This window comes from Bos indicus, chromosome 1 (assembly GCF_029378745.1).
Source record: "Bos indicus isolate NIAB-ARS_2022 breed Sahiwal x Tharparkar chromosome 1, NIAB-ARS_B.indTharparkar_mat_pri_1.0, whole genome shotgun sequence".
In the NCBI taxonomy this organism is placed as follows: Eukaryota; Metazoa; Chordata; class Mammalia; order Artiodactyla; family Bovidae; genus Bos; species Bos indicus.
The window spans coordinates 137,771,673-138,925,105 of NC_091760.1; the positions used below are offsets into that span (position 1 = coordinate 137,771,673).

Sequence of the window (1,153,433 nt, forward strand, 5' to 3'; positions counted from 1 at the left end):
GAAGGACAGAAATTGTATGCACCTAACAGAAGCAGAAGACATTAAGAAGAGATGGCAAGAATACACAGAAGAACTGTACAAAAAAGATCTTCACGACCCAGATAATCACGATGGGGTGATCACTCATTTAGAGCCAGACATCCTGAAATGTGAAGTCAAGTGGGCCTTAAAAAGCATCACTACAAACAAAGCTAATGGAGGTGATGGAATTCCAGTTGAGCTATTTCAAATCCTGAAAGATGATGCTGTGAAAGTGCTGCACTCAATATGCCAGCATATCTGGAAAACTCAGCAGTGGCCAGAGGACTGGAAAATGTCAGTTTTCATTCCAATCCCAAAGAAAGGCAATGCCAAAGAATGCTCAAACTGCTGAACAAATGCACTCATCTCTAACACTAGTAAAGTAATGCTTAAAATTCTCCAAGCCAGGCTTTAGCAATACGTAAACTGTGAACTTCCAAATGTTCAAGCTGGTTTTAGAAAAGGCAGAGGAACCAGAGGTCAAATTGTGAACACCTTTGGATCATCGAAAAAACAAGAGAGTTCCATAAAAACATCTATTTCTGCTTTATTGACTATGCCAAAGCCTTTGACTGGGTGGATCACAATAAACTGTGGAAAATTCTGAAAGAGATGGGAATACCAGACCACCTGACCTGCCTCTTGAGAAACCTATATGCAGGTCAGGAAGCAACAATTAGAACTGGACATGGAGCAACAGACTGGTTCCAAATAGGAAAGGGAGTACGTCAAGGCTGTATATTGTCACTGCTTATTTACCTTATATGCAGAGTATATAATGAGAAACACTGGGCTGGAAGAAGCACAAGCTGGAATCAAGATTGCCAGGAGAAATATCAATAACCTCAGATATGCAGATGACACAACCCTTATGGCAGAAAGTGAAGAGGAACTAAGAAGTCTGTTGATGAAAGTGAAAGAGGAGAGTGAAAAAGTTGGCTTAAAGCTCAACATTCAGAAAACGAAGATCATGGCATCTGGTCCCATCACTTCATGGGAAATAGATGGGGAAACAGTGGAAACAGTGTCAGACTTTATTTTTGGGGGCTCCAAAATCACTGCAGATGGTGATTGCAGCCATGAAATTAAAAGATGGTTACTCCTTGGAAAGAAAGTTATGACCAACCTAGATAGCATATTGAAAAGCAGAGACATTACTTTGCCAACAAAAGTCTGTCTAGTCAAGGCTATGGTTTTCCAGTGGTCGTGTATGGATGTGAGAGTTGGACTGTGCAGAAAGATGAGCACCGAAGAATTGATGCTTTTGAGCTGTGGTGTTGGAGAAGACTCTTGAGAGTCCCTTGGACTGCAAGGAGATCCAACCAGTCCATCCTAAAAGAGAATAGTCCTGGGTGTTAATTCATTGGAAGGACTGATGCTAAAGCTGAAACTCCAGTACTTTGGCCACCTCATGCGAAGAGTTGACTCATTGGAAAAGACTGCCGGGGACCAGCCCCAGCTGATCCAGGGTATTCGAAGTGGGGACGGCATTGGCAACCTATTTATTTAAATATTTTATCAAAGATATAAAGAGTAATAGGATGAGGATAGCTCAGTAGGAAAATTCAGTGGAGAAAAGAGGCTGAGTAGCTTGGTTTATGCGGGAAACCAATAAAACTTCAAGACAAGAAGTTTGCACCACTTACGTAGGCCGCAGGCGTCCTTCCGTCCTCCCAAAGGAGAGGAGACACTGAGGCCTCCCCAGTCAGACCTTAGAAGCCCAGGCATAATTAGCAAGCATGGCGGGTTCCGTGCTCCAGATGGAGACTCAGCCAGAATTTGGGAGAGAGAGCGACATGGGGAGACCAAGTTTTGGTGAACAAGGCCCGCACTTTATTTTCCAAAGTAGTTTTTATACCTTAAGTTGTGCATAGAGGATAATGGGGGAAGGGGTGGAGTCATGCAAGGACAGCAGTTCCTGGTCCTAATCGAAGCCAGGCTTTCAAACATCATATGCAAAAGTTCAGGTGAATTACATCATCTTCTGGCCAGGAGGCCTGTTAACATTTTAAGAAACTTATCTTTCTCTAAAGGTGATTATTCCAAAGTCAGGCACCAGCCTCCAAAAAAGCATTGGACAAAGCTGCATTCCTATAGGGCAAAGGTGAGGTGGGCTCAATCAAGAAAAGAATTAACTCAAGGGTCCAAGGTTACAAACATTGAGGCTACTACTTACATTTCTATACACCCATTATATCAATCAATACACTGCCAAGGACAGAGTAGGTAAGGAGTATGGAGACTTAGCAGCAAACACTGGCCCAATAAGTGAAAAACCCTTCACCAATACAATTTCTAATCAATCTTTTAACTACTCAAAGGAATCTGTGTTTAGACAGTTTAGAACATCTCCTGCCTCTCACAGTTGGGAGGCTCTGAACAATCACATGTGGCCAGAAAAACCTATTCAGGCAGGCTAGAGGATTTCCAAAGGAGTTTGTAGGTTAAACGCTGTCACACCCAGGAATTATTAACTGGAGCTGTAAGCTAACTCTTTTCAGAGAGAGGTAGTGGGGGACAGCCCCCCGTAAAGTCAGAGGTGTAGGTCAAAGCACAAAGCAGAAAGTAGGCAGACTCTGGTTTTGGGAGTAGATGCTCGAGAATTTCCAGGGGGACTCCTGAGGCTCGATCCCGCCTTTGCGTATGCCAAGCCTCCTTCCTCATGACCTTTGTCATGGGCGGAGTTCCTCATGCTGGCTCCCGGCAGTGATAGAATTCCAGTTGAGCTATTCTAGATCCTGAAAGATGATGCTGTGGAAAGTGCTGCACTCAATATGCAATATGCCAGCTCCCGGCAAAAGACCCTGATGCTGGGAGGGATTGGGGGCAGGAGGAGCAGGGACGACAAAGGATGCGACTGCTGGATGGCATCACCAACTCGATGGACATGAGTTTGAGTAAATTCCAGGAGTTGGTGATGGACAGAAAGGCCTGGCATACTGCGATTCATGGGGTGGCAAAGAGTCGGACACGACTGAGCGACTGAATTGAACTGAACTGAACCCATTCCACAGAATGGCCCTTGAATATCAAATATGCTTTACCTTCTCCACACAGCATGCAACCATCATTAACACCCCTCATGTGCCTTTTTTAAGAATTACAAGCTAATTGGTGCTGGATAAGACACTTGAGAGTCCCTTGGACAGCAAGGAGATCAAACCAGTCAATCCTATGGAAATCAACCCTGAACATTCTTTGGAAGGACAGATGCTAAAACTGAAGCTCCCATACTTTGACCACCTTATGTGTAGAGTCGACTCATTGGAAAAGACCCTGATGCTGGGAAAGATAGAAGGCAGGAAGAGAAGGGGATGACAGGATGAGATGGTTGGATGGCATCACCAACTCAATGGACATAAGTTTAAGCAAACTCTGGGAGATAATGAAGGACAGGGAAGGCTGGGTGCTGTCCATGGAGTCGCAAAGAGTCAGACACGACTGAGCAACTGAACAACAACACATAATTACAGAATGCATAATTAAGGCTTCATCTTTCAAATACTGAAAAAAATTACCAAGCATTCTTCCCTTTGAGTTTGATATTACTATTGGTGATTAGCAGCATGGTTTACTCTGAAACTGGAGGGGTGCACTTTGAAGCATACTTTTTGCTTTTCAGACATAATAAGAAGTTGGAAGCTCAGAATGTATGTGTTATTCACTCAGTCGTGTCCGATTCTGTGACCCCACGGACTGTAAGCCCGCCTCTGTCCATGGGGTTCTCCAGACAATAATACTGGAGTGGGTTGCCATTCTCTTCTCCAGGAGATCTTCCCAATTTTTTTCCCCATAGGAGTAGACTTTTTTGTTTGTTTAATTAATTTATTTATTTTAATCAGAGTATAATTAATTTGTAATATTATGATGGTTTCTGCCATACATCAACATTAATCAGCCACAGGTATACACGTGTCCTCCCATCCTGAGCACCCCCTCCCTACCCACCCTATCCCTCCGGGTTGTCATAGAGCACTGACTTTGGGTGCCCTGCTTCATGCATTGAACTTGCATTGGTCATATCTTTCACATATGGTAATGTACATGTTTCAATGCTATTCTCTCAAATCATCTCACCCTTGCCTTCTCCCACTGAGTCCAAAAGTCTGTTCTTTACATCTTGATTGGAACTCTTTTCTTGTCATCCGTTATGAATTATTGTTTAGTTCTTAAGTGGAGTGAGGCTGAGGTCAAGGTAGGAGATCTGTGAGGCATAAGACAACAACTATTAACATAAATGCATAATTTTATAGTTATTGAAACTTGTTGTGCCCATAATTCATTCAGTGCTCACAATAAACCTTTAATGAAGATGTTTTTAATCTCCATTTTATAGTAATGTGGTTCAAAGTCTATAGTTAAAGTCTATTTCAGAGTCTACAAATGTCTAACAATTAAAGGATGATTGAGATCTTTGGCCAGGGTCCAGCAAGATTCTAGATTCCATGCATTTCCTCCTACAACATTATGGAAGGGATGAGGAGTCAGTTTAAAAAGTTCTGTTTGCGGTATGCCTTGGGGTACCCAGCTTCATCCCTGGAACTAACCTGTGTCTGATATATTAATAAAAACACTGTTTTGTGATATCTGGTGATTATCTGGTGGGATTAAAGTGGGAATAATTATTGCAGCACAAGGTAAATAGGCAAACTCATCCACTGAAGGATGTAGATGTAACACTCTATGAATGTTAAGATTTGATTGTGGAGTTGAATCTCGTTATAACGTGAGTTCCCCTTAAAGTGGCTCAGAAAGTGTGGGCATGAGGATGCTTCAAAGTAATTATACATATGGAAAGGGAAAAACTCTTCTGTTATTTTTCTACCCACACTCACAGCATTTCTGAAACCAGATGTGTGGGGTTTTCCCACACATATCAAACCTCTGCGTGTCCTGTAATTCAGCTTAGTTCTGACACTATTCTTGGAGTTAAGAGCACAGTCCCGCAAGTTGGCCCCTACTTCAGATACAAATCGACTTCCCTGGTGGCTCAGACGGTAAAGCATTTGTCTACAATGCGGGAGACCGGGGTTCGATCCCTGGGTTGGGAAGATCCCCTGGAGAAGGAAATGGCAATCCACTCCAGGACTACTGCCTGGAAAATCCCATGGACAGAGGAGCCTGGTAGGCTACAGTCCATGGATCGCAAAGAGTCGGACACGACTGAGTGACTTCACTTTCTTTTCTTTCACTTTCAGATGCAAATCACAAGTCCCGAGTTTCCACCTGTACTTCTGACCAAGCAGCATAAATCCCCTGATCCCTTGCTAAAACAGTTTTCAGGACTCAGGGAAACACTTATGTATCTTGGTTTATTATATAGTAAATGATTTGATAAAAGATATGGATCAACAGCCTGATGAAGAGATACACAAGTGAAGGTCTGAAAGGGTCCTGAGCACAAACACTCCTGTGGCATTGCGGTGGGTCACCTTCCTGGCATGCGAAGGTGGTCTCCAACCAAGAGTTCTTCAAATCCTATAGTCTAGTTATTTTTTTTTTTTTAATTATTTATTTATTTTTGCCTGGCCTGGGTTTTCATTGTGTGCTTTCTCTAGTTGCATTGAGCAGGGGATACTCTCCAGCTGTAATGTGGTGGCTTCTCTTGTTGTGGAGCACAGGCCCTAGAACTCACAGGCTCTAGAACATGGATTCAGCAGTTGTGGTGAAAGTGATTAGCTGCACACAGCAAGTAGGATCTTCCTGGACTGGGTTTTGAGCCAGTGTCCCTTGCATTGCAAGGCAGATTCATAACCACTGGACCACCAGGGAAGCTCTAGTCTAGAGATTTTTACAAAGACTTTGTCATACAGGCACAATTGATTGTTAACTCAATTTCCAGTTCTTTTCCTTTTCCAGGAAAATAGCAGGTAGGGCTGAAAGTTTCAAGCTGCTAGTCATGACTTGGTCTTTCTGGTGTTCAGCCCCCATCCAGGCAACCATCAAGAGTTGCCTTATTAGAACAAAAGATGTTTCTACCAGCCAGAAAATTACAAGAAATTCAGGAGTTCTGTGTCAGGAACTGGAGTAAAAGACTAAATATTAGCAGGAACCAGTATCCATCTATCTATCTATCTATCATCATCATCTATTAATATGTGTCTATCATCTATCTAATTTACCAAAGAAGACCTTCACTGACACATTGTAATCACCCAAAGTCCATAGTTTACACTAGGATTCATTCTTGGTGCTGTACATTCTGTAAGTTTGGACATGTATCTTTTTAACATTATGCAGACTATTTTCACTGCCCTAAAAATTCTCGAAGGTTTGCCTAGTCATCTGGATTTTGATCATTCTAAGTATGTAGTGATATCTCATTGTTAATTTTATTTGCATTTCCCTGGTGCCTTTTGATGTGGAGCATATTTTCTTACCCCTGGGATGGGAAGATTCCCCTGGAGGAGGACCTAGCAACCCACTCCAGTATTCTTGCCTGGAGAATCCCATGGATAGAGAAGCCTGGCAGGCTATCATCCATAGGGTCACACAGAGTCAGACACAACTGAAGTGAGTTAGCACTTGCATGTATTTTCATATGTTATCTGCCATCTTTATATCCTCTGTTGTGAGGTGTTTATTGTCATCTTTGACTCCCTTTTAAATTGGATTGTTTGTTTTCTTATTGTTGAATTTTAAGTGCTCTTTGTACATTTTAAATAACAGTCTTTTATCAAATATGTCTTTTGCAAATATTTTCTCCAAGTCTGTGACTTACATCCAAATTTTCTTGATGTTGTCTTTTACAGAGCAGAAGTTTTAAATTTTAATCATGTCTAACTTAATAATGATTTCTTTCATGGATTGTCTCTTTGGTGTTTTATCTTAAAAAAGGTTTTGCCATACCCAAGAACATCTAGGTTTTCTCCTGTGCTATCTTCTAGGAATTGTATATTTTTGTATTTTGCATTTAAGTCTGAGATCCATTTTGAGCATTTTTTCAGATATAAGTGAAATACTTCATTAATATTCATTGCAACTATTTTATTAAATTTATTTTTAAATTGAAGGATAATTGCTTTGCAATGTTGTGTTGGTTTCTGCTGTACAACAGTGTGAATCAGCCATAAGTGTACATATATCCCCTCCCTCTTGAACCTCCCTTCCACCTCCCACCCCACCTCTCTAGATTCATTTATTGCATGTAGGCATCCAGTTGTTTAATCACCATTTATTGAAGAGACTATCTTTATTGTATTGCCTTTGCCCCATTGTCAAAGATCAGTTGATTTATGATATATTTATGGGAGTCTATTTCTGGGATCTTTAAACTGTTCATTTGTCTATTCTTTAGCCAATACCATGCTGTCTTGATTGTTGTAGTTTTATAGTAAGTCTTTTTTTTTTTTTTTTTGGTGTGATTGTAGAAATTTTTTTAAATATAAATTTATTTATTTTAACTTGAGGCTAATTACTTTACAATATTGTATTGGTTTTGCCATACATCAACATGAATCTGTCACAGGTGTACACGTGTTCCCCATCCTGAACCCCTGTCCTACATCCCTCCCCATCCCATCCCTCTGGGTCATCCCAGTGCACCAGCCCCGAACATCCTGTGTCATGCATTGAACCTGGACTGGCAATTTGTTTCACATATGATATTATACATGTTTCAATGCCATTCTCCCAAATCATCCCATGCTTGCCCTCTCCCTGCTGCTACTGCTGCTAAGTCGCTTCAGTCATGTCCAACTCTGTGCAACCCCATAGACAGCAGCCCACCAGGCTCCCCCATCCCTGGGATTCTCCAGGCAAAAACACTGGAGTGGGTTGCCATTTCCTTCTCCAATGCTCCCACAGAGTCCAAAAGACTGTTCTATACATCTGTGTCTCTTTTGCTGTCTCGCATACAGGGTTATCATTACCATCTTTCTAAATTCCATATATATGCATTAGTATACTGTATTGGTGTTTTTATTTCTGGCTTACTTCACTCTGTATAATAGGCTCCAGTTTCATCCACCTCATTAGAACTGATTCAAATGTATTCTTTTTAATGGCTGAGTAATATTCCATTGTGTATATGTACCACAGCTTTCTTATCCATTCATCTGCTGATGGACATCTAGGTTGCTTCCATGTCCTGGCTATTATAAACAGTGGTGCGATGAACATTGGGGTATATGTATCTCTTTCAATTCTGATTTCCTTGGTGTGTATGCCCAGCAGTGGTATTGCTGGATCATATGGCAGTTCTATTTCTAGTTTTTAAAGGAATCTCCACACTGTTCTCCATAGTGGTTGTACTAGTTTGCATTCCCACCAACAGTGTAAGAGGGTTCACTTTTCTCCACACCCTCTCCAGCTTGTAGACTTTGGATTGCAGCCATTCTGACTGGTGTGAAATGGTACCTCATAGTGGTTTTGATTTGCATTTCTCTGATAATGAGTGACGTTGAGCATCTTTTCATGTGTTTGTTAGCCATCTGTATGTCTTCTTTGGAGAAATGTCTGTTTAGTTCTTTGGCCCATTTTTTGATTGGGTTGTTAATTTTTCTGGAATTGAGCTGCAGGAGTTGCTTGTATATATATATATATTTTTTTTATTTTATTTTATTTTTAAACTTTACATAATTGTATTAGTTTTGCCAAACATCAAAATGAATCCACCACAGGTATACATGTGTTCCCCATCCTGAACCCTCCTCCCTCCTCCCTCCCCATACCATCCCTCTGGGTCGTCCCAGTGCACTAGCCCCAAGCATCCAGTATCGTGCATCGAACCTGGACTGGCAACTCGTTTCTTACATGATATTTTACATTGAGATTAATTCTTTGTCAGTTGCTTCATTTGCTATTATTTCCTCCCATTCTGAAGGCTGTCTTTTCACCTTGCTTATAGTTTCCTTTGTTATGCAGAAGCTTTTAATTTTGATTAGGTCCTATTTGTTTATTTTTGCTTTTATTTCCAATATTCTGGGAGGTGGGTCATAGAGGATCCTGCTGTGATGTATGTCGGAGAGTGTTTTGCCTATGTTCTCCTCTAGGAGTTTAATAGTTTCTGGTCTTACATTTAGATCTTTAATCCATTTTGAGCTTATTTTTGTGTATGGTGTTAGAAAGTGTTCCTGTTTCACTCTTTTTCAAGTAGTTGACCAGTTTTTCCCAGCACCACTTGTTAAAGAGATTGTCTTTTCTCCATTATATATTCTTGTCTCCTTTGTGAAAGATAAGGTGTCCATAGGTGTGTGGATTTATCTCTGGGCTTTCTATTTTGTTCCATTGATCTATATTTCTATCTTTGTGCCAGTACCATACTGTCTTGATGACTGTGGCTTTGTAGTAGAGCCTGAAGTCAGGCAGGTTGATTCCTCCAGTTCCATTCTTCTTTCTCAAGATTGCTTTGGCTATTCAAGATTTTTTTGTATTTCCATACAAATTGTGAAATTATTTGTTCTAGCTCTGTGAAAAATACTGTTGGTAGTTTGATAGGGATTGCATTGAATCTATAGATTGCTTTGAGTAGTATACTCATTTTCACTATATTGATTCTTCCGATCCATGAACACGGTATATTTCTCCATCTATTTGTGTCCTCTTTGATTTCTTTCACCAGTTTATAGTTTTCTATATATAGGTCTTAAGTTTCTTTAGGAAGATATATTCCTAAGTATTTTATTCTTTTCGTTGCAATGGTGAATGGATTGTTTCCTTAATTTCTCTATTTTTTCATTATTAGTGTATAGGAATGCAAGGGATTCCTGTGTGTTGATTTTATATCCTGCAACTCTACTATATTCATTGATTAGCTCTAGTAATTTTCTGGTGGAGTCTTTAGGGTTTTCTATGTAGAGGATCATGTCATCTGCAAACAGTGAGGGTTTTACTTCTTTTCCAATTTGGGTTCCTTTTATCTCTTTTTCTGCTCTGATTGCTGTGGCTAAAACTTCCAAAACTATATAGAATTGTAGTGGTGAAAGTGGGCACCCTAGTCTTGTTCCTGACTTTAGGGGAAATGCTTTCAATTTTTCACCATTGAGGATAATGTTTCCTGTGGGTTTGTCATGTATAGCTTTTATTATGTTGAGGTATGCCCCTTCTATTCCTGCTTTCTGGAGACTTTTTATCATAAATGGATGTTGAATTTTGTCAAAGGCTTTCTCTGCATCTATTGAGATAATCATATGGCTCTTATTTTTCAATTTGTTAGTGTGGTGTATTACATTGATTGATTTGTGGATATTGAAGAATCCTTGCATCCTTGAGATAAAGCCCACTTGGTCATGATGTATGATCTTTTTAATGTGTTGTTGGATTCTGATTGCTAGAATTTTGTTAAGGATTTTTGCATCTATGTTCATCAATGATATTGGCCTGTAGTTTTCTTTTTTTGTGGCATCTTTGTCACATTTTGGTATTAGGATGATGGTGGCCTCAAAGAATGAGTTTGGAAGTTTACCTTCCTCTGCAATTTTATGGAAGAGTTTGAGTAGAATAGGTGTTAGCTCTTCTCTTAATTTTTGGTAGAATTTAGCTGTGAAGCCACCTGGACCTGGGCTTTTGTTTGCTGGAAGATTTCTGATTGTTTCAATTTCCATGCTTGTGATGGGTCTGTTAAGATTTTCTATTTCTTCTTAGTTCAATTTTGGAAAGTTGTACTTTTCCAAAAATTTGTCCATTTCTTCCAAGTTGTCCATTTTGTTGGCATATAATTTCTGATAGTAGTCTCTTATGATCCTTTGTATTTCTGTGTTGTCTGTTTTGATCTCTCCATTTTCATTTCTAATGTTATTGATTTGATTTTTTTCCCTTTGTTTCCTGATGAGTCTGGCTAATACAGTAAGTCTTGAAGTTGGGTAGTGTCAGTCATCCAAGTTTGTTCCTCTCTTTCAATATTGCAGTGGGTCTTTTGAGTCTATGCTTCTCTATATAAACTTAAGAATCAGTTTAATTACCATAAAATAACTTGGTGGGATTTCAATCAGGACTTGATAATGTAATCTTTCTACTCATGAACATGGAACATGATCCCACTTATAGTTTTTCTTTGATTCTGTTCATCAAAGCTTTGTAGTTTTCTTCATACAGATCTTGTACATATTTTTGTTGAATTTATTCCTACTTCATTTTGGAAGGTGTTAATGTAAGTGATATTGCGTTTTTAATTTAAATTCCTATTGCTCATTGTTTATATACAGGAAAACAGTCAAGTTTTGTAGAACATTTTTTTAAATTTTAAAATTAATTTTGTAAAAAGTATGTTGTTGTTTAAAACCTAATTAAATTAGAAGTCAATCACAGAAAGAAGTTTGGTAAACTCACAAGCATGTGGAAATTCTGAAGTAAACAATGAATCAAAGAAGAAGTCACAGGGGAAATTAAGACTAGGTTGAGATGAATGAAAATGAAGATGCAACATACCAAACTAAAGTAATACTTGGAGGGAAATTCATAGTTGTAAAATGCCTGTATTAGGAAAGAATAAAGATCTAAAATCAATAACTTAACCTTTAAGGCACTGGGAAAAAGAAAAGAACAAACTAAACCTAAACAAGACAAAGAAAGGGAATAATAATGATTAGAATGGAAAGTGAAAGTGAAGTCGCTCAGTCGTGTCTGACTCTTTGCGACCCCATGGACTGTAGCCTACCAGGCTCCTCTGTCCATGGGATTTTCCAGGCAAGAATACTGGAGTGGGTTGCCATTTCCTTCTCCAGGAGATGTTCCTGATCCAGGAATTGAACCCAGGTCTCCCACATTGTAAGCAGACACTTTACTGTCTGAGCCACCAGGGAATGATGAATAGAGTGGAAATGAATGAAATGAAAACCTGAAAAACAGTAAAGAAAAATCAACAAAACCAAAAATTATTAAAAAAAAAAAATCAACAAAAGAGGCAAAATTTAGCTATATTGACCAGGGAAAAAAGGGAAGACTCAAATTACTAATATCAGAAATTAAAGAAGAGACATTATTACTGACTGTCTTAGCTCAGGCTGCTATAATAATATATTATTGTGTACTGGGTGGCTTATCAAGCGTCAACATTTACTTCTCATAGTTCTAAAGGCTGGGAAGTCTGAGGCCAGGGACCCATGTGACCAGGTTTTGGTGAGAGTGTTTCAGTGGGCTGCATATAGTTGACTTATTATATCCTCGCATGGTGGGAAGAGAGCGTGCTAGCTCTCTGGCCTTTCTTATAAGGGCACTAATCCCACTCATGAGGGTGTTGCCTTCTTCATCTAATTACCAAAAGCCCTACTTCCAAGTATCATCACATCAAGGATTGGATTTCAATGTGAATTTTGCTGGGACACAACATTCAGCTTTAAACACCTTTCATAAATTAAAAAAAAAAAATGGTAAAGGAATACTGTGAACAGCTAGCTGTACGCCAATAAGTTAGATAACTTAGAGAAACTACAATCTGTAGAAAGACACAAATTACCAAAATTAAGTCAAGAAGCAGAATGTCTGAATAGGCCTATAATAAGAGATTGAATTAGTAGTTTAAAAAAATACAAAGAAAAAAATGACTTCATTGGTGAATTCTACTGAACATTTATAGAATAATTAATGTTGTGTGTGTGTGTGTGTGTGCGTGCAAATTCTTCCAAGAAATAAAAGAGGAACTTATGATTAATACAACCTGCTTTTTCAGTTCCCAGGCCTACACTTCAGTCCCTGGTTTATGATGCATCCTTGCACCTGGGCTTTCTAACACCACTTCAGTTTTTCCTTGGAATCCTTAACTGTGAACTGTCAGTGGAGAAATCTAATGAGGTGAAGCCCCAAATTCTAGAGATATTCCTGCCTTTTCCTGTCTTGGACCTCAGAGAACAGACCTGGCTGAGCTTAAATGCTATCTCTCTTTATCACCTCCACTGGTTAAGAAATGATTTAATCAGCCAAGAAACACAGGGCTAGGCTCTACTCTGTCATGCCTCTGATTGTGTTTAAGCCAATCAACAGGGGTACAGACTCCCTCAGAACATGGGACAACTGATTCTGTGTCAATTTTAATCCAGAATCTGTCTGGTAGCACCAGGTCAAGGGATGGGGTACCACAAGGGTGTGTGAACACCTGTCTAGATTTAGCCTTTTCCAGGAAAATGACCCATCTTCAAGAGGTTCTTGACCTCAACAAGCAGGACATTTTAGTGGCTGTGTCTGGCTTTATGGTCTATATCAGAAGCTTCTTGGAGTAAATTAAATCATAGGAAGGGCTTATAATAATGTCTGGGATGTAAAAACCCTCAGTAAATATTAACCATTGTTGTTCATTGCTTTTACGATGCCTGACCCTTAATGGAGACTCAGTCAATGACAATTTATTACTAACAGTAATTCATGCTAACCTTCATATCCCATAGAATTTACATGAAATCAAGAAGAAAATAATTCTGTGGGCTGTTAGTAATCTGAAAGGCATGAAACAAATGCAAGGGGAAAAATTCCTAGAAATAGCTGCATGCGTGATTTTCAAAGAATTATGAGAAAAAATAATATAGACATGCATGAAAGTATTTTGACTAATTGATTGTTACAAAAGGTTAGACAACACAATCCCTTTAGTGGTACCTGACCTTAGCCCTGCTGTGGAATTAAAGATTCTTAATAACAAGGAAAACATAGTGTGTGTGTGTGTGTGTGTGTGTGTGTGTGTGCATGTGCACGTGCACGTGCTTAGTCACTCAGTCATGTTTGACTGTGTGTCATGGACTGTAGCTCGCCAGGCTCCTCTGTCCACGAAAATTTCCAGGCAAGAACACTGGAGTAGGTTGCCATTTCCTACTCCAGGATATCTTCCTGACCTAAGGATGGAACCCACTTCTTGGATTATTTACTGGGAGGCCCACAATTTCTATAAAAGCACAGATTTATCATATGTTGATAGACATTCTAGGATATGTAGTTTGAGATAATTCACACTCGTTATTCCTTACATTTTCTTTCTCATTATCTTGTTAGACTAGAGAAAATTGTTTTTGAACTTGAAATCTACGTAAAAAGAATGAGACTCCCATTGATTTTTAGTCAGTCAGTCAGTTTAGTCCCTCAGTCATGTCCAACTCTTTGTGACCCCATGAACCACAGCACCCCAGGCCTCCCTGTCCATGACCAACTCCCAGAGTGTACCCAAAACCATGTCCATTGAGTCAGTGATGCCATCCAGCCATCTCATCCTCTGTCATCCCCTTCTCCTCCTGCCCTCAATCTTTCCCAGCATCATGGTCTTTAAAAATGAGTCAGCTCTTAGCATCAGGTGGCCAAAGTATTGGGGTTTAAGCTTTAGTATTAGTCCTTCCAATGAACACCCAGGACTAATTTCCTTTAGGATGGACTGGTTGGATCTCCTTGCAGTCCATGGGACTCTCAAGAGTCTTCTCCAACACCACAGGTCAAAAGCATCATTTCTTCGGCGCTCAGCTTTCTTCACAGTCCAACTCTCACATCCATACATGACCACTGGAAAAACCATAGCCTTGACTAGATGGACATTTGTTGGCAAAGTAATGTCTCTGCTTTTCAATATGCTATCTAGGTTGGTCATAACTTTCCTTCCAAGGAGTAACCGTCTTTTAATTTCATGGCTGCAATCACCATCTGTAGTGATTTTGGAGGCCAGAAAAATAAAGTCAGCCACTGTTTCCACTGTTTCCCCATCTATTTGCCATGAAGTGATGGGACTGGATGCCATAATCTCAGTTTTCTGAATGTTGAGCTTTAAGTCAACTTTTTCACTTTTTTTCTCCTCTTTCACTTTCATCAAGAGGCTCTTTACTTCTTCTTCACTTTCTGCCATAAGGGTGGTGTCATCTGCATATCTGAGGTTATTGATATTTCTCCGGGCAATCTTGATTCCAGCTTGTGCTTCTTCCAGCCCAATGTTTCTCATAATGTACCCTGCATATAAGTTAAATAAGCAAGATGACAATATACAGCCTTGATGTACTCCTTTACCTATTTGGAACCAGTCTGTTGTTCTATGTCCAGTTCTAACTGTTGCTTCCTGACCTGCATACAGGTTTCTCAAGAGGCAGGTCAGGTGGTCTGGTATTCCCATCTCTTTCAGAATTTTCCACAGTTTCTTGTGATCCACACAGTCAAAGGCTTTGGCATAGTCAATAAAGCAAAAAAAGATGTTTTTCTGGAACCCTCTTGCTTTTTTGATGATCCAGCGGATGTTGGCAATTTGATCTCTATTCCTCTGCCTTTTCTAAAACCAGCTTGAACATCAGGAAGTTCACGGTTCACATATTGCTGAAGCCTGGCTTGGAGAATTTTAAGCATTACTTTACTAGCGTGTGAGATGAGTGCAATTGTGTGGTAGTTTGAGCATTCTTTGGCATTGCCTTTCTTTGGGATTGGAATGAAAACTGACATTTTCCAGTCCTCTGGCCACTGCTGAGTTTTCCAAATTTGCTGGCATATTGAGTGCAGCACTTTCACAGCATCATCTTTCAGGATTTGAAATAGCTCAACTGGAATTCCATCACCTCCATTAGCTTTGTTTGTAGTGATGCTTCCTAAGGCCCACTTGACTTCACATTCCAGGATGTCTGGCTCTAAATGAGTGATCACCCCATCGTGATTATCTGGGTCGTGAAGATCTTTTTTGTACAGTTCTTCTGTGTATTCTTGCCATCTCTTCTTAATGTCTTCTGCTTCTGTTAGGTGCATACAATTTCTGTCTTTCATTGAGCCCATATTTGCATGAAATGTTCCCTTGGTATCTCTAATTTTCTTGAAGAGATCCCTAGTCTTTCCCATTCTGTTGTTTTCCTCTATTTCTTTGCATTGATCGCTGAGGAAGGCTTTCTTATCTCTCCTGGGTATTCTTTGGAACTCTGCATTCAAATGCGTATATCTTTCCTTTTCTCCTTTGCTTTTCACTTCCCTTTTCTTTTCACAGCTTTGTAAGGCCTCCTCAGTCAGCCATCTTGCTTTTTTGCATTTCTTTTTCTTGGGGATGATCTTGATCCCTATCTCCTGTAGAATGTCACGAACCTCCGTCCATAGTTCATCAGGCACTCTGTCTATCAGATTTAGTCCCTTAAATCTATTTCTCACTTCCACTATATAGTCATAAGGGATTTGACCACACTGGAGCATAAGAGGAAAAAGCTAAAGGCAGATTTGGTAGCGGTAGAAAAAGCTAAAGGCAGACTGAGAGGACTGAGACCAGAGCCAGTGCTTTCAAGAACACTTGTGAGGAAAGCAAGATCCCACCCGGGGATCGTCCCAATCCAGGGATTGAACCCAATTCTCCTGCATTGCAGACAGATTCTTTACTAGCTGAGCCACAAGAGAAGCCCCCATTGTTTTTAACGTACCCTAAATACTCCAGGCAAAGTCAAAGTCAGCCAAAGATAAAGAATATTTTATAAAAATACCTCCAAATCAGTTTGTTCTCTCTCACCTCTGCCCCCCACCTGTCTGGTGGGACCTTGGTTTCCTCACAAGTGTTCTTGAAATCCCTGGCTCAGGTCTCAGTCCTCTTAGTTCCCCACCACCACCAAATAAATCTTCCTTTAGCTTTTCCTCTCATGCTCCAGTGTGGTGTGGTGTCTTCCTCCAAGCCCTGTCCTTCTCCCCAGGAGCTATTGCTACCTCAGTGGTGCCAATCCCTATCCAAAACCACCAATACTTACCCAGGATGTCCTGTAACCATAGAAACTAATGCTATTCATGTCGTCTTTATGGCTCAAGGAGATCATAGGCAAAAAAGTCTGTACTTGCTCACTAGTTTATTCAACCTTCCCTTTCCATGAATCAGACATGAGTCTACAGAAGTTCTGGAACAATCCTGGGAATGACCTGCTCTTCTCATGAGCAGAGCAGAGCGGCTCCACCCCTCACAGCCTGGGTCCTGCCCTTGAACCACACTGCCCCTCCTCCTTGCCTCCCTCCCCTTTGTCATAGCACACTTCAGATGTTCCAGCAGCCCAAATATCACAGCAAACACAGCCTGGGGCAAGTCTCAGACACCAGTTGTCACTAATGAAGTACCACTGGTAATTAATTTTTAAAATCAAACAGATCATTTTCTTTGAAGAGGTAAGCACCTTAAAAAGAAGATGATATAGTTCTTATTTCCAGAAGATCCTTCACAATTTGTTAACAAACATTTCCAAACAGCCCCATGGGTAGGTGTTACACCAGACATGAGTCCTGAAGTCACTCTGTATTTTAATCTTATCTCTGCCATTTAATTAGTTGTATATGGGACTTCACAGCACTGATTAAGTCTGGATGTTGGTCAAAACCCAATTTGGTGATGTATTCTCTGCTCTTTACATTTCTCTTTTCTTTAATGTTAGTATGTTGAAAGTAAGATAGATAATTCTCTAATAAATATCTGTGTTATTTATTTATATATAATGAGTGGCTTATTTTGTTAACAAATCCTTTGAACCTGAGATGAAAGTGAAAACTTTCGGCAAAACAGAATCTCCATACTGTGTGGACTGTCTTATTACAAAATGACTGATCAGTTTACATTCCTACCAACAGTGCAGAAGGGTTCCCTTTTCTCCACATGCTCTCTAGCATTTATTGTTTGTAGATTTTTTTGATGATGGACATTCTGATTGGTGTGAAGTGATACCTCATTGTAGTTTTGACTTGCATTTCTCTGATAATGAGTGATATTAAGCATCTTTTCATGTATCTATTTGCCATCCATATGTATTCTTTGGAGAAATTCCTGTTAAGGTCTTCTGATCATTTAAACAAATTTATTTATTTTTAATTGAAGGCTAATTACTTTACAGTACTGTGTTGGTTTCTGCCAAACATCAACATGAATCATCCATAGGTACTCATATGTCCCCTCCCTCTCACACCTCCCTCCCCATCCCACCCTCCTAGGTTGTTACAGAACTTCAGTTTGATTTCCCTGAGTCATACAGCAAATTCTCACTGGCTATCTATTTTTTTTTTTTTTTTGGCTATCTATTTTACATATGGTAGTGTATATTTGATGTTACCCTGTCCATACATCCTACCCTCTCCTTCCACCTCACTGTGTCCATAAATCTCTTCTCTATGCCTGTGTCTCCATTGCTATCCTGCAAATAATTTCATTAGTACCATCTTTCTAGATTCTATACATATGAATTAGTATACGATGTTTGTTTTTCTTTCTGACTTACTTCACTCTGTTTAATAGACTCTAGGTTCATCCACCTCATTAGAACTGACACAAATGCATTCCTTTTTATAGCTGAGTAATATTCCATTGTATGTATGTGCCACAGCTTCTTTATCCATTCATCTGTCAAGGGACATCTAGGTTGTTGCCATGTCCTAGTTGTTGTAAATAGTGCTGCAATGAACACTGGGGTACATGTGTCTTTTTCAGTTTTGGTTTCCTCTCAGGGTATATGCCCAGCAGTGGGATTGCTGGGTCATGTGGTGGCTTTATTCCTAGTTTTTAAAGGAATCTCCACACTGTTCTCCATAGTGGCTGAACATTCCTACCAACAGTGCAAGAGGGTCCCCTTTTCTCCACACCCTCTCCAGCATTTATTGTTTGTAGACTTTTTGATGATGGCCATTCTGACAGGTGTGAGGTGATATCTCATTGTAGTTTTGAGCTGCATTTCTCTAGTAATGAACAATGTTGAGCATCTTTTCATGTGTTTGTTAGCCATCTGTATGTCTTCTTTGGAGAAATGACTGCTTAGGTCTTTTCCCCACTTTTTGACTGAGTTGTTTGTTTTTCTGGTATTGACTTGTATGAGCTGCTTGTATATTTTGGAAGTTAATCCTTTGTCAGTGGTTTCCTTTGCTATTATTTTCTCCCATTCTGAGGGTGTCCTTTCACTTTGTTTATAGTTTCCTTTGCTGTGCAAAAGCTTTAAAGTTTAATTTGTTTATTTTTGTTTCTATCTCCGTTACTCTAGGAGGTGGGTCATAGAAGAACTTGCTGTGATTTATGTCAGAGTGTTCTGCATATATCTTCCTATAAGAGCTTTATGGTTTTTGGCCTTACATTTAATCCTTTAATCCATTTTGAGTTTATTTTTGTGTATGGTGTTAGGAATGTTCTAATTTCATTCTTTTCCACATAGTTGCTGAGTTTTCCCAGCACCACTTATTGAACAGAATGTCTTTTCTCCATTGTATGTTCTTGCCTCCTTTATCAAAGATAAGGTGTCCATAGGTGTGTGGGTTTATCTCTGTACTTTCTATCTTGTCCCATTGATCTATATCTGTTTTTGTGCCAGTATCATATTGTCTTAATGACTGTAGCTTTGTAGTATAATTTGAAGTCAGGAAGGTTGATTTTTCCAGCTCCATTCTTCTTTCTCAAGATTGCTTTAGAAAGAAGTAATCTTGAGAAGATTTGGGTATTTGGGGTCTTTTGTGTTTGCATAAAAATTTTGAAATTTTTGTTCTAGCTCTGTGAAAAATGCCTTTGGTAATTTGATAGGCATTGAATCTGTAGATTGCTTTGGGTAGTATAGTCATTTCAACAATAGTCATTCTTATACTCCAGGAACATGGTATATCTCCCCATCTCTTTGTGTCATCTTTGATTTCTTTCATCAGTGTCTTATGGTTTTCTGCAATACAGGTTTTTGTCTCTTTAGTTAGTTTTATCCTACATATTTTATTCTTTTTATTTCATTGGGATTGTTTCCTTAATTTTTCTTTCTAATTTCTCATTAGTGTATACGACTGCAAGGGATATCAGTGTATTAACTTTATATATTGTGATTTTACTAAATTTATTCATTCATTAGTTCTAATAGGTTTTTGGTGGTGTTTTTAGAGTTTTCTATGTATAGAATCATTTTATCTGCAAACAGTGAGAGTGTTATTTCTTTTCCAATCTAGATTACTTTTATTTCTTTTTCTTCTCTGATTGCCATGGCTAGGATTGCAAAATACTCTAGCTGTTAGAGTGGGCACCTTTGTCTTGTTCCTGATCTTAGAAGAAATACTTTCAGTTTTTCACTTTTGAGAATGTTTGTTTTGGGTTTGTCATATATAGCCTTTATTATGTTGAGGTAGGTTCTTTCTATACTGATTTTCTGGGAGGTATTTTTTTTTTTTTTAATCATAAATTAGTGTTGAATTTTTCCAAAAGCTTTCTCTGCATCTATTGAGAGGTTCATATGTTTTTTTATCTTTCAATTTGCTAATGTGGTGTACACATTTATTGATTTGCATATGTTGAAGAATCTTTGGATCCCTAGGCTAAATCCCACTTGATTATGGTATATAATTCTTTAAATGTGCTGTTGGATTCTGTTTGGTAGAACTTTGTTGAAGATTTTTGCACCTGTATTCTCAGTGACATTGGCCTATAATTTTCTTTTTTTGTGATATTTTTATCTGTTTTTGTATCATGGTGATGGTGGCCTTGGAGAATGAGATTGGGAGTTTTTCTCCCTCTACAATATTTTGGAACAGTTTGAGTGGGATTGGTGTCAGATCTTCTCTGAATTTTGAATAGAACTTGCCTGAATTTTGAATAAAATTCACCTAGAATCTGTCCTTTGACTTTTGTTGGTTGGAAGATTTTTGATCACAGTTTGAATTTCAGTACTTGTGATTGATCTGTTCATATTTTCTACTTCTTCCTGATTCAGTCCTGGAAAGTTGTACTTTCCTAAGAATTTTTCCATTTCTTCCAGGTTATTTACTTATTTGGCATATGGTTGCTCATAATAATCTCTTATGATCTTTTGTATTTCTGTGTCTCTATTGTAATTTCTCCTTTTTCATTTCTAATTTTATTGATTTTAGTCTTCTCCTCTTTTTTCTTGGTGAGTCTGGTTAATGGCTTGCTTGTTTTGTTTATTCTTATAGAACCAGCTTTTAGTTTATTGATCTTTGCTATATTACTTTCATTTGTTTTACATTTATTACTGCTCTGATCTTTGTGATTTCTTTCCTTCTACTGACTTTGTGGATTTTGTCCTTTTTTTTTTTTTTTCTAGTTACTTTAGGTTTAAGGTTAGGTTGTTTATTTCATGTTTTTCTCATTTCTTGAGGTAGGGTTGTATTGGTACATACTTCCCTCTTGACACAACTTTGCTGCATCCCATAGATTTTGAGTTGTGTTTTCATTGTCATTTTTTGTAGGTATTTTAAAATTTCCTCTTTAATTTCTTCAGTGACTTCTTGAGTATTTAGAAGTATGTGGTTTAGCCTTCTATGTTTGTGCTTTTTACAGTTTTTCCCCACCCCCCCTGTAATCGATATCTAATCTTATAGCATTGTGGTAAAAAATCATGCTTGATACAGTTTCAATATTCTTAAATTTACCAACACTTGATTTGTGACCCAAGATGTGATCTATATTGGAGAATGTTCCATGTGTACTTGAAAAAAAAGTGTATTCTTCCATTTTTGGATGTAATATTCTATAGGTATCAATTAGGTATGTCTTGTCCAATGCAGGTCAAGAAGCAACAGTTAGAAATGGACATGGAACAACAGACTGGTTCCAAATAGGGAAAGGAGTACGTCAAGGCTGTATATTGTCACCTGCTTATTTAAATTATATGCAGAGTACATCATGAGAAACACTGGGCTGGAAGAAGCACAAGCTAGAATCAAGATTGCCGGGAGAAATATCAATAACCACAGATATGCAGATGACACGACCCTTATGGCAGAAAGTGAAGAGGAACTAAAAAGCCTCTTGATGAAAGTGAAAGTGGAGAGTGAAAAAGTTGGCTTAAAGCTCAACATTCAGAAAACGAAGATCATGGCATCTGGTCCCATCACTTCATGGCAAATAGATGGGGAAGCTGTGGAAACAGTGTCAGAATTTATTTTTCTGGGCTCCAAAATCACTGAAGATGGTGACTGCAGCCATGAAATTAAAAGACGGTTACTCCTTGGAAGGAAAGTTATGACCAACCTAGATAGCATATTGAAAAGCAGAGACATTACTTTGCCAACAAAGGTTCATCTAGTCAAGGCTATGGTTTTTCCTGTGGTCATGTATGGATGTGAGAGTTGGACTGTGAAGAACACTGAGCACTGAAGAATTGATGCTTTTGAACTGTCGTGTTGGAGAAGACTCTTGAGAGTCCCTTGGACTGCAAGGAGATCCAACCAGTCCATTCTGAAGGAGATCAGCCCTGGGATTTCTTTGGAAGGAATGATGCTAAAGCTGAAACTGCAGTACTTTGGCCACCTCATGCGAAGAGTTGACTCATTGGAAAAGACCCTGATGCTGCGAGGGATTGCGGGCAGGAGGAGAAGGGGACGACAGAGGATGAGATGGCTGGATGGCATCACTGACTCGATGGACGTGAGTCTGAGTGAACTCTGGGAGTTGGTGATGGACAGGGAGGCCTGGTGTGCTGCGATCCATGGGGTCGCAAAGAGTCGGACACGACTGAGCGACTGATCTGACCTGATCTGTCCAATGCGCCATTTTAGATTTGTTTTTCTTATTAGTTTTTTGGCTGCATGAACTGTCCATTGGTGTGAGTGGGTTGTTAATTACCTCCACTCTTATTGTGTTACTGTTGATTTCTCCTTTTATAGTTGTTATAATTTACCTCATGTATTGAACTGCTCCTATGTTGGGGGCATATATATTTATAGTCATTTTATCTTCTTCTTGGATTGATCCCTGAATCATTGTGTAGTATCCTTCCTTGTCTCTTGTAATGATCTTTATTTTAAAGTCTATTTCATCTAATATTATTATTGCTACTCCTGCTTTCTTTGGATTTGCATTTGCATGGAATATCTTTTTCCAGTCCCTCACTTTCTGTCTGTATATATCTCTAGGTCTGAAGTAGATTTGTTGTATACAGCATATATAGAGGGTCTTGTTTTTCTATCCATTCAGCCAGTCTGTATCTTTTTGTTTCGGACATTTAATCCATTTACATATTAAGGTAATTATTGATGTGTACATTTACTTTATTTTTTGGCATTTGTTTTGTCTTTTCTTTCTCTTGTGTTTCCTGACTAGGGAAGTTCTTTTAACATATATTGTAGAGCTGCTTTGGTGGTGCTGGATTCTCTTAACTTTAGCTTATCTGTAGAGCTTCTGATTTCTCCATCAAACCCAAATGAGATCCTTGCTGAGTAGAGTAATCTTGGTTGCAGGTTTTTCCCCTTTTATCACTGTAAATATATCCTACCACTCCCTTCTAGTCTGCAGAGTTTCTGTTGAAATAGCAACTGTTAACATCATGGGGATTCCCTTATATGTTACTTGTTGCTTTTCCCTTGCTGCTTTTAATAATTTTTCTTTGTGTTTAATTTTTGTTAGCTTGATTAATATGAGTCTCAGTGTATTTCTCTTTGGGCTTATCCTGTGTGGGACTCTGGGCTTCTTTGACATTCGTGGCTATTTCCTTTCCCAAATTAGGGAATTTTTAACGTATAATCTCCTCAAATATTTTCTCATATACTTTCTTTTTCTCTTCTTCTTCTATGACTCCTATAATTTAAACGTTCATGCACTTGTCCCAGAGGTCTCTGAAACTCCTTATTTCATTTTTTTCTTTTTCTCTATGCTTCTCTGCTTCAGTTATTTTCAACCATCCTATCTTCCGGCTCACTTATGCATTCTTCTGCCTCAGTTATCCAGCGATTGGTTCCCTCTAGCGTATTTTTTAATTTTAGTTATTATGTTGTTCATTGTTGATTGTTTGTTCTTTATTTATTCTAGGTCCTTGTTAATATTTCTTGTATCTTCTCAATCAGGGCCTGCATTCTATCTATCTGCATCACTATTTATTTCTGAGCTTTTGAATCACCTTTACTATCATTACTCTGAATTCTCTTTCAGGCAGACTGCCTATTTCCTCTTCATTTGTTTAGTCTGGTAGGTTTTTATCATGCTCCTTCATCTGCTGAATGTTTCTCTGTCTTTTCATTTTGTTTCATTTACTGTGTTTTGGGTCTCCTTTTCAGAGGCTGCAAGGTTGTAGTTCTTACTTGTGAAGTCTACCCCCAGTGTGTGGGATTGGACAGCACCTTGTAAAGATTTCTTGGTGAGGGCAGATTAGTTCTTTGTCAGGGAACATTTAACAGGAGGATTCCTGCATGCTGTTTTCTATTTCTCAAGGATTCTCTGTTCCTTATCAGTTCCTATTCCAAGAATGAGTAAAGCTGCATGCAGTTCTCAGGACTGAGGTCATGGGATGAGACATGCAGTGACTCTTTTCAGCGTCAGAGACCTTGTATGTATTAGACTATTCATATTGTGGCTATTGATAAAATTTCACCCTGTGTAATAGCTGAGTAATCATCTTACTAAAAATACATAAGCCTGCATTTCTGCTAATAAAGCACCTTTGCTCCATCAGAGCTTGGGTCCCCGTGTCTTTCTTTCCTTCTTTCTCTCTCTCTCCTTGGCTGATTCTTTGGAGCACAGAGACCTGTCTGGCTCACTCTCCTGCCCAGGCTTCTAAGACTCTCTTGAGAAGGCGCCCTGTGCCTTCACCCGCCTGGAGAGGGCACCCAGTGCCTTCGTGAGAGACGCAAATCCTGTGTTGAGGGCTTTATTGGTTTTCTGCGTAAACTAGGAAGTATCAGCCTCTCTCTCTTTCACTTTCTTATTGTCGCCTCTGGACCGCCAGGTCCTGGTCCATTAAAGGACCCCAACAAGTGGTGCCCCCGAACAGGGACTCTGGTATACGTGGCATTTCAGTGAGAGGGACTCGGGACCTATTGAGGTCAGGACCTATTGAAGTCAGTAAGTACTAAGACATGGGTCAAATGGCTGGAAAGCCCCATCATTTCTCTACTTTACTTACCATTTGTTTAAAGCGCAGGGACTTTTTGTTTCACAAATTAATAGAGGCTTGCTTTCAAACAGTGGTTAAATGTAATCCTTGGTTCCCTGATAAAGGCAGTTTTGATTTAGAAATTTGGCACCAGGTCAAAGAAAATGTTGAATGAGCTGCCAAGCAAGGAAAAAATATTCCAATTGATTTCTGGCCATTTCAAGGTAAATTCTAGCCCTCTTAATATTGAACAGCAGACAGAATACTTATTGCATGTATATGAATTAGATGATGAAACTTTACAAAAGGCCCAATTAGAAAAACATAAAATATTTCAAAATTTTCTTACTAGCCCTGCCCTGGCTGCTCCATATGCTCCTCCTCTGCCAACAGGCGCAACTCCAAAAGCCTCTCCTTTGTTGGAACCTAATGAAAGTTATGCTAATTTTTTGCTAGATTAGAAACTGCTATTTCCCATACTGTAATCAGAGAAGAAACCAAGAAACAACTGGAGAAATTACTTGCTTATGAGAATGCAAATCAGGAATATCAAAGAGCTATCGCTGCAATTCGTGAGACTGGGACTCTTATTGATTATTTGAAGGCTTGTCACAATCTAGGACCAGAAACTCAAAAGATGCAAATGCTAGCTAAAACAATGGCTACTGCCTTTAAAAAGGGTAATGAAGGATGCTTTACATGTGGAGACAAAAACCGCTTAAAAGGGACTGCCCTAAGAAGGCTAATTAAAAAACCTCCAAGAATTTGCCTTCACTTCCGTAGAGGAATGCATTGGGCCAAAAGACTAAATTTAAATTTTATATTGATGGAAAACCCATTCCAGGGAACTTCAAACAGGGGAACCCCCAGGTCCCCTACAACAAAAACCAAGGGTAAATTCTATCTTTTCCCTCAAATCCTCAACATCTGGCAATGCTACCGTTAATATACCAGCCCTAGATGATTTTTTTCCTTTACCCTTAAGCAGTCCCTTCTAGAGTACCTACCGGATTTTTTGGACTTCTGCCCCCACAAACCTTCAATCTTTTATTTGGCCGATCTAGTTTGGCTTCTAAAGGAATTACTGTTCACCCTGGAATAATTGATTCAAATTATAAAGGAGAGATTCAAATTATGATGTCATCTCAGATTCTATAGAAATTCAAAAAGGGGGACAAAATTGCTCAATTACTTCTTTTGCCTTACATTTCTATTAACTCCTCTAATAATGTATGGACAGGCAGATTCAGCAGTACAGATCAAAAACAATCCTTATGGACATCATTGGTATCTGAATATGCCTGACCAAATACAAATATCAAAATTAATAATAAAAGATTTTCTGGTCTCCTCGACACTGGATCTAGTATTACTATTATTTCCAAACACTTATGGCCTATACACCTGGCCTATACAAAACACCTGGCCTATACAAAAGGTCTCTTGCCAAATTGTAGGAATTTCTCAAACCAAAGTACAAGAAATTTATCAAAATGTTTAGGTCTACCCATATGAAGGACCAAAAGGCCAACCTACAATATTAAGACCTTATGTGATAAATGCACCCCTTAATCTAATAGAAAGAGACTTACTTACGCAATGGCAAACTCAGATATACATCCCACATTTTTCCTAAGGGCCACCGCTCATTTAACAACCAAAGCAATTATTAAAATAACTTGGAAGAATGACGAGCCTATTTGGACAGAGCAATGGCCCCTTACGAAAGATAAATTACAGGCTACTAAAGAACTTATAGACAATTAGAATTAAAACATATCAAGGAATCTTACTCTCCTTAGAACTCTCCTATTTTTGTTATAAAAAAGGATTCTAACAAATGGTGTCTCTTAACAGACCTTAGAAAAGTCAATGCATCTATAAAACCTATGGGTACATTACAACTAGAGATCCCATCACCTATTACTATTCCTCAAAACGGGCACATTATTATTACTGATTTACAAGATTGCTTTTTAAATATACCTTTACACCCTCTAGATCGGGAGAAATTCACTTTATCTCTCCCTTATCCTAATCATATCAGGCCTCATAAAAGATTTCAATAGACTATATTAGCTCAAAATATGCTTGCTGCTGCTGCTGCTAAGTCGCTTCAGTTGTGTCCGACTCTGGGCAACCCCATAGATGGCAGCCCAACAGGCTCCCCGTCCCTGGGATTCTCCAGGCAAGAACACTGGAGTGGGTTGCCATTTCCTTCTCCAATGCATGAAAGTGAAAAGTGAAAGTGAAGTCGCTCAGTCGTGTCGGACTCTCAGCGACCCCATGGACTGCAGCCCACCAGGCTCCTCCATCCATGGGATTCTCCAGGCAAGAGTACTGGAGTGGGGTGCCAAATCCTAATATTTGTCAAAAATTTTGTAGCCAAGACTTTACATCCAAAGTGACAGCAATTCCCTCATGCATATATCATGAATAATATACTGTAACTACAAAAAGGAGAAACGATATTTTTGACACTGAATGGCCATGATATTCTTTAGACTCCAGAGAAAATTAATTAAAATAAAAACTTTTTTGAAATTGCAAAACCGGTTCTTCTGACACATGCAGTTAGGAAAAGGTTAATTTGTTAAAATACATTTTTGGAGCTTCAATTCTGCCTGGGAAACAAAACAGACCTAAGAAAAAACCTAAAGTTAACTCTTATCATGTTCTTGAGATACACAGCCCACTCTATCTGGGACTGCAGCCATAAACAAAATTGGTGAAAAAAAAATTTTTTTAATGGAAAAGATATTTCCAACGGAAAACTATGCCTATCTATCTATGTCTCAATGTATGTATATGTTTTTTGATGATCCCAAAGAAAGGCAATGCCAAAGAATGCTCAAACTACTGCACAACTGCACTCATCTCACACGCTAGTAAAGTAATGCTCAAAATTCTCCAAGCCAGGCTTCAGCAATACGTGAACAGTGAACTTTTAGATGTTCAAGCTGGTTTTAGAAAAGGCAGAGGAACCAGAGATCAAATTGCCAACATCCGCTGGATCATCAAAAAAGCAAGAGAGTTCCAGAAAAACATCTATTTCTGCTTTATTGACTATGCCAAAGCCTTTGACTGTGTGGATCACAAGAAACTGTGGAAAATTCTGAAAGAGATGGGAATACCAGACCACCTGACCTGCCTCTTGAGAAACCTATATGCAGGTCAGGAAGCAAGAGTTAGAACTGGACGTGGAACAACAGACTGGTTCCAAATAGGGAAAGGAGTACATCAAGGCTGTATATTGTCACCCTGCTTATTTAACTTATATACAGAGTACATCATGAGAAACACTGGGCTGGAAGAAGCACAAGCTGGAATCAAGATTTCCAGGAGAAATATCAATAACCTCAGATATGCAGATGACACCACCTTTATGGCAGAAAGTGAAGAGGAACTAAAAAGCCTCTTGATGAAAGTGACAGAGGAGAGTGAGAAAGTTGGCTTAAAGCTCAACATTCAGAAAACAAAGATCATGGCATCTGGTCTCATCACTTCATGGGAAATAGATGGGAAAACAGTGGAAACAGTGTCAGAATTTATTTTGGGGGGATCCAAAATCACTGCAGATGGTGATTGCAGCCATGAAATTAAAAGACGCTTACTCCTTGGAAGGAAAGTTATGGCCAACCTAGATAGCATATTCAAAAGCAGAGACATTACTTTGCCAACAAAGGTCCATCTAGTCGAGGCTATGATTTTTGCAGTAGTCATGTATGGATGTGAGAGTTGGACTGTGAAGAAAACTGAGTGCTGAAGAATTGATGCTTTTGAACTGTGGTGTTGGAGAAGACTCTTGAGAGTCCCTTGGACTGCAAGGAGATCCAACCAGTTCATTCTGAAGGAGATCAGCCCTGGGATTTCTTTGGAAGGAATGATGCTAAAGCTGAAACTGCAGTACCTTGGCCACCTCATGTGAAGAGTTGACTCATTGGAAAAGACTCTGATGCTGGGAGGGATTGGGGGCAGGAGGAGAAGGGGACGACAGAGGATGAGATGGCTGAATGATATCACTGACTTGATGGATGTGAGTTTGAGTGAACTCCGGTGGTTGGTGATGGACAGGGAGGCCTGGCATGCTGTGATTCATGGGATCACAAAGAGTCAGACACGACTGAGTGACTGAACTAAACTCAACTGAATATCAAGTTAATGAGGTCTATTTAAATTTAGGTTCACGTGAATTGAAAAATATTCAATATTAAATATAAAGTTTATTTAAATATAAATATAATTTAAATATAATTGCTAATCTAATTAAGACATGTCTTAAATCATTAACACTATGTAATACTTTTATTATGCCTAGGTTTAAGGTAAACTAAATTTGTCAACAAAAGGGTAACTTTATATATATATATATATATGTGTATATATACATATGTGTGTGTATATATATATATGATGAAAATTTTTAAATAAACTCTATTAAAAATAATTATATTTTTAATAGAATAATCTATTATTATAATCTAAAATAATCTCTTAGGATTGGGGTAACTTAAGTTTCTGGAGTTATACTAAACTAAATAAAAGTTTATTAAATAGCTAGGTCATTTCCAAATAAAATGCCATTTTAAAACTCTAATTACTGAACATTAACTTCCTCTTACACAAAGTTTTTCTTATAGAAAAACTAAAGAGATTTTAGACTATTAATAAATATATTTAATATAATATATAATATGATAAATATATTCACCAATCTATAAAATACTAACATACAAGAAAGACACTTCAAAGTTGCTAAAGAAAAATAAGATGTATACTTTTAATAAAAGGATATAAGATATGGCAAATAAAATGATGAATACAAAAATATAAACGAGGTTTATGACAAATGAAAGAGAATTTTATGACAAATGGATTTAACTCATTACCCCGAACTTTCTTCCTCTTTTGTCTTGCATGTCTTGATCAATACAAATTCCTCTTTTATATGGGCCACACCTCTCCAAAATGAAGCTACACAACATGTTATAACCTACCTATCAACTTACTTTGCAATAAGAACACCTAATTCTATAAAAACAGACAATGGCCCTGCCTATATTTCTAAGCAAATTCAAACAATTTTTACATTCATTCTCTATTAAACAGATTACAAACATTCCTTATAATCCACAAACACAAGGCATAATTAAACAAACACTTTACACACTGTAACTGCAAATAAAAAATTAAATAAGAGGATATATACAGGAACACTTTTATCTTCCTTATCCAGAACAGACTTTACTAGATTCTAATGCAATACAGTCTTTAAGCCTATAACTATTATTCAGTTAAGTTCAGTTCAGTTACTCACTTGTGTCTGACTCTTTGCGACCCCATGAATCACAGGACGCCGGGCCTCCCTGTCCGTCACCAACTCCTGGAGTTCACTCAGGCTCACGTCCCTTGAGTCAGTGATGCCATCCAGCCATCTCATTCTCTGTCGTCCCCTTCTCCTCCTGCCCCCAATCCCTCCCAGCATCAGAGTCTTTTCCAGTGAGTCAACTCTTCGCATGAGGTAGCCAAAGTACTGGAGTTTCAGCTTAGCATCATTCCTTCCAAAGAAATCCCAGGGCTGATCTCCTTTAGAATGGACTGGTTGGATCTCCTTGCAGTCCAAGGGACTCTCAAGAGTCTTCTCCAACACCACAGTTCAAAAGCATCAATTCTTCAGCACTCAGCTTTCTTCACAGTCCAACTCTCACATCCATGCACGACCACGGGAAAAACCATAGCCTTGACTAAATGGACCTTTGTTGGCAAAGTAATGTCTCTGCTTTTGAATATGCTATCTAGGTTGGTCATAACTTTCCTTCTAAAGACTAAGTGTCTTTTAATTTCATGGCTGCAGTCACCATCTGCAGTGATTTTGGAGCCCCCCAAAATAAATTCTGACACTGTTTCCACTGTTTCCCCATCTATTTCCCATGAAGTGATGAGACCAGATGCCATAATCTTCATTTTCTGAATGTTGAGCTTTAAGCCAACTTTTTCACTTTCCTCTGTCACTTTCATCAAGAGGCTTTTTAGTTCCTCTTCACTTTCTGCCATAAGGGTGGTGTCATCTGCATATCTGAGGTTATTGATATTTCTCCGGGCAATCTTGATTCCAGCTTGTGCTTCTTCCAGTCCAGCGTTTCTCTTGATGTACTCTGCATATAATTTAAATAAGCAGGGTGACAATATATAGCCTTGATGTACTCCTTTTCCTGTTTGGAACCAGTCTGTTGTTCCATGTCCAGTTCGAACTCTTGCTTCCTGATCTGCATACAGATTTCTCAAGAGGCAGGTCAGGTGGTCTGGTATTCCCATCTCTTTCAGAATTTTCCACAGTTTCTTGTGATCCACACAGTCAAAGGCTTTGGCATAGTCAATAAAGCAGAAATAGATGTTTTTCTGGAACTCTCTTGCTTTTTCCATGATCCAACGATGTTGGCAATTTGATCTCTGGTTCCTCTGCCTTTTCTAAAACCAGCTTGAACATCAGGAAGTTCACTGTTCACATATTGCTGAAGCCTGGCTTGGAGAATTTTGAGCATTATTTAACTAGCGTGTGAGATGAGTGCAATTGTGTGGTAGTTTGAGCAGTCTTTGGCATTGCCTTTCTTTGGGATTGGAATGAAAACTGACATTTTCCAGTCCTCTGGCCACTGCTGAGTTTTCCCAATTTGTTGGCATATTGAGTGCAGCACTTCCACAGCATCATCTTTCAGGATTTGAAATAGCTCCACTGGAATTCCATCACCTCCACTAGCTTTGTTTGTAGTGATGCTTTCTAAGGCCCACTTGACTTCACATTCCAGGATGTCTGGTTCTAGGTCAGTGATCACATCATTGTGATTATCTGGGTCGTGAAGATCTTTTTTGTACAGTTCTTCTGTGTATTCTTGCCACCTCTTCTTAATATCTTCTGCTTCTGTTAGGTCCATACGATTTCTGTCCTTTATCAACCCCATCTTTACATGAAATTTTTCCCTTGGTATCTCTAATTTTCTTGAAGACATCTCTAGTCTTTCCCATTCTGTTGTTTTCCTCTATTTCTTTGCATTGATCGCTGAGGAAGGCTTTCTTGTCTTTTGTTGCTATTCTTTGGAACTCTGCATTCAGATGCTTATATCTTTCCTTTTCTCCTTTGCTTTTTACTTCTCTTCTTTTCACAGCTATTTGTAAGGCCTCCTCAGACAGCCATTTTGCTTTTTTCATTTCTTTTCCATGGGAATAGTCTTGATCCCTGTTTCCTGTACAATGTCACGAACCTCAGTCCATAGTTCATCAAGCACTCTATCTATCAGATCTAGGCCCCTAAATCTATTTCTCATTTCCACTGTATAATCATAAGGGATTTGATTTAAGTCATACCTGAATGGTCTAGTGGTTTTCCCTGCTTTCTTCCATTTAAGTCTGAATTTGGCAATAAGGAGTTCATGGTCTGAGCTACAGTCAGCTCCTGGTCTTATTTTTGCTGACTGTATAGATCTTCTCCATCTTTGGCTGCAAAGAATATAATCAATCTGATTTCGGTGCTGACCATCTGGTGATGTCCATGTGTAGAGTCTTCTCTTGTGTTGTTGGAAGAGGGTGTTTGCTATTACCAGTGCATTTTCTTGGCAAAACTCTATTAGTCTTTGCCCTGCTTCATTCCGTATTCCAAGGCCAAATTTGTCTGTTACTCCAGGTGTTTCTTGACTTCCTACTTTTGCATTCCAGTCCCCTATTTTTAAAAGGACATCCTTTTTCGGTGTTAGTTCTAAAAGGTCTTGTAGGTCTTCATAGAACCGTTCAACTTCAGCTTCTTCAGCGTTACTGGTTGGGGCATAGACTTGGATTACTGTGATATTGAATGGTTTGCCTTGGAAACGAACAGAGATCATTCTGTCTTTTTTCAGATTGCATCCAAGTACTGCATTTCGGACTCTTTTGTTGACCACGATGGTTACTCCATTTCTTCTAAGGGATTCCTGCTCACAGTAGTAGATATAATGGTCATCTGAGTTGAATTCACCCATTCCAGTCCATTTTAATTCGCTGATTCCTAGAATGTCGACATTCACTCTTCCCATCTCTTGTTTGACCACTTCCAATTTGCCTTGATTCATGGACCTGACATTCCAGGTTCCTATGCAATATTGCTCTTTACAGCATCAGACCTTGCTTCTGTCACCAGTCACAGCCACAGCTGGGTATTGTTTTTGCTTTGGCTCCATCCCTTCATTCTTTCTGGAGTTATTTCTCCACTGATCTCCAGTAGCATATTGGGCCCCTATTGACCTGGGGAGTTCCTCTTTCAGTATCCTATCATTTTGCCTTTTCATACTGTTCATGGGGTTCTCAAGGCAAGAATACTGAAGTGGTTTGCTATTCCCTTCTCCAGTGGACCACATTCTATCAGATCTCTCCACCATGACCCGCCCATCTTGGGTTGCCCCATGGGCATGGCTTAGTTTCATTGAGTTAGACCAGGCTGTGGTCTGTGTGATTAGATTGACTAGTTTTCTGTGAGTATGGTTTCAGTGTGTCTGCCCTCTGATGCCCTCTTGCAACACCTACCATCTTACTTGGATTTCTTGTACCTTGGTGGAGGGGTATCTCTTCACTGCAGCCCTTCCTGACCTTCAATGTGGGATAGCTCCTCTAGGCCCTCCTGTGCCCACACAGCCACTGCTCCTTGGACGTGGTGTTGGTCCTCCTGGCCACCGCCCCTGGTCTTGGGCGTGGGCTTACTCCTCCCGGCCGCTGTCCCTGACCCTGGACTTGGGTAGCTGCTCTCAGCCATTCCTGCGCCATCATAACCTGGCACTCTCAGCCGCTGCCCCTGACCTCGGACGTGGGGTAACTCCTCTTGGCTGCCGCCCTTCGGGCATGGGGTTCTCCTGGCTTCTGCCCCTGACCTCGGACATGGGGTAGCTCCTCTTGGCTGCGCTTTAGTGCCCGGTCGTAGCCACATGTGCTTTATTAATATAGCTTTTATTAATAAAACTATTATTTTTATTGATAAATAAATATATTATTTTATTAATAAAAACTATGCCTGGCGTGCTGCGATTCATGGGGTCACAAAGAGTCGGACACGGCTGAGTGACTGATCTAATCTAATCTAATCTAATAACTATTATTAATAGTTTTATTAATAAAACTATTATTAATATAGCTTTATTTCTGTTTCCAATCTGTAAAATTCTTAAAACAAAATAACATCAACTTCAATGCCTATTTCACAATACAAAACAAAAACAAGATAAAAAAGACACCATTTGCCAAAAAAGTTGTTTGTTCCTAAGGGTATCAAAAGTGCAAAATATTCACCTTCTTTTCAAGTCTGTCTTGAAAATATAATCATCTTCCTTGACACACTGAACAGAGAGATTCAACAGCTACCAGGCTGCATTTCTTTTCCAAGGACAGGGTCAAATATATTTAGATATGAGCGACATTTCATTTATCAAGTTGTTCTGCATCAACTTCAATAATTTCACTTAGGAAAAAGTGTTTGAATGTTTGGTCCTAATCCTTTGCCCCAAATAACACAAACCACTTAAAACACAGTCAGATCCCATTTCTTTTTATATCAGGAAAAATGTATATACTGAATGAAGAGAAAATCAACCCATTAATTCAAAACCACAGCCAAATACCAGTCCCAAACAGATTTCCAGATGATTTTTTTTTCTTTTGGGCTGAAATATTTCCTAAGAATGTTTTCATCATTGTCGCTTTCCTTTCTTTCTATAACTATTGTCATTATAGCTTTATTTATTTAAAAAATTTTAAACTTACTGCAAGGAGATATTTTGACAAGAGCAGAAAAACATTTTGCAACATTAAAGGGCACCTCCCTTCTTTTGCCCATTTGATATCAAGACGGGTTAACTAATCTATGGAAATCTAAGAAAGTAATCTTACAGGGAAAGGGATATGCTTATATTTCTCCAGATGGATTCAACAAACTCATATAACTTCCTCTTCAGAAGATTCAACCTAAGGGAGACCCCAACATTCAGACTAGAAACAATACAACAAAAACCTCAGGAGGAAGGAATTCCAATACAAGCCATGGCGACTTTAAAAATTTCCAAAAAACACCACACTCAACATCATCGATTTTATGATCTCCCTACTTAGGGACAGATAAAAACCCTTACTAATCAAACTGAAAATTTGATTTCTCAACAGGGAATGCCTCGGAATCCTGAAAATATTTTTCTTCATTATGCTTGCTTTGCTTGCTTTTGCTTCCCCTGCTCGGGCTGACTTGATTGATCACACTTAATGGGCTTATGTACCTAATCTCCCTTTTTTGTTGTAGGTTGTAGAATGGACAGATATAGGACCAATCGTATCCACTAATGACTCAACACATAAGCCCACTCCTTGGAACTTGGAGGGACCCTCTTATCCTGAAAAAGAAGAAAAACTAATTAATATCTCTCTAGGTTATGAAGTCCTTCCTTTGTATTTGGGCCCAACAGAATTATGCATAAATGTTAGCCAACAAACTTGGGCTTTAGCTCTACCTCTAAAAGAGGCCTTTTGGACACTGCTTGGATTATTTACTGCCCTTTCTTTGTCCATGAACCATGTTTACACTACTGAAACTTTAGGGAAAGAATTAGGGAAAGAACAAAGAACACTATGCAAAGAGTTTACTAATAAGAACTTTAAATATATTCCTATTCATTGGGACAAATGTCAGGCCAAATCAGGAAAATTAGCGTTAATGGCTAATCATACAATTGTTGTTTGGGGACCCCATAATATATGATTATCTAACTGCTCAAATGATATTAACAACACTGTATGTGATTATATTACTCAAATAACATAGAAGGTTACTAATACTACAATGGAACATTACCATGACAGAGGACTTCTTGGGTGACTTGACGGTGGAATGACTCCCCCTCATCCTCGCATCGTCCTTTATAAACAGGTTGGGCTTAAACAATGAGACATCTGGAAACTTGCTGCAAGCACTGAGGAACTTAGGACGTGGACTGGACATTTCACAGGGACCAATCGTAGTCATAGAAACTATTTCTTTTGTTATAATCAATCATATTTTATACAAGCCTATGTTCTACTTCCTTTTGTTGTAGCTATAGGAAATTTACAATTCAATAAGACTTTACGTTCTATAACTTGCATATATTGTAAGTTATATACTTGTCTTAACTCCTCTGTTTCCTTGAGAAATGACTCCCTTTTGATTCTTTGATCTCAACATAGTCTGTGGTTACCAATAAATCTCCAGCAGCCCTGGGAAGAAGGTCCCATGGCTGGACTTGCTTCCTGGTTACTTACTAAATTGCTCCGGTGATCTAAACGATTCACTGGATGGCTGATTTTTGGCATTTTGGGATTAATAGCTATTTGCACCACTGCTGCTATCACTGGTGTTGTTTTACAAACCTCAACTCAAACACATAATTTTATTCAAAATTGGACTAAAGATGCCCATACTATGCAGGCCACTCAGGCTCAGATAGATGAGGATTTCAAGATGAAATACAAGAACTAAAAACAGCCATCAAATGGGTTGGAGATCAATTAATAGATGTACAAAAACAGGTGATGCTAAAATATGATTGGAATTCTACTCAATTTTGTGTTACTCCTGTTCATGTCAATAATAGTGCCTACAACTGGGAACAAATCAAATTTCATTAACAAAACACATGATAATGCCTCTCTGAATGTACAATTATTACAAAAAGAAAATTTTGAAACCCTTTCTAAAAATCTGTCCTCTTCCACCAATTTGAAAACTTTAGCTGAACAACTAGCTGATCAATTATCTGGGCTAGACCCACGCAGATGGTTTCAAAACATTACTCACAGCATCGGGTCTGGAACTGTAATTTTGGTGATTGTCTTAACAATTATATTTTTCATCTACCGTTGCCTTCATGCCAAGATTGTTAAAACTAAACAAACTCTAATGGTCGGAATTCTTTTTACAAATAATATAAATAAATAGGGGGGAATTGTCAGGGGATGTTTAACAGGAGGATTTCTACGTGCTTTCTCACAAGTCCTTTGTTTCTCCTAAGCGGAACAGCAGGCTGCCCCCAGGAACTGAGGTCATTGTGTGAGACAGGCTTGAATCTCCTTTAGTAAACATTCTCTTTACGACAAACTCAATTAATCAAGACCTTTTTTACAAATATAATAAATAAGGGGGAATTGTCAGGGAACATTTAGCAGGAGGATTCCTGCATGCTGTTTTCTATTTCTCAAGGATTCTCTGTTCCTTATCAGTTTCTATTCCAAGAATGAGTAAAGCTGCATGCAGTTCTCAGGACTGAGGCCATGGGATGAGACACGCAGTGACTCTTCACAGCGTCAGAGACCTTGTATGTATTAGATTATCCATATTGTGGCTATTGATAAAAGGTCATTATATTATTACAACCTGTACATTATACAGGTTGTAATAGCTGAGTAATCATCTTACTAAAGATATATACTCCAGGAGTTGGTGATGGACCGGGAGGCCTGGCGTGCTGCAATTCATGGGGTCGCAAAGAGTCGGACACGACTGAGCGACTAAATTGAACTGAACTGAAAGATATATAAGCCTGCATTTCTGCTAATAAAGCACCTTTGTTTCATCAGAGTTTGGGTCCCTGTGTCTTTCTTTCTTTCCTTCTTTCTCTCTCTCTCTCTCTCTCCTTGGCTGATTCTTTGGAGCGCAGAGACCCCTCTGGCTCACTCTCCTGCCCGGGCTTCTAAGACTCTCTTGAGAAGGCGCCCTGTGCCTTCACCCGCCTGGAGAGGGCACCCAGTGCCTTTGTGAGAGACACAAGTCCTGTGTTGAGGGCTTTATTGGTTTTCTGCGTAAACCAGGGAGTATCAGCCTCTCTCTCACTCACTTTCTTATCGTCGCCTCTGGACCGCCAGGTCCTGGTCCATTAAAGGACCCCAACAGTTCTTGTGTTTTGGTGGGTGAAGTTGGATCTTTTGTCTCTAAAGGGCAGTGCTGTACCTAGTGGTGTATTATGACATGTTTGTGAGCTTAGTATGACTTTGGGCAGCTTATCTGCTAATGTGTAGGGTTATGTTCCTATTTTGTTAGTTGTTTGGAATGGGGCATTCAGCACTAGAGCTTGCTGTCCTCTGGGTGGGGCTAGATCTAGTGTTGAAATGGAGGCCTTTGGGAGAACACTTGCTGATTACTATTCCATGGGGCCAGGACTTCTCTAGTGGTCCAACATCCTGGACTTGGATGTTCAAGCTTGACACCTTGCTGGAGCACCAAGATGCCATAAGCTGTACAGAATAAAAAAAGAGGGAAAGAAATGGGGAATCAAACCAACATACAAACAAACAGACAGACAAAACCCCAAGACAAATGGTGAAAGAAAGCAACACTAATCAGATAGGAACAAACAAAGAAACTCAAAACTCACACTCACAAAAAGAATAAAAAAGGAAAGAATGAAGAGAGGAACCCAAAAAAGAAGAGAGAAATCAAACCAATAAACAAACCCATAAATGAAAACAAATGCTAAAAACTAGAGTAGCAAAAACACAAAGCCAAAAAAATGGAAAAAATTGTAATACAACAAAAATTTGTTGTAGAAATAGGAAAAAATAAAACGAATTTATTTAAAAATAAAAACATTAGAAAGGAAAAAGGAAGTAAAAATAAATACTAAAGGATTAATGAAAAGAAATAACAATAGAACAAAATGACAAAGGAAAAAACCAAATGTATATATGTATGGTGTATTCTGATGTATTCTAGCCTGCAGAGAGAGAGAAACAGTGGTAGTAAGAAGCACGGGGCTTCCCTGGTGGCTCAATGGTAAGCAATTCACCTGCCAATGCGGGAGACTTGGGTTCAATCCCTGAGTTAGGAATATATCCTGGAGAAGGAAATGGCAACCCACTCTAGTATTCTTGCTTGAAAAATTCCATAAACAGAGGAGCATGGTGGGATCATGGGGTTGGAAAAGAGTCATAAATGACTTAGCAACTAAACAACAAAGGAAGAAGAATATTATCCTGTGATGCCAGTTGTCCTCACCACATAGTGAGCTACAGCCAATCTGCCTACTCAGAAAGTCCTCTAATACATTTAGAAGTGTCTCTGGGGCTGGTGTGGGCACTGTGGGGTCAGCTCCTACTGGCCTTACTTCAGCTTGCTCTTGCTTCCAAAGTCTACAATTGCCCCCAAAGTCCACAATCTCAGGTTAATTTTCAGGGATTTAATGCACTGCATCTGTGGCTGCAGGAGTGAATTCCCTTCTTCTTTGTTCACACAGCCTCTGGTGCTCAGCTTTTGTTTTGGCCCCACCTCTGCTTCTAGGCTGCCTTCCAGTGTCTGTTCCTTGCACAGATAGGAGGTGGTAAGGGCTGAGGCTTATTAGGGCTCACTTGCTTAGTTGGGCTGGAGAGAGAGAGGGGTATAGCAGCCACAATTTGGGTATGTGGGGAGTGTCTGTGGTGGTAGAGACCTGTAGGAAGTTGCTACATTCTGAGGCGAGTCATGCACTTTCCCAGGGGAATTGGCCTAAGGTTGAGGGTCCCTCAGAAGAGTCAAGATTCATAGACTCCCAGGAAGTTTTTGACAGTGACTTGCATCTGCTCATAGCTTGGTGGCCACTTCAGTGGTCATCATACCCATCTCTGGGGTCTCAGACCACAGCCCCATCTCACCCCCTATCTCTGGCACTTGTGCCACCCTTGGCAGCAGCAGGTCCACAAGCATGCCCACCTCTGCTATTGCAGATTGCAGCCAGCTTGTTCCACCTATGGCACTCAAGAAGCTGTGTCCTGTTGTCTGCGAGTACACAGAGTTAGAGTCCCCGTGACAATGATCTCTTACCTCTCTGGCTGACCCAGGCTTTTCTCTGGACTCCCTCAGCTGTGTTGTACTAGCCTCCTCAGAGTATCTTCAATGCAGTTAACACCAGGCCTCTCCATGGGGTCCAACCCCCAAAGCCTGAGCCTTAGCGCCTAGTCCCCACTTGTCATGGCAGGTATGCAAATAGCTTCTCAGCTGGGAACTACTGGTCAGCACCGGTCTCTGTGCTGACTCTGCTTTGTCTTCCACGCACTTGTTGCTGTGCTCCCTTCTAAGGTTCTGAAGCTCCTCGCCATCCCTGCCTGTAAGAGGTTTCCAAGTGTGATGAAACTTTTCCTCTTTCACAACTCCCTCCCAGAGGTTCAGGGCCTGTACTATTTTGTCTCTATTTTGTCTTATTGCTTTTTCCCTACCACTTTATGTGGAGTTTAGTTTGCCTTTTTGGAAGTCTGAGGTCTTCTGCCAGTGTTTAGTAGGTGTTCTGTAGGAGTTGTTCCACATGCAGATGTATTTTTAATGTATTTGTGGGGAGGAAGATGATCTCCACATCTTATTCCCCCACCATCTTCAACCCCTCTCAAGGGGGTTTTAATATTTTTGTGAATTCAAGGGAAAGACAGAAAAGAAGGTATCTCAGGCCTGCCTCAAATTGTATGACCTGAAAATAACATTCAATAATAAGAATATTAATATTTATGACAAGAAATCTATTTTCCTTGTGCAAAGGATGGGAAGAGGGATGTCACTAGTTGAAGTGGGACAAATAAGCTAACGGCTGCCACTTTCCTCTCTTAGGAGGTACACTTAGGGTTGCCGGAGGTAGCAAAGAAAAATAAAGGACACCAAGTGAAGTTTACATTTTAGAAAAGCAACTAATAATTTGCTAATATGAGTAGTGACCAAATATTGCATGAGCATCCTATATTTTGCCTGGCAATCCTAAATCCAATTATAAAACTTTCTACCTCTTCTCTTGAGATCCTGGCACCATCAAGCTTTCTGCTCTGGACATCTTACCAGACATTTTGGTAATGAGTTTTTCTGTCTGTGTCAAAAGATCAGCAGTTACCCTGAATTACAGAGCTCATATATCAAGCCTGCTCTGTTTAGTCAGTGAGGAGATGCTGGCTGGAAGGCTTCTGCCTGGCTCAGACCTTGAGAATTATCCTAATCCATTGCCCTTAAATATGCAGCCTAGAATATATGGGTCTTTGTGGCTGAAGCTAGCCCCCAAAACACTTGGTAAATGATGGTAGTTATTGTGATCCATATCAGGGTGGATCTGCTGATCACTTGGCATCATCTGCTCTAGCTCCATTGTGTGAGGAGTCTTGACAGAAATGCCTGTTCATCACAGCTGGGGCTCTGGGGAGTAGGATTAGTGGCAATTACTTGAAATATATATTTGAGAAGGCTTCCCTGTTGGCTCAATGGTAAAGAATCCACCTGCAACACAGAAGATGCAGGTTTTATCCTTGGGTCAGGAAGATCCCCTGGGGAAGGAAATGGCAATCCACTCCAAAATTCTTGTCTGGAAAATCCCATTAACAGAGGAGCCTGATGAGCTACAGTCCATGGGGTCACAAAAGAATCGGACATGATTAGAGATTAAAGAACAACAATGCATTTGAAATCTCTAGATCTCTAGATCACAATACACTGTGGAAAATTCTGAAAGGGATGGGAATACCAGACCACTTGACCTGCCTCTTGAGAAACCTATATGCAGGTCAATAAGCAACAGTTAGAACTGGACATGGAACAACAGACTGGTTCCAAATAGGAAAAGGAGTACATTAAGGCTGTATATTGTCACCCTGCTTATTTAACTTCTATGCAGAGTACATCATGAGAAACGCTGGGCTGAAAGAAGCACAAGCTGGAATCAAGATTGCTGGGAGAAATATCAATAGCCTCAGATACGCAGATGACACCACCCTTATAGCAGAAAGTGAAGAGAAACTAAAAAGCCTCTTGATGAAAGTGAAAGAGAGAGTGAGAAAGTTGGCTTAAAGCTCAGAAAACTAAGATCATGGCATCTGGTCCCATCACTTCATGGGAAATAGATGGGGAAACAGTGGAAACAGTGTCAAACTTTATTTTTGGGGGCTCCAAAATCATTGCAGATGGTGATTGCAGCCATGAAATTAAATGACATTTAGTCCTTGGAAGGAAAGTTATGACCAACCTAGATAGCATATTCAAAAGCAGAGACATTACTTTGCCAACAAAGGTCCATCTAGTCAAGGCTATGGTTTTTCCAGTGGTCGTGTATGGATGTGAGAGTTGGACTGTGAAGAAAGCTGAATGCCGAAGAAATGATGCTTTTGAACTGTGGTGTTGGAGAAGACTCTTGAGAGTCCCTTGGACTGCAAGGAGATCCAACCAGTCCATTCTGAAGGAGATCAGTCCTGGGATTTCTTTGGAAGGAATGATGCTAAAGCTGAAACTCCAATACTTTGGCCACCTCATGTGAAAAGTTGACTCATTGGAAAAGACTCTGATGCTGGGAGGGATTGGGGGCAGGAGAAGGGGATGACAGAGGATGAGATGGCTGGATGGCATCACTGACTCGAAGGACATGAGTCTGAGTGAACTTTGGGAGTTGGTGATGGACAGGGAGGCCTGGCATACTGCGATTCATGGGGTTGCAGAGTTGGACACGACTGAGAGACTGAACTGAACTTAACTGAACTGATGCATTTGAGAAGCTGCATTGCTTCGTGATAATTATGAAATCATGAGTAAACTATGCTTCTCCCCTTCTTTACATTAATAGTCACAAGGACATGTAGAAATTTCAATGGCATATTAATGATCTCTCCAGGAAACTCCTTTTCCCAGGCAGCTGGGGTGTTTGGGGACTGGGCAAGCCCAGTATGGCAACTGCTCTTCATCTTTTCAGAATGAACACAATAGTCTGGAGCTTCCTTAGGGCTTCTTAAGAGGCCACCTGCCTTCCTTCCCTTAGTCTCTCCTGACTTAGTGGGGAAGCTGGAATTATTAATAGAACTCATTGACTGAAGTTTGCAAAAGTCAACAATAAAACTAGACATTTGTAGAAAATCTTGCAGGATTCCTTCACACATTTTTTCTCTTTGTTCCAGTATCCTTGCCTGGAGAATCCCCATTGACAAAGGAGCCTGATGTGCTACAGTCCATGGAATTGCAAAGAGTCAGACACAACTGAGCAACTAAGCACAGCACAGCATGAAGGAACAAAGAGAAAAAAATGCATGAAGGAAACCAGGTATCCCACATTGCAGGTGGATTCTTTACCATCTGAGCTACCAAGGGAAGCCATTGTTCCTTCATAGCAATCACTAAAATCTCCATTTCACAGAAGAACAAGTGCTAGTGCTTCCCTATAGTAGTTACATTTCCACGATTAGAATCCAGATCACCTGACTATTGACAAGAGCACATTATATCTTACTTCCTTTTTAAATTAAAAAAATTTCAATTTTTATAATTGATTTAAAATATTATGTTGGTTTCTGCTGTATGAAATCATGAATCAGCCATGTGTATACATATATCTCTTCCCTTATGAGCTTCCCTTGTATTCACCCCCACACATCTAGGTCATTACAGAGCACTGAGCTAAGCTGCCTGTGCTGCACAGCAGCTTTCTGCTGTCTATATTACACATGATAGTGTACATATGTCAATGCTACTCTCTCAATTCATTCCCCCATCTCCTTCCCCACTGTGTCCACAAGTGATTCTCTATGTCTGCATCTCTATTCCTGCCCTACATATCTGACTTCCTTCTGTGGTTACCTTCTAGGAGAGGCAAGTTACTTCATTAGCACTTGCAGACAATTTCATGGTTCCAGAAGAAGGTATAATTCCCACTTGGCCCCAAATTTCAATTAAGGTACCATGAAACTCAGAAAATAGTACAAATTGTTTACCCCTCTGTAATGAGTTAAGCAATTACCAGTATACCACTGTTAACCCTACAGGACAGGACTTCTCCATCAATTTATATGGTCATTATTTTATAAAATAAATTTTCTTTACTGTACCTGCACTGTTTAGCATGGAAACACTAGGCATGTGTGTTTTCTGAGCTTTTGAAATGTGGCTGGTTTGGGCTGAGATGTTCTGTGCATGTAAAATATACACCAAACATTCAAGACTTAGTAGGAAAAATATATCTATCTAAAAACTATTGACTACATGTTGAGATGATAATATCTTGGATATGTTTGGTTTAATACAATGCATTGTATGGTAGTTTGAACCTTCTTGAACCAGGGTTTCCCTGGTGGTTCAGACAGTAAATAATCCTCCTGCAATGCTGGGGACCTGGGTTTGATCCCTGGGTCAGTAAGATCCTCTGCAGAAGGGAATGGCAACCCACTCCAGTATTCTTGCCTGGAGAATTCCATGGAAAGAGAAGCCTGGCAGTTTATAGTCCATGAGATTGCAAAGAATTGGACATGACTGAGCAACTAACACTTTCACTTTCACTTTAAACATTCTTTGGCCTTGTCCTATTTGGGGACTGGAATGAAAACTGATCTTTTCCTTCCCTGTGGCCACTTCTACGTCTTCCAAGTTTGCTGACATATTAAGTGCAGCACTTTCACAGTCTCATCTTTTAGGATTTGAAATAGCTCAGCTGGAATTCCATCACCTCCAGTAGCTTTGTTCCTAGTAATGCTTCCTAAGGCCAACTTGACTTCAAACTCCAGGATGTCTGGCTCTAGGTGAGCGACTACATCTTCATGGTTATCCATGGTCATAAAACCTTTTTTATATTGTTCTTCTGTGTATTCTTGCCACCTATTATTAATCTCTTCTGTTTCTATTAGGTCCTTATCATTTCTGTCCTTTATTGTGCCCATCTTTGCATGAAATTTTCCCTTGATATCTCCAGTTTTCTTCAAGAGATCTCTAGTCTTTTCCATTCTATTGTTTTCCTCTGTTTATTAACATTGTTCTTTTAAGAAGACCTTCTTATTTCTCCTTGCTATTCTCTGGAACTCTGCATTTAGTTGGATATATCTTTCCCTTTATCCTTTGCCTTTTGCGTCTCTTCTTTCCTCAGCTATTTCTAAAGCCCCCTCAGGCAATCACTTCGCCTTCTTGCATTTCTTTTTCTTTGGGATGGTTTTTATCACTGCTTCTTGTACAATGTCATGAACTTCAGTTTATAGTTCTTCAGGCATTCTGAAGATCTAATCTTCAGGCACTACCAGATCTAATCACTTGAGTCTATTGGTCACCTCCATTGTATAATCATAAGGGATTTGATTTAGGTCATACCTGAATTGCCTAGTGGTTTTCCCAGCTTTCTTCAATTTAAGCCTGAATTTTGCAATGAGAAGCTCATAATCTGAGCCATGGTCAGCTCCAGGGCTTGTTTTTGCTGACTGTATAGAACTTCTCCATCTTCAATTGCAAGAGGCATAATCAATATGATCTCGGTATTGACCATTTGGTGATGTTCATGTGTAGAGTCAACTCTTATATTGTTGGAAAAGGGTGTTTGCTATGACCAATATGTTCTCTTGACAAAACTCCGTTAGTCTTTGCCCTGCTTCATTTTGTGCTCCATGGTCAAACTTGCCTATTATTCCAGATATATCTCTTGACTTCCAACTTTTGCATTCTAATCCCCTATGATGAAAAGGACTTTTTTTTTTTTTTGGTGTTAGTTCTAGAAGGTGTTGCAGGTCTTCCTAGAAGCAGATGACTTCAGCTTTTGGCATCAGTGGTTGGTGAATAGACTTGGATTACTGTGATGTTGAATAGTTTTCCTTGCAAATGAAGCCAGATCTTTCTGTCATTTTTGAGGTTGCAACCAAGTACTGCATTTCGAGCTCTTTTGTTGACTATGAGGGCTACTGAATTTCTTCTAAGGGATTCTTGCCCACAGTTCAGTTCAGTTCAGTTCAGTCGCTCAGTCGTGTCCGACTCTTTGCGACCCCGTGAATTGCAGCACGCCAGGCCTCCCTGTCCATCACCAACTCCCGGTGTTCACTCAAACTCATGTCCACCGAGTCAGTGATGCCATCCAGCCATCTCATCCTCTGTCGTCCCCTTCTCCTCCTGCCCCCAATCCCTCCCAGCATCAGAGTCTTTTCCAATGAGTCAACTCTCGCATGAGGTAGCCAAAGTACTGGAGTTTCAGCTTTAGCATCATTCCTTCCAAAGAACACCCAGAGCTGATCTCCTTCAGAATGGACTGGTTGGATCTCCTTGCAGTCCAAGGGACTCTCAAGAGTCTTCTCCAACACCACAGTTCAAAAGCGTCAATTCTTCAGTGCTCAGCGTTCTTCACAGTCCAACTCTCACATCCATACACGACCACTGGAAAAACCATAGCCTTGACTAGACAGACCTTTGTTGGCAAAGTAATATCTCTGCTTTTGAATATGCTATCTAGATTGGCCATAACTTTGATTCCAAGGAGTAAGCATCTTTTAATTTCATGGCTGCAGTCACCATCTGCAGTGATTTTGGAGCCCCCCCAAAATAAAGTCTGACACTGTTTCCACTGTTTCCCCATCTATTTCCCATGAAGTGATGGGACCAGATGCCATGATCTTAGTTTTCTGAATGTTGAGCTTTAAGCCAACTTTTTCACTCTCCTCTTTCACTTTCATCAAGAGGGTTTTTAGTTTCTCTTCACTTTCTGCCATAAGGGTGGTGTCATCTGCATATATGAGGTTATTGATATTGCCCACAGTAGTAGATATTAAATTTGCCTATTCCCACTCATTTTAGCTCACTGATACCTACGATGTTTGAATTTCATAGCTGCAGTCACTATTCACAGTGATTTTGGAGTGCAAGAATCTCCTGCTTGACCATAACCAATTTACCTTGATTCATAAACCTAACATTCCTGTGCAATATTATTCTTTGCCTTATCAGACTTTACTTTCACTGCCAGACACAGCCTCAACTGAATCATTTCCACTTTGGCCTAGCCTCTTCGTTCTTTCTGGAGCTATCATTAACTGCCCTCTGCTCTTGCAGATGGGCAAATCTGGTTTAGAAAAGGCAAGAAACCAGAGATCAAATTTCCATCATTCATTGGATCATAGAAAAAGCAAGAGAATTGCAGAAAAACATCTACTTCTGCTTCATTGACAATAAGAAAGTCTTTGACTGTGTGGATCACTGCAAACTGTGGAAAATTCTTCAAAAGATGGGAATATCAGATCATCTTTCCTGTCTCTTGAGAAACCTGTATGTGGGTCAGGATGCAACAGTTAGCACTGGACATGAGACAACTGACTGATTCAAAATTGGGAAAGGAGTACAACAAGGCTGTATAATGTCATACTGCTTATTTAACTTATATGCAGAGTATATCATGTGAAATGCCAGGCTGGATGAATCACAAGCTGGACTCAAGATTGCCAGGAGAAATATCAGTAACCTCCGATAAGCAGATGACACCAACTTTATGGCAGAAAGTGAAGAGGAACTAAACAGCCTCTTGGGGGAATAGAGGGGATTGAAAAAGTTGATTTAAAACTCAACATTCAGAAAACTAAGATCATGACAACTGGTTCCATCACTTCATGGCAAAAAGAAGGAGTAGAAGTGGAATCAGTGACAGATTTTTTTTTTCTTGCACTCCAAAATCACTATGGATGGTGACTGCAACCATGAAATTCAAAGATGCTTGCTCCTTGGCAATAGAGTTATGACAAACCTAGACAGCATGTTAAAAACCAGAGACATTACTTTACCAACAAAAGTCCATACAGTTAAAGCTATGGTTTTTCTAGTAGTCATATATGGATGTGAGAGTTGGATCATAAAAAAAACTAAGTGCCAAAGAATTGATGCTTTTGAATTGTGATGCCAGAAGAGACTCTTGAGAATCCCTTGGATAGCAAGGAGATCAAAACAGTCAATCCTAAAGAAAATCAACCACAAATATTCACTGGAAGATCTTATCCTGAAACTGAAACTCCAATACTTTGGCCACCTGGTGCCAAGAGCTGACTGATTGGAAAAGAGTCTGATGCTGGGAAAGATTGAAGGGAAAAGGAGAAGAGATCAGCAGAGGATGAGATGGTTGGATAATATTGTTGACTCAGTGGACATGACATTGATCAAACTCTGGGAGATAGCAGAGAACAGAGGAGCCTGGTGTAGTGCAGTCTATGGTAGCACAAAGAATTGAACATGACTTAATGACTGAACAACAACAACAGCATTATGAGTTATCAGCAGTATATGAATCTTCACCCACACACATTATTGTGTGTGTGAAGCATGAATTTCACCCTTATTTTTTGCATTTGTTACTGTGATGACTAGAAAATGTCAGAGGGCATTCATGATTCACATTATATGTAGGATGGGCAGCATTTCCGATCTGTAAGCTCCTTGAGGACAGGAGCCATGTTCCTTGGTAAATAGTGAAGTCTGCTATACAGCAGGTGCTTGATAAATGCATGTTGACCAAATGCCTAGAAGAAGATAAGCAAAAATAATAACTTTATAGGGGATGATTGAGTGGGATCTTATCCTCCATAGACCTGCACAACAATTAGAGCTAAAGGGATGAGAAGTAATATACATAGACCCAGTTCTTCGCTAGGGACAGAAAATCATCTTAGGATTCCTGGTGGAGGGCACTTGCATTTGCAGGAAAATGTTTGGTGACTGCAAACCTGATGCCTTAAGAGGGCATCTACCCCTGGCAGGGCCTTTATTTGCTCCAAGGATCCCACTGCATAGTCTTGGGCACATGCATCCACAGAATCCCAGCAGCTGCTTCATGGGTGAGAGTGGCTCCACGTTTTAACTCTCTTCCTCTTCCCTGTTGGCTCCATTGTTGGCCTGTTTCTGGGATCTTTGCTCTTCAACCAGCTATGGATAGCTTGGTGATGTTTTTGCATATCATCTGGGATTTTGAATGAATTCTTTACAGGGTGCCACTGCTTCCTTAGTTGCTCCCTCAGCATCACATATTCAAGTTCTCAAACAAAGAAAGGACTCAGTTTCACCCTCATATGATTTTTGTGGGTAAAGATCACTGGCTTGGAGCACCATCCAGGGTTTATGCTGCTTTTAGACAGGGGAACTGAGATGGTATCAGTTTACTCTCTCCATTGCTGGAGATATTATCCAGGGGGAATCTTCTTAGCTTTAATTCTCACAATTGCCCTATGAGACAGGTAGTATTTTTTAAACTGAAGTATTATTGATTCACAATGTTGTGTTAATTTCTGCTGTACAGCAAAGTGATTCAGTTATATATATATATATTATTTTTTAAAATATTTTTTCCATTATGATTTATCACAAGATATTGAATATAGTTCCCTGTGCTATTCAGTATGACCTTGTTGTTCAAGTAGTGTTATTAATTCCATTTATACTGATATAAGAACTAAGCCCTGACAAAATTAAATAACCTACCAAAGCTCATTCAGAAAGAATGACAGAATGGGAATTTGACACAAGTTTAGTCTGATTCCGAAGCCTAAATTACTAGTCATGTTGCTATGATGTTTTGTAATCAGTTAATTCTGTATTCTGAAGTTCACATTCTCTTCCTGCCTTCCTTCACAAGTTTTTCCCTGCTTTCACGGGGTCATTTTTAAAGAGTTTGAAGAAAGCAGTACCTTCCTCCTTGGCCTAATTAATTTATTTCAGACTAATCAATTTTATTTTCTTCTTCTTTTCCTCATCCAGTATGTCGAGTGGGTATGCTGCTACCATTCCATTTCCTCTGTCCAAGCAGCATGAACTGTCAGACCAATCCTATCACTCACACCTTCACTGGGAGTTGGTCATACTTCCATTTTAGAATTAGAAGAAGGGTATATAAGAAAATAACAACTTACAGCTCTTAAAAAGAATTTTTACATATACTCATCTTATTTGAGTTTTACAATAACCTTGAGAGGTAGTCTTGATGTTTTCAGATATTGCAATGATTGCAGACAAGAAATTAAGTGACTTATCCAAAGTTATACATGTGATGAATTAAATAATTAAAATTTTGAGTCTAGACCATCCCATGCAAAGTCTATCCTTTTCCCACTTAAATGCACTAATACATGATGTTTATACTTATTGGCACATTAGCCCTGGGGCTTGGTTTCATGAGTTCCTGTAGTAGAGTTCCTTGGAAAGTCTGAGATTATTTTAACAGTAAGATTCACTCTTTCAGAAATATTGCAAAGGCATTGCCATTTATGTTTAAAGAAACAAGTTTTGAGAGAGTAATTGCATCTTTTTAAAAAGACTTAGCTTAGTTGAGAAACTTTCTTGGGTGGTTTAAAAGAAAGACAAGAGACTGAAGGAAACCATTATAAACACCTGATGAACCAGCTCACAGCCCTGTGGACTCCTGGGAGAGCATTTAGAGAGCATCCTGATGTGCAATAGGCTTTCAGTAAGTGTTCATTTCAATAAGTGAACTCATGTAGCCTCAGTTCAGTTCAGTCGCTCAGTCATGTCCGCCTCTTTGTGACCCCATGAATCGCAGCACACCAGGCCTCCCTGTCCATCACCAACTCCTGGAGTTCACTCAGACTCACGTCCATCGAGTCAGTGATTCCATCCAGCCATCTCATCCTTTGTCGTCCCCTTCTCCTCCTGCCCCCAATCCCTCCCAGCATCAGAGTCTTTTCCAATGAGTCAACTCTTCGCATGAGGTGGCCAAAGTACTGGAGTTTCAGCTTTAGCATCATTCCTTCCGAAGAACACCAAGGGCTGATCTCCTTTAGAATGGACTGGTTGGATCTCCTTGCAGTCCAAGGGACTCTCAAGAGTCTTCTCCAACACCATGTAGCCTTACAAAGGTAGAATAGAGCACACTAACCTTCTTTTCCTGTGTCCAGAGCAATCAGAGCCTGAAAAACTGAGGTCACTTCTTAATATTTAGGAATATTGAATATTTAATGACTTAGCTAAGGCCAGAGCTCAGATTTATGTATGTGGGCCAGCCCTGGCTTTGGTTACCATCTATATCCTACCAGAGTCCCTTAGAAAGATCTTTACGGAGAATGGGTGAATAGTTGTTCTGATAACCAGGTTACATTGTAACCAGACACAATTAGGATGATGATGGTGGTGAAGTTATAGCCAGTCTATTTCCCCATCACTTCCAATAACAAGACTGCCTCACTGATCCTGGGGAGAGGACTAGGGCATGTCCAACAGCAAACAGGTTTCCAACAGAAATGAAGCAGCTTCATAAAGTTTCCTGTAAGATCACCACTGAATTATATTGATCAGCCCTCTAAGAAGTGTTCAGTGCTCTATTTAACAGCTCTCAGCCATATCATCACTGTGCAGTTAAATGAACTAGCATTTTTCTGGCTGTCAGGTGAGTTTTCACAACTTAAGTTAGTTTACTGCTTCTTTTGCCTCCACTCATTCACTTGAAAACAGTAACACCATTTTTCTTTCCTAGTTGGCATATATTTATAAATGCAGGTTGCTCTGCATTTATATCCAGCTTAGCGATAATGCATGCATGATGATAAAAATAATCATGGATGTCAGGGTACTGCTTTGCAGCTCACCAAGTGCTTAGTATAATCATTATATTTCCTCCACATATGACTCGTGGGATGTACTTATGATCCCAGCTTACAGATGAGGCAGAGAATGAGCCTCAGAAAGTGTAAACATCCTATTCGAATCAGGAAACTGGTAGTGAAAGGGATGGGACAAAAGAAAGGTCTTTTCAAAACTCAAAACTCTATGCCTCCTACCCCACTGCATGGAGCACAACCTCTTGTATGTCTTTCCAGCTTTTTTTCTTGCTGCTCCTCAGAGCCATCCTAATCTGTGCTGTTACATTCATAGGGAACTGTGTGCCTGGTCTTCTTCTCTATTTGCTGCCTGTTTTTCTTCTTCAGGAATCTTGTTTAACTTCTGTCCTGCTGGAAAGTGTCTCAGTCTGTTGAGTTCAGTCACTCAGTTGTGTCCAACTCTTTGTGACCCCATGGACTGCAACACGCCAGGCCTCCCTATCCATCACCCACTCCAGGAGTTTACTCAAACTCATGCCCATTGAGTTGGTGATGCCATCCAACCATCTTATCCTCTGTTGTCCCCTTCTCCTCCTGCCTTCAATCTTTCCCAGCATCAGGGTATTTTCAAATGAAAGTGTCTACTCATCTTTAGAACTAGATAAAGCATTACCCTTTTCCATGAGAGATTCCTTGAACATCTCTGCTTGGCTGAAAAAGAACTGTCATTCTAAGGAATGGCTTTTATCACTTTTCCCATTTGTCTGTCCACTAGGCTACCAGTCATTGAGGGTAGGGCTTGCTTCTTTGCTTCTGTATTGCCAGGACCTACCTCAGTGTCCAAAACTGGGTAGAAATATAATAAACAACTTTTGAAATGATAGGCCCATATATATTCCTTTTTAATTTTTAAATTTATTTTATTGAAGTATAGTTGATATGTAATGAGTTAACTTCTGTACAGAAAAGCGATTCACACATATATCTTTTTTCATATTGGTTTCCATTATAGTTTCCATTATGGCAGGATATTGAATATAGTTCTCTGTGCTATACAGTAAGACCTTATTGTTTATTCCTTCTTTATAAAATAGTTTGCTTCTGCTAACTCCAAACTTCCAATCCATTCCTCCCGGCTGGCAACCACAAGTCTATTTTTTGTTTTTGGGCCCACATGTACTTCAAATGGTTAAATGCAATTCAATTCCATTTGGTTTATGAACGTGTCACTCCTTCCCATGAACTGACATATCCTTGCAGAGGATGTTTGGCCTCTCTTGAGGTGAGGTCTTCCAACTGACCAGTGTTCAAGTAGCTCATGAGGTACATTTTAATTTTCATGTGAGAGCCAGAATGAGAGTCCTTTTCTTTTCAGTGGCAAAGATTATTGGTATTTATTATTAATTTCTACTCTTTAGTCTTTATAGCTCCTATTAGCTTACTTTTCTATAAAATTTTTCTTAACAATTACTGTGTACAGATCCAATTTATAACCCTTACTACTCAGAGAAATTTGAAAAACAACTTGTTCTAGACTCAAGAAGGCTGGACACTTTGCAGCTTTCTCATCTCTTTAGAGCAGTGCTAAAAAATAATTTATTGTCTCAGCAAACACAATTTCTCAGTCACTGTGAATCCCACACTTGTCCTTCTCAGTGAACATAATGGTCTAAGATGACACTAATTTTCCTAAATGTAAAAAAGAGATTGGCATTACCATTAGATTTTGACAGCTTTGTTTTGCCTGGAGCTTTCATAGTTCTACTTCCTCATATATGGTGTAAAAAATTCCTGTGTTTTTAAGTAAAGGAGTGTCTTTAAAAAAATATTTGCTAAGAATTAGACTATAGGGTGCTTACTTATGCAAAAAGTATCTGTATTGGTATATGTGGGAGACACTGTTTTAGTTCCTGGCTAACAGAACTCCAGTTTTTTAATATATACATTCTTTTTCATTATGGTTTATCACAGGATTGTTCCCTGTGTTATACAGTAGTACCTGTTGCTTATCCATTCTATATAATAGTTTTCATCCTAAAATATGCTATATTTTAACTATATATAATTATACATATTTAACTATATAGTTATTTAACTATAAATAATTATATTTCAACTGTAATCCTAAACTCAGAATCCATCCCTCCCCCAGTCCCTTCTCCTTTGGCAACCACAAGTTTGTTCTCTATGTCTGTGAGTGAGGTTTCTGGGTCACATGATGGCTCTATTTTTAGTTTATGAGGAGCCGTCATACTGTTCTTCATAGTGGTGGCACCAATTTATATTCCCATCAACAGTATAGGAGGGTTAACAGAACCTCAGTTTAGTTTCCGGCAGCAGCATGTCCAGCCTTAACAGAATGCTTGTGATTAGTGCAGTGTATCATGGCTTTCTGGTTCTCCTTTCTCTGCCTCCCTGGCCTAGAGGTAAAATTGTGTCAGTGAGTTAATGGGAAGATTTTCTAATTAGATTGCTCTCATCCCTATCACTTCTTGCCTTGGGACCTTGAGGTGACAAGCATAAGCTTAAAGAACAAAATCCTTAGAAGGGTGGAAGAAAGCATAGCCATTGCTATATCCTTGAGGACACTTTTGAGTTTCTGAACCACCCATAGGCTCTTCGCCTCTGGGCATGTTAAGTAAACGACAAATATCACCATGAGACTTTTCATTACTAGTAGTATAATTTCCACATCCACAGCAGTCAGGGACCCTATTTGCTTGCAAGGACCCATCTCTTCCTGGATTATGAGGTGCTACTCTAAAATATATTGCTTTTTTCCCCTCCGGCTGACATTAAAGTTTGAGAAACACAGGTATATAATAATCACTAACATTCTCAAGGGAAATAAATGTTTCTGATATGGGAATTTCAGTAGAAGGAAATGCAGAAGAGAAAGCTATTTAATCAAATTAAAATGTTAGCCCTAGGGGAGGAGAGGGTGAGATGTATGGAGAAAACAACATGGTAACTTACATTACCATATATAAAATAGATAGCCAATGTGAATTCGCTGTGTGACTCAGGAAACTCAAACAGGGGCTCTGTATCAACCTAAGGGAGTGGGATGGGGAGGGAGATGAGAGAGAGTTTCAAAAGGGAGGGGATATATGTATACCTATGGGTGATTCATGTTGAGGTTTGACAGAAAACAGCAAAATTTGTAAAGCAATTATCCTTCAGTTAAAAAATAAATAAAAATTTAAAAAGTTAGCCCTTATAGATTTTTAAAAAAGAAAGGAAAATCACAAAAGATGAAATGAGTAAAGCAGTTAAGTGGATGACAATATAATTTGTTATACTTAAGTTTTTCTTTTATAACCTTACTCTGGTGCTATACAGTTTGTAAGTAAAAAACAAATTTAATTGATTTTTGTCACTATATTCATGCTTCCTAAAGTGTGTTTTGCTCAAGTGTTCTAAAAAGGTGGGTTTCATCAACCAGATTGCCGAATGCTATGAACCATATGCTGAGAAGGCGATGGCACCCCACTCCAATACTCTTGCCTGGAAAATCCCATGGATGGAGGAGCCTGGTAGGCTACAGACCATGGGGTCGTGAAGAGTCAGACACGACTGAACGACTTCACTTTCACTTTTCAGCTTCATGCATTGGAGAAGGAAATGGCAACCCATTCCAGTGTTCTTGCCTGGAGAATCCCAGGGACGGGGGACAGCCTGGTGGGCTGCTGTCTATGGGGTCGCACAGAGTCGGACACGACTGAAGTGACTTAGCAGCAGCAGCAGCAGCATGAACCATGTGGGGGCTTCCCAGGTGGCTCAGTGGTAAAGAATCCACCTGCAATGCAGGCGACACAGGTTCAACCCTGAATTGGGAAGATCCCCTGGAGAAGAAAATGGCAACCCACTCCAGTATTCTTGCCTGGGAAATCCCATGGAGAGAGGAGCCTGATGGGTGACAGTCCATGGGATTGCAAGAGTTGGACTTGACTTAGCAGCTAAACAATATACTTAATTATTTAGTGACTAAAAACAACAACGGAACTATATATTCTTCTTGGAGACTTCCAATAAACATTATTACTATAAAGGGACTGCAAAGTCCTGCTGAGAAATCCCTCTGACTTTTTCTAAAACACGGTTATTCATGGAACTCTGTTTCATGTAATAACCATGAGCAAACCACAAACTGTGTTCTCTTGACCGTGTTTTATTTTTTTTTAATTATTTTATTATTTTTAATTGAAGGATAATTACTTTACAATATAGTGATGGCTTTTGCCACACATTGACATGAATCAGCCATGGGTATACATGTCCCTACCATCCTGAGGCCCCCTTCCCACCTCCCTCTTCACCCTATCCCCACTGGGGTACTCATGCCTTCTTCAATTCTGGTTTCCTCAGGGTGTATGCCCAGCAGTGGTATTACTGGGTCTTATTGCAGTTATATTCCCATTTTTTAAAAAAGGAATCTCCATACTGTTCTCCATAGTGGCTGTATCAGTTTTCATTCCCACCAACAGTGTAAAGAGGGTTTCCGTTTCTCCACACCCTGCTTCTGCTGCTGCTAAGTCGCTTCAGTCGTGTCCGACTCTGTGCGACCCCATAGAGGGCAGCCCACCAGGCTCCCCCATCCCTGGAATTCTCCAGGCAAGAACACTGGAGTGGGTTGCCATTTCCTTCTCCAATACATGACAGTGAAAAGTGAAAGTGAAGTTGCTCAGTCGTGCCCCACTCGCAGCGACCCCATTGACTGCAGCCTACCAGGCTCCTCTGCCCCTGGGATTTTCCAGGCAAGAGTACTGGAAGTGGGTCACCAGTGCCTTCTCCGTCTCCACACCCTCAGTTCAGTTCAGTTCAGTTCAGTCGCTCAGTGGTGTCTGACTCTTTGCGACCCCATGAATTGCAGCACACCAGGCCTCCCTGTCCATCACCAACTCCCGGAGTTCACTCACGTCCATCAAGTCAGTGATGCCATCCAGCCATCTCATCCTCTGTCATCCCCTTCTCCTCCTGCCTCCAATCCCTCCCAGCATCAAAGTCTTTTCCAATGAGTCAACTCTTCGCATGAGGTGACCAAAGTACTGGAGTTTCAGCTTTAGCATTATTCCTTCCAAAGAAAACCCAGGACCGATCTCCTTTAGAATGGACTGGTTGGATCTCCTTGCAGTCCAAGGGACTCTCAAGAGTCTTCTCCAACACCACAGTTCAAAAGCATCAATTCTTTGGTGCTCAGCTTTCTTCACAATCCAACTCTCACATCCATACATGACCAGTGGAAAAACCATAGCCTTGACTAGACCGACCTTTGTTGACAAAGTAATGTCTCTGCTTTTTAATATGCTATCTAGGTTGGTCATAACTTTTCTTCCAAGGAGTAAGCGTCTTTTAATTTCATGGCTGCAGTGATTTTGGAGCCCCCCAAAATAAAGTCTGCCACTATTTCCACTGTTTCCCCACCTATTTCCCATGAAGTTACGGGACCAGATGCCGTGATCTTCATTTTATGAATGTTGAGTTTTAAGCCAACTTTTTCACTCTCCTCTTTCACCTTCATCACGAGGCTTTTTCGTTCCTCTTCACTTTCTGCCATAAGGGTGGTGTCATCTGTATATCTGAGGTTATTGATATTTCTCCTGGAAATCTTGATTCCAGCTTGTGCTTCTTCCAGCCCAGCATTTCTCATGATGTACCCTGCATATAATTTAAATAAGCAGGGTGACAATATACAGCCTTGACGTACTCCTTTTCCTATTTGGAACCAGTCTGTTGTTCCATGTCCAGTTCTAACTGTTGCTTCCTGATCTGCATATAGGTTTCTTAAGAGGCAGGTCAGGTGGTCTGGTATTCCCATCTCTTTCAGAATTTTCCACAGTTTCTTGTGATCCACACAGTCAAAGGCTTTGGCATAGTCAATAAAGCAGAAATAGATGTTTTTCTGGAACCCTCTTGCTTTTTCCATGATCCAGCAGATGTTGGCAATTTGGTCTCTGGTTCCTCTGCCTTTTCTAAAACCAGCTTGAACAACTGGAATTTCATGGTTCACATATTGCTGAAGCCTGGCTTGGAGAATTTTGAGCATTACTTTACTAGTGTGTGAAATGAGTGCAATTGTGCGGTAGTTTGAGCATTCTTTGTCTTTGCCTTTCTTTGGGATTGGAATAAAAATTGTTTGTAGACTTTTTGATGATGGCCATTCTGACTGGCATGAGATGATACCTTATTGTGATTTGCTTCCCTGGTGGCTCAGAGGGAAGTGTCTGCCTGTAATGCGGGAGACCGAGATTCGATCCCTGGGTCTGGAAGATTCCCCTGGAGAAGGAAATGGCAACCCACTACATTACTCTTGCCTGGAGAACCCCATGGAGGGAGGAGCCTGGCAGGCTACAGTCCATGGGGTCGCAAAGAGTCAGAGACAACTGAGCGACTTCACTTCACTCACTTTAATAATGAGTGATGTTGAGCATCTTTTCATGTGTTTATTAACCATCTGTATGAAGGAAATGGCAACCCACTCCAGTATTCTTGCCTGGAGAATTCCAGGGACAGAGGAGCCAGATGGGTTACAGTCCATGGAGTCACAAAGTGTTGGACATCACTGAGGAACTAACATATTATCCATCTGTATATCTTCTTTGGAGAAATGTCTGTTTAGTTCTTTAGCCCACCTTTTGATTGGTTGTTCCTTTTTCTGATTGAGTTACACGAGTTGCTTGTATATTTTGGAGATTAATTCTTTGTCAGTTGTTTGGTCTATTATTTTCTCCCATTCTGGGTGAGAGAGTCAATTCTTAGGTAGGTTGATAAGAAGTCCAGGGTTCTCAAGGAGGAGAAAGGGGTCTGGGGTTCTCAAGGAGGAGAAAAGACAAACTTTTTTTTGGTCTACATTCCTTGTCTTAGTCTCCTAAAATGCCCATTTCTTTAAGCTCAGAGCTAATGATTATACAACAAAACAAATCATTTTGCCCAAGGATATGTTTTTCCTTAAACTCTGTACCAAGGATTATATAACAACAATTTATCCTGCTTGAGGACATGTTTCTTCTTAGTAAGAACCTTCTGACCAATCCTCTCATATTAAAATGTAAACTGTGGGAGTGGGTCTGGTAAAATCTTTCTATTGTTAGCTCTAATCCCATTATCTTAAAATGGATATTGTGAGAGTGGGTCTGTTAAGACCTTTACAGCACTGAGACTTTCTTTAGGTTTACTGTAATAACCAACTGAAAGTGTATATATCTCCCTTGCTAAGACTAGTGAGGGGGGCACTCTCCATCCCCCTTCTGATGTCTGTGTCAGAAGCTTTCTCTGACCCTTTTCATACTTTAATAAAACTCATACACAAAAACTCTTGAGTGATCTAGCCTGGTCCCTGATTCCAAAGCTAAATCTTCTTTGGAGATCAGGAATCATTCACTATAAGCTATCATGAGGGCTGTCTTTTCACCTTGCTTATAGGTTCTCTCATTGTGAAAAAGCTTTTAAGTTTAATTAGGTTCCATTTGTTTATTTTTGTTTTTATTTACATTAATCTAGGAGGTGGGTCATAGAGGATCTTGCTGTGATTTATGTCAGAGAGTGTTCTGCCTATGTTTTCCACTAAGAGTTTTATAGTTTCTGGTATTACATTTATATCTTTAATCCATTTTGAGCTTATTTTTGTGTATTGTGTTAGAAAGTGCTCTAGTTTCGTTTTTTTAGATGTGGTTGACCAGTTTTCCCAGCAGCACTTGTTGAAGACTGTCTTTTCTCCATTGTATATTTTCACCTCCTTTGTCAAAGATAAGGTGTTCATAGGTGGATTTATCTCTGGACTTTCTTTTTCGTTCCATTGATCTATATTTCTGTTTTTGTGCCAGTACCATACTCTCTTGATGACTGTAGCTTTGTAGAATAGTCTGAAATCAGGTAGGTTGATTCCTCCAGTTCCATTCTCCTTTCTCAAGATTGCTTTGGCTATTTGAGATTTTTTGTGTTTCCATACAGATTGTGAAATTATTTGTCCTAGTTCTGTGAAAAATACCATTGTTAATGAGACAGGAATCCAAATTCTTGTCTGCAGAGCCGAAGAACAGAATCCACAAACATGCAAACAATCACAGTAGCAAGCAAATAGGATTTATTAAAGAGGAAGAAAGTGCAAAGCTCTCAGCAGAGAGGGAACTTACAGCAGTTTTTATATCTTTCCTTAAATAACATTAATTTTCAGTTCAGTTCAGTTGCTCAATCGTGTCTGACTCTTTGTGACCCCACGAACTGCAGCACACCAGGCTTCATATCTATCACCAACTCCTGAAGGTTACTCAAACTCATGTCCGTCATTTCAGTGATGCCACCCAACCATCTCATCCTCTGTCATCCCCTTCTCCTCTGGCCTTGAATCTTTCCCAGCATCAGGGTCTTTTCCAAGGAGTCAGTTTTTCACATCAGGTGGCCTAAGTATTGGAGCTTCAGCTTCAACATCAGTCCCTCCAATGAAGCTTCAGGACTGATATCCTTTAGAATGGGCTGGTTGGATCTCCTTGAACTCCATGGGACTTTCAAGAGTCTTCTCCAACACCACAGTGCAAAAGCATCAATTCTTCGGTGCTCAGTTTTTTTTATAGTCCAAATCTAACATCCATACATGACTACTGGAAAAGCCATAGCCTTGACTAAACAGACCTTTGTCAGCAAAGTAATGTCTCTGCTTTTTAATATGCTGTTTAGGTTTGTCATAGCTTTTCTTCCAAGGAGCAAGCATCTTTTAATTTCATGGCTGCAGTCACCATCTGTAGTGATTTCAGTTCAGTTCAGTCGCTCAGTTGTGTCCGACACTTCGTGACCCCATGAATAGCAGCATGCCAGGCCTCCCTGTCCATCACCAACTCCCAAAGTTCACTGAGACTCACGTCCATTGAGTCAGTGATACCATCCAGCCATCTCATCCTCTGTTTTCCCCTTCTCCTCTTGCCCCCAATCCCTACCAGCATCAGAGTCTTTTCCAATGAGTCAACTCTTCAAATGAGGTGGCCAAAATATTGGAGTTTCAGCTTCAGAATCATTCCCTCCAAAGAACACCCAGGGCTGATATCCTTCAGAATGGACTGGTTGGATCTCCTTGCAGTCCAAGGGACTCTCAAGAGTCTTCTCCAACACCACAGTTCAAAAGTATCAATTTTTCGGCACTCAGCCTTCTTCACAGTCCAACTCTCACATCCATACATGACCACGGGAAAAACCATAGCCTTGACTAGATGAACCTTTGTTGGCAAAGTAATGTCTCTGCTTTTGAATATGCTATCTAGGTTGGTCATAACTTTCCTTCCAAGGAGTAAGCGTCTTTTAATTTCATGACTGCAGTCACCATCTGCAGTGATTTTGGAGCCCCCCAAAATAAAGTCTGACATTGTTTCCACTGTTTCCCCATCTATTTCCCATGAAGTGATGGGACCAAATGCCATGATCTTCGTTTTCTGAATGTTGAGTTTTAAGCCAACTTTTTCACTCTCCACTTTACTTTCATCAAGAGGCTTTTGAGTTCCTCTTCACTTTCTGGCATAAGGGTGGTGTCATCTGCATATTTGAGGTTATTGATATTTCTCCTGGCAATCTTGATTCTAGCTTTTGTTTCTTCCAGTCCAGCATTTCTCATGATGTACTCTGCATATAAGTTAAATAAGCAGGGTGAAAATATATAGCCTTGACTTACTCCCTTTCCTATTTGGAACCAGTCTGTTGTTCCATGTCCAGTTCTGACTGTTGCTTCCTGATCTGCAAATAGATTTCTCAAGAGGCAGGTCAGGTGGTCTGGTATTCCCATCTCTTTCAGAATTGTCCACAGTTTATTGTGATCCACACAGTCAAAGGCTTTGGCATAGTCAGTAAAGCAGAAGTTGATGTTTTTCTGGAACTCTCTTGCTTTTTCAATGATCCAGCAGATGTTGGCAATTTGATCTCTGGTTCCTCTGCCTTTTCTAAATCCAGCTTGAACATCTGGTTATTTCTAACCAATCAATTTAAAGGTCAAGATACTTAATATCTTTATGGCTTCTCTTGATCCTTGTATTAACTCACCATTATTTTTTTTCATGCCTCTGGCCAGTTTATCATTGACCAGATGTATGGGTTTAAGATTAATGATAACCAGTTGTTTTTTCCTACAACATATGGAATAGAAGTTAACTACTGTCCTTCCCTAGATCTGAGTGCCTGTACTTTATTAGACTAAAGACACATTCCAGGAATTCAGGACAATGGAGCAGGATGTTTACTCAGAGTTCTACACTGGCTTCCTAATAATTTCTACCTCAGTAGTTTGATAGAGATTGCATTGAATCTATAGATTACTTTGGGTAGTATACTCATTTTCACTATATTGATTCTTCCAATCCAAGAACATGATATATTTCTCCATCTATATGTATCATCTTTGGTTTCTTTCATCAGTGCTTTATAGTTTTTTATATACAAGTCTTTGTTTTAGCCTTCCCTGGTGGCTCAGATGGTAAAGTGTCTGCCTGCAATGCCAGAGGCCTGGGTTCGATCCCTGGTTTGGGAAGATCCTCTGGAGAAGGAAATGGCAACCCACTCCAGTACTCTTGCCTGGAAAATTCCACGGACAGAGGAGCCTTGTAGGCTACAGTCCATGGGGTCACAAAGAGTCAGACACGACTGAGAGACTTCACTTACTTTTGTTTCTTTAGGTAAATTTATTCCTAAGTATATTTTTATTTCCCTTGCAATAGTGAATGGTTGTTTCCTTAATTTCTCGTTCTTATTTTTCATTGTTGGTGTCTAGAAATGCAAGAGATATCTGTGTTTTAATCCTATATCCTGTGAATTTACTATATTAATTGATTAGCTCTAGTCATTTTCTGGTAGCATCTTTAGGGTTTTCTATGTAGACGATCATGTCATCTGCAAACAGTGAGAGTTTTGCTTCTTCTTTTCTTATCTGGATTGCTTTTATTTCTTTTTCTTCTCTGATTGCTGTGGCTAGGACTTTCAAAGCTATGTTGAATAATAGTCGTGAGATTGGGCATCCCTGTCTTTTGGGTGAGCTCTTGTCTACTAATGTTCCCTGGGGTCAGACATTCTATGATGATCTAAAGTTCTGGAGTTGAGCCTCCTGACTCTGGGTTTTGGTCTCCCTCTTACAGTAGCCTCAAGACTTCTCCATCCACACAGCACAGAAGAGAAAACCCCTAGGTTAATGGTGAAACAACTCTCCACAGCCAGGAACACCCAGAGAGATTCACAGGGTTATATAGAGAAGAGAAGAGGGAGGAGGGAGATAGAGATGTTCAGGAAGAGGAAAGGAAGAGTCAAAAGGGGAAAGAGCAATCAAGCCAGTAATCAAATCTCTAAATGAAAATGGATACTAAAGATTAGATTCTTAAGGGTACAAAATTGATACCAAATATAAAAAAGCAAAGATCAAAAATCTAGTATAAAGATTAGACACTCAAAAATACAAAGCAAAATTGATCACAAAAATTAAAAGAAATATATGTATATGGAATTTGTTTGAAAAAACAGTTTTTTTTTTTTTTTTTAAAGGTGGGCTATAAGAATGAAAGTTAGAGGAGAATAAAGAACTAAAATTAAAAAAAAAATAAAAAATGATAGTAGTAAAAATACATCTAGGAATTTCTCTGGAGCTGTTGTGGACAGTGTGGGGTCATTTCAGTGTCAGGTAGTCCCTTGTCTTGGCTTGTACTTGTTCTCAGAGTCTATAGTTGCTCCTTAAATGCACAGTCTCAGCTTAACTGCAGGGTTTTAATCTGTTGCACCTGTCACTTACAGGGTGGTTCCCCCTTCTTTGCTTATTTTGGATTCCTCTGTTTGGAAGTCTCTTCACTGTCTAATCTCTGCCCTGACACCAGGGGGTGAAGGTGGCTACTTATTCAGGCTCACTTGCTCAGTTGTACTGTGGAGAGGCAGGGACACTGCAAATACCGCTAGCATATGTGGGGTGTGCTCGCAGTGGATGGACCACACTGGGGATGCCACAACCCAACGTGGAGGGTACTTCCCAGGTCCACACTGCTCAGGCTGGGTGCTCTGTGAGTGCACTGCCCCAAGAGGGCCTTGAGTTTTGTGCACTGCCCAGATCTAAGCCACTCAGGCTCTCAGGTGCTCTGCATGGAGCACCCAAAATGGGCTGTGTGTTTTGCTCCCTTCCCAGGTCCAAGCCACTCAGGTAAGTGGGTGCTCCATGAGGGCAATGTCCCAACTGGGTCCTGTGTTTTGTGCACTTCCCGGGTCTAAGCTGCTTAGACTCTCAGGTACTCCACACAGGCACAGACCCAGGTGGGCTGTGCATTCTGCATCCTTCCCAGGTCCAAGCCTTTCAGGCATCTGGGTGCTCAGCAAGTGCACTGTCCCAGGTGCACTTATGCACCTCTCAGGTCCCAGTCGCTCAGTTTTCTGGGTGTGGTGCGCTGTGAGGGCACAGTTTCAGCTGTGCCATATGTATCCTCTGGTGAGCTGATCTCAGGCTGTGACGGTCCTGACTAATGTGAACTGTCCAGGATCCCAGGAAGACACGGTTGGCAACTGGCAGCCTGCTCACAGTTCCGTGGGCGGTATGGTCTCTGTGGCCAAGATTGCAGTGGCCCTTTGCATTCTGCCTCTGGCTGTCGCACACCTGCCTCTCGGCTCCCGGGTAGGGAGGGTTGAAAATGGCAGCAGGCTTGGTCTCATTTGGTATTTGCTAGGACGCAATCTTTTGTTCCGTGAGCATGCCACGGGTCACCTACCAGTAGCATTAGGGCCTTCTCTCAGGAAAGGTCCTTTTTTTTTTTTTTTTTCTTTTCCCTTGTCTCTCTGGCATTCCCACAGTATGAGTTGCTATGTCACATTATCCCCCTCAGATTGTCCTCAGTGCATTTAAACCCAGTCCTTACCCTAAGGACCATGATGCAGCCTGTGTCTCTGCTCCCAGCCTCCACTTGCTGCTGGTAGATGGATGTGAGCATCTGAGCCATTTCTCTGCTGGTAACTGCAATTTTGCCTGCATTCTGTGGGGTGTGTGTGTGTGTGTTTCGATTATGTTGTCCTCTGAGATTCCAAAACTCTCCACTGACCCCACCTGTGAGAGGGTGTCCTATTGTGTGGAAGATTCTCCTCCTTCATGACTCCCTCCCCAGGATAGGTCTTCCTCCCTAAATCCTTTGTCTCTTGCTGAGGTCCAGCCCCGGCTGATCCAGGGAGTTCAAAGCAGGGACGGCATTGGCGAGGATCAGGATACAATAGCTTCAATTAGATATTAATTAGAGATGTAAAGAGTAATAGAATGAGGATAGCTCAGTAGGAAAATTCAGTGGAGAAAAGAGGCTGAGTAGCTTGGTTTACGCGGGAGACCAATAAAACCTCAAGACAAGAAGCTTGCACCACTTACGTAGGCCGCAGCCATCCTTCCATTCTTCCAAAGGAGAGGAGACATTGAGGTTTCCCCGGTCAGATCTTAGAAGCCCAGGCATAATTAGTAAGCATGGCAGGCTCCATGCTCCAGATGGAAACTCAGCCAGAGTTTGACAGAGAGAACGACATGAGGAGACCAGTCTTTTAAGGAACTGATCCCAATTCTCTATTTTCCCTGGTCTACTTTTTTTTTTTTTTGAAATTTTTTTCTTTTTTTTTTTTAAATTTTATTTTATTTTTAAACTTTACAATATTGTATTAGTTTTGCCAAATATCGAAATGAATCTGCCACAGGTATACCTGTGTTCCTTATCCTGAACCCTCCTCCCTCCCCTACCCTCCCTCTGGGTCCTCCCAGTGTACCAGGCCCAAGCATCCAGTACCGTGTATCGAACCTGGACTGGCAACTCGTTTCACATGTTTCAATGCTATTCTCCCAAATCTCCCCACCCTCTCCCTCTCCCACAGAGTCCATAAGACTGTTCTATACATCGGTGTCTCTTTTGAAGTCTCGTACACAGGGTTATTGTTACCATCTTTCTAAATTCCATATATATGCGTTAGTATACTGTATTGGTGTTTTTCTTTCTGGCTTACTTCACTCTGTATAATAGGTTCCAGTTATGTTATGCAAAAGTCACACGGGGTCAGCAGTCCTGACTTTTATCAAAGTCAGGTGCTTCATACAAATGTATACAGAGGTCTTAGGGGTGTTACATCATCTTCTGGCCAGGGGGCCTGCTGACAATTTATGACCCTCTCCTTGTGACAGTGGTCAGTCAACCAGGACACTTATTTCTCCAGGGGTGATTATTCTTAAAAAAGACTCCACCTTCCGAAGGTACAGGATAAAGTTACATTCCTATAGGGTGAGGGTGTAGTGGGTTTTAATTAAGGAAAGAATTTACTTAGCCTAAGGTCTAACGTGATTAATATCAAAGGTTAATACTTAATTCTCCTATATGTTCATTAATGTGTGTAAAGGCAGGGGATGTGGAGACTTAGCAACAAACATTTGCTCAACAAATGAAAAACCCTTCACGAATACAATTTCTAATCAGCCCACTATACTTATACTAATGGCTTTCTAACTTTCCTAAGGAACCTGTTTTTAGAAGGTTTAAAGCATCTCGTGCCTCTCACTTTGGGAGGCTGAGAGCAATCACATGTGGCCGGACAAGCCTGTCAGGCAGGCTAGAGAACCTTCAGAGGAGTTTGTAGGTTAAAACACTCTTGTCACGCCCAGAAGTTTTTATTAACTGGAGCTCTAAGTTAACTCCTTCTCTGAGAGAGGTGGTGGGGGACAGCCCCCTGTAAAGTCAGAGGTGTAGGTGAGAGCATAAAGTAGTAAAGTAGGTAGGCTCTGGTTATGAGGGTAGATGCTCGAGGATTTCCAGGGGGACTCCTGAGGCTCGATCTCGCCTTTGCGTATGTCGAGCCTCCTTCCTCATGACCTTTGCCATGGGTGGAGGTCCTCACGCCGGCTCCCAACAGTCTCTATTTACATCTTTTATATTTTGTCCTACCTCCTTTTGTAGAGATTGGTTTGTTTTTCTGGGTATCTGGTGTCCTCCATCAGTGTTTATAAGTTGTTTTGTGGAGGTTGCTCCACATTCATATGATCTTTTGATGAATTTGTGGGGGAGAAGGTGGTCTCCCCATCCTATTCCTCCACCATCTTGGTACTGCCCCTTGACCATGTTTTAGACTCTTCTAATAGAAATATCAATAACCTCAGATATGCAGATGACACCACCCTTATGGCAGAAAGTGAAGAAGAATTAAAGATCCTCTTGATGAAAGTGAAAGAGTTGGCTTCAAGCTCAACATTTAGAAAACTAAGATCATGGCAAATAGATGGGGAAACAGTGGCTGACTTTATTTTTCTGGGGTCCAAAATCACTATAGATGGTGGTTGCAGCCATGAAATTAAAAGACGCTTACTCCTTGGAAGGAAAGTTATGACCAACCTAGACAGCATACTCAAAAGCAGAGACATTACTTTGTCAACAAAGGTCCATCTAGTCAAGGCTATGGTTTTTCCAGTGGTCATGTATGGATGTGAGATTTGGACTATAAAGAAAGCTGAGTGCTGAAGAGTTGATGCTTTTGCACTGTGGTGTTGGAGAAGACTTTTGAGAGTTCCTTGGACTGCAAGGAGATCCAACAAGTCCATCCTAAAGGAGATCAGTCCTGGGTGTTGGAAAGACTGGGGATTGGCAGGACTGATGTTGAAGCTGAAACTCCAATACTTTGGCCACCTGATGTGAAGAGCTGACTCATTTGAAAAGATCCTGATGCTGGGAAAGACTAGGGCAGGAGGAGAAGGGGACAACAGAGGATGAGATGGTTGAATGGCATCATCGACACAATGGACATGGGTTTAGGTGGACTCTGGGAGTTGGTGATGGACAGGGAGGCCTGGCGTGCTGCGGTTCATGGGATTGCAAAGTGTCGACAAGACTGAGTGACTGAACTGAATATAAAACAAACCCTTCATATTAAATATGAAATATATTGCTAAAATTTATTGCTTTATTCCTTCTGGCTAGGTATGTACAACCCATATCTTTATAAATTTCAGCTTGCATTAATCTTCATTTGATCTGTATTATATACTCCACCATCTAGGATTGTCTCCGCATTTTGTTTTAATATTTCCAGGCAACAGCAGATGAACCTATCCCAGCAAATATAATGAATGCTTTGTTCTACTTTTCTGATTGCATAACTATCTCTTTCATCTAGGTCAGTACTACCCAAGAGAAATATAACAAGAGCCCCATGCGTAATTTAAAATGTCCTAAAAGGAGAAAATACATGTAGATTACAGTACAATAATATCTTAGGAAATGCAATGGTTAGAGTGAAATGTACTCCTACCAAAATAATAAAGTGTGTTAAACAGAAAAAAAATTTTTGTATTGCTTCAGTTTAAAAATTGATATTAGTTAACATTAGTTTGTTGTGTTGGCCATATTTCAAGCACTCAGATAGCTATATGTGAAAACTCTATTGGATAGCTCTAAACCTCTTGAGGGCAGAAACTGTGTTCCATGCAGGTCTCCCTTTGGTTTGTTTCCTAGAATACTTACCAGGTTCCCCAAGACTGGGTTAAGTGCTCCTCTTATGTGCTCCTACAGCCCTCTGCACTAACTTGTCAGGCGGTGCTTACCTCCCACATTGCAATTACTTATTTACCTGTCTGGAGGCTTCTTACAGCAAGGACTCTTTCTTTCTCCTTTCTTCTTTTTCTTTTCTTTTGATGTGCAAGACTCTTTAAAAAAATTATTTTCCATCATGGCTTATTACAGAATATTGAATATCCTGTGCTATACAGGAGAACCTTGTTGTTTATCCATTTTGTATATACTAGTTTGCATCTGCTAATCCCAAACTCTCAAATCATCCCTCCTCTTGACAACCACAAGTCTGTTCTCCATGTCTGAATCTGTTCCTGTTTTGTAGATAAATTCATCTGAGTCCTATTTTAGATTCTACATAAAAGTGATATCACATGGTATTTATCTTTCTGACTTACTTCACTTAGTATGATCATCTCGAGGTCCATCCATGTGGCAAATGGCATTATTTCATTCATTTTAAGGCTGAGTAATATTTCATTGTAAATATGTGCCACGTCTACCTTATCCATTCATCTGTTGGTGGACATTTACATTGTTTCTGTGTCTTGGTTATTGTGAATAGTGCTACTCTGAACATAAGGGTGCAAGTATTTTTCTGAATTATGGTTTCATCCATATATATGCCCAGGAGTGGGATTGCTGGATTATATGACAACTCAAAATAGTTTTTTGAGGAAACTCTACACTATTCTTTATAATGGATGCACCAATTTATATTCCCACCAACAGTGTAGGAGGGTTCCCTTTTCTCCACAAACTCTAGACAAGAACCGTTTCCAGTTTACAATTACATGCTCTGTGCTTAGTATGGGGCCAGGCATATCATAGACATTCATTAAATATTTATTGCTTTTTTAATGAATTATTAAATTCACCAAAATAAGTTGTTTGGGGAACTTTTATCAGAATAAGGCTTTCTTGAAGGTAGAGATTATGATTTATTTATCTCTGTAGTCTCTTTACCTAGCATAAAGCTTAACACGTAGTAGGCACTCAGTAAATGTTTGTTGAATGACTACTGAACCCTGTCAAAACTCTAGGCTTTCCAGCCTTTCTATCTTCACAGCTGTGACTGACTGCAGCCTCAGATTCTTCCTCAGGGTTTGAGACTTTGAATCACCTTATAAAGACTTGTGTCTGACCCTCTGAGCTGGAGTCTGCCTTGTATCCTCTGTCTGGTGCTGAGGGCTGTCTTGGACTTTGTCAAACACCCTCTGCCTCCATCATCCTCTGTATGACGAAAGGCAATGGCCCCCTGGCTTTTTGAGTCCAGTCTCCCTTTGGAGTGCTTCATCTTGGATTATGCCTTCCTTTGATTTACACACTATGGTGTCCTGGTGTAGACTGATTTCTGGCCCATAACCATGGTTGCATGTACACTACCAGGCTAGATTTCCTCCTAAGTTGACCTAACTTTAGTTGTTTGGGTTTTGCAATGACAGAACATACCTCCAGGGGGAACATTCATTCACCCTAGATATGAATCATTATTTTGACAGCATTCCAGTAGATGGCAGTAAAGTGTTTTAAGCAAAATTGTCTTTTTTTCTAGTTTGCACAGTGTCCCCAGACAAGCCAGGATCTGGGCTACCAGTGGAGTCTGCCTGCAAGTCTAGCAGGAGCTTCTAGTTGTGGTTTCTTGTCTGTCTCCGTTTCCCCTTATCCTGGTAATTAATTGTACTTGGCCAGGTATACTGAGGAGAAGGTAATGGCACCCCACTCCAGTACTCTTGCCTGGAAAATCCCATGGACCGAGGAGCCTGGTGGGCTGAAGTCCATGGGGTCGCTAAGAGTCGGACATGACTGAGTGACTTCACTTTCACTTTTCACTTTCATGCATTGGAGAAGGAAATGGCATCCCACTTCAGTGTTCTTGCCTGGAGAATCCCAGGGACAGGGGAGTCTGGTGGGCTTCCATCTATGGGGCACACAGAGTTGGACACGACTGAAGCAACTTAGCAGCAGCAGCAGGTATACTGAAGATATTATAAATAGGAAAACCTTAAGCTTGGAGAATGAGACATATTTCTTTAGGACAATTTCCTATTGCCAAGTATCACAGGGTAGCACAACACGGACCCTCCCCAGCCCTGCCCTGATTCTGGCACTCTGATCTCATTCTCTCACTTAATTCATCTCTCACATAATTCATCTGTAGACAACACTTGTGTTCTATCATAAGTTTGATTAAAGCTCTTTGCATGGAGCACTATGGCCCTGGAGACGTCAGAATATTCTATGCAGATTTTTTTTTTTTTAAGAGAAAGCTTTCTAAAAACCATCAATAGGAAAGAATATCATTTGCAGCAATATGGGTGGACCTAAAGATTAACATAACTGACTAACTGAAGTAAGCCAGAGAGAGAAATGTTGTATGATATCACTTTTATGTGGAATTTAAAAAAAATGATACAGGTGAACTTGTATATCAAGCAGAATTAGACCTACAGACATAGAAAGCAAACTTATGGTTACCAAAGGGGAAAGGGGGGAGGGATAAATTAGGAGTTTGGGATTAATATATACACACTGCTATATACAAAATGGATAAACAAAGATCTACTGTATAGCACAGGAAACTCTACTCAATACTTCGTAGTAAACTATAGTGGAACAAATCCAAAAAAGAACATATATATCTGAATAACTTTGCTGTATACCTGAAACTAACACAGCATTGTAAATCAATTATATATCAATTTTAAAAATAAGTAAGTAAAGGCATCAAAAGGAAAGAACAAAGAAATGAAAGGGAGCTAATTAGTGGTTCCAAGAGAAGGAAGGTTCCCAAATGTTTGTGATGCTAATTTTCCTTTTAGGCCCAATCCTCTGGACTGTGGAGTCATATCTAACTAACATATCTAACATATCTAAGATATGTGTAAAGCTGTGAGATATCTATAAAGCTGTGAGCATCTCTATGTGTGATGGAACAGAAGGAGGAACAGAACCTTCCAATTATTGGCTCTCATGGTGCAGTTTTGAGTGTATTTGGGAAGGAGAATTTAACCCCTGCAGGGCTAGACTCCATCCCTCCACTTAGCAGGCTCCAGAGAGAAGAGCACATCACAACATAAAGCATGTGGTCAGTTCTATCCTGTTTCAAGGGACAACTTCATACTCATGAATCTCCTTATCCCCAACTCCCCTGGGAATGTATTCCTGCTTAGGAGAGCAGAACCTGTCATTACCTTGTTTGGTTCTTCCAGGGTTGGATGGTTCTGGGTTATTTCTTAGTGGTTTGTGGGCCAATTTGATATTGATGACAAAAGACCATCACCCATTGCTTGGGAGAACTCCCCACTGACCTGGCATAGTGGAGATTTTCTCAGTTTTCTTTCCAAAAGCTGTGTAACAGATATGGATAAGATTAAAGGGAACTTCTCTCATTGTTGTGAAACATTGCTGAGGATAATAAAGAGAATTAGATGGGCAGAAAAGAAAACTGAGGTCTAACTTTTGGTCTTACCTTTCAAGCAGTTACTTAACTTTGGGAAATTCATCCTTTCTGAATGCTACTTCTTTTACATTAAATGCAAATTTGAAAGAGAGGAAGTTTCCAGAATTCTCTGATTTGGGTACTGTAAACAGCAGGCTTTTCGAGTAGAAATACTGAATCACTATGAGCAAGAATGGCAAGTGCCTGGAATGTTGCTGCTACGTTGCCCAAAATCAATCACACTACCCAGACTTCCCTAGTGGTTCGGTGGTTAAGAATCTGCCTGCCCACACAGGGCACATGGATTTGATCCCTGTTCCAGGAAGATCCTACACACTGTAAGGCAACCAAGCTTTGCACCACAACTACTGAGCCCCCAGGCCCACAGCCCATGCTCCACAATGAGAGAACCCACCAAAATGAGAAGCCCATGCACCACAACTAGAGAGTAGCTCCTTCTCACTGCAACTAGACAATGCCCATGTGCAGCAACGAAGAGTCCATGAACCACAGCAAAGACCTAGTGCAGCATCCCACCCCCCCCACCCCCCCCCCACCCCCCCCCCACCCCCCCGCCAAAAAAGATACACTACTCTTTCCACCACCAATTAACTGAAGCTGGCTTTCAAGATAGCCATCTCAGACTGTGAGTTCAGTGCTCTACCCCTCTCATCATGCTGGAATTTCCATTTCCCTAAAAGCTCCTAAAGATGGTTAGTTGTTCATGACAAGAGTAGTCTCAACAGACTCATCAGCATAAACTCCCATTCCCAGCTTAGGCATATATCCAGGAAAGAATGCCTGAATGTGAAAACAAATGAAATGAACAATAAAAGCAGAGGCTACATATATCAATATAAATGAATAACATTTGATTTGTGCTCTATTAAGTAGGAGAAATAGAGGATTAAAAAAAAAAGATCTAAAATCTATTTTGGCAAAGTAACCTCACATCTCTAAATAAAGGGAAAAAAATCTTTAACTGATGATATATTAACAATTCTGTGCTGCTGATTTGATTTCTTTGCCTTAGTATAAATTGATGCACAGTAGAGTCTGCTGTGTACATTCTCCAGGAACAAGAACCACTACATCCAAGGTCTTACATCCTTTATTCTTTAATATGAAATCTTTGCATTTTATTTAGATGCAATATTGTACAGTTCATAACATGTACACGAGGTGGTGACCAAAAACGTCCCAAAGAAAAAGAAATACAAGAAGGCAAAGTGGTTGTCTGAGGAGGCCTTACAAATAGCTTAGAAAAGAAGAGAAGCAAAAGGCAAGGGAGAAAGGGAAAGATACACTCAACTGAATGCAGAGTTCCAGAGACTAGCAAGGAGATATAAGTGAACAATGCAAAGAAATAAAAGAAAACAATAGAATGGGAAAGCCTAGAGATCTCTTCAAGAAAACTGGAGATAGCAAGCAAACATTTTATGTAAAGATGTGCACTATAAAGGACAGGAACAGCAAGACACTAACAGAAGCAGAACAGATTAAGAAGAGGTGGCAGAAACACACAGAAGGAAAATACAAAAAAAGTCTTAATGACCCAGGTAACCATGATGTGTGGTCACTCACTGAGAACCAGACATCCTGGAGTGCATAGTCAAGTGGGCCTTAGGAAGCATTACTACAAACAAAGCTAGTGGAAATGATAGAATTCCAGATGAGCTATTTAAATCCTAAAAGATGATTCTGTTAAAGTGATGCACTCAATATGCCAGCAAATTTGGAAAACTTGGCAGTGGCCAAAGGACTGGAAAAGGTAAATTTTCATTCCAATCTCAAGAAAGGCAATGCCAAAGAATGCTTAAACTACCATACAATTGTACTCATTTCACATTCTAGCAAGGTAATGCTCAAAATTCTTCAAGCTAGGCTTCAACAGTATGTGAACCAAGAATTCCAGATGTATAAGCTAGGTTTAAGAAAAGGCAGAGGAACCAGAGATCAAATCGCCAACATCCATTGGATCATGGAAAAAGCAAGGGAATTGCAGAAAATTTCTACTTCTGCTTCATTGACTATACAAAAATCTTTGACCATGAGAATCACATCAAATTATGAAAAATTCTTAAAGAGATGGATATACCAAACCACTTTACCTGTCTCCTACAAAACCTGCATGCAGGTCAGGAAGCAACAGTTAAAACCTTACATGGAACAGCAGACTAGTTCAAAATTAGGAAAGGAGTATGACAAGGCTGTATATTGTCACTCTGTTTATTTAACTTATATGCAGACTACAGCCTGGGGTGCTGCAGTTGATGGGGTTGCAAAGAGTCAGAGTATATTATGTGAAATGCTGGGCTGGATGAATCACAAGCTATAATCAAGATTGCTGGGAAAAATATCAACAATCTCAGATATGTAGATGATACCATTCTACTGGCAGGAAGTGAAGAGGAACTAAAGAGCCTGTTGATGAGGGTGCAAAACAGAATGGAAAAGTTGGCTTAAAATGCAACTTTAAAAAACTAAGATCATGGCATTGGGTCCCATTACTTCATGGCAAATAGATGGGGGAAAAGTGGAAACAGTGACAGATTTTATTTTCTTGAGCTCCAAAATCACAAAGGATGGTGACTGCAGCCATGAAATTAAAAAAAGTTTGCTCTTTGGAAGAAAAGCTATGATAAATCTAGACAGTATATGCAAAAGCAGAGACATGCTTTGTTGACAGGGGTCCATAGAGTCAAAGCTATGGTTTTTCCAGTAGCTGTGGAAAAGTTGGATCGTAAGAGGGCTGAGTGTGAGTGATAGTGAGTGGCTCAGTCATGTCTGACACTTTGTGACCCCATGGACTATAGCTATGTATTTGAGCCTGTTTCTATTTTGTAGATCATAAAATAATCTGTTTTGTAGATAAGTTTCTTTGTGTCATACTCTAGGTTCCATATATCAGCGATATCATATGGTATTTGTCTTTCTCTGACTTACTACAACTGATGTTCAGTTCGAAGGCATCAATTCTTCAGTGCTTAGCCTTTTTAATTGTCCAGCGCTCACATCCATATATGACTGCTGGAAAAAATCATAGCTTTGACTAAACAGACCTTCTGTAGGCTGTCTAGGTTTGGCATTACTTTTCTTTCATGGAGCAAGCATCTTTTAATTTCATTGCTGCAGTCACCATCCAGAGTGATTTTGGAGCCCAAGAAAATAACGTCTGTCACTGTTTCCATTGTTTCCCCATCTATTTTCCATAAAGTGATGGGACTGGATGCCATGATATTAGGTTTTTGAATGTTGAGCTTTAAACTAGCCTTTTCACTTTCCTCTTTTATCTTCATCAAGATGTTCTTTCATTCCTCTTCCCTTTCTGCCATAAAAGTAGTGTTATCTGCATATCTGAGGTTATTGATATTTCCAAGAGCAATCTTGATTCCAGCTTGTTCCTCAGTCCAGCATTTCAGATGATGTATTCTGCATATAAGTTAAATAAGCAGGGTGACAATATACAGCCTTGACATACTCCTTTCCCAATTTGGAACCAGTCCATTGTTCCATGTCCAGTTCTAACTGTTTCTTCTCGACCTGCATACAGGTTTCCCAGAAAACAGGTAAGGTAGTCTAGTATTCTTATCTATCTTTTTAAGAATTTTCCACAATTTGTTCTGATCTACAGAGTCAAAGGCTTTATTGTAGTCAATGAAACAGAAGTAAGTGTTTTTGGAATTCTCTTGCTTTTTCTATGATTCAAGGGATGTTGGCAATTTGGTCTCTAGTTCCTCTGCCTTTATTATTATTCTTTTAATTTTAAACTTTAAAATATTGTATTAGTTTGGCCAAATATCGAAATGAATCTGCCACAGGTATACATGTGTTCCCCATCCTGAACCCTCCTCCCTCCTCCCTCCCCATACCATCCCTCTGGGTCGTCTGAGTGCACCAGCCCCAAGCATCCATTATCGTGCATCGAACCTGGACTGGCGACTCATTTCATACATGATATTATACATGTTTCAATGCCATTCTCCCAAATCTTCCCACCCTCTCCCTCTCCCACAGAGTCCAAAAGGCTGTTCTATACATCAGTGTCTCTTTTGCTGTCTCGTACACAGGGTTATTGTTACCATCTTTCTAAATTCCATATATATGCGTTAGTATACTGTATTGGTGTTTTTCTTTCTGGCTTACTTCACTCTGTAGAATAGGCTCCAGTTTCATCCACTTCATTAGAACTGATTCAAATGTATTCTTTTTAATGGCTGAGTAATACTCCATTGTGTATATGTACCACGGCTTTCTTATCCATTCATCTGCTGATGGGCATCTAGGTTGCTTCCATGTCCTGGCTATTATAAACAGTGCTGCAATGAACATTGGGGTACACGTGTCTCTTTCCCTTCTTGTTTCCTCAGCGTGTATGCTCACAGTGGGATTGCTGGATCATAAGGCAGTTCTATTTCCAGTTTTTTAAGGAATCTCCACACTGTTCTCCATAGTGGCTGTACTAGTTTGCATTCCCACCAACAGTGTAAGAGGGTTCCCTTTTCTCCACACCCTCTCCAGCATTTATTGCTTGTAGACTTTTGGATCACAGCCATTCTGGCTGGTGAGAAATGGTACCTCATAGTGGTTTTGATTTGCATTTCTCTGATAATGAGTGATGTTGAGCATCTTTTCATGTGTTTGTTAGCCATCTGTATGTCTTCTTTGGAGAAATGTCTATTTAGTTTTTGGCCCATTTTTTGATTGAGTCATTTATTTTTCTGGAGTTGAGCTGTAGGAGTTGCTTGTATATTTTTGAGATTAGTTGTTTGTCAGTTGCTTCATTTGCTATTATTTTCTCCCATTCTGAAGGCTGCCTTTTCACCTTGCTAATAGTTTCCTTTGTTGTGCAGAAGCTTTTAAGTTTAATTAGGTCCCATTTGTTTATTTTTGCTTTTATTTCCAATATTCTGGGAGGTGGGTCATAGAGGATCCTGCTGTGATGTATGTCGGAGAGTGTTTTGCCTATGTTCTCTTCTAGGAGTTTTATAGTTTCTGGTCTTATGTTTAGATCTTTCATCCATTTTCAGTTTATTTTTGTGTATGGTGTTAGAAAGTGGTCTAGTTTCATTCTTTTACACGTGGTTGACCAGTTTTCCCAGCACCGCTTGTTAAAGAGATTGTCTTTAATCCATTGTATATTCTTGCCTCCTTTGTCAAAGATAAGGTGTCCATATGTGCATGGGTTTATCTCTGGGCTTTCTATTTTGTTCCATTGATCTATATTTCTGTCTTTGTGCCAGTACCATACTGTCTTGATGACTGTGGCTTTGTAGTAGAGCCTGAAGTCAGGTAAGTTGATTCCTCCAGTTCCATTCTTCTTTCTCAAGATAGTTTTGGCTATTCAAGGTTTTTTGTATTTCCATACAAATTGTGAAATTATTTGTTCTAGCTCTGTGAAGAATACCGTTGGTAGCTTGATAGGGATTGCATTGAATCTATAAATTGCTTTGGGTAGTATACTCATTTTCACTATATTGATTCTTCCAATCCATGAACATGGTATATTTCTCCATCTATTAGTGTCCTCTTTGATTTCTTTCACCAGTGTTTTATAGTTTTCTATATATAGGTCTTTAGTTTCTTTAGGTAGATATATTCCTAAGTATTTTATTCTTTCCATTGCAATGGTGAATGGAATTGTTTCCTTAATTTCTCTTCCTGTTTTCTCATTATTAGTGTATAGGAATGCAAGGGATTTCTGTGTTGATTTTATATCCTGCAACTTTACTATAATCATTGATTAGTTCTAGTAATTTTCTGGTGGAATCTTTAGGGTTTTCTATGTAGAGGATCATGTCATTTGCAAGTAGTGAGAGTTTTACTTCTTCTTTTCCAATTTGGATTCCTTTTATTTCTTTTTCTGCTCTGATTGCTGTGGCCAAAACTTCCAAAACTATGTTGAATAGTAATGGTGAAAGTGGGCACCCTTGTCTTGTTCCTGACTTTAGGGGAAATGCTTTCAATTTTTCACCATTGAGGATAATGTTTGCTGTGGGTTTGTCATATATAGCTTTTATTATGTTGAGGTATGTTCCTTCTATTCCTGCTTTCTGGAGAGTTTTTATCATAAATGGATGTTGAATTTTGTCAAAGGCTTTCTCTGCATCTATTGAGATAATCATATGGTTTTTATTTTTCAATTTGTTAATGTGGTGTATTACATTGATTGATTTGCGAATATTGAAGACTCCTTGTATGCCTGGGATAAAGCCCACTTGGTCATGGTGTATGATCTTTTTAATGTGTTGTTGGATTCTGATTGCTAGAATTTTGTTAAGGATTTTTGCATCTATGTTCATTAGTGATATTGGCCTGTAGTTTTATTTTTTTTGTGGGGTCTTTGTCAGGTTTTGGTATTAGGATGATGGTGGCCTCATAGAATGAGTTTGGTAGTTTACCTTCCTCTGCAATTTTCTGGAAAAGTTTGAGCAGGATAGGTGTTAGCTCTTCTCTAAATTTTTGGTAGAATTCAGCTGTGAAGCCATCTGGACCTGGGCTTTTGTTTGCTGGATGATTTTTGATTACAGTTTCAATTTCTGTGCTTGTGATGGGTCTGTTAAGATTTTTCTGTTTCTTCCTGGTCGAGTTTTGGAAAGTTGTACTTTTCTAAGAATTTTTCCGTTTCTTCCACATTGTCCATGTTATTGGCATATAATTGTTGATAGTAGTCTCTTATGATCCTTTATATTTCTGTGTTGTCTGTTGTGATCTCTCCATTTTCATTTCTAATTTTATTGATTTGATTTTTCTCAATTTGTTTCTTGATGAGTCTGGCTAATGGTTTGTCAATTTTATTTATCCTTTCAAAGAACCAGCTTTTGGCTTTGTTGATTTTTGCTATGGTCTCTTTTGTTTCTTTTGCATTTATTTCTGCCCTAATTTTTAAGATTTCTTTCCTTCTACTAACCCTGGGGTTCTTCATTTCTTCCTTTTCTAGTTGCTTTAGGTGTAGAGTTAGGTTATTTATTTGACTTTTTTCTTGTTTCTTGAGGTATGCCTGTATTGCTATGAACTTTCCCCTTAGCACTGCTTTTACAGTGTCCCACAGGTTTTGGGTTGTTGTGTTTTCATTTTCATTCGTTCCTATGCAAATTTTGATTTCTTTTTTTATTTCTTCTGTGATTTGTTGGTTATTCAGCAGCGTGTTGTTCAGCCTCCATATGTTGGAATTTTAAATAGTTTTTCTCCTGTAATTGAGATCTAATCTTACTGCATTGTGGTCAGAAAAGATGCTTGAAATGATTTCAATTTTTTTGAAATTTCCAAGGCTAAATTTATGGCCCAGGATGTGATCTATCCTGGAGAAGTCTCCATGTGCGCTTGAGAAAAAGGTGAAATTCATTGTTTTGGGATGAAATGTCCTATAGATATCAATTAGGTCTAACTGGTCTATTGTATCATTTAAAGTTTGTGTTTCCTTGTTAATTTTCTGTTTAGTTGATCTATCCATAGGTGTGAGTGGGGTATTAAAGTCTCCCACTATTATTGTGTTATTGTTAATTTCTCCTTTCATACTTGTTAGCATTTGTCTTACATATTGCGGTGCTCCCGTGTTGGGTGCATATATATTTATAATTGTTATATCTTCTTCTTGGATTGATCCTTTGATCATTATGTAGTGACCATCTTTGTCTCTTTTCACAGCTTTTGTTTTAAAGTCTATTTTATTTGATATGAGTATTGCTACTCCTGCTTTCTTTTGGTCTCTATTTGCACGGAAAAACTTTTTCCAGCCCCTCACTTTCAGTCTGTATGTGTCCCCTGTTTTGAGGTGGGTCTCTTGTAAACAACATATGTAGGGGTCTTGTTTTTGTATCCATTCAGCCAGTCTTTGTCTTTTGGTTGGGGCATTCAACCCATTTACGTTTAAGGTAATTACTGATAAGTATGATCCCGTTGCCATTTACTTGATTGTTTTGGGTTCGAATTTATACACTGTTTTTGTGTTTCCTGTCTAGAGAATATCCTTTAGTATTTGTTGGAGAGCTGGTTTGGTGGTGCTGAATTCTCTCAGCTTTTGCTTGTTTGTAAAGCTTTTGATTTCTCCTTCATATTTGAATGAGATCCTTGCTGGGTACAAAAATCTGGGCTGTATGTTATTTTCTTTCATCATTTTAAGTGTGTCTTGCCATTCCCTCCTGGCTTGGAGAGTTTCTATTGAAAGATCAGCTGTTATCCTTATGGGAATTCCCTTGTGTGTTATTTGTTGTTTTTCCCTTGCTGCTTTTAATATTTGTTCTTTGTGTTTGATCTTTGTTAATTTGATTAATATGTGTCTTGGGGTGTTTCGCCTTGGGTTTATCCTGTTTGGGACTCTCTGGGTTTCTTGGACTTGGGTGATTATTTCCTTCCCCATTTTAGGGAAGTTTTCAACTATTATCTCCTCAAGTATTTTCTCATGGTCTTTCTTTTTGTCTTCTTCTTCTGGGACCCCTAATATTCGAATGTTGTAGCATTTAATATTGTCCTGGAGGTTTCTGAGATTGTCCTCATTTCTTTTAATTCGTTTTTCTTTTATCCTCTCTGATTCATTTATTTCTACCATTCTATCTTCTAATTCACTAATCCTATCTTCTGCCTCTGTTATTCTACTATTTGTTGCCTCCAGAGTGTTTTTAATTTCATTTATTGCATTATTCATTATATATTGACTCTTTTTTATTTCTTCTAGGTCCTTGTTAAACCTTTCCTGCATCTTCTCAATCCTTGTCTCCAGGCTATTTATCTGTGATTCCATTTTGATTTCAAGATTTTGGATCAATTTCACTATCATTATTCGGAATTCTTTATCAGGTAGATTCCCTATCTCTTCCTCTTTTGTTTGGTTTGGTGGGCATTTATCTTGTTCCTTTATCTGCTGAGTTTGGGGTGTCCTCTCTGTATTCTGGCAGTTTGTGGAGTTCTCTTTATTGTGGCATTTCCTCGCTGTGTATGGGTTTGTACAGGTGGCTTGTCAAGGTTTCTTGGTTAGGGAAGCTTGTGTCTGTGTTCTGGTGGGTGGAGCTGTATTTCTTTTCTCTGGAGTGCAATGAAGTGTCCAGTAATGAGTTATGAGATGTCTATGGTTTTGGGGTGACTTTGGGTAGCCTGTATCTTGGAGCTCAGGGCTGTGTTCCTTTGTTGCTGGAGAATTTGCTTGGTATGTGTTGCCCTGGAACTTGTTGGCCCTTGTGTGGTGTTTGGTTTCAGTGTAGGTATGGAGGCGTTTGATGAGCTCCTGTCAATTAATGTTCCTTGGAGTTAGGAGGTCCCTGGAGTCAGGGTTTGGACTTAAGCCTCCTGCTTCCAGTTATTGGTCTTATTTTTACAGTAGTTTCAAAACTTCTCCTTCTATACAGCACCATTGATAAAACATCTACATTAAAGATGAAAAGTTTCTCTACCGTGAGGGTTACCCAGAGAGGTTCACAGCATTACATGGAGAAGAGAAGAGGGAGGAGGGAGTTAGAGGTGACCCGAATGAGATGAGGTAGAATCAGTAGAGGAGAGAGTGTGCTAGCCAGTAATCACTTCCTTATGTGCACTCCACAACTGGACCGCTCAGAGATGTTCACAGAGTTATACAGAGAAGAGAAGAAGGAGAAAGGAGACAGAGGTGGCCAGGAGGATAAAAGGGGGGAATGAAAAGGAGGGAGACAGATCCAGCCAGTAATCAGTTCCCTAAGTGTTCTCCACCGTCTGAAACACACAGAAATTCACAGAGTTAGGTAGAGTAGAGAGGGGTTAGGGAGGAGACACAGGCAACCTGGTGGAGAAAAAGGAGAGTTCAAAGGGAGAGAGAGCAGTCAAGCCAGTAATCTCGCTCTTTAGTGAAAAATGGGTACTGAAGATTGGGTTCTTAAAGGTACAAAATTGGTAACAAATACATAAAAGCAAAAATTAAAAATCTAGAGTAGAGTTTGGAATTTCAAAAATATGATGTTAAAGAAAAGAAGAAGGGAAAAAAAGAGAGAAAAAATCAGCAAACAAAAACAAACAAAATCGCAAAAATTATAAAGAAAAATACAGGTAAAAAATTGATAACAAATACCAAAAAGCAAAAGTTAAAAATCTAGAGTAGAGTTTGGAATTTCAAAAATATGATGTTAAAACAAAGAAGAAGAAAAAGAAAGAGAGAAAAAAACAAACAAAATCGCAAAAATTATAAAGAAAATACAGGTACAAAATTGATAACAAATACCAAAAAGCATAAATTAAAAATCTAGAGTAGAGTTTGGAATTTCAGATATACAATGTTATATAAAAGAAGAAGAGAAAGAAACAGAGAGGGGGAAAAAAAGTCACAGAAATTATAAAAAAAAAAAACTATAGGTACAAAATTGATAACAAATACCAAAAAGCTAAAATTAAAAATCTAGAGTAGAGTTTGGAATTTCAAAAATACAATGTTAAAGAAAAGAAGAAAAAAAAATGTAAAAAAATTATAAAAAATATATATATGAAGTTTGCTTTAAAAAAAAGGGTCTTTTTTTTTTGCAAAGTAATAGGTTATAAAAGTGAAAATTAAAGGAATAATAGAGGACTTAAAATTTTTTTAAAAAATTTTTAAAAAAAGAAAGAAAGAATGATCGTAAAAATAGTAAAAATATATCTAGGACTTTCTCTGGTTTTGTTGTGAGTATTGTGGGTTCAGTTCATTTTTGGCTAGTTCCTTGGTCCTATTTATATTTCTCAAGATCTATAGGCCCCTTCCTATGTAGTTGGTACTAACCACAGGGTTTTAATCTATTGCCTGTAGCTTCCAAGGCAGTTCCCTCTGTTATAGCTTCTTCTGTTTGCTGGTCTCTTCAGTGTCTGGTTTCCCCCCTGACACAAAGGGGACAGTGGAGGACACTTTTTTTTTTTTTTTTTTTTAGACTCACTTGTTCAGTCGCGCTGTGGGGAGCGAGGGAGGGATGCTGCAAACAAATAACACTGGTGTGTGCTTGCAGTGCCTCAGCCACACTGGGTCTGCCCCGGCTCACAGCACGTATAGCCTCCCTGCCCACACTGCTCAGGTTCTAGGTTGCTTCGCCAGGAACCATCTGTGGCCGGCCCTGGGCTGCCTGCACCTCCCAGGTCCAAGCCACTCAGGTTCAGGCACTCAGGTAGTGCCTGAAACTCAGAGGCGCAGACTCGGTTGGGCCTGCGTTTTGTGCCCTTCCCAGGTCCGAGCAGCTCAGGTGATGAGGTGTTTGGTGAGCGCGATTGCTGCTACTTATAGCCTCCCCACCGCTCGGTTATCTAGGTGTACAACCGGCGCACCTTCTCAGGCAGATGTTGACCATCCAGACCCCCAAGAAGTTTTAGTTAGCAAAGAAGCCTGCTTACAGTTTTATAGATAATGTCTCTCTGGGGCTGCGATTACCCCCTTCCGGCTCTGGCTGCCTATCACCGGAGGAGGATGGTTTGCAGCCGGCTATCTCTGTTCAGTCCTTTGTTCCGTGTGTGGGCCTGGCGGTGTCTTAGGTTAGGGCTGGCTTCTTGCGTGGTAGATATCCCACAGTCTGGTTTGCTAGCCCAAGTTATTTCGCTCAGATAGCGCTCAGGGTATTCAGGCCAGATCTTTACTCTAAGCCATGCAGCCCATGCCATGCCTCCCTGCCCAACCCCTGCTTGCTAGTGGCGTGTGCAGGCATCTGTGCTGCTTCTCCGCTGGGGGAGTTACTGTAGGGCCCACAATCTGAGGGTTTTAATTGTTTATTTATTTTTCCTCCCTGTTATGTTGCCCTCTGTGCTTCCAAGGCTCGGCACAGATTCGGCAGTGAGAAGGTTTCCTGGTGTTTGGAAACTCCTCTCTTTTTAAGACTCCCTTTCCAGGATGGAACTCCATCCCTCCCTCTTTTGTCTCTTTTTTTGTCTTTTATATTTTTTCCTACCTCCTTTCGAAGACTTGGGTTGCTTTTCTGGGTGCCTGATGTCCTCTGCTGGTATTCAGAAGTTGTTTTGTGGAATTTACTCGGCTTTTAAATGTTCTTTTGATGAATTTGTGGGGGAGAAAATGTTCTCCCCGTCCTACTCCTCTGCCATCTTAGCTCCTCCCCCTCTGCCTTTGTTAAATCCAGCTTCTACATCTGGAAGTTCTTGATTCACATACTGTTGAAGCCTAGCTTGAAGGATTTTGAGCATTACTTTGCAAGCATGTGAAATGAGTGAAATTATGCAGTAGTTTGAACATTCTTTGGCGTTGCATTTCTTTGGGATTGGAATAACAACTGAACTTTTCTAGTCCTGTGGCCACAGCTGAATTTTCCAAATTTGCTGGTATATTGAGTGTGTCACCTTAACAGCATCATCTTTTAGGATTTTGGAAAAGGTCAGCTGAAATTCCATCCACTCCACTAGCTTTATTTACAGTGATGCTGCCTAAGGCCCACTTGACTTCACACTCCAAGATGTCTGGCTCTAGGTGCGTGATCACACCATTGTGGTTATCCCAGTCATTCAAGACTTTTTTTGTATAGTTCTTCTCTATATTCTTGCCATCTCTTTTAAATATCTTGTGCTTCTGTTAGGTCTATACCATTTCTGTCCTTTATTGTGCCCGTCTTTGCATAAAATGTTCCCTTGGTATTTCTAATTTTCTTGATGAGATCTCTAGTCTTTCCCATTTTACTGTTTTCCTCTATCTTTTTACATTGTTCACTTAAAAAGCCTTTCTTATCTCTCCTTGCTATTCTCTGGAACTCTGCTTTCAGATGGATCTATCTTTCCTTTTCTCCTTTATCTTTTGCTTCTCTTCTTTTCTCAGCTATTTGTAAGGACTCCTCAGACAACCATTTTGCCTTTTTGCATTTCTTTGTCTTGGGCATGGTTTTGATCACCACCTCCTGCACAATGTTATGAAACTCTGTCCATAGTTCTTCAGGCACTCTGTCTATCAGATCTAATTCCTTGAATCTATTTGTCACTTCCACTGTATAAACAACCATAAGGGATTTGATTTAGGTCATACCTGAATGGTCTAGTGGCTTTCCCTACTTTCTTCAATTTAAGTCTGAATTTTGCAATAATGAGTTCATGATCTGAGCCACGGTCAGCTCCTGGTCTTGTTTTTGCTGACTGTATAGAGCTTCTCCATCTTCAGCTATAAAGAATATAATCAATCTGACTTTGATCTTGACCATCTGGTGATGTCCATATGTAGAGTTGTCTCTTGTGTTGGAAGAGGGTGTTTGCTATGACCAGCATGTTCTCTTGGCAAAACTCTGTTAGCCTTTGCCCTGCTTCATTTTGTACTCCAAGGCCAAACTTGCCTGTTACTGCAGGTATCTCTTGACTTCCTACTTTTGCATTCCAGTCCCCTGTGATGAAAAGAACATCTTTTTTTGGTGTTAGTTCTAGAAGGTCTTGTAGGTCATCATAGAACCATTCAACTTCAGCTTCTTTGGCATTAGTGGTTGGGGCATAGACTTGGATTACTGTGATATTGAATGGTTTGCCTTTGCCTTGGAAATGAGCAAAGATCATTCTGTCATTTTTGAGATTGCTTCCAAGTACTACATTTTAGACTCTTTTGTCGACTATGAGGGCTACTCCATTTCTTCTAAGAGATTCTTGCCCAGAGTAGTAGATATAATGGTCTTCTCAATTAAATCCACCCGTTTTGGTTAATTTTAGTTCACTGCTTCCTAAAATGTGGATGTTCACTCGCCATCTCCTGTCTGACCACTTCCAATTTACCTGGATACATGGACCTAACATTCCAGGTTCCTATGAAATATTGTTCTTTACAGTATTAGATTTTACTTTCACCACCAGACACACCCACAACTGGGCATTGTTTCTGCTTTGGTCCATCCTCTTCATTCTTTCTGGAGCTATTTCTCCGTTCTTCTTCATTAGCATATTCGACACCTACCCACCTGGATGGTTCATCTTTTAGTGTCATGACTTTTTCTGTTTTATGCTGTTCACGGGGTTCTCAAGGCAAAAATGCTGCAGTGGTTTGCCTACTACACTTAGTATGATCATCTCTAGGTCCATGTTGCTGCAAATGGCATTAATCCTTTCTTTTTTATGGCTGAGTAATATTCCAGTGTGTGCATATGTGTGTGTGTGTGTGTGTGTGTGTGTGTGTATTTCACATCTTCATCCATCCATTCATTGGTCAGTGAACATTTATGTGGCCTCTATGTCTTGGCTACTGTGAATAGTGGTGCTACAAACATTGGGGTGCATAAAGATACTGTTTATTTAATTTATATATAACATAAGAGGAAAGGGGTATATATACATTTATCATATATATAGTTATGACTAATTCATGTTGTTGTATGAAAGAAACCAACACATTGTAAAGCAATTTCCCTCCAATTAAGCACTTAAAAAATATATGCTACAGATTAGGAAACTCTGTGAAAGAATTCCATCAGCTAATCCATATGTCACCCAACCTTTCCAAGGGTCCTTGACACAGAAACTTGGTCATTTGGGATATGAAAATGACCAGGTGATTTGAGTTTGAAGCCCACAAAGGATACACACTGACTGAGTTATCTAGAAATTTAACCCATAAGCTTTAGTTTTCTCACATGTAAAATGATGTTGGTTAACATATTCCTAATGGGTTTGATGTAAAGATTGAATTACATGTACAATTCTTGGCTTGAAGTAGACAATTAACACTGACTTTCTTTCTGCCTCCATAAGAAATAATGAATGCACTCCTTAGGACATAGGTATTGGATAATCTGAAACTTTGTGCTTTCTGCTTTAATGCAGAAACTTTGTGCATTCAGCTTTAATGACCCTGAAGCTGTCCTTCTCTACATAAGACAGTTTAAGGGACTTTCCACTTGGTGCTATATTGATGCTCTTTTTATTGGTCTGTGCTTCTCTGAAGTGGGTTACCCATTTCTAACACTATCTTCTTCATTTAAAAGATTCTCAGCACTCGAGGAATGATACAGAACAACTACCTCATCTTCTTTCACTTGGAGAGCAATACACAAAGCATCACCCATAATTAGTGTGTTTCTGTCTTAATGTTCCCAAGTCAAGACTACAAATGGAGCCAAGGTTACTACATCCACTTGGAACATCCTTTTCTACACCTCATCAGGAGACAGCAGAAGGAAGTTTGTGTTTCTCTCTTCCTCTGCAACTATTCTTCAGTCTGACACTGAAAACACTCATGCTTGAAGTTTAATTTGAATATCTATGGTATAAAATTACCAGCATTCAAATGCCCTAGCATTTTCCTGACAAATTAATTGCCAATACAATTTTGCACGGCAGGGGTATATGGAGGGTGGTGGAGTTGTAGGTTCATTTTACAGAGGTAATTACAGGAGCACTTGGCCAGGAAGAGCAGAGATGATACTAAGGAGGCCAATGTTAAGGGTAAGCAACACCTGCTCCTTTGCCTACTCCATAGATCTTTGTGTCTAAGAAAAACATGTAATCTGGAGGGCTTAGCATCTGCCTTTGGTACAGGTAATTCAATTTTTTCAACATGTTATGATCTGTGGCTTCCACAAATTATCTGAAACTACACCCTGTGTCACCATCACCTGGTTCTTAGGTCTTTGCCATATTTTCTCAGCATTCAGAGTCCTCAAAACATTAGGCTAATGACTTCAAATAACAAAACCATGCTCTGAGTACATACATGCTAAGTCTCTTCAGTTGTGTCCGACTCTTTGCGACCCCATGAGCCCACCAGGCTCCTCTGCCCATGGGATTTCCCAGGCAAGAATACTGGAGTGGGTTGCTATTTCCTACTCCAAAGGCACGGGGTAAATGAGGTTAAAAAGAGATTCTTCATTTTGACTGGGTCTGAGGGAAGGGGTAATGGACAGGAACATTTACGGTTGCAAAGAGTCAGACATGACTGAAGCGACATAGCACTCATGCACAAAGGAAGGGGCAGTTTTGTTGACATATCTGAAAGTAACTGACCTTCACTAAAAAACATGGGGAAATATTCTGTTGGGACGAAGCATCTGACCTTTTAAGCAATAGTCTTTGCTCATTTCAAAGCCTTCATTGAAAAACCATTTCCCTGAAAGATACACCTTTGAAAAGATGCATATGTTTCTTTTTCAGCCAAAGCCTCTTACAGTAGTTGTAATTCTCTTGTTTCAGAGGCATTTCCTGCTGGAGTTGTTTTAGTTTTTTAGTATGCTTATATGCTAAGTCACTTTAGTCATGTCCAACTCTTTGAGACCCTGTGGACTATAACCTACCAGGCTTCTCTGTCCATGGGATTCTCCAGGCAAGAGTACTGGGGTGGTTTGCCATGTCCTCCTCCAGAGTATCTTCCTGACCCAGGGATTGAACCCGCATCTCTTACCTCTCCTGCATTGGCAGGTGGGTTCTTTACCATTAGTGCCACCTGGGAAGCCCTCGATTCCATATATAAGTATTAATATACTTTATTTATTTTTCTCTTTCTGACTTACTTCACTCTGTATAACCAGCTCTAGGTTCACCCACTTCACTAGAACTGACTAAAGTTCTCAATGATAATTTTAGAAATAAAGGGTTTTAACATTCAGTTCAGTTCAGTCCCTCAGTTATGTCCAATTCTTTGCGACCTCATGGACTGCAGCACGCCAGGCCTCCCTGTCTGTCACCAACTCCCAGAGTTTACCCAAACTCATGTCCATTGAGTCAGTGATACCATCCAAACATCTCATCCTCTGTCATCCCCTTCTCCTCCTGCCTTCAATCTTTCCCAGCATCAGGGTCTTTTCAAATGAGTCAGGTCTTTGCACCAGGTGGCCAAAGTATTGGAGTTTCAGCTTCAACATCAGTCCTTCCAATGATCTCCTTTAGAATGGACTGGTTGGATCTCCTTGATGTCCAAGGGACTCTCAAGAGTCTTCTCCAACACACAGTTCAAAAGCTTCAATTTTTTGGTGCTCAGCTTTCTTTATAGCCCAGCTCTAACATCCATACATGACTACTGGAAAAACCATAGCCTTGACTAGACAGACCTTTGTGACAAAATAATGTCTTTGCTTTTTAATATGGTATCTAAGTTGGTCATAACTTTCCTTCCAAGGAGTAAGCGTCTTTTAATTTCATGGCTGCAGTCACCATGCAGTGATTTTGGGGCTATGTGAAAAAAACAACTACAACATAAAACAGGTAAGTGCATACATTTGATACCATTAAGTCTAGTTCTCAAGTTTTCCCTGTGATGTCAGTCGCTTTTAAAGATATTAAAGATATAATGAAGATGAGATAACATTGCTGGCCCTTTAGTTCCTGGAATAATAGGATTGGAGAGAAGAGCATAAGATTCTTTGTTTGTCAAGGCTAATGAACAAGGACTTCACTTGGTTTTTTGATGAATTTGGATCTTATCCAAACATCTCATGTCTCCTAGTGAGATGGAGATCATTCCTAGTTTACAAATGAGAAAATCAAGGCTCAGAAAAGTTAAACATTTCCCCCAGCTGTTAGTGTAAGATTTGAACCCATAAATAAATGATTTCAAGTCCATTTATAGTTTTTCTATTCACTATCTTTGTTTCATCCATTTCAATATTATTTTTGTTACTCTTTCTAGCAGCATGAAAACCACAAAGCTGGGTCAAGATAATCAGCCTTATGAACTTACACAGGCATTTGTAGGACATCTACCAAACATGAGTTTTGTGTTGGGTGGGAGAAAAATACCAAAGGAATATGAGAACTTTATATAATTTTATGTTTCATCCTCAGAAACTGGAACATTGTCTGGCTCATGTTATGATTTAGTAAGAGAATGGACAATGGAAAATATTTCATTGCTATTGAAATTTCAACATTTTGATATTAAAAGCTAAGATTATTTGCAAATGTTTATTTAAGCAAACTACCAATCTATATAACACAGCATTTTTTTGTTTGCTGGTCTGAGATAAAGTTCTTTGGGGCTGCAATTCATGAATTAAGGAAAGAAATGTGTGGTAGAGGGAAAATTTTTCTTTTTAAACTTTTACCAGTTTCATATAAATTGATTTAGTTAGGGTAGCATTTAGGGATTTTTGATTTAACTGCTCAGGTGAGTTTTTCTCTAAATATTTATTCAGCATTTCCCTAGAGAAATGCAGATGTTTACCTTTGGCACATGCAAAAATGTGCATGAAACTTTCCCATTTAATTTACAGGCACCTATCATGAATCAGTTTATTTCTTGGTTAAAAACATTCATTTTGGAGAGAATTCATGCATACTTTATGAGCTAACTCTGCAAGAATCCACTGCAGATATTCTTAGAATGAAAAGGAAAGGTAGCTGCTCTGAATTCTGATGAGACATCCTGGGAAAAGCTCTCACATCTGTGATCTACAAAGGCCTTATAAAAAGGAAAATGAGAAAGAAAAATCATCTGATATGCAATATGTCAGGTGACACAAAAAATGTGATCTTCTTTTAGTTCTCATTGCAGCTTTATGAGTCAATATTGCCCTCATTTTACAGAGTGAGAAGCTAAGCTCGAGGTTAAGATTTAATCCAAGTCGTCCAGCTGCTGTCTACTTCAGCTTCATTGACTACACTAAAACCTTTGACTGTGTGCATCACAACAAACTGTGGGAAATTCTTCAAGAGATAAGAATACCAGACCACCTTACCTGCTTCCTGAGAAATCTGTATGCAGGTCAAGAAGCAACAGTTAGAACTGGACATAGAACGATGGACTGGTTCAAAATTGGGTAAGGAGTACATCAAGGCTATATATTATCACCTTGCTTGGTTAACTTACAAGCAGAGTCTATCTTGCAAAATGCCAGACTGGATGAAGCACAAGCTGGAATCAAGATTGCAGGGAGAAATATGAATAACCTCAGATATGCAGATGACACCACCCTTATGGCAGAAAGTGAAGAGGAACTAAAGAGCCTCTTGATGAAAGTGGAAGCAGAGAGTGAAAAAGCTTGTTTAAAACTCAACATTAAAAAAACTAAGATCATGGCATTTGGTCCCATCACCTCATGGCAAATAGATGGGGAAACAATGCAAACAGTGACAGACTTTATTTTCTTGGGCTTCAGAATCACTGCAGATGGTGACTGCAGCCATGAAATTAAAAGACGCTTTCTCCTTGGAAGAAAAGCTATGACAAACCTAGATAGCATATTAAAAAGCAGAGCCATTACCGACAAAGGTCCATACAGTGAAAGGTATGGTTTTTCCAGTAGTCATGTATGGATGTGAAAGTTGGACCTTAAAGAAGGCTGACTTTTGAAGAATTCAAGCTTTTGAACTGTGGTGTTGGAGAAGACTCTTGAGAGTCCCTTGGACTGCAAGGAGATCAAGCCAATCAATCCTAAAGGAAATCAGTCCTGAATATTCATTGAAAGGACTGATGCCAAAGCTGAAGTTCTATTACTTTGGCCACCTTATGTGAAGAACTGACCCATTGGAAAAGACCCTGATGCTGGGGAAGATTGAAGGCAGGAGGAGAAGGGAACAACAGGGGATGAGTTGGTTGGATGACATCCCCGACTTGATGAACATGAATTTGAGCAAACTCTGGGAGTTGGTAATGGACAGGGAAGCCTGGGTGCTACAGTCCATGGGATTGCAAAGAGTCAGACATGACTGAGCAACTGAACTGATCCAGCTGGTAAGCAGGAAATTCAAATCCATGTTCCTTCTACTGTATCACTGTCCCATCATACTTACTCACTCTCATCCTCCACCATCTACTGTCCTTGCTTGGATGTTTCTACTGCTGCCTTTTTACATGAAAACTCTTTTGTGGGAGCCAAATTTTCTACTTACTACAGAAGAACATCGCAGGGACCAATCACATTATAAAGGTTTTATGAGGAAAGCAGAAATGATAGTGCAAAGTCATCCATATTATACAGACAGAAAAGGCTGTCATTCTGGAAATCCAGAAATAGAATTTTGTTTACCTCACAGGACTTTGGCATGCTTGGTGAACAGATTCAACCAAAATGTAATTTATCAAGGATTTGAGAGGTCAGCTATTATGGTTTCCCATACACACATGTATATTGCTCTATTAGTCATACATTGTCCAATTGTTGTTATTGTACAGTTGCTAAGTGGTGTCCCACTTTTGTGACCCCATGGACTGCAGCACATCAGGCTCCCCCATTCTCCACTATCTCCCTGAGTTTGCTCAAATTAATGTCCACTGAGTCAGTGATGCTATCTAACCGTCTCATCATGTGCCTCTCCCTTCTCCTCCTGCCCTCAATCTTTCCCAGCATCAGGGTCTTTTCCAGTGAGTCAGCTTTTCATGATAGGTGGCCAAAGTATTGGAATTTCAGCTTTAGCATCAGTTCTTCCAAGGAATATTCAAGGTTGATTTCCTTTAGGATTGACTGGTTTGATCTCCTTGCTGTCCAAGGGACTCTCAAGAGTCTTCTCCAGCACCACAATTCCAAAGCATCAATTTTCAAAATTCAGCCTTCTTTATGGTCCAACTCTCACATCCATACATGACTATTATAAAAAACATAGCTTTTACTTGGATCTTCATTGGCAAAGTGATGTCTGTGCTTTTTTAATACATTGTCTAGGTTTAGACATAACTTTCCTTCCAAGGAGCAAGCCTCTTTGAATTTCATGGCTGCAGTCACTGCCCACAGTGATTTTGGAGCCCAAGAAATAAAGTCTGTCACTGTTCTATTGTTTCCTCATCTATGTGCCATAAAGTGATGGGACTGAATGCCATGATCTTACTTTTCTGAATGTTGAGTTTTAAGTCAACTTTTTCACTCTCCTCTTTCACCCTCATCAAGAGGCTCTTTAGTTCTTCTTTGCTTTCTGCCACTAGAGTGGAATTATGTGAATATCTGAGGTTGTTGATATTTCCCCTGGCAATCTTGATTCCAGCTTGTGAGCCATCCAGCCTGCATTTCACATGGTGTACTCTGTATATAAGTTAAATAAGCACGGTGATAATATACGGCCTTGTCGTAATTCCTTCCCAAGTTTCAACTAGTCTGTTGTTCCATATAAGGTTCTAACTGTTGCTTCTTGGCTTGCATACAGGTTTCTCAGGAAACAGGTAAGGTGGCCTAGTACTCCCATCTCTTTTAAGAATTTTCTGCAGTTTGTTGTGATCCACACAGTCAAAGGCTTTCTTGTAGTCAATAAAGCAGAAACAGATGCTTTTCTGGAATTCCCTTGCTTTCTCTATGATCCAACAAAACTTGCCAATTTGATCTCTGGTTCCTCTGTCTTTTCTAAGCCCAGCTTGCACATCTAGAAGTTCTTGGTTCATGTACTGCTAACACTGAGCTTGACATAGTTTGAGTATAACTTTACTCATGTGAAATGGGCGCAAATGTTCAGTAGTTTGAACATTCTTTTGCATTGCCCTTTTATGGGATTGGAATGAAATTCAACTTTTACCAGTGCTGTGGCCACTGCTGAATTTTCCAAATTTGCTGGTATATTAAGTGCAGTACTTTAACAGCATCATCTTTTAGGATTTTCTATCACCTCCACTAGGTTTGTTTGTAGTAATGTTTCCTAAGGCCCACTTGACTTCACACTGCAGAATGTCTGGCTCTTGGTGAGTGATCATACCATTGTGGTTATCCCAGTCATTAAGGCCTCTTTGGTATAGTTCTTCTGTGTATTCTTGCCACCTCTTCTTAATTTCTTTTGCCTCTGTTAGGTCCTTACTGTTTCTGTCCTTTATGGGGCCCATCCTTGCATGAAATGTTCCCTTGATATCTCCAATTTTCTTGAAGAGATCTCTAGTCTTTCCCATTCTATTGTTTTCCTTTACTTCTTTTGTTCATTCACCAAGTCGTGTTTGACTCTTTGCAACCCTATGGACTAGGCATGCCAGGCTTCCCTGTCCTTCACCATCTCCTGGAGTTTGTTCAGATTCACATCCATTGTGTTGGTGATGCCATCCAACCATCTCATCTTTGTCACCCCCTTCTCCTCCTGCCTTCAAGCTTTACTTTATATTTTCATTGAAGAATATCTTCTTATTTCTCGCTCTTTTCTGGAACTTTACATTCAGTTGAGTATATCTTTCCCTTTCTCCCTTGCCTTTCACTTCTCTTCTTTCCTCAGCTATTTGTAAAGCCTCCTCAGACAACCACTTTGCCTTCTTGCATTTCTTTTGCTTTGGGATGGTTTTGGTCACTGCCTCCTGTACAATGTTATGAATCTCTGTCTTCTGGCACTCTGTTCTTCAGGTACTCCCAGATATAATCCTTTGAATCTATTCATCACTTCCCCTGTATAATCAGAAGGGATTTGATTTAGGTCCTACTCGAATGGTCTTTTGGTTTTCCCTACTTTTTTTTTTATTTTTTTTCAATTTGAGCCTGTATTTTGCAATAAGGAGCTGATGATCCGAGCCACAGTCAGCTTCAGGTCTTATTTTTGCTGGCTCTATAGAGCTTCTCCATCTTTAACTGCAAAGAATATAATCAATCTGATTTTGGTATTGAACATTTGGTGAAGTCATTGTCAAGTGGAGGACCTAATTCAGACTGGATATACTGTGATCCTATGCTGACAACAGAATACAAAAGAATTTCTAGGACAATGTGATATTCAAAGAACAGAATCTTCCTTTCTAGTCAGGTGAAGGCAGTGAAAAGAGGGCAGAGGATTTCTTGGACACTTTCCCTTCCTTGTTAGATTGTAGAACTAGGACAAAGGCCCCTTATAGACATATTCTGGGGCCTTCCTTATTTCCTAAGATGCTCATTTTGCATCTTTCCTGCTGAGAGTGAACCTATTATTCTATTCCAGAGGCTATGCAAAGGTCCAAGACAAGAATTTCAAGTAAACCCAGAAGGCCACCTGGGTTTCCAGGAGTTTTCTGTTATAAACAATGAGGGCTTTTGCAAAATGAGTCCTGAAAGTGCATTAAAATTTTCCACAACAGTTTGTATAATTCCCACTAGAAGGTGCTAATCAGCAACTTTCTGGCAAACCTATAGTTAGAACTTTTTACAAAAGTACTGCAAAAAGGTTATATTTAAGTTTAAAATCTTTTGGAAAGCTAGAGCTTTGTAAAATACATTTCCTCTCATTTCCTGGTTCATAGTCCACTCTTTCAGAAATCAGAATTCAAAGGACAGTAGGGAATGAGGGAATGTAGCCCTTAGTTTATAAAGTTGCTTTCTTTAGTTTATAAAAATCTTGTTAACCTTAACATTTCCCATGGCTCAAAGAGAAAAAAACATAAAAACAATTAGAGAATGATTCTTCTCCATCTATTCCCATTTTGTTTTCATTCCCACATAGGAGATGACTGTTCCCCTCCCCCTCCCTGAACAGAATTTTTTTTTTTACTTATTTTATTGAAGTATAGTTGATTTACAATGTTGTGTTAATTTCTGCTGTATAGCAAGTGTTTTAACTATACAGTTACAGTTATATAACTTATTTAATGGCCCACTTGACTTCGCATGGTTTTTCCAGTAGTCAAGTATGGCTATGAGAGTTGGACTATAAAGAAAGCTGAATGCCAAAGAATTGATCCTTTTGAACTGTGGTGTTGGAGAGTCCTTTGGACAGCAAGGAGATCCAACCAGTCCATCCTAAAGGAAATCAGTCCTGAATATTCATTGGAAAGACTGATGCTGAAGCTGAAACTTCAATACTTTGCCCACCTGATGTAAAGAACTTACTGATTTGAAAAGACTCTGATGCTGGGAAAGATTGAAGGCAGGAGGATAAGGGGATGACAGAGGATGTGATGGTTGGATGGCATCACTGACTCGAAGGACATGAGTTTGAGTAAGCTCCAGGAGTTGGTGATGGACAGGGAAGCCTGGCATGCTGCAGTCCATGAGGTTGCAAAGAGTCGGACATGACTGAGTGACTGAACTGAACTGATCTTTTATAATATACATATATTTCTTAAATAATTATTCTCTAATTAAATATATATATTCTTTTTCATTATGGCTTATCACAGATATTGAATATAGTTCCCTGTGCTATACAGTAGAATTTTGTTTATTATCCATCTTAGTTTGCATCTGTTAATCTTAAACTCCTAATCCCTCTCCCATCCCTACTCCTTGGCAACCAAAAGTCTGTTCTCTGTGTCTGTGAATCTGTTTCTGTTTCGTAGATAAGTTTATTTGTGTCCTATTTTAGATTTCACATATTATATGTTATTTGTCTTCCTATTCCTGATTCCATTTACTATGATAATCTCAAAGTCCATCCCAGAGGTTTGTTTTATTTTGGCTTAATCCCCAACCAGGGATTAAACCTACAGCCACAGAAGTGAAAGCACTGAGTGCTAGTCACTTGGCCACAAGGGAACTCCCTCTGGAGGTTTTTATTTGGAGATCATTTGTTTACAACGCAAAGTCCCCTTCTTGAAATGGGTGTTTTTAATAATGGTAGTAAGATATTTAAAAATGCCTGCTCAACACTTCTTGTGACACAGCGGCTGAAACAGTTCTTCTGGCACCAGTATTTTAGTGATTTCTTATCTTGGAGAAGGGAATGGCAACCCACTCCAGTACTCTTGCCTGGAGAATCCCATGGAGGGAGGGGCCTGGTAGGCTACAGTCCATGGGGTCACAAAGAGTTGGACACAACTGAGCGACTTCACTTTCTCTTCACTTTATCTTGGATTATACAGGGGGATCTCAGGAGCATTTATGGTGTTTTGTTATTTTTTAATGGGCAAAGATTGATAGTTCCACTTCTAGAGGTAAACCTGAACTTTCTCCCCATCCAGGGCTGTGGGAATCCATTATTATTCTAACCAAATGATGCTTTTCCCTCAAAATCAAGTCTTCAATAGTTTTCAGTATTCACAGTTTTATCTTTGGCAGGTGCTGCCCCACAATCAAGTAATCCTTTATAAAGGATAGCTGAGGGGAACATTTGAAGTAGAAAATGCTAAAAATGTAGTTCAGGGTGTAGCAGAATCAAAGTAAAACTTTGATGCTGAGTAATTCACTAAAAATCTTTTAGAAACTGTGGGTCACCTTTATCACTGCAAATGGGACACCATTTCTTTCTACGGTCAGGCCCTATCTGGTCTAAGAAGAGATGGGGTCCATAGGTTAGGTCTCAAATGTTTCCCAAGATTTTAGGATCCAGTTGATCAATCTGATCTTAACACAAAGTATGTTCTCAGCTCTTTGCTAAGTCTCAGAGGGGCAGAAATATTAAATTTTAGTGTTAAGTACATAAGAGACAATAAGGCTCTGTTAATAATATGCTATTGTATGCTCAACATCACTAATTTTTAGAGAAATGCAGCCTCAATCTGGTCAGAATGGCCGTCATTAAAAAGTCTAAAGATAATAAATACTAGAGAGAGTGTGTGGAGAGAAAGGAACCCTTACTATTGGTCAGAATGTAAATTGGCAGCCACTCTGGCAAACAGTGTGAAAAGTGTAAGTCACTGATTTGTGTCTGACTCTTTGTGACCCCATGGACTATACAGTCCATGGAATTCCCCAGACCAGAATACTGGAGTGGGTAGCCTTTCCCTTCTCTAGGGTATCTTCCCAACTCAGGGATCGAACCAAGGTCTCCCTCATTGTAGGCAGATGCTTTACCACCTGAGCCACCAGGGAAGCCCAAGAATACTGGAGTAGGTAACCTATCTCTTCTCCAGCAGATCTTCCTGACCCAGAAATCGAACCAGGGTCTCCTGCATTACAGGTGGATTCTTTACCAACTGAGCTACCAGGAAAGTCCAGACAGTGTGGGGGCTCCTCAAAAAATGATATGGAGTTGCTGTACGATCCAACAATCCCACTCCTGGGCATAACTAAACAAAACTAGAATTCAAAAGGATACATGCACCACAGTGTTGATTGCAGCACTGATTACAATAGCCAGGACATGGAAGTAACCCAACTGTCCTTTTGACAGATGAATGGATGAGGATGGTGTGGTACCTATGTACAATGGAATATTACCCAGTCATAAGAAAATAATGAAATAATTCCATCTGCAGCAACATGGATGGACCTAGAGATTATCATAATAAGTGAAGTAAATCAGGCAGAGAAAGACAAATATCACATGGTATGGCTTACATGTGGAATCTAAAAGAGAAAAAAAAGAAAGAGATATAAATGAGTATATACAAAACAGAAATAGACCCACAGATGTAGAAAACAAACTTATGTTTACCAAAGGGTAAGGAAAGAATTTGAAATTTGCGATTAACATATACACACTACCAGATAAAGGAAAGATGGCAGGGGAGTAAGACAGGGAGATTACCTTTCTCCCCAAAAGTTCATCTGAATATGGAACAACTTCTACAGAACACCTTCTAAATGCTAGCAAAAGACCCCAAACTTTCAAAAAGGCAAGCCAATCTTCTTAGAATGAGGTCAAGCAAAAGATAAAGACAAAAATAAAAGAGACAAAGGATTTCAGGATGAGGACTTGTGCCCTGGGGAGGGAGTCATGAAGGAAGAAAGTTTTCTACATGCTAGGAAAAACCCCATAGGAAGGGCAAGGGGAAAGTTTTAGAATCTCAGAGGGAGGTGCAACAGCAGGGGCTCAGAAGGCAAAGCAGAGAAAATTCAACACAGAAATCACTGCCAAACAGCACTTCCCAGCCAAGAAGCAACTTGCAAACCTCTGCCAACAGCAGAGGATGAGGGCAGGGTGCTGGGGCTCAGGCCTGGGTGTCAGATCCCAGGGAGATGATCAGGGTTGGCAGCCATGAGGATACTCTGAGAGGGCTACTTTAACAAAGTGGATACAAGACTGGACCAGACTAGACTTTGCTCAGAGAAAAGACTGGGTGTCCCAGAGTGGCAAGAAGTCACTGTCACCAGCACACTAACTTTATACTAATAGACAGTGGCTGAGTGCCCATCTGAAGCTGCCAAAACTGGCAAAACCATTTGGAGCACCAGCCATGGAATTAGACATGACTGCCACTGCCAACGCTGGGGAAATTGCTTGAGGCAGCAGGCAAAATGCCACTGATGCAATCCTGACCCCACAGTTGGCAGCTACCACCAGACTGTGAGCAGGCGGAGGCTACTATCCACACCTTGCTGGTAGCTTAAGCATCTTGGCTCTTCCTAGTGTTAGGTAGGTAGAATAGGGAAAAGGAATCCAAAATGGCGGTGGCTAAAAGACAAGGAAGGTCCGAGGACCAGAGTGAAGACTTCAGGCAGAACAAACAGAACAAACAGCACTCCTGGCTAAGCCCAATTTGCATAGGGCAGGCCCAGGTGGAGGAAAAAAAACATATAAAAGGAGGAGCCAAAGCACTTTCTCTCGGACTCTCTCTCCCGCGTGCATGCGCACGCTCTTTCTCTCTCTCTCTTTCTCCCTCCCCACACACTCCTCCACTCTCTTCTCTTCGAGTCTTGGATTCTCCTGCTATCTTCTAAATAAAATGGAGCTGTAACACTGATTTGCCTAAGAGCTGTAACACGGTTTGTCCAAGACCCGAGAGCTGTGATGCGCCGAGGGCTTTAATGTCCGTTGCTCCAAATCTTTGTTGTGACGAGACAAAGAACCGAGGAACATACACTCGCGTGACACTAGGGACCCACGATCTGGGACCAATTCCTCTGGGACAGCCCATGACTCACCTCAGACTGTAACAACATCTGGCAGGTCTCTATCACTACAGGCACCCCCTGATACATCCCAGTTGAGGGTGCCTTATCCTCCCCTCATCCCAGCCCAGGTGAGCAAGTGAGCCCTAATAGGGCTCAATCTTCGCTCCCTCATTCCTGGGCAGGGAACAGACTGTGGACTCTAGGGGCAACTGTGAACTTTAGGAACAAATACAACCTGGAGTAAGCCCAGATCTGAGACTGAGCTGACCCCATACACTGACCAAGCAACAGGTCCAGAGACCTTCCTAGAAATATTGGAGGACTTTGGTGTGCGTCTCTCTGGGTGTTCTGGGCTGTTGAGTGTTGCCTTCACCAACAGTCTTGGAATTTTGTCTTCTGTGCTCTGTGGCTTGTGAGATCTTAGTGCTACAGTTAGGGTTTGGTGTTGAACCCTTGAGGTGGGAGACAGGAGTCCAGGATTTTGAACTATCATAGAACTCCCAATCCCAAGAAACATTAATTGAAAAGAGCCCTCCCAAAGGCCTCCATCTCAATATTAAGACCAAACCTCACCCAAAAGCCAGCAAGCTCCTTTGCCTGGAGCCCTCCTTTGCCTCCAGCCCTTTGTGCTGGAAGCCCTATGCCAACCCTTCAACAAAACAGGAGCACAACCCTGCACATTAGCAGATTGCCCAAAGCCATACCAAATCCATAGACAACCCCAAACACACACTGGACATTGCACTGCCCTTAAGACAAGATACAGCTCCACCCACCAGAACACAGGCACAAATTCCCCAAACTATGAAACCTTCACAAGATCCAACCCCACCCATGGTGAACAAACTCCAAGATTAAGAGAAACTACAACCTCCACAAACATAGTAAATTAAGCAAAATGAAAAGACAGAAACATACAGCAGATGAAGGAACATGATAAAAACCCACAAGACCAAACAAATGAAGAGGAAATGGACAGTCTACCTGAAAAATAATCCAAAGTTATGATAGTAAAGATGATCCAAAATCTTGAAATTAAAATGGAGGCATGGATAAATAGACTGGAGGCATGGGTTGAGAAAATGCAAGAAATGTTTAACAAAGACCTAGAAGATTTAAGAAAAAACAATCAATACAATAACTGAGATTAGAAATACACAAGAGGGAACAAACATTAGAATAACTGAGGCAGAAGAAGAGAGAAATGAGCTGGAGGATAAAATGATAGAGAATTAAAGCAGAAACAATAAAGAGAAAAGAATACAAAGTAATGAAGAGACTCTCAGAGGTATCTGGGACAACATTGAGAATAACAACTTTAAAATTATAGGGATCCCAGTAAAAGAACACAAAAGGAAAGGGCATGAGAAAATATTTGAGAGGATTATAGTTGAAAACTTCCCTAAAATTAGAAGGAAATAGTCACCCAATCCAGGAAGCCCAGTGCATCCTATACAGGATAAACCCAAGGGGAAACATGCCAAGACACATATTAATCAAACTAACAAAAATTAAACAAAAAGAGTGAATATTAAAAACAGCAAGGGAAAAGCAACAAATAACATACAAGGGGATTACTACAAGGCTAACAGCTGATCTTCCAGCAGAAACTCTTCAGGCCAGAAGGGAATGGAGGGATATACTTAAAATGATGAAGGGGGAAAGCCTACAACCAAGAATACTCTGCACGGTAAGGATATCATTCAGATTCCAAGGAGAAATCAAAAGGTTTATAGATAAGCAAAAATTAAGAGAATTCAGCACCACAAAACCAGCTCTACAACAAATGCTAAAGGAACTTCTCCAAAGAACACAGAAAGAAAAGGTATACAAAACATGGATATAAGAGAAAATGAGGATTCAAGGCAACTTAAGTGTTTGGATGAAGTAACCAAGGAAAGGGTGACATACTATCTAACTGAAGAAGGTAGAATAAATTTGGAAACAGATATGATGAACAGTTTTGGGAAGATTAAGATGCCTGTTTGATATCCAAGTGCAGATGTCAGATAAACTATTGGATGTATATTTTTGATGTACTATCAAAATTGGAATGGTATCAGGATTGGAAATGAGAATTTTAGGGTAGTAGCATAACCATGGTAATGAGAGATTTCTTAAGGAAATAATCTTGATAGAAAAGAGAAAGCCACCGATTAGATATGAACATTACAGATATTCTCACCTGGGTATCTCACATTGCAGGAAGATCTGCCAGATCCCAGGATCTGGAAGATCCCCTGGAGAAGGAACTGGCAACCCACTCCAGTATTCTTACCTGGAGAATTCCATGGACAGAGGAGCCTGGAAGGCTAGAGTCCAAGGGGTTGCAAAGAGTTGAACATGACTGAAAGACTAACACGTGGACCCTTAAGAGGGCTATCGACTGCAGGTGATATTACAACTCTGATGATTCCTGACAGAGTTTGCCCAAAGTTTCCTTCGGTGTATGATTAGCTTGTTCCACATTTCCTGAGGACTGAAGTCTCCAAGATGAATGGAGGAGGTATTTAATTCCTAAAACCTGTGAAAGCTGTTGCTTGACCTTTGCTACAAACAAAAGTCCATTGTCACTCTGAAGGTGACAGGGCAATCTGAATTGAGGAAGAATTTTCTTTAGGAGTGTCTTAGTCACTTCAGTTGCCTTCTGTATTCTAGAAGGGAAGGCTTCTATCCATCCAGTAAAAGTATCTGCAAAGATTAATAAGTATTTGAAGCCCTAGAAGGAAGGCATCTGAGTGAAATCTATGTGCCAGTCCTCTCCAGGGTAACTCCCTCATAGCTGGACTGGGCTAACAAGAAAGGGAAGCTTGACATTACCTCCTGGATTACAGGTAGTACAAAGGGCACAGGCTCGAGTTACTCTTTTAATTGTCTCCAGGAGCCTTTTCCTTATAAAAGTTAATAAAACTATTATAGATACTACATCTCTCCCCAGGTTAAGAGAATCATGTAGCCCTTTAATAATTTTCAATTAGTTAGAAAGAGGTATGAGCAATTTCTGATCTATGTGTCACAATAAAGGACAGAGGGGGCAAACATACACAGAAGAACTATACAAAAAAGATCTTCACGACCCAGATAACCACAATGGTGTGATCACTCACCCAGAGACAGATATTGTGGAGTGTGAAGTCAAGTGGGCCTTAGGAAGCATCACTATAAACAAAGCTAATGGAGGTGATGGAATTCCATTTGAGCTGTTTCACATCTTAAAAGATGATGCTGTGAAAGTGCTGCATTCAATTTTCCAGTAAATTTGGAAAACTCAGCAGTGGCCACAAGACTGGAAAAAGTCAGTTTTCATTCCAATCCCAAAGAAAGGCAATGCCAAAGAATGTCCAAGGTACTGAACAACAACTGCACTCATCTACACGCTAGCAAAGTAATGCTCAAAATTCTCCAAGCCAGGCTTCAATAGTTTGTGAACTGAGAACTTTCAGATGTTCAAGCTGGAATTAGAAAAGGTAGAGAAACCAGAGATCAAACTGCCAACATCCATTGAATGATAGAAAAAGCAAGAGAAAATCAGAAGAAATTCTGAAATTTCTGCTTCATTGACAATGCTAAACCCTTTGTCCGTGTGGATCACAACAAACTGTGGGAAATTCTTTAAGAGATGGGAACACCAGACTAACTTATCTGTCTCCCATGAAACCTGTATGCAGGTCAATAAGCAACAGTTAGAACTGGACATGGAACAACGGACTGGTTCAAAATTGAGAAAGGAGTACATCAAGGCTATATATTGTCACCCTACTTATTTAACTTACATGCAGAGTACATCATGTGAAATGCCAGGCTGGATGAAGCACAAGCTATAATCAATATTTCTGGGAGAAATGTCAATAACCTGAGATACGCAGATGACACCACACTTATGGCAGAAAGTGAAGAGGAACTAAAGAGCCTCTTGATGAAAGAGAAAGAGGAGAGTGAAAAAGTTGGCTTAAAGCCCAACATTCAGAAAACTAAGCTCATGGCATCTGGTCCCATCACTTCATGGCAAATAGATGGGGGAACAGTGACAGACTTTATTTTCTTGGGCTCAAAAATCACTGCAGATGGTGATTGCAGCCATGAAATTAGAAGATGCTTACTCCTTGGAAGGAAAGTTATGACCAACCTAGACAGCATATTAAAAAGCAGAGACATTACTTTGCCGACAAATGTCCGTCTAGTCAAAGCTATGGTTTTTCCAGTAGTCATGTATGGATGTGAGAGCTGGACCAGAAAGAAGACTGCATTTCAAAGAATTGAAGCTTTTGAACTGTGGTGTTGGAGAAGACTGTTGAGAGTCTCTTAGACTTCAGGGAGACCAAACCAGTCAATTCTAAAGGAAATCAGTCCTGAATATTCATTGGAAGGACTGATACTGAAGCTCCATAACTTTGGCCACCTGATGGGAAGAGCTGACTCATTAGAAAAGACCCTGATGCTGGGAAAGATTTAAGGTGGTAGGAGAAGGGGATGACAGAGGATGAAACGGTTTGATGGCATCACTGACACAATGGAAGTGACTTTGAACAAGCTCCAGGAGATGGTGAAGGACAGGGAAGCCTGCCGTGTTGCAGTCCATGGGGTCGCAAAGAGTTAGACATAACTGAGTGACTGAACAACATGTGCCACCAACCATCTGTTCCCTTAGTTCCCCCTCTGTCTCGTGCCCAGTTTTCTTCATAAATTGAGTACCTGGATATAATATTAGGAGGATTAAAGGATTAGCCCATTTTGTTATAGGCATGGGGGCTGCTTTCTTGCTTCCCAATCTTCCCTGTCTTTTCCTCGGGAAATTTGAGGATTTCCCTTTTGGTGCCTGTAGCAGTGGATGACTGCTACCTGTTCTGGTTTCTGGACCACTTCTGTGAGATGTAAAATCTCAGCCGCCTACTTTTTAGGGAAGTTTCTTGCATTTAGCAGTCCTTTCTGTTTCAAGATATCTGCATGGGCATGTAAGACAAGGGAGGCATATTGTGAGTCTGTGTATATATTTGCAATCTTTCCTTCCCCAGATTATGGCTTGGGTTAGAGCTATCAGTTCAGCCTTTTGGGCCGAGGTGTTAGGTGGCAAAGATTTTGCTTCTGTAATGCTGTGACCATTCAAAATAGCATATCCTGCCCTCCTGGCTCCATCTCTAATGAAACTACTGCCATCAGTAAACCATTCTTCCTCAGAGTTTTCTATGACCTGGTCTGTTAGGTCAGACCTGTAGGCAAGAATGTGTTAGCTCTGGGCTTTCGGTAGGCATTAAGGTAGTGGGGTTAAGACTGTGGCAGGTTCTGAGGGTTAACTCTGGGGAGTAAAGGAGGAAAGCCTAGTACTTGATAAAGTGGCCTCCAGTTAACCTTTTATCTCTAGAATCCCTTGTACCTGATAAGGGGTCTGGACTTCAAGTAAGCTTGTTAGCTTTTTCCACCAATAAAGGCCAGCAGCTACTGCCTGGAAGCAGCCAGGCCAGTCTCGTGCCATGGAGTCTAGTTGCTTGGGAAAGTCTCCTGTAGGCTCAGGAACTTCCCCTAACTTCTGTATAAGAACCCTCAAGGCTGTCCCCTGCTTTTCAGTCATGTACAAGGAGAATATGCTGTTCTTAGTCACTCAGTCATGTCTGACTCTTTGTGACCCCATGGATTGTAGCCCACCGGGCTCCTCTGTCTTTGGGGATTCTCCAGGCAAGAACACTGGAGTGGGTTGCCATGCCCTCCTCCACAAAAAGTATCCTATAGGCTCAGGAACAAGAAGAATGGCTTTTATAAATTGGGAGACCTGGGGCAGGGGCTCTGGTACGGGCCTGCTTGATATTGTTAAAAGCTTTTACTGTTCCCCATTCCAGAGCAACTGTTTGTTATCTGGGCCTTTCGTGGCTTCATATAGGGACTTAGCCATTAGCCTGAATCCTGGAATACAAATTCTAGATAATCCTGCCATGCCCAGAAAGTAATGGAGATTTTCTTTGACTTTGAAGTATTTACACCCAATATAGCTTGCATTCCATCTAGAGACAACTGTCTACTTCTGAGGTTTATAATATATCTCAGATACTAACTTGTTTCTTAGAGATTTGTGCTTTTTCTGAGAGACTCTGTAACCCTGGGCCCCAAGGAAATTAAGAACTTCAATGGCATTTCGATCCGATGCCTCCATGGAGGGACTACATATTAAAACATCATCTATGTACTGTAGAATAGCATCTTCTCTTAGGTGTTATTTCCATTAGCTCCTTTCCTAGAGCCTGGGAAAACAGGTGTGGGCTGTCCTAAAATCCCTGAGGCAATACTGTCCAGGTATATTACTGCATTTGTCTTGAGGCAGGATTGCATGTGTGCATGCTAAGTTGCTTCAGTCGTGTCCAGCTCTTTACAACAGTGCTGGACTGTAGCGTGCTAGGCTCTTCTGTCCCTGGGATTCTTCAAGCAGGAACACTGGAGTGGGTTGCCATGACCTCCTCCAGGGGATCTTCCCAACTCAGAGATCAAACCCACATCTTGTATATCTCCTGCATTGGCAAGCGGGGTTTTTTTGTTTGTTTGTTTTTGTTTTTTTTTTACCACTAGCACCATCTGGAAAGTCCCTGAGTCAGGATTAGTCCACTCAAAGACAAACAGATATTGTAACAAATGGGAGGGTAACAGGCAGGAAGGCTAGGGGTCCCCAAGTAGAGGAAATGGGCTGCAAGTGTGTCAGACATTTTTTTCTCTCTCTTAATCGGCAGGAGGAAACAAACCACAAATGTCAGACTTTTTTTCCCTTCTCTATACAAAATTAAAAAGAGGTTTCTTTTCAAATTCTGTGTTGCCATAATGACACCTGGTTCCACCTGAACTTAACTTTTCTCAAAACTTGAGCTACCCAATGCATTTTTTATGGAAATATCTTATGCCATGTTAATGAACTGTGTATTTACTTTAGACTGTCTTTCTTCAAGTTGGTCCCACCTCAGACTCAGAATCAATAATGGCTCAACAAACCAGTATGTTTTACTCATGGAAATGTTCTCTTAAGCTATGTTAATAAAACTATGTACTTGCTTGGAAACCTGCCTTTCTTCAAGATTCATGTCAATTGTTTTATGGCCCAGCATAACTCATCTTGTGCCAATGCTATCTCAAAATGCATGTTGTGGGTGAAGGACCTGGTGCCACTCTCTGTGTTTTGAGACACTTCCTTTCTCTAATTAGCAGCTTGCTAATAAGTATATAACTTCTTGCTAAAAACTAGCAAGGGGGCACCCTTTCTGCCCCCTTCTGATGTCCATGTCAGAAGCTTTCTTTATCTCTTTTATATTTTAGTAAAACCTTATTACACAAAAGCGCTGAGTGATCAAGCCTCGTCACTGGCCCCAGATCAAATTCCTCTCCTCTGGAGGCCAAGAATCCTGGCGTTGTTCACAGCTCATAGTGACAAACTTTCATGAGGAGTGAACTGGGTTGCAGAAGAAGCCATCCTTGAGACTGAGTACAGTAAACCATTTAGCATCCTCAGGGATTTGGGTTAATATGTTATAAGGATTGGCCACAAGGGGAGGTATAGAGACCACTATGTCATTTACTACCCTAAGGTCTTGTACCATCCTATATTCTTCATTTGGCTCAATAACTGGCAGAATAGGAACGTTGTACAGAGATTGGCAGGGTAGCAAGAGCCCATGCCTTATGAATTTATCCACAAGAGGTTGAAAACCCTTTTTTCTTCCAATTTTATAGGGTATTCTCTTGTTAGGTTAAGCGGTTTCTGGCTTAAGGCTAATTCTTACAGACGGTACATTTATGACCCTTCTAGGGATTCCTTCTTTGAGCCCCTTTTTTTTGGGGGGGGGGTGGCCAAGAATACTGGAGTGGGTTGCCATTCCCTTATCCAGGAGATCTTCCCTACCCAGGGATTGAACCCAGGTCGGTGGCTGCGATGGACCACGCAGGAAGTGCAGCCGAGAGGAGCTACCCCACACCCAAGGTCAGGGGCAGCGACCAAGAGGGCCAGGCTGCGACGGTGCAGCCAAGAGCGGCCAAAAGGAGCTACCCCACATCCGAAGACAGGGGAGGTGGCCGAGAGGAGCAACCCCACATCCAAGGAGCGGCGGGTGCACGGGTGCAGGAGGGCTGAGAGGAGCTACTCCATGTTCAAGGTCAGAAGGGGCAACTAGATCAAGATAAGGAGCAGCAGCTGCGCTTTGCTGGAGCAGCAGTGAAGAGATACCCTACGTCCAAATTAAGAGAAACCCAAGTAAGAAGGTAGCTGTTGCAAGAGGGCATCAGAGTGCAGACACACTGAAACCATAATCACAGAAAACAGGCCAATCTGATCACATGAACCACAGCCTTGTCTAACTCAATGAAACTAAGCCATGCCGTGTGGGGCCACCCAAGATGGATGGGTCATGGTGGAGAGGTCTGACAGAATGTGGTCCACTGGAGAAGGGAATGGCAAACCACTTCAGTATTCTTGCCTTGAGAACCCCCATGAACAGTATGAAAAGGCAAAATGATAGGATACTGAAAGAGGAACTCCCCAGGTCGGTAGGTGCCCAATACGCTACTGGAGATAGCGTATGTGGAGTGGAGAAATAACTCCAGAAAGAATGAAGGATGGAGCCAAAGCAAAAACAATACCCAGCTGTGGATGTGACTTGCTGATAGAAGCAAGGTCCGATGCTGTAAAGAGCAATATTGCATAGGAACCTGGAATGTTAGGTCCATGAATCAAGGCAAATTGGAAGTAGTCAAACAGGAGATGGCAAGAGTGAACATCGACATTCTAGGAATCAGTGAACTAAAATGGACTGGAATGGGTGAATTTGGGTGAATTTAACTCAGATGACCATTATATTTACTACTGTGGGCAGGAATCCCTTAGAAGAAATGGAGTAACCATCATGGTCAACAAAAGAGTGCAAAATGCAGTACTTGGATGCAATCTCAAAAATGACAGAATTATCTCTGGTCGTTTCCAAGGCAAACCATTCAATATCACAGTAATCCAAATCTATGCCCCAACCAGTAACACTGGTAATGATGAAGAAGCTGAAGTTGAACGGTTCTATGAAGACCTACAAGACCTTTTACACCTAACACCCCAAAAAGATGTCCTTTTCATTATAGGGGATTGGAACACAAAAGTAGGAAGTCAAGAAACACCTGGAGTAACAGGCAAATTTGGCCTTGGAGTACGGAATGAAGCAGGGCAAAGGCTAATAGAGTTTTGCCAAGAGAATGCACTGGTCATTGCAAACACCCTCTTCTAACAACACAAGAGAAGACTCGATACATGGACATCACCAGATGGTCAACACAGAAATCAGATTGATTATATTCTTTGCAGCAAAAGATGGAGAAGCTCTATACAGTCAGCAAAAACAAGACCAGGAGCTGACTGTGGCTCAGATCATGAACTCCTTATTGCCAAATTCAGACTTAAAGCGAAGAAAGTAGGGAAAACCACTAGACCATCCAGGTATGACGTAAATCAAATCCCTTATGATTATACAGTGGAAGTGAGAAATAGATTTAAGGGACTAGATCTGATAGACAGAGTGCCTGATGAACTATGGATGGAGGTTCTTGACATTGTTCAGGAGACAGGGATCAAGACCATCCCCATGGAAAAGAAAAGCAAAAAAGCAAAGTGGCTGTCTGGGGAGGCCTTACAAATAGCTGTGAAAAGAAGAAAAGTGAAAAGCAAAGGAGAAAAGGAAAGATATAAGCATTTGAACGCAGAGTTCCACAGAATAGCAAGGAGAGATAAGAAAGCCTTCCTCAGCAATCAATGCAAAAAAATAGAGGAAAGCAACAGAATGGGAAAGATTAGAGATCTCTTCAAGAAAATTAGAGATACCAAGGGAACATTTTATGCAAAGATGGGCTCGATAAAGGACAGAAATGGTATGGACCTAACAGAAGCAGAAGATATTAAGAAGAGGTGGCAGGAATACGCAGCAGAACTGTACAAAAAAGATCTTCACGACCCAGATAATCATGATGGTGTGATCACTCACCTAGAGCCAGACATCCTGGAATGTGAAGTCAAGTGGGCCTTAGAAAGCATCACTATGAACAAAGCTAGTGGAGGTGATGGAATTCCAGTTGAGCTATTTCAAGTCCTAAAAGATGATGCTGTGAAAGTGCTGCACTCAATATGCCAGCAAACTGGGAAAACTCAGCAGTGGCCACAGGACTGGAAAAGGTCAGTTTTCATTCCAATCCCAAAGAAAGGCAATGCCAAAGAATGCTCAAACTGCTGAACAATTGCACTCATCTCACACACTAGTAAAGTAATGCTCTAAATTGTCCAAGCCAGGCTTCAGCAATACATGAACCTCAAAGTTCCAGATGTTCAAGCTGGTTTTAGAAAAGGCAGAGGAACCAGAGACCAAATTGCCAACATCTGCTGGATCATGGAAAAAGCAAGAGAGTTCCAGAAAAACATCTATTTCTGCTTTATCGACTATGCCAAAGCCTTTGACTGTGTGGATCACAAGAAACTGTGGAAAATTCTGAGGGAGATGGGAAAACCAGATCACCTGATCTGCCTCTTGAGAAACCTACATGCAGGTCAGGAAGCAACAGTTAGAACTGGACATGGAACAACAGACTGGTTCCAAATAGGAAATGGAGTACGTCAAGGCTGTATATTGTCACCCTGCTTATTTAACTTCTATGCAGAGTACATCATGAGAAACGCTGGACTGGAGGAAGCACAAGCTGGAATCAAGATTGCGGGAGAAATATGAATAACCTCAGCTATGCAGATGACTCCACCCTTATGGCAGAAAGTGAAGAGGAACTAAAAAGCCTCTTGATGAAAGTGAAAGAGGAGAGTGTAAAAGTTGGCTTAAAGCTCAATATTTATAAAACTAATATCATGGCATCTGATCCCATCACTTCATGGCAAATATATGGGGAAACAGTGGAAACAGTGTCAGGTTTTATTTTTTGGGGCTCCAAAATCACTGCAGATGGTGACTGCAGCCATGAAATTAAAAGACGCTTACTCCTTGGGAGGAAAGTTATGGTCAACCTAGATGGCATATTAAAAAGCAGAGACATTACTTTGCCAACAAAGGTCCATCTAGTCAAGGCTATGGTTTTTTCAGTAGTCATGTATGGATGTGAGAGTTGGACTGTGAAGAAAGCTGAGTGCTGAAGAATTGATGCTTTTGAACTATGGTGTTGATAAAGACTCTTGAGAGTCCCATGGACTGCAAAGAGATCCAACCAGTCCATCCTAAAGGAGATCAGTCCTGTGTGTTCATTGGAAGGACTGATGCTAAAGCTGAAACTCCAATACTTTGGCCACCTGATGCGAAGAGCTAACTCATTGGAAAAGGCCCTGATTCTGGGAGGGATTGCAGGCAGGAGGAGAAGGGGATGACAGAAGATGAGATGGCTAGATGGCATCACTGACTCGATGGACATGAGTTTGAGTGAACCCCGGGAGATGGTGATGGACAGGGAGGCCTTGCATGCTGCAGTTCTTGGGGTCACAGAGTCGGACACCACTGAACGACTGAACTGCACTGAACTGAGGGATTCCTTGTTCCCTATTAAAGGGTCATCTGCTTGTAGAATATAGCCATGAATCTTCTGTATAGTCTTCATCAGAGTTAAAATAAGGGGTTCCTCAGGGCCTCCCTAACCAAAATATGACCCTGAGGAAACCCAGAAGGACCCTCTCAAAGAGAGGAGTAGACACTGAGGCACAATTAGAAAGGCATACCGACATTGGCAAGTGAGAGGCCCAGTGAAATAATGGGTGGGAGGTTTTCCATTGACACCAGTCACAGTACTGCTTTTGGAGGAGAGGTCCAGCATGAGAAATTAAGACAGAGTTTAAGTGGCTTCTGTATCAGTTATTAAACTGATTTTCTTGCCTGCCATGCCAAGTACTACGCAGGGTTCCTTGATAGAGATAGATATCTTGGTGGGGGAGTTGCTAGAATCCCTGGGCCACCTCAGTCATCCAGCATGGTCATTTCAGTAGTGCCTATGACCTGTTTGTTTGCAGGCTGGTCATGGCTCAGGCGGAACTTTCTGACAATCTCAGGCCCAGTGGCCGGTTGACTTGCATTTGCAGCATTCGCCTTTGTTGATCTTACCTCTGGATGGATATTTGGACTTTCCTGCCCACCTTGGGTTGTCCCGAGGTCTTAAGGCATGACTGACAGCAACGGCTATCAGTTGTGCATGAGTTAGGTTCTCTCTTCCTTCTGAGCTTGGTCTTGATTATTAAATATCCCAAAGGCCACATCTAAGAGCCTGGGCATAGGTGTTCCTGAGCCAAATTGTAAATTTGGGTGCTTCTGCCTAATATCAGAGGTGGACTGGCTAAGTGGAATACTGTCATGAACAAGAAGAGCTCAGTTTCGAGCAGGGTGGGCTAGGTTTCCCCCTTGAGAGACAGGAGAGCTTGGGAGTAAATCATCCAAAATGGCAAGAGAGTTGTCTGGTTCTCCAGGTTTTAAATTATGAGAGCCATATAGGGAAGGATTTTGGTACAGGTCTATGAAAGCCTGGACATAGGGAATCTCACTCCACTTTCCAATCCTGTGATAAGGATCCAGTTGCAGAATGGTATTATAATTCAGAAATGCATTTCTCCATTCCCCAACTTATAAAAAGGTTAGGAACTGCTACAGTAGAACTGAAGATTTGATAGGGCCCACATGGGGTGTCATTTTATGTGTTTTTATAGGGCTTCTGTTAACCTGGCTAGAAATTGTGCCAGGTTTTCGACTAGTCTTTGAGTTACTTCCCGGAGCTTATCAAAGATGGCTTTATGTCCTGCCTTTTGAAGGCCCACAATGAGGCAAGCAACCATGTGATTACCGGCTGCTTGCCCAGGTCTCCCTGCCTGATAATCCCAGTTGGGATCATCTCCGGGGACAGCCACTGCCCCTATGGGCTTAGTGTCGTCTGTCCTGTGTATCTCATCAGCATGCTCCTGAGAGGCTTGCCATACTCATTCCTTCTCTTCTAGAAGAAGAGTGGAGGAAAGTATAATGTAAAGATCATGCCAGTTTAAATTATAAGACTGGGTAAGATATTTGAATTCTTTTAGATAATTATCAGAATCTGAGGAGAAGGAGCCAAGACGATTTTCAATCTGAGATAGATCGGTGGGGGAGAATAGGATATGAACCCGAACAATGCCTTCTGCTCCAGCTACTTCCCCTAAAGGGAGGAGTAGAGCCGGGAAAGGAGCAGGGTCCTGCAATGAAGTGTTCAGTTTTAAAGTTGTTTGGACCGGTAAGGGGAGGGAATCTAGGGAGGTCGGGGTAAAGTCTTGGGACCCTTGGGGTGGGGTAGAGGGTAGGGCTGAGGTCTCAGAGCTTGCCTCAGGCACAGGCAGGGCAGGGGTGTTGGGAGCTGAGAAGGGGTGGTGGCCTGCACTTGAGAAGGAGGGAGGGAGGAGGGGGCATAAGGTGGAGGTTGTGCACAAAGCCAAAGATCCGAGGGCCGTGGGGATCCTCCTGCCTAGTGGTAGGACTTGGAAACATGACAAGAGAGAGAAAGGATCTGAGGGAATGGGATTTCACTCACCCTTGTAACCCATGGATGAAATGTGGGCCAGTGTGTGGATGTCAGTCCAGCAAGGCAAGTGGAGAATCCTGTCCTGGAGCTCATCTCAGTTTCTCAGCAAGGTGCAAGGGAGGTGACCACTGGAGGTGGGTTAGTGAGAGGAGCCCAACCAGTTGTGATGAATCTTCCCTTCCGGGTTTCGGCACCAGAATGTAAGGGGAGTGCAGAGAAAAATAGAGCAAGCTGGGCAGTCAGGCAAGAAAAGTAAAATTTATTAGAGGGAAATGAGAGGGTGACAGGCCCTTAAAGAGAACCAGCGTCCTCCCGTTCTGACGGAGTCCTTCTTATACCCCATCAACAAAAAATTCTCTGAAGGGGATGGTCACGTAGCTGGAGGTCTGGAATCTGGTGGGCTTTCAGCTTTGGTGCCAGTGAGAAAACAGCATGCCATTTGGGCAATTTGGTCAGTCTTACGGATCACTGTGATTTTATTCTTTGTTTCAAAGTCTACATAATGAGCCATCTTATCAATGAGACCCCATGTGGGCCCTATCAAGAGTCTCCTTTTTTAACTCCTCAGTTTAAAAATAATTCCAGTTCTTAAGGATATACTCCAGAAGTGTTTCTTCTGACTAGGAGAGGGATCCTCCCATGTTGAGTAAACTGCAACTGAGAATAAGACAGCCCTCCTAGAGTGGAATGCGGTGTCCTGGAAACACTTACCGGGAGACTTTAACCTGAAGGTGTTCAGAGTGTCCCCCAAATTCCCTTTGAACCTGATGGGGTTTTAAGCATCCTCTACTCTCCCATTGATTTCTGACCAGACATCTCTGGCCCTCGTGATAGCCTGTGCAGGGCACCCAACCCAGCAAGGCTGGAGGAGGACTTTCCAGAATAGACCGGTTGCCAGGATTTTCCTGAGGAAAGATTCCTTATCCATAGCATTTCATCCACAAAATTTTAAATTCAGGCTTCTGGGTAGCAGCCAGCTTGATAGGCTGTCCGTAGCATTGTGGAGGCTACCAAGGCCTAGAGTAAAGGGGTTCCAATAGATATAAAGAGGAATCCTTGGAGAAATTGGGGTTGGGCACCAAGAAAGATGGTATGGTGCTCAAAGTCTGAGGGCTGGGAGGTGGAGAAATTATCATAGAGATTTCTGGGCCTAAAGTGAGGTGAAAGAGTAGATGTCAGAAGAACCCCAAATCCTTTGCCCTATCTTCCTGTCAGCTAAGATAGAATCGGGCACTGAGTTTGACAGTGTCAGGGATGCAGTTTAGGAATGATGACTAAGAAATCGTTCTGTAACCAAGAGGGGTTAATTTTAAATTTACACTAAACCTGCTTCAGATATTTTAACTCTTTTTGTTATTATAAACAAACATAATGGCTTGCCTCAGGGAGATAACCTGAGCCACCCACCTGTGAAGGACTAACACATTCCCCTGTAAGGAAGTGAGACTAACACATTCCTCTGCCTGAGGCTTGCCATTCTAGGGGACGTTTTCAAGGATTGAGTAGTCTTTTTACTTTGTTTTCTCACCTTCCCCCATCTCTGATCCATAAAAGAACCTGACAGCCAGGCCCCGACAAGATGGTTATTTTGAGGTGCTAGACTGCCATCTTCTTGGTCAGCAGACTGCCAAATAAAGCCTCAACCCCTCATCTCTCAGATTCATTGGCCTATCATGTGGCAAGCAGAGCGAGCTTGGACTTGGTAACAATTCCCTAGAAGGGCACAGAGATAAGAAGTGAGAAAGAAACCTTTGAGTTGCATGAGCAAGTGAGAGCAAGAAAAAGACCCCTTGGGCTCCTGCACAGTCAGGAGGATAACATCAGCTGCCACTCAAGCATTATTTGAATCTGCAAGGCCTGGGGAATTCCCCTGCCACCCCCAATGTTGGGGGAAGCTATAATGCTGTGAGCAGACAGAGATTATGCCTTGCGGGCCTTGAAAAGAAAGTGAAAGGGAGAGTGAGAGAAGGCTGGAGCCAAAGTTAGGGCCTCAAGCCACAGCTGGATGAGGCCCACAGTTTACCTTGACTTTTAGAATTCCCAGTTTCAGTACCAGATATGATCAACAGGTGACCTCGGCCTACAATGGCTTGGAGCAGGGCCTGCATTCCCAGTCAGAGATTGGGCTGGGTAGTGGTGGTGAAAGCACCAGATCCTAGCCACTAAACTTGTGGTCAGTGACCCTGGCCATTGGCTTTGCAGAAAAGAATTTCCACAAAGACAGAAAGTAGTGAAGCAAGTGAAGTATTTATTAAGAGGGAAAAAGGTACAGTACATGTGGATAGATACACAAGGGAACTCAGGGAGAGAGAGAGTCAGGGAGTTGCACCCTTGTGGCAGTTGGAATTACTTTTATGGGATATTTATTCAGAGTTTCCTTTGGCCAATCATCTTCATTTACCAAGTTCAGAGTCCATTGATAGGGCCTCTATGGGGGCTCATGGTAGAAATGGCTCAATATGTTGACCATGCAAGCAAAGAATAAAATCACAGTGATCCATGAGACTGACCAAATTTCCCAAATGACATTGGTTTTCTCACTGGCACCTGCCTTCTCAAGGCTATGAGACCACCAGATACCAGACCTCCAGCTACGTGACCACAGGACTCAACTACAGTCTAAAAATTAACCATCCCTTCAGATAATTTTTCATTGGTGGAGTATAAGAGAGACCCTGTCAGAAAGGGAGGACACTAGTTCTCCTTAAGGGCCAGTCACCCTCTCATTTCCCTCTAATAAATTTCCTTTTTTGCCTGACTGCCCAACTCACTCTCTTTTTCTCTGCACTCGCCTTACATCCATATTTGGCAATCTCAAGACCCCCCATGTGTGCGCACACATATCAGCCAAGGTGGATTTCACTGAAAAGGTGTCTGGGTAGAACATCCCTTAACATAACTCCCCTTCAGCCTTCAAGGAGTCTTTCTGTGCAGGTGTGGTCAGGAGGTCTCCTGACTTTGAGAAGGAGAAATACATGGTATGGGCAGGGCCCAGCCTCCTTTCTTAATTGTCTTTCTATTCTCTTCATGAAGTTTTGGTCAATAGGGAATGAATCTCCAATTGCTTTACCAGTTGGGGAGAGCAGAAGGCATCTGCTGCCTGTTTCAGGCTGTCCTTAGCATGCTCTACCCTGATGACTTCATGCAGTGATGGTGAGACATGAGAACTAGGACCAAGCTTGGGTTAGATGTCTTGGAAAATGAAAGGAAACACTAGAGCTGGGAGAAAGGAAGTTTCACCGGAAACACTGGGACACTGCTTCGTGAATTCCACTTAATCTCCTCTGTTTTCTAACTTTTCTACAAGTATGATGTACCACAGTTAACCTTGAGCAACACAAGGTTTGGGGTGCAAATCCCCAAACAGTTGAAAGTCTGCATATAACTTTATAGTCAGCCCTCAGTAATTGAGGTTTCACACCCACAAATTCAACCATCAGAGGATTGAAGTACTGAATTTATTGAAAGGAATCCTTGTATAAGTGAATCCATGCAGTTCAAACCTATGTTGATCAAGGTTCAACTGTGGTTGTATCATTTGTGATATTGTGATTTATAATAAATATGCATTTGGGTTCTGTCCCAAGCACAGAGCTCCTAAAACCCTTGTAATTTCCTGTAAGGAGGGCAATAAAGGTACCTTTTGTTATGTTAATGAAGTTATATTTGGAACGCCTGTAAAGCAGGCGACTGTTGCCTTGGGAACCAACTCTTTATTAGAGGGTTGGAACTTTTAGTCCCTGTCCCTTCCCAACCTTTGGAAAGAGAGAAAGGCTGGAGATTGAGTTCAATCGCCAACAACCAATGATTTGAACATTCATGCCTATGGAATGAAGCATCTGTAAAAACCCAAAAGGAAGGGGTTTGGACAGCTTCCAGTTCAGTGAACCTAAACTCATCCATGTGCTGCTATGCTGGGCCTTAAATTCCTTGGACACAGAGGCCCCTTTGTTCAGGATCTTACAATGTGTATCTGGCTGTTTCGTGTCCTTTAATATCCTGTGTAATAAACTGGTAATCTAATGAGTAAACTAATTTCTTGAGTCCTGTGAACCACTCTAGCAATTAGTCAAACACAAAGAGTGGGTCATGGGGACCTCTGATTTGTAACCAGTTGGTCAGAAACACAGATAACCACCTGGATTTGAGATTGGCATCTGAAGGGGGGGGGCAGTCTTGTGGGACTGAGCCCTTATCTGTGACACCTGATGCTATCTCTGGGTATTTGGTGCCAGAATTGAGTTGAATTATAGGACACCACACTGGTGTTAGAATTGGTTTGTGTGAGGAAAAATAAAAATCCACATATCCTCAGTGTGTATGCCCAGCAGTGGGATTGCTGGATCATAAGGCAGTTCTATTTCCAGTTTTTTAAGGAATCTCCACACTGTTCTCCATAGTGGCTGTACTAGTTTGCATTCCCACCACCAGAGGAAACCAGAAGGGAAAGAGACATGTGTACCCCAATGTTCATCGCAGCACTGTTTATAATAGCCAGGACATGGAAGCAACCTAGATGCCCATCAGCAGATGAATGGATAAGAAAGCTGTGGTACATATACACAATGGAGTATTACTCAGCCATTAAAAAGAATACATTTGAATCAGTTCTAATGAGGTGGATGAAACTGGAGCCTATTATACAGAGTGAAGTAAGCCAGAAGGAAAAACACCAATACAGTATACTAATGCATATATATGGAATTTAGAAAGATGGTAACAATAACCCTGTGTACGAGACAGCAAAAGAGACACTGATGTATAGAACAGTCTTATGGACTCTGTGGGAGAGGTAGAGGGTGGGAAGATTTGGAAGAATGGCATTGAAACATGTAAAATATCATGTATGAAACAAGATGCCAGTCCAGGTTCGATGCACGATACTGGATGCTTGGGGCTAGTGCACTGGGACAACCCAGAGGGATGGTATGGGGAGGGAGGAGGGAGGAGGGTTCAGGATGGGGAACACATGTATACCTGTGGTGGATTCATTTTGATATTTGGCAAAACTAATACAATTATGTAAAGTTTAAAAATTAAATAAAAATTTAAAAAAAATCCACATATCAGGACTGGTGTTAGAATCATATTATTAAAAATTACCTTACCTTCCCCAACCCCATGTAGGCACTAAATGTATTGAATTTAAGCAAACTGTTTATCATGCATTTATTTCAAATCAGTGAGGTCAAAAGGGTGAAACTGTGTTTCCAGCTTGGCTTATGCTCGAGACTTGGGCACCTACAGAACTTCTCTATCTAAACAATATAAGTGTCACCAAGTCCAAGCTCACTCTGCTTGCTGCACGACAGGCCAATGAATCTGAGAGAGTGAGGTGTTGAGGCAAGGAAGAGACTTTAATCCGGGAGCTGGCAGACTGAGAAGACGGCAGGCTAGCACCTCAAAATAACCACCTTATTTGGGTCTGGGTGCCAGGTTCTTTTATATACCAAAGAGAAAGAAGCAATGAGGAACTAAAATCAAAGACAGAATAGAGTGTGAGAGGCAGTGGGGAAGTAAAGTGAAAGGGTCTTCAGTTTTGTAAAACATCTCCAAGGGAATGACCAATCTTCTGATGGCGTGTGTTAATCTCTTCACAGGTGGGCAGGGACAAACTACCTTTCCATGAGCTGAACAAAGGCACTTCAGTCAAGCAGAGGGGCCGGGTACTTCAGGCAAGTCATTGGAGAAAGAAAGTGTCAGTTGCTCAGTTGTGTCTGACTCTTTGCAAACACACGGACTATAGCCCATCAGACTCCTCTGTCCATGGGATTTCCCAGAAAAGAATACTGAAGTGGGTTGCCATTCACTTCTCCAGGTGATCTTCCCAACCCAGGGATCGAACCTATGTTCCCTGCATTGCGGGCAGATTCTTTACCATCTGAGCTACCACAGCAGCCATTAAGTTTGCTTATAATAACAAAAACAATGAAAAGCAAGACAAAGAAACAGTTTCCAACATGGAGTCAGAATTGGCTTCCTCCCTGCAACATCAGCACTTACTCAAAGCCAGTGCATCTGAGTTAACTCAAACTTAATTTTTTTCAGTTGATTGAAGTGGAGTTGATTTACAATGTTGTGTAAATTTCTGCTGTATAGAAATGTGGCTCAGTTATACATATATATATATATATATATATATATATATTCTTTTTCATATTTTTTCCATAATGGTTTATCAAAGGATACTGAATATAGATCCCTGTACTATATGGTATTATCTTGTTATCTATCCATCCTGTATAACAGTTTACATTTGCTAGTCCCAATCTCCCAATCCTTCCCTCCCTCACCAGCTGTCCCCAGTGGCAACCAAAGGTTTAACTCAAACTTTAAAATGTTTATGATTCATCTAGAGATCTTGTTACAATGAAGTTCTGGTTCAGTTTATATGGAGTGGGGTCTCAGATTTCTCATTTTTAACAGTTCCCAGGATCCTGATGTTGCTGCTTCAGGGATTGCATTTGAAGAGCCAGGATCTAGGTTTCTTCAAGGTTGAAAATGCTATGATTTTATGGTAGGGGATAGAGAAGGTGTGTCTTTGGCACCATTCATTCATTCAAAACATATTTATTTGCTGCTCATCATGCATCAAGACTTGTGCCAGACATTGGCATTGCAGAGGTGAATGTGGCCCAATTCCATTTATCAAATCACATTCTAGTCAAGGAGACAGATGTGCAAACAAACATTTTTCAGAATCAGTCCGACCCAGATTCCTGAACAGCTATTTCTTTCATTTCTTTAAAATCCCTATCCAGTCTCTGGCTAAGTCTCTTTTATTCATCCATTCTGAGGCCATCTTGAAAGATATAATGTAGGGCAGATTCTGATAGTCATGTTTCTAATGAAAGGATGAACTCACAGAGTTCTTTGTGAGTCTCAGCTCTTTTACAGCTACAAGATCTTGGGCAAAATTCTCAAGGCCTCAATTCTCCTATTGCAAAACGAGAAGTGCTATACCTCATTTCTTTATCATGTGGAATTTTCATGTAGCTTAGAATGAGATAATGGATGTGAATTGTATTTGAAACTGTAAAATGAAGTCTAAATGGAAAGAAATTTTCAGCTTATCACATGCACATGAAAAATAATGTTATCTAGCCATAATGATAAAAATATAGATACAAATATTTCAAAAGTGGAACTGCAGTAAGGTTAAGGCCTTAGAACTAGGCTAATGAAATTAGGTGTCATATGTAGGCCATGGCAGTTAAGAACCCATGTACTTTCCTGGTCCCTCCCTTCCCCAGTGCAGACACCCCAAAGGCCACACATACAAGATTATCTAACTACACAATAGAAGTAGCCCTGATTTTCAAGTCACCATTTGGAGGAAAACCTCATAGAAGGACCACCTTGATCTTGGGAGTTATTTATTATTATAGAATAGCCTATTTTATCTTAATAGCACAGTTAACTCCTTCAGACTTTCAATGCATTTAGATATACAATTACAAATATATACTGTTTACATTGTGAATTTTTGCCATAAATGTTCTCTTACTGTATATACTGTAGTACAACTTATTATTGTCACTCAGTAATATACTGGAGACATGTGTTGTTTAATATAGCTCTACCTTATTCTTTCGATATAAAATATTCATATTAGATGTGTAGCCTTTCCTACACTGATGGATATTCCATTTTTCACTCTTTTATTTCAATACTGAAATAACCATATTTGTTCCTTGGTGTACATGTGGATGATTCTTTAGAATAGATCCTGAGTTACAGTGCCTGTGTTAATAAATATTAATAGAAAGAAAGAAAGTGAAGATGCTCAGTTGTGTCCAGCTTTTTGCGACCCCATGGACTATAGCCTACCAGGCTCCTCTGTCCATGGGATTTTCCAGGCAAGAGTACTGGAGTGGGTTGGGTTGCCATTTCCTTCTCCAGAGTATCTTTCCTACCCAGGGATCAAACCCAGGTCTCCCGCATTGTAAGCAAGATGCTTTAAATACTGCCAAATTGCTCTTCAAATTAACTGCTTTTGTATAAAGTATTTGTATACTTTTTTTTTGTTGTTTTTGCATTTCGTATATACTGAATTTTAGACCCATCAGCAGTATGTGAGAGTGTTCAAATTCCCCACACCTTCCTCTTACTTCTTAAGTAAGAATATCTAAAAATCATTGTTTATCTGTTACTGCATAACAAACCACCCTCAAACTTAGTAGAAACAGTAGTCATTTTTATTATTTCTCATGACTCTAGCTTTACTGGGTTCCATTGGGCAGTTCTCCTGCTAACTATGTCATAGACAGAGGCTGCAGTTTTCTGAGGACTCAGCTGCCCTGGAATGTCTGAGAAGATTCATTCTTGTGGTCGCCATTGTGTATTCTCCATGTAGCTTAGACATCTGATATTAATAGAAAAGCAGCTGGATTTCTGGAAAGGAAGCAGAAGCTGCCAGTTCTCTTAAGGTCTGGGTTCTGAAGTCCCAAGCATCATTTCCCTCATGTTGGTCAAAGCACCCATGGGCCAGCCTAGGTTCAAGAGCAAAAGAACTCAGAAATCATTGGTAGCTCTCTTTAATGACTATTTACACAGGAATTGTACTATCAAAACTATATTTGTATCTTTGAGTTTGAACCAAGGTGAAGAAAGCCTATCTTCAAAACTTCCAATAAGCTAGTGGAGTTTAAAGGGTTGGTTTCTTGATTAAGAAGTAAATATGCTTTGTGCTATCAAGTTAGAGAAGTATGAATTTTGCTAGGAATTCTCTCAGCTTGAAGGTCAGTCAGTCATTTGACCAGTGACTGTAATTCAAGGTGTGAACAAGCTGTAATTTTTTTACCCTTTCACGCTAAGTGTACCAGTAGAAAATAAAATGAAGGTACAGGTTCAGGTTCATTTCCAGGTATGTATAATGTGCTTGGGAGCTTTAAGGTTAGATATGATGGGAAGCATTCAAATAAGTGATTCAAACATGTGCAAGATCTGCATCATTCAGAGTGACAGCTCATTAATTAATCTCCTACTCTAGAGATGGGGTAGGAGGTGAGATAGATGAAGGGGTTGTGTTGGGAGGGGTGAGAAGCACCACTCAGAGTCTCCTTTAACAGAGAACTCACTCACTGCCCAGCAGGAAGGATAATGTTTGACTAACAGCTTCCAGCTGTAAGCACTTTCACAGACTGCCTACACTTTCAAGCCAAGGGCATACCATTTTGGGAACAGTCCCCAGTCAATGACTGACTGAAGACTTGGTAGTGGGAGTCTTGCTATCCTGAGAGCAGTCCCTAGCTAATAACTAAGCAAGACATGTGGTACAAGAACTAGCCATTGTCAACCAGTGTAGGACTCCTCCAGCAGACAATTTCCACCACACCCCAAACTCTTCATTGGGCTAGCAGACATTTTGCCAATTCAGGATCACAGTGTTAGCTCTCTCAGGGCCTGCTGGGATTGTGTGTCCAATTATGGATCAACTAGTGATGCCAAAGAGACAAGATAGAAAGCTGGCAACTCCAATTTATTTACTTATTTAATATGGTGAATTTTATTTTTTAATTAATTAGTTTGGTTGTGTTGGATCTTAGTTGTGGCATGTAGGATCTCTCTGCAGCATGTGGGGTCTTAGTTCCTTAACCAGAGACTGAACCCATGTCCCTTGCATTACCTGCCAGAATCCTCTGTCCATGGAATTCTCCAGACAAGAATACTGGAATGGGGTGCCAATTCCTTCTCTAGGGTATCTTCACAACCCAGGAATTGAACCCAGGTCTTCTGCACTATAGAGAGATTCTTTACTGTCTGGACCACTAGGGAAGGCCCTGGAAAGAACATAAAGAACATCAAAATCTCATTCTTCCAACGAGCAAAGATGCAGACACTCCTACCTCATCCACTGCTTCAAGAAACTCCACAGCTAAGATTTGTTCAGTTTTATTTATCTATCATTTTTTGTATCAGGGATATCAAAATAGGGGTATCAGTTTGTAGCAAAACAAACACTAAAATTCAGTCACTTCAAGCAACAGCATGTTTTTTTGCTCACAAATCTATGGGCTGGCTGGTGTTTCAGCAGGGCTTAGGGATGCATCTGTCCTCAGCTATCGGGCGGGTGCTCACATGTCTGGCTATTAGCTGATTTGGGGCTGATCTAGGATGTCCTTATCTGGGAGAGCTGAGCTCTGCTCCTCTGGATGGGCTCTTGTCCTCTAGCAGGCTGCTGCTGCTACTGCTGCTAAGTCACTTCAGTCGTGTCTGACTCTGTGTGATCCCCTGGACGGCAGCCCACCAGGCTCCCCCGTCCCTGGGATTCTCCAGGCAAGAACACTGGAGTGGGTTGCCATTTCCTTCTCCAATGCAGGAAAGTGAAAAGTCAAAGTGAAATCGCTCAGTCGTGTCTGACTCTTAGCGACCCCATGGACTGCAGCCTACCAGGCTCCTCCGTCCATGGGATTTTCCAGGCAAGAGTACTGGAGTGGGGTGCCATTGCCTTCTCCACTTTAGCAGGCTAGCCCAGCTCATTCATATGATGGTGACAGCATTCTAAGAAAATGAAAAGAAGTGTGGAAAGCCTCTTGACCTGGACTTGGAACTTGAAAAACATTAAAACAGACCAGATCCAAGGGGTGAGAAAATAAACTCCTTTTTTTTTTTTCAGTTGAAGGATAATTGTTTTACAGAATTTTGTTGTTTTCTGTCAAACCTCAACATGAATTAGCCATAAGTATACATATATTCCCTCCCTTTTGAACCTCCCTCCCACCCCCAACCCCACCCCACCCCACCCCTCTAGATTGATACAGAGCCCCTGTTTGAGTTTGCTGAGCCATACAGAAAATTCCCATTGGCTATCTATTTTACATATGGTAATGGAAGTTTCCATGTTACTCTTTCCATACATCTCATCCTCTCCTCCTCTCTCCCCATGTCCATAAGTCTATTCTATATGTCTGTTTCTCCATTGCTGCCCTGAAAATAAATTCTTCAGTACCATTTTTCTAGATCCTATATATAGGCATTAGAATACAATATTTATCTTTCTTTCTGACTCATTTCACTCTGTATAATAGGTTCTAGGTTCATCCACCTCATCAGAACTGACTCAAATTCATTCCTTTTTATGGCTGAGTAATAATCCTTTGTGTATATGTACCACAACTTCTTTATCCATTCATCTGTCAATGGACATCTAGGTTGATTCCATGTTCTATCTATTGTAAATAGTGCTGCAATGAACATTGGGATACATGTGTCTCTTTCAATTTTGGTTTCCTCAAGGTATATCCCTAGGAGTGGTATTGCTGGGTCATATGGTGGTTTTATTCCTAGTTTTTAAAGGAATCTCCATACCGTCTTCCATAGTGGCTGTATCAATTTACACTCCTACCAACAGTGCAAGAGTATTCCCTTTTCTCCACACCCTCTCCACCTTGCTTATAGTTTCCTTTGCTGTGCAAAAGCTTTTCAGTTTAATCAGGTCCCACTTGTTGACTTTTGTTTTTGTTACTCTAGGAGGTGGATCATAGAGGATCTTGCTTTGATTTATGTCATCGAGTGTTCTATGTTTTCCTCTAATAGTTTTATAGTTTCTGGTCTTATGTTTATGTCTTTTATCCATTTTGAGTTTGTCTTTGTGTATGGTGTTAGGAAGTGTTCTAATTTCATTCTTTTACATGTAACAGTCCAGTTTTCTCAGCACCATTTATTGAAGAGACTGTCTTTTCCACATTGTGTATTCTTGCCTCCTTTGTCAAAAATAAGGTACCCATAGGTTCATGGGCTTATTTCTGGGCTTTCTATCTTGTTCCATTGGTCTATATTTCTGTTTTTTTTTTTTTTCCCCACTACCATACTGTCTTGATGACTGTAGCTTTGTAGTATAATCAAAGTCAGGAAGGTTGATTTCCCCAGCTCCATTCTTCTTTCTCAAGATTGCTTTGGCTATTCAGGGTCTTTTGTATTTCCATATGAATTGTGAAATTTTTTGCTCTAGTTCTGTAAAAAATGCCATTGGTAATTTGATAGGGGTTGCATTGAATCTGTAGATTGCATTTGGTTGTATAATCATTTTCACAATATTGATTCTTCCTACCCAGGAACATGGAATATCTCTCCATCTGTTTATGTCACCTTTGATTTCTTTCATTAGTGTCTTATAATTTTCTGTGTACAGTTCTTTTTCCTCCTTAGGTAAGTTTATTCCTAGGTATTTACTTCTTTTTGTTGCAATGGTGAATGGGATTGATTCCTTAATTTCTTTTTCTGATTTTTCATTGTTAGTATATAGAAATGCAGGTGATTTCTGTGTATTGATTTTGTATCCTGCAACTTTGCTAAATTCACTGATTAGCTCTAGTAATTTTCTGATAAAGTGGACAACAGTGGATGAGATTGTTGGATGGCATCAGTGACTCTATGGACAGGAGTTTGAGTAATTTCTAGGAGTTTATGATGGACAGGGAAGCCTGATGTACTGCAGTCCATGGGGTCACAAAGAGTCGGACACCACTGAGTGACTGAAATGAACTGAACTGAACTGACCTTTAGGGTTTTCTATGTACAGTATCATGTCATCTGCAAACAGTGAGAGCTTTACTTCTTCTCTTCCCATACATATTCCTTTTATTTCTTTTTCTTCTCTGATTGCTGTAGATAAGACTTCCAGAATGATATTGAATAATAGTGGTGAAAGTGGACACCCTTGTCTTATTCCTGATCTCAGAGGGGGGATGCTTTCACTTTTTCATCATCGAGAATAATGTTTGCTGCAGGCTTATCATATATGGCCTTTACTATGTTGAGGTAGGTTCCTTCTGTGCCCATTTCCTGAGAAGTTTTAATCACAAATGGGTGCTCAGTTTTGTCAAAGGCTTTTTCTGCATCTATTGAGATTATCATATGGTTTTTATCTTTCAATTTGTTAATATAGTGTATCACATTGATTGATTTGCATATATTGAAGAATCCTTTCATTCCTGGAATAAACTTAACTTGATCATGGTGTATGAGCTTTTTGATATGCTGCTGAATTCTGTTGCTAAAGTTTTGCTGAGGATTTTTGTATCAGTGATGTTGGCCTGTAGCTTTCTTTCCTTGTGTTGTCTTTGTCTGATTTTGGTATCAGGGTGATGGTGGCCTTGTAGAATGAGTTTAAAAGTGTTCTGAACTTTTTAAAAAGAGTTTTAGGATAGGCATTAGCTCTTTTCTAAATGTTTGACAGAATTCTCCTGTGAAGCCATCTGGTCCTGGCCTTTTGTTTTTCAGGAGATTTTTTTTTTTAATCACAGTTTCATTTTCAGTACTTGTAATTGGGTTGTTCATGATTTCTATTTCTTCCTGGTTCAGTCTTGGAAGATTGAACTTTTCTAAGAATCTGTCCATTTCTTCCAGTTTATCCATTTTATTGCCATATAGTTGTTCATAATAGTCTCTATAATACTTTATATTCTTCATCATCTATTGTAACCTCTCCTTTTTCTGATTTTGTTGATTTGATTCTTCTCTCTTTTTTCTTGATGAGTCTGGCTAAAGGCTTGTCAATTTTGTTTATTTTCTCATAGAACCAGCTTTTAGTTTTATTAATCTTTACTATTGTTTTTTTCATTTCTTTTTCATTTATTTCTGCTTGGATATTTATGATTTATTTCCTTCTACTAATTTTGGGGTGTTTTCGTTCTTCTTTTTCCATTTGTTTTAGGTGCAAAGTTAGATTGTCTATTCGGTGTTTTTCTTGTTTCTTGAGGTAGGATTGTATTGCTATAAACTCCCCTCTTAGAACTGCTTTTGCTGCATCCCATAGGTTTTGAGTTGTCATGTTTTCATTGTCATTTGTTTCTAGAAATTTTTTGATTTCCCTTTTGATTTCTTCAGTAACCTGTTGGTTATTAATAAATGTGTTGTTTAGTCACCATGTGTTTTTTTGCTAGCAGTTTTTTTCTTGTAATTGATATCTAGTCTCATAGTGTTGTAGTCAGAGAAGATGCTTGATACAATTTCAATTTTCTTAAATTTACTGAGGCTTGATTTGTTGCCCAAGATGTGGTTTATCCTGGAGAATGTTCCATGTGCACTTGAGAAGGTGTATGCTGCATTTGGATGAAGGGTCCTGAAGATATCAATGAGATCCATCTCATCTAATGAATCATTTAAGACTTGTGTTTCCTTACTAATTTTTTGTTTTGACTATCTGTCTATTGGTGTGAATGGGGTGTTAAATTCTCCTACTATTATTGTGTTATTGTCAATTTCTCCTTTTATGTCTATTAGTGTTTGTCTTATGTATTGAGGTGCTCCTATATTGGGTGCATAGATATTTACAATTGTTATATCTTCCTCTTGGATTGATCCATTGATCATTATATAGTGTCCTTCCTTATCTCTTGTAATCTTTATTTTAAGGTCTATTTTGTCTGATATGAAGATTGCTACTCTAGCTTTATTTTGCTTCCCATTTCCATCTCTCACTTTCAGTCTATATGTGTGTTTACATCTGAAGTGGGTTTCTTGTAGACAGCATATATGTGGGTCTTGTTTTTGTATCCGTTCAGCCAGTCTGTGTCTTTTGGTTGGAGCATTTAATCCATTTACATTTAAAGTAATTATTGATATATATGTTCCTATTGCCATTTTCTTAATTGTTTCAGGTTGATTTTGTAGATCTTTTTTTCTTCTCTTGTATTTCTTGACTTTATAAGTACATTTAACATTTTTGTAAAGCTGATTTGGTGGTAATGAATTCTCTTAACTTTTGTTTGTCTGAAAAGCTTTTTATTTCTCCATCAATTTTGAATTGGTGGGTACTGTAATCTTGGTTGTAGATTTTTCTTTTTTAATACTTTAAATATATCTTGCATCCCCTTCTGGACTGCAGAGTTTCTGCCAAAAAAGCAGCTGTTAAGCAATGGAGTTTCCCTTGTATGTTACATATTGCTTCTCCCTTGCTGCTTTTAATAGTCTTTCTTTGTGTTTAGTCTTTGTTAGTTTGATTAGTATATGTCTTGGCGTGTTTCTCCTTGGGTTTATCCTGTATTGGACTCTTTGTGCCTCTTGGACTTGATTGACTACTTCGTTTTCCATGTTGGGGAAATTTTCAACTATAATCTCTTAAAAAATTTTCTCATACCCTTTCTTTTCCTCTTCTTCTTCTGGGACCCCAATAATTCTAATGTTGTTGCATTTGATATTGTCCCAGAAGTCTCTGAGACTATCATCAGTACTTTTCATTCTTTTTACTTTATTCTGCTTTTCAGAAGTTATTTCCACCATTTAATCTTCCAGCTCACTGATCCATTCTTCTGCTTCAGATATTCTGCTATTGATTCCTTGTAGAGTATTTTTCAGTTCAGTAATTGTGTTGTTTTTCTTTTTATGTTTATTTTTTAATTCGTCTAGGTCTTTGTTAAATGATTCTTACATTTCTCCATTTTGTTTTCAAGGTTTTTGATCATCTTTACTATCATTATTCTGAATTTTTTTTTCAGGTAGTTTGCATATTTCATCTTCATTTATTTGGACTTCTGTGTTTCTACTTTGTTCCTTCATTTGTGTAGTATTTCTCTGCCTTTTCATTATTTTTTTTTTAACTTATTGTGTTTGAGGTCTCCTTTTCCCAGGGTTCAGGGTTGAATTATTTCTTTCTTTTGGTTTTTTCCCTCCTAAGGTTGGTCCAGTGGTTTGTGTAAGCTTAGTATAGGGTGAGATTTGTGCTGAGTTTTTGTTTGTCTGTTTTTCCTCTCATGGGCAAGACTGAGTGAAGTGGTAGTCCTGTCTGCTGATGATTGGGTTTGTATTTTTGTTGTTGTTGTTGTTTTTTGTTTAGAAGGCATCCTGCGCAAGGTGCTACTGGTGGTTGGGTGATGCTGGGTCTTGTGTTCAAATGGTTTCCTTTGTGTGAATTATCACTATTTGATACTCCCTAGGGTTAGTTCTCTGGTTGTCTAGGTTATGGAGTCAGTGCTCCCACTCCGAGGTTCACAGCTTCATCTTTTTCCAAAGACTACGAAGAGGAATTTCACCTGAAATGAAAGGGCCTTTACTTGAGTTCCAAAAGCCAGTGCACAAGAACACAATGGAGATTTTTGATTCAGTGGAAACTCAGTATTCCCTTACACATGGACAGGCCTCTTTGGATTGCCTAAACTCCACTTCTTGATGAAAAGAGCTGCAAAGCCATGATGCAAAAGATGCAGGCAGATACAGAGAAATGTGAAGAATTATGGACAATTCTGAAAAAAGAAAGTGTACGACAGGAATTAAAATACACCTTACATTTTCCCCCAAATATGCTCTTTTTTTTTTTTTAATTTTATTTTATTTTTAAACTTTACATAATTGTATTAGTTTTGCCAAATATCAAAATGAATCCACCACAGGTATACATGTGTTCCCCATCCTGAACCCTCCTCCCTCCTCCCTCCCCATACCATCCCTCTGGGTCGTCCCAGTGCACTAGCCCCAAGCATCCAGTATCGTGCATCGAACCTGGACTGGCAACTCGTTTCTTACATGATATTTTACATGTTACAATGTCATTCTCCCAAATCTTCCCACCCTCTCCCTCTCCCACAGAGTCCATAAGACTGTTCTATACATCAGTGTCTCTTTTGCTGTCTCGTACACAGGGTTATTGTTACCATCTTTCTAAATTCCATATATATGCGTTAGAATACTGTATTTATGTTTTTCCTTCTGGCTTACTTCACTCTGTATAATAGGCTCCAGTTTCATCCACCTCATTAGAACTGATTCAAATGTATTCTTTTTAATGGCTGAGTAATACTCCATTGTGTATATGTACCACAGCTTTCTTATCCATTCATCTGCTGATGGACATCTAGGTTGCTTCCATGTCTTGGCTATTATAAACAGTGCTGCGATGAACATTGGGGTACACGTGTCTCTTTCCCTTCTGGTTTCCTCAGTATGTATGCCCAGCAGTGGGGTTGCTGGATCATAAGGCAGTTCTATTTCCAGTTTTTTAAGGAATCTCCACACTGTTCTCCATAGTGGCTGTACTAGTTTACATTCCCACCAACAGTGTAAGAGGGTTCCCTTTTCTCCACACCCTCTCCAGCATTTATTATTTGTAGACTTTTGGATCGCAGCCATTCTGACTGGTGTGAAATGGTACCTCATAGTGGTTTTGATTTGCATTTCTCTGATAATGAGTGATGTTGAGCATCTTTTCATGTGTTTGTTAGCCATCTGTATGTCTTTTTTGGAGAAATGTCTATTTAGTTCTTTGGCCCATTTTTTGATTGGGTCGTTTATTTTTCTGGAGTTGAGCTGTAGGAGTTGCTTGTATATTTTTGAGATTAGTTGTTTGTCCGTTGCTTCATTTGCTATTATTTTCTCCCATTCTGAAGGCTGTCTTTTCACCTTGCTAATAGTTTCCTTTGATGTGCAGAAGCTTTTAAGGTTAATTAGGTCCCATTTGTTTATTTTTGCTTTTATTTCCAATATTCTGGGAGGTGGGTCATAGAGGATCCTGCTGTGATGTATGTCGGAGAGTGTTTTGCCTATGTTCTCCTCTAGGAGTTTTATAGTTTCTGGTCTTACGTTTAGATCTTTAATCCATTTTGAGTTTATTTTTGTGTATGGTGTTAGAAAGTGGTCTAGTTTCATTCTTTTACACGTGGTTGACCAGATTTCCCAGCACCACTTGTTAAAGAGATTGTCTTTAATCCATTGTATATTCTTGCCTCCTTTGTCAAAGATAAGGTGTCCATATGTGCGTGGATTTATCTCTGGGCTTTCTATTTTATTCCATTGATCAATATTTCTGTCTTTGTGCCAGTACCATACTGTCTTGATAACTGTGGCTTTGTAGTAGAGCCTGAAGTCAGGTAGGTTGATTCCTCCAGTTCCATTCTTCTTTCTCAAGATCGCTTTGGCTATTCGAGGTTTTTTGTATTTCCATACAAATTGTGAAATTATTTGTTCTATCTCTGTGAAGAATACTGTTGGTAGCTTGATAGGGATTGCGTTGAATCTATAAATTGCTTTGGGTAGTATACTCATTTTCACTATATTGATTCTTCCAATCCATGAACATGGTATATTTCTCCATCTATTAGTGTCCTCTTTGATTTCTTTCACCAGTGTTTTATAGTTTTCTATATATAGGTCTTTAGTTTCTTTAGGTAGATATATTCCTAAGTATTTTATTCTTTCTGTTGCAATGGTGAATGGAATTGTTTCCTTAATTTCTCTGTTTTCTCATTATTAGTGTATAGGAATGCAAGGGATTTCTGTGTGTTGATTTTATATCCTGCAACTTTACTGTAGTCATTGATTATTTCTAGTAATTTTCTGGTGGACTCTTTAGGGTTTTCTATGTAGAGGATCATGTCATCTGCAAATAGTGAGAGTTTTACTTCTTCTTTTCCAATTTGGATTCCTTTTATTTCTTTTTCTGCTCTGATTGCTGTGGCCAAAACTTCCAAAACTATGTTGAATAGTAATGGTGAAAGTGGGCACCCTTGTCTTGTTCCTGACTTTAGAGGAAATGCTTTCAATTTTTCACCATTGAGGATAATGTTTGCAGTGGGTTTGTCATATATAGCTTTTATTATGTTGAGGTATGTTCCTTCTATTCCTGCTTTCTGGAGAGTTTTTATCATAAATGGATGTTGAATTTTGTCAAAGGCTTTCTCTGCATCTATTGAGATAATCATATGGTTTTTCTTTTTCAATTTGTTAATGTGGTGTATTACATTGATTGATTTGCGGATATTGAAGAATCCTTGCATCCCTGGGATAAAGCCCACTTGATCATGGTGTATGATCTTTTTAATGTGTTGTTGGATTCTGATTGCTAGAATTTTGTTAAGGATTTTTGCATCTATGTTCATCAGTGATATTGGCCTGTAGTTTTCTTTTTTTGTGGGATCTTTGTCAGGTTTTGGTATTAGGGTGATGGTGGCCTCATAGAATGAGTTTGGAAGTTTACCTTCCTCTGCAATTTTCTGGAAGAGTTTGAGCAGGATAGGTGTTAGCTCTTCTCTAAATTTTTGGTAGAATTCAGCTGTGAAGCCGTCTGGACCGGGGCTTTTGTTTGCTGGAAGATTTTTGATTACAGTTTCAATTTCCATGCTTGTGATGGGTCTGTTAAGATTTTCTATTTCTTCCTGGTCCAGTTTTGGAAAGTTGTACTTTTCTAAGAATTTGTCCATTTCTTCCACGTTGTCCATTTTATTGGCATATAATTGTTGATAGTAGTCTCTTATGATCCTTTGTATTTCTGTGTTGTCTGTTGTGATCTCTCCATTTTCGTTTCTAATTTTGTTGATTTGATTTTTCTCCCTTTGTTTCTTGATGAGTCTGGCTAATGGTTTGTCAATTTTATTTATCCTTTCAAAGAACCAGCTTTTGGTTTTGTTGATTTTTGCTATGGTCTCTTTTGTTTCTTTTGCATTTATTTCTGCTCTAATTTTTAAGATTTCTTTCCTTCTACTAACCCTGGGGTTCTTCATTTCTTCCTTTTCTAGTTGCTTTAGGTGTAGAGTTAGGTTATTTATTTGACTTTTTTCTTGTTTCTTGAGGTGTGCCTGTATTGCTATGAACTTTCCCCTTAGGACTGCTTTTACCGTGTCCCACAGGTTTTGGGTTGTTGTGTTTTCATTTTCATTCGTTTCTATGCAAATTTTGATTTCTTTTTTGATTTCTTCTGTGATTTGTTGGTTATTCAGCAGCGTGTTGTTCAGCCTCCATATGTTGGAATTTTTAATAGTTTTTCTCCTGTAATTGAGATCTAATCTTACTGCATTGTGGTCAGAAAAAATGCTTGGAATGATTTCTATCTTTTTGAATTTACCAAGGCTAGCTTTATGGCCCAGGATGTGATCTATCCTGGAGAAGGTTCCATGTGCGCTTGAGAAAAAGGTGAAATTCATTGTTTTGGGATGAAATGACCTATAGATATCAATTAGGTCTAACTGGTCTATTGTATCGTTTAAAGTTTGTGTTTCCTTGTTAATTTTCTGTTTAGTTGATCTATCCATAGGTGTAAGTGGGGTATTAAAGTCTCCCACTATTATTGTGTTATTGTTAATTTCTCCTTTCATACTTGTTAGCATTTGTCTTACGTACTGTGGTGCTCCCGTGTTGGGTGCATATATATTTATAATTGTTATATCTTCTTCTTGGATTGATCCTTTGATCATTATGTAGTGACCTTCTTTGTCTCTTTTCACAGCCTTTGTTTTAAAGTCTATTTTATCTGATATGAGTATTGCTAATCCTGCTTTCTTTTGGTCCCTATTTGCATGGAAAATCTTTTTCCAGCCCTTCACTTTCAGTCTGTATGTGTCCCCTGTTTTGAGGTGGGTCTCTTGTAGACAACATATGTAGGGGTCTTGTTTTTGTATCCATTCAGCCAGTCTTTGTCTTTTGGTTGGGGCATTCAACCCATTTACGTTTAAGGTAATTACTGATAAGTATGTTCCCGTTGCCATTTACTTTATTGTTTTGGGTTCGAGTTTATACACTGTTTTTGTGTTTCCTGTCTAGAGAATATCCTTTAGTATTTGTTGGAGAGCTGGTTTGGTGGTGCAGAATTCTCTCAGCTTTTGCTTGTCTGAAAAGCTTTTGATTTCTCCTTCATACTTGAATGAGATCCTTGCTGGGTACAATAATCTGGGCTGTAGGTTATTTTCTTTCATCATTTTAAGTATGTCTTGCCATTCCCTCCTGGCTTGAAGAGTTTCTATTGAAAGATCAGCTGTTATCCTTATGGGAATTCCCTTGTGTGTTATTTGTTGTTTTTCCCTTGCTGCTTTTAATATTTGTTCTTTGTGTTTGATCTTTGTTAATTTGATTAATATGTGTCTTGGGGTGTTTCTCCTTGGGTTTATCCTGTTTGGTACTCTCTGGGTTTCTTGGACTTGGGTGATTATTTCCTTCCCCATTTTAGGGAAGTTTTCCACTATTATCTCCTCAAGTATTTTCTCATGGTCTTTCTTTTTGTCTTCTTCTTCTGGAACCCCTATGATTCGAATGTTGTAGCGTTTAATATTGTCCTGGAGGTCTCTGAGATTGTCCTCATTTCTTTTAATTAGTTTTTCTTTTATCCTCTCTGATTCATTTATTTCTACCATTCTATCTTCTAATTCACTAATCCTGTCTTCTGCCTCTGTTATTCTACTATTTGTTGCCTCCAGAGTGTTTTTAATTTCACTTATTGCATTATTCATTATATATTGACTCTTTTTTATTTCTTCTAGGTCCTTGTTAAACCTTTCTTGCATCTTCTCAATCCTTGTCTCCAGGCTATTTATCTGTGATTCCATTTTAGTTTCAAGATTTTGGATCAATTTCACTATCATTATTCGGAATTCTTTATCAGGTAGATTCCCTATCTCTTCCTCTTTTGTTTGGTTTGGTGGGCATTTATCCTGTTCCTTTATCTGCTGAGTATTCCTCTGTCTCTTCATCTTGTTTAAATTGCTGAGTTTGGGGTGTCCTTTCTGTATTCTGGCAGTTTGTGGAGTTCTCTTTATTGTGGTGTTTCCTCGCTATGTGTGGGTTTGTACAGGTGGCTTGTCAAGGTTTCCTGGTTAGGGAAGCTTGTGTCGGTGTTCTGGTGGGTGGAGCTGTATTCTTCTCTCTGGAGTGCAATGAAATGTCCAGTAATGAGTTATGAGATGTCTATAGTTTTGGGGTGACTTTGGGCAGCCTGTATCTTGAAGCTCAGGGCTGTGTTCCTTTGTTGCTGGAGAATTTGCTTGGTATGTCTTGCCCTGGAACTTATTGGCCCTTGTGTGGTGCTTGGTTTCAGTGTCAGTATGGAGGCATTTGATGAGCTCCTGTGAATGAATGTTCCTGGAGTCAGGAGTTCCCTGGAGTCAGGGTTTGGACTTAAGTCTCCTGCTTCCGATTATCGGTCTTATTTTTACAGTAGTTTCAAAACTTCTCCTTCTATACAGCACCATTGATAAAACATCTACATTAAAGATGATAAGTTTCTCTACAGTGAGGGTCACTCAGAGAGGTTCACAGGGTTACATGGAGAAGAGAAGAGGGAGGAGGGAGTTAGAGGTGACCCAAATGAGATGAGGTGAATCAATAGTGGAGAGAGTGGGCTAGCCAGTAGTCACTTCCTTATGTGCACTCCACAACTGGACCACTCAGGGATGTTCACAGGGTTATACAGAGAAGAGAAGAAGGAGGAAGGTAACAGAGGTGGCCAGAAGGATAAAAGGGGGGAATGAAAAGGAGGGAGACAGATCCAGCCAGTAATCAGTTCCCTAAGTGTTCTCCACCGTCTGGAACACACAGAAATTCACAGAGTTGGGTAGAGTAGAGAGGGGTTAGGGAGGAGACACGGGCGACCTGGTGGAGAAAAAGGAGGGTCCAAAGGGAGAGAGAGCAGTCAAGCCAGTAATCTCACTCCCTAGTGAAAAATGGGTCCTGAAGATTGGGTCCTTAAAGGTACAAAATTGGTAACAAATACATAAAAGCAAAAATTAAAAATCTAGAGTAGAGTTTGGAATTTCAAAAATACGATGTTAAAGAAAAGAAGAAGGAAAAGAAAGAGAGAAAGAACGAACAAACAAAAACAAACAAGGTCGCGAAAATTATAAAGAAAGTACAGGTACAAAATTGATAACTAATACCAGAAAGCGAAAATTAAAAATCTAGAGTAGAGTTTGGAATTTCAAAAATACGATGTTAAAGAAAAGAAGAAGGAAAAGAGAGAGAGAAAAAACGAACAAACAAAAACAAACAAGGTCGCGAAAATTATAAAGAAAGTACAGGTACAAAATTGATAACTAATACCAGAGAGCGAAAATTAAAAATCTAGAGTAGAGTTTGGAATTTCAAAAATACGATGTTAAAGAAAAGAAGAAGGAAAAGAAAGAGAGAAAAAACGAACAAACAAAAACAAACAAGGTCACGAAAATTATAAAGAAAGTACAGGTACAAAATTGATAACTAATACCAGAAAGCAAAAATTAAAAATCTAGAGTAGAGTTTGGAATTTCAAAAATACAATGTTAAAAAAAAAAAAAGAAGAAGAAGAAGAAAAATAAAGAGAGAAAACAAACAAACAAATACGAACAATGTCCCAAAAATTATAAAGAAAATACAGGTACAAAATTGATATCAAATACCAAAAAGCATAAATTAAAAATCTAGAGTAAAGTTTGGAATTTCAGATATACAATGTTATATAAAAGAAGAAGAGAAAGAAACAGAGAAGAAGAAAAAAAAAAAAAGTCACAGAAATTATATAAAAAAAAACTATAGGTACAAAATTGATAACATATACCAAAAAGCGAAAATTAAAAATCTAGAGTAGAGTTTGGAATTTCAAAAATACAATGTTAAAGAAAAGAAGAAAAAAACAAAAACAAACAAAAAAAACAAGGTCAAAAAATTATAAAATATATATATATATATGAAGTTTGCTGAAGAAGAAAAAAATAGGGTCTTTTTTTTTTTTTTTTTTTTGCAAAGTAATAGGTTATAAAAGTGAAAATTAAAGGAACAATAGAGGACTTAAAATTTTTTTTTTAATTAAAAAAAAAAGAAAGAATGATCGTAAAAATAATAAAAATATATCTAGGACTTTTTTTTTTTTTTTTTTTTTGTGGGTGTTGTGGGTTCAGTTCATTTTTGGCTAGTTTCTTGGTCAGATTTATATTTCTCAAGATCTATAGGCCCCTTCCTATGTAGTCCGTAGTATCCACAGGGTTTTGATCTATTGCCTATAGCTTCCAAGGCGTTTCCCTCTGTTATATCTTCTTCTGTTTGCTAGTCTCTTCAGTATCTGGTTTCCGCCCTGACTCAAAGGGCACGGTGGAGGACCCTTTTTTTTTTTTTTTTTTTTTAGGCTTACTTGTTCAGTCGCGCTGTGGGGAGGGAGGGAGGGATGCTGCAAACAAATAACACTGGCGTGGGCTCGCAGTGCCTCAGCCACCCTGGGTCTGCCCCTGCTCACGGCGCGTGTAGCCTCCCTGTCCACACTGCTCGGACTCTAGGTTGTTCCGCCGGGAACAATCCGAGGCTGGCCCTGGGCTGCATGCACCTCCCAGGTCCAAGCCGCTCAGGTTCAGGCACTCGGGTAGTCCTCAGAGGCGCAGACTCAGTTGGGCCTGCGTTTTGTGCTCTTCCCAGGTCCGAGCGCCAATTTGCTCTTCCCAGGCGAGCGCCAATGCTGCGACTTATCGCCTCCCCGCCACTCGGTTATCTGGATGTAAAACCGGCGCACCTTCTCAGGCAGATGTTGACCATCCAGACCCCCAAGAAGTTTTAGTTAGCAAAGAAGCCTGCTTACAATTTTATAGATAATGTCTCTCTGGGGCTGCGATTGCCCCCTTCCGGCTCTGGCTGCCTGTCACCGGAGGGGGAAGGTCTGCAGCCGGCTATCTCTGTTCAGTCCTTTGTTCCGTGCGCGGGTCTGGCGGTCTTAGGTTAGGGCTGGCTTTTCGCGTGGTAGGTATCCCACAGTCTGGTTTGCTAGCCCAAATTATTTCACTCAGATAGCGCTCAGGGTATTCAGGCCAGATTCTTACTCTCAGCGATGCAGCCCACGCCGCGCCTCCCTGCCCAGCCCCGGTTTGCTAATGGCGGATGCAGGCGTCTGCGCTGCTTCTCTGCTGGCGGAGTTACCGTAGGGCTCGCAATCTGCGAATTTTAAATTGTTTATTTATTTTTTTCTCCCTGTTATGTTGCCCTCTGTGCTTCCAAAGCTCGGCACAGATTCGGCAGTGAGAAGGTTTCCTGATGTTTGGAAACTTCTCTCTTTTTAAGATTCCCTTCCCGGGACGGAACTCCGTCCCTCCCTCTTTTGTCTCTTTTTTTTTGTTTTTAATATTTTTTCCTACCTCCTTTCGAAGAGTTGGGTTGCTTTTCTGGGTGCCTGATGTCCTCTGCCGGCATTCAGAAGTTGTTTTGTGGAATTTACTTGACGTTTAAATGCTCTTTTGATGAATTTGTGGGGGAGAAAGTGTTCTCCCCGTCCTACTCCTCCGCCATCTTGGCTCCTCCCCCCCAAATATGCTCTTTTATTATAAAATAATAATTACACTTTACCTGCATCCTCCCTTTATTTATAACTGTTTCAGCTTCTACTACCTTCTTTCCCTTGATACATCATTTACCGGTACATCACAGGTGAGAAAGTCTCAGAAGTTGAAGAGAATTCAGAGGAGATAAATTCTTTACTTAATAAACAAAAAAAGACACAGAAGCTGGATTTACTGTGTGTGGGAGGAGCTGTTAGATAAATCAATGAAAGGGAAAAGGACATGAAGTTACCTCTGCAAAATGAGAAGGTATGGCTGGATCATTCTTTACATGCTATCAGAATGGTCTATGTTGATTCACTCTACTATTTCCTTTTTTTCCACAGAAATTTCCCCCAAATAAGAGAAAGGGGTAGTCAGAGGAGTGGGGTCTAAAAGCCACTCATGTTATAAAACAAAATAGATGTGGGAAATAGCAACCTAGAGTTAGAGAGAGCAAAAGAGAAAAACAGCATTTATTGTGTTCCTTAGATCTGCTAGACTTAGAACTCTGCATCTGCTGGTGTATTTTACCTTTCCCACAATCTATGTAACTAGGTAGTAGCAACCCTATTGTACAGGTGAAGAAATGGAGACTCAGGAATATTAAGAAATATGTTCCAAATCTCAGCTAGTTAGTGGTAACTCTGCTGCTATTTATTTATTGGAGGGTGAGGAATTGCATGGAACTCTACAACAGAGTTTTGCAGGTGCTGATGGGGGAGAAGTTGCCAAGTTCTGTGGTAATGATTGTGAGCTTCTTGAAGACTTGACCTGTATCACCTTCACCTTCATATCCCACTGCTCAGCACAGTTCCTGGAGGCATTCAAATGAAGTGAAAGTCATTCAGTCATGTCTGTGTCTTTGCGACCCCATGGACTATACAGGCCATGGAATTCTTCAGGACAGAATACTGGAGTGGGTAGTCTTTCCCGTGTAAGGGGATCTTCCCAACCCAGAGACTAAACCCAGGTCTCCCACATTGCAGGCGGATTCTTTACCAGCTGAGCCACAAGGGAAGCCCTCCCGGAGGCATAACCGTGTATTATTCTGCAGATAATAATGAGGGCTCCATTGATGTGTAATGGTTAGAGCACAATTGAAGTGCTGAGGAATAGACATGAATTTGAGGCATAGTGGAGATCATAGGAAGATAGAGGTGAAATCCAGAGCCAGGAGTCCACAGCTGCAAGATGGAGACCAAGCATAGGTGAGGAGGGAAGCTATTAGAGCCTAGCTTTCTCCACCCAACAGAATCAGATATCAGAACCACCTGGATTTGCTAGAGCCAGTACCAAAGCTTCTCTCATGGCACAAGTAAAGGAAACACTTGGATCTTTAGCTTTGAAACAGTTGGGGGAAATAGTAATAATGGAAAAGAGAAGATTCTAAGACTGGAATGAAGTATAGAGAATTGAGAAAAACTTCAGGCTGCTTCTGTAGGTCATGAGGGAATCCTGCCTTATCATATACTGACAGGCACTGTGCACTAACCAGTTACTGCAGCAGGGATGGAACAAGTGTCCACAGACTTCAGACATGGGTTTAATCTATATGTCTTATTTTTAAATTGAGTAACCAGTAGGTACACAATTGAAGACTTTCTTCTAAAAATAATGGAAAGCATAAAAATACCCTGGAAAAACTGTAAGATCCAAAGTTTTTCTAGTGGATGATTTACCAGTGTGATTCCAGTTACTGTGATAACAAACAAGCCCAAGACTCAATGGCATAAAGTAACTGTCTTCTCATATTCACAGATTTTGTGCGTCAGGAATCCAGACAGAGCACAGCATTCTCTGATGCTCCTTCAGGTCTGGGTCCTCAGATTCAAACACTAAGGTCTCTCGATAGCTTGGGGGGCTGGAATTACCTGGTAGTGGAGGGGTCTTCACTCACATGATTGACAGTCAGTTCTGAATGTTGGCTGGGACCTCAACTGGGCTCTCAGCTTAACAATTACAGATGGCCCATCTGTATGTGGTTTATCTTGAGCTTCTTTAAACATGGCACCTAGATTCCAAGAGAAGTGTCCCAAGAGAGTATGGTAGATGCGAATGGCATTTTCATGGTGTAGCCTCAGAAGATGCATCATTCATCCTGCCCTATTTTTGAAGAAATCAGTAAGATCTTCCAAAGTTTAAGAGAGGGGACACAGACTTCATCACTCCCTGGAGAAGTTTTGAGGCACATTGTAGGAAGGGCATGAAGCATAAGGGAGAGTGTTGTGGTCATTTTTGGAAAACACAGTCTTTCATAAATGCATATTCCCTTTTGATGATTTAATGGCAGTACTTGTCATAACTGGTACCATTGCTGGTACTAGACTCTTAATACATCAATACCACCCTGTACATGAGGAAAGCTTCTGGCAGAACTCATCCTAAAAGAACATCCTGGGTTGGAAATCAAGTGGCCAGAATTCCAGATCCAACTCTGCCACAACTAGTTGGACCTCAGCCCCTCATCTGTAAAGTTCAAGAGATCTAAGGAATTAAGAACTCTGTTCTTATTAGGGAAAGAAACTTGTTCCCTGGGCATTAAGTTGGATTCTCAGACCTCCCCTTACTCTAGCCCTAGAGATATGGCCCACCTCCCTGCCCCTCACCTGTTTGGCTGTCTGTACCCTGGAACCACGACTGTAAGCTGGCTCCTCTGGGGTTACCCTCTTGGAAATCTGGAATTCTCGGTTGGAATTCCTAAGACAAGATAGGTGGTGCTGGACACTGAGATAAGAAGTCATGTGGAACCATTAGACATTTCCCACCATAGGCCACTGAAACACAGAATATTGCTTTGCAGAAAGACAGGAGTAAGGCCTTTGCGGAGGCAGAGTAAGAGGAGGGAGTTGGAGAGGGCAAGCTGGGTGAGTAACACTGTGGTTTTATGGTCCCTGGTTTCAGTCTCTCATTAGATCTAATTGCTTTATCTACTTTAGTTGAAAGAAATCCCTGTAGTTTCTAGGAAATTACCCATTTTCTTGAGAAGTACATTAAATCATTCTATTCTTTTGAACAAACCCTGCCTGAACAAGATGCATATTCAAACTTCAGTGTAATGAATTTGATAGTATAACCCAGATGAGACCTGTCCATTTCAGACACTCCTCCTGCCCAGCTCTCAACATTCATAGCTTGGTGCCCATATTGTAAAATCTTGAGTGAGTATCACCCTGCAGTTTACTATTGAGTGAGGATATAGAACAGAGAAGAACATTTGTAGGTATCAGTCCTGGAACAGACCTTGGAGACAGTAGAGACCAAGTCTCTTATACTGGAGGGAACCAAGTGCACAGAGGTGAAGGGACTTGCCCAGGGTTGTGGATTATTATCAGTGGAGCTCGCATGAAAAGCATATCTGATTGTTATTTCAGCACAAGTCTGACTTTAAATCAGCCAGAACTACCTAGAAGAGAGATAGCAAATGATTGAACAATCAAACAATTCTGCATCATTTTTCTCTGCTCCTCTATTCTCCCGGGAGTCAGGCTATATAGGAAAATCTTTACTGCTCACAATGACAGATTTTGGTTATTGCCGTGATGCAGGGCAGTGAGGGTAGAGGGGAATAAATGAGGCTTATAAAGGGGTCAAATTAAATTTGTGCAAGTCCGGCATGTCTTTTGAAAACTCTAGTGACACAATTGAGGCTATAATAAGTCTAAACATTAAAAACTTGTTTACCTCCCGGTGGGGGAGGGAAATAGATATGTCATCATCTCAAGCCACTTCTTGTTCCATGACTCTCATTATGTTGTATCAAAAAGACAAAGGTACTTCTTTAAAAATTTTTTTTCTGGGATTGCTGGATCATAAGGCAGTTCTATTTCCAGTTTTTTTAAGGAATCTCCACACTGTTCTCCATAGTGGCTGTACTAGTTTGCATTCCCACCAACAGTGTAAGAGAGTTCCCTTTTCTCCACACCCTCTCCAGCATTTATTGCTTGTAGACTTTTGGATTGCTGGTGCACTGGGACGACCCAGAGGGAGGGTAGGGGAGGGAGGAGGGAGGTGGGTTCAGGATGGGGAACGCGGGTATACCTGTGGCGGATTCATTTGATATTTGGCAAAACTAATACAATATTGTAAAGTTTAAAAATAAAATTAAATTAAAAAAAATTTTTTTTCTGGATTATTTTCAGTTCAGCTCAGTTCAGTCGCTCAGGCATGTCCGACTCTTTGCGACCCCATGAATCGCAGCACGCCAGGCTTCCCAGTCCATCACCAACTCCCGGAGTTCACTCAGACTCACGTCCATTGAGTCAGTGATGCCATCCAGCCATCTCATCCTCTGTCGTCCCCTTCTCTTCCTGCCCCCAATCCCTCCCAGCATCAGAGTCTTTTCCAATGAGTCAACTCTTCGCCTGAGGTGGACAAAGTACTGGACTTTCAGCTTTAGCATCATTCTTTCCTAAGAAATTCCACAGCTGGTCTCCTTCAGAATGGACTGGTTGGATCTCCTTGCAGTCCAAGGGACTCTCAAGAGTCTTCTCCAACACCACAGTTCAAAAGCATCAATTCTTCGGCGCTCAGCTTTCTCCACAGTCCAACTCTCACATCCATACATGACCACAGGAAAAACAATAACCTTGACTAGATGGACCTTTGTTGGCAAAGTGATGTCTCTGCTTTTGAATATGCTATCTAGGTTGGTCATAACTTTTCTTCCAAGGAGTAAGCATCTTTTAATTTCATGGCTTCAATCACCATCTTCAGTGATTTTGGAGCCCAGAAAAATAAAGTCAGGCACTGTTTCCACTGTTTCCCCATCTATTTCCCATGAAGTGATGGGACCAGATGTCATGATCTCAGTTTTCTAAACATTGAACTTTAAGCCAACTTTTTCACTCTTCTTTTTCAATTTCATCAAGAGGCTTTTTAGTTCCTCTTCACTTTCTGCCATAAGGGTAGTGTCATCTGCATATCTGAGGTTATAGATATTTCTCCCAGCAATCTTGATTCTAGCTTGTGCTTCATCCAGTCCAGCATTTCTCATGATGTACTCTGCACAGAAGTTAAATAAGCATGGTGACAATATACAGCCTTGAGGTACTCCTTTCCCTATTTGGAACTAGTCTGTTGTTTGTTCCATGTCCAGTTATAACTGTTGCTTCCTGACCTGCATATAGATTTCTCAGGAGGCAGGTCAGATGGTCTGGTATTTCCATCGCTTGAAGAATTTCCCACAGTTTTTGGTGATCCACACAGTCAAAGGCTTTGGCATAGTCAATAAAGCAGAAGTAGGTGTTTTTCTGGAACTCTCTTGCTTTTTCGATAATCCAATGGACGTTGGAAATTCGATCTCTGGTTCCTCTGCCTTTTCTAAAACCAGCTTGAACATCTGAAGTTCATGGTTCATGTATTGTTGAAGTGTGGCTTGGAAAATTTTGGGCATTACTTTACTAGTGTATGAGATAAGTGCAGGTGTGGTAGTTTGAGCATTCTTTGGCATTGCCTTTCTTAGGGATTGGAACGAAAACTGATTTTTTCCAGTCCTGTGGCCACTGCTGAGTTTTCCAAATTGGCAGGCATATTGAGTGCAGCACTTTCACAGCATCATCTTTCAGGATTTGAAATAGCTCAACTGGAATTCAATCCCTTCCACGAGCTTTGTTTGTAGTGATGCTTCCTAAGGCCCTCTTGACTTTGCACTCCAGGATGTCTGGTTCTAGGTGAGTGATCATACCATTGTGATTATCTGGGTCATGAAGATCTTTTTTGTATAGTTCTTCTGTGTATTCTTGCCACCTCTTCTTAATATTTTCTGTTAAGTCCATACCATTTCTGTCCTTTATTGGGCTGATCTTTGCATGAAATGTTCCCTTGGTATCTCTAATTTTCTTGAAGAGATCTCCAGTCTTTCCCATTCTATTGTTTTCCTCTATTTCTTTTGCAGTGATCGCTGAGGAAGGCTTTCTTATTTCTCCTTGCTATTCTCTGAAACTCTGCATTCAAATGAGTATATCGTTCCTTTTCTTTTTGTTTGTCTTTTCATAGATATTTGTAAGGCCTCCTCAGACAACCATTTTTCTTTTTTGCATTTTTTTTGGTTGGAGATGGCCTTGATCCCTGGCTCTTGTACAGTATCACAAACCTCCATCCATAGTTCATCAGGCACTCTGTCTATCAGATCTAATCCTTTGAATCTATTTCTCACTTCCCCTGTATAATCATTAGGGATTTGATTTAGGGAGTGGCATCTGCACGCTGGAGTGACTCTGAGGAGATACTCCACATCCAAGGTCAGAGAAACCCAGCAAGACGGTAAGAGGGGCAAATTTGCATTTAGAATCAAACTCCATTCCCACCATGGACGCTCAAGAGGGCTCAAACAAACCTTGTTTGCACCAGGACCCAGAGACCCCACAGAGACTGAGACAGAACTGTGTTTGAGTGTCTCCTATGGAGGTAGGGGTCAGCAGTGGACTGCCACAGGCGCATGGGCTCTGGGTGCAGCAGACTTGGGTATGGCATAAGCCCTCTTGGGGGAGATCACCATAAACCCATCATAGAGCTGCCAGAACTTCCACAGGACTAGGATATAGACACCTGGAGGGCACAAACATAACCTTGTATGCATCAGGACCCAGGAGAAAGGAGCAGTGACCCCACAGGAGATTGACCCAGACCTGCCCGGGAGTGTTCAGGAGTCTCCAGCAGAGGTGTAGGTTGGTGGTGGCCTGCTGCAGGGTTGCAGGGCAGTGAGTGTAGCAGTACTTGCATGGGATCTTTTGAAAGAGTCACAGTTGTCTTCATTATCTCCACCATAGTTTCAGTTCAGTTCAGTCACTCAGTCGTGTCTGACTCTTTGTGACCCCATGAATTGCAGCACGCCAGGCCTCCCTGTCCATCACCAACTCCCAGAGTTCACTCAGACTCACGTCCATTGAGTCAGTGATGCCATCCAGCCATCTCATCCTCTGTCATCCCCTTCTCCTCCTGCCCCCAATCCCTCCCAGCATCAGAGTCTTTTCCAATGAGTCAACTCTTCGCATGAGGTCGCCTAAGTACTGGAGTTTCAGCTTTAGCGTTATTCTTTCCTAAGAAAACCTAGGGCTGATCTCCTTCAGAAAGGACTGGTTGGATTCCTTGCAGTCCAAGGGACTCTCAAGAGTCTGCTCCAACACCACAGGTCAAAGGAATCAATTCTTTGGTGCTCAGCTTTCTTCACAGTCCAACTCTCACATCCATACATGACCACTGGAAAAACCATAGCTTTGACTAGATGGACCATTGTTGGCAAAGTAGTGTCTCTGCTTTTGAATATGCTATCTAGGTTGGTCATAACTTTTCTTCCAAGGAGTAAGCGTCTTTTAATTCCATGGCTGCAGTCACCATCTGCAGTGATTTTGGAGCCCCCCAAAGTAAAATCTGACACTGTTTCCACTGTTTCCCCATCTATTTCCCTTGAAGTGATGGAACCAGATGCCATGATCTTAGTTTTCTGAATGTTGAGCTTTAAGCCAACTTTTTCACTCTCCTCTTTGACTTTTATCAAGAGGCTTTTTAGTTCTTCTTCACTTTCTGCCATAAGGCTGGTGTCATCTGCATATCTGAGATTATTGATATTGGCAATCTTGATTCCAGCTTGTGCTTCTTCCAGCCCAGAGTTTCTCATAGTTTGGCCCCAGGTAAATAGCAGGGAGGGAACATAGCTCCACCCATCAACAGAAAATTGGATTAAAGATTTACTGTGCATGACCCTGCCCACAGAACAAGACCCATTTACCCCTTCAGTCAGTCTCTCCCATCAGGAAGCTTGGAGTTGGTGGTGGCTTATTAATTCTGTGTTTCTTACCAGCACCTCTTGTCATAAAATAACTGACACAGATGGTTACTATGGTGGTTAGCCAGGGTGGGTGAATTCAATCAGTGTGCTTCCCCTAACAGTTTTAGAAGAGCAATTATTTTTAATTTTAGTAAAGGCTAATTTAAAGAGATGGCAAGAGTGAATGTCGACATTCTAGGAATCAGCAAACTGAAATGGACTGGAATGGGTGAATTTAACTCAGATGACCATTATATCTACTACTGTGGGCAGGAATCCCTCAGAAGAAATGGAGTGGCCATCGTGGTCAACAAAAGAGTCTGAAATGCAGTACTTGGATGCAATCTGAAAAACGACAGAATGATCTCTGTTCGTTTCCAAGGCAAACCATTCAATATCACAGTAATCCAAGTCTATGCCCCAACCAGTAACGCTGAAGAAGCTGAAGTTGAACGGTTCTATGAAGACCTACAAGATCTTTTAGAACTAACATCCAAAAAAAGATGTCCTTTTCATTATAGGGGACTGGAATGCAAAAGTAGGAAGTCAAGAAACACCTGGAGTAACAGGCAAATTTGGCCTTGGAATATGGAATGAAGCAGGGCAAAGACTAATAGAGTTTTGCCAAGAAAATGCACTGGTCATAACAAACACCCTCTTCCAACAACACAAGAGAAGATTCTACACATGGACATCATCAGATGGTCAACACCGAAATCAGATTGATTATATTCTTTGCAGCCAAAGATGGAGAAGCTCTGTACAGTCAACAAAAACAAGACTGGGAGCTGACTATGGCTCAGACCATGAACTCCTTATTGCCAAATTCAGACTTCAGTGGAAGAAAGTAGGGAAAACCACTAGACCATTCAGGTATGTCCTAAATCAAATCCCTTATGATTATACAGTGGAAGTGAGAAATAGATTTAAGGGACTAGGTCTGATAGATAGAGTGCCTGATGAACTATGGAATGAGGTTCATGACATTGTACAGGAGACAGGGATCAAGACCATTCCCATAGAAAAGAAATGCAAAAAAGCAAAATGGCTGTCTGGGGAGGCCTTACAAATAGCTGTGAAAAGAAGAGAAGTGAAAAGCAAAGGAGAAAAGGAAAGATATAAACATCTGAATGCAGAGTTCCAAAGAATAGCAAGAAGAGATAAAAAGCCTTCTTCAGCGATCAATGCAAAGAAATAGAGGAAAACAACAGAATGGGAAAGACTAAGGATCTCTTCAAGAAAATCAGAGATACTAAAGGAACATTTCATGCAAAGATGAGCTCGATAAAGGACTAATTTCATTCTTTTACAAGTAGTTGACCAGTTTTCCCAATGCCACTTGTTGGAATGACTATCTTTTCTCCATTGTATATTTTTGCCTCCTTTGTCAAGGATAAAGTGTCCACAGGTGCGTGGCTTTATCTCTGGACTTTGTTTTGTTCCATTGATCTATATTTCTGTTTTTGTGCCAGTACCATAACGTCTTGATGACTGTAGCTTTGTAGTATAGTCTGAAGTCAGGGAGGTTGATTATTCCAGTTCTATTCTTCTTTCTCAAGATTGCTTTGGCTCTTTGGGGTCTTTTGTGTTTCCATACAAATTGTGAAATAATTTGTTCTAGTTCTGTGAAAAATCCCATTGGTAGTTTGATAGAGATTGCATTGAATCCATAGACTGTTTTGGGTAGTATATTCATTTTCACTATATTGATTCTTCTACCCAAGATCGTGGTATATTTCTCCATCTATTGTGTCATCTTTTGTTTCTTTCATCAGCGTTTTATACCTTTCTGAATACAAGTCTTTTGTCTCTTTAGGTAAATTTATCCTAAGTATCTTATCCTTTTCATTGTGATGGTGAATGGGATTGTTTCCTTAATTTCTCTTTCTGATATTTCATCGTTAGCATATAGGATTTCAAGGGATTTCTGTGTATTAACTTTATATCCTGTGACTTTACTATATTTATTGATTAGCTCTAGTAATTTTCTGATGGCATCTTTAGGGTTTTCTATGTAGACCATCATGTTATCTGCAAACAGTGAGTTTTGCTTCTTTTTTCCAACCTGGATCCTTTTTATTTCTTTTTCTTCTCTGATTGCTATGGCTAGGACTTCCAGAACTATTTTGAATAGTAGTGGTAAGAATGGGCACCCTTGTCTGGTTCCTGATTTTAGAGGAAATGCTTTCATTTTTTTGCTAATGAGGATAATGTTTGCTGTGGGTTTGTCATATTTGGCTTGTATTATGCTGAAGTAGGTTCCTTCTATGTCTACATTCTTGAGAGTTTTTTTTTTTTTTAAATCATAAATGGGTGTTGAATTTTGTCAATGGTTTCTCTGCCTCTGTTGAAATAATCATATGGTTTTTATCTTTCAATCACATTGATTGTTTTGTGAATATTAAAGGAGAGGTGCTGCTAAACATCCTCCAAGGCACAGGATTATTCCCCAAAGAATGTAACAATTATAAATGTCAATGGTGTCAATACTGGGAAACCCCGATCTACCAATTATCACTACTTATAAATATAGTTTATTTGCATTTTTATTTAATATCTATCTCCTTCACTATACTGAAAAGGATGCTAGCTGATTTATCAATGAACTCTCAGATTATAAAATATGGCATGCCATGTAGAAAGTGCTCACAAAATTTTGTTCAGTGAATAAAATAATTCCAAATGTAATTCACTCACATTTACTCATTTAAAATATTTTTTAGATATCTACTAAGTGTCAAGCACTGGAAAACCAAGATGAATAAACATTAGACCTAGCCTCTATACATCTTTCTTGCTGTATTCATTGTATTTACTATGCATAGCTAGTAAACTGTGAACTGTCTCTTCCATAATTCTCTCATTTATGCTTCACAAGGACCCTCTGAAATGGGTATACTATTATACCCATCATTTTCCCATAGTTAACACCCAGATAGTTTAGTCGATTTGCCAAATATCACACAGGAAGCACATAGAAAAACCAGAATGCTGCTTTAGTTGCATTGAATTATCAGTAACTCTTTCCAAACTACATCACAGTATTCATTGCTTTTGAATTTACTTCCAACCAAGACTTTGCATTTTTGTTTTATAAGTTTCTTTATTAGCACTAAAATGCAAAAGCCCTGAGAGATAAGAGGTATAGGGTTTATTGAAACTATTTTGTTTTTATTGTTTAAGATTTTTTTTTTTTTTTTTTTTGATGTGGACCATTTTTTAAAGCCCTTTTTGAATTTCTTACAATATTGCTTAGGTTTTGGTATTTTTGGCCACAAGGCATATTGGATCTTAACTCCATGACCAGGGATCAAACCCACAACCTCTGCACTGGAAGATGAAGTCTTAACAATTGGACTGCCAAGGAAGCCCTGTAACTGTTTTAAACATGAAGGAAAAGGTGTGTAGTAAAGCCAATTGATCTGTTGCAGGACATATGTCCAGTAAGTGGCAGAACCAAAGAGGAAGCGCAATGTTGATGTTTACCAGCCAAAAACCAGAAGGAAAAAACCTGTGATGGAACAAGTTGGCTTTACTGATACTTGTTTCAACAAGGGAGGGCATACACAATGGGGAAAAAGGGACCTTTCTGTATGAGAAGCTTGCTATGGGATTGAGCTTGGATTAGGAGCATTGGAGTAGGCTTCAAGGAAGCATGGCTTTATTCTGGATTGAGGGCTGTTAGGAGGAAATTTTAGATAGCTGCAGTTGAGTATCCCAAAAACTTAAATTCAGGAGGTGGGAGAAGTGGTGTAGGGATAGAAAGACAGCAGACACTCATTTTAGCCACTATAGTAGGATATCTTTGTGGTTTGCATAGTTCTAGAGAGGTTTTGTTTTGTCTTTGACAAAAATCATTTTGTTGGATGTTAATGTCCTGTGAAATAGTTAACTAGAAAATACCAGGCTTTTCCTGTGAGTGCTGACCAGTTAGCTTGTGGCAGCTGTCAGTAGCTGCTCTTTTTCTTTCTGAAAGTCTTGGTACTTCTAATTCAGTGATTTCACTATGCCACACTACCTGCTTATAAGCAATTTTCTCAATATTGTGTCTAGGTTTACAGGTGTCTGAGAAAGGGCAATGTGAATGGGGCTGGGAGTGGTGTGTTATGATCCCACCACCTCACCGCAGGCCAACAGTATGCCTTTTCCTTTTCTCCCTTTGCTCAACACTCAGCGATGTAAGTCTTGCCTCCTTTCAGTCCAAACTTGATCCCCGGGACTTCCCTGGTGGTCCAGTGGTTAACATTTCGCCTTCCAATGCAAGGGGTGCAGGTTGGATCTCTGATCAGGGAGCTAAGATTCCATATGACTTGGGGCCAAAAAACCAAATGTAAGACAGAAGCAATATTGTCACAAATTAAATAAAGACTTTAAACATGGTCCACATCAAAAAACCTTAAACAAACAAACAAACAAACAAAAACAACCTTGCTTCTCTAGAAGATATGAAACTGAAAACTCCTTGGATTGTAAGTAATTGATGACATTCCCAGAGACCCTAGGTGAAAACAAGATACCAAAGTCCTATCTTCTCTAGAGGATTGTGAAATTTTCACCAGTTTATTTTAAGAAGTCTTATTTTCATCAGAAAAGTACCATATGCTCACTAAATGAGGAATAAAAAGAACTGGAAATTCAAAGAGTCACTGAGAATCTCACCACCCAAAGAAAAACACTGTCAATATTTTTGAGCCTTTTGTATCAGAATTTTCTCTATGCATAATATTATGTGACATATTTGTGATGTGTATTGTTTTGATCCGAATCACTCTAATTTTTGTCTTTTTCTTTTTATTAACTTAGAAAATAAGTTGTAATCAAGATTTTCAATGTTGACTTGATACTCCATCATATGGCCATGCCAAATTTGTCTCATACTTTAATTTGGGGGCATTTGTATCAGTTTCATTTTTTAAAATGCATGGTTGATCTTCAGTATCCATGGAGGATTGACTCTAGGACAAGCCCCCCCAAAATCTGCAGATGTTTAAGTCCCTTATATAAAACAATATAGCATTTGCACATACATCCTAACATTACTTTAAATCATCTCTAGATAACTTATACTACCTAATACAATGTGAATGCTGTGTAAATTGTTGCATGCCTGCCAGAATTCAAATTTCACTTTTTGGAACTTTCTGGATTTTTTCCACAAATTTTTGATCAGCTGTTGGTTGAATCCTGAATTCAGATACAGAGGGTTGACTGCGATAAGCAATTCTGTGATAAACACCTCCTGCAAAAATCTTGCTGCATGTCTCTGTTTTATTAGAATAAATGTTTTTACTGGGGTTGGTAAATTGGAGGATATAAACATTTGGAATACTATTAACATGTATTTTTGAATTTGGACACTTGTATTTTGAGAATGAAAGCCTTGACTACAGGAACGACAATTTTTAGTAGAATTCCAGGTGTTGGGCAGCTGGTGGGTGGGGGGAAAAGTAATGTGAGACATGAGTTTTCCTGAAAAGCACATCATTCGTTCTCTTCCACGTGAGGTTGGTTCAGGTGTTCAGAAGGTCTCTGGAGGAAGTCTAGCAGACCAAGAGGGCAAAGGGGCTGCAGAATTAGAAGGTCAAAGAGAAGAAATCCAAGATTTATCCTGAAAGTAGTGATCTTGCTTTAATTTAGTCCCTCCATTCCCACCCAGGTAGCTCAGCTGGTAAAGAATTGGCCTGCAATCCAGGAGACCCTGGTTTGATTTCTGAGTTGGGAAGATCCCCTGGAGAAGGGACAGGCCATCCATCCCAGTATTCTTGGGTTTCCCTAGTGGCTAAGCTGGTAAAGAATCCTCCTGCAATGAAGGAGACCTGGGTTTGATCCGTGGGTTGGGAAGATCCTCTGGAGAAGGGAATGCTACCCACTCCAGTGTTCTGGCCTGGAGAATTCCATGGACTGTATAGTCTATGCGGTTGCAATGAGTCAGACACAACTGAGTGACTTTCACACATTCACCTCCACCCTGAAGAAGCATTGCTTTGAGCTGCTCACAGAGTTGAGGGCTGCAGCAAGGATCCCAGGCCCTCACCCAAGGCTGTTGAGATGGGAAGAGTGATTGGTATTCATTAGCATTTGCAAAAATGAATCATGGGAGAAGGGAAATACACATTGGCAGTCAGGTCTTAAGCTGCAATTGGTGTTAAGGCCAAAGCTTCCGATTTTCAGCTGCTTCTCATTCAAGATATCTTAATTCCCCCTTATCCTCTGGTGAGGCATTAACTACACAGCCAAGGGAAGCCTGTGAACTCTGGGTGCCAGCAGAAGAGAGCATTAGCTAATTCTTTTCTGGTTGGCAATTCTCATTCTCTCTCTCTCTCTCTTTCTCTCATGACCTTACTATTAAGAATCCTGGAAGCTCTTTGAAAGTCTGATGCTGCTTGGTATAATCTATAGTATCTTAAATGAAAGGTAGAAACCAAGATGATATCGCTTTCAGAAGGACACCTGCAAGGCGGGAAGCTAGCAGGACTTGGCACTTCCCTGGAGCTGTAAGCCAAAGTGCAGGCAGGTTATGTTATCAAACCCAGGTTTGATTACTCATCACTCAAAGCCTTTCAAGAGGACAGGTTGGCTGAAAGTTTGCTTTATTTTGGATTCCAGCAACCACAGTGTTGGGGGCAGGGGACAGACACTTGTCCAAAGGCTGACTCCTTTCTGTCTGGACAATCAGTGGAAAAGAGCTCTTATAGGCTGAGGGAGGGGGCTACATGTAAAAGCAGAATAGTCAGCTCTGACAGTCATCTTGAAATTGGTCACTTGTAGTCTGGTAAGTGTCATCTTGATTGTTCTAAGTATAGTTAATCTTCAGTTCCATGGTCAGTTGTTTCCATTTCTTTAAGGCCAATTCTCAGAATTGTGGCAGCTTATGTCATGACTTCCCTCGTGGCTCAGACAGTAAATAATCCATCTGCAATGTGAGAGACCTGGGTTCGATTCCTGGGTTTGGAAGATCCCCCGGAGGTCATGGCAACCCACTCCAGTATTCTTGCCTGGAGAATCTGCATGGACAGAGAAGCCTGGCAGGTTACAGTCCATGGGTTGCAAAAAGTAGGACACAACTGAGCGACTAAGCGCAGCATGTCATGGCTGGACTTCCATGGTGGCACACTGGTAAAGAATTTGCCTGCCAATGCAGGAGATGCAAATGATGCAGGTCTGATCCCTGTGTTGGGAAGATACCTTGGAGGAGGAAATGGCCATCCACTCCAATATTCTTGCCTGGAAAATTCCATGGGCAGAGGAGACTGGAGGGTTACAGTCCATGGAGTTGCAAAGAGTCAGACATGACTGGGGGACTGACCACACATATTTGAATATCATGCCTACAGTCTGGTCATCATGCAGTTTACTTCTTCCACCTGGTGGGGGTTTCAATGTCTATAAGACAGCTCACAGAATATGGCTCAGAATGTTATCTATAGCCCTTGAGAAGGAACTGGAAGTCCTTGATTATGCTTAAAGACTAAACTATTATTCTTTGGTGTCCTTTGACTGTTTTCCCTAGCTTCTGCATTTTCTCACTTCTCTGATTAAACTTATTCTTTGTCTAAAATTTCTCCATAGACAAAAGGCAGGCAGAGGACATGAGGGTCAAGGACCATAGAGTCTTGCTCCATTTCAGTTATAGACAAGGGAGGTGGAGGCATGCATTCCCAAGAAAGCAGGGGAAAAATCACTGCTGTGGAATACTGTCACCTGGTAGAAGTGTTAGAGTTGCAATGTGCAAATTAGTTACCAAATGTTATACTTCAAGAAAGAGAAGGAAGGAAGAAAATGAATATTTATCAAGCTTCTATTAATTAATAGGACCCTGATTGGCACTGATCTTGTATTTTCTCATTCATGTCCCAACTTGTTCTATGAAACAGGTGTGTAAATAATATTAAAATTCATCTTTAATGTAAAAAAATAGAGTTTCAGAGACATTTGCTGAATGCTGAGTTCACAGAGCTGATGTGGGTGGGAACAAGGATGCAGAAGTAAGGCTGATGCCATTATAACACATATAGTGTATATAGAAATGCATAAAAATGCATTGAAAGAAATAATATGTAAGTCTTAAAAGTAAAACATTCAGGTGTGCTTTATTTAGTTATAATTTACACACCTTGAAAATCACCCATGGTGGGGGATCACCATTTATAAATCACCATTTATGGTTTAAAATAACCATTCAGAATGGTTTTAGTAAATTTATGAAATTGTGTAACTACCATCACAAGCCTGTTTTTAAGATTTCTATCCAGGTGTACTTCTTTTATGCAATAAGGTTATGACTGAAGATATGGGTAGAGAAAAATACTATAATTTCTATTGATTGCCTATATTATCTTTTCTAGATTCTAGAAAATAGGATGTTCACCCAGGGTATAGAGAACCATGACAGCTTCTTAGAGCATACCAAAGCTGGGTGAGATTTCCAGAAAGATAACTCTAAAAATCAATGATGCCCTGTATGACATCATTACAAAATAAACTCTGTAGTGCAAACTAATACTCTCCTAGTATTAGTTAAATAGACATGCAACATTAGCACTTTAAATTACTGGCCTGTTGTTATAAAGTTCTATTTATATTTCACATTAATCTTAAACATTCTAGGATATTAAAGTATGTGGATGTAAAAAGCCTAAATGATCATGACTCAGTCTGTACTGTTTTTTCCTTTCCCCTATGATCTGCTTTGCTGGGTTTTGCTTGGTCATTACTTCCTCTGTGCATCTAGTTCTGACCTTATTTCTCTTCTTCCTAAGTATGGTTTGTATTTCCCTATAAAATCCTGTGATTATTGCTACCATATTATCATATTGCATGCTTTTATCCCTCTACATTTATTCCTTCCCCATTAGACACTAAGATACTTTAAGGCATAGGAACGATTTTTTTTTCCACTTTCAGGAGTAAAAAATTCACTTAGATTTCATTTGATTCTAGCTCACCTAGAGAATTGAAAAGCTACAAGGATCACATATTCCTTTAAATTTTTCTAGAAGGGGTGTCAACGTTAAAAAATAGTCACAACCTAAAAGTTGAGAGTTGTGCTTTACCCAACAGGAATTTTTAAGACTTCAACCTCAGGAGACAGCATCTCAAGTAACTGCTTTGAGGATGTCGGGGGCGGAGTCAGGTTATACAGAAATTGGCAACAAAGGGTAGGTAGTCTGAACATCAAAAGTATTGGGGGGAATTAAAGAAAATCAGATATCCCAAGTTAAAGAATTTAGCACTTTTCTATATACAGGAATATGCAAGAGTCTGGGCTCACTGAAATTATTCCTTTTATATTCATTGCAGCTACTCTGGAGTCAGTATTCTCTGTTTTTCACATCCTGAGTTCCTCAGGGCTCACCATAGGGAGTGGTTACAGCCTGATGGCTGCCAGATTGCAGGTATCCTTCTTCTTTCTAAGTGCACTTAGGACTCAGGAATTCACGTTTGAAGGGCTGGAATTTCTGATAACTGTGATATCCTTATTTACTGATATGGCAGGAAATACTCTTTTTCTCAAGGGCTAGAAAAGACTGAAAAGTATTAGGGCGAAATTCTCTGGTGGTCCAGTGGTTAAGACTTGACACAGAAATGGAGTACTTCCTGCCATATCAGTAAACAAAGGATGTCACAGTCATCAACAATTGCAGCCGCGCCCTGTGGGAACTCAGGAAGGAAAGATACCTGCCAGTTAGCAGCCATCAGACTGCAGTCTCTCCCCACAGTGAGCCCTGAGGAAACTCACTGTAGGGAGTGGCTCTTGCCAATCTTTTCATACATAGAAAAGTGCTAAATTCCTTATCTTGAGATATCTGTTTTTCTTTAAAAACAATAACCTTTTGATGTTCAGACTACTCACCATTTGTTGCAAAACTTCTGTATAAACTGGTTCCTCTTCTCACTTTCTCAGAACAGTTTTCTCAGGGTTACTTGAAATGCTGTCTTCTGGGTGTGAAGTCCTAAAAATTCCCACTGAATAAAACATAACTTTCAATTTTTAGGTTTTGAATATTTTTAAAATCCATAGTGCTTTCACTGCCAAGGGTGTGGGTTCAGTCCCTGGTTGGGAAATAAGATCTGGCAAGCCCTGCAGTGAAACAAACAAACAAACAAAACAGCGTCAGGGCCATTGTCATCTAAAGGATGAAAGCCTATTGGAAAAGAATATGAAGTATTTCTAAATTTTCAATGTCATTAAGTGGGACTATATAACAGTTTGGGAATAGGAGTTGTTTAAGAAGATTCCCAGGCCTTCGCATGCAGTTCAGTGGAAAGAATCCACCTGCCAGTGCAGGAGAAGAAAGAGATTGGAGTTTGATCCCTGGGTCAGGAAGATCCCCTGGAGGAGGAAATGGCAACCCATTCCAGTGTTCTTGCCTGGAAATTCCATGCACAGGGAAGCCTGGTGGACCATGGGATCATAAAGAGTTGGACATGACTGAGAGACTGAGGTACAAGAAAATTTCCGGTTATAAAAAAAAAATTGTATTTCATAAATTCACATATGGAAAGTACAATCCCCAAAATTTCCAAATGATTTAGAAATTATTTATCTCACCATCTCCTTAATACTAGAAATCTTGAAACTTTCCTAGAATTAACATTTGACAGAAACTTTAAGCACAGTTCTTGAATTTTCATTTGATTCAATTTTGTGCAACTACAGTCCTCACTTTTAAAAAATATTTAATAGTGTATAATATACTGCCTGAAAAATGACTTTTCAAGTGATATTTGCAAATGTTCTACCACAGAAACATGATTTTCTTTTGGCTATCATATGACTGCATGCTAAATGAATGTCTGGGACTTTATCTTAAACATGAGGTTGAAAGTGAAAGTGAAAGTGAAGTTGCTTAGTCGTGTCCGACTCTTTGGGCCCCCTTGGACTGTAGCCTACCAGGCTCCTCCCTCCATGGATTTCTCCAGGCAAGAATACTGGAGTGGGTTGCCATTTCCTTCTCCAGGGGATCTTCCCAACCCAGGGATCGAGCCCGGGTCACCAGCATTGCAGGCAGACGCTTTAACCTCTGATCCACGAGGGAAGACCTAAACATGAGATTGGATACCAGTAACAGTCGGACATGACCGAGTGACTGAACTGAACTGAACTGAACACTGCAACAAGAACTTCACAAATTGAATAAAACATGAGATTGGATACCAGTAATTATTCAATTTGTGAAGTTCTTGTTGCAGTGTTCAGTTTAGTTCAGTTCAGTCACTCAGTCATCTCCGACTTTTCACTACCACATGGACTACAGCACACCAGGCCTCCCTGTTATCACTAACTCCCGGAGTCTGCTCTAACTCATCTCCATTGAGTCAGTGATGCCATCCAACCATCTCATCCTCTGTTGTCACTTTCTCCTCCTGCCTTTTCCCAGCATCAGGGTCTTTTCCAATGAGTCAGCTCTTCGCATCAGGTGGCCAAAGTATTGGAGTTTCAGCTTCAAAATCTTCTTTAGGATGGACAGGTTGGATCTCCTTGCAATCCAAGGGACTCTCAAGAGTCTTCTCCAACACCACAGTTCAAAAGCATCAATTCTTCCTCACTCAGATTTATTTATGGTCCAATTCTTACATCCGTACATGACTACTGGAAAAACCATAGCCTTCACTAGACAGACCTTTGTTGGCAAAGTAATGTCTCTGCTTTTTAATATGCTGTCTAGGTTGGTTGTATTTTTTACTACCTTGTATGCTCTATACTCTATATGACTGACTCTTCTGCAGATTCATATTTAAACAATTGTTTGCACACCTCAGGGGCTTCCCTGGTGGCTCAGAGGTTAAAGCATCTGCCTGCAATGCAGGAGACCTGGGTTCAATCCCTGGGTCGGGAAGATCCCCTGGAGAAGGAAATGGCAACCCACTCCAGTATTCTTGCCTGGAGAATCCCATGGATGGAGGAGCCTGGTGAGCTACAGTCCACCGGGTTGCAAAGAGTCGGACACGACTGAGTGACCACACTTTCACACACACACACTTGCACACCTCAACAAAATCACTCCCAGTTTTCTTGTGCCTTTTGTTTTGCTCTAGAAAATATTTCTTACTCGTCGAAGCTATTTTTTCTTATTGCTTATTGGCAGCAAGTGTAACTGCTTCTGATTTCTTTATTTGCTTTCTTATTTGCTTGTTTATTAAGAACTAGGGAGTCTTCAGTCTGGATGGTAATTTAGGAGGTTAATTGTCTCCAATTATCTTTCTTAGAACAACCAATTATCTTTTCCTGATTTGGCTATTTCCTGGAATTTTTTCACCTAATTGAGGGATAACTGGGAAGCCACAGCAGAGTCATTGCTAAAAAGGTTTCAACTTTGGTAGGAAAGGTAGAAGGGTGGATTAGCATTGTGTTTTCCTCCCAAGTTACTATCTACCTTTCTCCTCTCTATCTGTGGCAGTCATTTATTTTTATACTAAGCTGGTTCAGATGTAATCACAACCATTATTTGTATTGATCTTTCCTCCTGAAAGCTAAAGATGGAACTGGGTTCTTACTGAACACCTCATGTGGCTTAGAGCTCTTCAGAATCACAGAGGAAGAATTGGAACTGAATGATAGAAACTGTCAACCTTCCCTGGAATCCAGGAGGGTTCATCCAATGATAATGGCAGAATCTTGACAGAAAGAGCCTGAAGATCATTATATTGCTCAGTGTTTTGCCATTACCCTGTTTGCTATGCAGTATATACTTTATTTGTTTGGACCTCAGATGCATGGAGTTAAGATCAGCATTCTTTTCAGTTCATGGTGCACTATCACTAGAGTTCCCACTTTTTTTTTTTTAACTTAAAGTTTTTTTTGTCTCTGAGTATAAGGCTGAGTGGTAAAGAATTCACCTGCTAATGAAGGAGACTCAGTTTCAATCCCTAGGTTGGAAAGATAGCATAGAGGAGGAAATGCAGCCCATTCCAGTATTCTTGCCTGTAAAATCCCATTGACAGAGAAGACTAGTGGGCTACAGTCCATGGGGTCACAAAAGAGTTGGACATGACTTAGTGAATAAACAACAATAGCAACAATAGTTGATTTACAATGTTGTTAATTCCTGTTATACAGCAAAGTGATTTGATTTTAAAACATACATACAGTCTGTTTTAAATATTCATTTCCATTATGGTTTATCATAGTATATTTTTTTAGTTGGAGGATAATTGCTTTACAATATTGTGTTAGTTTCTGCTGTACAACAATGTGAGTCAGCTATACATATGTATGTATATATATATACCCCCTCCCTCTTGAATGTCCCTCCTATCCCCCCATCCCACCCATCTAGGTCATCACAGAGTACCATGCTGAGCTCCCTATGTTATGCAGCAGCTTCCCACTGGCTATCTTTCCTGCTCTTGTTATATTTTTATTTTCTCTTTTATGCCTTAGCTTCTCTCCCACTCTTTATCTATAGTGTGTTTCTCACTAGGCAGCCTGTTTAATGTGTCAGATGCATATCCTTAAGTTTGTGTGGATTCTTAGTGTCTAAAATGGTAATCACAACCTGAAAGTCAGGAATTCTGAGGACTTAAAGCCCAGGAGACAACATCTCAGGTGACCTTGTTTTCAAGGAGGTGGGTGGAGAGGAACCAGGCTATATGGAAGGGGCCTGGTAATCTGAATTTTTAAAGATTATTATTAATTAAAGAAACCAGATATCTTTTGTTAAGGGATTTAGCACTCTTCTATTTATGGAAAATGCAAACATCTGGGCTCATTGAATTCATTCCTTTCATGGGATTGCAAACATTGGACAGGACTTACTGACTAAACCACCACCACCAAATGCATTTAGCTATTTGGGGCCAAATTCTGCTTCTTGCTTGTTCACACCCTTAATTTCTCATTCACGTTTTATCGTATGGCGGATGGCTGCTTCTTGCACTTTCTCACATCACTCCCCCTACCCCTAACTTCTCAGCACTAAACTGGGAAGTGGCTGATGGCTGCCTGATAGCGCAATATTGTTTTCCTGGGCTCAGAAATTTACATTAGAAAGTCTGGAATCCCTGATGGCTGTGACATTCTTGTTTACAGGTATAGCAGTAAATATTTCATATCATATTAGAAAACATGATGTATGTGTTCTTTGGGGTGGTTTTAAATTGTAACGTTTATTATTTTTTTAAAAATTTGTATTTATTTATTTTTGACTGCACAGGGTCTTAGTCATGGCACATGGGAGCGTCAATCTCTGTTGTGGCATGCTGGATATTTAGTTGCAGCATGTGAGATCTTTTTAGATGTGGCATGCAGACTCTTAGTTTCAGCATGTGGGATCCAGTTCCCTGACCAGGGATCAAATCCAAACCCCCTGCACTAGGAGAGCAGATTCTTAGCCACTGGACCACCTGTAGCCTTCATTTTGATTTTTACTTTGATCACTTGACACTAACTTTCTGAGATTTAGCTATTTTTTAAAATTAATTTATTTATTTTAATTGGAGGTTAATTACTTTATAATATTGTAGTGGTAGATATATTGTTTTATCATGTTGAACATCTAGTTCATTGCTTCTAATTCCAATGGAGTACTCTCCAGTCTACATTTGATTTCTTCATTCCCCTAATGAATAAACCAGGCTGCCTCCAATTTCCTACTTCCACAAAAAGGATTCAAATGAACATCCTTGACTCCTTTTGGACAGAGACAAGGATTTCTTTAGGGAATATGCCTTGGATTGGTGATGCTGTGATTTCAAGGATGCACACACTAATCTTTACTATCTACACCAGATTTATTTCCAAAGTGGCTATACCGAGTCATAATTCCAGTAGCAATGTATCAAGTTTCCCATTTCTGCATGTTCTTGCCAGTGCTTGGTATCACATAATTTTTTTTTTTTTTTTTTACTTTTACTAATATGATGAACAAAAAGTAGCATCTTATTTTGATTTGCATTTCTCTGATTATTAGTAATATTAGCTTGGGGGTTTCTCTCTCTGTGAACTACCTATTCATATTTTTCTGCTCATTTGTTTTTATTAGTATTTTCATCTTTTATTGCAAACTGTATTTTGTTGGGTATAAATGAGTAATAATGAATCATTTTCCTATTTTACTGTACCTAAAGCTCTGCCTATCTTCATCTACTGACCATGGCTTCCTATCAGTCTTTCTAATCAATGAATTGATATAATTCCAGCTAAAATAAGACATTTATCCATTGATTCATAAGGTTATATGTTAATATAAACAGAGAATTTCCACTAGCCTTTTAAAATGCTTGTGGACAGAACATTGATGACACACCTCTAAGAACTCCTAGAAACCCATCTGGTAATCATGGACCTAACTCCCTAAAAGAATTAAAATTGTCCTAAAACCTAGAGTACTTTTTTCTGAATTTAGCATCTTTAAGGCTGACCACTTGGCTAATCAATGAAATGTTATTGCTCCATAAAGGAAGGTCATTATAAAGCCACAGTGGGTGCTGATAAAGTAAGTGATGCTGTTAAAATTAGATATGTAAGTCCTGGTTTGGGTTTCCTTCAAGAAGCATTTGTTTAATAATATTTATTAAGAAGAATCAGATGTGACGTCTTCCCTCGTGTACAATCTAGTTATCATTCAAATTTCCACCTTTGGAGATAACATCTTTTATCCAATGATGCTATATTGTTCAAAATATTGTATTCTTCAGTTCAGTTCAGTCGCTCAGCTGTATCCAACTCTTTGCAACCCCCATGGACTGCAGCACACCAAGCTTCTCTGTCCGTTACCAACTCTGGGAGCTTGCTCAAACTCATGTCCATTGAGTCAGTGATGCCATCCAACCATCACATCTTCTGTCATCCCGTTCTTCTCCTGCCTTCAATCTTTCCCAGCATCAGGGTCCTTTCCAATGAGTCAGTTCTTCACATCAGGTAGCCAAAATATTGGAGATTCAGCTTTCAGCATTAGTCCTTCCAATGGACTGATTTCCTTTAGGATTAACTGGTTTGATCTCCTTGTAGGCCAAGAGATTCTCAAGAGTCTTCTCCAACTCCACAGTTCAAAAGTATCAATTCTTTGATGCTCAGCTTTCTTTAGGGTCCAACTCTCACTTGGTCCAACAGCTTTCTTTATGGTCCAACTCTCACTATTTCCCAGTAGTGGTATTATTCAGTTCAGTTCAGTTCAGTCACTCAGTCGTTTCCGAATCTTTGTGACCCCATGAATCTCAGCACACCAGGCCTCTGTGTCCATCACCAACTCCCGGAGTCTACTCAAACTCACGTCCATTGAGTCAATGATGCCATCCAGCCATCTCATCCTCTGTCATCCTCTTCTCCTCCTGCCCCCAATCCCTCCCAGTAACAGGGTCTTTTCCAATGAGTCAACTTTTGGCATGAGGTGGCCAAAGTATTGGAGTTTCAGCTTTAGCATCAGTGGTATTCTTACTATTTATAATTATTGAAAAATCCAAGTGATTACCTGCAGCCACCACTGTTTGTAACTGGAAATTCTGAACTACTCTTCAAGATAGCTGAGTTAACATGCAGCTTTATCATTCTTAGTTGTGAGATGCTGTGCATGGTGTATATGTAACTTGTATGGATTTCACTTTTCTCAGGCAACAGAGATCCCTCACTTACAGGGCTGGTGAGGAAGATAAACAAGATAACTTATAGAGAAAGTCCTAGCACAGTGATGGGTACAAAATTAATGTTTACAAATATTTCTTATATTGGAATCCAAATTTGTGTCAAAATCATAGTGAGCTTCCTAGAGTAGCCTTTATCTAAGTTATGAAATGTACTGAGGCAGAATGTAGGTGAAAATCTCAAAGTTTTGTTTTGATGTTCACTTGTATGTTGGTGAAACACCACATTTGCCATCATTTTTTTTGAAGCAGGTCTGTCTGGTTTACTTCCTGACAGTGCCACCTGCTATGGAGTAGCAATAATTCTAAGCTTGGGTTGTTAAATGGAGTGATCTGAGAGTATCCAGAAACCTATCAGGGAGAGGGCTCTCTGCTTCTACCTGAAGTGGGGTCACCTAATACAATATTCTCTAACAATGGCTGATGGAAACTAAAAGCCCAGCTTGGATTTTAGGGGCAGATTTCTGATGAGGCAACTGTAGACTTTTGGAAAATATTTGCCATTGGTAGTTGTCTTATTGAAGTTCTCCTGTTGTCACATTTATCATTTGGATTCTAAGAACACAGTGGAATAGATGCATCTTCCAACTTGTATTCTCATTTTATCCAGCCACATGACCTTGAATGAGTCTAATCTATTTGAGCCCCATTTTTTTTCATTTACAAAAGTTAAAAAGAGATCTCACAGGGCCACTATAAGGATTAAATAAGATAACGCTCGAAAATCCTAAGCACTTTGGCAGGCCTACTGTAGGTCTTTGGAAATTTTACTTGCTTTCTGATTCATTTAGCCACAGAAAAAGTAGGCTGCTCTGTAAGTGGAAAGCCAGTGTGCCCTGGCACCTCGTGTCTTATTCCAAATTGGGCCTCTTTCGCAGATGACTGCCAGGTGCTCTAAACTCCATTCTTGTTTTGACAGAGGCTGGATTCTGGATTTACAAAGACCATTCTGAGACCTGCTGAGTATAGAAATGAAGCCTCTCCAAGAGCTGCTGAATGTCAGGAAGTAGCACTTCTGCCAAAGACTATCAGTGTGCTCTCTTTTGCCATCACTGCTCTGAGCTCTCGGAGCACCTTTTAAAATTTTAAAACCAATGAACTTCAAGGGCTTGCCAAGACAGGACTCAAGCTTTCTCATTGTAGCTTGAGAGGCATGGTTAGACATAAGGATAAGGTGAGAGGCTCAGGGACGTACTCATGACCTGAGTTGAGGTTCTAATACCATGGGATCAGAGCACATAGTTTTGAGGGAGGAGAGGAAGGTGCTAACTCTCATTAGGTGTGATGGGGAACAGTGGCCTCCTTTACTGATAAAGAGGGCTCTTTCTGCTCAATGTGTCAGGGATCCATTTTCCAAGCTCTAGGATCCACAACAAGGGTGTGACTCCATGGTGAAGAGGAGGAGAGTGAGGCCCATTTCAAGGAATATGGCCCATAAGGCTTCACCAAGTAGTAGAGGTCTTTACTCAGGACTGCAGAAGGCAGGCATTTGTAAACAGACCACAAAACTAGAAGCAAAGAAAGTCAGGAACTCTATACTATTTATAAGATGTTCTTGCATCTCTTACCTGGCATCCAATGCTTTTCTCTAGCTTTGACCTGGGCTTGCCCTTGGCTCCTCTCATGCACAAGTGTCAGAAGCTAGACATCATCATCATCATTATTATCATTGCAACAACAGTAGCAATAGTGATGATATTTTAAGACCTGGTACAGGTTACATTGTGTATGAGTAGGTCTTACAGCTTGAAGGGATCAGGCAGAATTTTATAACTGGCTTCAATGACATATTTCTGGCTTTTGGCTAGTGTAGTGGTTAGCTATTGCTGTATAACAAACAGCTACAAAAAAATCTCAGTTGTTAATGATAAGTGTTAACTTAGCTTACATGTCTTCTGGTTGGTCAAGGTGTCCTTGCTTTAAGTTGAGGTTCCAGCTGCTGCATGTGCTTTGTTCTAAGGTTCAGGATCAGGAACAGCTACTTCTTAAGGCAGTGGTAGAGGCACAAAACAGAAAATAAGAATACATGTGGCCTCTGAAGGTTGAGCCTTGAAACTGGTGCTCCTGCCTGTGTATAATTGGCTAAAGAAAATAACAAAATCAAGTCCAAAGGCAAAGGTTAGGGAACTGTATGCCATCAATGGAGGCAGGAGGAAATTTGTTTTTTTGAAAGCTCATAGCATAGTCCTTGGATATATGGAAGAATGAAAAATTGGGGCCAGCAATCTCTACCAGGAATTAACAGGAAGACTTTCTATTTTATTAAGTGTAATTCCTATTTATTTACTTAGCAGATTACTTTGTGATTTGTGGTACATTGTGCATTGAGGGCTAATGTTTCCTTCAAGCACATACATGCCAGCCAGAGTAGGATATGAGATATATGTGCTATTTCTCCATTCCAACTAACATTCATGAAGATAAACCAGTAACTGAAAATAAGTGAAGTTCCTAGAGTTTTCTTTTAAAAATGTTTTGTTGCTCATGATTAATATATGTTTCAAAATTCCAAAAAGTGTACACATCATGAGGGCAGTTGTTGTTGTTCAGTTGCTAAGTCATGCAACCCCATGGACTGCAGCATGCAAGTTTTCCCTGTCCTTCACTGTCTCCTGGAGTTTACTCAGATTCGTGTTTATTGAGTCTATAATGTCATCCAACCATCTCATCTTCTGTTGTCCCCTTCTCTTTTTGCCCTAAATCTTTCCTAGCATCAGGGTTTTTCAAATGAGTCAGTTCTTCACATCAGGTGGCCAAAGTATTGGAGCTTCCGCTTCAGCATCAGTGCTTCCAATGAATATTCCAGGTTGATTTCTTTTATGATTGACTGGTTTGATCTTGCAGTCCAAGGGACTCTCAAAAGTCTTCTCCAAGACCACAGTTCAAAAGTATCAATTTCTTGGCACTCAGACTTATTTATGGTCCAACTCTCACATTTATATATGACTTAATAGCTTAAAGAGTTCTTATTAATACAGATTGAGCACAGCAGTGTAACCAGCATGTAGACAAATTAACAAAATCTAATCAGTATCCTGGAAGTCTGCTTTATACCATCTTCCAGTTGATATATCCAAAGAGTAGTCACTATCTAGACTTCTAGCATTATTGGTGAAATTTAGGACTTTATATTCTGAAGGAGATCAGCTCTGGGATTTCTTTGGAAGCAATGATGCTAAAGCTGAAACTCCAGTACTTTGGCCACCTCATGTGAAGAGTTGACTCATTGGAAAAGACTCTGATGCTGGGAGGGATTGGGGGCAGGAGGAGAAGAGGACGACAGAGGATGAGATGGCTGGATGGCATCACCGACTCAATGGACATGAGTCTGAGTGAACTCCGGGAGCTAGTGATGGACAGGGAGGCCTGGCATGCTGCGATTCATGGGGTCGCAAGGAGTCAGACACGACTGAGTGACTGAACTGAACTGAACTGATGAATGGATCATATCATAGCCAGATTCCATCTTTTGAGCCTCCAGCTTCTCCTTTACGTGGCTTTTCATAAGTTCTCCCTTTTCAAGTTTCAAGAGTCCTTAGCTTTCACATCCTTCTTGTTAAAGGATTCTATAGTTCATTGGCACTTAGCTTGGTATACAGTATCAGCAGTGTGGTAGTATTTAAAATTATTTTATTTCTAAATACCTATAGAAGATGTGTCCCCTGATACAGACATGGTTGGTAATGGTATGAAGACAGGGTCAATTGTTCAGAATATTTATTGATGTTATCTAGTTATTCTAATATTTTTGAGAGAGTTGTGTTAAAGTTTTTGGCTAGAGTGGTTTTTTTTGTCTCTTTCTTTAGTTTCATCAATTTTTGTTTAACCAATTTTGAATTTTTATTAGGTGTGTAACATTTATAATTGTTGTATCTTCCTGACTTTGACACCTTTATTATCTTAAAAAATCCCTTTTAGTCTATTAACCTATTTTGAAGATCTGAGATGATCCTAAGGATTCAGAGCCAAGTGTCACACTAGTGTGTCCCTTCCTGAGACCACCCTTACCAGAGAGGGGAACCTTTGTATGTAGGTCAGGTCATGGTCATGGAAGAAAATGGATGACACGATTGAGAGTTTTAGGTGAAGAGAGATTATTGACTGTGTCTTGAGATAAAGCAGACCCTGAAGGATGGGGAAACACCCAGAGACTGGCAACATAGAAGGGCTGTGAACTGCCCAGGCCTAGAAAGGGGAGGGAGGAGACATGGTGACCACAGTCTGTGGAGAGTTGTTGCCCAGCAGGAGCAGATGAGGAAGTAAACATGGCTGGCACTGTGAGGAGGACAAAGGAGTGAGGGAAGGGAATTGGGAATAAATATCCTGTTCTCTCCTTCTCATCTCATGTCAGCCCTTTGCAATGTCCAACCAGCAGCCTGAGGTCAAGGGAGCCTGCGTGATTCAGGCAGCGTTCAGTCTGTGGGACACAAAGGAAGGCAGAGAAGGGTGCAAACTGGTAAGTTGAGGGGAGATAGAGGATAACCAGTGAATGCCTCAACCTGAGGTCCATCAGGGTTCCTACAGTATCCTGGGAGAGATAATGGAGAGCAATGCACTTAGGAGCCCAGATTCTAGAGCCAGACTTCCAACATTCAAACCATGCCTCTATCACTCATCTTGTACTAAAACATACTTGTTCTATCACATCCTTATTCTGTAATACAATGTATAGGATATACATCCTATGCTATAACATACTTGTCCTATACTATAATGTCCTTGTCCTGTCCTATAATGTACTATATCCTATACTGTGATGTCCTTATCCTATACTATCACATACTGTATCCTATTCTATAATGTCTTTATACTGTAATGTATACTATGACATCCTTGTCCTATACTATAATGTACTATATTCTATACTATAATGTCCTTATCCTATACTATAACATCCTTACCCTATGTTGTAATGTTCTTATCATATACTATCATGTACTATATCCTAATGTCCTTAACTTCTCTTCCCCTCACTTCCACCTCTCCCCTTAAAGGTAACTGTAATAATAGCATGGTGTTTTTACATTTATTGTAAAAACATACAATATATAAAAAACAACTGCCTCACAGGGTTGTTTTGTGGAAATTAAATGAGCAAATGTATGTAAAACACTTAGAAGAGTTCTGGACACATAACACTACAGAGATGATGCTTCCATATTTACAGTCCAATGGCTGGGAAATCTTGCTTGTTTAGAGTCCTTGCCTTGTCCTTGCCTCTGGGTCATAGTATTTTGGTGTGTCAGTAACTTTGAAGCAAGGATAGAGGGGAGCATGGGTTGATAGGATTAAGTGAAGAAGATGCTGGGTGCAGAACAGGGCTCAGTAAATATTCATAGATTAATAAATTGAGTAACCCTGCAAGTCATGTCCACAGTTTGCCTTTTCTACTTATGTCAAAATTATGATATATCAGTCAACACCAGTCACTGTGCATCACCTCTCCAGAATTTCCTTATCATTCTTACTTGCCTTCACTACCTTCCCAGTAAATGGCTCAAATGAAGATGGGCTACATAGCTTCAATATTCCTTAGAAAGTTCCTCTTGTTAATTAGGAATATGTTCATCTGAAAATAAAATATCAGCTGAGAGAAGTTGAAACAAGGGATTTTTCTCAATAAAAAGCAACAAGGAAGTGTTGCAGCTACCAGTCCCAGAGGTGGCCCTGGGGACTCAGGCTCTGTCCCCATCCTGGCTGGGTCAGGCTTCCCTCCCCTTGCTGGTCACCTACTGGTTAAAGATGGTGAAGCGGCTATGTATCTAAGCCTCACAATTACAGGAAGTAAAGTGAATGGTGGTGGGGTATCTTTTTAGCAAGGCTTAGCCCTTTTATCCATGGATGTTAGCCTATATTCAATCAGTTCATTTCAGGTCAGTTGCTCAGTCATGTCTGACTGTTTGTGACCCCATGAATCGCAGCACGCCAGGCCTCCCTGTCCATCACCAACTCCCGGAGTTCACTCAGACTCACGTCCATCGAGTCAGTGATGCCATCCAGCCATTTCATCCTCTGTCGTTCCCTTCTCGCCCTGCCCCCAATCCCTCCCAGCATCAGAGTCTTTTCCAATGAGTCAACTCTTCACATGAGGTGGCCAAAGTACTGGAGTTTCAGCTTTAGCATCATTGCTTCCAAAGAAATCCCAGGGCTGATCTCCTTCAGAATGGACTGGTTGGATCTCCTTGCAGTCCAATGGACTCTCAAGAGTCTTCTCCAACACCACAGTTCAAAAGCATCAATTCTTTGGTGCTCAGCTTTCTTCACAGTCCAACTGTCACATCCATACATGACCACTGGAAAAACAATAGCCTTGACTAGACAGAACAATTAGGCATGTGCAATAGGACTACCACTATCTACAAGGGAGCAAATTGTAGATGGCTACATTACTGCCCTGAACAAATCAGGTTAGCAAGGAAGAAGCAAGTGTGAGCTAAGGGGGAAGATGGTAGGAGTGGGTGATGTGAGGTGGGTATAGCCATTGAATAGATAATTAGTGATGTCTGTGAAGAAAGCTGAGTGCCAAATAATTAAACTGTGGTGTTGGAGAAAACTCTTGAGAGTCCCTTGGACTGCAAGGAGATCCAACCAGTCCATTCTGAAGGAGATCAGCCCTGGGATTTCTTTGGAAGGAAGGATGCTAAAGCTGAAATTCCAGTACTTTGGCCACCTCGTGCGAAGAGTTGACTCATTGGAAAAGACTCTGATGCTGGGAGGGATTGGGGGCAAGGGGAGAAGGGGGTGACAGAGGATGAGATGGCTGGATGGCATCACTGACTCGATGGACATGAGTCTGAGTGAACTCTTGGAGTTGGTGATGGACAGGGAGGCCTGGCGTGCTGCGATTCATGGGGTCGCAAAGAGGCGGACACGACTGAGCAACTGAACTGACTGATGCTAAGAATTCACCAATCACATGGTTTTAGCAATGGGTTCTCTGTTCCGCTCACACAAACCCAGAAGACTGCCCTGTTTTATGCTCATACAGACATGAGTAAGGCTGAGTTTGTAACCCAGTAGACAGCTTCAGCAGAAGGTCCTGGAGGAAAGCTAGACTTTCTGTTTCACTTTTATCCATCTTAAAGAATAACTTAAGCGTGAGATAGTCACTCATTTTGCAGTAAATTTCAGAGATAGTAATTGGGGTGTATGCTACATGTGGAAAGTGAAAAAATCAACCCCTCTGTTGTTTCAGTGGAAATCAATAAAGAGAATCACTAGTCTAACACTTGGAGGGCTTTGATATTTTTAGTAGAAAGCCCCATCAGATAAAGGGACTTCTACTGTATTATTTGCTTGGACTTAGCTTCTGTCTCAAGCATATCATTCTTGAGTTTTTCTCCCTTGCAACAAACCAGCTCACAAACAGACCAATCCTCTCACTGAACCAAGAAGCCAGTGTCACATTAGAGAGATGACGACACCATAATATCATCACCTTGCATTTAAAGTCCCTTGTATTTCATAGCCTTTTCTACGTGAATCACTTTTTTTTTTTTTTTTAAACAATTACATGGTGAGAGTTCGGGTACAGCCCAAGGAAAAAAATCTCAATTCATTCTCTTTGTAGATAGGCAGACTGAGGCTGTAAGAGAGGAACTTTGTTAAATTCACTGAACTGGCACTTGCCCAACTTCTGACCCTCACCCCACTGAACCAGGAACTTATTTTTGGAACCATTTATGGCACTTATTTATGGAACTTAATTTAAAAAGCCACAAATGCTAGCTGACATTTTGGATGATTTGATGCTCACCTCCTGTGTTATTTTTCTTTTCTCCCTAAATCTCTATTTTTGACTCTGTACATCTTTCTAACTTGAATATATTTGGGATTATTTTCAATTCTCTTCTTGATCTTGAACCTGGGTTCCTACACAGTTTGATATGCCCTTACTCCTTGTGAGCCCAGGCCTCCTTGGGCTCTTACTAGGGGGCAAACCATGCAGGGACCTTTGTACCAACTTGCCTCCTCACCTTTATACTATCTTACAAATCACAGGGCAGTTGTTTGGAATAAAACCATAACCAGAATAATACCACCCTTCAATCTTTAATGATCAATAACAAACACAAACTTTTCAGATTGGCATTGCATTTTACATTCAGCTTATCTGGAAGTCTGATTCATTCTCTTGCCTTTGCTTGGCAGTGGCCCAAACAGTTTTCTCCCTTTTCATATTCACCCAATAATTCTCAGGATTTGCATGGATTCTGTTCCCTGTTCTCCATCTCTTTCTTATGTGGAAAACCTGTGTAGCGATTTGAATTCTGCTCACCCATCCTCCTCTGCTAGGAGCCTACCCAACCATGGTTTTAGCAAATTCTTTCTTGCCACCTTGTACCTATTTCCTGTCCTCTATTTTCTTGTCACTGGCAACAATGTTCCTGGTGCTTGGTATCTAATTTTCAATTTCTCCAACATGCATCTTTCAACAGAGAGGTCTTACAGTGTGGTGGGAGACCTAGGAAGGAAAATATTCCCAAATGACAACAGGCATTTGTTGTCTTCATTCTTGATTATATTTCTGCCTGCCAGCTGTACACAATTTCCCTGCTGACTGCAGCTTCCTTAGCCAGGGGCCCTATGCCGTATTTTTGGAGGAGGTTACTCTCAGCATCTCTCTCTCAGTTTTTTTCCACCTGATAAAAATGGATTAACTGGTTGCCAGGGACTCCTCTGGTGGTCCAGTGGTTAAGGAGCTGCCTGCTAATGTAGGGAATGCAGGTTCAATCCCTGGTCCAGGAAGATTCCACATGCGAAAGAGCAACCGAACTGTGTACCACAACTGCCAAGCCTGTGCTCTAGAGCCCATGAGCCACAACTACTGAGCCCATAGACTGCAACTACTGAAGTCCATGTGCCCTAGAATCCATGCTCTGGATTAAGAGAAGCCACCACAATGAGAAGCCAACACACCACAACTAGAGAAAGACCACATACAACAGTGAAGACTTAATACAGCCAAAAAAATAAAAAAAGAACTGGTGGCTGGCTTCCTTGGTCCAGAGCCAGGAAATAGAAAGGCTGAGTTAAAAATTAAAAGATAGGGAACATGTGTATGCCCGTGGCAGATTCATGTTGAAGTGTGGCAGAACCAACACAATATTGTAAAGTAATTAGCCTCCAATTAAAATAAATAAATTTAAATTAATAAAAAAATTAAAATTCACTCAGTTGTGTCTGACTCTTTGCAACCCCATGGACTGTAGCCTGCCAGGCTCTTCTCTCCATGGGGATTCTCCAAGCAAGAATATTGGAGTGGGTTGCCATGCCTTCCTCCAGGGGATCTTCCCAACTCAGGGATCAAACCCAGGTTTCTTGCCTTGCAGGCAGCTTCTTTACCATCTGAGTCACCAGAGAAGCCCAAGAATACTGGAGTGGGTAGCCTATCCCTTCTCCATGGGATCTTCCTGACCTAGGAATTGAACTGGAGTCTCCTGAATTGCAGGCAGATTCTTTACCAGCTGAGCTACCAGGGAAGCCCAGGAAGTAGAAAGGCTGAATTAAAAATTAAAATTCTCTTCAGAACTTGGAAATTAAAATCATCTCATTTGTTTCTTGATGAGTCTGGCTAATGGTTTGTCAATTTTATTTATCCTTTCAAAGAAACAGCTTTTGGCTTTGTTGATTTTTGCTATGATCTCTTTTGTTTCTTTTGCATTTATTTCTGCCCTAATTTTTAAGATTTCTTTCTTTCTACTAACCCTGGGGTTCTTCATTTCTTTCTTTTCTAGTTGCTTTAGGTGTAGAGTTAGGTTATTTATTTGACTTTTTCTTGTTTCTTGAGGTATGCCTGTATTGCTATGAACTTTCCCCTTAGCACTGCTTTTACAGTGTCCCACAGATTTTGGGTTGTTGTGTTTTCATTTTCATTTGTTTCTATGCAAATTTTGATTTCTTTTTTAATTTCTTCTGTGATTTGTTGGTTATTCAGCAGTGTGTTGTTCAGCCTCCATATGTTGGAATTTTTAATAGTTTTTCTCCTGAAATTGATATCTAATCTTACTGCATTCTGGTCAGAAAAGATGCTTGGAATGATTTCTATTTTTTTGAATTTACCAAGGCTAGATTTATGGCCCAGGATGTGATCTATCCTGGAGAAGGTTTCATGTGCGCTTGAGAAAAAGGTGAAACCATTAGCCAGACTCATCAAGAAACAAAGGGAGAAAAATCAAATCAATAAAATTAGAAGTGAAAATGGAGAGACCACAACAGACAACACAGAAATACAAAGGATCATAAGAGACTACTATCAGAAATTATATGCCAATAAAATGGACAACATGGAAGAAATGGACAAATTCTTAGAAAAGTACAACTTTCCAAAACTGGGCCAGGAAGAAATAGAAAATCTTAACAGACCCATCACAAGCACGGAAATTGAAACTGTAATCAGAAATCTTCCAGCAAACAAAAGCCCAGGTCCAGACGGCTTCACAGCTGAATTCTACCAAAAGTTTAGAGAAGAGCTAACACCTATCCTGCTCAAACTCTTCCAGAAAATTGCAGAGGAAGGTAAACTTCCAAACTCATTCTATGAGGTCACCATCACCCTAATACCAAAACCTGACAAAGATGCCACAAAAAAAGAAAACTACAGGCCAATATCACTGATGAACATAGATGCAAAAATCCTTAACAAAATTCTAGCAATCAGAATCCAACAATACATTAAAAAGATCATACACCATGACCAAGTGGGCTTTATCCCAGGGATGCAAGGATTCTTTAATATCCGCAAATCAATCAATGTAATACATCACATTAACAAATTGAAAAATAAAAACCATATGATTATCTCAATAGATGCAGAGAAAGCCTTTGACAAAATTCAACATCCATTTATGATAAAAACTCTCCAGAAAGCAGGAATAGAAGGAACATACCTCAACATAATAAAAGCTATATATGACAAACCCACAGCAAACATTATCCTCAATGGTGAAAAATTGAAAGCATTTCCCCTAAAGTCAGGAACAAGACAAGGGTGCCCACTTTCACCATTACTATTCAACATAGTTTTGGAAGTTTTGGCCACAGCAATCAGAGCAGAAAAAGAAATAAAAGGAATCCAAATTGGAAAAGAAGAAGTAAAACTCTCACTGTTTGCGGATGACGTAATCCTCTACATAGAAAACCCTAAAGACTCCACCAGCAAATTACTAGAACTAGTCAATGAATGGAGAAAGCAATGGCACCCCACTCCAGTACTCTTGCCTGGAAAATCCCATGGATGGAGGAGCCTAGTAGGCTGCAGTCCATGGGGTCACTAAGAGTCAGACACGACTGAGCAACTTCACTTTCACTTTTGACTTTCATGCATTGCAGAAGGAAATGGCAACCCACTCCAGTGTTCTTGCTTGGAGAATCCCAGGGATGGAGGAGCCTGGTGGGCTGCCGTCTATGGGGTCACACAGAGTTGGACACGACTGAAGTGACTTAGCAGTAGCAGCAATCAATGAATATAGTAAAGTTTCAGGATATAAAATCAACACACAGAAATCCCTTGCATTCCTATACACTAATAATGAGAAAATAGAAAGAGAAATTAAGGAAACAATTCCATTCACCATTGCAACGAAAAGAATAAAATACTCAGGAATATATCTACCTAAAGAAACTAAAGACCTATATATAGAAAACTATAAAACACTGATGAAAGAAATCAAAGAGGACACTAATAGATGGAGAAATATACCATGTTCATGGATTGGAAGAATCAATATAGTGAAAATGAGTATACTACCCAAAGCAATTTATAGATTCAATGCAATCCCTATCAAGCTACCAATGGTATTCTTCACAGAGCTAGAACAAATAATTTCACAATTTGTATGGAAATACAAAAAACCTCGAATAGCCAAAGCAATCGAGGAAGAATAATGGAACTGGAGGAATCAACCTGCCTGACTTCAGGCTCTACTACAAAGCCACAGTCATCAAGACAGTATGGTACTGGCACAAAGACAGAAATATAGATCAATGGAACAAAATAGAAAGCCCAGAGATAAATCCACACACCTATGGACACCTTATCTTTGACAAAGGAGGCAAGAATATACAATAGATTAAAGACAATCTCTTTAACAAGTGGTGCTGGGAAAACTGGTCAACCACTAGTAAAAGAATGAAACTAGAACACTTTCTAACACCATACACAAAAATAAACTCAAAATGGATTAAAGATCTAAATGCAAGACCAGAAACTATAAAACTCCTAGAGGAGAACATAGGCAAAACACTCTCCGACATACATCACAGCAGGATCCTCTATGACTCACCTCCCAGAATATTGGAAATAAAAGCAAAAATAAACAAATTGGACTTAATTAAACTTAAAAGCTTCTGCACAACAAAGGAAACTATTAGCAAGGTGAAAAGACAGCTTTCAGAATGGGAGAAAATAATAGCAAATGAAGCAACGGACAAACAACTAATCTCAAAAATATACAAGCAACTCCTACAGCTCAACTCCAGAAAAATAAATGACCCAATCAAAAAAATGGGACAAAGAACTAAACATATATTTCTCCAAAAAAAGACATGCAGATGGCTAACAACCACATGAAAAGATGCTCAACATCACTCATTATCAGAGAAATGCAAATCAAAACCACCATGAGGTACCATTTCATGCCAGGCAGAATGGCTGCGATCCAAAAGTCTACAAGCTGGAGAGGGTGTGGAGAAAAGGGAACCCTCTTACACTGTTGGTGGGAATGCAAACTAGTACAGCCACTATGGAAAACAGTGTGGATATTCCTTAAAAAACTGGAAATAGAACTGCCATACGACCCAGCAGTCCCACTGCTGGGCATACACACTGAGGAAACCAGAAGGGAAAGAGACACGTGTAGCCCAATGTTCATCACAGCACTGTTTATAATAGCCAAGACATGGAAGCAACCTAGATGTCCATCAGCAGATGAATGGATAAGAAAGCTGTGGTACATATACACAATGGAGTATTACTCAGCCATTAAAAAGAATACATTTGAATCAGTTCTAATGAGGTGGATGAAACTGGAGCCTATTATACAGAGTGAAGTAAGCCAGAAAGAAAAACACCAATACAGTATACTAATGCATATATATGGAATTTAGAAAGATGGTATCAATAACCCTGTATACGAGACAGCAAAAGAGACACTGATGTATAGAACAGCCTTTTGGACTCTCTGGGAGAGGGAGAGGGTGGGATGATTTGGGAGAATGGCATTGAAAACATGTATAATACCATATATGAAATGAGTCACCAGTCCAGGTTCGATGCACAATACTGGATGCTTGGGGCTGGTGCACTGGGAAGACCCAGAGGGATGGTATGGGGAGGGGGGAGGGAGGAGGGAGGAGGGTTCAGGATGGGGAACACGTGTATACCTTTGGCGGATTCATGTTGATATAGGCAAAACCAATACAATATTGTAAAGTTAAAAAATAAAATAAAATATAAAAAAAAATCTCAAACTTATAGTGTTTCAAAAGATGAAAAGGCAGCAGTTCTATATCTGATGGTTTATGTGAAGTGCAGCAAAGGAATAGGGGGTCAAAACAATAAGCACGACTAGATATTGGGGAACCTGTTCTATTGCAGCCTTTGTGCTAACTAACTAGTTTTGTGACTTGGAGCAAATCAGTAAACCTTTCTGAGTCTTACAACTGGACTAGTCTGTTTCCAGCTTTAAAATGCTGAAAAAGGAAGGACTCAATGTTTTCATTTCCCTTCAGTGTTAGTCGCTCAGACATGTCCAACTGTTTGCAACCCCACGGACTTTGGCCCACCAGACTCCTCTGTCCATGGAATTCTTCAGGCAAGAACACTGAAGTAGGTTGCCATTTCCTACTCCATGGGATCTTCCCAACCCAGGGATTGAACCCAAGTCTCCTGCATTGCAGGCAGTTTCTTTACCATCTAAGCCACCAGGGAAATCTCCCTTTAGAGCATCAGCTATTCCTGCTTGTTATCCTCTAAGTTTCATGCTCAAAATGTATTTAGAAGTAGGAGCCAGGGTCTGTGCTTTTTTAATGAAGAGTCTGCTACCATCAGCACCTTTTTCATTTTACACAATAGGCCTATGTCCTCTCTTATTGTGAATCAGTCTGGGACAAGGCAGGAGCTCTCAAATTTGAGTGTGCATCAGAGTTGCTCAGAAACCTAATAAAATATAAATTATGTGTCCCCCTCCCAGAGGTATTTTTTAGAAGGTCTGGGGGCAAGACCTCCAAATTTTCATTTGTGACATATTTCCAGATAATGCTGATACTGATGGAGTGGGGGTCACACTTTCAGAACTTGACACTGAAGTGAGCAGAGGTTTTCCAAACAGATAGGAGTTCAAACCTTGACTCTGTCATTTACTGTTTGTGTAAATTTGGGCAAATTATTTCATTCATCTAAACCTTGGTTTCCTCACAACAGGAGAAAAAATATTTTCTAGGTTGCTGTAATACTATACAGTTGCCATATACTAGGGTCTGGTATTTTCACAAAATTCATTTCCTATTCCCTTGTTCTTTTTCTCCTCCATTTTAAATCTTCCAGGAAAATAATCAAATCACGGATCATTTTTGTAGATAGTGACCATAATTTCACAAGCAGAATGAAAGGAAACAAGCCTCTATTCTAAGAGTCTTCCTAAAGGACATAATTTTAGTGTGTTTGATAAAAACCTTCTTGCACACTCAAGAATATCTTTAATAGGAATCTTCGCATCTGAAACTCTTAAATATTCTTCAGTTATAGCGTTCAGTTCCGTTGCTCGGTCATGTCTGACTCTTTGCGACCCCATGAACCACAGCACGTCAGGCCTTCCTGTCCATCACCAACTCCCGGAGTTTACCCAAACTCATGTCCATTGAGTCAGTGATGCCATCCAACCATTTCAGCCTGTGTCATCCCCTTCTCCTTCTGCCCTCAATCTTTCCCAGCATCAGGGTCTTTTCAAATGAGTCAGCTCTTCCCATCAGGTGGCCAAAGTATTGGAGTTTCAGATTCAACATCAGTCTTTCCAAAGAATATCCAGGACTTATCTCCTTTAAGATGGACTGGTTGGATCTACTTGCATCCAAGGGACTCTCAAGAGTCTTCCCCAACACCACAGTTCAAAAGCATCAATTCTTTGGTGCTCAGCTTTCTTTATAGTCCAACTCTCACATCCATACATCCATACATGACTCATGATGTACTCTGCATATAAGTTAAATAAGCAGGGTGACAATATACAGCTTTGATGTACTCCTTCCTCTATTTGGAACCAGTGTGTTGTTCCATGTCCAGCAGTACTTGTATGCAAGCTCAAAAATGACAGAACAAAATGATCTTGATTGGTTTAAAAGGCAAATCATTCAACAACACAGCAATCCAAGTCTATGCCCAAACACTAATGCTGAAGAAGCTGAAGTTGACCAATTCTATGAAGAACTTCTGGAACTAACATCAGTAAAAGATATCCTTTTCATCATAGGGAATTGGAAAGCAGAAGAAGTCAAGAGATATCTGGAATAATCAGCTAGTTTGGCCTTGGAGTTTAAAATGAAGCAGGGCAAAAGATAAAAGAATTTTGCTAAGAGAATACACTAGTCATATTAAACACCCTTTTGCAACCACACAAGAGAAGACCTACACATGGACATTATCCAATGGTCAATACACATGGACATTATCCAATGGTCAATACTGAAATCAGATTGATTATATTCTTTGCAGCCGAAGATGGAGAGGCTCTATACAGTTAACAGCAACAACAAAAAACCTGGATCCCACTTTGGCTCAGATCATCAGTTGCTTCCTGCAAAATTCAGGCTTAAATGGAAGAATTTAGGGAAAACCATGAGCCCATTGAATTCAGTTCCTTTCAGTCACTCAGTCGTTTCTGACTCTTTGCGACCCCATGGACTGCAGCACGCCAGGCTTCCCTATACATCATCAACTCCCAGAGTTTGCTCAAACTTATGTTCATTGAATCAGTAATGCCATCCAGCTGTCTGTCCTCTGTTATCCCCTTCTTCTCCCACCTTCAAGCTTTCCCAGGAGCAGGGTCTTTTCCAACAAGTTAGTTCATCGCATCAGGCTAAAGTATTGGAATTTCAGCTTCAGCACCAGACTTTCCAATGAATATTCAGGCTAAAGTATTGGAGTTCCAGCTTCAGCACCAGACCTTCTAATGAATATTCAGGACTGGTTTCCTTTAGGATTGAGTTATTGGATTTCTTTGCAGTCCAAAACATTCTCAAGAATCTTCTCCAACACCACAGTGCAAAAGCATCAATTCTTCAGAGCTCAGCCTGCCTATGGTCTAACTCTCACATCCATACATAACTACTGGAAAAAACATAGCTTTGACTAGATGGACTTTTGTAGGCAAAGTAATGTCTCTGCTTTTTAATATGCTGTCTAGGTTTGTCATAGCTTTTCTTCCAAGGAGCAGATGTCTTTTAATTTCATGGCTCCAGTCACCATGTGCAGTGATGTTGGAGCCCAAGAAAATAAAGTTTGTCACTGTTTCCATGGTTTCTCCACCTATTTGTCATGAAGTGATGGGACCAGATGCCATGATCTTAGTTTTCTGAATGTTGAATTTTAAGTCAACTTGTTCACTCTCCTCTTTCACTTTCGTCAAGTGGCTCTTTAGTTCTTCTTCGCTTTCTGCCATAAGGGTGGTGTCATCTGCATATCTAAGGTTGTTGATATTTCTTCCAGCATCTTGGTTCCAGCTTGTGTTTCATCCAGCCTGGCATTTTGCATGATATACTCTTAATATAAGTTAAGTAAGCAGGGTGACTATGTACATTGTTGACATGCTCCTATCCAAATTTGGAACCAGTCTGTTGTTCCATGTCCAGTTCTAACTGTTACTTCTTCATATGCATACAGATTTCTCAGGAGGCAGATAAAGTGGCCTGGTTCCCATACCTTTAAGAATTTACACAGTATATATAGTCAAAGACTTTGGCATAGTAAATATATCAGAAGTAGTTGTTTTTCTGGGAACTCTTGCTTTTTCTATGATCCAATAGATGTTGGCAATTTTATCTCTGATTCTTCTGCCTTTTCTAAATTCAGCTTGAACATTTGGAAGTTCTCAGTTCACATACTGTTGAAGCCTGGTTGGAGAATTTTGAGCATTACTTTGCTAGTGTGTGAGATGAGTGCAATTGTGCAGTAGTTTGAGCATTCTTTGGCATTGCCTTTCTTTGGGATTGGAATGAATACTGACCTGTTTCAGTCCTGTGGCCATTGCTGAGTTTTCCAAATTTGCTGACATGTTGAGTGCAGCACTTTCACAGCCTCATTGTTAGGATTTGAAATAGCTCAACTGGAATTCCATCACCTTCACTAGCTTTGTTTGTAGTGATGCTTCTTAAGACCCACTTGAATTTGCATTCCAGGATGTCTGGTTATAGGTGAGTGATCACACCATCGTGGTTATCTGGGTCATGAATATCTTTTTTGTTTAGTTCTTCTGTGTATTCTTGCCACCTCTTCTTAATATCTTTTGCTTCTGTTAGGTCCATACCTTTTATGTCCTTTATTGTGCCCATCTTTGCATGAAATATTCTCTTGGTATCTCTAATTTTCTTGAAGAGATCTCTAATCTTTCCCATTCTATTGTTTCCTTCTATTTCTTTGCATTTATCCCTGAGGAAGGCTTTGTTATCTCTCCTTGTTATTCTCTGTAACTCTGCCTTCATTTTTCCTTTTCTCCTTTGCTTTCAGCTTCTCTTCTTTTCTCAGCTATTTGTAAGGCCTCCTCAGACTACCGTTTTGCCTTTTTGAATTACTTTTTCTTGGGGATGGTCTTGCTCATCACCTCCAGTACAATGTCATTAACCTCCCTCCATAGTTCCTAAGGCACTCTGTCTATCAGATCTGATCCTTTGAATCTATTTGTCAGTTCCACTGATTAATTGTAAGGGGATTTAATTTAGATCATACCTGAATGGTCCAGTGGTTTTCCCTGCTTTTTTTTTTTTTTTTAAATTTTAAGTCTGATTTTTGCAATAAGGAGTTCATGATCTGAGCCACAGTTAGCTGCTGGTCTTGTTTTTTTCTGACTGTATAGAGCTCTCCATCTTCAGCTACAAAGAATATAATCAATCTAATTTTGGTATTGATCATCTGGTGATGTCCATGTGTAGAGTCATCTCATGTGTTTTGGAAGAGGGTGCTTTCTATGACCAGTATGTTCTCTTGGCAAACTCAGTTAGTCTTTGCCATGCTCCATTTTGTACTCCAAGACCAAACTTGCCTGTTACTGCAGGTATCTCTTGATTCCCTACTTTTTCATTCCAGTACCCTATGATGAAGAGGATATATATATATATGTGTGTGTGTGTGTGTGTGTGTGTGTGTGTGTTAATTCTAGAAGGTCTTTTAAGTTATCATAGAACTGTTCAACTTCAGCTTCTTCGGCATTAATAGTTGGGACATAGAACTGGATTACTTTGATAATGAATGGTTTGCTTTGGAAATGAACAGAGATCATTCTGACATTTTTGAGATTGTACCCACGTACTGCATTTTGGACTCTTTTGTTGACTATGAAGGCTACTCCATTTCTTCTAACAGATTCTTGCCCACAGTATTAGATATAATGGTCATCTGAATTAAATTCACCCATTCTGGTTCATTTTAGTTCACTGATTCCTAAAATGCTAATGTTTGCTCTTGCCATGTCCTGTTTGACCATTTCCAATTTTCCTTGATTCATGGACCTAACATTCCAGGTTCCTATGCAATATATTATTCTTTACAGCATTAGACTTCATTTCCATCACTAGTCACATTCACAACTGGTGGAGAGTTCTGACAAAACGTAGTCCACTGGAGAAGGGAATGGCAAACCTGTTCAGTAATATTGCCTTGAGAACCCCATGAACAGTATGAAAAAGCAAAGAGATATGACACTAAAAGATGAACTCCCCAGGTCAGTAGGCCATTTAAGTATGACCTAAATCAAATGTCTTAAGATTATACAATGCAAGTGATGAATAGATTCAAGGGATTAGATCTGGTAGAGAGAGAGGGCCTGAAGAACTATAGACAGGGGCTTATAACATTGTATAGGAGGCAGTGACCAAAACTATCGCAAAGAAAAAGAAACACAAGAAAACAAATTGGTTGTCTGAGGAGGTTTTACAAATACCTGAGGACAAAAGGGAAGTGAAAGGAAAAGGAAAAAGGGAAAGATATGCCCAATTGAATTCAGAGTTCCAGAGAACAACAAGGAGAGATAAGGTCTTTTTCAACTATCAATGCAAAGTAATAGAGGAAAACTATATGATGGGAGAGACTAGAGATTGCTTCAAGAAAATTGGAGCTATCCAGGGAACATTTCATGCAAGGATGGGCACAATAAAGAACAGAAATGGTATGGACCTAACAGAGGCAAAAGAGATTAAAAAGAGGTGGCAAGAATATCCAAAAAAGGTCTTAATGACCCAGATAATCTTAATGGAGTGGTCACTCACCTAGAACCAGACATCCTGGAGTGCAAAGTCAAGTGGGCCTTAGGAAGCATTACTATGAACAAAGCTAGAGGAGGTGATGGAATTCCAGTGGAGCTATTTCAAATCTTAAAAGATGATGCTATAAAAGTACCACACTCAATATGCCAGCAAATTTGGAAAACTCATCAGTGGCCATAGAACTGGAACAGGTCAGTTTTCATTCCAATCCCAAAGAAGGGCAGTGCCAAAGAACATACAGACTACTGGAAAATTGTGCTCATTTCCCATGCTAGTAAGGTTATGCTCAAAATCCTTCAAGCTAGGCTTCTGCTGTTCATGTACTCAGAACTTTCAAATGTTCAAACTGAATTTAGAAAAGGCAGAAGAACAAGAGATAGAATTGCCAACATTTGTTGGATCATAGATAAAAGAAAGGAATTCAAGAATGCTACCTCTGCTTCATTGACTATGAGAAAGTCTTTGTGTGGATCATAACAAACTGTGGGAAATTCTTAAAGAGATGGGAATATCAGACCCCCTTTCCTGTCCCCTGAGAAACCTATGCAGATCAAGAAGCAACAGTTAGAACCTTACATGGAACAACTGACTGGTTCAAAATTGGGAAAGGAGTATGATAAGGCTGTATATTGTCACTCTGCTTATTTAACTTAAATGCAGAATACATCATGTGAAATGCCAGGCTGGATGAAGCACAAGCTGAAATCAAGATTTCTGGGAGATATATCAATAACCTCAGATATGCAGATGATACCATTCTAATGGCAGAAAGCAAGAGGAACTAAACCTTTTGATGAGGGAAAAAAAGAGAGTGAAAAAGTTGGCTTAAAACTCAACATTCAGAAACCTAAGATCATGGCATCTGGTCCCATCACTTCATATAAGTGGAAAAAGTGGAAGTAGTGACAGACTTTATTTTCTTGGAATCCAAGATCACTGCAGATAGTGACTGCAGCCGTGAAATAAAAGACACTTGCTTCTTGGAAGAAAAGCTATGACAAACCTAGACAGCATATTATAAAGCAAAGACTTCGTTTAGATGACAAAGGCTCATGTAGTCAAAGCTATGGTTTTTCCAGTAGTCATGTAAGGATGTGAGAGTTGGACCATAAAGAAGGCTGAACACCAAGGAATTGTTGCATTCAAACTGTGGTCTGGAGAAGACTCCTGAGAGTCCCTTGGACTGCAAAGAGATCAAACTAGTCAATCCTAAAGGAAATCAACCCTGACTATTCATTGGAAGGACTGTTGCTACCTGAAGCTTCAATACTTTGGCCACCTGATGCAAAGAACTGACTCACTGGAAAAGACCCTGATACTGGGAAAGATTGAAGACAAAAAGTGAAGAGGGTGCCAGAGGATGGGATAGTTACATAACATCCCAAACTCAATGGACTTGAGTTTGAGCTCACTCCAGGAGATTGTGGAGGACAGGGAAGCTTGGCCTGCTGTAGTCCATAGGGCCACAAAGAGTCAGACATGGCTGAGACTGAACAGCAAGAAATTTCTGTTCTTTTATTTCACTCTTACAATGAATCATAGTAGGAATCAGCAGGGTTTTCTGAAGTAGGGAAATACAGAAATCCTTAATAAAGAGAATTGAAAAGTGTTCAGATATTACTGGAGGCTTCCCAGGTGGCACTAGTGTTAAAAGAACCCACTTGCCAATGCAGGAGATGTAAGAGACATGGGTTCCATCCCTAGGTCAGAAAGATCCCCTGGAGGAGGGCATGGAAACCTACTCCAATATTCTTGCCTGGAGAATCCCATGGACAGATGAGCCTGGCAGGCTACAGTCCATAGGATCCCACAGAGTTGGACACTACTGAAGTGACTTAGCATGCACACACAGATATTATTACTAGGAGGAAGTTTTCAAATATTTCTTTAATCCAGAGTCACCAAATTAATTATCTGACTTGTTCAGATATGCATCCTTGTTATCATTTGATTCATTAGACAACTTTAACTTACATTTATTTAACTCATATTCACTTTTATTATTTTAAAATCTTGAACCTAGAAAGAGAGAATTGACTCTAACATGGAGATACGTTTTCTCTCATTCGCTTAAAATGCATGTCTTTCTTTCTTTCTTTTTTTTTTTTCTGTTTTCTTTTCTTCCAGCTTATTTTATTTTACCTTTTAAGATTTTTTTATGTGGACCATTTTTAAAGTCTTTATAGAATTTGTTACAGTATCACTTCTGTGTGTGTTTTTTTTTTTTTGCCTCAAGGCATGTGTGAGCTTAGCTCCTTGACCAGGGATTGAACCCATACCCCCTGCACTGGAAGGCAAAGTCTTAACCACTGGACTGGCAGGTAAGTCCCTCTTTCAACTCATTTTAGAGATATGAAAAAGAACTTAATATTATATTTAATAAAAGTGAAAGTGAAAGTCGCTCAGTAGTGTCTGACTCTTTGCTACCCCATGGACTATACAGTCCATGGAATTCTTTAGGCCAGAATACTGGAGCAGGTAGCCATTCCCTTCTCCAGGGGATCATTCCACTCTAGGGATCAAACCCAGGTCTCCCATATTGCAGATGGATTCTTTACCAGCTGAGCCAGAAGGGAAGCCCAAGAATACTGGAGTGGGTAGTGACAGGTTGCTGCTGGAAGCCACGTGTTATGCTGGGATTCGTGACCTCCAAAGGAGAGGATTTCCATCTGGGGTCAGAAATGAGGTTTGACTACTTGGAGCTTTTTGTGTAGCAAAGTTTTATTAAAAGTAGAATAGAGATAGTGAAAGCTTCTAACATAGACATCAGAAGGGGACAGAAAGAGTGCTCCCTTGATAGTTTTCAGCAAGGTGTTTTATGTCTATTTAGGCTTCCCTGGTGGCTCACAAGGTAAAGCATCTGCCTGCAATGTGGGAGACCTGGGTTCGATCTCTGGGCCAGGAAGATCCCCAGGAGAGGGAAATGGCAACCCACTCTAGTACTCTTGCTGGAAAATTCCATGGACAGAGGAGTCTGGTGGGCTACAGTTCATGGGGTCACAAAGAGTCAGACACGACTGAATGACTTCACTTTATGTCTGTTAGAAAGCTATTAATCAAACAAAAAAGACCTCAAGGCTGAGGGAGTTTCACCAGGCCCCTCTACCATAATATGCATTTTTGAGATAGGATGGCATAAAACAACTGACAGGAATACTGGTTTGTTGAGCCATTATCAGCCCTAGGTTTGAGAAAATAAAAAAAGTTAGTCTTAGGTGGAACCATTTTGAAGAAAGGTAAATTCCAAAGCAAATACATAGTTTTGTTAACATAGTTTAAGAAAAACATTTCCATAAGAAAAACGTATTGGTTAGCTCAAGGCAGAACCAGGTGTTGTTAAAACAAAAGTAAAAGAAGCCTTTTTAAAATTTTGTGTAGAGAAGGAAAAAAACATCCGCCACTTTCAGTTTATTTCCTCCTGCCTCTTGGGGGCCTCTGGCCTTCCTACCTGTTACCCTCTCAGTAGTCTATCCCTTCTCCAGGGGATCTTCTAGACCCATGAATTGAACCAGAGTCTCCTGCATTACAGGCAGATTCTTTACCAGCTGAGCTAAAAATGGCAATACAAGTGTGGTGATGAATGGAAACTGTTGCTCAGTCTTAGGATAAAGAAGATGAAAAGGCAGGGGACAGATGGTGAGTAACTGAAACCTCAGGCCCTGCCTTTAGACACAGCTGCTACACACCTAGAGCAGATCTCTGCCATGTGGAAAGGAATGAACCCATGACCTCCTTACTACCCAATTAATAATAAAATTTAGTTGAGGAATTCGATAAGGGGAGCCGGGTTGGGGTCAGGAGTAACACCACAATCAGCAAATGACATATCTTCCATCTCCTTGTCCCTACTGTGTTTGGTATGCTGGGCACTGGGACCCTGGAACTGCATGTATGTATAAATGGTATACATGGCCCTACCTCATGGAAGATTTCTCTTGAGCATTTTACATGGGATGGTGGGTGGGGGAGAAGCTTCACCTTTGATTTCTTTGGTATAAATGAGGAGGAGCAGAGAATAAATATCTTCATTTAGCCTAGGAGTGGAAGAAGGGGATGGTGCACCAAGGTGGAGGGAAGGGTGGAGGATGCTACTTCACAGAATTAGAATTCACTAGTGGTAACAACCTATGTGAAGACCTCTCCCTTAATACCTGAGATAGCAGAGTGCAACCTTCAGACCCAGTTCAGTTCAGTTCACTTGCTCAATTGTGTCTGAATCTGCAACCCCATGGACTACAGCACACCAGGCTTCCCTGCCCGACTCCCCCCGCCCCCCACACCCAACACCCAGAACTTGCCCAAATGCATGTCCATCAACTCAGTGATGCCATCCAACCATCTTATCCTCTGTCATCCCCTTCTCCTCTGCCTTCAATCTTACCCAGCATCGGGGTCTTTTCCAATGCATCAATTCTTCACATCAGGTGGCCAAAGTATTGGAGTTTCAGCTTCAGCATTGGTCCTTCCAATGAATATTCAGCCCTGGTTTCCATTAGGATTAACTGGTTTGATCTCCTTTCAGTCCAAGGGACTCTCAAGAGTCTTCTCCAACACCACAGTTCAAAAGCATCAAATCTTCAGCACTCAGCTTTCTTTATAGTCCAACTCTCACATTCATACATGACTACTGGAAAAACCATAGCTGTGAGTAGATGGACTTTTTTTGGCAAAGTAATGTCTCTGTTTTTTAGTATGCTGTCTAGGTTTGTCATAGCTTTTCTTCCAAGGAGCAAGTGACTTTTAATTTCACGGCTGCAGTCACCATCTGCAGTGATTTTGGAGCCCAAGAAAATAAAGTCTGTCACTGCTTCCATTGTTTCCCCACCTATTTGCCATGAAGTGATGGGACCGGATGCCATGATCTTCATTTTCTGAACGTTGAGTTTTAAGCCAGCTTTTTCACTCTCCTCCTTCACTTTCATCAAGAAAGTGAAATCTTTGCTTTCTGCCATAAGGGTGGTGTCATCTGCATATCTGAGGGTATTGATATTTCTCCTGGAAATCTTGATTCTGGCTTGTGCTTCATCCAGCCTGGCATTTTGCATGATGTACTCTGCATATAATTTAAGTAAGTAGGGTGACAATATACAGCCTTGATGCACTCCTATCCCAATTTGGAAATAGGCCATTGTTCCGTGTCCGGTTCTAACTGTTGCTTCTTGATATGCATACAGATTTCTCAGGAGGCAGGTAAGGTGGTCTGATATTCCCATCTCTTGAAGAATTTTCCACAGTTTATTGTGATCCGTATAGTCAAAGGCTTTGGCATAGTCAATAAATCGGAAGTAGATGTTTTTCTGGGAACTCTTTTGCATTTTTTTATGATCCAACAGATGTTGGCAATTTGATTTCTGGTTCCTCTGCCATTTGTAAATCAGCTCGAACATCTGGAAGTTTTTGGTTTATGCAATATTGAAACATTGCTTGGAGAATTTTGAACATTAATTTTCTAGCATGTAGATGAATGGAATTGTGTGGTAGCTTGAACATTTTTTGGCATTGCCTTTCTTTGGGATTGGAATGAAAACTGACCTGTTCTGGTTCTGTGGCCACTGCTGAGTTTTCCAAATTTGCTGGCATATTGAGTGCACCACTTTCACAGCATCATCTTTTAGGATTTGAAATAGCTCAACTGGAATTCCATCCCCTCCACTAGCTTTGTTTGTAGTGATGCTTCCTACATCACGTCAAGGCCCACTTACTTTGCATTCGGTGATCACACCATCATGGTTATATGAGTCATGAAGATCTTTTTTGTATAGTTCTTCTGTGTATTCTTGTCACCTCTTCTTAGTATCTTATGCTTCTGTTAGGCCCATACTATTTCTGTCCTTTATTGTGCCGATCTTTGCAAGAAATGGTCCCTTGGTATCTCTAATTTTCTTGAAGAGACCTCTCTCTTTCCCATTCTATTATTTTCCTCTATTTCTTTGCATTGATCTGTGAGGAAGGCTTTCTTAACTCTCCTTGCTGTTCTTTGGAACTCTGCATTCAAATGGGTATATCTTTCCTTTTCTCCTTTGCTTTTCGCTTCTCTTCTTTTCTCAGCTATTTGTAAGGTCTCCTGAAACAACCATTTTGCCTTTTTGCATTACTTTTTCTTGGGGATGGTCTTGCTCATCACCTCTGGTACAATGTCATGAACCTCCATAGTTCTTCACGTACTCTGTCTATCATATCTGATCCCTTGAATCTATTTGTCACTACTGTTGGTTAATTGTAAGGGATTTGATTTAGGTCATACCTGCATGATCTAGTGGTTTTCCCTGTTTTCTTTAGTTTAAGTCTGAACTTTACAATAAGGAGTTCATGATCTGAGCCACAGCCAGTTCCCAGTATTCTTTTTGCTGACTGTGTAGAGTTTCTCTATCTTTGGATACAAAGAATATAATCAATCTGATTTTGGTCTTGACCATCTGATGATGTCCATGTGTAGAGTCTTCTCTTGCATTGTTGGAAGAGGGTGTTTGCTATGATCAGTGCATTTTCTTGGCAAAACTCTGTTAGCCTTTGCCCTGCTTCATTTTTGACTCCAAGGCCAAACTTGCCTGTTACTCCAGGCATCTCTTGACTTCCTACTTTTGCATTCTAGTTCTCTATGATGAAAATGATATCTTTTTTTAGTGTTAGTTCTAGAAGGTCTCTTAAGTCATCATAGAACTGTTCAACCTCAGCTTCTTCAGCATTAGTCATTGGGGCATAGACTTGGAATACTGTGATATTGAATGGTTTGCCTTGGAAGTGAACAGAGATCATTTTGTCATTTTTGAGATTGTACCCAAGTACGCATTTCAGAAGAAAAGTTATGACAAACCTAGACACCATGTTAAAAAGAGGAGACATTACTTTGCTAACAAAGGTCTGTCTAGTCAAAGCTATGATTTTTCCAGTAGTCATGTATGGATGTGAGAGTTTGACCATAAAGAAAACTGAGCACTGGAGAATTGATGCTTTTGAACTGTGGTGTTGGAGAAGACTCTTGAGAGTCCCTTGGACTACTGCAAGGAGATCCAACGAGTCCATCCTAAAGGAAATCAGTCCTGAATATTCATTGGAAGGACTGATGTTGAGTCTGAAATGCCAATACTTTGGCCACCTGATGTGAAGAACTAACTCATTTGAAAAGAAACGATGCTGGGAGATATTGAAGGCAGGAGGAGAAGGGGACGACAGTGGTGATATGGTTGGATGGCATCACCAACTTGACAGACATGAAATTGAGAATCTCTGGGATTTGGTGATGGACAGGGATGCCTGGCGTGCTGGAATCCATAGGTTCACAAAGATTCGGTCACAAATGAGTGATGAACTGACTGACTGACTGCATTTTGGACTCCTTTGTTGATTATGAGGGCTATTCCATTTCTTCTAAGGTATTCTTGCCCACAGTAGTAGATATAATGGTCATCTGAGTTAAGTTCACCTGTTCCTGTCCATTGTAGTCCACTGATTCCTAAAATGTCAATGTTCACTTTTGCCATCTCCTATTTGCCATTTCCAACTTACCTTGATTCATGGACCTAACCTTCCAAGTTCCTATGCAATATTGTTCTTACAGCATTGGACTTTACTTCCACCACCAGTCACATCCTCACTGGGCATTGTTTTCACATTGGCTCTGTCTCCTCATTCTTTCTGGAGTTATTTCTCCACTCATCTCCAGTAGCATATTGGGCACCTGCCACCATGGGGAGTTCATCTTCCAGTGTCATATCTTTTTGCCTTATCACACTGTTCATGGGGTTCTTGAGGAAAGAACACTGAAGTCGTTTGACATTCCCTTCTCCAGTGGACCATGTTTTGTCAGAACTCTCCACCATGACCTGTCTGTCTTGGGTTGCCTTATGCAGCATGGCTCATAGTTTCGTTTAGTTAGACCAGGCTGTGATCCACATGATCAGTTTGGTTAGTTTTTTGTGATTGTGTTTTTCATTCTGTCTTCCCTCTGATGAATAAGGATAAGAGGCTTGTGGAAGCTTCCTGATGTGAGAGACTGACGGTGGGGGAATCTGGGTCTTGTTCTGATGGGCAGGGCCATGCTCAGTAAATCTTTAATCCAGTTTTCTGTTGATGGGCAAGGCTGTGTTTCCTCCCTGTTGTTTGGCCTGAGGCCAAACTACGGTAGGTGTAATGGTGGTAATAATGACCTCCTTCAAAATGACTTATGCCCACACTCTTTCATTCAGTGCCTCTGACCCCCCAGCAGGCAACTGTTGGCCCATGCCTCCACTGGAGACTCCTGGACACACCCAGGCAAGTCTGGCTCAGTCTCTTGTGGGGATACTGCTCTTTTCTCAGACTCAATGCTCCCCCACTAATGTGCTAAGAGCCTTTACCAGTAGCTCCTGCCAGCTCACCTGGTGCCACCTTCACCTCACACACATGAGCCAGCAGTGCCCACATGCTTTTGCTCTGCACTTTATGCTCAGCTTGCAGTGCTGTCGTGAAAAGCAGTCCCGGAATCATTGCTAATCAACTGACTTTGTAAACTTAAAAATAAATTTAGATATCCTAAGCAATAATATCCATGAAATTGTTGCTGAGTCTAATCTCATTCTGCTCACCACATGACAGCCTAATGAATCTGAGAGACGAGGTGTTGAGGCAAAGAATATGACTTTATTTGGAAAGCCAGCTGACCGAGGAGATGGCAGACTAATGTCTCAGAGTAACCATCTTGTTGAGATTTGGAAGCCAGGTTAGCCAGGGAGCCCAGTTAGTGTTCTTTGTTCAGACAAACAGATGATGAGATATTCTGGGTATTCTGGGTATAGTTTTCAGGTAAAGCCATGTTGTTGGATTGAAGTGTAGTGAGGGAAAGAAAGAGTCATGATTAACTCTGGAGTTTATAACTGAATGATGAGAAAAATGCACTTGCCATCAATTGAAATGAAGCAAGTTTGAGAGGTAAAATCAAGAGTATTGGACACATTGAATTTCAGATGCCTATTGAAATCCAAGTGGCTAGACATTAAAATCTAGGAGAAAGCTCTCAACTCAAGATGCACATTTAGAAGTAGCTATTGTATATGTGTTATTAAACCCATGAAACTAGATTAAACTGTCTGATAGAGTGCATAGATAGAGAAGAAGAGATGACCAAGGACTCAGCCCCAAGGAACCTCAACATTAAGAGGTCAGATATAAGAGAAATCAGGAGACTAAGAAGGTGCTGCTGGGGAGATAGAAGTAGGAGCATGTTGTGTCCTTAGACCCAAATAAACAAAATGTAATCAAGAAGGAGGGAGCAAGGAACCATTAAATGCTGTTGATGGATTAAGAAAGATGAGGACTGGACACTGACCATAGGACTCGACCACAGAGGACACCTTCATATGAGCAGTCTTGGTGGAGCAGCCACAGAAAAAGTGAAGTTGGAGGAGTGCATTTAGGTGAAAAAAGAATTTTAGATAGTTTCTATGACCAACACTTTCAAAGGGTTTTGCTGTAAGGAAAGTTAGCTGGAGGGAAAGTGGGAACTAGTGGACAAGATGGTTTTTCATTGAAGTATATAGCTAATTTATAATGTTTTGTTAATTTCTGCTATATAGCAAAGTGATTCAGTTATATTTATATCAAATATATATATATATATTATATTATTTTCCATCATGGTTTATCACAAGATATTGAATATAGTTCCCTGTGCTGTACAGTAGGACCTTGTTTTTTATTCATTCTATATGTAATAGTTTACATCTGCTAATCCCAAACTTCCAATCCATCCCTCTCCCCATCCCCCAACCTTGGCAACCACAAGTTTGTTCTCTATGTGTGAGTCTGTTTCTGTTTTATAGATAAGTTCATTTGTGTCCTATTTTAGATTCCACATATAAATGTCATCATATGGTATTTGTCTTTCTCTTTTGGACTTACTTCACTTATGATAATCTCTAGGCCCATCCAGAGAGCATTTTGTAAGATGGAAGATATAAAGTGTTTGTAAACTGATGTAGGTAATTTCAAAGAGGGTGAAAATTTGCTGATGTAGAGAGAGAATGGGGCTTCCCAGGTGGCACTAATGATAAAGAACGTGCCTGCCAATGCCGGAGACATGTAAGATGTGGGTTTGATCTCTGGGTCAGGAAGATCCCCTGAAGAAGGGCATGGCAACCCACTCCAGTATTCTTGCCTGGAGAATTCCATGGACAGAGAAACCTTGCAGGCTACAGTCCATAGGGTCGCAGAGTCAGGCACGACTGAAGCGACTTAGCACACAAGCATGCAGGAGAAAGCAACTAATTGCTAGGAAAATATCCTTCAATACCAGAGGGATGTCACCAAGTACAGAGAGGAGGGGTTTTAGACAGGAGTGTGGTTAATTCACATGTGAGCAGATGAACAGATAGGAAATGTGGCCTTGGAGATGGTAGATGGGTTGAACCGGTGGTGGGGTTTGCCTAATTTCTATTCTTCCAAACTTCTCCAGGAAGAAGCAAGTGAGAATTGGCTAAAAATAAGAATGTGGGAGGTTTCTTGGGAGTTTGAGGAGAGAAGGTGTGAGAAAGCACTTTGAAAGAGTAGGAAGTGAATGGACTGAAAAAGTAAAGTAAGATCTCTCTCTCCTCCTCCCCACTTCTCTTCCTACTTTCCTCCCTCAATCCCTCCCTTCTTTCCTTCCTTTAATCCAACTTCCTCTTGTGTGTCTATAACACACCAAGCACTGGATATATGTAAATGGAGGCACAAACATTTTTCTCAGTGAATTCTAGAGGAAGACGCAGCCTGTTCCAAGTTGGTATCATAAATGAAATAATCAGGTGTCAGACCCATCCCAAAGTCTTCAAAGCTGTTCCTAGCAAGCAACAAAGGATAGTTAGAAATGGGAGTAAAAATAACAGCTGAGTTTTACAAGAGAGTAGAAATCCAAACTCCAGCAGTGATACTGAGTTTGCCTCCCTCCCACACATAGGTTTCAAATTTCATTTTCAAGGGAGGCTGTTCTCATTAGTCTAGTTGACTAGAAATTTAATTTGGATTATTTCTCAGAGCTAGATGAAAAATATTTTTTATAATATAGCATTTTCAGAATTTATCCAAGCCAAGGAAATCCATCATATGAATCAGCTAAAGATTGTTGGTCAATATATCTTCCTCAAATACCATCAGGATTCTCAACACCTGCTGAGTGCTTGGAGCCTGTAATAGGGATTGGTTCTTGTTGTTCGGTCGCTCAGTCATATCGTACTCTTTGCAACCCCATGGACTCCAGCACGCCAAGCTTCCCTGTCCTTTACCATATCCCAGAGCTTTCTCAAACTCATGTCCACTGAATTGGTGATGCCATCCAACCATCTTGTCCTCTGTCATCCCTTTCTTCTCCTGCCTTTAACCTTTCCCAGCATCAGGGTCCAATAGTGATTGGACATTGTCTTTATTCATAGGGACCCAAGACAGAACAATATAGCATTTGTAGATTGAATCTCAAGTGGGAAGTTAAAACCTTCATGGGAAAACAGAATGGCTAGGCATTTTATTCTAAATAGCTTTTCTCCTTTCTTAAAATTCTAAGGATTAAACAACAATATGAGGTAGGTTGCTTTTAATCTTTCCAGGCACACCATTTTGGCTCACATTTTCATTATGTTGGCCTCTCTGTTGCCTCTTGCATTAAGGTGTTAACGTACGTCCAATAATTGAGTGCCCTGAAGGTGGTCAAGATAGTTGAGTGAATCTGGATCCATGGTTCTAACTAGAAATGCATTTTAGAGGTTTGATTAGAAAGTGATTGCATTAATTTTTTTCCACATTTCAATTACAATGTATTTTTCAGTTAAAGTATAGTTGATTTACAATGCTGTGTTAGTTTTAGGTGTACAGAAAAGTGATATATATATATATATTTTTTTTCAGATTCTTTTCCCCTGTGTATTATTACAAGACATTGAGTTTAGTTCCCTGTGTTATACAATAGGTCGTTGTTGGTTATCTATCTTATATATAGTGGTGTGCATATATTAATCCCAAACTCCTAATTTATTTCTCCCTCCCTTTCCCCTGTGGCAACCACAAGTTTGTTTTCTATGTCTGAAGATCTATTCCTGTTTTGTATATAAGTTCACTTGTATCAGTTCAGTTCATCTACATGTAAGTTATATATATATATATAACTATATATATGTACATTATAGTACATATAACGTACATATATAAAGTACATATATATAATGTATACACACACACACACATATATATAGTTATATATATATAGTTATATATGTGTGTGTGTGTGTGTCTTTCTTTGTATGGCTCACTACACTTAGTATTGTCATCTCTTTTCAATTCAGTTCAGTTCAGTTGCTCAGTTGTGTCCAACTCTGCAACCCCATGGACTGTAGCATGCCAGGCCTCCCTGTCCATAAGCAACTCCTGGAGTTTAGTCAAACTCATGTTCACTGAGTCGGTGATGCCATCCAACCATCTCATCCTCTGTCGTCTCCTTCTCCTCCCACCTTCAATCTTTCCCAGCATCAGGGTATCATCTCTTTAGATCCATCCATTTTGCTGCAAGTGGCATTATTTCATTATTTTTTTAAGACTGAGTAATATTCAGTTGTATATATTTACCATATCTTCTTTATCCATTCATCTGTTAGGGAATATTTAGGTTGCTTTCATGTCTTGTCTATTGTGAATAGTGCTCCTATGAACATTAGGGTTCATGTATCTTCTTTAATTAGAGTTTTCTCTGCATGTATGCCCAGGAGCGGTATTGCAGCATCATCTGGTAGCTCTATTTTTAGTTTTTATATGAACCTCCATACTTGTTTCAATGTTGTCTAGGAAGTGCTTGTGTTTCCAGGGGATTTAATTTTTTATTGTAATGAACTAAGATCATATCTACAACACAGATGGTACCATGGCATCATTGTCCCATTTGCCAGTAAATCATGGAGTGACTTGTGATTGTGTTCACTGTTGAATCTGTACTGAGTTCAACTCTGTGTTCCCCCACATATTTACCACCCTCTGACATGATGTCTTGATTAATTGATATGGGTCCTCTCTAGCTTTGCTATTGGTCACTTGTGGAACTCCCTGGGACAGCCCCCTTGGAGGGACATGTCTCCTTCATTGTGGGTTCATCCAAAGGCTGGATCTGGAACAGATAACATTCCTTCCTGCCCACCCCCAATTACACTGTCCTCAACATATACCTCTCCAAGTAGTATGGGGATGCTGATCTTTATTGAAGAGTTCAGAGAGATAGTTTTTAAAACTGTATTTTATTGAAGTTGAGTTGATTTACAATGTTGTGTTAATTTCTGCTGTACAGCAAAGTGATTCAGTTTTATATATGTATTTTTCATATTTTTTTCCATTATGTCTTATCATAGGATATTGAATGTAGTTCCCTGTGCTATACAATAGGGCCCATTCTATATACAATAGTTTGCATATACTAATCCCAAACTCCCAATCATTCCTTCCCCTACTCCCCACCCCATTGGCAAACACAAATCTCTATGTCTGTGAGTCTGTTTATGTTTTGTAGATATGTTCATTTGTGTCATATTTTAAATTCCACATATAAGTGATATCATATGGTATTTGTCTGGTTTGTTTCATTTAGTATGATCAGCTCTAGGTCCACCCATGTTGCTGCAAATGGCATCATTGCATTCTTTTTTTATGGCTGAGTTATATTCCACTGTACCACATCTTCTTCATTCATCTGTTGATGGGTATTTACCTTGTTTCTGTTTTGGTTATTGTTAATAGTCCTGCTACAAACACTAAACACTGGGGGTACATAGATATTTTTAAATTAGAGTTTTCTTAGATATATGCCTGGGAGTGGGATTGCAAGATCATATGGTAGCTCTATTTTTATTAAGGAACTTTCATATTATTTTCCATAGTGGCTGCACCAGTTTACATTCCTACCAACAGTGTAGGAAGCTTCTCTTTTCGGAGAGGAAATGTTAAACTGTAGATTAAATTCAACTTTTGGCAATTTTCAAGGGAGAAACAGGAGAATCAGACCTTTCTAGAGGTTGTCTCACAAAGACCCCTCTGGTTACTAGTCCTGCACTGCCAGGTGCTTGCCTCGCCCTGGCACAATTGATCCCCCCCTTTTTTTTCAACCTCAGGTCTGTGACTTTCTGTCCAACTTGTTGGAAACCTCATTTCTTATATGGTTAGATTTCAGATTCTTGACCTATTCAGTGAACCACTAGGTCTATCATGGAACCATCTTTCTTCAGGACCTTCCTCAAATAGTCCTAGAGTCCCACATTTTGAGGTCTTGACAAGCTCCATCCCCTTCTCTGTAGAGCAACCCCTTTCTTTCAGGGCCTTCAGGGGAATTCTCTCTCTTCTTTCTTCATTCCCCACTGAGACATAGAACATAACTTAAAGGAGTTTGGGCTTTCACCGTGACAGAACTATGTTTCATCATATGCATCATTAGGAACTTCAGCTTTTTGCTCAGTAATCACTCTCTGCGAATTACAGGGAATTAAAAAGAGCTTGTCTACTTTTTTGAAATGGAAATGGGAGAGGAGCTAAAAATTCAGATACAAAAATAAAATAATATTCCGTGAAACAAACAAAATACAAATGGTATAGTTAATAACATTGGTGGAATTAAAAGTAAATACTTTAGCCACGAGCCTCCACACCAAACCAGTTTTTTTTATTTTTAAGATCATCAAGACTAGGACTGGGTCAGTTAAAGCAGAAATCTGATTTTTCATGTGGTTCATCAAATGTGTTACATTAAAGGATTTATCAGGTATGAAAATATAGCATTTACTTTGAATTATAGTACAGATATCTCCCTGAGATGCTGTAAGGTGTCAAGGGCCTTGCAGTTGTGTACCACTGCCTTTCTCATCATAGAGATCTCAGAATTCAATAAACTAATAGCCCAGTTACTATCATTTAAAGCTTATGAAAGTTGTTAAGGCTTCGATATGGCCAATTACATCCTCTAACCCCAACAAAGGCATACACACACCAAAAAAAAAAAAAAAAAAAAAAAAACCTGTTAAATGGTCATGTCAGTAGAATACATATCTTTGACCCATTGGGATCATACCAATGGTAGACTGGTTGGGGGTACCTCTAATTTGTTAACATGTATGACCTTAAATTCATAGGAATCCCAGGCTATACCTTCGTATCCATCCCTGTAGATGTGAAAGCCATAAATTAGTACCACAAATCCACTGAGTCCCACACCAATCACTCTCTCTAAGGGTAATATTAGGCATATTTCATAAAGCACCCAGCCTTGTCTCATAATTACCAGCTTGATCATTTTTATGATGATTTAACCCTTTCCAACATAGAGGAGTTTTTAAACTTAAATGACCATAGCCTGGTGTTAATCATGTAGATCCACACCATAATTGTGGGAGTTTTTCTTTTAATAGATGAGAGGCTATTTTTTTTTTTTTTTTTATTGAGACTTAGCTCCTCACTCTGATTGTTTGAATGACCCTAAGAGAAAACTTAACTCTATGGCCAGCATCAGAGCAGGTATTATTAATTGGCCAGGTGAGAGGATCCCATCTAGTAATATCATGAAGATAGAACAGAACTGAACACTCATCTAAAATAAATTCCCTAGAGGGTATCCAATCAGAGCCCTAGAGAACAGAAAGCCACCAAGGTAACCCAGAATAATAGACACAGGTAATTGGCCACAACCAAACAATTGGATTGAGTTTTAAACTAGCATAGAATCATGTCCATGATAGAAAACATTTGATTGATAGGCATTGGTCCAAGGAGTCAACAACACTGTAAATGATCATATGAGTCAGACCAGCATCTTGGGCACTCTGTTTACTTCTGATGTCATCTTCTTCCCATCCTCGTGTAGTGTAATTTCCTCTGTTTGAGCATTGTTTTAAGGTGAGTTTGAGGTTAGTATATGCTGTCTAGGGTTGATCACAGCTTATATTTCAAAGAGCAAGTGTCTTTTAATTTTGTGGATACAGTCACCATCTGCAGTGATTTTGGAGCCAAGAAAATTAAGTCTCTCACTGTTTCCATTGTTTCCCCATCTATTTACCATGAAGTGATGGGACTGGCTGACTTTATTTTGGGGGGCTCGAAAATCACTGCAGATGGTGGTTGCAGCCATGAAATTAAAAGATGAATACTCCATGGAAGGAAACTTATGACCAACATAGACAGCATATTAAAAAGTAGAGACATTACTTTGTCAACAAAGATCCATCTAGTCAAGGCTATAGTTTTTCCAGTAGTCACGTATGGATGTGAGAGTTGGACTATAAAGAAAGCTGAGCACAGAAGAATTGATGCTTTTGAACTGTGGTATTGGAGAAGACTCTTGAGAGTCCCTTGGACTGCAAGGAGATCCAACCAGTCCATCCTAAAGAAGATCAGTCCTGGGTATTCATTGGAAAGACTGATGCTGAAGCTACAACTTCAATATTTTGGCCACCTGATGTGAAGATCTGACTCATCTGAAAAGACCCTGATGTTGGAAAAGATTGAAGGCAGGAGGAGAAGGGGATGACAGAGGATGAGATGATTGGATGGCATCACCGACTCAATGGACATGAGTTTGGGTAAACTCCGGGAGTTGGTGATGGACACGGAAGCCTGGTGTTTTGCGGTTCACGGGGTCTCAAAAAGTCGGACATGACTGACCGACTGAACTGAACTGAACTGAACTGATGGGACCAGATGCATGATCTTAGCTTTTTGAATGTTGATTTAAGCCAGGTTTTCCCCTCTCCTCTTTCACGTTCATCAAGAGACTCCTCAGTTCCTCGTCACTTTCTGCCATAAGGGTGGTGTCATCTGCATATCTGAGGTTATTGATATTTCTCCTGGCAATCTTGATTCCAGATGGTGCTTCATCCATCCTGGCATTTTGCATGATGCACTCTGCATATAAGTTAAATAAGCAGGGTGACAGTATATAGCCTTGATGTACTCCTTTCCCTATTTGGAACCAGTCTGTTGTTCCATGTCCAGTTCAGTTGCTTCTTGATGCATATACAGATTTCTCAGGAGGCAGGTAGGGTGGTCTGGTATTTCCATTGCTTGAAGAATTTTCCAGTTTGTTGTGATCTATATAGTCAAAGGCTCTGGCATAATCAATAAAGCAGAAATAGATGTTTTACTGGAATTCTTTTGCTTTTTTTAATGATACAATGGATGTTAGCATTTGATCTCTGGTTCCTCTGCCTTTCCTAAACCCAGCTTGAACATCTGGAAGTTCTCAGTTCACGTACTGTTGAAGCCTGGTTGGAGAACTTTGAGCATTACTTTGCTAGCGTGTGAGATGAATGCAACTGTGTGGTAGTTTGAACATTCTTTGCGATTGCCTTTCTTTGGGATTGGAGTGAAAACTCACCTTTTCCAGTCCTGTGGCCACTGCTGAGTTTTCCAAATGTGCTGGCATATTGAGTGCACCACTTTCACAACATCATCTTTTAGGATTTGGAATAGCTCAACTGGGATTCCATCCACTAGCTTTGTTCATAGTGATTATATTTGTTCATAAGGCCCACTTGACTTCACATTCCAGGGTGTCTGGTTCTAGGTGAGTGATCACACCGTGGTGATTATCTGGGCAATGAAGATTTTTTTGTATAGTTCTTCTGTGTATTCTTGCCACCTATTCTTAATATCTTCTGCTTCTGTTAGGTCCATATCATCTCTGGCCTTTATTGTGCTAATCTTTGCATGAAAAGTTCCTTTGGTATTTCTAATTTTCTTGAAGAGATCTCTAGTCTTTCCCATTCTATTGTTTTCCTCTATTTCTTTGCATTGATCACTGAGGAAGGTTTTCTTATCTTTTCTTGCTATTCTTTGGAACTCTGCATTCAAGTGGGTATATCTTTCCCTTTATTCTTTGACTTTAAATTCTCTTCTTTTCACAGCTGTTTGTAAGGCCTCCTGATACAACCATTTTGCCTTTTTTGCACTTCTTTTCTTGGGGATGGTCTTGATCACTGCTTCCTGTACAATTTCATGAACCCCCACCCATAGTTCTTCAGGTGCTCTGTGTATCAGATCTAATCCCTTGAATCTATTTGTTACTTCTGCTGGTTAATTGTAAGGGATTTTATTAGGTCATACCTGAATGGTCTAATGGTTTTCCTTACTTTCTTCAATTTAAATCTGAATTTGGCAATAAGAAGTTCATGATCTGAGCGACAGACAGCTCCTGGTATTGTTTTTGCTGACTGTATAGAGCTCCATCTTCGGCTGCAAAGAATATAATCAACCTGATTTCGTTATTGACCATCTTGTGATGTCCATATGTACAGTCTTCTCTTGTGTTTTGGGAAGAGGGTGTTTGCTATGATCAGTGCATTCTCTTGGCAAATTCTGTTAGCCTTTGATCTGCTTCATTGTGCACTCCATGGCCAAACTTGCCTATTACTCCAGGTATCTCTTGACTTCCTACTTTTGCATTCCAATCACCTATGATGAAATGGACATCGTTTAGGTGTTAGTTCTAAAAGATCTTGTAGATCTTCACAGAACCATTCAACTTCAGCTTCTTCAGCATTACTGGTTGGTGCATAGCTTTGGATTACTGTGATATTGAATAGTTTGCCTTGGAAATGAACAGAGATCATTCTGTCATTTTTGAGATTGCACCCAAGTACTGCATTTCAGATTCTTTTGTTGAATATGAAGGCTATTCCATTTCTTCTAAGGGATTCTTGCTCACAGTATAGACATAATGGTCGTCAGAATTAAATTTGCCCGATCCAGACCATTTTAATTCACTGATTCCTAAAATACTGATGTTCATTTTTGCCATCTCCTGGTTGACCATTTCTTATTTACCTTGATTCATGGACCTAACATTCCAGATTCCTATGCAATATTGTTCTTTACAGCATCGGACTTTACTTCCATCACCAGTCACATTCACAGCTGGGTGTTGCTTTCACTTTGACTCCTTCTCTTCATTCTTTTGAAGTTTTTTCTCCACTCTTCTCCAGTAGCATGTTGGGCACCTACTGACTGGGGAGTTCATCTTTCAGTGTCCTTTCTTTTTGCCTTGTCATACTGTTCATGGGTTCTCAAGGCAAGAATGCTGAAGTGGTCTGCCATTCCCTTCTCCAGTGGACCATGTTTTGTCAGAACTCTCCACTATGACCCATCCATATTGGGTGGCTTTACATGGCATGGCTCATAGTTACATTGAGTTAGACTAGGCTGTGGTCCATTTTGACTGTGTGGGTCACAATAAACTGTGGAAAATTCTGAAAGAGATGGGAATACCAGAGCACCTGACCTGCCTCTTGAGAAACCTATATGTAGGTCAGGAAGCAACAGTTAGAACTGGACATGGAACAACAGACTGGTTCCAAATAGGAAAAGGAGTATGTCAAGGCTGTATATTGTCACCCTGCTTATTTAACTTATATGAAGAGTACATCATGAGAAACACTGGGCTGGAAGAAGCACAAGATGGAATCAAGATTGCCGGGAGAAATACCAATAACCTCAGATATGCAGATGATACCACCCTTATGGCAGAAGGTGAAGAGGAGCTAAAAAGCCTCTTGATGAAAGTGAAAGAGGAGAGTGAAAAAGTTGGCTTAAAGCTGAACATCCAGAAAACTAAGATCATGGCATCTGGTCCCATCACTTCATGGGAAATAGATGGGGAAACAGTGGAAAGAGTGTCAGACTTTATTTTTTGGGGGGCTCCAAAACCACTGCAGATGGTGACTGCAGCCATGAAATTAAAAGACGCTTACTCCTTGGAAGAAAAGTTATGATCAACCTAGATAGCATATTCAAAAGCAGAGACATTGCTTTGCCAACAAAGGTCCGTCTAATCAAGGCTATGGTTTTTCCAGTGGTCATGTATGGATGTGAGAGTTGGACTGTGAAGAAGGCTGAGTGCCAAAGAATTGATGCTTTTGAACTGTGGTGTTGGAGAAGACTCTTGAGAGTCCCTTGGACTGCAAGGAGATCCAACCAGTCCATTCTGAAGGAGATTAGCCTTGGGATTTCTTTGGAAGGAATGATGCTAAAGCTGAAACTCCAGTACTTTGGCCACCTCATGCAAAGAGTTGACTCATTGGAAAAGACTCTGATGCTGGGAAGGATTGGAGGCAGGAGGAGAAGGGGACGACAGAGGATGAGATGGCTGGATGGCATCACTGACTCGATGGACATGAGTCTGGGTGAACTCTTGGAGTTGGTGATGGACAGGGAGGCCTGGCATGCTGTGATTCATGAGGTCGAAAAGAATTGGACACGACTGAGCGACTGAACTGAACTGTGGTCCATTTTATCAGTTTGATTAGTTTTCTAATCAAGGAGGGAACAGAGCCCCACCCATCATCAAAAATTGGATTAAAGATTTACTGAGAATGGCCCTTCCCATCAGAACAAGACCCAATTTTCCCCACAGTCAGTCTCTACCATCAGGTAGCTTCCAGAAGCCTCTTATCCTTATCCTTCAGAGGGGAAACAGAATGAAAATGCTCGTGTAGGTCATGAAGAACCTCCACCAGAGTTGAGTCTCAACATTAGAGACCATAGCTTATCTGTTTTTGAATGTTTTGCATGGAGAACTGTGTTGGATTCATAGTAGCTTCTCAATAAATGTTTATTGTAAAGAAGAACGGAGTCATTTAGCTTCCACCTGACCCAACCCTCAAGGACAGTTCCAAGTTCATGAAGAGAAGGGACTAAGAAAACTAAGAAGCCTGTGACTTTACAATAAACTTTATAAAGCTGCTGGTGACTGTGGCTACAGCCCCTCATCCCAGCTGGCAGAAATGGCATATATGACACTAGTGGCCTCAGCAAGGTCAGAGTCCATGAAGAAGAAGCCAAAGGAAGCAACAGCTGTTGTGCAAAGCCACTGTGCATTGGATTGGATATAACTCCATTGGTAACAGCAACAACAACAATAATAGTTATTATTGATATAATTATTAATATAACAGTCACAAAATTATACATTAGCTAAATTTACTAGAGAACCACGTGCTGGTGTATGTGCTAAGGAGTTTAGAAAAATAAATCTCTATGATCTCGAAAACCATCAAGCAAGATAGGCACTATTATCATTATATTTTAGATGTCAAAGCTGTGATCAAGAAAGATTAAGTAATTTCACCAATAACACATGTCTACCTCATGCGAAGAGTTGACTCATTGGAAAAGACTCTGATGCTGGGAGGGATTGGGGGCAGGAGGAGAAGGGGTCAACAGAGGATGAGACGGCTGGATGGCACCACTGACTCAATGGACATGAGTCTGAGTGAACTCTGGGAGTTGGTGATGGACAGGGAGGCCTGGCATGCTGCGATTCATGGGGTTGCAAAGAATTGGACACGACTGAGCGACTGGACTGAACTGAACTGATTAAGAGCAGAACTGGTATTTGAACCAAAGTAGATCTGATCCAAAAGTCTGTGCTCATTCCTCTGTATCTTGTGTCCTTCCTAGGAAACTTTCAGTGGCTACTGGGGAATGTCAGATGCCTCCTTGAATAAACTAAGGATTTCCAGCTTTGGAGTGTCAGGGATTCTCAGGGTTGAGATAAGTGAAATAGTTACCAAGTTCTTGACTGATCTGACCTAGAAAACAAAGGTTATATTAAAATACAGAAGATGAGTGAATATCTCACTAAGAAGGAAAACTTTCTTTCTGAGTACTTCAATTTCCTGTACTTCAGTGCTCTGCATCTTGAAGACACATCCCTTTAAAATCTTTACTTGAATGGGATAGCATGCATTGGTTGCTATTTCATTTCATTCCTGGAGCATCTCAAACCATTTCATTACTTATTTGCAAATGGTCATTCAGGAAAGGTTGTATTCACTCTGGGTTTATGAACATGGACCTATTTCCTATTCATTTTTGTTCAAGCACTACTTACGGATTTAATTCCATCATAAGTAACTCATTTTAAGTCAGTTTTTAAAGTATTCATTTTCATCAAAGATTTACATGCAGATGATTTAACAAGTCAAACTGTGATATAAAGTTTGATACAAAAAACAGTAGCACTGCTCCTCTATCCAGATTTCTCTTTTAAGAGGGAGTTTCATGTCATTAGTGAATTCTTTTGATATTTACTGCCATATTTTAAAATAACATTTTCCCATTAGGCATTATCTATTGACTTCTGAACAAGAGGATTTAACTTTCTCTCAATCCCTGTAACCCTAATACTCACACTTCCCATTCTCCTGTCATACTATATTTATAAGTTAGAGCAATACTCAGAGTTTACACTATGCGAATGTAAAGAGTTTACAACTGAGCCATTGAGTTTATGACTCAGTTTACAACTGAGTTATTCTAGTGCTCTAGAATAACTATTTTGCACTGCTTTTTGTTTTCAGTGGTGAAATTGTCTCTTATTTGCTTGCTTTCTATGTACCGTTCCCTAAATTCAGTCCAAATTTCCATAGGCTATCCGATTCACCTCTCAATATATATTCATATATATCAGCATTAATACAATTTCATTTTCTTGAAGAAAATTATCCTCAAGCTGTCTTATTTGCTCCAGTATGGATGGATTGCTTTCTATCCTGGGTAGCAACTGCTTGGGGATTCTGGTGTTGTTTTTCCCTGTTTCCTGAACCCAAATCTTTTTCTTTCTGGTTTATTTTTCTTTCAAATAGCACATATCCCTCAGAAAATACCAAGAAATGTTGCATTAAAAAGTCAACTATAATTTTAGAGATACATATTTGGGTAGTAAATCTATAAAGTAAAACAAAAAAATTTAGGATAATGGTTACCTAGAGGGGAAAGCAGTGGTAGAGATTGGGGAGGTCCAATGAAAGTTTCTAAATATGGTAATGTTCTTCTTTTTTCCAAACCCAGATGGTGGATGTTTCCCACTAAGTTCTTGAACTATGCATTTTTATTTTGTGTGCCACTCTGTATGGATAATATATTTGACCATGTGTGTGTATTGTGTGTGCTCAGTCACTAGGTCGTGTCTGACTCTTTGCGACCCCATGGACTGTAGCCCACTAGGATCCTCTGTCTATGGAATTTTTCAGGCAAGAATATTGGAGTGGGTTGCCATTTCCTCTTCCAGGGGATCTTTCAAACCCAGGGATCAAACCTGGGTCTATTGCATCTCCTGAATTGGTCAGCAGATTCTTTACCACTGTGACACCTGGGAAGCCACATATTTGACCATAAAGGGTATTTTAAAAAGGAGTTTAAACCATTGGTTAATCTGTAGTACACCTTCAGGAAATGTTTGCTATTAGTGTACTGTTAAAGCAGCAGTTTTCAACTCGTGGAAATTTCACCACTCTGGGGACATTTAGCAATGTCTAGAGATATTTTGGAGAAGGAAATAGCAACCCACTCCAGTGTTCTTGCCTGGAGAATCCCAGGGACGGAGGAGCCTGTTGGGTGCTGTCTATGGGGTCGCACAGAGTCGGACACGACTGACGCGACTTAGCAGCAGCAGCAGCAGAGATATTTTTGGTTGTTTCAGCTGAGAAGAAGAATGGTGTTACTGAATCTATTGGGTTGAGGCCAGAGATCCTGTTAACATGGTACAGTGTACAGGACAGTTCCCAATAGCAAAGAATTATTTGAACCAAAATGTCCATAAATTATGTTGAGGTTGAGAAACTCTGTTGTAAAGCCTCTCATATCATATGTAACGCCCAGAAGACCTTAATTAATGGTGATCAGCCCCCATCACAAATTATATTCTTTTCTTATATCTGTCTATAGCCTTCTTATGAATTATATCACTGCTTCAATATGATAACAATTCAGGGCTTCTGATTCCTTCAAGATCAAATACTGGATAAACTCTAAATAGATGAGAATAATGAAATGGACATGATTTCCTCTTAAATCACTTAGGTAGGATAATGTTTTATTTGCTAAGAATAAACTCTGCTCTCTAGGGAGTTATCAGATTTACTAGGCACATGCTGCATCTGTCTTTTCTTCTGAATAAACAAGGGTCATCCTCTGTTTTGTTGAAGGGTTTTTCCTGTAAATTCAGTATGCATCATTGCAGGCCTGGCTCCTCAGCCAGTAGTGGCAGAGGGTTCATAGATGTCACTTGCATAATCTTTACTTAAGCACCAGAGATTTAGACCAATGGGTACAAGTCAAGGGACATTGGCACACCTAATGTTTCTTCTCTGGACACAACTAAAGATCTGCAAGGTTACAGTAGCTGACTTTTCCAAGCCATAATGGTCAGATTATTAGATCAAGATAATCACAAATTATAATAATTTTTAAAAACTCACTTAAAAAAGATTACAGATAATCCAAAATTAGTGTGGTAGTGGTATAGGAAAAACCTCAAAAATGGAAGCAAGAGAGGCTTCCGGTTCAAGATGGCAGAGTAGAAGGATGTGCACAAATCTCCTCCTGAGAGAGCACCAAAATTGCAACTAGCTGTTGAACAATCATAGACAGGAGAACAGCAGAACCCACCAAAAATATACTCCAGTCCAAAGACAAATAAAACACTGCAATGATATGGTAGGAGGGGTGCAATCACGATATAATCAAATCCCATACTCCCCAGGTGGATGACCTACAAGCTGGAGAACAATAATACCAAAGAAGTTCCCCCACTGTTGTGAAGGTTCTGAACCCCATGTCAGGCTCCCCAGCCTGGGGATCTGAAAAAGATACTGGGAATACCCAGGGAATCTGACCTTGAAGGCCAGTGGGATTTAATTATAGGATTTCCACAGTACTGGGGAAAATAGAGACTCCAGTCTTGGAGGGCACAAACAAAACGTTGCATGCACCAAGAGCCAGAGGAAAGGAGCAGTGACCCCCCAGGAGACTGAACCAAAACTAGCTGCTAGTGATGGGAGGGGGTCTCCTGTGGAGGCATGGGTTGGCAGGAGTTTACCATATGGATGGGGGCACTGGCAGTAGCACTCCTGGAAAGTCCTCCTTGGCATAAGCCCTCTTGGAATTCACCATAAACCCTACCATAGAGTCCATAGACCCCAGGGCTGGGTTGCCCTAGGCCAAACAACTAACAGGGAGGGAGTGCAACCCCCTCCACCCATTTTAATCCAGATAATTGGATTAAAGCTTTACTGAGCAAGGCTCTGCCCATCAGAGTAAGACCCAGCTTTTCCCATGCTAGTCCCTCCCATCAGGAAGCTTACACAAGCCTTTTAGCTTCCTCCATCAGAGGGCAGATAGAAGAAGCAAGAACCACAATCTCACAACTATAACAAAAATCACATTACAGAAAGTTAATCAGGATGAAAAAGCAGAAAGTTAGGTCCCAGATAAAGAGACAAGATAAAACCCCAGAAAAACAACTAAATGAAATGGATATAGGCAATCTTCCAGAAAAAGAATAAAAAATAATGATAGAGAAGATGATCCAGGATCTTGGGGAAAGAATGGAGGCAAATATTGAGAAGATGCAAAAAGTGTTTACCAAAAACCTAGAAGAACTAAAGAACAAACAAATAGAGATATATAAAACACTAGAAGGAATCAATAGCAGAATAATTGAGGCAGAAGAACGAATAAATGACCTGGAGGACACAATGGTGAAAATCACTGCCACAGAACAGAATATAGAAAAAAGAATAAAAGAAATGAAGACAACCTAAGAGACCCCTGGGACAACATTAAAACAAACATTCACATTATAGGGGTCCCAGAAGGAGAAGAAAGAGAAAGTTCCTGAGAAAGCATTTGAAGAGATGATAGTTGAAAACTTCCGTAACATGGGAGAGAAAATAGTCAACCAAGTCCAGGAAGCACAGAGAGTCTCAGGCAGGATAACCCAAGGAGGAACACACTGAGACACATAGTAATCAAACTGACAAAAATTAAAGACAAAGATAAAATATTAAAAGCAGCAAGGGAAAAACAACAAATAACACAGAAGGGAACTCCCATCTGGTTATCAGCTGATTTCTCAATGGAAATTCTACAAACCAGAAGGGAAAGCCACAATATATTTAAAATGATGAAAGTGAAGAACCTACAATCAAGAATACTCTACCCAGTAAGTCTCTCCTTTGGATTTGATGGGGAAATCGAAAGCTTTCCAAACAAGCAAAGTTAAGAGAATTCAGCACCACCAAACCAGCTTTACAGCAAATGCTAAAGGAATTTCTCTAGGCAGGAAACACAAGAGAAGGAAAAGAATTACAGAAAATAAACCCAAAATAATTAAGAATTTGGTAATAGGATCGTATAAAGAAGAACTTGTAACACTCTGGCTTCCTTGGTGGCTCAGAGGGTAAAGCGTCTGCCTACAATGCAGGAGACCCAGGTTCGATCCCTGGGTTGGGAAGATCCCCTGGAGAAGGAAATGGCACCCCACTCCAGTACTCTTGCCTGGAAAATCCCATAGACTGAGAAGCCTGGGTAGGCTACAGTCCATGGGGTCGCAAAGAGTCGGACACGACTGAGTGGCTTCACTTCACTTCACTTCATATAAATCAATAATTACCTTAAATGTAAATGGATTAAATGCACCAACCAAAAGACATAAACTGGCTGGGCAGATTAAAACATGTGCATGTATGCATTTCCACTTATCACATCACTCTGCTTGAACCCCTCAATTGTATGTAATTATTTTATATTGTTAGGTTAATCATGTTCCCATTATGCTTTTCAATCTTAATTATCTTTTCTTTTTTTGTCTGGCTATTGATTGTGAAAACTGATAAACATCTTTTACTATTGTGATTACGTGAGAAGACAATGGCAACCTACTCCAGTACTCTTGCCTGGAAAATCCCATGGGTGGAGGAGCCTGGTAGGCTGCAGTCCATGGTGTTGCTAAGAGTCGGACACGACTGAGAGACTTCATTTTCACTTTTCACTTTCATGCATTGGAGAAGGAAATGGCAACCCACTCCAATGTTCTTGCCTGGAGAATCCCAGGGATGGGGGAGCCTGGTGGGCTGCTGTCTATGGGGTCGCACAGAGTTGGACACGACTGAAGTGACTTAGCAGCTGCAGCAGCAGCAACTATTACTCACTTAATACCATTGTATCATGATTGGTCAACAGAAAATTAATGGAATTCTATATCATCAAACTACCACTTCATAGAAACACCTGTAAATCACTTTTTAAAATCCAGATGCATATCAGAATTATCTTGGAGTTTTTTGAAAAATACAAATGCCCAGGTATTTCTCTTTTTCTTTTCTTTTTTTTGTTGAAAAGCTGGCTTGGTGGTGCTGAATTCTATTAGCTTTTGCTTGTCTGTAAAGCTTTTGATTTCTCAAAAAAATCTGAATGAGAGCCTTGCTGGGTAAAGTGTTCTTGGTTGTAGGTTCTTTCCCTTCATCGCTTTAAACATATCATGCCACTCTGTTCTGGCCTGCAGAGTTTCCACTGAGAAATCAGTTGATAACCTTATGGAAGTCTCCTTGAATGTTCTTTGTCATTTTCCCCTTGTTGCTTTTAGTTTTTGTCAGTTTGATTACTACATGTCTCAGTGTGCTCTTCCTTGGGTTTATCCTACCTGGGACTCTCCGTGCTTCCTGGACTTGGGTGACCATTTCCTTTTCTACGATAGAGAAACTTTCAGCTATTATCTCTTCAAATAACTGCTCAGGTTATTGCCCAGGTATTTGTCTTTTTCTCCAAAGTTCCAGATACGTTCCTAATGAACAGCCATGTTTAAAAAAACTGGACTATATGATGATCTTTTATTTAGTTTGTCTCACTTTTTCTGTTTCACATTCAGTGCTTCTATTTCAATTAGTTTATGTTTTCCGATTTCTCCATCTATTCTTTTTTTTTTTTTTTTTTTTTGCTGTTTTTCTCAAGCCTTTATCAAGTGTAGTAGAAAAGTTTTTGTATGCATATATAGTATGTATAATATATACATATTTTAGAAAGCATGAATTTTTGCCTAACTAAAAAAATTATGACATTTTGATTCCACTTGTTTGACTTAATATAAATAGAAGGCTACATTTCTAATTTTTAAAAATAGATAAGCAACAAGCTACAAAGGTTTACCGTATAGCACAGGAAACTATAGTCAATATCTTGTAATGACCTATAATGGAAAATAATCTCAAAAACAATGTATGTGTATATGTATAACTGAATCACTTTGCTGTGCACCTGAAACGCTGTAAGTCAACTATACTTCAATAAAATATATATTAAGATAAAAAAGGGAAGAAAGAAGCTGAATCAATATTTATCTATATTTATTTGGTGGAACAATTGTGAGGCAGTGATTAACTTGGGTGTTCTGTATAGTTTTTTTATATGCCTTCATAATAAGTAAAATAGTACATTTGAACCTTGTTAAGTTAAATCCTTTTCTTATGTTATTTCATCCCTTCTCTAAACCACTCTGCCTGAAAAACATAATGCTTTATAAGCTTAGGGATTCCACAAGCTGAACTAGGTATGATTCAACAAGCCACACCCTCAGTTTGGACCAGATTCTGATATCACACCTGTGGTTTTGTGGTTTTCCTTGTGTGCTTAAGACAACAACTTCCGCATGGAGGCTGCCCCTAGATCTGCATCCTTCCTGTTAGAAGCTATCCCTGGATACAAAGTTTAGATAAACATCTACCAACAAGGGATTCTGAATATTTTGATTTGACTCTTTGGCGCCAGGATAGAGGAATGTTCTCTTTCTCTAACATTAGCATTTCACCACAGTTTGAGGCAATTTTTCATGGTACAATTAAAATAACAAAGATCTTGGCTTTGTTGGATCCCAGTTCTGCCATTTACTGACTGCATGGGAACATTCACTTAAACTCTCTATGTCTAAATTTCCTCATCAGTAAAAGGAACAGATATTTTGAACAGCTATGAGAATAGGGAAGGAGGTGTCATGGGCTTTTAGATGGACAATTTTAAGAAGTGATGTGGGAGAGCCAGGGAATTAAAAACATCTCTTAGTAACTAGGGACTAGGAATTATGTTCTGAAGAAAAGCTAAAGACTTAAGATTTAATTTGGGTGACTATAGAGAGAGGAAAAGAGAATATAAAGCATCTTCGTGAATGTCTATATGCCCATCATATATGCTAGGTACATTTACTCATTTTCACCTTGTTTAAATCCTTACAATAGTCCTACAAAGTGAATATTAGCTTGTTCCTTTTCCAGTTGAACCATAGGCTTGCCAGAGACCTGTATATAATATGGCCTTGACTTCAGTGATGAACTGGACCCATCAGGTCCTGTTTCTTGGAAATCAGGAAGCAGAGAGAGAGAAAGGGAGAGAAGGGGAGAAAATGAGAGGGGAAGCAGGAGGGAGAGAAGAGAAGGGAGAGAGGTGGAGAAGAAGGAGGGGAAGAATACAGCTCAAGAACTGGAGGACATGTACCCAGTCTACATAGCTGCCAAGGTGCTATCAAATCCTGCAGTTTCAAGTCAAATGTATCCTCACCTAATCCCAAACCTCCTGTATGTATGCAAAGATAAAATCATTTGGGCTATTCTCTGAGATCCTAGTTAACATTGTAATGTCATAAACACATACACAATCCCCAGCAAGCCTCTCCTGAGTGTTGCTTGTGAGCAAGGCAGCGTGCACAACTGACAAAGGTAGCTATCATGGCCACAGAGATATCCTTGGGTCTCTCCTCAGGGTTTCTCTCTGCATATTTTCTCACTTCTTCACAGCTGGCTCCTAATTTCTGGCTTTGACTGACCAATGAGAATGAATGAATGAATGGGTTTTTCTTTTGAATGGGGGTCTTAATCTCATGGAGCTACACACTGTATCCAGCACCACAGTAGGGAGTTATTAGGACCTGATCAACTCCTCTTCTCATATTGTGTATGGTCTTCTCTGCCTCTTGCCCTTTCTACCAGGTCAGTTTTCCCAAATACTTTAAAAAGCCAAATAAAACAACGGTGTGTGCTTGTAGCCACCACCTGGAGCTTATTCCCACCTCTGCTCCTGACCATTTGATTGTTCCTGGTTTTCTCTAGCCTCTGATATTCATCCTCTGATTTCCCAGTTCATCTCCAACCATGAACTTGTCCTCACTTCTGGTCTTCAGATTGATAGCTCTGTTGTGTTGTTCAGTTGCTAAGTTGTGTCCAACTCTGGGACCCCATGAACAGCAGCATGGCAGACTCCCTTGTCCTTAACTATCTCCCAGAGTTTGCTCAAACTCATGTCCATTGAGTCAGTGATGCCTTCCAACCATCTCATCCTCTGTCATCCCCTTCTCCTCTTGACCTCAATCTTTCCCAGCATCAGGGTCTTTTCCAATGAGTTGGCCCTTCACATCATGTGGCCAAACTATTGGATCTTCAGCATCTGTCTTTCCAATGAATATTCAGGGTTGATTTCCTTTAGGATTGACAGGTTTGATCTCCTTGCTGTCCAAGGGACTCTCAAGAGTCTTCTTCAGCACCACATTGAAAGCATCAGTTTTTAGGTCCTCGGCCTTCTTTATGGTCCAGTTCTCATATCTAAGGTTCTGTAGCAGGGTTATCTAGTGTTTAAACCTCAGTAGGCTTTCCCATTCAGAATTTGTTGTAATGTAACTACTGTTCATCATCCTGGCTAAAGTACCCTGACTAGCAGTTGTACCATCCCTTGTAAAATGGAGTCCCTTGTAAGATGAAGAGGGGCATGCAGGCATTCTCACAAAGTAAATTTTTCAACATCTGCACTGGTGGGATTTAGTAACCTAGTAGAGTAGCCCGTATGTCTGAAAGGGCTGGGATGGAAGGCAGGGAACAGAATTGAAATGAAATCAGAAACTTGAGGTGAATAGCTAGTGAATTTTTATTGGTCACTGGAGACTTTAACAGGAATCTGTTAAATCTGTTAAAGAGAGAAATCTGGCAAGTTAGAAGTTTATCCTGGTGCCCTGAATAATTCAAGTGTATGACAAGAATCCAGCGTTGTTGATAAGCTGATTGATGGCTTCTTTTGGCTATTTATTCTCTTGTTCATCACACATTTATTAAGTATCTGCCATGTTCCTGGAACCCAGTCTAGCAATACATCTTTTCTGCTTCCATGCAATGCTTCAACTACTGGATTTCCAAAAATAAGCATTGTAATCTTGGCCATGTGTTAGACTAAGGTGAGAACAGGAGATCTCCATTTTCACACTGTGCTGTGACTAAGAATTTACTGGGACAGTTATGTTTGCTCTCTTTTCCCAACAGCCAGCTGCATGGTGCAATCTGAGCTCTAGTGAAGGAAGCAAAAAGGGCTTTGCTATAGAGTCTGTTTGGAAGGATTGTGTTGCTTGAATGGGACAGTTAGAGCAGGGACTCTAATCTGGGCTTAGTTAGTGAGTGAGCCATTCTCTGCATGTAGAAAACACACAAAAGTCTAGAGAAGAATTTTATATTTTCTATGACCTTAACCTTCTGACACAATTTTGTGTACAAATAAGATTATATGTATAATAGCAAGATATATGCTATTTGTATCAAGTGTTTCCCATTAACATTATGTCTTGAAAACTTTTCCACTTCATTTAATATTTTTAGGATATATATTTTTAAAAATTTATTTCATTGAAGTATTGCATTGGGAGGCAGATTCTTTACCACTAGTGCTACCTGGGGCTTCCCAGGTGTTAAAAAATTTGTCTGTTAATGCAGGAGACACAAGCGAAGTGGATTCAATCCCTGGATTGGGAGAAACCCTGGAGTAGGATATGGCAACCTCTTCCAGTATTCTTGCCTGGAAAATTCCATGGACAGAGGAACCTGACAGCTACAGTCATGGGACTGCAGAGAGTCCAACATGACTGAGCAACTGAGCACGAACTTATTGTTGATTTACAGCACTGTGTTAACGTCTACTCTACAGCAAAGTGATTCGGCTGTATATATTTATATATACACACTTTTTCATATTATTTTCATTATGGTTTATTGGTATTGAATATAGTTCCCTGTCCTGTAAAGTAGCGCCTCATTGTTTATCCATTCTCTATATGATAGTTTGTATCTGCTAATCTCAGATTCTCAATCCATCCCTCCTCAGGACCCTCCCCCTTAGAAACCACAAGTCTGTTTCTGTTTTGTAGGTAGGTTGATTTGTGTCCTATTTTAGTTTTTGGTCTGTTTTCTTTTACTTATGTGAATTTCTGTCTTATACATTTTGGTTTTCAAAAATTATTTATTTTATTTTTGGCTCCACTTTATTTTGGCTAAAGGTCTTCACTGCTGTGCAAGGAGTCTCTCTAGTTGCAGTGAGCAAAAGTTACTCTCCAGTTGTGCTGCACAGGCTTCTCTCCTTGCAGAGCACAGGCTCTATGGCACACTGGCTTCAGCAGTTACAGCATGCCAGGCTTGGTAGTTGTAGCCCCTGGGCTTTAGTTGTCCTATGGCATGTGGAATCCTCTCATACCAAGGATCTCACCCATGTTTCCTGCACCGGTAGGCAGACTCTTCATCACTGGCCCACTGGGAAGTCCTGTGTCCTATTTTAGATCCTACGTACAAGTGATATCATATGGTATTGGTCTTTCTCTGCCTGACTTACTTCACTTGATATGATCATTTCTAAGTCCATTCATGTTGCTGCAAATGGCATTATTTCATTCTTTTTGTGTCTGAGTCATAGTCCATTGTATATATGTACCACATCTTTATCCATTCCTCTGTCAATGGGCACTTAGGTTGCTTTCATGTCTTGGCTAACACTGGGATGCACATATCTTTTCAAATTATGGTTTTCTCCAGATTTATAACCAGGAGTTGGTTTACAGGACCATATGATAATTTTAGTTTTAGTTTTTTAAGGAACTTCCATACCATTTTCTATAAATGCTGCTACTGTGTAGCTGTGATGGTAAAGAATTTGCTTGCAATGCAGGAGACCCAGGTTCAATCCCTGCATTGAAGGGTCTCCAGGAAGATCCCTTGGAGAAGGAAATGGCAATCCTCTCTTGCCTGGAGAATTTCATGGCAGAGGAGCCTGGTGGGCTACAGTCAGACACAACTAAATGACTAACACCCACATGCACACATAATTTTAATGGCTACATGCATTTCATTATTTGAATGTGTCTTAATTTATTTAACAATATTATTTATTTTTTTTATCATAAATGGTGCTTTTATGAATGTTCTTTGCCTGCATCTCTAACTACTTTTTAAGGTAGATTCTTAGAAGTGCTGAGTTTAGGAATTTAACTTCTAATGCTTTTGAGGCATACTACAAAAAGTAAGTTTTTTCAGACCAAAAGTCCCCATATGCATCCCAACAGCAAAGTATAAAAGTGATTGAAAAACCACACTGTCTCCAATATTGTGTATCATTTAAAAAATTCTTCTATGATTGAATTAGTTGTTGAATTATTAATTGGAAGCCAAAAAGAGTAACTTGTTGCATTTGAGGGTTTATTACCCTTTTCTGACTCTTTCCCTGGGAAAGATGAAGCGACTGAGCAGGTATCCGCAGTGTCATCATAACTTTTGTGTTCTGTGATGTGTCTTCATCTTGCTGTCAAGAAATGTTGTAAATGATTCCTGTCCCTCTTCACCTCTCCCCACTCAGAACACTTGTCTCAGTGATATGATGATTTCTCTCTTCTCATTCTGGCTGATAAAGAAGTCAGAATGTTCTTGGAGTATGATATAATTTGAAGCTGCTGATTGGGACCTGGGAAAGAAAAGGTTATCAAGACCTTAGCATTTTGACCCTGCCTTAAAATTTTACTTCAATAACACAGTACTATTTTGGTTTTGTAATACCTAGGGATATTTTAATTTTTACCCACAATTGCCATAAAATCTTTCTTTCCCAAAAGTAATTTAATATATTTAACTTGAAAATTAACTTAAAAAAACCTTTTTAGGAAGAAAAGAAAGTATGATAAAACCAAACAAATAAAGTGGGGTTTCTCAGCTCCCTGAAGATTCGCAAACAGTTCCCTGTTTTGTTCCCTGTTCCCTGACTGTTGGTCAGGAATTTTCCTCTGTGTGGGATATTTTTACACAGCTAAGGATGTGGTGTCTTGTTTGTTTGCATGTTTGCTTTTTCTGAGAACAGTGAGGTAAAGTTGACTAGGATGAGACCAGAGCTAGGATTATCTGCTTAATGGGGTTAGATGGCAGTTTAGGGGACAGAGCTAACTGTGGAAGTTGGAAAAAAATGTAGCCTATGTGTATAAAATGGTACCTAAATAATATGGTAACAAATATTAGATAATATGGCAATTAGTGATACACAAAGTGGGTTTCAACAGGAAATAATGGGAACATCCCAAGTGGTGGGTGCAACACAGTATGAAAGTAGATGGCTGTTGTGATCCAGCCAATGTGGTCAGCATTTCCAGCAAGGCTTTCAGAAGTTTGTATGTGTCCAGACATTATGAATATAGGACTAAACCCTAGTTCCTATCTTCCTGGGAGAGTAACATGGCTGAAAGACCTGCAAAGACTTGGATCCTAGGCAGAAGGCCAGGTAACCAGACTACTGCATAAGATTGTCAACTTATTTAGGAAAGAGGACTTCAAGTTTAAGTACAGAACTGCTTCACAACCCAGATGCAAAGCTGGATGGTGGTGTTGGGCAAGAGCTTATGATAATATGCCTGCCTAGAATTGACTTGGTCCTAGTATAGGCTGGCAATGGATGGCTCTGGGGACCCTGTTTCCAGGGTGAAGCAATTGTGCTGGGATTAAGAGCCAAGCAGGCTTGACTCTAGACTAGGAAGATGGCATGGATAATGCATTTCACGCTAAATGTCCCTGTTTGGCCTCAGCACAATATCTTCTCTTTTGAATGTATAGATGGATTATGAAGGCAGTTTTACATCCGTCCCACTTATCTTCCCTTTTCTCATTTATCTGCTAGAAGTCAATCATCAGCACCCTGTTGAAGAGGAAAAAAGAGAGGCCTGAGAAGAAAGTGCCTTAAATACACCTCACAAATGTCACACTTGTCAGAAGGTAGATGAGGGCTGCAGGGATAGCACATCCATCTTCTCCCACTCGAGTGTTCTTAAAAAAGTGATTCATGGGGCCAGAGCAGTCATCCAGCATAGGACACTTAGCCCTTACCACAACTGTGCAAAGTTAGAAAAGTTTTGTGCAAGCAGAATTTGGGGGAAAATGCTCTGAATTTAAGAGGAACATAGATGCTGTTATTTTTCTCCTCACCTTGGTCAAATCTTCTGTCTATGCTTTAAAGCACCTGCAGTGTCATGCAGGGGATAGAGCATGAACTTGAGGGTCAAATAGACCTTAAATCACCTCTTTTTACTTGAAACTGATCCTCAGTTTCATCAATTATAAACCTTTCTCTTCTTTGCTGTCTTCTAGGATTGTTTTGCATGTCAGTTGGAATAATGCAGGTTGAAATGCTCTGCATAATCAAAAGTGCTACATAAAAATGACAGCTACTAAGTGAAAAGAACAAATAAAATAATGAGTCATCTGTCCTTCAAGTTGACTTTCCACCTTCCACTTTAACCCTGGTCAGAACTTGGACATAAGTAGGGTAGTGCTGTCAGATCCCAAATCAACAGAGCTCATGTCAGCCTGGAGGACCACACAGGGCCATCTCACACACAGTCCTGTGCCAGGAAGGGAAGAACCAGCTGGAGACCTTCTATCTACTCTCTTTTTATTGGGGGTGATACTCCTGGAAAAGAAAGAAAGCAAGAGATACAATCAAATTTCCTAGTAAAGAAGCTAATGATAGTTTTCCTAGAAAATATGTTCAGTCCTTGTCTATATGATGCTTTTGGAGGGTTTCAAGGATTTTATCCTAAATTTAAATCTTAAGAAAAGATATAGGATCTTATTCTAAACCTATACCTAGGGATTAATAAATTAATAGGTCACAGATCCTTAGGAAATGGGAGGTAAGCTGAGTTCTTCACTGTTCTGTGTAAGTGATATGAACTGTGCACATTGCTCAGAGACTCGTAGGTTAGTCTGGGCCTAAAGTGAGATGGATCAGAAGTTAGTGTCTGAAGTCCCCAGGCCTCTCTTTGCTTTGTCTGAGTCTTGTAGTTACCTATATCTTTGAAATTATTAGAAAAGTTTGATAACTGGGTAAGATTTTGGTTACATGTTGGTATGTTTTGACAATCTGACTTTCATGTAATCTCAAATACCTTCCTTAAAAATGAGCTGAAGCCCTGTAACAGGAATTACCTGTTATTCTCTTCAGAGTGTTTGTATTAATGGGCATTAAGATACGCCATTCAGGTATGACCTAAATCAAAACACATACAATTATATAGTAGAAGTGACAAATAGATTCAAAGGATTAGATCTGATAGACAGAGTCCCTGAAGAACTATGGATGGAGGTTCCTAGCACTGGACATGAGGCAGTGATCAAAACAATTGCTGAGATAAAGAAATTTAAAAAGATTAAAATGGCTGTCTGAAGAGACCTTACAAATAGCTGAGAAACGAAGAGAAGTGAAAGGCAAAGGAGAAAAGAAAAATAAACCCAACTAAATGGAGAGTTACAAGGAATAGAAAGTAGAGAAAAGAAAGCCTTCTGAAGTGAACAATGCAAAGAAACAGAACACAACAGAATGGGAGAGACTAGATATCTCTTCAAGAAAATTAGAATACCAAAGGAACATTTCATGCAAAGGTGGGCACAATAAAGGGCTGAAACAGTATGGACCTAATAGAAGCAGAAGATATTAAGAAGAGGTGGCAAGAATACACAGAGGAATTATACAAAAAAGATCTTCATGGCCCAGATAACCATGATGGTTTTATCACTTACCTAGAGCCAGACACTGTGGAGTGCAAACTCAAGTGGGCCTTAGGAAACATCACTACGAACAAACCTAGTGGAGGGAATGGAATTCCAGTTGAGCTATTGCAAATTCTAAAAGATAATGCTGTGAATGTGCTGCACTCAACATGACAGCAAATTTGGAAAACTCAGCAGTGGCCAGAGGGCTGGAATAGGTCAGTTTTCATCAAGGTAATGCTCAAAATTCTCCAAGATACACTTCAGCAGTACATGAACCAAGAAGTTCCAGATGTATAAGTTGCATTTAGAAAAGGCAGAGGAACCAGAAATCAAATTGCAATCATCTGTTGGATCATTAAAAACGCAAGCAAATTCCAGAAAAACCTCTGCCTCAGCTTCAGTGACTATGCTAAAGCCTTTGACTATGCAGAACACAATAAATTGTGGAAAATTCTAAAAGAGATCGGAATACCAGACCACCTGACCTGCCTCCTGAGAAACCTGTAAGCAGATCAAGAAGCAACAGTTAGAACCAGACATGGAACAATGGACTGGTTCCAAATAGGAAAAGGAGTATGTCAAGGCTGTATATTGTCACCCTGTGTATTTAACTTATATGCAGAATACATCATGTGAAATGCTGGGCTGGATGGAGCACAAGCTGGAATCAAGATTTCCAGGAGAAATATCAATAACCTCAGATATGCACATGACACCACCCTTATGGCAGAAAGCAAAGAGGAACTAAAGAACCTCTTGACAAAAGTGAAAAAGGAGAGGGAAAAAGCTGGCTTAAAACTAAACAATAAAAAAACTGAGATGATGGCATCTGGTCCCATCACTTCATGGCAAATACATGGGGAAACAATGGAAACAATGACAGACTTTATTTTTTGGGCTCCAAAATCACCACAGATGGTGACTGCAGCCACAAAATTAAAAAACACTTGCTCCTTGGAAGAAAAGCTATGACCAACCTAGACAGCATATTAAAAAGGCAGAGATGCACTGGGACGACCCAGATGGATGGTACAAGGAGGGAGGAGGGAGGAGGGTTCAGAATGGGGAACACGTGTATACCTTTGGCGGATGCATGTTGATATATGGCAAAACCAATACAATATTGTAAAGTTAAAAAATAAAATTAAATTAAAAAAATAAATAAAAAGTAGAGATATTACCTTGCCAACAAAGGTTCATATAGTCAAAGCTATGGTTTTTCCAGTAGTCAAGTATGGATATGAGAATTGGACCATAAAGAAGTCTGAACATGGAAGAACTGATGTTTTTGAACTATGGTGCTGGAGAAGACTCTTGAGAATCCCGTGGATTGGCAAGGGGTCAATCATTTGGGGATTGACTCTTTCCCAGTCAATCCTAAAGGAAATAAACCCTGAATATTCTTTGGAAGGAATGATGATGAAGCTAAAGCTCCAATATTTTGGCCACCTAATACAAACAGCAGACTCACTGGAAAAGACCCTGATGCTGGGAAAGATTGAAGGCAGGAGGAAAAGGGGATGACAGAGGACGAGATGGTTGGATGTCATCACCAACTCAATGGACATGAGTTTGAGCAATCTCTGGGAGATGGTGAAGGACAGGGAAGCCTGGCATGCTGTAGTCCACAGGGTCACAAAGAGTCAGACATGATTGAACAACTGAACAACAAAGAGAGGTGCAGCATGTTCATGACTCAGTGACCCAGTAGAAAACTTTGTGTTGAACAAAATCAATACTGATCTGTTTGGTCATCAGTTCATTCAGTTCAGTTCCAATCATCTCATCCTCTGTTGTCCCCTTCTCCTCCCACCTTCGATCTTTCTCACCATCAGGATTTTTTCAAATGAGTCAGTTCTTCGCATGAGGTGGCCAAAGTATTGGAGATTCAGCTTCAGCATCAGTCCTTCCAATGAATATTCAGGACTGGTTTCCTTCAGGATGGACTGGATGGATCTCTTTGCTGTCCAAGGGACTCTCAAGAGTCTTCTCCAACACCATAATTCAAAAGCATCAATTCTTCAGCACCCAGCTTTCTTTATAGTCCAGCTTTAACATTCATACATGATTCATTTCAGTTCAGTTCAGTCGCTCAGTCGTGTCCGACTCTTTGTGACCCTATGAATCGCAGCATGCCAGGCCTCCCTGTCCATCACCAACTCCCAGAGTTCACTCAGACTCACGTCCATCGAGTCAGTGATGCCATCCAGCCATCTCATCCTCTGTCGTCCCCTTTTCCTCCTGCCCCCAATCCCTCCCAGCATCAGAGCCTTTTCCAATGAGTCAACTCTTTGCATGAGGTGGCCAAAGTACTGGAGTTTCAGCTTTAGCATCATTTCTTCCAAAGACACCCAGGGTTGATCTCCTTTAGAATGGACTGGTTGGATCTCCTTGCAGTCCAAGGGACTCTCTAGAATCTTCTCCAACACCACAGTTCAAAAACATCAATTCTTCGGCGCTCAGCCTTCTTCACAGTCCAACTCTCACATCCATACATGATCACAGGAAAAACCATAGCCTTGACTAGACGAACCTTTGTTAGCAAAGTAATGTCTCTGCTTTTGAATATGCTATCTAGGTTGGTCAGAACTTTCCTTCCAAGGAATAAGTGTCTTTTAATTTCATGGCTGCAATTACCATCTGCAGTGATTTTGGAGCCCCCCAAAAATAAAGTCTGACACTGTTTCCATTGTTTCCCCATCTATTTCCCATGAAGTGATGGGACCAGATGCCATGATCTTCGTTTTCTGAATGTTGAGCTTTAAGCCAACTTTTTCACTCTCCACTTTCACTTTCATCAAGAGGCTTTTGAGTTCCTCTTCACTTTCTGCCATAAGGGTGGTGTCATCTGCGTATCTGAGGTTATTGATATTTCTCCTGGCAATCTCGATTCCAGCTTGTGCTTTTTCCAGCCCAGCATTTCTCATGATGTTCTCTGAATAGGAGTTAAATAAGCAGGGTGACAGTATACTGCCTTGACATACTCCTTTTCCTATTTGGAACCAGTCTGAAGTTCCATGTCCAGTTCTAACTGTTGCTTCCTGACCTGCATATAGGTTTCTCAAGAGGCAGGTCAGGTTGTCTGGTATTCCCATTTTTTTCAGAATTTTCCACAGTTTATCGTGATTCACACAGTCAAAGGTTTTGGCATAGTCAATAAAGCAGATATATATGTTTTTATGGAACTCTCTTGCTTTTTTGATGATCCAGTGGGTGTGGGCAATTTGATCTCTGGTTCCTCTGCCTTTTCTAAAACAAGCTTGAACATCTGGAAGTTCACGGTTCACATATTATTGAAGGCTGCCTTGTAGAATTTTGAGCATTCCTTTCCAGCGTGTGAAATGAGTGCATTTGTGCGGTAGTTTGAGCATTCTTTGGCATTGCCTTTCTTTGGGATTGGAATGAAAACTGACCTTTCCAGTCCTGTGGCCACTGCTGAGTTTTCCAAATGTGCTGGCATATTGAGTGCAACACTTTCACAACATCATCTTTCAGGATTTGAAATAGCTCAACTGGAATTCCATCACCTCCATCATACATGACTACTGGTAAACCAGAGCTTTGACTAGACGGACCTATGTTGGCAAAGTAATGTCTCAGCTTTTTAATAAGCTGTCTAGGTTGGTTATAGTTTTTCTTCCAAGGAGCAAGCATCTTTTTATTTCATGGCCACAGTCACCATCTGCAGTGATTTTGGAGACCCCCCAAAATAAAGTCTGTCACTGTTTACATTGTTTCACCATCTATTTCCCATGAAGTGATGGGGATGGATGCAATCATCTTAGTTTTCTGAATGTTGAGTTTTAAGCCAACTTTTTCACTCTCCTCTTTCACTTTCATCAAGGGACTCTTTAGTTCTTCTTCACTTTCTGCCATAAGGGTGGTGTCATCTGCATATCTGAGGTTATTGATATTTCTCCCGGCAATCTTGATACCAGCTTGTGCTTCATCTAGCCCAGCATTTCTCATGATGTACTCTGCATAGAAGTTAAATAAACAGGGTGACAATATACAGCCTTGACATATTCCTTTCCTGATTTGGAACCAGTCTGTTGTTCCATGTCCAGCTCTAACATGTTGCTTCTTAACCTGCATACAGATTTCTCAGGAGGCAAGTCAGATGGTCTGGTATTCCCATCTCTAAGAATTTCCCACAGTTTGTTTTGATCCACACAGTCAAAGACTTTGGCATAGTCAATAAAACAGAATTCAATGTTTTTCTGGGAACTCTCTTGTTTTTTTGATGATCCAACAGATGTTGGCAATTTGATCTCTGGTTCCTCTGCCTTTTCTAAATCCATCTTGAACACCTGGAAGTTCATGGTTCATGTACTTTGCTAGCGTGTGAGATGAGTGCAACTGCATGGTAGTTTGAGCATTGTTTGGCATTGCCTTTCTTTGGGGTTGAAATGAAATTTGGTCATACTGATTTTTTTTCCCCCCTCAGTCTTTCTCTACCTTTGCCTCCTCCCTGACATCTCCCTCCCAGAACCATATTCATCAGGTCCTGATCTGCCTCAGTTTACTATTTTTTCATTGGGCCTCCCCTTCCCAGGTAGTGCTAGTGGTAAAGAACCCACCTACCAGTGTAGGAGACATAAGAGACACAGTTCAATCCCTGGGTTGGGAAGATCCTCTGGAGGAGGACATGGCAGTCCTCCTATGACAACCAACTCTAGTATTCTTGCCTGGAGAATCCCATGGAGAGAGGAACCTCACAGGCCACAGTTCATAGTGTCTCAGAGTCAGACATGACTGAAGCTATTTAGCACTCATTGGGCCTCGTTAGCATTAAAATTAGTAGAGTTCTGCAGCTGTCTTGAGAGAGACTTGAGATGTTTTCTAATCAGTCATCTTCAAATTCCCATCTGTGTCTTTGAAAAGATGTCTTTGAAAAGATGTCTTCCATCTGTGCATTGAATATGCCAGGGGTCCCCAGTCCCCAGGCCATAACCATCATTGCCTGTTAGGAACCAAGCCACACAGCAGAAACTGAGCAATGGACAAGTGAGAGAAGCTTCATCTGTATCTACAACTCCTCCCCATTACTTGCATTGTGCTGTGTGTGGTGTCACTTCAGTTGTGTCCAACTCTTTGAGACACTATGGACTGTAGCCTGCAAGGTTCCTTTGTCCATGAGATTCTCCAGGCAAGCATACTGAGTGGGTTGCCATGCCCTCCTCCAGGGGACCTTCCCAACCTAGGGATCAAAACCACGGGTCCTATGTCTCCTGCACTGGCAAGCAGGTTCTTTACCTCTATGGCCACCTATTGTCTAAAACTGCAAATGACAGTGGCCCTAAAAGTATGTTTGAGACAACTTCAAATCTCCCTAAGTTCTGGGTTAAAGTCAAGGCAGAATATCCTGAGATTGCCACAAATGCACTGAAAAGTCTGCTTCCACTTCCAACATCCTATCTTTGTGAAGCAGGGTTTTCTGCAGTGACAACAAGAAAAATGATATTGAGTGTTACTGCTTTGAGTGCTACTGTCTCCCATCACCCTCAGATGGTAAGATCTAATTGCAGGAAAACAAGCTCAGTGCTCCCATTTATTCTGTGTTATGGTGAGCTGAATACTTATTTCATTCTCTCTCACAATGTAATTATAATAGAAATAAAGTCTACAATAAATGTAATGTGCTTGAATCATCTTGAAACCACCCCCCATCCCTGGCCCATGGAAAATTTCTTCCATGAAACCAGTCCCTAATGCTAAAAAGGTTGGGGATGGCTGGAATACATGACCCTTGTGTAGATTCTTCATTCTTTTCTTGGAATGGCCACTCAGTGGTCACAGGAACGCAGAGGTTCCTGTCTCCCCCAACTTTCATTACATGGGTTGAGAACTATACAGCTGAAGCTCACACAGAGACAGTTATGGACCCAATAATACACTCTGCACATCCACACTGTTTCCTAATCTTCACAGCTCACATGCAAGCATCAGAATAAAGTTTCACATATTGGTAAAGAATTGCTTTACAGCTTCTCACAGACAAATAGTTAATTTCCTGCTGTACAGGGAGACATGGCCTTCCTAAAATCTTTGACAAATGAACCTGTTCTTCTGTACTGTTCTGCCCCTATGGGTTTGTTCTATTAGAGGTGCCCTTGGTATTTAAAAATCAGTTTGAGAGGTGTTTGAAAGATGTTGCTACATGGGAAGAACAGCATCTAATTCTAATTTTTTAAAGTGTGTATTGAAAGCTTTGGAGTCCTTTCTGGGATGACTCTGTGTCCTTTTCATCATTCTTCTTGTGCCTCTTGGAGGGAGGAGCTAGGTAGTTTTGTGAGATAGTAAAAGGATAGAAGGACAGGAAACTTTAAGCCATCAGGTTGTGAAGTGAAAAGAACCTCTCTTCCATTTAGTCACTCTGTGGCCTTGGACCCATCCTTTTTCCTCTCTGAGTCACACTTGCCTTATCTATAAAACTGAAATACACATGTACATTGATGGATGGTTGGGAAGGTCAAATGTGATAGTGAATATGAAAGCATTTTGTAAACTACAAAGTGCTACAAAGAACTGTCCTGATTTGGTATTTTGAATAAAAGTTCTTGATTGTTTCTGGGGCTTTCTAAGTTATCTTTATTACCCCTGCTCCCACTCTGATCAGAAGTTCCATAAACATCTAACATGGAAGTGTAGTATGCTCTATCAGGCCCTTGGCAGACCATCTGCTAAATGAATCCTGAGATCTGTCCAAAAGAGGGCAGAAATTCAGTGAACCAAAGTACACATAGATGACTGAGTGTGTACATGCACACACTCACACAGATACACACACACATACACACCCTTCCCCTCAAATCTCATGGGTGTGTACTAAGTTGCTCAGTCATGTCAGATTCTTTGCAAACCAATGGACTATAGCCTGCCAGGATCCTCTGTCCATGGGATTCTCAAGCAAAAATACTGGAGAGGGTTGCCATGCCCTCCTCTAGGGCATTTTCCCAACCCATGGATGGAACTACCTCTCTTGAGCCTCCTACATTGGTAGGTGGGTTCTTTACCACTAGTGCCACCTAGAAAGCACCCCTCCACCCCCTCTGCCCCCACACACAAAAAATCAGAGCTACCATTTCTTCAAGTTATGTAATGAAAATAAAATCAGATTGTTTCTCCCACAGCTATTTATAATGTCAGCTGGAAAGCAGCATTCATGCCTTTTAAGGTGGTGCCTCCATGCCAGATTGGTAATCCACCATGACTGTGAGGTCTGAAGTGGGGGAGAAACAGGATCCTCCCACAGAAAGGGTCACCTTGGGATCAGAAACCAGGGTTAGAACTCAGATTGCAAAGCTCAATTTTCATCCTGGCATTGACTTTCTGGGGACTTATTCCTTACCTCCATCCCCATCTCTGGGGCCTCCTGCTGTTATCTCATGTAGATGGTCTGGAAGAGAGTGAGGAGCTCCAGTGAGCTTCTGGGGTGGAGCCAGAGAGCAGGACAGGCTTGGCATGTCATCTAGGGATAGAGGACATTGGAATCGGGTTACTCATGAGTACAAAGTCATGTCCAGGATATTTTTCATTATCCTAGATCCTTGTGGTTCAAACCAGATTTGTGCATCTCCGAGTAGCTATATAATCCTTTCACTTTTCACTGGGCAAATCTTCATTCTTTGTCAAAAATAGGACTTAGAAAAACTAGCTGTTGAATTATGGTTTCCCTTCAATGCCGTTCTAGATATTTGGTACAATGGACCTAAACAGATTTGAGTTCAAATCCCACTAACTAGTTCTAAGGCTATGGGCAAGATGGCTATGCTCTCTGCAGGCAGTTTCTTTACTTGTAAAATGTGGATAATAATATTGATAAAATCACATAACTATTGCCTGTTTTGGAGTAGATACTCTCTAAATATCGGTTCTTTTCCAGCCTCCCCTTCCTTCTTCAGGTCTCTTTGTTGGGTCTCTCCAGGAAAACTCCCTCCACCCATAACTGCTCTTTAGATTCAGATTATTTCACACTCATTTGGTTATTTGTCCAATTGTTTTCAAGCTAATGGAGATAAAAAAGAACCTAAGAGGACCTATCACATGGGTCCATTGTAAAGGATAAATAATGTATATTTATGTTATATATAGAACAGTACTGAGCTTGGCAAGTAGTAGGTGGATACAGGCTAGCAAAATGTATTATCTTTCTGATAAGGGAAGAAAAGACAGTCCTTGAGTCCCCTGTCAACCCCATCTTTAATTGTTCCCTTGGTGCCATCTCCATAAGCCAGTAATCCTATTTAAATCAGAAAGTCCTCAAAATATTGTACCTATTCTGAGTGACCTAATACTACAGAAAAATTTCAGGTCAACTAGAGCCTTGTCTCTGTTCTGTGTATCCTGCATACCTTCAATGTTTGGCTTATTGCAATTTGAATTGCTGAGAAGACAAGACACTTCTACCATTCCCAAAGAGTAGACAATGAAATGTTTCAGAAAATTCTGTGCTGGGCTTTTTGTGTTTTACAGGGCTCATATTGTGAGGGTGAGATGGTAGGGTCTGGAAATCCTCCAATTTACAAAGGAAGAAACACTTTAATTTTATCATTTTCTGGTTCTAGCTTCAGATCACAATGCAAAGTCAGATCCACCACCCTCAACACACCTTCAGCAATCTAGGGATGGCACCCGATTCCAAATGATAACTTCTGGATTCCAATTCCTCAGAAGCTCTGCTTTCTTTTGATACTGATATTATTGGGACTCATTTTTTCTAATTTCAAGAGAATAGAATATGTAATAACACTGATCAAGAAAGGTAAAAGATTTCTACCTGGAAATGAATATTTGTGGCATCAGAAACAAGCAGCTATTTTTAGGTATGCATAGAACTGGTCCATTGGAAAACAGAATAAAAAAATGCTTCCCTAAATCTCAGTGTGCAGAGAATGGAAGATGTCATATTAATCAGGAAACAAAAAGAAAAATTGCCATTTTAAACAGCAGAAAAATGAAAGCAGCCAGCTTTTCAGGCTGGGGAGAGTTTTATTTTACATCAAAAGAGGTGGAGAATTAAGATGGAGAATTAAGAATCAATCTTGATTGTTTCTTTGTAGGTGGAATCTGAAGGCTCTTCATCATAGGACATCAACTTAAGGGAGAGGCAGTAAGATGGATGGGTAGCAAGATTGCTCTGAACAATAAACCTAATAAATCTGGAGTGGGGGATTTTGGATTTCTAAGGACCACCCAGGAAGGGATACGATATGCAAAGATGCAAGGAAACTAGAAGAGGTGTGTGTATGTGTGCATGCTCAGTTGTATCTGACTCCTTGCGATCCCATGAACTATCCCATGAGAAATCCCAGGCTCCTCTGTCCATGAAATTTTCCAGACAGGAGAGGGGAGATAGCCAAATGAGGGTTCAGGCAGTCCTAAGTTGGCAGGAAGCCTAAAGGAAGAAACACAGCCAGCAAGAGATTATGAAAGGAAAGGGTGTATTTTGGAGCAAAATGCATGATTTTGCTGATGTACAAGAAGACAGAGCAGTTGCAGGAGGAGGGATGCAGAAGCAGGGCACTGGCTATAGGATAAGATGACCAAAGGACAGATTAAGCCCTTTGTGAATCCTCGGAAATATCGCAGAGGTGGGGGCAGTGAGAAGGGAAGAGTGTAAGTGTTGGATTTTCTAAAGAAAGTAGGAGAAGCACTTTAGTTTCTGCTGGAAAATTAAAGGACAAAGGAGTCCCTGAAAGCTTGAAGATGCAGGTCCCCCAGAGGCAGCTGATTTGTGTGTATGTAGTGGTGGTGGGGAAATCCTTAGGTAACGCAGTCAACAAATGCTGATACCTTTTATAGACATCATTTGTACTTGAGAGAGCTATTTTGTATAAATCATAAGGCTAAAAACAGAGCCTAAAAGCCTTGTTATGTGGTTCTGGTTCTTGACAGTAAACTATTCCACACTGGCATATTGGAGGTAATCCAGCTGATAGACACAAATAGATCAGATCAGAGGTAAACTCGTTTTGTAGACAAACTTAAGATCCTTTTATAAAAAAGGATCAATTAGATTATGCTTCAATTAAATTATGATAGTCAATTAAGATTGTGTTGTTTTATCCTACAACTGTGCTATAGCTTCTTTGGCAGGTGGTGCTACAGGGTTCAGTTCAGCTCAGTTCAGTTCAGTCACTCAGTCGTGTCCAACTCTTTGCAACCCCATGAATCGCAGCATGCCAGGCCTCCCTGTCCATCACCAACTCCCAGAGTTCACTCAAACTCACATCCATTGAGTTGGTGATGCCATCCAGCCATCTCATCTTCTGTCGTCCCCTTTTCCTCCTGCCCCCAATCCCTCCCAGCATCAGAGTCTTTTCCAATGAGTCAATTCTTCGCATGAGGTGGCCAAAGTACTGGAGTTTCAGCTTTAGCATCATTCCTTCCAAAGAACATCCGGGGCTGATCTCCTTTAGGATGGACTGGTTGGATCTCTTTGCAGTCCAAGGGACTCTCAAGAGTCTTCTCCAACACCACAGTTCAAAAGCATCAATTCTTCGGTGCTCAGCTTTCTTCACAGTCCAACTCTCACATCCATACATGACCACAGGAAAAACCATAGCCTTGACTAGATGGACCTTTGTTGGCAAAGTGATGTCTCTGCTTTTCAATATGCTATCTAGGTTGGTCATAACTTTCCTTCCAAAGAGTAAGTGTCTTTTAATTTCATGGCTGTAGTCACCATCTGCAGTGATTTTGGAGCCCAGAAAAATAAAGTCTGCCACTGTTTCCACTGTTTCCCCATCTATTTTCCATGAAGTGATTGGGATGGATGCTATCGTCTTAGTTTTCTGAATGTTGAGCTTTAAGCCAACTTTTTCACTCTCCTCTTTCACTTTCGTCAAGAGGCTTTTTAGTTCCTCTTCACTTTCTGCCATAAGGGTGGTGCCATCTGCATATCTGAGGTTATTGACAGGTGCTTTTTGTGTACCTGGCCTAGGTGGGAGTGGAGAGTTAACACCAGCCTTCACTCATCTTGAGAAGCTGTGCCTCTGTTAGCTAGTGGGCTCCAGAGCCTCGAAGGTAAAAGGCATGATCTCATTGTCATCACTCTTTTTATTTTACTTCTTTTGTGTCTTTTTGTAATTCCTAGAACAATGGTTCTTTGTGCAGTGTACCTTCAGAATATTCTTATTGATGGGCCAAACTTTTAAACTCAACCATTTTGTCCTCTCTGAGGTGACATGCTTCAATTTCCTCAACTTTAAAAAAAAAAGAGAGAGAGACCATGGAATACTATACAAAGTATCTACTTGGCAAGTTCTTGTGCTTTTCTTAAGGAAAATAAAGCAGTCATTTCACAGGAGACTTGGAAAATGAAAGTTTTCAATAAGACCTCATCATATCTATGGTTTGCATGGCCTATCATATTCAGACTTTAGAATTTCATATATTGCAACTTGACCATACCATCTGGAGTACACATCTAAATGGAAAGGGGCCATGCTTATACGCTAAGGCTAGGATAACAAGATTGTATTTTGGTATAATTGTTAGTAAGTGCCCTGACTGAGCAGTGTGTTGTAAAGATGATAGGGCCATATTCAAGCTGACTCAGGACTGGATGGCCACAATGGCACATGGTGGTGCCTACTGTAGATATGAAAGAGTGGGGTATATGCTGTGTGGTATTATGTGGTCCTGCTCTAGGTTCTTTTTATAGTATTGAACACAGTAGGTACTCAATAAAACTTTGCTTTGTTTCGTAAATTAAGACAAAATATATTACTACCAAAGGAATGCTGGAATTCTCACATTACTCAGCTTCTGTCTGTATAGAACAATAAAGTGTACACCTATAACCACATGGTTTATTGTTCAAATGGGTACGTTTTTAAAACAATTTTTTAAAAATTCTTTTCTATCATGGCTTATCACAGATATTGCATATAGTTCCCTGTACTATACAGTAGGACCTTGCTATTTATCCATCCTATACATAATAGTTTGTATCTACTAATCCCAAACTCCCACTCCACCCCTTCTCACACCCTTGCCCCTTGGCAACCACAAGTCTGTTCTCTATGTCTGAGAATCTGTCAAACTGGTACACTCTTGATAGTGAAATAGTTAGTATTAACTATTTGTTGGGACAGAGGATATTTGGGCTTCCTCTGGGTGGCTCAAATGGTAAAGAATCTGCCTGCAACGTGGGAGACTGGGGTTCGATCCCCGGGTTGGGAAGACCCCCTTAAGGAGGGCATGGCAACCTACTCCAATATTCTTGCCTGGAGAATCCCATGGACAGAGGTGCTTGCCAGGCTACAGTCCATGGGGTCACAAAGAGTCAGACATGACTGAGTGACTAAGCACACTTATTGGGACTGCTGCTGATAAACAAGACATCGGATCACCCTACCTATCTCCTTGAAGTGACTCTGTAGGGTAAATTAATATATTTCTTCTAATCCAAGGGCTAGCAAACTATGACCCATAGGCCAAAAACAACCAACCATCTGGTTTTGTAAATAAAGTTTTATTGGAACTTTGCAATGCCTATGTATTTATGTTTTGTGTCTCTAGCTTCTTTTGCTACAACCGTGTGAGTAGTAATGACGTAGACTGTATGGCCTGCAAAACCAAAAATATTTACTATGTATCTGGCTCTTTATAATAAAAGTGCTGACCCCTCCTAGTCAATGGTGTGCTTGTTGTCAGAAGGATCTATGAGCTGGCTTCTTGGAGAAGAAAATGAATGTACTAGGACTTACTATGTGCTGAGCTTCATGTTACTCACTTCACATATGTGATCTCATTTAATCTCAGATGACATCGAGACATATGCATAATCACCAATGAACTTGAAATTTTCCTGGCTGCCAAGGACAGAAGAAATGAGACTTCCTAGCCAGCAGTGCTCAGAATCTTCTCCTGTAAACCCTCTGACCACCTATGAGGCATTCATAACATTCCATTCAGCAATATGTGAACCGTGAATTTCCTGATGTTCAAGCTGGTTTTAGAAAAGGCAGAGGAACCAGAGATCAAATTGCCAACATCTGCTGGATCATGGAAAAAGCAAGAGAGTTCCAGAAAAACATCTATTTCTGCTTTATTGACTATGCCAAAGCCTTTGACTGTGTGGATCACAAGAAACTGTGGAAAATTCTGAAAGAGATGGGAATACCAGGCCACCTGACCTGCCTCTTGAGAAATCAGTATGCAGGTCAGGAAGCAACAGTTAGAACTGGACATGGAGCAACAGACTGGTTCCAAATAGGAAAAGGAGTACATCAAGGCTGTATATTGTCACCCTGTTTATTTAACTTCTATGCAGAGTACATCATGAGAAAGGCTGGACTGGAAGAAACACAAGCTGGAATCAAGATTGCTGGGAGAAATATCAATAACCTCAGATATGCAGATGACACCACCCTTATGGAAGAAAGTAAAGAGGAACTAAAAAGCCTCTTGATGAAGTGAAAGTGGAGAGTGAGAAAGTTGGCTTAAAGCTCAACATTCAGAAAACGAAGATCATGGCATCCGGTCCCATCACTTCACGGGAAATAGATGGGGAAACAGTGGAAACAGTGTCATAATTTTTGGGGGGGGGGCTTGAAAATCACTGCAGATGATGACTACAGCCATGAAATTAAAAGACGCTTACTCCTTGGAAGGAAAGTTATATCCAACCTAGATAGCATATTCAAAAGCAGAGACATCACTTTGCCAACAAAGGTCCATCTAGTCAAGGCTATGGTTTTTCCTGTGGTCATGTATGGATGTGAGAGTTGGACTGTGAAGAAAGCTGAGTGCCGAAGAATTGGTGATTTTGAACTGTGGTGTTGGAGAAGACTCTTGAGGGTCCTTGGACTGCAAGGAGATCCAACCAGTCCATTCTGAAGGAGATCAGCCCTGGGATTTCTTTGGAAGGAATGATGCTAAAGCTGAAACTCCAGTACTTTGGCCACCTCATGTGAAGAGTTGACTCATTGGAAAAGACTCTGATGCTGGGAGGGATTGGGGGCAGGAAGAGAAGGGGACGACAGAGGATGATATGGCTGGATGGCATCACTGACTCGATGGACGTGAGTTTGAGTGAACTCCGGATGTTGGTGATGGACAGGGAGGCCTGGCATGCTGCGATTCATGGGGTCACAAAGAGTCAGACACGATTGAGCGACTGAACTGAACTGATAGCCAACCCAGCAGCAAATCCTATGGACTCCGCTTTCAAATTTTGTATCTAGAATTTGACCACTTCTCATCTTCACACCCCTGATGCCACAACCCCTATCTGAAGTTTCGTGCAGAATCCACTGTCACCTCTCACTTGGATTATGTCAGCTTTCTCCAAGCCTATTCTTAAGCCTACATCTGTTGTTACTGTATTATCTACAGTGATCATTTAACCCAAGTCACTCATATGCTTTGATCCAGTTTCAGATCAGATCAGTCACTCAGTTGTGTCCGACTCTTTGTGACCCCATGAATCGCAGCACGCCAGGCCTCCCTGTCCATCACCAACTCCCAGAGTTCACTCAGATTCACGTCCATCGAGTCAGTGATGCCATCCAGCCATCTCATCCTCTGTTGTCCCCTTCTCTTCCTGCCCCCAATCCCTCCCAGCATCAGAGTCTTTTCCAATGAGTCAACTCTTCACATGAGGTGGCCAAAGTACTGGAGTTTCAGCTTTAGCATCATTCCTTCCAAAGAAATCCCAGGGCTGATCTCCTTTAGAATGGACTGGTTGGATCTCCTTGCAGTCCAAGGGACTCTCAAGAATCTTCTCCAACACCACAGTTCAAAAACATCAATTCTTCGGTGCTCAGCCTTATTCACAGTCCAACTCTCACATCCATACATGACCACAGGAAAAACCATAGCCTTGACTAGATGGACCTTTGTTGGCAAAGTAATGTCTCTGCTTTTCAATATGCTATCTAGGTTGGTCAGAACTTTCCTTCCAAGGAATAAGTGTCTTTTAATTTCATGGCTGCAATTACCATCTGCAGTGATTTTCAAGCCCCCCCCAAAAAATTCTGACACTGTTTCCACTATTTCCCCATCTATTTCCCATGAAGTGATGGGACTGGATGCCATGATCTTCATTTTCTGAATGTTGAGCTTTAAGCCAACTTTTTCACTCTCCACTTTCACTTTCATCAAGAGGCTTTTGAGTTCCTCTTCACCTTCTGCCATAAGGGTGGTGTCATCTGCATATCTGAGGTTATTGGTATTTCTCCCAGCAATCTTGATTCCAGCTTGTGTTTCTTCCAGCCCAGCGTTTCTCATGATGTACTCTGCATAGAAGTTAAATAAACAGGGTGACAATATACAGCCTTGACGTACTCCTTTTCCTATTTGGAACCAGTCTGTTGTCCCGTGTCCAGTTCTAACTGTTGCTTCCTGACCTGCATACAAATTTCTCAAGAGGTAGATCAGGTGGTCTGGTATTCCCATCTCTTTCAGAATTTTCCACAATTTCTTGTGATCCACACAGTCAAAGGCTTTGGCATAGTCAATAAAGCAGAAACAGATGTTTTTCTGGAACTCTCTTGCTTTTTCTATGATCCAGCGTATGTTGGCAATTTGATCTCTGGTTCCTCTGCCTTTTCTAAAACCAGCTTGAACATCAGGAAGCTCACGGTTCATATATTGCTGAAGCGTGGCTTGGAGAATTTTGAGCATTACTTTACTAGCGTGTGAGATGAGTGCAATTGTGCAGTAGTTTGAGCATTCTTTGGCATTGTCTTTCTTTGGGACTGGAATGAAAACTGACCTTTTCCAGTCCTGTGGCCACTGCTCAGTTTTTTTTGGAATGAAAACTGACCTTTTCCAGTCCTGTGGCCACTGATCCAGTTTACTCCCCTCTTATTCAGAGTAAGAACAAAAATCTTTATAAGGGCTCACCTTCACTGCCCAATATGGTGGACCCATGGAGTTCTTTAAACATATGAAACTTAAATAAAATTAATAATTGAGTTTTTCAGTCATACTAGCCCCATCTCAAATGCTCAGCAGCCACACATGGCTGATGGCTATATTGGACAACACAGGCATGGAACACTTTTATCATCACTGAAAGTTCTTCAGAATGGCACTGGGTCCAGTTCCCTTCTTGTCTCTCATTGCTCTTCCTGCTCCATCTCAGTAACATGCTCTCCTGGCTGTTTCTTTAACATCCATGCCTCAGGGCCTTCAAACACATTTTATAAATCTGTTGTGAATGCTCTACCCCTAAACTATGATATGTCTGGATCACATACAAACTTCAGGTCCTTGTTCAAATAGCACCTTCTCTGACACTCTGTTTAATCTCCAACTCCTTCCCCTCCCCTCTCTTGCATGTCATTCACCACCATCTAATATGTGTGTGTGTGTATATACATCCCCTCCATTTCCAGTCACTTTAATGTGACTTCTAATGAGACAGCTTTAAGAATTTTTGGTTTTGATTGTCTTTTCCTCATGACTTTTCCCAGCTCACAGCAATGAACTCAAAGTGTCTGATGAAAGAAAGAAAGAAAGAATGAATATCCAGCTTAGAAGCCTACCTAACTTTCTCCACATTGTACCACACTGTTTTGTTTTGTTTTGTTTCACCCACTAGTCTTGCTTTGTTCTGTAATTGACTGTGGTCCTGTCTTCCGTCCCAGGTGCTTGTCTTCAGGAGTACACAGTCCCTGTCTAATTCTTCTGCCTCCTCCTCCAGTGCTCAGAGTGCCTTCAACCCTGTGTTTGCTGACTCACTGGTGCCCATAAAACTGGGAACCCTTAAGTTATTCTCCAAACTCAAAGCAGTAAGAATATATTAGGGGTTGTCAATATTTCTTCTTCATTGCTGCTTCTAAGAGCTATTTTCCCATTGCCTTGATAAAACTGATCTGCACTAGTGGCATTAGGCAAACGGTGAAGTGTTTCTATTATTTTAATTAATCAAAGTTCCGTATGTACACAAAAGAAAAGATCTAATGAAAGATCATTTTCATGGCAACATGTAATTGTAGTATGCCAGTGGAGGAATATTTGTCCATCAGAAGTTATGCCTTCCTGTCCTTTGACAGGAATTTGGGTCAGATGAAGCTGGATCTTGATTACTGTTACTGTGCAAAGTGGTGACAAATTTTTTACCTGGTTTTATGACACACATGTTCTAGAGAATGAAGTGTGACTGTGTGCTTAGTTGCTCAGTTATGTCCGATCCTTTGTGACCCCATGGACTGTAGCGTGCCAGGCTCCTCTGTCCATGGGGATTCTCCAGGCAAGAATACTGGAGTGAGTTGCCATGCCCTCCTTCAGGGGATCTTCCTGACCTAGGAATCGAACCAAGGTCTCCTACGTTGCAGGTGGATTCTTTACCATCTGAGCCACTTCAATTCAGTTTAGTTCAGTTGCTCAGTCATGTCTGACTCTTTGCGACCCCATGAATCGCAGCACGCCAGGCCTCCCTGTCCATCACCAACTCCCGGAGTTCACTGAGACTCACGTCCATCGAGTCAGTGATGCCATCCAGCCATCTCATCCTCTGTTGTCCCCTTCTCCTCCTGCCCCCAATCCCTCCCAGCATCAGAGTCTTTTCCAGTGAGTCAACTCTTTGCATGAGTTAGCCAAAGTACTGGAGTTTCAGCTTTAGCATCATTCTTTCCAAAGAACCCTAAGTGTTAGTAAGTGTTAGTCGCTCAGTCGTGCCTGACTCCTTGAGACCCCATGGACTGCAGCCTACCAGGCTCTTCTGTCCATGAGATTTTCCAGGCAAGGATACTGGAGTGGTTTGTCATTTCCTTCTCCAGGGGATCTTCTCAACCCAGGAATTGAACCCGTGTCTCTAGCACTGCAGGCAGATTCCTTACCGACTGAGCTACTAACACTAGGGAAGCCCAAAGTGTGACTGAGACTAGGATAAATAATGAGCTATTGAGCATACATGCACAAGTAAATTCAGACTCTGGAAAAGTGCTAGCTGTGATTCAAATCCTCAGTTGGACACTTTGGGGCCCTGTGAACTTTTGCATCTTCTAACCTTCGGAGAGACATAAAAATGGCAAAAAGGAGCAAAATAAATGCAGATAGTTTGGGGAAGCCAGACCACCACTGAAATACTTGACTACTGGTTCTGTGAGCAAATTAATTTCTCTGAGCTTCAGATTCTCAGTTAAGATGAGATGCCTTGTGGGGATCAGAGATGAGTGGTCTGGCACAGACCAGGCACTCAATAAAAATGTTAGTTTTATTTATTGGTAGTTCCAACTCTGTGTGTGTGCTTAGTTGCTCAGTCATGTCTGACTCTTTGTGACTCCATGGACTGTAGCCTGCCAGGCTCTTCTGTTCATGGGGATTCTCCAGGCAAGAATACTGCAGTGGGCTGCCAAGCCCTCTCCAGGGGATCTTCCCATCCAGGAATTGAAATGGAGTCTCCTGCATTGCAGGCAGATTCTTTACCATCTGAGCTACCGGGGAAGTCCGGTTCCAACTCTACTAGTAACTAAGTGTGAGAGTCTGGACAGGCCATGTATTTATTTTTTAAAATGTATTTTATTGAAGTATAGTTGATTGACAATGCTGTGTTAGTTTCTGCTGTACAGCAAAGGGATTCAGTTATATATAAATATACATTTTTTACATTCCATCCCATTATGGTTTATCGTAGGATATTGAATATAATTCCTTGTGTTATATAGTAGGACCTTGTTTTTTTACCCATTCTGTATATAATAGCTTACATTTACTAACCCCAACTTTCCATTCCACCCCAACTTGCCATGCCCCCAACTCCTCTTGGCAACCACAGTCTTTTCTTTATTGGGTAGGTCACTTCAAATGTTCAGTTCAGTTCAGTTCAATTGCTCAGTTCTGTCCAACTCTTTGAAACTCCATGGATTGCAGCATGCCGGGCCTTCATGTCCATCACCAACTCCTGGAGTTTACCCAAACTCATGTCCATTGAGATGATGATGCCATCTAACCATCTCATCCCCCATCATCCACTTTTCCTCCTGCCTTCAATATTTCCCAGCATCAGGGTCTTTCAAAAGAGTCAATTCTTTGTATCAGGTGGCCAAAGTATTGGAGTTTCAGCTTCAACATTAGTCCTTCCAGTGAACACTCAGGACTGATCTCCTTTACAATGGACTGGTTAGATCTCCTTGCAGTCCATGGGACTCTCAAGAGTCTTCTCCAACACCGCAGTTGAAAAGAATCAATCCTTCAGAACTCAGCTTTCTTTATAGTCCAACTCTCACATCCATACATGACTACTGGAAAAACCATAACCTTGACTAGATGGACCTTTGTTGGCAAAGTAATGTCTCTGATTTTTAACATGCTATCTAGGTTGGTCATACCTTTCCTTCCAAGGGGTAAGCGTCTTTTAATTTCTTGGTTGCTGTCACCATCGGCAGTGATTTTGGAGCCCCCCAAAACTAAAGTCTCTCACTGTTTCCACTGTTCCCCCATCTCTTTGCCATGAAGTGATGGGATCAGATGCCATGATCTTCGTTTTCTGAATGTTGAGCTTTAAGCCAGCTTTTTCACTCTCCTCTTTCACTTTCATCAAGAGGTTCTTAGTTCACTTTCTTCCATAAGGGTGGTGTCATCTGAGATTATTGATATTTTCCCCAGCAACCTTGATTCCGGTTTTTGCTTCATCCAGTCCAGCATTTCTCATGATGTATTCTGCATAGAAGTTAAATAAGCAGGGTGACAATATACAGCCTTGATGTACTCCTTTTCCTATTTGGAACCAGTCTGTTGTTCCATGTCCAGTTCTAACTATTGCTTCCTGACTTGCATACAGATTTCTCAAGAGGCAGGTCAGGTCATCTGGTCTCCCATCTCTTTCAGAATTTTCCACAGTTTATTGTGATCCACACAGTCAAAGGCTTTGGCATAGTCAATAAAGCAGAAATAGATGCTTTTCTGGAACTCTTTTGCTTTTTTGATGATCCAGCAGATGTTGGTAATTTGATCTCTGGTTCCTCTGCACTTTCTAAATCCAGCTTGAACATCTGGAAGTTCACAGTTCACATATTGCTGAAGCCTGGCTTGGCGAATTTTGAGCATTACTTTGCTAGCAGGTGAGATAAGTGCAGTTGTGCAGTAGTTTAAGCATTCTTTGGCATTGCCTTTCTTTGGGATTGGAATGAAAACTGACTTTTCCAGTCCTGTGGTCACTGCTGAGTTTTCCAAATTTGCTGGCACATTGAATGCACCACTTTCACAGCATCATCTTTTAGGACTTGAAATAGCTCAACTGGGATTCCACCCCCTCCACTAGCTTTGTTTGTAGTGATGCTTCCTAAGGCCCACTTGACTTCACATTTGACGATATCTGGCTCTAGGTGAGTGATCACACCATCGTGATTATCTGGGTCATGAAGATATTTTTTGCATGGTTCTTCTGTGTATTCTTGCCACCTCTTCTTAATATCTTCTGCTTCTGTTAGGTCCATACCATTTCTGTCTTTTATTGAAGCCATCTTTGCATGGAATGTTCCCTTGGTATCTCTAATTTTCTTTAAGAGATCTTTAGTCTTTCCCATTCTATTGTTTCCCTCTATTTCTTTGCACTGATCACTGAGGATGGCTTTCTTATCTGTATGTGCTGTTCTTTGGAACTCTGCAGTCAAATGGGTGTATCTTTCCTTTTCTCCTTTGCTTTTCACTTCTTTTCTTTTCACAGCTATTTGTAAGGCCTCCTCAGACAGCTGTTTTGCTTTTTTAAATTTCTTTTTCTTGGGTATGGTCTTGATTCCTGTTTCCTGTACAATATCATGAACCTCCATCCATAGTTCATCAGGCACTCTATCAGATCTAGTCCCTTAAATCTATTTCTCACTTCCACTGTATAATCGTAAGGGATTTGATTTAGGTCATATCTGAATGGTCTAGTGGTTTTCCCTACTTTCTTCAATTTAAGCCTGAATTTACCCCACATTCAAGGTAAGAGAAACCCCAATAAGACGGTAGGCACTGAGAGAGGGCATCAGAGGCCAGACAGACTGAAACCACAATCACAGAAAACTAACCAATCTAATCACATGGACCACAGCCTTGTCTACATCAATGAAACTAAGCCATGCCATGTAGGGCCACCTGTGATGGGCCAGTTATGGTGGAGAGTTCTGACAAAATGTGGTCCACTGGAGAAGGGAATGGCAAATCACTTCAGTATTCTTGCCTTGAGAACCCCATGAACAGTATGAAAAGGCAAAAAATAAGACATTGAAAGACTCCTCAGGTCAGTAGGTGCCCAATATGCTACTGGAGATCAGTGGAGAAATAACTCCAGAAAGAATGAAAAGATGGAGCCAAAGCAAAAACAACACCCAGTTGTGGATGTGACTGGTGATAGAAGCAAGGTCCGATGTTGTAAAGAGCAATATTGTATATGAACCTGGAATTCATGGACCTGTTAGGTCCATGAATCAAGGGAAATTGGAACTGGTCAAACAGGAGATGGCAAGAGTGAACATTGACATTTTAGGAATCAGCGAACTGAAATGGACTGGAATGGGTGAACTTAATTCAGATGACCATTATATCTACTACTGTGGCAAGAATCCATTAGAAGAAATGGAGTTGCCCTCATATCAACAAAAGAGTCCCAAATGCAGTTCTTGAATGCCGTCTCAAAAGTGGCAGAATGATCTCTGTTCATTTCCAAGGCAAACCATTCAATATCTTGGTAATCCAAGTCTGTCTTGACCAGTAACACTGAAGAAGCTGAAATTGAACAGTTCTGTGAAGACCTACAAGACCTTTTAGAACTAACACCCCCAAAAGATGTCCTTTTCATTACAGGAGACTAGAATGCAAAAGTAGGAAGTCAAGAAACACATGAAGTAACAGGCAATTTGGCCTTGGAGTACAGAATGAAGCAGGGCAAAGGCTAAAAATTTTGCCAAGAGAATGCACTGGTCATAGCAAACACCCTTTTTTAACAACACAAAAGAAGACTCTACATATGAACATCACCAGATGGCCAACACCGAAATCAGATTGATTATATTCTTTGCAGCCAAAGATGGAGAAGCTCTATACAGTCAGCAAACACAAGACCGGGAGCTGACTGTGGCTCAGATCGTGAGCTTCTTATTGCCAAATTCAGACTTAAATTCAAGAAAGGAGGGAAAACCACTTCAAATGTAGATTTTGCTTTTTCATGCAGAGTTGGACAGTATAGATGCATTTTTTACATCTCTTCTATCCTTAACATTTGAGAATTCAACTGTATTTGCACTCATAACACTGTGTTTTTGACTTAGAGTCCTGTGGGTTTTGCTCATCTTCTGAGTGTTCACGTTATCATTCATGCGATAACTCTTTGCTTTTAATTCCCCAGGATGTGATTCTTGACACCCCAAGCATAGCCCTGAGCTATATGGAGTCAGCCTAAGAGTGAAGTCTCATTCTTGCTTCTCCCCCTCCATGTCACTCCTTAGGTAAGCTAACACCCTTTAGAACTTTGTAGGCTTTCCATCTTATGCGATTGGAGTTTATGTAGGAGTTCCTGGGCTGCCTACATTTTAGATGACTCATCAGATGCTCATTTGGATGGCCACTGAGCATTGTTGTTAGCGTACCCATTTGGATGATGTCTTGCCAACCTAGATTTAAGACAGAAAGCCTAGTGCTCAGCTCAGGATATAGCCAGGCTGTACCTATATACCTAAGGTTATATAACTAGTTAGAGATGGAAAACAGTTCTGGTATCCAGGTCTTCCAATTCCAAACCCAGTGTGTACCTTGATGCGTTGACTGGAAACATCTGGGTATACCATATAGAAACACTATACATCCTTTGATTCATCAAGGTTGGCAGACTTAATAGAAAATGAACTTAGAAGGGAAAAGCTATGAAATGGTGACATTCTCAAGATTTCAAAGACGTGGATTGGGGATTACAGGTTGCATTTACCCAGGCTTCCATTTGTAATTTGTCTGAGGGTAGCAGACCAGAACTTGACCCAGGTGTTAGAAAAGCAGATTAGTAGGAAAAGTCATGGTGAAACTTTTACAATCAAACAAGAATAGGAGGAAGGGTCAACAGGTGAGGCTGGACACACTGCACTGGGTGCTTTGCATTATACTCTCACTTCAGTGGTGGTTATATCATCTGTGTTTCATTCACTGATGGGAAGTTATCCTGAAGTTGAGATATAATTTGGCAACTCATAGAGTTTGAGCAAGCTCCGGGAGTTGGTGATGGACAGGGAAGCCTGGTGTGCTGAAGTTCATGGGGTCGGAAAGAGTCGGACACGACTGAGCAACTGATTTGAACTGAATTGGAAATAGTATATTTTTGCTTCTTTCTCATTTTCAGCTCTGAAACTATGCATAAAAATGTACTCATCAGCCAAGTGGGAGAAGGATTTTCTTTATTTAACAGCTAAATGTATCCAACATTATGTTAGGCATTTGCAAAACATACCTAGAGAGTGGGAATTAAAGTGGGTCAGGGGGAATTTGGGGTCTCAGAACAAGAAGTGAGAAAAACAATGAAGTGTCTTTTGTGACATTGGATCAGGATGAAATTGGAGGTTGTAAAATCTCAAAGGTTATGAGAAGTCTTAATATGAGTTTGTTCAACAAAAACCCTAAGAAATTGGGAGAACCAGTTCTGGAATCCCTAAAGAGAGAAATGATTCCATGCAGGAGACAGCAAACTTATAAGATTTGTAACAAAAGGTAGCAGAGTTGAAAATGCTATTTCTCTGCAAGGGTATAGATATATCCATGGGTGAAAACTTCATTCCAAGTTATTAGTAGAAATGAGGGTTGTTTGAACTAAATTGTTGACTTCATATGGCTGATGTCATTGGATACCATAATGACCTTCAAAACACATTTCTTGGGTTTCCTCTGAGAAATAGAATTCTAAATCAAATAAATTGTGTTTCTGAACTTGAAGTTTATTGTTGTTAATGACCTCACTATTTTGTAAAAATGTTTCATAGATTCAACCTAAGAGATTCAAAGAATATAAAAAGTACAAGTAACTATCATCAACATCAAGTGAACATTATTCTAAAACATCTCTCTCTCTTCTCTTCCCTCTTTATCTCTCCATATATGTTCAAAAAAGAAAAGTGGGTGGTTTAGATGGAAATGACGATTACATTAAGAGATCATACTATATATATGTCATTTTACATAAAATTATTAAATCCCCTTAAATGTAAACTAAAATAATGACTTCCCAAGAGCATCTAGTACCTAAAGGCTCCTACTAAGACAGTGGTCTCTGGACCAGCAGCATCAACTATTGCTGAGAACTTGCTAGAAAGGTAGGTTCTTAGGCATCAACTCAAACCTGCTGAAGTGGAAAATCATGTGGGCCCAGCAAGTTGTATTGTAACAAATCTTCCAGATAACTCTGTGCATAGTAAGATTTCAGACCTGGGCTTCCCTGGTGGTGCAGTGGTAAAGAACTTGCCTGTCAGTGTAGGAGATGTAAGAGACATGGGTTGGATTCCTGGGTTGGGAAGATCCCCTGGAGTAGGAAATGGCAATGCACTCTAGTGTTCTTGCCTGGAAAATTCCGTGGGCCAAGGAACCTGGTGGGTTACAATCCATGGGATTGCAAAGAGTCAGATACAACTGAGCGACTAAACACACACAGAAGATTTGAGACCCACTGTTCTACTAATAAGAAAATAGTTGGTAGAAATGTTGACAGATACAAGTCCTACATGGGTTTTAACTGTGTTCCATGTTTGTGCAACGCTGATTGCTTCTCTATTATGAAAAATGAAAAAAACTTGCACATTTACATCTTCCCCATTTTCCTTTCCCTTATGTCTTAATTTCCTTTAGCTATGTTGTGTTTAAGTTGTCAAGATCTATAATATTTACTTCTATTTTGTACAGTTCCCATAATTGTTTAAACCTAAATTATGGAAAGAAATTAGTCCCTTTTACTTCAGTTTCTATATTTTTGTATTTCACTTTAACTCTCTGTTGGTTTGTTCTGACCATCTGTGGTTTGTTTTTTGTTGTTTTTTTTCCCCCCTCAAGCTTTCTCAGGCATTATAATCCCTTAACTCCTTCATGGTGAAAGCAATTTTTTGTTTCTTCTATATTTGAAAGACATCTTGACTTTGCAAGATAGTCAGGTTAACATTTCTTGAACTCAGAAACTTGTAGCCATTGATAATTGGCTTCTGTCATTAAATTTTGCTGTGGAGATTTTGATGCCATACTCTATTTTTTCTCCTAATGACTTGCTTTTTTGTCTACTAAATACCTGAAGAATTTTCTTTTAGTCTTAGAGTTCAATAACTTAATGATGATTTCATTAATTCTCTCACAATCATTAATTTTTCCTGGAACATTTTATGTCCTTTCAATCTGTAGATTATTTTCCTAATTTCAAGAAAAATCTCTTCAATAACTTTTAAATGCATTTTTGTCCCACTTACCTGAATTTTCTATTTCTGGAACAATAATATGCCTTTTGGGGGCAATTGGGTTTTTTTCTCCCCTCTTTCTGTTTTCTGCATTTATTACCTTTTTTTCTTATTTATTTAGGTTCTTGGGCTTTGTTTTGTTTTATTTTTGGTGCTGTTTTATTTTTGGAGTTTTGTTTTTTTCCACCCCTCTCTGCATTCCTTGTGATTTCTTCTTTACATGTTAGTAAATGTTTTTAGCTGTGTCTATTATATTCCTTGTTCCATAATGGGTTGTTTTGGTCCTTGTCTTTTTTGCCTGTCTTAACAATCTCAATTTTCATCTCATCCTTTTGTTTTATTATCTTTGGTTTGTGGTCTTATTTTACAGATTTCATTTTCCATAGAAGCCCATAGAAAAATTATAGCATGAAACATTTCCAGAGAACTTCTTCCACCTTAGCTTTAGGAAGAGTTTTGGCATATTCTGTCCTTCTTCTTTCACTTTCACTCCTGCTCCCCTCACTTTCACTCCTGCTGTGCCTTCTCTTAAGGTCACACTTTTCTTTGCATCTTCAGTGCCTGATGTGGACAACCCTACCTAGAGTTTTTATTGGTTCTAACAGTGTGGACATATTTTCCTTGACCCTTTTCTTGCTGTATCTGTGACTTGTTTGTCTTTCTTTTCTGAGCTACTTTGAAGTGTAGCAGCTTGTGAAATCTCCCCATTTTCAAAAATAGCCGGGAGCGGTGGGTGGGATCTTGGAGAGAAAAGCTTGGGTCATGTGCCACTTTCAGAGGATTTGAGTCTTCTCTTCCATCCAAAGCTTTGTAATTGTCCTGTATCAAGCCTCATTGCACTTGGTTGGCTGACTTCTATTCAGTTGCAGGTGAGCAAGGACAAGGATAGTGTCTTTCTTTGGTCTTTTCTCCAAGTCAGTGTTGACCTTACTTAATCAGAGTGATTGTCATATTTCCATTCCCACTCACCATCTTTTCTCAATAGCTTTTTCTTTCCCATAGTTAAAACAAGAAAAAGGACAATGATTAAAACTACCCAGATCTAACCATTTCCAACAATAACAGAGACAGCAGAACAAGACAAAAAGTGTGCTCCTAGGGTACAGATAGGGTGCTCTGAGAGGCCTGGATGAAGACTCTCTTCTTTGCTCAAAACTGTGAAGAAGGATCAAATCTCAAACAGACCTTTTAAAATTTAAATTTATTTTATATTAATATATATTATATTATTAGGTTCTTTATTAAACTTAGAGGTGCCCCAAACTGGCTGATTGGATCAACAATGATTGTTTATTGATATGTTGTATAAATTTGAGGTTGGAGAACATCGGGGTGGGGGTAGGGGGGTAGTGAGGTGGTTAACACTAGTATCCTTGAAATAGCCCCATGTGACATTGTCCATATGCTAGGAAATGCTCTTACTGAAAGTTCCACCAGGAAAAGCTTTCTCCGCCTTTGGGGAATATTCACGTGAAACAGTAAAAATGGCTTGAAATCAAATGGTGTAGTGAAGAAATATGAACTTTGAAGCCAAATAGGCCTAAGTTAAGTCCAAGCTTTATCATACACACTTATGTGACATTTAATCACCATAACTTCAGATTCTTCACCTGTGAATGTGAATAGTGTCCCTTGTCATGTAGACTAATGGAGAGGATTCAATGGGATGGCACAGTCAAAGCACTGGGTCTACATCTGACATGACTCTGTTGCTGAGAAATGTGGTTCATTTTCCCCCTCCCCCACCAATGCCCTCCTCTATCCTTTCTGAGCTGCAGACCCAGCCATCAGGAGATGAGAAGGAATGACTAGTATCCTGACACACATCTTATGTGTCACCGATGCTTTTCTTGCCTTGTATTATCTCACCTAACATAAGGAGTATGAGGTGAAATCAAATCGTGGGCAGGTGGGAAAGTGTTTTGCTTTTTGGCACAAGTGGTTTATTTGGGAGGTGACCCCAGGAAGCAGAAGTAGGGGATAAGCAGTGACTTAGAGGGTCAGAAAGCTGATGAAGATGCATTTATGAAGGGGTCACCAATGTGGCTCACTGGGGCTCGGTTTCAATAAGGGACGCTGAAAGACTATGCAGAAGACACCAAGAGTCATCACACACAAAGACAAAGAAACTATGGTGTTTATTTACAAACTTCCATTCCTCTTTGGTAGAGGGTCACTCTTGAAGTACTGATTTACAGCCAATAGTCAGAATACCCCTAGGCACAAATGCAGAGAGCTCTGTGTATATGAACTGTCTGGAGGTAATCTCAGATGTGGGCAGAGGTATTGTGGATCCACATTAAATGGCTCCAAGCCAGTTTTTGTCTTATGAACATCTCTGGAATTACCCAGCAGTCCCATCTTCACTCTCATCAACATTATCTTTTCCCCCCATCACTGCCACCATCCTAAATAAGCAGTCTCTTGATCTTCAATCAGTTCTCCACCCACCTGGTAGAAGGAGCTTTCTAAGATAGAAATAAAATCATGCTCAGTTCAGTTATGTCGCTCAGTCGTGTCCAGCTGTTTGTGACCCCATGGACTGCAGCACACCAGGCTCCCCTGTCCATCACCAACTCCCAGAGTTTACTCAAACTCACATCCATTGAGTCGATGATGCCATCCAGCCATCTCATCCTCTGTCATCCCCTTTTCCTCCTGCATTCAATCTTTCCCAGCGTTAGGGTCTTTTCAAATAAGTCAGTTCTTCACATCAGGTAGCCAAAGTATTGGAGCTTCAGCATCAGTCCTTCCAATGAACACTCAGGACTGATTTCCTTTAGGATGGACTGGGTGGATCTCCTTGCTGCCCAAGGGACTCTCAAGCGTCTTCTCCAACACCACAATTCAAAAGCATCAATTCTTTGACGCTCAGCTTTCTTTATAGTCCAACTCTCACATCCATACATGACTAATGGAAAAACTATAGCTTTGACTAGATGGACCTTTGTTGGCAAAGAAATATCTCTGTTTTTAAATAAGCTGTCTAGGTTGGTCATAACTTTTCTTCCAAGGAGCAAGCGTTTTTTAATGCCATGGCTGCAGTCACCATCTGCAGTGATTTTGGAGCCCCCAGAAATAAAGTCTCTCACTGTTTCCACTGTTTCCTCATCTATTTGCCATGAAGTGATGGGATCAGATGCCATGATCTTAGTTATCTGAACGTTAAGTTTTAAGCCAACTTTTTCACTCTCCTCTTTCACTTTCATCAAGAGGCTCCTTAGTTCTTCTTTACTTTCTCCCATAAAGGTTGTGTTATCTGCATATCTGAGGTTATTGCTACTTTTCCCAGCAATCTTGATTCTAGATTGTGCTTCATCCAGCCCAGCATTTCTCATGATGTACTCTGCATCTACGTTAAATAAGCGGGTGACAATATACAACCTTGATGTACTCATTTCCCTATTTGGAATCAGTCTGTTGTTCCATGTTAAGTTCTAACTGTTGCTTTTTAACTTGCATACAGATTCCTCAAGAGGCAGGTCAGATGGTCTGGTATTCCCATCTCTTGAAGAATTTTCCACAGTTTGTTGTGATCCACACAGTCAAAAGCTTTGGCATAGTCAATAAGGCAGAAGCAGATGTTTTTCTGGAACTCTCTTGCTTTTTTGATGATCCAACAGATGTTGGCAATTCGATCTCTGGTTCCTCTGCCTTTTCTAAATCCAGCTTGAACATCTGGAAGTTCACAGTTCATGTACTGTTGAAGCCTGGTTGGAGAATTTTGAGCATTACTTTGCTAGCATGTGAGATAAGTGCAATAGTGCAGTAGTTTGAGCAATCTTTGGCATTGCCTTTCTTTGGGATTGGAATGAAAACACTTTTTCCAGTCCTGTGGCCACTGCTGAATTTTCCAAATTTGCTTGCATACTGAGTGCAGCACTTTCACAGCATCATCTTTTAGGACTTGAAATAGCTCAACTGGGATTCCATCACCTCCACTAGCTTTGTTCGTAGTGATGCTTCCTAAGGCCCATTTGACTTCACATTCAAGGATATCTGGCTCTAGGTGAGTGATCACAGCATCGTGATTATCTGGGTCATGAAGATCTTTTCTGTGTAGTTCTTCTGTGTATTCTTGCCACCTCTTCTTAATATCTTCTGCTTCTGTCAGGTCCATACCATTTCTGTCCTTTATCGAGCTCATCTTTGCATGAAATGTTCCTTTGGTATCTCTGATTTTCTTGAAGAGATCTCTAGTCTTTCCCATTCTATTGTTTTCTTCTATTTCTTTGCATTGATCACTGAGGAAAGCTTTCTTATCTCTCCTTGCTATCCGTTGGAACTCTGCATTCAAATGGGTGTATCTTTTCTTTCCTCCTTTGCCTTTCGCTTTTCTTCTTTTCATAGCTGTTTGTAAGGCCTCCTCAGACAACCATTTTGCCTTTTTGCATTTCCTTTTCTTGGGGATGGTCTTGATCCCTGCTTCCTGTACAATGTCACAAACTTCCATCCACAGTTCTTCAGGCACTCTATCTATCAGATCTAATCCCTTGAATCTGTTTGTTATTTCCACTGTATAGTTGTAAGGGATTTGATTTAGGTCAAACCTGAATGGTCTAGTGGTTTTCCCTACTTTCTTCAATTTAAGTCTGAATTTGGCAACAAGGCGTTCATGATCTGAGCCACAGTCAGCTCCTGGTCTTGTTTTTGCTCGTATAGAGCTTCTCCATCTTTGGCTGCAAAGAATATAATCAATCTGATTTCATTATTGACCATCTGGTGATGTCCATGTGTAGAGTCTTCTTTTATGTTGTTGGAAGAGGGTGTTTGCCATGACCAGTGCATTCTATTGGCAAAACTCTTTTAGCCTTTGCCCTGATTCATTCTGTACTCCAAGGCCAAATTTGTCTGTTACTCCAGGTGTTTCTTGACTTCTTACTTTTGCATTCCAGCCCCCTATAATGAAAAGGACATCTTTTGGGGGTGTTAGTTCTAAAAGGTCTTGTAGGTCTGCATGCTGCTGCTGCTAAGTCGCTTCAGTCGTGTCCGACTCTGTGCGACCCCATAGACGGCAGCCCACCAGGCTTCCCCGTCCCTGGGATTCTCCAGGCAAGAACACTGGAGTGGGTTGCCATTTCCTTCTCCAAGGCATGAAAGTGAAAAGTGAAAGTGAAGTCGTTCAGTCATGTCTGACTGTTTAGCGACCCCATGGACTACAGCCCACCAGGCTCCTCCGTCCATGGGATTCTCCAGGCAAGAGTACTGGAGTGGGGTGCCATTGCCTTCTCCAGTAGGTCTGCATAGAACCATTCAATTTCTGTTTCTTCAGCATTATTGGTTGGGGCATAGACTTGGATTACTGTAATATTGAATGGTTTGCATTGGAAACAAACAGAGATCATTCTGTCGCTTTTGAGATTGCATCCAAGTACTACATTTGGGACTCTTTTGTTGATTATGATGGCTACTCCATTTCTTTTAAGGGATTCTTGCCCACAGTGGTAGATATAATGGTCATCTGAGTTAAATTCACCCATTCCAGTGCATTTTAGTTTGGTGATTCCTAAAATGTCAATGTTCACTTTTCTCATCTCCTGTTTGACCACTTCCAATTTTCCTTGATTCAGGGACCTATCAGTCCAGGTTCCTGTGCAATATTGCTCTTTACAGCATCAGACTTTACTTCCATCACCAGTCACATCCACAACTGGGTGTTGTTTTTGCATTGGCTCCACCTCTTCATTCTTTCTGGAGTTATTTTTTCACTTATTTCCAGTAGCACATTGGGCACCTACCCTTCTGGGGAGTTCATCTTTCAATGTCTTGTTATTTTGCCTTTTCATACTGTTCATAGGGTTCTTGAGGTAAGAATACTGAAGTGGTTTGCCATTCCCTTCTCCAGTGGACCATGTTTTGTCAGAGCTCTACATCATGGCCCATCCATCTTGGGTGGCCCTAACATGCAATGGTTCGTAGTTTCATTGACTTAGACAAGGCTGTGGTCCATGTGAGTAGATTTATTAGTTTTCTGTGATTCTGGTTTTCATCTGTCTGCCCTCTGATGGAAAAGGATAAGTGGCTTATGGAAGCTTCCTGATGGGAGAGTCATGCTAGTCCCCCTTTAAAATTTTTCAATGATCCCTTAAAGTCTGCTCTTGAGTGGCCTTGTAAGATCTTCCATTATCTGACCCTTCCCCCTCTTGATTCTCATTGAACACTTCACCATCTCTTTTTCCAATCTGCAACCCCTCGCTTAAGTTGCCAACATGCCTCTTTCTTTCAACTCTCTCCCCAGCCACTTTTATCTCCAGGTACCCCTTTCTCTGCCTTTTCCTCCTCCCTCATTACCATTTTCCTGACCAACTTGTGCTAATCCTTCAAGTCTAAGTCTCAATCTTACCTCTTAAGAAAATCTTTCCATTTCTTTTTCTTTAGATCATGTTAACTCCTCCTAAACCTGATGCTTCCTTGTAGCCCTGAAGATTCTCTATCATAATCTCACCATGCTTTATTAGATCAATCTGACCATGACCATCACCCCGTACAAGTCTATTTTATTTTCCCCATCTCTCCAGTGACAAGAAAAGGACCTGGTGTATAGAAAGTGCTTATCAAACTATCGCACAATTGCACTCATCTCACACCCTAGTAAAGTAATGCTCAAAGTTCTCCAAGCCAGGCTTCAGCAATATGTGAACCGTGAACTTCCTGATGTTCAAGCTGGTTTTAGAAAAGGCAGAGGAACCAGAGATCAAATTGCCAACATCGGCTGGATCATAGAAAAAGCAAGAGAGTTCCAGAAAAACATGTATTTCTGCTTTGTTGACTATGCCAAAGCCTTTGACTGTGTGGATCACAAGAAACTGTGGAAAATTCTGAAAGAGATGGGAATACCAGACCACCTGATCTGCCTCTTGAGAAATTTGTATGCAGGTCAGGAAGCAACAGTTAGAACTGGACATGGAACAACAGACTGGTTCCAAATACGAAAAGGAGTTCGTCAAGGCTGTATATTGTCACCCTGCTTATTTAACTTCTATGCAGAGTACATCATGAGAAACGCTGGACTGGAAGAAACACAAGCTGGAATCAAGATTGCCAGGAGAAATACCAATAACCTCAGATATGCAGATGACACCACCCTTATGGCAGAAAGTGAAGAGGAACTCAAAAGCCTCTTGATGAAAGTGAAAGTGGAGAGTGAAAAAGTTGGCTTAAAACTCAACATTCAGAAAACGAAGATCATGGCATCTGGTCCCATCACTTCATGGGAAATAGATGGGGAAATAGTGGAAACAGTGTCAGACTTTATTTTTTTGAGCTTGAAAATCACTGCAGATGGTGACTGCAGCCATGAAATTAAAAGACACTTACTCCTTGGAAGGAAAGTTCTGACCAACCTAGATAGCGTATTCAAAAGCAGAGACATTACTTTGCCAACAAAGGTTCGTCTAGTCAAGGCTATGGTTTTTTCCTGTGGTCATGTATGGATGTGAGAGTTGGACTGTGAAGAAGGCTGAGCGCTGAAGAATTGATGCTTTTGAACTGCAGTGTTGGAGAAGACTCTTGAGAGTCCCTTGGACTGCAAGGAGATCCAACCAGTCCATTCTGAAGGAGATCAGCTCTGGGATTTCTTTGGAAGGAATGATGCTAAAGCTGAAACTCCAGTATTTTGGCCACCTCATGCGAAGAGTTGACTCATTGGAAAAGACTCTGATGCTGGGAGGGATTGGGGGCAGGAAGAGAAGGGGACAACAGAGGATGAGATGGCTGGATGGCATCACTGACTCGATGGACGTGAGTCTCAGTGAACTCCGGGAGTTGGTGATGGACAGGGAGGCCTGGCGTGCTGCGATTCATGGGGTTGCAAAGAGTCGGACACGACTGAGCGACTGATCTGATCTGATCTGATCAATACTAAATGAATGAATGATGATTAACACTTGCCTTTGATTCTGTGCTTCTCTATTCTCTGAATTCAAGAAGAAATGAATCATGAATAAATTGCTGTGGTCTTGTGGCAACTCTAAGTAGAGGCTGTGAAAAAGTAGTGTCTGTGCCATCTTTGTTCTCATTTCTGAAAGATGGAAAAATACAAAATAAAGGTCATTTTGAAGACTATAAAAAGTAGAGATATTTTGAGGTGTTGAATCACTTTCTACAAATCTGATGGCCTGAATCACACCATTAAATGACCTGACCAACATCTTTCTTTATCCTGAGTGTGTGCTAGTTGCTCAGTCATATCCAACTCCTTGTGATTCTATGGACTGTAGCCAGGCTACTCTGTCCAAGGGATGGTCCAGGCAAGAATACTGGAGTAGCTTACCATTTCTGCCTCCAGGGGATCTTCCTGACCTAGGAATCATACCTACGTCTCCTGTGTCTCCTGCATTGGCAGATGGATTCTTTACCACTGAGCCACCTGAGAAGCTCCTTTCTTTATCTTACTTGTGCTAATTTTCATTGTAAAACTTAATATTGGCCGGAAGGAGCTGAACAGTAAAAATCTCTGACGTGCGAAATCCAGAAAGGATGTTTTATTTCACTATAGAAAGAATGATGTTTCTGCTTGAGGCAGGGACTTGATTTTAGTTCGAGCCTCATCTGAAAGCTACTCTTTCTGTTCCCAAAGAGCAGAATGTCAAATACTTTTCCACTGTTGCAGATAAAGTGAAATACAGAGACTTCCTATAAGAATAATACAGAAATGAGGAGGCAGAAGAAAATGGCGGAGGAGTAAGATGGGGAGATCATCAACCTCCCCACAAATACATCAAAACTTCATCAAGATACAGAGTAACTACTACAGAGAAACCTTTAGGAGACAGCAGAAGACCCCAGGTCTCCAGAGGGACAGTCTAAGCTCCCTGGAATGAGGTAGGAGAGAAGATGGAGACATAAAAATGGAAAAGAGGAAGAAATTCTGGATGGAAGCTTGTGCCCTGAGGGAAGCAGGGAGTCACGAAGCAGGAAGAGTTCTGGTGCACTGGGAAGCTCCTTCACAGGGGGCCCCAAAGGGAAGCTGTGAGATCTCAGAAAGCTGGGCAAGGCAGGGACTAAGAGGGCAGAAAACAGAGAAAATTGCACTTCTCAGCCCGTCAACAGCTCTCGGACTGTGGCTCCGACCAGACGGCAGGCTCCGGGAACCAAGAGAAGACCACAGAAGCCCCATGCAGAGGTCGGGCCTGGGGAGGAGTGGGGATGAGAGAGGCGTGGTATTCAAAGCTCTCAAGTGCACATGACCCTTGAGGAGCAGAGGGCAGGCCCAGGTAGCTTAAAGAAGAACACTCAAGATCCAAGAGACAGTGGGCAGGCCACTGAAGATGCAAGGAAAGATTAACACAAGCCCTGTGACAATGGAGGGCAGGCCCAGGGAACTGAGACAAGTACACACAAGCCCTGTGACATAGAAGGTGGGCCCAGCGAGTTGAAACAAGAGCACACAAGCCCTGCAATATAGTGGGTGAGCTCAGGGGCCTGAGGGAAGCCCACACAAGTCTCCACAACACAGAGAACGGGGCTGGGGGGGCTGCCACACAAGCTCCTGCCTAGCAAGTTTGGCTTGCAGTGCACAGCAAGAACAGTTAACAGAAGCACCAGCAAAGATTCCAGAGACTGTATGAGGCTGGTGGCAGTGAAGTTACGCTGAAAGGGCCACTTTGATGAGGCTGCAGATATAGATGTATCTAACATAGCCAAAGCCAAAAGGACTCCCCAGAGATGTACTGAACCCATAGACAGCCCCAAACCTACTACTGGCCACTGCACTGTTCTTCAGAGAGATGAGATCCAGCTCCATCAACTTACAGGCACAAGCTCCCCCAACAAGGAAAACATCACAGGACAGTAATCCAACCCCATCCACAAGGGCAGACTCCACAATCAAAAAGAACTATGACCTTAAGATTTTTTTTCTTTCTTGTAAATCACACTGTTTACTCCCCTTACATATTTCGGTGTTCACTTTAGCCTTTTGCAGTGCTGTGGAGTTTTCCTCTTTGCTTTTCTTATTAAAAAACTCTTTTCAAGATTTTTTTTTTGTGCCACCCCGTTTGTTGTGTGTGTTTCTGATTTTGTTTTTGATACATTTGACTGCCTTTCTTATAGCTCTTTACTGGCTATGGTTATTCCTGAATATACATAAATCTCTTTCACATATGTCTATCTTTGCTTTTCTAATTTTCCTTTTCTTTCTCTCTCTCTCTCTCTCTTTTTTTTTTACCCTCTTCCACCCCTTCCTTTTCTCTTTTCTCTCCCTCCTCCTCTTTTTTCTTCACTCTTTCTTTTTTCACCATGTAAGTTATGTTGTTGTGCTCTCTTTGCTATATTCCCCAGTTGGCAATCTGCTCAGGCTCAGATTTCCAGATTGAGTATTAGTTGGTGTCAGGAAGCATTTAACAGGAGGCTTCCTGTGTGCTGTTTTGGATCTGTCAGGAATTCTCTGTTCCTTATTAATTCCTGAATATTCAGGAATTAAGAGGAGAGGCAAGCCTCTCCTGGGGGGCTGAGGAATCCAGGCATTTCATTTGTTAGTTTTTCTATACAGTGATAAGCACCCTCTTCCTTTTTATGAACCATATGGTAAAAGTGATTATTTACAACCCTCTCTCTTTCATATGGATGACCCCATGTTTCCTTGTAAGTTTTGATTTTATCTCTGCTGAAAATAGCTATCTTGTAAGACAGTATAAATACCTACACAATGTTGAATAAAACACCTTTGCTCCATCAGAGCTTTGGTCCCTGTGTCTTGCTTTCTTTTTCTCTCTTTCTCTCTCTCTCAGGCTATTTCTTTGGAGCACAGAGGTCCTCTGTGTTCACTTTCCTGCCTGGGCTTCTAAGACCCTCTCGAGAAGGCGCTCTGCGCCTTCACCCCATCAAGAGGGCGCCTGAGGCCTTCGTGAACAGAGCAAGCCCCATGTAGGGGCTTTATTGGCTTTCTGCATAAACCAAGGAATATCAACCTCTTTCTCTCTCCTTTACTTTCTTATCAGTCAACTCCGGACCACCAGGTTCCGGTCCTCAACAAGGACCTCAACAAGTTGGCTCTGCTTTTAATTGGTCAATATCACTTTTGGTTTCCCTTGTTCACCAAGTCAATCTCCTGTACTCTTTTCTTTAGAATACTTTGGTTATAACTGTATGTGTGGAAGTGTGTGTATATGTCCCATTATTTCTGCAACTGCCTGCTTGATCTGCTTGATCTCCTCCCACTAGAATACAGGCACAAGTCACCCTTAACAAGAAGTTAATACAAACCACTCAACTAACCTTTCTGTCCAAGGGGGAAAAAAAAAAAGAAAGAAGGAATACAACCCTAAAGCTTGGGAAAAGGAGACCTCAAGCAGAAAAAGTTAGAGAAAAGAAGATGAAAAAAAAACAGAAGAACAGCACAAATGAAAAAACAAGTGAGAAAATCACAACACCAAATAAATGAAGAGGAAATAAACAATCTACCTGAAAGAGAATTCAGAATAATGATAGTAAAGCTGCCCTGAAGACTTGAAAATAGAATGGAGAAGATGCAAGAAAAGATTAACACAGTTACTATAATCACCAAGGACATAGAAGAAACAAAGAATAAGCAAAGAGAGATGAGTAACACAATTACTTAAATTAAAAATACTCTAGAAGAAACCAAGCCAGGCTTCAACAGTATGTGAACAGTGATTTTCCAGATGTTCAAGCTAGATTTAGAAAAGGAAGAGGAACCAGAGATCAAATTGCCAACATCTGTTGGATCATCAAAAAAGCAAGAGAGTTCCAGAAAAACATCTACTTCTGTCTTATTGACTACACCAAAGCCTTTAACTATGTGGACCACAACAAACTGGAAAATTCTGAAAGAGATGGGAGACCAGACCACCTGACCTGCCTCCTGAGAAATGTGTATGCAAGTCAGGAAGCAACAGAACTGGACATGGAACAACAGACTGATTCCAAATAGGGAAAGGAGTATGTCAAGGCTGTGTATTGTCACCCTGCTTATTTAACTTTTATGCAGAATACATCATGAGAAATGCTGGACTAGATGAAGCACAAACTGGAATCAAGATTGCCAGGGAAAATATCAATAACCTCAGATATGCAAATGACACGACCCTTATGGCAGAAAGTGAAGAACTAAAGAGCCTCTTGATGAAAGTGAAAGAGGAGAGCGAAAAAGTTGGCTTAAAACTTAACATTCAGAAAACTAAAATCATGGCATCTGATCCCATCACTTCATGGCAAATAGATGAGGAAACAGTGGAAACAGTGAGAGACTTTATTTTTAGAGGCTCCAAAATCACTGCAGATGGTGACTGCAGCCATGAAATTTAAAAAGATGCTTACTCCTTGGAAGAAAAGTTATGACCAACCTAGACAGCATATAAAAAGCAGAGACATTTCTTTGCCAACAAAGGTCTATCTAGTCAAGGCTATGGTTTTTCCAGTAGTCATGTATGGATGTGAGAGTTGGACTATAAAGAAAGCTGAGTGCTGAAGAATTGATGTTTTTGGACTGTGGTGTTGGAGAAGACTCTTGAGAGTCCCTTGGACTGCCAGGAGATCCAACCAGTCCATCCTAAAGGAATTCAGTCCTGAATATTCATTGGAAGGACTGATGTTGAAGTTGAAGCTCCAATACTTTAGCCACCTGATGCGAAGAACTGACTCATTTGAAAAAACCCTGATGCTGGGAAAGACTGAAGGCAGGTGGAGAAGGGGACACCAGAGGATGAGATGGCTGGATGGCATCACTGACTCAATGGACACGAGTTTGAATAAACTCCAGGAGTTGACGATGGACAGGGAAGCCTGGCATGCTGCAGTCCATGGGGTCACAAAGAGAAGGACACAAATGAGCAGCTGAACTGAACTGAACTGATAGGGAACCAATAACAGAAATCACTGAGGCAAGAATGGATAAATGAGCTGGAAGGGAGAATGGTGGAAATAACTCCTGAAGAGTAGAATAAGGGAAAAAGAATGAAAAGAATTGAGGATAGCCTCAGAGACCTTTGGGTCAATTTGGACAATATTAAATGCATGAAGATTCAAGTTATAGTGATTCCAGAAGAAGAAAAAAAGAAAGGCGCTGAGAAAATTTTTGAAGAAATTGTAGTTGAAAATTTCCCCAACATGGGAAAGGAAATAGTCAAGTCCAAGAAGCACAGAGTCCCTTACAGGATAAACCCAAGGAGAAACACATCGAGACACATGGTAATCAAGCTGACAGAGATTAAACAGAAACAAAAATATTACAAGCAGCAAAGGAAAGGCAATAAATCACATTTAAGGGAAAACCCATACGATTAACAGACGATCTTTCAGCAGAAACGCTGCAGAGCAGAATTCTGCAGGTCAGAAGGGAATGGCAGGATATGTTTAAAGTGCTGCTGCTAAGTCGCTTCAGTCATGTCCGACTCTGTGCGACCCCATAAACGGAAGCCCACCAGGCTCCCCCATCCCTGGGATTCTCCAGGCAAGAACACTGGAGTGGGTTGCCATTTCCTTCTCCAATTCGTGAAAGTGAAAAGTGAAAGCGAAGTCGCTCAGTCGTGTCCGACTCTTAGCAACCCCATGAACTTCAGCCTACCAGGCTCCTCCATCCATGGGATTTTCCAGGCAAGAGTACTGGAGTGGGGTGCCATTGCCTTCTCCCATACAGCATGATCAAGTCGTTTATTTCAGGGATGCAAGTGTTCTTCAGTATACACAAATCTATCAATATGATACACCATATTAACAAATTTAAAGGTAAAAACCATATGATCCTTTCAATAGATGCAGAAAAAGCCTTCGATGAAATTCAGCATCCATTTATGATAAAAATGCTTCAAAAAGAATGGGCATAGGAGGAACCTACCTCAACATAGTAAAGGCAATTTATGATAAGCCCACAGCAAACATTATTCTCAGTGGCGAAAAACTGAAATCATTCCCTCTAAGATCAGGAACAATAAAAGGGTGTCCTCTCTCACCACTATTATTCAACATAGTTTTGGAAGTCTTAGCTATGGCAATTAGAGAAGAAAAAGAAAGAAGAGGAATCCAGATCACAAAAGAAGAAGTAAAACTCTCACTATTTGCAGATGATATGGTACTATACATAGAAAACCCAAAAGAAACCATCAGAAAATTACTAGAGCTAATCAGTGAATTTAGCAAAGTTGCACAGTACAAGGTCAATACGCAGAAAACACTTACATTCCTAAAATATGCTAAATGAAAAATCAGAAAGAGCAATTAAGGAATCAATCCCATTCACCATTGCAAAAAAAGAATAGAACATCTAGGAATGAGACAAAAAAAAAAAAAAAAAAAACCCATCTAGGAATGAGACAAAAAACAAAAAACAAAAAAACAAACCCTGTATATAGAAAATTATAAGACACTGATGAAAGAAATCAAAGATGACAAAACAGATGGAGAGACATTCCATGTTCCTGGTAGGAAGAATCAATATTGTGAAAATGAGTATACTATCAAATGCAATATATAGATTCAATGCAAGTAAAAGTCACTCAGTCATGTCCAACTCTTTGTGACTCCATGGACTATGGAATACTCCAGGCAAGAATACTGGAGTGGGTAGCCATTTCCTTCTCCAGAGGATCTTCCCAACCCAGGGATTGACCCAGGTCTCCTGCATTGCAGGCAGATTATTTTCCAGCTAAGCCATAAGAGAAGCCCAAGAATACTTGAGTGGTAGCCTATCCCTTCTCCAGCAGATCTTCCAGCCCAGGAACCAAACCAGGGTCTCTTGCATTGCAGGCAGATTCTTTACCAGCTGAGCTACCATGGAAGTCCCTAGATTCAATGTGATTCCTATCAAATTACCAATGGCATTTTTCACAGAACTAGAACCAAAAAATTCACAATTCATATGGAAACACAAGATACCCTGAATAGCCAAAGCAGTCTTGAGAAAGAAGAGTGGAACTGGAGGAATCAACTTTCCTGACTTCAGACTATGTTACAAAGCTATAGTCATCAAGACAGTATGGTACTGGGACAAAACCAGAAATATAGACCAATGGAAAAGGATAGAAAGCCCAGAGATAAACTCACACACCTATGGGTACCTTATTTTTGACAAAGGAGGCAAGAATATACAATTGGGCAAATATAGCCTCTTCAATCAGTGGTGCTGGGTAAACTGAACAGCTATGTGTAAAAGAATGAAATTAGAACACTTCCTAATGCCATACACAAAGATAAACTTTAAATGGATTAAAGACCTAAATGTAAGACCAGAAACTATAAAGCTCTTAGAGGAAAACATAGGCAGAACATTCGATGACATAAATCAAAGTAAGATCCTGTATGACCCACCTCCTAGAGTAATGGAAATAAAAACAGAAATAAACAAGTGTAACCTAATTAAACTTGAAAGCTTTTACACAGCAAAGGAAACTACAAACAAGGTGAAAAGACAACCCTCAGAATGGGAGAAAAAAATAGCAAAGGAAACAACTGACAAAGGATTGATTTCCAAAATATACAAGCAGCCGTACAACTCAATACCAGAAAAACAACCCAATAAATATGTGGAAAAAAGACCTAAACAGACATTTGTCCAAAGAAGACATACAGATGGCTAACAAATAAATGAAAAGATGGTCAACATCACTAATTATCAGAGATCAGATCAGATCAGATCAGTTGCTGAGTCGTGTCCAACTCTTTGCTACCCCATGAATCGCAGCACGCCAGGCCTCCCTGTCCATCACCAACTCCCGGAGTTCACTCAGACTCACGTCTATCGAGTCAGTGATGCCATCCAGCCATCTCATCCTCTGTCATCCCCTTCTCCCCCTGCCCCCAATCCCTCCCAGCATCAGAGTCTTTTCCAATGAGTCAACTCTTCGCATGAGGTGGCCAAAATACTGGAGTTTCAGCTTTAGCATCATTCCTTCCAAAGAAATCCCGGGGCTGATCTTCTTCAGAATGGACTGGTTGGATCTCCTTGCAGTCCAAGGGACTCTCAAGAGTCTTCTCCAACACCACAGTTCAAAAGCATCAATTCTTCGGTGCTCAGCCTTCTTCACAGTCCAACTCTCACTTCCATACATGACCACAGGAAAAAACCATAGCCTTGACTAGACGAACCTTTGTTGGCAAAGTAATGTCTCTGCTTTTGAATATGCTATCTAGGTTGGTCATAACTTTTCTTCCAAGGAATAAGTGTCTTTTAATTTCATGGCTGAAATCACCATCTTCAGTGATTTTGGAGCCCCCAAAAATAAAGTCTGACACTGTTTCCACTGTTTCCCCATCTATTTCCCATGAAGTGGTGGGACTGGATGCCATGATCTTCGTTTTCTGAATGTTGAGCTTTAAGCCAACTTTTTCACTCTCCACTTTCACTTTCATCAAGAGGCTTTTGAGTTCCTCTTCACTTTCTGCCATAAGGGTGGTGTCATCTGCATATCTGAGGTTATTGATATTTCTCCCGGCAATTTGATTCCAGCTTGTGTTTCTTCCAGTCCAGCCTTTCTCATGATGTACTCTGCATAGAAGTTAAATAAGCAGGGTGACAATATACAGCCTTGACGAACTCCTTTTCATATTTGGAACCAGTCTGTTGTTCCATGTCCAGTTCTAACTGTTGCTTCCTGACCTGCATGCAAATTTCTCAAGAGGCAGATCAGGTGGTCTGGTATTCCCATCTCTTTCAGAATTTTCCACAGTTTCTTGTGATCCACACAGTCAAAGGCTTTGGCATAGTCAATAAAGCAGAAATAGATGTTTTTCTGGAACTCTCTTGCTTTTTCCATGATCCAGTGGATGTTGGCAATTTGATCTCTGGTTCCTCTGCCTTTTCTAAAACCAGCTTGAACATCAGGAAGTTCACGGTTCACATATTGCTGAAGCGTGGCTTGGAGAATTTTGAGCATTACTTTACTAGCGTGTGAGATGAGCGCAATTGTGCAGTAATTTGAGCATTCTTTGGCATTGTCTTTCTTTGGGACTGGAATGAAAACTGACCTTTTCCAGTCCTGTGGCCACTGCTGAATTTTCCAAATTTGCTGGCATTTTGAGTGCAGCACTTTCACAGCATCATCTTTCAGGATTTGGAATAGCTCAACTGGAATTCCATCACCTCCACTAGCTTTGTTCATAGTGATGCTTTCTAAGGCCCACTTGACTTCACATTCCAGGATGTCTGGCTCTAGGTCAGTGATCACAGCATCATGATTATCTGGATCGTGAAGATCTTTTTTGTACAGTTCTTCTGTGTATTCTTGCCATCTCTTCTTAATATCTTCTGCTTCTGTTAGGTCCATATCATTTCTGTCCTTTATCAGGCTCATCTTTGCATGAAATGTTCCTTTGGTATCTCTGATTTTCTTGAAGAGATCCCTAGTCTTTCCCATTGTATTGTTTTCCTCTATTTCTTTGCATTGATCGCTGAAGAAGGCTTTCTTATCTCTTCTTGCTATTCTTTGGAACTCTGCATTCAGATGTTTATATCTTTCCTTTTCTCCTTTGCTTTTCGCTTCTCTTCTTTTCACAGCTATTTGTAAGGCCTCCCCAGACAGCCATTTTGCTTTTTTGCATTTCTTTTCTGTGGGGATGGTCTTGATCCCTGTCTCCTGTACAATGTCACGAACCTCATTCCATAGTTCATTAGGCACTCTATCTATCAGATCTAGGCCCTTAAATCTATTTCTCACTTCCACTGTATAATCATAAGGGATTTGATTTAGGTCATACCTGAATGGTCTAGTGGTTTTCCCTACTTTCTTCAATTTCAGTCTGAATTTGAAATGCAAATCAAAACTACAATGAGATATCACCTCACACCAGTCAGAATGGCCACCATCAAAAAATCTACAAACAATAAATGCTGAAGAGGGTATGGAGAAAAGGGAACCCTCTTGTATTACTGGTGTATGTAATGTAAGTTGATATAGCCACTATGGAAGATGGTATGGAGTTTCCTTAAAAAAAAAAAAAAAACTAGGAATAAAACCACCATATGACCCAGCAAACCCACTCCTAGGCATATGCACCTAGGAAACCAAAATTGAAAAAGACACATGTACCCCAGTGTAGCACTATTTAAAATAGCTACATCATGGAAGCAACCTAGATGTACATCAACAGATGAATAGATAAAGAAGCTGTGGTACATGTGTACATAAAAGAACACATTTGAGTCAATTCTAATGAAGTGGAAGAAAATAGAGCCTGTTATAAAGAGTGAGTGAAGTCACTTAGTTGTGTCCGACTCTCCGACCCCATGGACTATACAGTCCATGGAATTCTCCAGGCCAGAATACTGAGCCTTTCCCTTCTCCAGAGGATCCTTCCAACCCAGGGATCGAACCCAGGTTTCCTGCACTGCAGGTGGATTCTTTATCAGCTGAGCCACAAGGGAAGCCCAATAATGTACTAACCCCCATTAAATTTTAATAAAGTAGAATTAACCCCCTTAAACAATGTTCTAATGTCATAGTAAGTTGGGAATTGTTGAGGCAAGCCACAAACATCAGGAAGCAAACTAAAGACAGGTGGGCATGAAAGAATTCTGATGGTCATAAGCCAATCAAGTATGTTAAGTAAGTCTATGCAGATACTGAATATAAAAGTTAATATTTGGGAACTCTGGATTTTTCATGTTGTTTAGTCGCTAAGTCATGTCTGACTCTTGTGACTCCTTGGACTGTAGTCCGCCAGGCTCCTCTGTCCATGGGATTTCCCAGGCAAGCCTACTGTAGTGGGTTGCCATTTCCTACTCCAATACAGAGTGAAGTAAGTCAGAAAGAGAAAGATAAATATTGTACACTAATGCATATATATGGAATCTAGAAAAATGGTACTGATGAATTTATTTGCAGGGTAGCAATGGAGAAACAGACATAGAGAACAGATTTATGGACATGGTGGGGAGGGCAGGAGGAAGAGGGTGAGATGTATGGAAAGAGTACCATGGAAACTTACAATACCATATGTAAAATAGACAGCTGATGGGAATTTGCCATATGACTCAGGGAACTCAAACAGGGGCTCTGTAACAACCTAGAAGGGTGGGATGGGGAGGTATGGGAGGGAGATTTGGGGGGGAGGGGACATGGGTGTACCTATGGATGATTATTGTTGATGTCTGACAGAAAATAGCAAAATTCTGTCAAGCAATTATCCTTGAATTAAAAAATTAATTAATTAAAAAAATGATACAGAAATGAAAAATAAGACCCAAAAGACAGAAGTCATTCCCAAAGCCAGGAACAACCAGCAGCTGGAGCTGGTAGAGCACATTTGAAGAACTGCTTTTTAGAGTTGATGAAGCCTCTGCATTTATTTTTTTTAATTTTTTTAATTTAAATTTATTTATTTTAATTAGAGGTTAATTATTTACAATATTGTATTGGTTTTGCCACACATCAACATGAGCCTCTGCATATAAAATGTTAACTTTGGGTGATTATTCATCAAGAGGCTGTAGAGTTTCTGCCAATCGTGATAAAGGAGCCCTACTTTGAGCACCGTTCAATCACAGAATGATGTTGCGATGGAGCTCACCAGAATTTGTATAATGTGAGACATATTGAGAGCAGATTACACAAAGAATGTATGTCCTGTGAATCATCATGAATTCATTCATGGAAAACAATGTGGTGACCAATGCAGAGTCATTTTTAGTTACAGCCTTTACACATGACTCTTCTTCTTCTTCTTTTTTCTTTTTAGACTTGTTATGAGGATAGATTTTCTTTTTCAAATATGTTTTATTGAAGTATAGTTGATTTACAATGTGGCTTTATTTCTGCTATATAGAAAATTATTCAGTTGTAGGAATTCAGTTCAGTTTAGTTCAGTTGCCCAGTCATGTCCGACTCTGTGGCTCCATGAACCGCAGCACACCAGGCCTCCCTGTCCATCACCGACTCCTGGAGTTTACCCAAACTCGTGTCCATTGAGTTGGTGATGCCATCCAACCACCTCATCCTCTATTGTCCCCTTCTCCTCCTGCCCTCAATCTTTCACAGCATCAGGGTCTTTCCAAATTAGTCAGCTCTTATCAGGTGGCCAAAGGATTGGAGTTTCAGCTTTAGCATCAGTCTTTCCAATGAACACCCAGGACTGATCTCCCTTAGGATGGACTGGTTGGATCTCCTTGCAGTCCAAGGGACTCTCAAGAGTCTTCTCCAACACCACAGTTCAAAAGCATCAATTCTTTGGCGCTCAGCCTTCTTTATAGTCCAACTCTCACATCCACACATGACCACAGGAAAAACCATAGCCTTGACTAGACGGACCTTTGTTGACAAAGTAATGTCTCTGCTTTTTAACATGTGGTCTAGGTTGGTCATAACTTTCCTTCCAAGGAGTAAGCGTCTTTTAATTTCATGACTGCAATCACCATCTGCAGTGATTTTGGATCTCCCAAAAATAAAGTCAGCCACTATTTCCACTGTTTGCCCATCTATTTGCCATGAAGTGATGGGATCAGATGCCATGATCTTAGTTTTCTGAATGTTGAACTTTATGCCAACTTTTTCACTCTCCTCTCTCACTTTCATCAAGAGCCTCTTTAGTTCTTCACTTCCTGCCATAAGGTGGTGTCATTTGCATATCTGAGGTTATTGATATTTCTCCTGGCAATCTCGATTCCAGCTTGTGTTTCATCCAGCCCAGCGTTTCTCATGATGTACTCTGCATAGAAGTTAAATAAGCAGGGTGACAATATACAGTCTTGACGTACTCCTTTTCTTATTTGGAACCAGTCTGTGGTTCCATGTCCAGTTCTAACTGTTGCTTCCTGACCTTCATGGAGGTTTCTCAAGAGGCAGGGCAGGTGGTCTGCTATTCCCATGTCTTGAAGAATTGTCCACAGTTTCTTGTGATCCACACAGTCAAAGGCTTTGGCATAGTCAAGAAAGCAGAAATAGATGTTTTTCTGGAACTCTCTTGCTTTTTCGATGACCCAGAGGATGTAGGCAATTTGATCTCTGGTTCCTCTGCCTTTTCTAAACCCAGCTTGTACAACTGGAAGTTCTCAGTTCATGTACTGTTGAAGCCTGGCTTGGAGAAGTTTGAGCATTACTTTACTAGAGTGTGAAGTGAGTGAAGTCACTCAGTCGTGTCCAACTCTTTGCAACCCCATGGACTGTACCCCACCAGGCTCCTCTGTCCATGGTATTCTCCAGGCAAGAATACTGGAGTGGGTTGCCATTTCCTTATCCATACTAGAGTGTGAGATGAGTGCAATTGTGTGGTAGTTTGAGCATTCTTTGGCATTGCCTTTCTTTGGGATTGGAATGAAAACTGACATTTTCCAGTCCTGTGGCCACTGCTGCGTTTTCCAAATTTGCTGACATATTGAGTGCCACATTTTCACAGCATCATCTTTCAGGATTTGAAATAGCTCCACTGGAATTCCATCCCCTCCACTAGCTTTGTTCGTAGTGATGCTTTCTAAGGCCCACTTGACTTCACATTCCAGGATGTCTGGCTCTAGGTCAGTGATCACACCATAATGATTATCTGGGTCGTGAAGATCTTTTTTGTACATTGTATATACATTCTTTTGTATGTGTATACATATTCTTTTGAATATTCTTTTCCATTATGGTTTATCACAGGATATTGAATATAGTTCTCTGTGCTCTAAAGTAGGACCTTGTTGCTTATCCATTCTCTATATAATAATTTGCATCTGCAAATCCCAAATTCTCAACCCATCTATCCCTTATTGTAACCATCCCCTGCCCTTGGTAACCAGAAGTCTGTACTCTATGTCTGTGAGCACATGAACTCTTTTCTCAGTGTTGGCCACCACTTCCCCACACAACCCACTTATTTTTGGAGTGGAAAGCTTAAGCCATCAGCATTTCGCATTATCCTGCTCCCAGCATTGACCCTTTGATGGTTATATGGTCTAAGTGATCCAGCAGAATAGACCTTGAAACTTTTGCTTAGTGTTTCTGGACAAAAGTGGTCCCTTACATCCTTTGAATCTGTAAATGTGTAACCTGAGCAGTTACATAATAGATTGTTTGGTAAAGAATATGCCTGCAATGCAGGAGTCCCTGGTTCAATTCCTGGGTTGGGAAGATCCCCTGGAGAAGGGAATGGCTATATGCTCCAGTATTCTTGGGCTTCCCTTCAGCTGGTAAAGAATCTGCCTGCAATGAGGGAGACCTGGGTTTGATCTCTGGGTTGGGAAGATCTCCTGGAGAAGGGAATGGCTACCCACTCCAGTATTCTAGCCTGGAGAATTCCATGGACTGTGTAGTCCATGGGGTAGCAAAGGATCGGATATGACTGAGTGACTTTCACTTTCACTTCATTTTCTGTCAGAGCAGTAAGACAGCCAGAGTTTCTGGCTAAGAATCATCTGATTATTATCTTGCCTATTCTGTCTTCCAACTACATGAGCCAATCAATTCCTGGCTTTTTATGCTAGCTTGTGTTCCTTTTTCTAATACTTATTGCCAAAAAATATTTCAACTTTGCTTTCTTGTATATTGAGTCTGAAAAACCATGAAAACTCTTTTGAAGCTATATCATACATAAGGAAGAATAACGACATAATTCATATATTCAATGAATATTTACTGAGAGTTTACTACATGCAAAACTCTGTGACAGCTCTAGGCATACAATGGCAAATAAAACAGACAGCATTTTAAGGGATATGAGTAGTTAAACCAGCAAATACAGTACTGAGTGGTAAATGATGCTGCTGCTGCTGCTGCTGCTAAGTCGCTTCAGTCATGTCCGACTCTGTGTGACCCCATAGACGGCAGCCCACCAGGCTCCTCCGTCCATGGGATTTCCCAGGCAAGAATACTGGAGTGGGTTGTCATTGCCTTCTCTGGTGGTAAATGCTATCATAGGGTAATACAGGCTACTTGTGGGAACATAATGAGACTGTGTTATCTCATTTAAGACATTCAGGGCAAAATTCTCAGCAGAAGGGAAATTTCTTCTAAGACTTAAAAAAAAAAATGTGTGTGTGTGAGTCTCTGTGTGCGTGTGTGCTCACATTCTTCAAAGGAATTCCCACTCGAGACAATAGCATATGGGAAGAGGGAAGGCTCAGAAATAGGAGCTAAAGGACCTGAAATAAATCCAGTCTAGCTAAAGTGTGTATATCAGGAGCTGGATGAGATCACAGTATGAGACAAGTCAGAAAAGCAGGAAAAACTGGGTCATGTAGGAACTACTTTGCTGTGTTAAGGAGTTCAGACCCTCCTGAGAACAATAGAAAAGGGCTGAAGGGTTTTAAACAGAGGAACATCATGATCTAATTCATTGTCTTGTGGAGCCAAAGAAAGAAGTAATGAACTAGAGGAATGACAAAAATCAAGGCCGGACAATGAAGTTATCAAATTTTGTCACTGACCAGCAGCTGCTTGATATGCGGCTCAGGTATAGCTGCTTCCCCCTCTCAATCTCAGTCTTGCGGGGACCCTGGACCTGCACCACCAGGTAGGGCACTTGCACCTCGGGCACATAGGCCTGCAGCAGTAAGTAGGCTTGTGAGCAGCCTGGCAGTGGACCCAATGAGCTTATGCTCCAGGCTCTCTTTGAGGTCTACAGAAACATCAGAAGTTCTTACTTTTGTGTTGAACTTGTCAAGGTTGGCCTACCACAGGAGGTTCAGACTCCTGAACAGTGTGGCAGGAGCCACACTTCCCCAAGTTTATCCAAGTTTATTCAAACTTCCAGGGCTGAAGGTGTTAGAGTAGAACCCACACTGCTTCATCAGGGTATATTTATTATCATTGCCTGTCAGGGGCAATTTCCTGGGCTGCTCCAAGTCTGAGGGCATGGGTGGGGCCATAGGCGGGGTAAAGGTGGAGTCTTGGGGCCAGGGCTTGGAGGAAACTTCTCCAATCAAGAATCTGGTTCCTGAAGAATGCTTCCCAGGTTATGCTCCATGTTTCTCAGAATACACTCTTGGCCCAAAAGAGTTAGGGGAATGGGGCTATTAGGCATTAATTAAACTACTTTTATTTATGTTGTGGCAGATGGAAAGTTAGAGGACATGCACAGGAGACAAAAGGAGAAAGGTTTGGAAAGAGACAAGGCACAAAGGAGGGATGAATGGCAGAGCCCCACAGGGAGAGAGAAAAGGAGTGCTGAGTAGTTATTGGCCTTGCTTTTAAGGGAGAAATAAGCCAGTTTGTCAGAAGCAAATCATTTCTCATTGTGAGGTGATTACATTTTTACATCAAGGTTAATGAATTTGTTTCAGACTATGTTCTTGAAGTTAAAAAATAGCTGTCTCTCGCCCTTCTCTCCATTGAATACATCATTCTTTACAAAGGTACATATATGCACCCATGCTGTTCACTAATGGGAGAAAGCTAGGGAAGGAACTCTAGTTTTATCACATTCAAGTAACTGTGACACTTGGTTGTGCTGGTTTTTATTCTTGTTTTCATTCCATGGGCAGGGGTTCAGTAGAGGCCTTGGATTTATTTAGTCCTGGGGTTGACTCCTGACTTTCCCCACTTATTAACTGTGTGGCCTTGGAGACCTTATTCAATCTTTCTATGCCTCAGTTTTCTTTTAACTTAAAAAGAAATTTAACTTAAATTAATTTAACTTAATTTAACTTAAAAAAAAAATCCTCTTATACTTTTGATATATAACGAACTACTTTCAAAACTCAGTGGCTTAAACTATGAAGCATTTATCAGCTCAATCTTTTGCCCAGGCTCAGTTGTTGATGGCATGACTGATTCCTGTGTCTACAGCCAATCAAGGACTGTCTGAGAGCCAGTTTGCTGATCTTGCCCAGGTCGTCTCACATGTCTGGGCTTCAATTGCAGTAGCTCATCTCCACTGATCTGTTAATCACCCTCCAATAGGATGGACCAGACTTTTCCTGGTAACTGAGTGGAAATATGCCAGTCTTTTTAGAAGTCTAGGCTCAGAGCTGGCACCAAACTTCTGCAGCTTTCTCTTGAACACAAGGTCAACTTAGATTTAAAACATTTAAACCTCCCTACTCAATTGGAGGAGTTGTAAAGCCACCTGGCAAGGGATAGATCCATATATATCCACATATTTATTTGCATATATATATATATATATATATATATATATGAAGGGGAAGAATAGTGATCATTTTTTGGAATCTCTCACTCTGTTACCCTGCACTGTTGGGAACAATCAATGAGAACACATCTGAAGAGGCCTAGTACAGTGCCTGGTTTTCAGATGCTCTGCTGCTGCTGCTACTGCTGCTAAGTCACTTCAGTCGTGTCTGACTCTGTGCGACCCCATAGACGGCAGCCCACCAGGCTTCCCCGTCCCTGGGATTCTCCAGGCAAGAACACTGGAGTGGGTTGCCATTTCCTTCTCCAAGGCATGAAAGTGAAAAGTGAAAGTGAAGTCGCTCAGTTGTGTCCGACTCTAGCGACCCCATGGACTGCAGCCTACCAGGCTCCTCCGTCCATGGGATTTTCCAGGCAAAAGTACTGGAGTGGGGTGCCATTGCCTTCTCCGTTCAGATGCTCAGGACCTGCTAATATCTCTCTTTCCATAAATACCAACAGCAAGATCAGACACAACGGAGATCACCCTGCTGCATGCTGCTGCCAGAAGAGGTGATAGAAACAAAACAGATAAACTTTTTAGTATAGGCCTCAGCATTACTTATGCCTCTCCCAATAGGCAAGTGTTTTTAAAAAAGATTTTCAAAAGAACAAAATTACAGGCCTCACTTTTAGAAGAAAGAGGCAGTGTGGTCTTTCTCTGGCTCATCTTCCCTTTTCCTCCAAGAACACCCGCAGAATGATAGGATTTCACCTTCTCTTCTCTGGAGGAACAATGTGTTATTTTGGTCTGCCTTTGATCACCAGTGATTCACTTTAAAGGCAGTGCTGCTGGGAAAATGCAGAAAGCAGAGTTGCAATCAGGAAAATGACTATGTACAAATGACATCCTCTGACTTTCTGTCCTTGTTTCACAGGCGTTTTTTTTTTTTTTTTTTTCTGGTCACTTCTTAATTCCTTTGTCCTATGAGAACCAATCAGGCTAGGAGAGTTGGGCTGGTTCCTAATTCTTTGGCCATTCTCATCAATATGCTCTCTGAGTTCTGTGGAGAAACCTGGGAAATGTCTTCCTGTGGAATCTGCCAAGGAGACATTTGACTTGAAGATGCCAAGTAGATAAAGTAAGGTTTTTGCTGACAAAGTAGGCAAAAATGATGCCTTAAGTTAAATAACCATTATTTTCACAAAATTTATCCAGAGCATGAAAATTTTGCAAAGGCTTAACTTCAACTAGTCTAACTTTATCTTAAGGAGACAAGTGGAAAAGTTGTGTATTTTTTTAAAAATAGACTTTTAATTGGGGATAATTTTAGATTTATGGAAAAGTTATAAAGAACAGTACAGAGAATTTCCATACAGTTATCACCCATTTTCCCCTAGTGCTAACAGATCATGTATATTACCATAGGACATTTGTCAAAACTAAGAAATCAACACTGGTGCATTACTATTAGGTAGACTCTAGGCTGTATTTCACCAGTTTTCCCATTACATTCTAGGCAAGTAGCTGTCTCTACAACATAGTGATAGTTGCATACTGACACTCCTTAAACCCAAAGGAATGGAGTCTTCATGTACTTATCACTCTGGAGTGGTGTAGCAGAGCAGACATGATGTTGCTGAAAAGCAGAATCCCAGAACTGAAGATCAATTCAAATATCTTCCTTTTACAACGAGGAAACTGAGAGCCTGACCAAGAGGCCTAATTAAATGCAAACTCAAACTATTTTATATATAGGATGAATAAATAACAAGGTCCTACTATAGCACACAGGAAACTGCAGTCAATATCCTATGATAAACCATAATGGAAAAGTATATGAAAAAAACATAGATGAATCACTTTGCTGTACAGCAGAAACTAACACAACACTGTAAATCAACTAAACTTCAATAAAGTACATTTTAAAAAAGAGAGAAATGGGATAATCTGCTCTGAAACAATAGAAAGATAATTTAGTGTTTTTAAAGTGTCACCCATGGTAAAATATAAAATCCCAGAAAGAAAATGCTCTCTGCCAATGATTTTTAAAAAGCAATGAAGAGCTAAAGGGATTCTGATGCCACCTATTGGTAGACAAAAGAATAGGGCACTCCTTCATGCCTGGGAGATTGTGACTGGTGGATAGGTGCCTGAGGTCTTCATCTTGATACAAGGTTGGAATGTGCGTATCAGTTCTCTATTGACTCTCAGCATCTTAGAAGGACTTTCTTAGAGCATTCCTCTCTGCTTTCCAGTAACACAACCCATTTCAGGCATATATAGAAACACCAGAGGAAGACATATCAGTCAATTCTCAAAATCACCTAAATAGAAAAAAGAACACATTTTATATATATAAATAACCCTAGGGGGAGGAATGCAAGATTCTTTTCTGATCCAAAGTCTCCAAAATAAGTCCTGTTATTTATAGCAGTCTCTTTGACTGGTTGAGGATGTAAAAAAGAAAAGATAAGAAAGAAAGAAAAAATGAAAATAGGAATTCAATTTCAAAACAAAATGCTCACCCTGACTCATTCAGGGAAGAATCCAAGGTTTTCAATACAGGGCACTGATTCTCTGTCTGTTTTTCCCCTTCATCATCTGTCACCCTTAAAAAAATGGGATCAATTGCATTGGTAAGAATCCCCATTTTTTTCATTTCCTGGCTTCATTCCAGTATTGCACTTGTCACACTGATGGGAGGGGTGCCTTTCATACCGGCATAGGACAGTAAGCAAATGCCTCCCCTTCTGTTATCAAACAGACCCAGTGAGAGGATCTGCACAGAACTGGAGGCTCCTTTTGCGGCTTGGGAATGCCAGTGGTGCTGTGACCTTGTGGCTTTCTTTAGATCGTTTTAACTATGTCTGTAGAGCCCAGCAGCTCAGAATCCATGAAGAGGAGAGTTGGAAGGCGGTGAGTGATACAGATCGGGGGTTTTGATGTAACAGTTGTTGAAGGGACTCCAGCGAACTTGTAGTGACTGTGACCTGAGTTCATGAGCTGGTTATAGATCTTCATTTGTAGAGATGGGCTGGACTGTTAGTTTCATGGGTAAGGTGGAAGAGAATTTTGCTTTCTGTGTCTGGCAGAGAGCCTCTTTGAATTTACCTTCAGTGTAATTTTTTTCCTTGAGAAAAATAAAATCCAAATTTCTGGCATAGAGTTGCACGTGTGTTCTGCACACTGGTTTGCAGGCAACAGTTTCTAATTAGGGAGCTGAAGCCTGCTGGCAGAGGAAACCATATTTGTCACAAGTAGTGGCGCTGTGTTCAGTTTGTGTGTTTGTGCCTTTAGCACAGGGACTAACAATGGTTATACTGGACTCTCTCTGTGGTTCTGTCTGTAATTTGCCCTGTGGTTCCTGGGTATGTCATTTTTAGTTGTGCTTTCAGAGCCTGCTTCCATCAACACTATGTTCTCTGGTTTGTGCATTCTGAACACCCAAACCCTGGGCTTTTTGTAAAGATAATAAAATCTATGTGGGCAATTGGTGATGGTCAATAGAGTAGCTTACAGATTGCCTGGAAATAGTACATGATCAACATACCTTAATGCCTTTTCTCTCATCTTAATTCCTTTTCCTATAAGATGCTTGTGCTTAATAAACTCCAAGGCATTTTTGTAAATTTAACAAATGTTTATTGACTATCTGCTAAGTGACAGATATTGTAATGGCATCAGGGTTGTGATCACAAGACAACAAAACAGACTATCACTTGCTTTCATGGGACTTAGATTTCAGAGGACACAACCAACATGCAAGGAAATACATAATCACTTTCCTTTTTCATTCCCTCATTTTTGCAAATTCAATCCAGCTCAACTTCATCTCCAAGGCTACTTCTTTATTAAACTGGAAAGGAATATTTTCTTACTTAGTATTTCCACATTCAGTAAACATATGCTGACTTTGCCTGCACAGCATCTATTCCTCATTTTCTTGTAGTATGACAATGAATTTCCTTTAGGGAACCATCCTGTGTCTCATGCTCAGTTGCTGTGGATCAGGCGGAGCTCCACTTCGGCTCTAGAAGTGCAGCAGAGCGCAGTGAATGCTCCCCAGCTCTGTGGAAGGCCGTAGCATCAAGGGAATCCTGTGAAGCCACAATGATTGACTTGTGCTTAACCACCTGATCCAAGTTTCTCCAATCAAAGTGAATCAAAGGCAATTACTATACAGACAAGCTCCCTAAGTTGTGGCTGAAGGTCTCCAGACCTTAAAAATGGCATACTTGAGAGGTAACCTGGGGGAAGAGAAATATTATATTTTTCTTTCTGAAGTCTCTTCCTCTGCCTCTCAAAGATCTTTCTAATTGGCTCTACAGAACCATGAGTGAGGTACCTGTTCCTCATCCAATTATTTCTTTTCTGGCCTTTGAAATTTAGAACACTGTGGTTGGTAAAAGTCTTTGGCTGATAACCTCTTTAAATGAAGAGAGGTCTTGTTAGACGTGCCTTCAGAAGATGCGGAGGAAGACGCAGCTATGTCCCTGTCTCCCTGTCCACATTGTGTGTAATATCCTCCATGTCATCCCAAATCGGACAGAAACAAATTTTTCTAAACCTTATGGATTCTGAAGTCCAATGTGTAGTTCTGACAATACCTTCTATGCTGAGAGAACGTAACTGTCTAGTTTATCTACAATTGTGGAAACAATCAAGAGCAGCTCACAGTATACACCTGAAGCACTCACTCACTTGCCTGAATTTGACCTTCGTTTGGAGCAGAAAAGTCAATAGTTACACTTTCTTTCTAAAGTGCTTCATAACATGTGGTCATGGTTGACCTCTTAACATAAGATGGCATGTTTATACTTATTTTTAAGCAGTGGTATTCCCCAAGCATTTCTTTATCTTATATTATTTGTAAAGTGGATGTATTCCCGAAGATATTATGAGATGAAAAAGAGCCTCAATGTCCATTCATTTATTCATGCATTTATTTACTAAAAAATAACTACCAGGCTCCTACCATATGCCAAGCAGTCTTGTAGACATAGAGGATTCAGAGATGAGCGATCTCGTCACCGCTTTGGGTGGCAGTTGAGCATCCATCCAAGAAGTTTCCAGGAATGTGTGCAAAGAGTAGCATCACTGCTACCTCTTTCCAGATATTTCCGATTTCCTCTGAAATGAAGAGGAGGTCTCTAGGGTAACTTGACCCCAGGATTCCGAGGTGAGCGACTGGGCCTCTCGTGGAGCTAGGGCTGCAGCTGCCACCAGTGTGACCGCTATCCAGGACTCAACAGCTGTTCAGGATCCGCTCCCGGAGGGCGGGGCAGCGCCCTCGGCTCCCGGCCGCGCCCTCCTCCGAGGCCCCCAGGGGGCGCTCGCTCCCAGGCCTCAGAGCCGGCAGCGCGCGGGCGGTGGGGCCCGCGGGTTTCGTCAGAAGGTGGAAGCTCTCTGCCGAGCCGTAGTTCCCCGCCGCGGGGTCGCGCCCTGCTTCCTCCCTCCCGCTCCGCCCCCCTCCCCAGCGCCCCACCCCTCTCCCGAGGTGAGCGAGGGCCGAGCGGCTCCGCCCCCGCCCCCGGCATGGAGCCCGGGTCCCCGCGCAGCCCGAACTCCCAGCTCGGCGCCTCTTCGATCAGCGGTTGCTGAGCTGCCTAAGAGCCCGAGGGGAGGGCGGCACGACCCCCGGAGCCCGACCGCGTCCCCGCCCCCGGCCGCACCGCAGCTGCGTTCAGGTCGCCCGCCGAAGCCCAGTCCGCCTTCGGGGGCCCGCGCCAGGTAAGTTGGTCGGGACCCTGCACCGCGTACCGGGCTGCGGCCGGAGACCAACTTTTGAGGTGCGGGGCTTCACTCCGAGCCGGCGCTGCTGTCTAGGAAGAGCTGCGCGCAGCGTCTTGGTCCAGGGGAACTTCGGTCCCTCCCCTCGCCCCTCTCCTCCGCCCGGCAGGCTCGGCTGGTGGAGGTTGGGGAGGGGGTACATCTGCTAGTCCAGAGGGAATCGGGACCTGGCGGCGCAGAATCTATCCTCCTGACGGCGGGAAAGCGAGGAGGATGGGGTTGGGGGTTGTGCGGGGTCCCGGGGCTGGATCGCCGCGGTGAGACTCAGCTTCTCAGCCTCCTAACCTCCCCTCCTCCTCCCTACCCGCCTTACGAAAGGGTGCGATAATACTTAATTGTATTTTGGGTTCTCTGGCTTAAAACTCATCCTTGGTCCTCAGCTTCCTTGATTCAGCCACGTCCCTCTGCACTCCCTCCTCTATTAAATAAAGTACCACGGGGAGGGAACGGGGTTGGGACTGAGGGACCTCAGAAGCGCTGGCCGCAGCCCACTAAAGAGGTCGGGACCAAAGCGGTCACAGAAGCCCAAGGACCCTTAGGGTGAAATTGAAGGGTACAGTTAGGAGTTGGTACCTGCGGGGTCAAGTGTGTAATGATCACCGTCGTTTGGGGAGGAGGCTGACGTCTGAAAAGTGCTGTTAGGAAGATCCATTCCTCCCTCGCCTTGAAGGACGAGGGTGGGCTTTAAAGGTTTCAGTTCCCCCACGCTTCCTCCAGGTCCCACTGCTCCTCTAGCGGCCTTGGAAGCCTGACTTCCAGCCTCCGAACTTGCCAGGCTCCCGGAAGAATCCAGGTTGAAGAGATGGTTCCTAGGGGCTCGAGCTTAAAAAGTGTTGCTCCCGGGGTACCGGAGGTGGAGGGAGGAAGGGCGAATGGTAGAGCGGTGGTGTACTGAGGGATAAGTGTCCCGGGAGACTTTAAGAGAGAAATACCCTCCACCCACGCCCCCCTGCAACTGACCCATTGATACCAGAGGATTTTAATGCCTTTTGGAGCTGATGCTTCTGCTTCTTTCCTCCTGTATTCAAAACTATGCAGAACCAGCTCCTCATCCTCTTGCTGCTTTGCCAGGATTTTTAAAGCACTGCTGTGGCTCACTTGGTTTTTGGTTCCCTAACCAGGAGTTTTGAGCTGTCCAAGGTATTTTAAAGTGTTCTCCTGAAACTGATACTAAACCCTATTCTTTTGGAAAAGCTACCTTCACTTCAGAGGAGATGTGCTTTTCTCCCCATTCTTTCTCTTTATTGCCCTCTTAACAATCTCTGTTCTCAAAAAAAAAAAAAAAAAACCAAAAAAACCAATCTCTGTTCTCAAGGACCGGTTTTGTGTTTTACTTTTTTGCTTTATGTTAAAACAACCTTCCCCCCTGCGCTTTCCCACTCCCCCCACCCCTGGAAGAAAAAAAAAAAAAAAAAAAAACTTTCCTACAACACAGGTGTTTCAAATCCATACCATTGTTTTGTACTTCTTGTACACTGGTTGAAAAGACCCTGATGCTGGGAAAGATTGAAGGCGGGAGGAGAAGGAGATGACAGAGGATGAGATGGTTGGATGGCATCACCAACTCAATGGACATGAGTTTGAGTAGGCTCTGGGAGTTGGTATGGACAGGGAAGCCTGGTATGCTGCAGTCCGTGGGGTCACAAAGAGTCGGACATGACTGAGCGACTGAACTGACTGACTGGTTATGCTTCATAACGATCCCCTCAAAAGCCAGAGGCAAACAACTTTGCTTACTTCATTTGATGTTCTTCAAGCTTAGGAAGGTTCTGTTTTTATTACCCAGCAGATAAGACAGAGCTCTGGATGGCTGTGGTTGTGATTGGATAACTTCTGATGTTTTCATTTCCCTTACTAAACTTCTGCTTCTAGGTTAAATTCATTTTATTATCAGTCCATTTTTAAAGAAAGACTGACAAAGTTACTCTAATAGATAGGTCTGAGTTCAGAGCAGATGAAAGGTACCTACATGTAGAGAGGTGGATAAAAATAGGTTTGGCAAGTCCAGCCAGGACACTTGTGTTCATTGTGCATATTAATAAAGGCCAGGATCTCCTCATTTATCTCTGGAGGGAACTTCTGAGGATTTTATAGGACCAAACTCAAACCACATGAAAACTAGGTGATTTCCCTTAAGCATTACATAAAAGGAAGTATCCCTCCATAGTGGGAGTGGCTGTTGAATCCTGGGCTGGTTTTAACTGGTTCAATGAGAAGTTGTTTAGTCACTAAGTTGTGTCTGACTCTTTTGCAATCCCATGGACTTAGCCTACCAGGCTCCTCTGTCCATGGGATTTCCCAGGCAAAAATACTGGAGTGGGTTACCATTTCCTTCTTCAGGGGATCTTCCCAACGCAGGGATTGAAACCTCATCCCTTAAGTCGCCTGCATTGGTAGGTGGCTTCTTTATTACCAAGCCACCAGGAAAACCATCAATCAGAAGAGCTTTCCTATAATGGAACCAAAGGTCTGCTAATGTGTTACCCTGTGAAAAGGTTCACGGACGTCAAACCTATACCATTCCTGTGAGTGCTCATCCTGGCATAATTTATTGGGAGCAGTGAGCTTCCCAGCATAAGACAAGCAGTTTCCTACAGTTTCTGAATATCTCTTTAAAAATAGTTCTCTGAGATTTGTGTGTTTCTTTTTATTGGTTTATTTATTTTTAAATTGAAGGATAATTACTTTACAGAATTTTGTTGGTTTCTGCCAAACATCAACATGAATCAGCCATATGTCCCCACTCTCTTGAACCTCCCTCCCATCACCCTCCCCATCCCACCCCTCTAGGTTGTTACAGACTTCCTGTTTATCTTCAGGTCTCTGGTAGTAGCATGGCATTTTGCTTGAATCACTGATTTGTCTTAAGGAGACCCTGCTTCTGGAAGTTCTGATTTAAAAATGCCTTATCCGACAGGTTTCTTGATCTGCATGTGGGCATCTGATTTTAAAATATTGTACTTTAGTTAGTGGGAAGCAAAGTTGTTATCTGTTTCCAGAGTAGTTTTATGTAGTATTGCAGGAAATAGAGGCTGTATCCTTCTCATTATCCAATGATTGAGTCCACTATCATGACTGAAAACCTTTAGATTCTACTAGCTAGAAGGAATCACAGAGGGGGAAAAATAGGTCAATGGTGAAATCTTTATTCTCATCTATATTGGAATCTTTTGAAACTCAGCTGAAGATATTTATAGAGTTTGCACCATGCATCTTCTCTTTGCAAGTTTTCTGAAATATAATACACTGGACCTTTAACCACCTTTATTCACATAAAGAAAAGATTTTTCCATTTGGAGGTAAACACATTGGTGGTTAGTAGTTAATATTGTGTATAATCAGTGTCCCATACTTTCACAGGGGCCTCAATCCAGAACAAAAATATAAGAGAACTCTGGTGGTACCAGCCTCACTGGTTGAGAGAAAGTCTCTAAACCAGTTTGGAAAGTCACTTCACAAATCTTTGTATTTTTAAATCAGAGATGTGACCAGAGGATCTGTATTTCATGCATTTTGAAAAGGGGCTGAATTTATTCTCTGTATTTACTTTTTCCATTTTTGTCATGTTAATATTTAATAAAAAGCAACAACAACAACAAAACAAAACAAAAAACAAAAGCTTCTTTGGATCCCTGCAGTAACCCAAAGTCATATTTCCTTGGCAACAGTAGCCAGTATATTGGAGTCACAAAATATCTATCAATAAAGAAAAGTTTCAATGCACTTAAAATGTCACATAGTTCAAGACCATCCTGCTGCTGCTGCTAAGTCACTTCAGTCGTGTCCGACTCTGTGTGACCCCATAGATGGCAGCCACCAGGCTCCCCCGTCCCTGGGATTCTCCAGGCAAGAACACTGGAGTGGGTTGCCATTTCCTTCTCCAATGCAAAACCATCCTATAGTGCATTAAAACTGACCTGCCAGTATATGATAATAGAGTTGCCTTTAACTTTGCCTTTCTTCTGATTGAATGTAGATAGTAAAGACAGATTATAGAACTTTTAATTCTTTTTAGCATGTTCTAAAAATTCTAGAATGGTCTTTCTTTTGAGGAAGCATGTTATCAAAATTAAGGGGGCTGGAGTAACATACCCTTTCTTTGAGTGAGAAGTTCTTATGGAGGTTGGTAAAATCAAGCCCAATCAATGGGTCAGGCAAAATGTTATATTTTCTGTGTTATTTGAAATAGACAATATATAGTAGAACCTCAGTTAGCATTAAATTCAACCAATCTGCTAAAACTTGTGACTGCAGAGTAAAAACATAGTAATGCCTACATATACTTTTAGTCTTTTCTGTACTAGAAATCACATTTATGTGGGAGCTTTCTGCTACGAACTACTAAATATATATGACATATAGTATATGTTTTCCCTAAGTTAACAAATGCTGGGAAGTCTTTTCTTTGGAGTTGTAGTCTTGGGAAAGCGAAAGCATCTTGAGAACCACTAGCTTTTGAACTGAGTAAACAGAGAAGGACTGAAGGCAAGTCGTGAAGAGTGGAAGGTGATAAGGATGACTTATTTGGGAAGGTTTATCCTTGTTCTGTGATTTTGGTGCCCTTGTATGGGTGGAGGAGCCCCTCTAAGCTGGGCTGTGGTGGGCTTATCTCTGAACTGTGAACAACAATTATATCACTTTGACTCTTTGACTGTCAGAACCAGAAGAGAGCTTGGGGATCATCTATTGACTCCAGCTGTTTAATTTGACAGATGTGGGAACTGAGCCTCAGAGAGATGACATGCTCAAGATCAGGGAACTCACTAAGCAACCCTCTTGATTACTAAGCAAGTCTCTTGATTCTGAGAAGAGACTCACATTCCCTGGAGATAATTGCTGTGGTTGTGGCCATGGGTACTGATGATCTTGACCAAGTCCAAGTCGGGGATGATGGTGGGGGAAGGGCTCTCCTACCTTCATTGGCTGTCTTGAGTCTTAATATTTTGCTCTGTCTTGGAGCCAGTGCAATATTTACCCAATAGATGTGATTCAATTTGAACAAAGTCATTGTCTGCAGCCATCCCTGTTAATGTGCATGTTTTGTGAAGAATTGCTCATGCTCAGTCCTAACTGTCTATTTTAAATGTCACAATTGAGTCAATAAAGTAAATAGAGATTTTATGTGTATCCAGTTTAAGAAAATCCACAGGGGAATCCTTTATTCTGTCTTAAATGGAAGATCCATTCAAAAAGAACAAACTTTCTAAAATGTTGCTTTTCCATCTCTGGCTCAGAACATCATATTGCTGACTTTCTTCTGACTTAGAAAACTAGAGCTGCTGCTTCAAACATTAGGAGGAAAATGTAGTACTTAAGGTTAATTCTAGAAGCAACCTTCTCAGGTTTAAGGTGTATTGACTAAAAAAGCTTCCTTCTTCAAGAGATGCTAACCTCTGTAGGGCACTTCCTTGTAGAAGAGGACCAAAATCAGGAGGGCTAGTGCCCAAGGCGAGTGCATCCCCAGACCTGAAGAGGGAGGAAGGAGGAAGGGCTGAGAGATGGCATTAGAGCGGACCGCCGCTAGAGGGCGCCGGAGCACCAGCGGAGCCCTCCTGCAGCTCCCAGGCCGGACCTCCTGGCTGGGAGCTGGGGTTGGAGATGGGGGTGACAGAACCCCAAGGAAATGCCCAGAGGAGAGGGGTTGGTTACGAGCCACCTCTGACTCTCTGGCTCAAACCGCCTTGCTTCACAGAGGAGACAGAGATCTGCTTTCAGTATAGCCTGGTTGGGTCCTAGTGCCTGAATACCTGACACGCTGTCTACAGCCTCACAGCCCTTTGTTTCTCTGGAGGCAGGACTCCAGACCCAGAAATGCCTGACTCGAATCTCGGGCTTGCAGGTTTGCAAGCTGCAGGTCTGCTTGTGGTGGTGAATGTGGAGTGTGTAGAAGTGGTCTTGCAGTGCGCAGGCTGTGCTCATCCCTGAACTTTCTCTTGAAAGTTCTCCCTAAACTTCCTTCTTCCCTTTCCATTTGAGCCTTTTCCTCCTGTCCCCATACCCCTCTCTTCAGCAGAAGGGTCTCACGCATCCATCTGTCGAACAATCGCTGAACACAGCCTTTATGCTCTAGGCTGAGTTAGGTACTGGAATCAGTCAATATGGAGTTCCCCTGGTTTGGAGTTGTGGCTTGAGGGGCAGATGGTGATTATGAGAGAGAGATGAACAACCATGTGGGTTGAAAGAGACTGAGTCATTTGCTTTGTCTCAGAGACCCTGGGAAATGGTCTCTCAAGTTCTTTACACTCATGTTTTTTCACCTCCCTACATTTTAAGGAAACTGTTGTATAGAGGGTAGTTCTGAGGGAGGGAAAAGGGGATGAAATCTCTCTCAGCATGTGCTTTGGTTTATATGTATATTTAACTGTGCTAATAGAAGTTCTTAAGTCCAACCAACTTGTGCTACCGCCCTCTTGTGTTGTTTTCATGAATATCATTAAGATAAATGCCTATATAATTGACTTAATTTCACTTAAGCAGAAAAATGATTTTTAAAGGAAAGAGAAATATAACAGCAAAATCCTTACTTCTAAAGGTTGGGTCTGAAACAACCTAAATCAGGGTTCTGTTTTTCAAGTCTTACAGATGTGGTCAATACAAATAACAAAAATGAAAAATAACGAGGGCAGGAGAATGGTTGAAAGAAATACTTTATCATTAAAGTGAGAGAACACTGTTTATTAGTAAGCACTGGGGAAAACTGTTTATTAGTAGGCACTGGGGACAGAGGATGCCTGATTTGATGTCTTTGTTTTATTTGTGCAGTTATTTCAATGAGTCACTTGAAGACAATATGGGGAAACAAGGTTTGTGCCGGAGGTGGTGGGGTTTTTTAAATTTAACTTTTATTTTATTTATTTTTGGCTGTGCTTGGCCTTCCGTGCTGCACGAGGGCTTTCTCTAGCTGTGGCAGGTGAGGGCCACTCTAGCTGGGGTGTGCAGTCTTCTCCTGTGGTGGCTCCTCTTGCTGTGGAGCACCGGCTTTCGGTGCACAGGCTTCCGTGGTTGGAGGTCTCGGGCTCTACAGAGTGCAGGCTCAGTAGCTGTGGCGCATGGGCCTAACTGTTCTGCAGCACGTGGAATCGAATCCAGTGTATGGGCAGGTGTGTTCTTAACTATTGATCCGCCAGCGAAGTCTGAGATGGTGTCCATATGAAACCAGGGATGGCCAGCTGGGCCAGGTGAGTTAAGTTTACTTGGCCAGGTAGATAGCAGCGCTCCGGGAAAACCAGGGTTGTCATTCTTCTGCTGGTGCCCTGTAGGTTCTGTGACTTGATTGATTGTGAATTATGTTGGTGGGAAGGCCTGACCAGAGAAAAAGGGTGGAAACAGTTGATTTGGGGAGCAGCTAACAACATTCATCACATTTCATAGCGTGGCTGAGTTTTAAAGAGACAGGAAAACAAACACTTCATACGGAATCAGAGAATGTGAGGGCTGATTATAATCTCATAAAATTAGGAACACCTCTTCCCATTTTCCAGTTGAGGAAACAGAGGCCCAGCAAGATGAAATTCATTATTCAACCTGCACCCATTTCTCCTCCCAACTACGTGCTTCCCAGGAGGCAGAATTCCTCTTGTCTTGCTCACTGCTGAACCCCAAGCAGGGCCAGGCATCTGGCCGCTGCTCCAGAAAGTTTGATCAGTTGCATTAATAATGCTATTTCTTTTTCTCTCACTCTTATTCTGGATCACTAGGCTGTAACATAATTGATAAAGATAAATATTTATTGAGTTTTTTTAAGATAAGGGCTTAGGCTTAGAAGGTAAACAGACTTGGTTCAGATCCTGGTTCTGCCACTCAACAGCTGTTTGGTTTTGGGAAGATTACTAAATCTCTCAAGTTGTATTTCTTCATTTGTAAAAATGAGTATAAAACTGTGTAAGGCAGCAGAGGACCTGGACTGGTCTTTCTCGGTCTTCCATTCCTGCTCTGTTCTTCCTAGAGAAGATTAAAGGGGGATATAATGCTTTTTGAAAAGGAGTTTTAATTTCTTTCAGATAAAACACATTTGCAGAAAAGATTATTCCACTATAGAAATATAAATACCTGCTGCTGCTGCTAAGTTGGTTCAGTTGTGTCCAACTCTGTGCCACCCCGTAGATGGCAGCCCACCAGGCTCCCCCGTCCCTGAGATTCTCCAGGCAAGAACACTGGAGTAGGTTGCCATTTCCTTCTCCAATGCATGCACGTGAAAAGTGAAAGTGAAGTCGCTCAGTCATGTTCAACTCTTAGCGACCCCATGGACTGCAGCCCACCAGGCTCCTCCATCCATTGGATTCTCCAGGTAAGAGTACTGGAGTAGGGTGTCATTGCCTTCTCCATAAATACCTGAAATCACTACAAATACATATTCCATGGGTTAGATATTAGCTCTATTTTATAAATAATTGGACTAATGCCAAAGCACTGGAAATGGGGGAGGAAGAAGACTCAAACCTAGGGTGCCCCCATCCCATTTTCAGGACCAGAGAATTGTTTTTGTTTTTTTGTATCTCCATTTCCATAGGATATTGACTATAGCTCCCTCTTGTATACAGCAGGGCCTTGTTTTTTATCCATTCTATATAATAGTTTGCTTCTGCTAATCCCAAACCCCCAATCCATCTCCCTGACCCCCTCTCCTGTGGCAACCACAAGTCTGTTGTATATGTCTGTGAGTCTGTTTCTATTTGATAGATAAGTTCATTTGTATCATATTTTAGACTCCACATATAAGTGACATCATATAATATTTACCTTTCTTTGTCTGACTTATTTCACTTGGCCTGATAATCTCCAGATCCATCCATGCTGCTGCAGATGGCATTCTTTCAGTCTTTTTTATGGCTGAGTAATATTTCATCATGTATGTATGTAGCACATCTTCTTTATCCGTTCATCTGTTGCTGGACACTTAGGTTACTTCTGCATCCTGGCTATTGTAAACAGTGCTGCAGTAAACATTAGGATGCCTGTATTTTTTTCAAATTATGGTGTTGTTTTTTCCCAGATGAATACCTAGGAGTGGAACTGCTGGATCATATGGCAACTCTATTTTTAGTTTTTTAAGGAAGCTCTGTACTGTTCTCCGTAGTGGCTGCACCAATTTACATTTCTGCAAACAGTGTGGGAGAGTTCAACCAGGGTGTTTTTTTAAGATCCATGTTTCGTGTGGTCTTTGTATCTCATCTGTCCTTCTGTGTCTGAGTCAAGAAGGCCCAAATCCTCCCTTTTCACATCCTCCTGAATGGCTGCTCTCTAGCCCGTTGTGTGGCACTGGTATGCACGAGTGTGCCTGCCACCCCAGGGTACCATGGGCTTCGTCGGGTAGTGGTCGTGGTGTGTGCTGCTTGCTGTGGCCAGAGTGCTTAGAACCTTCTGGTACGTAGGGTGTTCCTTCTATGTGTGCCTGTTTCCTTATCTTACATCCTTGCATCTGAGTCAGGTTCATTAGTAACTGCATTTAATTTAGTCAAAGTAAACTCTACACCCTCGATTACTTGTTAAAAATACTCATATTGCATTTTGATTGCTCGCTTTTTATTATATAATCTAATGTGTGACATTGTACAGATATATTACTGTATGATGTTATAATGTCATGTATTATACTTGGTGAACAATTTATGGGAATTTTTTCAAAAATCATTTTGACTTTGAATCATAGCCCTTACCTAAAATGTGGTCTATTATATTGTGTTCTGAGTGGGTAGGTAGAATCATTAGTGTTTCTGAGTTTGAATTCCAGCTCTGCTTAATCTCTTGAAGGTCAATTTCTACAGATGTAAAATGAGAATAATGTGAGAGCCTATGCCTTGGGGTTGCTGTGAGCCTTAGAAGATATGTGCATCCCAAGATCTGCTCATATTGTGGGCTCATGGAGATTCCTCAGATTGTCAGTTGTTGGCTGATGGCATCCCTCAAAGGTTAGTGTTTAGGAGCAATTACCCTAAAGGCAGTGGTTTGCTGTGTTGTGAGGGAGTTATGAAAACTAGAAGTGTGTGACGGGACAGTAGAAACTAGCAGTAAAATGTGTGCTCTCACAGCTTCTAACACAATCATTCACCGTCCTTCCGTCCCCCTCACCTCTGTTTCCACACACAAATTTTGTGCCTAGCCACAGAGATGACTCAAGGACTGTGCTAGGGTTTCTCCAAGGTAAAACCGCCTGCTGATTCCAGATTTACTTCAAATGCAAAGTATGTTTAGCACTGGCCCCCAGATACACAGCCAGAATACACAATGAATCACTTTGCCGAACAAGACCTCACATCAGACATTTATTGTATTTATACATCTCCTGTGTGTGTGTGTGTGGTGGGGGGCGGGGCATGCTCAGTCATGTCTGATTCTTATGACCCCATGGACTTTAGCCCGCTAGGCTCATCTGTCCATATTTTCCAGGCAAGAATACTGGACATGGGTTGCCATTTTCTTCTCCAGGGATATATCTCCTATTTTCACTCAAAAGATTCTGGGCAGCCAGCAACAGATAGCATATTGGGTACACTGTACTGTCAAATCCACAATGCTACTAGCACAAGCCTTCTTTTTTTAGGGAGACCCCATTCATATTGTAAAACCATGGTTCTCATGCTGGAGAAGGAATCAGGAAATCTCCTGCAGGCCTCTTGTTACAGCACAGGTCTGTGGGCCCCACCATCAGGGTTTCTGATTTGGTGGGTATAGTGTTGCTGCTGCTGCTGCTGCTGCTGCTAAGTCGCTTCAGTCGTGTCCGACTCTGTGTGACCCCATAGACAGCAGCCCACCAGGCTCCCCTGTCCCTGGGATTCTCCAGGCAAGAACACTGGAGTGGGTTGCCATTTCCTTCTCCACTGCATGAAAGTGAAAAGTGAAAGTGAAGTCGCTCAGTTGTGCCCCACTCCTAGCGACCCCATGGACTGCAGTCTACCAGGCTCCTCCATCCATGGGATTTTCCAGGCAAGAGTCGTGGAGTAGGGTGCCATTGCCTGCTCCAGGGTATCATGTTAGAGTCAAATAATTTGTGTCTCTGACAATATCCCAGGTGATGCTGATGCTGCTGGTTTGGGAACCACACTTTGAGATCCAGTGCCTTAGATACGCACTTTATTTGGACAATCTGTGAGTTTTCTCTCCTGTGGGGTGTGACTGAGAATAGTGTTGATGATGAGAAAAGGGATCTGACATTTACTGAGCACCTGTGACATTTGCCATATTCCAGGTACCTCAGCAGCACTTTACACATATTATCGTAGTTAAGCCTCACAACTGCCCCACCAATCTATTCATAATTATTTATTGAGACCCTGTCATGTATGTGCAGTGCTAGGTGCTAGGGATATGGAATCAACACCACAGACATAATCAGGGAAACATGCTTGAGCAGATAATTATGAGGGTGATTAGTCTGATCCATAGAAAATGGAAGATCAGACAGTTAAGTAACTGGACTAAGGTTACACAGCTAGTGGGAAACAAAGGAGACAGACTTAAAAATCATTTTACTCAAAAATGTACAATCCCTCCACTAAAGCAGAGGTTCTTAGATTTTTGGTTTCAGGTCACCTTTATACTCTCATAAATTATTAAAGACCTCAAAGATTTTTTTGCTTACTTAGGTTATATCTATCAACATTTACAGTATTAGAATATAAAACAATGTGGTTCATACTTTGAGCACTGCTACACTAAACCAGGCTGCAAATAGTACCATTTTCTTATGCTCTAAACCCTGACTTGTTTTAATGACTTCTGTAAGCCATCAAAGATAAGAAACTTCTCCTAAACTATTTTTTTAAAGCACAAGTCTTTTCTTCTAGTGCTGATGGCTTCCTAAAGACAGGGCTGACCTGCTTTGGAATCACAAATGTGTGTTTGTGAGACTTCCCTGGTGCTCTAGGGGCTAAGACTGCACTCCCCATGCAGGAGGTCAAGGTTCTATCCCTGGTCAGGGAACTAGATCTCACATGCCCCCAACTAAAGATTCTGAGTGCCAAAACTATGACCTGGCACAGCCAAATAAATATTAAATTAAGTAAATAAATGTGTGTGTGTTTATGATAAGGAAAAGCAACAGTTAAATGACCAATTGCAGAACAAAACAAGATGTGGTGGCTTTATTGTTCACCGAAGTGTCCCTATCCCAGCCGGTGGTATTTAAAAAGTTACAGTTCACACAAGTTACTGACATGCATTGCCTTCAGTGTTCCTTGGGGCAAATGCCATGGCCAGAGAAGCACTGTGGGATCACTCTTGCTGTCTCGTTACAGTGAGAGAAATAGATGGAGGACTGGACTCAAGTCTAGCAGTTTGTATGTAATGTTGGCAGCTGAATCATGTTTAATTGTGGGTTAATGACTAAAATACTGCCTTTCTCATCATTTGTATTCATTGTCTAATGAGCATGAGATGGCCTAGTAGATACATTCCCCCTGTGTGTAACGGTCTGTGGTTGTTCAGATACGAATGCTCTGCCTGACTCTGAATGTTTTATGGGCTTCTTAAGTTTTACTGAGTAAAATCACCAAATCAGAGCTGCCATAACTCAATGCAATTCTTGGTGGATGATCAATGAGATCAGATCTCCTTTTATTTTTATAGAAACCAATGAACCGGTGTCAGGGGAGGGGAGCTTCTCCAGCAAGACCTGTGCAGTTATTTAAATGTAGCAGACCCTAGGATCGGAGAAGGCAATGGCACCCCACTCCAGTACTCTTGCCTGGAAAGTCTCATGGACAGAGGAGCCTGGTGGGCTCAGTCCATTGGGTCGCTAAGAGTCGGATACAACTCAGCGACTTCCCTTTCACTTTTCACTTTCCTGCATTGGAGAAGGAAATGGCAACCCACTCCAGTGTTCTTGCCTGGAGAATCCCAGGGACGGGCAAGCCTGGTGGGCTGCCGTCTATGGGGTCACACAGAGTCGGACACGACTCAAGTGACTTAGCAGCAGCAGACCCTAGGATGAGAAGCAGGAAAGAGAAACCTCCAGTCATCTGACTGTGTGGTCTTCTTGACACCAAACATATGGATCAGTGGTTCATGGGGAAACTTTTAAAATGTTTATCCAGGTATTTTGTGTGACACATGCACGTTCCACAGATAAATCGAAGTAAATGAAAAAAATGAGTGATGCTGGATGATCATTCATCATCTTCCTTAAAGGCTGAATTTTGACACCAAGCATCTCTGTTGGTCGACCTGAGGTAACATGGAGTCCTTCACATGGCATTTCTGCAGAGGGCATGTTTTGCCTGGTGACTGTAACATTTTAGAGGAAATATTTTCCTGGAAAGAGGCAATTGTAGGAATATCCAAGGCATGAGGCAAGTTGAATCTCCTTTTCACCATCACATCAAACGGGAGACTGTGTTACATCCCCTGAGGGGCCATCTCCTGTGAATCCTTTTAGCTGAGTTTCTTTTGCTGTTTGTAAATCGTGAGCTTCTTGCCCAGAATTCTGTTTCTGAGTCCAAGGGCTCATGTGAGCAGCTCTCAGTAATGAACCCTGTTGGTTTTGCAGGTTGTTAGGTCCATTTTCTAGAACCCCTATTTTCTTTTTTTTTTTTAAATTTTATTTTATTTTTAAACTTTACATAATTGTATTAGTTCTGCCAAATATCAAAATGAATCCGCCACAGGTATACATGTGTTCCCCATCCTGAACCCTCCTCCCTCCTCCCTCCCCATACCATCCCTCTGGGTCTTCCCAGTGCTCTAGCCCCAAGCATCCAGTATCGTGCATCGATCCTGGACTGGCATCTTGTTTCATACATGATATTTTACATGTTTCAATGCCATTCTCCCAAATCTTCCCACCCTCTCCCTCTCCCACAGAGTCTATAAGACTGTTCTATATATCAGTGTCTCTTTTGCTGTCTCGTATACAGGGTTATTGTTACCATCTTTCTAAATTCCATATATATGCGTTAGTATACTGTATTGGTGTTTTTCCTTCTGGCTTACTTCACTCTGTATAATAGGCTCCAGTTTCATCCACCTCATTAGAACTGATTCAAATGGATAAGAAAGCTATGGTACATATACACAATGGAGTATTACTCAGCCATTAGAACCCCTATTTTCTAAAGTAAGCACAAGGAATTGCGTGTCTCTCTGATGATTAGGACTTCCAAGGGCATGAGTTTAATCCCTGGTTGGGGAACTAAGATCCTGAAAGCCATATGGCCAAAAAATAAGAAGATAAAAATAAAACAGGCACAACCATGAAAGGTAGCTGGGCCTCTGCTCCTTACCAGCCCTCCCTGTCCAGGGATGGGGCTCAGGGAAAACCAGACCTGCCCACTGACCCTCCATGTCTGCTCTGTGTCTACCTTGCCAACAGTCAGCCTCAGTTTCTGCCTGGTGAACACATGGAATCATGGAAATCCACCTGACATCATGGGAACATTGTCTTCCCTAAGTTGGGGAGAAGACACAGCATTTATTTAGGGAGATGCAGTGTGGTTACTTGGGTTTCCTAGGTGACACTAGTGGTAAAGAACCTGCCTACCAATGCAGGAGACTTAAGAGACTTGGGTTTGATCGCTGGGTCAAGAAGATCCCCTGGAGTAGGAAATGGCACCCCACTCCAGTATTCTTGTTGGGAGAATACCATGGACAGAGGAGCCCTGGTGGGCTACAGTCCATAGGGTTATAAAGAGTCAGACATGACTGAAGTGACTGAGCACATAGCGTGCAATGTGGTTACTTAGGTGGAAACTTAAAATATTAGAGGAGGTGAACATTTATGCTTTGCACCCTAGTCTGCAAAGTGACAGCTACAGCCTCTTGAATCCTCATCAGTCATGTTCATTCAGCATGAGCCAGAGTTATTAGGCAATGTCAAAAAGCATGACCATCTGATGCTACTGTGTATCGAGTGTCTTATATAGAGAGAAACAAGGAGGGTTAAGAGTTGAGAGCATCCAAATTATGCTTAATGGCTGTTGCGAGTTGCTTTGTGGAGCATTGTTTGTGTTCTGCAGCTCGTGGTGTGACCTTGGGTACGTGCCAGATGTCCCAAATCACAGTCCAAAGGGTGGTGAGTAGTAGATGGATGATGTGGTGGGGGATGGAGGGAGGGAGAGGTGATGGCATTAGTCTTCCACTCAGGGGGAAACGTGAGCTGTGCTATGGGGGAGAAAGGCTCATGCTCAATCGTGCAATCTGGCAGCAGACTACTGATTCAAAGCTTATGCTGTTCCTTCCTTTAGGACCTGGAGTTCTTATGGTCTCCTTTCCCAAGGAGATAGCCAGAGTTTCCATCTGCTTAGCTCCACAGAGTTGACTGTGGGGTCATCATTTATTCATTCATTCGTTTGGGAGGGTGACAGGCTGCCTCTGCTGATATGTAAGCAGAGCCTCAGCCTTTGCATCTGCATCCAGGCTGCACCTTGGTTTTCCTTTCAGGAATTGCAGCCCTCAGAGCACTGGGGTTCAGCTGAATGGCCCTGCCTCCTCCCATCCCACACTTAATCACGGTGGCAGGTCTGAAGGCTAAGGTCAAGCAGGATGTGAGCAGCCCAGGGCTGAGAAAGGGGAGGCCTGCTCACTTGCTCTTGGCTTTCATGTGTAGGAACCTTTGGGAAGAGAAGGGTAGAAAGGACAGGACCAGCATGGAGCACTATGCAGTTTGTGCTGTGTTCTGACTCTGATACCTTTAAGCTCCATGGCTAGGAGGCATATTGCAGCGACAGATTGCCTAGTCCTGCTGGAAAAGCAGAATTTGTTCATTCTAGATTTTTAATTTTTAAGAGCTTGTAGTTCTTAGAACTTCTGAAATTTTTTTAATCTTAGGACTGGAGGTAGAGGGATTGATCTGCTGAAGAGTGGCTAAAGTTGCAGTTCAGGAAATTGCATGATTAGGTCAAGTGAGAAAATTAAAGCACATTCTCTGGGGTCATTAGTTTTATATTGGTTGCTTCTGTTGTTCTGTTTTAAAAAGTAAGTATCTAATTGCAAACTTTCCTTCTTCCTTATATGTGTATCTTCATGTTTCCCGTGAATGTATATTTACCTTTATTTATCAAATTTATTTTTCAGATATATTGTATTACATACTGATGCAATACCATGCCCATTACTTTGAATCAGTTATTTAAGTCCTTCATCTGAAATAAGAGCTATCTGAGTATTTCTGCTACTTAATACTTAGGGCTTAGAAGATTTCATGTGCATTTGAGGCAAAGTCCTACAGTAGAAGAGATGGCATGCTTTCTAAAGCTTGGAAATGAAGGTGCTAATACTCAGCTTCACAAAATTGTACATAATTTAAAACTGTAACACACTTTCTTGCTTGCTTTATTTTTAAATGTTGATCCTGGCACTCAGAATCCCAGAGCTTCTCCTATTTTCTGATTTTACAACTCCTAAGGAACGTGCAAAAGGAAAGGTAATAAAGGACAATCGTTTCAAGATAAAAACATGATTCATAAAGGTGACAGCCATGCCATATGTGAGGAGTGACTAATAGCTGTCGTGTCTGCTAATGGTTTTTTAAAAATAAAATGATAAAGCAGATTTTCCTATTATTTTGTGTTTCAGTGCTTGCTCAAGTACATTGCCCTGATTCTTCTTCATACCCCAGCAGTGCTGTGTTAGAGCTTACTTAACTATTTCACATAGCTCCATGGTTATTCTTCTAGTATATTTTATGTTTCAAGACAATGATGTGGTATGTTAAAACCGTAACCGCCACTTTTTATTTCTGGAGAGTGCAGTTGAATGGATGGAAGGCAAAGCATTTTCAAGGTTTGCTCATTTGGAATTTCATCCAGAGCAGTGATGAACCAGTAGTCATGCGCTTAATGAAGCACAAGCACACATTTCGATGGCCTTCCCTTGCCATCCTCAGCAGATCTGCTGCAGGCCTCATGGGGACAGACAAACAGGCCCAAAGACAGCTGCGCTGAGTGAGGGATGGAAGGGGAGGAAAGCTCTTATTTTAAAATCCAGTTGTCTTGCATTTCTCTGATAATGAGTGAGGTTGAGCATCTTTTCATGTGTTTATTAGCCATCAGTATGTCTTCAGCCACTATAGAAGACAGTATGGAGACTCCTTAAAAAACTAGTATTAAATTCAACTGTCATCTTAGCAAAATTGGTTAGTTCTAGGAAATGCGTCTCTGTGAAATTCTGTTGTTTTTGGCAAATAACCGAACCCTTTCCCCTTCACTGATAAGCTCCTTGTATATGTCGGTAGTTTTCCTCTTGTTTGGGTCACAGGTCCCTTGGAGAATCTACTGAAAGCTATAGATTCTCTCACCTAAAAAGTGAACACACTTACTTGTACACAAAAGTCTGCATCCAGTTTCAGGAGTTTATAGACCTCCCTGAGGCTGAGACCTTTTTCTTTTCCCACCAAGAACCCCTTCGTTATTTCTGCAGTGGATGTGTTCTTCATGGTAAATGTCTTTGAAAAACTACCTACATTAAACTTGTGACATGGTAGCGTTTCTTTTAGAGGAAAAGGGAGCAGTGGAACTGGGGACATTTAATTACCATAAATAGCTATGCATTGTGTTGTCTGGGGCACAGTCTGCATTGAGCATCTGGCTCCTCAGCTCCTGGGGATGCTTGGAGGAAGCAGGTGCAGGAGGGGTGAGGGCAGTGCCTTGGGGGTTGGCAGCCAGGGAGGCATGGCTGCGTGCCAGTCGTTGTCCTCAGGGCACTCCCTGCCCCCGCTCTGTGAAGTCCAGGGGCCCTGATTCCCTGACGGGCTGCCCAGGAAGCTAGAGAGTTGAATGCGTCATGTGATGCCCTGCCACAAATAAGAGGAGAAGGCCTCCTGCCGCATTTCTGGTGGAGGGCCAGCAGTGCCCAGGCTTTTGCCCAGATATCCTCCAGAGCTCCAAGCCCTGGGTCATGAGACACAGCATTTCTGGGACCTGCTTCCCTAGACCAGGGGTGCTGTGCTCACAGGAGATAGTGGTTGCTTACCAGTGAAGCAAATTGGCCTTGGAAGTGGTTCCCACACATCTTTATGCACGTGCATCAGGCAGCTTGGAACTAGGTGCTGGGTGCCTTATAAGGTCCCAAGAGATATTTTGGAAATAGAGAGGGAAGAAGAATGAACATGGAGGACCTGGAAGCTCAAGGGTAAGATGTGTCCTCCATCCCTCCTGCTTCTTCCTCTATCGTTCTGTCCATCTTTCTTTCCTTCCATTCTTTCATTCTTCTCTCCTCCTTCCCTCTCTTTCTCCCTCTATTTTTCTTTCCCCTCCTCACTTTCTTCCCAGTACTCTTTCTTTCAATCCTTTCTTCCTTTCCGTCCCTGCTTTCAAAAGATGTGTTCAGGCGTCTGCCTGGTGCTGTTGGTTCTCAGCTGGAGTGGAATTTTGGTGCCCTTTCTGAGTCCAGCTCTTCCTACCAGGGAGCATTTTTGTACTGTGTTGCCTTCCCCTGCTCCTTCCTTCATCAATATATTGAACAGCTGCCTTTAGAGAAAAAAAGCTAAAATGATTATGGACTTCACTTTCAGGAAGGAAGATTAAAATCAAATTTAGGAATTGAGGTACAAATATGTGAAAAGCTAAATAATAGTGGAATGATAACATGATGTCTTCAAACAAGAAGGTGAGATGCCAGAAAACAGAATAAGCATTATTGTTAGATGAATGAAACGAGACATGTTTGAGTTAGGAGAATTGAGCAGTTTTTGTGGAATAGGTGGGTTTGGGAAAGGTTTAGAGAGAAGGAGTGTAAACTGGGGTTCCAAATAGGGTTTTCATATTTGGAAAGAAAGAGAATTTTAGTCCAGGAAAGGGGAATGACGTGGGTAAAATCTCAGTGGTGTTGGTCTTTTTCTTTGGTCTCCTACATTTTCAAGGGAAAGTTCCAGTCCAGGGAACCTGTCTTTCTCTCCTGGTCATGGCTATCTTGTCTCCAGTTCTGTATCTTTTCCCACATTTTAAATTTAGCTGTTGACGTGCTCAGGGGAAGCACCTGGTGTGTCTCAGCCCCTGCTCTGATCAGCAGACTGGTCACTTTCTGCTACATGTAAGGAGCTACTTGGAGGGGATATTTAAACTGAAGAGAAGGCATTGAACCATCTTTCCCAGCGTAGTGGTTGAAATTCCAGCAGTAATTTTTTATCAGCCCTCTGGAACCAGAGCACTGCTTTCAGGACTCATGATTTAACATGCGGGAGGTCTCAGAGCACCTGAAGTCAAGGCTTTGGATTGTCATTCTTTATGTGACTTGTCCAGTGTGATTGAGTCCTGTCCAGGAAACACTCCCATTTTTCTTGCACATTTTATGTACATTTAGCCATTGTTCTTGTAAATTTTCATAGTAGATAGGTATTATAAGTTGAAGCCAATCTGTATTATTTTGTTCCAGCATCTTGAGTCCTTGAAGAAATAGTTGATTTTTAAGATGCCTGCTGAGCTTTGTACCTACCCTGGTGTCTGGGTCTTTCCTGGCAGTGACTTGAGTCAAATCTGACTAATATACTGTGGTGACACCTGGACTGTGGAAGTTGAAGATTCTAAGTTTAATCCCTCTGAGTCTCGAATTTCTCTTTGATTGTTCCATTGGATCCTTTCCAAAGCTTAGCCTCTTTGGCAACATTGCCAGGGAGATACAGGGTTGCTGGGATCCTCCTAGGCATGTGGGCTTTTGATATTTGCCCCTAAGTAAAAGAAATAATTCCTTCACCAAATACTTGCTAGTTGTCAAGAATTAAAATTTTCTCATTGGTCCATTACATTTGATTATTGAAAAGTTCACATTCAGGCATCGTATATGTCACATGTTGTGTGTGTGTGTGTTTGTGTGTGTGTGTGAAGAAAGAATTCTTTTTCAACAACAGTGTGGTGATTCTCAGGATCTAGTTGATCTTCTCTTTCATAATCTGGTTTAAAAGGTTACTTTGGAGCAGAAGGGAAGGGAGATGATGACCCTGGTGGTAAATGTAAGCCTAACTGAAAGCTGTCCTAGAATGCTCTTGTCAGAGGACAATTTTGAAAGTTTTAATTCAGCTCCCCATGTTATGCAAAAAGGAAAACCTAGGTCCAGAAATGTGAAGTAATTTCTACCAATGTGATGCAACAGATTTTAAAGACAAACCGGGATCTGAGTACAGGTTCTCTGACTCTTAGAAATAATTACATGTACAGAATCTGTGCAGCCTGTTATCAAAATATGTAGGAAAAAGAAAGCAATGATAAATAGTTTTCAGCAGAATAAAGGAAACAGTTTTTTTGCCACATTTAATTAGGAGTGATTTAACAAAATGTTTCAGAAAAAATTTTAAATTGGAGGATAAATATTTCTCACGAATACAGAGATCTTTTGCTAGGATATTTAGGGTCTGTTTGAAAAATATTATCGGTTAAAAAAAGCAGTCAGACTTATTGCCCATGACATTCACATAACACCATATAATGACTTTGGAGAGGTGTAGGGTGCTAAGCTAATCAAAAGCTATTCAGTTGCTTGAAAACTATTAAATAACTGTTTTTGTGAAAGAAGCCAAGTACATAGTATATTAAAAGATACTAGAAGTGCAGTCTTCTCATATACCATGGGATGCAGTCAAAACTGTAATTAGACTATATTTCCTGCTCCCGAAGCCAGTGTTAGACAAAAGAAGAGATTAAAATAGTTTATGAATCAAAAATATTTTAAGTAAAAAAGAAAGAAAAAGGAAAGAAAAATCACTTGGGTATTGAGGAAGGGAAAACCAAATGGTCTAATGAACAAAGCTACCATTTGTAGCCCAGCTTGATGGTGCCTCCTCCCACCTCTCCTTCTCAGCTGCCCCTCATTCTCACCCCAGTCTCTGAGAAATGCCTGGCCCCTGTACTCCCCTAGGATCTTGGGAAGGTGTGGAGAGGAGGCAGGGACTGCCCCGGCCATTTTCTCTACTCTGTTGCCTTAGGGAAAGCTCTCGTAGGGTCAGAGAGAGCGCTGTTCCCAGCTGTAGGCACATATCCAGGGCCTGGGAGGTGGTTGAAGAAAGGTCTTCTTTATGAGCTGCAGATAGGCCTTCTTTCAGCTCCTCCAGTAGCAGCTACCCTCTTAGAGCTGAGTTTGGGTGCAGAGCCCTTAAGATAGTCCTGGGTTCCCCACCCAGGAGAGTGTGCAGAGTGAGCTCATGGCAGTCATGAACAGTTTGGCTTAGCTTCAATCCAGATCTCTTCCTTGGCTCTCCTTCTCTCAGAGTCACTACTGTCATCTACCCCAAACATGTGCTGATCACCTGTGTTGTTGCATTGTTAGAAAGCTATGGTATAAATAGAGCAGAAGAGCTCTGGAGCTGGAATACCTGGGTCCATGTCTGGACTCCACACTTAGTAGTGCATGATTTTGGGCAAGTTATGCAATTTCTTTGGGCCTCAGTGCCATTATCTATGAACATGGAATAATAATGATGTGTGAGTGCCTAGTTGCTCAGTTGTATCTGGAGTGCCTAGTTGCTCAGTTGTATCTGACTCTTTGCAACCCTATGGACTTAGCCCGCCAAGCTCCTCTGTCCATGGGATTTGCCAGGCAAGAATACTGGAATAGGTTGCCATTTCCTACCCCAGAAGATCTTCCCTACCCAGGGATCGAACCTGGGTCTCCTGCATCAGCAGGCAGGTTCTTTACCACTGAGTCACCAGGGAAGCCCTGGAATAATAATGATGATAAGTCCCAAGACATGGGTTGTGAGGTTCTTAAATGAGAAGGGAAAAGCACTGTGATAGCACCTGACATGGAAGAGTGGCTCTGTAGATGTTAGTGATGATTATTACTCTAACCTGTATGGATGCTGGGAAAGGGTATGAATACCATCCCTGCCCTGAACAGATTATGCTGTAATCTGGGAAACTGAACATTTTTCGGTCATGAAGAAGGAAGTTGGTCTTGTAAAACTGGTCTAGTGGTGCTGAATTCTCTTAGTTTTCACTTGTCTGTAAAGCTTTTGATTTCTCTGTCAAATTTGAATGAGAGCCTTGATGGGTAGAGTGATCTTGGTTATAGGTTTTTCCCTTTCATCACTTTAAATATATCTTGCCACTCCCTTCTGACCTACAGTTTCTGCTAAAAAATCAGCAGATAATCTTATGGGGTTTCCCTTGTATGTTATTTGTTGCTTCTCCCTTGTTGCTTTTGATATTTTTTCTTTGTATTTAATTTTTGCTAGTTTGATTACTGTGTGTCTTGCTGTGTTCCTCCTTGCATCTATCCTGCCTGGGGCTCCCTGTGCTTCCGTGACTTGGGTGACAGTTTCCTTTTCCATGGTTGGGAAGTTTTTGACTATAATCTCTTCATATATTTTCTCAGACCCTTTCTCTTTTCCTTCTTCTTCTGAGACCTCTAAAATCCAAATGTTGATGTGTTGGAAGTTGCTCTTATGACCTTGTGTGTCTAGCAAAGGATCACTTTTATGTCTGAGGATGGATTGCTGGCCATGCCTGTGTGATCTAGCATGGATGGAGCAGAGGGTCCTTATTTTCCAAAAAGAGCTAAGCCCTCTAATCATGTTACTTTTTCCAGACCTTAGCCTTCTGAGAAATTCTGTCTGGGTTTCATTCACTCTTTAGGAAAAAAAATAAAAAGCACGTGGTTACATAGGAATAACTACGTGTAACTGGCCAAAGAAGTAGAATACACATGAATTCTTAAATATGCTACTGTTTTCAAGGCCATCTTTTTGATTGTGCCCCTTTGGTATCCAGGGAAAATGCAGAGGGAAGACCAGTCTGTTTTGTGGAATCTTGTATGAATTTATCAATCTCATAATGCCTAGAAGATGCATCTCTTAGAGCGAAGCCTCCATACTCTAGTAAGTCCCTCCTCTTATTGTGTGATATCAGTCTTTTCAGGGAAGGATTTCACACCATTGCCACTTTGGATACTAACTTCTGTTTGGCTGGTAGTGTCAATTCTTGGTGGCTTTCATGGCTCCTGTCAGTGAACCGGGCTCAGGTTCTGCCCTCTTTATGCCCAGCACCGCCTCAAGCAGAAGTCAGCAAACTAACCAAGGAGCCCAATCTAGTCTACCACCAGTCTTTATAAATAAAGCTTTATTGAGATGCAGCCACAGCCATGAATTGACATATTACCTATGACTGCTTTTGTGCTACAAATGCAGCATTAAGTAGTACTTGTGAGATGCCATATGGTCCACAAAACCTAGTAAAAGTCCTGTCCAGCCTTCTGATCCTCGACCTAAAGATTAGGTGTAGAGAGAGGGGGAGTCCTCCAAGGCCACCACATAGGGAGGCAGAGATCACAACTGCTCAACTGTAGGGAAATTCAGGACAAGAAAGTACAAGATGAGAGTAAGAAAGTTGCCTGTAGAACCAAGGAGATGAAGTAGAAGCTGAACTGTTTGGATACAGGCTTCTGCTGTGGTATGTAGCAACTTATCAGATTCCACTGGAAGTTGCCCCTGATCATATGTTTTTCTCATCACAGGGGTCACATGAAATCCTCCAGTGAAGGGAAAGGTATTGGGTGTGGGACACAATTCCCTCTCTCCCTACAGCTTTGCTGTGATGGCTCGTTACAGTCTCCAAACAAAACTGCCCTTCGAGATTTGACCTTACATTTCTGTGCTGATTCAGAACTGGGTAATGAGATTCCTGTATTTTCAGCTACCAGAACCCCTCACTCCTTTGAAGGTGCTGTGATACTTCACAAGTATCCCCAAGGAAGCCACACCACTCCAAGTGTCTGCCTTTCCCGTTTCTGTCATTGAAAGGGCCACAAAGAAGACAGAGTATGAAATGCAGTCTTATTGACCCACCAATCTTGCTTTGTAAGGAGAGCAGTGGCTTAGGAGCCACTCATTTTCTGTATATTACTGGCTCCATCTCTACTAAGAGCTTGTCAGTCTGATCTCAGCTCTGTGACAACCCCTTCCCAGAGCTTCTTCACAGGACTGCCAGCCTGGGATCTCTGCTACTTGCTGGCTGTTCACTGTGGCCCAGGACTGCCTCCATCCAGATGGGCACCATTTCCAACTTACACAAGGCACCCTGTGGACTGGCAGCAGTCCTGGGTCCTGTTCCTTCCCCTCTCTGGGCTTCAGTGTTGCCTGCTTGGGGAAACTGAGCTATATGACTTCCAAGGCATCTCTTAACTCTTTGATTCGTAGTCCTTTTGAGGAGTCTGTATGGCTGGCAAAGTTCCCTTCATGCTCTGTGCTGCTTCCCTGCCTGGAGTGCCTTTGAAACCAGCAGGGAAAGCTGTGTGCCAGGAAATCCAAGGGCTTGAGAAGAGAGGGCTCTTGGGTTGCTCTGGAGACTGGATGTGACAGTGTCAAGGCAAATACTGGCTGTGAGTGTCAGACCAAAGGCAGATATGGCTGAGCCTAGACTGATCTTCTCAACGTCAGAGCAGGAGAAAAGCCGGAGCCCCTCTGGCTCCATGTGCAGGGAGAACAGCAACATGTGCGCAAGTATCTTCTCTCCCTGACCAGACCATGGCTGAGTCTGACAGTAGAGATCTGGACACCAGAGTGACCAGATGCCTGGGCTGAGCAAAGGGACAGTCATAGGGAGGAGAACAAGGCACCCTGTGGGTGTGAATACACAGAGGTGAGGCTCACTGAGGCCACAGACCCTCTAGGGAAGAGGCACCTCTGAGCTTCCTTGAGAGCTTGTCAAACACACACTCCAGTTCCCTTAGGTTACTAAAGGTTTGGTATATTTTTCTTAAAAACCTTGTTTTCTTCTGTGTTGTCCCTACTTCGTTGGGTGTTGATAATGATGGGTGTGGACCTGGTGTGAAATGATTTCCTATTATCTCATGTAATTTAAACCTCACATGGCTAGCTGTGGCCAGTTCTTTCTACATTTGGCAGAAGAGACAACCATGGCTCACTGCAGTTAGATAATCTACACCAAGGCCACAGAGCTAGAAAGTTCTGCAGCTGAAATTCTAACCCAGACCTTCCACCCGGATGATATTGCTTTTAAATGCTGTGTCCTTATGCCTGTCCACATTGGCTTGAATGTGGCTAATGGAATTGCTAGTGCAATGAGGTTGCAGGAGCAGGGGGCGCTTTCTTACCTGTGCAGAGTTAACAGAACTCAGGGTTCCTTAACAGCACTGCTGACACTGGGGCAGAGAATTCTTTGGGTGGGGGGACTTCGCTGTGCGTTGTAGGAAGTTTAACAGCATCCCTACTCTCTACCCACTAGGTGCCAGTAGCATCTTCATCTCCACCCACTTGTGGCAACCCAGAATGTCTCTAGATTTCGTAAAATATTCCCTGGGAGACAAAATTGATCTTGCTCCAGTGAGATCACTGACATGTTAATTTAAAAAAAAAAAGAAAAAAAATCTCTCGTATGTAATTCTTTTATTGTCTACCGTTTTTCCCCCTTATACACCAAAATTCTACTCTTCAAGGGCTTGAGCCCTTCTTCCTACTTGGCTGACATCCTGAACTGTGTCACTGGGAACACTTTACCTTGCTGGCATCTTGTCCAGACACTCTCTCTTTGAGCCTAGAGCCTCCTGGGGGAAGTATTAAGAGACAACGAGCTATGAAAACAGTGTGTTCTTCCTTGTACTAAGCACCTCTGCTCCAGCAGTAAAACGCTTCAGTGGTGCGAACATATGGCATCAACTCAGCCTCTGAAAACCATGCTGGGCATCTAACATGCATGGAGGAAAGGGGACAGGCTGTGTGAGCTCTGGAGGCTTTTGGAAGGGACTCCCCTCTCCCCAGGAGCAGCTGGGTTGGGGTTCCTCCGAGATCTTGATTCCACGCAGGCCAAGGCTTTGCAGGCCTTGAAGCCATTGCATTTTGCTCCTTTAATTAAACTCCCTGCAGCCCTTGACATCTGCCACAGAGAAAGGCCTAGAGCAGAGCAGCCTCGTGGCGCAGTGCCAGCCCTCGCCTTGGCTCCAGGCAGGCGTCTGATAAGTGAGGGGTCAGGGCACACGAGTAGGGACCCACTACTGTGTGCCTTCTGCCCACACAGCCTTCTGAGGGTGGGGTGTCACTTGGAGACTTCTAGGCCAATAAACAGCCTGGGGTATTGGTCTCAGAGCAGGGTGTCTGAGCTGCTTAGCCACCCAGTTTAATAGTCCCAGCTGTAAAAGGTTAGTGAGGTCAGGGGTTTAATGTGCCAGAAAGTGATGCCTGTGAATTTTCATCAACGTGTTTCATCGGGGATGTCATCATGGGATCTGACAATGAGTTTTAAAATAGTCTTTTTTTCAGAACATAAATGTTTGGAGCTAAATAGAATTATCAGGAAAAATCTTTGAAAGCTTAGTCCACAGGGATTATATACATATCCTGAACCTAGGGTGTACATGTGCCCAAACCTTTATGCCCATGTGAACACATGCACTTGTCTCCATGTGAAGGATGAGGGGCTTAAATCCAGATGAGCCTGTTTCACATTCCAAGTCAAGTCAGTTTCTTCATATATCCATGGATGAGTTACTTATGATCTCTGAGCCTGTTTCCTTATCCTTAAAGTAGGAATAATTGTACTGACATCATTGGCACTGTTGTGAAGGTTACCGATAATGTGTTTGAAGTTAACAAAGTGTAGAAGACACTCAATAAATGATGATGTTGTTTCTATCAAAATATCCTGTTGTGAATTGTTAGGGAAAAGATACCAAGTCTAAGTTAGAACTGAATTTCTTAGATTACTCTTCAATACTTAGGTTACTATATCTCATACTTCCTTCATTTCACTCTTGGGACTGAATGTGAGTATATTCAATTTCAAAATGCTCTTTCATTCAATAATAATAACATGATCTTTCAGGAATTTGAATTACTATCATTTAATACCTCCAAAGGCTCCTGTTTTGTGTTCATTGCTGTGAACCTTTATGAAGCATGTACTGTGTGCCAGACATAGATCCAAAGGCTGGGTATCCAGCAGTTAAAATAAAGCTCCTGCTTGCTGATGGTTTATGTGCTGAGTCTGCTTCAGCCATGCCTCTGGGAAAGATGTGCCATCCTATGGCAGAGATAACCACTGTGAACAGACTTCATGTCATGCTCTGTGTTGGATGCTTAGGGGAGAAACATGTAGTGATGAAAAGAAACACTGAAATATGGCAATGTGGTTGGTTTGTTGGGGAACTGACACATGAGCAAGTGATTGAGACAGAAAATGCAAAACCATGACAGGTGTCATGGAAATCTAAGAATTGATTTAGAATAAATTTATGGATGAATAATTCATTAAAGCTGATTAAGGGAAGTTGAGGGCATAGTTCCTGAAACATAGTATGCGAATGTTTGAATGGATGAATTGTTGAATGGAGGGGAGGTCTGCCATGTACAGTTGTGTAGGTTTCATATTGCACTCCACTGTAGGCCATTCAAACTGTGATGATGGTGTTCAGCCTCTGTGCTCATGTGCCAAGAATTTCTCATGTGATCTCAGTCAATCTTCCTAACACTCCACCGTTTAAGTGGTGTTTTCTCCATTCTGCAGGCATGGACTTGGGCACTCAGTGAAGTTGCTACCTGCCCAGGTTCATAAAGGAAGTCAGTAGAAGAGGGGACCCACAATTGGAATCAGACCCCTTTTAACTCCAGAGTTCCTGCTTGGAGAATAGGAGAAAAGAGTAGCTTAAAAGGAAACTTAATGGTTTGGATCTTGTCTTTTAGAACAAAATGTTTGGGTCTCTGAGGTCAAAAAGGAGAAGTAGAGACACTAAAATGATTGCTTTTCCAGGTTTCAGGCTTCACGTCACAAGCTTAGTGAGACCCTTGCTCTGTTTTCTCCACTGTGATCACATCACACTCTAAGTGCTCCATCCTTCTCTCCTTAAGGGAAGCATGGATCCCAGACCCCAGAAAAACCCATGTAGTAGAGGTGGTAAATACACCATTTGTATTATTCACAAAATTAATAATAAAAAAAGATAACAGCACTGGACCAGATGAGTATTATCATGTCCACTGTTATTGTAGTGGACACTCAGCCTCTTGGCCAGGAGATGACATGCAGCTCAGATGTGCTATTTCTTTTATGAGTAAGTTTATCCTCTCTCCATTCCTGAGTCAGCAATAAGCTGGATAATGCACTGCCATGTTGGTGTCCCGTCAGGACTGTGAGCTAACAGGACCTTCCCAACACTGGCCCCTGAAGTCTCAGCACTTCATGCTCCTGTGTGATCCTGGAAATTGGCAGGAGCCGGGGGTCGACTGACTGCACCTGATTTCTAGTTGCTCTTAAAAGGCAGTTTATTTCTCATCAGATTCATAATGTATCTGTTCAGTCTAGAGAATTGTAGTTCTTAGGTGAAAGAAAACATTATGGCAGGTTAAGTAGAATTGTAGATAACGGTGAATACAATTTTAAAATTTCAGGAAATGGAGGGTTAGAAGTTGCATGGATTTTGAAGGGGAATGTAGTCTGCCTGCTTTGGAAACATCCTGCTTCGTATACTGTTCTTCTCTTCGAATTCCAGAACCTGTAGGATTCTTAGAGATAATGTACTTACAGTTGTAGACAGGCTGTACCTCTTTTGTTTGGTTATCTTAGAGAAAGAAGGGGAGGGGTGAGGAAGAGAATTATATTTCTGAGTTATGTGCTTATTTCCTTAATTTCTTCCAAGGGTCCTGACAATGAGATATTATTGTCTCAATTTTACTGTTGATGAAACTGAGGTCCTCAGAAGTCCCAAGGCCCAGGGTGTGTGTTCAAGATTTTCGTCTCTGGACTGCTCATGCCCTTTCTGTAGTAATGTTTATTTTTACACTCAGGGAGGGAGTTTTCTTAAATAGGAGGAGGAGCATTTCTGTTTTAACTAATATCTATTCTAGGTAAATAAAAACAACAATAATGGGTATTTAATGAGTAATTGCTATGTTAGACGCTATGCTAGGTGTTGTATTTTTCTGCTGAGGAAGGCACTGTTCTTCTGTATTTGACAAGTGATGGAGCTGATGCTCAGAGGCAAATGATTCCCTAGATTGGGACAGGTGTTAGAAGCGCTCTGTTTTTGTACTCGTTTACTCTTTGTACTTTGCTTCCTTCTCTGAAGCATAGTGGCTTACAGCTCATATGTATGCATAACAGGAATGGAATATTCTTTTTGTGTGTGTGTGTGACTGTATTAGTCAGGATAATACAGGTTGTGCTAACTTGACAAATACCCACAGTGAATTGGTATCTTGTAGCAGCTTTCTAGGGCCCCTATCCCCCATCATCAGTGGTGTAAGATGTGCCTTGACCTTTGGCTCTGCATTTCCACACAAAGCCCTTTCATAGTCACCCCAGTGGGACAGCTGGGTGCTGGGACTGTCCTGCCCTGGTCATTGAAGAGAAATACATCATACTGATCACATCCTATCAAGCTGAAATTAGTTGTATGCCCCTAGACAGCAAAGAAAGTGGAGAGGAGGAATTCTGCCCTCTGCACAGAAGAGGAAAGTTAGATGTAATTGATCTTGAAGATTCTAGTCCCCTGGTACTGATCCTTTGTTTTATTTCTTCTATTGAGTATAGAAAAAGTTAAAGGTAGCAGTTATAATACTATGATATCTCTTCAGAATACTTTCATGGATTTGCAGTTCCATTTGGCAAAGGGTACTAATTTCCATTCCATATGTTTAACCACAGTGACTCATGTCCAACTCTGGCTATTTTAAGTTTTTGTATGTTGGCTATACCAGTAACTGCAATTTTTTTAAAGGATAAGATACTTCGTCTAAACTGTCAAAAATGTTTTAGCTCAGGAAATTGTTCTATTTTCTTGATAATATCTCAAATTATCCCTTAACTGGAGTTCTCAACTTTTTTAAACATCAGTGTAAAAATATTTTCCAACAGATTGTTCAAATCCTTCACAAAATGATGCTAAGTGAACCTAACAAAATATAAAATTGTATATATTATGATTCCAAATTTCTCTGTCTCTCTGATAATTGTTGTCTGTGTCACTGTCTTCTACACACACACACACGTGCACACATACACACATCCACATTGTAAATCAGTACATCAAAATATTGACAGCTGTAGTATCTGAGCCTAATGATTATTTTTATTATCTTTTCCAATCTTTTTGGAATTAAAAAAAAACTTTATACCAAAATATCTCTAAAAATTAACATACTTTTTCTCAGATATGTTATAATCAGAAAAATGCATTTTATATGTAGATATAAACATAGAATGATTATGTATTTCTTGTTATTTTGTCTCACAGAACAGAATTCAATGGTTGCTTATTATAGATTATTCCTTGTTTCCTTTTTCAAGTCATTTAGAACTTGGAGGCAGTGTTGAGAACAGGAAAGGAGAGAGATGCCATTCAGAGATGAAGGGAGTATCATTTGCATCATGAAATCCAGTTTAATTAGGGTCAGCTAGTCCCCACATCCCTCTCCTCTTTTCTTCTTCCTGGATAGTTACTGGTATCTTCTGATGAATGTCATCTTGCAGTTAACATGCTGGTGCCAGTGACTTTCAGCATCTCACCTGCTATGGCTCCTAGGTGTCAGCAGCCTTGTCTTTTCAATTAGGACATATATGGCTCTGTTTATTCAAGTAACTTTGTACTTTCCCAGATTCTAGTGAATTTGGATGGAGAAGAGGGACATTGGTTGAATTTTAGTTTAATCACTTGCCTATTGGGAAACATGGAAAAAAGATGGCATTAGGATGGTTTGTACGAGGCCAGGATAATGCATCTGCTGGGGCCTGATTCCTACTGCCTTGTCACCCTGCTACAGAGCACTGAAGGTGAGCAGCAGGCCTGCCACCCAGGAGCAGAAAGTGAGGATGGCTTCCCTTGAAAGAAGGAGAGAAAGTCAGCCCATGGCTGTCAAGGTCATCCTAATCCTTGCTGTCTGAGTTGTGAGTGGAAGGGGATATGGCCTCCACATGCTTGCTCCCTGGGAACAAATGACTGAGGCAAGGTGCTTGCTGGGATCAGCAGAGGATGAGCTGATTGATGAGGGCTTTCTGAAGAGGCTGATCAGAGTGACAGCTCAGAGTCATCACAAATAGACTGAGAAGTTTTTCTCTGTGACAGATGTGTCCTCTCCTTCATCTTCCCTGACTTATCACCTTAACTGCATGAGTCCCTCAGGCAGCACCTGTGTTGTCATCTGCATGACCTGTGTGGCTGTGTGGCCTTACAGTGTAGTGTGTATACAGCTGCCAGCACTGGGCTGACCAGCAGGGTGTGCTGGCGGTGATGAATTCCATTCAAAACCTAAGAGCTCACTCATGGAACTCAAGGCTCTTGAGCCCCAAAGAGCAGACAGATCATCTGGGGATCTTGAAAAAATGCAGATTCTGTCTCAGTAGGCCTAAAGTGGGGCCTGAGAGTCTGCATTGCAGCAGTTTTTCAGGTGATACTGAGACTGCAGATTGCAGGACCTCACTTTTGAGTTGTCTTCACTGGGGCCATCAGCCTGTTAGGATACTGGCAAAGCTTGGCTTCTTGATACATTCTTCTGTTTGAATTTTATCTGGGACTTTCCTGGTGGTCCAGTAGCTAAGAATCTGCTTTGAAATGCAGGGCATGTGGGTTTGATCCCTGATCAGGGAAATAAGATCCCACATGCCAAAGAGCAGCTAAGCCTGCATGCCCATGTTACACAGGGAGCCTGTGTTACACAGCGAAGACCCTGCATGCCACAACCAAGAGCCAACATAGTCAGATAAATAAATCACATAAATAAATACTTATATAAATAAATTTTTATCGATTGCAAAGGATGACTTTTTTAATGTAGCCTTTGATAGGGAATGGCAACTCAGTCCTGTATTCTTGCCCAGGAAATCCCATGGACAGAGGAATCTGGTGGGATACAGTCCTTGGAGTTGCAAAGAGTCAGACATGACTGAGCGACCAGTACACTCTGATATAAAAATAGATCTTAAAGGGATTGATTCATGATTGAGTTTCTTTTTGGTTGTTTGTTTAGTTGGAAATGGAAGTGCCTAGGTGGGCACTGTGGTCTCATTTTCTGCAAGAGGAGGAGCACATCACCTCATCTAAATGCTGCAACCCTAATTCCCTAAGTTGTAAGCTTCTGGAGAACAAGGGCCAATACTTGTGCAAACTGGTGCTTAATAAAAACTTTCTTATCATATTCTGTGTACACTTTTTGATGTGATCTATCTGGGCAAAAAATAAAAAAGAATAAAAATGATGTAGGCATTTGAGTTACATATGATGAGAAAAATTGAAGCAGTATCTCTGGAATGTCATGCCTTATCTTCCTGCTTAAATCACAGTTCAGCTCCTTACAAAACTCTCATGAAAGTGACAAGTTGGCTACACATTAATGAGAACTTTGGTCCCTGTCACTCACCTTTTCTTTCTGGCTCCCTCTGAGGCTTTCTGATGAGGCATAGGTTTAATTTAATATCCCCCCATCTCTACAGCACTTGGATTTTGGCCATCTCAGACTCTGTTCTAAATGCCATGGTATACTGGTAAGATGACAAATGGGGCAGATAAAGGAAGTTAAGCAAGTAGTTCTGGGAGGCTGTAGCCATAGGGTATGGGCGCCAGAACTGATGATGAGATTGGCAGCCTAATGGGTTTTATTAGCTAGTATCAGTTGTGTCTGCAGTGATCTCATCCCTTCAGAAAGGAGCTCAAGACTCGCTGGGAACAACATAACCTGGTTAAGAAAAATAAAAATGTTTGGAAAGAATCACACATGGGAAAACATTCCATTCAGCAGCAGCTGACTTAGGGAAGTTAGAAAAATGAACTCAGTTGCACATGGGTCGCCATAGTTGACATCCAATGATTTCTTGCACTGAGCAAGAGTTAAATAACCTCCGTGACTTGGGGGACTCAGTGATGTGATCCAAGGATGTGGGTTTTAGCCTTGATGTAGCCCCCACGTCTCTAGATGTCCTCATTTGTGGAGCACACAGAAGGAAGGAGGGTTGAGCCTGTTTTCCATCTACTTTCAGTTCAGTTCAGTTCATTTGTTCAGTCATGTCCGACTCTGCGACCCCATGAATCGCAGCACGTCAGGCCTCCCTGTCCATCACCAACTCCTGGAGTTCACTCAAACTCACGTCCATCGAGTTGGTGATGCCATCCAGCCATCTCATCCTCTGTCGTCCCCTTCTCCTCCTGCCCCAAATCCCTCCCAGCATCAGAGTCTTTTCCAATGAGTCAACTCTTCTCATGAGGTGGCCAAAGTATTGGAGTTTCAGCTTCAGCATCATTCCTTCCAGTGAACACACAGGACTGATCTCCTTTAGAATGGACTGGTTGGATCTCCTTGCAGTCCAAGGGACTCTCAAGAGTCTTCCCAACACGACAGTTCAAAAGCATCAATTCTTTGGCCCTCAGCTTTCTTCACAGTCCAACTCTCACATCCATACATGACTGGAAAAACCATAGCCTTGACTAGATGGACCTTTGTTGGCAAAGTAATGTCTCTGCTTTTGAATATGCTATCTAGGTTGGTCTTAACTTTCCTTCATCCAGGCATAAAGTCTTTTTGGAATTGTTATTTTGCATACAAGTTTTTCAGAATTGTTGCTTTGTATCCATATTCAAAGCATGGATGGAATTTTTTCTAAATGCTGAGAACTACAGGGTGTTCATTGGAAGGACTGATGCTAAAGCTGAAACTCCAGTACTTTGGCCACCTCATGCGAAGAGTTGATTCATTGGAAAAAACTCTGATGCTGGGAGGGATTGGGGGCAGGAGGAGAAGGGGACGACAGAGGATGAGATGGCTGGATGGCATCACCGACTCGATGGACGTGAGTTTGGGTAAACTCTAGGAGTTGGTGATGGACAGGGAGGCCTGGCGTGCTGCAATTCCTGAGGTTGCAAAGAGTTGGACACGACTGAGCGACTGAACTAACTAACTAACAGGGCAGTAGGTATTTCTTATGGTCTAGGCCAGCGGGCTTGGAGTTTCTGATTTTGTCGTATTTGTTGTCTGTGGTCTGTTGAATAAAACAACCACATTGCTGACAGTATCTACTCACCATACTTTGATAAAACTCCCCTCTCTGCCCCTTCATGAAAGTGTCTTATTCTGGTTCTTGTGAATCAAGACTAATCAACATCTTCATCTATTCAAGTTGAGTAATCTTTCGGTTGACTTAGTTAACTGTCTTACTCTCAAGCCAGCAAAATAAATCATTTGGTATCAGAATTTCATTGAATTTGCTTTGCTTTCTTGATCCGGTTATAATATTTGGAACTTTAGACTTTTTCTCCATGCAACACTTGCATCTACAAAGCGAAGAACAGAGACTTTAATTGTACATTAGAGCATGGTACATGGTCATGATTAGAGCATGCTACATGGTCACCACGAATTCTACTGAGGGTTTGTTTTGAGTGGATTGAGTGTATCTTAACATTTCTGTGCTTTCGTTTTCTCACCTGTCAAATGTAGATTATTGTAGAATATAGCTCATATAGTTTATGACTGTGGGATTAAGTGAGATTATAATGTCTTCCCCACTTTTCCAACATTTGTTCTGTCTACCTAGAATGTTCTTCCTTCCCAAACTCTAATCATCAGCTAACTGTTTTATGTTTTTACTCAAGAATTCCCTTCTTGGACTTCCTTGATAGTCCAATAGTTAAGAATCTGCCTTTCATTGCAGGAGATGTGGGTTCAGTCCCTGGTTGGGAAATTAGGATCCCACATGCCGTGTGGCAACTAAGCCTGTGCTGTAACTACTGAACCCACGAGCCGCAACTAGAGAGAAGCCCAAGCGTGAAAACAAAAGATTCAGCATGCTGCAACTAAGACCGAAGAAGACAAATAAATAAATAAAATCTTAAAGAAAGAATTCCCTTCTCAATGAGTTTGCCTTATCTAAAATGTCACCTGCCCAATAATTCACATCCTCTTTCTCTAAGATAGCATTGTCTTAGATCTTATCACTGCTATTAAACTGGGCATTTTATTTATTTATCTTATTTATTGACTGTCACTCCCTCTCTCTAAACCACCCTGTTTTACTTGTAGCACTTGAGGATAAAGTAAATATGTATAGTGTGTGTGCTAAGTTGATACAGTTGTGTCTGACTCTGCGACCCAATGAACCAATGCCTTGGATCCAATGCCTTGGACTTTCCAGGTGATACTAGCGTCAAAGAACTTGCCTGCCAATGCAGGAGACATAAGATATGCATGTTTGATTCCTAGATTTGGAAGAGTCCCTGGAGGAGGGCATGGCACCCACTTCAGTATTCTTGCCTGGAGAATCCCCATGGACAGAGGAGCCTGGTGGGCTGCAGTCCATGGGGTCGCTAGGAGTCGGACATGACTGAGCAACTTCACTTTCACTTTTCACTTTCATGCATTGGAGAAGGAAATGGCCACCCACTCCAGTGTTCTTGCCTGGAGAATCCCAGGGACGGGGGAGCCTGGTGGGCTGCCATCTGTGGGGTCGCAGAGTTGGACACGACTGAAGTGACTTAGCAGCAGCAGCAGCACAGCATGCATACTATGCTTCAAGCACAGTGTCTACTTAATAAACATCACATTGTGACTGCCTTATTTCTACTGATTGTCTGTGCTCTACAGCTGAATCCAATTTCATCATCTTTCTTTCTGGGTCCACTCAGATGCCCTCCTCTTGCCAGCTGCTTTCTTTAAATCCCATCTTTTATTTTTAAAAAAGAGTTTTTAAAGATTTTTTTTTTTTTAATGTGAACCATCTTAAAAGTCTCTATTGAATTTGTTACAATATTATTTCTATTTTATGTTTTGGTTCTTTTTTTTTTTTTTGGCCACCAGGCACTGGGATCTTAGTTCCCTCTGAAGGGATCAAACCCACACCCACACTGGAAAGCAGGAAGTCCCTAAATCCCATTTTTTATGATAGCATTATCTTTTTATCTTCCCTAATTGTGTCAACTATATCTACAGGTTTCTTGTGGGGAATAAATAGCTCATATCTGCCCTATTTGCTTCAGCATAGTTCCTGAGGCATAGTGAGTATTCACTGAATATTGTTGCTGTATCAGTCTGCATTGAGGAAAAGATGTGTGACTACAGAATTTACTGTTTACTAACTAGAAACCATGACACCAGTTGAATGAAGGGAAAGAAGTATCATTCAACCAAAAATCACATTGCTGAAATGTTTACTTGTGTGAATGATTTGATTGATACTTGTCTTCATCACATTAGGGTACACCCCACTCCAGTACTCTAGCCTGGAGAATCCCAGGGATGGAGGAGCCTGGTAGGCTGCAGTCCATGGGGTCGCTGAGGGTCGGACATGACTGAGCAACTTCCCTTTCACTTTTCATTTTCATGCATTGGAGAAGGAAATGGCAACCCACTCCAGTGTTCTTGCCTGGAGAATCCCAGGGACGGGCGAGCCTGGTGGGTTGCTGTCTATGGGGTCACACAGAGTCGGACACGACTGAAGCGACTTAGCAGCAGCAGCAGCAGCAGCAGCTGCACTGGCCATCTTCTTGTCTTTCCCAAGCTTTTATTGTAAAAAATTTTAAATATCAGAAAAGTTGAAAGAATTTTACAGTAAATACCTAAGTACCCACCAATTAGATTCTACTGTTAAAAATTTTTGTTTATGTCATGTGTAAAATAGATAGTGGGAAGTTGCTATAAAACACAGGGAGTCTTTAGGGAACATTCTAATAGCAAATGTTACTATGCAGGGAAAAGAAGCCTATCATAAATAAACTACTTTGTCACTCAAAAACAAAACAAAACACAGGGAGCCCAGCCTGGCATTCTGTGATGACCTAGAGGGATGGGAATGGGAGAAGGGAAGGAGGTTTGGGAGGGAAGGGACATATATATAATTATGACTGATGGTCACGTTGTTGTACAGTAGAAACCAATGCAAAATTGCAAAGCAATTTTCCACCAGTTAAAAACAATAAAAAAAATTAGTCTAATTGCATTATCACATTCTTCTGCCTATTAATCAAACATATATTTTGGTGCATTTCAAAGTAAAACGAAGGAACTTCCTGGCAGTCCAGTGGTCATGACTCCACTGTGCGTCCACTTCAGTAGGCACAGGTTTGATCCCTGGTAGGGGAACTAAGATCTGGCATACATGCCTAAATAGCATGGCTAAATAGATAAGTAGATAAGTAAATAAATGAGTAAATAAATAAAATTATTGATAGGAAATTCCCTGGTGGTCCAGTTGTTAGAACTTGTGATTTCACTGCTGAGGGCTCAGGGAACTAAGATCCCACAAGCAGCTAGGGGGAAGAGGGTGGAGGCGGTGGGGAAGTAAACTGACGACATTAGGACATTTCTGCCTAATTGCTCAGCATATATTGAAATGGAGTTGACCATATAAATGGAAATTCATCATGTACTATCTGGTTGCATGAGGCTTGCTCACTAAACACAGTGTTCCTGAGATTTATCCACGTTCTTATAAGCTCATTCCTTTTCACTGCTGAGTTCCATACTTCGTCTTGCCCTAGCTGCTGGATGTTGTGACCTATTTGGGTGCTATCCATGTATGTTTATGTGCAAAGCTATCTTTTACACCTTGGATTTCAAACACCTCAGATGAGATTTCTGGGTCATAGAGCACATTCTTCCTTGTTTGTCCTCAGACATACCAAGCTTTTCCCTACCTTACACCTTGGGCATTCACTGTTTCCTGTGTTTGAAATGCTGTTCTGTGTAGGAAATACTTTTACTCCTTATTCTCATGTAACTGCCTCTGTTGTATCACTTAGATCATAGGCTTCCGTGACAGACATTCTAAAGTAATCATGTAGTCTCTCTTTAGCACATGATGCTTTTATAATTATCTGCATAGTGTTTCTCATCCTCTTTTAATTTTGCTTTCCCCTAATGTAAGGTATGAGATGTTAAAGATGGGATGGTTAGATAGCAACACCAATTCAATGGACATAAATCTGAGCAAACTCTGATGGAGATGGTGAAGGATAGAGGAGCCTGGAGTGCTGTAGTCTATTGGGTTGCAAACAGCATGACTAAGCATGCACACGCTACGTACTATGCCAGTTTGACCACAGAGTAGTCTAAACTATTAAAGCCTAAACTGTCGTTGAGCACTTCAGGTTATAGAATGAGAAAAGTAAAGCTGACAGGCCCTTTCCCTAGCTTACAGTGTTCTTGGTTCAGTTACCCACTTGCATCTGACTCTTTGGGACCCAGTGGACTTTGTGACCCAGGGACCCCATGGTACCATGTACCCCCCAGGTTCCTCTGTCCCTGGAATTCTCCAGGCCAGAATACTGGAGTGAGTTGCCATTTCCTTCTCCAGGGGATCTTCCCAACCCAGGGATGGAAACTCCATCTCTTGTATCTCCTACATTTGCAGGTATATTCTTTACCACTGCACCACCTAAGAAGCTGTAATAGGCACTCAAAAAACATTTCATGAAGAAGTGAATACAGGGATGAAAACACAGTTTTGAGTTGCTGGATCCCATCCACCTTGTTCATTGTTTAATCCTCAGTACCCAGCATGTAGTAAGTGTACCCCATCTATTTGAGGGTAGTTCTATCCTTGGAGGATCATAAACTCCTAAAATGCCACTCTGGAAAAAATATCTTCTTTCATGCCTTGTCATATGAAGGGAGTTAACTCAATTCCTTAAACATGTTCAAAACCTGGGTAAAAATATGTCACAGCTGCAGATTCGAGGTACCTGTCGTCTGCCTCGATATCCGGCGGGATGTTGCTGATGGCAAAGTGGAAAACACATTTATAAGCTGCCTTTAACATATTGGCTCATTAACCTGGTTTTTAATGGTGTTAAAATAGGTTTCTCCAAATTTAGTTACTAATAGTTACCCTGATTCAGGGAGTAGGGGTGAAGGAGGAAGGACTTAGGTGCCTAAAGGGCAGTTAGTACAAACGGTGGGGTTGGCAACTGGACTTGGGTTTCTTGTCTTGCTCAGGCATTGTCATCCAGGTTGCCCACAGCCATAGCAATAGGAGATCTTTGAAGTTCGAAGGAAGGAAAAGCCAGCATTTTATGCTCATAGAGTCCTGGGGTGGTGGAGAGGGACAAGAAAGAAAGACTTCCTGGTGACATCTACCTCTAGGTTCTTCCTTTTTCAATTTGGCTGACCTTGTACTATCTGGGAGCAAAGAGCTGGACATGTCTGTCCTGTGAATTGAGGAAGAGTCCTTATATCTTCCAATACTCCACCAAAGAAGTGGAGAACCAGTGGGGACACAGGAGGAAAATCTTCCCAGAATCAGCTTCCTTCTACCTTGGCCACTGTTGTGCATGTGTCCTGAGCATTACTATAGGCAGAGGTATGATTGGAGTTGTGAATAGCCCCCAAAACAGTGCTACCCCCTTATCCCTGGCCCTACCACAGTGCCCAGCAAATAATCTGCTTATGTGGAGATCAGACTCAAGCAACCACCTTCTACTGTGTCTTTCACTATTTACCCTTCTCTCAAGAAGAACTTGGAGAAGGCAATGGCACCCAACTCCAGTACTCTTGCCTGGAAAATCCCATGGATGGAGGAGCCTGGTAGGCTGCAGTCTATGGGGTCGCTAAGAGTCGGACACGACTGAGCAACTTCACTTTCACTTTTCACTTTCCTGCATTGGAGAAGGAAATGGCAACCCACTCCAGCGTTCTTGCCTGGAGAATCCCAGGGGCGGGGGAGCCTGGTGGGCTGCCATCTATGGGGTCGCACAGAGTCGGACACGACTGAAGCGACTTAGCAGCAGCAGCAGCAGGAAGAACTGGATCCAGATATTAAGGCCTTGCTTAGTGTCCAAGTTGAACCAAACCATATCTGTTAAATTCCTCCATTTGAGGGAAAGGAAAATGATAGCATCAACACAGTCTAGGGAAGCTTGATGAGGGATGAGGGGAATCTTCTGTGGACTTCTCTTTCTGTACTAGGCATAACCATGAAATAGCCAAGCACTCATAAAGTTCTTTTTGTTTGTTTGTTTTTTAAATATCAGGCTATGGTAATTCTAAGGAGGTGCCAGATACTCTTAATGTAACATTTTGCAAAGCAGAGTTTTTCTGTAATATGAGTAACCATCCTACATTATATCCTTTAGAACCTTGGACTTTGATCTTTTTAGCTGTACTTGAATAATGTTTGAGTTCAGGGGACAATTTGTGGTAAGGGATTCTGGGAAGATGCAGCCTGAAGGTGTATCCTTCATGTCAGTCCCTCTTGATTCCAAATTATCTGCTTCTCATGGGCCAAGTAGCAGATGGGATTGACACTGGAGGTATTATTGAGGCCATTTTTCCTGGAATTTCTGGATAAGGGAGCAAGCTTAGGACTTTATTACCTTTGGGCCAGATGTTGTTGTTTAGTTGCTAAGTTATGTCTGACTCTTTACAGTGCCATGGACTTTAGCACACCAGGCTCCTCTGTCCTCCACCATGTCCTGGAGTTTGCTCAGATTCATGTCCATTGAGTTGGTGATGCCATCTAACCATCTCATCTTCTGCCATCCCCTTATCCTTTTGTCTTCAGTCTTCCCAGTATCAGAGTCTTTTCCAGTGAGTCTGCTTTTCACATCAGGTGGCCAAAGTATTGGAACTTCAGTTTCAGTATCTGTCGTTCCAATGAGTATTCAGGGTTGATTTCCTTTAAGATTGACTGGTTTGATAGTCTTCTCCAGCATCACAATTCACAAGCATCAATTCTTTGGCACTCAGCCTTCTTTATGGTTCAACTCTCACATCTGTAGATGACTACTGGGAAAACTGACTTTGATTGTCCAGACCTTTGTCAGCAAAGTGATGTGTCTGCTTCTTAATATGCTGTCTAGGTTTGTCATAGCTTTCCTAAAAAGAACATGACTGCAGTCACCATCTGCAGTGATTTGGGAGCCCAAGAAAAAAGGTTCTAGGAAATACAGAGACTGAGAGGCCAGGGGCAAAGAGTGGTTAGAGATGGGCACAGGAGAGATGAAAGGACCTCCATAACGAGGGAGTCCAAGTATAGTCTTTGATGGCAGGCCTGATGGATCTTCCTGGACCCTGAGTAGCTGCCTGGGAGTTAATTGGATGGGATGAAATCCTCAAGTCTAGGAGACAACCAACTCTTGTAGTTCCAGGTGGTCTGGATGTGGAGGCTTCCTCAGGAAGAAGGAATAGAAAATGGAGGGTTACTGACCAGTGCTTCACCAGCCCCCGGGGACTGCTGTAAGTTGCCTGCTATCTTGGGTAACACTGACTTGATTGCTGGAAGGTGGGAGAAGTGTGGGAAGATTCTAAGTCATGATTAGTCAGAGGAAACAGTAGTGCAGCTGGAGGGAGGAGGGCAACAAATGTTGCCTAATGAAATTGAACCACTGGAGATACAAGCTGACCAATGACAATGAGACTAGTAAGAATATTTAGGAAAATTTTTACCAGGTAAAAAAGTCATTGGGATTTAAAAATTATTCTTAAATAAAAAATGCAGTAGTTCAACTGAAAGAGAATAAGTGCTATTAACAAAAAAAAAGTGGCTTGGAAGGTGAATTAGAAAAAATATTTCAAAGCAGAGACCAAGGAGATAAAAATATGAAAGTAAGGAGGGATGCCAAAAGACCCAGAGGACAGTCTGAGATCCTCACTAGGCATTTCAGAAGGTCTGCAAAAGAACAAATGGTAGAGAGACAGTTATTTTTTAAAATGATGAAAAAAAATTCCTTACTTTGAAGAAAAACTTGAGTCTATAAACTGAAGGTCCTCACTGAGTTCTGGACAGGATTAATTATAAAGATATACATCTGGATTTTAAAAATATGGATGTAACTATCAAAAGCTTCCAAACATCAAGAAATTACTGACAAGCTCAGACCAGCGTCAGACTTGTCTTCTCCAACTCTAGAATCTAGAGCATGGTAGAAATAACATCTATGGAAAATCTGTTTTTTTTTTATATCTGATGTTGAACTCTCTGGGAAGAGATGATTACTGGCTTGAGACCACATGATATAGAAACGTTAACTGTTTTATTGAGTCAGAACTTGGAAGACTAGTGGGCACTCCTACTGATACTGTCACTACAGAAAAAGTCTTTTGATTGCATTTTCTGGCAAGACTTACCATTCCTTCCTGGGAAATTTCTTTCCAGTATCACTGAAGACAGTTCTTAAAAATAGAATTATTTGAGAATTCCAGACTGAAAATGGCTCTTCTGTATTATCTGGTACTACTACTACCTTACAGAGACTAGGAAACTAAAAATATCAAATAAGTTAACCAGGGTTTCATAAGGAATGAGTATACAAACAGGATAAGAACATGGATCTGGTTTCCAGTCTAATCAGACTTCCAATTTAGTTGAGGAGAGGAAGTCCTTTACTTCTGTGATCTATTTTACATCCTTTGATGTATTTCTTTCTCAATAAAAGTCTAGCTGTTCTCTCAGTTTCAATAATAGCATATAATCATATGATTACTAACTTGATATTTCTAGGCACGACCTTTTCCTCTGCTTTCAATATCTCAGATTTCCTAAAAGAAGTCTCTCTCTGCGGGACTTACTCATTTTTTCAGATTCAGCAAGCATCAAGTCAGATTCACAATGTCATTTCCAAAATCAGTGTTTTCTTCGTGTTCGTGCTTATGTCATTTATATCACTTACTCTAGGAATTCAGATCACTTTTCATGAAACATTTTCATTGTCATTCTCTTCCTCAGAAATCTCTGCCTTTCTTTGCTGCTTGCAAGATCATGTATAACACCTTGGCTTAGCAGTCAAGTTCCTATCAAATCTCATCATTTTATTGTCACTAATCTATGACCATATCTGTGACCATACTGGACATTCCAACCTAAAGTGAATTTCCCTACCTGAGAAATTTTTTTGCATATTGCATGTAATAAAAGAAGACCTAGCTAGTATTGTACAGCAACTATCAGTTCAGCTCAGTTACGTCTGACTCTTTGCAACCCCATGGACTGCAGCGTGCCAGGCTTCCCTCACCAGCTCCTGGGGCTTGCTCAGACTCATGTCCATTGAGTTGGTGATGCCATCCATCTCATCCTCTGTCATCCCCTTCTCCTCCTGCCTTCAATCTTTCCCAGCCTCAGGGTCTTTTCTCATGAATCAGTTCTTCACATCAGGTGGCCAAAGTATTGGAGCTTCAGCTTCAGCATCAGTCCTTCCAGTGAATATTCAGGCCTGATTTCCTTTAGGATTGACTGGTTGGATCTCCTTGCAGTCCAAGGGACTCTCAAGAGTCTTCTCCAACACCACAGTTCAAAAGCATCAATTTCCTTATGGTCCAACTCTCACATCCTTACATGACTACTGGAAAAACCATAGCGTTGACAAGATGGATCTTTTTCGGCAAAGTAATGTCTCTGCTTTTTTTTAATTGACGTATAGTTGCTGTCAATTAAAAAAAAAAAAGCTCTGGCTCTGTGCTTAAAATCAAAGATTTAGTTCCACTAATCCTGGCTATGGGTCCTTGAAGCTTCAGTTATTTTTATCTATAAAATATGCACATTTTCTGTTCTAGGCCAAATCTTTCATTTTTATAAGACAGAGAATTTTAAGGACTCGATCAAGGTCATGTTGCTTCCAAATAGAGGAAAGCTAAATGAATGTGAGATGCTACATTCTCAGGAGGACTGTTTCTCAGGAGTCCCCTGCCTGCTGCTGCTTGTAGCCTTAAGCATATTCAGCTGTGCACTGGGGATAGCGTGGGCGAGGGGAACAATTTGGGCAGAGTCTGATCTATAAAGTTTGTTTCAGTCTTTAGTATAACAGCAGCTGTTGGAAATGTCTGAAACTTTTATTTCTGAGTGACCTGCCCTTTCCACTGATGGTTAAAAACAGACTTTTAATATGTTGGGAAATATTTTTTCAGGGAGGCAAATTGGAAAATTGGAAAGCATGCTAGAATCCAGAGACCTTGATGTGAAAATGGGTTCCACTGAAACCACAGTGGAGGGAGGGACCCTTAACCATACTGAGTTGAAAGCATTTCTGGTCATAATGCCAGTGACTACACTGATTATGTGCCCCCCTCATCCCATAGGTCTCCCTGTATTATTATTTATGTGTACGAGTTTTTGGTATTACCCAGTCATTCTCATCACCAACATGTAGGTCTCCATCCTTCCTGAGGCAGGTGTTTTGCACATTTAGAATTTCTTGAAATTCTCAAATTTCAAGAATGCTAGTGCAAACCTTCCAGGTTTCCTGAAATTCAGGCTATTCCATTTCTGGACAGAAGCACTTTTCAAAGAGGTGTGGCCATTGCTTCATTATCCCACCTCCTGACAGAAACCAGATTGTGCCTTGTATAGCTGTGACATTGCACTCCCAGGAGGTTGGGGATGCCACAGTCAGTATCAGCTGATGAGGTCTGCTCTCATACATAACCCACCTGACAGATCTGATCAGTTCATGCCTGGGCTCTGCAGACAGGTGCAAGCTGAGCTGAAATGTAATGATTGAAGTGCAAGGGGTGTTAAACAGTCTCCCTGACCGTATGAGGTTTGCTTGTATACTTGTTGTCTTGGGGCTTACTCCCCTCCTCTCCTTATTACCCTCCCCATTTCACTCTGATGTCATTGGGCTTCTCCTTCTAGGTCATCTCTTTCTGCCTTCGCCAGGTGCGCTGATTCCTTTCCCTCCTACTTGTTGACTTTCTCATCTCAAGTCCTCCTGCCTTCCAGCCTGAGTTCATTTTATTTTTAATGGAATTTCTCCTCTGGTTCTCTTCTCTCTCCTCCTACTCTCTGTGTTCTTCCACAGTCCCTAAGCTATAAATAACCCAAGGCATCCAACCTTTTGCTCTCATGGAGAAATGAATAATTAAAACTCCAAAGGAAGACACGTGGATTAAATCAGGCACTTAATTCCTGCAAAACACAGAAAGCATTTTGTGGTGTCCTGTGCAAATAGATGAGTCATAGTCAATTACTTCCAGAGTGAGAGAAAGCTGAGGTTTGATTTGGTCAACAGCATAATTAAAAAAAATGGAGCATGCTCATGAATGTCAGATGCTGGATGGGAACAATGCTCCTCCCACATTCAACAGCATGAGCCCTGGAGTCCCAACTGTAACACATGTGAAAGTGATAGACTTTACTGACCAGTGATTCATACAATGTTTCTCTGCAATATTTCATTTACATTATCAAATATCACAGATTTGAGTTCTTTCTTATTAAATGTACTTCAGCAACAATTCATTCATTAGCAATACTCTGTTTGGTGAGGTGGAGAATTGAGATTCTCTTAGAGACATTGTTGAGATGATGGCTTATGGGACTATTTAATAGTCAGTGCTCAGAAAGCTCAGGGATGTCTCAGGAATGGGTCCACAAAGGAGGCTGGCAGTTGCCAGGCTGAATGGTTCTCACTGGCTCCCCTCATGGTATAAGTTCTTCTTTAGCTTTCCAGAGACTGCCTGTATTCCTTCCAGAATGGTCTCATTTTATGGTGTCTTCTTTTACCCTGAGACATCTTGCTGATGTTGTCAAAAAAGCACAGGCATCAGGATCCATTATGCCAGGCTCCTGTTCTGCTGCTTTGTAAAGAGACTTTCTGAAGGAAAGTCAACAAGCATTTTCAACCTGGATGAAGTCTACAGAGCCTTTTATGGGCGGCCAGAACCTTGAAAGGGAGCCATCTATCATTCAGAGACCCATGAAGAGAAAAGGCCTGGGTACTGGATTCAGAAGTAAAATACACACACAACTTTAAAGAAAATATTGGTAATTTTACAGAAATATCTCAGACCTGGCTCAACCCAGGAAATAGCCATGTGTTGGAACTCTCAAAAGAACAGGGTGTGTGTGTGTGAATTCTGCTTTGAGAACAAATAAAATAAAAACTGCCTTAGAGGAAATTACTCGGTGAGGTAGGAGGGAAGGAAGAGTGACATCTTAAAAACTGAACAGCAAGGAGGGCAGTAGACTTATATTTTTATTAAATCATTTGGCAGCATGTGCTTTTGTTAAATCCCTTCTTCTCTTTGAACAGTGATTAGCTGCTTTTCTCTACAAATGAGTTTCATTATAGAAAAACATGTTTTCATTTGTTTATCTCCCCTTGCTCATATGCTACTCTTTCAGAGTTTAGGTCCTTTGGAGGAGTAGGTGTTAATCAAGCTAATTACTTCCTTTAGTTTATTCAGACCTTAGAGATGGCTTTAGGGCCCAGTGCACAGGGCTCTCCCAAAGAAACAAACACATCTTTGAAATAATTTGTTTCTTTTATATACACTTTGCTGCTAAATAAGGAGAAAGACTTTGGATGAGGATAAGTTGTTTGGGGAAGGCCTGAAGGTGCAAGTCACGAACACAGTGCTTCTTAAGCTTTAGTGTGTATATGGATTGAACTGCCAGGGCATCTTGTTAACAATGCAGGTTCGAGTTGGGCAGGGCTACTAGATGGTGCCACCGCTGCTGGTCCTGAACCACACTCTGAGAACAAGGAGCTGGCATTTCAAACTGTGATTCCATTACGATTGCAGCTCACAATTATCTTTACTTTTTCTTAGGTAAGTTTATTTTTTATAATACATAACCACAAAACTCACCTTCCTGATACTTTGATGAGTGTTGAATTGAATGTCTCTCTCTCTCTCTCTTTAGTTCCCAAGTCGTGTCTGACTCTTGCGACCCCATGGACTGTAGCCTGCCAGGCTCCTCTGTCCGTGGGATTCTCCAGGCAAGAATACTGGAGTGGGTTGCCATTTCCTTCTCCAGGGGATCTTCCTGACCCAGGAATATAAACCGGGTCCCCTGCAGTGCAGGAAGATTCTTTACCAACTGAGCTATGAATTGAGTGTGTACAGCAATATTAAGCGGAGAAGGCAATGGCAACCCACTCCAGTACTCTTGCCTGGAAAATCCCATGGACAGAGGAGCCTGGTAGGCTGCAGTCCATGGGGTCGCACAGAGTCGAGACATGACTGACATGACTTAGCAGCAGCAGCAGCAACAATATTAAGTCTTCTGATATATTTCCATTTATTTAGGTCTTCTTTGATTTTTCTTGTTAATGTTTTGTGCTATTCAGCATATAATCTGGGGAGGATCTTGCTAGATTTAGATCTTTATCTCAATTTAAAATTCATCTAGATTTAATTTTGTGGTTTTGGTGCCACTGTTAATAGTACTTTTTAAAAATTGTTACTTTTTTAAAGTAACATTTCATTTTACATTTCATGGCTATTATATGGACATGCTGTTGTTTCTTATATGTTGTCTTCGTATCAGCAATTTGCTAATAAGCTCATTGTTAGTACTGATAGATTTTTTGTAGACTTTTGGGATTTCTTACATAGATAGTCATTTTGTCCAAGGACAGAGACAACACTATTTCTTTCTTGCTAAAGCGACTTAGTACTTAGCACATAGCATGCAATCTGTATGCCTTGTTATTTCTCATTTCTGTCATTTTTGCACCAGCAAAGATCGCTAATATGATGTTGAATAGGAGTGTCTTACTGGTTCTTTTAAAGCTAGGAATATTATTTTAAGCAATAATTAAAGCAGAGGCGAAGGGGATGACAGAGGATGAGATGGTTGGATGGCATCACTGACTCAATGGACATGAATTTGAGTAAGCTCTGAGAGTTGGTGATGGACAAGGGAAGCCTGGCGTACTGCAGTCCATGGGGTCGCAAAGAGGCAGACACTTAACTGAACTGAAAGCGGATCTAAGAGTGGTATCTTAAATTGAGGGTTGTTGCCTATTAACATATCTTCAGGCAATTTTTTTCAGTTACTGGAGAAAGAGACTCTTCTCTGTGGGTTAGAAACCTTCCAGGGCTCATCCTCTTCCCGAGTTTTGTTTTTGCTTCTGCTAAACTTGAGATGTCAGTGTTTGCTCAGACACCCTCACTTCACAGACAAAGTTGTGCTAGTGACGGCTGGACCTCTGGCTCACAGTCTCTGAGCTGTGCTGTCTCTTATCATTCCTGCCACAAAAGAGGGGTGTCTTCTGCCAAGGCAATCCACACTTGAATAGCTCTAACTAACAGCACTTCTGACTGTCTTTTGCCTTCTCAAAAGATTGGTGAATGTGAAATAAAAATCACAAGTTTCCTGTGCTCTACTTTTAAAAAGAGCCTGAACCCAGCTAGCCTGTGTCAGTCTACTTAGCTTCCATAGCAAAGGAGACAGCAAATATGTACTCACTTCAGAAGTGGAAAATCATCTGTGATGCCTTCACATCAGGGACGTAGAAGAGAGCAGACAGTTTTGTGTGGACCCACCACCTCCTAAATCACAGCTATGCAGTCCTTTATAGTTCTGCAGAGCCATCCCTGGGAACTTCTTCTGGCCCTGCCCTGTGCTTTACCCTTCATCAGCTTTTCAGGCTCTCTGTACTCCTTTTCTATTAATGTCTTTATCAATGAATATCCTGGACAAATAAATTATACTGGGAGCAAAAGGGACACTAGTGATTTTTTGAATCTATTTTTGAACTATAAATTTCCAAATCGATATTTATTATAAGAGATCAAAGAAAATAAAGTCAACTTTTTTCATATTTTCACTTTGTACTGGCATCATGTTGTACAGTCAGGTAACATTTCTGTTACATTTTTTCATTGAATATGTCCTCGAAAAGCTTCCTACAATTGTTATTATATTTGTTGGAGGATTTTAAAGGGGAAAAGAACTTAAGACAACACTTATTCCACATGTATAACATTTTAGTCAGTTCAATCACTCAGTCATGTCTGACTCTTTGCAGTCCCATGGACTGCCCGCACACCAGGCTTCCCTGTCCATCACCAACTCCCAGAGCTTGCTCAAACTCATGTCCATGGAGTTGGTGATGCAAGATGGTGGAGTAGAAGGACATGGGCTCATCATCTCCTGTGAGAACCCCAAAATTAAAACTCACTGCTGAACAGCCATCCGCAGGAGAATGTTGGATCCCACCAAAATAAGATACCCCACATCCAAAGGCAAAGGAGAAGCCCCAGCAAGACGGTAGGAGGGGCAAAATCACATTTAGAATCAAACCCCATACCCACCAGAGATGCCCGGAGGGCTCAAACAAAACCTGGTGTGCACCAGGACCCAGAGACCCCACAGAGACTGAGCCAGACCTGCCTTTGAGTGTTTGAGTGTCTCCTGTGGAGGTACAGGTCAGCAGTAGCCTGCTGCATGGGCAGGGACTCTGGGCGCAGCAGACCTGGGTCACACAGCGTGTGGCCTAAGCCCTCTTGGAGGAGGTCGCCATTGACTCCACTGTAGAGCCACTGAGCAGACGACCCACAAACTGCAGAACAATTATACCAAATAAATTTTCACACTGTTAAGATAAGTTCTAGGACCCACAACAGATTTTCCAACCTGGGGATCTGGCAAAGGGTCTGAGAACCCCCAGGGAATTTGACTTTGGAGGCCAGTGGGACTTGATTACAGAACTTACACAGAACTGGGGAGACAGACTCTTGGAGGGCACAAGTAAAACATTGTGTGCACCAGGACCCAGGAGAAAGGAGCAGTGACCTCAGAAAACACTGACTCAGACTTGCCTGTGGGTGGCCAGGAGTCTCTGATGGTGGGTCAGTGGTGGCCTGCTGCAGGGTTGGGGGCACTAAGTGCGGCAGTGCGTGCATGGGACCTTTTGAAGGAGGTCGCCATTATCTTCATTATTTCCACCATAGTTTGGTCTCAGGTCAAACAAGAGGGAGGGAACACAGCCCTGCCCATCAACAGAAAATTGGATTAAAGATTTACTGAGCATGGCCCCCGCACATTGGAACAAGACCCAGTTTCCCCCACATCCAGTCTTTCCCATCAGGAAGCTTCCATCAGCTTCTTATCCTTATTGTCAGAGGTCAGACAGAATGAAAACCACAATCATAGTAAACTAATCAAACTGATAACATGGACCACAGCCTTGTCTAACTCAGTGGAACTATGAGCCATGTCATGTAGGTCCACCTATGACAGGCGGGTCTTGCTGGAGAGTTCTGACAAAATGTGGTCCCCCGGAGAAGGGAATGGCAAACTACTTCAGCATTCTTGCCTTGAGAACCCCATGAACAGTATAACATTTATTCTCTCTCTATTCAATAATGGCCATTTGGACTTCGTTGCTACAAAATTGGGTAAAACCCCAAACTCACTTCAGCCCTCAAACCAAGAAGTGTTTAGGGAAAAAAAGAACCTTTCTATGGCATGTACAATCACAATTTAGATACTGAAATTCTTTTTACAAAATAAAACCTATGGACTCTCTTTTCTTTAAGAAACCTGAAATTAGATTTTTTTTTTCCCCCCTCTTGGAGATATAGTCATGTAAGTTTCTGGAGGCTTGTATGATAAGCAGAACATGATAAATGATGTGCAGTTTTAAATCTTTGGTATTGTTGTTCAGTCGCTAAGTCATGTCTGACTCCTTATGACCTCATGAACTGCAGCTCTCCAGGCTTCCCTGTTCTTTACTGTCTCCCTGAGTTTACTCAAACTCCTATCCATTGAGTCATGAGTCAGTAATGCCATCCAACCATTTCATCCTCTGTCGCCCCTTCTCCTCTCGCCCTCAATCTTTCCCAGCATCAGGGTCTTTTCCAGTGTGTCAGTTCTTTGCATCAGATGGCCAAAGTATAGGATCTTTAGTATGTGAAGTTGTTATTGAGACCATGAGCATCACAGTTCAACTGGAGAGACTTTGGCTCTGACTTTGACTAAAAATTCTCAAGAATCCAATGTTTGTATTGTTCCCTTTATCCAACAGTCCTTCTCCAGCACCTTCAGTGTCTTCCTATAGCCCCATGCATCACATGTCAGCCTACCTTGCCCAGGATTCTGCACCTTCCTTGCTTAGTCAGATCCTACCTACTGCAGGGCAACAAAATTTCACAACAGACTGCTCCCTGTTTCCCAAACTCTGATTGCAGTTTTGATTCTCAATGCTTTTGACATTGTATTGTCTTAATCTGGACAGGCTTTCTCTGCCTGTTGAAATTTTATTTGTCAACCACCGCTCAGATTTCATTGTCTTTATTATGTCTTTCCTGTTTCCCCAGTAAGAGAAAATGTATAATTCCTCTCCCTTTCACCAAAATTCCTTCTCTCTCTTTGTATCACTAATTTCATTCTGTTTAGGTTATCAACCTAGATAGCATATTCAAAAGCAGAGACATTACTTTGCCAACAAAGGTCCATCTAGTCAAGGCTATGGTTTTTCCTGTGGTCATGTATGGATGTGAGAGTTGCACTGTGAAGAAGGCTGAACACCGAAGAATTGATGCTTTTGAACTGTGGTGTTGGAGAAGACTCTTGAGAGTCCCTTGGACTGCAAGGAGATCCAACCAGTCCATTCTGAAGGAGATCAGCCCTGGGATTTCTTTGGAAGGAATGATGCTAAAGCTGAAACTCCAGTACTTTGGCACCTCATGTGAAGAGTTGACTCATTGGAAAAGACCCTGATGCTGGGAGGGATTTGGGGCAGGAGGGGAAGGGGACAACAGAGGATGAGATGGCTGGATGGCATCACTGACTCGATGGACATGAGTCTGAGTGAACTCCGGGAGTTGGTGATGGACAGGGAGGCCTGGCGTGCTGCAGTTCATGGGGTCGCAAAGAGTCGGACACGACTGAGCGACTAAACTGAACTGAACTGAGGTTATCTTTTCTTCTTACCGTGTCTGTCTCCTGGAAAATTACATTTCCATGAGATTAGGACTCTTGGTTTATGTGTTCCCAAATTTGCACTGGGTTTTGGTCATTGTTGATGTTCAAGAAGTATTATTAAAACAAGTGTATTTTATTTAAAAAAATTATCTGGGGCACACATTATCTGGGGTACATACATTGATGTATGTATATAACAAAACTATTGCCACAAAGAGTTATTAATGCCTGAGACTCTCTCCAAATGAATTAAACCGGAATATATGGAACAGTAGTTCTCAGTCTTCACTGTAGTCTGGATCCACCTGGGGAACTTTAAAAACCATGGATTCCTGGGTCTCACTCCAGAGATTCTTATGAAAACCCTCAAGGTGATGCTGAAGTACAGCCGTGGTTGAGAACCACTGGTCTAATTGGCATGGGTATTTTTATAGCTCTGTGTGATTCAGATGTACATGTAGGGTTGAGAACCACTGCTAGAAATGAATGTGCCTAAGAATCACTGGTGAAATGTAGTTTTAAAAAAAATATGTGTATTTGTAGCCAAAGCCTCTTGTGATACACTCAAAATGGTTGATGGAAATTCAGTGTTTATGTTCCAGAGGAGCATTTTGTGCCTGAAACAAGCCTGTGTGCTTTTAGGGGCATTTAGTTGACTTACCTTTAGACACCCCAGGAAGCTCTAAACTCCCGTATTTTTATGTTGCATCTGATCTCAATAGCCACCAAAAGTGGATGCACTATAATGAACCCAGGACTGTGGCTTGTCTCCTAGAGGTCATGTTCATCATCGTCTTTGCAAGGTACTTGCTGTCATCCAGGAAGTGGGCTCTGAATGCACATTAAAAATGCATGCTGTATACTTTAAAAATGTACAGCTTTTATTTGTCAAGTATACCTTAATAAAGCTGGAGAAAAAACTGCACAGTTTTACATGTTAAAAAATACATTACTCTGGGAAGTAAATTCAGCACATTGCAAGTCAGAAGAGCACACAATTATGAGCAGTTTCCTAAATGTGTGTCTTCATATACAGTAGTCAACTATTGATTTATGAGAGCTAAAGGGAAGAAGGAAGGGATGCACAAAGAGAAGGATTATTTGGATCCAGTTTTTGAGTTTTGGGGGCTTTATATTCACAGTGAAGTGTAAGTGGACTTGGCATTACAGTGATCCATGGTTATGTGGAAAGAGCTATATTTACATAGGGAAAGAGCTATTGTGACCGTTGGAAAAGAGATGCCGTTGTTGTCAAGCTGTTTTTTAAATTTTGTGGGTTTATTTCTAGGAAAAGTCTTATACTGATAAACTATGTTTACTGGAAAATAATAAATTTGTATGAAATTGGGAGTACTCTGGAAAGCCTTAAAAATATGTAAATAATAAGCATAGTGTTCTCCACCTTTGCAAATGACACCCCCAGTTTTATTAGAGTTGTGCAAATGAAAAGACTCAGACTCATCTTTGACAGCCTCATAGTCATCTTTCATGAAGACCTCCTCGTGTCCTAGATAAGTATCCTTAAACCATCTCTGTCTCTACAGCTGTCACCTTGTCCAAGTTAAAGTTACCTCTCCTCTGGTCTACTAGATTAGGCTTCTCTCCTGCCCCCCTCTAAGGGTCCTCCACACTGGAGTTAGAGTGATCTTTTTAAAAATGCAAATCTGATTATGCCACCCCTCAGCTTAAAACCTTTCAAAGGCTTCCCATTGCTCCTCAGATAAAGACTAGAATCCTTACTGTGGCTCTCAAGCTCTGGCCGCTGCTTGCATCTGTGAACCCATAGCTTAACTGCTGACCATCACTCCTGACTTTCAGCCACACTGGACTTATTTCTGCAAACTCAGTTTTACATTGGTCTTATAGTACTTCTGCCAATTTGGATGAGTGAATATTTAGGATGAGCATTTTCTGGTCTAATAACTCTGGGGAGGGGAAACAGGCACCTGCTCATAGGAAATGGCAGAGACTCACTATTTTTTTTTTTTTTTCAGTTAGTTTTTTTTTTTAACTTTTTATTTATAATGGAGTATAGCTGATTAATAATGTTGTGATAGTTTCAGGTGGACAGCAAAGGGACTCAGCCATACATCCATATACATGTATCCATTCTCTCCCAAACTGTCCTCCCATCCAGGCTGCCACATAACAGTGAACAAAGTTGCCTGGCTATATAGTAGGACCTTGTTTGTTACCATTTTAAATATAGCAGTGTGTACATGTCAATCCCAAACTCCCTATCACTTCCTCCCATCCTTTTCCCTGGCAATATACATTTGTTCTCTAAGTCTGTGTGTCTTTCCATTTTGTAAATAAGTTCATTTGTATTATGTCTTTTTAGATTACTCACATAAGGGATGTCTATGATATTTCTCCTTCTCTGTCTGACTTTCTTCAGTGAGTGAATTTCTTGTATGCAAAGTGTTGGACTGTGACTTCTTCAAGGATAGTACATGCTGGAAACATGTCCAGGGCCTGTTGTTCATACCAGCTGGGCCCAGCCCTGCATCTGGCACAGATGGGCACTGGGTAAGCATTTGTAGCACATTTACTTTAAGTCACAATGACTCCAGCTGAAAGCCTTAAGACTCAGACAAGCAGCATCAGCATTGCTTGGGAGTTTATTAGATCCAGACTCTCTTAGACTCACCCAGCCTTACTAAAGCAGGTTCTGATTCCCTCCCTAGACTCACTGTTTAATTGTTGAAGTTTAGCATATATACAGTAAAGTATGTAAATTGTACTAAACTTCAGTGCATGACTTAATGTGTTACTTGTGTTACCACTTCTCAGATCAGAGGTAGAACATTCCCAGCACCCAAGAGTATTTCTTTCTTCCTGTTGTTTTGCCAAAAGTTTTCACTTTCATCTCAGGCTCAAAGGATTTGTTAACAAAATAAGCCATTCGTTGTATACAACTAAATAATGCCAGTATTTATCAGAGAATTATCTAGCTTACTTTAAGTATACTAACATTAAAAGAAAATAAAAATAGAGCAGAAGATACATCACCAAATTGGGTTTTGACCAACATCCGACCTTAATCAGCCAAGGGAAATACCATGTCACAGCACATCTATAGTCGAGTTCTAATTGGGAATGGGTCCCAGGCAGCATCTCTGCTCTGTGGGTGAGACTTCAAAGATTGCAATCTGGGGTTCCACTTATAATCCCAAAGATGGGCTCAATAAAGGACAGAAATGGTAGGGACCTAACAAAAGCAGAAGATATTAAGAAGAGGTGGCAAGAATACACAGAAGAACTGTACAAAAAAGATCTTCACAACCCAGATAATCACGATGGGGTGATCACTCATCTAGAGCCAGAAACCTGGAATGTGAAGTCAACTGGGCCTTAGGAAACATCACTACGAACAAAGCTAGTGGAGATGATGGAATTCCAGTAGAGCTATTTCAAGTCCTAAAAGATGATGCTGTGAAAGTTCTGCACTCAATATGCCAGCAAATTTGGAAAACTCAGCAATGGCCACAGGACTGGAAAAGATCAGTTTTCATTCCAATCCCTAAGAAAGGCAATGCCAAAGAATGTTCAAACTACTGCACAATTGCACGCAACTCACATGCCAGCAAAGTAATGCTCAAAATTCTCCAAGCTGGGCTTCAACAGTATGTGAACCCTGAACTTCCAGATGTTCAAGCTGGTTTTAGAAAAGGCAGAGGAACCAGAGATCAAGTTGCCAACATCCTCTGGATCATCAAAAAAGCAAGCGAGTTCCAGAAAAACATCTGTTCTATTGACTATGCCAAAGCCTTTGATCATGTGGATCACAATAAACTGTGGAAAATTCTGAAAGAGATGGGAATACCAGACCACCTGACCTGCCTCCTGAGAAATTGCTATGCAGGTCAGGAAGCAACAGAACTGGACATGGAACAACAGCCTGGTTCCAAATAGGAAAAGGAGTCAGTCAAGGCTACATATTGTCACTCTGCTTATTTAACTTATATGTAGAGTACATCCCATGAGAAATGCTGGGCTGGAGGAAGCACAAGCTGGAATCGAGATTGCTGGGAGAAATATCAATAACCTCAGATATGCAGATGACACTACCCTTATGGCAGAAAGTGAAGAACTAAAGAACCTCTTGATAAATGTGAAAGAGGAGACTGAAAAAGTTGGCTTAAAGCTCAACATTCAGAAAACTAAGATCGTGGCATCCAGTCCCATCACTTCATGGCAAATAGATGGAGAAACAGCATAAACAGTGACAGACTTTAGTTTTGGGGCCTCCAAAATCACTGCAGATGGTGACTGCAGCCATGAAATTAAAAGATGCTTACTCTTTGGAAGGAAAGTTATGACCAACCAAGACAGCATATTAAAAAGCAGAGACATTACTTTACCAACAAAGGTCCGTGTAGTCAAGGCTATGGTTTTTCCAGTAGTCATGTATGGATGTGAGTGTTGGACTATAAAGAAAGCTGAGTGCTAAAGAACTGATGCTGAGGCTGAAACTCCAGTACTTTGGTCACCTCATGCGCAGAGTTGACTCATTGGAAAAGACCCTGATGCTGGGAGGGATTGGGGGCAGGAGGAGAAGGGGAGGACAGAGGATGAGATGGCTGGATGGCATCACCGACTCGATGCACATGAGTTTGGGTGAACTCCAGGAGTTGGTGATGGACAGGGAGGCCTGGCGTGCTGCGATTCCTGGGGTCGCAAAGAGTCAGACATGACTGTGCGACTGAACTGAACTGAAAGAATTGATGCTTTTGAACTGTGGTGTTGGAGAAGATTCTTGATAGTCCCTTGGACTGCAAGGAGATCCAACTAGTCCATCCTAAAGGATATTAGTCCTGAGTGTTCATTGGAAGGCCTGATGTTGAAGCTGAAACTCCAATATTTTGGCCACCTGATGAGAAGAACTCACTTATTTGAAAAGCCCCTGATGCTGGGAAAGATTGAAGGTGGGAGGAGAAGTGGATGACAGAAGATGAGATGGTTGGATGGCATCACCGACTCAGTGGACATGAGTTTGAGTAAACTCTGGGAGTTGGTGATGGACAAGGAAGCCTGGCATGCTGCAGTCAGTGGGGTAGCAAAGAGTTGGACATGACTGAGGGACTGAATTGAATTTATAATCCCAGGATGCAAACTGGTATCTATCTGTGAGTGAATTGCAGTTCCAGTTTCCTGTTAATGTTGTTTGTTTTGTTATGTAGAACTTGGAATGTTGTTAAGCCCAGGGCTTGGTTGGCCAGGCCCTCTCCAGAGGCTTAGCAAATTCCAAGATCCACTCCCTATCTCTCTGTTGTGTTTCTTTTCTGACACTCACTGCAGATGTGGCTGACACCCACAGCAGTAGTCAGGGCAGTGTCTAGGTAGGTCAGAAACAAGGTCAGAGGGCTGCTCTGCTCTTTTGTCTCTGAAGCCTGAGCAAAGCCACTTCTATTTAATTTCCCTAACACTAATTTTCAGTCAGTGCTCTCTCAGAAGTAACCACTAGTCTTAACTTCTCTCTTTATTAATTAGCTTATTAGCTTTTCATGTTCTTGAATTTACAGGGTGAACTTTTTCACTTGACATTTTCAGAATCTGCATTTTCACAAAAAACCTAGGTGAGTTGCATTCAGGTTCAAGTTTGAGAAGTATTTCTAGAGAGTTTTAGTTCTTACCCTGGCGGCATATTGATGTCGATAGGTGCCCAGGTACTGCCTTCACTGATGCTGATTTAATTGGCCTTGGGTGATCCCTAGGCAGCAATTTTTTATTTTTTTTAAATCCTGAAGGGATTCTAATTTGCAGCAAAATTGAAGACTGCTCGTGTGTGTCCTGTGTCAGCCAGTGCTCCCTGCCTCTCTAGTCCATGCTGGGAAAGAACAGTCATTACCTCTCTGAATGAAACAGATATCACCCAGAGCAGATTTTGTCAGCTTTCTCAAACAGTAATGTTTTTCTCATCTCCCATCTTCCCTAGAACCTAAAGAAGTTACACTTAAGCCTTTGACTTGTGTTTTCATCACTCCGTGGGAGCAGTGACATGCCAGAGCTGGCTCATACGGGCTTGTGAAAGCAGACTTTGTGCTTCTCTTTCCAAGTGTGCATTGAAAGACATGTTGGCAGCTCAAAATTGGCCATGGTGGGGGTTTATTTACACCACAGAAATGGGCAAACACAACCATTCAGGTTCTGTTTCTTCCCCTGTCTCTTCCTGGAGGGTTGGTTTGCATCACATATTCCCTTAATATAGGCAAAGTACTTTTCAAGTGGTTCCCAGTGTCCACGCATTCTTTCACTTCTGCCAACCCCTAACAAACCACTTGGCGTTTAATTGTATGTTTCAGTAATATTGGCAGTGCATCCACTGCTTTGGGAGTATAAGAAGATGGGCATGATTATCATGTTTCTTCCATCCAGCTCATTTGGAAATCCCTAGATGTATGCTTCCAGGGTCACTACTGTCTGGCCTTATTTAGGCCATCAGTATGTGAATAATGAAGCATAAGTCAGTGAGAACATTCATTACTGTACCTCACTTAAGATTTTTCATTGCATCTAGTGTTCTCTTGGAGTTGTTCAGCATTTGACTTATCTGATTTCTGTTGATCATTGAATACCACTGATTACAAAGTGATTCAGGACATGTTGCAGACGTTTTGTAAGTATATCTGTTGGTCAACACCGATAAAAGATTTATGGTTCCTAGTACTTTAAAACAGGTCTTTTAAGTCAGATTTGTGTATTAATTGTGACTTATGCACTCCTGACTGGACGATGGTGGGCCTGTTATAACATTTCTAAGTTTCTTATTCCTCATCTGTAAAATGAATGTAAAAATCCATTGTGGAATTGTTACGAAGATTAATTAAGGTAAAATAGGCAGTGCACTAGGCTTCAAATCTGACACATAGTCAAACTTTATTCATTGTCTTAGGTTGGGTGCCAAGGAATGGACCCCAAGACAAGGATTTGGGTGGAAGTAGTTTGAGATGTGATCTTAGGAAATACAGGTGGGTAAAGGGTGGGAAAGTGAAACAAGCAAGAGCTGGAAACAATAAAGGCTAACATTGTTAAAACACTTTACACTGTTAGCAATTAGAACTTAATCCTACTGGGAAACTCTGAGAAACAATGTAAAACAGTGGTCCCCAACCTTTTTGTCACCAGAGATCTGTTTTGTGGAAGACAACTTTGCCATGGACTAGAGTGGGGGAGATGGTTTCAGGATTATTCAAGCACATTGCATTTATTTTGTACTTTATCTCTATTATTATTATATCAGCTCCATCTCAGATCATTAGGCATTAGATTCTGGAGGATGGTAACCCCTGATGTAGAAGACAGAACTCAGGTTTGTTCCATTAGAAGGTAGAGGAAGCTGTGGTATTAATCCATCAAGTTTGTTTTTCTGATCCATAACTCTGAGAAAGGCAGGATAGTGTAGCCAGAGGAACGTTAGTTCATCTCCTAAGGTTTGTTCTAGCTCTGTTATTCACAAATAGTCTCATGGCTTAATTTCATTTTGTATGCACAAACATTACTGCTGGTATTGAATTAAAATCACATTCACACATACACTCACACATGCAGAAAACCCTTGTACAGTTTTACTTTTCTTACTGTAGTGATAGGAAACAGTAGCTATTCAGCTTAATATACTGAAGCATAGATTTGTCTAGAGGCAGTGTGGCTCCATTGTAGTATCACAGGATGAGGAGTTAGGAGGCTTTTGTGGAATCTTGACTCAGTCACTTACTATTTTTGTAGTCTTTAAAAGGAGCAAAATTTCCATGAAACTCTGCTGAAGGGGAAGAATTTACCTGCCAAGTTAATTCTTTGTGGTGAGAAGAACAAGGATAGTGGTTTAAAAAGGGGTTGTCTCATATGCTGTGGTCTATATTGGAGGAGCCAAGTCTCCATCAGTCATCAGAGCAAGGTGCTTCTGGTTGCTTTTGGCAGGATTCTTGAATTCCCTGTAGGGCTTGGGAGTTACCTTGTTATTCTCCTGTATCCACAGCATTGTAGTAATTTGTAGCCTAAAGACATGGTGACTCTCGGGAGACCCTAAGACACCCTGATGTAAATCTGCTGGTTCTGAGGATTCTGTGAGTCTCTTGGCTTCAGTGGAGAGCGTGGCTGCAACAACTTTCTTTAGTTTCTCCTAGAAAACAGTGTTGATATCAGTCTGACATCCTGGAATATTTCCTTGGCTCCTTGGACATGAAGGAGACGGACAAATACTTACATAACTTTATTCTTCCTTGTTCTAAAATCCCAGGAATGATCATGTTGGACTTGGACAAAAGCTTCTTTGCCCTTAACATGTCCATCAGTTTATGAATTAAGTTCTGTATGCATACAAAGTCTTCGATTACTGAACCGATTGTTACTGTGTAAATATTTAGAGGGTTCCCCCGTTGTTCAGTGGTAAAGAATATACCAACTGTTGCAGAAAACACTAGAATGGGAAAGACTAGTGGTCTCTTCAAGAAACTTAGAGATACCAAGGTACCAAGGGAACATTTCATGCACGCATGGGCACAATAAAGGACAGAAACGATATGAACCTAAAAGAACTGGAAGATATTAAGAAAACATGGTAAGAATATATAGAACTGTACAAAAAAGGTCTTAATGACTCAGATAACCATGATGGTGTGATCACTCACCTATATCCAGACATCCTGGAGTGTGAAGTCAGGTGGAGCTTAGGAAGCATTACTGTGAACAAAGCTAGTGGAGATGAAGGGACTCCAGCTGAGGTATTTCAAATCCTAAAAGGTGATGTTGTTAAAGTGCTGCACTCAATATGCCGGCAAATTTGGAAAACTCAGCAATGGCTACAGGACTGGAAAGGGTCAGTTTTCATTCCAATTCCAAAGAAGGACAGGGCCAAAGAATGTTCAAACTACCTCATAATTGTGCTCATTTCACATGCTAGCAAGATTATGCTCAAAATCCTTCAAGCTAGGCTTCAGTAGTATGTGAACTGAGAATTTCCTCCAGATGTCCAAGCTGGATTTTGAAATAGCAGAGGAACCAGAGATCAAATTGCCAACACCTTCTGGATCATAGAAAAAGCAAGGGAATTCCAGAAAAACATATATTTCTGTTTCATTAACTGTACTAAAGGCTTTGACTGTGTGGATCATAACAAACTGTGGAAAATTCTTAAAGAGTTGGGAATACCAGACCACCTTACCTGTCTCCTGAGAAAACCTGTATGCAGGTCAAGAAGCAACAGGTAGAATTGGACTTGGAACAACTGACTAGTTCCAGATTGGGAAAGGAGTATGTCAAGGCTGTATATTGTCACCCTGTTTACTTAACTTCTATGTAGAGTACCTCATGTGACATGCCAGGCTGGATGAAGCTCAAGCTGGAATCAAAATTGCAGGGAGAAATATCAGTAACCTCAGGTATGCAGATGATACAACTCTAGTGGCAGAAAGTGAAGAATTAAGAGCCTCTTGATGAAGGTAAAAGAGGATAGCAAAAAAACTGGCTTAAAACTCAACATGCAGAAAACGAAGATCATGACATCTGGTCCCATCACTTCATGGCAAATAGATGGGGAAGAAATGGAAACAGTGACAGACTTTATTTTCTTGGGCTCCAAAATTGCTGTGCATGTTGACTGCAGCCATGAAATTAAAAAACGCTTGCTCCTTGGGAGAAAAGCTATGACAAATCTTAAAGCTTCCCTAATGGCTCAGTGAGTAAAGAATCTGCCTGCAATGGAGGAGACACAAGAGATACTGGTTTGTTCCCTGGGTCAGGAAGATCTCCTGGAGAAGGAAATGGCAAGCCACGTCAGTATTCTTGCCTGGAAAACCCCATGGACAGAGGAGCCTGGTGGGCTACAGTCCACAGGGTTGCAAAGAGTCAGACATGACTGAGTTACTAAGCACAACACTTATATAAAACGTCTAGAAATGACAAATCTAGACAGTGTATTAAAAAGCAGAGACATTACTTTGCCAACAAAGGTCCAAATAGTCAAAGCTGTGGTTTTTCCAGTTGTCATGTATAGATGTGAGAGTTGGACCATAAAGAAGGCTGAGTGCCAAAGAACTGATGCTTTCAAACTGTGGTGCTGGAGAAGAATCTTGGGAATCCTTTGGACTGCAAGGAGATCAAACCAGTCAATCCTAAAGGAAATCAACCCTGAATATTCATTGGAAGAACTGATGCTAAAATTGAATCTCCAAGACTTTGGCCACTTGATGTGAAGATTTGCCTCACTGGAAACGATGCTGATGCTGGGAAAGACTGAAGGCAGGAGGAAAAGGGAGCGGCAGAGGATGAAATGTTTGGATGACATCACTGACTCAATGGACATGAGTTTGAGCAAACTCTGGGAGATAGTGAAGGCCAGGGAAGCCTGGCATGCTGTAGTCCATGGAGTCGCAAAGAGTCAGACATGGATGAGCAACTGAACAACAAAATATTTAGATGGAAAACTTTGGAATTGCAAGACTTTACTCCATGTTTTGAACATTAAAAAGGTCCTTTTCTATAAATTAGGTTGTCCAACATAAGTTTTTCTTGCAGCTCCATGTGGGAGCAAGAAACTTGTATTATGTATTTACTTTAAAGATGCAGTGTGGCATTCTAGCAATTAAAGAATCTCAATATGATGTAAATGTAAATTAATCTCATCAGATTCTATGTTTTAAACTGCTGTGAAAAACTATATACATTTTAATGATGGACCTACTATTAGGGAAAAAAAACACTTTATTTCAAAAAAATAAATGTAGACAAATATAGAATAAGCTAGAATTAACTAGAGTTGATTCTCAAGTCCCTAAACTTAAGTACTTGAAAATTTAGATATTTATAAATTAGTAGTTTTTAATTGGAAATTCTAATGCTTACCATTATTCAGTATTAATGTGGTTACAGTATTTTTAGTTTCAATTTCTAAAAAATAAATTAGGTTCTTTAGAAAGTAAAAATAATGACACAGATTAAAGATCATAGGAAATAATTATATCATCCTTTTCAAAGGTGGTTTTACTTGTTTAAATCAGCATTATCTATAACTTCAGCATAAGCATACATTTCAGAGTATCAAAAGATAATGTGTGCAGAATATTTCTAGATAGTTTCTTGTATAGTACATGTACAATAGCTTTATTATGAGCCAATTAAAAGTTTTGTTCAGTATTGCACATCTAAATTAAAATAAATATGGGTCTTTTTTCTATCAATAGAATTTTTTATACATGAGCAAAAGAACAGCTTTTATGAGCAAATACTAATAATAGGCCACCAATGATCCCAACAATGAAGTATACAAATAAAGTGGAAGTTATGATTTTCCTTATGGTTATAAACTCTAATAATGGCAAAGGGGATAAAACAACATTATTTATAATAATTCAGTATTTAATAATTATATTTGATAAACTGATTATTCCTTTTATGTAACCTCATTTTCTAAATCTAACACTTCAATTCTGTGAGTGGAAGGACCTGCATATTGTACCCAGTATATAGAAATTGTACACTGAATAACTGCAAATTGATTGGACTCTTTTGACTTTTTTAGTAATTTTAAAAATTGAAGTGTAGTTGATTTACAATGTTATGTTAGTGTCTGGTGTATAGCAAAGTGACTTGGATATATATATATATGTTCTTTTTCAGATTCTTTTCCACTATAAGTTATTATATGATATTAAATGTAGTTCCCTTTGCTATATAGCAGGACTCTGTTGTTTATCTGTTTTATATATAGTAGCTTATATTTGCTAATCCCCAACTCCTCATTTATCCCTTTCTCTGCTTCCATCTTTGGTAATTTTAAATTTGTTTTCTGTGTCTTTCAATCCATTTCTGTTTTGTAAATAAGTCCATTTGTATCATTTGTAAGTCCATTTGTAACCGGAATCTAATGATTCCAGTTTTACATTCCAGTAATACATTTGTCTTTCCCTGACTTCACTTAGTACAATAATCTTTGGGTCCATCTCTGTGGCTGCAAATGGCATTATTTCATTCTTTTTTATGGCTGAGTAATATTCCATTGTGGGCTTCCCAGGTGGCTCAGTGGTAAAGAATCTGCCTGCCTGTGCAAGAGATGCAGGAGACGTGGATTCATTCCCTGGGCTGGGAAGATCCTCTGGAAAAGGGAATGGCAACACAGTAAGTATTCTTGCCTGGAAAATTACATGGACAGAGGAGCTTGGCAGGCTACAGGTCGTAAAGAGTCGACCATGACAGAGCACACACGCTGTGTTCCATTGTACATATGTATATCTTCTTCATCCATTCATCTGTTGATGGACATTTAGGTTGCATCCATATAGTGCTGCTACACTATTGGGTGTATACATTGGAGTGCATGTATCGTTTCAAATTGAGGTTTTCTCCAGTTCTATGCCCAGAAGCACGATTGTTGGATCATACGGCAACTCTAATTTTTAGTTTTTTAAGGAACCTCCATACTGTTTTCCAGTGGGTGCACCATTTTACATTTCCACCAACAGTGTAGGAAGTTCCCTTTTCTGATTGGACCCTTTTGAATTCTTTTATGTTCACTAACTTATCTCTCTGACACTTTATTTGTATCTTTGTGTTTTTTAAATTAATTTATTTTATTTTGACAATAATTACTTTATAATATTATGATGATTTTTGCCATACAACCACATAAACCAGTCATAGGTGTATACATGTGTCCCCTCCATCCTCAACCCCACTCCTACATCACTCCCCACTCTATCCCTCTGGTTTTGGGTGCCCCTCCTAATGCATCAGATTTTTGGAGTGTTTTTAGTAAATCATGTTATTTATGTAAGACTTCCTAGTTGTTTAAAATAACTAATCTTTTAAAAGAGATCTGAACAGATAAGTCTTAGTGAAAAGAGAATTTACCCCATAGGTTCCATTGGTACATGATGCTTAGGGATATATAGTTAGAAATTTTTAGAGCTTTCAGTGATCAAACAGTGGACATTTTAAAGACCCATTTACAGGAGATGCCTGAAGCTAAATAGCATTGCAGTGGTTTCTACATGGTGGATCAGTGAGGAAGTATTTTCCTCCTTGGGTGATTTATTGTCAAATATGGGTTAACTGGATATTCAGCACAGGATGTCACCTTAATCACAAGTCCTTACTGAGGTGTGAGCTTCTATTCTTATGCTACTTTTCATAGCCCTGAAAGGAGAAGGTGTCCTAGTGGCTAATTATTACTGTATCTTGTTATTACTGCACAACAAAATGGTGTCTTGCTTGAATTAATCATCAGTCCATGTGGTGAAGATTCCTTCCTGGGACTTAGCAACTTATTAAACAGTTGAACTGCAGTTTTGCGGAGAGGGTGGTTATCATCCAGTGTCTGCTGCCATCATGCTCTTGTAAGTAACAGGAGACTGTGGTCTCTATATTCCCCTCTCATAGTGGTTCCTTTGCTTCAAGTCCAGCATCCTTGAATACTGGATAGAATTAGTTCATATTTGATTTTCATCTTTACAAAGACTGTTGAGGAAAGGAACAAAATAAGTTTCAGATGGACAGGGAGGCCTGGCGTGATGCGATTCATGGGGTCGCAAACAGTCGGACATGACTGAGCGACAGATCTGATCTGAAAATAGCCTTATCAGAAATGATAGTGTTTTTTTTCTTTATTACCTATTAATTTTTAAGTATTGGATGTTTATTCCTTTCAGATATTTAGAAGCCAGTTGCCAAATCTTTCACCAGTCATTACACAACCAGGTCATTTCCTTTGGCACCAACTTGGAAATAATTTCCTCGATCATTTATGCAATTTTCCCTCCTGAACTTCCCTTATTTACTCTTCCTTTTAGATTTTATGCAGCCTGGGACGCTAGATAAAATTCTGACAATCATTTCAGAAGACTACTTAGGGGGACAGATTTCTTATTCCTTTTTGTGCCCTCCGCCTGCACTCTCAAATAAATAAAACCAAAGCCAGAAAACAAAGAACCAAAAAACTTTTTCTTAGTGTCTCAGGCTGCAACTGCCACAAATAGGCTGATATCTTAAAGAAAAAATAGCTTAGGTAAACTCTGAAAGTTTTTGTTGTCAGTGTTGGGTTTTTATTGTTTGCTTGTTTTTATATGAACGATTTTTTAAATTGGAAAAGTAAACCATAATCATAGTATTAAAAAAATAAACCCCATAGCAGTGTATTTCTGTCCCTACTCAGACACCTGACCCCAGACGCTTCTGTTGAAGTGATAGATATGCTGATTTCAACAAATAAGGCCTTCTTACAGGAGAGAAAGATGAGGCAGCTATTTTGTAGCATCTTTAACTACCTGATTGGTTTTATCTTCCCCCAAATCAGTGAATTTCCAAATTCAGTGATTTGTGCCTAAAGACAGGGTGGTGACTCTCCAGAGACAGGAAAACACACTTAATGTAAATCCACTGGTTCTAAGGATTCTTTGAGTCTCTTGGCTTCAGTGGAAAGTGTGACTGCAGTGGCTTTGTTCAGTTTCCTCCTGGAAGACAGTATTGATATCAGTCTGTCTGACATCCTGGAATATTTCCTTGGCTTCTCAGACATAAAGGAGAAAAATCAAGGACAAATGCTTATGTAACTTTATTCTTCCTTGTTCTCAAATCCCAGGAATGATCATGTTGGATTTGGACAGAAGCTTCTTTGCCATCAACATATCCATCACTTCATGAATTAAGTTATATATGCATACAAGATATTGGCTTTCAGTTACTGAACAGCTTGTCACTAGGTAAATACTTAGGTAGAAGACTTTGGAATTGCAAGACTTTACTACATATTTTGAACTTTAAAGAGTCTTCCCCCTGCTCCAAGTTAGGATTACTCGTGATCCTAGAAATACGCCAAGGATTGAATGGTACATGGGAAAGGGGATAGGAGAGAATGAAAGGAAGAGAGAGCATTCCCTTTTTTAAAAAGATTAATAGTGACAGCCTAAGTTTTGTTTTGTTTTAAACTCAACTATATATTTTAGAGGTCTTTCTATATCAACAAGTCTACTTTATCCTTCATCACAACTGCATAGTATGGATAAGTTATAATCTCTTTTGGCTATTCTTTATCAGTTGGCATTTCAGTTATTTCACTCATTCATTCATTTTTGACTGTTAAAGTCATGGTGTAGTGATTGCCCTTATTTGTATACCTCATACCTTGTATAGTCTTGTCAAATAAAATTCTGTGCATGCTACACACAAATGTCGTCATATGCAAATATGGTATAACTGCTTGTATACTCAAGCAGAAGCATTAAGAATGCAGTTCTGCATCACCCTAATTTCTTCACTTTACAAAATATCTTAGGATGGCAGCAGGTACAGAGCCATCTCATTTTTCAGGTTTTCTTGCCTTTCCCTCCATAGATGTAGATGTCAAGGTGTTGTTTCTACAGTGAAGACATTCAGTCCTGCAGAAGTAGCATGAGTAGATGCCCCCTGGATATGAAACGAATGGGCTGAAGAGGTTGGAGCCAGTGGCAGGCATGCTTGTTGTAGTTCAGAAGACTGGGCTCTTGGCCATGGGAGAGACAAAGGGGTAGTGGAGCCCAAGCCCTCGTTCTCTGAGTGGAGGAACTGGACATCCAGGCAGGGTCAATCTCGTGCCAAAGTCACTTATCCAGTGAGGGGCAGAGCCTCCCAGTTCTCCACTCAGGGCTTTTTCTACTACCCATGGAAAACTCCATGTTTGTCTGTTTCTTGTTTGCTGACTCTTCTGTTGTTTATTATTTCTCCTCGTGACCTTGACTGGGTTCTTTTGACTCACTTGAAGGGATATTTAAACACCATCCCACTCAACTTCTAGAACATAGTTAAAATTTGACAGGCAGTTTTGTCTTGTAGAGAGAGTTTTGCCAACTTCTCTAAGGCCCCCATCTCAGTATAATAATAATTATTTCAAAATCATTGCTAAAAAAAAAGTGATATAACTTTGGGAAAGAGGAGGGGAAGGGGAGAGTGAGACAAATTGGGAGATTAAGATTGAGATATACACTACTGTGTGTAAAACAGATTGCTAGTGGGAACCTGCTATAAAGCACAGGGAGCTCAACTTTGTGCTCTGTGATGATCTAGAAGGGTGGGAGGGAGGTCTGAGTGGGAGGGGATATATGTATACATATAGCTAATTTACTTCATTGTACAGCATAAATGAATACAGCATTGTAAAGCAGTTAAATCCCATACAATATGTATCTCTATATGTAATCTTAAAAAATAACTTTGGGGCAAAAATGATGGTTCTCTGTCTTTCTCTCTCTTGCATCCCATTTGAAGATGCTTAGGTGATGGAGAAATAGTGGGCAGCCGGGCCTGGTCCTATTGATATAGTATGGGGGAGGGAAAGAAGCAGTGGTGACCTTAATGAACCAGATCGCATCTGCGTGGGCCCTTCTCTCATGGAGATCAGAGAAGAGAAGATGCTGCTTGGTATCCTTTCTCAGCTGAACTCAGCCTCCAGGTGGACAGGCATCTTTCAGAATCATGAGCTGAGAGTACCGTGGAGAAAGGAAGATGGGAAGTCAGGAAATATCCATCGTCATTTGAATGTGCATGTTATAAATATATACACACATGCATTTGCTATATTTATATGTATGCATGCCATGTACATGTATGTATATGTGTGTACAAATGGGGCATATACACATGGCCTGTATATGCACACACATTGATTTTACAGTGTATGGCTGTGAAGGGAAGAAGAAGATAAGGACTCACTCAACCCTCTTCCATGTAGAAAAAAAACAAAAACAACTGTATTAATAAGATTTGAGAACAGAAAGTTCTGACAAAAGCAAGGATGTTTGTCTTTCTAAAGTGAAAGAGCTCCCATAGGACAGATTATCTCCAAATACCCACTTTCTATCACAAGCAGGATTTTAATGACAGCCCTTCTTCTATTTGTTTACATGGGGGCATCTCCACTGACACTGGTTGCCATGGTAACTTGAAGCAACTGATCTGGGCCTGTAGTTTAGGATAATATATTTTGAATAGGCAGGGTAACTAAGGAGCCCGGAGAATGCACATTTGTGGCCTGGCATCTTGCTAATCTGTGCTGAATTCTTAGGGTTAAAAAAAAAAAAAAATCAATGGTATGCTGTGTGAACCAATTTCTTTTGGCAAGATAGGTGCTTGAGACATGTCTGCTTTTCCCAGGTAATTGTTAAATAGATCTGCAGATTAAATTGACCTTAGAAATAAACAGTCACACTCATTCTTCCATGGTGATGATAACTATTTAAAACCTTCCTTCCGAGTTTCTTTGAACAAGATTCCCATGTGGGAGGATGTTGTGGAAGCACTGACTCATGTCCAATTACCTGGGTTTGAATCCCAGCTCTGCCGCTTACTGGCTGGGAGACCTTGAGAAAAGTATTTAAACTTTTGGGTCCTCAGCTTTCTTACCTACTATTGGGAATGATAATAGTCTCTACCATTTGGGGTTGTATTGAAGAAAAATTAATTGATATACAGAAAGCAGTTAGAATTGTGTCTGATCCATACTACATGCTACATAAATGTCAGATATCACTATCACCATCATATTTCTGTTATTATTATCATATTTAATTTTTATTGGGAAGACTTGACTTTTTTTCTCCATCCTACACTTTGATGAACTCAGAGAGAAGAAGAAAGACAATAAGGTTCCTAGAGTGGAGTCTGAGTGGAAGCTTGAAATCTCAGAAATTCTTTTGAGATAACTGAAAATATTCTTGAACACATCTGAGAACCTCCAGCCTTTCTTTCTTCTCTTAAACTCAGGTTTTGGTAGCTTTTGAAGTTTTAAAGTAGCCATCATTCCACTAATCAGTTATTAAAGTGTTTTTTCTCCAAGCCACTGAATGCACTGAGATTCTGTACTTGGTCACACTCTGCTACTACAACCAGTTGGAGTTTTTTGAGCCAGGAGATGAGTTAGGGAGTGTTGGTACATGTGAGGGGGAGAAGATGGGACCAAGTTGAGTTATGGACCTTTGTTACTTTCTAATTCCTTTTTTTTTTTTTTTTTTTACTGTATATGAGAAAGCTGAGTTCAGGGAAAGAAGAGTAAAACTCATTGTGCAATCATTTCTTAGGAATTGTGATCTCATAATGGCAGAGCTGGGATGAGTCCATTGGGAATATTTGCTTTTACACTCTGCAGGTAAAAAATGGAGATGGACCTGCAGGGACAAGCACAACTCTAGCATAGTGGACTTTGGTAAATGAATCCAGATGACCCTCTGGGGCCAAAAGGAAAGCATTTAAACTCATAGGGAATTACTATTTGCTCATTAAAGCTTAATGTTATTACTGGGGTTTTTTGAATCTAATGATATTGTAGGGAATCAGATAAGCAGTCAAGAGGGTGCTTTTTCATGATATAATACATATAATTACAGATGCTTTGTTTGCCCTGGCACTGAGTTGCAGAATTTAATTCCCCTTGCTATCAACTAGACATAGCGTTTTTTTTTTTTACCAGTAAGTCTCAGCAGAAGTAAAGTTCTGGGACTTTTAAAGCTAGATCCTAAGAAGCCTTGCAGATTCTACCTTGGAACACTCTAAGAAATCCAGTTTCCTGAGATGACCATGTTGGACTAGGTCCTGGATTAACATAATCAGATGGATCCCTGTCTTCCAGCCATCCCTACTATAGTTCCAGACATGCAAAGGAAGACATCTTAGACTCACTAGACCAGCCTCTTCACCACATAAGCACTGGTAGATGGCCTCATCTATGCCACTGAGCAGCTGCTGCTGCTGCTGCTAAGTCGCTTCAGTCGTGTCTGACTCTGTGCGGCCCAATAGACGGCAGCCCACCAGGCTCCACTGTCCCTGGGATTCTCCAGGCAAGAACACTGGAGTGGGTTGCCATTTCCTTCTCCAATGCGGGATAGTGAAAAGTGAAAGTGAAGTCGCTCAGTTGTGTCCGATTCTTCTCGGCCCCATGGACTGCAGCCTACCAGGCTCCTCTGTCCATGGGATTTTCCAGGCAAGAGTGCTGGAGTGGGGTGCCATTGCCTTCTCCACCACTGAGCAGAGCCCTTCCCAAATTTCCCACTCATAGAACCAGTGGTATACAATGAAATGGTTGTTGTTTTAACACTAAGTTTTGAGGCAATTTATTAAGCAGTAATAGATATTTAGGAAATGCCCTTACCATTTATGTCCACATTGTTAAAAGGGGCTGGCAATGACCCTCCACCAACCGCTATATACAGAGATACTAACACATACCACTTTAATTTTACAATTCTGTTCTAAGCAATCTACGCAGGTAATTCAGTCTAATGTGAAACTGTTGATTCTGGATGAATTTTGAATTTGGAGAATGGAGAAATCAGTAAAGAGCAGCACCACCAGTTAACCTGTGCAGCCTGGGGACAGTGCTGAGTTGTGTCTGACTCTTTGCAACTCCATGGACTATCAGTCCATGAAATTCTCCAGGCCAGAATACTGGAGTGCATAGCTGTTCCCTTCTCCAGCCCAGGGATCGAACCCAGGTCTCCCACATTGCAGGCAGATTCTTTACCAGCTGAGCCACCATGGAACCCTGGGGACAGTGCAGCTTGGTGAAAGATGCCTGGGGATAGAGCAGCCTGGGGAAGGTGCAACGTGGGGAAAAATGATCATCTGTATTACCTCAAATTGTTTTTAAATAAAAGTCAAAGAAACTATAATATATGCTCCTTCCCCTGATGTTTCATAGAAAATCAAACAAATCTTTTACTCATATCAGAGTGATTACACCAATTTCTAAGGAAAAATGCAGCAAAGAAGTGGCAGGTAATGAGACCTACTCAGAAAAGGAATGAATATTAGTAAACAATGTACTGGTCAGAATATACGGGACTATGCCACTGTAGCAAACTCCAGATCTCAGTAACTGTATACAGGTAAAGCTTTTCTCCTGCTTTTCCATAGGTCCAACTCAGGTTGGTGTGTGGGGTTGTCTCCATTTATTGAAGTTACTCAGAGACACAGAATAACTGGGCTTCACACAGTTTATGCTTCCATCATGTCCTGAGCTTCAGGAAAGGGAAGTGGCAACTCACATATGGTTCTTTAAGCTTAATTTGGACTAAAAGAGAGACCTTCCATTCACACTTCACTGGCCAAAGCAAGTTATGGTGTGTGTGTGTGTGTGGGGGGGGGTGCATGCTAAATCACTTTAGTCATGTCTGACTCTTTGTGACCCTATGGACTGTAGCCCCCCAGGCTCTTGTTCTTCATGGGATTCTCCAGGCAAGAATACTGGAGTGGGTTGCCATTTCCTCTTGCAGGGGATTTTCCTGACCCAGGGATCTAACCCACATCTCTTGTATCTCTTTCATTGGCAGAAGGGTTCTTTACCACTAGTGCCACCCAGCTTAAAAAGGGCAGAGAGTTCTCCTGGGAGAAAGTAGAATGGGTAACCCTTGGTGAGGAGCACTGGTTATGACAACAAGTGTGTCTTATGGGACCGGTACTCTACCAGGCATGTCTCACTGAATTCTAACAAAACTCCATTTTATAGGTAGAAAACAGGCCTATGGAGTGAAGTAAGCTGTCCCAGGTCACAGCTGATACTTATAAGGAGGGCCTGAGACCCGAGTCCTTGGATCAGATTCCAAAGGGCAGACTCTTTTTGACATGATACTTAACCAAGATTATTCATATTACTGAGGAACAAGAACAGACAAAAGAAAGTGAGGAGAATTTGATAATTATTTGTATTTTGCAGCAACTTTCATCTTAATAAGGCACTTTGCTTCTCCTTTGACCTATGCTGTGAGATACATTGAGATGCTTGGTAAGTTACTGTGTTCAGGGCAGTGTTCTTGGTCTGTGGGCAAAAGAAAGAAATCAGAACACAGTATCCTTGTAGAGTTTATTATACTCTAGTAAAAGGAGACATACTTTAAAAGAATAAGGATTCCTTTTATATACAAATATGTGTGGAACTTACTCAGATATAAATATATATTGTTCCAAGCAGATTTTAGAACAGTGGTTCTTAAGTTTTTTAATGTGCTGAAAGCTATTCTTTTTCCTATAAAAGTATATTTGCATACTTGAACATTTTTCGCAGTTTCTAGGTCTCCACAAATGCATTTTCCTCTAGAAGCTCATCCATTTGCTCAAGACTCCATGATTTAGTCAATTATTCATTGGAAGGACTGATGTTGAAGCTGAAACTCCAATACTTTGGCCACCTGATGCGAAGAGCTGACTCATTTGAAAAGACCCTGATGCTGGGAAAGATTGAAGGCGGGAGGAGAAGGGGATGATAGAGGATGAGATGGTTGGATGACATCACTGACTCAGTAGACATGAGTTTGAGTAAACTCTGGGAGTTGGTGATGGACAGGAAGGCCTGGTGTGCTGCAGTCCATGGAGTCACAAAGAGTCAGAGGTGACTGAGCGACTGAACTGAACTGATACAGTTTTAAGTTTCTACAGCTGTACCTATCCCGTATCAGGTGCTTTCTATCTCTGTGTGTGTATGTGTGTGTGTGTGTATATATATATATATATATTTCTATATCTCTATAAATATATATTTTGAATCAACTGTACAGTTGATGTACAATGATTCAGGTATACAGCAAAGTGAATGAATGGGAAGAGAAGGAAGGAATATTTAGATGTAGTTCTAATATATACTCATCCTTATATGGCTGTCACTCAGAAGTATGGTCTGTATTTTCTCTGGGGCATCTTAGCACATTTTTATTGTTGTTGTTCATGTTCATAGCATGAGAATTGGGTCCCATGAAACTGAGAGAAGATCAATGACTGAATGGAGAATAAAACGATGGATTGATTTTAACTGTCAGAGTAGTTGCTGTTAGGGTTGTTGCTGAAACATGTAACAAATTCTGTGGGAAGAAGATATTTCATCATCTACCCTTGACTGAGCATCCACTAAGCACCAAGCACTTGTTGGGTGGGCACTTAGGAAATAGAAATTAAAGGGAAAATTATGATCTTGAGAGGCCCTTAGTCTAATGGATGAAACAGAAGGAAACAACTACCTACAATGCATTGTAAAAACAGCAGCAGGGACTTGAGTGACTTGGAGTAAATGGTGTTCCTGGATCCGGTTCCCGTGTGTGTGAGTGTGTGAGTGTGTGTGTGTGTGCTTGGCAGGGTCCTTCCTCATACCAACAAGGACATCCTGGTGGTGTCTGATAATTCAATTCAGTTCTGACACTCTCTTCCTGGAGATAGATATGAGAAGATACAAGAATTTGGGCTCATAAAATCTTTGGAAAATAACTATTTTAATGCCTTATTCTGCAAGGTTTTCTCAGAGCACAGAGTATCTCATTCCTGATCTCCACCCTAAATTCCCTCACAAGGTATTGAGGTTCGGTGGCTGCAGTGGCCATTGACTTAGTTCCTGCAGAGGCAGATGGCAGGTGCCAATTTTCAGTTAGCAGGGCCCCTTCAGGGTCATAGACTCAACCATGAAACTATGGGTGGTATTTCATTACCATTTTGTCCCATAGTGCTCAGAATGCTTATTCCCAGGTATGGCAAAGATTTCACTGATAGCCCACCCAATGTGCTATTATTGGACTAGGCCTTATTATCAGTGCCAAAAGACTCTGGACCACCTGTTTTACTAGTCTCTTACGGTCCAGGAAAATATTCCCTCTTGTTACCTCTTCCCATACTTATGGTTATACGAATACAACCATTGATCTCATATGAAGCTATATATCACCATTTTATCAGAGGTACACATTGGTAATGGAAGAAATAATTTTGTAAAATTGGCAAAATAAAAATTAATATAGCTAGCAGTATTCATAAGGTCATAAGTAAGAATTTAAGAACTTCCATTAGGTGCAGCCCAGTATATCCTAGATCATCTGGCTTTGTCTGCTCACTATCAACCCTATGTTTAAGGAAAATTATACATTTATATTGTCCAAAGTTTCCCAGTGCAATTTCTTGTGTTACTAGGCTGATTATTCCTAGTATGGTTTAATTGTCTCCAACATAAGGCAGCCTTCAAATTTAAATAACCATAGTCTGGTATTAACCTCCTGGTTGTAGATCATGGAGCATCTGATCTTCATCCAAAGATAGATTACTGAGTTAAACTTCAGAAACAAACTTAAAGTGTCCTTTTAATAATTCAATTAAACCTGCAGTTCAGTTCAGTCGCTTAGTCATGTCCGACTCTTTGTGACCCCATGGACTGCAGCACACCAGGCCTCCCCGTCCATCACCAACTCCTGGAGTTTACTCAGATTCACGTCCATCAAGTCAGTAATGCCATCTAACCATCTCATCCTCTCTCGTCCCCTTCTCCTCCCACCCTCAGTCTTTCCCAGCATCAGGGTCTTTTCCAGTGAGTCAGCTCTTCGCATCAGGTAGCCAAAGTATTAGAGTTTCAGCTTCAACATCAGTCCTTCCAATGAATATTCGGGATTGATTTCCTTTAGGATGGACTGGTTGGATCTCCTTGCAGTCCAAGGGACTCTCAAGAGTCTTATCCAATACCACAGTTCAAAAGCATCAATTCTTTGATGCTCAGCTTTTTCTATAGTCCCAATTAAACCTTACAACAATGTAACATAACAGCAAGGAACTATCTGAAAAGTGAGTCTTAGTGAATACAGACGTCAGTAAACAGAATTATACTTTGGTGTCCATTGAAACATCTCTTTCTCTCTAAAATTGCTCTCATTTTTATCAAATACAGTCAAATCAAGATTAATTTTTCCATAAATTAACTTTGATTAATTGATAAAGGGCCTACCTGGGCCAGGAAAGCCTCACCAAGGGCTTGTCACAGATTTAGGTAAAGTCCTCCCTTTTTGATGTCTACAGAATACCCTCAGCTTCCTGCGCCTGTTAGGAGGTAGGATTCCTGACTTATCTTAATTGCTAGAAACCTAAGAATTTAGGAAGGATTAGGTAAAGAGAAAACAGAACTGTTTCAACTCTGCTTACAAAGGTATAATTTACCAAGTTGCTATAAGTAATAATTAGTTTGAGAGGAGTTATATTAGTTATATTTGAAAAACAGATTGCTGTTTTTCACTTGCTAGGTTGTGTCCGACATTTTGCAACCACATGCACTGAAGCATGCCAGGCTTCCCTGTCCTTCACTGTCTCCTGGAGTTTGCTCAGACCCATGTCCATTGAGTCAGTGATGCTGTCCAACCGTTTCATTCTCTGTCATCCTCTTCTCTTGCCCTCAGTCTTTCCCAGCATCAGGGTCTTTTTCAATAAGTTGGCTCTTCACATCAGGTGGCCAAACTCTTAGAGCTGCAGCTTCAGTCCTTCCCGTGAATATTTAAGGTTGATTTCCTTTAAGATTGACTGGTTTGATCTCTTTGCTGTCCAAGGGAATCCCAAGAGTCTTTTCCACAGCACACTTCAAAAGCATCAATTCTTCGGCACTCAGCTTTCTTTATGGTTGAACTCTCACATCCATCCATGACTACTGGAAAAACTGACACATGGACCTTTGTTGGCCAAATGATGTCTCCAGTTTTTAAAATGCTGTCTAGATTTGTCGTAGTTTGTCTGACAAGGAGCAAGCATCTTTTAATTTCATGGTTGCAGTCACCATCCAGAGTGATTTTGGAGCCCAGGAGAATAAAGTCTGTCACTGTTTCCATTGTTTCCTGATCTACTTGCCATAAAGTTATGGGACTGGATGCCATGATCTTAGGTTTTTGAATGTTGAGTTTTAAGCCAGCTTTTTCACTTTCCTCTTTCACTTTCATCAAGAAGATCTTTAGTTCCTCTTTGCTTTCTGTCATTACAGTGGTATCACCTGCATATCGCAGGTTGATATTTCTCCCAGCAATCTTGATTCCAGCTTGTGAGACATCCAGCCTGGCATTTCACATGATGTGCTCAGTATAGAAGTTAAATAAGAATGGGACAATATACAGCCTTGACATACTCTTTTCCCAATTTTGAACCAGTCCATTATTCCATGTCCGGATCTAGCTGTTTCTTCTTGATCTGCAGACAAGTTTCTCAGGAGACAGGTAAGGTGGTCTGGTATTCCCATCTCTTTAAGACCTTTCTACAGTTTGTTGTGGTCCACACAGTAAAAGGCTTTAGAGTAGTCAATGAGCAGAGGTAGATTTTTTCATGAATTCCCTAGCTTTTTCTATGATCCAGTTGTATGTTGACAATTTGATCTTTGGTTCTTGTGCCTTTTCAAAATCCAGCTTGTACATCTGGAAGTTTTTGGTTCATGTACTGTTGAAGTCTACCTTGAAGGATTTTGAACATAATCTTGCTAGCAGGTGAAATGACTGCAGTTGTATGGTAATTTGAACATTCTTTGGCATTGCCTGTCTTTGAGATTGGAGTGAACACTGACATTTTCCAGTTCTGTGGCCACTGCCACAGTTTACCAAATTTGCTGGTGTATTGAGTGCAGCACTTTAACAGCATCATCTTTTAGGATTTGAACTAGCTCTTCTGGAATTCCATCACCTCTGCCAGCTTTGTTTGTAGTAATGCTTCCTAAGGCCCACTTGACTTTACACTACACGATGTCTGGCTCTAGCTGAGTGACCAAACCATCGTGGTTATCTGGGTCATTAAGACCTTTTTTGTATAGTTCTTCTGTTTATTTTTGCCCTTGCCTTTATTTCTGTCCTTTATTGTACCCAACTTTGCGTGAAATGTTCCCTTTGTATCTCCAACTTTCTTGAAGAGATCTCTAGTCTTTCCATTCAGTTGTTTTCCTGTTTCTTTACATTGTTCACTTAAGAAGGCTTTCTTATCTCTCCTTGCTATTCTCTGGGACTCTGCATTGAGTTGGATATATCTTTCCCTTTCTCCTTTGCCTTTTGCTTCTTTTCTATTCTCAGCTATTTGTAAGGCCTTTTGAGACAATTACTTTGCCTTCTTAGATTTCCTATTCTTGGGGATGGCTTTGCTCACCACCTCCTATACTATGTTAAGAGCCTCTGTCCTAGTTCTTCATGAACTCTGCCTACCAGATCTAATCCCATGAATCTATTTGTCACCTCTACTGTATAATCATAATGGATTTGATTTCAGTCATACCTGAATGGCTTAGTGGTTTTCCCTACTTTGTTCAATTTAAGCTTGAATCTTGCAATAAGAAGCTTGTCATCTGAGCCATAGTCAGCTCCTGGTCTTGTTTTTGCTAACTGTATAGAGCCTATCCATCTTCAGCTGCAAAGAATATAATGAATCTGATTTTGATATTGACTTTCTGTTGATTTCTCTATGTAGCGTCTTCTCTTGTGTTACTGGAAAAGGGTGTTTGCTATGACCAGTGTATTCTCTTGGCAAAACTCTGTTAACCATTTCCCTGCCTATTTTGTACTCCTAGGCCAAACTTGCCTGTTCCTCCAGGTATCTCTTGACTTCCTACTTTTTTCTTCCAATCCCCTATTATGAAAAGAATATCTTTTTTTGTTGTTAGTTCTAGAAGGTCTTATAAGTCTTCATAGAACCATTCAATGTCAGCTTGCTTGGCATTTGTGATTGGAGTATAGATTTGGGTAAGTGTGATATTGAATGGTTTGCCTTGGAAATGAACTGAGATCATTCTGTTGTTTTTGAGATCTCATCCAAGTACTGCATTTTGGAGTCTTTCGTTAACTATGAGGGCTACTGCATTTCTGTTAGAGGATTCTTGCCTGCAGTAATAGATATAATGCTTATCTGAATTAAATTTGCCCATTTCCATCCATTTTAGTTCACTGATTCCTAAAATGTCGATGTTTAGTCTTGCCATCTCCTGCTTGACCACGTCCAATTCAATTCACTTTGATTCATGCATCTAACATTCTAGGTTCCCATACAAAATTGTTCTTTACAATATTGGACTTTTTTAACCACCAGACACATCTACAACTGAGTGATGTTTCTGCTTTATCCCAGACTCTTCATTCTTAGTGAAGCTGTTTCTTTGCTCTTCCCCAGTACCATTTTGGGATGCCTACTGACCTGGGGGGCTCATCTACTGGTGTCACATCCTTTTGCCTTTTCACTGTATTCGTGGGGTCCACAAGGCAAGAATACTGACGTGGTTTGCATTCCCTTCTCGAGTGGACCACATTTTGTCAGGCCCTGACTAGCAGAGACATGTCCTTCAGCTGCTCCATGTAGCTGGATGACATGCCTGGCACCCTGGTTGTCCTACTGCTGGTCCTCATTGACTGTGTAAACCTTCACTGACCACTGGGTGTCAGTCAACATGCTGCCCAGGGGCCAAGGCAAAGCCCCTGCTGGAGTCAGTGGGAAGGGGATGGGGGAAAGGCTGGACACAAGGTTGGAGGACACCCAGGAGTGGATGGTCCCTGGCTTCACTGCTGCTGCTGGCTGCCCTGGGGCCGATCTACCACCCAAGAGTAGATAAAACTCATAAAAATTATAAACATATTCACTAGTTCACTCCATAACTAATACTTTAGTCACTTTTTATGAAGCCACCAGGTTTTTCTTTCAGTTCAGTCACTCAGTCATGTCCGACTCTTTGCGACCCCATGAATCACAGCACGCCAGGCCTCCCTGTCCATCACCAACTCCTGGAGTTCACTCAAACTCATGTCCATCGAGTCGGTGATGCCATCCAGCCATCTAATCCTCTGTAATCCCCTTCTCCTCCTGCCCCCAATCCCTCCCAGCATAGGGTCTTTTCCAATGAGTCAACTCTTCTCATGAGGTGGCCAAAGTATTGGAGTTTCAGCTTCAGCATCAGTCCTTCCAATGAACACCCAGGACTGATCTCCTTTAGAATGGACTGGTTGGATCTCCTTGCAGTCCAAGGGACTCTCAAGAGTCTTCTCCAGCACTACAGTTCAAAATCACCAATTCTTTGGTGCTCAGCCTTCTTCACAGTCCAACTCTCACATCCATAGATGACCACTGGAGAAACCATAGTCTTGACTAGATGGACCTTTGTTGGCAAAATAATGTCTCTGCTTTTGAATATGCTATCTAGGTTGGTCAGAACTTTCCTTCAAAGGAGAAAGCGTCTTTTAATTTCATGGCTGCAATCACTGTCTGAAGTGATTTTAGAGCCCAGAAAAATAAAGTCTGACACTGTTTCAACTGTTTCCCCATCTATTTGCCATGAAGTGATGGGACCAGATGCCATGATCTTCGTTTTCTAAATGTTGAGCTTTAAGCCAACTTTTTCACTCTCCCCTTTTACTTTCATTGAGAAGCTTTTTAGTTGCTCTTCACTTTCTGCCATAAAGGTGGTGTCATCTGCATATCTGAGGTTATTGATATTTCTCCTGGCAATCTTGATTCCAGCTTGTGCTTCTTCCAGCCCAGCATTTCTCATGATGTACTCTGCCTATAAGTTAAATAAGCAGGGTGACAATATACAGCCTTGATGTACTCCTTTTCCTATTTGGAACCAGTCTGTTGTTCCATGTCCAGTTCTAACTGTTGCTTCCTGACCTGCATATAGGTTTCTCAAGAGGCAGATCAGGTGCTCTGGTATTCCCATCTTTTCAGAATTTTCTTTAAGATTCATTAATTTCTTATCCAGTTTAGCATTATGGTCTGAAAGTCAGAATTTCGTATTTATGCAAAAGTCAAGGGAATTCAGAAAAATGTCTCTGTTTCATTGACTAAACTAAAGTCTTTGACTGTATGGATCATGAAAAACTGTGGAAAGCTCTTAAAGAGATGGGAATACTGGACCATCTTACCTTTCTGCTGAGAAACCTGAATGCAGGTCAAGAAGCAACTGTTAGAACCCTGTATGGAACAACTGATTGTTTCAAGATCGAGAAAGGAGTACGACTGAGCTTTCTACTCTCATCCTGTTTGTTTAACCTATACCTTTGAGTACATCATGAGAAATGCCGGTTTGGATGAGTTACAAGATGGAATCAAGATAGTTGGGAGAAACATCAACAACCTCAGATATTTGGATGATACCATTCTGATGGCAGAAAGCAAAGAGGAACCAAAGAGCCTCTTGATGAGGTTGGAGGAGGATAGTGAAAAAGCCAACTTAAGACTAAATATTAAAAAAACTAAGATCATGGCATCCGGCCCCATTCAGTTCAGTTCAGTTCAGTCGCTCAGTCATGTCCGACTCTTTGCAACCACATGAATTGCAGCACGCCAGGCCTCCCTGTCCATCACCAACTCCCAGAATTCACTCAAACTCATGTCCATCGAGTCGGTGATGCCATCCAGCCATCTAATCCTCTGTCGTCCCCTCCTCCTCCTGCCCCCAATCCCTACCTGCATCAGGTCCTTTTCCAGTGAGTCAGCTCTTCGCATGAGGTGGCCAAAGTATTGGAGTTTCAGCTTTAGCATCAGTCCTTCCAAAGAACACCCAGGACTGATCTCCTTTAGGATGGACTGGTTGGATCTCCTTGCAGTCCAAGGGACTCTCAAGAGTCCTTTCCAAAAAAAAAAAAAAGAGTCCTTTCCAAAAAAAAAAAAAAAAAAAAGTCCTTTCCAACACCACAGTTCAAAAGCATCAATTCTTCGGTGCTCAGCTTTCTTCACAGTCCAACTCTCACATCCATACATGACTACTGGAAAAACCATAGCCTTGACTAGACGGACCTTTGTTGGCAAAGTAATATCTCTGCTTTTGAATATGCTATCTAGGTTGGTCATAACTTTCCTTCCAAGGAGTAAGCGTCTTTTAATTTCATGGCTGCAGTCACCATCTGCCCCATTACTGCATGGCAAACAGAAGGGAAAAAGGTAGAAGTAGTGATGGAATTCCACTTCTTAGGCTCCAAAATCACTGGATTTTGGTGACTGTAGCCATGAAATTAAAAGACATTTGCTTCTTGGCAGGAAAGTGATGAAAAACCTAGGTGGTGTGTTGGAAAGCAGAGACATTACTCTGCCGACACAGGTCCATATCATCAAGGCTTTGGTCTTCCCATTGGTCATGCATGGTTGTGAGAGCTGGACCATAAAGAAGGCAGAGTGCCAAAGAATTGATGCCTTTGAATTGTGGTGCTGGAGAAGACTCCTGAAAGTCCCTTGGACAGCAAGGAGCTCAAACCAGTCAATCTTAAGGGAAATCAACCCTGAATATTCACTGGATGGACTGAAGCTGAAGCTCTAGTATTTTGGTCATCTGATGCACATAGATGACTCATTGGAAAAGTCATTGATGCTGGGAAAGATTGATGGCATAAGGAGAAGAGGGCATCAGAGAATGAGATGGCTGGACAACATCACCCATGCAGTGAACATGAACTTGAGCAAAAGCTGGAAGATGGTGAGGGACAGGGAGGCCTGGTGTGCTGCAGTCCATGGGGTCTCAAAGAGTGGGACATGACTGGGCAACTGAACAACAACAATAACCTTTCTATAAATCTTCTTGAAGAGGAAGCATTTTTGCAGAGACATCAGAGTGAAACCATAACTGTCTCTAATGCAGAACACTTAAGAGTACACATTTAAATCTGATTACAATGCAGTTGACAAAGTAACTTGGTTACTGCTATGACATACAACTTTCAGATAAAAAATAGAATTATGACTGACATTTTACCAGGACATATGAGATTTTTAGGAACACCATATAATTTCTAGAATACCTATATTAGTAACATTTATCATACAGTATAACTTAAGATTTATTACTCATTTGACAATATTTCCCATATAATTTAACATACCTAATAAACCTAATTAGCTTAGTATCTCTCTTTGGGATGTTTTAGGGGCCCTTTGAAGTTAGCTAAAGGTCAAAAAGGTTTCATTAGAATTTGATGTAGGAAATTTTTTTGTCAAAAAATATCAAAAGGATTTAGAACGCTGAGTCAGATAGATAGGTCACTGTGAGACAATAGTTATTCACTTAGCCAAAGTGACAATAAAAGATTTCAAAGGCAAATATAGAACAGATCACTTAAAAAGTGAGAAGCTTAAAATCTCTTGTCAAAGGCAGTTTAACATTTTAAGAAAATTTTTAACAGAGAGAAAGCCCACATTCAGTTTTTGTACCAGCTTACTTTTTTTTTTTTTTTCAGAAAAAATAATTTTTACATTAATATTTAAAATTTGTTTTAAATTATGAACATATAATAACACATTTACAGAAGACTTGGAAAATACAGAAGACTTGGAAAAGAGTTGCATATAGTTCCACTATATATTACAATTATTTTTTAAGTAGGTAAATTAAGTTTTCTAGTTGGAATTTCTGGAGAAGACAATGGCACCCCACTCCGGTACTCTTGCCTGGAAAATCCCATGGACGGAGGAGCCTGGTGGGCTGCAGTCCGTGGGGTCGCTAAGAGTCGGATACAACTGAGTGACTTCACTTTCACTTTCATGCATTGGATAAGGGAATGGCAACCCACTCCACTGTTCTTGCCTGGAGAATCCCAGGGACAGGGGAGCCTGGTGGGCTGCCATCTATGGGGTTGCACAGAGTCGGACACAACTGAAGCAACTTAGCAGCAGCAGCAGTTGAAATTTCAGTATCCAACTCTCAAAAATTAATATAATGAATAGAAAAGTAGAAGAATATAGTAGACCTGAAAAGCAGTATGAACCAGTTCAACATGATTAAGATTTAATGCAATTTTCACACAACAGCAGGTTTCAAATTCTATTCAAGTTCCCAGGGACATAAAACATGGTGCAGGAATTTCATGGTCTAAAGGTATTGAAATCATTCAGAATTTGTTCTCTTATCACTGTGGAATTGTGTATTAGAAATCAATATGAAAAGATATTTGAAAATAACCCACATATTTTTAAGTGCAATGTGACATTTACCAAGTGAGATCTTTTACTTAGCCATTGAAAGCCTCAATAAAATTAGAAGACTGAAGAAACACAGAGGGTGATTGCAAAGAAGAAAGCATCTAAATGAGAAATTAGTATCAAAGGTACTTTTAAAATACCTTGTATTTAGATATTTAATGTCCACTTTTAAATGATGCGTGTATCTAAGAGGTCATAACAAGGAAAATTAGAAAATATTTGTAATGGAATAAAAATGAAAAAAGTATTTATCAGAATTTGTTGCATGCTGCTGAAGCTGCTCAATGCAAACAAATACAATGTGAAATCTTAAATAAGGTGTGGAAACAAATAATGGACACTAACAAAAATTTGTGAGATTTGAATAAAATCTGTACTTAATAGTACTGTATCACATGTTAATTTCCAGTTTTTTGGTTTTTTTTTTTTACAACATAGTATTTCTTTATAGTCTTAGAATTGGATTAGACGTTTCAAGCCTCATTCAATTTTTTGAAAAAAAAAATCACTAAAATAATAAGCTTACTAGACTTTTAGCAGTAATACTAGATGACAGAATAAATGGAACTATATCAAAGTTTTGAGTGAATGTAAATTAAAAGTCTAGCATTCTATTTATACTTAGTCAAACAGGTGGAACCAAAGTGTCATAAATTTTTTAGCTAAGCAAAGTTTTATAAGTTTTCTAAAGCATATGTATTGTATATTATATATAGGTATACACATACACACACATATGTATCAAAAGTTTGTTTACTACATTTGATAAAGGCTTGGAAAGACTCTTGAGAGTCCCTTGGACTGCAGGGAGATCCAAGCAGTCAATCCTAAAGGAAATCAGTCCTGAATATTCATTGGAAGGACTGATGCTGAAGCTGAAGCTCCAATACTTTGGCCACCTAATGCCAAGAACTGACTTGTGTTTCCTGCCTAGAGAAGTTCCGTCAGAATTTGTTCTAAAGCTGTCACCAACTTACTTTTATAATTCATTTACTCAGTTAACTTCAATCTAAATGTGGCCAGCACTGATCATCCATAAACATTCCATCACTTTCTCTATCCAATTAGTCTGTCCCCCATTCTCTTCTCCATCTAGAAAAAAAAATAGTTACTTACTTTCCTTTCCCTTAATAAAGTATGATTCCATTCCTCGTACCTTCTTTATTTAAAACACATATCCTACTTTCCTACTGTATACTGAAATGTGTCCTTTATTATTTCTGGTAGCTTTAATTACATATTTAAGTTAGACTCCTCAGCTCTTAAAAACTTAATTTCTTGAGAAAATTAAGAAGGAAGCAATTATGAACTGTCTTTTACATTAGTGCTCTATAGATTGGTAAACATAAATACCAATGATAATTTCTAAAAACATTTTTTAAAATAGAGAACTTCTCAGGGTGGCACAGATCATATTTACTAATAGTCCCAAATACTTTTGGTTTCTCTGTTTGGTAATTGATACCTTTAATTTCTGTTGAATATTTCCTAGATCTCATTTAACTTGAAATTTATTCTGGCCAGTTTTATATTTCTGATTATACAAGTGCATTGTTTTAAGCCAATTAAGAAGAGCCTAATTTGGTTATGTTTTTGGTTATACCATACATCTATGACATACACAGATACATACATACATGCACATAGAGTGCATGTCCTCATGCACTCTCATTTCGAAATTTCAGCCCTGAGTCAGGTACAACAACATAAAATCCATCAGTTATAATGGTTTGGATTCACATTGGGCTTCTGGCAGATGGAACAAATCAAGGTCGTTTGTCTAGATGGCTAAACCCTTTTTTACTAATATTTACAGAAAAGACATTTAGGATTTCTACTACTCCTTGACAAGTCAAGTTGTAATACTTTACCCCCTTTTGCAAAATTTGCATTTTAAAAAGATGGCAGAGATAAGGGTCCCTGAGAAGACCAGGTAAGACATTTATATCTCAAAGGTACAGGCAACTATATATGCAAAAAGAAACAGTTTTGGAATTTTCAAGACTTTTTCCTACACCAGTTTTTTCCAAAGTCTAAATAATATTATGGCCACACACTGTCATAATAAAATAATACCTCTTTCTTAGACGTGGGGTCATACCTAGAATCTTCCCAGTCACACAGAATTTGTTCAAGAAGGCTCCACAGTGGAACAGAACCAGAATTTCCCATTTGACAGTGCAGAATGACCATCACAAGTCGCCACACAGAACCCAAAGTGTAAAACACACAGGCATGGCTGTCCTAATTGAAAATTCCCTTCGGTACAAGATTGCAGTCTTTAAAAAAAAAAAAAAAATCTCATACAGAAACATAGCTAAGAACTGACAAAGAGGAAATGGAAATATCTTGAACTTCAAAGATTTCATAGGGAGGAAAGGAGGCCAGATTGAAAGAAGGGAAGGGGAGGGAACAAAAGTGGCCTTATGGCTATCTCCTGCCACCTGCAGATGCCCAGGCATTATCGGACTTTTCCTTGGGCTTCCAAGGAGGATTGGAACTTGGTCCTACCAGAAATCAGATTGTCATTTAGTTGTTAAGTCATGTCCAACTCTTTTGCAACCCAATGGACTGTATCTGGGTAGGCTCCTCTGTCCATGGGATTTCCCAGGCAAGAATACTGGAGTGGGTTGCCATTTCCTTCTCCAGGGGATCTTCCTGACCTGGGGACTGAATCCATGTCTCCTGCATTGGCAGCTCAATTCTTTACCATTGAGCCACCAGAGAAGCCCTCAGAAACCAGATACAAGGCCAGACCAGAATTTGAGTTCTCTGCCCACTGAGGGTGATCAGGCTCTAACCCTCAGATCATGCTGAAGCCCTTCAATTGGACTGTTGAATCTAGGACCTGGCAAGAGAAAAAAGGGTAGGATAGGAGAGATTGAAAAGAGGAAAGGAAGAGGAAGGGGGAAAGAGGTCAGTAAAGCCTGTTATTTCTTACCCCATCAGGGTACTCTGCATCAGGAGGAGACCAGGGACAAAAGGTTTCAGTTTTGGCTGCTAGGTCTGGTCCATTGGTGGGTCAGCTGGTCCCCAAGAGTGGTCAGGATGTTAGTTGTGGTGAAAGAGGGGTCCTGCCAGAGTCACCATTTGTTGTAGGAAGGGGACCCCTTCTAGGGCCTGAGAGTGGGCTCTTGTCTCACACTCAGAAATGAATTGTCTGAGGAGACACTTGTGCTAACAAAGCAAAAGACTTTATTGGGAAGGGTGCCCTGGCAGAGAGCAACAGGGTAAGGGAACCCAGGAGAACTGTTCCGCCACGTAGCTTGCAGTCTTGGGTTTTATGGTGATGGGGTTAGTTTCTGGGTTGTCTCTGCCCAATCGTTCTGACTCAGGGTCCTTCCTGGTGGTGCAGATGGCTACACCAAGATGAATTCCAGGGAGGAGGATTCTGGGAGGTTGGTAGGACATATGGACTGGCATCTCCTCTCTCCTTTTGACCTTTCCCACATTCTTCCCGGAGAAGGCAATGGCACCCCACTCCAGTACTCTTGCCTGGAAAATCCCATGGACAGAGGAGCCTGGTAGGCTGCAGTCCATGGTGTTGCTAAGAGTCGGACACAACTGAACGACTTCACTTTCACTTTTCACTTTCGTGCATTGGAGAAGGAAATGGCAACCCACTCCAGTGTTCTTGCCTGGAGAATCCCAGGGGTAGGGAGCCTGGTGGGCTGCCATCTCTGGGGTTGCACAGAGTCGGACACGACTGAAGCGACTTAGCAGCAGCAGCAGTAGCAGCACATTCTTCCAGTTGGTGGTAGCTTTACAATTCCAAACTCCTTACCAGGACCTCCTATTGTAAGATAATTCATACAAGTGGCTACTGTCTTGCCTGCCCACAGCGGGCAGGTTCAGTCAGTGTTTCCTCCAACAACAGGGCTCACTCGCTCTCTTCCCTCACACAGAATATTGCCAGACTCACAATTCTTTTCTTTTCAAGGCTGAGTCATTTAAATGACCTGACTCTTTAGAAGCATCGCATAGTATGACATATTACTTGATTTGTTATGGATTTTGGTATTGAGAAGATATATTTCTTAAAATAAGGGATTAGTCAGTCAAAGATAGTTCTTTTAGATATTTATATCCATAGCTCACTGTCATTGTAATTCAGGGCACTGTATGACATTTAATTTAGGTGGCTTTATATGAGAATGGGAGGGAAAGGGTAGTAAAGGGGAGCAAAAGGATTTTGCCTTAATTGCATCTGAGAGTGGAAAACATTCTTTATACCTTCCACTGTTATTCAGAGGTTCCATCATGCTTTGGTGTTACAGGCAGTTACACAGGCAAGTTAGACTGAGTGGAGGAGAGACTTTTTAATTGGGAATTTCACTTTTTCCCTTACAGTCCCATGGACAGAAGTCTGCCAGGCTTCTCTGTCCATGGAATTTTTCAGACAAGAATGCTGAAGTGGGTTGCCATTTCCTACGCCAGGGGATCTTTCTGACTCAGGGATCAAACTCATGTCTCTTGTGTCTCCTGCACTGCAGGTTGATTCTTTACTGCTGAGCCGTCAAGGAAACATCCCCCTTTCATAGTGGCCCTCTAATGAGAATGTTGTCAACTGAGAAAAAAAAAAAAAAGGCACAACGTGAGAGTTTGAGTTAGGTTTTATCTGGGGCAAAATGATATACAGCCTGGAAGACAGCATTTCAGATAGTTCTGATAAACCGATAAACTGCTCCAAAGAGATGGAGAGGAAGGTCAGTCTTATATATGATTTTACTGAGGGGGAATACGTGTAGTCACACATTTTGGCAAAGACTTGCTGCTAGTCACAAGGAGCAGATGTCTCTGTTAATGATTTTAGTGCTTTTCTCGATATGAGGAGGTGAAGGAATTGTCTGAAGGCCTGTTCTGCCAGTTTTCCTGGAGGACAGAGTGCCTCAGCACAGCCTGCAGCCGCTCATGATGTGCTCCTTGTAGAGGGAGATGGCAAGTGCCAGTTTGTAGTTAGCAATGTTTAGGAAGCTGGTGGCTGCGCCTTGGTGATTGGTCATCTGTCCTGAAAGGGCAGTGTTTGAGTTTGTGATTTTTCTCTTCTATGGGTTTTGATTAGAAGCAGCCTGCCTTTTCTCTCTTACCCTTCTTGTACCCCTGCTGCCTAGATATTGAAATATTATACTCATTTCTCTACTGTTTGATGTTTTTGATCTTTGGTGCCCAGGGATGACTGGCTCCTGTGGACCTCTGCACGTGTTAATCCAAATCCCTCCAACCTTTTTTTTTTTTTTTTTGCTATCTTGTTTGTTTTGGTCAGAGAATTGTTACTTGATTCACAGCCTATGACCAGTTTACATCCAGATATCATTTATGGAGCCTTCACTGCTCTAGGTTCTTGCATTTTATCTCATTATATTCATTATAAAACCCACTAGGATTAGGGAATACGGGGTTGCTTATTATTAACTCCATTTTTTTAATACAGAAGAATTGAAGCTTAGGAAGGTACATAGATTGTCAAAGGTCACACAGCTGGTACATAGGAGAGCTAGAATTTCATTCCCGATGACTGACTTCAGAGTCTGGGATAGAGCAGTGGTTCTCAGGCATCATGTGTGTCAGAACCCTGAAGGGCTTGCTAAAAGTAGTGTCCTGGACCCTAGCCTCAGTTTCTTAATCAGCTTGTTAGGGACAGGACCTGGAAATTTGCATCTCTAGTATGACCCTGTGTGATGACCATGCAGCCAGTTTGACACTGGAAACAAAAATGTACAGAGAAAGGATTTCTAGAGTCGGTCTACCTGGATTTAAATACAGACTCCATTACTAATTAAGGGAAAGCACAGTGGAACATCACTTGGTCTCTGAAATACTCATGGCTCATCTAGACCTGCTTCAGAGAGTTATAGTAAGAATGACATGAAATAAAGCACTCCAAATGGTTCACAGAGTGCCTGAGCTATGTAAAGTTTCATATTGTTACCACTCTTACTGAATTTCTCTGCCAGAACTCTGCAAGTCTTTCTCATGCCTTGAGATACCACGTTTTCTATTCTTGAAGTCCTGTGATTTGCTTAATGCACCTATGTTGTTTTCTGTTAGACTCTGAGGTGTTCTTTATCCCCTTCTTAACAACTACTTCTCCAGGCTCACTTCCGATCCAAAGTACAATGTTGAGAAGCTTCTGCATCCACATGGGTAACATAAAACTCCCAATCTCAACTTTATCTCCAACTGTTTTCTGCTACCTTCTGACACAGAAGATGCAGTAGAATCATTTGACTTCTGAACTTTTCTTTTAGAATAAGCTTCTGGAAGACAGGTGTGGTGTGCAACAAATCTTTGATCCTCTGCAATGCCTCTCAGTGTTAGCAGGACCCTAACACATATCTGGTGAGTGAAAAACTAAGTGAGGGAATTGGAAGGCATGAGGTCAGAAAGAGCCTTGCTACCTAGGGTGGATTATTTTCCCATTGTGGGTTTTGGTTTCCTCAATGAAAATCTTGAATTATAATTTTTAAAAAATATAAATGCATGCCTTTTCTATTACATCTGTACACACCTCAGGTCTAATTATTTCCTATTCAGTAGTTTGATAGTAATGCTGGTAACCAAAGGCTCTATGCATGCTCCTCTTATCTTATTTTACTATAAGTCTCCTTCTTGTATACCTGGTGCTGAACAAAAGGCAGGACTTGTTAGTGACCATTTTGGTGACTTTTCTTTTTCAAAATCCCCGTGATTCAGTTCAAGAAGCTATTATATTTGTCCCAGGATCAGGCGGACAAGCATGGGGACAAAGTTCTCCTTCAGTAAGGTTTGCTTCGTTTCAGTTTAGAAGTTGCCCTAGATGTATTCTGACAGGCCTAAAGTTCTAGTTGGGACGTGTTCTGATGCCAGTTTTAGGTGTCAGCAGTTTCTCCTCAAGTTGCAGTGTTGGGTTATTTTGTATCCTTACTCAGTAAGTAGGACATAGCATTGAATTAGTAGAGAATGCCTTTCTGCAGGAGGAGCTAACACCCCATCCTGGATTAGTGTGGCTTTAAAAAACAGGAATGACTTTTTAAAATCTGTTATAACATGTTTTCTTCCTGATGGCAGAAGTATCATTCATGTTCATGATAAAATATATATGTAACAATTTAATGAAAAATATAGCAAGGTTAAAACTTTGGGATATGTACTATGAGTCTTCTATTCTCTCTCTTCTTTTCCTTTCCCTCTGTCTCTCTCTCCCTTTCTCTTTCTGTCTCTCCCCTTCCCTCCTCCCTCCCTCTCTCTTATTTGCAAATGAAAGTAAAAGAATATATAATTTTTTTTCACCTTTCAACCCATAATATGCTCTCACACTCTCTAAATATTCTTCAAGAATATAGCTTTTGTTGGCTGTATGGTATTCAATTGAGTAGATATGATTCTTTGCTGAAAACAATCTCAATTTTTAATATTTATATTGTTTCCAAAATTATTGGTGTTATAAGAAGTACTGCATTGAACTTCCATCCCTATGTATAAATTTTGTGTATCTTTTTGATAATTTCAGTCAGTAAACTAAAGTGGAATTTTACTGGATCACAGGGCATAAACGTGCCGTGCTGTTCCATAGATTTCAAACTACATTTTTATGCAAGCTATTTTAATACTTAAGATTTTATTGACTGAAGGTGACATAGAAAACCACAGTGAGCCAATATCCGTTAAAGAAATAGTCTTTGTAGTTAAAAATATGCCTCTATCAATTCTATACCTCTCAAGAATAAGAACTACATCAGGCCACTAAAATTTGAACACAAGTTTCATCAAACATCAACTGGTAGTCCCTGTCTTATACATATTTTAGAGAACACAAAAAAAGAAAATTGTAGACTTTTTTTAGCTATATTATCTTGATTTAAAGAAAATTTAAAGAAAAGGCTACTATAGATTAATCTCACTTAGGATCATAAATAAATAATTCCTAAATGAAATGCTAGTGCATGAAATCCAGTATTTTTGAAATATATCCTGTCCAAGAAGAATTTATCCTGAGGGTGAAGGATCGGTTGACATCCATCTTTGTATCAGTATATATCAGCATATCAATGTCAGAGATTAAAAGAGAAAAATGTTACCACTGTCTTAGTAGATGTGCTAGATTTTAGTCTGATTATCCTAGGCTGGATCTGCTAGAAAGCAGAGCCTGGGGGGCAGATTACAAAGTTGACACTTTGAGGGGTACAGATCTCAGCAGGGAAAATGAGAAAATAGGTGATGTCTGGCAAGGAAAGCTGTGAAGTAGTTGTACTGTTGCCATATTAGCCACAACTTCCAAAGAGATTACAGACATTCAGGCTTGTGACTTCAGCTTATGGGAATTTACACAAAAAGTTTGCAAGAAGGAAGTGTCCCCATTGAGCAGATCCATAGAGGAGCAAAGGGAGGGTAAATTTATCTGTCTGACTTCCTCTTGACTTTGTTTTCCATTAGTCATGGTCTATTCCACAGAGACCTGATGCTTTTTTATACCTGTCAAGATGGTGACAACTAAATAAGCCCCATTGTGTGACATTTCAGCCAAGTCCAGAAGCAGAGGGCAGATTCAGCTGGTTGGAGGACCAAGAAAGGGAAACAGGTGATACACAAAAACTTTAGATGCAGTGCAGCTTGAAACACTGGATGTAATGTAACACTTATGATAAAAATAAGTAAAACCTAAGGAAAATTTCATCATCAACATGACCAATATATCTATCCAAAAGCTCTTGTAAATTTCAGATTTTAAAAGCTTAGAGATAGTTCCATTAAGTCAGATATAAGACAAGGATGCCCACTTTTCTGCTACTATTCTATCTTTAACTGAAGATTCTAGCCTTACCCTTGTGGCTCAGCTGGTAAAGAATCTGCCTGCAATATGGGAGACCTGGGTTCAATCCCTGGGTTGGGATGATCCCCTGGAGAAGGGAAAGGCTACCCGCTCCAGTATCCTGGCATGGAGAATTCTGTGGACTGTATAGTCCATGGGGTTGCAGAGTCAGACACCACTGAGCAACTTTCCCTTTCTAGCCTTACCACTTAAAAAACTGAAGTGAAAACAAAAACAGAGGGCTTCCCTGGTGGTCCAGGGGCTAGGACTCTACCCTCCCAATTCAGGGGGCCAGGGTTTGATTCCTGGTCAGGGTAATAGATCCCACATGTAACTAAGAGTTTGTATGCCACAGCTAGATATCTTTCATACTGCAACTAAGACCCAGCACAGCCAAATAAATAAATATTTTTAAAAACAAACACAGAAAACCCATAACTTAATCACATGATTACAAGGGAGCCTAAAATATGTTATGTTTAGCTGGTGGCCATGTACTTAGCTAAAACAGGTGTGTGTATTGGGGAGAAGGCCTTTTAGCAAAATAAAAATATGGTGAATGGGTGCTAGGACCATAATTAGCACTTTCTGCCCCATCTATGTGGGGAAAATACCAATAGTATCTACAAACAATAATAAAAAATAATAGAGCTCAGTGGTTCCAGATAAAACATTAACAAAAACTTTGGTGGTATGAGAATGTAAATTAGTGCGGTCCTTATGAAAAACAGTGTGAAGATTCCTCAATAAATTACAGTTAAAGCTACCATTTGTTGTTGTCCAGTTACTCAGTCGTGTCTCTTTGCGACCCCATGGACTGCAGCACAACAGGCTTTCCTGTCCTTCTCCATCTACTGGAGCTTGCTCAAACTCATGTCCATTAAGTCAGTGATGCCATCCAACCATCCCATCCTTTGTTCCCCCCTTCTCCTCCTGCCTTCAATCTTTCCCAGCATCAGGGTCTTTTCCAATGAGTCAGCTGTTCACATCAGGTGGCCAAAGTACTAGAACTTCAGCTTCAGCATCAATCCTTCCAGTGAATATTCAGGATCGATTTCCTTATCTCCTTGCAGTCCAAGAGACTTTCAAGAATATTCTCTAGCACCACAGTTTGAAGGCATCAATTTTTTGGCACTCAGCATTTTCAATTGTCTAGCTCTCATATTGGTGCATGACTATTGGAAAAACCATAGCTTTGACTATATGGACCTTTGTCAGCAAAGTAGTGTCTCTGCTTTTTAGTATGTTGTCTGTTTTAATTTCATGGCTGCAGTCACCATCCACAGTGATTCTAGAGTCCAGAAGAATCCAGAAATTCTAATTCTGGATATATTACATATCCAAAGAAAACAAAAATACTGTCTTGAGATATATCTGCTACCCCCATGTTTATTGTATAATTATTTACAGTAACCAAGACATGGAAACACACCATGGTCTGTGTCCATCAGCAGATGAATGGATAAAGAAAATGTAATTGATGACATCCATTGGATAATAGAAAAAGCAAGGGAATTCCAGATAAATTTCTATTTCTGCTTCATTGACTATGCTGAAGTCTTTGACTGTGTGGATCACAACAAACTGTAGAAAATTCTTTAAGAGGTGGGAATACCAGACCACTTTACCTGCCTCCTAAGAAACCTGTATGCAGGTCAAGAGGCAACAGTTAGAACCAGACAGAAAACAATGGACTGGTTCAAAATTGGGAAAGGAGTATATTGTCACAAGGCTGTATATTGTCACCCTGCTTATTTAACTTCTATGCAGAGTACATCGGGCGAAATGCCAGGCTGGATAACTCACAGGTTGGAATCAAGGTTGCTGGGAGAAACATCAGCAACCTCACATATGCAGATGATAACACTAATGGTAGAAAGCAAAGAGGAAATAAAAAGGCTCTTAATGAAGGTGGAAGATGAGAGTGAAAAAAACTAAAATGATGGCATTCAATCCCATTACTGCATAGTAAATAGAAGGGTAAAGTGACAGATTTTATTGTCTTGGGTTCCAAAATCACTGCAGATGGTGACCACAGTCATGAAATTAAAACACTGGTTCCTTGGGGAAAAAGCAATGACAAACCTAGATAGTGTATTAAAAAGCAGAGACATCACTTTACCAACAAAAGTTTGGATAGTCAAAGCTATGGTTTTTCCAGTAGTCATGTATGGATATGAGAGTTGGACCATGAAGAACTGAGTGCCAAAGATCTGATATTTTCGAACTGTGGTGCTGGAGAAGATTCTTAAGAGTTCCTTGAACAGCAAGGAGATCAAACCAGTCAATCCTAAAGAAAATCAATCCTGAATATTCATTGGAAAGACTGATGCTGAAGCTCCAATACTTTAGCTACATGATACAAAGAGCTGACTCTGGAAAAGATTGAAGGCAGGAGGGGAAGAGGGCAGCCAGAGGATGAGATGGTTAGATGGCATCATAGACTCAATGAACATGAGTTTGAGCAAACTCCCAAAGAGAGTGAAGGACTGGGAAGCCTAGCCTGTTGCAGTTCATGGGGTCACAAAGAGTCAGACACGACTTACTGACTGAACAATAGCAACTACACACACACACACACACACACACACACACACACACACACGGACTTCCCTGATAGCTCAGGTGGTAAAGAATCCACCTGCAGTGCAGGAGATCCTGGTTCAATTCCTGTGTTGGAAGATCTGCTGGAGAAGGTGTAGGCTACCCACTCTAGTATTTTGGGGCTTCACTTGTGTCTCAGCTGGTAAAGAAACCACCTGCAATGCAGGAGACCTGGGTTCGATCCCTGGGTTGGGAAGATCCCTTGGAGAAGGGAAAGGCTACCCACTCCAGTATTCTGGCCTGGAGAATTCCATGGACAGTCACATGGGGTCACAAAGAGTCAGACACAACTCATTGACTGAACAACAGCAACAGAATACACACACACACACGTATATATACACATATATATGTATATATAAATAGTGGACTATTATTCAGCCATAAAAAGAAGGAAATCCTGCCATATAAAATAATACAGATGTACCTTGAATTCATTATGCCAAGTGAACAAATAAAGACAAATAATGTAAATCTAAATTAATCTCAGTTATATGTGAAATCTTAAAAAAACAAACTCTTAGAAACAGAGAGCACACTGGTCATTACCAGAGGTTGGGTGTCAGAATCTGGTACTAAGCTGCTAAGAGAGCGGATCTTAAAAGTTCTCATCACAAGAAAAAAATAACTATGTGAGGTGATGAATATTAACTAAACTTATTGACATGATCATTTGGCAATATATATGTATATCAAATCAGTGTGTTATATGCTTTAAATGAATGCAATGTTTATGTCAATTATATCTCAGTAACACTGGGAGGATTTTCAGTAATAAACCCTACAGCAACAGTAATCAATTAGAAAATGTTACGGGGATATATAAATTATAACAAAAACTACACAGTGACTAGAAATAAATTTAATTCCCAAATGTACAATATTTTTCCAGAGAAAAATCACAAAACATCTCTGAAATACATAAAAAAGATAGTAATAGATATTTTAACAATGTTGTTTCTCCTCAAACTGACCTATAAAATCAATGCAATTCTAATAAATTTTCCAACAATTTTTTTTAAGTGGGCAAACTTGTTCTAAAATTTCTGTGTTGAGATACATATCCAAGGATAACCAATTCAAACCAATCAGCAAACAATAGGAAAATGGGAAATGAGCATCTGGGCAATTCAAAGGGGTTCTCAATCTTATTAGTAATCTGATAAATCTACCTTTAAGCAACCAACCACACATTGCCATTTTATGTGCCCTGGATTGACAGAAGTTAAAAATAGTAACAATACTAAGGGTTGGAAATGATGTGGGGACATTAGATGGGGTGAAACTTATGATGGAAGTGAAAGAGGTACAACCGTTTTGAGCAACAATGTGCTAACACCTAATAAATCTGAAGATGGCTATTGGTTAATATCTAGCCAGATTTGCAAATTTGCGCACTTGCTAAAATGCATTTGTAATCCTCAAATCAGTACCTACAGTGCTTTCACAGTCACTTGTAGATAAGAGTGGCAGAAGTTTGCATCCCTTCATGTGCACAGTCCCATCTGAGGCCAAACCAGGTGACACTCTGCCTTGAGAAATGGAATATTTTCTTCTATATCAGTAAACAATGGATGTCATAGTCATCAGCAATTACAGCTACTTTGGATAGTGAGCTGGTGAGCCCTGAGGGAACTCAAGATGCTGTGAAAACACAGGATATTGGCCCCAGTTAGCTGAGGTACATATCAAAGGAATGATTTCAGTGAGCACAGACTCTTGCATCTTTCCATACAGAGAAAAGCACTGAATTCCTTAACTTGGGATATCTGATTTTCTTTAATTAACAATAATATTTTGATGTTCAGACTACCTGACCTTTGTTGTAAAACTCCTGTTTAACTTGGCTCCTTCTCCTTGCCTCCTCAGAGCAGTTCTCTCAGGGTCACTTGAGTTGCTGTCTCCTGGGCTTGAAGTCCTAAAAGTCTCCACTGAGTAAAACATAACTCAGCTTTTAGGTTGTGAATATTTTTGAAGTCCACAGCCTTCTTGTTTTGTTTGCAAATGAGTGTCCTTCTAGTCATGGTCATTTTAGTGCCCCACCCCCCCCCGCCCCCGCCCCCGCCCCCTTTTTTTTTTTGCATTTTGTGGATTTTGTTGGTGATTTCATTTTTAAAATGCCTCCCCCCACTCCTCCCTGCCCCATATATGCTGAAGTGCTGTCTTGTGTTCCTAAATTCAGGAAGGCTGCTTGTGTTAAATATACTTTGTTTAGCCATGAGTCACAGTGCTTTGGATTGTGAGTTCAATGTTAGTGAATCAGTAGCACATATATAAGGTGTCTTGAAACAGAAATACACATAAAACAAGAATTGGTTGACAAAAATATTGTGACCAGAGGTTTGCAGGGATCTAACCCTATGTTTCCTCTAGGAGCACACAATATCTGCTAATTCAGTGTTTGCAGTACTTTATAAAGCACAACTACTGCAAATAACAAGAATCAACTATAAATCACAGAGAAACTCTCATATGTGAATAAAAAGACATAAAGAATGTTCATTATTTTTAATGGTGAAAATGTAGATATGATGCTGGTGTGTTTCATGCAGGGAATGGATGAATGCATTATGATATATCCTTGCAATGAAACACTCTCATGGTGCTAGCATTTTGGCAGAGAGACATACAATAAACAAAATTACTATGTAAAGTATATAATTTGTTAAAAGGTAGTGCATGCTGTGGAGGAAAATTAAGTAGAGAAAAATTTCAAGTCCTGCTTTGAAATTTTAAATAATGTGGCCAAGGAATGCCTCCCTGCAAAAATGTAAAATAATTAATATTTTATATTCTCTTATTTCATAAGATAGAACTTCTAGAATTTATTAAATAATGATTAGTAATAGCACATATTTTACTCCTGGCTCAGAATCTAGCAAATAATAGGGGATGCATAAATGTGTACATAATAAATGTCTCTGATGTTTCACCTAAATATGATTTTGGTTAATGTCCAATACATCCACATTTCAGCGCTCTAGGAATTTTGCATGTTTTTTGCGTGTTTTATTATTTCAGTTGGAAGAAATGTTGTAGGTTTTCCTGGCTTTCCTCCATTCTGAGCTGGAGTTCCTTGACTGACATTTTAATGTAAGTGAAGCATTGGGCCTGACATAAATTAACACTCAATAAATGTTTTTAAATTGAATTAATGAAGAAACTGAGAGGGGGGGAAGGAATACAATGTTTACCTTGATTTGTAATTTTTAAACAATCATATATTTATTTATTTATTTATTTTTCAATCATATATTTATTAACTAAGCCTCTTTTTCTCCTTTTGCCACGAGCCCTGCAGATGGTAGGGGTGGGCTTAGCCAAGAGAACTAGTATTTGTTTAGCTGCAAGTATGTTCTAAGTACAGAGTATAGAGTGCAGTCCTTCACATGTAATCATAACAAAACCCTGCAAGGCTGCTATTATTTCTACAGAAAAGGAAATAGTTTCAAAGAGATTATACAAATTTCTCAATGTGACACAACCTGAATCATAGCAAAGCTGGATATTCCAGCCTAGTTGGTCTAACACCAAAACCTGCTGTTTCCTTCACATAATGGTGCTGGCTCCTAGAAACACATCAGAGTGTTCAGAACTGTCTGTATATTTTTGTTTGCTTTTTCCTCCATTGGCATTTTATACTCAGCATTGCCACACCAAAGCATATCAGCATATAGGGAAACATCACTTCCTGTTTTCAATTTAATAAATACTTAGAGTTCCTACATTGATTATTTTCAATACTTTATAAAAAATATGACCTTCTCAACATGATAAAAGGCATTTATAAAAAACCCACAGCTAACATCATGCTCAATGGTGAGAGATTGAAAGTTTTCCCTTTAAGGTGGGGAACAGACTAGGATGCCCGCTTTTACTACTGATATCCAACATTGTACTGGAAGTTGTAGCCAGAGAAATTTTTTAAGAAAATAAAAGGCAATGAAATTGAAATGGAAAAAGTAAAATTATCTCAATTTGCATATGACATGATCCTATATATATCAAAGAATCTACAAAAAAACTTTTAGAGCTAATAAACAAATTTAGCAAAGTTGCAGCATACAAGATCAACATACAAAAACCAGTTGTGTTTTTAAACTCCAGCAATTAACAATCTGAAAAGGAAAATTCAGGAATCAATTTCATGTAATATCCCCCAAAAGAGTGGAATACCCAGGAATGAACTTAGCCAAAGATGCTAAAGACCTGTGTGGTATAAAACATTGCTGAAAGAAATTAAAGAAAACTTATATAAATGGAAAGATATCTGTGTTTATGAATTAGAAGACTTATTCAGATATCAGTACAATTCACAGTAATCTATAGATTCAGTGTGTAATCCCTATCAAAATTTCATTTTTGGCAGAAATGTAAAAGCTGATTTTCACATTCACTTGGAATTATAATATCCCTCAAATAGCCCAAAAAATCTTGAAAAAGACGAACAGCTTCTTGATTTCAAAATTTACTACAAAGCTTCAGTAGTTAAAAGTATGGCACTGGCACAAAGATAAACTTATGGGCCAGTGGAATAGAATTGAGAGTTCAGATATGATTTCATACCAAATTATGGTATATTCATGCAATGAAATATTATTTAGTCATAAAAAGGGAGTAAGTACTGATATATGCTGCAAAACAGATGAACCTCCAAAACCTCAAGCTAAGTATAAGAAGCCAGACACAAAATGACAAATATTGTATGATTCCACTAATATGAAATATTTAGAATTGAGAATTTCATAGAGAGATTACAGATTGGTAGTTGCCAGGGGCTGGGGAAAGTTGGGAGTAGGGAGAAACCGTTTAATGAATAAGAGGTTTTGTGAGTGATGGAAATGTCTTGGAACTATATAGAGAAGACGATTTCAAGAAAACTTTAAAGATACTAAATGACACTGAATTATTCTCTTTAAAATGGTTGATTTCATTGAATGTGATTTTCACCCCAGTAAATTACTTTTTTTAAGTCATGACCAATCTCAGAGATTCCAGTAGGTCTGAGATGGGTATCAACTCTGTCTGTTTTGTAAACATAGCACTAGTGATTCAGATGTATACCAAAGGTTGTGAACTTTTGGTCTCCATGCCACCAGTGTCCTGGGATCTTTCACAACATTATCCCCTTATCTCATTCCTGTTCTCATTTAACTCTCCTAGGACCTGACTCTGTGGGTTATATTTGCTATATGTATGCCAGTTTTGGTCCTCCAATAAGAAGTTACCAAGATGGAATTAGACATTGGAGAGATTTATTTGTGGGAAATAACTGCAAAGAATAAAGGAGGAAGAAAACAGATTTGGTGGAAAAGGCTTTCAGAGTGTGATGCAAGTCTGATGCCTGTTCAAGGGGAACCAGAAGGAAGGAGTCTTGAGGAGGAAAAGCCTCAGACTTCAATGCAGCCCTGAGAAATGCTCATCTAGGCAATAAGATCCCCAGAGTAGATTGTGCTATCAGAGGAGTTCTTCTCAGGATGGAATGGCCCATCTCTTGTACCTGAATTATTGCCTTTCATTGGCCAGGAGCAGCCCTGGGAGATAATGGTCTCAGGGATGGATGCTGCTGAAGATTTGAGTATAAGGCACCTGGAGAATGTCCACCAACCAGCCTTCTTGCAGCAGGTTTTCTTGAAAGATCTGAGTACAACACATCCACCACCACCAATAGCGTGATACTGGGCAAGTCTCATAATCTCTCTGAACCTTATTTGCAAAATGGAGTTCATGTCATCTCCATCACATGTTTATGTGAAGACAAAATTAGATAAGTAAAAGTACTGGTGAGGTATTTGGAGTGAATATAAGTGATTGACAATTCTTCCTTTTGCCATAATACATGTGAGCCAACTGTGGCTAAGAGAAAAATGACCTTCCTGAAGGTTGCAAAGCTAGTAAGTAGCAGAAGCAAGATTAAAACCCAGCTTGACTTCATGTCCTACACATGTTCTATTTAGTAATATAGTTGACCGAGATTTTTACCCCAGTACCTGGAACTGGGATCTACATGAACTTTCTGTAAAGCTGTGGAGATACATCTGCCAGCTCTGGGTGTGCAGTACATATTTTTACTTTATTTCCTCGTGTCTTCCTTTCTGTTGGCGCATCACAGAAAAGAGCCAAGCATCTTATGTTGTCTTTAAAGAGAGTTTGTCTGTTCCTTTCTTGTTTAGATGCCCTTCATTTGTTTTTGTGGACTAATTGTGCTGGCTAGGAATTCTACTACACATGGAATAGAAGTTCTGAGAATGGACACCTTTGTCTTACTCGTGGTCTGAGAGGAAAACCTTCCAGCTTTTCATTGTATGGTGATAGCTGTGGGCTTCTTATATGTGGCCTTTATTATGTTGAGGTATGTTTCTTCTGTTTATGTTGTTGAGAATTTTTTTATAAAAGGTTGTCCGATTTCATCAAATGTGACATGATCATATGATTCTTTGTTTTATATGGTGGGTGATTGATGAATTCTGAGGCCTATAGCTCCCAGAGCTGGGTAGTTTGTGATCCAGTCCCTCAGAGACAGCCATAACAGTTGGGGTGCTAGGTATGGACAGGCTCCTTCCAGGGAGAAGCTCGAAACCTGATTTGAGTTGCAGTGAACCAGGAGAGGTAGTGGAAGATGTGCCCATGAGCTGTTTCAGGCTCATGGGAGGATCCCAGTCTCTTCCCACATTCAGGCTGATTAGAAGCCAGAGCCTTTGGCAGCAGCTGGGAAAGCATGCAGTAAATCCAATCCATGGAGAGACTGGGAGATGAGTATTTTTGCCTTCTCCCTCTGCAGTAAATCTGGATAGGGTAGCTTCAGGAAGTGCTTATGCAGCTGTTGGAAAACTGGGTGGGTTTTTTCCCGTTTGTTTATAATGTTTCTGTGGAACTCATGAACACTGAGCTCATTGGCTATCAGAACCAGATGATTTGAGGGTCCATGTCTTGTTTGGAAGCTTCAAAAGTATGGACAATCTCCTTGGACCCTTGGTTTTGCTGTTGAAACTAGGTGCAGAAAGTGTGGTTTCAGGCTCCCAGGAGAATCCAAGTTGGCCCTAAAATTCAGGCTGACTAGAAGCTGAACCTTCAGACAGCAGCTAGGAAAGTATTGTAATCAAATCTCTTTCAAGAAAAAACTGGGACATGGGCATTTTTGTTTGTTCCATGTACACTGAAGCTGGAGGGGATGTCCAAAAGGAGTGCTTGTGTTCTTTGTTTGCTACAGTCCTGTGGGACTTTGAAATTCAAGCCTCACTTGCTGTCAGAGCTGGATGATTTTGTCCATCACTCAAGTGACAGCTTTAAAAGTTGGTACACTCCATATGTGGCCCAAACCCTTTGCTTCTCATGGAGAAGCTGTCAGCTTCCTTCTCAACTGTGTGGTATTGTGCTTAGGGCAGAGATCATGGTGAGAACGTGTTTCAGTCTTTCCTACTCATTTCTTTTTTTTTTTTTTTTTTAATTTTAATGTTTTAATACCTTTTAGTTTTTTGTTTGTTTTTTTTTTTATTCTTCCAATTTTATTTTATTTTTAAACTTTACATAATTGTATTAGTTTTGCCAAATATCAAAATGAATCCGCCACAGGTATACATGTGTTCCCCATCCCGAACCCTCCTCCCTCCTCCCTCCCCATACCATCCCTCTGGGCCTACCCAGTGCACCAGCCCCAAGCATCCAGCATCATGCATCGAACCTGGACTGGCAACTCGTTTCCTACATGATATTTTACATGTTTCATTGCCATTCTCCCAAATCTTCCCACCCTCTCCCTCTCCCACAGAGTCCATAAGACTGTTCTATACATCAGTGTCTCTTTTGCTGTCTCGTACACCGGGTTATTGTTACCATCTTTCTAAATTCCATATATATGTGTTAGAATACTGTATTTATGTTTTTCCTTCTGGCTTACTTCACTCTGTATAATAGGCTCCAGTTTCATCCACCTCATTAGAACTGATTCAAATGTATTCTTTTTAATGGCTGAGTAATACTCCATTGTGTATATGTACCACAGCTTTCTTATCCATTCATCTGCTGATGGACATCTAGGTTGCTTCCATGTCCTGGCTATTATAAACAGTGCTGCGATGAACATTGGGGTACACGTGTCTCTTTCCCTTCTGGTTTCCTCAGTGTGTATGCCCAGCAGTGGGGTTGCTGGATCATAAGGCAGTTCTATTTCCAGTTTTTTAAGGAATCTCCACACTGTTCTCCATAGTGGCTGTACTAGTTTGCATTCCCACCAACAGTGTAAGAGGGTTCCCTTTTCTCCACACCCTCTCCAGCATTTATTATTTGTAGACTTTTGGATTGCAGCCATTCTGACTGGTGTGAAATGGTACCTCATAGTGGTTTTGATTTGCATTTCTCTGATAATGAGTGATGTTGAGCATCTTTTCATGTGTTTGTTAGCCATCTGTATGTCTTTTTTGGAGAAATGTCTATTTAGTTCTTTGGCCCATTTTTTGATTGGGTCGTTTATTTTTCTGGAGTTGAGCTGTAGGAGTTGCTTGTATATTTTTGAGATTAGTTGTTTGTCGGTTGCTTCATTTGCTATTATTTTCTCCCATTCTGAAGGCTGTCTTTTCACCTTGCTAATAGTTTCCTTTGATGTGCAGAAGCTTTTAAGGTTAATTAGGTCCCATTTGTTTATTTTTGCTTTTATTTCCAATATTCTGGGAGGTGGGTCATAGAGGATCCTGCTGTGATTTATGTCAGAGAGTGTTTTGCCTATGTTCTCCTCTAGGAGTTTTATAGTTTCTGGTCTTACGTTTAGATCTTTAATCCATTTTGAGTTTATTTTTGTGTATGGTGTTAGAAAGTGATACCCAAAGCAATTTATAGATTCAACGCAATCCCTATCAAGCTACCAACAGTATTCTTCACAGAGCTAGAACAAATAATTTCACAATTTGTATGGAAATACAAAAAACCTCGAATAGCCAAAGCGATCTTGAGAAAGAAGAATGGAACTGGAGGAATCAACCTACCTGACTTCAGGCTCTACTACAAAGCCACAGTTATCAAGACAGTATGGTACTGGCACAAAGACAGAAATATTGATCAATGGAATAAAATAGAAAGCCCAGAGATAAATCCACGCACATATGGACACCTTATCTTCGACAAAGGAGGCAAGAATATACAATGGATTAAAGACAATCTCTTTAACAAGTGGTGCTGGGAAATCTGGTCAACCACTTGTAAAAGAATGAAACTGGACCACTTCCTACTCATTTCAATGTGGGGATTTTCTCGGTTGCCTGATGCACAGGAGTCACTCAACTTCTTTTTGGATTTTCCTCAGAGGGAAGTGATCCATGTATAGCTGTATATTTAATGCATAGGTAGGAGGAGGCTAAGTCAGGAGCCTTCTAAATCATCATCTTGGTCAGTCCTTAATTTCCATCACCAGAAGCAATTAATAGTGACCAGTAAATATACTGGCTCTTTCCCTTCTTTCTGGCTTTTCTCTTTCATCACTTTATTTTAATCAATAATATTATCTTTCTTATTAACTTTGTACTATTAAATATACCTTTATTTTTCTTAATTGATATATCAGTTTTAAATGATACGTGGCATGCTTTTTTCTGTCAGATGCTCGATAGAGCACACAACACGTTTTTTTAAATTTATTTTTAAAGGCAGCTAACTTTTACTGGCTGGAAGAAGCACAAGCTGGAGTCAAGATTGCCGGGGGAAATATCAATAACTTCAGATATGCAGATGACACCACCCTTATGGCAGAAAGTGAAGAGGAACTAAAAAGCCTCTTGATGAAAGTGAAAGTGGAGAGTGAAAAAGTTGGCTTAAAGCTCAACATTCAGAAGTCGAAGATCATGGCATCTGGTCCCATCACTTCATGGGAAATAGATGGGCAAACAGTGGAAACAGTGTCAGACTAATTTTTGGGGCTCCAAAATCACTGCAGATGGTGACTGCAGCCATGAAATTAAAAGACGCTTACTCCTTGGAAGGAAAGTTATGACCAACCTAGATAGCATATTCAAAAGCAGAGACATTCCTTTGCCAACAAAGGTTCGTCTAGTCAAGGCTGTGGTTTTTCCTGTGGTCACGTATGGATGTGAGAGTTGGACTGTGAAGAAGGCTGAGCGCTGAAGAATGGATGCTTTTGAACTGTGGTGTTGGAGAAGACTCTTGAGAGTCCCTTGGACTGCAAGGAGATCCAACCAGTCCTTTCTGAAGGAGATCAGCCCTGGGATTTCTTTGGAAGAAATGATGCTAAAGCTGAAACTCCAGTACTTTGGGCACCTTATACGAAGAGTTGACTCATTGGAAAAGACTCTGATGCTGGGAGGGATTGGGGGCAGGAGGAGAAGGGGATGACAGAAGATGAGATGGCTGGATGGCATCACTGACTCGATGGATGTGAGTCTGAGTGAACTCTGGGAGTTGGTGATGGACAGGGAGGCCTGGCGTGCTGCAATTCATGGGGTCACAAAGAGTCGGACACAACTGAGTGACTGAACTTAACTGAACTGAACTTTTACTTATTTATTTAGTTAATTTTGGCTGAACTAGGTCTGGGCCTTCATTGCAGCTTGCAGACTTTCTCTAGTTGTGGATGGGGGTGGGGGCTTCTCTCTACTTGCAGCATGTAGACTCTGTTGTGCCACAGCATGTGGAATCTTCCCAGACCAAGGATCAAACCTGTGTCCCCTGGTGGATTCTTAACCACGGGACCACCAGGATAGTCCTAGATACCACATTTTCTTTATCTCCTAATTTCTTTCCTCTTTGCTCCCTCATATTTCTGTTATTCACCTAACTTATGTGATCAAGATGTTGATAGACACATTTTGTTTTGGCATCTTAATGCTCACATTTGTTTTTGTCTTAGTTGGAGACTTAAATACCTTCAATGTTCCTTTGTCGTAGTTTCTTCAGTTATTTTGTAATTGGTTTGTCTTCTAGTATTTCCTCAAGAAAATCTCAGAAGTACAACATACCTATAAGTTGCAAAATGTTAGTCAGTGATCTTTATACCTAAAGTATAAGTTCAGTTCAGTTCAGTCACTCAGTCGTGTCCGACTCTTTGCGACCCCATAAATCGCAGCACGCCAGGCCTCCCCGTCCATCTCCAGCTGCCGGAGTTCACCCAAACTCACGTGCATTGAGTCGGTGATGCCATCCAACCATCTCATCCTCTGCCCCCAACCTTCTCCTCCTGCCCTCAATCTTTCCCAGCATCAGGGTCTTTTCAAATGAGTCAGCTCTCCACATCTGGTGGCCAAAGTATTGGAGTTTCAGCTTCAATATCAGTCCTTCCAATGAACACCAGGACTGATCTCCTTTAGGATGGACTGGTTGGATCTCCTTGCAGTCCAAGGACCCTCAAGAGTCTTCTCCAACACCACAGTTCAAAAGCATCAATTCTTTGGCACTCAGGTTTCTTGTAGTCCAACTCTCACATCCGTACATGACTACTGGAAAAACCATAGCCTTGACTAGATGGACCATTGTTGGCAAAGTAATGTCTCTGCTTTTTAATATGCTATCTAGGTTGGTCATAACTTTCCTTCCAAGGAGCAAGTGTCTTTTAATTTCATGGCTGCAATCACCATCTACAGTGATTTTGGAGCCCAGAAAAATAAAGTCAGCCACTGTTTCCCCATCTATTTGCCATGAAGTGATAGGACTGGATGCCATGATCTTAGTTTTCTGAATGTAAAGCTTTAAGCCAACTTTTTCACTTTCTTCTTTCACTTTCATCAAGAGGCTCCTTAGTTCTTCTTCACTTTCTGCCATAAGGGTGGTATCATCTGCATATCTGAGATTATTGATATTTCTCCCGGCAATCTTGATTCCTGCTTGTGCTTCCTCCAGCCCAGCATTTCTCATGATGTACTCTGCATATAAGTTAGATAAGCAGGGTGAAAATACACAGCCTTGACGTACTCCTTTCCCTATTTGGAACCAGTCTGTTGTTCCATGTCCAGTTCTAACTGTTGCTTCCTGACCTGCATACAAGTTTCTCAAGAGGCAGGTCAGGTGGTCTGGTATTCCCATCTCTTTCAGAATTTTCCACAGTTTATTGTGATCCACACAAAGGCTTTGGCATAGTCAATAAAGCAGAAATAGATATTTTTCTGGAACTCTCTTGCTTTTTTGATGAACCAGCAGATGTTGGCAATTTGATGTCTGGTTCCTCTGCCTTTTCTAAAACCAGCTTCAACATCTGGAAGTTCACGGTTCATGTATTGCTGAAGCCTGGCTTGGAGAATTTTGACCATTACTTTACTAGTGTGTGAGATGAGTGCAATTGTGTGGTAGTTTGAGCATTCTTTGGCATTACCTTTCTTTGGGATTGGAATGAAAACTGACCTTTTCCAGTCCTGTGGCCATTGCTGAGTTTTCCAAATTTGCTGGCATATTGAGTGCAGCACTTTCACAGCATCATCTTTTAGAATTTAAAATAGCTCAACTGGAATTCCATCACCTCCGCTAGCTTTGTTCGTAGTGATGCTTCCTAAGGCCCACCTGACTTCACATTCCAGAATGCCCAGCTCTAGGTGAGTGGGAGTGATCACACCTTCGTGAAACCTAACATGTAGTTTGGCTATATTTGAAATCCTTGGATTATCATTTCATTCTTTCAAAACTGTGTAAGTGCTACTACATTGTATTCAGTGTAGAATTTCTCTGTAGAGAAATCTAATGCCAGTCTGATCTTCCTCCATGGTTTTATATAGTTGTCCAAATAATTACTTAAAGTGTGATAACTTCACTGGGATATGTCTTTATTGTTGTTCATTCACTCAGTTGTGTCTGACTCTTTGCACCCCTGTGATCTGCAGCACGCCAGGTCTCCCTGTCCTTCACCATGTCTCGGAGCTTACTCAAAGTCATGTCCATTGAGTCAGTGATGTCATCCAACCATCTCATCCTGTATTGTCCCCTTCTCCTCCTGTCTTCAATCTTTCCCAGCACCAAGGTCTTTTCCAATGAGTTGGCTCTTCATATCAAGTGGCCAATGCATTGCAGCTTCAGCTTCAGCATCAGTCCTTCCAGTGAATATTCAGGGTTGATTTCCTTTAGGATTGACTTGTTTGATCTCCTATGTCCAAGGGACTCACAAAAGTCTTCTCCAGCACCACAGTTCAAAAACATCAATTCTTTGGCTCTCAGCCTTTTTTATTGTCTATGACAATAGACAAATGGATAAAGATTGTATTAATATACAATGGAATATTACTCACCTATAAAAATAATGAAATTTTTCATGGCTTTGACTATACAGATTTTTGTAGGCAAAGTAATGTCTCCACTTTTTAATATGTTGTCTAGGTTTGTCACAGCTTAATTAGTGTCATAATTTTTTGTGTACAGTTCTTTTGTCTCCATAGGTAAGTTTATTCCTAGACACTTAATTCTTTTTGTTGCAGTGGTGAATGGGATTGATTCCTTAATTTCTTTTTCTGATTTTCCATTGTTAGTATATAGAATTGCAAGTGATTTCTGAGTATTGATTTTGTTTCCTGCAACTTTGCTAAATTCACAGATTGGCTGTAGTAATTTTCTGATAGTATCTTTAGGGTTTTCTATGTACAGTATCATGTCATCTGCAAACAGTGAGAGCTTTATTTCTTTTCTGATCTGGATTCCTTTTCTTTTCTTTTTAAATTCTCTGATTGTTGTAGCTAGGACTTCCAAAACTATGTTGAATAATAATGGTAAAGTGGACACTCTTGTCTTGTTCTTGATCTTAGTGGGAATGCGTTCAGGTTTTCATCATTGAGAGTAATGTTTGCTGTGGGCTTATCATATATGACCTGTACTATGTCGAGATAAGTTCCTTCTCTGCCCATTTTTTGAAGAGTTTTCATCATAAATGGGTGCTGAATTTCTTCAAAGGCTTTTTCTGCATCTATTGAGATTATCATATGGTTTTTATCCTTCAGTTTGTTAATATGCTATATGACATTGTTTTATTTGCATATATTGAAGAATCCTTGCATCCCTGGAATAAACCCAACTTGAGCATGATGTATGAGCTTTTAAATGTCTTATTGAATTCTGTTTGGTAAAATTGTGTTGAGGGTATCTGCATCTATATTCATCAGTGATATTGGCCTGTAGTTTTCTTTTTTTGTGTTGTCTTTGTCTGGTTTGGGTATCAGGGTGAGGGTGGCCATGTAGAATGAGCTTGGAACTGTTCCTTCCTCTGCAGTTTTTTGAAAGAGTTTTCAAAGGATAGGCATTAGCTCCTGTCTAAATGTTTGATAGAATTCTTCTGTGAAGCCATCTGGTCCTGGACTTTTGTTTTTTGGGAGAACTTTGATCATAGCTTCAATTTCAGTGCTTGTAATTGGGTTATTTATAATTTCTATTTCTTATGGGTTGAGTCTTGGAGATTGAACCTTTCTAAAATCTGTCTATTTCTTCCAGGTTATCCACTGTATTGCTATATAGTTGTTCATAATAGTCTCTTATAATCCTTTGTATTTCTTCACTGTCTCTTGTAACCTTTCCTTTCTCATTTCTAATTTTGTTGATTTGATTCTTCTCTCTTTTTTTCTTGATGAGACTAGCTAAAGGGTTGTCAATTTTGTTTATTTTCTCAATGAACCACCTAGTTTTATTAATTTTTACTGCTGTTTCTTTCATTTAGTTTTCATTTATTTCTGCTCTGAAATTTTTGATTTCTATCCTTCTGCTAATTTTGGCATTTTTTTGTTTTTGTTTTTCCAGTTGTTTTAGGTGTAAACTTAGGTTATCTATTCGATGTCTCTCTTGTTTCTTGAGGTAAGATTGTATTGCTATAAACTTCCCTCTTAGAACTGCTTTTGCTGCATTTGAGTTGTTGTGTTTTCATTGTCATTTGTTTCTAGGAATTTGTTTATTTCCCTTTTGGTTTCTTTCTTCGGTCTTCCCTTGTGTCTCAGCCTGTAAAGGATTGCCTGTAATGTGGGAGACGTGGGTTCGATCCCTGGGTTGGGAGGATCACCTGGAGAAGAAAAAGGCTACCCACTCCTGTATTCTGGCCTGAAGAATTCCATGGACTGTATAGTCCATGGGGTCACAAAGAGTTGGACACAACTGAGCGACTTTCACTTTCACTTTTGATTTCTTCAGTAACCTGTTCATTATTTAGAAACCTGTTGTTTGATCTTCATGTGTTTGTGTATTTTTTACAGTTTTTTTTCCCTCGTAATTGATATCTAGTGTCATAACGTTGCAGTCAGAAAAGATACTTGATACGATTTCAATTTCCTTAAATTTACTGAGGTTTGATTTTTGACTCAAGATGTGGTCTATCCTGGAGAATGTTCCATGTGAACTTGAGAAGGTGTATTCTTCTGTATTTGGATGGAGTGTCCTGAAGAGATAAAGGAGAACCATTTCATCTAATGTATCATTTAAGACTTGTGTTTCCTTATTGATTTTCTGTTTTGATGATCTGTCGGTTGGTGTGTGTGGGTGTTAAAGTCTTCTACTATTATTGTGTTATTGTCAGTTTCTCCTTTTATGTCTGTTAGTGTTTGTCTTATGTATTGAGGTGATCCTGTGTTGGGTGCATAGATATTTACAGTTGTTATGTCTTCCTCTTGAATTGATCCCTTGATCATTATGTAGTGTCCTTCCTTCTCTCTTGTAATCTTCTTTATTTTAAGGTCTGTTTTGTCTAACATGAGGATTGCTATTCCAGCTTTCTTTTGCTTTCCATTTGCATGGAATATATTTTTCCATCCTCTCACTTTCAGTCTATATGTGTCTTTAGGTCTGAACTGTGTTTCTTGTAGATAGCATATATATGGGTTTTTTTTTTTAGCAATTCAGCCAGTCTATGTATTTTGATTAGAGCATTTAATCCATTTACATTTAAATTAATTATTGATATATATGTTCCTTTTGCCATTTTCTTAATTGCTTGGGGTTTGATTTAGCAGTTTTTTCTTCTCTTGTATTTCCTGACTATATTAAGTCCCTTTAACATTTATTGTAAAGCTGATTTGGTGGTACTGAATTCTCTTAACTTTTGCTTGTCTGCAAAACTTTTTATTTCTCCATCAATTTTGAATGAGATCCTTGCTGGGTACAGTAGTCTTGGTTGCAGATTGTTCCCTTTCAGTGCTTTAAGTATATCCTGACATTCCCTTCTGGCCTGTAGAGTTTCTACTAAAAAATCAGCTATTAATCATACTGGGTTTTCCTTGTATGTTACTTATTGCTTCTCCCTTGCTGCTTTTAATATTGTTTCTTTGTGTTTAGTCTTTGTTAGTTTGCTTACTATGTGTCTTGGTGTGTTTCTCCTTGGGTTTATCATGTGTGGAACTCTTTGCATCTGTTGGACTTGATTGACTATTTCCTTTTCCATGTTGGGGAAATTTTCAACTATGATCTCTTCAAAAATTTTCTCATACCACCCCCCCTTTTTTTTCTCTTCTACTTCTGGGACTGTATAAATCGAATGTTGGTGCATTTGATATTGTCCCAGATGTCTCTGAAACTGTCCCCAGTTCTTTTCATTCTTTTTACTTTATTCTGTTCTTCAGGAGTTATTTCCACTATTTTATCTTCCAGCTCACTGATTCGTTCTTCTGCTTCAGATATTCTAGTATTGATTCCTTCTAGTGTATTTTTCATTTCAACAATTGTGTTGTTTGTCTCTGTATGTTTTGTCTTTAATTCTTGTAGGTTTTGTTAATTGATTCTTGCATTTTCTCCATTCTCTTTTCACGCTTTTTGATAATCTTAACTATCATTATTCTGAATTCTTTTTCATGTAGTTTTCCTCTTTACTCTTCATTTATTTGGACTTCTGTGTTTCTAGTTTGTATCTTATTTTGTGCATTATTTCTCTGTCTTTTCATTAGTTTCTGTTTTTAAACTTATTGTGTTTGAGGTCTCCTTTTCTGGGCTTCAAGGTTTAATTATTTCTTCCTTTTGGTTTCTTCCCTCCTAAGGTTGGTCCAGTGATTTGTGTAAGCTTCCTATAGAGTGAGATTTGTGCTCAGCTTTTTTTCCCCTCTAATGGGCGAGGCTGAGTGAGGTGATAATCCTGTCTGCTGATGATTGGGTTGGTATTTTTATTTTGTTTATTGTTTGGATGATGTGTCCTTCTCAGGGTTCTACTGGTGGTTGGGTGATACGAGGTCTTGTATTCAAGTGGTTTCCTTTGTGGGAGTTCTCACTATTTGATACTCCCTAGGGTTAGTTCTCTGGTAGTCTAGATTCTTGGAGTCAGTGCTTCAGCTCCAACAGCTCAGGGCTGATCTCTGGTCAGGAACAAAGATTCCACAAGTGGTTTGTTATGGCATTAAATGCGATTAAACCAATACCCAAAAATGAGAAACCAAAGATGAACCCCAGACAAATGCCAGTTACAAAATCAGGCACATAATAATTTAAAGACTAGAATACAAATACACACACACACACACACACACATACACACACTCATAAGCAAAATCAAAACAGTCCAACACAAATAAAGTGGAATAGATTGACCTGGTGAACAAAGGAATCCAAAAATGATATCTACCAGTTAAGAACAAAACTAGCTAAAGTCCAAACTGGAAAGCACAACTAAAGCAAGGTGCTAAGTTGTTTATTGGCATGGGATAAAGATTTATAAAGATTTATGTCCATTAAATACTAACTTCAAGGGGAAAAGAACAGTTGGAAAAGCCAACAAAGTAATAAATGTAGAAGAATGACATGTTTAAAAAATTAAAAATTCATATTAAAAAAAGGAGACAAGAGGAGAAAAAAAAAAAAAAGGAAAAAGAAGAAAGGAAAATGCCACAGAACTGCCAAAGCCCAACATAGAGGCAGAGGTTTATAACAACAATAAAATATTTGATTGAAAAAAAGAAAATGGCTCAAAGTTTAATTAGATTTCATAGTACCAACAAAATCAACAACTATGACAGAGAGGAAAATAAAAGGGAAAAGAAAAAAAAAAAGGATAAAAACTCTAAAACATACCACATCACAATCCAAACATAACAATATTAAATATTTTTCCTGAGTCATTGCTGTCAGGGTCCTTTCCCTCGCTGGGAGTCACAGTTACCTCATTTCTCTAAATTACCCTCCAAAACTGTGCTGGTCTCTGGACCTGCTGTGGGGGGCAGCTCAGATTTTAATCTGGTCCTACTCCTGTGTGTTCTTGCCTACAGTGTCTACAGCTATCAGAAGTAGTGTATTTTCTTTTGTGGGAGCTCTCAATGTTCTGTTATATATTCTATAGTCACAGAGTCTGCCTAATTGATCGTGTGTATTTAATCTGTAGATTGTACAGCTGGTGGGAAGGTTTTGGGTCTTCTTCCTTAGCCACTTTGCCCCTAGGTTTCAATTGTGGTTTTATTTCCACCTCTGCATGAGGATCATCCACTGGGATTTGCTCCTGAGGCTGCCCTGGAGGGCTTGGGTATGCCCCAGTGAGGGCCAGGTGTGGAGATGGTACAGCTGCTTGGGTCACAGGGTTTCTGGCAGCAGATATTCAGGGGAGTTGGTGACTAGGGCAGCAGGAAATACAGTGCTCCAGAAGGGTATGGCAACCAGTATTGGCCAATACACTCCAGTATTCTTACCTGGAGAACCCCACTGACAGAGAAGCCTGGCAGGCCAAAGTCCTCAGATTCACAAAGAATTGGACATAACCAAAGTGATCCTATGTGCATAGATGCAAGACTTTTTGCCTGTTGCAGCTCTGCCCCAGTGAGGGTGAGTGTGAAGGTAGTGCAATTGCTTGGGTTATGGGGTCCCTGGCTGTGCCAAGTGTGCAGGGACACGGACTGCCTCAGCCGCAGGAGTTATGGGCCTACCAGAGTGTTTTTTCAAGCCTCTGGTAGCCGGCAATCAGAAGGCCTCTTTGGTCAGTCTTTCTCCATAGCTCCGCCTATTCAGGCACTTAGAGGGCTCCCTTGCCTGGGTTCCTTCTCTGCTGCTCAGTGTGTCAGGCACTTTTTAAAGGGGTACCTTGGGTGGGGTCCTACTCTGTAGTTCAGCACATCAGTCACTTAAACAAGCACCCTGGATGGGGTCCTACTCTGTAGTTCAGTGCATCAGGCATTTGATGAGCCAGCCTCTCTATTGTTCAGCTGTGGATCCTGGCATGTGGGGAGTGAGGCTATGGGGTGATGGCTCCACCCACTATGCATGACCTAGCAGTATCTCCTTGCTTCTGTGGCTGCCTGGGTTTCCTTCACAGGCATTTCCCACGACAGTCTCCTCCTTCACATCCCCTTGATCCATCTCTCCACAGTCAACAGCAGTCTCACCTTAGGATAGCGCCACACTTCCTTAAACTCCAGCTCCTAGCCACTGCGAGGAGACCTGTGTCCCTGTCTGGGGTACATACGACTGTGGCATGGACTATCTGATTCTCATTCCATTTAGGTTGCCACAGATCAGCTGTTTCACTCTTAGCCTTAGATGTTTCTCCTCTGACTCAAGACAGTTGCCCTCATGTGGGGCTTGGACCCTTGCTTCAGTTCCCCCACCCACCAAGGGCAGGTCCAACCCTCCTGTTTTTTTCCCCTAGTTCCTTCATCCTACCGATTTTTGCATGGTTCTATATATTCTTTTCTGCTGGTCAGGTACTCCTGTCCACTCTCAGCTGGTGTTCTGCATGCATTTCTGTGTCTGAGGGTGTAATCCTGATTGTATCCATGAAGAGATGTACTTCACGTTCACCTACTCCTCCGCCATCTTGTTCCCTGCCACCTGGCCTTCATTTTAATGTCTCTTTTGCAAATACTATCATGTTCTTTGACCTTTTCTCTATCATTATGGCTGCTTGATCTCAGCTCAGCTAAACCACTTATGTGTCCACACCCAAGAGCTAGGTCAGGTTCTCTTGAGAATATCACGCATTGGGAAAAGGTGGTGATTTGTAAATCTATGACCACCATCCCTCAACTGGGCCCTCAATAATGCCAAAATAGCTTGTTTATGTTTTCTTATTGAGGTTTTTCTTCATCATTAAACTAATATTGCATCTCCTCCATGCTCTTTATATATCTAAACGCCTTTCCCACAATGTGCATTAAATGGCATGTTTCTTTTTTAAATTATTTTTATTGGAGTATAGTTGATTTACAAGTGTTATGTTAATTTCTGCTGTACATCAAAGTGAGTCAGTCATACATAAACACAAACATATACATAAATCTACTCATTTTTAGATTCTATTCCTATATGTCATTACAGAGTTTTGAGTAGCATCCCCATGTCATACAGTAAATTCTTTTTTTTTTGGGGGGGGGGGGGCAAGCGTTTTTTAAAGTTAGAGGATAATTGCTTTGCAATGCTGTGTTATTTACAACAATCTGAATCAGTCATTTGAAGGCCAGAGAAGTGATTTCACCAAGGTCACATGGTTATGAGACCCCTTTGTCCACACCATTCACTTTATGTGCGTGCCTGCTTTAGATCAGTTTTCTTTGGGATGTTTTTTTGAGTTGTAAAAAAGTAGAGCAGAAGGAAGATGGGGATGAGATGGGTATGGGAACTTAAACATCTTTGTGGTTAGAGGGAAAGGTTTGAGCTTTGCATCTCTCAGTGTTGAAGGAGACCTCACAAGTCATTAAGCCAAAGTAGTGTGGCGGATCCTATAAACCCAGTGGTATGAAGCTCAGTCAGTCAGTTCAGTCACTTGGTCATGTCCGATTCTTGCAACCGCAAGGACTGCAGCATGCCCAGCTTTGCTGTCCATTACCAACTCCTGGATTTTGCTCAAACTCATGTCCATTGAATCAGTGATACCATCCAACCATCTTATCCTCTGTCGTCCCCTTCTCCTCCTGCCCTTAATCATTCCCAGCATCAGGGTCTTTTCTAATGAGGCAGTTCTTCCCATCAGGTGGCAGAAGTATTGGAGCTCCAGTTTTAGCATCAGTCCTTTCAATGAGTATTCAGAACTGATTTCCTTTAGGATGGACTGGTTTGATCTTGCAGTCCAAGGGACTCTCAACAGTCTTCTCCAACACCACAGTTCAAAAGCATCAATTCTTCAGTGCTCAGCTCTCTTTATGGTGCAACTCACACATCCATACATGACTACTGGAAAAACCATAACTTTGATGATTTGGACCTTTGTCAGCAAAGTAATGTCTCTACTTTTTAATATGCTGTCTTGGTTTGTCATAGCTTTTCTTCCAAAGAGCAAGCATCTTTTAATTTCATGGCTGCAGTCACCATCCACAGTGATTTTGGAGTCCAGGAAAATAAAGTCTGTCACTGTTTCCGTTATTTCCCCATCTATTTGCCATGAAGTGATAGGACTGGATGCCATAATCTTCATTTTTTTAATGTTGAGTTTTAAGCCTGCTTTTTCACTCTTCTCTTTCACTTTCATCAAGAGGCTTTTTAGTTCCTCTTTGCTTTCTGCATAAGGGTGGTGTCATCTGCATATCTGAGGTTATTGCATTTTTCTTAAATAACTCTCTTTCCCTGCATTCTAGCTCCTCCGGTTGTCTGTTTATTGTATTATCTCTTGAATTTTCCCTGTATCACACTTACCCTAATTTGAGTGTGATATTTTTTTCCTTGTAAGGACCCTAACTTATACAAGCTAAATATTAAGATGAAGTCTGTCTCACTAGAAAGTTAATGTCCTTACCGTAGATAAAACAGGAACTGTGTTCTTATTCATGGAGCTGAAGAATGAACTTCATGAACATGCAAACACTCACAGTAGCAAGCAGGCAGAATTTATTCTAAAGAAAAGCACAAAGTTCTCAGCATAGACACTGAGAGCGGGTGAAGTGCCCTGAAAAAGCAGAACTTACAGCAGTTTATATCCTTACTTATATTGATCTGTACATTTTTGGTGGATGCTTAGCCTTAACATATGTCATTTCTAACCAATGCTTAACTTGACAGTGCTTAACTTGACATCTTTATGGCTTTTTTGACCCTCAGTTTCTAAGTCTCCTCAAACACTGAGTCACCATCCTGTGACCCTATCTTATGACCCTTGGCCATTTCACAAAGGACCAGATATCGGCTAAAAGTTGATGGTCTGCCTATTGTTTTTCTTTTAATAAGAGGACCAAGAGTTAATGGTTGTCCTGTCCTGGATCTGGTGGTTTTGTGATCTAACAGGCCAAAGAAGCATTCCTCTGAAAGTCAGAAAACTAAAACAAAGGGTATGGCTTTAGGTTAATGAAGTGATAGGTTTATTGAAAAAAAGACTGAGGTCTCAGAGTCTTACACTGACTGCCTAGCAATTTCTACCTTACTTCTATCTCTTAATAATACCTATGAAAAAGGGCCAGTACTTTCACGTGACTGTTAAGTGGAGTCTCTGGCAAGGACCTCCATGGTGGTACATGTTAGTTGCTTACTTGCAAATCTTCACAGCTTATTTATAGTAGCACTTGTAGCCAAAAAGACATGCTGTCTATGTGCATGTCATATATGGTTCTCAAGTGATTTCCTAATAAGACACATTGCAATAGTCCTTCCTGTGGAAAGGCTCCCCTGCTCCCAGCATCTTGTCAGGCAGCCAGTGCTGTTAATGCGGATCCACGCCACAGCACTAAGATTTGCATCTAGAAGTGTTCAGTTAAAGATTTAAAAAGCCCTGTCAGGGTAGAGAGTACACACTTGTGACAGAATGGCTAATTTCTTGATGTGCTTTCCAATAAAATAGCTAGGTGGAGAGACTGGAATGAAGAAAGGGTTGACTGTGAAAAGGGGGGAGAGAATATGCAGAACAACTCTGTGTAGATAGCAGGTCTGTGCAGGTGTACGGGATGATGAGGGGGGCTGGGTGGCTAAGGGAACACCTGATGGAGTGGGCGGGAAGACATAGGAGGACTAGAAAACAGATGTGGAACAAAGTGGAATCTCCACCTCCCTTAGAGGTTCTTTCTTTTGCCAGCCCTGAATGATGTCATTATAGATCTCTGGCCAGTCATCTTCCTGGCTTAGAGTTTAATCCTTTCACCTCATCGTGAAAGTCACTCTGATTTCCTACTTAATTTCCAGCAGAAGTGGAGTTCGAGGCAGATAGATTATCATAATGAGTCAATAGGCTAGAGGGCATCTCCATGAAAGAGATCCCAAGAGCAGGATAGGTTGGCACACTTTCTGAGGGGATGCATCCTTTCTTTAGTTGTTTATCCTTTGAATTAGGTCTAGGGTTATGGGTAGGGACTACCAAGAAACTATGGAGCCTATATAAGTGCCATCTCTGTCTCATCCTCTGTAGCCATAGGGAGAAAATGGGTGGAATGGAAAGATAGAGGTGATATACAGCAGGTGGAAGGACCATGGAAGGAAAGCAGTGGCTAAGCTCAAGCTCTGATAGCAGATTCTGACATCACTATTACTATTACTACAACTGCTGCTACTAGTACTGCTACTAGTACTCCTACCGCTACTCCTACTGCTACTGCTGCTGCTCTTATTACTGTATACCTCCCAGGTTTGCTATGAGAGTTAAAGAAATTAAGTACTTAGCACAATTCCTGGCCCACACTAAGAGCTCACGCTATGTTCAGATCAGTTCAGTTGTCGGTCAGTCATGTCCGACTCTTTGCGACCCCCATGAATCGCAGCATGCCAGGCCTCCCTGTCCATCACCAACTCCCGGAGTTCACTCAGACTCACGTCCATCGAGTCAGTGATGCCATACAGCCATCTCATCCTCTGTCGTCCCCTTCTCCTCCTGCCCCCAATCCCTCCCAGCATCGGAGTCTTTTCCAATGAGTCAACTCTTCGTATGAGGTGGCCAAAGTACTGGAGTTTCAGCTTTAGCATCATTCCTTCCAAAGAAATCCCAGGGCTGATCTCCTTCAGAACGGACTGGTTGGATCTCCTTGCAGTCCAAGGGACTCTCAAGAGTCTTCTCCAACACCACAGTTCAAAAGCATCCATTCTTTGGTGCTCAGCCTTCTTCACAGTCCAACTCTCACATCCATACGTGACCACAGGAAAAACCATAGCCTTGACTAGATCAACCTTTGTTGAAAAAGTAATATCTCTGCTTTTCAATATGCTGTCTAGGTTGGTCATAACTTTCCTTCCAAGGAGTAAGTGTCTTTTAATTTCATGGCTGCAGTCACCATCCACAGTGATTTTGGAGCCCAGAAAAATAAAGTCTGCCACTGTTTCCACTGTTTCCCCATCTATTTCCCATGAAGTGATGGGACCAGATGCCATGATCTTCGTTTTCTGAATGTTGAGCTTTAAGCCAACTTTTTCACTCTCCACTTTCACTTTCATCAAGAGGCTTTTTAGTTCCTCTTCACTTTCTGCATAAGGGTGGTGTCATCTGCATATCTAAGGTTATTGATATTTCTCCTGGCAATCTTGATTCCATCTTGTGTTTCTTCCAGTCCAGCATTTCTCATGATGTCCTCTGCATAGAAGTTAAATAAGCAGGATGATAATATACAACCTTGACGTACTCCTTTTCCTATTTGGAACCAGTCTGTTGTTCCATGTCCAGTTCTAACTGTTGCTTCCTGACCTGCATACAGATTTCTCAAGAGGCAGGTCAGGTGGTCTGGTATTCCCATCTCTGGAAGAATTTTCCACAGTTTATTGTGACCACACAGTCAAAGGCTTTGGCATAGTCAATAAAGCAGAAATAGATATTTTTCTGGAACTCTCTTGCTTTTTCCATGATCCAGCGGATGTTGGCAATTTGATCTCTGGTTCCTCTGCCTTTTCTAAAACCAGCTTGGACATCTGAAGCCTGGCTTGGAGAATTTTGAGCATTACTTTACTAACATGTGAGATGAGTGCAATTGTGCAGTAGTTTGAGCATTCTTTGGCATTGCCTTTCTTTGGGAATTGAATGAAAACTGACCTTTTCCAGTCCTGTGGCCACTGCTGAGTTTTCCAAATTTGCTGGTGTATTGAGTGCAGCACTTTCACAGCATCATCTTCCAGGATTTGAAATAGCTCAACTGGAATTCCATCACCTCCACTAGTTTTGTTTGTAGTTATACTTTCTAAGGCCAACTTGACTTCACATTCCAGGATATCTGGCTCTAGATGAGTGATCACACCATCGTGATTATCTTGGTTGTGAAGATCTTTTTTTGTACAGTTCTTCTGTGTATTCTTGCCACCTCTTCTTAATATCTTTTGCTTCTGTTAGGTCCATACCATTTCTGTCCTTTATTGAGCCCATCTTTGCATGAAATGTTCCCTTGGTATCTCTAATTTTCTTAAAGTGATCTCTAGTCTTTCCCATTCTGTTGTTTTCCTCTATTTCTTTGCATTGATCGCTGAGGAAGGCTTTCTTATCTCTTCTTGCTATTCTTTGGAACTCTCCATTCAGATGCTTATATCTTTCCTTTTCTCCTTTGCTTTGTTAGCTATGTTAGCCATCATAATTATTGTTGCTGTTATGCAGAAAGGGAAGGAAGGAGGACTATAACAGTTGATGAGAGGTTGCCAGAAAAACTTTCCCAACTTGAGTTTGGCTGGAACTAGTCCTAGTTGTGTAACTCAGAACCACCTTTTGGATCCCTTTTATTATTTATTCACCCATTCAACAAATATTTCTTGAATGTCTGCAACATGCTAAACATATGAGGGGTTGGCTTTGTGATGTGAAATGTTTATAGTCTCTCATGTAACTCAAGAGTGAAGGAGAACTTGGAGAACAGATTATTACATACAGGAGGGCATGTGCTATATTAGGGGTGGAGGATGTTAAGTGTATATGGAAAAGGAAGACAGGAGAAGGGGGTGGGAATTTAAACTGGCTTGGAATAATGTCCAGGTTGGCTTCCCACTGATGCTGACTAACCCCTCAGCTGAAGAAGACTGATACAGGTAGACCTTGTTTTATTAGCCTTTACTTTATTACACCTTGCAGATGGTGTTTTTTTTTTTTTTTTTTTAACAAATTGAAAGTTTATGGCAACCCCATGGCAAGCAAGTCTGTTGGCACCATTTTTCCAACAGCATTTGCTTACTTGAAGGCAAATGTAGCCATAGGGAGAAAATGGATGGAATGGAAAGATAGAGGTGATATACAGCGGGTGGAAGGACCATGGAAGAAAAGCAGTGGCTAAGCTCAAGCTCTGGTAACAGATTCTGTGCCATAGTTTGATAATTCTTGCAATATTTATAACTTTTTTATTATTATTTTACTTGTTATGGTGATCTGCCATCAGGGATATTTTTCATGTTACTATTGTACTTATTTGCGGGCATCACAGACTGTGCCCATATAGAATGATGAAATTAATAAATGTTCTCTGTGTTCTGAATGTTCTTTCTTCCTATCCCCGGGTCTCCTTCTTCCCTGAGATGCAACAATACTGAAATTAGACCAATTAACAATTCTAAAATGACATCTAAGTGTTTAGGTGAAAGGAAGAGTTCATGTCTTTAAATCAATATCTAGAAATGATTAAGCTTAGTGAGCAATGGTGAAAGCCCAGACAGGCTGAAAGCTAGGACTCTTGCTCTAAACAGTTAGCCAAGCTGTAAATGAATGCAAAGGAAAAGTTCTTGAAGGAAATTAAAAGTACTGCCGCTGTGAACACACCAATGATAAAGCAAAAGAACCTTACTGTGGACATGGAGAAAGTCTGAGTGGTCTGAATAGGGGATAAAACCAGCCATCACATTCCCTTAAACCAAAGCCTGATCTGGAGAAAGGCCCTAACTGTCTTTAAGTCTGTGAAGCCTGAGAAAAGTGAGAAAGCTGCAGAAAAGAAGTTTGAAGCTAGCAGAGGTTACTTCATGAGGTTTAAGGAAAGAAGCCATCTCTATGACATCAAAGGGCAAGGCAGAGCAGTGAGTGCTGATGAAGAAGCTGTAGCAATTATCTAGAAGATTGAGCTAAGATCATTATTAAAGGTGGCTACATTAAACAACAGCTTTTCAATGTAGATGGAACAGGCTTCTACTGAAAGTAGATGCCATCTAGGACTTCCATAACTAGAGAGGAGAAATCAATGCCTGACTTCCAAGCTTCAAAGGACAGGCTCACTGTTGTTAGAGGCTGATGCAGCTGGTAAGTAAGATAAAGTCAGTGCTCATTTACCGTTCCTAAAATCCTAGGGCCCCTAAGAATTATGCTAAATCTCTTCTGCCTGTGTTCTCTAAATAGAACAACAAAGCCTGGGTGACAGCATATCTGCTTACAATATGGTTTTCTGACTATTTTAAGCCAATTGCTGAGACCTATTGCTAGAAAACAAAATTCCTTTTGAAATATGACTGCGTATTGACAAGGCACCCAATTAATCAAGAGCTCTGGTGGAGATGTACAGTAAGATTATTGTTATTTTCTTGCCTATTAACACATCTATTCTCAGGCAATGGATCCAGGAATTGTTTTCACTTTCAAGTCTTCTTATTTAAGAAATACATTTCATAAAGCCATAACTGACATAGATAATGATTCTTCTGATGAATATTGGAAAAATAAATTGAAAACCTTCTGGGAAGTGTTCACAAATGTGATTCATGAGAAGAGGTCAAACTATCAACATTATCAGAAATTTGGAAGAAATTTATTCCATCCTCCTGGCTGACTTTGAGGGGTTCAGGACTTCAGTGGAGGAAGTAACTGCAGATGTGGTAGAAATAGCAAGAGAACTAGAATTAAAAGTGGAGCCTGAAGACGGGACTTAGTTACTGTACTTTCAGGATAAAACTTCAATGGATGAAGAGTTGCTACTTATCAATAAAACAGAGAAGGTGGTTTCTCTCTTCTGGTGAAGATGCTGTGAAGATTATTGGAATGACAAAGGGTTTAGAATATTAAATTTAATTGATAAAGCAGTGACAAGATTTGAGAGGATTTATTATACTTTTGAAGGAAGTTATGCTGTGGGTAAAATGCTACCAAACAGCATTTCATACTACAGAGAAATCATTCCTAAAATTGATGTGGCAACCTTCATTGTCTTAGCTTTAAAAATTGCCACAACCACCTCAACCACCACCCTGATCTGTCAGCAGCCATCAAATCCAAGTTCAGACTCTCCACCAGCAAAGATATTATCATTTGCTGAAGACTCAGATGATGGTTAGCCTTCTTTAACAATAAAGTATTCTTAAGTTAAAATAGGCCCATTGATTTTTATGCATAATGCTATTGCACACTTAATAAACTACAGTATAGTATAAACATAACTTTTATGTGTGCAGGAAACCAAAAACTTCCTGTGACTCACTGTATTATGATATTCACTTTTTTGCAGTGTCTGGAACCAAACCTGCAGTATCTCTGAGGTCTTCCTGTATCTGTGCATTAAGCAATATTGCCATGGTCAAAGTTACTTTACTGATTAATTCAATAAGTGTTTACTGAACACACTTTCCTGGAAGCCATCAAATGAGATGCTTTAAAACTCCATGAGGTCAGAGAATTTATCTCTGTTACTGTCTTCTCAGTCAGTAGTCCGAGAAACTCAGAGATCCAGATAACACCAAAGGTCATTTGAATCTCAGTCCTTCCTAGGAGTCTCTGGTCCCTATGAGCTTGGTGTTTGTAATAAGGTGATATGTGGGTTTCTTTTCTGGCACAAATGAATGTGCAGGGAGTAAATGCAGCTCTTCAACTCAATGGTATCATCCAAACACAGCATGTCTTTCTTTGTGGACACAAGTTGGGGATTGGTGATTGTTGAAGAAAGATGAGTGTCAGAAAGTATGACATATTAATCAGGCTGAGCTGAAAAATCTTAATGATTCATAGGCAAAGGGAGTTTCCTTTCTCCTCTGGCTTGATGAGGTTAGAAATCTGAGTGAGTTTCATTGCAGTCATTGTTTGGAAAGTGCTCAGCTCTGCTTCCCCTCAGCTGGTCCTGGGACTAGCCTTCTCCTCTGGACACAGTCCAGAGACTCCTTACACACTGTTAATACCAGAAGCTGGGCTTTGATGCTGAATCAGCCAACTGCTGCTTTTTACTTCAGTTTTCTGTATCTTGATGGCTATGTCAAGAAACATGACTTCTCACATGACAGCTTTCCCTGGTTTAGGCCTGAGAGGCTCAATATTCTTCCACCTATGCTAATCAGGCCTAGACCAAATGTGGACAGCAGGTAGTCCCTCAAGGATGTTGTCTTAACAAGCATGGTCAGCTACAGTTGTGGAAGGACATAGGCCCTGTTTCCTTGTGGTGGTCACACTTCAGGCACTCCCAGTTGGACACAGCTCCAAGTCTCGAGGTTGGCTTTGGGACACATGCTGTAAGCAGTCACTGCCAGGGTTCTATTGTCCTCTTGTGCCGGGGTCCAGCCCCGGCTGATCCAGGGTATTCGAAGGAGAGACAGCATCGGCGACCTATTTATTTAAATATTCATCAAAGATATAAAGAGTAATAGAATGAGGATAGCTCAGTGAGAAAATTTAGTGTAGAAAAGAGGCTGAATAATTCAGCCGGAAGGTGAGAGAAAGAACGACATGGGGAGACCAAGCTTCAGTGAACAAGGCCTGCACTTTATTTTCCAAAGTAGTTTTTATACCTTAAGTTATGCATAGAGGATGATGGGGGAAGGGGTAGAGTCATGCAGTAAGCCAGGCTTTCTTCCTGCAAACTTATCATATGCAAAAGTTTAGGTGATTTGCATCATCTTCTGGCCTGGAGGCCTGTTAACATTTTAAGACCCTTTCTTCAGAAAACTTATTTTTCTCTAAAGGTGATTTAGTCAGGCGCCACCCTCCAAAGGCATTAAAGTTGCATTCCTATAGGGCAAAGGTGTGGTGGGCTATAACAAGAAAAAGAATTAACTCAAGGGTCCAAGGTTACAAACATTAAAGCTACTACTTACACCAATTATATTCACTGCCAGAGACACAGCAGGTAAGGGATATGGAGACTTAGCAGCAAACATTGGCCCAACAAGTGAAAAACCCTTCACCAATACAATTTCTAATCAATCTTTTAACTGCTCAAAGGAATCTGTATTTAGACAGTTTGGAACATCTCATGCCTCTCACAGTTGGGAGGCTCTGAGCAATCACATGTGGCCAGAAAAACCTATTCAGGCAGGCTAGAGGACTTCCAAAGGAGTTTGTAGGTTGAAACACTATCACACCCAGGAACTTTATTAACTGGAGCTATAAGTCAACTCTTTTTTCAGAGAGAGGTAGTGAGGGACAGCCCCCTCTGTAAAGTCAAAGGTGTAGGTGAGAGCACAAAGCAGAAGGTAGGCAGACTCTGGTTTTGGGGATAGATGCTTGAGAATTTCCAGGGGGACTCCTGAGGCTCGATCCCGCCTTTGTGTATGCCGAGCCTCCTTCCTCATGACCTTTGCCACGGGCGGAGTTCCTCGCGCTGGCTCCTGGCAGTGATAGAATTCCAGTTGAGCTATTCCAGATTCTGAAAGATGATGCTGTGAAAAGTGCTGCACTCAATATGCAATATGCACTCAATATGCAATATGCCGGGAGATGGCTCCCGGCACTCTTGTACCTCTATCTATAACAGATAGGTACCTCTTGTTGCTGAATGGCAGAGGAGAATAGTGGGGGCCACCAGCTTGAAAGGCTTTTTCCTTTCAGCTGCTTTAATTATAAAATTCCCTTAGGATTTCATAGTCGAGTAGATTTAAAGCATGAGTTACAAAGGTTTTGTGTTAAATACAATCCCAATTTTATGTGCAAACTATTTTTTTTTGAAAAGCAGACTGTTAAAATTTTGAATTATCTCTGCTTTAATTCACTGATGTGGTATGTATAATTACTACATGCTTATTCTAGATTTTGAACATTGATATAAGAACTCATCTATAGAGTTTGTTTAATGCTTAAAATGTAATACTTATTGTATTTTTGTTATAAAAGTAATATATGCATGTATATTATCTACAATTTAGAAATATCAAAATGTGAAACACTGAAAATTAAAATCATCTGTAATCCTATTACTCTGAAATAAATTAAGATTAGCATTGTAGTGTATTTTCTTCTGTGATTTTACCCAATGCATACATCTAGCATGTTTTTGAATGATTTTTATATATAAAACTTGTATCAGGAATGTAGGCAAAAGAAAATGGAATTGCTTTTCTTACCTCTTGGCAAGATTATCTTTGAATGAATGGTCTTTCAGACATAACCCAGCCACCTGTACTTCCTGCTACAAAGACAAAAGCAGAAAACTATGGTGGGGAGGTGGAATGTGGCGACAGGCAGAGAAAATTGAAACTCTGGTTACTGTCCAAAACAGAGGGTCAACTATCATGCAGAATGTATTTGGAGGACTGTTTTATATAGTAACCAAAGATGATGTGATTGATTGACTCATTCATCCATTCAGCAAACATTGATTGAGCCCTCATTTTGAACCATGTATTGTACTTGGCAATAGGATGAAAATACAAATAGGACCCAGCCTTGACCTCTAACAGCACCCAGCATGAGGTAGGGCAAGATGAATAATTCAGCAGTGACAATGAGATGTCTTTGAGTTGCGAATGTGTAGAAATAAAAGCCATTTGCAGTGGATGGGGAAAGGTACTTGAGGAGTTGGGGCAGGAGAAGGGCTCTGTGTTAACATGATACTAGGTAGTTTGTTCTTAATCTTTAAAGCACCTGGAGCCCACAGAATGATTGTAAAGAGGAGAATTAAATGATCACTTTTGTATTTTGGCTAGACTGTTGGGATCTCTGGGTAGCTCAGTGGTAAATAATCTGCCTGCCAGTGCAGGAGACATGGGTTCAATCCCTGGGTCAGGAAGATCCCCTAGAAGAAGAAATGGCAACCCACTCCAGTATTATTGTCAGGAAAATCCCATGGACAGAGGAACCTGGTGGGCTAAAGTCCATGGGGTTACCAAGAGTCAGACACAACTGAGCATGTGCACATGATGCCTATTGGTAACAAACAAGATTTTGATATTACAAAGATCTATGATCCTCTGAAAAGCAAACAAAACTACTGAAACCCAAGCAAATCAATAAACATGATTCTTCAAACCTCAGTCTGGTCTTCTGTAAAATGGGAATAGTAACTGCCTGTAAGGTGGTTGTGAGAGAAGAGACAATATGGTGGAGAAGAATATAAGCTCACCTCTTCTTATGGAAGTACCAAAATCACAGCTAACTGTTAAACAACCAATGGCAAAAACAAACAAACAAACAAACAAAACTACCCTGGAACCTCCCAAAAGAGATAGCCTACATTCAAAGACAAAGAAGCTGCAACCAAACAGTAAAGAGATGCAATCATGATTAAAATGAATTCCATACACTCCAAGTGTGAGACCCACAACCTGGAAAATAATTATGCCACAGATGTCATCTCACTGGTGTGAAAGTCTTGAGGCCCACCATAGGGTCCCCAGCCTGGGAACCTTGGGTTGGAAGGAGACCCCAGAGAATCAGGCTTGGAAGGCGAGTGAGGTTTAATTGCAAGAATTCCACGGGGCTGGGAGAAGCAGAAACTCTACTCTTGTAGGGTACACACAGGAACTCATGTACACCAGGACACAGGGTAAAAAGTGGTAACCTTGTAAGACTTCAGTTCAGTTCAGCCACTCAGTCATGTCTGACTCTTTGCAACCCCATAGATTTCAGCATGCCAGGCTTCTCTGTCCATCAACAGTTCCGGGAGCTTGTTTAAACTCATGTCCGTCAAGTTGGTGATGCCATCCAACCATCTCATCCTCTGTTGTTGCCTTCTCCTCCTGCCTTCAATCTTTCCCAGCATCAGGGTCTTATTCAAGGAATCAGTTCTTCACATCAGGTGGCCAAAGTATTGGAGTTTCAGCTTCAGTGTCAGTCCTTCCAATGAATATTCAGGACTGGTTTCCTTTAGAATTGACTTGTTTGATCTCCTTACTGTCCAAGGGACTCTCAAGAGTCTTCTTCAACACCAAAGTTCAAAAGCATCAATTCTTCGGTACTCAGCTTTCTTTATAGGCCAACTCTCACATACATACATGACTACTGGAAAAACCATAGCTTTGACTAGACAGGCCTTTGTCGGCAAAGTAATGCCTCTGCTTTTTAATACACTGTCTAGGTTTGACACAGCTTTTCTTCCAAGGAGCAAGCGTCTTTTAATTTCATGGCTGCAATCACCATCTGCAGTGATTTGGAGCCCCCCAAAATAAAGTCAGCCACTATTTCCCCATCTATTTGCCATGAAGTATGGGGCCTGATGCCATGATCTTAGTTTTCTGAATGTTGAGTTTTAAGCCAACTTTTCACACTCTTCTTTCACTTTTGTCAAGAGGCTCTTTAGTCCTTCTTCACTTTCTGCCATAAGGGTGGTGTCATCTGCGTATCTGAGGTTGCTGATATTTCTCCCGACAATCTTGGTTCCAGCTTGTGCTTCATCTGGGCTGGCATTTCTCATGATGTACTCTGCATGTAAGTTAGATAAGCAGGGTGACAATATACAGCCTTGACATACTCCTTTCCCGATTTGGAACCAGTCTGTTGTTCCAAGTCCAGTCCTAACTGTTGCCTTTTGACCTGCATACAGATTTCTCAGGAGGCAGGTAAGTGGTCTGGTATTCCTGTCTCTTTAAGAATTTTCCAGTTTGTTGTGATCCACACAGTCGAAGTCTTTGGCATAGGCAATAAAGCAGAAGTACATGTTTTTCTGGAACTCTCTTGCTTTTTCAGTGATCCAGTGGATGTTGGCAATTTGATCTCTGTTTCCTCTGCCTTTTTAAAATATTGCTTGAACATTTGGAATTTCATAGTTCACATACTGTTGAATCCTGGCCTGGAGAATTTTGAGCATTGTAAGACTTACTTGCTGGTAGTGGAGGGTCTCTGTGGAGGCAGGGGACAGCCGTGGCTCACTGTGGGGACAAGGACAGTAGTGGTGGCCTCAGCATGAGCCCTCCTGGAGACCACTATTTTCTCATCAAGACCTGCCCTCCCCCCCAACAACCTAAAGGCTCCAGTGCTTGAACACTTCAGACAAAAAAACAACAGAGTAGGAACACAGCCTCACCTGTCAGAAGACAGGCTCCTTAAAGTCTTCCTCAGCACACAATTGGTTGACAAACACACTCTGACATGGTTCTTCCCATTAGGTGGACAAGACACACCTCCACGCCCCACAGGCAGGTACCAATCCCTCCCACTGGGAGGCCTCTAAAGCCTTTTAGACAGCCTCTTTTACCAGAGGGCAGAGACCAGAAGCAAGAACTGTAACTCAGCTACCTATGGAACAGAAACAGCTACCTATGGAACAGAAACAGTGTTTTTCTAACACAGGAAGTTAGAAAAAATGAGAGAGCAGAGGAATGTGTCCCAGATGAAGGAACAAGATAAAGGCAAAGAAAAACAACTAAAAGAAATCGATACTCAGGAGATGTACATTCTACCTGAAAAGAATTCAGAGTAATGATAGTAACGATGACCCAAGATCTTGGTAAAAGAACAGAGGCACAGATTAAGAAGTACAAGAAATGATTAACAAAAACCTAGAAGAACTAAAGAACAAAGAAATAACATTGAACTATGCAATAACTGAAATGAAAAATACACTAGAAGGGATCAACAGCAGGAAAACTGAGGCTGAAGAATGGAGAAGTCACCTGGAAGAGAGAATGGTGGAAATTGCTGCCACAGAGCAGAATAAAGAAAACAATTGAAAGAAACAAAAAAGAATTGAATAAATAATTGAAACAAAGAAAAAATTGAAAATAAATGAAAACAGTCTGAGAGACCTGTGGGACAGCCTTAAACACACCAACATTCATGTTGTAGGGGTCCTAGGAAGAGAACAGAGAAAGGATCTGGGGAAAGAATTGAAGAGATAATAACTGAAAATTATACTAACATGGGAAAGGAAATAGTCACCAAACTCCAGGAAGTATAGAGTCCTAGGTAGGATAACTCAAGGAGGAACACACTGAGATAATTAGTAATCAAATTGACAAAAGTTAAAGGTGAGGAAAAAAATATTAAAACTACAAAGGAAAAACAATATCCATCTAATGTGCAAGAGAACTCCCTTAAGGATATTAGCTGTTTTCTCAGCAGAAACTCTGCAGACCAGAAAAAAGTGGCATGATACATTTAAAGTGATGGAAAGGAAGAACCTACAACCAAGAATACTGTATCCAGCGAGTCTCTCATTCAAATTCAATGGAGAAGTAAAAAGCTTTATAGACAAGCAAAATCTAAGAGAATTCAGTGCCACCAGACCAGCTTCACAGCAAATGCTAAAGGAACTTCTCTAGGTGGAAAAGAAAAGGCTCAGTCACTCAGTCATGTCTGACTCTTTGCAACCTTATGGATTGTGGCCCACCAGATTCCTCTGTCCATGGGATTCTCCAGGCAAGAATACTGGAATGGGTTGCCATGCCATCCCCCAGGGGATCTTCCTGGTCCAGAGATTGAACCAGTATCTTTTGCATTGGCAGGCGGATTCTTTACCACTGAGCCACCTGGGCCCATAATTATATGTATGTTTTAATTGCCATTTTGTTAAATGTGCTCATTTTGTTTTTGTAGGTCTTTTTCCTTCCCTTCCTCTTTTGTTCTCTTTTCATGTCAATTGATGAATAACTTTAATATTGTGTGTGTGTGTGTGTGTGTGTGTGACTGAGCACGTATGATTGATAATTACTTTAAATGTAAACAGTGTAAATGCTGAAATCAAAGGACACAGACTGGCTGAATAGATACAAAAACAAGACCATCATATATGCTGGCTACAGGAGACCCATTTCAGATCTAGGGATACATATAGACTGAACATGAGGGGATGGAAAAAGTTACTCCATGCAAATAATCAAAAAGAAGCTGGAGTAGCATTACTCATATCAGACAAAACAGACTTTAAAATAGACTGTTGCAGGAGACAACACTACATAATGATCAAGGGATCAATCCAAGAAGATATAACAATTGTAAATATATATCCTCCAATACTTCCAATACTTTGAAGCTCCAATACTTTGGCCACCTGATGAAGAGCCAACTCAGTGGAAAATACTCTGATGCTGGGAAATATTGAAGGCAGGAGGAGAAGGGGATGATAGAGGAGGAGGTGGTTGGAATTGCATCACCGACTCGAACATGAGTTTGAGCAGACTCCAGGAAGAAGTGAAGGACAGGGAAGCTTGCCATACTGTATGTAGTCCATGGGGTTTCAAAGAGTTGGACACAACTTAGCTACTGAACAACAATAACAAGTATATATGCACTCAACATAGGAGCGCTTTAATATATAAGCAAACACTAACAGTCATAAAAGAAGAAATCAATAGTAAAACATTTGGGGGACTTTTAACACTCTATTTTCATCAGTGGAGATATCATTCAGGCAGAAAATAAGGAAACACAGGCCTTAAATGACACATTAGACCAGATGGAATTAATTGGTATTTATGAAGCATACCATTCAAAAGCCACAGGATGAACATTCTTGTCAAGTGCACATGGAACATTCTCCAGAATTGACCACATTCTGGGCCACTAAGCAACCCTCAGTAAACTTAAGAAAATTCAAATTATATCAAGCATCATATCAATCATATCCAGCACCACAATACTATTAGAAATAGCATAAGATTAGAAATCAACTACAAGATTAGATTAGAAATCAGCTACAAGGGAAAGCTATAAACAAACACAAACACGTGGAGGCTAAACAATATGCTACTAAACAGCAAATGGATTACTATAGAAGTCGAAGAAGAAATAAAAAAATACCTAGTGACAATGAAAACAAAGGCACAATGACCCAAAACTTATGAGATTCAAAGAAAGCAGTTCTAAGAGTAAAGTTTATAGCAGTACAGTCTTACCTCAGGAAATAAGAAAAATCTCAAATAAACAACCTAACCTTACATCTAAAGCAACTAGAGAAAGAAGAACAAACAAAACCCAAAGTTAGTAGAAGGAAAGAAGTAATAAAGATCAGAGCAGAAATAAATGAAATGGAGATGTAGAAAACAAGAGATAAGACCAATGAAATTAAAAACTGGTTTTTTTAAAAGATAAACAAAATTGCCAAGCCTTTAGTGAGATTCATCAAGAAAAAAGAGGGAGAGGACTCAATCAAAATTAGAAATAAAAAAGTTACAACTGACACTGCAAAAATACAAAGAATCATAAGAGACTACTACAAGCAACTTTTTGTCAATAAAATGGGCAAACTAGAAGAAATGGACAAATTAGAAAAGTACAGTTTTTCAAGACTGAATCAGGAAGAGTTAAGAAGCATGAACAGACCAATCACAAGTAGTGAAATTGAAACTGATTTTAAAAAATCTTCTAGTAAAAGAAGTCCAGGATCAGATGACGTCACAGGTGAATTCTGTCAAACATTTAGAAAAGAGCTAACACCTAACCTTCTCAAAGTCTTCCAAAAAGTTGCAGAGGGAGGAACTCTCCCAAGCTCATTCTATGAGGACACTATCACCCTGATACCAAACCAGACAGAGATATCACACAAAAAAAGAAAATTGAAATCCAATATCTTGATGACCATAGAAGCAAAACCCCTCAAGATTCTAACAAACCAGTTTGACAACACATTAAAAGGATTATGCACCATGATCAGGGGCTTCCCAGGTAGTGCTACTGGTGGAGGAAAAAAAAACAAAAACCCACATGCCAATGCAGGAAATGTAAGAGATATGACTTCCATCCCTGGGGAGGATAACCCTCTGGAGGAGGGCATGGCAACCCACTCCAGTATTCTTGCCTGGAGAATCCCATAGACAGAGGAGCCTGGTGGGCTACAGTCCATAGTGTTGCGAAGAGTCAGACACGACTGAGTGACTAAGCATGCATGCATGCATGCACACAGTGATCAAGTGGAATTTATCCCAGGGATGCAAGGATTCTTCAGTATACATAAATCAATCGCTGGGATACACTACATTAACAAATGAAGAATAAAAACCATAGTATCATCTCAATAGATGCAGAAAAAGGTTTTGACAAAATTCAGCACACATTTATGGAAAAAAAAAAAAAAGACTTTCCAGAAAGTGGGCCTAGAGGGAACATACTTCAACATAATAAAGGCCATAGATGACAAACCTGCACTAAACATTATTCTCAGTGGTGAAAAATGGAAAGCTTTTCCTTTGAGATCAGGAACAAGACATGGATGTCCACTCTCACTAACTTTACTTAACATAGTTTTGGAAGTCCTAGCCATGGCAATTAGAAAAGAAAAAGAAAAGGAATCCAAATTGGAAAAGAAGAAAACTGTCACTCTTTCCAGATGACATGATACTATACATTGAAATCCTAAAGATGCCACCAGAAAGCTCCTAAATCTCATCCGTAAATTTGGTAATGTTCAGTTCAGTTCAGTTGCTCAGTCTTATCCAACTCTTTGTGACTCCATGGACTGCAGCATGCCAAAATTAGCAACAGCAAAAAAATAAAATAAAATAAAAATGAAAAAAATAAAAAGAACAGATGTGACTACAAAATATTAAAGTACAACTAAACCAAATCCAAACTCTAAAATTTTAGGAAAGGCATTTTGTTGATTTATTAAGTACATTTCACAAAAAAAAAAAAAACACAAAAAAACAAAAAAAAAAAAACAAAAATCTCTTACATTCTCATGAGGGATCAGAAAGAGAAATTCAAGAAACAGTCTTGTTTACCATCACATCAAAAAGAATAAAATACCTAGAAATAAACCTATCTAAAGAGACAAGAGCGATCTGCTCAGAAAACTATAAGATACTGATGAAAGAAATTAAAGATGACACAAACAGATGGAGAGACATACTATGTTCTTGGATTGGAAGAATCAATATTGTAAAAATGACTATACTACCCAAAGCAATCTACAGAGTCAATGCAATTTCTGTAAAATTACCAATAGTATTTTTCACAGAATTAGAACAAAAACATTCTACAATTTATATAGAAATACAAAAGAACCTAAATAGCCAAAATAATTTTGAGAAAGAAAAATGGAGCTGGAGGAATCAGGCTCACTGATTTTAGACTACACTACAAAGCTACAGTAATCAAGACAATATGGTACTGGCACAAAAACAAAAATATAGATCAATGGAACAAGATAGCAAACCCAGAGATAAAACCACGCATCTATGGGCACTTTAAGAAGTGGATGGCCACTTTCAGTTTTCCCCATCAACTGTTACAAAGTTAGTGCTCAATGTACCATGGCATCACTGATTCAATGGACATGAACTTGGCAAACTCTGGTTGATGGTGAGAGGCAGGGAGGCCTGGCATGCTGCAGTCCATGGGGCCACAAGTAGTTGGACACAGATTAGTGACAGAACAACAAACGGGCACTTTGTCTTTGACAAAAGAGGCAAGACTATAAATGGAGAAAAGATAGCCTCTTTAATAGCTAAATATCGAAAAACCAAACAACTCAATTGAAAAATGGGTGGATGATCTAAATAGGCATTTCTCAAAGAAGACAGAGAAGACCAAAAAGTACATGGAAAAAAATGCTCAGCTTTACTAATTATTTTTTGAAAGTTGCTCAGTCGTATCCCGTTTTTTGGGACCCCATGAACTATACATGGTCATGGAATGACCATGGAATTACCCAGACCAGAATACTGGATTGGACAGTTGTTCCCTTCTCCAGGGCATCTTCCCAACCCAGGGATCAAACCCAAGTCTCCTGCATTGCAGGCAGATTCTTTACCAGCTGAGCCACGAGGGAAGCCCAAGAATACTGGAGTGGGTAGCCTTTCCCTTCTTCAGGGGATCTTCCTGACCCCAGAATCAAACTGGGGTTTTCTGCATTGCAGGCAGATTCTTTACTAGCTGAACTACCAGGGAAGCCCTGGTACTTACTAATTATTAGAGAAATACAAATCTTACTAATTATTAGAGAAATGCAAATCAAAACTACAGTGAGGTAAATCACCTCAACACCAGTCAGAATGGCCATCATCAAAAAAATCACCAATAAATGCTGGAGAGGGATGGAGAAAAAGGAACCCTCCTACAGTGCTTATGGGAAAGTAACTTGGTATAGGCACTGTGTAAAACAGTGTGGAGGTTCCATTAAAAACTAAAAGTAGAGCTACCATATGATGTAGCAGTCTCACTCCTGGGCATATATCCAGAGAAATCTTTAATTTAAAAAGATATATGCACTCTTAATGTTCATGGCAGCACTGTTTGCAATAGCCAGGACATGGAATCAGTCTAAGTGTCCATGACAGAGGAATAGATAAAGTTGATGTGGTATATATCTATAATGGAATATTACTCAGCCATAAAAAATAAAATAATGCCATTTGCAGCAACATGGATGGACCTAGAGATTGTTATATGGAGTTAAATAAGTCAGTTCAGTTCAGTTCAGTCACTCAGTTGTGTCGGACTCTTTGTGACCCCAGGGACTGCAGTACGCCAGGCTTCCCTGTCCATCACTAACTCCCAGAGTTTACTCAAACTCATTCCCATTGAGTCGGTGATGCCATCCAACCATCTTATCCTCTGTTGTCCCCTTCTCCTCCTGCCTTCAATCTTTCCCAACATCAGGGTCTTTTCAAAAGAGTCAGCTCTTTGCATAAGGTGGCCAAAGTATTGGAGTATTAGCTTCAGCATCAGTCCTTCCAATGAATATTCAGGACTGATTTCCTTTAGGATGGACTGGTTGGATCTCCTTGCAGTCCAAGGGACTCTCAAGAGAAAGATAAATATTATATAATATCACTGATATGTGAAATCTAGAAAACTTTTAAAAATGAACTTATTTACAAAACAGAAATAGAGTCACAGATTTAGAAAAGAAATAATGGTTACCAACAGGGAACAGGGGGAAGGGGTAAATTGGGAGTTTGATATTGACATATACATACTGCTGTATATAAAATAGATAACTAATAAGGACCCCCGTATAGCATGGGGGAACTCTGCTTGATACTCTAATAATATATATGAGAAAATTAAAAAAAATGGATATATATATATGTATAGCTGATTCACATTGCTGTAAAGCAAAAACCAAATAACATTGTAAATCAACTATACTGCAGTCAAATTAAAAAAAAAAAAACTTATCTGATATTTCCCATTTGCCTGCACATTCCTTGGATTAGTGACCCTGTCCTTTCCTCTTTGTATGTGTCAGTACCCAGCATGGTTCCCAGAACATATTTGAAATGTTAAATAAATATTTTATGGATGAATGAATGAGATATAACTCTCTGGGACTGTCAGGCTTAAGGGACTCATGTATAATTAGAAACTGCACTGGGATGTTAAGGTTTACAGGGGAGGCCAAATAACATTACAGGCTGAATCCTGTAACTTTGGAGGTAAAAGAATCTGATTGAATCCTGTGATCTAGGACTTTACTTAGATTTTCTGAATCTCAGTTTTCTCATCTGTAGAACTGAAATAATACTGAGTTACCCTTCATAACTGTTGAAAGGATTGAATGTGCTGGTGTAACTAGCAGCACTGAGGACAGTGCTGGTCACGCAAATATCCAAGAACAGTTGTGGTTGGTTTCATTGGTACTATTATGGTCGTTCTTGTGGCACTTGTTTGTTTCTATGCTGTGTCTCTGCCTACACGGGAACCTGTAGGTCTTCCTGTGTTCCTAATTCTCCTTAAAGTCAGTGAGGATGGATGTCTTTGGAACTTCCAGCCCCTACACACATGGCCTCTGTCAGGTTTCTTTGTCATCTAATCATGTCTTGCACATGCCTTGTCCAGGTGCTTAAACTTGATCTATTCAGTCAGTATCTCTTCCTGCTGCCAGCAGATGCCTGAAGTTTCTCAGTGCTCATGAGGAAACTGTATTTTTCCTTTTCAGACTCCTCCACTAAATGTAAATTTTTCACATTGTTACACAAAAGCAGCCCCACTTTGTACTTTGGAAATTCATTGGAGAGAGAGGGAGAGAATTAATGTGTGCATGTGTCCACATGTGAATACTGACATGCAGATACCATACCTTCCATATCTGCTCTTGGCTTTCGAAGCATCATGATTTGTACTTACAACAGATATCTGAGACAGATAATGATACTAACCTGCAGAACAGCTTGCCTTTCCAGCAGTCCTCTCTCCATTCCCAGATCACACCCACTTTACATAGTACTTCTACCTCAAGTCTCGTCTCTCATTTATTTTCATCCATTGCTACTCTAGCAAGGCCATAAGCTTATGTTTTGCCATTTTGAAACTTTCTATAGAAAGGTCATTACACATCAAGCATAAAGGTAATGCCACATTTAAAAAAAAAAAAAAGTTCTAATTTCTTAAGGAAACTCCATAGTGTTTTTCATAGTGGCTGCATCAGTTTACATTCCTACCAACAGTATAGGAGGATTCCCTTCTCTCCACACCCTCTCAAGCATTTATTGTTTGTGGAGTTTTTGATGATGGCCATTCTGACCAATGTGAGGTGATACCTCATTGTAGTTTTTATTTGCATTTCTCTAGTAACTAGTTATGTCAAGCATCTTTTCATATGTCTCTTGACCACATATATGTCTTCTTTGGAGAAATGTCTATTCAGGTCTTCTGTTCATTTTTTAATTGGGTTGTTTGTTTTGATGATATTAAGCTACGTGTACTGTTTATAAATTTTGGAAATTAATCCATATGATCCTGAAGTTCCACTCATGAGCATATACCTAGAGAAAAAAACATTGTCCTAAAGGATACATGTGCCCCTATGTTCATAGCAGGACTATTTACAATAGCCAAGACATGGAAGCAACCTAAATGTCTATCAAGAGAGGAATGGATAAAGAAGATGTGATACATAAATACAATGGAATATTACACAGCCATTAAAAAGAATTAAATAATGCCATTTACAGAAATACAAAGAGACCTAGGGATTGTCATACTGAATAAAGTAAGTCAGACAGAAAGAGAAATATCATATGATATTGCTTTTAGGCAGAATATTAAAAAAAATGAAACAAATGAATGTATTACAAAACAGAAACAGACTGACAGAGAATGAACTTGTGGTTAATGGGGAAGGTTGGGAGAAAGGGATAACTAGGGAGTTTTGGATCAACAGGTACATACTTCTGTGTTCAAAATAGATAACCAACAAGGACCTACTGTATAGCACAGGTATAGCTCAGTATTCTGAAACAACCTAAATGGGAAAAGAATTTAAAAAAATAAATAAATACATGTATATGTATAAGTGAATCACTCTGCTGTATACTTGAAAGTAACACAACATTGTTCATCAACTCCAATATAATATAAAAAGTTTAAAAAAGAAGTTCTAAGGAGAAGCACACTCCAGTATCTCCCATAAGCTGCTACATCCCCAAACTGTGTGGACGGCAGCCACTGTTAATCAACCACACTCTTTCTCCTGCAGTCTGTCTCTGTGCAGCACTGTAAGCATTCACCACTGATCGACTTGCCCTGGAAAATGAGGAAAAACCTATGGACCAAACCAGGACCCATCAAATCCTTATAGTACCTCTGTGTCCAGTCTCACTAAAGAGTGGGAAGTCAATTTCTTTATAAAAGAATCCTGTTTCCATGACTTACTTTGAGGTGAGGTCCTTGACATCACATTCATGTTGGAAGGTTCTTTTGAGCAGCAGCATTCAGGTTTAGTCTTCAGTAGAAACAAAGGAGAAAAAAGAAAGCTGTGAACAGTAGTTTAATACAGTATGTCAAGGACATGTCAGTTATGGTAGCCACCAGCCACAGGTAGCTATTTAATTTTAAAATGAAATAAAATTAAATATTCATTTCCTCAGATGCACTAACCCCAGTTCAGGTACTCATGGCTGCTGTATTGGACAGTGTAGATAAAGAAAATATCCATCATCACATATTTCTGTGGGGCAGTGCAGAACTAGAGGTTGTGTTTTATACCCTACGAGGTAGTATTTTTTATACTTTGTAATCTACTCACCCCCTTCTTCTTTCCCAAAACACACGATACTGCCCTGTGCTAACTAAGCAAAAGCCTATTAATGCTAGGATGTCATTCAAAGAAGAAGCAAGTCTTAAACGAGGTGCAGGAGCAGAACAAGACCCATCAGTAGATCTATTATGATGCTTTTTCAAGGAAATTTGATTCTGGCTTCTTATACTATCTATAGTGTCTTCTGGTGAACATAAAAATAATGTTGTTCCTCTTTGCTTTTAAACTTAGTGACATATATGAGACTAGAAACACACAATCCATTTTGTGAGTCTCCAGCTTCCTGTTAATATGACATTAGTAGAAGAATCCACCCTGTGATTATATTAGAAAGGAAAATAACTGAACAAAAGAAGAGTGGGATTTGATTTTTCTATTGGCTAAATTTAGTTGCCTGAGAAACAGGAGGAAATTATTTCAGTACCAAAATAATAAAACATCATCTAAATTTGCTTTTTCTCTTTTTTTTCAGGAAGCTATAATTGCCTTTGGTGTGGTGGGAAAAGGAAGGGCTGTTAAAAGGAAGAGACAACCATTCATACAATTTCCTTTAACATTTTGTTCATGTTTCCCTTTTAAAACTTTCTGTCAGCCTTTATAATCATCCAGTTAAATTTGTCTATCTAGTTCTCCTAAAACTGGGTGACATTTGAGTGCTATAAAATTAATATGAATGTGATGCAATGGACATAATTGCTTTCTAGAAAAATCTCGTCTTTATGACTCATTGTCAGAGACACAACTGTGAGCCCAGAAGTTCCTAGAACATTGATATATCTGATTCCTCATGTACATTTAACCAAGAAAGCTCTTTTTCAGGAAATAGAATCTCTGCTGGATTTTTTTCTTTTGGTTTCTTGGTTGTCTCAAATTAGAAAGTCAGGAAATTTCTGAAATAATAATTTACTGCAGTAGTGTGATTTGACATGGTACATTTCAAGAAAAACATTCAAATCCACATGTTGTCAATTTTGAATCTTATTCGTTAGCACCATGGCCTTTTGAGGTTCATGTGGTTTTATTTCCAGGTTTGCTGGTGTTGTAGCCCCACCATCTCTAACCCATTGATGAAATCAGGAGGTCACTGAGTTCCCAGACCCCTCAACCTCTTGATGATGCTGTTGTTAAAGAGTTCCAAAATGACTTGGGCTGCCTTGAGAGTAAAGGGAGAAAGTAAAGTGAATTTTTCAAGGCTGTTGGAGCAAAAGGTCATTAATGTACACAGTACACCTTAGAGATTTATTAAAATTGGAACAAGTTTGAAGTTTGCCTTTGCATAATCTAGAAGGAAAAGAATTGTTAAGCTAATTAAGAGTATAAATCATTTTATAAGCAATGATCAGAAACGCAGATTGTGGAGTCCATTAGACCCAGGCTTAATTCCTAACTCTGTCACTTAGCAGCTGTGACTTCACCACCATGAGCCTTATTTTTACATCTACAAAGTGAGGCTGACAATACTTAAGAGATTTTTTCAAGAACCATGTGAAACACTGTGCGGTTTGTTATTAGTGTTAGTGGTTAGGAAAACAAGCTATTTTTAAAAGAGATTTATAGAACATTATAGGCTTCATGAAAACAAGAAGTATAAATGTTTCCAGCTTTTCTCTCTTTTCAGCTCTCATGGGAATATTCAGTGTTTATGCAGTGAAAGCAGGAACCAAGGGGGCCTGAGCATGGTTAAAGTTGTGAGAGGAAAGGAACCTAGAGGAAAGATTAGTTTGTAAAGTAAAGAGCTCTCTATGAAGGAAAAATAATAAGGAATCTAAAAGTTTTGAGGACTGAGAGAGAATGGTCCTGGAAGTTGAGGGGATAGCCAGAAAGAGGGAGGAGCATAGCAGTGTGACACTTAGGAAAACCAGATAAGTCAGGAATATTTGAGGAAGTGTTGTGCAGTGTAATTCCCCAGTTGCCACTTTTATTGAGAGTCTTCTTTAAAACATTTTTTTTAATTGAAGTATAGTTGATTTATAATGTTGTCTTAATTTGTACTATATAGTAGATTGATTCCGTTATACATATGTACATTCTTTTTCATATTTTTTCCATTTTGGTTTATCACAGAATATTGAATAGAGTTCCTTGTGCTATGCAGCAGAACCTTGTTGTTTATCCATTCTATATGTAATACTTTGCATCTGCTAATTCCAAACTCGCAATCCATCCCTCCCCCAGTGCCCCCTTGGCAACTACAAGTCTGTTCTCTATCTCTGAGTCTGTTTCTCTTTTGCATATAAGTTAATTTGTGTTGTACTTTAGAGTTCACATACAATTAATACATGTGGTATTTTTCTTTCTCTGTCAGACTTAATTTAGTATGATAATCTCTAGGTCCACCATGTTGCTGAAAATGGCATTTACTCATTCTTTTTTATGGTTGAGTATTATTCCATTATTGTGTGTGTGTGTGTGTGTGTGTGTGTGTGTGTGTGTGTATCACATCTTCTTCATCCATTTGTCTGCTGCTGGATTTCCACATCTTGACTATTGTTAATGGTGCTGCTATGAACATAAGGATGTATGTATTCTTTGAATTATTGTTTTGTCCAGAAACATGCCAGGAGTGGGATTGCTGGATCATATGGCAGATCTAATTTTTAGTTTTGTGGAGAACCTTCATACTGTTCTGCATAGTGGCTATACCAATTTACATTCCCACCAACAATGTAGTAGTTGTTGTTCATTCACTCAGTCGTGTCCAACTCTTTGCAACCCCATGGATTGCAGCACACCAGGCTTCCCTGTCCTTCACCATCTCCTGGAGCTTGCTAAAACTCATGTCCATGGAGTTGGTGATGGCCATCTAACCATCTCATCCTCTGTCATCCCTTCCTCTTCCTGCCTTCAGTCTTACCCAGGATCAGGATCTTTTCCAGTGAGTCAGCTGTTCACATCAGGTGGCCAGAGTATTGGAGCCTCAGCCTCAGTCCCTCCAATTAATATTCAGGATTTATTTTCTTTAGGATTGACTGGTTTGATCTCCTTGCTATCCAAGGGACTCTCAAGAGTCTTCTCCAACACCACAGTTCAAAAGCATCAATTCTTTGAAACACAGCTTTCTTTATGGTCCAACTCTTACATTCATACTTGACTACTGAAAAAATCATAGCTTTCACACACGGACCTTTGTTGGCCAAATGGTGTCTCTGCTTTTTAATATGCTGTCTAGGTTCGTCATAGCTTTTCTTCCAAGCAGCAAATGTCTTTTAATTTCATGGCTGCAGTTACCATCTGCAGTGATTTTGGAGTCCAAGAAAATAAAGTCTGTCACTGTTCCCACTGCTTACCCATCTATTTGCCATGAAGTGATGGGACTGGATACCATGATCTTAGTTTTTTGAGTATTGAGTTTTAAGCCAACCTTTTCACTCTCCTCTTTCACTTTCATCAAGAGGCTCCTTAATTCCTCTTTACTTTCTATCATAAAGGTGCTGTCATCTGCATATTTGAGGTTATTGATATTTCTCCCAGCTTGACTCCAGTTTGTCTGCATGCAGCCCAGCATTTCTCATGATGTACTCTGCGTATAAGTTAAATAAGCAGGGTGAGAGTATGCAGCCTTGACATACTGCTTTCCCAATTTGGAACCAGTCCATTGTTCTATATCTGGTTCTGAAGACATTATGAGGATTAATTCATTTAATTTAGTACAGCTCTACAAGTCAGGAGCTATCATTATTTTCATTCCACAGATGTTAAAACTGAGGTACAGAGGAGTCAATTAACTTAGCCAAAGTCATACACAAGGAGTAGCAGAGCTTGTTTTAGCATCAAATATTCTAATGCTGGATCCATACTCTCGTCCTCTATACCAGAGTTACCCAATTCCCAGGCTATGGACCAGTACCCAGTAACAGTCTGTGGTCTGTTAGGAATCACACCATAAAGCAAGAGGTGAGTAGCACTTTAGAGAGTGAAGCTTCATCTGTATTTACAGCTGCTCCCCATCACTCACATTACTGCCTGAGTTCTGCCTCCTGTCGGATCAGTGGTGCCATTAGATTCTCATAGGAACATAAATTCAAGTGTACTTGAATTATTCTGAAACCATCCCCACCAGGAAAAATTGTCTTTCATGAAACCAGTGCCTGGTACCAAAAAGGTTGGGGACTATTGGCATCTCATACATAAGTGTCTGGTCTTCAGATGAACAACCTCAATGGCAGTTTGCCTTGTTTTATAAATGGTTGGTTTGTACTCAGCAATCTTGCCACTCAAGTGTGGTCCATAGGCAGTGGGATCAGTGACATCTGGGAACAGTCTCAGGCCCCCTACTCCAGACTCTTGAAACAGGAACTATGTCTTAACAAGCTTTCCACGTGACCCATGATCATGCATAGCCTGAGAAGCTGCTCTAGGATATGAATATGTAGTAGATGGGCTGTCTTATTAGTATGCATCATCACGCTTGCCGCCTATGAGTAGAGTTACTGTTAATCTACAAGTAGGTTAAATATGAAATTCAGAAGTTGAGGGAATAATACCTGCTTTCTCCTCAGCTGAGTGAATGATGCCTGGGGCCTTGGATCCACTGCAGCACAGGCACATAGTAGATTCCCCATCATATTTCTTGCACTGCAATGAAAATGCTGTGTGATAGAGACATCCAGCATAGTAGCATTCTGCTGCAACGTTTAAAAAGGCTAGATAATGCCAGGGCAGGCAGAACAGAGATTATGCACTCAATCTTAACACAGCTTTAAGACAAGCTCTGCTCAGCTTGTTCCCCTGTGAACTGGAGCTGATTCTCTTCTCTCTTGGGCTCTTTATTGTCTTGGTGCTGTTTGCAACTCATTCAGAAACTAATTAAGTTTCAGTATCAGTTTGTCCTGTTAAAAGAGTGTATATATGCTGAAGAGGTGGTTTTTTTTTTTTTTTTAATAAGTTTTCTAAGTGAAAGGACAATTATAATTTGCTTCTAAAATTAGCCAAAAGTCAGCTTTCATCAAAATAATTCTCAGCACACATTAGTCTCTGTAAAACCAGAGTATTGTAAGGAAGGCAACAAATGAATTTACATAGGCCATGGAAAATGTATTGATAATCTGGCCGTATTAATCCTGTCCTCTAACAGAGTGTGAAATTACTTGTTTACTCCACTTATCTGGGGCTGGAGGTAGCCGATCACTCGTTGACAGAGCTGTATTTTGTGATCACCTTTCAACCATGAGCTTCAGCTGGGCCAAGGCCAAACAGTCTGACTTCACTGGCCTGCATACCACCTCCAAAGTCAAGGTCAGGACTCCTGCTACCTCTGGGCAGCCAGAGGAATTCATGATCTCCAATATGTCCATCTAGGTATGGCTTTCACTTGTGCATGGGTATGTCCTATATCCCATCCCCTGAAAGTGAGGGTCTATAGTGGTTTCATCATCAGTGTAGAAATATTATCAAGGTGAACACTATTAGGGATATAATAAAGTATAAGAAGTAGTCCCTGACCTAAAGTAGACTAACCACTGTGGTCAAATGGACCCTGCTGATACTCTTCCCAGTTTCCTTTTATCAAGGTAGTGCATGTATCCTCCAGTGCACAGTAGATGTGAGTGTTGGCTGCTAATGGCTCACAGCTGCCCTTCTTCTAGAGACTTGACCCATTGCTCTCAGCTCATGGATGGCTGGAACCAAATCTGAGGGGTTATGGTTCCCCAACTCTAGCATAACTGTAAGCCTGAAGGAGCCAAAGAAAGAACCTGTATTCCCAAAGCACTGTGAGAGCCTTGGAAATGGAGTTGCCCTACAAGACTGGGTCATGTCGGGATTTGGCTCACATTTCTGGTGGCTAGACATCCCACAATCAGAGTGCCATCATGGTTAGATGACGGCTCTTTTCCCACTGTGTTTTCATGTGGCAGAAGGGCCTGGGGAGTTCTGTGGGTCTTTTTTATAAGAGTACTAATGTCATTCATGAGGGTTCCACCCTCTTGAGGCTCCACCTTCTAATCTCATCACCTTCAGGGATTAGGATTTCAACCTTGGAATTTGGGGGTGGGGCACATTCAGACCATAGCAACAGGAAGCTAGCCAACAGTGGTCTGTTATTCAGTGGAGATCAGTCTCTTAGGTCCCTGAACAAAAGAAGAAGGGGGAAATCAATGAGAAAAGGAGAAATAAATAATGACCTTATACAGCCTTAGACAGTCATAAGTTTTCTTTTCTCCTCCAGTTCAACCATTGTATTGGCACTAGATTGATTTTTCTTGAATGATTATTTCATCATCTATTTTCCAAGCTCTAAATCCTCCAAATCTTTGCCATTGTCTAAAAGAATGATTCATTAAAAAAGTTTTGGATCATATACCCAATTGGTTAAAAGAAAGTCTCTAAACATGTGCCTCCTGTTCATTTTTTATTCACTTATCAACAATTTAAATTTACTACCAACTAAAGGCTATGGTTTTCCCAGTGGTCATGTATGGATGTGAGAGTTGGACTGTGAAGAAAGCTGAGCACCGAAGAATTGATGCTTTTGAACTGTGGTGTTGGAGAAGACTCTTGAGAGTCCCTTGGACTGCAAGGAGATCCAACCAGTCCATCCTAAAGGAGATCAGCCCTGGATGTTCTTTGGAAGGAATGATGCTAAAGCTGAAACTCCAGTACTTTGGCTACCTCATGCGAAGAATTGACTCATTGGAAAAGACTCTGATGCTGGGAGGGATTGGGGGCAGGAGGAGAAGGGGACGACAGAGGATGAGATGGCTAGATGGCATCATCGACTCGATGAATGTGAGTTTGAGTGAACTCCGGGAGTTGGTGATGGACAGGGAGGCCTGACGTGCTGCGATTCATGGGGTTGCAAAGAGTTGGACACGACTGAGTGACTGAACTGAACTGAACTGAATGGCTCAGAATACTATAGAATACTACATACACTTAAGGCTTAGGATGTCATTCATGGTTATGGCATGAAAGAAGCTTTCCTAATAGTTTTAAATTATTTTAGACAGCTTTTGGCCTATGTGATCAAATTGTCACATGTTTTACTATCTGCCTTCAAAACATGTGAGGGTTATCAGCTAATCAATGTATATGAATCTCCCAACTACTGATTTGAGAGGCAGCTCTGTGCTCTTAGGTGGAAAGTGTAATACCCAGACTGTGGGCTGAAAAGACAGAATGAATTTAAGGGGTCAAGTAGAAGCTTGAGCTTAGAGTAATAGCAGAAACTCTGAGAAAGTTCCAGTTGGCAGTGGGAGAATGAGTGATTTAATCTTGAGAGCAGTCAAATTACAATAATAATAGCTCTACTTTTGGAGCATCTACTGTATACTTGGGCTTCCCTGATAGCTGACTTGGTAAAGAATCTGCCTTTGATGCAGGAGACCCCTGTTTGATTCCTGGGTTGGAAAGATCTGCTGGAGAAGGGATAGGCTATCCACCCCAGTATTCTTGGGCTTCCCTCGTGGCTCAGCTGGCAAAGAATCTGTCTGCAATGGGGGAGACTTGGGTTCGACCCATGGGGTTGGGAAGATCCCCTGGAGAAGGGAAAGACTACCCACTCCAGTGTTCTGGCCTAAAGAATTCCATGAACTACATTCCATGGGGTCGCAAAGAGTTGGACACGACTGAGCGACTTTCACTGTATACTTGGCATTGTGCTAATCACTTTACATGTATTATTTAATCTGCCCTTCATATCAGCTTCAAGGTAGGTATCACCACAAGAGAGGTTAAGATCCTGTTCAAGTTTACATAGTGAGTGAAGGAGCCAGGATTTGACCCTGGAAGGAACTATGTGTCTTGACAGTCTTTTTTCCATCACATCCCATAATTGAGATGCAGCCTTAGAGTAGGTGTCCCATTCTATAACCACACTTGTTTTATATAGAAAGGAGTCCTGGATGAAAGGAGCCAGACTGAAAAGGTTCCCATCTTTGTGACATTTTGGAAAAGGCAAAACTGTGGAGACAGTAAAAAGAATCAGTGGTTTCCAGGAGTTAGGAGGTATGAATAAGTAGAGCACAGAGGATTGTTAGGGTGGCGAAACTACTCGGTGTGGTACTATAATGGGTGTTCACATTATTATACATTTGTCCAAACTCATGGAACATGCAACCCCAAGAATTAACCCTGATGTGAACTGTGGACTTTGGGTGACTATGGTGTGTCAATGGAGGTTCACTGATTGTAACAAACATCAGTCCAGTTCAGTCGCTCAGTTGTGTCCGACTCTGTGACCCCATGAACCACAGCATGCCAGGCTTCCCTGTCCATCACCAACACCAACATAATGGAGATGAAAAGGTGGCATATAGGATATCCCTGAACCTTCCTCTCAATTTTGCTATGAACCTAAAACGGCTCTAAAAAAAGCAGTGTTTAAGAAAAAGCAGTGGTGGGGGGAGGTATGGAGGGGATGGACATGGCTATAAGTCTATACGGATAGGGCCAGTTAGAAAGAGGTACAGTGCCTCCCAGAGATAGAAGAGGCCACTCAGAACTCAGCAGAGCAGTGTGGATCCAAGGAGCCAATTAATGCTTTGTGAAAGCAGAATTCATGAAGGATAAGCTGTTCTTATCAAAAGGTTGATAGTTAAAATTTTTTTTCCAATATTGTCTGATACAAAGCCATCCTCATACTTGTCTATTTTTCCTCTCTGTCCCTTTTTATAAATCAAAGTTCATATATTCTCTGCCTTCTATGTTGCTCTAATAATTGGTCTGCTCACTGTCTGTAAAAATAGAGGAACCATCATTTACTAAGCTGTGCATTTATGATTTATGCATTTTCTACATATGAATAAAATGTATTTAAAAATAGAATGATTCTGTATGGAAGTTGAAATAAGTCAAGGATATTGTCATATTCACTGTTGCTTGGTAGATTCAAACAATTCTTCAGTCAACCATTTTACATATGATAAATAATAGTGTGGGCGAAGAGATAGAAAACTGGCATTCCAGTCTTAGCTCTGCTGTTAGAATAACTGTGTGACATAGTCAAGGTACCCAGTCCCTTCTGAGCTTGGATTTCTTCGTATGTAAAAAGCGAATGTCCCAAATTCCCTATTGATTTTCTTTGGATAGAGGATAGAGCAACTCTCACCCTCAAACTAATCCCATAACACATATTGAAACAGAATCCCAACTCTTCCCAACTGCAAACTCCCCTTACCTGATATTTTAGAGCAGAAATTGGGAAACATTTCTGATTGGGAGGGCCAGGGAGTAGGTATTTCAGGCTTTGCAGGCCATGCAGCCTCTGTTGAAAGTACTCTGAGCTGCCGTCTATTAAGGTATCCGCATATACTATGTAAATGCATGACAAGGCCTGTGTTCCAACAAAACTTAATGTATCAAAGCAGGTGGCAAGACAGATTGGGCACAGAGGCCATAGTTTGCCCATTTCAGTTCTAGGACATAACTTTTTGGGATTCAGTTCAACTTCCCTTCAGCATATATGGGAAAAACCATCTGTTCACAATAATTAAATAAAATAGGGGACTCGAGACTTGGAGGGCTTCCCTGGTAGCTCAGCTGTTAAAGAGTCTGCCTACAATGCAGGAGACCCCAGTTTGATTCCTGGGTCAGGAGCATCTGGAAAAGGGATAGACTACCTACTCTAGCATTCTTTAGCTTCCCTAATGGCTTAGATGGTAAATAATCTGTCTGCAATGCAGGAGACCTGGGTTTGATCCCTGGATTGGAAAGATCCCCTGGAGGAGGGCATGGCTATCCACTCCAGTATTGTTGCCTGGAGAATCCCCATGGGTAGAGGAGCCTGGCAGGTACAGTTCATGGGGTCACAAGGACTTGGACACGACTGAGCAACTAAGCTCAGCACAGCAAAAAGACTTGGAATGTACAAGGGAGGGAGAGTAGAGAGCCTTATGATGCAGGATTGGGAGAGAAAATTCCAGTGATATCTGCTATGAACGAGAGGCATTGTCACATTGGAAAAATTGGCTTTGGCATGGAGCTAGCTGCTAAGTTTGGAGAGACCACCTGGTGTATGTGTGTATGTGTACAGGTGTGTGTGTGTACAGGTATGTGTGTGCAGGTGTGTGGGTACATGTATGTGTAAGAGGTTACAGTGTACTCAAGACTATTGTAGTACCAGATACCAAGGGGATTCACTGAACATTTGTGAAAAAGGGAAGGAAGAGGGATGGATTATCCTTATTTATAGATGAAGAAATTCCACTGTGGGACTCCAGCGTAGTTTCTCATAAGGAATCTACAGGGAAGCAGAATTTCATAGGAAGGATATTGATTTCACCCTGGAGAGAATCTGTCAACGTCTGTACAGGCCCAGCCCTTCTCAGAAGAGGAGAGTATTGCTGGGCTCAGAGTTGCCTGTAATCCTGAGCTGCGGTCATGCAAAGTGTCAGTGAAAGGTGACCATATGAAGACAGGAAGGGGGGCTGCAGTTATTACTTGTGGCAGCTGTTTCCATGGGTTAGGCTTTATGCTGTCCCTAAATGGTCACAGTCGCATTTCTGACATGGCAGCAGGAGCAAGGAAGGGAAATGGACTTATGAAAATGGACTTGTGCATTTGAATCAGGAGATCAGATGCTGAGTCTCTCTTGGACTTGGTTTGCTGAAAACATCTTGGACAGGAGGCCAGAGTTTGGAGAAGGGAAAATTGTTCTTCTCTGTGCCATCACACAGAAGCTGGATTTGGGGGAAATCTTAACATCTTGGAATGTGGTTAAATTGATGAACTAGCAACTATGTAAAATTTCACACAAGCCATGCTCTTACTAGAGAGCTGATTAAGGTTTTCAGTCTGCTGCACTAATTCATTAATATAATTTCATAGACTAAAAATTTTACTATGCAAATGTATGCAAATCATATAAGAAAATAGTGTTCTTAGCCAAGTGCATTAGCACCTATTTCTTTGGTTTTGTTTGTTTGTTTCACTGGAACTCTGGCCCTGCTAGATAAGTAATATATTCAGTACTCAAAAGTGTGTGTTTAACATTTTCCTGAAGGGTGATTGAGAGATTTCCTCTTTTGACAAATACTGTAGTGATTGGCATGTCTTTTTTCCTCTTTTTCTTGCCTAAAACAGAATGAAGAAGATGAGCAACATTTATGAGTCAGCTGCCAATACACTGGGAATCTTTAACAGCCCCTGCCTGACCAAAGTTGAACTACGTGTGGCATGCAAAGGCATTTCCGACAGAGATGCCCTTTCCAAACCAGACCCCTGTGTCATCCTCAAGATGCAGTCCCACGGGCAGTGGTTCGAGGTAGGCATGTCCAGTGAAATGGAGAGAAGCATGGCAGGAGGAGAGATTCGAAAATGTTTTGGCATTTCCTGTCTTTAGGTGGTTTATATCGGTGAGGCAGAAAATTCTAGAAGTGGATATGATCACATTTCTGCTTGTATCATGATTTTTAAAATTTATTTATATATTTAAATTAAAAATTTTATATTATAGTTGATTAACAATGTTGTGTTAGTTTCAGGTGTAGAGCAAAGTGATTCAGTTATACGTATCTATTCTTTTTCAAATTAGTTTCCCATTTATATTATTATAAAATATTGAGTGGAGGTCCTTGTGCTGTGCAGTAGGTCCTTGTTGATTATCTGTTTTATATATAGCAGTGTGTATATGTTAATCCCCAAATCCCAGTCTATCCCTCCCCTCCATCCTTCCCCCTCTGCTAACCAAAAATTCATTCTCTAAGTCTGTGAGTCTGTTTCTGTTCTATAAATAAGTTCATTTATATAATTTTTTTAGATTCCACATATAAGCCCTATCATATGATATTTGTCATTTGGTATCTGAATTTCTTCACTTAGTATATAATCTCTAGGTCCATCCATGTTGCTAAAAATGGCGATATTCCTTTCTTCTTATGGCTGAGTAGTGTTCCACTGTGTATATGTACCATATCTTCTTTAGCCATTCATCTGTCAATGGACATTTAGGTTGCTTCCATGTCATGATGTTTTAATACTGTGGATATTTTGACATTTACCATTAATTTGTGTGCTGATTGTGGATATAGTATCTCCTGGGGATGGGCAGCAGGGACTGCTTTACTGAGGCCACATCACACACTTATTTTGGGGCAATAAACTTAATATTAGCTAAACTTTATTGGGTGCTTATTAAGTATCAGGCACTGTTCTAAGTGCTTTATGTAAAACAACTAATTTCATCTGTACAATAATCCTATGAGGAAACAGAAAGATTAAGGATTTGCCCAGGATCATCCAGTTTATAAGTGGAATAGCTAATATTTCCCAGTCAAGCTCCAGGGCCTGAGCTCTTTATTGCTATTTTATACTTAGAGTGCCCATTGGTGTGGCCTTTGGTATTTTGTGTGGCAATACAGCATGTTGAATTCTGCAGTTGGGTTTTGTTTGTTTATTTAAAATTGAAACAAATTGGACAAGGACTGGTTTTTAAGTTTGTGGGGGGCGGGTGCGGTTGATTTTTTTTCCTTTGTTCTAGGTACCTGGTTCAGTTCAGTTTAGTCGCTCAGTCATGTCCAACTCTTTGTGACCCCATGGACTGCAGCACACCAGGCTTCCCTGTCCAGTCCAAGGACTCTCAAGAGTCTTCTCCAACACCACAGTTCAAAAGCATCAATTCTTCAGTGCTCAGCTTTCTTTATGGTCTAACTGTCACTTCCATACCTGGCTACTCTTAAAATTGTTTTAAAAAGATCTGATCTCAGGTGAAATGTGAGATAGGGAGGAATAGGGGATGCAGCTGTGGAAGAAATTATTATCGTCTCTAAGGGAATGAGATGCCCAGCAGAATTTGGAGGAGGGTTTTGGATCCATGCTGAGTAGAGCAAGTGTACACAAATACCTTGCTTGGATCCCTCAGGACAGACTTCAGTCCTCTTTCTATGTGTTTGCATGGAGCTGACCGGTGCTTCTTTTGGGGCCAGTGTCTTCACTGAACAGTAAGAAAAAAGTTCAGAAGATCTCATAGGTAGTATGTTTCCTTACTTGTACATATGTGAAAAAAGGTACTTCTGTGAAAGGATAGTTTGATGGAAGTTGGTGATAAAAGTTGGTGAGCTGATGAAATGTAGGTGAGAAGGCAACAACACACAAGGAAATCAATGACAGATGGCAGATTGGGGATCTTCCTTTAACCTCCATCTTATCCAGGGCTTATATTTTAAATATAAAATAGCATTCACAGGAATCTTAATGTGTAATGTCTCTTTTTCCCTTCTAAATATTCTCCCTGACTTTGTTGGTGGACTTCCCTGTCTTTTATTTTTTGTTTAACAAAACTAAGTGGAAAACCTACACTAGGAAAAAGAGACTTGTGGAAAAATAGAGGAAAAGACTTCATCTCCTAAAACTCCCTTTACATCATTTGTTTATTTGTGTATATTTCTTTTCAGTCTTTTCCTTCTGGCATTCATATTCTTACACGATATTTATGATGCACATAAATTTTCTTTTGTGATTTTATTACATAGCAGAATGTTTTTTGCATATTGCTATAATATTCATAATTTTAATTTTAAGCCTGCATTATATCCCATCAAGTAGATTTATTTAATCATTTTCCTATTTTTTTCACTTTTAATTGTTTTCAAAATTACCCTACTTTAAATAATGCTGCAGGATCCGTCTTTGATATAAGGCCTTCCCCTTCCTTTTGGATTAGTTCCTAGGAGAGATTCTGTCAGAGTGGAACTAGTGGAACAGGATAGGACACTTTTGGGGCTTTTGATGCATTTGCCAAATTGCTTTTGCAAAGCATTTTTCTACAGAGTTACTTGAAGTGTGTTTGCACACAGCTACCAGCTTGCAAACATTTTGTTACCAGTGCACAGTGAAATCAGAAAGTTGTGCCACACTGTAAGGTAATTCACTGCTTCTTTCATCTCTAAAGTCTTTTTAAAAATAGTGTCAGCTGAGCTTCCAGCATCCTTAGTGACATGACTGAGTTATATTTTGGAACTTTTGAGAAGCACTTCTCTAATAAATTTTAGTCTTAAGAGTGTACATTTAGGGTATAGTTGGGAAAACAGAGCCCACACAAAGTAAATAATAGAAGAGATTTAATACAAATAACTAGTAAGAAAAACATTGGAAATGTTGAGAAACTAAGTAAGCACTGTGTGAAAACCCAGAGATTAACAATAGGGAGGTGCTGGTTGATTTAGGGTAGAGCAGTGATGTGCTGAAGCTAGCTTATAGAGGTTTGTGAGTCAATTGTTAAATCCAGGAATTTTGCAAGCCTGAGTGTAAGTATTTACACCATGCTGCTGCTGCTGCTGCTACGTCACTTCAGTCGTGTCCGACTCTGTGCAACCCCACAGACGGCAGCCCACTAGGCTCCTCTGTCCCTGGGATTCTCCAGGCAAGAATACTGGAGTGGGTTGCCATTTCCTTCTCCAATGCATAAAAGTGAAAAGTGAAAGTGAAGTTGTTCAGTCGTGCCCGACTCTTAGCGACCCCGTGGACTGCAGCCTACCAGGCTCCTCCGTCCATGGGATTTTCCAGGCAAGAGTACTGGAATGGGGTGCCATTGCCTTCTCCGACTTACACCACAGATATTGGCAAACATTTCAAATCAGAACTTTACTTCCTATCAAGAGAACCAGTTGTTGAGCATTTACTGGGACATACCACTGGCATAGAGGGACAGATGTTAGTACCAGCTGGACCACCCAGCAGAAGCTGGATTTGTGGAAGGAGGGCCTATCTAATGGGAGCCAGAAAGGTAGAGGAGATGCAGGTAGTGCTGGAAACATTGCCAGAAAAGGATATGAGGAAGGAGTGGCATCCCAGGTCTCCCATCTATGTCTTCCAGTGACCACACCCCTGGTGGAAGCTGGTTGCCAAGGTTGCAGGAAGAGTCTGGAACACAGTTGAAAATACCAAGGTAACTGACCAGCCGGGAGAAATATCAATAACCTCAGATACGCAGATGACACCACCCTTATGGCAGAAAGTGAAGAAGAATCTAAAGAGCCTCTTGATGAAAGTGAAAGAGGAGAGTGAAAAAGTTGGCTTAAAGCTCAACATTCAGAAAGCTAAGATCATGGCATCCAGTCCCATCACTTCATGGCAAATAGATGGGAAAACAGTGGAAACAGTGGCAGACTATTTTTTGGAGCTCCAAAATCACTGCAGATGGTGATTGCAGCCATGAAACAAAAAGACGCTTACTCTTTGGAAGAAAAGTTAGACAGCGTATTGAAAAGCAGAGACATTACTTTGCCAACAATGGTCCATCTAGTCAAGGCTATGGTTTTTCCAGTGGTCATGTATGGATGTGAGAATTGGACTGTGAAGAAAGCTGGACGCCAAAGAATTGATGCTTTTGAACTGTGGTGTTGGAGAAGACTCTTGAGAGTCCCTTGGACTGCAAGGAGATCCAGCCAGTCCATCCTAAAGGAGATCAGTCCTGGGTGTTCATTGGAAGGACTGATGTTGAAGCTGAAACTCCAATATTTTAACCACCTGATGCGGAGAGCTGACTCATTTGAAAAGACTCTGATGCTGGGAAAGATTGAGGGCAGGAGGAGAAGGGGACAACAGAGGATGAGATGGTTGGATGGCATCACCAATTCAATGGACATCGGTTTGGGTGAACTCCAGGAGTTGGCGATGGACAGGGAGGCCTGGCGTGCTGCAGTTCATGGGATCGCAAAGAGTTAGACACAACTGAGCTGAACTGAACTGACTAGCACATAGACCTTCTGACAACTCTCAGTAAGTGAGAGAATCACACACTCAGTCATGAAGTAGTACATATTTAGTGCTAACACATGCCTTTTAGTGCCAGTTCAGTGCGTGGTCCTGTGCTCAAAGTGAGAAGCACCTGACAATCTATTTAAACCACACACCTACTACCTTCTATGTTTAGTGAAAGCTGGCAAATGTGGACATTGCCCTGGGACATAACTGATGCACATTCTTCTGTATCTGTCCCTTGGAACAAGACTGGATTTACATCTCTGTTCTTCGTGCAGAACTACAGAATTCAGAGAAAGCCTTGTAGAATATAATTCATGCTAGCTGTGCCAGTTCCTGGGTGTCTTTGTTATGTGGAAGCTGGTAACTAAGTGAAGAAAAAAAGAAAAAACCTGGGAGGCTGAACTTCTTTGCATAATAAAGAGATTGTTGTGGGTGTCAGGGTGAGAGAGAGAAAAACAAGGTGAACTTCTGTTTTAGAAAATTTTGAAGTTTGGCAAAAGAGACTCCATGGAGATAAGCACTGTCCACCAGAACTTCCTACAGTGATGGGAATGTTCTGCATGTGTACTGGCCAGTACTGGCCAGTTGCTTGTCCCAGGTGGCTCCTGAGCAGTTGAAAGGTGGACTGTATAACTGAGGAATGGAAAAGTTTAATTACTTAAATTTAATTAATTTGAGGGTAAATAAGTAGCTGGTGTGATTTCAGAGTCTCTTTGGGTGATAAGGAATTAGGGTATGTGGGGAGATGAGGAAAGGGAGTTAGTTAACATGTTATATTCATAGGATGTTGTTTTTATAGCTAAAATTCTTTTGGGGAAGATACACCTAGAGATTGACATCTCTTTGTTATTATTTGTGATTGCTGGCCTGTGCTTTTTGTAATAGTATTCCATCCGGAAAAGGCCCTGTTATTCCCTCATTAACAGCTCAGGTACTACTGCTGTAATTATAACTACCTTCAGATGCCCTGCTCATATATGGTGAGGGGGAGTGCTCTTGCTCTTTAAGAGTATGTAGCCTGTTTGCACAGAGTCGGACACGACTGAAGTGACTTAGCAGCAGCAGCAGCAGCCTGTTTGCACGGAGAAGGCAATGGCACCCCACTCCAGTACTCTTGCCTGGAGAATCCCATGAACAGAGGAGCCTGGTAGGCTGCAGTCCATGGGGTCACTGGGAGTCGGACATGACTGAGCAACTTCACTTTCACGCATTGGAGAAGGAAGTGGCAACCTACTCCAGTGTTCTTGCCTGGAGAATCCCAGGGACGGGGGAGCCTGTTGGGCTACCATCTCTGGGGTCGCACAGGTGACTTAGCAGCAGCAGCAGCAGCAGCAGCAGCAGCAGCGGCAGCAGTGGCAGCAGCCTGTTTGCAATGGAAGAGAACATTTGATCTCTGAAGTGTATCATAAAAATGTAAGCCTGATTGTCAGACTCAAAAGGACCTACAATCCGATCTTCTGTGTTATTAACCATTGTTGTTGCTGTTCAGTTGCTAAGTTGTGTTGACACTTTGTGACCCCATGTACTGCAGCATGCCAGACTTCTCTGTCCTCCACTGTCTTCCGGAGTTTGCTCAAATTTTTGTCCATTGAGTCAGTGATGCTATCTAATCATCTCATCCTCTGTTAATGGTATTGAGTCCATAAGATTACATAGTAGTTTGCGTCTCTTAAACTCCCTCCCCTATATTACCCTTCCCCACTTCCATCTCCCTGCATGTAACCACTAGTTTATTCTCTGTATCTGTGAGTCTGTTTCTGTTTTGCTATATACATTCCTTTGTTTTATTTTTTAGATTCCACCTGTAAGTGATAACATACAGTATTTGTCTTCCTCTGACTTACTTTGCTAAGCATAATACTCTCTAGGTCCATCCATGTTATTGTAAATGGCAAGATTTCAATTTTGGGGGGAGAGGAGTAATATTTCATTGTATATATATACACCACATCATTTTATCCATGAAGGATATATTGTACAGTACAAGGAGTTATAGCCATTATTTTGTAGTAACTTTAAATAGAATATAATCTATAAAACTACTGAATCACTTTTCTGTAAACCTAAAACTAATATAATATTGTACATCAATTATGCTTCAAAAAATAGTTGAGGATAAATTGTGTCTTTGAAATATTGGGAATCAGTTTTTCTGAAATGTAGAACAGATTGTCACTCTTTGCAGACCAGCAGGGTTTGGAGTGTATGTCTGAGGGCTGAGGAGCTGGAAAGGATGCTTTTTGTTTCTTCTCAGAGTATAAACACGAGATGGTAAAACTTCTGGTAAATCTTTAATGAACATGACTGTAACTCTCAAAAAGGAAGGAAAGGAAAACTTGTAGCTTGGAAATATATTCCCAATGGAGAATTTCAGATCTGTCATTTAATTTCCCTAATTGAATTAATATCCATTTTAAAAATCACCCCTGCTTCTCGACATGTAATTGTGACAGTAAATGGTACAGTTCAGTGTGATGAGGATAATTTAGAACACATTTCGTCTTCCAATGAAGAATGGAAATATTTCCCTCTGTCTTCTAGTGAGTGCTGATATTCACTGACTCCCTGAAATGAAGCTTCTTATGTAAATAGAATAAATTGACACTTCTCAGGGATTTGAAAGGCAAGAGCCCTTGTGAACTGGAGACTTTTATTCAGTTTCCAGGAGCATATCCTCTGTTCCCTGGATGTGCTGGATGTTCTCCATGAAGCAGAGCTATACTCCTGCTACCTTGGCCCTTGGCAGAGATCTTGTAAATAGCATAGTACTTGTCCTCATTGGAAAAAGCCGAATGATTCCCCACACTACTAGAATGTTGTTCCATCACCTCTAATTCCATTTTCCATTTAATTTCTTCATAGGAAGCTCTAAATAATTCTGAAGATGAATTACCCTTGGATAAATTCCATATGAAAACATGTTATGATGAATCACATGCTTTGGTAGATTGTTGGTAATCATTGTTAATAATCAATGTGGTTATATTCAATACATTATCAGTGGATATTAATGCAAGATTACTATTGTTTGTAATAATAAAGTATCCATATAATACTTTACGTTCAGAAAACCCATCTAATTATATTACTTCATTTATTTCTCATAATATCCCTGTAAAAAGGTGACACAGACATTGAAATTAACCCTAGCATGAACTGAGTACTATGAAAAAGACATGGTTTGTGTCCTCGATGACTTCAGGCTCCAGTAGAACGAAGCCCATCTCAGAGACAGAGGCCTTGGAGACTTAGATGGTCATGTGAACTTGACAAAGGGGGCTTAAAACAAGGTCCTAACTTAAACCCCTGCCTTTCCTTGAATGTGTGGAGGATAGTCTATTTCAAGGGTCCCTAGACTACCTTTGTTTGAGGTAGAACTAAAAATCAATCATTCCTCCATCCCTCCACTATTTCCCATCTTCTCTCACCACTCCCCACCTACCCAGATGTAGGGTCTATATGCCACATGACCCAGCATCCCTACTGGCAGCACCAGGAGAAATATGGGTTCGTGGTGGTGGCCTTGCCCACTCCCAGATATGTAGGCTGTGAACTGTTTTCAGAGGTTCTTTCTTGACTGGAGGGCTCATGGAGGAGTAGAACTTGTGGAACACATTTCTTTCATGCTTGGGTAAAGGGTGAGGCAGCATCCTTTTGTGTGTTGAACCAGGAGATAGTCCAAGATAGTAGTTTCACCTATATTGGAGATTTTCAATTTTCTATTGCTCCAAAGTGCTAGAATTTTATGAAAATGTGTCAGGCAATGTGAACATTTAGGTGTAACAAAATAAAGTAATCGTCTCTAATTGTTAATACCAGCCATGTATTCATCATTTTACGTGTTTTCCTTCTAATCCTCACAAGTGCTCTGCAATGTAGACTTTATTAACCAGGTGAGAAAACTGAGGCTTGGGCCGAATTAATAAATCACCAGGTTCCAAAACTAGTCAGTGGTAAAGCTGGAATCTGGTTGACTCTAAAACCCACGTTCTCTCTGTTTTCCCAGAGGTCGAGAATTTAAAGCTAAATACCTCTATTTAATCTCCAGACATGTTTTACCTTCATGGTGTTTTAACAAGTTTTGCACTGGTTGACAAAATTTAAAGATCGGGAGATTTTTCATAAAATTCCAGATCTTTTGTTCCTTTTGTCAGGAAGACTGGCAACATTAATTCTTGTGAAGTTATGGTCAGCAGCTGCCCCCTATCCAGAGTCCAAGTGTGTCCTTGTGCTCACTTGGAGGATGCCTTCTTCTCTCACTGGGATGGCTTGAATGGCCCCCTGGAGGTGTTTGAGTTCAGACCTTACTCCTGCAACTGCTGGGCTGGGCCTCTGAAACATGGCTAACCTCTCAGTTGTGGACTCAGACAAGAGCTGAAAAATGAAAATTAAGTCAAAGCATTCCCTCTGGATATCACAAACAAGCTCCTTTCTTGTAAGATTTTCTGTTCACACTTCACTGACTCTCAGCATTTGAGTAGGTAACACCTAGCATGATGATGATGATGATGATAAAAAAACAACAGTTTTCTGCGGTTGTTCACAAAGTTTCCACCGTGGTTTCACATCAAACTGCTATTTGGGAAAACTTTGATGTTGCTTTTCATTTCCCCCTTAACATGTCCTTAAATGAGAATAATTTCTTTTCTTAAAAAAAAAGAAATTAATTTTGGTGATATTAGAAACCTTACCCTGAGCACTGAATAGGAAAGGAAACAAAATGAAATATTAGAAGCAAAAAATATTTCCTTTCTGCCGCTGGTGGTTACATCCCTGTGACCAGGGACTGCATTGCCATGATGCTCACTGCAATTATGATGCTTCTTGGATGAAAGGGAAGATTACTGGATTGTGTAATATGTGACTAAGTAGTTTTTTTAATCATTGAAATCAAGTTGTCAATGTTATGATATCTGAGAGCAGAATGACACAATATGGGAAATTTGAGGCTGCAAATGAGAAAAAAAACCAATTTGAATTGAAACTTTTTTTACTACTAATTCTCTTGGGGACCTGGAAGGCAGTTTATCAGCTGGAAGGATAATATCAGGCCTCCTGCAAAGAGGAAAGCACCATGATATGGGTTTCACTGCCTCCTTAGCTCAAACAACTGGCAAGGTAAACTCAGCATTGCTTGCCATGGGTTTTGTAATGTGTCTTGATTTCCTATGTTGAGTGTTTGAAAATGTGATTCTGGGCAGGGAAAGAAGATATCTGTGATTTAGAGCTCTCTGACTCTAGCTCAAACCACCTGCAACATTTCAAAGGAGATATTTTCAACACCTTTTCTGGGTATTCATTTTAATATTTATCTAGTTACTATGATAATCATCTTAAAATTACCTTGCCTTTGTAATTTCAATCAATCTTATCTTTTTATTAACTGTAATGGTGCTTTACTGATGATACCTTAAATATATTGAAAGTTATCGTGCAATGTATAAGGCACTCTTTTTAAGCACTTTACATGTGTCATCCTATGTACATATCAAAACAGCCCTACAAATTGTCCTATGAAGTGTAGTTATTTTATAGAGAGGCATAGAAGAATTAAGCAACTTGCTCAATGGTCACACAAGTTATAAGTGGAGGAGCTGTGACAAATTGAATCCAGACTGTCTGACTGCAGACCCTGCTGCGAGGACCCTTCACATCTCTGAGAATAATGCATCTCAGTCATTGGGTGTCTGCTGCGTGCCATGTGCTGGATTTTTACATGCATATTCACAGAGTTCTCACAACAATGTTAGCAGACAGGAACTGATTATCCATTTTACAGGTGAAAAAATGCCACTCATGTCAAGTCTAGTTAGAAGTGGTATTAGGACTTGAACTCAAACCTTCATGTCTCCAGTGCCCACGAAGCTTGAGTGACCTTGGAATGCCTCCTAACTTTTCTGAACCTCTCATACCGCCTCATGTCTAAATGGTTGTCATTAGGATTGAGATATTGGCTGACAGGATACTGATAGTGCTGATACTGTAGTCTCTGCAATTAGACCATTTTGGTCATATGTAAACTTACATAGAAGCCTTACCTTCCCTGGCCCTGCATTCTCTCCATCTACAACATGGAGGTAACAATAAAACCTGCTCCATGAATTTACTGTTAATGTAAGGACAGAATGAAATGATGCTTAACAGAGTCCCTGTGGCATAAACGTTAAATGTTACTTTGCTTAAAGAATATAATGTGTGCAAAACTAACATGATTAGTATATTACATAGGATTCCATAAGTAGAAGATGTTATCAGGTAATACCTTACATGAGGTGTGTTTAACACCACCAATAAGTTTTTGTTGGCTGCCTCGTCCAAGTGTTCTTGGTTCCATTCTTTGTGTTAAAATAAGAGAACTTTCAATCAAAAAGTCTGACAGGTCTCTAAGTTTCTCCCAAACCTCTGACTAACCACTTTGATTGATCTGTTTTGGCTCTCCTGGTAAGGAATTATCTAAGCCTCTTCCTCCCCTGCAATCCCTGCATCTTGAAAGAAGATGAATAGTCTTGAAGCAACTTCCTTTTACTTGTCTGTGTTCTCTAATCTGTGGATGCGAATCAGAGAGGCCATTCTGATAACCTTGCCTTTCCATCTTTGCTTCTGTACCAATGTCAGCTAGCACTGTTCAGCAGTCTTAGAAGAGAAGTGACAAGAAAATCCTTCCTTCAGGAAGCTCCAGATGTTCTCAGGGTCAGTTTATAGGCTAATTAAATATTTTATCTCTACTCAAGCTCAGAAATGTTCAACTGCCTGCCTTGGCTAGTCTGTTTTCAAATACTTGATATTTCAAAACCTTCCAATTTGAGAATTCAGTCTTAGATAGTTTCTTCTTGAGTGTGAAGACTAGTTCTTATTAAAAGATTACAATTTGAGAACTGTGTATGTAAATAAGAAATTTTTTAACTTTTAATTTTATTTTTAGAAATTTATCTATGTATTTAAATTGGAAGATATTTACTTTACAATACTGTGATGGGTTTTGCTATACATTAGTATGAATCAGCCATAGATATACATGTGTCCCCTACATCCTGAACCTCGCTCCCACCTCCCTCTTCACCCTATCCCTCTAGGTTGTCACAGCACACTGGCTTTGGGTGCCCTGCTTCATGCATCAAACTTGCACTGGTTATCTGTTTTATATATGGTAATGTATATGTTTCAATGCTATTCTCTCAAATCATCCCACCCTCTTCTCCCACTGAGTCCAAAGTCCGTTCTTCATGTCTGTGTCTCCTTTGCTGCCCTGTATAACTGATTAACAATGTTGTGGTAGTTTCAGGTGGACAACAAAGGACTCAAGCTTCCTTGGTGGCTCAGACTGTGAAGAATCTGCCTACAATGCAGGAGACCTGGGTTCAATCCCTAGATTAGGAAGATCCCCTGGAGAAGGAAATGGCAACCCACTCCAGTATTCTTGACTGGAGAATTCCATGGACAGAGGAGCCTGGTGGCTGCAGACCATGGGGTCACAAAGAGTCAGACACAACTGAGCCACTAACACTTCCATACATATACATGTATCCATTTGCCCTCAAAGTCCCCTCCCATCCAGGCTGCAGAGTTCCCTGTGCTATACATAAGGCCCTTGTTGGTTATCCATTTTAAATACAGCAGTGTATATGTCAATTCCAAACTCCCTTCCCCCCCATCCTTCCGCCTGGCAACTGTAAGTTCATTCTCTAAGTCTGTGAATCTGTTTCTGTTTTGTACAAAGTTCATTTGTATCATTTTTTTCTAGATTCCAAGTATAAATGAAATCATATGATATCTGTCTTTATCTGACTTACTTAGTATGATAATCTCTGCATCCATCCATGTTGCTGAAAATGGCATCATTTTTTATGGCTGAGTAATATTCCATTATATATATGAATGTGTGTATATATATATATATATATATACACACACACACACACACACAATATCTTCTTTTTAAAAAATTTATTTATTTTAATTGGAGGCTAATTATTTTACAATATTGTGGTAGTTTTTGTCGTACATCAACATGAATCAGCTGTGGGTGTACATGTGTCCCCCTAATACTCCATACATAATATTCTGTAATGTCATATTCCATTGTATATACATACCATGTCTTCTTTACCCATTCATTTGTCAATGGGCATTTAGGTTGGAAGCAAGAAAATTTGGTACCTTTTAAACACTCACTTTGAATTCTAGCCTTTTCAGACAACTTCTGAGGAACTGGGATTTGTGGTAGGAGAACCAATATAAGTCTGCCTCTCTTGAAGCTTTTGTTTTCCAGTTTGTTCCAATTACTTCTGTTGTATAACAATCACCCTAAAGTTTAACAGCTTGAAACTACAATTTTTTTAATCTGATGGATTCTGTGACCTTAAACAGGGCCCAGTGGTGCAGGCTTATCTCTGATCCCAAGGGTCCAGGGCCTCAGCTGGGAAAACTAGAGAGGATGGCAGGACTTGGGGCTAGGGTTCAAATCACCTGAAGGCCCTTCAGTCTAGGACTTCCAACTGGAGCATCTGCATGTGGCCCTCTATGTTTGGTGATCTCAGGACAATAAGTAAAGTGTTTCATGTTTGCTATCCAGTTAAACCATGGACAATGAAGGCTGAGGTCCCTCTTCTGGTTCTTGACGCCAGTTTTAAGAATAATGTATAAGAAATAGAGATGCTGACATAGAGAACAAACATATGGTCACCAAAGGAGGAAAAAGGGTGGGATGAGTTGGGAGATTTGGATTGACATGTATACATTGCTATGCATGGGATAGGTAACTAGTGAGATCCTGTTGTATACCACAGGGAACTCTATGGTGACCTAGATGGGTGAGAATCCCAGAAAGGAGGGAATATGTATAAACATATGGCTGTACAGCAGAAACTATCAGAGCACTGTGACAATAAACTGGAAAAAAGAATAATGCATAAATATTACTGCACTAAATATAAAGAAGAAGAAATAAAGGCATAGCCCTTCCCCGATTTTTTAATAGATTCCCCATATCAATCTATGAAAGTCAGTACTGTTATTTTTACAGCCAGTTTAGAGATGAGAACCCAAGATTCAGAGATCCCATAATTACATTTCCAAGATCATATAGTCTATTTATATGGTACCTGCTCTCCAAAATCTTCTGACTCAAAGTTTGAGATCCTTTAGTTGCATAATAAATCCTCTCCCACTGGTATTCATCATTCAAATCCTGGCCCTTTCTGAGAACCCAGTACATCCATGGCTGTGGGAGCCACTTGAGCCCAAACACAACTCCCTACATCTATTTGCTACTTCATTGTTTTCTTGCCCACTCCCTGCCTGCTGCCTTGAAATTTGCTCAACTACATTTTCCAATCCCAGTAAATATTTTCCACACTGATTTACTGGCAAGAGAACAGTTTATCCCATGGGTCAGCCATGATTCACCTACCATGGTGCACATGAAAGTGGTTCATTTTGTATTCATTTAGCAAACACTTATTGAATTCCTACTATGTGTCAGACACTGTGCTATCCATGGGCTAGAAGAACAGCAGGGAGTAACACACAGCCCCAGTGTTTTGTGCAGGTGAAGAGAATAGAAAGTAAACAATGAATGTATAACCTGTTGTCAGGTAGTGGCCGTAGTGGGAAGCAAAATGAAGCAAGGAAGAGGGTGAAGAATGCTGAGAGCATCAGTTTAAAAATTATGGTTAGGGAAGACTTCCTCTGACTATTAAATTGTGCATGGGTAAAGAGTATTCTAACAGAAGGATGAGCAGAGGCCATGATACAGTGACACATGTTTGCTACACTTTCTAAGAAATAGCAGGGAGGCAGGATGGATAAAGAATAGTGGTGTTGGAAGGCAGGGGTGAGAGGAATGTTGTAGGGAGGAAGTGAGGGGCTGGGTCGTATAGAGACTTACAGGCCACAGTAAGGATCCTGGGGGTTCCTGACTTTTATTCCAACATGGAGGGCATGGAAGGCTTGGGGCCTGGGAGTTCAGTTCAGTTCAGTCGATCAATCATCTCCGACTCTTTCCAACCCCATGGACTGTAGTATGCCAGGCTTCTCTGTTCATCACCAACACCTGGAGCTTGCTCAAACTCATGTCCATTGAGTTGGTGAAGCCATCCAACCATCTCATCCTCTGTTGTCCCCTTCTCCTCCTGCCTGCAATATTTCCCAGCATCAGGGGCTTTTCCAGTGAGTTGACTCTTTGCATCAGGTGGTCAAAGTATTGGAGCTTCAGCTTAAGCATCAGTCCTTCCAATGGGTATTCAGGACTAATGACCTTTAGGACTGACTGGCTTGATCTGTTTGCTGTCCAAGGGATGCTCAAGAGTCTTCTCCAACACCACAGTTCAAAAACATCAATTCTTCAGCGCTCAGCTTTCTTTACAGTCCAACTCTCATATCCATACATGACTAGTGGAAAAACCATAGCTTTGACTAGATGGACCTTTGTTAGCAAAGTAATGTCTCAGCTTTTTAATATGCTGTCTAGGTTTGTCATAGCTTTTGTTGCAAGGAACAAACGTCTTTTAAATTTCATGGCTGTAGTCACTATCCACAGTGATTTTGGAGCCCAAGAAAATAAAGTCTGTCACTGTTTCCATTGTTTCCCCATATATTTGCCATGAAATGATGGGACTGGATGCCATGATCTTCGTTTTTAGAATGTTGAGTTTTAAGCCAGGTTTTTAACTCTTCTCTTTCTCTTTCATCAACAGGCTCTTTAGTACCTCTTTGCTTTCTGCCATAAGGGTGGTGTCATCTTCATATTTGAGGTTATTGATATTTCTCCCAGCTATCTTGATTCCAGCTTGTGCTTCATCCAGCCTGGCATTTGCCATGATGTCCTCTGCATATAAGTTAAATAAGCAGGATGACCATATGCAGCTTTACCATACTCTTTTTTCCCAATTTGGAACCAGTCCATTGTTCCATGCCTGGTTCTAACTGTTACTTTTTGACCTGCATACAGATTTCTCAGGAGGCAGGTAAGGTGGTTTGGTATTCCCATTTCTTTTTGAATTTTCCACAGTGTGTAGTGGTCCACACAGTCAAAGGCTTTGGCATAGTCAATGAAAGAAGTAGATGTTTTTCTGAAACTCTCTTGCTTTTTCCATGATCCAAGGATGTTTGGTAGTTTGATCTCTGGTTCCTCTGCCTTTTCTAAATTCAACTTGAACATCTGGAAGTTCTTGGTACACATACTATTGAAACATAGCTTGGAGAATTTTGAGAATTACTTTGCTAGCATGTGAGATGAGTGCAGTTGTGCAGTAGTTTAAACATTCCTTGCCATTGCCTTTCTTTGGGATTGGAGTGAAAATTGACCTTTTCCAGTCCTATGGTCACTGCTGAGTTTTTCAAATTTGCTGGCATTTGAGTACAGCAGTTTCACAGCATCATCTTTTAGGATTTGAAATAGATCAGCTGGAATTTCATCACATCCACTAGCTTTGTTTGCAGTGATGTTACTTGACTTTGTATTCCAGAATGTCTGTAGATGAGTGATCACACTATCATGGTTATCCAGGTCATTAAGGTCTTTTTCGTACAGTTCTTCTGTGTATTCTTGCCACTTCTTCTTAATATCTTCTGCTTCTGTTAGGTCCATAACATTTCTGTCCTTTATTGAGTACATCTTTGCATGAAATGTTCCCTTGGTATCTCTAATATTCGTGAAGAGAGCTCTAGGTCTTTCCATTATATTGTTTTCCTCTATTTCTTTGCATTGATCACTTAGGAAGACTTTCTTATCTCCACTTGCTATTCTTTTTAACCCTGCATTCAGATGGATATATCTTTCTTTTTCTACTTTGCCTTTCACTTCTCTTCTTTTCTCAGCTATTTGTAAGGCATCCTAAGACAACCATTTTTCCTTTTGGCATTTCTTTTTCTTGGGGATGGCTTTGATCACCTACTCCTGTTCAATGTCACTAACCTCTGTCCATAGTTCTTCAGGCACTCTGTCTATCAGATCTAATCCCTTGAATCTATTTGTCACTTCTACTGTATAATCATAAGGGATTTGATTTAGGTCATACCTGAATGGTCTAGTGGTTTTCCCTACTTTCTTCAATTTAAGTTCTGAATTTTGCAATAAGGAGTTCATGATCTGAGACACAGTCAGATCCCCGTCTTGTTTTTGCAGACTGTATAGACATTCTCCATCTTTGGCTGCAAATAATATAATTAATCTGATTTTGTTATTCATCATTTGGTGATGTCCCTGTGTAGAGTCATCTCTTGTGTTGTTGGAAGAGGGTGTTTGCTATCACCAGTGTGTTCTCTGGGCAAAACCTTGTCAGCCTTTGCCCTGCTTCATTTTACACTCCAAGGCCAAACTTGGGCAGGGAAGTGATTGGGATTTTAAGAGATAACACTGTTGTACCAGTGTACAGAGACTACATTTGTCTAAGGGAGAGAGATTATAGTTTGGTAACCGTGGAGATGAGAAGTGGTTGGAAATGATATCTATTTAAAAAATAGAATATACAGTTTGCTGATGGATTGGATGTAGAGTGTGAGAAGAAGAGAGGAATCAAGCATGATTCCAGAGGCCGAAGCACCTAGGTCACTGATGGCAATACTGGGGGAAGGAGGAGTACGAAGATAATCCTATGATGAACATGTTTCTAGTAGTGAGAGGCAGAGTGGTGCATTTACAGTGTGAGTCATGAACATCTACATTCGAATCCCAGCTCTGTTATTTATCTACAGTAAAATCTTACCCAGGGATCTTTCTGACCCAGGGATTCAACCCAGGTCTCTGGCATTTCAGGCAGTTTCTTTACCCTCTGAGCCCATACCCAAATCAGTTAGACCCATTTTCTTATCTAGATAGTGGAGACCCTGATGCTGGGAAATATTGAAGGCAGGAGGAGAAGGGGACGACAGAGGATTGAGCTGGCAGAATGGCATCACCAACTCAATGGACATGAGTTTGAGCAAGCTCCAGGAGTTGGTGATGGACAGGGAAGCCTGGCGTGCTGCAGCCCATGGGGTCGCAAAGAGTCAGACATGACTGAGCGACTGAACTGGACTGATAGTGGAGACGATAAAAGTACCTACATTGTCAGGTTTTTGGGGGACTAATACATAGCAGTACCTAGCACTTAACTGCCAGCCATCAGTGTCATTATAAACATAAATCTGTTAATACTTAGATTGTTTTCTTAGGGGAAGTGCTGGATCAAAGGACATATACACATATTAAGCCTTTAAAATTATCCAATTCCCTATCTAGAATGATCATATCCATATGTTCCTTACAGCAAACTATGAAATGAAAAGGAGGCAATTCTTTGTTTAAAATATGTTTTAAATATTTAGCATTTAATATATAGGCTCCCCAGACCTGTTGCCCCCTCCTGCCCCAGTCACAGAGGGAGGCTTTCTTTGGTTTGGCATGACTTGAGCTCACATAAGGGATTCTAGTCACACTTCTACCCTTCTCCTTCTGAAAGTATCATTATATTAATACATATTAATTATTAAAATAATATACTATGCCTAATATAATAAAACACTAATATAATTAAACATAACTAATTGATACTACTTTTTATTACCATACAGTGTGGGTTTGCGAGACTGAGAGCCTGAATGAGAGAGATGTGGGTTTTGTGTGCATGTTAGGGCTGGAGACTGAATCCAGTATCTCTAGGTTGTCATCTCTAATTCTGAAAGATCACTGTACTTGATGCTGTGCTTTATTTAAAGAGAGGGAGAGAAATTGATTTAATAACCTGTCACATTATACAACACAAGAAGAAGTTGGGAAGAAAAAGTGCTCTGGTATTCTCAGTGGGAAGAAAAATATTATGACAGTTCCATGGAGAAATCTTTGTACAAAGAAAGCTGGTAGAAATTATGGTGGTGAGCTGAGGATCTTAGTAAAATGTACTGCTTCTGTAGAAAAAGTGTGATGACTATACCAGTGAGCTTTCTTTTATAGAAAACTATTTCCCTCTCTCATTTAAGGGAGTAAGAAAATAGAAACTCTGATTGTTCCTTCTCTTATTCTAATTCCTTAAAATAATTTATCCCAGCATCATTTCCTCTATGGCTTCCTAAAATATTTTATTTACCTGAGGTGGGACAGAATATCAACAAATTATGATAACAATAGGATAGTATTGTAAAATTTAATCAAGAGACTTTAATATCTTAGTGCAATGTTCCACAGCCTTTTTGGCACCAGGGATTGGTTTCACAGAATACATTTTTTTACCATGGACTGGGGAGTAGGGGATGGTTTTAGGGTTCGTGCTTCTATGAGGATCTACTGCCACAGGTGACCTGGCAGAAGGCAAAGTTCGGGTGGTATTGTGAGTGATGGGGAGTGACTGTAAATACAGGTAAAACTTCACTCACAAATGCCCCCTGCTCACAAATGCCTCCTGCTATACGGCCTGGTTCCTAACAGGCCACTAGTCCATGGCCTGGTGGTTGGGGGACCTTTGTCTTGGTGTAAATGCTGGCAGTTGGGAGAACTTAGTTTGTACTTTAGTGAACTGATAAATGTATGGGAATAATACTCTCCAGCCACCAGAAAGACATCTATAGTTGAACAAGCTGGACTTGTTGCTTTTTGCCTCACAAGAACACTGTCCTTGGGGAACTCTGAGGCAGGACTTATAGAACTTGGGCTATTATTCAGTGATTTGTGGAGAATAGACCAAGGCTGAAGCTAAAACTGATAAAGAAGCAGCAGTTAGTCATTTTTAACCAGGATGGGAGATGTTTGGTCATTTTTGTGCTTTGGACAAGGTTTGTGTTTTTGTATGGCTCCAGCATGATAATGAAGTAGTCTAGTTTTTGCCTTGCTCCATCATGGCCTTGTGATATATTGGTGTTCTATGAAAGAGTTTTGTTTCACAGGACACTGAAACCTAGCTGTAAGTGCCAGGCCAGCTGCTAGCAATACTAAAGTCAAGTTGATAGCACTGAGATGTCAGGGGATGCTTTCCTCTGGCTCAGAGTGAAACTCAAATGTTAAGCTGTTCTACTTAAAAATCATATTCTTAACAATAGACCAACTTGTTGACTAAGCAAAATGTAAACCATAGCAAGTCTTAAAACCAAATAAAATGACCTTTACTTCTCAGCTGTCCTTATTATCCAAAAAATGATAGTTATGATATTCAATGTATATAGATTCTGTAAGTTAATATGACTTCAATTTAACTCCAAATCTCCCATAAATATATTAAAATAACATATAAACACATATATATTTAATATATAAAATATATACATATAAATATATATTTAAATCTCATATATATATGAGATTTTAAAATCCCATAAATATATATATATATTTAAATCTCCCTTATATACTTAGAAATGTCTCTTAATAATAGGCTTCCCTGGTGACTCAGATGGTAAAGAATCCACCTGCAATGTAGGAGACCTGTGTTCAAACCTGGGTCAGGAAGATCTCCTGGAGAAGGAAATGGCAACCCACTCAAGTATTCCTGCCTGGAGAATTCCATGGACAGAGGAGCCTGACAGGCTACAGATCATAGGGTCACAAAGAGTTAGACATGACTGAGCAATTATCACTCACTCCCTTTTTTTCTCTATCTCCCTGTTTAGAGGGAAAATTCCCAGAAGCTCTTGTGAAAACATTCAAGTTTCTGCTCATCTTTTCTCTAGAAATCTCTTTAAGTAGTATCCTCAGTCCATCGTATAGGACATGCATTTTCATTAGATATCTGGGCAGGATACTTTTTTTGAAGATGAGATAGAGGGCTTAATTTCTATCACATTTATTAAGCCAGCTCTAGTTAGTTATGTTTGGGGGGAAATTATTTTCCAGAAGGTCCATTTTATAAGCACCATATGGTCACTGACATTCATTCAACAAATGGCTAATGAATACCTGCCATGCGCCATGCACCCTCCTTGCCACTGGATATGAAAATTGGCAATTATGGGTCTGTCTTCATAAAATTCATAGTTCTCAAAGGACAAGAAAATGTGTGACCCAAAATATTCTTTCAGAGCTTGGAAGAGTCACAGGCAAGTATATTCAAATCTAGATTGAGAAGAGGAATGAGGGAGGGTTTTATTAAGAAGATGTGACTTAATTAAATCTTAGGTGATGAGTCTACCAGGTAAATAAAATAAGGAATAACATTGCTTAAAAAGGGAAAAATTATGCTATGTGCAAAAGATTGACTTCAACAGGAGCATCAAATAACCTCTACAATCACCAAGCCTGGATAATTCTGATAAATGTCTCTTGATAGGACTTTGTGAAAGGACCATCTTCTTGGCTAGAGCTCTTCATAAGCTATACTCCAGTAAGAGAATATCTCTCCTATTTTTAAAGACTTTTTAAGGAGTCCACAGTCATCCTGGCAGGTCCACAGCTTTGAGTCACGGAACCTTATGAACACAGATGGTGTTTAACAGCTCTCAGTGTAGGAAGGAAGGGATTTTCCAAGAGGGATCCAAGACCAGTTTTGAGGGTTTAATACTTTGAATAGAGAATAACCTTGATGCAGCCATGAGCTAGGATTTTCCCATGAATATACCACAGGAGACAGGATATGGTAATGTCAGATGAAACAGCTAACTTTTTTTAAATCTTGGGGAATAATGGGTAAGTTTCAGGAAAGACTCATTAATGGAAGTAGATTCCTATTAGTCACAAGATTTCAGCCTTGGTTACATGTACCCTTACTCATGGATTCCCTAATGTGTTCCACGCTCCCTTCCTTCACTTTACTTAATCATATTATAAGTTGTCTCTTGGACAATCTCACATGCTCTGTGTAGTTTATGCTCACTGACAAACTCAAACCCTCTGAGTCTGTCTGTGCTTTTTACAAAGACACACACACCCTTATACACATTTAGATCCAATTCATAGTTAACCCTAGTTAAGTGACCTTATTAGCAAATGAAACTGAGTCAAGAAGGAGGCAAGAATATACAATGGATTAAAGACAATCTCTTTAACAAGTGGTGCTGGGAAAACTGGTCAACCACTTGTAAAAGAATTAAACTAGAGCACTTACTAACACCATACACAAAAATAAACTCAAAATGGATTAAAGATCTCCACATAAGACCAGAAACTATAAAACTCCTAGAGGAGAACATAGGCAAAACACTCTCTGACATACATCACAGCAGGATCCTCTATGACCCACCTCCCAGAATACTGGAAATAAAAGTAAAAATAAACAAATGGGACCTAATTAAACTTAAAAGCTTCTGCACAACAAAGGAAACTATTAGCAAGGTGAAAAGACAGCCTTCAGAATGGGAGAAAATAATAGCAAATGAAGCAACTGACAAACAACTAATCTCAAAAATATACAAGCAACTCCTACAGCTCAATTCCAGAAAAATAAATGACCCAATCAAAAAATGGGCCAAAGAACTAAATAGACATTTCTCCAAAGAAGACATACAGATGGCTAACAAACACATGAAAAGATGCTCAACATCACTCATTATCAGAGAAATGCAAATCAAAACCACTATGAGGTACCATTTCACGCCAGTCAGAATGGCTGCGATCCAAAAGTCTACAAATAATAAATGCTGGAGAGGGTGTGGAGAAAAGGGAACTCTCTTACACTGCTGGTGGGAATGCAAACTAGTACAGCCATTATGGAGAACAGTGTGGAGATTCCTTCAAAAACTGGAAATAGAACTGCCTTATGACCCAGCAATCCCACTGCTGGGCATACACACTGAGGAAACCAGAAGGGAAAGAGACACATATACCCCAATGTTCATCGCAGCACTGTTTATAATAGCCAGGACATGGAAGCAACCTAGATGTCAATCAGCAGATGAATGGGTAAGAAAGCTGTGGTACACATACACAATGGAGTATTACTCAGCCATTAAAAAGAATACATTTGAATCAGTTCTAATGATGTGGATGAAACTGGAGCCTATTATACACAGTGAAGTAAGCCAGAAAGAAAAACACCAACACAGTATACTAACTCATATATATGGAATTTAGAAAGATGGTAACAATACCCCTGTATACAAGACAGCAAAAGAGACACTCATGTATAGAACAGTCTTTTGGACTCTGTGGGAGAGGGAGAGGGTGGGATGATTTGGGAGAATGGCATTGAAATACGTATAATATCATATACGGAATGAGTCACCAGTCCAGGTTTGATGCACGATACTGGATGCTTGGGGCTGGTGCACTGGGAAGACCCAGAGGGATGGTATGGGGAGGGAGGAGGGAGGAGGGTTCAGGATGGGGAACACAGGTATACCTGTGGCGGATTCATTTCGATATTTGGCAAAACCAATACAATATTGTAAAGTTTAAAAATAAAATTAAAAAAATAATAAATTAAAAAAAAAAAGAAGCAAAAGTTAAAAAAAAAAAAAGAAGTGAACAGTAGGAGGCAATCTCAGCTATACTTTTAATGGAATTATCTAGGATAAACAAACAATTTTTTTAGATGTTTTTTCTTCTGGAACTTAGTGAAATGCAACATAAGATCCATAGGGTGAGATTTTCATCTATCTTACTCATCACTGAATCTCCAGCTCTTAAAATAGTGTCTGATACCTAGCAGGCACTAAACAGATGTTTGAATGTATAATTGAGTGAGGTTTTTTCTTCCTTGTAGAAATTGTTGGTGTTTCATCACTGCTGAATTTGATCATTTAGAAATTCTTCTATAGAGATCAGTGAACCTCTTTTAGTTTTAGCATGTTTGTTCTTTTTTAAAAAAAAATACATATATATGTATATTTTATTGAAGTATAGTTGACTATGTTTCAGGTGCACAGCAAGGTGATTCAGTTGTACAAATACACATATATTATTTTTGAAATTATTTTTCCATCATAGGTTATTACAAGATATTGACTATAGTTCCCTACACTATACAGTAAACCTTTGTTGTTGTTTTTTTATATCTATTTTTTAATTAGTAATCTAGCATTCTATTCATACAAAGTCAAACAAGTTGAATCAAAATGTAATAATATTTTTAGTTAGGCAAAAATCAATGTTTTCTGAAAGATATATATTATATATATATATATATATATATATATATATATACACAAAAGCTTTTTTTTACTACACTTGATAAAGGCTTGCGAAAAACAAAAAAAAAAGAGAGAGAGAGAGAGATGGATAAATTGGAGAACATAAACTAATGAAATGGGAGCACTGAATATGAAGTAGAAAAAGTGAAAACAAACTAGATGAAAGAAAAAGATCAACGTATGGTCCAGTAGTTTTTAAACATGAGTGCTTATTAGAAACATATATGGAGCTCTGGAGAAAAAAAGCAATACCTGAGCATTTGTATTTTTCAAAAAAAAAATTGAGATAATTCTGATATGCATCTGGATTTTAAAAACTGATTACAGGTCTTTCTATTAGATTCTAGTTTTGGTGATATAGAGTTCTGTTATTTTTCTGTTGACTGATCATGATACAATGGTATTAAGTGAGTAACAGTTACATGATCACAATAGTAAAAGATGTTTATCAGTTGTCACAATCAATAGCCAGACAAAAAATAAAAGATAATTATAATTGCAAACCATAATGGGAACATGATTAACTTAACAATATAAAATAATTACAATTTAGGGAGGTCAAGCAGAGTAATGTGGTAAGTGGAAGTGCATACATGCATATGTTTTCATCCACTCAGTCTATGTCTTTTGGTTGTTGCATTTATTCTTTTTACATTTAAGGCAGTTATCAATATGTATGATCCTATTACCATCTTCTTAATTGTTTGGGGTTTATTTTCTGTAGGGCTTTCCCTTCTCTTGTGTTTCCTGCCTAGAGGAGTTCCTTTAGCATTTGTTTTAAAGCTGCTTTGGTGTTGCTGAATTCTCTTAACTTTTGTTGGAAAGCTTTTGATTTCTCTATCAAAGCTGAAGGAGAGTCTTGCTGGGTAGAGTATTCTTGGTTGTAGGTTCTTCTCTTTCATCACTTTAAATACATCATGTCATTCCCTTCTGGCTTGTAGAGTTTCTATAAAGAAATCAGCTGATAGACTGATGGGAGTTCCGTTGTATGTTATTTGTCACTTTTCCCTGGTTGCTTTTAATATTTTATCTCTGTCTTTAATTTTTGTCAGTGTGATTACTATGTGTCTTTGTGTGTTCTTCCTTGGGTTTATCCTTCCTGGGGCTCTCTCTGTCTTGGACCTGGTTGATTATTTCCTTTCCCATGTTAGGGAAGTTTTCAGCTATCATCTCTTTAGATATTTTCTCAGGTCCTTTTTCTCTGTCTTCTCCTTCTGGAACCCCTATAATGTGAATGTTTGTGTGTTTAATGTTGGTCCAGAGGTCTCTTAGGCTGTCTTCATTTCTTTTATTTTCTTTTTTGTATATTCTATACTGTGGCAGTGATTTCCACCATTCTGTCCTCCAGGTTTATTCATTCTTCTGCCTCAGTTATTCTGCTACTGATTCCTTCTAGTGTATTACTCTGGAGAAGGCAATGGCAACCCACTCCAGTACTCTTGCCTGGAAAATCCCATGGACAGAGGAGCCTGGTAGGCTGCAGTCCATGGGGTCGCTAAGAGTCGGACACAATTGAGCGACTTCACTTTCACTTTCCACTTTCATGCATCGGAGGAGGAAATGGCAACCCACTCCAGTGTTCTTGCCTGGAGAATCCCAGGGATGGCGGGACCTGGTGGGCTGCCATCTATGGGGTCGCACAGAGTCGGACACGACTGAAGTGACTTAGCAGCAGCAGTGTATTACTCATCTCTGTTTGTTTGTTCTTTAGTTATTCTAGGTCTTTGGTAAATGGTAAACTCTTCTTGCATGTTCTCAGTCTTTGCCTCCATTCTTTCCCTGAGATCCTGGATCATCTTCACTATCATTATTCTGAGTTCTTTTTCTGGAAGATTGCCTATCTCTACTTCTTTTAGTTGTTTTTCTGGGGTTTTATCTTGTCCCTTCTTCTGGGACATAACTTTCTGCTTTTTCATCATGATTAGGTTTCTGTAATATGGTTTTTGTTTTACCCTCTGTGAGACTGTGATTCTTCTTTGGTCTTCTGTGTAGCTTCTGATGGATGAGGCTAAGAGGCGTGTGTAAGCTTCTTGATGGGAGGGACTGGCAATGGGAAAAACTAGGTCTTGCTCTGGTTGGCAGATCCTTGCTAGTAAAACTTAATCCAATTATCAGCTGATGGGTGGTGTTGCACTCCCCTGAGGCGACTCAACCCTGAAGTCTATGGTGTGTATAATGGTGAACTCCAAGATAACTCCATGGGCCCCCCCATCCCTGTGGTGAGCCGTGCCCTCCCACACCTTCACAGGAGGCCCTCCAACACTAGCAGGTAGTTTTGGTTCAGTCTCCTGTGATGTCACTGTCCTCTCCTCTGGGTCTCTGTGTGCACAAAATTTTGTTTGTGCCCTCTAAGACTGAAGTCTCTGTTTCCCTCAGTCCTCTGGAAGGCCATTAAACAAATCTGCTGACTCTCAAGGCCAGATTCCCTGGGTATTTCCAGTCCCTTTGTCAGATCCCGAGGCTGGGAAGCCTGACTTGGGATTCAGAACCTTCATAAGCAAGAACTTGTTTGGTATTATTGTTCTTGAGTCTGTGGGTCACCCACCTGGTGGTTATGGGATTTAATTTGATCATGATTATGCCCCACCTACCATCTCACTGTGGCTTCTTTGTCTTTGGACGTGGGGTATCTTTTTTTGGTGGATTCCAGTGTCCTCCTGTCAATGGTTGTTCAATAGCTAGTTGCAATTTTGGTGCTCTCACAGGAGGATATAAGCAGATGTCCTTCTACTCCGTCATCTTGAACTGGAAGCCCAGCATGCTTGTTCTTAATAGAAATATCTTATTTCTTGATAGCATATGAGTTGAGTTTATGCCTTTTTGTTATTTTAATCACATAACTGATGTGAAATTGTGTCAGTTTGCCTTTGTGGAAACATACTCCAATAATTATTTTAGGTAAACTTTTAATTTTACAAGTTTTAGTGTTCAACTCAAGGTATTTTCAGGAAATTAATCCAATTGTAGAACCTAGATTAATAAACAGAACATCAGCACAACCACAGAGCCCCTCTTGTGTCTTCTTCTATTTACTACTTCTCCACCTGTGTCAGGAATAAACATTGTGCTGACATCTAACAGCATTGATAGCTTTTGCCGATCTTTGACTTTTATACAAATTGAGCATGCACTTTGTACTCTTTAATGTTGACCTTCTTTCATTGAGATTATTTATGAGATGTTGTATACCATTCTGTTGTATGGATATGTCCTACTTGATGTATCCATTCAGCTGTTAATAGACATTTGAGTTGTTTCCAGTTTAGGGCTCTAAGGAGTAATTCGGTTATGAACATTCTTTGGGATGATTTTTAATGAGTATATTGATGTGTTGGTTTTGGATAAATACCTAGGAGCATGACTGCTGGATCTTAATGTGAGCAAAAGATGAGCTTTAGTAGATATTTCCAAACAGTCTTTCAGAATGGTTATATAAAAGTCATCCCCATGAGTAGTGTTGGGAGTTCTAATTGCTTCACATCTTCAACCTTTGATATTATTGCCTGTCTTTTTAAGCTTAGCTGTTTAGGTAATGTGTAGTCCTAGCCCATTGGGATTTTAATCTGCATGCTCCTGGTGAATAAGAAGATAATCTTTCATTTATTTGTTAGGCATAAATATTTTATTTAAAGTTTTTTTTTAATTGTATCTCTATTGGGCATATATGTTTCCAACTCCAACAGTCACTCTCTTTTCAACCTATTTTAATTCACTCCCACAGTAGTTATTATTGTAGTTATTGTTATAAAACAGTGTATTTCTTAGCTATCACAGTCATTTTTGCCATAACTCTTATTGTGGAACTTCACACTTAAAATTGTTTATATTATTGATTACTATTTATAATATTGATATATCCTTCTATTTACAATGCTATTCCTAAAAAAAAAAATAAGATGCTATTTGTGACTCATAATTGTTATCATCATCCATATTACATCATTAGGCTTTATAGTAAACTACATTACATCTCTGTACCAGCTAAAAATACTTTCTGTTTTGATAAAAGGAGGCTAGAGGATTTTGAAGAAATAGGGGTTCATTTTTCTCATAAAAGAAGAAGTTATTTGTGTTGGGTCAGTTACTGTCAGAAGTTGAGATTTTTCTGCATTTTCTTTGTGCTACTCTTAGTTAAATTATTGCATTTTCTTCCCTATAGCTGTTGCCTCTTAGACACAAGTCAGTTGTTGAATTGCCAAATATGATGCCAACATTCCTTACCATTCAGGAAAAATGGTGGTAGGCAGAAGGCTATGCCATCCAGTTTAAAACCCTTTTCTGGTAGGCATAGTTTTGTCCCTAGAACTCTGATCTGCTTGCATATTAGGGATCACTTGATGGTAACGATGTCACTGGTTACTACTAGAAGCAAGGCAAGCTGGGAGATTAGTGGTTTACTTTGTAGCCCTAAAAGCAGAAGGCAAGAGAGAGAGGTGTGGGTTTGGTGTCAAGGAAACAAAAATACACGATCTACTGTCGATTATAAGAAAAAAGAAGGCACAAACAGTATGATACAATCAACTCCTCTTTAGCCTTGAAAAATATAGCTCTAGAATGGCTTTTAAAAAGATAGATAATGTCCTTTGCTGATGCTTGTGTACTTTATACCTGGTACTCAGATTTTGATTTAGCGAGTACTTGCCAGGTTGTCCCAAGCTGTTCCTTCTGATTAGTGATGTGCCACACGTGGTTCATTAGACTCTGTCACCTTCTGTCACCTACCACACAGATTAACCTTTAGTAAAATTGATGATAAAACACACACAGACACAATCTCTGTGAAAAGGGGGAAAGACATCTCAAAGCAATAAACAGCTCTCACAAAAAAAAATGAAAGGCTTGCCTTCCATTTGGTTGTAGTTGGGGTTTTGTGTACACTAGATAAATATTATTTGCTTTTGTCTTTTATAGGTAAATATGGGACCTTGTTTGTCTGTGGAAAGTGGATTATTTATTTTTTAAACTGCACTAGTGAGAAAATAAAATGAAAATACCAACCAGAAAAATCCAACAGCCTGTTTTAAAGTTTTTAAAAACTCAGTGAAATTTTTTATGGTAAGAGGCAAAGTGGTTTCAATTTATAAAATTCTTTTCTAGCCTTATTGAGGTATGGTTGACAAATAAAAGTTATCTATATTTATGTTTTACAAGGTAATTTTAAGCTGTGCAATATGATGATTTAATACATATATATTGTGAAATGATCACCACAATCAAGTTAACTAACACATCCATTACCTCATGTAGACCTTAATGTGTGTGTTTGATGAGAACACTTAAAATATGTTTTAAAATATGCTCTTTTAGCAAATTTCAAGTATACAGTGAAGTATTATTAACTATGATCACCATGCTGTACATTACATCCCCGGACACTATTCATCTTATAACTGAAAGTTTGCACCCGTTGACCAACATGTCCATATTTCCTTATCCTCTACTATTCTATTGGTTCTATGAGTTTGACTTTTTTAGATTCTACATATAAGTGAGATCATACAGCATTTATTTTTCTGTGTCTGACTTATTTCACTTAGCATAATATCTCCCAGGCTTATCCATATTGCCATAATAACAGGATTTCCTTCTTTTCTATGACTTGATAAATCCATTGTGTGTGTGAATCCACATATATATGTGTATTGTTAGTCGCTCACTCATGTCTGACTCTTTGTGACCCCATGGACTGTAGCCCACCACCTCCTCTGTCTGTGGAATTCTCAAGGCAAGAATACTGGAGTGCATGGCCATTCCCTTCTCCAGGGGATTTTCCCGACCCAGGTGTCGAACCAAAGTCTCCTGAAGGCAGATTCTTTATGATCTGAGCCACCACAGAAGCCCATTATGTGTGTATTTGTGTGTGTGTGTGTGTGTGTGTGTGTGTGTATTCATATATGTGTATTATCACTTACACATGACTTCCCTGGTGGCTCAGATGGTAAAGCATCTGTCTACAATGCAGGAGACCTGGGTTCAATCCCTGGGTCGGGAAGATCCTCTGGAGAAGGAAATGGCAACCCACTCCAGTATTCTTGCCTGGAAAATCCCATGGATGGAAGAGCCTGATAGGCTACAGTCTGTGGGGTCGCAAAGAGTCAGACACAACTGAGTGACTTCACCACCTTCACCACCAATCTTCTTTATCCATTCATTCATTTATAGATACTTAAGTTGCTTCCATGTCTTGTATAGTGTAAATAATGCTGGACATGAGTTTGAGTGAACTCTGGGAGGTGGTGATGGACAGCGAGGCCTGGCGTGCTGCAATTCATGGGGTCGTAAAGAGTTGGACACAACTGAATGACTGAACTGAACTGAACTGAAGTTGCTTCCATGTCTTGTATAGTGTAAATAATGCTACAGTGAAAATAGGAGTGCAGATATTTCTTCAAGATACTGACTTCATTTCTTCTGGATGTATACCAGAAGTGGGCTTGCATGACTGTATATAGTAGTTCTATTTTTAATTTTTTGAGAAACCGCCATACTGTTTTCCATAGTGGCTGTACCAATTTACATTCCCACCAATAGCGCATGAGGGTTCTTTTTTCTCCACATCCTTGCCAACACTTACTATTTTCTGTGTTTTTGATAGTAGTCATTCTAACAGGTGTGAGGTGATGTCTCATTGTGGATTTGAATCTGCATTTTCCTAATGATTATATTAAGAATTTTTTTTATAAACCTGTTGGCAAAATGTCTTTGGAAAAATATCTGTTCAGGTTCTTTGCTCATTTTTAAAAATCAGGTTATTTGTTTTGTTTGCTATTGAGTTGTATGAATTCCTTAATATAAACATTTTGGATATTAACCTCTTATCCCATATATGGGCTTCCCTGGTGGCTCAGATGGTAAAGCATCTGCCTACAATGTGGGATACCTGGGTTCAAACCCTGGGTTGGGAAGATCTCCTGGAGAAGGAAAGGGCAACCCACTCCAGTACTCTTGTCTGGAAAATCCCATGGATGGAGGAGCCTGGTAGGCTACAGTCCATGGGGTTGCAAAGAGTTGGACACAACTGAGTGACTTCACTTTCACTTTCATCCAATATATGGTTTGCAAATATTTTATCTAATTCCATAGGTTGACTTTTCATTTTGTGGAATAATTCCTTTGTTTTGCATAGCTTTTTAGTTTTATATAGTCTCATTTGTTTATTTTATTTTATTATTTTTTTTGCCTGCACTTTTCATGTCAAATCTAAAAAAATCATTATCAAGACCAAAGTAAAGATGCTTGCCCCCTATGTTTCTTCCAGAAGCTTTATGACTTCAAGTGTTATATTTAAGTCTTTAACCAATCCAATCCAAGTTAATTTTTGTGTATGGTGGGAGACAAGAGTACAGTATCATTTTCCTCCATCTGGAAATACAGTTTTGTCATCTTATTGAAGAGACTATCCTTTTTCCATTGTGTATTCTTGACATCCTTGTTTAAAAAATAGTTAACCTTATACATGTGTTTTTGTTTTGTTTTTACATTTGTGCTCTCTATTCTGTTCTTTGGGCTATGAATCTCTTTTTATGACAGTACCAGGATGTTTTCACTATTATAGTTTTGTATCAGAGTTTGAAGTCAGGAAGTGTAATGTCTCCAGCTTTGTTGTTCTCCCTCAAGATTACTTTAGCTATTTAGTCTCTTCTGTGGTTCCACACAAGATTTAGGATTTGTGTGTGTGTGTGAAAAATGCCATTGGGATTTTGATAGGCATTACATTGAATATGTAGATTGTTTTGGATACTTTGGGCATTTTAATGATATTAATTCTTCCAATACATGAACATGAGATTTTTTTCTATTTATTTATATCTTCCTCAATTTCTTTCTTAAATGTCTTACAGTATTTTTGTTTGTTTGTTTTTAATTTATTTACTTTTTAATTGAAGGATAATTGCTTTACAGAATTTTGTTGTTTCTGTCAAAACTCAACATGAATCAGCCATAGGTATACATATATCCCCTCCCTCTTTAACCTTCCTCCCATTTCCCTCCCCATCCCACCCCTCTAGGTTGATACAGAGCCCCTGTTTGAATTTCCTGAGACATAAAGCAAATTCCCATTGGCTATCTATTTAACGTATGGTTATGTAAGTTTCTGTGTTACTCTCTCCATATATCTCACCCTCTTCCCTCTCTTCATGTCCATAAGTCTGTTGTATGTGCTGATACTCCATTGCTGCCCTGCAAATAAATTCTTCAGTACCATCTTTCTAGATTCTGGATATATGCATTAGTATACAATATTTATCTTTCTTTTTGTGACTTATTTCACTCTGTATAATAGGCTCTAGGTTCATCCACTTCATTAGAACTGACTCAATTGTGTTCCTTTTTATGGCTTAGTAATATTCCATGTGTATATGTACCACAACTTCTTTACCATTCATCTGTTAATGAGCATCTAGGTTGCTTCCATGTTCCAGCTATTGTAAATAGTGCTTCAGTGAACAGTAGGATACATGTGTCTTTTTCAATTTTGGTTTCCTCAGGGTATGTGCTGAGGAGTGAGATTGCTGGGTCATATGGTGGATTTATTCCTAGTTTTTTTTTTTTTTTTTTTTAAAGAATCTCCATAGTGTCTTTGATAGCAGCTGTATCAATTCGATCCCTGGTGAGTGAAAAAGTTGGCTTAAAGCTCAACATTCAGAAAACGAAGATCATGGCATCTGGTCCCATCACTTCATGGCGAATAGATGGGGAAACAGTGGAAACAGTGTCAGACTTTATTTTTCTGGGCTCCAAAATCACTGCAGATGGTGATTGCAGCCATGAAATTAAAAGACGCTTACTCCTTGGAAGGAAAGTTATGACCAACCTAGATAGTATATTGAAAAGCTGAGATATTAGTTTGCCAACAAAGGTCCGTCTAGTCAAGGCTATGTTTTTTCCAGTGGTCATGTATGGATGTGAGAGTTGGACTGTGAAGGAAGCTGAGCGCCGAAGAATTGATGCTTTTGAACTGTGGTGTTGGAGAAGACTCATGAGAGTCCCTTGGATTGCAAGGCGATCCAACCAGTCCATCCTAAAGGAGATCAGTCCTGGGTATTCATTGGAGGGACTGACACTGAAGCTGAAACTCCAATATTTTGGCCACCTCATGCAAACAGTTTACTCATTGGAAAAGACCCTGATACTGGGAGGGATTGGGGGCAGGAGGAGAAGGGGACGACAGAGGATGAGATGGCTGGATGGCATCACTGACTCTATGCACATGAATTTCAGTGAACTCCGGGTGTTAGTGATGGACAGGGAGGCCTGGTGTGCTGTGATTCATGGGGTTGCAAAGAGTCGGACACGACTGATTGACTGAACTGAACTGAAGAACAAAACTAAACTGGAAAACAAAACTAAAGCAAGGTGTCAAGTGGGGAATAAAGCAATGAAAATAAAACTAACAAATACGGTGAGAGGAAAGGAAAGAAAGAATAGATATGCCAGGTTAAATAATGGTAGATAAAGAAGATTTGTATACATTAAAGATTAACTGCAGTGGGAAAAGAACTGTAGGAAAAGCAAAGGAATAAATGTAGAAAAATAATAATAGTTAAAAAAAATTTTAAACTGAAATTTAAAAAGAGAAAAAGAAGAAGAGGAAGAAAGAGGAAAATGTAACAGAACTGCAGAAGACCAATGTAGAGGCAGAGGTTTATAATAGCAAAAAGTGATTGGAAAAAAAAAAAAAAAAAACTCAAAATCTTATTTAGATTTCATAGTGCCAATAAAATCAACAATTACAACAGCAGTGGGAGGGGGAGACAAAGGGAAAAAAAAGAAAAGAAAAAAAAAAATCCCAAAGAATCTACAGAACAAGTCAAAACATAAGAATAATAAATGTTTTTGAGTCACTGCTGTCAGAATCCTTACCCTCACTGGGAGTCATAGTCGACCTCACCCCTCCAGTGTGCCTTCCAACTCTGTGCTGGTCTCTGGACCTGCTGTGGGGGCAACTGAGTCTCTAATCTGTCTCCAGTCCTGTGTGTTCTTGCCTCCAATGTCCACAGCTATCAGAACTAGTGCAGTTTCTTTTGTGGGAGCTCTCAATGTCATTTTATATAGTCCATAGACACAGAGTCTGCCTAGTTGACTGTGTGGATTTAATCTGCAGCTTGTAGAGCTTGTGGGAGGGTTTTTGGTCTTATTCCTTAGCCACACTGACCCTGCATTTCAATTGTGGTTTTAGCTGCTCTGGAGGACTTGGGTCTGTCCCAGTAAGGGCCACGTGTGGAGGTAGTGCAGCTTCTTGGTTCTCAGGGGTTCTGGAAGCACCAGGTACTCAGGAGAGTTGGCAGCCAAAGCAGCAGGAGATACAGTGCTCCAGAAGGGTATGGCAATCAGTATTGGCCAATACACTCTAGTATTCTTGCCTAGAGAACCCCACTAACAGAGAAGCCTGGAAGGCCATGGTCCACAGGGTTGCAAAGAGTTGGGCATGACAGAAGCGATTCCACATGCATAGATGCAAGACATTTTTTTGCCTGTGGCAGCTCTGCCCCAGTGAGGGTTGAGCATGAAAGTGGCATAGCTGCTTGGGTCAGGGGGACGCTGGTGGTGCCAAGTGTGCAGGGACACGGACTGCCTCAGCTGCAAGAGTTGTGGCCCTACCAAATTCTTTTTATGAGCCTCTGATAGCTGGTCAGGAGGCCTCTTTGGCTAGTCTTTTCCTGTACCTCCACCCATTCAGGCACTTAGAGGGCTCCCTTGCCTGGGGTTCTTCTCTGTTGTTCGGTGCATCAGGCACATAAGGGGCCCCTGGCTGGAGTACCACTCTGTAGATCAGTGTGTCAGGCACTTAAAGGAGCACTCTGGATGAGGTCCTATTCTGTAGTTGGTGCATCACCCACTTAAAGGAGCACACTGGATGGGGTCCTACTGGAGTTCAGTGCTTGATGGGCCAGCCTCTCTGTTGTTCAGCTGCCAATGCTGGTGTGTGGGCAGAGAGAGGCTATGGTGATGCCTCCACCCCCCATGCATGACTTGGCATTATTGCCTTGCTTCTATGGCTTCCTGACTTTTCTCCACAGGCATTTCCCACCATGGTCTCCTCCTTCATATCTCCTTGGTCTGTCTCTCCAAAGTCAACAGCAGCCCTTGCCCAGGGATTGCTCCACAATCCCTAGCTCCAGCTCCCAGCCACTACACCTTCTAGGGGACCTGTGCCCCTGTCTGGGGTATATATGGCTGTGGCAAGGACTGTCTGATTCTCATGCCATTTAGGTTGCCACAGATCAGCTGTTTCACTCTCAGCCTTAACTGTTTCTCCTTTGACCCAGACAATTGCCCCGATGTGGGGATTGACCCCTGCTTCAGTTACCCCACCCGCCGGGGGCAAGTCCAGTCCTACTGATACTCTTGTATTTCCCCCTAGTTCCTTCATCCTACCAACTTTTGTGTGGTTCTGTATGTATATTATTTTCTGCTGGTCAGGTACTCCTGTCCACTCTCAGCTGGTGTTCTGCAAGCAATTCTGTGTCTAAAGGTGTATTCCTCATGTATCCGTAGAGAGAGATGTAACCCAAATTCACTTACCCCTCTGCCATCTGTTCTGTTTTATGTATTTAATTTATAGATCTTTCACCTCCCTGGTTAAATTTTTCCTAAGTAGGGTTAGTAGGAATTGAATATGTGAAAGAGCAAATAGGAGACAATATGGTATCCAAATAATAGAAACTGAAGGAAGCAGCCTTAGCCCTTAGAGCTGGAAGAACAAGGAGGAAAAATGGGCTAAAACCCAGGCACCTGAGGAAGAGATGGTGCCATGTCCCTGAAGGGTGTGATAAGCTGGTTCTGTGAGTGTTAGAGAAACTTAAAGTAGATTCAACAGCTGCCAAGGGAAGTGCCTTTGTTGGAGTGAGAAATGCCTTTGTTGGTGGGGGAAGATTGCTGATGCTCCTGGGGTGTGGGAGCCAGCCCCATCCACTTCTCCATTCTTATCATCACCTCTAAGGGACCCTGCTTGGCACTAACAGGGGTCTGGTTGCCAAAGCAGACAGTGGTTTTCAGAGTTCTCAGCTTTGATATCACAAAGAAATATAGAAGGGTGAGTGAAACTGAGAGACAAGTTTAATAATTGGCAAACCCACCTACCTTCCCCAAGCTGTCAGTCACAGAGTATGAGTGTCTTTAATTATTCCACAAGACAGCTAAGCTCCTATCCTGGCCATAGCTAATACTTAATCAAGTTTCATCCTCATACTATCAGTGGTCCTAGGTAGGTTTCAGGGGTGGATAGAGCAAAATAAGATGGGTCCTGTGAAAATTCATCTGCCCGACAAATATTTATTGCCCTGTTCTAGGTCTTGGAGACATACAAGTAAAAAGACATGGTTCCAGCCATTTGAGATTTCCCAATCTTGTGATTGATAAAGTAACCAGATTATAATATAGTGTGATAAGACCAATGATTTCATTGAAATGAGTACTGTAGAGTCATGAAAGATGGCATAAGGTAACAAAAATTATTTATTATCTCTCACCTTTTCTGTTGGTAAAGGATTAAGGCAGGGCACCTCAGGGAGAGTTTGTCCCTACTCTACAATGTCTGAAGTCTTTAGTAGAAAATTTGAAGGCTAAGGGCTGAAATCACTTGAAGGTTCATTCACTCATATGTGGGGTATGTTGGCTGGGGGCCGAGCTGGGGCTCTGGCTCAGAACATATGGTCTCTTCATACAGTCTGAGCTTCTTCAAAACATGGCATCTGGGTTCCTAAGGCAATTATGCCAAGAGAGAGCCAGGCAGAAGCCACATGCCTTTTATGACCTAGTTTCACCTGCCATGTACTTCCATCACAATGTTTTTCTGAGACATAACAAAGGTCTACTTAGGTCAGTGTAGGGGAACCAATTTCCCACCTCTCTTTGGAGAAATGTCAGTGTCATGATATAAGGAAGCGCGTGTGCAGTGGGATATATATCAGTGCAGGCATCTTTGGAAAATGTCATCTGCCACAGTATCTAACTCAATCCATGCTTAGGGTACAAGGTAGTCAGAAAATATTCTTAGAGGGGATGGTATTCCTGATGGATTCTGAAGACCCAGAAGAATTTCATCAATGAAGAAGAGAGGAAGGTTATTTCAGATTAAAAAATAGTCCCAGAGTCTTAAGGTAGATTTGTGTCTAGAAAAGTGCCTATAGTTCATTGTGTTTAATTTTCTTTGAATGCTAGAGTCTCTGTTTACCAAGTCTTTCTCTTTCAGAAGAAAGTCAGGCTGACATGGGAGGAATAGAGTCCGGCATTCTGAAGCTAGTCTGCCCACGCTCGTCCTCCCTTCTCCTCTGTCTGGACACACAGAAAGTGTTGAGATGCTCTGGGTAGTCAGTTTCCTGTTGCCACAGGACTGTATCACAGGGCTGAGTGTGAAATGGTGGGGAAGGAAATGCCTTATATCAGCAACCCTACTCCAAAGCTGCTCACCTGGCTCTCTGCATCATTCTGAAGAATCAAGAAGAATTCTTGATGCTGACACCAAAAATACAGTCTTCTTCTAAAGATCTCTTCAGTCTTTTATTGCTATATCTTATTGCAATCCCCTCATCTCTTCTTTTTAGGAAAAATACCAATTGATCCTTATTTTCTATCTGAGATCACCTCCTGGGAGCATGTCATCCTGTTCTGTCTTAACTCAGCAAAGTTATATAGCCCTTAGCCACCATCAGCTTCTAAGTACCCCTTACAAATATCTTCTTCATGCTAGTTCTTTCTCTCTTATTCTCCCCACTTTATCCAGTCAAACTGCAGTATTTTTTTTCTTCATTCATTCTTTTATATCTCCTTTGCCCTCACTCTAAACTTTTAGAATTTTCTTCTTAGACTTTTAAGGTGGTTTAATAATTGGTCTCCCAACCCGTTATCTTTTCTCACTCTCAATCATACTCAGAATCACTAAGACCTCTTTGCAGAGGCCATTCAATTTGGTTGATTTTTCCTAGGAGGCATTTATTGAATTGTTCCCAAGCTGGATGCTCCCAAAGGTACCCCACTGCATCCTGTGTGTCTCTAAACATGGCTCAGTGTGATGTCTGCTGCTGAGCTAAATGACTTCTAGATAGAAGCCTTCCCGTTTCTGGCACCATCATTAACTAGCATTCATTCATCAGAACATTTAAGAGAAATTAGTTGGATGAATAATGTGCTCCCACACAAAACTAATGAAACATGAAAGTTAGCAACATTAAATTAAATAAGTACATGCAGCCTTTGTTGGTTAACTGCTCATGCAGAGTTTACCAAACATACCTCTTTTTGACTTCTTGCTGTCCCTTGACCCTCTTACCTACTGCCTTCTTGTCCTTTCTCCTTAGAATTACAACTGTAACCATGCTCAGTCATGTCTGACTCTTAGCAACTCCAGCCTCCTCTGTCCATGGGATTTTCCAGGAAAGAATACTGGAATGGGTTGCCATTTCCTCCTCCAGGGGATCTTCCAACCCAGGGGTCAAACCAGCTTCTCCTGCATCTCTTGCATTGACAGGCAGATTCTTTACCACTGAGTCACCTGGAAAGCCCCAGAATTAAGACTACTTGTCTTTAAAGATCACATTGTGTCCTGTTCATGCTTGATTATTAACAGCTACAACTCTCATACCATCAACTTAAGCCCAGACTGCCTCTGTTGACAAAGTTTGTTTCTCCTCAAGGATAAGGACCATTTCTTATGTGTCCCTCTAGGCTCTGTAATCGGCTCATTGCACTGGAGGCCAAAGTAATGGAGCTTCGGCTTTAGCATCAGTCCTTCCAGTGAAAAGTGAGGATTGATTTTCTTCAGGATTGACTGGTTTGATCTCCCTGCTGTCCAAGGAACCCTCAGGAGTCTTCTCCAGCACCACAGTTCAAAGGCATCAATCTTTGTCACTCAGCTTTTTTTACTGTCCAGCTCTAACATTCATACAGGACTACTGGAAAAACGATAGCTTTGACTATTTGGAGCTTTGTCAGCAAAGTAATGTCTGTGCTTTTTAATATGCTGTCTAGGTTTGTCATTGCGTTTCTTCCAAGGAGCAAGCATCTTTTAATTTCATGGCTGTAGTCACCATCCACAGTGATTTTGGAGCCCAAGAAAATAAAAAAGTCTGTCACTGTTTTCATTGTTTTCTCATCTATTTGCCATGAAGTGATGGGGCCTGATGCTGTGATCTCACATTTTTAGATGTTGAGTTTTAAGCCAGCTCCTTCACCTCATCAAGAGACTATTTCCTCTTTCTGCCATAAGGGTGGTGTCATGTGCATATCCGAGGTTACTGACATTTCTTCTGGCAGTCTTTATTTCAGCTTGTGATTCATCCAGCCTGGCAGTTCGCATGATGTATTCTGCATATAAGTCAAATAAGCAGGGTGACAATACACAGTCCTCACACATGCCATTCCCAATTCTGAACCAGTCCATTGTTCCATGTTTGGCTCCAACTGCTTCTTCCTTACCTGCACAGGCTTCACAGGAGGCAGGTAAGATGGTCTGGTATTCCCTTTCTTTAAGAAATTTCCACATTTTGTTGTGATCCACACAATCAAAATCTTTAGTGTAGTCAATGAAGAAGTAGATGTTTTTCTGGAATCCTGCAGCTTTTTCTATAATGCAATGGATGTTGGCAATTTGACCCCTGATTCCTCTACCTTTTCTAAATCCAGCTTGTATATCTGGAAGTTTTCAGTTCATATACTGCTGAAGCCCAGCCTGAAGGACCCTGAGCATCACCCTGCTAGCATATGAAATGAGTCCAACTGCACGGCAGTTTGAACATTCTTTGGCATTGGCCTTCTTTGGGACTGAAATGAAAACTGACATTTTCCAGTCCTGTGGCTACTGCTGAATTTTCCAAAATTGCTGGCATATTGAGTGCAACACTTTCACAGCATCATCTTTTAGGATTTGAAATACCTCAGCTGGAATTCTATCACCTCAACTAGCTTTGTTCATAGTGATTCTTCCTAAGGCCCACTTGATTTCACATTCCAGGATGTCTGGCTCGAGGTGAGTGATGAAACCATCGTGGTTATCTGGATCATTAAGATCTTTTTTTGTGTAGTTCTTCTGTGTGTTTTTGCCACCTCTTTTTAATATCTTCTGCTTCTGTTAGGTCCATACCGTTTCTGTCCTTTACTGTGCCTATCTTTGCATGAAATGTTCCGTTGGTATCTCTAATTTTCTTGAAGAGATTGCCAGTCATTCTCATTCTACTGTTTTCCTCTATTTCTTTGCATTGTTCAAAAAGGCTTTCTTATCTCTCCTTGCTATTCTTTGGACCTCTACATTCAGACGGGTATATCTTTGCTTTTCCCCTTTGCCTTTTGCTTCTCTTTTCTCATCTATTTGTAAGTTCTCCTCACACAACCATTTTGCCTTTTTGCATTTCTTTTTCTTGGGGATGTTCTTGATCTCTGCCTCATGTAAAATGTTAGGAACTTCTGTCAGTAGTTCTTCAGGCACTCTAAAAGATCTAATTCCTTGAATCTATTTGTCATTTCCACTGTATAATCATATGGGATTTGATTTAGGTCTTGAGAGTCTCTTGGGCTGCAAGGAGATCCTACCAGTTCATCCTAAAGGAGATCAGTCCTGAGTGCTCATTGGAAGGACTGATGTTGATGCTGAAACTCCAATACTTTGGCCACCTGATGCAAAGAGCTGACTCATTTGAAAAGACCCGGATGCTGGGAAAGATTGAGGGCAGGAGAAGAAGGGGATGACAGAGGATGAGATGGTTGGATGGCATCACTGACTCAATGGACATGAATTTGGGTAAACTCCAGGAGTTGGTGATGGACAGGGAGGCCTGGCATGCTGTGGTCCATGGGGTCATAAAGACTTGGACACAACTGAGCAACTGAACTGGACTGAACTGATTGGTCACTTCCACTGTATAACCATATGGGATTTGATTTAGGTCATACCTAGATTGCCTAGTGGTTTTCTCTATATTCTTCAATTTAAGTCTGAATTTTGCAAATCCTAGTAAGAAGTGTTATTTTGCCCATTTTGGGTAAGGTAGCCAAATGGGATCTAGGCTAGTATCTTGTCCTGATGCCACTGAGATGCTCCTAAACAGTCACCCATGCAGTTTATTCTGCTGAGGACAATCTTCTCATCATCCAGATCATCTCCTAGTCATCGTGGGTAGATTTTAGCTTAACTGTCACTTCTTTGAGAAACTTTCCCCAACATGTTCCCGCCAAATTTCAGTTTTCCTTCCTTCTTTGCCAAATTCAGTTCACTCGCTCAGTCATGTCCAACTCTTTGCAATCCCATGAATCACAGCATGCCACGCCTCCCTGTCCATCACCAACTTCCGGAGTTCACCCAAGCCCATGTCCATTGAGTCGGGGATGCCATCCAGCCGTCTCATCCTGTGTCATTCCCTTCTCCTCCTGCCTCCAATCCCTCCCAGCATCAGGGTCTTTTCAAATGAGACAGCTCTTTGCATCAGGTGGCCAAAGTATTGGAGTTTCAGCTTCAACATCAGTCCTTCCAGTGAATACCCAGGACTGATCTTTAGGATGAACTGGTTGGATCGCCTTGCAGTCCAAGGGACTCTCAAGAGTCTTCTCCAACACCATAGTTCAAAAGTTTGGCACTCAGCCTTCTTCACAGTCCAACTCTCACATCCATACATGACCACTGGAAAAAACATAGCCTTGACTAGATGGACCTTTGTTGGCAAAGTAATGTCTCTGCTTTTGAATATGCTATCTAGGTTGGTCATAACTTTCCTTCCAAGGATTAAGTATCTTTTAATTTCATGGCTGCAATCACCATCTGCAGTGATTTTGGAGCCCAGAAAAATAAAGTCAGCCACTGTTTCCACTGTTTCCCCATGTATTTGCCATGAAGTGATGGGACTGGATGCCATGATCTTAGTGTTCTGAATGTTGAGCTTTAAGCCAACTTTTTCACTCTCCTCTTTCACTTTCATCAAGAGACTCTTTAGTTATTCTTCACTTTTTGCCATAAGGGTGATGTTATCTGCATACCTGAGATTATTGATATTTTTCCCAGCAATCTTGATTCCAGCTTGTGCTTCTTCCAGCCCAGCCTTTCTCATGATGTACTCTGCATATAAGTTATGTAGCAATCTTGATTCCAGCTTGTGCTTCCTCGGGACTCCTATATGTACTTTTTTATACTTTTCAGGTTACAGGAAATGCCATATTTTACTGCTTGCCTATTTGTTATATTCACCTTCAAACTTCATAACCCATAAGACAAAGGTCCATATGTATCTTTTAGTATCATATTATCAATATCGGAGTGCCTGGCATACTGCACACTCCTGATAAATATGAATATAAGTATATAGGAATGATTAATAAAATCAAGACCTTTCTTGGGGGTCTTGGAATAATATTCTCTCCCCTTTCCTTCTCCCAACATAGAACTATAGCATCTATATAGTTAGAATTGGGCTATAGAAACAATAAAACCATAATAAAATATATACAATGTCTTGTACAAAGAAACCCAGCAATGTCTTTTATTCATATTTTTGTCTAAAAATATTCCATTACTGTAAAATATAAAATATGCAGCAGTAGAGGATACATGGCCTGCAAGTTTTCCTTAAGTTGAAAACCTGAGCTCCCAGTGGGCTTTGGCATCTCTACTGTTACTTGTGAATAAGCTGCTCCAGCTGCTCTTGGCATCTGAGGTGCCATCTACTTAGTTCTTAGAGAAAAATATGATTACTATGAGAAACACTGGCATTTTACCTAAGGAAAAAAAACAAAAATAATAGACATGATCCATTCTGGAACTCATTTTTAAAGGATAGTAAGGATGAGTTCTATTCCTTACTTAGATGGTTTGAGAAGAATAAGAGTCCTTCATAGAGGTGGAATCCAACGTCCCCTCAATTTTAGAGAGGTAATTGTCCCCATTAACTTTTCTGGGAGCCCAGTGTTTTTCAAATTCAGGGCAACATGAGCTGCCTCTGAGCTGTTCTGGTCTATGATGAATTCCATTTTAAAGAGTATATTTCAGCTTAAATCTACTAATGGTTGCTTGTATATGTTTAGAGAGAATTAATAAGTTCACTGGGCTTGGGTATCAAAATTTTCCTGTATTCGCTTTCTTGGCCGCCATTCTTGCTAGGGCAAGTTCAGGAGTCTTCAGAGGCGCTAGTATTGGCTGCCGAGGGGGAGATGCGAGAGCAGCCCCCCACCCCACTTCTGTTGCCGCTGCCACCACTTCGGCTACAGGTGCCTCCAACCGGTCGGGTCTCCACTCTGCTGCCAGCCAGGATCCATGACCACATCCGGCCGCCGCCATCTTGTGCCCCCTCCCCCTCCCGCAGACAGAGTTAAAGGGGATTTTGGCACCTCCCCAGACATAGCTGGCTCTCTCCGTCCCGGCTACTGAGGAGGTATAGAAGTGCTGGGGCAGCCGCCACCACCCACCTGCCTGTGCCGGGGAAACCGCCTCTCCCACACCCTCCATCTCCTCCTTCCTCCTCTCCTCTGCACCAATCAACGATGCTGCCGCCGCAGCCACCAGTGCGGAGACTGGAGGGATCTGCTCCCGCTGGAACACGAGCCGGAGGCTGGTGAGGCTGCCGACCTAGAGCGCAAAGAGGCCCTGGGCGCGCCCTCCCTGCCATTGGCGCCATGCCACCTCCATCCGCCCTCTGCTCCTGCAGCAGCCACAGGGCCCCAGAGCACTCTGGCCCCGCACGCGCCTTTAAGCCTAGTCAAGGTCTGAGATGCACAATGCGAAGCCTAGGCCCCAGCTTTTGCACCATGATGCACAGGGTTGTACTTTTTGTACTGAACTGATAGGTGGCCTATAGGTTGCTGCTGCTAAGTCGCTTCAGTCGTGTCTGATTCTGTGAGACCCCAGAGACGGCAGCCCACCAGGCTCCCCCGTCCCTGGGATTCTCCAGGCAAGAACACTGGAGTGGGTTGCCATTTCCTACTCCAGGGCATGAAAGTTAAAGTGAAGTCACTCAGTCGTGTCTGACTCCTAGCGACCCCATGGACTGCAGCCCACCAGGCTCCTCCCTCCATGGGATTTTCCAGGCAAGAGTATTGGAGTGGGATGCCATCGCCTTCTTGTTAACTTATATTTAGCTTATATGCAGAGTACATCATGAGAAACACTGGGCTGGATGAAACACAAGCTGGAATCAAGATTGCTGGGAGAAATACCAATAACCTCAGATATGCAGATGACACCACCCTTATGCAGAAAGTGAAGAAGAACTAAAGAGCCTCTTGATGAACATGAAAGAGGAGAGTGAAAAAGTTGGCCTTAAAGCTCAACATTCAAAAAATTAAGATCGTGGCATCTAGTCCCATCATATCATGGCAAGCAGATGGAGAAACAGTGGAAATAGAGACTTTATTTTTGGGGGCTCCAAAATCACTGTAGATGGCGACTGCAGCCATGAAATAAAAAGATGCTTACTCCTTGGAAGAAAAGTTATGACCAACTAGACAGCATATTAAGAAACAGAGACATTGCTTCACCAACAAAGGTCCGTCTAGCCAAGGCTATGTTTTTTCCAGTGGTCATGTATAGATGTGAGAGCTGGGCTATAAAGAAAGCTGAGCACCGAAGAATTGATGCTTTTGAACTATGGTGTTGGAGAAGACTCTTGAGAGTCCTTGGACTACAAGGAGATCCAACCAGTTCATCCTAAAGGAAATCAGTCCTGAATGTTCATCAGAAGGACTGATGTTGAAGCTGAAACCCCAATACTTTGGCCATCTGATGCAAAAAGCTGACTCATTTTTAAAGACCCTAATGCTGGGAAAGATTGAAGGAAGAGGAAAAGGGGACGACAGAGGATGACATCACAAACTCAATGGACATGAGTTTGAGTAAACTCCAGGAATTGGTGATGGACAGGTGACTGACGTGCTGTAGTCTATGGGGTCACAAAAAGTCGGACACGACTGAGCAATTGAACTGAACTGAACTGAACTGATAGGTCTGAGAAGGCAATGGCACCCCGCTCCAGTACTCTTGCCTGGAAAATCCCATGGACGGAGGAGCCTGGGGGGCTGCAGTCCATGGGGTCACTAAGAGTCAGACAGGACTGAGTGACTTCACTTTCACTTTTCACTTTCATGCATTGGAGAAGGAAATGGCAAACCACTCCAGTGTTCTTGCCTGGAGAATCCCAGGGAGGGGGGAGCCTGGTGGGCTGCCGTCTATGGGGTCGCACAGAGTCGGACACGACTAACGTGACTTAGCAGCAGCAGCAGAACTGATAGGTGGCTTAGTGGTTATGCCCTGTACTACCATTTTGAGCATCTGGACTCCGTTCCTACCTTGCTCTTTGGACCACATTGTCAATTCACACCGAAACTATGTTGCAACTTCCTGTCAGCAATCCTGGCATTTTAAGAAATGCCCGGAAAACTGAAAAAAAATACTTAGTGACATTGGGTTGGAATACTGTGAAGAACACTTAGAAGACTTTAAACAGTTTGAACCTAAAGACTTTTATTTGAAAAACACTACATGGGAGGATGTAAGGCTATGAGACCCTTTGCTTACAAAAAAACAGGATTGTTGGACAAAACCTTTTTGCTGCAGTGCTTGCCCATTTTCTTTAAAGTCTTTCTCTGCCTACAAAAGTCATTTCTGGAATGTCCATAGTGAAGACTTTGAAAATAGGATTCTCCTTAGTTGCCCCTACTGTACATTCAATGCAGACGAAACGACTTTGAAAACACATTAAAATATTCCATGCTCCAAATACCAGCGCAGCAGGTAGCCTCAGCACATTCAAAAATAAAAGCAAAAATGATGGCCTTAAACCTAAGCAGGTTGTCAGTGGAGAGCAAGCTGTACCGAGATCCTCTTTAAGAAGTAGTTAGGAAGCACATCTACAGGAAACATTTTCAGCATGTGGTAGCACTTTACATAGCAAGGGCAGAAGAAAAATCATTCAGTGGTTCAATCCCTTTAGACACAAATGCCAGGAAAGAAAGTAGTATTCACTGCAAGCGATGCCTTTTTATGCCAAAGTCTTGAGGAGCTTTGGTACAACATGTCATTGAAGACCACGAACACACAGGCTTATCAGATCACTGTCATGATTGGCCATACAAGTTTGGTGGTTCCCAGATCCAAACCCTTGATGCTAATTGCTCCCAAACCTCAAGAGAAGAAGGGCATGGGACTCCAATCAAGAATTGGTTCCCTCGCTTCCGGAAAAGTCAGGTCTTTGCCATCACAGCAGATGGTAAATCAACTCCATACCAGAGCCTAACTTAAATTCAATAGGTGTCAACATGATGTCCAGTGTTCACCTGGAGCAGGAAAACTATGGAGTTAAATCTGTAGGCCAGGGCCATGTGTTGGTCAGTCAATGAGACTGGGGCTAGGTGGCAAGACATCTGTTTCCATCCCTCAGTAGTCTCGGTCTGTTAAGCAGTTACTTCCAAGTGGAAATGGAAGATCTTACTGTCTTGGGTCAAAACAGAGGATCCAGGCACCAGCAACATACTCACAACAGTCTCCAAATGCCCGTCTCTCTCTTCAGGCCAGTTAAAGTCTCCTTTCCTCTCCTAGTCACAGGCATCCAGAGTATTAGGTCAGTCCAGCTCCAAGCTGACTGCAGCTGTTACTGGCCCTCCACCACCCAATACTTCCTCAACTCAAGTGGAAAATATGTACGATCTGTAATGAGCTTTTTCCTGACAATGTATATAGTGTGCACTTCGGAAAAGAACATAAAGCTGAAAATCCCAGCAGTAGCCAACTACATTATGAAAATACACAATTTGACTATCAAATGCCTCTACTGTAATCACTATTTGCCCACAGACACTGCTCAACCATATGTTAACTCATGGTCTGTCATGTCCATATTGCTGGTCAACCTTCAATGGTATGGAAAAGATGGTGACACACATGTGGATGGTTCACGTTAATGAAGAGATGGGATCTAAAACAGATTCTACTCTGAGTTTTGATTTGGCATTGCAGCAGGGTAGTCATACTAACATCTATCTCCTTGTAACCACGTATAACCTGAGGGATGCTCCCACTGAATCTGTTGCTTCAGTTCAGGTCAGTCGCTCAGTCATGTCTGACTCTTTGTGACCCCATGAATCGCAGCACGCCAGGCCTCCCTGTCCATCACCAACTCCTGGAGTTCACTCAGACTCACATCCATCGAGTCAGTGATGCCATCCAGCTATCTCATCCTCTGTCGTCCCCTTCTCCTCCTGCCCCCCAATCCCTCCCAGCATCAGAGTCTTTTCCAATGAGTCAACTCTTCGCATGAGGTGGCTGTAATATTGGAGTTTCAGCTTCAGGATCAGTCCTTCCAATCAACACCCAGAACTGATCTCCTTCAGAAAGGACTGGTTGGATCTCCTTGCAGTCCAAGGGACTCTCAAGAGTCTTCTCCAATGCCACAGTTCAAAAGCATCAATTCTTTGGCGCTCAGCCTTCTTCACAGTCCAACCCTCACATCCATACATGACCACAGGAAAAACCATAGCCTTAACTAGACGAACCTTTGTTGGCAAAGTAATGTCTCTGCTTTTGAATATGCTATCTAGGTTAATCATAACTTTCCTTCCAAGGAGTAAGTGTCTTTTAATTTCATGGCTGCAATCACCATCTGCAGTGATTTTGGAGCCCAGAAGAATAAAGTCTGACACTGTTTCCATTGTTTCCCCATCTATTTGCCATGAAGTGATGGGACTGGATGACATGATCTATTGCTTACCATGCCCCCAAATAACCCACCCATCCCTCCAAAGCCATAGCCAAAAGTGCAGGAAAAGGCAGATATCCCTGTTAAAAGTTCACCTCAAGCTTTAGTGCCCTATAAAAAACATGTTGGGAAAACCCTTTGCCCTCTTCACTTTTCAGTCCTAAAAGGACCCATATTTGCACTTGCACATCACTTATGAGAGAGGCACCAATTTATTCAGACGGTTTGTCCAGTGGAGAAAAAGCTCACCTACAAGTGCATCCACTGGCTTGGTGTGTATACCAGCAACATGACACCTTGACTGTCACTCTGCATCTGGTTCACTGCAAGGGTGTTGGAAAGACCCAGAATTCCCAAGACAAGACAAATGCTTAACCAGTCACCAGGCCTGGCACCTGTTATGTGCACTTATGAGCAAATGGAATTTCCTTTGCTGAAGAAGTGAAAATTAGATGAAGATAGCTGTTCATCCAGCTTCTTTAAAGAGAGCCTGAGGAGCCTGTTTTAGCTTTAGACCCTAAGGGTCTTGAATATGATTCCTATGAAGCCAGGAAAATCTTCCTAACAAAATATTTCAACAAACACCTTGTCCCACCAGGAGAGAAATTGAGAAGCTGGCGGCCAGCTTATGGTGGTGGAAGAGTGATATCGCTTTCCATTTTAGTAACAAGAGGAAGAAGTGTGTCTGAGACTGTGAAAAGTACAAGCCTGGTATGTTACTGGGCTTCAACATGAAAGAATTGAAAAAAAAGTTAAGTATGAGATGAATTTTGATGTTGAGTGGCTATTTGAAAATCATGATAAGAAGGATTCCACAGTCAGTGCTAGTAAAACAGCAGACAAAAAGCTCAGTCTTGGGAAGGAAGATGACAGTTCCTCAGACAGTTTTGAAAATTTGGAAAAAAATCCAATGGAAGTGATTGTTCTTTTAAACCTGTTTTCAAAGTTGAGTCTAAAAGCCCTAGTGATAACCTAGATGAACACATACTGAAGGTAATTTCTGAAGATACTTTAGGATCTGAGAAGCTAGACCAAAAGGAGGAGGATCGTTCAAAATATGAAACTATTCATTTTACTGAAGAACCAACCAAACTAATGCATGATGCCTCTGATAGTGAGGTTGGCCAAGATGATGTTGTTGAGTGGAAAGATGGTGCTTCTCCATCTTAGAGTGGCCCTGGTTCCCAACAAGTGTCAGACTTTGAAGACAACACATATGACATGAAAACAGGAACCTGGTCCAATGAGTCTTCCCAAAGTGAAGACGCAAGGAACAGTAAGCCAGCTGACAAAAAAAAGGCTCCTATGCAGGGTGACAGAGAGCAGATGAAATGGAATAATAGTTCCTATGGAAAAGTTGAAGGGTTTTGGTCCAAGGACCAGTCACAGTGGAAGAATGCAACTGAAAATGATGAGCACTTCTCCACCCCACAGATTGAGTGGCAGAATAGCACAATTGACGGTGAGGATGGGGAGCAGTTTGACAACATGACTGATGGAATAGCTGAGCTGATGCATGGCAGCTTGATGGGAGTTAAGCTGAGCAGCCAACAGGCTTAAGGGCCAGGTTTTCTGGCATTGGTGACAAATGCTGCATCCTGGAACTCTGTTCTCCTTTCAGTTTTGACTGCAAAGCTATGTTCTAACTGGTACTGCCTTTTGAGTGCTGGGTCATCAGGCTGTGGGAACATGTGGTCACTCCAGTCCCAGTGGTTATTTCTAAGTCTATGACACATGATTGGCTGATATTGCTTTAGAATGTTCTGTGACAGACACAGTAACTAAATGTGAAAAACCAATAAGCTGGTGGCTCATAAATGCACACGAGAAAAAGCATAGGTTTGTTTTATCTGCCTTCTCCACATTTCTTTCCCTCTGTTAAACAATGTCTGGTTGGATGTCCTTGAGAAATGTTCTCCTGATTAAAATGGTAGTGTAGGGCCAACACACAAGCTACCAGTCCAATGTGTATAGTAGAGTTTGGGGAAATCAATTTTTTTTTCATGTATTGATTCTGAATAGTTGAAACGTATATTACAGTCTTTTAGACCTATTCAAGTGAGGCTTATGATATTGTTATGGTATACCCATCACAGATTCATGTCTTTTTTTAGTGTTGTTCTTGCCATGTAATAAGCATTGTATCTGGTTGACCTAGCAAAAGCCTGAAACTACACTAGTGTGGACTTAGGGACAGACTTAGTTTTTGCACGCAACCTTGTACAATCTCGTGACAGAGACCAGCCACATAAGACATATATCTGGACTCTCTTGTATTATATAATTTTTCTTGTTCTGAATACACTTGACATTACAGCTGATAAAAACAAAAACTGGTATTTAAGATGTTTTCTGAAATCTTTTAAGCTAAATGTAACATGCAAGTATTGACTTTGCAGCTACTAATTTTGACACCTTTTAGATCTGTGTGGAAATGTGTTGTGTTGAAGCAGCAGACCAATGAGTGCTGCTTTTTGGATATTTAGTTTTATTTTTGTTAAACACCATCCTGGAGTATTCATTTATACCATCTAATATATTGACACACTGTTGTAGTAGTGTGATCTTTATTTCCCTTTGTACAATTTTGTATAATTTTGTGATCTTTATTTCCCTTTGTATTCATTTTAAACATCTAAATAAATTGCTGTATTGTGCTTAAAAAAAAATTGTCCTATATTCATATGTTAGCTCTCTTGAAACTTTTAGCAACTTATTAAATTTGTAAAATAAAGCTGTTAATTCCTATATTTGTATAAGTTAGGAATTATTTGGGCTGCAAGGGAAACAAAAGTATTAGTTATTTATGCAAAACACAAGTTTATTTTGCTCACATATTATCCAGAGTCTGCTAAAGTAAATTCATGGGGTCATTTGGAATCAAGGCATTTTATCCTGTTGCTTTGCCATATTTCACCTGGAGTGTCTACTTTGGTCCAAGTTGTTGCTTGACTTCTACCAACTGGTCTGCATCTCAGCCAACAGGAAGGAGATGGGGGAAAGAAATTCATGGCCACCAATTTTAAAGGATGTGTTTTGGAAATCATAACACTGCTTTTGCCAGAAGTTAGACAAGTATCACACCTAGCTGTGTGAGGAGATTGGGAAAGGCATTATCATTTCAGATGTGGTCATAGGTTACAACAAAAACCAGGAGCTGAGTCCTCTGAAGACAAAAGAATGGATATGGGGGACAATTAAAAGCCTTTTCCACCACTCCTCACCTTAATATTGTAGAGATTAAGTGATACAAATGCATTTCATAAACTTAAATCCTGTATCCTTGACAGATTTTGTTTTTAAGATACTAGTAGCAGTATTCTTATGGGTGGGAATTCAGAAAACTAAATAGAAGTTAAAAGAATTGCCTTCTTAAAAGGACAATTGCTAGATAAAGTTTTATTCTAAAGGGTGATTGTTGAGATTTGTTTTTGAAACATTCAGTTCAGTTCAGTTCAGTCACTCAATAATGTCCGACTCTTTGCAACCCCATGAACTGCAGCACGCCAGGCCTCCCTGTCCATCACCAACTCCCGGAGTCCACCCAAACTCATGTCCATTGAGTCGGTGATGCCATCTAACCATCTCCTCTGTTGTCCCTTTCTCCTCCTGCCTTCAATCTTTCCCAACATCAGGGTCTTTTCAAATGACGCAGTTCTTCACATCAGGTGGCCAAAATATTGGAGTTTCAGCTTCAACATCAGTCCTTCCAATGAACACCCAGGACTGATTTCCTTTAGGATGGACTGGTTGGATCTCCTTGCAGTGCAAGGGACTCTCAAGAGTCTTCTCCAACCCCACAGTTCAAAAGCATCAATTCTTCGGCACTCAGCTTTCTTTATAGTCCAACTCTCACATCTATACATGACTACTGGAAAAACCATAGCCTTGACTAGACGGACCTTTGTAGACAAAGTAATGTCTCTGCTTTTTAGTATGCTGTCTGGTTTGGTCATAACTTTCCTTCCAAGCATTATTATAAGGAAAATACTGTTCATTGCGTGCTGCTCTGTCACTTCAGTTGTGTCCGAGTGTTTGCAACCCTATGGACTGTAGTCCGACAGGCTCCTCTATCTGTGGGGTTCTCCAGGCAAGAATACTGGAGTAGGTTACCATGCCCTCCTCAAGAGGATGTTCCTGACTCAGGGATTGAACCCATGTCTTCTGCATCTCCTGCATTGCAGGTTTTACCACTGAGCCCCCAAGGAAGACCTATTGTTCATTACCCATCTACATAAAGGATGGAGGAACTGGGAGATGGATGGTGTTTCGCTTTCATTTTGCAAATGAAGAAATGAAGTCCAGAGAGGGGATGTTATTTTTCCAAGGTTACAGAGCCAGTTAGGGGTAGAGCGAAAATTAAAATTCAAGATCTTTTGAAGAATATTAAATATTTTATCCAATGTACACCCCTACCTTCCCAAAATGACAATTAGCTGTGAAATGAGGGTTGATTAAACTGTCAAGGGAAGTTGCTAGAATTTTCTGAGACTGGCTAAGAGGACCTCTTCAGGCCATCTCAGTTCCAGGCTTTCCCTGGGACTGGAGTTAAAATTCAGAGTAGCTCATTTAACATTGTCTCCTTGTCCTTTTGTTTCTTAGTGGCAGAGTTTATTTTGCAACCCCCCCCCCCCCCCCGTGACTACACTATGGGGGTCCATTTTTTTTCGCTTCTAGAAATTTGTTTGATGTTTTGCTTATGCTTTGATTTCTACATTCTGAATTCAAGGATTCTCAATTTATCAGCTCCCAATGCTTTTTGTCCTTACAGCTTTTCTTACCCACTCCACCAGCAGCCATTCCCCAAGGGCTGTGGGGATGTCAGTTCTTCCTGAGTGTCACAGCACTTTCCCCATCTCTTTCCTAGCATCAGGAAAACCTATTTCTGTCTCAGAATGTGACTTTTAGCTTCTTGTATGAACATAGGCAGCAGACTCTTCCCTCTCTCCCAGTGGCACCAGCCGCCTCTCTCAATTCTCACCTGAATTCCTGAATGTTGCTGACTAGTTGCTGAGGTATCTGTGCTTCATGTTTTATGCTTGATGTTTTGTTTTAATGTTTAGTAGTATCTTGTTCTCATTTTGCCCTTTTCTTTGTATTCTTTTCTTTGCTCTCTCTCATTGAAGATGACTTTGATTCTTTATCCCAGAAATTTGTTTTCTGCTGTGTCAGGACCTGGGTGCCACTCTTCCCCTAATCTACTTTGGCAAACTTAATTAATTCATATAATTTTGTTTTGCTAAGTGGGAAACGGTCACTTTACAAAACAACAATTACTGTATGATACCATGTTATCCAATCTTATTACATGTCACTTGTTTCTCCTTTGAATGTGGATTTTTAAAAATTAATTAATATTTTTATCAAAGGATAATTGCTTTACAGAATTTTGTTGTTTTCTGTCAAAACACAACATGAACCAGCCATAGGCATACATATATCCCCTCCCTTTTGAGCCTCCCTCCCATCTCCTTCCCCATCTCACCCCCCTAGGTTGATACAGAGCCCCTATTTGAGTTTTTTGAGCCATATAGCAAACTCCCATTGGCTGGCTATTTTACATATGGCAATGTAAGTTTCCATGTTACTCTTTCCATACATCTAACCCCCTGCTTCCCTCTCCCCATGTCCATAAATCTATTCTCTATGTCTGTTTCTCCACTGCTGCCCTATGAATAAATTCTTCAGTACCATTTTCCTAGATTTCATATATATGCATTAGAATATGATATTTATCTTTCTCTTTCTGACTTACTTCACTGTGTATAATAGGTTCTAGGTTCATCCACCTCATTAGAATTGACTCAAAGTTGTTCCTTTTTATGGCTGAGTAATATTCCGTTGTGTATATGTACCACGATTTCTTTATCCATTCATCTGTCGATGGGCATCTAGATTGCTTCCATGTTCTAGCTATTGTATGTTCACCACTATTGTAAATAGTGCTGCAGTTAACAATGGAATACATGTGTCTTTTTCAATTTTGGTTTCCTTGGGGTATATGCCTAAGAGTGGGATTGCTGGGTCATATGATGGTTTTATTCCTAGCTTTTTAAGGAATCTCCATACAGTATGCCATACTGGCTTTATCAATTTACATTTTCACCAACAGTGCACGAGTGTTCCCTTTTCTCCATACCCTCTCCAGCATTTATTGTTTGTAGACTTTTTGATGATGGCCATTCTGACCAGTCTGAGGTGATATCTCACTGTAGTTTTCATTTGCATTTCTCAAATAATGAGCAATGTTGAGCATCTTTTCATATGTTTGTTAGTCATCTGTATGTCTTCTTTGAAGAAATGTCTGTTTAGGTCTTTCCCCCACTTTTTGATTGGGTTCTTTGTTTTTCCGGTATCGAGTTGTATGAGCTGCTTGTATATTTTGTAAATTAATCCTCTGTCCATTGTTTCATTTGCTACTATTTTCTCCCATTTTGAGGGTTGTCTTTTCACCTTGTTTGTAGTTTCCTTTGCTGTGTAAAAGCTTTTAAGTTTAATCAAGTCCCACTTGTTTACTTTTGTTTTTATTTCCATTAATCTAGGAGGTGGGTTATACAGGATCGATTTATCTCGTCAAGTGTTCTGCCTATGTTTTCCTCTAAAGGTTTTATAGTTTCTGGTCTTACATTTAGGTCTTTAGTCCATTTTGAGTTTATCTTTGTGTATGGTGTTAGGAAGTGTTCTAATTTCATTCTTTTAATGTAGCTGTCCATTTTTTCCCAGCACCATTTATTGAAGAGGCTGTCTTTGCCCCATTGTATATTCTTGCCTCCTTTGTTAAAAATAAGATACCCATAGGTGCATAGGTTTATTTCTGGGCTTTCTATCTTGTTCCATTGGTCTATATTTCTGTTTTTGTGCCAACACCATACTATCTTCATGACTGTAGCTTTGTAGTATAATCTGAAGTCAGGAAGGTTGATTCTTCCAGCTCCTTTCTTCTTTCTCAAGACTGCTTTGGCTATTCGGGGTCTTTTGTGTTTCCATATGAATTGTGAAATTTTTGGTTCTAGTGCTGTGAAAAATGCCATTGGTAATTTGATAGGGATTGCATTGAATCTGTAGATTGCATTTGATAGTGTAGTCATTTTCATGATATTGATTCTTCCTACCCAGGAACATGGAATATCTCTCCATCAGTTTATGTCATCTTTGATTTCTTTCATTAGTGTCATAATTTTCTGTGTACAGTTCTTTTGTCTCCTTAGGTAAGGAGACAAAGGAGAGTCCTGGATATTAAATTTTTTTTTTTTGAATGGTAATGGAATTGATTCCTTAATTTTTCATTCTGATTTTTCATTGTTAGTATATAGAAATGCAAGTGATTTCTGTGTGTTGACTTTGTGTCCTGCAACTTTGCTAAATTCACTGATTAGCTCTAGTAATTTTCTGCTACTATCTTTAGGATTTCCTATGTAAAGTATCATGTTATCTGCAAACAGTGAGAGCTTTATTTCTTTTCTGATCTGGATTTCTTTTATTTGTTTTTATTCTCTGATTACTGTAGCTAGGACTTCCAAAACTATATTGAATAATAGTGGTGAAAGTGGACACCCTTGTCTTGTTCCCTATCTTAGGGGGAATGCTTTCATTTATTCACCACTGAGAATAATGTTTGCTGTAATCTTATCATATATGGCCTTTACTATGTTGAGGTAGGTTCCTTGTATGCTCATTATTTGAAGAGCTTTCATCATAAATGGGTGCTGAATTTTTTCAAAGGCTTTTTCTGCATCTATTGAGATGATTATATGGTTTTTACCTTTCAATTTGTGAATATGGTATATCACATTGGTTGACTTGCATATATTGAAGAATCCTTGCATCCTGGAATAAACCTGACTTGATCATGGTATATGAGCTTTTTGATGTGTTGCTGAATTCTGGTTCCTAAAATTTTGTTGAGGATTTTTGCATCTATGTTCGTCAGTGATATTGGCCTGTAGTTTTCTTTTTTTGTGTTGTCTTTGTCTGGTTTTGGTTTCAGGGTGATAGTGGCCTCATAGAATCAGTTTGGAAGTGTTCCTTCTTCTGCAATTTTTTAAAAGTTTTAGAAGGATAGGCATTAGCTGTTGTCTAAATGTTTGATAGAATTCTCCTGTGAAGCCATCTGGTCCTGGACTTTTCTTTTTGGGAGATTTTTGATCACAGCTTCAATTTCAGTGCTTGTAATTGGGTTGTTTATAGCTTCTATTTCTTCCTGGCTCAGTCTTGGAAAATTGAACTTCTCTAAGAATCTGTCCATTTCTTCCAGGTTATCCATTTTATTGCCATATAGTTGTTCATAATAGTCTCTTATAATCCTTCATATTCATTTTCTCTTGTAACCTCTCATTTTTCATTTCTTTTTTTTTTTAATTTATGTACATTTTTAAAAATTTATATTTATTTATTTTAATTGGAGGCTAATTACTTAACAGTATTGTATTGGTTTTGCCATACATCAACATGAATCCGCTACGGGTATACACGTGTAGCCCATCCTGAACCCCCCTCCCACCTCCCTCCATTTCTAATTTTGTTATTTGGTTCTTTTTTCTTGAGGAGTCTCACTAGAAGTTTGTCGAATGTATCTTCTCAAAGAACCAGGTTTTAGTTTCATTTTTATTAAGAGCTTTTAGCTTTTAGTTTTATTAAAAGGAAAACTCCACAGAACTGCAAAACCCAATGTAGAGGCAGAAGTTTATAAGAACAATAAAAAGTGTGACTGAATATATACATATACATATACACCCATAAGCAAAATCAAAACAGTCCAACAAAAATAAAGTACTGTAGATTAACCTGTTGAACAAAGGAAACCAAAAATTATATCTATCAGAACAAACCTAACTAAAGCACAAAGTGGAAAACAAAACTAAAGCAAGATGGCAATTGGGGACGGAAATGGGCAATTTCATTAAAGCAATGAAAATAAACTAACAAATATGTTGACAGGAAAGTAGAGAAAGTAAAGAAAGAAAGAATAGATATGCAAAGTTAAATAGAGGTAGATAAAGAAGATTTATATACATTAAAGATTAACTGCAAGGGGAAAAGAACAGTAGGAAAAGCAAACAAAGGAATAAATACAGAAAAAATAATAATAGGTTTAAAATATTAAAAGTTAAAATTTTAAAAAGAGAGAGAGAAAAAGGAAAACTCCACAGAACTGCAAAAGCCCAATGTAGAGGTGGGAGTTTATAACCGCAATAAGAAATCTGACTGAGGAAAAAAGAAAAGCACAACAGTAGCAGTGCCAATAAAATCAACAACTACAACAGAGGGGGAAAAATAAAAGAAATTAAAAAACCCAAAATAATCTACAGAACAAGTCAAAACATACGAATAATAAATGTTTTTCTTGAGTCACCGCTGTCAGAGTCCTTACCCTCGCTAGGAGTCAGAGTCCACCTCACCCCTCTAGGGTGCCTTCCAACACTGCACTGGTCTCTGGACCTGCTGTGGGGGCAACTAAGATGCTAATCTGTTTCTACTCCTGTATGTTCTTGCCTCCAATATCCACAGCTATCAGAACTAGTGTGTTTTCTTTTGTGGGAGCTCTCAGTGTCCCTTTATATATTCCATAGACAGAGTCTGCCTAGTTGATCATGTGAATTTAATCTGCAGCTTGTACAGCTGGTGGGAAGGTTTTTGGTCTTTTTCCTTAGCCACACTGCCCCTGGATTTCAATTGTGGTTTTATTTCCACCTCTGCATGTGGGTCATCCTCTGGGGATTGCTCCTGAGGCTGCCCTGGAGGACTTGAGTCTACCCCTGTGAGGGCCAGGTGTGGAAGTGGTGCAGGTGCTTGGGTCTCAGGTGTTGTGGCAGCACCAGGTACTCAGCAGAGTTGGTGGCTAGGACAGGAGGAAATATAGTGCTCTAGAAGGGTATGGCAGCCAATATTGGCCAATACACTCCAGTATTCTTGTCTGGAGAACTCCCATCCCTGACAGAGAAGCCTGGCAAGCCATAGTTTACAGGGTGACAGAGAGTCCCGACATGACTGAAGTGACCCTGCACACATAGATGGAAGACTTTTTTTGTCTGTGGCAGCTCTGCTCCAGTGAGAGTTGAGCATGAAGGTGGCACTGCTCGGCTTGTGGGGACCCTGATGATGCCAAGTGTGCAGAGACACAGACTGCCTCAGCCACTGGAGTTATAGCCCTATCAAAGTCTTTTTTTGAGCCTCTTGTAGCTGGTAATCAGAAGGCCTCTTTGGCCAATCTTTCTCCGTAGCTCCTCCATTCATGCACTTCGAGGGGGCCTTGAAGGATGTGAAAGTTTTACCATATAAATTAGGAGGTAAAGGGCATCAAAAAGGGAAGAGTATCCGTAAAAGACACATGGCTTGAAAGGGCATGGCATGATTAAAATAGACAAATGATTTTCTGCCGGGGACCAGCCCCGGCTGATCCAGGATATTCGAAGGAGAGACGGCGTAGGCGAAGATCAGGAAACACTTGCTTAATTAAATGTTAATTAAGGATATAAAGAGTAATAGAATGAGGATAGCTCAGTAAAATTCAGTGAAGAAAAGAGGCTGAAATAAGGATAGCTCAGTGAGGAAATTCAGTGGAGAAAAGAGGCTGAAATAAGGATAGCTCAGTGAGGAAATTCAGTGGAGAAAAGAGGCTGAATAATTCAGCCAGAAGGTAAGAGAAAGAACGACATGGTGAGACCAAGTTTCGGTGGACAAGGTATTTTTCAAAGTAGTTTTTATACCTTAAGTTATGCATAGAGGATAATGGGGGAAGGGGTAGAGTCTTGCAGCAAACCAGGCTTTCTTCCTGCAAACTTATCATATGCAAAAGCTTAGGTGATTTGCATCATCTTCTGGCCCGGAGGCCTGTTAACATTTTAAGACCTTTTCTTCAGAAAACTTATTTTTCTCTAAAGGTGATTGGTCAGGAGCCACCCTCCAAAAGCATTAGATAAAGTTGCATTCCTACAGCGCAAAGGTGTGGTGGGCTATAACAAGAAAAAGAATTAATTCAAGGGTCCCAGGTTACAAACATTAAAGCTACTACTTACACCAATTATATTAATCAATACACTGCCAGGGACACAGCAGGTAAGGGATATGGAGACTTAGCAGCAAACATTGGCCCAACAAGTGAAAATCCCTTCACCAATACAATTTCTAATCAATCTTTTAACTACTCAAAAGAATCTGTGTTTAGACAGTTTAGAACATCTCCTGCCTCTCACAGTTGGGAGGCTCTGAACAATCACATGTGGCCGGAAAAACCTATTCAGGCAGGCTAGAGGATTTCCAAAGGAGTTTGTAGGTTAAACACTGTCACACCCAGGAATTATTAACTGGAGCTGTAAGCTAACTCTTTTTTCAGAGAGGTAGTGGGGGACAGCCCCCCGTAAAGTCAGAGGTGTAGGTGAAAGCTCAAAGCAGAAAGTAGGCAGACTCTGGTTTTGGGGGTATATGCTCGAGAATTTCCAGGGGGACTCCTGAAGCTCGATCCCGCCTTTGCGTATGCCAAGCCTCCTTCCTCATGACCTTTGTCATGGGCGGAGTTCTTCACACTGGCTACTGGCAGTGATAGAATTCCAGTTGAGCTATTCCAGATCCTGAAAGATGATGCTGTGGAAAGTGCTGCACTCAATATGCAATATGCAATATGCACTCAATATGCAATATGCCGGCTCCCGGCAATTTTCTGGCAGGTGGGGAGTCAGGTGATTTGAAACTTGATAGTGGAAGACATTATATAAGTCTTTGAGAATTCATTGGTATTTGTAAGAGTTAAGGTTTTATGATAATTTGAGGACTGAGAAGAAAGCTGAGTGACGAAGAATTGATGCTTTTGAACTGTGGTGCCGGAGAAGACTCTTGCAAGTCCCTTGAACTACAAGGAGATCCAGCCAATCCATCCTAAAGGAGACTAGTCCTGGATGTTCATTGGAAGGACTGATGCTAAAGCTGAAACTCCAATACTTTGGCTACCTCATGCAAAGAGCTGACTCATTGGAAAAGACCCTGATGCTGGGAGGGATTGGGGGCAGGAGGAGAAGGGGGCGATAGAGGATGAGATGGCTGGATTGCATCGCTGACTCAATTCACATGAGTTTGGATGAACTCTGGGAGTTGGTGATGGACAGGGAGGCCTGGCGTGCTGTGATTCATGGGGTTGCAGAGTTGGACACGACTGAGCGACTGAACTGAACTGAACTGAACTGAACTGAGGACTGATGAAAGACCAACTACTGGTCATGTGAAAGGTAGATTAAGTAGGAAGAATCAGAGATAGGCAAACCAGCAAGGGCTCTTTGTTAGCTTATCCAGGCAATAAGTGATGGGAGTCTAAACTAAGACAGGGACTGTAGGTACAGAGAGGGTGTGATGGATTTCAGAAGTTTGAGTAGAGGAATCAGGAGGGCTTTAATCTATATTGATGTAGATAGTAAGAAAGTCAAAGATGACTGAGAATTTTGGCTAATGAGATGCAGTTATGGTAGTCTCAAAAGCCTAAAGAGGGATTAAAAGAGATTTGAAGTCTTGAAGATATCTAGAAAAACAACTTGAAATATATTTCTAGCACACAAAACCATCCCTGGACAGCAAATGTAGGTTTCTGATGCTAGTAAAGTAATGCTCAAAATTCTCCAAGCCAGGCTTCAGCAGTACGTGAACCATGAACTTCCAGATGTTCAAGCTGGTTTTAGAAAAGGCAGAGGAACCAGAGATCAAATTGCCAACATCCGATGGATCATGGAAAAAGCAAGAGAGTTCTAGAAAAACATCTACTTCTGCTTTATTGACTATGCCAAAGCCTTTGACTGTGTAGATCACAATAAACTGTGGAAGATTCTGAAAGAGATGGGAATACCAGACCACCTGATCTGCCTCTTGAGAAATTTGTATGCAGGTCAGGAAGCAACAGTTAGAACTGGACATGGGACAACAGACTGGTTCCAAATAGGAAAAGGAGTACGTCAAGGCTGTATATTGTCACCCTGCTTATTTAACTTATATGCAGAGTACATCATGAGAAACACTGGGCTGGAAGAAGCACAAGCTGGAATCAAGATTGCCGGGAGAAATATTAATAACCTCAGATATGCAGATGACACCACCCTTATGGCAGAAAGTGAAGAGGAACTAAAAAGCCTGTTGATGAAAGTGGAAGAGGAGAGTGAAAAAGTTGGCTTAAAGCTTAACATTCAGAAAACGAAGATCATGGCATCAGGTCCCATCACTTCATGGGAAATAGATGGAGGAAAAATGGGAACAGTGACAGACTATTTTCTTCAACTCCAGAATCACTGCAGATGTTGACTGCAGCCATGAAATTAAAAGACACTTGTTCCTTGGGAGAAAAGTTATGAAAAAACCTAGAAACTATATTAAAAAGCAGAGACATTACTTTGCTGACAAAGGTCCATCTAGACAAAGCAATGGTTTTTCCAGTGGTCATGTATGGATGTGAGAGTTGGACTATAAAGAGAGCTGAGTGCTGAAGAATTGATGCTTTTGAACTGTGGTGTTGGAGAAGACTCTTGTGAGTCCCTTGGACTGCAAGGAGATCAAACCAGTCTATCCTAAAAGAAATCAGTCCTGAAGATTCATTGGAAGGACTGGTGTTTAAGCTGAAGCTCCAATACTTTGGCCACCTGATGCGAAGTACTGACTCATTGAAAAAGATACTGATGCTGGGAAAGATTGAAGGCAGGAGGAGAAGGAGACTATAATGGATGAGATGGTTGGATGGCATTGTCAACCCAATGGACATGAATTTGAGCAAACTTTGGAAGTTGTTGATCAACAGGGAAGCCTGGCATGCTGCAGTTCATGGGGTCACAAAGAGTTGGACATGACTGAGCAACTGAACTGAACTGAGGAATATATCCATTTTCTCTGGTTATCTGCTTCATCAGTGTATAATTGTTTATAGTAATCTCTTAACAAATGAACAATGAAGAAGGGTAAATGTTGACTGAATTCTGCCAAGAGAATGCATTATTCATAGCAAATACCCTTTTTCAACAACACAAGAGACAGCTTTATACATGGACATCACCAAATGGTCAATACCAAAATCAAATTGATGACATTCTTTGTAGCCAAATATGGAGAAGCTGTATACAGTCAGCAAAAACAAGACCAGACCTTGAGCTGACTATGGCTTAGATCATCAGCTTCTCATAGCAAAATTCAGACATAAACTAAAGAAAACAAGGAAAACAATAGGCCAGCCAGGTATGACTTAAATCCTTATGAATTCACAGTAGAGATAACGAATGGATTCAAGGGACTAGATCTTAACCATTTGCCTGAAGAACTATGGACAGAGGTCTGTAATATTGTACAGGATGTGGTGAACAAAATCATCCCAAAGAAAAAGAATAGCAGGCTATGAGGTACCATTTCACACCAGTCAGAATGGCTGCGATCCAAAAGTCTACAAATAATAAATGCTGGAGAGGGTGTGGAGAAAAGGGAACCCTCTTACACTCTTGGTGGGAATGCAAACTAGTACAGCCACTATGGAGAACAGTGTGGAGATTCCTTCAAAAACTGGAAATAGAACTGCCTTATGATCCAGCAATCCCACTGCTGGGCATACACACTGAGGAAATCAGAAGGGAAAGAGACACGTGTACCCCAATGTTCATTGCAGCACTGTTTATAATAGCCAGGACATGGAAGCAACCTAGATGCCCATGAGCAGATGAATGGATAAGAAAGCTGTGGTACATATACACAATGGAGTATTACTCAGCCATTAAAAAGAATACATTTGAATCAGTTCTAATGAGGTGGATGAAACTGGAGCCTATTATACAGAGTGAAGTAAGCCAAAAGGAAAAACACCAATACAGTATACTAATGCATATATATGGAATTTAGAAAGATGGTAACAATAACCCTGTGTATGAGACAGCAAAAGAGACACTGATGTATAGAACAGGCTTATGGACTCTGTGGGAGAGGGAGAGGGTGGGAAGATTTGGGAGAATGGCATTGAAACATGTATAATATCATGTATGAAACGAGTCACCAGTCCAGGTTCGATGCACGATACTGGATGCTTGGGGCTGGTGCACTGGGATGACCCAGAGGGATGGTATGGGGAGGGAGGAGGGAGGAGGGTTCAGGATGGGGAACACATGTATACCTGTGATGGATTCATTTTGATATTTGGCAAAACTAATACAATATTGTAAAGTTTAAAAATAAAATAAAATTTAAAAAAAGAAAAAGAAAAAGAGTAGCAGTAAGGCAAAGGGTTTTCTGACAAGGCTTTACAAATAGCAGAAGAATGAAGTGAAGCAAAAAGCAAGGGAGAGAGGGATAAATGCATCCAATTAAATGCAGAATTCCAAAAAGTAGCTAGATAAGACAAGAAGACCTTCAATGAACAGTGCTTAATAATAGAATAAAACAGTAAAAGGGGAAAGACAAGAGATCTCTTCAGGAAAATTGGAAACATCAAGGGAGCATTCTGCCCAAAGATGGACACAATATAGGATAAAAAATGGTAGAGACCTAGTAGATGCTGAAGAGATCAAGAAGAGATGGAAGGAATACACAGAAGAACTATTTTTTAAAAAGATCTTAATGAACTGGATTTCTATGATGGTGTGGTTAGTCGCCCAGAGCCAGACATTCCGGAGTATGAAGTCAAGTGAAACCTAAGCAGCACTGCTGTTAATAAAGCTAGTGGATGCGATGAAATTTCTGCAGAACTATTCAAATCCCTAAAGGAGGATGCCATCAAGGTTTTGCATTCATTATGTAAGCAAATCTGGAAGACCTTGCAGTGGACACAGGACTGGAGAAGTTCAATCCTCATCCCAGTACCCAAGAGGGGTAGTACCAAAGAATGTGCTAACAATCAGGCAGTTGCCCTCATCTCCCATGTTAGTAAGGCCATGCTTAAAATCTTGCATGAGAGACTTCAGCATTATGTGAACCAAGAACTTTCAGATGCCTGAGCTGTGTTGAGAAAAGGAAGAGAAATTAGAAAGCAAATTGCCAACATTCACTGGATTGTAGAGAAAGCAAGGGGATTTCAGAAAAATATCTATCTCTGTTTCATGGATTATGTTGATAACTTTGACTGTGTGGATCCTAACAAACTGTGGAAAGCTATTAAAGAGATGGGAATGCCTGACCATCTTATCTGTCTCCTGAGAAACCTGTATGTGGGTCAAGAAGCAACAGTTAGAACCCAATATGGAATAATTGGTTGGTTCAAGATGGGGAAAAGGTGGAAGTAGTGACAGATTTCCTCTTTCCAGGCTCCAGAATCACCACAGATGGTAACTGCAGCCTTGAAATCAGAAGAAAGTTGTTTATTGGCAGGAAAACAATGACAAACCTAGACAGTGTGTTGGAAAGCAGAGACGTTACCCTGCTGACAGAGGTCTGTATAGTTAGGCTATGGTGTTCCTAGTGGTCATATTTATATGTGAGAGCTGGACCATAAAGAAGGCAGAGTGCCAAAGAATTGATGCTTATGAACTGTGGTGCTGGAGAAGACTCTTGAAAGTCCTTTGGACAGCAAGGAACTCAAACCAGTCAGTCTTGGGGGAGATCAACCCTGAATATTCACTGGTTGAACTGATGCTGAAGCTGAAGCTCCAGTATTTTGGTCGTCTGATGTGCACAGATGACTCATTGGATAAGTCCCTGATGCTGGGAAAGATTGATGGCAGAAGGAGAAGAGGGTGTCAGAGAATGAGATGGCTGGATGGCATCACCGATGCAATGAACATGAACTTGGGCAAACTCTGGGAAATGGTGAGGGACAGGAAGGCCTGGTGCACTGCAATCCATGGGGTTGCAAAGAGTTAGACACAACAGGGTGACTGAACAGCAACAACAACAACGACCTTTATGATCATTTGTGTTTCTGTGGTGCCAGATGTAACTCCTCTTTCATTTCTGATTGTATTTATTTGGGCCCTTTTTCCTGATGAGTCTGGTTAAAGGTTTATCTTTTTTTTTTTTTTAATCTTTTCAAAAAAGAAGTTTAGTTTCATTGATTTTTTATTGTTTTTTTTTTTTTTTTGTCTGTTTCATTTATTTCTACTCTAATATTTACTGATTTCTTATGTGGCTCAGCTGGTAAAGAATCCTCATACAGTGTGGGAGACCTGGGTTCCATCTCTGATTTGGGAAGATCCCCTGGAGAACAGAATGTCTACCCACTCCAGTATTCTGGCCTGGAGAATTCCATGGACTAAATAGTCCATGGGATCGCAAAGAGTTGGACACAACTGGGCAACTTTCACTTTCACTTTACTTTCTACTTTGAGTTTTGTCTGTTTTTCTTCTTCCAAGTTCCTTTAGGTATAAGATTAGATTGTTGAGATTTTTCTTATTATCTGCCTTAGGTGTGTGTCACTATAAAATTCCCTCTTAGAACTTGTTTTCCAAACTCCATAGATTTTTAGATCATTATATTTCCATTTTCATTTGTTTCAGTGTATTTTTTGCTTTGCTCTTTGATATCATCAGTGATCATTGGTTATTTAGTAGTATAGTTTTTAGCCTCCATGTGTTTGTGGGTTTGGCTGTTTATTTTTCTAATAGTTTACTTCCAGCATCATAGTGTTGAGGTCAGAAAAGATGTTTGAGATGATTTCAGTCTTCTTAATTTTATTGAGACTTGTCTTGTGCCCTACATGTGATCTATCCTGGTGAATATTCCATATGCACTTGAAAAGAACATATATTCTGCTGTTTGTAGATGAATGTTCTCTAAATATTAAATATTAATAACTGTACTTAATTTAAAAAGTATCTTATTTGGCCAGTGTTTTCTTTTTTAATTTATGTCTGCATATTTGTCCATTGATGTAAATGGAGTGTTAAAGTCATCTAGTTTTGTCAGTTCAGTTCAGTTCAGTTCAGTCTCTCAGTCGTGTCTGACTATTTGCAACCCGATAAACCGCAGCACGCCAGGCCTCCCTGTCCATCACCAACTCCCAGAGTCCACTCAAACCCGTGTCCATCGAGTCGATGAGGCCATCCAACCATCTCATCCTCCATTGTACGCTTCTCCTCTGGCCCTCAATATTTCCTAGCATCAGGGTCTTTTACAATGAGTCAGTTCTTTGCATCAGGTGGTGAAAGTATTGGAGTTTCAGCCTCAACATCAGTCCTTCCAATGAACACCCAGGACTGATCTCTTTTAGGATGGACTGGTAGGATTTCCTTGCAGTCCAAGGGACTCTCAAGAGTCTTCTCAAACACCACAGTTCAAAAGCATCAATTCTTTGGTGCTCACCTTTCTTTATAGTCCAACTCTCACATCCATACATGACCACTGGAAAAACCTTGTCATAGCCTTGACTAGATGAACCTTTGTTGGCAAAGTAATGTCTCTGCTTTATAATATGCTATCTAGGTTGGTTATAATTTTCCTTCCAAGGAGTAAGTGTCTTTTAATTTCATTGCTGCAATTGCCATCTACAGTGATTTTAAAGCCCAGAAAAATAAAGTCAGCCTGTATTTCCACTGTTTCCCCATCTGTCTGCCATGAAGGGATGGGACCAGATGCCATGATCTTAGTTTTCTGAATGTTGAGCTTTAAGCCAGTTTTTTCACTCTCCTCTTTCACTTTCATCAAGAGGCTCTTTAGTCCTTCTTCAGTTTCTGCAATAAGGGTGGTGTCACCTGCGTATCTAAGGTTATTGATATTTCTTCCGGCAATCTTGATTCCAGCTTGTGCTTCCTCCAGCCCAGTGTTTCTCATGATGTACTCTGCATATAAGTTAGAAAAGCAGGGTGACAGTATACAGGCTTGACATACTCCTTTTCCTATTTGGAACCAGTCAGGTTTTCCATGTCCAGTTCTAACTGTTGCTTCCTGACCTGCATACAGATTTCTCAAAAGGCAGGTCAGGTGGTCTGGTATTCCCATCTCATTCAGAATTTTCCACAGTTTGTTGTGATCCACACAGTCAAAGGCTTTGGCATAGAAATAGAGCAGAAATATATGTTTTTCTGGAACTCTTTTGCTTTTTTGATGATCCATCAGATGTTGGCAATTTGATCTCTAGTACCTCTGCCTTTTCTAAAACCAGCTTGAACATCAGGAAGTTCACGGTTCACGTATTACTGAAGCCTGGCTTGGAGAATTTTAAACACTACTAGCGTGTGAGATGAGTGCAATTGTGTGGTAGTTTGAGCATTCTTTGGCATTGCCTTTCTTTGGGATTGGAATGAAAACTGACCTTTTCCAGTCCTGTGGCCACTGCTGAGTTTTCCAAATTTTCTGGCATATTGAGGGCACCACTTTCACAGCGTCATCTTCCAGGATTTGAAATAACTCAACTGGAATTCCATCACCTCCACTAGCTTTGTTCATGGTGATGCTTCCTAAGGCCCACTTGACTTCACATTCCAGGATGTCTGGCTCTAGGTAAGTGGTCACACCATCCTGATTATCTGGGTCATGAAGATCTTTTTGGTACCATTCTTCTGTGTATTCTTGCCACGTCTTCTTAATATCATAATAATATCTTTTTCCATTCCCTCACTTTCAGTCTGTTTATATCTCTAGATCTGAAGTGGGTCTGTTGTTGATGGCATATATATATGTGTTGTTGTTTTTTTTTTTAGCCCATTCACTAATCTCTGTTTTTTCTTTTTTGCCAACAGTGATAGTTTTATTTCTTCTTTTCCAATTTGAATTTTTAATTGGAGCATTCAGTCCATTTATATTTAAACTAATTATTGATAAGTATATACTTATTTTAAGTTTTGTTGTTTTCAGGTTGTTTTGTGGTTTTTTCTTTCTTTTTTTCCTCCTCTCTCCTTGTTTTCCTCTATTTCCATGATTTTCTGCCTATCTTTAGTGCTATCTTTGGATTTCATTCTCTTTTTTGTGTGTGTCTATTAATGGTATTTGGTTTGCAGTTACCATGAGGTTTATATATAACATTATGTGTGTATATATACATGATTACTTTAAATTGATAGTCTCTTTAGTTCAAATGCATTTTAACAACCATATATATTTACTCCCCTCACCTGTATTTAATGTTTTTGGTCATATTATTTATCTTTTTGTTTTGTATGTCCCTTAACTACTTACTGTGGATATAGGTGTTTTACTACTATTATCTTTTAATCTTCCTACTGGAGAAGGCAATGGCAACTCACTCCAGTACTCTTGCTTGGAAAATCCCATGGATGGAGGAGCCTGGTGGGCTGCAGTCCCTGGGGTCACTACGAGTCGGGCACGACTGAGCAACTTCACTTTCACTTTTCACTTAAATGCATTGGAGAAGGAAATGGCAACCCACTCCAGTGTTCTTGCCTAGAGAATCCCAGGGACGGGGGAGCCTGGTGGGCTTCCGTCTCTGGGGTCTCACAGAGTCAGTCATGACTGAAGCGACCTAGCAGGAGCAGCAGCAGCAGCAGCTTTATAAGTGATTGATCCACCACCTTTACTGCTTATTTGCCTTTACCAGTGAGGTTTTTTTTTTTTTTCATAATTTTCGTATTTCTAATCCTGACTTTCTCTGCTAAGAGAAATTCCTTTAACAATTATTGTAAAGCCTATTTAATGTTGCTTAACCCTTTTTCTTTTTACTTTTCTGTAAAGCTCTTGATAGCTCCTTCAAATCTGAAAAATAACCTTGCTGGGTAGACTATTCTCAGTTGTATGCTTTTTTCCTTTCATTATTTTGAAGATATCATGCCATGCCCTTCTAGCCTGCAAAGTTTCTACTGAAAACTCATGTGATAGCTTTATGGGAGTTTTCTTGTATGTAATTGGGTGCTTTTCTCTTGCCACTTTAAAAATTATCTATTTTTAAATGTGGACCAAAGAGGTCCACATCAAGAGACACTGAAATTAAAATAGCAAATATTAGTCGAGTCAGACACGACTAAAGCAACTTAGCAGCAGCAGCAGCAGCAGTGTAATTTTAAAAATTAATTTATTTTTAATGGAAGGATAATTCCTTTACAGAAGTTTGTTGTTTTCTGTCAAACCTCAACATGAATCAGCCATAGGTATACATATGTCCCCTCCCTCTTGAACCTCCCTCCCATCTCCCTGCCCATCCCACCTCTCTAGGTTGATACGGATCCCCTGTTTGAGTTTACTGAGACATACACCAAATTCCCATTGGCTATTTATTTTACATATGGTAATGTAAGTTTTTATGTTACTCTTTCCATACATCTCACTCTAGTTTTTATTTCCATTATTGTATTCTTCAATACTGTTTGTTTCTTCTTTATATTTTCTTAACTCCTTCTTAAACTTCTTACTGTGTTTATTCGTTCTTCTCCTGAGTTTATTGAACTTCTATGACCATTTCCCTGAAATCTTTACGGGAAGATTGCTTATCTTCTCTTCATTAAGTTCTTCTCCTGGAGTTTTGCCTGTTTCCTCATTTGGAACATATTCCTCTGTCTCCTCATTTTACCTAATTTATCTGTGTTTTTCCCCCCTATGTATAAATAGGTCTGTTATGTTTCCCAAGCTCAGAGAAGTGGCCTTATGTAGGAGAAGTCCTCTGGGGCCCAGCAACACTGCCCTCTGATCACATGATCTGCATGCACTCAGAGTGCCCTCTAAGGGCACTGCACAGGCTCTTCTGTTGTGACATACCTGATTACTGTGGGTGTATTGGTGAGCAGAGCTGGCATTGGCCTGGTTGACTTCCAGGAGCTGCCTCATGTGTTAGTTGTCAGCCTGCTTTGGGTCATTCATTGCTGGGTCTCTGCAAGGCTGGCTGCTTGTCTCTGGACTCCCAGGTTGGTGCCAGTCCACTACTGAGTGGGGATGCATCACTGCACTGCTGGCTAAGCAGCCCTATGGGCTGGCACTGATGCTTGCCAACTGGTGGGCAGGTAAGCCTCTGGCTTTAATAGGCTGGGAGGAAGCACTCCAAAATGATGTGTGTCAGCATAGTGTCATGGTAGAATGAACTCGCCAAAATGTCTGCTACTCTATGTCCCCAGGAGCAGTCCCAGTTGACTTTTGCCTTTCTGGGAGGCTCTCCAAGATCAGCAGGTATGTCTGACTCAGGGTCCTTTCCAACTACTGCCTTTGTGCTAGGGACTGGATTATGCCAGATTTTGAATGTACCCTTTGAGTGCAGAGTCGCTATTTTCTTCAGCCCTCTGTCTCTCCCAGAGGAGTGCCCTGCTTCCTTTTAAAGCTAAATGTTCTGGGCACTCTTATACATGGTAAATGACCCTTGGCTTGCATAACCTGATATGGAGCTTGGACCCCTCACTGCTTCAGAAGAACCGCTGTGATCATCCTTTTGTTTGTGAGTCACCCACCCAGAACTGTGAGTTCTGACTGTACTGCATCTCCACCCCTCCTAATCATCTTGTTGTGGTTCCTTCTTTATATTGTCAGTTGTAGAAAATATCCTCTGCTGGTCTCCAGGTCATTCCCATAGATATTTGCTCTGCAAATTGTTATAATTTTGGTGTATCTGTGGGAGGAGGTAAGCTTAGGGTTTTTCTGCTCTGCCATCTAGGCCACATCAATGTCAATATGTTTATGTTTGTACTCAGCAATGACACCAGGAAACTTTTATATTAAATGATACCTGAGCCTTTTCAGTCTGCTATAACAGACTATCATAGACTGGGTGGCTTGAAAATGACAAAAATGTGTTTCTCACAGTCCTGGAAGCTAGGAAGTCCAAGATTAAAGCACCAACAGACTTGGTGTCTGGTGAGGATTAACTTCCTCGTTCATAATCAGCTGTCTTCTCTCTTGTATCCCTACTTTGCAGAAGAGACAGGGTAGTTCTTTGGGGGTTCTTTGATAAAGGCACTAATCCCATTCATGAAACCTCCACCCTCATGACCTTCTGAAAGGCAATAATCACTTCTGAAAGGCCTCACCTCTTCAGTTCAGTTCAGTTCAGTCACTCAGTCGTGTCTGACTCTTTACAACCTCATGGACTGTAGCACTCTAGGCCTCCCTGTCCATCACCAGCTCCAAGAACTTCCTCAAACTCATGTCCATTGAGTTGGTGACACAATCCAACCATCTCATCCTCTGTTGTCCCCTTTTCACCTTCAATCTTTCCCAGAATTAAGGTCTTTTCCAGTGAGTCAGTTCTTCACCTTAAGTGGCCAAACTATTGGAGTTTCAGCTTCAGTATTAGTCCTTCCAATGAATATTCAGGACTGATTGCCTTTAGGATTGACTGATTGGATCCCCTTGCAGTTCAAGGGACTCTTGAGAGTCTTCTCCAATATCACAGTTCAAAAGCAGCAATTCTTTGGCTCTTAGCTTTCTTTGTACTCCAACTCTCACTTCCATACATGACTACTGGAAAAACCATAGCTTTGACTAGATGGACTTTTTTTTGGCAAAGTAATATCTCTGCTTTACAGATCTCTGCTTTTATTATGTTGTCTAGATTTGTCATAGGTTTTCTTCCAAGGATAAAGCGTCTTTTAATTTCATGGCTGCAGTCACCATCAGCAGTGATTTTGGAGCCCAAAAATATAAACTCTGTCTCTATTTCCTTTGTTTCCCCATCCACTTACTGTAAAGTGATGGAACTGGATGCCATGATCTTAGCTTTCTGAATGTTGAGTTTTAAGCCAACTTTTTCACTCTCCTCTTTCACTTTCATCAAGAGGTACTTCTTTGCTTTCTGCCATAAGGATGGTGCCATCTGTGTATCTGACGTTATTGATATTTCTCCCAGCAATCTTGATTCCTACTTGTACTTTATCCAGCCCAGCATTGCGCCTGATGAACTCTGCATGTAAGTTAAATAAGCAGGGTGCAATATACAGCCTAATGTACTCCCGTCCCAATTTGGAACCAGTCTGTTGTTCCATATCCAGTTCTAACTGTTGCTTCTTGACCTGCATACAGATTTCTCAAGAGGCAGGTCAGGTGGTCTGGTATTCCCATCTCTTAAAGAATTTTCCACAGTTTGTTGTGATCCACACTGTCAAAGGCTTTGATGTAGTCAATAAAGCAGAAGTAGATGTTTATCTGTAACTGTCTTGTTTTTTTGATGATCCAACAGATGTTGACAATTTTATCTCTGGTTCCTCTGCCTTTTCTAAATCCAGGTTGAACATCTGGGATTTCGTGGTTCACAGGCTCTTGAGGCCTGGCTTGGAGAATTTTGAGCGTTACTTTTCTAGTGTGTGATATGAGTGCAATTGTGTGGTAGTTTGAGCATTCTTTGGCATTGCCTTTCTTTGGGATTGGAATGAAAACGGACCTTTTCCAGTCCTGTGGCCATTGCTGAGTTTTCCAAATTAGCTGGCATATTGAGAGCAGCACTTTCACAGCATCATCTTGGAGGATTTGAAAGAGCTCAATTGGAACTCCATCACCTCCACTAGCTTTGTTTGTAGTGATGTTTCCTAAGGCCCACTTGACTTCACAAACCAGGATGTCTGGCTCTAGGTGAGTGATCACACCATCGTGGTTATCTGAGCCATGAAGATCTTCTTTGTATAGTTCTTCTGCGTAGTTTTGCCACTTATTCTCAATATCTTCTGCTTCTGTTAGTTTCATACCATTTCTAGCCTTTATTTTGCCCATATTTGCATGAAATGCTCCCTTGATATCTCTAATTTTCTTGAAGAGATCTCTAGTGTTTCCCACTCTATTGTTTTCCTCTATTTCTTTGCAGTGATCACAAGGAAGGTTTTCTTATCTCTCCTTGCTATTTTTTGGGCATATCTTTCCTTTTCTCCTTTTGCTTTAGCTTCTCTTTTTTCCTTAGCAATTTGTAAGGCCTCCTCAGACAACCATTTTGCCTTTTTGCATTTCTTTTTCTTGGGGATGGCCTTGATCCCTGCCTCCTGTACAATGTCACAAACCTCCTTCCATAATTCTTCAGGCACTCTGTCTATCAGACCTAATCCCTTGTATTTGTCTCTTCCACTGTATAATCCTAAGGGGTTTGATTTAGGTCAAACATGAGTAGTCTACTGGTTTTCCGTACTTTCTTCAATGAAGTCTGAATTTGGCAAAAAGGAATTCATGATCTGAGCCACAGTCAGCTTCTGGTCTTGTTTTTGCTGACTGTATAGAGCTTCTCCGTGTTCAGCTGCAACGAATATAATCAATCTGATTTCAGTATTCACCATCTGGTGATGTCCATGTGTAGAGTCTTCTCTTGTTGGAAGAGGGTGTTTGCTATGACCAGTGCGTTCTTTTGAAGACACTCTGTTAGCCTTTGCCCTGCTTCATTTTGCACTGGAAGGCCAAATTTTCCTGTTAATCCACGTATCTCTTGACTTCCTACTTTTGCATTCCATATTGGAATGCAAATTTTGCATATTGGGGATTAGGTTTCAATATAAGAATTTGGGGTGGAGGACAGTTATTGAGTTCATAGCAGGCAAATAGAAATTCACAAAGTCAGTGGTAACAGAGGCAGCAGGACATACTGGAGATGTAATTCATATACTGAAACTAACTGCTTAGGAAATTGGCATTTGCACTGATGTCCAGAAATCTCTGGGTCTTCCTAGGTGGCTCAGTGGTAAAGAATCTGCCTGCCAATGCTGTAGACATAGGAAATTCAGGTTTGATCCCTGGGTCAGGAAGACCCTGTGTAGTAGGAAATGGTAACCTACTCCAGCATTCTTGCCTGGAAAATCCCATGGACAGAGGAGCCTGGCAGACTACAGTCAAAGAATTGAACGTGACTGAGCGATTGAGCATGCACACTAGTGCATACACTAGTGCAAAATCACACAGTGTTCATCAGTTATTAAAGACATACTCATAAAACAGGTGTTATTCATTCAAAGACAGAGTCACCTTTCACTTTTGAGTATTCTGTGTGCTAAGTACTGTGGTTTATTTTCTTGTTTTGCATTGCTTAACACAGGAAAGATACAAATTATTTTATTCTTTCAGCATCCTCTGTGATATAAGCAATATAACCTCCATTAACAAATGAGGAAACAAAGACTCTTTGTACTTGACTGACTTAGTCACCACAATCTAGATCTTTGATTCACACTGAGGTCAAATTGATGAAAAGTCCTATATGCTTTAAAACATGTCCACACTGTTTCCATTAAATCCTTCATTAAAAATGTATGCATAACCTAAGTAAAGGGAAGTAAATACAATTTTCAGATTTCTTTATTATCTTAGTGTATCATCCATGCCAGGATCAGGAACTGCTGGGGGATATGCAGACTTTATCTCAACTGTTTCCCGTTGCAGATCCTGCCATTTCTTTTAGAGGTTTATAACAGTCATTTAAACAAGTCTGTCTTTTACTTTTTTGTATATTAGCCCGCCTCTGCTTATGTTTTGCACAAATAATCCTCAGTTAATATCTAATCAGCTTCCAAATGTTATTATTGTAACTTAGTAACTCTTTTATTTTGTAAAGCTATAGCCTTAGAAACATCTAACTCTAGTGGATTGAGTCTTTATTATGGCCATCTTTATCTCTTCAGAATAACTTCTGAGGCATTCGTTGTCATGCTTTGTTGGGTGATGTGCCAAAATAACTTTATAGACACAAAAGGACTGACTGATAAACAGTTAAAGGCCCAAGTGCCCTAGCTTGTCTAAATAATGACTTGAGTTTGATATAATTATGTGACCATGAGAAATGGAACCCAGGAGAAGGTGATTTGTTTGAAATAAAGGAAAGGAATGAGGAAATAATTGCTGAGTGAGAAAGTATGGGATAACTAGGTCATTCTGTGGATGGATTTGCATTGATGTTTTCTATTTTAGTTTATGCCCTAGGTTCTGGTGGATCAAAATCATTATTTCTTTTAGCAGTACCAGTGTTTTTCTGTGCATCTTTCCCCATCGGACACAAGTTTTGCATTTTGATGTAAGGTTCTTGAGAAATAGAAGAGTTTGGACATCAGCAGACTCACTGAGAGTATTATGAATTGGACAGAGTTCGGTGGATAGCAACACTATGTCCTTTTTGTAATTGCCCAGAGAGTACTGAGTCTCAATTGTGGCTATACACTCAAATCATCTTTAAAAAATACTGATGCCTTATGTTTAACCATTGGAGATTCTAGTTTTATATACCTGGGATATGGCTTTATTGTTGTTATTCAGTCGCTTGGTCGTGTCCAGCTCTTTGCAACCCCATGGACTGTAGCACATCAGGCTTCCCTGTCCTTCACCATCTCCCAAAGTTTGCTAAAACTCATGTCCATTGAGTCAGTGATGCCATCCAAACATATCATCTGTCATCCCCTTCTCCTCCTGCCTTCAGCCTTTCCCAGCATCAGGGTCTTTTCCAGTGAGTCAGTTTTTTGCATCAGGTGGCCAAAGCATTGCAGCTTCAGCTACAGCAGTAGTCCTTCTAATGAATATTCAGGAATTTCCTTTAGGATTTCCTTTAGGACTGACTGGTTTGATCTCCATGCAGCTGAAGAGACTCTCAAGAGTCTTCTCCAACACCCTCTTGAGTTCAAAACCATCAGTTCTTTGGCACTCAGCTTTCTTTATTGTCCAACTCTCATGTCCATACATGACTACTGGAAAAACCATAGCTTTGACTATACGACCTTTGTCAGCCAAGTAACATCTCTGCGTATTAATATGCTATCTAGGTTTGTCATAGCTTTTTTCCCAAGGAGCAAGCATCTTTTAATTTCATGGCTGCAGTCACCATCTGCAGTGATTTTGTAGCCCAAGAAAATAAAGTCTGTCACTGTTTCCATTTTTTCCTCATCTATTTGCCATGAAGTGACGGGACCAGATGCCATGATCTTTGTTTTTTGAATGTTGATTTAAGCCAGCTTTTTCACTGTCCTCTTTCACTTTCATCAAGAGGCTTTTTTGTTCTTCTTCACTTTCTGCCATAAGGGTAGTGTCATCTGCATGTCTGAGGTTATTGATACTTCACCCAGCAATCTTGATTCCAGCTTGTGCTTCATCCAACCTGGTATTTTGCATGATGTACTCTGCATATAGGGCTTCTCTGGTAGCTCAGTGGAGAAGGAAGTGTCAACCCACTCGAGTACTCTTGCCTGGAAAATCCCATGGATGGAGGAGCCTGGTAGGCTGCAGTCCATGGGGTTGCTGACAGTTGGACACGACTGAGCGACTTCATTTTCACTTTTCATTTTCATGCATTGGAGAAGGAAATGGCAACCCACTCCAGTGTTCTTGCCTGGAGAATCCCAGGGCCAGGGGAGCCTGGTGGGCTGCCGTCTTTGGCATCGCACAGAGTCAGACACGACTGAAGCTACTTAGCAGCAGCAGCAGTTGGTAGCTCCGCTGGTAAAAGAATCTGCCTGCAATGCAGGAGATCCCCATTTGATTCCTGGGTCAGGAAGATTCCCTGGAGAATGGACAGGCTACCCACTCCGGTATTCTTGTGCTTCCGAAAATTGGTGGCTACTTCTTGAGCCACCAGTATTCTTGGTGGCTCAGATGGTAAAGAATCTGCCTGAAATGTGGGAGACCCAGGTTCAAGCCCTGGGTTGGGAAGATCACCTGGAGGAGGTCATGGCAAACCACTCCAGTATTCTTTCCTGGAGAATCCCCATAGTCAGAGAAGCCTGGTGGGCTACAGTCAATGGGTTAACAAAGAGTTGGACACAACTGTGCAACTAAGCACAGCACAGCACTCTGCATATAAGTTAAATAAACAGGGTAACAATATATAACCTTGAAGTACTCTGTTCCCAGTTTGGAACCAGTCCATTGTTCCATGTCCAGTTCTAAGTGTTGCTTCTTAACTTGCACATGGTTTCTCAGGAGGCAGGTAAGGTAGTCTGGTATTCCCAGCTCTTTAAGAATTTCCCACAGTTTGTTGTGATCTACACATTCAAAGGCTTGATGTAGTCAATGAAGCAGAAGTAAGTGTTTTTCTGGAATTTTCTTGCTTTTTCTATGATCCAATGGATGTTGGCAGTTTGATCTCTGGTTCCTCACCCTTTTCTAAATACAGCTTGTGCATCTGGAAGTTCTTGCTGCATATACTGTTGAAGGCTAGCTTGAAGGATTTTGAGCATTACTTTGCTAGCATATGAAATGTGTGCAGTTGTGCGGTAGTTTGAGCATTCTTTGGCATTGCACATCTTTGAGATTGGAATGAGAACTGAACTTTTCCAGTCCTGTGGCCATTGCTGAGTTTTCCAAATTTGTTGGCACATTGAGGGCAGTACTTTCACAGCATCATCTTTTAGGATTTGAAATAGTTCAGCTGGAATTCTATTGTCTTCACTAGCTTTGTTCATAGTAATGCTTCCTAATGCCCACTTGACTTTGTACTCTAAGATGTCTAGCTCTAGGTGACTGATCACACCATCGTGACTTTGTGGGTCATGAAGATCTTTTTTGTATAGTTTTTCTGTGTATTCTTGCCACCTCTTCTTAATATCTTCTGCTTCTGTTAGGCCCTTGCTGTTTCTGTCCTTTACTGTGCCCGCCTTTGAATGAAATGTTCCCTTGTTATCTTTAATTTTCTTCATGAGATCTCTAGTCATTCTTGTTCTGTTGTTTTCCTCTATTTCTTTGCATTGTTCACTCATAAAGGCTTTCTTTTCCCTTCTTGCTGCTCTTTGGAACTCTGCATTCAGATGCACATCTTTCCTTTTGTCCTTTGCATTTCACTTCTCTTCTTTTCTGAGCTATTTTTAAGGCCTCCTCTGACAACCATTTTGCTTTTTTGTATTTCATAATTCGGTATGGTTTTGATCACTACCTCCTGTACAATGTTATGAACCTCCACCCATAGTTCTTCAGACACTGTGTCTATCAGATCTAATCCCTTGAATCTATTTGTCACTTCCACTGTATAATCATAATGTATTTGATTTAGGTCATACTTGAATAACCTAGTGGTTTTCCCTACTTTCTTTAAGTCTGCATTTTGCAATAAGGAGTTCATGATCTGAGCTGCAGTCAGCTTATGGTCTTATTTTTGCCTACTGTATAGAGGTGCTTGTAAATGTAATCTGTCCAGCAGTTTCTAATGTGTTGTGAGAACCACTCAGATAGAGATTGAGAATCGCTGAGATCAGTCCTTAATTTGGTGGAAGATAGTATGGGAGAGAAGGAAGAATGGAACTGAAGGAATCAACCTGCCTGACTTCAAATAATACTACAAAGCTAGTCATCAAGACAGTATGGTACTGGCACAAAGACAACAATATAAATAGATCAGTGGAACAAAATAGAAAGCCAGAGATAAATCCATGCACCTATGGACATCTTATCTTTGACAAAGGAGACAAGAATATACAATGGAGAAAAGACAATCTCTTTAACAAGTGGTACTGAGAAAACTGGTTAACCACCTGTAACAGAATGAAACTAGAACACTTTCTAACAAAAATAAACTCAAAATGGATTAAAGATCTAAATGTAAGACCAGAAACTATAAAACTCCTAGAGGAAAACATAGGTAGAACACTCTCTGACATACATCACAGCAAGATTCTCTATGGCCCACCTCTCAGAGTAATGGAAATAAAAGCAAAAATAAATAAATGGGACAAAACTTTTAAATTTTTGCACAATTAAGGAAACTATAAGCAAGGTGAAAAGGCAGGCCTCAGAATGGGAGAAAATAATAGCAAATGAAACAACTGACAAAGAATCTCCAAAATATACATGCAGCTCAATACCAGAAAAATAAATAACCCAATCAAAAAATGGGCCAAAGAACTAAACAGGCATTTCTTCAAGGAAGACATACATGGGTAATAAACACATGAAAAGATGCTCAATATCACTCATTATCAGAGAAATGCAAGTCAAAACAACAATGAGGTACCACCTCATGCCAGTCAGAATTGCTGCCCTCAAATGTCTACAAACAATAAATGCTGGAGAGAGTGTGGAGAAAACAGAACCCTTTTACACTGTTGGTGGGAATGCAAACTAATACAGCCACTATGGAGAACAGTGTGGAGATTCCTTAAAAAACTGGAAATAGAACTCCCATACGATCCAACAATCCTATGCTGGGCATACACACTGAGGAAACCAGAACTGAAAGAAACACGTGTACCCCAATGTTCATTGCAGCACTGCTTTACAGTAGCCAGGACACGGAAGCAACCTAGATGTCCATCAGCATGTGAATGCATAAGAAGGTTATGGTGTATATACACAATGGAATACTGCTCAGCTATAAAAAAGAGTGTATTTGAGTCAGTTCTAATGAGGTAGATGAAACTGGAGCCTATTATACAGAGTAAAGTAAGTCAGAAAGGAAAACACCAGTATAGTGTATTAACACATATATATGGAATTTATTTTTTTATTCAGCTGTGAATATATATATATATATATATATATATATATATATATATTTCACTCAGTTTCATTTGACTCAAATGTTTAGTCATCATCAGTCTGCTCCGGAGAAGGCAATGGCACCCCACTCCAGTACTCTTGCCTAGAAAATCCCATGGACGGAGGAGCCTAGTAGGCTCCAGTCCATGGGGTCACAAAGAGTTGGACACGACTGAGCGACTTCACTTTCACTTTTCACTTTCATGCACTGGAGAAGGAAATGGCAACCCACTCCAGTGTTCTTGCCTGGAGAATCCCAGGGACAGGGGAGCCTAGTTGGCTGCCATCTCTGGGGTCGCACAGAGTCTGACACGACTGAAGCGACTTAGCAGCAGCAGCAGCAGCAGTCTGCTCAGGATTCACCAGTATTTATTCAGGTCTTATTCCAACTCATTGGAAAGGACTCTGATGATGGGAAAGATTGAAGTTAAAAGGAGAAAGAGGCTAGAGGATAAGATGACTAGATAGCATCACTGACTCAATGGATATGAATTTGAGCAAGCTCTAGGAAATATAGAGTAATAAACTTTTTGAATTGCCTTTGTTGAAAATCAGTTGAAAGTGTTTGTGTGGGTTCATTTCCAGACTTTCCTCTGCTCTGTTTATTACTTTTCTATCCTTACAACAGTATCAGACTTTCTTGGTTAGTGTATTTTTATAGTATGTCTTGAATTTGGATACTGAGGGTCCTCAAACATTTTTATTTTTCAAGATTGTTTTGGATATTCTAGATCATGTACATTTTAAGAAAAATTTAAGATCAGCTTAACAATGTCTTCAAAAATCTTGGCTTGTATTTTGTTGAGATTGTTTTGAATATTATATCAATCAGGGAATAATTGACATTTAACATGTATATCTTAACATGAGCTGTCATTTTTTAATTTTTTTTTTAATTTCTCCTATAAATTTTAAATAATTTTTACTGTCCAGGTCTATGCATGTTTTGTTCATTTTATTTCTATGTATTTTTATGCTATTCTAAATTATATCTTATTTTCTAATTATTTATTATTAGTAAATGAAAATACAATTGATTTTTGTACATGACTTTGTATCCTGTGAATTTCATAATTTGTTTTATTAGTTTATTTTTTAGATTCCATAGGAATTTCTGAGTACACAATAATATTGTCTAAAGTAATGATCATTCTCCTTTTAATCTCTTTTCTTTTTGTCTAGAACTATGTAGAACTTCTAGTACACTTTTGAATACATGTAAGGAAAGTGGAAATCTCTACTTTTTTCCTAATCTTGGGTAAAAATGGCTGGTAATTCAACATTAAATATGTTAGCTCTAGGTTTTTCATAGGTACCCTTTATCACACTCAGGAAACTCCGATCTATTTCCAGTTTCCTGAGAAGTTTTAATATCAATAGACTTTTGAATTTTTAAGTACATTTTCTGGCTTTCTTGTTCTGATGTTTTTTCTCTTTTGTTCTGTTAATGTGGTGAATTATAATGATTCATTTTCAAATGTTAATGTGATCATGAATCCCACATGATCCATTACCCTTCTTGTATATTGCTGGATTTTATATATTGCTGGATTTTATATATTGCTTATATATTGCTAATATTGCCAGTGGCACAAAATCATCATACTCTCCTATTAGATACAATTCTTGAGAAGGGAATTTATTTCTAATCTGTGAAAGTTTCCATTACTGTATCGTACTCTTAATGACCAACAAGTGCATATAAAATGTTTTATTTTAGGAATAAATGAATTCATAAATAAATAAATATATATGCCTTTGTTCTCCAATGTCTCTTTCAAGAGTAGGCTTTACTTAATAAAAAACTTGGGATGTATAACATCCTTGTACTGTAGCACATGATAAATTAATACCATTGTATATGAGAGTAAGTCCTAAGATTTCTCATCACAAGGAAGAAAATTTTTTTCTATTTCTTTCATGTTCTATGTATGTGAGATGTGGATGTTCACTGTATGTATTGTGGACATATTTTCATGATGTATGTCAGTCCAGTCATTATGCTGTGCACCTTACACTTACACAATGCTTTACCTCAATTATATCTCAATAAAATGGGATCAATAAAGTGGGAAAGAAATAAGAAAGCTCATGCTCAGCACCCTCGCCTTTGGACAGGCCTGAGTGCCTTACACAGGTGTGAACGCTGTAGCTGTCTGTGGTGTGCACAGTCATCCCAGGGGCTCCATTCTCAGCCATGAATGAAGACTCAGACCTGAGTCTATGGTGATCGAGGAGGGTTCTGCTAGGGTCTCAGCCTGGGCTCCAGGAGGACTGCTACCAGGAGAATTTGAGCAATCTACCTCCTGCCCTTGTCTTCATTTCCTCATCTGTGCAGTGAGAAAGGTCTTGGGTCTCTAAGACCTTCTTTGAGTGTCAGATATTCTGTGTCTGAAGGTGGCAGTGAATTACAGGAAGACCAAAAACAGAATTCAGGTCTCCTCAGACTGAGCCACTGTCTCCTCCACTGCAACGCTCTGTCTTCCTCTTCTAATGCTCACTGTTTCATGCTGTCTGTTTTAAGGCTTATACTAAAATTTTTCAGTGCAGGGGATGTTTACTCTTCTCTCTTCCATCACCAGTTCCCAGGAAGTGACTGTGTAAAAGTTTTTTATGCCCATTCACTATTAATATGAGGGTAGTCGTCAAACTGTTATTTTTAGCTTAATTGAGGTATACTTGACAAATAAAATTATAAGATATTTACTCACTCCCTTTCTTACTGCCGTGTTAATCCTTCAGTGTCTTTCAGCATTTTTGTATGTATGATTCGTCTGGGGAGTAATGGTCCTATCTATGTTTTGTGATTTTCTGGCTCTAATTTTTCCAGCTTGATAAATTTCCTCTGTCCAACTGTTATGCAGCTCATGCTACGCTCATAGAATATTCTTTCAGTCAGCCTTTGGAGTTTCTCACCAAATTTTTTGTTAGGAAGGGATTAAAAATATTAATTTTTAATTGAATGAGAAATATATAAATGCAGTATAATATTAAAAGCCACCCCCTCGTTTCCTGGTCACTTCTCAAGAGGTTATCTGTGTGGTAACTTTTCTTATATATTTACATACATACATTCAGTTCAGTTCAGTCACTCAGTCATGTCCAACTCCCTGCAACCCCATGAATCATACCACGCCAGGCCTCCCTGTCCATCACCAACTCCCAGAGTTCACCCAAACTTATGTCCATCGAGTTGGTGATGCCATCCAGCCACCTCATCCTCTGGCGTCCCCTTCTCCTTCTGCCCCCAATCCCTCCCAGCATCAGGGTCTTTTCCAATGAGTCAACTCTTCGCATAAGGTGGCCAAAGTACTGGAGTTTCAGCTTTAGCATCATTCCTTCCAAAGAAATCCCAGGGCTGATCTCCTTCAGAATGGACTGGTTGGATCTCCTTGCAGTCCAAGGGACTTGTAAGAGTTCCTTCAGCACCACAGTTCAAAAGCATCAATTCTTCATGTATCTAAAAAAGTCTGAAATCATAATACAAACGGCATCTTGCAATGCTCATTTTTCATTACCCTTCCTCATTGTATTGTTTCAGTTTATCAGTATTGTAAACGGTTCTGCAGTGAACCAAGTTCTTAGACACATTGTATTGCACACGGGAGCAGGCAGAGCTGGCAGGAAGCAGTGTTTCTGTGTCACAGAGCTTGTGCATATTTACTTTAATAAATACCATCATAGCAGAGGAATAAGAGCATGGGCCCTGGATCCAGACTACCTAGGTTTGAATCTCTGCTCTGCTTCTTCCTAACTATGCAAATTGGAGGCTGCCCTGAAAAATGGGGATAAGATCTCACAAGATTGTTAAGGGAATTAAATGAGATGATAGATAAAATAGTACCCACTCCAGAGTGTTGTCTGCTACACTTTAGTTCACTAAAGCTGCGGATCATGTCTTACTCATGTTGTATCCTCAGTAAAGCACTATGTTTGCTGCTGCTGCTGCTGCTGCTGCTAAGTCGCTTCAGTCGTGTCCGACTCTGTGCGACCCCAGAGACTGCAGCCCACCAGGCTCCCCCGTCCCTGGGATTCTCCAGGCAAGAACACTGGAGTGGGTTGCCATTTCCTTCTCCAATGCATGAAAGGGAAAAGTGAAAGTGAAGTCGTTTAGTTGTGCCCGACTCCCAGAGACCCCATGGACTGCAGCCTACCAGGCTCCTCTGTCCATGGGATTTTCTAGGCAAAAGTACTGGAGTGGGGTACCATTGCCTTGTTTAGCACATATTAGAAATTCAGAGATCCTATTAATTGTGTTTAACACCAATTTTTTTTTTCCACGTAGCCATAGTAGCTCCTTGAATAAGATAGGAGGGGAGTCAGAATAAAAAAGAAAAAAAAAATACTTGTTCTGTTACTTGCATATGTCAGGTATCAGGCTGTGTATTCTACATTCTTACCTCATTTAATGCCCCATGAGATCTCATTTTATCAATTAAATAATTGAGCCTCAGAGAGGTTAAATAACTTGTTCAAAGCCATGCAGCTAATGATTTTGAATTCAAATTCAGCATTGTCTACTTTCTGATCTAATGAATATCCTTCCAGAACAAACAGCAGGATGCCTTCAGTTCCTATAGGCACAGTCCCACTGGGGGAAGGTATGGTTTTTGTAGAGGTGTCATAACCCTACACCAAGAACTCTTAGAAAGCATTTTTTTCAAGGCCAAGCCCCATTTTAAGATATAGTTAGCATTAAGTGGTTCATGTATTGCTGAAGCCTGGCTTGGAGAATTTTGAGCATTACTTTACTAGTGTGTGAGATGAGTGCAATTGTGTGGTAGTTTGAGCATTCTTTGGCATTGCCTTTCTTTGGGATTGGAATGAAAACTGACCTTTTCCAGTCCTGTGGCCACTGCTGAGTTTTCCAAATTTGCTGGCATATTGAGTGCAGCACTTTCACAGCATCATCTTTCAGGATTTGGAACAGCTCAACTGGAATTCCATCACCTCCACTAGCTTTGTTCGTAGTGATGCTTTCTAAGGCCTACTTGACTTCACATTCCAGGATGTCTGGCTCTAGGTGAGTAATCACACCATCGTGATTATCTTGGTCATGAAGATCTTTTTTGTACAGTTCTTCTGTGTATTCTTGCCAAATAATTGATGCTTTTGAACTGTGGTGTTGGAGAAGACTCTTGAGAGTCCCTTGTACTGCAACGAGATCCAACCAGTCTATTCTAAAGGATATCAGTCCTGGGTGTTCTTTGGAAGGAATGATGCCAAAGCTGAAACTCCAGTACTTTGGCCACCTCATGCAAAGAGTTGACTCATTGGAAAAGACCCTGATGCTGGGAGGGATTGGGGGCAGAAGGAGAAGGGGATGACAGAAGATGAGATGGCTGGATGGCATCACCAACTTGATGGATATGAGTTTGAGTGAACTCAGGAGCTGGTGATGGACAGGGAGGCCTGGCGTGCTGCGATTCATGGGGTCGCGAAGAGTTGGACACGACTGAGTGACTGAACTGAAGTAAACTGAACATTAAGTGGATGAGAGGAGTTCTAAATCTTAGCCAAAAAGCTAAAAATTGTTTTAAAATTTAGGAAAATGGAAGTGATGAATTGTGCAGACTGCTGCAACCCAAAAAGATACTCTCAGTATTAAGGAGATGCTGGTCATGAATATTGTACTCACAATGAAAGACAGATTTATAGCACCAAACCAAGAACAGGGTACTCCTAGCTTTCAGTGCTACTAGATAGTACTATAAGAGTCTGCTGTAGCTATGATCATTCTGTGGAACAAATGACCACAGAAACTCAGTGGCACAGAGATGAGTAGGGTGTGTCTGTGGGTTGACTGAGAGCCAGATGGTTTGAGCTGGGCTCCTTCACATTCTTTTTGGTTGAAGCAGCTCTGTTCCATGAATTTTTCATCCTCCTCCTGGGAGCAGAGGGATACAAGGGGAATGTTGTATTGTGGTGATGACAAAAGTCCCAAAGAGCAACAAGTCCCAAAGAGGCCCATGCATCACACAAGGCCTCTTAAAGCTGGACTCAGAGCTAGCATACTGTTTCTGCTGCTTCATTCTATGGCCAAAGAAAGTAACATGGACAAACCAAAGTCAATGTGTGGAGAAACATACTCATCACCTTTACAGGGAGGAACTTCGAAATCACTTGGCAAAGTGCATAGATTTGGGCAGGGTGAAAATTGAGACCAGTGATGCAGTTTACCTTGAAGATTAGTCAGATTCCCCTTGTTGCTGTGTAGTTGCTCCTCCGGCCTTGGTTGAGCAGCTAAGACAGAAAGAAGTGGCTGTATCTCATCTGTGTCTTTTCTATTTTTTTTTTTTGAATCACCACTGTCATTCTACTAGTGATGGAAAATGCCTTCTTCAATTCTCCCTCCCCTGTGGTCACATGGAATGAAGAGTAATTTAAAATGAACAGACTGCTTTAGATTTTTCAGAACACCTGTATCTTATTTTAGAAGCAATTGATGCTCTTGGCCTGGTTTGTACTTGAGCAATTTGGAATGATTAAAGAATTTTATATTTCTTAAGTGCTTCTGTGTTCAGATGAGCCAAATACAGGTTGGATACAAATTTTCTTCAGTGCTATTTTTTTTGAGACATTTTAAATTACTAATCACCTGATAAAGTGGCTAAGATATGAAGTTCCCAGTGTTCCAGTTTGAATTCACAGCAGAACAAATTTAGAAGCCCTCATGGCAAATTCTACTTCATTGGCTTGATATTTTTTCCCCTTTCCCTTTTTATTTTTACCAACAAGAAGTCCTTGCCTGTCTCTGTTTGTCATTTTTGCCCACATGATGTAGGCTTAAAGGAAATCAGCTTAAAAGTATTGGTCTCTTAAATGAGATTATTTTGGGATGGGGACTGGTGGAGTGAGATGAAGTAGGAAAAGAAGAGTAGGGGCATGAATGGGATGGAAGTCACAAACCAGATTAGCCACTGGTAATACTTGCTTAGCAATAGACAAATAACCTAGAGATAAATGGGCATGATGCAAAGGAAACAACAACATCTGAAGTTTTTAAAATGAATCTATTTTCCAAAGAGGGTGAAAGAAAAGAAAGTGAAGTCACTCAGTCGTGTTCAACTCTTTGCAATGCCATGGACTGTAGCCTACCAGGCTCCTCCATCCCTGGGATTTTCCAGGCAAGAGTACTGGAGTGGGTTGCCATTTCCTTCTGCAGGAGATCTTCCTGACCCAGAGATTGAATCCAGGTCTCCTGCATTGTAGGCAGACACTTTACCATCTGAGCCACCAGGGAAGTCAAAGAGGGTGGATTGTACCAAATACTAGTTCAATTTTTTGTGTAATACATTGGGTTTGGAAAGGCAAAAAGTGCGTGTGGAAATGTAACTTGTCAATAGGAGCCTGGAAGAGCAGAACTGATCTGCGTGGAACAAAAATACAAAATTTCCCAAAGCCTTCCACAGAGTATTGTCTTGGGACCAGCATGGGCTACAACCACGAACTTGTCAGAAATGGAGAATCTTGGACCCAAGCTACATTGCACCAAGATCCCCAGATATTTCGTTTTGAAGGTGAACTGCCTTAGAACAGGACTATTTGATTTTACACCTGAGTCTAGGTGGGAAAGACTAGAACCAGCAGATGCAACAAGGCAGGGTGACTAAGTACCTGAGGGAATCTATTGGAATTGGGAGTCTGGGATAAGAGACCACCAAGGTGATGTTAATACAATGAGGATGTTTTAGAACTTAATCTTTTTCCCCTTTAGCATGTGCTTGTGACCTCCACATCAACTAAAAGAAACCTTTGCCTCAAGGAGTATTGGTATTATTAAAGACACAGAGCAATCAGAGATGGTCAGTATGCAAATTCCAGGTGTCTTGACAATTCCAAGAATTTCCTAAATTATAGATGGTTCCCATTACATATCAAGACTCTGACTTGTCTGGCTATAATCATAGCATTTTATTGTAAACTCTGGTGTAGAGAAGATCCAGACTATAATCTTGAAGAAGGGACCACGTGACAAGAAGTAGACACTAATCCAGGAATCCAGTTTCTCCACTGCATTGGCTTTACTCAGGACCTGAGAAGTAAGAAATCCCAGTTAGGCTGAAGAAGAAGTCAACAGTGAAAGGGCTTCTGTCTGCTTTCTCCTTATGACTCTGGGAAGAGATGTGGCTGCGATGCCTCAGGGTGATATATGGTGACTAGAGTAGGATTGATGTGGCATTGTTCAGTGTGGAGTGAAAACTTGACACTGTTTCTCCCTCACACCCACCACACTATTCTTAAGACTTGTGGTAAAAAGGAAAAGACCAGGTGGTACTTTGCTCAGGACTATGCTCAGTGAAAATATGGTATATAACTGAAGAACACTCTGGCAAGTTCTGGCTAAAGTGACTCTGTGGCCAAGGGCTTGAAGTAGGGCAGGCTAAGCTGGCAATTAAATTGGAGTCATGGTCAGAGCTCAGAAGATTTGCTAAGTCTGTATGAGCTGCTGAGATTGGGAGGAGAACCCAGGCCTCAACCACAGGTGACCTGAACTGTAGAGAGCAGTGTTTACACTGAGGACAGGGGCCACTGCCTAAGTCCTTGGTGAGGTGAGCTGTCCTCAGCCTTGAGTTTATCAAGGACCATGAGGAAGGACAACATAGGACCTGACACCCCTTCCCTTGCTGCCAGGAAGATATGAGCTTCACCTTACTCCAAGAATGGCTTGTAGAAAGGTGGGGTGGTGGTGGTGATGGTGGTGGGGAGATCCTTTAAGAAAAGAGAGAAATACACTTGATGATGTGTATTTTACACTTAAATTGACAAAGTACTTACCTAAAGAAGTTAAAATAACTAGAAAGTTTATTTTAATATATACTTTTAAAATTAGAGATCCCAAGGAAACATTTCATGCAAAGATGGGCATAATAAAGGACAGAAACAGTATGGACCTAACAGAAGCAGAAGATATTAAGAAGAGGTAGCAAGGATACACAGAACTGTACAAAAAAGATCTTCATGACTGCAATACTGTGATCACTCTCCTAGAGCCAGACATCTTGGAGTGTGAAGTCAAGTGGGCCTTAGGAAGCATCACTACGAACAAAGCTAGCAGAGGGTGATGGAATTCCAGCTGAGCTATTTAAAATCCTAAAAGATGATGCTATTAAAATGCTGCACTCAATATGCCAGCAAATTTGGAAAACTCGGTAATGGCCACAGGACTGTAAAAGATTAGGTTTCTTTCCAATCCCAAAGAAAAGCAGTTTAAACTATTGCACAACTGTACTCATTTAACATGCTAGCAAATTAATGCTCAAAACTCTCCATGCTAGGCTTCAAAAGTATGTGAAGTAATAGCTTCCAGATGTTCAAGCTCTATTAAGAAAAGACAGAGGAACCAAAGATTGAATTGCCAACATCTGCTGGAAATTAGAAAAAGCAAGAGCATTCCAGAAAAACATCTATTTCTGCTTCATTGACTATACTAAAGCCTTTTGACTGTGTGGATCACAACAAACTGTGGAAAATTCTTGAAGAGATGGAGATACCAGTCCACCTTACCTGCCTCCTGAGAAATCTGTATGCAGGTCAAGAAGCGACAACTTAGAACCAGACATGGAACAACGGGCTGGTTCAAAATTGGGAAAGGAATCAATAAAGGCTGTATACTGTTACCTTGTTTATTTAACTTTTATGCACAGTACATCATGTGAAATTCCAGGCTGGATGAAGCACAGGCTAGAATCAAGATTGCCAGAAGAAATATCAATTAAACTCAAATATGCAGATGACACCACCATTATGGCAGAAAGCAAAGAGGAACTAAAGGGCCTCTTGATGAAGGTGAAAAAGGAGAGTGAAGAAGCTGGCTTAAAACTCAACATTCAAAAAACAAATATCATGGCATCCAGTCCCATCACTTTATGGCAAATGGATTGGGGAAACAAAGGAAATAGAGACAGACTTTATCTTCTGGGGCTCCAAAATCATCATAGATGGTGACTGCAGCCATGAAATTAAGATACTTGCTCCTTGGAAGAAAAGCTATGACAAACCTAGTGATAGTGATAGTGAAGTCGCTCAGTCGTGTCCGACTCTTTGCGACCCCATGGACAGTAGCCAACCAAGATCCTCCGTCCATGGGATTTTCCAGGCAAGAATACTGGAGTGGGTTGCCATTTCCTTCTCCAGGGGATCTTCCTGACCCAGGGATCCAACCCAGGTCTCCCACATTGTAGGCAGGCGCTTTACCATCTGAGCCACCAAGGAAGGCCATGACAAACCTAGACAGCATATTAAAAAGCAGAGACACTACTTTGCCAACAAAGGTCCATCTGATGGGAGAGTTGGACAATAAAGAAGGCTGAGTGTCGAAGAACTGGTGCTTTTAAACCTTGGTGTGGGAGAAGACTCTTGTACTGCAAGGAGATCAAACCAGATAATCCTAAAGGAAATCCACCCTGAATATTCATTGGAAGGACTGATGCTGAAGCTCAATACTTTTGCCACCTGATGTGAAGAGCTGATTCATCAGAAAAGGCCCTGATGCTGGGAAAGATTGAAGACAGGAGGAGAAGGGGACAACAGAGGACAAGATGGTTGGATGTCATCACCGACTCAATGGCCATGAGTTTGAGCAAGCTCTGAGGATGGTGAAGGACAGGGAAGCCTGGCATGCTGCAGTCCATAGGGTTGCAAAGAGTCAGAGATGACTGAGCGACTGAACAAAAACAATATTTTAATGTGAAGAGTGTGACTTTTAATTGGTATATGCATATTTTCTTTCAAAATTGAAAAGAAATGATGAGATGAATTAATAGAAGATAGAGCAAACTACATTTTTTGAAATCTGACATATTGAGTTAAATCTCCCTGTCCAGTTTCCCTAAAACATAGACACACAAGCACACATACAAACACACACGCATGCAGTGTGCACATTTCTGAGAATTTTTTTAAAAGACACAAAGGGCATCTTTAATTGTTCCACAGTATAGGAAGTTGGAGCTTTCAGTCTTCATGGGCCCTGAGACCCCAAATGATATCCAAGTGACAGTAGATGTCAGGTACTTGAGTATCTTTTGTGCTGATACTTAATACATTATTTAAAATAACTTGTACAGAAGAGTCTGATTTATTAGTAGGTGGTGATATTCCAGTTTACAGATGGGAAACCAGAGGCTCAGAATGGCTGGTTTACAGGTAACTTGCCCAGTGTAATGTGGCCAATAAGTGACCACACTGGGACTCCAACCCAGATTTAACTCCAGAGTTTATGTTTATATCCCGCAGTCAGTTTTTGATACTCTCCCAAATGTATGCTTGCAGCATAACAGCCTTCCCTATTCCTTCTTCCTTCTAGGTTCTGCATTTCTATTTTCTCTCCCTTTGCTTGCTTCGTTTGTAGTTGCATGATGACTGTTTGTCTCTGGGTGTTAGCACAAGCATTAGCATCTGCTGTCACATGTACTCCCCTGGGCTGAGTCCTGTGTCCTAACTGGACCTTTTCCAGTGGTCCTTATATATGAAGAAGAGACACATGTAACCCAGTGTCCATGCAGGTCTCCCTGGAGACACAAGTGTGGGCGAGCCTCTGTCATGGTTCCTGGTACTGTGGCCTCCCATTTTCATTCTAGAAAATAGCCAGGGTGCCTCAGCCAGGGAGCCACCCTTGTGTTGGCTGACATTGACTTTGGTTGGTTGTGTTCTCTCTAAGTGCTGGGAACTCTGAATGTGTCCTGTACTGTTGCTGTGCTTTACGACAGCAGTGGACTGGCAGGTTCCGCTATTACATGAGAGCTGAAAACTTCCTCCTCTTCTCTCACTGGCTCACTTATTCCCTGGACGTACCTTCCTTGTCCCACTTCTGTTCCCTAGAGTCTCACATAGACTTAATATTTAAGGATTCAGTGATTGAGTAAAATATTGTATGTAGTTATTATCAAGCCTCCCTTGAGTGATGAGACCTGGGATAATTTGAAAACGCTGCTTACTCAGGCTGTAAAATCAGAAGTTTTAAAAGAACAGAAAAATCAAGAGATACCTTCATTTTTGTTTCTCTCATAATGTCTTTATTTTAGGAAGCTGGTCTACAAAGTAGGGGCTTTCCAGGTGGCACTAGTGGTAAAGAACTCACCTGCTGATGTAAGAGATATGGGTTCAGTATCTGGGTCAGGAAGGTTCCCTGAAGTAGGAAATGGCAACCTGCTCCCGTATTCTTGCTGGAAAATTCCATGGACAGAGGAACCTGGCAGGCTACAGTCCATGGGGCCTCAAAGAGTGAGACATGACCAAGTGAGCACTACAAAGCAATCTTGTACCACTGTTTTATAGGGTCTCAGTACTACCTGTATTCTGATTCTTCATGAGTTACCCTTATTTACTATCCATGTTTCTCTCAGATTAGCAATTGATATCTCAATAGATGTCCAAATATATGTCAATATCTTACTTTGCAAAACAGGATGACATGACACTGCCTGAGAACACAGAGGCTATACAGGACATAAAAACAGATTGGCTGAAAGACAGGGGTGAGCTGTGCAAATGAAAATACAATGCTGGTTATCCTCAATATAAATCAGTGAAGGGAGCCAAGAGGCACAAATGTTTTCATATGTCTTGAACTCATTATTCCATTTTTGGGAATCTTTCCTAAAGGAATAATGAAAGATACAGACGAAAACTGCACTGATTAGATAATATGGGATTTACTAAGTCCTTGAATACTTTATAGAATTTGCCTGTAAAACCATAATGGCCTAGCATGTTTTAAGGGGAAATACTTCATGAACTTTCCAATTTCTTTAATGGTTATTAGACAATTCAATTATTTTTTCTTGTGTCAATCTCAGTACTTAATATTTCTCACCAATAGTCCATTCCATCAAACTTGTCACATTCCTTTAGAGTTTTTTAAGTCTTCTCCATGTCTTTGGTAATAAGATTTCACTAACATTGTATTGTGAAACTTCAAGCATTCAGAATGTTGGAAAGATTTTATAATGAGCACCCAAACACTCACCACCAAGATTCTACCACTAACATTTTACCATGTTTGCTTTATCACACTTCTATCCATCACTCCATCTTTGTAAAATGAATTCCAAAGTAAGTTGCAGACATAGTATTAGGATTTTAACATGAAGAAAAAAATTGTTTTAATCTCTTAGTAGTGTAATAGCCTTAGTATTATTAGTTGACATATCTGAGATTCATGGAAGGAAAGAAATGGTATGTAATATTGAAGACTGTTCACAAAGATGGGAATAGTGCCACCCCAAGGCATTGGGGTGCCAATGCCACCCTGGGACCTAGTTCAGTTCAGTTCAGTTCAGTTGCTCAGTCGTGTCTGACTCTTTGCAGTCCCATGAACCGCAGCACGCCAGGCCTCCCTGTCCATCACCAACTCCCGAAGTCCACCCAAACCCATGGCCATTGTGTCGGTGATGCCATCCAACCATCTCATCCTCTGTTGTCCCCTTCTCCTCCTGCCCTCAATCTTTCCCAGCATCAGGGTCTTTTCAAATGAGTCAGCTCTCCACATCAGGTGGCCAAAGTATTGGATTTCATCTTCAACATCAGTCCCTCCAATGAACACCCAGGACTGATCTCCTTTAGGATGGACTGGTTGGATCTCCTTGTAGTCTAAGGGACTCGCAAGAGTCATCTCCAGCACCACAGTTCAAAAGCATCAATTCTTCAGTGCTCAGCCTTCTTTATAGTCCAACTCTCACATCCATACATGACTACTGGAAAAACCATAGCCTTGATTACACAGACCTTTGTTGGCAAAGTAATGTCTCTGCTTTTGAATATGCTGTCTAGGTTGGTCATAACTTTCCTTCCAAGGAGTAAGCATCTTTTAATTTCATGGCTGCAACCACCATCTGCAGTGATTTTGGAGCCCAGAAAAATAAAGTCAGCCACTATTTCCACTGTTACCCCATCTATTTGCCATGAAGTGATGGGACCAGATGCCATGATCTTAGTGTTCTGAATGTTGAGCTTTAAGCCAACTTTTTCACTCTCCTCTCTCACTTTCATCAAGAGACTCTTTAGTTCTTCACTTTCTGCCATAAGGGTGGTATCATCTGCATATCTGAGGTTATTGATATTTCTCCTGGCAATCTGGGACCTAGTCAGTTCAGTCAGTTCAGTCGCTCAGTCGTGTCCAGCTCTTTGCCACCCCATGAATCGCAGCATGCCAGGCCTCCCTGTCCATCACCAACTCCTGGAGTTCACTCAGTCTCACGTCCATCGAGTCAGTGATGCCATCCAGCCATCTCATCATCTGTCGTCCCCTTCTCCGCCTGCCCCCAATCCCTCCCAGCATCAGAGTCTTTTACAATGAGTCAACTCTTCGCATGAGGTGGTCAAAGTACTGGAGTTCCAGCTTTAGCATCATTCCTTCCAAAGAAATCCCAGGGCTGATCTCCTTCAGAATGGACTGGTTGGATCTCCTTGCAGTCCAAGGGACTCTCGGGAGTCTTCTCCAACACCACAGTTCAAAAGCATCAATTCCTTAGCACTCAGCTTTCTTCACAGTCAAACTCTCACATCCATACATGACCACTGGAAAAACCATAGTCTTGACTAGATGGACCTTTGTTGGCAAAGTAATGTCTCTGCTTTTCAATCTGCTATCTATGTTGGTCATAACTTTTCAAGAGGGCACTCACTAGAACTAGATACAGAACTGTACAGAGGCAGTTTCCCCACAGGGAAAGTGCATGTAGGAGCCTGGAAGACTAGACACCAGCTTCACCTGCCTCTCTCCCTTCAGTCTCCTGCTGGTGCTACCATTGCCCAAACCCAGCCAGAAGCCAGAAAGCAAGGTTAGCCTTTGAAGCAGATATAGGGTGGAGAAGGGAAGAGTCAGGAGTTACATAAATTCTAGGTAGAACATAGCATGTTCAGCAATAACCTGGATTTTGAAAACCTTGGTGTGTGTAGCTCAAGTAGATATATGCATAGTAGCTGTCCAGGAAATGTTAGTTAAATTAATATCAGAGTTGTGAAAAGCTTAATATATGGTGATAAATCCTGGAAAACCCATCAGCATAGTAGCAGAAAGTCTTCTGTGTGGTAGAGGTGACTCTGAGGGAAGGAGAGTTCAAGATAACCATGAGGTTGATTGATCACACTGTCAGCGTTTTTTGTGTGCATATCTAGTGGGTCTTCTGCCTCACTGGATGGTCTCAGCCTTGCACATTTGGCCCCCTCCTGACTCACTTAGCTGGCCTGCTGGCTTCACAGCCAAGAAAGTTAATGCCCTTTCTAAAGGAGGTGTTCAAGACATCATGTCTTTGTATCTGGGAGTCTTCTGGAAGGTGCCATCCTAGGTACTGTGGGGAATTCAGGCAGGGAAGGCTACCCGCAAGGAGTGTCTCATCAGTTAATGAGCTATAAGGAGGCATAACTGACATCTTAATTGCAGGTGTCATTGAGACGTGATCCCCGGGTGTGCCCAGGTCATCACTGATTTCTGCTTTATCCTAACACTGTAGGTCACACCAATGACAAAGAGAGAAGAGGCCTCCCACTATAGAGTGTAACAGGTGCTTCACTTTTGTTTGAGCTCCCCACCTGCCATCTCTTTCTGTTATGGGAAATCTCCATCTCAGGAGTTTGGGTTGTGCATGCAGGTGTCCTCATTCCTGTGGAGTCTAAGGCTTAGTTAATTTGCCATGTGGTGCCAGACTTTGACTCAAAAGCTAGTGAAATGAGACACAAAGAGCAAGGAGTTTCTCTCTCTGGTGGCTGTTGTATAGGGGCAGTAGTTTCTTGACCAGAATCAGTTGAAAAGGGAGGTGTTAGTCATATTTCCTGTCTGTTTAGCCTCCAGGTTAGTTTTCAAGCCTTCCCAAAGACACTAGGAACTACCTCAGATCTTTTTAACATAACCTTGTTTCTTCCTTCTTTCTCTCTATATTTCCTTACTTTCTCTCTTTTTTCCTTGCAGTTAAAAGCCCTGACTTATACATAAATTTCTGCTTCAGATATTATCATCACATGCCCACAGATACATGTGCACAAACTATGGGCATAATTCCTAAAATAGACTCTTAAATGGCTAATAAACACATAAAAATATTCTATTCTGTTAATCAAATAAATGTGAATATAAAATAAGATACAATTTTACAATTATTGTAATTCCTTAAGTTTTAAAAATGATAAAAATTGTTTTTGAGGGGGCAAGGGGGAGATATTCTAAACTTTTTATTTTTGCTAATGAAAATAGGATCTAATTAATATGTGAACCTTATGTATAAAGAAGGTTGCTCCTCACAGTGGTGGTTATAATAGTAGAAATATTAAAATAGCTTATATGTACAACAATAGGAAAATAATTACATAAATTATCTTCATACAATTCAATAGTGTTCAGCTATTAACAGTGAAATTTTTAAGCAATATTTAATAATATAGATAATGAAATATCACTTTTAAAAGAAGGATGTAAGGGTAATATGATCCCATAGCTGTCAAAATTATGAAAGAATATGTTATAATATACACAAAATTAAAAAATTCACCAAAGGTACATACTTTTCTCTGAGCTGTGAGCAAATAAGAGATTTTATTTTTTCTTTATTCATGTTGATATATTCCAAATAGTCTTCAATAATCAAGTAAAAATTTTAAATCGATGGTTATCATTTTCTCCCTTATCACTTATCTAGTAGCCCATCTGCTACAATTAGCTTCTGTTTCTCCATTTGAATTTTTGATACACTATTTGAAATAGTGGATGTTCTAAACATTTGGGTCTCTAAAGTGGATGTGTAATTTTTATATTTCTATGCTGGCTCCTAACACTCATTGCAACCCCTTGGACAAACCCCGGTATGTGGGATTTGAATGAAATCCCATTGGTCTGGCCTTTTAACACAATTAAAGTGGCCTTGAATTCAGTCTCTACTGATCTATGATTCTATTCCAGCTCTGTCCCAAGTCAGAAAATATCTAGATTTATACTCTGAATATACTGTGTCAGCAATGCATTCAATTGTACTTATTCCTATATGTTCAGGATTGTGAGAAAATTAATCATTAGGAACATTGGTTCTTAGAACTAGTAATACTAGATATAAGGCTTTCCTGGTGACTCAGACGGTAAAGAATCTGCATGCAATGTGGGAGACCTGGGTTTGATCCCTGAGTTGGAAAGATCCCTTGGAGAAGGAAATGGCAACCCACTCTAGTATCTTGCCTGGAGAATTCCAAGGACAGAGGAGCCTGGCAGGCTACTGTCCATGCGGTCGCAAAGAGTCGGAGGTGACTGAGTGACTAACACTTTTTCATTTTCAATACTAGGTATGACTAACAATGAACTAAATGGAATTTGCTTCTCTGTTGGAAGAGAAACAGAGAGGCGAGGGATATATATGTAAAACTCACATTAGACAAAACTGACCCTGAGTGGAAATAGTGGTGATGAACAAAACCAAGTTCAGGTGGGCACCAGGACCAGAGCACAGCCATGAGGGGAAGATGAGATGAATGATTTAGGGTACCAGTGTCCACAAGAAGAATGGCAGGCAGACACTTGAATGAAGAGCCAGTAATGAGATGACATCATGCCTGAGAACTAGAATCAGGGAAGTGGGTGTTTAACACATTGTGTCTTCCAAAGATGGCTACAAAAATTGGACCCTTCCTCATGCTCTTCCTGTAATAGGACTTTGACATCCTTCCTTTCAAGGTGTGAGATCTGGGTAGACTCATGACTGTAGTGAATTTTGTGCACCTCTGAGGCTGGATTATGTGAGGAAATACAGCTTCTGCCTGGTTTGGAGCAACACTTGCTCTTGAAACCCAGCAGTCATGGTGTGAGGAACTCACACAATCCATGAGTATGTTGAAATGGTTGCTCTACACCACTGTGTTTGGGATATTTGTTACAGAGGATACTAACTGGAATAGGAAGAGGTAAACATAAATGAAATGAGTCACTATCTGGGGATTTGGTGCAGAGTTAAGGCTGGACCCCCCCAGGCTAGAATCATGTGGCTAAAAAAGGGTAAAAACAAAGTTATCTAAAATAATAATGACATTTAGCTTGTAGTAACTCTATGCTGCAGTATCACAAAACACAGAAGAAAATCTACAGCACCTCCAAATATGGAGAAAGACTATCACTGTTGGGGTTTCACATGCTTCAAATTTCACAGAACTGAATTGGGAATCTCAATAGTCAGCCTGCCATCTGAAGCCATTCCTCACTGTGGAAGAAGCAGGAAATAACTTTCTTACTTCCTTACTAGGGTCTGAACCGGGCAGAAAACTGAACAGCTTTTTACTGTGTGGGTGACCTCAGGAAACAGCCACTTATTCTATCCTTGCTGAACCTGCTATATGTATTCCTAGTAAATTCTAATCTGATTCATTACCTTTACCCACCTCCTGAATAAGGCCAAGCCCTTAGACCTCTCTTACTATTGATGCATCTATTCTGAGACAAGTTTTCCCTGTCAACAAAAAATGGAGGTAACAGGAAGTGGGTTGTACTAGGGAAGCTTTAGGGTGTGGCAGAGGACTTTTAGAGGTAGACTTCTGACAATAAAACATAGGAACTAAAAGACAAAAAAAGAACTCAGGTAGCTGGACATGAGGGTTAGATTTTTGTTAGTTTATTCCATCAAGAGAGTTGGAAGTTTCTAGCAGCCCCACCCTCTTTAGAACCAAAGACTGGTTGCAAGGAAGACAATTTTTCCACAGACCAAAGACCAGGTTGGGGGATAGTTTTGGAATGACTCAAATGCATTACATTTATCATGCACTTTATTTCTATTATTATTACATAACTCCACCTCAGATCATCAGGCATTAGATCTTGGAGGTTGGGGACCCTTGCTATAGTCAGTAAGAAGGGAAGATAGCTCATTCTAGAGGATCTGTGCTAAACAAATGCCTCTTGGACCCTAGAAATTATACTAGATGTTCTTGAAAAATACATATTTAATGCCAAGCACTTCTAAGTAATGTACATGTATTAACTCATAATAACTCCATTAATTAAGTGCATTATTTCCCCCATTTTACATATAGGAAATAGGCACAAAAAGGTTAAACGCCTTGTCCAAAATTGTATGGCTTGTGAAAGTGAAAATCTAGGCAGTCTGGGTCTAATCCCAGTGTTGTTGACCTCTGTTCTATCAGACTTCAAATGCTTGATTTAATTCAATTTAACTTTCCAGAACTGAGAATAGAATCAAGGATGATCAACATTCTGGGTGTTGTGTTGTACTTAGTCAGTCAGTCGTGTCCGACTCTTTGTGACCCTATGGAGTGTAGCCCGCCAGGCCCCTCTGTCCATGGGGATTCTCCGGGCAAGAATACTGGAGTGGGTTGCCATGCCATCCTCCAGGTGGCATCAAACCCAGGTCCCCCACATTGCAGACAGATTCTTTACCATCTGATCCACCAGGGAAGCTCCTATAGGGAATAGTCTATAGTAAACTAAATGGGAAAATAATTTGAAAAAAAAAAAAAAAGTATATGTATAACTGAGTCACTTTGCTGTACACCTGAAACTAACACAACATTGTAAATTAAATATAGTACAATATAAAATAAAAATTTAAACGAAACAGTCTTCAACTCAGTGTAACTAAATTTTTCTCACTAAGCAAAAATGTAAAGCATATAACCATCCAGGAATTTTAAACATATCCTAAGGGGAATCTAAATCAAGCTATTTTCCAATTTCTGCTTCATTAAATACCAAAAGAGAAACCAAACAGCATCTACATGGTCTTTGAACAGGAAAGGTATGGACCAACAATTTGATGGATGCCTAATTATTATTTCATTGATCATTCATTCAATCAACATACTTATTCAGCATCTATTATTGTAAACGGAGTACATGAAAGTAGTAGAAAAATATTCTTAGACATATTTTAACTTCATTGGACCTATGTTCCATCTTTGGGCCCCTTGTCTTCCTGGATTCTTAAAGGTACAGCATGTTTCTCATGACAAAGTTAAGTAGCTTAATGGAATTGTGTTACAGTTAACTTTAGCTTTCAGAAGATTTGACTACAGTTAAGTGGCTGAGCAGTATAACCTTGGAAGGCAGATTGCATGGTAAAGAGGAAAATCTTTTATGCCAGAGAATGCTGTTTGAGTGCTATGTCTGCTACTCAGATGTGACCTCAAAGAAAATAATTATCTCTTTTAAACCTTATTTTCCTCATTGTCAAATGGAGTTAATGTATCATAGAGTTGTGAAAATTAGTGGGGTAATATATTAGAATGGTTGAACCTGGTACCTGGTATAGAATTAATATTCCACATAAGTTGATGATGTTGACAGTTATGATGATGGTCTATTTGTATATGGTGAAGAGTCAGTATTTAAATCAATCTACTAAAGCTTTTCAACAAGTGTTTTTTTTGAGTTTTTTTTTTTTATTGAAGTGTAGTTTATTTACAATGTTGTGTTAGTTTTAGGTATACAGCAAAGTGATTTATATGAATTCATCAGTGCAGTTCAGTCGCTCAGTCATGTCCAACTCTACGACTCCATGAACCGCAGCATGCCAGGCCTCCCTGTCCATCACCAACTCCTGGAGTTCACTCAAACTCATATCCCTCAAGTCGGTAATGCCATCCAGCGATCTCATCCTCTGTCGTACTTTCCTCCTCTTGCCCCCAATCCCTCCCAGCATCAGGGTCTTTTTCGATGAGTCAACTCTTCTCATGAGGTGGCCAAAGTATTGGAGTTTCAACTTTAGCATCAGTCCTTCCAATGAACACCCAGGACTGGTCTCCTTTAGGATGGACTAGTTGGATCTCCTTGCAGTCCAAGGGACTCTCACGAGTCTTCGCCAACACCACAGTTCAAAAGCATCAATTCTTTGGCACTCAGCTTTCTTCACAGTCCAACTCTCACATCCATACATGACCACTGGAAAAACCATAGCCTTGACTAGACAGACCTTTGTTGGCAAAGTAATATCTCTGCTTTTTAATATGCTGTCTAGGTTGGTCATAACTTTCCTTCCAAGGAGTAAGCATCTTTTAATTTCATGGCTGCAATCACCATCTGCAGTGATTTTGGAGCCCCCCAAAATAAAGTCTGACACTGTATCCACTGTTTCCCCATCTATTTGCAATGAAGTGATGGGACCAGATGCCATAATCTTAGTTTTCTGAATGTTGAGCTTTAAGCCAACTTTTCCACTCTCCTCTTTCACTTTCATCAAGAGGCTTTTGAGTTCCTCTTCACTTTCTGCCATAAGGGTGGTGTCATCTGCATATCTGAGGTTATTGATATTTCTCCCGGCAATCTTGATTCCAGCTTGTGCTTCTTCCAGCCCAGCGTTTTTCATGATGTACTCTGCATATAGGTTGAATAAGTAGGGTGACAATATACAACTTTGACATACTCCTTTTCCTGTTTGGAACCAGTCTGTTATTCCATGTCCAGTTCTAACTGTTGCTTCCTGACCTGCGTACAGGTTTCTCAAGAGGCAGGTCAGGTGGTATGGTATTCCCATCTCTTTCAGAATTTTCCACTGTTTATTGTGATCCACACAGTCAAAGGCTTTGGCATAGTCAATAAAGCAGAAATAGATGTTTTTCTGAAACTCTCTTGCTTTTTTGATGATCCAGCAGATGTTGGCAATTTGATCTCTGGTTCCTCTGCCTTTTCTAAAACCAGCTCGAACATCTGGAAATCCATGGTTCATGTACTGCTGAAGCCTGGTTTGGAGAATTTTGAGCATTACTTCACTAGCGTGTCAGATGAGTGCTTCTGTATAGCACAGAGAAATATATATATTCAGTATCTTGTAATTACCTATAAGGAGAAAGAATCTGAAAATGAATTAATTTTCAGATTCTTTCTCCTTATAGGTAATTACAAGATACTGAATATATTTCCCTGTGCTATACAGGAGGTTCCTGTTGGTTATCTATCTTACATATTGTAGTGTGTATCTGTTAATCTCAAACTTCTAATTTATCCCTCCCCCCTTTTCCACTTTGGTAATCATAAGCTTTCTTTCTATGTCTGTGAGTCTATTTCTGTTTTGTACATAAGTTTGTTTCAGTTTTTAAATTCCACATACAAATGGTATCAAATGATATTTGTTTTTCTTTTCTGACTTCCTTCGCTTGTATTATAATTTCTGGGTCCATCTATCTTGCTGCAAATGGCATTATTTCACTATTTTTTATGGCTGAGTAGTATTCCAGCCATAGTAGTATGGCTGGAATTCCATTCCATTCCAGTAGTATTCCATTGTGTGTGTATATATATATATATATATATATATATACACATATATATATATATATACATATACATATACACTGCATCTTCTTTATCCATTCTTTAATCAATGGACACTTAGGTTGCTTCCCTGCTTTGGCTATTGTAAATAGGCAGCAAGTATTAAACCCAGTAAAAATGCATAAATGAAATAAAAACATTGACGGAATCTCTTTGTCTTTTTGTTAGCTATTACTCTAAAGCATCTTTTAATCTCACCTAATGTTGAAATGTAGTATGAAAGAACTAATAAGGAAAGTGACTTTCCTAAATAACAAAGGTATAAACTGGGAGTAGCAGATTCAATAAAGCTTATAGCTCAAAGTAACCACTTTTCCAACTGTGGTGACTTGTAGGGTATCCAAAATATGTGTTAGTGTCATGTGGAAGCCATTATGAAGAACTTTCAAAAGCAAGTTTGTGGCTAGAAAAAATGCACCACAGATATTATATAAGTTCTCCCCCTACACCCTCTCAATCTTCACTGCTTACTACTCATATCTGTGTCTCTGTCTCTCTTAGTCTCACTCTAGGTTTCTCTAACACAGGCAGTTTTTAATGTCCTCACAGTGCAGCAGGAAACACCTTCAAGTTTATATCCTAATGTCTTATACTCCATGGTTGATAGCTGAGTGCACAGCTGAGGTGATCCCTGAGGAAGCTGGTGTTGAGGTTGGGGCAGCAACTCCTTCCATGGAGGATCTGGGTGGTGCATTTCCGACTGCATCACAGTGATAGTGGCTTCTCTGCTAAGTGATGTAATTATTGCTGTCATTCTTTCTGTGCTCATCTGAATACCTTAAGTTATTTTCTCATGTAGGAAAATCTTTGCCTCATTGCAGTGAAAGGAGGGGCCAGTTTATGCTCCTTTGGGAGGCCTCAGTTCAGTTCAGTTCAGTTCAGTCACTCAGTCGTGTCCGACTCTTTGCGACCCCATGAATTGCAGCATGCCAGGCCTCCCTGTCCATCACAAACTCCCGGAGTTCACTGAGACTCACGTCCATCGAGTCAGTGATGCCATCCAGCCATCTCATCCTCTGTCATCCCCTTCTCCTCCTGCCCCCAATCCCTCCCAGCATCAGTCTTTTCCAATGGGTCAACTCTTCGCATGAGTAACACTATTTAATTCCCCCTGTTGCTAAAGGAGCTCAATGGTTCCTTTTTAGACATTCCAGGCTTACTATGGTTTTTCCAACCATAATTTTTCCAGTAGTCATATATGGATGTGAGAATTGGACCATAAAGAAAGGCAAGCGCTAAAGAATTGATGCTTTTGAGCTGTGGTGCTGGATAAGACTCTTAAGAATCCCTTGGAGACCAAGGAGATCAAACTAGTCAATAATAAAGGAAATCACTCCTGAATATTCATTAGAAGGACTGATGCTGAAGCTGAAGCTGCAATACTTTGGCCACCTGATGCGAAGAGCTGACTCATTGGAAAAGACCCTGATGCTGGGAAAGATTGAAGGCAGGAGGAGAAGGGGATGACAGAGAATGAGATGATTGGGTGGCATTACTGACTCAATGGACATGAATTTGAGCAAATTCTGGGAAATGGCGAAGGATGGGGAAGCCTGGTGTGCTGCAGTCCATGGGGTTGTGAAGAGTTGGACATGACTGAGCATCTGAACAAGGCTTACTTGATGAGTTGTTTCAGGAACTTGAAAGACAGCATTTCTCCTCCTTTGGAGGTCGTGATGGGTTGGAGAAGAACTCTGTTCAGAAGGGAATATGAGTGCAAGGCAGGAGGGAGACAGCAGAAAGGTTGAAAGGAAGCTACCTCACTCCTTGTGAAGTTCCCCCAAAGGAATGAAACAGCAGGTAGCCCCATTCAGATGAATGGTCACATCCAAGCTCCCTCCCCTCCACCCCCACCCCATAGTGTGAATGCCTGTTTGTAAATTACTACTGGACGAACTACTCCAGGTTCATTTCCTATGAAGGTTAGGTCATTAACAGGCCAGAATCTGTGTTCTACAAGCCCACTTTGGGAATGTGGGTACATTCAACTGGTATGATGTAAAATGCCAGATAATAAACTCCCAAAAGGACTCCATGAAGGGTTGCCAAGGACTCTGATTGGTGTCTGTACTCAAGAGCCTTGCCATCTGAGGTTGGCAACAAAACTCTCACACAAATATTTGTCTTGCTGCTTTGCAAGTCCTTTGATTAGGAATCTTACCAGCTAGATATACCACATACTTAGCTGAGCATAAATTTAAATCAAACTGTAGAATTAAAATCCTGTTGATAAATATTTTGGCTGACTGTTTCATAGTAAGCCTGGCATTTAGCCAACATCTTTGTGGTTCTGTGTCACTCTTACACTTCTGACAGGATTCACTGCAGAGGAAATTGAAATAAAAACTAATAATGATTCAAAAAATTAATGGAATAAAATTGGAAGCCAATTGAGAAAATTATAGAGGAGAACATCAGTTGATTTTGCAAAATCCTTTATGAAAATGTTTCTGCTCAACCTGCAAGATGTGGCTTCTCCTCTGCGAACATCATGACTCCCAGCAAATGCTCCCTCATGAACAATGGATTTAGATATGTACATGATTGTTTCCCCTAAGTAGATAATAATGTGTTTGAGGTTCAGTTCACATCTTGCATGGCCTTGCATCAGTTCACTTCAGTTGCTCAGTCACATCCAACTCTGCGACCCCGTGGACTGCAGTATGCCAGGCTTCCTTGTCCATCACCAACTCCTGGAGCTTGCTCAAACTCATGTCTATCAAGTCAGTAATACCATCCAACCATCTCATTTGCCTTGTGTAGTGCCTCACGTATTCTAGGTAATTGAACTGTAAAATAATAGGGTTAACAGAAACTCCGAGATGACATAACTCACTCCTCCTTTAAGAGGACAGGGACATTTTGTAAAGTTGGTCCAAAAGTAATTGCAGTTTGCATTGTTGAACTTTGCTGTATGATATTGAAATACATTCTTAAATGTGATCATGTTATACATCATTTTAATGCAAATTTCTGTCTTTATTTTTTTTTCTAAGGACTTATTCAGTTCACTCCTGTCCAACTCTTTGCAACCCCATGGACAGTATGCCAGGCTTCACTGTGCATCACCAATTCCCAAAGCTTGCTCAAGCTTATGTCCATCGAGTCGGTAATGCCATCCAACCATCTCATCCTCTGTCATCCCCTTCTCCTCCCGCCTTCAATCTTTCCTAGTGTCAGGGTCTTTTCCAATGAGTCAGTTCTTGGCATCAGGTGGCCAAAGTATTGGAGCTTCAGCTTCAGCATCAGTCCTTCCAATGAATATTCAAGATTGATTTCCTTTAGGATGGACTGGTTGGATTTCTTTGCAGTCCAAGGGACTCTTGAGAGTCTTCTCCAATGCCACAGTTCAAAAACATCAGTTCTTCAGTACTCAGCTTTTTTTATGGTCCAATTCTAATATCCATACATGACTATTGGAAAAACCATAGCTTTGACTAGAAAGACCTTTGTTGGCAAATAATAACTCTGCTTTTTAATATACTGTCTAGTTGATCATAACTTTTCTCCCAAGGAACAAGTATCTTTTAATTTCATGGCTGCAGTCACCATCTGCATTGATTTTGGAGCTCAAGAAAATAAAATCTGTCACTGTTTCCATTGGTTTCCATTGTTTCCCCATCTATTTGCCATGAAGTGATGGGACTGATGTCATGATATTCATTTTTTGAATGTTGAGTTTTAAGCTAGCTTTTTCACTCTCCTGTTTCACTTTCATCAAGAGGCTCTTTAGTTCGTCTTTGCTTTCTGCCATAAGGATGGTGTCATCTGGGTACCTGAGGTTATTGATATTTCTCCCAGTAATCTTGATTCCAGCCTGTGCATCATCTAGCACTGCATTTTGCATGATGTACTCTGCATATAAGTTAAATAAGCAGAGTGACAATATACAACCTTGACGTACTCCTTTCCCAATTTGAAACCAGTCCATTGTTCCCTGTTTCTTTTTGACCTGCATACAGATTTCTCACGAGGCAGGTTAGGTGGTCTGGTATTCCCATCTCTTGAGGAATTTTCCATGGTTTGTTGTGATCTTCATAGTCAAAGGCTTTGGCATATCCATAAAGCAGAAGTAGATGTTTTTCTGGAACTCTTGCTTTTTCTCTTGCTCAAACTCATGTCCATCGAGTCGGTGATGCCATCCAACCATGTCATTCTCTGTCTCCCCCTTCTTCTCCTGCCTTCAACTTTTCCCAGCATCAGGGTTTTTTCCAAGGAGTTAGTTCTTTGCATCAGGTACTTTTTAAATGATCCAGCAGATGTTGGCAATTTGATCTCTGGTTCCTCTGCCTTTTGTAAATCCAGCTTGAACATCTGGAAGTTCACAGTTCACATACTGTTAAAGCTTGGTTTGGAGAATTTTGAGCATTACTTTGCTGCATGTGAGATGAGTGCAGTTGTGTAGTAGTTTGAACATTTTTTGGCATTGCCTTTCTTTGAGATTGAAATGAAAACTGACATTTTCCAGTCCTGTGGCTACTGCTGAGTTTTCCAAATTTGCTGGCATATTGAGTGCAGCACTTTCACAACATCATCTTTTAGTATTTGAAATAGCTCAGCTGGAATTCCATCACCCCCCACTAGCATTGTTCATATTGATGCTTCCTAAGGCCCACTTTACTTTGCATTCCAGAATGTCTGGCTCTAGGTGAGTGATCACACCATCGTGGTTATCTGAGTCATGAAGATCTTTTTTGTATAGTTCTTCTGTGTATTTTTACCACCTCTTCTTAATATCTTCTGCTTCTGTTAGGTCCAAACTGTTTCTGTCCTTTATTGTGCCCATCTTTGGATGAAATGTTCCCTTGGTATCTCTAATTTTATTGAAGAAATCTCTAGTGTTTCCCATTCTATTGTTTTCCTCTATTTCTTTGCAGTGATCACTGAGGAAAGCTTTTTTATCTTTCATTGCTATTCTTTGGAACTCTGTGTTCAGTCGGGTATGTCTTTCCTTTTCTCCTTTGCCTTTAGCTTCTCTTCTTTTCTCAGCTATTTGTAAGGCCTCCTCAGACAATCATTTTGTATTTTTACTTTTATTTTTCTTGGGGATAGTCTTGATTACTGCCTCCTGTATGATGTCGTGAGCCTCTGTCCATAGTTCTTCAGGCACTCTATCATATCTAATCCCTTGAATCTATTTGTCACTTCCACTGTATAATCATAAGGGATTTGATTTATGTCATACCTCAGTGGTCTAGTGGTTTCCCCTGCTTCTGCTAAGTCGCTTCAGTCATGTCCAACTCTGTGAGACCCCATAGACGGCAGCCCTCTAGGCTCCCCTGTCCCTGGTGTTCTCCAGGCAAGAACACTGGAGAGGGTTGCCATTTCCTTCTCCAATGCATGAAAGTGAAACGTGAAAGTGAAGTCATGTCTGACTCCCAGCGACCCCCTGGACTGCAGCCCACAAGACTCCTCCATCCATGGGATTTTCCAGGCAAGAGTACTGGAGTGGGCCGCCATTGCCTTCTCCCTACTTTCTTCATTTTATGTCTGAATTTTGCAGTAAGGAGTAATTGCTATTTATTTTGTATTTATTTTAGACTATAGAAATGATATTAGACAAAAAGCAAATTTGGGTGATTTTTTTTTTTTTTTTGAGTTCAAATGGGTTCTTAAGCAGCAGAGAGGACTTGCAACATCAGGAAAGCATCTGGCCCAGGAACTGCTAGCAAGCATACAGTGCGGTGGTGGTTAAAAAGTTTTGCAAAGGAGATGAGATCCTTGAAGATGAGGAGCACAGTAGCTGGCCATCAGACTTCATACTACACTACAAAGCTATAGTAATCAAGACAGTATGGTACTGACACAAAAAACAGAAATATAGATCAATGGAACAAGATTGAAAGCCCAGAGATAAACATAAACCCACATACCTTATTTTTGAGAAAGGAGGCAAGAATATGCAATGGAGCAAAGACAGCCTCTTCAATAAATGGTTCTGGGAAAACTGGACTGCTGCTGCTAAGTTGCTTCAGTCGTGTCCAACTCTGTGCGACCCCATAGACGGCAACCCACCAGGCTCCACCGTCCCTGGAATCCTCCAGGCAAGAACACTTAAGTGGGTTGCCATTTCCTTCTCCAATGCATGAAAATGAAAAGTGAAAGTGAAGTCGCTCAGTCGTGTCCGACTCTTAGCGACCCCATGGACTGCGGCCTACCAGGCTCCTCCATCCATGGGATTTTCCAGGCAAGAGTACTGGAGTGGGGTGCCATCGCCTTCTCTGGGAAAACTGGACATCTACATGTAAAAGAATGAAATTAGAACACTTCCTAACACCATACACAAAGATAAAGTGAAAATGGATTAAAGACCTAAATGTAAGACCAGACACTATAAATCTCTTAGAGGAAAACATAGCCAGAATGCTCGATGACATAAAGCAAGATCCTCTATGACCCACCTCCTATAGTAATAGAAGTAAAAACAAAAATAAACAAGTGAGACCTAATTAAACATAAAATCTTTTGCACAGAAAAGGAAACTATAAACAAGGTGAGAAGACAACCCTCAGAATGGGAGAAAATAATAACAAATGAAACAACTGACAAAGGGTTAATATAAAAAACGTACAAGCAGCTCATACAAGTCAACACCAGAAAAACAAACAACCCATTCAAAAACAGGGAAAAAGAGCTAAACAGACATTTCTCCAAAGAAGACATACAAATGCTAATAAACACATGAAAAGATGCTTAACGTCAGTCATTATTAGAGAAATGCAAATCAAAACTACAATGAGATATCACCTCACACCAGTCAGAATGGCCCTCTTGAAAAAATATACAAAAAATCTAAATGCTGGAAAGTGTGTAGAGAAAAGGGAACCTTCTGGCACTGTTGGTGGGAATGTGAATTGATACAGCCACTATGGAGAACAGTATGGAGATTCCTTTAAAAACGGGGAATAAAACCACCATATGACCCACTCCTAGGCATACATACACCTTGTGGAAAGCAAAACTGAAAAAGACACATGTATCCCAATGTTCATTGTGGCTCTATTCACAATAGTTAGGAAATGGAAGCAACCTAGACATTCATCATTGACAGATGAATCCGTTCATTGACAGATGAATCCAATCATTGACAGATGAATGGATAAAGAAGCTGTGGTACATATATACAATGAAATATCACTCAGCCATCAGTCCTTCCAATGAATATTCAGGATTGATTTCCTTTAGGATTGACTGGTTTGATCTCCTTGCTGTCCAAGGGACTCTCAAGAGCCTTTTCCAGCACCACAGTTCCAAAGCATCAATTGGTTGGTGTTCAGCCAACTCTCACATCCATACATGACTACTGAAAAAACCACACCTTTGGCTAAATGGACCTTTATTGGCAAAATGATGTGTCTGCTTTTTAATACGCTGTCTAAGCAGCAGCAGCAGCAGCAGGTTTGTCATAGCTTTTCTTCCAAGGAACGAGCCTCTTTTAATTTCATGCTGCAGTCACTGCCCACAGTGATTTTGGAGCCCCCAAAAAAGAAAATCTGTAACTGTATCCATTTTTCCCCCATCTATTTGCCATGAAGTGATGGGACTAGATGCCATGATCTTAGTTTTTTTAAATGTTGAGTTTTAAGCCAGCTTTTTCTCTCTCCTCTTTCATCCTCATCAAGAAGCTCTTTAGTTCCCCTTCAATTTCTGTCATTAGAGTGCTATCATCTGCACATGTCAGGTTGTTGATATTTCTCCTGGCAATCTTGATTCCAGCTTGTGAGTCTTCCAGCCCAGCATGTCACATGATATAGTCTCCATATAAGTTCAATAAGCAGGATGACAATAAACAGCCTTAAAATACTACTTTCCGAATTTTGAACCAGTCCATAATTCTACATCCGGTTCTAATTGTTGCTTCTTGACCTACATACAGGTTTCTCAGTAGATAGGGAAGGTGATCTGGTATTCCCATCTCTTTAAGAATTTTCCTCAGTTTGTTTGGATCCACAAAGTCAAAGATTTTAGCATAGTCAATGAAGTGGACGTTTTTCTGGAATTCCCTTTCTTTGTTTATGATCCAGAAGATGTTGGCAAGTTGATCTCTGGTTCTTCTGCCTTTTCTAAATCCAGCTTGAACAAATGGAAGTTCTTGGTTCATGTACTGTTGAAGCCTAGCTTAGGATTTTGAGCATAACCTTGCTAGTATGTGAAGTGAATGAAATTATGCAGTAGTTTGAACATTCTTTTGTATTGTCTTTATTTGGGATTGGAATGAAAACTGACCTTTTCCAGTCCTGTGGCCACTGCTGAGTTTTCCAAATTTGCTGATGTAATGAGTATAGCACTTCCACAGCATTATCTTTTAGGATTTGAAATAGCTCAACTGGAATTCCATCACCTCCACTAGTTTTGTTCATACTAATGTTTCCTAAGGCCCAATTGGATGTCTGGCTCTAGGTGAGTGACCACACCATCAGGGTTATCCAAGTCATTAATAACTTTTTGTACAGTTCTTCTGTGTATTCTTGCCACTTCTTCTTAATCTCCTCTGCTTCTGTTAGGTCCTTGCTGTTTCTATCCTTTATTGTGCTCATAATTGCATAAAATGTTCCCTTGGTATCTTCAATTTTCTTGATGAGATCTCTAGTCTTTCTCATTCTGTTGTTTCCCTCTATTTCTTTGCATTGTTCATGTAAGAAGGCTTCCTTATCTCTCCTTGCTATTCTTTGGAACTCTGCATTCAAATGGGTATATCTTTCTTTTTCTCCTTTGCCGTTCGCTTATCTTCTTTTCCTCAGCTATTAATAAGGCCTCCTCAGATAACCATTTTTGTCTTTTTGCATTTCTGTTTTCTTGGGGATGGTTTTGATCACCATCTCCTGTACAATATTAGGAACCTCTGTCCATAGTTCTTCAGGCACTCTATCAGATCTAATTCCTTGAATCTATTTGTTACTTTCACTGTACAATCATAAGGCATTTTATTTAGGTCATACCTGAATGAGCTAGTGGTTTTCCCTACTTTCTTCAACTTAAGCCTGAATTTTTCAATAAGGGAAAAAACTATAGTTTTGTCAAAACTATATGTCAAAAACATATAAAAAGACAAAAACGATGGAGAAATTTTATAGTAAATTATTATAAGCAATTCCTAAAGCATTCATATTAAATAATTAGAAAAACATTTAAATATCATTTGAGATTGACCAAAGGATATGAATAAGTTATTCAACGAAGAGGAAATAAAAATTAACACATATAGAAAACAAAGTCAATCTCACTAGTAATGAAAATAAAATAATAGGAGGTTCTCTATCTCGTCAAGGTGGAATAAATACATTTTATCCTACTTCTTGGAGAAGGCAATGGCACCCCACTCCAGTACTCTTGCCTGGAAAATCCCATGGACGGAGGAGCCTGGTAGGCTGCAGTCCATGGGGTCGCTAAGAGTCGGACACGACTGAGCGACTTCACTTTCACTTTTCATTTTCATGCATTGGAGAAGGAAATGGCAACCCACTCCAGTGTTCTTGCCTGGAGAATCCCAGGGACAGGGGAGCCCGTTGGGCTGCCATCTATGGGGTCGCAGAGAGTCGGACACGACTGAAGTGACTTAGCAAACGTCCTACTTCTGGTAATTATAACTAAAACCCTGGGCCCACAGAAAGTAATTATCAGAAGATTTTGAAAAAGGTGAAATTAAGAAAGCTAAGGAAGAAGAAAGCTTTATGGTGAATTCCCTGAGCTTAATTTATTTATTTCTCATGTATATCCTTTTCTGGGTGCTAGAATGTCCTGGAACTCAGAATCACCACAGGACACAATAAAAAAAAAAAAAAATCAGTTATTCCCAGGAGAAGTCTGCTCCCTCCATCCAGAAGACTGAGAGGAAGAAGCTCTTTGATGACATCCTTTTTACCCTGCTTTGCCCTCTAGCACCTCAGAAGAGGCAGCTCTGGGCAGAGTCCCTTTCTTTACTTATAGTTTAAGAGTCTTGGAGTATAGCCTCCATCAAAGCACTCCTTTTTACTGAACAAATAACAGCAAGGAAGTGGTACCCTCTCCCCATCCTCACACCCTAATCTGGCATTACTGCTGCATATACAGTGGTAGAGTTCCATCCCCTTCATCAAGCAAATGCAGGAGAGGCAGCATCGTGTCTGTTTGCTGCTTCCCCCTAACTAGAGACTGGGGAGATCACTGAGAAGACAAGCGAGAGAAAGAGACCCTTTGCATCTATGTCTATAGCCCCAGGCTCAGCCTGAAGTGGCCTATGCATAAAAGTGACTAAAAATGAACACAGTGAATGCTTTGAGAACTGAATTATGATATAAAACATTACCCAGGTTTTAGGTTGGCTTCTACATAGGACCAGAATTGACATTGCAAAGACTTTAAAATATAATTGGTATTTGAACCACAGATCTCCTGGTCATAGATTCAAAAAGTTTTAACAAATATTTACAAATATGTAAAGGAATAACACATCATGACCAAATGGGTCAAAGTTGTTTCAAAACTCAAAAATGAATTAATGCAAACTGCCATGCAAACTCTAAAGGAAAAAACACATGATCATATTGATTGAGGCATAAATGTCTTTTGAGAAAATTTCACACCCACTCATGCTAAAACCTCCCAGCAAAGTAGAAATAGAAACTTCAACATGATAAAAAAGTATCTACAAAACAACAGTAGCTCACATTGTATTCAATGTAGCAGACTGAATGTTTATCCGTAAGTCTCAGATAAGTGTGTCTACTTTCACCAGTCTTTTTCAGCATAAGGGTGTTCCACTCTGAACAATAAAGCAAGCAAAAAAAGAAAAGGAGTTTGGAAAAGAAAAAATAAGATTTCCATTCATCACCAGGGGTTAGGTGAAGAATACTTAGATATACCATCAAAAACAATTTATAATAGAGCTGATAAAGTAGACTTTATCAAAACAAAACAAAACAAAACCACTCTTGCTAGGCTAAAGGCAATGTGAAGAGAATGAAAAGACATTGCACAGACTGGGAGAAAGAATTATAAATCAAATGTCTAACAAAGGACTTGTATCCAAAATATATAAATAATTCTTTGAATTCAACAGTAAAAATTAAGTAACCCAGTTTAAAAATGGATAATATATTTGAATAAAAGCTTCACCACAGATATGCTGATGGAAAACAAGCAAATGAAAAGATTTCAACAGCACTAGATCTTGCTGCTGCTACTGCTGCTAAGTTGCTTCAGTCGCGTCTGACTCTGTGCGACCCCAGAGACAGCAGCCCACCAGGCTCCCCCATCCCTGGGATTCTCCAGGCAAGAACACTGGAGTGGGTTGCCATTTCCTTCTCCAATGCATGAAAGTGAAAAGTGAAAGTGAAGTCGCTCAGTCGTGTCTGACTCTGTGCAACCCCAGAGACAGCAGCCCACCAGGCTCCCCCATTCCTGGGATTCTCCAGGCAAGAGTACTGGAGTGGGTTGCCATTGCCTTCTCCACACTAGACCTTAGTAATATGTAAATTAAAGCCACAATGAGATACCACTACACATCTATTAGAATGGCTGAAGTAACAAAAGGCTTGAAACAGTAGGTGTTTACAGGAGAACAGAGCATCTGGATCTCTCATACATTGCTGGTCAGAATGTAAAATGGTGCCACCATTCTAGGAAACGTCCAGTAGTTTTCTGAGAGTTTACCGTATAGAACAAAGATTTGTATTTACACAAACACTTGTACATAAATGTTCATAGCCTAAAACTGGAAGCATCTCAATGTCCTGCACAAAGTGACTAGATAAACTGTTGGATGTTTGTACCATGGAATACTAACTGCAGCACTAAAGAAGGACACACTCCAGGTACGCACAACAACTTGTATGGCTTCAAGAGCATTATCCTGAGGGGAAAAGGCCAATATCAGATGACTATACGGTGTGATTTCACTTTACATAAAAGTAGATGCACTATGACAAGATCTTAGTGATGGTGAATAAATTAGTGATTGCCATTGGGGTTATGATAGGGAGGGATTGATTTGAACAGAAAGCTCAATGTTTGTGAGAGGTGATGGAGCAGCTCTGTAATTGTGGCAGTGGTGACACAAATTTACACATGTAATAAAAGTAATAGAACTGTATGCTTCCACTGCAAAATAGCAAAGGGAAAGAGTATGAAAAAAAAAAAAAAAACTGATGAAGTACACTTTATACTTGTCACTCAGGTAATATTGTTGTACCAGTGTCAAACTGCTGGTATTGATAACTGCACTAAGGTTATTAGTGGCCACAGGACTGAAAAGGTCAGTTTTCTTTCCAATCCCAAACAAAGGCAATGCCAAAGAATGCTCAAACTATCACACAATTGAACTCATCTCACATGCTAGTAACATAATACTCAAAATTCTCCAAGGCAGGCTTCAGCAATACACGAACCGTGAACTTCCAGATGTTCAAGCTGGTTGTAGAAAGGGCAGAGGAACCAGAGATCAAATTGCCAACATCCACTGGATCATCGAAAAAGCAAGAGAGTTCCAGAAAAAATATCTATTTCTGCTTTATTGACTATGCCAAAGCCTTTGACTGTGTGGATCACAATAAACTGTGGAAAATTCTTAAAGAGATGGGAATACCAGAACACCTGACGTGCCTCTTGAGAAACCTATATGCAGGTCAGGAAGCAACAGCTAGAACTCGACATGGAACAACAGACTGGTTCCAAATCGGGAAAACAGTATGCCAAGACTGTATATTGTCACCCTGCTTATCTAACTTATATGCAGAGTACATCATGAGAAACACTGGGCTGGAAGAAGCACAAGCTGGAATCAAGATTGCCAGGAGAAATATCAATAACCTCAGATATGCAGATGACACCACCCTAATGGCAGAAGATGAAGAACTAAATAGCCTCTTGATGAAAGTGAAAGAGAGAGTGAAAAAGTTGGCTTAAAGCTCAACATTCAAAAAACTAAGATCATGACATCCAGTTCCATCACTTCATGGCAAATAGATGGGGAAACAATGGAAAGAGTGGCAGACTTTACTTTTCTGGGCTGGAAAATCACTGCAGATGGTGACTGCAGCCATGAATTAAAACACGCTTACTCCTTGGAAGAAAAGTTATGACCAAGCTAAACAGCATATTAAAAAGCAGAGACATTACTTTGCCAATAAACGTCTATCTAGTCAAGGCTATGGTTTTTCCATTGGTCATGTATGGATGTGAGAGTTGGACTATAAAGAAAGCTGAGCACCAAAGAATTGATGCTTTTGAACTACAGTGTTGTAAAAAAACTCTTGAGAGTCCCTTGGACTGCAAGGAGATCCAACCAGTCAATCCTAAAGGAAATCAGTCCTGAATATTCATTGGAACGACTGATGTTGAAGCTGAAACTCCAATACTTTGTCCACCTAATACCAAGAACTGACTCATTTGAAAAGACCCTGATGCTGGGAAAGATTGAAGGCGGGAAGAGAAGGGGATGACAGAGGATGAGATGGTTGGATGGCATTACCGACTCAATGGACATGAGTTTGAGTAAACTCCAGGAGTTGGTGATGGACAGGGATGCCTGGCATGCTGCGGTCCATGGGATCGGGAAGAGTTGGCTATGACTGAGCACTTGAACTGAACTGATCCTGAGCTTAAAATAAAGATACTGTGCTACTACACTCTATACAAGTACAAAGTACACAAAAGCATAACCACTTGTAAAGGATGCTGGCATGTGACAAGGTACACCAGACACATGAACTAACTTTATTGCACATGCAAACACATGTTCACATCTTTGAAAGTTCTCCACTTGAAGGTTTGTATATAGAACTTACTCTAAAGTCTTGAAAATATCAATTAAGTCTAACTGTTCTATTGTATCATGTAGGATTTCTGTTGCCTTACTGATTTTCTGTCTCAAAGATTTGTTCATTAATGTGAGTGAGGTGTTAAAATCTCCTACTATTATTGTATTCTTGTCAATTTCTCCCTTTAAATACTAAGAAATACTAATCTGTTTTGTTTGCATTTGTTTTATGTATCTGAGTGATCCTATATTAGGTGTATATATTTTGATGAGTGTAATATCCTCTTCTTGTGTTGATCCTTTTATCAGTATATAGTGTCCTTCTTTATCTTCCTTTATGGTCTTTGTTTTGAAATCTATTTTGTCTGATGTGAGTATTGTGATCCCCACTTTTGTGTCATTTCCATTCTCATGAAGTATATGTCTCCATTCCCTCATTTTCAGTCCATGTGTGTCCTTTGCCCTCCTGTGGGTCTCTAATAGATAACATATTGTAGGCAAAGACCTATATATAGAAAACTATAAAACACTGGTGAAAGAAATCAAAGAGGACACTAATAGATGGAGAAATATACCATGTTCATGGATTGGAAGAATCAATATAGTGAAAATGAGTATACTACCCAAAGCAATTTATAGATTCAATGCAATCCCTATCAAGCTACCAACGGTATTCTTCACAGAGCTAGAACAAATAATTTCACAATTTGTATGAAAATACAAAAAACCTCGATTAGCCAAAGCTATCTTGAGAAAGAAGAATGGAACTGGAGGAATCAACCTACCTGACTTCAGGCTCTACTACAAAGCCACAGTCATCAAGACAGTATGGTACTGGCACAAAGACAGAAATATAGATCAATGGAACAAAATAGAAAGCCCAGAGATAAATCCATGCACCTATGGACACCTTATCTTTGACAAAGGAGGCAAGAATATACAAAGGAGAAAAGACAATCTCTTTAACAAGTGGTGCTGGGAAAACTGGTCAACAACTTGTAAAAGAATGAAACTAGACCACTTTCTAACACCATACACAAAAATAAACTCAAAATGGATTAAAGATCTCAACATAAGACCAGAAACTATAAAACTCCTAGAGGAGAACATAGGCAAAACACTCTCTGACATACATCACAGCAGGATCCTCTATGACCCACCTCCCAGAATATTGGAAATAAAAGCAAAAATAAACAAATGGGACCTAATTAAACTTAAAAGCTTCTGCACAACAAAGGAAACTATTATCAAGGTGAAAGGACAGCCTTCAGAATGGGAGAAAATAATAGCAAATGAAGCAACTGACAAACAACTAATCTCAAAACTATACCAGCAACTCCTACAGCTCAATTCCAGAAAAATAAATGACCCAATCAAAAAATGGGCCAAAGAACTAAATAGACATTTCTCCAAAGAAGACATACAGATGGCTAACAAACACATGAAAAGATGCTCAACATCACTCATTATCAGAGAAATGCTAATCAGAACCACTATGAGGTACCATTTCACGCCAGTCAGAATGGCTGCAATCCAAAAGTCTACAAGCAATAAATGCTAGAGAGGGTGTGGAGAAAAGGGAACCCTCTTACACTCTTGGTGGGAATGCAAACTAGTACAGCCACTATGAAGAACAGTGTGGAGATTCCTTAAAAAACTGGAAATACAACTGCCTTATGATCCAGCAATCCCACTGCTGGGCATACACACTGAGGAAACCAGAAGGGAAAGAGACACATGTATCCCAATGTTCATTGCAGCACTGTTTATAATAGCCAGGACATGGAAGCAACCTAGATGCCCATCAGCAGATGAATGGATAAGAAAGCTGTGGTACATATACACAATGGAGTATTACTCAGCCATTAAAAAGAATACATTTGAATCAGTTCTAATGAGATGGATGAAACTGGAGCCTATAATACAGAGTGAAGTAAACCAGAAAGAAAAACACCAATACAGTATACTAACACATATATATGGAATTTAGAAAAATGGTAACAATAACCCTGTATACGAGACAGCAAAAGAGACACTGATATATAGAACTGTCTTATGGACTCTGTGGGAGAGGGAGAGGGTGAGAAGATTTGGGAGAATGGCATTGAAACATGTATACTATCATGTATGAAATGAGTCGCCAGTACAGGTTCGATGCACGATACTGGATGCTTGGGGCTGGTGCACTGGGACGACCCAGAGGGATGGTATGGGGAGGGAGGAGGGAGGAGGGTTCAGGATGGGGAACACATGTATACCTGTGGTGGATTCATTTCGATATTTGGCAAAACCAATACAATATTGTAAATTTTAAAAATAAAATTAAATTAAAAAAAAATCTGATCTCCCACTCTGTGTTTTTTGATTGGAGCATTTAGTCCATGCCATGTAAGGGTAATTATTGATAGATATGTACTTATTGTCATTTTAGGCCTAGTTTTCCCATTGATTTTATATTTCTTCTTTATCCCCCCCCCCTTTTTTTTCCCTTTTGTGGTTTAATGATTTTCTTTGACATTATGCTTTTGTTCTCTCTTTTTTGCTTCTGTGGATCTATTGCATGTTTCTGACTTGTGGTTACCCAATTTTTCAAGTACATTAACCCCTTCCTATATCTAAATTGCCTTAGTCTGATAGACATATAGGTCTATCAGTCTATACACATTCTATACACATTCCCCCAAACACATTCTAGGGGGAAAAATCTATGTTTCTTACTCTCCTCACCTACATTGTATAATTTTGGTATCCTCTTTTACATTTTCATGTTCATTCTTTTGCTGTTCATTAAAAAAAAACTTTAACTTTTTTAATCTGTGTGAAGTAAAAGTTTTTTGGTCATGTCCAACTATTTGAGACCCCATGGACTATATACAGTCCATGGAATTCTCCAGGCCAGAATCCTGGAGTGGGTAGCTTTTCCCTTTTCCAGGGGATCTTCCCAACCCAGGGATCGGACCCAGGTCTCCTGAGTTGCAGGTGGATTCTTTACCAGCTAAGCCACAAGGGAAGCCCAAGAATACTAGAGTGGGTAGCCTATCCCTTCTCCAGGGGATCTTCCTGATCCAGGTATCAAATTGGAGTCTCCTGCATTGCAGGCAGATTCTTTACCAACTGACTTATCAGGAAAGCCCTAATACTTTCCAATTGTGATTTTTCCCTTTCCTATAGATTCTTCTTTTCTATTTATAGGAGAATTTTCAATATTTTCTTTAGGATAGGTTTAGTATTGCTCTGTTTGTTTGTTTGTTTGTTTTAGTTTTTGCTTGTCTGAGAAATTCTTTCTCTCTCTTTCTGTTCTAAATGATGTTCTCTGTCTGTTCTGCTGGTTAGAATATCCCAGGTTGCAAAATTTTCACTTTCAAGACTTTGAAAATATCTTGCTGCTCTCTTCTGGCCTGCAGTGTTTCAGTAGAGAAATCAGCTTATAGCCTTATGGGGGTTCCCTTGTAATTAATTCTTTTGTTCTTTTCTTGTTGCCTTTAGAATCCTCTCTTTATCTTTAACTTTAATCATAGTGTGTCTTGGTGTATGTCTGTTTGGGTATATTTTGTTTGGGACCCTCTGTGCTTCCTGTATTTGGACATGTTTCCTTCTTTAAGTTTGGGAAGTTTTCAGCCAAAATTTCTTCAAATATATTTTCCATTCCCCTTTCTCTTTTTTTCCCTTTCTAGAATCCCTATTATGCATAGATTGGCACACTTTATGTTATTCCATAGGACTTATATTGCTTTTTTTTTTTTTTTTTTTTTACTTTCTGTCTCCTGTACTGATTGGGTGATTTCTATTATTCTATTTACCAGATCACTTATTCATTCTTCTGAAGTATTCATTCTTCTATTTATTGCCTTTAGCTCAGCTTTTGTCTCAGCAAGTGAAAAGTGAAAGTGAAGTCACTCAGTTATGTCTGACTCTTTGCAACCCAATGGACTGTAGCCTACTAGGCTTCTCCATCCATGGGATTTTCAAGGCAAGAATACTGGAGTGGGTTGCCATTTCCTTCTACAGGAGATCTTCCTGACCCAGGGATTGAACCCAGGTCTCCTGCATTGCTTTACCATCTGAGCCACGAGGGAAGTCCAGCAAGTGAGTTTTCTAATATTCCTGGTTCCTCTTTATAATTTCTAGTTCCTTTTTAGAGTAATCTGCATTTCTGTTGATGTAGCCTTTCAGTATTTTCATTACCTACTTTTAGAAATCCATGTCATTTGACTCAAGAGATCTGTTTCATTGTGTTTTTTCAGGGGAATTTTCTTGGTCTTTTTTTTTTTTGGTTATGCCAGGTCTTAGCTGCAGTATGAGTGATTGTCAGTCTTTGTTGCTGCATGAGGGACCTTTTAGTTGAAGCATGCAGACTCATAGTTGTGGCATGTGGGATCTAGTTCCCTGATCTGGGATCGAACCTGGGCTCCCTGCATTTGGAGTGTGGAGTCTTAGCCACTGGACCACCAGGGAAGTCCCTCTCTTGGTCCTTTAACTGGGAGTAGTTCCTCTACTTCTTCATTTTAATTTTCTTTTCCTTACTTTGAGAGTTTAGGAGAAGCAGTTATCTACTGTGTTCTTGGAGGGCTGTTTATGTGGGAATATCTCTATGTAGCTCATGTGGTTTTAATATTTTTTGTGGAAGGGTTTTATTTTTAGTATGGATGCCTGTTGCCTCTTCCTCAGCGTGTGCTGGTTATTGTCTCCTTGGTAGGGAGTGTGCAGATGTGGTCGTCGGTGTCTGGTCCTGGAGTTCTCAGGAGCAGTGAGCAGCAGTGAGCAGCAGTAAGCAGTGAGCAACAGTTAGCAGCAGTGAGCAGTGCTCACATGCATCCCAGAGCATACAATTAAGGAGGTAGTAGCTTGTGACCACTCCTGAAGCTCAGGATGTGGCAGCAGCAGCTTATAACCACTCCTAGAAGTTGTATAGGTCATGTCCTTCCACCTGACAGCATGCACAGGGAAAAAGGCTGCAGTGGTGGGTCCCAGCCCTCCCCATATGCACCGCTAACAGTGGCCTCTGGCCTCTAAGCTAGTCCAGGCTTCCTCCACATATGCCCTCAGTTGCAGTCATACTAAACTTCAGCTTCTTCAGGCTGTTTCATGCAGCCAACCCCAATTTTCTCCCCTGGGTTTGATCTCTGAAATCTGTGCTTCAGCACCCAGCTCCCACCTGAACCAGCAGATATGTGTCTCAGGCTGGAGAGTGTGGGGTGGTGGCACTGACCATCTGTGCAGGTCTCTCTTCATTCTGGCTGCCACAAAGCAGTTGCTGTGTTCTCCTCTGAGGCTCTGAAGCTCCCACTCTGTCCTTGCTGATCTCCTGCTGGTGAAGGGATGTCCCAGAGTGTAGGAACCTTTCCTCTTTTACAGCTCCTTCCCAAGGGCACAGCTTCCATCCAGATTATTTTCTTATTTTTCTTTTCTCCTACCAAGTCACATGGAGGCTTTCTTGCCTTTTTAGAAGTCTGAGGTCTTCTCCCAGTCTTCAGTAGACATACTTTGTGAATCATTCCATGTGTAGATGTATTTTTGATGTATTTGTGGGAGGAAGTGAGCTTTACGTCCTGCTACTTCTCCATCTTGATCACATTTTATTTTATTTAAAAATAAATTTGTAGTCTTTTGTGAAAAGTGATGTAACTTGATCTTTCTTCCAAATAATTGTCTCAGCATCTTTCTTTATTTAGTAATCCTTTTTCTCTACTAAGAGATGTAATTATTGAATGAATAAACCCTTTTTCCCTCAAAGAAGAATTTCTTTGCCACCCACACCTTCAAGCCCAATAAACTCTTTTTGAATCAAAATAATAAAATATAATCTAACTTCTGTCATAAAAGGTGACATAGATAGCATCTCCTTGTCTTCTCTTTTCTACTCCCCACATAACAGTCCACATTAAAGAGATAAACAAGTAAATGAGCCAAACAAAGAAATAAGAGGAATTTAAAAGGAGATAATTAAATCTGGCTGTCCTGTGATATTAATAAAGGAAGAAAATACAGAAAGATAAAGATTATTATAAAATCTAAAAAGAATTTAAACCACAGGCTTTCACTGTAGTCTGCATTTTCCTCCTAGCTACTGCCTTTTTAAAAATGAAAAACATGAACATTTATTGCCACCTTTTCAAAATGTGAAATTAAAATTGGTTTTTCATAGAGAAGTAAAACAATTGTATTTTAGTTTGTAGACATTTCTGCTTTTCCTATTTAATTTTTTGAGTTATTCAAATAATTTTAATTGGCCATTTTAATAGTTATATGAATTTAAAAATATATCACCTCCCTCAATGGCCCCTGCTTTTATACAGATGGGGAAAATATACCCAAAATGCGAGTTTCCTCTTGCTGGGATGTATATTACTTGGTAAAGGCAGGAATCATGGTGAAATGTATGGTAAAGAAGAGGAAGTGGTGAATGTTCTTGATTAGTCAGTGGTGACCTTTGCAGATTACCTGAGTTCAGTGAATTATTCTTGAGCAAGTCAGCCAAGCCAAGTTTTATATCTTGAATACTCTGAGCCAGCCCTCTTCTGGCAGAGATAACATTTTTAACTGTAAAGGCTGAGAGATCATCTTTGTTCCCCAAACAGACTCACTTGACCTAGCATTTACTGTCACACTCCACTCAAACCACCAAACTATGATAACATATTGACATAAATGTCAATTATACAAAAAAACCATAAGCCCATCAAATAGAACTTTGAGCCCTTGACAGTGAGGATGCAAGCATGGCCTGAACAGGGTTTTAGTCATTGATACTAAACTCCAAGACTCTTTTTTGACCAGAAGAGTTCTTTGTTATTCAGTCAGTAGTGTCCGGTCTTTACAACCCCATGGACTGCAGAACGCCAGGCTTCCTTGTCCTTCACCATCTCCCAGAGCTTGCTCAAACTTATGTCCATCGAGTTGATGCCATTCAACCATCTGTTCTCCATAGTGGCTGTACTAATTTATATTCCCACCAACAGTATAGGAAGGTTCCCTTTTCTCCACACTCTCTCCAGCATTTCAGTTCAGTTCAATTCAGTTGCTCAGTTGTTTCCGTCTCTTTGCAACCCAATGGATTGCAACACGCTGGGCTTCTCTGTCAATCACCAACTCCCGGAGCTCCCTCAAACTCATATCCATCGAGTCGGTGATGCCATCCAACCATCTCATCCTCTGTTGCCCCCTTCTCCTCCTGCTTTCAATCTTTCTCAGCATCAGGATCTTTTCATATGAGTCAGTTATTTGCATCAGGTAGCCAGACTACTGGAGTTTCAGCCTCAGCATGAGTCCTTCCAATGACTATTCCAGACTTATTTCCTTTAGGATGGACTGGATGGATCTCCTTGCTGTCCAAGGGACTCTCAAGAGTCTTCTCCAACACCACAGTTCAAAAGCATCAATTCTTCGGCCCTCAGCTTTCTTTATAGTCCAACTCTCACATCCATACAAGACTACTGGAAAAATCATAGCTTTGACTAGACGAACCTTTGTTGGTAAAGTAATGTCTCTGCTTCTTAATATACTGTCTAGATTGGGCATAGATTTTCCTCCAAGGAGCAAGTGTCTTTTAATTTCATGCCTGCAATCACCACCCAGAGTGATTTTGGAACCCAAGACAATAAAGTCTGTTGCTGTTTCCATTGTTTCCCCATTTATTTGCCATGAAATGAAGGGACTGGATGCCATGATCTTCATTTTATGAATGTTGAGTTTTAAGCCAGCTTTTTCACTCCTCTTTCACTTTCATCAAGAAGCTCTTTAGTTCCTCTTCTCTTTCTGCCATAAAGATGGTGTCATCTGCATATCTGAGATTAATTGATATTTCTCCTGGGAGTCTTGATTTCAGCCTGTGCTTCATCCAGCCCAGCATTTCACATGACGTACTCTGCATATATGTTAAATAAGCAAGGTGACAATATACAGCCTAGACGTACTCCTTTCCCAGTTTGGAACCAGTCTGTTGTTCCATGTCCAGTTCTAACTGTTGCTTCCTGACCTGCATACAGATTTCTCAGGAGGCAGGTCAGGTGGTCTTGTATTCCCATCTCTTGAAGAATTTTCCACAGTGTATTGTGATCCACACAGTCAAAGGCTTTAGCCTAGTCAATCGAGCAAAAGTGTTTTTCTGGAATTTTCTTGCTTTTTCTATGATCCAATGGATGTTGGCAATTTGATCTCTGGTTCTTCTGCCTTTTATAAATCCAGCTTGAACATCTGGGACTTATCATACTGTTGAAGCCTAGCTTGGAGAATTTTGAACATTACTTTGCTATGCTAAGTCTCTTCAGTTGTGTCCGACTCTGTGCGACTCCATAGATGGCAGCCCACCAGGCTCCCCCGTCCCTGGGATTCTCCAGGCAAGAACACTGGAGTGGGTTGCCATTTCCTTCTCCAATACATCAAAGTGAAAATTGAAAGTGAAGTCGCTCAGTCGTGTCTGACTCTTAGCGACCCCATGGATTGCAGCCTAATAGGCTCCTCCGTCCATGGGATTTTCCAAGCAAGAGTACTGGAGTGGGGTGCCATTGCCTTATCCGATTACTTTGCTAGCATGTGATAAAGAGTGCAATTGTGTGGTACTTTGAACATTCTTTGGCGTTATGCTTCTTCAGGATTGGAATGAAAGCTGACCTTTTCCAGTCCTGTGACCACTGCTGAGTCTTCCAAATTTGCTGGCATATTGAGTGCAGGACTTTAACATCATCATCTTTTAGGATTTGAAATAGCTCAGCTGGAATTCCATCACCTCCACTAGCTTTATACTAATGCTTCCTAAGTCCCACTTGACTTTGCACAGTGCAAGAACTTCTTTGGTATAATTGTTCTCCAGTTTGTGGGTTGTCTGCACGGCTACTTCTATAGTGGGACCAGAAGAGTACCAATATTTAAGAGTGCTTGCTCAGCTGTTTCTCATATTCTACTGTCACATCAGTCTTCAAAATAGTCACTATTGCCCCCATTTCACAAGTGAGGGAAAATGGCTCCAGGTCAAGTTTTCAGAGTTGGTAAGTGATGGACTTGGCATTTAAATCTGTGTTTTGGACTCCAGAGCCAACGCTAAACTACTCTAAGGTTCTAGGGACACAGAGATGATTTTAGGGGAAATCTGGATGCAGAATTAAGTAATCCTGAATCACATAGTGAAACAGTTAGCCCTTCTAAATTCTCTTTCTTTTCTTTTGGTGCTGTCAAAAAAGTTTTGTTTTTGTGTTGTACATTTTCATATCTTTTTAACATTTTATGTCCTCCATTTTCAATAAAGAAAGTGAAGATCTCATACCCAAAGTATTGGGCCAACAAAAGTATCTGCTAGAGTTTATTTGCTTTCATTATATATATTTTTTATTTTCCTCTGTATTTATTTGTGTATTATTTTATTTAAATTTTATTTTAAGTATTTATTTAAAATTTTATTTAAAATTTTCCATTTATGGTAGTGATGTAAAGCTTCACTTGTTTGGATAGATATACTTAATTTTTTTAACATGTCAATTTAAAGGAAAATAGTATTTAAATGCAAGTGTGAGTAGTATATGAAAGACTAACTTGTAGAAAACACATATTTTGTTTTAGATATGATGCTATAAATTCTTAGGATAATTTCAGTGCTTGAACAATATGATGTATGCTCTCTTACTCTAGGGCCCACATTCGTCCCAATATGCCATGGACCACTGGATATGAGAAATATCAGTACCAGAACATGATAGCATTTTTCTTGCAGAGTAAAGAAAAACTTACTGTTCTCCATTTTGATAAATTCGTAACAATATTATAATACTAGACAAATTGCATATTTTTTTCTTCCTTTAAAAGCCCTCCTCCACTTCTGGGTACAATAACTTTTACCTGAGATTCTACATGTAATATAAAAATTGGCCTTCAACAATAAATCTAACAGTGTCTCTCAATATATTTTCTAAATTTTCCATAGTGAAGTCAACCTCAAGGAAGGCCTTCATTACTGAAGCATCTAATGCAAAGTTTTCATTTGTTCAACAAATGTTTATTGAGTACATATTGTATGCTAAACATACACTTGGGATATATCAGTGAACAAAATATATAAGAATTTGTAGATCCTGCCTTTGTGAAGATAGGGAAACAAGACAATAGATAACATATATAATAGGTGAGTCTAAAAAATATGGCAAAGACTATGGTGTGAGGATTGGAAAGGGAGCAGGGGTTGGAATTTCATTGGGGGGTCTGAGCAGCCTTTATTGAAAGGGAACATTTGAACAGAGACTTGAAGGAGGAAATACCATTGCAGTTGTAGAGAATAAGTATATCCAGGAATGTTTTAGTAATATTAAGGAGGCCTGAGTCACAATAGTGTGGGATGTAAAGAAGTGGAATGAAAGGAGGTGAAGAATTTGGAAGAAAACAGAGTAACAATGATCCAGCTTATCTCTTAGAAGAATCATGCTGTCAGCTTGGGAATAAGCTGTTGAGCTGTTGAAGAACAAGAATGAAGTCAGGAACCCAGGTAGAATGGTATTGTAGTCATACAGGTGAGACCTTGTGATGACTTGGAATAGGGAAGAGGTGCAGAAAACTAGTTGTTTTCTGGATGTATGCTGAAGGTCAATGGATTTCTCAATGAGTTGGATGTAGAGTGTGAAAGAACTTGTCAACAAGAGGGCAGCACAGAATGGTATATCTGGGAGAGAATCTCTGTAGCAAAGGCATAAATTCAGAGGAGAATATGGTCCTTGAGCAGCCACATTGTAATGAAATTTTATAAGCTTCAAAGAGTGAATTTAAGAGAAGAGACCCATAAAATGCTTAATTTTTGCCTGTAGAGCTGTGTACATCTGAATGATGATCACCACTTCTTGCAAGAATCTTCCAGTGTTAACTTTTGGAGGTGTGTTTGCATGCATGTAGGGTCTTTCCAGTTTCCACCTAAAAAATATCACCTAGTGGCTTGATTGAAATGCAGTACCACATTTTCCTGGTGAATAGTCCTGGTGACAGTGATATGTATAAAGTTAATTCAGCAATCAATGACATATATAAATCCAACGATTTTCTCAGTGTCCTTTGTGAAGGGGTGTTGCTTCTGATTTATTCAAGTTTAACATCTTCAACACTTGTCAAGTAATGTCCCATTTGGACTTGTTACTCCTTGGTTTATTGTTTTTTATAGTGTGGTTATAGTATCATTTTATAGAATCATCTGGTTAATGTGCTGGGTATCATTTTTGTCTTTACTACCTCATCAGCTCCATCTAGGATTTGAATGTTAATTTCTTGCTCTTGTAACTTTTCACCTTGCACTGATGAGGCTGGTTTGTGGATAAGAGGGAATAACTAAACTGCACCAGTGAAGTTAAATTTGAGTGACTCAGAAGAAGCACACATTTTATTTGAAAAATACTAACTTCTGGCCATGTGCCAGGCACTGGGATCATAATGATGAAAAGATACATACCATCCCTACCTCAAGGTGGCATATCCCAGGTGAATGATGATAATACCTAGCTTAAAGCAATGACATTGATAGTTGATGAGAGTGGAGATGGATTTGAAAAGTTTGTCATCCATGTATATATTTTAAAAAATATATTTTACATAGATTTTCAAGAAACACACCATTTTTTAATCATTTATTTATTATTACTTTTTTTTTTTTTTAACTTTACAATATTGTATTGGTTTTGCCATACATCAACATGAATCTTCCACGGGTGTACACGTGTTCCCCATCCTGAACCCCCCTCCCACCTCCCTCCCCGTACCATCCCTCTGGGTCATCCCAGTGCACCAGCCTCAAGCATTCTGTATCCTGCATCAAACCTGGACTGGTGATTCATTTCTTATATGATATTATACATGGTTCAATGCCATTCTCCCAAATCATCCTGCCCTCTCCCTCTCCCTCTCCCTCTCCCTCTCCCTCTCTCTCTCCCTCTTCCACAGAGTCCAAAAGACTGTTCTATACATCTGTGTCTCTTTTGCTGTCTCACATACAGGGTTATCGTTACCATCTTTCTAAATTCCACATATATGCGTTAGTATACTGTATTGGTGTTTTACTTTCTGGCTTAGTTCACTCTGTATAATAGGCTCCAGTTTCATCCACCTCATTAGAACTGATTCAAATGTTTTCTTTTTAATGGCTGAGTAATACTCCATTGTGTATATGTACCATGGCTTTCTTACCCATTCATCTACTGATGGACATCTAGGTTGCTTCCATGACCTGGCTATTATAAACAGTGCTGCGATGAACATTGGGGTACATGTGTCTCTTTCAATTCTGGTTTCCTTGGTGTGTGTGCCCAGCAGTGGGATTGCTGGGTCGTAAGCCAGTTCTATTTCCAGTTTTTTAAGGAATCTCCACACTGTTCTCCATAGTGGCTGTACTAGTTTGCATTCCCACCAACAGCGTAAGAGGGTTCCCTTTTCTCCACACCCTCTCTTGCATTTATTGCTTGTAGACTTTTGGATTGCAGCCATTCTGACTGGCGTGAAATGGTACCTCATTGTGGTTTTGATTTGCATTTCTCTGATAAGGAGTGATGTTGAGCATCCTTTTATGTGTTTGTTAGCCATCTGTGTGTCTTTGGAGAAATGTCTATTTAGTTCTTTGGCCCATTTTTTGATTGGGTGGTTTATTTTTCTGGAATTGAGCTGTAGGAGTTGCTTGTATATTTTGAGATTAGTTGTTTGTCAGTTGCTTCATTTGCTATTATTTTCTCCCATTCTGAAGGCTGTCTTTTCACCTTGCTTATAGTTTCCTTTGTTGTGCAGAAGCTTTTAAGTTTAATTAGGTCCCATTTGTTTATTTTTGCTTTTATTTCCAGTATTCTGGGAGGTGGGTCATAGAAGATCCTGCTGTGATTTATGTCGGAGACTGTTTTGCCTATGTTTTCCTCTAGGAGTTTTATAGTTTCTGGTCTTACGTTTAGATCTTTAATTCATTTTGAGTTTATTTTTGTGTATGGTGTTAGAAAGTGTTCTAGTTTCATTCTTTTACAAATGGTTGACCAGTTTTCCCAGCACCACTTGTTAAAGAGATTGTCTTTTCTCCATTGTATATTCTTGCCTCCTTTGTCAAAGATAAGGTGTCCATAGGTGCATGGATTTATCTCTGGGCTTTCTATTTTGTTCCACTGATCTGTATTTCTGGCTTTGTGCCAGTACCATACTGTCTTGGTGACTGTGGCTTTGTAGTAGAGCCTGAAGTCAGGCAGGTTGATTCCTCCAGTTCCATTCTTCTTTCTCAAAATTGTTTTGGCTATTCGAGGTTTTTTTTTTTTTTTTTTTTGTATTTCCATACAAATTGTGAAATTATTTGTTCTAGCTCTGTGAAGAATACTGTTGGTAGCTTGATAGGGATTGCATTGAATCTATAGATTGCTTTGGGTAGTATACTCATTTTCACTATATTGATTCTTCCGATCCATGAACATGATATATTTCTCTATCTATTAGTGTCTTCTTTGATTCCTCTCACCAGTGTTTTATAATTTTCTATATATAGGTCTTTAGTTTCTTTAGGTAGATATATTCCTAAGTATTTTATTCTTTTCGTTGCAATGGTGAATGGAATTGTTTCTTTCATTTCTCTTTCTATTTTTTTATTATTAGTATATAGGAATGCAAGGGATTTCTGTGTGTTGATTTTATATCCTGCAACTTTACTATATTCATTGATTAGCTCTGGTAACTGTCTGGTGGAGTCTTTAGGGTTTTCTATGTAGAGGATCATGTCATCTGCAAACAGTGAGAGACACCATTTTTTAAGATACATAATGCTTACCAAACCTTTCAGCATTCTAATATGTGACCCAGTTTACCAAAAGATTAATCAAGAGTCTGAGAATAAAATGTGTGAAGTCAATTATCCCCCTATTTGTATTCATCCAAGAAGAAAGATATATACATATAAAGACTTATGTAAGAATGTTCATAACAGCTTTATTTATAATAGCCCAAACTGGAGGAAATCTAAATTTCTTCAATTTGAGAATGAATAAGTAAATTGTAGTATATTCATACAATGGAACACTACACAGCAATAAAAAGAAAAATGCAATGCATACAAGAACGGATAAATCTCATATATATATTTTTTTAATTGAAGGAAAGCAAATGTAAAAGATCTTCCCTGGTGGCTCAGATGGCAAAGAATCTGCCTGCCAATGCAGGAGATCCCAGTTCCAGCCCTGGGTTGGGAAGATCCCCTGGAGACGGAAATGGCAACCCACTCCAGTATTCTTGCCTGGAGAATCCCATGGACAGAGGAGCCTGTCAGGCACACAGTCCAAGGGGTCACAAAGAGTTGAACATGACTGAGAGACTGACACTTTCAAATTTAGAAGAGTACACACTGTATGGTTCTATATATATGAATCAAAAATAAGCAAATAAAAGCTAGGATGATAGAAATCAGTATAGGAAAGAACTTGCTTACATTATGGAAATGTACCATTTTGATTATGGTACTGGTTGCACTAGTATATAAAGTTGCCAAAACCCACTGAACTGTGCTCTTGAAATTTGTGCATTTTAATGCTGGTAAATTATACCTCATTAAGGAAATACTAGAGATGATGGATGAAATTTGAGGATGAAACAATTAGAAGATTATATCAAGCAAATTTAGGATTCAAGTAATAGTGTTATACTGGCTTGTCCTAGACTGACAGGGTTACCATTACCATATTAATGAACTACTATTTTAACTATGGCACCTCATTTTTTCTCCTTCATTGAAATATGAACTCATTAGTCTCTGATTTATTGTAATGGAGAGTATAATGCATGTCACAAAGTATTTTCTTGGAATTTCATGGCTTCAGCCAAAGGAAACCATACAAGATACCAAGGTTTGTGCTTGTGCCTTGCCTGATCCAGATCAGCCCCATGTTTATTCCTATTGTTTTATCTTATTAACTTCCTGTTTGTTTCTGCTACAAATTCAACCTGAAGAGCTATCCCTTTCCTATACTTCAGCCCCAACTCAATACTCTTCCTTTTGATATAATGAAGTAAGGGTAAAGACTGAAATTAAATACTCTAAGACATGACAGTTATTGTGGCAAAAATGTGAAAATTCACGAGTGGATTTGACTTACTTTTATGTTGCAGTTTTTTATTTATGGCGATGTTTAAACCATAAAATGCTTTATATTTTGCTATGCTATCAGTTGTATCCTATTTGTCCATTGCTGCTATTTTCTACAAATAAAATAAAGCTGGAGGCTATTGCTGTGATGAGCCCGCAGATTACTCTATCTTGCCTCACCCTTGAGTATATGCACATTCAAGTCATGTGTGTAGTGAAGCAAGTTTCTGTTACTGGCAAAGCCAAGAAACCTTGAAATAAATAGATCATTTTCACAATGAAAAGTCTGATTTCTTCCTAGAACACATGTTAGGTAATTCAGTATCTGTGGTTGGACATAGAAACAATTGGGAACTGGACTGACTAGGTTTTATGGTATTTTTTTCACATGTCATGCTGAGACATTTTCCTTTTTCCTCCCAAATATGTATCTTTGACACTAAAATTTTAGATGCATCTTTTTTTAATCCCATAAAAATTCCTCAAGATAATTCAAATTCTCCCACTTTGAAAGTGAGGTATGATGTATTTTGTAGCTTCAAATCACATGGAACAATCTTCATAAAAAAAGGAAGATTAAGAGGGGTGGGATGAGCTGGGAGGCAGGTTCAAGAGGGAGGGGGCATATATATACCTGTGGCGGCTAATTCATGTTAATATATGGCAGAAACCAACACAATATTGTAAAGCTATAACTTATTGTAAAGCTATCCTCCAATTAAACTATCCTCCAATTAAACTATCCTCCAATTAAAAATATAGGGAGAATGGCAGTGAAACATGTAAAATATCATGTAGGAAACGAGTTGCCAGTCCAGGTTCGATGCATGATGCTGGATGCTTGGGGCTGGTGCACTGGGACGGCCCAGAGGGATGGTATGGGGAGGGAGGAGGGAGGAGGGTTCGGGATGGGGAACACATGTATACCTGTGGCGGATTCATTTTGATATTTGGCAAAACTAATACAATTATGTAAAGTTTAAAAATAAAATAAAATTGGAAGAATAAAAAAAAAAAAAAAAAAAAGAATGTAAAAAAAAAAAAAAAAAAAAAAAGTAAAGATTTAACAAGTACATCATCAAAATAACCTATAATAACTATATATGACTTTACTAAATAAAACTTAAAAAAAAAATGAACAGTAAGAAGGAAAAACTCAGGATGCCTACATAGACAAAGAGCTCATTGGATTTTAGTAACTAATAAAAAGACAGTTTTTGTGATAGAGTGTATAGTACATCTGTGTGTTTACATCACAAGGTAGGAGTGGCTGTGAAGACATCAGTGGATGGCCCTGTGGAAGAAAAGCAATGTTTAAGGATGACATTTAGGGAAGGATGTTAGCTTAAAGAATAAGTGATCATAAATTTTTTCACTTACTTCATCTCCCTCAGTCTGAGTGTCCTGGTACAAGGGAGCCCATCCCACGTGGGAGCTGGAAGAACCAAGATACACTGAACCCAAAGATAGATGGGAATCTTCCCTGAGAAATTATTTTTCTCTTCCCAGGTCCATCGTACTGTTTTCCTTTTGTTCTGACCTTTATATTGTAAGAGAGTGAATGAAGAGTGGCCTTCATAAAGCCCTGCAGTGGGAAGCCTGCTTAGTGTTAAAAGTCACAGAACAGAGTCAGAACTGTGCACAGTCCCACATTGTCTTAGGCAAATACATCTTTGTCCTCAAGCCCTTTTTGTAATAGGAAAAATAAGGGTTCTCTGAGTTTCCTTCCAGTCCACTCTGGCTTTCTGTGATTGTTGCTAGGACCTTTCTCAGGTATGAAATTACCTTAAACCTTTTCTTTTCCAAGCCACCCAACTGTCCTCAGGTGGTTTAGTTTTCATTCTTTAACCATTTGCTTTACCCTAACCCAGAAGATCCCAAGATACACTAGAATACCTTTAGATCATGAAGAGCCTAAACAAACTTTTTGATTACCTACTTATTGTAGGCCCACGTGTGTGCATACACGTGTACACACACAAACACACATACACAGAAGCAATTTTACTTTATCCTCACCCACAATCACTTTAAATAGGCATTATTTACCCTATATTTGCATTGATCCCTGAGGAAGGCTTTCTTATCTCTCCTTGCTATTCTTTGGAACTCTGCATTCAAATGGGTATATCTTTCCTTTTCTCCTTTGCTTTTCTCTTCCCTTCTTTTAACAGCTATTTGTAAGGTCTCCTCAGACAGCCATTTTGCTTTTTTGCATTTCTTTTTCTTGGGGATGGTCTTGATCCCTGTCTCCTGTACAATGTCACGAACCTCCATCCATAGTTTATCAGGCACTCTATCAGATCTAGTCCCTTAAATCTATTTCTCACTTCCACTGTATAGTCATAAGGGATTTGATTTAGGTCATACCTGAATGAATGGTCTAGCAGTTTTCTCCACTTTCTTCAATTTCAGTCTGAATTTGGCAATAAGGGGTTCATGATCTGAGCCACAGTCAGCTCCCGGTCTTGTTTTTGCTGACTGTATAGACTTCTCCATCTTTGGCTGCAAAGAATATAATCAACCTGATTTCTGTGTTGACCATCTGGTGATGTCCATGTGTAGCGTCTTCTCTTGTCTTGTTGGAAGAGAGTGTTTGCTATGACCAGTGAGTTCTCTTGGCAAAACTCTATTATCCTTTGCCTTGCTTCATTCTGTACTCCAAGGCCAAATTTGCCTGTTACTCCAGGTGTTTCTTGACTTCCTACTTTTACATTCCAGTCCCCTATAATGAAAAGGACATCTTTTGGGGGTGTTAGTTCTAGAAGGTCTTGTAGATCTTCATGGAACTGTTCAACTTCAGCTTCTTCAGCATTACTGGTCAGGGCATAGACTTGATTACCATGATATTGAAGGGTTTGCCTTGGAAACGAACAGAGCTCATTCTGTCGTTTTTGAGATTGCATCCAAGTACTGCATTTCGGACTCTTTTGTTGACTATAATGGCTACTCCATTTCTTCTAAGGGATTCCTGCCCACAATAGTAGATATAATAGTCATCTGAGTTAAATTCACCCATTCCAGTCCATCTTAGTTCGCTGATTCCTAGAATGTCAATGTTCACTCTTGCCATCTCGTTTGACTACTTCCAATTTGCCTTGATTCGTGGACATAACATTCCAGGTTCCTACACAATATTGCTCTTTACAGCATTGAACCTTGCTTCTATCATCAGTCCCATCCACTATGGGGTGTTGTTTTTGCTTTGGCTGCATCCCTTCATTCTTCCTGGAGTTATATCTCCACTGATCACCAGTAGTATATCGGGCACCTACCGACCAGGGGAGTTCATCTTTCAGTGTCCTATATTTTTGCCTTTCACACTGTTCATGGGGTTCTCAAGGTGAGAATACTGAAGTGGTTTGCCATTCCCTTCTCCAGTGGAGAATAATAAAGGACAGAAATGGTAGGGACCTAACAGAAGCAGAAGATATTAAGAAGAGGTGGCAAGAATACACAGAAGAACTGTACAAAAAAGATCTTCACAACCCAGATAATCACGATGGTGTGGTTACTCACCTAGAGCCAGACATCCTGGAATGTGAAGTCAAGTGGGCCTTAGGAAGCATCACTACGAGCAAAGCTAGTGGAGGTGATGGCATTCCAGTTGAGCTATTTCAAATCCTGAGAGATGATGCTGTGAAAGTGTTGCATGTAATATGCCAGCAAATTTGGAAAACTCAGCAGTGGCCACAGGACTGGAAAAGGTCAGTTTTCATTCCAATCCCAAAGAAAGGCAATGCCAAAGAATGCTCAAACTACCACACAATTGCACTCATCTCACATGCTAGTAAAGTAATGCTTAAAATTCTCCAAGCCAGGCTTCAGCAATACGTGAACCATGAACTTCCAGATGTTCAAGCTGGTTTTAGAAAAGGCAGAGGAACCAGAAATCAAATTGCCAACATCTGCTGGATCATGGAAAAAGCAAGAGTGTTCCAGAAAAACATCTATTTCTGCTTTATTGACTATGCCAAAGCCTTTGACTGTGTGGATCACAATACACTGTGGAAAATTCTGAAAGAGATGGGAATACTGGACCACCTGACCTGTCTCTTGAGAAACTTGTATGCAGGTCAGGAAGCAACAGTTAGAACTGGACATGGAACAACAGACTGGTTCCAAATAGGGAAAGGAGTATGTCAAGGCTGTATATTGTCACCTTGCTTATCTCACTTATATGCAGAGTACATCATGAGAAACGCTAGGCTGGATGAAGCACAAGCTGGAATCAAGATTGCCAGGAGAAATATCAATAACCTCAGATATGCAGATGACACCAGCCTTATGGCAGAAAGTGAAGAGGAACTAAAGAGCCTCTTGATGAAGGTGAAAGAGGAGAGTGAAAAAGTTGGCTTAAAGCTAAACATTCAGAAAACTAAGATCATGGCATCTGGTCCCATCACTTCATGGCAAATTGATGGGGAAACAGTGGCTGACTTTTTTTTTCTGGGTTCCAAAATCACTGCAGATGGTGAGTGCAGTCCTGAAATTAAAATACACTTACTCCTTGGAAGGAAAGTTATGACCAACCTAGACAGCATATTAAAAAGCAGAGACATTACTTTGTCAACAAAGGTCCATCTAGTCAAGGCTATCGTTTTTCCAGTGGTCATGTATGGATGTGAGAGTTGGAATATAAAGAAAGCTCAGCGCCGAAGAATAGATGCTTTTGAACTGTGGTGTTGGAGAAGACTCTTGAGAGTCCCTTGGACTGCAAGGAGATCCAACCAGTCCATCCTAAAGGAGATCAGTCCTGGGTATTCATTGGAGAAGTTTAAGCTGAAACTCCAATCCTTTGGCCATCTGATGTGAAGAGCTGACTTATTTGAAAAGACCCTGATCCTGGGAAGCATTGAGGGCAGGAGGAGAAGGAGATGACAGAGGATGAGATGGTTGGATGGCATCACCGACTCAGTGAACATGGGTTTGGGTGAACTCCAGAAGTTGGTGATGGACAGGGAGGCCTGGCGTGCTGCGGTTCATGGGCTTGCAAGAGTCGGACACGACTGAGCTACTGAACTGAATTGAACCCTCTATTAGTGTTGGGGGGATAGAGATGTATAGCAATTAAACAATTTACCCAAAATTTAGCTTATGTAAGTCAGAACTAGACTCCAGGGCTCATTATCTCCCCTCTATTTTGCTTCAGCTCCTGAAATGCTAATTTCACTTATTTATTCATGCAACCAGAATTTGCATCGAACACTTAATATATTCTTGTCTCTGTACTGGGATTTGGGATGTCCCTAGTGTCTATAAAATATTAATTCAGGCATTTTCTTTCCTTCAGGAGTGAAAATAGTCCAACATATATTCCACCAAAATTTTGTAGAGTTCTCTGTTTTTATCACAAGCATTTATGAGGCCCTTTCTCTTTTATTTTGTCCATTTCTGCCTTCGCACAATGCTGATCCAAGACTGGGGCATAGGGTCTGGACCTTGCTTATCATCCACCATGCTAGAAACAGCTGGCCTGTGCTGTCAGTCTCCTGTTGGAGACAGCAATATTGAATGAGATGACCGAGAGTTAACCATGTGTTATAGCCTTTATGAAGCCCAGGGACATTGGCTGGGCCTCTTTCTGGTGACCTGAGTCATAGTCATCAGCCTGGGGAAGGATTTGATGACCACTTTCAATCTAAACCTGCACAGAGTAGATGTATTCTTGTGCTGTGCTAAGTCTCTTCAGTCATGTCCGACTCCTGTGACCCCATAGATTGTAGCCTGCCAGGCTTCTCTGTCCATGGATTCTTCAGGCAAGAATACTGGAGTGGGTTGCTGTGCCCTCCTCCAGGGGATATCTAGGACCCAAGGATTGAACCTGTGTCTCTTGCGTATCCTTCATTGGCAGGCAAGTTCTTTAGCACTGGCGCCACCTGGGAAGCCATATATATTCTTACTTGCCTTGAACTTTGTGCACTCAATTTATTATATTCAGGACCCATTAGGACATGACCAAGAACCAGCTGACACTGGTTGGGAATGAGTATGTTTCTTCATTCTAATATTCTTCTTCGGATGAAGTTCTACCTTAGAAATGACTACTCACAAAAGTTACCATGGTTTTATTTGTTGATTGGGCCTCCAAGAGTGAAAATTGTTTTGCCAAGTTTTAGCTGCCATTTCTGAAGATTACTCTTAAGCATATGCTATAAGAACTACTCACATGGTTCCTATTTCACAGTATTAATTACATTTGCAGTAATTTGGACAGAACCCTATGGTTCCTGAAACTCCTGGGTTCCTCACTGGGTCTTGCTTCAACTATTCCATTGATGGTGGAAGTTCAGGTCACATTCCATGAGAAGAAGACTAAACTTCCAGTTATATGGTCACTTGTATGGCCCCTTCAAGACTTCAAAATTTTGTGCTGCTATGGAGAATTTTCAAGAATATCAGCTTGTCTTACTTCCTACTCCTTAATATGCTGTCCTCTCCAGGACCTTTACCAGAGTTGCTCTGCAAATCCAAGGTGCCCTAGAAATGAGAGCAAGGAAATGTTGCCTCCATTCTCTAGTTATCCCTTCTCTTGTTCTACTCAGGAGGAGAAGGGAACAGACACACCAAAAAAATGGGGAACATTCTCCTTCTGAGAAGGTTCCTATGCTTAATCTGCTTTCACTCAAATAACCTTTTGTTCTTCCCAGTGGGAGATCAAACTGAAACCCAGAGACATTAAAAAAATCTGAGCAGACCCCTGACTGGTATTATTAGCTTCAGCAGTTCTGCCTTTTCCCCCATCATCCCAACTAAAGGATTAGACTGGTCTCATCACACATTAGACTAGGTCGTGTAACATTTGCAAAAGTTATCGTCATCCAGTATCTTTTGACAACATACTCAGGAACCCTTAAAGTAAGCTGCCTCCTAAGAGGCAGTTCTTTTTTTTTAAACTCTGATTTCTACATTTCTTTCTAAGCCACATTTATGTTAAATTCCTATGTTATTGGATAACCAGAAAATTAACAGAATATGTATGATCTGAATAACTGGGTTTGATTTATAGAATCAGAGTCATATTGTTAGCTTGCGCCTTTCTTTTTTTTTAAACTTTAAACTTTTTATTTTGTATTGGTGTATAGCCTATTAACAACTTTGTAATCATTCCAGGCAAACAGTGACGGGACTCAGTCATACATATACATGTATTCATTCTTCCCCAAACCCCCTTCCCATCCAGGCTGGCACATAACATTGAGCAAGTTCCATGTGTTATACAGTAGATCCTTGTTGATTATCCATTTAAAAATATTAATAACATTGTGTCCATGACCTTCCCAAAGTCCCTAACTATCCCTTCCCCCCACCCAATAACCATAATTTTTTCTGTGAGTCTCTTTCTGTTTTGTAAGTAAGCTCATTTGTATTGTTTCTTCTTAGATTCCACTTATAAGGGATATCATACGATATTTCTTCCTCTCTGTTTGACTTACTTCACTTAGTATGACACTCTCTAGGTCCATTCATGTTGCCACAAATGTTATTTCATTCATTTTAATGGCTGAGTAATATTCCATTGTGTAGATCTACCATATCATTTTTTAATTAATTAATTTTAGTTGAAGGATAGTTAAAATATTGTGATGGTTTTTGCCATACATCAACATGAATTGGCCACAGGTATACATGTGTCTCCCACCTCCCTCCCCACCCTATCCCTCTGGGTTGCCCCAAAACAACGGCTTTAGGTGCCCTGCTTCATGCATTGAACTTGCACTGGTCATCTGTTTTACATATGGTAATGTACGTGCTTCAATGCTATTCTCTCAAATCACCTCACTCTCTTCTTCTCACATTGAGTCTAAAAGTCTGTTATTTACATCTGTGTCTCCTTTGCTGCCCTGCATGTAGGATCATTGGTTTTGTCTTTCTAAACTCCATCAGTGCAGTTCAGTTCAGTTGCTCAGTTGTGTCCAACTCTTTGCGACCCCATGAATCGCAGCACACCAGGCCTCCCTGTCCATCACCAACTCCTGGAGTTCACTCAGACTCACGTCCATCGAGTCAGTGATGCCATCCAGCCATCTCATCCTCTGTCGTCCCCTTCTCCTCCTGCCCCCAATCCCTCCCAGCATCAGAGTCTTTTCCAATGAGTCAACTCTTCGCATGAGGTGGCCAAAGTACTGGAGTTTCAGCTTTAGCATCATTCCTTCCAAAGAAATCCCAGGGCTGATCTCCTTCAGAATGGACTGGTTGGATCTCCTTGCAGTCCAAGGGACTCTCAAGAGTCTTCTCCAACACCACAGTTCAAAAGCATCAATTCTTCAGCACTCAGCCTTCTTCACACTCCAACTCTCACATCCATACGTGACCACTGGAAAAACCATAGCCTTCCCTAGACGGACTTTTGTTGGCAAAGTAATGTCTCTGCTTTTCAATATGCTATCTAGGTTAGTCATAACTTTTCTTCCAAGGAATAAGTGTCTTAATTTCATGGCTGCAGTTGCCATCTGCAGTGATTTTGGAGCCCAATAAAATAAAGTCTGACACTGTTTCCAATGTTTCCCCATCTATTTCCCATGAAATGATGGGGCCAGATGCCATGATCTTCATTTTCTGAATGTTGAGCCTTAAGCTAATTTTTTTACTCTCTACTTTCACTTTCATCAAAGGCTTTTTAGTTCTTCACCTTCTGCCATAAGGGTGTTGTCATGTGCATATCTGAGGTTATTGATATTTCTCCCGGCAATCTTGATTCCAGCTTGTGCTTCTTCCAGCCCAGCGTTTCTCATGATGTACTCTGCATAGAAGTTAAATAAGCAGGGTGACAATATACAGCCTTGACGTACTCTTTTTCCTATTTGGAACCAGTCTGTTGTTCCATGTCCAGTTCTAACTGTTGCTTCCTGACCTGCATACCGATTTCTCAAGAGGCAGGTTAGGTGGTCTGATATTCCCATCTCTTTCCATATATATTCATTAACATGCAGCATTTGTCTCTCTCTTTCTGACTTACTTCATTCTGTAAATAGGCTCCAGCAAAATACTAAAGAGAATTTAAATGTCTTACCCAACTAATCCGCTGTAGGAGTCAGGTTTTCTATCATCCATATTAGTGTTTTTAATTCTCTGAAAGTTCAGCATATTAAAGATTCTTAGTCTTGAGAATAAGGAATCAGACTCTCATTCATTTATTCATTCAATACGGTTTTGTTATAGATCCTTTCTGTGCTAGGTGATAAAACAGCTCCAAAGAATCATGAAACAGTTCTTCACAGTCTCATGAAACAGTCTTACAATCTTGTTGTAAGTTCCAGTATGCACACCAGTGCCTCTGTTTCTTTTTCTCTTTTTTTTTTTTTCATTTAAATTATTGAAGAGAAGAAATATCTGACTTGCTACCCTTGATATCAGACTGAAAACAAAATATAGATTTGATGTATAGTCTTATTTAAATCCCACAACATGTTCTTGTATTTACATAATATGCAGTATGGCTGATGAACGTAACTTGGTCTTCATGCCTAACCTTTAAGGAGGGTGTGGTTGCAACATGATTTTGCAACTCTGGTCATTTTTGCATTCTAATGAAAGTGCATTTCTAATGAAAGTGCTTCAGTGGTGCTTCAATGTTCACCCTCCATCATTTGCTTTCAGAAAGGTATTTAATTGTCATGCACTCAGTGAAAATGAAAGTCTTGACCCTCTCTTCAGAGCAGGTGATACACTTCAGTTCCAACATATCAACAGGTGATACACTTCAGCTCACCATGGTGGTGTCTGTAGTGATGTGACGAGACAATTTCTGAACTACGGCAGCATCACACTTATGTCTTGCTGTCAGTGTCATAGCAGAAAGCTCACAAGTGCTGTTGTTACAGTCAAATGCTGACTTGCCAGTTATGAACTGTGGGATCTCAAGCAAGTTGCTAACATTTCCAAATGTCCATTCAGTGAATATAACCCAGCATCCTGCAGGGTTGTGATAAGGACAGAATGATACACAAGGCATCTAGCAATGCCTGGCACATAGAAAGCTTTCAATAAATGATAGATTTCTCCCCACTTCTCTTGCATTAAAAAAAAAAAAAAAAAGCTTGAGATGATATGTGAGTTGCCATTTATTTCTGCCTCATTCCTGAGAAGTGGGGAAATTATTTTAGAGACCTCATACTGGACACAAATAATAAGTTGAAGCATATGAAACAGGAATACTTCCCCAATGATCATAAGTGGATGGGTTTTTCTGGGGCTGCAGGAGTGAGGCGATGACCTTGATAGGTGTTACCTTTGTGTGAACAACGTACTTCCTGACTCCATACAACTATGTCTAGACAGGCATTCGGTTCCCTGTGCAGGTGAAAAAGCCAGTTCACTCCCCAAGGAAGACAAGAACATTAACTTGGATGGATGAATAACAAACTCAGCCAAACTCTCCACATGTTAAATTAGTGCATCTTGAATTACATGGGGATTTGGGAGTAGGGTGGATATTTAAGGAGAAAAGAATAGATCAGTTATTTTCTAACCTTTGTTAGTTCATTCCTTTGGAATATCACCCACTTGTGCTAAGGCTGGAATTACAATCACTGGTCTATGCTGGTCTAAGTATTAGGGCAGTTGGTGTATTTAGCATATAAAAATCCCCTCTTTGGGATTTCAGGACAAAGAACCAAATTCCACATCTTCCTACAAAGGCATAACCAAATACATTTTGTTGTAGCCTGATTAGAGGTTAAAATTTTAAGTAGTTTACTTGCAACCTGAAAAAAAGTTCTATTTCACATAATCAGCTGGTTCGTCAGCTCCATTGGCTTTTACTTTATTTTGAAAATACAATTTCACTGAATTTATAGAATTTGGGAATTAAATGGCTTCTTCTTCCTCAGTTATCAGGAGTATATATAAAATAACAATTTTCCCAGATAGTTGGAATATTTACCAAGTCCTTCTTACTCCTGGAAATATTATTTAACATTACACTTCTCTCAGTAATGAGGGAATAAACAATCCCTTGAAGAACTACTCAGGGTTGATTTGTCCAGTTTTCCTATTTTCTAAAGGAGTTTATCAGCTATAAATGGAAAGCATAAGAATCCCTGGAGAGACGTAGGACCGGGAAGCAGAATCCTGAGATGATTTGGACAGCTTCAGAATACAAAGAAAAAGTTGATTTGCTTCCTGGACATAAGTCTGAGTAAGCAACCTTGCACTAAGTATGGGGATTTGTATTCCAATACCCAGTCACATTCCCCTTTCCAAATATACCCTGGTTTCCTTTTGTGAGGTAAAATCTCCCCAAATTTGTGATGCTTTGGTGGGAGAAAAATTCCATATGTCCACACTTACAGTAGAAACGAAAGGGCTTGTGACCTCTCTGTCCTCACCTGGTATAGCTATGGGGCAGCTTAGCAGATGATTTCTCTTCAGACTTCCCATTTTGGGTGAGTGATAAAGGGTGGAAGGAGTACTTGGGAGTCATTCTTCTGTGGCTGCACTAACACCATGGATAGTACATGTCCAGGCTTCTTGCAATAAGCAGACAGCTGGCTTCCTGATTGCCAGTCCTCAGGGACTGCATAGTTCTGCCAGTTCCACTGACTCCCTAAACTCTTCAGTTCAGTTCAGTTCAGTCGCTCAGTCGTGTCCGACTCCTTGCGACCCCATAAATCGCGCCCTAAACTCTTATCATTCTCCAAAGTATTCTTTTGCATAACTTGGCCAAAGCTAGTTTTTATAGCATGCAACCATAACTGATCTAGACCTATGTTCTAAGCTTGTTTCAAAGTATCTTCAGTTCAGTTCAGTTCAGTTCAGTCGCTCTGTCATGTCCGACTCTTTGCACTCCACCTATTAAGGTGGATTATCAGTGGAGAATTCTCAAGTCAAAAGGGGCTCCAGTGGTGCTGTAATCCAATCACCTTCTTCTGCAGTTCTTGGGGGAAGTGGAGGGATGAGGCATTATACTTTACAATGTAATCATTGTAACATAAAGGGAACATTGTGACATAAACATTAAGTGAGTTGGCAAGATACATGTGCCACCATTCTCAATAAACAGGAAGAAAGGGAACCTTTGTTGTTCAGCTGTTGATGGGTTGAGCTGAGGTTGGCCAGGCACATCAGTGGTGTAGCAAGAAGTGCCATTAAAAACCTATCCAATATCATGTCCTTTCACTCTGAACCACTCATCAGAACTACTTCTACTTACTGTCTGCACTTGTTTCTTCACTTTTAAGATGGAGATGAATTTTATATCATGGAGTTATTGAGAAGTTTTAACTGAGTATGAGTTTCAAAGGCCTGGAGCCCAGGATCTAACAAAGTACTAAAATCTATTTTTAAGAACAGATAACCAAAATTGATAAGATGTTAATCATAATGGCATCTTTCTGGACACCAGAATCTCTATTTGTAAAAGAAGTTTTTAAGGACTGTGTAAGCAAAGGAAAGGAAATAAACATGACTTGCAGAGTATGTGTTGGATGAAGAGACAGCACCCAGATCCCCTGTTAAGGGGTTTGTCACCTAGCTGCCAAGAATGCTGTCTTCCCCTTCAGGGACTTAGTTGGCTGCAGAGAACCCCCTCACCCAAGGTCATGTTCTTCCCTGAGCTTCCCATCTCTATTGACTGACTGATGGGTGTGGGATAAATATCTGGCTGTTTCAGCCCACTGTCAGACAGCTGTGTCAGGCCATGTAAGCTCTGGAGTTCTCATGAGGTCAGCCAAGTCCACTGTTGGGGCTCATTGCAGCATCTCCTTCTGTCCTCTCTGCTCCTTTTTCTTTCCTTCTACAGATGTTTTGGCCCCAAGGGCATTCCCTAACACGTCTACTGAAAAGTAAACTCAGAACCTGCTTCATAAGGAACTTAATCTACAAACACCCTTTGTTGGGCATTTTACACAGAATTCTTGCAAGAAACCTTCTGAAACATCTCTTATTTCCCCACTGTAACAGATGAAGGAATTGAAGCTCAGTGAAGTCAGCAGCTTGTCTCAGGAAACACATTATGTGACAAAGCTGGCATCCAAATCTAGTTCAGTTTGGTTATAAGGACTGTGTTTCAAGAAATTATTAATATATCTTTTCTTGGCCTGAAAAAACAGTTTTCTCTCCCAGAGTGAGCAGCTGGGCTCAGTGCTTGGTCAGAATCATTCTGTCCACATAACTGTCTAGGTTGTTTCAGATGAGATTCCCTTTCCTTTTGCCTTTATTCCTTTTCATCCTTCCTTTGTTCCCTGAGTTAATGTCTATTGTTTAGCTTAAAAATAGCAAGTGTCAGTTTCTACACATTTTCAAAAATGTCAACGTAATCATTTAAAAATAGGCACTGAAATTTTGTTTTCTCTCTGTTGGCAACCACAGTTGCTATGGAGTTCAAGTAATAGATTGTGATGTTTAACACTGAATTAATTACTACTCCTCACTCGCAGGGAACATCTAATTATATGTATTCATGCCAAGCAGGATTTGATTTTCTTACGGAAATTGTGGTGTGATGTGTGTGTGTGTGTCCTTTTACTCTATAAGATACATGGGGGAAGGGTCTTGGTTTGTGATCTTCTAGAAAAAGACTTCTCTTTCCTCCTTAATTACAGTTTTTCCTGACTAGATCTGACCTGTATTGAGATCATACTTCTCTCTTACACACCTGAGTGAATTTTTGTTTTTGCAAATGGCAGCCTCTTTCTTTTATTTTAAACATCTTGGTGAGGAAAGCATGAAGATTTCCTCTCATTTCATCCCCTAGCCTTCTCCTCTTGGACACATGTTTCATGAGCTGGAGACAGCTATATTATCTCTTAGAATCAGATATACCTGAGTCTGATTTCTGGTTTTGTAACTTAATTGACTTGGAGCCAAATCAGGTCAGGACTGAATTTCAACTCCTTAATTGATGAAATGTGAATGATTTTATCTACCACTTGAAGCTGTTGCAAAGATTAAATTACATTTTAAGCAAACTTAGCACCATGCTTCTCAAACTTTAATGTGAAAGATGGAGCTCTAGTTAAATTGCAGATTCTGATTCAGCTGGTTAGGTTTGGGGTCCAAAGTCCATTTCTAACTGGCTCCCATTTGATGCTGATACTGCTGGTCTTTGGCTCACACTGTGAGTAGTAAGAATGTCCATGATGCTGGCCACATAGTATGAGGTAAGTGCACTTGTAGCTATTAGTACAAACTCTTAATTTGTTACCCTGTACCTTTTGGACAGAAGAGCACAAAATTCACACCCACCAGCCAAATGGAGAAACAGAGGCATGGGCAAGCAGACTGTCACCAAGAGGATGCCCCTGGGTGTCTCTGCCATGTGTTGCCTTCCCTTGTAAAGATCCTGTTTTTCCCTTATGTGGGCTGTTGCAACTCCTACTGCTACTAATGGGAGTTACCCAGACATGTGGAGGAAAGAACATAAATTCTGTGGCGTTTCTCTCTGCTCAGCTAATAAAGCAATTTTGTATTTTGCTGAAGAGAAACCACTTTCTTGACAGTAAGCTGTTGAGAAATTTTTGCTTTCAATTGGCCCATCAGGTGACTAGTTTTTTTTAAATTGAACTCATGGTGTTCACTTGAAACATGATTGTGACTCAAAGGCTTGGGAGACCTAAGTGGTTGAGATTGTGCAACACAGCACTGAGTTTTTTAAGATTAGAAGGCAACCTCTTGCTGAAAAGATCTAGGGATTCTTACAAAACAGGAGTTGGCAACCTTTCAGATGTGGGTAGGTGGTATTTCTTTTATTTATACACTTCATTTAGGGGAGATGGTAAATTGCTTCTTCTTTGAAAGGGTAAGGAAAGGACTTTTCCACCTTCCTTTGTCAATGGTTCAAGGAAATACTTCTCTATTTAATGTCTGCCATGGGCATCGTCATAGTTTCCCACCTCCTGGGCTTCCTGGCTTTTTCCTAGAACTTCTGTGTCTTTCTGGCCTGCCCTTTTGAAGCTTGTATCCCTTGCTGCTCTATCCTTTTGATCCAGGATGGAGCAGCAAAGGTCAGAAAGGAATATATCTGATCCATCCGTGGACCAGGACCAACACATACCTGCCACCTTCCCCCTAGCTGATGGCTCTGCTGACCCCTGCTGGCCTAACCACACGACCATACCACATGTAAAATAACAGTAATAACCAGAGTCCTCCAGTGGCCATCTGCAGCCAGGGTGGTTTGATTCCACCATGAGCTCTCTGGTCTGCAGTCCTCCTATTCACTCCTCACTTCTCATGTTCCAGCCATGGTCTCCTTGGTGTTCCCTAACTGTGTGAGGTATGTTCCAGCATCAGTGCTGGATTGTTGCCATAGCTGCCCCCTTTGCCTGGAACTCTTTCGCCTGAGTTAACTCTCTCCCCTCCTTCAAGGCATACCTTCTCATTGAAGGCTTGCCTGATTTACTCCTTTAAATTACAAACTGCAAATTAAGGCCATCCCCACTCCACCATTCCTGATCCTGTTATCCTCTTTCCTTTTTCTTTTTTCCATAGGGCTTATAACCTTCTGTTCCTATGCAGTAAACTGCAATTCTAGTAGAAAACACTCCTCATTCTATCTCCCTCTCTCAATGTTATTGATTTGGTTTGAAAATTCATCCCCTCCACTATAGATGGCAAATCTAAGTCTTCAGAAACAGCAGAAATAATTTCTCCTCAAGAAAAGTTCAGGCTTTTGTGTGTCTTGATTTTGGTGGTAGCTACACAGGTGTACAGGAGAAGGCAATGGCAACCCACTCCAGTACTCTTGCCTGGAAAATCCCATGGACAGAGGAGCCTGGTAGGCTGCAGTCCAGGGGGTCACTAAGAGTTGGACACGACTGAACCACTTCACTTTCACTTTTCACTTTCATGCATTGGAGAAGGAAATGGCAACCCACTCCAGTGTTCTTGCCTGGAGAATCCCAGGGCCAGGGGAGCCTGGTGGGCTGCCATCTATGGGGTCACACAGAGTCGGACACAACTGAAGAGACTTAGCAGCAGCAGCAGCAGCACACAGGTGTACACATTTGTCAAAACTCATCCAGATACTTTAGTGAAGTTGATTTTTTAAAAAGAAGATGTAACTGTTCCTTTCAGCACGTGGGTTGGGTGTGAGGTGGGCTGATATTATACGGTAGAGGTAGTAGTTGGCATTTAGGAAGGTAAGTTTCTTCCTCAGAAATAGTGTGGACAAAGAAGTCAGTACAAATGTATATCATGTGAATCACTCCCTCTGGCTTGAAATGATAAGAGCAAATATTTGGTGTTTATAGATCTGGATTGTCCCTGCTGACTCTTCTTTTATTTGCAGAGTGACTCTCAGAAACCCAAAGATTAGAAATTTTCATGTCAGTTTAGTTTTATTATTTTCTAAAGTGAATTGATCCCTGTTGCGTTCCTATAAAGATGGTATGGATTAGAACTCTTCGCTCTGAAAACATATAGTTTTCTCTTGGATAAACAAAAACAGAAACAAACAAAACCTCTTATCTTTTTTGGTTGAAAAACAAGCTGGGAAAAGGTAAATGATTGAACTTTTCTTGTTTTAATACAGGAAACAACCAACAGGAGAACAGCTAGCAAACTCCCAGATGTACACACTCAGGTATCTAAAGATGACCACTCTCCCTCCTCAGCCCAATTTCAGTTTTCAGCTTTTCAAAATGAGTCAGACAAATCTTTGATGTGAGGATGCAAGGAAGTAAAAGAAAGATAAATCTAAAATCTACCGTCTCTGAAACAGCTGCCATGACAACATGGAAGGTTTGGAAAAAACTGTCAGTACCTGAGTATTGATATTAGTCCTGGACATATTAAAACCTTTGGTTCTAGACTAGAAAAAGAATTAAAATGCTTACAGAAGTATCTTAGTCAGTCACTGTTAGTCGCTCAGTTGTGTTAGACTCTTTGCGACTACATGGACTATAGCCCACCAGGGGTCCATGCAATTCTCCAGGCAAGAATACTGAAATGGGTTGCCATTTCCTTCTCCAGAGGGTCTTCCCAACCCAGGTATCAAACTCAGGCATCCTGCATTGCAGGCAGGTTCTTTACCCTCTGAGCCACAGAGGTAAGCTCATAGAAATGTCTTCAGTTCAGTTCAATTCAGTCGCTCAGTTGTGTTTGACTCTTTCCGACCCCATGAACTGCAGCATGCCAGGCCTCCCTGTCCATCACCAACTCCCGGAGTCCATCCAAACCCATGTCCACTGAGTCGGTGATGCCATCCAACCATCTCATCCTCTGTCATCCCCTTCTCCTCCGGCTCTCAATCTTTCCCAGCATCAGGGTCTTTTCAAATAAGTCAGTTTTTCGCATCAGGTGCCCAAAGTATTGGAGTTTCAGCTTCAACATCAGTCCTTCCAATGAACACTCAGGACTGATCTCCTTTAGGATGGACTGGTTGGATCTCCTTGCAGTCCAAGGGACTCTCAAGAGTCTTCTCCAACACCATAGTTCAAAAGCATCAATTCTTCAGTGCTCAGCTTTCTTTATAGTCCAACTCTCACATCCATACATGTCCAATGGAAAAACCATAGCCTTGCCTAGACAGACCTTTGTTTACAAATGTCTCTGCTTTTTAATATGCTGTCTAGGCTGGTCATAACTTTCCTTCCAAGGAGCAAGCATCTTTTAGTTTCATGGCTGCAGTCACCATCTGCAGTGATTTTGGAGCCCAGAAAAATAAAGTCAGCTACTGTTTCCACTGTTTTCCCATCTATTTGCCATGAATTTATGGGACCGGATGCCATGATCTTCGTTTTCTGAATGTTGAGCTTTAAGCCAACTTTTTCACTCTCCTCTTTCACTATCATTAAGAGGCTCTTTAGTCCTTCTTCAGTTTCTGCAATAAGGGTGGTGTCATCTGCAAGTCTGAGGTTATTGATATTTCTCCTGGCAATCTTGATTCCAGCTTGTGCTTCTTCCAGCCCAGTGTTTCTCATGATGTACTCTGCATATAAGTTAGATAAGCAGGGTGACAATATACAGCCTTGACGTACTCCTTTCCTGATTTGGAACCAGTCTGTTTTTCCATGTCCAGTTCTAACTGTTGTTTTCTGACCTGCATATAGATTTCTCAAGAGACAGGTCAGGTGTTCTGGTATTCCCATCTCTTGAAGAATTTTCCACAGTTTATTGTGATCCACACAGTCAAAGCCTTTGGCATAGTCAATAAAGCAGAAATGGATGTTTTTCTGGAACTCTCTTGCTTTTTCGATCATCCAGTGGATGTTGGCAATTTGATCTCTGGTTCCTCTGCCTTTTCTAAAACCAGCTTGAACATCAGGAAGTTCACGGTTCACATATTGCTGAAGCCTGGCTTGGAGAATTTTGAGCATTACTTTACTAGCATGTGAGATGAGTGCAATTATGCGGTAGTTTGAGCATTCTTTGGCATTGCCTTTCTTTTGGATTGGAAAGAAAACTGACCTTTTCCAGTCCTGTGGCCACTGCTGAGTTTTCCAAATTTGCTGGCATATTACATGCAACACTTTCACAGCATCATCTCTCAGGATTTGAAATAGACATCTTAAGTAACTCTAATTAATGTAGATACTAGGACTTTTCCCCAAACATTCTGCAAGTATTAAATATATCAGTGGCCCCCAGCCTTTTTGGCAGCAGGGACCATTTTTGCGGAAGACAATTTTTCCTTGACAGGGGTTGGGGAATGGTTTCAGACTGATTCAAGCATGTTACACTGTGTACTTTATGTCTATTATCAGCTCCACCTCAGATCATCTGGCATTAGATCCCAGAGTTTGAGGTGAATGTGCATGCTAAGTCACTTCAGTTGTGTCCGACTCTTTGCGACCCTATGGACTGTAGTGCTCCAGGTTCCTCTGTTCATGGGGATTCTCCAGGCAAGAATACTGTAGTAGGTTGCCATGCGCTCCTCCAGGGGATCTTCCCAACCCAGGGATTGAACCTGTGTCTCTTATGTCTCTTGCATTGGCAGGCAGGTTCTTTACCACTAGCACTGCCTGGGACCCCTGGTATATAGGCAGGTTCTGGAATCTTCCCATAGTGGAATAGAGGGAGGGTTCTTTATAAAGTGCACCAAAATTGAAGTAACAGTATCTTAATGTTCAGTGTTCTTATGAAATTCTAAATAAATAACAGCTATAATAGCACTTTGAAAAAAAGTTAAGAGCTATGCAGATAATAATAAAGAGTAAGCAAGTGATCAGAATCTGGGGAGCCCATATGTAGTGTAATCACTTACCCTTAATCTCATTAAAAATCAATCTTATCCATTCATCTGTTGATGGACAACTAGGTTACTTCCATGCACTAGCTATTTGTAAACAGTGCTGCAGTGAACATTGGGGTACATGTGTCTCTTTCAATTCTGGCTTCCTCAGTGTGTATGCCCAGCAGTGGATGTATGGCAAAACCCACCACAATATTGTAAAGTAATTATCCTTCAATTAGAATACATTAATTGATTTTTTAAAAAGAAAAATAATCAATTTTAGTAAATCTCTGTATAAGTTTTCTTTAGAAGCCTCAGTTGCTCTAAACTCTCAGAAGTGTTATCAAGAGGATGGTAGAAGCTTCCTTCCCACCCCCTCAAGTTGAAATCTGACTAGCAGTCAGGAACTTCTTACGTGAATTTAGGGCCCTCCATTTTCATCCTGGATGGTTCCAACCCTCTTCAGTTCTTATCCACTGGATTTTTTTTTTTTTTTCCTGTCTTCACAAGGAAAAAGTATTCAAAGTGCTTCTCTCTCTTTCACTTTATTTATATCATTAGCATTGTCCAATTTCATGATCCCAGAGCCTATTTCCTTATATATCTCTCTAGGATGCCTAGTGATACTTTCTGATTTTCATGCTCAATAATTCTCCCTCTGGTCCTTTACATCTGGTGGATATTTTTAGATTGCTACCCATCCACCTCCACCACCCACTGTTGCTCCCCACTGAGTAAGCTCAGCCAAACTATACATATTTAATTCTTCTAATCTTCCTTTATCCACCAGACCCACCAGTCTCTTAAAATTGTTTCAAACTTTTTGAGACCTCCTCCTGATTGTTGCTGCCCTGTGACCCTGCAGACTGTCTCAGAGATGGTGTATGAAGGCACATCTCAGTGAATCCTGACTCTGTTAAAAATAAACAGTGGAGACACTGCTTTGGGGAAGCAAGTGCTCTCCTTACTTGCTGCAAGTGATAAATCCTTCTCTAAATAATAATAGTAAACAGTGGAGAAAGGAAGACTTTTATGGCAGTCATTAACAATATTTATCCAGTTCTTTGCCTTCTGAACACGCAGTAGGATTTTACTTCCTGGGCCCTGGTTATTGGTAGAAACTTGTGACCAATTTTGGGAACTGAATTATGAGTAATGAAACACTTCTAGACCAGCAAGACCCTTGAGTACTGTCTTTGTCTCAGGAAAAGTGCCAATGTTCAAGATAGTGATTGCTCAATGCAAACCATTGCATGTAGAATGGATAAATAACAGGTCCTACTGTATATCACAGGGAAGTGTATTCAATAACCTGTGATAAACCATGATGGTAAAGGATATGAAAGAGAATATATTTATGTGCATAAATGAATAATTTTGCTGTAAAGCAGAAATTAATACAACATTGTAAATCAACTGCTGCTGCTGCTGCTAGGTCGCTACAGTCGTGTCCGACTCTGTGCAACGGCATAGACAGCAGCCCACTAGGCTCCCCCGTCCCTGGGATTCTCCAGGCAAGAACACTGGAGTGGGTTGCCATTTCCTTCTCCAATGCATGAAAGTGAAAACTGAAAGTGAATTCACTCAGTTGTGTCCAATTCTTAGCGACCCCATGGACTGTAGCCTACCAGGCTCCTCCGTCCATGGGACTTTGCAGGCAAGAGTACTGGAGTGGAGTGCCATTGCCTTCTCCAGTAAATCAACTATACTTTAATAAAGAAGATAGTGGCTGCTTTGATAGCCTGATTTCTTGAGTTACTGAAGTGAGTTGAGACACCCAACCCCACCCTGCCAAGCTATGCTATCCATTCAACAAGAACAAAGAGTATACTTTTATTGCTTTAAGCCTCTGAGGTGGGAGGGCTATTTGTCACTGTAGAATAACCTAATCTCTGCTGACTAATACAACTCTAACAGATGCCCTGAGTTGCTCTATATATAGAGAGGTCTGTGTCATGCCCAGAAACCTGTTATAGTGCAGCTTTGTTTGTGGATATATCAAATCTCTATTGGATACAGTTAATATCTAGTTGAAGCCTTCACTTAGACCCTTGCCATTTATCAGTCATAGAGAAATCAGGTCCGAAGAGATGACACAAATGGAACATCTTGTCAAAGACTCAAGATACAAAAAACTTAGTAATCCTCCATATTTTATTGCAAAGCCATCTTGGGTGTAATTAAACACATCACGTCTCAGATCCAGATACTGTGACAGCAGCAGGAATAAGTAAGTTTTCTGGAACTTTTCTTCCCAAAACCTGCAGCTTCATAGCATGGGAATCACTCCCACTTCAGTTGGCAGCTGTTTGATATTTCTGTTTAACAATGGAACTTCTTGATTTAAGAATGGAAACCATAAACTTCTTATTTCCCTGGGGAAAAAATAGGTTAATGTGTTTCTTTCAGACTTAGATTAAATGGAATATTTTAGATAACTGACTAAACACTTTTAAAGGATTCTGATTAATTTGCTATCATTTTGGTTAACCAAAATTTAAATCTGTACATACTTGTGTGTATGCATAGATGCCTATATTATGCACACATATGTATAAATTAATATGAATTGATTTTTAATATTCTCATTGCATCTGCTGTGCTGTTACAACAGTTATTCTCATTTCAGTTTTCTTTTTCATCTTTGTCAACACAGAAACATTTTACATGCTTGAATTATGTTACACGTGGATTATTTGTTATTTTTATTTTACCTGTCTTTTTATGAATTCTTTTCTCTGTTTCTACAGATTTTCTCCCATTTTTATTGGAATAACTACTGTTAGACTGAAATTCCATTGGGTTAAGTAATGTGAAATTATTCTTCAATGGTTGAACATGTTGATTGTTTCCATGTTTGAATTTCAGAGTAAATCTGCTTTCAATATCCTTATGTGCTATTCTTAGTTGCTTAGTCATGTCTGACTCTTTGCAAACCCATGGACTGTAGCCCCCTCCAGGTTCCTCTGTCCATTGGGATTCTCCAGGCAAGAATACTGGAGTGGGTAGTCATTCCCTTCTCCAGGAAGTCTTCTCAACCCAGAGATCAAACCCAGGTCTCCCGCATTGCAGGTGAATTCTTTACCATCTGAGCCACCAGGGAAGCCCCAATATCTTCATACATTTTATTTAAAATCTTTTTTCTTGGCATATATTCCCAGATATTGTCTTACTGAATAAGATATTTATTTTTCTTTGTTTTTCCTCTGACAAGTTCCTATGTATATTTTGAGATCAACTCAAATTGCTCCCTGTTTGTGAAGGGGTCCAGTATTCTTGACTCCCCCAGCAGTACTGTGCCTGTTCTGAAGTACTATCTATTTTGTAGATCTTGAAATGTTTAGTCTACCAGTCTGCTTTCTTGGCCTCTAGCTTCTCGGCTGCAACTTACTGTCCTGTAGACAATAGTGCTGTCAGCAGTGCTTGGGATACAGTTAGTGCTCAGTGTACATTAGTGGAATGGAACAAACCAAAGGTTGAGCACTCTCCTGGGTACCTAACATTTCCATGTGAGTTCAATATTTATTGCCAAGGCTGTTGATCTAAGGCAGAGAAACTCAGATTCTTTCAGTTTTATTTGAGTAATGGTGAAGTGGGTTTTGGGCTAACTGATAAAATAGCAGCCTCCAATACCTTTGTTTTTGTGCCTAAACCCTGATTGCTACCTTGACTTGACCGGCAACTTACTTTTTTGAGCATTATTTTGCTAGTGTGTGAGATGAGTACAATTATGCGGTTGTTTGAACATTCTTTGGGATTGCCTTACTTTGGAAGTGGAATGAAAACTGACCTGTTCCAGTCCTGTGGCCTCTGCTCAGTTTGCCAAATTTGCTAGCATATTGAGGGAAGCACTTTAACTGCATCATCTTTTAGCATTTGAAATAGCTCAACTGGAATTCCATCACCTCCACTAGGTTTGTTCATAGTTTGTTCCTAAGGCCCATTTGACTTTGAAGTTATTTACTCCTTCTTTATATTAAATTTGCAATTTCTGTAATAATATATCATATAATTATGATTTGTCCACACTCTTATAAGTGAACATTGTGGCTTATGTGTGTTTGTCCGTATTTGGTTACTTGTTTGCACAGGTTCCACTAGTTTCTCATTAACCCTGGTGCACATATTGTCAATCTCATCCAAGTTTTATCACCACACAGTTCCTTGGTATTTACTGAAGCTGTGTGGATGAATGGAGAGTGCATATTTAATCAGATACATAAAACAAATACAAACAAAACAGATTAGTATTTGTTAGTATTTAAAGGGAGAAATTGACAAGAATACAATAATAGTAGGAGATTTTAACACCTCACTCACATTAATGAACAAATCTTTGAGACAGAAAATCAGTAAGGCAAGAGAAATCCTACATGATACAATAAAACAGTTAGACTTAATTGATATTTTCAAGACTTTAGAGTAAGGTCTATATACAAACCTTCAAGTGGAGAACTTTCAAAGATATGAACATGTGTTTGCATGTGCAATAAAGTTAGTTCATGTGTCTGGTGTACCTTGTCACATGCCAGCATCCTTTACAAGTGGTTATGCTTTTGTGTGCTTTACTGTACAGTACTTGTATAGAGTGTAGTAGTACAGTATCTTTATTTTAAGCTCAGGATCAGTTCAGTTCAGTTGCTCAGTCATATCCGATTCTTCGCGATCCCATATTAGGTGTATATATTTTGACAAGTGTAATATCCTCTTCTTGTGTTGATCCTTTTATTTCTCACCACAGGGACCTTCCCATGGGAATATCTGGTTGCCTTTATGTTTATTAAGTTGTTTCCCCTATAGCAAGTGACTCAAGGGAGAGCAAGGTGAACACTGACCTGGCCTCAGAAGCCACACATCTATTGATTGTGCAGGCTGGCCCAGTTCAGTGTGGGAGGGAGCTACATAGGAAATGGGAATCACTGGAAACTATCTTGGATATTGGCTATCACAGAATTATTTTCCAACTTTTTTAGCCACATATCTGAAGGAAGGCGTGGACAGACTAGAGCAGACAAGGAAAGTGATTTCTAATTCCATCACATTTTATGATATATCATTAAATAAGAATGGAATTTTTTTCACATGATTTTTCCTTCAAGTTGTTGTTGTTCAGTTGCTAAGCCACATCCAGCTCCTTGGGACCCCATGGACTGCATCACACCAGGCTTCCCTGTCCTTCACTATCTCTTGGAGTTTGCTCAAACTCTTCCATTGAGTTGGTGATACCATCCAACAATCTTATCCTCTGTCACCCCCTTCTCCTCTTGCCCTCAATGTTTCCTGGCATCAGGGTCTTTTCCAGTGAATTAGCTCTTTGCATCAGGTAGCCAAAGTATTGGAGCTTCAGCTTAAGCATCAGTCATTTCAATGAATATTCAAGGTTGATTTCCTTTAGGATTGATTGGTTTGATCTTCTTGCTGTCCAAGGGACACTCCAGAGTCTTCTCCAACACCACAGTTCAAAAGCATAAATTCTTTGGTCCCCAACCTTCTTATAGTCCAACTCTCACATAGGTACCTGACTATTGGAAAAACCATAGCTTTGACTATATGGACCTTTGTTGGCCTTCAACTTAATTATATTCAAATTGCCCGGTCTTTCATGATTGCCTATAGGAGGTGAAGACTAACACATCTGGATGCTACTTCAAGCAACCTTTGCACATTTGTCATAATTAAACTGTTCAAGAGTCCTGTACAGAAGTATGCTTTGTTTCATATCATGGATGACAAAATTGAGAATAAATGAAATGCTCATAATACATACCCAGTCAGTAGTATCATCAGGATTTGAATCCAAAACTACCTGTCTCCAGGTATTCTTTCTACTAAACTGGGATGAAAGATATTTCCTCCTTCTCTAATTTTCTGTCCACTATTGTAAAATTAATTTTCTTGAAATTAAGAAAATGGCAACTGCAAAAATATTTGTTTCTCAAATAACAATGCAGTGGTTATGAAGTTTAGTCTACAAACTGGTGAGTGAGAAATATAACTTGCTTCATTTTCTGTAATAAAATTTAATATTTATGATCATAGTCTCACTAAGCTAATAGGAAGCTTCAGCCTCTGTTTTTTCTGTGACTCCCTGAATCCATCTTGTTCCATCTATATGGTGTCAGAGTTGGGCAAGAAACATGGACCATATGACCCAGAAAGGTCCCTGAGATGTCCTTTGCGACATGGCCTTGAGATCTGGTGATTGTATGAGGTTTCTGTGTCTGGTTTGGGCAAGGGTACTTTTGTTCAAAATGGCACCTCCCCTCACCTATACCCACCATAACCATTGCTCCTCATGGATTTGTGTGCCTCCCTTCTCTCTAACACCTTAAATCACTGGCAGCTTATATTACCAGTTACTGATCTCTAAGCTCTCCCATATCTCTCTCAATTTTCATGGCCTTGTCAGGAATTCATGTTCCCTTGCTCTCCTATTATGCATGCCTTTTTTCTGCTCTTCTCTCTTCCTCCTAACCTTGGGAAATCTCTGGTTGTAAGCAGAACCTTTTCACCTCCTGATTTAAGAATTTTTGTGAAAACTACAAACTTACTCCGTCCTCATCCATTCCCCTGGATAGATGTTAGGTTTTTGAAAACACATCCAGGAAGACTTACAAGTAATTCACTCACCCTTACCCCCACCACATCCTTCAGAGGCAGGGGAACTGGAGTAGACCACCTATGACAAATCAAAGCAAGGAAATGCAACAATAACTTTGCTGTAGTTTGTGGCTTCATAAAGTGTCTAAGAGTCTTTTGATGTTGTTGTTGAACATTTTCCCTGTACCTGGGATTTAATTTAGTTGACCAAGTTGGCTATGTTTTTTTTTTTTTTTTTTAATCCAGGCAGAGGCTGACAACAGTAAAATTACTGTGCTCTGAAGTTAGTACTTTACAGCAAAGTTCATATTTTTAAATTAAATATCATTTAGTTGTGTGTGGAAAGATGGTACCCAGCCAACAGAAAGGATCTCATTAACTTTCAAGGTACTTTTAGGCAGACTCAGATCAGGCAAGTTTCAAGTTCTAGTCAAGACCTGGCTGAATCTGGCCATACAGTATTTAATGTGTAAATCATTAGTAGGATTCTAACTGCCTGTTAATAAAATGTCTGACTTAGGGCAAGGAAAAATGACTCAGAAATTTCCTGATTTCCTATTATTTATCTTCACATCTGGAAAGTTTTATTTTCCATTGAAGGCTGTAATAACATCTCCCACCCTACATGTTTTTCTTTAAATGTGACCTTTCCAGATCCATGAATATTAGAGGTAGAATCTTTGTCCCTTTTTCTTGCACCTAGGCATGTCTTTTTGACTGAGTACCGTTCAACAGATCATAGTGTCAACTTCACAGTAGAAGTGATACTCTGTGACTCCTGAGGCATTAAAGAAGTTACAACTTCTGCCTAGCTGTCTCTCAGAACACTTATTCTTGGTGCCCAGTCACCCTGCTGTGAAGAACCCCAAACCATGTAAAAAGCCCACCTGTAGATTGTACAGCTGGCATGAGCCACCAGCCAGGTGAGTGAAGAATGTTCAAGGTGACTTCATTGCCACTCATAATTGGGCTGCAGCTTCATGAGAGATCCTAGTTGAGAATCGCATAATTGAGCCCAGAACTGTAAGAGAGAATAATAATAAATGATGAATTTTTCCCCTATACTATTACAAACAGGGTTGTTTTTTGTTTTTCTCCCCAGACAGTTACAAGAAACTAGAACAGCACGTTGGCCCAGGGACAAAAACACCCTGAACTAAAGATGTCAAAGTTGGTGGAATCATCTGCTTGTGGTCTCACTGTAGCTCTAGATGCTAATCTTCTTCCGTTCACCTGTTTATCTTGCCATAAATACTTGTAAAGCATGGGCTCTCCCTGTCATATACATCTCTGTAAAATTATTCTTCAGATCAGGTATCCAGAATAATGTATCTCCCTAAGGCACAAGGCAAGTAAGACAATGCATCTCTCTAGGTTTTACTGTGTGATTCATTTATTGATTGAGAATGAGGAATGAGGAAAGAAAACTCACAAATGGGAAACTAGAATTCCGGCTGGACTCATGGTAGATGAATCTGGGAAGTGCCCAGAATTCTGCTCATTTTGGAATCTAGTTTGCTTCTGTTTCCCTTAAGTAATAAACCATCCAAAATATAATGGCTTAAAACAACCACCATTTATTTAACTCAATATGTGGGCAGCAGTGTGTGCCATGCTTAGCTGAGCATTCTGGTCTCAGATGAAATTTCTCATCTGTATGTCTTAAACCACAGTAAGGCTTGGCTAATGGAAAAGATAATGGGAGTGATTGGGCCACATGTTCTCCTACTTTTCTGCAGTATAGCCTAGGATCAGTCACATGGCAGTGGTTTAGCTCCAAGAGAAAGAGCAGAAGCCGGCAAGTGTCTTAAAGCTAGGCTTAGAATTGTCAACAATAGTTCTGTCACATCCCACTGGCTAAAGCAAGTTACAAGGCTAGCTCAGAAGCAGAAGGTGGGGAAATACACTGTACATGTTGTGGAGATGAGTTGAAAAGTCACATTGTAAAGATGTGGGACATGGGGAATGGTTTTATATATATATATATATGCTAAGTTGCTTCAGTCATGTCTGACTCTTTGCGACCCCATAGATGGCAGTCCACGAGGCTCCCCTGTCCCTGGGATTCTCCAGGCAAGAACACTGGAGTGGGTTGCCATTTCCTTCTCCAATGCATGAAAGTGAAAAGTGAAAGTGAAGTCGCTCAGTCGTGCCTGACTCTTAGCAACCCCATGGACTGCAGCCTACCAGGCTCCTCCGCCCATGGGATTTTCCAGGCAAGAGTACTGGAGTGGGTTGCCATTGCCTTCTCCATATATATATATATATATATATATATATATATATATATATATATATATTCATTCATTTTGGAATCACTTAGTCCTGGCCTTGATTGACCAGTAGGAAAAACCTTTGTGCTAGTTCTATGGATAAGGCTAAGGAGGGCAGTCTAAGAATGAAAAAGAGTCAGGTGCTGACCATTGATTCTTAAGGCTGTGGTCATACTCAAGAGAGATATACCTCCCTGTTTGAAAGGCATTTTCAAATCACATATTCAGTAGATATTTACAATTTGTGTTTTGATAATACTTTCTCACTCCCTGACATTAACATTTCCCCAACTGCATTTGGATAAATCATGTGGATTCTTCTTAGGGCCAGCAACTGGTTTCCACAGAGGTGTAAATACTGATGATGATAAAATATGAATGGGTAGGGAAGGCAGAAATGGTAACAGCTCTCAGAACTTGTACATGATGGTTGAATCAAAGAATCTCAAACTGTCAGTGCTCAGAGGAAATTTCCTCTTCAACTTTGTTGGGATAGATTAATTAATAATATTGTGTGTGTATGTGTGTGTGAGGGGCTTCCCAGGTGGTGCTAGTGGTAAAGAATCCACTTGGCAATGCAGGAGACACAAGAGATGTGGCTTCAATCCCTTCAATTTCTATGGCTCCAAGATCCCCTGAAGCAGAGCATGGCAACCCACTCCAGTATTCTTGCCTGGAGAATTCCACAGGTAGAAGAGCCTGATGGACTACAGTTCATTGGGTTGCAAAGAGTCAGACATGACTGAAGTGACTGAGCACGCACACGCATGCATGGGTGCGTGTGTGAGAGAGAGAGAGACAGAAACAGAGAAATGGAAACAGAGATACAGAAAGACAGAGTTTGACTCTAGGTACTGCAAAAGATAAAACAAGGTGAGGAAAAAGAGCTGAAGTGTGTTGTGTCAAGAAGTCTATCTTACAGATGCTCAGGGATGGAGTCAAACCTTAATAAGGACCTGAATTTCTTATTCAGTAAGAAGATAGTTCTTATTTATAGTTGTCCATTCTTTTCACAACCATCATGTGATCACTGCATAATGCTCCAGCAATTAGAAGTACATAATTTACCTAGCCTCTTGATGAAAGTGAAAGAGGAGAGTGAAAAAGTTGGCTTAAAGTTCAACATTCAGAAAACAAAGATCATGGCATCTGGTCCCATCACTTCATGGGAAATAGATGGGGAAACAGTGTCAGACTTTATTTTGGGGGGCTCCAGAATCACTACAGATGGTGACTACAGCCATGAAATTAAAAGACGCTTACTCCTTGGAAGAAAAGTTATGACCACCCTAGATAGCATACTGAAAAGCAGAGACATTACATTGCCTACAAAGGTCTGTCTAGTCAAGGCTATGGTTTTTCCTGTGGTCATGTATGGATGTGAGAGTTGGACTGTGAAGAAAGCTGAGCACCGAAGAATTGATGCTTTTGAACTGTGGTGTTGGAGAAGACTCTTGAGAATCCCTTGGACTGCAAGGAGATCCAACCAGTCCATTCTGAAGGAGATCAGCCCTGGGATTTCTTTGGAAGGAATGAGGCTAAAGCTGAAACTCCAGTACTTTGGCCACCTCATGTGAAGAATTGACTCATTGGAAAAGACTCTGATGCTGGGAGGGATTGGGGGCAGGAGGAGAAGGGGACAACAGAAGATGAGATGGCTGGATGGCATCACCGACTTGATAGACATGAGTTTGAGTGAACTCCAGGAGTTGGTGATGGACAGGGAGGCCTGGCGTGCTGCGATTCATGGGGTCGCAAAGAGTCGGACACGACTGAGCGACTGAACTGAACTGAACTGAAGTTACTTAGCCATTTCCCTGTTGTTAAGTATTTATATTGTGTCTAGTTTCTTATTATAAATAATGTTGCAATAAACATTTCTGAGCAGAGTTATGTTCTCCCAAACTTGTGTATAAGCATCAGGAAATCTGAGAATTGTTCATCTTTATGTCTCTAGTGCCTAGAACAGTGCCTGGCACAGAGTAGGTACCTAACAATATTTTTAAAATATCTTTCCTCACATTTTAAATTCTTCATTTTGAAAAGACTACCAGATGTCTATATCTTCAAAGTGTTCTTATCCAAGTATTTCCTTTAAGGACCAGAACAAATCACATACTCAGTTTTTCTATCACTGAAAAACTTTATAGAAGCAATTATCAGCAAAACTTCCTCAATAGTTTTGCTTTTTGGGGGGGAAGGGGGACTAAATTTATATAGAGCTGAGTGGGCAAAGGATGGGGAGAGACTTCCGGTTCCCTTTCACCTGTCACGTGCCAGGCTCTGTGCTAAGCATGGTGCTGCATCATCATCATCTTCATGACAGCCAAGATGTGGGTGAAGTCATGCCCATTTCCAAACCTTCAGGAGATTATGCAACTTGTCCAATTCCAAGGCCATCCAGCAAGCTAACAGCAGAGCCACATTTGAATTCACATTTGTCTGATTTCAAAGTACTTTTTAATTTTACCTTTCATTACTCCTCTGGAAACCAATTTGGAATTATAAGGTAGAAAATGTTTGAAGTCAACCTTGGAAACTTCTAATTCCAATCCTGTGTTCATCAAAGTTTTCAGACTAAAGACAGGATGCCAAGAGTTGAAGTACTCATTCAGGGATGGTTTTCACTGTGAGTGCTGACCTATTCTGCTGTAGCTCTGTGTTATTATAACCTAGTCTCTGCAAATCATCAGGAGCAAAGCAGCATCTTTTTCAGTGTCTATAACGCTGAATATTCTGTCTTGACTGCCTATCTGACTCTTGCCATCTCCTCTAGGGATTCTAGCAATGAGACTCTTTCACTTTCTCTCCAGTCCTGTTGGCTTCTGGCTTAGTTTCTTTGGACTCCTAGCATGGCATGAGCTCAGGGTCACTAGTCAGTGTACCCAGACTAGGTCCTGACACTGAGCATTTACTAAGTACCTATTAGCCCTCCCAAGCCTGAGAAACTCATGAAGTACACTACATTTTATATCCCAGAACTTTTTACACAGTGATGCCCTCTCTGAAGAGTGAGCCAGTGGTCAAGTCCTATGTTTGGTAAGAAGTCATGGCCCAGAGTCCCCCTCATTTCTCCTCTGTTGACATAAAACTCTGGCAGAGAACTGAGCTAATGGAACATCTGGAGTGGATTCCAGATATTGTTTGATGCCTGTTTAAAGACACAAGGCAACTGTTTTGCCTGTAGTGTATAGATTTATCTCTTCTACAGTGATCTAAATGGTTTGGAGTGATTGGACAGGAAGTTATTGTAAAATACAGTTAAGTACAAAAATAAACCTGACCCCATTTCAGTCAGAAAAGTAGCATGAGCTTTTTAGAAAATTCCAGGCACCACCTGCATAATGACTGATTGGCCTGCTGTGGGCATTGCTGATAGAAGCAGGTCACTCCTCCCAGTCCCCAGGACAAACGATAGAGGCTGCCTACAGGTGCCACTGAGGAAATATATGTCCATGACTGTGCTGCAGGGTCTGGATACTGACTCCACTAGATATATAAGCCCCTGATGGCATTTTGAATGAGCCCCTTGGAAGTCATTCTAGATGATTTCTTTCTGGGGTAATATGGTGAGTTCACTCCTATAGTAGCTCTCAATCTCACACTCTCATGGAGACTTCTTCACTTCTCTCATAAAAGATGAAGTAGCTGCCAGTTAGGCTTGTCCACCTTTGTCTTCAGCCTTCTCCGGTTACTGCCAGAGGTAGTTACACAATATAGATCAATCCTGTCACTTATCCCAAGCATTCATCCAATAATATCTCTCATTTGTTCAGAGCTTTATCCTGGAATTAAGGTCGCACACTTAAGCTAACATTGAAAGCCTCCCCAATTGTAACCTCAGTATTTCTTTCCTGTGTTATCTTCACCCAGACCTTCCCGTGCCACTCTTGGGCAAACTAGTGAGAAGTACGTGGTGGAAGGGCTGAGGCAGAATTGAAAGAGGCCCTCCTTTTATTACCCTTCAAATATTAACACAAGTAATGTCTTGGCTCCATTCTAACGCTGACATTTTAAGTGTCCATAAAATTAAAATATTGGTACATTTAGGATCAAAATCCTAAATATTGTTTCCTTTTCTTTATGCCAGTAATGGATTTATTGAATGTGACAAAACTATCAGGATTTGTGAAAAACTATTTCTTCTGTCATTTTATTGTAAGGCTACAACCCCAAAGCCTTTCCACCACTTATCTACCATAGAACAACTACTGTATACTCGGTAGTTGATATGGATCAGTAGAACATATAGATCCTTAAGATAAATGGACCCTGTCTTCAAGCATCTAACCATGTGATAGTGATAGAGACCTGTAAGCAGAGCTATATTATTAGGTGTTGTGAGCTAAAACACTCTTTATGATTACAGAGGGAGCACAAACCCCTGGGGAGGTTAGGGAAGGCTTCTGGAAGGAGACATATGAAATACACAGATATATAATGAACGGTCCATTTGGAGCCTAAGACCTAATGTCTAGAGCTCTAGGATACCAAAGCCCACTCCAGTCCTAAACTTTACGTTTTTTCTACAACAATATAGAGAAGGCAGTAAATCTAGCTGCTGGCACTGGCCATTACTTCACTAACCCTAGGATGACCTGCAGGCCACTGAATTATCATTCCAGGTATGTTTCACCAGTGGTCATACTAGGGGGGCGGATCTAGGCTACCACTGAAAATGGTGATTGTATTTGACTCTTGTGTCAATGCTGGAGCATCATTTGTCGGAACTGAAAGATGGGAGAAAGAGGAGATCATGGAAGAAGATTATTCTAGTTCTTTTCATAACTCAATTTGGAGACTGAGGAGTAACAGCAAAATATTAGAAAAGAAAAAGAAATGAAACAAAACCTAAGAGCAGGTAGAAAATAATGATCTCTTTTCATCATATGTAACAATTCTATGACTCATTCTTGCTTGTAGTAAGGATGCAGTGAGATGGGACTGAATACACCCCTGAAGGCTCTCATGGGAGAATTCTGAGCTCAGTTCAGGACCTTGGATAAGATTATGATGATGGCCTCATTCAATATTGTAGCTCCGCTTCATGCATTGGTCTTAAAGACACTGCATAGAGTTTATACCTTTAATAAGTTTATTTTTACCACAGGAGCAAGTCCTGGCCCAGCTGTCTGTGTCTTTTCTAAATCAATTATGCCCAGTCTCTCATGAGATAACTCTAAAAGTTAAAAATGTATCCACAGTAGTGATCATAACATTTTTTTTTCTTTCAGAGTCAGTTTTCAAAACCCCACAAAGTGAGCAAATACATCTTAAGCTCTTTGGAAATGTCAGAAGAGTTTAGAGAAAAGTGCCTTTAATTGACTGTGGGGCATAACAAGTTCAATTTAAATTCCAAGGTGCAATGGAATTATATCTTACACAATTTTATATTATTTTCTTCTATGTTTTTAGATTAAAAAGTAGAAAAAATAAAAACATCCAAGAAATTATTTTTCATTTGTGAAATTCAAGCTATAATGTTAGTAGTATCAATGCCATATTAACAAAACATTGCCAGTTTTCTACCACCTTGTCAATACTTCACAGTCAATAGCTATAGAAAGTGGGTTAAATACTTTACTTACATTAAGAATGACAGTATTTGTGTCAGCGATGTTCTAAGATAGACAGACTGCAGTGTTCAGACACAGCACATCAATGCCTCTTACAACAAAATTCCCTGAATGAGTCATGTCAAGGCTTGCCTGAAGTGTACCTGTTGAGCAAAACTGCCCACTGAGTGGATATGAGAACTCAGATACTCTGCCACTGAACCAATAATATAATTATGAGAAGAGTGCTCCTCAAAAGCTTCAGTCACAGGCTTCTGCCAAGTAAGATCGGTCTGTGGACATGTACACAATAATTCATTGAATTACTATCAAGGACCTATTTTGTACCACGGCTTATGCAAGATAATAGGAAGATAAGCAGGAATATCACTATATAAGAGAGACACATAAACAGATACTTAGTAAATACTTTAAACAGGTACAGATTAAATAGTCTTTAGAGTGATGTTTAAAGTGACTTCCCTGGTGGCTCAGTGGTCAAGAACCCACCTGCCAATGCAGGACATGTGGGTTCTATGCCTGGATTAGTAAGATCCATGGGAGAAGGAAATGGCAATCCACTCCAGTATTCTTGTCTGGAAATTCCATAGACAGAGTGGCCTGGCAGGCTACAGTCCATGGGATTACAAAAGGGTCAGACATGACTTAGTGACTAAGCAAAAACAACGATGTTAAAGAAATGCATGTGAAGTGTTAGTGTAAGTGTTAATGTAAGTGAAAGTGTTAGTCGCTCAGTCCAGTCTGACTCTGTGATTCCACAGACTGTAGCTTCTGTCGATGCATAGAGTGATATAAAAAATCACATGTAGTAGCATCATCTACCCCGACCTATGAAGGGTGGTTGGAAATCCCTCCTAGAAGAGATGGCCCTTAAGCTGAGTGAGAGATGACAGTTTTCTGAGATGGCTGGGAGTCTGAGGAAGAAGTTTTTCAACATTCCAATCTTCTTTCAACTAGGTATGTGTTTAAGTCTGAATTTTGCAATAAGGAGTTCATGATCTGAACCACAGTCAGCTCTCAATATTGTTTTTACTGATGGTATAGAGCTTCTCCATCTTTGGCTGCAAAAAATATAATGAATCTGACTTCAGTATTGACCATCTGGTGATGTCCATGTGTAGAGTCTTCTCTTATGTTGTTGGAAAAGGGTGTTTGCTATGACCAGTGCATTCTCTTGGCAAAACTCTGTTAGCCTTTGAGCTGCTTCATTTTGTACTTCTAGGCCAAACTTGCCTTTTAGTAGAGATATCTCTCGATTTCCTGCTATTGCATCCCAGTCCCCAATGACAAAAAGGACAACCTTTTTTGATGTTAGTTCCAGAAGGTCTTGTAGGTCTTCATAGACATGTTCAACTTCAGCTTCTTCAGCATTGTGGGCATAGGCTTGCATTACCATGATATTCAATGGTTTGCCTTGGAAACAAACAGAGATCATTCTGTCATTTTTGAGATTGCACCCAAGTACTGCATTTCAGACTTTTTTGTTTACTATGAGGGCTACTCCATTTCTTCTAAGGGATTCTTGCCCACAGTAGTAGATATAATGATCATCTGAATTAAATTCATCAATTCCAATCCATTGTAGTACACTGATTATTAAAATGTTGATGCTCACTCTTGCCATCTCCTCTTTGGCCACTTCTAATTTACCTTGATTCATGAACCTACCATCTAGGTTCCTATGCAATATTCATGTCAATTGAAGAAAGTAGGGAGAAACACTAGGCCATTAAAGAAAGAAAGTCAGTTATCCGGTTGTGTCCAACTCTTTGGGACCCTATGGACTGTAGACCACCAGGCTCCTCTGTTCATGGAATTCTCCAGGCAAGAATACTGGAGTGGGTTGCATTCCCCTGCTCCAGGGGATCTTCCTGACCCAGGGATTGGACCTGGGTTTCCTGCATAGCAGTCAGATTCTTTCCATTTGAGCCACCAGGGAAGCCCAAGCCATTAAGATTTTATGTAAATCAAATCCCTTATGATTATACAGTAGGAATGACAAATAGATTCAAGGGATTAGATCTGATAGACAGAGTGCCTCAAAAACTATGAATAGAGGTCTGTGACACTGTACAAGATGTGGTGGTCAAAACCATCCCCAAGGAAAAAAAAATGCAAAAAGGCAAAATGGTTGTCTCTCTTACAAATAGCTGAGAAAAGAAGAGAAGCTAAAGGCAAAGGAGAAAAGGAAAGATATAACCATCTGAATGCAGAGTTCCAAAGATTAGCAAGGAGGGATAAGAAAACCTTCCTAAGTGAACAATAGCCAAAGAATTGATGCTTTTGAACTATGGTGTTGGAGAAGACTCTTGAGAGTCCCTTGGAATACAAGGCGATCCAACCAGTCCATCCTAAAGGAGATCAGTCCTGGGTGTTCATTGGAAGGACTGATGTTGAAGCTGAAACTCCAATACTTTGGCCATCTGATGCAAAGAGCTGACTCATTTGAAAAGACCCTGATGCTGGGAAAGATTAGGGAACGACAGAGGATGAGATGGTTGGATGGCATCACGGACTCAATGGACATGGGTTTGGGTGAACTCCGGGAGTTGGTGATGGACAGGGAGGCTTGGCGTGCTGTGGTCATGGGGTCGCAAAGAGTCGGACACGATTGAGCAACTTAACTGAACTGAAAGTGAACAAGGCAAAGAAATAGAGGAAAACAATAGAATGGGAAAGACTAGAGATCTCGTCAAAAAAATTAGAGATACCAAGGTAATATTTCATGCAGAAATGGGCCCAATAAAAGATAGAAACAATATGGATCTAACAGAAGCAGAAGATATTAAAAAGAGGTGGCAAGAATACACAGAAGAACTATACAAAAAAGATCTTCGTGACCCAGATAACCACAATGGTGTGATCACTCACCTAGAGCCAGACATCCTCAAGTCTGAAATCAAGTGGGCCTCAGAAAGCATCACTAGGAGCAAAGCTAATGGAGGGGATGGAATTCCAACTGATCTATTCCAAATCCTAAAAGATGATGCTGTGAAAGTGCTGCACTTAATATTCCAGCAGATATGGATAACTCAGCAGTGGCCACAGGACTGGAAAAGGTGAGTTTTCATTCCAGTCCGTGTCCAACTCTTGTGACCCTATGGATGGTAGCCTGCCACTCTCCTCTGTCCAAGGGAGTCTCCAGGCAAAAATAATGAAGTGGGTTGCCATTTCCTTCTCCAGGGGATCTTCCCAACCCAGGAATCGAACCCAGGTTTCCAGCATTGCAGGCAGATTCTTTGCCAGCTGAGCTACACGGGAAGTCCTTTCCAATCCCAGAGAAGGGCAATGCCAAAGAATGTTCAAACTACTGCACAACTGCACTAATTTCACATGCTAGCAAAGTAATGCTCAAAATTCTCCAAGCCAGGCTTCAACAGTATGAGAACTTACAGATGTTCAAACTGGATTTAGAAAAGGCAGAGGAACCAGAGATCAAATTGTCAATATCCATTGGATCATGGAAAAAAGCAAGAGAGTTCCAGAAAAACATATACTTCTGCTTCATTGACTACTCTAAAGCCTTTGACTGTGTAGTAGTAGTAGTGAAAGTTTCTCAGTCATGTCTGATTCTTTGTGACCCCATGGACTCTATAGTCCATGGAATTTTCCTGGCCAGAATACTGGGGTGGGTAGCCTTTCCCTTCTCCAGCAGATCTTCCCAACCCAGGAATCAAACCCAGGTCTCCCACACTGCAGGCAGATTCTTTACCAGCTGAGCCACAAGGAAAGCCCAAGAATACTGGAACAAGTAGCCTATCCCTTATCCAGCATATCTTCCCAACCCAGGAATCAAACCTGGGTCTCCTGCATTGCAGGGGGATTCTTTACCAACTGAGACTGTGTGGATCACAACAAACTGAAAAATTCTTCAAGAGATGGGAATACCAGACCACCTTACCTGCCTCTTGAGAAATCTATATGCAGGTCAAGAAACAACAATTAGAACTGGTCATGGAACAACAGACTGGTTCCAAATCAGGAAAGGAGTACATCAAGGCTGTATATTGTCACCCTGCTTATTTAACTTCTATGCAGAGTACTTCATGAGAAACGGTGGGCTGGAAGAAGCACAAGCTGGAATTTTAAAAGTTGGCTTAGAGCGCAACATTCAAAAAGCTAAGATCATGACATCTGGTCCCATCACTTCATGGTAAATAGATGGGGAAACATTGGAAACAGTGACAGAGTCTAGTTTATTGGGCTCCAAAATCACTGCAGATGGTGTCTGCAGCTATGAAATTAAAAGGCACTTGCTCCTTGCAAGAAAAGCTATGACTAAACTAGACAGCATATTAAAAAGCAGAGACATCAGTTTGCTGATGAAGGTCCATATATCAAAGCTATGGTTTTTCCAGTAGTCATGTATGGATGTGAGAGTTGGACTATAAAGAAGGCTGAATGCCAAAGAATTGATGCTTTTGAACTGTGGTATTGGAGAAGACTCTTGAGAGTCCCTTGGACTGCAAGCAGATCAAACCAGTCAATCCTACAGGAAAGCAGTCCTGAAAATGCATTAGGAGGACTGATGCTAAAGCTGAAGCTCTGATATTTTGACAACCTAATGCAAAGAGTCGACTCAGTAGAACAGTCCATGATACTGGGAAAGAATGAAGGCAGGAGGAGAAGGGGACAACAGAGGATGGTACCTGTGACACAATGGACAGAGTCTGAGCAAACTCTGGGAGATGGTGAAGGCCAGGGAAGTCTGGCATAGTGTAGTTCATGGGGCCACAACGAGTAAGACATGACTGAGTGACTGAACAACATCAAGGTATGTGTTTGGAAGAAAGAAAACAGTCACCTCTTAGTCTCTTTCTCAGCCTGATCAAATGATTTTTACAGCTGAATTAGGACATTTTAAAAGGCACTGTGCTGGGTATATGCTCAGTCATTGTCTGGTTCTTTGTGACCCCAGGAACTCTAGCCTTCCAGGCTGCCCTGTCCATGGAATTTTCCAGGCAATATTACTAGAGTGGTTTGCCATTTCCTATTCCAGGGGATCCTACTGATCCAGGAAGAGAACCTGCATCTCTTGTCTCCTGCATTGGCTGGCAGATTCTTTATAACTGAGCCAGCAAGGAAGCCACTTTATTTATTTATTTATTTATTTTTGGTTTTAATTTTATTTTATTTTTAAACTTTACATAATTGTATTAGTTTTGCCAAACATCAAAATGAATCCACCACAGGTATACATGTGTTCCCCATCCTGAACCCTCCTCCCTCCTCCCTCCCCATACCATCCCTCTGGGTCGTCCCAGTGCACCAGCCCCAAGCATCCAGTATCGTGCATCGAACCTGGACTGGCAACTCGTTTCTTACATGATATTTTACATGTTACAATGTCATTCTCCCAAATCTTCCCACCCTCTCCCTCTCCCACAGAGTCCATAAGACTGTTCTATACATCAGTGTCTCTTTTGCTGTCTCATACACAGGGTTATTGTTACCATCTTTCTAAATTCCATATATATGCGTTAGAATACTGTATTTATGTTTTTCCTTCTGGCTTACTTCACTCTGTATAATAGGCTCCAGTTTCATCCACCTCATTAGAACTGATTCAAATGTATTCTTTTTAATGGCTGAGTAATACTCCATTGTGTATATGTACCACAGCTTTCTTATCCATTCATCTGCTGATGGACATCTAGGTTGCTTCCATGTCTTGGCTATTATAAACAGTGCTGCGATGAACATTGGGGTACATGTGTCTCTTTCCCTTCTGGTTTCCTCAGTGTGTATGCCCAGCAGTGGGGTTGCTGGATCATAAGGCAGTTCTATTTCCAGTTTTTTAAGGAATCTCCACACTGTTCTCCATAGTGGCTGTACTAGTTTGCATTCCCACCAACAGTGTAAGAGGGTTCCCTTTTCTCCACACCCTCTCCAGCATTTATTATTTGTAGACTTTTGGATCGCAGCCATTCTGACTGGTGTGAAATGGTACCTCATAGTGGTTTTGATTTGCATTTCTCTGATAATGAGTGATGTTGAGCATCTTTTCATGTGTTTGTTAGCCATCTGTATGTCTTTTTTGGAGAAATGTCTATTTAGTTCTTTGGCCCATTTTTTGATTGGGTCGTTTATTTTTCTGGAGTTGAGCTGTAGGAGTTGCTTGTATATTTTTGAGATTAGTTGTTTGTCGGTTGCTTCATTTGCTATTATTTTCTCCCATTCTGAAGGCTGTCTTTTCACCTTGCTAATAGTTTCCTTTGATGTGCAGAAGCTTTTAAGGTTAATTAGGTCCCATTTGTTTATTTTTGCTTTTATTTCCAATATTCTGGGAGGTGGGTCATAGAGGATCCTGCTGTGATGTATGTCAGAGAGTGTTTTGCCTATGTTCTCCTCTAGGAGTTTTATAGTTTCTGGTCTTACGTTTAGATCTTTAATCCATTTTGAGTTTATTTTTGTGTATGGTGTTAGAAAGTGGTCCAGTTTCATTCTTTTACAAGTGGTTGACCAGATTTCCCAGCACCACTTGTTAAAGAGATTGTCTTTAATCCATTGTATATTCTTGCCTCCTTTGTCAAAGATAAGGTGTCCATATGTGCGTGGATTTATCTCTGGGCTTTCTATTTTATTCCATTGATCAATATTTCTGTCTTTGTGCCAGTACCATACTGTCTTGATAACTGTGGCTTTGTAGTAGAGCCTGAAGTCAGGTAGGTTGATTCCTCCAGTTCCATTCTTCTTTCTCAAGATCGCTTTGGCTATTCGAGGTTTTTTGTATTTCCATACAAATTGTGAAATTATTTGTTCTAGCTCTGTGAAGAATACTGTTGGTAGCTTGATAGGGATTGCGTTGAATCTATAAATTGCTTTGGGTAGTATACTCATTTTCACTATATTGATTCTTCCAATCCATGAACATGGTATATTTCTCCATCTATTAGTGTCCTCTTTGATTTCTTTCACCAGTGTTTTATAGTTTTCTATATATAGGTCTTTAGTTTCTTTAGGTAGATATATTCCTAAGTATTTTATTCTTTCTGTTGCAATGGTGAATGGAATTGTTTCCTTAATTTCTCTCTCTGTTTTCTCATTATTAGTGTATAGGAATGCAAGGGATTTCTGTGTGTTGATTTTATATCCTGCAACTTTACTGTAGTCATTGATTATTTCTAGTAATTTTCTGGTGGACTCTTTAGGGTTTTCTATGTAGAGGATCATGTCATCTGCAAATAGTGAGAGTTTTACTTCTTCTTTTCCAATTTGGATTCCTTTTATTTCTTTTTCTGCTCTGATTGCTGTGGCCAAAACTTCCAAAACTATGTTGAATAGTAATGGTGAAAGTGGGCACCCTTGTCTTGTTCCTGACTTTAGAGGAAATGCTTTCAATTTTTCACCATTGAGGATAATGTTTGCAGTGGGTTTGTCATATATAGCTTTTATTATGTTGAGGTATGTTCCTTCTATTCCTGCTTTCTGGAGAGTTTTTATCATAAATGGATGTTGAATTTTGTCAAAGGCTTTCTCTGCATCTATTGAGATAATCATATGGTTTTTATTTTTCAATTTGTTAATGTGGTGTATTACATTGATTGATTTGCGGATATTGAAGAATCCTTGCATCCCTGGGATAAAGCCCACTTGATCATGGTGTATGATCTTTTTAATGTGTTGTTGGATTCTGATTGCTAGAATTTTGTTAAGGATTTTTGCATCTATGTTCATCAGTGATATTGGCCTGTAGTTTTCTTTTTTTGTGGGATCTTTGTCAGGTTTTGGTATTAGGGTGATGGTGGCCTCATAGAATGAGTTTGGAAGTTTACCTTCCTCTGCAATCTTCTGGAAGAGTTTGAGCAGGAGAGGTGTTAGCTCTTCTCTAAATTTTTGGTAGAATTCAGCTGTGAAGCCGTCTGGACCGGGGCTTTTGTTTGCTGGAAGATTTTTGATTACAGTTTCAATTTCCGTGCTTGTGATGGGTCTGTTAAGATTTTCTATTTCTTCCTGGTCCAGTTTTGGAAAGTTGTACTTTTCTAAGAATTTGTCCATTTCTTCCACGTTGTCCATTTTATTGGCATATAATTGTTGATAGTAGTCTCTTATGATCCTTTGTATTTCTGTGTTGTCTGTTGTGATCTCTCCATTTTCGTTTCTAATTTTGTTGATTTGATTTTTCTCCCTTTGTTTCTTGATGAGTCTGGCTAATGGTTTGTCAATTTTATTTATCCTTTCAAAGAACCAGCTTTTGGTTTTGTTGATTTTTGCTATGGTCTCTTTTGTTTCTTTTGCATTTATTTCTGCTCTAATTTTTAAGATTTCTTTCCTTCTACTAACCCTGGGGTTCTTCATTTCTTCCTTTTCTAGTTGCTTTAGGTGTAGAGTTAGGTTATTTATTTGACTTTTTTCTTGTTTCTTGAGGTGTGCCTGTATTGCTATGAACTTTCCCCTTAGGACTGCTTTTACCGTGTCCCACAGGTTTTGGGTTGTTGTGTTTTCATTTTCATTCGTTTCTATGCAAATTTTGATTTCTTTTTTGATTTCTTCTGTGATTTGTTGGTTATTCAGCAGCGTGTTGTTCAGCCTCCATATGTTGGAATTTTTAATAGTTTTTCTCCTGTAATTGAGATCTAATCTTACTGCATTGTGGTCAGAAAAAATGCTTGGAATGATTTCTATCTTTTTGAATTTACCAAGGCTAGCTTTATGGCCCAGGATGTGATCTATCCTGGAGAAGGTTCCATGCGCGCTTGAGAAAAAGGTGAAATTCATTGTTTTGGGATGAAATGACCTATAGATATCAACTAGGTCTAACTGGTCTATTGTATCGTTTAAAGTTTGTGTTTCCTTGTTAATTTTCTGTTTAGTTGATCTATCCATAGGTGTAAGTGGGGTATTAAAGTCTCCCACTATTATTGTGTTATTGTTAATTTCTCCTTTCAAACTTGTTAGCATTTGTCTTACGTACTGTGGTGCTCCCGTGTTGGGTGCATATATATTTATAATTGTTATATCTTCTTCTTGGATTGATCCTTTGATCATTATGTAGTGACCTTCTTTGTCTCTTTTCACAGCCTTTGTTTTAAAGTCTATTTTATCTGATATGAGTATTGCTACTCCTGCTTTCTTTTGGTCCCTATTTGCATGGAAAATCTTTTTCCAGCCCTTCACTTTCAGTCTGTATGTGTCCCCTGTTTTGAGGTGGGTCTCTTGTAGACAACATATGTAGGGGTCTTGTTTTTGTATCCATTCAGCCAGTCTTTGTCTTTTGGTTGGGGCATTCAACCCATTTACGTTTAAGGTAATTACTGATAAGTATGTTCCCGTTGCCATGTACTTTATTGTTTTGGGTTCGAGTTTATACACCGTTTTTGTGTTTCCTGTCTAGAGAATATCCTTTAGTATTTGTTGGAGAGCTGGTTTGGTGGTGCAGAATTCTCTCAGCTTTTGCTTGTCTGAAAAGCTTTTGATTTCTCCTTCATACTTGAATGAGATCCTTGCTGGGTACAATAATCTGGGCTGTAGGTTATTTTCTTTCATCATTTTAAGTATGTCTTGCCATTCCCTCCTGGCTTGAAGAGTTTCTATTGAAAGATCAGCTGTTATCCTTATGGGAATTCCCTTGTGTGTTATTTGTTGTTTTTCCCTTGCTGGGAAGCCACTTTAAACATCACACTTAAGCTATTTAATCTGTATCTGTTTGTTTTATTTATTAGTAACTGTTTATGTGTCTCTCTTATATTGTGGTATTCCTGAGGGTGGAAAAGCTGGGCCATGCTTATATTCCTATTGTCTTGCACAAGTCATGGTACAGTTTAGGTACTTGATGGTGATTCAGTGAATTATTGTACATATCCATAGACTAATCTTAATTGGCAGAAGCCTGTGACTGAGGCTTTGAGGAGCACTCTTGTCGTAATTTTATCATTGGTTCAGTGGCAGAGCATCAGAATTCTCATGTCCACTCAGTGGGAAGTCTTGCTACTTGACATGACTCATTCAGGAAGTTTTGTTTGTAAGAAGCATTGATGTGCTGTGTCTGAACAGGGCAGTTAGTCTATCTCAGAACATCACTGACACAAATACTGCTATTCCTTATGTAAGTAAAATATTTACCCCACTATCTATAGACTCTAAAGATTGGAAGGTATGTAATAGAGCCCCTTTGTTTCCATGTTCCTGTTTCCTACAGAATAAAACAAAAACAAATAATAGGTGTCCTGATAGTTGGACCCCTCTAGTGTGTTCATTTGGAAAGGTTGTAGTGCAATCTAACCTTTCCTACACTTTGGGAGGAATCCCTGTGATAGGATAAACGAATCAGTCTTGATTAGCCACTTGCATGAAGTTAGCTACATCATGGTTCATTCATGCTTGAGATATCATGGGCAGATACACAGTGAGTTGAATGTGTCCTGTGTTATCCTCCTCAGATCCCTCCCTTTGCCAATTTGGGGATACTTGCTTTGGAAATATTAAATCCAAGAAAGCAGGCCATTGCAAATGATGAGGGGTCTGAAGTATCCTACTTTCAGCCCAACTGTCCTTGACAAATGAGAATGACAAGAAGATGCTGTTGCTGTGGCCAGCATTTCAATCCAGAATTCAGATTTCTGTTGCTTAATAAAACCAGAGCCACTGTGATCTGCAGAGTGTAATCATAGTGTGGAGTGAATGAAACCTAAGTAAACACCTGTCAGAGGCTGGCACTGACCAGTGTCATCTGGTCAGTGAAACCACTCAGACCCCTCTCCAAAGAAAGATCAGTATTCTGGTTGGAGGCACAGAGCTGTTACTTTTTCAAAGAAAGTTAAACTTGCCCAACATCATCAGAGGAAAAGAATATATGTGTATTATTCTAACAACAAAGCAGTGGCTTGAAGAGGAAGACTCCTAAGGTCTACCTCTGAACTGCAACGACACTGATGTTCTTTGAGTGGGAGGTTTCTGTTCATTTGATATTTTCAGCTTTTTGTGCCAGAAACAGAAGCACCTTGGGAGACTTGTGGGTGAATGAATTCTCCCTAGAGAGCAGCAGATGAGGTTAAACCCATGTACTGATGGAGGGTCTGGGGATAAAGGTGGGGAGTAGGAGAGGAAGGGGCAGTTGGATGTGTGGCAATGAACTGACTTAAAGAATAGTTGCTTTCCAGCCTTCCTCCAAAGACTTCAGGAATGAAGCTTGGGAAACATGTCTTTCAGCAGAAAGCTATGGGGTAGTTCATGTTCTTGACCTGAGGGAGCAGGTCCAGAATAGATGAATGTGTCTAAATAGTCAGGGTTGGGACACCTGACTTCATCCAAAATGTGGCAGAAGTTGTCTCACAAAATGGCTTTGATTCAAGTAACCTTGGACAGTGCAAATTTGGGTGCAGAAAATTTGGTACCAGCTTTCCTCTGAGGTTTTCATGATTCCATTAGGAAGAACATCTATATGATTTCTTTGAAAGATGTCATGCTCTTAATCAGTGTAAGTCCTTTTAAGATACTGAAAGTGGTGTATGACAGGTATATCCCTTTATAGCCAAATTGTGCTTGGGCATCTAAGTTGAAGCTCATTCTATTCCTGAGAGCTTTACACCCCAGTCAACTGCATCTCTGAAAAAGTAGCTTCCTAGTGATAATCCTGATGGCATCTCAGGAAGTCTGTGTACCATAGGCAAGGAAACAGGAAGGCAGCCCATGGCAATGAGCTCATGGAAACAGGATACATGAGACAGCAGTCACTGGGGCATGCATACTGGTAAATCCCGATAAAGGACTTTGATCTCATGTACACAGACATGGAGGTTTACAAGTCTGTTGCCCACTTCTCTGTGACTCTCTTCTTTGAAGAGGTGATATTTGAGCAAAGAACTAAATGGTGGCCTGGAACCAGCCAATATCAAAATCTGGGAATAAAGCATTCCAGAGAGAGGAAACAGCTAGTGCAAAGATCCTGGGGCAAGCACAGATTTGGTCCATTCAGAAAGAGATTTGAATCAGTATGCTTGGATTTTAGTGAGTGAGAGAGGCCGTGATGGAAGAAATGGTCAGAGCAGGAGACAGAAATCTTATCATGTTGGACAGTGGTTGTTATCAATCACTGTGTATCAAAAATGTAGTCACTCTACCTGCATTGATTCCCATTTAGGTAGTCTAGGATGGGGCACTGCTGTTTGATTCTTGTTTTCATTGTTGTGGTTGTTCTGCTCTTGTGGTTATTTTATGTCTCCAGGTGATTAAAATCACAGGTGAAAAATCACTAATGAGGAGCCTTATAGGTTCTTCTAAAAGTTTGGATTTTATTTGAGGAACAATTTTTTAAAGTCACGAAGGATTTTAAGCAGCGAAATGACATGATATGATTTCCATATTCAAAATGTCATTCTTGCTCCTGTGTAGAGAATTAATTAAAAGAGGCAAGAATGAGAGAAACTCTTAGAAGTCCATTGCCAATATCTGTGGAACCTTAGTCTATCAGAGGAAGAGTTGGATGGAGAGAGGAAGCATGGAGGTTTGTCCTACACATTTTGTAAGATATATGTGTGCTGATGAATTGGATTTGGGAGTATGAAAAAGATGAATGGCCAACAGATTTTTTAGGAATTCAATGCATTGTGGTGCCATTTACAGAAATAGGACACCCTGAGGAGAAGCACATCTTTTGAAGGATGAGGAGTGGAATAAAAACTTCCATTCCTGGAGTGTTATGTTGAGACTACATCTTGATTCACAATAGGAATTTATGGGAGAGATACAGACTATGCATAGAAAATTGTGAGTTTGTACGGTACATCAAGCTATATGTTGAGATTTCCTTACAATCGAATGTGGAGAGTGTAGGGGTGTGGTAATGTTTAGGGGATCTAAAGCAAATGGGTGCTTTTTTTGTGTGAATTAAAATTGGGAATAATGGATCTGTGCAGAGAATTCTTGTATTCATATTAAAATATTTCTTGAAGAAATAAAAGAATCTGAAGTGGAAGATGAAACTTAAGAGTTTGTTGTATTTTAAATAAGCCCTGTGTTGGTCAGCTTTTCTCTATAGAAAGAAATGAAACTTATGAGATGACATGAGGGTGGGGGCAGGAATAAACTTTTCAGTGACAACAGCCTTGATTCTAGGGACAATTATCTGAAGATGAATCATTGTGTCCTGTTCCTTATCTGCCCCTCACCCTAGGGTGGTTCTCCTACCAAGTGAGGGGGTACTTTCAGATTCTAGTTCCCTTTAATTCTGCTTCAACTGTCAGTTTCGTGACTATAGTCCAGTATCTTAACAGTGTCTTCAGAAAACCTTAATACCAGTGAAGTGGTTCACCTAATGGTAAAAATAAGTCCTTTTCTTAAAGAAAACAACCGAAATCACTGAGGAACCATGGCTTGGTGATGGCAGACAGCCCTGGAGAGGTGAAACCTGCCTCTAGCATGGCTCCAGAGCACCCAGTGGCTGTGGGGAGTGAGGGGTTTGGTACCTTCCCACACACAGTGAATTAATCCATTACACAAGCACATCAGTACTTTTCCTCCTTTCCCAATCTTGTATGGTCTGTTGATTAGTTGACTTAGAGCAATATTCTTCAGACCCTAGAGGCACATGCTCTAAGGAAACATGAAGATTTTCCAAAGAGTACAAGGGCATAATTACAGATCTTCTAGTTCCATCTGTACTGCTTTCTAAGAATTGAACTGTGTAGGAATTCTCCATTCTCCTACCTTATCAAATAAAGAAACTTGCTCCTGGACTCTGTCTAGTCGCACATTGTCCAGTGGTTTACAAAATCTTCCTAAATGCTAAACAAGGGGCTATTTGAATGTTAGTGTAGATGCTGAGAAAAAGGAGGACAGTCCTGACAAATCTTTCTGCAAGTCAGGTTTTCCAATTCTTTAATTTTACAAAATTGAAGGTGGACTGATTGACTTGTCAGCTGCTGCTGCTGCTAAGTCGCTTCAGTTGTGTCCGACTCTGTGCGACCCCATAGATGGCAGCCCATCAGGCTCCCCCGTCCCTGAGATTCTCCAGGCAAGAACACTGGAGTGGGTTGCCATTTCCTTCTCCAATGCATGAAAGTGAAAAGTGAAAGTGAAGTCGCTCAGTCGTGTCCGACTCTTAGTGACCCCATGGACTGCAGCCCACCAGGCTCCTCCGTCCATGGGATTTTCCAGGCAAGAGTATTGGAGTGGGGTGCCGTTGCCTTCTCCGTGTCAGCTGCTAGATCATTAAAAATAATTTTGATGATAAATCACTTTGTGATTTTGAGATACAACTTGAAAGGTGTACAAAAATTAAATGGCACTTCTATTACAAAACTCATTCATGTCTGTTTATTTACAAGAAAAAAGACTTTCAGTTCTAGTTGTTGTTCAGTTGCTAAGTCATATCTGATTCTTTTCAGCATGCCAAGCTTCCCTGCTCTTCACTATATCCTGGAGTTTGCTCAAACTCACTTCCATTGAGTCAGTGAAGCCATCTAGCCATCTCATCCTCTGCTGCCCACTTCTCCTCTTGCCCTCAATCCTTCCCACCATCAGAGTCTTTTCCAGTAACCAGCTCTTTACATCAGGTGATCAAAGTATAGGAGCTTCAGCTTCAGCATCAGTCCTTCCAATGAATATCCAGGGTTGATTTCCTTTCTGATTGACTGGTTTGATCTCCTTGCAGTCCAAGGGACTCTCAAGAGTCTTCTCCAACACCACAGTTTGAAAGCATCAATTCCTCAGTGCTTAGCCTTCTTTATAATCTAATTCTCAAAATCCATACATGACTACTGGAAAAACCATAGCTTTGACTACATGGGCCTTTGTTGGCAAGGTGATGTCTCTGCTTTATAATATGCTGTCTAGGTTTGTCATAGCTATTCTTCCAAGGAGCAAATGTCTTTTAAGGTCATAGCTACAGCCACCATCCATATTGATTTTGGAGCCTAGGGAAATAAAATCTGACACTTTTTTCACATTTTCCCCATTTCTTTGCCATGAAGTGATAGGACCAGATACCATGATCTTCATTTTTTGAATGTTGAATTTTAAGCCAGCTTTTTCACTCTTATTAAAGATACTTCAATAAGATACTTTTTAGTTCTTCTTTACTTTCTGCCATTAAAGTGGTATCATATGCATATCTGAGATTGTTGCTATTTCTCCTGGCAATCTTGATTCCTGCTTGTGATTCATCAAGCCCAGAATTTTGCATGATGCATTGTGCATATAAGTTAAATCAGCAGAGTGACAATATACAGCTTTGAAGTATCCCTTTCCCAATTTTGAAACAGTCCATTGTTCAATGCCCTTGTTACTTCTTGTCCTGCATAAAGGTTTCTCAGGAGGCAGGTATTGTGGTCTGGTATTCTCATCTCACAAAGAATATTCCACAGTTTGTTGTGATCCGCACAGTCAAAGGCTTTAGCATAGTCAATGAAGCAGAAGTAGTTTTTTTGCAATTGTCTTGCTTTTTCTATGATACAGTGTGTGTTGGCATATGCTCAGTTCTAAACATTTATAAAAATAAAAAGGAATGCAATGGAGGTGGAATCTGATTTGTGCTAGAGATTGGTTATATTTATTCTTTTAAATGAAGTAATTATTATTCATCTTACTAAGAAATGCATTTTGAATTATAATTTTAACTAATAATTATTAATCAAAATTTACAATATATTTCATTGTAATGATCAATGCTATATTCATTATTCTCTTATCCTTATCTGTCAGACGGCAGATAGAATGAAAACCACAATCACAGAAAATTAATCAAACTGATCATATGGACCACAGCTTTGTCTAACTCAATGAAACTGTGAGCCATGCCATGTAGGGCCACACGTGGCGCTACATGATGAAGGGTCATGGTGAAGAGTTCTGATAAAATTTGGTCCACTGGAGAAAGGAATGGTGAACAACTACAGTATTCTTGCCTTGAGAACCTCATGAACAGTATGAAAAGCAAAAAGATATGATGAACTGAAAGATGAACTCCCCTAGTCAATAGGTGCCCAAAATGCTATGGGAGAAGAGTGGAGAAATAACACCAGAAAGAATGAAGAGACAGAGCAAAAGCAAAAAGAACACCAAGTTGTGGATGTGACTAGTGATAGAAGTAAGTCCAATGCTATTAAGAACAATATTGCATAGGAACCTGAAACGTTAGATCCATGAATCAAGATAAATTAGAAGTGGTCAAACAGGAGATGGCAAGAGTGAACATCAACATTTTAGGAATCAGTGAACTAAAATGGACTGGAAACAGTGAATTTGACTCAGATGACCATTATATCTACTACTATAGGCAAGAATCCCTTCGAAGATGGAGCAGTCCTTATAGTCAACAAAATAGTCTGAAATGCAGTACTTGGGTGCAATCTCAAAAATGACAGAATGATCTCTGTTTGTTTCCAAAGCAAACCATTCAATATCACAGTAATCCAAGTCTATACCCCAACCAGTAATGCTGAATGAGCTGAAGTTGAACATGTCTATGAAGACCTACAAAACCTTCTGGAACTAACATCAAAAAAGGTTGTCCTTTTTATCATTGGAAACTGGGATGCAATAGCAGGAAGTCAAGAGATACTTCTACTAACAGGCAAGTTTGGCCTAGGAGTACAAAATGAAGCAGCTCAAAGGCTAACAGAGTTTTGCCAAGAGAATGCACTGGTCATAGGAAACAGTGTCTTCCAACAAAACAAGAGAAGACTCCACACATGGACATCACCAGATGGTCAAGACAAAAATCAGTTCATTTCAGTTCAGTCACTCAGTCGTATCCGACTCTTTGTGACCCCATGGACTGCAGCATGCCAGGCCTCCCTGTCCATCACCAACTCCCAGAGTTTACCCAAACCCATGTTCATTGAGTCGGTGATGCCATCCAACCATCTCATCCTCTGTCATCCTCTTCTCCTCCTGCGTTCAATCTTTCCCAGCATCAGGGTCTTTTCAAATGAGTCAGCTTTTCGCATCAGGTGGCCAAAATATTGGAGTTTCACCTTCAACATCAGTCCTTCCAATGAACACTCAGGACCGATCTCCTTTATGATGGACTGGTTGGATCTCCTTATGGTCCAAGGAACTCTCAGAGTCTTCTCCAACACCACAGTTCAAAAGCATGAATTCTTCAACACGCAACTTTCTTTATACTCCAACTCTCACATCCATATGTGACTACTGGAAAACCATAGCCTTGACTAGACTGACCTTTGTTGGCAAAGTAATGCTTTTTAATATGCTGTCTAGGTTGGTCATAACATTCCTTCCAAGGAGCAGGCGTCTTTTAATTTCATGGCTGCAGTTAACATCTGCAGTGATTTTGGAAGCCCCAAAAAGTAAAGTCTGCCACTGTTTCCCCATCTACTTGCCATGAAGTTATGGGACCAGATGCCATGATCTTAGTTTTCTGAATGTTGAGCTTTAAGCCAACTTTTTTACTCTCCTCTTTCACTTTCATCAAGAGGCTCTTTAGTTCCTCTTCACTTTCTGCCATAAGGGTTGTGTCATCTGCATATCTGAGGTTATTGATATTTCTCCAGGCAACCTTGATTCCAGTTTGTGCTTCATCCAGCCCAGTGTTTCTCATGATGTACTCTGCATATAAGTTAAATAAGCAGGGTGACAATATACAACCATGACATACTACTTTTCCTATTGGAACCAATCTGTTCCAAATAGGAACAGTTCATGTCCATGTTGTTCCATGTCCAGTTCTAACTGTTGCCTCTTGACCTGCATACAGATTCCTCAAGAGGCAGGTCAAGTGGTATGGTATTCCTATCTCTTTCAGAATTTTCCACAGTTTATTGTGATCCACACAGTCAAGGGCTTTGGCATAGTCAATAAAACAGAAATAGATGTTTTTCTGGAACTCTCTTGCTTTTTTGATCATCCAGTGGATGTTGGCAATTTGATCTCTGGTTCCTCTGCCTTTTCTAAATCCAGCTTGAGTATCTAGAAATTCACAGTTCATGTATTACTGAAGCCTGGCTTGGAGAATTTTGAGCTTTACATTACTAGCGTGTGAGATGAGTGCAATTGTGCAGTAGTTTGAGCATTCTTTGGCATTGCCTTTCTATGAGATTGGAATGAAAACTAATGTTTTCCAGTCCTGTGGCCACTGCTGAGTTTTCCAAATTTGCTGGCATATTTAGGACTTGAAACAGCTCAACTGGAATTCCATCACCTCCACTAGCTTTGTTCATAGTGAGGCTTCCTAAGGCCCACTTGGCTTCACTTTCCAGGATATCTGGCTCTAGGTGAGTGATCACACCATCGTGATTATCTGGGTTGTGAAGATCTTTTTTGTACGGCTCTTCTATGTATTCTTGCCATCTCTTCTTAATATCTTCTGCTTCTATTAGGCCAATACCATTATTGACCTTTATTGAGCCCATCTTTGGCCAAAATCATATTGGTTATATTCTTTGCCGCCAAAGATGGAGAAGCTCTATACAGTCAGTAAAAACAATATTGGGAGCTGACTATGGCTCAGATCATGAGCACCTTTTTGCAAAATTCAGACTTAAATTGAAGAAAGTATGGAAAGCCACTAGACCATTCAGTTGTGACCTAAATCGAGTCCCTTATTATAGAGATTATACAGAGGAAGTGACAAGTAGATTCAAGGGGTTAGATCTGATGGACAGAGTGCCTGAAGAACTATGAACAGAAGTTCGTGACGTTCTACAGGAGGCAGTGATCAAGACCATCCCCTAGAAAAAGAAATGCAAAAGGCAAAATGGTTGCCTCAAAGCCTTAAAAATATCTGAGAAAAGAAGAGAAGCTAAAGGCAAAGGGGAAAAGGAAGGATATACCCATTTGAATGCAGCATTCCAAAGAATAGCAAGGAGTGATAAGAAAGCCTTCCTAAGTGATCAATCCAAAGAAATAGAGGAAAACAATAGAATGGGAAAGATTAGAGGACTTCTCAAGATAATTAGAGATACCAAGGAAACATTTCATGGAAAGATGGATGCAATAAAGGACAGAAACATTATGGATGTAACAGAAGCAGAAGATATAAGAAGAGGTGGCAGGAATACACAGAAGAACTATACAAAAATGACTGGAAAAGGTCTGGAAAATGTCAGTTTTCATTCACATCCCAAAGAAAGGTAATGCCAAGGAATACTCAAACTACTGCACAATTGCACTCATCTCACACAATAGCAAAGTAATGCTGAAAATTCTCCAAGCCAGGCTGCAACAGTACGTGAACCCTGAACTTCCAGATGTTCAAACTGGATTTGGAAAAGGCAGAGGAACCAGAGATCAAACTGTGAACATCCGTTGGATCATCAAAAAAGCAAGAGAGTTCCAGAAAAACATCTACTTCTGCCTCATTGACTATGCCAAAGCCTTTGACTGTTTGGATCACAATAAACTGTGGAAAATTCTGAAAGAGATGGGAATACCAGACCAACTGATCTGCCTCCTGACAAATCTGTATGCAGGTCAAGAAAGAAAGAGAAATCGCTCAGGCATGTCTGACTCTTTGCGACCCCGTGGGCTTTAGCCTACCAGGCTCCTCCATCCCTGGGATTTTCCGAGCAAGAGTACTGGAGTGGGTTGCCATTTCCTTCTCTAGAGAATCTTCCCAACCCAGGGACCAAACCCAGGTCTCCCACATTGCAGACAGACGCTTTAACATCTGAGCCACCAGGCAAGCACATGCAGGTCAAGAGGCTGCAGTTAGAACTGGATATGGAACAAAAGACTCATTCCAAATAGCTAAGGGAGTACACCAAGGCTGTATATTTTCATCCTGCTTATTTAATTTATATGCATAGTGCATCATGCAAATTGCTGGACTGGATGAAGCACAAGCTGGAATCAAGATTGCTGGTAGAAATATCAATAATCTCAGATACGCAGATGACACTACATCATGGCAGATGACAGAAAGTGAAGAAGAACTAAAGAGCCTCTTGATTAAAGTGAAAGAGGAGAGTAAAAATGTTGGCTTCAATCTCAACATTCAGATAACTATGGTCATGAAATCTGCCCATCATTTCATGGCAGATAGATGGGGAAACAATGGAAGCAGTGAGAAACTTTACTTTTGAGGGTTCCAAAAACACTATAGATGGTGACAGCAACCATGAAATTAAAAGACACTTCCTCCTTGGAGAAAAGCTATGACCAACCTAGACAGCATATTAAAAAGTAGAGACATTACTTTGTCAACAAAGATCCACCTAGTCAAAGCTATGTTTTTTCCAGTAGTCATGTATGGATGTGAGAGTTGGACTATAAAGAAAGTTGAGCGCTGAAGAATTGATGCTTTTGAAGTGTGGTGTTGGTGAAGACCCTTGAGAGTCCCTTGGAGTACAAGGAGATCAAATCAGTCAACCCTAAGGAAAATCAACCCTGAATATTCACTGGAAGGACTGATGCTGAAGCTGAAACTCCAATACGTTGGCCACCTGATGCGAAGAGCTGACTCATTTGAAAAGACCCAGTCCAGGTTCGATGCGCGATACTGGATGCTTGGGGCTGGTGCACTGGGATGACCCAGAGGGATGGTATGGGGAGGGAGGAGGGAGGAGGGTTCAGGATGGGGAACACATGTATGCCTGTGGCGGATTCATTTTGATATTTGGCAAAACTAATACAATTATGTAAAGTTTAAAAATAAAATAAAATTTAAAAGAAAAAAAAAAAAAAAAAGACCCTGATGCTGGGAAAGATTGAGGGCAGGAGGAGAAGGGGATGACAGAGGATGAGATGGTTGGATGACATCGCCGACTGGATGAACATGAGTTTGAGCAAGCTTTGGGAGTTGGTGATGGATAGGGAAGCCTGGCATGCTGCAGTCCATGGGGTTGCAAAGATTCAGACATGACTGAGTGACTGAACTGATAATCATAATGATAACTCAATCCAAATTAAAATCTTTAACACTTAGGGTTACAGAAACCTTTTTAAAAATGTACATTTATAGACATATTTTTGCCACAAAAAGGTATTAGAGACCAAGAATAAAATAATTTAACACATAAAATTATATTTCATGAGATAAAATTCTATGAGGAAAATGAAATGGAAAATAAATTTGAAGGGACCTAAGGGACTTTGTAAAATTTAATGAAGAACTTGTCCATGTATTTTTCAATAGATAGTAACATTAAGTCACCATGGCATCAAATTTCTACTCTTGAGAGTTCAAGCAGTTTTAAGATGGCAGTGTATCAAAATACTCTGAATGCTATTTGTTATGAAAGCTGGTGATGAAGTATTTCAGGTGGCAGCTTAGAAGTGTTTTAGTGGATTCACGGCTTTTCAAACTTCTTTTAAGGGGAAATTTAAGCACAAAGATAGAAGATGACTCTCAGAGCATGTGATAGATCTTCATACAGGCTGTTTAGGTTCTTCTGATGCCAAAGACACAACTCTTCATTCAATTTTTTTAAAGTTTTTATTTTATTGGAGTATAGCCAGTTAACAACACTGTGGTAATTTCAGCTGGACAGCAAAGGGACTTAGCCATACATATACATGTATCCATTCTCCCCCAACTCCCCTCCCATCCAGGCTGCCACATGACATTGAGCAGAGTTCTCTATGCTACACAGTATGTCCTTGTTGCTTATCTGTTTTAGATATAGCAGTGTGTACATGTCCATTCTATACTCCCTAACTACCCCTTTCTCCCTACAAATCTTCATTTTAAATGGCCACTCTCAGGTCATTGAGCTTGGTGTTGCAGTCTTAGTTCAGGACAATTTCAAAGTGACCACTGAGGGGATATAGACAGACAGACAATATACATAACATAAAGTTTATCATTTTAACTATCTTCAAATGCACAATTCTGTGATATTAAGTACATTCACACTGTTGTGTGTCCTTCACCACTATGAAAACATGTGTTTTAAAAAATATTTAGCACCTCAAATCTTTACCATCAGTGAGTTGTATTTTATTGGTGTTTTCTGAGAGAGAATTCAGCATATGAGAAATTTCACCTTAGTTTCTGTATAATTCTGACCGAGAATTTTGTTTGCTCTGTACTGCCATGTAAGTCCCATGTGAGATACCTCCTAGCATTCAGATCTTGGAAAGAATTTCATTTTAAAAGTATTATCAGTGGCTGGGCTCTTTATTTTATTTTTCTGCATTAAAAAAGCCTGTAACAATCATGTATTCCTTATGTGGTAAAATATAAAACAAGAAAGAGTTTGAAGGCCTTTTATTGAGGGAAATAAGCTATATGTTCAGCTTTACATGACTAAGGTGGCCCTCTGTGAAGCCCTGAGAGTCCTAGCAGGAGTCTGTAAGGATGCATTTCTGCCCAGGATTTGCTCTTTTATCTTACATTAAGTTGTATACCTGATTTGTATGAAAAGTTTGCTTTTTCATTCACTCATTTATTATTCACTCATCAAATACTGATTGGACACCTGTTACATGCCATGTCACCACCATACTGGCACTGGATTACAGTGCCACACTTACAACTTCATGGTTTAAAGTGGGAAAGAGAATTCTAAATGTTACTGGTGGGACTGGTGCTGTTGCTGACGGTACCTAACTGAGCAAGGAAGCAGAGTCAGAGAATGTGTTTCAGAAGGGGTGATGCCATAGTTGAGATTCAGCAGACATAAGGAATCAGCATGGTAGAGAGAAGAAGGACAGGATTTCTAGCCAATCCTTTCCAAAGGATTGGAGCAGCTGGCCTTTCCAAAGAGCTCTCCCCAGGCTTGGCCCATTCTTGACCTGCACTGGAGAGATTTGAACTTCTAAATTAGACTCCTAAGAAAGGTACCAATTAGGGGCAGGCATGGAGTGACCGGAAAACAAAATCAGCTGTTTTGGTGTAGGGAGTATCCAGACAGGTCCTGTTTGGCCTAAAGAATAAAGAAGTACCCCTGGGGATGTTGGATATTGACTAAGCAGTTTAGTTAATTTTCAGACGTCCTGTGTTCCTAAAACTCTGTGACAGCAAGACATGGGTATTTACTGCTTTGTGAGCAGAAGGGTTAGCATAGCCTTTCACTAAAGGTCAACCCAACCCATGGAGGGGAAGTACAGAACTGCAAGAGCAGGAGAAACAGCCTAGAAATGGCAAATGCATGTCAAAAACGAGGGCAAATTTGTAGTGAACTACCAGTTACCTACAGTGGGCATGGGAAAGTGAACTGGAAGAAAAGCATGTCTGCTCCTCATTCCCTCTCCTGTCTCCTAGTCTCCTCATAGGATTGACAAGGGGAGATGATTAGCAGAGTGGAATAGAGGAAGAAATGGACGTGGGTGAGATACCTATTGTGTGCATCATGATCAGCATCACTTCCTTCTCTGAACTCCTAGACTAGACGGATGAAAAGCCCTTTTGTGCTCCTAGAGTGCCCTGTAAAGACTCCAACCTGATTTACTTAATTCTATTCGGGAAATTTTTTTCTTTCTATACGTCCCTCCTTCTCAAAATCATTACTTTCCCAAAAGCTGCTGGTGCTAAGTTGCTTCAGTCGTGTCCGACTCTGTGTGACCCCATAGATGGCAGCCCACCAGGCTCCCCCGTCCCTGGGATTCTCCAGGCAAGAACACTGGAGTGGGTTGCCATTTCCTTCTCCAATGCGTGAAAGTGAAAAGTGAAAATGAAGTCGCTCAGTCGGGTCCGACCCTCAGCGACCCCATGGACTGCAGCCTATCAGGCTCCTCCATCCATGGGATTTTCCAGGCAAGAGTACTGGAGTGGGGTGCCATTGCCTTCTCAAAATCATTACTTTCCCAAAAGCAGAGGTTATATATTCTGCTATCATGGATTCCTTAGAAGGACTTGGCACATAGTAGATATTCAGATTCTGGGTTAACTGAATTGCATCTCTTTAATCATGTTTTATACCCAGTGCTTCATTGAATTATTGTGGAAAGCATGGGTTTAGTGTGTACCATGTACCAGGATGGATCTAAGTATTTCTTAACCCATATGCTTCTCCTAAAACCCTGTAAAGTGGACACTCTTATTATCTCCCATTAAATAGGCAGCCACCACATCTCATAAAGGTTAAATAACTTGGCCTGATATCACAGTTAGCAGGTAACCAAACTGGGATTTGAACTGAGGCAGCCTGACTCTTGAGTTTGTGCTTTGAACCAGTTGAACAGTTATTCCCATCCTGGTCTTGTCACATTAATATTGGATATATATTTATAACCAAGTAACCTTGCTTTGTGAAGGAGGAAAGTAAGTCTCATAAAATACATATAAGGAAGTTGACCAAGAGACACAGCTTGTAATTGCCTGGCCTGAGATTCACATTCAAACTTGTACAACTCCAAAGCTATTTCTGTTATACTCCAGAACAATCTGCACACTCTCAGCTCTGGACAGTCATCTCAAGTGTTTTGACTAAAGATGCTGAGAAGGTGAAGGTGTCATTTCTTCAAGAATCTAGAGTGAGTAGCTGAAGATGGGTGGCTGGTGAAAGAGCAGGAGCAGATTTAACTTCCTCTGTTATTAGCTTCCTATTTAAAAGTGTATGTGTGTTGAGTTATCTGAAATGCACAAAGTGTAAAAGTTTTGAAAACAGAGAAAGAAATGAATAAGGAAATCCGTCATTACCATTCCACCCTCCTGACATAATCACTACTAACTTCTATGCATCTAGTATGTATATGTATGTATGTAAATAAATATATTTATAAGTGAATTTAGACTTACAATGTTGTCTGTGACTTTTTTCAACTTAACATTATAACCTAAGCACTTTCTAATTTCATTAAATATTCTTCAATTAGGGGCTTTTTAGTAGCTTCACAATAAGTGGATAAATCATTATTTAATCCTAATTCCTCTATTGGTGGATGTTTATCAGTGTTTACATCTTAGATCATTTTACAGAAAAATTTTAAAGTTAGAATAGTTGGATCACAGACTTTTTATGCACACAGAAAATATCCTTAACAAAGGTGATATAAATTTATTTTTCCTCCCAATCTATATGTAAATCTCATCTCCCCAATCTTTGTCTACAGTATTATCTTTTCAAAATTTGTAGTTGGATAGATTAAAAAACATTTTCTTCAGTTTTAAAATTGCAACCGTTTGATTATTATAAAATGGCTAGATGTTTTCTGTATATTTCTTGGTCATTGTATTTCTTCTTTTTGGAAAAGTACTTTCATACCATTTTTTTCCATTAGTATATTTTTATTATCCTAATCACCTTTTCTGAACTCTTATTAAAAAGAAGACTTTATCTGTTACAAATATTTTCCAAATATTTGCTTTAATTTTTTTTTCTTTTTTTTGCATCTGGAAGTTTAAAATTATAAAAGCAAACTCTGAATTTGCTTTGTGATTTCTTTCTTTGCTTCTAAAATTTGAAAATATCAAAATCATATGTACCTGCTTTTTTATAATTATATTTATTTATTTTTAATTGATTTATGATTGTGTTACAATATTGGTTTCATTTCTGTCATACATCAACATGAATTAGCCATAGGTGTACATATGTCCCCTCTCTCTTGAACCTTCCTCCCACCTCTCACCCTTTCCCAGCCCATTAGGTTGTTACAAAGCCCCAGTTTGAGTTCTCTGAGTCATACAGAAAATCTCCTTTGGCTATCTGTTTTACATATGTTAGTGTATGTGCTTCCATGATATTCTCTCCACTCATCTCACCCTCTCCTTCCTCTCCCTCACCCTTTTCCTTAAGTCTGCTCTCTATGTCCGTGTCTTCATTGCTGACATGCAAATAATTTCATCAGCAGCATCTTTCTAGATTCCATATATATATGTTAACATATGGTATTTGTTTTCCTCTTTCTGACTTACTTTGCTCTGTATAAAAGGCTCTAGGTTTATTCACCTCATTATAAATGACTCAAATGTGTTCCTTTTTCTAGCTGTAGTAATATTCCATTATATATATGTACCACAGTTTCTGTATCCATTCATTTGTTGATGGACAGCTAGGTTGCTTTGAAGTCCTAGCTACTGTAAATGGTGCTGCAGTGAATACTGGGGTATATGTGTCTTTTTCAGTTTTGATTTCCTCAGAGCATATGCCTAGATGTGGTATTGCTGGGTCATATGGTGACTTTTCATACATACCTGTTTTCTTACACTGTGGTTTCAGTTTTTATCCATTCAGTTCAGTCACTCAGTCATGTCCAACTCTTTGAGACCCTATGGACTGCAGCATGCCAGGCTTCCCTGTCAATGACCAAACAACATATTAAAACTCATGTCCATGAGTCATGTCATGCTCAAACTCATGTCCATTGAGTCGGTGATGCCGTCCAACCATCTCATCCTCTGTCATCCCCTTCTCCTACCACCTTCAATCTTTCCCAGCATCAGGGTCTTTTCCAATGAGTCAGTTCTTCCCATCAGGTAGCCAAAGTATTGGAGTTTCAGCTTCAGCATCAGTCCTTCCAATGAATATTCAGGACTGTTTTCCTTTAGGATTGACTGGTTTGATCTCCTTTCTGGCCCAGGGACTCTCAAGAGTCTTCTCCAACAGTTCAAACGCATCAATTCTTCAGCACTCAGCTTTCTTTATAGTCCAACTCTCACATCCATACATGACTAGTGGAAAAACCATAGCTTTGACTAGATGGACCTTTGCAGTAAAGTAATGTCTCTGCTTGTTAATATGCTCTTTAGGTTGGTCACAACTTTTCTTCCAAGTAGCAAGCATTTTTTAATTTCATGGCTGCAGTCACTATCTGCAGTGATTTTGGAACCCCCCAAAATAAAGCCTCTTACTGTTTCCATTGTTTCCCCATCTATTTGTCATGAAGTGATGGGACCAGATGCTATGATCTTAATTTTCTAAATGTTGAGTTTTAAACCAACTTTTTCACTCTCCCCTTTCACTTTCATCAAGAGGCTCTTTAGTTCTTCACTTTCTGCCATAAAAGTAGTGTCATCTGCATATCTGAGGTTATTGATATTTCTCCCAGCAACTTTGATTCCAGCTTGTGCTTTATCCAGTCCAGCATTTTGCATAATGTACTTTGCATATAAATTAAATAAGCAGGGTGACAATATACAGCTTTGACACAACCTTTTCGCCATTTGGAATGAGTCTGTTGTTCCATGTCCAGTTCTAACTGTTGCTTCTTGACCTGCATACAGATTTCTCAGGGGGCAGGTAACACCTATTCCCATCTCTGGTATTCCCATCTCTTGAAGAATTTTCCACAGTTTGTTGTGATCAACACAAAGGCTTTGGCATAGTCAATAAAGCAGTAGTAGATGTTTTTTTGGAACTCTTATTGCTTTTTTGATGATCTATTGGATGTTGGCAATTTGATCTTTGGTTCCTCTGCCTTTTTAAATCCAGTTTGAACATCTGGAAGTTCTTGGTTCACATACTGTTGAAGCCTGGCTTGGAGAATTTTGAGCATTGCTTCGCTAGTATGTGAGATGAGTACAATTGTGTGGTAGTTTGAATGTTTCTTTGGCATTACTTTCTTTGACATTAGAATGAAAACTGACCTTTTCCAGTCCTGTGGCCACTGCTGAGTTTTCCAGATTTGCTGGCATATTGAGTGCAGCACTTTCACAGGATTATCTTTTAGGATTTATTTTTATAGTTAATACTTTGATACATTTGCCATTCATTTTGGTACATGATATGATATAAGTGCCAATTAATCTTATTAATTGTTGAAACAATTGTTCAATAATTATTTGCTGACAAATATCCATGTAGTCAAGGCTACAGTCTTCCCAGTTGTCACGTATGGTTGTGAGAGCTGGACTTTAAAGAAAAGGCAGAATGCCAAAGAATTGATGCCTTCAAACTTTGGTGCTGGAAAAGACTCCTGAGGGTCCCTTGGACAGCAAGGAGATCAAACCAATCAATCTTAAGGGAGATCAATCCTGAATATTCATGGAAGGAATGATGCTGAAGCTGAAGCTCCAGTATTTTGGTCATTTGATGCACCTAGATGACTCATTGGAAAAGTCCCTGATGCTGGGAAAACTTGAGGGCAGAAGGAGAAGAGGGCATCAGAGGATGAGATGGCTGGATGGCATCACTGATGCAATGAACATGAACTTGGGTAAACTCCAGGAAATGGTGAGGGACAGGGAGGCCTGGTGTGCTGCAATCCATGGAATCACAAAGAGTTGGACATGACTGGGTGACTGAATAACAACAATATCAATAATAATCTACTAAGCAATCCTTTTCCCCATGGCTCTTGGTAGAATTCTCCCCTAGTTTTGTACTTAACAACATCCACATCCTCCTCATTATATAAGGGGGCATCCTATGTGTCATGGGATCTTCAGATGCATAATCCCTAGTTTCTGCCCTTTATGAATGTGTAACACTGTGGGGAAGGTCAAGCTATTTACTTAACTCCTGCACAAGACAGAAGGAAGAAAAAGAGTGATCATTTTGGTCAAGGCCTCAAGGTTTTCTTCAGAATATTGATGAAATCTCAGGTCTAGTTTCAACATCCATGCAGAAGTTGTAGAGATTCACCACCCCGACCTCCTTCAAGGAAGCTTGACACTCAGCAATGGGAGGGACGGTCATCAGAGAACCTTAAACTGTCATAGCCTTCAGGGTTGCCTGGGTGCAGAAGAATGCTCACCCAAGAACATGCCCTTTCCAAAGCATCTGGTGCCTAGGTGAGGCCGGTTGTAAACACCAAGCTGTGTGGACTTAATGTAGGATGATCCTGACAGGCAGTATTTGCTCCAGGCCTCCCCACAAATTGGCCAAGACTTTATCATCCCTGCATTGCCATTCATCTACTTCCTCTGCCAAATCTGCCTTTTCCCACCTTCCTCTCACAGGAGTTAATCCTTGATAAACCAACCTCAACATCTGCTTCTAGACTCCCTAACTAGAGATTCTCCCTCCTTCCCCTGAGCATCTCCCTGGGCCTAAGGGGGCTAATCAAGCCTTCCAAGGCACCCACAGGAACTTAATTCTGGAGATCAAGAGGAAACCTTACAAACAACTTCACTGCGCCAGGAAATAAGTGCATCAGCATCAGTTAGCAAGTACTATGAACTTAAAATGTGTGAAGATACAAAAGAGAAGCAGAAGTTCAAGCTGGTAATAACTGATGTGTTCACAGAAGGTGTACAAAGAACCACCTGGCAGTCAGAAACATGTGCTAGTGCTAACTTTTTAGGATCTGATAAAAGAAGCATAGCCTCATTGACTCATATTCACAGAGAGGATATTCTCTTTCCCTGCACAATACAAATATGATTTCTAAATGGGCGCTGTGTGATAGAAGTAACATTTACAGGGTGTGCCATGTACAGGCACTGAAATAGGCACTTTCTTTTTTTTTAAATTATTCTTCTATTGAAAGGATAATTGCTTTACAGAATTTTGCTGTTTTCTGTCAAACATCAACATGAATCAGCCATAGGTATACATATATCCCCTCCCTTTTTAACCTCTTGCCCATCTCCTTCCCCATCCCATCCCTCTAGGTTGATACAGAGCCCCTGTTTGAGTTTCCTGAACCATAAAGCAAGTTCTTGTTGGCTATCTATTTCACATATGGTAATGTAAGTTTCCATGTTACTCTTTCCATACATCTCACTCTCTCCTTCCCTCTCCCCAAATCCATAAGTCTATTCTTTATGTCTATCTCTTGATTCAGTTCAGTTCACTTCAGTCGCTCAGTCGAGTCCGACTCTTTGAGACCCCATGAATCGCAGCACGCCAGGCCTCCTGTCCATCACCAACTCCCGGAGTTCACTCAAACGCATGTCCATCGAGTCGGTGATGCCATACAGCCATTTCATCCTTTGTTGTCCCTTTTTCCTCCTCCCCCCGATACCAGAATCAGAGTATTTTCCAATGAGTCAACTCTTCGCATGAGGTGGCCAAAGTGCTGGAGTTTCAGCTTTAGCATCAGTCCTTCCAAAGAACACCCAAGACTGGTCTCCTTTAGAATGGACTGGTTGGATCTCCTTGCAGTCCAAGGGACTCTCAAGAGTCTTCTCCAACACCACAGTTCAAAAACATCAATTCCTCAGTGCTCAGCTTTATTCACAGTCCAACTCTCACATCCATACATGACTATTGGAAAAACCATAGCCTCGACTAGATGGATCTTTGTTGGCAAAGTAATGTCTCTGCTTTTCCATATGCTATCTAGATTGGTCATAACTTTCCTTCCAAGGAGTAAGTGTCTTTTAATTTCATGGCTGCAGTCACCATCTGCAGTGATTTGGGAGCCCAAAAAAATAAAGTTTGACACTGTTTCCACTGTTTCCCCATCTATTTCCCATGAAGTGATGGGACCAGATGCCATGATCTTCATTTTCTGAATGTTGAGCTTTAAGCCAACTTTTTCACTCTCCTCTTTCACTTTCATCAAGAGGCTTTTTAGTCCCTCCTCACTTTCTGCCATAAGGGTGGTGTCATCTGCTTATCTGAGGTTATTGATATTTTTCCCGGCAATCTTGATTCCAACTTGTGCTTCTTCCAGCCCAGCGTTTTCCATGATGCATATAAATTAAATAAGCAGGGTCACAATATACAGCCTTGACATACTCCTTTTCCTATTTAGAACCAGTCTATTGTTCCATGTCCAGTTCTAACTGTTGCTTCCTGACCTGCATACAAATTTCTCAAGAGGCAGGTCAGGTGGTCTGGTATACCCATCTCTTTCAGAATTTTCCACAGTTTATTGTGATCCACACAGTCAAAGGCTTTGGCGTAGTCAATAAAGCAGAAATAGATGTTTTTCTGGAACTCTCTTGCTTTTTGATGAGCCAGCAGATGTTGGCAATTTGATCTCTGGTTCCTCTGCCTTTTCTAAAGCCAGCTTGAACATCTGGAAGTTCACAGTTCACATATTGCTGAAGACTGGCTTCGAGAATCTTGAGCATTACTTTACTAGTGTGTGAGATGAGTGCAATTGTGCAGTAGTTTGAGCATTCTTTGGCATTGCCTTTCTTTGGGATTGGCATGAAAACTGACCTTTTCCAGTCCTGTGGCCACTGCTGAGTTTTCCAAATTTGCTGGCATATTGAGTGCAGCACTTTCACAGCATCATCTTCCAGGATTTGAAATAGTTCAACTGAAATCCTATCACCTCCACTAGCTTTGTTCATAGTGATGCTTTCTAATACCCACTTGACTTCACATTCCAGGATGTCTGGCTCTAGGTGAATGATCACTCGTGATTATCTTGGTCATGAAGATCTTTTTTATACAGTTCTTCTGTGTATTCTTGCCACCCCTTCTTAATATCTTCTGCTTCTCTTAGGTCCATACCTTTTCTGTCATTTATCGAGCCCATCTTTGCACAAAATGTTCCCTTGGTATCTCTAATTTTCTTGAAGAGATCTCTAGTCTTTCCCATTCTATTGTTTTCCTCTATTTCTTTGCATTGATTGCTGAGGAAGGCTTTCTTATCTCTCCTTGCTATTCTTTGGAACTCTGCATTCAGATGCTTATAGCTTTCCTTTTCTCCTTTACTTTTCGCTTCTCTTCTTTTCACAGCTATTTGTAAGGCCTCCCCAGACAGCCATTTTACTTTTTTGCATTTCTTTTCCATAGGGATGGTCTTGATCCCTGTCTCCTGTACAATGTCATGAACCTCTGTCCATTAGTTCATCAGGCACTCTATCTATCAGATCTAGGCCCTTAAATCTATTTCTCACTTCCACTGTATAATCACAAGGGATTTGATTTAGGTCATACCTGAATGGTCTAGTGGTTTTCCCTACTTATTCTTCAGAACCATTTTTCTAGATTCCGTATATGTGCATTAGAATACAATATTTATCTTTCTCTTTCTGACTCACTTCACTCTGTATAATAGGTTCTAGGTTCATCCATCTCATCAGAATTGACTCAAATCCATTCCTTTTTATGGATGAATAATATTCCATTGTGTATATGTACCACAACTTCTTTATCCATTCATCTGTTGATGGGCATCTAGGTTGCTTCCATGTTCTAGCTATTGTAAATAGTTCTGCAATGAACAATGGGATACATGTGTCTTTTTCAACCCATGTTTCTTCAGGGTGTATGCCTAGGAGTGAGATTGCTGGGTCATATGGTGGTTTTATTCCTAGTTTTTTAAGGAATCCCCATATCGTCTTCCGTAATGGCTGTATCAATTGACATTCCCACCAACAGTGGAAGAGTGTTCCCTTTTTGCCACACCCTTTCCAGCATTTATTGTTCATAGGCTTTTTGATAATGGTCATTTTGACCAGTGTGAGGTGATATCTCGTTGTGCTTTTGATTTGCATTTCTCTATTAATGAGCAATGTTGAGCATCTTTTCATATGTTTGTTAGCCATCTGTATGTCTTCTTTGGAGAAATGTCTGTTTAGCTCTTTTTCCTACTTTTTGATTGGGTTGTTTGTTTTCCTGGTATTGAGTTGTATGAGCTGCTTGTATATTTTGGAAATTAATTCTTTGTCAGTTGTTTCATTTGCTATTATTTTCTCCCATTCCGAAGGTTGTCTTTTCACCTTGCTTGTAGTTTATTTTGCTGTGCAAAAGCTTTTAAGTTTATTCAGGTCTCACTTGTTTACTTTTATTTTTATTTCCATTAATCTAGGAGGTGGGTCATAGAGGATCTTGCTTTGATTTATCTCATCGAGTGTTCTGCCTATGTTTTCCTCTAAAAGTTTTATAGTTTCTGGTCTTACACTTAGGTTTTTAATCCATTTTCAGTTTATCTTTGTGTATGGTATTAGGAAGTGTTCTAATTTCCTTGTTTTACATGTAGCTGTCCAGTTTTCCCAGCACCATTTATTGAAGAGGCTGTCTTTGTCCCTTTGCATATTCTTGCCTCCTTTGTCAAAAATAAGGTGCCCATAGGTGCATGGGTTTATTTCTGGGCTTTTCTATCTTGTTCCATTGGTATATATTTCTGCCTTTGTGCCAGTACTATACTGTCTTGACGACTGTAACTTTGTAGTATAATCTGAAGTCAGGAAGGTTGATTCCTCCAGCTCCATTCTTCTTTCTCAAGACTGCTTTGGCTATTTGAGGTCTTTTGTGCTTCCATATGAATTGTGAATTTTTTTTTCTAGTTCTATGAAAAATGCCATTGGTAATTTGATAGGGAACACATTGAATCTGTAGACTGTGTTTGGCAGTATAGTCATTTTCACAATATTGATTCTTCCTACCCAGGAACATGGGATATCTCTCCATCTGTGTATGTCATCTTTGATTTCTTTCATCTGTGTCTTATAATTTTCTGTGTACAGTTCTTTTGTATCCTTAGGTAAGTTTATTCTTAGATATTTAATTCTTTTTTGTTTCAGTGGTGAATGTGATTGATTCCTTAATTTCTGTCTCTGATTTTTCATTGTTAGTATATAGAAATGCAAGTGATTTCTGTGTATTGATTTTGTAACTTTGCTAAATTCACTGATTAGCTCTAGTAATTTTCTGATATTATCTTTAGGGTTTTCTATGTACAGTATCATGTCATCTGCAAATAGTGAGTGCTTTACTTATTCTTTTCTGATCTGGGTTCTTTTTATTTCTTTTTCTTCTCTGGTTGCTGTAGCTAGGACTTCCAGAACTATGTTGAATAATCGTGGTGAAAGTGGACACCCTTGCCTTGTTCATTATCTTAGGGGGAATGCTTTCAGTTTCTCAACATTGTGAATAATGTTTGCTGTAGGCTTATCATATATGGCCTTTAGTATATTGAGGTAGATTCCTTACACAATGGAGTATTACTCAGCCATTAAAAAGAATACATTTGAATTAGTTCTAATGAGGTGGATGAAACTGGAGCCTATTATACAAAGTGAAGTAAGCCAGAAAGAAAAACACCGGGTTTTGAAGAGTTTTAATCATAAATGGGTGCTGAATTTTGTGAAAGACTTTTTTGCATTTATTGAGATGATCATATGGTTTTTATCTTTCAATTTGTTAATATGGTGTATCACATTGATTGATTTGAGTATATTGAAGAATCCTTGCATTCCTGGATAAATCCAACTTGGTCATGGTGTATGAACTTTTTGATGTGTTGCTGAATTCTGGTTGCTAAAATTTTGTTGAAGATTTTTGCATCTATGTTCATCAGTGATATTAGCCTGTAGTTTTCTTTTTTTGTGTTGTCTTTGTCTAGTTTTGTATCAGGGTGATGGTGGCTTAGTAGAATGAGTTTGGAAGTGTTCCTTCCTCTGCAATTTTTTGAAAATTTTAGAAGGATAGGTATTACCTCTTGTCTAAATGTTTGATAGAATTCTCCTGGACTTTTGTTTTTGGGGAAAATTTTTTATCATAGCTTCAATTTCAGTGTTTATAACTGGGTTGTTCATAATTTCTAGTTCTTCCTGATTCAGTCTTGGAAGATTGAACTTTTCTAAGAATCTGTCCATTTCTTCCAGGTTATCCATTTTATTGCCATATAGTTGTTCATTATAGTTACATAATTGTTTGTATTTCTGCATTGTCTCTTGTAACCTCTCCTTTTTTATTTCTAATTTTGGTAATGTAATTCTTCTTTCTTTTTTTCTTGATGAGTCTGGCTAAAATTTTGTCAATTTTGTCTTCTCAAAGAACCAGTTTTAGTTTTATTAATCTTTACTATTGTTTCTTTATTTCTTTTTCGTTTATTTCTCCTGGGATCTTTATGATTTCTTTCCTTCTACTAATTTTGGGGTTTTTTTTTGTTCTTTTTCCAGTTGTTTTAGATGTAAACTTAGGCTGTCTATTCAATGGTTACATTGTTTCTTGAGGTAGAATTGTACTGCTATAAGCCTCCCACTTAAAACTGCTTTTGGTGCATCCCATAGGTTTTGAGTTGTCGTGTTTTCATTGTCATTTACTTCTAGAAATGTTTTGATTTTGCTTTTGCTTTCTTCAGTAACGCATTGGTTATTTAGAAGTGTGTCGTTTAATCTCCATGTGTTTGTGTTTCTTACAGTTTTTTTTTTTTTTTCTTTTAATTGATATCTAGTGTAATAGTGTTGTGGTCGGAGAAGATGTTTGATATGATTTCAATTTTCAGTTTTGATTTGTGACCCAAGGTGTGGTCTTTCCTGGAGAATGTGCACTTGAGAAAAAGGTATATTCTTCTGCCTTTGGATGGAATGTCCTGAAGATATCAAGGAGATCCATCTCATCTAATGTATCATTTAAGACTTGTGTTTCCTTATTAATTTTCTGTTTTGATGATATGTCCATTGGTGTGAGTGGGGTGGTAAAGTCTCCTATTATTATTGTGTTACTGTCCATTTCTCCTTTTATGTCTGTTAGTGTTTTATGTATTGTGGTGCTTCTACATTGGGTGCATAGATACTTACAACTGTTATGTCTTCATCTTGGATTGATCCTTGATCATTATGAAGTGTCCTACCTTATCTCTTGTAATCTTCCTTATTTTAAGGTCTATTTTGTCTGATATGAGAATTGCTACTCCAGCTTTCTTTTGCTTCCCATCTTCATGGGATATATTTCTCCATCCTCTCACTTTCAGTCTATATGTCTCTTGAGGTCTGAAGTGTGTTTCTTGTAGACAGCATATATATGGGTCTTGTTTTTGTATATACTCAGCCAGTCTGTGTCTTTTGGTTGGAGCATTTAATCCATTTACATTTAAAGTAATTATTGATATATATGTTCCTACTGCCATTTTCTTAATGGTTTGGGGTTGATTTTGTAGTTCTTTTTATTCTCTTGTGTTTCTTGACTATATAAGTCCATTTAACATTTGTTGTGAAGCTGGTTTGTTGGTACTAAATTCTCTTAACTTTTGCTTGTCTGGAAAGGTTGCTATTTCTCCATCAATTCTGAATGAGATCCTTACCAGATAGAGTAATCTTGGTTGTAGATATTTCCCTTTCAATATTTTAAATATATCCTGCCATTCCCTTCTGGCCTGAAGAGTTTCTGCTGAAAGATCAGCTGTTAAGCATATGGGGTTTCCCTTGTATGTTACTTGTTGCTTCTCCCTTGCTGCTTTTAATATTCTTTCTTTGTGTTTGGTCTTTGTTAGTTTGATTAGTGTCTTGGCGTGTTTCTCCTTGGATTTATCCTGTATGGGACTCTGTGTTTCTTGGCCTTGATTGACTATTTCCTTTTCCATGTTGGGGAAATTTTCAACTATGATCTTTTCAAAAATTTTCTCATACCCTTTCTTTTTCTGTTCTTCTTCTGGGACCCCTATAATTCGAATGTTGGTATGTTTGATATTGTCTAAGAGGTCTCTGAGACTATCCTCAGTTCTTTTCATTCTTTCTACTTTATTCTGCTCTTCAGGAGTTATTTCCACCATTTTATCTTCCAGCTCACTGATTCGTTCTTCTGCTTCAGATATTCTGCTATTGATTCCTTATAGAGTATCTTTCATTTCAGTAATTGTGTTCTTTGTCTCAAGCATGTTTATTCTTTAATTCTTCTAGATATTTGTTCATTGATTCTTACATTTTCTCCATTTTGCTTTCAAGGTTTTTGATCATCTTTATTATAATTATTCTGATTTCTTTTTCAGGTAGTTTACCTATTTTCTCTTCATTTATTTGGAGTTCTGTGTTTCTAGTTTGTCCCTTCATTTGCATGATATTTCTCTGTCTTTTCATTAATTTTTTTTGACTTATTCTGTTTGAGGTCTCCTTTTCCCAGGCCTCAAGGTTGAATTCTTTCTTCCTTTTGGTTTCTGCCCTCTAAGTTTGGTCCAGTGGTTTGTGGTGAAGTCAAGTGGGCCTTAGAAAGCATCACTACAAACAAAGCTAGTGGAGGTGATGGAATTCCAGTTGAGCTATTTCAAATCCTGAAAGATGATGCTGTGAAAGTGCTGCACTCAATATGCTAGCAAATTTGGAAAACTCAGCAGTGGCCACAGGACTGGAAAAGGTCAGTTTTCATTCCAATCCCAAAGAAAGGCAATGCCAAAGAATGCTCAAACTACCGCACAATTGCACTCATCTCACACACTAGTAAAGTAATGCTCAAAATTCTCGAAGCCAGTCTTCAGCAATACATGAACCATGAACTTCCAGATGTTCAAGCTGGTTTTAGGAAAGGCAGAGGAACCAGAGACCAAATTGCCAACATCCGCTGGATCATGGAAAAAGCAAGAGAGTTCCAAAAAACATCTATTTCTGCTTTATTGACTATGCCAAAGCCTTTGACTGCATGGATCACAATAAACTGTGGAAAATTCTGAAAGAGATGGATATAGACCACCTGACCTGCCTCTTGAGAAATTTGTATGCAGGTCAGGAAGCAACAGTTAGAACTGGACATGGAACAATAGACTGGTTCCAAATAGGAAAAGGAGTATGTCAAGGCTGTATATTGTGACCCTGCTTATTTAATTTATATGCATCATGAAAAACACTGGGCTGCAAGAAGCACAAGTTGGAATCAAGATTGCCAGGAAAAATATCAATAACCTCAGATATGCAGATGACACCACCACCCTTATGGCAGAAAGTGAAGAGGAACTAAAAAGCCTCTTGATGAAAGTGAAAGAGGAGAGTGAAAAAGTTGGCTTAAAGCTCAACATTCAGAAAACGAAGATCATGGCATCTGGTCCCATCACTTCATGGGAAATAGATGGGGAAACAGTGTCAGACTTTATTTTTTGGGGGCTCCAAAATCACTGCAGATGGTGATTGCAGCCATGAAATTAAAAGACACTTACTCCTTGGAAGGAAAATTATGACCAACCTAGACTGTATACTCAAAAGCAGAGACGTTACTTTGCCAACAAAGGTCCGTCTAGTCAAGGTTATGGTTTTTCCAGTGGTCATGTATGGATGTGAGAGTTGGACTGTGAAGAAGGCTGAGCGCCGAAGAATTGATGCTTTTGAACTGTGGTGTTGGAGAAGACTCCTTAGAATCCCTTGGACTGCAAGGAGATCCAACCAGTCCATCCTAAAGGAGACCAATCCTGGGTATTCACTGGAAGGACTGATGCTGAGACTGAAATTCCAATACTTTGGCCGCCTGATGTGACGAGTTGACTCATTGGAAAAGACCCTGATGCTGAGAGGGATTGGGAGCAGGAGGGGAAGGGGACAACAGAGGATGAGATGGCTGGATGGCATCATTGACTCAATGCACATGGGTTTGGGTGAACTCCAGGAGTTGGTGATGGACAGGGAGGCCCGGCGTGCTGCGATTCATGGGATCTCAAATAGTCAGACACGACTGAGCAACTGAACTGAACTGAGCTTATATGGTGAGGTTTGTGCTCAGTTTTTGTTTGTTTGTTTTTCCTCTGATGGGCAAGGCTGAGTTAGGTGGTAATCCTGTCTCCTGATGATTGTGTTTGTGTTTTTTTTTTTTAATGAAATTTATTTATTTTAATTAGAGGCTAATTACTTTACAATATTGTATTGATTTTGCCATACATCAACATGAATCTGCCACAGGTGTACACGCGTTCCGAATCCTGAACCCCCCTCCCACCTCCCTCCCCATACCATCCCTCTGGGTCATCCCAGTGCACCAGCCCCAAGCCTCCTGCATCCCGCATCGAACCTGGACTGGCAATTCATTTCCCATATGATATTGTACATGTTTCAATGCCATTCTCCCAAATAATCTCCCCCCTCCCTCTCCTACAGGGTCCAAAAGACTGTTCCATACATCTTCGTCTCTTTTGCTGTCTCCCATACAGGGTTATCATTACCTTCTTTCTCAGTTCAGTTCAGTTCAGTTCAGTCGCTCAGTCGTGTCCCACTCTTTGTGATCCCATGAATCGCACCACACCAGGCCTCCCTGTCCATCACCAACTCCCAGAGTTCACCCAGACTCACGTCCATCGAGTCAGTGATGCCATCCAGCCATCTCATCCTCTGGCGTCCCCTTCTCCTCCTGCCCCCAATCCCTCCCAGCATCAGAGTCTTTTCCAATGAGTCAACTCTTCGCATGAGGTGGCCAAAGTACTGGAGTTTCAGCTTTCGCATCATTCCTTCCAAAGAACACCCAGGGCTGATCTCCTTCAGAATGGACTGGTTGGATCTCCTTGCAGTCCAAGGGACTCTCAAGAGTCTTCTCCAACACCACAGTTCAAAAGCATCAATTCTTCAGCACTCAGCCTTCTTCACAGTCCAACTCTCACATCCATACATGACCACAGGAAAAGCCATAGCCTTGACTAGACGAACCTTTGTTGGCAAAGTAATGTCTCTGCTTTTGAATATGCTATCTAGGTTGGTCATAACTTTCCTTCCAAGGAGTAAGAGTCTTTTAATTTCATGGCTGCAGTCACCATCTGCAGTGATTTTGGAGCCCAGAAAAATAAAGTCTGACACTGTTTCCACTGTTTCCCCATCTATTTCCCATGAAGTGGTGGGACCAGATGCCATGATCTTCGTTTTCTGAATGTTGAGCCTTAAGCCAACTTTTTCACTCTCCACTTTCACTTTCATCAAGAGGCTTTTGAGTTCCTCTTCACTTTCTGCCATAAGGGTGGTATCATCTGCATATCTGAGGTTATTGATATTTCTCCCAGCAATCTTTATTTCAGCTTGTGTTTCTTCCAGTCCAGTGTTTCTCATGATGTACTCTGCATATAAGTTAAATAAACAGGGTGACAATATACAGCCTTGATGAACTTCTTTTCCTATTTGGAACCAGTCCGTTGTTCCATGTCCAGTTCTAACTGTTGCTTCCTGATCTGCATAGGGCACTCTTAATAATTCTATTATAAACATTGTTTTATTATAAAATCTAGATTTATTTTTAAAAATTAAGTAAAAACCATAGTATTTTAGAGATCTGTCATTTTAGTGACATAGAATTATTTGTTTATGTAGAGAACACACTGATTTTAGAAAGCTTTCAAATTACTTGGATTTATCATTTCCTTATTAATTAATACTCCAAAAATTTGTATGTACATTTGTGTGGAATCTAGAAGACATACAGATGGCTAACAAACACATGAAAAGATGCTCAACATCACTCATTATCAGAGAAATGCAAATCAAAACCACTATGAGGTATCATTTCACACCAGTCAGAATGGCTGCGATCCAAAAGTCTACAAATAATAAATGCTGGAGAGGGTGTGGAGAAAAGGGAACCCTCTTACACTGTTGGTGGGAATGCAAACTAGTACAGCCACTATGGAGAACAGTGTGGAGATTCCTTAAAAAACTGGAAATAGAACTGCCTTATGATCCAGCAACCCCACTGCTGGGCATACACACTGAGGAAACCAGAAGGGAAAGAGACACGTGTACCCCAATGTTCATTGCAGCACTGTTTATAATAGCCAAGACATGGAAGCAACCTAGATGTCCATCAGCAGAGGAATGGATAAGAAAGCTATGGTACATATACACAATGGAGTATTACTCAGCCATTAAAAAGAATACATTTGAATCAGTTCTAATGAGGTGGATGAAACTGGAGCCTATTATACAGAGTGAATTAAGCCAGAAGGAAAAACATAAATACAGTATACTAACGCATACATATGGAATTTAGAAAGATGGTAACAATAACCCGGTGTACGAGACAGCAAAAGAGACACTGATGTATAGAACAGTCTTATGGACTCTGTGGGAGAGGGAGAGGGTGGGAAGATTTGGGAGAATGGCAATGAAACATGTAAAATATCATGTAGGAAACGAGTTGCCAGTCCAGGTTCGATGCACGATGCTGGATGCTTGGGGCTGGTGCACTGGGATGACCCAGAGGGATGGTATGGGGAGGGAGGAGGGAGGAGGGTTCGGGATGGGGAACACATGTATACCTGTGGCAGATTCATTTTGATATTTGGCAAAACTAATACAATTATGTAAAGTTTAAAAATAAAATAAAATTAAAAAAAAAAAATTCTACATTTCTAATTCAATAAACTCTAATAACCAACTAAACTAAGTAATGATCTTATTTTTATGTGGTATAAAAATAGAAACATTTTTATATATGTTATCACTTTTAAAAATTAATGATTCTTATTTTAAGAATTTTATTTAATAATTTCTTTGAAGGTCACTTTTATTACTAGACCTTTTCTTCATGCTTGAGATATTATCTACCCAATCTAGCTATGTACATATACACTTATCGGTGAACTATTATGAAAGATAACTCATCTCAATTATTTTTTTCAGGGTACACAGTAACTCTTGGAATTTATTATTTTTATGCCAAATTGTTTTGTTTATTAATTTGGATCTTTCTAAATAAACATGTATGGAATCCTAAGTATTTAGCACTAAATCAGTCACTTGAAACATAAAAAATGAATACAATATTCTGAATGTCAATGAACTCATGATCTTGGGTGGAAAGGTGAAGGGCAAAGAAATTTTGCCATTGTGTGATTCTCATTTAAGGAAGATGTTTTGCCAGTGTAGACAGGGATGCATTTAGATTTGGAGGAAGTGTCTGGAAAAGTCTTTCCAGATTTAGTGATATCAGCTGAATCTTGAAACACAAGCACATGTTAGCAAGAAGCCTCGGGGAGGAGATGACAGTCAAGGAAGGACAGGCATAGAATCTGTATAGAGAAAACATAGCACATCTAGGAGAGATTGAAACTTAAATCCACAAGGCTGGAAAGTCAGGAAAGATAAAAACACTGACAATCTGCATGCCATTAATGCTAAAGAGTTTGGATCTTTCACTGAAACAAAGGTGAGTTTCAAAAAGGATAATACTTCTGAAAATGGTCAGAATAAAAACTACCATTTTTCTGTAGATCTTACAAGGTATTCACTACCAAACTGACAAAATAAGTAAAACTGAAGGCATGTCTCCTCATGAAGAAACTATGACTACTTTAAACAACTTTGGAATCACCTTGTTTATAAACTAATATTTATATTTGGTATAATCATCAGAAAGCACCCCTTTTATATTTTAAAGTAGATTCCACACAAATGTACATACAAATTTTTGGAGTGTTTTTGTTTTGTTTGTTGTTTAGGTGAGGCTTCCTGCACAGGGTGCTATTGGTGGTTGGTTGATGCTGGATTTTGTATTACAGTGGTTTCCTTTGTGTGAGTTCTCACTATTTGATACCCCGTAGGGTAGTTCTCTGGTAGTCTAGATTCCTAGCGACAGTGCTTCTACTCCAAAGGCTCAGGGCTTGGTCTCTCTCATAACCAGCATGTCCTTGGACAATCACTTCCTTTTACTATGCCTCAGTCTCCTTTTCAGCAGCTACAGAGAGTTTGCATGGATAAATTCTGCTAGAAGAGCCTCCAGAGCAGAAAACTCCCGGCCTGAGAAGACAGAGCCCACTTCAGGCCTCTGAACTAGGCACTTTCTAATCTTCACACTGAGCATTATCATCACCCTCAGTTTCTTTAGAAAGTACCTGACCAAAATCATGCATATTGTAAGAGGTGGACTTAACACAGGACCCTGAGATTTGAATATAGTTTTTTTTTTTTTTCATTCATTTAATTAAAAACATTTTTTTTTAATTGTAGTATAATTGCTTTACAATGTTGGGTTGATTTCTGCTGTACCACAAAGTGAATCAGCTATATGTATACATACATACATATATATAAATATACAGCTATATATGTACATGTATCCCCTCCCTCTTAAGTCTCCCTCCCATGACACTCCAGTCCCACCACTCTAGGTCATCAATGAGCTCCCTGTGCTATATGGCAGCCTCCTAACAGCCATCTATTTTACACATGATAGTGTATATATGTCAGTGCTGCTCTCTCAATTTGTCCCACCCTCTCCTTCCCCCACCGTGTCCACAAGTCTTCTCTACATATGCAGCTCTATTCCTGCCTTGCAAATAGGTTCATCAGTACCATTTTTCTAGATTTCACACATACACAGTATTTGCTTTTCTCTTTCTGACTTACTTCACTCTGTATGATGGATTCTAGGGTCATCCACATCTCTAAAAATGACCCAGGTACCTTCTTTTTTATGACTGACTAACATTTCATTCTATATATGTACCACATCTTTATTTTGGAGGATATGCCAAGAAGCAGGCATGAAGGAATTTGGAGAAGGAGTCAGGGAAGAGAAAAAGACAGTAAAGGCTCTTCTAGGATGGGCAGCTCCCCCCACCCCCCCCCCCCCCCCGCCCCGGCTTATATTAAGGACTTTCTGAGAAATTGTGTAGCATGCATCTTAGAACTGTCCCTTCAAAGTGTGGGAGGCCGGTTAAGGTCACTCAGGGGAGTGATAACTCACCACACATCTAGGCTGCCTCCAGATGGGCTCCCACAGCTTCAGATAAAGTCCAGATCCTTTGCTCTCTCTTTCTAGAGAAAATGTCAGCAATGCATGAAATACTTAGAGACCTATGTTTTTACTCATTATTCCCTAACAAAGGGACCTAGAATCTCTCATACCATCCCCCAGCTGCCACTCTTTCACAATATATCACATTCTTTTTAAAAATATTTTAAATCTAGTTGCCTAATTTCAAAAATCATATATGGCCTTTTTTGAATAAAATTAATCTTTTCCAAATAACTAGGAACAAATGAACTATGTGTATGCATGTATGTGTATATTGTACTTAAATTAGATAAACCAAACTGAAATTATTCAGATATGTTCAAAGTGCATCAAATATTGGGAGGGTGTAGATTAAATTAGTAATAGTTTCAATATAGTTAAAATTATTTATAAGATATGACATGTTTGTTGTTATTGTTGTTTAGTTGCTAAGTCACATCTGACTTTGACACACCATGGATCACAATATGCCAGGCTCCCCTGTCCTTTGCTATCTTCTGGAGCTTGCTCAGATTCATATTCATTGAGTTGGTGATGCTATCCAACCATCTCATCCTCTATTGCTCCTATCTCCTTTTGCCTTCAATCTTTCTCAGCATTAGGGTCTATTCCAATAAGTTGGCTTTTTGTATCAGGTGGCCAAAGTATTGGAGCTTTAACATCAGTCCTTCCAATGAACATTCAGGGTTGATTTCCTTAAGATTGACTGATTTGCTCTCTTTGCTGTCCAAGGGAGTCTCAACAGTCCTCTCCAGCACCACAAATAGAAAGCATCAGTTCTTTGGCAGTCAGCCTTTTTTATAGTCCAGTTCTCACATCTGTACCTGACTACTGGAAAAACCGTAGCTTTGACTATATAGACCTTTGTCAGCAAAATAATGTCTCTGTTTTTTAATATGCTATCCAGGTTTGTCATAGTTTTTCTTCCAAAGAGCAAGTGCCTTTTAATTTCCTGGCTGCAATCACCATCTGCAGTGATTTTGGAACCCAAGAAAATAAAATTTGTCACTGCTTCCATTTTTTTCCCCGTTCTATTTGCCATGAAGTTATGGGACCAGATGCCTTGATCTTAGTTTTTTGAATGTTGAGTTTTAAGTCAGCTTTTCCACTCTCCTCTTTTACCCTCATCAAGAGGCTCTTTAGTTCCTCTTCACTTTCTGCTAGTGATGCCATATGCATGTCTGAGGGTGTTGATGTTTTTCTTGGCATCTTGATTCCAGTTTATGCTTTATCCAGACAGGCATTTAGTATGATGTCCTCTGCATATAAGTGAAATAAGCAGGGTGACAACATACAGCCTTGCCATATTCCTTTCCTAATTTTGAACCAGTCTGTTGTTCCATGTCTGGCTCTAACTGTGGCTTCTTGACCCGCATACAAGTTTCTCAGGAGGCAGGTAAGACGGTCTGGTATTCCCATCTCTTTAAGAATTTTGCAGTTTATTGTGATCCATACAGTCAAAGGCATTAGCGTAGTTAATGAAGCAGAAGTAGATGTTTTTCTGGAATTCCCTTGGTTTTTCTATGATCCAAAGGATATTGTTGGTCTCTGATTCCTCTGTCTTTTCTAAATCCAGCTTGTATATCTGGAAGTTCTCAGTTCATGTATTACTGAGGCCTATGACAAGATGTGTTAGGGACCATTAAATATGTTTGAAAAGAGATGAGATGCTAATAGTATATGAAAATCTTTTGTGTTGGAGGTCTCTTTTCACTAAGATATTCTATTTTATTATGAATTTTAGAAGCTGTTATCTTCAGAGTTGACCAAATTGATACTACTAAGTTTGATCTCCTTGGTTTGATGTACTCATCTGCTTTTAATTTTGAGGATGCTTAACAGCATAATGAATATTCAGGAGAGATCTGATTATTGAAAGGGAGAAATGAAGAATGGCAGAAATAGTTTATTTTTAAGTTGTTTAACCATTTCAAAGTATTTCCATATTATTTAGCTCTTATCCTCATCTACTCAGTCATTTTAATAGACAGTAACTACTGAACCCTCTATGTGCTGGAATCAGTGGCAGGCACTTGGAGGTAAATATTCAAAAAACCTATCTCTACTTCAAGAAACTCTCATAGCAGGGTTCTGGCATGCATGGTGAGGTCCTTCTGTGTGATGAGGGAATAGACTAAAGAGATGAAACAAGAGAACAGGTTGTTAGTATTTGAAAAGGCTAAAATTTTAATCATGTCTCCAGCTTAAGCAGGAAGCCCAGACTTTTTTTTTTTTTTTTAAGATGATACATTTAACAGTTTCACTTGGCATTTAGACCTAGGATGTTAATTTCTGAGCCAGGCCTGACCCACTGGGAAAATAGTAGGAGAACAGAACATGCAAGAATTTCCACTTACTTATCCTCATGTCAAGGAGTGTTTTTCTTTGACTTCACTTGACTTTGCACTCCTGTGCATATCTTAGCTACATACATTTTAAATTTAATTTTTCAGTCTCTTATTTAGGAGGACCCTGTACTCTGCTGTGCCATGAAGATTCTGAGTGGCCTCTGCATATTTATTGTGCATTGCCTTCTTCATCTTAGATATTCAAATGACTAGGATACACCTTGAAGCTTTAACTCTGATTAACACAAGATGGGGTCCAGTTTGATGATGTCCTCATCCTTATGGAGGGGTCTTCCCTGATGGCTAAGCAGTAAAGAATCTGCCTCAAAGAGTCACAGAGATGCAGTTTGATCCCTGGGTCAGGAAGATATGCTGGAGGAGGACATGGCAACCCACTCCAGTATTTTTGCCTGGAGAATCCCATGGACAGAGGAGCCTGGCAGGGTACAGGCCATAGGGTCACAAATAGTCAGACATGACTGAAAGGCAGGCATCTTTATAAAAGGCAGGCCAGACATCTAACAAGTTTTCTGCTCTTTTAGCATATTTGTTCATGAAAATTGTCTGCCTCTAGCCTTATTCAGGCAACTGGTATAAGAACTCAGTGAAATATTCCTTATCTTTGCTGCTTTCTTACAAATTTTGCTTGACTTCTTGGTAAAAGTGGAGTCAAAGTTAGACCAAATTTCATTTTATCTTCACCTTAGTTTACCAGTGGCACGGGACATATTTATTCAGAGGGAATTTTGTTTCCTTCTGTCCCTTACTTCAGAGAAACATTGAGTTGGTTTCACTCATGCAATTGTCAGGGAGTCCCTGAGCAAACTGGTTCTCACCACAGCCAAGATCATGGCCTGTCCTTTTGCAGCCTCCCAACCTCCATTCATCTGTTTGACATCAGTCCAGGTTCACATGCCCCCTCCTGGACCTGATGGCAGGTGTATCTTTTCTCATTTGCTCCTGGGTATTCCTCCCTGGATTTTATATTACCCTCTGGCTCAGTAAGCCCTCCAGCCCAACCTCCCTAGCTCCAAAGAGGGGAGATAAGATGGATGTGGAAGAGCATTACTTGCTCTCCACAGTGTCTGGTCATGCTGGGGATTTTCTCAGCATGCTGTGTCATGGGTGCTCTTTCTGATCAATCACCCCTGGGATTTGAACAGGGAGGCCAACTGTGGAGGGAGCAGATATATCTGCCATTTATTGAGGATCTGCCATCCTTTATTCTGTATTCTCTACTCTGCATGCAAACTGCACTTTACATGTACTTCCTGTGTGGCAGTGATTATAATCCCCACTTTTCAGGAAATGAAACTGAGTTTCAAGAATGTTATATGACTTGCCCAATGTCATATCATTTGTAAGTGACAAGACTTGAGCCTTACTCCAAACCCATACTCTGTACAGAACAGGCTACATCTTACCAGATCTGAACTAGACATGTACTTCTGGAAGGAGCGCCTGATGGAGAGTGGGGGCAGTGGGTGTTCAGGAAGTACATTGGGCAAGCAGCTGGCCCCAAGGCAGTGCATCATCCCTAAGGGAAGAATGTAGGAGTATAGGGAGCCTTGTGAGATCTGTCTTTGGTCCCCAGAGATAAGCCTGATGCTTGAGGTCAGCCACACTCTAATCCAGAGGACAAGACAGGACCCTTTGCATGAGGAATGCAGTCACTGGAGAGCAAAAGCCAGTCCTGATCGGAGAACTGGATTTGACAGTTGGGCCAGAGTCTTACAGAACCAGTATGAAGCCCTTTTCTGAAGACAGCTATGAAACTCCCCCAACACATCATCACTAAGTACCAGGCTCAGGGGTGTGTTTTGCCTCCAGACCTGCTCAGGAGAAGGTCTCTGAGTGTTTCCTTCAACTTTGCCCAAGCATAGGTGTCAAATGCTTTCCATTCCACACCCTAGTTCCTTTCCGTGTGCCAAACCACCACCCTCGGTCTTGGGGGAGGGGGTTTTAAGGTTCCCCTGGAATGTGGGTAAGTGCTGCCCATAAAAGGTGGGACCACCTGGGATTGCATGAAGTCCTGGGGTGCATACTGAGTCCCCAATAAGACGCCCTACTCAGGGAGGACAGCCTCTGTGCCTTCTGATGAGCAATGAGCCAGGAGTCTCCTCCTGGGTCCTTCTCAACCTGGGTCTCCAGTGTGATCCATACTCCAGTGAAACAGCCCTCATCTACCCTCTGGGGAGGTCTTCCTGCTCTCCAGTTGTTTCTCCCAATTATTCATAATAAGGTTTCTTTTGCTATTTGAAATTTCTGGGCTCTTGAAACTAAAATAAAAATCTAGAAATGCTGTCATCTCTGGCCCAAAGTGTTACTTAAAAACTCAAAGGTGAGCACACCTCACATTTTTTTTTCTGTCTTCATTTCTACCATTTCAGATGTATCTGAGAGCAGGGTATGTTCAATGTTCCTCCTGCTTTTTGAGTGCTGGGTGAGGTCGGGTTCAAGTTCTTATCTTACAAAGGAAAGATTAACATGGGTTACTCTAATAATGGCACCTCGCCACACAACCTCCCAAGGGAAAAAAAGAAGCACTTCCACGTGAAAGATATATATTTACTGTAAGAAGAGCCCCTCTTTGGGGAAGATTAATGTGTGTATTTTAGAATACATCTTGGACCAGGCAAGTCTGCAAGTGAGGTGTGGTCCAATGGCTGTGCTCTGAGGATGGAGGAGCATGGCCTCTCCAGCTGGAAAGTGTAAAAACTCAGCAGCCTCTGACCAGCCTTCCTGTGTCGCAGGGGACAGGTGTATCTGTAACTGATATAAAGCTTGATGAATTACCCTGTCACTCTTTAATTCAATCTGTACACTTGCTTCAATGTACTTCTTAATGTTTAACAGTTCTCCCTAAATCTTTGTGTACCAGGTAGAGGATGAGGAAGGGAGTTGCTTTCTCCCTAAAGATAGGTCCTTAATCAGCTGTCAGCTCCTGATGAATAAAGGCCATTGTGCAGCAAGATGGGACACAGCAGTGTGTTAGGCGAGGTGGCCTTGTCCTCAGTGTTTTGTGTAAACTGGGTTGGCTTTTGAAGATACTGATTACTTCTCGTCTGAGTGCTTTTGTCCACTGCTTTCCCTAAATTGGCATTTCCTTTATCTTGGGGGTTATCTCTCTTGCTTGGCTTCAGTGCCTCAATTTGAAGCTGACTGGAATGGGTTTGTCTGAAATAAAGTTCCCATCATTACACTCTCCTCATCCCTGGTGGGTGGCAGTAGTGTGCGGAGGTGAAAAATCTCCAGCCATGATGCTATCAGCCTCCTCCCTCTCCTGTTCTGGCTTCAATTTCTGGAATCCTCCGACTAGGACTTTGAAATGTCCTGAGTCAGTGAAAAGAGTCCCCCAGTTGGAATCCTGGCCTCCCACTTGCTATAAGCGAAAATCAGTAAATGTCAAAATTTCTGAGCCTTGGCCACCTGACTTATGAGAAGGGAAACTGTTTTATTGAAGGAGATTGGAATCACCTACATTGATATCAGGCCCATGACAAATACATGAAGAGGCCGACATCTGATCATCCAAGATGCTTGGTTGGTTTGGGAAGCTTATTGGAAAGCTAGTGAGAAGTTGGGTTTGGACTTACCTGGGCTTCGCAAGTGGTGCAGTGGTAAAGAATCTGCTTGCCTCTTCTCCTGCAGGAGCTATAGGAGATGTGGGTTCGATCCCTTGGTCAGAAACATGCCCTGGCATCAAAAATGACAACCCACTGCAATATTCTTGCCAGCATAATCCCATGGACAGAGGAGCCTGGCAGGCTACAGTCCATGGGGTCACAAAGAATCAGACTGAAACACAACTGAGCAACTGAGCATGCACACACACTTGCCTTCTCCTGGATCACACTGTGCATAGAGGCACAGTGATGCATGTCCTCCTGTCCTGATGCATGTCCCTCCCTCCTGAGGGAGGACAGTCCAGCCTGTCTGGGCCAGTGCATTTATTTTGCACTTACTTTCATGCTGGCCCACAAAGGCCTCTCTTATCTGCATATTCTGACATTCTCCCAAACACAATGAAGTCATGACATCTGCACTGTTTCCCTCACCTTTTAATTCTGAAGTCTGAGATTTTGGATTGAGGTAAATACAGAAGAAAAAGAAAAAGGTGAGCCCTGAAGTCTCCTTGTTTTCCAGCGGGAAATTTTTTCAATTTTTTCCTCCCTATTTGCTCTCTGACCCTGTGCAAGTTGCCATCAGGAACCCTAGTCCAGAGAAAACAAAATCTGAATAATCAGGGCTTTCAGACATCATGTCCATCTCTCAGTTGAAAACCTAGACAATTCAGGTTCCAGCCTCCCAAAGAAGTGGAAAGGCTCCAATGGCATCTTTAAATTTCTTCCTTTATTTATTTTTGGCTGTGCTGGGTCTTTGTTGCTGTGTGTGGGCTTTCTCTAGTTGCAGTGTACTGGCTTCTTTCTTGTTGTGGAACACGGGCTTAGTTGCTCCACAGCATGTGGAATCTTCCCAGACCAGGGATTGAACCCATGCATTGGCAGTCAGATTTTCAACCACTGGACTATCAGGGAAGTCCCTCCAAAATGGCATTTAAACGGATGGGAGAGGTTGTTAGAACACTGCCTCACTCTGCCCCTCCCCCCAACCTGTCTCTTTCTCTAGCATCCTTTAGATGTATATTGTGTATGAACCAAAATTCCATGCCCCTAAAGGTGGTTAATCTTCTGGAACAAAAGAAAATAGTCACCTAAATCTGTCTCAGGAGGAATCTAAGGTTTTAAAGAACTTATGCTCTGGTTGTTTCCACAGTACAGTCAGATGTTACTGCCTCAAAAACTCTCTTTTCTACAGGACCTATGGTCATTTCACTCCTCATCAGTACCTTCCCTAACAGGTGAAAAGTACAAGGGAAAAGAAGAAGATGGTGGTTAGAACAGAAAACAAAGTGATTTTAGCTATTTAATAGCTCAGAGGAAGAGAGATCTAGATAAGAAAGAAGATGTAGACCAACTCAGTTAAGGAATGCTTTCTGAATTGCCTTTGGATTTCATCTTTCCTTCCTTTCTGCCCCATACCTTATCAGCAAAAATCACTGAAGCAAAATTTAGACCATGATTTTAAGGGTAGTCTTCTTAAGCAGAAGAAAACCATCTGTTTAGAATTACCTTGAAGAAAAAAAAATAATCTGTCTTCAAAGAGGCTGCATAGAGTGGTGAAATGGTTTTCCATTATTTTTTATCAGGAAAAACTTTTTAAGAACAGTATCTAACTCTGAACTTCTACATGTTAAACAGTGAAGTGGAGGAGGGAGCAGTGGAGATCTCTCCAATGTAGCTTTTGCCAGCACCTCTGAGGCACAAGCTTTGAGCTTTGTACTCAGTCAGGCCTGTGTTTAAAAATCTCATTTCTGTCACTCTTCCAGCTAGAATGCTCTTGATTACAAGTAGAATATCCAGTTATTTATTAACTATTATTAATAGTTAATGTCCTACAAACCCAGGATCTTTCCTCCTATTCTCTCTTCCAACCAGAGTATGTTGGCTTCACATTCAGGCTGTTTCTGCAGGACTGTAAGTTGGTGGCCATAGCTCAGAAATTATGCCCTCAGTCTGCTATGTCCATAGGAAGAAAAGAGGTTCTTTTACTCTGCCTCTCTCCTTTTTTTAAGGGTAGAAAACATGTAGCAGAGGTCTTCAACAGACGTTCCTGCTGTATTTTTGGCTGGACTAGATAAGACTCGCCTCTAGATGAATCACTGATCAGAGAGAATGAGGTTACCATTTTGAGTTTTGACCAGTCATGCTCTAGCTCAGGGTAAGGGCCCATCTCCTCTGTGGGTCTGTTAGTGGTAGATAAGGCAGCACAGGCAAGGGGTAGCCAGCCTTCAGTCGACGGAGCTCACGGGTGCCCCCAAACACGTTCACAATGAGCCTACAAATCACACGTTCTGAAAAAGAGCAAAATTCCAACAGGAACAGAACGGAAGGACTGTGCTGACATTGACTCGCATGTAGTAAGGTCTAGGGTGGCTCAGCATCCCTCTCCACTGCTCTTGCTCCTTTCTTTTGACAGGATGTTACAAAGCAGTTTGTGTTTCACAAATCTTAGTAGAAAGACCAGGGACTTCACAGTAATAATTTAAGTTTCAAAGGAAAAATTATGACTTCTTGTGCCTGCGACAGTCTAAGTCTATTAGGAAGGAGATGCGTGTAGTGATTCTGATGCTGTGAGGGAATTCCCTTGCACATGTCTAACATGGTGGTGCTGCCTCATAGCTCACATGCCCTCATGGAAACTCTCAACAGAGCTTCCAGAACCATACTTCGGCAGCAAGACTCTTTTTTAAAGAGATTTTGTTTTAATTGAAGTATAGTTGGCTTACAACATTGTGTTACAGCATTGTGGACAGTTTTTTTTTTTTAATATAAATTTATTTTAATTGGAGGCTAATTACTTTACAATATTGTATTGGTTTTGCCATACATCAACATGAATCCGCCACGGATGTACACATGTTCCCCATCCTGAGTCTCCTTCCTACCTCCCTCCCCATAGCATCCCTCTGGGTCATCCCAGTGCACCAGCCCCGAGTATCCTATATCATGCATTGAACCTCTACTGGTGATTTGTTTCACATATGATATTATACATGTTTCAATGCCATTCTCCCAAATCATCCCATCCTCGCCCTCTCCCACAGAGTCCAAAAGATTGTTCTATACATCTGTGTCTCTTTTGCTGTCTCTCATACAGGGTTATCGTTACCATCTTTCTAAATTCCATATATATGTGTGTTAGTATAGTGTACTGGTGTTCAGTTTTTGCTATACAGCAAAGTGATTCAGTCATATATGTGTGTGCTAAGACACTTCAGTCATGTCTAACTCTTTGCAATCCTATGGACTGTAGTCCACCAGGCACCTCTGTCCATGGTATTCTCCAGGCAAGAATACTGGAATGGGTTGCCATGCCCTCCTCTGGGGATCTTTCCAACCCAGGGATTGAACCCACATCCCTTTTGTCTCCTGCATTGACAGGCAGGTTCTTTACCACTGGTGCCACCTGGGAAGTCATGCAAATACATAGTTATTAGATTCTTTTACATTATAGATTATTACAGTAACTATTATTTCCATTATAGCTTATTATATAGTGCAGGGAGCTATACTGAATACAGTTCCCTGCACTATACAATAGGAATTGTCATTTAACCGTTCTGGATATAATAATTCATATCTGCTAACCCCAAACTCCTTATTTATTTCTCCTCCCTTACCCCCTTTGATAATCATTAGTTTATTCTCTAGGTCTGTGAATCTGTTTCTGTTTTGTAAATAAGTTCATCTGTGTCATATTTTAGATTCTACATATAAGTGATATAATTTGACATTTGTGTTTCTCTTTCTGACTTACTTAGTATGATCATCTCTAATTGATCCATATTGCTGCATTATCTCATTCTCGTTTATGGCTGAGTGGTGGTCCCTTGTATATATGTACCAGATTTTCTTTATCCATTCATCTCTCAGTGGATACTTAGGTTGTTTCCATGTCTTGGCTCTTGTACCCAGTGCTGCTATGAACATAGGGGTGCATCTATGTTTTCTAATTAGAGTTGTCCAGATATATTCCCAGGAGCAGGAGGGTGGCAAAGCTCTTGAAGTCTCACTCTGTAGTTCCCTCCTAATGCCAATGAGCACTTATATTAACATGTATCACATCTGTTTCTTCATGTAACATACCTTTTTTGGCCACCTGCTCCTCACTGGGCACTGTTCTTAGTATGAGGTAGGTACAGGCCACTTAGCTTTGTTTGCTCTGTCAATCCCTTCCTCTCTGTCTCAGTGAAGAGAGTTCCACCAAACCTGTGATGGCTGCCGCCCCTTGTGGCCCAACTCCTGTGGTGAGGAGCCTGCTTTGGGACAACAAACATGGTCAATTCCTGGGACACCATGTGGAGATTCCTTTCAGGAGATTCCTTGTGGCCTTTCTCTTCTGTTTTTGTTTTTGTTTTTTGGTCATTTGCTTACTGATTGTGAGGGATGCTAGTGATTGTTCACGTTAACTAGTTGAACTTCATGTAGACTCAGAGGCAGGAATGATTGTATCTGAAAACGTGTGTGTTGGAAAAAATAAAAATAAAACCTGATGCTAACCCCAAACTATGCCTCAGGCATCTGAGAAGGAGTCAGGAGCACATGGAACCATTTTCAGATGGTATTGACTTCTTCAGAATGGGGATTTTGAAAACTCAATATGGATTTCAGACCCAATTTCTTTATGTCTGGTATAAATAAATAAATGCCTGATAACTAGGCTATGTCTGTTTGAGGCATTATAAAGTTTATTTATTGTTTCTTCAACAAGTATTTGTTAAACATCTATTATGTGGCATATTTTGCCATAGACACTGAGGGCAACAGCATTAAAGGATTAGAAGTGCTTCTCATTTTCATGGGGCTTACAACTTGGTAGGGGCAAAACTTTAACAGACATATAGAAATAAGGAATTACAATCAAGATGAGTATAATGGTTATCATACATTACACTTAGCCATCACTTTCACCTTTTTATTAAGTATAGTAGATCTACAGTGTTGTGCCAATCTCTACTGCACAGCAAAGAAACTCAGTCACACACAAACACACACACACATACACATACACACATGCATATATATATTCTCTTTCATTATGGTTTATCACAGGATATTGAGTTTAGTTCCGTGTGCTACACATTCAGTTCAGTTCAGTCGCTCAGTCGTATCCAACTCTTTGCGACCCCATGAATCGCAGCACACCAGGCCTCCTTGTCCATCACCATCTCCTGGAGTACAGGAGACAGGGATCAAGACCATCCCCATGGAAAAGAAATGCAAAAAAGCAAAATGGCTGTCTGGGGACGCCTTACAAAGAGCTGTGAAAAGAAGAGAAGCGAAAAGCAAAGGAGAAAAAGAAAGCTATAAGCATCTGAATGCAGAGTTCCAAAGAATAGCAAGAAGAGATAAGAGAGCCTTCCTCAGCGATCAATGCAAAGAAATAGAAGAAAACAACAGAATGGGAAAGACTAGAGATCTCTTCAAGAAAATTAGAGATACCAAGGGAACATTTCATGCAAAGGTGGGCTCGATAAAGGACAGAAATGGTATGGACCTAACAGAAGCAGAAGATACTAAGAAGAGGTGGCAAGAATACACAAAAGAACTGTACAAAAAAGATCTTCATGACCCAGATAATCATGATGGTGTGATCACTCAGCTAGAGCCAGACATCCTGGAATGTGAAGTCAAGTGGATCTTAGAAAGCATCACTACGAACAAAGCTAGTGGAGGTGATGGAATTCCAGTTGAGCTATTTCAAATCCTGAAAGATGATGCTGTGAAAGTGCTGCACTCAATATGCCAGCAAATGTGGAAAACTCAGCAGTGGCCACAGGACTGGAAAAGGTCAGTTTTCATGCCAATCCCAAAGAAAGGCAATGCCAAAGAATGCTCAAACTACTGCACAATTGCACTCATCTCACATGCTAGTAAAGTAATGCTCAAAATTCTCCAAGCCAGGCTTCAGCAGTATGTGAACCGTGAACTTTCAGATGGTCAAGCTGGTTTTAGAAAAGTCAGAGGAACCAGAGACCAAATTACCAACATCCACTGGATCATGGAAAAAGCAAGAGAGTTCCAGAAAAACATCCATTTCTGCTTTATTGACTATGCCAAAGCCTTTGACTGTGTGGATCACAGTAAACTGGAAAATTCTGAAAGAGATGGGAATACCAGACCAACTGATCTGCCTCTTGAGAAATCTGTATGCAGGTCAGGAAGCAACAGTTAGAACTGGACATGGAACAACAGACTGGTTCCAAATAGGACAAGGAGTACGTCAAGGCTGTATATTGTCACCCTGCTTATTTAACTTATATGCAGAGTACATCATGAGAAACGCTGGGCTGGAAGAAACACAAACTGGAATCAAGATTGCCGGGAGAAATCTCAGTAACCTCAGATATGCAGATGACACCACCCTTATGGCAGAAAGTGAAGAGGAACTAAAAATCCTCTTGATGAAGGTGAAAGAGGAGAGTGAACAAGTTGGCTTAAAGCTCAACATTCAGAAAACAAAGATCATGGAATCTGGTTCCATCACTTCATGGCAAATAGATGGGGAAACAGTGGAAACAGTGGCAGACTTTATTTTTTGGGGGCTCCAAAATCACTACAGATGGTGACTGCAGCCATGAAATTAAAAGATGTGTACTCCTTGGAAGAAAAGTTACGACCAACCTAGATAGCATATTGAAAAGCAGAGACATTACTTTGCCAACAAAGGTTCGTCTAATAAAGGCTATGGTTTTCCCAGTGGTCATGTATGGATGTGAGAGTTGGACTGTGAAGAAGGCTGAGCGCTGAAGAATTGATGCTTTTGAACTGTGGTGTTGGAGAAGACTCTTAAGAGTCTTAGACTGTAAGGAGATCCAACCAGTCCATCCTAAAGGAGATCAGTCCTGCGTGTTCATTGGAAGGACTGATGTTGAAGCTGAAACTCCAATATTTGGCCACGTGATGTTAAGAGCTGACTCATTTTAAGACACCCTGAGGCTGGGAATGATTGAAGGCAAGAGGAGAAGGGGACAATAGAGGATGAGATGGTTGGATGGCATCACTGACTCAATGGACGTGAGTTTGGGTAAACTCGGGGTATTGGTGATGGACAGGGAGGCCTGGCATGCTGCCGTCCTGGTGTCGCAAAGAGTCAGACACAACTGAGCAACTGAACGGAACTGAATAATTAGTAATGTTAAGCATCTTTTCATGTAGTGGCCATCTGTATATTTTCTTTGGAGAAATGTCTATTAAGGTATTCTGCTGCTCTTTCAATTGGGTTGTTTGGTTTTTGCTGTTGTTGAGTTATATGAGCTGTTTGTATATTTTGGAGATTAAGCCCCTGTCTCTCACGTCATTTGTAAGTGTCTACTCCCAGTCTATATATTCTTTTTTGTTTCCTTCACTGTGCAAAAGCTTTTAAGCTTGATTATGTCTCATTTGTTTATTTTCTATTTCCATTGCCTCAGTAGACTGACCTAAGAAAATATTGGTATGATTTATGTCAGAGAATGTTTTGCCTGTACTCTCTTCTAAAAGTTTTAAGTGTCATATCTTTTTTTTTAATATAAATTTATTTATTTTCATTGGAGGTTAATTACTTTACAATATTTTATTGGTTTTGCCATACATCAACATGAATCCGCCACGGGTGTACACATGTTCCCCATCCTGAACGCCCTCCCACTTCCCTCCCCATACCATCCCTCTGGGTCATCCCAGTGCACCAGCCCCGAGCATCCTGTATCATGCATTGAACCTCTACTGGTGATTTGTTTCACATATGATACTATACATATTTCAATGCCATTCTCCCAAATCATCCCACCCTCGCCCTCTCCCACAGAGTCCAAAAGACTGTTCTATACATCTGTGTCTCTTTTGCTCTCATACAGGGTTATTGTTACCGTCTTTCTAAATTCCATATATATGCATTAGTATACTGTATTGCTGTTTTTCCTTCTGGCTTACATGTCTTATGTTTAAGTCTTTAAGACACTTTCAGTTTATTTTTTTGTATGGTGTGAGGGTGTATTCTGACTTCATTGATTTACATTCAGGTGTCCAACTTTCCCAGCAGCAATTGCTGAAGAGATTGTCTTTTCCTCATTTTATATTCTTGCTCCCTTTGTTGAGGAGTAATTGACCATAGGTGTGTGAGCTAGTCATTACTTTTATAAGTAGATTTTCATGTGTTCTGATTTGGCCAATAAAATGAAACATCCAATTTATGAAAAAAAAACATGTGATCTCTCCATATTTGCAGCCAGACAAGTCTCGTAAATGTCTTGTGATGGGCGGGAAGGCTTCAGCAATTTAGGTTCAGGGGTCCCTTCATGACCTATAACTCAGATAAGTAAGTCGGTGAGGTTTTCCAAGATAAGAACTTTTGGTGGCAGGGGCACAGCTTAATCTGGTTCAAGGGTGGCAGAAATCTCAGGATATCAGCTTTATAAATTGCCCTAGAATTAAATGCCAGCATGTGGTCACAGCACTGGGCAGAGGCCCGCAGCCCTCTTCACTCTTGCCTTTAGAGAATTATCCCATGATTTCCTGGAACTCCTGGAGCCTCAGTTGACTCTTAATAGTAGGATGCATGCAAGACAGTTCAGTGATGCCTGGCTTCCTGGATATCATGTGACCAACAGAAGTAACACCCATCTTTGTCACACCAAATGGTAGATTCATTAGCCAACTTGCCAACTATCTTCTTTCACTGCTCAGATCGGTGCCAAGGAAATATTAGCAAACCACTGCATAAGCAGGTGGCCAACCAAGGATCCCCTTCCTGCTAGCCCTCTCAGTTTCTAAGGAGAGTTCTCCTGCAGGAACTCTGCTCCCCTAACTTTGCAGAGTGAAGCTTTACCTCCCTTGAGGGAGGAGACAGCAGTCACCATACTGGCCCTCCGCCAATAAGAACAAGTCCAGCCCTTCTTGGCCCTACCTTCCTTCCTTTCTAATCATAAGCTTAAATTGGAGGCACTGATGTTTATGGGTTTGGTCACCTCAGAGAGGTGTTTGGCTCCCAATTTATCCCACTCTTTAAAATATGAAGTAACTGATGTTTGTGTTCTTAGCTGGAGGTAATTCCAGGGTAATAGGAGAAGCTCCATTTAAAGTTCCTTCACATGTGTAACACACTAACGCAAACCTAAAGCCAAACAACATCTTGTGAATCCACATGATAGCTGGGTCAGTGCTCAGAACACATTTTGTGCTATGAAAATAAACAAACAAAAAAACCTCACATACATTTAGAAATGGAGTATCTGAAATCACTCAAAAGTTCGAGATTCATGCTTTGTTGTTGGAATAAATGAATCATGAACTGATTGAGTATTTTGGGGCCCAAACCAAGATTAATTTATAAGAATAAATCAAATTAATTTATAAAGAATGAATCAAAGATTATCTTTGGCCCTATTTGGCAAAAAAATATATAGGTAAGGGGAAATAAACAATTTCTGTTCTGTTCAGTCACTCAGTTGTGTCTGACTGTTTGCAACACACAACACATGATCCACTGGAGAAGGGAATGGCAAACCACTTCAGTATTCTTGCCTTGAAAACTCCATAAACAGTATGAAAATAAACAATGTTCATGTCATAATGCAGTTTTAATTATTTGACTTTTACAGAAATCTGTTTAATAGATAAGGCACACGTTATTCATAGTCCAGTTACTAGAGAAAGGAGAGAACTCCCTCCCATCAGTAGTGGCCAAGGGATGGCCTCCATTGCCATCTGCATCCTAGGACCAGCCAAACTGGTCATTCAGGAAGGAGCAGCAGGAGGAAGAGAGCAGATACCAAGGAAGAAAGAAGCTTCTTAAACAGTCTTGACTCCCCAAAAAGGAGTCATAGCCACTGTGGCTTGGGGAATCTCAGGTTACCATTCCTTTCTGGATGTGATTCACGTCTCAACTTCTTACTAATTTATCATAAGGAAAAGCTTGATTGTTTCTTTTTCAGCACAGACCAATCAACTACTGTCAGCTATATCATCTACAAAAGTAAATGTTAGATTTAATATGTACATATTCTTCACACAAGTGTGCATCCTCATTTACAGACAGCCAAGTCCTATGGAACTTCCTTGGTGGTCCAATAGTTAAGACTTCTTCCAATGCAGGGAGTGTGGGTTCAGTCCCTGGTTGGAGAGCTAAGATCCCATCCACGTGCTTTGGGTCCAAAAATCCAAAACATAAAACAGAAGCAACATTATAATAAATTAAAGACTTTAAAATGTGCTGCCCTTTTTTAAGAAAAGAAGAAGTAAAAGGGAACCTGGCACTTAAGTTTTCTTTACATCTTCCCACAACCCTGAGAGATACCCCCAACCAGCTGTGTTTCTCTGTTTTCACTGTGTAGTAACCTGATTTTAGAGTACCCAAAACCGGTCCCTGAGCTTGCATGATGATACTAATTCCAGAAGAGGGTCAGTGAACCAACATCACCTCATCTAACTCTATGGATCCTATTAGCACTGGACGTTTCTGGTGGCTCAGATGTTAGAGAATCCGCCTTCAATGCGGGAGACCTGGATTCAGTCCCTAGGTTGGGAAGATCCACTGTAGGAGGGCATGGTAACCCACCCCAGTATTCTTGCCTGAAAAGTCCCATGGACAGAGGAGCCTGGAAGGCTATAGTCCATGGGATCACAAAGAGTTGGACACTACTTAGAGACTAAGCACAGCACAGTACTGGAAAATTCCATGGGCAACAGAACATAGAAATGTTTACCAGCACCAATGGGTGAACACCGGTTGGGTGAGGTCAAGCTTTGTAGATAGTTGATGGAAATCCACATACTCACACCAGCATATACCTAAATATAATAACTATTTTCCCTGGCAGTCCTCAGGGCTAAGAAATATTTGGAATGCCTTTTTGTAGCATAGTCAAGCTATAAAAAACTAGAATTTTCCCTGAATAAGCAAATTGCTTTGAGTGGGGGACAAGTAGCCTTTGTTTCTAGCTGGTCTAGTTTTGGGGCTTGAGTTCCTCTCCAGGAGATTCATTCAGTATTCATGTCCAGTCTGGTTGTATTGCAAGGAAGTGTGGCATTAAATTCATGGATGATAGAAAACAAGGTAAAGTCATCTTCAACAGCAGAAGCAATTCTGTTTTTCCCAGGCCTTTCAACAGCTGATCAGTGGGAGCCATTCCCCATCCTGCTTAAGATGAAGTTGTTCAGCAGACGTCCCTCTGATTAAAGTGGGTTTTGCAGATAGTGTTAGCTAAAGCTCAGCCAGTTCAAGCTCCTAAAAATACTGCAATTTCTCAAAATTGAGAGATTCTATTTGATACCACCACAGCACTGAGAGGAAAGAATAGATCACCATGAAGGGCATTTACGCAAAGGGGAATTTCTGATTCAATTTCTATCCCGATGGATGGACTCATCCTGGGCTCAGGATATTACATTTATGGTAGGATTTTTTCAAGTCTCTCCTGAACCCAGTTTAGCCTTCCTAGTGGTCTTCATTTCCACCTTTCCTTGCAAAACTAGGAATTGAAACTCATGGGTTCTGATGGAATCTCTCTTAATGGTCATCCTTAGTGACTGTACAAGCCACGGGAAGTCAGAGTTGGGTTCTAGAACTTGTTATTGTTGTTGTTTAGTCGTGAAGTCATGTCCAACTCTTATGTGATCCCATAGACCATAGCCTGCAGGCTTCTCTGTCCATGGAATTTTCCAGGCAAGAATACTGGAGTGGGTTGCCATTTCCATCTCCAGGAGATCTTCCTGACCAAGGGACCGATCCCTCATCTCCTGTGTCTCCTGTATTGCCAAGTGAATTCTTTACCTCTGAGCCACCAGGGAAGCCCTGGGTTCTAATAGAATAAGTGAGTAGAAGCATCCTCAAGACCAGCCTATGGTTTTCTGCAGAAACACTGAAACTTCCAATACATGCAAACTGGCTTCAGCTTTATAACAATCACAAGTTGTAGCCTCCTCTTACACCAAGCTTTGGAATTCCAGATATCCTGGCCAATAGCGACAGTGAATGGCCTTTCTTTCCCTGTCTTCTCCTAAACCAGACCTGGGAGGACAAATAAAGCAAGATAACAGAAAAGCCTAAGACCTCAAAAGTCCACAAACTGGTTTCCAAATAAAATAATAGGGTGTGGGTTCAGTTTTATAAGGATACAGGCTTGGTTTTTGACTTTCTGGATACAAGCACTCAAAACATATTTCTCCTAATACCTGTGAAATCTGAATGTGGGTGTTTGGGGGTGGGGATTTGGGGAATTGAAAAAAAAAAAACAACCTTCTAGAAAGTTCACTCCTTGGTAGTCAGATTGGATCTGAGGCTCTTGTTTTGAAGAAATACTCACTGAGGTGGCAGAGGGGAAATTATAACTGTGATTTTTTTTTCCCCCTCTCAAGCCTGACAAAGTATGAATAGCATTCTTTCCTTGCCTAAAGGAGAAAGGGGTCATGGCTACCCCCAGTCCCCATCAGTGCCCCAGCCAATCTGACTGGACTCTTTGTTTAAAAAAAAAAAAAAAAAAGAGCTACTCACTGGATTCCAATGGGTCCAGCCCTTCATTATTGAGTCCTAATTTTTTTTTTTAAATAATCCAAACTGGTTTTCTTCAACTTTCTTTTAAGGGCCAGCTCTAAATATATGTCTCAGTGTGGTTTGTCACTTTGTCGTTTTTTTTCCCCAAAACTTTAAACTTTTTATTTTGTATTGGGGTATAGCCGATTAACAATGTGGTAGTTTCAGGTGGACAGTAAAGGGACTCAGCCATGTATATACATGTATCCATTTTCTCCCAACCCCTCCTCCTATCCAGGCTGGTACATAATATTGAGCAGAGTTCCATGTGCTATACAATAGGTCCTTGTTGGCTTTCCATTTTAAGTTCAGCAGTGTGTACATGACCTTCTCAAAGTCCTTAACTATCCCTTCCCCCTAGCAATCATACCTTTTCTAAGTCTGTGAGTCTCTTTCTGTTTTGTAAGTTCATTTGTATCATTTCTTTTTAGGTCCCATGTATAAGGGATGTCATACAATATTTCTCCTTTTCTGTCTTACTTACTTCACTCAATATGAACCTCTCTACGTCCATCTGTGTTGCTTCAAATGACATTATTTCATTATTTTTAATGGCTGAGTAATATTCCATTGTATATATGTACCACATCTTCTTTATCCATTCTTCTGTTGATGGACATTTAGGTTGATTACATGTCTTGGCTATTGTAAACAGTGCTGCAATCAACACTGGGGTGTGTATATCCTTCTGGATCATGTTTTTCTCCAGACATATGCCCAGGATTGGGTTTCTCACTTTGGGTTAGAGGTTAATCTACGCTGAGAAGTGATGTAGGTTTTGTGTGTGTGTTTACTAAAAATATGAATACAATACACATGCACACCACACACACATGCACACATCTAACACTTTCCACACTCTGTGCTTTTATTACCCCATAATCAGATGTCTTAGATAAAGTTACAGACCAAAGACAAAGGAAGGAAGGAAGGTGGGAGGGAGGATAGGCTTTTCCCCTTTCTTGCACACATGCTTTTATGTCCAGGTGCATACTCTATTTTAAAGTTACATTGATTTATTGTTTGTGCAACATGAACAGGCATCCAAATGAATGGAAGAATTCCCTGATGGGATTACTTCAACAGCAGATCAAATGGTGTTCACTTTACTCTTTTCCTGTCCCCATCCCAATGTTGGCATCAATTTATCTGCCCTTTACTGTTGATTCTAGAGAAGCATAGCTTATGTGGGGCACCACTGATGAAATAACTGCTCTTCAGAAAAACAACAAATACATGGAAAAACGTTAAGTGGAGATTGTAAGATGCACAGTGACCACAGAAAATCAGCAAAACTCTGAAAACCATGCATCTTAGAATCAAGGAAGGAACTTTTCTGGTGGCCCAGCAGTTAAGAATCTACCTGCAAATGCAGGGGACAGGAGTTTGATCCCTCATCCAGGAACTAGGATCCCATATGCCACAGGGCAACTAAGCCCGTGCGTCACGACTACTGAAGTCCGTGTGCTCTAGAGCCTGTGCACTGCAGCAAGATAGTAGCCCCTGCTCACCACAGCTAGAGAAAACCTGCCTGCAACAACAAAGACCCAAGGCAGCCAAAATAAATCAATAAGAATCAAGGAATCCTGTGGGTTACCATTTCATTATAGATATGGTTTTGAATCTAGACTTTTTATTATGGTAAGCTTTTTGTAGGGCTGCATCTAGTCTTTATAATTCTAATTTCCATAACGTATGTTATCAAGGGACTATTCTTCTTCCACAGATATTTAAGCCTCCCCACAGTGGGGAGCAGTGCTTGTGCCACCTCAAGGGGTCCATCATTCATATCTCATCTCTACCCTGCCTTCAGAGACTTCAGGTTGCTGGCTTCAAATTGGCCATGATAGGAACTTCTACACCATGGAAATTGGCAGATATGACCAGTTTACTAGCACTCCACTACTCATTTCTAAAACTTTCCCTATTATATGTAATACCATAATGATTGACTAAGCATCCCAACTTTTTCTTATTCTACATCAGGAATAATTCTGCTAAGGGGATAATGATAATTTAGTAGTAATAAATAAATACTAACTTTTCCTGAGTGCTTACCAAACAAGGTACTATGTCAGCTACCTTATTTATCCACCTTAGAATATCCTACATCAAATTAGGAATTATTTGTAAATTTACTTTACAGATGAGAAGACTGAGGCTTTTAGAACCGTTTGGATAACAGTCAAGCAGCTTACCCAGCATTACACAACTAGTGAGTGGCCAGGACAGAGTGCAGGCATTCTGAAGCCAGAGGTCACCCTCCTAATTCACAGTGAGGTCAAAAGGATTCATGAGAGTCTGACTCTGGTCCCCAACAAACAGACTCTCTGAAGCCCAAGCCTGCCAGCTCCCTCCCTACCCCATCACAAGCTCACACAAAGGTTCACACTGTCCTTGGCTGCCCTGAAGATGCTGGTGCCAGATCTGCTTGTTCTCTTCTGTCTTCCTTGCACCATCTGGTTCCAGCACTCTGTGAATTGATTCAGTTTCTCCATTTTCAGGGTTTCTGATGCTTTTTCTCACAGGTCTTCTTCTTTTCGTGCCTTCCAGATACTGTGGCTCATCCTTCTCAGGGCTCTAGGGTTTTCTTCCACCTCAGCAACATCACTGCCACCACCTCACCCATTCCTCTCGCTTCCAGTTTCTCCTCCTGTCCCTTGACCTGAGAGAACCTGAGAGGAGTATGCAAAAGACCCTGAAATCCTGCTGGTTAGGACAGCAGAGTTTGTTAAATTTGCTGCAGTGAAGGACAAGGCCACCTGGACAGTCTTAGGAGTTTATCAGGGAAATGAGAGGATGTTCAAAGGCTTCAGGGTCTGGGCTCCATGATTCAAGATAGGTCTTAGGAGGCAAGGAACTAGTCAGGGTTGGGGAGACTTTACAGGCTTTTGGTTTGTGGGCACAGTCAGGGATCACCTAAAAGCACTCCTGATCTGCAGCCAGCCACTGATCTTCATCAATAGGCTCTCCTGTGGTTCATGTTGTCATCTTCTCAATGCAAGCACTTCCCAGAGCACTTAAGCAAGTTGCTTGTGAGTTCCCAGTACTGTGTTTAGCACATAAAAAGGAAATACATTTGCTCCCAGTATTGTTTATCAGAGAGATAAAAGTGATAGTTTAGTTCTTAGGAGGAAGAGGCCCTTTCTGCATCTATGCTTTGTGATCCCAATGGACTGGTAGAAGCCTGATCATGTCCCTGAAGCCTAGACAGGTGACAGGATCTCTAAAGGCCATCTCTCCTACAACCCACGGGCATTCCTGGAGTTAAGTCTAGTCTGTACTTTTTCCGGGTGGGCTTCCTGGCCTTTAGGACACCAGGACTTTGACAGGACGTTTTGGTCAACCACACAGTTTCCTTCAATATGTCTGGTCAATGTCTTCCCTCATACACCCATTGGCAAACTGTGCAAAGAGGGGGCCTAGAAGCCTCTCAGGGTTCTCCTATCAGACACAAATTAAATATTTCAGTTTTGTATTTCTTACTATGTGCATAAAGCAGATTTCTTCTTTTAAATTGTGATCATAAGATAATTTCCACAAGTGGGACCATAGGCTTAACAGGAAATGAACATTTTCATGAATGATTTTCATTGTCAGCTTACTTTCTATAGAGGTTCATAACAATTTATACTGTGAGCAGCAGTGCATGATTGAATTGTTTTCACCACAATATGGTTGACATTAGGTTTTATGGTTCAAAACATATATCTTATAATTATACTATTATTTCTTGTACTTAAATTTCAATGTGTTTTACTTCTAAGGTGCTTAACATTTAAACACATGGTCTGTATAACAATGATTAGAACTAAGAGAGAAGCAAAAGGAAAATTTCAGAAGCATCTAAACATGCTGCCCCAAAGAAAGCACTGTCAATAGAGTTGGTTATAAAAGATCTTTCAGCTCAGTTCAGTTCAGTTCAGTTGCTCAGTCGTGTCCGACTCTTTGCAACCCCATGAATCGCAGCACGCCAGGCCTCCCTGTCCATCACCAACTCCCGGAGTTCACTCAGACTCACGTCCATCGAGTCAGTGATGACATCCAGCCATCTCATCCTCTGTCGTCCCCTTCTCCTCCTGCCCCCAATCCCTCCTAGCATCAGAGTCTTTTCCAATGAGTCAACTCTTCGCATGAGGTGGCCAAAGTACTGGAGTTTCAGCTTTAGCATCATTCCTTCCAAAGAAATCCCAGGGCTGATCTCCTTCAGAATGGACTGGTTGGATCTCCTTGCAGTCCAAGGGACTCTCAAGAGTCTTCTCCAACACCACAGTTCAAAAGCATCAATTCTTCGGCGCTCAGCTTTCTTCACAGTCCAACTCTCACATCCATACATGACCACAGGAAAAACCATCGCCTTGACTAGACGGACCTTTGTTGGCAAAGTAATGTTTCTGCTTTTCAATATGCTATCTAGGTTGGTCATAATTTTCCTTCCAAGGAGTAAGCATCTTTTAATTTCATGGCTGCAGTCACCATCTGCAGTGATTTTGGAGCCCAAAAAAATAAAGCCTGACACTGTTTCCACAGGTTTATTTCTTTCTACAAATGCTGTCTTCTTTTTTCTGTGAAAACAAGGTCATACCATTCAACCTATTTTACAACCTGTTTTTTTTTTTTCACTAACCTCTGTATTCTAACACTTTTTCATGAAATGGCATGTTGCCCTAACACCAACACTGCCAATGGAACATTATCTCATTGTTGTGAGGCAGTGTAAGTGATGATTAAGAATATGGACCGTAGCGCCCAGTTCAGTTCAGGCACTCAGTCTCAGTCGTTTCCGACTCTTTGTGACCCCATGGACTGCAGCATACCAGACTTCCCTGTCCATCACCAATTCCCAGAGGTTGCTCAACTTCATGTCCATCAGTCGGTGATGCCATCCAACCATCTCATCCTCTGTCTCCCTTGTCCTCCTGCCTTCAATCTTTCCCAGCATCAGAGTCTTTTCCAAGGAGTCAGTTCTTCACATCAAGTGGCCAAAGTGTTGGAGTTTCAGCTTCAACATCAGTTCTTCCAATGAATATTCAGGATTGATTTCATTTAGGGTTGACTGGTTTGATCTTCTTGCAGTCCAAGGGACTCTCAAGAGTCTTCTCCAACACCACAGTTCAAAAGCATCAATTCTTTGGCACTCAGCTTTCTTTATAGTCCAACTCTCATCCATGTCCATCCATACATGACTACTGGAAAAACCATAGCTTTGACTAGATGGACCTTTGTCAGTAAAATAATGTCTCTGCCTTTTAATATGCTGTCTGGTTGGTCATAGCTTTTCTTCCAAGGAGCCTTTTAATTTCAAGGAAATTCTTTCCAAGTAGTATTTTAATTTCACAGCTACAGTCACGATCTGCAGTCATTTTGGAGTCCCCAGAAAGTCTGTCACTGTTTTGCCATGAGGTGATGGAACCGGATGCCATAATCTTAGTTTTTTGAATGTTGAGTTTTAAGCTAGCCTTTTCACTCTCCTCTTTCAGTTTCATCAAAAGACTGTTTAGTTCTGCTTCACTTTCTGCCATAACGATGGTGTCATCTGCATATCTGAGGTTATTGATACTTCTCCCAGAAATCTTGATTCCAGCTTGTGCTTCATCCAGTCTGGCATTTCACATGATGTACTCTGCATGTAAGTTAAATAGGCAGGGTGACAATATACAGCCTTGACATACTCCTTTCCCAATTTGGAACCAGTCCATTGTTCCAGGTCCAGTTCTAACTGTTGCTTCTTGACCTGAATATAGATTTCCCATGAAGCAGGAAGATGGTCTGGTATTCTCATCTCTTGAAGAATTTCCCGCAGTTTGTTGTGATCCACACAGTCAAAGGTTTTGGTGTATCAATAAAGCAAAAGTAGCTGTTTTACTTGAACTCTTTTGCTTTTTCGATGTTCCAACAGATGTTGGAAATTTGATCTCTGATTCCTCTGCATTTTCTAAATCCAGTTTGAAATCTGGGAGTTCATGGTTCATGTACTGTTGAAGCCTGGCTTGGAGAATTTTGAGCATTACTTTGCTAGCGTGTGAGATGAGTGCAGTTGTGTGGTAGTTTGAACATTTTTTGGCATTTCCCTTTTTTTGGAATTGAAATGAAAACTGATCTTTTCCAGTCCTGTGGCCACTGCTGAGTTTTCCAAATTTGATGGCATAATGAGTTCAGCACTTTCATAGCATCATCTTTTAGGATTTGAAATAGCTCAACTGGAATTCCATCACCTCCACTAGCTTTGTTCATAGTGATGCTTCCTAAGGCCCACTTGCGTTCTCATTCCAGAATGTCTGGCTCTAGGTGAGTGATCACACCATCATGTTTATCTGGGTCATAAAGATCTTTTTTGTATAGTTCTATGTATTCTTGCCACCTCTTCTTAATATCTTCTGCTTCTGTCAGATCCCTACCATTTCTGTTCTTTATTGTGTCCATCTTTGCACAAAATGTTCCCTTGGTATCTCTAATATTCTTGAAGAGATGTCTAATCTTTCCCATTCTATTGTTTTCCTCTATTTCTTTGCATTTATCACTGAGGAAGGCTATCTTATCTCTCCTTGCTACTCTTTGGAACTGTGCATTCAAACGTGTATATTTTTCCTTTTCTCCTTTGCCTTTTGCTTCTCTTCTTTTCACAGCTATTTGTAAGGCCTCTGCAGACAACCATTTGGCTTTTTTGTATTTCTTTTTCTTGCGGATGGTCTTGGTCATTGCCTCCTGTATGATGTCACAGACCTTGGTCCATAGTTCTTCAGGCACTCTATCAAATCTAATCCCTTGAATCTATTTGTCACTTCCACTGTATAATTGTCAGGCATTTGATTTGGGTCGTTCCAGAATGGTCTAGTTGTTTTCTGTACTTTCTTCAAATTAAGTCTGAATTTTGCAATAAAGAGTTCATGAACTGAGCCACAGTCAGCTCCCAGTCTTGTTCTTGCTAGAGCTTCTCCATCTTTGGCTGAAAATAATACAATCAATCTGAAATCAGTATTGACTATCTGGTGATGTCCTTTTGTACAGTCTTCTCTTGTGTTGTTGGAAGCAGCTCTTTGCTATGACCAGTGTGTTCTCTTGGCAAAACTCTGTTAGGCTTTTGTCCTCTCCATTTTGAACTCAAAGGCCAAATTTCCCTGTTGCTCCAGGTATCTCTTGACTTCCTACTTTTCATTCCAGTCCCCTATGATGAAAAGGACATCTTTTGGGGATATTAGTAGTAAAAGATAGTGCCCAGCTGCTGGATTCAAGTGCCAGGTTAGCCATGTGGAAGCTGTGTAACCATGACTAGGTTATTTATATCCTTGTGACTCAGTTTACTCACTTGTGAAATAGGGATCATGATATTACTGCTTCATAGGGTTGTTTTGGGGAAATTAAATAAGTTAAAACATGCAATACTCAGTCTGACACATTATGTGCTTATTTCCTGGAAACAACATTGGGTATGTAATAAATAATTCACCAAACTATATTATTGGACATTTCAGCTGTTTTGTTTTTTCTTCTGATACAGAAAATGCTCTAATGAATATTTAAGATAAATTCCTGAATATTAAATTGCTTGGTCAAAGAATACATGCCTATTTAAGGTTTTTATTCCATATTGCTAACTTTTCTTGAAAAAGTGTATCTCATAAATAGTATTTTTATTGTTCCATCGCTAAGTCATGTCTGATTCTTTGTGACTCCATGAATTGCAGCATTCCAGGCTTCCCTGTCCTTCAGTATCTCCCTAAGTTTTCTCAAACTCATGTCCATTGAGTCAGTGATACTGTTCAACCATCTCATCCTCTGTCACCCGCTTCTCCTCTTGCCATCAGTCTTTCTCAGCATCGGGGTCTTTTTCTAAGAATTGGCTCTTCACATCAGGTGGCCAAAGAATTGGAGCTTCAGCTTCAGCATCAGTCCTTCTAATAAATATTCAGAGTTGATTTCCTTTAGTATTGATGGGGTTTGATCTCCTTGCTGTCCAAGGGACTCTCAAGAGTCTTCTCCAGCACCACAGTTTGAAAGCATGAATTCTTCAGTGCTCAGCCTTCTTTATGATCCAATTCTCACATCTGTACCTGACTACTATAAAAATCATACCTTTGACTATATGGACCTTTGTATGGACTTGCTTTTTAATATGTTTTCTAGGTTGGTCATACCTTTCCTTCCAAGGAACAAGCATCTTTTAATTTCATGGCTGCAGTTACTGTCTGCATTGATTTTAGAGTCCAAGAAAATAAAATCTGTCACTGTTTCCATTTTTTCCCCATCTATTTGCCATGAAGTGATGGGACCAGATGCCATGATCTTTGTTTTTTGAATGCTGAGTTTTAAGCCAGATTCTTCACGCTCCTCTTTCATCTTCAAAAGGCTCTTTAGTTCCTCTTCACTTTCTGCCATTAAAGTGGTATCATCTGCATATCTGAGGTTGTTGAAATCTCTCTCCTATATGAGTAGTATATATAGGAGAGTGCAATTTCTTCCCTGATGTTAGCAACAAGTGTCCTTTATATCCTTTGCCTACCTGAGAAAGGCGAAGTCTGGAAGGTAAACATGAGCTGACTCAAGAGCCAGGAGTGCAATTTCCTGTGGCCTCTCTGTTCTGCCCATCATGATCTCCTCATTAGCTGACCTAGACTCTACCTAAAGCAGGGAACATTCACCCTTTGGGCACCTTTTAAAGTGAGAAATAATAATTTGTAATATTGTAGTTAGGGTTATCATTCAGTCAGTTCAGTTCAGTTGCTCAGTTGTGTCCAACTCTTTGTGACCCCATGAATTGCAGCACACTAGGCCTCCCTGTCCATCACCAACTCCCGGAGTTCACCCAAACTCTTGTCCATCGAGTCGGTGATGTCATCCAGCCATCTCATCCTCTGTCATCCCCTTCTCCTCCTGCCCCCAATCCCTCCCAGCATCAGAATCTTTTCCAATGAGTCAACTCTTCGCATGAGGTGGCCAAAGTATTGGAGTTTCAGCTTTAGCATCAGTCCTTCCAAAGAACACCCAGGACTGGTCTCCTTTAGGCTTATTATTTACTTGAACTAAATTACAATGAGACAACTCCAGAAGCAAGTGGAAGACTTTAAGAAATAACAATGTAATTTATTACAGCTCCATATGCCCACAGAGAGCACTGGGCTGGGCATGCTCATCACAATGGGGACTTCAGAGAGTGGGCTTCAGACCAGCCTCATCTAACAAAGACTGCTTGATGTGGCAGATGTGGTTCGTGTTATCTCAGGTATTAAGTCAGTTGGTAAATCACATTTATCATGAATCCTTATTACTTGTCCAGATTAAAGAGGAAAAATGAATTGCAAAGAGAATCAAACACCAGCTTCTTTATCATAATTAAGTACACATGTACACCGAATTTCTCTGGGGAATATACATTATTGAATTTCAAGGAGATTCTAGATGGTCATGTCCTGGGTTGAAAAGGTAGTTTTATTTTCTGGAAAAAAAAAATTGTGATATATACATTCTTTCTTGCTTTATCTCCTTCACCATCAGAATTTCAGTGGGAATTCTCTAGTCACTTCTGTGTGTGTGACTTTTTTCCTGCCTTGACATGTACAAGTTTATTTGTAATATTGAAAAGATCATGAGCTTTTGCCCACTGTAACTTGGTCAAGGAAAAAAAATAATGTATACCTAAAGTAAGAGGGAAACAGTTGATTTTTTTATGTTATTACCTGAGTTTTCCCACCAAAAAGAATTAAACTGTGTTTATCATATCTTTGTATTTCAAGGAGTGGTTATCTAGTTCTTGTTTACACTTGTTTGGAAATCAGCTCCCTTCGTTTCTGGTTATCCTCTTTGGGTCACATGCCTGATTATTAACTTGTTAATCCATGAGAAAAAAGCTAGAATATGTATGTCATCACACTGTCTTCTTTTGCCTGTGCTGAATCTTCGTTGCATTGTGCAAACTTAGTTGCCTGTGGCATGTGGGATCTTAATTCCCTGACCAGGGATCAAACCCATGATCCCTACATTGGAAGGCAGATTCTCAACTACTGGACCACCAGGGAAGTTCTAATATTGTCCTTCTTAAGCTGCTCTGGAAAGAAGTTTGAAGAGGAGGTTGAAGCTCTTGGACAGCATGAGGTGACTGAATAATCTCCATCCCTGATACATTTCTTCCCCCCAATCATGCAGATAGTGACTGCTTATGAGTGCCTGTCATTTACAGTATTCAGAGCATGTATGACTCACTCTGTTATTCAAGAAACAAAGTTCTAGAAAGTTGTGTGTTTTGACTAAGATCAGAAAAAGATGAGACAAGACTCTAACCAACATACGTTGAACATCAATTACAGACTGCTGCTGCTGCTAAGTCACTTCAGTCATGTCTGACTCTGTGTGACCCCATAGATGGCAGCCCACCAGGCTCTCTCGTCTCTGGGATTCTCCAGGCAAGAACACTGGAGTGGGTTGCCATTTCCTTCTCCAATGCATGAAAGTAAAAAGTGAAAGGGAAGTCGCTCAGTCGTGTCTGACTCTTCGCAACGCCATGGACTGCAGCCTACCAGGCTCCTTCATCCATGGGATTTTCCAGGCAAGATTACTGGAGTGGAGTGCCATCGCCTTCTCCGAATTACAGACTAGACATGCTAATATGTGGCAAATGACTTAACCTCAGCCCACAGCAGTGAGATAAGGTTGGAACATATCCTGGCCTGGCAGATGTGAAATGCATCATCCAGGTCCATAAAGACCATAGGTGTTTTAGTTAATTGTAGTTGATCCCCAGGTATATTGCAGAACTTATCAGGGTCTTCAATTTGCTGGTTAGTATTGTGTATCTTTAAGAAGGGTACATAATATTCAGAATTTTCTAACTCTCTTGGCATACCTTCCCCCCTACACACACACACACACACACACACACACACACACACACACAGACGTATATATATAACCCACAAACAGGCATAATTTTTAAAAAACAATAAATTTTCAGTTAATGTTCCATAAAGCACATTTGGAAAATACTCTTCACTGTACTGGTGAGATATGAGAGACCCAGAGTGGCTAAGCAACTTTCTCAAGCTCACACAGAGATTTTGAGGTAGAATTGGCACTTAGTCCCACCAATACAAATCTTAAACTTAAGCTGTTATAACAGTGCTTTAACAATAATCCTCACACAGTGGCCAGAACTTGAACTCTAGCTGATAGTTTCTCCTCTGGTTTCTTTTTTTTTTTTTTTTCCTACATTTTAATATTACTCAGTATTAATTCTCAACTTCAGTTAAAAAAGCAAGTCATTCCTTGTTTGTCCTAAGCAAAAGATTGTAAGATACTGAACCTTAGATGAGGATGAGATGTGGTAGAGAAGCTTATCAGTCTCTGATGTGACCAGACATTCCGCAGTGATGAAAGACACAGCCTTTGGTGGAGACATGCAGCCCTGATCATACCTGGCTCTGTCACTTGACTGCTGAGCTTTTTAAGTTAATGAGGGCCGTGTCTAAGATGGTTTTGCTCAATAGCATATACCCACTTTTGGCTTACAGACCATTAAGGAATAATAGTTAAGTATGCTGCTGCTGCTGCTGGTGCTGCTGCTGCTGCTAAGTCACTTCAGTCGTGTCCGACTCTGTGCGACCCCATAGACAGCAGCTCACCAGGCTCCCCCGTCCCTGGGATTCTCCAGGCAAGAACACTGGAGTGGCTTGCTATTTCCTTCTCCAATGCATGAAAGTGAAAAGTGAAAGTGAAGTCACTCAGTCATGTCCGACTCTTAGCGACCCCATGGACTGCAGCCTACCAGGCTCCTCTGTCCATGGGATTTTCCAGGGAAGAGTACTGGAGTGGGGTGTCATTGTCTTCTCTGATAGTTAAGCATACATATATAATATATTTTGTGTGTGCTCAGTCATGTCCAATTTTTTGTAACCCCATGGACTGTAGCCTGCCAGTCTCCTCTGTCCATGGAATTTTCCAGGCAAGAATACTAGAGCAAATTGCCATTTCCCTCACCAGGGGGTCTTCCTGATCCAGGAATCAAACCTGCGTGTCCTGCATTTGCAGGCAGATTTTTTACCACTGTGCCACCTAGGAACCAGAGAAGGCAATGGTGGGCTGCCGAATGGGGTTGCACAGAGTCGGACACAACTGAAGCAACTTAGCAGCAGCAGCAGCAGCACCTAGGAACAATAAAATATGACATACATTATATATTGGATTAACCAAAAAGTTCATTTGGGTTTTTCCATAATAGTTATGGAAGCTTCCATATATTTCCCCCCCTCCATTCCAACCCTCTAATGGCCTTGCACATCTCATTAAGCCAAAGTGCTTACAGTGGAGAAGTAAATGGCAATCTACTCCAGTATTCTTGCCAGGAAAATCCCATGGAGAGAGGAGCCTGGCAGGCTATAGTCCATGGGGTCGCAAAGAGTTGGACATGAGTGAGACTGAGCACACACCCATACATACACACAGTTAATGGAAATTAAGGATTTTGAATGTTGAACTAAACTTACAGGTCCTCTTATGATATTCTCTTTCATCTACAATGTTAAATATTGGTTAAAAATAAATTGAATAAATAAAAATATCAAAGAGAAAACAAAAACAAACAAAAATACTTAGTCCTTCCAATGCAGGGGTTGTGGGTTTGATCCCTGGTCAGAGAGCTAAGATCCCATATGGCCCATGGCCAAAAACCAGAACATAATACAGAACCAATGTTGTGATAAAACTCAATAAAGACTTTAAAATGTATTGCATTTATTTTTAAAAGTGTTTACAGTGACCGGCCTGCAGAGTAACACATCTCTCTAACTTGATGCACTTTTGCTTTTCCCTTCATTCAGTCTGCTGCAGCCACAGTGGCCTCATCATTCCTTGAGACCTCCAGGTCTACTCAGGGCCTCTGAAAATCTATTCCCTCTGCCTAGAATGCTCTTTCTGAAAGAACTTGCTCCCTAACCCTGCTTGTGCCATTACCCAAAAGTCACCTTTCTTCAGGTTATCAATCACTATGTAGGAAAGAGCCCCCCAAATTAGTGGTGTAAATAACCATGTACAAATGATTGATTCTGCAGAAAATAAGGCAGAACAGAGGAAATTTGTTTCTGAACCCCAAATTCTGGGGCCTCAGCTGGGATGACTTGTATAGATGAAGATAGGAACAGCTTGGGGATGGGTCTCTCTCTCCCTCCACATTTCTTGCTGTGTATAGCCTGGGCTTCCTTTTAGCACGGCACCCCTAAAGTAGTAAAAGTTCTTGCATAGCAGCTCAGAGAAAAATGAGACCAAAGTGGAGGCTGCTGGTCATCTTGAGGCTGCTCCAGCAACTAGGCACAGCATAACTTCTACCAAATACTGTTACATTTGGTAACAATTACAAAGACATCGAACATCCCAGATTCTAGAAGAAGGTTGTCAATAGCACCCTTCTTTTAATAAGAGGAACTGCAAAGAATTCTGCCCTATGTAACCTACTACTTACTTCAGGTAAGGCCTTCTCAGTCTACCCTACTTAAAACTGCAATCCCCCTAATGCATTTATTCACCTATTCTTGCTGTATTTTTCTCTATGATGACATAATCATTTCATATATTTTATATCTCACATATTTAGTTTATTGTCTGTAACCCCTACTTGTTTATAAATTCCATATGTCCAGGGATTTTTTTCTGTTGTGTTCACTGTTACAATCTTCATCAACTAGTATAGTGTGTGACACATAGTAAGAACTCTATAAATAGTTATAGAAAGGAAGGAAGGAAGGAAGAAGGAAAGGACGAGGTTGGGGGATGGAGGAGACTAAACCTGGGGTAAATCATGAAATTAAAATACACTTGCTCCTTGGAAGAAAAGCTATGACACATGTACACTGCATATTAAAAAGGAGAGGCATCACTTTGCTTATAAAGTTATGTATAGTCAAAGTTATGGTTTTTCCAGTAGTCATGTATGGATGTGAGAGTTGGACCATAAAGAGGGCTGAGCGCCAAAGAATTGATGCTTTTGAATTGTGGTGCTGGAGAAGACTCTTGAGAGTCCCTTGGACTACAAGGAGATCAAATCAGTCGGTCTTAAAGGAAATCAACCCTGAATTTTCATTGGAGGACTGGTGCTGAAGCTGAACCTCCAATACTTTGGCCACCTAATGCGAACAGCTGACTCATTGGAAAAGATCCTGAGGTTGGGAAAGATTGAGGGCAGGTGGAGAAGGAGACAACAGAGAATGAGAAGGTTGGATAGCATCACTGATTCAATGGACATGAGTTTGAGGAAACTCCGGGAGATAGTGAGGGACAGGAAGACTGGCATGCTGCAGTCCATGAAGTCACAAAGAGCTGGACACGACTGAGTGACTGAACAACAGCAACAAAGGGAGAGCAAGGATTTCATGAAAGGGATAGGAGTGACTTATTTTAAAAACAGGGTCCCTTTTGAAGTGAACAACAAAGTTGCTAGAAAGATCCTTAATAAAATGGACGTGAGGATGAGTCACTGTATGTATTTCACTGAGAATGGAAACCTCATTTGAGTGCTGTCATTTGCTCCCTAATTGACTATAAATAGTATTTCAATCATTTATTTCCACTCAGAAAAAAGCCTACTAATTTGTTCATGTGAGCCTTAAAGCAGCGCTAATGCAGTTTCATCTCCTCCCTGCTAGAGAATCATGGTTTGGTAGGTCTATTTTTTGTTTGTTTGTTTTTGAGAAATGTCCAGAATCCTACCTGCTTCCATTTCTACATCAGTTTTTGCTTCTTCTTCTTCTTCAGACAGTTGACCAAAATTCACTCAAGATTTCATTGTGGGGTGGTGGTGAGAGTCCCAGTGTCCTCAGAGAGGCAAATAGAATGAGAAATCAAGAATACAGAGTTGTAAAGCTACCAGTCCAGCTGAAGCCTTCCATGAGAATCTGGGTGAACTTGGCCCAAGCTTTTCATGGCTGTGGGACCCACACCCTGTCCCCTACCAGTGGATAAACGTTCCCAGAAGCTTACTTCCTTGTGAACTCTGCCTCCATGACCACCAGTTTTCTCCTGTAGTACCAATCTGTCACTCCAGACAATGTGCCCAGGCTTTTTGTGATTTAGTATTCCTTTTTATCAAGTGTTTTGTGACTTTCTTTGGTAATCTGATTAGGAATGAGGCTGGGAAATGATGTGGAATTACTTCATAATCAAAGAGCCCTTTCCTCATTTTTTCTGCTCTACTCTCTTTTCCCTGTCTCCCTCTCCCTTACTGGCTTCTCCCTCTTTGGGGGAAAAAAAAAACAAACCAAATGCTACCCCAAGTCTCAGGCTAAACTATTTTATCCTCATTCTGGCCCTGAAGGTTCAGATTCTATCCCAAAATGGACTTATTTGGGCACCTACTCAACAAGGAAGGCATATATCTTCCTATGGAAGGCAAATATCTTCTTGGACTAACTGCCAAGAAAATGAAGTCATCACCTGAATCTCCTTTTCTTGCCTGAACCAAGTTCAAAATCCCATATGATTTGTTGTCCGGTTGGCCCAGTCACAACCCTAAAACATGTGAATGGACGGGACCCTGACCCTGATCTTGACGTTGGGAATATATATGTGAACTTCCAAAGCTTTGCTTAGCAAATCATCCTCAAGAGCAAAAGGATTTATCCTATCCCATGAAATATGCAAATAAGCATGTACCCTGAACCTCAAGGGTGACACAGTGTTTCAGGAGATAGAAATGGAAAAAAGTGCAGGCTTTCTGCTACATTTGGGGCTAAGATTTAAGCTCTCTAAAGTAGGTAGCTCAGCTGGTAAAGAATTTGCCTGCAATGCAGGAGACCCTGGTTTGATTCCTTGGGAAGATCCTCTGGAGAAGGGATAGGCTACCCACTCCAGTATTCTGGCCTGAAGAATTCCATGGACAGATGAACCTGGCAGGCTACAGTCCGTGGGGTTCCAAAGAGTCAGATACAACTGAGCGACTTTCTCTTTTACTTTCAAAGTGAAATTTAGAAACATGTCACATGGGAACCTGGGTTTGTTTAGTGAAAAGGAACAGACATTTTTTGTGTGTGTATGTATGTGTGTGTGTGTTTTAACAATTAACTTTAAGAAAACCAATACAATATTAAAAAGTAAACAAATAAATAAATACAATTAAAAAAAAAAAGAAAAAAAAGGGTCAGATTCAAATCTGCAACTTAACAGGTAGACACCCTTGAACCAGCTATAAACCCTCCCTGAGCCTCTTTTCTCTCATTTGTATGATAGTAGGGAGGATGCCCACTTTACAGGGATGCTAAGAGGATTAAGTTCTATAAACACACAAAAAGGTCAGAAAAAATGCCAGGCTCATGATTTCCTCCCTTAAGTCAGAAAAAAAAAATCCTACAGTTATAATTTTATGGGCTTCATTGTCAGTCATTTCATTCTTGGGTATCATAGTGACCACGGCATTTTCTGTATAATGAAGGATGTACTATTTCAGAAGTGGCAAAGCTGCTTACGGTCATTCCTATAAAATGTACACTTGACAAAGCCATAATATTGACAACTATCTGCAAGCCACAGCACCTAATCTATATTGGAGTGCAGTCTTTAGAACAACTAGCAATGTGCCTTATAGATTTATTCCTATTTATAGGAGGGATGGTGCTGTTTTGAGCTGTTCCTTGCTGCCCAGTGACTTACACTGACTCTGTTTCCCTAACTTGTTCTTTCTTTCTTGCTTGATTCCATCCTCTTTATGCTGTCCCTATTATCTGACTAGAATCCCACTGGTGTCCTAACTTGCTTGGTTTTCTGTTTGAGTTAGACACTTTTCAGCCCTCAATTCTAGGCCTTCAACTCAAGTCTTTGCTATTGAGTTGCTAAATCCCCCAGAACTGTAACTAATGGCCCAGTCCCAAAAGGGACCCCAAAAGGATCTGCCTTCTCCATGAGGTACTCTCTCCTGCCATCTCTTTGTCAAAGGTGAGCTACCAGCTGCCACCCTCTGCTCATTCTTTTCATCCCAAGGACATCATGGATGGATGATAATGGAATTTAACTTTCTAGGAGAAGGGAGTCTGGGATAAGAGGATATCAGCACAGTAGCATAAGCTCTGCCCTATAATGGTACTTCAAGTTTGGCCCTGGTTAGAGATAGTGCCAGGGTCTGGTGGGCTCCTGTGTGGGTCTGGTGGATGCTGAACGTTTAGAATTTACGAGGTAAAAATTGAAACTTGAGCTAAGAATAAATACCCTTGAGAAAAACCTAGTTTTTGTCAGCATCTTACAAAGGAGTACTGAACAGGGTAAATATACAGTTGTTAATTTTATGAGGTCATTTTTACTTTAGCACTAATGAGTATTTGTGTGTCTAATTACCAATATGTATCAACACTTCTTGTGTTTGGCCAAAGAGATATCAAAGTGTTTTGGACACCAAATCTTCTTGGCATTTTTTACCCACTGTCTCTTTATGGCCACCCACAAAGCCCTGGCATAACCCTTGGCACACACTTGTTCTTGGCAGTAGGATGATTATTGGATCAGGAGGACTTAGATGAGTTTACTCACCTTCTTTCAGGATGAAATAGAGAATTTATGGAGGCATGCTGTCAAGATTTCTTTGGGCCGTACCAGGGCTTTTAGAAATTGGTGTTGCTTTTGGAAATTGGTTTGCAGAATCTCTCAGAAAATGCTTCACAATACTAGCAACGCTGACAGTCTCCAAGATAAGAGTGCCTAATGTAAGGGGACAGATGATCCTAATATGATTTATTTAATAATGATATAATAAGTTGGACATGCAGCCTTTATATTTAACAAATCCCATTACAAAACACACAGAGGAGGTAATCAAACTACAATGTGCCAACTCTAAAGACATCTGACACCTGGTTTCTGAATATTGAGAAACTTGTCAAACTTACTGTGTCTCCTAGCAAGGCCGTGCTCAGATTTATGGTGCCTGAAAACCCAATGTAACAGTAATCAATTTGTAATTGTTTTGTATTCTTTTCTCCCTACAGGTTGTAATGGAGACAGGAAATGGAATAGCAATTAACTTTTGGGGATTAATATGAGTAAAGTCGGTGCCAGCACATTTAGCATTAAAAAAGTTCTTTTAACAGATTTATAGAGGAAAGACTTCATTGTATTTTAGTAGTGATCATCCATCCCAGGCCCATTAATGATTTTCATAGCAGTTGCAACCACTTGCCTCCTTCCTTGTGGAGGTTTGAGTTGCCTAGCTTCATCTCTATCATCTTGTAGCAGGGGATTCTCTCACAGCCTTTTTAGTGGCTCAGTAATTTTCTTATGAGTTTCTCTGTTGGTTCAGTGGTAAAGAATCCACCTGCCAATGCAGGAGACACAGGTTCGATGAGTGGGATGGGAAGATGCCCTGGAGAAGGAAATGGCAACCCACTCCAGTATTCTTGCCTGGCAAATCCCATGGACAGAGGAGCCTAGCAGGCTACAGTCTGCAGGTTGCAAAGAGTCCAAAACAACTCAGCGACTAAAAAAGTTTTCTTACAATGTATCTAGGCTGAAAGAAATACCAGTTCCATCTATTAAGTAATTAGGTTCAAACAACTAAACAAGGCGTTTGAAAAAATAGTAAACATAAATTGAAAGAAAAAATATTCAAAACTGTATTCTTTAGTAATCATAGTTACTTGATAGCAGAATGTATGTGACTTTTGGGCACACATTTTCAGACCTTGAAATGCTATCAGACCACACCACTCTTATTTCTTATTTCACATTTTGGCAACTGCCAAAACACCTAGTTTCACAAGGATATCATGACTTTGAAAGAAATGTAGTAAAGTGATCCAATGTTGAAAATGTAAACTATTTAAAGTTTGCAAGATATCCATCATATATCAGATATCAAATGTCCCTGTACTTCTCTTGAAAATGTATGTTGCTGTGAGTTCACTGTAATACCCTGGGTGCCATGATATACCCAGCTTAGAGCCAGAACACATTGATTCATGTCACAGGAGTGCCTTACTTATTATATAAATTCAACTACAGTAGCCCCCTCTTATCTATGGGACATATGTTCTAAGACTCTCAAGTGGTGGTTTAGTCACTAAGTCATGTCCAACTTTTGTGACCCCATGGACTGTAGCCCTCCAGACTCCTCTGTCCATTGGATTTTCCAGGCAAGAATATTGGAGTAGGTTGCCATTTCCTTTTATAGAGGATCTTCCCGACCTAGAAATCGAACCTAGGTCTTCTGCATTGCAGGCAGATTCTTTTCTGACTGAGCTACAAGAGAAGTCTGAAACCACAAAGAGTAATGAACCCAGTATATACTGTTTTTCCTAGTATCTAAATATCTAAAGTGAAATGAAGTCACTCAGTAGTGTCCAACTCTTTGCAACCCCATGGACTGTAGCCCACCAGGCTTCTCTGTCCATGGAATTTTCCAGGCAAGAGTACTGGAGTGGATTGCCATTTCCTTCTCCAGGGGATATTCCCGACCCAGGGATCGAACCTGGGTCTCCCTCATTGCAGGCAGACACTTCCACCAGGAAGCATATATATCTATGGGTAACAGCAGTAACTGATAATAAAATAGAAGTTATAATACTGTAATCAGTTATGTGAATGTGGTCTCTTTCTCAAAATATCTTATTGTACTATACTCACCCTTCCTCTTGTGATGATGTGAGATGATAAAATGCCTACTTCATGAGCTGAAGTAAGGTGAATGACGTAGGCGTTATAAAATAGCTTTAGGCTGCTACTGAAATTCTGCCAGTGTGTCCCAAGGAGCATCACCTGCTTGAGCGTTTCTGTTTTATAGAGCCATGAGTTAATGGTTGAATGTCAGGAGTAGATGATGTCAATGTGGGGATCCCAGGTGGGACAGAACAGTATGGCATGAGCTTTCATCACTCTGCTCAGAACCATATAAAGCAAATTAAAACTGATTGTTTATTTCTGAAATTTTCCATTTAATTTTTTTGGACCACAGTTGATAGTAGGTAAGAAACTGTAGAAAGTAAACCACCATAAGAGGGGACTACTGTGCCCTCCCTTGCTGCTAAAAGCTATTCCTGTGTTCAAAGTTACATATTTTTTTTCACAGTTACATGTTTTTAATACAGCATGGTCTACAAATGTAAATCAACTAATTCAACTTACCTCACACAAAGAGTCAGAGTCTGTACCAACATGGGCAGAAAAGTTAATTGTTCTGGATATACTGAAAGTTTATGTCTATATTTTATGGGTAATTTGGGTATTTTTTTAATTTTTAAACTTTAAAAAATTACAGGATACTTATACACACAAATATATATATAGTTTTATATAAATATAAAAGTGTATATTTATATAAATATACAAATATATCTTTACCTTATAAGAACAATCTCTCTTTTTCTTGTACTTTTTTTGCTTGATTTCACCATCATCTTCTTCAATCTTTCAATTTGTATTCTTACTCTAATATAAACAACTTAGGATTATAAGCATTTAGATTTTTCTCTTTTTTCATGTAATCTTAAACACTGTCTTGATAAACACACTGATATGGACACTAATCATTGATTTACATGATGGATATATATATATATATATATATATATATATGGGTTTCTGTCCTTTTTTATATTCTTGGGGGAGAATGGATACATTTATATGCATGATTGAGTCCCCTCACTGCTCACGCAAAACCATCACAACAGTGTCAATCAGCTACACTCCAATACACAACAAAGAGTCCAAAGAAAAAATAATACCTTCCCTCAGACTTGCAAGGCTATAGAGAAGAGCCTGGAATATAAAATAATATGTGAGAAAATACTTTGTAGATTATTGATTAATGGACAAAGAATTTCAGTGTCACAAGATTAGAAGAGTTATAGAGTTGGATTGGTGATGGTTGCCCAACAATGTGACTGTACTTAATATTTCTAAATTATACACCTGAAAATTATTAACAGGGTAAGTTTTATGTTATGTGCATTTACATATACATTGTTTCTTGTGTCTTGCATTTTTAAATAGAAAGTACTAAGTTTGTTGCTATGTTAATTTATTTCTTTAAATGGCTGCATGATATCCCATGGTGTGGATGACAGTGTATCCAGCCATGCTCTTGTTATGAGCAGTCACCATGTTTCCAGTTTATCCAGCCCCCAAACAACTCTACAGTCCACAGTTATGTTCATATTTTCTCACATACTCAGTGGTTTCATTTCTAAGGGTTACATTCTCAGGTATAGAATTGCTGTGCTGAAGGACATATTCACATTAATTTTTTTTTAATAGATGTTGCTAAATGGCTTTTATTTTTATTTATTTTATTTAGATTTGATTTGTTTCTGCTTTTTAAAGTAGTTTTCAGCCATTCCTCTTTCACTTAGTAGCATCGTTTTCAGCTTCTATAGATCTGAGCACATGGTTTCCTCCATTTAATGTATTGATATAATTAATTACATTAATAAATTTCCTAATGCTTCATTTGTATCACAGGAATAAACTATGTGGTCATAATGTATTTTTGTGTACACACTGGATTCTTTTGCCAATATTTGATTTATAATTTTCACAATATTCCAAATGAGTTTAGCATATACTTTTCTGTTTTTTTTCTATTCCTTATCAAATTGTAGTATGAAATTTGTGCTTGTCCCATAAAATTAATTAGGGAGCTGTCTAGTTTTTTCTATAGCCTGGAAAAGTAAAAGTAGCATTATAATTATTCTATAAAGTTTAGCTCAATCTCAGCTGTGATCCCATCTGGTCCCAGTGCCCTCTTCAATGTTAAATCTCTAATCACCTTCACAAGCTTGTCTATATTTGCTAGTCTATTTAGGTTTTCCATTTGTTCTTAGATAAGTTTGAATAATTTATATTTTGCTTTTCTTTTAATATAAATTCATTTATTTTAATTGGAGGTTAATTACTTTACAATATTGTATTGGTTTTGCCATACATCAACATGAACCTGCCATGGTATTTTGCTATAAAATAATTTCCTCTTGGAAATATTTAATATTAAGTATTGCTTTGGTCTTTTTAATATTCTTTTAGTCCTTTTGTGTCTGTGATTGTTATTTCTCTTTTATCTATAATCACACTGCTAGGTGTTGGTCTGTTTTACTTTACATTGTTTTCCAAAGAGCTGTCTCCCAAATTTGTTTATCCTTTCTATTTTTATTGCTTTATTTTCTATTTTGTTGACATAAGCTCCCATTTTCATTAGTTCCTTCCCCTAGTTTCTTCTGATTTATTTTATTCTTCTAGTTCCTCAAGATGAGTAGTACCAAGTTTCTAAGAAATTTTTTTTATTCTTTATTCTTAGTGGTAAAAGCATTTAAGGCTAAATTTTTTCCAAAGAATAAAATTTTCAGAGTCCCATAAGTTTTGATTATTCATTTAGTTCCTTTCTAGAATGTTTGAAATTTCTATTTATTTCCTCTTAACATAAACATATCTATAAATTTTGTTTCTAACTTTCAAAGTAAATAAGATTTTTGGTCACATTTTAGTTCTTTACTTTTATTTTTGTTGGATTCATCTCAGAGAATATGTCTATAGAATCTTTACTGTTTACATTTTCTGAATTAATTTTTATTGGAGTATATTTGCTTATAATATTGTGTTAGCTTCTGTTGTAGAACAAAGTGGATCAGCTGTAAGTATACATATATCCTCTCTTTTTTAATTTCCTTCCCATCTAAGTCACCACAGAGCACTGACTAGGGCTCCTGAGCTATACAGCAGGTTCTCACTAGTGATGTGTTTCATACTTAGTATCAATAGTGTATATGTCAATCCCAATTCTCCAATCCATTCCACCTCCCCTTCCCACCTTGGTGTCCATACTCTTGTTCTCTACATCTGAGTCTCGATTTCTGCTTTGCAAATAAGATCATCTATATCATTTTTCTGTATTCCACATATATGTGTTAATATTAATTAATTTGTTTTTATCTTTTTGACTTCACTCTGTATGACAGTCTCTAGGTTTTATCCATGTCTCTACCAATGACCCAATTTTTAAAATTTATTTATTTATTTTAATTGGAGGCTAATTGCTTTACAATATTGTGGTGGTCTTTGCCATGTATCAACATGAATCAGCCATGGATGTACATGTGTCCCACCATCCTGAAACCCCCTCCCACCTCCCTCCCCACCCCATCCCTCTACATTGTTCCAGTGTACCGACTTTGGGTGCCCTGCTTCATGCTTTGAATTTGTACTGTTGATCTATTTTACATATGGTAATATACATGTTTCAACACTATTCTCTCATATTGTCCCACCCTCTTCTTCTCCCACATAGTCCAAAAGTCTGTTCTTTACATCTGTATCTCATTTTCTGACTAGCATATAGGGTCATTGTTACTGTCTTTCTAAATTCCATATATTTGCATTAGTATACTATATTGGTGTTTTTCTTTCTGGTTTACTTCACTCTGCTCCAGTTTCATCTGCCTCATTAGAACTGACTCAAATGTGTTCTTTGTTATAGCTGAGTAATATTCCATTGTGTATATGTACCACAACTTCCTTATCCATTTGTCTGCAAATGGACATCTAGGTTGCTTCCATGTCCTAGCTATTGTGAACAGTGCTACAATGAACATTGGGATACATGTGTCTCTTTCAGTTCTGGCTTCCTTGGTGTGTATGCTCAGCAGTGTGATTACTGGGTCATATGGCAGTTCTATTTCCAGGTTTTTAAGGAATCTCCACACTGTTCTCAGTAGTGGCTGTACATAGTTCGCATTCCCCCCAACAGTGTATGAGGGTTCCCTTTTCTCCTCACCCTCTCCAGCATTTACTTTTTGTAGACTTTGATGGCAGCCATTCTGACTGGTCTAAGATGGTACCTCATCATAGTTTTGCAGATGCCCCAATTTTGTTCATTTTTATGGATGAGTAATGTTCCGTTGTATAAATGTACCATTTCTTCTTATTAAATTTCAGTTGATGGATAATTATAAAGCCAATTTGCATAAATGTTCCATAGAAGTAAAGAAAAATAACCTTCTATTCAGTGAGGATAAGGCATCAGTTCAGTTCAGTTCAGTTGCTCGGTCGTGTCCAACTCTGTGCGACCCCATAGACAGCAGCCCACTAGGCTCCTCTGTCCCTGGGATTCTCTAGGCAAGAATACTGGAGTTGTTTGCCTTTTCCTTCTCCAATGCATGAAAGTGAAAAGTGAAAGTGAAGTCACTCAGTCGTGCCCAACTCTTAGTGACCCCATGGACTGCAGCCCACCAGGCTTCTCCGTCCAAGGGATTTTTCAGGCAAGAGTACTGGAGTGGGGTGCCATTTCCTTCTCTAGAGGATCTTCCTGACCCAGGGATAAAACCCAGGTCTCCCACATTGCAGGCAGAAACTTTATCATCTGAGCCACCAGGGAAGCCCCCATTTCTGCTAAGGTGGAATGAAAAAAACCATCCTTCAGTTTTTTCTGATTATAGGTAAAGTTCCTCTCTTTATGGAGCCAAGATTTGCTTTGCTTTGCTTTGTCCTTGGCCTGTTAATTCCTAAAAGCCTGTTTACTTGCTGTACAAATACAAAAAACACTCAGCCCAGCCCCCTAAATAACTGCCAGATCAAATAAACTGTGTAGTGAGCTTGCGGAACTGACAAAGGACACTTGTATTTTCTTTCTCTAAGCAGGGCAGGGAAACATCCACTGTAGGGAACCCCAGGGTGTTGCCAATAGCCACTGCTACATAAAGTTTCCTTCCCTCAGAACAGATAGGACAATGAGTAGGACACCTGTATTATAAATTGAAGTCTTGACTTTGAGAGGTATGGTATATAGTTTAATGCTGAAGCCCTAAGGTCTAGCTGAGTGCTGGAAAAATCATATGCACTCATTAAATCTTCATTGAGTTGTGCTTCCATTGCAGGGGGCATGGGTTTGAGCCCTGGTGGGGGAGCTAAGATCCCACATGCTCAATGCAGCTAAAAAACATCTTCATCAAGTGAATGAGAGTTTACATGGAAATGAATATGAAGTGCTAATCAAAAGCATTGCAAATAAGTAAAACAAGAAAAGAAGCTTTGGGTTGCTAATAGAAGGAAAAAGCAGTCCTCCAGGGAGCCAAAGTTAGGCACTGGAATCACTGGTGTTGCTCCAAGAAGGCAATATATTCTTTTTAAATTTAAATTTATTTATTTTTAGTCGGAGGATAATTCCTTTGCAATATTGTGTTGGTTTCTGCCAAATATATCACCATGAATCAGACATAGGTATATGGCTATGATTTTCTCCCTCTTGAACCTCCCTCCCACCCCATCTCATTCCTCTAGGCTGTCACAGAGTACCAGATTTGAGCTCCCTGCATAATACAACAAATTTCCACTGGCTATCTAATTTTATTATGTTTTCTCACCTGTTGAGCAAAGGCCGACATAGAAGATTGTTATCTAGCTTTAAAGAAAGAAGGAGCATTAGGAACTTAGCACAGAGCCCATGATGAACATTCAAAGCAATCCAGCTATTGTTGATTTGGTACTTCTGTATACAGTTGACTCTTGAACAACTTGGGGGCTTGGGGTGCCAACCGCCTCATGCAGCCAAAAATTAACATATAATTTTTGACTAAAACTGAACTACTAATAGCCTACTGTTGACTGGAAGCCTTATCAATAACATAAACAGTCAATTAACACATATTTTGTATGTTATATGTATTGTCTACTGTATTATTAAAGTAAGCTAGAGAAAATAAAATGTTAAAAATTATAAAGAAGAGAAAATACATTTACCGTACTGTATTAAACTGTAAACTACATCATCTGTTTGCAAAATGAATCATCTATACTAAATGAATTAGTACCTATATCAATATTGTCTTACATAAAATAAAAGACTGTAGCTGTTATATGTATTACTACCACTAGGCATCACAAATGAAAAGATGATGTGAAAAAGAAATTTATATTTAGATACAGGTATAATGAATCATTCATTGATAATGGAGAAGCAGTAGAAATATTTCTTCATGGTCACCTAAGAATGAACTGTTATAAAATGACTGTGGCATACAGTCTTACAATCATATTAATAATACAGTATTGGAAACATACTAGTGCATTTTAAAGAAACTTACTACCTATGATGATAGGCTGATATGCAGTTTCTCCAACTATGGGAGAGAGAAAGAGGCATACTGTACAGTAACATAATTCTTTGAAAGCAATGTTATAAAACAGTAAAAAAGACTAGCACATTATTAACTTTATATTCCATACTACTCACCCAGTGCTTATGTAATGATAGGTTATCCACTTCAATACAAGTCTTACACACAATGTTCTACATGATGAACACTTAGGAGATGGTGACGATGATAATACAAAAATGCCTACACCATTCTTGCTGTAAGTTATTAGAGTTCACAACAAAACACATACGTACTCCCGGCAGGTAAGTTTATCAACTGCATGACATGGCAATTATTTACTATTCATTTTGTGAAAGTGGATCATCTTTATCACATGTCTGCACACTGAGTGAGCTGAGTGGGAGGAGAAGGCATTGGTCTTGCTGTCTTGCTTCAGTGACAGAGGTGGAGGCGGCAGACATGCAGACAGGAAGCAGCCTCACTGAGTGTAAACTTATACATCATAGTTTTTATATATATATATATATATATATATATATATATATAAAAACATATCATATAGAGATGCATCATAGTTTCTGACTTTTTTCAGTTCAGTTCAGTTCAGTCACTCGGTCACCCAACTCGTTGTGACCCTATGGACTGCAACATGCCAGGCTTCCCTGTCCATTACCAACTCCCGGAGCATGCTCAAACTCATGACCATCGAGTTGGTGATGCCATCCAACCATCTCATTCTCTATCATCCCCTTCTCCTCCTGCCTTCAGTCTTTCCCAGCATCAGGGTCTTTCCCAAGGAGTCAGTTCTTCGCATCAGGTGGCCAAAGTATTGGAGTTTCAGCCTCAGCATGAGTCCTTCCAATGAATTTCATTTAGGACTGATTTCATTTAGGATGGACTGGTTGGATCTCCTTGCACTCCAGGGAACTCTCAAGGGTCTTCTCCAACAGTTCAAAAGCATCAATTCTTCTGTACTCAGCTTTATTTATAGTCCAACTCTCACATCCATACATGACTCCTGGAAAATCCATAGCTTTGACTAGACTGACCTTTGCTGGTAAAGTAATGTCTCTGCTTTTGAATATGCTGTCTAGGTTGTTCATAGATTTTCTTCTAAGGAGAAAATGTCTTTTAATTTCATGGCTGCAGTCACCATCTGCAGTGATTTTTGGAGCCCAAAAGTAGAGTCTGTCACTGTTTCCATTGTTCCTCATCTATTTGCCATGAAGTGATGGGACCAGATGCCATGATCTTTGTTATTTGAAAGTTGAGTTTTAAGTCAATTTTTTCACTCTCCTTTTTCTCTTTCATCAAGAGGCTTTCTAGTTCCTCTTCACATTCTGCCATAAGGGTGGTGTCCTCTGCATATTTCAGGTCATTGATACTTCTCCTGGCAACCTTGATTCCAGCTTGTGCTTTATCCAGGCTGGCATTTCGCATGATGTGTGCTGTATATAAATTAAATAAGCAAGGTGACAATATACAGCCTTGATGAACTCCTTTCCTAGCTTCTAGCTGTTGCTTTTTGACCTGCATACAGATTTCTCAAGAGGCAGGTAAGGTGGTCTGATATTCCCATCTCTTTCAGAATTTTCCACAGTTTGTTGTGATCACACAATCAAAGGATTTATCGTAGTCAATGAAGCAGAAGTAAATGTTTTTCTGGAACTCTCTTGCTTTTTTGATGATCCAATGGATGTTGGCAATTGGATCTCTGGTTCCTCTGCCTTTTCTAAATCCAGATTGAACATCTGAAAGTTCTCAATTCACATGCTGTTGAAATGTAGCTTGGAGAATTTTGAGCATTACTTTGCTAGCATGTGAGATGAGTGCAGTTGTGCAGCAGTTTGAACATTTTTTGGCATGGACTTTCTTTGGGATTGGAATGAAAACTGACCTTTCCATTCATGTGGCCACTGCTGAGTTTTCCAAATTGGCTGGCATGTTCAGTGCAGCACTTTCACAGCATCGTCTTTTAGGATTTGAAACAGCTCAACTGGAGTTCCATCACCTCCACTAGCTTTGCTCATAGTGATGCTTCCTAAGGCCCACTTGACTTCATACTCCAGGATGTCTGACTCTACGTGAGTGATTGCACCATCGTGGTTATCTGGGTCATAAAGATCTTTTTTGTGCAGTTCTTCTGTGTATTCTTGCCACCTCTTCTTAGTATCTTCTGCTTCTGTTAGGTCCATACTATTTCTGTCGTTTATTGTGCCCACCTTTGCATGAAATGTTCCCTTGGTATCTCTAATTTTCTTGAAGAAATCTCTGGTCTTTCCCATTCTATTGTTTTCCTCTATTTCTTTGCATTGATCACCAAAGAAGGCTTTCTTATATCTCCTTACTATTCTTTGGAACTCTGCATTCAGATATTTTTTTCCTTTTATCCTTTGCCTTTTACTTCTCTCCTTCTCAGCTATTTGTGAGACCTCCTCACACAACCATTTTTCCCTTCTTGCATTTCATTGTCTTGGGGATGATTTTGATCACCACCTCCTTTAGAGCACAGGCTCGGTAGTTGTGGTGCAGGGACTTAGTTATCCCATGACATGTGAAATCTTCCCAGCAGGTGAAGTCTTAATCACTGGACCACCAGGGAAGTCCCTCAGTGATTTTCTTAATGGTGACTGGACACTTATCTGTGGTCTCTTGGTTGGCAGAATTTGCTTCTCCTGTTACGTGGACATTTTTAAAACCAAGCCTCTTTCTAAAATTATCAATCCATCCTTTCCTGGCATTAAATTCTCCAGTTTTAAATTCTTCATCTTCCATTTATTTTAAGTTGCCATATAATGATTTTGCTTTTTTCTCAAATCATATTACAGTCTTAGGTGTACCTTTCTTTTTAAATTTTTACCTGTGTGTTTATTTATTTTTGGCTGTGCTGGATCTTCATTGCTGCACACGAGCTTTCTCTGTGGCACGTGGGGGCTATGCTCCAGTTGTGATGTACAGCCTTCTCATTACAGTGCTTCTCTTTTATTTTTATATTTTGACTGGAGAACAGTTGCTTTACAACGTTGTTAGTGTCTGCTGTACAATGAAGTTAATAAACTGCATGTATGCGTATATCCCTCCCTTTTGGACCTCCGTCCCACCTCCCCCATCCCATGCATCTAGATCATCACAGAGCATTGAGCTCCCTATGCTGTACACCAGCTTCCCACTAGCTATCTGTTTTATACATGGTAGTGTATATATGTCAGTGCTACTCTCCCAATTCAACCCACTCTCTCCTTCCCCCTCTGTGTCCACAAGTCCATTCTCTACATCTGCGTCTCTATTTCTGCCCTGCAAATAGATTCATCAGTACTGTTTTTCTAGATTCTCTATATATGCATCCACATGAATGCTGCCATCAAAAAATTAAATGCTATTTCACAAAAAGTGCAAGATTTTCACAGCTGCTGGTATAGCAGAAGCGATCGCTTCACACATTTCCTTTTCTTTTTTTACAATGGTCCTTACACTGGATTTGGGCTTCCCTTGTGGCTCAGCTGGTAAAGAATCCGCCTGTAATGTGGGAGACCTGGGTTTGATCCCTGGGTTGGGAAGATCCCCTGGAGAAGGAAAAGGCTACCCACTCCAGTATTCTGGCTTGGAAAATTCCATGGACTTATCCATGGGATTGCAAAGAGTCAGACACGAGTGAGCAACTTGCACTTTACCCCGGATTCATTCATCTTGAGAGGTGGTAATCACAGTTGCAGGCCTCAATCTAGGGTACGCATCAAGCAACTCAACTTTTCCTTGTAATGCCATGACTTTCTCTGCTACTTGGGAGCATTGCCAGCATCACCAGTGGCACTTTGTGTGGGTCCCATAGGTGCTAAGGTTCATGGCATTGAACTAATAAACATGATGAAAAATACTCAACAACTGCGAGGGATCACTTTCTACTGCCATGTGCAATTTACTAGAGACAAACTGTTCACAGGGAGATGACTAGCATAACATGGCATCTTAAACAGATACTCAAAAACACTTGAGCTCATCACAATAGCAACAGATGACTACAAATTATTATAGTAGCACAGTATGTACTATAGTTCACTTTCTGCAGATATGATTGAATACTGCATCTTTACATTTGTTTACATTTCTCTCAACTGAGAATGGCACCATGATGGTCTGTAAGTGTGTATGTAAGTTTTGATAAATTTTAACTTTTTAGACTATATTTGTATATGTTTTGTGGTGGTAAGTGGTGAAATAGACTATTATCTACATATATTTTATACACTAATGACATATGCAACTTTTCCTTATTTTTGCCAATATTTCTAGATAGTGCGGTATGTGAGTTTTTCGAATTGTCACAGATCTTCAAAATATTTTCCAATATATTTATTGAAAAAAAAATCCACATATAAGTGGACCCATGCAGTTCAAACCTGTATTGTTCAAGGGCCAGCTGTAATCATAGGAGTATCTAACCCCATGCTTATAAAATGTAGGCAGGCAATAAATATGAGTCACTGATGATCATTTGAATGATGCTGATGGTGATGAGAGTGTGGCTCCACTCCTGATAGTGCTTGTACCTAGTGAAGGACCCAGCAATGTAAGCTTTTCAGTGTCAACAGAATTAATAACAAATAAGAGGGGTGTCACAGCATCTCTAGGAGATGCCTCTAAAAGAGACTTGTGCTTTGTAAAGAAGCCTTGTATGCTGTATGTATATATGTTTATTTAAAGTTAGAAGAAGTAGACTTTTGAGAATGTGAAAGATAAAAAGAAAGAGATTGATTATTTTTACCTCTTCTAATGTTATCTTGTGACAGTCTTAGAATAACTGTGGTCATAAAGTGATCATAAAGAATCAGTCTGGGGGCTTTCCTGGTGTCTCTTTGGTAAAGAAATCTGCCTGCCAATGCAAGAAACATGGGTTCAATCCCTGGTCCAGGAAGATCCTACATGAGCAACTAAGCCTATGTGTCTCAACTGTTGAGCCTATTCTCTAGAGCCTGGGAACCACAATTATTGAGTCCATGCACTGCAACTACTAAACCCCACATGCCCTAGAGCCCATGCTCTGCCACAAGAGAAGCCACCACAATAAGAAGCCTGAGCACTGTAACGAAGAGTAGCCCCCACTTGTCACAACTAGAGAAAAGCCTGTGCAGCAGCAAAGACCCAGCACAACCAAAAATAAATAAATAAAATTTTAAAATGGTCCTCATTTTAAAACACCTTTATAAAAAATAATAATCAGTCTGCCAAGTGGTTGGCAGTAAATTAAAATATCCATTGAGATTCATGTTAGGATTACCAGTCCTTTTCATTTATCAGAAGCTCATTCTGTTGTTTACAAGAAAATTAATAGGAATAGGGGGGAAATATATATATAATTAAAGAGACTTTGTGGTATGTGGAGTAGCTTGAATCTTCTAGGGTGATGCCAGAGCAGTCATCATCCACCATAGCCTTGAACATCCCAGTATTCAGCTTACCGCAGGGTAGGCTCAGGACAGACAACCGGGACTTGACTAGGAGAATGTACCTCCTACACTCTGGGTATCCGTCCCACCATGTTCTCTCTCAGCCCTGTGTAGGCAGCTTCAAATTTTAAATTAACTAATATATTAAATATATTCAGTCACTAAGTTGTGTCCGACTCTTTGTGTTCCCATGGACTGCAGCAGACCAGTCTCCTCTGTCCTCCACTGCATCCCAGAGTTTGCTAAAATTCACGTCCATTGAGTTGGTGATGCTATCTAACCATCTCATCCTCTGCCACTCCCTTCTCCTTTTGCCTTCAATCTTTCCTGGCATCAGCGTCTTTTCCAGTGAGGTGGCCAAAGTGTTGGAGCTTCAGCTTTCCCATAATATATTGAATCTAATTTCTTGGATTCTAAAAGAAGTCTTTCAGGGACTGAAAAGTAAAGTGAAATATGTGGAAATGGGACAAAAAGAGTGGCTGGGGGGTGGCACTGATAGTTGAGTCTCAGTGGAAGGAGAACCCGGATTAATGGCTGAACTGACAGACACTCCCCAGAACTGTCACCAGCTATGGCCTGTGGCTAAACAAACTGTTTGATCTAAATTGAGTGTGGCAAGAAGGCAGGGGACTATGACACGTGTCAGGATCCACCCTAGGCTGAGAAGAAACTCAGCTCTCCTACTGTCTTCTAGTTTCTGAGCTAGAGTTTCATGATGATAACAACTTATGGTAACTGGGGTTTGGCTTCAGGTAGAAGCTCAACACTTTAAAGAGGAGCTCGGAGAGAGAAGCTGATCAAGAGAAACATCAGGCAAGATGAGAGGCAAGGACCACAGAAACTGCAAAACATTGAACACACTCAGTGGTTTATTATGTATCATTAATTTAATAAATACTGAGCAAACAGTTTGTGTTTGGCACTGTGCCTGTGTGGAGCATGTAAGTCAACACATCCTACTTGTGTTGTAACTTCTTTGCCCTTAGAGAAAGTAAAAGATATCTATTTTCTTAACACTTTAGTGCAAAATCCTTCAAGTGTGTTTTGTTGGATATTAATATGTATATTTTGGGAGAAGGGGAAAGGAGAGTTAAGTACACTTGGAAAATTTTAGACAAGTTAACACATTAATTGCTGCAGAATCCCTCAGGAGCCTGTAACATACTACACTATGCATGACGACTTTCTAAGAAAAGGGTACGGTGGACAGTGAAGTGTAAAGTGAAAGTGTTAGTCACTCAGTCATGTCCGACTCCTTTCGATGCCATGGACTGTAGATTGACAGGCTCCTCTGTCCATGGAATTCTTCAGACAGGAATACTGGAGTGGGTTGCCATTCCCTTCTCCAGGGAATCTTCCCAATGCAGGGATCGAACCTATGTCTCCCACATTTCAGGTAGATTCTTTATTATCTGAACCACCAGTATTCTTGCCTGGAGAATTCCATGGGCAGAGTAATCTGGTGGACTACAGTCCATGCGGTCACAAAGAGTCAGACATGACTGAGCGACTAAAACAGTGGACAAGACTTCCAAAATTCTTTTAACCACAGATGCCTTATGTCTAGGAGTTGCTTGTTGAACCCAATGTTGCATAGCATGCTTCTGTGTGGATGCTGCTATAAAACACTGATCAGAGACTTCCCTGATTGTCTAATGGTTCAGACTCTGTGCTTCCACTGAGGGGGCATGGGTTATTTCCCTGGTTGGGTAGTTACAATCTCATATGCTGTGCAGGGATAGGATGCTATTATCCTTATACCTCAGAGAGCAAACAGAATGAAAACTATAATCACAGAAAACTAATCAAACTGGTCACATGGATCACAGCTTTGTCTAACTCATGAAACTATAAGCCATGATGTGTAGGGCCACACAAGATGAACAGGTCATGGTGGAGAGGTCTGACAAAATGTGGTCCACTGGAGAAGGGAATGGCAAACCACTTCAGTATTCTTGCCTTGAGAACTGCAAGAACAGTATAAAAAGGCAGAAAGATATGACACTGAAAGATGAAATCCACAGGTCAGTAGGTGCCCAATATGCTACAGGAGAAGAGTGGAGAAATAACACCAGAAAGAATGAAGAGATGGAGCCAAAGGGAAAACAACACCAAGTTGTGGATGTGACTGGTGATGGAAGTAAAGTCCGATGCTGTAAAGAACAATATTGCATAAGAACCTGGAATGTTAGGTCCATTAATCAAGGTAAATTGGAAATATTCAAATGGGAGATGGCAAGAGTGGACATCCACATTTTAGGAATCAGTGAACTAAAATGAACTGGAATCAGTGAATTTAATTCAGAAGACCATTATATCTACTACCGTGGGCAAGAATCCCTTTGAAGAAATGGAACAACCCTCATAGTCAACAAGAGTCCAAAATGCAGTACTTGGGTGCAATCTCAAAAATGACAGAATGATCTCTGTTCATTTCCAAGGCAAACCATTCAATATCACAGTAATCCAAGTGTATGCCCCAACCAGTAAGCTGAAGAAACTGAGGTTGAATAGTTCTATGAAGACCTACAAGACCTTCTAGAACTAACAACAACAAAAAAAAAATGTGTCATTTTCATTTTAGGAGACTGGGGTGCAAAAGAAGTCAAGAGATACCTGGAGTAACAGGAAAATTTGGCCTAGGAATACAAAATGAAGTAGGACAAAGGCTAACAGAGTTTTCCCAAGAGAATGCACTGGTCATAGCAAACACCCTCTTCCAACAACACAAGAGAAGACTCTACACATGGACATCACCAGATGGCCAATACAGAAATCAGATTGATTATATTCTTTGCAGCCAAATATATTGTCAGGAAAAACAAGACCAGGAGATGACTGTGGCTCAGATCATGAACTCCTTATTTCAAAATTCAGACTTAGATTGAAGAAAGTAGGGAAAACCACAAGACCATTCAGTTAGGAGCTAAATCAAATTCCTTACGATTATAAAGTGAAAGTGACAAACAGATTCAAGGAATTAGATCTGATAAACAGAGTGCATGAAGAACTACGGACAGAGGTTTGTGACATTGTACAGGACGCAGTGATCAAGACCATCCCCAATAAAAAGAAATGCAAAAAGGCAAAATGGTTGACTGAGGAAGCCTTACAAATAGCTGATAATAGAAGAGAAGCTAAAGGCAAAAATAGGAAAGATATACTCATTTGAATGCAGAGTTCCAAACAATAGCAAGGAGAAATAAGAAAGCCTTCCTCAGTGATCAATGCAAAGAAATAGAGGAAAACAATAGAATGGAAAAGACTAGAGATCTCTTCAAGAAAATCAGAGATACCAAGGGAACATTTCATGCAAAATGGACACAATAAAGGACAGAAACAGTATGAACCTAACAGAAGCAGAGGATATTAAGAAGAGGTGGCAAAAAAATACACAGAAGAGCTATACAAAAAAAACTTCATGACCCAGGTAACCACGATGGTGTGCTCACTCACCTAGAGCCAGACGTCCTAGAATGTGAAGTCAAGTGGGCCTTAGGAAGCATCACTATAAGCAAAGCTAGTAGAGGTGATGAAATTCCAGCTGAGCTATTTCAAAACCTAAATGATGCTGTGAGAGTGTTGCCTTCAATATGCCAGCCAATTTGGAAAATTCAGCAGTGGCCATTCTGCTTCTCTCTTCTTCTTTTCCAGGACTGGAAAAGATCGATTTTCATTCGAATCCCAAAGAAAGTCCATGCCAAAGAATGTTCATGATTGCACTCATCTCACACGCTAGCAAAGTAATGCTCAAAATTCTCCAAGCCAGGCTTCGACAGTATACGAACTATGAACTTCCAGATATCCAATCCAGATTTATAAAAGGCAGACGAACCAGACATCCAATTGCCAACATCCATTGGATCATTAAAAAGCAAAAGAGTTCCAGAAAAATATCTACTTCTGCTTTATTGATATGCCAATGCCTTTGACTGTGTGGATCACAACAAACTGTGGTAAATTTTTCAAGAGATGGGTATACCCAACTACCTTACCTGCCCCCTGAGAAATCTGTATGCAGGTCAAGAAGCAACAGTTAGAACTGGACATGGAACAGCAGAGTGGTTCCAAATAGGGAAAGGAGTACATCAAAGCTGTATATTGTCACCCTGCTTATTTAACTTATATGCAGATTACATCATGCAAAATTCTGGGCTGCATGAAGCACAAGCTGAAATCAAAATAGATGGGAGAAATACCAATAACCTCAGATATGCAGATGACACCACCTTCATGACAGAAAGCAAAGAAGAACTAAAGAGCCTCTTGATGAAAGTGAAAGAGGATAGTGAAAAACCTACTTTAAAACTCAACATTCAAAAAACAAAGATCATGGCATACAGTCCCATCATTTCATGGCAAATAGATGGGGAAACAATGGAAACAGTGACAGACTTTATTTTCTTGTGCTCCACAATCACTGCAGATGTTGACTGCAGCCATGAAATTAAAAGACGCTTTATCTCTGGAAGAAAACCTATGATCAACCTAGACAGTATATTAAAAAGCAGAGACATTATTTTGCCGACAAAAATCCATCTAGTCAAAGCTATGGTTTTTCAAGTAGTCATGAATGCATGTGAGAGTTGGACTATAAGGAAAGCTGAGTGCCAAAGTATTTATTGATGCTTTCGAACTGTGGTTTGGAAAAGACTCTTGAGAGCCCATTGGACTGCAAGGAAATCAAATCAGTCAATCCTAAAGGAAATCAGTCCTGAATATTCATCGGAAGGACTGATCCTAAAGCTGAAACTCCAATACTTTGGCTGCTGCTGCTGTTGCTGCTAAGTCGCTTCAGTCATGTCCAACTCTGTGCGACCCCAGAGACGGCAGCCCACCAGGCTCTCTCATCCCTGGGATTCTCCAGGCAAGAACACTGGAGTGGGTTGCCATTTCCTTCTCCAATGCATAAAAGTGAAGTCGCTCAGTCATGTCTGACTCTTCACGACCCCATGGACTGCAGCCTACCAGGCTCCTCCATCCATGGGATTTTCCAGGCAAGAGTACTGGAGTGGGGTGCCATTGCCTTCTCCAAATACTTTGGCTACCTGATGCAAAGAACTGACTCCTTGGATAAGACCCTGATGCTGGAAAGATTGAAGGCAGGAGGAGAAGGGGACAAAAGAGAATGAGATTTTTGGATGGCATCACCAACTCAGTGTACATGAATTTGAGCAAGCTTAAGAGTTGTTGATTGTAGGGTAGCATGCTGCAGTCCATGGGATTGGAAAGAATCGGATACAATGAGCGACTGAACTGAACTGATGCTGTGCAGTGCAGCAAAAAAATAAGTTAAATAATAATAAAGCACTGATCATCCCATTTGGGGTAGGCAGGATGCCTGACTGGGCACTGCTCTGTTAACCAAGCATCCTAATCTATCTGGCTGGATGGTCACCTCTGAATGATGCTTGCATTGAGAGGCATCTGGAGTGGTTTAGCCCATTTCCTAAGATTGCATTCCCTGGCATGGCCTGGTTCCATAGTGTTGTCCCTTTTAGGGATCCTAGCTTTTAGAATGTTGTTTCAGATGTTGTGGGATTAGCCCTTATTAACCAAAACTACAAAAAATGGTTGAATATGTCAGTGTTTTTTTTGAACTTTGAAGTTGAAATGCTGTGCCCTGGGTCCCATAAGCATCTGTGTAGCTGTGTAAGCAGTTGTGAAATAAGCAGTTTGGTGTGGGGAGACCAAGTGCTGAACCAGCAGGCAGGGAACCTAGTTTATCCACATGCCCACCTATCAGTCTATAGCTTCAGGAGTTTGAGAATGTTGTTTTAATATCTGTGGGCCTCAGTTTCCTCTGTTACAAGTTGAATCACCAGAGTAGAAGAATGACACACATTTGACACCTGAGCCATCCTGCCCCTCCCACACCTAGGACAGACATTGCTAAGCAACCATCTTCCTTGTAAACACAGAGATGTCCTCGGGCACTTTTACTCTACACTATTCCCACCAACCATTCAGAACCAAGAAGGACGGAAAGTGAAAGTGAAATCCCTCAATCATGACTGACTCTTTGCGACCCCATGGACTGTAGCCTACCATGTTCCTCTGTCCATGGGATTTTCCAGGCAAGAGTACTGGAGTGAGTTGCCATTTCCTTCTCCAGAGGATCTTCCCAACCCAGGGATCGAACCCAGGTCTCCCGAGCTGTAGGCAGACGCTTTCCCGTCTGAGCCACCTATCTCTCATTAGCTGCTGCCATTCTAGGACTGGATGAATGCTAAGATCTGAGATTATTACTATCAACAACATCTACTTTCTGAGAAAATCCAAGGAGAGGTGAGTGCCCCCAGTGAATGGGGGAGCACTGTGGGGAAGAACCTCAGGCATAGGATCATCGGCTTCTCCCTTATCAATGGCATTCAGAAAAGGTCCATTTGGATCATTTCACAATCTGGGCAGTCAAGAGTTGACTTATAAGCAGAGTGGATGTTGATTATTCTAAAGGAGTCAGGGGAGGAGGAGCTGGAACCTAGAAGGTTGACCCCAAGCAACGGGACCACCCCCACTGCTTCATTCCTGCATGTGGGCACCTGTTGTAAGGACGGGGAGGCAGCCTCTAGAGCCCACCTGCATAGTTGGCTAGTTGGTGCACATGTGGGACTTGGCATGCATATGCAGCATCCTGCAGATGAGTTTCTTTTCACTATTTCACATCAGTCAATAAGAAAGCTAGTGCTCTCCAGTCTTGGATGACCTTTCCCAAGGTCTCTAGAACTGTGGTAGAGAGATGAGATAATGGGACCATTCTGTTAATAACCAGCATCTGAGTGAAGTGCAAATTTCTTTCCACTTGTGTGGGCTTAACCTATGTTTTCTCATGTGTAAAATAGTGATAGTGGTGCTATAGGGTTGTTGGGAGCACTAATGGGATAATACTCTGAATTGGTTAGAAAAATGCCTGTGGCATATGAAGTGTTCAGCAATGTTCCTTGTGATCTATTACGGAACCCAGTTGAGGAATAGACGTTGAGGCTAAGAGGAAGTTACTACATGAATCATATATTGATCAAAAGAGCATATAATGCATTCATCGTGAGCCACCAGACTGGACGCAATTTTGCCTGCCCTTGGGATTCTGAAGGTTCTTCCATAAGACATGTTAATGACACACATAGGGATGTGTGTGCAGAGTTAAAGGGATCAGCAAAAGATGCTGAGATGCTCTGGGAGTAGCAATAGTGGGAAGGCACCACTAGGCTTGATAGGCAGGTGGAGATGGCAGTGTTACTAGAACCCAGTGAGAGCTAGGACCTTGCAGGCAGGCTACGAGCAGAGGACTGCGGGATGGGAAGACATAGTCACTGTATAGTTGCAGTGTGGGACAGGGAGAGGGACAAGAAAAACACACTGACCTCTCTTTCCTCCCCCTTTCTAATCTCTTACTGATGCCTCCCATTGGCTGAAGGAGGCAAGCTGGCAAAGAAATCCTAACAAAGCAATTCATGCAGCCAGTCTCCTGGGGGCACAGAGTAGAGCAGAAAATCTGTGGATGTAAAGGAGGCTAATCAACACATTCACTAACTCATCTCACAAATTGAGACTGTTCCAGTTAATGGAGTGCTTGGATGGATAAACCTTCAACTAAATCAGCTCACAGTTTAGTTATTTCCTTCAGTCTTCATATCCTATAGCACGATGAGCAGCAGTCAAGATGGCAGCTCCCAAGAAAGCAAAAATGTGCTGACACACAATTTGACCAGGAGGTGGGGGTGCTCAAAGTAGATCACGTGATACCTTCTGGTCACCATGATCTTGGAGCTGAGCCATAGCACCTGGTAATATAATATTCAGATCAGATCAGATCAGTCGTTCAGTTGTGTCCGACTCTTTGCGACCCCATGAATTGCAGCACGCCAGGCCTCCCTGTCCATCACCAACTCCTGGAGTTCACTCAGACTCACATCCATCAAGTCAGTGATGCCATCCAGCCATCTCATCCTCTGTCGTCCCCTTCTCCTCCTGCCCCCAATCCCTCCCAGCATCAGAGTCTTTTCCAATGAGTCAAATCTTCGCATGAGGTGGCCAAAGTACTGGAGTTTCAGCTTTAGCATCATTCCTTCCAAAGAAATCCCAGGGCTGATCTCCTTCAGAATGGACTGGTTGGATCTCCTTGCAGTCCAAGGGACTCTCAAGAGTCTTCTCCAACACCACAGTTCAAAAGCATCAATTCTTCAGTGCTCAGCTTTCTTTCTACTCCAACTCTCACATCTATAGATGACCACTGGAAAAACCATAGCCTTGACTAGACAGACGTTTGTTGGCAAAGTAATGTCTCTGCTTTTTAATATGCTGTCTAGGTTGGTCATAACTTTCCTTCCAAGGAGTAAGCATCTTTTAATTTCATGGCTGGAGTCACCATCTGCAGTGATTTTGGAGCCCAGAAAAATAAAGTCTGACACTGTTTCCACTGTTTCCCCATCTATTTCCCATGAAGTGATGGGACCGGATGTCATGATCTTTGTTTTCTGAATGTTGAGCTTTAAGCCAACTTTTTCACTCTCCACTTCCACTTTCATCAAGAGGCTTTTGAGTTCCTCTTCACTTTCTGCCATAAGGGTGGTGTTATCTGCATATCTGAGGTTATTGATATTTCCCCTGGCAATCTTGATTCCAGCTTGTGTTTCTTCCAGTCCAGGGTTTCTCATGATGTACTCTGCATATAAGTTAAACAACCAGGGTGACAATATACAGCCTTGACATACTCCATTTCCTATTTGGAAACAGTCTGTTGTCCCATGTCCAGTTCTAGCTGTTGCTTCCTGACCTGCATACAAATTTCTCAAGAGGCAGATCAGGTGGTCTGGTATTCCCATCTCTTTCAGAATTTTCCACAGTTTCTTGTGATCCACACAGTCAAAGGCTTTGGCATAGTCAAGAAAGCAGAAATAGATGTTTTTCTGGAACTCTCTTGCTTTTTCTATGATCCAGCGGATGTTGGCAATGTAATATTACTAGTTCTCAAACTTAACTGTGCATTAGTTAAGATTTCTAAATTACATAATTACATAATTTAAATTACATAAAAAGTTTAAAGATCATCTTGTGTCTTAGTCTGTTATGGCTGCTATTACAAAATACCATAGACTGGACGATTTGTAAACAAAAGAAATTTACTTTTTACAGTTCTGGAGGCTGGAAGTCCAAATCAAGGGGTCAGCAGATTTGATGTCTGGTGAGAGCCTGCTTCCTGGTTACTAAACACTGAGGTGTCTTCTTGCCATGCCTTTATGTTGCAGAAGGGGCAAGGAAGCTCTTTGGGGGCTCTTTTTTAAAGGGCATTAATCCCATTTGTGAGCATTCCACCCTCATGACTTAATTACCTCCACAAAGCCCCGTTTCCTAATAACATCACACTGGGGCTTATGTTTCAAATAGGAATTTTTGACCATGAGAACTAAGCCCACACACACTGGGCACTCATATTGGGGAGAGGAACACATGAGGAGGATGCAGAGGTGGATACTTGCAACCCCTGCCAATGCGGGCTGAGGAGGCCCGCAAAGGAAAAGGAAGACCCAGGAACCCTGCCTGTGGCCCTTGAGACCTCTCTGAAGGTGCCTCTAGGTGATGCTCATTTCATTCATTTCTGAGCTACACTCTCCAATGAGGTGATGTAACTCTGCTGTTTACTCTGAGCAGTACAAACCCAGCTGAGACTCGTGCTGAAAGGACTGCCTCACACCAGGTCCTCCAGCAGACTAATCCCATGGGCTGCATAAAGAGAACCCAGCTCACACAAGGGACTCTGTTCCTTGAGAGGAAGATGAAGTGCAGAGCAGAAAGTTAAGTGATATGTGTGTGTTGGGGGTGGGGTGGGGGGGGTTGGCAATGGATTGACTTTTGTAATTCTAGATTAAATTCATTCAATTTAATCTATAACATTTGAAGATTTTTCTGTGGGGTGGGTGAGAAATGCCTTTTCAGAGATGAATCTTTTTTTATTATTTTTTTAAATTTTATTTTATTTTTAAACTTTACAATATTGTATTGGTTTTGCCAAATATCGAAATGAATCCGCCACAGGTATACATGTGTTCCCCATCCTGAACCCTCCTCCCTCCTCCCTCCCCATACCATCCCTCTGGGTCATCCCAGTGCACCAGCCCCAAGCATCCAGTATCGTGCATCGAACCTGGACCGGCGACTCGTTACATATATGGTATTATACGTATTTCAATGCCATTCTCCCAAATCATCCCACCCTCTCCCTCTCCCACAGAGTCCAAAAGACTGTTCTATGAATCTTTTTTTTTTAATTGGACTATAATTGCTTCACAATGTTGTGTTAGTTTCTACTGTATAGCATTGTGAATCAGGTATGTGTATACAGAGATCCCCTTCCTCTTGAGTCTCCTTCTCACCTCACCCCCATCCCAGCCCTCTAGGTCTCCACAGAGCACCAAGCTGAGCTCCCTGTGCTGTACAGCAGCTTCCTGCTAACTATTTTACACATAGTAGTGTATACATGTCAGTGCCACACTCCCAATTTGTCCCACCTGCTTTCCCCTGCCTCCAATGTCTACAAGTCAGTTCTCTATATCTGTATCTCTATTCTTGCTCTGCAAATAGGCTTATCTGTACCAGAGACTCCATATATATATGTGTTAATATGTATTTGTTTTTCTCTTTCTGACTTACTTCAGTCTGTACAACAGATGCTATGTCTTTTCACATCACTCCAAATGATTCAATGTCATTCCTTTTAGTGACTAATATTCCATTGTATATATGTACTGCATGCACGCATGCTAAGTCGCTTCAGGGGTGTCTGACTCTTTATGACCCTATGGACTGTAGCTGGTGAGGCTCCTCTATCCATGGGATTCTCCAGGCAACAATACTGGAGTGGATTATCATGCTCTCCTCCAGGGAATCTTCCCAACCCAGAGAATGAACCCACATCTCTTGTATCTCCTGCATTGGCATGTGGGTTCTTTACCATTAGCACCATCTTGGAAGCCTGTATATACATACCACATCATATTTATCCATTCATCTTTTATTGGACATTTAGATTGTTTCTGTTCTCTTGATATTGTTCAGTCCCTAAGTTGTGTCCAACTCTTTGTGACCGTAGGGGCTGCACCATGCCAGGCTTTTCTGTTCTTCACTGTCTCCAGTAGTTTTCTCTAACTCAAGTCCATTGAGTCATTAATGCCATCCAAACATCTTATCCTCTGTCACCCCCTTCTTTTCCTACCCTCAATATTTCCTAGCACCAGGATCTTTTCCAATGAGTTGGCTCTTCACATCAGGTGGCCAAAGTATTGGCACTCAGCTTCAGCATCAGTCCTTATAATGATAATTCAGGGTGGATTTCCTTTAGGGTTGACTTGTTTGATCCCCTTACTGTCCAAGGAGACAAGAGTCTTCTTCAACACCACAGCTCAAAAGCATCAATTCTTTGGCATTCAGCTTCTTTATCATCCAGCTCTCATATCTGTTCATGACTACTGGAAAAACCATAGCTTTGACTATAAAGAACTTTTTCAGCCAAGTGATGTCACTGCTTTTTAATATGCTTTCTAGATTTGGCATTGCTCTCCTTCCAGGGAGCAAGCGTCTTTTAATTTCATGGCTACAGTCACTATCCACAATGAGTTTGGAGCCCAAGACAATAAAGTCTGCTACTGTTCCCACTTTTTCTCCTTCTATTTGTGATGAAGTGATGGGACCAGTTGCTATGATTTTCATTTTTTTGAATGTTGAATTTTAAGCCAACTTTTTCACTCTCCTCTTTCACCCTCATCAAAAGGCTTTAGTCCCTCTTAGCTTTCTGCCATTAGTGGTATCATCTGCATATCTGAGGTTGATATTTCTCCTGGAAATCTTGATTCCAGCTTGTGATTCATCCAGCTTGGCCTTCACACAATGTACTCTGCATATAAGTTAAATAAGCACGGTGACAATATACAGCCTTGAAGTACTCCTTTCCCAATTTTGAACCAGCCCATTCATTGTTCCATGTCCAGTTCTAGTTGTTATTTCTTGACCTGCATACAGGTTTCTCAGAAGACAGGTAAGGTGGTGTGGGATTCCCATCTCTTTAAGAATTTTCCACAGTTGGTTGTGGTCCACACAGTCAAAGTCTTTAGCATAGTCAATGAAGCAGAAGTAGATATATTTCTGGAATTCCCATACCTTATCTATGATCCAAAGGATATTGGCAATTTGGTCTCTGGTTCATCAGCCTTTTCTAAATCCAACTTGTACATCTGGAATTTCTCGTTTCACATACTGGTGAAATCTAGCTTGAAGTACATTGCTAGCATGTGAAATGAGTACAATTATATGGTAGTTTGAACATTCTTTGGCGTTTCCCTTCTTTGGGATTGAAATGAAACCTGACCTTTTCCAGTCCTGTGGCCACTGCCAAGTTTTCCAAATTTGCTGGCATATTGAGTGCAACACTTTAAAAGTATCATTTTTTAGGATTTATTATTTTTTCTTTTTTTTAATTTTATTTTATTTTTAAACTTTACAATATTGTATTAGTTTTGCAAAATATCAAAATGAATCTGCCACAGGTATACCCACGTTCCCCATCCTGAACCCACCTCCCTCCTCCCTCCCCTACCCTCCCTCTGGGTCGTCCCAGTGCACCAGCCCCAAGCATCCAGTACCGTGCATCAAACCTGGACTGGCGACTCGTTTCATACATGATAGTATACATGTTTCAATGCTCTTCTCCCAAATCTCCCCACCCTCTCCCTCTCCCACAGAGTCCATAAGACTTATCTATACATCGGTGTCTCTTTTGCTGTCTCGTACACAGGGTTATTGTTACCATCTTTCTAAATTCCATATATATGGGTTAGTATACTGTATTGGTGTTTTTCTTTCTGGCTTACTTTACTCTGTATAATAGGTTCCAGTTTTATCCATCTCATTAGAACTGATTCAAATATATTCTTTTTAATGGCTGAGTAATACTCCATTGTGTATATGTACCACAGCTTTCTTTCTTTCTTTTTTTTTTTTTTTCTTGGCTAGTTATTTTATTTTATTTTTTTTAGCAGGCATGTATTTTTATTTTATTTTTAAACTTTACATAATTGTATTAGTTTTGCAAAATATCAAAATGAATCCGCCACAGGCATACATGTGTTCCCCATCCTGAACCCTCCTCCCTCCTCCCTCCCCACACCATCCCTCTGGGTCGTCCCAGTGCACCAGCCCCAAGCATCCAGTATCGCGCATCGAACCTGGACTGGCAACTCGTTTCTTACATGATATTCTACATGTTTCAATGTCATTCTCCCAAATCTTCCCACCCTCTCCCTCTCCCACAGAGTCCATAAGACTGTTCTATACATCAGTGTCTCTTTTGCTATCTCGTACACCAGGTTATTGTTACCATCTTTCTAAATTCCATATATATGCGTTAGTATACTGTATTTATGTTTTTCCTTCTGGCTTACTTCACTCTGTATAATAGGCTCCAGTTTCATCCACCTCATTAGAACTGATTCAAATGTATTCTTTTTAATGGCTGAGTAATACTCCATTGTGTGTATGTACCACAGCTTTCTTATCCATTCATCTGCTGATGGGCATCTAGGTTGCTTCCATGTCCTGGCTATTATAAACAGTGCTGTGATGAACATTGGGGTACACGTGTCTCTTTCCCTTCTGGTTTCCTCAGTGTGTATGCCCAGCAGTGGGATTGCTGGATCATAAGGCAGTTCTATTTCCAGTTTTTTAAGGAATCTCCACACTGTTCTCCATAGTGGCTGTACTAGTTTGCATTCCCACCAACAGTGTAAGAGAGTTCCCTTTTCTCCACACCCTCTCCAGCATTTATTGCTTGTAGACTTTTGGATCGCAGCCATTTTCTCCAAAGAAGACATACAGATGGCTAACAAACATTTTTTAGGATTTTAAATAGCTCAGATGGAATTTCATCACCTCCACTAGCTTTGTTCAGAGTAATGCTTCCTGAGGCGTACTTGACTTCACACTCCAGGATATCTGGCTTTAGGTGAGTGACCACACTATCATGTTTATTTGGGTTATTAAGGTCTTTTTTGTACAGTTCTGTGTATTCTTGCCACCTCTTCATAATAGCTTCTGCTTCTGTTAGGTCTTTGCCATTTCTGTTCTTTATCATGTTCATCTTGCATGAAATGTTCCCATGGTATCTCCAATTTCCTTGAAGAGATCTCTAGTCTTTACCACTCTATTGTTTTCCTCTATTTCTTTGCCTTGTTCACCTAAGAAATCTTTTCTTATCTCACTCTTCTTTGGAACTCTGCATTCAGATGGGTATATCTTCCCTTTTCTCCTGTGCCTTTCACTTCTTTCCTTTTCTCATCTATTTGTAAGGCCTCCTAAGACACTTTGCCTTCTTGCATTTCTTTTTCTTTGGGTTAGTTTTGGTCCCTGCCTCCTGTACAATATTCTATCTGTAGTTCTTTAGTGACTCTATCTACCATATCTAATCCCTTGAATCTATTCCTCACCTCCACTGTATAATCATGAGGATTTGATTTAAGTCATACCAGAATGGCCTAGTGATTTTCCCTACTTTCTTCAATTTAATCCTGGATTTTGCAATAAGGAGCTCATGATCTGAGCCACAGCTATTCTAGGTCTTGTTTTTGCTGACTGTATAGAGCTTCTCCATCTTTGCCTGCAAAGAATATAATCAATCTTATTTCAGTATTGACCATCTGGTGATGTCCCTATGTAGACCACATGGAAGAGGGTGTTTGCTATGACCAGTGCATTCTCTTGACAAAACTCTGTTAGCCTTTGCCCTGCTTCATTTTGTACTCCAAGGCCATACATGCCTGTTACTCCAGGTATCTACTGACTTCCTACTTTTGCATTCCAATCCTATATAATGAAAAACATCTTTTTTGGTGTTAGTTCTAGAAGGTGTGTAGGTCTTCATAGAACCATTCAACCTCAGCTTCTTTGGCATTAATGGTTGGGGCATAGACTTGGATTATGTAATGTTGAATGGTTTGCCTTGGAAATGAACTGAGATTACTGTCATTTTTGAGACTGCACCCAAGTACTGCATTGTAAACTCCCTTATTGACTATGAAGGTTTCTTCATTTCTTCTAGGGCTTTTTGCCCACAGTAGTAGATACAATGGTCCTGTGAGTTAAACTCACCATTCCCATCCATTTTAGTTCATTGATTCCTAAGATGTTGATGTTCAATCTTACCATGTCCTCCTTGATCACATCCAGTTTACCTTGATTCATGGAGCAAGCACTCAAGGTGCTTATGCAGTATTATTCTTTACAACATCAGATTATACTTTCACCACCAGACACATCCACCACTGAGCATTATTTCTTCTTTGGACCAGCCTCTTCATTCTTCCTGGAACTATCTCTCCCCTCTTCCCCATAGCATACTGGACACCTACTGACCTGGGAGTCACAGCAATATGACATTTTCTGGTATCATATCTTTTTGCCTTTTCATACTGTTCATGGGGTTCTCAAAGCAAAAGATGCATGGCCAGAGATGCATGGCCATGTTCTGGTATTATAACATTGTAAATATACATGCCCTGGCTATTGTAAATGGTACTGCAGTAAACATTGGAGTACATGTATCCTTTTGAATTATGGTTTTCTGGATCATATGGTTGTTCTATGTTAACTTTTTAAAGGCTCTCCATACTGTTCTCCACAGTTGCTATATCAATTTACATTTGAGATAGGTAGAATGACGTCTATTTTAATAGGACTGCTGTAAGAAACTACCATAGACTGGGTGGCTTAGAAGACAGAAACGTGTTGTCTCACAGTTCTGGAGGCTAGAAGTCCAAGATCAAGGTATAACCAGGTTTTGATCCTTCTGAGGGCATTAGGGAGAATCTGCTCTACATGTCCCTTCTGGCTTCTGGTGGTTTGCTGGCCATCATTGGTGTTTCATGTGTTGTAAGTGCATCACTCCAATCTCTTCCTTCATGTCCAAATGGCATCTTCCTGTATTCATATCTGTATATCAGAATATCCCTATTTATAGGACACCAGTCATATAAGATCAGGGCTCCTCCCTATTCTAGTATGACTTCATCCTAACTTCTAACTTCAGTAACAACTGTATCTTCAAATAAGATCACATTTTGATGTACTCAACATATGAACTTTGGGGGACATAATTCAACCCATAATAAATCTTAAGGTAGAAAGAGCATATATTTTTTTAGTTGGACAGACTGAGTTCGATCCTTTCCTTTACCAATGCTTTTCTGATTTAGTTTTATCTTGTCACCTGCAAAATAAGGATGATGCTTTAATAGACTTATTGGTTAAATAATAAATAAATAATAATTATTATTTATATATAATTATAAATAATATAATTTATATTATAATTTTATAATAAATAAAATATAAATAAAATAGAATTTATTATAATTTCATAATAAAATAATATAACTTTATATATATATAATTATATATAAATAAAATATAATTTATATTATAAATTATAATTAATTTATATTATATATTATTTATTATATATTATTATATAATTATATTTTATATAAATAAAATAGAATTTCTATTATAAAGTTATAATTATTTTATAATTGAATATATTTATTCCTCTCTTGGCTAGTAAATCCACTCATATGCTTGGTTCTGAGGCCCAAACACCCTTGGATAAGTTTCTTTATTTGTTTAGTTGGGGTTGAAAGTAGGTTGGATAAATAGAAGACACCACTAGTTTGGAGAGTGTTTAGTTCTGGGTTGATTATAACTAATCTCCACATTGTAGGGTATTTAGCATCCAGTGATGTCACCCCATCATTGTGACAACCCCAGACACCTCTATGCATTTCCACATGCTCCCTAGAAAAGTGAGTATTGCCCCCACTGAGGACCACATATGTCCAGATGCAAGGTCAGCTTTAGCCCAGGATATTATAGGTGAAGGAGAAGCAAAGGTTGACAAATACTCAGGCATATTTTCATTCCTAGTGAGCAGGAGCCATCCATGTATGAGCACGTGAGCACGCCACCAGAATGATGTAAGCGCAAAGACATAGAGCAAAAATGGCGTCAGGAAACCCAGGTTCCCACGTGTGACTTCTTACATAACCAGCAAAATGTTAAACAGTTTAGTCCTGTTCAAGTAGAAAACCCGCAACAATGAAAATAAAAGCCATATCTCACCAGCACCAACCTATCTCCCCCTGTTGAGTGATTTTCAAGACCAGTGACTTGTTTCCTACAGCTGTAGGGAAGCCCACTAACCCCACAGCCAGCACTTGAAAGCATCTAAAGCTGAATAATGCTAATTCCTGTGACTCAGTGACTTATCTAAATATCTAAATTCTATGTGGTTTAATATGTCCCTTTGGAAGTTCCATGGTTTGAAAACTTGTCTGTAATCAATCCTTTATTTTGATCCTAACATTATCCTTTCTTTATTCAGAGAAAGTTAGTTTATCCTCACCCTCACTAAATAAATATTGAGAAAATATTTAAGGAATATAAGTTTTAAATAATATCTAATTATAAACCTGCCCTAAGGGTTAGGTTATGTCTCTCTCTGGCACATGATATCACTCTTCTCCAGCCCTGTTATCCTTGGGATAAAGACTTGTACTTCTCCAGGAAACCTTAGACCGTTCAGTGAGACATCAGTTTTGGCTCCTGGCTTTAGTTTTTCCGCCATTAATAGCATCACATTTTTTAGTGCTCACCTCTCAGTCCCCTCACCTCCTTTGCCTCTGTCAGTCCCAGCCCTTGGGGGCCTCGGGGAGCAGATGGCCATTACCTGTGTGGAATTATTTTTGATGACAGACTGAGCTTGTCCCATACCCAATTCCCTGGGCAGTGTATGGGTATCCCACTGTATCTCCAATGTGCCAGCGGACAAACTAGAGACACAACTACAGCCTCATTCACTAACTTTCCCCATTAGTTCCATATCCATGTCTGTTGTTTATTTTGTACAAGAGGATTTAAGTGAAAAAGCTTCAAATTTTCATGACTATTTAGCATAAAGATGAAAAATCCTACCTCTCACAAGCTGTATGAAATTGGGAAAGGTATGGGTGTCTCTACCTCTCAGGAAAGGGGATGATAATAGTACCTACATCACAATGTTGTCATAAGGATGAAAAGAGAGTCAGAAGATTTGAACATACACCTCACCAAAAGAGACAGATGGAACATAAGCACATGAAAAGATGCTATTAAAGCCCTCATGAGTTATTAGGAAAACACAAACTAAAACCACAATGTGAGACCACTACACACCAGTTAGAATTTTAGAAGTTAAACATACACCTATTTCACTCCTAGAGAGAAGAAATATAAAGTCCATACAAATGTTTGTACATGAATATTCATGGCAGTTTTATGTATAACAGTAAAATTGGAAACAGATCATCAGTGAAATATTACTCAGAAATAAAAAAGATGAACCACTGATGCACAATGAATAAATTTCATAATAATTACACTGAATGAGAGAATAAAGACAAAAAGACTACACAGTGTGCAATTAACTTATATGCCATTATAGAGGATACAAACTGATTATGGTAACAGAGAACGGATTGGTAGTTGCTTGGGAACAAAGGCAGGGAGGGGTGAGAGGAAAGTTTTAAGGGGACATGAAGACACTGTAGGGGGTCCTGGGTGCCTTCACTTGCTTGTGGGGATGGTTTCACATATAAAACCTTACTGAATTGCATACTTTAAGTGGATATGATTTATTTTATGTAAATTATACCTCAATAATGCATTTTTTAAAAGTGAGTGCCTGTGACACACCAGGCCTTCCATAAACATTAACTATCATAAACTTTACTGGTATACTGAAAAACGTTTTAGATGAAAGTCTTTAAAATAGCATCTCATCAAAATCAATATTCAATGATTGATTCTATCATCATGATATCATAACACAGCTACATTTTTTCTTTCCTTCTAGGGGTGCTTATGAATAAAGATGAATTAAGAAAATAGTCCAGACTTTATGGTCAAAAGGCCTGAGCTCACTGCCCATTCTGTCATCCAGTACTTTGTCCTGATGTCTGACCTTGATTTTACTTTTATATAAAATAATATAAATCTACAGCATATGATTGTTCTAAGAATCAAACGAAAATGGGTGTGAATATGTTCTGCAAACCATAAGCAACACTAGGATATCAGTCATTACAACTGCAGAGGAGAGAAGCAGAGAAGTGTTGACAGTTTTGCAGACTCGGTAACAGAAAGAAAGCAAAATTTTTAAAACCTTGACCAAACAAAAAAAAAAAAAAAACACACATAAGAGCAAGAGCTAGACCCTCCATCTCTTCAATTCTTTTACTCTGATATTCTCACATTCAGATTGCCTAGGACACCTTTAAAATACATATTTCTAGGATCCCCTACTCTTACTGAATCAGAACCCCAAGTGTAGGGATCATGAATCGAGTGTAAGGAAACCTGCCCCCAATGATTCTGATGCAACTGGCAGCACCAGGCAAAGGGTGGTCCTTTGGAAACAACTGCCTTGACCTTGAGGCCTCTCAATGAGAAACAACAGCTATCCTAGGCTCTCCTGCTCAGGTTAAACCTGACTTCAGTCTCCAGAAAAGATAATGTATCTCCCATAAAGACTAAGAACACCAAATGTTTTGAAACATCACCAAGTATTACAAGCATTTCCCCATCACCATTGTCCTTCTAGTCCTGAGCATCCATACTCAAGAGTCTCACTGGTCCTGAGATCATCCTTGTAATTATCTATGTTGGAAATGCAAATGTGTGTTACTTAACTTCTTCCCAAATCATTCCTTTCCCTCACAAAATGAAGTCATTCACTATTGCTTTGGATGGTCCATCTGAGGTGTGGCATGATGTTAGTGTGGGATCAGCATTTGAAAATCAAGAAGTAAGAAGAAAAGCAGCAGAACTGATGCACATCAGCCATTTGTGCCCTTTGGGATGGTTAAAGCAGAGAAATAAATACCTGAATTTCCATCTCCTATCTCTTATAATCTAAACCTGTCCAGGACTCTGTTCCTTCAGCCACAAGAAAAGCATCTTTTCTGTATCTTGAGAATCCACTTATAAGTTACTTCTTGGGGATTGTTGTTTCAAAACCCTCTATCAAAAGGCACTACATGAATGCAGTTAAATCCCTTTTCGTATGGTTCATGATTCTATGAATTTTGACCGAATGTTGCAGCAATGCCTCTAGGAGTCAGATGGGAGAATTCATTGAAGATTAAGAGCTTGGAAAATGGAGAAAGAACACCCATCTGAATGGGGCAGCCCCCAGTTGGTTTCCATGTACAAATCCAGCCCCAGGTTGCCAGATAATCTCAGTTTCCCCCCCACCCCCCCAAAGGTAGGGCAATAGAAATAGTACTTCTGTTCTATTGGCAAATTAAGGGAAAACTACTTTTTTTTTTTTTTTTCTGTCGCAGCTCAGATTTATTAGGAAAAACAAAGGATAATACACCCTCAAAGAGTGAGGGCAGGCCGACCCCAAAGGAGAGGACTCAATCTGCCTAGGCCTCTTCCTTTTATACATTTGTCTCCTCCCCCCTGAGCCTGCCCTATGCAAATTGGGCTAGCCAAGAAGGGGCAGTGTTTATTTCACCTGAAGTTCTCATTCCCCTCCACGGATTTCCTTCTGTTCCACTTTTGCGGACTTTTTCCTTTCTTTGTCTTTTAGCCACTGCCATTTTGGACACCTTTTCCCTATTCTAACTACCTAACATTCCCCCCTCAAGAGATGGGAGGCCCAATTCTTTGGCAATGGAGTGTCACAGTCTCTCTGGCTACTGCTGAGCTGGGACAGCAAGGGGGCATTGGACCTCCCCTTCTTGCTTCTCCCAAGCCTCAGAGTCCTTATATGATGTCCATCTAAGGATGAATGGTACTTTCTGTGGTCAGGTGTAGTTTTACATATCCTTGTTGAACTGGCACTCTATGTTGTAGCTTGTTGGCCTGGGCAGAGACAAAATGGCTTAGACAATTGATAATGCATGGAGCAATCATGGAGAAGGCAATGGCACCCCACTCCAATACTCTTGCCTGGAAAATCCCATGGACGGAGGAGCCTAGAAGGCTGCGGTCCATAGGGTCGCTGAGAGTTGGACACAACTGAGCGACTTCACTTTCACTTTTCACTTTAATGCACTGGATAAGGAAATGGCAACCCATTCCAGTGTTCTTGCCTGGAGAATCTCAGGGACGGGGGAGCCTGGTGGGCTGCCATCTATGGGGTCGCAGAGTCGGACACGACTGAAGCGACTTAGCAGCAGCAGCAGCAGAAGCAATCATAAGCAGCATCAATGTGGTGATAACAGATATTAGTAGGGGCATTCAGTTCAGTTCAGTTCAGTCACTCAGTCGTGTCCGAGACTCTTTGTGACCCCATGAATCGCAGCACGCCAGGCCTCCCTGTCCATCACCAACTCCCAGAATTCACTCAGACTCACATCCATCGAGTCAGTGATGCCATCCAGCTGTCTCACCCTCTGTCATCCCCTTCTCCTCCTGCCTTCAATCCCTCCCAGCATCAGAGTCTTTTCCAGTGAGTCAACTCTTTGCATGAGGTGGCCAAAGTACTGGAGTTTCAGCTTTAGCATCATTCATTCCAAAGAAATCCCAGAGCTGATCTCCTTCAGAACGGACTGGTTGGATCTCCTTGCAGTCCAAGGGACTCTCAAGAGTCTTCTCCAACACCACAGTTCAAAAGCATTAATTCTTCAGCGCTCAGCTTTCTTCACAGTCCAACTCTCACATCCATACATGACCACTGGAAAAACCATAGCCTTGACTAGACGGACCTTTGTTAGCAAAGTAGTATCTCTGCTTTTCAGTATGCTATCTAGGTTGGTAGAGGCATTAGCCAACTCCAAATTCCCCCTTTCCCGGAGAAAGATCCCCCAAAGAGAGGTTGTAGCCACCCCAAGAACTCTCAAGCTCATTCTCTGAGATCCTGTAGGATCTGAACGTTTTTCTTGAGGTCTGTGAGACTTTCTTCAACTTGACTGGAAGTATTTACCCAAAAACAACACACCTCATTCAAGGTGGTTCAAGTCCCTCCATTTTCAGGAATCAGGAGATCTATCTCCTGTCTATTTTGGAGTACCACCCCTGCCAAGCTGTGTTGGCTCTTTAGAGCTATCCTGAGAGATCTTATCTCCAGAAACTTAATTTTGGGGGTTTCCATTAGAATGGTGCTCATTTGTAGTTCTGAATAGGTGTCTGAGATCTCCCAGGGGCTCACAGGTGTATTGAGTGTCCTCTTCTGTTTTCTTCCACACTTGACTCATGAATAGTGAATCCAGGAGTTGTGTCCTAGTACCTTGACTACTGTGGGGGTAGAAAGTATTACAGGTAGGGGCCCTTCCATGTGGGCTGGAGTTGAGCCTTTGGGGGCCCATCTTTCCAGACTTTAATTAGGACTTGAGTTCCTGGAGCCTATAGTGGTAGCTCTTTAGAATTTTGGGGGTCCTTGTTGATCCCACAAGTGTATATCTTGTTGGAGTTGCCCAATGGCCATACTATAAGACTGGAGGGTCTGTGCCTGTGGATCTAGGAAAAGGTCATTGACATAAACAAAAGGTCTCCTATATACCATCTCATAAGGACTAAGACCAACCTGTTCCTTAGGGGCAACATGCATGCAGAGGAGAGCTATTGGTAAAGCCTCCTTCTATCCCAGGGAGGTCTCCTGGGTTATCTTTTTTATCGCTGATTTTAAGAATTAGTTGCTTCTTTCTACTTTTCCTAAAGACTGAGGCCTCCTGGCACAATGGAAGTAATAAGTAATGCCCAATGCTTTAGAGACCCCTTGGGTGACCTTAGAAGAAAATGGTGTCCTGTTGTCACTTTGTAATGACCTGTGCAGACCAAATCTCAGAATGATTTCATGGAGCAGGTTTTGTTTGTTTTTTTTTTTTAACACTTCCTCAGTCTGGGCGGGAAAACCTTCAACCCATCCTGTGAATATATCTGTCATAACTAATAGGTATTTTTACCCTTGAGAAACTGACATCTACCAGTCCTCTCCTAAGCAGGTCCCACCCCATTGGATGGGCTGGGCCACCTGGGGTCTTCAAGCTCCTTGGGGGTTGTTTAACTGGCAAGTGGGACAAGAGCAGACCACTTGCCTTATACTCGGTTGGAGGCCTGTTCCTCTAAAGGACCTTTCTAATAATCTTTGGAGGGCCTTCTCCCCTAAATAAGTGGTGGCTTGTAAGGAGTTAACCAGCTTCCACTGGAGGTTCCCACGCAGAAAAAGGAGTCCCTCCTTTTGGAACCACCCCATATGATCTTCTTGAAAGCCCTCACTCTTAGCTTTTTTTTTTTTTTTTTAATAATTGATGCATTTGAATCAATTCTAATGAGGTGGATGAAACTGGAGCCTATTATACAGAGTGAAGTAAGTCACTCTTAGCTTTAAGAGTCTCACCTTCAGTATATGAAGGAGTTTCTGGCAAATTAGTCTGTGGAACTAAGGTGGCAACCCCTATTAGGTCATTGTTCTGGACTTCTGCTCTCTTAGCTGCCTGGTTGGCTGCTTGGTTCCCTTGTGCCACTTCCACGCTCCCCTTTTGGTGTACTTTACAATGAGAGACTGAAACCTCAGCGGGCAGATAGACTGCCTCCAAGAGCCTAAGGATTTTATCACCAGTTTTGATTGGGGACCCTTGGGTGGTCAAGTGGCCTCTTTCTTTCCAAATAGCAGCATATGCATGTAGCACCAGAAAGGCATACTTGGAGTCAGTGTAAATGGCTATTCTTTTTCCTTTTCCCAGATCTAAAGCTCAAGTCAGGGCTATGAGCTCAGCCAACTGGGCTGAAGTACCTGGTGACAAAGGTTTGGCCTCTATGATCTCGAAATTGGAGACTACTGCATATCCAGCCGGAGAAGGCAATGGCACCCCACTCCAGTACTCTTTCCTGGAAAATCCCATGGATGGAGGAGCTTTGTAGGCTGCAGTCCATGGGGTCGCTAAAAGTCAGACATGACTGAGCTACTTCACTTTCACTTTTCACTTTAATGCACTGGATAAGGAAATGGCAACCCACTCCAGTGTTCTTGCCTGGAGAATCTCAGGGACGGGGGAGCCTGGTGGGCTGCCATCTATGGGGTCGCAGAGTCGGACACGACTGAAGCGACTTAGCAGCAGCAGCAGCAGCAGCAGCAGCAGCAGCAGCAGCAGCAACATATCCAGCTCTTCTTTTCCCATCTAAGACAAAGCTGCTTCCATCAGTGTACCAGATTTCCTCAGGATTAGTCAGAGAATCTTCTGACAATCCCTCTCTGGATTTTGTCCAGTGGTCCAAGGTTTCTTAACTGGAGGTCTTCTGGAATCTGGGACTGAGCCGCGTGAGCTTTCTGCCCAGTTTTTTTTTGCTGTCCCAGTTTCCAGCCTGCTGGGCTTCTTCTTACTTCCACTGCACTGGGTTTTCTACGTGTTCAGCTTCCACTGTGTGAGATTTCGCCAAGTTGGGCTTCTCCTGTGCTTGGCCTCTGCTTCACAGGGGCTGAGCCAACGTTGTTTCAGCCAGGTTAAATCCGAGAAATGGCACCATATATGTTGGAGGAGTGTGTAATTTCCTTGATTCTGTCTCGCCATAGCAAAGATTTGAAATGGCAGGCCAGTGTTACAGCTAGGTTACAGCTTAGCTTTATTAGGAAAAACTCAAGGCACAAGGGCAGGCCAATACCAAAGGAGAGGCTGAAAACTACTTTTAAGTGGAATGAATGAAACACCTCCAAGTCACTATGAACTTATAGGCCTCTGATTTTTACTATTATTCAAAAGTATAATCTCTTAATAACAAAAAAATAAAAGTATACCAATATAATAAATCTTGTACCCACATAATCAGTCAATAACATATACAATCCTGCCTCCCAGAATGAACATTTTAAAGCATATAAATTAAGCTCAAATAGCTGACTCTTCATGGAAAGAGTCAAATAACCATTGGTCTGAGCAGTAGCTTGTCGAATCCTAATCAGCAGTGGATTGAGGTTTGGTTTTCTGTCTCTTGCAGCAGGACGTGAAAGAACCATATTCTCCTTCTCCTCACAACCAGGATCATCCATCCCACCAGAAATAGCACCATCCTTACAGGGTAGCCCTCTCTCACACAGGGCACTGCATAGGAAGAGATGGGGCCAGGGATCAAACCCTGAGATCAAGAGTGTATCACATTTTTTCTTTGATGGATAACATGTACATGCGTGATATGGTCAAAAATGGCTCCCCTCATTTTATTGAGAAACTCTTCTTGTACTGTAATGAAAGTGGGCAGGTGTTTTTCACAGTTGGTGCTAATGAATGACTCTTGGGGAGTATCCAGTAAACTATCAACTGAAAAAAATTGCACTACAGAAAAGTTGAGAATTATGTTTTATTCAGAGGACATTCTGAGCACTTCAAGCCTGCGAAATAGCATCTCAAATAATTCTGAGAAATTGCCCCCAAGAAGCAAGGTGAGGAGCCAGTATATACAAGAGTTTTTGCAACAAAGACCAGGTGGTGAGAACATTAAAAGATAACTATTAATTAAAGAAAAACAGCTGTCTCAAGCCAATGAAATTTAGCACTTTCCTATGTATGGGAAGATGCAAAAGTCGAGGCTCACTGAAACCACTCCTTTGATATGCACCTCACCTACCTGGGTCCAGAATCCTGCTTCTCTCCATCCTGAGTCCTTTCAGGATACCCCATGGGGCTGCTGCAGTGGCATGTAAAGAACTGGGCCACACAGCAGGAGGTGAATGGCAGTTAAGTGAGCAAAGCTTCATCTATACTTACCACCACTCTCCATTGCTCACATCCCCCTAGATGGGACTGTCTAATTGCAGGAAAAGAAGCTCAGGGCTCCCACTGATTCTGGATTATAGTGAGCTGTATGTTTATTTCATCATATATCACAATCTAATAATAATAGAAGTAGAATGCACAATAAATGTATCTGAATCATCCCCAAACCCCCTCCCCCTTACCCCGGTCTGTGGAAAAATTTTCTTCCAGGAAACCGGTCCCTAGTGACAGAGTGGGGACCACTGCCCTAACCCTCTAGCCCTCACTGGTTGATGAGGGGACTGAGACAGAGGGTGCCGAGGTCCAGCCCCGGCTAATCCAGGGTATTCGAAGGGGAGACAGCATCGGCGACCTATTCAAATGTTAATGAGAGATATAAAGAGTAATAGAATGAGGATAGCTCAGTGGGAGAATTCAGTGGAGAAAAGAGGCTGAGTAGCTTGGTTTACGCGGAAAATCAATATAACCCGTGACACCAGGTTAGCTCTGACCACGGAGGCTGCAGGCGCCCTCTCAAATAGTGGAAGGTGCCCCACCTTAGACACCTTCTCGAGTGGGTCTTAGAAGCCCAGGCAAATGAATGGTCGCAGAGGACCTCCGCGCTCCAGATGGAGACTTCAGCCAGAATGTGAAAAGAAAGAATGACATGGGGAGACCAAGCTCTGGTGAGCAAGGCCTGTACCTTTATTTTCAACAGGGGCTTTTATACCCTAAGTTACACATAGAGGATAATAGGGGATGCAAAGTCAGCAGTTTTTGATCCTTATCAAAAACCAGGGTTTCTTTCCTGCAAATTTATCGTATACAAATGGTTTAGGTGATTTACATCATCTTCTGGCCAGAAGGCCTATTAACATTTTATGACTCTTGACAAAGACTTATCAACAAAGACTTATTTTCTCTAAGAGTAATTATTTTAAGGTTTGGCCCCATCTTCCGAAGATAAAATTGCATTCCTATAGGGCGGATGTGTAATAGGTTTACAACAAAGGAAAGAATTTATTACCTTAAGGGTCTAAAGTTACTAACACCAAGGCCACTACATATTTTTTCTACATACCAACTATATTAATTAATACACATTCAAGGATACACTACAGGGGATGTGGAAACTTGGCAGCAAGCATTGGCTCATCAATGAAATCTTTTCCTAGTTTTATTCTGACAGTTTCTAACTCTCTGAGAGGCTCTAAGCTATTTGAATATCTTAAGCTTCCTGTGCCTCTGGAGGCTGGGAGACTGTAAACAATCGTATGCATAGCTGTAGGAGTCCGGGTAAACTTGTCAGGCGAGTTAGAGAGCTATCTGAGGGGTTTGGATTTAAACACTCCTAATTGCCCAGAAACTTTATTAATTGGAGCTGTAAGTTAACTCTTTGACAGAGAGAGAGCGAGATGGTGGTAGGGGACAGCCCCCAGTAAAGTCAGAGGTGAGAGCACAAAGCAATAAAGTAGGCAGACTCTGGTTTTTTGGGGGGTAGATGCTCAAGAATATCCAGGGGGACTCCTGAGGCTCGATCCCGCCTTTGCGTATGCCGAGCCTCCTTCCTCATGACCTTTGTCATGAGTGGAATGCCTCACCGGCTCCCGGCAAGAGGGACAGAAACTACTGAGTCAACATGTGTAAGCCCAATAAGAGACACACTGGAGACCACAGGGATTCATATGACACTAACACTAGAATAGGGTGGCTAAAATGGACATCTATGAGGTTATTTGCCCAACTGTGCCCCTAGGACATCAGGAATTGAGTGCAGATTTTTTTCCTCCCAAGCCAAAACATGCCCTCAGACTTTTTCCTGAGGCTCCAGGTGGCCCTTAATAATCAGTCCATCTTCTTGCCTTACTACTTAACAATACAAGGTGCTCTAAAACCCTTACACATAAAGCTCATATTATTCTGTGATTTTCCTCCTTGAACCATGACTCATTCTCAGAAGGTGTATCCTTAAAGATGTCCAGACTGCTCGCCCTGGTGACTTGGTGGAGGGCACTGACAGTTTGGAAGGAGACAGAGCACCATAGAATGAAGCTTCCTGAAGGATAACGATACAAGGCCCTGATCCCTGATGGGTTTTCTCTTCCTCTGTCCTTCAGGTTGACAGAACAGAGGTGATTCGCACCTGCATCAACCCAGTCTATTCAAAACTGTTCACAGTAGACTTTTACTTCGAGGAGGTGCAACGCCTGCGGTTTGAGGTCCATGACATCAGCAGCACCCACAATGGGCTGAAGGAGGCTGACTTTCTGGGCGGCATGGAGTGCACGCTTGGCCAGGTGGGTCCATGACGCCCTTCCTCCCCTTTAGCCTTCTGAGGGCCTTTCTCCTTCCTTTTTTCCCCTCTCCCCTCATTCAGTCCTTGCTTTCTTTCTCCTGTTGATTTTATTTCCTTTAACATGTAGCATTGTGTGACATGCACTGCCATGTCCATTATATTCAGTGTTACACTTTCATGTGGATGATGGTGCCGATATATCATGTGTTACCTATTTTGCAAAGTTAATCATTTTTGTTTCTGAATTCCTTCATTCTGTCAATCATTTATTTAACAACTATTTATGGAACACCTACTCTGCTCCAGTTGTATGTCTGCTATTGCTTATCCTGATACATCATAATCTTCCATCTCCCAACTCAACTATGGGAACCATTACACAGGGAGTATCGCTCAGTCACAGCTATCCCAAGCCTCTGGTGCCAAAAGCAGCCCAAGAGAAGGCTAAATAGATACACTGTAAATGATAAATGCTTTACTTAATCCTCACAACAATGTTTGGAAATAAACATCCATTTGTGAGAGAGAAACTAAGACTCAGAAGTAATCGACTTGCCAGAGACCCCACACTAACAAGGGCAGAGTTACACCCAAGTGGGCCTTACTCCAAGCCCCATGATTTTGCCTTTGTAACACGTTTCCTTTTTCCCTTCCTTCCTGCTGTACCCAGAACTTGAATAAGTGCTGAGGTGGAATCTAAGTAGAAATAGTCCCTGTGTTGAAGATTAATTGGAGAAGGCTCAGTGTGTGCCCCTCAAACAGAGCCACTCATGATGTTCTCTAAGCTCTCATGAGACAACTCATCCTGGGTTCTACATATGGTTGTGGGCCTGCAGGGAAGGGAGAGCTTTCTGCTGGGGAGAATGACAAAAGGCATTGTGAAGCCAAACTGAAAAAATATGGTCCAGGAGTTGAAGGAGGAGGAGGGATGTCTTCAGGTAAAAAGGCAATGTAAACAAGGCATAGAGGTCAGAGCAAACATGCAGAGGTAAGGGGTGAGAGGACCAGCCACCCTTAATCAAGGTCACAGACTGATTTACTGGGAAACTAGTGTAGCTTAAAATTCAGAGACCTTCACTTATGTGGATCCTTCCAAAGTTCTGTATCATGTTTTTATTTGTAGTGTTGTACTTTTTCCACAAAGAAAGATTACAAATTATATAAGCCTCAAGCCTCACAAAACCTGCATTAATCCCATGTAGAGGTAAGGATATTGTTTAGGGATTAGTAAGAAAGAGTTAAGTTGACTTAAAACAACATTCAGAAAACTAAGATCATGGCATCCAGTCCCATCATTTCATGGCAAATAGATGGGGTAACAATGGAAACAGTGACAGACTTTGTTTTGGCTTCAATATCACTGCAGATGGTGACTTCAGCCATGAGATTAAAAGACACTTGCTCCTTGAAAGAAAAGTTATGACCAACCTAGACACCATATTAAAGAGCAGAGACATTACTTTGCCAACAAATGTCCATCTAGTCAAAGCTATGGTTTTTCCAGTAGTCATGTGTGGATGTGAGAGTTGGACTATAAAGCTACACTCCTCTTCCTGCCTCACTGCTCTACTCCACTGTGGTGCTTCCTTCACCTCCTTTGACTTTCAGTCTCAGAGTCAGTTTTTTGGGAAATCCAAACAAAGATACTCTGCAGCATATGCCAAACTCCTTCCTGATTCCAGAGACTGTAAGCAGTGTTCCCATCTGCTCAGAATGTGCTTCCTTTCCCTGCTCACGCTCATGTTCCCTTCCCAATTTCAGTGGAAATGTCACTTCTTTCTAGGAGCCTTCTCTGAGGTCTTGTCTGCTTGATACCATCCTTTCAATGTTTGCTTCCTCTTCTGTGCTTCTCCCTAAGAATGGCTGTGATTTACTTGTGTAATTATTTGTTTTACATCTTTATCCCCAACTAGTTGTGAGCTGTTTGAAGGCAAAGACAGTGTCACTGGCCCCTGGCACAATGCCTGGCATGAGGTAGAGGCTCAAGGACTGGTTGGACATAGGAAGATAAGCCTTACAAAAGAGGTAATTTTGAGGATCATTCACACAGATCAAATTGTGAAAGTTTTGGATAAACAAGATCTTTTATTCACGTGACTTAGTGGATCTACATTTACTTCTTGGGACAGCATGTAACTTTTATGCATAGGCGGGATGCTCATTGCTAAGTGAGAATCTTAAAATGGTTCTTTTCTATCTGAAAAATGCCATTTTAATCACCTTTTAAGTTTATTTGTTATTTATTTAAGTTTACTTAAGTTTATTTATACATTACAGAATTTCACCTCAAATCCACTATTCATTCATTCATTCATTGCCCACTTTTTGTGCACTGTACCTATCAAGAACTACAAGCTCTTGACTCTTTCCAAAAGTCATGAGAGATATATACAATGATTATTATATAATATATGATGAAGAATATCCCCGGAACCCACCTTCTTGTGGACTTCTCCTCAGGAAGGAATAAGGTGCCCTGCTGTCTAAGCCCTTTGGGGTGAGGCTTCCCATTACGTAAGTGAAAAGCATCAGGGTTGGTATGGAGAAATGGCCAGATGGCCTAGAGTGGAAGGAACAGAGAATCTGAGGGGTTCATTCACGTAATCTTCTTAATCTCTCAAGACAAGAAATACGTAGACCTGAGCACTTAAGGTGAATTACCAATATCCCTTCCTAAGTATACTTTGATGCTTTTGAAAGGGCTTTCAAACTGATCATTTCTGGTGGCTTTTTAAAAATTTATGTTTTTTGAAGTATAGTTGAGTTACAATATTGTGTTAATTTCTGCTGTACAGCAAAGTGACTCAGCTGTCCATGTATATACATTATATTCTTTTCCATTATTGTTTGTCACAGGATGTTGAATATAGTTCCCTGTGCTATACAGTAGGACCTTGTTCTTTATCCATCTTATATATGCTAGTTTGCATCTGAGTTGAGAAAACTGAGAATCAGAAAGGTTCCACGCCTTGACAGAGCCAAGACCAGAAGTCATGAGCTGTTGATCTTTAATTCAGAGCTCTTTCTTCTGCCATGATTTAGGAAAGGATAATGCAGGCAGTTCTTTGGAAGGAATGATGCTAAAGCTGAAACTCCAGTACTTTGGCCACCTCATGCGAAGAGTTGACTCATTGGAAAAGACTCTGATGCTGGGAGGGATTGGGGGCAGGAGGAGAAGGGGACGACAGAGGATGAGATGGCTGGATGACATCACCAACTCGATGGACGTGAGTTTGAGTGAACTCTGGGAGATGGCGATGGACAGGGAGGCCTGGCATGCTGCAGTTCATGGGGTCGCAAAGAGTAGGACACGACTGAGAGACTGAACTGAACTGAATGCAGGGAGGTTGCATGTTGTGAGAAATTTTTTTGACATTGTGGCTTAGGAAGAAAAAAAGACATGAGTAGCAAGTCAGCCATGCTTCCTGAGCCATACTACTGCATCCCCCACCCACCCTGGTGATTTGTGGGCCAGACTAGGTATCCTGTATATTTTTAAACAACCACCTTCTCATAATATCAGCTATGTGATTGGTGCTGTTGACCTGGCCCACACTTTGGGATGCCACTGACTGAAATCAATCAGAATGTCATGATCTTTGTTTTCTGAATGTTGAGCTTTAAGCCAACTTTTTCACTCTCCACTTTCACTTTCATCAAGAGGCTTTTGAGTTCCTCTTCACTTTCTGCCATAAGGGTGGTGTCATCTGCATATCTGAGATTATTGATATTTCTCAGGGATAATGAGATGTAAATATATTGGTTAGAGCCTTATAGGAAAGAAAATATAGGGTTGTGAGGTGGAAATGGACCCTGCAAGAGAAAAACGTGGGTGCTATTGGAGGAAAAGAAAGAAACTGAGTGGTGTTCTCTGCACCCTAGACAGAGTCTTGTCTGAAGCCAGCCTGTCCTCAACATTTCAATCATTATCTTCTCTTTGCTGTTTGAACCACTATAGGCTAATTCATTTTGCCATTTACAAAGTGAAGTCTAACATATTTAATTATATGCCACAGAACCCCTTTCCCAGACCATAATGATCTCTTTAAACTCCAAACTCCTATAACCCAACTTCACTTCATTCATGTAAATCATTCTACATTGCACTGAGAAGTTCCTTTTTATCAGTTCATTAAAATAATTTCTCTCTTAATTATCACTTATTATTATAGTTACCTGGTCCATCCCCAGATTACAAGTTTTTAAAGCCGGGGGCCACAGACCACATTCAGCACTTTTTTGGTTCTAAAGCAATTACATATGCTTTATATATCATGTGCTTAAGTCAAATTTATTGATGAGTTAATTTTGAAAATTTCAGATCAGTATAAACTTATACTTTGACATGATAAATTTAACTGTTTTATGTATTCATTTTTTTCAGCAAATATTTAGGAAGGACCCCAGGCATAAAAAGTACTGTGGTAGGTGCTACAGGCACAAAGATGAAAAAGACAGGGGCCCTGCTCCAGAAGAGCTTATAATTAGCTAAGAGATACAGACTAGTAAAGAAATCATCAAAATGCATATTACTAAGTGCTGTGTAATGAGTTGTGTTTCAGGGGCCCTGAGGGAAGGACTTACCTCTGCCTAAAGGCAATTGAGGAGGTCTCATAAGAAAATTGTATCACTCTGGACCTGAGTCTCAAAGAGTGAATAGGGATTCACCAGCAGAGAAAAGAAATAAGGACTCTCTGCAAAAATGACTGATACACGTCAATGCACAGCAGCATGAGAATGTCAGAGAACTCTAAGTGACTCGGCTTGGTGGGATGGGCAAGTGAGTTGGGAAAGGGATAAAGGAGGCCAGACAGGAGAGGGTGAGCTGAGCTGACCCCATGCTTTCATGAGCCTTCCATTAAAGTTTGGGGAGTTCAGACTGGATGCACAAAAGGCCCTGAGGAGCTTTAAAAAGGGGAGGGCCAAGACTGATTGTGGGTACTGGAAAGATCACTTTGGTATTCCTGTAAATGGTGGATGGGAGAGGACTGACGTGTAGGCAGAGAAACAAGTTAGAAGGCTGTTAAAACAATAAAGAAGAGTTGGGAAGGAAAGTGGTGAAGAAAGTTGAGAAGAGGAGATGCAGAGGGGAATGTGTCTGAGAGCACAATCAACAAGTTTTCGAACCTGGGTGAGAGATGCAGAGTCTTCTGGCATCTGACAAAGGTTACTGGAGGAACGACTTGCTGTCATTGAGGGGAATCAGATTGAGGAATGAGATGGGGAGTAGGATGTGGTGCCAACACCTTAAGTTCAGGATGTCTGTGAAAAGTCCAGAGGAGGTTGCCACTTGTTTTACCACATGGACCTGATGATGACACAGATTTGGGAGCTGACTCCCTACAGATGGTAGTTGGTAGCAGAAAATCAAAATCCTTTTCTATATGTAGAGTTATTTGGATGGTTATTTAGAATGGGGTAAGTAAAACAGACATGATTAAAAGAAGATTTGATATTGCTGTACTACATAAAGGGGGCTTCCCTCATAGCTCAGTAGGTAAAGAATTTGCCTGCAATGCAGGAGACCTGGGTTAGATTCCTGGGTCAGGAAGATCCCCTGGAGAAGGAAATGGCAACCCACTCCAATATTCTTTCCTGGTGAATCCCATGGACAGAGGAGCCTGGAAGGCTACAGTCCATGGATTCACAAGAGTCAGACATGACTTAGCGACTAAACTAGCACCATGTATAGAGTAACACAACAGACAAATGCATTTGTCATGAGAGCTCTGTGAAGAGGAGGCAGACCTTCTTCACTCTTCACAGTTTGACAGTTTGTTACATTTTGGTGAGAATGGGAATTTTCTCGCTTTTTCCAAATTGTTCTTCTCTTTAATGTGATCAAGCAAAAAAAAAAAAAAAAAAAAACACAATCAACATTTTCCTTCTTTGTAACTTCAGCAGTGAGAGAAGATTCCTTTTCCTTGCACTGCTTAGTTGGGCAGGGAATGGTGGACATGGGAGATGTAGGAACAGTGTGGTGGGGGCCCAAAGCGCTGTTTCATGATGCTGCACCACGGAGCTGAGTGGACTAGTGTAGGATCCCAGCTCAGCCATGCTCAGTTGTATGTCCAGAGGCAAACTCCTGCAGCCATTTAAACCTCAGTCTCTTCATTTGCACAGTGGAGATTATAATAGTTCTGACCTCAAGAAATAGTGTGAGGATCAAGTGAAAAAATACATATAAGGTGCTAAGCAGTGTTCCTGGCATTCAGGGTCTGAAACCTGTTATTAAGGAGCTACCACTATGGACACTTGTAAGGACCAACATTGTTTCAGGAGTAAATGTGGAAGGGAAAAAAGGTGAAAACGTTATGATGGAACCCATGTCCTGGGCAATTAGTAAAACTGAACTTATAATTTTGCCTTAAGTTTGTTGCATAATTTATATAGTTAAAGATTCAGTGTGTGTAATATTTACTCTTATCAAGCTACTTTAAGTAAAAGATGGTTTCTCTGAAATAATTTGGGACATATGTTCCTGATCGTATCTTTCTCAGCTGAAGCCCAAAACGAAAGGTAAAATGACTTCCCAAAACCCAACCAGAAAGTCACACATTCAGAGCCTCTAAAGTACCTACTCTGTCTGAATTTGTCACATTTCCATTCTGCCATGTGAATCAGCAGGACTCATGGTATTTGGGGAGGGAAAATAGCAGCCCTCAGCATACTAGAAACTGGCATTGGCCATAACATTGGGTACCAGCAGCGCAAGTGACTTAGCACTGAGTGGTGGTGCCAGATGAAGGTTCATGTCCTCTAAAAGCACTCAAGGCAGAACTGTGTGTTCTCAGCAGATGGATGAAGAGGGCGATTCATAGATACAGGGTGCTCAGAAGGCTGTGTATGCTTTCTGTGTCAGTGTGGAGACCATCCATGGGTTGCCGTTGGCTGAAAGAAGACCAGAAACTAAACCCCGTTCCTGCTGCGCCCATCAGAGAGCATGCTAGGGAGAAACTCAACCCCTCACCGTCTTGAACAGCAAGCCAACTTTCTTTTTTATTTAACTTTATTTCTTTATTATTTTATACAAATTTATTTTTCTTAATTGAAATATAATTGCTTTAAACATTGTATTGGTTTCTGCCAAACGTCAAGATGAATCAGCCATATGTATACCTATGCCACCTCCTTCTGAACCTGCCTTCCACTTCACTCCCCATCCCACCCCTCTAGGTTGTTACAGAGCCCTGGTTTGAATTCCCTGAGTCATACAGCAAATTCCCATTGGCTATCTATTTTACATATCGTAATGTATATGTTTCCATGTTACTCACACCAGTATCCCACCCACTCTTTCCTCCTCCCAACCCTTGTCCATATGTCTGTTCTCATTGTCTGTGCCTCCATTTCTACCATACAAATAGGTTCATCAATACCATCCTTCTAGATTCCCTACATATGCATTAACATACAATATTTGTTTTTCTCTTTCTGACTTACTTCACTCTGTATAAGAGGCTCTAGGTTCATCCACCTCATTAGAACTGACTCTAATGTGTTGCGTTTTATGGCTGAGAAATATTCCACTTTATATATATAAAGTGGAATATTTGCCCCACTGTGTGTGTGTGTGTGTGTGTGTGTGTTATATACCACAGCTTCTTTATCCATTCATCTGCTGATGGACATCTATTTTGCCTCCATGTTCTACCATTGTAAATTGTGCTGCAGTGAACATTGGGATACATGTGCCTTTTACAATTTTGGTTTTCTGAGGGTATAAGCCTAGTAGTGAGATCACTGGGTCATATGCTGGTTTTATTCCTAGTTTTTTAAGTAATCTCCATCTGTCTCTCATAGTGGCTGTATCAGTTTACATTCCCACCAACAGTACAAGAGGGTTCCCTTTTCTCCACACCCTCTCCAGTATTTAATGTTTGTAGACTTTTGGTGATGGCCATTCTAACTGGTGTGAGGTGATATCTAAGTGTAGTTTTGATTTGCATTTCTGTAAGAGTGAGCAAAGTTGAGCATCTTTTCATGTGTTTGTTAGCCATCTGTATGTCTTCCTTGAAGAAATGTCTGCTTAGGTCTTTTGCCTGTTTTTTGATTGATTGTTTGTTTGTTTCTCTGGTATTGAGTTGTATGAGCTGCTTGTATATTTTGCAAATTAATCCTTTGTCAGTTGTTTCATTTGCTATCATTTTCTTTTTTTTTAATTTATCATTATTATTATTATTTTACTTTACAATATTGTATTGGTTTTGCCATACATCAACATGCATCCACCACGGGTGTACACGTGTTTCCCATCCTGAACCCCCCTCCCACCTCCTTCCCCATACCATCCCTCTGGGTCATCCCAGTGCACCAGCCCCAAGCTTCCTATATCCTGCATCGAACCTGGACTGGTGATTCGTTTCTTATATGATATTATACATGTTTTAATGCCATTCTCCCAAATCATGCCCCCCTCCCTCTCCCACAGAGTTCAAAAGACTGTTCTATTATTTTCTCACATTCTAAGGGCTGTCTCTTTACCTTGTTAACAGTTTCCTTTGCTGTGCAAAAGCTTTTAAGTTTAATTAGGTCCCGCTTGTTTATTTTTGTTTTTATTTCCATTGCTCTAGGAGATTGGTCATAGAGGGTCTTGCTCTGATTTATGTCATAGAGTTTTCTGCCTATGGTTTCCTCTAAGAGTTTTATAGTTTCTGGTCTTACATTTAGGTCTTTAATCCATTTTCAGTTTATCTTTGTATATGGTGTTAGGAAGTGTTCTAATTTCACTCTTTTACATGTGGCTGTCCAGTTTTCCCACCAGCACTTATTGAAGAGACTAAATATCTTTGCCCCACTGTATATTCTTGCCTCCTTTGTCAAAATTAAGGTACCCATAGGTGTGTGGGTTTATCTCTGGGCTAGTTCTGTTTTACTCCACTGGTCTATGTTTCTGTTTTTGTGCCATTAACTTACTGTCTTGATGACTGTATATTTGTAGAATAGTCTGAAGTCAGGAAGGTTGATTCCTCCAGGTCCATTCTTCTTTCTCAAGATTGCTTCAGCTCTTTGGAGTCTTATATGCTTCCTTATGAAATGTGAGATTTTTTTGTTCTAGTTCTGTGGGAAATGTCATTGGTAATTTGATAGGGATCACTCTGATTCTGTAGATTGTATTAGGTAGTATGGTCATTTTCACAACATTGATTCTTCCAACCCAGGAACATGGAGTATCTCTCCAATTGGTTATGTTGTCTTTGATTTTTTTCATCAGTGTTTTATAATTTTCTATATACATCTCATTTGTCTCCTTAGGTAGGTTTATTCCTAGGTATTTTATTCTTTTTGTTGCAATGGTAAACGGGATTGATTCCTTAGTTTCTCTTTCTAATTTTTTATTGTTAGTGCATAGGAATGCAAGTGATTTCTGTGTATTGATTTTGTACCTTCAACTGTGCTGAATTTACTGATTACCTCTAGTAATTTTCTGATAATATCTTTAGGGTTGTCTATGTATATTATCATGTATCTACAAACAGTGAGAGTTTTACTTCTTCGTTTCCAATTTGATTTCCTCTTATTTCTTTTTCTTCTCTAACTGCGGTGGCTAGGACTTCCAAAAGTATATTGAGTAATAGTGGTGAGAGTGGATGCACTTTTCTTCTTCCTGATGTCACAGGGAATGCCTTCAGTTTTTCAACATTGAGAGTAATGTTTGATGTGGTATTATCACATATGACCTGTATTAGTTAAGGTAGGTTCCTTCTAAGCCCATTTTTTAAAGAGTTTTTAACATAAAAGGATACTAAATTTTGTCAAATGCTTTTTCTGCATCTATTGAAATGATCATATGGTTTTTATCTTCCAACTCATTAATATGATATATCATATTGATTGATTTGTGTATATTGAAGAAACCTTGAATCCCTGGGATAAACTCAACTTGATCATGGTGTATGATCTTTTTAAATTTTTTTTAATTTTATTTAATTTTTAAACTTTACATAATTGTATTAGTTTTGCCAAATATCAAAATGAATCCACCACAGGTATACATGTGTTCCCCATCCTGAACCCTCCTCCCTCCTCCCTCCCCATACCATCCCTCTGGGTTGTCCCAGTGCACTAGCCCCAAGCGTCCAGTATCGTGCATCGAACCTGGACTGGCATCTCGTTTCATACATGATATTTTACATGTTTCAATGCCATTCTCCCAAATCTTCCCACGCTCTCCCTCTCGCACAGAGTCCATAAGCCTGTTCTATGCATCACTGTCTCTTTTGCTGTCTCGTTCACAGGGTTATTGTTACCATCTTGCTAAATTCCTTATATATGCGTTAGTATACTGTATTGGTGTTTTTCCTTCTGGCTTACTTCACTCTGTATAATAGGTTCCAGTTTCATCCACCTCATTAGAACTGATTCGAATGTGTTCTTTTTAATGGCTGAGTAATACTCCATTGTGTATATGTACCATGGCTTTCTTATCCATTCATCTGCTGATGGACATCTAGGTTGCTTCCATGTCCTGGCTATTATAAACAGTGCTGTGATGAACATTGGGGTACACGTGTCTCTTTCCCTTCTGGTTTCCTCAGTGTGTATGCCTAGCAGTGGGATTGCTGGATCACAAGGCAGTTCTATTTCCAGTTTTTTAAGGAATCTCCACACTGTTCTCCATAGTGGCTGTACTAGTTTGCATTCCCACCAACAGTGTAAGAGGGTTCCCTTTTCTCCACACCCTCTCCAGCATTTATTATTTGTAGACTTTTGGATCGCAGCCATTCTGACTGGGGTGAAATGGTACCTCATAGTGGTTTTGATTTGCATTTCTCTGACAATGAGTGATGTTGAGCATCTTTTCATGTGTTTGTTAACCATCTGTATGTCTTCTTTGGAGAAATGTCTATTTAGTTCTTTGGCCCATTTTTTGATTGGGTCATTTATTTTTCTGGAGTTGAGCTGTAGGAGTTGCTTGTATATTTTTGAGATTAGTTGTTTGTCAGTTGCTTCATTTGCTATTATTTTCTCCCATTCTGAAGGCTGCCTTTTCACCTTGCTAATAGTTTCCTTTGATGTGCAGAAGCTTTTAAGGTTAATTAGGTCCCATTTGTTTATTTTTGCTTTTATTTCCAATATTCTGGGAGGTGGGTCATAGAGGATCCTGCTGTGATGTATGTCAGAGAGTGTTTTGCCTATGTTCTCCTCTAGGAGTTTTATAGTTTCTGGTCTTACGTTGAGATCTTTAATCCATTTTGAGTTTATTTTTGTGTATGGTGTTAGAAAGTGTTCTAGTTTCATTCTTTTACAAGTGGTTGACCAGATTTCCCAGCACCACTTGTTAAAGAGATTGTCTTTAATCCATTGTATATTCTTGCCTCCTTTGTCAAAGATAAGGTGTCCATATGTGCATGGATTTATCTCTGGGCTTTCTATTTTGTTCCATTGATCTATATTTCTGTCTTTGTGCCAGTACCATACTGTCTTGATGACTGTGGCTTTGTAGTAGAGCCTGAAGTCAGGTAGGTTGATTCCTCCAGTTCCATTCTTCTTTCTCAGGATCGCTTTGGCTATTCGAGGTTTTTTGTATTTCCATACGAATTGTGAAATTATTTGTTCTAGCTCTGTGAAGAATACTGTTGGTAGCTTGATAGGGATTGCATTGAATCTATAAATTGCTTTGGGTAGTATACTCATTTTCACTATATTGATTCTTCCAATCCATGAACATGGTATATTTCTCCATCTATTAGTGTCCTCTTTGATTTCTTTCACCAGTGTTTTATAGTTTTCTATATATAGATCTTTAGTTTCTTTAGGTAGATATATTCCCAAGTATTTTATTCTTTCCGTTGCAATGGTGAATGGAATTGTTTCCTTAATTTCTCTTTCTGTTTTCTCATTATTAGTGTATAGGAATGCAAGGGATTTCTGTGTGTTGATTTTATATCCTGCAACTTTACTATAGTCATTGATTAGTTCTAGTAATTTTCTGGTGGAGTCCTTAGGGTTTTCTATGTAGAGAATCATGTCATCTGCAAATAGTGAGAGTTTTACTTCTTCTTTTCCAATTTGGATTCCTTTTATTTCTTTTTCTGCTCTGATTGCTGTGGCCAAAACTTCCAAAACTATGTTGAATAGTTATGGTGAAAGTGGGCACCCTTGTCTTGTTCCTGACTTTAGAGGAAATGTTTTCAATTTTTCACCATTGAGGATAATGTTTGCTGTGGGTTTGTCATATATAGCTTTTATTATGTTGAGGTATGTTCCTTCTATTCCTGCTTTCTGGAGAGTTTTTATCATAAATGGATGTTGAATTTTGTCAAAGGCTTTCTCTGCATCTATTGAGATAATCATATGGTTTTTATTTTTCAATTTGTTAATGTAATGATGTATTACATTGATTGATTTGCGGATATTGAAGAATCCTTGCATGCCTGGGATAAAGCCCACTTGGTCATGGTGTATGATCTTTTTAATGTGTTGTTGGATTCTGATTGCTAGAATTTTGTTAAGGATTTTTGCATCTATGTTCATCAGTGATATTGGCCTGTAGTTTTCTTTTTTTGTGGGATCTTTGTCAGGTTTTGGTATTAGGGTAATGGTGGCCTCATAGAATGAGTTTGGAAGTTTACCTTCCTCTGCAATTTTCTGGAAGAGTTTGAGCAGGATATGTGTTAGCTCTTCTCAAAATTTTTGGTAGAATTCAGCTGTGAAGCTGTCTAGACCTGGGCTTTTGTTTGCTGGAAGATTTTTGATTACAGTTTCAATTTCCGTGCTTGTGATGGGTCTGTTAAGATTTTCTATTTCTTCCTGGTCCAGTTTTGAAAAGTTGTACTTTTCTAAGAATTTGTCCATTTCTTCCCCAATGTCCATTTTATTGTCATATAATTGTTGATAGTAGTCTCTTATGATCCTTTGTATTTCTGTGTTGTCTGTTGTGATCTCTCCATTTTCATTTCTAATTTTATTGATTTGATTTTTCTCCCTTTGTTTCTTGATGAGTCTGGCTAATGGTTTGTCAATTTTATTTATCCTTTCAAAGAACCAGCTTTTGGTTTTGTTGATTTTTGCTATGGTCTCTTTTGTTTCTTTTGCATTTATTTCTGCTCTAATTTTTAAGATTTCTTTCCTTCTACTAACCCTGGGGTTCTTCATTTCTTCCTTTTCTAATTGCTTTAGGTGTAGAGTTAGGTTATTTATTTGACTTTTTTCTTGTTTCTTGAGGTGTGCCTGTATTGCTATGAACTTTCCCCTTAGGACTGCTTTTACCATGTCCCACAGGTTTTGGGTTGTTGTGTTTTCATTTTCATTCGTTTCTATGCAAATTTTGATTTCTTTTTTGATTTCTTCTGTGATTTGTTGGTTATTCAGCAGCGTGTTGTTCAGCCTCCATATGTTGGACTTTTTAATAGTTTTTCTCCTGTAATTGAGATCTAATCTTACTGCATTGTGGTCAGAAAAGATGCTTGGAATGATTTCTATTTTTTTGAATTTATCAAGGCTAGCTTTATGGCCCAGGATGTGATCTATCCTGGAGAAGGTTCCATGTGTACTTGAGAAAAAGGTGAAATTCATTGTTTTGGGATGAAATGTCCTATAGATATCAATTAGGTCTAACTGGTCTATTGTATCATTTAAAGTTTGTGTTTCCTTGTTAATTTTCTGTTTAGTTGATCTATCCATAGGTGTGAGTCGGGTATTAAAGTCTCCCACTATTATTGTGTTATTGTTAATTTCTCCTTTCATACTTGTTAGCATTTGTCTTACATACTGCGGTGCTCCCGTGTTGGGTGCATATATATATTTATAATTGTTATATCTTCTTCTTGGATTGATCCTTTGATCATTAAGTAGTGACCTTCTTTGTCTCTTTTCACAGCCTTTGTTTTAAAGTCTATTTTATCTGATATGAGTATTGCTACTCCTGCTTTCTTTTGGTCCCTATTTGCATGGAAAATCTTGTTCCAGCCCTTCACTTTCAGTCTGTATGTGTCCCCTGTTTTGAGGTGGGTCTCTTGTAGACAACATATGTAGGGGTCTTGTTTTTGTATCCATTCAGCCAGTCTTTGTCTTTTGGTTGGGGCATTCAACCCATTTACGTTTAAGGTAATTACTGATAAGTATGATCCCGTTGCCATTTACTTTATTGTTTTGGGTTCAAATTTATACACCGTTTTTGTGTTTCCTGTCTAGAGAATATCCTTTAGTATTTGTTGGAGAGCTGGTTTGGTGGTGCAGAATTCTCTCAGCTTTTGCTTGTCTGAAAAGCTTTTGATTTCTCCTTCATACTTGAATGAAATCCTTGCTGGGTACAATAATCTGGGCTGTAGGTTATTTTCTTTCCTCATTTTAAGTATGTCTTGCCATTCCCTCCTGGCTTGAAGAGTTTCTATTGAAAGATCAGCTGTTATCCTTATGGGAATTCCCTTGTGTGTTATTTGTTGTTTTTCCCTTGCTGCTTTTAATATTTGTTCTTTGTGTTTGATCTTTGTTAATTTGATTAATATGTGTCTTGGGGTGTTTCGCCTTGGGTTTATCCTGTTTGGGACTCTCTGGGTTTCTTGGACTTGGGTGATTATTTCCTTCCCCATTTTAGGGAAGTTTTCAACTATTATCTCCTCAAGTATTTTCTCATGGTCTTTCTTTTTGTCTTCTTCTTCTGGAACCCCTATGATTCGAATGTTGTAGCATTTAATATTGTCCTGGATGTCTCTGAGATTGTCCTCATTTCTTTTAATTCGTTTTTCTTTTATCCTCTCTGATTCATTTATTTCTACCATTCTATCTTCTAATTCACTAATCCTGTCTTCTGCCTCTGTTATTCTACTATTTGTTGCCTCCAGAGTGTTTTTAATTTCATTTATTGCATTATTCATTATATATTGACTCTTTTTTATTTCTTCTAGGTCCTTGTTAAACCTTTCTTGCATCTTCTCAATCCTTGTCTCCAGGCTATTTATCTGTGATTCCATTTTAATTTCAAGATTTTGGATCAATTTCACTATCATTATTCGGAATTCTTTATCAGGTAGATTCCCTATCTCTTCCTCTTTTGTTTGGTTTGGTGGGCATTTATCCTGTTCCTTTATCTGCTGGGTATTCCTCTGTCTCTTCATCTTGTTTAAATTGCTGAGTTTGGGGTGTCCTTTCTGTATTCTGGCAGTTTGTGGAGTTCTCTTTATTGTGGTTTTTCCTCGCTGTGTGTGGGTTTGTACAGGTGGCTTATCAAGGTTTCCTGGTTAGGGAAGCTTGTGTCGGTGTTCTGGTGGGTGGAGCTGTATTTCTTCTCTCTGGAGTGCAATGGAATGTCCAGTAATGAGTTATGAGATGTCTATGGTTTTGGGGTGACTTTGGGCAGCTTGTTTCTTGAAGCTCAGGGCTGTGTTCCTTTGTTGCTGGAGAGTTCGCTTGGTATGTCTTGCCCTGGAACTTGTTGGCCCTTGTGTGGTGCTTGATTTCAGTGTTGGTATGGAGGCGTTTGATGAGCTCCTGTCTATTAATGTTCCTTGGAGTCAGGAGTTCCCTGGGGTCAGGGTTTGGACTTAAGCCTCCTGCTTCCGGTTATTGGTCTTATTTTTACAGTAGTTTCAAAACTTCTCCTTCTATACAGCACCATTGATAAAACATCTACATTAAAGATGAAAAGTTTCTCTACTGTGAGGGTCACTCCACAACTGGACCACTCAGAGATGTTCACGGAGTTATACAGAGAAGAGAAGAAGGAGGAAGGAGACAGAGGTGGCCAGAAGGATGGGGGGAGTGAAAAGGAGGGAGACAGATCCAGCCAGTAATCCGTTCCCTAAGTGTTCTCCACCATCTGGAACACACAGAAACTCACAGAGTTGGGTAGAGTAGAGAGGGGTTAGGGAGGAGACACAGGCGACCTGGTGGAGAAAAAGGAGAGTCCAAAGGGGGGGAGAGCAGTCAAGTCAGTAATCTCGCTCCCTAGTGAAAAATGGTTCCTGAGGATTGGGTTCTTAAAGGTACAAAATTGGTAACAAATACATAAAAGCAAAAATTAAAAATCTAGAGTAGAGTTTGGAATTTCAAAAATACGATGTTAAAGAAAAGAAGAAGGAAAAGAAAGAGAGAAAAAACAAACAAAGAAAAACAAACAAGGTCGTGAAAATTATACAGAAAATACAGGTACAAAATTGATAACTAATACCAAAAAGCAAAAATTAAAAATCTAGAGTAGAGTTTGGAATTTCAAAAATACAGTGTTAAAAAAAAAGGAAGAAGAGACATAAAGAGAGAAAACAAACAAACAAAAACAAACAATGTCGCAAAAATTATAAAGAAAATACAGGTACAAAATTAATATCAAATACCAAAAAGCATAAATTAAAAATCTAGAGTAGAGTTTGGAATTTCAGATATACAATGTTATATAAAAGAAGAAGAGAAAGAAACAGAAAAAAAAAAAAGTCACAGAAATTAAAAAAAAAACTATAGGTACAAAATTGATAACATATACCAAAAAGCTAAAATTAAAAAACTAGAGTAGAGTTTGGAATTTCAAAAATACAATGTTAAAGAAAAGAAGAAAAAAAGAAAAAAAAAAACAAGGTCAAGAAATTATAAAATATATATATATGGAGTTTGCTGAAGAAGAAAACCAATAGGGTCTTTTTTTTTTTTTTTTTGCAAAGTAATAGGTTATAAAAGTGAAAATTAAAGGAACAATAGAGGACTTAAAAATTTTTTTTCTAAAAATTAAAAAAAAAAAGAAAGAATGATCATAAAAATAGTAAAAATATATCTAGGACTTTTTCTGGTTTTATTGTGAGTATTGTGGGTTCAGTTCATTTTTGGCTAGTTCCTTGGTCCGACTTATATTTCTCAAGATCTATAGGCCCCTTCCTATGTAGTCCGTAGTGACCACGGGGTTTTAATCTGTTGCCTGTAGCTTCCAAGGCGTTTCCCTCTGTTATAACTTCTTCTGTTTGCTGGTCTGTTCAGTGTCTGGTTACCCCCCTGACACAAAGGAGATGGTGGGGGAAACTTTTTTTTTTTTTTAGGCTCACTTGTTCAGTCGCTCTGTGGGGAGGGAGGGAGGGATGCTGCAAACAAATAACACTGGCGTGCGCTCGCAGTGCCTCAGCCACACTGGGTCTGCCCCTGCTCACGGTGCGTGTAGCCTCCCTGCCCAAACTGCTCGGGCTCTAGGTTGTTCCGCTGGGAACAATCTGAGGCCAGCCCTGGGCTGCATGCACCTCCCAGGTCCAAGCCACTCAGGTTCAGGCACTCGGGTAGTCCTCAGAGGCACAGACTCAGTTGGGCCTGCATTTTGTGCTCTTCCCAGGTCCAAGCAGCTCAGGTGATGAGGTGTTTGGCGAGCACCAGTGCTACGACTTATCGCCTCCCCGCCACTCGGTTATCTGGGTGTAAAACTGGCGCACCTTCTCAGGCAAATGTTGACCGTCCAGACCCCCAAGAAGTTTTAGTTAGCAAAGAAGCCTGCTTACAGTTTTATAGATAATGTCTCTCTGGGTCTGCGATTGCCCCCTTCTGGCTCTGGCTGCCTGTCACCGGAGGGGGAAGGTCTGCAGCCGGCTATCTCTGTTCAGTCCTTTGTTCCGTGCGCGGGCCTGGCGGTGTCTTAGGTTGGGGCTGGCTTTTCGCGTGGTAGATATCCCACAGTCTGGTTTGCTAGCCCAAATTATTTCACTCAGATAGTGCTTAGGGTATTCAGGCCAGATTCTTACTCTGAGCGATGCAGCCCGCGCTGCGCCTCCCTGCCCAGCCCCCGCTTGCTAATGTTGGATGCAGGCGTCTGCGCAGCTTCTCCGCTGGGGGAGTTACCGTAGGGCTCGCAATCTGCGAGTTTTAATTGTTTGTTTATTTTTTCTCCCTGTTATGTTGCCTTCTGTGCTTCCAAAGCTCGGCACAGATTCGGCAGTGAGAAAGTTTCCTGGTGTTTGGAAACATCTCTCTTTTTAAGACTCCCTTCCCGGGACAGAGCTCCGTCCCTCCCTCTTTTGTCTCTTTTTTTGTCTTTTATATTTTTTCCTACCTCCTTTCGAAGAGTTCGGTTGCTTTTCTGGGTGCCTGATGTCCTCTGCCGGCATTCAGTAGTTGTTTTGTGGAATTTACTTGACGTTTAAATGCTCTTTTGATGAATTTGTGGGGGAGAAAGTGTTCTCCCCTCCGCCATCTTGGCTCCTCCCCCCTGATCTTTTTAATTTGTTGTTGAATTCTGTTTGCTAGAATTTTGTTGAGGATTTTTGCACCTATATTCATCAGTGATATTGGCCTGTAATTTTCTTTTTTGTGTGTTGTCTCTCTCTGGTTTTGGTATCAGGCTGATGGTAGCCTCACAGAATGAGTTTAGAAGTGTTTCTATCTCTGAAAATTTTTGCAAGAGTTTTAGAAGAACAGAAATTAGCTTTTCTCTAAATGTATGGCAGAACTCATCTTTGAAGCTATCTGGCCCTGGGCTTTTGTTTTTGGGGATTTTTTTTTTTTTAATCACAATTTCAATTTCAGTGCTTGTAGTTGGCTTGTTCATAATTTCTCTTTCTTCCTGGGTCAGTCTTGGAAGCTTGAACTTTTCTAAGAATCTATCTATTTCTTCCAGGTTGTCCATTTTACTGGCATGTAGTTGTTTGTAATAGTCTCTTATGATCCTTTGTATTTCTGCATTGTCTGTTGTAACCTCTCCCTTTTTGCTTATAATTTTGTTGATTTGATTCTTCTCCCTTTTTTATTGATGTGTCTTGCTAATGGTTTGTCAATTTTGTTTATCTTCTCAAAGAACCAGTTTTTAGTTTTATTAATCTTTACTATTGTTTTCTTCGTTTCTTTTTCATTTATTTCTGCTCTGATCTTTATGATTTTTTTTCTTCTACTAACTTTAGGGGTTCTTCTTCTTCTTTCACTTGTTTTAGGTGTAAAGTTAGTTTGTATGTTTCATGTTTTTCTTGTTTCTTGCAGTAGGGTTGAATCGCTATAAACTTCCCTCTTAGAACTGCTTTTGCTACATCCCATAGGTTTTGAGTTGTTATGTTTTTATTGTCATTTGTTTCTAGGAATTTTTTTTATTTCCCTTTTGGCTTCTTTAGTAACCTGTTTGTTATTTAGAAAATATATTGTTTAATCTCCATGTGTTTGTGTTTTTTACAGTTTTTTCCCCTGTAATTTATATCTAGTGTCATAGTATTGTGGTTAGAAAATATGCTTCATATGATTTTAATTTTCTTAGATTTACTGAGGTTTGATTTGTGATATGGTCTATCCTGGAGAATGTTCCATGTGTACTTGAGGAGAAAGCATATTCTTCTGCATTTGGATGGAATGTCCTAAAGATATCAATTAGATCCTTTTGATCTAATGTGCCATTTAAGACTAGTTTTTCCTTGTTAATTTTCTGTTTTGGTGATTTGTCCATTGGTGTAAGTGGGATCTTTAAGTCCACTACCATTATTGTGTTACTGTCAATTTCTCCTTTTATGTCTGTTAGTGTTTATCTTATGCATTGAGGTGCTCCTATGTTGGGTACATAGATAATTACAATTGTTATGTCTTCCTCTTGGATTGATCCCTTGATCATTATGTAGTGTCCTTCCTTATCTCTTGTAATATTCTTTAATTTAAGGTCTATTTTGTCTGATATGAGGATGGCTATTCTGACTTTCTTTTAATTTCCATTTGCATGAAATGTCTTCTTCCATCCTCTCACTTTCAGTCTGTATGTGTCTGAAGTGGGTCTCATATAGATAGCATATATATGGGTCTTATGTTTGTATCCATTCAGGCAGTCTGTGTCTTTTGGTTGGAGCATTTAAACCATTTACATTTAAAGTAATTATTGATATTTATATTCCTATTGCCATTTTCTTAGTTGTTTAGGGTTTGTTTTTGTAGGTATTTTCCTTATCTTGTGTTTCCTGTCCGTTTAAGTCTCTTTAACATCTGTTGTAAAGCAGTTTGGTGGTACTAAATTCAACTTTGTTTGCCTATAAAGTTTTTGATTTCTCCATTAATTTTGAATGAGGTCCTTGCTGGGTAATCTTGGTTGTAGATTTTTCCTGTTCAGTATTTTAAGTATATTCTGTCATTCCCTTCTGGCTTGCGGAATTTCTGCTGAAAGATCCTCTGTTAATCTTATGGGGTTTCCTTTGTATGTTACTTGGTGCTTTTCCCTTGCTGCTTTTAATATTCTTTCTTTGTGTTTAATCTTTGTTAGTTTGATTAGTATGTATCTTGGCATGTTTCTACTTGGATTTATCCTGTATGGGACTCTCTGCACTTCTTGAATTGATTAAGTATTTCCTTTCCCGTGTTGGGAAAATTTTCAACTATAATCGCTTCAAAACTTTTCTCAGACCCTTTCTTTTTCTCTTCTTCTTCTGGGACCCATGTAATTTGAATGTTGGTGCATTTAATATTGTCCCAGAGGTCTCTGAGGCTATCCTCAGTTCTTTTCATTCTTTTTCCTTTATTCTGCTCTTCAGCAGTTATTTCCACCATTCTGTCATCTGGCCCATTTATAGATTCTTCTGCCTCATATATTCTGCTATTGATTCCTTCTAGAATATTTTTAATTTCAGTAATTGTGTTGTTCATCTCTGTTTATTTCTTCTGAGTCCTTGTTAAATGTGTTAATTGATTCTTGCATTTTCTGCATTCTATTTTTGAGGTTTTGAATCATCTTTACTATCATTATTCTGAATTCTTTTTCAGGTAGTTTGCCTATTTCCTCTTTGTTTATTTGGTCTTGTGTGTTTCTAGCTTGTCCCTTCATTTGCACAATATTTATCTGCCTTTTCTTTTCTTTTTTTATCTTATTGTGTTTGAGGTCTCCTTTTCCCAAGCTCCAAGGTCGAATTACTTCTTCCTTTTGGTTTCTGCTCTCGGTGGGTAAGTTTGGCTCAGTGGTTTGTGTAGGCTATGTGCTGGGTGTGACTTATGCTTGCGTTCTGGTGGGAGGAGGCAGTGGGTATTTTCTCCCCCTCTGATGAGCAGGGCTGTGTGAGGTGGTAACCCTGCCTACTGATAATTGATTTGTGTTTTTTTCTTGTTTGTTGTTTAGATGAGGCATCCTGCATTGGGCAGTTGTGTGGTCCCAGTCTTGCATACAGGTGGAGGCCTTTGGGGGAGTTCTCTCTTATTAAAACTCCCTATGTTTAGAAGTTCTTTGTCAGCCTAGGGTTTTGCATCAGAACTCCTACTTCAAAGGCTCAGGACCTGATCCCTGGCTGGGGAACTGAGATTCCACAAGTGATTTGTTATGGCATTAAAGGGGATTAAAACACACAGAGAAAAACAATAAACAAAACAAGAAACAAAAAATGAATCCTAGACAAACGGTAAGTACAAAATCAAGCAAATAATAACAAAAATAATGGAATACACACACACACATATACACACATAAACAAAACCAAAACAGCCCAAAAGAAGAAAGTACAAGAGACTGACCCAGCAAGCAAAGGAAGCTAAAAATGATATCAATCAGTTAAAAACAAAACTAGCTAAAACACACAGGAAAGCAAAACCAAAGCAAGGTACCAACTGGAGGATAAAGCAGCAAAAACAAAACAAGCTAACAAGCATGGTCAGAAAAAGGAAGAAAAGAAAGAATAGAAAATCAAGATTAAACAGAGGTAGATAAAAAAAAGGTTTATATATATTAAAGAATAACTGCAGCAGTAAAAAGCAATAAGAAAAGCAAACAAAAGAATAAATATAAAACATAATAAAATTAAAAAAAAAATTTTAAGATAAACCCCACAGAATCACAAAAAGCCCATGTAGAGGCAGAAGCAAATAAAGGAGATAAAAATTGTAATTTAAAAAAAATTCTCAGGATGCTTGGGCCTGGTGCACTGGGATGACCCAGAGGGATGGTACAGGGAGGGAGGTGGGAGGGGGGTTCAGGATGGGGAACACGTGTACACCCATGGCGGATTCATGTTGATGTGTGGCAGAACACATATAATTTTGTAAAGTAATAAATAAATAAAAGTGGTTTACAAAGAAAAAAAAATTCTCAAAAGCTTAAATAGATTTAATAGTACTAACAAAATCAACAACTACAGCAACAGAGGGGAAAAAAGAAAGAAAAAGAAAAAAAATCCAGAAGCAGCTACAGAACAAGTCAAAACATAAGAATAATACTAAAATGTTTTTCTTGGATCTCAGCTGTCAGAGTCCTTTCCCTTCCTGTGAGTCACATTCTACCTCACCTCCCTAGGATGCCATCCAATACTGCACTGGTCTCAGACCTGCTGTGGGGGCAGCTCAGACTCTAATCTGATCTTATTTCTGCATGTTCTTGCCTCCAATGTCCACAGCTGCCAGAGCTAGTGAGTTTTCTTTTGTGGGAATTCTCATTGTCCTTTTACATATTCCATAGACACTCTGCCTAGTTGATCATGTGGATTTAACCTGCAGCTTATATAGCTAGTAGGAAGGTTTGGGGTCCTCTTCCTTAGCCACACTGCCCCTGGGTTTCAATTGTGTTTTTATCTCCACCTTTGTATGAGTCATCCACAGGGGTTTGCTCCTGAAGTTGCCCAGGAGGACTTGGGCCTGCCCCAGTGAGGAACAGGTGTGGAAGTGGCACAGCTGCTTGGGTCACAGGAACCCTGACAGCACTAGGTATGCAGGGGAGCTGGCAGCTAGGGCAGCAGGAAATATGGCGCTCTTATGGTTTTTTCCTAGTCTTTGGCAGCTGTGTCTCAGTGGGAATCCACTGTGAAGGTGGTGTGATTCCTTGGATCACAGGGACCCTGGCAATACCTGGTACACAGGGATGAGGGCCTCTATTATCACAGAAGATATGGTGCTATTAGAGTTTTTTTTTTCTGGCCTCTGACAGCTCTGCCCTAGTGAGGATTGAGTGCGGAGGTGGCACAACTGCTTGGTTCATGGGGACCCTGGTGGTGCCAAGTGTCCAGAGACACTGACTGCCTCAGCCATAGGAGCTATGGCCTTATAGAGTCTCTTTATAGCCTCTGCTAGTTGGCAATCAAAGGGCCTCTTTGACTGGTCCTTCTCTGTTGCTTGGCACATCAGACATTTAAATGGCTACCCTGGCTGGGGTCCTTCTCTATTGCTTGGTGCTTCAGGCACTTAAATGGCCACCTGACTGGTGGTAGTTTAGTCGCTAAGTTGTGTCCAACTCTTGCAATCCAATGGGCTGTAGTCTGTCAGGCTGCTCTGTCCATGCCATTCTCCAGGCAAGAATACTAGACTGGGTTGCCATTTCCTTCTCCAGGGGATCTTCTTGGCCCAGGAATCCAACCCGGTTCTCCTATATTGCAGGCAGATTCTTTAGCAACTGAGCTGTGAGGGAAGCCCAAAAGTGAAACTGTTAGTCATTCAGTTGTGTTTGACTTTTTGTGACCCTGTGGACCCCAGGCTCTTCAGTCCATGGAATTCTTCAGGCAAGAATACTGGAGTGGGTAGCCATTCCCTTCTCCAGGGGATCTTCCCAACCCAGGTCTCCTGTGGTCCTCCACTATTGCTCCATGAGTTAGGCACTTAAAGGACCACCCTCTGTGGGGTCTTCTTTATTGTTCATCTGCCAGTGCTGGTGTGGCTATAGTGATGACTCCACCCCCTGCACATGACTCTGTAGTATGGCTTTGCCTCCGTGGCTGCCCGATTTTCCTCCACAGGCATTTCCCACCACAGTCTCCTCCCTCACATCCCCTCGTGCCATCTCCTGGTAGTCAAAAGCAGACCTAGCCCTGGGATTGCTCTTCAATCCCTACACTCCAGGTCCCAGGAACCGCACTTTTTAGGGGACTTGCGTCCCTGTCCAGGGTATGTAGGGCTGTGGCAAGGATTGTCTGTGTGATTATCATTCCATTCAAACTGTCACAGATCAGCTGCTTCACTCTCCAACAGCCTCAAATGCTTCTCCTGTGTCCCAAACAATTACCCTGGCTTGGGGACTGATCCTTACTTCAGTTCCCCCATCCCACTCCTGCCCCACGTGTAGGTCCTGTCCTGCTCACTCTCCTCTTCTTTTTCCCCTTCTTTCCTTTATTCTACAGAGTTTTTGCATCAGTCTATATATTATTTTCCAGTGGTCAGGTATTCCTGCCCACTCTCAACTGGTGTTCTTCAAGATCTTCTGTGTGTGAAAGTATATTCCTGATATAACCTTGCAGAGAGATGTACTCCATGTCTACCTACCCCTCTGCCATCTTGTTCTCAATTATCCAAGCTGACCTTTAATGTGATGCTTTCATTTTCTGTCACTGCTTATAAACTCATTCATTCATCCCCATATTTCTCCACTCTGTCATCCACCTATATGTGGACAGTGAGTCAGAAATAATAAAAATAATAAACATAGCAGCCAACTTTCTCTGTGGTGGTTTAGTCGCTAAGTCGTGTCTGACTCTTGTGACCCCATGAATTGTAGCCTGCAAGGCTCCTCTGTCCAAGGGATTTTCCAGGCAAGAATACTGGAGTGGATTGCCATGGCCTTCTCCAGGGGATCTTCCTGACCCAGGACCCAGGGATCAGGCAGGCGTCTCATGTTTCCTGCATTGGTGGGTAGGTTCTTTACCACAAGCACTACCTGGGAAGCATTTTTATTTACCAGCCACTGGCCTGGGTACTCACTAGACTTCAACTCATTGATCAGCATCCCTGCAAGGTAGACACTACCATTATCTCTACTTCCATTTGAGGAAGCTGATACAGTAAAGCTTGGTAGGTTCTTCAAAGTCATGTAGCTGCTGAGGGTCTAGCTAGAATCTGAATACAGATCTCTTTGGGTTCCTAAGGCCCTCAGGATCTTTTGCATTTACCCTAATAGCTTATCACTAACTACTATAAATTATGATGTAGTGGCTATTAATGCAAATTCATATTGGAGTTTACCTTGATGGGTTTTATTTTTTTAATTGCATTTATTTATTTTAATTAGAAGCTAATTACTTTATAATATTGTATTTGTTTTGCCATACATCAACATGAATCCACCACAGAAGTACACGTGGCCCCAATTCTGAACACCCCTCCCACCTCTCTCTCCATACCATCCCTCTGGGTCATCCCAGTACACCAGCCCCAAGCTTCCTGCATCCTGCATCGAATCTGGACTGGTGATTCGTTTCTTATATGATATTATACATGTTTCAATGCCATTCTCCCAAATCATCCCCCCCTCCCTCTCCCACAGAGTCCAAAAAACTATTCTATACATCTGTGTCTCTTTTGCTGTCTCCCATACAGGATTATCGTTACCATCTTTCTAAATTCCATATATATGCATTAGTGTAATGTATTGGTGTTTTTCTTTCTGACTTACTTCACTCTGTATAATCAGCTCCAGTTTCATCCACCTCATTAGAACTGATTCAAATGTGTTCTTTTTAATGGCTGAGTAATATTCCATTGTGTATATGTACCACAGCTTTCTTATCCATTCATCTGCTGATGGACATCTGGGTTGTTTCCATGTCCTGGCTATTATAAACAGTGCTGCGATGAACATTGGGGTTCATGTGTCTCTTTCAATTCTGGTTTCCTCGGTGTGTATGCCCAGCAGTGGGATTGCTGGGTCATATGGCAGTTCTATTTCCAGTTTTTTAAGGAATCTCCACACTGTTCTCCATAGTGGCTATACAAAATTCTAGCAATGAAAATCCAACAAAACATTAAAAAGATCATATACCATGACCAAGTGGGCTTTATCCCAGGGATTCAAGGATTCTTCAATATCCACAAATCAATCAATGTAATATACCACATTAACAAATTGAAAAATAAAAACCATATGATTATCTCAATAGATGTAGAGAAAGCCTTTGACAAAATTCAACACCCATTTATGATAAAAACTCTCCAGAAAGCAGGAATAGAAGGAACATACCTCAACATAATAAAAGCTATATATGACAAACCCACAGCAAACATTATCCTCAATGGTGAAAAATTGAAAGCATTTCCTCTAAAGTCAGGAACAAGACAAGGGTGCCCACTTTCACCATTACTATTCAACATAGTTTTGGAAGTTTTGGCCACAGCAATCAGAGAAGAAAAAGAAATAAAATGAATCCAAATTGGAAAAGATGTAAAACTCTCACTGTTTGCAGATGACATGATCCTCTACATAGAAAACCCTGAAGACGCCACCAGAAAATTACTAGAGCTAATCAATGAATATAGTAAAGTTTCAGGATATAAAATCAACATACAGAAGTCCCTTGCATTCCTATACACTAATAATGAGAAAACAGAAAGAGAAATTAAGGAAACAATTCCATTCACCATTGGGTTTTATTTTTTTTAAGTTTGTCTTGTACAAAATTGATAGAAGCAATATAGGAAAACTTTTGGGGTGAAAAATATCTTTTATTATCTCTTTTTCTCTCCTCAAGATTTGCACACTGAATTCATTTTAAATATAACATGATTTCTTAAATTTTGCCTAATGTGCTATGCATATAAGTTAAATAAGCAGGGTGACAGTATATAGCCATGACGTACTCCTTTCCCAATATGGTACCAAGCTGTCATTCCATATTCAGTTCTAACAGTTGTTTTTTGACCTGCATACAAATTTCTCAGGAGGCAGGTAAGGTGGTTTGGTATTCCCACCTCTTTCAGAATTTTCCACAGTTTGATGTGATCCACACAGTCAAATGCTTTGGCATAGTCAATAAAGCAGAAGTGGATGTTTTCTGGAACTCCCTCGCTTTTTCAATGATCCAACAGATGTTGGCAATTTGATCTCTGGTTCCTCTGCCTTTTCTAAATCCAGCATGAACATCTAGAAGTTCTTGGGTCACATACTGTTGAAGCCTGGCTTGGAGAATCTTGAACATTACTTTCTTAGCGTGTGAGATGAATGCAATTGTGTAGTAGTTTGAACATTCTTTGGCATTGCCTTTCTTTGGGATTGGAATGAAAACTGACATTTTCCAGTCCTGTGGCCACTGCTGAATTTTCCAAATTTGCTGGCATATTCAGTGCAGCACATTAACAGTTGAAGCACAAGCTGGAATCAAGATTGCCATGAGAAATATCAATAACCTCAGAAATGCAGATGATACCACCCCTATGGCAGAAAGTGAAGAGGAACTGAATAGCCTCTTGATGAAAGTGAAAGAGGAGAGTGAAGAAGCTGGCTTAAAACTCAACACTCAGAAAACTAAGATCATGGCATCTAGTCCCATCACTTCATGACAAATAGATGGGGAAACAATGGAAACAGTGACAGACTATTTTCTTGGGCTCCAAAATCACTGCAGATGGTGACTGCAGCCATGAAATTAAAAGACACTCGCTTCTTAGAAGAAAAGCTATGACCAACCTAGACAGCATATTAAAAAGCAGAGACATTACTTTGCCGACATAGGTCCCTCTAGTCAAAGCTATGGTTTTTCCAGTTGTCATTTATGGATGTGAGAGTTCAACTATAAAGAAAGCTGAGCACTGAAGAATTGATGCTTTTGAACTGTGGTGTTGGAGAAGACTCTTGAGAGTCCCTTGAACTGCAAGTAGATCCAACCAGTCCATCCTAAAGGAAATCAGTCCTGAATATTCATTGGAAGGACTGATACTGAAACTCCAATACTTTAGCCACCTGATGTGAAGAACTGACCCCTTGGAAAGCACCCTGATGCTGGGGAATATTGAAGGCAGGAGGAGAAGGGATTACAGAGAATGAGATGGTTGGATGGCATCACCAACTCGATGGACATGAATTTGAGCAAGCTCCAGGAGTTTGGTGATGGACAGGGAAGCCTGGTATGCTGCAGTCCATGGGGTTGCAAAGAGTCGGACACGACTGAACTGACTGACTTTTTAAATAGTGTATTAACCTCACAAAATAATAACCTTACATATTCAGCACCCAGAGGTTGTCCTTCCTGGTCTTTTCACCCTCAACAATGTTGTATAAGCCCATTATCCAACTTCAGTGCTTGCCCTGAATTTCATCTTCACTTTTTTTGCAGGCATTTTCTCTCCTCCATGGCTGGGAGGACAGTTACACTTTGTGGAGTCCTCTCCTCATTGTCCTGTGACTGTTCTTTTGTGTATTTCTCCTCTAAATGTCAGAGAATATATGTTAACACCAAGAACTTCCTGTCATCATAAGTGAGCAGGAAATCTTTAAGCCCTCAAAGGAGTCTGAAACTCTCTGGGGACTCTGACTTTTATTCATGAGAGAAGAATCATGTCCCATCTTCCCACAAAGCAGGGGTTCTCAAACTTGAACTTATCAGAGTCACCTGGAGACTTACTAAAACATGGAGTATGGGACCCACTCTCAGAGTTTCTGATTCAGAAGCTTTAGCAAGAATACAAGTGATTTGCCTTTCTGAGTTCCCAGGTGATGGAGATACTGCTGGTCACACTTTGAGAATCACTGCCCCAGAGTCTTGGGGGAGGAATGCTAACCTGAGGGAATGCTAATCTTGGACAGTACATTTTTTAATAACAAAAGAACTAATATTTGGGGGGCAATTATCTAGAGAAATTAAGGAAAATAAAGAAAACATCTGGAGAGCAGGGAAAAAATTACTTCATAAAGTGTAGTCACCCAAAGAAGCATGCATTTGGCTTTGGGTTTATATTCTCAGTGAGGATCTTGATTTCCAAAGTTTGTTTCTCCTAACCACTCAATGTAGTTGAATGGACCTGTTATCTAGACTATTGGTGCCTCTCCTGACACAAGTGAATGTTAGGATTAGATAAGCCACAGTGACTCCTGAAAGGATTGCAGACCACAAGCTGTCAATGATCTACATGCATTTGGTTTCAGGCTGGGATGGGGTCAATCAGTGCGCACTGTGAAGGTTTGATGGTGCAGAGGGTGCTATGCAAACTCAGTGTAAAGTCCAAAGTGAGATTCCCACGGTTGATTTTTTGCTACATAACATGCAGTATCCTCATGACATAAAACTGATGGCCCAGGGAAGTCAAATTTACACTTTAAGATTGGCAAATCATTTTCCTTCTGCTTCTCTAATTTTGCAGAATTACTGCAAGCAGAAGCCACAATGTCATCAATAATTGTCATTATCTTGGCTCCCATGGACCAGTTGAGGAATCCTGGGAAGCAGTGCTGCTTCCATGCTGACTGTGGGATTCACATAAGGTAATTGTGAGTGAGCACACCTCAGCTCTCCAAGAAGAAGAAAACTAATTCTTGCCTTTTTCTTTGCTATCTTTGTGCAGCAAGTAGTCTTCTTACATTTGGCTACTAGGGAAACCTCTCTGCTTCCTCTAGAGTCTCCTTTTGTACCTTTAAATCTCCTCTATGGTCTCCTAGACTGGCATCATAAGCCCGGGCCTGGATCTTGGTGATCCCACAGGCTTGTGGTGATGTAGTAACCTCATCTGTGGTTGTTGTTCAGTTGCTCAGTCATGTCCAACTCTTTGCCATCCCATGAACTGCAGCATGCCAGGCTTCCCTGTCCTTCACTATCTCCCAGAGTTCACTCAAACTCATATCCATTGAACTGACGGTGCCATCCAACCATCTCATTCTCTGTCGTTCCATTCTCTTCCTGCCTTCAATCTTACCCAGCATCAAGGTTTTTTCCAATGAGTCAGTTCTTCACATCAGGTGGCCAAAGTGTTGGAGTTTCAGCTGCAGCATCAGTCCTTCCAATGAATATTCAGGACTGATTTCCTTTAGGATGGACTGGTTGGATCTCCTTGCTGTCCAAGGGACTTTCAAGAGTCTTCTCCAGCACCACACTTCCAAAGCATCAGTTCCTAAGTGGTCAGTGTTCTTTATGGTCCAACTCTCACATCCATACATGGCTACTGGAAAAGCCATAGCTTTGACTAGACCTCATCTGTAGAGGGAAGGTTTTGTATTGATTAATCTCCAAGTTCCTTCCAGTTCTACTAGTCAATGATTCTCACTCATCTCTTATCTTCCCTTTGTTTCTGAAAGTAAAGCACCCCTCCCTGCATCCTCATCCCTTTGCAGGGTGCTCTCTGCTCACCTTCCCTCAGCTGCTGCTGCTGCTAAGTCACTTCAGTCGTGTCCGACTCTGTGCGACCCCATAGACAGCAGCTCACCAGGCTCCCCCGTCCCTGGGACTCTCCAGGCAAGAACACTGGAGTGGGTTGCCATTTCCTTCTCCAATGCATGAAAGTGAAAAGTGAAAGTGAAGTCGCTCAGTCATGTCCGACCCTCAGCGACCCCATGGACTGCAGCCTTCCAGGCTCCTCCATCCATGGGATTTTCCAGGCAAGAGTACTGGAGTGGGGTGCCAGATCCCCACCCAAATGCTTCTCTTCTCATCCAAGATTGACCCTGCCAATCATAGACATCATTCAGCCATATATTGTCTCTCCCACCTGAGTGCCCCCCAGGAGAGCAGCTCATGTCTACTTAATTTCAAAGATAACTTTCAAAAGATATATTTAGTGACAATTAAACTGAGTCTGTGTATACAGGCCCTCTCCCACATACATTCACAAGAATATGGTACCTCTCCTATCTCCATATAAGTACAAGAGAGGAGGGCAAGTGACCTGGAACTGAGTGAGAATTCTAAGAACTGACATATTACTGCTGAAAAGAAGCTCTAGGTGTTTGACCTGATCTCAACACATTAAAATAGGCCAGTGCAGGCACTCAACTTTCAGCCTACCTGGTCAGGGTGCCCTGGGCCTGTTTACCCATACAGGGAGCCACAAGTACCAGCTGGGTTTGAAGGCAGCTACTGGGACCAGACCAACCACTTCTGCTTATTTCCAGCTAGCCTTCATTCCAATCACTCTTCCACCCAACGCAGAACTACTGACTGTAAAAACCCACCCTGACCCATCTTTTCGGTATTCACACAGGCTGTCTTCACTATGTGGTCCTGGCCTGTATTCTCAGCAATGTCTGGTCGCACCTTCTCAATTATCAACATTCTGAGCACCTTAAACAAAAGTCTACTAGACTTGTCTCAACTCTTAAGCATGAGGCACTACAACACTATGAACCAAATCCTCAATATGCCAAATGGCCAGTTTGCTGAAGTCAAATAACCAGAAAGTCAATCCACCAAATAATATAGTAGCCCCCAAATTAATTCTCTACCAAATATTTTTATTTAGCAAAAATGATTTTTTGAAATGTATTTGTGTTTTATTGACATTATTTTAAAACTTGAGAAGATTACTGCATTTTTTTTTTTTAGCTTGGCTGCTTATGAAATTTAGTTACCAGTTACCATAAACTCCTCTGAACATCAAATGTAGCCATCAGAAAACTAACTCTTCTTGGTCTTGTCTCTCAAATGTGTGTATGGGATGGGGGACAGTGATGTTACTAGCTATTAAAGTCCTAATTTCTTCATAGGCCAAAGGACTAGGACTTGCCATTTTTAAATGACAAGAATGAATATGTGGAGTGTAGGGTTATGAGTGATTTTTAGTGTCACCTCCATAATTTTTTATATTTTCTAAAAAGAATATGTATCACCTCTATAATCAGGAAAAATTACAATGAATATTAGTAAAAACATAGTAATTTTTTAAAAAGCCAAGCCTGCATGATGCCTTGGAAGAATTCATATTCACACAGAAAACTATGACACCTAGTATTGTATAAATTTCAAATTTTGAAGAATTTAAAATGTGTAAAGATGCTTAATAGGGAATTGATCAGAAGTGCTTTTGAATGAGGTATCTGCTGAGTCTGTGCTTTGTGTTTATGTATATTTTTGTTGAAGTATGGTTGATTTACAATGTTATATTAACTTTAGATATATACCACAGGGACTGAGATATCTATCTATAGATATACATAGATAGATAGATAAATATTCTTTTTCAGATTCTTTTCCCTTGTAAGTTATAAAATATCAATCATAGTTCCCCATGCTATTTGTAGATCCTTGTTGGTTATCTATTTTGTATATGTTGTTGTTTGGTTGCAAAGTCATGTCGAACTCTTGCAACACCACAGACTGTAGCCTGCCAGGCTCTTCTGTCCATAGAGTTTCCCAGGCAAGAATACTAGAGTGGGTTACCATTTCCTTCTCTGGGGGATTCCAGGGGATCTTCCCAACCCACAGATCAAACCTTCATCTCCTGCATTGGAGGGGGATTCTTTACCACCGAGCCACCAAGAAAACCCTATTTTATATATGCTGCTGCTGCTAAGTCGCTTCAGTCGTGTCCGACTCTGTGCAACCCCATAGATGGAAGCCCACCAGGCTCCCCCGTCCCTGGGATTCTCCAGGCAAGAACACTGGAGTGGGTTGCCATTTCCTTCTCCAATGCATGAAAGTGAAAAGTGAAAAGTGAAAAGGAAGTCGCTCAGTGGTGTCTGACTCTTAGCGACCCCATGGACTACAGCCTACCAGGCTCCTCCGTCCAGGGAATTTTCCAGGCAAGAGTACTGGAGTGGGGTGCCATTGCCTTCTCCGACTTTATATATAGTAATATGTATATGTTGATCTCACCCTCCTAATTGATTTCCCCCACCATAAATTTGTTTTCTAAGTCTGTGAGTCTGTTTTGTAAATAAGTTTATTTGTATCTTCCCCCCCCCCCCCCACCATGTAAGTGATGTAATATGGTACTTGTCTTTCTCTTTCAGGCTTACTGTACTTAGTATGGTAATCTCTCAGTCCATCCATATTCCATTTGTATGTATTTTTTAGATACATATATATCACATCTTCTTTATCCATTCCTCTGCTGATGGACATTTAGGTTGCTTCCATGTCGTAGTTATTATAAACAGTGCTTGCTGTGAACATTCAGTTCAGTTCAGTTGTTCAGTCATTTCCAACTCTTTGCAATGACATGAACTGCAACACACCAGGCCTCCCTGTCCATCACCAACTCCCAGAGTTTGCTCAAATTCATGTCCATTGGATCAGTGATGCCATCCAACCATATCATCCTCTGTCATCCCATTCTCCACCCACCTTCAATCTTTCCCAGCATCAAGGTCTTTTCAAATGAGTCACCTCTTCGCATCAGGTGGCCAAAGTATTGGAGTTTCAGCTTCAACATCAGTCCTTCCAATGAATATTCAGGACTGATTTCATTTAGGATGGACTAGTTAGATCTCCTTGCAGTCCAAGGGACTCTCAAGAGTCTTCTCCAATATGACAGTTCAAAGGCATCAATTCTTCCATGCTCAACTTTTTTTATAGTCCAACTCTAACATCCATACATGACCACTGGAAAAACCATAGCCTTGACTAGATGGATCTTTGTTGGCAAAGTAATGTCTCAGCTTTTGAATATGCTGTCTAGGTTGGTCATAACTTTCCAAGGAGTAAGCATCTTTTAATTTCATGGCTGCAATCATCATCTGCAATGATTTTGCAGCCCAAAAAAGTAAAGTCTGTCACTGTTTCCACTGTTTCCCCATCTATTTTCCATGAAGTTATGGGACCAGATGCCATGATCTTTGTTTTTTGAATGTTGAGTTTTAAATCAGGTTTTCCACTCTCCTCTTTTATTTTCATCAAGAGGCTCTTTAGTTCTTCTTCATTTTCTGCCATAAGGGTAGTGTCATCTGCATATCTGAGGTTATTAATATTTTTCCTGGAGATCTTGATTCCAGCTTGTGCTTCATCCAGCCCAGTGTTTCTCATGATGTACTCTGCATGTAAGTTAAATAAGCAGGGTGACAATATACAGCCTTGATATTCTCCTTTTCATATTTGGAACCAGTCTGTTGTTCTGTGTCCAGATCTAACTGTTGCTTCCTGAACGCATACAGATTTCTCAAGAGGCAGGTCAGGTGGTCTGATATACCCATCTCTTTCAGAATTTTCCACAGTTTACAGTGATCCACACAGTCAAAGGCTTTGACATAGTCAATAAAGCAGAAATAGACGTTTTTCTGGAACTCTCTTGTTTTCTCAATGATCCAGCAGATGTTGGCAGTTTGATTTCTGATTCCTCTGCCTTTTCTAAAACTAGTTTGAACATCTGGAAGTTCATGATTCACGTATTGCTAATGGCTGGCCTGGAGAATTTTGAGCATTACTTTACTAGTGTGTGAGATGAGTGCAATTGTGCAGTAGTTTGAACGTACTTTGGCATTGCCTTTCTTTGGGATTGGAATGAAACTGACCTTTTCCAGTCATGTGGCCACTGCTGAGTTTTCCAAATTTGCTGGCATATTCAGTGCCACACTTTCACAGCATCATCTTTTAGGATTTGCAATCGCTCAACTGGAATTCCATCACCTCCACTAGCTTTGTTCATAATGATGCTTCCTAAGGCCCACTTGACTTCACATTCCAGGATGTCTGGCTCTAGGTGAGTGATCACACCATCGTGGTTATCTGAGTCATGAAGATCGTTTTTGTACAGTTCTCCTGTCTATTCTTGCCACCTCTCCTTAATATCTTCTGCTTCTGTTAGGTCCATACCATTTCTGTCCTTTATTGAACCCATCTTTGCCTGAAATGTTCCCTTGGTATCTCTAATTTTCTAGAAGAGATATCTAGTCTTTCCCATTCTGTTGTTTTCCTCTATTTCTTTGCACTGATCCCTGAGGAAGGCTTTCTTATCTCTCCTTGCTATTCTTTGGAACTCTGCATTCAAATGGGTATATCTTTCCTTTTCTTCTTTGCTTTTCACTTCTCTTCTTTTCACAGTTATTTGTAAGGCCTCCTCAGACAGCCAGTTTGCTTGGGATGGTCTTGATCGCTGTCTCTTGTACAATGTCATGAACCTCCCTCTATAGTACATCAGGCACTCTGTATCAGATCTAGTCCCTTAAATTTATTTCTCATTTCCACTCTTTAATCATAAGGGATTTGATTTAGGCTATACATGAATGGTCTAGTGGTTTTCTCTACTTTCTTCAATTTAAGTCTGAATTTGGCATTAAGGAGTTCATGATGTGAGCCACAGTAAGCTCCTGGTCTTGTTTTTGCTGACTGAATAAAGCTTCTACAACTTTGGCTGCAAAGAATATAATCAATCTAATTTCAGTGTTGACCATCTGGTGATGTCCATGTGTAGAGTCTTCTCTTGTGTTGTTGGAAGAGGGTGTTTGCTATGACCACTGAGTTCTCTTGGCAAAACTCTGTTAGCATTTGCCCTGCTTCATTCTGTACTCCAAGGCCAAATTTGCCTGTTACTCCAGGTGTTTCTTGACTTCCTACTTTTGCATTCCAGTCCCCTGTAATGAAAAGGACATCTTTTTGGAGTGTTAGTTCTAGAAGATCTTGTAGGTCTTCATAGAACCGTTCAACTTCAGCTTCAGCATTACTGGTCAGGGTATAGACTTGGATTACTGTGATATTGAATGGTTTGCCTCAGAAATGAACAGAGATCATTCTGTCGTTTTTGAGATTGCATCCAAGTACTGCATTTTGGACTCTTTTGTTGACTTATGAGGGAAACTCCATTTTTTATAAAGGATTCTTGCCCATAGTAGTAGATATAATGGTCATCTGAGTTAAATTCACCCATTCCAGTCCATTTTAGTTCGCTGATTCCTAAAATGTCAACATTCACTCTTGCCATCTCCTGTTTGACCACTTCCAATTTGCCTTGATTCATGGACCTAACATTCCAGGTTCCTATGCAATATTGCTTTTTATAGCATCAGACCTTGCTTCCATCACCAGTCACATCCACAACTGGGTATTGTTTTTGCTTTGGCTCTGTCTCCTCATTCTTTCTGGAGTTATTTCTCCACTGATCTCCAGTAGCATATTGGGCACATCCTGACCTGGGGAGTTCATCTTTCAGTGTCCTAACTTTTTGCCTTTTCATGTTGTTCATGGGGTTCTCAAAGCAAGAATACTGAAGTGGTTTGCCATTCCCTACTCCAGTGGACCACATTTTGTCAGAACTCTCCACCATGACCTGTCCATCTTGGGTGGCCCTACACAGCATGGCTTATAGGTTCATTGAGTTAGACAAGGCTGTGGTCCATGTTATTAGATTGGTTAGTTTTCTGTGATTGAACATTGGCATTCCTGAATCTTTTTAGAGTTTTGTCCAGATATACACCCAGGAGTGTGATGGCAGGAATGTATGGTAACTCCATTTTTAGTTTTTTAATGAACCTCTATACTGTTCTCCCAGACAAGGCAATGGCACCCCACTCCAGTACTCTTGCCTGGAAAATCCCATGGACGGAGGAGCCTGGTGGGCTGCAGTCCATGGGGTTGCTAAGAGTCGGACATGAATGAGTGACTTCACTTTCACTTTTCACTTTCATGCATTGGAGAAGGAAATGGCAACCCACTCCATTATTCTTGCCTGGAGAATCCCAGAGATGGTGGAGCCTGGTGGGCTGCCATCTATGGGGTCACACAGAGTTGGACACGACTGAAGCGACTTAGCAGCAGCAGCAGCAGCATACTGTTCTCCATAATGGGTGCACCAAAATACATCTCCACCAACAGTGTAGGAAGTTTCCTTTTTCTGCACACCCACTTCAGCATTTATTATTTGTATACTTTTTGATGATGAGGCTGTCCTTTTTGTTAGGTTTTTGAGAAAATTTTGCAGGTGCTGCAGGTAAAGCCTTGATTCCCACATCACTGCCCACAGGGAGGAGGTTTTCCTTGGGTAATCCGATTCTGATATGTCATAGTACTGCTTTTGATTACAGAAGAGGCCCAAGAGGACTTGGACCACTAATAATGAAAAAGTTAAGCAAGTTTCATTAGAATTGCAAAGAGGTTCTGACATTCCCCCAAACTCCAGAATCTCCAGTTCAAGCCTAATTTGACAAAGAGAATATTTTATTTTGAATTAAACTAATAAAGTTTATTTGTTTTTTTATTTTAATATAAATTTATTTATTTTAATTAGAGGTTATTACTTTACAATATTGTATTGGTTTTGCCGGAGAAAAAACAATAACTGCTTGGGTTACAAAATCATTCCTAAGTGTCTTGGGTTCAGATTCAAGGGCAAAATGAGGCTAAGTATGAATTCATTAACTTTGTTTTGGATGGAATGTGAGCCTTTGAGGTTCCTCTGTCCTCCTGGGCAGGTCAGGTGAGCCCTCAAGTGAGCTGATTATAGTGCTCACCACTCTTTCCTGGCATCTGCCCACCAGGAGACTGAGGACATCACGTACTCTGAAGCCAGTTTTCAGCAACAAATGAATGGCAATCATTCAGACCTCTCTCCCCATAATGAGACTTGAACCAGGAAAACTAATAGTATGGTGAACTTGCAGACATAGTTCCAGTGGAATCAGAAAAGCTTGAAATGGGGAGGAAGACCAAAGGCCAGCTGGGTTCAGCCAGCATTATGCAGGTGTCAGCCCTCATGCTCCTGGCTTCAGCTTAAGTACTTCCAAGGAGGGGAATTCATTCTTACTATAAGGTATCCTCATAAGGATATGGTAACCTAGACTCCATTTGCCCTAGGCCATCTTGGCTCATACCTATTGTCATGGTTTAATTATTAACACTGCTCTCTTTCATTTTCAAGTGTCCAAATTAGGACAATATATTTTACAGTCCCTTCATGATAATAAATCACTTTCATAGCTGACATTTATCAAGTGCTGATCATATGCCAGGCATTCATGAGCTTGGTGCTGTCAACACCATCATCACAGTTCATCACAGATCATCATCATCATCACCAGACCAAGATCCACACCTCCTGAGTCAGAGTCAAGATGTAATAACAGGCTTCTGGATTCAGAGTCAGAGCCCTAAGCTTTTCCTCTTTTATCTCTAAAATGCACTACCTCTGGACTTCTGTTTTATATACCTAATAATAAAAACATCCATATCCCTCTCCAGATGTCCCCACCACTGACTTTCTCTTAAGTGCTCAGTTGAGGGAGGAGACTGATATCTGAGGGCCTTGTATATCTCAGGTGCTATGTTACCTAATAAATCAAGAACTGGGCTCTGAGAGCTCAACTAATTCATCCGCACTCAAGTTGACAGCAAGCTGTGGGACTAAAATTCAAAGCCAAGTAGACCTGATATTGATACTTGCCTTCCCAGTATATCATTTTCCCATCCCCATTGCATTCAGTTTGCAGATTGGAAAAACTGGAGAATAATTCTCCCTAAATGTAAACTGCAGTAACTGCTCAGTGAGGTCAGGAAGAAAGCGACCCTTTCCATATGTTGATAAATTGACTTCTGTATCTTTTTCCCAGCTCAGGAAAACCTATGACATCCATCTGTGAGTGTTTATCTTCATACTCCTGGGCCACAGAATCTGAGCAACTTACAGTATTCAGGCCTCACCCTTCCCTGGGCACAGACTTTTGTTCATGTACCAAATATGGATAACAATCAGATAAAAATAGCTGATATATATTCATTTATTCATCCATTCAGTGAATAACACATTCAATGCAAACAACAATAATAAAAAGCTAATATGTATCTATTCACTCATTCAAATAAATATGTATGTATTCATTCATTTACTGAGCCCTTACTATATGCCAGACACTCCTCTAGACCCTGGAGCATCAGCTGTGAATAAAGGGACAAAGCCCTGTTATCATGGAATTTACCTGTTCCTACATAAAATAATAACAGTGACAGTCCTATGAAGGAAAAAATCTTGACAGGGTGAGGAATAAAGAGTGATGGGAAGGGATAGGTGCTAATTTAAATAAGGGTTCTGGGAGGCCCTTTCTGAGCTGAGACCAGAATAAAGTATGGGCATAATCCATGCAGAGAATTGTAGGAAAGCAGTCCAGGCAGAGAGCAAAGTGACCACCCATACATACTGCCCTATGCTGAAAACTGTGCCAACCAACCATCTGATTTCATTCTAACAGAACCCCTGAGGGAAAAGCGCGGTATTTCCATATTTTCTGCTAAAGACCCAAACCTTGAAGTGACTTGCTTAAATGCAAGCCATTTTCAAGTGGGCAAAGTTAAACCCAGGCCTCCTGACACCCAGATGATGTCTTCACTGTAGCTCCTGGGCACTTCTGTGCCTTTGCCTATGGGTGACACCTACCAGGCTTTCAACACAAGATTTACAGGATGACCAGGAAGCAACCTCTGTATAGCCTGCATCATCCATCTTATTCTGCATCTGGTTCTGACCTTTTGTTACATATTTTTGATTATAGAAGTGGCCCTGGAGGGCTTGGAGCACTAACAATGGATAAGTTAAGGACCCTCAGGGGCCCGTAAGGATGGGAAGTTTAACTCTCCATGTCCCAGGCTCACCAAGCAAGCCACAGGCAAGCAGGAATCTTTGATCTGGGGCCAGGCCTGGAATAGATGGAGTAGGAAGAACAACACACTGGGAGCCTTCCCTTGTGCCACTCATTCCCTCTGCCCCACAGCCCACCCATTATGCTTTCCCAATGCCCATTGTTATTCACACTGAGATCAACTCAGTGTCTTAAATATCTTTACTCTCTACTTCTTTTTCCAGTCTACTTCCAGGACCCCAGTCCAAGCCAGTCAATGACTATAATCATCTTTTTGTGGAAATTGATTAGATGGGAGAGAAAAGAAGAGGAAGGAGCATTTCCTAAGCATCTCCATGTGACTGATGCTGTAATTTTATTGGTACTCATTATGCACATGATAATAAACCAGTGGAGTGGATAGTATTTTCACCATTTCACAGAAGAGGAAACTGAGGCTTGAGGAGGTCACCCTGCTTGTCCTATACTGGGCTCAGCATTTGGAGCCTCATGTGTGATTCTTTTTAAAATTAATTTATCTTCATTTTTAATTGAAATATAGTTGATTTAGAATATTTTGTTAACTTCAAGTGTATAGCAAAGTGATTCATTATATATCCTTTTTTTCAGATTTTTTCCCTTACAGATTATTATAACATACTGAATATAGTTCCCTGTGCTATACAATGGGACCTTGTTGGTTATCTATTTTATATGTAGTAGTGTGTATATGTTAATCTCAAACTCCTAATTTATCCCTCTCCCCTTTCCTCTTTGATAACCATAAGTTTTTGTGTCTGTAAGTCTATTCCTGTTTTATAAATAAGTTTATTTGTATCATTTTTTTAGATTCCACATATGAGTGGCATCATATATTAGTTGTCTTTCTCTGTCTGACTTCACTTAGTAAGATAATCTCTAGGTCCCTCCATGTTTCTTACTCAACATTATATAGGAAGAGTGAAGCGTGAAGCTAGGGCACAAGTCAAGCGGCTTCTGCAGTGGTTTGAGGGAGAGGGAACACCCCTCTGAGGTTAGCTTCTCCAGGGTGAGGGGTGAGTATGAATTATTGCATACATCTGGCAGTGTTTAGTGCAGGATCAAGTCCAGCCTCTGTCATTTATAGGAGGCAGCAGAGAAGAGATGGACTCTGGCTGTACTGACTGGATTCAAATCTCATCTTCTTTACTTCCTGGCTGTGGAACCTTGAGCAAGTCACCTAACCTCTCTATAGTGGGCTGAATGGTGGCCACCCCCAAAATATGTGTGCATCCTCAACCCCGCAGTCTGTGAATGTGACCTTATTTGGACAAAGAGTCTCTGCAGATCTAGTTAAGTAAGGGTTAGCAAGATGCAGAGGTCATCCTGGGTTATCCATGTGGGATAAGTCCAATGACAAGTGTCTGTACAAAGGAACCACAGAGGAGGGACACAGACAGGAGAAGGCCACAAGAAGGAGGTGGAGTGATGCAGCCACAGGCCAGGGGAGCGCGGCAGGCACCAGACTCTGGAACAGAGACAAGAAATAGAAATCACCTTCAGAGCCCCTGGAGGGAGCATGGCCCCCACAGACAGCTTGATTTCAAACTCTGCCCTTGAAACCATGAGAGAAGATGGTTCTATTTTTTAATGTCAATTTGTGGTAATTTGTTATAGCAGCCCTAGGAAACCAATACACTCTTTATACTTCATTTTCTTATCTGCAAAATGGACGTAATACTTTATAGGGCTGTTATGAGAATTAATCAGTACACTTAAGTCATTTCAGAGCAGTAGCTGGCACACTTAAAGTAAGTGCTCTTCCTGCAGTAGTAGTAATATTCTTTGACAGTTGTGTGACTTAATTATCTCTGAGCTTCTGTCTCTTCACCTGTTAACTGGCAATAAAAATACTTGGTCTAATAACCTGAAAGTTGGAATCTGCATCGTTCACTTAAAAGTAGTCCAGGGATTTCTCCCATCCTCCTCTTCCTGTAGACTACTAGTACCAAGTTGCCAGCCTCACTGACAATGAGTCACCCCCTGCCAAAGGCGAGGATGGTTGAAAAGGCGAGGATGGTTGACAAGCTGCCTTGTGCCCTTGACCTGACCCAGGGCCCTCCCCTGGGCAGCAGCTGCTTGGAGATGCAGCTCTTCCTCTTTCTCCAGATCGCCATGTGGTATCCCTCAGGTTGGGGTGAGGAGATGGCCTCTGGGCCAGGAGGCAAAGGTGCAGAATACACAGGCAGTCGTTAAATCCTTCTCTGAACATCTCTCCATCCCTTACTAATGAAGTCAGAGAAAGGGTAAAAGCCTGTAATTACACTGGAAGTAATTAGAACATTGCTTAATAGAAAGCCGGAGACAGGAAGCCCAAGCGAGCAGACTACCCATCACGCCTGTCACTTGAAATCATTCCTGCTGGGCTGGTCCTTCAGTAGGTCTCCACTGGGGAGCTGGGGACCAAACTGAGTTTATGTAAAACGTGCGTGCACACATGTGTTGCCGTTCTCTCTCCTGAATATCTGAGAAAGCTTCTAAGCTGCTACAACTTTATTCTTAATCCAAGTCTAAATCAGCAGAATGGATTAATTTAAAACCCTTTTCTAAAAATCCTTTAAATCTGATCATACTGTACTGAAATTCGACATGAAATGTTGATGTGTAATTCTCACTTCTAGCTCAGTGCTTATCACTTTTAATGTACATGCAGGTCACCTGGGGACCTCATCAAAATGCAGATTCTGGCTCAGCAGGTCTGCAGTGGGCCCTGAGAGTCTGCCTTTCTAGCCATGCAGGCTGTGCTGCTGCAGCTGGATAGTAGCCAGCTAGGATGAGGAGGCAATGGCGACCCACTCCAGTACTCTTGCCTGGAAAATCCCCTGGACAGAGGAGCCTGGTGGGCTGCAGTCCATGGGGGTCGCTAAGAGTCGGACACAACTGAGCGACTTCACTTTCACTTTTCACTTTCATGCATTGGAGTAGGAAAAGGCAACCCACTCCAGTGTTCTTGCCTGGAGAATCCCAGGGATGGGGGAGCCTGGTGGGCCGCCATCTATGGGGTAGCACAGAACAGACACAACTGAAGCGACTTAGCAGCAGCAGCAGCAGCAGCAGGATGAGGAGGGGAGGACACAAGTGAGGGAGAAGGAATAATTCTCTCTCCTACGGGTGACTCCGCATCCCTCCTATCAGAGCAACCACTCCAAGCTTCTAATGAAGTTCATAAAAATGAATAAAATTTTCCAATTGAGGGGAGAGGGAACAGCATAAGAAAAAACATAGCTCTTTAAAGGCTATTTTAAAATGATCTTTAAAACAATGGTAAAGTTTCCCTTTACTGGTAGTGTATACAAGATACCAAGCTTCTTAGGCATTATTCTGTGCTCAGATAGGACTGTGCATAAGAAAAAACATAGCTCTTTAAAGGCTATTTCAAAATGATCTTTAAAACAATGGTAAAGTTTCCCTTTACTGGTAGTGCATACAAGATGCCAAGCTTCTCAGGCATTATTCTGTGCTCAGATAGGACTGTGGCTCATCTGGGTCAGTGGTGGAAGCCAGGTGACCAGAAAAGGGAGGGAAAGTGTCAAGACTAGGGTCTTCGGGCATATTTATCTTAGCAGGTCTGATGTCTACCAGGTGAAGTTATATCTGTCTACCAGCAGTCTTGGGAGGGAAAGGAGACGGTAGGGAATTCCCTAAAATCAGTCATCATCAAAGCCATCATCACATCTTTTCCTGGGACTTTGAACCCGGTCATGGGCTAGGTCAGTATTAGTTCCCTGTTACAAATGACCACAAGCTTGGTGGCTTGAAACAACAAATTTATTCTCTCACAATTCTGGGGAAAGAAGTCCAAAATCAGGGTGTGAGTGGGGCCATGCTCCTTCTGAAGGCTTTAGGGGAGAATCCATTCCTTGCCTTGTCCATCATCTTCAAATATTTCTCTGCTCTGTCTTCATATTTCCGTCCTTTCTAAGTGTATGTTATCATATCTCCTTCTGATTCCTTAGATTACATTTAGAGTCCACCAGATAATCCAGGATTATCTCCACATTTTAAGATTCTTAATTATATCTATAATGACTTTTTTGCCGTATAAGGTAATACACACATGTTTCAGTGATTTAGTGTATGGATATCTTTTTGTTTAGTCATGTCTGACTCTTTGTGACACCCTGGACTGTAGCCCACCAGGCTCCTCTCTCCTTAGGATTTTCCAGGCAAGAATACTAGAGTAGGTTGCCATTTCCTCTTCCAGGGGATATTCCAGACCCAGGGATCAAATCCACATCTCCTGCATTGGCAGGCAGATTCTTTACCACTGAGCCACTTGGGAAGCCAATGGATATCTTTAAGGGGTCATTTTTAACCTACCCCAGCCAACATTGCTAAAGTATCTGGTGTCAGTCAGAGGACAACACTGCCAGGAACCTGGTCTCTAGAAATAAAGGAAAAGTCTTCTTTTCTGCCTGATATATTCATCCTGCTCCTCATACTCATACATGGCCTTGGTAGCTACTATTCTGTCTCCTCTTTGACTCCTCAGTTGTCATCCATGAGCCTTCAGGTCAGGAGCGATTTCTTCAGAAGTGCCTCACCTGACCTTCTGGGTCAGGTGAGCCTCCTCTCATGGCACAGCATTGCTTCTCCTTGCAGAGTCGGAATTTGACACGTGTTTTGTGTTGCTACCTCTAGAGAGCAGTGTGTGCCTGCCTTGTGCCATCATGTTATTCTCAATATCCAGCACATGATAGATACTCAATAAATAGGATACTCAGTGAAGGAGTAAATCTTGGCCTCAAATCTTATATCTTTGTGTATTAGTCTATTAGAACTGCCATAACAAAATATCACACATTAATGACTTCAACAACTGCAATTTATTTATCATATTTCTGGAGGCTGGAATTCCAAGATCAAGGTGACAGCAGGGTTAATTTGTGGTGAGGCCTCTCCTGCCTTCTCGTCTTCTCATAAACCTTTTTCTCTGTGCATATACGTAGAAAGAGACAGAGAAAGAGAGACTTCTACTGTATCGTTCTCTTTTATAAGGACACTAGTCCTATTGGATTAGGGCCCCACACTTATGACCTCATTTAACCTCAGTTATTTCCATTATAGGCCCTGTCTCCAAATACATTGTGGGTCAAGGCTTTAAGATTTGAAGCCGGGGGAAGGGACCCAATTAAGTCCATAATGCTCTGTGAACTTAGATAAACACACTAATTTCTCAAAGCCTTGCTTCTCTCATCCCTGTTTCTCTGGGCAAGAGAGAGTTTTGCTCATTGTGCTAAGTTGCTCAGTCATGTCCAACTCTTTGTGACCCCATAGACTGTAACCTGCCAGGCTCCTTTGTCCATGGGGATTCTCCAGGCAAGAAGACTGGAGTGGGTTGCCATGTCCTCCTCCAGGGGATCTTCCCAACCCAGGAATCAAACTGGGGTTTCCTGCATTGCAGGATTTAATATTTTGCTCATTGCTGCTGCTAAGTTGCTTCAGTTGTGTCTGACTCTGTGCGACCCCAGAGACAGCAGCCCACCAGGCCCCACCGTCCCTGGGATTCTCCAGGCAAGAACACTGGAGTGGGTTGCCATTTCCTTCTCCAATGCATGAAAGGGAAAAGTGAAAGTGAAGTCGCTCAGTCGTGTCCAACTCTTAGCGACCCCATGGACTGCAGCCTACCAGGCTCCTCTGTCCACAGGATTCTCCAGGCAAGAGTACCAGAGTGAGTTGCCATTAAATGACAGTAAATGAGATCATGTATGTGAAACACTCAACACATTATCTAATACAGAGCAGAATGTCAATAGTGTCTCCCAGAAGCAGACAAGCATTGAAAAAAAGACTATTGGAAAGTAAAAGAAACACTAGAAAGGGAGTGGAGAAGTGGCAGGAAAGGAGGAGGAGTCAATAAAGCAAAGGCTGTGACGTCTAAGGAATCACCACTGGGAGTAACTGGAGCTCCATCCACTGGGGAAACTCAGCTTCTGTGAAGAGCAAACACCACAGAGTTACCCCCATGCCTGGGCAAAAGGAGCTGGGGCATTTCTGTCTGCTCCCAAGGGTGTTAATCCTCTCCACTTACAGCTTTCTGAGCTGGTGGGCAGTGGACACAGACTCCAGGGGAACCTGCAGGCAAAGAGATGCCAATGTAAGCTGTTGGGAGCCCAGCCAGCCCTGCAAGAGTCCAGCCTGAGGGGACCTGGACCTGTCCCCTTCTGTTGCTGTAGGAGCCATCGTGAATGCTTATACACTGTAGTGATGGGAGTAGTAACTACTACTTTACGGAGCACCAGGGATGCTCCTTGACAAAAGGTTCTGGGGCCAAAAAAGTATAAAGAATACTCCTACCATGGCTGTACTCAGGGTAATTCAAAACTAGAGCTCTGTTGATGTCCTGCAGTTAAGATGTCAAGCTTTTTTCTAATCCTATGATTTCCAGACTTATCTACAGAAAGACTTTCTCATACAATATTTACTTACCTTTTAAGGAATGAATGTTCTCGGACACATGCTTTGCTGTTGTTATTGTTTAAACACTAAGTTGTGCCTGATTCTTTTGTAACCCCATGAACTGTAGCCTGCCAGGCTCCTCTGTCCATGGGATTTTCCAGTTAAGAATACTGGAGTGGGTTGCCATTTCCTTCTCCAGGGGATCTTCCTGATCCAGGGATTGAACCCATGTATCCAGCATTGGCAGGAAGATTCTTTATTACCTAGGAGTAGTAAAGCCACTGGGGAAGCCAACACATGCTTTGGGCATTCTCAGTTCTGGCTAACAGGTGTGATTGTCCTGTATTGTAAATATGTTCTCATCTGTCCACCTCTGTTGTCTCAGAACAGCACCTAGCACAGAAAAGATGTTCAATAAATGTTTGTTTTGCAATACATTCCTAAAGAAATTTCCAGAAATGATCTGGAGATATTTTCAGTAAAAGGAGCTCATGAAAAACAACTGTCTAGTCCCCAAAATGACTGTTTTGAAAGCCTTTGTATGCAAATCCAGCTGAATATACATGTTAAAATATTGACCAAAATGTTTTTTATTCACCTGGATTTTTTCCATTTATCTAAGTGAAACAGTGGACTTGCCTAGAAAATGAGGGTACCTGCTGTTAGAATAGTGTTCACTTCAGAAGGAGAGAAGCATCTCCTCCACAGATTCACGCGTGAATGCAGATCAGAGACTTAATGGTCGTAATGTCCCTCTGATCTCACTTTGCTAATAAGAGTGTTTGCTCCCCCTATACTTCACCTTTCTCAGGATTGCAGCTGTGACCCCACTCTAGGGTGAGAAGAATCAAATGAGAGGACTTCTGACATGTGCATCCCCTTCAGCCCAATGCTAAATACTGCCTATTTATTGGCATCAGTGTCAGCTGGGACAAGGGTGAGTCCTTGTCATTCAAACCCCCTCATCCTCTGACAAGACCAAAGGTTTTTCTTGAGTCTGATGCAGTTGCTTCAGTTGCAACAAAGCCTGCGTGAGATGGGGATTGGCATGAATAGGCTTTTATTCAAAGATCACTGCTCCAGCTGGGTATCCTACTGTTCTAGCCCAAATGCCTAAAATTAAATTTTTAAAAAAAATGGCAATGCCAATATCAACTCATTGTCAATCATTATTACAATGAGAGATTTGAGACTTTAATTGTTACTCATTTTTTGGAGCTAAGATGGAGGCCTGGAACTGTAAAATAAATTTGTTTGAATACCTGCTTGATTAGCCACTTATGTACTCAAAGGCCCATTTCTTAAGAAGGAATATTTTCTGGGATATTGCTTGTCTTCCTAGCATTCGTAAAAGGCAGGAGGTGGTACATGGTAGCATTCTTTTCAGGCCCTACCAATGGAAATGTTAGCATTTCTAAATAAGTTCTCTTCTTCTGTGAGAACTCCAAAACAACAACTCGCTGCTGAACAACCGTCTACTAGAGAATGTTGGATTCCACCAAAAAAAGGTATCCCATGTCCAAGGGCAAAGGAGAAGCCCCAGCATGATTATAGGAAGGGCAAAATCATGTTTAGAATCAAACCCCTTACCCACCAGAGACGCTCAGAGGTCTCTGGTGTGCACCAAGCTTGTGTGCATCAGGAACCAGAGACCCCAAACAGACTGAGCCAGAACTGTGTTTGAGTGTCTCCTACAAAGTTACAGGTCAGCAGTGGCCTGCCACAGGGCAGGGGCTCTAGGTGCAGCAGACCTGGATATGGCATAAGCGCTCTTGGAGGACATAGCCATTAATCCCACCAGTTGAGCTGCAGAACTTACACAAGACTGGGGAAACAGACTCTTAAAGGGCACAAACAGAATTTTGTGTGCATCAGGACCCAGGAGAAAGGAGCAGTGACCCCAAAAGAGACAGACCCAGACTTGCCCATGAGTGTCCAGGAGTCTCCAGCAGAGGCACGGGTCGACGGTGTCCTGCTGCAGGGTCAGGGGCACTGAGTTCAGCAGGGCATGCATGGGATATTTTGAAGGAGGTACCTCCATCACAGTTTGGCCTCAGGTCAAACAACAGGGGAGGGAACACAGCCCACCCCATCAATAGAAAATTGGATTTAAGATTTACTGAGCATAGCCCGGCCCATCAGAACAAGACCCAGTTTCCTCCTCGGTCAGTCTCTCCCATCAGGAAGCTGCCTTAAGCCTTGTATCCTTATACATCAGAGGGCAGACAGAATGAAAACCACAATCACAGAAAACTAACAAAACTGATCACATGGGTCAAAACCTTGTATAACTCAATGAAACTATGAGCCATGCTGTGTAGGGCTATCCAAAATGGACAGGTCATAGTGGACAGTTTTGACAAGACATGGTCCACTGGAGAAGGGAATGGCAAACCACTTCAATATTCTTGCCTTGAGAACCCCATGAACAGCATGAAAAGGCAAAAGTTAGGACACTGAAAGATGAACTCCCCAAGTCAACAGGTGCCCTATGCTATGGGAGATCAGTGGAGAAATAACTCCAGAAAGAATGAAAAGACACAGCCAAAGCAAAAACAACACCCAGCTGTGTATGTGACTGGTGATGGAAATAAAGTCTGATGCTGTAAAGAGCAATACCCATAGGAACCTGGATTGTTAGGTCCATGAATCAAGGCAAATTGGAAGTGGTCAAACAGGACATTGCAAGAGTGAACATTGACATTTTAGGAATCAGTGAAGTAAAATGGACTGGAATCAGCTAATTTAACTCAGATGACCATTATATCTACTATTATGGGGAAGAATCCCGTCAGAGAAATGGAGTAGCCTTCATAGTTAGAGTCAACAAAAGAGTCCGAAATGCAGTACTTGGATGCACTCTCAAAAATGACAGGATGATCTCTGTTCATTTCCAAGGCAAATCATTCAGTAGCACAATAATCCAAGTCTATTCCCCAACCAGTAATGCTGAAGATGCTGAAGTTGAATGAGTCTGTGAAGGCCTACAAGACCTTCTAGAACTAACACCAAAAAAATAAAAAATAAATAAATAAATAAATATATATATATATATATATATATATATATGTATGTATGTATTTCATTATAGGGAAAGTGAAAGTGAAGTCGCTCAGTCATGTCCGACTCTTTGCAATCCCATGGACTGCAGTTTACCAGGCTTCTCTGTCCATGGGATTTTCCAGGCAAGAATACTGGAGTGGGTTGCCATTTCCTTCTCCAGGGGATCTTCCTGACCCAGGGATTGAACCTAGGTCTCCTGCATTGCAGGAAGACGCTTTACCCTCTGAGCCATTATAGGGAACTGGAATTCAAAAGTAGGAAGTCAAGAGATACCAGAAGTAAAAAGTAAATTTGGCCCTGGAGTACAAAATGAAGCAGGGGAAAGGCTAACAGAGTTTTGCCAAGAGAACACACTGGTCCTAGCCAACACCCTCTTCCAACAATACAAGAGAAGACTCCGCACATGGACATCACCAGATGGTCAACACAGAAATCAGATTGATTATATTCATTGAAGTCAAATTTGGAGAAGCTCTATAAAGTCATCAAAAACAAGACTGGGAGCTGACTGTGACTCAGATCATGAACTCCTTATTACCAAATTCAGACTTAAATTGAAGGAAGTAGGGAAAACCACTAGACTATTCAGGTATGACCTAAATCAAATGCCTTACAACTATACAGTGGAAAGGACAAATAGATTCAAGGGATTAGATCTGATAGACAGAGTACCTGAAGGACTATGGATCAAGGGTCATGGCAGTGTATGGGAGGCAGTGATCAAGACCATCTCTAAGAAAAAGAAAGGCAAAATGGTTATCTGAGGAGGCCTTGCAAATAGACGAGAAAAGAAGAGGAGCTAAAGGCAAAGGAGAAAAGGAAAGATATACCCATTTGAAAGGTAAGTTCCAACGAATAGCAAGGAGAGATAAGAAAGCCTTCCTGAGTGACCAGTGCAAAGAAATAGAGGAAAACAACAGAATGGGAAAGACTAGAGATCTCTTCAAGAAAATTAGAGACACTAAGGGAACACTTCATGCAAAGATGGGCACAATAAAGGACAGAAATGGTAATGATCTAACAAGCAGAAGATATTAAGAAGAGGTGGCAAGAATACACAGAAGAACTTCTGACCCAGACCCAAAAAAGATCTTCATGACCCAGATAACCACGATGGTGTGATCACTCACCTAGAGCCAGACATCCTGGAATGCAAAGTCTAGTGGATCTTAGGAAGTATCACTACGAATGAAGCTAGTGGAGGTGATGAAATTCCAGTTGAGCTCTTTCAAATCCTAAAAGATGATGCTGTAAAAGTTCTGCACTCAATACGCCAGCAAATTTGGAAAACTCAGCAGTGGCCACAGGACTGAAAAAGATCAGTTTTCATTCCAGTCCCAAAGAAAGGCAATGCCAAAGAATGTTCAAACTACTACACAATTGCACTTATCTCACAAGCTAGCAAAGTAATGCTCAAAATTCTCCAAGTCAGGTTTCAACAGTACGTGAACTGTGAACTTCCAAATGTTTAAGCTAGATTGAGAAAATGTTGAGGAACCAGAGATCAAATTGCCAACATCCGTTGGATCATTGAAAAAGCAAAAGAGTTCCAGAAAAACATCTACTTCTACTTTATTGAATACACCAAAGCCTTTGACTGTGTGGATCACAACAAACTGTGGAAAATTCTGCAAGAGATGGGAGTACCAGACCACCTGGTCTACCTCCTGAGATATCTGTATGCAGGTCAAGAAGTAACAGTTAGAACTGGACATGGAACAACAGACTGGTTCCAAATTGGGAAATGAGTACATCAAGGCTGTAAAATGTCACCCTGCTTATTTAACCTATAGAGTACATCATGGGAAATGCTGGGCTGGATGAAGCACAAGATGGAATCAAGATTTCTGGGAGAAATATCAATAATCTCAGATATGCAGATGACACCACCCTTATGGCAGAAAGCGAAGAAGAACTAAAGAGCCTCTTGATGAAAGTGAAAGAGGAGAATGAAAATGTTGGTTTAAAACTCAACATTTAGAAAACTAAGATCATTGGCATCCAATCCCATCACTTCATGGCAAATAGATGAGGAAACAGTGGAAGCGGTGACAGACTTTATTTTCCTGGGCTCCAAAATCACTGCAGGTGGTAACTGCAGCCATGAAATTAAAAGATCCTTGCTCCTTCAAAGACAAACTATGACCAACCTAGACAGCATGCTAAAAAGCAGAGACATTACTTTGCCAACAAAGGTCCATCTAGTCAAAGCTATGATTTTTCCAGTAGTCATTTATGGATGTGAGAGTTGGACTGTAAAGAAAGCTGAGTGCCAAAGAATTGATGCTTTTGAACTGTGGTTTTGGAGAACACTCTTGAGAGTCCTCTGCAAGCAGATCCAACCAGTCAAACCTAAAGGAAATCAGTCCTGAATATTCATTGGAAGGACTGATACTGAAGCTGAAACTCCAATATGTTGTCCACCTGATGTGAAGAAGTGACTCACTGGAATTGACCCTGATGCTGGAAAAGACCAAAGGCAGAAGGAGAAGGAGATGACAGAGAATGAGATGGTTGGATAGCATCACCGACTTGATGGACATGAGTTTGAGTAAACTGTGGGAGTTGGTGATGGACAGGGAAGCCTGGTGTGCTGCAGTCCATGGGGTCGCAAAGAGTCGGACACGACTGAGTGACTGAACTAACTTACTGGCTAAGTAGGAGTGAGAAGAGAGACCTAAGATCATAATTGGTCTTCCTTGAAGAAAGAGATTGTGGATCTTGGAAGACACAATCTGTAAAGACAATCTACCAACACCTGGTAACACAATGCATGGATCATCTCAGTGCTGAGAGGATTGTTGGGGTCATTGGGAGCTATTGGAATGGGTAACAAATGCGGATGGAACACAATGACACTAAACCAAAATATTTTTTGAAATTTATTTTATCATGTCGTATCTTAGTTGCATCACATGGGTTCTTTGTTGCTTCATGTGGGTTCTTTCGTTGAGGCACACAGATTCTCCAGTTGTGGTGCACGGACTCTGGAGTGCACGGGCTTAGTAGTTGCAGCATCTGAACTTAGTTACTTCGTGACATGTGAGATCTTAGTTCCCCAACCAGGAATTGAACCTGCATCCCCTGCTTTGCAAGGTGGATTATTAACCACTGGACTACAAGGAATTCCTGACCAAAGTATTCCTGAGACCAGATTTATTTGGGAATGGGGCATAATATTGCCTTTCTTTAGACAGACATTGACCTGACTGCTGCTTATCAATAACTCTTATTTTGTCATCTATTCATGTGTCTTCCCCTCTACCCCTCTACTTAAACACCCTTGGAGAGAAAGTCTTCCTAATGTCATTTTACTGTTTGTGTTCTGTGCTTTGGTTTATTTCAAGTTAAAAAAAAAAAATAATGTCTACATTATTCTAGGAAATGGTAGCTTTTCTACAATGAGTGATAATCTGGGAATGGGGTAAGGGGGATAATGATTTTGCCAATAAGACTAAAAACACTGAAACATTTTTAATGATAGGGTGGGAAAGGTGAGGAGTTTGGGTTCAAAATTAACTATGGGAAGGAAAGCCAATCCTTTATTATCTGAATTTTTCATGTCATTTTATTGATAGCTATACATAAAAAACCTATGTTATTTTATTGGAATATAATTGTTTTACAGTGTTGTATTAGTTTGTGCTGTATAACAAAGTGAATCAGCTATATGTACACATATATTCCTTCCCTCTTGAGCCTCCTTCCCACCCTATCCCCACATCCCACCCCTCTAGGTCATCACAGAACACTGAGCTGAGCTCTCTGTATTATACAGCAGCTTCCCACTTAGCTATCTATTTTGCACACGATAGTGTATATGTGTGAGTGCTACTCTCTCAGTTCATCCCATTCTCTCCTTCCCACCCTGTGTCCACATGTCCAATCTCTACATCTGTGTCTCTACTCCTAAGCTGTGAATAGTTTCATCTGAATCATTATTCTAGGTTCTATATATATGTGTTAATATTTGTTTTTACTCTTATTTACTTAACTTCACTCCATATGACAGATTCTAGGTCCATCTATATCACTAAAATGACCCAATTTCATTCCTTTTTATGGCTGAGTAATATTCCATTATGTATATATATATATATTTAATATATATATTATATATACACATATATATCCACCAGCAGATGAGTGGATAAAGAAAATATCTTACATATTTACAACGGAAGACCTATGTTCTTAGTCATTATGCCACAGTGAGCTTAACCAAAGCCAGTGTCTTTAGATTACTTCATTCTTAAGGTTTAACTTAATTATTTCTTTACCATCTTCTCCAGGCTTACTCACTGAGACTTAGGCACTAACATGAGATCTAGGGCTTAAAAGCAAACACATGTAGTACAAACCCCATTGTGGACATTTTCTGAATCTCTTTTAGGAGTTTCCTTACCAGTTATAATGTAACTGGAGGTCAGTTTCTGGAATCAGACCCAGGTTCAAATCCCAGGTATATCCCCTCTTATCTCTATAACCATAGGAGAGTTACTTAAATTCTGTGTACAGCTTTGCTCCTCTATCAAAAGAAACTAATACTACCAAATTTGTAGGGCTGTAAAGTTAGCAACATAGTGACCACTAAGACAGAAATCTTACTGAATTTCTCCTTGCCCACAGGGTCTTTTCTCTCTTCCCCACTTTATAGCAAAACTTATTGAAAGAATTACCTTCTTATCCATTTCCTTCCTCTTTTCTCTTCATCAACCTACTCCAGTGTATTTTCTGCCTCAAATTTTGTTCTTTGCCTTCCAATTTAATATCCTCTTCATTGACTCAACTCAATGAAGGGCATTTCTGTCTGATTCAATGATGCCTTTAGGATGCCTCCCACTCTCTCCATATTCAATCCATTTCCAAATTTTGACTATTTTACATTTATCTCATAAATCCAGTCTTTTCTCTCCATCTCAAAAGTCACTGTTACCTCTCACCTGGCCTGTTGCCAGAGATTTATAAATGGTTCACCCTCAATTATCCCATTCATCATCCCCACCATGGCCAGTACATCTCTCCTTTGTGACAAGTTACATTTGTTTGACCATTTGGTGTGTTACTTGTGCTTGTGCTAAGTCGCTTCAGTCATGCCCGACTCTGTGACCCCTTGCTCAGTAGTCCGCCAGGTTCCTCTGTCCATGAAATTCTATAGGCAAGAACACTAGAGAGGGCTACTGTTGCCTCTTCCAGGGGACCTTCCTGACCCAGGGATCAAACCCCCATCTCTTATGCCTCCTGCATTGCCAGGTTATTTACCACTAGCACCACCTGGGAAGCCCTGATTTATTGCTGTCTCATCTACTGAAAATGTAAGCTCCGTGAAGTCAGAGATTGTATCTGACTTTGCTCACCACTCTATTCTTAGGGCATAGCACCAAGTTTGTCATACAAGAGGGGCTAAATAATTATTTTTGGAATGAACAAGGCACTTGCCGCATAATCTGTGTTCTTACATGGGAGCTCCCATTGTTTTCCTTGATGTCATCATCATCATCATCACTAGTGATTTTTTATGGAAACACACCTTCCTCTTCAGGGGATAGCAAACTGAACATTAGGATAGTTCAATCTGCTTGCTAGGGAAGTTCTCTGAGCTTTTTTGCATTAGATATTAGCACACTCCTGATATTGCTCTAACACAGAGACAAAATAAGGATTTCAGAGAATAAGGTTATGCCCCTACTTTTCACAGTGATCTCCTTCCCTATTATGTGTACTTCTACTGATTACTGCATCAAAGATTATCCCAAAACTTGAAATCTTAAAAAAAAAAAAATTATTATCTCACAGTTTTTGTGTGTCAGGAGTTTCAGCAATGGTCCTCTGGACCAGTGTCACTCACAGGCTATTGTCAAGGCACAGTTATCTCAAAGCTCACCTGCGGGGAGGACCTATTCTGTGCTTACCGTGGCTGCAGATCAGCTTCTGGTTCTCACTGGCTGTTGAGTGGGGACATCAATTCCTGGTCATGTGGGCTGCTCTTAGAGGGCTGTTCACAACCTAGCAGCCTGCATTCCGAAGAGCAAAGACAGAGAAAGAGAGATGGTGAGCAAGAAAGAAGTCAGGGTGATTTCAGAACCTAATCTTCGAAGTGAAATCCCATCACTTTTGCGGTATTCTGTTCATTAGAAGCAAATCACTGGATCCACCCAACACTCAGGAGAGGGAATTACACAAAGGCAAGAACACCAGGAAGCAAGGATCACTGGGGCCATTGCAGATAGAATGTGCCACAACAACTGGGGACTTTGTTCTCCCTCCTGAGAGCATGGCTTTCGCTCAAGTCTTTTAAGCTTTGTCTCCTTTAGAAATCATTGGGTACATCTGAGCCTCAATGCCTTGCCATCTTTCCCTTCCAGAAAAGAAAATGAGACGGGGATGGGGTGGGTTCTAATGAGAATAATTCCCAGTGGACTGATGATTTTAGTTGACACCGAATTGTGGAGAGGACCCCAATTACTCCTTTTGGCTTGTTTGAACATCAGTCTCCTGATGACTTACTTTATAGCTTCATAATGAATATATTAAAAATAGAACTCTAGAGGTTATAGATATAGGAGGTATATATTTAGACCTTGAGTTTCTTTCCTCCCTTCACCCCATCCCCAACTCTGCACAGAGGTTTTAGTGCTAATTTGAGATCATTCTGAAACATCATCTTTATTTTAATTTACATATCCAACATGTTTTGTCTAATTTTAATATAAATGTCTCAGCAATGATTAAGCCACCTCCTAAGTGACTAAATTATCTGTAATCCTTCACTCACACAGCTCAGGCTGTAAGAGGAAAGGAGAGAATGACCTGTATTTAGCAGAGGTTTGTAGAAGAACCTTGGAAAATAAGTGGACATTGGTGTCATAATTTAAAGGAGAAGTGTAAATGTAGAATTATATAAGAAAAATACTGAAGTGCATACCTGCAAATATATGACCAGTATCTCCACCTTGTGTTTCCTTCATACAGATTGTTTCCCAGAGAAAGCTGTCCAAATCCTTGTTGAAGCACGGGAACACAGCAGGGAAATCTTCCATCACGGTGAGCCCTCCCTCAGGTGCCCAGATGGAGCCTGCTGGTCCAACCCAGCCTCATGGGAAGCTGACCCTCTGGATGTTAGGGGTTGATCCTATAACTGCTCAGCTATACCGGTTGCCTCTTTTTTTTTTTTTTTTTCCAATCTTTCTCCTTCCTGATAACACAATTTTAACCTTTTCATTGTAGGAAAAAGGATTTGAAAGTGAGGCCATTCACTTCAACTAAGCACTTCTATAATTAAGTATAGGTTTTAGCAGGGAACAAAGAAAGAAGTTATTGATCATAGTAAGAATATGGAATTGTCTGGCATTTTCAAATTATCAAAGCTACCTATCCCAGCTTCTCAGTTTCTTGAGAAAAAACATCTAATAGCATTTAGTCCAAGGTTTGGTCTGTTGCCTAATGATCAGAGAGCCTAGCATTTAACTCTTCTTTTTAATATGATAGTTTGGAGCTGCGCTGTTCTATTTGGTAGCCATGTGATTTTTCAACTTAAAATTATTTAAAATTAAATAAAAGCAAATAGTCATTCCTTACACTAGCCACACATATCAAGTGCTCAGTAGATCCATATACTGGACAGTGCAGATTACAGAACATGTCTGTCATTACAGAATGTTCTCTTGGGCAAAACTGGAAGTATTTCTAAATAAAACATGCAATGCTCAAGAAGAACTCCAGGATTTAAAACTTTGGCATCTTGTATTGAAGATCTTGTGAAAGATAAAGTAGTCTAACCATTTAGTTGTGTGGGCAAAAAATAATAGGTTTAAAAAGTGCCAGAAGAATTTGAGTTGCTTGCAAGGCAAATTGCCTTAGGAGGAAAACCTAAGTTCTTTGAACATTCCTTTTTAACTCAAAAGTGACTGATTCATTAAAAAAAATTAAGCCAATTTTTAAGGAAGAATTTAAAAATATTTTATATCTACTGGTCAAAGTTAGGACTGTTCTCACAAGAACTTAGCTGGGTTTGTTGGTTTGGATATTTTAAATGATGCAGTCGTATCAGATCTGTTTCTTGACTACCATTTTCAATCATGAACAAATGGTTCAAATGGACTTTGACGGTGCCACTAGTGCTCTAAAAAACTCACACACAGAGCCCACAGTCCTAGAAAAGACTTGGGATGGTGAACCCAGTTATGAGATCTACCACGGTTCCTTCCCAGGAAAACAAAAGCTCATCTTCCCACCTTTTCTCTCAGAAGTATTGGGAATTTCCTTTCTCTACACAGCCCATAAAAACTCAATCTCCTTCCTAATTTTAAATATTTAAAAACTCCTCTTGATCTTGGATCCTTGGGTCAGAACAATTACTCTAGCTTCTGGAAAACACTTGAAAATATGTGCACATTTTTCTAGGCTTTGCAGATGAAAGTCATAACTTTCATCATCTTTACAAAGATGTCTATAACACAGGATAGTTGAAGGCCATAGTTCAAGTGGAGTATAAGAGGCATTAAAGTACAAAAGAGAATCAAATGAACAACCTAAATATGATGATTCCTGGTTTATCAAGTCATTCTTGAGTTTTATAGCAAAAATTCAAAAATGACTTGAATTTTGTATGGACCCATGTTCTCTATTCCTCAGGTGCTTACAACTTTGGAGGGATCCTTCCCTATATAGATAGCTCTTTTAGCTTTAATTTTATGCATAAAATAAAAATTTCCAGAGGCTTCCAAAGTGTACTCAAAACAGATGAATGCAACTCATAATGAAAAAGTTTAGCTCAGATAGAATGGAGATAAAACTCAATGTCTTCACATAATGACTTTGACAAGGGTATCCACAAGGTCAGAGGCATTATGGCCTCTGAATGCATAGTGAAGTCTTAACATGACTTAGAAGTAGTTTAACCTATGTGCAACTACATTGGTCCCGTATTTTGTTGTTGTCGTTGTTTTTCTCCTTTTCCCATCAATTTCTGCTTCAAGGGTTTAAGAGTCATTATCCAATATTAGGAAGTGAACTTTTTATGAAACAGGCTTTTAGATACTATTATCTCTTCATTTATGTCAAAGTTGTTGTCAAGAATTCTCTGTTCTTTGAAGTTAAGGGTTTAGATCCTTGTTCTCTTTCTTCCCTCTCCTCCCTCCTCTTTCTCTCTCCATCTCAAAAAGTCCAGGGACCGTCTTTTGTAAAGCATGACAATTAGAATTTTCTTTGATGACCTTATAACCTTTGGGAGGGCCATACAGACCAGTTTATTTCACAATCCTTTGTGGGTCTGGTAGAAAACAGTGGAGAAATATTGCTGCCTGCTCCTCATTTTTTGGTCACTTCCCAAAGAAGAAAATATATATAATTATTTATGGACGTCCTGTTCAGTGCTGTGTGGCCTTTGAAGGAGAAGCTCTCCCTAATTACTCCTCTAAAATGTCTTCCTCCAGCTTACACCCCATATTTCATGTTCTCATGCTCAGCACCAGTGAGGTCTCCTTATCTTCTGTGGTTTGTTCTAGGGACTTCCTTTGCACACCTGGACTTGCTGTGCCACATTCACTGGATTGTGGGAAACTCCATGCCAGGTGTCAGTCTTTGTTGATTTTTGGATCAAACACGAGCTAAATTGTTCATGAATCCCTGGGTTGAGTGGTCCAACTGCCACTGCTCCTGATGAATGCTTTTTTCCTTTAGGTGATTGCTGAGGAATTATCTGGTAATGATGACTATGTTGAACTTGCCTTCAATGCACGGAAACTGGATGACAAGGTAAAGTGTTTGGCATCAGCCTTATTGAAGAAAGTAATAAAGCTAACACACAAAGCTTAATAAGATTTCCCCTCAAAGCTATTTTTTCCCTTTCAACTCACATTATTAAACAGATCAATGATTTCAGAGAGGATGGAAAGTAAGACTTCCCCCTAATTGAGAATCAGTTAATGAGAAGAAGGGAGGACTATAATTAAAACAATTTTATAATTAAGTTTATAATTAATAATTATAATTAATTTAATTTATAATTAAGACAGTTTTATTACACTAAGACTTCATTTGTTCCCAAATGCTACAGGTCACATGGCATAGGTGAATGTGATTTAAACCCATTGCTAGGAGCTTTTCAAAGGAAAAAAGAAGATGGGAAAGGGAATAAAAGTAGCATTTTTTAAGCATCATATTTGCAGGCATGGGGTTAAGAGCTTTTCAAGCATGATTACAGTTAATCATTCTTATAGCATCCATGTAACAGGTATTATTAACTCTGTTTTACAGATGAAGTAACAGGCTCAAAGATAAAGTAATTGTCTAAAGTCACTCCATGTGTTAGTCCAAATAATCCAAGAAATAGACACCAAGAAAGAGTTAATGATGCAAGCAGGATTTTATTAGGAGAAACGCCTGTGTAGGGAACACAAGAAGGAAATCTAGGAGAGCTGACAGGCCACAATGCAAGTCTGAATATAAGTAAAGAAGAGAGGGAAAGAGGTGGCAGTTTCTGCAACACCACGTAGTCTAAGGAAGATTCTAAAGAAGGTTCTAAGGAAGGAAGTCTAAGGAAGCCAGCAAGGAGTCCTGTGTGTCTCCCATGAGTGCCTTTATAGCCCCTACACACACAGCAATGGCTAGGAGCAGCCCCTGTGCAGCCTGGCCTCGGAACGAGGGCAGGACTGGATTTCGGAGTACAACAGCAGTGTTACATTCCCTAAGTGGGAGATCTGCAAAGCACATGCTGAAGGATACCCTGCTAGTTGGTGGTGACTCTGAGGACTCAGTCCCAGGTCAGCCTGACTTCCATCTGCACTCTTTCAGTTATATCTCACAATTTCCATGCAGCCACAGGCCATGTTAGTCTTGTGTATACAGAAAAAATCCTATGGATTCCACCCCTTTAAAAAAAATGTTTCCTATCCAACCATAACATCATATCCACCAGTGCATTTAGGCAATGGCACCCCACTCCAGTACTCTTGCCTGGAAAATCCCATGGACGGAGGAGCCTGGTGGGCTGCAGTTCATGGGGTCTCGAAGAGTTGGAGATGACTGAGCGACTTCACTTTCACTTTTCACTTTCATGCATTGGAGAAGGAAATGGCAACCCACTCCAGTGTTCTTGCCTGGAGAATCCCAGGGACAGAGGAGCCTGGTGGGCTGCCGTCTATGGGGTTGCACAGAGTCGGACACAACTGAAGCGACTTAGCAGCAGCAGCAGCCATTTTCCTAGCATACAACTAAACAGGCGATTTGGGGATGTGGCACTACTTTTTCAAACAATTGCTTGTAGGTGTTAGAAAAAGGAAAAACTTTTTTCACAGCTCCCCATAGTATTAAGCAGCAGCTCATATCCTGGCATAGTTCATTTTCATACACAAAGAGTATTCAGCCTAATTATGTGTTCATAATTCACTCTCTTATCAGTTCATTCATTCACTCCTTCATCATTCACTTACCAAACCTTTGTCGTGTGCTTGTCATGCATCTGTTGATGGGAAATGGGCATCCTTGGAGCCAGTCTTATATCCAAAACCTGTAATTCACCATCCAAGTGACACATCAATTTAAACAACAAATGACATAATGATACCAACGCTATAGGAGGATGATACATAATCAGAGTGTCCTGAAAAGGGAATCCATTCTGCCTTGGAATAGTAGGAAAGACTTTGTTCTTAAGAAGAAATCATAGTTGGATTTTTTTGTTATCCTGAGTGGATTGTGTGACACTTTCACAAACTGTCACCTTTTGACATTAGCTGAACGAGGTACTGGGAACTACAGAGTGCAATGGTGTCAATGGAGTGTAAGATCTTACCGCTCACTTCCTGTGATTATCAGGCTCTTTCTCTCTATCATCTTCAAGTTTCAGAATAATTCACCAGACTCCTTTGTAGTATCTTACCTGGGGACATTTTAAGCCATTGGGTCACAGTGTAGCACTTTTAAACTACTCACTTCATGGCTTCTCATGATTTCTTTCCACTTAGTCATGCACCCCAACTGATTTATTTTATGAGCAAGGGGAAATGGGGGTTTGTCAGTGGGCCCATCAGCTCTAAGGTGTATAAGCAGCTTCCCTTCATCCAAATAAGCACTTGCTCACAGAACTGAAAGATCCCCATCCACACCTACCATGGTTCTCAATGGCTGTGCCCACCCTGGACTGTGTAGATTGCTAATTACTGAGACCCCAATGACCTGGAGCCACAGACCACAGGTCTTCTATAATGAGGTTGGATCTTTCCCAGACTCAGGCACCCAAAGAGGAGTGGGCCCTGTTCAGAACAAAGCAGAAGCCACTGCTCCAGTGTGGACTAGGAGGTGAATGGTCTCAGATGGAGAGAGACTGTAGAGAGGAGGAGCAAGATGATACCATGAAGATCAGCTCACACAAACTCTTCAGGAAACAGGCTCAGCGAGCCCTGATGATTTTCACCAAGACACTGCTGCCTGGTTATTTATTGTTGCATCACAAACTACCTCAAAACCTGTTGACTTAGATTAACAACTACTTTTTTATATGTCATCATTTTGAGGGTCAGAAATTCAGGCAGGGTTCAACTGGGCAATTCTTCTGTTCCTTATGACGTTGACAGAAGTCACTCAGTTAGGGACTTCCCTTGTGGTCCAGTGGTTAGGAATTCACCTGCCAATGCAGAAGATGTGGGTTCAATCCCTGATCTAAGAAGACTCTACATTCTGTGGGACGACTAAGTCCATGCACCACAATTAAGGCGCCTGCACTCTACAGCCTGTGAACCATACCTACTGAAACCCATGCACCCTAGAGCCCATGCTCCACAACATGATAAGCTACTGCCATGAAAAGTCTGCCCACCATAACTAGAGAGTAGCCCCTGCTTGCTGCAACTAGAGAAGCGTGTGCCCAGCAACGAAGACCTAACACAGTCAAAAATAAATAACTAATAAAATTAAAAAGAGTTCACTCAGTTATACTCAGAGAAGGCAATGGCACCCCATTCCAGTACTCTTGCCTGGAAAATCCCATGGATGGAGGAGCCTGGAAGGCTGCAGTCCATGGGGTCGATGAGGGTCGGACACGACTGAGCGACTTCACTTTCATGCATTGGAGAAGGAAATGGCAACCCACTCCAGTGTTCTAGCCTGGAGAATCCCAGGGACAGGGGAGCCTGGTGGGCTGCCGTCTATGGGGTCACACAGAGTCGGACACGACTGAAGTGACTTAAGAGCAGTTATACTCAGCTGGTGGAAGAGCTTTGCTCACATGCTTGGCACGTAGGATTGCTAGATGGCTGGGATTCCCCAGGTTGGTCAGTCAGAGTGCCTTCATGGTGGTCTTAGGTTTATCACATTTTCTGTATGGTGGCTAGCTTGAGATATCATTCCAAGAGAAGACAGTGAAAGCTGTGTGGTCTTTCCTTTTTTTAATTTTTTTTTAATTGGAGGATAGTTGCTTTACAATGTTCTGTTAGTTTCAGCTGTACACAGCAGGGGAAGAAGATGGTAGGACAAATTGAGAAAGTAGCACTGACATAAAAACACTGTCATTTGTATGGCCTTTTCTGACCTAGCCTTGAAAGTCATGCATTATCCCTTCTGCTGCTTCTGTTGGTTACAAGTGAGTCATAAGGCTGCCCAGAGTCGAGGGGAGGAAAATGACTCCATGTCTTGGTAGGGGAGTGGCAAAATCATAATGCATAAAAAAACGTGTGGACATTGTAGTGGAAAATGCAACCTGCCACAGTATTTTTGTGACAGAATCAGAATAAGACAGGACAATTATTTCATGTCACAGCTAGTAAAATAGTTCCCAGAGCTTCTCAAGGAAGACCTCCTTCTAGCCTTAGCACCAAATGAAGTTGTCGCTCCCTTCCTGTTAACAGTTAAACTTATATCTATTAATTGACAAAATAGACCATGACTAAAAGCCACTGGGGTAAACAGCTCTCTTAATTTAAAACATTTTGCTAATTAGTATCACGAGAGCAACTAATTTCTACCTGCATTTGAAAAATTGCAGTATGAATATGCTATATCCAATTCAGAATAGTTATGGACATCTGGGCCCCCAGTCTCCTTGAAGTAATTCTCCAGTTATCCACATACCTCTGGTAGAAAACTCTGGCCTAATACAAATAGCCTTCTTTTACATATGAAAATGTCAAAGTTTAGGGATGTGAAATGACTTACCCAAGACCACAGACACTCACACCCACACTCACAGTCAGTGACAGAGAGAAACCCAATCAGTTTGTCCAACTACAATCTAAATCTTTTGGGGGGGCAGAGACTTAATGAACACAGGTTAGATTGGTCTTGGGCTGTGGAGAACTTGGTTATATTCCCATGTATTTCAGGGAAGAGGGGATCCAGGGAAGAGGAAGATGAGGGTATGTATGCTATTAGGAAGCACTCCTCAAGGTGTGGTCCCAGGTCCCAAGACGCTTTCAGAAGAATGTATAAGGTCAAAACCATTTTCATAGCAATGCTAGGACATTATTTTCTATCATCATTCTCATTCTGTCACATGTGTACAGTGATTTTCCAGAAACTACTGGATGCCTAGTATCCAGCATCACAAGTACTGATGCCTAGTATCACAAGAGATTGAATGCAGCAGCAGGTATGAGAATCCCACTGCCTTCTATTGATCCAGTCATTAAATTGATTTACAAAGTGTAACATAATGGCATTCTTCTGACAATTTTATACATTTAGAAAATATAATTATATTCCATTAAAATGCTATTTTATTATGATATAATGGGTTTATATTTATTATTTTTAAAATGATATAACAAATGAATATTTTAAAAATTTCTCAGCTTTAGCTTATAATGTGGTAAAGTATTGTTAGATATAATCCACATAAGCAAAAGCTCCTTGGTGTCCTCAATAATTTAAGTGTATAAAATGGTCCTAAGACCAAAAAGTTTGAGAACTGCTATTGTGGAGTATATTATTTTTGCAAACCATGAAGACAAGTAAATGCCTCTTTTCTTTTGATAGAAGTAGTTTAAAAAAAAAATTGCAGATCAGAATAATTCGTTTTTTCAGAGCTTATAATTGCTTTACAGTATTGTGTTGGTTTCTTCCATACATCAACATATATCAGCCATAGGTACACACATGTCCCCTCCTTCCTGAATCTCCCTCCCACCTCCCACCCCATCCCATCCCACTAGGTTGTCACAGAGCACCAGATTTGAGCTCCATGGGTCATACAACAAATTTCCACTGACTATCTAATTTTATATATGGTAATGTATATGTTTCAATACTGCTGCTGCTGCTGCTAAGTCGCTTCAGTCGTGTCCAACTCTGTGCGACCCCATAGACGGCAGCCCACCAGGCTCCACCATCCCTGGGATTCTCCAGGCAAGAATACTGGAGTGGGTTGCCATTTCCTTCTCCAATGCATGAAAGTGAAAAGTGAAAGTGAAGTCGCTCAGTCATGTCTGACTCTTAGCGACCCCATGGACTGCAGCCTACCAGGCTCCTCCGTCCATGGGATTTTCCAGGCAAGAGTACTGGAGTGGGGTGCCATTATCTCAATTAATCCTACCCTCCACATCCACATATCTACTCTCTATATCCGTGTCTCTATTGTTACCCTGCAAATAGTTTCATCAGTAGCATCTTTCTAGATTCTATGTGTGTGTGTGCTTAGTTGTGCCCAACTCTTTGCAGCCCCATGGAATGTAGCTATATATACGTTAATATGCAATATTTCTCTTTCTCTTTCAGACTTACTTCACTCTGTATAACAGGCTCTAAGTTTATCCACCTTATTAGAACTAAATCAAATGCTTTCCTTGTTATGGCTGAGAAATACTCCATTGTATATATGTACCATAATTTTTTTTATCCATTTATCTTTTGATGGGCACCTACTTGTTTCCATGTCCTATCTATTGTAAATAGTACTGCAGTGAACATTAGAGTACATGTATCTTTTTCAATTATGGTTTCCCCACTCTAGTACTCTTGCCTGGAAAATCCCATGGATGGAGGAGCCTGGTGGGCTGCAGTCCATGGGGTCGCTGCGAGTCGGACACGACTGAGCGACTTCACTTTCACTTTTCACTTTCATGCATTGGAGAAGGAAATGGCAACCCACTCCAGTGTTCTAGCCTGGAGAATCCCAGGGACGGGGGAGCCTGGTGGGCTGCCATCTATGGGGTCGCACAGAGTCGGACATGACTGGAGCGATTTAGCAGCAGCAGCAGCAGGGTATATGAACAGTAGTGGGATTGCTGGGTCATATGGTAGTTCTACGCCTAATTTTTTTTTCTAGTATAAATTTATTTATTTTAATTGGAGGCTAATTACAATATTGTATTGGTTTTGCCATACATTGACATGAATCCGCCACAGGTGTACATGTGATCCCCATCCTGAACCCCCCTCCCACCTCCCTCCCCATACCATCCTTCTGGGTCATCCCAGTCCACCAGCCCTGAGCATTCTGCATCATGCATCAAACCTGGAATGGCAATTCATTTTACATATGATAAAATATATATATGTTTCAATGACATTCTCCCAAATCATCCCACCCTTGCTCTCTCCCACAGATTCCAAAAGACTGTTCTATACATCTGTGTCTCTTTTGCTGTCTTGCGTACAGGGTTATCATTTTTTGAAGGAATCGCCATACTGTTCTCCAAAGTGGCTGTATCTTTTTACATTCTCACCAACAGTGCAAGAGGGTTCTTTTCTCCACACCCTCTCCAGCATTTATTCTTTGTAGATGTTTTAGTGATGGCCAGTTTGACAGGTGTGAGGTGATACTTCATTGTAGTTTTGATTTGCATTTCTCTAATAATGAGTGATGGAGCATCTTTTCATGTGTTTGTTGGTCATCTGTATCTCTTCTTTAGAGAAATGTCTGTTTAGATCTTCCACCTATTTTTTTTTTTTTTTTTGATTGGGTTGTTTGTTTTTCTGGTATTCAGCTGCGTGATCTGCTTGTATATTCTGGAGATTAATCATTTGTCAGTTGTTTCAACTTGCAATTATTTCCTCCCATTCTGAGGGTTGTCTTTTCACCTTGCTTATAGTTTCCATCATTGTGCAAGAGCTTTGAAGTTTAATTAGGTCACATTTCTTTATTTTTGTTTTTATTTTTATTGCAATGACCCAATGAGGTCAGTCGTTGCTGTGATTGATGTATGTTGAAGAGTGTACTGCCTATGTTTTACACTAAGAGCTTTACATTTCTGGTCTTACATTTAAATTTAAGTCTTTAACCTATTTTGAGTTTATTTTGTATAGGGTGTTAGGAAGTGTTCTAGTTTCATTCTTTTGCATGTAGCTGTCCAGTTTTCTCAGAACCACTTATTGAAGAGGCTGTCTTTTCTCCATTGTATATTCTTGCTTCCTTTGTCAAAGATAAGCTGCCCATAGGTGTGTGGGTTTATCTTTGAGCTTTCCATTTTGATCCACTGGTCTATATTTCTGTTTCTGTGCCAGTATCATACCATCTTGATGACTGTAGCTTTGTAGTATAGTCTGAGGTCAGGAAGGTTGAGACCTCCAGTTGTATTCTTCTTTCTCAAGATTGCTTTGGCTATTTGGGGTCTTTTTCCATACAAATTGTGAAATTTTTGATTCTAGTTCTGTAAAAAAAAAATATCATTGGTAGTTTGATAGGAATTGCACTGAATATGTAGATTGCTTTGGGTAGTATAGTCATTATTACAATATTGGTTCTTCCAATCCAAGAATATGGTATATCTCTCCATCTGTTTGTATGATCTTTGATGTCTTTTATCAGTGTCATAGTTTTTTGCATACAGGGCTTTTTTCTCTTTCAGTTCTGTTCAGTTCAGTTTCTCAGTTGTGTCCGACTCTTTGTGACCCCATGGCAGCACGCCAGGCCTCCCTGTCCATCACCAACTCCTGGAGTTCACTCAGACTCACGTCCATTGAGTCAGTGATGCCATCCAGCCATCTCATCCTCTGTTGTCCTCATGCCCCCAATCCCTCCCAGCATCAGGGTCTTTTCCAATGAGTCAACTCTTTGCATGAGGTGGCCAAACTATTGGAGTTTCAGCCTCAGCATCCGTCCTTCCAATGAACACCCAGGACTGATCTCCTTTAGAATGGACTGGTTGGATCTCCTTGCAGTCCAAGGGACTCTCAAGAGTCTTCTCCAACACCACAGTTCAAAAGCATCAATTCTTCAGCACTCAGCCTTCTTCAGAGTCCAACTCTCACATCCATACATGACCACTGGAAAAACCATAGCCTTGACTAGACGGACCTTTGTTGGCAAAGTAATGTCTCTGCTTGTTGGCAAAGTAATGTCTCTGCTTTTGAATATGCTATCTAGGTTGGTCATAACTTTCCTTCCAAGGAGTAAGCGTCTTTTAATTTCATGGCTGCAGTCACCATCTGCAGTGATTTTGGAGCCCAGAAAAATAAAGTCTGACACTGTTTCCACTGTTTCCCCACCTATTTCCCATGAAGTGCTGGGACCAGATGCCATGATCTTCATTTTCTGAATGTTGAGTTTTAAGCCAACTTTTTCACTCTCCTCTTCCACTTTCATCAAGAGGCTTTTTAGTTCCTCTTCATTTTCTGCCATAAGGCTGGTGTCATCTGCATATCTGAGGTTATTGATATTTCTCCTGGCAATCTTGATTCCAGCTTGTGCTTCATCCAGCCCAGTGTTTCTCATGATGTACTCTGCATATAAGTTAAATAAGCAGGGTGACGATATACAGCCTTGATGTACTTCTTTTCCTATTTGGAACCAGTCTGTTGTTCCATGTTCAGTTCTGACTGTTGCTTACTGACTTCCTAAGTATTTTATTCTCTTTGTTACAATGGTCAATGATAATGTTTCCTTAACGTGTATTTCTGAATTTTCATTGTTAGTGTAAAGGAATGCAAGGGATTTCTGTTTATTAATTTTATATCCTGAAACTTTACTATATTCATTGATTGGCTCTAGTAATTTTCTGGTGGAATCTTTAGGGTTTTCTATGTAGGGAATCATGTCATCAGCAAACTGTGTGTGTTTTACTTCTTCTTTTCCAATTCTGATTCCTTTTATTTCTTCTCTGATTTCTGTGGCTAGGACTTCCAAAACTATGTTGAATGATAATAGTGAGACTGGGCACTTTTGTCTTATTTCTGGTCTTAGAAGGAAATGCTTTCAGTTTTTCAGTATTGAGAATAGTGTTTGCTCTGGGTTTGTTGTATATGGCCTTGATTATGTTAAGGTAGGTTCCTTCTATGCCCACTTTCTGGAGAGTTTTTTTCATACATGGGCATTGAATTTTATCAAAAGCTTCTCTGTATGTATTGAAAAGTTCATATGACTTTTATCTTTCAATTTGTTCATATGATATATCACACTGATTGATTTATGTATATTGAAGAATTCTTGCATCTCTGGATAAAACCCGCTTAACCATGGTGTGAAGTCATTCAGTCATGTCCCACTCTATGCGACCCCATGGACTGTAGCCTCTGTCCATACAGAGAGGTGTAGACTCCTCTGCCCATGGGATTTTCCAGGCAAAAGTACTGGAGTGGGTTGCCATTTCCTTTTAATGCATTGTTGGATTCTGTTTACTAGAGTTTTGTTGAGGATTCTTGCATCTATGTTCATCAATGATATTGGTTCCCTGGTGGCTCAGACAGTAAAGTGTCTGTCTACAATGCAGGAGACCTGGGTTCAATCCCTGGGTCGGGAAGTTCCCTGGAGAAGGAAAAAAAAAAAAAAATATATATATATATATATATATATATTTGTGGCATATTTCTCTGGTTTTGGTATCACGGTGATACTGGCCTCATAGAATGAGTTTGGGAGTTTTCCTTCCTCTGCAATTTTCTGGAAGAGTTTGAGCAGCATATGTGTTAGCTCTTTCCTAAACTTTTGGTATACTTTGCCTGTGAGGCCATCTGGCCCTTGACTTTTGTTTATTGGAAGAATTTTTTATTACAGTTTCAATTTCAGTGCTTATAATTTGTTCATGTTTTCTATTTCTTCCTGGTTCAGTGTTGGAAGGTTGTACTTTTCTAAGAACTTATCCATTTCTTCCAGGTTATCCATTTTATTGGCATATAGTTGTTCATGATAGTCTCTTATGATCCTTTGTATTTCTGCATTGTCTTTTTTTGTTTCTAATTTTATTGATTTGAGTCTCCTCCTTTTTTCCCTTGATAAGTCTGGCTAGTGGTTTGTCAATTTTGTTTATCTTCTTAAAGAACAAGCTTTTAGTTTTAATCATCTTTGCTATTGTCTTCTTTATTTCATTTTCATTTATTTCTGCTCTGAACTTTACATTTGTTTCATTTCTTTGACGATTTCCATTCTTCTTTTCTAGTTCTTCTTTTTTAAGTGTTTATTTTTTGTCTCTCTTGTTTCTTGAGGTAGGCTTTAATTGCTATAAACTTCCCTGTTAGAACTGCTTTTGCTGAATCTCATAAGGTTTGGGGTGGTTATGTTTTCATTGTCATTTATTTCTAGGTATTTTTTAAAATTTCATTTTTGATCTCTTCAGTGATCTATTGGTTATTTAGAAGCATGTTGTTTAGCCTCCATGTGTTTTTGTTTTTTACAGTTTTTTGTTTTTTGTTTTTTTACCTGTAGTTGATATCTAGTCTCATACCATTGTGGTCAGATAAGATGCTTGCTACAATTTCAATTTTCTTAAATTTACTGAAGCTTGATTTGTGACCCAAGATGCAATGCATCCTGGATATGTTCCATGTGCACTTGATAAAAGTGTTTATTCTGTTGCTTTGGGATGGAATGTCCTGAAGATATCAATTAGGTCCACCTGGTCTAATGTGTGATTTAAGGCTTGTGTTTCCTTATTAATTTTCTATCAGGATGATCTGTCCATTAGTGTAAGTGGGGTGTTAAAGTCCCTCACTATAATTGTGTTACCATTGATTTCCTCTTTTATGATTGTTAGCATTTGCCTAATGTATTGAGGTGTTCCTATGTTGGGTGCATAATTTATAATTGTTACATCTTCATAATTTGTAATTGTTACATCTTCTTTTGGATTGATCCCTTGATCATTATGTATGGCCTTCCTTATATCTTGCAAAAGTTTTTAAAAATCTCAATTTTGTCTGATATGAGAATTGCTACTCCTGCTTTCTTCTGATTCCCATTTGCATGGAATATCTTTTTCATCCCCGACTGCCAGGGTCCAGCCCCGGTTGGATCCAGGGATTGCCTCGGGAGGACGGCTTTGGTGAAAAGGATAGATAAAAGGATAAAGAGATAAGGAAAGAATTTTGCAGTTGAGAAAATAGAGGAGAGAAAAGAGGCTGATATTCCTTGGTTTACACAGAAAGCCAATAAAGCCCCAGCATGGGACTTGCTCTGTTCACGTAGGCCACAGGCGCCCTCTCGAATAGCTGAAGGTGCTGCACCTTAGGCACCTTCTCGAGTGGGTCTTAGAAGCCCAGGCAGGAAAGTGAATGCAGAGGGCCCCTGTGTTCCAGGGAATCAGCCTGAAAAGGAAAAGGAAAGAGAAAGAACGACATGGGGAGACCAAGCTTGATGAGCATGGCCCACACTTTATTTTCCAAAGTAGTTTTTATACCTTAAGTTGTGCATAGAGGATAATGGAGGAGGGGGGTAGAGTCATGCAAGGTCAGCAGTCCTTGATCCTTATTGAAGCCAGGCTTTCTTTCTGCAAACTTATCATATACAAAAGCTTTAGGTGATTTACATCATCTTCTGGCCAGGAGGTCTGTTAACATTTTATGACCCTTTCTTCAGAAAACTTATTTTTCTCTAAAGGTGATTATTCTAAAGTTAGGTGCCACCCTCCGAAAGCATTAGATAAAGTTGCATTCCTATAGGGCAAAAGTATGGTGGGTTATAACAAGAAAAGAATTAACTCAAGGGTCCAAAGTTACAAACATTAAAGCTACTACTTACATTTCTATATACCAACTATATTAATCAATACACTCCCAGGGACACAGTAGGTAAGGGATATGGAAACTTGGCAGCAAGCATTGGCTCAACAAAGAAATCCACTACTAGTTCTATTCTAGCAATTATAACTCTCTTGAGAAGCTCTGCATTGTTAGAATATCTTAAGCTTCCTATGCCTCTTGTGGTTGGGAGGCTGTGAACAATCACATGCGTAGCTGCAGGAGTCTGAACAAACCTGTCAGGCAAGCTAGAAAGTCATCAGAGGGGTTTGAATTGAAACACTCCTATTATGCCCAGGAGACTTATTAACTAGAGTTTTAAGTTGATTGTCTTACAGAGAAAGGTGGTCGGGGATAGCCCCCCATTAATGTCAGAAGAGTTAGTGAAAGTCATGAAATAGTAAAACAGACAGATTTTGGTTTGGGGGTAGGTGCTCGGGCAGGTCCAGGGGGCCTCTCGAGTCCTGATTTGGCTTTGCATGTCAGGTCCTCTCTGCATGACCTTTGTCATGGGTGGGAACTCCCGTGCTGGCTCCCGGCACCTGACTTTCAGTCTGTATGTGTCCTTAGGTCTGAAGTGGGTCTCTTGTAGGCAGCATAAACACAGACTTTGCTTCTGTATCCATTTATCTAGTCTGTGCCTTTTGGTTGGGGTATATAATCCATTTACATTAAAGTAGTTATTGACATGTGTGTTCCTATTGCCATTTTCTTAATCATTTGGGGTTTGTCTTTTTCTTCTCTTGTGTTTCCTACTAGAGAAGTTCCTTTAGCATTTGTTCTAAGTCTGGTTTGGTGATGCTGAATTCTCTTAGCTTTTGTTTGTTGATAAAGCTTTTGATTTCACCATCTAATCGGAATTAAATCCTTGCTGGGTAGAGTAATCTTGGTTGTAGGTTTTTGTCTTTCACTTTAAATATATTCTGCCACTCACTTTTGGCCTGCAGATTTTCTGTTGAAAAATTCGCTATTAGCCTTATTCCTTTGTATGTTAATTTTTGCTTTTCACTTGTAGCTTCTTAGGTTTATTTTTTGTTAGTTTTATTAATATTGTCTTGGTGTACTTCTCTTTGGGTTTATCCTTTATGGGACTCTCTGGGCTTCCTGGACCTGGTCGCTATTTCCTTTTCCATGTTAAGGAAGTTTTCAACTATAATCTCCTCAAATATTTTCTCATATCCTTTCTTTTTCTCTTCTTCTGGGACCCCTATACTTTGAATGTTGGTACATTTAATATTGTCCCAGAGGTCTCTAAGACTGTCCTCAATTCTTTTCATTCTTTTTTCTTTACCCTGTTCCTTGGCACCTATTTCTGTCATTCTATCTTCCAGCTCACTTATCCTTTCTGCCTCAGTTACTCTGTTATCAATAGAGCATTTTTAATTTCAGTGAATGTGTTTTTCATCACTGTTTATTCTTTATTTCTTCTAGGTCTTTGTTAAATGTTTTAAGTGTCTCTTTCATTTTCTCCATTCTATTTTCAATATTTTGAAAATTCTTTACTATCATTACTCTAAATTCTTTTTCAGATAGGTTGCCTATTTCGTCTTCATTTATTTGGTCTTGTAGTTTTTTCCCTTACTCCTTCATCTGTAACATATTTTTTTGTCATTTAATTTTCCTTTTTGATGAGTGGAACTGTGTTCCTGTCTCACTAGTTGTTTGAGCTGAGGTTTCCAGCAGTGGAGTTTGCAAGCAGTTTGGTAGATCTGGGTCTTGGTGTTGAGATGTGGACCTCTAGGATCCCTCACTCTGATTAATATTCTCTGGGACCTGACATTCTCTATTGTTTCAGCAATTCATACTCAGTGCTCCCACCTCAGGGGCTCAGGCCTGATCTCTGGCCAGTGAACTGGGATCCCACAAGCCATGAGCTGTGGGGGGGGGGGGGGGGGGGGGGGGACTTTTAAAAAGGGGGGGGAGGCAGAACAGTAACAAAAAATAGCAACCCCTGAAGGGTAAAAATGTATTCCAAGAGTAAAGAGAGAGAAGAAAAAAAGGCGGGGGGTAGGGGGGGAATTATATATATATAAATAAGAGGGGGCAGAATATAAGTAAGAATATAAATAAGAGGGGGCAAAGACTAAAAAGTACTAAAATAAGTTTAGAAAACTAACAGAAATAGTAGAAAAAAATAAATATATGTATGAAACAACTACTGGAGAGTAAAACCAAACTCCACTGGTAAATAGTAAAAATAATAATAAAAACCAAAAGGCAGAACAAACCTTGGCTGTAAAGGGTAGGGCTTAGGTAGGGAATGGCTTAAGAGGTGGCAGTTTTTAGGTGGAAGTGGGAGTCCCGTGAGGGTGAGGTCCTGACTCAGGACCCAAGCCTCCAGAAAAGGCCCTGGATGAGGATGGAGGGAGGCCCAGGCTCCATGCAACTGAGGTGGCCTCTGCATTGCCTTTGGCTTTGAGGAGTAGAAGATAAGGTCCAGGTCCCAGGAGGCTCCCAGGGCTGAGTGGGTGGCGGAACACCAGATGGATTCCCCTTTCCTCCACACCTGTAAAGACCCCTTCCCTGCTGGCCCTACGTGGGCAGTGTGTGCCCTTGATGGTGGCCCTGAAGGACAGAGGGGGCCCCATAGAGCAGAGATGGATCCCCAGAGGGCAGAGGGCTCAACCTGGAAAGCAGAGAGCTCAGCCTGGAAAGCAGAGGGGAGGTCAGAGGGAGAAGGGCCCTAGAGGATGGAGGGGGTGCCCCCCAGAAGGAGGAGGGAACCAGAGGGTTTAAGGGGGTCCCAGATGGTGGAGAGCCAGTTTCAGAAGGCAGTCAGGGCCCTTGGAGGGGTGAGGGGCCCACAGAGGACAGGAACCCTGGAGGGAGGAAGAACATGGAGAACAGAGAAGGAATCTGGAAGGTGGAGGCTGGTATCCTTTATGGCTGAGTGCTCAGCCTGGAGGGATGACGGTGCCTGAGAAGGGGGGGGAGGGCCTTGAAGTGTAGAGGGGAGCCCCAGGGGTTTCCCAGAGGGAGGGAGGAAACGGGAAGGTGGAGAGCAGAGGGAGGCCTGGAGAAGTCTTTGGAAGGTGACCTGGGCCCTGGACGGCAGAAGTCGTCCCAAAGGGCAGAGAGAGGTCAGCCTGGGGGCCTTAGGAAGCTTCCCAGGGCCCATGGGCAGGGGACACCAGGCAATTCTCTATTCCTGGAACCCTGCAGAAGCCTCCCCACTCCTCATGTGCAGATGACCCATGGTGTTGGGGATAAGGAGTGGGGCTGGGGAATCCCTGCAGAGCAGGGCACCCCAGAGAACAAAGGGAAGATGGCTCAGTGGGAGAGTAGATAGGGCCACGGAGGGCAGAGGAGCCCCCAGAAGGCAGATACCCCGGCCCCTGGCCCCAGAAGATTCCCTGGGGCCAAGTGCAGTGGGTACCCCAGGAAGGTTCCCCACTGGATCCTCCAGCCCTCTCAGGGGTCCCTCCCAGTGGAGCAGGCACACTGCTCTGGATGCCCAAAGGCACCCAAACCATTCCCAGCTTGGTGCCCAAACCTCTGCCCCTCCCCCAGCAGCCCTGAACTCCTCCAGTTGGAGTGAAAGGGAAACCCCACGGGCTTCCTCCAACCCTTGAGGATCCCTCCCCTTCCTGGCCAAGCAGGCATGCTGCTCCTGCCAGCCAAGGGCTCCCAAACCGCTTCTAGTGTGCCCAAATGGCCCCTGCACCCAAACTGCTTCCCCTCCCCCAGCAGCGCCTCTATCCTCCCAGGAAGTGAAAGAAAAGCACGTCCCTCCCTCTCCCAGCCAAACAAGCACACTGCTCCAGGCACCCAAAGGCATCTAAGAAGCTCTTGGCACCCAAATATTCCCCGAGCCCCAACTGCTCCCCCTCCGCCAGCAACCCCTTTGTCTCTGGTCCTCTGTCCTGGACCTTCCCTCACTCCCCACTTCCTGGTACCTGGTCGCCCCTGGGGCTCCTCCTGGCAGGCTGTCTGCCAGAGATCCCTCACCAGTGCCTGATAAGCCCTTTCAAATGCTGTCCAGATCAGCAGCTTTCTACTCAAGACAGAAATCCAGTAGGCTTCATGAGATTCACACATAAAATAGGTGAGGTTTGCAGGAAATAATGGTTTTAGTGTAACGTTAATGTAATTCACTTAGTGGAGAGATGGACTTTTTAACTCCTAAAGCTCCTCATTACATTAGCAGCTAGTTGGTGATTAATCTAACAAGTAGAGATATGAATTGAATTACTTTGGAACATTCAAGCTGACAAAGTGTTCTTTCTTCTGTCTTTCCTGAGAAAGTATTCTTGTTGGTATGTTGAAACTGATTCTTGCACTGGTGTTCTTCACATCTGTAATCATGATCATTATATGCTGTATTTTCTTAATGTTGCCGTGATGCTAGTTTGATGGGGTGCTATATAAGCAGCTAAATGTCTCTAAAGTAGAGGTTGGCAAACTTTTCCTATAAAAGACCAGATGGTGAATAGTTTAGACTTTGCAGATTGTATGGTCTCTGTCCCAACAACGCGTCTTTGCTTTTGCAGTATGAAAACAGCCATGTGCTGTGCTGTGCTTAGTTGCTCAGTCATGACACTACATAAGTCAATGAGCATGACAATGTTCCAATAAAACTTTATTTACAAAACAAGCAGTGGGCTGAATTTGGGCCACATGCCATAGTTTGCTGATCCCTGTTCTATAGCAATGGTAACTCTGTCAGGCTATGCTGTGATTTTGCTATGTTCAAGTATGCCTGCCTGAACACTAATCCACCCTACATTAGTGATACAAATTATCATTCATGAGCATCTACAATATACCAGGTGTCAGGTGTCAGCCCACATTACTCCCCAAACATAACCATATTCTTAACAGTGGGTCTCATTACTTCCAGTCTACAGATGAAGCACAGTGAGGCCAAAAAATTTTCCCAGAGTCACAAGGTGAAGAAGTCACAGTGTCTGGATATGACCCCAAATCATTCAGTCTTTTTCCAGTTCCAGTATTCCATTTTCATGATCACTGTCATGGCTATGCACTGCTTCCTTTTCTCTTTCAAACCCCAACTGACATCTCCCTTAACTAAATTCCTTTCATATTGGACTAAAAGAGCAAGGGCATATAGCCTCCAAGTTATTTCACTATTAACATTTCACTATAGCAAAACTTTAGTAAAATGCCTCTATCATTAATTTTCATTGTACTGAACTGTCCTAAAGGCCTTCTTAACACTGATGGTCAAAGCCAAGAAAGCTGAAAATTCCAGATTGTGGTCAAGTAACTATACAATTAGATGCAGATTTGTTGTTTTTAACTATGAATCTCTGAGTATACATTTGAGATGCTTTTGAGCTGCTTATGAGTAGTTTTATTTCCAGAAATCAGACGGAAGTACTGCTAAATTCTTAATAGTAATTATGCCTGATATTTGTACAGTGCTTTTCTAAGTGTCCTCATGTATTCTCCGGAGAAGGCAATGGCAACCCACTCCAGTACTCTTGCCTGGAGAATACCAGGGATGGGGGAGCCTGGTGGGTTGCCGTCTATGGGGTCGCACAGAGTCAGACACGACTGAAGTGACTTCACCAGCAGCATCAGCATGTATTCTCTCTTTTATTGGTAATAATAAATAGCAGTAATGCTTTCTGAGTGCTGATCATATGCCAGGCACTGGACTTAAAACTTTATGTGCATCACTTCCTCTAATCCTTCTGCATTGCTATGAGGAAAGGCTGATATCCTCTCCAATTAATGGATAAGAAAACTGAGATGTGAAAAAATCAAATACCCTGTCCCAGATCATCCCAATTGTATATGGTGAAATCAGGATTTGAAAGACAGTGCACTACACATTAGATTTTTAGTTGCTTGAAGGTGAAGATTGTATCTTGATTTATAGTACCTCCTCCTGACAATTCCATGCCAATCTTGAGTAGTATCTTAAAAGAATGTGAAATGAAGTTTTAAAAAATTACAATATACTTCTATTAGGAAAAATAAGATACCAAAGTGTATATAGAGTACAAGTATTTTTTATAAGAAAAAAATAAAATTATATCTAGATTCTAGAAAAAATTATCAAACTGTTATTGATAGTTGTGGTATTATGGGTGAGTTATGGACCATTTTTTTTCTTCTATTTTTTTCATATTTCTATTTTTATATATTTTTTTTATTTTTAAAAATAATGATAACAAAAAGTTTAAAATGATCAATAAAAGAAAAAAGAATAATAACTGATAGAGTTCTTCCAGTGTATTAGGAACCAAGAGTCTATCCCCCCGGAGGAGGGCCCCAAGGACGTGCAGAACATGCTAGTGTGTCCACACTAGGAAGTGGGGAGGGGGCTCCAGTTCTTTCACATAAGGGATGAAACACAAATAGACTTGAGGGGTGAATGTCTTGAGCAGATGCATGTTTGTGTGTTCCTGCACAGTGAAGCCAAACAAACCAAAACATCAGAGTTTGGAGCAGAGAAAGATTTCTTTCAGGGCCAAACAAGGAGAGACGGGTGGCTTATGCTCTGCTGCTGCTGCTGCTAAGTCGCTTCAGTCGTGTCCGACTCTGTGCGACCCCAGAGACGGCAGCCCACCAGGCTCCCCCATCCCTGGGATTCTCCAGGCAAGAACACGGGAGTGGGTTGCCATTTCCTTCTCCAATGCATGAAAGTGAAAAGTGAAAGTGAATTCGCTCAGTCGTGTCCAACTCCTAGCGACCCCATGGACTGCAGCCCACCAGGCTCCTCCGTCCATGGGATTTGCCAGGCAAGAGTACTGGAGTGGGTTGCTTATGCTCTAAAGTTTGACAAAACTTTTTTTTTTTTTTTTTTGGCCACACCACTTAGCTTGTAGAATCTTAGTCCCCTGACCAGGAATTGAACCCATACCACTGACAGTGAAAACCCGGAGCCCTAACCACTGCACACACTGCACCACCAGGGAATTTCCTCAGCACAGCATTTTTAAAATGCCAGGTGAAAGGAGCGAGTCCCAGGGTATGTGATCAGCTCATGCATAATTCTCTGATTGGCTGATGGTGGTGGGATAACAGGAAAGTGTCATAGGGTTTAACATGATCAATCCTTGGGTTCCAGGAGGCCTGGGTGCTATGTGTTGAAGGTCATTGTGTAGTTCACATCTGTTGGGTGGGAGGTTTTCACATCTGGGGAACAACTCAGGACATGTGCATCAAATACTGTTATCTGGGTACTTCAGAGAGGAGCTGAAGCAGAGGATGTAGTGGAAGGGTTTGTCTCAGAAAGGCCCCATAGGATCCTGCTCAGTTACACAAAGATGTAGCCATTAGATAAAAGTGTGTCTGGGAGGAGGCAGGAGCTGTTTCTGTGGAGAGACACGGTTTGCAGGGCAGACTTACTGATGAATGCAAGTGTCAATCAGGGACCTTCCAAAATAGAAAGGAAAGGTATTTTCTAGACTCTGTGCATTTGGTCCTGGTTGGGTGGGGAGGACAGCCAAACGGAAGGCAGATATCCCCTCCTCCCTCCTCTTTCTAAAGTATCCTACGAAGTTTTCACTATAGAGCCAATCACATTATTTTCCTGCTCAAAATCCTCCAGGGGCTCCCCACCGCCTCTTAGGTGACTGCAAACACTTGGGATGCACCTGTAAGGTCCTCCACTTCATGCAGCTGCTCCACCAGTATTGCCTCCAATTCTTCCCCTGCACAACCTAAGGCTACAGTGTAATTCAGCTACTTGGTGTGTATTTTCTCTTTTACACCTTCAGTCAGTCTATTCCCTCCCTAGAAACATCCTCCTCACAACTGTGTACTTAATATTCATAACCTAAAAGTTGAGAGTTATGTTTTATTTGGTGGAAATTTTTGGGACTTCAAGCCCTGGAGACAGCATCTCAAGTGACCTTGAGAGAACTGCTCTGAGGAGGCAAGGAGAGGAGCCAGGTATATAGAAGTTTTGCCACAAAGGCCAGGTAGTCTTAACATCGAAAGATTATTGTTAATTAAAGAGAACCAGATATCCCAAGTTAGGGAACTAAACACTTTTCTATGTATGGGAAGATGTAGGAGTCCGGGCTCACTGAAGTAATTTCTTTGATATGCACCTCAGCTATCTGGGACCAGTATCCTGTGTTTTCTCATCCTGAGTTTCCTCCGGGTTCACTGTAGAGAGTGGCTACACTCTGATGGCTACTAGATGGCAGGTGTTCTTACCTTCCTGAGTTCCCTCAGGGTCCACCAGCTCACCATCCCTGGTGGCTGCAATTGCTGATGACTGTGACATCCTTTGTTTTCTTTTTCTCACAATCGTATTTTATAGTCAAAATCCATCAACTTTCCCTCTTCTCTGTTGTTCATTCATTTACACTTAACCCTGGGTTATGTTTATGTGTATACTTAGCACCAAACTAGATAGCACTTTGGAGGGCTGAGAAAAGGTTTTATCCTTCCTTGAATCTTAATATCAAGCACAAGTTTCCATGATTGGTATATTCCTTAAGAGTATTTTTTTGACCTAAAGACTAAGATGGCTTTAGGCTTTATTCTACTTTGCTGCCACCTGGATTTCTGGGGCAGGGAATAACCTGGTGAAATACATAGTAAGAATGTGATGACTAAAGTTGCGTCTCAGATAACCTCCTATTATTTACACAGTGTTCATGTCACTCATTCATTCACCTGTGTATTCATTCATATATCCAGTAAATACGTGTGCCACTAAAAACTAGATGCTATAGAAAATGCTAAGGAAAAGGTAAAAACATAAAAGAAAATAAAACATAATTCCTCTTTTCTGAAGAGTTTATAATGTATTGGGGTAAAAAGCAAACTTAAAGATATGCTGCTTCCAGTATTAAAGTGCCTGTTTGTTTTATGTTATTCTGCCACTGAAAACAACTGTAAACACTGAGCAAGATATACGGGACGTCTCTTTGGGAGTCTTTAAAGGCAGTCAAAATTTAGGAGTGGAGAAGCCAGGAAGAAGAGAAATCCATTGAGATGATTCAGATAGTCTACACAGATTTTCCACTCAAGGCAATTCCATAAGGCTGATTCATAAATCCTAGGGAGAAAACAGCTGCTAAAAAATAAACTGAGCAGTGGTTTTGATAGTCTCATGGTGTTGGGGAAGCAAAACTGGAACTCAGGGTTATAGGGACAGCTTGGGTTATTTGTAGAGGCTTCAGAGGAGGGAAGCAGCCCAACATTTGGAGTGACTTACTCTCTCAGGGCATTCACTAATTAGCAAATAGCAACTTAGAAAGAAACTGAACCAAGAACTGTAGAGCCAAGAGATTATGGCCTAGAGCCTGCTATACACAGTGAAATATGTCAGAAAGAGAAAAACAAATATCATGTTTTTTAAAAAATATAAAAACAAGTAACACATATACATGAAATCTAGAAAAATGGTACAGATGAACCTATTTGCAGGGAAGGATTAGAAACACATAGAGAACAGACCTGTGGACACAGTGTGGGGAAGGAGAGGATGGGATAAACTGAGAGAGCAGCACTGACATACATACACTACCATGGGTAAAATGGCTAGTGGGAAACTGCTTTGTAACACAGGGAGCCCAGCCTGGTGCTTGTGATGACCTAGAGGGGAGGGATGGAGGAGGGGTAGGAGCAAGGCTCAAGAGGGAGGGGATTATATATATACACATACACACACACACACATACATATATATAATTATGGCTGATTCACATTGTTGTATGGCAGAAATCAGCACAACATTGTAAAGCATTATCCTCCAATTTAAATATTTTTTAAGTAAAAGAGAAAAAAAAAGAAATAACAGATATAAACAGTCTTCCAGAGACTCTCACCAACAAAAATGAGTATTGACAGCTTTTCAAGGAGAAACATCCATCATAAACAGTGAGTTTTTGAGTGAGAGTCTTAAAGGACTATACCTAAGGAATAAAGAAATCAGAACTACATCGACTTCTAAAGACTTTCAAAAAAACCAACCTCTATCAACAGCTCAACCTTAATTGGATTCAGGTGACCGCCCCCTTTATAACTGCTTGCTAGAAGCTAAAGTCTCATCTAAAGCCTTTATAACTGTTTTACATTGTATCTAGTATTACATGATGTCTCAGAAAATGAAGATCATGGCATCTGGTCCCATCACTTCATGGGAAATAGATGGAGAAACAGTGGAAACAGTGTCAGACTTTATTTTGGGGGGCTCCAAAATCACTGCAGATGGTGACTACGGCCATGAAATTAAAAGATGCTTACTTCTTGGAAGAAAAGTTATGACCAACCTAGATAGCATATTCAAAAGCAGAGACATTACTTTGCCAACAAAGGTCCATCTACTCAAGGCTATGGTTTTTCCAGTGGTCATGTATGGATGTGAGAGTTGGACTGTGAAGAAGTCTCAGCGCCGAAGAATTGATGCTTTTGAACTGTGGTGTTGGAGAAGACTCTTGAGAGTCCCTTGGACTGCAAGGAGATCCAACCAGTCCATTCTAAAGGAGATCAGCCCTGGGATTTCTTTGGAAGGAATGATGCTAAAGCTGAAAATCCAGTACTTTGGCCACCTCATGCGAAGAGTTGACTCATTGGAAAAGACTCTGATGCTGGGAGGGATTGGGGGCAGGAGGAGAAGGGGACGACAGAGGATGAGATGGCTGGATGGCATCACTGACTCAATGGACGTGTCTCAGTGAACTCCTGGAGGTGGTGATGGACAGGGAGGCCTGGTGTGCTGCGATTCATGGGATCGCAAAGAGTCGGACACGACTGAGTGACTGAACTGAACTGAACCTAACAGAAACAGGTAATATTAAGAAGAGGTGGCAAGAATACACAGAAGAATTGTACAAAAAATATCTTCACGACCCAGATAATCACGATGATGTGATCACTCACGTAGAGCCAGACATCCTGGAATGTGAAGTCAAGTGGGCCTTAAGAAACATCACTATAAACAAAGCTACTGGAGGTGATGGAATTCCAGTTGAGCTATTTCAAATCCTAAAAGATGATGCTGTGAAAGTGCTGCACTCCATATGCCAGAAAATTTGGAAAACTCAGCAGTGGCCACAGGACTGGAAAAGGTCAGTTTTCATTCCAATCCCAAAGAAGGGCAATGCCAAAGAATGCTCAAACTACCGCACAATTGCACTCATCTCACACGCTAGTGAAGTAATGCTCAAAATTCTCCAAGCCAGGCTCCAGATGTTTAAGCTGGATTTAGAAAAGGCAGAGGAACCAGAGATCAAATTGCCAACATCTGCTGGAACATCAAAAAAGCAAGAGATTTCCAGAAAAACATCCACTTCTGCTTTATTGACTATGCCAAAGCCTTTGACTGTGTGGATAACAACAAACTGTGGAAAATTCTGAAAGAGATGGGAATACCAGACCACTTGACCTGCCTCTTGAGAAATCTGTATGCAGGTCAGAAAGTAATGGTTAGAAATGGATATGGAACAACAGACTGGTTCCAAATTGGGAAAGGATTACATCAAGGCTGTATATTGCCACCCTGCTTATTTAACTTACATGCAGAGTACATCATGAGAAATGCTGGGCTGGATGAAGCACAAGCTGGAATCAAGATTTCTGGGAGAAATATCAATAATCTCAGATATGCAGATGACACCATCCTTATGGCAGAAAGCAAAGAAAAACTAAAGAGCCTCTTTATGAAAGTGAAAAAGGAGAGTAAAAAAGCTGGCTTAAAGCTCAACATTCAAAAAACTAAGATCATGGCATCTGGTCCTATCACTTCATGCAAATAGATGGGGAAACAATGGAAAAGTGAGAGACTTTATTTTTTGGGGCTCCAAAATCGCTGCAGATGGTGATTGCAGCCATGAAATTAAAAGATACTTGCTCCTTGGAAGAAAAGCTATGACCAACCTAGATAGCATATTCAAAAGCAGAGACATTACTTTGCCAACAAATGTCCATATAATCAAAGGTATGGTTTTTCCAGTAGTCATGTATGGATGTGAGAGTTGGACTATAAAGAAAGTTCAGCACTGAAGAATTGATGCTTTTGAACTGTGGTGTTGGAGAAGACTCTAAGAGTCCCTTGGACTGCAAGGAGATCCAACTACTCAATCCTAAAGGAAATCAGCCCTGAATGTTCATTGGAAGGACTGATCTTGAAGCTGAATCTCCAATCCTTTGGCCACCTGCTGCAAAGAACTTACTCTTTGGAAAAGACCTTGATGCTGGGAAAGATTGAAGGCAGGAGAAGGGGACGAAAGAGGGTGAGATGGTTGGATGGCATCACCAACTCGATGGACATGAGTTTGAGTAATCTCTGGGAGTTGGTGATGGAAAGAGAAGCCTGGTGTGCTGCAGCCTGTGGGATCACAAAGAGTCAGACACGACTGAGTGGCTGAACTGAACTGTCTAGTATGTAATAAAAATTAACAAGCATAACCAGAGGCAGAACAGATAATAACAGGCCCACAGTGTCTGTAGTCATTGTCAACTTAAAAAATAGTCAAAACCTAAGAGTTGAGAGTTATGTTTTATTTTGTGGGAATTTTTAGGTTTTCAAGCCTGGGAGACAACATCTCACATGACCCTGAGAGATGGAGGGTCTATCCATCTATTTCACGGAGGCAGGCAGGATGGGGAGTCAGGTTTAAAGAAGTCTGCAACAAGGGACAGGTAGTCTGAACAAAGAAGATTATTGTTAATTAAGGAAAATTATTTCCTTATAATTTATTAAGGAAATATTTCTTTAGATATTTTGAGTTAAGAAATTTAGTGCTTTTCTATGTATAGGAAGATGCAAGAGTCTGGACTTAACTGAAATCATTACTTTAACATGCATCTCAGCTATTGGGCCCAGCACCCTGCAACTTGATTTTTCACATCCTTAGTTCCTCATTCACCATAGGGAGTGGGGGCAACTTGTGGCAGCAGCTTAATGGCTGCCAGATTGGAGGCATTGCTCTTCCTCAGTGCCCTCTGGGCCCAGAAATTAAATTTGGAGGCTCGGAATAGCTGATGACTGTGACATCCGTGTTTACTATGGCGGAAATACTCCGTTTCACACATCAGACACAGGCTTTACAATAACTAGGATGAACCTGTTTAAGACAGCAGATACACTGCTTCTTAGAGACCCGGCATTTGAACTGATCTTTGAAGACTGCTTGGGACTTCAATCAACCAAGTCCTTTCTTCTCAAAGGACTTAGGGGTTGAGATACAGCTCCTTCTAGCCGAAGGTGATGAAGACTAAAGCAAGGAAGGGTCAAATTCAGGGGTATTTTATCCAGGGCTGTAGCAAATGTGTTTGTGCAAGGGGGAGAGAAAAAAACTCATTTTTGCTCATCTATTTTAGGATTTCTTCAGTAAATCTGACCCATTTCTGGAAATTTTTCGAATGAATGATGATGCAACTCAGCAGCTTGTGCACCGAACTGAGGTGAGAAGTGCCATCTTCAGTTTTGCCATCTCGTTTCCTTAACATGATACACTGACTTTACCTTTCTTAATGTCTGTAGGTCTCCCCCAAGACCTGGGGTCTTCCCAGTCCTCTCTTCATTCTGAATGTGGGTGTTATAAGAGGAGACCCTTTCTCACACATATTCTCCACTATTGACCTTTAATACAGAAAGCCAGCAACTTATTAATAATAAAAATATGAATCCTAGTCAACATTTGATGAGCGTGATGAGGTGCCAAGCAATCTACTGAGTGATTTTACATACATCATTTTATTTACTTCTCACAACTATGCCTTGACATGGCTATTATTACCCCATATTACAAATGAAGAAGCTGAACTTTGAGGAGGTTAATTCACCTTCCAGTTCTCACAGTGAGCAAGAGGTAGAGCTAAGGTTTGAATTGTGTGTGTTTGACCCTGAGCTTTGCTGTAATTTGAGAAGCCAATCAGCCTCCCCAGGGAAGTCCACACACAGTACTGATGTCAGGTCTGCATATAAACAGCTGCCCTGTGTCAGCAGGCACTTGATCTGGCTGCATCTCCTTCTCATACTCCCACCTTCTCTCCACATGTCTGTGAACCTCATCCTTCAGTATCCCACCCACTGCTACCCGTGACCACACACCCACTTAACAACCAACCCTAGACTCCACTTTGTATTTTATTTTCTGTATAAGTTCGTTCAAGAGAGAGACTTGTTGGGGTGAGAAGTGCATTGATAAGGAGGAATGGCTCAGAGCTGAGAGAACTGTTGTGCTTGCAGCATAGCGTAAAGGAAGAAGGAACTGTCATGTCTCCTACAGGAGTATAGCAGGTTCTGTGTTCCCACACCTCACACTGGAAATCCAGTTCCTTTTTCCTGAAGTGGTAGAGTTGCACGTAGCATTAGGGGAACATTTCATGTCATATTTAAGGTAAGCAAAAACTGAATAATCTTGGACAGGCTAGTCTGTGAATGTCATTTTGTACATGGTTAGCATTTAATAAAAGAATGAATACATGAATGGAGCTGGATATACATAGTATGTCCACTCCCTGTAATAGCACAGTATGACTCTTTGGACAGTCACAAACTATTCCCTAGGGAATAGTTTCAAATGCAACTTGGATGGTTACCCTGAGTGGCACCTTATCACCACCACCAAGTAGAACTTTTTCCCCATATAAAGATTCCTTTGATGGAACGAAGTTCTTTCAGAAGAAGTAACGGAATGTTGGAGAGAATCAGAAGTGGTACCCATTCATGCCTTTGCCCAACCAGTGCACGGGGACTTGAATGTACAGGGAGAAGGAAGAGGGGTGGCATCATATTAGACTTCTCTCCTGACGGCATCCCTCCTTTCAGTTTTAATGCTGGTAAATTCCCCTGTTCCCAGCGTCTCTAACACTTCCCCATACCCCATTGTGAGGGGCTCCTGGAGTCTCACAAGAAATGTGATTGTAAAGTTTTCCAATGAATCGATCAACATAACATTGCTTTTTCCTCTTTCTTACTCAATAGATATAAAATAACCAGGCAATACTATTCTCCCTGGGTAAGCACATGTGTGCACACACACATACAGATTTTAATTTCTAGTAGAAATTTTGATTTGCTATTGAGTTTTACATAACTGTTGTAGTGAAACATCTTCACTCTTAATATTTCTATAAAGGTGAGAGATTTAACCAAAATAATTTTATCTAACTTTTTTTCTCACTATCACTTTGATCATTCAAGGAATGAGAACAAAAAGCAAAGTCACACAGGAACATTATTTTTCTACTCTTTAATGCACTACAGGAAATTTAATAATGAGCCTACAGTATACTCAATAATTCATCATTATATTAAGGAATTCAGAAGAAGAGGGAATCACTTATAAAATAATTAGGTTGAATAGAGAATTAATTTTTTTACAATACTAAGATTTCTGCTAACTAAAAACTTCTTATGAAGAGAAATCAATATGACAGAATTCCATTTAACTTCATTTGTATGTCCGCTGGAACAGTGGTTCTCAAATATCATGCATCAGGATCACCTAATGACCTACCTAGGGAGTTTCTGTCAGTATATCTGGTTGGAATCTAGGAATTTGTACTTAAAAAGTTCCTGCAGTTCCAAGAATCACACTTTGGGACCCACCCCCAGAGCATACAGTACAATCCTAGATATGAGCAAATACTCACACATTCTAAACCAAATTGAATTATTTGAATCATTTGATGGCAGAATAAGACTTGACTCAAATGGACCCTCAGGCAGGATTTAACCAAGTTCATGATTAGTAAACTGCTTTTAAAAGGATTACACTCCATTATAGTCTTAGTTTGTGATCCTGAAATTCTGAAGATCTGCCTTCATGCCTTCCAAGCATACTCCTAGGATTTTTCTTCTGACTTGCAATTTGATCTAACCAAGGTCACAGGTCACCAAAGACCACTCAACTGCAGCAATAGAATTTCCCACCTGTAGACTTTATGTATGCTGACCTCAGTAGAAGGGAATTTATGCCATAGCAATGACCTGCAGAACAGGGGATCCTTTATCAGAGGCAGAGGCAGCCCATCTCCTTAATCCTACCCTCTTTTGATATAGAAAGGGTCATCTCCAACACCCACATACTGTACAATATTATTGTTGTTATTCATAAAACAACACCCAGGCTAGTGATCACAGGAGTTCTGCCCATAATGTTCACTTAGTGAGCACCTTTCAAAGGTTTACTACTGCAAGTTTTCATTAAGGCATCTGTTGCAGACAATTGTCCGTTTCATAAGCTTCTCTAGCTTTCAATGCTTCTCAAGTAGTTTTTATGTTGAAAATGAAAATGTCAAGCATTTCCTCTCCCACCCACCACTCCTTTCTTTTTTCCTCAGGTTGTGATGAATAACTTAAGCCCAGCCTGGAAATCATTCAAAGTATCTGTAAACTCTCTATGCAGTGGAGATCCCGACCGCCGGCTGAAGGTCAGAAATCTGTCTATGTCTAAGAAATGCAGTTTTACATATTTAATCCTCCTGTTTCTCCTCAAGCGAATGATGGCAGACTCAAAATTTTCTGTAGCTTTTACCTAGATCTCTTAGCATCTTGATGAAAAAAACAAGGGGTTTCCTTCTGCTAGAGCCTTTGAGGCTCCTGAGATAATAAGAGATAAATCCCAGTTGTGTTAGGTTGAGAAGCAAATCCCATGGCTTCTCAGAGAGAAATGTGGCAATAAGTTCAAGGACTAATTTGGAGTTATTATAAACACAAATACTGTTGTTGTCAGTTATCTACTGCATAAAATACCACTCCAAAATTTAATATTTAAAACTATAACCATTTATTTAGCTTGTGATTTTGTGCCTTGGCAAGCTGAGTTCATCTAAGAGGATCTTCTGGAGAAAGGCAATGGCAACCCACTCCAATATTTCTTGCCTAGAAAATCCCATGGACAGAGGAGTCTGGTGGGCTACGGTCTATAGCGTGACAAAGAGTTGGACATGATGTCCAAAGAGTTGGACATGTGACATACACCATGCCACAAGAGGGTCTTCTCTTGGTCTTGGGTAGACTTCCTCATGTACATGCAGTCAGCTCTACCAAGCAGAGTACCTCTCTTCCTGGGTTTGTATGGCTATCCTCTGGAATGATCAAGGTGGTAGGGACATTTGTTTCTCATCATTCAACAAGTTAGCTTGGACTGATACACTCAACAACTTTAAGGTCCAAAGGATCCAGGACAGAAGATGCACGTGTCTTGAACCCCAGTCTCGGACTCACGTGAGGTCACTTCCTCTGTGTTCTACTGGCCAGTCACATGGCCATCTCAGATTCAGGGATGAAGAAATAAGACATAGACTCTACTTCTTGGTGGAAGGAGCTGCAGAATATGATGGCCACTTTTTTCAATCTACCACACATGTTTTTTGAGTATCATGGAAATGTAGAAGTTGGAAGAAAAGATGCGTTATGACAATCAGGATGACCAAAGAGGACAACAGGCTAGTGCCAGAACCAGATTCCCAGAGGTGTTCCTTATGGTCCTTGGTCTGGCTCTCAACGCTACCTTGTCCAGAAGCTCCATGTTGTCAGTGTCCCAGAGGTTATTCTATCAATCAGGATGACTAAGTAGATTCAATAGAGGCCAGAGCCATAAACCAACAGATAAGTTGGTTCCTGTTTAGTGAAAAACATGGTCCTCAAGCAAACTCAACATTCGTTATCAACTTTACCAGGTCATTTTCTCCATGACCTAGATGACCTGGGTTAACTATGGGGAAGACCATTATTAGAGGGTTGTGTGAGAGCCTGAAAACAGAGCCAAAGGAGCTGGGTGATGGAAATGGTTAATGGCTTCAGACTTATTACTCAGCCATTGAAAAGAATACATTTGAATCAGTTCTAACGAGGTAGATGAAACTGGAGCCTATTATACAGAGTGAAGTAAGCCAGAAGGAAAAACACCAATACCGTATACTAACACATTTATATGGAATTTAGAAAGATGGTAACAATAACCCTGTGTACGAGACAGCAAAAGAGACACTGATGTATAGAACAGTCTTATGGACTCTGTGGGAGAGGGAAAGGGTGGGAAGATTTGGGAGAATGACATTGAAACATGTAAAATATCATGTAAGAAACGAGTTGCCAGTCCAGGTTCGATGCACGATACTGGATGCTTGGGGCTGGTGCACTGGGACAACCCAGAGGGATGGTATGGGGAGGGAGGAGGGAGGAGGGAGGAGGGTTCAGGATGGGGAACACATGTATACCTGTGGCGGATTCATTTTGATATTTGGCAAAACTAATACAATTATGTAAAGTTTAAAAATAAAATTAAATTAAAAAAATAAAATAATAAAATAAAAGCCTGGTACACCTACCACCGCAGTGGAATAATAATAAGCAGACTAAACATTCATATTGGGGGCACCAGCTCCCCTGGAAAGTGTTGGATGGGCACTGCCAATGCCTATATTTGTAACTTTACGCTTTCCTTACTCTTTTTGCCCTGTAAACTTCTTCTAGTGGATATAATTATTGGATATGTCAATGTTATCCTTCAGATCAGAATTCTATCTGTTGGTTACTCTCAGACTCTTCATGTGACTTTACATCTTTGCTTAAAAACATTGTTTGGACTTTGTACTATCTATGGACATGCTTACTTCTGTGGTCTGGATGAAGAGTTCAGAATTATCCCTGATATCTCTTGTGGAAGCCTCCACTTTCACTGCAACTGTCTTTCATGCCAAAACCAAGACTCCTGGTTATTTGGGCCTCAGGTATAAGCTCATGTGCAGGGTGGCCGAGACCTACAGCTTCAGGTCTGAGGTGGGGACTGTCACCTATACTCTGAGCAATCCCATCCCACTCCCAGGAAGAGAAATGGACCCTTTGGGACAAAAATAAGATAATGCCCATATTAACCACAGGTCAACTTAGTCCTGAGGTATTGCTAATTCAATAAAAGGAGATGGTTATCTGTAACTGAGTAAATAACAAATATGTGGAAAAGGAGAATTTTGTGGTTTTTTGAGTGCTCTGCTGTCTGTCTGTAGAGGACAAGTGGGAATAAAAGAGAGACAAGAAGGAAGGAAGACACAGACAGAGAAAGAGAGGACCGGGATTTCTCAACAGCTGCACCATTGACATTTGGATTTTTTGGCAGGGGGCAGGGCAGGGGAAGGGGTTGTCCTGTGCATTGTAGGATGTTTGGCAGCATCCAGGCTACAAAACACTCCTAGTAGTACTTTACCCCCATCAGTCATACAGCCCAGAGTGTATTCAGACATTACTAAATGTCCCGTGGAGGGTAAAATCGTTAAGAGAATCACCTACAAGGCTGGCTAAGACAGATTATTGGGCATTACCCACAGGGTTTCTGATTAAGCAGGTCTGGGTTGAGCCTGAGAATTTGCATTTTATAACTTCCTGGGTGATACTAATGTTGCTGGTCCCAGACCACACTGAGAACCCTAGTACAGACATTTGCCCCTTCGTTAGAGCCCTTCCTCAACTCAGTGCCCCCACCACTTTCTACCATTCAGTCTCCCCTCTACAATCTTTTCTCTGCCCAGCACTCATGCCCACCCTCCCCTCCCCAAGCCTTCAGGACTTGGCCCATGCCCCTCCCTGCTCCTCATTCTTCTATTTTTCTTGGATTATCATCATCTGCTACTTTCCTTCAGGTCTCTTCAAAATCCCTCCACTTCCAGAAACCTTCTCTGATGTCTTTAGCTTCCATGGGTGCCCTCCAGTTCTCTGCACCCACCTCAGGGAGACACCTCTCTACTTGTTTAGAACATTTCTGTTTCCATCTCTCTTTCCTGAGCATGTGACTCATTCTTCCTGGTTTGCTCCTGCAGGGTGAGAACCATGTTTCTTTCCATGTGTATCCATGCATCCAGCCCAGTGCTTGGCACAGGGTACACACAGAAGCTGTTTCTAGAGGGAATGGATGGAGAACAGGGAATGCTACAAGGTTGACAGCACCTGATTGGGCTAGAGGGGATATCCAGGTGTGCTGAGCTCCCTAGGTGACAAACCCTATATTATCACTCACCTGCAGTTTTTTGAGAGGCAGGAGAGACTTCCTATATTATTCTTTATTTGTATTCATTATTTTGTCACAAATGCCATTGTGAAATTCTCATAGTGCTGTTCCACTTTAGCTTTCCCTAATATAAAATGGTGCCATATGCCATATTGGAAGGCAGCACCTCCTTGCCACCACAAAATTAAAAAAAAAAAAAATAGAAAGCGAACTTTTAAATTAAAAAAGTTTTAAGCCCTCTGTCCATTTATATTCTCAGTCTTAGCAAAATTCTAACAATGAGATCTTGGTCCCAAATGAGACTTGATATCTTTAGCTCTCATTTATTCAGGGTCACAGTAACACCAAGTTGAAGTAAAACCAGCACTTTCTTTTATTTTTCCTATTCCTCCTTTGTGGGGAAAAAATTTTAAACAAATAAGTATTTTTCAGAAATTGATGTTTTTATTTATTTATTATGAAAATTTTTAAACATCCATAAAAGTAGTCAGTTATCTGTTTACAATAACCAAGACATGGATGCAAACTTAATGTCCATCAGCAGAGGAATGGATAAAAAAGATGTGTTACATATATACAATGGAATACTACTCAACCTAAAAAAAAAAATGAAATAATGCCATCTGTAGCAACATGGAAATGCCTGGAGATTATCATGCTGAGTGAAGTAAGTGAGACAGAGAAGGAGAAATATTGTATGACACCTCTTTTATGCAGAATCTAATAAGAAAGTATACAAATGAACTTATTTACAAAACAGAAAGGCTCATAGACTTAGAGAATGAATTTATGGTTGCCAGGTGGGAAGAATAGAGGGTAGGAATAGTTAGGGAGTTTGGAATGGACGTGTACATGGACATGTACACACTATTATATTTAAAATAGATAACCAACAATGACCTACTGTATAGCACCAGGAATTCTGATCAATGTTATGTGGCAGGCTGGATAGGAGGGAAGTTTGAGAGAGATTGGATACATCTATACGTATAGCTAAGTCCCTTTGCTGTCCACCTGAAACTATTACAACATTGTTACTCAACGATATTCCTCTCACCCTCAATCTTTCCCAGCATCAGGGTCTTTCCAATGAGTTGGCTCTTCACATCAGGTGGCCAAAGTATTGGAGCTTCAGCATCAATCTTTCCAATGAATATTCAGTGTTGATTTCCTTTAGGATTGACTGGTTTGATCTCCTTGCAGTCCAAGGGACTCTCAAGAGACTTCCCCAGCACCACAGTTTGAAGGCATCAATTCTTTAGTGCTCAGCCTTCTTATTTTTTTTTTTTATGGTCCAACTCTCACATCCATACATGACTACTGGAAAAGCCATAGCTCTGACTATACAGAAATTTGGCAGCAAAGTGATGTCTCTGCTTTTTAATACACTGTCTAGGTATGTCATAGCTTTTCTTCCAAGGTGCAAGTATCTTTAATTTCATTGCTGCAGTCACCACTGCAGTGATTTTGGAGTCCAAGATAATAAAGTCTGTCACTGTTTCCATTGTTTCCCTATTTGCCATGAATTGGTGGGGCTGAATACCATGATCTTAGTTTTCTGAATATTGAGTTTTAGCCAATTTTTTTCACTCTCTTCTTTCACTTTCATCAAGAGGTTCTTTATTTCCTCTTCGTTTTCTGTCATAAAGGTTGTGTCAACTGTGTATCTGAGGTTATTGATATTTCTCCTGGCAATGTTGATTCCAGCTTGTGACTCATTCAGCCCAGCATTTCACATGAAGTAATCTACAAAGAAGTTAAATAAGCAGGGTGACAACAGCCTTGATATACTCCTTTCCCAATTTTGAGCCAATCTGTTGTTCCATGTCGAGTTCTAACTGTAGCTTCCTGTCCTGTATACAGGTTTCTCAGGAGACAGGTAAGGTGGTCGGGCATTCCCATCTCTTTAAGAATTTTCCAGTTTGTTGTAATCCACATAATCAAATACATTTGCATAGTCAATAAAGCAGAAGTACATTTTTTTCTGGAATTCTCTTCCTTTATATATGACTGAACAGATGTTGGCAATTTGATCTCTGGTTCCTCTGCCTTTTCTAAACCCAGCTTGTACAACTGAAAGTTCTCAGTTCATGTACTGTTGAAGCCTGGCTTGAAGGATTTTGAGCATTACCTTGATAGAATGTTAAATGAGTGCAGTTGTGTAGTAGTTTGAACCTCCTTTGGCATTGCCCTTCTTTGGGACTGGAATGAAAACTGACCTTTTTCAGTCCTGTGGCCACTGCTGAGTTTTCCATCGAGGGCAGCACTCTAACAGCATCATTTTTTGGTATTTGAAATACCAAAGCTCAGTTGGAATTCCATCACCTCCACTATCTTTGTGCATAATAATGCTTCCTAAGACCACTTGACTTCACACTACAGGATGTCTGGCTCTAGGTGAGTGGCCAAACGATCGTGGTTATCTGGGCCGTTAAGAACTTTCTTGTACAGTTTGTCTGTGTATTCTTGCCACCTCTTCTTAATCTCTTCTGCTTCTGTTAGGTCCTTACCATTTCTGTCCTTTATTGTGCCCATCTCTGCATGAAATGTTCCCTTGGTATCTCCAATTTTCTTGAAGAGATCTATAGTCTTTCCCATCCTATTGTTTTCTCTATTTCTTTGCACTGTTCACTTAAGAAGGCCTTATCTCTCCTTGCTATTCTCTGGAACTCTGCATTCAGTTGGGTATATCTTTCCTTTTTTTCTTGGCCTTTTGCTTGTCTTCTTTTGTCAGCTATTTGTAAGGCCTCCTCAGACAACCACTTTGCCTTTTTGCATTTCTTTTTCTTGGGGATGGTTTTGGTCACTGCCTCCTATACAAACCTCTGTCCATAGTTCTTCAGGCACTCTATCTATCAGAGCTAATCCCTTGAATCTATTTGTCACTTTTACTCTATAAGGCGTTTGGTTTAGGCCACACCAGAATGACTTAGTGGTTTTCCCTACTTTCTTCAAGTTATGTCTGAATTTTGCAATAAGGGGCTCATGATCTGAGCCACAGTCAACTCCAGGTCTTGTTTTTGCAAACTGTATAGAGCTTCTCCATCTTCGGCTGCAAAGAATATAATCAATCTGATTTGGTATTAACCATCTAGTGATGTTCCTGTGTAGAGTTGTCTCTTGTGTTGTTGGAAGAGGGTCTTTGCTATGACCAGTGCATTCTATTGGCAAAACTCTGTTAGTCTTTGACCCACTTCATTTTGTACTCCAAGGCCAAACTTGCCCATTATTCCATTATTCTCTTGACTTCCTACTTTTGCATTCCAGTTCCCCGTGATGAAAAAGACATCTTCTATTGGTGTTAGTTCTAGAAAGTCTTTCAGGTCATCATAGAACCATTCAGCTTTAGCTTCTTTGGCACTAGTGGTTGGGGCATAGACTTGGATTACTGTGATGTTGAATGTTTTGCTTGGAAATAAACCAAGATCATTCTGTTGCTTTTGAGATTGCACCAAATTAGTGCATTTTTGGACTCTTTTGTTGACTATGAAGGCTGCTCCATTTCTTCCAAAGGATTCTCACCCACGGTAGTAGACATAATGGTCACCTGAATTAAATTCACCCATTCCTGTCCATTTTAATTCACTGATTCCTAAAATGTTGATGTTCACTCTTGTCATCTCCTGTTTGACCAAGTTCAGTTTACCTTGATTCATGGACCTAACATTCCAGGTTCCTATGCAATATTGTTCTTTACAGCTTTGAAATTTGCTTTCACCACTAGACACATCCTCAACTGGGGTATCATTTCTGCTTTGGCTCAGCTTCTGCATTCTTTCTGGAGTTATTTTTCTGCTCTTCCCCAGTAGCATATTGGTCACCTACCAACCTGAGGGGCTCATCTTGCAGTGTCATATCTTTTTGCATTTTCATACTGTCCATGAAGTTCTCAAGGCAAGAATGCTGAATTTGGGGTTTGTTCATTGACATGTGAACAAGGTCCAAGCATTACATTTGACTGAAATATCTCCAGTCTCTTTCAGTCTCTCTCACTCTTTTTTATCCTTGCAACTTACTTACTGAAGAAACCAGCCTGTTTTTTTCTCTGTGTACCCTCTAAATAGCTAGCTGGGTTTGATCAGATTCAGGGGTTATTTTGTAGCAAGAATATTTTACAAAGGATGGTGCTCTTTTGTGATCTTAACAGTCACTGAGGCATATTGCCTACATACATGATTTCATTAGAATTTCCAAAATGGTAGTTTTCTAATTCTGTTATTCCTCTTTATTATTTAGAGTTCTTTACAGAAAAACTGTCTGGTTAACAGTTCAAGAACTATTTGGTTCCCTGGGGTGTGATTTGTATAAGAAAGACAGGAAAATGCTTTATTCTTTCTTTTTTAAAAACTATTTTCAGAATAACACATTTCTACTCTAGCATCCTTCATTGGTGACTAAAGGGATCCCTCACATTATCAAGAATTCATGATTTTTTAATGTATTCTAGTGTTTCAATCTATTTCAGTTAATATTATTCCTTTGAAATCTTATATCGTTCCATGTTTCATGAGTTAAAACCCCTTCAAATTCTCTCTTGAGTTCTTTTGATGTAAGCTGAGTAGTTTGGATGGGATTGGGGTGGGAGGGAGGTTCAGGAGGGAGGGGACATATGTATACCTATGGCTGATTCATGTTGATATATGACAGAAACCAACACAACATTGAAAGCAATTATCCTCCAATTAAATATATTTTAAATAATAGTTTCCTTGCTTTCTGGTATCAATTTTTTTAATTCAAGAGTTTGAATTTTTTTTCTGTAAGATACATATCTCCTTATGAATGCTCAATCATACTTTAAAGTCTAGAGAGAATTCCTCTCCATGGTTGAAGCTCTAACCCATGGAACTGTTGGGTTCCTTTGTTTAATTTTGCTTTCAGCTTTTAGAATTTAATTTTCAACAAAATTAGTTTTATAATTATATAAAATGCTTACATGATTCTAAAGTCAAAACTACAAAATATATTCAGAAAAGCTTAGCTCCTATTCTGCTTCTTCTAGTTTTTACTCTCTTCCCTTATATGTAATTGCTGTGTAGCATATTTTAATACCTGATAGAACTAGGTTTTCTCACTTCTGTATTCTTTGTCTTTTAAGGATTTTCTTGAATATTTTCTTGTTACTCTTTCCAGTCAGTTCTTTCATTGCATTTATAAGCAACTAGTTATTCAGTCACCTAGTCATGTCCGACTCTTCATGACCCCAGGGACTGCAGCATGCCAGGCCTCTCTGTCCCTCACCATCTCCCAGAGATGTGTCATTCTGAAAATAGCCCAAGTTCATGTCCCATTTGAATCAGTGATGCCATCCAACCATCTCATCCTCTGTCACCGTCTTCTTCTTCTGCCTTCAATCTTTCCCAGCAACAGGGTCTTTTCCAATGAGCCATCTCTTCATATCAGGTGGCCAAAGTGTTGGAACTTCAGCTTCAGCATCAGTCCTCTCAATGAGTATTCAGTGTTGATTTCCTTTAAGATTGACTGGTTTGATCTCCTTGCTGCCCAAGGGACTCTCAAGAGTCTTCTCCAGCACAACAGTTAGAAAGCATCAATTCTTTGGTGCTTTGCCTTCTTTGTGGTCCAGTTCTCACATCCATACAAGACTACTAGAAAGACCATAGCCTTGGCTATATGGACCTTTGTTGGAAAAGTGGCACGCTGTCTAGCTTTGAATAGTATTCCTGCCAAGAAGCAATGGTATTCTAATTTAATAACTGCAGTCACAGTGATTTTAGAGCCCAAGAAGAGGAAATCTGTCACTGCTTCCACCTTTCCCCTTCTATTTGCCATGAAGTGATGGGACCAGATGCCATGATCTTATTTTTTTAATATTTAGTTTTAAGCCAACTTTTTCACCCTCATACTTTACCCTCATCAAGAAGTTATTTAGTTCCTCTTCATTTTCTGTCGTTAGAGTGGTATCATCTGCATATCACTGAGGTTATTGTTATTTCTCTTGGCAATCTTGATTTCAACTTATAACTCATCCAGCCCAGCATTTTTCATCATGTGCTCTGTGTATAAGTTAAATAAACATAGTGACAATAAGCAGCTTTGTCATACTCCTTTCTCAATCCTGAACCAGTCAGTTGTTCCATACAGGGTTCTAACAATTGCTTCTTGACCTGCATACAGGTTTCTCAGGAGACAAGTAAGATGGTCTGTTATTCCCATCTCTTTAAGAGTTTTCCACAGTTTGTTATTATCCACACAGTCAAAGGCTTTAGCATAGTCAATGAAACAAAGGTAGATGTTTTTCTGGATTTCCCTTGCTTTCTCTATGATCCAGCAAATGTTGGCAATTTGATCTCTGGTTTCTCTCTTTGAAACCCATCTTGGACATCTGGAAGTTTTGGTTCATGTAATGCTGAAGCCTAGCCTGCAGGATATTGAGTATAAGCTTACTAGCATGCCGTCATCCAGTGGTTTGAACATTCTTTAGTACAGTACTGCCCTTCTTGAGAATTGGAATGAGGATAGACCTTTTTCTGTGGCCACTGCTGGGTTTTCCAGATTTACTGATATAAAGTACCAGAAGGCAAAAACTGATAGTATTTTTATTGAAATTGCAAAGGAAATCTCTTCTAATGCTGTGTTCCCAGCTCAGAACATGACTTTTCTTCCAGTTCATTCAAGTCTCCTTTTGTATTTGCAAGAGCACTTAGTGTCCCTCTTAGACGTTTAGAATATTTAAGTTTATGCCTAGTTTGTGTGTGTCTTTCTTTCTCTTCCATTACTCCTTCAGACTATTGTTTGTAAACATAAAAGCTGTTGAATTATTTTCTCAAATTACTATTTTACTGTTGTACTGTTGTTTATAGTAATTTTCTGTAATTTTTTGGAGTTTTAAAAATATATTTCATCTGGAAATAGTGATAGTTTTGCCCTTACTCACTTACCTAGTGATTCTCCTTATTTATTTGTTTGGACCAGTGCTCCCAACACAGTGTTAAATAATAGTAAAGAGTGGAGGGCATACCCATTAGCCTTATCTATCACTATAGTGGAAAAGCCTCTGGTATTTCCCTATTAATTCTGAGAGGTTAATTTTCTAAAGTAATTGTGAAGCTGTCAGAGACTTAGAACTTTCTCAACCATGTCTACTGAGCCTTAAATCATAGAGGATTCTTTCTTGGTAACTCAAGAGATGATGCTGCAACCAGCTGAAATGTCTTCTGAAGTATGTAAAAGACTTTGCACTGCTTCCTGAGTAGATTTAGGGTTACACTTAATATTATCTATTTAACAAAATATTCTAGTAGTCATGTATAGATGTGAGGGTTGGACCACAAAGAAAGCTGAGCACCAAAGAATTGATACTTTTGAACTGTGGTGTTGGAGAAGACTCTTGAGAGTCCCTTGGACTGCAAGGAGATCCTACCAGTCCATCCTAAAGGAAATCAGTCCTGAATATTCATTGGGAAGACTGATGCTGAAACTGAAGCTCCAATACTTTGGCCACCTGATACAAAGAACTGACTCTTGGAAAAGACCCTGATGCCAGGAAAGATCGAAGGCAGGAGAAGAAGGGGACAACAGAGGATAAGATGGTTGGACGGGATCACCAACTTGATGAACATGAGCAAGGTCCAGAAGTCAGTGATGGACAGGGAAGCCTGGAGTGAAGCCCTAAAACTGAACTGATGTATTTAATATCTAATGCTACCTATTTAATGAAATAGGTTTAATAATTGATATTGGTTATTTAATGAAATTCATATTTTATATTAGCTATCCAATGAAATATATTTAACGTTAGCAATTGAATGAAATTATCCATGATTTCTATGGCATATTAGTTCTGTTCAGTTCAGTAATTCATTCATCCCCAGCTTTTTGTGACCCCATGGACTATAGCATGCCAGGGCTCCCTGTCCGTTACCAACTCCCAGAGATTACTCAACTCATGTCCATCGAGTTGGTGATACCATCTAACCATCTCATCCTCTGTCATTCCCTTCTCCTCCCACCTTCAATCTTTCCCAGCATCAGGGTCTTTTCAAATAAGTCAGTTCTTCATATCAGTTGGCCAAAGTATTGGAGTTTAAGCTTCAGCATCAGTCCTTCCAATGAATATACAGAACTGATTTCTTTTAGGATGGACTGGTTGGATCTCCTTGCAATCCAAGGGACTCTCAAGAGTCTTCTCCAATTCCTTAAAAAAACTGCAAATAGAACTGCCATATACCCAGCAATCCCACTGCTGGGCATACACACCAAGGAAACCAGAATTGAAAGAGACACATGTACCCCAGTGTTCGTCACAGCACTGTTTATAATAGCCAGGACATGGAAGCAACCTAGATGTCCATCAGCAGACGAATGGAAAAGAAAGCTGTGGTACATATACACAATGGAATATTACTCAGCCATTAAAAATAATACATTTTAATCAGTTCTAGTGAGGTGAATGAAACTGGAGCCTATTATACAGAGTTAAGTAAGCCAGAAAGAAAAAACACGAATACAGTATACTAACACATATATATGGAATTTAGAAAGATGGTAACGATAACCCTGTATGCGAGACAGCAAAAGAGACATAGATGTATAGAACAGTCTTTCAGACTCTGTGGGAGAGGGCAAGGGTGGGATGGTTTGGGAGAATGGCATTGAAACATGTATATTATCATATGTGAAACTGGATTGCCAGTCCAGGTTTAATGCATGATACAGGGTGCTTGGGGCTGGTGCACTGGGATGACCCAGAGGGATGGGATGGGGAGGGAGGTGGGAGAAGGGTTCAGGATGCGGAACACATGTACACCCATGGCGGATTCATGTCAATGTATGACAAAACCAATACAATATTGTAAAGTAAATAGCCTCCAAAAAATTTTTTTAAGTAAAAAATAAATAAAAAATAAAACAAAGAAGAGTCTTCTCCAGCACCACAGTCCAAAAGCATCAAATCTTTAGCACTCAGCTTTCTTTATAGTCCAACTCTCACATCCATACATGACTACTGGAAAAACCATCAAAATCACTTCATTTACTTCTAACCAAACTTTGAGGTAGATTCCATGTGTTCATTTTACAGATGGAAAAACTGAGGCTCAAAACCCCATGCAATCAAATGCCAAATTTCATGCTTTTTGTTGAATTATACTGCCTCTATTTTGTTGTATTTCATATAAAATAAGTCACCCTTATTTTATAATATCATTATATCCATATCCCATTACTCTTACCCAACCAAAATGTTTATCATCATTCAAATATTTAATAGAAAGACATGTCTCTATGTAACATAGTTCATAAAGTCTGAGAAGCTATCAACTATTGACTATACCACTAAAGGGAGAAAAAACACTCTCAGTGAAGCTATAACACAGTGCTTTCCTACCAATTTGTGGTTGTTAAAAAAATAAATATGTGTCTCTTTGATCCTGTGAAATATGATATGAATCATTTCCTTTGATTTTATCAACACATTATTAATATCTAGTATATATTTGTTAGGAGACACTGCTGGTATTTAGAACAGATTCTTGCAGAATAGAATCTTAAAGAGGAAGAGAGGGAAAGGGGTCCACCAGCAAGTATTATTAACACCCTAATCGTACCTAACCCTGAGGGAAAGACCATGCAGAACAACCCAAATACCATGTAAGCACCCAGAGGCCCTTTCCTGTCCTGTTCTCTGGTGCTCAGAGAACTGTACAGGTAACTTGTAGATTTTCCCCTAGAGAGTTTATCAGGCATGCTCTGAAGATAATTGATAGAAGCTAGTTGCTTTGAAGAGGAGTCTAGGGTGATGAGGACCAGTTGTTTCTATATAAACTTGCCACCCAGCCTTATTAAGCAGAGAGGCCCAGGTTATTAACTGAGGTCATGGTGGGGTGGGCACAAGTAAGACAGAACCAGGAGAAATAAGTAGCAGAAAAGAAAGAGAAGCAGGTCCTCCAAGTTAAAGCAAAGGTGAGAATCTCAGGAAAACATGAGGATTGACAGGAGGCCTGGACACACATCTAAAGCAACCATACAATGGCATCTTCACCCACTGCTCATCTTGCTCTTTCTTCATGCCCTCCCTCTTCTGCAACCATGCCTGGGTGATTTAAAACAGCGTGTTCACAAGCTCCCTCTTAACACCTCAAAGTCGGATTCCTGGTCAGTCAGCAGAGTGCTCTGTGGAATCAGAATCCCAGTAGTCCCAGAAGTTTCAGTGTAAAGGTTTTCCTAAGCAGTGCTGGTGCAGGCCATTTGCCAAGCTTACATGGATAAACACTGATTTTTTACGGAATCTCCAAACCTAGCTGGCTTCCTGGCACTTCTCTTAGGTAGCTCAGTGTTTTTCCTGCCACCTCACTGCAAAGCTCACGTTTGCTCCTCCTCTGTAGGCAATCCTAGCATTTGTCCTTGGCTTCTATCCAGCTGCTCCTGTCCTCTCTTCTCACGTGTGACTAGGCCATCTTTTCCACAGAATCCATGTCTTTGCTTTGGACACTCTGAGCCAGACTGTCACATAGCTGCTCAATGGATTGGACTCCTGGAGTATGCTCCTGGAGTTTGCCCAGAACATTCCCCCCTTATTCCCAACCCCCATGTGACTCCTTACTCCTGGACCCTAAGTGTTGCTGAACCTTTGGATTTTGTTGCCATATTTTTTTCATCCTTAACAAACCCCAGTTCTTACTGCTTGGAAAGGAAGAAACCCCACCCCTGCTCCAACCCCAGGATCTCAATCCTTGGCAGGGGCCCCCAATTCAGCCCCATCAGATCAGATCAGATCAGATCAGTCGCTCAGTTGTGTCTGACTCTTTGCGACCCCATGAATTGCAGCATGCCAGGCCTCCCTGTCCATCACCAACTCCCGGAGTTCACTCAGACTCATGTCCATCGAGTCAGTGATGCCATCCAGCCATCTCATCCTCTGTCGTCCCCTTCTCCTCCTGCCCCCAATCCCTCCCAGCATCAGAGTCTTTTCCAATGAGTCAACTCTTCGCATGAGGTGGCCAAAGTACTGGAGTTTCAGCTTTAGCATCATTCCTTCCAAAGAAATCCCAGGGCTGATCTCCTTCAGAATGGACTGGTTGGATCTCCTTGCAGTCCAAGGGACTCTCAAGAGTCTTCTCCAACACCACAGTTCAAAAGCATCAATTCTTCAGTGCTCAGACTTCTTCACAGTCCAACTCTCACATCCATACATGACCACTGGAAAAACCATAGCCTTGACTAGACGAACCTTTATTGGCAAAGTAATGTCTCTGCTTTTGAATATGCTATCTAGTTTGGTTATAACTTTCCTTCCAAGGAGTAAGCGTCTTTTAATTTCATGGCTGCAGTCACCATCTGCAGTGATTTTGGAGCCCAGAAAAATAAAGTCTGACACTGTTTCCACTGTTTCCCCATCTATTTCCCATGAAGTGATGGGACTGGATGCCATGATCTTCGTTTTTTGAATGTTGAGCTTTAAGCCAACTTTTTCACTCTCCACTTTTACCTTCATCAAGAGGCTTTTGAGTTCCTTTTCACTTTCTGCCATAAGGGTGGTGTCATCTGCATATCTGAGGTTATTGATAGTTCTCCTGGCAACCTTGATTCCAGCTTGTGTTTCTTCCAGTCCAGCGTTTCTCATGATGTACTCTGCATAGAAGTTAAATCAACAGGGTGACAATATACAGCCTTGACGTACTCCTTTCCCTATTTGGAACCAGTCTGTTGTTCCATGTCCAGTTCTAACTGTTGCTTCCTGACCTGCGTACAAATTTCTCAAGAGGCAGATCAGGTGGTCTGGTATTCCCATCTCTTTCAGAATTTTCCACAGTTTTTTGTGATCCACACAGTCAAAGGCTTTGGCATAGTCAATAAAGCAGAAATAGATGTTTTTCTGGAACTCTCATGCTTTTTCCATGATCCAGCGGATGTTGGCAATTTGATCTCTGGTTCCTCTACCTTTTCTAAAACCAGCTTGAACATCAGGAAGTTCACGGTTCACATATTGCTAAAGCCTGGCTTGGAGAATTTTAAGCATTACTTTACTAGCGTGTGAGATGAGTGCAATTGTGCAGTAGTTTGAGCATTCTTTGGCATTGCCTTTCTTTGGGATTGGAATGAAAACTGATCTTTTCCAGTCCTGTGGGCATGGCTGAGTTTTCCAAATTTGCTGGCATATTGCGTGCAGCACTTTCACAGCATCATCTTTCAGGATTTGGAATAGCTCAACTGGAATTCCATCACCTCCACTAGCTTTGTTCGTAGTGATGCTTTCTAAGATCCACTTGACTTCACATTCCAGGATGTCTGGCTCTAGGTCAGTGAATCACACCATCGTGATTATCTGGGTCATGAAGATCTTTTTTGTACAGTTCTTCTGTGTATTCTTGCCATCTCTTCTTAATATCTTCTGCTTCTGTTAGGTCCATACCATTTCTGTCCTTTATTGAGCCCATCTTTGCATTAAATGTTCCTTTGGTATCTCTGATTTTCTTGGAGATCTCTAGTCTTTCCCATTCTGTTGTTTTCCTCTATTTCTTTGCATTGATCGCTGAGGAAGGCTTTCTTATCTCTTCTTGCTATTCTTTGGAACTCTGCATTCAGATGTTTATATCTTTCCTTTTCTCCTTTGCTTTTCACTTCTCTTCTTTTCACAGCTATTTGTAAAGCCTCCCCAGACAGCCATTTTGCTTTTTTGCCTTTCTTTTCCATGGGGATGGTCTTGATCCCTGTCTCCTATACAATGTCATGAACCTCATTCCATAGCTCATCAGGCACTCTGTCTATCAGATCTAGGCCCTTAAATCTATTTCTCACTTCCACTGTACAATCATAAGAAATTTGATTTAGGTCATACCTGAATGGTCTAGTGGTTTTCCCTACTTTCTTCAATTTCAGTCTGAATTTGGCAATAAGGAGTTCATGGTCTGAGCCACAGTCACATAGTTGCCCCAAACTCATAGAAGGGGCTTTAATCATTAGAAAACCTATGGCTTACACCAGCATTTCCTGATTCTTGGTAAAAAACAGAGCAAGTTGGAATTGAGAGGTTCATCACTATGTTCAGTGTTGCTGGAAACCCCTCTAGTAAAGAACCTGACATTCCCAGGCAGTTGGGAAGTGAGTTCACTTCCTTCTCTGCCTACGTAATAATAGAAAGGGAAAAACTGGGGGGTGGCTCAGGGTCCCGTGAATCTTTCTCAACATCAGTTAGAATGTAAGTGCTTTCTTGATGGCCTTTGGACTCTAGAGCTGCTGGTTTTATGCCTGTCGATAGCCTGCTCAACCTAGATGCCCTGCAATTACCAAAGGACTACAGACTCACCAATGTGTCTCTGTATTGGATCAGCCCTGGCTCAAGAATTCTCAGTGCTACTTTAAGTAAATGGCACCTGAGCCCAGCAGGCTGCCCCTACTGAGATCTGTAATCAATACAGTACTGCAGCAAGAAAAAGCAACAGCTAGCTTAAAGAATATTCAATCATGCAGGAATAGAGGTTTCTGAATGGGAGAAAAACTACATATTCTCTTAATTTTAATAATATTTTTCCTTTTCATTAATATTATTTCCCTTTTTACAGATCAGTAATTAAAAACTCTTTGAGAAAATTGCTTAAGATTACTTAGCAAACTAAGTACAGCCTTAGTTTAAAACCAGGTCTCGCATGCTGTATCATTCTGGTTCTTCACTGTTAAAGGACAGTTAACATCCACCAGCTCCCAGGTGCTATGTTGGACACTGCTTAAATTATCTCATTTAACCCTATAATTATCTTAGGTTAAATAATGCTGCAGTAACAAAGAGCCTCCATGCAATATAAGCTTATGTCTTGCTCACATAGCAATTAGAACTAAAACTTGCTAATCAGTGTCTGCCTCTCCTCCGTGCCGTGATTCAGAACCCAGGTTGCTTCTATCTTGTGGCTCCTCCATACTCTGGGCCTCACTGTTCCTTGCACTGACAGGAAGACAGGTAGAAAATGGGGAGAGTGCACTCTGTAGAAGTTTTAGGTGAAAACAGCACTTGGCACTGCTGCCTATATTCCAATGACTAGAGCTCAGTCAAATGGCCACACTGAACTGCAGTAGAGGCTGAGAAATGTGGTCTAGTTGGATTTTGTGTGGTTTTTGATGGCTAGTGAGCTGGCTTTCCCACAGGGTGACACTCTTAATATCCCCGTTTTGCAGATGAGAAAACTGAGGCTTGGAAAAGGGAAATCATTTGACTCAATTCACAGAACTTGCAAGAGACATAACCAGAATCATATCTGTCTGACTCTGTCCAATAAAACTCTCTGTGATGGAATATTCTGTATCTGTGATGATCAAGAAAGTAGCCACTGCCCATATGTGGCCAGAGCAATCCCCTCTCACCCTCTCCTCTCTTTCTCTTCCTATATCTACTCATCCCATCCTGGGAACCCATTCCTTCTTCTTCAAAAAACATCATCCCAGAAGAAAATTTCCCCCTCTTCATGTGTCGAGTGCTCACTGTTCATGGGAGACATTCTCTGCCCAGTCTTCAATGATTCCAAATGGAGAGGAATGGGTGTCCTGAAAATCATGTCAAAAGTAGGCACTTCAATGCAAGGATAATTTTTTCATCATGGGGAATCAAGTCTGATTTCCTTAATACCTAAGAAGAGAGAACACCTTGTCAAAATGCTGTTTTCCTCCCCTAGGAAGCTATACCATCTGGTCTTCCATAAAAAAGGAACCTTGCAAGTTAGTGCTTAATACTTAATGGGTATACATTTTCAGTGGGGAAGATGAAGAAGTCTGGAGATGGATGGTGGTGCTGGGTACACAGCAGTGTGAATGTACTTAGTGTCACAGAGCTGTGCACTTTAAATGGTTAAAAGTAGATTTTATGTTATTTAGCTTTTTCTACAATGAAAAAATGTGTGCAAAAACAGAATCTTCTTTAAAAAAAAAAAGAATCTTCTTCCTGCTGATGTGACTTTGAACTTGCTGCTTATGAAACACCTGCTTGGCATTACTGTACTAAAGAGCATTTGAGTGCTGCCCACACCTGGCAAACCGCACCTAGGATGGCTCTTGCTCACACAGTAACCTGGGATGAAGGTGTGGCAACTCCTCAGATCCCCACTCCTCCCTTTCCCTCTCAGAAACCTTTGTGAGATGTAGGGGAGGTCCTTCCTTGCAACATTATGAATGAAAAGTGTAGAAGAGTTGGCACAGTCTAGCCCAACTATTTTGTGGGGATAATTGTCAATGGTTATACTCCAATTAACTCAAAAAAGATTTTTGAGGAAATCACCTTTGGAAAATACTTTGAAGTTCTGAACTATGAAAACCAAATAAACACTAATCAGTGCCCTGGTGAGATCTTTCATGTAAAGTAAAGAGGGAACCCTCTTGTCATCCAAGGTGGACATGTCCCACTAGACAGAACACCTATTTCAATAAATTGTAATTTGTTGCTCTGATGAGAAGCAATCTCTTCACATTATTTAACCCATCAATTCCTGCGTCTTCACTGAAAATTAAGATAGCTAACTAACTCCTGGAAGATGCTTAGGGAGAACTAGGCAGCTGGACCAAGTTGCTGAATGAAGGCAAGGAAGGAATGCATTAAGTATGGGGATGCTCTGTACAGCCTTCAGGCACAATTCAACCCAACGGGGCTCCCTGCTCTGATGAATGATGCTTTGTGCGGGTGACATGGGCATTTCCCTTATGCTGGTTGCTCTTGTTTGCTTGTGTGTTTGTATTTATTTAGGTCACTGTTCATCGCTTATTGTACCACTTTGTTAGCGTTGAAGCTGAAAAAGTTAAGTTGCCTCAAGATTTCAATTTTCGTGTTTGTACTTTCAAAAACGTTTTTAAATGTAGCCTTGTCAATAGGAAAGTTTTCATAAACTGGGTTGACATCCCTAGAGGCCACTGTATTGAGTCCATTTCTGTAGGGCATTCAGCTACTCTCCAACATTTTAAACATTAAAGAGGAATGTAGGTTTAAATAAATAAGTATTGCAATCTGCAGCCATCCTGGGCATTTCTTGTGATGTCTTTTCAATAGAATTTCAAATAAAACATTAACAGAGCTCTCTTTTACAAGGAAGGATAACTTTTATAGAGAGTTATTGAGGCCTAGAGAAATGACCTTTTCACAGGTGCTGAGGGCCCACAGGCCTTCCTTCTCAGGAGCTGAAGGAGGTGTCAATATCTCTTCATGGCCACTGTGCTCATGAAATCCCAGCTGCTAAAAGGTGCTCAGGCTTCTAAAAAAGGGTTGGAGAAGGCTATGATTTTGTCTGTGGGGAGTACATGAAATGATTGTCAGGGGAGGCAGACTGACTGACATCATAAGAAATAAAGTATTTGTCCCCTGGGAGCATGTGAGTTCCTTCCTTCCTGTGACCTTGCAATCATGGCAGAGGTTGCAGATGTCCATCCCAATGAGGAACATAAAGCTAGAATGATCATCACCCACCTCTACCCAACAAGTTAGAAACAAGTGAGATGCTTTTCGTGTTGCCTAGAGTGGCTGCTCAGCTAAACAGCTCCAGCCGGGCCCCTGTCCACCTGCTGTGGTCTGTCTCTAGCTTCTTTTATTAGACAGCCACTCAGACTTGATGGGTCCTGGAAGAAGTGACCCCTGTTAGAATTAGATGCATACATCAGGAGACCAATATATGAATTTATAAAAAGTTTAATAATTTAACAAAACTATAATCTCCATGCTCCACACAAGGTACTCATTTCCTGATATCTAAACCTTTAAGAAGCAGAGTTGGCCATCAGAACATTGTTTGAAAAATCAAGGCCAGGGCGTATGAGGAGTCTTGAGAGATACTACTGTGGTTAGCAGTGGACACAAAAGCCCCCTTGGAGAGTCTGAGTAATAGAATATTTGCCTTTTAAAATGCAGACAATTTCAAGGCTACACGTACTCATTAAGGCTGAACTCTGGCCCAGAGCCCTGGGCTGAGCTATGGAGAGACTTGTCAAAATATAATTTTCCAAAAGTTAAAAGCATGACTCATTTGACTATCAGTGATCACATATAAAAAATTTTAATCAACTCATTCATTGTTGAGGAAACCAATATGATGATATACTATTTTCTAAGAGGAATAGGGTTTACACAGTCTTTTTATTTAAACATGACTAGACTAAGATTTCTAAACATAAAATTGGTCAGTGTTCCTCACAGCAACAAATCATAAATTTCAAGGTTATCTTTGCTATTATATAGAAATCACTGCATCATATGTAAGTTTAACATATATAACTTTGCAGAGTCTGAGCTCTCAATTAATAAGTAATAAATAGCAAAATCTTGCAATGGTACATTCTTGTAGGAAAATCAATCATCCTTGGGGCTGTTAAACAAAGCTTCAGTATACCTTTGAAAGGACTTGCAGCGTCACTCTTGATGCATCTCCAGGTTATGGATAATTTTTCTTAATTTCATTGGCTCCCTAGTTCACATTTCTGGAACTTGATATATGCTTGAAATTTCTGTCTGTCCTCCTTCACTCCCTCTCCATCTCTGAATGGCTGTAACATTCTTAACTTTGAGATGTCAGCTCAAAACCCAGCCACTCAGAAATATCTGAGTGGTTCATACATACATTTGTTCAAGTACTGTCCGTCTCACCACCCTATTCATCTCTCTGATGGCACTTATCATCATCTGTCATCCTCGTGTTTACTTGTTTACATATTTATTGTCTGTCTCCTATCCTGAAATACATGTACCAAAGTCCAAGGGAAAGGAATTGGCCTAATTCACCTTTATATCCTTAACTCCTAAAGCAGTTCTGAGCATTATAGTTGATGCTTGATAAATATTTGCCTAAAGGATGGATGCAGGCATGCATGGATTAATGCATGAATAGATGGTGTATATGCATGCCCACAGTTACACTAGCAAGATCTTTTTAGAAGCATTCTGCAAGTTTTTGCTCTTAGGTCTACCCTTTTAAGGGTTCCAAGAAAAACACTCCTCTCATCCACTTATTTATTCTTACCCTCACATATATTGACACTATGAACTTCTCATTGCCATCCATCACTTTGACCTGGAACACTTCCTTTTATGTAAGGCAAGTCTAAATGCATTACAGAAGCATTCCCTCCTCATTGTCAGTGTCTCGGAGAACACCCCACTACAGCCTGTTTACCATCATGTCCCTCTCCTGATAGTTTCTCCCTTAAATTTAAGCACATCTTTCCTTCTACCAGGCATGTAGGATTGTGAGAAATAAAGGAAGAGGGCAGTCTGAATGAGGGAGAAACCAACAGGAAAAAACACTCCTTCAGGATGAAGAGCTAGAATGAAAGACACAAAGAGGATAAACTAGATCTTGACCTCAGCTGGCTCTCACGGCATAGCTCTTGGAGGCCAGTGGGGCCAAAATTCCTCTCAGAAAAGAAAGGGAAGGAAAGTAACCTTGTGAATTTTCCAAATGCCAAGTCTCAGACAATCTTTCAAATAGCAGGGACCAAATCTAGGACTGGGAATGAAAAATTCCAGTTCATCTGTAAGCTGTAAGATTTTCAATGGAAAAAGTCAGAAGACAGAGGTAGGGTGAATGAAATAAGCAGGATTCAATTAAGCCCCCCAGAGTAGGTGAGAAAATAAAGGACCATCTTCTATATTCTGACCCTCAGAACTTTTTCTGTAATTTCATTTTCTGTTTTTTTTAACTTGTATTTCCCTTGGCAATTAAACATCTATCCAAATTTTATTGCTGTTGACCACCCAGCATGCCTGGTTGCACTGTCATTTAAAATATGTTATGACAGCTATCCCACGAAAGAGTAAAATCTCTAAATGGACTTGTCAGGAAGCATTACCTCCAGCTCATCTCCCCTGCAGACCAGCTGGTCCTCTTCATATGCTCTCTTACAATTCACTAACCCCTGCTGCTCCCTATAATGAAATCAACTCTTGGAGGCCAAACCACAACAGACCTTTTTACAGGTCAACATATGATCTGCAGTCCATGGGGTGGCAAAGAGTCAGACACAACTGAGCGACTGCACTGATATGATATGATCTAGAACAGTGTTGTCAAACTTGGGCATGCATCAGAATCTCTTGGAGGGCTTGTTAAAACACACATATCTGGGTTCTAACCCCAGAGTTTCTGACTCAGTCCTACTCAGGGTAGAGCCAGAGAATTTCCATTTCTCACATTTACCATGGGATGCTGATGCTGCTGCTGGTCCAGAGTTCACATTCAGAGAATCACTGACATTGAAGCCGCAGTTCAGAGACAACCTCAACAATGTTTCCTTCAATTCATCATCTCCACCTTAAAATTTCTCAATATCTGCATCCATTGTTTCCTTCTTGCCAAAACTAGCTTATTCATTCATTCACTCTAGTTCCTCATAATACTCAAAGACCCTTTCATGGCTAGTCATCGATACAAGTATTTTTTAAATTTATTTAAAGTAAAGCTGATTTACAATGTTGTGTTAATTTCTTCTGTGGACCAAAGTGATTCAGTTACACATATACATATATTCTTTTTCATATTCTTTACCATTATGGTTTATCACGGGATGTTGAATATAGTTCTCTGTGCTATAGGACCTTGATGTTTATCCATTCTACATATAACAGTTTGCATCTACTAATCCCAAACTCACAATCCATCCCTCCACTAGTCCCCTCCCCCTTGGCAACCACAAACCAAATTTGTTCTCTGTGTCTCTGAGTCTGTTTCTGTTGAGTAGAAAAGTTCATATGGTATTTGTATTTCTCTTTCTGACTTACTTCACTTAGTATGATAATCTCTAGTTTCATCCATGTTGCTGCAAATGGCATTATTTCATTCTTTTTTATAGATACATACTGAAATCACCTGGGGACCTTTAAAAAGTATTGATCCCACTTCAGACTAATTACGTAATTTCTGGGTATGAGCCCAAAGCATCAAAAACTTTGAAAAGCTGCCAAAGTGATTCTAATGTCCACCCAAGGTGGAGGACCACTGCTTTAACCAGAGTCCCTGGTTGGTTATTTCTTAAAGGTAATGAGGAGAGAACAGTCTGATACAAGATCTCCCAGGAAGTTTTGTTAAGTCTTTTTTGGTCAACTGGTCTTTAGACTTCTGCTGCCATGTAACTTAAATTTATTATAAAGAACATAAAATATTTATAGGCTTCAAAGCAGGCTTCCTGTGAGAGTAGAGCATCTAAGTCAGGACCTTGAAGATATATAAAAAAGCACAGAAGTTCATTATTAATAGGCCCAATGCTGCAAAATTTTAATGTGTTGAGGAAGAGGACCCAGGGGAGGATTAGAGGTGGGCAAACAGAACCCTATGGGTCATGTTAAGGAATTTGGATTTTTATCCTGAGAGCACTGAGAGGCACTGGAGTGTCTATGCAGGAGAGTAACATGATTATATTTGAATTCTTGGGATCAGTACTCTGCCTATTTGTGGAATTTGGATTGAAGCAAGAAGGCTTGAAGCAGAACATCTAGTTGGAAGTCACAGCAATCATCGAGGTAAGAGTTACTTTCCAGACAGAGAAGATGAGACTTGGTACCAGATTGGCTGTTGGATGGAGAGACAGGAAGAGGAAGGCCTCAAGCATCAGTCCCTAACTCCTGGCATGGTCAAATGGATGAAAAATGGTATCATTCCTTGAGATCTGACCATCAAAGGAATAGGAGTTTTAAGGTGGGAATGATGAGTTCTGTTTTATACCTGATAAGTTTGAGGTATGTATGGGTCATCCAGTGGCAGTTGGCCCAAGGTTGTCTCAGTTTTAGCACAGAAAGGCCTGCATCCCAAGAAACTACTTTTGTATTGTTATCCTGAGAGCAATGGGAGGCACTGGAGTTTCTATGCACTGGTACCATTTAGCATCTGTGTGACTAAGCCAAGAGTTAGAGACTGATGCTTGAAGCCTTCTTCTTCCTGTTTCTCCATCCACCAGCCAATCTGGTACCAAGTCTCATCATCCCTGTCTGGTTTCATCCCTGGTCTTAGGCAAACCAGGACACTTGGACCTGGCAGATACCTAGGTGAGTTTGACTCTCAGAAGAGAAAGCTGGCTGAATATAAGAGTTGTTAATGAATAGATGGTGTCTGTCTGTGTGTGTGAGCCTGTGTGAAGTACACATGTGCATATGATTAGAAAGAAACATACCAAAATGATGTTAACAATCCATATTACTCAGTGACTGAATAAATACAGCAATTTTTAAGAATTAAAAAAATATTCTACCTTAAGAATTGCAACAAGGAAAAAGAGAAGATCAGTTTAAAATACACACACAATTTTTAGTATCCATGCCAACACTGTCTATTTGCTTAGTCCTTTTTACTTCCTATTAAAAAAGTAAAATTTGAAGTAATTATTTTTAAAAGTCCCTGAGAGTCTTCCAGGTGATAGGCAAACATGCCTTATTTTTGTATTCAAAATTTATTTTTGTATTCATACCTTATCTTTGTATAATTTTGCATACCTTATACAAAATTAGGAAATAGACTATAAATCAATGTAGCTTATCTTCTTATAAATTCCACTGTCTACTTAGGCTTAGAGAAATCTGGCAATATAGAGTGATTATCTGGTGACACAAACTCACACAAGTAAAAGTACTGTCCCTCTATACTTGTGTTATTTTTCTGAAATGGGTTTGTCTTTACCCCATTTCTGCATTCTTCAGTCTTGACCACAACCTATTCTGAGGACTGAGTGTGCATTTGAAACTGTAGCTACAGCATCTAACTTCTTTACAAAATGTGTGGCCACAGATTTCATCAGTTCAGTTCAGTTCAGTTGCTCATTCATGTCCGAATCTTTGTGACCCCATGAATTGCAGCACGCCAGGCCTCCCTGTGTATCACCAACCTCTGGAGTTCACCCAAACTCATGTCCATTGAGTCGGTGATGCCATCCAGCCATCTCATCCTCTGTCGTCCCCTTCTCCTCCTGCCCCCAATCCCTCCCAGCATCAGAGGCTTTTCCAATGAGTCAACTCTTTGCATGAGGTGGCCAAAGTACTGGAGTTTCAGCTTTAGCATCATTCCTTCCAAAGAAATCCCAGGGCTGATCTCCTTCAGAATGGACTGGTTGGATCTCCTTGCAGTCCAAGGGACTCTCAAGAGTCCTGTCCAACACCACAGTTCAAAAGCATCAATTCTTTTGCAGTCAGCTTTCTTCACAGTCCAACTCTCACATCCATACATGACCACTGGAAAAACCATAGCCTTGACTAGATGGACCTTTGTTGGCAAAGTAATGTCTCTGCTTTTGAATATGCTATCTAGGTTGGTCATAACTTTCCTTCCAAGGAGTAAGCGTCTTTTAATTTCATGGCTGCAATCACCATCTGCAGTGATTTTGGAGCCCAGAAAAATAAAGTCTGATACTGTTTCCAATGTTTCCCCATCCACTTCCCATGAAGTGATGGGACCAGGTGCCATGATCTTCGTTTTTTGAATGTTGAGCTTTAAGCCAACCTTTTCACTCTCCTCTTTCACTTTCATCAAGAGGCTCTTTAGCTCCTCTTCACTTTCTGCCATAAGGGTGGTGTCATCTGCATATCTGAGGTTATTAATATTTCTCCTGGCAGTCTTAATTCCAGCTTGTGCTTCTTCCAGCCCAGTGTTTCTCATGATGTACTCTGAATATAAGTTAAATAAGCAGGGTGACAATATACAGGCTTGACGTACTCCTTTTCCTATTTGGAACCAGTCTGTTGTTCCATGTCCAGTTCTAACTGTTGCTTCCTGACCTGCTTATAGGTTTGTCAAGAGGCAGGTCAGGTGGTCTGGTATTCCCATCTCTTTCAGAATTTTCCACAGTTTATTGTGATCCACACAGTCAGAGGCTTTGGCATAGTCAATAAAGCAGAAATAGATGTTTTTATGGAACTCTCTTGCTTTTTCCGTGATCCAGCGGATGTTGGCGATTTGATCTCTGGTTCCTCTGCCTTTTCTAAAACCAGCTTGAACATCTGGAAGTTCATGGTTTCATCAATTGTTCTTTAAAATCAGTGGGCTGGGAATGATGACTAAAATGAGGAGGATGACATGGAGGACACTCCCATGACTTGTCCCGGATCTTGTGGGATCTCATGCAGCAATGCTGTTTGAACCTAGAACTCCTTAGAATTATGGACTAGAACCCCAGGGAGGAGAAAGTACTGGCCCTGGACCACATGGCTCATTAGAAGCCAAATCATGACTTGAACCTGGACTTACAGAAGAGAAAAGAGCATTAAGCCCCTATTGTGTGCCTACTGTATGCCAGGAACCATGCCAGATACTTTCCCATTTTCCATTCCTTCTAATCCACACAACAAAATTTCATGGCTAACAGGGAAATTAAAGCTCAGAGAGTTGAACAAGCCCCTCAAAATTCACAGATCTCTTAAGACCCAAGCCCAGATCTGGTTGATTCCAAAGTCTATCTGATACTTCCTGAAGGTTTCCAGAGGTCCTTCTTTTATATTTCCTGTTTTGAAAATTGAAGGCAGGAGGAGAAGGGGACGATAGAGGATGACATGGTTGGATGACATTACCGACTCAATGGACATGAGTTTGAGTGAGCTCCGGGAGTTGGTGATGGACAGGGAAGCCCGGCATGCTGCAGTCCATGGGGTCGCAAAGAGTCGGACACTACTGAGTGACTGAACTGAACTGAGCTGAACTGATTCTGATGTCTGGGAGAAATGGAAGAACGGTTTCAACTGCTGTCTTCAAAGAAGGAGAAAAAAAAATAGGAGATTTATTTACCCATCATTGTCAATGATTAAACGACGAGAGAAGAGGAGAAATGCCAAAGACTTTCCTGCAACTTAATATCACCCATCACATTTCAGGTTAAGTGCCCTTGCTGTGAACAGCCAGGAAACAGGAACCTAAAGGGATTTTGTAAGCTTGTTGTAAAATCCCGGAGAGCCCTATAGTATTTTCAGTCTCCTGGGGGGAACCCTGTATATATGTTGGAGAAATCAAGTATAGGCAGAAAGGAGATGCACCTTGAACAGTTCTTTCTTGCTTTTCTTAGTGTAAAATTAGAGATGATAACCTACTTTTTAGGTTTTCTGCCTACTTTGTATGTATTTTGTCTATTTCCAAATGTTTCCCAACATTTTCTCTTCAGGACCTCATCAGGGAGATAGACAGGGATGGAATTATTATTCCCGTTTCTGCACATGAAGAAGCTGAGTCATAGATTAAGTAATTTGCATAGAATACACAGATAGTTAGCAAAAGTGAGAAGAGAAAGTAGGGGAAAGATCTGTTGCTTGAAATCATTTATAATTTTTTATGATGCATTTCTATCAAAAGCACTTTTAATATATACATATTTTATTAATTATACACCTTTACTAATACTAATAACAGTATGTATACTAATAACAGTACTTATACTAATAACAATATGTATACTTCAAATTGTATTCAATGGTAGACTTTTCAAGGCTATGATAAAAATGAGTACAAATGCAAGTGCTAATATTTTCCCCATTGACTCCAGTTGTACACAACCAGGATATGGTGATTGCCACCCTCCAGTATCCATGTCTGTGCGTATTTCCCTCCCCTCAAGTGTGGGCAGGACCTGTGACCTTTTAGCCCGTAAATATACCAAAGGTGGTGGGACATAATTCTTGTGGTTGTGTTACTTTATATGGCAAAGGTGAAAATGTCATTAAGATCCCTAATCAGTTGACATTAATTGCTCAGAAGGGAGATTATCCTCGTGAACCTGATCTAATTATAAGCCCTTTAAAAGAGGGCCTGTGCCTTCCCTGAAATCAGAGACTTCAAGTAGCAGACAACCCATATCTCTGTTTCTGGCTTTCAGGAAACAAACTGCTATGAATTCTACAGCCACAAATTCTCCCTAGTCAAGCACCCAGATGATAATGCAGCCCAGCCCAGACCTAGACCTCAACCTGTGAGAGCCTGAGCAAGTATGCAGCTAAGATGTGTCTGGACTCCTGATCCACGGATATTGTGAGATAGCAAGTGTGTGTTCTAAATCACTGTGTTGTAGTAATTTGTTACACAGTGACATAAAATGAATGCACCAGAGGGTGGTCTCTGTACCCCCTTGTTTTTGTAGAATTTATTTTCTAGTAAAAAATCTGAGCACCAAGCACTAGGCATTCTGCTCAGCACTTTACCTTTAAGATGTCATTTAATCCTCCCTACGTTATGGAGTTAGTATTTTTGTACATAGTTGGGAGTGATAAATCTGAGATCAGTAGGATTAAGCAATCTTCCCCAGGCTACACAGTCAGAAATGAAAGTCAAGGGTCTTGACCCTCAGTTTAGAGCTGAGAATAAAAGCAGTTACTCTCTTCCCTTCTTCTGTTGCATCCAGATGACATTACAGAAGACAATAATGGTAAACTTATTTCCCACGGCTTTGTCTACTCATGAAATGCTGATTATGTGCAACTACTCTAAATACGAAAATTTACACATATCAGACTGCCCTATTCTTGCCCACAATTTGGCTAAGAGAATAACAACAAAATGCTTTTCGCTTAAGGGATCTAGTCCACAACCATATTTTTTTTTTTTTTGCTTTTAAAGTTTCTATTTTATATTGCAATATAGCTGATTAACAATGTGAGTTTCAGGTGAACAGCAAAGGGACTCAGCTATACATATACATGTATCCATTCTCTCCCAAACTCTTCTCCCATCCAGGCTGCCACATTACATTGAGCAGAGTTCTCTGTGCTATATAGTAGGTCCTTGTTGGTTATCCATTTTAAATACAGCAGTGTGTATGTGTTGATCCCAAACTCCCAGCTATCCCTTCCCCCTGTCCTTCTCCCTAGCAACCATAAGTTCATTCTCTAAGTCTGTGAGTCTCACAAACATGTTTTAATACTGTCTCTGGCAGTGTGTTTTCTTTCCACATTTTTCTAGGGCAGAGCTAACAGCTTGTTCTCTTAAGGAGAGAGCTGAAAATTATTTCCTCCTCTGTACCTTTCAGGATGCTGACAGGGCATTTAATGAAGGACTACTCTACAGATGTAAAATGAGAGATGGTTAAGTGTCCAGGAATAACAATAGCAGGAAGCTTTTACCATCCCAGGTCTAAAGGAACAAGGACAGGGGATTATGTTACAAGAGGGTAAAGCTATAGAACCCATCTCCTTTCCCCACACCCAGGAGCTGTAGCAACAAAGGAACACAGGTCCTACCACAACCTCAGCATGGCAGGGAGGGAGCAGAAGTAGATGCCCTGATACTCCTCTCTCCTGATGGTGCTTCCTGTTATAGGAAGGGAGTCCGCCTTTCACTAGCCTTTCTACTGGATTTCCATTCATGCTATTCACACTGTCCTGAATACATTTATTGTAGCACTGATGCATTGTGTGTGCAAAACTCTTAACTTGCAACAGTGGGTTCTGTATGTACTAGTTACTCATGAGAATGGGTCTGTGTGAGAACCATCTGTCAGGGCCAAAAAATATATTGAGGTGGGGAGTTCAAACCGTTGAATGATTGAGTATCACTGGAGCTTGGAGCTCTTGGGAGCAATTTGACATGACCTCCCTTTTATTCTATTGTGATGTGCTGATAAAGTATAACAGTGTGCCCCGAACACTGCTTACTGCAGATCAGCTTTTCACCTGTCAACAGCTATCCTTGCAGCTGCTGTTTCTGCATTTCCATGTTCCAAAACTTGCAAATCCATCACTGATCAACACCAAGAAAATAGAGCAAAGTAGGAACATTCTTTCACTTTCATCAAGAGGCTCTTTAGGTCCTCTTCACTTTCTGCCATAAGGGTAGTGTCATCTGCGTATTTGAGATTATTGATATTTATCCCCGGCAATCTTGATTCCAGTTTGTGCATCATCCAGCCCAGCATTTAGCATGATATACTCTGTATATAAGTTAAATAAGCAGGGTGACAATATACAGCCTTGACGTACTCCTTTCCCAATTTGTTTTTTTTTTTTTTAATTTATTTATTTTAATTGGAGGCTAATTACTTTACAATATTATAGTAGTTTTTACCATACATTGACTTGAATCAGCCATGGGTGTACATGTTTTCCCCATCCTGAAGCCTCCCCCCATCTCTCTCCCCATCCCATCCCTCTGGGTCATCCCAGTGCACCAGCCCTGAGCACCCTGTCTCATGCATCGAATCTTGACTGGTGATCTGTTTCACATATGATAATATACATGTTTCAATGCTATTCTCTCAAATCATCTCACCCTCGCCTTCTCCCACAGAGTCCAAAAGTCGGTTCTTTACATCTGTGTCTCTTTTGCTGTCTCATATATAGGGTAATCATTACCATCTTTCTAAATTCCATATATATGCATTTGTTTACTATATTGATCTTTTTTCTTTGACTTACCTCACTCTGTATAATAGGCTCCAGTTTCATCCACCTCATTAGAACTGATTCAAATGCATTCTTTTTAATGCCTGAGTAATATTCCTTTGTGTATATGTACCACGGCTTTCTTATCCATTCATCTGCTGATGGACATCTAGGTTGCTTCCATGCCCCAGCTATTGTAAACAGTGCTGCGATGAACACTGGGGTACATGTGTCTCTTTCAATTTTGGTTTCCTTGGTGTGTATGCCCAGCAGTGGGATTGCTGGATCATATGGCAGTCTTTTCCCAATTCAGAAGCAGTCTGTTTTTCCATGTCCAGTTCAAACTGTTGCTTCTTGACCTGCAAAAAAGATTTCTCAGGAGGTAGATAAGGCGGTCTGGTATTCTACCTTAAAGCTGGCTTAAAACTCAACATTCAAAAAATGAAGATCATGGCATCCAGTCCCATCCCTTCATGGCAAATAGATGAGGAAACAATGAAAAGAGTGACAGACTTTACTTTCTTGGGCTCCAAAATCACTGTAGATGGGGACTGCAGCCCTGACTTTAAAAGACATTTGATTCTTGAAAGAAAAGCTGTGACCAACCTAGACAGCATATTAAAAAGCAGAGATATTACTTTGCTAACAAAGGTCCGTCTAGTCAAAGCTATGGTTTTTCCACTAGTCATGTATGGATGTGAGAGTTGGACTATAAAGAAAGCTGAGTGCCAAAGAACTGATGCTTTTGAACTGTGATGTTGGAGAAGACTCTTGAGAGTCCCTTGGACTGCAAGGAGCTCAAACCAGTCAATCCTAAAGGAAATCAGTCCTAAATATTCATTGGAAGGACTGATGCTGAAACTGAAACTCCAATACTTTGGCCACCTGATGTGAAGAACTGACTCCTCGGAAAAGACTCTGATGCTGGGAAATATTGAAGGCAGGAGGAGAAGGGGACAACAGAGGGTGAGATGGTTGGATGGCATCACCGACTCAATGGACATGAGCTTGAGCAAGCTCTAAGGTTTGGAGATGGACAGGGAAGCCTGGCATGCTGCAGTCCATGGGGTCGCAAAGAATCAGACATGACTGAGCGACTGAAAAGAACTGAAGAAAATTCGTTTCCACATTTGCCCAGCTGGTTACATTGTGTTCTGTTGAGGAAGGACTTTTGCAGAACGTAGTGGCAGGCAAACCACCAGCACTTAGTTCGGGCCCTGCCACCTACTTCCAGGTGATGGGCCTCCTTGGGCATGTCCCAAAGCTTAGCAGCAACTTATCTAAGCTAAGCCTTACTCTCTTCCTCAGTCAAATGGAGATAATTGTCCTTTCCCTTATTCCAGAGGATTCATTCATTCATTAATTTATTCATTCAGCAAATCTTGGATCCCATAGACAATCTTAACAATTCACGTAAAAAAAAAAAGAAAAATGTCATCAAGGAGCAAAACCAGGGCTTCCCTGGTGGCTCAGTGCCAAAGAATCTGCCTGCCAATGCAGGAAGTACATATTTGATCCCTGGTCCAGGAAGATCCCATATGCCATGGAGCAACTAAGCCCATGCACCACGACTATTGAGCCTGTGCTCTGGAGCCTGGGAGCTGCAACTACTCAGTGAGCCTACATGCAGCAACTACTGAAGCCTGCACTACTAGAAACTACGGGAGCCCATGTTCTGCAACAAGAAGAGGCACCACCACGAGAAGCCCAGGCACTGCAATGGAGAAGCCCCTGTGCACCGCAACTAGAGAAAGGCCTGCACAATCTCAAAGATCCAGTGTTGCCAAAAATAAGCATATAAATAAATAAATAATTTTGAAAAAAGGAGCAAAACCAGAATTTTCAAAACCATCTCAATTCTAAGTATTCAAACTATTTAGTCCTTGAAAGTGATAATCATTTGCTGAATAGCTTTAAATGCAAGCTTCTTAATACATTAAATATGTGATCATTTATTTAATTATATATGTCTCTATTCAAGACCTATAAAGAAGATTTGATATATACATGTATATATATACAAACACAGTGGAATATTACTCATAAATATAATCATAAGGAAGAATGAACCAATACCATTTGCAGCAACATGGATGGACCTAGAGACTGTCATAATAAGTGAAGTAAATCAGATAAAGACAGATATTACTTATAAGTAGAATCTAAAAAAATAATACAAATGAGCTTATATACAAAACAGAACTAGACCCACAGACATAGAAAAGAAACTTAAGGTTATCAAAGGGGAAATTGGGGGTACAGGGATAAATTAGGAGTTTGGCATAACATAAACACACTACTATATATAAAATAGATAACCAGCAAGGACCTGTGTAGCACAAGGGAACATACTCAATATTTTGTAATAACCTATAAGGGAAAATACTGAGAAGGCAGTGGCACCCCACTCCAGTACTCTTGCCTGGAAAATCCCATGGATGGAGGCGCCTGGTGGGCTGCAGTCCATGGGGTCACTAGGAGTCGGACACGACTGAGCATTTTCACTTTCACTTCTCACTTTCATGCATTGGAGAAGGAAATGGCAACCCACTCCAGTGTTCTTGCCTGGAGAATCCCAGGGACGGGGGAGCCTGGTGGGCTGCTGTCTATGCGGTTGCTCTGAGTCGGACACAACTGAAGCAACTTAGCAGCAGCAGCAGCATAAGGGAAAATAATCTGAAAAAGTGTATATATATGTATATATAAACACGCATATACATATATATGTGTATGTATATGTGTGTGTATATATATATATATATATATATATATATATATATATAGCTTCCCTGGTGGCTCAGCTGTAAAGAATTGGCCTGCAGTGCAGAAGATGCAAGAGACATGGGTTCAGTCCCTAGGTTGCCATTTCCTTACCCACTCCCGTATTCTTGCCTGGAGAATCACATGGACAGAGGAGCCTAGTAGGCTAAGTCCATGAGGTCAAGAAGAGTCAGACAGGACTGAACAGCTAATACACACACACACAGACACACACAAATCACTTTGCTGTAAATCTGAAACTAACACAACATTGCAAACCGAAAAAAAAAAAAAAAAAAAAAAAGCTACTCTTTGTGAAGCACCATGCCAGTTTCTGGAGGTACAAAGTTCAATGTCTCCACCATAAGGGAATTCAAAGTGTGATGAGGAAACTTGATCACAGCATATAAAAAGACAGATATATCTTTAAAGTGCAGAAATACCAGGAAAAGAAAAAATCTATAGGACACCCATCCTGGGCTATGAGACATGGAAACTGTAGTCAGATTCGCATTTCTGATAGTTAATCTGACTCCCTGAACTTGAACAAGAAAAAAGCAATTGTGTTTCTGTGGTCCAGGAAAGAGATAGAGGTCCTGCAGTGCAGTGATGTTGAGTGTAAGAGCAAAGTAGTCTTTTGGAGACTACATAGTACATTTTACAGTAAACTATGAGGGCCTTGATATCACATAGGGAAGAAGAGAAAGGGAAGGGGGATTAGTATTCCTCTCTGATTTCTTGCTTGAGTAATCTTATTAATTCCTCTCATCAGCCCTACAGGGTAGGTATTCTTATTAACATTTTACTCAGAGCCTCAATATCAAGTAGCTAGTAAGGTCAGGGCCAAGATTCATACCCACAGCCTGATTGTACTACAAACCCATCCCTCTCCAGGATCCTCATATCAGTCTTTCTATGAAACCCTCTTTTTAGATTCAAAAGTCTGCTCCCTGGATCATTAGATGTGACAAGGGAAAAGAAAGGGTATGGAAGGATTGGAGATGACAGAGGGAAGAAGTGTGGGGCTGCTAACCAGTCTTATCTCTCTTCCATCATCCGTTCCCCCACCTCTCTTCTCTACCAGCAAGTACATGATTCTGGGGCTCAGGGCCCTCCTGATAACCTGGTCCTCTCTATAGGAATCAACACAGTCAGTCTCTGCAGTGTCCCCTGACAGTAGATTTGATGGGGTTTCTCACAGCATCACCAGGTTTGGGGATATCTAATGTGCTCTAAAGAGAATGGTTTAAGAGATGAGAATCAAGAAACTCTAGTTTGCTGTTTGCTTACCAGCATTCTTAGGCTCCATCCTCACTCCAGTTGTCATGTGCAAGGCAGAATTTTCTGCATGGCCATGTGCATGGCCAAGGCAGTATCTTGACAAGTGGGTGGGAGCTATTTTAGCCTTCAGAGTTTCCTCTGGATCTACACAGCAGTTTTAAAATTTCTGGGGGCAGAGTGGAAAGGCTTTCTTTCTCCATCTTTTCCATGATGCTCTGCTCCCAAAGACTGGGGTCTAGTGGTTCAGATGACAGGATGGTGTCATCCATGGACCAAAGTTCTACATCATCAATGATTTCCAAGGTAGCAAAGATGTTACCTAGCAGTAACAGAGCCCACTTGCTGCTCAACCCTTTTCCTCATCCTGATGTGTCTCATTTTTCTTCTTCAACTTGTCTATTTACTACTGCTCTAAATTGCCAAATAAAATATCAAATAATGCTAACAGCCCAGATTTTAAATGGGTTTCTAATACTGGACACACTGTAGGTGTCCTCAGTAGGACTCATTCTCTGAATTTAGCCTGTGGCATTTGTTGAGCCTTTGGAGACCTGTGAGAGGTTTTTTGAGGAGATTTCCTGAGGACAAAATTCTAACTTGTGAACTCTTCTGCTGTCATAGTAAGTAGGAGAAGAATTTCCTTATTTCACAGAATAGGTGGTTTCAAGGAAAGTTAACAATACAATTATCTAAAACATTTAGATAATTTCATTCGATTTTATAATAAGAAATATATTGCTGTGGATGGGGGGAGAAAATACTTTTGCCTAACCCTTAATTCTTGGGGCATTGTATGTTTTAAGAGAAATGTAGCCAGAACTCTTCAGCATTTTAGCCTCATATGCACCAAAAGATTTTCTTTTATTATCCTTCAATTTGTGTGTAGTGTGTCACCCTTTTTGCAGCAGAGTTTGTGTTCTTAGTCAGTTACAAAGAGTGAAATTCTGACTTCTTTCTGTGCACAGTAACCTCCTATGTTAGAAATTGGATATTCTGCAGCCGTTGAAAAGAGGTCTTTTATGGGCAGCTTCCTGAGTCCTCTCCAAGGTCAAGGTCTGATTTCCACTCACAATTCTGGAACTCTCCTTACTGACTTTGGATTAATAGCTTTCTTGTACTTAAATTGCATCATCTACAAAAGAAAGATGATAGTGTCTTCCCCCCACCCCATCCCATTTTTTTTCAGTCAGTGAGAAAGTCTGAAAGCACTTGAATCACTCTATGGGACCTATTTCAGAAATGCTTTATTAGCAGCCGGTCCACTCAGACAATTGCCACAAAGGCTCAAATGCTTAGACTTAAATAATGAAAACCCAGCTCATAGCTCACTGTATCCAAACTCTATACTTGAAACTTTGGACTTATTTAATTTATAACCAGGAGAGATACTGGTTATATCATCATTGGCATAAAGTAGTACCTGCTTTATAGAGATGTTGTCAGATTAAAGGAAGAAATGCAGACAACTCATGCAGCATAAAACTCAGGAAACATAGGCTACATCACCTGTATTATATGTTATGATAGACCATTCATTAAGAAGTTTTATTGGCCAGAGGCCAAATAAAATCAAATGTACATATGTTCTCTGAGGTACCAGCCCCTGCCAAAAACAGTGTCAGTATTTCCAAGAAAAAATCTGGCTAAACCTGAAAGATGTGGTGATACTATCTGTAACTGGTAACCAAGAAGCCATCTGTGTAGATAACTCCAGCTCTTAGTGGTGAAGGCCTCATCACATCTCAAGGTATACGAAGTGTTAGTTTGAACATTACAGATGGACAGTGGATGGATCAGTCAGTCAGTTCAGTTGTTCAGCCATATCTGACCCATTGCAACCCCATGGACCGCAGCATGCCAGGCCTCCCTGTCCATCACCAACTCCAAGAGTTTATCCAAACTCATGTCCATTGAGTCGGTTATGCCATCCAACAATCTCATCCTCAGTCATCCCCTTCCCTTCCTGCCTTCAATCTTTCCCAGCATCAGGGTCTTTTCAAATGAGTTAGCTCTTCACAAAAGGTGGCCAAAGTATTGGAGTTTCAGCTTCAATATCAGTCTTTCCAATGAACATCCAGGACTGATCTCCTTTAGGATGAACTGGTTGGATCTCCTTGCAGTCCAAGGGACTCTCAAGAGTCTTCTCCAACCAAAGTTTAAAAGCATCAATTCTTCAGTGCTCAGTCCAACTCTCACATCCACACATGACTACTGGAAAAACCATAGCCTTGACTAGACAGACTTTTGTTGGCAAAGTAATATCTCTGCTTTTTAATATGCTGTCTAGGTTGGTCATAACTTTCCTTCTAAGGAGTAAGTGTCTTTTAATTTCATGGCTACAATCATCATCTGCTGTGATTTTGGAGCCCAGAAAAATAAAGTCAGTCACTGTTTCCACTGTTTCCCCATCTATTTGCCATGAAGTGATGGGACCAGACGCCATGATCTTAGTTTTCTGAATGCTGAGCTTTAAGCCAACTTTTTCACTCTCTTCTTTCACTTTCATCAAGAGGCTCTTTAGTTCTTATTTATTGTGCCATAAGTGTGGTGTCATCTGCATATCTGAGGTTATTCATATTTCTCTGGGAATCTTGATTCCAGCTTGTGCTTCTTCCAGCCCAGCGTTGCTCATGATGTACTCTGCATATAAGTTAAATAAGCAGGGTGACAATATACAGCCTTGACATACTCCTTTCCCTATTTGGAAACAGTCTGTTGTTCCATGTCCAGTTCAACTGTTGCTTCCTGACCTGCATATAGGTTTCTCAAGAGGCAGGTCAGGTTCTCTGGTATTCCCATCTCCTTCTGAATTTTCCACAGTTTATTGTGATCCACACAGTCAAAGGCTTTGGCATAGTCAATAAAGCAGAAATAGATGTTTTTCTGGAACTCTCTTGCTTTTTCAATGATCCAATGGATGTTGGCAATTTGATCTCTAGTTCCTCTGCCTTTTCTAAATCCAGCTTGAACATCTGGAAGTTCATGGGCCACGTACTATTGAAACCTGGCTTGGAGAATTTAAGCATTACTTTACTAGCATGTGAGATGAGTACTAAAAAGCCTCTTGATGAAAGTGAAAGTGGAGAGCAGAAATGTTGGCTTAAAGCTCAACATTCAGAAAACAAAGATCATGGTATCTTGTCCCATCACTTCATGGGAAATAGATGGGGAAACAGTGGAAACAGTGTCAGACTTTACTTTTTTGGGCTCCAGATGGTGACTGCAACCATGAAATTAAAAGACACTTACTCCTTGGAAGGAAAGTTATGACCAACCTAGACAGCATATTCAAAAGCCGAGACATTACTTTGCCAACAAAGGTCCATCTAGTCAAGGCTATGGTCGTGTATGGATGTGAGAGTTGGACTGTGAAGAAGGCTGAGCACCAAAGAATTGATGCTTTTGAACTGTGGTGTTGGAGAAGACTCTTGAGAGTCCCTTGGACTGCAAGGAGATGCAACCAGTCCATTCTAAAGGAGATCAGCCCTGGGATTTCTTTGGCAGGAATGATGCTAAAGCTGTAACTCCAGTACTTTGGCCACCTCACGCGAAGAGTTGACTCATTGGAAAAGACTCTGATGGTGGGAGGGATTGGAGGCAGGAGAAGAAGGGGACGACAGAGGATGAGATGGCTGGATGGCATCACTGACTCAATGGACATGAGTCTGAGTGAACTCCGGGAGTTGGTGATGGACAGGGAGGCCTGGCGTGCTGCGGTTCATGGGGTCGCAAAGAGTCGGACGCGACTGAGCAACTGAACTGAACTGAACTGAGATGAGTGCAATTGTGCAATAGTTTGAACATTCTTTGGCATTGCCTTTCTTTGGGATTGGAATGAAAACTGACCTTTTCTAGTCCTGTGGCCACTGCTGAGTTTTCCAAATTTGCTGGCATTCAGAGCATCATCTTTTAGGATTTGAAATAGGTCAACTGGAATTCCATCACCTCCACTAGTTTTGTTTGTAGTGATGCTTCCTAAGGCCCACTTTACTTCACAATCCAGGATGTCTTGCTCTAGGTGAGTGATCACACCATCGTGATTAACTGGGTCATGAAGATCTTTTTTGTACAGTTCTTCTGTGTATTCTTGCCACCTCTTGTTAATCTCTTCTGCTATATGTTAGGTCCATACCATTTCTGTCCTTTATTGAGCCCATCTTTGCATGAAATGTTCCCTTTGTATCTCTAATTTTCTTGAAGAGATCTCGTCTTTCTCATTCTATTGTTTTCCTTTATTTCTTTGCACTGATCACTGAAGAAGGCTTTCTTATCTCTTCTTGCTATTCTTTGGAACTCTGCATTCAAATGGTTATGTCTTTCCTTTTCTCCTTTGCTTTTCACTTCTCTTCTTTTAACAGCTATTTGTAAGGCCTCCTCAGACATCCATTTTGCTTTTTTGCATTTCTTTTCCTTGCGGATGGTCTTGATCCCTGTCTCCTGTACAATGTCATGAACCTCCGTCCTTAATTCATCGGTGCTCTGTCTGTCAGATATTTAAATCTTAAATATCTATTTCTTAAATCTTAAATCTATTTCTCACTTCTGCTGAATAATCTTAAGGGATTTCATTTAGGTCATACATGAATGGTCTAGTGGTTTTCCCTACTTTTTCAAATTAAGTCTGAATTTGGCAATAAGGAGTTCATGATCTGACCCACAGTCAGCTCCCGGTCTTGTTCTTGCTGACTATATAGAGCTTCTCCATCTTTGGCTGCAAAGAATATAATTAATCTGATTTCAGTGTTGGCCATCTGGTGATGTCCATATGTAGAGTCTTCTCTTGTGTTGTTGGAAAACAGTGTTTGCTATGACCAGTGCGTTCTCTTGGCATAACTGTATTAGCCTTTGCCCTGCTTCATTCTGTACTCCAAGGCCAAATTTGCCTATTACTCCAGGTATTTCTTGACTTCCTACTTTTGTATTCCAGTCCAGATGAAAAGTACATCTTTTTGGGCTGTTAATTCTAAAAGGTCTTGTAGGTCTTCATAGAACTGTTCAACTTCAGCTTCTTCAGTGTTACTAGTCAGGGCATAGACTTGGATTTCCATGATATTGAATGGTTTGCCTTGGAAACTGACAGAAATCATTCTGTCGTTTTGAGATTGCATCCAAATACTGCATTTCAGACTCTTTTGTTTACTATGATAGCTACTCCATTTCTTCTAAGGGATTCTTGCCCACAGTAGTAGAAATGATGATCATCTGAGTTAAATTCACCCATTCCAGTTCATTTTAGTTTGCTGATTCCTAGAATGTTGACATTCACTCTTGCCATCCCCCTGTTTGACTACTTCCAATTTCCCTTGATTCATGGACCTAACATTCCAGGTGCCTATGCAATATTGGATGGATAGCAACACAGAAATGTGATTTAAATCATCAGTGTCCTTTTAGTTGGAGGACTTCCCAAGGTGATTTCAGCCTTCCAATATTTTCCTGTTTCCTCTTCCAGGCAATGATAGTTTGGAACCTCAAGCATCTCTCTTGGCAATAGATTCCCAGGCCTGGTTCATCAGAGGCAAATCATTAGTTCAGTATCACTCTCTGTCTCTTCCCTTATTATCTAAAAACTGTTTTTTATTGAGCTGTGGTTGGATTATATAAATCTGGAATAATTTGTTTGCAGTTTCTTTTTTCTGTCCATTACTAGAAAGCCTTTTAAACTTTAAATTGTTCCCAACTATTCTTGACCTTTCTTGATTTTGCCTCTCTTCCATTCCTGCTAATTTTATCTAGAGTTCATATCATGCTTAGACCTTAAAACTCCTAAGGCCCAGAGGATTGTATGACTTACTTAAAGTCACAGATTCAATCCACAGGCTAAGTCAAGAAGCAAGAACTCCTAACTCATCATTCTAGAATCATTTTACTTTCTATATGGATGACCTTTTCTTCCATAAAGATGAATATAACTCAGAACTACAAACTGGACGTGGGAAATGGCCTAAGCTAAAATTAATGATTAACAAGCATTAGCAAGAAGCTAGTATTTCTCAGAGTGTGATCCTCTAACCAGTAGCATCAGCACCACTGAGTAACTTGTTAGAAATTCAGAATCTCAGGCTCCACCCAAGACTTACGGAAGTAAAAGCCACCAACGACGTCCTCTTCATCGGTAATATAAATATTTAAGGCTTTAAATTTTCACTGAAGGATCACTTTAACCACATGATACAAATTCTGATATTTAGTATCTTCATTGTTATCTAGTTCCAAGTTATTTTCAGTTATCATTATTACTTCTTTTTTCATGAATTAATTTGATTAATAAAATTTATTTAAAAATTAGAGTATGAAGATGTAGTTGTGTTTTAAAATCAAGTTTTAACTTAGTAGTAATGAGTAAGACATAAGTATCAGACAGAGGCTTCCAGTTCAAGATAGCAGAGTAGAAGGATGTGCGCTCATCTCCTCCTGTGAGAGCACCAAAGTTGCAATTAGCTGTTGAACAGCCATCCACAGGAGGATGCTATAACCCACCAGAAAAATTTACCCTGCATTCAAAGAAAGTAAAGAAGCCACAGCAAGATGGTAGGAGGGGCACAATCATGATAAGATCAAATTCCATACCCACAGGGTGGGTGACCCACAAACTGCAAAGCAATAATACTAAAAAAATTATCCCACTGTTGTAACTGTTCTGAACTGCATGTCAGACTTCCCAGCCTGTGGATTTGACAAAGGGACTGGTAATCACCCCAATACAGGGTATATGACCTGGAAGACCAGCAGGATTTGATTATAGGATTTCATAGGACCAGAGGAAACAAAGACTCCAGTCTTGGAGCGCACAAACAAAATCTTGACAAGACCCAGAGGGAAGGAGCCATGAGTCCACAGGAAACTGATCCAAAACTATCTGCTAGTGTTATAGGGTCTCCTGAGGACCTGTGGGTCAGCAGGGTCTCACCACAGGGATAGGGACACTGGCAGCAGCAGTCCTGGAAGGTCTCACTTGGCATAAGCCCTTTTGGATGTCCCATTAACAATGTCACAGAGCCTGTAGATCCTAGAGCTGGGTCATTTCAGGGCACACAACTGACAGAGAGGAAGGACACCCCACCCATCAACAGATAATTGAATTAAAATTTCACTGAGCAAGGCCTTGCCCACCAGAGCAAGACCAGTTTTTTTCCCACTGCAAGTCCATCACATCAAGAAGGTTAAACAAGCTTCTTAGCCTCCTCCATGAGAAGTCAGACAGAAGAAACAGGAAGAACCACAATCCCATAGCTAGAACAAAGTCACATTAAGTTCAGTTCAATTCAGTCGCTCAGTCATGTCCGAATCTTTGAGACCCCATGAATTGCAGCATGCCAGGCCTCCCTGTCCATCACCATCTCCGAGAGTTCACTCAAACTCAGGTCCATCGAGTCAGTGATGACATCCAGCCATCTCGTCCTCTGTCATCCCCTTTTCCTGCTGCCCCCAATCCCTCCCAGCATCAGAGTCTTTTCCAATGAGTCAACTCTTCGCATGAGGTGGCCAAAGTACTGGAGTTTCAGCTTTAGCATCATTCCTTCCAAAGAAATCCCAGGGCTGAACTCCTTTAAAATGAACTGGTTGGATCTCCTTGCAGTCCAAGGGACTCTCAAGAGTCTTCTCCAACACCACAGTTCAAAAGCATCAATTCTTTGGCGCTCAGCTTTCTTCACAGTCCCACTCTCACATCCATACATGACCACTGGAAAAACCATAGCCTTGAAGATGGACCTTTATTAGCAAAGTAATGTCTCTGCTTTTGAATATGCTATCTAGGTTGGTAATAACTCTTCTTCCAAGAAGTAAGCATCTTTTAATTTCATGGCTGCAATCACCATCTGCAGTGATTTTGGAGCCCAGAAAAATAAAGTCTGACACTGTTTCCACTGTTTCCCCATCTATTTCCCATGAAGTGATGAGACCAGATACCATGATCTTTGTTTTCTGAATGTTAAGCTTTAAGCCAACTTTTTCACTCTCCACTTTCACTTTCATCAAGAAGCTCTTTAGTTCCTCTTCACTTTCTGCCATAAGGGTGGTGTCATCTGCATATCTGAGGTTATTGATATTTCTCCCAGAATTCTTGATTCCAGCTTGTGCTTCTTCCAGCCCAGCGTTTCTCATGATGTACTCTGCATAGAAGTTAAATAAGCAGGGTGACAATATACAGCCTTGACATACTCCTTTCCCTATTTGGAAACAGTCTGTTGTTCCATGTCCAGTTCTAACTGTTGCTTCTTGACCTGCATATAGGTTTCTCAAGAGGTAGGTCAGGCACTCTGGTATTCCCATCTCTTTCAGAATTTTCCACAGTTTATTGTGATCCACACAGTCAAAGGCTTTGGCATAGTCAATAAAGCAGAAATAGATATTTTTCTGGAACTCTCTTGCTTTTTGATGAGCCAGCAGATGTTGGCAATTTGATCTCTGGTTCCTCTGCCTTTTCTAAAACCAGCTTAAACATCTGGAAGTTCACATTTCACGTATTGCGGAAGCCTGGCTTGGAGAATTTTGAGCATTACTTTACTAGCGTGTGAGATGAGTGCAATTGTGCGGTAGTTTGAGCATTCTTTGGCATTGTCTTTCTTTGGTATTGGAATGAAAACTGACCTTTTCCAGTCCTGTGGCCACTGCTGAGTTTTCCAAATTTGCTGGCATATTGAGGGCAGCACTTTAACAGCATCATCTTTCAGGATTTGAAATCACTCAACTGGAATTCCATCACCTCCACTAGCTTTGTTCGTAGTGATGCTTTCTAAGGCCCACTTGACTTCACATTCCAGGATGTCTTGCTCTAGGTGAGTGATCATACCATCGTGATTATCTTCGTCGTGAAGATCTTTTTTGTACAGTTCTTCCATGTATTCTTGCCATCTCTTCTTAATATCTTCTGCTTCTCTTAGGTCCATACCATTTCTAACCATTATTGAGCCCATCTTTGCATGAAATGTTCCCTTGGTATCTCTAATTTTCTTGAAGAGATCTCTAGTCTTTCCCATTCTGTTGTTTTCCTCTATTTCTTTGCATTGATCACTGAGGAAGGCTTTCTTATTTCTTCTTGCTATTCTTTGGAACTCTGCATTCAGATGCTTATATCTTTCCTTTTCTCCTTTGCTTTTCACTTCTCTTCTTTTCACAGCTATGTGTAAGGCCTCTTCAGACAGCCATTTTGCTTTTTTGCATTTCTTTTCCACGGGGATGGTCTTGATCCCTGTCTCCTGTACAGTGTCACGAACCTCAGTCCATAGTTTATCAGGCACTCTATCTATCAGATCTAGTCCCTTAAATCTATTTCTCACTTCCACTGTGTAATCATAAGGGATTTGATTTAGGTCATACCTGAGAAATATCAATAACCTCAGATATGCAGATGACACCAGCCTTATGGCAGAAAGTGAAGAGGAACTAAAAAGCCTCTTGATGAAAGTGAAAGAGGACAGTGAAAAAATTGGCTTAAAGCTCAACATTCAGAAACGAAGATCATGGCATCTGGTCCCATCACTTCATGGGAAATAGATGGGGAAACAGTGGAAACAGTGTCAGACTTTATCTTTTGGGGCTCCAAAATCACTGCAGATGGTGTCTGCAGCCATGAAATTAAAAGATGCTACTTCTTGGAAGAAAAGTTATGACCAACCTAGATAGCATATTCAAAAGCAGAGACATTACTTTGCCAACAAAGGTTCGTCTAGTCAAGGCTATGGTTTTTCCAGTGGTCATGTACGGATTTGAGAGTTGGACTGTGAAGAAGGCTGAGCACTGAAGAATTGATGCTTTTGAGCTATGGTGTTGGAGAAGACTCTTGAGAGTCCCTTGGACTGCAAGGAGATCCAACCAGTCCATTCTAAAGGAGATCAGCCCTGGGATTTCTTTGGCAGGAATGATGCTAAAGCTGAAACTCCAGTACTTTGGCCACCTCATGCGAAGAGTTGACTCATTGGAAAAGACTCTGATGCTGGGAGGGATTGGGGGCAGCAGGAAAAGGGGATGACAGAGGACGAGATGGCTGGATGTCATCACTGACTCGATGGACCTGAGTTTGAGTGAACTCTGGGAGTTGGTGATGGACAGGGAGGCCTGGCATGCTGCGATTCATGGGGTCTCAAAGATTCGGACACGACTGAGCGACTAAACTGAACTGAACTGGACTGAACTGAATGGTCTAGTGGTTTTCCCCACATTCTTCAATTTAAGTCTGAATTTGGCAATAAGGAGTACATGAACTGAGCTTCTCCATCTTTGGCTGCAAAGAATATGATCAATCTAATTTCAGTGTTGACAATCTGGTGATGTCCATGTGTAGAGTCTTCTGTAAAAGCCACATTACGGAACATTAATCAGGATGAAAAAGCAGAAATTTATATCCCAAATGAAGGGACCATTTCTCCCCTTTACAAAAGTGGGACGACTTTTTTAGTAATATTGTTCTGCAGTTGTGGGTCACCTACCCAGTGGGTATGGATTTAATTTTATCATGATTGTGCCACTCCTACCATCTTGCTTTGGCTTCTTCTTTTTCTTTAAACTCCCCCAGAAAAACAACTAAATGAAGTGGAGATAGGCAACTTTTCAAAAAAAAAAAAAAAAATGAGAATAATGATAGTGAAAATGATTCATGATCTCAGGCAAACAATGAAGAAGATGCAATAAATGTTTACTAAAGGCCTACAAGAACTAGAGAACAAACACAGATGAATAATATACTAGAAGAAATCAATAGCAGAATAACTGAGGCAGAAGAATGGATGAATGACCTGGAGAACAGAATAGTGGAAATCACTGCCAAAGAATGGAAAATAGGATAAAGAATGAAAAGAAATGAAGGCAGCCTAAGAAACCTCTGAGACAACATTAAATGCGCCAACATTTGCATTATGGGGGTCCCGGAAGGAGAAGGAAGAGAGAAAGGATCTGAGAAAATATTTGAAGAGATAATAGCTGAAAACTTCCGGAGTATGGGAAAGGAAATAGTCACCTAAGTCCAGGAAGCACAGAGAGTCTCAGGCAGGATAAACCCAAGGAGGAACATACTAAGACACATAGTAATCAAACTGACAAAAATTAAAAACAGAGATAAGATATTAAAAGCAACAAGGGAAAAATGACAACATACAAGGGAACTCCTATCAGGCTATCAGCTTACTTCTCAGTAGAAACTCTATAAACCAGAAAGGAGTGGTATGATACATTTAAAGTGTTGAAAGGCAAGAACCTACAACCAAGAATATTATATCCAGTAAGACTCTCCTTCAGATCTGATGGAGAGATCAAAAGCTTTCCAGACAGGAAAAAGTTAAGAGAATTCAGCACCACCAAACCATCTTTACAACAAATGCTAAAGGAATTTCTCTAAGCAGGAAACACAAAAGAAGGAAAAGCCCTACAGAAAATAAACTCCCCAAAATTAAGAAAATGGGAGTAGGATCATACATATTGATAATTACCTTAAATGTAAATGGATTAAATGCACCAACCAAAAGACATAGACTGGCTGGGTAGATGAAAACATGTGCATGTATGCACTTCCACTTACCACATCACTCTGCTTGACACCCCCCACCCCAAGATGTATGTAATTATTTTCTATTGTTAGGTTAATCATGTTCCCATTATGGCTTGCAACTGTAATTATCTTTTATTTTTTGTCTGGCTATTTTTTTTTTTTTCTCTCTTGGACATTTCTTACATGGTTTTATTTATTCCAGTGGGAAAAGAGCTTCAGTTTTCCTTTTTCTCTTTACATTTTTTTTCTTTCTTTTTTTTTTTTTAATTTTATTTTATTTTTAAACTTTACATAATTGTATTAGTTTTGCCAAATATCAAAATGAATCCATCACAGGTATACATGTGCTCCCCATCCTGAACCCTCCTCCCTCCTCCCTCCCCATACCATCCCTCTGGGTTGTCCCAATACAATAACCCTGTGTACGAGACAGCAAAAGTGATGCTGATGTATGGAACAGTCTTATGGACTCTGTGGGAGAGGGAGAGGGTGGGAAGATTTGGGAGAATGGCATTGAAACATGTAAAATATCATGTCTGAAACGAGATGCCAGTCCAGGTTCAATGCACGATACTGGATGCTTGGGGCTAGTGCACTGTCTGGCTATTTATTGTGACAACTGATAAACATCTTTTACTGTTGTGATTATGTAACTATTACTCACTTAATACCATTGTATCATAATTGGTCAAGAGAAAAATAATCACCAAAACTATCATTTAATAGAAAAACCTATAATCACTTTTTAAAATCCAGGTACATATCAGAAGTATCTTGGAATTTTTTTAAAAATACAAATGCCCAGATATTGTTTTTTTCCTCCAAAGCTCCAGATATGTTTCTAATGAGCAGTCACATTTAAAAACAACTGGATTATATGATGATCTTTTACTTTAATCTATTTTATTTCACATTTTCTATTACATATTCACTGCTTTCATTTCATTTAGTTTATGTTTTCCAGTATCTCCATTTCTTCTTATTATTTTTTGATGTTCTTTCTCAAACCTTTATCAAGCGTAGTAGAAAACTTGTGTGTGTGTATATGCATATATATATGTGTATATATATATATATATATATCTTAGAAAACTTATGAATTTTTGCATAAGTAAAAAATTTCTGACATTTTGACTCCACTTGTTTGACTTAGTATGAATTGAATGCTAGATTTCTAATTTAAAAAATAGATATACAACAAGCAGCAAAGATTTACTGTATAACTTAGGAAACTATAGTAGATATCTTGTATAACCTGTAATGGAAAATAATCTGAAAAATAATATATGTTTATATGTATAACTAAATTGTACCTGAAACATTAAGTCAACTATACTTCAATAAAATACAAATATATATTGTGAAAAAGTTTTAAAAAAGGCAAAAAGCAAAAGTAAATATTTTAAAGTCACATGGAAAGACATAAGTATAATACAGATAAGTAATAAGACAGAAAAAAATCTGTCTTATACTGATTCTTTGACTTTTTGAGCCAAAGGTCAATTTTCATAAATATTTCATGTGCACTTGAGAAGAGTATGATTCCTCAACATGGAAGGTATTCCTATAGTAGAGTGGGAATGATTGTGGGGAGTTGATAGAATTAGAAAGGGGCAAGCATATGGTTTTAAAATGGTGGCTTGGACCAGGAAGTGAGTAGTGGAAGTGATGAGATGCAATTGAATTATGGATGTATTTTCGAAGTAAAACCAAGCAGAATTTCCTAAGGGACTGAATATGGGAGAGAGAAGTCTTGCCTGAGCAACTGAAATGGGTTGGACCATAGGTGGAACAGATTTAGGGTCAAAGACTCATGGAGGGTTCATATTACACACCCAGATGGAGAGGTCGAGGAGACAGAGGAGAGTTCTGAACTGAAGATACAAACTTGGGTATTTTGCACTCACTGGTGGTTTTTAAAGCCGTAAAATTAGCTGAGAATGCCTAGGACAATCGGAGAAGGCAATGGCAACCCACTCCAGTACTCTTGCCTGAAAAATCGCATGGACGGAGGAGCCTGGTGGGCTGCAAGTCCATGGGGTCACTAGGAGTTGGACATGACTAAGCAACTTCACTTTATTTTTTCACTTTCATGCATTGGAGAAGGAAATGGCAACACACTCCAGTGTTCTTGCCTAAAGAATCCCAGGGACGGGGGAGCCTGGTGGGCTGCCGTCTATGGGGTCGCACAGAGTCAGACACGACTGAAGTGACTTAGCAGCAGCAGCAGCAGCAGCAGCACCTAGGACAATGGTTTTCAACTGGGAGTGACTGAGGTGGTTCTAACTGAAATGTAATGATTCCACTACAAGGGATGGTATGCTGCTAAACAGGGCTTCCCAAATGGGGCTAGTGGTAAAGAACCCACTTGCCAAAACAGGAGTCATAAGAAATGCAAGTTCAATCCCTGGGTCAGGCAGGTCTCCTGGAAGAGGGCATGGCAACACACTTCAGAATTCTTGTCTGAATAATCCCATGGACAGAGGAGCCTGGCAGGCTACAGTCCACAGGGTCTCAAAATGTTGGATGCAACTGAAGCGACTTAGCTTGCAAGCATGCATGCTGCTAAACATCCTGTAAAAGCACTGGATTGTCTCATCATAACAAGGGATTATCTGGCCCAGAAGACCCAAATTGACATTTCTCCAAAGAAGACATATATATGGCTAATAAACATATGAAAATATGCTCAACATTGCTTATTATTCAGTTCAGTTCAGTTCAGTCGCTCAGTCGTGTCCCACTCTTTGCAACCCCATGAATCGCAGCACACCAGGCCTCCCTGTCCATCACCAACTCCCGGAGTTCACTCAGATTCATGTCCATCGAGTCAGTGATGCCATCCAGCCATCTCATCCTCTGTCATCCCCTTCTCCTCCTGCCCCCAATCCCTCCCAGCATCAGAGTCTTTTCCAATGAGTCAACTCTTCACATGAGGTGGCCAAAGTACTGGAGTTTCAGCTTCAGCATCATTCCCTCCAAAGAAATCCCAGGGCTGATCTCCTTCAGAATGGACTGCTTGGATCTCCTTGCAGTCCAAGGGACTCTCAAGAGTCTTCTCCAACACCACAGTTCAAAAGCATCAATTCTTCGGCACTCAGCCTTCTTCACAGTCCAACTCTCACATCCATACATGACCACAGGAAAAACCATAGCCTTGACTAGACGAACTTTTGTTGGCAAAGTAATGTCTCTGCTTTTGAATATGCTATCTAGGTAGGTCATAACTTTCCTTCCAAGGAGTAAGCGCCTTTTAATTTCATGGCTGCAGTCACCATCTGCAGTGATCTTGGAGCCCAAAAAATAAAGTCTGACACTGTTTCCACTGTTTCCCCATCTATTTCCCATGAAGTGATGGGACCAGATGCCATGATCTTCGTTTTCTGAATGTTGAGCTTTAAGCCAACTTTTTCACTCTCCACTTTCACTTTTATCAGGGTGACAATATACAGCCTTGACGTACTCCTTTTCCTATTTGGAACCAGTCTGTTGTTCCATATCCAGTTCTAACTGTTGCTTCCTGACCTGCATACAGATTTCTCAAGAGGCAGGTCAGGTGGTCTGGTATTCCCATCTCTTTCAGAGAAATCAAAACTACAAGCATACCGTCTCACACCAGTCAGAATGGCGATCAACAAAAAGTCTACAAATAATAAATGCTGGAGAGGGTGTGGAGAAAAAGCAACCTTCTTGCACTGTTGGTGGGAATGCAAATTGATACAGCCAATATGGAGAAGAGTATGGAGATTCCTTAAAAAAAAAAAAAAAAAAACTAGTACCAAAACTACCATATGATCCAGAAATACTACTACTGGTATATACCTTCAGGAAACCAAAATTGAAAAAGGCACATGTACCCCAATGTTCATTGCAGCACTATTTACAATAGCTAGGACATGGAAACAACCTGGATGTCTACTGACAGATGAATGGATAAAGAAGTTGTGGTATGTATACACAATGGAATATTCATGCTCATGCTCAGTCACTTCAGTCGTGTCCGACTCTTTGCGACCCCTGGACTGTAGCCTGCTAGGCTCCTCTCTCCTTAGGATTACTCAGCTATAAAAAGGAATGTGTTTGAGTCAGTTCTAATGAGGTAGATGAACCTAGAGCCTATCATACAAAGTGAAGTAAGTTGGAAAGAGAAAAACAAATATTGCATATTAATGCATGCATATGAAGTCTAGAAAGATGGTACTGATGAACCTATTTGCAGGGCAGCAGTGTAGGCGCAGACATAGAGAACAAACTTCGGACACAGAGTGGGGAATGACAAATGGCTGGGACAAATGGAAAAAGTCACATGGAAACATATACATTATCATATGTAAAATAGATAGTGGCAATTTACTGTATGACTTAGGGAGCTCAAACTGTGGCTCTGTGACAATCTAGAGGAGTGAGATGGGGTGAGAGGTGAGAGGGAGGTTCAAGAAGGAGGGGACATATGTATACCTATGGCTGATTCATACTGATGCATGGCAGAAACTAATACAATATTGTAAAGCAATTATCTTTCAATTAAACATTTTTTTTAATTTTAAAAAACAAATAAAATTGAGTTATTAATTTTTAAAAAAGGAATTGTCTGGCCCAGATGTCAATACTCCCAAGGTTGATAAAACAACCCTGAGAAATGAGAACATGAGCATAGCTGGAGAAGAGGAGCTACTTACAGACTCAGCTCTGGGGCACTCCTTCCTAGGCATTCAAGATGAGAAACAGTCAAAGAAATAGGAGGGTTTATGTCCATACACTAGAAATCACATCTAGGAAGTCTATTACAGAGTAGAAAGTGATCAGCTATGTCAAATGCTTATGATAGGTCAAGAAAGATGAGGACTGAAAATCAGCCATTGAATTTTTCATCATAGTGTCATTGAAAAGACCCCCACGTTGACAAGAGTAGTTTACCAGAGTGGTGTTAGCAAAAGTTCATTGAGTGACCTTGGGCAACCTACTTAGCCTCTCTAATTTTTAGTTTTCTCACTCATAAGATGAAGATAATTACCTGTATCACAGAGTTGCATGAGATAATGTAAACAAGGTATGTAAAGCACCAGCTCAGAACTGGCACCTACTCAAGAAATGTAAGATCTCCTTCCACAATTTTTGCATCATTTCCAACTTCTATCCTCCTGCACCCCTACACTCACATACAAACCCACTGCTTCAGTGTTTTATCACACACTATAGTATTATAAGAGGCAGTTCTTGCATTGAAACACACTTTATGAAAGGAACTATATTTCAATTATCTATCATGAATCAAAGAAAAAGGAATGTGTTAATAACTTGAGGTTTTCTGTATAAGGTGATAAAGTGTACTGAGAGAACCAGGTAGCAATTTGAAAATATAGCAAATCACACAGTAATTTCTCATGAATTTAAGAATTCTCTTGTTAAGTTGCATTATGTATGAAGTCTCAGGTTTTGGAACTGTGCAAGCCTGAAACAGTAACCCCATTTTCTAAGTCTACTTATAGCTTCACACATTTTCCTCACATAAAACTCTTATATTTCAAACTCACAGTCAAAATAAAAAATCCTCAGAGAGATGTCAAAGGATGAAGATTGGGGAATATCTAGAGAGGTGGATATTCACTCTTTAAAATCTTTTACTCGAAACTCTCACTGATATTTTTTTTTTCTCTCTTGGGACTCAGAAAATAATTATATCACTCTAATGACTGCATAATAAGTTTACAAAAATTAATTGAATTTCAAGAGGTAAAAGGTAGCTATATTGTGGGAAAAACTATCCAAAAAGAAGTCGTTCTGTATTCAATTCTAATTTTCACAGAGCTAAGGTCCCTGGAAGGTCATCCAAGTAATGAGACTTTGTGCTAACTCCCAGCCCAGCACAAACAATAGCTCTCAGCCCAAGTGGCTCCTGACTGCTATAGAAACTCAGAAAACTGAAGAGGAATTCTCCATGATTTGGAAGTTCTAGATACCTGGACTCAGTTCCAAGTGATTCTCAGGCAACCTGATTCTCATATCTGCCTATTCCTCAAAGCAAAGCTTTCAATCATCTCTCTACTTCTGCATCTACTGTATTCCACTGTGTCTCAAGGAGCACACTTTTCTCAAATTCTTGTCTCAGAAATCAGACTATGTCATACAATCAATGGCTTTTTACTGTCACTGTTGGTCTGTCTTGTCCAAAAGAACACTTTCTATATTGGAATTATCCAAATGCTGCTGGCTATTCTATCTAATATGGACACCATTGGATTTTGAAGTCACTCATGGCTTTTGAACACTTGAAATGTAGCTGGTGCAATTGAATAAGTGAATTTTTAATTTTATTTAATCTTCATTGTTTTGATTTTAAATAGCCACATGGGGCTAGTGGCCACCATATTGGACAACACAAGTCAAGTTGAATTTGTCTAAGTATTTACATTTGTTTTTTCTACACACTGGAGGAATGATGATCTTGAGAGTCTTTTAAATTAAATTCTCTGCTTGAGGCTTTTTTGCACTACTCTGGTGGTACAATTTCAGATCATGGCCCTGAGTAAATACCAGGTTTGGCTTAAATTCTCAGAGGGGATTTTTCTTTTCCTCCATTTAACTAGTGCCAGTATTGACATATGTACATTTTCCTGCCATCCCTTCCTGCATGGTGGGCTTATTTTGGTACTTATTTGCTCTTACCCTCAGAGAGTGGCCCTTGAGTTCCAACATGCAGAAATAATTTGCTATTGACCCAGCAATCCCACTGCTGGGCATACACACTGAGGAAACCAGAATTGAAAGAGACATGTGTACCCCGATGTTCATCGCAGCGCTGTTTATACTAGCCAGGACATGGAAGCAACCTAGATGTCCATAGGCAGATGAATGGATAAGAAAGCTGTGGTACATATACACAATGGAGTATTACTCAGCCATTAAAAAGGACACATTTGAATCAGTTCTAATGAGGTGGATGAAACTGGGGCCTATTATACAGAGTGAAGTAAGCCAGAAAGAAAAACACCAATACAGTATACTAACATGTTGGGGGCCAGAGTGAGGTACTCCGCCCGTGACAAAGGTCATGAGGAAGGAGGCTCGACATACACAAAGGCGGGATCGAGCCTCAGGAGTCCCCCTGGAAATCCTCGAGCATCTACCCCCATAACCAGAGCCTGCCTACTTTACTACTTTGTGCTCTTACCTACACCTCTGACTTTACGGGGGGCTGTCCCCCACCACCTCTTTCAGAGAAGGAGTTAACCTAGAGCTCCAGTCAATAAAAACTCTTGGGTGTAACAAGAGTGTTTTAACCTACAAAGTCCTCTGAAGGTTCTCTAGCCTGCCTGACAGGCTCGTCGGGCCACATGTGATTGCTCACAGCCTCCCAACCGTGAGAGGCACGAGATGCTTTAAACCCTCTAAAAACAGGTTCTTTAGAGAAGTTAGAAAACTATAAGTATAGTGGGCTAATTAGAAATTGTGTTGGTGAAGGGTTTTTCATTTGTTGAGCCAATGTTTGTTGCTAAGTCTCCATATCCCCTGCCCTTACACACATTAATGAATATATAGAAGGAATAAGTATTAACCTTTGATATTAATCACGTTAGACCTTAGGCTAAGTAAATTCTTTCCTTAACTAAAACCCACTACACCCTCACCCTGTAGGAATGTAACTTTATTTGGGTGGCGTCTGTTTTGAGAATAATCAGCCCTGGAGAAATAAGTGTCCTGATTGACTGACCGCTGTCACAAGGAGAGGGTCGTAAATTGTCAGCAGGCCCCCCTGGCCAGAAGATGATGTAACACCCCTAAGACCTCTGTATACATTTGTCTGAAGCACCTGACTTTAATAAAAGTTAGGACTGCTGTCCCCACGTGACTTTTGTATAACATCTCAGTGTATAAAAACAGACTCTGGAAAATAAAGAATTGGGATCAGTTGCTCGAAATACTGGTCTCCCCATGTCTCTCTCTCTTTCACTCTGGCTGAGTCTCCATCTGGAGCGCGGAACCCACCATGCTTACTAATTATGCCTGGGCTTCTAAGATCCGACCGGGGAGGCCTCAGTGTCTCCTCTCCTTCGGGAGAACGGAAGGACGCCTGCGGCCTACGTAAGTGGTGCAAACTTCTTGTCTTGAAGTTTTATTGGTCTCCCGCGTAAACCAAGCTACTCAGCCTCTTTTCTCCACTGAATTTTCCTACTGAGCTATCCTCATTCTATTACTCTTTATATCTTTAATTAATATCTAATTGAAGCCATTGTATCCTGATCCTCGCCTATGCCGTCTCTCCTTCGAATACCCTGGATCAGCCGGGGCAGGACCCCGGCACTAACACATATATATGGAATTTAGAAAGATGGTAACGATAACCCCATATGCAAGACAGCAAAAGAGACACAGATGTATAGAACAGCTTTTTGGACTCTGTGGGAGAGGGAGAGGGCGGGATGATTTGGGAGAATGGCATTGAAACATGTATAATATCATATAAGAAATGAATCACCAGTTCAGGTTCGATGCATGATACAGGATGCTTGGGGCTGGTGCACTGGGATGACCCAGAGGGATGGTACAGGGAGGGAGGTGGGAGGGGGGTTCAGGATGGGGAGCATGTGTACACCCGTGGCAGATTCATATTGATGTATGGCAAAACCAATACAATATTGTAAAGTAATTAACCTCCAATTAAAATAAATAAATTTAATTTAAAAAATAAAATAAAATATCATGGATTTTTTTAGTTTCATATTGAAACCAAAAACAATGATGCTTCTTTCAACCAGTATAACTAAGAATAAATGAAATATAGTAATATAATTTCTGATGGATAGTCGAAGCTTAATAGATATTGAAAGAGAAAAGGCATACAGCAAAGGAAATCATTAACCAAATAAAAAACAACCTATTAAGTAAGAGAAAACATTTGCAAATCATATACCTGAGCAGGGGTTAATATCCAAAATGTATAAAGAACTTACACAACTCAATACCAAAAAAATCGAACAATCTCATTTTTAAATGGTCAGAGAATCTGAACAGACATTTTCCCAAAGACACAAATATGGCCAATAGGCACATGAAAAGATGTTCAGCATTACTAATCATCAAGGAAATGGAAATCAAAACAATGATGAGATGTCACTTCACACCTGTTAGAATGGCTGTTATCAAAAAGACAAGAAATAACAAATCTTGTTGAGGATGTAGAGAAAAGGGAATACTTGTGCACCTTTGGTGGGAATGTAAATTGGTGTAGCCACTATGAAAAACAGTATGGAAGTTCCTCAAAAAATTGAGGAAAGAACTACCATATGATCTAGCAATCCCACTTATGGGTACATATCCAAAAAAAATGAAAACATTAATTCAGAAACATGTATGCACCCCCCATTTATAATACCAAGCTATGGAAAAAACCTAAATGTCCAATGGTGTATGAATGGATAAAGAAGATGTGAGATAGATATACGTGGAATACCATTCAGCCATAACAAAGAAAGAAATCTTGTCATTTGTGACAACATTGATGGACCTGAGGGCGTTGATAGTGATACCGCATTTGGTGAATGGTGCTAGATTTGTGGTATCCAAAGGAGAAAATTCCAAAGATGCAATCTTAGTCACTCAGAGCTTTGTGTAGATTTTATTAAAGTGAAAGTGATAGAAAAAACTTCTGACATAGACATCAGAAGAGGGTAGAAAGAGTACCCGCCTTACTAGTTCAAGCAGAACATTATATACTTTTCAACTGGCTGCTGGGAGTAGATTTTAAAAAATCTCAAAGTTGTGAAAGTTTCATCAAATGTATTTTTCCATAACATACATCTTGAGCTTAAAAAAACCATGTCCTTGAGGAAAAGATTGCTTACAAGGCCTATGTGACTAAGGCAAAAGAATGTGAAAAAGAAAGAATGTTCACCTCCTCCTTAAAGGTACCTTGGACTCCCTATCAACCTGCCTAAGTTAACTCTCTCAGCATTATGCTAAATGAAATAAGTTGGGCAGAGAAAGAAAATACCATACGATCTCATTTATATGTGGAATACAGAAACAAAACAAAAACACACAAAAACAAGCTTAAAGATACAGAGAACAGATTGGTGTTTGCCAGTGGTGGGATTGGAGGTAAGCAAAATAGATGAAGAAAATCCAGAAGTGTGAATTTCCAGTTCTAAAATAAATAAGTCATGGGATGCATGTGTGTGTGTGAGAGAGAGGTGGGGGGGAGCAAGGGAAGACCAAACAAATTTTAGAATTTGTTTCTAAAAGTGGTGGTTCTGTGACCACCTAGTTATTTTAAAGAAGGGAGGTGTTAAGTGCACTGTTAACTTCTGTTTGAATAAAAGAAGAGAGAAATTGGAGAGTATATATATATATATATATATATATATATATATATATATATATATACACATATGTGTATATATATATGTATGTATGTATAATCCTTATAGGGTACAGGGCTTTCCTGGTGGCTCAGATGGTCAAGTGTCTGCCTGCAATGCAGGAGACCTGGGTTCGATCCCTGGGTCAGGAAGATCCCCTGGAGAAGGAAATGCAAACCCACTCCTACTCTTGCCTGGAAAATTCCATGGACTGAGGAGCCTGGTAGGCTACAGTCCATGGGGTCACAAAGAGTCAGACATGACTGCGCGACTTCACTTTCTTTTCTTTCTTTCTTATACGGTACAGGAAAGAGAAAACTTAATACTTAGTGTATCAGTAAAAGTCCAGGCAGGAAAGAGTTGGTACACGATAGGGAGATGAGACAGCATCATCCTGACCTGGTTTCTTGAACTGAGCTGGAGCCCTGTTTGCACAGGGGGAGACTGGAAGCTAAAGACACTGTTTCATGAGATCTTTATGAGCTTCTGTGTGTAAGAAGCACAAATTTGGGACTCATAAGTGCAGGGTGCAAGCACAGGTTCCTCTTTACTTATGCAAAATCCATCTCTCTGGGTGCTGACCTCCAATGTCTTGGAGCTTAGAGAACTTTGAGGGCCACTTTCCTTGATGGGCCTTTCCCTGGTGGCTTATATGGTAAAGAATCTACCTGCAGTGTGGGAAAGCAGGTTCAGTCTCTGAGCCAGGAAAATCCCCTGGAGAAGGGCATGGCAATCCACTCCAGTATTCTTGCCTAGAGAATTCCATGGACAGAGGAACCTGGCGGACTACAGTCCATGGGGTCACAAAGAGTCAGACACAACTGAATGACTAACACTTTTACTTTTCCTTCATGGAGGCATCATTCTGGATGCCAATGACAGCTGTAATCACAAGGCAACCTGAAGTGACTAAGGAGGAGGCTGAACAAGAAAGGAAGAAGCATGACATACCCCATGGGAATGTGGCTGGACAGGTTGGTTTCTGTATGTAACTGAAGACCCTCTAAGATACTTGGGGTATGAGGGTGACTATAACTTTATAAATGACCATCATTTATGCTTTAACACATGTACTCACTGATAGAAAGATTTTTCTGTTGTTGTTGTTTAGTCACTAAATCATGTCTGACTCTTTGCAGCCCCATGGACTATAGTCTGCAAGTCTCCTCTGCCCATGAGATTTCCCAGGCAAGAATACTGGAGTGGGTTGCCATTTTCTTCTCCAGGGTATCTTCTTGACCTGGGGATCAAAAGCACAGCTCCTGCATTGCAGGCAGATTCTTTACCACTGAGCCACCTGGGAAGACCCAGAAAGATTTTAGTTCATAATATTTATATGATCTCACTTCAGTTGAGGAGAGGATGAGAACTGGGATATTCAGATCATGAGAGAAGAAAAATAAAGGAAAAAAAATAGTTAGCTATTCCCAAGGCTGAAACTGAAATTGTGGAGGAAAACGTGTATATCCCTTTTTGTCTGATTCATTCAGATTTTATCCAGAAGATGCAAAAACTGGGAAACCCATTTGAGGATTACTGGAAAGTTGTAAGCCTGTTGGGCCCAAGACATAAGACCAGAATTTTTGCAGAGTCCATTTTTGGCATCTGGGTTGTTGTGCATGAAAGTAACCATCCTCTGTCTCCACTAGGGGCATATCAGACTTTATAGACAGATAGCACCAGCTTTGGGTTAAGACTTGGGTTTGAGTCAATTCTGTCAAAGGTACAGTGAATTACTTAACTTGCCAACTATGAGATCCTCATCTGAAAATAGGATATGATACATCCCTATGAGACCTCAAAGTTTCTGTAATGTCATCAAATGAGATAATAGAAATTCAGTTATGTCCTATATGAATGTAGGAGGGAAAGAGTATGTTTTAAACAGAGTCCCTCTGTGTAGTTGTTCAATTGCAGAGTTGTGTCCAACTCTTTGCAACCCCATGGATTGAGACACACCAGGCTTCCTTGTCCTTTACCATCTCCTGGAGGTTGCTCAAACTCATTTCCATTGAGTCAGTGACGCCATCCAACCATCTCATCCTCTGTCACCCGTTTCTCCTCCCATCTTCAATCTTTCCCAGCATCAGGGTCTTTTACAGTGAGTCAGCTCTGTGCATCAGGTAGCCAAAGTGCTGGAGCTTCAGCTTCAGCATCAGTCCTTTCAATGTATATTCAGGGTTGATTTCCTTTTGGATTGACTGGTTTGATCTCCTCACTGTCCAAGGAACTCTCGAGAATCTTCTCCCATACCATAGTTGAAAAGCATCAATTCTTGGGCTCTCAGCCTTCTTTATGGTTCAACTCTTACATCCATACATGACTATTGGAAAAACCATAGCTTTGACTATATGGACTTTGTCAGCAAAATGATGTCTCTGCTTTTTAATGCACTGTCTAGGTTTGTCATAGCTTTTCTTCCAAGGAGCAAGTGTCTTTTAATTTTATGGCTTCAGTCATTGATGGTGAAGTATTATTTCATTGAAGAGAGTAAAAAACACAAATGATGCTCACCTGAAAAATTACTCCAAATTAAAATCTGTAGTTGTGAGTCCAGCTCTCTCAACTTATTGAATCTACATGTATTTGGGGTTGAATTGAATATACAGTAAGTTCTGTCAGTGATAAAAGAGAATGAAAAGGATATGGAAAGTTAACAGGCTGTCTAAAAACTAGACCTATTTGCTACTCCAGTTGTGGCTCATTACTCTACTATTGGAAAAAAACACTTAAATTTGAGAAAGGACAAAAAGAAGCTCTGGAAAAAGGATCTACTTTGTGTGGTTGGAAAATAAAGCCTTTTGTTTTCCTGTCAAGGGAAGGTTACTTCTCCCAAAGGTATGTTGCTAAAAGTCCCTAGGGATAGCCACAATTCCTAGAACCTGGACACAGATCTCAGTAGCAGCTAGGATAATATATGTCTCACAGCTAAAAATGAGAAAGCTGGACTTCTCTGGTGGTCCACTTGTTAAGAATCTGCTTGCCAATGCAGGGGATACAGCTTCAATCCCTAGTCCAGGAAGACCCCACATGCCATGGGGCAACTAGGCCCTTGTGCCATAACTACTGAGCCTGTGCCCTTGAACCTGTGCTCCACAACAAGAGAAGCCTCACAGTGAGAAGCCCACCCACCACAACTAGAGAGTAGAGTCTGCTTGCCACAACTAGAGTAACGCCTGTGCGCAGCAATGAAGACCCAGTGCAGCCAAAATAAACAAGTAAATGATTTTTTTAAAGAGAAAGTCATGTTCCAAGGCCAAATGTAACAAGGGCACATGGGCACAGAGAAGGGAGTCTCAAGAAACTTGATAAATAAGGCAGAACATGATGATCAGAAAGATGTCACAAATTATAATCAGAAAATTCAGATGGATTCATGACAGCACAAAAGCGAAAAACAGTCAGATAATCAGGAATATTTTGGAAAAACACAAGTAGCAGAGAATAGAGCCAGGTCAGATACCCAAAATTAAAGAGAATGGTAAGAAAGGGGAAGGCAAATCAGAGCCAAATGACAGGGCAAGGTAGTGAACAAGTGTCATACCAAATAGAAAGAAAAGGAATTGTACCCTCTCTACCTTTATCCATAGAACCTAGAGAAGTGCCTAATATAGAGTTGACGCCCACTACTAAATGAATGCATAAACCCAGAAGCAGACTTAGGATACTTAAAACTGACTTTTCTAATTCAACCAACTAATAGCCTAAACTGAGAAGCCTAAAGTTTCTCGAACTTTAATGTGCACACATATCACTCAGGGATCTTCCAGGGTGCCTGGGGTAAGTCTGGGGTGGGGCCTAAGCATGACTGTGCCTGTAAATAAAATGCTCCTGATCCACGGACACACCGATTCACCCCATAATTTGAATAATAAGGGCCTTGACTCAACTCAGCGACTTGTATTAGCTTTTTGTTAAGACAGAAATCTATTACAAGAAAGACTGCGAGTGGAAATAAGAAAAATATTTTCCAGGAGTAAGGAAGTCAAGTTCAGACAAGAATAACAATTCCTGAAGAGAATTATTTGGGGAACTTTCCTGGGGCAGAGGCTGTCAACAGCCCTGTGCCCAGAAAGAGGAGACCATGGTGGTTCAGAATTATATTGATACATGCAGATTTGGAGGAGTGCAAAATTTTTAAAAGGTTTATCCACTGTTCAGTTCAGTTCAGTCACTCAGTTGTGTCCGACTTTTTGCAACCCCATGAACCACAGCAAACCAGGTCTTCCTGTCCATAACCAACTCCTGGAGTCTACCCAAACCCATGTCCATCGAGTTGGTGATGCCATCCAACCATCTCATCCTCTGTCATCTCCTTCTCCTACTGCCCTCAATCTTTCCCAGCATCAGGGTCTATTCAAATGACTCAGCTCTTCACAAAAGGTGGCCAAAGTATTAGAGTTTCAGTTTCAACATCAGTCCCACCAACAAATACCCAGGACTGATCTCCTTTAGGATGGACTGGTTGGATCTCCTTGCAGTCCAAGTGACTCTCAAGAGTCTTCTCCAACACCACAGTTCAAAAGCATCAATTCTTCAGTGCTCAGCTTTCTTCACAGTCCAACTCTCAGATCCATACATGACCACTGGAAAAACCATAGCCTTGACTAGACAGACGTTTGTCGGCAAAGTAATGTCTCTGCTTTTTAATATGCTGTCTAGGTTGGTCATAACTTTCCTTCCAAGGAGTAAGCGTCTTTTAATTTCATGGCTGCAGTCACCATCTGTAGTGATTTTGGAGCCCAGAAAAATAAAGTCAGCCATTGTTTCCACTGTTTCCCCATCTATTTGCCATGAAGTGATGGGACCGGATGCCTTGATTTTAGTTTTCTGAATGTTAAGCTTTAAGCCAACTTTTTCACTCTCCTCTTTCACTTTCATCAAGAGGCTCTTTAGTTCTTCTTCACTTTGTGCCATAAGGGTGGTGTAATCTGCATATCTGAGGTTATTGATATTTCTCCCGGCAATCTTGATTCCAGCTTGTGCTTATTCTAGCCCAGTGTTTCTCATGATGTACTCTACATATAAGTTAAATAAGCAAGGTGACAATATAAAGCCTTGACATACTCCTTTTCCTATTTGGAACCAGTCTGTTGTGTCATGTCCAGTTCTAACTGTTGCTTCCTGACCTGCATACAGGTTTCTCAAGAGGCAGGTCAGGTGGTCTGGTATTCCCATCTCTTTCAAAATTTTCCACAGTTTATTGTGATCCACACAGTCAAAGGCTTTGGCATAGTCAATAAAGCAGAAATAGATATTTTTCTGGAACTCTCTTGTTTTTTCGATGATCCATTGGATGTTGGCAATTTGATCTCTGGTTCCTCCGCCTTTTCTAAAACCAGCTTGAACATCTGGAAGTTCACAGTTCACATACTACTGAAGCCTGGCTTGGAGAATTTTGAGCATTACTTTCCTAGCATGTGAAATGAGTGCAATTGTGCTGTAGTTTGAGCATTCTTTGGCATTGCCTTTCTTTATCCACTGTAGTCATTACAATGTTTTAGAACCTGAACAGAAGTCATTTACCCAATGATGGACTTCATTCCAGCATGCCCCACTTATCTTATTGCATAAAAGTAAAAGGTTTATTTTCTTTAGTTTGAGTATATCACTAAAATGGAGTTTAGTGACAAAGAAAGCTGATATAAAAATAGAGTTATGTGTGTAGCAAAAGGGTAGAAATGGGAAACTGTAGACACTGCAGACAGAGAATTGTCACATGAACTCTCTAGTCTCCCATTTTCTGCTCCCTCCTTCACCTCATACCTACTATCTTCTGTGAACTATAGCATGTGATCTGGGTTTAAAGAGAACTTGGAGAGTACCTTCATCTCTAATAGATGACCTTAGATGTGGCTACAAAGCACCAGTCCCAAGTGGTGGTGCAGAATCAACCCCAAATTGACTGCGATGAAATTCTGTGTTCTGCGATCAGCAACTTCAGCACCAGGGACAGAGGCAAATCCCTGTGGACATATAACTCTGATATCAGTATGAGGCTTTCAGACCATCTTGACCCTCTTGCCACTGTGCAGAGGACAGTCACTTCTGACCTGCCCTATCAAGTTCCCACCTTTCCTGCCAATCATGTTCCCATTCTTTATATTACTGTCCCCTGCTATGCTTATGCATACAAAACAACATACTCCTTTTCCCATGGGCAGACTTTGCCATTTTAATTCCAGGAATTAGGCATCCATATGTCAAACAAGTTTTCCAGGATGCATCACTAGCTCACAGACTGTTCAATACTGATTGTCTACTCTGCTTTGGTGTCTCTGTCTCAGCTATTAGCTGTCAGATGACATCTGCTCGTGTATATTGAAATAGGAGATGGTCTTCAAGACTTTTACTTGAGGCACACTTTGTGACAACAATCAATGACATGGTTCATGCACAACAATCTTAAGGTCTTGTGTGGGTACTTAGATATTCTAATTCATTTACAAACTGAGCAAAATCAAGCTGCCACTCTTCTTAGTATAATATAGCATGTGAAATCCCCTTTAGAGCAGGGGGTTAACTGCATGCAGCCCCTAAGACCAAAATTGGAGTAAAAAAGTTAAGTTAAAGAACATTGCTGAGAGTGGTGAAACCAGGCAGAAGACAAAAACCAAAGTTAGTGCTGATGACTACATATAAGAAACTCTCTGATTTACAGTCATGAGGCATAGGTCTCAGCTAAAGGACCCACTGATTATAATTAGGAAAGGACACATTAGAATGAGACACCTAGACACAAATGGCCCTGTTTCTAGCAAACACTTAATTTCCTCAGAGTGAGATTTGCAGACTGAAATGGTCAATAGGAAAGACTTTCTGAAGCTGGCCATGAGCACTACAGTTTCAAAGGGATAATGGCCTAGGGGACACCTGAAGTGGCAGCATCAGAAGAAGTAAGAATAGATAGCCATAGGAAAAGTCTTGAGATGGGACACTGTTACTTGTAGTCATACAGAATAAAAGCTCTGGGACTTTCCTGGTTGTCTAGTGGTTAAAAATCCACTTGCCAATGCAGAGAACATTGATCCCCAATCCAGTCTCAGAGCAAACTAAGGCTGTGTGTCACAGCTACTGAACCCTACATGCCTTAGAGCCCATGCTCCACAGCAAGAGAAGCCACCAAAATGAGAAGCCCATGAACTGCAACTAGAGAAAGCCTGCATGCAGCAACAAAGACCCAGCACAGCCAATATAATAATAATAATAAATTTTTAAAAAAAGAATAAAAACCCCAGTTGAGGGAGGAAATTGGGGCTTTTTGCCCAATGGTGGTTCTAAGTCAGAGTCAACACCATGAACTTTGAACTTGGGGCTTAATCTGACACCCATGTTGGCTTCTCCTAAGGATCCCACTTGGCCTCAAGAGCCTTCCTGTCAACATGGAAATAATGAACAAAAGCCTGATGGTGTATTATTTTCCTATTTCTTCTGTAACAAAGTACTACAAACTTGGTGGCTTAACACAACACAAACTTATTCTTTTACAGTTCTGGAGATCTGAAATCCAAAACGAGTCTCTCTCTAGGCTAAACTAGGTGCCGTCAGAGCTGCATCTCTTATGAAGTCTCAAGGGGAGGATCTGTTTCTTTGCCTTTTTCAGCTTCTGGAGGATGCCTGTACCCCTTGGTTCATGACCTCTTTCCAGCACTCACATCACTTTGACCTCTGCTTCCATCATCACATCTTTTTCTCTGATTCTGACCTTCTTGCCTCCCTCTTATAAGGACCCTTTAGGTTACATTGGTCTTACCAGGATAATCTAGAGTGATCTTCCCATCTCAATATTTTTAACTTCACCACATCTGCAAATTCCCTATTGCCGTATAAAGTAACATATTCACAGGTTCCAGGGGTTAGGGTGTTGACATTTTGAGGAACCATTACTTTGCCTATCTTCACTGAAGATAGTGATATCTTCACTAAAGGCCAAAAACATTTGCAAATATTAATCTGACCTTCAAGTAGCTGGTAAATCTGGACCCAAGGGCTCAGGGAAAACAACCTGTTGTGCTAAAAGGAAAAGGATTTACCCTGGTACAATTTGGTCAATTTAAAACATTTTAAAACTTACATAATTTCTTGCTCCAAGAAACTCTCTCTTCAAATCATCTCATTGCAATACATCATCATCATTAGTTTCTAAATAAACCAAACAATTACAGTAACTTTTGTGTTCTGAAAACATGGACATGATAGTTGGCTGCTCTTCCAAAACCCTTTTACATTGCTTTCCACCTATGAGTATAATGAAGATCATCTCCAGATGTGCACTGCTGCTGCTGCTAAGTCGTTTCAGTCATGTCCGACTCTGTGCAACCCCATACACAGCAGTCCATCAGGCTCCACTGTCCGTGGGATTCTCCAGGCAAGAACACTGGAGTGGGTTGCCATTTCCTTCTCCAATGCATGAAAGTGAAAAGTCAAAGTGAAGTCACTTAGTCGTTCCCAACTCTTAGCAACCCCATTGACTGGAGCCTACCAGGCTCCTCTGTCCATGGAATTTTCCAGGCAAGAGTACTGGAGTGGGGTGCCATTGCCTTCTCCGCCAGATGTGTACACCTGCATGCAACTATGCTCTGGCTGAAGCTCTCTTGAGAGCTCACACTCAGGGCAATGTGGCAGGGACATTCTCTGCTTTTGTTCTGCTCAGAGAAGGATGTGGGTGAGAGGCAGGGATTTAGAGCCCACAGAACTCCAGGCAGAAAGTGTTGATGAGGTATTGGAGACTTTGCTTTCTTACAGTCACAGTCCAATCAGACAGTTCTACCTTCTTAATCTCTCTCTGGGCTTCTCTGGTAGCTCACCTAGCAAAGAATCCACCTGCAAGGCAGGAGAGCCAAGTTCTATTCCTGGGTCAGGAAGATTCCCTGGAGAAGGGATAAGCTACCCACCCCAGTATTCTTGGGTTTCCCTGGTGGCTCAGTTGGTAAAGAATCCGCCTGCAATGCAGGAGACCTAGGTTCGATCCCTGGGTTGGGAAGGTTGCCTGGAGGAGGGCATGGTAACCGACTCCAGTATTCTTGCCTGGAGAATCCCCATGGACAGAGGAGCCTGGCAGGCTACAGTCCATGAGGTTGCAAAGAGTTGGATGTGACTGAACAGCTAAGCACAGCACAGCACATTCTCTCTCTATGCCATCCCACTTCCTCTCCAACCTCATGCCACTTGTCAAGGCAATGTGATACATTGTAAGACTTCTCCCAAATAACCTGATCTTACAAAATGCCTAGGATATATATAAAACATCCCAGAAACTCCACTTAGAAATTCTGATTTTAACTCTTGCAGGGGCCTTGGAATTTGCAAGCAATTCTTATTATCTGGCAAGAATGGGCAAGACACATTTCCACCTTTAGCCAAGAAATCAGGCACATTTTTTTTTGTTTGTTTCTCAAACTGGTGAACTTGGGAAGGTTACTTAAGCTTCCCAGAACCTGTACAGTAAAGAGTTCACAGGGTATTTAGAGAATTTGATAGGATCATGTGCACATTTCACTGAACACAGAGCCCAGAGTTTAATAATTGTGAATTATCTTCTTTCCCTGCCCTTCATGCCTCTCCTCTCAATGCCTGCCTTATTGTGATTTTCATAGCTGGGAGATGCTGGCTGACTCTGCAAATGTCATAAAATGACAATGAGCAACACTTGGTTAGTTTCTTTGCCAGGAACCTCCCTACCTACCCAGTTATCAACATTATGGTATAATTACATGGGCTTTCAGAGGTTTCCCTGCCATAAAGCTTCCTCTAGTCTCCAAGGAAATGTCCACAAAGATTCCCCTTTTTTCACAGTACCCAAAGAAAGCTAATCTTCCCCTATAGCTATGTCAACCAACTTCATAGTTCCAAGAATTGTCTCCAGGAAGTGCTTGACTTTTATTCTTCAAGAGAAAGAATCATGACAGTTTTACTCCTCAGCAAGCTGAGACTAGGAATGGACCCTAGATAGGGGCACCTGTTGGCTGGAGAGTTTCTTTACCATTCCCAGAGTTTCATGGCTCCCTGCATCAGGAATGTATGTCGCATGTCACAGGCCACATGCTGCTGTGATGTATACCTTTAGCACATGCTGTAGAATCAGCTCAGTTTTTAAGTTCCCTCCTCATTTTATTTTTGGCAATTTTAGGCTTGGTATGAATAAGGGAGCAATTTTATTTCTTAGTGGCTCCAAAGAATCTTCAGAGTATATGATGACTGGTGCTCTATTTTATTCAATTTTTTTTTTTTTTTACCACTTATCTCAATTCTCTTTTTATTCTTAAAGTTATAGCAGTGGGTACAGAGTGATGATCACACTCTTATAGTAGTTTATATATCTTAATCCCCTACCCCTATATTGCCCCTCACCCTCTCCCCACTAGTAACCACTGGTTTGTTCTCTGTACCTATGAATCTGCTCCTTTTTTTGTTATATTCACTAGTTTGTTGTATTTTTTTATATTCCACATATAAGTGATATCATACAGTATTTCTCTTTCTCTGATTTACTTCATTTAGCATAATACCCTACAAATCCATGCGTGTTGTTGTAAGTGGCAAAATTTAATTCTTTTTTATAGCTGAGTAAGATTCTATCAGGGCTTCCCAGGTGGTACAGTGGTAAAGAATTTGCCCGCAATGCAGGAGACTCAGGAGATGTGGGTTCAATCCCTGGGTCAGGAAGATCACTTGGAAGAGAAAATGGCAATTCATTCCAGTATTCTTGCCTGGGAAGTCCCATGGACAGAGGAGCCTTGTGGACTACAATCTATAGGGTTGCAAAGTGTAAGACACGACTACGTATGCACATATGTATGTAGGATTCCATTGTATATATGTACCAAATCTTCTTTTCCCATTCATCCCATCTGTTGATGGACACTTGACTTGCCTCCATACCTTGGCTATTATAAATAATGCTTCTATGAACATTTTCTAATTAGTGTTTTTGTTTTTTCCCATTATATACTCAGGAGTGGAATTGCTTGGCCATTTGGTAGTTCTACTTTTAGTTTTCTGAGAAATTGTTGCCCAAATCACTGTTATCTCTTTCTCTCTGTATTTCCCACTCCTGACACTATAGCAAAGTGTCAAAGTGTGGCCTCTAGGCCAGAAGCATTACCTGAGCACTTGTTAGAAATGCAAATTTGGGCTATACCCCAGATCTGCTGAGTCAGAAATTCTGAGAATGAGGTTCAAAGATCTGCACTTTAAAAGCCCTAGGTGTCAGGATGGGGGGACACATGTATACCTGTGGCCAATTCATGTTGATGTGTGGCAAAAACCATCACAATATTGTAAAGTAATTATTTTCCAATTAAAATAAAGTTTTAGAAAAGCCTTAGGTGATTCACATGCTCTCAGTTTGAGGTTCATCACCCTGTAGCCATTTCCTGTCTATCAGCCATCTCCTGAAAGCACCTTCACAATATATCTTGTTTTTAGTAGCTTGGAATGCCACCAACGTCTCCACAGAATGCTTAGGAATCCTCCCCACCATTCCAACTGATCTCATTTTAATTTGCTTTTCTCCCACCCCATGTACATGGGCCACTATCTCATTCTCCATACCCACCTCCCCAAACTTTAAGACACAAAAAGATAAACTGGAAATCACCTGAGAGATCATCTAAGCCAAATGTGGCAGTGGTGTCTCAGTTGTGAGTTCTGAGCCACTGGTAGTAAGCTACTTAGACTGCCAATGGTATTCTGAGGTCGTGTCCAAGTTCAGTTAGTAAATCTGGCAGGTACTTATGGGTACTATTAAGGTTATAAGGGAAAGTAGCAGCAAAGTGCCCTACATAAGCTTTACCAACGTAGGCTACCCATAGCCCAGGATTTTAGGGGACGAAACTGAGGCCCAGGGAAAGGAAGTGAGTTTGTAAAGTCTCACAGCTAGTGATGGTAGAGATGCTTCTTGAAACCATGAATATACTCTTCTCACAAGACCCATGTTCTTTCCCTTTGCTATCCCTCTATTTCTCCTTTTCTTGACTCTCCATCACATTTGTAGACTTCCTGCTCATCGTTACCACAAATGAATCAAGGAAATGGGGGTGGGATGGTGAGAATCAATAGACTGAGCTCCTTTATACTGAGAAGTCTTGAAGAGAGGACAGGTGGAAACCAGTTGCTCCATAAAATGTGCTATGGGGGACTTCCCTGGTGATCCAGTGGTTAAGAATCCACCTGCCAATGCAGGGAACATGGGTTCAATTCCTGGTCCAGGAAGATTCCACATGCTGTGGGGCAACTAAGCCTATGTGCAGCAACTAGAGAAAGCCTGCACAGCAGTGGAGACCCAGTGCAGCCAAAAATCCAAAAATAAACACATAAATAAAAAAATTTTTTAAATGTGCTGTGGGTCTTCCTCATCAGTCTCTTTACTGCATGAAAGTAAACATGCCTTTCTTCCTTTTCTTTCCTTCTTTCTCTTCTCCTTCTTTACTTTCTTTCATCAATAAATTTTTGTTGGGTACATACTGAGTCCAGGCACTTTTATAAGCTCAGAATACAGCATTAATAAAACACCCAAAAAATTCTGCCCTCGTGGTCCTTGAATTCTAGTAAGGAAGATAGAAAACAAATAATTAAGCAGAATATGTGGCATGTCATATGGCCACAAGTCTTATAGAGACAAATTAAACAGGCAAGACAAATAAAAGGAGGAGAGAGAACAGTGTCACTAGGATGGTCAGAGAAGGCCTCAGAGGAGGTGACATGTTAGCACAAACCAGGAGGGAAGGGAGCAGGCCACACTCAACCTGTGAGGAAAATGTGTTAGGACGAGTGAACGCAAGCACCAAGTCCATGAGACAAGCATGTTCCAAACAGCTTTGGGGGGGATAGGAGGAACCATATATGGAGCAGAATGAGCAAGGGGAGAGGTGGTAGACGATATCACTAGGGAATTGCTGGAGGGATGCCTTGTGTAAAGTCCTGTACACCATTGTGGGAACTTGGGACTTTTTCCAGCCCTGTTAGGAAGTCCTTTCTGGGTCTTTTAAGCCCAGCCTTCCTTAATTAGTCTCCATATTTTACCTATAGTTACAACTCCCTTGCCCAACAATTCCTTTCTTCCAAGCTCTCTTTGCTCAGAAAGGTTATTTTCCTCCCCCCATTATGTGGGCAGCCACTTCACAAGCTCATCTGCAATGCTTCCTACCCTTCCACTGGCCACACTGCTTGTTCTTCAAGTTCAAACTTTACTGTCTGCCATGAAACCTTCCCCAGCCTCCCCAAGGTAAAGTCAATGGTCCCTAATCCTGGATTACACACAAGCCCTTGGATGTGAACCACTGTTTATTGCTCGCTCAGCCAGTGGTCACAGGCCAATGATGTCTCCCTCCTTGGGGACAGGGGCCTCTTCTGCTTCTCTTGCCCCAGTAATGGATATCCCATGAACATATAGGGCTTGATGGGTACTCCAAGTATTTGGGAAATGTCTTTTCTAATGTAGACATACTTGGATACCTAGGAGTTGGACCATAAAGAAGGCTGAGCTCCAAAAATTGATGCCTTTGAACTGTGGTGCTGGAGAAGACTCGAGAGTCTCTTGGACTGTCAAGAGATCAAACCAGTCAATCCTAAATGAAATCAACCTGAATACCCCTTGAAAGGATGATACTGAACTGAAGTTCCAATACTTTGGTTACTTGATGCAAAGAGCCAGCTTACTGAAAAGACCCTGATGCTGGGAGAGATTGAGGGCAGGAGGATAAGGTGGTGACAGAGGATGAGACAGTTGGGTGGCATCATCAACTCTATGGACATGAGTCTGAGAAAACTCCAGGAGATAGTGAAGGACAGGGAAGTCTGGTGTGCTACAGTCTTCCATGGTGTGATCCATGGGATCACAAAGAGTCAGACATGACTGAGTGAATGAACTACAACAATAAGAAATAGAACAGGTTCCTGGAAGTTTAGAACAAAGGAAGAAAATACATTCTGCCATGATTGCACTTTCTCCAAGAATATCCTTGAAATGCTCCAAGAAGTCTCAGATACTACAGTACATACAGGTGGAAAACCAAAGGACCAATATAGTTCTCAGAAGCACATAGGACAGTAAGAGCAGAGACATCTTGACTGCCATCCCTTGCTACATTTTTAGCATTAGCTCTGTCTTCCCAAATCATCTGTGTACTCACCTCCAAGCCCCTTATAGTTACTCAAAGTCTCCCATTATCAATCCCTTCAGAAATTCCCTATAGATCCAGGATATATTTTTTACCTTATTTTTTTCACCCAACTCCAAGTTGATGTCTCAGTTCTCTTACAGTTTTTGGTGGTAACAAAGCTGCTCATAATTGATAAAATAATGAACCCTAAGATTGTAACAATAGATTATGCTTTCTTATCAGAAGTCTCTGCCATCCAACTTCGCCCCACTTATGGTGGACACTCTGGCTCCTAAGAGATAAATATTTTAGAAGCAGAGGGATCTTTGGGGAGTGCTCATTTGAACCTATCAGACAGGTCTTTTCTGTATTTATGTAAGACCATAAGGCCAAGGGAAGCTTATTCTCCCAAATTACTGTGCAGTTAAATAGCTCAGGACTGTATGAAGCTCAACATTATTCCTTTTGGCCTGTCAGTACACACAGAAAACAAAGACAAAAGAGCCTATTTCTGATTTAAAGAGAAACATATCTGCGGAGGGGGCAGCAGCGCTCAGGATACTTAGTGATAGTGATAGTGTTGGTCTCTCAGTCACGTTTGACTCTTTGTGACCCCATGAAGTGTCTCCTAAGAAATCTATATGCAGGTCAAGAAGCAACAGTTAGAACTAGACATGGAACAATAGACTGGTTCTAAATTGGGAAAGGAATACATCAAGTCTGTATACTGTCACCCTGCTTATTTAACTTATATGCAGAGTACATCATGCGAAGTGCCAGGCTGGATGAAGCACAAGCTTGAATCAAGGTTGCCGGGAGAAATATGAACAACCTTAGATATGCAGATGACACCACCCTTATGACAGAAAATGAAGAAGAACTAAAGAGCCTCTTGATGAAAGTGAAAGAGGAGAGTGAAAAAGCTGGCTTAAAACTCAACATTCAAAAAACAAAGATCATTGCATCCAGTCCTATTACTTCATGGCAAATAGTTGGGGAAATAGTGGAAACCCACTATGAGAAACCTTATTTTGAGGGGCTCCAAAATCACTGCAGATGGTGATTGCAGCCATGAAATTAAAAGACACTTGCTTCTTGAAATAAAATCTATGACCAACCTAGACAGCATATTAAAAAGCACAGACATTACTTTGCCAACATAGGTCCATCTAATCAAAGATATGGTTTTTCCAGTAGTCATGTATGGATGTGTGAGTTGCACCATAAAGAGAGCTGAGCACTGAAGAATTGATGCTTTTGAACTGTGGTGTTGGAGAAGACTCTTGAGAGTCCCTTGGACTGCAAGGAGATCCAGCCAGTCAATCCTAAAGGAAATCAGTCCTGAATATTCATTTGAAGGATTGATGCTGAAGCTTAAACTCCAATACTTTGTCTGTTGTTCCATGTCCGGTTCTAACTGTTGCTTCTTGACCTGCATACAGATTTCTCAAGAGACACTTCATGGGCTCACAACAAGTCAGACACGACTGAGAGACCAACACCAACACTATCACTATCACTAAGTATCCTGAGCACTGCTGCCCCCTCCCCAAATATGTTTCTCTTTAAATTAGAAATAGGCTCTTTTGTCTTTGTTTTCTGTGCACACTGACAGGCCAAAAGGAATAAGTTTGAGCTTCATACAGTCCAACAAAGAAGTGACTCATTGGAAAAGACCCTGATGCTGGAAAATATTGAAGGCAGGAGGATAAGGGGATGACAGAAGGTAAGATGGTTGGATGGCCTCACCAACTCGATGAACATGAGTTTGAGCAAGCTCCGGTGATGGACAGGGAGGCCTGATGAGCTGCAGTCCATGGGGTCACAAAGAGTCAGATACAACTGAGTGATTCAACTGGACTGAAGTGTAGTCCGCCAGGCTCCTCTGTCCATGGAATTCTCAAGGCAAGAATATTGGAGTGGGTTGCCATTCCAACCCAGGAATCAAACCAGGTCTCTCCACATTGCAGGCAGAGTCTTTAACATCTGAGCCACCAGGGAAGCCTGAGACTTGGGTTTGAGTTATCCCAGTCAATGATTTCCTGTCTTTGGGATACTCACTTGATTTCAGTGAGTGTCTGCTTATCTGTAAAATGGATCCTTGGACCAAACACTTTTAAGAAAAGTTATATAGCTTAATATAACTTAATATAACTTTAGGCTGAGATGTCAGCAAGACTTCATTATTATTCTTCCTTGATCCTTCCCCTTTTGCCATACAAGTTTCCCTCATCTGGTAGAATATAGAACTATAAAGAAGCATTCCCTGCCATCTGTAGCCATCTTGACTTGCACCAAGAGCTCTCCTTCAGATTCAGAAAGGCAGGTGGTCCTTACAGAGGGCTTGTTCCCAGGATGAGTATTATCTCCTCCAAAATGCCTTCTCTGACCCCTCTTTCTGAATCAGAACCTTCTTCTGTGTTTTCACAGTATCCTGTCTGCACTTCAACTATAGCAAAAATATTTTCATTGTTGGCATAGTTTCCTGTCTCACCTTTTTCCCCCTCCTCCATTTAGCACCTCACCTCCCTAAATTACACTAAATTATAACCTCCTGGGAAAAGAGATATTCTGCCTTGTCATCTTTGTATCTTCAGCCTTCAACACAGTGTCTGGCACACAGTAGTTGCCTACAAAATGATGAATGAATGAATGAATAAACAAATGGTTTTGGTGGTGATAGGTTAATGCTGGTGTCAAAAAGAAGTCTCTGAAGAAAATGGTCACAGTGATTCAGCCAAGGCTCAGAATGGTTTTGGGAGAAATTTTTAAAGTCACCAGCATTCCAAAGGATCTTATTTATAATCCAGTGGAGACTCTGACTTAATTTGTGGAAAATTCCTATAATTGCAAAGTGTGCAAAGAACTGAAAATACAAAGAAGACACTGTCTTTAATGACAGACCTTTGCAGTAGTCCAGAGAATATGATATGGGGCTTAAGGAGAGGGTTATAATAAAGGCTAGCATTTCTATTTCAAATTTTAGTTTACAAATTGTTTCCAAATATGTTCTCTTTTGGAAAGGCATCTGGACTACACATCAGAAAATCTGGGTTTCAGGAAAGTGGCCTAGCCTTTCTCAGCTTTATCCTCTTCAATTGTAAAATAGAAATTATACCTCTGCCCATCTCAAAGGGTGGTTGAAAGGAGCAAATGAGATATGTGACAGCTATTTAAAAATTTACAAGTGTAGCTGCTGGTGTGGAAGAGTAAGTGTGGGGAGATATTATAAATGACCCCACAATTTAAGTGACTGAATAGATTGTTAAGATGAAGTTTTTACTCCCTCTGAGCTAAGAATAAGTAGAAAAAGACTTTAAAACAATACTATCATGAATAAATTTAGTGATGTTTGCCCTCAGTTTTCTTATCTTTAAATTAGAGAATCCTAAAGCAATGATCCCCAAATAACTATTGAACTACTAAAATTCTGGTGATACTTGAGACAGGCATGGTGAGTAAGCTCCCATTCAATGAATCTAAGAATACCAGAACTCCTCAGAACAGTGCTCAGACCCTGTAAATCTACATTACATGAGTGCAGAGTGAGTATCTGGAACACACTGTCCTCTGACTCATGTTAGAGCTGAGCTTGCTGGCAGCAGTCCTAACCCTCATTATCCCTAGTGGGCCTGGACCAATTGGCCAAAGCCTCACAGAGGCTGGCAGAGCTAATTATTTCTAGATGCAACTCTTCAATGCTTTGCACCTTCTTTTGTGTTGAGGGCTGATCTCCTGACTCCCATTCTTCCTTTCTCTTTTATGTACTGTCTGTGCCTTAATTCCTTGCATTTTGATGTGCCTTCAGTTCTGATGAATTCAAAGCTCTGAGGATTTTAATGTCCTCATCCATCAGGTGCAGTGATCTGCGGGGAGAAGAAAGAAATACTATCCCGATTTTGCAACTATGTGCCAAATCTGTCACTAGGGCATTTTTCCATTGGAGTATATGTCAGTTAGGCTACTTTTATTAAAAGGAATTTTGATGGCCTTTAGTTTGGGTGAGTTAGGTAACAATTCCTGAGTAAAAGGAAGAAGATATTAGGGGTTTTGCTCCAGTCTCAGGATTCTGGGAACTGCTAAACCACTAGGTCTCACAGAACTTACTAAAGAGTTCAAGACTCAATAAACCATTCAACATTCAGAGTGGCAAAAGTGACTAGGTCATCTGGTCAGCCTCCTGAGCAAAAGGGGTTCACAAATACCTATTCTCATGCTCTACCATTGTGGCAACTTGTGTAGACAGAAACCCTCAGAAGAGGTATATACAAGAAGCAGATGTTCTGAACCCCAGCCTCCAATATACTGCTGCTGCTAAGTCACTTCAGTCGTGTCCAACTGTATGCGACCTCATAGACGGCAGCCCACCAGGCCCTGCTGTCCCTGGGGTTCTCCAGGCAAGAATACTGGAGTGGGTTGCCATTTTCTTCTCCAATGCATGAAAGTGAAAAGTAAAAGTGAAGTTGCTCAGTCGTGTCCAACTCCTAGCGACCCCATGGACTGCAGCCCACCAGGCTCCTCCGTCCATGGGGTTTTCCAGGCGACAGTACTGCAGTGGGTTGCCATTGCCTTCTCCAGAGCCTCCAGTATAAATCTGACTTAAAAGGCACAAAGATTTTAAGAACTCCTTTATGCACAATTTCATGAGCCTCCAGTATAAATCTGACTTAAAAGGCACAAAGATTTTAAGAACTCCTTTATGCACAATTTCATTATTTTTATGCCATGCTACTCTATATTCTTTGGTTAAAGATCATTCAGTTAGTGAAGTTCCCAATATACTGAAATAAATTTATCAAAACTTCAGTTCAGTTCAGTTCAGTTCAGTCCCTCAGTCGTGTCTGACTCTTTGCGACCCCATGAATTGCAGCACACCAGGCCTCCCTGTCCATCACCAACTCCCGGAGTTTACCCAAACTCATGTCCATCGAGTCGGTAATGCCATCCAGCCATCTCATCCTCTGTTGTCCCCTTTTCCTCCTGCCTCCAATCCCTCCCAGCATCAGGGTCTTTTCCAATAAGTCAACTCTTCGCATGAGGTGGCCAAAGTACTGGAGTTTCAGCTTTAGCATCAGTCCTTCCAATGAACACCCAGAACTGATCTCCTTTAGGATGGACTGGTTGGATCTCCTTGCAGTCCAAGGGATTCTCAAGAGTCTTCTCCAACACCACAGTTCAAAAGCATCAATTCTTCAGCACTCAGCTTTTTTCACAGTCCAACTCTCATATACATACATGACCACTGGAAAAAACATAGTCTTAACTAGAAGGACCTTTGTTGGCAAAGTTAGTGGTATGTAACATCTTAGTATCAATCTGTCAGCATGAAGCACACATGTTAAAGGTTGTGTTTGATTTAACTGGTGGTTTGGCCATGGTGTTATTTTGGCACCCCACTCCAGTACTCTTGCCTGGAAAATCCCATGGATGGAGGAGCCTGGTAGGCTACAGTCCATGGGGTTGCTAAGAGTCGGACACAACTGAGCGACTTCACTTTCACTTTTCACTTTCATGCATTGGAGAAGGACATAGCAACCCACTCCATTGTTCTTGCCTGGTGGGCTGCCATCTATGGGGTCACACAGAGTCGGACACGACTGAAGCAACTTAGCAGTATCAGCATGACGAACTGAGTGCATTAGCTGTATTCCAGGTGACCTGGGCTTTTTTGGTGACCTGGAGACCTAGTTAAATGCTATTTAACTTTGTTGTTTTGAGTTCTCAGCATCCAATTAACAGCAGGAACTTTGGAGTTATAGCCATTTATACATTGAAAATCAATGCAGTTTTATTCCAGAAATCTTACACCATCTGAACAACTTTGAAACAACTGCCTTCAGAAAACATTATTAAAAGATCTAATCATCACAGACATCTTATGGCATTTGATTCTATGTCTTGGATAATGGTGTAAATATGAGGGAAAGATAACTGTATATTTATCTAAAACAGTGGTTTTCAAACTGTGGTCCCAGAACTAGCAGATCAGCATCACCAGAGGACTTGTTAGAAGTACAAATCCTCATGCCTTACCCCAAATATGCTGAATCAGAAAGTTTGTTGATGGGACCCAGAAATCTATGTTTTAACAATCCTTCCAAAAGATTCTTGTGTATACTAACATTTGAGAATGCTGGGCTAAGACTTTTGTCTTAGATCCAGAAGACCCCCAGGAAGACATGAGAACAATGCAATATCCTCATTATGTGGTTAGGATCAAGAGCATGTGTTGTTTCTCTACGTACTTCTGACAGGGGTCAGATTTGGGAAAAAGTCCAAACCAAAGATCAATGTCACCAATGTACGCTGTTTCTCTTTCGTATTCTCTGTCCTTCCCTTCTGCTCCAGCAAGTTATCCCCTCATTATTTCTAAGCTCCTTCAGTTTCCTACATAGAATTTCCTCCTCCTTCCTCTTTGTTAACCCAACCTCCATATTTCCTTCAAGTTCTGCTTCAAAAAAGATCTTCAGGATTCTTCCATGTTTCCTCTCAGTTGCATTCATCAAGTATTTATTAAATACACTTACTTTTTTTCCTGGCACACTTTTCAAAGAAAAGACTTTGTCCCTGTTCTCATGTGCAGTGAGAACCCACAACACAACATGCTTCTGTTGTTTTCACTCAGACCTTTCTCCACAGTTCCTAATAAATTTCCGGACGACTTCACTCTGGTTTTAGGTTACTTCCAATATGTGTTTTAGCTTCCCTACTAGAGAGCAAGCTCCTTGAGGGCAGTGACACAGTTTAAAACTCATTTTGTACATTTTGTGTTTCTTGGCAGACTATGGAGAATGTGTTAGGGGATGGTGTTGAGTTGAATGAATGAGGTAATGGTTGAAACAATAGTATATATGTGCACAGAATGGACTTAGTACCTTCATAGTGAATCTCTCTGTCTTTTGTTCATTGGCCCTTTGATTGACTCTTACCCACTTACCTAGGGTATGAAACCAATAAAATCCCAAAGATAACTCACTTGAATGAAAGTGGATTCATGTTTCTCAGATCTGGGCTGCAGAGGGGAGGGGAATCCCAAGAAGTGCCAAGCCAGACATCAGGTCAAATGCCAATTAACAGTTTAAAAAATGTATCTTAAATCTGTATCTTAATTCCACCCTGTGTTTTTGGTTGTGATGATGTTTGGGCTTTGAAGAAAAATTTTGTAGAATCCTGACTCAGGGCCAAAAAGACCAATAGTTCACCCTTAATTAGTGGAATTACAAAGAACCTACCAAATGAATGATTTGTATAAGACCAGAGAGACACAGAGGAGAATGATGGTCCATTTAGTAGTTATTATGTGTCCAAATCTTTTAAATTCCCTAGATTACATGCCAAGCTGAGTCTTCCAAGAGTACCTGCCTGCAGGTAGCTTACAAATTCTCTTTTGATTCACATGTCAATTCAGTACTTAGCTTTATAGAGCACATACTTGCTTGCCAAGGTAATTGTTTGTGAATATGAATAATAAGATATTAAAAAGTCCACATTTGCCAATTTGTTCACCTCTTCATAGATCAAAGCTCCAGAGAGCATCTTAAAAGCTAACCATTTGAGTAGAACAGGAGAAGACATTTCCTGTGGTTCTCTTAGAAACTCATGCCAGGGAAATCATCATCATCAATACTATATTGATTGGATGTTGGGGCTTGAGTCATCAGGGAGCTCTGAGATTTGGTACCTGACCTAAAATTAGGACTTGTCATGGAAAACACATGACTTTTTGAAAATGAGAGGTGGGAAGAAGATGGATGGGATGGTAATTTCAGTGAATGAAATATTTTTTGCTGGCTCATTATGATTCTTGAGTCTTGTCAAGGTGGTAAAAAAGAAAGCTACTTTCTCTAATAGAACACTCTGGATCACTAAAGTTGTCAGTAGGAGGAAGAATCCCAGAGCAAGAAAAAGCAGCTGAACTATAGGACCTACATTTCCTAGGAGTGTTTATTAATTAGTAGTCTCAAGGTAACCAGCTTCCCACTTAACTCTGACCCAATCATGGCCATACTGTTCTCCTCTGGGTGTTATGTGGTCCAGCTATGACAAAGTCAAGTTATTCAAACCACATGTTGCTAAAGGCAGATAGGAACAAAGAAAATAAACCCAGTGAGTACAAGTAAGTGAAAACGATGTGGTTTACATGATACGGCTCACTCTTCAGGGCTTCTATCCCTGCCCCGATGGGTAAGACAATGACATTCAGGTAGTTTCTTTCCTCCTAGAAACCACCCTACAAACATGCATCCTGACTCATCAGATTTGAAACTGACAATAGGAAACAGGTTTTAATCTTGTATTCCAACTATGAACAATAGACAAGGCCTGCCTGGGATGCTGGATTGAGGAAGAGTCTGAGTGAGTAAAGTATAACGACTGATTGGTGATGTCTGCAATGGGCGAGGATAAGAGGATGGACAGGGAGTAGTAGGGGAATGCTATGTCCGTGCCAGGTATTTGCCATCCTGGCCAAGACCTAAGAAAGAAATACCAAAACAGAGGTATAGAATTCTCTCTCTCTCCTCTCTAAAGACCTGTCTCTTCTTCTATTATTGGTATTTGAAATAATGCCTCCGCATTTCAGAGAAGACTCCACCTAAGCACAGGGTCCAGTTTCTATAGGCAGCCTTGTCAGATTCTTGCATATCAGCCTCAATATTCACACAGGGGGAAAAAAAAAAAAAAAAAAAAACCTCATTCTGATGGGAGAGGCATATCTTTCCATCAGACATTTTTCTCTCTGGAATGACTCTCAATAACTATCTCAGTCTTTCTTTTGGCCCCACAGGATGTGGAGTTTCTAAGTTACAAGTAACTGTCATAGGCAGAGGGCTAACCCCATGGGGTGACTAAACTTTACAAAACATTCCCTGCATGGGAGGGAAACTCTGGCACAGTCTCCTCTACTCTTGCTCATAGTGAAGTTGTTCCTGATCAGCTCAAAGAGGAGGACAAGTTAAAAAATAGCTCTAGTGAAGGGAAACACAAAATAGCTGCAGTGAGGGGAAACTTGGAGAAGAGTGGAAATTGATTGCTTTAAAGGCAAATGGCAAAAGGAAAACAGTAAAAGCAGAGATTCATGGGCAAAGGAAAAACTCATGACTTGGTGGGGACCTAAAAAGAGGAGCCATTCTAGATAAGGAGGAACTGGCAAATTCTCCATACCAGCCCCCTCCCAAAGATTAAGCTAGATGGCAAGATGATACTGAATATCAAAGTAGAACTACCAGCTTTGACTCTGGATCTGAGGATAAAGTTCCCATCAGAGGTGGCCCCACACCAGCCCAGAGCAACAGTCTAGACAGGGAAGCACTGAAATACCACAAGTCAACCTTCACATTCCACATGTAGCCTGGTAACAAGTGTTTATAAAATATGATTGATCACCATGCATTTGTTATGTCAATCCATCATGGAGTTAAATACGTGTTACCCTTGGGCACTATTATAAATAATGATATGGCAAACACAGCTAGGTTTAATGGTCCTTTGCATTCAGCTATTAAATTGATGACACAGCATCAGTATTGATGAACAGAGATTTTCTCTATCAAGGATAATTTGTATCCCTATGTCTAATGGGCTATCCCCACTCCCATTTTTGCCAAGGCATCATTCACACTGATAAAGGCAATGAATCCATCAACAAAGAAGAAATACATTTTTTAAAAATACATTTTAAAAAAAGAACCCTGATAAATGCTGCTCATGAGGAAACAGAGATTTTTGCATTGCTGACACAGAGATTACAGAAAATGTGAGCTCACCATAAAATTACCAGAACAGAAAAATAAGATGGATTCAGAAGAAAGAATTTGCACCCAAGCACAGCTTCTCCAGAATGTGCTGTCCACCTGCCAAGGACATCCTTCTTTACTACCTATTCTACAAATACACGTCCAAGTTCCTTGACCAAGTAAGTTGTGTGTTATATACTGCATATATGCCCTAATCTTGAAAGTTATTCACAATACAAATTAGCAGGATGTGGAGTAAGAAAAGGCAAAAGGAGTATTGATGCAAATTTTAAGGAAGAACTCACTCTCAGCTTCATGCAAGTGACAAGCCTGTGCTTGTGCTGCCCTAAGAACAACTGCTTCCTTAAATTTTGTGCCCTTGTTGCTTGGTTAGCCTCATGCTTGCATTTCAAAGTCTGCAAAACAGAGAAAACCGTTTAACTTTGATAACCCAAGATTATTTGAGGATTCAGCTCTTTTTCGTTGATACCTTATTAACCTCCCATAAAATAGGTCCTCTATGAAATGCACTTTTAAAAGGCTTTGCTACCATATAGATTTTGATTTCTGCTCTTTAAAATAATAAACTTGATGTGGAGAATGGAATTTAGATGGAAACTTGGGTCCATTTACCAAATACCACCAATGAAAATGCGCTATTATGAAAGCCAGAAAAAAAAAAAAATCTAGTTTCCACTACTTTTTCTGGCTTTTAAAGTAGTTATTGATGACCCTGTTACTAGGACGGCCTTCGCATCAGTGAATGGACTAATTTACACTTCCAGGTAAAGAAATTCTGTGTCATCTCCCCAGAGACAAATAAACCTATTGATCTGTCTGGTGATAGAAATGGAATGAGGAGAAAAAAAAAAAAGGTTCAATTACTTGGGAAATAAGCTTGATAAGATAGGTCAGTGGCCCTGCTTAACACTGTCAAAATCTCAGCTTTCTGCTTGTCCATCTTGCAAATGTGTTTCTGACTTCATCCAGATGAAAAAATAGGGCTTCTTCCTGAATAACTCAGAACCAAGCCCTCCTATGTCTCAGGGAAGTGTTCAACTCAAAAGTCTGTCTATAATAATTACTGCTTAGAAGAGGAAAAATTATTCTCTCTGACCAGGAGAGTTTCACCAGTAGCCACTGCTACTTAGTTCCATTGTTTGACTTTCTTATTTCATCCTGAATCTCCATACTCTTCTCCTTACACTCACGTACTAGGCAGAATTGCTCAGAGAGGCACAGATTGACCAGGAACAGCTGGTGCTATGTAGAAAGGCTAACTGACAGAGGAACCTCATCACAAGGAAGTAAATGAAACTAAAAGCAAAAGTTTTGGATTTCCCTAAGCTTGGTTTCAAAGGTGTTGGAGTAAATCTATACAAGACTTCAGTCAGAAGTTAATTCCTAGATGAGTATTCAGGAGCCACATGAAGGTCATATGTGATGTTGGCCCACAAGAGACCTGGGTGAGAGTGTCCCAAGGTGGAGCCAGAACCTGAAGAGATGAGCATGCATGGGGGCCCAAAGGATAAGTTAGGATGCCCAGAGAGGCCAAAGAAACATTATAAACACAGGGACATAGCACGGGCCAGTCTGTGGTGGTGATGAGGCAGGAGAATCCAGAACAATATTTGTGAATCTGACTGGGATGCCTGAGATATTTTATACTGTCTGTGGATAGATTGGTGGTGTTCAGTCGCTAAATCATGTCTAACTCTTTGAAACCCCCTGGACTGCAGCACATCAGTCTTCCCTGTCCTTCACCATTTCCCAAAGTTTGCTTAAACTCATGTCCATTGAGTCAGTGATGCCATCCAACCATCTCATCCTCTGTTGCCCCCTTCTCCTGCCCTCAGTCTTTTGCAGCATCAGGGTCTTTTACAGTGAGTTGGCTTTTTGCATCAGGTGGCCAAAGTATTGGAGCCTCAGCTTCAGCATCAGTCCTTCCAATGAAGATTCAGGGTTGATTTCCTTTAGGATTGACTGGTTAGATCTTCTTGCTGTCCAAGGGACTCTCAAGAGTCTTCTGCAGCACCACAGTTCAAAAGCATAAATTCTTTGGCACTCAGCCTTCTTTATGGTCCAGTTCTCACATCCATGTGTGACTACTGGAGAAACCATAGGTTTGACTATATGGACCTTTGTCAGCAAAGTGATGTCTCTGCTTTTTAATACACTATCTATGTTTGTCATAACTTTCCTTCCAAGGAGAAAGCAACTTTTTATTTCATGACTCCAGTCACTGTCCGCGGTGATTTTGGAGCCCAAGAAAATAAAATCTGCCACTGTTTCCATTTTTAGTTGAATTCAAACTCCCAGAATTGGCTTGGATGTGGCAGCCACAAAACTGTTTTCCATAAATCATTTCTTGGGATTGGTTAGGAACAGCTCCCTTCTCCATGATTTTAGGGTCTAAATTTTGTCCCCTTGTTTTAAAACCTCCAAATTTTGAACACCTATGATGATCCCAAGGGCTTCCCTCATGGCTCAGCTGGTAAAGAATTCGTCTGCAATGTGGGAGCCCTGAGTTTAATTCCTGTGCTGGGAAGATTCCCTGGAGAAAGGAAGGGCTACCCACTCCAGTATTCTGGCCTGGAGAATCCCATGGACTGTATAGTCCCTGGAGTCACAAACAGTCGGACACGACTGAGTGACTTTCACTTCACTGTGATGGTTCCAAATGCAATAATTAAACAAGAGAAGTGAGTAAATGAGCTTATGTGGGAAACACACAGTAATGAAGTTGCCTGGCTGAGCCAAGACTCCCTCCTGGCTGTCAGTGAGCCCCATGCTGCCAGCTTGTGGTTTCCAGACTGATTAAGCCATATGAATGGAGTCATCTGTTCTTTTCTGGTTTTCAAGTGCCTTTTCCTCCTCAGGGACCAATAGGAGATTGCCTCCGGGCATTAAATTAGAGCAATCAATAAACCATGAGCAGCATGGCTCATTTAGAAATAGAGACACAGGCATTTTTCTAGAAAAAACAATGATTACCTGTCTTGAGCACAGAGATTCATGGTGTTTATTAGAGGTCAGGAACGTGGGAGTCAACGTTCGACATAGCCAAATACTAAACCACCCCTTGCGCCTGCCGGTGATTGGCATCCAGCTGAATGGTACATTGAATCACTCAGACCAGCAGCTTGCATGTAATAGCAATTTCTTCTTTTTCTTCTTGCTCAACCCCAACCTCTACTTAGAGATTGAGACCCATAGCTGCCACTTCTGTAATACCTCTGTTCCCATGCCATACATTTACTGCAGGCCATCTCTGGACTTCTATCCCCACCCCTTTTATTCTTACTCCACTTAGCAGTCACAGTAATCTCTCTGCACTGCTAGTCTGATTATGTCATTCCCCTATTTAGAATAGTTTACATCTCAGACTTGCCTGCAGCTAAAGAATTCTACAGGATTCTCTGGGATTTGATAAATGCTGAGGTGGATAGACTTCATAAAAATAGTGAAATGGCATCCTGTGTCAATTGTAATGTCTCCAGAAAGTTACAGAAAACACAACAGATAATAAATATCCATTTAATGATGAATAAAAATGCAGTGTGGTATATGGAAAAGCAGGGGCTCTTTCTCAAGAGACCAGGGTTCAAATCTCAATTTTATCACTTTCTAGCTGAGTGACCTCTGGAAAATTACCTTATGTCACTGGGCTTTAGTTTTCTTCAAAATATTGTTATCAACTCTTGCCTAACAGGTTTGTTATGAGGATTAAATGAGATGTACTTAGAGGACTTGGCCAGTGAGCGCCTGGTGCTTAGAAATAACTCAAACACCAATTGTATTAAAAAAGAGATAAACTAACAGGGCAATAAGCATGTATCCAGCTGCCGTCTGTGGGGTTGCACAGAGTCAGACACAACTCTGAAGCGACTTAGCATAGAGGGTACTTTACAAGGAAATGGGGGAGGTGTAACCTCTGACCTGCAGGACCTACATTGCACAGAGGGCATTTACTCAAGGCTCATCATGCAACTACAATCTGGGCTTTTTGAACAGGGCTAAAGAATCTAACACAGAACATATTGTGGATACTATATCTGACCCTGGAGTCCTAGGATGGCTTTTCTGTCTTGAAACTCTGAGGTTCAAGTTGAGGCTATGGGTTATGTACCTAATCTGAATTCTAAATGAAAGTGGTTTTGTACCAGATCCCACTGATCCTCCAAAATATTTGGAGTGAATTTGAATTAGCATTTGTGAAGTTCTCCAAGGTCCTTAAATAAAAGATCTCATTTGCATGTTGGTGTCATTACTCATTCATTTATCTAACCAACTCTTACTGAGACCCAATGATGTACCCACTTTAATTTTACATTTTTTTTTCTATATGTGATTAATGTCTGCTTTACCACAGGACTGTGAGTTTTTTTTTTTAATTGGAGTGTAATTTTTTTTTTTTACAATATAGTGTTGGCTGCTACTGTACAATGAAGTGAATCAGCTATATGTATACATATATCCCCTCCCTCTTCACTCTTCCTCCCACTCCCTTCATCCCACTCCTCTAGATCACTACAGAGCACTGAACTGAGCTCCTTGTGTGATACAGCAGCTTCCCACTAGCTCTCTATACACTATCACACGATAGTGTATATAGGTCAATGTTACTCTCTCAATTTGTCCCACCCTCTCCATCCAGCCCTGTGTTCACTCGTCTGTTCTCTATATCTGTGTCTCTATTCCTGTCCTGAAAATAGGTTCATCTGGACCATTTTTCTTCATATATATGATATTTATTTTTCTCTGTCTTTTTTTTTTTATTGTTTATTCTCCTGCAAGGCTGTTGCTTCACTGTATAAAAATAGCACCAGCAAACACAGTGTGTTGCAAAATTCAGATAGTAATATTCTTCACTGGACACTATACAACTAACAAACTTTTCTCCACTGGCAGTTATTTCTAGTGGAAAGATAATTTTGACCCAAATCCAAGGATAGCTGTAAGCAAGTTACAAGTCATACAAGGTTTAAGATAACCATGTTATCCTTGAATTACATAATTTTTGTAATTAGTTTTACCAGAGATAATTTCAGGAATTCTGAATATTATAACTGGAGCCTAGCCTAAAAATCACAGGATGCTGTGGAAAAAGATGCAGTGTTTATCTGAAGTCATTAGAAAGTTAAGGGGTATTTTCTTCAGGAAACATTGTTAAAAGTAGTTTCTTTTGCTAAAAGTTGCTTTCTGAATATCTATCTACCACTAATTTAAGACAACTATGCTAGATTAAGTTGTTTCAAAGTAGTTTATTTAGGGGTTCCAGTTTCACTCCTCAATAGATTTTATGTATTTCTCATATGCTTCTTCACTCATTAGTTCATCTAGTTCTGAAGGGTTACTGAATGTCATCTTGATCAGCCAACCATCTTCGTAACAAGACTTGTTGACAAGTCCTGGATTTTCTGCTAGAGCTTTATTAATTTCAGTTACTTCTCCTGATAGAGGAGAATAGAGTTCACTAGCAGCTTTCACACTTTCCAAAGCACCAAACTCCTCTTGTTTGTTCAACTTTGTCCCAACTTCAGGCAGACTACAGTAAACAACATCTCCCAAAGCTTCCTGTGCAAAATTGCTGATTCCCACTGTTCCGACACCATTTTCTGTTGTTACCCACTCGTGTTTTTCTGTCAATTTCCGCACCGACAGCAGAGCAGGGCCGGTGCGCAGCTCCCGGACTGCACCCGCTCGCAGTCCCCAGGGCCGTGGCGAGCAGGGCGCGCTGGGTGCCGAGATGGCGCGCAGGCCGCCGACCGCGGCCCGCACGCTCCACACCGCGCGCAGCGCCATGTTCGCACGGGTGCCTATTTTTCTCTGTCTTACTTCACTCCGTACAACAGACTCTAGATTCATCCGCATCGCTACAAATGATCCAATTTTGTTCCTTTTTATGGCTGAGTAATATTCCATTGAAAAAATGTACCACACTTTTTTTATCCATTCATCTGTTGATGGACATTTAGCATGGTTCCTTCCATGCTAGACTGTGAGCTTTATATAGGTAGAGATCAGTTCATCTATCTGCCCCGTGTGTTGCTCCATGGACTACATCTAGTTCATTTCCTGACACATTGGAAGTAGTCAATAAAGGTTTGATAATGAATGAAAGGAAACCATCAGATAGGAAAAATAAAACCTATTTTTTCACTTTTTCTGCCTCCTATTATAGAATACATCAAACTCATCCAACATAGGTGTCAGGAAATACATAGAGGATGGAGATATAGATAAAAGAGGCAGAGGGACCAAAGAGAGAAAGGAGAGACACTTGCAACTTCAGAATTCCTTGAGGACAGAAGTGCTTCAATAGATGTTCAGAAGAGTATGCATCATACTACAACAGCCCATTGGACTGTCTGGTATTATCAAATATCTGTGCTTTGAGTAGGGGTTATATTCACATTTGCAGTTCACCCAAGGAAGTTTCCTGAGTTCAACTACGCATCAGTCCTCTGATTGAATATCAGCTTCTCAGACAGATATAATACCTGTAAATTCGGTAGAAGTATAGAACAGGTTGAGGCAACACAAAGTAACCAGTCATGGAGTTGGAGCTCCTGACAAAAGCTTGGGGCATAAGTCGCTATCAAAGCTGGCCTCTTCACTCCACCCACACAACTCTAGGGCTTTCAATCTTCCTAAAGACTAGTGAGGTGTGAAGTTAAAATGGTTTGGACAAGCATTGGAGGCCCCTGAAGCTTATCTGAACTAATCGAATCTCCCAAAGTCATACATTTCCAGTGAAAGCAAAGGCTGACACACCTCACTATGGAATGCCTCCAGGCTTGGCTGCAGTCCAGAAGAGACGAGATGTATGCACCAGCGAGATAAAGCAGACAGGTGCATCACCCTTCCTCCTGGGCATCTCTCAGTCCAGCTCTCATGAGTGTAATATTTCAGGATTTTTTGCTGCCTATTTAGAGTGGTGCTACACTGAATGACCATTAAGGAATAAGGATGGCCCTTGGATATTGTTTTCCATCTGTGATCAAGTTTCTTATTGATTTGAAGAACACAGAGTGTAAGCCAGAATGTTGTTGTTCAGTCATCAAGTTGTGTCTGACTTCTTGCAACCCCATGGACTGCAGCATGTCAGGCTTCCCTGTCCCTCACCATATCCTGGAGTTTGCCCAAGTTCATGTCCATTAAATCCATGATGCCATCCAACCATCTTATCCTCTGTCATCCTCTTATCTTTCTGCCTTCAATCTCTCCCAGTATCAGGGTCTTTTATAAGGATATAATTGTAATTATTGCCACCATTGTCACAAGCCATGGACTCCTGAATTTTCTGTCCAGTGTTTCTCAATGTGTCCAGAGACTACATACATCCAAACTGACAAGTTGCTTGCTTCTAAATCAAGTTCTTGGGACCCTCCTCCAGAAAACCGAATCAGAATCTCTGAAGGTAAATCCCAGGAATCTGAAAATTAATAAGCTCTCCTTAGACATATCAAAAAGTTGACTCTTGACTGTTGCAGGTCAGGAAGCAAGTTAGAACTGTACATGGAACAACAGACTGGTTTCAAATCAGGAAAGGAGTACATCAAGGCTGTATATTGTCACCCTGCTTATTTAAATTATATGCAGAGTACATCATGCAAAATGCTGGGCTGGATGGAGCACAGGCTAGAATCAAGATTGCCGGGAGAAGTATCAATAACCTCAGATACGCAGATGACATCACCTTTATGGCAGAAAGAAGAAGAACTAAAGAGCCTCTTGATGAAACTGAAAGAAGAGAGTGAAAAAGCTGGCTTAAAGCTCAACATTCAGAAAACTAAGATCATGGTATCCAGTCCCATCACTTCATGGCAAATAGATGGGGAAACAATGAAAACAGTGAAAGACTTTATTTTCTTGGACTCCAAAATCACTGCAGATGATGACTGCCATGAAATAAAAAGACACTTGCTCCTTGGAAGAAAAGCTATGACCAAACTAAATAGCATATTAAAAAGCAGAGACATTACTTTGCCAACACAGGTCCATCTAGTCAAAGCTATGGTTTTTCCAGTAGTCATTTACAGATATGATAGTTGGACTACAAAGAAAGCTGAGCACTGAAGAATTGATGCTTTTGAACTGTAGTGTTGGAGAAGACTCTTGAGAGTCCCTTAGACTGCAAGGAGATCCAACCAGTCCATCCTAAAGGAAGTCAGTCCTGACTATTCATTGGAAGGACTGATGCTGAAGCTGAAACTCCAATACTTTGGCTGCCTGATGCGAAGAACTGACTCCTTGGAAAAGACCCTGATGCTGGGAAAGATTGAAGGCAGGAGGAGAAGGGGACAACAGAGGATGAGGTGGTTGGATGGCATCACCGACTCAATGGACATGAGTTTGAGTAAACTCTGGGAGTTAGTGATTGACAGGGAAGCCTGGCACACTGCAGTCCATGGGGTCACAAAGAGTTGGACATGACTGAGCAACTGAACTGAACTGACTGAGACATATTAAAACCATACACATAAAAATTATATCACTCTTCCTCCAGTGCAAGATAGTCATTCTGACAATGAGGACTGAAACCCAGAGAGATGAAATGACCTGCCCAATATCTCACAGATACTAGCATCACAGGCCACAACAGGACCCACATCCTGGGGCATTCATCATAGCATAGTACAAGGTCCTGCAGAGACGTGCTCTGATAGGCTTGTCCTTTTGCTCGGACACATAATTTGAGGGGAGAGGAGAGACTCAATTAGATTGCATTCCTGTTGCATTAAGGCTTGAGTGTAAACAAGAGAAAGAAGAAAGTACCCCTGCATCCTCCAGTGGTCCCTTCAGGTAGATGCTCCCCTGCTCTATCTGTCCCTACCTCATGGAAAGGTCTGATTTTAGTTATTTGTCTTTCTGTGTGGATGAGATCAAGACCCCTCATGCTTCCATATGCTGTTCTCTGGGGGCTCTTTTCTCATTTGCTGTCTGACTTGACTGTCCTTAGTGAAGACTCCCAGACAACCCTTGGTGCAACCCTCCAGTTTTGCCATTTCTGCTCTATTTGAACATCCATCTCCTGTGCCACATCATCAGCATCTTGAGAACAGGAGCTAAGTCCCTCATTTCTTTTCCCCATTGCCAGCGTGATTACTAGTCCGTGGTAGGTGATAAATAAATAACATGTAAATGTCTAACAAGTCCTCACAACAACCTAGTGAGTGGAGAGGAGTTATCATCCCTACCTTAGAGATGAATAAACTGATGGGGGGCGGAGGGAGACAGCATGAGCTGGGGATGATTACACAGCTGTCCAGGGAAAGAGAGGAGATTTGAATCAAATTCTGAATGACTCCACTAGCAAATTCCTCCCAAGGTCAAGGTATTTCCTCCCTTGGAGGCACTTACGTTTTTAACCAACAACTCTGTAATTTTAGAAAAGGAAGCTGTGCCGCATTTGTGAAAAGGTAGTGAGGCAAATGCAAAATATAAATCAAGAGCATATTTAGAAGAAAAAGCAATGAAGTCAACAGCAGTGGAGTCTGGAACCTGAAGATCAAGACATAAGGAGCAGATTGAGGTACATGGCTCTGACCCAAGTCTGAAGGGAAACTTGTGCTTTGGGCTGCTTCTCCCACGGAGTACCTGAGCTTGGTTTCATGATTAGAGGGAGTCCCACCAGTCTGGACACAGGGCACTGACAAGGAAGGTGGTGTACCCCCAGGCTGGACACAGCGCACCTCCCCACTGCCGCTGGACTGCATGTCCCAGACACTCTGTGTTTCCTCTTGAGGTGGAGTCAGCAGGCTGGGCAGGGAAAACAGGTGGTGGATTGGTGGATGACTGTGCACAGACTCATGTAAGGGTCTGCACCTGAGTTAAGACAAGTTGATATATCCAATATTTAGTATGGATTTGAAAATAAAGACTGGTGGTAGACTACATTTTTCTTTGTCTTGCTCCATCAACTAAAGCAGGACCTCTGACCTCCCTTCCCTTTAAAGGTCACCCTTCAACTATTTCTTGAATTTTTCAAGCTTGTTCTTGCATTTGTTCACCCACATGTCATTTCCGCTACCTCTGGCTTGGGCCATGCCCTGACCCTCTTCCTGTGCATCACCTCCTGCTTCTGCCTCCCCTGAAGCCCACTGAGGGCCCTTCCCCACTCTCACTCTATCAGAAGCTCATGGAAAGTATTAGCCTCCAGATCAAAGGGTGTCATCTTCCATGGATACCTAAGATTTCAGCAACATTTTCTCTCCACTGCTGCTGCTTCTGCCTTGGTACCTAGGTGCCTGAGTGTGTGGAGACCCAGACTGTGCTCTCTAAGCTGCCAGACCACCCTGCTGTGGCTGCCCTGCCATCCCCCTGCCCTCAGCCCCCAGCAGCACATCCCCTGCATGGAGATACACTGAGCCCTCAGCATCCTCAAATCTGGGCTTCTTAGTGCATCTAACTCCCTCTCTTCTCCTGATCTACATATGACCCTGCTATATTGTGAAAACTGCTCTGTCGGGCTACCTTTCTACTTACAACTCCCTCCCTTGAACTCAGACATGAATCTATTGGGGTTAAACTTATGGAAAATTCTGAGCAATGGTCACCAGATTCTGTGCAGCCTTGCCCACTCCTTGAAAATGCAGTTCTTTGTTCCTGGGCCCATCTTGTTGTCTTACTCTCTCTTCCCCTTAGGTCGAGTCCCCAGAAGATACTCAGGCTCTCAGACAGACAGACGTCCACTAGTCCTGCCCACTAGCCCAGCAAAGGTGACTCCCAGAGATGCAGATGGTTGAGGCCCCAGCCCTGCCTGCATTTCTGTGGCTATTGCTACATTATGTTCATTTGAGAGACTCTTTCCTCCATCCAGATGCTGCATGTGTCCATCTCCCAGAGTTAGGCTTCATTCCTGCTCTACTGGGAAGATTTCTGTCTAAACTCCCTATGCAGCCCATCCTGCCAAACTCAGAGATCCAAATCAGAGTGTTCTCAATTACAAATGGAGAAACTACATTTAACTCCCATCCTAGTAGCTGAGTTGATGTTAGAAGGTTACTGCCAAGTCTGAAGTGAGTGAAAACAATCAAGTAATGATAAAATAATCAAAGGAGTGTTCTCATGGACACCCTCACCAAGGTCTGCCTGTCCCCAAGTCACAACCACCAAATAAACAAATAGATATTTAATACTCTTTTTTTGTAGATGTTTATAGTCCTGTATAAATTATTAAACAAATTTTGTGTTAAGGATTATCATTGAATTTTAACAAAAAAGAAGCCATTCCAAGTACTAAACTATGAATGAAATTCTCCCAAATCCTTAATCATACTATCCTGAAATACAGTTGTGTATATTTGCCTGCTACTGCTGAGTCACTTCAGTTGTGTCCAACTCTGTGTGACCCCATAGATGGCAGCCCACCAGGCTCCCCCTGTCCCTGGGATTCTCCAGGCAAGAACACTGGAGTGGGTTGCCATTTCCTTCTCCAATGCATGAAAGTGAAAAGTGAAAGTGAAGTCACTCAGTTGTGTCCAACTCTTCGCGACCCCATAGGCTGTAGCCCACCAGGCTCCTCTGCCCATGGGATTCTCCAGGCAAGAGTACTGGAGTAGGGTGCCATTGCCTTCTCTCCTTAAAATGACAGAGCATTGACTGATTTCCAAAAAGCTGAAGTTAGGAAATTGGTCTGGACTAAGTAATATGAGAACACAGTCTGATTCCTACATTACTGATTCTGTTAGCATTTAATTTTGATGGTCTCAATTTAAAATTCTACCTTTAAATGAGCTCAGTAAGGCTCTGACTGGATTAATTATTCTGGGCAATTTTAGAGTGCTTATTACCAAAGAGAATATTAAGAATGTACATAAGTATACTCTTCCCTGGGAGAGGTCAGATGTCCATGATTTAGTTGGTTATTAAAAAAAGAAAAAAGAAAGAAAGAACTTAGAGAAGAGCTAACACCTGTCTTACTCAAACTCTTCCAGAAAATTGCAGAGGAAGGTAAGCTTCCAAACTCATTTTATGAGGTCACCATCACCCTAATACCAAAACCAGACAAAGATGCCACAAAAAAAAAAGATAGAAAGAAAGAAAACTATAAGCCAATATCACTGATGAACATAGATGCAAAAATCCTTAACAAAATTCTAGCAAACAGAATCCAACAACATATTAAAATGATCATACATCATGACCAAGTGACATGAAAAGATAGTCTTCAGAATGGGAGAAAATAATAGCAAATGAAGCAACTGACAAAAATTAATCTCAAAAATATACAAGCAACTCCTGCAGCTCAATTCCAGAAAAATAAATGACCCAATCAAAAAAAATGGGCCCAAGAACTAAACAGACATTTCTCCAAAGAAGATATACAGATGGCTAACAAACACATGAAAAGATGCTCAATATCTCTCATTATCAAAGAAATGCAAATCAAAACCACAATGAGGTATCATCTCATGTCAGTCAGAATGGCTGCTATCCAAAAATCTACAAACAATAAATGCTGGAGAGGGTGTGGAGAAAAGGGAACCCTCTTACACTGTTGGTGGAAATGCAAACTAGTACAGCTACTATGGAAAACAGCGTGGAGATTCCTTTAAAAACTGGAAATAGAACTACCATATGACCCAGTAATCCCACTGCTGGGCATACATACTGAGGAAACCAGAAGGGAAAGACACACGTGTACCCCAGTGTTCATCGCAGCACTGTTTATAATAGCCAGGACATGGAAGCAACCTAGATGTCCATCAGCAGATGAATGGATAAGAAAGCTATAGTACATATACACAATGGAATATTACTCAGCCATTAAAAAGAACACATTTGAATCAGTTCTAATGATGTGGATGAAACTGGAACCTATTATACAGAGTGAAGTAAGTCAGAAAGAAAAACACCAGTACAGTATACTAACACATATATATGGAATTTAGAAAGATGGTACCAATAACCCTATATGCGAGACAGCAAAAGAGACACAGATGTATAGAACAGACTTTTGGACTGTGTGGGAGAAGGCGAGGGTGGGATGATCTGAGAGAATAGCATTGAAACATGTATATTATCATATGTGAAACAGATCCCCAGTCCAAGTCAATGCATGAGACAGGGTGCTCAGGGCTGGTGCACTGGGATGAACCAGAGGGATGGGATGGGGAGGGAGGTAGGAGAGGGGTTCAGGATGGGGAACACATGTACACCCATGGCAGATTCATGTCAATGTATGGCAAAGAGCACTACAATATTTTAAAGTAATTAGCCTCCAATTAAAATAAATTTTTTAAAAAATTAAGAAAGAAATAAAGACAAAAGGAAGAAGAAAAGCCTGCCATTGAAATTGCACCTGGCATGAGTATATTATGAAGCTATGTAGTGTAATGAAAAGGGCCCTGGGTATGGAGAAATAAACCCAGGTCCACAGGCTAATTCAATTCTTGGGAATAAGCCACTTTTAGTTGCTTTATTCCGAGAAGGCAATGGCATCCCACTCCAGTACTCTTGCATGGAAAATCCATGGATGGAGGAGCCTGGTGGGCTGCAGTCCATGGGGTCGCTAAGAGTAGGACACAACTGAACGACTTCACTTTCACTTTTCACTTTCATGCATTGGAGAAGGAAATGGCAACCCACTCCAGTGTTCTTGCCTGGAGAATACCAGGGATAGGGGAGCCTGGTGGGCTGCCGTCTATGGGGTCACACAGAGTCGGACACGACTGAAGTGACTTAGCAGCAGCAGCAGTTGCTTTATTGCATTTTAGCAACATCACCTGTGAACACGGACCTGCCATCTCATGATGCTCTTGTGAGGATCACCATGAGAAATTAATAATTGAATTTCAATTGTTCAAGGGGTGTAAAGATACCTTGCAAAAGACAATAAAGGCAGTAGTGTTACATTAATCAGATAATTAGTAATTTTATAACTTTAATATGATCATCTCAGACTTTGGGACAGAAAGTTGCAAAAGGAATAAAGGACTTCCCTGCTGGTCCGGTGGTTAAGAATCCTGGCAATGCAGGGGACACAAGTTTGATGTCTGGTCTGGGAAGATCCCACTTGCCTCAGGGCAACTAAACCTGTGCCACGACTACTGAGCCCACACTCTACAGCCCACATGCCACAACTACCAAAGCCACCACAATACTCTGCCCACCACAACTAGAGAGTAGCCCCCACTCCCCATAACTAAAGAAAGACTGCGCATAACAGCAAAGATTCAGCATAGCCAAAATAAATAACTACTTCAAAACATATTACCTGGTTTAATCATCCATTTTAATAAAAATTAACCGGTTGATTATGATACCTTCCCTTTGCAGTACGGCAACTGGACCGATTTGAGAACTGCCCTCCACTTAACTTAAGGAGAAAGACCTTTTTCATGAACTCATCACAGATTTATCTGAGTTCTTGCTTGTGACCAAGAACTGAGCTAAACTCTGATAGAAAGCTCAATACTCAGAAGTTTCCTTCAAGTCATGGATATAGACCAGTGGTGATCAGGTAGCCAGAGACACATCAAAGCAGATATAAACAGATTGCACTGGAAGCTTTGGGGATGGTATAATCAAAGAGCCTAGAGAAAGTCAGCCGTGAACCCTACTTTACCTGGACAAATGACAGGTTACAATGTTAAACATATGTAAAAATTTTAAAAGCAAGGGAAGAAGAATAGATTCCATTTACTATAAGGACTCTGCAGTGATGAGCTGCAGTTATGTAGTTCCATAAACACAGTTTGGATAGCTAGCTCGTCCTGGCCTTCCAGGAAATGAATCACATTCAGATCCCAAGAACTTGGATCTCAAAGCCAGTTGTAGTTTAAACACCAAAATATTCCATAACAGTAGATCATTCCTCTCTCTGTGTCTAAGCTTCCTTATCTGTAAAGTGCAGATGACAATAATAGTGTCCCACTAATGGCGTTACTGTGAAGATTAAGTACCAGAGCTTAGAATAATACCCAGGACAAAGTTAAGGGTTCAATCAGATCAGATCAGATCAGTTGCTCAGTCGTGTCCAACTCTTTGCGACCCCATGAATCACAGCACACCAGGCCTCCCTGTCCATCACTAACTCCCGGAGTTCACTCAGACTCACGTCCATCAAGTCAGTGATGCCATCCAGCCATCTCATCCTCTGGCGTCCCCTTTTCCTCCTGCCCCCAATCCCTCCCAGCATCAGAGTCTTTTCCAATGAGTCAACTCTTCGCATGAGGTGGCCAAAGTACTGGAGTCTCAGCTTTAGCATCATTCCTTCCAAAGAAATCCCAGGGCTGATCTCCTTCAGAATGGACTGGTTGGATCTCCTTGCAGTCCAAGGGACTCTCAAGAGTCTTCTCCAACACCACAGTTCAAAAGCATCAATTCTTCAGCACTCAGCCTTCTTCACAGTCCAACTCTCACATCCACACATGACCACAGGAAAAACCATAGCCTTGACTAGACGAACCTTTGTTGGCAAAGTAATGTCTCTGTTTTTGAATATGCTATCTAGGTTGGTCATAACTTTCCTTCCAAGGAGTAAGCGTCTTTTAATTTCATGGCTGCAGTCACCATCTACAGTGATTTTGGAGCCCAGAAAAATAAAGTCTGACACTGTTTCCACTGTTTCCCCATCTATTTCCCATGAAGTGATGGGACCGGATGCCATGATCTTCCATTTTCTGAATGTTGAGCTTTAAGCCAACTTTTTCACTCTCTACTTTCACTTTCATCAAGAGGCTTTTTAGTTCCTCTTCACTTTCTGCCATAAGGGTGGTGTCATCTGCATATCTGAGGTTATTGATATTTCTCCCAGCAATCTTGATTCCAGCTTGTGTTTCTTCCAGTCCAGCATTTCTCATGATGTACTCTGCATATAAGTTAAATAAACAGGGTGACAATATACAGCCTTGACGAATTCCATCAGTACAAGAAGACCAATTGTCACTGAAAACTCACATGAAGGTATGAATGTCAAGGCAGAATGTGAGAGAAGGTGCATAGGCCAGGTTAACCAGAGAAACAGAATCGGTGGAAAATAGACATTAATAGATTTATTGCAAGAAACTAACTTATGCTGTTGTGGAGGGCTAGCTGCACAAGTCTGAAATCCCTAGAGCAGCCCCTCAGGAAGATCAGACTGGAACCCTGTAGTGGGACTAAAGTTAAGTTATGATCCCAAGGCAAAATTTCTCCTCCCTCAGGGAAGCCTCATTCTGCTCTTAAGTCTTTCAACTGATTATATCAGACCCACCCAGATTGTCAAGGAAAATCTCTACTTTGAAATTCTTTGACAGCTTTATTTAATTGACATATAAAGAATTATACATATTTAATGCATATAATTTTATTAATTTGAACCTGTGAAACCATCACCAGAATCAAGGTAAAAGACAGATCCTACACATCCCAATGTTTCTTTATGTCTCTTTGGCTTGTTTTGTGATATAAACATGTGATGTGAGATCTACACTCTTAACAAGTTTTGAAGTGCACAGCACTATATTATAAGCTATAGGCACAGTGTTGTACAGCAGGTCTCTAGAGCTAAGTAACTTGAGTGACTAAAACTTTGTACACACTACAAAAGCACCAAATTTCCCCCACACCTCAGCAGCCTCTATTGTATTATCTGCTTCTATAAGTTTGACTGTTATAGATGCCTCATAAAAGTGGAATCAGGCACTGTCATCCATCAGTAACTGGCTTATTTCAGTTAACATAATGTCCATCCATGTTACAAATGGAAAGGTTTTCTTCTTTAAGGCTGAATAATACTCCTTTAAAAAAATTTTAATTACAAAACTATGGTAGCACATTTACAAGAGACTTGGAAAATACAGAAGAAAGTTACATATAGCTCCATTATATAATTATTTTTAAGTAGATAAGATTTTTAGCTGAAGTTTCAATATCAAACTCTCAAAAATTAATAGAATCAATAGACAGAAAAGTAGAAGGATATAGTAGATCTGAAAAGCACTATGACCAGTTCAACATAATATTTATACAATTTTCACACAACAGCAGGATACAAATTCTACTCAAGTTCTTATAGACTATAAACCAGAAGACACTGGAACACATATAGGGACGTAAAACAAGGTGCAAAAATTTCATGGTTTAAAAGTATTGAAATTATACAGAATATGTTCTACTACTGTGGAATTATGTTAGAAATCAATATCAGAAGATATTTGAGAAAAACCCACATATTTTTAAGTGCAATGTGACATTTACCAAGAAAAATCTTTGACTTAGCCATTGAAACCCTCAATAAATTTAAAAGACTGAAAAGACACAGAGGGTGATTGCAGAGAAGAAAGCATATAAATGAGGAGCTAATATCAATATTAGAAATTAATATCAAAGATACTTTAAAAAACACCATGCTCATTAGAATCACATCTGGAGCTTTGGGGGAAAAAAAATACCTGCATTTTTCAAAAAATTCCAAGATAATTCTAATGTGCATCTGGATTTTAAAAAGTGATTACAGGTTTTTCTATTAAATGATAGTTTTATTGATATAGAAGTCTATTATTTTCTGTTGACCACTCATGATAGTTACAAAATCACAATATTAAAAGATGCTTATCAGTTTTCACAATCAGTAATATGACAAAAAATAAAAGATAATTCCAAGTCATAATGGAAGCATGATTAACCTAACAATATAAAATGGTGGCAGTGTTTAGTTGCTAAGTCATGTCCAACTCTTGTGACACCCTGAACTGCAGCCTGCCAGGCTACTCTGTCCATGGGATTTCCCAGGCAAGGATACTGGAATGGGTTGCCATTTCCTTCTCCAAAAATATAAAATAACTACATACAATTTAGGGGGTTAAGTAGAGTGATATGATAAGTAGAAATGCATACATGTACATGTTTTCATTCACTTGGCCAGCCTAGGTATTTTGGTTGGTGCATTTAATCCATTTACATTTAAGGTAATTATCAATATATATGATTCTATTACTATTTTCTTAATTTATGGGGTTTACTTTTTGTAGGTCATTTCCTTCTCTGTGTTTCCTTCCTAGAGAAGTTCCTTTAGCATTGCTGATAAAGCTGGTTTGGTGGTGCCAAATTCTCTTAACTTTTGCTTATCTGTAAAGCCTTTGATTTCTCTGCCAAATCAGAATGAGAGTCTTGCTGGGTAAAGTATTCTTGGTTGTAGGTTCTTCCCTTTCATCACTTTAAGTATATCATGCTATTCCCTTATGGCTTGTAGAGTTTCTATTGAGAAATCAGCTCATAACCTTATGAGAGTTCCCTTGTATGTTATTTTATCATTTTCCCCATTTTTAATATTTTATCTCTGCCTTTAATTTTGGCAGTTTGATTGCTATGTGTCTCGGTGTATTCTTCCTTGGGTTTATCCTGCCTGGGACACTCTGCATTTCCTGGAGTTGACTATTTCCTCTGCCGTGTTAGGGAACTTTTCAACAATTATTTCTTCAAATATTTTCTCAGGTCTTTTCTCCCTATCTTCTCCTCCTGGGACCCCTATAATGCAGATATTGATGTATTTAATGTTGTCCCAGAGGTCTCTTAGACTGTCTACAGTCTTTTTTCTTTCATTCCTTTTTCTATATTCTGTTTTGCAGCAGTGATTTCTACCATTCTGTGACCTGTCTTCCAGGTCACATATCCATTCTTCTGCCTCAGTTATTCTGCTACTCATTCCTTCCAGTGTATTTTTCATCTGCTTGTTTGTTCTTTGGTTCTTCTAGGTCTTTATAAACACTCCTTGCATCTTCTCTATTCTTTTTCCAAGATCCTGGATCATCTTCACTATCATTATTCTGATTTTCTTTTCTGGAAGGATGCCTATCTTCACTTCGTTTAGTTGTTTTTCTGATGCTTTATCTTGTCCCTTCACCTGGGACATAATCTGCTGCCTTTTCATTTTGGTTAACTTTCTGTGATGTGATTTTTCTTCTGGTAAAAGGAAAATTGTTGTTCTTGCTTCTTCTGTCTGTCCTTTGATGGATGAGGCTAAGGGCCTTGTGTAAGCTTCCTGATGGGAGGAAGTAGCAGTGGGAAAAATTGGGTCTTGCTCTGGTGGGTAGGGCCATGATCAGTAAAACTTCAAGCTGATTGTCTGCTGATGGGTGGGGCTGTACTCCTTCCTTGTTAGTTGTTTTGCCTGAGGTGACCCAACCCTGAGGTCTACATGCTTTATGGTAGGGTTAATGGTGACCTCTGAGAGAGCTCATGCCAAGGGGCACTTCCCAGAGCTGCTGCTGCCAGTGCCCCCATCCCCACAGTGAGCCACTACTGATGCATGCCTCCACAGGAGACTCTACAACACTAGAAGATAGGTCTGGTTTAGTCTCCTGTGGGTTCACTACTCCTTTCCCCTGGGACCTGGTGCACACAAGATTTTGTTTGTGCCCCCCAAAAGTGGAATCTGTTTCCCTTGGTCCTTTGAAAGGTCTGTAGTCAAATCCCACTGGCCTTCAAAGTCAAATTCTCTGGAGATTCCTAGTCCCTTTGCCAGATCTCTAGGCTGGGAAGCCTGAGGTGGGACTCAGAACCCTCACAACAGTGGGAGAGCTTTTTTGGTATTATTGTTCTGCAGTTTGTAGGTCACCTACTGAGCATGAAGGAATTTGATTTTATTATGATTGCACCCCCTCCTACCATCTCACTGCAGTTTCTCCTTTGTCTTTGGACAAGGGGTATCTCTTTTTGGTGGGTTCCAGCATCCTTCTGTCAATAGTTGTTCAAAAGTTGCAATTTTGGTGCTTTCACAGGAGAAGATGAGTGCACATCCTTCTATTCTGCCATCTTGAGTCAATCTCTAAGGCTGAATAATATTCTATTGTACAGGTATACCACATTTTCATTAGTCATACACCTGGGTTGTTTTCATATCTTAGCTATCATGAATAATGCTGCTGAAGTTAACATGGGAATGAAGGTATCTTCATTTGGGATCTTGACTTCAGTTCTTTGAATGTATACACAAAAATGAGATTGTTGGATCATATAGTGGTTCTATTTTTAATTTTTTAAGGAACCACCACTATACTCTTTTCCATGGATGCTGCATTGTTTTATGTCCCCACCAACCATTACAAGGGCTTGAATTTTTCCATATCTTTGTCAACAATTGTTATCTTTTGCATTTTTTAAATAACTGTTATCCTAATAGATATGAGATTGTATCTCACTGTCATTTTGATTTGAATTTCCTAGTAGTTAATGACTATGAGCATATTTTCATCTACCTGTTGGCCATTTGTATATCTTCTTTGGAGAAACATCTGTTCAAGTTCTTTGACAATTTTTAAATCAGGTTATTGGGGAATTTTTTGGTAATGAGTTGTAGGATTTCCTTATATATTTTGGAAATTAATCCCTTATTAGATATACAGTTTGAAAATATCTTCTCCCATTCTGTAGGATACTTTTCACTTTATTTATGGTTTCCTTTGCTATGCAGAAGATTTTTATAATTCCTGTAGGAGTTTGATGTAGTCCCACTTGTCTATTTTTGCTTTTGTTGCTTGTGCTTTTGGTATCATAGCCAAGAAATCATTGCCTAGGCAAACGTCAAGAATATTTTCCCCTGTGTCTTTTTTCTAGGAGTTTTACAGTTTCAAGTCTCATGGTTAAGCCTTCAACCCATTTTGAGTTGATTTTTATGTATGATGTAAGGTAGGGATTCAATTTCATTTTTTTGGCATGGAGATATTCAATTTTCAAAAAATCACCTGTTGAAGGAACTACATTTTCCCACTGTGTATTCATGACACCTTGTCAAACATCAGTTGACCATACATGCATGGCTATTTCTGGGGTATCTATTCTGTTCCATTGGCCTACAGATCTGTCTTTATGGGAGTACCATGATGTTTTAATTCCTATGGCTTTATAATATATTTTGAAATCAGGAAGTGACATCTTCAGCCTCATTCTTTCTCTCAAGATTGCTTTAGCAATTCTGTGTCGACAAAATTCAAAAACTTTTCATGGTAAAAATGCTCAAAAAATTAGAGATTATTTCAACATAATGTTGAAAGTCCATGTCAGAGCAATTGGACAAGAAAAAGAAATAAAATCCATCTTTGTCACTTTCTATATGTCTAGTCAAGTCTTTAATCTCTCTAAGCCTGTAACCAATGTGGAGCCTACAAAGGTGGAGTAGAAGGACATGTGGAGAAGGCAATGGCACCCCACTCCAGTACTCTTGCCTGGAAAATCCCGTGGACGGAGGAGCCTAGTGGGCTGCAGTCCATGGGGTCACTAAGAGTGGGATACGACTAAGTGACTTTACTTTCACTTTTCATTTTCATGCATTGGAGAAGAAAATGGCAACCCATTCCAGTACTCTTGCCTGGAGAATCCCAGGGACGGAGGAGCCTAGTGGGCTGCCATCTATGGGGTCCCACAGAGTCGGACACGACTGAAGCGAGTTAGCAGCAGCAGCAGCAGAACATGCGCTCATCTTCTCCTGTGAGAACTCCAAAATTAAAACTCACTGCTAAACATCCATCGACAGGAGAATGTTGGATCCCACCAAGAAAAAATAACCCATGTCCAAGGGCAAAGGAAAAGCCCCAGCAAGATGGAAGGAGGGGTGAAATCACATTGAAAATCAAACCTCATATGCGCTAGAGAAGCTCAGAGGGGAGGGCTCAAACAAAAGCTTGTGTGCACCAGGGCCCAGAGACCCCACAGAGACTGAGCCAGAACTGTATTTGAGTGTCTCCTGTGGAAGTACAAGTCACCAGTGGCTTGATGCAGTGGCAAGGGCTCTAGGTGTAGGAGACCTGGTCACACACTCTGTGGCATAAGCCCTCTTGGAGGAGGTCACCATTAACTCCACCATACAGCCACCAAGCAGACGGCCCACAAACTGCAGAACAATTATACCAAAGAAATTCTCTCACTGTTAAGAAAATTATAAGACCCACAGCAGATTTCCTAACTTGGAGATCTGGAGAAGGGACTGAGAACCCCTAGGTAATTTGACTTTGGAGGTCAGTGGGATTTGATTACAGAACTTACACAGGAGTGGGGGAAAAGACTCTTGGAGGGCACAAAGAAAAATTTGTGCACACCAGGACCCAGGAGGAAGGAGCAGTGACCCTACAAGAGATTGAGCCAGACTTGCCTGTGAGTGTCCAGGAGTCTCTAGCATGGGACAGCAGGGGTCTGCTGCAGGGTTGGGGCACTGAGTGCGGCAGTGCATGCCCAGGACCTTTTGAAGGAGGTTGTCATTATCTTGATTACTTCCACCATAGTTTGGTCTCAGGTCAAACAACTGGAAGGGAACACAGCCCCACCCATCAACAGAAAATTGGAGTAAAGATTTACTGAGCATGGTCCTGCCCATCAGAACAAGACTCTTTCCCCTACAGTCAGTCTCTCCCAACAGGAACAAAATGGTCTCTGTTCATTTCCAAGGCGAGCCATTCAACATCACAGTAATCCAAGTCTATGCCTGTCAGTAATGATGATGGTTCTATGAAGACCTACAAAACATTCTAGAATTAACACCCCAAAAAGGTGTCCATTTCATCATAAAGGACTGGAATGCAAAAGTAGTAAGTCAAGAGATACCTGGAGTAAAAGGCAAATTTGGCCTTGGAATAAAAAATGAAGCAGGGCAAAGCCTAACAGTTTTGCCAAGAGAACACACTGGTCATAGCAACCACCCTCTTCCAACAACACAAGAGAAGACTACACAAGGACCTCACCAGATGGTCAATACTGAAATCAGTTTGATTATATTCTTTGCAGCCAAACATGGAGAAGCTCTATACAGTCAGCAAAAACAAGACCAGGAGCTGACTGTGGCTCAGATCATGAACTCCTTATTGTAAAATTCAGACTTAACTTGAAGGAAGTAGGGAAAACACCTAAATCATTCAGATATGATGTAAATCAAATCCCTTATGATTATACAGCGGAAGTGACAAATAGATTCAAGGAATTATATCTAATAGAGTGCCTGAAGAACTATGGTTGGAGGGTGGTGACATTGTACAGGAGGCAGTGATCAAGACCATCCCCAAGAAAAAGAAATGCAAAAAGCAAAATGGTTGTCTGAGGAGGCCTTACAAATAGCTGAGAAAAGAAGAGAAGGTAAACGCAAAGGAGAAAAGGAAAGATATATCTATCTGAATGCGGAGTTCCAAAGAATAGCAAGGATATATAAGAAAGCCTTCGTAAGTGATCAATGCAAAGAAATAGAGGAAAACAATAGACTTGGAAAGACTAGAGATCTCTTCAAGAAAATTAGAGATACAAAGGGAATATTTCATGCAAAGATGGGCACAATAAAGGACAAAAATGTTATGGACCTAACAGAAGTAGAAGATATTAAGAAGAGATGGCAAGAATACACAGAAGAACTATACAGAAAAGATCATGACCCAGATAACTGCGATGGTGTGATCACTCACCTAGAGCCAGACATCCTGGAATGCAAAGTCAAGTGGACCCTAGGAAGCATCACTACAAAAAAAAACTAGTGGAGGTGATTGAATTCCAGTTGAGCTATTTCAAGTCCTAAAAGGTGATGCTGGTAAAGTGCTGCACTTAATATGCCAGCAAATTTGGAAAACTCAGCAGTGGCCACAGGACTGGAAAAGGTCAGTTTTCATTCCAATCCCAAGAAAGGTAATGCCAAAGAATGTTCAAACTACTGCACAATTGCACCATCTCACAGGCTAGCAAAGTAATGCTCAAAATTCTCCAAGCTAGGCTTCAACAGTACATGAACTGTGAACTTCCAGATGTTCAAGCTGGTTTTAGAAGAGGCAGAGGCATCAGAGGTCAAATTGCCAACATTCGTTGGATCATCAAAAAAGTAAGAGAATACCAAAAAACAAATGTTTTATTGATTACACCAAAGCCTTTGACTGTGTAGATCACAGAAAAACTGTGGAAAATTCTTCAAGAGATGGGAATACCAGACCACCTTACCTGCCTCCTGAGAAATCTGTATGCAGGTCAAGAAGCAACAGTTGGAACCAGACATGGAACAACAGACTGGTTCCAAATTGGGAAAGGAGTGAGTCAAGGCTGTATATTGTCACCCTGCTTATTTAACTTATATGCAGAGTACATCATGTGAAATGTCAGACTGGGTGAAGCACAAGCTGGAATCAAGATTGTGGGGAGAAATACCAATAACCTATGCAGATGACACCACCCCTATGGCAGAAAGCAAAGAGGACCTAAAGAGTCTCCTGATGAAAGTTAAAGAGGAGAGTGGGAAAGCTGGCTTAAAACTCAGCATTCAAAAAACTAAGATCATGGCACCCAGTCCCACCACTTCATGGCAAATAGGGCAAACATGGGGAAACAATGGAAAACAGAGATTTTATTTTTGGAGGCTCCAAAATCACTGCAGATGGTGAATGCAGCCATGAAATTAAAAGGTGCTTGCTCATTGAAAGAAAAGCTATGACCAACCTAGTCAACATATTAAAAAGTGGAAACATTACTTTGCTGACAAAGGTCCATCTAGTTGAAACTATGGTTTTTCCATGTAGTCATGCATAGATGTGAGAGTTGGACTATAAAGATGGCTGAGCACTGAAGAATTGATCCTTTTGAACTGTGGTGTTGGAGAAAACTCTTGAGAGTCCCTTGGACTGCAAGGAGATCCAACCAGTCCATCCTAAAGGAAATCAGTCCTGAATATTCTTTGGAAGGACTGATGCTGAAGCTGAAACTCCAATACTTTGGCCACTGATGTGAACAACTGACTCCTTGAAAAGACCCTGATCCTGGGAAAGATTGAAGGCAGGAGGAGAAAGGGACAACAGAGAATGAGATGGTTGGATGGCATCACCAACGTGATGCATGTGAATTTGAGCAAGCTCCAGGAGATAGTGACAGACAGGGAAGCCTGGAGTGCTGCAGTCCATGGGGTCACAAAGGGTCAGACATGACTGAGCGACTGAACTGAACTGAACTGAACCCTGTGATTAATATCTGTAAATTATAACAATAATATTGTCACTTCAAGATTATTGTACAGGATTAGAGACCATAAAAACAAATTGCTTGGGTTCATATGAAATGACCAGTTAGAGCAAACTCTGAAGTTTAACTTCTTTTCATTCAAAGATTACCTATTGTTAGCTGTGTAGTCTTAGAAAACTTACTTCACCTATCTGTGCCTTGATTTCCTCATCTGTAAAATGGGCATAATGATAAATTGTTCTGGGTAATACATGAATCTGGATAAAGTATTCAGAACAGTTTCTGGCACATAGTAAGCACTATATGTGTTGCAATTATTGTAATTTCATATTTTGTGTTCAGCTGGAAATTAGGTAGGTAGGAAACCTGGACTTCATCTCCATCCTGTACTGGATGAACTTGTAGGAGTCACTTCCCTTCTCTTTAATTAATTTCCTTCTCTGTAAACAAGGGCATTGATAAGACCATCTATCAAGCTTAAACATTTTAAGATGATAAACTCCACTGTGAGCTTAAGAACTCGAGAAGGCCTCCTGGCTTGTAGATGGTTTTGAGCTGCTGCTCTATCACCAGTCTGTCAAGGCTTCCTTATTGATTTACACCAAGAACCCTGCCTCTGTCTCAACTTTTCTGCAGAGCAGTTGATCTGTTTACTCTTCACCAAGATGCATTCCTCTGTCAGCTGCATCAGAGCTGTCATATAAGCCAGCTTCATGGCAGGGAGAGAGAGGAAAATAGTGTTTTTATATTTATGTCTCACTGTGTCTTCCTTCCTCTGGGATCCCTTCTGAAAAGGTTAAAACAGAATTCTGCAACTGCCGTGATGAGAAATGACACTGATTGAAGAAGCAGAGCCTATGTTAGCAGTCGTGCCCACCCAAGGAGGCGGGGCCTGGAGCCCTGTTGGGCCTGACTCATCCTCCACCCCAGGGTGGTTCTGCCCCTAAAGAGAGCAAACATCTTGAACGTTATGGCAGCAGGTGGAAGAAGGGTAGTAATACAGAAGCATGATGGGAAACCTAAAAGAGGGCAGAGAAGAAGTGATAGTTCTGCTTCAGATTCAGTGACAAACCAAAATTTGCCTATATTCTTTTTTTAATTGGAGTATAATTGCTTTACAATGATGTGTTAGTTTCTGCTATACAACAAAGTGAAATCAGCCATCATTTCAGTTCAGTCCCTCAGTCGTGTCCGACTCTGCGATCCCATGAATCACAGCACACCAGGCCTCCCTGTCCATCACCAACTCCCGGAGTTCATTCAGACTCAGGTCCATCGAGTCAGTGATGCCATCCAGCCATCTCATCCTCTGTCATCCCCTTCTCCTCCTGCCCCCAATCCCTCCCAGCATCAGAGTCTTTTCCAATGAGTCAACTCTTTGCATGAGGTGGCCAAAGTACTGGAGTCTCAGCTTTAGCATCATTCCTTCCAAAGCAATCCCAGGGCTGATCTCCTTCAGAATGGACTGGTTGGATCTCCTTGCAGTCCAAGGGACTCTCAAGAGTCTTCTCCAATACCACAGTTCAAAAGCATCAATTCTTCGGTGCTCAGCCTTCTTCACAGTCCAACTCTCACATCCATACACGACCACAGGAAAAACCATAGCCTTGACTAGATGGACCTTTGTTGGCAAAGTAATGTCTCTGCTTTTTTAATATGCTATCTAGGTTGGTCATAACTTTTCTTCCAAGGAGTAAGCGTCTTTTAATTTCATGGCTGCAGTCACCATCTGCAGTGATTTTGGAGCCCAAAAAAATAAAGTCTGACACTGTTTCCACTGTTTCCCCATCTATTTCCCATGAAGTGATGGGACTGGATGCCATGGTCTTAGCTTTCTGAATGTTGAGCTTTAAGCCAACTTTTTCACTCTCCACTTTCACTTTCATCAAGAGGCTTTTTAGTTCCCCTTCACTTTCTGCCATAAGGGTGGTGTCATCTGCATATCTGAGGTTATTGATATTTCTCCCAGCAATCTTGATTCCAGCTTGTGCTTCTTCTAGCCCAGCCTTTCTCATGATGTACTCTGCATATAAGTTAAATAAGCAGGGTGACAATATACAGCCTTGACGTACTCCTTTTCCTATTTGGAACCAGTCTGTTGTTCCATGTCCAGTTCTAACTTGCTTCCTGACATGTATATAGGTTTCTCAAGAGGCAGGTCAGGTTCTCTGGTATTCCCATCTCTTGAAGAATTTTCCACAGTTTATTGTGATCCACACAGTCAAAGGCTTTGTCATAGTCAATAAAGCAGAAATAGATGTTTTTCTGGAACTCTCTTGCTTTTTCCATGATCCAGCAGATGTTGGCAATTTGATCTCTGGTTCCTCTGTCTTTTCTAAAACTAGCTTGAACATCAGGAAGTTCACGGTTCACGTATTGCTGAAGTCTGGCTTGGAAAATTTTGAGCATTACTTTACTAGCGTGTGAGATGAGTGCAATTGTGTGGTAGTTTGAGCATTCTTTGGCATTGCCTTTCTTTGGGATTGGAATGAAAACTGACCTTTTCCAGTCCTGTGGCCACTGCTGAGTTTTCCAAATTGGCTGGCATATTGAGTGCAGCACTTTCACAGCATCATCTTTCAGGATTTGAAATAGCTCAACTGGAATTCCATCACTTCCACTACCTGGAGAAGGGAATGGCAAACCACTTCAGTATTCTTGCCTTGAGAACCCCATGAACAGTATGAAATCAGCCATAAGTATACATATATCTCCACCCTCTTGCACCTCTGCCCTCCCTATATCCCACCCATCTAGGTCATCACAGAACACAAAGCTGAGGGCCCTGTGCTATATATACAGCAGCTTCCCACTAGCTATCTATTTTACGCATGGTAGTATTTACATATGTCAATCCTACTCTCCTGCTTTTCCTATATTCTAGGCAAGAGTTAAAAAGAAACACAGTAAGACACAAGGGAGTGTAGAAAAGTCTGCTTTCTCTTCTCTTCCTCTTATTGGTTTTGACCCCTTTGCATTTTTATCTGCTTCTCCCCAAAACAGAAGACTGGGTATCTGACCATCAGACTCAGGTATCCCAGGGCTGAGTTCACTACTGGGCAAAAGAGCCTAAAAAAAAAGAGCCCCAAGAACACACTTCTTTCTCTTTCTGTGTCCAAGCTGGACAAGCTTTCCTTTGCTTCTGGCTCCAGGTAATGACTGTGTGAGTGCCAGGGTCAGTGGGCAGGAACTGACAGAGAGAAAAACCCCTGTGGTGAGTAGCTGAAATCAGTGGACAAGTGTTTGACAGTGTGCTGTTCACAGTGTGCTTCCTGAATGATGTTACCCACTGGATGGATGTTGATAAATCCACTGTGACAGAAAATAAATGAGTAGGAATAAGTTTGAAAGAAAAGAAAGAAAGTGAAAGTCACTCAGTCATGTCCACCTCTTTGCAACCTCAAGGACTATACAGTCCATGGAATTCTCCAGGCCAGAATACTGGAGTGAATAGCCTTTCCCTTCCCCAGGAGATCTTCCCAACCCAGGTGTTGAATCCAGGTCTCCTGCATTGCATGCAGATTCTTTACAAGCTGAGCCACAAGGGAAGCCCAGGAATAAGTTTAGGGGGAGATTATGTTTTGTTTGGGGCAATATTTCATTTTAGGTCTGTGCAGTATCCCATAGTCAGAAAATAGGTTTACACACCAAGTTTGCCAGGAAGGACTGACCAGCAGGTTCTTCATCCAAAAAAAGAAAAAAACCAGGATGCCCCATGTACCCCAATATTCCAGGGAAAACCTCTGAGGTAAATGTCTCATTTATTCCCTTGATCTTATCTGAGGTCTGGGGTTCCTGATTGTAAATCCCTGGTTTAAGACGTAGAAGTGACATTTGAAGTGCTTGAGACCCTGGTCCAACCTCCTCACTAGAAAATATGGGGCCTCCCTCTTTATCTAAGAGCATGTGACCAAGCAGAGGGGTGGCTATTGATTTAATCTGCATTACTCAGCAAAGTGTTACTTGGGAGCCCAGAAAGTAGCATTAGCACTGTTAGGTGGAGCCCTCTTGTTGGAAGGTCGTGTCTTAACTGTGATGGATGCCTGCTTTTTAACCAATGTAACTCACCTCTCTGTTTTTCACCCATTTTTTGCTTGGGTACAATTAATGATCTCATTTTTTGGCTCTCTTGCCTTCAGAGAAAAAAAGAAAAAGAAAATGTGATTCATATAATCAAATTGTTGCTGCCACTGTGGAAGCTACAGGCATTAACTCAGGCACCTGGTCCCATTTGCAAACCACAGAGGTTCTGCTGTGGGGAAAGCATTAGAGTTGGAGTCAGGATACATACGTTCAAATCCCAGACTTTTCATTCACTATGTGGTACCTTTGGCAAGTCACTTATCTCCTTTTGGTCTTACTGGCCTTATCTGAAAAATGGGCAAATTATTAGTCACTATTGTAGAACAGGGCTTCTAGGAGATCATGGCAAAAAATGCTAAGTAAAGCCAGTGGAAACCAAAGGCGTACCTCATTCCACAGGCTGCAATCCTAGACTTTTGACCCAGAAAGTTTTCGTTGCCTTCAGCTGCTGTGGACACATTCTTAAGTTTAAAAAAAAATAAATTACTTCTTTTCTGTTGCAGTGCATAGTATGGGACTGGGACTCCAATGGCAAACATGACTTCATTGGAGAATTCACTTCAACCTTCAAGGAGATGAGAGGAGCAATGGAAGGCAAACAGGTACGTGGTGAGCCCCCTGTGGTATTTCTCCCAGATTCGCCTGTCACGATGCCTCGTTAGCACCCAGACAGAGCAGCTAGAGGTGAAATATTAGTGTATAATTAAATGAGGCCAGGAGGGAGCATGGAGGGATCCATAACCCAGGTTCTAGTGCCAACCCAGACTACAGCAATTAGTGCGACTTTGGACAGGACCCTGCCCAGTGTGATACCATTCGTCCACTGGCAAAGTGGAGAAGTCAGATAAGGATGGTTCCGATTTTCTTTAGCTGTGTAGACCTGGACAAGTGACTTAGTCTCTCTGTGTCTCAGCTTTCTCACTTAAAAAAGAATTAAGGTGATAATGGTACCTACCTGTGAAGACTAAATGAGATAATTCATGATTCACACTTGGCAGGGTATCTGGCACTTACAAAACATGTACTATTATTATTATCTAGTAGCAGTACTCTTTCCATCTCTACATTTCCATAACCTGATAGCATTAATTACACATTTAATGCTTTGGACAAATTGATTCCTTCAAGTTTGAATTTTGGGCACCAGATTTTCATTTAGTCTCACCATTTAATTCTTACACTCTTGATATCAAGACATAAATCTGAACACTACCACATACCACAGGGGCGCATAGGGATTTCACTGCATCATGCAGAAGCCTGCCCCTTCTCTGTGTATACTTCAGGCACCTGTACCTTGATAGATACATACATGCATCTATTATTTAGTTGCTGTCATCTGGACCCTGACCATGTAAGTTCTGCTCTAACCTGTTCAGGGTTCACCTGCCCAATTTCAGCTGCAGAACCTGAATCTCTTTGCTTGAGAGCTTTTTCTGGTTGCTGAATCCTGCTCTGCACCTGCCAACAGCAGGCTGAATGTGTCGGGGAAGATGTACATATTTCAGACAGCTGCCCTCAAAAAATAGCTAGTGGTAAGCAGGATATAACACCCCATCTCTATTGCCCTTCAGGCAGCAGAACTCTGAGGTGTGCTCTGAGCAGCTGCCCACAGCTGACCAGCAGGGAGTGGCTCTGGCTGACAGTGGAGTCCCTGACTTGATCACACACCCCTTTTTGGCTGCTTCCCTCTCCCAGTCCCCCACTCTTCTACTGCTGTTTCCTAGAAATACCTACTAGATGAATTGTTGTTCTTGTTGTTGTTGTGCAGTTGCTAAGTCATGTGTGACTCTTTGTGACCCCATGGACTGCAGCACACCAGGCTCCTCTGTCTTCCACTGTCTCCTGGAGTTTGCTCAAATTCATTTCTATTGAGTCGGTGATGCTATCTAACCATCTTATATTCTGCCACCACTTTCTCCTTTTGTCTTCTTTCCCAGAATCTTCCCCAGCATCAAGTCTTTTCCAGTGAGTCAGCTCTTCATATCAGGTGGCCAAAGTACTGAAGCTTCAGCTTCAGCACCAGTCTTTCCTATGAATATTCATGGTTGATTTCCTTCAGGATTGACTGGTTTGATCTCCTTGTGGTCCAAGGAACTCTAAGAGTCTTCTCCAGTACCACAAATCAAAAGCATCTATTCTTCGGGGCTCAACTCCTTCTTTATGCTCCAGCTCTCACATCCATTTATGACTACTGGATAAACCATAGTTTTGACTATATTGACCTTTGATGGCAAAGTGATGTTTCTCCTTTTTAATATACAGTCTAGGTTTCCTTACAAGGAGCAAGTGTCTTTTAATTTCATGGGTACAGTCACCATCCACAGTGATTTTGGAGACCAAAAAAATTAAATCTGTCACAGTCTCTACTTTTCCCCCTTCTGTTTGCCGTGAACTAATGAGACCAGATGCCATGATCTTCATTTTTTGAATGTTGAGTTCTAAACCAGCTTTTTCACTCTCCTGTTTCAGCTTCATCAAAAGGCTCTTTAGTTCTTCTTCACTTTTGGTCACTAGAGTGGTATCATATGCATATCTTAGGTTGTTGATATTTCTCCTGGCAATTTTGATTACAGCTTGTAATTCATCTAGCCCAGCATTTCACATGATGTACTCTGCATCTAAGTGAAATAAGCAGGGTGACAATATACAGCCCTGCCATACTCCCTTCCCAGTTTTGAACCAGTCCATTGTTCCATGTCCAGTTCGAACTGTGCTTCTTGACCCACACACAGGTTTCTCAGGAGACAGGTAAGGTGGTCTGGTTCTCCTATCTCTTTAAGAACTTCCATAGTTTGTTGTGATTCACACAGTCAAAGGCTTTAGCACAGTCAATGAAACAGAAGTAGCTGTTTTTCTGGAACTCCCTTGCTTTCCCCATGCTCCAATGAATGTTGTCAATTTGATCTCTGGTTTCTCTGCTTCTTCAAAACCCAGGTTGTATATCTGGAAATTATCAGTTCACATACTGCTGAAGCCTAGCTTGAAGAATTTTGAGCATAACTTTGTTAGCATGTGAAATCAGCAAAATTTTTGGTAGTTTGAACATTCTTTGGCATTGCCCTTCTTTGGGATTGGAATGAAAACTGACCTTTTCTAGTCCTATAGCCACTGCTGAGTTTTTCCAAATTTGCTGGCATATTGAGTACAACACTTTAACAGCATCATCTTTTAGGATTTTAAATAGCTCAGCTACTTGAATTTAAATCTTTGATTCAGCATTAGCTTCTGGAAGAACTCAAACCAAGATATCTGCCATCCTTACTCTGGGACCACTAGACCCATAGACCAGAAAAGAGTGATAGCAAAGAAAGACCTTTTCTATAAGAGATAAGACTCTGTGCCTGGTCTGCTCAGAATTACTGCTCAGGGAAAATGTCCCAACTCATTGTTCAAGTCTCTCCTTTCAGATATAAGTCAAGATATAACCAAACTGGATGGACATAAATTAATATCCTTTAGGATCAGAGACTTAATCAGAATCAGATCATTTGTTGAATACCTTTCTTTGGCCTGAGAAGTCAAGCGCAGTTCTCCGCATAGCTTCCACAACCCACTCTATATACTGTTGTACACCCAGCATTGCAAGAAATTTGTCAGATAGAGGCCTTTACCCATGAGCAGGCTTCCTGAGTTTCAAGACTATAATTAAAACCAACAGTAAGCTATAAATAAAGTGACTCCCCAGATAACTAGGAACTTATCCAGAGATGTTGTTGGTTCTTTGAATGCACAAGACAAGGCCCCTTTGAGTTAATTAATTAATGACAGTTATCCACATCACCCTCTGGAATTTTAAAGACTTTTACCAAGTTTTGCCTTGTTCTCCTTTCCAAAGAGAAATAAACAAACCAATAAACATGGGAAACATTGCATCTTTAGAATGCTGGGAACGTATTAAAAGTAAGATTATAGCATACATCACAACTGAAGCATACTGAAGTCTGATGCTTTAAAACAAACAAGAAAGAGTCTTTAAGTGCCTCTGAGGAAATGATCGTATGTTCTTGTTCAGGTATTAGTCAAGTCGCTCAGTCGTGTCCGACTCTTTGCGACCCCATGGACTGTAGCCTACCAGGCTCCTCCGTTCATGGGATTTTCCAGGCAAGAGTACTGGAGTGGGTTGCCATTTCCTTCATTAAGATGTGTCCAAATCTCTGCAGCCCCATGGACTGCAGCATGCCAGGCTTCCCAGTCTTTCACTATCTCCCTGAGTTTGCTCAATTCATGTCCATTTAGTCAGTGATGCCATCAAACCATCTCATCTTCTGTCATTCCCTTTTCCTCTTGACCTCAATCTGTCCCAGTATCAGAGTGTTTTCCATTGAGTTAACTCTGCATCAGGTGGCTAAAGTACTGGAGATTTAGCTTCAGTATCAGTCCTTCAAATGAATATTCAGGGTTGATTTCCCTCAGGATTGACTGGTTTGATCTCTTGCTGCCCAAGGGACTCTCAGAAGTCTTTTCCAACACCACAATTTGAAAGCATCAATTCTTCAGCACTCAGCCCCTTCTCTATGGTCCAACTCTCACATCTATGTGACTACTGGAAAAACCATAGCTTTGACTATGTGGACCCTGTTGGCAAAGTGATGTCTCTCCTTTTTTAATACGCTGTCTAGGTTTGAACTGTGGTGTTGGAGAAGACTCTTGAGAGTCCCTTGGACTGCAATGAGATGCAACCAGTCAATCTTAAAGGAAATCAGTTCTGAATATTCATTGGAAGGACTGATGCTGAAGCTGAATTGCCAATATTTTGGCCACCTGATGTGAAGAACTGACTCATTGGGAAGGACCCTGATGCTGGAAAAGATTGAAGACGAGAGGAGAAGGGGATGACAGAGGATGAGATAGTTGGATGGCATCATTGACTCAATGGACAGGAGTTTGAGTAGGCGCCAGGAGTTGGTAATGGACAGGGAAGCCTGGCGTGTTGCAGTCCATGGGGTTGCAAAGAGTCAGACATGACTGAGCAACTGAACTGAACTGAACTAGGTTTGTCATATCTTTTCTTCCAAGGAGCAAGCATCATTTAATTTCATGGCTGTAGTCATGGTATGCACTGATTTTGGAGCCTAGGAAAAGGAAATCTGCCAAGGGTTCTACACTTTTCCCCTTCTATTAGCCATGAAGTGATGAATTAGTCTTTTCAATGTTGAGTTTTAAGCCAGCTTTTCACTCTCCTCTTTCACCCTCATCAAGAGGCCCTTTAATTCCTCTTTGCTTTCTGCCATTAGAGTGGTATCATCTGCATATCTGAGGTTGTTGATATTTCTCCTGGGAATCTTGATTCCAGCTTGTGCTTCATCTATCCCAGCATTTTTGCATAATATACTCTGTATATAAGTTTAATAAGCAGGGTGACAATATACAGCCTTGACATACTCCTTTCCCAATCTGGACCCTAGTACATTGTTCCATGTCCAGTTTGAACTGTTACTTCTTGAACTTCTTGGCCTCCAGTTTCTCAGGAGGCAGGTAAAGGTGGTGTAGTATTTCCATTTCTCGAAGAATTTTCCACAGTTTGTTGTGATTCACACAAAAGCTTTCACCTAGTCAATGAAGCAGGAGTAGATTTTTTCTGTAATTCCCTTTTTCTGTGATCCAATGGATTTTGGCAATTTGATCTCTGGTTCCTTTGCCTTTTCTAAATCCAGCTTGTATATCTGAAAGTTCTCAGTTCATGTAGTGTTAAAGCCTAGCTTGAAGGATTTTGAGCATTATCTTGAGGATGTGAGATGAGCACAATTATACAGTAGTTGGCATATTCTTTGGCATTGCTTTCTTTAGGATTGGAATGAAAACTGAATTTTTCCAGCCCTGTGGCCATTGCTGAGTTTTCTAAATTTGCTTTCATAATGAGTACAGTACTTTAACAGCATCATTTTTTAGGATTTTAAATAACTCAACTGGAATTCCATCACCTCCACTAGCTTTGTTTGTAGTAATGCTTCCTAAGGCCTACTTGACTTCACACTACAGGATGCCTGGTCCAGGTGAGTTTCCACACTACCGTAGTTATCTAGGTCATTAAGGCCTTTTTTTGTATAGTTCTTCTGTGTATTCTTGCCACCTCTTTTAATCTCTTCTGCTTCTGTTAGTTCCTTGCCATTTCTGTCCACTATTGTGCCCCATCCTTGCAAGAAATGTTCCCTTGGTATCTCCAATTTGCTTGAAGAGATCACTAGTCTTTCCCATTCTATAATTTTCCTCTGTTTCTTTGCATTATTCACTTAAGAAGTTTTCTGCTGTCTCCTTGCTATTCTCTAGAACTATGCATTCAGTTGGGTATATCTTTCTGTTTCTCCTTTGCCTTTTGTTTCTCTTCTTTTCTCAGCTATTTATAAGGCCTCCTCAGACAACCATTTTTCCTTCTTGGCATTTCTTTTTCTTTGAGATGGTTTTGGTCACCACCTCCTGTACAATGTTATGAAGTGCTGTCCATAGTTCTTCAGGCACTCTGTCTCCCATATCTAATCCCTTGAATCTATTTGTCTCCTCTACCAGAGTAAGACCCAGTTTTCCCCACAGTCAGTGTCTCCCATCAAGAAGCTTGCCTCTTATCCTCATCCATCAGAAGGCAGACAGAATAAGCAAGAACTACAATACCACTGCCTTTGGAATGAAAACAAAAATCACAGAAAGCTAACCAAAATGATCACATGGGTCACAGCCTTGTGTAACTCAATGAAGCTATGAGCCAGGCCATCCAGGGCCACCCAAGATGGACAGGTCATAGTGGAGAATTCTGGCAAAATGTGTTTCACTGGAGAAGGAAATGGCAAATCCCGTTAGTGTTTTTGCCTCGAGAAATCCATGAATAGTATGAAAAGGCAAAAATATATGACACCTGAAGATGAGCCCCCACCCCCACATCCCCACCCAGATCAGTAGGTATGCTATGAGGATGAGTGGAGAAATAGCTCCAGGAAGAATGAAAAGGCTGGGCCAAAGCAGAAACAACACTCAGTTGTGGATGTGTCACCACTAGGTCAAAGTAAAATCCAATGCAGTAAAGAATAATGCTGCATGCTAATGCTAAGTCACTTCAGTCGTGTCCGACTCTGTGCAACCGTGTAGACGGCAGCCCACCAGGCTCCCCCGTCCCTGGGATTCTCCAGGCAAGAACACTGGAGTGGGTTGCCATTTCCTTCTCCAATGCATGAAAGTGAAAAGTAAAACTGAAGTCGCTCAGTCATATCTGACTCTTAGCGACCCATGGACTGCAGCCCACCAGGCTCTTTTGTCCATGGGATTTGCCAGGCAAGAGTACTGGAGTGGGGTGCCATTGCCTTCTCCAATGCTGCATAGGCACCTGGAATGTTAGGTCCATGAATTGGATGTGGTCAAGCAGGAGATGGCAAGATTGAACACTGACATCTTAGAACTAAATGAACTAAAATGGATGGGAATGGGTTAGTTTAATTCACATGACCATTATATTGCCTACTGTGGGCAACAATCCTTTAGAAGAAATGGAGTATCTCTCACAGTCAATGTACTGTGTGCTTAGTTGCTCAGTCATGTCTGACTTTTTGTTACCCCATGGACTGCAGCCTGCCAGGCTCCTCTGTCCATGGGGATTCTCCAGGCAAGAATATGGGAGTGGGTGGTCATGACCTCCTCCAGGGGATCTTCCCAACTCAAGGATCAAACCTAGATCTCCAACATTGCAGGAGGATTCTTTACTATCTGAGCCACCAGGGAAGCCCAAGAATACTGGAGTGGGTAGCCTATCCCTTTTCCAGGTGATCTTCCCAACCCAGGAATTGAATCAGGGTCTCCTGCACCGCAGGCAGATTCTTTACCAACTGAACTACCATGGAAGCCCAATAAGAGAGTCTAAAATACAGTACTTGGGTGCAATCTCAAAAACAACAGAATGATCTCGGTTTTTTTTTTTTCAAGCAAACCATTCAACATCACAGTGATCCAAATCTATACCTCAACAACTGATGCCGAGCTGAAGTTGACAAGTGCTATGAAGACCTACAACACCTTCTAGAACTAACACTCAAAAAAGGTGTCCTTTTCATCATATACCCATGGCAGATTCATGTTGATGTACGGCAAAACCAATACAATATTGTAAAGTAATTAACCTCCAATTAAAATAAATAAATTTATTAAAAAAAATAAGGGATTGGAATGCAAAAGTAGGAAGTCATGAGATACCCAGATTAACATGCAAATTTTGCCTTGGGGTACAAAATAAAGCAGGGCAAAGGCTAACAGAGTTTTTGTCAAGAGAACAGGCTGATCATAGCATATACACTTTGCCAACAACACTAGATGTGACTCTACAAATGGACATCATCAGATGGTCAATATCAAATTCAGATTGACTATGTTCTTTGCAGCCAAAGGTGGAGAATCTCTATACAGTCAGTGAAAACAAGATCTTGGCACTAAATGTGGCTCAGACCATAAACTACTTATTGCAAAATTCAGGCTTAAATTGAAGAAAGTAGGGGAAACCACTAGGCCATTCAGATATGACCCAAATCAAATCCCTTATGATTTTACAATGGAGGTGACAAATAGATTCAAGGGATTAGATCTGGTAGACAGAGTGCCTGAAGAACTATGGACAGAAGTTCATAACTGTACAGAAGTCAGTGACCAAAACCATCCCCAAGAAAAAGAAATGCAAAAAGGCAAAGTGGTTGTATGAGGAGGCTTTACAAATACCTGAGGAAAGAAGAAAAGCAAAAAGCAAGGGAGAGAGGGATAGATATACCAAACTGAATTCAGAGTTGCAGAGAACAGCAAGGAGAGATAAGAAGGCCTTCTTAAATGAACAAGAACAAAAATAGGGGGAGACAATAGAATGGGAAAGACTAAAAATCTCTTCAAGAAAACTGGACATATCAAGGGAAATTTTCATGCAGGGGTGGGTATAATAAAGGACAGAAACAGCAAGGACCAAAAGAAGCAGGAGAGATTAAGAAGAGGTGGCAAGAATAAAAAGAAGAACTGTACAATTAAGATCTTAATGACCCAGGAAACCATGATGGTGTGCTCCCTCTTTCTGAGCTGGACATCCTAGAGTATGAAGTCCAGAATACATTACTACAAACAAAGCTACTGGAGGTGATGAAATTCCATCTGAGCTATTTAAAATCCTAAAAGATGATGCTGTTAAGGTGCTGCACTCAATATATCAGCAAATTTGGAAAACTCAGCAGTGGCCACCCAGCTGGTAAAGAATCTGCCTGCGATGCAGGAGACCCCAGTTTGATTCCTGGGTCAGAAAATTCCACTGGAGAAGGGATAGGCTACCCACTCCAGTATTCTCAGGCTTCCCTTGTGGCTCAGCTGGTAAAGAATCCACCTGCAATGTGGGAGACCTGGGTTTGATCCCTGGGTTGGAAAATCCCCTGGAAGAGGGCATGGCAACCCACTCCAGTATTCTTGCCTGGAGAATCCCCATGGACGAAGGAGCCTGGCAGGCTACTGAGCATGGGGTGGTCAAGAGTAGACACGACTGAGGGACTAAGCACAGCAACACAGCACAGCAGTGGTCACAGGACTGGAAAAGGTCAGTTTTCATTCCAATCCCAAAGGGCAATGCCAAAGAATGTTCAAACTACTGTACAACTGCATTCGTTTCACATGCTAACGAGGTTATGCTCAAAATCTTTCAAGCTAGGCTTCAGAAGTATGTGAACCAAGGTCTTCCAGATGTACGATTTGGGTTTCCAAGAGACAGAGGTACTAGAGATCAATCAAATTGAGAACATTCATTAGATCATAGGGAAAGCAAGGGTGTTCCAGAAAAATACCTACTTCTGCTTCATTGACTACACTAAATCCTTTGACTATGTGAATCACAACAAAATGTGGTAAATTCTTAAAGAGATGGGAATACCAGACCACCTTACCTGTCTCCTGAGAAACCTGTGTGTGGGTCAAGAAGCAACAGTTTTAACTGGCCATGGAACAATTGACTGGTTCAAAAATGAGAATGGAGTACTTCAAGGCTGTGTATTGTTACCCTACTTCTTTCACTTATTAATATATGCAGAGTACATTATGTGAAATGCTGGACTAGATGAATCACAAGCTGTAATCAAGATTGCCGAAATATCAACAACCTCAGTATGCAGATGATACCATTCTAGTGGCAGAAAGTGAAGAGGAATTAAAGAGCCTCTTGATGAAGGTGAAAGAGGAGGATGAAAAAGCTGGCTTGAAATGCAACATTTCAAAAACTAATATCATGGTATATAGTCCCATCACTTCATGGCAAATACAAGGGGGGGAAGTGGAAGCAGTGACAGATTTTCTTTCCTTGGGTTCCAAAATCACTGTGGAGGTTATTGCCACCATGGAATTAAAAGACCCTTGCTCCTTGTAAGGAAAGCTGTGACAAACCTAGACAGCATATTAAATGGCAGAGGTATCACTTTGCTGACAAAGGTCAATATAGGTAATGCTTTGGTTTTTCCAGTAGTCATGTGTGGATGTGAGACTTGAACAGTAAAGAAGTGTCTGAGTCCAGAAGAATTGATTGATAGTTTGGAATTATGGTGCTGAGAAGACCCTTGAGAGTTTCTTGCACTACAAAGAGATCAAACCAGTCAATCCTGAAAAAGGAAATCAACCCTGAATATTCACTGGAAAGACTGATGCTGAAGCTGAAGCGCCAATACTTTGGCCACCTGATACAAAGAGCAGACTCATTGGAAAATACTCTAATGCTGGGAAACATTGAAGGCAAAAGAGAAGGGGTGGCAGAGGATGAGGTGGTTAAAAAGCATCACCAACTCAATGGACGTGAGTCTATGCAAACTCCAGGATGTAGTGGAGGACAGAGGAGCCCAGGGTGCTACAGTCCATGGAGTTGTAAAGTGTCAAACATGACTTAATGACTGAACAACAACAAAACAAAAACTGTAATTATACATTGTGACAAATGCTATTAAAAAACTGAGCCATTTTAGTTATAAAGGTGTAAGGTAAAAGAGATCACCTGAAAAAAATGAAATTTAACATGAGGACCCTTAAAAATGAAATGTCAACCATGTAAAAAGCAAAGAAACAGCATTTCAGGTAGAGAGAACTTTGCAAATTACTGAGTCAGAAAAGAGTTTGGTGTGTTTAAGGATCTGTAAAGAGACCAGTTTATCTGTAGCAGAGAGGGTGAGGGAGCCATGCATGGACATGCATGATCAAGGACAGAGGCAGAGGCCAGGAAAAGAAGGTTCTGATAGCTTGGAGAAAAGAGTTTATATTTTCCTATAAATGTGTTAAGAGCACACTGAAGACTCTCCAATTTAGTAGCCACTACCTATATATACCTATTTCAGTTTTAATAAGTTTTAAGTTAAATTCAATTAAATTTCAGTTCTCTCTCTCTCACTTACACACACACATACACACACATATCAAGTGCTCATGTGGCCAGTGTCTTTCACATTGGTTGGTACAGATGTGGAATCTTCTCATTATTGTAGAAAGTTTTATTGGGCAATGCTATGAGGAGTCTAGGCTGGAGAATGATAAGATTGGAGAATGACATTAATTTTTTTCAAGATTACTCTGGCTACTGTATAGAGAATCAACTGTACAGAGACAAGAGAGTGAGGTAGGGAGATTTTTCAGGAAGCCATAGCTATAGGCAGGACAAGAAGTCAGCAATCTGGGCTGAGTTCCTCTGGGAAACTCCTCTCTGCTCCAAACAATGCCAAGAGGACTCACTCCTGCATTTGTGCTTCTGCGGCTGGAGTAGCTGAGATGTTTCTCAGTGTGCTCTTTCGTCCTCTAGGACACCAGCCTAGGCTAATTTCACATGGTGGTGAAAACATCCAATCAGCAAGAGCAGCGCAAGCCCCAGTGCACAGGCACTTGTGAAACCTCTGCTCATATCACTTTTGTTAATGTCCCATAGGTCAAAACAAGTCACCTGACGAAGTTCAGAGTCATCATGCACTGGGAAGAATGCATTATAGGGGTTACTCATTCAATCCTCATGGTAACCCTATGAGATAGCTATAATTATGGGCTTCATTTTACAGAGGCAGTATGCAAGGTGTGAGGGAATTGAGTCATTTGTCAAAGGTCACACAGCTGGAAAGTGAGGAGCTGGGATTCAAACCAGGCAGATGATGTCAGAGTCTTCCTCTCACCACTTCTCCTTCCTTCCCCTCCAGATGCAAAGAGATCAGCTATAGACCAGGTGTCAGTCCTCAGGACTGCCTGCAATGGCACCCAGGGGCCTCCTCATGAATGACTCCACTTCTTCCTGAGCTGGCAATCATAGTATAACCTTTCTTATTGCAGGTGCAGTGGGAGTGTATCAACCCCAAGTACAAAGCCAAGAAGAAGAATTATAAGAACTCGGGCATTGTGATTTTGAATCAGTGCAAGGTATAAGCATAGCCCCTGTCTTCCAGGAGTATGAAACTAAGGCCGTCTGGGAGGAAGGCCCAGGTGGTCTGCACAGAAGGAGTGTCAAGAAGATATGATCTTTTTAAAATAAAAAAATCAGAAAGTCAAGGTATTAGTGGACATACATTATAAGTTTGGGTGGTTTTGGAGCTGTGGTAGGCCAATGCCTCCATCACCTCAACAAAGACAGTCCTGCCCAAAGATAACAGAGTCCTGGTCACAAGTCAGGGCCTTCTCTTCCCAGGACATCACCAGAGGGAGGTCCCCAGATGGGGATAACCAACATTTCTAAAGCTCCTGAGTGAGTGAGTGAAAGTCGTTGAGTTGAGTCCAATTCTTCGCGACCCCATGGACTGTACAGTCCATGGAATTCTCCAGGCCTGAATACTGGAGTGGGTAGCCATTCCCTTCTTCAGAGGATCTTCCCAACCCAGGAATCGAACCCAGGTCTCCTGCATTGCAGGCAAGTTCTTCACCAGCTGAGCCACCAGGAAAGCCCAAGGATAATGCAGTGGGTAGTCTATCCCTTCTTCAGGGAATCTTCCTGACCCAGGAATCAAACCAGGGTCTCCTGCATTACAGGCAGATTCTTTACCAGCTGGGCTAAATGGAAGCCCCAACTTCCATGTAATAAGTACTAAGTTTTTAATAAAAAGATTTTAAATAGAATAGTTAATATTACCAGAACTGTACCAAGACAATGTAATACCACAAAAAGTTATGGAAAATAGCAATAATCTGCCAATAACAGGATTATTTCTATTACATTCTAAATTCAAATTTTAATCTTCATTTATGCATATTTCACAAAAGAAAACACTAATATTAAGTTTTAGAGTAAATTTTTACTCTTATTTTTTTGTACTTTTATTCCATACATTAAAGTATTGCCATTTCAAAGTAACATCTACAGCTTCCCAGAAGAACTAGTTTTAATACTGGCAGTCTACCTGTTCAATACACACCTATATAAATCTTTTCTTGTCAGAGATCTCAATATTAAGTACTCTACACCAGGCTTTTTTGTTCTGTGAACTCTGTTTCACTAAAACTTTCGTTCTCCATTTCCCCTTCCGTAACCACAGGCATACTCAGACTTAAAGATTTATCTTTCTTACGTATATTCTGCATGCCACCTCTGTCTCTGGAAGACACTTTCCTTCCTGCTGACACTTTCTAAAGTGTCATTTTTAGGCACTTTCTAAAGCACCTACTCTGTGCTTATCACACAAAGTGATCATCACTAGTACTTACCACTCAGTGTTCTGTATGTGGCACCTCCTCCATGCTGAAGAGATACCATGAAAACAAGACATGGGGGATGAGTAAAGCACCTAAAAATTTCTCCCAGAGGGGCTCTAACTCCACAGAAAATCTCTGGGAATAATTTTGCCACTGGTTGAGTACTTACTTTGGTAAAAAATAACTATAATACGTTCTGTTATTCTTACCACAACTCTGAGATTTCTACTTTCAGATGTGATTGTAACTACTTCATTGTCACACACATGGTAAGAGCTGAGATTGTAATCTCTGTCTGTCTGACTCCATGATGTGAGACTTCCATGCCATCCAGTTTCTCTCTAAATATATCGGGTTCCTCTTCTCAGAGTTGGCATTCCTGGCTTCCAGGGGCTGTAGGAGCCCATTCTCATATAACGGAAGAGTTGGGGGGAAGACTGATGGGTCTGGCTTAGGTCACAGGCCTATCTCGTGAACTAATTACTGGAACTAGACGATAACAATGCTTACCCCATCTGGGGTCATTGTTTTGATAATGTTTGCCATATTTTATGATGCTTTGATATCTTGGGGCCTTGCATACTGGAAGGAACTGCCTGTCTTAGGTTTAGCTAATTACTCAAGATAGCAATTAGCGTGCCTATGAGCCCATCTTTGATATGCAGATGGAGCAATCCAGAGCCTGTATCCCTAGCCACCCCCTTTCCTGAGCTCTCACACACCAAGCCAATATTCCCCCTGCAAGCCCAATATCCCCCCAGAGCCAGCTTCAGACAATTAGAGACCATCCCTATTTCCCAGAGCATCCAGAATCACTCATTATTCAGTCCTAAACCTGATTAACTGCTTACCTTGCCTCACTCATTCCTCCCCACAAAAACCACCATAGTGACTTTTGTCTGTGCTTTCGCTGTATGCCTTCTACCTCCTGACTAACCCAGTGCTACCCCACGTGGCCCCCTTGTGTGGCAGGACATGCCTTCAGTCCTTTGGGGAGCTGTGAATAATAAACTCTCCTTTCAAAGGCAGTTGTCTCTGGTCATCTTACTTACCTACCTATACAGACCAAATCCTGGTGCATTCAAAACAGTCCTGTGCCCCTAGAAGCAGGAGAAAAGACGATCCAGATGAGTCAGTTCAACCGTCCATCTCTGTAAGGTGACTGTGCATATAACTGTTTCGATCTAAGAGTCTGGTACTCAGAGGACATGGTATTGATAGGGATATAGTAGTAGGTCCACCCACTCCAGTATTCTTTGGCTTCCATGGTGGCTCAGACAGTAAAGAACCTGCCTGCACTGGGGGAGATCTCCCCTGGAGGAGGGCATGGCAACCCACTCCATTATTCTTCCCTGGAGAATCCCCACGGACAGAGGAGCCTGGCGGGCTACAGTCCATCTGGTCACAAAGAGTCAGACATGACTGAGTGATTAAGTACAACACAGCATCTCAACTATCAGGCAAAGCATCCCCATAAGGAAGCCAGGAGCAGGCACTATTCTGAGGGCCCAGTAAACATCAGCCCTGAGACAAGTCTGCTGATAGATGTGTGCCACCTGGAGGTGGTGCCTGGAAATGCTGCCACAGGGTTTTGTGGGTCAGTCTTTGAGAAGCTGCCCTGAGCTTCAGATGGAATATGAGAAGCAAGGGTCAAAAATCAGCTGATGGTTGTACAAGTAAAATGATCCAGATTGTGAGCTCTATAACTGCAGGTACCGTGCCTGTTTCTTTTCTCCCTGTATCCTTAGCATCCAGGGCATGGTGGAGGCTCAATAAATCCTTGTCAAATAACTGCATAGATGAATGTCACCAAGACTCAAGCAGCAGAATCATAATGAAGCAGAAATGAAGGCTAGAAATCAGTAAAGAGTGTGAGGACACGGAAGCTAGGGGTGGGGCAGGAAGCAGGAAGCCTGTTGACTTCCAGCCTAGAGGTCAAAAGGATGCATTTGGGTCCCACCTCCACCATCTAGGTAGATGATCTTAGCCTCAGTTTCCTCGTGGATTAAATGGACACAATAATAATCATAGCATCACCTTCACAGGCTCGTTCAAAGAATTAAATAAGATCATGTATGTTAAGAGCTTGGCGTACAGTTCCGTTCAGTTCAGTTACTCAGTCGTGTCTGATTCTTTGCGACCCCATGAATTGCAGCAGCGCTCAGTAAATATTAACCCTTGTTCTTCATGGCAAGGGAGGAATCTCACTAGCTGGCAGCTTACAGTGAAGAGCTTCTTGGATAATTGTGACCTTGAAGCTGCTTGTCTTTTTCACTGTGGTGTTAGGAACGTTACCAGAACTGGGACTTAGACACAAGCAGCAAGACTGAAGCTAAGTGTGAGACTTCATGGATTTCAAACCAGTGGTGACCCATGAAAACACAGTACCAGTCTCACCCCAGAGGCAGAGGCTGATTAAAATCATATGTAAACCCAAAAAGAGTGAGAAAGAGGACGATGGTTGCAGCCCTCACAGGCCCATCTGTTTTCTTTCTCTCCTCTCATGAAAGATAATCAGCTGACTCCTCTTTTCCCACAGGCCTTTCTCTGCTCTCCCCTCTAGGTCAGCAAACCCCATGCTTAGGCCTTTAATGTGTAAGTACTCGGATCACACTGTTCTAATACAGCTTCCTCTCCTCCCGTGCAGATCCACAAGATGCATTCTTTCTTGGACTACATCATGGGTGGCTGCCAAATCCAGTTTACAGTGAGTTGTTTGTTTGTTCTTACTCAGGGAGCGAGGTTGGAGGGCAGGGCTGGGTGTGGGGCACGAGGACCCACAGTCTGTTCAGACCCTGGGTTGGCTTTGCTCAGGTCTCACTGCTGAAATATCATACAGTAACATCTCTGACCAACCTAGATAGCATATTCAAAAGCAGAGACATTACTTTGCCAACAAAGGTCCGTCTAGTCAAGACTATGGTTTTTCCAGTGGTCATGTATGGATGTGAGAGTTGAACTGTGAAGAAAGCTGAGTGCTGAAGAATTGATGCTTTTGAACTGTGGTGTTGGAGAAGACTCTTGAGAGTCCCTTGGACTGCAAGGAGATCCAACCAGTCCATCCTAAAGGAGATCAGTCCTGGGTGTTCATTGGAAGGACTGATGCTAAAGCTGAAACTCCAATACTTTGGCCACCTCATGCGACGAGTTGACTCATTGGAAAAGACTCTGATGCTGGGAGGGATTGGGGGCAGGTGGAGAAGGGGATGACAGAGGATAAGATGGCTGGATGGCATCACCAACTTGATGAACATGAGTTTGAGTGAACTTCGGGAGTTGGTGATGGACAGGGAGGCCTGGCATGCTGCGATTCATGGGGTCGCAAAGAGTTGGACATGACTGAGCGACTGAACTGAACTGAACTGAACATCTCTTTACAATGAGGTCACACTTATGTTTTCCCCATGACTATTTTTTCAGCATCCTATCAGGAAATGCATGCCATTCAACCTCAGGGGGTTTGGGGAACCAGTCTATTATGTTTTCCATTCTTTCAGTAACTGCAGGAGGCAGGAGGTAGTGGGTGGGTTGCCAGATTCCACCACTGGGTGAAAAGGTTTGGGGAAGGAGTGAACCGTGCTAAAACATCCCACTGAACCATGGCTGACATCTTGGTTGTGTTCATTTGGACAGAACACAAGCTTACATGTCGAGCCCAATGGTCAGTGCCAAGAGTAAGCCATCTAGATGACTCATCAGGCAATGAAAAAGTGAATTCCAAAAGACTAGAGAACCAGTCTGTCAATGTTGAGAAATAGAATTAATGAGTGGACTAAGGGTCTTCTCCTACATGGAATCTGTAAGCCCATGGGATTTGTACACTCCTAATAATGTATTTGGTGGTGGGCTGGGTCTTTTTTAAGTGTCTGGGTGGGCCAAGATTGTAAATTCACCTGCCCTTGAAAAATTTGCTCTCAGTGGCTTCATATTCAAAATCCTCCTAGCTTCCAGTAGACATGACCTGCAAAAAGAGAATACCCAGATGACAAAAAATAGATCTATTAAAACCTGTGGGAAAATCATGTGGATGTAAACAAGTTGTGCAGCATCTGTGCCCCATCTTACAGAAGTGTACTTGTGAAACTCAGCCCTATTTAGCTCCCTAGATGGGCTCAATCATGTGAGGAAGGCAAAGAAAATGGTTTGAGCCCAAAAGAGTCAACTGAACCAATGTGTTCCTGAGACAAAAGGTAGTGGAACCCAAAGGATTAGAGGGGGCTTTCGCAAGGGGATGAGATAAGGCCTCTCCCTAGATAGAGGCTGGGCTTTTGCTATAACCTACCTATGTCCTGCCTAAACTTAGGCCCTTGTTCATTTGCCACTGAATATTTATGGGAGTTAATTATAGATTATGGTCATTTTTTTAAAGTCTAAGGTTCTCTAAAGGCACACCCATAGAGCACCCCACCCCCATATACACACTGGCATGTTTAGAAGGTAGTAACCATGTGCATTGTGGGCAAACACCCCGACCTCTGTCTGTCCTGGGCACTTGCAGGTGGAGGAGCCAGCAATGTCACAGAGGAGACAGTGTCCCATGATCTTAGGCAAAAGGCTGGTTTCAGGAAACTATTCATAGATTTTCAAGTGAAAGCTCTATCGATTTGGGTCTGTTTTAGGTTCTATAGATCCCATGCTTTTGGACAACTCTTTAGTCAACCTTCAGGGGCTTGCTTTGCCCTTGGAGTTGGGCTGCAAAGAGTCAGCCCCAGTGAAAACTGAAAATTTGAGCCCAGAAGGTTCCAGCTCTACACCCTGGCTCACAGAGGAGAGGGGAGGTTGTATGGTCCCCCTGACCCAAGAAGATTATTCTTCTGGCGTTGCTCTCCCCTCCTTCTCACTTTTTTAAAAAGCGCTTGAGTAATAAGAAATTACTTGAGTAATAAGAAACCCATTTTTTAAAACTAATTACTTGCCAATTAGCTTTTTATTTTTTAACTTTATTTATTTTGGCTTCACTGGGTTTTTGTTGCTATGTGCGTGTGGACTTTCTCTATTTGCAACGAGTGGAGGCTACTCTTCATTGCAGTGCACGGGTTTCTCATTGTGGTGGCTTCGGTAGGTGTGGCTAGCAGGCTCTAGAGCATGGGCTGAGTTGCATGTGGAATCTTCCTGCAGCAGGGATCAAACCTGCGTCCCCTGCATGGCAGGCAGATACTTAACCACTGGATCACCAGATGTCCCATCCTTCTCACTTTCGTTGACCCTCCCCAACTTGGAGGGACCACCTCAGTTGTTATCACCACCACTTCCCCAGCCCCCACTTTTCAGGCCTCCAGCATCCACAGAGGGACCTGCAGGAAGTCTGCAGTGAGTGAGGAGCAAGACCTCTGAAGAGGGAGAGCAGGTGCAGATAAATGCCAAGGAGAGGAGGCCAGACCATAAGCAGTGCCTAGAACAAAATCCTTCCTCCTGGAGGGCTCCAGGCCAGGGATTCAGGAGAAGGTGCTAGGTGTTTTATTTTGAGGTTTCTGTTAAAGAAAACATAACAACCACCTCATTGTCATTTTCCTCTAAAATTAAGTCAATAATTTCTTATTACTCAAGCATTGCCAGCTAATGTAAATGATAAGCTATAATGCAAACTATTATTGACAATTGACCTGCCTTACTTAATTTGGCCTTGTATTTATTATCTGCCCAGTCATTTCATTGAAGCCATCTGGAAAAATGAAGGGAACTTTGCAGAGGGATGAGAAATGAGAAGAGGGCTTCCTGGTGTGGAGATGCGCAGAACAGAGGAAGTGAGTCCAGGATGACTCAAATGTTTTGTGCCTGAAGACAAAGCATGTTGGCCCCATTCACAGAAATATGGAAATCAAGATTAGCAACCAGACAGAAGAATGAACTTCCCCAAAGATGTTGTGAGGGTGTTTTCAGGTATCCCAGTGAGATGGCATTTATAAATACGGCCCTTGGTTTCAGGAGAGAGGTGGAAGCTGCACATATATAGGTCTGGAGGAGATAGCTAAAGAGAAGAAGACAGAAAGATAGGGGGCCTGGTAACAGAATGTTATGGAAAATGTGCATTCAGCAACAGGGAAAAGAGGAGCCAACAGTAAGATAAGATATGCCAGAGGAAAAGGTCCCAGAGGAGGCAGAAACTCAGATGATCAGGAGAAAGTCTTACAGGATCAAGGACAATAATCTCATATGCTAAAGAAAAGGTGAAGAATGAAAATCAGTGACTGAGCCATGTGATGAGTAAGCACAAGTCGTCTTCAGAAGAGCAACTTCAGCAGAATGAGACCGTAGGCCCAGGTGTTTGGGGTGTAACAGACAGTGAGGACATGAATGCAGTGGGTATATCTACTTGTTCAAGACAGCCGACAGTGAAGGAAAGACAAGAGGCAGAAAGTAGGTGCCAACCTGAGGATGAGAAGAGGGAAATTTTAAGTAATAAAATAAGCAGAAAAGATCCCAGGGAGGGAAGCAGATAAAGGATGCTAAAAAGAGCCCCCATCAGTGATTCTTTCTCTTTTTCGGTCCCATGGACCACTTGAAATCTGACACAAGATCTATATCCTCTCACTGGAAAGTGCACACACTCCACCCCACACACAACTGCAGGATGCCCTTGGGCACCTGTGAGGACAACCTTTGTTCCTCGTGTGAATTCTTGAGTCATAAGGACTCTGGAGCAACAGTCGTGTCGTGGTCTTGTAAGAGCTGGGCAGAGATTGAGGGAGAGAAATTGGGTTCCATGCATTTGGCACATGGCACAGCAGCCAAAAGAAAACCAAATACTAGAATTTCACCTACAAAATCAACAGCTATAGACAGCATAGATGAGGCCAGACTCCACAAGACATCTGGAAAGACAATGGTAGAAGAATTAAATGTTTCTGTTGAAAGTTATTGCCTTTCCAGATGCGAAAAACATTCATTGTAAAATGGATTTTCACGGAATCAGGTTGTAAGCAACACAAACGTCCAACAATAAGATAACGGCTATATAAATCACTGTAGCTCATCTAGGTGGACTGTGGTAAAGCCATTTTAAGTGATAATTATAGTGACTTGTAATCACATGAGGATATGTTAATGTCATTAAGTGAAGAAAAAAGAATATAAAGCAAAGCTACCCTATGATTACAACTATGTTAAATGTCTATATGTGTTATATATATATTTTACATATAAAATTTTAAAATATTTTGTATTTATATATATGTAAAACTAAAAAAAGAAAAATATGACTTACTGAACTAGTAGAATCCTGAGTGGTCATTTTTCTCATATTATATTCAGATGACCCTTTTTATTATTTGTAATTGTTTTTAATTAAAAGGGGTATTGCTGGGACTTCCCTGGTGGTCCAGTGGTTGGGACTTTGCCTTCCAATGCAGGGAGTGGGGGTTCAATCCCTGGTCTGGGAGCTTAGATGCCACATGCTTTGTGGCCAGGGAACCAAAGCATAAAACAGAAACAATATTGTTACAAATTCAATAAAGGCTTTAAAAATGGCCCACATCAAAAAAATCTTAAAAAGGGCGAGTATCACTTTTCATTATCTCTGATTTTATTATCTATTTTTTAATAATATGATATAACAAGCTAAATGTGGCTAAGCTTGAAGATTAGCCTTCAAGCCTAAGAAAACATTACCTATTAAAGGTCCTCTCCTGTCATCTTTTCTGACCTTAATACACTTAGGACATCCTATGCCCACACTATGTCTCAGTTTAGTTTTAAATCCTGATTTTAAATGCCAGACTAAATAGTGATGGACTCTTGTGTAGTCCTCTGAGACATGAGACTGAGTCCTGGGTTGAAGAGGAGAATGTTTTGCACATTCCAGGAAGTGAACCAGACAACATCCAGGTTCTTTCTCATCTTGTCTTGGCTCCTATTTCTTTCCTGCTATGGAGTTTTGAGGAGGCAGAAAAGCACAAGAATTATATATGTTATTTAAGAAATGGTCCAGACTGAACAGTATCACCACCTATAAGGCTCGTTGTATAGGCCCAAATTGTATACAAACTTAAAAAGAAGAATGAACAGCTGCCCTATAGCAGATGATATCAAAAAGATTTCAGAGAGATCAGACAGCTAACCAGAGATGGGTTCACAGCAGCTTTCCCCAAAAAAACATCCAGGTGGGTCTTAAAAGGCCCAGTTGTCAGAGGCAGGGAAGGGATCTGAGGCATGGGCTCGGTTCAGGTAAGAAGCTAAAAATATCCAAGGAAGGATAACATCGTTAGCGTCCAGCCTTTTTCGGAAGCAGTTCTTCACACTGGGGACTTGGCAGCATAAAGAAAGTAAGCACTTTGCTCTCATACTTTACAAGATTTTGCAAAACTGCACCATGGCTCTGCTTAATGAACAGCAAGGCCTCCTGGGCAGAAGGGGAAACAAAGGAGGCCTGCTCTGGGGCTGCCCACTGGGAAGACGGGAGTGCAAACCAGAACCGCAGGCTTTCCTAAATGCTTCATAGCAGAAGAGGAAAATAGTAGCTCTGCAAGCCAGCCACATTCAGGAAGCCAGGAATCAAGAGCCTCCTCCACAAACTGGCATTTTTCAGTCATTTTCTTGCTTTTATTTCTCAACTTAGTCCCATCTTTCACAGCCTCCCTGTTGCTTTTTAAAATAAACCTAACCTTTCTCTCTGTTCTCTTTGCACTCATGCTAACTTAAAGAGCACAGAGAATTGGTGGTAGAAGACCACCTCCTGAAGACAAAATTCTTATCTCCAGCCTCATCAGGGAGATTTTCGGGAACCATCACTTGCCAGGGGGCGGGGGGTGGGGGTGAATATTTGAGCTGCTTTGTACCTGAGACTGTCTATTTACTGTCAAGTAAAATGATAAAGTGAGACGAGGTATCCGAGAACTATATTGTAAAGTAAAAAAAAATAATAATAAAATTTAAAGAAAAGATTTTAATGACCCAGATAACCACGATGGTGTGATCACTCATCTACAGCTAGACATCTTGGAGGAAGTATGAACTCAAGTGGGCCTTAGGAAGCATCACTACAAACAAAGATAGTGGAGGTGATGGAATTCCAGTTGAGCTATTTCAAACCCTAAAAGATCATGCTGTAAAAGTGCTGCACTTATTATGCCAGCAAATTTGGAAAACTCAGCAGTGGCCACAGGACTAGAAAAGATCAGTTTTCATTCCAATCCCAAAGAAAGGCAAAGCCAAAGAATGCTCCAACTACTGCACAATTGCACTCCTCTCACACACTAGTAAAGTAATACTCAAAATTTTACAAGCTAGGCTTCAAGAGTATGTGAACCGAGAATTTCCAGATGTTCAAGCTGGTTTTGGAAAAGGCAGAGGAACCAGAGATCAAATTGCCAACATCCACTGGATCATCGAGAAAGCAAGAAAATTCCAGAAAAATATCTACCTCTGCTTCATTGACTACACTAAAACCTCTGATTGTGTGGATCACAAAAAACTGTGGAAAATTCTTTGGGAGATGGGAATACCAGGCCACCTTACCTGCCTCCTGAGAAACCTGTATTCAGGTTTCTAACAAGAAGCAACTGTTAGAACCGGACATGGAACAACAGACTGGTTCCAAATTGGGAAAGGAGTACATCAGGGCTGTATATTGTCAACCAGCTTATTTAACTTCCATGCAGAGTACATCATGCAAAATGCTGGGCAGGATGAAGCACAAGCTGGAATCAAGATTCCCAGGAGAAATATGAATAACCTCAGATATGCAGATGACACCACCATTATGGCAGAAAGCGAAGAGGGACAAAAGAGCCTCTTGATGAAAGTGAGAGAGGAGAGTGGAAAAGCTGGCTTAAAACTCAACATTCAAAAACTAAGATCATGGCATCTGGCCCCATCACTTCTCTGGCAAACAGATGGGGGAAAAAAATGGAAACAATGACAGACTTTATTTTCTTGGACTTCAAAATCACTGCAAGTGTTGACTACAGCCATGAAATTAAAAGATGTTTGCCCCTTGGAAGAAAAGCTATGACCAACCAAGACAGCATGTTAAAAAGCAGAGACATTACTTTGCCGACAAAGGTCTGTCTAGTCAAACTTATGGTTTTTCCAGTAGTCATGTATGGATGTGAGAGTTGTACTACAAAGAAAGCTGGGTGCCGAAGGATTGATGCTTTTGAACTGTGGTGCTGGAGAAAACTCTTGAGAGTCCCTTGGACTGCAAGGAAATCAAACCAGTCAATCCTAAAGGAAATCAGTCCTGAATATTCATTGGACAGACAGATGCTGAAGGTGAAACTCCAATACTTTGGCCACCTGATGTGAAGAGCTGACTCATTAGAAAAGACCCTGATGCTGAGAAAGATTGAAGGCAGGAAGAGAAGGGGACGACAGAGGATAAGATGGTTGGATGGCATCACTGACTCAATGGACATGAGTTTGAGCAAGCTCCAGGAATTGGCAAAGGACAGGGAAGCCTGCCATACTGGAGTCCATGAATTGGACACAACTGAGTGAATGAACAACTACAACAACAAATGATAAAATATTTTTATGAGCAGAGGGAACTATAGAAAGCAGCACATGATAGGGATCATTATTTTATTTCCTTTTTTCATCAGATAATGTTTAGTTTAATACCCTTCCCCAAAGTTTCATCAGCATCTCCTGAGCTTGAAGAGCCTCTGTGGTTGTCATAAATAAGGGGGTCATCCCCACTAAAAGAGTGCAAACCCCAGAGGCCTGCAGAAAAATAAAAAGCAATTTCCATTGGGCATGTTTTTCTCTACAGCACCACCAGGAACAGGCAACTCAATACTGCCTACTAACCTTGAACTTCAAGTTACCCCACTTCATAATCTCCTCCATCCCCAAGGAGATCTGGCCACTCCCTTCCCTAACTGGCATCTGCTTCACAATCAGTCAATGAATATCTTATTTCTATTCCATGCTTAATATATTCCATCACAATCCTCTTCTCACCACGATCTCTGCCTCTCCCTTGTTTGTTAAGCATAAGGGAATTATTCCAAGCCTAGGGATGAAGAGTTGATAGAAATGAAAAGATGTAGAGCACTGGGACCAGAGTGAAGAAAGAGAGGAAGGCACCTAGGGTGCAAAATTTAAGGATGCATCACTCGGATCGGGCAAGTGTAGGATCAGCTCAGATGAGTGCCTTCCTGAGTTTATGCCTCTCTTGTCTTACTCTAATCCCAGCCCTATGATTTTTTTCAAAATTTAATATAGTTGTTGCCAAAATTTTTAATGCTCATCCAGATGTTACATGCACTTCTTCCCACATCACAGAGACTCATCCAGGTGATACACCTGGGCTCAGATGCTGCCTTTTGGTGCCTACATGCTTGGAGGATCTCACCTGTGCTTAGCAGGATTAGATGTTCAATTATGTTTCTTGAGTTGCCATTTTTCTTTATGGAGGTTTCCCCCTCTGTTCTTTATATTATCTGATTTATCTGATTTCATTCTCTGGTTTTACATCAGGATAGCAGCATGTTTTTGTCATCACAAGACGCCCTTGACAATCAGGCAATCAACACACGGGGGACAACTGCAGTATTAAAAAACACAGGTAGACTGGAACATCAGTGATTTGCAATATTTGCAATGACACTGATAAATCAGAGCAGAATCAAGTGTGTGTGTGTGTGTGTGTTAAGTCGCTTCAGTCATGTCTGGCTCTGTGACTCTATGGACTATAGCCCACCAGGCTCCTCTGTCCTTGGGATATTCCAGGCAAGAATACTGGAGTGAGTTTCCATTTCCTTCTTCAGGTGATCTTCCTGACCCAGGGATCAAACCCACATCTCTTATGTCTCCTGCATTGGCAGGCGGGTTCTTTACCACTAGTGCTACCTGAGAATCAAGTTTATCTCTGCAACATCCTTACAGTCTCTAGAATGTTCTACAGTTCTAAAGTGCTTTCTTTCCACAGTAGGAGAGAAAAAGATGCTTTTCTTCTAGCCTTCCCAGCACTATGTTTACTTTTAAACACTATGTACACCTGTGAGGTGCCATGATCTCTTAAGTGTGTCTTGTCAGGACAGAAGTCAAGTGTGGTGGGTGTGTGTAGAAGCTTAGCAAATCCAGGAGGCCTGAGATGCTTGATTTCTCCAAACCCTGTCTCTTGGGTACCTTTTGAGTATCTTCCTTGGAGAAGTTTTCCAGGGATTATCTGAATGTATCTGGACCTTCGTCTGGTTGGTGCCCCATAGGTGTGACCTAGAATGCTTTTTGATTGCAAAATGCATGTAGACTTGCCACCCTCAACTAACTTTTCACCACAGTTCATGTTATCTTCCTCTCTTTTTTCACTGGCTTGGCTTTCACCTTCAGGATGAAATCTATCTCAGAAGATATTAGATTTCACTGATCCTTTTAGGTCACCCTCAATTACCCATTACTCAGTCACCCATTATCCCACTATTTTTTTTCTTTTTAAAAATTATTTTATGTTCATGTTTTTATTGAAGTATATTTGATTTACAATGTTGTTTTAATTTCTGCTCTATAGTAAAGTAATTCAGTTATACATATACACACATTCTTTTTAAAATACTATTTTCCATTACAGTTTATCATGGGATGCTGAATACAGTCATCTGCAATATACAGTGGGACCTTGCTGCTTATCCAGTCTATTATAATAGTTTACAGCCTTTTGTTATTGAGTCATCAAGTTGTGTCCGACTCTTTACAACCCCACAGACTCTAGCCCACCAGACTTCCCTGTCCTTCACTATCTCCCGGAGGTTGCTCAAACTCATGTCCATTGAGTCAGTGATGCCATCCAACCGTCTCATTCTCTGTAGCCCCCTTCTCCTGCCCTCAATCTTCCCCATCATCAGTGTCTTTTCCAATGAGTTGGCTCTTCACATCAGTATTGGAGCTTCAGCATCAGTCCTTCGAGTGAACATTCAGGGTTGACTTCCTTTAGTTTACAGCTGCTCACCCCAAACTCCCACTCCATCCTTCCCCCACACCCTCTCCTCCTTGGTAACCACAAGTCTGTTCTCCATGTCTCTGAGTATGTTTCTGTTTGTACATAAGCTCATCTGGTCATATTTTAGATTTCACATATAAGTGATATCATATTTGTCTTTCTCTTTCTGACTTACTTTTTGCTTAGTATGATAATCTCTAGTTGCATCCATGTTGCTGCAAATGCATTATTTCATTCTTCTTATGGCCAATTATTATTCCCCTGTATATATGTACCACATCTTCTTTATCCTTTTATCTGTGGATGGACATTTAGGTCGATTCCCTGTCTTAGCTATTGTGAATACCACTGTTATGAACATAGAGGGTGCATGTATCTTTTTGAAATAGAGTTTTGTCTGGATATATGCTCAGGAGGAGGATTGCTAGATCACATGGTAACTCTATTTTTGGTGTTCTGAGGAACTTCCATAAGAACCTCCATACTGTTTTCCATATTGGCTGCACCAATTTACATTCCCACCAAGAGTATAGGAGAGTGCCCTTCTCACCACATCCTCTCCAACATTTGAACAACTAGTTTTTAAAGCTAATGAATTTCTTCTCTAACTCTGATTGTCAGCAGGATGTGTAACATACCATTTTCCCCCTCCCTCAGGCTGCATCGCTGTCAAGGTTAAATGAAATATGTTCACTTTAAATCCACCCACTCTCCTATCTTCTCTTCCAGGTAGCTATAGATTTCACGGCCTCCAACGGGGACCCCAGGAACAGCTGTTCCCTGCACTACATTCACCCCTACCAGCCCAATGAGTACCTGAAGGCCTTGGTGGCAGTGGGAGAGATTTGCCAAGACTATGACAGGTATGAGACTTCCCATCTCTGGTGGTTCTTGTGGCCCCTAGCTGATCCTGGGCAGAATAATGGAAATGAAGTTATGCTGAGACTCATGAGGGGACAAAATAAAGCCTAGCTCTAAATGTGTTATCCTCTTCACCTCTAGAGGAACTGAATTCATGCCAAGCTCACATTGGCCACCAAAAAATCCTTTCTTCTCTTACTTGGCTGGCAGGACCACTGGATAGAGATTTTGGTTTCTCTTTTGTGAAGTTTCATTATGTGCCTTACTACATACAGAAACTTGCAAAGTTGGTTGCATTGACTAGCAGCATAATGTCGCAGAACATCAAGCTCCACTTGAACATCTAAATCAGCATCTGCATTGTAACATGATTCCAAGATGATTCGTGTGCAATTTGAGATTTGAGAAGCACGGGTTAATTGGGCACTATTCTTTCTGATCCTCATACTAACCCTTCTGTCATGGGTGTTGTTTAACAGAAGAGGAAAACTGTGCAGGGAGATGAAGTAGTGTGTGCCCTGACCTACAGCCAAGGGCAGGATTTAAACCCAGAGCCAGCTCCTTCCACAGCATAAGCTCATAATCATGGGATTTCACTGGTCTCAAGAGCTATTGGTAACTTCAGCAGAGGGTGTGCATGTGCCCATGACAGTGTTTATATGTGTTTGTATGTCTGTATAGAAAACATAATTTTGAGATCAAATCAGTATTATACTTATTTTTACTTGATGGCAAACATTGACCTTGCCCACCAAGAGAATTCCTTGTAAGAAGTGATTTACATAAACTACATTGAACTGAATTTATTTTGCCTTTCCAGTATTTCTAGATTGAGGTGAAGTTGTTCACATGTTTGATTAAGAAGGTTCTTTGAAATAGAACCAGGGTAAATATATTGTGGGTAAATCTCAGTTGACAGCCTGATGTGATTGTAAATCAGGACTAGTTGGTAATAAGCAATAACTAAGTGACTTGAAAGTTGCTCAGTCATGTCTGACTATTTGCGACCCTATGGACTATACAGTCCATAGAATTCTACAGGCCAGAATACTGGAGTTGGGTAGCCTTTCCCTTTTCCAGGGGATCTTCCCAACCCAGGAATTGAACCTAGGTCTCCCACATTGCAGGCAGATTCTTTCCCAGCTGAGCCACCAGGGAAGCCCAAGCAGTAACTAATTGACCAGGAAAATAAAGTGACTCTGTCCTCCAATTTCAGAGAGATTTCATGAAATGGCCTGATTTCTGTTCTTTCTAGTCTCATAATTGGTGAAAACCATATTAAAAACCTGATACCCAGGCGCTTAGGGAGTGACACAATCTATGACCAGAAGGTGCATGAGTGTCCTTCCCACTGGCGAGTCTCTGGATTCAGATTGGTCATCACCAATAACTCAGATGTGTATGATGCTAGTTGGGGATGAATGCACAGATGCAGTCAAATCAGATAGTGCTAAACATGAGGCCCTTGCCAACACTTCCCCTCCATGTTTGAAACAGAGAGCAGCAATAGCATTTTAAATTACCTTGTTCAAATGATACTGGTACTTAACCTTGAAATATTGTCCGTGAAGGCAACTTGAATCCCAGCTCTTGATTTCTTCAGGCCCCAATTCAGGAAGGATTCTTAGAGAGGCTCAAGTCATAATGGAGATTTCTACCGAGAGGGAAAAAACAGACAGATTGCAATTCCCACTGTTAGAAACGCCTCCAAATATCCCCCAAGATACCACCACAGTAATTTCCTCCTTTCTTTCTCTCTCTCTCTCCACTCCCCCCCAAACACACACACAATGTTAGCTTGTGTCATAATGTGTCCATTTAAGAGAAGAAAAGTGAGAACTTCTTCAGGATTCTTAATAACTTTTAAATATTGAAATGCTCATAAAATAAAGTAGGTCAAAGCACTTAATACAACACAATAGACACTTAGTTGAGTCAGTAAAGTTGGCCTTGACTGACTCTGCAGGCACAAGGCAGCCTAGTAATGAATTCCAAAGAGCAAATTAATGGCTTGGCCAGAAATTAAGATGCCAACACCCAGAGCCCTTGCTGTGTTTCTGCAGCAGATTTATTGGACAGGCTACAGAACTTCTGTTTCCTGATTACCTCAAACTCAAAATGCAGATAAGACAGTCAGAGGGACCCGCACACCTTTTGGAGCTATTATCCCTTTATAATATGAGCCAGACAAAGCCTGCAGAGGATTTTTGTATTTCCTCAAAAGTACAGATAAAAGTAAGAGAGATCACCTTCGGGTTACATAAAGAATCATCTCAGAGGATTCTTTTAAAAAACTGATTCATGTTATATGTGACAAAAACCATCAAAATATTGTAATTATCCTCCAATTAAAATAAATTAATTTTTAAAAAATTTTTAAAGGAAAATACCAAAGCTGTTGGTCCCAACTGGCCAAGAAAATCAGATTTCTTCAACTCACTGGAGCATTTTTATTTTTCATGTAAAGAAAGCACCTCAGCATTGAAATCGGCACACTAATCACTTCATGAAAACTGACAAGTTTCCCTCACTTCTCTGTGTGGGTGGAAAGACAATAGACAGTCAGGACATTGTAAGTAGGGGCTTTGGAATTAATTTATTTTTGCATCAAAGTCAGTGAGGTTGCTGCTCAAAAAGAAACAGTTGAGTAAAAACTGACAGAAGGCTCCCTTTGCCCACCTGCAGCGACCCAGAGGCATTTAACCCCCAGGAACCTTGAAATTCCACTCAGCCTCTGACAGCTAAGAGTTCTCTTCCTGCCTTGTACATTCACTGCTCACGGGTCATGACGAGCTGATCCATGAAGCTGAACAGCTTGAGAGACGCGTGAAGCTCAGAGTTCTCAGGGCTGCCTTGAGGGGAGGCTCAGGTCCTAAGCCTGGCAGGCAGCTCTGCTAGCCCGTTTTCTCTGTGTTTCTGAAAGAGAGACCCCTACCTTCCGTCTCCTCCAACTCCCCAAGTGTGTGCCTCCCAAACGAGCTCATCTTTTCCCAGTCGGTTGTAGCCCTCCCCCAGCTCCTACAGACAACGTGGTCTCTTTAGGCTGCTCAAGGCCAGGGTGGCATCCATTCCTAGGGCTCGGCAGAGATGTGAGTCTCTGACAAGCGTCTCTTCCAAAGACTGCTGTGTAGGGTGCTATGAGGTACAGTTAGAAATGAAACAGGCTGGAATGCAGAGGATTGGGCTAGAAGTCAAAAGTCACATCACAGTGCTGTCTTTATCACTCTACAGACACCAATCCATTGTTCTCTTGGCTCCCCTTTGGAACCATTCAGTTCAGTTCAGTCATGTCTGACTCTTTGCGACCCCATGAATCACAGCACACCAGGCCTCCCTGTCCATCACCAACTCCCGGAGTTCACCCAGACTCACGTCCATCGAGTCAGTGATGCCATCCAGCCATCTCGTCCTCTGTCCCCTTCTCCTCCTGCCCCCAATCCCTCCCAGCATCAGAGTCTTTTCCAATGAGTCAACTCGTCACATGAGGTGGCCAAAGTACTGGAGTTTCAGCTTTAGCATCGTTCCTTCCAAAGAAATCCCAGGGCTGATCTCCTTCAGAATGGACTGGTTGGATCTCCTTGGGGTACAAGGGACTCTCAAGAGTCTTCTCCAACACCACAGTTCAAAAGCATCAATTCTTCAGTGCTCAGCTTTCTTCACAGTCCAACTCTCATATCCATACATAACCACTGGAAAAACCATAGCCTTGACTAGACTAACCTTCATTGGCAAAGTAATGTCTCTGCTTTTCAATATGCTATCTAGATTCATCATAACTTTTCTTCCAAGGAGTAAGCGTCTTTTAATTTCATGGCTGCAGTCACCATCTGCAGTCCTAAAACAGTCTGGTGCCTGGGCCTGATCCCCAGATTTAATTAGTCTGGTGCACATCCTGAGGTTAAACTCCTTGGGCCTTGTTTCCTTGACAGCAAATGAAAGATTCAGCTAACTTCCCCTGCAGAGTAGTTGTAAGAATTAGATATAAAAGTTCTGCCTTTTGTACATTCTTAATAAATAATAGAGGCTTATTAAGTGATAGAGGCTTATACTCTTTACTTATATTTAAAACATCAACTGACACAAAAGGGAAAAGAACTATAGTGTCAGACCTAAAAGTCATTTTGGACCAATGACCTGTACAATTTTTGGCTCACATACCCCTAAAAAGAATGTTTAAACATATAACCTTCATACCCTATTATATTGAAATCTAATATTTTCCATCATGAGTTTAAATAGTGACAAAGAATGAAAATTCTAACGTAATGTAAATATGGACATTTAAAAATAAAACTCTTACATAACTCTACTGAATGCATCCAGCAGAACTAAACGCCACTGGATACCTACCATCATCCATTTAAAAACTGCGTGAACAAGTTCATCAGCTTGAGTTGAGAATTCTGTTACTTCTTTTTCATGAAGTCATATTTTCATTCCCTTCTCCCATAGAATTTCATCCCAATGTATCTTTAAAATTTGATTTGAAATTCCTTAATCGATCACTATATCTTTAATTAAAATATGAATATAAATTGTTAAATTTCCAATTTCTAAAATTTCCTATTTCTAAATTTCAAATCTAATGAAAAGATCTGAAGCATTTAAAAATATCTTCTGGTTTAGTTTTTATTATAATCATTATTGTTGCCTACTTGATCACAAATATTTGGGAAATTTCAATAACTGATTATTGCCTATAAAAATCTTTTTTTAATCTTAATGAAACAGATACTCCCCAGTTAGTTTACATATCTGTGGGTAACTGCCCCCTCTGACCAGAATGGAAAAGTCCAGCATCAGTTCTAATTCAATTTTTTGTTTTATCAATGTAAATACTAAGAAAGCTTGTTTTTATAAGTCCATGGTAATGGAAAGAGTTTGCCTAGCAGTGTTATGCAGTTCTCTCAATTCAAAGTTTTGTATAAAAGAATTACATATCTATCATCAAAAGATATTTTTAATGGTCTACCATCTGACATCAGCACTTCCAACAGTTCTTTTAAGCAAAAACTGGCAACTACCTGACTCATGAAAGGATTTGTTTGCTAGCAAGTCATTCTCATCAGGAAATGTCCCTTTGTATTCTGCTTGGAGCTTCCACAAAGGGGAGCAGTGCACATGGCGGCTGAGATTCTGCGTGGGTGAGCAGAGGGTAACTGGGAGAGGGGAGGTGTGAATGAGGAGCAGGTACTTCAATCACAGACGTTCCCAGATCAATTTCAGCAAAGACTACATGGAGACGTAAAGGAGCTGAATACTGATTTCCTTTAAAAGCAAAGAGGCTATGCTCTTATATCTATAGAAGGGCTTTGCACCTCCACATAACCCAACTTTAAGACCACCACTTTAGAGAACAGCCTTTATTTAATGTCTAGCTGTTCTAAAATGCGATTTTACTGAATTCATCTCCACTTCCTTATGGACACAGTCTCTCCTTTAATTCATCTCTTGCTTTAGCCCCCTCTACCTTACCTGGGAAGATAAAAATGCATCTCCCATTGGCAGATCATCTGACCAAGGTCTTTTCCTAAGTTCACGAAAGCAAGCTCATTGCCACTGAAAACACTGGGCTCTTTGATCATATTTTATACTATTTTATTCCAATAGTAAGAAATAGTGCCTTCAGAAAATTCAATCTGCCTTGAATTTTCCAGATTGGGAGGTTCTACCAGTCTTCTCAGTAGTTTCTAAATGGCCCCTTTATAAGTGCTGGTAGGTCTCATTTTAAGTTCTCTGATGTGTTGGCAAGCCTTCACTTGCCTGTGTGCTCAACTTGCCTTCCCTTTCTCTGTCTAGTTTTATTTTTAATCAGCAAGAGTGAATGTTTAAATCTATTGTTCTTAGGCTTGATTATTTTTTCCTTTATATGCTTATTAGAGCCTGTGTGGTGGTTAACTTCAGAGAATTGACACCCTCATGACTCATTAATTATTCCCCTTGTAGGTGAGACATTTTCCCTACCTTCCTGCTGTTGAAACTCAATTGTGTAACAGTGTCTCGTGCTCAGTAAACTTCAAATCCCCAAGGGTGGCTTGAAGGTATAAAATCTGAAACACTGGTTTGCTGATTAGAAACAGAATACTAGATCTCACCTCTCTTAAACTCATCAAAGAAAATAAAAGGTGTGGAGCTTCCTAATTTTCTCTGCTTTGACTTCTGAACCATCTGAGTTGGAAGAAGCTGGACCCATCCTCCACCCAGAACAGCTTTCTTCCAGACTTAACTAGAAAGTACCTCTAAAAACTCCCTGACATTCCTCACCCTTATCCTAGCTAAGAAAGAATCTCTGAAACAAAGCATTTCAATATTTCCAAGGCCCAGAAGTATTTCAGACCTGTGTCTAATCCTTTATAAGCTTTTATGATTTTCTGTTTATCATCATTAATACCCTAATACCTGCTGCTGCTGCTGCCAAGTCGCTTCAGTCGTATCCAACTCCGTGCGACCCCATAGACAGCAGCCCACCAGGCTCGCCCATCCCTGGGATTCTCCAGGCAAGAACACTGGAGTGGGTTGCCATTTCCTTCTCCAATGTATGAAAGTGAAAAGTCAAAGTGAAGTCGCTCAGTCGTGTCCAACTCTTAGTGACCCCATGGACTGCAGCCTACCAGGCTCCTCCATCCATGGAATTTTCCAGGCAAGAGTACTGGAGTGGATATAAGCAAAGTCCATATCTACATAACAGAGAGGGAAAGGGGGAACTGGTAATTTTCTGACAAATTTAGCCTCTGATTTCAAAGAATTCTGATTTCCCTGAATCTCCCAACCCCTGCCCCAAATTTGGTCAAATTGGGTGTATTTTGGTGAAGGTCTATCAAAGCCATCTTTGGCTACCAGTGACCTCATCTAAATCAGTAGATGGTGATAGGTGACAGTTTGGCTTTGATCCTTTGACTTCTCGGCCTGGGGCTCCCCTTTTGCTTCCAGAGACATTCCAGGGACAGTGAGCCCTTATCTGAATTTCCTCTTCTCTTTGACTGACTCTGCAAGAATTGAGAAACGGAGGAATTGTTCCAAGAACAAATCTCAATTGAGTCTTTAATGGGAGAGCAAATAAAAAGTAGGTGTCCTGAGAAGGACATGCCCTCTTCAAAGAGCAATATTCCTGAACTCCACTGCAACAATCCCGTGACAGCACAAAATTCACTTAAGAAGTGTCTTGTTTATGGTCTGATCAGGGGCCCAGTTACAGAAAGCACAAGAGGAAACCACATTTAATACTGTACATAATCATTAAGTTTTGATGGTATAATAGAAAATTCATAGGCTTTGGAATTAAACAGTGCTTGCTGGTAAACACCTTAGTTCACTTTCTTAGACTTTTTGAGGCTCAGTTTATTCATCAGTAAAATAGAAATAAAAAGTAAGTGAACCTTCAAATGTTGTATGAAAATTAACTAAGTATAGACATGGCCTAGCATCATATCTGGTATTGTAGTGCCAGTCAATGTTCATTCTTCTCCTTCTCACTTCTCACCTATAGCATAGGAAAGCAGTAAAGTGATGAGCTTTGGGGATTGTTTCTTTATTTCAGTTTTCCACTCTATTGCTGTCCCCTGTTACCACAGGTAATCAAAAAGCATGAGTTAGCATTTGGCATAATGACCTGTTCTAGGGAGGCAATGCAGGTTTATGTTTTTCTTTCTCATTAGATGAAAAAATGCAGCAACTTCTTTTTTAATTTCAGTGACAAAATGTTCCCAGCCTTTGGGTTCGGTGCCAGGATACCCCCAGAGTACACGGTGAGTGGGTGTTTTACTATAAACAAAGGATGGCATGGGTTTCCCTCACAGGAGTCTCACACTTTCAACCTTTAATATAATCATGTAAAGGCCCATAGTCAGAAGTGATCTTCACAACCAGTGAGGTTAGCTCCTTGAGCTGGTGTATAGATGTCACCCATTCTCCTGGGATTCTCGATGGGCTGTCTCAGAGTCAATTCCAAATGAAAACTTCCATTGTTTAGCTTCATATAGACAAGTCAGACACTGTGGAAACACTTGGAAGTTGATCTTCAATGGCTCAGAGCCCATCTATTCAGATCTCCCCTGGAGAAAGACCCTATTGACCATTCTGACAGTGAAAGTCCATGACAGTGAAGTCTACAGACTCCCTCATCCCAAGTTCCTAAGTGCCAGTCTTGTGTGGGAGATACACAGAGATACACAGAAAGAGCTACTTGGGTTCAGAGAATTTGGAGCTGAAAAGCTACTGTAAAAACACTGGAATCCTATTTGACCTTGATGCCAATTTCTCATGACACAAAGAAGGCAAAGACTGTATATGGAGAGATTTGTGCTGCAGTGGGGCTGAGGCACTCTCCCATGGTATACCAGATGGCCCGGGTGGGAGAATCTTGGGGAGTAGCAGGGCTCCCTGTTCTTCAGGAGGCCTCTGAGATCCCAGATAAATACAAGCAATACTGCCCACTTATCAATTTCTCTTTTACTGACCAATCTGAGCTGCACTTCAGGAGGCAGATGCCAACTTTTGCTCCCACCCCACAGCAGTCAGACTGAAGGCCTTTTCATGAAAAAAGGAATCCACCTTCCTTTTCCTGCTGGAGTGAGCAGTGATGGAGTAGCCTGTCTCCATGACCTGTCCTCCTGCTTGTTTGCCTGTGGCCCACACTGTTTTCCCTGCTGGCCATGCTACAGAATTCCGGAAGCATTTGTTGGAAATGGAGCACATGATGGGGGAAGAATATAGATCAAGTGTTGTCAACTGTTGGCTTATAGGTGTTAATCAGGCCACAAATATATTCTGAGACTTTTTTTTTTTTTTTAAGAATTAGACAATTACATGAAAATGTCAGATTTCTGGCTTCTCTGGAAAAACTGAAAGACATGGAAATACTAAAATTAAAAGATCATACATAAAAGAATTAACCAGATCTCAGGATATGCAGTCACCTTCAGATGGGGTATCAGTTCCAGGATGTAGGCAGGTGGGTGCCCACCTTCCTCATAGAACTGCTAAGCCTCTAGCCTGGAATTGAACCTGGACAACCACCAGTCCAGCTGTCCTGAGATGTGTAAGCATATTCCCCAATCCCCCTAGGTCGCCTTGGCCCAGTGGGGCTAAGGATAGAGGTGTGCGGCATACCTGGCTCCAGGCCTTCCTGTCCTCATCCCTGACATCTGCCTGGTCCCCCTCCTAAAGCAACTTCTTCTAGCTGTTAGCTAAAGTCCTGATTCCCCTCCTGATCCACTCTGCCTGACAGCTAACTTCTTCCTGCTACCCTACCAGGCATCCCTCATGCATCCTCACTCTATTCCCCCAAAGCCATTCAGACATCCCTTTTCCATGCCTCATCTCCATGCCTCATCTCCCCTCTGCTCCAGACAGGCCCTGATGGTCTTAGCAACTCAGGTGCCCCCAGAGAATTTATAAGGTTACCATGACTTATTTCTTCAGGACAAAATCTCAGTTTGCATTGAAACTGAGTCACAATCACCTCCATCTTAGTTTGCAGTCTCCAGGGACCTTGCAGCAAGGATTAGGATCCAAGCAGTTTATTTGAGAGGTGGAGAAAGCCTCAGTAGAGAGAGGGCAAATGGGAAGAAGTCAACATAGGGTTTACTAACAAGTCATTACCAGCATGGACAGCCAAAGCCAAATCCTGGGAGACAGTGCAGGGTACACACAGACCCCAAGGGATTAGAGAGCTGGGATACTGATTCACAGCCTCCTGTCAGCCCATGTTGAAGAGCTACTCTCCAGGGACATTACTCTCAGGGGACATTAATTCCCCAACACTTTTTGCCTGTCACCTGGGTAAGTCATGCCAGCTCTGGAAGCCCAAGAAAAACTTAAGGTAAATAAACCAGGTAAGATAACTGACAGTTGATTGAGTTGCCTGGGAGAGCCAAGGGCAAGGGAATGTGGCTAAGGCACCAACAGCATCAGCTCTGACCCCCACTGGGAAAAAAGGGATTTTTACCACAATGACCTATTTTCTTGGCCCCAGAGAGTCAGTGCTTTGGGAAATAGCCTTTGAAATGGAAACCGCAATAAAATTCCATGTGACCCAATAAAAATGTCTAGATGCCAAGACACACCTCTTATTTTATCAAGTTTTAGAAGGAAAAAAATAAGCCACATACTATTTGACCTTGTATTGTACATAGGTCCCACCAGGTAGAGGAATCTGTATTGGAAGTTTCCAAATTATGTTACTTTATTACTTTTCCAAAAGCTAGAGTCTATTTTTGCCTGTATGTATGTGAAAATCCTCCTGCCCAGCAGTTCTATATATTATGTTAGAATGAGTCGTAAATGTCAACAGCTTAGCTGGAGCCTTCGTAAGCATAGCCATCTCGAGCAGACAGCTTGGGTTATTGAGTTATCATTTTTTAATCACTTGGTCCAAATAGAACTCAGCCAAATCTAGCCACTGTTCTGAGGCCACTTCTCTCTTGAAGCTATTTGGAGTTAACATTTTTCTGAAATCTTTCCTTGTATTTTTTTTCATATACCTTATTCTTCCTCCCCTGCCAGCATTTATCTGATTCTAGAAAATCTCCCTGTCACCTCAACTCCACAGGGAGCTTAGAATCCACCCTCCATCTCAGAGAGATTCTGTAAAGGCTTAAAATGGTTCCTGCTGCTTGACACAAAATGAATGTAATGAGCGTCTGTTTGCAGACTCTAACCCCAGTGCCTCCTGACTGGATTAATGTTGTCATTCTCCTGTCTTCCTTTTGTAAATTTTAATTGGTGTCCAGGTCTCTCATGACTTCGCCATCAACTTTAATGAAGACAACCCGGAATGTGCAGGTAAATCACGATGTGAAAGGAAGCTGGGGTCCCACAGCCCTTCCCTTCCCCTTTTTCCCATCTTAGTTTCTCTCTCCTGATGCAGTACGTCAGTGATGATTGTCCACAGCAGAGAATTAGGCTCCCTAGACCCAAATAACAAGAGAGCAGAGGTATAAGAGCTGGAAAAGACAGAATGCAGAAGAGGTCTTGAGCTTACAGCAAGAATATCAATCCCAATTCTGGATTCCTCTGGCCAAAAAAAAAAAAAAAAACTTGAGGGAAGGGTCACCTGATGGGCAGTGATAAGATAACCCCCTTTCTGTTTTCCAAGTTGTCATCAAGTATTTATTTTTTACAACTTCCTATGTAGTAATAAGAAGAGGGGAAAGTATGGACATCATATGACAATCTTACCATAGTGGTAATGGAGTCATTTCAGTGGTTTTGTGCCAGAAAGAGCTCCTTAAAGACTTTGATCCCTATTCTGTTATTTCCAGCTGGAGATTCTCCAACACATTCCACAAAATAATGATGATGACTATGATGATAAATTGTATCCTAGAATCATTTTTCCTGGTTTCTAAATGATAAATAGAGCCAATCACATCTGTTGCTATGAAAATGGTAAGACATTTTTACAGTGGGCTAGTGGAAATGTTCATGTCTCTCCTCCTTCCTGTCAAGGAGGAACCCAGAACATAGTTAATTCAGATCCTGTGGGGGGTGTCAAGCTTTCTGCAGTTTCTTTCACAAATCTGGCACTAACTGTCCAAGAACATGACATCAGTATCCCCAAGTCTGCACAGAACAACCTCTGAGACCAGATCTCCACTCAGCTCTTATTCCCTTTCATCATCCTTCATGCCAAGTTTATTACAATTTAGGCTTCCCTCATCTGGAACCATGCCTGCTCTTCAACTGTAAGAGTGATTTTCCATCAAAGCAGAGTGAAGGACATATCCCATGTTAACCTGTTTCACATCTTAGAATTTATCTGCCTGGTACCTTTGAAAGCGAATTCAAACTTGCTTATCTTAAGCAAAAATTCACTTAACTTCAAAACCAGGCTGTGTATATTGATTTGGTATCTGTCTTTAGAATGGCAGACTAAAGAGAATGGAACACTTCCAGTCATTTTCATACACATTTTGTTACATATGTGTGTATAAATTAAAACAGAATACAGCTACATCCAAGATGCCCAAAAGCTGGTTAGAAAGATATGGACAGAAAACAATCATAGGCGGGACTGTGTGAGTCTCTCTGGCCTGAAGGACCAGTGTGCTGTTTTAGGGTAGAGAGGGCTTTAGGAACACAGGCACAGGCATGGAGAGGACCCTTTGAACAAAAATCACTGGTAATGGGACTGTGTCACCGTGGGATCATGTTAGAACCTTCAGTGTGCAGTCAAGACTCAGGCTGGGAGAAGCTGCACAAACAAAGCCCACCTGTCATGATGTTTGGATGGAAGCCCCCTTAAATGGGGGGTGCCCATGGTGATGAGCGTCACTTGTCTGTATTACAGTCCCCAACAGAAAACAGTAACAGTCATTTTCCTCATCCATCACATGTTTGGGGAGCAGCTACTATGTGCCTGACATGCCTTGAGCTTATGAGAGAGGAAGGTGCAATTCCTGCCCACAAAGACTTTAGCCTCTGGAGAGACGGCTGTATGTACACATTATTCACATAGGTGGCCTGGGACGGGTGTACTAGAGTCAACAGGGTGGTGTGAAAAGTAGAGAAGTGTTAAAGCCTTGAGCATGGCCCTTACAGCCAGACACACCTGAGTCTGCAACAAACCTCTCTGAGCCTCAGTTTCTTCACCAGTAAAAATGATCGCTTTTGATGTGAACCTTTTAAGAGGATGAGTTCTGACTAAAAGATTTCTCTCTGAGTTTTAAGCTATAGGGTTGCAAAATATCCCCAACATGAATCCCTTATTTTTAAAAGTGTAGAAAAGTTTTGGGAATACATAGGTTTGTAACTGCCATTTTTTTAACTGGGTCTAGACTATTCTCTTTGTCATAAAAAAGGTTGTTTGTATTCTGTAGGAAACACAATCATTCATTAACAAATTCTTCCCAAGCCAATTTCAAAAATAACTAAAATGCATAAAGAGAATGATTTTAGTGGAATGGAGGCAGAAACACCAGCCCAGATGTGATGTTTTCTTTTTTATCTTAAGAACATAAATGTGCTGTTGATAAGGACTCTTTGAGGAAAGTTAATACTTCATGTGTGTGTGTTTGAATTTAAATATATTTAGAAGACTATTAGCTATTGATCTTTGCCAATTTTACCTCAGGGATTCAAGGAGTTGTGGAAGCCTATCAGAGCTGCCTTCCCAAACTCCAGCTCTACGGCCCCACCAACATCGCTCCCATCATCCAGAAGGTGGCCAAGTCAGCATCAGAGGAGACCAACACGAAGGAGGCGTCGGTAAGGAGAGGGGTGGTCTGCCTGCTAATGGGTGCCTACCCTTCCTCCCCTGGCCATAGCACCCACCCGACTCTGACAATGAATTTGCATTTTTACCTGCATGAGTTTGAATAAATGGTTTAACCTTCCATCCCCAGTCCTCAGTCTCCTCATCTGAAAAATGGGGATAATCATGCCCATCACTGCTGGAATAACATGAGGTTTAGGGATGACACAACTCAAATGTCTTTAACATTACCAGAACACAAGAGTCACTGAACAAGGGAAGCCTCTATATTCTCCGGAGTGTAAGTCCATGTCACAATGCTCAACTCACCTTCAGTTCCTGGGAAGGAAAAAAAGAAAAAAAAACTGACCAAAACTAAGCTTAACTTCCAGGGTATCCAGGTTACAGATGGAAGTGAAATAAAATGATGGGTTATTCTTCTACCTAGTAGTCAAGCGAAGTAACACACAGCATCATGGGGAAGATGTGTTTGAGGTCCTTTTGGTGGTTTTCTTAAGAAAAATGCAAACCAAAGCTGAAAGGCCAGAGTTTAGTTTTTTTCCTAATATGTCGTGTGCATGCTGTCACTTCAGTTGTGTCCGACTCTTTGTGACCTCATGAACTGTAGCTTGCCAGACTCTGTGTGTCCATGGGATTCTCCAGGCAACAATATTGGAATGGGTTGCCATGCCCTTCTCCAAGGGATCTTCCTGACCCAGGGATCAAACTTGTGTCTCTTACATCTCCTGCACAGGCAGGCGGGTTCTTTAACACTAGCACCACCTGGGAAGCGCCACCCAATTACATTAGAGTTACATATATTACCATAATATAATAATTTTTCTATGTATCTTTTTTCAATACCATAATTATGTGCCTCTTGAGAAACTTGTATGCAGGTCAGGAAGCAACAGTTAGAACTGGACATGGAACAACAGACTGGTTCCAAATAGGAAAAAGAGTACGTCAAGGCTGTATATTGTCACCCTGCTTATTTAACTTATATGCAGAGTACATCATGAGAAATGTTGGGCTGGGTGAAGCACAAGCTGGAATCAAGATTGCCGGGAGAAATATCAATAACCTCAGATATGCAGATGACACCACCCTTATGACAGAAAGTGAAGAAGAACTAAAGAGCCTCTTGATGAAAGTGAAAGAGGAGAGTGAAAAAGTTGGCTTAAAGCTCAACATTCAGAAAACTAAGATGATGGCATCTGGTCCCATCACTTCATGGCAAATAGATGGGGAAACAGTGGAAACAGTGTCAGACTTTATTTTTCTGAGCTCCAAAATCACTGCAGATGGTGACTGTAGCCATGAAATTAAAAGACATTTACTCCTTGGAAGGAAAGTTATGACCAACCTAGATAGCATATTAAAAAGCAGAGACATTACTTTAGCAACAAAAGTCCGTCTAGTCAAGGCTATGGTTTTTCCTGTGGTCATGTATGGATGTGAGAGTTGACCTAGAAAGAAAGCTGAGCACTGAAGAATTGATGCTTTTGAACTGTGGTGTTGGAGGAGACTCTTGAGAGCCCGTTGGACTGCAAGGAGATCCAACCAGTCCATCCTAAAGGAGATCAGTCCTGGGTGTTCATTGATGGGAGTGATGTTGAAGCTGAAACTCCAATACTTTGGCCACCTGATGCAAAGAGCTGACTCATTTGAAAAGACCCTGATGCTGGGAAAGATTGAGGGCAGGAGGAGAAGGGGACGACAGAGGATGAGATGGTTGGATGGCATCACTGACTCGATGGACATGGGTTTGGGTGGACCCTGGGAATTGGTGGTGGACAGGGAGGCCTGTCGTGCTGCGGTTCATGGGGTCACAAAGAGTCGGACACAACTGAGGGACTGAACTGAACTGAACTGAAATTTTTTTAAGATTTAGCAGAATATTAATGATGTCTGAAATTTTCTTTATGATTTTATCCTGGATTCCCCAATACTAGATTTGCATAAAGAACATGATATACTGCTGCCTCACCTTCCTATGTGAGCCCATCTTTCCCCCATGCTCTCTGCCTGTGTTCTCAGCATCCCTTATGTTAGGATGGGCTGGATATATTCCCATCTCACAGTGGTGGCTGCTCTGTGCACTGCATCACACACCTCCCAACTATCCAGGAACACTGACCTTGTACTTGCATTCCCTTTCTCTCCTTATCCTCTATTTCTCTTTCTACTGAAGACTCATTCCTATCAGCAAATAAAACATGTTGTAATTTCTCTTGTTTAAGTTCAAAGCTCTCCCTTGACACCACTCTACCCTTTAGCTACTGTCCCTTATTTTACTCTTTTTGAGCAAAATTCACTGAAAGAACTGCCCATACTCACCATCTCCATCTCTCTTTCCTCTGGTGCCTCTACCCACACCATCCAAACTTTGCTCCTGACACCACTCTGAAGACCACACTTGTCAAAATCAATAGCAGCTCCATCTTAACAAACCCAAGAGGCCTTGGAGAAATTCTGAATCCTCACAGATGCAAGGTTTAGGGATAGGGTTGGACAAGATCAGTATTTCATTTATTTTAACCCCTTTAAATTACCAGAACCTCAAATTCTTCAAGTAATATCTTTCTTAGAAACCAAACATATAGATTTTAAGAAAACAGACTGTTCTGACTCAATCTGGGCTAAGGGGTGGGGTCCACACTTAAGCTGCTTTATCCTTAAGAGGATCCAAGGCATCTCTAGGGCTCCACGGAGCCCAGTTTGAAAACTGAGTTATCTCAGCCTCTCTAGGGTACCAACACTTACAGGAGTAAAGAGAATCTGACATAGGTGTGCATTCTGGATTAATAGAAACCAGAATGAGGTTTTGGGCATCACTTACTCCTCCAGGGCCAGATGGGTCTACTCTGAAAGGACATATCAGAAAACAGTACTGAAAGGATCTAATCCATATCTTCTCAAATAACTCATTCTTGTATGCCAGGAACACTGATGCTTTCCCTAGGAGTTTCTGTTATCTTATTAACAGAGTGTGGTCCAGGGCCCCCTTGTTATCACTGATTGCCAAGTGTCCTAACCTTTTGAACCTTGTAGGCAAGTGGTTTCAGGAAGTCTGGGGCTATAGGATTTTTTCCCCAGTTTTATGAAACTCTTCTAGAAAGAAAAAATCCCCTTATTATTTAAACAGGACCTCAAGTACATTCAGACTATAATGTTTCACCCATGAGCATTTTCCTACCCTGATTTTGGAAGCAAGTGTTACTGCAAGCTTTATTGGAAATTTCCATCAGGGTTTCGATCCAGCAGTCTGCAGCCTATTACCTTTATCGAGATTAAACCTGGAAGGATCAGGTCTAGAATCTTGACAGTCTCTTCAGACCACAGCTTCTTAACCCTTTTTGATCCATGGACACCATTAGCAGCTGGTAAAGCCCATGGACCCCCTCCTCAGAATGGCCTTTAAATGCACAGAATAAAATATATGTTATAAAGTAAACCAATTATGTTGAAATGCAGTTAGCTAAATATTTTTAAATGTGACATAGAAGCATCATAAATATAGCAATAAATTTAAATTATGAGAATTAGTGCCTGGCCTAATAATTCGTTATTTCTAAGTAATATTGAATGTAAATGATACACTCTATTGTAACAGGAACATATTCTGTAATTTTATTGGTGACTCAGCCACAAGTACAGTTAAAACCAATTTTATTTGTTGATTATACTCAGAATTGAAAAATGATACATTTTTAGTTAAAGGTAAGTGAAAACAGAACTTTAATTTACCCCAACTGTGCAGATGGCCTGAAATTATTTCAACAGTCTGCAAGCCCAGGTTAAGAATCCCTGCTCTACCTTTTGAACCTCCCTCCCATCTCCCTCACCATCCCACCTCTCTAGGTTGTTACATATGTATACCTATGGGTGCTTCATCCTGATGTTTGGCAGAAACCAAAAAAATTCTGTAAAGCAATTATACTTCAATTAAAAAATAAATTAAAAAAAAATGAAATCAAGGCAAATGAGAGAGAAGTAAAGAATGAATAAAAATTACTGGAAAGAAAAAAAGAATCCCTGCTCTAAATGAAAAGCCAGCAACATTCTGCAACCTGTTTTTCAGTTAGCTAAGAATGGCTTCTACAGTTTTAAATGGTTGAAAAAAAATCAAAAGGAGAATCATATTTCATGGCACACAAAAGTTATATGACATTAAACTTGTGTCCCTCAGTAAAGTTTTATTGGAACACAGCCATGCACATTCCTATTAAGTAATATCTATGCCTATTTTCTGGAGAAGGCAATGGCAACCCACTCCAGTACTCTTGCCTGGAAAATCCCATGGATGGAGGAGCCTGGTCGGCTGAAGTCCATGGGGTTGCAAAGAGTCGGACACGACTGAGCAACTTCGCTTTCACTTCTCACTTTCATGCATTGGAGAAGGAAATGGCAACCCACTCCAGTGTTCTTGCCTGAAGAATCCCAGGGATGGGAGAGCCTGGTGGGCTGCCGTCTATGGGATCGCACAGAGTCGGACACAACTGAAGCAACTTAGCATGGCTATTTTCATTCTAACAGGCATAGTTAGGTCATTGCCACAGACACAATTATGGCCCACACAGCCTAAAGTATTTATCATAGCCCCTTTACAGAAAATATTTTCCCAGCACCCGATCTAGACAATGACAACTCTAAATTCCCCAATATGGTGGTGTGATTGTCAGGTTGTTTGCTCCTGGAGGTGTTGTAGGGGACAGGTTGGGGAGATCCATGCCCTGAACCATGAAGATCAGATCAAACAGGAGTTAGGGGAAGGTGAGGAGTGAATGGTAGGGGTGCAGAAGTGTGATTCACTCACAAGGCCACCTGCTCAGGAATCAGGAGGAGGCTCCAACCAGATTTGGTACCTGTTATAGCCTCCAAGGCGCACCCTGCAAAGAGTCATTTATGACTCTGGTATTTCCTACGTCACATCCATCCATCCCTAAGCCACCAAGTTGCCTCCTTTGGCCCCTTCTCCCTACACCTCCCTAGCTCCTCCATCACTTTCCCTGATTAAAACCTTCCTTCAAACTCCCAGGCCACTTTCTCTGTGAATGTATAAGACTCCAAAAGCATAGGTATGGATGAAAATTGATAACTCAAATGAATGTAAAAATTGTTCAGTTAGAACTAGGGATGGGTAATTAGCAGACATGGAACAGAATTTGCCTCTATATTAAACTGAAAAGCGTTAAGGACACGTGTCTGTCTTCATCATAGTATGACTTTCTCTTCTCTCCAGTTGTGTTTTGACTGGGTTGTTTTGTTTAAAAATATTTTTTTCAGACTCACAGAGAAAAATGGGAACTCTTTAGCACTACCAGCCCTATATGCAACCTTTTAAGTGTGATTCTCAAAACCAGATGTGTTCAACATGTGATTTCCTATCTAGCCTTTCTCCTTTGAAATGTGGCAACTTGGAGTGGTTTCACCATCTCACATTTATTCCCTGTAGATGAGCGTATTGCAAAGGTTACATTAAAAGTTCTTTAGAGTTTGGTGTGAGTAGCATCTCAGTAACCTCATTCCCGAATCCCTTCTCATCCGAGATGCTGTCATGATGCCTCTAATAACTAAGGACAATGAGGTCCTCCCTGAACTTTCCCTCTTCAGACCCCATAGCCCTTCCCTAGCCCTCCCTGTGCTGATGAGTATGGAGCCTCCTGTCCAGTCTCCGCCTCAGATGAGACTCCCACAAGCCTGTTCAGCCATAATTTAGAGTAGTAAGAGCCTTCACCCCCATCCTTGGAGAAGGGCAGCCATCTGCAGGCCACTCACCAGTCCAGGGCACACAATCTAAAGAAGGAGAGCCCACAATCCTCACCTCTCCTAGGGCTTTAGTGCAGTGCCATCCTCTAGAAATAGAGTGGGAGGTATGTGGAAATGTTTAATTCTCCAGTATTCACAGTTTAAAGCTGAAGAAAAACAGGGAAATTCATTTTAATAACATATTTTATTTAACCCAGCATAACTAAAACCATCATCTTAAGAGGTACTCCATATAAAAATTATTAATAAAGTATTTTAAGTTATTTTTTGTACTAAGTCTTCAAAATCTAGTGTGTTTTATCCTTGCTACTGCTAAGTCACTTCAGTCGTGTCCGACTCTGTGCAACCCCATCAGGCTCCCCCATCCCTGGGATTCTCCAGGCAAGAACACTGGAGTGGGTTGCCATTTCCTTCTCCAATACGTGAAAGTGAAGTCGTTCAGTCATGTCTGATTCTTAGCATGGACTGCAGCCTACCAGGCTCCTCTGTCCATGGGATTTTCCAGGCAAGAGTACTGGAGTAGGGTGCCATTGCCTTCTCTGAATTTTATCCTTATATCATCTCAATTTAGATGCTAAATTATCATCAAAAATACTTGATCCTTATATAGATTCAATAAATTGATAATTGAGAAAGTAGATCACATATTTTTTAATTTATGTTTTAATTGAAGGATAATTGCTTTACAGAATTTTGTTGTTTTCTGTCAAACATCAACAAGAATCAGCCGTAGGTATACATATGTCCCCTAGATTCACATATTTATAGTTGTGCAAATATACTTAAAATATTTCCAGTAAATCAATCAGGTACCCATTTTTTTAAGTTAAATTTAAATTTATTTGAATGAGATAAAATTTAAAATTCTGTTTCTCCATTGCTTTCATGGCATTTCAAGGCCTCAGTAGTCACATGGAGCTGGTGGCTAAATTAGGCAGCTCCACTTTAGATTTGCAAATCTCCAAGCTGAAGAGGACCGTATGAATGATCCAGCTCTACCACTCACTTGAGAGCTGAAAAGGGTGAGACCCAGAGGATTCAGGGGAAAATTCCCACCATCTCAGAGAATGAGGCTTTGAAACCAGTCCCCTGACTCCTCTACTATTCTGTCTATACCTCGTGGAGAAGGCAATGGCACTCCACTCCAGTACTCTTGCCTGGAAAATCCCATGGACAGAGGAGCCTGGTAGGCTGCAGTCCATGGGGTTGCTAGGAATCAGACATGACTGAGCGACTTCACTTTCACTTTTCACTTTCATGCACTGCAGAAGGAAATGGCAACCCACTCCAGTGTTCTTGCCTGGAGAATCCCAGGGACGGGGGAGCCTGGTGGGCTGCCATTTCTGGGTCGCACAGAGTTGGACACGACTGAAGCAACTTAGCAGCAAGGTGATTATCTGGGTTTACTTGCAATTACTGAGCCAGCCTTTAAGTTCCATTCATCCTAAGTCTTTGGTGTTTAGGGCTGTAAACTCAGGCATTCAGGAAAAGTTAGTCATCACTTTTGCTGTGGTCAGTGTGCACTGGAGCCACCTGAGTGTGTAACTGGCTTTGTCCTTGTCTCCCCCACCTCTCTGTCCCCATTGTCTCCCGATGTCTGACCTATGGCAGCAATACTTCATCCTGCTGATCCTGACTGATGGGGTCATCACAGACATGGCTGACACGCGGGAGGCCATCGTCCATGCCTCCCACCTCCCCATGTCAGTCATCATCGTGGGAGTAGGCAACGCAGACTTCAGTGACATGCAGATGCTGGACGGTGATGATGGGATTCTGAGATCACCCAAGGGAGAGCCTGTCCTCCGTGACATCGTCCAGTTCGTGCCCTTCAGGAACTTCAAACACGTACGCATATTTGGGGGGCTTACCTTTGGAAAGCAGAAACCCCCCATTTTCCCACCAGTGTTGGTAGTGAAGCAATGCCAGCCATACCTGCCTGGGCCAGGCCACCTCCCAGCTAGGACATGTAACGCTTGACTCATTGGAGAAAGAAGTATGCCCTGAGTTATGGATGAGGAGTCATGCTAACTATGTAGCCAACCTTTCATTGGAATTTGGCCTTGTCTACATAATTTAGGGTCTTCAGTGTACCCAAGGATGGCATATACAGTTGGACAGATTGTTTCCTGCTCAAGGAAAGTAGAAAGAGGAGCTGTAGTTTCCTGCCCGGCTGAAGTAGAAAGAGGAGCTGAAATGCAGCCTCATTTCTCCTTCTCAAGCCATGTGCCCTGGCAGAGGCCTGTGTTTGCCTTGGCAAAGTATGTTTACAAAATGATAGAATCCTAAATCCTCTATAAATATATAGTAAGCATCATCAAAGATTTATTTAATTCAGTAATGAAAGAACCAGCAAGATGACAAAGTTAGTTTAAAGGATAATATTAAACAGTTGATTGTGATCAGTAGGGAAAAATGCTGAAATAAGTTTGCCAAGGTAGACTCAAAACTGGTTCATGACCAACGGGTTAAAAAAGAAATTTTTTTTTTCTGACTCAACGTGAAGTTTCCCTCTGGGTTGGTGGTGGGCCTAAAGAGCCCTGCTGTGTTATAGAGTCCCCTTCATCCCACGCCCCTTGTGAAAGCTGCCACAAGTAAGGGCAGTTAAGCCTGGGGGAAGGGTACCTCTGCTACTGTAGCCTATCTTCAACTTGCCCAGGGGAGGTTTCAAGCCCCCAAGGTGTCTGCACAGGACAGCAAGGAGGGGCATCTTTGTCAAGTCGGGGTGTGCTGGAGCTGAAGCCCCTACAGTTGTGTCCATCAATGAAGCTAGTTGCTCGGGTGATGCCCAAGGTGGGAGAGGGCATTCTTCCAGACTGTAATATCCAGCTGACACAAGTACCACAGGAGTGACCACCACCCACAATATTGCCTGAGTGATGAGGGGTTTAAGAGTTTCCCCAAACCACCCTCTCCCTACCGGCTGCAAACACACACACACACACACATATGCCTCATTGCCATGTAGGGCTGCCGCTTTCGTTCCAGCCGCTGCTCTCCCTCACACACTTACAGACTGCCTGCTGCGTGCTTGCACTGGGACCACGGTGAGATGAGGAGCCATGGGTCTAACTTCTGGGAATTTACTGGAGAATTGCCCAGTTGGAACACAGGTGTCCACCTAAGTGATCTGTGGGTGGTTGAGGAGGGCTACCCTGTCACTACAAAACTTCAGAGACATGGCCAGAGTTGCGACATGAAGAAGGCAGACCTTGGTGGGGTGGCAGGAGGGGACGAGGGACCTGCAGTAAGGAAGTGCCTAATGGGGCCAGGAAGGGGGTGGGCTGGCTGTCCCTCTGCCCCAGGGTCCTAGCTTCCTGTGGACCACAGAGCAGAGCACCAGGAGCTCAACACGCACCTTATCTTCCTGAATTTCAAATTAGATTCTGAGAACTATTTCATTATCCAAATTAATCTACTCTGAATTCAATATACCATAAATAAAGCACCAGATGAGGTGCTGATATCATTTCATACAGCCAGGAACCCGTGAATTGCCTCTCGTTTTCTGCTCTGCAAAGTAACTCAGACCTTCAGACAGGCAGAAGCTGTGGGCTGTGTGACTCAAGGCAATTTACTTAACCTCTCTGTGTCGCAGACTTTCGTTTGTAAAATGGGGTAAAGGATACACACTTTGGAAGATTAGAGGAAGGGCCTATATAAAGCTCAGCACGGTGCCTGGTGCTTGTAGGTGGTGAATAAATGCAGCTGTTATTACTGTTGTTGCCAGCTACTTTCATGTTTTTTTCCTTTTCCTAACCTGAGGACTCCAAGCAGTCTTTGCTCACCAGAACCACCAGTACAGATGTGCAAAGGGCAGGAGAATCTTTGGGAGCTGTGCCATCCAACACAGCAGCAAAGGGCCACATGTGGTTATTTAAATTTAAATTCATTAAAATTAAAAAGTGGGTTTTTCGGTCACACTAGCCATATCACAGGGGCTCAGAGACACCATGTGTCTGGTGACTACCACATTGGACAGCATAGATACAGAATACTTTTATCACCCAAGCAAGTTCTATTTGACACACTGGTCAGGAATATTTTTGTCTCAACATAACAGCAACCCCCCATCACAGTGGATCACATGAGTTGTTCTTAACCAAGGATGATTTTTTTCTCCCCAGAAAAAGTTGGCAATGGCTAGAAACATTTTTGATGGCTACTTTCATCCAGTAGGTAGAGGCCAGAAAGGCTTGTAAGCATCCTATGATACAGTGGAATAGTCCCCACATGAAGAATAATCAAACATATCTAGTATAGCAAAATAGAAATTGTGCCAAAATTGATAATGTAAGTACAAATATACTTTTCTTTTCTCATGTAACTAAATGTTAGGGGCTAGTGGCTACTGGCTAGTTTTTTCAATGATTCAATAGTGTCAGTACCACTTAGAGATTCTTTTTGCTATTTCCTCATAATGATAAAATGGTTGCCAAAGCTCTAGAAATTCTATAATGTGATTCTAGAAGGGAAAAGAGATACAGAACTGATGATGTCTGTTGAAGAGCTTTCCAAGAAACAGCCCCGAGGAAACTTCACTTGGGTCTCAAATGATGAAATTGGGTCACACGGCATCCCCACATGCCAGGAAGACTGGGAAATCAAGTCCTTATCTTTCTAGCCTTTGTGTGGGCAACAACCAAAGAGAAAAGAGAGAAAATGACTCTTGTGTTTTCTCCAGTGTACAAGTTGGCCATGATCTAACACACCTGAGCAGTTATTTATCAAATAAAAGAGTGTTAATGGATGCCAATGGCCAACATACTGACATCTTCAAAATGTGAGCAGTCACTTTAGAAGCACAGTATTTTCAGATCGTTTTTGAAAGTTTTAAGATCTCTTGCATTTTGAACCACCTAGAATGTTTGAGGTAGAATGAATTCGTATTCTTTCCTTTCCTGTCTCAAAACATCAGGGCTTAGCAAGGTCGAAAGGCTGAGTGACAAGGAAGGCAAGAGGTAGAAACCTCATCGCCTGGCGTTTAGGCCAGCCCTCTTTCCTTCAGGATTTTTCCTGAGGGACCTCAAACATTTCACTCTGCCTCAAGTTCTCAACCTCTGCAGTAACTGCTAACAATGAGAATCAGGCAATCTCACTTGCCCAGGGGCTGGGCAGTTAATAGTGAGTGCCAGGGTCAGAGGTCAAGCCCAGCTCTGCAAGAGTCCAGAGTCCATGCAGAATGTCCGCCTCCACCTTCCTCTGCCCCAAGGCTTAGAGTCTATACTGCTGATAGAAGAAAGGCTACAGAAACTAGCGCAGTATTCAATACATTCCATCACTCGGCCACAAGCTCATTTTCCAGCTAAATGCACAGCCAATCCTACATCCCTAATACACACTTCCTTCAGAGCCCCATCAGACGACTCACTGTCCCTAGAATGATCAAATGCCAGTCCTCTCCTTCTCCCTGTTTCAAAACATACCCAACTTAAATGCTATCTCTTCTTGGAAGCCTGCTGTGATCTCTTAGATGACTTACGCTCTTGATTTTCTGTGCTCTAGCTACACAGTGTTTGTGACTCCCTAGGGCAGTGCTTCTCAAATTTCAATATGCATAGGAGTCACCTAGTCATTGGGTTAAAATGCAGATTCTGATACATTAGTTCTGGGATGGGTTTAAGGATCTTAGTTTCTAATAAGTTCACATGTGATGTGATCTGCTGCTCTGTGGTGTGGATCGTGTTCTGCCTCATGGGAGGGTTCATTTCAGCCCCACCAGGCTCCCCTCACATGTGTGTGTGTGTGTGTGTGTGTGTGTGTGTGTGTGTGTGTGTGTGTTAGTTGCTCAGTTGTGTCTGACTCTTTGTTACCCCATGGACTGTAACCTACCAGACTCCTCTGTCCATGGAATTCTGCAAGCAAGAATACTGGAGTGGGTTGCTATTTCCTCCTCCAGAGGATCTTCCCGAACCCAGGGATCAAACCTGCATCTCCTACATTGCTATCAGATTCTTTAACGTCTAAGCCACCAAAGAGGGAGAAGGCAATGGCAACCCACTCTAGTACTCTTGCCTGGAGAATCCCATGGACAGAGGAGCCTGGTGGGCTACAGTCCATGGGGTTGCGAAGAGTCGGACATGACTGAGCGACTTCCCTTTCACTTTTTACTTTCATGCTTTGGAGAAGGAAATGGCAACCCACTCCAGTGTTCTTGCCTGGAGAATCCCAGGGACAGGGCAACCTGGTGGGCTGCCGTCTATGGGGTCGCACAGAGTCGGACACAACTGCCACGACTTAGCAGCAGCAGCAAGCCACCATGGAAGCCCTCCACACGACTGTAACTTCTCTAATGGCAAGAACCACAGACACTAGGAACACTCCCAGAGTGCCTGGGACATAAATAGGTGTCTGGATTTGAATGTAATTCAAACACAAAACTGCAAGGCAGTTCTTCCTACCATCCAGTGTTCACCCATCCTCAGATGTGAATAGTTCTTATTTTGAGACAGATATGAAAAAACCGTAGTTATGAAATTAAAAGCTCACTTTCCAACAATCTAACAACTCTTGCTTGGAGTAGATGCTGACAAGTACAGAATGAATGATGAATAAATGAATGAGTGAATGAAACCGGCTGTTCAGAGCAGGATTCAAGTGTTTTAGGCTGATTTGGGTCAGATTAGTTCAACCAGGTGCCAGAGTCATGCTGATTTCTTCTTCCCTGCAGGCATCTCCAGCTGCCCTGGCAAAGAGCGTGTTGGCTGAAGTCCCAAACCAAGTCGTGGACTATTACAATGGCAAAGGGATTAAGCCAAAATGTTCATCAGAAATGTATGAATCTTCCCGGACACTGGCTCCATGAACTGTACACACTTTTACTGAGTTCTCAGATACTATTCCTGCTAATATTTAATACTTCTATTACTCCTGTACTTAAAAAGACACACAAATACACATTTAAAAATAGCACGTTTGGTGATTTTTAACTAACTGACAATTTTTTTTGCATGTGTAGCCCTGAGGCCTGGATCTGTTAATCCCTTGTATTGTTAAAGACTTTTTACAAAGAAACACAGATAATTATAACTTACTCTTTACATTACAGCATGTTGCCTTGAAATAAAAAGTTATCTGTATCTGTTTTTTATACAGGTTTGTTGAAATTTTGCTAAATTTCTTATTATCTTTACACTGTAAAGCATTTTGAAACATTTCTTGAATGTTGATAGCCAAAACATATTTGGTTTTATCTGCTACAGGATGAGAGACTTTTTAAAATGGCAGATGCATGGACTGTATTTTGCATGTTTAAAATAAAAAAAAAAAACAAAAACCATACTGTTTTTGCAGTTGTCATCTATAATTCCTCCCTGCTGGGAATGGTGTCTCCCCTGAAGAAGATGTTTATCCAGCTAGAGGTGATCTTCTTAAAGTGGGGCTGGGGCACCCAGTGCAGCACTTCTTAGACTTCCTTGTGTATACAGTTCACCAGAGGATCTTGTTAAAGTTTAGACTAATGCAATAGGTCTGTGTGAGCTCAAGACGTAAGCAGCTATCACAGAATCCCAGATGATGCCAATTCAGGCCCCATGTTTATGTCAATCCTTAGGTGTGACCTCAAAGAGTCTTCAATAGACCCTTGACAGTGGAGACTTGTCCACAGAAAATGGCCATGTGGTGTGGCTCCCCAGAGAGGTGGCCCACCAGACTGATCTTTATGTTTAGCTTGGGCTTCTTTGTGCTTCTTATCACTCCTGAGAGCAAATTCAATCATCAACACAAATGCTTGGGACTGTTTTGGGTAGAGGTGTTTTGTTTTGATATAAACTGGCCACTCTTGAACCTAAAGAATGAATGTTTCACTTGTATAATCTTCTTACAGAGAAATGGGCAAGCTTTTTGCAAGTATAAAATGCCCTAGGTGGAGCCTACTTTTGTTCACAGATACAGGAAGGTAAATGACAAGGCACAATAGATTTGTTTGTTGTTTGGTAAGGGGGGAAGTATTTAATGTGCAAATCAAGTGCCTTGTATGATTTCCAGTATTATAAATATAGATCTTAACCTTACAAATATATGTTAGCCAAAAGCATATTTGGGAATGATGGTAAATATATGACTGAAAAAAATCATAAATATTGAAAGTGTATTATTTTATGAATAAATTGGGTACTTACAGAATTTTTTCCAAGAGTTATAGTCCTGTTTCTCATTTTAAGGCCATTTTTGAACAGTGATTTATTTCATGTATGTTAAAAGCAAAGGAGAAAAGGAAAAATATAAGCATCTGAATGCAAAGTTCCAAAGAATAGCAAGAAGAGATAAGAAAGCCTTCTTCAGCGATCAATGCAAAGAAATAGAGGAAAACAACAGAATGGGAAAGACTAGAGATCTCTTCAAGAAAATTAGAGGTACCAAGGGAACATTTCATGAAAAGATGGGCTCAATAAAGGACAGAAATGGTATGGACCTAACAGAAGCAGAAGATATTAAGAAGAGGTGGCAAGAATACACAGAAGAACTGTACAAAAAAGATCTTCACGACCCAGATAATCATGATGGTATGATCACTGACCTAAAGGCAGACATCCTGGAATGTGAAGTCCAGTGGGTCTTAGAAAGCATCACTACGAACAAAGCTAGTGGAGGTGATGGAATTCCAGTGGAGCTATTTCAAATCCTGAAAGATGATGCTGTGAAAGTGCTACACTCAATATGCCAGCAAATTTGGAAAACTCAGCAGTGGCCACAGGACTAGAAAAGGTCAGTTTTCATTCCAATCCCAAAGAAAGGCAATGCCAAAGAATGCTCAAACTACTGCACAATTGCAATCATCTCACATGCTAGTAAAGTAGTGCTCAAAATTCTCCAAGCCAGGCTTCAGCAATATGTGAACCGTGAACTTCTTGATGTTCAAGCTGGTTTTAGAAAAAGCAGAGGAACCAGAGATCAAATTGCCAACATCCGCTGGATCACAGAAAAAGCAAGAGAGTTCCAGAAAAACATCTATTTCTGCTTTATTGACTATGCCAAAGCCTTTGACTGTATGGATCACAATAAACTGTGGAAAATTCTGAAAGAGATGGGAATACCAGACCACCTGACCTGCCTCTTAAGAAATCTGTGTGCAGGTCAGGAAGCAACAGTTAGAACTGAACATGGAACAACAGACTGGTTTCAAATAGGAAAAGGAGTGCGTCAAGACTGTATATTGTCACCATGCTTATTTAACTTATATGCAGAGTACATCATGAGAAACGCTGGGCTGGAAGAAGCACAAGCTGGAATCAAGATTGCCGGGAGAAATATCAATAACCTCAGATATGCAGATGACACCACCCTTATGGCAGAAAGTGAAGAGGAACTAAAAAACCTCTTGATGAAGGTGAAAGAGGAGAGTGAAAAAGTTGGCTTAAAGCTCAACATTCAGAAAACGAAGATCATGGCATCCGGTCCCATCACTTCATGGGAAATAGATGGGGAAACAGTGGAAACAGTGTCAGACTTTATTTTTTTTGGTTCCAAAATCACTGCAGATGGTGATTGCAGCCATGAAATTAAAAGACACTTACTCCTTGGAAGGAAAGTTATGACCAACCTAGATAGCATATTGAAAAGCAGAGACATTACTTTGCCAACAAAGGTCCGTCTAGTCAAGGTATGGTTTTTCCTGTGGTCATGTATGGATGTGAGAGTTGGACTGTGAAGAAGGCTGAGCACTGAAGAATTGATGCTTTTGAACTGTGGTGTTGGAGAAGACTCTTGAGAGTCCCTTGAACTGCAAGGAGATCCAACCAGTCCATTCTGAAGGAGATCAGTCCTGGGATTTCTTTGGAGGGAATGATGCTAAAGCTGAAACTCCAGTACTTTGGCCACCTCGAGTGAAGAGTTGACTCATTGGAAAAGACTCTGATGCTGGGAGGGATTGGGGGCAGGAGGAAAAGGGGACGCCAGAGGATGAGATGGCCGGATGGCATCACTGACTCGATGGACTTGAGTCTGAGTGAACTCCAGGAGTTGGTGATGGACAGGGAGGCCTGGTGTGCTGTGATTCATGGGGTCACAAAGAGTCGGACACGACTGAGCGACTGAACTGAACTGAACTGAACTGACTTGGTCTTATGTTAGGAATAAATCTTTCAACAGTCCCATAGAAACATGTGGATCTTTGTTTATAACAGACAGGGAATTAAAATACTTAGACCCTGTTCATCAGAAATAGTTGATGGTCGTTTCTAACCCAAAACAAGGACATGAGCTTCCATGTCTATGTGCCAGGAACATAGTAAGTAATATGTTTAATGAATAAAAAGCCATTCAATAGACTGATACTTAAAGAATAAATAGAATACTAATCAACTAGGTAAATGCATGAAAGAACAAATGAATGGACTTATTAATATGCCTCATGAGCAACATCAAATCCACTATAGATTTTTTTAAAATTTTAATAAAGTATAATTGATTTACAATTTTGTGTTAGCTTCAGGTGTACAGCAAAGTGATTTAGCTTTTTAGATTCTTTCCCATTATAGAGTATTACAAGATATTGAGTATAGTTCCTCTGTGCTATAGAGTAGGTCCTTGCTCATTATCTATTTTTTATGAAGGAGTGTGTGTGTTCTAGTCCCAGACTCCTAATTTATTTCTCCATTCCTCCCTTCTCCTTTGGTAATCATAAGTTTGCTTTCCATGTCTGTGAGTCTGTTTTTCTGTCTTGTAAATAAGTTCATTTGTATCATTTTTTAGATTCTACATATAAGTGTCTTATGATAGGTCTCTTTGTCTGGCTTACTTCACTTAGTATGATAGTCTCTAGGTTCATCCATGTTGCTGCAAATGGCATTATTTCATTGCATATGTATGTGCCACCTCTTCTTTATCCATTCAACTGTCGATGGACAGGTAGGTTGTTTCCATGACTTGGCTATTGTAAATAGTCCTGCAATGAAATTGTGGTGTATGTATCTTTTTGATTTATGGTTTCTCTGGATACATGCCCAGGAAATGGATTGCTGAATCATATTCAGGAGGTAAAGAATCTGCCTGCAATGCAGGAGACACAGGAGATTCGGGTTCAGTCTCTGGGTCAGGAAGATCCCTGGAGAAGGAAGTGACAACAACTCCAGTATTCTTGCCTGGAGAATTTCATGAACAGAGACCCTAAAGAGCTACAATCCAATGGGTCGCAAAGAGTCAGACATGACTGAGCAACTAAGCACAATGCAGATGATAAATGGTAGCTCTATTATTAGTTTTTTGAGGAACCTCCATACTGTTCTCCGTAGTGGCTGCACCAATTTACATTCCCACCAACAGTGCAGGAGGGTCCCCTTTTATCCTTACCCTCTCCAGCACTTACTCTTTGTGGATTCTTTTGCTGATGTCCATTCTGACTGGTTGAAGTGATAGCTCACTGTAATTTTGATTTGCATTTCTCTAATAATTAGTGATGCTGAATGTCTTTTCATGTACCTGTTGGCCATCTGTATGTCTTCTTTGGAGAAATGTCTATTTAGGTACTTCTGCCAAATCCACTGTAGATTTAACAGGTATGAATTGAGTAACTGTACCCATCAATCAAAATGAGGCACCAGGTCATTCTCAAATATCTGTTGGAATCCACTGCATTCATGTCAGGATGCCTGGGATCTGGGAGATAGGGTGGTAAGGACAGAGTCCAGGTTTTCTGGCAGAACCTAAGGCAGCTGACTTTCCTTTTCATAGCCAGGCTCGAGCCCAGCTCAAAAGAATAATAAAAATAACAGCTAAGAATCATTGAAGGCCTCTTTTGTGCCAGCCACTATTCTAATTGCTTGTCACATACTGCCTCATTTAATTCTTCCAACAACCCAATGAGGTACATTATATGAGTCTCATTTTTCATTTATTTCATTTATTTATTCATTGAAACTAAAACATACCGAGTTTGGATAACTCATCCAAGGGCACACAACTATCAAAAGGTTTATAACCAAGATTTGAACACAAACACTCTGGCTCTTGAGCACAAACTCATTTTTTAACCCCCATTTCAGCTACTCTCCTGACACCTTACCCATCCACTTGCCATATTCAGCAGCAGATTATTAAGATATTTGAGAAAATGAGTCTTAAAATATAACATTTGCCTCCATTTCAAAAATCCCTGACTCATCTGGTGATTTTATCTTCTCTTCATGGGCTCTTGGCATCTTGTGATATATAACATCTCCCAAGGAGCAGTGGAAGAGTCTCGAGACACACCCAGGTCTTCCCAGCTTCTTGCTACTGAGAAGACCATGTAAATGAGATATTTCAAACACAGATGTTTCCAGGAGCTTAGAAACCATGTGGACAACTGAGGAGGAGCAGGTTTAAAGGGAGGAATGTAAAGAATGGGATGTGGCAAAAATGGAGGGACACTGGAAGGCATGCATGCAGAGGAAGGCTACTCCACCCAACCGCAGGGGCCAGGCAGGATGTGGACCCAGTAAAGCCAGGCCATTCAGTTTTTCAAGACAACTGAAAAATGTGGTATTTCACATAAAAACTGCCAGTTTGTAATTAGAGAAAATTCATTCAAAATTCAACAATTGTCTTACATAGTAAAAGGGCTAAAGTCAAATGAAAAGTACTCTGGTTTTACATTGGCTCTGGAGTGCAAATTTGGAATTATTGAGTTACATCCATGTGAGGCCTCCAACAAGCCTCAGTAGATACCATCCACTCTAAAATTTCTGCTGTTAAGCTGCTGCTAAGTCGCTTCAGTCGTGTCGGACTCTGTGCAACCCCATGACGGCAGCCCATCAGGCTCCACCATCCCTGAGATTTTCCAGGCAAGAACACTGGAGTGGATTGCCATTTCCTTCTCCAATGCCTGCAAGTGAAAGTGAAGTCGCTCGGTCATGTCCGACTCTTAGGGACCCCATGAACTGCAGCCTACCAGGCTCCTCTGTCCATGGGATTTTCCAGGCAAAAGTACTGGAGTGGGGTGCCATTGCCTTCTCCCGCACCGGCAAATTTCTGAGGACTCCAGAAAGATTTTATTTCTGTGGTTTATGTCTATTAATATGTGCGGTATTTGAAGTTGAAACAGAAATTATAATTAATTTATTAATTAATTTATATCAATAATGAACTCATTATATATTAACATAAAATATGTTTAGAAAAATCTGTATTTTCAAAACCAAAAAATGGTCAGTGAGACAAGATGCATTGTATCTCTTGCTTAACAAAAGACCACTGGATTCTTATTTCTGCCTCTGCATTCAACTTGTTGTGAAATGAGGTCTTGGCTAAAGTACAATGAAGCAAATCTAGCCTCATGTGATTTTGTAGTTGGTAACAGGATGAATATTTTTAAGATAATTGTGCTAATTCTTTTTACCACAACAAAACTCAACAAGTTTCTTAAAGGTTAGTTGCAATTTGGAATATGGAAGCATATCAATAAATACCTGTCATTTTCCATGGTTCCTTTACTCATGCATGATTCTGTAACATTGGTCATTTGGAAAATAATGACCTACTCTTATTCACATGCTTCAAATACTTCCACACTTTATTTTACAGTCTAAAAAAAAAATCACGTTCTTCTGCTGTGTAATATCACAGTTGATCTCATCAGACAGTCTGAGTATTGAGGATCAGTCAAATTCCAGCAGCAGACACAGGTTTTCCAAAATTCTATTCTTTGCTTGAAAGCTCAAATACTGTCATTGGAAACAAATACTGTCAGTTGTTTTCATTGAAGTGGCAGGCTCACTTCATTCATTTTCAAGAAAATATCTCCTGAATACCCATGTCTGAGTAACTCTCATTTCTGTATCAGTCTTTTGTTAAATAAAAATGATGTTCCATGAGAGAAAAGGCACACGTGCCTTTCTTTGAGGCAGAGGGGCTTTCTGGTGCTTTTATCACCCAGCATATGGAGAAGACATGGATTTAAGGGTCAAGATTTAATTTGTTTTGTTTTGTTCAGTAGCTCAGTCAAGTCTGACTCTGCAACCCCATTGACTGCAGCATGCCAGGCTTCCCTATCCTTCACTGTCTCTCGGAGTTTGCTCAAACTTATGTCCATTTAATAACACTAAGAATTTTTCTGCCCCTTAACAGCATCCTTAAGTGAAACTGCATGTTCTTTCCTTCAAAGTTGTGCTGGCAAAACTGGAATGACCACTGGTAAAGTGATGCTACCTTGACAGGAGCCAAGACACCAGTGGTTTTCCCCACCGATGCTTTTGCACTATTGGTGCAAATACCAACAACATGAAAAAGGCAAATATCATCTTAGTGTTACTGTGAAAATCATCTTCCCTTCACGGACTTTCTGAGAGAGTCTAAGGGACCTTCAGGAATCACAGTTTAAGAAGTGCTTGCTCTAGAGGAATGAATAAAGATGTGGTACATATGCACGCTAGAATACTACTCAGCCGTTAAAGAGAAAGAAATCATGTCATTTGCAGCTACAGGGATGGACCTAGAGATTGCCTCACTGAGTAAAGTAACTTAGAGAGGGAAAAATAGGACATCCCTTACAGGCAGAATCTAAAAAGTGATGATACAAATGAACTTATTTACAAAATAGAAACAGATTCACAGACTTAGAGAATAACCATATGGTTGCCAGGGGGAAGGATAGGGAAAGGGATAGTTAGAGAATTGGGGATGGACATGCGTACACTGTTATATTTTAAATGGAATAACCAACAGAACCAACAGGACTTGGCTATACAGTGTAGCCAGGAAACTGTTCAATGTTATATGGCAGCTTGGATGGGAAGGGAGTTTGAAGGAGAATGAATACATGTCTATGTATGGCTGAGTCCCTTTGCTGTCCACATGAAACGACATTGTTAATTAGTTATATTCTCATATAAAATAAAAACTAAAAAAAAGAAAAAAATAGTCCAGGCAGAATCAGCTGGGTTCTCTCAGCCTCATAAGGCTGAAATCAAGATGTCAGCGGGACTGCATTCCTCACTGAATGCCCAGAGAAAAAAATCTACTTCCTGGCTCATTCAGGTTGAAGTCCCATTTCCTCACTAGCTGTCAGCTGGGAGGTTGGGGTGGGGGGTGAGTGGTCTTTACTCCTAGAGGCCTCTGATCCTTATCTGTTCCCACGTGGCCCCTCCAGCATTGCATTGGTGTGTCAAACTCCTCTAAAACATTGACACTCCCTCACTTCTTCTGCAGCATCCCTCTGACTCCAGCAAAAGAAAGTTCTCTGCCTTCAAGGTTCATGTGATCACATTGAACCACCAGATAATCCAGGATTCACTATCTGAAAATCTATAACCTTAATAACATCTGCAAAGTCCCTGATGTCATGGATATAACATGTTTAAAGCTTCTAAAGAATAAGGCCTGGGCATCTCTGGGGGGCCATTCTGCCTATCCCAGAGGGAATGCAGGATACTGCCAGATGATTCTATAAGGAAACATCAGGTGTTCAAGAACTGAAAAGGCTCCCAGGAAAAAGAAAGAGAATCCAGACAAAGACAAGGAGTGATGGTAAAAATATACATTGATTCCACATTGCTGCCCAGGAGAGCTTCCTCTGAGTCTGTTTAAACATCTTGCTTCAGGCTTTCCATCATTTGTTAAATACCAATCTGTTCTAAGTTTGGGGGTGGGGATGGGCATGCAGAAGGGAATAGTTACGAGTAAAGGAAGCAGAGGAAATACATGATCTCTGTGTCCAGAGGAGCTCCCAACCCAGAACTGCTGATTCTAGGGCTTTGGATCCTGCTAGACATACAGTCAGAGAAGGCGATGGCACCCAACTCCAGTACTCTTGCCTGGAAAATCCCATGAACGGAGGAGCCTGGTAGGCTGCAGTCCATGGGGTCGCGAAGAGTCAGACACGACTGAGCGACTTCACTTTCACTTTTCACTTTCATGCATTGGAGCAGGAAATGGCAACCCACTCCAGTGTTCTTGCCTGAAGAATCCCAGGGATGGGGGAGCCTGGCGGGCTGCGGTCTATGGGGTAGCACAGAGTTGGACATGACTGAAGCGACTTAGCAGCAGTAGCAGCAGGCATAATGTACATGACTAACATTAAGACACACAAGATTTAAGGACTTTCTCATGAAGATCCTCTTAAATATTAAAAGGAGAAGAATAGTGGAAGGAGAGAGTTGGGGACGCGTGTGAGAGGAAACATGAGGCTGACCAACCATTCCCATGATCCTCTTCCTCCCTGCCCCCAGCATGAGACAGACCTTCAAATCAGTTCTGAAAAAAAATTCTACTTTTCATACAAAGATGGGCACAATAAAGGACAGATACAGTAAAGACCTAACAGAAGCAAAAGAAGTTAATAAGAGGTGGCAAGAATACACAGAATTATACAAAACAGGTCTTAATGGCTTGGATAACCATAATGGTGTGGTCACTTACCTAGAGCCAGACATCTTGGAATGTGATGTCAAGTAAGACTTAGGAAGCACTACTAGGAAAAAAGCTAGTGGAGATGATGGGATTCCAGCTGAGCTATTTAAAGACCTAAAAGATCATGCCGTTAAAGTGCTGCGCTCAATATGCCAGCAAATTTGGAAAACTCAACAGTGCTCACAGGACTGGAAAAGGCCAGTTTTCATCCCAGTCCCAAAGAAGGGTAATACTAAAGAATGTTCAAACTACCATACAACACGCTAGCAAGGTTATGCTCAAAATCCTTCAAGCTAGGCTTCATCAATATGTGAACCAGGGAACTTCCAGATGTACAAGCTGGGTGTCGAAGAGGGAGAGGAACCAGAGACCAGACTGTCAATGTTCATTGGATCATAGAGAAAACAAAGAAATTCCAGAAAAACACCTACATCTGCCTCATTGACTACAATAAACCCTTTGTGTGGATCAAAACAAACTGGAATATTCCTAAAGAGATGAGAATACCAGATCACCATACTTGTCTCCTGAGAAACCTATATGCAGGTCAAGAAGCATCAGTTAGAACCGACATGAAACAGGTAACTGTTTCAAAATTAGGAAAGGAGTACGACAAGGCTGTATATTGCCACCATGCTTATTTCATAAATATTCAGAGTGTCTTATTCTTGTTCAGTTGCTTAGTCATGTCTGACTCTTTGTGACTCCATGGACTGCAGCACACCAGGACTCCCTGTCCTTCACTCTCTCCCAGAGTTTGATCAAACTCATGTCCACTGAATCAGTGATGCCATCCAACCATCCCACCTGCTGTCATCCCCTTTCTCCTCCTGCCTTCAATCTTTCCCAGCATCAGGGTCTTTTCCAATGACTCAGATCTTCACATGATGTGGCCAAAATATTGGAACTTCACCATCAGTCCTTCCAATGAACACTGAGGGTTAATTTCCTTTATGATGAAGCTTGACCTTCATGTAGCCTGGCATGATGTACTCTGTATATAAGTTGAATAAGCAGCATAACAGTATAAATCCTGATGTACTCCTTTCCCAATTTTGAATCAGTCCTTTGTTCCATGTCTGATACTAACCATTGACTCTTGACATGCATACAGGTTTCTCAAGAGGCAGGTAAGGTGGTCTAGTATTCCCATTTTTTTAAGGATTTTCCACAGTTTGTTGTGATCCACAGTCAAATGCTTTACTGACTGTGGTTCAGATCATGAACGTCTTTTGCCAAATTCAGACTTAAATTGAAGAACGTAGGGGAAACCACTAGACCATTCAGGTATGACCTATATCAAATCCCTTATGATTATACTGTGGAAGTGACAAATAGATTAAAGGGATTAGATCGGAGAGACAGAGTGCCTTAAGAAATATGGACGGAAGTCCATGACGTTGTACAACAGGTAGTGATCAACACTATACCCAAGAAAAAGAAATGCAAAAAGGCAAAATAGTTGTCTGAGGAGACCTTACAAATAGATGAGAAAAGAAGAGAACCTAAAGGCAAAGGAGAAAAGGAAAGATATGCCTCTTGAGAAACCTGTATGCAGGTCAGGAAGCAACAGTTAGAACTGGACATGGAACAACAGACTGCTTCCAAATTGGGAAAGGAGTACTTTAAGGTTCACCCTGCTTATTTAACTTACACGCAGAGTACATTATGAGAAACGCTGGGCTGGATGAAAAACAAGTTGGAATCAAGATTGCTGGGAGAAATATCAATAATCTCAGATATGCAGATGACACCACCCTTATGGCAGAAAGGGAAGAAGAACTAAAGAGCCTCTTGATGAAAGTGAAAGAGGAGAGTGAAAATGTTGACTTAAAGCTCAACATTCAGAAAACGAAGATCATGGCATCTGGTCCCATCACTTCATGGGAAATAGATGGGGAAACAGTGGAAACAGTGGCTGATTTCATTTTTCTGGTCTCCAAAGTCACTGCAGATGGTGATTGCAGCCATGAAATTGAAAGACCCTTGCTCCTTGGAAGGAAAGTTATGACCAACCTAGACAGCATATTAAAAAGCAGAGACATTAAATTTGCCAACAAAGGTCCATCTAGTTAACACTATGGTTTTTCCAGTGGTCATGTATGGATGTGAGAGTTGGACTAGAAAGAAAGTTGAGTGCTGAATAATTGATGCTTTTGAACTATGGTGTTGGAGAAGACTCTTGAGAGTCCCTTGCACTGCAAGGAGATCCAACCAGTCCATCCTAAAGGAGATAAGTCCTGGGTGTTCATTGGTAGGACTGATAGTAAAGCTGAAACGCCAATACTTTGGCCACCTGATGCGAAGAGCTGACTCATTGGAAAAGACACTGATGCTGGGAAAGATTGAGGGCAAGAGGAGAAGGGGACAATGGAGGATGAGGTGGTTGGATGGCATCATCAACTCAATGGACATGAGTTTGTGAAAGCTCCATTAGTTGGTGATGGACAGGGAAGCCTGGTGTGCAGCTGTCCATGGAGTTGCAAATAGTTGGACACAACTGAGTAACCTAACTGAACTGAATCAATGAAGCAGAAGTAGAATTTTTTCTTGCTTTTTCTATGATCCAATGGATGTTGGTAATTTGATTTCTGGTTCCTCTACCTTTTCTAAATCCAGCTTGTACATCTGAAAACTCTCGGTTCACATACTGTTGAAGCCTAGCTTGAAGGATTTTGAGCATTGCTTTGCTAACATGTGAAATGAGTGCAATTGTGTGGTAGTTGAACTTTCTCTGGCTTTGCCCTCCTTTGGGATTAGAATGACCTTTTCCATTCCTGTGGCCAAAGTTGCTGGCATATTGAGTGTGGCACTTAAACAGCATCATATTTTAGGATTTGAAATAGCTCAGCTGAAATTCCATCACCTCCACTAGCCTTGTTTGGGTATATTCAGAGTACATCATGCGAAATGCCAGGCTGAATGAATCACAAGCTGGAATTAAGATTGCAAGGAGAAATATCAACAACCTCAGATATGCATATAATACCACTCTAAAGGTAGAAAGTGAAGAGAAACTAAAGAGCCTCTTGATGAGGATTATAGAGGAGAGTGAAAGAGCTCTCTCGAAACTTAACATTAAACAAACAAACAAAAAAAAAGATCATGGCATTTGGTCCGATCAGTTTACAGCAAATAGAAGGGGGGAAAAGTGGAAGCAGTGACAGATTTTCTTTTCTCGACTCCAACATCACTGTGGACAGTAACAGCAGCCATGAAATACAAAAATGCTTGCTCCTTGGAAGAAAATTTGTAACAAACCTAAAGAACGTATTAAAGAGCAGTGACATCACATTGCTGACATAGGTCGGGATAGTCAAAGCTACGGCTTTTCCAGTGGTTGGGTATGAATGTGAGAGTTGGACTATATAAAGGCTGAGTGCCAAAGAATTGATGCTTTCGAATTATGGTGCTGGAGAAGATTCTTGAGGTCTCTTGGACTGCAAGGAGATCAAACAAGTTAATCCTATAGGAAATAAACCCCACATATTCATTGGAAGGACTGATGCTGAAACTGAAGCTCTAACACTTTGCAATGCAAAAAACCAACTCATTGGAAAAGACCTGACACTGAGAAAGATTGAAACCAAAAGGAAAAGGGTGTGGCAAAGGATGAGATGGTTAGACAACATCACCAACTCAATAGACATGCATTTAAGCAAATTCTGTGAGATAGTGGAGGACAGAGAGCCTGGCATCCTGCAATCCAAAGGGTTATGAAGAGAATGACACGACTTAGTAATTAAACAACTTTCTAAATGCCTTTGGACCCTGTGCTCTCCTACTGAGCATGGTCCAGTGGAAATACCTAGTGTTTTCCATTCAGAACAACCTGGATCCAAATCCAATCTTTGCTACAGGATTGTAGTTAATGCTCAGTAGTGTCCAACTCTTTGCGATCCCATGGACTGCAGCACACCAGGCTTCCCTCTCCTTTACCATCTCCCTAAACTTGTTTAAACTCATATCCATTGAGTCAGTGATGCTATCCAACCATCTCATCCTCTGTTGTCTTTTTTCTCCTCCTGCCTTCAATCTTTCCCAGCATCAGGGCCATTTCCAATGAGTTGGCCCTTTGCATCAGTTCCGTTCAGTTCAGTCGCTCAGTCATGTCTGATTCTTTGCAACCCCATGAACTGCAGCACACCAGGCCTCCCTGTCCATCACCAACTCCCAGGGTCCACACAAACCCATGTCCATCGAGTCAGTGATGCCATCCAACCATCTCATCCTTTGTCGTTCCCTTCTCCTCCTGCCCCCAATCCCTCCCAGCATCAATGAGTCAGCTCTTCACTTGAGGAGGCCAAAGTATTGGAGTTTCATCTTCAACATCAGTCCTACCAATGAACACCCAGGACTTATCTCGTTTAGGGTGGACTGGTTGGATCTCCTTGCAGTGCAAGGGACTCTCAAGAGTCTTCTCCAACACCATAGTTCAAAAGCATCAATTATTCAGCACTCAGCTTTCTTTCTAGTCCAACTCTCACATCCATACATGACCACTAGAAAAACCATAGTGTTGACTAGATGGACCTTTGTTGGCAAACTTAATGTCTCTGCTTTTCAATATGCTGTCTAGGTTGGTCATAACTTTCCTTCCAAGGAGTAAGTGTCTTTTAATTTCATGGCTGCATTCACCATCTGCAGTGATTTTGGAGACCAGAAAAATGAAATCAGCCACTGTTTCCACTGTTTCCCCATCTATTTCCCATGAAGTGATGGGACCAGATGCCATGATCTTCGTTTTCTGAATGTTGAGCTTTAAGCCAACTTTTTCACTCTCCTCTTTCACTTTCATCAAGAGGCTCTTTAGTTCTTCTTCCCTTTCTGCCATAGGGTGGTGTCATCTGCATATCTGAGGTTATTGATATTTCTCCCAGCAATCTTGATTCCAACTTGTGCTTCATCCAGCCCAGCGTTTCTCATGATGTACTCTGCATATAAGTTAAATAAGCATGGTGACAATATACAGCCTTGACATACTCCTTTTCCTCTTTGGAACCAGTCTGTTGTTCCATGTCCAGTTCTAACTGCTGCTTCCTGACCTACATACAGGTTTCTCAAGAGGCCGGTCAGGTGGTCTGGCATTCCCACCTCTTTCAGAATTTTCCACAGTTTATTGTGACCCACACAGTCAAAGGATTTGTCATAGTCAATAAAGCAGAAATAGATGTTTTTCTGGAACTCTCTTGCTTTTTTGATGATCCAGGGGGTGTTTGCAATTTGATCTCTGGTTCATCTGCCTTTTCTAAAGCCAGCTTGAATATCTGGAAGTTCACAGATCACATATTGCTGAAGCCTGGCTTGGAGAATTTTGAGCATTACTTTGCTATCATGTGAGATGAGTGCAATTGTGCAGTAGTTTGAGCATTCTTTGGCATTGCCTTTCTTTGGGATTGGAATGAAAACTGACCTTTTCCAGTCCTGTGGCCACTGCTGAATTTTCCAAATTTGCTGGCATATTGAGTGTAGCACTTTCACAGCATCATCTTTCAGGATTTGAAATAGCTCAACTGGCATTCCATCACCTCCACTAGCTTTGTTCTTAGTGATGCTTCCTAAGGCTCATTTGACTTCACACTCCAGGATATCTGGCTCTAGGTGAGTGATTACACCATCATGATTATCTGGGTAGTGAAGATCATTTTTGTACAGTTCTGTGTATTCTTGCCAACTCTTAATATCTTCTACTTCTGTTAGGTCCCTACCATTTTTATCCTTTATTGAGCCCTTCTTTGCATGAAATATTTCCTTGGTATCTCTAATTTTCTTGAAGAGATCTCTAGTCTTTCCCATTCTGTTGTTTTCCTCTATTTCTTTGCATTGATCGCTGAGGAAGGCTTTCTTATCTCTCCTTGCTATTCTTTGGTACTCTGCATTCAAATGGGTATATTTTTCCTTTTCTCCTTTGCTTTTCACTTCCCTTCTTTTCATGGCTATTTGTAAGGCCTCCCCAGACAGCCATTTTGCTTTTTTTGCCTTTCTTTTTCTTGGGGATGGTCTTGATTTCTGTCTCCTGTACAATGTCAGGAACCTCCATCCATAGTTCATCAGGCACTCCATCTGTCAGATCTAGTCCCTTAAATCTATTTCTCAGTTCCACTATATAATCATAAGGGATTTTATTTAGGTCATACCTGAATGGTCTAGTGGTTTTCTCCACTTTCTTCAATTTCAGTCTGAATTTGGTAATAAGGAGTTCATGATCTGAGCCACAGTCAGCTCCAGTCTTGTTTTTGCTCACTGTATACTGCTTCTCCATCTTTGGTTGTGAATAAGACTTCATTTTGGGGGGCTCCCAAATCACTGCAGATGGTGATTGCAGCCATGAAATTAAAAGATCCATACTCCTTGGAATGAAAGTTATGACCAACCTAGACAGCATATTAAAAAGCAGAGACATTACTTTGCCAACAAAGGTCTGTCTAGTCAAGGCTATGGTTTTCCTTGGACTAGAAAGAAAGCTGAGCACTGAAGAATTGAAGCTTTTGAACTGTGGTGTTGGATAAGACTCTTGAGAGTCCCTTGTACTGCAAGGAGATCCAACCAGTCCATCCTAAAGGAGATCAGTCCTGGGTGTTCATTGGTAGGACTAATGCTGAAGCTGAAACTCCAATACTTTGGCCTCCTCAAGTGAAGACCTGACTCATTGATGCTGGGAGGGATTGGGGGCAGGAGGAGAAGGGAACGACAAAGGATGAGATGGTTGGATGGCATCAGTGACCAATGGACATGAGTTTGTGTAAACTCCGGGAGTTGGTGATGGACAGGGAGGTCTGGTGTGCTGCGATTCATGGGGTCGCAAAGAGTTGGACACGACTGAGTGACTAAACTGAACTGAAGTGAATATAATGAATCTGATTTCAGAGTCGACCATCTGGTGATGTCCATGTGTAGAGTCTTCTCTTGTGTTGTTGGAAGAGGGTGTTTGCTATGACCAGTGCGTTCTCTTGGCAGAAGTCTATTAAACTTTGCCCTACTTCATTCTGGTAGGTTATTAAGAGCTCTTAAGAGAAAATTCTTGGAAGTAAGACCTGTGGAAGGAGAGAGAAGGAAGTGATCCTGGGCAGAGGAAATGTTGGGTTGCAACAGGTTTATTTGAAGCTGTGATAGTCTTTCCAAGTTACCTTGAGTTGGGGCAAGACAGCCAGGTCTTTATACTCCCTTATAGACCAGCCAGTGATGTGAGCTGCCTCAAGATGAGGGGTGGTTTGGAGTCAAGTCCTTCAACCCTGAAGGGGAGATCTGGGTTGCACAGCACAACACCCATGACACCTGGCCTATGGCAAGTACATAACACATTGTAACACTTGCTATTATAATTGTCAGCATCATTTTTATCCTTCTTTTCATAGTCACTGCCCTGACTTAGTTTAAGTCTTTATCATCTCTTGTCTGGAATATAAAAGAGCCTCCTAACTGCTTTTCCTCATTTACATTGTCTCCCTCAGATCTGTCCTTCGTACCCTTCCAGAGTGATGATTGTAATCTAAGCTTCTCACCACCCTCCTTAAAACCTCCAGTGGCTCCCCACCAACTTCAGAATAAAATAGCTCACTTTAAAGTGACCTTAAACATAGCATGTACCTGACATTTCCATCTGATCTTTGCCCACTTTCCCCACCTACCTCAGTCATCTCACTGCTACCTGACCACCTCTTCACACTCCATTTGTTGAAGCTTCCGCACCCTTCTTTTCACTCAGTTGGCTTCTGCTTATCTGAGTTCTCAGCTCAGGTGACAACTCCTCTCAGAACCCCTCCCAAACCAAGTCGTGGCTAAGTATTCTTCCTACCAGTTCCCTTTTCATCTGGGCATACCTCTGTCAGAACTCTCTCCAGCTAGGACCTGAGTTTCTCCCAGAGAGTGAGCCCTTGGGTCCTAATGTCAGCACAGATACAGTATCAGAGTGTGCAAGGCTAAACCAGTAAGAGGAGGTGCTCTTCTGGTCAGTGACAGACCTCCCACAGTCGTTTGAGAAATGCAGCTGCCAAGCACAAATCAGAGATTGGTGCAATAACCACCACCATCACTACCATGGACACAGTCTCCATGCTTAATTTTCCAAAATATAACCAAGAAGAGAACAGCACTCAGCAAAGCTTTCCTAAATGTTTGAACTGAACAAAGAACATTTTTAATATGATGGAGATACATTTTAAAAGGGAATGCACTGTTTGCTCTAAGAACTCGTGGATTACATGATATGTCATTCATCTAATAACCTGAGGAGAAAAAGAAACAATATAAAATATTTACAAGAATTTCACATTTGCCAATAATAGCACACATTCATTCCCACAATCCCATTCTTCTTTCTTCTTCATAGTCAAAATGCATCTAAGCCTTCTTCATATTGTGATATGCTTCTGCTACTTACAAGTAAACTACTGCTTAGTCGCTTAGTCTTGTCCGATTTTCTTTGGCCCCATGGACTGTAGTTTGCCAGTCTCTTTTGTGCCTGAAATTTTCCAGGCAAGAATACTGAAATGGATTGCCATTTCCTACTCCTGGGTCTCCTCCCAATGCAGAGATTGAACCCACATTTCTTGAGTTTCCTGCATTGGCAGGCAGATTCTTTACCACTAGTACCACCTGGGAAGCCCTACATGTAAGCAGAACATCAGGAATAAATATTGGGATTTGTAACCGCTTGGGACCTTGACCTTTTGGGGTCTTGAGGGCAGATTATATAATTCTGAAGTTTACCCAGGAACACTGAGGTTTCAAACATGGTTCCAATTTGGTGAAACTTATAGATACCCACTCCAGTGTTCTTGCCTAGAGAATCCCAGGGACGGGGGAGCCTGGTGGGCTGCCATCTATGGGGTCACACAGAGTCGGACATGACTGAAGCGACTTAGTGGCAGCAGCAGCAGCATAGTGATTTCTAATTTTAAAAGCTTAGAGTGGATTCACAAAGGAATACCAGTCTGCCATTTCTTTCCTGCCTGTTTCTGTGACTCCTGAGAACACAAAAGAGTCCTAAAGTTGCAGTCGTGTTGATAGAATGAAAAACATTTCCCCAGACTGTAAACACAGCTTCAAGTTCAGACGGCATGAATAATTTCTCCAGTCTTGCTCAAAATTTTCTAAAAGAAAAATAAAACAGATTCAAGCATACATTGTTTTCTTATAGTATATGGAGTGCTTTTTTCTTTTATATATCTATGTACACATATGCACATGTATTCATTAGCTTTCACTCTGTAAAATTGAAAGCAGAGCTGAAGGTTGGCTGAGTTCCCTCTAATATGAACAGACAGGACTTCCCCCATTATCACCCCATCCTGATGGCCAGATGAGATTTCTAAGAAAGGGATTTCTTTCACAGATGATTAAAAGGCATGGCATACTTCAAAAGAAAGATCTTTTCTTCCCTCTTGCATACTGAATGATTTTTCTAAGTGACATAAAATGCTAAAGAGGACCTTCTGCATACATTAACAATCCACAGGTAAATCTTTGGCCACTGGGCCCCACTGAGACCACAATCCCTGCATTTCAGAAAACTACCAAAGTCAAACTCAGGTGGACTGGAGTGCAGGATATGAAAAATATGTACACCCACAGGGACTGAATTAGGCTGAGAAAATAATTTCATAATCTAAGCTAATTCATTTAGAGTTGAATACAAATCAAATGAATTGGAAGTGATTAAAAATATCATCAAATATAGCCACAGTCCAAAAATTAACATCATGTTCAGTTTAAGTTTCTTTTGTTAGGTAGTTAGAATAGGAAAAAAGGAGTCCAAAATGGCGGTGGATAAAAGACAAAGAAGGGAGAAGCACACAAAAAGTGGAACAAAGGAAGGTCTAAGGACCAGACTGAGAACCTCAGGTGAAAAAAATAGCCATGCTGCTGGCCCAATTTACATACGGCAGGGAGAGGAGAAAAAAACATATAAAAAGAGGAGCCAAAACTGAGCCCCTCTCTTCTTTTTTATTATTATTATAATTTTTTTTTTTTTTTTTTTACTTTACAGTATTGTATTGGTTTTGCCATACATCAACATGCATCTGCCATGGGTGTACACATGTTCCCCATCCTGAACCCCCCTCCCACCTCCCTCTTTTTGGATTGGCCCACCCTCACACCTCAAGGATGTATTTTCCTTTGCTTGCCAAATAAAACTGAGCTGTAACAGAGCTATAACACTGGTCCACCATTTCAAGTTTTTATTGCGGTGAGACAAAACCGAGAAAATTACACACTCCCCCGACATATCTGGTGCCATTTCTCAGATTTCACCTGGCTGAAACAACCTCGGCTTGGCTCCTGTAAGGCGGAGGCCAAACATAGAAGAAGCCCAACTCGGTGAAAGCTGATGCAGTGGAAGCTGAATGCAAAGAAAATGCAGTGCATTGGAAGTGGCAGGAAGCCCAGCATGCTGCAAACAGGGACAGTAAAAACAAAACACAGCAGAGGGCTCATGCAGGCTCAGTCTCAGATTTCAGAAGACCTCCGTTAAGGTAGGAGGTCCTTGCTCCTATGGCTGGAAGGACATATGGGTAGCTAAATCTTAATTCCTTTACAACCTCTTGTTTCTTGTTTCCTTGAACCCCCTGTGAACAGGTGAGCAGCAGGGGGTGCAATTGAAGGACTCTGGCAGGGGCTTCTCCCCAGTGTGTCCTGAAGGCTCCACTATCTGCTATGACCTAATAGCTGTTGCCCAAGTAGGTGAGGGTTCTTCTGTCCTTAACCTCTTTTGTGCCAAGGATTAGGCCAATGAAAATTGTGGGCACAGGTCAGGCATTAAGCAGATTTTCCAACAAGTTATGAAGGGGATTCCTCAACATGCTTTTCCCACTGCATTTTCCCTCTTGTCCTTCAGCTCCTCTCTCCATCTATTTCACTGCTTACAGAGTATTGGGCAACTCATAATCTTCCCATTTCTGAAAGTTGTGTTTGAAATTGTTTACCTAAGATTGGGACTCAAACCCACATGGCAGAGACTCTGCTATGCTTAGTCACTTAGTCGTATTCAACTGGGACTTAAGCCTGGCCTACACCCAGAGTGCCTGGCTTCAGGACGTATTGAGTTCAGGTTTTTGATGTCTCATTGCAAAAAATTCAGTGAGAGACACAGCGATAGGTAAGAGGTAGATTTGTTTGGATTCAGAGAGAAACACAGTCCACAGAGTATATGCCAGCACAGAGGTTGTATCCGGCGGCCATGAAATGTGGTGTTTCCCTGAGCTGGGTGATTTCATATGCTAATGGGTGGGGGGATCGGTCCAACAGTCGGGGAACCACCCACTCCTTGGTCTTTTGACAGTGCCTTGGAACTATCATGGTGCTTCTGGGTGTGTCATTTAGCTTGCAGATTGAGAAGCAAGGTTTAGTTGAATTTGACTTGTCTGTCATTTTGGACCCATTTGATTTTAATCAGTTTATGTTATGCCCTTGGGCTATCTCATTCTTTCAAAAGTTGTGCCCTGCCCCCTTTGTTCCTGTTTCATGCTCTTTTCCTGAGCCCCGTAGGGGCCCACAGTGTTGCCTCTACAATCTTTTGGAGAGACAACCAGATCATATCTGGCCCTTGGGAGGGAAATACTGTATAATATCCAATCCCTCTAGATATTCAGGCCTTCATCTTCCATGTTTCCTACAACATGTGCAAAAACAGCATCTCTCAGAGAACCTGCTACAGCAGGTGACAGGCACACAATGCCTGCTAGAAGTCCATCTGTTGGTGGCATCCTTCAAGGGCAATTGGGCTTCTGGGGATAGTGTTTGCCACCTTGGAAATTAGCCCTGCAGGCCATTTGGGTCCAAACCCTTACCACCCTTCTCCTAAAGTTACAAACATGCCCCTGGATCAAATCTCCACTCCACTTTTATGGAACATCTGGTCTGTTGTCTCTTATCAATTTGTCCTTAAGTCACTTACTAACGTCTACAACTAGGACCCTGACCCCTTGTAGGCAACATTGCTCCACCCCCTTATTAAAATACTCGTAATGCCCCAACAGGACCAGATAACCCACTTCTTTGTCATTACTTCTGTTATTACCTAGAGGGAGTCTATGACAATGAAATGTTTACCACTGGAAACACCCTAAACTGCTCTTATGGAGGATGAGGGGAAGAAATCAGTGACTTACATTCCTTCAGAGCAATAAGAGGATAAGGCTTATGGTTGTTTAGCCAGGTTCCCAGTTTCAGGGCACAGGCTTGCACTGCTTTACATCATGGTATCTATTCTTATCTGTGGTGGACAAGCCAGCAATGAGGTAAGATTACAGTGCCTTAATCCTATCCAGCACTAGTCACGCTGGAGAGCCTGGGGATGCCCAACTCCAGCCTGGGGTCCCAGGAGGTCGACCTGCCTTGACCTGCCTAGGGATCTGGTGCCTGGTAGGTTGTCACACCTCAGGCTTCTCAGGGATCCACCAGCCCGGGGTCCCAGGAACTCAACCTGCTTCTACCTGCCTAGGATCAGGTCCTCGGGAGGTTGTCATGCCTCAGCCTGCTTGGGGATCCACCAGTACAGGGGTCCCAGGAGGTTGACAAGCCTTGACCTGCCGGGGGATTCAATCTCCAGGAGGCTGTCATGCCTCAGCCTGCCTGGGGATCACACCTCAGCCTGCCTGGGGATCTGCACCCTGACCTGAGAACATCCGGCTCTCAGGTTGCAACAGTACTGGTAAGGATAAGCTTCAGAAAGACTCACCCCTAAGAAAGTCCACCCATGGAAATAGAAGGAAGCTTATTAGTCGTGGAACTGACTTCTCAGCAATGACTCAGGAGTCCAATAAGAACCCCATTGCCTTTCTGGAAAGTCTAAAAGAGGCCCTCCAAAAGTTTACTAAACTGGACTTAGACTCTAACAAGGGACAGGTGATTTTGAAGGACAAATTCCTGTCCCAATGTACACCAGACTTCAGGATAAAGTTACAACAGCCACAGCAGTAGGACCCTGCTGCCTCTTAAGATGAGATGGTCCAGACAGCCACCAATACCTTTTATAACAGAATAACAGAGGGAAGCCAATGCCCAGGAAAAGGAGAAAAGCAAAGAGACAAGGCATGCCCAGATGCTGGCCACCCTCCAAAGAAGCCCTATAGTTTCCTTGAAGGACAAGGCATGAGGCAAATGCCTAATCTAGACAGGTGGGACATTGGGCTAAGGAGTGTCCAAACCATGGTATGTCTCCAAAAATTTGTAGGCTTGCTACAAATGCCATCAATTGGGACATTGGATGGCACTCTTCCCTCAGGACCCAAGAGCCTCAAGGTCAAGCACCAAGCCTTCCCTCACGATGGTTCAACAGAACTGAAGTAGCCCACTCCAGCCAGCCTGCCTGGATAGCCATCATGGGACTGGAGCCAAGGGTGCGACTGGATGCAGCAGGTAGGTCTGAGAATTTCTTGTTTCAGGGACTACCAACTCTGTCCTTACCTCCTGTTCCAGAGCCTTCTCCTCCCAAACCTGTACCAGTTTGGTTGCTACAGGAAAAATAATTAGAAAAAGATTCACCTGAGCACTTTGTTGCTGGGATGGACAAATATTTTCTCACCAATTTCTGGTGGTCCCTGAGGGTCCTACTCCCTTACTGGGAAGAGATTTTTCCCTGCCTTTGAAATCTTGCAGCTATTGCAGTCCTGATAGAAGATGCTTTAAAACTCTCTTTGGGGGGCAAACTAACTACTTTTAGCAGCCACCAAACGAAACAACTCTTGAATGAGAGAAGCCATTTATGGATGTCTGATCAAGGGATCCTCAGATATTAAGCAGTGCTGATGAAAAATCCAGGCCTGACAATATCCCCCTGTGAGGTTCTTAACCCAGCTACCCTCCTACCTACCCCTGAGGGCTCGCTCCCCTTTCACTCTTGCCAAGAAACTTTGGACCATTGGACAAAACCCCGAGAGGGGTTGTCAGAAGATCCTCTGACCAGTTCTGAGGGAATTTGGTACACTGATGGAAGCAGCTTTGTCTTAGATGGAAAAAGAAAAGCTGGATATGCAGTAGTCTCCAATTTTGAGACCATAGAGGCTAAACCTTTGCCACCAGGTACTTCAGCCCAACTGCCTGAGCTCATAAGCCTGACTTGAGCTTTAGAGCTGGGAAAAGGAAAAAGAGTAGCCATTTACACTGAATCCAAATATGCCTTTCTGGTGCTATTTGCACTAGCTGCTATTTGGAAAGAAAGAGGACACTTGACCACCTGAGGGTCCGCAATCAAAAATGATGATCAAATCCTTAGGCTCTTGGAGGCAGTCCATCTGCCTGCTGAGGTATCAGTCTCCCATTGTAAAGGACACCAAAAAGGGAGCATGGAAGTGGCATGAGGGAACCGAGCAGCTGATCAGGCAGCTAAGAGAACAGCATTACAGAACAATGACTTAATAGGGGTTGCCACCTTAGTTTACAGACTAGTTTGCCAAAAACTCCTTCATATACTGAAGGTGAGACTCTTAAAGCTAAGAATGAGGGCTTTCAAGAGGATCATATGGGGTGGTTCCAAAAGGAAGGACTCCTTTTTCTGCCTGGGAACCTCCAGTGGAAGTTGATTAACTCCTTACATGCCACCATTCATTTAGTGGAGAAGGCCCTCCAAAGATTACTAGAAAGGACCTTCAGAGGAACAGGCCTCCAAAAGAATATAAGGCAAGTGGTCTCCTGCTGTCCCATTTGCCAATTAAACAACTCTTAAGGAGCTCGAAGACCCCAGCTGGTCCAGCATGTCCAACAGTGTGGGACCTACTCAGGAGAGGACTGGCAGATGGACTTCACCCAGATGCCAGTTTCCCAAGGGTATAAATATCTACTAGTTATGATAGATACATTCACAGGATGGGTTGAAGACTTTCCCACCCAGACTGAGAAGGCTGAGGAAGTGGTAAAGAAACTGCTCCATGAATTCATTCTGAGATTTGGTCTACCCAGGTCATTACAAAGTAACAATGGGACATCATTTACTTTGAAGGTCACCCAAGGATTCTCTAAATGATTGGGTGTTACTTATTACCTCCATTGTGCCAGGAGGCCTCAGTTTTCAGGAAAAGTAGATAAAGCCAAAGATAACCCAGGAGACCTCCCTGGGATGAAAGGAGGCTTTTCCAATAGCTCTCCTCTGCACCTGTCTTGCCTCTAAGGAACAGGTTGGTTTTAGTCCTTATGAGATGCTATGTGGGAGTCCTTTTGTTTATGTCAATGACCTCTTCCTAGATCCAGAGGATCAGAGCCTCCCAGTCTTATACCATGGTCATTGGGCAATCCCAACAGGATATACTCTTGTAGGGTGTCAACCAGGACCCAAAAGATTCTAAAGAACTACCACCATATGCTCCAGGGACTCAAGTCCTAATTAAAGTCGGGAAAGATGGGTCTCCAAAGGCTCAGTCTCAGCTCACATGGAAGGGCCTGTACCCTGTAATACTTTCTACCTCCACAGCAGCCAAGGTACCAGGACATGACTCCTGGATTCACTACTCATGAGACAAGTTGTGGAAGAAAACAGAAGAGGACATTCAATACACCTGTGAGCCCCTGGGATATCTCAGATACCTATTCAGGACTACAAATGAACACCATTATAATGAACACCCCCAAAATTAAGTTTCTGGGGATACGACTTCTCAGAATAGTTCTAAAAAGCCAGTATAGCTTGGTAGGGGTTGTACTCCAAAATGGACAGGAGATAGATCTCCTGACCCCTGAACAAGGAGGGACTTGAGGTATCTTGAATAAGACATGTTGTTTCTGGGTAAATACCTCCAGCTAAGTTAAGGAAAGATTCACAGTCCTCAAGAAAATTACTCAGATCTTCAGTTCAGTTCAGTTCAGTTGCTCAGTCGTGTCCGACTCTTTGCGACCCCATGAATTGCAGCACGCCAGGCCTCCCTGTCCATCACCAACTCCCGGAGTTCACTCAAACTCACATCCATCGAGTCGGTGATGCCATCCAGCCATCTCATCCTCTGTCGTCCCCTTTTCCTCCTGCCCCCAATCCCTCCCAGCATCAGAGTCTTTTCCAATGAGTCAACTCTTCATATAAGGTGGCCAAAGTACTGGAGTTTCAGCTTTAGCATCATTCCTTCCAAAGAACAGATCTTACAAGATCTCAAATAATGAGCTGGAGAGTTCTCAGGATAGCTACAATCTTTCTTTGTGGGCTCCTTCTCCTAGCAAGGGAGAATTTGGAGTTGGCTAATGCCCCTACTATTCCTTATTATCACCATATTGATGCTGCTTATGATTGCTTCATATATTATCAATTGTCTAACCAGTTTTGTCTCTGCCCAGGTCAACAAGCTACAACATGCAATGCCAGTTCAACAAGGATATATGAAACTACACCCAGCCACAGAAAATATCACTCACCCTTAGATGGACACCATTATAAAGACTCTGAGGCTTAAGAATAGCAAGAGGGGGAGGCCAAATTCCCCTCACCATCCCAGCTCAGCAGGAAGTAGCCAGAGAAACCTCAATGTCCCTACTCCCAAAGGATTGTATCTTCTATCTCTTGAGGGGGGAATGTTAGATAGTTAGAATAGGAAAAAGGAGTTCAAAATGGTGGTGGATAAAAGACAAAGAAAGGAGAAGCCCACAAAAATGGAACAAAGGAAAGTCCCAGGGCTGTAGTGAGAACCTCAGGTGAAACAAACAGCCCTCTTGGCTAGCCCAATCTACATAGGGCAGGCTCAGGGGGAGGAGAAAAAACATATAAAAAGAGGAGCCAAAATTGAGCCCCTCTGTTCTTTTGAGTCAGCCTGCCCTCATGCCTTGAAGATGCATTTTCCATCGCTTGCCAAATAAAACTGAGCTGTAACAAAGCTGTAACACTGGTCTGCTGTTTCAAATTTTGCTGTGGCAAGACAGAACCAAAGAAATTACACACTCCCCCAACACTTTATTTAATAACTTCAGGATCAGAATCAACTTAGCTGAGCTGCCATCCTTCAAGTCTCAATTTATTCTAGAGTAGGCATCCATTCTAGAAAGAGGAGTTATGAAGCTGGTCCAACCCTCTTGAAGAAGGCTGACTTCTGATGGTTATGAGCAAGAGTTTTGGTGTCAAGCCCAAATATGTTTTGTAGCGAATATAAATTTAGTTATCTTCTCTTATCCTCCCATTTCCCATCTGCAAAGTGATGGGAAAATGATACTGTCTCTTAGAGTCGTTGTGAAAACTCCAGGAAATAATATCTTTAAAATATTGATCTCAATGCATGGCGTCTAATAAGCAGTCTCTAAGTAAGTATTTGTAGCATAATGGGCCAGATGTGTAGCCTGAAAGACAAAAAGATGGCTAAAAACTTACTCAAGTAAGCACAAAACTATAGCATTTGATGGTCCTTCTCACAGTGGCTGACTCAAGGATAAACATGTGACCTGAGCCAGGCCAAAAACTCCAAACCCAGGACTTAGGCTGGAGCTCCCAGGAGAGAGTAACTGTCCCTTGATGTTGCTGCTCTGTAAGGACATGAACCTGCAGGTGTGGAAGCATCCTCACTACCTCATGGGAATGAGTCCAGTGCAGAAGGAAGAGGTGAAAAGGGAAAAGGAATGACCTCAGCCAGGCTCTGGATTCAAACTTGCCCCCAGAACTCTCAACGACCAAAGCCCTTAGTTATCCTTTCACCTAGTCTAGTTGAAGTTGGAATTCTATTGGTCACAATCAGAGATGGGACTCAGCTTTGGGCAGAGAGGAAAGACAGCAGGGAAGCAGTGGAGGGAGGTGGTGCTACATGGCTATTCCTTCTCTCACTAGCCATGAAGGGAACCCATTCCCCTCACTTCTTTCTGGTTGCTGAACCCTTGCAAGGATGAGAAGTATCTAAATGAATAACAATTACTCATCTATTAATATTTTATTGTAGGTCTTCTGCCTTAGAACTTTGGAGAACAGGCTCTGTCCCTGTAGGATTTCGCATACAGATAGCAGGTGGGATGTGAAACAAAAGAAGTCCTTTCATGTTCATTGAATGAAACAGACGTGTTGTACATTCATCAGGACCTCTTCCTTGTGTGAGATAGAAAAGAAACAGAGGATATACAACTTGTTTCTGGAATGGATCAAATCATGCAAGTTGTCACTGCAGGGAAAGAACAAAAGGAAAGTCTTCCTATCCTCTGCCTACAGGAGCCCACCATGTTCCTTCTTAGCATTATATATCTACCACCTCTTAGTATTTCCCTTGGTGTTTATTATTTGATGGCCCATTAAACTTCTCATTTCAGGATTTGGAATAAGATAATTCAGAAATAATGAAGAGATTAAAATCTTTCTCACATCCTTGAAAGCAGGAAGGACATTCTAAATTTGTTAGAAGTTCAAAGAGGAAAACTGAGAGAAGTTTTAGGCAGAATGGCTCCTTGTCCATAGGATAACCTTTTTTTCCTTCTCAAGAAAAGCCACTCTATTTTGAAGTCCAAGAAAGCATCCATCAAGCCTGGCATCTTTCTGCTGCCTGAGATCTCCAACTTTCCAGTGAAGGAAGCTCACCTCTGTTCATGGAAGGAAGAGCCAAGTTTCAGTGGCAAAGTCAATTTCCCCAAGAGTCAATTTCTGATATATTTTATTTTGTTTGTGACCAAATCCCAAACTCCCTTTTGCAGAAACCTTGCCTATGCAGAATGACATTTTACATTAGTTCCAATCTAGCTGATATTTCATTTTAAAGATCATCCCTCCCCTCTTTTCTACTGGCATAACTTCTGTTTTTGGTCACCTAAAACAGCAAACCCAAGGTCTCAGCAACATATAAACTGGTGAAATAGAACAGGAATTAAAATATCTGGTTTTAAAGCAGACTGGGCTAGGTACATGGCTTTCTTGCGGGCATTTGTCCATGTTTGTCCTGTTGTCAATCTTGGACAATTTATCTAACCTCTCCAGCCACAATACTTTCTCCATAGATTATTGTAGGGATTAAATGAAATAATATTTGCAAAACATTTATCATTACACCCAACACTATATAAGTGATTAAAAAATTACTATGAGCCTTTTCATTACTACTATTAGTATTGCTACCATATAAGTGGTTTGTTTTCCAGAAAACTCATGCTCTCTCATACAAATTACTGTTCCCATAATGACTGATTCTTGGAGAAGGCAATGGCAACCCACTCCAGTACTCTTGCCTGGAAAATCTCATGGGCAGAGGAGCCTGGTAGTCTGCAGTCCATGGGGTCTCGAAGAGTCGGACACGACTGAGCGACTTCACATTCACTTTTCACTTTTCACTTTCATGCATTGGAGAAGGAAATGGCAACCCACTCCAGTGTTCTTGCCTGGAGAATACCAGGGACGGCGGAGCCTGGTGTGCTGCCGTCAGTGGGGTCGCCCAGAGTCGGACACGACTGAAGCGACTTAGCAGCCGCAGCAATGACTGATTCATTTGAAGGAAACTTTAAGACAAAGTTTGCTGACCCACATCTAGCATTCTCTGCACTGCTCCTAGACTAGGGACTGTGGATTCCAAGAGTAAATAAAGAAATGGAAGGAAGAGAGAGGAATAGGCTTAGCATACTACACCTTGAGCCCAGGCTCCTTGATGGCAGTGTGATGTTGATGATGATAAAGATGATGATGAATATGGTGGTGATTATAATAAAGATGATAAAGAAAGTGGTGGTGATGATGATAAGGCCAATAATGATGGTGGTGGTGCTGCTGCTGCTGATAATAAAATGATGATGACTCTGATAATGGTGATGTTTTTAAACAATGAAAACACTATCCTTTCATATGTTGTATTTCTGTAGTATTGAAAGGAGATCAGCAAACATGATGATAAAGGACACTATGGGCAAATCAAGGACAAAGAGATCTAACACCTGTTAGGAATCTTGTATGATTGGATCAAGATGAATTTGTTCATGCAGGAAATATTAATGAGAAAGTTTGAAAAGAATAAGCCAAGATTTTTCATTATTATTGCAATATCTAACAGAAAGTAAATGTAAATACTATTAATAGTAATAGTAGTTGACTTTTTTCTTTTGGTTATTACTATATGCCAACTACTGTGTTAAGCATTTTGCATGCATCATTTCCCCTGTATTGTTGTCTTGAGAGGGGTTCTTTTCCCCTGATTTTATATATGAGGAAACTCAAAGAAACTAAGTGACTCCTCCAGGTGCATGGAAATAGTAGCAGACACAGGATCTGAAACCAGACTTTCCCACTTGTAAAAAGAAGTCTGCTCCTAGGTATTATATGAGTAGACCAAATCCTTTGCCCCTGATGTTGGTGGAGGAGACAAAAAGAGCATGTTGGTGAGCAAGACAGACTCTTTTCCTTTTGTTGGTCATTTGGTCACCCAAGTTCAGGCCCTTTCACCCAAGCTACTGTTCTGGAGTTGTGTCTACTTCTGTTGGGGTGATGATTCTGACTACTTTTGATCTTTCACATCAGATTCAAGTATTTGTTACTGAGGCATAACTCACATACCTCAAATCCTCCCTTTCAAAGTGTACACCTCAGTGGTTTTTAGTATATTCACAAAGTTGTGCCACCATCACCACTAAAATTTTCAAGTGTTTCTGAAGCTCTTATTATATATATATATATATATATATATATATATATATATATATATATATATACTTTTTCCTTTTTTAATGGGATAGTGAGGTGCCACATGGCTTGCAGGATCTTAGTTCACCAATGAGGAATGGAACCTGCACCCTTGGCAGTGAAAGTATGGAGTCTTAATGACTGAACTGCCAGGGAACTTCCCTGGAGCTCTTATTATAAATGTAAGGTTTCTGGGAGAACTGAGGAAATATATTACCCTGCCTTGAAAGAGTTTGTAATGGCTTGTAAACTTCAGGCTCTTCACTACTTATAATAAAAGAGAACAATATTGTATAAGAATGTAATACATAAAATGCTAAGAGAGAAGAATTAACAAGCAGGGCTAGTGATGGAGTCTTCAGTGAGGAGGCAGGCCTTGGAGATGAGGAAAAATTGGAGAAGTGGTGTGAGCAGGAGGGCATCAGTTGCAAGAAACTGTCAGGCTAAACAGCCAAAGTGTTAAACTCTTGCCAAGCTAACTATTTGCCCTACTGAGAGACTAGCTGGGACTGCAATAGGAAATAGAAAAGAGGTGAGATGAAGACCAGAGATATCAGCCAGAGATTGCCTGGCCTATTCGAAGGTAATTTATATAATAGTGACCAGCAGCTCCTTTCAGAAACTAGGGTGTGATGCTCATTGCTTTCAGCAGGATGTATGTTTTGCAGAGCAAAGACAGCATTTGGCTCTTAGTGGAAATTCCTGCTTTAAAAAGCCATTCTGTTCCATTTTGAAATAAAGTGGGAGTGAAAGTCATGCCCCATGATGCTTCATGGTTAACAAAACTGCAAAGGCATTTCTGCCTGGGCATAAAAGATTATTTTAAGCATCATCTCCTGGGCTTCTCAGTTACTAAGAGAATCCTGTCTCAGCTCAGCGGTGCAGACAGGCGAGTTGCCATGACAATCCTGCTAGGCCTGGTTGGAGTCTAAATACCACAGAGGTAGGAAATGCTGTCACTGCCTGACCCCTCAGCAGCTTGACAGTGTCCTCCCTATCCCTGCAACCAGTCACTCCTCCTGGACCCACCTCTGCTGCACAGTCCTTGCCACTAGGAGGCACAGGCGTGCCTGTGGGCATTCAAGGGTCAGTAGCTCAACCTGTTTGATGGTCAGTCTCCTCTTGCATCCCAGACTGTGCTGTTCATGTTGAGTCATATTCAAGTCTTCCTGAATGCTCATAGTCCCTCAAGCCTGGCCTTTGTCTCTCCAAATAGAGGCTGCTGCTGCTGCTGCTAAGTCACTTCAGTTGTGTCCAACTCTGTGCGACCCCATAGACAGCAGCCCCCCAGGCTCCACTGTCCCTGGGATTCTCCAGGCAAGAACACTGGAGTGGGTTGCCATTTCCTTTTCCAATGCATGAAAGTGAAAATTGAAAGTGGAGTCGCTCAGTCATGTCCGACTCTTAGCGACCCCATGGACTGCAGCCTACCAGGCTCCTCCATCCATGGGATTTTCCAGGCAAGAGTACTGGAGTGGGGTGCCATTGCCTTCTCCCCAAATAGAGGAAACACTAGATATTTACGAAGAAGTTGCACTAGGAAGCAGGAGAAAATCTTGAATGAATCTTATTCTCTTTCCAGCCAGATTATGTGTAGCCAGACATAATCTGAAGCTTTTTCACAGAGGACACCTGTCATGGTATTGGTCAATCAACAACTGACCAGCAGTTGATCAATCCCTGCAATTGCCTAGATGCCTTTCTACCCTTTCACGTGGGTGCACATAGTGTAAGTGAGCAACAGTGCTTTCTAAAGTTGGCAGTAACCACGTCTTCCATCTCTTGTGCTCTTCAACAATGTGACTCAATGCTCACATTGAGGCATGGATCTATATTCTTCAAATCTGGGCCAGTATGTGTCTAAAGTGAAATAGTGACGTAATTTCTAAGGTTAGGTCATAAATGGTAACACAGCTTACATCTGGTATTCCTGGGATGCTTGCTCTTGGGATCCAATGCTCATGTTATGAGGAATCCCAAGCAGCCACATGACAAGACCACCTACAGATGCTCCAGAGAACAGCCTAGTAGAGGTCCTGACTGACAGATAACATCAAACACCAGACGTGAAGTGAAGAAACCTTCAAAATACTTCAGCCCCATAGCTGATATCACCCCCCAGTCTTCCATCATCTCAGCAGAGCTCCCAAACATAACGAAGCAGAAACAATTTGTCCTCACTATGCCCTCTCTGAATTCCTGACCAACAGAAAACATGCAAAAAATAAGAGTAATTGTTCTGGGCTAAACACTTTGTGATGATTTAGAGAAAGGGAAAGATAACTGAACTGAATGCAGAGTTCCAGAGAATAGTAAGGAGAGATAAGAAGGCCTTTTTCAATGAACAATGCTAAGAAATAGAGTAAAACGATAGAATGGGAAACACTAGTGATCACTTCAAGAAAACTGGAGATATAAGGGAACATTTCCTGCAAAGATGGGCATGTTAAAGGACAGAAATGGTAAAGACCTAAATGAGAAGAAGAGATTAAGAAGAGGTGGCAAGAATACACAGAAGTATACCAAAAAAGTCTTTATGATCTGGATAACCATAACTCTGGGAGTTGGTGATGGACAGGGAGGCCTGGAGTGCTGCAGTTCATGGGGTCGCAAAGAGTCGGACATGAATGAGCGACTGAATTGAACTGAACTGAACTGAACCATGATGGTGTGCTCATTCACCTAGAGCCAGAAATCCTGGAGTGTGAAGTCAAGTGGACCTTAGGAATCATTATTATACTCAAAGCCAGTGGAAGTAACAGAATTCCAGCTGAGCTATTTAGAATCATGAAAGACTATAAAACACTGGTGAAAGAAATTAAAGAGGACACTAATAGATGGAGAAATATACCATATTCATGGATTGGAAGAATCAATATAGTGAAAATGAGTATACTACCCAAAGCAATCTATAGATTCAATGCAATCCCTATCAAGCTACCAACGGTATTTTTCACAGAGCTAGAACAAATAATTTCACAATTTGTATGGAAATACTAAAAACATTAAATAGCCAAAGCAATCTTGAGACAGAAGAATGGAACTGGAGGAATCAACCTGCCTGACTTCAGGCTCCATTACAAAGCCACAGTCATCAAAACAGTATGGTACTGGCACAAAGACAGAAATATAGATCAATGGAACAAAATAGAAAGCCCAGAGATAAATCCACGCACCTATGGACACATTATCTTTGACAAAGGAGGCAAGAATATACAATGGAGAAAAGACAATCTCTTTAACAAGTGGTGCTGGGAAAACTGGTCAACCACTTGTAAAAGAATGAAACTAGAACACTTTCTAACACCATACACAAAAATAAACTCAAAATGGATTAAAGATCTAAATGTAAGACCAGGAACTATAAAACTCCTAGAGGAGAACATAGGCAAAACACTCTCCGACATAAATCACAGCAGGATCCTCTATGACCCACCTCCCAGAAAATTGGAAATAAAAGGAAAAATAAACAAATGGGACCTAATTAAAATTAAAAGCTTCTCCACAACAAAGGAAACTATAAGCAAGGTGAAAAGACAGCCTTCAGAATGGGAGAAAATAATAGCAAATGAAGCAACTGACAAACAACTAATCTCAAAAATATACAAGCAACTCCTGCAGCTCAATTCCAGAAAAATAAATAACCCAATCAAGAAATGGGCCAAAAACCTAAACAGACATTTCTCCAAAGAAGATATACAGATGGCTGACAAACACATGAAAAGATGCTCAACATCACTCATTATCAGAGAAATGCAAATTAAAACCACAATGAGGTAAGATTTCACACCAGTCAGAATGGCTGCTATCCAAAAGTCTACAAGCAATAAATGCTGGAGAGGGTGTGGAGAAAAGGGAACCCTCCTACACTGTTGGTGGGAATGCAAACTAGTACAGCCACTATGGAGAACAGTGTGGAGATTCCTTTAAAAACTGGAAATAGAACTGCCATATGACCCAGCAATCCCATGTCTGGGCATAAACACTGAACAAACCAGAATTGTATCAGACACATGTACCCCAATGTTCATCACAGCACTGTTTATAACAGCCAGGACATGGAAGCAACCTAGATGTCCATCAACAGACGAATGGATAAGAAAGCTGTGGTACATATACACAATGGAGTATTACTCAGCCATTAAAAAAGAATACATTTGAATCAGTTCTAATGAAGTGGATGAAACTGGAGCCTGTTATACAGAGTGAAGTAAGCCAGAAAGAAAAACACCAATACAGTACACTAACACATATATATGGAATTTAGAAAGATGGTAATGATAACCCTGTATGTGAGACAGCAAAAGAGACACAGATGTATAGAACAGTCTTTTGGACTTCTGTGGGAGACAGCAAGGGTGGGATGACTTGGGAAAATGGCATTGAAACATGTATAATATCATATATGAAATGAATCACCGGTCCAGGTTCAATGCATGATACAGAATGCTCGGGGCTGATGCACTGGGATGACCCAGAGGGATGGTATGGGGAGGGAAGTGGGAGGGGGGTTCAGGATGGGGAACACGTGTACACCCATGGCAGATTCATGTTGATGTATGGCAAAACCAATACAATATTTTAAAGTAATTAGCCTCCAATTAAAATAAATATAGATTTATATTTTAAAAATTAAATAAAATTAATTAATTTTAAAAATAAATAAAATCCTGAAAGATCGCGCTGTGGAAGTGCTTCACTCAATATGCCAGCAAATTTGGAAAACTCAGCAGTGGCCACAGGACTGGAAAAAGTCAGTTTTCATTCCAACCCCAAAGAAGGGTAATGCCAAAGAATGTTCAAACTATCACACAATTGCACTGAATTCACATGAATTCAAATTGCCAACATCCGTTTGGATCACAGAGAAAGCAAGGGAATCTCAGAAAAACACCTACTTCTCTGGCTATGCTAAAGGCTTTGACTATGTGGATCACAACAAACTGGAAAATTCTTAAAGAGATGGGAGTACCAGATCCCTTACTTGTCTCTTAAGAAAACTGTATGCAGGTCAAGAAACAATGGTTAGAACTGGACGTAGAACAACAGACTGGTTCAAAATTGGGAAACATATATGACAAGGCTGAATATTGTCACCCCGATTATTTCACTTCTATGTGAAATGCTGGGTTGGATGAATCACAGCCTGGAATTAAGATTGCCAGGAGAAACATCAACAACCCCAGATACATAGATGGTACCACTCTAATGCAGAAAGGGAAGAGGAACTAAAGAGCCTCTTGAAGGTGAAAGAGGAAAGTGAAAAAGCTGGTTTAAAACTCAAAATTTTTTAAACTAAGTTTATGGCACATGGTCCCATCTCTTCATGGCAAATTGAAGGGGAAAAAGTGGAAGCAGTGACAGATTTTCTTTTCTTGGGCTCCAAAATAACTGTAGACAGTGACTGTAGCCATGAAATTAAAGATGCTTGTTCCTTGGAAAGAAAGCTTGACAAACCTAAACAGTGTATTAAAAAGCAGAGAAATCACTTTGCTGACAAAGGTTGGGATAGTCAAAGCTATGGTTTTTCCAGTAGTCATGTACATATGTGAGAGTTGGACCATAAAGAAGAGTAAGCACTGAAGAACTGATGCTTCCGAATTGTGGTGCTGGAGAAGACTCTTGAGAGTCCCTTGGAATGCAAGGGTATCAAACCAGTTAATCCTAAAGGAAAGCAACCCTGTATATTGACTGGAAGGACTGATGCTGAAGCTGAAGCTCCAATACTTTGGCCACCTAATGGTAGAGCCAACTCATTGGAAAAGACCCTGATGCCTGGAAAGATTGAAGGCAAAAGGTGAAGGGGTGGCAGAGGATAAGATGGTTAGATAGCATCACCGACTCAATAGACATGAATTGAAGCAAACTCTGGGAGATAGTGGAGGACAGAGGAGGCTGGCATTAGGTCACGAGGAGTCAGACATGGCTTAGTGACTGAACAACAACAACAAAACACTAAAAGAAGATAACAGGGTTATCTTTTTTTCCAGTGAGAAATAGAAGTCCCAGAGAGGCAAAATGGTAACAGGGTCCCAGGCCCATGGTACTGTGAAGCTGGAGATCAGTGCCCTAGAGAAGCCCTGGCTAGGTCCCTCAAGAATTGGATTGGTTCTTGTCAATTAGAAGTACACTGTAGTGATTAAATTAAGACAATACTTCCCAGACCCAGCTGATTGACCCAGTCAATCAGGAAATACGTGACAGAAGACAGAGCATGTTTTGCTTTGATTCGGTTTAGCAATGGTGTCTGCTAAGGATTTCTTCGTTCAAGGTTGCCATCATGGACTAGGAGAATTCTGGCACTAGGGGCAAAGGTTAGACTGACTGGCTGCCTCCTCAGGCCTCACAGACTGCCCTGTGTGATATGATCACTTACCAATTTTCCTCTCAGCAATATAGGAATTCCAATGCAAGGGTAATAACATACTTGTCTTAGAGAATCAAAGAAACAGAATGGCTGGGAGCACAGGCTCTGTGATCACACTGCTGAGATTTAAACCTTGGCCCTAACTAGTCAGAAGAACTTAAGTCATGTAGTGTCCCTGTGTTTATTTTCTAAACTGTAAAATGGAGATAATTATAGTATTATCCTATGGGGTTATTATAAAGATCAAATGAGGAAATACACCAAAGACTGAACATGAATTCTGTTAGGAATCAGACTTCAGTGTTTAATTTGTAATGCAATGTCAACACAATACTTCTAACAGATCACACCCAAGGCCACACTCCAGTTACAAAACAGTTCTTTCTTCAAAAAATCTTATCCTCAAAACAGATCTGCTCCCTCACCATCATTATCCCTAGTTTCATGCTGTCCTTCTTACCTCCAACAAAATTACTGTGATGCCCAAATGCTGAACTTTTGCTGAATAGTATCCATTTCAAAATAAGTCTGTTTCCTTCACGCCACTCAGTGTAAGTCCAAATATTATGACTCATTTGTAGGTGTATGCTCTCTCTTGCTGCAGGAAGCTAATGAAACTTAAATTTACGAATTCAAGTATGCTCCTGGTAGTCTCTGACTGAGATTTCCAGGGCTTCCACAATATTCATCCCATATTATATGCTCAAGAAATGCTAGCCATCGGCACTTGTAGGCAAGTCTTTTTATTTATAGCTGCTTGCATACAGCATACCTCAAGATATGCTTTCTCAGTAAAGGGCTATTCTCAAATAACTGGGAAGCCAGGCTAGCATGAGCAAACAAAGATTTTGAGACCATCCTTTGTTTTCTAATTTTTATCTCTATAGAACAGTCCAAGTAGTTATCAGGAATTGACCATGGCCTGGACTTTTTAAGCCAGCATAGCCATATCTCAGATAAAAGAGGGTCTTGAAATAGCTTAAGTCTTTCTATTTCTGAATTTCTACAAGCACTCATCTGACTAAGAAGGAAACAAAGTAATAGAATGAATACCCAAGATCACACATGGTGATTAGGCTGACTCTGGAACCAAGGACAAGGGTTTATTTGTACCTAACAGAGAAGGCAATGGCACCCCACTCCAGTACTCTTGCCTGGAAAATCCCATGGACAGAGGAGCCTGGTAGGCTGCAGTCCATGGGGTCACAAAGAGTCAGACACGACTGAAGCGACTTAGCAGCAGCAGCAACAGCAAAGTATATTAGGAATAAATGATTGTGCAAAATAATTTAGTAATCGTTTCTCTCTCCAGGAGTTTCTCCTGGTCAGGAACTCATGAGTTTCTTAGCTGGGTGGTTCAGGCTCAGTCTTTCATGATTGCAGTCATTGGAAATGCTGCCTGGAACCAGAGGAATCCCTTCCTAAGTGGTTAATTCCTAGTTGGAAAGATGGTCCCTCTCCACATGGGCCCCTCCACGGGGATGTTTGAGTGCCTGCAGGACCAGACTGCTGGCTTCCCTCATACAGAGCCATCCAAGAGCCCAAGACACACTGGCAATACCTTTTATGATCCACCCCTGGAAAGTCACACCACATCAACTTGGCCATAGTCTACTAGCACATGTCAGTCCCATTTTAGTACCAATTCTTCCATCTGTTTTGGACCCAGCACTGTCTGTATTCCTTCATTTGTAATATAAAAGTAACCACCTTTTTTCAGGGATGTTTTGAACATAACCCAATATAAGAATATCAAGAGCTGCTTAGTACAATGAGGGGCCCACAACAGGCACTACTTAGAAGTGACTTCGCTTCCTTAAGAAGCCTGTCCCTAGTTTGTCTCATTCTCTTAAATTCCAAGAGTCAAGTTCTTTTTCCCATCCATGGAGAGCCAGATCCTACCCACCCCACCCTGCTGCTGCTGCTGCTAAGTCGCTTCAGTAGTGTCCGACTCTGTGCGACCCCATGGACTGCAGCCTACCAGGCTTCTCCGTCCATGGGATTCTCCAGGCAAGAACACTGGAGTTGGTTACCATTTCCTTCTCCAACCACCCCAACCTACTCAGAGCCAAAGTTAGGACTATTCCGAAGGCGGAACTCTAGTTCTTGGAGCCGATCCCAGCACCGGCGCGCTTTGCGAGCGGACCGGAAATGGTTCTGGCAGTTCTTTTTCATCCGGGAAGGCAGTGAGGGAGGCTGCGGGACAGCTCCGGACGGTTCAGAGGACTGGGATACGGTCGCTGCGGCGCCCTGAAAGCTAAGCCGAGCGGCAGGGCGCCCGAGGGTGAAGGGGCTGCGCTCTCCCGGCCTCACCATGCCTGGTTGGAGGCTGCTGGCTTGGGCCGGCGCCCGGGTGCTGGACCGCGGCACGGGTGGCCTGGGCACTGCCCTGGGCTCGGGAAACAGGTGGGTGCTGGGGAGAGACGAGCGTTGGGGGTGATCCTTGCACTCGCGGCCGCGGGCTGTGGCTAGGCCCGGCCCAGGGTAGGAGGGAGCTCCGTGCAGGCCTGGAGAGTTAAGAATCACTACTCAAAGGACGTGCCCTTTGAAGGGTTGAAGGGATAGGTTTTTTTGTTTTCAAAGCTGATAAGCCGGCGACTAGCAGCAGCAAGAAGTACCAACCGCCATAATATTATCTTCCAATTAGTGAGTGTTTATAATAAATGTTGTTTTAGAAACATTAGGCACCTTGGTTCATGTAGCCTCATGAGAGCTGTTATCATGCGTTTTACAGATACCACCGGAGAAGGCACTGGCACCCCACTCCAGTACTCTTGCCTGGAAAATCCCATGGACGGAGGAGCCTGGTAGGCTGTAGTCCATGGGGTCGCTAGGAGTCGGACACGACTGAGGGACTTCACTTTCACTTTTCACTTTCATGCATTGGAGAAGGAAATGGCAACCCACTCCAGTGTTCTTGCCTGGAGAATCCCAGGGATGGGGGAGCCTGGTGGGCTGCCGTCTATAGGGTCGCACAGAGTCGGACACGACTGAAGCGACTTAGCAGCAGCAGCAGCAGCACAGACACCACCATTATTCCGTCCTATCATTATTCAGTTTTACAGATAAAACAGTCTTAGAGACAAGCGATTTGCCCAAGGTCACTTAACTAAGAAGTGCAGAATTGAGACTCTAGCCTGGCTGTATCTTCCTGTCTACAAAAGAGATAGACCTCAGAAAGCTTTACTTCTTTCTGACCCTCCTCTCAAGAATTACACACCTCTTTCCTGACCTCTGTCCCCTAAAGTCTTTGTTGTGTGTTCAGCTAGTAGAGGTCAGGTCTTTTATGGATTTTTAGAATTTGCACACTCCATTTTTTTCACCATTCTGAGCCTAGGCCATGTCATTACAGATAAGAGGTGAGTTTATAAGAAAAATAATCAGTAAGCCCACATTCTGTCACCTCTACTGGATGTAAACTGTTACGGTACATGCTCAAATGGGCCTGTGACTTCTCTTGTCTACATAGGACTATGCTATGCTATGCTAAGTCACTTCAGTCGTGTCCAACTCTGCAACCCCATAGACGGCAGCCACCAGGCTCCCCCGTCCCTGGGATTCTCCAGGCAAGAACACTGGAGTGGGTTGCCATCTCCCTCTCCAATGCATGAAAGTGAAAAGTGAAAGTGAAGTCACTCAGTCTCGTCCAACTCTTAGCGATCCCATGGATTGCAGCCTACCAGGCTCCTCCATCCATGGGATTTTCCAGGCAAAAGTACTGGAGTGGGGGTGCCATTGCCTTCTCCGCTACATAGGACTACCCTGTTGGAAATCTGTTTATCCCAGAGGAGAAAGGGAGAACTTTTTCTCCAGGATTAACGGTTAAAATATGAGCCCCGTTATTTTCATGAGGAATGTCAGTGAAAAAAAACTGGAACAGGATGCACACCTTTCTCTAAGGCCCTGACTATACTTTCCAGCTGATGTAACCTCCTGTACATTAAATGGGGAACCTTTTGAATTGTACTTTGTTCTCTATTTTTGCAGAACAGACATCTGCGTTTTGGTCAGAAGTCTCCATGGCAAGAGTGGTACTTGGTGGGATGAACATCTTTCTGAAGAGAATGTTTCCTTTGTTAAGCAATTGGTCTCTGATGAAAATAAAGCCCAATTAGCAAGTAAACTCTGTCCTCTGAAAGATGAGCCGTGGCCTATACATCCTTGGGAACCAGGTGGTTATTTTGTGTATGTTGTGTTCTCATTGCCTGATTACTGTCTGACTGGCACATTTAAAGTCATAGTGACTTCTAGATAAATTTGTCATATCTGTTTCATGACATAATGGTGTCTGTTTCATTGTGGTTTGGTTTGCAAGTATATTTCCAGCATCCTAGTCTACTGTTAGTGACTGTCTGATGATCATCAAAACTTCCTTAAGAAACTGCATAGTAGGTGAAAAGAGAATCATTCTGCAAATGTTTTTTTTTTACTTTCTTCAGATAAAAAATAGAAAAGAAAAGCTGGAAGAGTGCAATGAACTAAAATGTATCACTCAGAGATTTGCATTTGAGGTGTTGCACTCAATGCCTGCCAAGCATAAGCCCACAATCAGCTCTTAGTACCAGACAGAGTGCTACATCCATCTTTGGCCAGAGCAAAAAGCATAAGACCTTTCCTGCTGAGGGTGTTGTCTTTGACTGGGGGCTATTGTGGCTGTCAAATTGTTTAATGACTAGACATCTCAGTGGAGCAACTTCATCAATTTATACAACAAACTGAGTGCCATGGTAGATGCTAACATTTTTTAGCCACAAAACCACTTAGATCATCTCTGTAACTTCAGCTAACTTCTTAGAGTTTGAGTAGTAGATATTTCCTGATTAATGAGGTTGGATATGAATTGATAGTAGGAAAGCAAGGCATAAAGGTGGATTCATCATTCTTTCTATTAATTACCACTGTTCTAAATACTAGAATATACCACTTTAACTGTTTTCTTTATTTTGTATAGTTCTCTTATATTTTTTTATTTTACCGAGATTTATCGAGTAATACTATGTCAGGCATGGTTGAAGGCACTTACATCTGAAAGGAACAGTTGTAGTTTACTCTATGGATATATCAGCATGTTTGTTATCTGCCTATTCCTTATATGAAACCAAAATTTAGGAAATCCTATAGTATCAAGTTGACAAATGTTGGAAAAAACTGTGTGAATACTGATTTGTCTTTAATTGCCAGGTTCCTCTAGAGTGGGCCTTGTTGCACTGAAGCTAGGCATGATGCCATTATGGACCAAAGATGGTAAGAAGCATGTGGTCACATTACTTCAGGTGAGAAAGAAATAGAAAATAATAGCAAATCTGTTGTGTGTACTGAGATCTATTTGTACAAACATGTTGCGCAATAGACAATATTTGTATCCTGAAACATGTGAAGAAGAGGTAGAATGGAGCATAAATTCTGTGAAAGAGGCTTCTGAGGATGTCAGTGAATGTTCTTACTCATGCCTGAGTGGTGGCTTTCTTGATAGCGGTATTGGGATAACTGGAGCAATAAATTTAAAAAAAAAAAAAAAATTGGAACCTAACTTCTTACAGATCTACTAGTTTAACTCACAGTCAGAAAAAAGTCTCAGTCCCATCTTATTTTCATTTATGCAGTTCTTTCAACTCCAAGTTGTAATTTTGATCTCTTTACTAACTCAGAGTATAACACTTACCTGGAAAAGAAGCATTTTGTTGTCTGAAACAAGGTTACTGGTTAAGAATGTAGGGCCTGGAACCTGAATATCTCATATCTCGGTTATACCATTTCCTAGCTGTGTTCTTTGAAGCACTGCCTCATCTGTAAAAGATAGGATTTTATTCTTCAGGAGAAATCACTATGACCTCCCTCAAAGGGTTACTGTGAGGCTTGCACAAGATGATAAATGTCAGGCACTTAAATTTAAAACAGTGTTCAATGTCCAACATTAGCTGTTGCTGCCTTTATCAGTATTATAAAAATCACTGGTAAGTTGAGACCATCATTCTCCAGATTACTTTAAACAGCTCACTTCATCTTTGGAGTTAAGCCTTGGACAAGCGATTAGGCAAGTGATGGAGATTAAAGTGAGAGCCCATACATGGAAGTGCTTCCGGTACTGTCAGGCACAGGTGGCCTGCAAGCCCTTAGTAAGTTTTTACTGACTCTGAATGATCAAGGAAAGAATTATATCAGTAGTTTCTAGAACTCTACAGAACTTTGGGAACTTTCAGGAATGACGGGTGGGATTGTAACTTGGAACAACTACTTCAGGAAATAGCATTAGGGAAAGTTGAGGTAGGTGAACCTGTGGTCTTCCAGTTTCACTCCTAAGTGTTGCTAGAAAACTCAAACAGATGAGTTATAGCAACATTACTCTTAATACTCCAAAAATAGAAATAACTCATGTTTCCATCATGGTAAAATGGATAAAGAAATCATGGCATATTTACATGATAAAGTGCTGGGTGGCAGTGAAAATGCACAGAATGGAGCTGCAAAAAGCAGTGTGGGTGAACCTTACCAATAGAATCTTGAGCAAAAGCAGGAAAATTTGGAGGAGTCTATGTGGTCTGACTCCACTTACATGAAGTTTCAACAGATAGCACTAAACTACAGGATTAAGCAGTGCTTTCAAAGGTAGTAATTATAATGAAAAGTTAGATAAATAATTACCACAGTCTCAAGAGGGATGGTTGTTTATTTGAAGGGCAGTGCCTCTCAAACTTTTCTGTACCTCAGAATCACCTGGGGGGCTCAGAAAACACAGGTTCTGTTTTAGTAGGTTCTGGCAGGGGCCTGAGACCCTGCATTTTCACACAGTTCCCAGGGGATGCTGATGCAGCTTGTCTAGGGACCACACTTTGAGAACCACTGCTCAAAGCGTAAAAAGGACAGGGAGGAATGGGTGTGAGGTGGGGATTGGGAAGAGACACAGAGGTTTGGGGGATTTTTGATGTGGGTAGCGGTTATATGCATATTTTCTTTGTAAATACTCCATTTTGTTGTATATTTTTGTTTTATGCACATTATGTACTGTGGTTAATGGTTTTTTTAGATTGTGATTGGTTTTAGAGGGATGATGAGATCAGAAACTTTAGAGAATTGTTAACTGTCTTAGGGACTCAGTGTGGCTGGTATGTAATATTAACATGTATTCCAGCACATTGATTTTGTGTGTGTGTGTGTTTTGTTTTTTAGGTACAAGACTGTCATGTCCTAAAATATACTCCGAAGGAAAATCATAATGGAAAAATGGCAGCCCTGACTGTAGGAGGAAAAACTGTGTCACGTTTCCATGTAAGGATGCATTTTCATTCCTAGAATACTGCATTTCATTAGCTTTAGATCTGAATTCTTTGAAATTCTGAATTAAGTTTTGAGGCTATCCCATAGTCATAAACTTGTCCTGGAGGTAAACAGTGGATTTGGGGGAAGACAGTCTGATAGAGGGGCATCCCTGGTGGTAAAGAATCTGCCTGAGATGCAGGAAACCTAGATTTAGTCCCTGGGTTGGGAAGATCCCCTGGAGAAGGGAATGGCAACCCACTCCAGTATTCTTGCCTGGAGAATTCCATAGACAGAGAAGCCAAGGAGAGACAAGAAGGCCGTCTTCGATGAACAGTATATAAAAATAGAGGAAAACAACAGAAGGAGAAAGACTAAAGCTCTCTTCTGGAAAATTGGAAATGCCAAGGGAATATTTAACCCAAAGATGGGCACAATAAAGGACAGAAGTGGTAGAGATCTAGTAGATGCTAAAGAGATCAAGAAGAGATGGAAAGAACACACGGAAGGACTGTACAAAAAATATCTTAATGAACTGAATAACTGGTTCATGTTACCCAGAGCTAGGCATTCTGGAGTGTGAAGTCCAGTGGGCCTTAGGAAGCACTGCTGAGAATAAAGCTAGTGGATGCAATAGAATTCCAGTAGAGCTATTCAAAATTCTAAAAGATGATGCCATCAAAGTGTTGCACTGAATATGTCAGCAAATCTGGAAGACCTAGCAGTGGCCACAGGACTGAAAAAGGTCAGTCCTCACCCCAGTTCCCAAGAAGAGACGGGACTAAAGCATGTTTGGTACTAAACATTTTTAGTACTAAAGTACTAAAGAATATTCTAACCATCCAACATTTCCACTCATCTCCCATACTAGTAAGGTCATGCTTAAAATCTTGCTTGCTAGGCTTTAGCATTATGCGAACCAAGAACTTCCAGACGTCCAGGCTGGGTTTAGAAAAGGCAGGGGAACCAGAAATCAAATTGCCAACATTTGCTTAATCATAGAGAAAGCAAGGGAATTCCAGAAAAACATCTACTCTGTTTTATTAACTTCACTAAAGCCTTTGACTGTGTGGATCATAACAAACTGTGGAAAGCTCTTAAAGAGATGGGAATACTAGACCACCTTACCTGTCTCCTGAGAAATCTGTATGCAGGTCAGGAGCAACAGTTAGAATCCTGTATGGAACAACTGATTGGCTCAGGACTGAGAAAGGAGTATGACAGTGCTGTCTGCTGTCACCCTGTTTATTTAACTTAAACACCGAGCACACCATGAGAAATGCAGGGCTGAATGAGTTACAAGCTGGAATCAAGACAGGCAGGAGAAACATCAACAACCTCAGATATGCAGATGATACCACTCTAACGGCAGAAAGTGAAAAGGAACTAAAGAGCCTCTTGATGAGGGTGAAGGAGGAGAGTGAAAGATCATGCTTAAACTAAATATTAGGAAAAAAACACACTAATATATTGGCATCAGCCCTACTACTTCATGGTAAATAGAAGGGGGAAAAGTGGAAGTAGTGGCAGATTCCTCTTCTTGGGCTCTAAAATCACTGTGGATGGTGACTGCAGCCATGAAATCAGAAGATGTTTGCTTCTTGGCAGGAAAACTATGACAAATCTAGACAATGTGCTGAAAAGCCAAAACATTACTGTGCTGACAAAGATTAGTATATCAAGGCTATAGTCTTTCCAGTGGTCACATGAGGTTGTGAGAGCTGGACCGTAAAGAAGACAACACCAGAGAATTTATGCCTTCAAACTGTGGTCTGGAGAAGACTCCTGAGAGTCCCTTGGACAGCAAGGAGATCAAACCAGTCAATCTTAAGGGAAATCAACCCTGAATACTCATTGGAAGGACTGATGCTAGAGCTGAAGCAACAGTATTTGACCACCTGATGCAAAGAGCTGACTCATTGGAAAAGACTGATGCTGGGAAAGATTGAAGACAGGAGGGGAAGGGGACAACAGAGGATAAGATGGTTGGATGGCATCACCAATTCAGTGGACATGAGTTTGAGCAAGCTTTGCAAGATGGTGAAGGACAGGGAAGCTTGGTGTGCTGCAATCCATGGGATCACAAAAGAGTCAGACACAACTGAGCGACTGAACAACAACAACAATTCCCAAGTAGAATGCTGAGTTTGTAGTTTAAATGTGAAAACATCTGCACAATTAGTATTTTGGAGTTTTTTTGGATAACTAAAAGCAGAGAATACCTTTTAAGAAATGGTGATGATTTTCACTAATGGCTGCTGAAATATCTTTATGTTTACTAAAACATTGCTTGTCTCTAGATTAATATTTTTTTATTATAAATTGTTTATGAAGTGAGCATGAATGGAAATTAGGAGATAACCTGTGCTATGCAGCTGTCAAAATTAGCAAGTGTTTATCGTTTACCTTTTATTTCCTTGTCATAGTTAATTTTTTATTTAAAAGTTTTAATTTTCTTTTTTTTTTTGAATTATTTAATTTATTTATTTCTAGCTATGCTGGGTCTTCGCGGCTGTGCAGGCTTTTCTCTAGTTGCGGTGCGCAGGCTTCTCATTGCAGTGGTTTCTCTTGCTGCCGAGCATGGGCCCTGGGGCGCGCGGTCTTTAGTAGTTGTGGCTCCCGGGCTCTGGATTGCAGGCTCAGTAGTTGTGGCCCATGGGCTTAGTTGCTCATTGGCATATGGGATCTTCCTGGATCAGGGATCAAACCCTTGTCTCCTGCATTGGCAGGAGGATTCTTTACCACTGAGCTACCAGGGAAGCCCCATAGTTAACTTTTCAGCACTTGTTACATGCTGATAATATAGGCATAAGTCTTTTACATTTATTAACCAATGAACTTTTTCAGACTCTAATAAGGATAAGTAACCCTCTCAGGGACACCAACTAATAAGAGGTAGACAGTCAGACTCCAAAAGCCTTACTTTCTTAATTGTCTCTTGATATCCACCCTTTGGAAACATACAGGGAAGGCGGACTAATAAATCAGCCATCTCAATACGGTACTATAAATTGCAGCAAGCACACTGGCCAGTTCTGCTTGTGGAAATCTTAGGAGGTTTCACAGGGAGGAGACCAGAAAGAAGGGCGGGTGTTAAAGGTATGCCAGGGGGAGTGGGCTTTACAGAAGCAGACCTGTGGAGGAGAATTGCTGCCTGGGAGAAGGACAGTGTGTCTGGATCTTAAGGTGTGGTGGGGCTGGTGGGAGAGTGTGATAAAGGTGTGAAAGGTGGGGCTGTCAGGATGGAGTTTAGAGTTTCTGAATTCTTTAACCAGAAAGTGAAAGAAAGTGTTAGTTGCTCAAGCTTGTTGACTCTTTGTAACTTCATGGACTGTAGCATGCCAGGCTCCTCTATCCTTCAGGCAAGAATACGGGCGTGGGTTGTGATTCCCTTTTCCAGGGGATCTTCCCAACTCAGGGACAGAACCTGAGTTTCTTGCATTGCAGACAGAGCCATTACTGCTCACTACTTTAACCAGGGCAGTAGTCAGATTAGTCAAAGCTATGGTTTTTCCAGTAGTCATGTATGGATGTGAGAGTTGGACTATAAAGAAAGCTGAGTGCTGAAGAATTGATACTTTTGAACTGTGGTGTTGGAAAAGACTCTGGAGAGTCCCTTGGACTGCAAGGAGATCCAACCAGTCCATCCTAAAGGAAATCAGTCCTGAATATTCATTGGAAGGACTGATGCTGAAGCTGAAACTCCAGTACTTTCACCACCTGATGTGAAGAACTGACTCATTTGAAAAGACCCTGATGCTGGGAAAGATTGAAGGTGAGAAGAGAAGGGGATGACAGAGGATAAGATGGTTGGATGGCATCACCGACTCAATGGACATGAGTTTGAGTAAACTCCAGGAGTTGGTGACGAACAGGGAGGCCTGGTGTGCTGCAGTCCATGGGGTCGCAAAGGGTCGGACATGACTGAGCGACTGAACTGAACTGTAGTCATATTGTTATCACAGTTAACTAAATTATAAAATCCTCCATGCTGGGAGGACTTTTAAGGGATGAGCCCTCTGGGAGAGTTGATTAAAGTCTTTTGCGCTGGAGCAGTTGCCTTGGGCTTGGGAGAGACAAGCATTATAAAAGACCAGGTGAGGATGAGCTGGTGGGACAGGACCCAGCAGGTCAGTGCTGATGCTGTGACCTGGGACAGAGACAAGAAATGGATTGCTTTGGAGGAAAGATGTAGAGTTTACAGAAAAGGCAGGTGGAACTGTCCTGTAGGTAGTGGGGTATGTGTGCTAAGTCACTTCAGTCGTATTCGACTCTTTGTGACCCCATGGACTACAGCCCATCAGGGTCCTCTGTCCATGGGGATTCTCAGGCAAGAATACTGGGAGTGGGTTGTCATGACTCTTCCAGGAAATCTCCCAGACCCAGGAATAGAATCTCTTATGTCTCTTGTATTGGCAGGTGGATTCTTCACCACTAGCGCCACATGGCATATACTGATCAGTAAATTGGCAATGGTTGAAGTCCTATGGTTTAATAGGCCTGTCTCATAAGTATTATAGGACTTATTTTTGCATATTATGGTAGTATGTTTAGCTTATTTTTCATTAAGACTTCATAGTAATATCTGCTACTCTTGACAGTTTATTGACTAATAATTATGTGTTCAGATAAGGTAGTTAAAAGTACAATGTGATATTTTTGGAAACTTTAAAAAAATGTCAAATGTTTGAATTTTTAAGTGTAAATATTTGCCAGACCTCCTGTGAATCATATGAGCAATTCTTTACTTTGCTAGATACCACTGTTTTCTAATTTATTATATTTCTGTGTTTTTGTTAGGACTAGCACTGTCATCTTTATTTCATTACCAGTTTTGTAAATTTCTGGCTCTATAGCCTTCATATTTGTAAATCAGGTGTCATGTTGGGGTAATCCATTCTGCTGTAGCAGATTTGTGAACATTACTTCCTCAGGACTGTGAGACAGTGGGAAATGAGTGGGCATGGCATCAGAAGAGCTGAGTTCTGTTTCTATGGCTGCCATTAGCTCCTTCACTCCACCTTTCAGAACATCCATTTTCTTACCCACCAAAATAAGCAATTGGACTTGATGGTCTCTGTATTCCCTCCCAGTTCTAGAAGTTTCACATTGATTCTCAAATACTTTGGTTTTTAACAAAAAACAAAAGTTCCTCTCCTACTTGCCAGCTCAATTTATTTATTTTCCTTAATGATGAAGACAGTCTTGTTGATAAAATCTTAATAACTAAACTATTAGAGAAATGTTAGTACTTTTATTTCTACTTTTGTACTTGAGACTGGTCTTCATACCTTAAGTTTTATCTCACCAGTGAATGTATAGCACAGCAGGATGCTGATTTGGATGCTGGTTCTTAATACTGTGGTGAATTTTAACGGCATAACTGACATGAATTTTTTAAACTATTCACTACCGTGGTATAGGAAGTGCTTCAGAGGCCCATTTATTCTTCAAGATATTAATTTTCTAGGTCCAGAGGTCATGTATTGCAATATTAAGAAACAAGTTTGTCTTTGAATGACCTTTTGTCAGAATAGGATGTGAAAATGAAGTTCTAGAATTCTTTAGAAGTAAAGCATTTTGGTTCACAAAGAAAGATTTTTGAAATTCAATGTATACAAACTTCAAACTTTCATTTGCACATTGTAACCCTCAGTGAAACTGCAAGTAGATTGATTTTGGAGGGTCTGAGAGAGAGAGAGATCTATGAATATTAAATAGTGTAGCATTTTACAATGATTTGATTGAATCAGTTTTATTTATAGTAAGGCTGGAATGTTATTTTTCTTAATCTGTAAAGAATTTATGCCTCCAAGAAATTAGACTACTTGGCTTTTGCTATTTGTGTACCATATTATAAATAAAAACTGATGTGGTACATAATATTTTTGAACAAGGAAGTTCAAGTGCCTTACAAGTTGATTAAATCAATTCATATTTGGAGCAGAGAAGCATTTTCATTGTGAGAAGGATAATTGAAGAGAACTTTGAAGAGGGAGAAAAAAATGCAACCTTGTAGATGGGATTATCCAAGTGTGACACTGCTGTCAGTCTTTTAAATTGCCTTTTGAAATCATTTATTTGGAAGTTAGGAAAAAACCCCTGTAACACTACTGTTGACTTCAGCTCAGCTTGAACATTTGGTTTTTCTCAGGACAGATGCATGATTAGTTTTATGATATTTTTATTTAAAAGAAAAAAATTATTCAACTTTAGTGAAATTGGAAGATAATCAGGAAGTATGTATTACCTTTGTCCTCCTTATGTCTCAGTCTAGAGTTACTTAGACAAGATGTTTATCTTGTCCATTTTGTATTACTAAAAAAAGCACAAGATTTTTCTCATAAGCCTCCTGGAATACTTAAAAACTGATATTAATAAAATATGTTTTTTAAATTGCCAAGTAGAATATGTGAAGGTCAAATATAAAATTGAAATTCTGTTCTAAAATTCAATAAATTTGAATCTGATCCATCAGGGAAATAATTTTAAGTATCCACATTTTTAGATGTTTTATTGAAATTAAATTGATCTAAAACACTGTTAGTTACAGGTATGCAACATAGTGATTCAGTATTTCTGTACATTACAAAATGATTCCCATGATCAGTATAGTTACCATCCATGGCCATTCAAACTTACTACAATATTGTTGACTATATTCTCCGTGCTACTATATTCATCCTCAAGACTCATTTATTTTGTAACTGGAAGTTTACCTCTTAACTGCCCTCACTATTTCATTCATCCCCCCAGCCCCTCCCATCTGGCAACCACCTGTTTGTTCTCTATATCTATGAGTCTGCTTCTGTTTTGTTACCTTCCATTCATTTGTTTTTTAGATTCTGCATATAAGTGAAATCATATGGTATTTGTCTTTCTTCATCTGACTTACTTCACTTTGCATAATATCCTCTAGACCCATCCATGTTGTTGCAAATGGCAAGATTGTATTTTTTTCATGGCTGAGTAATATTCCATTTTGTATGTGTTTGTGTGTGTGTGTGTGTACATGTGTGCATGTGTACACAAACATCTTCCTTATCCATTCATCTGTTGACAGACACTTAGGTTGCTTTCATATCTTAGCTATTGTAAATAATGCTGTGGTGAAAATAGACATGCATATATCTTTTCCTATGAGTGTTTTTGTTTTCTTTAGAAGAATACCCAGAAATAGAGTAACTTAAATAATATGGTGTTTCTATTTTTAATTTTTGGGGAACCTCCATGTTGTTTTCCATAGTGGCTGCACCAGTTTATGTTCCCATCAACAGTGCATGCGGGTTCCCTTTTCTCCACATCCTCTACAGAACGTGTTATTTTTTGTCTTTTTGATACTAGCCATTCTGACAGGGGGAGACAATATCTTCTTGTAGTTTTATTTGCAGTTCCCTGAAGAGGAGAGTGAAAAAGTTGGCTTAAAGCTCAACATTCAGAAAACTAAGATCATGGCATCTGGTCCCATCACTTCATGGCAAATAGATGGGTAAACAGTGGAAACAGTGTCAGACTTTATTTTGGGGGGCTCCAAAATCACTGCAGATGGTGATTGCAGCCATGAAATTAAAAGACGCTTACACCGTGGAAGGAAAGTTATGACCAACCTAGATAGTATATTCAAAAGCAGAGATGTTACTTTGCCAACAAAGGTCCGTCTAGTCAAGGCTATGGTTTTTCCAGTGGTCATGTATGGATATGAGAGTTGGACTGTGAAGAAAGCTGAGCGCAGAAGAATTGATGCTTTTGAAGTGTGGTGTTGGAGAAGACTCTTGAGAGTCCCTTGGACTGCAAGGAGATCCAACCAGTCCATCCTAAAGGAGACCAGTCCTGGGTGTTCATTGGAAGGACTGATGCTGAAGCTGAAACTCCAATACTTTGGCCACCTCATGCGAAGAGTTGACTGATTGGAAAAGACCCTGATGCTGGGAAAGATTGAAGGTAGGAGGAGAAGGGGACGACAGAGGATGAGATGGCTGGATGGCATCACCGACTTGATGGACATGAGTTTGGGTAAACTCTGGGAGTTGGTGATGGACAGGGAAACCTGGCATGCTGCGATTCATGGGGTTGCAAAGAGTCAGGTACAACTGAACGACTGAACTAAACTGAACTGAACTGATAAGTAATGTGTACATTTTTTTGTGTGTGTCTTCTCATGTGTCTTTTGGTCATCTGTAGGTCTTTGAAAAAATGACTGTTCATGTCTACTGTTAATTTGTTAAGCAGGTTGTTGGGTTTCTTTTGCTATTGTATAAATTCTTTGAAATTTTGAATGTTGACCCCTTATCAGATTTATCTTTTACAAATATCTTCTCCCATTCAGAGGGTGGTCTTTTTGTCTTGTTAATAGTTTTCTTCACTGTACAAAAACTTTAGTTTGATGTAGTCCCATTTATTATTTTTGTTTTTGTTTCCCTTGCCTGAGGATAAAGATTATGCTACCTATGCTTTCTTGGAGTTTTCTGGTTTCAGCTCTTACGTTTAAGTCTTTCATTCATTTTGAGTTTATTTTTGGATATGATATGAGAAAGTGATCCAGTTTGATTCTTTTACAAGTAGCTGTCCAGTTTTCCCAACACCATTTGTTGAAGAGGCTGTCTTTTCCCCTTTGTATTTTCTCGCCTCTTTTGTCATAGATTAGTTGACCATTTAACTGTGGGCTTATTTCTGGGCTCTCTATCCTGCTCTGTTGATCTATATGTCTGTTTTTGTGCCAGTACTTCATTGCTTTGATTACCATAGCTTTGTATAGAGTTTAAAATCAGGGAGCATGATACCTCCAGCTTTGTTGTTCTTTCTAAAAACCGTTTTGTCTATTCTGGGTTTTTTGTATTTCCATATAAATTTTAGGATTTCTGTTTTGGGTCTGTGAACAGAGCCATAGGTATTTTGATAGAGATTACATTGAATCTTTCCATTGCCTCGGGTTCAGTTCAATTCAGTTCAGTTGCTCAGTTGTGTCGGACTCTTTGCAACCCCTTGGACTGCAGCACACCAGGCCTCCCTGTCCATCACCAACTCCTGGAGTTTACCCAAACTCATGTCCATTGAGTCAGTGATGCCATCCAACCATCTCATCCTCTGTCGTCCCCTTTTCCTCCCACCTTCAATCTTCCTCAGCATCACGGGCTTTTCAAATGAGTCAGTTCTTTGCATCAGGTGGCCAAAGTATTGGAGTTTTAGCTTCAACATCAGTCTTTCCAGTGAACACCCAGGACTGATCTCCTTTAGAATGGACTGGTTGGATCTCCCTGCAGTCAAAGGGAATCGCAAGAGTCTTCTCCAACACCACAGTTCAAAATCATCAATTCTTAAGTGCTCAGCTTTCTTCACAGTCCAACTCACATCCATACATGACCACAGGAAAAACCATAGCCTTGACCAGACGAACCTTTGTTGGCAAAGTAATGTCTCTGCAATTTCATATGCTGTCTAGGTTGGTCATAACTTTCCTTCCAAGGAGTAAGCATCTTTTAATTTCATGGCTGCAATCACCATCTGCAGTGAATTTGGAGCACAGAAAAAAAATCAGCCACTGTTTCCCCATCTATTTGCCATGAAATGATGGGACCAGATTCCATGATCTTAGTTTTCTGAATGTTGGTTGAGCTTTAAGCCAGCTTTTTCACTCTCTTCTTTCACTTTCATCAAGAAGCTCTTTAGTTCGTCTTTACTTTCTACTATAAGGACGGTGTCATCTGCATATCTGAGGTTACTGGTATTTCTCCCAGCAATCTTGATTCCAGCTTGTGCTTCATCCAACCCAGCGTTTCTCATGATGTACTCTGCATATAAGTTAGATAAGGAGGGTGACAATATACAGCCTTGACGTACTCCTTTTCCTATTTGGAACCAGTCTGTTGTTCCATGTCCAGCTCTAACTGTTGCTTCCTGACCTCCATGCAGATTTGTCAAGAGGCAAGTCATGTGATCTGGTGTTCCCATCTCTTTCAGAATTTTCCACAGTTTATTGTGATCCATGCAGTCAAAGGCTTTGGCATAGTCAATAAGCAGAGATAGATGTTTTTCTGGAACTCTCTTGCTTTTTCCATGATCCAGCGGATGTTGGCAATTTGATCTCTGGTTCCTCTGCCTTTTCTAAAACCAGCTTGAACATCTGGAAGTTCATGATTCACGTATTGCTGAAGCCTGGCTTGGAGAATTTTGAGCATTACTTTGCTGGCATGTGAGATGAGTGCAATTGTGCGGTAGTTTGAGCATTCTTTGGCATTGCCTTTCTTTGGAATCGGAATGAAAACTGACCTTTCCAGTCCTGTGGCCACTGCTGAGTTTTCCACATTTGCTGGCATATTGAGTGCAGCACTTTCACAGCATCATCTTTTAGGATTTGAAATGGCTCAACTGGAATTCCATCACTTCCACTAGCTTTCTTCGTAGTGATGCTTCCTAAGGCCCACTTGACTTCACACTCCAGGATGTCTAGCTCTAGGTGAGTGATCACACCATCGTGATTATCTGGATCGTGAAGATCTTTTTTGTACAGTTTCTGTGTATTCTTCCCACCTCTTAATATCTTCTGCTTCTGTCAGGTCTCTACCATTTCTGTCCTTTATTGAGCCCATCTTTGCATGAAATGTTCCCTTGGCATCTCTAATTTTCTTGAAGAGATCTCTACTGTTTCCTATTCTGTTGTTTTCCTCTATTTCTTTGCATTGATCGCTGAGGAAGGCTTTCTTATCTCTCCTTGCTATTCTTTGGAACTCTGCATTCAGATGCTTGTATCTTTCCTTTTCTCCTTTGCTTTTTGCTTCTCTTCTTTTCACAGCTATTTGTAAGGCCTCCTCAGACAGCCATTTTGCTGTTTTTCAGTTCTTTTTCTTGGGGATGGTCTTGCTTCCTGTCTCCTGTACAATGACATGAACCTCCGTCCATAATTCATCAGGCACTGTGTCTTATCAGATCTAGTCCCTTAAATCTATTTCTCACTTCCACTGTATAATCATAAGGGATTTGATTTAGGTCATACCTGAATGGTCTAGTGCTTTTCCCCACTTTCTTCAATTTAAATCGGAATTTGGCAATAAGGGTTTTATGATCTGAGCCACAATCAGCTCCCAGTCTTGTTTTTGCTGACTGTATAGAGCTTCTCCATCTTTGGCTGCAAAGAATATAATCAGTCTGATTTCGTTGTTGATCATCTGGTGATGTCTATGTATAGAGTCTTCTCTTGTGTTGTTGGAAGAGGGTGTTTGTTATGACCAGTGCATTTTCTTGGCAAAATTCTATTAGCCTTTGCCCTGTTTCATTCTGTATTTAAGGCCAAATTTGCCTGTTACTCCAGGTGTTTCTTGACTTCCTACTTTTGCATTCTAGTCCCCTATAATGAAAAGGACATCTTTTTTGGGTGTTAGTTCTAAAAGGTCTTGTAGGTCTTCATAGAACTATTTAACTTCAGCTTCTTCAGCATTACTGGTTGGGGCATAGACTTGGATTACCATGATATTGAATGATTTGCCTTGGAAACAAACAGAGATCATTCTGTCGTTTTTGAGATTGCATCCAAGTACTGCATTTCGCACTCTTTTGTTGACCATGATGGCTACTCCATTTCTTCTAAGGGATTCCTGCCCATAGTAGTGATCTAATGGTCATCTGAGTTAAATTCACCCATTCCAGTCCATTTTAGTTCGCTGATTCCTAGAATGTGGACGTTCACTCTTGCCATCTCCTGTTTGACCACTTCCAATTTGCCTTAATTTATGGGCCTGACATCCAGGTTCCTATGCAATATTGCTCTTTACAGCATCAGACCTTGCTTCTATCACCAGTCACATCCACAACTGGGTGTTGTTTTTGCTTTGGCTCTGTCCCTTCATGCTTTCTGGAGTTCTCCAGTAGCATATTGGGCACCTACCAACCTTTCAGTGTCCTATCTCTTTGCCTTTTCATACTGCTCATGGGATTCTCAAGGCAAGAATTCTGAAGTGGTTTCCCATTCCCTTCTCCAGTGGACCACATTTTGTCAGAACTCTCCACCATTACCCATCGTCTTGGTGGCCCCACATGGCATGGCTTAGTTTCATTGAGTTAGACAAGGCTGTGGTCCATGTAATCAGGTTGGCTAGTTTTCTCTGATTGTGGTTTCAGTCTGCCTACGCTCTGATGCCATCTCTCAGAACCTACTGTCTTACTGGGTTTCTCTTCCCTTGGACGTGGGGTACCTCTTCACAGCTGCTCCAGCAAAGTGCCACCATTGCACCTTACCTTGGATGTGGGGTGTCTCCTCATGGCTGCTGCTCCTGACCTTGGACTTGGGGTCTCTCCTCTCGGCCGGCTGTCCTGACCTTGGACGTGGGGTATCTCCTCTCGGCTGCTCTGGCGCCGCGCAGCGCACCACCGCTCCTGGGGTAGTATGATTATCTTCAACGCATTCTTTCAGTCCATTAGCACAATATACCTTTCCATTTCTTTGTGTCATCAGTGTCTTTTAGTTGTCCAGTATAGATTTATTCCTAGGTTTTTGGGGGTTTTTTGAGTACAATTGCATATGGAATTTTTTTTCTTAATTTCTCTCTCTGTTCATTGTTAGTATGTAGAAAAACAACAGATTTCTGTATATTAATTTTGTTTGCTGCCACTTTTCTGAATTCATTTTTTCTAAAAGTTTTTAAAATTTTTTCCATATATAGTATCATGTCATCTGCAAACAGTGATAGTTTTACTTGTTCCTTTCCTGTCTGGATTCCTTTTATTTCTCTTTCAAGGAGCTATATTTTTAAATGAAAACTTTTATGTTTGCTTTCATAGAAGAATTGAGTATGATTAAAGATGAAAAGCAGGGTCCTTGGTGATGTTGAATATCAGTCTTAGGTTTCAGCATATGGGAAGTGAAACCATAGAGAGTGACAGGAATGAATGTATATTATCACTCTTGGAGGAAAGGACAGCTTCCGAGGGGTCTTTGAGGTAGAAAACAGTCTTCTGTGGACATCCAGAGCATGACTTCTTAGTATTTGTTACATGGTCTCACTGTGGGACTCCAGGGAGATTCTCACATGGGGGAGGTGGGTGGCGTATGGACTGATCCAAAACTAAAGTTCTCTGCCCTCGGGCCAGTGCCACCCAATTTCATGTCACCTAAGAGCAGCCTACTCAGTAAGTTATAAAGGGGCACAGTTCGTATTTCCAACTGAAATTAGCAAGTACCTTAAGTTTGCTGGATATTCAAATATATGTTCTTCAGATAAGAGTGGCTGATCACTGGAGCTGGGGCTGGGCATATATTTAACAGAAAGTGTACATAGTGGGAGGAGATTATGGACCAAGAGACTGGGATAGGCAGGCACGGGTAAGCATATATGGAGTACTGTGGCTCATCAGGGCCCTGCAAGTGCTTTGTGTAGGATCAGAGGGGAAGCTGAGGGAGAGGGAATAGCAGGAAGATAAATACTGTTGATTATATTCTCAGGAGAGAGGCTCTTCACATCAGGAAATGTAAAGTGGTACAACTTTTTAGGTAAGTCTTACAGCAATCTATGTCAAGAGTGTTAATTTAAAAAGATACTAGGACATTATGTTAAGGAAATAAGTTGTCCATAAAATCTTCTGTTCAAGAATATTCACAATAGCTCACACAAAAAAGTGAGAGTGAAGGGAAGAGCAGACAGCAGGACCTACGAGGAGCTGGGGATGGAACAGCCATTAAAGTGTCTGCTCTCTGGAAGCGTACATTTTGGTGCAGTTGGGTGTGAGTCAGAAGCTCTTGTACAGAAAATAAACAACTCAAAAAATATATATTATGACAGATGGAGGGAGGTGCTTTGAAGATTAATAAAGTGAGCTCAGGGCATTGCAAGAGACAGAAAATGGTGCTATCTATTTTACGTAGAATAATTAGGAAAGGTAGGTTGATATTTGGGTGGGAACCTGAATAAAATGGGGGAACATATCATACCAAAATCTGGCAGAGGCGTGAGGAGAGACATAAGTGAGGGAGGTTAAGAAGTACAGACTTCCAGTTGCAAAATAAATGAGTCATGGGTATGAAATGTACAGTGTGGGGAAGACAGTCAGTAATTATGTAATATCTTTGTATGTGACAGATGGTAACTAGGCTTATCATATTGAATCTTATGTAATGTATAGGAATATTGCATCACTTTGTTTTATACCAGGAACTAACAATGTTATAGGTCAATTATACTTTAACAAATTCATAGAAAAAGTTTTCAGATTTGTGGTTACCAGAGGCAGGTGATAGGGGGAAGGGGAATTGGATGAAGTCAGTCAAAAGGTACAAGCTTTCAGTTATAAGGTAAATAAATACCAGGGTTAAAATGTACAATATGATAAATATAATTAACACTACTGTGCATTACATGTGAAAGCTAATCTTCTAAGAGTTTTCGTCAAAAGGAAAAAATTTGTTTTCCTTTAATTTTTTATCAACATGAGATGATGAATGTTCACTAAACTTATTGTGATCATCATTCTGTCATGTATGTAAGTCAAATCATTATTCTGTACACCTTAAACTTACACAGTATGGTATGTCAGAAATAGAAACAAATGGGCCAAATTTTGATAATTATTGACTCAGAATGTCAGCATTCATGCATATGTTTGAAATTTTCCTTAACAAAAGCATACTCCTGAGTTTAAATAAAGTAAATCTCCTGTCTACAGTGGATATAAGTGGTACAAACTTAAAAAGAACGGACATGTTAAATTTGCATAACATATAGAATTCATATAGAATCCATAATCTACTGGGGGAAGAGATTGAAACCCTGGAAAAGCATAGAAAAGGTTTCCTTCTTGCCCTTTTTTAAAATAGTGAGGCAGACATTTTCCACAGCTATAAATAGGATAGGCAGTTTAAGACTTTGAAGAGGAAAAGGGAAAACAAACCTGGCAGAATTGCCTTCTAGGCAGAGGGCCAGTAGGTGTGGAGGACCTGAGGTTGTTATTAGGTGAGTTCTTGGACTGGTAAGGAGCACATTGTCCCTGAGGCAGGGAAAGTTGGGAGAGTAGGTGGTGTTAGAACCTTGTAAACCATGGTGAGGACTTAGGACTTGATTCTACATAAGATGCACACCTTTGTGGAGATTAATGTAGCTTGAGTTTAGAATGATTGTGTGATTGGAAAATAGACCTGTGAATGGAAAATAGACCAGGGAGTCAGTCAGGATTATGGAAGCTGGAGAACTAATAGGAGGCTACTGAAATAATCCAGACAGTATACAACTGGCTGGGATAGGGGTGAGAAGTGGCTGGCTGGGATAGGGGTGAGAAGTGGCTGATGTGGCCTGTGTGTTTAAATAGAGGCTAGAGGAATGGCTGTTGGATGGACATGAGATGTGCAAAAGAGAGGAATTGTAGGTGACCACAGGATTTTTGGTCTAAACATCAGTACAGAGCTGCTGTTGAGACTCAGAAGAAGAGGCAAGCAGACCTCATAGAGTATGAGTCATGCTGAGTTCAAATTTAAGACGTGTTGAACTTGAGTTGTTCTATGATATCAAAGTGAAATGTTGACTTGGCAGTAGGGCAGAAGAATCTGTAGTTCAGAGTAGAATTTGGGATGGATATTGGAGAAGTGGGTCATTAACTTGTGCAAAAACCAGAGGGTAGTAGCTAGAAGTCAAGTGGAGGCCTTCCAAGAGAGAGTGACTGCCTGTGCCCATTTTTGCTCATGCACTTGCCTGGAAAATCCCATGGATGGAGGAGCCTGGTAGGCTGCAGTCCATGGGGTCGCTAAGAGTTGGGCACGACTGAGCGACTTCACTTTGACTTTTCACTTTCATGCATTGGAGAAGGAAATGGCAACCCACTCCAGTGTTCTTGCCTGGAAAATCCCAGGGATGAAGCCTGGTGGGCTGCCTTCTACGGGGTTAACAGAGTCGGACATGATTGACGCGACTTAGCAGCAGCACCAGTGTGTTTGGTGATTTTAACCAGTATGTTTCACAGGGGCTAGAATCCCCTGGTGAAAGTGGATTTGAGAAAGGGAGGAGTATTTATGGCTGAAGAAAAGTTTTTGTTTTAATATGAGTTATTGTGATTCTTTGTGTGCTGATAGGAAAGTTCCAGTGGAAAGGGGGAAATTATTGATTCAGAAGGTGGTGGGGACAATTTCAGGAGTAAAGCCACTGAACTGGTGAAAGGGCTTAAGAATTAGTACACAGTGGAGGATTTGGCTTTAATGAGAGCATCGACAGTTCATGTGTCATTGTGGTTCCCAGCCCCAGATTCACATCAGAAACATATGGAATGCTGAAAACACACTGCTGCCTGGCTGCCCCTTAGACCAGTGAAGTTACAGGCTCCAAGCTAAGGCCCTGGCACTGGTGTTCTCTGAGAGCTCCCTCTTTGCTGCTTGGCACTTGGAAGAGGGGTGGGAGAATGACAGTGTATAGGGCTGGTGCAGGCAGTTTGATCAGCTTGGTGAAAAAAGCTTGGGGAAGGTCTCTCCGTTTTATTTTTTCAGTGAAGTGAGAAGCAACATTATCAGCTCAAAGCGGGGAAGAGAAGGGAAGAATGTGATGGATGAAACTCTCACCTCCCTTAAATAAGGGGAATGGGGTACTATTTGTTCATTAGGGAAGCAGAGTGCACTCTGATTTGTTTTCTGGGCTGTTAGTAACTTAATTTAGTTTTCTGTGCATTAAATTCACATATTTATTTAATGTATTGTTTTTATGTGCTGCTTTTCTTCTAGAAATCTACATCTATATTGGAATTTTACCAAGAACTTGGATTGCCACCAAAGCAGAAAATTAAAATGTTTAACGTAACAGATAATGCTGTTATTAAGCCAGGTAATCTGAGATCGGGGAGAGGAGGGAGGTAAAAATACCCAAATATGTGATTTGTTTAATGTCAGCCCTTTCAATAAAGCTGATTTCACAATACAAAGTCCCAAACATTTATTTTTAAATATAAAACCGTGTCTGATTTAATCACTAGGGACAAACAGGTCTTTTTCTCTTTTAAGTGGAAGGAACTGTAGAGAACTCTTTGTTTTCCATGAAAGAAGGAGGAACGCTTTTGTTTTTAATGTACAGAGTGTTTCACATTTGGAAAAGCCTCTCCAAATAAGTAAGTGAACTTTTAAAATGTGAAGTTCGCTGTTTGTAGGCTGGTATTTTATTAAGTGAGGAATAGATTCTCACTGCGATAGAATAAGAAAATATAGCCAGAAACAGAGAAGTGACTGACCATGGCACCTCGATGTAAAGATTCTTACTTAAAAATTCCAAAGTATTTTACCTATTCCATGGAATATCAAAAAGTCAAATTTGGCAATATGATTATATTGGTTCACATAGTTAATGGCATTTTGATGTCTTTGAACTTTAGAAAAACTTCCTAATGTCTTGAACTTGAGTTCTTGAGAAGTAGACTGTAGAAGGATGTTTTAAGATTTGATATTTTAATACCTGAACTGAATTTCTTGAGGTAGAATACAGTTGCAGTAGGCCTTGTTAATTGGGGTGATAGAGTCAACCTTGATAAAAGCTAGAATTGAAGGTATTTTTTTAAGAGCAAATTTTTCATCTTTGAGGTAAAGTAAATGGATTTAACTAGTATAAACATGAAGTCTGTGTTAACTTCTGCTATAGCTCAAACTGTATGATAATGGGGTTTTTATGTGGATGAAAAATGGCCAAATATCAATTCAGGTGATTCAGCCGTAGAAATTTGATCATTTTCAATCTCTTTTTTCTTAATTCAAGGTTTTTCTCTGCCCATATAAATCTACATTGGGTCCTACTTAAAGGACCCTATCCTCTGAAACCCTGCAGCACTTTACTCCTTGTTTTAAAACAAATACAAATTAGCTTTTGATTATACTGTCTACTACATTGGTTCCAGTTTTTTTTTTTTTTTTTGAAATCTTACTGAGTGATGTTAATGTTGGTTCCTATTTTTGGATAACTTATCTCCAATAGGAAAAAAAGAAAAGCCATGATATCCTACGTTTATCTCTTATTTTTATTTTTCTTATTAGAAATGGAAAATATATCTTAATATATTGTTATTCACAAGAAAAAAACAAAGAATCTCATGTATTTACCAGCAGGAACAGTATTGTCACAGGAGTTGCCTGTTTCAGCTAGTATCTGTGAAGGTACAAGCAAGTCAGTGGCTGTGGGCTGCTGACCACTCGAGCACCATGTGCCCCATACTTCAGCCCCTGTACTGTCCATTAAAATGCATTTATTGAGCTATTTTATTGTTGATGTTTCTAATCATTAAAATGGCAGAAGAGACTATCCTGACATTTTGAAATCTGGTAGCTAGAAAGCTTCCTATCTAGTTTGTTTAATGAAATTGTTTCTGAGCTAACAAATTTCATATTGATTTTTTGTTTTATTTTCATAAAGGCACTCCTCTTTATGCTGCTCACTTTCGCCCAGGACAATATGTGGATGTCACAGCCAAAACGTAGGTCCACATAACAGGTTTTTTCCTTTTGTTTTCCTTGTATATTAAAAAACAGCAGAGTGAGTGAAAGAAGTGCAGTCTTTCAAAGTCAGTGAATAAAAGATAAGTAATCATTATTCTCATTCATTATTCTAATCTTTAATGTAACTGATGGTACCAGTTTTTAAATTGCACTGAATTAGTTGTGCATGAAGAGTTTACGTTTTAAATTGAGATGTGTGCTTCTTCAGATGGGACTAAGAGAAAGGTTACATTACTCAAGTTCCTTGTGGGGTGGGCCCACATCTATTTGAAGACAAAAGGCTGCGTATATTCTATCGGTAAAAGATACAGGAAGCAGTTAAATTACAGATATCTTGTACTGTAGAGCATTTTTGGAACTGTGTTAAAATCCTATCAGAAACTGGAAGAAGAAAACAGAATCATACCTTAGGCCTCTTCAGTAGCATGACATCATCTTCTTGGCATTGGAAGGGACAAAATATTTTGTCATATGTAAAGAAGAGTTCAGATTTGGTAGAAATGAACACTTAATTGTCACTAACAGAAATGCTGACTTTGAATCATACTTTAAGTTCAGCACTGACTAGATAACTTGCAGGAAACTTTAGAACTTGTAGAAGTAGTTTTTTAAAAATCAGTTGTGACAACCTAGAGGAGTGGAATGGGAAGGGCAGGGGAGGCTCAAGTGGAAGTGAGTATATGTACACTTCGGCTAATTCAGATTGTGTGGCAGAAACCGACACAACATTGTAAAGCAGTTATCCTCCAGTTAAACATTTTTAAAAATCAGTTGATGTTATCTCACTATGGAATAAAGTCACCAAGCCCTTTTCAGTATCATTTCTTATAATCCATATGATCTAGGCTAAGCTTAACTCCAGATATCAGCTCCCATCCATTCTTTTGTTTGACTTGGCTTGTTTGATCTTAAGTTCCCCTATAGGGATTGAACCCCCAATCCATGGTAGTGAAAGCACCTAGTCCTAACCACTGGACTGCCAGGGAATTCCCAAGTTCTCATTCACTCTTATTTCTTGTTCTGTTAACATTGAGGACAGTTTCACTGCTTTATGTGTCTCAGTTTCCTTTTGCCATTTGACAAGGTATGCAGCCTATGTTCTAGAAATATTCTGACTGAGAACCGTTTGAAAATGAAAATAGCCTCGAGGTGCTCTGGGATAACCTTAGATCACAGTGACTGAACCAGAGCTGCTGCTTGTATCCACGGAAACCAGATAAATCTAGTGTCAGTTTCCTAAATGCAGTCAGATACTTCTTCGCTTCCTCATTATTATTGCCTACTTTCTAATATGGGCCATGGCACACAGGTCCTAGGGACCTTAGGTTTTGATTAGCTATTTAGAAATGGAGGGGGTTTGGCCTGGAGAGGAGAGTAAGGCTTTAAAGAGACTGAACCGTCCTCCTCTTCTCCCTTCCTCCTGATTGTTGTGAATTCATTCCTACTTGCTGGGGCCTCTGAAATTACTGGTCTTATGGTAACGTTTGTCCTGCGTGCCCTTGTGAAGAAGTCAAAATATTGGAGCTATAAAGCTTTGGTTTGGGTAGATAGGGAGACATGTGTTATGAATCAGATGGTTTTACTTTTTAAATTCCTAAATTATTACATATAATAAAATACTTCATGGTAATTTGTTAACTTACAGTTAATAATGTGTGCTTTCCACTACATATTTTGTAGGGTAAATGAGATATTCAAGAAGCCCCACCAAATCAGTTTCCTTTGTTAACAGATGCCTTGTGGCAGTGTTTGTGACTAGCTTGGATTGGAGCCTAGCCTTTTTAGTGTCTGTGTTCAGCAGATGCTTTTATTTCATATGTTGTTGTTGGGTTTCTTTGACGTCTTTTTTTTTTTTTTTTTTAATTTTTTAATTGAAGGAAAATTGCTTTACCATGTTGTGTTGGTTTCTGCCATACAGCAATGCAAATCAGCCAAAGTTATACATATATTACTTCCCTCTTGAACCTCCCTCCCCTCCCCCCATTCCTTAACTTCTTAGAAGCTGTTTTTAAAACTTCAGCCTTCTTGTGAGAGTGTGTTGGTTTTGTGTTTTAAGAGCATATATCTAGAAGACAAGAGTGTGTATAGCCATATGCATTTCAGCCTCAGGACTAAACAGCTGATGAGAACTGAGAGAGGAAATAGCCTTAGGCTTTAGAGTAGTTGACACACACCTGTGAAGGGGGACCTCCATTTGTTGTGTGGCTGCTGTACCACCTTCTGTTTGACTGTATAATGTGTGCACAGTACTCTAGTGTATGTACCTTTTGGGGGTATTGCTATGCTAAGTCACTTCAGTCGTTTCCGACTCTGTGCGACCCCATAGACAGCAGCCCACAGGCTCCCCCGTCCCTGGGATTCTCCAGGCAAGAACACTGGAGTGGGTTGCCATTTCCTTCTCCAATGCGTGAAAGTAAAAAGTGAAAGTGAAGTCACTCAGTTGTGTCCAACTCTTAGCGACCTCATGGACTGCAGCCTACCAGGCTCCTCCATCCATGGGATTTTCCAGGCAAGAGTACTGGAGTGGGGTGCCATTGCCTTCTCCATTTGGGGTATTACCTGAGATCAAAATGAAACAGACTGATCTTTTGCTAAATGTTGCTGATAACTGTAGTTTTCATAGCTGGCATGTTATTATGGCCTCAGGGTGCTTGTAAGTGCTTTCAAATTTACAGAACTCTGTCCTCCTCATATGGAGACGTTTTGGATCTCTCCTGAGCAGGCTTGCATCTAAGCTACACACAGTCCTGGTGGCAGCTGTCACTGCCATTGACTTTCCCCATATGTGTGTGTACCTGTGTACATGCACGCAAACATGAATCTGCTTGCTTTTCTTTCTCCTCTTTAAATTCTTTTATCTCCTTTCCATGATGCTTCTCACTTTTTGAACAGTTCCCCCAGCTTGGAGTTTTAGTCCTTTACAGCCAGTGAGAATGTTTTTTCTTTGTTGACTATAAATGGAACCGTTATCTTTTAGACATAGGCTCCAAGTTGTGGCAGTCAACTTTGTCCTCCTTTTTTATACTTTGTCCTCCTCTTGCAGCCCTTGTTTTAAAATTTTGAAACTTCTGGGTTCCATCATCTTGATTATTAATGATGTTATAAATGTACACACTGGAGAAAAAGTGTTGCACTGACATAGTTAGGTCAGATGAGGGACAAGGATTCATAGCCTGGAGCATCAGTTCCCACACTTGAGTGGGCTTCAGCATCTCCAAGAAGGCTTGTTAAACAATCTTCTATCTACTACCAGTCTTCAGATTCATTAGATCTGGAAAGTACCTGAGAATTTGCATTTCCAACAAGTTCCCAGGTTGTGTGGATGCTGCTAGTCCAGGGACGACACTGAGAACCACTGGACTGAAGAACAGTCAGAAGCTCATCAGTGAACTCGCTTTTCTGTGCTCCTTTACCCAGCACAGAGTCCCAGTGCCTGCCTTTTCTCAGCTCTTCTCAAATTAGTCCTGAGAAATCTGTATGCAGGTCAAGAAGCAAGTTAGAACCAGACATGGAACAACAGACTGGTTCCAAATTGGGAAAGGAGTATGTCAAGGCTGAATATTGTCACCCTGCTTATTTAACTTATATGCAGAGGACATCATGTGAAATGCTGAGCTGGATGAAGCACAAGCTGGAATCAAGATTGCCAGGAGAAATATCAATAACCTCAGATATGCAGATGACACCACCCTTATGGCAGAAAGTGAAGAAGAACTAAAGAACCTCTTGATAAAAGTGAAAGAGGAGAGGGAAAAAGTTGGCTTAAAACTCAGCATTCAAAAAACGAAGATCATGGCATCCGGTCCCATCATTCCATGGTGATTAGATGGGGAAACAATGGAAACAGTGGCTGACTTTATTTTTGGGAGCAGATGGTGACAGCAGCCATGAAATTAAAAGATGCTTGCTCATTGGAAGAAAAGCTATGACCAACCTAGACAACATATTAAAAAGCAGAGACATTACTTTGCCAACAAAGGTCCATCTAGTCAAAGCTGTGGTTTTTCCAGTAGTCGTGTATCAATGTGAGAGTTGGACCATAAAGAAAGCTAAGCACCAAAGAATTGATGCTTTTGAACTGTGGTGTTGGAGAAGATTCTTGAGAGTCACTTGGATTGCAAGGAGATCCAACCAGTCTGTCCTAAAGGAAATCAGTCCTGAGTATTCATTGGAAGGACTGATGCTGAAGCTGAAGTTCCAATACTTTGGCCACCTGTGTGAAGAACTGACCCACTGAGAAGACCCTGATGCTGGGAAAGATTGAAGGCAGGAGAAGGGGATGACAGAGGATGAGATGGTTGGATGGCATCACTGACTCTATGGACATGTGTTTGAGCAAGCTCCAGGGGATGGTGATGGACAGGGAAGCCTGGTGTGCTGCAGTCCATGGGGTCGGACACGACTGAGCAACTGAACTGAACTCAAATGATAACATATGGACGTCTGTTTTAAAGTATGCAAGTCTAGTCAATCTGATTTCAAATAACATTGCAGTAAAAGTAAGCCTGTGTATTACTCACATTTTAGTTAGCATGAAACTGAAAACTGGTCTCCTTAGTAACTGGCCTCATCATCTCCTTTCCATTAGAGATTAATTTGAGACTTGTTTCTAATTGAAATTTATTTTTCTCATGTTGTAATAATTATATTTAATTGTTAAGTCTACACTTATATTTTGAGTAATTCAAATTTTTTACCATATACTTTCAGTTTTAATTACTGGATTAAATATACGTTAGAAATAACTTAAGAAAAATTTAAAATGGAAAAACAGTAATTTAAGAAAATATGGTGTTAATAGAATCTATCTACTTGAAGAATGAAATTGTCCACAGACATTTTCTTTTAAGTGACCAGTAACCAACACTAGCAACCCCCCTTTTTTTACATTTTTAAAACATTTATTTATTTTTAATTGGAGGATAATTGCTTTACAATATTGTGTTGGTTTCTGCCATTCATCAACGTGAATCAGCCATGGGTATACATACGTCCCTTCCCTCTTGAACCTCTGTCCCACCCCTGTAGGTTGTCACAAAGCCCCGGCTCAAGTTCTCTGCGTCACGCAGCAAACTCCCCCTGGCTGCCTGTTTTACGTATGGTAAATGTATGTGTTTTCAGGCTACTCTCTCCATTTGTCCCACCCTCTCCTTCACCCACTGTGTCCCCAAGTCTGTTCCCTATGTCTGGATCTCCATTGCTGCTCTGCAAATAGCTTCATCAGGACCATCTTTGTACATTCCATATATATGCATTAATATACGATATTTTTCTCTTTCTGACTTACTTCATTCTGCATAATAGGCTCTAGGTTCGTCTGCCTCATTAAAACTGACTCAAATGTGTTCCTTTTTATGGCTGGGAGCCTCTTCTTGAAGACTTCCTTAAATTGTCTTTTCACTATAATTATCTTTAATGTCCAGAGTTTATAATTCAGGGCCTTCTCCCAGACTGAAGTTTATAAATTCTCAGTTGGCTTGTGAGGCTAGTAGGAGTACTTTTTCTTGTCTGATATGGTTTCTGGGAAAACTTCATTCAAGTCCTCAGTGGTCATCTGATCAAGTGTTATTAAGTTCCTCATCTTCTCCAGCTCTTTCTCATATTCCTCAATTCTGATCTTTGAGAGAGACAGAAATTCAGCACAGCTTTTCACATCTTCTTTTTCTTCAGTGTGTACCTGGGCAGTGTATTTATCCTCTGGCATAGGAAACTTCGGGGCATTAACTCCTTCTCAAAGTCATCTTTCAAGCCAGCCTTTGCCACATTGGCCTTGCAAGCCCAGTCAAGGGCAGGTGGTTTCTCAGGCAGGTTAGCCAACCTGGAGGTATGGGTCTCATTCCAGAATTTCAAGGAATTAGCAGTGGCCTTTGGGAGATAATCTCCCTGAAAGCTACCCAGTCAATGGCTTTTAGAGCAAGTTTCCATCCAACCATCTTGAGGACCTTTATTGACCCGGGGCCCACAGTCCACAACAGGCTTCCTGAATTTATAAAATGTTCCTCTTTTAATGATTACATTGGAAAATTTGCTTACATCGAAAAAATATATATATTTACCTGTGCTGTATTTTTAAATCAGAAATAGTTTTTTATCTAGAGAGTCTGAGAATACAAATTCTATTTAGATTATGTGGGAAAGATCCTTAACATCTAATATATAAAACTTTTCTATCAGAATAATTTTTCAGTTTTCATTATTCTATAAACATTAAGTCTCAGTCTTTGAAATGTATCAGTTTTATGTAATTTATTCTAATTAAAGCCTAGCATGTATAATGATGCAATCCCCACACCACCACAACCACCGCTGGGTAGTGGTACTCCCTAGTGTACTAGGGCCCTTTTAAAGGCTATATCCTTGTTCTGTAACGGCGATTATATTCCACTGTAATTTCTAACAGATGATGGGTTTGGAGGTTCAACATTTTTCCCTTTCTTTCTCTCTCAGTTTTGAGGAGGAAACATCTCTAGATAATGTAGAAAGAGTCACTAATATAAAGTATGACTGTTGATTCTACCCTTAACATGCAGTGTTTAGTCCATTGTTTTCTGTTGAATTCTAGCAGTGCTTATTTTAACTTTTGCGTTTTTCTTTTTTTATGTTAAAGGAGAACTCTGAAAAGAATGAAAGTAAGATAAACAAAAAGAAAACTGTAAATACACATTCTGCATTGTTTAGGAGATAAATGTTAGGTCTCTCTTAGAGAACTTGGAAGACACTGGCGATGGTGATGAGCCCATACTGGTGGGCATGGGACACTTTCCTGCCAGGTGTCTTACTGAACTTTGAATTCATGACAGTGGCATCCCTGAAATAATTGCTCAAATCTCAGATTGAAATCAGAAAACATTTCATTCAGTTACTTAAAAGATTTTTTTCTTTTTGTACATAAGATCATCTGAAAAATCTGTCTATGAGTCTGGGCTAATGAAAACAACCCATATATTTTCAGGCATAATCTTATTACTTAAATAGCAATTTCTGTCATAATCTTATTATTTTTGAAGTTATCAGTGTCATTTAAATTCTCATTACCCTTTGGCTCAAAATAGGAAAAATATGTATGTATGCTCAGTCATGTTCGACTCTTTGTGAGCCAGTGGACTGCAGCCCACCAAGCTCCTCTGCCCATGGGATTTCCCAGGCAAGAATACTGGAATGGGTTGCCATTTCCTTCTCCAGGGTATCTTCCTGACCCAAGAATCGAACCCACATCTCTTGTGTCTCCTGCATTGGCAGGCAGATTCTTTACCACTGAGCCACTGGGAAGCCCAAAGAGAAGCAGCTGCCAGGAGAGACAGACAGGGTACTTACTTTGATAATACCACTGGTAGTAAAAATGAAAGGAGTAGGGAAGAGTTAATTTGGGTTCTTTCATTAAAACATCGAAGTATGTACAGAAATGTTTTCCATCAGAGCCTTCAGGTGATTAAAAAGCTAGGTAGGTTCTTAACAAAGCAGAGACTCTTTTGAGCTGTGTGCTCAGTCCTGCATACTGTTCAAAGAAGGGTGCTTCCACACGGTCAGAAGCTCGAGGGAAAACAAGATACATGCTGCCTTCAGGGAACAATTGTTCTCCAGCCCTGCACATTTTAATAAGTTACTTTATTTACTGGTTATTCAAAGCAGTAAAATTTTAAGCATACTAGTGAAAATTTTTCTAAATGAGTAAACTATAGAGGGAAATAGTCTCTGTGAAAAAACTATGTTTTCAGTCAGTCAAAGTGAGGTGGTCTAGGGAGCGTGGTCAAAGCATGGCTCTGCTTCTCCGAAGCTCTGTGACCTAGACAGCTTTCTTAACCTCTCTGTCACCTCATCTTTGCTGTTGTTCAGTTGCTTAGTTATGTCCGACTCTTCGCCACCCCACGGACTGTAGCTCACCAGGCTTCCCTGTCCTTCAGGGTCTCCTGGAGTTTGCTCAAACTCATGTCCATTGAATCAGTGATGCCATCCATCCATCTCATCCTCTGTCTCCCCTTTCTCCTGCCTTCAATCTTTCCCAGCATCAGGGTCCTTTCCAATGAGTTGGCCCTTCGCATCAGGTGGCCAAAGTATTGGAGCTTCAGCATCAGTCCTTCCAGTGAATATTCAGGGTTGATTTCCTTTCGGATTGACTGGTTTGATCTCCTTGCTGTCCACAGGACTCTCAAGAGTCTTCTCTAACATCACAGTTAGAATGCATCAATTCTTCAGCACTCAACCTTCTTTATGGTCCAACTCTCACATCCATACATGACTACTAGAAAAACCATAGCTTTGACTATATGGACCTTTATTGGCAAAGTGATAACTCTCCTGTTTTCATATGTTGTCTAGATTGGTCATAGCTTTCCTTCCAAGCAGCAAGTGTCTTTTAATTTCATGACTGCAGTCACCATTTGTAGTGATTTTGAAGCCCAAGAAAATAAAGTCTCTCACTGTTTCCATTTTCCCCATTGTGTTTGCCATGAAGTGATGGGATTGGATGCCATGATCTTTGTTTTTTGAATATTGGGTTTTAAGCCAGCTTTTTTACTCACCTCTTTGACTTTCATCAAGAGCCTCATCTTTTTTTCTTTTTCTTTTTTTTTAATGTAAATTTATTTATTTTAACATGAGACTAATCATACCACCTGCCTCATAGCCTCCTAGTGTTAAGGTTGAATGAAATAATGCACATAAGGCTCTTAGCTCAAGATCTGGGATGTAGTAAATGCTCCAAAGTATTGGCTGCTGTCATTATTACTGTTTTTTCATTTGTTTCAAATTTTTTTTTTGGTTTCAAAATTTTAAAGGAAAAATCTATGTTTTCCTCAATAGGAAATATCTTTTAAAATGAATTAACTACATTGAGTTATTTAGAATTCAATTGTGGTATTTTCTAATACATCAAGTTATGGCCTCTTAAACTGTTTTGTATAGCCAAGTAGTAACCTTACAAAGCACTCTAGGTAATTTTAAGAATACATAATACCTGCCACATCTAGAATTTACAGTGTAATGAGGATGCCCTTGAAATAGCTCCATGCTTCTCTGATATGCTACTTTACTTTTGTTTTACTCTGTTTATCAGGAGGCAGTGTGACCTGGGTTGAAAGCATAACCAGATGCTTTCATTTACCAGGGATTTAACCTTGGGCAAGTGGCTTAACTTCTCTGGATACATTTCATTATCTTTAACATAAAGGTTTAGGATTAAATGGTTTCTAAGTTTCTTCTTTTTTTTTTAATGTGGGTTTTTTTTTTTTTTTAATTTTTTATGTAGTTTTTTTTTTTAAATACAGTTGGTTGACAATATTCTGTTAGTTTCAGGTGTACAGCAAAGTGATTGAGTTATATATATATATATATATATATACATCTTTTTTCATATTCTTTTTCATTATGGCTTATCACAGGATACTAAATATAGTTCCCTGTACTATATGGTGGGACTTTGTTGATTATCTGTTGTGTATATAGTAGTTTGTATCTGCTAATCCCGAACTCCTAATTTATCCCTCTCCTACCCTTTTCCCCTTTGGTGACTGTAAGTTTGTGTTCTGTATCTATGAATCTATTTCTGTTTTTTAAATAAGTTCATTTGTATCTTTTTTTTTTAGATTCTACATATTTCTAAGTTCCTTTCGGTTATATAAATCTGTTTCCAAAAAATGATCCCTTGATTTTCCAAGTGGCATAATTCACTGTTTTCTATATTAATGAAGTAATTAATGAACTAATACTCAGAAAACTGTTTTGTCTTTTCATGATGTTACAGAATTATTTGAGTTTTCTGTTTTGAGAAGAGCAGACTGAACTTAGGACAGCAAACATGGTGTCTGGGTTTAATTAGGACAGCCAGAAAATGCTCCCTTCTATAAAAGGGCCCAAAAGAATCACTGCACATTTGGCTCTTTGTCCTACTGAATGAGGGGCTTCCCTGGTGGCTCAGATGGTAAAGGATCTGCCTGCAATGCAGGAGACGCAGGTTCAATCCCTGTGTCAGGAAGAAGGAATGGCAACCCACTCGAGTATTCCTGCCTGGAGAATCCCATGGACAGAGGAGCCCGGCAGGATACAGTCCATAGGGTCGCAAGAGTCAGACACAACTTAGCAACTTAAACAACAAATATTGTATGATCTAGATTTAATGTCAGAAAGCTGTAAGCAGTGTACACTTAGCAGTCATTTGTTGATAAAAATATTCACAGACATTGATAGTTTATAGTTTTTAATGATAGTTTATAGCTTTATAGTGTTTTGACAGAAACAGAATACCTCCTGTCAGGTCATGCTGTCACGAATTCATCCTGGAGAGTAACAGCCAAACAGATCTTCCATGCTAGCTTTTACCTTGTGTGTGATGAGATGCAGAGCACCTGAAACATTCCACGATGACTTACTGTGTGCTCAGGAGCTGTTTTACATCTCTGATTGAATAGGGTTAGACAAAAACACTGCATTGGGTAGAAACTGACTTCAGACATTTACAGGGGTCTTCAGTGGCCAGGGCAAAACTTGGTGAAATTCCTTCAAAATTCCTCAGAGAACTCAGAATGGATGGACTTGAGAGTACTCCTCACTTGTAGACCTTACTTTATCCTCATATACAAGTGTATTCAGAACCATGCAATCAAAGGCAGTTACCCACTAAATAGGGAAATATTTGATGAGTGTGTATTAAATCTTTATATCTGCTGGTAGACATTTAAATGTTTGTCAGAGTGTGACAGAGAAATTAAATTCATAGTAGTAATCTCTGGAGATTTATGGAGTACAGTTAGAAACACTAAATTATGCATTCTCTTCTGCAAGGTTCTTAACAGTCAGACCTTCACACCCTTCCTCCCCTTTTCCTAATACAGTCTTCTTATACTTCTATTAAAAACCCCATTATATATAGCATTTGGAAACTATAGGACCAAATCAAGGAAATAATTATTTCTTCCAGACACAGTTAAAGCCAGTAACAGGGTTACTCTGAGTTCTCAGGATAGGGTGCTGCTTTTAGATGCTGCACAATCCCTGTGCTTCATGAACTTAAAGTACAGTGAGGAGAAACAAGGATAGTGAAGTCTAAATTTAAATCGTATCTTTGAGATTTTTTGAAATTTTGTTTTAGAAAGTATGAATGCTGTAAATAAAGTACACTTTATATGTTTACCTAATTTTCACATATGCTTCACTAGATTTGGACCTTAACATTGTGTTCTTAAATGATTTGAATTTTCCTTTATTTCATTTTTTCTGCTGTCATTAACTAAAAATGGCAGCAGAAAAGGGGTGGGTGAGATTAAAGCATATTATGTATTTTGTATCCCTTTTAGTGAGATGAAGGTTTTATTTTATGCGACCTGTGAAAATCCTATGTTGGAACTGTGCATGGGTATACTAAGTGTATATTCCTTCATTTCCTGCTTTTGTCTTGTTTTTGTTCTCCAGTTGGGTGACAACGGAGAGAAACAAAGGAATAGACACCTGTTCTGCACCCCCACCCCCCACCCCAGAGCAACAGGTGCCTTTTGTTCTCTATGGTCTCAATTCAGCCAGTGATTTGTCACATCATGGGTGTCTTATCCTTTTGTTTAAAGGTTATTTATTGAAGAGACTCCCATTGTACGCAGTATAACAACATGATGTGTTCTAGAACTAGATTGAAAAACAGTCTGTAATTAGCTGACAGTAATTAACACTTTCAGGATACCACTTTGATTTTGTAATCATCTGCTGGTAAAATGAGCTAAATTATCTTCTGAAATTTACCCAGAATGGTTTTTTTCACCAGTGCACACTTGCATGCTCTCTCTGTAAGCAGGAGCTGAATCAGTTTGAGAATTCAGAAGGTACCAACAAACTTTCTACCAAGAATGACCACTGTTAGTATTTTGAAACCATGCTCACTTTAGATTTGGCATTGCCACTCCCTTCCCTTTTTTTCTTTAAAGTGTTATTTGCTGAACAGTATCATAAGTTCAAATAACTTTTTAGGTACTATTCTATTTTTAAATTGCAAAGAATTTATTTTTCAAACACATTCTAAAATTCAGTGTTAAGTTTCTGAAACAAAACTGCAGTGAAATATTTTATTATTTACTTCCTAGATGCTAATCTTGCAAAGTTTATGGTGACTTTCAGTGAATATGGAAATTCATTAAATTCCTACTTTACCTCTTTGATCAAGGATAAGCATTATTTTGAGTTCTTGAGGCCAAAAAGAATTACGTACAGGCATGCCTTGGATATTTTACAGTTCAGTTCCAGACCACTGGAACTGGTAAAGCAAGTCAAACAAATTTTTTCGTTTCCTAGTGCATGTGGGAGAAGGCAATGGCACCCCACTCCAGTACTCTTGCCTGGAAAATCCCATGGACGGAGGAGTCTGGTAGGCTGCAGTCCATGAGGTCGCTACGAGTTGGACACAGCTGAGCGACTTCACTTTAACTTTTCACTTTCATGCATTGGAGAAGAAAATGGCAACCCACTCCAGTGTTCTTGCCTGGAGAATCCCAGAGACGAGGGAGCCTGGTGCACTGCCATCTGTGGGGTCGCACAGAGTCGGACATGACTGCAGCAACTTAGCAGCAGCAGTGCATGTAGACGGAGAAGGCACTGACAACCCACTCCAGTACTCTTGCCTGGAAAATCCCATAGGCGGAGGAGCCTGGTAGGCTGCAGTCCATGGGGTCTCACAGAGTCAGACACGACTGAGCGACTTCACTTTCACTTTTCACTTTCATGCATTGGAGAAGGAAATGGCAACCCACTCCAGTGTTTCTTGCCTGGAGAATCCCAGGGACGGGGAGCTTGGTCGGCTGCTGTCTATGAGGTTGCACAGAGTCAGACATGACTGAAGCGACTTAGCAACAGCAGCAGTGCATGTAGAAGTTATGTTTACACTGTATTATAGTCTGTTAAGTGTGCAATAGCATTATGTCTAAAAAAAAACAATTTATGTGCCTTAATTTAAAATACTTCTGGCTTAAAAGAAACTGTCATCTGATTACACAGGGTTGCCACAAACCTTTCAAATTGTAAAATCCACAGCATATGTGGAGCACAATGAAACAAGGTATGCTGGTCAGTGTATACCGTAAGTGATGTGTTAGTTGATTAATGTGAAAAAAAACTACATTTAAATTATTCATATACAAATAGCTTTGACCTGTGATTTGATAATATTTAGCTGTTATATCCTATACATATTCATATTGTTTTTATGTTGATATTATCTTGATTTGTCTAAAACAAGTCATCTTAGTCAGGTGGGCTTATTTACTTCAATCCATTAATCTCTGATGATTATTTATTTAGTGATGGCTTTGTTAAATTAAGGAAACATAACAGTAAAAAATGTTGACATATTAATATCTAATGAAAGGTAGAGAAATTGTTTTTATCTTCAGTTCAGTTGCTCAGTCGTGTCCGACTCTTTGTGACCCCATGAATTGCAGCACGCCAGGCCTCCCTGTCCATCACCAACTCCCGGAGTTCACTCAGACTCACATCCATCGAGTCAGTGATGCTATCCAGCCATCTCATCCTCTGTCATCCCCTTCTCCTCCTGCCCCCAATCCCTCCCAGCATCAGAGTCTTTTCCAATGAGTCAACTCTTCACATGAGGTGGCCAAAGTACTGGAGTTTCAGCTTTAGCATCATTCCTTCCAAAGAAATCCCAGGGCTGATCCCCTTCAGAACGGACTGGTTGGATCTCCTTGCAGTCCAAGGGACTCTCAAGAGTCTTCTCCAACACCACAGTTCAAAAGTATCAATTCTTTGGTGCTCAGCCTTCTTCACAGTCCAACTGTCACATCCATACATGACCACAGGAAAAACCATAGCCTTGACTAGCCGGACCTTTGTTGGCAAAGTAATGTCTTTGCTTTTGAATACTCTATCTAGGTTGGACATAACTTTTCTTCCAAGGAGTAAGCGTCTTTTAATTTAATGGCTGCAGTCACTATCTGCAGTGATTTTGGAGCCCAAAAAGATAAAGTCTGACACTGTTTCCACTGTTTCCCTATCTATTTGCCATGAAGTGATGGGACCGGATGCTATGACCTTCGTTTTCTGAATGTTGAGTTTTAAGCCAGCTTTTTCAACTCTCCTCTTTCACTTTCATCAAGAGGCTTTTTAGTTCCTCTTCACTTTCTGCCATAAGGGTGGTATCATCTGCATATCTGAGGTTATTGATATTTCTCCCGGCAATCTTCATTTCAGCTTGTGTTTCTTCCAGTCCAGCGTTTCTCATGATGTACTCTGCATATAAGTTAAATAAGCAGGGTGACAATATACAGCCTTGATGTACTCATTTCCCTATTTGGAACCAGTCTGTTGTTCCATGTCCAGTTCTAACTGTTGCTTCCTGACCTGCATACAGATTTCTCAAGAGGCAGGTCAGGTGGTCTGGTATTCCCATCTCTTTCAGAATTTCCCACAGTTTATTGTGATCCACACAATATGCCTGAAAGAGTCTTAAAACTCATTCTAGGCATTTCTTTGTACCAATCGTCTGCATATATTTGACAATCAGAGACAAACTTTAATACTGTTTGAACCTTAGTATTGTTTCTGTCTACAATGCATAATGTTTCTCTAGTTAGCAGAATTTGAAAATAGAATGGTTTTGTTTAAAAATTGAAATATTAGACTTTTAAGAAATTGTTCGTGTCTGATTTTATTTTTCCATTGGCTTTTTTTTTTAATTTTTATTTTTTTATATATATATATAATTTTTATTTTATTTTTAAACTTTACAATATTGTATTAATTTTGCCAAATATCGAAATGAATCCGCCACAGGTATACATGTGTTCCCCATCCTGAACCCTCCTCCTTCCTCCCTCCCCATACCCTCCCTCTGGGTTGTCCCAGTGCACCAGCCCCAAGCATCCAGTATCGTGCATCGAACCTGGACTGGCGACTCGTTTCACACATGATATTATACATGTTTAAATGCCATTCTCCCAAATCTCCCAACCCTCTTCCTCTCCCACAGAGTCCATAAGACTGATCTATACATCAGTGTCTCTTTTGCTGTCTCGTACACAGGGTTATTGTTACCATCTTTCTAAATTCCATATATAGGCGTTAGTATACTGTATTGGTGTTTTTCTTTCTGGCTTACTTCACTCTGTATAATAGGTTCCAGTTTCATCCACCTCATTAGAACTGATTCAAATGTATTCTTTTTAATGGCTGAGTAATACTCCATTGTGTATATGTACCACATCTTTCTTATCCATTCATCTGCTGATGGGCATCTAGGTTGCTTCCATGTCCTGGCTATTATAAACAGTGCTGCGATGAACATTGGGGTACACGTGTCTCTTTCCCTTCTGGTTTCCTCAGTGTGTGTGCCCAGCAGTGGGAATCCTGGATCATAAGGCAGTTCTATTTCCAGTTTTTTAAGGAATCTCCACACTGTTCTCCATAGTGGCTTCTGATTCAGACCTTGAAACCAAGATCCAACTTCTCATCTTGCTGAGCATTTAGGGCATTATTAATATTTTATTTCATGTTATATTGTATATACCTGCCTAGAGTTTTAAAACACAATAGCCTGAAACAATAAGCATTTATTACCTCACAGTTTCTGTGATCATGGCTCCCAGTACAGCTTAGCTGGGTGCCTCTGGCTCAGAGTCTCTCACGAAGCTGCAGCCGACTCATCACTCAAGACTGCAGTCGTCTCTGAGTTCAACTTGGGGATAATTGCCTACAAGCTCATTAATGTGGCCACTGGTGAGCAACAGGCCCACAGTTGTTGGCTACAGAGGTCTTTGCTGCATGACTCTCAATAGGATAGCTTATGTTATGGCACCTGGCTTCTTTCAGAGCTGAGAGCACAGAGATGAAGCCAGTCTCTTTGTAATGTAGAGTCAGAGGTGATGTTTATCACTTCTGCCATAGTTTATTGCTTAGAGGTGAGTTGCTGGTCTACACAGACTCAAGGGATGGTGATTCATCATACAGGGGCATGCATGCTGGGGGGTAGGGGATTTTTGTTTGTTTGTTTTGCTTTTTTAACTTTTATTGGAGTACAGTTGCTTTATAGGAGGTGGGGAGCTTAATGATTGCCTGCGGCATCTCTTGCAAGTACCTTGAACTTCTAAAATGTCCCACTTTTACTGTGTCGTTACATAGGATTAGGATGATAGAACTTCTGCTTAACTTGCTGTTGTCTTACGATCTTTATATAGAATGAGACTCCAGGAAGTGGTGCAATCAGGAGAAAGATAAAGGCATGTTCATTTGCAATTTTACTTATATGGCCTTTTCTAGTTATTTAGATAAGGAACTTTGCTGAAACTCTAAAATACTATCAAAGTATGCAGTTGGGGATATTTTACCTCTCTTCATTATGTAAATTGTAACCGATTTATCTTGCTCAGTATTGGTAAAGGTTTTCAAGGTGTCATGAAAAGATGGGGATTTAAAGGCCAGCCGGCTACTCATGGTCAAACAAAAACCCACAGGAGGCCTGGAGCTATTTCAACTGGTGTAAGTATAAGTTAGCGATCCTCTTTTTAGTGGTGAAGATTCAGCTTTTGTGCATATGGTGCTTTGGTCTGTCTTTAGGATCAGGTCACATAATTTGAATCTTATTTCAGTTGGGTGCTAGTAAAAGTCACACTTCTATGGGTTCTGGCCTTTTTTACTTTCCAAAGCCAGACTTGAATTATCTGGTTATGTCCTGTGTACTTACAGCCAATGTTCTCAGTACTGTCTGCCTACTTTCTTTCCCATCTCTGCCTCCCATGCTAAACTCTGAAGTCCACTAAAGTGATCAGGGATCAGAGTGCCCTTCCATCTGGCTTCACTGGTTCCTTAACAGATTTGTTTCTGCCTTAAAAGAGACCATTGGTAAAAGTTGTCAAGGACAATATAATGATAAAGGGGAAAGTAGTAGAGAAAGAAATGAGAAATAGACAATAGGGGCATAGGAAGGAGAGAAGGAGTTTTCTACTACTAATTCAGCCCTAGTGAACACCTCTCCCAAAGGTATAGCCTGAAGAACCTAGGGGAATGTTACTCTTTGGAGCATCAGAGGATGCAAGGTTAATTCTAAAGCTTGATAATGTATTCTACTTCTTATAAGAGAGATACAGTTGAAAAACACTCTTGAGTTAATTTCTCACCTAGCAGATTGTGCTGTCAAGCTGTTTAATTTTTTCCACTCTCTTGGCAAGGATGTTCTCTCATCCATTGCTAATGGAAATATAAAAGATTGTATTCTTTATGGGGGGAAATGTGGTGATATCTAACAAACTACCCACGTATTTGCTTTTGACACAGCAATCCTACTTCTCAGAGTTTACCCTAAAGATATTCTCCCCAAAATATAAAGATGCATTTGTACAAAATTAGTCATTGTAACATTATTTGTTATTTATAACCATAAATGTCCATACCTGGGAGTCGGGATGAACTCATCTGAACTCCCAGGTATAGTGGAATACTATGCAGCTGAAAAACAAACAGCAAGGTCATTGTGAAACAATGACGTGATTTCCAGGATATAACAAATGCACACGTTACCTGCTTATTTTTGCAAAAAGAAGGATGAAAAAGATAAACCAGAAACTAATAAGATTGATTGCCTACTAAGGATGAGTTAGAATAGCGTTGAAGAGCTCAATAGTGGCAGGAGTGACACTGAAGATACACTTTTTTATTACACTTTTTACTTTGGAACCATGTTAATGTTTTACATATTCAAAGTAAAATAAAAACAGGGGTGGAGGGATCCATAAGGAAATATAAGAAAATAAACCTATTTCAGATGAGTAACAGACCCTCACTAAAATGGAGGTCTAGAGTGGACTAACTCAAGTAACTTGTGAACACAGTTGTTGGCTGTCTACCCAGAATCTAAACTTAAAATGTTCTGTGTGCAACTATTGAGTTCTAATTATGTTTTTTGAAGTAGTGTTAATTAGCCATTCTGAGATAATTTCCTGTGAACTGTAGGATTGACCAGATGAATAAATATAATGATAATGGAAGCCAAGTTTCTCACTGTTAGAGATAACTGAGTCTGTCCTTCAGTCACTCTGCAGAAAGATAGTAACATCAGAAGCAGGGGTGGGAGAGTAGGACCATTCCAGCTGCCGTGGATGGATGGAGTTCAAGTCAGTTATTACAGAAGATTGGTGAGAACAGGCCAGGCAGTCCACATTTTTTCTTTGAAAGATATTGAGATGTGTTTGTATGTCCTTCTAAACACCTCATTTGCTGCTCTCTTGTTACTGAAGTTTTCTCCTAAAGGTGTTCTCCGTCTGTGCTTTTATTGTTCTAATCTAATTAGAAAGGGAATTTTCTAGGGGTAAATGTGACTAAGTCCATGTTCAGTTTTTTACTGGGGCCTAGCAAAATGGGGGGAGGGTGTGGAATATTTTTATGACTTATTTCTTATTTGCATTTTGGTTAGATTGTTACTGTTGGAAATTGAGAGGCACTACTTGAAAAGTGCTAATTTGGGTTCTCTTCTTTAGGATGTTGCCAGAGTCTGGCCTGGAACTAAAATGCCTGGACAGTTGGGGAATGTGGATAGGACAGCATTTGGACTAAAAGTAAGTTTCTGGAGCGACTCTTTTTAGGAATAAATTAATGCCTAAATGCAAATGCAACAGTATATGTATTTAACATGTGTCAGTGTATGGTTTTACAATTATTGAGGGGTGGGGCTATATGAGCTGTGTGTGTATGTGTGTGTGTGTGTGCATGTGTTGGAGTTGCTATCATATGTATACATTTAACATCCAAGCCTTGGAAAATGCACTCATTAAAAAGAAAAAGTTAATTATATATTATTTGACTTGAAAGATTTCTACAAGGTGTATGTGAAAAAATAAATATTCAGAACATTATGTGTAATACTCTTATAATAAGCATAAGCTCCCTACATACATGTTGCCACACCATGTAAACACAGAGTAGATGGTTATATACCAGATTATTTTTTATTAAATGTCAAATGTGTGGGTGGATGTGGGTGAGGAAAAGAAGAGAGGGAGACAATAGAGACAATCAAAATAGGAAAAAAAGTACTAAAAAAGCATTGTGTTATACATCCATTGTGAAATAATTATATATTTAAAAGAGGGGAGTTAAATTCACTCTCTTTGACCTTGAGGAATATATGTAATATCTAAGTGAAAATGAGTTGTAGATATTAGGTGGCATATAATTATATTTTTATTAAAACAACTAATCTGTGTATATGTGTGAAACACATAGAAAGTACATGAAGAAAATAAGCCATTCAAAAGAACCACCTCAGAAGATAATCATTGGTAACATTTTGGTGCACATTCTTTCATTCTTATTCTAGATATATATTATTTATAAATTTTAATCAGCAGAAGTTTTTTAAATTTTATATAATTAAAAATAATAAATTTTTAAATTTATATAATTATTTTTCCTCTTCTATTACTTTTATATGTGCCAGTTCAGTTCAGTCTCTCAGTCGTGTCCAACTCTTTATGACCCCATGAACTGCAGCATGCCAGGCTTCCCTGTCCATCACCAACTCCCAGAGCTTACTCAAACTTACGTCTATCGAGTTGGTGATGCCATCCAACCATCTCATCCTCTGTCATCCCCTTCTCTTCCCACCTTCATCTTTCCCAGCATCAGGGTCTTTTCCAATGAATCAGTTCTTCACATCAGGTGGCCAAAATATTGGAGTTTCAGCTTCAGCATCAGTCCTTCCAATGAGTATTCAGGACTGATTTCCTGTAAGATTGACTGATTTGATCTCCTTGCAGTCCAAGGGACTCTCAAGAGTCTTCTCCAACACCACAGTTCAGAAGCATCAATTCTTCGGCACTCAGCTTTCTTTATAATCCAACTCTCAGATCCATACATAACTACTAGAAAAACTGTAGCTTTGACTAAATGGACCTTTGTCGACAAATCTGCTTTTTAACATGCTGTCTAGGTTCGTCATAGCTTTTCTTCCAAGGAGCAAGCATCTTTTAATTTCATGGCTGCAGTCACCATCTGCAGTGATTTTGGAGCCCAGGGAAATAGTCTTTCACTATTTCCATTGTTTCCCCATCTATTTACCATAAAGTGATTGGACCGGATGCCATGATCTTCATTTTCTGAATGTTGAGTTTTAAGTCAACTTTTTCACTCTTCTCTTTACACAGACATCTATTTGTATCTACTGTGTGTATTTTCTTTTCATGTGTGCATATGTGTGACAGGAGAGATTTCAGTTTCCCTAATATTTAACATTTACCCATGAGGTATAGGTGAAACTGGATTTTCCCCCAAACCTTTTCTCAGTACTATTTCTTGACCATTCTCACTTGTATAAATGTTTTCCCCACATTTGTTTGAAGGCCTGTTTGAAGGCCATCTGCTTAGCACACTTTTTAAAAAAATTAGACCCAGAGAGATGATGGCTTCCCAGTTTCTAGTTGCAAGCTCATATTAACTAAAAATAAACTTGAATTTCCACTTGTTACCCTTAATGGTACCAGCAGAATATTGAGATATCCTAGTAGTCTTGATTTTTCAGTCACATTTATACTTAAAATGAGAGTTTTCTACCACTTACATGAGACATGTGTTGTAGTATTACAACACAAGTCATCCATAGGATTTGAAATTTTTATTCTCATCCAATATTTTGAGTTGCTAACATGATTATGACTCCAGGCTACTTATAGCCTCAGCTTTTGTATTAATGTAAGTGTATTCTCATTACTTTCAACTCTTAAAGTTTGATTTTATTTCTACTTTAGGTATGGCGAATAAACACAAAACACAATATAATCTATGTCAATGGTTCTGTACCTGGACACAGAAATTGCTTAGTAAAGGTATGTGTAATGGTCTTTATTTTCTCTTGTTCAGAGATGTGGATGTGTGCCATGAGTTCTCTTCTCACCCATATGTGACTTGAAAATAAGTTGCTGTTTCCCCACGTGTTCTTTGCTAATTTTTCTACTTATGTAGGAGCACCTGAGTGAGAAAATTGCATAAAATAACCTATAGGTTATGTCTCTAAAACCATAAGCCCACACAAAGGGTAGGTCTAAGAGGCTCTTTAGAAATACAAAAAGGTTATTAGCAAAACTACTTATTAAAAATAACAATATATCTCCATCCTTCCAAAAACTTTTTCATTTTTAAAGAGTACTTTGACATGGGAACTGGAATTATGTGAGGTGAAAGTTAAATGAGAGTCAACAGGAAAGGTGGTTTGAAGTGAACATTTTGAGAGATTTATTATTATTACTAGCATTGTTCTGTCTTTTCCTTGAAAATGCATTTTTGTGTTCAAACATGAAGATAAGAAAACATGTTGTATGAGATAGACTTGAAAAAAATTCTTAAGCTCTTAGAGACATTTTTTCCCATCAAATAAAAACAAAATAAATATTCAACCTGGGATTTAAGTCAACATAATACAAAATGAGAGATAACTTTTGAATTTTGAATTGTCCATTCTGAAAAGTGAACTTGTAGTAGAAGTGTATCAGCAGCTCCCAGAAATAGGCTCTTCATTATTCTAACAAGAACAACAGAATAGGCTGAAACTTAAATCCTAGATTTTTCCAGTCAGGTCAAGTAGGTTGCATTACTAGCATAAGGTACCAAATTTGTTTCAGTCTTCAGTTCAGTTCAGTGGCTCAGTCGTGTCCGACTCTTTGCGAGCCCATGAATCGCAGCACACCAGGCCTCCCTGTCCATCAACGACTCCCAGAGTTTACTCAGACTTACGTCCATCAAGTCAGTGATGCCATCCAGCCATCTCATCCTCTGTCGTCCCCTTCTCCTGCCCCCAATCCCTCCCACCATCAGACTTTTCCAGTGAGTCAACTCTTCACATGAGGTGGCCAAAGTACTGGAGTTTCAGCTTTAGCATCATTCCTTCCAAAGAAATCCCAGGGCTGATCTCCTTCAGAATGGACCGGTTGGATCTCCTTGCAGTCCAAGGGACTCTCAAGAGTCTTCTCCAACACCACAGTTCAGAAGCATCAATTCTTTGGCGCTCAGCTTTCTTCACAGTCCAAGTCTCACATCCATACATGACCACTGGAAAAACCATAGCCTTGAGTAGACGGACCTTTGTTGGCAAAGTAATGTCTCTGCTTTTGAATATGCTGTCTAGGTTGGTTATAACTTTTCTTCCAAGGAGTAAGCGTCTTTTAATTTCATGGCTTCAGTCATCATCAGTCTTACAGTAATTAAAATTCACTTTCTGACTTACCTGGTGGCTCAGATGGTAAAGAATCCACCTGCAATGCAGGCGCCCTGGGTTCGATCCCTGGGTTGGAAAGATCCCTGGAGGAGGGCATGGTAACCCACTCCAGAATTCTTGCCTAGAGAATCCCATGGACGGAGGAGCCTGGTAGGCTGCAGTCCATACGGTCACAAAGAGTTGGGCATGACTAAGTGACTAACACTTTGACTTTTCTGGAACTCTTCACTTCTTTGAATTCTCATTTTTTTTTTAAGGGAAAAAAATACATTTGATTAATTATTGCAAGATTTGGGCAGGTTTTTGTTTTTTGTTTTGTTTTGGTTTTGGTTTTCAGGTTTTTAGGTTTAGGTGTTTCCAAGCTCCAGGTCACCCAAGTCATACTGGTACTGGAAGCCAGCAGATTATCACTGTGCTTCTCCTAACATTTTGGCCTCAGAATTCAATGCATTCCTTTCTCCAGATTTTGTTACATCATTTTAAATCACAACCTAATAAAAGAGAAAAAAAGGAAAATGACCATTTTTCATAATAAATTATACTAGATAGCAGATGACATTTTAAACATTGCCAAATCCTCCTTTTCTCTCCATTTGCTGTATACAGTTCTAGGCTAGCTTCCAGCTAAGAACTGCTCAGGTTTACCTCACTGTTGTCCTTGACACCAACAGGGATGAATAGGTCAACTACCTTGAAATACCATATGTACAGGGTTCAGATCTGGTTGTTATAAACAGTTTACAATCAACAACACTTACTATTTAGATTTTCCATCCACTTCAACAAAGATTGCTTCCAAAAACTCAATCCACTTAATGACTGGTGGCTTGCTATCACTGAAGATGTTCAGAAAGTACACTGAGGGCAATTCCAAAAGAGGAATCCAAATACATTTTGAGAAACTGTACCATCAGAGAAATGTCTGGCCACTTTGAAGTGTTAACACACTAGTAAATATATTTCCAACAAACAGATTTTGATAAAAGAACTCATCTTGAAAAAAGTCTTTGAAATATACTATCCTTTAACTGTCTTTATATTAAAGTGTGGGTTTAGGGGAGTGTTTTGTGGGTTTGTGCTTTAAATGTCAGAAGTTTGGTAAATCTTCTGAAACTATTCACCCCACTTTGTCCATTCTTCCCAGTGATTCCATAGCAGGTGAATAAGCCCCTTGTCCTTGGGGGTCTAGGCTCTTCTTCCTGGACAGGCAGCCGCATCAATTCACTCACTCCACGGGAGCTTTTGGCTCCATCAGAATACAGAGTACTAGGCTGCCAATAACTTTTTTTTTTTTTCATTCTAAAGTTAGTAAGTGTCTTAGGGATAATAAAACCTGTTTAATCAATGTAAGCTTTTTGTTGTTGGAATTCACTAAATGTATTGAGAGCCTAAAGAACTGTTTTCTACAACATAATGTACTTACTATGCATGTGTACTTGTCCCTATATCCTGATTTATAATGTGAGTTTATTTTCAGTTTTGCCTGTTTCGTGTGTGTGTTCTACCTCCAGCTTTCCTAAAAAGGATTTGAACTGGTTTGCCAATATACGTAAATATAAAAGAATGAAAGAGAGAGTCCTGAAGGCAGGGAAATAATAAAGCCAGTGGTAAGATTCAGTACACAAAAACATGTACCAGCAACTTTGGCAAAAGATAGTGGAGTAGAGGGACCTTGAGTTCACCTCTTATGAGCATACCAAAATCACAACTAACTGCTGACCAACCATCAATTTAAAAAAAAAAAAAAGACTGGAACCTCCCAAAAAAGATACTCGACATCCAGTGGTATAAAGAAGAAACCACAATGAGATGGTAGAGTGTGCACTTGTGATATAATCAAATCCTCTACCACCTGGCTACCCACAACCTGGAGAATGAGTATATCACAGAAGTTCTCCCACAGGAGTGAGTTCTGAACCTCCCCAGGCCTGACATCAGAAAGGAGCTCCCAGAGCATTTGGCTTTGAAGGCCAGCAGAGCTTGATAGCAGGAGCTCCACAGGACTGGGGGAAGCAGAGACCTTACTCTTGAAGAGAACATGCAAAATCTCATGTGCACCTGAAACCATGGCAAAAGCAGTCATTTCATAGGAGCCTGGGTCAGACCTACCTTGTGGTCTTGGAGGATTTCCTAGAAGTTGTCAAGCAGCTGGGTTCAACATGGGGATGTAAAAACCTGTGGCAGATATATTAGGGAGTATTCATCATGAACTATCATTGGAGGCTGATGTCTTGCTTGGGTCATTGGTACAAAGACCTGGCCCCACCCAACAGCTTGTAGGCTCCAGTGCTAGGACACCTGGAGGCCAAGCAACCAAGTGGGCAAAGACACAGCAGCATCCATCAACAGACAGGCTGCCTAAAGACTTCCTGAGCCCATAGCCACCTTTGGACATACCTCTTGATACAAGCCTACCCACCAGAGGGCCAAGAACCAGTTCTACCTATCAGTGAGCAGTCACCAACCGCTCTCCCTTCAAGAAGCCTGCACAAGCTTATAGAGCAGCCCCATCCAGCAGGGGACAGATACCAGAAACAAGAAAACTAAATCACACAGCCTGTGGAACTGAGTCTGCAAACAGATCAGATTGTCCGCTGGGGGCAACTGGTTCCTGAGCCTTTGATGATGAGCTAGGAGTGTACTGCTGGGATACACAGGACATCCCATATAGAGGGCCACTTCTCCAAGATTGAGAAACCTAACTAACGTACCACACACAAAGAAATACAAGTAGAAATTTAGACAGAATGAGGCAACAGAGGAGTATGTTTCAGATGGAGGAACAAGATAAAACCCCAGAAGAATAACTAAGTGAAATGAAGTTTAGGCATTGTATTCAAGGAGTTCGAAGTAACGATTAAAAGATTATCCAAGAACTTAGAAAAAGAATGGATATGCAGAGCAAGTAGTTAGAAGTTTTTAACAGCCAGAAAATAAGCAAACAGAGATGAATAATGAGGACAATTGAAGAGACCTTTGGGCTAACATCAGAAACACTAACATTCTTATTATAGGGATCACAGAAGAGAGAAAGGGCATGAGAAAATATTTGAAGAGGTAATAGCTGAAATTTTCCGTAACTTGGGAAAGGAAACAATTACCCAAGTCCAGGAAGTGAAGAAGGCAATGGCAACCCACTCCAGTACTCCTGCGTGGCAAAACCCATGGACAGAGGAGCCTGGTAAGCTGCAGTCCATGGGGTCGCTAGGAGTCAGACACGACTGAGCAACTTCACTTTCACTTTTCACTTTCATGCATTGGAGAAGGAAACGGCAACCCACTCCAGTGTTCTTGCTTGGAGAATCCCGGGGATGGGGGAGCCTGGTGGGCTGCTGTCTCTGGGGTCTCACAGACTCCGACACGACTGAAGCGACTTAGCAGCAGCAGTAGCAGCAGGAGGTGAAGAAAGTCTCATATAGGACTAAGCCAAAGAGGGACACACCAGGACACATAAGAATCAAATTGACAATAATTAAAGATATAGAAAATATTAACAGCTACTAGGGAAAAACTATAACATACAAGTGAACTCCCATAAGACTGTCTGCTGATTTTTGAACAGAAATTCTGCAGGCCAGAAAAGAATGGCATGATACATTTAAAGTGATGAAAAAATCTATGAACAAGGATACCCAGCAAGACTCTCATTCAGATTTGATGGAGAACTCAGAAGCTTTACAGACAAGCAAAAGATAAAGATTTCAACATCACCAAACCAGCTTTATAGCAGATACTAAAGGAAGTTCTCTAAGCAGAAAAGAAAAGGCCACAATTAGAAACAAGAAAACTATGAAATGGAAGAGCTCACTGATAAACAGTGAGCAGACATACAGTAAAGGTAGGAAATCATCCATGCGTACTAGTTGGGAGGTTAAAAGACAAAAGTAGTAAAATCATCTGTATCCACAATACACAGTTAAGGTATACATAAAACAATTAGATGTAAAATATGAAATCAAAAAACAGTAATCACAGGAGAAGGGTACTAATGTGGGGTATATAAAATGCAATTGAAATGACAAAATCAGCAACTTAATCCTGTGTATATAGCTGATGTATCAAAACCTCATGGCAATCACAAACCAAAAATATATAATATATATATACACAGATAGCTTTACCATCTGAGCTGTAGGACTTCTCCATAGTTCAGATGGTAAGAATCTGCCTGCAATGCAGGAGACCTGGGTTCAATCTCTGCATCAGGAAAATCCCCTGGAGGAGGAAATGGCAACCCACTCCAGTATTCTTGCCTGGACAATTCCATGGACAGAGGAGCCTGGCAGGCTACAGTCCATGGAGTTGCAAAAGAGTTGGACACAGCTAAGTGACTAACACATACACAAAAGTAAAAGGAACCCAAACATAACACTAAAGGTAATCATCAAATCATAAGATCAGAGAACAAAAGAAAGTGGTGTGGGGGAGACCTACAGAAGTCCACAACAGTTAACAAAATGACAATAACATATATTGATAATTACCTTAAATGCAAGAGTACATCATGAGAAATGCTGGACTGGATGAAGCACAAGCTGGAATCAGGATTGCTGGGAGAAATATCAATAACCTCAGATATGCAGATGACACCACACTTACAGCAAAAAGTGAAGAACTAAAGAGCTTCTTGATGAAAGTGAAAGAGGAGAGTGAAAAAGTTGGCTTAAAACTCAACATTCAGAAAACTAAGATCGTGGCATCTGGTCCCATCACTTCATGGCAAATAGATGGGGAACCAAGGGAAACAGTGACAGACTTTATTTTGGGGGGCTTCAAAATCACTGCAGATAGTAACTGCAGCCATGAAATTAAAAGACACTTGCTCCTTGGAAGAAAAGCTATGACCAACCTAGACAACATATTAAAAGGCAAAGACATTACTTTGCCAAGAAAGGTCTGTCTAGTCAAAGCTATGGTTTTTCCAATAGTCATGTATGGATGTGAGAATTGGACCATAAAGAAAGCTGAGTGCCGAAGAATTGATGCTTTTGAACTGTGGTGTTGGAGAAGACTCTTGAGAGTCCCTTGGACTTCTAGGAGATCCAACCAGTCCATCCTAAAGGAAATCAGTCCTGAATATTCATTGGAAAGACTGATGCTAAAAGCTGAAACTCCAATACTTTAGTCACCTGATGCGAAGAGACCCTGATGCTGGGAAAGATTGAAGGTGGGAGGAGAAGGGGATGACACAGGATGAAATGGTTGGATGATATCACCGACTCAATGGACATGAGTTTGAGTAAGCCCCGGGAGTTGGTGATGGACAGGGATGCCTGGCGTGCTGCAGTCCATGGGGTCGCAAAGAGTTGGACACAACTAAGTGACTGAATTGAACTGAAGGGGATTAATTGCCCCAATCAGAAGGCATAGACTGGCTAAATGAATACAGAAACTAAACTTGTATATGTGTTGTCTAGAGCAGACCCACTTCAGTTCTAGAGACATGCAAACTGAAAGCAGTAGGATGGAAAAAGGCATTCCATGCAAATGGAATTAAAAGGAAAGCTGAAGTAGCAATATTCATATCACACCACTTTTAAAAATAAAGAAATGTTGAAAGAGACAAGGAAATTACATAATGATCAAGAAAAGAAGATGTAACAATTGTGAGTGTATACACACCCAACATAGGAGCACCGCAACAAGTAAGACAGATATTAATAGACATAAAAGTGGAAATTGACAGTAATACTAGTGGGGAACTTAAATGCCCTCTTACATCAATGGACAGATCATCCAGACAGAAAAATCACTAAGGAAACACAGGCCTTAAATGACACATTAGACCAGATGGAAATACACGTTTCAAGGGCACATGTACCATTCTTCAGGTTTGGTCGTGTGTTGGGTCACAAAGCAAGCCTTGGTAAATTTAAGAAAACTGAAATTGCATCAGGCATCTTTTCTTATCACAGTGCTATGAGATTAGAAAGCAACCAGGGAATTCTCTAGTGATCCAGTGGTTAGGACTCAGCACTTTGTCTGCTGAGGATGTGGATTCATTCTTTGGCCCTGGAACTGATATACCACAAGCTGTTTGGTGCAGACAGTGAAAAAGAAAGCAACCACAAGAAAAAAATCAAAAACATAACATGTGAAAGCTAAACAATATGCTACTAAACAACCAATGGATCACTGAAGAAATAAAAAAATACCTAGAGAAAAATGAAAATGAAATCATGATGACTGAAAACATATCGAACAAAAGCAGTTCTAAGAAGGAAGTCTGTAGCAGTACAAACTTGCCTTAGGAAATAAGAAAATATCAACATAGCTTTATACCTAAAGCAACTAGAGAAAGAAAAACGATTGAAATCCGCAGTTAGTAGAAAATAAGAAATCATGAAGATCAGAGCAGAAATAAATAGACACTAAAAAAAAAAAAATGTAGAAAAGATCAATGAAACTAAAAGCTGATTCTTTAAAAAGATAAACAAAGTTGATAAACTTTTAGCTAGATTCATTATGGGGAAAAAAAGGAGAGGACCCAAATCAGAAATGAAAAAGCAGAAGTTAAAGCCTATACCACAGAAATACAAAAGATCATAAGAGGCTGCTACAAGCAAGTATTACAGAAGGAAATGGCAACCCACTCGAGTATTCTGGCCTGGAGAATCCCATGGACGGGGAGCCTGGTGTGCGTCCATGGGGTCGCAAGAATTGGACACAACTTAGCGACTAAACCACCACCACAAGCAAGTATATAACCATAAAATGGACAACCTGGAAGAAATGGACAAATTCTTAAGAAGATGCAGTCTCCCAAGACTAAGCAAGGAAGAAACAGAAAATATGAACAGACCAATTACCAGTACTGAAATTGAAGCAGTAATTTAAAAACTTAACAGACAAAAGTCCAGGACCAGATAACGTCACAGAAAAATTGTATCAAACATTTAAAGAAGAGTTAACACCTATCCTTCTGAAGCAGTTTCAGAAAATAACAGAGGAATGAGCACTTCTGAACTCATTCTGTGAAGCTACCATCACCCTGGGTTTCCCAGGTGGTGCTAGCAGTAGAGAACCCACCTGCCAATGCAGGAGACGTGAGACTCAGGTTCAGTCCCTGGGTTGGGAAGATCCCCTGGAGAAGGGCATGGCAACCCACTCCAGTATTCTTGACTGGAGAATTCCATAGACAGAGGAGCCTGGCAGGCTACAAGTCCATAGGGTCACACAGAGTCAGACACGAGTGAAGCAAATTAGCACACATGCACCATCACCCAGATACCAAAATCAAAGATAATTACAAAAAAAGAAAATTACAGGCCAACATCATTGATGATCATAGATGCAAAACTCCCCAATAAAATAAAATTAAAAAAATCTAGCCAGCTGAATCCAAAAATACATTAAAAGGATCATACATCACAATCAATTGGGATTTATCCCAAGGATGTAATGATTTTTCAGTATCTGCAAGTCAATTAATATTATACAGCACATTAACAAGTTGAAGAATAGAAACAATATGGTCATCTCAATACATGCAGGAAAAGCTTTTGATAAAATTCAACATCCATTTACGGTAAAACTCTCCAGAAAGCAGCCATTGAGGGTACCTGCCTCAACATAATAAAGGCCATATATGACAAACCCACAGCTAGCATCATAATCAACAGCAAAAAGCTGAAAGCGTTTCCTCTAAGATCAGGCAGAAGACAAATACCCACTCTTGCCACTTCTATTCAACATAGTTTTGGAACTTCTGGCCACAGCAATCAGAAGAAAAACAATCCAGACTGCAAAAGAAGTAGTAAAATTATCAGTGTTTGCAGATGAAATGAGACTGTACATAGAAAATCCTGAAGATGCTATCAGAAAACTACTAGATCTCATCAATGAATTTACTAAAATTGCAGGATACAAAATTAATACACAGAAGTCTGTTGTACTTCTTTACACTAACAATAAAAATCAGATGATAAAATTATGGAAATAATCCCATTTACCATCACATCAAAAAGAATAAAATATTTAGGAACAAATCCACTAAAGGAGGCAAAATACCTATAATCAGAAAACTGAGATACTGATGAAGAAAATTGAAGACACAAACAGATGAAAAGATATACCGTGTTCTTGGATTGGAGGTATCAACATTATTAAAATGATCATACTGTCCAAGGCAATCTATAAACTCAGTGTATTCACTATGAAATTTACAATGACATTTTGCATAGAACTAGATAAGAAATTTTAAATTTGTATGGAAACACAAAATCCAGGATAGGCAAATTCAATCTTGAGAAAGAAGTGCAGAGCTGAAGGAATCAGGTTCCCTGACTTTATACTACAAAGTTACAGTAATCCAAACAGTTTGGTACTGGCACACAGACAGACATATAAATCAATGGAATAGAATGGAAAGCCCCAAAATAAAGCCACACACCTATGGTCAGCTAACCTACATAAAAAAGGCAATGATATACAATGGAGAAAGATAGTCTTTTCCATAAGTAGTGCTGGTAAAATTGGACAACTGCATGTACAAGATCAGAACATTCTCTAACACCATTTACAGAAATGAATTGGATTAAAGATCTAAAAATAATGTGGGATGCTATAAACTTCTACAGGAAGACGGGCAGAACACTCTGACATAAATCACAGCAATATCTTTTTTGATCCATCGCATAGAGTAATGGAAACACAAAAATTAACAAATGGAACCTAATGAAACTTAAAAGCTTTTCACAACAAAGGAAACCATAAACAAAGTGGAAAAACAACCTGGAGAATGGGAGAAAATATTTGCAAATGATGCTACCAACAGAGATTAATTTCCAAAATATATAAACAGCTCATACAGCTCAACTTCAAAAAAACAAACAACCCAATCAAATAACAGGCAGAAGATCTAAGCAGGCATTTCTCCAAAGAAGACATACAGATAGCTAAAAGGCATATGAAAAAAAAAAAAAAAAAAAAAAGCTCAACCTCGCTAATTAGTAGGAAAATACAAATCAAAACTACAGTGAGGAAGTCACCTCATACCAGTCAGAATGACCATCATTAAAATGTCTATCAGTAATAAATGCTGGAGTTGGTATGGAGATGAGGGAACCCTCCTACACTGTTGGTGGGAATGTAAATTGGTGCAGCTACTATAGGAAACAGTATGGAAATTCCTTAAACTAAAAATTTGAGTTACCATATAGCCCAGCAGTCTGACTCCTGGATGTATAACCAGAGAAAATGATAATTCAAAGGGGTACATGTTTGCCATTGTTCATCACAACCCTATTCACAGTAGCCAAGACATGGAAATAACCTAAATGTACATCGAAAGAGATATAAAGAATCCATGGTACATTTATACAGTGGAAAATTGTGGGTGTGGGTGTGGGTGGGTGCACTCACTCAGTCATGTCCAACTAACTCTGTGCAACCCCATGGACTATAACCCACCAGGCTCCTCTGTCCATGGAGTTTTCCAGGCAAGAAAAGTGGAGTGAGTTGCCATTTCCTACTCCAGGGGATCTTCCCAATCCTGGGATCGAGTCTGTGTCTCCTGCATTGATGGGATTCTTTACTACTGCATCACCTGGGAAGCCCATGGTGGAATATTACTCAGCTATAAAAAGAAAATGCCATTTTGCAGCAACATGGATGAACCTAGAGATTACCATACTAAGTCAAACAAAGAGAAATATCATATGTCACTTGTATGTGGCCTCTAAAAAAAATGATATAAATGAACTTATTTACAAAAGCAGAGGTAGACTCACAAACATAGAACACAAACTTGTGGTTACCAAAGGGGAAAAGAATAGGAGAGGGATAAATTAGTAGTTTGGAATTAGCAGATGCAGACTACTAAAGATCAAAATAGATAACCAACAAGGACTTACTGTATGGCAAAGGGAAGTATACTCAATATCTTGCAGTAAATTACCACAGAAAGTTTTGTTGTTCTCTTTATTGTGTATTTGCTTGGGTTTTCTTTTATAAATTCTGAGACAGTTTCATTGGTAAGAATATCTTTTTTTCCCAAGTTAAAGTTGAACCCAGATTAGTGAATTGGAAAAAAAATTAAAACAAGTATTTCTTTTTAGGCAACTGACTGATAATTTCTAACAATTTTAATGAGAGAAATGAATATAGATGTTTTCTTGTACTTTGCTATTCCTAGCAGCTGTGTACTAACGTCAACCAAATTACTCATTTCTTATTGCCAAAATGTCTTATTTTAATGTGTGTATAATTAACATGTAATTTTTTTTTATCTCTGAATGGAGGTTGTGGAATGAGTCAGAAGCTTTAAAGAATCCAATAATATTTTCCAAAAATATAACAACATTTTAGATCATATCAATATCTATGTTATTCCTCAGTTTATGAATTCACACATGTAATTAAAATATTTTTAGAATATAAAGATTAGTTAATAGAGCTAATTTAGAGACTCTGGGGTTATTATTGTTTTTTGTTAAATACTACTCTATCCTTAGCTACTCAGAGAGAACACTACTTGTTAAATATATGCTAATTTCCTTAATATAACTTGTTATTTGGGGTTATGTGTTAGAATTAAGACTAACAAAAGTACTAGATAAATTTTATTTTCTTTGAGCTCAAAAAATTCTGTGGTAGAATATAGAATAATAACATTGGGTTGGCAAAAATGTTGGTTCAGTTCAGTTTTTTTCCATAAGATGGTTCTAATAGCATTTGTGTGCATTTGTGCTCAGTCACTTCCATTGTGTCCAATTCTGCAATCCTATGGACTGTAGCCCACCAGGCTCCTCTATCCATGGGATTCTCATATGGTAGTTGATTAACTTGAGGAAGTCTATGTTTCTGTCATTGGCTTAGTTAAGTTTATTGGTATAAATATATATACACATATATATAAAGTAAGAGGAACTCAGTGTATAACAGCTATATTTTTCACATTAGAAAATGTAGAAACTAAAAACAGAAAAAATAAACAAAATGCGAGAACAGATATTCTAGGATTATGAATAAGTAAACCAGACTATCTTTAAATAACTTATTAATAAGATCTTTGCTTCCCCCACCCCCCAGATCAAAGATTCTGTACTGCCTGCATATAAGGATTTCTGTAAAAATCTACCATTTCCAACATATTTCCCTGATGAGGACGAAAAGGAGCTACCAGAAGATTTGTATGATGAAGAAGTGTGTCAGCCTGGAGCACCTTCTATTACATTTGTTTGACTTCACTGGACATGAGAGAACCCCACATATACTATGAATTCTGATGAGCCAGAACAGTAATATAACCAGGAATTATGGAGTTTTTTCCTTAGTTAAAACATACCACATAACCACATGGTTCTCTTTTACCATGTATTTCTCAAATTATCTTAAGTGTTTATAAATTTAATTTCTACTAAAGATTTGTCTGTCTTTGTGAAAGGGTGGTTGTGGAACGGTGTCAAGTCATATGGAGACTAAATAACTTATCTAGATTAAAGAAAAAACCATTTCTTGAGACTCAAAAACAGAGGAATTCAGATCTTTATCTAAATTATAGAAATGTTGATGTTATAGTTAAAGGCCTGACACATAATAAAATCACAAATTATGGGTCTTATATATTACACTTGTGTTAGGAGGTATAGTTATCTTTTAGCTTGATTTCTCAACTGTAACTCTTTTTTTTTTTTTTTTTTTGGCTGTGTCTCACAGCATACAGTGGTTAAGACTCTGCACTGAATCACCAGGGAAGTCTTGTAATCATTTTTCCTTGATGCCTTCCAAAAGGGATTTGAAACAACCTGGATGTGCATTCAACAAACTTATTAACCACCTGTTACTCAAAATGTTAATAATAGCTCCTGGGTTTCTCTTCATTGTATGAAATGAAAATATTTACTAATGGCTACTTGTGACAGATAATTAAGCCTAACAATGTTAGTATCATGCTCACGTTCAGTTGTTCAGTCATGTCAGTCTCTTTGCAATTTCATGGACTGTAGCCTGCCAGGCTCCTCTGCCTATGGAATTTTCCAGGCAAGGATACTGGAGTGGGTTACCATTTCCTGTTCCAGAGGATATTCCCAACCCAGAGATAAAACCCCAGTCTCTTGCATCTCCTGCATTGGCAAGCAGATTCTTTACCTCTGAGCCATGCTCTAGGCCAGTGTAAGTATAAGCAAGACTTACTTAACTATTGGATTTCCTCTGGACTAAATTCCTGAGGATACACAGAATTTTAACTTTTTAAACTTCAGGTGTCTTCTAAGACTTGATTCACATAGCCACCCAAGAGACTCACTAACCACAGTGTTACACCTTTTAATAACAAATTCACTAGTTATCAGGAAATCACACAAAGACCTACCAGTATTTTTGGGTCCACATTGCATTTCTCATTCTTAATTTTAAATCCAGCTGAAGCCACATCCCTCTTAAAGTTTTCATTTATACTTCATCTCATTTTGTTATCGATTTGTGGTAGTTGACAGATCCATGTGTTAAAATAGTAAAGTAAGGAGAAAGCATGAAGGATTATATAAATTAGTATAAGTGGGGGTTGAGAAGGAATGGTGCCAATATAATACAGTTGAGCAGGCTGTGGTCTCAGTTGAGCAGAGGTGTTATATGGCTCTTAGCTTCCTGGATAGCAAAGTAAAACAAATAACATTGATTTGTTTCATGTTTCTCTTTAATTACGAGGTCCTCAAGAGGAGTAATTTTAAACTGCAGTAAATCTTGTTTAACACGTTATTTTTTATTAAAAATAATTTATCAAACTAGAAATTTCTAAACTTGTTAAAAATAAACATATTCAAGGGTAAAATATTAGACACATTGTTGTCAGAGATCAAGTAAGACTATCCTTCACTATTTCTAGACAACAGTGGTTTTGGAGATCTTAGCCAATGCAGTAAAACAAGAAAGAATAGTGATACAGATACAGGGAAATGAGAATAAATCTCATTTGTAAGAAATATGATCTACTTAGAAGATTTAAGACAGTCAACTGATAAGCTGTCAGGACAAATGAAGACAGTTCTGGTGACTAAGTACAGCATCAGTATACAAACATGGACAGAGGAGCCTAGTGGGGTACAGTCCATGGGTTGCAAGGAGTCAGACATGACTGAGGGACTAACACGCTTTATACCAACATATAATAGCAGTATTAGGAAGTTCTGTGGTATGGAAGTGAATACTATCCACAGCAGCAATTTTTTAAAAACTTACTGAGGAAAGAAGCCTAACATATTCTGAGGTCTTACTGGAGAACTAAAAATGTAATTGAAGAACATGAAAGAAAACCATGATGGTCCTCTCTATTATTTAAGTTATGAATGAGGAGATGTAATATTGTAAAGAATTTAGCCTAATCCTATTTTTAAAATCTCAATATGACTTACCATAGAATTGTTCAAACTGATTGTAAAAATGGAATTAATGCATAAATGTAAGAATAACCAAAACTTAAAATGGTACCCATTCGTTAGGTTTGCCCCATTGTTTATTTAGGGATTATTTATACCTATTTAATTTTGAAATTCAGAATATTGTGTACATCAGTTCACTCCTTTAATTAACTGCATTTGACCAAAAGATTTTAGTAAACTTATAGATGTGTCAAGGTTGCTGATGAAATGATGGGAAGTAGTTGTTAACCTACAAGACAGATGAACAGTTATTGCTGGAGAACATAAAATCTCGTTTCTGAGTAAGGTATTTGCTGAGGTTTGTATCAGGAGTCCCCAACCTCCTCTGAATGAAAAACTGTTTAATTTCCCAGAAGCCATTGATGGGGGAAATCATTACTCAGGAAGGATGCTTTATGCAGTGCAGGAAACGAATCATATCATCTGAAAGTAACCAGATGACAGAAGAAGGGCAGGATGTGTGGCCTTTTGAAGAAGTCAGGAAATCCTCTACACCAGAGAACCTGCCCCACGCCCATTATCATCTTTGACCAGAGTTTATGTTACCCAGTCCAACCCAGCAAACCAGGAGATGAGTTGTTGGGGCAAGGAAAGCCAGCAGACGAATAAGATGGTGGGCTCATGTCCCAAAAAAAGCAATGTTGCCTAAATCAGGATTCAAGTTTCTTTTATACTAAAAGGGTAGGGAGTAAAGTCAAACACCCCCCTGGTTCTGATCAGACTCTTGAGAGGATGTTTTAATTTCTTCCTGCAGTCATTCACAGGTGGGCCTGGTCAGGGTGTTTCCTCTGAGCTAAAAAGAGGTATTTTAGCTTAATGCTCATTACCTGCGAGGCAGGGTTCCCAGAGATGGGCCATTATGTATAATTTAACCTTATAGGCAGCATCCCTTTAGTGATTAACTTATAACAGAAAACAAAGTTTCTTACCCATTAAAATTTCCTACAGTCAGTGTCCATTCCGGTGAGAAAAGGGACAAAGACAGTTGTGGCTCTTTCCTGCTGAACAAGGGCAATGAATATTCTTTAGAATCTTTAGTAGTAAAATTGTCTTTCCTTTATTATCTACAACTATTTAGTCCTGTGGTCATGTATGGATGTGAGATTTGGACTGTGAAGAAGGCTGAGCACTGAAGAATTGATGCTTTTGAACTGTGATGTTGGAGAAGACTCTTGAGAGTCCCTTGGACTGCAAGGAGATCCAACCAGTCCATTCTGAAGGAGATCAGCCCTGGGATTTCTTTGGAAGGAATGATGCTAAAGCTGAAACTCCAGTACTTTGGCCACCTCAAGCGAAGAGTTGACTCATTGGAAAAGACTCTGATGCTGGGAGGGATTGGGGGCAGGAGGAGAAGGGGACGACAGAGGATGAGATGGCTGGATGGCATCACTGACTCGATGGATGTAAGTCTCAGTGAACTCCGGGAGTTGGTGATGGACAGAGAGGCCTGGCGTGCTGCGATTCATGGGGGTCGCAAAGAGTCGGACACGACTGAGTGACTGATCTGATCTGATTTAGACCTGATGGAAACTCTTAGCTCTTTGTTTCTAATATGTAATTGAACATAGGATTGGGCATAGGGATGGACTTGGGTTCTAGTTCTCAATACATATATACTAAATACCTATGCTATAGAATAAAATACATTGACTCCTCTCCAGCCATAATGAAATTACCATTTACTTCAGTTGTGTACGCAGACCTGTTGGAGGCAAATTCATGAGGAATGTTTAGTATAATGTGCAAAGTTTTAATATAATTGTCAACTTCTAGGTCTTTCAGAGCATTTATAGATTTATCCCATCTAGGTGGATGCCTAGAAAAAACAACCATACAGTATTTCAAAGGGACTTAATTTAATCCTATTTCTGAGAGCAACTGATCTGGAGCAAGCCTTGTTGTCATTGTTCAGTCGCTAAGTCATGTCTGACTCTTTGCGACCCCATGGACTGCAGCATGCCAGGTTTATCTGTCCTCCACTATCTCCCAGAGTCTGCTCAAATGCATATCCATTGAATCAGTGATGCTATCTAAACATCTTATCTTCTTTCGCTCCCCACCCCACACCCGTCTTCTCCTGCCCTTAATCTTTCACAGCATCAAGGTCTTTTCTAATGAGTTAACTGTTCACATCAGGTGCCCAGAGTTTTGGCACTTCACCTTTAGCAACGGTCCTTCCAATGAATATTCAGGGTTGATATCCTTTAGGATTGGCTGGTTTGATCTCCTTGCAGTCCAAGGAACTCTCAAGAGTTTTCTCTAGCACCACAATTTGAAAGCATAAATTCTTCAGCATTCAACCTTCTTTATGGACCAATTCTCACATCTGTACATGATTACTAGGGAAACCATAGCATTGACTATATGGAACTTTGTCAGCAAAGTGATGTCTCTGCTTTTTAATATTTAATCTAGGTTTCTATAGCGATCCTTCCAAGGAAAAAATGTCTGAATATCATGGCTACAATCAATGTCCGCAATGATTTTGGAGCCCAAAAAAGTAAAATCTATCACTACTTCCACTTTTTCCCTTGTATTTGCCAGGAAGTAATGGGAACAGATGTTATGATCTTAGTTTTTTTGTTTCTTTATTTTAATTGGAGGCTAATTGCTTTACAGTATTGTGGCTTTTTTTGCCATTCATCAACATGAATCAGCCATGGGTGTACATGTGTCCTCCCATTCCTGAGACCCCCACTCGCCTCCCTCCCCACCCCATCCCTCTGGGTTGTCCCAGAGCACCAGCTTTGAGTGCCCTATTCATGCAACAATTTTCACTGGTCATCTATTTTATATACAGTAATATACATGTCTCAATACTCGTCTCAAATCATCCCACCCTCATCTTTTCCCACAGAGTCCAAAAGTCTGTTCTTTACATCTATGTCTCTTTTGCTGTCTTGCATATAGGGTCATCACCATCTTTCCAAATTCCATATATATGTGTTAATATACTATATTGATGTTTCTGTTTCTGATTTACTTCACTCTGTATAATAAGCTCCAGTTTCATTCACTGCATTAGAACTGAGTTCAAATGTGTTTTTTTTTATAGCTGAATAATATTCCATTATGTATATGCACCACTACTTCCTTATCCATTCATGTGCTGATGGGCATCTAGGTTGCTTCCATGTCCTAGCTATTGTAAACAGTGCTACAATGAACATTGGGGTACATGTGTCTCTTTCAGTTCTGGCTTCCTCAGTGAGTATGCCCAGCAGTGGGATTGCTGGGTCTTATGGCAGTTCTATTTCCAGTTTTTCAAGGAATCTCCACACTGTTCTCCATAGTGGCTATACTAGTTTTCATTCCCACCAGCAGTGTAAGAGGGTTTCCTTTTCTCCACACCCTCTCCAGCATTTATTGTTTGTTGACTTTTTGATGCCAGCCATTCTGACTGACATGAGATGATACCTCATTGTGGTTTTGATTTGCATTTCTCTGATGAGTGATGTTGAGCATCTTCTCATGTGTTTGTTAGCCATCTGTATATCTCTTTGGAGAAATGTCTGTTTAGTTCTTTGGCCCACTTTTTGATTGAGTAGTTTATTTTTCTGGTATTGAGCTGCATGAGCTGTTTGTGTATTTTGGAGATTAATTCTTTGTCAGTTGTTTCATTTGCTGTTATTTTCTCCCATTCTGAAGGCTGCCTTTCACGTTGCTTACAGTTTACTTTGTTGTGCAAAAAAGTTTAATTAGGTTCCACTTGTTTATTTTTGTTTTTATTTCCATTACTCTGGAAAGTGAGTCATAGAGGATTTTGCTGTGATTTATGTCAGAGAGTGTTCTGCCTATGTTTTCCTCTAAGAATTTTATAGTTTCTGGTCTTACATTTAGATCTTTAATCCATTTTGAGTTTATTTGTATGTATAATGTTAGAAAGTGTTCTAGTTTCATTGTTTTACAGGTAGTTGACCAGGTTTCCCAGCACCACTTGTTAAAGAGATTGACTTTTCTCCATTGTATATTTTTGCCTCCTTTGTTAAAGATAAGGCATCCATAGGTACTTTCCATTTTGTTCCATTGATCTATATTTCTGTCTTTGTGCCTGTACCGTATCGTCTTGATGACTGTAGCTTTATGGTATAGTCTGAAGTCAGGAAGGTTGATTCCTCCAGTTCCATTCTTCTTTCTCAAGATTGATTTTGCTATTCAAAGTTTTTTGTGTTTCCATACAAATTGTGAAATTATTTGTTCAAGTTCTGTGAAAAATGCCGTTGGTAGCTTGGTAGGGATTGCATTGAATCTATAGATTGCTTTGAGTAGTAAACTCATTTTCACTATATTGATTCTTCCAATCCACAAACATGATATATTTCTCCATCTATTTGTGTCATCTTTGATTTCTTTCATCAATGTTTTATAGTTTTCTACATGTAGGTTTTCTACATGTAGGTCATTTCTTTAGGTAAAATTTATTCCTAAGTGTTTTATTCTTTTTGTTGCAATGGTGAATGGCATTGTTTCCTTAATTTCTTGCTGTTTTTTCATTGATAGTGGATAGAAATGCAAAGGATTTCTGTGTATTAATTTTATATCCTGCAACTTTACTATATTCATTGATTAGCTCTAGTGATTTTCTGGTGCTTTAGGGTTTTCTATGTAGAGGATCAGGTTATCTGCAAACAGTGAGAGTTTTACTTCTTTTCCAATCTGGATTCCTTTTATTTCTTTCTTTTCTCTTATTGCTGTGGCTAGGACTTCCAAAACTATGTTGGATAGTATGGTGAGAGTGGACACCCTTGTCTTTTTCCTGATTTTAGAGGAAATGCTTTCAGTTTTTCACCATTGAAGATAATGTTTGCTGTGGGTTTGTCATATATGGCTTCTATTATGTTGTGGTATGTTCCTTCTTTGCCTGCTTTCTGGAGAGTTTTTATCATAAATGGATGTTGAATTTTGTCAAAGGCTTTCTCTGCATCTATTGAGATAATCATACGGTTTTTATCTTTCAATTTGTTAAATGGGGTATCACATTGATTGATTTGCAAATATTGAAGAATCCTTACATTCCTGGGATAACGTCCACTTGGTCATGATGTACGTATGATCTTTTTAATGTGTTGTTGGATTCTATTTGCTAGAATTTTGTTAAAAATTTTTGCATGTATGTTTATCCGTGATATTGGCCTGTAGTTTTCTTGTTTTGTGGCATCTTTATCTGGCTTTGATATCAGGGTGATGGCGGCCTCATAGAATGAGTTTGGAAGTTTGCCTTCCTCTGCAATTTCCTGGAATAGTTTGAGTAAGATATGTGTTAGCTTCTCTCTAAATTTTTTGTAGAATTCACCTGTGACACCATCTAATTCTGGGCTTTTGTTTGTTGGAAGATTTTTTACTCAGTTTTGATTTCCATCCTTGAGATGAGTCTGTTAAGATTTTCTACTTTTCCTGGTTCAGTTCTGGAAGTGGACTTTGTCCATTTCTTCCAAATTGTCCATTTTTTTGGCATATAATTGCTCATAGTGGTCTCTTATGATCTTTTGATTTCTGTGTTGTTGTGATTTCTCCATTTTCATTTCTAATATTATTGATTTGATTCTTCTCCCCCACCTCCTTTTATTTTTTTGATGAGTCTGGCTAATGGTTTGTCTATATTATTTATCTTGTCAAAGAACCAGCTTTTAGTTTTTGCTATAGTCTCTTTCATTTCTTTTCATTTATTGCTGTTCTTATTTTTATGATTTCATTCCTTCTACTAACTTTGGGGTTTTTCTTTTTTTTCTTTTTCTAGTTGCATTAGGTGTAAAGTTAGGTTGTTTATTTGATGTTTCTCTATTTTCTTGAGGTAGGCTTCTATTGCTGTGAACTTTGTATTGCTCTTAGTATTGCTATCACTGAATTTCATAGGTTTCAGATTGTTGTGTTTCCATTTTCATTTGTTTCTATGCATATTTCCATTTCCTTTTGATTTCTTCCATGATCTGTTGATTATTCAGAAGCATGTTGTTTAGTCTCTATATGTTTGTGTTTTTAATCATTTTTTTTTCCCCTGTGCTGCTGCTGCTAAGTCGCTTCAGTCGTGTCTGACTCTGCAACCCCATAGACGGCAGCCCACCAGGCTCCCCCGTCCCTGGGATTCTCCAGGCAAGAACACTGGAGTAGGTTGCCATTTCCTTCTCCAATGCATGAAAGTGAAAAGTGAAAGTGAAGTCACTCAGTCGTGTCCGACTCTTTGCGACCTTATGGACTGCAGCCTACCAGACTCCTCCACCCATGGGATTTTCCAGGCAAAAGTACTGGAGTGGGTTACTATTGCCTTCTCCTGTAGTTGACATCTAATCTTACTGCATTGTGACCAGAGAAGATTCTTGAAATGATTTCAGTTTTTTTTAAGTCACTAAGGCTAGATTTATAGCCCAGAATGTGATCATCATTCTTACCTGCTTCTTCACAGAATAGCCACCATAAAACCATAAATATCTATTGATCACCTCTAACCTTTAACAGGATGCCTTTTTGCCTTGGCCTCCACCAACAGGACTGATTTTGGGTTGAGGCTTTTGGTGATTATAGGAACAAAGTGGAATCGTCTGTTTCTTTCTTCCATTTGACATCAATAAAACTCTTAAACATCACAAAATTGATTCAGCTGTAAGTAGAGAAGCATTAGCAAACAAAATGAAACAAAGAACTCAGAGGACAGACAACCCTCAAGTTTGGTTTTGGGGTTTTACATATGCAGTGACTTTGGAGACCATAAATGATATAATTAACATAGCAAGGTTAGCAGAGCATGGTGCACAGGATTCCAAGATAACCCTACCTTAACCCATCGTGGAGATCCTAACAGGTACTCTGGCCACATATTTTTACAATAAAATATCATCTTCTCACTCACAGGTTAATTTTTGTAATCAGAAATTAAGATCACTTATCCAAAGTCCACCTGAGAGGACTTTCTCTAAGGAATAGTTGAAATATTCCTCTTTTTTAAGACAGAAATTCAAGACAAAACACAAATGGCACATACAAATACTAGCATTCAAAGAAGCAAATGAACCAGTTCGTTCACAAATCGAGTAGAAGTCTAACAACTCTTTCCTTCCTCCAAAATGTACTCCAAACAAAGGTATTTTACCTTAATGCTTATTTCCTGGGAGGCAGGGTTCCCAAAGATGGGCCGTTATGTAAAATATAAACTTGTAGGCAACATGCCTTTGGTGATTAACTCATAGTCAAATACAAAGGTTCTTCCCCACTACACCTACAGATGGACTGTGTGTCTGCATTTGAATTTGAAGGAGAAATTTTCTGATCGCCTCTTTGGATCACAAATGTGAGCCCTGCCACTTATAGCCAAACAGGGAACAGAACATCCACTCCACCCCACTCCCCACCACCAGCACCTTGTACAGGTACCTATCTTTGAAGAGATCAGGCCCCATTCCTGCAGAATATTTCAGTTGCCTAGAAGTGACATGAGTTCTACTGAGCCAGATGGTAGAGGAGGATACCATCTCCACCCATATGGGATAAAAAAGCCCAAGTCTGCCTGGTCCAACAGACACTAAGCAAAACACATGTAATCTGCTAAGAAACTTGGGTCGCAATTTCCAGTTCCAGCTTTTTTCATGCAGTAGTCAACTTGAGGAAAACAGAACTTTGCCTGCTATAGATAAGCAGTACATGGTCTGGACACGGGCCATTCACTTGCCTTTCTGTTTGGAGCCCATGCAGTAACAGTGGCCAACTCTTGAGCTGTGTTGGCTTCTGGATAAGTGGGAAGACATGGAGTTCAAGTGAGCTTGAACTTGATCTACTGTTTTAGATTTTGTCTTGAAATGGGGGAACTTTCTGTAGCCAAACTTCTTTCAGATTAGACATTTCTTCCTTAGTTGGTACTAGCTATTAGTTATAAAATTGGTAAATACTGGACCTTCTATAAATTCTGAAAGGCTCAGGAAGGCCAGTTGGTCAAAACATACCTGCTTTAGAATTATTCACAATAGCCAAGATAAGAAAAACTAAATGTCCATTGACAGAGGAATAGATAAAGAAGATAGAGAATACTGTTGAGCCATAAAAAAGAATGAAATAATGCCATTTGCAGCAACATGGATGCAACTGAAGCCATGAAATTAAAAGACGCTCACTCCTTGGAAGAAAAGCTATGACAAACCTAGACAGCATATTAAAAAAAACAGGGACATTACCAACAAAGCTCTGTGTAGTCAAAGCTTTGGTATTTGCAGTAGTTATGTATGGATGTGAGAGTTGGACCATAAAGAAAGCTGAGCACTAAAGAATTGATGCTTTTGAACTGTGGTGTTGGAGAAGACTCTTGAGAGTCCCCTGGACTGCAAGGAGATCAAACCAGCCAATCCTAAAGGAAATCAATCCTGAATATTCATTGAAAGGACTGATGCTGACATGGAAACTCCCCACCTGATGTGCAGAACTGACTCATTGGAAAAGACCCTGATGCTGGGAAAGATTGAAGGCAGGACAAGGGGATGACAGAGAGTGAGATGGTTGGATGGCATCACCAACTCAATGGACATGAGTTTGAGCAAGCTCTGGGAGATAGTGAAGTACAGGGTAGTCGGGTGTGCTGCAGTCCATGAGGTCACAAAGAGTTGGACACGACTGAGTGACTGAACTGAACTGGATGCAACTAGAGGTTATAATACTAAGCAAAATAAGAAAGAGAAAGACAAATACCATACAATATCACTTATGTGTGGAATCTAAAATATGACACAAAATAACTTACAAAACAGGAAGAGACATAGAAAACAGACTTGTGGTTGCCAAGGGGGAGGAGAGGCAGGGGAGGGATGGATTGGGAGTTGGGATTAGCAGATGCAAACTATTGTATATAGAATGCATAGACAACAAGGTCCTATATAGCACAAGGAACAATATCCTGTGATAAACAATAGTGGAGAAGAGTATGAAGTGAAGTCGCTCAGTCGTATCCGACTCTTTGCAACCCCATGGACTGTAGCCTACCAGGCTCCTCTGTCCATGGGATTTTCCAGGCAAGAGTACTGGAGTGGGTTGCCATTTCCTTCTCCAGGGGATCTTCCCTACCCAGGGATCGAACCCAGGTCTCCTGCATTGTAGGCAGATGCTTTACTGTCTGAGCCATCAGGGAAGTCCACCAGGAGAAGAGTATATATACCAGAATTATGTTTCTGTACTGAAGAAATTAACAGAACATTGTAAATCAGCTATATTTCAATAAAAAAAAAATTTTTAATGCCCATAAGTGTGAGTTTTGGCTGAAAGTCACTACTTTGGAAGTCTCCTTCCCACACTCTTGCAGGAAGTATGGCAGGAGAATGGGCTTATGGTGATCTGGTTTCTATAATTTATTTCATAATGAAGCACTTTTGTGATGAGGTGGGGAACATTACTGATACTGGTGTTGCTGAACTGCTATCCCTAAAGCAGGTAAACATGTTCAGACCAAAGTAGGTCTTGTGCTGTGAAGCCCCCTTAGACATCTTTAGTTGGGAACTTTGTACTCACATGTCACTTGTTGGCGACCTATCTTCTGGACAGGAACTAGTTCTTCACAGAAGAGTTTACTTGACTAATGATGAATGAAGTTTCCCCTGCTTTCAGAGATTTTCTGTGAAAGAAGTTGACTCCTCTGTAATGTGAGACCATTCCCCTTCAGCTTCCAGTGTTACTGCTGTATCTGCTATAGAGCCAGATCTGCCAGTTTCCGATCATAACTCCTGAGGACTAATGGGAACGAGTCCCCCAAAACAACAGTGATCCCTCAAAGCATATGGTACAAGACAGCCACTATACACATCCCGCCTCTAGCAACTGCCCAGGCCCCCTGAAGTGAGAGGACCCAACAGAAGTGTCATCATCCCTTTTGGAAAACAGCCAAAGTCCTAGTTGTGCATGGTTGCCAGCCTCCACCCCATCATTTGCTTTCCTGCTTTTAAATTTTGCTTTCAAAGAACTTACAGCAGTCCCTGTCATGCATTGTTTTTCATTCTTTTTAGATTAATGAGGTAGCCTGCTCAAGTTAGATGAGCCAAATTAATCTCAATGAATGCAACTCATAATACCATTAAAGTAAATAAATGACTTTAATTCCACTTGCCTGGCGTGGGAGTTGCCTAATTGTTCTTTCTTGACATTTGACAGAAAGAGTGAAAGTGACAGTTGTGATCTTGCTTCTCCTAAAACAGATTTTTTATGAACATCAAGTATATGTCAAGACATTTAGAAAGTTTGTTATTTTTAAAGAAAAAGGATAAGATGTCCATCAAGTTCTGCCACTGCATTGAGTTTGCTTTATTTGAGAAGGAACTAAACACTGCATCACAAAAGTCCCGACAAAAATGCATGGCTGACTGTATTAATCCACTCATCAGAATGAGTAATAATAATTGATTTTCTTGGGTATCCAACAAAGATGTCCTTATTTAAAATAGTATGTTGAGATGATGAAGCAAAGATGGCATCAGAACTGTTGGTTGACTGTCCATTTTTATCTGTTAATTGCAAAAACATTGAACGTGATGTTTCACCTCATAAAGGAGTACTGGGAATTGTAAGGAGGGGGCCCCTCCCCTCCTCCAACAGAGAGTTTTACCGATAACCGCCAATAACCCGCCAGCCTGACGCTAAAATGTCATCTTAAGAGAACTGAGTTATAGTATGCACAGAGGACGTGGATATGTAGGAAAACATGAGTCAAAGCAGAGAAAGTTGGCAAAGGACAACTGATGAAAAGGAAGTAATAAGGAAAAGATCTATAAAAACTGTAGACTGTCTAACTGTAAAACTAGAACAAGCAGCATCTCCGCCCTGTGTACATGGTTCCTTTTCTCTAGTCACTAACCATAAGGATGCCCTTACCATGGGAATAATACTGTGATTTAATGAACCAAAGTTCTTTGTTAAATGCCACTTCCTAGGACTTCCCTGGTCATTCAGTGATTAAGAATCCACCTTCCAGTGCCAAGGACACAGGTTCGATCCCTGATCAGGGAGCTAAGATCCCACATGTTATGGGGCAGCTAAGCCCCTGCCCCACAACTAGAGAGCCTGTGTGATGCAATGAAACCCTATGCAGCCAAATAAATAAATACATAGTTTTTAAATACCATTTCTCACAAAAAGAGAGGTTCAAGGATCTGGTCCCCAGGAGCCATCAAGATGTGTTTTTATGATGAGGTTCATCCAAACTATGTCAAACACAAATGCCTGACACAGTGCTTGTCAATGTTGGCTGCACCTTAGAACCACACAGGGAGCTTCTAAAACCCTAGCCCAGTGTCCTCAGAATCTCTGGGGCTGGTTGCCAGATGCCAGTGTTTCTTGTCTTAGGTAATACAATGCACAGTGGAGATTCAGAAGCCCTAGCACGATGCACAGAGAGGCAAGTCATGTAGGACACCTCTGCCAGTTATTGGGGAACCTCCCTAGAGCAAGTCATGTTGGAGAAAATTGTATTAAAATGTAATAATAGGGACTTACCTGGTGGTCCAGTGGCTAAGATTCCATTCTCCCAATGCAGAGGAACCGGGTTTGACCCCTGGTCAGAGAACTAGAGTCCACACTGCAACTAAAGATCCAGTGTGCCACAAGGAAGACCCAGTGCAGGCAAATAAATAAATCATTTTTAATAAAAGAATAAAATGTAGTAATAGTAACATGTGTATGTACACAGTACTACTTTATATTATAAAGTGTTTTTATGTCCTTGTGAGAGTGCCCCCCAGGAAAATGCTTAAAACTATACACATGTTAGATGTAGTCAGCCTGGGACTTCCCCAGGGGTCCAGTGGTTAAGATTCTGTGCTTCCACTGCAGGGAACAAGGGGTCAGTCACTGGCCAGGAAACTAAGCTCTCACATGCCTCACAGCCAAAAAATAAATAAGATGTAATCAGCCTGTTTGATCACTGAGGAATGAAGGGCCTGGGACGAGGTCAGGTCTCAGCAAACAAGTGGTGACAGACCTTATACCAAAATCGGGCCCCTGACTTTCCTGTGACAACCTGAGAGTCAGGATTATCTCCTGACTCCTGACTCTTTTAGTCAGATCTCCCTAAAAAACTGACACATTTAGGTTCCTCTATTATGAGCTGTGACTTAGCCTCATATGCAAACATGTATTAAAAATTGCTCTAAGTTGCCTTTGGAGAAGGAAATGGCAACCCACTCCATGTTCTTGCCTGGAGAATCTCAGGGACGGGGGAGCCTGGTGGGCTGCCATCTATGGGGTCGCACAGAGTCGGACACTACTGAAGCGACTTAGCAGCAGCAGCAAGTTGCCTTAGAAATATGTTGCTTCAGTATCTCCATGGTAAGGTCATGAGTGAAACAAGCTCGATTTTAGCTCATCTGAAGTTTTCAAAGTTTTGTTACTGTTTTTGTAATATTTGCAATTGTATTTTCACTTGTCCTGCACTTGCAGCAAGTATCAGAGGTTCAGGAAAAACTACTGAGAGGAAAAATGGAAACAGAGAACTTTATGAACTTAAGTTTCTTTGGATGCAAATTGGAATAGATGTGGAAGTGGAAGGTTTTGGGTGGGATGAAACTGACTGACTGATTAGTGAGTCCCTCTCTCAGGCCTCATCAGGGCTTCTCTCCCTCAGACTTAAAGGTAATAACCGCATGGCAGTTACGGAACTCACCAATGTCAGGTGTTTTTCACACAGCCTCTCATTTAATCCTCAACCACCCTGCGAGTCCGTTGTTACCACCTCTACTTATAGATGAGGATTTGTGACTCAGAGACGATGTGCCATCTCCAAATCAAATAACCAGTGAATGGCCACGCTGGGCTGAGAGCCGAAGGCCTCTCCCCTGGGGACTCCTGGTCCTGCATTCTGGGCAGGGCCCCAGCTTTGTAATCATTCTGGTGGAAAAGCCTTCTCTTCAGCTGTGGAGAGAGGGAGTCCCTGTCCCCTGGCCACACCTATTGACATAGTTTAAACAACTTTCCTGGAAGGAGGTTTCTCCTAAGTCTGCAGAAGAAAAGGTGGGTGTCATGTCTCTTAAATTTACCACTTCTCACCTCTTCTCCCATCACTTGAAATGGGAAGAGAGTGGAAAGACTGGTTCACAAGAGCCAGGCCTGATGAGAACTGTGTGGGAGCGAGTGTTGGAAGAAGGCCTTGAGTGTGGGATCACCTACCACTAGACTGTAGCTCTGGTTGACACCACTCATATTTATAACTGAGCTTTCATGCCAGGGCTACCTGAGCTTCCCATCTTCAAAGAGCGAGAGGGCTGAATATGCATCTGAGGGGTCAGATGCAGATGGTGGTGAATACGTGGTGATGTAACACTCCATGTCACAAGTCAAAATAGTTACAATACCCTCTTGATCAACTCCAAAATTACTGTTTTCACCTGAGCAAAGGTCTTAATTAAGCCTGACTAACAGATATTGATTAGACCTGCAAAATAGCTTCAGGTAGTAAAACTTTGTAAAACCCTGAAGTTCCAGAATACCAGTGGTCATACCAGCTAAAACTGCTGAACCAACTTCTTTAAAAATGAGCATTGATTCAAAATCTCATTGAATAGAGAACACTTGCAGCTTTTTAAGAGTGTCATCCCAATTTTCTCTCCATCTAATGAGGAGGGTAGGACACTGGGCAGGACAGATAGGCGCTCTTGGCCTCTGTGCCTTTTCATGGCTGGGTGGCCTATGAAGAATGTATGGATTAGTCAATCCTAGAAATGCTGGACTGGAAGAAACACAAGCTGGAATCAAGATTGCCGGGAGAAATATCAATAACCTCAGATATGCAGATGACATCACCCTTATGGCAGAAAGTGAAGAGGAACTCAGAAGCTTCTTGATGAAAGTGAAAGTGGAGAGTGAAAAAGTTGGCTTAAAGCTCAACATTCAGAAAACGAAGATCATGGCATCCGGTCCCATCACTTCATGGGAAATAGATGGGGAAACAGTGGAAACAGTGTCAGACTTTATTTTTCTGGGCTCCAAAATCACTGTCGATGGTGACTGCAGCCATGAAATTAAAAGACGCTTACTCCTTGGAAGAAAAGTTATGACCAACCTAGATAGCATATTCAAAAGCAGAGACATTACTTTGCCAACAAAGGTTCGTCTAGTCAAGGCTATGGTTTTCCCGGTGGTCATGTATGGATGTGAGAGTTGGACTGTGAAGAAGGCTGAGCGCCAAAGAATTGATGCTTTTGAACTGTGGTGTTGGAGAAGACTCTTGAGAGTCCCTTGGACTGCAAGGAGATCCAACCAGTCCATTCTGAAGGAGATCAGCCCTGGGATTTCTTTGGAAAGAATGATGCTAAAGCTGAAACTCCAGTACTTTGGCCCCCTCATGCGAAGAGTTGACTCATTGGAAAAGAGTCTGATGCTGGGAGGGATTGGGGGCAGGAGGAGAAGGGGACGACAGAGGATGAGATTGCTGGATGGCATCACTGACTCGATGGACATGAGTCTGAGTGAACTCTGGGAGTTGGTGATGGACAGGGAGGCCTGGCATGCTGTGATTCATGGGGTTGCAAAGAGTCGGACACGACTGAGCGACTGATCTGATCTGATCTGATCTGATTTATGGAATAAGTTAGGTTGACATAATTATGAGGCACAGAAGGTCAAAATCAGGCCAACTTTGAGGAATCATCTAGTGACCCTTCTATTTCACTATCAGTCAGAAAAGTGTCCTAAAAGGACCTTGACACTCCCGGCATGGATCCTACAATTTTCTTTTTAACCTTTCTTTCTTTATTTTATTTTTGACTGCTTCAGGTCTTAGTTGCAGTGCTCATGCTTAGTTGTCCTGAGACATGTGGGATCATAGTTCCCCAACCAGGAATGGAACCCATGTCCCTTATACTGAAGGTTTATTGTTAACCACTAGGCCACCAGGGAAGTCCCCCCACCATTTCCTTTTTTTACAAAATATTTATTTATGGCTGCCCTGAGGCTTCATTGTTGCAAGCAGGGTTTCCCTAGTTGCAGCAAACAGCAGTTACTCTCTAGTTGCAGTATGAAGATTTCTCATTGTGGTGGCTTCTCTCATTGCAGAGCACAGGTTCTAGAGAGTGTGGGTTTCAGGAGTTGTGGTGCATGGGCTTAGTTGACCCTCAGCATATGGGATCCTCCCAGAATAGGGATAGAACCCATGTCCTCTGCATTGGTGGACAGACTCTTAACCACTGGACCACCAGGGAAGGTCCATCATTTCTTTTCTGCTTGTCTCTGTGTGTAAGTATTTGTCTGACAATGGTGAGGGGAGTGGTCTTCTTTGTTACCTCCTAAGCTCCTGGTGTGTTGATTCTACCTTGAGATACAGGTATTTCTTATTCTCATTGAAATTAGAGAGAAGTCCAGAGAACCCACTGACTGAATAAATAAAAATTAGGAAAAAAATCAATGTAGGTCAATCATCCAGTTGGATTTTGTTGTTGTTATTCAGTCACTCAGTCCTGTCTGACTCTTTGTCAGGCTTCCCTGTCCTTAACTATCTCCAGGAGTTGGCTCAAATTCATGTCCTTTGAGTCAGTGATGTCATCCAACTATCACATCTTCTGTCGCTTCCTTCTCCTCTTGCCCTCAATTTTTCCCAGCATCAGCATCTTTTCTAATGAGTCGACTCTTCCCTTTTGGTGACCAAAGTATTGGTGCTTTAGTTTCAACATCAGTCCTTCCAATGAATATTCAAGGATGATTTCCTTTAAGATTAATTGATTGGATCTCCTTACATTCCAAGGGACTCTCAAGAGTCTTCTCCAGCACCACAATTCAAAAGCATCAATTTTTCAGTGCCCAGCCTTCTGTATGGTCCAACTCCCACATCCATACGTGATTACTGAAAAAAACCTTTTTGACTACACAGACCTTTGTCAGCAAAGTAATGCTGCTGCTTTTTAATACATTGTCTAGGTCTGTCATCGGAGAAGGCAATGATACCCCACTCCAGTACTCTTGCCTGGAAAATCCCATGGGCAGAGGAGCCTGGTAGGCTGCAGTCCATGGGGTCGCTAAGAGTCGGACACGACTGAGCGACTTCATTTTCACTTTTCACTTTCATGCATTGGAGAAGGAAATGGCAACCCACTCCAGTACTCTTGCCTGGAGAATCTCAGGGATGGGGGAGCCTGGTGGGCTGCCATCTATGGGGTCGCACAGAGTCCGACACGACTGAAGTGACTTAGCAGCAGCAGCGGCAGGTCTGTCATAGCTTTCCCTCCAAAGAACAAGTGTCTTTTAATTTCATGGTTGCAGTCACAGTCCACAGTGATTTTGGAGCCCAAGAAAATAAAATTTGACACTGCTTCCACTTTTTATCCTTCTATTTGTCATGAAGTAATGGGACTGGATGCCATGATCTTAGTTTTTTCTGAGTTTTAAGCCAGCTTTTTCACTTTCCTCTTTCATCTTCATCAAGAGGCTCTTTAGTTCCTCTTCACTTTCTGCCATTAGATTGGTATCATCTATATATCTGAGGTTATTGATATTTTTCCTTGCAATCTTGATTCCAGCTTGTGATTCATTCAGCCCAGCATTTCACATGATGTACTCTCCATAGAAGTGAAATAAGCAGGGTGACAATATCCAGTCTTGTCATACTCCTTTCCCAACTTTGAACCAGTCAATTGTTCCATGTCTAGTTCTAACTGTTGCTTCTTGATCTGCATATAGGTTTCTTAGGAGACAGGTAAGGTGATCTAGTATTTCCATCCCTTTAAGAAAAAATTTTTCACAGTTTGTTGTGATACACACAGTCAAAGTGTTTAGATAGTCCATGAAGCAGAAGTAGATGCTTTTCTGGAATTCCCTTGCTTTCTCTATGATCCAACAAATGTTGGCAATTTGATCTCTGGTTCCTCTGCCTTTTCTAAATCCAGCTTGTACATAAGAAGTTCTTGGTTCACATACTACTGAAGCCTAGCTTGAAGGATTCTGAACATAACCTTGCTAGCATGTGAAAATAACACAATTGTACAGTAGTTGGAACATTCATTGACATTGCCCTTCTTTGGGATTGAAATGAAAACTAACCTTTTCCAGTTCTGTGGCCACTTTTGAATTTTCCAAATTTGCTGACATATTGACTGCAGCACTTTAACAGCATCAACTTTTAGGATTTTAAATAGCTCAGCTAGGATTCTATCATCTCCATTAGCTTTATTCATAGTAATTTTTACTAAGGTCCATTTGACTTCACATTTCAGGATGTCTGGCTCTAGGTGAGTGATCACACCATCGTGGTTATCTGGGTCATGAAGATCTTTTTATATAGTTCTTCTGTGTATTCTTGCCACCTCTTCTTAATTTCTTCCACTTCTGTTAAGTCCTTATCATTTCTGTCCTTTATTGTGCCCATCCTTGCATGAAATACTCCCTTGATATCTCCAATTTTCTTGAAGAGATCACTAGTCTTTCCTATTCTGTTGTTTTCCTCTATTTCTTTGCATTGTTCACTTCAGATGACTTGTTTATCTCTCCTTGCTATTCTCTGGAACTCTGCATTCAGATGGACATATCTTTCCTTTTCTCCCGTACCTTTTGCTTCTCTTCTTTCCTCAGCTATCTGGAAAGCCTCCTCAGACAATTACTTTGCCATTTTGCATTTATTTTTCTTTGAGATGATTTTGGTCACTGACTCGTGTACAATGTTATGAACCTCTGTACATAGTTTTTCAGGCACTCTGTCTACCAAATCCAATACCTTGAATCTGTGCATCACCTCCACTGTATAATCATAAGTGATTTGATTTATTCATAACTGAATAGCCTAGTGGTTTTCCCTACTATCTTCAATTTAAGCCTGATTTTTGTAACAAGGTGCTTACGATCAGTTTCAGACTGTTTTAACAGACAATATAGAGCTTGTCCATCTTTGGATGCAAAGAACATAATTAATCTGATTTTGGTATTGAGCATCTATTGATGTCCATGTGTAGAGTCGTCTCTTGGGTTGTTGGAAAAGGATGTTTGTTATGACCAGCGTGCTCATTTGACAAAACTGTTAGACTTTGTCCTGCTTCATTTTGTACTCCAAGGCCAAACTTGCCTGTTATCTCTTGACTTCGTACTTTTGCATTCCAATCCACTATGATGAAAAGAACATCTTTTTTCGGTGTTAGTTCTAGAAGGTGTTATAGGTCTTCATAGATTCAGTCAACTTCAATTTCTTCAGCATCAGTTGTTTGGGCATTGACTTGGATTACTGTGATATTGAATGATTTGCCTTGGAAAGAAACAGATCATTCTGTCATTTTTGAGGTTGCATCCAACTACTGCATTTTGGACTCTTTTGTTGACTATTAGGGCTACTCCATTTCTTCAAGGGATTCTTGCCCACAGTAGTAGATATAATGGTCATCTGAATTAAATTCACCCATTCCCATCCATTTTAGTTTACTGATTCCTAAGATGTTGATGTTCACTCTTGCCATCTCCTGTTTGACCACGTAAGAGGACACAAAATAAAAGGGGTAACTATATTTAAAAAATAGACTGTAGTATAAAATATTTTATTACAAAAAATTTTTAAAGGAAAAAAAACACTTCATGATCCCACCGTGTAGCATTACTAAGACTGTTAACATCTTCTAGAACTTCTGTGCCTATATATGTGTACATTTGTGTAATATATAAGATTATACTGTGAATGCTGTTTCATAGTATTTTATCAGTAGATAATTCATCTTTCAGTGTCCTAAGGTTTGAGGGCTTTTGTTTTTTCAGTTGGAAACAGGCCTATGATGGGCATCCTTATAGCTGAACCTTTATGGACATCATTAATTGTTCTTAAGTAAATTACTGAAAGGGAAATGACTGAATCAAAGATGTGGAATTTCAAATTCCCCCTCAGGAAGACTGTACCAAGTTACATGTGCTCAAAATCTCCTCTATTAAAGACAAGAGTAACTGGCACCCTAGGCAACAACATGGATGGGCCTGGAGATTATCATATTAAGTGAAATAAGCTTCCCTGATAGCTCAGTTGGTAAAGAATCTGCCTGCAATGTAGGAGATCTCAGTTTGATTCCTCGGTCGGGAAGATCCACTGAAGAAGGGATAGACTACCCACCTGATATTCTTGGGCTTCCCTTGTGGCTCAGCTGGTAAAGAATCTGCATGCAGTGTGGCAGACCTGGGCTCGATCCCTGGGTTGGGACTATCCCCTGGAGAAGGGAAAGGCTACCCACTCCAGTGTTCTGGCCTGGAGAGTTCCATGGATTGTATGTACAGTCAACGGGGTCACAAAGAGTCAGACACAACTGAGCGACTTGCGCTTTTCAAGTCAAACCGAGGAAGACAAATACCATAGGATATCATTTGTACATGGAATCTAAAATTTGATGCAAATGAACTTATCGTCAAAATAAAAACAGACTCACAGACATATAGAACAGACTTGTGGTTGTTAGGGTGGCCGGGAGATGAATTGGGAGTTAGGAGTTAACAGATGCAAACTGTTATGTATAGAATGGATAAATATCAAGGTCCTACTGTTATATGCAGAGTACATCATGAGAAACGCTGGGCTGGAAGAAGCACAAGCTGGAATCAAGATTGCCGGGAGAAATATCAATAACCTCAGATATGCAGATAATACCACCCTTATGGCAGAAAGTGAAGAGGAACTAAAAAGCCTCTTCATGAAGGTGAAAGTGGAGAGTGAAAAGGTTGGCTTAAAACTCAACATTCAGAAAACGAAGATCATGGCATCTGGTCCCGTCACTTCATGGGAAATAGATGGGGAAACAGTAGAAACGTTGTCAGACTCTTTTTTTGGGTGGGGGGGGCGGGGGGAGAGCTCCAAAATCACTGCAGATGGTGATTGCAACCATGAAATTAAAAGACGCTTATTCCTTGGAAGGAAAGTTATGACCAACCTAGATAGCATATTGAGAAGCAAGACGTTGCTTTGCCAACAAAGGTCTTTCTAGTCAAGGCTATGGTTTTTCCAGTGGTCATGTATGGATGTGAGAGTTGGACTGTGAAAAAAGCTGAGTGCCGAAGAATTGATGCTTTTGAACTGTGGTGTTGGAGAAGACTCTTGAGAGTCCCTTGGACTGCAAGGAGATCCAACGAGTCCATTCTGAAGGACACCAGTCCTGGGTGTTCTTTGGGAGGACTGATGCTGAAGCTCAAGCTCCAATACTTTGGCCACCTCATGCAAAGAGTTGACTCATTGGAAAAGACTCTGATGCTCGGAGGGATTGGGGGCAGGAGGAGAAGGGGACGACAGAGGATGAGATGGCTGGATGGCATCACCGACTCGATGGACGTGAGTCTGAGTGAACTCTGGGAGTTGGTGATGGACAGGGAGGCCTGGCGTGCTGCGATTCATGGGGTCGCAAAGAGTCGGACACGACTAAGTGACTGAACTGAACTGATCTGTATATCCAACTTTGTTGTTTTGTTTTGTTTTGTTTACATTTAATTGAGAAAAACAAAGTGTCCCCCCCCCCCACTATGGATTGCTTATTAGTTAAAAGGGGAAAATGCTAACTATACAGTAATTACCAGGTGATCAAAATTAATAGTACCACTGAGGGCCAAATGAATATTGTGAAACCAGATATAATACATTGAGACAAAATGTCACTTCTGCCATATCCCAGCTAGAATGTTTAATTTGAATTTAATCATTTAGGAATGTCAGGCAATTCCCCCAAAGGAAAAAGAGACTGAATGCTTTCAAAACATGTCAAGTGCATTAAAACAAAAAAGACTGGGTATAGATACCAGGTTAAAAGTGATTAGAGACATGACAACCAAATGTAATACCTGATCCTAAACTAGTTCCTGTATAGGAAGGGGAAGATGTGGGAAGAGTTCAAGAGAGAACATTACTGGGGCAATTGGTAAAACTGGAACATGGGCTTTATTTTTTGTTTTATTTTAGTATAGTCGGCTGAGGCCGACCATGCAGGAAGCGCCTCCGAGAGGAGCTACCCAACGCCCGAGGTCAGGGGCGGCGGCCGAGAAGAGCAACCCCATGTCCAAAGAGCGGTGGCTGCGCGGGCACAGAAGGGCCAATAGACCTACTCCACGTTCGAGGTCAGGAGGGGTGACTTGTCCAAAGTAAGGAGCAGTGGCTGAGCTTGAAGGAGCAGCCATGAAGAGATACCCCACGACCAAGGTAAGAGATACCCCACGACCAAGTAAGATGGTAAGTGTTGGGAGAGGGCATCAGAGGGCAGGCGCACTGAAACCATAATCACAGGAAACTAGCCAATCTAATCATACAGACCACAGCCTTGTCTAACTCAATGAAACTAAGCCCTGCCGTATAGGGCCACCCAAAATGGACAGGTCATGGTGGAGAGGTCAGACAGAATGTGGTCAGCTGGAGAAGGGAATGGCAAACCATTTCAGTATTCTTGCCTTGAGAACCCATGAACAGTATGAAAAGGCAAAATGATGGGATACTGAAAGAGGAATTCCCCAGGTTGGTAAGTGCCCATTATGCCACTGGAGATCAGTGGAGAAATAACTGCAGAAAGAATGAAGGGATGGACCCAAACAAAAATAATACCCAGTTGTGGATGTGACTGGTTTTAGAAGCAAGATTCAATGCTGTAAAAGCAATATTGCATAGGAACCTGGAACGTTAGGTCCATGAATCGAGGCAAATTGGAAGTAGTCAAACAGAAGATGGCAAGAGTGAACATCCACATTCTAGGAATCAGCAAACTAAAATGGACTGGAATGGGTGAATGTAACTCAGATGACCATTATATCTACTACTATGGGCAAGAAAACCTAGAAGAAATGGAGTAGCCATCATGGTCAACAAAAGAGTCCGAAATGCAGTACTTGGATGCAGTCTCAAAAACGACAGAATGATCTCTGTTCGTTTCCAAGGCAAACCATTCAATATCGCAGTAATCCAAGTCTATGCCCTAACCAGTAATGCTGAAGAAGCTGAAGTTGAACGGTTCTATGAAGACCTACAAGACCTTTTAGAACTAACACCCAAAAAAGATGTCCTTTTCGTTATAGGGCACTGGAATGCAAAAGTAGGAAGTCAAGAAACACCTGGAGTAACAGGCAAATTTGGCCTTGGAGTACAGAACGCAGCAGGGAAAAGGTTAATAGAGTATTGCCAAGAGAACGCACTGGTCATAGCAAACACCCTCTTCCAACAACACAAGAGAAGACTCTACACGTGGACATCACCAGATGGTCAACACTGAAATCAGATTGATTATATGCTTTGCAGCCAAAGATGGAGAAGCTCTACACAGTCAGCAAAAATAAGACCGGGAGCTGACTGTGGCACAGATCATGAACTCCTTATTGCCAAATTCAGACTTAAATTGAAGAAAGTGGGGAAAACCGTAGACCATTCAGGTATGACCTAAATCAATTCCCTTATGATTATACAGTGGAAGTGAGAAATAGATTTGAGGGACTAGATCTGATAGACAGAGTGTCTGATGAACTGTGGATGGAGGTTCGTGACATTGTACAGGAGACAGGGATCAAGACCATCCCCGTGGAAAAGAAAGCAAAAAAGCAAAATTCTGTCTAAGGAGGCCTTACAAATAGCTGTGAAAAGAAGGGAAGCAAAAAGCAAAGGAGAAAAGGAAAGATATAAGCATCTGAATGCAGAGTTCCAAAGAATAGCAAGGAGAGATAAGAAAGCCTTTCTCAGCGATCAATGCAAAGAAATAGAGGAAAACAACAGAGTGGGAAAGACTAGAAATCTCTTCAAGAAAATTAGAGATACCAAGGGAACATTTCATGCAAAGATGGGCACGATAAAGGACAGAAATGATATGGACCTAACAGAAGCAGAAGATATTAAGAAGAGGTGGCAAGAATACACAGAAGAACTGTACAAAAAAGATCTTCACCACCCAGATAATCACGATGGTGTTATCACTCACCTAGAGCCAGACATCCTGGAATGTGAAGTCAAGTGGGCCTTAGAAAGCATCACTACGAACAAAGCTAGTGGAGATGATGGAGTTCCAGTTGAGCTATTTCAAATCCTAAAAGATGATGCTGTGAAAGTGCTTCACTCAATATGGCAGCAAATTTGGAAAACTCAGCAGTGGCCACAAAAAAGGTCAGTTTTCATTCCAATACCAAAGAAAGGCAATGCCAAAGAATTCTCATACTACCGCACAATTGTACTCATCTCACACGCTAGTAAAGTAATGCTCAAAATTCTCCAAGCCAGACTTCAGCACTACGTGAACTGTGAACTTCCAGATGTCCAACCTGGTTTTAGAAAAGGCAGAGGAACCAGACATCAAATTGCCAACATCCGCTGGATCATGGAAAAAGCAAGAGAGTTCCAGAAAAACATCTATTTCTGCTTTATTGACTATGCCAAAGCCTTTGACTGTGTGGATCACAATAAACTGTGGAAAATTCTGAAAGAGATTGGGAATACTAGACCACCTGACCTGCATCTTGAGAAACCTATATGCAGGTCAGGAAGCAACAGTTAGAACAGGACATGGAACAATAGACTGGTTCCAAATAGGAAAAGGAGTATGTCAAGGCTGTATATTGTCATCCTGCGTATTTAACTTCTATGCAGAGTACATCATGAGAAACGCTGGGCTGGAAGAAGCACAAGCTGGAATCAAGATTGCCGGGAGAACTATCAATAACCTCAGATATGCAGATGACATCACCCTTATGGCAGAAGGTGAAGAGGAACTAAAGAGCCTCTTGATGAAAGTGAAAGTGGAGAGTGGAAAAGTTGGCTTAAAACTCAACATTCAGAAAACAAAGATCATGGCATCTGGTCCTATTACTTCATGGCAAACGGATGAGAAAACAGTGTCAGACTTTATTTTTGGGGGCTCCAAAATCACTGCAGATGGTGACTGCAGCCATGAAATTAAAAGGCGCTTGCCCCTTGGAGGAAAAGCTATGACCAACCTAGATAGCTTATTCAAAAGCATACACATTACTTTGCCCATAAACGTCTGTCTAGTCAAAGCTATGGTTTTTCCAATAGTCATGTATGAATGTGAGAGTTGGACTGTAAAGAAAGCTGAGCACCGAAGAATGGATGCTTTTGAACTGTGGTGTTGGAGAAGACTTTTGAGAGTCTCTTGGACTGCAAGGAGATCCAACCAGTCCATCCTAAAGAAGATCAGTCCTGGGTGTTCATTGGAAGGACTGATGCTAAAGCTGAAACTCCAATACTTTGGCCACCTGATGTGAAGAAGTGACTCATTTGAGAAGACGTTGATTCTGGGAAAGACTGAAGGCGGGAGAAAGGAATGACAGAATGAGATGGTTGGATGGCATCACCAACTCAATGGACCTGAGTTTGAGTAAATTCCAGAAGTTGGTGATGGACAGGGAGGCCTGGCGTGCTGCAGTCCATGGGGTCGCAAAGGGTCGGACATGACTGAGCGACTGAACTGAACACCTGTAAAACACTGACTTTACAGACTTTCCAGAAATGTGTTTTGTATCTCTATTTATTCAGAAAAGTACCTTTGTTTACTTATTGAGCACCTATGATTCATCAACATCATGCTTGGCTCTGGGGAATCCAGCAGGAAACCAGATAGAGGATGTTTCTGTGCCCCACCCCCTGACCCCCAGAGCTGATTTTCTCAGGCCTGAGGGGCAGGGTCTTGTCACCTGCCTTACCCAGGGTCAGCCACTGCTCTTCTGCTCTAGCTTGCACCCTTGTGATGGTCAGGCCCTGGTAGCTTCCTTGCAGTGTCAATATTTTATTATTTGATTTTCTCCTGAATTGTATGAATTTGGGAAGCATATATTTATTCCAGAGGCTTTCTTTTCTTTTACTAAGACAGCTATAACATGGGGAAAAGAAAATACAATATATTCAAGGTCATGAAAATAGAAACTGTTGTCATTTTTAAAACATCACAGCAAACGTGATGGAATTTCAATGTAAATTATTTAGCGTCCATGCAAGAATCCCTCCAAAGATAACCCCACTTTTAAAGTAGGTCAGACTCTGGGCTGTGTCTCTAGAGTGTACCTAACTGAAATTCAACTATGTTTAGTGCTCTTGCATTTAAATGATTTTGACATGAAATTTTAATTAGTCTTCAAAAAAGCATTGTATGCCTGCTGCTGGGAGATGGGGAATTTGGTAACCCTGCCTTTTTTGTTTCTCCTGGATGTTACACCAACAGAGCCAATGTAATGAAAGATGGGGTTTTCTTGCCCTTCATGCCTGGTCGATTGTGTAAGGTGAGAAAGAGAAAAGTTGCACTTAACATCTGGGAGCTGGCTTAGTGCTCTCTCCTGGGCTGTGGTCCTCTGGCCATCAACATCAGATGAGGCCATTCAATCCAAGAGCCCTTTGCCTCATCCCATGTGCCATCCTCTACCCCCAGCTCATCTGGGACCTAGAATATCTCTTCTTTTAATTTGGGCCACTCTAGAGGCTTCTTCTTTCAAACTCCACAATCACCGGCCTTTTTCCCAAAGGCACCCCAGTGTTAATAAAAAAAAAATTTCTGCTCAAGCCACAGTCATAAAGCATCTAGTGGTAATGCCCATATATGGAAGTAAGAAGGCATTCTTTCTTATAGAGTGTGGTAGACTGAAAATGGGCCCCCAAAGATATATCTGTTCTAATCCTTGGAAGCTGTGAAAGTTACCTTATCTGGCAAAGCAGAACTTTGAGAAGTGATGAAGTTGAGGATTTTGAGATGGGGAGATTGTTCTGGATAATGGGAGTGAACCCTAAATGCAATCCCATGTGTCCTCCCAGGAAGGAGGCAGAGAGAAGACAGGCAGAAGAGAAGCAGAGTGAGGATGGAGGGAGGGATTACAGGAGTGCAGCCACACAACAAGGAAGACCCACAGCCCCCAGAGGTTGGAAGAGGCAGGAAAGGATTCTCACCTGGAGGCCCCAGAGGAAGCCCAGCAGGCTGACAGCTTAATATAAGCTTCTGCCCCCTAAACTGGAGAGAATATATTGCTCTCTGAGCCACCGAGATTGTGATGGTTTGTCACAGCCACCCTAGGAAACCAGTGCAGGGAGGTCCCACCTCCCCATCTCCTGCCTCAGCTGTGGCTTCCTCTAGAGGCAGCCCCAACTCTGTCAGCAAGCTGGGGAGCAGCCTGTCTGGAGCAGAGAATGGGCATCAGACACAAAAAGACAAAGAAATGTGTGCAGAGCAGCACAGGGATTCCAGCAGAAGTGTTTGTTCTGTTCTTGACCTCTCCCTAGGCAATGAGGGTTTCTACCCCACAAGAGGCAGAAAGTCTATTACTTCAGATGAACCACAAGCCCTCAGCTACAAATCAGCTTCTTTTGGGGCGGGGGGGGGGGGGAGGTGGAAAACATTTTTGGAATAGAAAAAGTTTAAGGGAATGCCTTCAGGGAGGTGACCTTTCTTGAAATGTCATGGCCCATGCAAACTCCCAGTGTTCAGTTTGGAAAATGAAGAGCTCCGTGGTAGGAGAGGAAGGCACAGGATAAGCTCATGCTAATGAGGGCTGTTGGTTTAAAATAAGCTGGAAGCACCAGTGGCTGAAACTGTTTGCAGAAAACTGCCTTCTTTCCTTAGTTCACCTAAACGCAGTGTTGTCCAGCAGGAGCTAAGGAACCAAAAACTTTCAATGAATAAAAATGTCTCTAGCTTTTCAGACTACCCCTTCCCAGGCTAGTGTGAATGGCAAAAAATAATCCCTTTGGGGGATTGTGAACTATGCTTGCCCAAAAGGAATCTCAGATCTCTTAAACCAATGCTTCTTTCTCTTAATAGTTACTTTTCAAGATTAAAATGTATAAGCATCTTACAGAAAATTTGTAAAATAGGGAATAGAAGGGGGAAAAAAATCACACACCTATCTCTCTAATGCACCTATCCACTGATGGAATTCCAGAGTATTTCCCTCTTTCACAGCATTGTTCTTTGATTTTAGAAAACTATAATCAGAGAGGACTAGATTCTCAAATTCTGAGGGCTTGCACCTGACCACTCACTCTGAGACAGTTACCTGTCACCTCTCCCTGTTTTTATGTTCCTTGTAGCCCACGTCATCTTTTGCAACACTCACCTGCAGTCTAATCACAGACACTGTAGGGAAAAGGGACAACGAGAAGGAAATTGAAAGCTGGTATAGACTGCCAAAGCAAAATTAAGCTCAAGTTGGATAAATGGTGTTCATTAGTAATGTTAAATCCAAGTGGCAAAAGTGAAAACACGGACTTTATACAGTTGATTCTCATTGTTCATGGATTTGTGAATTCGCCTACACACCAAACTTCCTCTGTAACCTGACAATCCATACTCATAGCCCTATGGTCATTTACAGACACACAGGAAGGAGTGAAAACCTTGAGACTCTGCCACATGTTCCCAGCAGAGGTCACACAAAGTGACACACCTCCTTACTTCAGTCTGTCCTGTAAACAAGGGTCTTTGTGGCATCTACTTAGTACTATACGTGTACATGTTTGCACTGTGTGTTGGTGGTTTTGCTATTTTCTGAGCCTAGTGCTGAAGTGCTGTCTAGGATCCCAAATGCAGAAGGCGGTAATGAAGCTTACAGAGAAAAGGCACGTGCTAGGTGAGCTTCATCCCAGAATAATTTCTAGTGCTGTTAGGCATGAGTTCAACCCTTACCAACCAACCAAATATATTAAAAGGTGTCTTTAAACAGAAACACACAGTAAACAAAGTATGTATCAATTGATTGACAAAAGCACCATGACTAGAAGCCAAGGACTCTAATCCTGTACTTCCACCAGCGGTGGGTGGAGGGAGGGGGGTGGTTCCAGGTTCATGAATCCAGTGTCCATGGCAGCTTTATGGAACATCAGGACCACGAATAGCAAGATTCAATTAGACACCTTTTTTAAAATGGTTTTCCTTAAAAAAAGAAAAAAACTAAAAATATGTCCCACTCCTGGGCATATATCTGGTGAAAATTCTAATTTGAAAGATACATGTATCCTTATGTTCATAACAGCACTCTTTACAATAGCCAGGACACAGAAACTGCCTAAATGTCCATTGACAGATGAATGGACAAAGAAGATATGGTACATATGTACAATGGAATATTATTCAGCCATAAAAAATGAAATAGTGCTATTTGCAGCAGCATGGATGGACCTAGGGATTATGATACTAAGTGAAGTAGGTCAGACAAAGTACCATGTGATATCACTCATATGTAGAATCTAAAATATGACACAAATGATCTTATTTATGAAATGGAATCACAGACAGGGAAAGTAGACCAGGGTGGGGGCTGGAAAGCTTGCAAGTTTGGAGGTAGCAGATGCGAACTACTATATATAGGATGGATAAACAGCAAGTTCCTGTAGTACATGTGAATGAATATGTTAGTCACTCAATCATGTCTGACTCTTTGCGACTCCATGGGCTGTAACCTACCAGACTCCTTTGTCCATGGGATTTCCCAAGCAAGAAAACTGGAGTGGGTTGCCATTTCCTTCTCCAGGTAATCTGCCTGACCCAGGGATCGAACTCAGGTCTCCTGCATTGCAGATGAACTCTTTACCATCTGAGCCACCAGGAAAGTTGTACATATAGGGAACTATATGCAATGTTGTTGTTCAGTCTCTAAGTCATGTCTGACACTTTGAGACCTCATGGACTATAGCACACCGGACTTCCGTATCCTTCACTATCTCTCGAAGTTTGCTCAAACCCATGTCCATTGAGTTGGTGATGCCATCCTCATTCTCCCTTCTCCTGCTTTCAATCTTTCCAAGCATCGTGGTCTTTCCAGTGAGATGGCTCTTCATACCAGGTGGCTGAAGTGCTGGAGCTTCAGCTTCAGCATCAGTCCTTCCAATGAATATTCAGGTTGATTTCCCTTAGCATTGACTGGTTTGATCTCCTTGCAGTCCAAGGGACTCTCAAGTCTTCTCCAGCACTGCAGTTCAAAAACATCAATTCTGTGGGCTAAGCCTTCTTTATGGTCCAGCTCTCACATCCATACATGACAACTGGAAAAACCATAGCTTTGACAATATGGACCTTTGTTGGCAAAGTGATGTCCCTGCTTTTGAATATGCTGTCTAGGTTTGCAACAGCTTTCCTTGCAAAGAGCAAGCATCTTTTAGTTTCATGGCAGCAATGATTTTGGAGCCCAAGGAAATAAATTCTGTCACTATTTCCACATTTTCCCCTTCTATTTGCCATGAAATGATGGGACTGAATACCACGATCTTAGTTTCTTGAACACTGAATTTTAAGCCAGCTTTTTCACTCTCTTTCACCTTTATCAAGAGGCTCTTTGGTTCCTCTTCACTTTCTGCCATTAGGGTGGTATCATCTGCATATCTGAGGTTGTTGATATTTCTCCTGGCAATCTTGAATACAGCTTGTTCACCCTGCCAAGCACTTCACATGATGTACTCTCAGTTCAGTTCAGTTGCTTAGTCGTGTCCGACTCTTTGCAGCCTCATGGACTGCAGCATGCCAGGCTTCCCTGTCCTTCACGAATTCCCAGAGTTTGTGCAAACTTATGTCCATCGAGTTGGTGATGTCATCCAACAATCTCATCCTCTGTCATGCTCTTCTCCTCCTGCCTTCAATCTTTCCCATCATAAGGGTCTTTCCCAACGAGTCAGTTCTTTGCATTGGGTGGCCAAAGTACTGGAGTTTCAGCTTCAGCATCAGTCCTTCCAATGATTAGTCAGGACTGATTTCCAGTAAGATTGACTGGTTTGATCTCCTTGCAGTCCAAAGGATTCTCAAGAGTCTTCTCCAACACCACAATTCAAAAGCACCTATGCTTTGGCCTTCAGCCTTCTTTATGGTCCAACTCTCACATCCATACATGACTACTGGAAAAACCGTAATTTGACTAGACGGACCTTTGTTAGTAAAGTAATGTCTCTGCTTTTTAATATGCTGTCTAGATTTGTCATAGCTTTTCTTCCAAGGAGCAAGCATCTTTTAATTTCATGGCTGGAGTCACCATCTGCAATGATTTTGGAGCCTCCAAAAAATAAAGTCTGTCACTGTTCCCATTGTTTCCCCATCTATTTGCCATGAAGTGATAGGATGTACTCTGAATATGTTCAATAAGGAAGGTGGCAATATATAGCCTTGATGTACTCCTTTCCTGATTTTGAACCAGTCCATTGTTTCATTTCCAGTTCTAACTGTTGCTTCTTGTCTTGCATACGGGTTTCTCAGGAGGCAGGTAAGGTGATCTGGTATTTCCATCTCTTTAAGAATTTTCCACAGGTTTTTTGTGTGTGTGTGTGTGTGTGTGTGTGTGTGTGTGTGTGTGTGTGTGTGATCCACACACTCAAAGGCTTCAGTGTAGTCAATGAAGTAGAAGTAGATGTTTTTCTGGAATTCCCTTGTATTCTCTATGATCCAATGAGTGTTGGCTTTTTGACTTCTGGTTTCTCTGCCTCTTCAAAATCCAGCTTGTACATTTGAAATTTCTCAGTCACATGCTGCTGAGGCCTAGCTTGAAGGATTCTGAGCAAAACATTTTTAGCATATGGAATGAGCACAATTGTGTGGTAGTTGGAACATTCATTGTCATTGCCTTTCTTTGGGATTGGAATGAAAACTGACCTTTTCCAGTCCTGTGATCACTGCTGAGTTTTCCAAATTTGCTGACATATTGTGTGCAGCACTTTCACAGCATCATCTTTTAGGATTTGATATAGTTCAGCTGAAATTCCATCACCTCCACTAGCTTTGTTCATTGTAATTCTTCCTAAGGTCCACTTTCCCAAGGTCCACTTGACTTCACATTCCAGGATGTCTGGCTCTAGGTGAGTGATTTTACCATCGTGATTATCTGGGTCCTGAAGATCTTTTTTGTACAGTTCTGTGTATTCTTGTCACCTCTTCTTAATCCTTTCTGCTTCTGTTAGGTCCTTACTATTTCTTTTATCATGCCCATCCTTTGGTGAAATATTCCCTTGATATCTCCAATTTTCTTGAAAGATCTCTAGTCTTTCCCGTTCTGTTGATTTCCTCTATTCCTTTGCATTGTTAATTTATGAAGGTCTCCTTATCTCTCCTTGCTATTCTCTGGAGATCTGTGTTTGGTTGGATATATCTTTCCCTTTCTCCCTTGCCTTTCACTTCTCTCCTTTCCTCAGTTATTTGTAAAGCCTTCTCAGACAACCACTTTGCCTTCTTGCATTTCCTTTCCTTTGGGATGGTTTTGGTCATTGCCTCTTGTACAATGTTACAAACTTCTGTCCATAGTTCTTTAGGCTGTCTGTCTACCAGATCTAATCCTTTGAATCTATTCATCACCTCCACTGTAACATCATAAGGAATTTGATTTAGGTTGTACCTGAATGGCCTAGTGGTTTTCCCTACTTTCTTCAATTTAAGCTCAAATTTTGTAATAAGGAGCTTATGATCCGAGCCACAGTCAGCTCTAGGTCTTATTTTTGTTGATAGTATAAACCTTTTCCGTCTTGGCTGCAAAGCTGGAGGTGCTCATCTTCTGGTGTCATATCTTTTTGCCTTTTCATACTGTTTGTGGAGTTCTTACAAGAATACTGGAGGGGGTTGCCATCTCCATTTCCAAGAGACCACAATTTGTCAGAACTCTTCACTATGACCTGTCTATCTTAGGTGACCCTGCACAACTTCACTGAGTTACACAAGCCCCTTCTCCATGACAAGGCTGAGATCCATGAAGGAAGGTTATACATACCATGTGTATATACCACATTTTTTGCATTGATTCATCTGTCCATATACGCTTGGATTGTTTCTACCTTTTATTTATTGTGAACAATTCTATTATGAATAAAGAAGTGAAGTGAAGTCACTCAGTCGTGTCCAACTCTTTGTGACCCTGTGGACTGTAGCCCACCAGGCTCCTCCATCCATGGGATTCTCCAGGCAAGAATACTGGAGTGGGTTGCCATTTCCTTCTTCAGGAGATCTTCCTGACCCAAGGATCAAACCCAGATCTCCCACATTGCAGGCAGACACTTTAACCTTTGAGCCACCAGGGAAGCCTGTGTTCAGATCCCTCTTTCTATTATTTTGGGTCTATACCTAGAAGTGGAATTACTTGATCATTTGGCAATTCTATGTTTACTTTTTTTTGACAAAGCTGCTAGTAATGCTTTTAAGATAGCCCTTCAAAATCACCTCTATCAGGGGATGAATATTTTACCTCTCCCTGCTTCCTTTACTTTCTCTCTAAATGTGGATGTGATGACTGGCACTTCAGCAACTGTCCTAGAATTGAAGGCACTTTGAGAATGGGGACTAGGCACTAAAAAACAAAGAGGAAAATTTCCCTTGTCACATTATGAAGTGTACTATAGAGATGGTGATGGCCAGGTATCCTTCATGTAAGAGAAAAATCCAATCCCTCATTTGTCTTGTGAGGTTAGAATGATCTCTGATACTTAGCCAATACTGGTCCTGACACACCTCCCTTAGTACTGACCTCCATCCTGGGGTAACATTGGTTGGATCAGAAACACTGGTTTGCATCTGCTAGCCCTGAACTCCTAATCCTTCCCTCCCCCACCACTCCTCCCCCTTGGCATCCACGAATCAGTGAACATTGTGATTCTTTTATGTTCCACAAATAAACGATATCATGATATTTGTCTTTGTCTTTATGACTTACTTCACTTAGCAGGATAATCTCTTGGTCCATCCATGTTGCTACAAATGGCATTATTTCATTCATTTTATGGCTGAGTAGAAGGAAATGGCAACCCACTCCAATGTTCTTGCCTGGAGAATCCCAGGTTCGGGGGAGCCTGGTAGGCTGCCGTCTATGGGGTCGCACAGGGTCAGACACGACTGGAGCGACTTAGCAGCAGCAGCAGCAGTATTCCATTATATATATATATATATATATATATATATATATATATCACATCTTCTTTATCCATTCATCCGTTGATGGGCATTTAGCTTGTTTCCACATCTTGGCTATTGTGAACAGTGCTGCTATGAACATAAGCATGCATGTATCTTTTGAATTATGGTTTTGTCTGGGTATATGCCCAGGAGTGAGATTAGATGCGTTCCTGTTACTTTAAATTTTGTGCTGCGTTGCCTGTGCTTAGTCACACTGCTCTGCTCCTTTTGTAAAAGAATGTTGTCTCTAGCCTGAAATAGAGAGGAGAGCCTATTCTCAGGGCTCTGACCTTTAAGAGTCAGAAGTAAAAGTTGCAAAAAAAGAATAACATTTGTTGGAGGTTTACAGGAACATCATGACCTGAGGAACGTGATACAAGAACAAAGCATTCCAACACCAAAATTTAGTAACAACTAATCAGGTCCCTCCCTTTCCTTGCCTTAAGAAATACTTTGTTGAAACCCTACAGGAAGTTCTGGGTTTGAGGGGCAGAGCTACCTTCTCCTTGCATGGCCCTTCAACACACCATTTGCACTTTGTGGTTTTTAGACAGTGATTATATAGATTAACTAGGCAAATGCATGTAGAGGGTCTGGCAAAAGGAAGGGCATAGGCTAATAACATTATTATAACTCTTCCTTTGGCAAAAGCCTCCTGTCCATTCAACTTCACACAGTGATTCACATAAAAGAGCTCCTTAACAAGGGCACATGAAGCAACAAACACTAGGATTTATGTGTATTTTCCCATTTAATCTTCCTGGGAAACTTACAAGGTGGTTGCCATTAATATCTCCATTTTACAGATGCGAAACTTGAGGTTCAGAGAGATTGAGTAACTTGCTCAAGGTCACAAAGCCCATAAGTCGTGCAGCCAAGATTCAAATCTGGGACTCTCTGTGTTCAGAGCATGAAATAATAAGAAATACACATACTTGTCTCTGCTTCAAGATTCTAACACAGAGTTCCTAAAATCCTTGTAGATAGGGTGGCTGGGAGAATCTTTAGTTCTAATATTTAGTCTTTTTGACCCTTGTTCCTGATACTGAGTTTCTAAATCCCCTGGAATTTCCTGAAAGGTAAGAACATCTTTTGTTTAAATAAGGTGACTCTATGTGGGCTCTTGGATGAGGGCTGATCACAGGGAAGACCAAGCCATGATTAGAAGCTTGGAACTTTCAGCCCCTCTCTTCATTCTCCAAAGAGGGGAGAGGGACTGGAATCAGAGTTCCTAATTGATCATGGCTATGTGATCTTCAGTTCAGTTCAGTCACTCAGTTGTGTCCAACTCTTTGTGACCCCATGGACTGCATCCCTGTCCATCACCAACTCCTGGAGCTTATGCAAACTCATGTCCATTGAGTCCATCCAACCATCTCATCCTCTGTCATCCCCTTCTCCTCCCACCTTCAATCTTTCCCAGCATCAGGGTCTTTTCAAATGAGTCAGTTCTTCACATCAGGTGGCCAAAGTATTGGAGTTTCAGCTTCAACATCAGTCCTTCCAATGAATATTCAGGACTGATCTCCTTTAGGATGGACTGGTTGGATCTCCTTGTAGTCCAAGGGAGTCTCAAGAGTCTTCTCCAACACCACAGTTCAAAAGCATCGATTCTTCAACGCTCAGCTTTCTTTATGGTCCAACTCTTACATCCATACCTTACTACTGGAAAAACCATAGCCTTGACTAGATGGACCATTGTTGGCAAAGTAACGTCTCTGCTTTTTAATATACTGTCTAGGCTGGTCATAATTTTTTTTTCCCCAAGGAGTAAGCGTCTTTTAATTTCATGGCTGCAGTCACCATCTACAGTGATTTTGGAGCCCCCCAAAATACAGTCAGCCACTGTTTCCATTGTTTCCCCATCTATTTGCCATGAAGTGATGGGACCAGATGCCATGGTCTTAGTTTTCTGAATGTTGAGCTTTAAGCTAATTTTTCCACTCTCCTCTTTCACTTTCATCAAGAGGCTCTTTAGTTCCTCTTCACCTTCTGCCATAAGGGTGGTGTCATCTGCATATCTGAGGTTATTGATATTTCTTTCAGAAATCTTGATTCCAGCTTGTGCTTCATCTAGCCCAGCATTTCTCATGATGTACTCTGCATATAAGTTAAATAAGCAGGGTGACAATATACAGCCTTGATGTACTCCTTTCCCTATTTGGAACCAGTCTGTTGTTCCATGTCCAGTTCTAACTGTTGCTTCCTGACCTGCATAAAGATTTCTCAAGAGGCAGATAAGGTGGTCTGGTATTCCCATCTCTTTCAGAATTTTCCACAGTTTATGGTGATCCACATAGTCAAAGGCTTTGGCATAGTCAATAAAGCAGAAATCGATGTTTTTCTGAAACTCTCTTGCTTTTTCAATGATCCAACAGATGCTGGCGATTTGATCTCTGGTTCCTCTGCCTTTTCCAAAACCAGCTTGAACATCTGGAAGTTCACATATTATTGAAGCCTGGCTTGGAGAATTTTGAGCATCCCTTTACTATGTGATGAGGTTTCATAAAAATCTCAATAGTACGTATGGGGAGCTTCTGGGTTAGCAAACACATCCAGGTACTGGGCTATTTGCACACCTGTCAGGGAGGAAGAACTTTCCCCCCTACCTCTCCTGGGTTCTTGCTGCTGGACCAATAATGAAATTAACACAGGACAGATTAACAGGAGGAAAAGAAAACAGTTTAAATGGTGAGCACAAAGGTCTCATAGAAATGGTACCTACAAAGTGGCCAAAGCAGACAGCTTTTATACTTTTTAGACAAAGAAACAGTAAATTTGAAAGGAATTGACAAGACAAACAGGTTTGGGTGCTTAATTCATTCCGTGAGCTATTCTAGCAAATGATGGAATCCAGGGAAGGGACTGTGCAAACATCCAATTTGTAAGCAAGTTGGATAGAAGTTGTGTGTCACCTGGGGACCTATTGTGTGTAACTGGCATCTAACATTCAGGGGACAGTCATGTGGAACTTAGCTCCTAACCTTCAGGGTCTGTGCTAACTCCAGTTAGTGTCAGACTTGAACTGAATTGTGGAACACTCATCAGGTTGCAGAGAATTACTTGGTGAAGGGAAAATGTCCAGACACTTGGGGACCAGAAGTGTCAGACCAAGTGTTCTGTGTGAGGAGCAAGAAGCTCCACGTGTGCCCGTCCTGGACAAGCCTCAGAGGCTGACCACTTTGCTGCACAGCCCCCATGCCCCTGGCTCTGTGCCCGTATCAAACCCTTCCCAAAGTAACAGGGACTGAAATGATGATTGCTAGTTTAATACTAGGCAGGGAAAGCCTCAGGGAGGATGCAGATACAGATCAGTATCTGCTTCTATTATCTATGTTTATTGATTTTGGCTTGGAAAAGATAATCCTCAACACATGCCCTGGATCAAACTAGGGCATAACTGAAGAGTGCAACTGCTCTCAAGTGAAGCTCCTCTGGGTACCCCAGAGGGAGGGAGTGAAGGAGCTGGAAATACAGAGAAGGGGGAGGAGGAACAGAGCACAGGTCAAACTGGACAGGACAGTGGGAACCAGAAGGGACAGTGAGGGGCAAAGCCCAGGCAGCCGCTGTGCTGGGGACGTCTAAGAACAGGGATCCCTGGTATCTGGTGTTGACTGACCTGCTGGTCTGACCCAGGCGCCCAGCCCCACAGTGATCTGCGAATGTTGGTGGCAGAGACTTCATGGGAGTGTGGCTGGTTTGGGAGGCAGCAGGGAAAGGAGGTGGGGGCTGGTGTTTGGGGAGTTGAGCACATCCAAAAGTAGGAATGGCCACAAGAGACAGAATGGGATCCAGAAGTGAGCAAAAACAGGAAATCAGAGTTAAGTGATAAGTAGGAGAAACACGTGCCTTTAAGAGTCTCCCCCAGATACAAAGTGTTGGGGGCCAGAGTGATGTACTCCGCCCAACATACGCAAAGGCGGGATCGAGCCTCAGGAGTCCCCCTGGAACTCCTCGAGCTTCTACCCCCATAACCAGAGCCTGCCTACTTTACTACTTTGTGCTCTCACCTACACCTCTGACTTTACGGGGGGCTGTCCCCCACCACCTTTTTCGGAGAAGGAGTTGACTTAGAGCTCCAGTTAATAAAGACTCCTGGGTGTGACAAGAGTGTTTTAACCTACAAACTCCTCTGAAGGTTCTGTGGCCTGCCTGACAGGCTTGTCCGGCCACATGTGATCGCTCACAGCCTCCCAACCGTGAGAGGCACGAGATGCTTTAAACCTTCTAAAAACAGGTTCCTTAGAAAAGTTAGAAAACTATTAGTATAAGTATAATGGGCTGATTAGAAATTGTATTGGTGAAGGGTTTTTCATTTGTTGAGCCAATGTTTGTTGCTAAGTCTCCACATCCCCTGCCCTTACACACGTTAATGAGTATATAGAAGAAATAAGTATTAACCTTTGATATTAATCGCGTTAGACCTTAGGCTAAGTAAATTCTTTCCTTAACTAAAACCCACTACACCCTCACCCTATAGGAATGTAGCTTTATTTGGGTGGCGTCTGTTTTTAAGAATAATCACCCTTGGAGGAAAAAGTGTTCTGACCACTGTCACAAGGAGAGGGTCGTAAATTGTCAGCAGGCCCCCATGGCCAGAAGATGATGTAACACCCCTAAGACCTCTGTATACATTTGTATGAAGCACCTGACTTTGATAAAAGTCAGGACTGCTGACCCCGCGTGACTTTTGCATAACATCTCAGTGTATAAAAGTAGACCATGGAAAATAAAGAATTGGGATCAGTTCCTCGAAAGACTGGTCTCCCCATGTCTCTCTCTCTCTCTCACTCTGGCTGAGTCTCCATCTGGAACGCGGAACTCACCATGCTTACTAATTATGCCTGGGCTTCTAAGATCCGACCGGGGAGGCCTCAGTGTCTCCTCTCCTTCGGGAGAACGGAAGGACGCCTGTGGCCTACGTAAGTGGTGCAAACTTCTTGTCTTGAAGTTTTATTGGTCTCCCGCGTAAACCAAGCCACTCAGCCTCTTTTCTCCACTGAATTTTCCTACTGAGCTATCCTTATTCTATTACTCTTTATATCTTTAATTAATATCTAATTGAAGCTATTGTATCCTGACCCTCGCCGACACCGTCCCCGCTTCGAATACCCTGGATCAGCCGGGGCTGGACCCTGGCAACAAAGGAAGCCAAGATTTTGGACTTGACACATCCAGGTGGTGCTAGATCAGACTGATTGGAAACTGGCTGGGTGCCTCCAGCTCAGTGTCTGCTGCTTCTGCAATGGCAGAGCCTAGACGTTCTCTGAACAGCTCCCTTCAAGAATCCTAAATGGAAAGAGAGATAGTGCCCCACCCCAAGTTACCTGAGAGAGAGAGTGCATGTGTGTATATACGTGTGTGTGTCTGTGTGTGCGTGCATGTTATGTGTGTGTATGTGTAGGGGCAAGGAGGATTCTCTGGGACTGGAGTTGACCCTGCCTTCCCCTCCCCTTGGGCTAAAGCTTCAAGAGCTGAGGAGGCAGAACTGCAGAGAGAGGGCTGCTGAGGGCTGAAGGGAATCACGCCTATAAGCGGGCCCTGCCAGGACCTAACATTTTCCCTTCTCCAGCCACAGTAAAAATAAATGCTCCTGCCATTAATAGGACTAGACCTTGCCTGCCAATGAACACATCTGCAGAGGAGCCACCTGGAGGGACAAATACACAGGGACTTATCAGCTATCCACCTGCCAGACCACTTCTCTTAAAGGCCCTGTGGGAAGCCCTCACATACCACCCAGAAGAGAACCTGCTGAGTTCTGTGTGGCAGAAAGCAGGCAGGTAAGGGGACAGAGGGCTTCCCTGGTGGCTCAGACAGTAAAGCTTCTGCCTGCAATCCCTGACCCTCTCCTGGCCATCCCCCTCATCAAACCAGATAGCCCTGTTCCACCTGTCTCTTCCCCCAACACATACAGTGACACGGAGAGGCAAGAAAGAAAAGCAGCTGTGGCAGAGCCCATGCCACTTCCACAGCACACACAAAGCTAATCCCACCTGGATCCTGCCTTCCCAGGGTAGGAGGCAGCAGCCTGGAGCAGAAAGACTAGATAGCCTGGGGTGCACACCCAGCCTAGCACCTGTGAGATGGGAGGCATTGTGAAAGCAGCAACCCCTGATGCCTGTTTCCTCGCCAGTAGAAATAGTGGTTGTGGGAGTTCAGAATATCTCACCTCAAAACATGCCATTTGGGCATATTGATAATTCTGAATTAAAGATATTTAAGAGGCAGCCAGTAAAAGACACTCTGAATCTTCCACGTGAAATGTACCCTCCCAGTGCCGGGAAGGGAGAAGTCACCCTCATCACCATAAGTAGGGAATACAGGGCCCAGTAGTCTGTATGAACAAACCTGTTACTTCTTCACCAGTTCACTGCCCCAAGCCCAAACCCCTTGTCTTGTCAATTCTTCACAAATGTATTACTTCTTTGTCTATAATGTATAAAAGCCTCCTGCTTTGGTCACTTCTTTGAGCCTCATATTTTTATGGGGCTCCTACACATAGTAAATTAAATTTCTTTTCCCCCACTCTCAGTCTGTCTTATGTCAATTTAATTGTTAGACCTGCCAAATCATCTAGAAAGGAAGAAGGGAAGTTTCCCTCCCACTCAATCCTGTGCCCACAGTGGGGCTCTAAGGATAAGATTGTGAACATGATATGCTTAGAGCAGAACTGGTGCTCAGCAGATAGCAGTTTATATTTTCTCTGGAAAACCCAAAGTCCTCCCCACCACTTACTCTTTCCCCCAAGTCAACTTGAAAAGGCAATAGAGGGTCATCACGTGACTTGAAGGAAAGTCAGTATTTGCAAGCATACACCATGAATTGCACAGGTTGTTATTCAGTCACTCAGTCATGTCCTATTCTTTACAACCCCATGGACTGCAGCATCCCAAGCTTCCCTGTCCTTCACTATCTCCCAGAGTTTGCTCAAACGCATGTCCATTATTGAGTCGGTGATGCCATCCGACCATCTCGTCTTGTCGTCCCCGTCTCTGCCTGCCTTCAATCTTTCCCAGCATCAAAGACTTTTCTAATGAGTTGGCTCTTCGCATTAGGTGGCCAAAGTATTGGAGCTTCCATTTCAGCATTAGCCCTTCCAATGAATATTCAGGATTGATTTCTTTTAGGATTGACTGGTTTGATCTCCTTGCAGTTCAAGAGTCTTCTCTAACACCACAATTCAAAAGCATCTATGCTTCAGCCCTCAGCCTTCTTAGTGGTCCGAATCTCACATCCAAACATGACTACTGGAAAAACCATAGCTTTGACTAGACGGACCTTTGTTGGTAAAGTAATGTCTCTGCTTGTTAATACACTGTCTAGGTTTGTCATAGCTTTTCTTCCAAGGAGCAAGCATCTTTTAATTTCATGGCTGCAGTCACCATCTGCAGTGATTTTGGAGCCCAAGAAAATAAAATCTGTCACTGTTTCCATTTTTTCCCATCTATTTTCCATGAAGTAATGGGACTGGATGCCATGATCTTAGTTTCTGAATGTTGAGTTTTAAGTAGAGGCTGTGGACCTTCCTAACAAAACAGCTTCCTAACAAAACAGTGGTGTGTGGGATGGGATCAAGAAGCCGATCCTCCTGTTGCAGGGAAGAAAGTGCATCCAAGTCCCTGGGACAGGCCACCAAGTGTAGGTTTTTGGCTTTTTGCAGGAAAGAATTTGAGAGCAAGCCATAGTAAAGTGAAAGATTTATTCATGGAGATGCACACTTCATAAAGTGTGGGCCATCTTAGAAGGTAAGAGGCACTAAGGTATGGGGTTGTCAGTTTTTATAGGGGTGGATAATTTTATAGATTGAAGAGTGGGAGGATTATTCCAGCTATTCTAAGGAGGGGGTGGGGATTTCCAGGAATTGTGCCACCACCCACAGTTTTACCTTTATAGTCATGGCATCTATAGATGTGTCATTTAGAGTGCTGATGTGTTACAACAAGTATGTGCTGAGGCTCAGGGTCAAAGGCAAGTTGATTCATCAACCATCTTGGACTTATTTGATTATAATCAGTTTATGTCCCTCTTAAACCAGAGGTTTAAACCCTCTTGCAACAACATAAGAGAAGACTCTACACATGGACATGACAGGATAGTAAATACCAAAATCAGATTGATTATATTCTTTGCAGCCAAAAATGGAGAAGCTATATACAGTTAGCAAAAACAAGACTGGGAGCTGACTGTGGCTCAGATCATAAACCCCTTATTGCCAAATCCAGACTTAAATTGAAGAAAATAGGCAAAATCACTAGACCATTCAGGTATGACCTAAATCAAATCCCTTATGATTATACCATGGAGGTGACAAATAGATTCAAGGGGTTAGATCTGATGGACAGAGTGCCTGATGAACTATGGATGGAGGTTCATGCCATTGTACAAGAGGCAGTGATCAAGACCATCCCCAAGAAAAAGAAATGCAAAAAGGCAAAATGGTAGTCTGAGGAGGCCTTACATATAGCTGAGAAAAGAAGAGAAGCTAAAGGCAAAGGAGAAAAGGAAAGATATACCCATTTGAATGCAGAGTTCCAAAGAACAGCAAGGAGAGGTAAGAAAGCCTTCCTCAGTGATCAGTGCAAAGAAATAGAAGAAAATAATAGAATGGGAAAGACTAGAGATCTCTTCAAGAAAATCAGAGATACCAAGGGAACATTTCATGCAAAGATGGGCACAATGAAAGACAGAAACTGTATGGACCTAACAGAAGCAGAAGATATTAAGAAGAGGTAGCAAGAATACACAGAAGAACTTTACAAAAAAGATCTTCACGACCCAGATAACCACAATGGTGTGATCACTCACCTAGAGCCAGACATCCTGGAATGTGAAGTCAAATGGGCCTTAGGAAGCATCATGACATGCTAGTGGAGCTTAGCATCCACAAATCTAGTGGAAGTGATGGAATTCCAGTTGAGCGATTTCAAGTCCTAAAAGATGATGCTGTGAAAGTGGTGCACTCAATATGCCAGAAAATTTGCAAAACTCAACAGTGGCCACAGGACTGGAAAAGGTCAGTTTTCATTCCAATCCCAAAGAAAGGCAATGCCAAAGAATGCTCAAACTACCGCACAATTGCACTCATCTCACATGTAGTAAAGTAATGCTCAAAATTCTCCAAGCCAGGCTTCAGCAATACGTGAACTGTGAACTTGCAGATGTTTAAGCTGGTTTTAGAAAAGGCAGAGGAACAAGAGATCAAATTGCCAACATCCGTTGGATCATCGAAAAAGCAAGAGAGTTTTAGAAAAACATACAATTCTGCTTTATTGACTACACCAAAGCCTTTGACTGTGTGGATCACAACAAACTGTGGAAAATTCTGAAAGAGATGGGAATACCAGACCACCTGACCTGCCTCCTGAGACATCTGTATGCAGGTCAAAAGGCAATAGTTAGAACTGGACATGGAGCAACAGACTGGTTCCAAATAGGAAAAGGAGTATGTCAAGGCTGTATGTTGTCACCCTGCTTATTTAACTTATATGCATCATGTGAAATGCCGGGCTGGATGAAACACAAGCTGGAATCAAGATTTCTGGGAGAAATATCAATAACCCCAGATATGCAGATGACACCACCCTTATGGCAGAAAGTGAAGAACTAAAGAGCCTCTTGATGAAAGTGAAAGAGGAGAGTGAAAAAGTTAGCTTAAAGCTCAATATTCAGAAAACTAAGATCATGGCATCCAGTCCCATCACTTCATGGCAAATAGATGAGGAAACAATGGAAACAGTGAGAGACTTTATTTTGGGGGGTTCCAAAATCACTGCAGATGGTGACTGCAGCCATGAAATTAAAAGATGCTTACTCCCTGGAAGGAAAGTTATGACCAATCTAGACATCATATTAAAAAGCAGAGACATTACTTTGCCAACAAAGGTCCATCTAGTCAAAGCTTTGGTTTTTCCAGTAATCATATATGGATGTGAGAGTTGGACTATAAAGAAAGCTAAGTGTTGAAGAATGGATGCTTTTGAACTGTGGTGTTGAAGAAGACTCTTGTGAGTCCCTTGGACTGCAAGGAGATTTAACTAGTCAGTCCTGGGGGAAATCAGTCCTGAATATTCATTGGAAAGACTGATGTTGAAGCTGAAACTCTAATACTTTGGCCACTTGATGAGAAGAACTGACTCATTGGAAAGACCCTGATTCTGGGAAAGATTGAAGGTAAGAAGAGAAGGGGACGACAGAGGATTAAAACGTTGGGTGGCATCATCAACTCAATGGACATGAGTTTCAGTAAGCTCCAGTAGTTGGTGATGGACAGGGAAGCCTGGCATGCTGCAGTCCATGGGGTCGCAAAGAGTTGGACATGACTGAGTGACTGAACTGAACTGAGTTCATGTCCTGTCCTTGGGCCATGTTATTCTTTTAGAGGTTGTGCCACGTCCCCTTCATGTCAGACTCCCAACCCCAACCTGTGGCCCTTGATTTTCCCAGAGAGAAAAGCTGAAAATGACAAAGGGTTTGCTCAGGATTATGTATGAAGCCTAGAGCAGAGCCCATCTCTGCTCCCAGTCTCTTGACCTTCTGGAGGGAAATCAAGAGAGAATGAAATGGGGTGCAAACCTCTGGTCTCATTGAGCTGGTCTCATTGTCTTACAATAACTGGGAGTGGGAGCAGGCAAAAGGCTCCAGTTTCTTCCTTGAACCAGAGTTTCCTATAAAACAAAAGCCTTACCCTGCTGGCTAAGGGGCAGCAGAGCTTACTGCCTCCAGGGCACAAAGATCCATATATCCATATATATGGAGGACGGATGGAAGGAAAATTCTACTGCAGCTTAAAGGGCAGAAACCTGTCTAGGGGGAAGGGAGCTGCTGCACTGTGAAAACACTCAACCAGCCCTCTGGAGAGACTCTTGTGAATAAAAGCTGAGCCCTCTCCCCACTCTACCCACCTGTCAACTGCAAACTGGCACTTGCCAAGGGCATTTGCCATCTGCCTCTGCAGGGACCGAATCTTGTGCTGCTGCAACTGTTGACCTACAACACACCCTGAAGAGAGTTCATGTGGAGAACAAGAATGAGGCACTTTGTGCTCCAGGAAAACTGGTGGAACTGTTGCAGGAAAGGGGACCCCTTCTAGGGCCCAAGAGTGGACTCAGAAATGAATTGTCTGAGGAGACACATAAGCTGAAAAAGCAAGAGATTTTATTGGAAAGGGTGCCCAGGCAGAGAGCAGTAGGGTAAGGGAACCTAGGAGGACTGCTCTGCCATATGACTTGCAGTCTCGGGTTTTACGTTAATGGGATTAGTTTTCCAGGTTGTCTTTGGCCAATCACTCTGACTCAGAGTCCTTTCTTGTGTTGCATGCATTGCTCAGCCTAGATGGATGCCATCAAAAGGGATTCTGGGAGGTAGTCGTACACGTGGTGTCTATTTTTTACTTTTTCTGAACTCTTCCGATTAGTGGTAGCTTATTAGCTACCTTGTTCCTCACTAAGACCTCTTGTCATCCTAGTAACTCATATGCATCCAACACTCATGCAAATGGTTACTATGGTGCCTAGCCAGGGTGGGTAATTTCACTCAGTGTGTTTCCCCTAACAGAAAAAGCCTTAGATACTTAGATATTTTCAGGAACTGATTTTATGAGTCCAGGCCTTGTATCTCCTCATATCTAGAAAAGCACTAAATCTCTTTATGAGTACATCAGCTCCTTATGTGGCTCAGCTGGTAAATAATCTGCCTGCAATGCAGGAGACCTGGGTTTGATCCCTGGGTTAGGAAAATCCCCTGGAAAAGGGAAAGGCTACCCACTCCAGTATTCTGGCCTGGAGAATTCCATGGACTCTATAGCCATGGGGTCGCAAAGTGTCAGACATGACTGAGCAACTTTCACTTACTTACTTTTGTTAGATAAGTGCTTGATCACAAGAATTTCTTCACCACAATCACATCTATTGACCTTCCCTCTCTACCATTTTGTTGCAATTTTGAAACCATTTACCACAGATTGGGAATTGCACCCATGTGCTGCTACTCAAATCCAGCCAAAACCCTGCTTGGAACTTGAACCCATGTGGCTGGGACTCAAACCCAGCTGAAACCCTGCTTGGGACTTGAACCCATTTGGCTGGGTCTCAAACTCAGCCAAAACCCATGGTACCTGGTCTCAGGATCTAAGGAAGCTCAAGTTCTTGCTGTCTCATCACAGAAAGAATTCAGTGAGAGACAAAGTGATAGGTAAGAAGTGGATTTATTCAGATTCAGAGAGAAGCACACTCCACAGAGTGTGGGCTATTGCAGAGGGTGAGTGCAGACATGAAATGTGGCCTGGTTAGTTTTTATAGGCTGGGTAATTTCATATGCTAGGGAGTGGGAGGATTATTCCAACTATTTTGGGGAAGGGGTGGAGATTTCCAGAATTTGGGCCACTCCCCAATCCTTGGTCTTTTGACGGTGCCTTGGAACTAAGATCATGGTATCTAGTCCCATCACTTCATGGGAAATAGATGGGGAAACAGTGGAAACAGTGTCAGACTTTATTTTGGGGGGCTCCAAAATCACTGTAGATGGTTATTGCAGCCATGAAATTAAAAGACACTTACTGCTTGAAAGGAAAGTTATGACCAATCTAGACAGCATATTCAAAAGCAGAGACATTACTTTGCCAACAAAGGTCTGTCTAGTCAAGGCTACGGTTTTTCCTGTGGTCATGTATGGATATGAGACTTTGACTGTGAAGAAAGCTGAGCGCTGAAGGATTGATGCTTTTGAACTGTGATGTTGGAGAAGACTCTTGAGAGTCCCTTGGACTGCAAGGAGATCCAACCAGTCCATTCTAAATGAGATCAGTCCTGGGTGTTCTTTGGAAGGAATGATGCTGAAGCTGAAACTCCAGTACTTTGGCCACCTCATGCAAAGAGCTGACTCATTGGAAAAGACTCTGATGCTGGGAGGGATTGGGGGCAGGAGGAGAAGGGGATGACAGAGGACAAGGTGGCTGGATGGCATCACCAACTTGATGGACATGAGTTTGAGTGAATTCTGGGAGTTGGTGATGGACAGGGAGGCCTGGTGTGCTGCAATTCATAGGGTTGCAAAGAGTTGGACACGACTGAGCGACTGAACTGACTGACTGACTGACTGGAACTGTCATGGCAACTCTGGGTGTGTCATTTCACTTGCTGATTGAGGATCAAGGTCTAGTCTTGTCTGCCATCTTGGTCCCATTTGATTCTAATCAGTTTATGTTGTCTCCTTCAGCTATGTCATTCTTTCAAAAGTTGTGCCCTTCCCCTTTCCCTCCTGTTACAATTTCTCAGAGCTATCTTAGGTGCTATCTTCTGGGCTACAGTCCTCATTTTGCCCCAAATAAAACTTAACTCACAACTCTCATATTGTGCGTTTTTTTCAGTTGACACCACCACCAATGGGCTTCCCTGATAGCTGGTAAAGAATCTGCCTGCAATGCAGGAGACCTGGGTTGAATCCCTGGGTTGGGAAGATCCCCTGGAGAAGGGAAAGGCTACCCACTCCAGTATTCTGGCCAGGAGAATTCCATGGACTGAGTAGTCAATGGAGTCACAAAGAGTCAGACACGACTGAACAATTTTCACTTTCACTTTCACCACCACCCCACCCCAACCTCTGTGGCCTCAAGAGCCAGCATGTCCTTGCCAGTTATATGAATAATACACCTTAGAAATGCTGCCCCAGTCAAGACTTTGGTTAACAACTGATTTTGACCTCATAAGAAATACTACGCTAAACCATTCAGCCAATCTGGTCCCAAATTTTTCACCCATGGGAGTTAAAACCAGCCAGGACCCTGTGGAGCCCTCTCTGCTACAAATCCTTTCTGTTTACCCAGTTTCACTGCCAAAATCTTGGCTCTCTGTGCATCAGTGACAAACAGAAATATGAAGACAGAGTTCTGAAGGAGAAAGAAAGACTGTTTTTATTACTTTTCCAGGCAAAGGGGGAACATAGTACCTTGAGAAATGTGCCCCTCCATCCCTGGTGAGTAGGGGATAGTTATATAGTTAAGCAGGAGTACGTGATAAGAATCAAGGCAGGAATAGTCCTCTATTCTTTCTTCTGCAGTTGCAAAAGGGTGGGGTTGCTGACAAGTTAGGGTGTGCACAGGATCCTAGGTTTCAACCCTGAATATTCATTGGAAGGACTGATGCTGAAACTCCAATACTTTAGTCACCTGATGTGAACAGTCAACTCATTGGGAAAGACCCTGGTGCTGGGAAAGATTGAAGATAGGAGGAGAAAGGGACAACAGAGGATGAGATGGTTGGATGGCATCACTGACTCAATGGGCATGAGTTTGAGGAAACTCTGGGAAATACTGAAGGACAGGGACACCTTGCATGCTTCAGTCCACAGAGTCGCAAAGAGTCAGACACGACGGAGCAACTGAACAACAGAAAGGATCCTAGGTGGTCTATCCCCTAATCTTGATGAGCCTCTGCCTCAGTTGGTTTTGTTGCTGCCCCTTCCTTGATTGATAACTGTTCTGCCCTTTGGAACACAGAGAAGGTCATGGAGGCTGGAGTTCTCCATGCTTATGAGGAATGCGGGACAAAAAAGCTTCTGAGCCCTGGAGTCCCACAGGGCCCTGCTCAGCATCAATTTCTTGTTTGTAGAAAATAGGTTCATTCAGCTTCCTTGACCTTCCCTGAATTCCAAAAGACAGGCTAAAACAGGAAAGTCATGACCAACCTAGAGAGCATATTAAAAAACAGAGACATTACTTTGCCTACAATGGTCCATCTAGTCAAGGCTATGGTTTTTCCAGTAATCATGTATGGATGTGAGAGCTTTACCATAAAGAAAGCTGAGCGCCAAAGAATTGATGCTTTTGAACTGCAGTGTTGGAGAAGACTCTTGAGAGTCCCTTGGACTGCAAGGAGATCCAGCCAGTCTATCCTAAAGGAAATCAGTCCTGAATATTCTTTTGAAGGACTGATGTTGAAACTCCAATACTTTGGCCACCTGATGCGAAGAACTGACTCATTTGAAAAGACCCTGATGCTTGGAAAGATTGAAGGTGGGAGAAGGGGACGACAGAGGATGAGATGGTTGGATGGCATCACCAGCTCAATGGGCATGAGTTTGAGTAAGCTCTGGGAGTTGGTGATGAACAGGGAGGCCTGGCATGCTGCAGTCCATGGGGTCACAAAGAGTCTGAGTGACTGAACTGACTGAACTGAAAACAGTTGCTGATCAGGGAAAGGAGGAGATACAAAAACTAGGGTGGAGCAGTAAAAAAATAATAGTGCAGCTTTGGGGCAAAATCTTGGTTCCTCCTTGCTGCTGCTAAGTCACGTCAGTCATGTCTGACTCTGTGCGACCCCATAGATGGCAGCCCACCAGGCTCCCGTCCCTGGGATTCTCCAGGCAACAGTACTGGTGTGGGTTGCCATTTTCTTCTCCAGTCCATGAAAGTGAAAAGTGAAAGTGAAGTCGCTCAGTCGAGTCCGACTCTTTGTGACCCCATGGACTATAGCCTATAAGGCTCCTCCGTCCAGGGTTCCTCCTTGAGGGATATACATAATTGTATCTTTCAGTTCTTCTACAGAATTAAAGCCCCCACCCAGGTAGAGGATGGTAACTTTAGACTCAGCACAAGATTCCTGGAGAACCACCTATTACCTTACCACCAACCAATCAAACATTCTGCAACTCTCACCACAGATTTGCCTATGAAATCTTTTTCCCAAAAACTATCTAGGAGTTTGTGGTTTTTGAGCATGAGTCACCTGTCTCCTTGCATAGCTCTGCAATAACCCTTTCTCTGTTCCAAACTCAAACGTTTCCATGTTCTGGTTTGGTTCTGTACACTGTGAGGCATCATAAATTATTACTTGCTTTAGGTTACTTCCCTGGTGGCTCAGACAATAAAGCATCTGTCTACAATGCAGGAGACCTGGGTTTGATCCCTGGGTTAGGAAGATCCCCTGGAGAAGGAAATGGCAATCTACTGCAGGACTATTGCCTGGAAAATCCCATGGACAGAGGAGCCTGGTAGGCTATAGCCCATGGGGTCTCAAAGAGTCATACACAACTGAGCGACTTCACTTTCTTTCACTTTCTTTCTTTAGGTCACTAAGTATTGGGAAGATATGTTTAGCAGTAATATAAAACCAATAAATGATTTTATACATCAAAAGTCCAAGTAAAATTTCACTTGAAGAACTCTGTTGCATAAAAGAAAACAATACCAAACAAAGAAACTTTACAAAGTATTCATGTAACCCAACTTCCTTTTCTTAAATTTATTTATTTTTTAATTGAAGGATAATTACTTTACAGAATTATGTTGTTTTCTGTCAAACCTCAACATGAATCTGCCTTAGATATACATATATCCTCTCCCTCTTGAACCTCCCTCCCATCTCCCTCCCCATCCCACCCCTCTAGGTTGATACAGAGCCCCGGTTTGAGTTTCCTGAGACATACAGCATATTCCCGTTGGCTATCTATTTTACATATGGTACTGTAAGTTTCCATGTTTATTCTTTCCATACATCTCACCCTTTCCTCCCTTCTCCCCATGTCCATAAGTCTGTTCTCTATGTCTCTTTCTCCACTGCTGCCCTGCAAATAAATTCTTCGGTACCATCTTTGTAGATTCCATATATATGCATTCAGATCAGATCAGATCAGTCGCTCAGTCATGTCCGACTCTTTGTGACCCCATGAATCGCAGCACGCCAGGCCTGCCTGTCCATCACCAACTCCCGGAGTTCACTCAGACTCACGTCCATCGAGTCAGTGGTGCCATCCAGCCATCTCATCCTCTGTCGTCCCCTTCTCCTCCTGCCTCAGTATATGATATTTATCTTTCTCGTCTGCTTACTTCACTCTGTATAATAGGCTCTAGGTTCATCCACCTCATTGGAACTGACTCAAATGCTTTCCTTTTTATGTCTGAGTAATATTCCATTGTGTATATGTACCACAACTCCTTTATCCATTCATCTGTCGATAGACATCTACATGTAACACAACTTTCTTAATTCATTAATTAGAAATAGAGCCAAGAAAGATCAAAATATGGTGACATACTGTCGACTAAAAAAATATTAGTCACAATCTATAAATAGAGTGTTATTTTATTTGGTGCAAGTTTTAAGAACTCTCAGCCCAGGAGGCAGCATCTCAGTAGCTCTGAGAAAACTTCTCTGAGGAGGCAGGAGAGGGAGTTAGGCCATTCAGAAGTTTACAACAAATGGTTTAGGCAGTCTGAACATCAAACATTATTATTAAATAGTAAGGAAAACCAGATATCAAGCTAAGAAACTTAATATCCTTCTATGTATGGAAAGCTTCAACATTCTTTGGCATTGCCTTTCTTTTGGACTGGAATGAAAACTGACTTTTTCCAGTCCTGTGACCACCACTGAGTTTTCCAAATTTGCTGGCATATTGAGTGCAGCACTTTAACAGCATCATCTTTTAGGATTTGAAATAGCTCAGCTGGATTCCGTCACCTCTACTAGTTTTGTTCATAGAGATGCTTCCTAAGGTCCACTTGACTTTGTGCTCCAGGATGTCTGGCTCTAGGCGAGTGATCACACCGAGAACTTCCAGATGTTCAAGCTGGATTTAGAAAAGGCAGAGGAACCAGAGATCAAATTGCTAACATCCATTAGATCATCGAAAAAGCAAGAAAATTCCAGAAAAGCATCTACCTTTGCTTCATGGACTACACTAAAGCCTTTGACTGTGTGGAGATCACAAAAAACTGTGGAAAATTCTTAAAGAGACAGGAATACCATACCACCTTACCTGCCTCCTGCAAAACCTGTATGCAGGTCAAGGAGCAACAGTTAGAAATGGACATGGAACAACCAGACATGGAACAACAGACTGGTTCAAAATTGGGAAAGGAGTACATAAAGGCTGCATATTGTTACCCTGCTTATTTAACTTCTATGCAGAGTATATCATGTGAAATGCCAGGCTAGATGAAGCACAAACTGGAATCAAGATTGCCAGGAGAAATATCAATAACCTCAGATATGTAGATGACACCACCCCTATGGCAGAAAGCAAAGGAGAACTAAAGAGCCTCTTGATAAAAGTGCAAGAAGAGAGTGAAAAAGCTGGCTTAAAACTCAACATTTAAAAAACGAAGATCTGGTCCCATCACTTCCTGACAAACAGATGCGGAAACAATGGAAACAGTGATGGACTTTATTTTGGGGGCTCAAAAATCACTGCAGATGGTGACTCCAGGCATGGAATTGAAATACACTTGCTCCTGGGAAGAAAAGCTATGACAAACCTAGACAGCATATTAAAAATCAGAGACATTACTTTATTGACAAAGGTCCATCTAGTCAAAGCTATGGTTTTTCCAGTAGTCATGTATGGATGTGAGAGTTGGACCATAAAGAAGGCTGAGCACCAGAGGGTTGATGCTTTTGAACTGTGGTGTTGGAGCAGACTCTTGAGAGTCACTTGAACTGCAAGGAGATCCAACCAGTCAATCATAAAAGAAATCAATCCTGGATATTCATTGGAAGGATTAATCCTGAAGTGGAAGCTTCGATACTTTGGCCACCTAATCCAAAGAGCCGACTCATTAGAAAAGTCCTTGATGCTGGGAAAGATTGAAGGCAGGAGGAGAAAGGGACGACAGGACGAGATGGTTGGATGGCATCACTGACTGAATAGACATAAGTTTAAGCAAGCTCCGGGAGGTGGTGAAGGACAGGGAAGCCTGGCTTGCTACAGTCCATGGGATCACAAAGAGTAGGACAAGACTGAGTCACTGAATGACAAAGATGTATGGGAAGATGCAAGCCTCTGGGCTTACTAAATTCATTCCTTTCATATGCATCTCAGTTATCTGGGCCAAATCCTGTTTCTTGATTGTTTATGGGCTTCCCTGGTGGCTCAGATGGTAAAGAACCTGCCTGCAATGCAGGAGAGCTGGGTTTCATCCCTGGGTTGGGAAGATGCCCTGGAGAAAGGAAGGGCTATTCTTGCCTGGAGAATTCCATGGGCATAAGAGCCTGGCATACTAAAGTCCGTGGAGTTGCAAAGAGTGGGACACGACTGAACAACTAAAAAGTCATTGTTCACTGTAAAGGGTGGCAGCTGTGGCAGATGGCTGCTTCTTGCATCCCCCTGTGTCCCTCAGCAATCACCGTAGAAGTGGCAGCAGCTGCTGGATCACAAGTATTGTGTTCCCTTTTGGGGGCCAGAAATCACTGATGACTGTGACATTTCTTGCCCACTGATATGGCAGGAAATATTTTGTTTCACATAATCAAGTCAAGGCACAGACAAACCAGCAGAGGATTTCCATGACTACTTTATTCCATCCCATTCAACAAGATCAGATATTGGGGAACAAGGTACTCAGAGTTTTGTTGAGGGAGAATACTGATTTATCCAACCTGGTTGAGAAGACAGGTATCAAGATGTATCTTCATGATAGAAGATTAGATAAGTCTGGTCTTCAGTTTAAAACAGGAGGGAAGAGGGCCGGGCACAAACTTTAAAAGAATGACAAACCTCAAGGACACACATAAACTAATTAGAACCAAATGGGTCCAAGACAGACAAGTCAATTTCCACTAGACCTTGAACCTCCATATACGCTCATCATAACACATCAGCAGACTGACACACCATCAGATGCCGCGACAGTTCTGAGGCAAAGTACAAAGGTCAGAAATGGGTGGTTATCCAATTCCTGGAAATCTCCACCCCAAAATAATTGAAATAATCCTCCCACGTGTTGTTGTTGTTGTTCAGTCGCGCAGTCATGTCTCACTCTTTGGGACCCCACGGACTACAGCATGCCGGGTTTTCCTGTCCTTCACCATTTCCCGGAGTTTGCTCCAACTCATGTCCATTGAGTCAGCGATGGCATCCAACCATCTCATCCCACTTTTTACTGAGTCCAAGCTCACTCTGCTCGCTGCACGACAGGCCAATGAATCCCAGAGATGAGGTGCTGAGACGAGGGAAATGCCTTTATTCGGAAAGCCAGGTGACTGAGAAGATGGCAGGCTGCTGCTAAGTCGCTTCAGTCATATCCAACTCTGTGCAACCCCATAGACGGTAGCCCACCAAGCTCCCCTGTCCCTGGGATTCTCCAGGCAAGAACACTGGAGTGGGTTGCCATTTCATGCATTCTCCAATGCATGAAAGTGAAAAGTGAAAGTCAAGTTGCTCAGTCGTGTCTGACTCCTAGCGACCCCATGGACTGCAGCCTACCAGGTCCTCCGTCCATGGGATTTTCCAGGCAAGAGTACTGGAGTGGGGTGCCATTGCCGGCAGGCTAGCACCTCAAAATAACCATCTTATTGAGGTTTGGATGCCAAGTTCTTTTATAAATCATAAAAAAACAATGAGGAACTAAAGTCAAAATGCAGAATAGAGAGGGAGAAGCAGTGGGAAAGTAAAGTCAAAGGGTCTTCAGTCTTGCAAAACATCTGCAAGGGAATGGCAAGCCTTTGAAAGGGATGTCTTGGGTGTGTGTGCTTAGTCACTCAGCCGTGTCCAACTCTTTGAACCCCATGGACTGTAGCCTGCCAGGCTCCTCTGTCCATGGGATTCTCCAACGAAGAATACCAGAGTGGAATGCCATTTCCTTCTCTGAAGGGGTGTGTTAATTTCTTCTATTCATGGGGGGCAGAGACAAACTAAAAGAACTTTAGTTTACAGTCAAGCAGAGGGGCAGTGTCTTCCAGGCAAGCCATTAAGTACGATTACAATCTGTCTGTGGAGTGTCTCTCTCTTCAGTCACTAAAGAAAGTGAAAGCTCAGTCATGTCCGACTCTTTGCGACCTCATGGACTGTAGCCTACCAGGCTACTCCATCCATGGGATTTTCCAGGCAACAATACTGGAGTGGGTTGCCATTTCCTTCTCCAGGAGATCTTCCCAACCCAGGGACTGAACCCGGATCTCCTGCATTGTAGGCAGACGCTTTACCGTCTGAGCCACCAGGGAAGATAGTCACTAAGTCATGTCTAATTCTTGTGACCACATGGACTGTAGCCTGCCAGGCTCCTTTGTCCATGGGATTCTCCACGCAAGCATACTGGAGTGGGTTGCCACTTCCTTCTCCAGGGGATCTTCCCAATCCAGAAATCAAACCCAGGCCTCCTGCACTGCAGGCAGATTCTTTACCAACTGAGCTATGAGGGAAGCATAAATCCACTTTTTACCTGACACTTTATCTCTCACTGAATTCTTTCTGTGAAGAGACACAAAGCACCTCAGTTCAGTTCAGTTCAGTCACTCAGTTTTGTCCAACTCTTTGCGACCCCATGGGCTGCAGCACGCCAGGCCTCCCTGTCCATCACCAATTCCCAGAGATAACTCAGACCCATGTCCATCGACATGATGATGCCATCCAACCATCTCATCTTCTGTTGTCACCTTCTCCTCCCACCTTCAATCTTTCCCAGCATCAGGGGCTTTGCAAATGCGTCAGCTCTTTGCATCAGGTGGAGTTTCAGCTTCAACATTAGTCTTTCCAATGAATACTCAGGACTGATTTCCTTTAGGATGGACTGGTTGGATCTCCTTGCAGTCCAAGGGACTCTCGAGAGTCTTCTCCAACACCACAGTTCAAAGCATCAATTCTTCAACACTCAGCTTTCTTTATAGTTCAACTCTCATATCCATACATGACCACTGGAAAAACCATAGCCTTGACTAGATGGACCTTTGTTGGCAAAGTAATGTCTCTGCTTTTTAATATGCTGTCTAAGTTGGTCATAACTTTCCCTCTAAGGAGTAAGAGTCTTTTAATTTCATGGCTGCAATCACCATCTGCAGTGATTTTGGAGCCCCAAAAATAAAATGTGCCGCTGTTTCCACTGTATCCCCTTCTATTTGCCATGAAGTGATGGGACCAGATGCCATGATCTTTGTTTTCTGAATGTTGTGCTTTAAGCCAACTTTTTCACTCTCCACTTTCACTTTCATCAAGAGGCTCTTTAGTTCTTCACTTTCTGCCATAAGGGTGGTGTCATCTGCATATCTGAGGTTATTGATATTTCTCCCGGCAATCTTGATTCCAGCTTGTGTTTCTTCCAGTCCAGCATTTCTCATGATGTACTCTGCATATAAGTTAAATAAGCAGGGTGACAAAATACAGCTTTGACATACTCCTTTTCCTATTTGGGACCAGTCTGTTGTTCCATGTCCAGTTCTAACTGTTGCTTCCTGACCTGCATACAGATTTCTTAAGAGGCAGGTCAGGTGACCTGGTATTCCCATCTCTTTCAGAATTTTCAGAATCACAGTTTATTGTGATCCACACAGTCAAATGCTTTGGCATAGTCAATAAAGCAGAAATAGATGTTTTTCTGGAACTCTTTTGCTTTTTTGATGATCCAGCAGATGTTGGCAATTTGATCTCTGGTTCCTCTGCCTTTTCTAAAACCAGCTTGAACATCTGGAAGTTCACATTTCACGTATTGTTGAAGCCTGACTTGGAGAATTTTGAGCATTACTTTGCTAGCATGTGAGATGAGTGCAATTGTGTGGCAGTTTGAGCATTCTTTGGCATTGCCTTTCTTTGGGATTGGAATGAAAACTGACCTTTTCCAGTCCTGTGGCCACTGCTGAGTTTTCCAAATTTGCTGGCATACTGAGTGCAGCACTTTCAGAGCATCATCTTTTAGGATTTGAAATAGCTCAACTGGAATTCCATCACCTCCACTAATTTTGTTCATAGTGATGCTTCCTAAGGCTCACTTGACTTTACATTCCAGGATGTCTGGTTCTAGGTGAGTGATCACACCATTGTGATTATCTGGGTCGTGAAGATCTTTTTTGCATAGCTCTTCTGTGTATTCTTGCCACCTCTTCTTAATATCTTCTGTTTCTGTTGGGTCCATACCTTTTCTGTCCTTTATTAAGCCCATCTTTGCATGAAATGTCCCCTTGTTATCTCTAATATTCTTGAAGAGGTCTCTAGTCTTTCCCATTCTATTGTTTTCCTCTATTTCTTTTCACAAAGCACCTGCTGCTGCTGCTAAGTCACTTCAGTCATGTCCAACTCTGTGCGACCCCAGAGACAGCAGCCCACCATGCTCCCCCGTCCCTGGGATTCTCCAGGCAAGAACACTGGAGTGGGTTGCCATTTCCTTCTCCAATACATGAAAGTGAAAAGTGAAAGTCAAGTCGCTCAGTCGTGTCCGACTCCTAGCGACCCCATGGACTGCAGCCTACCAGGCTCCTCCATCCATGGGATTTGCCAGGCAAGCGTACTGGAGTGGGTTGCCATTGCTTTCTCTGTCACAAGGCACCTGAGCCTCAGTTAAATCCAGACACCAGGCAAGTGATTCAAATTAAAAGAGCATGAGTTCAAGTTTCAAGCTGGGCTTTGGCCTGGTTCAAGTCCCACCTGAGTTATACAGTTCCAATACCAAGAGTTGAAGTAAATGGTAAGAGGTTACTGTTTATTACTATCCTGAATGTAAGGCATGATGAGTGGAATTTTAAGAGTCTTTATTTAAAAAAAATTTTTTTATAAACAAATGTAAAACTCATCAATCCATTAACTAAAAGCTTTGCTGCCCCAAACATGGCAATTTCTCAAACATGAAATCAGTGATTTGCAACGTAAATAAAGCAATCAGAGTGATGAAAATAGAAAGCTTCCAGCAAAATCAACTTCTGAGAACTGCTGCCAAAGGGAGAATAACAAGCATTTTCAAGCTAAAATTTGGGCTGAAAATGAGCTGTGAATAAGCTGCAAATGATCACCTCTCTCTGAAACCCAGTGGTTAATTATGCTGTTTCACAGCAAGGTATGTACAGATACATCCCAGATAAAAGAAATAAATGTACATTCAGAGAGAATTCAAACCACAATTCCTTTGATGATGTATCACTCATTTGTTTTTCTTGAGCACAGACCAGGTTGCAAATATACACTGACTTCCTTCAGTAGAAGTTGTGAAATTGCTGGAAAATGGCTGAGGATCTTTGACCTGTCTCTTCAAAGGACCAGTTCCCAAGTCTCTCCTTTCAACACTCCCTGCTCGCTGCTATTTATGCTACCACCTGGAAGCATATTCAGCATGTGGGACCAGCCCTAAAACTTGCTGGAGTTCTTGTTTCTTCCTTGGTCTGTGTGAGTAGCAAAGACATGTAAGATCCTACATGTGCAGGTTCTGGGGGCTGCTGCACAGCTCTACATGGAAGCTCTATTCTCTGTACTCAAAATATGACTTATGATTTAATTTTCATATAAACACATCTATTCACAATCCTAGGCAGAGAGAATAGAACTTTTTAAACAATTAAAATGAGCATAGTAGCTCATGTTGAAGTGAAGCAGGATCCTATGGTTCTCCTGGATACAAATCCTTTCTGTGCCCCCTGTTTCTTTTTGTAGGAAATAGGTTTAATTCAGCCTCCTTGACTTTCTCTGAGTTTCAGACAGGGAAGAGAGCAGATGCAGAAGTAAAGGAGGAGTAGTAAGAAAAGTTTAAAAATAGTGTGACCTTGGGGTAGAGTCCTGGTTCCTCCTCAAGGGGTATACATAACAATATCTTTGAGCAGAATTAAAACCCCCACCAAAATGGAAGATGCTAACCACTTGGTGACATATTCTTTATTCCATAGACAAGGCCACCATTCAGTAACCTTGAGAACCATTAAACCCGTCACAAGACCACCTGATGCCAGATGATTGAAGGAATGAAGGCCCTGCATGCACCCTGATCCTTATCAGCACCTCTGCCTCTTGACTACAAGACTCCTCACAATCCACTTATTCCACCCCCGGTTGGGACATACAGTTTTGAGGGCATTAGCCTGCTGCAGCCCCCTTTGCCTGGCAAAGCAATAAAACTATTCGTTTCTATGTCATCCAAAACTGTGTCTTTGAGATTCAATTTGGTGCTGGTTGCACAGAGGCCAGGTTTCTGCATCACACATGGACTAAAAATATTCCAGCAGTTTCTTAATGTGTCTCCTTTGCCCAATCTTAAGCTCCAGTCCACACCATGGAGCCAGATTAAGCTTTCCATTGTCCACCTCAGGCTATATGATCCCCATGTTTAAAACTCTTCAATAGTTGCCTCCTCTTGATGCAAGAAGGTTCAAAAGCATTAGCTTGGTATCCCAGGCCTCTTACAATCATACCCCAACCTCTCTAGATCTATCCTTGACTTCAGGTAGACAGTAGGTACCTAATGTTTGGTAACAAATGGATGGTTAAACTCATTAATATCATTTACCTGAATAGAATGGCTTACTTTCTGCTGTTAAGAGTAAAAGCTGTTGTCCCTTTCCCTTATTGAGTATCCCACTTAAAGTGTTTCTCATTTGGCTTTCCCCAGGAGTAGAGCCCAAGACAGGGATTCAGGGATCATATTTTGAGAAATGATCTGAGAAAAACTCCAGCAAAGCAGTAAGAGAGCAGTGTGACAGAGGGTATGTGATGAAGCCAGTTCCCATGGTAATAACTGTGGATCCAAACAGAACCCCGCACCCCATCCCCCAAAGGCCTCTCCATGTTTATAAAAAAGCTGAAGTTTCCCATGCCTCTTTAAGTCACAAAAGAGCAGGTTCAACCAGCTAATAATTAGGATGATAGAGTCACAGACTCAGGGTATGATGAATATTCCTGTGTTGTCTTACAGATCCTGTAACCTGCCATCAGAGGGGAAAAGCTAACTGCATGATGACCAGACTGTAGCTATAACTTAAGCTGTTCCATCTTGAGAAGTACAGAATCCATGGCTAGTACAATTCCAAGAACTAGCCTTAGGAGAGTGGGGTTAACACTATTACTCATAATAATCTATATCTTTGTGGGCAAAGTAGCCCACAAAATAATGTAGCCTCTTCTGCCTGTATATGTAAGTGGGCAGCTGTCAGCAAAAAGATGCTGCAGGCGGTAGCTCAGCTGGTAAAGAATTCAGTTGCAGTGCAGGAAACCCCGGTTCAATTCCTGGGTTAGGAAGATCCACTGGAGAAGGGATAGGATACACACTCCAGTATTCTTGGGCTTCCCTGGTGGCTCAGCTGGTAAAGAATCTGCCTGTAATGCGGGAGACCTGGGTTCGATCCCCGGGTTGAGAAGATGCCCTGAAGAAGGGAAAGACTACTCACTCCAGTATTCTTGTCTGGAGAATTTCATGGACTTTACAGTTCATGGGGTTGCAAAGAATAGGCTTTCACTTTCACATTGACATCTTCCAGTCTAAGAATATGACAATCTGTGTCAGCATGAAGTTTCAGAAAACAGACTTTCACCCATTTTCCCATAGAAACAAAATGATGTTCTGAAAAGTGGGAATTTGTAAGCACCTTTTGGCAGAAAAAAAAAACTCTGTAGGAAAGAGTTCTCTGCAGGAGGCCCCTTTTCTCTTCACTAATCTTAAATCAGACACCCCCCATCTACTCATCTCTGGCTCTAGCATACTTTTCAAATATTTTGTTCACTCAATATTTTGCCTAACTTATTGGCTCTTTCTGTAGATCAAAAAAGTAGAAAGAATAAGGAATTAACAAATGACCAGATCTCTTCCTCAGCTTCCCTGTCAATATTCTCACGAAGAAACTGAGTGAAATAACATCTGAAGAAAGATCAGGAGACATCAATACGCCTGCACACAGTGGGGGATGGTGATGTCTCTCCCTCCATCTCAATGAGTAACTGAGATTACTTCCTAGTTTCCCTTTAAAAGCTTTCATGGCTGAGCAGAATCTTCAGAGATGGTTTTGGGAGACCCTGTGTCCACCATCTCCCCAGATAGCCAGGTTTCTGATTAAAGGTAACTTTCCTCCCTACCATCATCTGTGAGTATTGATTTTGTAAAGAGCAAGGAGCAAGAGAATCTGTGGGATCAGATTCCATAACAACTGGAGATCGCTTCTACTGGGTGTCCTGAGGAATAGAAGACTGCCTTCAGAGCCAACCAAGAGGTGAGAACACGGTGGGTATTTATTGACTAATTCCCCATCTGTTACTTGAGTTGAGTGTTGCTTCTGTGGACATTGTCTCCTGACACTTGCAGCCACTCTGCACATGGCTCTCTCCTCCAGACTGAAATGCTTAAGCAAAGTCACAAACCTTCCCAGTAAGCAGCCTTTAGGGCACCAAAAGCTGCAGTCCTGCAGAAATTCTGAACCAAGTGACTCAATGATTTCCTACAGATTAAGACAGGCTCCTCTCTCTTAACATTGCTCTTTCAGAAGAAAAAAATTTTTTTTCCGATTAGATTCTAGCACTATTGAGTTCTATTGCAGTCCTAGATTTAGGCGATATGGCTTTGGAATATACTGAAGAATCTCAGGAGTCTGGACTCATCAGTGTTTGGCGATACAGGAAGTTAGATATCTGCAGTTTTTTTTAAGATTGTATTATGTGTCAATTACAAGCAAAATGAGATTGATTGGGACTCCTGCTTGCCTTTATGTCATTACTTCTCTGTGTATTTAATGCGATCCCTTTGGGTGTTTATTTAGCATTGCAGGCTACAGTGTGGGGAAGCAGAGGGGAGGGGAGGGAGGAGGCCAAATGCTGGAAACCTGAATCATCTTCATTAAAAGATACTCTGCATGTAAATGAGGAAAGAAAGTGGAGAGGTTCATGTCTCTCTGCAGTAGATACTTGAAAACCAATCACAAACAGGTCACTGTACATCTCTGAGATGGAAGAGGACCAGATCAAACGTGGTTTTGGGAACACATTGAGTCACAAGAAATTTCAGGTGGTGATAAAATTTAACTACAGTTGTCTCCAACACAGGTGGAACAAGGCTTGTAACCAAGCAGGAACCTTCAGGGCCTTCCCTGAACACACCCCTTTGCCACATCCTGTGCCATAGCTCTTTTCCAAAGTACCCAGATAACAGTATCTCATGCATATATCCTGAGTTTTTCAGATCCTAGAAACCGGCACCAAAAGTGTTGCAGGAAGGGGATCTCCTTCCCAGGGCCAAAAGTAGGCTCTTATCTAACACTCAGAAATGAATTGTCCAAGGAGACATACATGCTGACAAAGTAGCCCTTTATTGGGAAGGGGCTCCTGAGCAGAAAGCAGTAGGGTAAGAGAACCCAGGAGAGCTGCTCTGCTGCGTGGCTTGAAGTCTTGGGTTTTATGGTGATGGGATTAGTTTCTGGGTTGTCTTTGGCCAATCATTATGACACAAGGTCCTTCCTGGTGATACATACATTGCTTGGCCAAGATCGATGTCAATGAGAGGGATTCTGAGAGGTGGAAGGGCACATGGCATCTCCTGCTGACCTTTCCCAAACTCTTCTGATTGGTGGTGGCTTGTTAGTTCCATGTTCCTTACCAGGACCTCTTGTTATAAAATAATTCACACAAATGATTACTATAGTACCTGGTCAGAGTGGGAGGCTTCAGTCAGTGTGCTTCCCCCAACAAAAGGAAAAAATTAGTGGGGACTTCCCTGATGGTCCAGTGGCCAAGATTCTGTGCTCCCAATGCAGGGGATCTGGCTTTGATCCCTGGTCAGAGAACCAGATTTCACATGCCACCACTAAAAGATCCCACATGTCACAACTTAGACCTAGTACAGCCAAATAAATAAAATCAATAAAAATAAACATTAATGGAGGCCCCAGACCTACTGGTACCTACAGATTGATGATGTTAACTGCTCTGTTATCTCAAAATCAACCAATCAAAGAATCAAGCAGGAGCTGATCACACACCCTAGAACCACCCTCTCTCACTTGGCCTTGAAAAGGTCTTGCTGAAACCCTTCAGGGAGTTTGGGGTTTTGGGGGACATGAGTCACACATCCTTGTGTGGCCCTGCAATAAACCTTGTTCTGTTCAAACCTCTGATGTTTTGGTTTGTTTGGCCTCACTGAGCATTAGGCACACGGACTTGTGTTTGGAAGAGACTAACTCCCCATTCAGTTGGGGGTTTATACTTGGAGAAGTGCTGTAATCTGTAGATTTATTACCCCCAAACTGAGCTCACCTCTTGGTGAGTGTTGAGCCAAAAGACAGCCAAGCCAAAGAGCAGAAGAAAGAAGGACTTATTACTTGTAGCAAATAAAGAGATCACCACAAATCTTTCCCAAAGTAGTGTCACCCTGAACAGCAAACTTGGGGAAGTTTTAAGCTAAAAGTATTTGCATATTCATGAAGGGCTTTAATGGGTGGGGCGGCAGCCAAGAGGAGCTACCCCACTTTCAAGGTAAGGAACGCCTGCTGCACTTTGCTGGAGCAGCTGTGAAGAGATACCCCACGTCCAAGGTAAGAGAAATCCAAGTAAGACAGTAGGCGCTGAGAGAGGGTATCAGAGGGTAGACAGATTGAAACCACAATCACAGACAACAACCCAGCCTGATCACATGGACCACAGCCTTCTCTAACTCAATGAAACTGAGCCATGCCGTGTTGAGCCACCCAAGACAGACGGCTCATGGTGGAGAGGTCTGACAGATGTGTTCCACTGGAGAAGGGAATGGCAAACCACTTCAGTATTCTTGCCTCAAGAACCCCATGAACAGTATGAAAAGGCAAAAAGATAAGGCACTGAAAGATGAACTCCCCAGGTCAGTAGGTGCCCAATATGCTACTGGAGATCAGTGAAAATATAACTCCAGAAAGAATGAAGGGATGGAGCCAAAGCAAAAACAACACCCAGTAATGGATGGGACAGGTGATAGAAGCAAGAGTTGATGCTGCAAAGAGCAATATTGCACAGGAACCTGGAATGTTAGGTCCATGAATCAAGGCAAATTGGAAGCAGTCAAACAGGAGATGGCAAGAGTGAACATCAGCATTTGAGGAACCAGCGAACTAAGATGGACTGAAATCGGTGAATTTAACTCAGATGACCATTATATCTACTACTGCGGGCAGGAATCCTTAGAAGAAATGGAGTAGCCATCATAGTCAACAAAAGAGTCCGAAATGCAGTAGTTGGATGCAATCTCAAAATCAACAGAATGATCTCTGTTCGTTTCCAAGGCAAACCGTACAATATCACAGTAATCCAAGTCCATGACAAGTAATGCCGAAGAAACAGAAGTTGAACAGTTCTGTGAAGACCTACAAGACCTTTTAGAACTAACACCCAAAAAAGACGTCCTTTTCATTATAGGGGACTGGAATGCAAAAATAAGGAGTCAAGAAACACCTGAAGTAGAAGGCAAATTTGGCTTTGGAGTACATAATGAAGCAGGGCAAAGGCTAACAGAGTTCTGCCAAGAGAATGCACTGGTCATAGCAAACACCCTCTTCCAACAACACAAGAGAAGACTCTACACATGGACATCACCAGATGGTCAACACCGAAATCAGATTGATTATATCCTTTGCAGCCAAAGATAAAGAAGCTCTATACAGTCGGCAAAAACGAGACCAGGAACGGACTGTGGCTCAGATCATGAACTCCTTATTGCCAAATTCAGACTTAAATTGAAGAAAGTGGGGAAAACCACTAGACTATTCAGGTATGACCTAAATCAAATCCCTTATGACTATACAGTGGAAGTCAGAAATAGATTTAAGGGACTAGATCTGATAGACAGAGTGCTTGATGAAATATGGATGGAGGTTCACAACATTGTACAGGAGACAGGAATCAAGACCATCCCCAAGAAAAAGAAATGCAAAAAAGGAAAATGGCTGTCTGAGGAGGCCTTACAAATAGCTGAGAAAAGAAGAGAAGCAAAAAGCAAGGGAGAAAAGGAAAGATATACCCACTTGAATGCAGAGTTCCAAAGAATAGCAAGAAGAGATAAGAAAGCCTTCTTCAGAAATCAATGCCAAGAAATAGAGGAAAACAATAGAATGGGAATGACTAGAGATCTCCTCAAGAAAATTAGAGATACCAAGGGAATATTTCATGCAAAGATGGACTCAATAAAGGACACAAATGGTATGGACCTGACAGAAGCAGAAGATATTAAGAAGAGGTGGCAAGAATACACAGAAGAACTGTACAAAAAAGATCTTCATGACCCAAATAATCACGATGGTGTGATCACTCACCTAGAGCCAGACATCCTGGAATGTTAAGTCAGGTGGGCCTTAGGAAGCATCACTACAAAGAAAGCTAGTGGAGGTGATGGAATTCCAGTTGAGCTATTTTAAACCCTAAAAAATAATGCTGTGAAAGTGCTGCACTCACTATATCAGCAAATTTGGAAAACCCAGCAGTGGCCACAGGACTGGAAAAGGTCAGTTTTCATTCCAATCCCAAAGAAAGGCAATGCCAAAGAATGCTCAAACTACCACACAATTGCACTCATTTCACACGCTAGTAAAGTAATGCTCAAAATTCTCCAAGCCAAGCTTTAGCAATACATGAACCGTGAACTTCCAGATTTTCAAGTTGGTTTTAGAAAAGGCAGAGGAACCAGAGATCAAATAGCCAACAACTGCTGGGTCATTGAAAAATCAAGAGAGTTCCAGAAAAACATCGATTTCTGCTTTATTGACTATGCCAAAGCCTTTGACTGTGTGGATCACAACAAACTGTGGAAAATTCTGCAAGAGATGGGAATACCAGACCCCCTGACATGCCTCTTGAGAAACCTGTATACAGGTCAGGAAGCAACAGTTAGAACTGGACATGAAACAACAGACTGGTTCAAAATAGGAAAAGGAGTAAGTCAAGGCTGTATATTGTTACCCTGCTTATTTAACTTATATGCAGAGTATATCATGAGAAATGCTGGGCTGGAGAAAGCACACGCTAGAATCAAGATTTCTGGGAGAAATATCAATAACCCCAGATATGCAGATGACACCACCCTTATGGCAGAAAGTGAAGAAGAACTAAAGAGCCTCTTGATGAAAGTGAAAGACAAGAGTGAAAAAGTTGGCTTAAAGCTCAGCATCCAGAAAACGAAGATCATGGCATCCGGTCCCATCACTTCATGGCAAATAGATGGGGAACAGTGGAAACAGTGGCTCACTTTATTTTTCTGGGCTCCAAAATCACTGTGGATGGTGATTGCAGCAATGAAATTTAAAGACGTTTGCTCCTTGGAAGGAAAGTTATGACCAACCTAGACGGCATATTAAAATGCAGAGACATTACTTTGCCAACAAATGTCCATCTAGTCAAGGCTATGGTTTTTCCAGTGGTCATGTATGGATATGAGAGTTGAACTATAAAGAAAGCTGAGTGTTGAAGAATTGATGCTTTGAACTGTGGTGTTGGAGAAGACTCTTGAGAGTCCCTTGGACTGCAAGGAGATCCAACCAGTTCATCCTAAAAAAGATCATACCGGGGTGTTCATTGGAAAGACTGATGTTGAAGCTGAAACTCCAATATTATGGCCACCTGATGTGGAGAGCTGACTCATTTGAAAAGTCCCTGATGCTGGGAAAGATTGAGGGCAGGAGGAGAACAGGACGACAGAGGATGAGATGGTTGGATGGCATCACAGACACGATGGACATGGGTTTGGGTGGACTCTGGGAGTTGGTGATGGACAGGGAAGCCTGGCATGCTGTGGTTCTTGGGGCTTGCAAAGAGTCAGACACGACTGAGGGACTGAACTGAACTGAACAGAAGGGGTTTAGGTGGTGTACGCACATTCATGAAGAGGCTGGGGCAGAAACGAATCAGCACAGAATTGGGGCAAAAGTCAACAGAGTCTAAGCATTAATTGATTACAGTCAGGAGTGTCAGGAAAGGTCAATGTCATCATCCCTTAGGTCCAGTTGATCTGGGTGGTTGAGCTTCAGACAAATTTTTATCTTTGAAACAGAACTGGGAAACTTTACACCTAATTTATTTTCTTTGCTATTGTTACTCCTCTTGCCTGATAACAGTCTTTGTTCTTTTGCTCCCTTCAGATCACTAATTACTGAAATCTGTTCAGGGGAAGCATTGAAGTCAGGTCAGATCCCAAAATGGCTTGGATACCAAAATGGCTTGTGTTATATCAAGAAAGTAATGTTTGGTTCCCCTTCCTCGGGATCCCCTATCCTATCTGCTTACAGATTTACACACCGAGCTGCTCATCCTTCACCATTTTCCTCTGCCTCTGACCCCTTTCAAGCATCCTTTTTACCTCTCTGGGTTCTAGTGTTCTTAGAGGCTTCTTCAGATTTGCAGTGATACTCAAGAACAGTAGTTCTCAAACTTGTTGCCGCTGCTGCTGCTAAGTCGCTTCAGTCATGTCCGACTTTGTGTGACCCCATAGACGGCAGCCCACCAGGCTCCGCCATCCCTGGGATTCTCCAGGCAAGAATACTGGAGTGGGTTGCCATTTCCTTCTCCAGGGCATCTTTCCAACTCAGGAATTGAACCCAGGTCTCCTGCATTGCAGGCAAATTCTTCACTGACTAAGCTGTGAGGGAAGCCCTTCAATTCCAATACATTTCTCCAAAACTGAACTCTTGATCCAGCTTTCAGCATCTCAGAAAGTGGTGATGGAGAGGAACAAACTGAATGTGAAAGGGTTTTAGTCCCTGGCCAAGAGTGCAAAAAAGTTCTCACATCATTACTGGAATTTTTCATGGCCAAGGAGTGATAGGATTAGGACAGTCCTTCTGTTAAATCCCATTAGAATGCAAATTTCCCAGAGAAAGATAGCATCACCTCAATCTGTATCAAGCCTTACCACCTTTGTGTGACTAATTTGACCAAAACCTGACCAAAGGTATGTGCAGGGGAACATGCTCAGGGCAAGAGTTCCCAGTCCAAGGGACCACCCAGCCTGGCAGATAAAGTGAATGAGTGATGCCAGTCCTCTTGCAGAGGATAAACCGCAACCTGTGCTATTGCTTTGTTAACAAGGTCATGCTGCTTCTCCAGCCCAGCCCCTCCCTCACACATGACAGTACTGCTACAGCTTACAGTTTTCTAAGATGGATTTAAGTGTGAGAACACTCATTTTTAAACATTGGGACTAATTCATACTAAATGAAAAAAAAAAAAACCCTCCAAGGCAGGGGGTGGGAGAGAAGAAAAGGAAAAACGAGGTCAATCCTTGCAGTAATCTTGAAACTTCTAGACTAGTATGTTTAGACATTAATCCATTCTTAACATTAGTCCTATTAGGGTAAGTGAGAGTTTCCCCATTTTGCAGATGAGAAAACTGAGCCTCCCAGGGCATGGAATTTGCTCCCAATTAGGATTTCTTTGGAAGGAATGATGCTAAAGCTGAAACTTCAGTACTTTGGCCACCTCATGCGAAGAGTTGACTCATTGGAAAAGACTCTGATGCTGGGAGGGATTGGGGGCAGGAGGAGAAGGGGACGACAAAGGATGAGATGGCTGGATGGCATCACTGACTCGATGGACGTGAATCTGAGTGAACTCTGGGAGTTGGTAATGGACAGGGAGGCCTGGCATGCTGCAGTTCATGGGGTCACAAAGAGTCGGACACGACTGAGCAACTGAACTGAACTGAGCTGAATTGAGTCTAAGATCTTGGGCCTGAGTTTCTTTATCTGTAAAATGAGGAAGAGGAGGTTTCTGAACCCCCTAAAGTTGAATGTGAAGGTCTGAACAAGTTAACGTGTGTGTATTTTTCTCAGAAAAGGATGCAAAAGCTTCGTCATATTCTCAAAAGGGTCCCTGACCCAAACAGCTTGAGCATCACCATCCCAGGGAGGATAAGGATGAGAAATTTACAGAAGAAGGTTGTTAGATGTCCAATAAACATGAAAAACCACTCAATTTAACTGCAGTCAGGGAAATGCATGTGAAAGGGGTTTATTTCAAAGATAAGCCAAGTGGATCCAAGGACTTGAGGTGGTGAAGCAAAGGTGCAAATGGGTCATTCAGTCAGTTATGGCTGCTTTGATGGCTGCGCCTCTTCTGCTTGGCATCTGCGGTCACCCAAGCACTAATCCCACCAACAAGTGCCCACTGGCTGCATGTTTTCTGTGCACAGCCTTCAAGGAACAATTATAAAGCTCAGTGTATCAGGATATAATTCAAGGCCAATTCTAGCTGTTTGAAAATATTTTCTATCTTTTGATTCATTTTGAAACATCCTACCTCCTCTCTATAGCAAAAGGATTTTCAGTGATAACTATGAAATGAAACTGATGATGATAATGATCAGAAGGGAAATGCAGAATGTTTCTATTCTAAGAGTAAATGTTTCTGTTGTTAAATTGCATGTGCATAATTATGTTAGTAAATAAATTTTAAACTAAAGAAGGATTATATTACAAAAGATAAAAGATAATATTTTAAAATACATTGGTGCAATTTTTCAAAAAGAAAAAATTACCTACTCCATCTCAATGATGAAATAACATTATAGTTCTTGTGCTTAAACCCTAACTTTTGAAAATGTCAATGAGTTGGTCAAAATTTGCATCTTCATGTTAAATAGAATATCCAGATTTGTCTACCAATCTCTTCACTTACAGTTCACAGAAGACAGTTTTTATTAACTTTTTTAAAAGATTTTTTGATGTGAACCTTTGGTAAAGACTTTATTGAATTTGTTACAACATTGCTCTGGTTTATTTATGTTTTGGTTTTTTGGCGCCTACACATGTGGGGTCTTAGCACCCGACCAAGGATCAAACCCACACTTACTGCACTACGAGGTAAAGTCTTAACCACTGGACTGCCACGGAAGTCCCAGGTTTATTCATTTTAATTCTGAAAGTTTTCTTTCAGCTGAAGTAAGTTATTCAAATCATTAAGAAAAGTCTTCAAGATAAATTTGACTGATTCATAAAAACCTTAATTTACAATGAATTTCAGAAACTGCAGCATTCTCCACATCTTTATGTCTTCAGGATTGTTCTCAGTGGTTTTCATATGTCTCTGTAGCTGAAACATTTCCCTTGAGTTTCACTAGAAGATTCATCATAAGTGAGAGAGCTTATTCTTAGGTAGATTAATAAAAAGACCAGATTCCTTGAGGAGGAGAAAGGGGCAAACATTTTTTTCCCTACATTCCTTCATCTTAATCGCCCAAGACTGTTTTTCTTAAGCTCTGAGTTATGGCAACAATCTATTTTGCCTAAAATTAACTTTCTTTAAGCCCAGAGCCAATGATAACACAGCAAAACAACACATCTTGCTCAAGAATATGTTTTTCCTTAAGCTCTGTACTAATAATTTTACAATAACAGTGTATCTTGCTCAAGGATATGTTTCCCCTTCTTAATAAAAACCTTCTGACTAATCCTGTTATGTTAAGATGTGTGTTGTGGGAGTGGGTCTGGTAAGACCTTTACAAACTTGAGATATTCATTTGATCTATTGTTTGTAACCAATTGAAAAAGTGGACTTCCTTGGCAGCTGAGTTGGTAAAGAATCAGCCTGCAATGTGGGAGACCTGAGTTCAATCCCTGGGTTGGGAAGATCCCCTGGAGAAGAGAACAGCTATCTACTCCAGTGTTCTGCCCTGGAGAATTCCATGGACTGTATAGATCATGGGATCGCAAAGAGTCCTACATGACTGATCAGCTTTCACACAATTGGAAAAGTATATAAAGCCCCACCCAAACTTGTGAGAGGGCACTCTCTGCCCCCTTTTGATGTCTGTGTCAGAAGCTTTCTCTGTCCCTTTTTCACTGTAATAAAACTTTTGCCACAAAAAGCTCTGAGTGACTGAAGCTATGTCTTTGGTCCTAAAGCAAAATTCTCTCCTTTGAAGATCAGGAATCCAATACCATTCACCATAAGCTATCAATAAATTTCTATTGTGTGTGTGCATGTGTGCTAAATCACTTCAGTCAGGTCCAACTCTTTGCGACCCTATGGACTGTAGCCAGCCAGGCTCCTTTGTCCATGGGATTTCCCAGGCAAGAATATTGGAGTGAGTTGCCGTGCCCTCCTCCAAGGGATCTTCCTGACTCAAGGATTGAAACTGCGTCTCTTAGGTCTCCTGCATTGTCAGGCAGGTTCTTTACCTCTAGCACCACCGGGAAAGCCCACGTTTCTATTACATTTAGTAAGATCTCTGAATATTTTCCTCTTATACTGAATTTAGAGAAAATGACTAAAGAGCAAGCACTGACATTATCTGATCCATTTCTTTAGAATGAGTGTCTTGTTGCTGGTAAAAATGATCCAGGTGTTCAAAAAATGTCCTTCTGATTTCTTTTGGCAACAGAAGACCAGCACTTTCATCATGTTTCCTGACATTCTTCTTCAAAATTTGACTCTATTTTCCATGGATTGTCTATTTCCTTACTTGCATTGTTGTTGCATTGTTCCTAGCCTTCTGCACAGTTTCTGTGCCCTGACCCTTGAAGAACAATGTTAAAGCTTGGTGCTTCAGAATATGTGATTCAGGCCTCATTATATTTGAAAAAATTGTTGTGTGCTCTTCAACTTCCATTGGATCATTGAAAAAGCAAGTGAGTTCCAGAAAAATATCTACATCTGCTTTATTGACTACACCAAAACCTTTGACTGTGTGGATCACAACAAACTGTGGGAAATTCTTAAAAAGATGGGAATACCAGACCACCTTACCTGCCTCCTGAGAAATCTGTATGCAGATCAAGAAGCAACAGTTAGAACTGGACATGGAACAACAGACTGGTTCCAAATCGGGAAAGGAGTACATCAAGGCTATATATTGTCACCCTGCACATCATATGAAATGCCGGGCTGGGTGAAACACAATTTGGAATCAAGATTTCTGGGAGAAATATAAATATCCTCAGATATGCAGATGACACCACCCTTGTGGCAGAAAGTGAAGGGGAACTAAAGAGCCTCTTGATGAAAGTGAAAGAGGAAAGTGAAAAAGTTGTCTTAAAAGGCTAACAAACACACGAAAAGATGCTCAACATCACTCATTATCAGAGAAATGCAAATCAAAAACCACTATGAGGTACCATTTCACGCCAGTCAGAATGGCTGCAATCCAAAAGTCTACAAGCAATAAATGCTGGAGAGGGTGTGGAGAAAAGGGAACCCTCTTACACTGTTGGTGGGAGTGCAAACTAGTACAGCCATTATGGAGAACAGTGTGGAGATTCCTTAAAAAACTGGAAATAGAACTGCCTTATGATCCAGCAATCCCACTGCTGGGCATACACACCAAGGAAACCAGTATTGAAAGAGACACGTGTACCCCAATGTTCATTGCAGCACTGTTTATAATAGCCAGGACATGGAAGCAACCTAGATGTACATCAGCGGATGAATGGATAAGAAAGCTGTGGTACATATACACAATGGAGTATTACTCAGCCATTAAAAAGAATACATTTGAAAAATAAATAAATAAAAAGAATACATTTGAATCAGTTCTAATGAGGTGGATGAAACTGGAGCCTATTATACAGAGTAGAGTAAGCCAGAAAGAAAAACACCAATACAGTATACTAACGCATATATATGGAATTTAGAAAGATGGTAACAATAACCATGTATACAAGACAGCAAAAGAGACACTGATGTATAGAACAGTCTTTTGGACTCTGTGGGAGAGGGAGAGGGTGGGATGATTTGGGAGAATGGCATTGAAATACGTAAAATATCATATATGGAATGAGTCACCAGTCCAAGTTCAATGTACAATACTGGATGCTTGGGGCTGGTGCACTGGGACAACCCAGAGGGATGGTATGGGGAGGGAGGAGGGAGGAGGGTTCAGGATGGGGAACACATGTATACCTGTGGCGGATTCATTTCGATATTTGGCAAAACCAATACAATATTGTAAAGTTTAAAAATAAAATAAAATTTAAAAAAATAAATAAAGTTATCACTGTAAAAAAAAAAAATCAACATTCAGAAAACAAAGATCATGGCATCCAGTCCCATCACTTCATGGCAAATAGATGGGGAAACAATGGAAACAGTGAAAGACTTTATTTTCTTAGGCTCCAAAATCACTGAAGATGGTGACTGTGGCCATGAAATTAAAAGACACTTTCTCCTTGGAAGAAAAACTATGACCAACCTAGACAGCATATTAAAAAGCAGAGACATTACTCTGCCAACAAAGGTCCATCTAGTCAAAACTATGGTCTCTCCAGTAGTCATGTATGGATGTGAAAGTTGGACTATAAAGAAAGCTGGGTGCTGAAGAACTGATGCTTTTGAACTGTGGTGTTGGAGAAGACTCTTGAGAGTCCCTTGAACTGCAAGGAGTCAAGGAGTGAATCCTAAAGGAAATCAGTCCTGAATATTCATTGGAAGGACTGATGTTGAAGCTGAAACTCCAATACTTTGGCCACCAGATGCAAAGAACTGACTCATTGGAAAGGGCCCTGATACTGGGAAAGATTGAATGTGGGAGGAGAAGGGAATGACAGAGGATGAGATGGTTGGATGGTATCACTAACTCAGTGGACATGAGTTTGAGTAAACTCTGGGAGTTGGTGATGGACAGGGAAGCCTTGCGTGCTGCAGTTCATGGGGTCACAAAGAGTCAGACACAACTGAGCAACTGAACCAAACTGAACTCTTCAATGTGTGGTACCACAGGGGCTGAAGGCACAAGCCACACCTGAATTGCACTAAGATTATTGAGAATCATCATAATTCACTTTTGAAACAAATATGTGTGACTGGATTCATGTGCATTTGAGGCCAATTGTGTAGCTGGGATGTGATGCTTACATGTATTATTAAAACTCAACAGTACCCACAGCAATAGTTTAGAATGCAGGCCAACGAAAGATTTTTAACATTTATTTTATTGAAGTGTTGATTTACAATGCTGTGTTAATTTCCACTATACTGCAAAGTGGTCCAGTTATAAATATAAGTTCTTTCATTTTCTTTTCCATTATGATTTATCACAGGATATTGAATATAGTTCCCTGTGCCATACAGTAGAACTTAGTTGTTTATTCACTCTATATATAATAGTTTACATCTGCTAATCCCAAACTCCCAATCCCTCATTTCCCCAACCAACTCCCCCTTGGCAACCACAGTCTGTTCTCTATGTCTGAGAGTCTGTTTCTGTTTTGTACATAAATTCATTGTGTCATATTTTACATTTCACAAATAACTGATGTGGTATTTGATATGGTATTTGTCTTCCTCTTTCTGACTTACTTCACTTGGCATGATCATCTCTAGGGCCATTCATCTTGCTGTAAATGACATTATTTCCATCTTTTTATGGCTGAATAGTATTCCATCATATATATGTACCACGTCTTTTTTTTTTGGCTATGCTGGGTCATTGTTGCAGTGTGTGGTTTTCTTCAGTTGTGGAGCACAGGCTGCAGAATATGTGGGCTCAGTAGTTGTGTCAGATGGGCTTGGTTGCCCGGTGGCATGTGGGATCTTAGTTACCTGACCAGGAATGGAACCTGGGTCCCCTGCATTGGAAGGCAGATTCTCAATCACTGGCCCACCAGGGAAGTCCCAGCACCACATCTTCTTTATCCATTCATCTGTCCATGGACACTTAGGTTGTTTCCATATCTCGGTTATTATGAATTGTGCTGCTATGAACATAGGGGTACATTTATCTTTTTGAATTATAATTTTTTATGGATATATGTCCAGGAGTGGGGTTGCTGGAGCATATTGCAACTCTACTATTACTTTTTTGAGAAACCTCCATACTGTTTTGCATAGTGGCTGCACCAGTTTATGTTCCCACCAACAGCAACAAAAGATTTTTGAGAGAGGAGTACATTAGCAATAACATTGTTATAATGGCCTACATGTGGTGATCGCTAAAAGCAAACTGACCTTGTTTTCAATCTTTCATTGCCTGTACCTTGGCAACTACTCTCACAGGAGTCAGTTTGCCACTGTTGAGAGACACCACTTTTAATCATAATTCTAAAAAAAGTCCAGAATGTGATAGTGAAAGGGTAACAGGCAGGAAGGCCAGTGGTCTTGAAACAGAGGAAATAGGCTGCAAGGATCAGACATTTTTATCTCTCCCTTAATTGGCAGGAGGAAACAAACTACAGGTGTCAGATTTTTTTTCCTTCTCCATACAAAATTAAAAGGAGGTTTCTCTATGGAAATGTTTTTCTTAAGCTATGTTAATGAAACTCTGTCTTTGCTTTGGAATTTGCCTTTCTTCAAAGTGGTTCCACCGAAGACTAACTTTTTTTTTTTTTTTTTTTGCATATCTCGGGTTAATAATAGCTCAACAAATTAGTATTCATATGAATTGTTTTATGGCTGGAGGATGAAATACTCATGCCATCCTGTCTCAAAAATGCTTATTATGGGAGAGGTGCCTGGTGAAACTCCGACAGCCTTGAGGTATCTCTCTTATCTGATTAATAGCTTTCTAACAGAAATAAAACAGCTTGCTAAAACTAGCTGGGAGGTGGGGGGAAAGGATTCTCCATCTCCATTCTGATGTCTATGTCAGAAGCTTTCTCTGTCCCTTATCACTTTAATAAAACTCTGCTACACAAAAGCAGAAAGGGTGAATTTAACTCAGATGACCATTATATCTACTACTGTGGGCAGGAATCCCTTAGAAGAAATGGAATAGCCATCATAGTCAACAAAAGAGTCCAAAATGCAGTACTTGGATGCAATCTCAAAAACAACAGAATAATCTCTGTTCATTTCCAAGGCAAACCATTCAGTATCACAGTAATCCAAGTCTATGCCCTGACCAGTAACATTGAAGAAACTGAAGTTGAATGGTTCTATGAAGATCTACAAGACCTTTTAGAACTAGCACCCAAAAAAGATGTTCTTTTCATTATAGGGGGCTGGAATGCAAAAGTAGGAAGTCAAGAAACACCTGGAATAATAGGCAAATTTGGCCTTGCAGGAGTACAGAATGAAGCAGGGCAAAGGCTAATAGAGTTTTGCCAAGAGAACACACTGGTCATAGCAAATACCCTCTTCCAACAACACAAGAGAAGACACATGGATATCATCAGATGGCCAACACTGAAATCAGACTGACTATATTCTTTGCAGCCAAAGATGGAGAAGCTCTGTACAGTCAGCAAAAACAAGACCCAGGCTGACTGTGGCTCAGATCATGAACTCCTTATTGCCAAATTCAGACTTAAACTGAAGAAAGTGGGGAAAACCACTAAACCATTTAGGTATGACCTAAATCAAATTCCTTATGATTATACAGTGGAAGTAGGTAATAGATTTAAGGGACTACATCTGTTAGACAGAGTGTCTGATGAACTATGGACAGAGGATGTGACACTGTACAGGAGACGGGGATCAAGAGCATCCTCAAGAAACAGAAATGCAAAAAACCAAAATGGCTGTCTGAGGAGGCCTTACAAATAGCTGAGAAAAGACAAGAAGCCAAAGCAAAGGAGAAAAGGAAAGATATACCCATTTGAATGCAGAGTTCCAAAGAATAGCAAGGAGAGATAAGAAAGCCTTTCTCAGCAATCAATGTAAAGAAATAGAGGGAAACAAAAGAATGGGAAAGCCTAGAGATCTCTTTAAGAAAATTAGAGATACCAAGGGGACGTTTTATGCAAATATATGCTCAATAGGGGACAGAAATGGTATGGACCTAACAGAAGCAGAAGATATTAAGAAGAGGTGGCAAGAACACACAGAAGAACTGTACAAAAAAGATCTTCACACCCAGTTAATCACGATAGTGTGATCACTCACCTAGAGCCAGACATCCTGGAATGTGAAGTCAAGTGGGCCTTAGGAAGCATCACTATGAACAAAGCTAGTGGAGGTGATGGAATTCCAATTGAGCTATTTCAAATCCTAAAAGATGATGCTCTGAAAGTGCTGCACTCAGTATGCCAGCAAATTTGGAAAACTCAGCAGTGGCCACAGGACTGGAAAAGGTCAGTTTTCATTCCAATTCCAAAGAAAGGCAATGCCAAAGAATGCTCAAACTACCACACAATTGCACTCATCTCACACACTCGTAAAGTAAGGCTCAAAATTCTCCAAGCCAGGCTTCAGCAATATGTGAACCATGAACTTCCAGATGTTCAAGCTGGTTTTAGAAAAGGCAGAGGAACCAGAGATCAAATTGCCAACATCCACTGGATCATTGAAAAAGCAAGGGAGTTCCAGAAAAATATCTATTTATGCTTTATTGACTATACCAAAGTCTTTGACTGTGTGGGTCGCAATAAACTGTGGAAAATTCTTCAAGAGATGGGAATACCAGACCACCTGACCTGCCTCTTGAGAAACCTGTATGCAAGTCAGGAGGCAACAGTTAGAACTGGACATGGAACAACAGACTTGTTCTAAATAAGAAAAGGAGTATGTGAAGGCTGTATACTGTCACCCTGCCTATTTAACTTATATGCAGAGTACATCATGAGAAACACTGGGCTGGATGAAACACAAGCTGGAATCAGGATTGCCAGGAGAAATATCAATAACTTCAGATATGCAGATGACACCACCCTTATGGCAGAAAGTGAAGAAGAACTAAAGAGACTTTTGATGAAAGTGAAAGAGGAGAGTGAAAATGTTGGCTTAAAGCTCAACATTCAGAAAACGAAGATCATGGCATCCAGTCCCATCACTTCATGGAAAATAGATGGGGAAACAGTGGAAACTGTGGCTGACTTTATTTTTCTGGGCTCCAAAGTCACTGCAGATGGTGATTGCAACCATGAAATGAAATTAAAAGATGCTTGCTCCTTGGAAGGAAAGTTATGACCAACCTAGATAGCATATTAAAAAGCAGAGACATTACTTTGCCAACAAAGGTTCGTCTGGTCAAGGCTATGGTTTTTCCAGTGGCCATGTATGGATGTGAGAGTTGGACTATAAAGAAAGCTGAGTGCAGAAGAATTGATGCTTTTGAACTTTGGTATTGGTTAAGACTCTTGAGAGTCCCTTGGACTGCAAGGAGATCCAACCAGTCCATCCTAAAGGAGATCATACCTGGGTGTTCATTGGAAAGATTGATGTTGAAGCTGAAACTCCAATATTTTGGCCACCTGATACCAAGAGCTGACTCATTTGAAAAGACCCTGATGCTGAGAAAGATTGAGGGCAGGAGGAGAAGGGGACGACAGAGGATGAGATGGTTGAACGGCATCACCAACTCTATGGTCATGGGTTTAGGTTGGCTCTGGGAATTGGTGATGGACAGGGAGTCCTGGCATGCTGCAGTTCATGGGGTTGCAAAGAGTCAGATACGACTGAGCGAGTGAACTGAACTGATGAAAAAGCTCTTGAGTCAGCAAGCCTGGCACCTGGTCCTGAAGCTAAATCTTCTTCTTTGGAGATCACGAATCTGACACTGTTCACTGTAAGCTGTCAATAGCACCTAATGCTGGGTCAGAATGTGCAGTGTCTGGGGACAGTGGGGGAAGGCAGAATATACTCACTCATTACTGGAGAAAGTGGGGGTCAGTCTCACCTTTGGGCTGGAATCTGGTAATATCTATGAAATGCTTTTAAATCCAATCACCCAACCCCTGTGAAAGATGCTGAAGGCACCTCAAAATTTGTCTTATACATGAACAGTGAAATTCCACAAGGCTGCAAACAAGAATAAGTTAGATCTGGATTGGCTGACTCAGAAGTATTTCCACAATGTTTTATTAACAGAAGAAAAGCAAGTGTTTACCAACAATAAACCTTTCTACATGTGATATGAAACTTCCCATGAGGGTAAGAGCACAGGGGAAGGCCCAGAAGGGCTCTTACACACCCAGCTTATCCCAGTGAGAGAGGGGAGAGGTCAAAGCTAGAAAAAATGAGCTATAGACAAGAGAATAACCAAAACAGCATATAAAACATTCCTTTTATATAAAATTACATGTATTTGTTCACTGTCCCAGAGAACTGTGGGGAAAAAAGGCCAAGTTACTCAGGGCTACCAATTAGAACTTTCTGTGATGATGAAAACATTTTCTATCTGTGCTTTGTCATCCAAACCAGTAGCCGGGAGATGCATGTGGCTACTGAGCCTGTGAAATGTGCTAAGTGCGACCAAGGAACCAACTCTTTAATTTATTTAATTTTAATTAAATTTAAGAAGCTAATACATTTACAGACAATGATTTACCATCAACAGTACAGTTGCTTTTTAAAGAAAGTTATTTTCAGTTGTGCTGGGCCCTTGTCGCTGCATGAGGGCTTTCAATAGTGTGCAGGATTCTCATTGTGGTGGCTTCTTTCGTGGAACACGGGCTCCAGGGCACAAGGGCTTCAGTAGTTGTGGCATTTAGGTTCATTGCCCCACAGCATGTGGAATCTTCCTGGACCAGCAATCAAACCTGTGCCCCCTGCATTGGCAGGCAGGTTCTTAACCATTGGACCACCAGGGAAGTCCTATTTTCTTTTTTCTACTCTTCTATAGTGTTTGAATGATTCTATGATGAAACTATTATGTAATCAATAAAATAAATAAATAAAATTAAAAGCCTGTAGAGAAACAGTATGTGTGGTAATTAAGAGTTCAGGTTTTGAGCCACACAGTTCAGTTCAGTCGCTCAGTCATGTCCGACTCTTTGCGACCCCATGAATTGCAGCACGCCAGGCCTCCCTGTCCATCACCAATTCCCGTAGTTCACTCAGACTCACGTCCATCGAGTCAGTGATGCCATCCAGCCATCTCATCCACTGTCGTCCCCTTCTCCTCCTGCCCCCAATCCCTCCCAGCATCAGAGTCTTTTCCAATGAGTCAACTCTTTGCATGAGGGGGCCAAAGTACTGGAGTTTCAGCTTTAGCATCAGTCCTTCCAAAGAAATCCCAGGGCTGATCTCCTTCAGAATGGACTGGTTGGATCTCCTTGCAGTCCAAGGGACTCTCAAAAGTCGTCTCCAACACCACACTTCAAAAGCATCAATTCTTCGGCACTCAGCCTTCTTCACAGTCCAACTCTCACATCCATACATGACCACTGGAAAAACCATAGCCTTGACTAGATGGACCTTTGTTGGCAAAGTAATGTCTCTGCTTTTGAATATGCTATCTAGGTTGGTCATAACTTTCCTTCCAAGGAGCAACCGTCTTTTAATTTCATGGCTGCAGTCACTATCTGCACTGATTTTTGGAGCCCCCAAAAATAAAGTCTGACACTGTTTCCCCATCTATTTCCCATGAAGTGGTGGGACCAGATGCCATGATCTTTGAATGTTGAGTTTTAAGCCAACTTTTCCACTCTCCACTTTCACTTTCATCAAGAGGCTTTTTAGTTCCTCTTCACTTTCTGCCATAAGGGTGGTGTCATCTGCATAGCTGAGGTGATTGATATTTCTCCTGGCAATCTTGATTCCAGCTTGTGTTTCTTCCAGTCCAGCATTTCTCATGATTTACTCTGCATATAAGTTAAATAAACAGGGTGACAATATACAGCCTTGACGTACTCCTTTTCCTATTTGGAACCAGTCTGTTGTTTGTTCCGTGTCCAGTTCTAACTGTTGCTTCCTGACCTGCATATAGGTTTCTCAAGAGGCAGGTCAGGTGGTCTGGTATTCCCATCTCTTTCAGAATTTTCCACAGTTTCTTGTGATCCGCACAGTCAAAGGCTTTGGTATAGTCAATAAGGCAGAAACAGATGTTTTTCTGAAACTCTCTTGCTTTTTCGATGATCCAGCAGATGTTGGCAATTTGATCTCTGGTTCCTCTGCCTTTTCTAAAACCAACTTGAACATCTGGAATTTCATGATTCACATATTGCTGAAGCCTGGCTTGGAGAATTTTGAGCATTACTTTACTAGCATGTGAGATGAGTGCAATTGTGCAGTAGTTTGAGCATTCTTTGGCATTGCCTTTCTTTGGAATTGGAATGAAACTGACCTTTTCCAGTCCTGTGGCCACTGCGAGGGTGCAGGAGGGCCTAGAGGAGCTATTCCAAGTTCAAGGTCAGGAGGGGCGGCGGTGAGGAGATACCCCTTGTCCAAGGTAAGGAGCAGTGGCTGCACTTTGCTGGAGCAGCCGTGAAGAGATATCCCACGTCCAAGGTAAGAGAAACCCAAGTAAGACTGTAGGTGTTGCAAGAGGGCGTCAGAAGGCAGACACACTGAAACCATACTCACAGAAAACTAGTCAATCTAATCACACTAGGACCACAGCCTTGTCTAACTCAATGAAACTAAGCCGTGCCCGTGGGGCCACCCAAGAGGGGCGGGTCATGGTGGAGAGGTCTGACAGAATGTGGTCCACTGGAGAAGAGAATGGCAAACCACTTCAGTATTCTTGCCTTGAGAACCCCATGAACAGTGTAGAGACACACAGCCTGGTTCAAATCCTAGCCTTGTGACTTCATTGCTTATCATTTGGGGAAAATTTTTAGCCTCAAATTACTTTCTCTGCTATGCCTTAGTGTCCTCACCAGTAAAAGGGGCGTAATCATAGTACGTACCTCATGGGATTATTGTGAGGATGAAGTGAGTCTGCACATGAGGAGGTCTTAAGACCAACTCCTGGTACGTGATGTTTGTTAAGTATTTACAAATGTAAGTATTCAGTTCAGTTCAGTTGCTTAGTCATGTCCAACTCTTTGAGACCTCTGGGACTGCAGCATGCCAGGCTTCCCTGTCCATCACCAACTCCCGGAGCTTGCTCAAACTCGTGTCCATCAAGTCGGTGATGCCATCCAACCATCTCATCCTCTGTCATCCCCTTCTCCTCCTGCCTTCAAGCTTTCCCAGTATCGGGGTCTTTTCCAGTGAGTCAGTTCTTCACATCAGTATTACCCAGGGTTTAGTTGCAAGTGGTAGGAGACTCCGGCTAAAGGATGTACTACTTGGATACTTGTTGGCTTGCAAAAATGTTGAGATGTCTGGTGGACCAGGTGTCAAGCCCAGGAACTGATCCCTCACTGCTGTTCTGATACCAACCTAAGTTGTCAGGGGCCATTGCTTCCCTTTATAACCAAAAGTAGGGTCCTGCTGCTTGCTGTTAAAGAGGCCTGAGAGAGCAATATTGATGGAAAGGGAAGTTTGCTTTATTTGGATGCTGGCAATGTGGGGGAGGGAGAGCAGTGCCTGTCCAAAGGCTGACCACCTTCCTTCGCCCCTGACAGTCAGTGGACAAGAACTTTTCTAGGCTTAGGCTGGGGGCTACGGGCAGAAAGAGCACAGTCAGTTCTAACTGTCATCTTGAAATTGGTCATCAGTGGTCTGACCAGCAACACCTTGATTGTTTTAGATACAGTTAATCTTAAGTTCCAAGGTAAGTTTGTTCCCATTTTCTCAAGGCCAGTACTCAGAATAGTGGCAGCGTATGTAATGGCTTCAGTCTGGTCATCATATAGTTAATTTCTTCTACCTTGGAGTTTCAGTGTCTATAAAGCAGCTCACAGGATATGGCTCAGAATCCATAGAAAAACAATTACCAACCTAGACAGCATATTAAAAAGCAGAGAGATTACTTTACCAACAAAGATCCATATAGTCAAAGTTATGGTTTTCCAGTAGTTATGTATGGATGTGAGAGTTGCACTATAAAGAAAGCTGAGTGCTGAAGAACTGATGTTTTTGAACTGTGGTACTGGAGAAGTCTCTTGAGAGTCCCTTGGACTGTGAGGAGATTAAACCAGTCAATCCTAAAGGAAATCAGTCCTGAATATTCATTGGAAGGACTGATGCTGAAGCTCCAATACTTTGGCCATGAGATGTGAAGAACTAACTCCTTGGAAAAGACTCTGATGTTGGGAAAGATTGCAGGTAGGAGAAGGGGATGACAGAGGATGAGATGGTTAAATGGCATCACTGACTCGATGGACATGAGTCTGAGCAAGCTCCGGGAGTTGGTGACGGATGGGGAAGCCTGGTGTGCTGCAGTCCATGAGGTCACAAAGAGTTGGACACTACTGAACAACTGAACTGAACTGAACTGATAATCTATAGCCCTTGAGAAAGAATTAAAGGTCCTTGATTGTGCTTAGTTATTATTTTGTCTTCCTTTGTTTTTGCATGTTCTCACTTCTCTGGTTAAACTTTTTCTTTGGCTGAAGTCTTTCCACAGGTATAAGGCAGGCAGAGGACATAGAGGGGTGAGGGGAAGAGCATAGGGCCCTGCTCTGTTTCAGCTTTGGTTCCCAAGGGAAAGTCCTGTCGAGTGCATCAGGTTGACACAGCCTAGATCATGAGTCTGGGCCAGAGCCCTGGCTGAAGGGAGTCTGTACTAGCAAGTCCCCTATCTTGTTAATTCAGCTTCTGTCAGGGAGGTGGCTCTATGATGGGAGTGGAAGGGTGCATACTAGTTGCTTCAGTTGTGTCTGACTCTTTGTGACCTTGTGGACTGTAGCCCACCTTTCTGTAGCCCACCTGACCGTAGTCCAGCCCTCCTCTGTCCATGGGATTCTCTAGGCAAGAATACTGGAGTGCATAGCCAAGCCCTTCTCAAGCGGATCTTCCTGACCAGGGAATGAACCCACATCTCTTGTGTCTCCTGTATTGGTAGGTGGATTCTTCACCATTAGCACTATCTGGGGGAAGCCCTTTCAGAAGTGAGACAATATTCCAGTAGGTGAAAACTACTTCTCACCATGTTTGTGCTGCACCGTCTACACAAAAAGCCACCCAGATGGGACACTCCGAATGTGGGTTCAAGGACACAGAAAGCCCTGAGTGGTGAGTGTTCCAGGGCATTGGAAACAGGGGCTCAGCTGTCCACAATCATACAATAACACTTTATGAGGAGCTACTACTTCTAGCTGTGTGAACTTGGGCTCACCCCTATACCTTGGCTTGTCTCAGTTTCCTCATCTATAGAATGAGGGTCTTGTTAATATAATGTTCTTCTATTATCATGAAGTTGTTAGCAGATTGCATGGTCATATCCAAAGCACTTAGAGCAGTGCTTAGCCATACATCAAGTTCTATACAAGTGTTTTGACAGGTAAATAAAAATTTCATTGGACTGGCTCCTTTCTCAAGATATTTAAAAAATTTTGTTCCCAATAAAAAAGACTGCCCTTACTTACTGCTCTCACCAGAATTCACAGAGCAAGTTTTATACTGGTAAGTACTAGGACAGGATTCCTACTTCCCCTTTACCATTGGCATTTTTTTCCTCTCTTTACACATGGTGGGTTGAAGAATTTACATAATAGATCCTGCTGGTTATCCTAAGCAAGGTCACCCATGTTAGCAAGAGAAAGATGTATTTGGTTTAGACTTGTGATAGGCCTGAATAATGGCCTTCAAAAGATGTCCCATGGTAATTCCCAGAACCTGGGGATTCACCAGAACCTGGTGAATATGTTACTTTATATATATATAATAAGGTAGGTGTGATTAAGTTAAGGACCTTGAGATGGGAAGATTATCCTGGATTATCCTGGTGGGCCAGTATAATCGTCAGAATCTTTATAAGAGGCAGGCGGGTGGTCAGAGAGGAGGGAAGATGCTACAGTGCTGACTTTGAAGATTAAAGGAGGGACTGTGAGTCAAAGAATGGAGGCCGCCCGTAGAAGCTGGTAAATGCAAAAAAACAGAGTCTCCTTTAAGCCTCCAGAAGGAATGCAGCCTTGATTTAGACTTCTGACCTCTGGAACTATAAGATGGTAAATTTGTGTTGCTTCAAGTCACTAACTTCACACTAATTAGTTACAATATGAACCATAAAAGAATACAACGCTCTGTATACCGAAGACTTTCTCCAGATGATCCATGAAAGTTCAGATGACTTGTCCTTGCAGAAGATGCTCAGAATGAACCAAGAACAACAGGGTGTTTTTTTTGTTTGTTTGTTTTGTTCTTTGTTTTTTTTGTTCTTTTTAAAGAAAGGTTTGGCATCATCCTCTGGACTCTGCTTTGTGACCAACTAAGAACAAGATCATTTGCCATGTGGTCATAAATTGCACCTGTAGATGTTTCCAAACATAGCAAATCCTCTCCTTAGAACATAATTGAAAAGTTCCCATTTTTCTCTTGTGCCATTCCTTCTATTGTTTTTGTTGACTTGTTACCTAAATCTTTTGTTTACATTTTTACATATTTATATAATAGTACTGACAACTACCCTGTATCACAAACCTTCTGTGTATCAGACACTGACCAAAGCAGAACAAGCATGCATTCACTCATTTAATCTCCACAATAACCTATGGAAGAAGACACTGCAGTTATGCCCAGTTTACAGATGAGGAAACCAAGGCACATAAAGAATAAGCAACTTTTCCAAAGTGAAGTAGCTTCATAGTAAGTCATGCTTCAAAACCAGGTCATGAGCCTAACTGCTCATAATTATAAAGTTCCTCAGGGCCAAGACCCAATGTTATTCTTGTTTTAACCTCCCTCGCTCCCATCCACCACACCTAGCACATTTATTGAGCTCCTGTCACTGCTAGCACTGCGGCAGACACTTGCACATCGTCTGTACTATAGTCTCAAGTGCCTTATCCAAGGCCCTACAAATACTAAAGCGGAAGAGCTTTCCAAGCCTCCAAGATGAATTACAGATATGCGCGCCCTGGAGTTGGGGCCAGAAATCTGACTGGAGCCTTAGCTCTCCCACTTTTTACAACAATGAAACTTGTGCCAATCTCTTCACCACCATTGTCTCTGCCACTTCACTTCTAAAATGGGGGTGATCAAACCTACTTTGTAGGCATTTCAATTTCCTCCTGGATGGGGGTGGTGGCACATCAAAGCTGGGAGACAGACCTGGCTCCCCTCACAGCAGCAGCAGGTGTCTGAGGCTTCTTGATGGAGCAGAGCTCTGGAGGGTACTCTACCCTTTCCCAGTGAAGCCCAGTTCCTGTCTTCCTTCCTGGCCTTCTCCAAGAGGAGTTACCATCCATCTGGAAATGTTGATTACTTCCTTCCAGGGAGCAGCACCACATCACCTACCCCAGCTCCCATACCATTCATTAGGAGCAAATACAGTTTCTCCCTCCATCCACTCCTCAATCAGGGTCTTGTTGCCACAGGCATCAGCAGCGCCTTAGAAACCCTCACTGTCACGTGTGAATGGGGGACCGCAGGCTAACATGCTACCTGATCCTTTCCTTCACCATGGTTCCAGACATCTATCCAGGCATTGAAGGAAATTTGAAGATGAAAGGGCTATAGGACCTTTATGTGTGAGATGAGGGAACAGGTCCCAGTCCCTGGGAAATAGACATGCCACGAGTTTCACTACTTCTCTGACCGAAAGATAAGGGAGAAATGAGGCAGCCCAGAGCAACCTCTAACCTCGACTCTAGGAACCAGAATGGATTCTAAGCCACCACCCAAATTATTCAAAACATAATTCAGGAGAGATCAGCCAAGAGAGTAGAAAGAACTGAGCTTACCTCCTCTCATGAGTACACCAAAATCACAATTATCTACCGGACATCAATGAAAAAGATCAGAACTTACCAGAGAAGACTTTCTACAGGAAAGCACAAGGAAAGAACCACAACAAGATAGGGAGGGGGGTGGGGGTACACTCAAGACACCGTCAAGTCCTGTACCCCCAGGTGCGGGATCCACAAGCAAGAATAAATGTAGTGTGTAGGTTATTCCACAGGAAGGAGAGTTCTGAGCTCTCCCCAGCCCAGGGGTTCTGCAGCGTGAAGACCAGCCCCCAGTTGTTGTCATTCGCTCAGTCGTGTCCAACTCTTTGCAGCTCCGTGGACTGCAGCACACCAGGCCTCCCTGTCCTTCACCATCTCCCAGGTTTAACTTCAGCAGCCCCAAAAGCCTGGGTTGAATAGAGACAGCACTCTTAAAGGGTATACCTGAAACAAACACAACATTGTAAGTTTACTTCAGTTTTTTTTAAACGGGTTAAAAAAAAAAAATTTGACACATTTCACAGTACCTAAGCTTCACTTAAAAAAAAAAAAAAAAAAATGTTGAACTTCTACCTAATACTACTATGTGGTCTGAACCCTTTAGGGTAGAGTATGCTGGCATCTGCACATTACTTCTAATTATATCACAAAATACGATGAAATGATGGCTGGATAAAGGGAAGGATAGATGACTGCAAATGTAATAGAACAAGTACAGGAAAATCTTAGTAGTAAAATCTAGATAGCAGGTATTTGGCTACCTTCTGTACAATTCTTTAAGTTTTTATTTATGTTTGAAACTTCTTATAACAAAATGTTAGAGAAAACGTGGGCAATTTATATAAATAGTTGACTGTACTCAGGGTAGAGTAGTCATATATGGATGTGAGAGTTGTACTATAAAGAAAGTTGAGAACCAAAGAATTGATGCTTTTGAACTGTGGTGTTGGAGGAGACTCTTGAGTGTCCTTGGACTACAAGGAGATCAAACCAGTCCATCCTAAAGGAAATCAATCCTGAATATTCATTGGAAGGACTGATGCTGAAGCTGAAACTCCAATACTTTGGCCACCTGATGTGAAGAACTGATGCATTGGAAAAGACCCTGATGCTGGGAAAGATTGAAGGCAGGAGGAGAAGGGGATGAAAGAGGATGAGATGGTTGGATGGCATCACCAACTCAATGGTGATGAGTTTGAGTAAACTCTGGGAGTTGGTGATGGACAGGGAAGTCTGGCATGCTGCAGTCCCTGGGGTCGCAAAGAGTAGAACACAACTGAGCGACTGAACTGAACTGAGGGTAGGGACACTTGTGCATTTATAGATGCTAATGAATTCTAAAGCAGTAAAGCGTCTAAGAGATTTACTCCAGTTACCTCATTTAACAGATGAGGAAACAGAGGCTCAGAGTTAAGTGACTTTCCCTGGGTCACACAGCTAGCTGGTGGCAGGGGAGGCCTTAAACTGTCGAACTGAAAACCCTCTTGATTCTATCATTAGGAAAATGTTTTGCCTCAAATTGAAGCATTGTTATCAAATGCATTTTAGAATCTCAGAGTTTTATTTTGTACTTCTGCAAATGATAATCTTTGTTATCTACTGAAGCAAAAAACACTATTTTTTAAAGTTTGTAGACTCTAGAGGTAAAAAAAAGGGAATGAAATAGTACTTTATTTTAAGCAGTTTAATTAAAGTTTTTAGCTACTTATCTATTTATTGCTTTATTATAAAGTGCTTCTGCAATGCCTAAATGCTTTGGCAGAGCATAGAGAAATGCAAATATTAATTGCTGTTATCATAACCACTTCACAAAGCAGTAAGTACTTAGACCTTCACCTCTACTTCCTAGGAGCAAAAGTTTCACACCAAACATTCCTCAAATATAAGCAACTTCAGAGTAAAATATTCATATGAATCACCAAGAGCTATTATTAATCCTTTTTCAGAGTGTCTGAGTCATTACCTAAAAGATTTCCCTTGGGTTTAATGTGAGGAGAAAATAAAGGGTTCAAATGTAATACTTTTCTTCTGCCTTAAAAAGTACTGGTCCTGGGCCCTGTTTCCTGGCCTGCTCTCCCCCTTACTCCTTCTGAGACAGGAGGTGCTCAGAGGCAAACCGACTGCTCCGTGAAATGAGACGTGTGTCCAGGCCTTTTCCTATTTCTGCCAAGGTAGTATATTGACCACCTTTCTGTCTCCCTGCACCCAGATGTGCCCTAGAAAAGCCATACAAGCAGATGGAATCGTGGATCTGAAAAAACTATTAAAAACACCTCCAAAGTGTGAGATGCCCCTGGGGAGAAGGCAGGTGTGTTGCAGGGAGACAGCGGGAGGGCAGAGCAGATGGATGGCAAGGGTGGAGGAAAGATTCAATTCTCTTCCCTCTCCACGGCCTTGAGTGGGTCAGAATGGCCTCTGGCTACAGAAACCTGCAGCATCAGCACAGGAAGCCAGGGTTGTCAGGGAGTATGAAAGTACCACAGAAGCCCTGCTGGGGTGAGGGGCTGATAAAAAACAGGACTGACAGCTGATATTTAGCATTCACTCACTCACCTCTCCCCCTTCAAGCTTCCCAGGATGAGGGATTCTAGCCTAGGAGAACCCTGATCACAGGAAGTACCTGGCAGTGTGGGCACCAAAGTCATAGTTTACAGAGTTCTGTGGGTCCAGAGCAGTCTTCCAGGGGGCTCATCCCTTTCCCTGTCATTACACTCCCCTGGAGAAATCTGACTCTTCTTCAAAACTAAATAGAGTAGCTTAAAACAGTAACATGAATTCCTTGGGCAAAATAACCATGCATCTAAAGATGACAAAGAGAACAAGAGACGTTGATTAGAACTCATGGGGCAAAACTTAAATAAGCACAATAAATATTCTCTACAGGGCTGGAGGTTGGGAAAGAGGTGAGAATGTTGGCCAAAGGGACAAACTTCCAGTTACAAGATGAATAAGGTTCAAGGTATCACCTGATGACTAGAGTTAACAACACTGGGTTGTGTACTTGAAAGTTGTTATGAGATCTTAAATGTTCTCACAACAACAGCAACAGAAATGGTGGTTGTGGGAGGTGAAGGAGAAGTGAGCTAAGTGATTAGGAAAAACCAAGTCCTAACCAGGTCGTCTGAGCATCAACAGCTAAAGCCAACCACTGATGAACTTCCCAATGGCACAAGCCAATAAAATCCTGTATGTGTGTGTGTGTGTGTGTATGCACACATGGGCACATATGATAGACAGCTTACAGACAAGGACCTAAGAGGGGATGGGACGGGGTAGGATCAGACATCACTAACCTTGCTTTTAGTTCTGCCACTTTGTGATGCAATGAACAGAGCAATTTCACAAAGAGCGCCTTTCTGAAGGTGTTACTTTAACTAATAACTCCCTGGCTAAAGCCTCTTTTCTTCTTGTCCATTCTTGATTTGGCAGTCTCCACGATCTCTTTGGAATATAGTCATATACACTTTGATTCTATTTATGTAAAGCTCTAGAAAATAAAAACTAATCTCCACTGACAGAATGCAGATCAGCAGTTGTCTGGGACTAGAAGCATTTAAAAAAGGGACAGAGCATTTAAAAGGAGGCAGGAGAAAATGCTTGGGGTGATGGACATGTTCCCTCTCCTGTTGGTGTTTATGGTTTCAACAGAATATATGTATGTAGAAACTCACCCAAATGGATACTTAAATATGTATAGTTTATTATGTGTCAGTTGTATCACAATATAACTGTTAAAAAGAAAAGGAAATAAAAACATATTGACAAAACAAAAAGCAAATTGGATAATGTCACCCTATTTAACACTCTGCAGCGGTTTCCCAGTCCTCTCAGTGCAAAACCCAGTCTATAATGGGATTTGGAAGGCCATCCTGATCTGGCCCTGTTGATCTCAATGCAACTCTTACCATGTCCAACTTCTCATAGGGTCCCAGATATCCTCAATTTCTCCCAATTCCTGGCTCCACTCCAATCACGTGCCATACTCTGCTTCTTGGAACATCCCACTTGCACCCAATCCTGCACATGCACCTGTATTTACCCAATACCTGCTTTAGGCTCCTGCCCAGACTTTCCCTCCTATGCACCTCCTATGTACTCCTGCCCAGCTTCTCCTTACCCCCGTGACTGTGAGGCACCCCTCTGACGTACCACGTTGTACACAGAACTTCCCACAGCTCAGCGCCTATACTCCATCATCTAAGTGCCTTTTTACTTCTCTGAAGCCCCTCACCATCCTGTGAGGTATTCTAAAGATCTGTCTTATATATCATAGCTCTGGTGCCCTGAACACTGTCCAGAATATCATGTGCTTGTTGAATAATTTGATAAATAAATCAGCAGGTCATAGACAGTCCAAGAGTATATCTTAACTACTAAACTTAGAGGAGGGACTTCCCTGGTAGTTGAGTGGTTAAGAATCTACCTTCCAATATATAGAACACAGGTTCAGTCACTGGTCAGGGAACTAAGATCCCGCATGTTGTGTGGCAACTAAGCCTATGTGCCACAACTAGAGAAGCCTGTGTGCTGCAGCGAAGACATAGCACAGCCAAAATAAATAAACAATAAACTTGGAGGAGACTCAGGCCAACCTTCAGAAAGGGCAAGAGGCAGGGTAGCACCGTGGTAAGAGCTCGGGACCCAGTGTTAGGTAGACTTGGGTTCAGATATCAGTTCTGCCACCCTGTAGTGTAACCATGTGGATATTCCAAAACATCTCCGTGCCTCAGTCTCTTCCTCTGTTAAATGGAGATGGTGACATCTATCTCATTGGGTGGTTTAGAGGAGTAAAGGAGATCATCTGCATAACTTGAGGTCCAAATGTTAACTACAATTAAGCAAAATAATATCATAGTGAAAGGTTGTTGCTGAAACACGAAAAGATGCAGGCATTCTTGGCCTCCAGAGGAGAAGAATTCAATCTGGGGCCAGAGACAAGGCTTGATCGCTCAGAGCTTTTGTGTAATAAAGTTTTATTAAAGTGTAAAGGAGATAGAGAAAGCTTCTGACATAGGCATCAGAAGGGGGCAGAAAGAGTACCCCCCTGCTAGTCTTCAGATGGATGTTATATAGTCACTAGCAGTTTTTTAATGAAAGAAAGGAATGTCTTAAAACTCAGAATGGCACCAGGCCCCTCATTCATAAACTGTATTTTGGGATAATCTTGGCGCCAGACGAGTCATCCCAGGCCATAAAATGATTGACTTTAATCTTGTAGAAGGGCAGATTACCATACACATAGTTTCATTTACATAGATTAGGGGAACAATGTCTAAGTATAACACAATGGTTTGTCAAGTAAGTTCTGAGCCATTAGGCAGAACCGACTTGAAGACAGAGTCTGGGTAAATGCATAGTACATTAATATAGCTTAAGACAAACATTTCCATAAGAAAGAGGCATTGGTTGACTCAAGATTTGAGAATAGTTAACTTCAAGTAGAAACAGGTGTCATTATGGCAACACAGTATTTTAAGAGAAACCTCCTTTTTAAATTTGTATAGAGAAGGGGAAAAAAATATATCACTAGTTTGTTTCCTCCTGACGCTTAAGAGGGAGAAGGCGATGGCATCCCACTCCAGTACTCTTGCCTGGAAAATCCCATGGACGGAGGAGCCTGGTAGGCTGCAGTCCATGGGGTCGCAAAGAGATGGACACGACTGAGCGACTTCACTTTCACTTTTCACTTTCATGCATTGGAGAAGGAAATGGCAACCCACTCCAGTGTTCTTGCTTGGAAAATCCCGTGGACGGAGGAGCCTGCTAGGCTGCAATCCACGGGGTCACTAAGAGTCGGACACGACTGAGCGACTTCACTTTCACTTTTCACTTTCATGCCTTGGAGAAGGAAACGGCAACCCACTCCAGTGTTCTTGCCTGGAGAATCCCAGGGACAAGAGAGCCTGGTGGGCTGCCGTCTATGGGGTCACACACAGTCAGACACGACTGAAGTGATTAGCAGCAGCAGCCGCTTAAGAGAGAAATAAAAAATGTCTAACAAGTCTAATAGGCTTGCAGCCTATTTCCCCCGTTTGGAGACCCCTGGCCTTCCTGCCTGTCACTCTCTCATTAGTCCTTAAGAGAAAAAGGAACTACACCAATAGAAGTCAGTCAAATAAATGTCTCTGGTATCACCAAACGAGGTAGCCAGTTCAAAGTTAAGTAGGAGCATAGCAGTCCAACATTTCCCTCTGACCAGTTTGTGCCTGAAAACCCATCTCAACCAACTTCTTACCTGAAAATCTCTGGGCCAGGACCTGCTTCCCTGGAAACTGGACCCACAGCATTAAGACCAAACGCCCATATCTTGAAGCACCAGTCCCTCCAGTGCCCCTATAGCCATGTGCCACTGGGCAAGCAGCCAATTCAGGGCCAATGTCTCCTCTGAAGCCAAAACAATGGGACAGCTGAGTAACCTGGATCAGAAGACTAAACACATTTCCACTTCCCTTATGAATATGAAATGCTGATCATATTTCAGGGCAAATAGCTTTTGGGAAAGAGGCCCTGAGTTTATTGAATTCCTTATTGAAATTTCCTTATTGAAAGGAAAAAGGATTTCTAGAGTGAAAATCTGGGAGAGCAGGACCCAGACAACTGAGCTTATTTTTGATAAAATGCAGGCTCCTATAGGGAGGACTTCTGTCTGTAGTGTTCACCTCTATAGCATCTGGCTTATGGGAGGTGCTCAGTCAGTATCTAGTCAATGAATAGAGTTTGACAGGGCAGGGAAGGAGGCAAAGCTAAAAAGAAAATAAAAAATCTGTAACTTAATTCAAGTCCTAGAGAAAGATTGAGACAGTGGAGCTCGGCGGGTCCAATACTGAGCTGTTTCCTTGCCTGTGAAATGGGATTCATACTTAATACAGCGACTCTGCAGATGAAGTAAAATGATTCCAATTAAGTGCTTGTACACAGTAGACACAATTCCCTGTTCATAAGTGGACACACTGAATACACACACACACACACACACACACACACACACACACACACACACACATACACACTCACACCATCTCCAGAGATGCGAGGGTGACTGTTTTAATTCTATATTTCCAGAGGAAGGAGGGTGGTGCTTTGTTCATTGCAACATATTGGCATTAAGGATGGTGAGAATCAGTGCAAAATGTTCTGGCCAAGTAGAGCCTGTGAAATAAACTCGAAAGGCTATGCCAGCTCATTAATTTGAATCCTAACCATATTACTGATTTTATAGTCACTTAAGCAAATAAATGTTTCAAGACACACTTTGGAGAACAGCCTAATTTGTGAGAATTTTTTTTTTAATTGGCCATTTGAGATGTTGCCACTGAGGCTTGACTACTCTGCTCTGACTTAGAGCAAAATGCTTGTTCCAGACAAAGGACAGGTCATTTCACTCTTTCCACTCAAGCATTCTAAACAAGGAAAGCTAAGACACAGGATTAGCTGCAGCCTCTAGTTTTCATAGTAAATAAACTACAAAATTCATTTCTGACTCCAGTCTCTAATTGAATATGGGACAGAATTGGGAAAGCTGCCAGAGAGCCAATGGTTTTATTGTAATTGTAATTTTATGTAATTCTTCAATTACAAGGAACTGTTTGAAATCAGGCAGAACAATACAAGTTTCCTTTGTAACCCCTTTCCACTTCGACTGACAGAAATAATTATATACTTATTCAGGGAAAATGTTCTGTCTGCCATGGTACCATTACTGGTTGTTTGGACATTTGTGATTTTCTTGTTGTTTGGACATTTGTGATTTTCTTTCCTCCCTCATTGAATAGCAGTCATGAGATGTGAATAGAACTGACCCTCACTTAAGCCTATTCACCTGGGCACAGTCACTGAGGCCTCCCAAGCCGAAGTTCATGGTCATCCTGATAGCTTACGGTGAACGGTGTTGGATTATTGATCTCCAAAGAAGAAGATTTAGCTTCAGGACAAGGGGCCAGGCTTGATCACTCAAGAGCTTTTGTGTAGCAGAGTTTTGTTAAAATGTAAAAAGGGACAAAAAAAGCTTCTGACATAGACATCAGAAGGATAGAGAGTGCCCCATGCTAGTTTTAGCAAGCTGTTTTATGTCTGTTAGAAAGTTATTAATCAGATAAGAGAGACACCTCAAGGCTGACGGAGATTCACCAGGCACCTCTCCCACAATATGCATTTTTGATATTTGACAGGATGGCACGAGATGTGTCATCACATAGCCATACAACAATTGATATGAATACTGGTTTGTTGGGCTATTATTAGCCCAAGGCTTGAGAAAAGAAAGTTAGTCTTAGGTGGAACCATTTTGAAGAAAGGCAAATTCCAAAGCAAATATATAGTTTCATTAACATAGCTTAAGAAAAACATTTCCTTAGAGAAACCTCCTTTTAATTTTGTATGGAGAAGGAAAAAAAAAATCTGACACCTGTAGTTTGTTTCCTCTTGCCGCTTAAGGGAGAGATAAAAATGTCTGGTGCTTGCAGCCTATTTCCTCCTTTTGGAGACCCTGGCCTTCCTGCCTGTTACCCTCTCAATCCTTTGACCACAGGGGTTGGGCAGGGCTGATCAATCATGGCAAAGCTCAGAACTCTTGCTTTGGATACAAATAAGGGGAACCAACCTTGAGATGCAGCCCTCACTAGAGTAGTACAGAGTAGAGAGAGAAAGAGAATAAAACTAAGTCACTGAGACTTTGGATCAACTATTCCTGAAATCTATATACTTCTCAGATTTCCAGATATATGAGCTAATATGGTTTAAATTGGAGTTTCTGTTACAACCCAAAACTTCATAAATAATAGATGCTCATCAGCAGATGAAAATATATCAGATCAGATCAGATCAGTCACTCAGTCGTGTCCGACTCTTTGCAACCCCATGAATCGCAGCACGCCAGGCCTCCCTGTCCATCACCAACTCCCAGAGTTCACTCAGACTCACGTCCATCGAGTCCGTGATGCCATCCAGCCATCTCATCCTCTGTCATCCCCTTCTCCTCCTGCCCCCAATCCCTCCCAGCATCAGAGTTTTTTCCAATGAGTCAACTCTTCGCATGAGGGGGCCAACGTACTGGAGTTTCAGCTTTAGCATCAGTCCTTCCAAAGAAATCCCAGGGCTGATCTCCTTCAGAATGGACTGGTTGGATCTCCTTGCAGTCCAAGGGACTCTCAAGAGTCTTCTCCAACACTACAGTTCAAAAGCATCAGTTCTACGGCACTCAGCCTTCTTCACAGTCCAACTCTCACGTCCATGCATGACCACTGGAAAAACCATAGCCTTGACTAGATGGACCTTTGTTGACAAAGTAATGTCTCTGCTTTTGTATATGCTATCTAGGTTGGTCATAACTTTCCTTCCAAGGAGTAAGCGTCTTTTAATTTCATGGCTGCAGTCACCATCTGCAGTGATTTTGGAGCCCCCCAAAAATAAAGTCTGACACTGTGTCCACTGTTTCCCCATCTATTTCCCATGAAGTGATGGGACCGGATGCCATGATCTTCGTTTTCTGAATGTTGAGCTTTAAGCCAACTTTTTCACTCTCCACTTTCACTTTCATCAAGAGGCTTTTGAGTTCCTCTTCACTTTCTGCCATAAGGGTGGTGTCATCTGCATATCTGAGGTTATTGATATTTCTCCCGGCAATCTTGATTCCAGCTTGTGTCTCTTCCAGTCCAGCGTTTCTCATGATGTACTCTGCATAGAAGTTAAATAAGCAAGGTGACAATATACAGCCTTGACGAACTCCTTTTCCTATTTGGAACCAGTCTGTTGGTCCATGTCCAGTTCTAACTGTTGCTTCCTGACCTGCATACAAATTTCTCAAGAGGCAGATCAGGTGGTCTGGTATTCCCATCTCTTTCAGAATTTTCCACAGTTTATTGTGATCCATACAGTCAAAGGCTTTGGCATAGTCAATAAAGCAGAAATAAATGTTTTTCTGGAACTCTCTTGCTTTTTCCATGATCCAGCGGATGTTGGCAATTTGATCTCTGGTTCCTCTGCCTTTTCTAAAATCAGCTTGAACATTAGGAAGTTCACGGTTCACATATTGCTGAAGCCTGGCTTGGAGAATTTTGAGCATTACTTTACTAGCGTGTGAGATGAGTGCAATTGTGCGGTAGTTTGAGCATTCTTTGGCATTGCTTTTCTTTGGGATTGGAATGAAAATGTATATGCATTTCCAAAACTATATTTGACTTCCTGCATTTCATCCCAGCCCCAAATTCCTTGGAGTGCATAATCAAGGTAGACAATTTTACTTATGCCAAATGATTTTTCTTCACATCTGAAGTAGACTATGTACCCTAATTTTGCAGCTTGTTTGTAAGTAAGCACTGCACATTCTGACTGCCTCTGATTAGTAAAAGCTCAGAAAGTCATGCAAAACCTGAATTAGATCTGGAAACTGCCTGGTTGGTTCAGTATCAATGAGGCAATCAGTCAGGCAAAGCACCTTAACATCCATTAGCCAATGAGTGGGTCAGCAAAAACACAGGAAGTGCCCACAGCCTCTGTGAGCCAGCTTCAAAAGGCTTCTCATCTTTGCTATTGGATGAAGTTTAGCAGCAGATTTATCTGCCCCTTTCTACCTGACCATCTTGTTTAGTTTCACGTGGTTAGTAAGCAGCATTAATTACAATCTCCCTGAATTAAAGCTACGAAGTAGGTTTGCTGCTTCTCATAAGAAATTCAGAATCATTCAGGTGAATAAAAATAAATACGAAGGCAGGAACAAGTGGATAATTCTAGTAACTTTTAAAAGTCTGTTCTTACAAAGCCCAGAATGTTCTAGCTGGAAAGGATAAGATGGCAGACCACAAGCTGAGCTAGGAGGTTTTCAGCCATATTAAATCATACCTAATAATCTATCATTCAGCTTCGTTTATCTGTTAAAATATATGGAAGTAATACTTTCTATAAATAACTTAGATCTTAGTGTAATTATGATTACCTATAATGAATGCACTTGGAGACCTATCCTGCAGTCTGGAAAATTGCCACCCACCTGTCATACTGCAGACCTGAAACAATGATTTGTGAGTTTAATTCCCTGAAAGTAATATTATGAAACTGAAGCAATATTCACCAGTGTTGTCTTTAAAAGTTCCATGCAGCCAGTACACAAAGATGTTTATTCTGATACTGGACACTGTTTAAAAAAAAAAAAATTCTGTGCTTTTTGAAGAGCATAAAGCCCTTCCTATCACTTGATAGGGGGAAGGGAATCTGAGGCATATCCCTAGGGACCACTAAAACCTTATCACATAACAATCAGTAAGGCTGGTCTTGAGTTCCAAACCTCAGTGTAATACTAGTTTAGCTCATCTTGGAGAGTACCTATATTTGAAGACTAGCAAGTGTGATATTGCCATGGTAATAAGTTGCTAGGATACTTCCCAGCAGCCATCTAAGCTGACTTTGTTAAACTGTATCACGTAGATTAAGAACTAAGATATGGTTTTATGAGGCTTCCCTGATAGTTCAGGCAGTAAAGAATCTGCCTGAAATGCAGGAGACCCAGGTTCAATCCCTGGGTCAGGAAGACTCCCTGGAGAAGGGGATGGCAACCCACTCCAGTATTCTTGCCTGGAGAATTCCATGCACAGAGCCTGGTGGGCTACACTCCATGGGGTCACAAAGAGTTGGACACGACTGAGCGATTAACAGACACACAAAGTGACTTAAATATTCCTAAAACTTCTGCAGAGTGTCCAACTCTTTTGAATAATTTTTCATCTTGTGGTCATGGGTATTCCTGTTTTTCTACAAAACATCAATCTCTGTGCATTGAGAGCAATGTTTCTGAAGAGTTCTCCGCCTGAGTTTCTGGGATTTCCTCCCAGGCTGCTGACATTTATCCCACAACTTTTCAGGCCACATGTAGCAGGTGACAACCATATCAAAGCCACTGCCTGATATCAGTTGTAAGACCCATCCTGACTTCAGAGAGTTTAATGTAAGTCTTACAATAATGGAAGCAAGGGGAAGTCAGACTTCTATCCTCTGCAGACAATCACTGCTGCAAAACTTACCAGGGAACAGTCCAGGAACTGAACTTGTCTCCTCCGCCTTTTTGACATGGCACCACCCCATGTGCCTCTCTGGAGATGTTGAAGCCAGTGGCCCCCAATCCTTTTGGCACCAGGAACTGGTTTCATGGAAGACAATTTTTCCATGGACCGGGATGAAGGTGAGGAGATAGCTTTAGGATGATTCAAGAGCATTACACTTATTATGTACTTTATTTCTAATATTACAATAATGAAATAAACATATTAATACAACTCACCATAATGCAGAATAAGGGGGAGTCATGAGCTTGTTTTCCAGCAACTAGACTGTCACATCTGGGGATGATGGGAGAATGATGAGGAGGGGCTATAAAAACAGATGAATCGTGGCTCGCTGACCCCCTGCTCACTTTCTGCTGTGCAGCACAGCTCCTAACAGGCCACAAAACAGTACCGTGGTCTCTGGCCTGGGGGTTGGGGACCCCTGGCCTAAGCTGTGACTGGCTTTTCCTGGCAGTCTCATTCCTATCATGCCCACCCCAGAGGGAGGAGAATGAGCTTCAGAACTGGCACCACAGCAGTTGGTATCAGAGTTCCCAGAGTTCTAGGATCAAGATCTCTGATTTCAATCCTGTCAAATTCACACCTGTATCCCTCTGAAGAATTCCTGGAGCTGCATGCTGAGTAGGGTAGGTCTACAAGGAGAGTTCTCACACCTAATATCCTCTTTTTATAATCAACACTTCTAGACACCAAAGATGGCTGCAAAGCTATCTGCCCCACATGATCTTCTAGAGATTGGTCGCTCTCTTATCCAGAGACAGAGTCAGCCTCCCCACCACTCAAATCTATGTGAGTTTTGTCTTATTTGTGACAAGTAGAACATGGCAGAAATGAAGTTGACTTTTGAGGCTAATTCAGACAAGGCTGTGTGACTTCCATTTGGCTTGCTAGAGTCCTGATGGCCAGGTAAGCAATCCAGCCACCCTGAGGTGACCACAGAGGAGCACAAGACAGTTACCATAAAAAAAGCCTGAGACTATGTGGGGAGAGAGAGGCCTGGCCAGCCCCCAGCTGCTCAAATTCAGACTAGAATTGACTCTAGCCATGAAAGACAAAGCAACTGCTGTTCCTCTAAGCCACTGCATTTGGGGATGATTTGTTATATGACTGTAGCAAATGGAACCACCCTTTGGGAATGGAGTGTCATTGCCACAGGGGAGTGACTGGCTTAGAGCCATTGAAGCCTCCACATGACCACCATAGTTGCCAACTATGGTGCCGAAGTTCTGTCTAGTCAAAGCTATGGTTTTCCCAGTAGTCATGTTTGGATGTGAGAGTTGGACTATAAAGAAAGCTGAGCACTGATGAATTGATGCTTTTGAACTCTGGTATTGGAGAAGACTCTTGAGAGTCCCTTGGACTGCAAGGAGATCCAACCAGTCCATCCTAAAGGAAATCAGTCCTGAATATTCATTGGAAAGACTGATGCTGAAGCTGAAACTCCTATACTTCGGCCACCTGATGCAAAGAACTGACTCATTGGAAAATACCCTGATGCTCGGAAAGATTGAAGGTGGGAGAAGGGGACGACAGAGGATGAGATGGCTGGATGGCATCACCAACTCAATGGACATTAGTTTGAACAAGCTCCAGGAGTTGATGATGGACAGGGAAGCCTGGCGTGCTGCAGTTCATGGGGTTGCAAAGAGTTGGACACGACTGAGTGACCGAACTGAGCTGAACTGAACTGATGCCCACCAAGAACAGTGACATCAGGGAAAGACTTGGAGCTCACTGACCACTATTTTCAGCCACTTCTTGCTCACAGAGCTTCAGTGACCCTCTCCATCCCTTCTTCTCTTCATTCCTAAGTCCCAGGATGGAAAATTTAGATCACTTGTCATCTATTGCATAAAAAGGGAATAATTTGAGCTAGCTCTAGAAGCTTAAAAAGGTCAAACGGATGACAGCTAATTCCCTATGTAATTAAACCCTGGCCTTCACTTTGGGCTCCACCATCCTGGGATTGGGGGCTTCAGGGGTATGAGGTGGTGACAGGCCCTGCCTGGCTTCCACCACTAAAATAGCAAGTGTCCAGACAGCAACGCAAGGCAGGACCAGGTCTCTTGGGATCTGAATCTTACACAACTTGGGGAATGTTCTTTAGGTGAAAAAAGAAACCAAAATTATAAAAAGGAAACCAAAGGAGATATTGATATAGGATGTAAAAGCACAACCAATTATAACTTTAAAAAGCTAAAAAATATCACAAACATGACAAAAATCCAGGAAAAAAAATTATGAGTTAATTCCCTGACATGCTTTTATAGTATTCTTTCCTACTTATAGGAGAGTGGATATCCCTTTATTCCATTTTACACTATCATTTTCTACACAGTGTAAGGTAGATTCACCTAGTCCAGAAGATCAGGACTAGAGACTGCTTCCATTAGGAAGTGACATTAAAAATAAGAAAGGATTGGAGTTAGTGAGGCAACATGTGCAGGTGGGAGGCGGGGCTGGGGCTGGGGCGGGGGTGGAGGGGTGGGAAAGGGCATGGCCCGGGGAAGGGGGTGAGTGTCCCACTGCAAGAAGCCTGAGGTGGAAATGGCTTTCTCAGCTCTGGTGGGTCAGAGGATGAGAAAGGAGAGAGGAGGTGATCAAAATGCAGGGGAAATACCTCCATGGAACATTATGCAGCCATTAAACGGGATTCTGTGGGGTCTACGCAGCAACATGGAGCAAAGCCTTGGCGGAAAATTACAAGCATGAATTTCTAC

The 1,153,433-nt window shown here is 40.8% G+C and overlaps 2 protein-coding genes, 1 long non-coding RNA gene, 2 other non-coding genes and 3 pseudogenes across 9 annotated transcripts; 5 read left to right on the forward strand and 3 right to left on the reverse strand.

The window, feature by feature from the left end:
* Positions 1-206,867: 206,867 nt before the first annotated feature.
* Positions 206,868-206,939, forward strand: TRNAC-ACA (transfer RNA cysteine (anticodon ACA)). The gene has a single exon. It is a non-coding gene; the product is annotated as a tRNA-Cys (tRNA).
* A 63,405-nt stretch (positions 206,940-270,344) lies between these two features.
* Positions 270,345-956,708, forward strand: CPNE4 (copine 4). 4 transcript variants are annotated; one of them, XM_070794756.1, is made up of 17 exons: positions 270,345-270,506; positions 422,645-422,825; positions 568,701-568,751; positions 706,690-706,869; positions 762,340-762,411; positions 765,049-765,123; positions 790,504-790,587; positions 793,474-793,563; positions 903,601-903,699; positions 915,383-915,469; positions 919,380-919,439; positions 930,339-930,472; positions 938,161-938,215; positions 941,201-941,252; positions 943,543-943,676; positions 951,046-951,282; positions 956,105-956,708. In XM_070794756.1, the coding sequence occupies exons 1-17, from the start codon at positions 270,454-270,456 to the stop codon at positions 956,237-956,239; spliced, it is 1,779 nt and encodes a 592-aa protein (XP_070650857.1). In that variant the 5' UTR covers positions 270,345-270,453; the 3' UTR covers positions 956,240-956,708. The 4 variants fall into 4 exon arrangements, with proteins under 4 accessions (XP_070650857.1, XP_070650871.1, XP_070650876.1 ...); XM_070794775.1 differs by lacking the exon at positions 270,345-270,506 and adding an exon at positions 272,958-273,320; XM_070794762.1 differs by lacking the exon at positions 270,345-270,506 and adding an exon at positions 290,341-291,440.
* TRNAS-GCU (transfer RNA serine (anticodon GCU)) lies at positions 294,881-294,952 on the reverse strand. The gene has a single exon. It is a non-coding gene; the product is annotated as a tRNA-Ser (tRNA).
* LOC109560349 (activity-dependent neuroprotector homeobox protein-like) lies at positions 467,465-472,568 on the forward strand (annotated as a pseudogene).
* Positions 879,361-879,924, reverse strand: LOC139184566 (glycine cleavage system H protein, mitochondrial pseudogene; annotated as a pseudogene).
* A 38,109-nt stretch (positions 956,709-994,817) lies between the features above and the next one.
* MRPL3 (mitochondrial ribosomal protein L3) lies at positions 994,818-1,051,903 on the forward strand. Its single transcript, XM_019962499.2, has 10 exons — positions 994,818-995,072; positions 996,654-996,838; positions 997,848-997,939; positions 999,834-999,932; positions 1,016,605-1,016,704; positions 1,018,274-1,018,334; positions 1,034,709-1,034,817; positions 1,036,812-1,036,889; positions 1,039,077-1,039,154; positions 1,051,571-1,051,903. Exons 1-10 carry the CDS (start codon positions 994,981-994,983, stop codon positions 1,051,721-1,051,723), a joined length of 1,047 nt encoding a protein of 348 aa, XP_019818058.2. The 5' UTR covers positions 994,818-994,980; the 3' UTR covers positions 1,051,724-1,051,903.
* Positions 1,023,815-1,024,289, reverse strand: LOC139184567 (ATP synthase subunit d, mitochondrial pseudogene; annotated as a pseudogene).
* Positions 1,051,904-1,073,675: 21,772 nt separating the features above from the next.
* LOC139184568 (uncharacterized) lies at positions 1,073,676-1,111,502 on the forward strand. Of its 2 annotated transcripts, none has more exons than XR_011568105.1 (3): positions 1,073,676-1,075,000; positions 1,110,537-1,110,755; positions 1,111,250-1,111,502. It is a non-coding gene; the product is annotated as an uncharacterized lncRNA (long non-coding RNA). The 2 variants fall into 2 exon arrangements; XR_011568106.1 differs by lacking the exon at positions 1,073,676-1,075,000 and adding an exon at positions 1,086,687-1,094,425.
* The last annotated feature ends 41,931 nt before the right edge of the window (positions 1,111,503-1,153,433 follow it).

What these genes read in the sequence shown, in the direction of transcription:
- MRPL3 (XM_019962499.2), top strand. Translation starts at nt 994,981, where the DNA reads ATGCCTGGTTGGAGGCTGCTGGCTTGGGCCGGCGCCCGGGTGCTGGAC. An exon ending in TAATGCTGTTATTAAGCCAG is followed by an intron (nt 1,016,705 to 1,018,273) that starts GTAATCTGAGAT and finishes ATTTTCATAAAG; the next exon opens with GCACTCCTCTTTATGCTGCT. An exon ending in ACAGAAATTGCTTAGTAAAG is followed by an intron (nt 1,039,155 to 1,051,570) that starts GTATGTGTAATG and finishes CCCACCCCCCAG; the next exon opens with ATCAAAGATTCTGTACTGCC.
- CPNE4 (XM_070794756.1), top strand. Translation starts at nt 270,454, where the DNA reads ATGTCTGTAGAGCCCAGCAGCTCAGAATCCATGAAGAGGAGAGTTGGA. An exon ending in AGCTTGTGCACCGAACTGAG is followed by an intron (nt 790,588 to 793,473) that starts GTGAGAAGTGCC and finishes TTTTTTCCTCAG; the next exon opens with GTTGTGATGAATAACTTAAG. An exon ending in ATCCCGACCGCCGGCTGAAG is followed by an intron (nt 793,564 to 903,600) that starts GTCAGAAATCTG and finishes TTTCTGTTGCAG; the next exon opens with TGCATAGTATGGGACTGGGA.